Source organism: Pelecanus crispus, chromosome 4 (genome assembly GCF_030463565.1).
Source record: "Pelecanus crispus isolate bPelCri1 chromosome 4, bPelCri1.pri, whole genome shotgun sequence".
In the NCBI taxonomy this organism is placed as follows: Eukaryota; Metazoa; Chordata; class Aves; order Pelecaniformes; family Pelecanidae; genus Pelecanus; species Pelecanus crispus.
Window position 1 is genome coordinate 62783578 of NC_134646.1, and position 1153433 is coordinate 63937010.

Consider the following 1153433-nt stretch of genomic DNA (forward strand, 5'->3'; position numbering starts at 1 on the left):
CAGCAAATTAGCCGATAGCTACCTAGTCAGAGACTCTTCAAAACCTGCTGCTTGTAATTTTGGTTCCATGATTAGTTTAGGCAGAGGTCTGGGTATATCTCTTTAAACAGGCATCTGAAATGTAAAATGCCAAGTAATTGTAAGAATTCTGTGTCAATGGCAAGAAAGTTTAAATTCATTATTGTTACACATACTCGTCTTCATAATTTCCCCTTATTGTTCTTCCCAAGTCATCTTAAAATGCAAACAGTTAAATGTTAAGAAATGTTAAAGTATCTTCAAGTTCAAGAAATTTGTTCAGCCATCATTATAGAATTTCTAAATACAATTTAGAATGCAGAAACAATAGGTTTAAGTTATTTACTGCTTTTTTAATGTATTGTCCTACTTCCTTATGGCTGTTATTTCCCAAGAACACCTTGTGTGCCATAGAGGGGAATAAAACCTGCTCATATAGTCCATAAAACTGTAGGCTTCTGTAATTATTAACAGCTGAAAAATGCGGTAAGGATTTGTCCCTCACCAAAATATCTGCTACATCTGAGGATGCACATACATTCATTTTTAACTGATAATGTATAGAAAAGGCTGTAGCTGAATATGTGGCAAACTAAAGGATTCCCAGGTCTGGTCTTGATTCTTAAATTCATACTGTACCTCACACTCATTCTGTCAGAGTCTGATTCTGTCAGACTACAGGCATCTTTACAGGAATATTATGCACCTTGCTTCCCACCAACTTCAAGATTAAGTTACTAAATCAAGAATCTTTTAATACACTTTTAATGTAATATCCTAATTTTTTTTTCTTTTTTTTTTTCCTCCATACATATCACTAAATAAACCTTGGGGGAATAAATGTTGAGGCAGAAAAATAATGGATTCAGTTGAGTATTGTCTTCCACTGGTGGTGGACCTTCTGTCTATTTCAGCTTTGTATCACACCTTTTTTCCCCCATATCTTTCTTTACTGTCGACATTTTTGTGTATAGGTGCAGGCTGCACCATATATATGCTGTACTACAAAGTGACCAGTGTGAAAACTTTGTAGAGAGATGAATGCTGCACTCTGTACCAGCTAATAAGCTCTTCAGTAAGGTTGCAGAAGGCTGCAGTGATATGTGTTAGTAACCTGCCAAAATATGTGTATTTATTTAACTCATTCTTCTTTGCCTAATTGCTGTTCTATAGAGATGGTACAAAAAGGATTCCAGGAAAAAAAAAGGAATTAGGTTTCTTTCAAATAGGTATTTGCCGCCAAGTACATCAGGTGTTGAAAAGAAGAACTTTCAGGATAAAAGTCTGTTTTCACATAACCTGGAAGGCAGAAGTGTTGAACAGAGCAATAAAAAAACTGTTGAAGTTTATTAGATAATGTCAGATACTGTTTTTTGTAAAGTTATCACAGAGAGGAGTATGTTATTTATGAACAACAGAAAAGATTTAAAATAATACTTCTATGGCAAGTAACTTATTTTTTATGATAATTCAAGAAGGTGAAGCTCCTTAATACAATTGGAAAATAAGATACCTATCTTATCTATCTGTCTGTCTCATTATTTATTGCATTTATACATAGATACATTTTGGATATAGGTATATTTATATCTTTCTGTATATTTTTATAGCTACATATCTATGTAATAAAATACTCTTCCTTTGCAGTAAAAAGTATATTTAATTGATTAAGTCCATATAGCCTTCTGGAAATAATAGATCCATTATCTTTCTAGAAATTTCCTGAATTTCAGTGTATTTCTACAACAGCTTGTGCATGAGAGACAAATGCTACTAGCAGTACTTAGGGATCTTGCGTTACAGCTGTGCATCGAATGAGAAAGACATGCCATCAGTGCTGACATAAAATTGAGAATTCAAAAAATGTAACATTTCTTGAAAGTTAATTTTGCGTTGAACTATGATTTTCAAAACTAAAAGAAAAGAAAACCTCTTTCAGGATCATTAGACCTGTAGTTCTTCAGCAAAATAATGAGCTCAAGAAACTCTGTGTTGTGTAGTGCATCCATATTTGAAGGGTGATACTCTACTCATGTTCCACTTCAAGCTTCGGAATAGGAAGTTAATAATTTATGTTTTCTGCTTGCCTCCTGCGTAGTGCTGATTTCACCTGAAGGACATAGAATCATAGAATCATTTAGGTTGGAAAAGACCTTTAAGATCATCCAGTCCAACCACTAGCCTAACACTACCAAGTCCACCACTAAACCAAATAAGGGTAGAGTAATAATTAATTTCATGTTTCCTGGCTTGGTGGCTATCTTTTAATGACAGTAAAACTAGGAATCATTAAGGTTGGAAAAGACCTCTAAGATCATCAGTCTAACCATCAACCCAACACCACCATGCCTACTAAACCATGTCCCAAAGTGCCATGTCTACCCGTTTTTGAACACTTCCGGGGATGGTGACTCCCACCACTTCCCTGGGCAGCCTGTTCCAATGCTTGACCACTCTTTCGGTGAAGAAATTTTTCCTAATATCCAATCTAAACCTTTCCTGACGCAACTTGAGGCCATTTCCTCTCATCCTATTGTTAACTACTTGGGAGAAGAGACCAACACCCACCACACCCACCTCACTACAACCTCCTTTCAGGTAGTTGTAGAGAGCGATAAGGTGTCCCCTCAGCCTCCTCTTCTCCAGTCTAAACAATCCCAGTTCCCTCAGCTGCTCCTCATAAGGCCTGTGCTCCAGACCCTTCACCAGCTTCGTTGCCCTTTTCTGGGCATGCTCCAGCAACTCAATGTCCTTTTCATACTGAGGATCCCAAACCTGTATTTGAGGTGTGGCCTCACCAGCACCGAGTACAGGGGCACAATCACCTCCCTGCTCCTGCTGGCCACACTATTCCTGATACAAGCCAGGATGCTGTTGGCCTTCTTGGCCACTTGGGCACACTGCTGGCTCATATTCAGCCGGCTGTCAACCAGCACCCCCAGGTCCTTTTCGGCCAGGCAGCTTTCCAGTCACTGTTCCCCATCAGCCGTTATGTCAATAAAAACACCATGTAGATGGATTCCTCTTGAAACTAATGACAAAGTCTTTCATTTGAATAAAAATAGTCTTCAAAAGTCTAAGCAACTGTCAGCATTCCTGGGGTTCTCATATTACATTCTCTTCCGTAATCTTAGTAGAGCCCCTAAGTACCGTAGCACTGTTATAGTATGTGATTGATGTTGGGTAATTAAAACCTTATCTGTCTGGAAGCCAAGTTTGGTAAGCAGCAGTATTTATTAATGCTGATGCAGGGTCTTACTAGTATATGTGTTTGAATCTGTCTGTAGGAGCAGTAGTGTAAGAGTTATTGACAGCATGGATTTATTTGATAGCTATGCTGGGCCTGGGAGTCATATATTGATAGAATTTTTGCTGGTAATAAAATGTCAGATTAAAAGAAAACAGCAGCATTCTTATTTTTAATGGTGAGTAAAACTTACTGCCTGCTGCTGCCTCTGACAACGTAAGATAAGCCTAAAGGTACCTGTTACAAAAGAATTGAGTTCCTTATACAAAGGTGCTTGTCATCTAAACCCTTGATTATATTGGAATATCTTAGCTTCCAAAAGTATATCTAGCAAGAAGGAAAATCAGTAATTGCTTTGTAGAGGAGCATAAAACACTGAGCTAACACTGTGAATTTAGTATGAAACTGAAAAATGTCCTATCCACTGAGACAGTGCAGAAATGTTTGTTAACTAACTGCAGTCACAGATGACAAAGCACTAGAAATGTCATAGACAGTCAATACATATGCATGCATTCACATTCGCACACCCATATATATAACGGATGTCATGAGAATGACATTCCCCAGTCGTGTTGCCAGATATTCTGCTAGCACTATATTCTTTAAAAACATTCCTCCTATTTCTACCTATTTTATAGACACAATTTTATTTTCTGATCCTCTGAGTTAGAAGCAATCATGATACACCATCAGTTCTTGGATTTGTTTGTTTGTTTGTTTTGAAGTTTAAATAATCCCTGTTTTTGCATCAGCCTACCATTTTGCATCTCCCAGATGTAAGATCATTGGAACTACATTCTCAGATTTCTTGGGACAGAATCCTGAAAAATAGAAGAAAAACCTATTTTGTGTCTCCTAATAACAGCTTGTTAGTCAAGAATTTGGCATGTCTGTTAATTTTTTAAGATGAAAAATATACACCTGTGTATAACAGTTTGGAGTCAACACATTACTGAAACAAATTTAGACCTCACAGGGCTGTCCACATCTTCATCTTTTCTTTCATTTCTTTTGGTCACATTTTAAAAATTTTGTTTAGCTATTATGATCACAGACTTGAACAAGGAATTACACCCTTTCTTTTTGTTTTTTTGAGGCATGTTTTTGGGTTTGGTGTTTTGTTTTTTTATTTCATGTCCTTGCTTACTTTTAAATTGCCTATATCAGGTCCAGACCATAGTAGTGAAAGTTAGATACCTTTCACCAACTTTGATCCTCTGTGCGTTGACTTAACCTTCATATTAATGTGTGATCCTTGTAACTAAATGTATCCTAAAGCTTTAAGCATGTGATTGTGTTTCAGCATTTGTCTTTGGAGGCGTTAATAGGGTTATTGAGCAACAAAATGATAATCAGCAGTTTTAGAGGTCGTTCATTATACACTGTATAAATATTTCATAAATTCCCCACTGTTTACAGAAAGCAATAGTCTAAAAAGAAATTGCAAATGTTCAGTATCTAATGCAGCTGATCTAGTTGTTAGTGCTTGTTTTTTTAAAAAGCTATCTGTAAGTTCATGCAGATTATAACCTCTACATGACATAGTTTCATAGCATGGTCCAGCAGAATGTGTCATAATAGAAGCTTCAAGGATAATTGCATTCAAGTTCATCTACACTGTTAAAAAGAGATAGGTTTAGCTTAAATTAAAACATGCCAAATGCCAAATATCCTTAAATTAGCAAGTAAATCTTCTTGCATCACCTTTTGTGGTTTTTAGGCATTTGCATTTGGATATACAAATGATGTAAAGTCAGACCTATCATTTTCAAAAATAATGCCTGTTTTGGAATATAACAGTTTAAGTTAAATGTTGTTTAATGTTTAATGTAAATGTTTAAGTGTTGGCATGAGGCCTGACTGTTTGGCACAGTTGCTGGTTATACACTGAATGGCAAGTACACTTTGTGGGTCCTTTTGCAATCTGATATCCAGATGCTGGCTTTCTCCCAGCTGTGTGTAAAACTGGACATAGATGTCTACAGTTCCCTGCCTTCCCTTAAAGATATCCTTGGTGTATAAATACGAAAGGAGGTGTGTTGTCTTCTGATCAGCTGCTCAGTCTGGACTTAAGAATACCAGGGACTACACCTGCTATGGCATACAAATTCGACTTATGCTGCCTCAGGTACAAAGCTGTAGTGTAGTAGGATAGATGAAGACAAATAAATGCTTCCTAAATTAGCTGATGACTCTGCTAATGGGGGAGTCAGTGAGGTCTTTGTTGCCCACTTTGAAGCCGTGTAGAAAAACGAGGACCAAATTTCCTATCTTTCCCTGTTTTCCTGAACTTGCCATCTGCATTTGTACTGCAGAGAGCTTGAGACACAAATGTTTCAGTACAGTGAAGCAAAATATAACAACAATAAAGATCCAAACCAACCTATCTGCATTTTGATCTCACTGCTGTTGTGGAGCATATTGGGACATGGCCACTAGATACTCTGTCTCTCTTACTTTCAGTGTAATTTAAAACTTACTCTTCTAATAAGGAAAAAATGTTAGTGTATTGAGTAAATAGTTAAATAGTAAGGAATTATGTTTTGGAGAGAGAAATAAAACTTACTCTGATAAAGTAAACTGTTTTTTTGGTGGGGTTCAGAGATCTGGGTAATTCCACACAGGACATAATGCTGCCCAGACATTGTAATTTTACTAGTTTTCTAAGCAAGTGCTCTTCTGCTATGATAAATGTATTCTCCAGCTCGTAATGGAAATCAGTTATGCAGCTGTGTGTGGTGTAAGAAATACTAGTCAGCCCAATGTGTGTGTGATCAGAGAGGTTGTTTATGTTGCTAGGATGGATACTAGAATTAAATATTGTCATAGAAATAAATGTTGCCCCATCACCAGATGTCAGCTTATGTTCTTAAATCAGATTTTCCTTATCCCAATCCCTTAAAAATCACTGTAGCTTCTAGAGCTGAAATGAAGACCAAGCATTTCCAGTCTGTAGAAGCGTAATGCACAGACTACATTTTTTTTTCAGTAGGCAGGTTTGTAAAAAAATTATTAAATTCACTGATATGCCTTGACCAGCAAGGATATTCTTAGTTGTATAACAGAGGTTGTAATGGCAAGATATTATTTCATTCTGTATTCATACCGCTCAGTATTTAGGAAACTTAACAGTAAAGGTCAATGAAGACTAGAGATGCATTCTAGAGTTTTTATTAGAGTTATTTCCTTGAGTCTGTTCAGCTGCACATTTCTCAGTAACTGGCCATTTTGAGTCAAATTACCTACCTAAATGAGCTGAGCAAATGCTGGCTCAATTTAGTTACATACTATGAAATTTGTACATTGAGTTATTCATTTTAGTGAATAGTTTGCTGAAGACTAACATTCAAATAGCATTTACCATTATCTTGTTAATAGGCCTTACTGCTTTAAATCTACTAAGAATGCAAATAAATGATAATTCTGCACTCATTAAGGAAATCTCTAGTGACTTACTTTGGTTAAATGTTCCAACAGGCATGTTTAGCACTTCTTTGGGGTTGGTAAAGTTCCAAAAATCTGTAAATTAAAGTTCTGTGGAGTGCTATAAAATATGCATAATGAAGCCCTGGATGTAAATTAAGAAGATTTATATTGCAGCATTCTGCTTACATTTTTCAATCTGAATGCTTCACAGGTTTTTATGAAGCAAATAAACTGTTCTTTTTCTTGAAATTCATTCTGAATGGTCACCATGGATTCATTGTTACATTACTTAGTTCACACATTAAAGACTAAATTGTTCTTTTTAATCTATATATCATACTAAAGTTTTATTGCACAATGCTTTTGAAGCCTAGGTACTCCATCTGTAGTAGCAGTACGCTGAAGTTGCCTATAGACATAAGTAGTTAAAATAGAGCTGAAAACAATGTTCATGAATATTCTTCTACTTTAAAATTATCTATTCACTTGAGTCACACTTATGATTCCCATTATTCATAGCCAGTGAACATTAATTGAAAAAAAGGTTTATTTCCAAGGGTCTTTAAGTATTATTTATGGAAAATAAATACAAATTCTCGTGTAAACTAGACTTCACATTTTTTCTGTGTGGCTTTCAGAAGGAAAGAAGCTAAAGTGTAAGTTTGTGCATAACTGCCGCACAGAGCTGTAGATCTGTCAAAGAAACCACATCAGGGCTTTGGGTGTGCCCGTACCCTAAAAAGCATCAAGAAAGAGAACCTGAGGTGCAGTTGTATTCTAGGAAACTTGCTGCTGTGGAATTGTTTAGTTCAGGAAAATACTGTCTGCCACTGTGGAAGATCGTACTTGATATTTTAGCAGATTGCTTCATTGATGATTTGATTCTAGATCAGCTAAACTAAATGGTGGTCAGGATATTTCGGATCTGCACTGAAACAGAACTATTTTGTTTATATTCTTAATCTTGTAGTCCTATTAAATTAAGCAACAAAAAGCAACTGCAGCATTTTACTTTTAGGGTCAACATGCATATCTGTGTATACCTGTACCATTTTTAGGATAAAGACCTACTACAGAACAGACTGTCTTCGGGTTCTAATTCTTTAATTTCTGCTTAGTATTTTCTGTTTCTTTTAAGATGAAGAAACCATTGTGGAATTCTGAAACCAGTGGTATGGAATAGTGTAATCAAAGTTAAACTCAAATAAATTTTAAATTGGCCACAATTATGTGTAAATAAGTAGCAAGAATGTTGATAAGCCAAATATTGTGGATACATTAAGAATTTTGAATGGATGATTTTTAAATTTTGTATTATTGAAAGATAATTTTAAAAATATTTTGAGAATTTTATTTTGGTATAACTAAGGGATTTCCAGGATTTCACAGCTATATGATAATATTCTATAGCATTTTATCAAGATGCTTTATTACACTGTATTAAATATAGGTCAGCTCTGTTTTGCAGTGTGTGTTCAATATAGCCATTCTTATCATTCTTTATGATAATAATTTCAAAATTTTTTACACATTTTATAAAAAATAGTATTTGTGTGCTATGCAACTAAACAACTATGGTATTACTCATTATTCAGTTTGAACACCAGGGACTGTAAAATGCCTTTGGAAATTAGAGCCAGCTCAAATTGTTAAACTGTGTTTTGTAATGAAGAATAGAGGAACAGATTAGTATTTGAGCTTTTGGATCACATTATGCTATGATGACAGAGTACATCTAGAAACAATTAAGATAGTGATGAATATGAGAACACAGAGCTTAATTGAGGGATACTTTTATAAGAAATAGCGTATATAGAGCACTTCAGATTGAGTAGAAACCCATACAATTAAATGATGAAGAGAAAACCATTTAAAATGGAATAGCTACACATATATTTGCATGTTTATCGACATATTCATTCAGAAATAAGTAATGTATTCTGTTAGTAAGGGGCAGAGTCAAAATAGAAATTCAGTGGCAAGAACTACAGGGTCCAACTGGATTTAATCTGGCATTCCATCATAAAGAGTATTGTGTCTTCAAAAAGTGACACTCAGAATTGATGGTTTCTGGCGTAATTCCAAAACTGTTTGAAACTAGATTATATGGAAATGGATAGCAAGGTGACACTCCTGGTATGATATGAGTAGGCCAGAGGTATGGCCAAGGAGTGGAGAACACGGTATTAATTTAGAAGACCTTGTGTGAGACAGTTTTCTCATTTCTGATTCTGATTTTATGGACTGGGCTAGAATCTTCCTGCTCCAAAATTTTATGTTGAAATAAAAACAGAGGCAAAGCACAATTTAGATTTCACAATTTTAGCATTTAAGTTTTAGATTAAAAACAAATAAATTAATGAAAGTACACTGTAAGCATTATAACAAGAACAGCTAACGAGAGTGGTGATCACTTTACTACAGTGGGATAAGGATGTAACTGAACTGTGCCAGCTTCACAAAGTCCCCAAAGGTTTCTAAACTTGTGGTCCACAAGCCACATCTGCCCTGCATATGTCAAACAGGAGATTGTAATTCGAAATAAACATTTGTCTGAAATATATGTTTATATTCAAACTAGGACTTTTTTATAGGAGAGATGCTCCACTCCCTTCATCATCTTTGTGGCCCTTTGCTGGACTCTCTGCAGTATCTCTGTGTCTTTCTTATACTGGGGAGCCCAGAAGTGGACACAGTACTGCAGCTGTGGCCTCACCATTGCAGAATAGAGGGGAAGGATCACCTCCCTCGACCTGCTGGCAACACTCATCCTAATGCAGCCCAGGATGCTGTTAGCCTTCTTTGTAGCAAGGGCACATTGCTGGCTCATGTTCAGCTTGCTGACTGCTAGGACTGCCAGGTGCTTTTCTGCAAACCTCCTTTCCAGCTGTGTTGCCCCCAGTGCAGACTGCTGCCTGAGGCTGTTCCTCCCCAGGGTTAGGGTAGCATGTCTGCCAAATGGTATACTCCTAAAAGTGAATATATGAGACTCTTTGAGACAAGCTTGCGTGTCTTTGCAGTGCTTTCTACTGCATGCTGTTGATGTTACGCATGTGGAGAGAGGCAGAAACTAAGCTGAGATCCATTTAGTAGCAGATTAGGCTAAACAACTATAATTAACAAGGTTATTACATTTTATTAACAATGTTAATACATTGGCACACATGAGCAATCAAGTGCAAACACATTTTTGTCACAGTTTCAGCAAGCCGTCCTAGAAACAAATTTAACATAATGCTGAAAACAGCTCTTATAACTGTTGTCAGTATCTAGGCTGCTTATGTTGTTGTAATCAGATAGTGTAACAATAACAGCAGCAGCAAACTTTTCTAAAATGCTCTGAATGAGGACAGTGCATGTATTTTTAAACATACTTTCCTTGCTTAGTAGTAAGTATTAGAAGCATATAATTGGTCTTTGGAGAAGAGAAAAAGCATGTAGTTCTTTGGAGAAGACAAAAAGCATGTAGTTCTTTGTGTATGCAGTGCTTAAAAACTTCTGAGTTGCTGTCACTGTATGTTCAATGATCTCTTTTGGATGCAATGACCCTAATTTTCCCCTCTTGCAAGACTCTGATCTTCAGGATGAACCTGTTTTCAAAGTTCACCTCTAGTGAATTTCTAAATGACTAAACCCATTGATCTCCGTACAATTTAGTTTTTCTGTTCTCACCAAGTTCTTCTCTACAGTGGGCACAATTTTAGCAGTTCGTATATTTAAGTGACTCAGGATATAGTGGAGGAAGGCTGAATTTACTTGGGTGTTGTGTAGCAGGTGCCGATTTTCACCTTCTTTATATCAGACGCTGACATCAACACAGTGGATGTCAAATATGGAAAAAGATTCAGTGATTTGCATGCTCTCCAAGCTTCTTAGGCTTGGTTTGGAAGGGAACTCCGGGGGTCATCTTGTCCAACCTCCTGTTAAAAGCTGAGTCAAGTGAGATGGGTTTCTCAGGGGTCATATTCAGTCAAGTTTTGAATACTTCCAAGAATGGTGATTCCACAACTGCTTTGTGTAACCCATTCCAGTGTTTGACTACCCTCACTGTGAAATGTGTTTTTCTTCTCCAGAGTGGAAAAAAAAATCACCCATAACACAGTTCATGCTTACACACACACACATACATGCTTTCATACAATTTATTATGGCTGGGTTGCAGTATTACATTCAAACATAATCAGAGGGAAGCTTATTTTCTGTGCAGCACTAGAAACAGTGCCAAAACTAGACTACAACATTGATCAGTTCCTCAGTGCTAGTAGAGCTTAGAGGGGGTCTTCTCAACATAGTAAGTATGCAATTATTTTAAGTTCAAGTGGTGCGGATACAGTGTTATGGTCATTATTGTATATTAGCCAGCTGTGTATCATAGTCTCATGTATCATAGTCTCTGGAATGTTTTTGCTCTGATGGTTAGCACATTTGAAAGCCACACATTCATCTTTTTTACTACCCATGCTAGGTAGATTATGCTGTACAACTATTTGAGGAAATACGTGTATTAAAATTACATTTATTTGTAACCCTGCATGATAAGGCAGGAGAGGTATGTTTTGAAGTGAGACTCATAACTAAATGCTTAGATTGTGATCTTATTCCAGGTGAAACTGAACTTTTATATTAGAATGCTAAATACATTGTTTAATTAAAAATGTTTCCTCATTGATTTTTTTATTTCTTAAACAGAGCTCAATATTGGTATTTTACCGAAACTGAAATATCAAAAAATTATGAAAATATTTTTGATTCATAAATGCAGCATCATCTAACCCTTGCAAAAGACTGTCTGACTCTCTTGTAGGCATTCTAGATACAAGATGGGGTTTTCTTTCATTGTTCATTCATTTGTTTTAACTTCTGGTTATCTTTTATGTTGTTGGCCGCCATTAGTATGAATCTCCCAGCTAATGGAGTGCTACAAGCTCTCCTTCCTGCAGATACTTGTCTGCTGCTAGCTAACATTTTGAATATTCAGTATTCAGCACCAGCTAATTCCCCTGGACAATTCTTTGGTTCATCACTTGGCAAGTAAATGCCATTTACATCACCTGTGTTTTTTTGTTTTGTTTTGGATTTTCTATCTTTACTGTCTTTCCTCTTTGGTGACCTCTTATTGCTTGAGAACCCTGATGTAGCTTCTTGAATCAGGAGAAATACATACAACAAAACAGAAGGTATTTGGCAATTAATTGATTATGAAGGGGCCTCAAATTATCTGGTTGCCTGAGGGAAATACTGTATTCCCCAAGAACAGTCACAAGCTGTTGTGCTTTGAAGATTTACAGGAGGCGAATGATATGGGAGATTTTGATTAAGGGACCAAGGGCAGATGTTGCTTGAGTAATGGGATTTGTGCTACTCTATTAGTGCAAAATCCAAAACTCACGATAACATATGACTTTTGTCATCATCCTTTTAATGAAAACTACAGTATGTGGCTGTGAACACAAATCCTGCTAAGTAAACTCAGGAGAATCAGTTCACTGTACACTTGAATTCCAATTACTGTGGAAAAATAACTAAGCAAGAAGGAATCAAGCCACCAAAACACTACAAAATTTTACAGTAATGACATTATCAAGTACTTTTTTGTTTCATCGTGGGATTTCTTTATTCTTCTGCCTGCGTTATATGAGAATAAGAACAAACAATACAATTTTCTATAGCAACACCATCTTTCAGCCAAGTATCTCAATGGATGTTGCAAGTATTGACTGATCAAGTCTCACAATTACTGTGGTACTGGAACAAAGCACAGGTGCCCTTAAATCACACCTGCCTGCCTTAGAAATTAATTACAGACAATACAAGGTTTAACAATAGTGAGACGTAAAAGAAGCAAAGGTTGGTTTCAAGAAAATATATTTAATAAGGAGGTAGCTATTAACTGTACTTTGCTACCGTTCTAAGGTTAATCACCTCCCTCAGAATTGCTACATAGTTTTTGCAATGACCACTGGTAACCCTGGTTTACCAGTTCTTGGACAAAGCTAATTGAGAACATTTAAGAGACACTTGGAATTAAATTTAAAATTGGTTCTTATTTTAACCAGCTACCTCACCAAAGCAAGCTATTATTCATTACATTAATCCGTAAGAATATAGAACTTTGTTGTTTTGAAATGTATTACATTTTAAGAAGTGCTATAAATGATGAAGTGTAGAATATTACTAGTATTATTAACTACAGTAGTAATAATAACATAGCATCTTATCAGAGGTATTTATTTATACTACAGCCTATTGCATTATTCCCATTAAGAAGGATTTGTATTGGAATATCAGGCATTCAATAACACAATTTTATTGGCAAAGTATAAGAGTGTGAGAATTTTTGTTTTCGAGAAGTGTAAGAGAAAATATACTGTAACTTAATTTTTTTTCTACTGGCACTGAGTACTGGATGAGCTTTCCCATGCTGAATCAAAAAGCAAATGTTCTAATCTATCATTTATATTGTGAAGGTCTGTGTATTTATAACTTCATTTTTATGTTGCTTCATTATTCACAGGTGCATATCCTCCTAAACAAATCAAAATATAGTTCTTATTGATTTAACAGTTTTAGTCAATTAATAGACAGGAAATATGATAAGCTAAGTGTTCTAACAGTGTCACCGTATTTGGGCAGATAGGTTAATTCCTAGCTTTAAGTTTTCCTTCGAGCGTCATTAAAAAAAAAATCCTACTATGCATTTCAATCAAAATAATTCACATCCAGGTTACAGTCATTATCAGTGGTCAGCATGATATGTATGCAATATATATGCATTGTAGTTAAATATCTATACACACAGACTCCTTAATATACCAGTGATACTAATTACAGAGATTCCCACATTCACCGTGCTATGACTGAATATACATTTTAGAACATAAGGTTCATTTTAAAGGAATATTTGGTTGCTCAAAGATGTTTAAGTTTCTTGATGCTTTAATCCAATGTGATTAAAGGGAAGGTACTTGAATAAGCACATTTGACATTCCAAATATACTTACACATTTACATATAAGTTATTGCATTACCGAGCAAAGACCTAGAATTAAATTGCAAGCAGAAGATGTAATCCCAAATACCAGGGCAACATGAAATTTGCCTGAAAGTACTGTTTCAAGACAGCACAGTAATGGACAATTACTTGAAGAAGAGAGACTTCTAATAAAAATCAAAACTAGTAAGTTTAGGGATACATCAGGGTGACTACTCAAAAGAAGTGGTTGCCTAACAAGAGTGGTTTCTCAGATGGATTTTGCTACATATTTGGAAATTACCATATGCAGCAACAACAGGAAATTAAACTCATTATATATACAATCATATGTTCATATATACATTCCTTGTTTGCCTTGGAAAAGAAGTATATTAATAAGTAAGCTGTCTTTCTGAATTTTACAAATATGATCAATACTTCGTATGTGGTGAAAATAAACTCTGTGTGCACGGATGTTTTTCAACAAGTGGGCAAACACAGGAGATACTAGCATTCCAGATATCCAAGAACTTACATGAACTAAAATGCAGTCACTTTTGGATGTTGAGCAGAATATATGTTAGATATTTTAAAATAATAATTTTTTTTTCCTAAAATAAAAAGCTTGTTGGCGTGTTATATAAACCAGAGGTAATAGCTTAGCTGTAATGAAATCAACTAAAAAATTATCTTTTTGTTCCCCCCACCCCGAATTTTTCCCATTAGTAGCTTGAGACTGAAAAAAGTGAAGATATTTTAGTTGGCAGGGTAAGCTATCCCCTTAGTGTTGGGTGTCCGAAAGCACAAACTAAATTTTCTCTAATAAGGACTTCACAGGAGTGAAGAGGTGGTGAAATGGCCATGGTATGTGTATCTAAACCTGTAAGTAAACATCTCAGGGACAAGTCTTTGCTGCCACGTCTTCGCGCTGTCTTCAGTAATGATGAGATGTAATGCATGTCACCGTATTTATACTCTTAACTGATTTTGCTAAAGACATACTTTTCTAATTTCTTACTTTTGTAATTTTGATCAGATAAGGTCAAGCCATTATGGTGATGACAGTCATAACAGCCTTCGTAAATGTTTCTGCAAGCAACTCAAACTTAAAGCACTTGCAAAATAAATAGTTGATTAGGGTGACAGCCTTTAGAGAAGAGCAAGATCTGTTTTTCCAGTGCGTGTCATGACGGAGCTAGTCTATGAAGCTTGAACAGCCTGCCTTCTTCCCTTGTGCCTGTACGGGTCTCAGTGGTCACTAAGGCAGGCGAAGAGTACACACAGCTTCTCAGCAGCAGTAGTCTCACTAATCCTTCTCCACACTCTTGCTCAATCGTGTTCCATTAATGCAAATGAGTGTGAGTGGGAATCTTACAGAGAGGGGGTAAAGAAAGTCATAAATTAAAAAAGAGATTTTCCCTCATGCACATCCTTCAAGTCTCTCTATCTTACTAGGGGAAGGTAAAGGAAGAAACAGAAAAAACCTCCAAATGCTAACACATTTTAAATCTTGATTTTCAGTTATTACAGGGTGTGGTTGCAGTAGATTCAAAGAGCCACAGAGTTTCATTCCAGATGTTTTCATGGCTCCACTTTTCCTTATTTTCTGATGTTTTCATGCTTTTGTTCTACCATAAGTATTGACCATTTCTAACCAAGTACTAACTTGACAAATACATTTGAGAATGTGTTAGTCTTTAAGACACAATAATTTACATTTGTGGAAAAGGAAAAGCTAACAAATGTGAAAATACTGTCAAAGTCTGAAGTTAGGTTATAGGCATGCACAACCCTTTTAAAGGTCTTAAAAATAGGAACTGTTCTGGTATGATTTCTGCAGTATATTAGATGAAAGGTTGCTTTTGATCAGCATCAGCCATCATGTCTTACCATCTCGTGACACTTATCCTTTAAAAAAATGCTGCGTACAATATGGCAAGGGCATGAAAAGGCTACTCTCCAATGGCTTTTAAGAACATAGCTTGCAGAGAATCCTACAACCCATACAACAAATCTGATTTTTATCCACCTTTCCTATTATGCCTTAAAACTTGCGAAGCTTCAACTACTGTAGGTCACTGGGGAAAAAAAACCCTACAAGCCCCTCAAATTTTTCTTCATCTACAAATGTATTTCTTACAATTTGGAAGAAACAGACCATACAAGGGTAACAATTCTTGCCTGTGCCTATTTTAGATATATTTTTATAGTCTGCATGAAGACATCTAGCAAAACGCTATTAACTGATACAGTCACTATTAGGCCATTTGGCAGATACATAATTTAAAAAATGAGGTCACTAGCAGTCTGCTGAAAGGACATGGATCCTTACTATTTGTTATTAACAGCTTTTAAAAGCATAATTCTTTTGTCAATATGTGTAACACATAGAGCATTTGTAGACATATACATGCCAGTTGTTGTGTAAAACCCATTCACAAATGCTCTTGATAGTACAAGCCTACAGTTTCAATAGGAATCATGTTTTTTCTTTAATCAATATATAAATATGCAAATATAATCCCTGTTGACATCATGATAAGTTTCATATTTTACAATGTTTCTTTGGTGTCCTTGAAATAATGAAAGTACAAATGATATTTTAAGGTATTTTAGATGGCATATACAGGAACTGCTCTAAAATTATAAGATAGATTCTTGTATAGAAGATCATTTGTTTCCATCTTAAAGTAACTTAGGCTTTTCTGTTAAAAATAAAATCTTTTACTGTAACATCCAGGGTTACCTACTGATTTGTCACAACTTCATTATGTGAAATGAGAAGAGCTTAAATGTTTCAGGCTGGAGTAAGAGAAAATGGAGAGCTCAGTTTCATTCTTTGTATTATGCTTAAAATGTTGTTTGGATCCTAAGTAACCAGAGACTGAATAAAAAGTTAGAAGACCTTCTGATACACCACCTCAAGTTATTACCACATCTGCCAAGCAAAGCAGGACTTGGTATAGCAAGCAGCTGTGTAGACCTCCAGGGGAACCTGAGAGCTGTAAGAATTGTGCCAATAGATGGAACTATTTCTTACAATGTCAAGAAACACGGTTGCTTTGTTTTGCCCTTTTAAATGAAACAACATAGTGGCCTTGATCTAATAATCTGATACCATTTTTGGAAGAAGTTGCTCATTTTTTCAAAATTCTAGCGTAGAGATCAAAAGTACGGCCATCTGAAATTACATCAGTAATTCTAACAAGCCTCTCTTCATTCTTTCATTTTTCTGGAGCACTAATTTGTGTTATTAGATATCTGCCAACTCAACCTAGAAATAGCTGTTCTCATCAAGAAATTTCTATCTAGATGCCAGTCATGTGTCAGTGGTAGTCAGTGAAAGGGCAGGAGGCAGTGGGTTCAAACTGAAGTACAGGGAATTTCAATTAAACATAGAAAATGTTTTTTCACTCTTGAGAGTGGTCAAACACTGGCACAGATTGCCCAGAGAGGTTGTGGAGTCTCCATCCTTGGAGATATTCAGAACCTGACTGGCTGTGGCCCTGAGCAACCTCCTTGAGGTGACCCGGCTTTGAGCAGGGGGGTTGGACTACACCATCTCCCAAAGGTCCCTTCCAACCTCAACTGTTCTGTGATTCTGTGATATTCTGACACCATGGATTTGCTTTCATAAATGAGGAACACATGTTGCACAGGTAAACATAAGCAGTTTCATTTGCAGACCCCCTTGTATATATATGTTGTATAATTTACATCTGCATTGATAGTAAGTAGTCTGTTCAGGGAAAAAAAGGTCATACGTCATACAGTCACATTCTTTGCCCCAACTAATTCACCCCTCCAAAAAAGGGCCTCAGTTTGTGCAGGAAAGAGGCATGATATCCCCCTTAATGATTTCCTATATTCACATTTCAAAGATGTGTACACTGTTTTAAGCTACATGATTCTGTTAGGGTCAGAGGAACCAGGGCAAGGAAGTAATGTAGCTGCTACACTCTGTACATTATGTAAAATAAAAAAGTTAATAAAATACTCACCTAAGACAAAATTTTAGTATATGCTGCCTTATACCTTGAAATACAAGTACTCTAAAGTGAATGCGTTCATCTTTTATGTGGAAAGTATCCAATGTAATAAAAGAGAGCTCTTTCATGGTACACTCACTGGAGTGTCCCAAACCTTACTCGCATCTGCATAATCCAGAAATGTTCAGAACACCTGTCTCCAAAGTCTACATGTTCAGTTTCCTGCTTGAATTTAAAACTCCTCTAGTTATCAGCCTTTCTCCAAAATTTGAGTGATACTTTGTAGAACAGTTTCTCCCCTAAAAGGTGTGATCTATGTCTGCATTTTTAAAAATATCTTTTTCATTAAAAATTGCCAGAAAATTAATGTATTTTTCTGGGTAATAACTAAGAAGACATCAAATCCTTAATACACTCCTTTGTGTCACTCTTCCAGATTTATTTTGCGATAAACACTTATCTGAACTAATTGATCCAGACACATACCGGTAAATGATTCAGTTTTATTTTATTACTCCAGTATTATTATAATTATGTAATTGAGCTATAGGCTAGATCTACAGTGAGCAGTAAGGAAAGGACATCTTAAGGGACTTTAATTTTTTCTTGTAAATTGTGTGACGTTGTGGGTAAGCTTCAGAATCTGGTCTGGTAAGAATATTAATACCAGCCTATATTCATCATAGACTAGGGAATTTCCCAAAAGCCTCAAGAGAAAAAAATCCAACATACTTCCCACACACCTTTTTTAGTAATTGCCTACTCTTGCCAAAGTTGTCGAAAATCTCAACGCAGATGTAACTAAAACTGATGGGCAACTCTAGATACATATCACTGTGTGTAATAAAAGTTAAGATAACACTAACAAGAGATGCATGAACACAGTCAATATCTCATAGCAATAAAATTGATAACTCGCCAAAACCCCATGGCACTTTACACTTTGCCATTTATCAGAGCTATGGAATGATAATGTTTAAGATTTTTTCTAGCTGTTTAACAACCCATTGGTGGGGAAGGAAAGACAAAGATCCATCGCAGAAGATGACTTGCTGGCAATATCCTTTATTTTCTGAAATAGTAGAGCATGTCTAACATTTCTACTTAGTCTGCAGATGACAGTAGTAAATGAGGAGCATGGCAGTCTGTTAAGTAGCTCTCTCCTTATCAATAAGGAGCGCTGTAGATTACAATAAGAGCTAGCCAGAAAATGGGGAAACTGTAATAAAACCTGTCCTGTCTTCCATAAAATATTTTGATTGAAAGCAGTGGACAAACAGTTTTGAACAGACCATCATTTTCTCCAGTGATTTTCCAGACTTGCTATCTCTTTTGTTTCAGAGGAGATACATTTTCCCTCATTTATGGAGAGTTCTGAATCAAATTTATACCGTTGAGGGGAAGAGCTACATTCACTTTAATAAATCTACCAATGGTCCCATTGGCGTTACTGAGCGTAATGATTTTTTTTTTTACAAATTGTAGTTAATTCACTCTCTTTTATCAAGATGTTTTAAAAAATACTCAAACCACAAGCATTTTCACTGGGAGAATGGAGGCTCATATATATCTCATATGTGAATCTGAGCTCTGCTAGTTCATGTTAAAATTGGACTCAGTTCATAGATTCACAACTTTTTTAATAATAAAAATGGCCATTCTGCTTATATATTCCTATTTCCTGTATAGAGTAGACCATGAACTTTCATGTAGTCACTTTCATCAAACCCAATAAATAGTAGCTAAAATGGAATAGAATAGTAAGAAGTAATTCGGTCTGTTGAAGGCAATTGATAAAACAGATCCTGCATTTGGGACCACAACCATAATCTCACAATGAAAGAACAATAATAAAACCCAATACTTTTAAATGTGAAATTGTGCTTTAATTAATTTGAATATTTCAGTGAAAATTCTTTATAATCAGTTAATGAACCAAAGTATTGTCAGCAAAGACATTTCATAAACAGATGTTTTATAATCACAATGGATGTAAGTATTTATGTTCACAATATATCTATATATCTTAAGGTGATAGCTCTCCTATTACTATCAAGTATGGCAGCTCTCATATTTTTCATTTTTTAGTTCCTTTTTTTCTTCTTTTTTAATATCCATTTGCTGTTTCATTTACCTTACAACATTATTAATGAATCTCTGTTACTAAATGAAACATTTCATTGTGCATCAGTTGGTTAATCATACCCTAAAATCCCTACAAGAAAACTTTTGGTTAAGGAATTAAAAAAGAGATGATGAAAGAACCCAAGTAGTTCTGTAGATTCTTAGTTGTTTAGAGAAGCTTGAAGTGCTCTAGAGTGAGTTTACAGTGTGAGCAGGAAAATGCTAAAATTAGTTGCTTATTAAAGTAATAGATCTTGAATGTATATGTACAAGGATGTACTTCAACAATTTTAAAGATTTTGTTTTAGTGATTGTTCAATATTGGTATGTGTTGTTGTGTGGAAGTGGAAGATGAATAATGGGAGAATCAGCTCTAGACAATAGGGAAGTGTCAAATACAATGGAGCCAATGCACTAATGACAAGGGCTCTGTTTCTCTTCACTACCCCCTCTCCTTAAGAAGTTGTGAGAAAGCATAGTCATGAATTGAAAAAAAAAGAGCTTTGAGAAGAGCTAAAGGCAAAATGAATTTTAATTAGACAATCAAAACAAAGATCAGTATGTACCTCCTGTAAGGAGTAAATGAGCAATAAATAGATATGATCAGCTTGCTACATCTGTTCTTGTATTTAGTCTACGTGTATTTGAATAAATGGACTACATTTCCTATTTAAGTAGTTTTATTTCTTGAGAAAGAGTATGTTCTGAGTCTTTGCTATCTTGTGCTTTGTAATTTTTTTCATCTTAATCAAGTTTTAGTAATTTGTGCACCTGTAGCAGTTTGTGGCTTTGAAACTTTTTTCTGGTTCATTTTCAGTAGCTTCAGTCTTCTTGAACTTCCTAACAGGGCCTTTGCTGAAGATTTCTTTGGCTTTCCTACTGTTTTTTTTCTCCCCTGTACTTACTTTCTTGTTGGATCTTTTCCAGACTCTTCCCTTCTTTCTATCAAATTTCAAAGACTTGTGGACACTGATGTCCTCAGCTTCCAGGAGGACATTCTGCCAATCAGGCTGGTGAGCCCCCATTTAAAGTTGCTATTGTCTTTAAGTATTTTATGACTCAGAATATCCCTAAAAGCAGTGGGTCAAAGCTTTGCCTATACTATCTTGCCTTGTACTGTCTTGGGGAGTGTTGTGGTTTAACCCCAGTCAGCAACTAAGCACCACACAGCCGCTTGCTCACCCTCCTCCCCGCAGTGGGATGGGGGAGAGAATCAGAAGGGTGAAAGTAAGAAAAGTCATGGGTTGAGATAAGAACAGTTTAATAACTGAACTGTAATAATAATAATAGTAATAATAATAATAATAGCAGCAGTAGTAGTAGTAGTAATAAAATGTTGAAAAGGAAAACGACAAAAAGAAAAACAAGTGATGCAACCGCTCACCACCCGCCGACCAATGCCCAGCCAGTCCCCGAGCAGCGATCGCTTCCGCTGAGCCATCTCCCCCAGTTTCTATACTGAGCATGACGTCGTATGGTATGGAATAGCCCTTTGGTCAGTTTGGGTCAACTATTCTGGCTGTGCCCCCTCCCAGTTTCTTGTGCACCTGGCAGAGCATGGGAAGCTGAAAAGTCCTTGACTAGCATAAGCAGTACTCAGCAACAACTAAAAACATCAGCGTGTTATCAACATTCTTCTCATCCTAAATCCAAAACACAGCACTATGGCAGCTACTAGGAAGAAAATTTACTCTATCCCAGCCGAAACCAGGACAGGGAGGAACTTTGCTACTTTAAGACTTCAGGGGTTTTTATTTTCTAGTCATCTTCGCTGTCTTTTCTTCTTAATGCCTTTCTCATGTTGTAATGAGTATCTTCCACAAATCAGTGTACTGTGAGAAAGACGGACAGCCCTACAGTCGTGTTTCCCCTGTGTGGGGAGATGGTTCCATTATTGGAAACTATCACATATGCTCAATGGGAGAATTTTCTGTGGTAAAGGGAGAAGAATCTGCAAGGATAAAAAAAGAGATCCTGTAACATGATCAGAGATGAACAGGTTGAGCCAAGAGTTTGACCAAAGAAGATTTTGCTAGTCTGATGGCACATCTAAGAGTAATGTAAGGATAACAGTGGGTTAAATGGAGTTTTATTTACAAGATCTTTCTATTTTGTATTGAACTTGCTTGTTTGTTTGTTTTCTCCTTTAGGAGTTCATTGTATGGAGTTCTCTTGTGATAGTAGCTAGGTTTCTGGATTCAAAGCCCCTGTGGTGGTATTCTGTATTTCTCATGAATTTTAAAGTCCAGTCTTTGTCTCTGTACAACTTGCTGTAGTGATCCATAGTATTACAGTTCTCATGTTCTGTGGATTTGGTTAAGTTGTGCATATTGGTACCAAGAGACTGACTTAATAGTTACTTAATAAACACGTAGATTCAGTGACATGAAAGCATTTGGTCTCTCTGGTAGAATAGAAAATCTGTTGTAGGATCTTCTGATATTTTTTTAGCAAGATTTGAAATGAACTGTGAGCTCCAGATAATAATTATCCTGTTGATTCCAGGTTATTTTTACATCTTTATTTCATATCTAACCTTTCTCCTCTGCCATAAGCGCAATGAATCTACTTATGCAAAACCTGGAAAGCTGTATGGCACTTCCAGCAGATTGTATGAAATACATGTACAAACGCTGTGCATGGAAAAAAAGCTACTCTACCTAGTACTGCTAATTAAATCCAGACTCTAAAGTCTGTGAGACTCTGATAATGTCATTACTTTGGAAAGCACATTCTTGAAAGGCGCCAAGGAGTTGGGTCAATCTTTGAACACTATGGTGTTTTGATGAGTGCATCTGTGACATGCTTTGGCCAGATTAGACAATCTGGTGTTGAGTAATCTACCTCAAAATTCAGTCTGAATAAATTCAGAATCTTACAGTCATCTACTAGTGTCTTCTGTGCTGTGGTTGCAGCTGTTTAAGAGGAGAAACTCTATAGCCGGCAAAACAGACTTAACTTGGGGAAAATCAATTTAATTTACTGCCAATTAAAATAGATTCGGGTAATGAGAAACAAAAAGCCAAACATGAAAACAAGAAAGTTAAACTTCTTTGCAGATAACTGCAGTTGCATATTGAAACTGAAGTGTTCAAAATACACTAAAGGATATTGAGGTTGTAAAAGAGACTGATTTCTCAGTGCTGCACAAATGGGAGGGGAAGGACATGGATTTCGGTTGTGCGTGTTCCCCTTCAGCGCTGCGTGGTGTGCGCGTGCCCAGGTGCCTGCGGTGGGGGCTGCAGGGCGGCCTCTCTGAGGAGAGGCCAGGGCCGCCCTGTGCTGCACACAGCCGGTTCCAACCAGTTCCAGCCGGTTCCGGCCGGTTCCGGCCAGTTCCGGCCGGTTCCAGCCAGTTCCGGCCAGTTCCAGCCGGTTCCAGCCTGTTCCAGCCAGTTCCAGCCGGTTCCAGCCGGTTCCAGCCGGCTCTGCAATACGTCCGCTGCAGGACTGAGCTGAGCCTGTCAGTGAAGCTGGTGCCGCCTCTGTGAAAAAATATTTAAGAAAGGGGCAAGAACACCAGAGAACAGTGAGGAGTGAGGAAAAAAATGTGAGAAACAGCTCTGCGAACAGCAAGGTCAGAGAAGAAGGAAGGGGAGGTGCTCCAGGTGTGGAACAGGTACTTTAATTGGCAAGTAAATTAAATTAATTCTCCCCAAGTTGAGTCTGTTTTGCTTGCAGTAGTAATTGGTAGGCGATCTACCTGCCTTCATCTTGATCCACGGCCTTTCTCGTCCTGTTGGCCCGTGTGGTGGGGAGCGAGGGTGTGGCTGGGTGGGTGTTTGGCTGCTAGCCGGGGCTAAGCCACCGCAGGCGTGCACACGCTGCCATCAGCCCTGCGGACGGGGTCCGGTTGGGTGGGGCTGTGAGCACCCTGCTCTGGTTAAAGCTGTCCCTGCTCACTGCAGGGGGTTGGGCTGGACGGCCTCTAAAGGTCCCTTCCAACCCAAAGCATTCCATGATTCTATGATTCCATGACAGAAACTCAGGGTGGTTGAGGAAGCAGAGCAGCATAGAGCAGAGTGGTAAGCAAATATTGAGCTGGTTTGATATATTTGATCTATATCGTGGAACAGTTTAGATATTTAGTCCGGAAGAGTTCAAAAGAAATATGACTGTGTACTGTCTTACAAAGATGATAAACTGTTCTCACACATGAGCAGCATGATGTGTTAAACATCTAATAGAGACTGCATATTTTTTGTATCTAGATATGAAAATGTCGAGTTTTGGGAGTCCTTAAAGTAGACAGAGGAGGTATCTGCCCAGATATGTTACTATTTAGTATATCTTGAAATCAACTTGTATTTCACACATTAAAAGCATAAAACAGTGCCTACAGAAACAATGTTTTGTCCAGATATCTTTAATCACAGTTGTATTTGTTCCAACCTCATACTTTTCAAGGCTACATAAAAGTATTTAGAAAACCATGTAGTCACAAATTTACTGAAATGAACAAGTATTCAGCTCTCACAAACAAACATTTCTTTTAAGTCAGTTTAGATACTTGCTATTTTTTTTCTGTCTGGGTACACATTTATTACTCTTAAAGGACAATATTTGGAAACTACTCCTGGCACTAACAAAGAAAATTTTACTCCAGCCCAAATGAGTACATTTATCAATTCATATTCAGATACTTCCGTAATCATTAGAGAAAAATGAATTGATAGAATTTGTATATGAAATATGTCTGGTTGTTCTTCATTAGTTTGTGTTGAGTTAAACATGGATTTACATTTTCAACTATACCAAGTTATCTCTCTCTGCATTTGACACAACTACTTTGAAAACAGACTAAACCAGACATAAATGGACCAAAACGAATATTTTGCATAGGGAGTAACTTTATTTTCTGGCTGACTTGTATCAGAAATCTGTTTTGTACATGTTCTGTGGCTTGTATAAAATGCACAAAGTAATGAGGCTCATCATTATCATGCCATTGTCATTTCAAAGCATTGAAATGCAAAAATTAGCATTATCATTAGTTCCACAAGTTTTTTCCACATAATGAAAACAATTAATCAGTATACGCTGAATGTTTCAAGTCACTGGCAAGGAATGAATTCATAGACTCCTTGCAAGTAGTACTTGCACAATTTATTTACTTCCTCCATTATGCAGGTATTAAGATTTTAGATGTCTGTTCTGGTGTTCTGTCATAAAAAAAAGAAGGGAAAACGGAGCTCATTCAAGCCATTTGCTTACCTTAAGGCAGGATCAACTATATCTTCCTCAGTCTAGGTTAGAACATATTTAGGCATTTTAAAGTGTGATCTATATAACTCTGGAAAATCATAGCTTCTCTAGGATACGTATTTCTATGTTCCTGTTCTTATTAGAGTTAAACCTGTTTGACTCTCTATGGGTTTGGAAGCAGTTTATCCACTTACTCTTGCAAGTTTATCATGTTCTTTCCTTGTTCTTCTCCCTAAGCTTAGCAGGCATCGTTCATTCAGTCTTTCTTCAACGATGATGTCTTATAAGCCTCTGGTCATTCACGTTTCTCTCTCCTGACTACCTGCAGCTGATGCCTAAAACTAAATGCAGCAGTTGAAATGAGGCTTACTAATGTGAGAGAAAAAGATTACTGTTTATGTTGCAAACATAGAAAGAGATCTCCCTCCTGCGCAAGATGGCATTTCAACTTCTGGTCGGTTTGTATGTACTAAATTCCCAGGTTGCCTCTGAACTACTGCTACCTGGCTGGTTACTCCTTGCTGTATGTAGGCAGTTTTGGGTTTTTTTTTTGAGTGTGGCATGTTGTATGTACTGAGTTCTGCCCTGCTTCCTCCTTGCATGCCACTCCTCTGGCTGGTCTCTCTTGGACTCTCCATTCTAGTCTTCTCTTCTAGTGCTCCCCAGGGCTTCACTTCATGTGCTACATTCATAAATATTATCTTTATTCTACCATTTACAAAAGTGATAGTAAAAATAGATCCTTGCCTTGCAGAACCACTGATGATATATAGCCCTCCCTTTTGACAGGGAACTACTAATAAATGCTTTCCAACTACAGTTTTCAGCTGGTTTATGCCCCTTCTGTCTGCACTATGCTTTTCTAGCTTGTTTATCAGAATGTCACATCAAAAGAATTAGGAAAGTCAAATTACGACAACTGCTGCTTTTCCTCTCTTCTTAGGGTCTCCTATCATGTCAGAGAGGGAGATTAGATAGGTTGACAGTATGTGTTCATGATAAGTCCATGCTGACTTCTTCTCATCTCTTTCTGTTTCTCCCTGTACTTAAGGCAGTTTGTTCTAGTACTTTTTTTTTTTTTTTTTAGGAATTTATTTCAGGCAAGAGGTCTATAAATATAATATTTTGAAGATGGGAAGTATGATGCCACTTTTATTTTTGGAAATTTCAAATGTCCTTTAGAATTTCTCCAAGACAACTACTAAACTACCAACCGTTCTAGGGATCTTAGGTGTGCATCAGCCTAAACAGATTTAGAAGTACATAACCTATTCAACTACTCTCTAAACTACTGCTTTCTTCTTCTTACCTATTCTTACTATTTGCTATTATGAATTCTTTTTTTTTAATTTACTGGTGAAATATTTATAAATAGATATATAGCTGTAATATGCAAAGATAGTCTCATCACAGTTGTTTTTCTCAGCTTTCAGATACTTTATTTCAGCTTTCCTATTTATAGTCTCGTCTTCAAATGAACATGATTTACAGAGAATAATAAACTATTATGATGTATATAAAATAAGCTTATGAAGGCATTTAGTCATGTACAATTTGCATATGATATTACCCTTTGCTTGAACTGTAGTACAATGTAATATACTTGATGGTATTCATTATTGTAAATTATTAAAATTGTTTTTTGAGAGACTCACAAAAACATAAACCACACAGTTACATCCCAGATCATGTTATCAAACTGTATCCTGAATTTAGGATTGAAAATGTATAAAGTACAGTTGAGTGTTTAAAGACCACAGTGTTATTTGTGTTAACCACTTATGAAGATAAGAAAGTAGTCTGGATTCATACTAGAAACAATGTGATTTAAAAAAAAGAATATTGAAGTAACATTACTGAAATGTGTAAGAGTTTGGGCAAGTGAGAGCTACAATTTCTTAATGTATTTAGAAGTATGGGAAATTGGTTGCAGTCTTTGAGCTGTAAGAATAAATGGTATTTCATCTGAAGATATAACACAAGCAATCATTTCATCTGAGTTAATATATTCATCCAAGTGTGGACCAAAACAGAATCAAGAGGTCTTTTCTTAATCCCTGATTGTGGAAGATTGTTTGAACCCTGGTTACAGAAGTAAATGTTGATTTTTATTTAATATTAACTTAAGATTGATCTCTTTTTTAATTTATAAATGTATTTTTAATCACTTATACTGCATGTGTGCACTATAGTGCATCCTAATGATCTAGGATGTTTGAATACTAAGGCTTAACCTCAAGCAGGGCATCTTCATCTAAGATACAAACTGAATGAAATGAGGGGACCTATGTTCAAATTCGCAAATTCAGACTCAGATGATAAATTCTGCTTCAAGGGGAGTAAATAAGGATTTTTTTTTTTCCCCTCTGATGCATCTGTATTTCTGTTCCTTCAGAGCAGCTACAACTCTGTACACAGCTCCTTGAAAGGCTTCACTGGAGTGATGTCAGGTGGGTTAGGCTGAGCTGAAACTGCTGATTTAAAGCATGATACAGTTTCAGACACATACGGAATTCCAGTGGTTTGCATTCAAAGCAGTTTATTAGCAGCTCATGAGGTAGTGTTACTGTTGCAATAATACTTGAATTTATTGTACATTTCAGGCAGGGGTTACCTGAGAATCATAGAATTGTTTAGGTTGGAAAAGACCTTTAACATCATCCAGTCCAACCATTAACCTAACACTACCAAGTCCACCACTAAACCAATTAAGGGTAGAGTAATAATTTCATGTTTCCTGGCTTGGTGGCTGCATTATTTTTTAATGACAGTAAAACTAGGAATCACTAAGGTTGGAAAGGATCTCTAAGATCATCAGTCCAACCATCAACCCAACACCACCATGTCCACTAAACCATGTCCCAAAGTGCCACATCTACTCATTTTTTGAACACTTCCAGGGATGGTGACTCCACCACCTCTCTGGACAGCGTGTTCTGATGCTTGACTACCCTTTACATGAAGAAATTTTACCTAATATCCAATCTAAACCTCCCCTGACACAGCTTGAGGACATTTCCTGTCATCCTATCACTAACTGCTTGGGAGACCAACACCCACCTCACTACAACCTCCTTTCAGGTAGTTGTAGAGAGCGATAAGGTCTCCCCTCAGCCTCCTCTTCTCTAGGCTAACCAATCCCAGTTCCCTCAGCCGCTCCTCATAAGACTTGTTCTCCAGACCCTTCACCAGCTTCATTGCCTGTCCTGGTTTCGGCTGGGATAGAGTTAATTTTCTTCCTAGCAGCAGGCATAGTGCTGTGTTTTGGATTTAGTAGGAGAAGAATGTTGATAACATGCTGATGTTTTTAGTTGTTGCTGAGTACTGCTTATGCTAGTCAAGGACTTTTTCAGCTTCCCATGCTCTGCCAGGCGCACAAGAAACTGGGAGGGGGCACAGCCAGAATAGTTGATCCAAACTGCCCAAAGGGCTATTCCATACCATATGACGTCATGCTCAGTATAGAAACTGGGGGGGGGTGGCCAGGGAGCAGCGATCGCTACTCAGGAACTGTCTGGGTATCGGTCGGTGGGTGGTGAGCAATTGCATTGTGCATCACTTGCTTCGTGTATCATTATTATTATTATCATTATTATACTGTTACTATTAGCATTACTATTTTACTTTATTTCAATTATTAAACTGTTCTTATCTCACCCCAGGAGTGTTTCTCCCTCTTACTCCTCCGATTCTCTCCCCCATCCCATCGGGGTAGGGGGAGTGAGCGAGCGGCTGCGTGGTGCTTAGTTGCTGGCTGGAGCTAAACCACGACATTGCCCTTCTCTGGACACGCTCCAGCACCTCAATGTCCTTCTTGTAGTGTGGGGCCCAAAACTGGACTCAGTATTTGAGGTGCGGCCTCACCAGTGCTGAGTACAGGGGGACAATTGCTTCCCTGCTCCTGCTGGCCATGCTATTCCTGATACAAGCCAGGATGCTGTTGGCCTTCTTGGCCACTTGGGCACACTGCTAGCTCATGTTAGCCAGTTGTCAACCAACACCCCCAGGTCTTTTTCAGCCAGGCAGCTTTCCAGCCACTCTTCCCCAAGCCTGTAGTGTTGCATGGGGTTGTTGTGCTCGAAGTGCAGGACCCGGCACTTGGCCTTGTTGAACCTCATACAGTTGGCCTTGGCCTATAGCTCCAGCCTGTCCAGATCCCTCTGCAGGGCCTTCCTACCCTCCAGGAGATTGACACTCCCACCCAGTTTGGTGTCGTCTGCAAACTTACTGAGGGCGCACTCAATCCTTTCATGCAGAGATGCAACTAAATAAATAATTGAAGGCATAGCATGATGAAATTTCATTTTTTTTCTTTCAACAGCAAATTTTTCAAAAAGTTCATTGCAGAAAATAATTTTGAAAAATATTTTTGTCTTATCTGAGATAAATTGAACAAATTTCAATTTAGCATGGCTTTTGCAGATTTGTTTTCTGTTGGCTTTAATTGCCTGATTAATCTTAGCTGCTGTATTTCCCAACTTCTGTTTTCATGCTTTTATATTTGTTTGGTCTTTCCTTAAAACACACAAAATTCCTTGTTGTTTTTATACATAAAAGTTTTTGAACATCTGTAGGAAAAAATCACGAATGTATATAATGCCATTGATTATCTGTGCTTAACACTGTACTTTATTTAGCAAAAAATAGAATGACTCAATAGTGGGTCATAAGTTCCAAGCTAATTGATAGTCTTTCGTCCAATGAGATTGCTTTAAACAGTAATCAGTTCTAGCCGTACTTTGGGTATCCAAGTGGAAACATTGAACTGTATGTCTTACATTATCACAGACAATGTGTAAGCGGAGTTGCACAAAGAAAAGTAACTTCAGGCATTCCATGGCACAGAGAAAGTAACCCTAAAGAAGTGAAAATTCCTAATGCTACATGGTACTACTGTGGAAGAGACCAGTTGAGCAGAAGAGTTTATTTTTGAAACATAACACTTTCTGTCCTGAACATCACAGGCAGCTTCACAAGTATAAGCTATCTCACCACTAATGAGCATCAGGGTCACACTTTACTTGAGATTCTAAATCCATGTCATTATTCTAAAATGTATTTGTGAAGAAAGATTCGTTTACTATGTAGTGAAGGAGCTTTTAGGGATTGCTTCTAAGTGACTTTTGATTAACCTCAACAAGAACTTAAAATACGTCAGTGTCTGAACTTTTCACAAAGGTTTAAGATTTCCATCAATGAATCAAGGGAGAGAAGAATCAGAAAACCATAGCAGCTATGGGGTGATTGTGTAAATTAAAAGAAGGTGCGAACCTGTAATTAGTAGAATTGTCGTCTGCTGCAGAATTCTTAGAAAATGACAATCATAATTATATACTTTTAATCCTTTCTGAATAAAATGGTCCATTAGGCAAACATGTTTATATATATATATACACACACACATCACACATATGTGTGTGTATATGTATCTTTGTGTATATAATTTCTGAATTTTTGATGTGACTTCAAAAAGTTAAAATCTAGCAAAGAAATTAATGAAGGCACACTGATGAACATCAAGTTCACTGAATGTCAAATTGTGTTATTTCCCAAATGTTAAAATAGTACTTAATAGCCTTTGATGCAGCAAAATAAAATAGATGTTTTCTTTGATATGCATGTGCAGAACAAAGATGGCTTTGAAGTCTGTTTTTGTGTATTCCTTTAGCAGCGAAAAACTGACATATGATCGTAAACTTAAGACTATTTGAAAGTATGAAAGCACATGAGACTTCAAACAAAAAGTAGGACAATTTTCTTTACACCAAAGTAATGCTACCTCTAGTGTCAGTGATGTTAATTGACTGTATTTGAACTTTCCCAAGACTTTAGGTGATTAGTTTGTTTAAACTAAAGGGATGCTATTGTCAATAGGCTTTATAAACCATAAATGATGTAGAGTATTCAAAAAATGCAGTTGGCAGAATGCATGATTCAAAAGTGACTGAGTCGTTGTAGGCATAGCTGTTGTTTGTCAGTAGATCTTTGAGAACACCAGCCATCACTGGGTAGAAAAATGCAGGTATGTCCCTTTTGCACAGTCTGAAGAGGGACGCAAAATTTGATAGATCTTGCCTTGATTAGCCTTTTGTGAAGTACGTAAACAGGTATTTGAAAGGATATGTCTCCTCCACAAAGATTAAAAATAGAACAGCAAACCAACCTCCGTACTGCTCCACATTTTTTTAGATATGATCCCCAAACTTTCCATTCATTATTTCTACACCTATACTTTGTTTTTGTAATATAATTTGTATTACTTGGTAATAAAGCACATCTGTGTTTCAGAAGCCCTTGCTAAACTTTCTGTATGACAGCCGAATGGCTCTTCAGATTCTGTGCCTCTGCAAATTTGTTGCAAATCAGCAACAGTTTCACAACTGTTTTATATTTACTTTTTGATGACTGATTAAAATATGGAATTTCTTTCACTTCTCTTATGTCTCTATATCCAAAGTCTAAAATCATGTTTCTTTGGAGAACCTTTGCTGTTCTTGTTATCCTGTTCAGTGACATTAATTATATGCTTATCTTGTAGTTCTCAATTGAATCAATCTGCAACAGAATAAAAGAAATAGCATACCTGTTGCGTCAAGAGGGCTTTGGAAGGTACCCAATTTGTCGTTACAAGTCCGGTCGCATTCAGTGCACTGAACTATCACGATTACGGATGCACAAATAACGTAGGCACCTTTCGTCTAGTTGTGTTGCATGAACTACCACGGCCAAATTTAAAGTGTCTGATCACGTTCAATGAAAACTATCATGGCTAGACCAATGAATCAAAGCAATTTATTAAAGCAACAGGCACACAGGTTCTTTGGATTACTGGCGATAAATTCACTGACTGCAAGGCACATGCAAATACCAAAGCATGGGTAACACAGATGCACCAAAGGATATAAAGCGACTCTATATAGAGGTTTCTAAGTTTCCCAGGGAGGCACTTGGTATAACCAAGTGTTAGATTCTTATCCAAAGGCGTCCTGATGCGGGGGGAAGAGAGGCTCAGCCCGTTGACTGACCCCAGAAGTCAGAGTGGTACATGATGGTATCTTCCCTAACATCCCCTCTCTCTTAGGCTAATTTATACTATTTTTTGCCTTTCAGGTGGAGCTTGAGGGACTCTAGTCATACATACTTTGTTATGATTGGGGTAAAACTTTCTGCCTTTGCTTTAAAGGTATAGGCTAGGAAAAATTCAAAGCGCAAGCTCATTCAGGAGTGGTCACACCTTAGAGGCAGGTAGGTTTTGGGATGGAGGTGTGTTTTGGTATTATAATGATATTATAATCAGCAAAGTTTACCAAAGGGCAGCATTTTGTCAAAACCATGACAGGTTGTTGGCCCAGGGTCTCATATTATACCCTTTCCTATTGTCCTTCTTCATTCATCCATCGTTTGCCCACGTTCTCACAGTGTTCCATTATACTGCACCCTGTTCCTTTGGTAAGTACATCTACAATAAATTGTTTGCCATGTTCTGGCACAGTCAGGACTATACAGGGACTAAAAGCAGCAGCAATAAGGTGACAAATGCTTCGTCTTTTCATGTCCATAGATAGACCAAGTCTCCGGGATTGACGGAGTGTACTGGGGAATCCAAGGGCACAGGAGCTGCCCCGGCTGGGCAGAATGCTTCACAGCAGTCCCATCTGGGGTGCCACACAGAGCCTGGCCGCGGTGTCTCCACACCGCTCCTCCCTCTGGGCAGTTCCTCTTAGAGCCAACACACCAAGTTCCCCTGGTGTTGGCGACATTTAAGGTTGCAGGCCGAGGGAACTTCTGTGAAATGGATTCCTTGCATGCCAGCTGCACTCCACCCTGGAGGCTTCTTCAGTGCTGTGCCTTTCCTAAAATTGTGAATCTAAGTTTAATCTCTAAATCACCTCCAGCAATTACCCCACAATACCTAAAATGCAGGTTGTGCTAACCTGAAGATTTTGTCTTATTTCCTCCAAATACTGGCAAAATATGATTACTCTTTCTGTCCCCTAGAATCTTCCCCAGTATTTTAAGATTTGGTAGGGAACTGGTGGCTCACAGGTCTCTTCAACCTGTAGTCATCTCTCAGGCTATTTCTGTGATGTCTTTGGCAGTGGTGCTGGTGAACATCTGACAGATGATGCAGACTTACTCCCTTCTGCCATTGTCCTATTTTCTCTCTGCCTTTTCCTGACCTCCCACTCATGAACACAGCTCCTGCTCTCTGTCCCCTGTAAACAGAGTAATTTCCCATTGGCCCAAAGTAGCCTCTCCCCCATGTTACAGATATGGAAATTACTCTCAGTCATAATTCCTGATGGCATTATCCAGGGTCTGAGGCCTGCGTATTCAGTGATTGTCTTGAAGGAGGTTTCCCAGAGCATTCCCAATCTAAAGTACATGCAGGAGCAAAAATAGCCTGGCTATCTTCACTAGTATCAGCTTCATGAATACTTTCCCAGACTTCTGAGTAATTTGCCAGGACCAAAATAGGCAATTTAGGATGGGAATGCCTAGACTACGTCTGTTGTTTTTGAAGACTGAAGCAGGAATAATGCTCAGGCTTCTGCATTAGGAGCTCCTAAGTAATCACAAGCATGAAAGAAGGAGTAGATCAACACTAGTGATGTGTGATTCTGTTCTGGTTTGTAGCTTAGACTACAAGGTAAAAGGGATCAGGCAAGGGCAGACAGGGCAAAAAATGAAGGAAGGAGATGATCCCTCGCTGTGGTAGAAAAAGCATAAGCTTAATGGTACTTCCTTGAAGCTGCTTCATGTTTCCATTGTATTGCCCTAGAAAACGGTTTGAGCATTTAAGATTAATGGTAGCCAATTTGCTAGGCAGGCAGTGTGTGCAGTGCCACTCCCAGTATATCCAGTGGTGGATGAATGTACTGTCTTCCGAAGGATCCTATGATCAAAGCAAGTTTCAAGTGGTTCAGCAGTACCTAGAACAACAGCTGCTTTAGGATTTTAGTTAAATCCCCTGTTTTGAGTGGGCTCCAATCTGGTAGGCAGTGAGTAAACTCTGCCAGTGAAAACTCAAAAGTTCAGACAATCTCTGAACACAGGTGCCTCTCCAGCCATGAATGGCATGTTGTACAATGGCTGTCGCTGTCCCTTACTGCTGTCTGTATATGGATTCGCTTTTGTCATGGAGCATTGACTTTTCTGCTAGTTGCCTTGCTCCTTGGTAAACCTGCCCAGCTCTGATCAGATCAGTACTGGAGAATGGGTAGTCTGTGGATAAAGAAAATAGCCTTAGAGGAAGGGATGGTCATTTCTTGAGAGTGGGAATATGTCTCTTAGTGAGTCCAAGGCTGGAGTGGGATGCAGATGGGAGGAGAGCCATACAAGGGAAGAATATGCAAAAATGATAATCTTCTAAATAATCTTGATAATCTTCTAAAGCTCTAGATTCTCTGATAACAAACCAAAACCAAACCAAAACCCCAAATTTATTCAGAAGAGCACCATCACTAATTTATTTTCAAGCACACAAAACAGGCAATGATGCTTTTCATGATCAGGAAACAGAAGCAAAATATAAGGATACTTAACAGCGGAAAACCCTAACTCTGTTTCCTAAGGAAATGCCTAATGAAAGTAAGCTTGGTAGTACTGAATGAAATTCCCATGAGTCAGAATGAAATTTCTGTAGCAAATGTAGACTTACACATTGAAATACATAAGGATTTGAAGGGAAGGGAGGGGAAGGGAAGGGAAAGAAAAGATACCAAAAACATACTCTTTAGTCTCAAGTATTTTAAAACCTTTCATTTCTTCTGAAAGGAAGATGTAAATAAAAAGCTAGCTCTTGTGATGAAGGGGAGTGGGGAGTAAATGAGAGAAGCATTATCAGCTGGTTGTTCTGACCTATGTAGTTTATGTGCAGGTAGTAGTACATTGTTGCTTTAAGGCATCTAGGGCTACCTGAGGCTCCCAAGAGTATCCTAGACATTTGTACACATTACTTTGAAAATATTTGTCAGAGACCTAACAAAACAGTGATTATTTGCATCTGGAAGACTCAGAAAGTCATGTATTGTTCTTTTAGTCTTGGTATAAACACTTCCTTAAACCATTTTTAATTAGTCTTGGTTACTGAGTGTTTTTTTCCTGTTGGAAGGAACAAGATTACAGTTAAATGAAAGAGTGGAAGAGTGAATCAAGTCCAGAAAATGTGAACTGTGATGTTTGAAGTGTTCTTGTCACTGAATGAGAACTTGTCCAAGAAAATGAAAGTTACATATGGTACAAACAAGGAAACAAATCAAGGGCTGAAGTCATAGTTCCTATCCTAGTAAAATATCTCTATAATAAAAACTTGTTGACGGGACACCCAGGTTTACATTTTGTTTTAAACTCTTAGAAAATTACTTTGACTTAAAGGTAAAAGATCTCATTGAGATGAAAAGTTAAATAAAAAGACTGTTATCTTAAATTCTCAATGGAAGCTATTGTCCTACATAATTTATAGCAACTTCTTCTTTGATCTTCTGTATTTACAGAGGATATTACTAGTGAATACAAATTTTAAAGGTAAAATACTCCCGTTAATTCTACAATTTATACTTACAGTAATTATTTGGATTTAGTTTGTCCTGAGGGAATGTTGTAGTAACAAACCAGTCATTAAAAAATAAGTTTATGCTTCTACATGTACTTGCAAAATCTGCCTACAAGGCTTCCATCTCAATATCTGGATCAGATTCTGCAGTTATGACAAGCTTGCAGTTAACTGAAAATGAAATAGTCACCATTTTAAGCTAACAAAGTACCTGATTCTTCATCTTCCTGCCAGTTAGGTTTCCACTTATCTAGTGTCCTTGAGAACTCTGACCTATTGGGCTTACACACTCATTGCTGATTTTAAACTACCAGAGCAGTGTTCCAGCAGAACAATGAAGCTTGCAGTTGAAAATGTCTCATTCTACTTGACAATTGAAATAAAAAAGAATTCTTAAAAGAACTAAATACTTTGACCCAGACTTGGCATATGGGCAAGAAAATTAATAAAGTCATATCATTCCATCACTGAGAAGCACAAAGTGGTAAATTCTACAAAGTACTATTTCCTACAGGCATGTCTGGAAATTTGTCTTAGTTTTCATAGACAGTTATCAGTCAGAGGAAAATCACTGTATCAAAGTACTTAATTTACATTGGAATGTTATCATTGAAGTTAAAGACAACTTTGCATGTATAAAAGGCTGGAGTCTTCAAAAAATTGGATGAGGATTCTATGCCTTCATTTCAAAGAAAAAACCCACAACAAACATTAATGACCCTGTCTATTTTCTAGTTAGTGCAGACTTGCGGTGATTCCTTCTACTCAGATGTCTGGCATGGGTTTTGTCAAGCTAGGAAATGTCTAACTTTACAGGTGCCATTAAAGGAACTGGAACTAAAGGAAAACTAAATCTTAAGATCCTTTCCCTTTCACTCCTTGGTACAGCAGAGTGCTGTCAGGACTCATGCAAGTATAGCCCTGCTCAGATGATGACATATGTATTAACAGCTGCATCAGTTATAGATTCAATCTAGCTCATGACGTTGGAGGCCATAAACAGTTCAGCATCCTTTGTACCTGAAGCACATGATCATATTGTTCTTTGGAAGTTTATGTAGCCAAAAAATCTTATAAAGCATAAATCTTTGATTTGAAAATTGGAGTTTCAGTCCCTAACCTCCCAAACCTTTATGCATGAGAACACAGTTCTCCTGAATGGACTTTAGAGACTACAGCATGGGATATCAGACTTCATGGCTGCACAATTGTTTGCACAACCTTGAAGAAGCAGCAGAATGCAACAGAACAGGAAAGTAGGAAAACATTTCAGATTCTGCCTAAAAACCTGCTTTAATTTATATTTAAAATTTTAATACAGCATACTGCTTTTGGAGATTCATTGGATTTCCTTTTCTAGCAAACAAACAAATAATGCTAGTGACACTAGAGAGAAGAATATTCACATTGTCTGTTAAAAATTTCTTCTGCATTAATAGCCATTCACTATCCTTTCTTCTGTGCTGGATACATATTTTAAAATAGTAACTTCTATAGATAGCTTGCCTTATTTTTTAAATCAATAGCCCTATTTGCAAATTGCATTTCTTTTTTAAAACTGGATAAAATAAAGCATTCACAAGGGAAATACTGATAGCTGATTGTGTATCACTGTCCCAGTTTGCAAATTAGATGTACTCCATCTTTTTCATAAGTAATGAGCACTTGAGTCTAACTAAACAAGTAAATTTTTACCAGTTGTGAAGAGTAGGATAAAATGTAGTATATGACCCAAGTATAACAAATAGCATAACAGTACAACAGAGAGGTAAACTCAGTAAATAGTACCAAACTGGAACAGTTTAGCTCCTGTGGATTTAGATCTCACCAAGACAGTGAGGTGTGAGTCCTTCACACCTGCTTAAAATACCTCGGGTGAGGTCTAATTCAGCACAGTCGGATTCCCAGTTCTCCAGCCCTGCTGCAAGCTGGGCGCTAGAGTCCATGCAGAGGTTCTCTGGAGTCTGCTGTGTTACAAGTTCACACAGTAGGGTCCCAAAGGTGTCCAGTAAATGATCAGGTTTGCACTTCAGACTAAAGACCCTGGAAATGCTTGGGTTTGTTTCAAACTTCTGGCCAAAGTTTGAGTTAATTGTTTCAGCATTCATTGAACTAGCTTAGAAAGTATTTAGCATAATTTGAATATTTTCTAACCTGGCTTCTTACTGCTTTGTCAAGGTGTAGGCCACAAAGTTTGAGACATTATTCTGAGCACTTTATTGTGTGAAATGCAGGTTTTATTTTTTATTCAGATTAATATACTTTAACTCAACCAAATTTCTTACTCGTTGCTAAAAAGCGTGGTATTTTCCAACTCAGAGCTGTAACATGGTGCTCAGTATCGATAGTCTCTTCTTTTCCATTTCTGGAATCATAAATGTAATGAGTATACTGTGACAGTATTGCCAAAACATTTTATGAAGTATTCTTGTGGTTTTGCTTTAGAAACTGCAGAAGGGGGCAGAAACAATAGTAATAAAAATAGGAACAGGTTTGCATATTTAAAATGCCTGGCAGTTGTCTAGCAATACTCTCCACAGTGTGTGGGAGAGATTTAGCATTATGCTGGTGCCAGAACTTTGGTCCTATTTCTCTCTTCTGATAACTCATCCAGGAAGAAGAAATGACTCATATAGGTAGTTTCCAATCAAATTACTGCCTGACAAGTTGTGACAACCTGACTTGTACCATCTAGTCTTCATAGCTCCCCAAAATGAATGAGCCTGGTAACTACAGCAAGCTTTAATAGATCAAGGCCAATTCAGATTTTAAGTATAGAGGGAAAGTATTTTTTGGGTTTTATTTTTAAGCCATCAGATCAACAGGAAGGGTGTGGAAAGCATTGCAAACCATGAATGTAAAACAGCCACTGAACTAATTTGCATGTTTATATCCATGCAAGAATTTTTTTTTTTCTTACACCCAACCATCTAAAGCTGAAAACTAATCCAGGTGTGGCCTCAAAAGTGTTCAGCAGAGGAGACTAATCACTTCTCTCAATGTACAGACTAAGATTTTGTTGATGCAACCCAATATGCAATTACATTCCATCACTGCAACAGTGCATGTTTACTTGTTGACCACCAGAACCCCAGCTCCTTTTCTGTGGATGTGCTTGGTATCCAGTCATTGGTCCTGCCTATAGCAGTGCACGAGAGTAGCCTATCCTGGGTGTGGGTCTTTCCATCTGTCTTACTGAACTTCATGAAGTTCCTGTCAGCCCATTTCTGCAGCCTGTCAAGGACCCTCTGAACAGTAGCTCTGCCTTCTAGCATACCGGTAACTCTCCAGTTTGATGTGATGGTCAAAGTTGTTGCAGGTACCTTTTTCCAAAATAGGCATAACATTTACCTTTTCCCAGTCACCATTGACCTTCATGGAGCGTCAAGTTCTTTCAAGGGGGATAGAGAGCAGCCCTGCAACTACAATGCCTATCTTCCTTAATATCTTTGGGAGAATCCTGTCCAGTTCCAAACTATTAATACCAAATAATTTGTAGACTCTATTCTGCTAGGCCTTCCAAGTAAGTTTCATCATGTCCTATGCTGGGGAAAGTAAATGAGATAAAAACTTAAGTGAGGCTTCCAGGTCCCAGAGGAGAGACACATATGAATTGTGTTATCGAAGTTCAGTTTTCATCTTAAAAATACAATATATAGTATGGATTAAAAGAGGCAGTTATATAAGATTCTTAGTAAGCATCTTTGTAAATCTTACTTACTGACTATGAAGTGTCAGTCCTGTATCTGAAGTAGTCATGTCAAAACTGATGAAACATAGAAGGAGCGTTCATCACAAGACCAGTCATTGCTGTTTCTCTCTTCTCTTCAATGTTGTGAACTAAACATCTGGTGCAGGAACTGGCAATTCCTGGAGGCCTAGAGGATAGGACACCCTTGTTATGGGCCAGGGATCTGTCAAGATTTCCTGCAGTTTGGCCTAGAAACTTGTTGCTGAGACTCCTTCCTGATAGGCCTTCAAGGTGCCCAGGGCCTTCAGGTGTTTTCTGGGTGTGCTCGAGAGAATGTTGGGTATCCTCTGGTTGTGATACATTTGCCAGGGAATTTATGGTGGAAATTGTTCTTCTGCATCCATCTAAAGATCTTTAAATGAGTTTTAGGAAATAAAGGTTTTTATAGAAACCTTTGCTTATTCTCAAATGAGAAACTTCTCACCTATCTTAAAGGAGATAATGTCGTAGTAAGATCCTATGGATCTATTTTTTTAAAAATAATTTTAATCAGTATGAGTATACCTTGTTTTCAGTATGACGGGTTCTAGAAACTGCTAAATTGTCATACTCCTTGAACTGCATTCACAAATGGGATTCCGTGTAACAATATTAACACTACAGAATTAGGTAGCATTCGGCATTTTACACAGTTACTTCAGGTTTACATTAAACACAAAGCACTCAGGATAATACAGAATTAAGAAGCAGAAACATGTTGATTTAATGATTCTCTATATATATACTTACATGACACGTAAATTTAAACTATTAGCAGATATCCAAGCTGGCCTCCCACTCAGCTCACTGCAGCAGGAGTCAGCTCCATACATTATTATAAATCCTTTTAATTAGTGTTTCTTTAAGGATTCCTGAGGTTACAAGCTAAAAGAAGACCATAAATTGATTGAATCTTTGTCCCTCGGCATAAATATCTTAACAGGAACCAAAAAAGAATATTAGAAGTGAGATGTATGTAAGAACTGCAGGAACAAAAATTACTGAGGTCTAAAGAACTAGCACTTGCAAAGTCAGATTGTATAAGCAATCATTTCACAGAATTAATCAGATTTTGAGACAGTCTGCTCACTCATAGTATAGGGATACTGATAAATTTGCAAGACTCCATCTCTGCTAAACTTTGCTTCCAGGAATATTGTACATTTCAGGGTTTGCAAGAACAGTTGAGAGAAACTGTTTTGCAGTACAGAATAGCAGAGTTTCCGTGTGGATAGAAACTCATTCGCACAACGCTATTATGAAGAGTGACTTAATGAAAGCACAACTGCAGCCTCTCTCTGAGGAGAACAGATTTAAAAAGGACTTTTGTTACCTTTATTCACCAGAAGGAGCAGAATCAGCCAATCAATGAACCGGAAACTATATATCTGATTGAAGTTCTGTGTTGGGTCTCTTAAATAATTCCTTCGAACAATAAAAAGCAGCTTAGATCTGGTGAGTCAAACAATCCTTTGATGTCAATCTTTTCTCTTAGATAGATAAGCTTGACTTTTTTAAGGGGCAGGAGGGAGAAGGTAGATTCCGGTTCAATAATAAGTGTAGACTGTGGCACACTACTAGCTTTTCTGATTATATTCTACTTAACTAAAATCAATATTATTTTAAAATATTTTACGAGGTTCCTCTGTTGATGGTATAATATAATTATCTTACTAGATGTTTGGAAACCTAGAGATTTATTTGATTAGAATGGCACTTTTAACTTCAACTAATCTGCTGTACAATACTCTAAGTAATATAGCTATTGTTATAATGATGTTTTTTGGAAGCATCACTTTCTGTCACAAAATAAATCTTACAGATAGAAGAATTTCACTTAAACCATGAAAGTATGTAGCTAATAACAGCCAGTCCAGGTTCCAAAATTAAATTTGGGTAGTATGATCATTCATTAACAAAGTTTATACATATGCAGAAGTAGAAACCTATGGGAAAGAGTTTAAAACTATTTTTCAATCACTTTCAATTATTTCCAAAACCAGCTTTTTTGCTGTCATTAAGATGCTTATCCTAAAAGTCTTTATTGGCTTTGAAAATATGTATGTTAATTTTGAGCATTTTAATTTTAAACTACTGGTTTTGAATCTTTTTTGTAGATGGTTAAGTAATGTAAAATGTAAAAAAAAATGTATTTTTGAGTGAAATAAAATAATGCAGACTGACTCAACCTGATTTTTTTTCCTATTTCTTTCTCCTTCATTATGCCAAAAATGCCCACCACAGTAACATACCAAAATTATTTCTCAAATAAGCTGCTCCACAAAAATAATAGTTTTTACTTGCATTTCAGTAATGATCCATATTATTTAGGTTTTTTTCTTGAATTGTGGCAGATAATCATTGTAAAGTGACATAATGCCTTCTGTCAAGCCCTATTAAAAGAAAGGAAAAAAAACTGTGATGGATACTTTTTTTTTTTTAATAATATACTTTTACTAACAAATTTTAAACTGTATTAACAGCAGATGTAGAAAACTGGGTTCGTTTGTTAATGTCCTTTCAATAATTCATTGATAGGATGGTACTAAACTAGTTTAATATGGAAATTGCTTTGGAATTAAAAACTTCAATATGCCTTTTTACGTGAATTGGTAAGCAACAGTACTCTAACTCTTGGATGAGTTCTGATAATCTGTGACTTCTTATTATTGTTATTCATTCATGTATGCTATGTAATGTGTGGTACTTGGAGGGTATTCTAGATCTACAAAAGAATTCTACCTTCCCTTTATTCCTATAAATCAGACCCCCAAATTATCTTAGTAAAATCTGTGGGAAGTCTAGTTGTATCACACTATTGCAGTAGTCATGCTCTGGGTTTTGGGGTGTTTTTTGTAACATGTGTCTTTCTCCATCTCATTCCCCATTCAGTAGTGATTAATTTTCATTTTGCATTTTTTCTTGTTCATGCAATAACACTATATGAGTTGTATAGTATTGTAATAGTGAATTTTAATTAATGACTTAGTCATTTGAAACTTGTTTTCTTCAAATAAAGGTTGTACAGGGCTTTTTTTGTCCAGATGAGGTGATTTCTGCTTAAAAAGCAAACTAATGTTAATAAATCTAAGATAGTATTTCTCACATCCAAATTTATGATCCAGTATTCATTTTCAGAAGTGACAGCTTCAAAATATATTTGAATTCTGAACTCTTTGTTAAGGAAATTAAAGTGAATTCCTCACTTCTAATTGCAGCAATTAGCAGTTAAAAATATGAGCGAAGTCTAAACTTTCTTAACATTAGCATTTCTAATTATCTAATGTCCCATTTTTACTGAGGGTTATATAGCAATTTAATTGCTTTGTAATAACTTGTGAGCTATATTTGCAGAATGATTTTTCTTTACTTCTTTGCTTGATTTACATAATTTTGCATAATGTAGGTTAGGGTTCATGTTCTTCTGTTCTTCTGTAGGTTTTTTTTTTTAATTCCTTATAATATCAAGCGCTGAGTTAGATAACTTCAGCTGATTCATGCTTTCTTTTTTTTTAGTTATGAACTATATTTGGGCCTATTAATCTTTCACCAAGTTAATTAAATAATAATTTGAGTGGGAAAAAAGAAAAAGCAGGAATAAAATCATATGGAATTTATATGCAGTTTGAGTCTTAATCAGTTGCTTTTTGCAAGCTAATATATGTTCACATTTACACATATCGATCTTTGAATTGTCAATGCCTGTAAAAACACAAGCTGAGTAGAGGACACGTAACTTTAAAACTGCAGTTTTAAGTGAAAACACTTAAGGCTAAAATGTTATGCTTAAGAAAATTTTATAAACCAGGTATATTTTAGAATGTTTCTTCTGAATTGATCTTTATTCTTTTCACAGGTACTTTTAGTGGTAATGAGTAAATGATCATTCAGATCAGTTTTGTTTTGTATATAGGATCCTCTCTGGAGCATAAAAAAAGTCTTTTATGGAGATGAGTGATAGTAGGCAATTAAAATTGTGAGAAACTCTACAAGGAAAATTAAGGCTTCTGTGTCCAAATGGCAAAAGGAGCATTGCATAAGGTAGAATATTGTGCTATTCTAACTCAGGGATGGTTACACATTTCAAGATTAATAGATCCTCAAAAAATTAGGGGGTTTTTGTGCAGTTTGAAATCATAGTATCATAGAATCATAGAATGGTTTCGATTGGAAGACACCTTAAAGATCATCTAGTTCCAACCCCCTGCCATGGGCAGGAACACCTTCCGCTAGAGCAGGTTGCTCAAAGCCCCGTCCAACCTGGCCTTGAAGACTTCCAGGGATGGGACAACCACAGCTTCTCTGGGCAACAAGTTCCACTGCCTCACCACCCTCATAGTAAAGAATTTCTTCCTTATATCTAATCTAAATCTACCATGTCTCAGTTTAAATCCATTACCCCTTGTCCTGTCACTACATGCCCTTGTAAAAAGTCCTTCTCAGCTTTCTTGTAGGCCCCCTTCAGGTACTGGAAGGCTGCTATAAGGTCTCCCTGCAGCCTTCTCTTCTCCAGGCTGAACAACCCCAACTCTCTCAGCCTGTCTTCATAGGGGAGGTGCTCCAGCCCTCTGATGATCTTCATGGCCCTCCTCTGGACTCGGTCCAGCAGGTCCATGTCCTTCTTCTGTTGGGGGCCCCACAGCTGAACGCAGTACATCCAGCTCTGGCCCTTCCAGTCTTAGTTGCAGTGATATCCTAAACAGCACAGGGAATACAGCTCTCCAGCGTTAATTCTTACATTCTCTATAATGGGTTGATCTGAAGTGGATGCTAACAAGGTTTAGATATAACAGCATTTGATGAAATACATTAAACTACCCTAGCTGTAACAAATAGAGCATAAAACGTGCAAGCTATCCTTGAAGTATAACAGTTAATACAGTATTTCTCACCTGCCTCTGCAGAAAGTTTATTCTTAGACACTACTTAATTTCCATTGAAAGGTTTTTTGCATCTTCCTCTGAAGCATCTGGTGGGAGATATCTATAGAGCCTGTTATAGCCCCCTGGGGGGGTTATCTGGATAGCTGTCTGGATAACCCTCTGTAACTATAGACAATTTCATACAGATATTGCAGGAGTTGTTGCTTTGTGGGGTCCGTCCCCCCCCAGTTAGAAGTTTGCCTGTGAGAGAGCTAGGTTGGATAAATATTTGCAATTTTCTGTTTCATCTGTTTTTTCCTCATGGCTAAACTTCATTCATTCATATTTTGGTAATATTCCATTATATTGCTGAGCAGAGTACGTTATGCGTTACTTAAATTCCTAGTGTGTATTCAGATTTTGCCAAACTTATTTATTATATAAAATAGTCCTGCCTCTGTAAAGAGAATTCAAAGATGGTGCCTGTTGGTTTAGCAGTTATGTAGTGATACGGCTCAGCCTGTTTTTTCTGGTTAGATGAGCAGCTTAGGGTTACAATGTTTGGGGTTTTTTCTGTGTTTTGTTTAGTTTGGTGGGTTTTTTCCTTTTGTATTGCTCTTCATTAAAGCACGTTTCTTCTGTGATACAGGACTAGTTGATTTGAAGTCAGTCTAAGGGGAAGAATATTATTCTATAATCCCTTGTGCTTAAAGAAAGAGTTTATAGTGAAATTAGTAACGTGTAGTTAAATTCATGTGAGACTTTATATTGCACGTTTCAGAGCTTGGTATGTTAACACATTTGGGTATGTTATAAACTACATACAGCAGCTACTGTAATTTCCTCAAGTGTGACTTCACTGTAAATCTGACAAAGATATTTTACTTTGCTGCTGCATGATACTTTCTTTCATTAAGCATGTTGATAATTCCTATATGCCTTTAATAGAGAAGCTGATATTTTATGAAAGCACTTCTGACTCAACACACATACATCAAATATAAATCGTCTGTATATATTGTCAGTATAAATTTAGTTTTAACTAAAATGTTAAAGAATATGAATTTTATTAAGTCAAAAAGTTAAATAATGTGAATTTTTGAGAATGCTGTAAAATATAAAAATATTATCCTCATTTTACAGTGGAAGAGTGGAGATTTAAAGGATAGAATTGCAGTATACAAACTCAGCTAGGTAGAGCTGGGCCAGGAGGGAAGAAAAGCAGCTCTTTAAGCATAATGTCATACTCCTTATGCTGACACCACTGAGGTGCTGTAGGGAGTTCACAGAAAGCTTTACTTCACTGTGATTAGGACGAGCTGCGTTTTCTCCTGGACTGATGATCCTTAGTAAAGGACAGTAAATGCAAAAACTATAAAAAGCAGTCCTTAACATTTCAGGGATGCTATCTTATGTTTGTCACTTCCACATGTGATCTTGTTGAGATCTGTGGCTTGGTCTTAGGAAATAATATTAACGCTCTTGTACGCATTTGACCTTTTGCTCTTTGAGTGATTCAGATATGTCATATGCTGAGAGTCTTGGACAGGTGTGGTAAATATCTCTTGCAGGAGACAGAAGCACTATGTGTGGGAGATGCTGTGCTTTCATAGAAGCTGTAAATCCATAGTGCAGATGGGGAGATACAAGTAAAGGTAAAAATGTGCTCTGAACTGTCAGGTTCTGTATTGTTCCTGTTTTTTGAAAGGTAGTATGTGGAATGGCATATAAAGAAATAAAGATGGAAGAAGTTCATGCCTAGCCCCAGAACTCAGTAATACCTTGCTATTTAAGCCATGTTTAAGAGAATGAGATATATACTCTGTGACACAGCAGAGAAGCAGCACTATTTAAGCAGTTGCTCTTCATCAGCAAAGCAGATTCCAAGGCACTGATCTGTGCCTGTTAGTCAGACCAGCTGAAAAACAGCAGCATGACTCTGGTGGATTCAAGAGGAGTTTCATCCTATTTTTCACTAGGATGAAACTGAGAAGTCTGCACATTGTCTAGAAGAAATATTTGCTTATGAATCCAAATCAGCAGAATAAGATAAGTAGCAGCATGGAGTTACAAAACTTTCAAAGCAAGGAATTGAAACAGGATACCCTGACTTCCATATATATAATCTCATCATTCATTTTGGGCTTATTTTTTTCCCTGTTGTGTCTTCATTGCTTCTTTTCTGTTTTAACAAGAATTTCAATCCAAAACTTGAAAGTATTTGAGTTAAAATGTTTTTGAACTTAAGATTTTGTAAAGTAAAAAGTTTTCAGCAGTTTTCTTAGGTCTGTTTCTGAGGAAGATAGTGGAAACCCTGTAATTTATGTAGAATACCTTTTGTTCTAGTTGATTTCCTAACATAGAATTATCTACAGTCTAACAGAAATTGATTACATGCCCCTCTCTTCCAAGAAGGGTGAATATAATAGCAATGAAAAACAAAACTGGACTAAGCTAATAAAAGCAGCAGTGGTAGCATAATATTAGCATGCACTGCTATTTGTACTTTATGCCACCTAGTATGGTCTGAATATATGTGTTATACTACTTTGTTACTTAAACTATTTTGCTTCATTCTTATTGGTCTCAATATATTTAGTGCTGAATACATTTCTGTTAAGAAACTTCTGCAGTCTGGCAAGCAGTATGATAAAACATCACTTTGAACATTGATTGGAAAAACAAAGCACTAGGTTCAAAAGACAAAAAGAAGAAAAGATTAACACCTCTAGAAGCAAAATTGGTATCACATATCAATAAATCTGATATGCCTTGTGGATACTGATTCAGAAAGGAATATCACACAGCTGTGGAATTTGTTTAAAAAACTTGCTGTTCAGCTCATGTATATAATAGCTGTTCTTGCAGTGTGCAGATACAGGCGAAAAAAATAAAAGGATTTCTGTTTTGCAGACAGGGAATTGAGGAACAGAAGGAATTGCTGAAGTCAATTCTAAAAGCTTTTGAACTAATAGTTTTGTAATTAGACGATTTCATTTTAAGGTAGAAAGGATCTTCAGCCTCCTGACTAGGTGGGAACTGTGTATTCTTATTTCTAAAACTAAGCTGGTATATCAACAGGTATATCAACATCCCAGCTTAAAATGTTTCAGAATTTTGAAAATCCATCTGGACTTGAACTTCCCTGTATGCTTGTCGCATGCTTCTGACAAATTAGTGTGATTGTGATAGCTTGAGTTCACTGTACAGTCATGCATACTCCAGGGAGCAGGCCAAGGGTAAAACACTGAACTGTCTTCACTTCATTGTTTTTCTCTTCACTGAACATACACTAATGATAATAAACCCTAAAAGCACATTCTTTAGTCTTATGGCCAGTGTAAAAGCATATTCTTGACATGCCTCTCAAACTGCAACAGGTGTTAGATGAACCAAGTAGTGACTGCTAAGTTACCTAGAGAAAAACATTGCTTTATTCTTACACTGTCCTTTCAACTCAACTGAAAAGATCATATAACTGTTTTCATCAACTACTTTCTAAAAAGATTTCCATTAATTAGGATGTTAAGAATCCCATATGTGCCACTATGGATATTACCTTTCCTAAATCTTTCCACATTCATTACTTCTCTTCGTGTGTAAGGCATGTTCCCTTGGCTTTCTTTTCTCTAATATAAATGGAGAAAAACATGTACATTTTAAGAAGAAGCAGAAACCTATCAAAAAGAAAACACTTCAGTGCGCACAATTCTTCCCTCAGGGACAGGCTGAGAGGAAGAATGAATTGCACATGACAGCTGTTAGGGTTTGGTTTTGTTTAATGCAGTGCAGGCAGACACTGGAAAGGGTGGCATCAAAATCCCAACAAAATGAAACCTATCACTGAGCTATCAGGCAGTTGTGTGGAAATTCACATTGCTGCGGTTGTATTATGCTTGTAGATAAAGAGTTAGCACCTAATAGCTGCCATTTTCTTCTTTAGCTGACGAAGTGCTGTATCTTTCTTTTTTTTACCTGCTTATATGCCATGTAATGGCTGGGAGAAAGTCCAAAGACAGTATTGATGTGCACTCTTTATGTGTCTTCCTGCAGCACTTACTACTTGCAAGGTATTCAATTTAAAACATAAATAGCTCCAAATCAAGTTTCTGTAATACTGAATTCCTTTTCATTTTCAATAATGAAATATTAAGAAATACGCCTAGATGAAGTATTAAGAAATATGGCTAAATGTAAGCACTGGTGATGGCACACCTCTTTAAAGAATTTATCACTCCTTAAAGGAGTTGAGGCATTTGGTGGCTTTTTTTTTGCATGTTTCCTTCCTCTTTTGCTTTATGAAGATCTTGTGCAACCAAGATACCAGGGTGGTGGGGGAAAAGAGAAGCAGAACTTGGTGTAGATGGAAGACAGAGCAAGATCTCAGGCCAGCTGTCATCCTAACTAAAAAAACATAATAAGTATTCCTGAGCATTATTTTCATGATAATTAATTCAGGCCCCCTCCAAGAAATGAGTGATTCCCTTCCTTCCATTAATTCCTGAAGAATCTTTGATCCTATATTTACAATGTGGTCTTTTCTAGAAGAAATGAGAAACTTTCTCTTCTTCTCTTCCTGTTTCTTCTTCCCCTCCCGTCTTCCTCCCACTGGAACATTTTGGCTGGGTTGCCAGCCAGAAGTAGGTAGGTGCCTGCTGACTGCAGGTTTCTCTTGGACAAGTGATACAGCTTGTTTTACACACACTAGGACCCGCAGTTGAGCCAGACAGACAGATGGAAAAAGTTTAAAATAAAGCTGCGTAAGCTCCAGTGAGGAAAAAAATACATACTTTTAAAAGTTTTGTTAGCTTTCTACAAAAACGGCACCCCAGGGAAGGTTCTGTCACTGAGTTTCATAGGCCAGGTGTTCGCCTGAACAAAAGCAGAAAGAAAGAGATGGGGGGGGGGGGGTAAAAAAAGAAGGGGGAGTTTGCTGTTTTCTCTATTATGTGAATGCTTTCACAGAAGAAATCAACAGGGATCCCAAAGTGCAACTTTAAAACCAGCTTAAAAAGCTTCTTTAAAGTAAGTATTTAAATATTATGAAGGTTTATTTCCAGTTTCCATTTCCCCTATATTTTTTTCTGTCGCAGAATAATAGTTTTAGTTGCTTCTGAAGTGCTGAAAATTACTTTTAAGGAGACTTTTAAACAACAATGGATTTTTTTCTCTTTTCCCCTTCACTTTAGTCTTCTGGATGTGCTTTAGAGAAAGATTTCAAAGTGAAAATGAGTAAGATATGAAACTGCAGTTACTTACAATGATTCATTATTTTTTCCTTATTTTATATTTTGACCTGGTTCTTTAGTTTCATCATACCTACTTGGACTCTTTTGACTGTGGCAAAAGCATACCATTGAGAACATAGTGCATAGAGTTAAATGACCAGGAGCAGTGCTGGAATGAGTGGGTAGCTTATTTGAGTCAAGAGAAAAGAAAGACAGCATCTTTCTTTGCAAAAATAGATGTAAATTGAACAAAATGTGGACGAGATCTGTTCTTGTTAAACCATTGATAGAGTTTGTATTTTTTTAGATTAATATTGCATAAGAATAAGTGAGTGACTTGTGGAATTTGGTAAACAGATTTACATTTCATCAAAAATCTTCTGCTAATTGTATAGGTATACTGCTGCAGTGTAGGTTAGATATTTGTGATGCTGTTTCAAAAAGTGAAGCTTTTGTAACGTGATTGCTTTACTCATCTGAGTAGACAAAATTGACAGCAATGGAAATACCACCTTATGAATGGTAGTCACAGTTTAGCTAATGGCTTCCTCTTGATAAATAATCAAAATACCAGTTTGCTTTCCCCAGTAAGCATAATTATAACTTTCTCCATATGAGTCTTCCCAAAGCTACTAGAATATATCCAGTGGCTGGCAGGTAAGTACAAATACATACAGTTGTCTTTTCCCAAGAGTGATATAACAGTGCTTAAATGTTTAGTTCTGACTGATTGATTACAAAAATGTGCACCACTAAGGCTCTTGAAGCAGTCAGTGTAAGTCGATTTTCTTTGCTTTTTTTTGGGGGGGTCAGTGTTCCTTCTGGTGGAAATAATGGGATAAAGCTTATATGGAACAGAATTACGACTAAGAGAACTACTAAGGGATAATGTTTGATGGGAGCAGGCTCTATAATTTTGTTGTTGTTCTTTTTCCATAGTGATAATTTTTCTGAAAAATATTGGAAAATAATTATTTCTTGCCCTAAGTAAATAACAAGTCTTTAATATTGTTTTTTAATTTTTAGAGCTTTGCAACTAGTTGAATAATAAAGCTTTCTGGTTTGAGTTTGAAAAATAAAACACAACATCTTTTTTATCTGGAAACTGAAAAAAAACCACTGAAGGCTCTTACCTGTCCCAAGAGCTTTTGGTCTAATGTTGTTGATGTAGAAATTTCTGAGCCCATACGGGCACAGTAGGTTTCACAGAGTCATTTTCAATTTCCATCTGTGTCTAACATATTGCTACGCACAATTGTAACTTGAAAGGCAAGGACGTTCATTTAAGGTTTTTAAAAGTTATCGAATTTCAATAGATTTCTAATAGCAAGATGTAAAATTTCTGTACTTGGATGAAATAATATTGGTAATGATTATGAGGTTTATGATGGGGCTGTTAAATACCTGAATTAAAAAAATTATATTCCATCCTTAATGAATACTTATTTTCTTCTCCCTCCACCTCCCAAACCTTACCTCACCACCATGGTGTCTTTGCAGGCTTGATGTGCAGGTGCTATATAAGCATGTTTAAATCTCTTTGCTTGCATACGCAGAACATGAGGCAGTTATTCAGCTAAATACCTGCAGGTCTTTAAGTAACCAGAACTAGGATGTAGATGTAGATTTCTCCTTGCAAAGAGATACATACTTGAATAAAATCTCTTACGTGCCATACTCCTCTAATGGAGTCAGAACTGTTTGATGCTACTTGCTTTGCAGGTTAGCCTGGTATTTAATGAGGGAAGTAAGTAAGCTGCAATAACACCCTGGAGATCTGGGAAACGGATCCTGGGAGGATGGTGTTTCTTTTACATAGTGATCTGCTCTAAGATCCTGCTTTAAATACAGAGAATATCTTTCATAGCCACCGTCAGTCTTGTGGCAGCATTTGCAAATAATGATCTGTAACCAATAGTGCATACAGTAAATGAGGTTTGTATTCATGATAAGCAAACATAAAAGGGACTTAAAATTTCACATTATAGTTTTGGACAGGTGTTCAAATACAGGTTAGAGTTATACGAGCCCTATACCTTATAATAGGGAAGACACTTCTCATTAAAATTTCTCCACCATGTCTTTATCTCCTTGAGCTAAAATACGACAATAATTCCTCTTAGCAACGTTGCTGCATAGGTGTCTACTCAGATTTTAGTTTTATTTGCTGACTGAGGAATTGGCAAAGTTGAACTCTGTATGCAAGAACTGAATTTCCTTTGGATTTCTTACAGGAATTTAATTATACAATTATAGTTCCTTTTGGCAGGAAATACTCCTTTCCGAAGTGTTCTATGAACTGTTATCCCGATTGGGCTTTTTATATTGTATGCAAAAATTATTCATTTCCTTGCCTCTAAACTCAGGGAATACTTAGATTTTTTCCTCTTTAATTTAGCTCTCTCTCTCTCTCTCAAAAAAAAGAAAAAAAAAAAAAAAGATAAAGGGGTCTTAGTCAAATATTGCTGAGTTCTTCCAACAACTTACTGTATGTTTTATATTCTTCCATTTAGCTCCAAGCACTTATAAAGGCTTCATGTGGCTGCATCTTAATGACACAGGATTGTAATTTAGATGGCAAATCCACTTTACCTTCTGCAGTGAGGGTTAGTTAACCTGTAGAGCCTCTCTTGCCTTGACTAATGGTAGTCTATTTTGTTCTGGTTATATCAACCCTACTGACTTACTTTAACCTCCATCTATGTCCGTTTTAATGAATCCTGTTGTGTCAGTCCCTGTGTTTGTATGGGATAAAGTGCCCTTGGCTTCTTAGATGAAAGAGGCTGTGTCCCATAAAAGCCAGGTACTTCTGCCGATTGCTTTCCTTTTTTCCAGTTTCTTTTCATAGAGAAGGGAAAACAAAATGGAAAAATGAGTCATTCAGATCTCAACAGCTTTTCCTAAATTTTCCCTCCTGAGCCAACACAGCATTCACATCTAGGAGAGATATCAAGTAAACAGCCACCTAGGTTTCTTACCAAGGGCTAAATTTTACTGTTACTTCAGAAAGATATATGCAAAATTTGTGACTGCTATAATGCATTTCAATCCTGATTTTAATACCTGATGATTTTGTATTCATGGTATTTGTATTTTAAGTTTGGTATCTCAGAATGTATGTTTGCAACAGCTGAGGCATTTGGGAAATGGGAAATTCTGGCTCCATTATACATTAATAACAAAACTCGGACTATAGTGGGATAAAGTTAATGCCAGTCTCTTGCATGAGGCTTGTATGATATGTGGAGGTTGCTGATTAAGTGACTAAGTGACATCCGAAACTATATTTTTATCTACATAGAGGAAAACCCGGTAAACATTGTAGATTTATTTATGGGTACTTATTTTAAAAGTTGACCCTAAATAAGCAATTTCAAATTAGGAAATAAGTTAGATTTATTTTTCATGTCTCCTGCTTTTACTATTTGCTCATATTGGTGTCCATAACCATAGTTATCTCCTCAAATGCCATGACTATGTATCACTATAGTTCCAATTGCCAGGTAGTGTCACCATTAGTGCAACAACATACACTATATAACAAAACAGTCAGATTACCAAACTGTTCCTGATATCCAGAGGCTACTCATGATTTACATTTAAAGAGCTGTGCAGAAATAAAAAAATTAGAGCAACGTATCATTTGTCAAATTGAGTTTGGACACAGTCTGAAGCAATTAGGATTACTTCAGTTAATAAACAGAACACTCATGAAGACTGATACAGTATAAGGGTATTAATTTGAAGTGGAGATTATAACTTTATTTTGACATATGCTGAATATTAGCCAGACATATCACAGAAAAAGTTCTGAGATGACAGCATGCACTCTGACTGAGCATCCGCCTGAAGCATTCTGCAGCAAATTCCAGATTCTAACATCTGTCCAAAAAAGAGGTAAGGTGGATTTATTATTAAAGCACTAGATGGGTATTTACAGTTCTTTATTACTTATTAGTTCTGCTAATAAAGAACTAAAAAGGAAATAGAGTTATGGTGAGGAGCAAAAGAAAGTTTATTTTCAAGGGCTTGTCCTGGATTATCACTTTCCGTTTCATTCCATTTTTTCCAGGGCAGCGGTAGCTGTGCTGTACCTATAAAAGATCATGCCAAACAACTCTGGCCTTTTCAAATCTTTTTATACTCCTGCCCAGAAAACCAGAGAAGTCAGGAGCACAAGGCCACCCAGATATGTCATCAAGGGACTTACCTTCTGAAGATTTTCTGAAATGCCATCTACACGCAATGGTGTTCAATAGGGGAACACTGGACTGCTTAAAAATCCATGGAGAAGTGGTATGGCCAGCAGATGACTGAACAGGCCTCTCTTCTAGGCAAAGGTCTGGTTTCTTGCTGCAGTGTGTACCGTTTAGCAGATGCACAGATTTAATGGAGTGTGCCAGGCTTGTTCTGCAGGCTGTTAAGACACTGTGATCTTTTGCTAGGATCCGTGTAGCTAGACTGATTTAGGCTGACTGAGAACTGGGCCATGTATATATACACTAACGTTAGTTAGAATTACAATAGAGAAATGAATGCAGAACATGTAAAAGGGATGAATGACATGATTAGGTATTTGTAGCATGGAAGAGAGGAATTTTTTTACAGTTAGTTTGTAGAATGTGGTGCCTAAAAGAACAGTCAACCAAAAAGAGAATGAAAAAGTAGGGAAGGGGAATAGGGAAGAAATCAATTGAAATTCATTTTACTAGAAGCTACATGTTAAGTAAAAATTCTTGTATACAGACAACACTGCCTCAGTAGAGACTTTGTATTTTCTTAACCTTTCTTATTTAAAAAGTTCATTCGTGTAAGTCTATTAAACAATAAACTCTTCCAGAAGTGCACTGTTAGAATAGGCTATGAAAAATACTGTTAGGTATGTAATTGGTCTTTTTGAGTTCTGTAGGGAGGCAGTTAATTGACAAGTGGTTTCTTTTGATTAATTTACGAGAACAAAAAGAAAAACATGGGATGAATTACTTCATTACTACTGACCTGCTTTTTTTTTCTTTTGAGATTCTTTTTCTTTTTTTGCAACAGAGAAGAAAGAGATAAAAATACATAACTAAATATCTTATTGTTGATATTAGCAGACTATATGGGGCAAGATTAAAATGCAAGAAAGGAAGTGAAACAAAATTGAAAGTCAGTTTGTTCTCTAGAAGTTAATTCATTAAGGTTGACCCTCTTGTATGCCTTTTGTCAACATTTTTTGTCTTCCATCTGTGCAGCCACTGCTGCATAACATCCTAATAACTTCAGTGAGTTATTTCAGAGATATATTTTTTCTGACACATGCTGCCTCAGGCTTCTCCTGAAAACATCATTCTCCAGATTTTGGCAATCACTTAGTGTCTATCATTCTTTTCCATCCTTCCAGTCTTTCTTTTTGCCTTTTGACTACTTTCCAGGCAGCTGTTCTCATTGTCTGCTCTTAAATTCATCTCCATTTGGGAAAATGCATCAAGTTTGCAGTAGATCAGTCCATTTCCAGCTCACTGCCATCCTTTGTTTGCAACAGTAAGTCTCACTGCTTGAAAAATGTAAGGAATCATATGTGACTCATTCATGTAGTATTTGTCAACTTTTCTTCTTAGAGCACTTGTCAGATAGATCTTTTCCTCAAGGCAAATGTAAACTCCATGTGTTCAAGATCAGAGGAAAGCGATGTAATGACAAATTGCAAGAATAATTTGCAGATGGAATGTATTAATTAAAGAAGGAATTTAGGTTGAGTTGTAAGCATGATTTTTAAGACATTTACTGGATATAGAAATCAATCCTTCACACACTTATGATGTTCAGAACTGAGTCATTAAAAAAGTTCCCCAGAACATAAAGAGGCAAAGCTTGGCTATTCATTAAAATCATGATTAGGCAAAGTATATAATGGTTTATTGAAATGCAGTGTTCAGTCATGCAAGTGAAAAATTGGTAATATCTCTTCTTCATATGTGAGAATGAAATGTTGCAAAAGGTGGAGAGAAACATTATCACTGCAAATATTCAGAACCACATTTCTGTTCTTGCAGCAGCAGGAATCACAGCTTTGTGTACTTCAACAACAGCCTGCCAATGTATTCATCAGTATGTAGTAACAGTTAAATCTTACTCTCATTATCATCTATTTAACATCTTCATCAATGACATAGACAGTGGGATTGAGTGCACCCTCAGCAAGTCTGCAGATGACACCAAGCTGAGTGGTGCGGTTGACATGCCAGGAGGACGAGATGTCATCCAAAGGGACCTGGACAAGCTGGAGAGGTGGGCCTGTGTGAACCTCATGAGGTTCAAGAAGGCCAGGTGCAAGGTCCTGCACCTGGGTCGGGGTAGCCCCCAGTACCAATACAGGCTGGGAGATGAAGGGCTTGAGAGCATCCCTGCAGAGAAGGACTTGGGGGTACTGGTGGATGAAAAGCTGGACATGACATGGCAATGTGCGCTTGCAGCCCAGAAAGCCAACCGTATCCTGGGCTGCATCAAAAGAAGCGTGGCCAGCAGGTCGAGGGAGGTGATTCTGTCTCTCTACTCTGCTCTGGTGAGACCCCACCTGGAGCACTGCGTCCAGCTCTGGGGCCCTCAGCACAAGAAGGACATGGACCTGCTGGAGCGGGTCCAGAGGAGGGCCACCAAAATGATCCGAGGGCTGGAGCACCTCTCCTATGAGGCCAGGCTGAGAGAGTTGGGGTTGTTCAGCCTGGAGAAGAGAAGGCTGCGAGGAGACCTTATTGTGGCCTTCCAGTACTGAAAGGGGGCCTATAGGAAAGATGGGGAGAATCTTTTTAGCAAGGCCTGTTGTGACAGAACAAGGAATAATGGATTTAAACTGAAGAAGAATAGATTTAGACTAGATATAAGGAAGAAATTCTTTACTATGAGGGTGGTGAAGCACTGGAACAAGTTGCCCAGAGAGGCAGTGGAGGCCCCATCCCTGGCAACATTCAAGGTCAGGTTGGACGGGGCTCTGAGCAACCTGATCTGGTTAAAGCTGTCCCTGCTTACTGCAGGGGGTTGGGCTAGGTGAGCTCTAAAGGTCCCTTCCAACCCAAAGCATTCTATGATTCTATGATTCTCAGGTACAGTGTGATATACAAGGAAGGAAAGGCTGAGAAACTAGCTTTTTTGTTTAGGGTAATTAACTGGATGATCTAAACTACACCTCAGTGTTAGTGGTTCAATTGCTCTTAGGAATTCATTTGTGCAGCACTTCAAAGAAACCCTGAGCTTGAACATTAAACAGTGGTGGAACAGACTCTAGTTACTCTTTGCTGTCTTTGTCCAGGAAGAAAAAATTATTCACTTTGACAGAATGAAAAGGTGAACATGTATTTTTCTTTCAGTCAGAGGAACAAAGTCTCCAAAAAACCATACCGTGTTGCCTTGGATAACACTTACTGGTTTTTTCTTGTCAAACTGTTAGAAGTGGTTTTTGTCCCTGTTTATTTATGACTGCTTTTTTTCTTGTTCTGCATAGTTGATACTATGCAAGCATTTCATGTAACACAGATCTTTGTTCAAAGAGCAAATAAATAATCCAGACTCCCAGACACTGGAGTGGAAATGGAAGAACAGTGCGTTTAAAGGACATATCTGTGTTACTGAGATTAGAGATTGTAGCTGAATAGAAAGAGAAGTGCTGCTGGACTTAGCTTTCTCTATCTAGTTTTCTAAATAGAGCCCTGACACAGATACTAAAGATCCCCCATATGGTGAAATCATGAGAGTTAGGTGCCTTCAAATAAGATTAGAAAAACTCTTCACTGTGAGAGTGAGCCACATACATCTAGTCAATACTCGCTTAGTTCTGAAGTGCTCTGTGAAGTCTTTCATCTGACTTAGGACTCCAGGCAGACATTTCTTTTCATTTGATTTAAAGAATCCACTTCTGCAGATAACTGTGAACAACACTCCATTTTCTTAAATGTACTTTTTATATAAGATGTTCCACTTGCTAGAGAATTGCCCAGAAAGTAGAAGCGTTAAGCTGTTTGTAATACCTTCTAGGATAGTATCACAGGCTTGGAAGGCCCAACATACTCTTTTGCTGAAGTTGTGGTATCGCATAGGTTAGAATCACAAGATAAAGAAGTGGGATGATTTTTTTTTTTAAAATCATTACATATTTATCCATCTTGCATTAAGCAGTTACTTAATGAATTCTTTTTGAAACAGAGAAATTCCAACTACCCCCATTTAGCTAGTCTTTCTCTTCCTCCTTTCCCCTCCCCTTATGCTATCCTTCACTCTAGCAGGTTCATTTTTGCCAATCTTCTTTGCCTTATGGTAATGACAAAGTCAGGGAGGGAGGTAAAATCATAAAAATCTGCTTGTGATGAAAGCTAATGGCAGCAATCTGCTGGTTTCACAAGATGTGCTTACTGCCATGGGATTTGTTTCAGCATCCATGGAGGAAAAAAACTTTCTACATCTTTATTCTTAGCTTTTTAAACTTTTTGGACATTTTAAAATTTTTCTTAAGAGAAATCAACCATGAAGTAAATTATTAACAGAATAAAATGTGAATGAAATTGTTTGGGGTAAATTAAAAATAAAAAAAAAAGAGAACTGGTTCGCATAGTTTTATTGATAGTTAACCACACATAATCCTAGGTTCAGTATCTATTAAAGCATTAAGGGTTACTTTAGGCACAACTACCTTGTCTCAGCTTCTGAATTTATAGAAATACATCAAAAATATTTTCTTTACAGTAACTTTGTTTCATTTTCACTTTTTTCCCCACACAAACCATAAAGAATAGCCTTTCCTAAAGATCCTTTGTTGTTATGATAGTCTGTCAAATGGAATAAAAAAGAAATATTTGATATAGAGAAAAATTGGCTATAGAAAAAGTGAAATTATCGCAGTCTTTTATGACCAATTATAAAACTGAGAGATCATATCAAGAATGGTCCTGGTGTAATTTGACACACTAAATCATCATGATAGTTCTAGGAAGGCCCTAAAGACTTACTTACTTAAGTGCTTGAAGATAATAGCAACTAAAATGAAATAAAATTAACAAAACCTGAGGTCAATACCATCATATTTCCATTTCTCTGAATTATTTGCAGAGTGACTTGCATTTTTCTGCATGAAAGATTCAATTTTAACCACTTCTTAGATAACCAGGCTCGTTACTGAGTTGGAGTTTTTGGCTGTTAGTGTATATGCTCTCCTAAAACTCAGCAAGATAACTGTAGTTTGGGTTTGGCTAATTAAACTTCAGCCTGGACTTAGACAATGCTTGCAAGTACCTGGACCATACTCAACAGAATATCAAGTAGTGTCTTAAGAAGCTATATCTGAACAAACTCTGTTTTGAATTAAAGAATAATATGGGGAAAGGATCTGAAGTGTATCCAATTCTTCTCAGCTGGAGGCACTGATATTCTGACCTAAGAAGAACGTAATTTCACCGTCCTTACTTTAATGAAAAATTGCCTCAGCATCCTGGAAGTGTCTTAGAGAAGTAGTTGTCCTCATGGACAATTTTATATTCGCTGTTACTCCAAGAACCTGTTAATTTGTGTAACACCATTTTCAAAAAAGAGGCATCAACAGACTTTATTTCCTGGCAGAGAAGTTTTTTCCACACTTCACACACAGTGCCACTAAGGATGTGTAGTAGACTGTAGGACATAAATGCCAAGTTTTCTGGCTAAATACTGTCAGAATACTGCCTGTATTCTATTTTATTAGTTAAATGCATATATTGTAATACATTTGTTGTATAACTCTTTATATAGGCTTTATTCTTAACATTTTTTTCTTGTATAGTTTGGATTAGATAGAGAAAGAAACCACATAATTTTAAGTATTTTTTTTAATGAAAATAATATCCAGCTACTTTTTTATGTGGGTGTGAATGTGTGTGTGTGTGTATATACGCACACACAAAACATAAGTAATAAACCAGTAGATATATGACTTTTTATTCCTATTTTATTTGAGATACATGTAATCATTAAGTGAGGTAGAGGAAATTTAGTACCATTCTAAACTGTTTTTTTAGTTTCTTTCTAGCTTTTGAGTGGGAAAACAAATTTATGTTGGTTTCCAAATTGACAGATATACCACGAAACTACAGGAAAAATGGTTCTTCAAAGTTTGAAGAAAATTGAGCAAAGTCTGTCTGAGCTCACATCATTAAAAAAATTACCCTCAAATGAATTGACTAGTATAATTTTTCTGTGCCCCCTACTTTAAAATGGCACAGAACTTCTTTCATATAAATTGAACTACCTAAGAAGTAATATACAAATGGTATTGGGAAAATATAAAAGTCAAATAAATCAAATTTAATGTTTCTCTTTTCCCTCCTCTAGTCCTAATCTAAGTGCTCATGGTTATTGAATTCAGTGGGGATGTATTTAGGCCTCAACCCAGCAAATCACTTAAGCACATTTTTTATTTCAGTTTAAATTTTATTTATCACGTAGGACTGCTGCCTACAAGTTGATTTACTTTCTTATAGTGTGTGATTTGTCATTCAAGAGTTATAATGAATATTTCAAATAAAACTTTTCTTGAAATCAGTGGATTTCAAAAGTAAGAGTACTTCTGAGCACTGCAGTGAGCACCGTGTTTCAACCAGAAATTTGAGATAAGCGTGCATAGAGTTGGTGACCAGAAAGAGCTTTGAGACAGAAATTACCAAAAACTAAGAGTAAATATGTATCAGGAACACCTATACATGGTGGCAAACTTGTGCTGAGAAGGAATAAAAAAATTTTCACTTTTAAAAGGCCATTATAAAGTAAATCATAATTATACTTTTATATCGGAGTTTCATAAATAGATGTGCTTTTCCTTTAAAAGTACTTTAGGTTTTTGTGTTATATATTCCAGAACAGTACCCTGTATTGAATGCAGGCTTCAGAAATGATCTGCAATGATCAGGCCTCATGTAGTTTGAAAAACAAAAAAATCTCTGCTGAGACAAGTAACCTGCTTTTTGTTAAGTGTTCTTGTTTAGTTTCAGATTTATTTAACAAACCAGCTTGAAAGCTGAGCATTTTAGAGGGTTATATAGACTTCAGATTTTTGTGAGTAAATTCCTATGCATATAAAATTATTCAAATACTACATAAAATAAATCAGTTATTTTTCATGAGTAGTACAAGAATTCATGGCATATTAAGCTTACATCAAAGTAAACACAGATATTGGCAGCCACATGAGGATTGCTAATATCACTTGTAAGGTCACTTCTGTAAAATATGCTGGGTTTAGCAACTGATAGAAGAAAGCTCACAAAGGATATGTTTTAGATATATTTCCCTTGGGTAGGTTTGGATCAGTAGAGACTTGACTGGAAAAATCTATATGTGAATTTAAAAAAAAAAAAAAAGACAAAATTAAAAAAAAAGCAGGTTGAAAGTAAGTACCTGGTTTTATATAACGAAGTCTTCAATGTTGCTATATTCTGCATAATCTAGAGGAATTGCACTAAATGTAGTAAACACACAGGATCCATTCCTACAGTATTGTACCATTGTTACTTATTAAAATGCAGCAAGGTTGTGCCAGGTAGTGCAACATTTGCTCTTTTCTTTTCCAGGTTATGATGACTGCATTGTCATTTTTTTGCTTACATCAATTTATGTATTGGAATAAATATCTGTTGTATCAAGTGGGAAAATTATGTTGTCATTTTAACAAATAACCTTGTATTGTAATACATATAATACCAAAATGTGTATGTATGTGTGTGTGTATGTGGAGATAATATGTACAGATACAGCTATCTATCTCCAGTGTCTAAATGACTACTAAAAATGCTGGAAGCATACTGTAAATACTGCAGATATGGTTCTTAGTGGTCACCCAGCAAGGGAGGAAAATCAAAGGAAAGTGGAAAATACATAGTTTAAAATATTTTTATTTGATTAAACTTTTTCCCAGATGACCAGTAGTTGCAGGAAAGCCAAAAATATAACTCCTAGAGGAGGAATCACAAAAAGGAGTAGAGGAAGGATCTTAGAATGAAATAATTTGTTTGTTTTGATGCATATAGTCCTGAGATATCATTTAAGCAGAAGGTAAAACAGGTCTGATACAAATTAGAAGGAGGGAGTAAGAGCAAAAGGTAGGAAATTTGGTAAGGAGGAGAATTGAAAAGCAGAGTATAGGAAAGACTGAGAAAAAGTTTGGGCAGGTTGGCATGAGAACAGATTCGTTTGTGTCTACAATTGTTCCAGGGCTTCCTTATGTTTTATGGAATCTAATTTTGATTTTTCACTGAATTCATCTCTTCTGTGTGGGCTTTAAATTAGACCAGTTGTATAAATCATATGTTTTAGAAGAAAGCATTTGTAACAATAATTTCAAATAACGGAAATATTTATGTGTGTGCTGCAGATTTGTCTTCCAAAAACATGCCAGAAGAGACACTGTAGATGAAGATGACCAGAGATGAAGGCTCTCCTTTGAGGTTGGTGAGAATACATTTAATGAAAAACTGGTCTAAATCTTGGTGATGGATCCTTTGTCCTTGGTGTCTTAAAAGAAACCAAAAAATCCAGTGCCTCCCCCCTAGAAAAGTGAGGTTTTCTAGGTACTTCATGAAAACACTGTTGACCCCATTATTTAAGAGGAAGCCAATGTGTATCTCTGTATATATCAAGCCTTGCATTATTTCTTTTACTAAACAAGTTTATTTCTTGATCTTGGAAGCCTCTTTCTGGGTTTCTTTATCAGAAAATTTCTGCAGAAATCTTACCTATCTTGAAGGTTTGGTAAGGAGGAGAGATACTCACCCTGGATGCTGCAGCTAGCAAGTTTGCTGCATGTTAACAGAGGAGAGCAGAGCAGTATACCACTGATACAGGAAAGAACTGGGATACTGTTCTGTTTCAGCTCCCAAGAACAGTCGGTTGCAATAAATGCAGTCTGGAACTGATTAGCATACAGATCTCTGTGGGCAGATCCTTATCTAGAATGGGTGTAACATTTCTGAAGAATGAAAATCTGACTCTGACCAGTGTTGGTGGTGGGCCTCTTGCATACTCAGCTTGACTTTGAAAAGCAGAATCATGGTGAAGGCAATGTGCTATTCTGGGTAGTTGCCTGATGTGTTCTCTTCTCTTTTGGAGAAGTAACAGTATGTCCTGGTTTCAGCTGGGATAGAGTTAATTTTCTTCCTAGTAGCTGCTATAGTGCTGTGTTTTGGATTTAGTGTGAGAATAATGCTGATAACACACTGATGTTTTAGTTGTTGCCAAGTAGTACTGACACTAGTCAAGGTCTTTTTCAGCTTCCCATGCTCTGCCAGGTGCACAAGAAGCTGGGAGCAGGCACAGCCAAGATAGTTGGTCCAAACTGACCAAAGGGCTATTCCATCCCATATGACATCATGCTCAGTATAGAAACTGGGGGGAGTTGGCTGGGGGGCAGTGATCACTGCTTGGGAACTGGCTGGGTGTCTGTCAGTGGGTAGTGAGCAATTGCGTTGTGCATCACTTGTCTTGTATATTCTTTTATCATTATTATTATTTTCCCTTTCTCTGCTGTCCTATTAAACTGCCTTTCTCTCAACCCACAGGTTTTTTTCCAATTCTTTCCCCCACCCCACTGGGGGGGGAGTAGGGTGAGCGAGCGGCTGTGTGGTACTTAGTTGCTGACTGGGCGTTGTTGACTGTGTCATTAAACCATGACACAGTGCTCAACTGATTTGCGCAAGGTTATGCTCTGGTAAACTAGTGTCAACCTCAGAGTATCAACTTGTATGCCTATCTTAGCTTGCAGGTATGAAGATAAATGACCACACAGTTGTCTGACTTCATGTATGTGTTTTTTCTTCAACTTTTTTCTAGTTTATTACTCTTCCAGCAGCTAAATTTACTCACTGGTAATCTTCGATTTCCCTGTAACTAACTTTATTTTTCTAACACTTGATTTATCACCAGTGCGAGACTCCTGATTTATACCAGGTGTATTCATCTTTTTCCAAGACACAAGAAAGCCAGGCTTCTGCTGTGTTTTACATAAACCTCTTTAGTCACTATATATTGCATGAATATAAACCTTTCAGTGAAACTTTCATAATGCAAGCCGTTATGAAGACCTTGTCTAAAGGTAATTACGAGCTGCCCTTTAGCTTCATACTGTAAATTAATAGTGTGGCAAAGGAGCACATGTATCAAATAAGATTTTATCTTTTGTTTATTTTCAGTACTGGCTTGCTCCATGTAATACTGGGAGAAACCGTCAAAACAGTTGACCTGGAAAATACACTACTTCATCAGAATGTGAGCATGATTAGTATCATACAATTACAGAACAGTGTTAGTGGTGCCTGATAGCTTTCTGATATTTGAAGTAATATTTAAAGCAAAAAGAAAAGGTTCAGTAAGACCTGACTTCCCAGAGCTGTTGTCACTTTGACATGAGTTTCTTTGTGAGAAAGCATGACCTTACACACTGTTGTTTCTGCAAGACGTAGTTCATCAACTGCCTCCAAGTGAACGTGGAAGTAAACTGATATAGATGTCTTTTTCTTAAAATTCACATGAGAGGAGGAAGATAGGAGGCGTAAGTTTCTTACCTTGTTTGGGAAGGTCTTGGCTGGGCAGTGAGCACAGCCCACTGGAAGGCCGAGCACTAGCATGTTAAACAACAAGGGTCTACTGCTACTTAGCAGGTGTGGTCATTATGACCTGGGGCATCATTGCACCCCCAGTAACAACACAAGAATGAATTAGGAACTGAGCAGTTTAGAAAAGTCATTAACTATGAAAATGATTTACTGTTATGTTAATTGGAAGAATGGTGTCAAGAACTGTTTCTTTAAAGAGTTTTCCAATAGTAACCACTAGCTGCAAGAGCATAGCATAGCAGCATGTTATTAGTTATTTGTAATGCAAGATTTCTGCAGATTTCATACCTTTTTTTAAAGTTGCTTTAAAATAGGGCAGGGAGGGGAGGCTTTATGACTAAAGCAGTGCTCTCTGTCCCAATAATGACTTCTAACAGGGAACTGGCAAGAGTTAAAGCCAGTGTTTGGGCTCTTTAGAGACTGAATCAGCAGTCCCTGGGTTCAGAGGTTAGATCCATGCGCAGTAGGGTTTCCCTGCCTGGAGGAAAAACTGCCCAGGAAGGGACAGAGAGCATCTCTTAAATGCGACTGAATATCTCTGTGGTTTCATCTGTGCCATGATGAGTGGGTGGAATTTTACCCTGACATCTTAGATAAATGCCTTGTATGTATCTGAGATTAGGTGTGGTAGCATTATAATATTTGACACTCGGTAGTGATCCAGAAGAATGAGCAAGAGTCAACCTTCTCTCTGTGGTGGAAAGCTTTCTCTTGGAACACTTAGATCTCTAAAACTTATGGTCTCAAAGACTAGCATCAGAAGGCATTGAATGCTGGATTGCTCAGCTTGCAAAATGGTTCCGCTTGTTATCAGGTGACCTTAAGGTTTTCTTCACTAGTTTAACTTGAATAATATGAAGCCTGCACTCATATGTCCCTATGGCAGCCTTGAAGAGAGAAAATTGTACCTTCTTCAAGATTAAAAGTTCAACTGTGATAGCTGTACCTTTTAACCCCATAACTGGCTTTTACCCTGATCGCCGTAAGCCTGTTAGCTTCATCATGTTGAAGAGATCATGACATCTTCCAAAGCACCTGGGGGAAGCATTTCCTTTCAGTTCATTGACTAAGCTGTTCTCTGGGACAACAATGCCACCCAGCTGTGTCTAGTCTTTTTATGCTTAAGTAATTATAATTAAGGTTATCATCTTCTTTACTCCTTTGCACTAGTACATTAATATTTTTGACTACTTTAAATAAAAAAAAAAACCAAAACAAAAAAACTTAGCTAGGATGAAAAGCAAGTGCATGGAGGAGTTGAGGAGTTACAATTCATGTAGGAGAACTGTGAGAAGACCTTATGAAAACCAGAATGGACATTCTAATTGAATGCATTTTTTGCCGCTTGTGACTTGTAGCATACTTAAATTCTCCCTTGTTAGTTATTAATCTTAAAAAAATTAGCTTTCTGTCTTATCACAGTGAAAGTCTGAATCTTGACAGGATATTGCAGAATATGTAATAGACAACTGTGTCCCATAATAAAACTTACACTGTAGCAATAGTGGCAGCCTTGGTTTCTTCATTAAATTCAAAAGCATCCACTGTTCCTGTTATGTCAAAAAGGACATATTAATTTAATAAATCAAATCTTTTTACTGAGTTTGAGATAACAATTGAGCACAATTGCTACTTCTCGACTGAATTAATTGCTTTAGTGTATTTTCACCTGTTTGGGTGAAAGGTGCATTTTAAGGATCTGTGGAATTTAGAGTTGTTCCAGAAACAGTCAAAACCAGTCTTCTTTTTAAATAATGCGTTCCCCAGATTCATTTTGTATATAAACTCATGTTAGACATCAGATTTTTAGCATCGTGGCTGAAAGTATTTTTTCATTCATATATATATATATATATATATATATATACAAACACATACTCTAAGCTGCAAACAGTGTAAGTATAGGTTAACTTAGTGAGATAAGGAATTCCTAACTCTTAGCATTAGATTAAATTATACCTCTTTTTGATACTTGGTGCATGTTGATCTTGGGCTAGCTAGACAACTTGGGTGGGTCTTTTTCCCAAATGTACAGGAGGTGATTTTTTCCTTGGCTAGATTTTGGATAGGTACATTGTAGTAAGTTTCATTCATACTAGATGCCAAATATGTAATCCTTCTGAGAAATCGTAATTTCTTGAATGAGAAAAATAAGAAGTCATACGGATTTTTTTTATTTTTGAGAGAGAAAGAAAGAGAAAGAGATAAAATAAAGTGGGGGGGAGAGAGAGGAGAAAATACGCAAATTTGTAAGCTACATCCCACTCACCCGGATTTGTATGTCCACATTTGTTCAGAAGATGGAACTTTAGTAGATTAATAGTCTACTTTGAGTCAACCTGTAAAAGATACAGAAACAAGTGCTAGGCAACGTGGCCTCTGCTAGATTTATGAGGAGCTCACATAAACTAACTGGTTTCATGTTTTAAAATTTAGGATGTGTTTACTGGGTTAAAGTATGCTTATGATATTAAAATATAGCATGAAGCTAGGCCTAATTGAGACAAAGTTGTTTGGCTTTGGGAAAGAAACTTAATCTGAACTGAAACAGACAAAAAACTTAAAGTAGATCTGGGGCTATTATGCCTTTACATGCTCTTAGTAAAGAGAGACTTTCTATTTCCTTCTCTCTCTGTTTGAAAAATATTAAATTTAGGATGAATTATGAATGGAGGTGGCTTCAAAAACATGAAGCCATCTCTGCCCCAAGAGAAAACAGTAGGAACTTTAAGCTCTCTAGAAGAGCAACTGTTTTCTCATTATATTTCTTCATAGAACAATAAGTTTTGACATGAGATCAGGACCTCTAGGCACTATTGCTATTCTAATTTATTTAATACAGTGAAGGAATTCATGTTAAATTGGGAGTGCTTTGACACAGAGTTGAACTGATGCCTCGGTGTCTTATTTGTCTTTAACTGGGCTTTAATCATTACAGTTTTGTTGCAATCTATATCATTAACTTCACTTAAGCTGATTGCCCATTAAATATTTTAATGGTGTGCTGAGCCCTTCAGGAAATTAATATTTGTATGCTAGACATTTCTCATTGTCTTACATGAGCTGGAATATTTTGGATACCTGCAGGATCATTGCTAATAATAGGTAAGAAATTAAATAATGTAGAAGGCTGATAGAAATCCATTGCTTTATCATGGGCTAGTCACAATTTTTTGAACATTAACTATGTGTCATAATGAAGATCAGCTGGTTTGTAGGGTTATTAAAATTTCATGAGACTGTCTCTTCAGAAGGTGAAAAAAAAGGCAATGTCCTCAGTTGGGAGGAGCAGCTAGCTGCCTGTCACAGATTGTGGAGCTTTTTAGAGTAGTATAACAGATTATTATGAAGGGCTTAATTGCATAGGTATTCTCTAATGAGGAATATTTAAACAAGAGCAAACTAAGAAAAGGGTATATTGTTGAAATTAGGAAAATTCTGTGCATAAATATTAACCTACCTGAGTTCAAGTTGGGCAGAGAAAGGTAATAATCATAACTTTTTGCCGTCACAGTTTCCTGCCAGATAAAAAAAGTTTATGTAAGCTATTGATCTGTGCATGTCTTGTATTTATGACCTTGATTTCCTGGTGTAAAACTTCTATAAAATGTTTTTCCTCTTAAATAAAAAATGTTGCATTCAAAGCTAATGTTAGCTATAATAGGTGAGTATATTTAAACTGACACATGGATTGCCACTCTCTAATAGCTTGTCTTCTGTTTCTCAAATTCTTTTTCTTTGAGAAGAGGAAAAAACCTCATTCCCATGTAACTTATTAGAAACATATGAATACTTTCTTCATTATTATTTTCCCCCAGTAAAAATAGGTGAGAATATTGAGACCAAAATGTGTTTGAGGTATCAGTATATATTCCGGGAATCTTCTAGTGTAAAACTGGCCTGAATTAGGAGTGATGGGCCTTGCTAAAAGGTAAGTCTTTCATTCAGAAACTGCTGGGCAGGAAGGAAGAAGTCACAGAAATGGGAATAAGAGAAAAATATGAAGGACGTATTTGGCTGGGATCATTAGTTGAGTGAAATAGCCAAGGGGTATATTGGATGACCCTGAAGACTCAAATAATAGAAATGGGATGAAATTCAGTAGCACAGCATGGAAGGTCATATACTAGGGGACTAATAACAAGCATTTCTGCAGGAAGCTAGGAGCTGATCAGCCAAGGTGCAGTAGTCAATCACAGGATGGCTATAAGTTTCTGATATGATACAATCCAAGGGTGTGTTAGCTAATATGTTTCTAGAAGAGAAAAGGAAATCCACAAACCAGTATAGAGACCTTACTTGTAATATTAAGTATCGTTTCAGTCATCTTGTTTTCAAAATAGCTGGATTTAATCATTAATAGATGCAGAAATGTACTACTAAAGTATCTTTAACCTTTAAAAGAAAATCTGAGAGGAGGTATGATTTGTTCTATATAAGCACTTTGGGGTGGTAAATATCAGTAGTAGACATTAAGTCAATGTGCTTTGCTGGGATATGGACAAATACATATTAGCTGTATGTGGATCAGAGTGGGTGGCAACTTAAAGGCTGATAACTATCAGAGTTGTGATATTCTGGTTCGGCCTTCTAAAATAAGCAAAAAAACCCAAACCACCAAACAAACTAGATGAAGTGAAGCTTTATCAGTTTTAGATGTTTTGGGATCTGGCTATCTGTAATATCAAGTGCTGTAATGGAAAAAAAACACTTTTTAGCTAGGTCTTTGACATTTTTTTTTTATTCCTAATTTATGTGTGGAAAATTACATTAACCAAGGATTTGGCCACAACCTCTGTATGATCTTGACTGACCAAGAATATGGACAGTCAATTTTTTGATATTCATAAACAGCCATTGATATGTGTCTATGATGGATGCAAAAACATTACAGGAGGAATGAGAAGCAGGGAGATAGATTTAAAGAAGAATGACTCGGAGAGCGGTTTTAGCATGTAAATAGACTATGGACAGATGGAGGATTAATTTTTTCAGAAGCTCTTGTGAGTGAAGGCAAAATGGGAAAAAAGCTGTTTTGGAGCTAAATATATTGGTCAAGGTGAATGAATGGGTTAGGGTGGAAGAATAGTTTTTCAGAAATGCATGGATGTTCACAGCTTCAGGAGTTTATTTCTGACTTGGTAACTGCGTATTATTATATCAATTATTACCATGAACGCACTCAAAGAGGAGTACTTGTTTGCTACTTATTTGTATGTAATACGGAGAGTAGCAGGCTCATTAGCTTTGCCTTTGGTTAGCAGAGAAAAGGATATGATGGAGGAAATTAGCTCTCCCGGTGGTGGAAGGCTCTGACACCTGCCATGGCTCTTTTCCTGACTTGCAGTTGCCTCCTCAGTTTGCTGCTCTAGCTGAATGCTCCCCCTAACTCTGGGCACATGGTAATTCACATGTGAGCACTTAATTAATTGCTTCATTTAATCAGTGTGTGCAGAAAAAGCATTATGCTAGCAGTATTTCTCCCCAGGAGAGCTTGCCCATTTGAGAGGCATGGTCTCTATGTCCCCTGATAGCAATTAACAACTACCGAATTGCTCCCGCTGAATAATCATGAAATTTGTCTGTCTTGGATCATTTCATGTAGTATAATAGTCCTTAAATTTAGTACCTTGCCAAACTGGGGCCCATTAGAATTGACAGTGATTTCATGTGGTTTTTGAGCTAATTCAACAAATGCCTTACCTAGATATGCAACTACTTCATGCTTCATGTTTACATATAGTTATATGTTTAGATATTGTTATATATATATATATTTCACATATATTTAAGGGGGGGGGCGGGATGGAAACAGGTCTCTGCTTGGGGCAGCAGGCGAATCCCTTCCTGGCCTCCCTCACCTTCCCAGTTGCCCTTACACAACAGATTTGGGGCTCTGGAACTTGAGGGCCAGGCAAATGAGGATGTAGGTGAAGGTTCATCCAGGGGGTTTCCTAGGGTGAGCCAGTCAGTCCCATGCATTACGGCTGCCCCGTTAAGAAAAAAAGGAGGGTAACTGTAGTAGGCGATTCCCTCCTGTGGGGAACAGAGGGCCCAATATGCTGTCCAGACCCATCCCACAGGGAAGTCTGCTGCCTCCCTGCGGCCTGGGTTAGAGACATTACTGATCTGGTACAGAGTCTGATTGTTACCCACTGTTGGTTATACAGGTTGGCAGTGATGAGGTTGCAGAGAGAAGTCCAAAAGTGATCAAAAAGGACTTCAGGGCACTGGGACAATTGGTTGAAGGATCGGGAGCACAGGTAGCATCAGTCCCATCAGTGGCAGGGAAGAATAATGAAACGAACGGGAAAGCTCACCTGATAAACAAGTGCCTCAGAGGCTGGTGCCATTGGTGGAATTTTGGTTTTTTTGATCATGGGGAGGTTTACCTGGCACCGGGCCTGCTGGCAACAGATGGAGTTCAGCTATCTCCAAAGGGGAAAAGGATTCTCACTCATGAGTTGGGGGGACTCACCGAGAGGCCTTTAAACTAGGTTTGAAGGGGGAAGGGAATATAGCCAGGCTCACTAGAGCGGAACCTGAGGAACCTGAGGCTGGCATGGCAACGCTGGGAGTGAAATTGATAGCCCATCTCAAGTGCATATACACCAATGCATGCAGCATGGGCAACAAACAGGAGGAGCTGGAAGCCCTTGTGCAGCAGGATAGCTATGACATAGTCGCCATCACAGAAACATGGTGGGATGACTCATGAGTGGAGTGCTGCATTGGATGGCTATAAGCTCGTCAGAAGGGATAGGCAAGGAAGGAGAGGCAGTGGGGTGGCTCTGTATGTTAGGGAGTGTTTTCATAGAATCATAGAATCATGTGTGAGTCACGACTATCCTTTAAAAATCTGACGCTGTTAGTGAAGGGTTCGAGTTCCTCAAAAATTGCAAATTCTTACTAGAATGTTAAAAACCTGGACCAACAAATCCTGTGCTTCATTACAGCATAGTGCTACCTGCACGGGAAGGTTGGATACTCATGTTAGGTATCTCTTCAGTTGTCACCTGATTTGAAGGTTGAAAACACAACCTTCACAAGCGGTGTTCCCCAGGGCGCTGTTTTGGGGCCAGTCTTGTTTAACATCTTTATCAATGGTCTGGATGAGGGGATCGAGTGCACCCTCAGTAAGTTTGCAGATGACACCAAACTGGGTGGGAGTGTCGATCTGCTCAAGGGTAGGAAGTCTCTGCCAAGGGATCTGGACCGATGGCCAATTGTATGAGGTTCAACAAGGCCAAGTGCCAGGTCTTGCACTTGGGTTGCAACAACCCCATGCAACGCTATAGGCTTGGGGAAGAGTGGCTGGAAAGCTGCTCAGTGGAAAACGACCTGGGGGTGCTGGTTGACAGCCAGCTGAACATGAGCCAGCAGTGTGCCCAGGTGGCCAAGAAGGCCAACAGCATCCTGGCTTGTATCAGGAATGCTGTGGCCAGCAGGAGCAGGGAAGTGATCGTGCCTCTGTACTCAGCACTGGTGAGGCCGCACCTCAAATACTGAGTCCAGTTTTGGGCCCCTCACTACAAAAAGGGCATTGAGGTGCTGGAGCGTGTTCAGAGAAGGGCAACAAAGCTGGTGAAGGGTCTGGAGCACAGGCCTTATGAGGAGCGGCTGAGGGAACTGGGGTTGTTTAGCCTGGAGAAGAGGAGGCTGAGGGGAAACGTTATCGCTCTTTACAACTACCTGAAAGGAGGTTGTAATGAGGTGGGTGTTGGTCTCTTCTCCCAAATAGATAACGATAGGACGAGAGGAAATGGCCTCAAGTTGCATCAGGGGAGGTTTAGACTGGATATTAGGAAAAATTTCTTCACAGAAAGGGTGGTCAAGCATTGGAAGAGGCTGCCCAGAGAGGTGGTGGAGTCACCATCCCTGGAAGCATTCAAAAAACGGGTAGATGTGACACTCTGGGACATGGTTTAGTGGACATGGTGGTGTTGGTTTGATGGTTGGACTGATGATCCTAGAGATCCTTTCCAACCTTAATGATTCCTAGTTCTACTGTCATTAAAAAATAATGCAGCCACCAAGCCAGGAAACATGAAATTAATTATTACTCTACCCTTAACTGGTTTAGTGGTGGACTTGGTAGTGTTAGGTTAATGGTTGGACTGGATGATGTTAAAGGTCTTTTCCAACCTAAACGATTCTATAATTCTATATTGATATTTGTTTGAATATTTTTACAAATATTTGGACAAAATTAAATTTTTTAAGTTTAAATTAAGAGCCTTGAAATTAAAAGCCTTTTCTAAATTTGAATTAAGAATGGTCAAACAGAACAGTAAATATCAGCGTAGATTTGAGCTTCTGTTTAATAATTAAAAGTTCAAAATAAAATTTCTTGTCTACATAATTAACGTATTAAAACTTGATCTCATTCATGCCAAATGGGATTCTTTGAAGGCCACACTTCTATTTTTTTTATTTCTCTTCAGGAAAGCATGGTAAACAAAGGTACCTAATAGGTCTTGCGTGTTTTCTCTGTAAAAACTTTTTTCAGAAAAATAACACTTGGTAAATGTGTTGTTTGAACTAGACACCCCAGACACACTTGGCATTTGACACACTTGAGCGATGCCTCTGACCAGTAAGGATCATGCTAAAAATCAGGATCCTAACATCTGAAAAAACATCACAATGGTATTTGTGAATGAAAGCAATGTTTCTTTAATGCGTTGCTTTTTGAGTTTGTAAAGAGCCCTGACCTCTAAAGCTTCAGATTCTTTCTGTAAAAGAGATGTTGTCTCCATTGACGAACTCTTGACATCCAGAAAACAGTCTTTGAAGGCAGAGATAATTTGAGCCTGCATGTTCCTTCTAAAAAACACATTCCAATTAGATCCAGCTTGGAATTGTTTGAGGTTTTCTTCTTGGGTTTCAATGCTATGAATAATCCATCCAACAAGAACTGGGACCACCAGCCTGTTTGGAAAGGTCTTCAGCAAGTCAGAAATTTCAGAGAGAATATTCTCAGGGGCCTTTCATATCATGGGTCCAGGGCAGAATATGTCCATTTCTTAAACAATAGAATAAGATTGACCTTTCAGTTTAATAATGAAAGTCAATGCTGCATCAAGCAAAATTTTTGACTATTGTAATGTGAAAGTGCCATTGCCTTTCATCTTTAGATCACCAGACTGGATTTTCCTCACTCTGCTCTTCTCTTACACTATTTTGAGTGCACTGGCCCCACATGGTTACATCTAACTCACACCAATGTAAATCAGTTATATTAAAAAGTACTTTAAAGCAATATTGACTTAAAACCAGCAAAACAGAAGAAAAAGCCTCCCATTATTTGATGCTGAAGGATATTGCTCTTTCTGTGAAGTCTCTGTATTCTTAATTTTTATATAGCTGCACTTATTTTGAAGAAGATACTCAAGCAGAGAAAGTATTGAACTAAAATAAGCAATAGAAGAATAAGGGGGGGTAATTAAAAGAAATTTTTCTATCAGTTTTTTAATTTTAATGTCATTTTTGCTTTTACTTCAGTTAATTTTTATTTCTTTTCTGTATTGCATCCTTTGGCATTCTTTCTCATTATTACCTAGATAACTTGCATTCTTTTTTTTTTTGCCTAACTTCAGTATAGCTTCAAGTGATGTCTTTTGGGTAGTGTGTATCAGTTATTCTCAAGGATTTTAAAAGAACCTCCTCTTCTTCCTTTTCAAACATTATTCTTACATTTAGTACAAACTCTTCCAGAAATAGTCTAGAATTCTGCTATCAAGGGCCTCTTCTTACTATTTTCATGGGAGAATAGAAGTGTCTTTAAAAAATATACATTTTGTTTTTCTTCTGTCCCTCAAAAAAACCACCCCACAACACTTTAACCTAAAAAATGTTCTGAAGATGAGTTCTCTTAAGAAACTTAGTACCCAAATCCAGATACTTGTCAGATGGAATAAATTTGAGTACATCTGAACATAATGCCTGCCCTACTCATACCACAGGCTTTCACTTTGTGTAGCTACTTAAAAAACAAAGTCACAGCAAAAGTGACAGAAGTATTTGTGTCTCTCTGAAGTCAAACCTAGAAGAAATTGTCAACTAACCATTGGAAGATTTTAAAAAAAAAAGGACAGATGAAAAGATTTAGTCTATTTAGTCTGCTAATTGATTAGTATTTTTAACTTAAAAAACAATCCAGCAATGTTACTTACACTTGTGCAACTAAGTGCAAATGCCCTTCAGAACAACTAGGAGAATATGAAACAGAGAGAAGACATTTCCAGAAACACTTGGTTTAAATTAAGATAGTTTTGGATCAAATCCAAACTGGTTTATATACTGTAAACATTTAGCAGTATAAATATGTGAGATGAATCATCTTATTAGCTCTCTTTATCATATTAGAATTGCAACAGCAATAGAAAAGAGATATTAAAAGACAATAAACCAAAAGGAAATGCCAGTGAAGACAGAGGAATGATGTTAAAGGGTTGCTGTGATACATTTAAAAATGGCCATGAAAGTTCTTGCTGTATTCAGTGCTCAGTGGCAATTTCAACAACTAAATAAAGGTTACTCTAATAGTAAGAGCTAGCACTGTGGAAAGGGAAGTTGCATAGATTTGTTTTCAGTTAGTTTGTACCAAATTATTTCTGTCTGTTGTGTCAATAATTCAAATTTACGTTTGTTAAACTGCTGAAAACTACAATTTTTATAAAAATCACCTATTTTTTTAAAATAAAGTTCAAAGACATCTTTTTGCCTTTTTTTTTAAAGACTGGAACTGCTGAAATAAAGTAAAGATTAGTTAAATTTCCTGTAAAAATAAACCAAGGATCTCTTTAGCAGAAATAAAATGAATTTATTCTTCATACTATACCATGTTTATGCAACCATAAACCAGTAAAAACTGTTACTTTTTCCAAAAGTGAGGATAGTAATAAGTAGCTGTATTCATGACTTTTTAGAATAGAAATTAGAACATGTATTATAATAAATAATGGAAAACAGAATCTACCCTTAGCCATGGGTTGTGCAAGGTTATTTTAGCATGGAGTGCCTCTGAGAGTTCTAGATCTTTGCCAAAAAATTCAGCATGTTGAAATTAATTAACGGGTACCAAGTTTAAGGGAAGAGGACAGTCAGATTTGAAGAGAATACTGTGTCATCAGCCTAATTTAATTTGGAGGTCAGGATTAAAGCGAAATGAAGACACTCTAGATTAAGGAAACTGTTTTTATTTGTCAAAAGTATTTGATATGACTGCATTATCCAAAGCACTACTTAAGTCTTAAAGACATTTTTAAGATTTTAATATCCCATTTACATTTTCAGCCATTTATATTAAACTGATTTGTCTGTCTTTAAAAGTGATTAATGCATGGAACCTAGACACACTGACTAAATGAAAAAAATCCCCCTTAGGAACACTTCACTGAAAACATTGTCCTAGTTACTAAAATAATAATTATAGTGAAGGTTTCTGGAGATAAAATTATACCAAAATCTGCCTCTGAGCTTAAAACTTATTTAGTCAAGCTAAAATTTAGCTTGACACAAAATTTATTGAGTCAAGCTGTGTGTTTACAGACCTCTTTGTTTGAAGAAAAAATAACTTGATAATAAATCTGAGAATAAAAATATAAATACATGCCATATAGGAAAGATCTTCTATGTGATTTTTTAAAACAATGAATTTTTATATACATATTCTGTCTACAGTGGGATTTGATTCTGATCTGAAGCACACTTATGAGATAGAAGAAATGGTAATAATTGCCAGAGCTGCAGTCTTTTTAATTCGATTTGCATTCACCTATCCGTGATAGATGGGTAGGCACTTGACAGGAGATTAAAGTTAAATGATGCCCCTTACCAAATAGTTAGTTACCTTTGTATGTGATTTTGCACGTTTCTTGGGCAATAGCTTTAGATTAAAAAAATGACAAATGTAAGTATCTGTGCGTGCATGTGTACACACATTTGATAAACATTAAAAGTGCAATTTGCACCAAATTGTCCCTGTTTGAATCCTAAGCTTATTTCTAACTGCCTGAAGGCATTTTGGCCCTCTTACATTTTCCATACTAAATATATGTTTAGTCTGAATGTCTTACACAGTTATTGCCATCCAAATTCTTACTTCTTCATATTGGGACATATATTTTTCCCCAATTTTCATTAATGTGTTATTCAAATACTGCATTAAAATAGTATTAAAGCATTACATTAAACTCAGTTTATGCATAATTTTGTTTAATGTTTCCTAGTAATTGTCCACGTATTTTAGAGCAAAATTATAGCAAGCTTTTCTCAGCTGATATGTTCTTCGTAGTTGGAATCACAGCTGAAACTCCATTTCTGAAAATTTGTACTGAAATGTCTATTGAAATTCAATTGTTATAACTTCCCAAACAGGATTTTAGAAGCTGTGGCTAGAGACATAATGTCTGCCTAATAGATCTTGAAAGTTAAAGTGGAGAGCTTCATTAACTCATTGCTTTACAGCTACAATTCCAGAAGCGAACTGTACCATATGGCTGACAAAAAAGAATTAAATAGCAGCTGTTAATGCACTGGGTTGAGAACATGACATAAAAGACTATCTTTTGCCTCCAGTATGTATCTTTGTCTCAGGTACATGTATCTAATCTGATTATTACCATAGTAGGTGTAGCATATGTATCTTGCCGGACAAACTACCAGTAAGGTACAGAAGTTGTGCAGATGTACAGGTTGTATAGATGGGGATACTGAGGAAAGAAACCAAGGACACCCGGGAAATCTGGAGAGCAATGTAAAGCTGATGTGCTTATTTTCTTGCATGGCTGGTTATTAATTTGCTAATTTGTAGATGTATGATCTGAAGCCTTCTTGCATGTCCTGCATTCCCTATTCACAACTATTGTCTCTCCAGCTCTTACACCCCTGCATTAGGGATCCCATGTGGATTTGGTGCTGTCACTGTAAAGGAATCTCACAGCAATTTGGCGCTGTAAACATAAAGAAGAAACATAAAGCTTAGCTCAGTTCAGCTGCTTAAGGTATTTCTTTTCCTTCGTTGATGCAAAGCATATAAAGTAAGTTAGATCCAAACTGAGCCTTGTACAAAGATTCTTCTTCTATACCCAGTCCAACTTACCCCAGAATATAGGCTGGTAGGAAGTGTGTTCAGTGAGGATGTTAGGAGAAGAATATTGAGTGATATATGAGAAAGAAAGATATCGAAGGTCTATACACTGGCCCATTGGACTTGTCAGTCATATCACACACTGAATTCAATCAAACGCATTAGCATCCTTTCAGGCATGTGGACAGATAAAGACAACCTTGAATACCACTGCTTGTTCAAGACTTTTTAAACAAGGCTGTTTGACACCAATTGTAAGAAAATAGCAGTTACGGAAATCTGCATTAACTGAACATATAGCTGTATGCATCAGTATTTTCAGATTATTAATTTCCAGTTGAATCTCTCATCTAGAAGTGTTACATAGATTTCATTATTGAGATTTAATAGTATTGCTAAGTGTAATATAGAATTGCTCTTTCTTTCTAAAAGTAGGGTACCTCTTAAAAGTGATAAATAATTAAGAAAAAATATTTTGTGCATCTGCTGTAGGAAAATACATTGGGAAAAGAATGAGAACACAGACATGCCATTTGTGAAGAATGGCGTTTTATTATTTCTATTGTAGTCTCATCCTGAGGCCTGAACAGAGGTCAACAGTATGAGCAACTAATTTAGCAACATATCTTCCCCTTATAAATTGTTAAACATTCAGTGACAATGCTATTTTGTTCATATATTTCCTCTTATCTGTTTTGGCAGCATGTAAATAACTGGTCTCACTATGCTAAATTGTATGCTTACACAGAAGACATATGGCTAAATTCACAGGATACTTAGACACCAATTGCTGCCTTGCTGTGTAAGCTTAAATACCCACCTAGGACACACACCTGGAAGTAATACTTTGAACCCAGTTTTTTTTCTTACTGGTAACTTATTTTAGCATTAGGGGAATTAATAGACCTGTGGCCCTTCTCATAACATTGTTCCATATAGATGGATCCAAAACTGTAGTGCTTCATGCTGTCAAGGAGCAAAACAGTTTCACTAAAGTAATAAAAGAAGATTTTGTGTAGGGTTTGGAACTATGCTTTTGATGAAGGTCAAAGGGGGAACGTGGGTGTAGATTTAGTCAGGAGATAATCGAGGTAGTAGACAGAACAATGAAATGAAAAAAGAAAGGGAACACAACAGAAAAGAATTAAAACTGAAGAAGTAATGGATTGAGGGCTGCTGAAAAAAAAAAAAAAAGAGATTAAGAGCAGAAAAAAGAGATTTGGAATACATTGCAAAATGTAAAAATACAGAAAAGCTAGCCAGAAAGTAAAATGTGTAAGAACAAGTGAGTTTTGTCCTTATATAAGAACTGTACATATTTTGGGCCACATTTTAACAACTTTAATTGCTTAAGATTTTTTTAAAAATAAGCCCTTCGATTCAAATATCTTACATTTTGGGATAAGATAACTTATGGGGTAAAGCAATAAATAAGTAAATAATGTCTTTAAATTCATGTCAGCTTTCTTTTTCAGAAATCATCTATTTCTCCTTTTCCTTCTGACTCATCTTTTCTCCATTCTTTGTACAATTACAAGTAGTGGTGGAAATCTTCCCTTCCCCATCCCCCTGTGAAAAAAAGCTCATCTTTTTAATTTCCGAAGCTGCAGCCTCTATTCTCCTGAGCAGTCCCATTAGCTTTACGAAGAAGATAAAATGGAAGAGCAGCATGATGAATTGCAGTACCTATCTTCCTTTGCATGCTCGTACTACACACAATTTTTTAAAGGCATGTGTCATTCTTGTGCAGGTGCTGTATGTCTGGCTAAAAGAAAAGATTTGTCACATGGAGAAAGTCTCTTCTGGCAGTTTATTTACTGTCTCACCTCATTCTTTTCACAGTATCACACTGAAATGGTTTATTTCCAAAATTCCTGCTCTGGGTGCAGGCAAAGGGGGAAGAAATAAAAAAGTACAAACATAAAAATTCAAAGGAGACAATTTTTCCCCTTTTTATACTCTTCCAAAAAAGGATAAAAATAATTTGTGTATTTTTCTGCAGTTCTTAACAGAAAATGGATTTAGGAGCTGTTAGGATGATCAACTTTTTCCATATAAAAAGACCTATGTTGTGTGGCCCATGTCATATTTCAACCCAAATCTTGCTTTCAGCCTCACTGACATAATTTTGTGTTCTGCCTGCCCCTGCAACTCTTTATTCTGCACTCAGCTTGACTGAAACAAATGATGACACGTGGTTAGAATGTTCCACCATGAGGAATTTGTGGCTTCACTTCAGGCTCTATAGACATTGGCACTGGGGACTTTACTCCTGTAACTGGCCTGTTTCTGCATTACTTTGATGGTGAATAGTAAGCAAAGGAGCAAACAGCCTTCCTCAGGATTAGCAAGCCAGTGCTGCATTCCCTTATTGGAAAATACTTTTGAAAAAATAGAATTACTGCCTGTGGAGACAGTATTACTATCTGTGTTGTCTTCTACTAGTTAGTGAACAAAGCATAGTTTTGAGACCCCAGAGAATGCAACGTAACTCTTTTTCCTTGTTTTATATGTCATTAATGTCAAAGGCATTTTAGCCCCTATCTTAGGCAGTACATTTTTCATAATGCAGGGGAATCTTAATGTTTGCAGAGCTGTATTTATTTTTCAGGTGTTTAGATGCATTATCAGACTTCATCAGCACTACTCTTACGAAACATGTGCTCTAGTCTTTGAATACATCCTTAGACTGTGACTCTTCTACAGCAGGAATAAATAGGTGAAACAGCTGTTCTTTCTTCATTTTCTTGTTCACTTAATGTAATAGAAGTTTTCTCTTTGAATATAATGGTAATTGTATTAGGCTGTTAATTCCTATTGTTATGGAAGTCTGGAGGAGAGATGCCTTCACATAAATATATCCTCAGGGCTACAAAGGGCTTCTGTTTTCCAGATTCTTTATTCTTTTAGGAATTCTAAAATAAACCCCAGACTTTCGCCATTTATTTTGTTGCTTGGAGAACCAAAGCACATGGATCTGCTGTCATAAATAATACTACATTAATATGAGGAAGAGTTGTAACCTAGGTGCGTAACTCCCCAAATACAGTTCTGAAATCTACTTCAAGGGGATAGCTTATGGTACATGTGAATAGTTGCCAATAATTAGTGAACTATCCATATGTTGGCATGTAGATAATAAATCATAACTGAATAAATTTGCTTGTGAATAACTGTGCACCTCTGTGCCCTGAAGTTATTTTCAATGGGACAATAAAACTGGTTGGGTCTGATGTTTCGTGAATGTGATTAGGAGAGATGGACTAGACTTTTTGACATTTACCCAGACTACCTGAATTTGGGTTCAGACTGTGTTCCAGTAAAACTATTTGTGCAATGTGAAACAGTTCTACTTGAAGATACTGAAAGAGACCTGCTCAAGAATACTTGTTATAAACATATGTGTCTTCTTATGTATGGCTGGTAGATTGCTAATTTGAAAGAGAATACTATATTCGTAGTACAGGTAAAATAATTGTACAGGTTGAGAGTGTTTTGAAAAGTGTTAATATTAAATTTCTCTTTATCAAATCTGAAGCTTTACCAGCTTGGCTTAATATTCTTTGATTCCACAAAAGTTTGATCATTTCTTAAGTTCTTGGCATGGTATTGAGCACAACCTTCCTGGCCACACCTGTGTCATTCAGCTGAATGAAGTTCAGATGTTTCTAAACTGGCTGAGACCACCTGAATTCCTTGGTGGCAGTGGCGTTACAGGTCAGAAAGTCGTCCTGCTTTTGGGCACAGGTTGACAAGGCTGTAATACTGTTTCCAAGACCTGACATTTGTTCACTTACACTGCCCCTTCCATTTGGATGTACCATGTACCTGTTTGTACTAGCCTACATTTAACATGGTAGATTTATCTATGGCTTGTTCAGCTGCGATCCTTATAACAAAATTTAATACTTTTTTTTTAAAATGAAGCTGGAAGTTCTATAGGAGTTGCATCTTCCTGGGTTGTCTTTTGTTTATCATGTAAAACACGGTCTTTCAAACTGTTGTAAATACACTGTCTGTGAGCTTCATCCTAAGAACGCTTACCAATTTTCAAAGCAACAGATAAATTATTGTGGAGGATTTTTTTATTATTTTTATTGTAATGCATATAATTTAACGTAAAGATTTGAACTTTTTTTATTATCTAAAGTGATGCTGTTTTTTCACATGGGAGATACGTACCAAACTGGAAATACTTACCTACAAATGCAACAGCCTGTGAACTTGCACAAGGGGTATATTTGTACTTATGAGAAGGTTCTGTGCTATAGTTTGTTGTGTCACCTGTAGCATGGCATCTGTTATTTTCATGGGTTGTTCACCTTTACATTTTAGGTTTGAGGAAAAGACATCTAGGTAAATTGTAGATCACACTAAAGATTACCGATTCACTCAATATATCCAAGGACACAGTGGGAGCAATATATAGTGTTTATTTTAGTACTCAAACTTAACTTTTACTGTCTGCATACTGTGGTTCTTCAATTTAGTTTGTTAAAGAGCTGTTTAAAGGATTTGTTACAGAATAAAGCTACTTCACTATGTTCTCTATTGCAGTTGAACCATTACAGTTTATCTTTTGTTCTTGAATTTAGTCTCTTTGTGTCTTAAGTGACTTCTGGATATCAATCTCTTTTCTACTGGCTCTTTCAGTGGTGCTGAACAGTGTATTTTCTATGGTATTTGGAGGAATATACTTAAAAGAAAACTGTTAGTTTCCAAACAATTTGGATTTTTATTGCATCATACACATTATTTTTATCAAGATGCTGGTTTAAGAGTGTTTTCAGTAGCATGAATGTTTTAAGCCCCAATGAAGCTCATAAAACCCAAGCGAGTTAATAAGCTTATTTTGGTTATTCCATAGTCTGAGTTCTGTATTTTGGTGAATAACAACTGAATCAATTATTAGTTGTCAATACACCCTAGTTATGACACCTCAGTAACTGAATAGCTGTGAGTGAAATGTCATGAATAAAATGAGCGTTAAACTACGTACCAATTCCTGAGAGGTTCCTTAGCTTGTTTGTTTTACTTCAATATATTGAATGGTACGGAAAAATCCTATTATTTCAAGCAAGCAAGTAAAACTTAAAAGAATCACAAACCATTAAACAGCCTTCAGATAAGCAAGTATATTTAGGAGGTTCTGAGAACAAAATACCATCTACCTAATGTGACTTGGGAAGGACCTTTATACATAGACAAGTGTATATAAAGAAACAGTAAACTGAAATTAAACCAAAAGGAAAATGTCAACCCTATTCTCCCTGTCTTTGTATTCTAAGCAAAGAGAAATTATTTCTTTTGTTCTAATAATGCTGAAATGAGTGGCATACATTGTTATTTTTATCTGTCTCAAAACCAGTGTTAGCTCTGCAGTATTTTTTTGCTCTTCAGTGTTGCCTATGTTTACATGCCTTCCCTTTTATTCTTCATGTTTATCTTTACATGGGTATGAGAGCAGTAATCCCAGTTCTCCTGTGATTAACAGTCTTGGTGGGTGTAGGTAGTGTGTCTTGTATTTGTGTTGTAAAGGAGGCAACTGCTCGAAGAAACTGGAATGGAGAAAGGCATTCCTCATTCCCCACCTGAACAGACTTTGGTATAAGAAAATGGGGAAATTTATTAAGAGTGTGTGTGTTTGTGCCTTCTGAAAGCCTGTGTTTTCAGTGAGGTAAGTGAAAGTGTTGGTGTGGAGAAGGTTTAGTCATGGGATTGCTGGCTGGAAAGGACCCCTATTACACTCAAAATCTTATGGGCAAAAAGAGGAACATGGGAACACTGCTTACAATGCAGTCAGTAATTTGTTGCTAGTCCAATTAGTGTTTCTGTTCTCTTTGTTGTCTCTAAAATTGGTTTTAATTGAACTGTACAAGGTTGCATTCCTATAGTGGCTGAGCATTGTGATTTTTGTTCACAGTCTAGGGCCTCTGGTGCTGTCATATGTGTGCTGTCTTCCACAACATTTTATTTTAGAGTCATAGACAATTCAAACTACATTGAATAACTACTTGTTCTGACTATAAACTGAAGCTAAGAAAAAACCCAAATTTTAGGCAATACTTACCTGATTTCTTGGCAATTGCTGTCTCAACTAAGCAGTGTAAAATCAGCACAGGCCAAAACAAACCCAGAAAAATCCTGAGACCGTGCATTGTCAGATCAGTGCAGTCTTTGGCCTTTTACTACTAATGGTAAAAATCATATTTACTGGTTTATATTTCAGCATTCTTTTTTCTGAACAGAGAGTTGCAAATGGGGGCTACGCAAGCCCTGCCTTCACAGAAATAGAGATACACAACAGTTCTAAAATTCTCTAACAATTTTTTATTAAGAGTTCCCTAGCTAATTATATGGTGATGTTGTAATTCTAATGCACGTACAACTGATCTACAAACAGAGAGGGTTCCTATTGATCATTAAAATGGGGTCTCCAGCATGGTGAAGTAAGTTCTGAAAGCACAGGACCCTTGTATTGGTTCAGTTGTGTCCTGCAGTAATCTCAATGGAAATATTACTATGTTTTCTATGCAGCTGTGGATGGGAAGACTAGCTGTCATCATTCTTCATGATGATTAATTATGAAGTAGACTGTATTTTAAATTGTATCCATCTCATTAGGTGCTCTATACTAAATGTCAGGTCTAGCTGAGTAAAGCTCCCCTTTACTACCTCAGTAAAGACGTTATAATCAAATTTACTAACAGATTCCAAAATACTCTGGGATGAAGAAGCTTTGCTAGGGCAGTTATTTTTTAAAGGAGCAAGGAGGGAAAGAAACCAGTGATTTATTAACCTGAGTTTTCTGAGGAATATTGCTTCATATCAATGATCCCACAGTTACAAAAATCTTCTGCGGTACAGTGAGATTGCAAGTGATGGATGGATGATGCTGGGCATCCAGCCCAAATATCCTGACAGTGTAATATGAGTGGAGTACGTCCTACCATTTGAAGACTATATACCACCACATAAAGGTGGTGGTGGTGATTTAGATTATATTGAGTGTTTCAGTCTGAACTTCCCTTGCTAAATAACAAGTTGAGTTTCCTGACTACAGACATTTCAAAGTGAAGAGAAATGCAGTGTAGTCTCTACTAGAATAAGCAACATGAATAGGCGTGAAAACTTTCCTACCCTCCCCTGCTCTGCAAGCCCTCCAAATTCTATAAATGTACTTATTTTTGGGTAATAGATTACATTTTAAATGCAGTCTCTTTTTAAGTGTTTGCTGTATAAGACAACTACAGAAAGCCCAGTGTTCTGCTTTTGTCTGAATATCACACGTTGAAATACCTTATCATTTCTCTTACAGCAGTAATTTAAAATATGCATGTAGTAATTATATACACACAAGTTAGGTATAATAAGGAACATGTTTGAATGATGTCTTCTTTCCCATATTCCTTTTTGTGTGTGTCGTCTCATACCAATAGGTTCTTTGGGGTATACAATACATTGTCCTAAAGGGTGTTCACAAAAATATCAAACTATCATACAAAGATTAAGTCTTACAGTGCATATTACTAATTTAATGACTACATGTTCCACAACTGCATATAATAACCTTTCTGGAGGTTGTTTAGCCTGGAGAAGAGAAAGCTCCAGGGACACGTTATTGCAGCCTTTCAATACTTAAAGGGGTCTTATAAAAAGATGGGGACAGTCTTTTTGGTAGGGCCTGTGGCAATAGGACAAGGGGTAATGGTTTTAAACTAAAAGAGGGTAGATTCAGACTAGATATAAGGAATAATTTTTTTACGATGAGGGTGGTGAAGCACTGGAACAGGCTGCCCAGAGAGGTGGTAGATGCCCCATCCCTGGAAGCGGATGGATCCCTGGAAGTGGTCAGGTTGGATGGGCCTGTGAGCAACCTGATCTAGTTGAAGATGTCCCTGCTCATTGCAGGGTGGTGTGGACTAGATGTCCTTTAAAGGTCCCTTCCAACCCAAACTATTCAATGATTCTATGATTCTATTTAATCTACAGTCTGTGATTAGTTGAAAATGCATATACTCTACTAATATTTGTGCTTTTGAAAAGCACAATCACATATAAGCGGAAATGTTTCTATTTTTTCTTTCTATATTTTGAAATGCTTCTGCAAAGCTTGGGAGAGCTCTGTGTATACCTTTGTTTTGAATTGCTCAGAAGCACCAAGCAAAGAAGTTACGGATCAAAGATGTTCTAAGGAGAAAGAAAATAAAAAGTGATTGCTTATCCTAAGAAGTTCATTGAAAGGTTGGGATGTGGTTCATCAACCAGAAATCACTTAATGGCTCCTACTTCTAAACAAAACATAATTTTTGAGATAGTTTTTAAAAAAGAAATGCAATTCAATTACATGCATGTACAGTATAAGTACTATCCTGTGAATAATTAATATTCAGTAATGAAATGCTCAAGGACCACTGTTGCATCGCCCAGATTCAGAATGAAGAGTTCCGATGTTGCAACAGTGTGTGCAAAGTTCAAGCCTGTGGTGGGTTGAGCCTGGCTGGATGCCAAGTGCCCACCAAAGCCGCTCTGTCACTCCCCTTCTCAACTAGGCAGGGGAGAGAAGACACAATGAAAGGCTCCTGGGTTGAGATAAGGACAGGAAGAGATCACTCAGCAATTACCGTCACGGCCAAAACAGACTCAACTTGGGGAAAATCAGTTGAATTTATTACCAGTCAAATCAGAGTAGGATAATGAGAAATAAAAACTAATTCTTAAAACACCTTCCCTCCACCCCTCCCTTCTTCCGGGGTCAACTTCACTCCTGATTTTCTCTACCTCCTCCCCCAGAGGTGCAGGGGGACAGGGAATGGGGGTTGAGGTCAGTTCATCACACGTTGTCTCTGCTGCTCCTTCCTCCTTAGGGAGAGGACTCCTCACACTCTCCCTGCTCCAGTGTGGGGTCCTTCCCATGGGAGACAGTCCTCCATGAACTTCTCCAAGGTGGGTCATTCCCATGGGCTGCAGTTCTTCATGAACTGCTCCAACATGGGTCCCTTCCACAGGGTGCAGTCCTTCAGGAGCAGACTGCTCCAGCGTGGGTCCCCCAACAGGGTGACAAGTCCTGCCAGCAAACCTGCTCCAGCGTGGGCTCCTCTCTCTCCATGGGTCCACAGGTCCTGCCAGGAGCCTGATCCAGTAAGGGGTCCCAGCCTCCTTCTGGCACATGCACCTGCTCCAGCGTGGGGTCCTCCATGGGCTGCAGGTGGAGATCTGCTCCACTGCTAACCTCCATGGGCTGCAGGGGCACAGCTGCCTCACCATGGTCTTCACCATGGGCTGCAGGGCAATCTCTGCTCTGGTGCCTGGAGCACCTCCTCCCCCTCCTCCTTCACTGACCTTGGTGTCTGCAGAGTTGTTCCTCTCGCGTATTCTCACTCCTCTCTCTGGCTGCAGTTGTGCAGGTTTCCCCCCCACACCCCCGCCCCCCCTTCTTAAATATGTTATCCCAGAGGTGCTACCACTGTCGCTGCTTGGCTCGGCCTTGGCCAGCAGTGGGTCCGGGTTGGAGCCAGCTGGCATTGGCTCTATTGGACACAGGGGAAGCTTCTAGCAGCTTCTCACAGCAGCCATCCCTGTAGCCCACTGCTCCCAAAACCTTGCCATGCAAACCTGATACAATGACCTAATTGGTTAATACGAAAGATTTTTTTTCCCCAATTTCTGTTGGCGCTGCTATGACAAATTAAAACCACAGTTTGACCATCCCAAATCTATGCCTGAGATTCCTACACTGATTGTTTCCTGATTCTCAGAAGGTGTATTTAATTCAACATTTCCTGATTTCTTGAGCAGCACTGCAAATGAAGTGTGGAGAGAACATTAGAAATAGATATCTATAATTGCCTATCAGTTAGATGAGGTGACATATTTCTAACAGCATGCAACATATGTGATGTTTCTTTAGGTATTCTGTAATGTGATTCTTTTTTTTTTAGTGGAATCAGAATGAAAGAGAAAACAGTAAGCATGTTTTTGCTTAGTCAACATATCCAGTTGACTTCGGTAACAATTTTACATTGGAGGGTTCTCAGAGTTGTATGATGTCTTGCTAGCTCATAGGCTGTAACTCTTGTCACCTTTCTTAGAGAAAGAAAAGTCAATTCTTGAGCGTTCTTTCAGACCTCTAATTGAAATGTAAAATAATTCCTGTTGCTGGAAGGATAAAGACTAGGGCTTGTAGTTGGAAAGTTGCAGCAGTGGGAATGTATCTGCTTAGAGACAATGCTACATACAGGATGCTCTGTGCTGCCATTATTTTTGATGTGTGAGACAAAGACATTTTTCTCTCATTCTTAAATCACTTCATTCTTTTCCACAAAAGGATGGGGTTGTTGCTTTAGTTCTGCAAGAAAACCTCAGTTATGACATTCTATAATTGCATTTTGAGAGAATCCAAATTAAAAAGGCATCAGGCACTATTAAAGTGAATGTGAAATTGCCAGGACTCTTGTGATGATTTATTATTTTCTTTGAAATAGTTTTGAGGCTATGTTGATAGACTTGCTGTTGTGGTCTGACTTTTCGTAGCAAGAGTATGCATTTGTCTTTTGAAAGATACAACAGAGCACTGCTCCTATTTTTGCAGTACAGTTACAGATTATTTTATGAGAATCTCAGGAGTTGGGAGGGACTGGAGAAATGCAGCCAACTACTTCTGATGATATTCATTACCTTTAGTAATGATTATTCATTGTGCTAAATCTTTAAGGAAGCAAAACAATAGATAATCTTTCTCTGTTCTTTACAATATGTGAAGCTGCTGTTAGTTATTAAACAGCAGTTAAAGAGCTGTTAGAATATTTTGACAGTGGAGCAGCAAGGGGGAAACCAATTAGAAAATAATCACGAGGCTGAATGAGCAGCTGAAGATGTTGTGCCTATCATGAATGGCAGGTGATGGTTAAAGAAGTTTTACAATTAGTCTGTGTTTAGAACAAAGTGCCTGTACAAAGACTAGAAAAATACAGAAAGGCCTGTGCAAGAAATCCATTGAGCATAGATTTTAGGGATGACAGGGCACAACTTACCGTGCTTATTGTTACTGTTTACTCCAACCCTTTTCTTTTTCTCTCAAGTTTGAATAGGATTTAAAACTTCTGAAAATAAGGGGATTGAGCAAGTCTATATCCTTCCTTGCTGACTTTTTTTTTTTAAACATCTTTGTCATACCATCAATGTGACAGTGTCTAAGCATGGCGATACAGGGAAAATTATTTGATGTATTTTTACCACACATTTGACAATTTAATGTCTCTGGGTTGCTTATTCCTGTCTACGTGGTAGGAGTTCCCACTCAGAGGGTGGCCTGAGCTAATTTAGCATAGTTGAAGTAACAAATCTTCAGTGGGTCTGGGGAGTAGGAGGTCAAAGGGAGAGAGAAAAACAGCGGCAACTCTAAAAGAAGAGGTATCAGGTACCCCCTGCGGTGTCCAGTCTTTTTACATCTGTAGCAAGTGCCCACATGACAGCAGGACACCTTCAGGATGAGAGTATGAACGAACAGTTCTGCATGGCAATAGTAAATAGGTAGTTTTACTATATCTTTCTATAGTAAACAGGTAATTTACATGAAGGTAAATATCGCTGGCCAGTGTATTCTTCTGTTTTTTTCTAATTGATTTGTATGTACACCTCAGCAAATATTTAAGTAGTTTGGAGGAATGCCTCACCAACAGGGTTAATGGTTTGCTACGTTTGGAGCTCGCTTGTGTTTCTTCCCCCCCATTCCATTCTTTGTTATGCCTGTGCATACAAAAGCCTTATGATATGCTGAGGCAGAAGATTCTCTGCCTCATCCCCTCCTAACCTCCCATTGCTGGATCTGAAAAAATTACACTTCATATAATCACCCGATGAAGGAGGCAGCTTGTGCATCAGCTCTCCTGTGCAGCTCAGAATTTGTTCTTTATGGACAAGTCAATTAGCTAACCTAAACAGAGTAATTATCTGATAGGTATTTTATTCTGTCCTGAACCAGGGATTAACAGACTTTAAAAATTCTAGATTTTGTAAATGTCTGGCACTATATTTTGAGGTTGTAGGAAAAGAGAATGGATTCTTTCCCCTTAGTCTGAAACTTTGCAGTGCACATTACTTCCTAAGCAGATTATATTTAAAATAAACTTTAAATCTTTTTCTAGCTGAAGAGATATATTTTAGATTACAAGGAAAAAAGAAAACAAAAAGTATGACATACATCTATCATAAATTATGTGTATTTCCATTATTATTTTCCTGTCCTCTCTACAACCCTCAATCTCTGATGAGCGGAACATGAAAATTCTATCATGTTAAAATTAGAAATGAACTTTTGAACCTTCAGTGCTGAAAATTAATAAAACAGCTCTGTCCTCTTTGGCTGACGCAATAAATGATATAATGCCAGTAAGAAGAGATTGTATTGCAGAGTGATCTTGAGTTAGAAGGATTGCATTGCACGACCAAACACACGGTAGTTAGAGTAATCCTATTAAGAAGAAGTGGAAGTATGAATGGATACATTTGTTAAGCCAATATACATGCAGGAAGATGAAATAGCGCAGTATTGGTTTCACAGTGTAGCCCTATTTTGGTTTTAATCATGCCGTTACCTTTCCAGAATATATCCAGTTCTTTTCTAATATGGTAATTAGAATTCTGTTCCCCTATAATAACTTTACCGTTGTTTCTGTGTTAAAGTTTATGTGTATAGTATTTATATAAAGAGTATAATCTCATAAATAATTACTTGTTTAGTCTATCAGTTTGTATCTGAAGGGAACTGAAGCTTTTTTTATCCCCCCCGCCCCGTAAGGCTATGTGGTGACCTATATTTTCCCATAGAAACTGCTCAACTGGAAAGTTCTGTTGCTTAATTTTATTCTGCATCTGTCCAGGCCTATTCCAGATTAACAGAAAACAAAAAGTGAGCATCTTTCTCAGCTTTCTAAAATGAACCAAGATGTCAAACATCAGTTTTGATTTGTAGGAAATTAGTGTAGTAAAAGTCTGTGTGAGATCTTACGGAGGGGGAAAATGCCCACTAAAACTTAACAATTCTTAGGGTCTTATCTGTTTGCATCAAAATTTTGTTTACTTCACTATCGATACATTTTAAAAAGTCTGTGCTCATTGTGTTTCATTTCTTTAGTTGTCTCAGGGCTAACAGGAAAGGGAATAAATATATTATTATCTTCCTGTTAATAAAGTGTAAGGTCTTCTGCTGATGAGTTACTAGTGTGACCACTTCTTGTCTTCATGCAGGCAGTATATTCTTTGGTGTTTCAGTGCTATTTTGTTCTTGGTTATTAATTAAGGCCATTCATTCAACCCTTCTACTGCTTTTTCTGATGCTTTTTCTTTCTCCCTCTCTGCTCCTCCCATGCACAAACTTCTCTTTCCATTTAATTCTTTCAAATGGTAGTATGTTTCTTATATACTTGCACACATTATAGGCAAGATACGTTTGCAGGTTTCTCTTGTTTTTGAAAGTTGTTACAAGTCATTACAAACGTAAATTGTTCATCTAGAAATTCCCAGAGGTAAACGTGGGAAAATAGGGATTTTCTGGTCTTCAGAGTTTAGGCCCTCACTCTATTAAATCATACTTAAAAGAGGTAGATATAAATTATGATAAAGTCTTTCTCCATATGAATTGACACCCTCTATCTTAAGTTGAACAATCTTGGGACAGATTCTTGCTAAGTCGACCTGTGCCTGTGCCTTGCTTTACCCTGTTTTAGACACATTATGTCCAAGAATTCTTATAGAAATTACTAAGAAAAGCCAATAAGGAAGTAGGAAATTAAATTATGGTGATGGGTTAGCAGGGTGGGGATAGTTCTCTGTGGATAAAGGATTACATCAGAGTGGAACATTATTGCAACAGATTAGAATATAAGGTGCAGTCACAAAGATTTAAACTGAGAACTGCTTGGGACTAAGTTGTTAAAGTATGTAAAAAATCTTTGATTTTTAAGGTGAAGTTTGACAAATATATATTTTGAAAATTTATCTTCTCCTAAAATATTGTTTGGAAATTATTTTAGTGGGTTTATTTTTAACATACATTGTACATAACCCACCATTAACTCTTCTCTTAGACTGCCTACCTGTTTGTGACAACTCTGTCATAAATTAAAGTAATTGTGGAAGGAAGTCTACGTTCATCTGTTGCTAATAGCAACAACTGTCTACTTCTAATAAATTGGCTAATAGTTTTCTTTTAGGTTACCTGATATTTAAAAATTTGTTTTCCACTGACTACAGACATTCTCATGCATCTGTTCCCCATTAATTTGAGGTTTTTTGTTTGTTTGGTTTTTAGAAAAACCTACAACTTCAGTATTCATTAAAATCTTGCTTAGAGGAGGGGCCAGTCAGAAATAGTGCCAGCGTTATGGAAATTCAACATGTGTTTTTGAAGTCTCTGGTCAATGTTAGAAAATCAAAAGTTATTTTCAAACATCTCCCATAAATGCTCATTTACAAAGTCAGTGATGGTCCATGGATTTTGTCATTCTGGAAGCTTGTTCCAGTTATCCATGTCTGAGATGCCATGAATGATAGCTGCCATAGACATGGAACAAGGAAATACACTAAATATGGAAGTAATTTTTATCTGTCCTGTGCTGCCAAACTGATGAAAATTCCTTTAGATATGTATCGCCATGACCTTATTGGTACAGTAAGTCTAATAAAGTAGAAAAGTATCTCCCAGTGGAAACTGCATTGTTAAAGCACAGTATTAACTTCTTCACATCAGTATCTTCAGACATTAACTTCCTCAAGCTTTGCACTTCATTAAGTATCAAATGGTGCATTCAAATAAATTTGATTTTTGACTACTTCTTCCTTGATATTGGTCCTGGTTTCGGCTGGGATAAAGTTAATTTTCTTCCTAGTAGCTGTCATAATGCTGTGTTTTGGATTTAGTAGAAGAATGTTGATAACACACTGATGTTTTAGTTGTTGCTAAGTACTGCTTATGCCAGTCAAGGACTTTTCAGCTTCCCATGCTCCGCCAGGTGCACAAGAAACTGGGAGGGGACACAGCCAGAATAGTTGATCCAAACTGGCCAAAGGGCTATTCCATACCATATGATGTCATGCTCAGTATAGAAACTGGGGGGGGTTGGCCGGGGAGCAGCGATCGCTGCTCGGGAACTGTCTGGGTATTGGTCGGCGGGTGGTGAGCAATTGCATTGTGCATCACTTGCTTTGTATATTTTTATTACTATTATTATATTGTTATTGTTGTCATTACTATTTTACTTTATTTTATTTCAGTTATTAAACTGTTCTTATCTCACCCCAGGAGTGTTTCTCACTCTTACTCCTCTGATTCTCTCCCCCACTCCACCAGGACAGGGGGAGTGAGCAAGCGGCTGCATGGTGCTTAGTTGCTGGCTGGGGTTAAACCACGGCAATATTTTAGTTCTATTAAGAAAAACAAAAGGCCGTGCTTTTCATTTAAGCTAATGCACCTTTATTATGCTGAAGTAATGTGTCCATCTATCACTGTTAATTCAACCATTTTTTAAGTTAATTGCAAAAAGTAGTATTTGTTAGGCCACCTCTCATTTAAACCAGAGTTTGGTATAAATGAGAATTGATCCCAAACTTTTAAAAAGTGAATGCAAAATCTCTTTAAGTTAAAACTACGTATCAGTGGTTTAAAAGATGCTCAGTATTTTTGTACTAATTTCAAACCACAGTTTTTGTGTTGCAGTGATGCAGTGTTTATTTCTTGACATTCCTTTTACGTGAACTAAAAATTGTCTTCCTAGGCTAGTAACAATTAATTTGTACCTCCATGACAATTAATTCAAATATCTAACGCTACTACATACGTTAATAAGAATGTCAAGAAGATATAAGCATAGTATATTAACCTGCATACTATGTTTCTTCCAGTGTTAAAAGACCAAGGGGAGAAACAGAAGCAACACTGTTTAATAATTAAAGCATAAAAGTGTAATTCAGATGTAGAGCTGTGCAAGTAAATAATCCATGGATATGTACTCTAATTGAAAATAACTTGTGTTAGCTATGATCCTATCCTGTGTCTAGTACTTGTGTATCATGATTCATTTGATGGGGTACTGCTGTTCTATGTAAAACATTGGGAAATAATACTCAGGTAAAACATTTGTGGTTTGTTGTCACTCATTTAGGGAACAGGAGTAATACCACATCGCAAACTTCTACTTGCACTGTTCAGAAACTCTCCTAAGCTGTGCTTGCCTTTAAAGTAATGGAAAACAAAGTACCTTATGAAGCAATTTGAAATATAAAATAAATTTGAGGGTTGCATGTGCTAGCTGTATAGCTGCTTCAGAAGAAAAAGAGATGCTAAATCCACAGATAATTATATTTGTTACAAATTTTGGTTTACAAAGATGTCTTGCATATTTTAGAAAACTGCAAGGTATAATATGAGCATTTCATACTCAAGAATGGTGTTCCAGAAAATCTGCATGAGTGATCTAAACTTAGTTAATAGAAAACTCACAGCACAGGCATATATAAGATCTCCTGCCCCCTTCTGCCATGTGCATGACTGAGTATCCTTCCCACTGATTTTAGTCATTTGGGGATAGAGACATCTTGCACCCTTCTTATTCAAGGCTCTGCTTCTACGTAGAGTAGAAGAAAAGTGATATGGAGATAAAACGAAACCAAAAAGGAAGAGCATGTGTACTACTGGGGTTTACTTGTTTCAGTAGTCACCTAAAACTGGGAGTTTAGATGAAGTCCTAAGTTCCTCACATTACTGGTTTTTTGTAACAATCTAATGTAAAGTGCATAAGTGATCTTTCATCAGGATGCCAGTCCTCCAAATAATTCAGGTTTTGCTTAGGGTTTAGGGGGAAAATGCTACTGTTTCCAAGATCTCTTCCCATGAAGAATGTTTAAATTCTTTTTTTGTCTGAAGAGTCAAAAAAAGGTCTCTGCAGGTCTTTTAACTCACCTCCTAAACATGGTCTCAGGGTCAGTGGCACTTCTGTCTGTCTTTGGTCTTAAATGTACCATTCAACAGGCCAGTGCTTAGAACTTCAAAGTTGGGGTGAGCTGTTAGAGGCTGAACTTGTAATACTTCAAAATACGTGAATCAATAAGATCTGGAACAAAATATGCCCTCATGAAAAGTACCCTGAATAATATAATAGGGAAAAGTCAGGTCCATATGTCTTCCATTCTGTCTGGTACTTGTTTGCTAGTAATACACAACCAGCTGGAATCAGACACTCTGAAAAATCGTTCTCCACCAAAACAACTTGAAGCCTTTCAGAAGGTTGTATTTGTCAACACCATTGACTTCTGTGCCTGAATATACTTCAGATGGGAATGAAAGATTAGAATTTACATACATGAAGTGCTGGAAAAAAAAAAAAAGACAGAAAAAGTCACCAGAATTTAAGGGCAGTATTTGCTCTCTGTGTGTATGCAACAGGTGTGGCGGTCCACAGATATTTAAAGTGGCTTTTCAGGTATTATGTGCCTATTATGACTGTTGGCAGCAATATGACAATAATATTACTGTGTTGCTCTTCAACTGCTTTTTGGTGTAAGGACAGAGCAAGTTGTTTTATTAGAACAGAACAGATTCTATCAGCAAAGATAAGTATATATTGCTTTCAGGGAATTTGTATAAAGTGAAATCTTATCAGAAGTAAAAATCTATGTTGCATTTGTTTAGACTCTGATGGCTAATAATTTAGTGCCATAGTTACTTTCTGTACAGTAACATAATCTTAACGGGATTCCAGAATGATTCATTTGTAACAGGAAAGAAAAACATATTTCGTGCATCACATGGTATAGGTGAAAGTTGCAAAATACTCTACCTAGAAGATTTATTGATTTGTAAGGTTATTACTGCAGTCCATCTGGCTTGTTTAACTGCTGGAGGCCATGAACTTTCCCATATAGTGAAAACTTTAGATGTTGTCCAATGTTTTCATCTTTAAAATGTCAGTCAGCAAAATCTTTTTCAGTGTAGTAGATAAAGAATTGGACCCAGATGCAGAGAACAGCATCATCAGGATCACTGTTCAGCTTAAGGCTTCCAGGAAGTGCTTTGCAATGATAAAGATTTGATAGATTTGATTACCTTTCCTTCTCTATCAATGATGCAGTGTTGGTTAGGTGTCAGTATTTTTGCAAGGATCAGGATCTTTAATTTCCACATTCTTAAGTCAAAGGATGCTTCAAAAATTTCCTGGGCCCCATTTTAAAGATAACAGAAGGGTGACTTAAAAGTGAATTCCTCATTGATTCGTCCAGTCAGGCTCCTGAGCTGCATCTGAAAAACGAAACTTCACATCTAAATCTTCTAGTGACCTTGGGAATTAGATGGCAGGGAATTATCCCTGAACAGTTGCAGTGCCTTTTCATTCATGCATTAATACACTGATATAAGATGGAGAAAGTCGATTGTTTGTATTTCTGGTTGACAGAAAGAGTTGAACTTCAGTGTTCTGTACTTGTTTGTTAATTTACAAAAAGTCATCAATCCTGTAAATTCTCACTTCGATTTTTCTACCCAGAAGTGTCCCCAGTAGGAAGTGCAAAAGTAGTGCAATCAATATTCTGACCTCAAATTTCTTTCCTTCTTTTCCTTGAGAGGTACCCTTCAGTCTTCTAACTTATAACCAGCAGTAGTTGTGCCACAGCTCCTTAATGGTGCCACGTTAAGAGTGAACATCCAGTGGAGGCGAGAGGACAGCTGGTGTGTACTTGGAGGCATCCCAGTCAGCAGCCGTGAGCTACACGCACGCACACACGCACACGAGGTGTGACAATGTATTGGTTACTATCTGTCTCTAAATCTGCTACCTGCTAATGCCCGTATCTTGTATTTGAGAAGCTGTGAATAATCATTCCCTACCTACTGTTTTCACAGCTTTATAGATGTGATGTATGGGACTGGGTATAAATACAGGCACCTGGTACCGCTTTAGATGCCAGGGTGTTCTGACTGTCAGTTGGCTCTCCAGGATGTGGGTCTCATATTTGTCTTTTCGTATCTGCCACCACAGTTTGTACATCAGATAATTTGGGTATTTAAAGTGGATCTTTATTCTGGTTTTGAGGTATCCGAATCTCATATGAAATCCTTTTTGCATCTCTGCATATGGAAGAGCATTGAAGGTGAGTGCACTTTGGAATGAGATAGTGGTATTTTCCATTCCTTTCTTAATATTATCTAACACTCACTTACTGTGTCTCCTATGACTCTGTTTGGCTCTTTGAAACTTAAAAAATTGATATTGGATGATTTATTATTAGCTTCTTCAGCCTCCCTTCCATTATTTCTAAATTGTTGTTCCCCTACTTGTCATGTGACTAGTGCCAAGAATAAGACTAAATATTATTTTTTCTTATGGTTTAAAATTTAATTCAATAGAAATTCTCTGGTACAGTTTTAGATAAAAGATGTGTTCACCCATGTTTGGGTTGGGTTTTTTTCCTGCACAATTCCATTTTCCATCTTTTTTACTTCAATGTAATTTTTTTAATGTGCGCCAGTTTTCCTTTCACCAAGTATTTGAGGTGGTTGTATGAGAAGTATCATATACCAGTATCTTAATTTAAAAGCAGGAATCTATGTCACACTCTCTGTTTTTTGTTGTTTTTTTTGTTTGTTGGGTTTTTTTTTTTTGCACCTATGCTTAGAACAGAAACACTTAAATATTTAATCTTGGTATGTATTCTTCACATGCTTGTTTGGAACATTGTGATCATATCATTACTTCATTATTTCCTTTCTGAACATCCAGTGCACTGGTTGGATTTTCTCCCAGTCTTAAATTTCAGGAAGGAAAAGTCAAAAGATGGCAGTAGTAGTTGTGGAGTATGGTAGAAATATTTCTAGAGCTATATATAATGTTTGCAGATCACTTTCAAGATGCTTCAGTGATGCAGAGGAGAAATCCTTTTTGTCTCACTATCCCATCCCCACAGCTTCTCACTAGATGATAGAACTCAGATGTATTAGGCGGGAATACAATTTTTTATTCCATTTTGGCATCAGTTTTCCAATACTTTTTTTTTAAATGACTGAAAGGTCCCCAACCTAACTAGTAGCACTTTTTACTTCCTTTTCTACACTTAGTGAAAAAATACAGCTTTATTTTACCCTTTCCACTTTCCCAAGTTTCATGTTTAAAAAAAAGGTTATTCTAACTTTGCATTTCAACAGTTAGATTGGCAAGTTGCAAACTGGAAAAAGGTACTGTATTTGATAATTGTATTTTCAGTTAGATACTTTTGATTACAAGTTAAGTTAGCTGAGCTATGTTGTGTTCTCAAGAATACCAGTGGCACAACACTCTTACAGCCCTAACAGGATCTCCTGGATTGCTAATATGACAGTGTGGTGGGCAGTTTTCAGTAATGTTTTGTAAAACTGCAAGTAGACAGTACGTAACTTCTAACAGGCTGTTGCTGGTGCTTCCATTTCAATATGATGTTGTTCTTTGTTAACAGAAATGAAAGCATGCATGATATCCAAATAGGAAGCAGACAATAGTAACAAGAAGGAAAAGAAAGTATTGATAAGTTGTGAACTGAATAATTGCTAACCTTCCTGGCCATGGTGAGGAAAATCTTATCATCTAATGTTTAATCAGTTTGCTTTAAATTTTTGACTTTTTAAACCTGAGGAAATCAAGTTGGACATCCAATGTGGGTGGAAATATTTGATAATTTTGTCAGTTCTCTCTCTGCTTCAAGTTAGCAATTATGCAAGCAGAGATAGCCTATTCCAACGGGGTGACTGAGGGAACTCTGATAATCTAAGAAATTTATTATTATGTTTTCTTTACTGTTTCTCAGTTCTGAGTGAGGTGTCAGATAACTTAATGCTAAACAAGTCATAAAAAGAATAACAAGAAGCCTATTCTGTGCTTGATACTAAAAAGGACAGACAGACACACAGAGGACTGTGACACAGCCAGCTGTACCACAATGTGCTGCCTATAACATCACCTACATGCAGTGCTGACGTGAACACAGGCACAGCCAGCCAAGTGCCCTCCTCCTCTTTGGCTGGTAGAGACTGAAGCTCACTATTGACAGCGCACACTCAACCCACTCTTGATTCACACACACATGCACGTTAGCAGATGCCTCGAGTACCAGCTGCTGTCTGTCCAACACCCTGCTGTCTGACCCTGCTGTCTGTCCAACACCCCTGACCAGTTCCCACCCTACACCTCTGGCCTGACTCCAGCTGCTGGCCCCTTATCCACTCATGCTGGTCCTCCCAGTACCTGGCACTCAGTCCCTGCAGCACTCACTCGCTCACACACATGCTCACGCGCGTGGGATTACACAGAAATAGTCAAGAAGGGATTTAACATGACAACAGGACAGACTGTGGTGATCAGGCGCAGGGCTCAGTCAGACAAGCATACTGACCAGCTCTATTTTACAAGTGACTGACCCTTTCATACCCCTGTCTGTCTGTTCCCACTTTGTTCCTCCCTGATCCCCTTCCCCTGCATGCTCCCCCGTCACTTTGCATGGCTCCAACATCTCTGGCAACACCCTGGACCCCCAGGTTTGCATCCTTATCAACCGCAAGCTTCTGGTTTGCCTGCAGTTTCTTGATAATCTATGAGTTTTTCTGTGACTGGCCAGGTTTGTTTCTGGTCATTGTCCCCTTCATGTTTGTCTGACAGGTTTGTGTCACCATATATTTTGTTTATGGCTTCTCCCTTCTCCTGGTATCCCCTTTGGCAGTGTCCCAGATCAGATAATATAGAAATAAGCATGCCTGCATTCTCTGTACTCATCAGTTAGTGTGACTGACCATGTTTGGTTCTCCTTACTGCCTCCCTTACTATTTGTCAGTCAGGTTTGTGTCTCTCTGTGTTCTCATTTATGGCTTCCCTCTTTTCTTATTATCCCTTATCCCCTATTACTATAGACCACAGTCTGCAATTCTTCCTTTTAAAGTTGACCAGCAAAACACTGCAAGTTTATACTTTTTTATCTTTCTGTTCTAATCTATTTCAAACACTGTGTGTAATTGGGTGTCATTCCTGAAATGGTTTGTCGTCAGTTGATCATTGTATAATGCCCATTTAGTTATTGATCATTGGATGCAGAAAGAAGCTCTCCCAAATCAGTTGAAGAATCTGGACTGAAGATTTCAAATTACTTGCATCTCTCATTGTCTCAAAACCTTGATGCTGTTTTATTCCTGTAATGCAGTTTGCTGCAGAATTGCAAAAGGTTTTCAAAATAGATGGGACCTAACTCCTGGTCATTCTTACAGCATTAGGCATGGATACAGTCTGCCTAAGAGATTCCTTGAAAAGGGTCGTGGTTTGTGAAAGAGGAGAGGGAGTTTGAAGGAAATCAAGCATATCTCATTTTCTGCTACATGCACACAAAAAATTCAGTTTCAGGAAACTTCAACAAAAGCATATTTTTATATAGTCTTTCTTTGATAGGAATCTCAGTCTAAACTATGTAGCCTGATTGTGAGCATGAATGAGTAAGAACACATGCTTAAAGAGGAGTGAAAGAATACATTGCTCTTTACAAGTGTGCAAAATTCATAAGGTGCAGACTAGCTTTTAAACATTATCCTTATAACAGTGAGGTCATACAGATCAGAACATTATTAATGCATAAAACTGGGAAATCTGGCAAGAGAGTTATTGGCAAATATTTACTGAGGTGTAATATTTCACTCACTCATCTATTTCAGCAGCACTCCTTTTTTATGCTTGATTTTCCTGATCGAAACTGCATTATAAGAACATGAGCATTCACTATATCTTTGTCGTATATTGATGGTGACTAAATCTTGAATTGCTTATACCAAAATCTGCCTTTCATTTTTCTTGGTCACCAATCAGGAAATGGAAAATTGCCATGAAAGCCATACATCTTCAATCACAATTACTGACCACCACTTGGATATCACCTAGCAACTGTAAATATTCAGCATAAGCTTTCAGACCAGAGAAATCTGTGAACAGTTTCAAATAATGAATGCCTGAAGGAGTCATAATTTTCCTGCAGGTATTTTGTGAGAGGAGGAAACAGAACTAACTGAAACACAGATATGCAAAAGTATCAAAATCTTTTGCCTATAGTCTCAGACAATTAGCAATGCTTCCTGTGTTAGGTGAGAATCCCATATATGAAATGCTATCAAGTCCAAATGAAATAGATGATTCAAGTGTGGTGAGCTCTATAACCTCCTATTCCTCTAGGACACATCCGTTATCCTGTGTATTTGCAGAGAATTAAAAATTTTCTAACATAATACTGGTGAGCTGAGCATGACCAGAATCTTAAACAAAGATTTGTTTGCTTCTGTTCTTCAAAAATAGAATATAATGATGTCTCCAAATGCTGCAAGTTTCCATCCTGTTTGTTTTTCATCTTGCAGTGTTAATAACATTCTGCCGATCAAATTCATGTACAATTATTTTGAAAGCCCCTGATGTTGTCGGCTCTGCTTTTTATTAACCAGATAATAAATGCTTATCTTTTTAATACATTAGGGATGAATACCTCTCAAATGCAAAAACTTTCGTTTTAGAAAAAAAAGTAGATATCCTTTCTAGACATTTGTTGTTTCTTCTGAATCTTCATGAAGTTTGGCAACTTTCAACATAAAACACAGATCCTTCATTGTATTTTATCTTTTGTATCTTTTGTTGTGAAAGAGGTGAAGGTGGAAGGATGGATAGGATAAAAGGCCCTACAACTTAGCTGTTACATTATAGCACAGCATATTTACTTCTTTCATTCTTCAAGGGGGTTTTTTGGCTTGGATGTTTTTGGCCAAGTAATTTCTTTGTTAGCTGAACATGCCTGTACCAAGAGGTGGCTATTTATTTTTAATAGCTTCAAAGGTACTTTGATAATTTTTCTTTTCTTTATTTTTAACTTATCCATAAAAGAACTGGATATGTGATGAGTGAGGAACTGGTAACTGTAAAATTTGTCATGGAAATAATTTTGTCCCATTACTTTAGGCTTATCAATTATATTTTTTAGTAATTTTGGAGGTTCAAAGGTGCCACTGCAAGGTGTGAGATATTCAGAAGTCATCATTATGGCTTAAATCCTACTTTTTTATCCCTACTCTCAACTTTTAAAGATTCAGATTTAATTTGAAAAACCAATAGTTTGCATGATGATTTTGATGCCATTCTTTTAACAAATCAATACTTTTGTTTGTTGGTATCCGTCCTTTTTCCCCCTACTTGCTAGATCACACTGCTCCAGGAAGCTTATCTCAGAGTTGAACAGAGCAATAGTGTTGCTAATATATGCGATTTAAAGAATGAGGATAAAGTTTCTGTCTCCAAATTTCAATTCTTCTTGTCTTAAATCTAAAGGATTTTTACTTTCTCTGTTAACTGTGAAGCCGTTTCTTCATCTTCTTACTATTTAAGTATGTATATTATATAAATTATAAACATCTCATACTCTTTCACTGTCATGTGAATATGCTAATCAGTCACAAATTTACTTTTCACACAGTACGTATCTGCACATCCTCACTTTCTGCTGGTTAATGACAAATCTTCGCTTTGCTTAAAACATTTTGGTTTAGATTATTTTCTGTGCTTTTTTTTTCATGTTCTTTTACAGTATTTTGTGTAATTCAAGCTGAACTTCACTCTCCCTAGCTGCAATTAAAATATTCTAAAGGCTGAGCGCTAAAGGTAGTGAAAGTGTTTCTAACTACCATATAGATTTTGGATGGAGTCTATCGGATGTATACTTTGCTATGGTAGGTGTGTTTTTCTGAATCAAAGCTTTGATCTGTGCAGGTAATGTGTATGAAAAAGGTTCAATGAAGAGTGAGGAAAAGAACAAAAACAGAAGTAAAAAGGAGTTTAGCATGGTCTTTTTGTACTGTGGCTGTGCTTAGGAATTACACAGGTTTACCTTCAGTTCAACTGAACGACGTCTTGTTTGGACCCATTCTAGTTTTACCACCAGTAGTACTTCGTAGTGCCATCAGCCATGAAAAAGGATATCCAAACACAGCCAGCACTCACATACTGAACAGTATGAAGTTGTTAAGGTACGCAGGCAGGTGGACAGCCTTGAGGGGGGTGTGGACAAACTGAACATTCCCTAACATAAGGTACAAAAAAATAAATCGAGCTTGAAAGAAGCGCTGTGGCATATTAATGAATTTTAAGTTTAGGATAGGAGCATATGCACAAACTTGATGTTTAAAAAACTTCAGTTGATGGGTGTACTGTGTTTTGTTTGTATAGGGGAAGGGAGTAATTTGGAAAAGGCAAAAATTATTGGATTAGGTTGGGATAATATCGATATAATATTATAATGAATGAACCATAGAGATAACACGGTAAATGAAAACAAGGTCTAGAGCCTCAAGAGCCTCAAGAAGATAACATTTCATCAATAAGCTGTTAGGATTGCTGAACAGTTTGTGATAGCAATTAATAATCCTTCTTAAGCAATTAAGGGTGTGCTTGGGAGAAAAATCACTGCAAGCTACACAATATCCAATAGTTTTTACATCTACTGTGGATTTTTTTTTTTTTTTTTTTCTGGGGCACAGAATCTGGCTGTTTCAAAGGATCATGAAACTCATAAAGCTTAGCTTATAAAAGAAAACTTTATTTTTTGTTCAAGTTGCAAGGAGACTACATGTCTTCTCTTTAAAGTCTGTGACAAAAAAAACTCATGAACCTCTTCAAAAGTATTAAGTGATTCAAGTTATTGAACTGAAGCCTGTGAGCTGCTTAAGCACAGAAGCTTCTGATTGACTTCTTTTCTTTCCTTCCCACCTCCCACGAACATGAAGGAGAGTAGCGGTGGTGATAATATACTTGGTATTTTTTTGCATAAATCAAGGAACAATATGTACCACAGGAGTGCTGAAAATTTTTTGGCTTTGAAATAGAACCTTCAAGGGAGAGTGCCCAGGGCACAGTGGGGAAGGCACCACAGTTCACATGATTCATTTCCCTCAGGGGTTCTTCTAGGGAGAAAATAACTTTTAAAAGATGTCTGGTGTTTTTTGAGATCCCTGAAAATTCTGAATCACCAAGACAAGCAAAAAAAGAAAGAATCAGAGGGCTGGAGAATTCAGTTGGGTAATGTATCATTGTGTATAATTCATGTAATTCATTGATAAAATTCAGTTCTTGTATCATAGCTTATTTGCTCATGTCTGTGCTAATGAACTTACTACAGACTGTGGCACAGGCTTGGAAAGTGACGTGACTGTTGACCTGCTTTCTAGCAAGGTTTCAGCCAGTGATGGTATTTTCTCAGGTCATATATTGTGAGAAAGGGATTATTCCTAATTGTTGGTATAGATAAGGCCACCCTGTTTTGGGAAGAAGAACGCCAAGGCATGAGGAGGTCAGTAACATTCATGCCTGTGCACAGAGAAAGTGTCATAAAACATTTTATTTTTGGAGATGTAGAACATCAGCACTAGTTTGGGGTGCTTTGTGAGATATTGAGCTTCAAGAAAGAAATCGGATGTGGCTCCTTCTCATTAAAAAATTATTATCATTTCGTTACAGTAAGGACTAGGTATCCAAACAGGACTGATCTTTGGAAGTGAAAAATGGGGTTCCCCTTTAAGTAGACATTTGGGTCTGCTACCATGGAATGAACGAGACATTTTTAATCTTATTTCTCAAATCTGTGTAAGTCCGTTTCCTCAGTACAGAAGTAGAGGACTAGTACCATATTCAGAATGCATTATGATAGCAAGAAAAGTAGTTTTATTACTTGGAAACAACTTCTTGTGCCTTTTGTGTAACAATCAAACTTGGAGAGGAATCACTTGAGCTAAAGTAACTTTAACAAAAGTCAAGATTTTGCGATCCTTCTCAAAACAGTAGACAACCAACCAACCAACCACTTCTCCCAAAGAAAAAAACCCAAACCCAAACTAAAACCAACACAGGAATAAATAATGCACACAATTATAATGAGATTTATTAATATTCCTGATTATCGATTTACTATCATGCTTTCCTGGATATTCATCTGGAAAAAGTTCTTTCATATGTGTTGGTTACTCTGTAAGCATAACACTCAATCTTAAAGCCCTTTACATTATTTCTTGTTATATTACAAAATCATCAAACTAAGATAATATTTATGGGACCCGGTCGGAAACTTTTGAAATAGGCAAAAATGTTCAGTTATTTCAGTCAGTTTGGATTGAGCCAATTTTTTCATCAGGCTTGTATGGAAGAACTAGGGTTGATTAGAATCATGAGTTTACAAAGTTAGGCTGCATAAAACTGGAAAGGAAGAAGAAAAAAGTATAACCCTTTACAGCAAGTTAGTTCAAATAACTGCACACTGTTGATGATTCTTGACATTCCCATTATTAACCATCTATTTCAGTAATTCACAAAGGAAAATCTTGTTAAATACACCCTATTTTTACTTTCAAGATTACACAATAGGCAACTTTCAAGAGATTCACAGTTTGTTTGTGGGTTCTTTTATTCTTATGATGAACATATGTATCTGGAGGTATCTGAATATTTCATTTAACTAGACTTCTGTATAAGAGGAACACATTAATATTTAAAAAATAGTATCTTTTTAAAGCAGGTATACTGATACATGTATTTCCAGAAATAATACTTTATTTTAAATCTGCATCTTTAAAATGAGTACTATTCCAGATAGTCAAAAATTTTGGAAGATAATTAGGCTTGATGATATCCAATCATTCCTGATTTCTGTTGACATCAGTAGGTCTGGGGAACACAAGCAAAGGTCAGTATTGGAAGTGCTCTTCAGCATAATGAGTCACTGCGATACCATTCTCCAGGTTTTCCTCCGTAAGTCCTCTTTATGTCATTAAGACAGCTCTTGAAATAGGCATTGCTTAACTTCTGGTCCTTGTTAGCTTGTTTCTATTATCGAGATAAAAACTTAATATTTTATTAGATGTGGAGCATATGCAAGACAGATCAAATGCAGGCAGAGCTGTGCGTCTGTGTGCTGGGATTAACTGAGCAATAAAACACCTTCTCAAGGTCATCTTAGTCCTTTGTTTTTTTCCTTTCAGCTTTTGCTGTTGATGTTTTTTTTTTTTTTTACACTTGTAAATATCATCAGGAGAGATTTTAATGGTTGAATAGACAGACTGTAGTTTTCAGAAGTAAAAACAAATTAGATGACTTTCCTTTAGTGAGTCAATAGAAGGGTCACTGATTATTAATTTCTACTAAATGACTGCCTAGCATGGTGGTAATTTTGTCACCTTAGCGGTTTGGGTGGACTGCAGTTTCATTCACAGACTTTCAATTTGATTGTGTGTAGGCAATGGGAGAAAATGACTGGATGTGACTTCTCAGCTGGCTTGGCAATAATACAGCCGGAGGTAGAAAAAAAAAAGGCAAGTCTAGGGAAAGCTTCAGTTCCTGTACTTAATTATTTAAAAAAGCTGCCTAATTGTAAGCTTTATCTCTGACAGTTGTCAGATGTCTTCCTGCAAGTGAAGATCAAAAGGAATAATTAGTATGTAGTCTTTTTGTCCCCCTGGCTAACAGATTTTTTTTTAATCTGCTAAAATGTGCATTGACGAAGTCCTTAATGGAAGGAAGTGATTTTCTCAGGTGAAAGTTTCCTTTCATTTTATCTAATTCTGTCTAGTTCTAGTTTTCAGACAAGTGGAGGAGTAAGAAAAACTTGCCTTTGTGTAGTTTTTAGCATAATTTCTTCAGCAAATTGACAAAAGGCTCCTACTGTGAGAGAAATGTTTCAGCATAGTTCTTTTTCTCTAATGTAGAACAAAGACCTCCCTGCAAATGTAACTTTGAGCTTTGAAAATATCAATAAAGTGTGAATCCCTTATTCCTTTCCTGTTTTATTCCTAATTAAAGCCTTAATTGGCTCCCAGCATTGAGTATTTTGGACTCGATTCTTATCTGAAATACGCAAATATATGAGTTAATTCAGTTTCTAGGTAAAGCAATTAATACTTCGCATACCTTTACCTTTAAAAACTGGGAAAGCAAGAGGAGACACTCCTCCCATGAGGACTTGAGGAGTGATGGGAGAGAGGATGAAGCACCTCTAGTGGATGCAGAAGGATAAATTCCTTTGGCTTGCTTTTGCACTTTCATTCAGACAACCTTGATTAAACAGTCAGTGGGGCAGGAGAATCACAGGTGACTGAAGGAGATTACAGTTCACCTCACTTTTTTTGTACCACTACCTCCAGTAACAGCCAACGTTTTCACCACAGAAGTCTGGGAGACTGCTAAGCTTGGTCAGGTGCTGGATCAGTCTTGCCTGCAACAATATTATTTTGCCTGAACCCTTAGCTTTCACCTATTCTTCTCTTTGTTCTGTGTGGCCTTTTACCTCTGCTTCTCCTAACATTCACTGTGCATTCCTTTGTGCCTCCCAAATTGTTCTTTCTGAAAAAACATAGCTCTAATGATGGGCTGGTAGGAGAAGCCCTTTAATGACTCTAAGTTCTACTTCTGTTAGCAAATAAGGATATCGAACTAAACAGCATATACTGTGTACTATATAGTAATAAAAGGTATGTACTAATCAAAACATAAATTCAGAACTGTCAAAGCAGGTAGAACCATGCGTGCATGCTGGTCATGCTAAACTTCATAATATTGACAGGCATAGCAAAAGACTGAAAATCATTCAGGACGGCTGAGTGCCAGACTATTTCAGTCCACAGCAAATATGTAGAATTGGTCTACTTCGTACCATGCTGTTACATCAAAGACAACCAAAGAGTGAGAATGTGAAACCAGCCTGACAGGCATTGGTGAGGGTCAGAAGGAAGAGAACATCAGAAACCATCAGAAAAATTTCAAGTCACAGAAAAATAGCAGATGCTAGAGCATAACCTAGTCACCACCTATGCCCCGTCCCCAAGCTCCTTATCACAGAGTAGGTTAAAGCTTGTGAAGGTTTATATAATGAATCATAGAATGGCTGGGTTGGAAGGGGCCTTAAAGATCATCTAGTTCCAGCCCCCCTGCTATGGGCAGGGGCACCTTCTGCTAGAGCAGGTTGCTCAAAGCCCCATCCAACCTGGTCTCAAACAATTCCAGGGATGGAACATCCACAGCTTCTCCGGGCAACCTGTTCCAGTGCTTCACCACCATCATAGTGAAGAATTTCTTCCTTATATCTAATCTAAATCTACCGTGTTTCAGTTTAAATCCATTACCCCTTGTCCTATCACTACATGCCCTTGTAAAAAGTCCTTCTCCAGCTTTCTTGTAGGCCCCCTTCAGGTACTGGAAGGCTGCTATAAGGTCTCCCTGCAGCCTTCTCTTCTCCAGGCTGAACAACCCCAAATCTCTCAGCCTGGCCTCATAGGGGAGGTGCTCCAGCCCTCTGATGATCTTCATGGCCCTCCTCTGGACTCGGTCCAGCAGGTCCATATCCTTCTTATGTTGGGGGCCCCACAACTGAACACAGTACTCCAGGTGGAGTCTCACGAGAGCAGAGTAGAGGGAGAGAATAGCCTCCCTCGACCTGCTGGCCACGCTTCTTTTGATGCAGCCCAGGATTCGGTTGGCTTTCTGGGCTGCAAGTGCACATTGCCATGTCATGTCCAGCTTTTCATCCACCAGTACCCCCAAGTCCTTCTCCTCAGGGATGCTCTCAATCCCTTCATCCTCCAGCCTGTATTGGTACTGGGGGTTGCCCCGACCCAGGTGCAGGACCTTGCACCTGGCCTTGTTGAACTTCATGATGTTCGCACAGGCCCACCTTGCAAGCCTGTCCAGGTCCCTCTGGATGGCATCCCTTCCCTCCAGCAAGTCGACTGCACCACTCAGCTTGGTGTCATCGGCAAACTTGCTGAGGGTGCACTCAGTCCCACTGTCCATGTCGCCAACAAAGATGTTAAACAGCACCAGTGCCAATACTGACCCCTGAGGAATGCCACTCGTCACTGGTCTCCACTTGGACATCGAGCCGTTGACCGCAACCCTTTGTGTGCGACCATCCAGCCTATTCCTTATCCACTGAGTGGTCCATCCATCAAATCTGTGTTTCTCCAATTTAGAGACAAGGATGATGAGATGTATCTGCTTTCCATGTACAGATTTGCCTTCACCTATTTCTAGTTCTCTCTGAAAATATGCTCGATCTTGAGATCCTAGAGCAATTTTGTCAGTGTTTAAGTTTCTTGCAAGTCTCAGAGTCCTGAAACTGAAAACTCTGTGATTGACAAAGGATAGAAAGTTGCTGTTTATGTATGTAGAAAGCCATGAAAATATGACTTGAATATGTCTTAAAATGTTAAGACACAGAAAGCACGTAGAAGTCATGTTATTATAAACATGAATGCCTCATAAGTGCAAATTAAATCTTCTCATTTATTTATACATAGGTTGTTCATTTATGCATGTACACACATGCACATGCAAATACATGTTTTTTAAAAATATGCATTTGGTTTTAGAATATTTTGAGTTGCAACAACCTTCCTACATTCAAGGAATGCTTTTCTATAGGCAATAAATTTGTGTTTTAAATTGATTTTAAATATTTTCAAGTGAAAGACTCAGCAGAAATGTAATAAATAAAAACTTTATTTTTATTTGTAGCATGTGTGTGACTATGGGAGTAAAGAGCTAAGTCTTGTGGAAAGCAGAGCAGAAAAAGTAATTATGTCCTAGTGCTCCATTGTATAGCATTACCTTTTCAGTAAAGCCTAAATTAAGGTCAGAACTTAGGAAACTGCATAAGCTTTTTAAAACTTGGATTAACCTTTCAGTTGTTTACATATGACGGTCACTTTATATTTATAGAAATACTATTTAAAGGTATATTAAAATAATTATAATTCTCAGAAAAAGATTTATTTTTTAAAGACAAATATAAACAAAAAGATGTAGAGAAAAAATAGAACAAAGTAACACAGAAAGAAAGATATCAATTAACATTCTTCCACATCTGTCTATAATTCTAGCAGTGCAAAATTTTTAAAATTTAACAGGAAGATAGAATATTTTTCTGGAGAGGGAAAAAATGGAAGAATATACTTATCTGTATAGTAATTAAATCAATTATTAGTATTATGGGATACATGTGACACTGACACATGCCTATAATATTACAGTCATAAAGGCTATTTCAAACAGAGCTGTATATCTAAGAAAAAATTGTCGACTTCTTACCTGAAAAAAAAGAAGTGAGAAAGATAATATATTGGATGGCTGTGCCTGGGCCACTTGGTATGTGCGTACCTTAGGCGTCTCGCTGCACCCGCCATCCAGCTGTCAGGGTGAAAGGACCATTCCTTTTCTCATGGAAACTACTGAACAAAAAGGGACTTGAGATGAGAGAGGCTTTGTGCATCCCCAGGGACTTCAGTATGAACTCTGGGAGCAGGCAGGGAATGCTCACTGATGCGGGAGCCTGGAAGCAATTCAGATACAGCTAGGTAATTCTCTCCCAGCCTGAGGACAACCTGAGATGAACAAGGAGTTTGGCTGTTTTAGAGATTCATGATTTGATGTCTTTGCTTTCAGGTCTGACACAGTCCCCTATAACAATTTTGTCCTAAGTGCATATGTTTCATAGTCCCTTTTGGCTCCACACAAAACTCAAAAACCAAAACCACACACACATTTGTTTTTCCTTACCTTAAGTCTTAGCATTTTTAATCTTTATCTGTATTTTTTTTAAAGTTATATTTCAGTGATGACAATTGTGTTCAGTTACTCTTTTCAGTCCTGTTTATTGTCACCCACCGTTCCATTATTCAGTTAGACTGTTTTTTCTGATTCGTCCAATCCCACAGAAAAACTTCGCCGTTTATTCTTTCTTTTTCCATTTCCTTCAGATCTGTTGGAATGTAGTATGGTCTACTGAGCCAAGTGAGTTTGCATTATTCATGACCAGAGAAACTTTCTGGATAATTTCTATTACCTTTTGCTTTCAAAAGTAATCAGTGGCACATACAATTAGTAGTTTTCTTCTATCAATCCATTCATCATTTATAACTTGTCCATTATACTTCATTCTCTTTACTCCTCTAGGAACAATGGCAACAGTTCCACTCATACGTCTCCCTTCGTGTTTCACATTATTTTGCCAAATGCATATTGATATTTGGATGGCCAAGGCAAATTTATGCTTGGGCAACTAATGTGATTTTGTCTTATTATCAAGCCACTTTAGTTCCTGGAAGGCATCCAGAATTCAGCATGTGACTGTGCCTTTTCATATCCTTAATATTTGCATTTAAAATGACCATATGTTAAGTGCATGTAGTCCAGCAGAAGTAATCAAGAACAGTATGAAATGTAGGTTTTGTACCGCGGAAAACCAGTAGTGATGCTTCCAGTTATATAGTTTTAATTTTTCCAGACACCTGCAGTTTATTGTGGCACTACTGAAAGCACATAAATTGTGCTCCATTGTCGGTAGCTTTATTGTACAATCCTTTCATCTGGACAGCTGTTTTGAATAGATTACAAGTAGTTGAAATGGACTTTCTCTCCCTAGAGAATGCTTCCTGCTATTTCATCTGTGAAGACATTTAAGCATTTCTCATAGCTCGTAACTGTTCCTTATATGTTGAAAGAAGCTGAATAATTTTATTTATTTAAAAAAAAAAAAAGCTAAAGCAGTCAGTTTAGTGAAATACCAAGGGTCACGATCACCTGTGGTGAAATCTGTGGGTTAATGGAGCTGTATTCACTTATACTCAGCTGAACGTGGCATAATTCCTGAAATACAGTAAAGCTGAAGAACACAGCAGAGAATAGCAGTTTAATGTAAGAAAATTGCATTGAAACTACGAGCTGCCCAGTGTATAAAGTTCTACAGATTACTAAGGGCAACCTTTTAAAAATGTGATGGGGATTTAGGTGACTCACACTTAATAACCTGGGGTTTTTTATAGCCTTGTCATTGGCATATCCTTACATAAAATCTTAATTCTTGATCAGATTTATAGAATATACAGTATTAGATAAGTAGGTTACTCAGGGTCAGATAAGTAGAAGGTCTCATAGGCTTCAGTGACAATCGAATGAGTCTCTTACCGTCCCTGTCAAGTGGGCTGGTGACTGATGACATCATAGTTCTGTAGCCTAAATTGGCATAAATTGGTTCTACTGTGGGTCTTGCTGTTCCCTCCATGCATCTCATCGATAACATCTCCCTTGTGCTGACACAGGCATCCATTCAGGCATGCACTACTCTGGGAACAGATTTGGGTTAAAACTGTTTTGAAGAGGTTATTTCTCAATGTATGTTATTTTGCTATTCCAGTTCATCATGCAGCTTCGCACACACCAGGCAGTGGCACCCAGAGGAAGAGCTTCACAGTGGTAGGAGAAAGCAGCTCGGAGTAAGGGTAGCAAAGGGTAAGACCTCTGTGGGTGTTACAAATTCTGGCTCATTCTTGCTCGAGGAGTTTGTTGAACAACATTGTTAGTTATAACAGTTTCACTCTTTGCTGTGTTATTCCGTGATCTAGCAAGACTTGAAGGTATTTTTTATTCTGTCTGAATATATCCTTTCTCTCAATTAGAAGTAACTCCTATATCGTAACACGTTATTGCAGAACACTGAACAGAAATTTGAAAATGTTGTTTTCCTCCTTCTCAAGCTCCTTCTTTATTTAAGGATACTTTCCCCTTATACATATAATATGTATTTTTCCTTTCTTGTTGTTATTTCTCTTAAAAAAATAATATGCAATACAGAAATATAGATGGTCATTATTTGGAAATAAAATCAGACCAGACAACTGCACTGAGTGGTGAGAAGACTGAAATGGTATTGTAACCCTACTTCTGTGTTCACATGTAACTTATTCAATTTATTTCTTAGTTATTTTGTATTCTTTTTCAAAAGTGGCTCATGTAAATTTTATATTTTTAACCACTGAGGCATGGGACAGTGATTGACACTGGGTACTGTTACTTTAAATATTACGCAGTTCTTTCACCTGCTAAGGAAATAAATTTTGAACATTTTTGGTGATGTTTCACTTTCCAAACCACCTAAGCAGAGTGTTTGACAAAACTAAATCTCTGATGCGGAAAAAAAGAGGGTGGGGGGAATATCAGAAATTTCCAATTACTATTCCTGATAAAATGTGTTTCAATATCTTAGATAGACTCCCTTGAAAATAATTTGAAATGATTAGATTCTGAGGACTTCTGAAATCTGTTTAATTTCTTAAACAAGAGCCAATCATTAAATGCAATAAAAAATGACAAGATATTGAGGCCACAGTTGTACATAACTGAGAAGATGATAAAATCCTACTGATGATATTGAGTCCTGTGATCAGCTGAATCATATGTCATGTGTCTGGATGAGGTGTCACTGAAGAATACCAGTCCTTTCCTCTGTGTATTTTACATAGTGTGTACTTTAAAAATGCTGTAGTACCAGCTTCAGATTTGTTTCTTATAATGGCTTGTGTTTTCAGCATTACCGAGTATCTAATCGAGTAGTTTAACCACAGGCAGCTGAGAACTTCATATAAACAAAAATGTGAAAGACTTCAAGGTAAAAGAGAAGGTTGAGTCCTTCTGGACTTGTAGGTGGTCTACTGCAAGAACGTAAAGGTAATAGCCTTAATAGATCTCTTCTGCACTTAACTTCCACTGTACATGTACATGCCCATTTACTTCTTGGCAGTCACTGGTTTTTCTCTTGGTACCGTGGCTCTGCCTCTATACCTCTCCATGGGAGAAATAGTTTGTTTTCTGTTTCCACGTTGCTTGCTACCCTAACTCTTTTTCACCACTGACTTCTGCCTTGGGCTTGCTGGATCTACTCCTGGATAGCTTCTGACTCTTGTCAAGCCACACTTCTTCAAATCTCTGAGTATCTCCACCTCTTATATTCTAGGTTTCGTGAAGCTTTCCAATAGCTGGATAGTAATGTTTTTGATAGCATATATCCAGAGGTTTCCTCTTCAACTAAGGTGAAGTTAGAGAAAAGTTTAGTGAAACTTAAGAGATCCAGCTCATCTAGGCTTGAAATGCTGCAGTCCACTTTTATCCAGATTAGGAAGAAGCAAAGAATAATCACAGACCTCCATGAGGAAAAACTTCTTTGGAGATACCTAGTTTTATCTTCCTAATTTTTGTGTATCTAAATTGATGTAAGGACAGAAATGACAATATACAAAATCATAGAATCATAGAATCGTTTAGGTTGGAAAAGACCTTTAAGATCATCCAGTCCAACCATTAACCTAATGTTACCAAGTCCACACTAAGCCAATCAAGGGTAGACTAGACTAAACCATGTCCAAAAGTGCCATGTCTACCCGTTTTTTGAATGCTTCCAGGGATGGCAACTCCACCACCTCTCTGGGCAGCCTGTTCCAATGCTTGACTACCCCTTCCTTGAAGAATTTTTTCTAATATCCAATCTAAACCTCCCCTGGCACAGCTTGAGCCCATTTCCTCTTGTCCTATCGCTAGCTACTTGGGAGAAGAGACCAACACCCACCTCACTACAACCTCCTTTCAGGGAGTTGTAGAGAGCGATAAGGTCTCCCCTCAGCCTCCTCTTCTCCAGACTAAACAATTCGAGTTCCCTCAGCTGCTCCTCATAACACCTGTGCTCCAGACCCTTCACCAGCTTTGTTGCCCTTCTCTGAACACACTCCAGCACCTCAGTGTCTTTCTTGTACTGAGGGGCTGCCCACACAAAGACTGCCATTCCTTGAGGAGTATTGTTCAGAAGTTGCTGGAGGTGAAAGAGTAAGGCGGTAGGATTTGCTGATAAGTGAAATTTAACCATGCATTGATGATGTTTGGTTTTAGTAAGGCATTTTCATTTAACATCGAGGTTTTATTTGAATTGGCAGTGCTTTTGAACTAAAGCTAGTGATGTGTAATAAATTCCCCTTGCGCAGAGGGGAAACTTGTTATGCTATGAAGGTAAAATTCAGTCATTGACAAGCACAATGTGGTCAAACATTTAATTTTTTTAGTAAAACCTTCTAATCTTAGAAAACTATGGTTTCTAACATGATATTGTAAAAAACCTGTATTATTTAATTAATAAAGTAACTGACAACAACATCTAGGACATATGGAGACACTGTAATAAAAGTTTTATTGTTTCCAACAGTGTTCTGGTCTAACTAGTAATCTTTTATTATCAGTAAACCAAATCTTGAAGGAATATTTGCTTTCTTAGGCACTTGTGGACCTACTGCAAGGCCTTAGAGACAAAAAAAAAAGGGCATGAATGCTGGAGGTTTTGTACTGTTTTGATCTTGTGACTGTTAGGATGTGGAAGTATTAAAGGATTGCAGAAAGAAAAAGAAGAAAGACAGTGCCATGGATTTGAAAACAGAAAATTAACTGAAAAATCATACTGAAAGAAATAGTTTGCACCCTTCCCAAACATATTATACTTTTCATACTGCTTGTGTGCTTAAGGACGGTGAAAGAATTTCAGTTCTGAGAAAAGCCCTTTCCTGTTCTTTCCTAGGCTGGTGTTAGATCCATGCTGTACTTGAGGAGGGCTCTGATTAGGTGCTCTCTAGCAAATGAAACCATGACATTGATATACTTCTGTGAAAGGGAAGCAAGGAACATATGCCAAAAGGAGCGTGGTACAGATTACAGTGCTGGCATGCTGGATGAGGTGTGTTTGCAATGCATCACGTACAACAAAAAGGGGGGGTGGGGAGGCTAGAGGGGAACAGCCACTATTCCACTTCCATTTTGAAACACAAGATGGAGGCTTAGGGCATTGTTCAGACAGTTTTGTTCAGAGAGTACATCTTTCAGTCCAAATTTATCAAATTTGAAGGTTTGCCGCACTTCTACCTTAACTAAATTTATACAAGGGACTTGTAATAGACCAACCTAAAAGATTCTTACTTCAGAGACAAACCAACTACTGAAACATGTTATAGAGACATCTGAGCAAGAAACCCAGTTAAGTTTATCAACAGAAAAGAGCATCATTTGTTTTTAATACTGATGTCTAGACAAGGCATAGCTGTACCATGTTATCACCTCAGCTAGCTTAACAAGCATGCAGAGTTCACTGCTCAAATGCATTGCTGGGCTAACATGGCTAGGTGTCATTCAGGATCTCAGTTAGCAGATGTTTAGCCAGCTTGATGGACTCTGTAGTGTGCTATGTTACACTTTGGTTCTGGGAAATATATGTAGAGTCAGCTTTGGTATATCTGTGTTGGATTTGTCTATGATCCTGCAAGGAGGAGAGACAGAAAAGGTAGAATAAATATGTGCTGGTTGAGTGTTAGTGAGCCTCTCTGCATTGAGTTATCTGAGACTAATCATTTTACCCTGAGTGTATACCTGACCTATTCCAAATTTAATTTAAAGTGCCTTAAGGTGTCAAGGTTTTAAGCTGTGTTTGCTGACATAAGTTATGACTATTCCAGTTCTTCCATTTCAAAATAACTTCACTTTACATTTCTGTAATTGAAAGATCTGGCTCCTGTTCTTCTCAGGCATAGTATCTGGGGTAACAGACACTAAATAATCTTAAAGAGTGAAAGGAAACTGTAGTCACGATCTCCCTCTCATGCAACTTCCTTGTAGCTGTTCCCTGTAGCCTAAGTTCTCTGTAGCTGTTTTTTCCAGGAGGTATCCAACACTGTAATAATTTTCCTGTTGAAATGTTGATGGGCTTTCATAGTTCCTCTTCCTCTCCATTTGCATTTTATTTTTTAAGTAATGTATTCCTATGCCAAAGTGTATGTCTCCTCTGTGCTATAGATTCAGCCTTTGAGGCCTTGCGATCCCTTCTCTGGGATGAGCATTCCAGCTGTGTACTGACTTGAGGAGGGAGAGATAAGGTCTTTAGCATACTTGTGCTTTGGGGTATAAAAGAGGGCCTTTGCCTTAATTTGCCCAGGATTTCTCTGAGGGGAGACCTGAATGACTGAGGGTGAGGCACGCAGCATGGCCACCTCTTCTTGTGAAGGGAGGGCAGAGACAGGGTGCAGGCTGGAACTAAGGCTGTGAAGTGCACTGGACCATGGGTGTCTGCCCCATACCAAAGTTTCAGCTTATGACATCAAATCAAAAAAGCACATGGTCATGTGTTAAAGACTGCCCCTAATCACAGCAATAATTATATAAACTTTTAAGCTAAGTAACTTCTTAAATACTATCTTGACTCCAGAATACTTCCACCTGAGAGAGGGAGAGGGAAATCGTCCTTAGGGAAGTCATCAGAAGATGGGAGAAAAGAAGTCTAAAATGGGAAATCCTGGGTACCTGCCAAGTACTATAACTATTTTCAATTTCACTTAGAACTTTAAGACATCTAACTATCTCTTTGTCTACATGCATTTCTATCACTCTGAATAGTCAGAAGTTCATATGGTACGTACTTTCAGAACAAATACTCAGCAAAACTGTAGCACATGTTGATTTACTGTCTTGTCTCACCTTCAAAAGGTAGTGTAGATAGAATTTCTTCTACCTATAGATAATGGTAAATTCATATGCCCATGTGTTTGTGCTGTACGAGTATGATCTGATGATGAGGCCCTGTAGATCCTTAGGAAACTTCTGTACCTCAAATACGCAGTGTCAGACAGGAGCGCATGAGAGACACTGAGCTAGAATTTGGGTATGTCAGCGTGCTGCACTGTAGTGGCTGGCCTGCAAACCCTTTTGATTACCAGTATTCAAGCTCATTCTCTGTGCAATGCAGCCCTAGCCTTGCTGTGTTTGCAATGCATTATGCTGCCTGAATGCAAAAGGTTATCTACAAAGCAGGCAGGATGACACAGCCCAGCAAACCTTTACACGAAGCAGCTATATTGGTAGACAAGAAGACAGAGTTCCTTGAAACCCACCCTGCTACAGTGACATAGCTGTTTGGCACAGCAGAGGATATCTGCAAATATATATATATATAAAAAAAAATAATAATTTCTACATTCTCTCTATATAAAGTGTATATATATAATTTCTATATTCTGTTAAGAGTAGCTGTATTGTAATTTCAGTATACTGCTGTATTAATCTGCTAAATCAAAATCCCCTGTGACATCAAGTGTCTGCAAATGAGTAAATATGGTATTAAGCATTAAACCCTCTTCATGTGGAATATCTTAAAGGACCTGATCGGAGAATACTGAACTCTGACAGGGAATACTTTCCCTAAATCTGCACCATGTCTATTCAGGGAAGCCAAGTGGATGTGCATTGATGTCTTTCTGTTGTTTTAAGTTAATTTCATGAGTTTTCTGAACTTTCTGACAAAAGAAATTAAATTTTATTCTGAAAAGCTCATGTCATATCTCTATGTGCTGTTGCTGTCAACATGCTCCCTGTAGGAGCTTGCTGTTAACTTAATTTAGTTGCTACCAGAAGATGTACACCAAACGGTCCATCAAGAAGCAGTTAGTCAAGTTAATTGTATAATCTCTTTCCACATAGTGTTGGTCATCTTCAGGTATTCGTAGCAAACATTCATATATGTTTTAGGAGGGAGTATATGTTAGATATACTAATATGAACCTCAATTTCAGCATTTGTTTCGCTGGTCTTCCTTTTCTTCTTTTTCTGTGCAAAAACAGCATTAAAACGATACCATTTTGCTGCCATAGTGCAGAAGAGACAAGTAAGTTCCTGCTGATGCCCAGTAAAAATGTGTTGTCTTCCAAGGCCTGGCTACTGAAGATGTCTTCAGACTTTATTGAGCTTCTGGAAAGTTTTGTTCCAAGGGGGATAAGAAAATAGCAGAAACTTTGTAAGGTTTTGATTAATGAAAGGAATATAACATTGGTCTGTTGCTGTTTTTTTGTTAATTTAAAAAGAAAAGTGGAAGATAAACATGTCAAAACATCGGTCAGGTTGAATTGGCATATTGTTTCTTTCGTATTGGTAACCTATGGCTCTGTCCTGTTGATTGATTTATGATTTCATCAATTCATTAATTGACCTTCTTCAATTTGATCTTTTTAGCCTTTATTAGGATAATAAGATGATACCGGTATTGTAAAACTGAATTTTATCACAAAGAGAAACCAATGTATTGACCTGTCAATTAACAGGGTACGTGTTAGAAGCAGGTAGCTGTGCATCCACTAGGTATATATTATATTTTGAGTCACTGAATACGATCCAGCCATACTTTTGCAATGATTAAATGGAAGTTTTGATGCTGAGCCCAAAGTAGTAAAATCAGAGTAGAAAGGTTTATTAGCCTGGATACATGCTTCTGTTCTAACACTAAGTAATAAGGATTGGAGTTTTTATTTTCAGAGTCAAGATATAACAAAGTTTTCTGTCTCATTAGTGTTAAAAATATCTCACTTGTTGCCTAATGACCTGAGATGACTCCTTCAATAACAGATGCTGTTATCAATAAACCAAAATCAGTGGCTATGTTGTTATGGCTTCCCCCCTTTCCTTTATTTGACCTTTTCACTTCTCAGCGTGACTCCCAGTGATCATTTCAATATAGCAAAGCATGCATGCAAGTCGGCAACTGCTCTTGGTTATACTCTTTTGTTAGTATCACACATTACAGAGAAAAGGCCTACAACCTAGCTGCATAAAAGAGAGGAGGTTATTATGCTGTCTGATGGTTTTGTTACGGCATCCAGTATTCCTTCTTTAGGAAATATATGTGTATCTCAAGCTATGTACCTGGTGGAAAGACATGCTTCTGAAAATAAACTCATTCATGAAAGTATCACCCTGAGCATTTGAGTTTTACCATGATCAGGACAGTTAATCATAATCTTGACAGTATGGTGGAAGACCTGCTTTTCCATAAGCAAATGCTTTTGTGAATGAGAGAATTGTAAAAATATTGAGATGTAATAATTAATTTTCAAAGTGAAATTTGGCTAGATACTAGAATCTCTGCAAAAATCTCAAGTTTCCAAACCATGCAGCAGTGAAGTCTGAAGGGCGTCTCCCTGCAGAAACTTCTTACGTCTTCACAGAAGAGCTCCTCATGTTATCTGTTGGGGAAAACAGACTGTTGAAACTTACCTTGAGTTCAGGGATATGAAATGTAAAAAATAATACTTCTTATTTTGCAAATTAAGTTGCCTCTAGCAGAGAGGGTAGAAGTCCTCAGATTTCTGCCATGCACACTTGCAACAGTGAGTTCATGCAGTCCTAGAATTTGGGAAAACAAATAAAAATATAAATAAACAAAAATCTCTCTGCACTCAGAGCGACAATGCTGTAACAGGGAAAAGCAGTTTGGGTTTAACATAATTTATCTGCTGGAATTGAACTTGCAAGCCTTTAAAGGAATTTCTAATGTAATACTGGAAGGGGGAAGAATTGTATGTAATTTGTTTTTACTTTAAGTCTACCAGATCAAATATATTCAGATTGGGAACAACTTTGGTTGGGCTTAAGAAGGTATTTTGATTCTATCCATTACATCATTTGAGCAATATACTCCATAGCAGGTCTATTGATATGAGTGGATCTTACAAGAATGGTAAGGTACTAATGAGGTACTTCTGGTACTGTATTTTCTAATCTTCCTTTACAGAGAATTTATTCATGCTGAATAGGATTTTATGTCTCATTAACAGTTCGTATCTCAGTCTCATATGCTGATGTCATATATGTGATGTGTCATGGTAACCTGATTCTTGAGTTTGTAACGTATCAGATCTTTATAAATCAAGGTATCGCACAAAAAAGTTGCATGGAGACAAATGGAAGTTCTTGGAAAAAAAAAAAAATTAATGTACTCTTAAAAAACAACCAACCACAAACAAACAAAAAAAACCCCCTCCAAATCATATAGGCTTCTTAAACTTAGGGTCTTTAGAAGAGATCTGAGAGTATTGATCACAGTAGTAAATTCATTATTTCTCTTCATATTTTTTTTCTAATTTTCTTCTAATACCTCTCCTTATTGTGAAAAGCAGTGTATTAGAAATCAAATGCATATGAAGACCAGTATCCTGCGTAGCAGTAGATTCAGAAGAAAGCCCACAGGGTAAGAGCAAAGCAAGCACACAGATTTTATTGGTGTGCATTCTCAGTGCTATGAACATGCAGCTCCAGTGCTTCCTGAGGCTGAGATAGTTTCTTGTGTTTAAGATGGATTATTCTTCCATGCATTTATCAAATCTCCCATTAACCTACCTAAATGAATGTTCCATGAATGTTCATCCTATGGACAGGCAGAGGATGTGATATTGATTTTTTTTAAGTACTATTATTTGTACTCCAGCTTCTTGGAAATACTCATTTATTCTACACACCATACATATACCTGACAAAATCCAGTATTCCCCCATCCCTATATTCTGTATCCCCCTTTTAAGCCTTCCCCCATCCTTCTATCTTTGAGGTCTGTACTCAGAGTAGAGGCATTCTGGCCCTTAATTAACTAAACAGTTAAAATCTATTAAAAAAAAAATGAGCTGCATTAATTGTGGTTGCCTCCCTTTTTCCTATTGCGGCAGTGGGTGATAAACAGCAGTCTTCAGGTGTAAACCTTGAATGTCTAACTGACACATTTCATCTCTAAATTAATATTTGCAGTGGCAGATACTCAATCCAGTATCATAATTCATCAAAGCCACTGAGGGACCACCTTCCAGCTTCTGTAACTGCAATATGATGCTGCACTTGCCTTGATGGTTTCATGCCTTGTTAGCTTGTAATTTAATGGAAATTGAATAATAAACCGGAATACAATTTAATCTTCAGAATTAAGTTTTTTTCACCTTTTCCTTAAATTCTCTAGTGGCGTGTTCCAAAATCTATTCACTGAAACAATACTTTTTTATAACACCAAAAAGCTTAAAGGGATTGGAATTCCAGAGACTCTGGTAAAATGCTGTATTGTAGCACTGACTTTTTGGGGTAAACTTGAGCAAACTACATAATCCTTCTGTTTCTCACCTGTCTAAATTAGAGATAATAGTATTTTACGGAGATACCAATCTGCTGAGACATTTTAGTAAGTTGGATCAGGTAGGTAGGAAAGAATAGATATTAGAAAAACAAAGGAACATATACACCCTTGTTTCAACTGCAAAAAAAAATGTGGAAAAGGCCTGTTAGAAGTTGTGTCAAATTGCCTGTGGTGTGGAATCTTGTTCTTCAGGAGCTGCTGGAACTAATTCTTGCCTCATACCAATTCTACATTGTCCAGTGGTGTGGCAGCCTGTGATAAGAGACTGTTCCACATTTAGAAAATAAGAATAGCAGCTGTGCTAAGGATGTTGCTAGAGACTTAACTTACATATTTTGACTTTTAAGGGCTTAAGTCAGACCCCCAACTTTATTTAAATGTATTTTATATTGAATTATAATCATCATCCTACTTACCTCCCATCTGCTAAGCTGCTTAGAAAATAAACAGTATGTACTGCCTAAGCATATGCACTGAAAATAAACTGTCAAAGAGCCATTACGGGATTATTCTTTTGTAGTAGCTGTCATTGGGTGAGCTGTTCCTCATATGCTTGCTAAATTATATGACTTTTTTTTATATACTCCTTGCTTTATATGCCAAGGTGTCCCTGCTCACTTGTTTTATATAACATGTTACTGAAATGAAACGGAGAAGCTTTATTCTGCAGCACTCATTCCTTCCTGCCAGATGGCTAAGTGACTTCTGCTTCAGAAGTCTCAACATTTTCATGCCCTGACAACTGGATTTATAAATTGTGTGATTTGGGTATCTTGAAATGAGAGGCAAGCAGCTATTAAAGTAAGAACCTGCTACCTGCCTGTTCTCATTTAATTTTAAGTCTCTGATGTGATCCTTAGATACTTCATTCCATGCCAGTCTGATCAGAACCTCCTATATGTTATCCCAACCCTACAGAAATCTCTCCTGTTTTTACTTACTGTTTGAGATCTCTGGGTAAGAGTAGATGTTTCTTTTTATTTTGTATTACCTTATCCTTCATGGTTTCTTTTCAAAAGTCAAGTGTTATTTCCCTTCACCATCCATTTGATGGTGTTTCACAAGATATTATTCACAGAACTTATATAAATAAATAATTTATATTGCACTATTTTCCTTAAAAAGAGGGATATTTTGTAATTACTAAATTAATGCTGTATAATGTTCCACAGAAGAGAGATACATGAACTGTCTGAAATTAATGGAGAAGGAGAAAACACTACAGAAAGAGATATTTAAGCCCATTAGCCAAAACGTTCTGTTTGGTCTGTGTAAAGGCATGGATTTGGGAGCATGAGAATCACAAACAAATTCAGGTCAAATGTGACACCTATCAGCCAAAGAAAAAGAAAAAGGTTATAGGTAGCAAGTATTCTGAAATATGATGGGGTTTATTTTCCTTTTTAAATAGTAAGGGGAGTTGTTTGTTTTTACAGTTTCAATAATACAAAATAAAGTGGCATTATTTCACTTCAGGACAATCTCTGTGGCTTGAGTCTTGTGAAACAGAATATGGTGGTTTGGTTTGTTTTCTTTTGTTCATGTTTTTCTTTGCATTTGATTGACCTGAAAAGATGTTGCATTTTTTGGATTAGAGCACTGTGCAGAAAAATACGTTCTCATCAAACTCGGTTCTAGCAATTCCTTAGGACCTCCTATCCATCAGAATTTACTGAATATTCTATAGTAGGCACTGTGCTGCTAGGTCATTATATTGGAGAACCCTGAGTCAGTCTTAACAATATTATTAAAGCATAATGTTGCTGTAAAAAAAAAACCCAAGTGAACAAATCACTGTCTTCAAACCAATAGTATTGAAATGTTCCAAGAATATTTCCATCCTTGTCATATAATGATACTGCTACAGGAATGGATGTTTTCATATAACATGAACTACTACCAGACGTAATAAATTTGCAGGGGTTGGTACCAGTAATATGCTAGACAGTTGGAAAAGAACACTTCAGTCTCTCTTGACAGGAGGCTTACATGATAGCAGTCCTCAGCAGTTCCTTAGCCGGTACCTTCTGCTATGTCAATATCTACTTTTCTTCCCGCATGCCTGGAACTGGAGAGCTCTTTGCTAGTATCAGATAGCAGTGCCTGGACAGATTGTCTTTAAATCTCCTAGCTCTTTAAATGGGTGTAGGAAAGCAGCTAGAATTAACCTGCAAGTTTATTTTACTGGGTTGGTTTGTCTGTTTATTTTATGATCAGCTATCATAACGATTTAGATTCCTACTACAATGACGTATTCCTGTATGTCAGCTTTCAGAAAAGAAATTAAGCAATGACATGGGAATAGGAGGCAGCCCCTTTCTAGGTTTTCTAACTGTTCCTCAGATAGTCCTCTAGGATACATTCAAATATTCCTTAACAGTTGCAAAAAAATCAGGCAAAACATTTCAACCAGAATGGTGCAGCTCCTTCTAAAAATGAGACTATGGGGAAATTGCATAATTTAGTCTTTTCCTAATTTAAATGCGGGTGAATTATTGTTTGCAAACCTGTGCAACTTTCCTGCTTTGAGGGAGGGCCTGAAATCCTTTAAGGGAATAATCCTTGTCAGGGCTGTGCTTTTCCAGATTTGGTCAAACTCGGTTTATACATGTTGCTTAGAGGGTTTATTGGACTGCAGAACGAGTATCATTGCACATTCACTACTGCAGGAAAGAGTCCTGGTGGCAAGGCAGGAACAACTTGGCCTGCCTCTCCAACGCGTGTGTGCTACAGGCCAGACTTAAGTCACATAAGAAACCTTGTGTCTTCTACGATCTCTTTGCTAGTACCTATATGCTGTGATGGTTAGAAAGCTCTGGCCAAGATTTTAGGAGGAGTAAGAACTGGAGGGTGGCTAAAGAGGTAACTTGAGGAACAGTGTTTGAGGATGGAGAGCGGAAGACCAAGTCTTTGAGACGGGGAAGCTGGAAGCTATGTGTGCAAGAGACGAAGACAAGTTAGGGAAGAGGACTGAAAACCACCATGGAGGTGGGGAGGAGAGGAAAGGTGACTGGGAGAGGTCAGGAAGGTTACTTCAGGCAGGAAGTATGGACTAGGAGAGAGAATGAGAGAGATGGACAAGGGGAAAACCAGGATCACACAGGTAGAGGCAGGAACTGGAAACAGATGGTAAGGTTTTGGGAATTACAAAGAAGAATCAGGAGGAGTGGGGAATAGGACCAGAGTGAGAAGTCCACCAAAATAAACAGAATTGGGAATAATGATATTGGGCATGGAAGTGTTTCTCTAATAGCTGAAGAGAATGAAAGCATGTATTTAGTATCTATTTGAAATACATAATATTTGCAAACTACAAAGAAATTGGTCTTTTTTTTTTTTTCTTAAAGGAAACACAAGGTCTGAATTCTGCTCAGAGCAACAGATGTGCTGAGCACAGTTCATAGGGAAGCACATTTTGAGCTCACACAGAATTACATAGCTTTAGGACTCAATTTTCCCATTTTGCTGTGTAACTCTCATGGATGCTAATGGGGAATATATATGTATCACTTATGGAAATTAAACCTTTATATAGAACAAAGCTTTTTCTTCGGTGGTGGGTTGGTTTTTTTTTTTCCTACCGACCCCAGTCTGTTTTTCTTTTTCCCCTTATTTATTTTTTCCAAGATTAATTTTACTGGAGCATGCATTTATTTGCCTAATTCTGAGGTAATTTTAGTCACAGCTTAGCAGAAAATTACCTATGGATGCACCCGCTCTGTATAGTGGACAACCTTAAAATAACAGAAATATAAAACTACAAATAATACTCCTACAAATAATAAATAAAGGAAACTAACTTTGTCAAGATTTAACAATATTCATCATGGAAGCTAATTTACACTTGTTTTTTATAATTCAAAGCAATGGAAAGAATTCTAAGTAATTAAATACCCTTTAAAAAGCTAGTAAAACTATTATTAACAGATAATTACTATGATCTTTTAAATTAGTAAATATTTGAACTTTCTTGAATGTAACTACTATTTTCAGTGGAATAACTCTGATCTTGCTAATGTTGGCATATCTGCTTGGCTTCACATACTGTCAGCCTCCTGCAAAGTTTTGTGTGTTCCTCTTCATGCAAGTTCCATTCCTAATAAAAAATATTTTCTCTAAAATATAGAATATTTATATATTATATAAAGTATGTATACATATATAATATATAAAAATTATTTATATATTTATATAAAATATATAAATAATTTCAGTAAAAAGAATTGTGTAAAAGAATCCAAAGATTTCGAGATCAGTGTGTTCATTGCATACTGCATAAAGCTTCAGGTTTAAGGAACTAGAAAGTATAGAAAACATTGTTTTATATCAATAGCTATATTATTATAGTTAATATAACAGTGTTCTATGGACAGGTTAACCATAACTTCATCAGGATTTTAGCTAATATGTATTTTTTAATGCAACATCCTCTAAAACAGTTTCTATGATCACTGTTAGTATCAATTGCTATACATAAACCCATGCTAGTGTGTTTATCAGTTACAGATACACACAGTTCTATAACAAACTTAAGGCTTTTTTTTCTTGTCATTTAAATTAGCTTTCTCTGTCTTGAGGATGGACGATAAATTAGTACCTTGTTCATCTAAGCATTAACTTGTTGGGATAGGTTTAGGAGGTCTGGAATAGCTGTTTGACTGAGGTTAAGTATTAGTTTCTCTAAGCAATTTGGAGTAGGTTTTTCGGGCAATGAAGGGTGGCAATAGATATGATGCAAACAAAAATATGTTGCATAACTAATTGTAATTATTCTAATCTTAATTAAATTGTTAACGTTGCATTTGTTAGCAATTACTTATTAACTCAAACACCTGTCTATAGTTTGTTACAGCAGACAGTTACCCTGCTGGCCTACACTGAGTCACGCTACTTCTGCCTTGTGGTATAATTTTAGCCTGTGATACTAATAGGAAGTTTTGGAAATCAAATGTGTTGTTTCTAGTCCTGAATCTAATCCTTTTCTTACTTCTTATCCCCTACTGGTCTCATTCTCTTAAAATCTTGTTCCCTCTCTATCCGTCAGAGGATGCTTTTCTTATAATTGCTGGGTTATAGTTTGCCTAGAGGTATGTAACTGCTCCCAACCTCCTGCGGCTGAAATTCTTGCTGTAAAAATGTTTTATTTTCCCCCGAAAAGCGTCTATTTCATGACTTTTGCAACCTTGCTTAAAAGTAAAATTGGACAGTAATCCTTCAGAGTGCTTAGATAAGCCCCTCAGGGAATGATAATGATATTGGCCATTTTCTAAATAGCTGAAACAGAGCTTCTGTTTGAAGGAACCATTAAAGAGATGAGTAATCGCTGGTGACAGATCTTCACAATGGTATTTCAACAACTAATTAGGATTGTTGTCACAGTTAGTGGCATTTCTTCTTGGTAAAGCAGCATGCAAAGCAGCCCTTATATTACAAAGTGCTGTGGCTGACAGCCCAGACACAGGTGATGGCTATGAGGTCAGTGTGCAGCTGCCCAGAATAGTGAAGAAATGATTAAATGTCTGCAACCTCGGAGACAGAGATGTTCACCGACTAATTCTTGTGAGACTGACATGTCATTTGGTGCTGATATGAAGAATCTTTCTAGACGTAATTCCTTATCTCACAAAAGGAAATGGTCACTAACGAAAAAAGTTATTAAAGCAAAACCTTCACATTGTCCAGAATCTGTGCCGTATATGTGTAATCTTGGGTGGTGAAATGAATTATCATATTTTCCAGACTAGCAGTCCATTTGCAAATGACAGAATGAAAACAGTACAGAGAGCAGGAACTAGAAAAATCAAGATTTCACCTGACTCCAAATATCTTCCCTTTTTCAGTGGCAGCCACAAGTTTTGCCTTCATTAATTCAGCAGCTGATTAAGAGAACAGCCTTTTGATATTCCTACTTTCTTCAGTGATTATAATGTTCTATAGTTAGAAAAGGCTAAAACAGTAAAACAATAACAAAAAGTATATTAGTTGTATTAATCATGGTGTTTGGAGAGAACCAATTTTTTCTGAGCATGTTTTCACTTTTTTTCAGGCATAAAAAAGAAGAAAATATGTTAATATAATTACCTGAGATGGTAAAACAGGATACTTCTACTATCAGCTTGATTAATTTCAGTACCTGATTACATAAACCAGGTCAAAGCCAGCTTTTTTTCCTGTGAGAGAAGTTTTTCATTAACATTTGCTTTACACTACTGTGGGGATGAAACAAAATATTTTGCCCGGTTGTGTAGGGATGGAGTCCGGAAGGCCAAGGCACGGCTGGAGCTGAATTTGGCAAGGGATGTAAAGAATAACAAGAAGGGCTTCTACAGGTATGTCAACCAGAAAAGGAGGGTTAAAGAAAGCGTATCCTCCCTGATGAGCAAGAATGCCAACCCAGTATCAACAGACGAGCAGAAGGCTGAGGTACTCAACAACTGTTTTGCCTCAGTCTTCACTGGCAACCTCTCTCCTCACCCCTCCTGTGTTGATGGACCGCAAGATGGGGAGCAGGGTGGTACAGCCCCTCCCACTGTAAGGGAAGATCAGGTTTGAGAACACCTGAGGAACCTGAATGTACATAAGTCTATGGGACCTGATGAGATGCACCCCAGAGTCCTGAGGGAATTGGTTGATGTAGTTGCCAAGCCACTCTCCATGATATTTGAAAAGTCATGGCAGTCAGGTGCAGTCCCTGGTGACTGGAAGAAGGAGAATGTTGTGCCCATTTTTAAAAACGAAAGAAAAGAGGACCCTGGGAACTACCGACCTGTCAGCCTCACCTCTGTGCCTGGGAAGATCATGGAACAGATCCTCCTAGAAGCTATGCTCAAGCACATGGAAGACAGGGACGTGATTTGAGACAGCCAGCACGGTTTCACCTGCCTGACCAACCTAGTGGCTTTCTATGAAGGAGTGAGTGCATCAGTGGACAAGGGAAAAGCAATGGATGTCATCTACTTGGATTTCTGTAAAGCGTTCGACACAGTCCCCCACAACATCCTTCTCTCTAAATTGGAGAGATATGGGTTTGATGGGTGGACTGTTCACCCTCAGCAAGTTTGCAGACAACACCAAGCTGAGTGGTGCCGTTGACACGCCAGAAGGACAAGATGCCATCCAAAGGGACCTGGACAAGCTGGAGACATGGGCCTACGTGAACCTCATGAGGTTCAACAAGGCCAAGTGCAAGGTCCTGCACTGGGGTCAGGGCAGCCCCCAGTACCAGTACAGGCTGGAGGATGAAGGGATTGAGAGCAGCCCTGCAGAGAAGGAATTGGGAGTACTGGTGGATGAAAAGCTGGACATGACACGGCAATGTGCGCTTGCAGCCCAGAAAGCCAACCGAATCCTGGGCTGCATCAAAAGAAGCGTGGCCAGCAGGTCGAGGGAGGTGATTCTGCCCCTCTGCTCTGCTCTGGTGAGACCTCACCTGGAGTACTGCGTCCAGCTCTGGGGCCCTCAGCACAAGAAGGACATGGACGTGTTGGAGTGGGTCCAGAAGAGGGCCACCAAAATGATCCGAGGGCTGGAGCACCTTTCCTGTGAGGCCAGGCTGAGAGAGTTGGGGTTGTTCAGCCTGGAGAATAAAAGGCTGTGAGAAGACCTTATTGCAGCCTTTCAATACTTAAAGGGGTCCTATAGGAAGGATGGGGAGAATCTTTTTAGCAATGCCTGTTGTGACAGGACAAGGAGTAATGGTTTTAATCTGAAGGAGGATAGATTCAGACTGGATACAAGGAAGACATTTTTTACAATGAGGGTGGTGAAGCACTGGCACAGGTTGCCCAGAGAGGCAGTGGAGGCCCCATCCCTGGCAACATTCAAGGTCAGGTTGGGTGGGGCTGTGAGCAACCTGATCTGGTTAAAGCTGTCCCTGCTCACTGCAGGGGGGCTGGGCTAGGTGAGCTCTAAAGGTCCCTTCCAACCCAAAGCATTCTATGGTTCTATGATTTTACTAGTTTTGAAATGGGAAAAACTAAAGAGGCTTATAGGTGTTCCCACTAGGTTTGCATGATCAAGACCCCATGCATATCTGTATTGCCCTGCAAATTTCTTGGAATTAATTCAAAACAGTGGGAATCTGCACTTACTCAGTTTTCTATACGGAATAGTTTCTAAGATATTCTTTTAAATTTGCACTCATAAGAACTGATACAAAGAAGAAAAAATGTCAAAATACAGTATAAAACTATATATTTTGTTTCCTTCAGAATTTTTAGTCAAAGTAGGCACTTTTACCTCCGGAGAAATTGATATGTCATGATTTTTTTAAAACTCTAAAAGGGACACAAAGCCAAAACTTACTTTATTTATGTATTTTGAAGGAAATTTAAAGAAGACCTTGAGCTTTTTCTTTTAGTTTCAATCTTTCTTAAGTTTGACTTCAAACACATTTCAAAATAATTTCTTTTTTATTTGTGAATGTTTCAGGTTTGGTTGGGTTTTTTTCCATGAGAAGAAATTAGTCAAAGTTGGTGGTTTCACAAAATCAGACTATTTTAGTAGGAAAAAAGCTGCTAATCAGCTGATCTCCAAAACTATACAAATAATAAAGTTCAACATCTCAGCCTTTCAAAGGCAATAACAAAAAATACCACATGTACCTGGAATGGTAAAATATCCAGAAAATTTACTTGGAAGTTCTTGCACTTCTCTCCTGTAGTATTTATTTTTGTTTTATACCATACTTTGTGAAGTCATAAATAACCCTAAATTCAGCATTTGATTCTTATTGGTATTGCCTCTTTTTCAGAGAAGTATTTTTGGCACTCTGATTCCCTGTTCCTTTCTCATAACAGCGTAACAGTTTTCTCCCCAGTCATCTAAAGTATGTTGAAGAGTAATATTACACATTTTTTCAACAGAGACAGCTTAAAATATTTCAGATCCTATTCTGCTTCTGAATTGCATTTTGTCTTTCCTCCCATGTAGTTGTACAGTGACAATTGTTTGTGAAACCATGCAGTAACCCCAATTACTGGAGTGACTGAAAAGTAGAAATTGATCTAAAATAATTTGTCATTATTTTTTTCTACGTAAATCACTTCAGTGACCCAGTTCACATAATCACCCATATACACGAATGTGTTGGCACAACTGGTAAACTATGTGTGAAAATAATACATGCAGAAAAAGTACAAATTTCTTCAGCCAGTTTTGCCACTGTGGAAAATGTATCATGCAGATGCATCCAAAATTAAATGCTCCAAGTTGATAACATGGATACCACTCAGTGTATTAACAATCCTCTGAAAGATTAGGTAATCTCAGTTTCTTTACCAAGGAACTGCCAGGTCTAACCCTGCCCTGCTCTATTATGAATTTCCAGAACAACAAGGAGGACATTATAACCACTTGTTCATTCCTCTACAGCATAAGGAAGCGTGAAACTTCATGTTAATATTTGTTTTATAGTAGGTGATGGGGTTTTTAGAGCAAAGAGATAACTGAATCATGATGGAAAGTAATATTACAACAAAGCCCATTTTCTGTCACTCCAAAGTTACTGCAGATCATCTAAGGAAATCAATAAAGTTGGTCATAAATGTTTAAGGTTAGGCATGTTGTACATACCTTAGACTTCGCAGAAGTGAAATTAATAGGCAAACTTCACTTTCTTGTCTGTGTTTATTAATTTGGTGAAACTCTATTAAGCTAAATAGAATTACTGCTGATTTTTACTTTATAGTGTTGATTTTATTTTGAAGGAAACTGTAAAGGAAGAAACATTGTTATTAAAACTGTTTGAATTTGTGATGAAACAATGTTTAATTGAAAATGCCAGGTATTCAAGTAAAAGTAGTTTCATGGAAAGGGATTGGTTGTTCAAAGTTCTGAACTAAGAAGGAGATTGCTAGATTTTAATTTTATTTCCTTCCTGTGCACTTGGTTACTGGAGTTCCCAGAGATTCCAGAGCTGTGAGGCTTCTTGTGTTTGGGGTAATTGATAATCAGGTCCCTGTCTCTGAAGCCTGGGAAAACTGCTAACTCCAGCCCCAGCCAGAAAATGTAGACCCCACCTCGACTGGGAGTTGGGTGCGTAGAAGACTCTGGTAGGTTCTGAGGTGTGGCCTCCTCCAGTCATTCTACAGAAGTCCTTCTATTTTGCATGAGGTGATCATCACCTCGATACTGAAACTAAAGTGCATTCTCCATCTGTTTCTCCTTAAATTTTTTTCTAGCCTTCCAGTGGCATCCTACACAATTGCTGTGACCGTTTATAGGCATATCTGTGTATTTGTTGAGGAATTAGAGACAGCCATGATGGGAGTGTTTAGAAAACTGATAAGTCATGCCAGTTTTAGAGTTTAAGATGAAACTTTGCTGGACTGACATTCACTGACAGCACAATTCATAATAAATGGTTAGTTCTTAATCATCATTCATTATGCCTACGTAATCTAAGCAGTTAGTCCCCAATAATCACATCTTAAATTAATGTTGCGTAAACAATGCCACTGAGGTGATACCCTATTGCCCTGTGTATTGCCATATGTGCAAACAGTCCTTCATAGCTGAGGTGTAGAAGCAGACATGCTCAGAGTTCTTCCACCAGGCAAGCCAGAGTCTGTGTGCTATACAATGCTATAAACCAAGGAAGAGGTAGGTATATGGGAGTAGGAATGAATAATTGACTTAATAGGTCTCATGAAACAGAAGTTGAAGCACAGAAAACAATAGTGAGTTTCAGGCCAAAATTCGTAAGTGTATTTAGATACTGAAAGATGCAGGTTAAACACAGAACGTGCAGCATAAGTTTGAAGAACTTTTGGAAAACACGCCATGAACATTAAACTGTGACCTTTTCTAAGGCAATATAAAAGTTTGGCTCTACTCCTTATTTATATGCTGTGGATTGAAGCTGCAATTGATAGTGAAACTTTAGTGGAACCAGCATTCATTTCACAATGACGTTAGCTTTGGAAAAAATAATTTAATTTCTTCCTTCGAATGTAGAAGGATTCATCTCTTTGGTATCTTTATACAGTCAGATATCTGAGAGTGAAATACTTTTTATATAAACTAACATTTCAAATTAGGCTTCAATGGCTAAAAATGCTTGTTTCTTTGGAACAGAAATCTAGATGCTGCTGGAGAACGAGTATGTTTGAAAACATCAACTACAATGTGGCCCTTCAAAGAACAAATCTTAGTAGGATTCCTAATTAAAGTACAAACCCGAATTTAAACAGAAGCCTATACATCATTTCAAACTTTTCTTTTATCACTACATTTTTCATCTAGTTCCAGCAGTGAGCTGAATGGCAAGCTGTCAGAATAAAAAGTAACAACGGGTCCTAAGGACAAATTGATATAAAGATTGATTTAATAACTCAACACTCCTCTATAATTTGGCAGTGGTCTAGGGAATACTTTATATGTCTATATAGTTTTATCTATATTTTACCAATTAACTTCAGTTAAAACAAAATTAACTTCTTATTCCTTTTGTCTTCCTCTCAAATATATTTACTACTAAATCAGTATCTTGTGGTATTAATGCTGTCTGTCTCCTTGCTAATTCAGTCTTTTTGGTTAATCCATATGATTCATTCATTTTGTATTATTGTAGAATGTCCATATTTTAGAAATATGGGTACTGTAAATAAAGTTCACATTTCTGAGTTCCCTTTATAACTACTGCATTTACCATATTGCATGTATATTATCTCCTTTAGAAATTCTATCACTAGGTACCTGGAGCGTATGACATATGGAACATAGAACATACAACTTTTCCTGGATGACATTGAGTATGTTGAGATTAATGAAAGAAAATAATTCCACACGTGGTTTCTCATATTCTTCGATAATTAGGTTTCTCATATTCTTCAATAATTAATATTCCTCTCCAGGTTTCTGTAGCAAGATGTGTATTGAAAAGCTTCTTATAACCTGAAATAAATCCAGGTTGCTGCGTGCTCCTCAGTCATAATTTCACAGGAAGTAATGTCTTAAGAAGGATGTCCTGTTCCACCCAGTGTGGAATTTTTATTTTGAAACATGATTGTCTCTAGTGACATAGTTAAGTTTTTAGTGTTGAGAAGTTTAAGGCTACATGTAATAAAAGTTAGGTACCTACATGAGAGCCAAAGTGGTCTTTACACACAGAAATCGATAAAACTTTTTTTTCATTTGCCACCTTAGTCTTGGAAGTGTCTAGGCTTCAGAATCTGCTGAGATAGCTGGAAAAAGAAACTAGAGCTGAAAGATGACAAAAGATGGGGAGAAGAAAAATTGTTCAGAAAAATAATGCTGTAGACCAAGAGGAGGAAGGCTGGAACTGGTTGAACTGGAGACCTGGGAGACTGACCGAAAAGATTAGGAGGAAGGTTTAGAAGGGTCCGCCTGGGAAAGAGAACGTGACCTGGAAGCTGGGTAGGAAACGGAAAACTGGACAGGCTGTTTTGCATATGTGATCTGAAAGGAGATTGGCTTCTTGGAGCACCTCAACTGGAAGGGAATCACCCCAATTAGATCAACAGCTAGAAGGTGGTAAATAGCACCTTGTTCAGAAATTGAGGTAAGAAGAACGGAAGAGAATAAGGCAGAACAGGAACATGTTAAATAATGCAGCTGTACATTAAATTATGAAAGTCATTCTGATCATTAAAAAAAAGCCTTTGCAAAATCTGCAGGTGTAAGACTATTTTCTTTCAAGATGAATCTGTGCTTTTTAATGTATTAACGGGTGTTTTAAGAAGCCTATATAAACCATTATGCAGGGAAAACCCTTTTCATGATTGTTTGGAGAGCTCTAGTGTGATCTAATGAAATAACCTTAATTACGTATCCATATGCTCAATCTCATTTATAAACAGTGGAGAGAAAAAAAAAGGCATTTTTTGCTGCTGATACTGCTATTGTTGTTATAGCCTGCTGCTGTGGGTATCACTGAAGCAGTTAGCTCTCTTCTTTCCTTCTGTACTACAGTATGTTAATTCCTAGAATGCACTCTCTATTCTGATGTGTATTTGGTAAACCCAATAGCCTTCTTGCAACACTTGCTTATGAAAACATGTTCCTGAAGATCTATGACTGCAATAAAAGCATGTCTGGCTTCTAACACTTGCACACACTTGCACACCCACATTTTTCCTGAAAATAGTCCCTTAAAAAATAGCAAGCCAGAAACGTGCAAATAAACACAAACCATAGGTACCTATATGGAAATAGGTTGTATCTTTGTGGAAGAATAGGTGGGTTAATTTGTCAACACCCCTCCTAAAAAAAAAAAAAAACAACCAAAAATCATAAGCATTTGCCTGATTATTCAGTGGGATTTGCAATTTGCAAGTTCAATAGGAATGCAGTCACGTGTTTGGTTTAGTTGGAAAATTCCTCATCATTTTGCAGACTTTGATCTTAAACCTAGACTTTCTTTGAACCGAAAGTGCTGGAACATGAAAATAATGCTTCTACTTTTTTTTTCATTTCTAAGTGATGTGGCCAGGGAAACACCACAAGTCTGTTCTTGCATGCTTTGCTTTTCCATTCTGCAGGTTTCAAAGCATATAATCTCCATTGTCTTTACTGAGCTGTTTCCTGATAGGAATAGATGAACCAAGTACAGTATCATAGAAAATTTAGTTTGGAAGGGATGTTTGGAGGTCATGTAGTCCAGTCTCCTGCTCAAAGCAGATTTAAGCAGATGAGGTTACCCAGTGCCACGCTTGATCAAGTCCTGAATGGATCCAAAGATGGTATATTGGGTTTGTGTGGCAAGGTTTTGGTAGCGGGGGGGCTACAGGGGTGGCTCTGTGAGAAGCTACTAGAAGCTTCCCCTGTGTCCGATGGAGCCAATGTCAGCCAGCTCCAAGATGGACCCACCGCTGGCCAAGGCCGAGCTCATCAGCGATGGTGGTAGCGCCTCTGTGATAACATTATTAAGAAGGGGAAAAAAAAACCCAACAGGACACAAAACTGCAGCTGCAGTGAGGAGTGAGAATATGTGAGAGGAACGACTCTGCAGACACCAAGGTCAGTGAAGAAGGACCCACGTTGGAGATTTTTGGGGAGGACTGTCTCCTGTGGGAGGGACCCCACGCTGGAGCAGGGGAAGAGTGTGAGGAGTCCTCTCCCTAGGGAGGAAGGAGCGGCAGAGACGATGCGTGATGCACTGACCTCAACCCCCATTCCCCGTCCCCCTGCGCTACTCAGGGGGAGGAGGTAGAGAAAATCGGGAGTGAAGTTGAGCCTGGGAAGAAGGCGGGGTGGGGGGAAGGTGTTTCAAGATTTGGTTTTATTTCTTATTACCCTACTCAGTTTTGATTGGTAATTAATTAAACTGATTTTCCTCAAGTCAAGTCTGTTTTGCCCGTGATGGTAATTGGTGAGTGATCTCTCCCTGTCCTTACCTGAACCCGCAAGGTTTTCGTTATATTTTCTCTCCCCTGGTCAGTTGCGAAGGGGAGTGATAGAGCAGCTTTGGTGGGTGCCTGGCATCCAGCCAGGGTCAACCTACCAGAGATGGAGATTCCACAGCCTCTCTGGGCAACCTCTTCCAGTATTTGAACACCCTTGTGCTACAAGAAAAATCCTTTCCCTGTACTAAATTGCATTCCTTGCTTCCTGGGCTGTTGCTGTGCACCTCTGGGAAGAATCTGACTCTGTCTTCACTGTATTCCCTGGTCAAGTATTTGTAGGCAGCAATAACATCTACCCTGAGCCTTTTATTCTCCAGGCTGAACTGATCCAGTCCCCTCAGTGTCTTCCCATACATATAGTGCTACAGTCCTTGACCATCTTGGTGGCCATGCTTTTGACTCTTTCCTGTATATTAATATCCTTTTACTGGAGAGCCCAAAATTGGACACAGTGCTACAGATAAGTTCTCACAAGTGCTGAACAGAGGGGAAGGATCACTTCCCTGTACTTGCTGGCTACACTCTTCCAGGATGTGGTTGGCTGCCTCTGCTGCAAGGGCATATTGCTGACTCATGTTCGACTTGTCAAGCCAGATCCCCAGGTCCTTTTCTTCAGAGCTGCTTCCTGTCCAGTCAATCCCCATCTTGTACTGTTGCATGGGGTTATTTAATCCTAGATGCAGGACTTCGCATTTCCTTTTATTGAACTTCATGAGGTGTCTGTCACTCTATTTCTCCACTCTGTCCAAATTCCTCTGAAGAACAGCCTTGAGGGACAGCATATTGACTATTCCCCTCAATTTGGTGTTGTCTGCAAACTTCCACCAATTTGGTGATAAACTGTGAGAGAGAGTGTCAAAGGCCTTGCTGAAGTCAAGGTATACCATCCATTGCCCTCCTCTTGTCCACAGTACCAGTCACTCAGCATAGATGGCAATAGAGTTGGTGAGAATGGAGTTGTCCTTGGTAAACCCGTACTGGCTACCCCCAATCACCCTCTTGTTCTTCATGAATTTAGAAATGACTTCTAAGACTGTTTGCCTGTCGTTGGTCACTAACAGGGCCAATATGTGGAAAAGGAATACAAGAAATAATGAGAAGGAGCAGTCCACAGTTCGTTGTATGTATTGATGAGCAAGGAAAAAATATGGAAAGGGAAATCCTCACTGCTTCACAGTGGAAGAATGGGAGGAGAAGGAAAGAAGGAAATTCTCTGCAAAATGTCTGTGGCTGTCCTTTCTCAGGAGGAGACATTAGGGGGTGTCAAACCCCTGCTTTGCCCTAAACTGTTGAAGGAGAATTTGGTGCCCCATCTTGATGAAAATCATGGAAATTATCTAGTGGGAAAGAGTGAAGAGAAGCAGATCTTCAGTCCTTTTCTTAACTTGGATTTCTAAACAATGAACCTTTTTTTAAAAAATCAGTATTTCATATTTATATAGTGCCTTTACAAACATATGAATGAGCATTTTGTTTCAAATTGAGGAAAGCACACATACATACTCTTATCACAAGATTGCATAGAGCAGCATGTAGGTGTCACTGTCAGAGAATATAATTGTTTTGAAGAGGAGGAAGGCAGTGTCATTTTCCTCCAGCTTTGCAAGCTGACAAGGCATAAAAACACAATAAAAAAGGAGATTATCCATTAAAAAATAGTCTAAAAACATCTTACAATGTTTACTTAGTTTAAAAAATATTAAGGCAGAGAGGGAGAGAAACAAATACCATTTACATTAATTGCTGTCTCACTTATACCCACAGAGGAAATAGTATCCTGTTCTAAAGAAATCAAACAAGCAAAGAGGATAATGTTAGGAACTCTGATCTTTGTAAAGAAAGTGTTCTTTTGTTACATCCTTCAGTTCCAGAGGACTAAAGAGAAACTTTCTATATATTCAGTAAGCTTGAAATGTATCTCATGGGACAGGGACAGAAATCTTAGTCAAAGACTTAAATAGAACTTAGGCAGTTCACAAGGCTTGTGTAGAGCCCTGTTGCAGGTCAATATCTTACCTATGGAAAGGTCAAGCCATCCTGTTGCTTCAATACAAACTACTAAATAGGACTGTGTCATTCAGTGGTGTGCCAGAAGTGTAACAGGCTTAATCTAATCATGATTTGAAATTCCTAGTCATGGTTAACCTTTAAATATTTATTTGAGCCAGTAATGGATTTCAGTTTCTGATGCCAAAATACGATACAAGGCAACAAAATTTTAGACTTGGAAATGTAGTGCCCTGGGGAACACCACTTGTGAAGGTTGTGTTTTCAACCTTCAAATCAGGTGACAACTAAAGAGATACCTAACATGAGTATCCAACCTTCCTGTGCAGGTAGCACTATGCCGTAATGAAGTATAGGATTTGTTGGTCTAGGTTTTTAACATTCTAGTAAGAATTTGCAATTTTTGAGGAACTCGAACCCTTCACTAACAGGGTCAGATTTTTAAAGGATAGTCATGACACTTACAAACAAGTAAACAGAACCTTTTAGAAAAAGTATTAATCTGATGATTTAATAGTTGTACAGTAACTATTCTCTCTGAGAAATAGGTGAATTGCGTGTGCTAAATGCTATGAAGTTCCACGAGAATAAAATCTTAGGCCATAGGTTTTGCCACAGAACAGATAGGAAAAGCTGTATTGTAGGGATATAATGAAAATGGTATAGCTTGGGTGTTAGACATCAATGAAAAGTCTGAGCAGAAGATGGTAGCCTGATTACAGGTCTGAGAGATTACTGCTTTACACAATAATCAGAGCGTGAGGGAGCAGAGAAGGGCTGGGAGGTGAAAACATTAAGAGATTCATTTTTTTACATATTAAACTTGAATTCATAGCTAGTCATCCATGAAATCAAAAAGTCAGAAAGATAAGCCAACATCTTCGTGAAGGCCTTGAAAGAGCAAAGGTAATTTACTAAGACTGTAAAAAATACTCATTTCTTGAGGGGGAGTCAAGAAGAACTTAGAACTCCTCCATATACAGATTTTTACATATTTGTATGCTGCTGAAAGTATTCATATGAAAGTACATATGAATACAAGTTCCCCATTTTACAAGTTTGTCCCCCACACAGTGATTATATACTAGTGAGTGGGAATAAAAAGGAGAAATGTTTTAGTAGTGTGCAAATTCTTTCATTCATTCATATTAAAGTGTTTCTCCCTTCCTGAGAACATTATTATAGTAATTATTATTATAGCAACTAATGAATTTTTTCTTTGTGTTAGAGGAGTGTCTCAAGGCAAATACTTATTTTTATTCCTTCATATCAATATTTATACATACCTCAGTCAATAAAAGACTTCGTGGTGCTAAGCAAAATGATGAAAAATAGTTCTTTCCCTCTGAGAACTGAAGTCAGCAGCATGCCATACGATAACATTCAAATAAGAATGAATGTGAACTAAATCTTGTAACCGTCCTCCGTTGTCACCAAAACTTTGTCATTTCCAGTACTGCCTACTTAAATGCAACAGGCAGTCTGTGAGACATGGTATCATGATAAAGCCAGAAGCCTCCATAGCAACTTGTAAACACACTAACTGTATCAACTACTGACAATCTCCATGTCTCTTGGTCATTTCCAGACCAATGTGCCAGTAAACTACCGAAAAGTGAATAAAACAAACAAGGTTTGAAAAAATAAACAAACAAAAAAACAACAGAAAAAAAAAAGCCAAACCAACAACCCAGAACTAAGCATGAGAAATTGGTTTACAATATCTCTTTCTCTTGGAAAATGAAACTTTAAAAGCAAATGCTCTCAGGTTCTTCTGGAAGATGAAAAACACAGTACAAGCTTGATTTTGATCATGTACAAGGCCGCTCAAAAATGCCTTAAACTGACATGTGAAAGAAATCTTTCTGTTTCCTTCCTTGTTTTTCTACCAGATGAAAAGAATGCTTTATTGTACTGGATGTTAGTCTTCGTGAAGAACAGAGGTCTAACTATAATAGATGATCAAGCAACAGCTGATGTGCAGTTTCAGTCCTGCATTTTAATTCTATTTTTTCATTTGACTTGAAAATGTAAATAATATTTTAGTTTCCAGATTTTTAAAAATACCAAAGCCTTTTCAGAGTTATCAATTTTTAGATACCCAACATTGATAAGTAAATTTACTGTAAACATGTTCCCAAAAGGCTGGGATGAAATTTCATGCTGAGTAAGTGATCTGAATGCATATGTTGGTATACATCACAGGCATGAACAGGGAGAATACATTTGGAAGGAAAATCAGATCCTCATTTCTACAGCAAATGAAATCCCTCATACATCTTTATCTCTACAACAAAATAATGGTATCTGCTTGAACACTTCTCATTTCCCACTGTGGCTTTAAATGAAAGCAGCATCCTTTGTAGTTTCTTATTTGAGTCAGTCAGTATTGCTTGCTGCTGGGGAACATCTATGACAAGGCACAGCTGAGACACCTAGAAAAACATTTACTTTGTTATTCTACTGTCTTGGTTTTTATGCATTTGGGAGAGCATTAAATACTTCGCCAATGATTGAGTGCTTTATGAGATAGTTTATGTGCTAGAAATATTTCAGGTCCAGGTGTTGGTTGTTTCATGCACGTGTTTTTTAGGTCTGTGTCCTGGTTTCGGCTGGGATAGAGTTAATTTTCTTCCTAACAGCAGGCATAGTGCTGTGTTTTGGATTTAGTAGGAGAAGAATGTTGATAACACACCGATGTTTTAATTGTTGCCGAGTACTGCTTATGCTAGTCAAGGACTTTTTCAGCTTCCCATGCTCTGCCAGGCGCACAAGAAACTGGGAGGGGGCACAGCCAGAATAGTTGATCCAAACTGACCAAAGGGCTATTCCATACCATATGACGTCATGCTCAGTATATAAACTGGGGGGGGTTGACCGGGGAGCAGCGATCGCTGCTCGGGAACTGTCTGGGTATCGGTCGGCGGGTGGTGAGCAATTGCATTGTGCATCACTTGCTTCGTGTATCATTATTATTATTATCATTATTATACTGTTACTATTAGCATTACTATTTTACTTTATTTCAATTATTAAACTGTTCTTATCTCAGCCCAGGAGTGTTTCTCACTCTTACTCCTCCAATTCTCTCCCCCATCCCATCGGGGTAGGGGGAGTGAGCGAGCGGCTGCGTGGTGCTTAGTTGCTGGCTGGGGCTAAACCACGACAGTCCTTTTTGGCGCCCAACGTGGGGCTTGAGATAACAACAGATTAATCAGAGTGTATTAAGGAGTCTGTTAACAGTTGCCGGTCACGATATTAGTTCTTCTGATCTGCACCATGTTCTTTTTTTTGCAGCACGCGTTAAAGCTTGCTGTCAGTTTGTGTAGTGTGCTATGCTCTGCAGTGATTCATGATCTTTTGCTTGGGAGGCTCCTTATCAAAACCCTGACCTTGAGCATTCTTTGGTATTTGGGTTTCATACAGAAGTCACTACTGTACTTCGGGTACTACCTCATAGAGAGAGTTAGCAATTATACTTCTTACTCTGAGAGGCTTGTTGTGGAGGAAATACAGAATGGCACCTTTGCTGCTTTCTTCTATGATGTTTCCTCCTTCATTACAACAACTTTCCTGTATCTTGAACACCCCTGGGCAGTTAAGATACGTCTGTTGATAATTCTTGGGAATGTTGTTTCCATTTTGATAAAGGTCAGTAAGCAGTTTAAAAATACCATCCAGAGATCTACCCCAAGGCTGGATAGTTATGAGTGGCAGGGTGTGTGGGATCGTATGCGCAAGTACCTAGGGCAGTGGGGACCTCCAGTGTTTTGGAACTTCACCCCTGAACAAGTGCAGAATCCTGAAGAATTAGTAAAGTATTTGGAAGAAGTATGTTGTCACCCTGGTAGCTCCAGAGAGACACAAATCATTGCAACATGCTGGGGACTGGCCCATGCCTATCGAGCCGTGGTCAACGCTAATCAGTACCCTCAAAAGAAAGAGAAGGTCTCTGGATCTGATGACAAAACAACAAGCACTATGGCTACTCAAACCCCCACTACAGGCCCTGCGGCTACTCCAACCCCCACTACAGGCCTTGCAGCTACTCAAACCCCTGCCCCAGGCACTGTGGCTACTCCAGCCACAGCCATGAGCACTGCGGCTACTCAAACCCCAGTGACAGACACTGTGGCTAAACCAGAGAACCAACCTGCGCCGGTATCAGTTGCCCCTATACAGAAGAAAAAATACACGAGGAAATCAGTTCGTTTAGTAAGGGATGAAGATGAACCAGGGCCATCACGAGAACCAGAGGAGGAAGAACCCATAAATGAGATGGTGACCACCCGATCCCTATCCCTGAGTGAGCTGCGAGATATGCGAAAAGATTTTGGTCGTCATCCAGGCGAGCACATCATCACCTGGCTGCTCCGATGCTGGGATAACGGGGCCAGTAGCCTGGATTTAGAGGGTAGGGAAGCCAAGCAGCTGGGATCCCTTTCCAGGGAAGGGGGCATTGACAAAGCAATTGGAAAAGGGGCAAAACCGCTCAGCCTCTGGAGGCGACTTCTGTCAAGCGTGAAGGAAAGGTATCCCTTCAAGGAGGATGTTTTATACCGCCCAAGCAAATGGACCACCGTAGAGAAAGGTATCCAGTACCTGAGGGAATTAGGCGTGCTGGAGGTGATTTACAGTGACCTGAATGATGAGCGGTTAACCAAAGACCCAGATGAAGTCAGGTGCACACAATCCATGTGGCGGAAGGTGGTACGGAGCGCACCAGCATCGTATTCCAACTCGTTGGCAATACTAGCCTGGAAAGACGACGAGGCACCAACGGTGGATGAAGTGGCTAGACAACTCCGGGACTACGAAGAAAAGCTCTCTTCCTCCCTACGGGCCTGTGTCTCGGCTGTGGAAAAACTGTCTGAAAAAATATGCCAAGAGTTCCAACAACTCAGAGAGGATCTGTCCTACTCCCCACCTGCATGGACCAGTGTCTCAGCCATTAGGAGTCAACGTCCCTATGCTCAAGAGAGAGGATATAGAGGATACACACCACGGGGCACCCTGTGGTTTTACCTGCGTGATTATGGAGAGGACATGAGAAAGTGGGATGGAAAACCCACCTCAACCTTAGAGGCACGGGTGCGTGAATTGCAAGGAAAAACTATTAGAAAAGGCGGTTCTCCCAGGAAAATTGCAGCTCCAGTTTCCAGTGAGCAGTTCCCGAGACAGAGTAAGAGGGCTAATTTTACTTCCGACCTTGATCAGGGAACTTTTGATTCACATTTACAGGAAGTGAACAACGAATACTGTGACCAGTGTTAGAGGGGCCCTGCCTCCAGCCAGGTGGAGGAAAGGGACAACCGGGTTTACTGGACTGTGTGGATTCGATGGCCTGGAACGTCAGACCCACAGGAGTATAAGGCTCTAGTGGACACTGGTGCACAGTGCACGCTAATGCCATCAAACTATAGAGGGGCAGAACCCATTTGTATTTCTGGAGTGACAGGGGGATCCCAACAGCTCACTGTACTGGAAGCTGAAGTGAGCCTAACTGGGAATGAGTGGCAAAAGCACCCCATTGTGACTGGCCCAGATGCTCCGTGCATCCTTGGCATAGACTACCTCAGGAGAGGGTATTTCAAGGACCCAAAAGGGTACCGGTGGGCTTTTGGTATAGCTGCTTTGGAGACAGAGGAAATTAAACAGTTGTCCACCTTGCCCGGTCTCTCAGAGGACCCTTCGATTGTAGGGTTGCTGAAGGTTGAGGAACAACAGGTGCCGATTGCTACCACAACTGTGCACAGGCGGCAATATCGCACCAACCGAGACTCCCTGATTCCCATCCATAACCTGATTCGTCGACTGGAGAGCCAGGGAGTGATCAGCAAGACTCGCTCACCCTTTAACAGTCCCATATGGCCAGTGCGAAAGTCTAATGGGGAGTGGAGACTAACAGTGGACTATCGTGGCCTGAACGAAGTTACACCGCCGCTGAGTGCTGCCGTGCCAGACATGCTAGAACTTCAATATGAACTGGAGTCAAAGGCAGCTAAGTGGTATGCCACAATTGATATTGCTAATGCATTTTTCTCCATCCCTTTGGCAGCAGAGTGCAGACCCCAGTTTGCTTTTACCTGGAGGGGTGTTCAGTACACCTGGAACCGACTGCCCCAGGGGTGGAAGCACAGCCCCACCATTTGCCATGGACTGATCCAGACAGCACTGGAACAGGGTGAAGCTCCAGAACATCTGCAGTACATTGATGACATCATTGTGTGGGGCAATACAGCAGAAGAAGTTTTTGAGAAGGGAAAGAAAATAGTCCAAATCCTTCTGAAGGCTGGTTTTGCCATAAAACAGAGTAAGGTCAAGGGGCCTGCACAGGAGATCCAGTTTTTAGGAATAAAATGGCAAGATGGACGTCGTCAGATCCCAATGGATGTGATCAACAAAATAACAGCTATGTCCCCACCAACTAGCAAAAAGGAAACACAAGCTTTCTTAGGCGTTGTGGGGTTTTGGAGAATGCATATTCCAAATTACAGCCAGATCGTAAGCCCTCTCTATCAAGTGACCCGGAAGAAGAACGAATTCAAATGGGGCCCTGAGCAACAACAAGCCTTTGAACAAATTAAACATGAGATAGTTCATGCAGTAGCCCTTGGGCCAGTCCGGGCAGGGCAGGATATTAAAAATGTGCTCTACACCGCAGCCGGGGAGAATGGCCCTACCTGGAGCCTCTGGCAGAAAGCACCAGGGGAGACTCGAGGTCGACCCCTAGGGTTTTGGAGTCGGGGATACAGAGGATCCGAAGCCCGCTACACTCCAACTGAGAAAGAGATACTGGCAGCATATGAAGGGGTTCGAGCTGCTTCAGAAGTGGTTGGTACTGAAGCACAGCTCCTGCTGGCACCCCGACTGCCGGTGTTGGGCTGGATGTTCAAAGGGAGGGTCCCCTCTACACATCATGCAACTGATGCTACATGGAGTAAGTGGGTTGCATTGATCACACAACGGGCTCGAATAGGAAACCCCAGTCGCCCAGGAATCCTGGAAGTGATCATGGACTGGCCAGAAGGAAAAAACATTAGAATATCACCAGAGGAGGAGGTGACACGTGCTGAAGAGGCCCCACTGTATAATAAATTGCCAGAAAATGAAAAGCAATATGCCCTGTTCACTGATGGGTCCTGTCGTCTCGTGGGAAAGCATCGGAGGTGGAAAGCTGCTGTATGGAGTCCTATACGACAAGTCGCAGAAACTGCTGAAGGAGAAGGGGAGTCGAGTCAGTTTGCAGAGGTGAAAGCCATCCAGCTGGCTTTAGATATTGCTGAAAGAGAAAAGTGGCCAGTCCTTTATCTCTATACTGACTCATGGATGGTGGCAAATGCCCTGTGGGGGTGGCTGCAACAATGGAAGCAGAGCAACTGGCAGCGCAGAGGCAAACCAATCTGGGCTGCCGCATTGTGGCAAGATATTGCTGCCCGGGTAGAGAACCTGGTTGTAAAAGTTCGTCATGTAGATGCTCATGTACCTAAGAGTCGGGCCACTGAAGAACATCAAAACAACCAGCAAGTAGATCAGGCTGCTAAGATTGAAGTGGCTCAGGTGGATTTGGACTGGCAACATAAGGGTGAATTATTTATAGCTCGGTGGGCCCATGATGCCTCAGGCCATCAAGGAAGGGATGCAACGTATAAATGGGCTCGTGATCGAGGGGTGGACTTAACTATGGACAGTATTGCACAGGTTATTCATGAGTGTGAAACATGCGCTGCAATCAAGCAAGCCAAGCAGTTCAAGCCCCTTGGGTATAGTGAACGATGGCTAAAATATAAATATGGGGAGGCCTGGCAGATTGATTACATCACGCTCCCACAGACCCGCCAAGGCAAGCGCTATGTGCTCACCATGGTGGAAGCAACCACTGGATGGCTGGAAACATATCCCGTGCCCCATGCCACCGCCCGGAACACCATCCTGGGCCTTGAAAAGCAAGTCCTGTGGCGACATGGCACCCCAGAAAGAATTGAGTCAGACAACGGGACTCATTTCCGAAACAACCTCATAGACACCTGGGCCAAAGAGCACGGCATTGAGTGGGTATATCACATCCCTTACCATGCACCAGCCTCCGGGAAAATTGAGCGATACAATGGATTGTTAAAGACTACCCTGAGAGCAATGGGTGGTGGGACGTTTAAACATTGGGATACGCATTTAGCAAAAGCCACCTGGTTAGTCAACACCAGGGGATCTGCCAATCGAGCTGGCCCTGCCCAATCAAAACTTTTACGTACTGTAGAAGGAGATAAAGTTCCTGTAGTGCACATGAAAAATATGCTGGGGAAGACAGTCTGGGTTACTTCCCCCTCTGGCAAAGGCAAACCCATTCGTGGGATTGCTTTTGCTCAAGGACCTGGGTGCACTTGGTGGGTGATGCGAAAGGATGGGGAAGCCCAATGTGTACCTCAAGGGAATTTGATTTTGGGTGAAAATAGCCAATGAACTGAATTGTATAATATTAATTGCTTTATAATACTGTATGTTATCTCTTAACTATATGTTATCTCTTAACTGCATGTTAATATAATAATATAGTAGGTTAATATTAAGTATATAATACTATATATTATGATTGCTATATGCCGCATCAATGGTATTGCAGTAAGAATTGCCCAGCCTAAGGAAAATGAACTTTGATGAAACCATGTTGGAATGAGAACTGACTTCAGCATGCAACAGTCCAACACTGCACACCACCTGTCCTGCTCTGAAAGACTGTGATGACAGATGGAACCCAAAGTCATGGGCTAAATGAACTCAATGGACATTTTAGAGGGATGGGCCATAGACGAAGGGAATGATATCTGTGTGTATATCAAGATAGGGAAAGGAGTGGTGATTAATTGGAACACATTGGAAAGGGGAGGGCCTGTGCATGACGTAGATGGTATAGAATAAGGGGTGGATACTGTCCTGGTTTCGGCTGGGATAGAGTTAATTTTCTTCCTAACAGCAGGCATAGTGCTGTGTTTTGGATTTAGTAGGAGAAGAATGTTGATAACACACCGATGTTTTAATTGTTGCTGAGTACTGCTTATGCTAGTCAAGGACTTTTTCAGCTTCCCATGCTCTGCCAGGCGCACAAGAAACTGGGAGGGGGCACAGCCAGAATAGTTGATCCAAACTGACCAAAGGGCTATTCCATACCATATGACGTCATGCTCAGTATATAAACTGGGGGGGGTTGACCGGGGAGCAGCGATCGCTGCTCGGGAACTGTCTGGGTATCGGTCGGCGGGTGGTGAGCAATTGCATTGTGCATCACTTGCTTCGTGTATCATTATTATTATTATCATTATTATACTGTTACTATTAGCATTACTATTTTACTTTATTTCAATTATTAAACTGTTCTTATCTCAGCCCAGGAGTGTTTCTCACTCTTACTCCTCCAATTCTCTCCCCCATCCCATCGGGGTAGGGGGAGTGAGCGAGCGGCTGCGTGGTGCTTAGTTGCTGGCTGGGGCTAAACCACGACAGTCTGTTCTGTATTCTTACAATTAAGATAGATAATATTATAGAAATAAGGTAAACTAATTTTCAGTTGATTAAACACAATACTTTTAATCTTTTTTAGAGTGTGTGTTCACCCATCACTAAAAGTTTGTAGAGATTGTATCTATCCCCCTCAAGCACCCCTGTAACTGTCTTGGGATAACACCCCTATAACAAAAATCTGGGAGATTTTTGTTTAGATAGCTTTTGCCATGCACAAAGAGACTTGTGCAAGGATAGACGTGGTTTATGAATTCAGATCAGTTATTTATTGGTTAATACAGCCAATAGATAGCTAGCACTAACGAGCTGCTAGGATATGCATCAGTGTACTCACCACCCCCAGTGAGGGACCAGATGAGTGCTTCAGTCAGCTGCAGAAAGATTAGGCTAGAATACTGCTTGGCCTTCATTGCTGTGAATGCTCTGGACATTTGTAGCATATTCCTTTTTTTTTTATTTAATGTCTTTTCTTGTGAGCATTTCCTTCCCCTCTGCAATACTGTTACTCTTTCAACAATTAATGTCTGTGTGTTTACTTCTCTTACCTTGCGTGGCTTTAGCTTATGGGCTTTCTCAGACCTTGGCAATTATTTTGTCTGTAAAGCTAACCCAACAGCACATAGCTGTTCTGTATCAAACTGAGTTTTTCATTAAACACTGTTGAGCTTAGTTACCCACCCTTGAGATGGACTTTCCAATTCAAATAGCTATGATAATGTAAAACTTTATTTTTCTTATAAGGGTGTGACATTCCATGTACTGTGCATTGTGGCTAGCTTTAGGTATTATTTCCATTATTTTCAAAACTCTTAATGTTTTGAAATAATGGACTTCATTTATCGGAGGAAAAAAAGCAGGGAAATAGGCTTTTCCCTGTTGTCTTCCATAACTGTAAAAATCAACACATCCTCACGTTACCTTTAACATCATAGGACTTTCAAAATCCAGACAGTATAAAAGATGCATTCCTTTAGAGGAAAGCAATAATACTGTTGTATCTGATCCAATGAAACTAATGTCAGAAAATTAATATAGTAAAAATATTAAATATTATATATATAATAAATATATAATAAACCCCAAGGTATTATAATACAGTTCTCCCTATTTCATGAAGAAATTAATTTTACTTCCTCTTCAGTTTCTGCAGGTGATGAACAACATGGTCAGGTCAGACTTTTTCCTTCCCTGGAGCAGAGGTTTACTACTCCTAGAAAATGTCTTTCTACTTGTTAAGCAATGCTGACAGTAGAAGAATATAGCTATCCTATATGATATGGGACAAGTAGCAGCTCTGTAAAGAGAGCCTTGGTAAAGCTCATGTTACGAAGTTATAAAATCTAAGATGATTGCAACAAAAAACTGTGCTGAGACAGAAATTCTCTGTAAACTGAAACGTAGCTTTATCAGTGTAAAAGTTCTGTTTTTCCAAAAATGTAAGGAAACATTGGTTTTCTAATAATGGGGAACTAATCTTGTGTTTTAATGTGCAATATATTTGCCTTTGTGTTAAATTTTCTAAGAGCAACACAGCTTGATAAACCCGATTAATCCAAATATACCTATTAAATCTTAAGAAGTATATGAATATTCTTATTATTACATGGCTCTTAAGCCACGATGAAATATATTTCATTTAAAATGTGACTAAAAAATTGAGGGTCTTTTGATTATTTTTATTTTTAGAACTATAATCACACATGATAACCATCTTGTAAAAATATTTGCAGCTGCATTCCATGTTAACATTCTGCGATTACAAGATTACATGCTTACTATGTAGTATGATTTAATATACAGGTGGAAGTTATATATACACATATAACCAGCTATAAATATTTGGAAAATATATTTAATCAGTTAAGATGATGTTAACATTTCCAACAGTCACTGCTTAGTGTTTGAGCATGCACAATGCAGGAGAAATTCTCAACAATTAACCTCTTATGTCCTCATATGCAACAGATGTAGACAAACATGCTAAGTTATTTAATATATGAATAATTTTCCTTCAAAATGTATAAAAGTTATTTCTACTAACTTCTAATAGATTTGTAAAACAAATGTGATTTTAATTACCTACTATATAAAGGATTATTCAAATATTGCAGGTTTTTTTTATAACTGGGTGTGATAAGATCAATGCAAATTATGACTGAGTGAAGCATATTTGTTAAGAAAATGTATATCTTTGAAATATTCATTTATTGGTTTTGATGAAGCAAATTATATATTTTATGTTTTGAAAGCTTTCTTCCATTAAATAAAACAGCTGGTAACTTTGATAACCTTTGCTATTACTCCACTCATTCATGCAAGGCAAACAATATTATGTATGGTTATTACTGAAAGTTACACCCAAAACTCTTAAGAAAAGAGAAGGAGAGAATACGGAGTATGATAATAGGAAATGCAGAAATCCTTGATTTCCAAAATGTCACACAGAGAGATATTGCTTTCACATGAACTATATCCTGTGTGTTTCAGGACAGGTAGATGTATGTATCTGTGGCCTTTAAATGAGTAATATTACAGTGAATACTTACATATTCAGTATCTTTATATTCTGATGTGCATGTGTTATTCACATACTTCTGCAACAGGAAACTCAGGAAAGTGATTAAATTATGTAAATACAGGCTTGCACTGAGAATTCGTTCTTGTAATTTTTTTTGAATTTAATTCTCCTCAGAGGTAACAAAATAAAACCATAAAGTAGATATTCAGATGCCAACTGAAGAAAAAACAGAACAAAATGGGAGGTCTTTTGGCAGCATGCACCTCATAAGTGGCTGCTTTTCAGAATTTGCTCTGAGAAAAAGAAAATACTTTCAGTCTGAAGAACTACAAGACAGCAATAGCGAAGTATAACCTCTGGGCAAGTTTAATTCTTTGGGCAAGAGTAGATGAAGCACTATGGCATGTCCCACTTCAGCAAATCCTTTAAACGTTGCTGGGAATTTTTGTTGATTTTTCCTGTTTGATGCGGTAAACATCCATTACACATTAAAAGACTACACAAATGTGCCACTGATCCTCTGGTCCTTGATAAGGTGCCAGCCACTCAGTATCAGCATTTGAATAAACAGCTGGAGTTTTTCTGGACCTATTCCTATCATGTAGCTGGATGCCTTCCTGATTGCTTGGACTTCATCGTATCTCTAGTGAGCTAGCTTGTTTATGAAATATCTGAAAACTTCATAGAGAGAAATGGATACATTCTTTAGTTGCATTTCATTTAAGCAGACTTCGAGATAAATTTAATAGGGACGATGGTCTGGAACATGCAGAATAAGCTGTTCTCTGCATTTTCATAGGTTTACTAACAGACAAGGGGAAATCTCTAGGTTACAGTAACTGTTCTTTTCCCTAACAGACTTATCATATGCATCAGTGATTTAAGCTGTTCCCTGGGGGGGGGGGGGGGGGGGGGGGAAGTATATTTCCTAATACATTAAAAGAATACATTAAAAGTTTCTTGTACCAAAATCACAAAGTTAGTAAGATGGATGTGACTCTGTACAAAGAGGATTTGCATACTAGGAGTCATTGCTTACTTAAGAAGAAATTACAGCAGTGTAGAAGCAATTCTTCTTTCCTAATTTCATGTTTCATTATCTGTTGAGCAGGTAGTGATTTTGTTCTCATTGCTTTATATATAATAAGAATCTGTGTGACAGATTTATGCTTTGGGAATATAAGATAGTCTACAATAGTATACCATACTATACGCAGAGTGTGTCTTGATAGCCTGTGATGATCCACAAAAGTCAATGTTCCATGATCTCAAGTTGAAAGAAACATAAAGCTGTTTTAAAATTACTTATCTTTATTTTCCCAACTTTATTAGAGAGCTGTCACATTATACAAGGTTAACAAGATGAGTAGCCTCTATTCTTAATTCAGATTACAATAAAAATATATAAAAGTACAATAAATATAAGTAAACTGTATTGTAACAGTAGCCTTCATTCCTGAAAAATAAAAGCAATATAATTCTCTTTTGGGGAATAAAAGCAGTGTATTTGGGGGATGTTTCAGAAGCTGGAGAACTGTATTTTAAATAAATAAATACTTGGAGCAAGAACAAAACCTTCAGAAGGGGGGAAAAAGCAGAATGGTTAGTAGATTTCCTATGAAGGATGCTGTTTAATGACACTGAGATTTGAGAGAATATGCAGGAAAAAATAGGAATATGAAATGTTTAAAGCAAACTGGAGAAAACCAATTAAAAATTGCTTTACTAGAAAAAAAGATTGATTATGGCTAAGGATAGTATCAGTTTATCAAAGTTTATTGGGTTTGGTCATATCATTTAAAATGGAGGTCATATGATGGAGAAAGAGTAGAGAAATCATGCTGAAAAAATCAATGATAGCAAATTTATAGTTGAAAAAGTCACTCTCTCAGCCAAACTTCCCTGACTGGAGACCAGCACAAGTTTAAAGGTATGCATGAACCTGGAAAAAATGAAAGATTTACTTGCTAGCTTTTGAGGTTTGTCATACACTTTTATTGTCTAGCAGACAATAGAAGTCCAACAGACAGTCCAATTTTTACAACACTGAGATGGAAAACTGGCTTCTGTATTTCAACAAAATGTCCCTATCATCATTTCTCATTCTCAGCTATAGAATGAATTAATTAACTGTTCTCTATTCAATTACACATTAAGAAAGAAAAAAGTAGGAACACAGAGTGAAAGAATTAAATCCTCTGAGGATTATTTTCACTGTTCACTAATTTTCTTTTGTAGTATAAAACCCAAACATCTGAGAAGTAGAATTTAAAGACCCAGTTCCAAAATCTGTAGGCATATATCTAATTAAAATCACATAAAATCACCAAAGTTTGCCCTCGGTGAAATGGAATGGAAGCTGTAGAAAACAAATTCAGGAAAAAGCAGTTGGTGATATTGCACAAGTGGATATTAGTTTTATAAGGGGATTAGCTGTTTTAACAAGCAATCTCTTCTGAAGGACTGTAAAGTGTTTAAGAATAGAGCTGCTGTTTTTAATTTGATTTTTCATCACTGCAGTTTTAGTTAGCTATCTTAGATATCTATAAGAAAAAAAAGCATATTGACAAGAAATATTGACTTGACTACAAGATCGAAGAACCAAGATTAAAGCAGGATCTGGCAGAATGTGGCAGGAAAAATAATTAGATTCTTAGTCTGCAAATATTCAGTTATAATACTTCAGCAATACTCCATCCTGAAGTTTAGTCTAAATTTTCCCTTATTTTATTTCAGCTCATCAGCTAGTTATGTATTTTATACTATACTGAGTAACACCTTATAGAAGTTTTTTGTCAAACTGTCTGTCCTGACACCTCTTCCTTACATCCTTCCTTGCTTCTTCAATCAACACAAACATCATGGTCACAATAATCAATTAGAAGTTTCTTGTTTCTGGTGTTCCTATGGTTTTTTTTGGTGGCAGCTCCATGAGCAGCTTTAAATATTTAGAGCAGCTTTAAATATTTAGAACCCCCCTGAAAGGAATGGTTTTTGCTACTTAGTATTTTGTACAACCTAAGAAACCCCCTTTTTTTTTGGGAGCACCTTGCAGTTGTGAAACTCCCTTTTCCTGAGCCACCATCAGCAGTTCTAATCAGTGTTAGCACTAGGTATGTTTGTGCTGTTCATAACACTCTTCGGCATCTCACTGCCAAACTCATTCCACTTTCTGACCTTCTGGAGCTTTCTGACATTGGAAATAACATTCCAGTTAAAATTTTGTTATGGGCAAAAGAATAGTTTATATATATGAAGCTAAGAATTTGATATTAGTCCAATGGATCTTTTAGCAGTCTAATTTGTTTAGTTTACGCAGAAAAGACCCATTAATAGCACAGTTATTATTAATAAAAAGAAAACCAAGCTACTCTCCCCTCCCTTTTTTAGCATCTACCCCTTTCTCTGGTGTTATGCTCACCTTCTCAATGTCCCTCTGGATCCCAAGGTTGATGGATTCAGTCTTCCTCAAGCAGAAAGGGCTGGGGGGGTTTGCAACAAGTTGTCACAATCACTCCAGAGGTCCTCACTGGGAGGCTTATGATCTTCATAGTACAGGTTTCTTCCCCCTCAGTCTTGGGATCTTCTTGGGGTTATTTATGTTTTTCTGTCACAATCTGCTTCCTTCTCTTTGGTGTCCAGCTCAAGTCTGAAAGTTGCACCTCAACTGTGGTTCACAGCAAGGGCAATTGCTTGTTGTGCCATGACCTCCTCTGTTGGTCAGACTTGACCGTGATTGTCATTCATGGAGCTTCAGCAGAAGCTGATGAGACAGTAGTCATTTGGCCACCAGCCCATTGCTCAAACAAGCTGAAAACAACTCAAGCCAAGGCAAGCCCAGGGATCCCATACTGTCACGTCAGTCCCACATCTCTGGCCTTTTACTAGTAACGGCAAAAATTTTACTTGGTGTACTACAGTAGGAAATCTACAGAAAATTGTCTACTTCTTTTTGCACTCTCAGCCTTTTTTAGGGTAATTTCTATAGCTTTTAATAGATTTCAGCTCCTCCAAAGAACTCATGCAGCCTAAATCTTTCCTGCCTTGTTTTATTCTCTCAGTGTTTCTTAGTCCTGAATTCCCTGTCCTCTCTGAAGCTGGCACAGATTAGACATAACTTATCCATCATAAGGCATCTGTAGTCATTTTACTGAATCATTAATCCCAAATTCCATATGCTGCTTAACAAGCTGTATGTATTAGTTTTGCCATCTTCCTTAATGCTTGATCCTTTAATTACTTATATTTTAAATTTTCTTTATAATCCAGACTGGATTTCAGAAGCAGCTACATGTATTTTTTTTGTTTGGTGCTTTTAAGACAGCTGTTTATTTTGGCAATCTGGCTTATTCATACAGCGCAGAAAAAAGAGATCTTGGACACATAAAATTAAATGAGGCTTTGAAGTAGTATCAGCCTCAAGACTATTTTCCATTTTGCAGGGCATTTATGGAATCATCTCCATTTACTGGTCCTTGTAGAGAGCTACCTGGGATTTCATAAATATTACTCAGCAGTTGTCTTACAGTGGGTAGCTCTATTTTTAATTTAGGTGGTATTTTAAGCTTTTAACTGCTTTTTTCAACTTTTTTTAAGGATGCTTAGTTTAGAAAAATATACTAGCAAACCTCTGCCATTTTGAAGTCAATATTTATCTAGATTCTCAGACTATCGGCATATGAAATGTGGGACAGTCTATTTCCTTGTTTCTTATTTGACATTATCTTTCCTGCATTAATTCTGATGGCAGTTCTCAATGTTATTTTCCCCTTTCCATCATGTACCGTTTTGTGCTTTCCCAAGGCAGTCAGTCATTCTAGTGGTAGTGTGTAATTTGCTTTGTGAAGCAGACATCTTGCCATGAATGTATGTGAAATTTCTTTCAGCTCACATCCAACATATTCACTTCCCTCTGGTGATCATTTTTACTGTTCTGTGTTTACTTGATGACTTGTGTCTGAGACAGGCTTTACTAGTTGGCTGAACTTCAGGTGATCCTACATTAGCATACAGAGTTTTATTATGTGACTCAAGCTTACCGAATTCACCTGTGCTGTTACAGTCAGATTTTCATGGAAGACAAAATACCTCTGAAAATGTATTCTTTCTCAATCCCTTGCCAAGTTAATAAAGTAAGATGGTTAGTTAATATTAGTGGACTCTATTTTAAGTTCATCATAGGTAGCAGAGATTTATTCATTAATATCAAAATACAAAAACACAAGGCAAACCCAAGGTTCAAAGCTTCTGTTTAATCTTAAATTTACAGTTAGACAAAGATCAGTCTGCAACTTCCTTAAGGTTGCAAAGCCTGAATGAATGTTCATACATTACTATGAAAGTTAATTTTCACTCCTGCAACAACCTAACTTCTTGTTTGTTTATTTTTTTTAATGGGAACTTCTGGAGGCCCTATTTTGATAGGTCCTAGTGTGTACAGTTGGTTTCCTTAACATTGTCAGATTTCCCCATTGTCCACGTCCTTTCCGATTTCTTACTGTGCCTTCTTTTATTGCAGCGATATTCCATTTTGTGATTCTCTTCATATGCCTTATAAAATAAAGGGGATAGGTTTCTTATTTAGAAATGAGTGGTTACACCTACTTGCAGCTAAGGAGAGAAAGATATGGCCTCCAAACATTTAGGGCGGTAGCAGGGGCCATTATGGTGCTTCTAACTGTGTTTCCCTATTGTGCCTACATCTTAAATTCTGAAACTAGGACCTTCATTCATAGCTGTAATAATGAACAATTAAGAAGAGGCTGTCAGTTGGATTCTTTTTACACTTCTGTTTCTTTAATGAACAACCTACTTCCATTTGGATTCTCAGGAAAGAACATTTTTTCCTATTCTACTGTATATGTAAGAGGTATATAAAAAATATTTCCTATGCATTTGACTGAGTATAGATTTTATGGAATTATCCCTCAGGTCTTGAACGTGTGTACAGAATATATGTATATGTGTCTGTGTGTGCATGTGTATACACAAGGGCATCCTTCAAGACTGCAAAGAATGCATGGTTCCTCTGTTCCTGTTTAGTTTATGAAGTCTGCCTGAAAACAGTAGCCAACCAACATTTTTTTTTCCCCAAGACCAGGAGCAATGGTCAGCTTCTGCATATGGAGACATACCTATCTCTCAAATTACAAATCCAGCTTTTTTGTTTTATTTTCCCTTCCTCATCTCCCAAAATTTTTTGTATATTTTGTTTTGTTGTGGACAAAATATCTTTTCCTTCTTTTAACAACTTCCATGGAGATTGGAATGGTCATATATGTAACAGTACAGGTATAACTGATGAGAGAATATTTTTAGTTTGCTTTCTTTTTTTTTTTTTGAAAACGGAGATGGAAGTCCTTTTTACATTTCATAACAATGTCTAAAGCTAGCCATTTCTACGTAAGTTTTTCCTTCATTCAACTCATTTTATTTGGCAACTTATTTTTTTGCTCTGTTTTTCCTACAGAAATCCCTAGGTATTTCGTAAAGGCCAAGAAATGCCTCTTCAGTTTTTAAGCAATGCTGCAAAAGAGTGGAAGTGAGGGGAGAAAAATTGCTACTTTGAGTATAGGTCAGGTTACTTCTGTACTACTTAATCCTCACTTTCTACCCATGAAAGCGCAGCCCCTTATATGCATTAAGTTTTGGACTCTCCCCATAACTCTTGGTGGTAGCAGAGACTGAAAGAGAACAAGCCGTTTGCTGTCACATTTCCAGAGTCATTCCTTTAGAAAACAAAGGTACGATTTTAAAGTGAGGTTTTAGGCAGGAACAACTGAGGTTTCGTAAATAGGAATAATGAATTAAGAAGAATAAGAAATTAATGTATTTGGAAGGTGACCACAGGATTTTGTAGGTGAAAGGGTATTATTTTCCCCAGCAAATGTGACATATGTCACAAGATGGGAAATCTGTGTAACTGTTGAGAGAAAAGCAGTAGTAAAATGGTTTAGCGAAGCTTGGACAGTTTCCCAAAGTTATTTTGCTTTTGTACAAGCAATTCAAATGCCTAAAACTCCATGCTCTACAGAAAAACTGGTATCTCTATGTAGTGATTTTATCTGATTTCTTCTGGCATGGTCTTATTAAGCCTTGTCATTTACAACTCCAAATTTGGGTTGTCCAGGCATTTTAGAACAGCAGACAGTAGCTCATTCTGGATATCTATTCATTTTATTGGGCAAATAATAACAATTTCTAGCCATTAGAGCTCATTTGCTAAATGTAGCTTTCAGACCCCTGCATGTCCCCACAGGTGTAGACTGTTCACGCCCCCCAAGACTATTGCCCCTGGCCATGGCCCAGGACCCTATTTCAGTCCCACCAGGGCTGAAAGATGCAGAGAAGGATGCAGAGAAAAGCTTCAAGATTATCATTGCTGAGAGGGTTTCTTAGCATCAGAGGGTTTCCTAACAAAAGCTTCTAACTCCTTAGGTTATGGTATGTAAAGGCCTTTAAGAAATGGATATGAAATTAGTAAACAAACAGATATTTTGAAGCTTCAAAATGATGCTGCTGAAAATATTAGCTGATATTACAAATAAAATAGATATTTTTTTTTTTTTGTCTTTTTCAGAGGTGACAATACAGGCTCCAAGTGGCTCAACCATTTTTCTGGTATTTGTCTTATAAAAATATAAATTAGTTTCTCCATAGCTGAGGAAGGAGCTAGGGCCATTTTAGCTTGTTTTTCAGCAGCTGCATTACCACAGTTAATCCATCATGCTTCTCTTCAGAAAAGCTAGTTCTGCAGTGCATTAGACATACATTCTGATTATTCTGATCCTTGTGCCTCTTCTAGCAATATAATAGCTGCAATAGAATAAAAGGTTAATTGTGGAGTATCTAGTACACTTTATCATAGGTGAACGTAAATGTGCATGCAGTTCCAGGAACTGGTTATTTATAGGGGACAATAAATCAGATTTCATGCTCATTCTGATTTTTTCACTGGAAAGAACATATATTAATAGAAATAATTTCAGAAATAAACAGAATTATATTGAAAAAAAAGACAGAAAATTGGCATGGTCCTTTGAGAGCAAGAATGAGACCATTTTTAACACATTAGGGATCCCGCCCATTTTTTATTGATCTGAAAATATTCTGTGTGAGCAGCATGCTTTAGTGACTGAGCAGTATTAAATATAGCAGGAGAGCACATGAGTACCCCAGCAATGCACTTATAGCTGCAGTTGGACAATTTGTGTGTGAACTTCCATATAAGTCTCTCCTGTTCAATTTGGTGCTTTACGAAATGTCCAATGCTCTTAATAAGCTGTCAGTAGAAACAGAGTAGCTGGCATGGCTAAAGTGTTTCTGGGGCTTGGGTTAGTATCTTTGCTGGCAATACATTCTGCTGTGGTGCCGTACCAGGTTATTTCAGGCTAGCATAAATATCCACTTCTTTGAAGACTTACATTCAAGTACAATGTTTTCTTGTACATTTTATGTTCAATGTAATTATCATTCTCTTTCCCAATAAATAATATTTTATAGTAAGTTTACGGCAGCAATTTACATTACCTTGTGGCTCAAAAAGTTAATTTATTTTTGGGTTTGAGGGTTTCTGTTTAACTATTTCAGCTGTATTTATCTTGATTTACAAGGCATCAGTCACTGCTTCTTCACAAATATATTATCTCGTTTAGCAGACTGCTTAGGACTCTGATTACATTCTACTGATTTAATCCATGTAATAGTTAAGCATATAAAATAAACTAGTTATATTTATCTTGCTAGTCGCAGCTAGTCACAGAGAGAGAATGAATAAATGATTCATTTGCGATGTTTTAGAGGCATTATGTATTCAGAAGAATTATCTTTATAAGGTGTTGTCTCTGAAATGATGACAAGTACAACCTAAATATCATAATCCAGAAGTTTAATTTTTAGATGCTTATAATGATGAGATAGTCTCCCCCTCCACCTAATTTAGAGACTTACAGTTTAAAGTACACAGTATTCTGAATCTTGACTTCTCCTTGGCTGCAATTTAATTCACTCCTTGGAATATTGATCTCACTTCTAGCCCTAGAAATGCCCAGAAATCAAGTATCCTTTCTAGGAGCTTTCCCCTAAAAGAAATTGATTTTTCTTATTCTTCATTTTTCTTTATCAAGGATGGATTTGGCATAGTTATTCCAAAGACAAAGCATATTTGTTGAGGTTTTGATAAAGCATAACATACGAGCCATTCTATTCATTCTGTGCCATCACAGAATCCTGGCAACAATAGCAGGGTAGATCAAAATGTGTAAATATTTAATAGCAAAAAAATGCTCATCATCTAAAAGTGATTACGGAAAATTTCCTTTTAGTCTCTTCTCCATACAGCACTGGATTATGTCACCTGAAAAGAAGCCTGATAACACTTGCTTAACCTTGCTTACCATTACTATTCTGCTAAAACTAATCACTACTGCTACATATTATTTTAATGAATCATGTCCATTCCTTGTATGCACCCAGGTAAAACACTCTTTGACTTTGCTACTTTAACTTAATGAGGATAGTGAACCCAGTGAGCATTACTATAAAGGATGAGCTGAAAAGTTGGAATTGTCTAATCTCTATAGGTATCTGTCGTTTCATTTTACACTCTCTGGATGATGGACATTTGCAGAAGAGTGAATTCCCTTTCAAGTTTCAAATTGAATCAGGACATTTGTTCAGCCTCCACTCTGTCCCTCTTGTACCCAGCATACTCTCTAAGGATTAAAGAACTGTTACTTGTCACCTTTATCTGCCAAATCAAGAAGGAACTACATATACTGTTCCACTTGATCATTAAAAGATTTGAATCTCAGTTGCCTTTGGAAGTCTCCCTGTGTTTATAAAGGATGACTCTTTTACTGATGGAATAGGCAAAGGCAATAGAATATATCACTTTGTATTCTTCCCTTTCAAACTTATCACTGTGTTTGAGAAATATCTTAAAATTCGGGGTTGTTTTTTCCTGATGGTAACAGTCTAACATGTTTGTTTCCTCACTGGATGAATATAAAGTCGACTAAACCAACAAACATATTCTTTACCCTCTAAATCAGCTATTTTATTAAATTAGAATTTATTTTAAAATGTATTACAATTTAATTCTCTCTAGTAATCTATTAGTAAATTCATTCCCCAGAATTCAAGACCTAAGCAGCCAGAAAAATGGATGTCTGCTAAGTAGCATGTCCGTAGTTATTGTTTTAAAAATTATCATAAAATTATTTGCATTTGATCGTGATTGGAGTGCTTTCACTAAATGCTGTAAAATTTCACCTTTGAAATGAAAAGGTAAGAACAAATTAAGGTCAAAGAAGAGGACAAAACTTCATATTATCAATGAAAAACTAATTCTGAATGAATTGCTAGCAAAAGTAAGTGAAAAAGTGAAAGTGATAGCAAATCCAGGAATTGAATCCTGCTCTGCTGCATCTCTTTCCCTAGCTGTCTGCAGAATCAGCACTGAATTGGGCTTCTCTTTTTCTACAGAAAAACAGGTTGCAAAAACTGGAAAGAATACAGAAATTTTTAATGAGTGATTTCTGATCTAGCAATACCAGTAATATTTTTCTTTCCTCTTTTGTTTAAAAACTCTACCTATTTAGCTTACTCAGGAAAGAGTAGGTTAGTTATATTTTAAAACTATTTCCAGGAGAAGAGATATTTTGATTTTTGACTGAGGAGACCAAGCTGAAGTGACTATAGTGATTAGAAATTGACACTAATGACATTAAAAGTAAAATACGATTTGCATTTTGTCTTGGGAAATAGAATATTCTTGATGTCTTGGTGTCTTTGTAATTAAATTGGATTTTCTATTTAAAAGAAATGCTAGCCACAGTTTAAACTGGCAGTTATGGCCATCCCAAATTATTGGGTATCTATCCAGGGATTGCTATCCAAGAGTCAGACAAAATTATCTTCATGATCCACCTTATCCTTATAAGATATGAGTTTACAATTGCTAAGGGAAAAATTTTGGTGTAAGAAAATTAAAGAAAAATCCTACCTACTGAAGTCTATTAAGAATTATGCCCTTTTTAAAATTGTTTCACTTTGGAGCTGTAAAATGCTAAGAAAATCTTTCACTTTCTGAAAGAAGCACTTTTGCGAGAGCTGCCATCCTAAAAATTTTAAGTACATTATGAGGAAACTTCACACAAATAGGAAAAATGAAAGCAATGGATGTTTTTCACACGATCTCATCCTGCATCAGAGATAACTGAACTGTAGGAATGCTTTGCTGAAAGACATCCGTGTGGTGGAGATGAAGTCAGAAAATCGTGCAGAAAGCCTTGGCAGATGCAGAGTGACCACGCTAGAATTTTTCTTCCTGTCTGCATATTGTGTATACCTGTGTTTATGCAACATCTGACAATGTTCACATGCAAAAATATACATCAATTTTATTACATGTGGTACATTAATTAGCCAGTGTAATAGCTCAATCAGTGTAACCACCTGTATTTTAAAAAAGAATAAAAATTTTGCCATGTTGTGCTAAGGCAAGACACAAACCACAGCAGTATATAAACAACTTGATCTTGAATTATGGCATTTAAATTGAGATCTATATGTACTAAGAGCCAGAGAAAGCTGTGATAAAAGCTTGTGCAGAGCTTTCCTTTCCACTTGATGTTCTGTAAACAGGGACTTATGATGAGGGCTTTTTAACATAAAGAAAAACAAGATATACTGCTTATTTGGGTGTTTGGGTAGAATCAGGTAAAGGTTACATGAGAAATAAGTTAATGGACTGAAGTTTATAGCTTTGTGTATAACCATCAAATCTCTGTGTCAATTACCTTTCTCTTCTGCTGGCTGGAATGCAAAAATCCAATAAACTGTTAATAAAAATGGAAAGGTCATATGTAAATACCATGGATCTTGAAAACGAACCAGAAAAATATGATAGTTTACACACAAATATCATTTCATATTCTGTTTCATGCTGTCTAAAGTTGGATGGGACTTATGATATGTGTTTTTGTCCAAGTATGGTGAGAAAACATTCTATTAAAAAGAGATTTGCTTTAAATCTGAAAACAAGTGTTTGATCACTAATTGGCTGTTTGTTTCTCCAGCTTAGAAAGAATTTTTTTACCTTATCAAGAAGACTCAAAAATAAAGACTGATTTAATTATTCTAGTAATTCACCAAGAGCGTTTACAGTGGAATATACATTCTGTCTTTTCAGTCCACCTGAGCACATGCTTGTTTATGTATTTTTATTGACACTGAACTACATTGGTAGCATACTTTCTAAAAGAAAAGGTGAAGGATTTTGCAGGAAGCCTGATTTCATGCTCAGAAGTCTGGAATTTATGCAGGTGTCAGCTTCAATGAAGTCATTATTGCCTGTATTTTGTTCCTGAAAACAATATTATATTTTTATTTTTCAAAACTGAGATTCTCCAGATACCCAAGTGATATGGATTTATTTAATTTCAATTGAATAGAATATATATATGTATTGTAAACATAGTGGTCTATAAGTCTGTGGTGCTTGATGGAGGCCCATATCACTGGAGTTTTCCTTCTCGTTTCCTTCTCTCCTTCCATTAAGGATATAGTATAAATGTACTGGATGCTTTCATAGTACTGCTTGCCTGTTTAAGAAATTACTATTTTCCTTCTGGGCTGTTAAGCAGTTAAGCAGGGATATCAGCCTTAGTATTTGTAACTAGAAGAGATTTTTGTTAAGAAGGCAATTTTCTCTTAGAATGCGTTCCAGGCAGTGGATTAGTTTAGAAATGACCTGTAAGATGGGTGCTTTGTAATCAACACATGAATAAAAAGCCCCACTGCTTACCTTCAAAACAGCATCTTGATATCAAAGATGCTCTAAAATTAGAGTGATTACCCACTTATTTTTCTAAACAGAAAGGTAAATGATGGCTTTAATCAAGAATAAGCATCAAAAATAAATCAGGAAGGACACAGGATATGTAGCCATAGGATTACATAGTCACAGTAACACCTTCTTGGTAGCTTGTTTTCAAAGGATTTTTTTATTATATTTTTTTAGTGAAGCTTAATTTTATGTGCCATTGAATTGAGTGGTAGAAGGCAAGGGTCATTAGAGCCTTTGGACCCCTAAGGTACTCCATTCTTCTGTAAAAATAACATAGAAAAACATTCTTATTTTCAACTAAAGTTCTGCTTTTTTCTCAAATACTGTAACTTCTGAATTACAGAAAATCTAGATCAAGAAAGAGATGTGCTACCAGACAAAAAGCCTAGATCTGACTTAAACCAGTATGTTTTATTTGGGAAATTTACTGGCATATCCCATTGTATAGCTGAATGGAAAAGGGAGTAGGACAGAACACAACTTCACTACCTACTTCTATTCTTGCTAAGACCGGATGAAATGTTAGCCTATCATCAAAAGCTTCTGGATGAAAGTGGTCCCTGAATTTTGTAAGGCTGGACATACCTCCTGTTTATAGACCTTCATTTGTGTTTGCCTCATGCTTTGAGTTGTTCTAATGATATACCAAGAAGCAAAAACCACTGTAGAGATACTTTTGTGGGCTGCCACTACAGACTTAGAAATCATAAAAAGGATAAAGGAAAAGACTCAAAGTGTTGGAGATAGTGTCAGTCTTTGTATAGGTGTAACAAACTAATTCATTGGTATGTAAAGACACAGAATTAGAAGTAGTAGAAAAACATTTTGTCCTGTTAGCATGTTACACAATGGTGTCCATAGGACAGAAATATGTAAATATATTAAAAAATATGTTTCTTTTGCAAGGTTGATGAATTATTTGGTGTATGTTTAAATACACATTTGCAAATTTGGATGTGTAAAAATCACTGGAAAGCAGCCTAAGGTAATCAACATTCATATTTTAATCCATTGGAGCTGCAGTTTCAGCAATAAAAATGACACACAAAAAGCATTACTTCAAAAATTTGGTACGTCTATGCAGTTGGAGGCACCTGTATTTTATTCACTAAGGTAGATCTGTATACTGGAAAACCTGAACAGAATTCAACTAGCATGAATTCAAATTTTCTCAAAATAAAAAGTGCATCGAGTATGATGAAGAGTTTTAAGGATATGTGTTATACACTGTCATAAGGATTTTTAGTCTTACTGAGTAATGTGTGACTCTGTCACCAGCTCCATAATTAGAAAAAGTTATTCCAACTCTTTTCTGTGGAAGGCTTTTGAGAGTCTTGAGCTCAGTGACTTTTACAAACACAGGAAGTGAATTGATCAAATAATCTTCAGAACCACTGTGCTGTCATTTTTTTCATTCTCTGTGCATTTCTTTTCTCTGTGTGCTAAATCATGTGGAAGGGAAAGAGGCACATTCTGTAATCTCAGTAACAATAATTGGATTAAACACCTCTTTTTTTTTTAGTAACTCTCAGCATTTTTAAAATGTTATGCTTTGAAGAACCATGGGACTATTAAGTGTAAACTTGCAAGTGTTTTCAATTTCCATTTCTGTGCTGCAGACTTTCAAGCACTAAACAAAAAAGTATTTACAAAACATCTAGACAACTAAATGTTCATGGTGCATAATTAATAACTGCATGGAAGCTGATGAACAATATACTTTAGAATACTCAGGCTGGAAGTAATTGACATATGCAAATACTCCCTGGAGTCAGAAGCTCTGGTCTTTTACTTATTTATTTTAAAAGTTTAGATGATGCTATCAGTAATATGCATAGAAACATGATTTATATTTTTCTGATGTAAACTGATCATCTTCACAAACCATACCAAAGCTCACTGCAATCAGTAGAGACTCCTACTCTCTTTAGCTGGTACTGGGCAAATGAAATGTCTTTATTGCATACGCTATAGGTTTTTATTCACCTACCAGTGCTATGTCAAGTCCTGAGTATTATAGATTGACCACTGTTTTGCTGTTCAGAAAGAATGGATACGGTTAAAAATAAGCTAAGGAAAAGATACCTTGGGAATTTATGAGACTATTTCTTAATAATGAAAGTATCTCATGGGAGTTATTTTATTTAGATTTAAAACTTTCTAGATCTAACATAATACTTGACTTTAACCAGTTTCTTTTCCTTTGACGCTTTTCATATTTTCCATTTCTCTGAGCTCACTCTCTAGGCAAGCTGGTTAAAGAACTCTGTAAAGAAAAGCAAAACAACAACAAAAAAAAAAGAAGGATGTTGACAGTCAGGCTTTTGTTTTGGTTTTGTTCTTTTTTCCTACTCAGACCTCTCACACATCAGTTTTAAATAACAGTAAAACCACCAACTCCATGATTTTCTAATAATTTGAAAGACAATGAATTGGTGGCACTGAACAAATGTAAAGCTCTCCATATTCCTAAATCAGATATGCTTGTGTACCATACTATCCATAAATTAAAGTGCTCAGTGGACATCCTTTACTGGATGATTTGTGGAGTCAGAATGTATTGGGTTTGTGGCAAGGTTTTGGGAGCAGGGGTGTTACAGGCATGGGTTCTGTGAGGAGCTGCTAGAAGCTTCCCCCATGTCTGATAGAGCCAATGCCAGCCGGCTCCAGGATGGACCTGCCAAGGCCGAGCCCATCAGCGACAGTGGTAGCGCCTCTGGGATAACATATTTAAGAAGGAGAAAAAAAAAGCCCAAACCTGTGCAACTGCAGCTAGAGAGAGAAGTGAGAATATGTGAGAGGAACGACTCTGCAGACACCAAGGTCAGTGAAGAAGGAGGGTAGGAGGTGCTCCAGGCACCAGAGCAGAGATTCCCCTGCAGCCCGTGGTGAAGACCATGGTGAGGCAGGCTGTCCCCCTGCAGCCCATGGAGGTCCATGGTGGAGCAGATCTCCACCTGCGGCCCATGGAGGACCCCACACCAGAGCAGGTGCATGTGCCAGAAGGAGACTGTGACCCCATGGAGGACCCCATGCTGGAGCATGCTCCTGGCAGGACCTGTGGACCCATGGAGAGAGAGGAACCCACGCTGGAGCAGGTTTGCTGGCAGGACTTGTCACCCCGTGGGGGACCCACGCTGGAGCAGTCTGTTCCTGAAGGACTGCACCCCATGGAAGGGACCCACGCTGGAGCAGTTCATGAAGAACTGTAGGCTGTGGGAAGGACCCATGTGGGAGAAGTTCATGGAGGCCTGTCTCCCTGGGAGGGACCCCACGCTGGAGCAGGGAAAGAGTGTGAGGAGTCCTCCCCTGAGGAGGAAGGAGCGGCAGAAACAACGTGTGATGAACTGATGGCAACCCCCATTCCCTGTCCCCTTGCACCACTCAGGGGGAGAAGGTAGAGAAAATCAGGAGTGAAGTTGAGCCCTGGAAGAAGGGAGAGGTGGCGGGAAGGTGTTTTAAGAATTAGTTTTTATTTGTCATTATCCTACTCTGATTTGGCTGGTAATAAATTATATTGGATTCCTAAAGTCGAGTCTTTTTGCCCATGATGGTAATTGGTGAATGATCTCCCTGTCCTTGTCTTGACCCACAAGCCTTTCATTATATTTCCTCTCCCCTGTCCAGCTGAGGAGGGGAGTGATAGAGCAGCTTTAGGGGCACCTGGTGTCCAGCCAGGGCCAGCCCACCACAATACTGAAAGAGCTTCCCGTATTTGCTGAGAAGATACTTGTATGAGAGACATGCATGCATGGAAAGACGAGGGAGCTGATGCATAGCTTCTGGACAATATCCCATCCTTTTGCGATGAACATTCTTTGTTTGCACAAACTTTAAGACTGTGGCCTGGTTTGTTTTTTCCTTAGCTTTTCTTTTATCTTAGGAGAGATTCAGTTTCATTTCATCTTTGTTTTTCATGCAGAGCTATAATGTTGAAATAAATAATTTTGCTTGATTGTCCTTAATTTTTGTTCTCTCAAATGGAGCAATATTCCAAGAGACTTCAAGTCCTACAGCAAATTTCACTGAACTGTGTGAACTCTGCAGTTCTCTGAGGTCTTGGGACTGCAGAAGTCTGCTCACTGGGTCTGGAAGCTCATGTTGCTGATAGCTGATTTTAGGTCACAAAACTTCTGGTACATCATAGGTGTTAAAATAGGATTTCTTTGTTAAAATAAAAATAGAAATCTGATCTCAAAGGAAACATGCTAACAGCTTGTAGATAATTTCTGTTACTAAAGAGGGAGACTGTTTTAGGATAGAGTTGATATTGCTGAAGATTGTTATGTTTCTGTTGCTGCATTTGAAAAATTCACGTATTTTACAAAAGATTTGAATTGAAGAGCTTTGTCAGTGTTTGAAAAGAATTCTAACTGGTTCTAAGAATGGATATCTAAGAACATTTTTAGTATTTCAAATGGATTTGTGGTCATTTAGTTATAGCATTCATTTACAAATTCCTATAGGTGTGGATTACCTGAAATTAATGTCACTAAAATATTTGGGTAGGGTTAAGTTTGGTTTTATTTATTTCTGTTTTGTTTTCAAGATCAGATAACAATGGGGATAAAATGAGTCTAACATCTCTCCCACATATAAATAATTATAAATTATTTTTCTCTGAAGTTAGGAACATAAGTTTGCAATAATTTAGGATTGTTTACACTAGCCCACTGAGCATGGGGATTACTCAGAAAGTCTGAATACAATTTCAAAGACAATGCTCAGTAGTGGTCAGCAAGGAAAACGGAATGGCACAAAGTATTAGAAAAGGGACAGGGAACTGACTCAGAAATACCAGTGTGCCACTGTTTTGCAGCACTTTGCCAGTGTCTGAATATTTTCTGAGGTTCTGGTCTGTCTGATCTCAAAAAGCATATAGTACCTCTGGAAAACTTTTTTGAAAGGAGTATCAAGAATGATCAAAAGCATGACATAGTTTCCGTAGAAGGGATGACTCAAGGTTCCAGCTACATCAGCACTGTAGCTTGGATTGGAAGTGTGCTTTGGGAGCAAATCTTCAGATTGTTTCCATTTGCCATTCACTTCTTCAGTTGCTGAGCAGTCTGGGAAAACACAATCTGGATTTCTTTCAGGTAAAGTTAACTGGAAGATTTCCACTAATCTTTGAGTTCTCAGTCCATGCAAACAGTCTAGCATTAGTCCAAAGCAAAACATTGCTAAACAGGCTTAGTGAGGATGTCAGGGTCTTGGCATCGAATATTTTGTTCTTCGCATCTGTTCCCAGTGTACTACCTGCTACTGTTGTCATATTATTAAGTAGGCAAGGACTCTTCAGTTTGGGAAAAAGGCCAACTGACTGGAGAGGAGGAAAATACTACAGAATTTTATTAAAGAGAAGAGAGAATAATTTAAACAACCAGCTTGATAACTTGTTTTGTGAGTTTTGCATCGGATGATAACTATTGACTCCATTGCTGCTATCAATACCAGCTAAAAAGTAAAAATTACCTCAATGCTTTTTTTAACACCTTTTTCATATATAAAAATGTCATATGTACAAAAAACAGAAGGGGAAGACAGTAATCAAGAGAGATATTTTTACCATGACCATGATTTTTTTTTTCTTTTCCTTTTGTATGATTTGTGTTGTTTTATGCTGCTGAGTTTCATATTCACCCATATATTCATATCCATATTCATATTCATATTCATATTCATATTTATATGGGTGTAAGCCCATTTACTCCAGCAAATCCATTCATCTGACAACACAATGTTTGTGGGATTGAGCTTCTTTATAGATTCTGTAAACTTCTGTACAAATTGCTTATGACCCACATTCCTCACTGCCTCCCTTTGCTAGAATCTGAGGTTATAAAAACTACCGAAGCAACAGGTACAATACTGCATTACTACCTGATGGTTAGCAAGCTTCAGCTTATTTATAGTGTACGTGGAATACCACTGCTTTTTTTTCTTCTCTATTTCTTTTGTTCCCTTTAATATATTCCTTTAAAAGCATGCTTACTTAAACTAATAACTATGATTTGAGGCCTCAGTATAGTCTAAAACCTTTATGATTCATAACAGCTTTTCTTCTGGCAAGCTTTCATAAAAGTTTAGTGCAGCACTTGTGCTCTACAACAAATCTGCACATAATACAAGGAAATTTCACTCTTTGCCCCTAGGAAACTTGTTATGGTGTTGCTCAGAGATGCTTGTGGTGACACTGGCCACTGTGTGGCAGGTGTTCCGTGATGTTGGGTAATAAAATCCCTATGGGAAGCTGCATATTCTCTTAATGTCGATACCTTCCTGCCAGCTTCAGCTTTTGAATGATAAATGGTGCAATTAAAGCTTTTGAGATGTGCATAAAATAACTTGCCTGATTCCTGTTAACCCTCAATAGGTCTATCTGACTGTTAGTCTCAGTAACAATACATTTTATTTCAAAGCTGGTGTTCTTCATAGCTTCTGAGCAATAAAAGGAAAGTAACCAAGGAAAATTTTTAAAAGACAGCTACCATTTCCAAGGATGCCTCGAGTATTGGCCAAAGTAGTAAGATAATGAAAATTCCAGATGTCATTTCCTCTAATTTCTCTCTTAAATTGCTGGTTTAATGTTGGTTTTACGTTTGACTGAAAAGAAATGTTATTTACCCATTTAGTTGGGGACTGGAAGTATCCAACAGTTGGTTTTATGTGATTGGCATTAGGGAGATCTCATTTTGCCTGTTGCTCTCCTTATTTTGAAGTTGTTCTCCAATTTATATATAAAATTGGAAACTGTGCCTGTGAGTGACTGAAACAACCTAGTAAAAGTGATATTAAGGGCATAATTTTATTCAACTGGATGGAAAAATGGGATATTTAGCAGATAACTTAAAAATGAATTAGGTCTACTCCCCACAATTTATTTCCAGGCCTTTTCATCCAGGGGTCATATGATTTGAAGCTATGCTTTTTATGTTATAGTTTTTATGTCTATTGTAGATTTGACTGAAATAAATTTAGCAAGAGTTTAAGCCAAGAACATCTGAAGATTATTGAGCTTATGGAAAAAGAGAAGAAAGCAGCCACCCCCACCCTGGGAGTAGGAAGGCAAGCGTAAAGGGGGAATTTTTGGAACACAACCAATTCCTTTCTTAGCTAAAGTGATCCAATACTGACCATATCGAACTCTGAAGGCCCTTGACTTTGATCTCTGGTGAGACACAGGGGAAGAATGTTTTGTACATTTGCAGCATTAGCTTGTCCCATGCCTCCTTTCTGGAATAACAGCTGTGGAGCTGTCACCTGGCAGCTTTCATGAATGTAATCTTCATCATAGATGTTACCTCATGTTTCAGTATCTTGCTTTGTCAAAGCTCATTACACTGTGAAGAAGATCAGAGTAGAGTTTTAACACCATTTTTTATTAAAAAAACACCCAAACAAAAAACTCATCTTGCCAAATAATTCCACTGATACAGAGTCAGATCAGAAAGAAGGAATCAAAGCGCTCAGCCAACCACAAGTCTTGTCAGAAAACAGATAAGCATTTTCACATTGATTATGTGGTTGCCATGTCAGTTAACCCAGAATGCCATTAATATTTCGCTATTTTGTGGACCCAGTTTCCATTACCAACAGTGGCACCATTTCTACTGGCAAATGGGGAGGTTGCATGGGATCACAGTAATTCTCCAGAGGGAGGCTACTTCAAGAAACCTTTATGTTGATAAAAATTCTCAATATGTTACTGATAATTATTTCTGTTCTCGAAGGTAAAAGAGCTTTATTCTGCATATATGTGTGTATGCATGTATGTACACAAGCATACTTCTACATACACTTTTCAGAAAGTCACTGTTTATAGTGAGAGCTTTGCTGTTTCTCTTCTTGTTTTCCCACATAATAGAGCAAAACAAGAGAACACGCTATCCTTTTTATATCTAATCTCAGATTTAACTTTAAAGCACCATGCAGAAATCTAGCTAAAGGTAGATGCCTCTGCTGCACTGTTTCTTCAGACCGACTGTGATTTTGCATTTCTTTTTTCTTTTATAGTTAGCTGTTAAAAAAAAGTTACAGAGTTTGATACGGGTACAGAGTCACATCTCTTCCTAAATCCTGGAAGCTAGTCCTTTTTTACCCCTAAAAAGCTAGAAGGTAGAAATAGAAGCCTGGGATCAAATAATTCTTACTTATGTAAGTGTGTGTTTGGTAAATGTTCCATAAACAGAAAATCACTGACATTAGTTTGGCAAGAAATTGATTTGACAATATCTTCAAGTAGTATTAAGTTTTATTATTGTATAGCATAGTAATCCATAATGTTCTACCATTAGGAGAACATATATTTTAATGTCCTCATTCATCATTTGATATGTCTTATCTGGAAAAATTCTGATGAAAGAGGAATAAGCTTACAAAAACAGTAAAATTCAAGCATAATTTAATGTTAGTTCATTCTTTGGGGGATAGACAATATTGTAGGTGTAATTATAAAATTAAACTGTAATTATAACTCATTTTGTTACCACTTCTGTATGTTTATATTCCTGTTTCTTATAAAGCACGTTATGATGATAGTCAGTTGAGATGTTGTTTGTAGGAGGCTTTCTCATAACACAGAAGGTGAAAGGTGTTTATTAAAGAAGCAATAAATCTTTACTTAACAACTGACGATTCCGGCCCTGGCTTTCTTGTGGTAGAGAGGTCACCTTTTTCATTAACTGTGATTGTATTTGATTCAGCTGGAAATCAAAACCACAAGAACATATGAAACAGCAGTGTAAGAAATAGTAAGAAGTAAATGGGATTGTCTTTTCCTTTCTTTATTTCCAAAACAATTGGAACAATAACCTCATTTCAAGTAAAAGGACTGCTATTCAGTTTATGCTTGTAATTCAAGTATGAAGTTAAGCACAAAAATTCTTGCTGAGTCAAGATCTCAGGCACTATGTTCCACTTTCCTATTGTTTTTTTAAATGTCACTCACCCTTAAAATGCTTCAGTTTATCATACATGAAATATGGACAGTACATACTCATTTGCTAAGAGGTCTGCCAGGAGACAGTTACCAATTCTTGTGACACTTTTTGATCTCTTAGGTGCAATATAAAAGACAATGGCCTGTACTGTTTCTTCTGTTCATAATGAAAACCATAATTTATAAGGTGCTGTCAAGCAAGTCTAAGTGTGAATGTTCCATTATTTATTCACAGTTTGTGACAGATATGATTATGTTAATTTAGAAGTGTTTTTCCAAAGAAGAAGAAAAAAAACCAACTATACAGAAAACCTTTTCTTCAGGGAGGGAGGTCTGTAGGTGGAGACATTAGACCATATTTCAATTAAAAGCATTTTTTCTTATGTATGATACAGCCTTTTTATGATCATAACTACAGATTCATCTTTTGGAAGAGGGTTTTCATGGCAAAGGTGAGAGGAGCAAGATACATAGACTATTACAAAACTAATTTGTTGTTACTACAATATTAGAGGATTTTATGGTTATGATCACTGAGTAGATAGATGCACTGCATGCAATTTGCTGTGTCCTAATTGCAGAGTCAGACTGTATATGGTATGTTAGTGGATAACGGTATCCTGTAACACATTTTTCTCCAACTTTTACCCCTCTCATCCATCTCTTTAGGACTTAATGGTTTGGGGTCTGAGTTGCTGGTCGTTACTACATTTTGTTTGTTAGCTTTTTAATAATGGTATCTGTTTTCCTTCTCCCCTTTAACTAAATGCCACTGATAGTATCTTATCAAGTGCTGGATTCTAACTGAACACCTCTTGAAAGTTAGAAAAGATAGGCAATGTGTAAGAGAAGATGGGGCAGATTTTGGTTAAAAGGATCTAGAGCCTTAAAGGGGATGAGGGGAAACATCTTTAGAAAAAGCATGCTTGAAAATCAGACTTGACCTGGAGGTTGAATTGTTTTGTGCTAAGTCATTCATAAAGTCAGGTTCTTCAAAGAGCTTTTGATAGCATAGCTGTTTTGCATGTTAGTCCACTACCATACGCTTTGTCCTGTGTAAATTAAATATTCTTGAAATAAATTTTAATCACATTTTAAGATATAAATAGGAGAGAGCTATTAATCTGTTAAAAGAACATCAAGTTTTATGTTTTTTCAAGATGTGGTTAATCTTTGAACCATGGGTGTACCTCTGTAACCACGAGACATCATAACATAGGAATAGATGTATTGAAGATCCAATTAATTCAGTATTTTATCTACAACAGTGGCCATAAGTCAATTCACAAGGTATAATATAAAGATCTCATGCACAGATACTTCTCTGAAACATCTTGGGGATATCAAAGTCACTGAGTTTTGGAACTTCCTCTTGCTAAAAAGCAATACAAATGGTGTGCTGTAGCAGGGCAATTCTCAGATTAGTAATACACTCCAAATTTTACCAGATGATTTTTATTTCATGTTAGTGACTACAGAATAAACCCAGAATCAATCCCAGGATCAGAGAACTAGGGTAACATAATAGTTTACTGAATCATAGAAAGTATTATGAAATCACAGGCTTAATTTTGGCTAGTATCCCTTGGATAGGACTCCTTTCATCACAAAATGTAGATCTGATCGCATTAGTTCTGCTCTTCACAGTCCATTTAAAAAAGAAAGTTGAATTCTGTTTGGTCCTCATTTTCCCTGTTTTATTTTTGAATGTGTCCTATATTAGGAAATTTCTCATAACATGTTTGTTGATATGTATAATTAGGATACATCTCTTGCTTTATATTCTGTGGAAAAGGACGTAGTAAAATATTTAAACTTTGCTAATACCACGAAGAAACTGGGAGCTAAGATCCTGTTTTTGTAAATGGTATTCTGGTAAAAGACATGTTCTTAACCAACAAAGAAGGACAAACAATACATAAAACCTAAGAGACATACTGTTCTTCAAGAACAAAAGTAAAGTACACCTTAACCACAGATCAAGGGATAAAGAGGTTCAGGTTAACCCATCACTGGGGAAATGAAAGCATTGAAACAGTAGGGAAAGTAACATCTTTGTGTGTGTGCGTCTAATGCAAACAAATACCAAGTGAAAAAACAGTTTATAGATATGTTAGAATGGATAAGGACTGAAAAAAAGTCTTTTGTAGAAAAGTAAAGTTTGTTCAGACACATGGAAAAGACAACAAGATGCATGAGTGGATATTTAATTAGGCAGCAGCTTCATTAAGGTAGTTCTTACGGAAATCCCTTGCAATAATTTAGTATTTAGTGCAATTCATGATTCCTCTCTTAATAATTCTTACAAACATAAAGCTCCATATCACTTAATGGACAATACTCAGCTTCTATGTGCAACCCTGCTAATTTCCCTTTCTCTGAAGTTTTTGTTTTGCTAGATCAGAGAGCAAGGGATTACAGATGCATTCCCAAGCTGGTTTTGAGGGTATTTCACCTTAAGTCAAGTTTTCACTGCAGTTTTTCATTGAACTAGATGACTAGGTACCTCATGGTATAAAAACACTTACTAGATACCCAGCTCAGGGAGACAGTCCAAAATTCATATCCTACTTACTTCTGAAAATGCTAATACTTACTTAACATTGACCCTAAACAAATACGTTTTCATTTGGAAAATTTAGCCCTCATCTGTGATTAATATTATTGTGAAGTTAAATTTTTCATTTTTCATACAATCATTCTGGTTCCTAATGATTCATGTGTTTTCTGGGCATATATTTACTGATCACATAACATAGACAGACTTTCCATTTCCTAGTCAGTATGACCTACCAAAGAATTCAGGAGGAGTTTACAGCCAAGTGGAAAAATGTCACTTTGTGTGCTCTAAGCATCTGGTTCCCTTTATAAAGACCTTGAAAGATCAAATTCTTAAAGATCTTGCACTGTTCCTAGTGTTTGGTTGCTTCCCAGCTACCAAACAATTTCAAAATACATTTTTGTACCATGCAACATTTGTCTGATGATGTTCTAAGCAGAACTGGAAATAAATATTTACCCTTACTTCCCACTTCTGTTCTTCCATATTTTATCCATCTGCTTGTATACAGAACTGCTGTAACAACTGAGGTGCAGGCACATTCTGAGGGGACTCGGATGTCTACCTGAAGGCCGATTCTTTAATTGTTGTATGTGGATCAGTTGAAAATGGCACTCAGAAGCTTTCTTTTCTACATTGAACAGATTTTGTGCAATTCTAGGGCACAGAAACAGCTGCAGCTTTCTTTAGGGGAAAAAAATGTACATCTTAATCAATTCAGCACTCAAAATATCAACTCTTTTTTTTTGTGATACCTTTTGGATATACTTTAATAAGACAGACTTCTTTGGTATGAGAAGAAATTTAGAATTAGGCTATCAAACCACCAGAGTCCATTGAAGTTCTGTGTAATGAGTAGAATTCTCTAAGTCCTGGTGAGTTAACACTGAGTAGATCAAAGTCTAAAAAAAAAATCTTCAGAAGGTGGAATTTATTAAAAACAAACAAAGTCCCTGATTGAATGTACTGCTTATGAAATTTTCTAGTTTGACAGCCCTAGAGACCAGAGTCATTTCTATTCATCCAAGTAAAAGGTACAGTGTAAGTAACAGCAAGGTAGCTGTCCTGTATTTTTACAGTAGTGTGAGAGAAGGGATGGATGAATGTCTGGGAGGAATCAGGAAGATAAAATGGGCCCAAAGTTGGAAGAGTTAAGTCAATGTGTGTAGGGGAATGCTTATAATATAGAAACCATATGCAGAGCGAGGTCTGAAAAAAATAAGGGCTGCAAAAAGAGACTTACAATGAATTCATATTACTAGCAAGTTGAATTCCATTGTCTTTGTTCAGGTAATTCTACTAAGAGTACAGAGACCAGGTTTAGACACTACACTTCTGGCTTAAATGGTGCATGTGGCTCTCATCCCAATTCTGAGTCCAAGTGCAGCGGAGGGAAAGGGCAAACTTGAATTCATGATCTAAGTAGGAAGTGCTTCTAGATTCCTCTGTATCTACTTGTATGCTTATGCTAACAGCTGAATAGTTTTCACTGCAGCAGTAAGGCAGACCAATCAATTTCAAATTCATCAGAATATTGTACAGGCTATAAAATTATAACCTGAAGGATTAAGGTGAGAAAAAACTTTATTTGTTGAATAGCAAATGTATTATTTTTCATTAACAAAATGTTGTGGTTTAAGCCCAGGTGGCAACTAAGCACCACAGCCACTTGCTCATCCTTGCCTCCTGCAGTGGGATGGGGGAGAGAATCGGAAAAAAAAGTAAAACCCGTGGGTTGAGATAAAGACAGCTTAATAGGACAGCAAAACTCACCAAAGAAGAATTAGCAATGCTAGGTCTTCTAGTAATAGTCTTCAGCATCTGCTTTTATTTCTTGCTCTTCTTTCTATTATCAGCATATTTATGATAGTACCCTTTATAGGCTGAGAACTTCCCAAATAACAGTGAGAAGGGGTTACATTTCTAGGAGATTCACAAAGTAAGGTGTTCTTTATAGTAAAATGATTAAGAGAAATAGGAAAGAATTTGGATAGCTTTGTTCTCTATAGGCAGCATGGCACAAAAAAACCCTCAATGTGGATAAAGTGAAAGTAGCAGTAATGCATATGGTAATGTCTGCAGCAAAGTATGCTAATGTCATCTGGTTTTGCATGCCATCCAAGCAGAGAACTAGAAGAAAAAATCCAAACCATTGGAACATATTGTATCAGTACCTTCAATGCTTTTCACCTCATAGCTTAATCTTCTGGCAGGATGGAGATCCTTTACTAGCAAGTCCTGGATGTTATGGTTCACTTTGACCACAGAAACAGATGTATAAAAATCCTGTAGTTCCTACCATTTTGGTAATAGATTGAGGTAATACAGCCTGCTGCAATACTAAGGGAACTGTAGCAGAATTCATTTTACTATCCCTTCACAAGTGCTGTATTTAATTACTTGGATGACATTCCTCCTGCAATGAGATTTTGTACCACATCAGTGAAGTTACACGAGCAAAACATTTGGCCCAGGACTAGAGAGCACTTCGTAACTACTTAAGCACAAGCACTTTGAAAGAAGGGAAATGGAAATCATTATTTAAAAACAGACTTCCCAGTATTGTAGGACAGAAAGTGATAAATGAATTGAATGAATAATATGGAAGCTTTAACTGCCTACTGTTTTCACATCTTTCTGAGAAATGTCAAAAGATGCAGCGACAAAATCATTCTAAGTCCATTTCCTTCCAGTTCCCAGTATCCTACCCAGGGTTAGTAGCTGACAAAGTGTTACTTGCCAAAAGCTGGTATTATCAGTACTGTATTGGCCCAAAAGAGCAATCATCATTTTAGCTAATAAGGTTATAATGACTCTTCCTGCCATTACAGTTCACAGTTGGCAGAAGACCTACAGCAGGTGGACTGAGACTTCTTTCTAACAAGCTATCATCAGTGTACTTGTGCAGTGTCAATAAGAAAACTGCTGTCCCATGTTCCCTACTTTACAAGTTTTTCTTCACTTGGATGCTTTGCCTCCAAGTTAAGCATTTTTACAGTTGGCATTTGTTTAAGCAATTTAGAGCTGTCCTGGGAGTATATCCCAACTCTCAGAATTAAAGTACTGTTGGAGGAGATATTTTTTCTGTAAAAAGATTTAAAAGACAATAAAAAATAATAATAAAAAAATCCTCTGCTTCAAGACAGGGTGGGGATGATAAAACGAAGATGGTGGGCAAGCAATATTGGTATTATTGGCAGATTTCCACTGACTAAATTGGAGCTATTTTAATTTATGCCTGGTGAGGATTTGGACCAGTATGTCTGATAAGAAAACTCTTTGCAGTATGCACGGTTATTTTGCAGCAAGTGCCTCTTTTATTTTTAGTTCAAAATGGAAATTATTTGGCTGGCATGTAGGCTGTAATATCAAATTCAAGTCAACAGATCATGTCTGATGTTACTGATATTTATTCAAAAGCCTTGCCACGCCAGTGTTTTTTCTTTACTGACCCCCTGCTATTCTTTAAAGTCCAGAGGGAATTTTACTTTAACATCCAAAGAGCTTTTTTTAACGTATTTCACACATTTTCCACTGGCTCTTTGTTCAGATGTTGAAGAGCTGAACACAAGATTGTTGTCACTTTGACAACCACATTACGTTCTCAGATACACATGAATTCCTACTGCAGAGGTGAACAGGCAAGCAGTTATTCTGTGACAACAGAACTGATAAGAGGAGGTGAACAGAGTGTCTTTATGTCTGTATTTGCCTGTGTACCATATATGCCAGCGATTGGTGTCAGGTTATGAAAAGAGTCTGTTAGGCTGCCCTTAGTACCCCATATTTTGTCTTTTTTTCTTTTTCCCATATTGATTGTTTTACCTTGTTTCTGCAAATAGAAAGATCAGGAACGGGCCTCTATTCACTTAACAATCAAAACTTACAAAACTGTGATTTTTTTTTTCCTGTAGAACCCATCCTTCTATTAATTTTTTCTATCTCTAGAGATATCACAATGCAGTTATTTAAGTTTTGTCAAAAATCCTCTCTTTTCTGTTCAACAGCTCTTTCATAACTTAGGAAACAAACAAACATTTAAGTATTTGTTTCAGTGTTGATTATATTAAAAAAAAAGTAAAGAGATTTTAACAAGCTGTTTTACACAGAAAATAAAAATGTTTTATTTTGAAACATTAACTGAAATAATGCATTTAACTAGTCTGCAAAATTTTTTTCTAACTGAATCCTCTATGCCTTTTAATCTTTTTTCCAAAAAAAAGAAGTTTTGAATTATTTTCTCCCTCTTATCTCTAGCTACTGCTGCTGATAATAACATGAAGTTCATGATAATGATCATTTTCTTAGGTATCCTTGTTTTATTTGTACCAAATTAGTTTTATTACTACTGCTAATATGATGGTGATAATGACAGGGATCAAAACTGTGTGAAAATAATATTATAATTGGAAGGAGAGGCAGGAGAAAACAGGTCTCCTACCCTAATTCCCACATCAGGATAGCCAACATTTTGTCAGTTTTTGTATAAATGTCTTCTGTTATTGTACTATCACGTTGATTATTCTGACAAGAAATTAGGAGTTACCTCTCTATGTGTAAGTTATTATTTCCTTTCATACAAAGCAGTTGAACAAAGAAATATAAGATAATTAAGTAACCTTAAAGTCCACGTAATTAACCGTCTCTTTGGAAAATGGCCTTGGGTTGTTTTCCTTTGGAACAGTTACAGAAAGACCAAGGTGAAAAGCTCATCCCTCACTCCTAAGGTTATATTTTCACTTCCCTGTTACCCCACTGAGCATCTGGATAAAGGTGAAGCTTGAAGAGGTGACAAGGAAGGTGACTTACTGCTGAAATTGATGATAGAGTAAAGCTCTCTTTAGTCAGATTAATGGCTTGAATCACTGGCTCAGAGTTGTCCTTCTGTATCCAGAAATGGCAGTAGTTTCTGGTGTCCTTTTATCTGCATCTTTTGCCACAAAATTAAAACAATTTACAGACCAAATAAAGGAAGAAGATGCCAAACCACCTGTAACTTCAGAAAAATTGATTTAAAAATCAACTCCCAGTAGGAAATGTGTTTAAATAAATAAAATTAGATGTCACCATTACAGTTGTGACTTTAAAGATGTATTGCATGGGCACAGTTCAGCAACAGTTTTTCACCATACGTCTCCTCCTTTTAGCAACATTTGGTAAGATAAAAAAGGTTTAAATTGCTTACTCTAAAATACATGCTAGTAATAATTCAGTGGTATGGCCATAATGTTGTCAAATGGATTGTCAAATATTTTGTCAAAAAATTCAGTGATATGACAATACAAGATTATTCAGTGACTATGACAAAAAGGAAGTAAATTGCAATGCCTTAACATAAGGCTTCCTTGTAACCTAACTATAGGAAGTAGAAATTTGGTGTAATAATTTCCCAAAGCTTTTAGGGTTTAAATATATATATATATTTAAAGTGAAATATTCTCAAAAGAGCAAGGTGTTCACTGGCAAAAATATAAAATGGTAGTTTGAAAGAACAACAGTGTGTACTAGGATAAATGGGCTGATGCTTGAAAATATTAATGCATTAATTGGAACATCTGATTCAAAAATATAATTTAATAGGTCCAAGTCATGTGAGAAAATTTGTTTCATGATAGTTGTTCTTCATGGAAAATAAACCTACAAATTCAGGTTTCAGAAATAAGAATTATGTAGTCAAAGCCAGTCCTTTAACTTACACATCCAGATTAATAACAGAAGTGGCATATTGATATGTCACTCATTCTCTTCATTAATTGTCAAATTTAACACAAAATGTAAATAATTTAATTCCTGTGTTACTCACATTAGAAATGAGACTTACTGCAAAGACGTTTTCACTTTATTTCAGGGCAAAGTGCTGGTTTCTTAAAAGGTACTAAAACTGAAAGGGGGGAGAAATGAAAACAAACAATGTGATAAAACAAACAATGTGATGAAACAAAGAGTAGATCTCAGAAAGGCACTTTCAAATATGTATCCCCTGGTAAAATCTATACCCTTGATACATGATACAGGGAGACAAGCGGGACTTTTAAGAATGAGATTCACAAAAGCAATTCCCTCATTAACAAAAGCTGACTAAAGTCAGCTGACTAAAGTACTCATCAGGAAAATGGGGAAGAATAAGATGTTTGTGCCTTCGTGGACAAGTTTCTATCTTCTCTCTCTCTCCAAATTACTTTATTTGCTGTACAACATTTGTAACTACAGAATCATAGAATCAAAAACTGGCTGAGGTTGGAAGGTGCCTCTGGAATTCATCTCGTCCAAGCCCCCCGCTCAGGCAGAGCCACCTAGAGCCCATTGCTCAGGAGCATGTCCAGCGAGCTTTTGAGTATCCCAAGCATGGAGACTCCACAACCTCTGTGGGCAACCTGTGTCACTGCACAGCCACCCTCACAGTAAAAACGTGTCTCCCGTTGTTCAGACTGAACCTCCTGTGTTTCAGTTTGTGCCCTGTCACGGGGCACCACTGAAAAGACCCTGGCTCTGTCTTCTTTACACCCTCCCACCAGGTATTTTTATACATTGATGAGATCTCCCCCGAGCCTTCTCTTCTCTAGGCTAAACAGTCCTGGCTCGCTTAGCCTCCCTTCATAGGATAGGTTCTTCAGGCCCTTCATCATTTTTGTGGCCCTTCATTGGACTCTCTCCAGTATGTCCATGTCTCTCTTGTACTGAAGAGTCCAGAACTGGACACAGCACTCCAGGTGTCCAGTGCTGAGTAGAGGGGTAGGATCACCGGCCTCGACCTGCTGGCAGTGCTCCTCCTTATGCAGCCCAGGATACCATTAGCATTCTTTGCCACAGGGGCACATTGCTGGCTCATGTTCAACTTGGTGTCCACCAGAATCCCCAGCTCCTATTCTGCCAAGCTGCTTTACAGCTGCTTGGCCCCCAGTGTGTACTGATGCATGGGCTTATTCCTACCCAGGTGCAGGACTTTGCACTTCTCTTTGTTGAACTTCATAAGATTCCTGTCAGCCCATTTCTGCAGCCTGTCGAGGCCCCTCTGGATGGCAGCAAGACCCTCTGTGTATCTGCCACTCACCTCAGTTTTGTGTCATCAGCAAATTTGCTGAGGGTGTGCTCTGCCCCGTCATCCAGATCGTTAATGAAAATGTTGAACAGGACTGGACCCAGTACTGACCCCTGGGGTACGCTGCTAGTTACTCATCTCCAAGTAGACTTTGGGCCTCTGATAAGTAGCATTGATGGTTATGATCCATCAACCTCTGGGTTATAGGCCCAGAGACTTTCTCAGAAAATCCAGGTGTTGAAGAAGACCTACTCCTCTGTAGTGCAGAGGTAAAATTTTTATTTAGTTTTCTGTTTTTCCTACAATTTTTAAACCTGTTTAAATTTTCATAAGAATACTTACTTAGGCAATAGAAATCTCTGGTCAGGCATGTTAATGCCTGTGATTAATTCATTTTGCAAGGGCTAATATTTATTTGAACCTATTTAACTTCTTGTAGCTTGTTTTTGTTCTACATCCAAATGACTCTTTCAAAGCTATATTGGATGTGTGGTTGTAATAAAGAAGAAAATATTAACAGCTTTTAAAGTGTTTGAGTTTGAGCTGGCAGGGAGTGCTTTTCTTTTGCCAGTAAAATTTGCAAGATTTTGACATTTTTCTGTATCTGTAAAATACTGATGTGGTGTCATGAAGATGAGAAAAAAATAAAGAATTAAGAGGGAGACAGAGACTATACCATAAAGTATTGGGAGGCAGAGGGTAGTTACCTAGGGTATGAATAGCATGGGCTCAAAGTCCCTGTGTTATTTTTTATAGGCTAGGAAAATTGCTAATTGACCATGGAGTGAATCCATAATAAAATGTTGTATTCCTTAAAACCAGAACAGAGCAGAAATACACATGAAAAGAAACACTGGAAAAGTCTTAAAAGGAGTTCTTGCAGGTATGCACTGATAGGAAAGAGTCCCAAAGATTCAAAAAAGACCGGTGTACAGAATTAGCGGAAGATAAGACCTATGTGAGCACTAGGCTATTTCTCTGTGTTATATTGAACATCAGTTGTGGGTAAAGGCTTAGAAACTATTTTAAGAGATCAAGTGAGAAAATACTTTGAAGGACTCAGCTTGATTAGGAACAGAAAATATAGTTTTAGGAAAAAAAGAAATTTATGCATTGCTGGCTTTTTTTTTTAGAAAACCACTAAAGCTTCTGAGACAGAGAAAGTTGAGACTGTACATTTAGAAATCTTTTGGCAACATTTTCTTTGCAGATGTAGAAGTTTTATAGAAATAAATACCTGAAACAATAGGTTGATTCCTTGGGCTAAAGGGTAATTAAGAAAGAAGCTTCCTGCTCAGAATTTCAGGAGTCACTAGTAGGCAGGGGTGCTTGTCTGGATGGTGTAATAGGGTGCATTTTGGCCCAGCAGTATGAGAGCTTCCCCCAAGCTTTTTGTCTGTACAGTCATTTAAGTATATTACAAGACTCTGAAACTAGTTCGATCTCAGCAGGACCAAAGAGAGGCATAAGGAGTAGACAGGAGCTGTTGAGGTTAGGGAATGAGACCTTTCATCTCGTTCATCATTTGTAGAATGAGTAGACAGAGATTTACTTGAATGTGTTATCAGAAAACTGTATTGAATCTTTTAAAAACTTTCTTATTTTCAGAATTGATTGCCAGTAGTTCTTAGCACATGTTTGATATTCAGCAGTCACCTTCCAAGCTCAGTGATTGAAGAGATGTCATGTTGTATTACTTCTGTTTCCTGAGTAGATGAGCAAGTGAGAAAGGTTTTTGTGGTGCTGCCCAGTCCTGCTGCTACAACTGTTGGACCAAATGAACATAAATTAACTTTATGCCAAACAGTCTTTTGCTTTCTCACTTCCTCACAAAGAGTGAAGGACAGAGTGATCATATGAAATCTCATAGTGTTCAGACACAGTAGACCATGTTATGGAGCTCCACAAATTACTGAAAATGAACTTCAGTTGTCAAAATAAATTAACAAAATTTGAGAATATGGTTTGTGATGTATTTTCCTCATTTTTCTAATTATGTCTGATGCTTACAAGCCTATGCACAAAATCTAGAAATTGACAATGGTCTCCACCGTTCCTTTGTAAATTTTCATAGGAAACAAGAAAAAAAAAGGAACAGAGCAGCAAAGCACCAAAACTACTAGAGGCAGAAGTTGCAAATCATTTCAGCGGCATGCTGCAATAACAGTCCACAATAATGGAGAAATGAAACATACAGTCTACAGCCTTCCAACAGTGTCTTAATATAATGTTAGAATAACAGAATTCTTAGTGAATGCAGCTGTATCCCTTGTTCATTTGTCATCTTAGTAAAATACTGTGCAATGCATATCTAAACCATGTATCATCTGGTTTTGTTCACAAAATGGAACTTAAAAACAGTTATTGCCCCTCTAGATAGTGTTCACACCATCTGACACATTTCCAATTAAATCTTTTAACTTAAAATGCCCATCTTAGAGGAAAATGTAATTGGAAGAATACCCATGTCAGGATGGAATTGTTTCTTTTCCAAACAGAGAAAACAAAACAATCACAGATCATACAAAATGGTGAAGGTATTGAGATAGGAAACCCACATCCTCATTTCTCTTCTGAATTATGAACAGAAGAGACATAAGTCAGCATATGTTTTATCTGGAGTGAGAACTCTGTAGGACTATTGGCTATCCAAACCTCTATTTACTTCTAACACTACATAGTTTACAAATACTACTGTATTTTTTTCATATTTTTTCTATTAATTAATAAAACATTCAGCTTTCAGAAACAAGGGTTTTTTTTATGAAACACAATTGTTTCCTTGAGAGTTCTAAGCATGATAACATTGTATCATTACAATAATTATTAGTTTAAGAAAAAAGGCCTCCAGGAAGGACAAGTGGTTCAGGTTTAATATATTATTAAAACAATTTCTGTGTGTATTAGTGTATCAGTATTAGTTTGCAAAAAACTGACAGCAAAGCTTGCCTTTCTCCCACATTTCACAAGAGTGGTCTCATGAGAGAGAGGCTGCTGCTGACAAGCTTTTATCTACGTGAAAGTAAAAATGGCTTTTGTGTATGTCTAACATAGAAACATTATAGGGTCGACTTTTCTTCTCAAGCATGTGGGTAAAAAGTTCAGAAGAATAGATCCATGTTTAAAATATCCCAAAATTACAATGCACTTTTCAAATATCTGGCTTAGGATTCAAATTTAGAAATAGTGGTGTTGTCATGTGCTCGCTTCAAGCTGTCAGGGTCAGCTTTCGGTTTGCCACGTCATTTGCAGAATTCATAGGCATGAGTGGTTAGTGCAAATCAGGATATACATTGATAATGAAAAGAAAATTCAAGAAAAGAGTTTTGGATAAAGGCATACTTTTCTAGCTGATTGTTTTTATTATATATTTTTGATCAGCATTATTATTATTATTGGGATAATTAGAGGCAGAGATTAATCTGCGTATTATCTCTCTAAACAAAGAATTTACTATAAATCCTACCTTTGTAATTTTTTCCTCTTAGCTAATAACTAGTTATTGTTAATTTTAGTAAAATACATAACCCTTTGATTTAAATTCAGGTTTCTTTCAAGCTTGAACAGAATGAAGCAGCAAAGTCATCAGTAATAGAAAAAACAGATAGCTGGGTGTCACTGCTCTGTTACTGGTATCACAAACATTTGCATCTGCAAACCTCTTCTAATCAACTTACATGTCAAATAAAAGAAAGGACTGATAGCTATTCAGAACCTGTTGCAGGCAATCTACAGATCGACCGTTGGAATTCAATTACAATGAGTTTTGTTTTGTTTTTCCTTTATATTTCTGGGGTTTTTTTGTTTGTTTTGTTGGGTTTTATTTTTAATCATAAGAGTCAATAGCAAGGTTATGAAAGACACCGATAGATTTTCATTTATTTAAAATGCCATATAATATGAGAAGGAGCCTTAGAAATGGACAACAGCTGTTGGCAAGGCAATGTTTATGGTAATGTTATAGCGTATTTTATTCCAAAACCATTAAAGAAGGTATATGGGAATAGCTAGACAAGTTGAGTGTAACTATAAACTATGAGAAATGAATCACTCCTGATACATCAGTTCCCTACTGGAGATTGCAGGATCTAAAGTGTTTCAGTGTGTTGGCTTTTGTGTTTTAATTTAGGAAGATAAACAATTTGTAAATTGGTATTTAAGAAAACAGATTATTAAAGTTTCCATTTAATATTCCTAAGGTACCATTAAAAAAGGTATTGTCTGAATGAATACTAAGTCAAATATTTTGCTGTCACTGCTTAAATGATGTTTACGATGCAAATAGTTTTGTAAATATCAGAGCTTCATCTTGTACAGTAGTAACCAAAAGGTCCTCTAAAAGCTCATTTCAAAAGTCATTTCTGTTTGGAAATTAGAAGTGTGAATCAGGAAAAATGATCTTCCCAAAAATACAATTATTAATTAACTTTAATTCTCAGTTTGAATAAAATGAATATAATGAATACACTCAGTGGATATGGTTGCAAAGTCATATTCTTATTTTTACCATTAGGTAAAAACTGCCACGTTGAACAATGTCCTTAAAATGACAATACTGTCAGACTGATTTCTTTGTATCAACAAGAAACAGGTAAAAGCAAAAATTTTAATTGTAAATGGTAAAAGCAAAACTTTTAATTGTAAATGGAGAAGGTAGGAATTTTCCAAGATAATATGACAAGTTTGCAGTAGTTATCTGTTTCTTTGTTTTACAAAACAGACTGAAAATTACTTTTTTTCTTTTCCTTTCCAGGCTACTTTATTAATTTCTTGCAAGAAATTCTTAATAATATGCTGTGCTATACACTACACAGGTATTTAAATACACTTTACTGGGAGGAAAATGTGTTTTTAAAAGCTAAGAATATTGTAACGATTAGACCACATAATTCCCTTACTGGTATTTAACTTCCATTGCATTGAAAAAAATAGACATTGTGCAATTACATATAAAGGCAGAATATGTTTAGTTATGTTTCTAGTTTTCTGTCAGTTTTCATATTTAGAGGACTAATTTTTTGCTTTAAATAACTTATTTGTAACCAAGTTCAACATCTGCTCTTCCCTCTCTTTGTGTTCTGCACAGAATTAAAATACTGGTAGGGGAAACCTATTTGTATCTTTACCTTTTGTACAAACCACTCCTACCTTTAATTTAGTCCTGAATCTGAAAGTACTTTGGCCACGATACAGAGGTCTTCTGCTCACATCTCTTCAGAAGTTTGCTGAAGGTTGCAAGGTATTCATTAGTGACCCAAGTCCTGTGCCAAAACTCTGGTCCTAACTGAAGATGATGAAGTTGCAGTGGCTTCTTGTGTTTCCCAGTAACAAAGGCAAGGGTCCATCTTCCATAGGAGGAACCCATAGGGTTATTTCTGTCACAGACAGTAGGAGGCAAATGCTAAGTCCATGGCAGGTGCTCCTACATTACCAGGTTAGTGTCCTGGAGGGCTTCTGCCAGTGTCCGTAGCCAGTGCCTTGCAGTATGCACCTAGGAGATCACTGATAGCTCAAGGCAGTTTCTCTCCTGCAGGGACCAAGGCTGGTCACACACGCAGGGGTGCAGTCCAGAGCACCCTGCTTGCAATGTTTGTGCATGGTCTCCCAGTAACCAGCTCTTTATGCATGCTGAGAGCATGCCTTGCACTGGTGGCTGGAACAAGCTTCACCACAAAGATAAACGGTCCTGGGGCCATAGTCTTGCGTAGTAAATAAACCCCAGCACCTTCCGTCTTTGCTCTAGACCAGTCATTAATATAGACACACTCGATGAGTTTGGTTGTATGGGCCAGACTCACTACAGTTCAGTTGCTGCCAGATGGCCACTTCTGTCACTGTAATGCTGGAACCACCAGAAAGGTGCTTGGTCCCAGCACTTCACTGCGGTGCTGGAGCTATCTCCCATGTTAGAGTTGCTTTAGGCTGCCTGCAGACGGGCAGGTTACACTGTAGGGATACTTTTAAGCTTCTTTTTGAAGCTAAGGATTACATGTGAAACCCTTGTCCTATTCCATTATACTTACACTGGATAAGAGGGACATAGAGTTTTGGAAACTCCAGAAAGCCCAGTCATCTACTTCAGTGAATATTTTCCCATTACAGGAACTGTCAACAAATGATGCAGGCAGGTTCACAAGCTGGGTGTCAGGTATGGGCCAGGAGCAGAAAGATAATATCAGGATTGATGCTGAGGATAAGAGGGACCTCTTAAAGTTGAAACGGTACAAAAGTGCTGTTGAATTTCCAAATAGAGCAACTGTCCACCAAAACAGAGCATATGTTAAATTAGATTAAGCTCCCCTATTCATCATATTTCATGATTGGAAAGCCTCAGAAATAACTGAAAGCCATCAGTGTAAGTAGTCTGTGATGCATCACAAATTCTCACTCTTTAGTATTTTTTTTTTTTTTTTGGAAGTAAAACCAGAGGTTTTATGAAAATTGTGTGTCCCTAGAAGCAGCCGTGGAAGCAGGGGACACATGTGTGTTCTTTTTCCCTAATTTGACTCTTCTTGAAGGTTTTTACTACATATTATGAAAGTGACATATTAACTCCGCATGTCACAAAATGGCACAAATCCTTTTATTTCTAAACACCACATCCTACACACTTCCATAATTGAGAAGTTCAGCATACTGATAACTGCAAGTGCAAAGACTGGGGACTCTCCTGGGAGAGATGAAAGTTGTGCTCTATTAGATCCTGATGATGAATCATTACCAAGTAGGGAAAAAATTTTAGTCACTCGATTAAATTCTCTCACACACTGTGTTTTTAATTTAATAAACAACTATGTAAAGGCATATAAAATATGTTAATTATTTTGGAAGAGAATGAAAACTACTCTTTCAGAAAATAGTTTTACAAGTTATATAACATCAATCATTTTTCTCCAGTTTTTGAGAGTTCTAGGTGCTGTACTTTAAATTAAATTACTGACAATGAACGCCTGCAAAGGATATGTTTATTTGTCTTTATAGTGTTGTTTACTATAATCTCTGTATGGCAAAGGAAACACTGACATGGAAAGAGCTACTATCTCTCCGTTTTTGATCAAATGTGTTGTTGATATTTGGAAGTAGGTGGGCACACTTCACATTTAACAAATGATCTGTTGGGTAATTTTAATGACAAATACAGCTCTGTGTGGTCTGCCATTTTCCAGGCAGAGCATTTATCTCCGTCAGCATTGCTGTGAATTTCTGCACATCAGCTAGACAGAACTGAACTCAATCTTTTATCTGCCTTGGGAAACATCCAAGACATTTCCAATTTTCTTCTGAAATGCAGCTGAGTAGGATGCAGTGCACCTTAAATTAACAAGAATTCGTCAAGGCATAACTGCTATCATTCTGACCCCATGACTCTTTCCTGGTGACACCTGGTCGCATGTGCTTGCCTTATATTTTCTTTAGAGCATGCCACAGCCAGCCATGAAGAAAGTTTGTGTGTGTGTATGAGACGCGACCTAGGTATAAGCGTGGCATATATAGATACCAAACTGCAGCTTAAGTCTTGTCTTTTCCATTGGGTTTTGTGTGAACCCATTGGGTTTGGTGTGAACAGCCGAATGCTGCGAGTGGTGTGACCCGCTGTCAGTGTTAGGAGTTCCGTGCAAGGAAAGAGAAGAGACTTAGAGAAAAATCATACAATAAAATTTCTGATAAAATGGAATTGTTAACTCCAAGAATGGATCCTTACAATGTAATCATATGTTATGGATCATTGCTCCTACAAACAGCAGAAAGAATCTAAGCTTGTAGGAGCTCTTTTTCCCTGAATTACAGACATCTGAGGTTAGGAGCTAGAGGAACTGAGTTTCATTCAAGTTTTAATTCAACCTGAGTTCAGTTTGTTCAAAATTAAGAGCAGATTCTGTCCATGGACAAGAGGCAGCAAAAAGGTGGAAGGATGTCTATATCATGGCTTTGAGACAAAGGTTCTTGAACTACTGTCTATAAACTGTGGGCTGTTGTCTTTGCTCCTGAGTAATATAAGAAGGTTTCTTTTTGCCTTTCATCACAAATCCTAATATTTTCTTTCCTGACCTATGAGTAGTAGAAGGAAAGAACAAAAAAAAAAGAAAAAAGCAATGAATCACTTGGATCCTGCAGTCTTGCAGAGCAGCATCAGTTCTTGGCTTATTGCCTTTCATTGGATGGGAATTAAAAAAAAAAAACCAAACCCAAACCCAAGCTGCTATGAGAAAAAGGGATAAGAAAAATGAAGGTAGTGTGGGCAAGTAGTAGTTTCTCTTTTCATTCTTGGCTGCAGATATTTAGTATTCTGCCCATACTTCCAGTCTTTTATCCTGCTTGCCTCCTGTTTCTTGTTTTCCTGGCATTCAGCCTTACTTTGGCTGAGCTGATAAGAGGCAGCTGGCACAAAGACTCATTTGCATCTTTCTCCAGCTCCGCACTGACTCAGTGTGGTAGGTAACAGCTATGGAGGTGGGAAAACTTGGGATAAGCTAAGATTCTGGAGGAAAGGCAAAGAAGGAGAGAACAAGTAATTGGAGAGATGGAAAGCAAAGTAATATGTGCTAAAGAGATCAATGCTTTGAAAATACAGGGTGGGGACAAGGACTCTGCTTGAAACCTTCAGAGATTTATTCTCTGTAAAAATCTTCCCAAGAATGGGAGGCTAGATGTGGTGAAGGAGAAGGATTTATTTGGAAGTGGATTCTTAGGTGGTTTTTTGTTTACATTTTTTAATCTTAATTAGTATTCATGAAATTAACAATAAGATGATGCTCTTATTTTTCAGTTTACATTTGTATTTAATATATAAATAGTAATTCTACTCAGTAAATTACTAATATTATGTATAATGACGGAGGAAAAAAGAACATCTTGACATGTCTAGCAATTTGCAGTATTTTCTAACCTGCAGTCTTGTATATTTGTTGTTTTCATTTCTTTTTTTTTTTGGCTTTTAAGTGAAGAAAAATGTTTTAATATGCCCACATTGATGCTTTCTCTGTCTTTGGATCTATGGTTTGCCCCTTACTGTATAACAAAACGCATCCATGGATGTTGTTTCAACTCTTAAATGTATGGAATTTACTAAACAGCATAAATTACAGAAGCTAATGTTTCAATGATGAATAAAATACAGCCCTATTTTTTACGTTTCTTAATGTCTTTTTCCTGGATTGTTCATAGGAAGACTTGAATACCAAGTGCCTGTACTGGAATATTTATCTCTAAATATTCATCATGAGTTCACTTAGCAAATCATTGCCTGAGTTAGAAGCATTTCTGATTCCCAGCTGATTGTTAGTGTCCTTAGTTTTAACTGGTAATGCTTCTTGTGGGGATAAATCTCAGAAAAGTATTTAAGCAGATGTTGAAATTGATCCCTTTGTCATGACTAAGGATAAGCCTTGTACTTAACATGTTGAAATAGTGTAAGAACAGAAGAAATACTCTTCCGGATCACATCAAATGGTCCACCAAGTTCAGTGACAGTAAGTGATAATGTTTAGGGAAGGCACAAAAATCCGGCCAATATCTGATGTTCATTTCACTCGTACTTCTCCACAGTCATAGGACTAATGATCCTGACTGTTCACCTCAGCATCTAGTTTGCAAGCCTATCATTTATTAATTTGCCGAATCCCTTTTTGAAAAAGCTGATACCATCTACCTCCACGGTGTCCTGCAGAAAGAGATCCCAGAAAATTTCTGCCTACTGTACAAAGAAACATATTCTTTCACCTGTTTTAAATCGATCTCCTGGTTGTCTCAATGGATGTTCCCTAATTCTAGGGTCAGAAAATTAGGTGACTAACAGTTCCGTGTTCACCTTACCCACTCCATTAATGAATTTGAAACCAGGACCTCACCTCATTCTTCTTCTCTGCAAACTGAAGGGTACACAGTAGTTTTTATTTCTCCATTTAAGGAGGTGAGATGCCCTTCATCATGTCCTGAGGGGAGACCTTATCGCTCTCTACAACTACCTGAAAGGAGGTTGTAGTGAGGTGGGGGTTGGTCTCTTCTCCCAAGTAGCTAGCGAAAGGACAAGAGGAAATGGGCTCAAGCTGCGCCAGGGGAGGTTTAGGTTGGAAATTAGGAAAAATTTCTTTACGGAAAGGGTAGTCAAGCATTGGAACAGGCTGCCCAGAGAGGTGGTGGAGTTGCCATCCCTGGAAGCATTCAAAAAACGGGTAGACATGGCACTTTGGGACATGGTTTAGTCTAGTCTACCCTTAATTGGTTTAGTGTGGACTTGGTAACATTAGGTTAATGGTTGGACTGGATGATCTTAAAGGTCTTTTCCAACCTAAATGATTCTATGATTCTATGTCAGTTGCCCTCTTTGTGCTTATTCTAGCTCCAGAATAGCCTTTTTGAGATACAGAAAGTAGTATTACATGTACAACTACAAAAACAAACAAAAAAATAAATATTTCCAGAGAAAGGTACTAATGTTTCTCCCTCTCGGGAGAAAGGGGGGGAAAAAAAAGAAAGGAAGAAAGAACAAATTATGTTTAATAGTCACTGTACTTAAAGCTGGTATTTGACAGCACTGAATGGGATTTGAGGAAGAGAACATAATACAACAGAAATCAAGTTTTTAATTTGCCATAAAACCTGTACAAAGTATGAATAGATAGGCAATATATGATTACTTGCACAAGAAGCAAAGCTGCAGGCTTTGTGGTTGATCTGAATAGTCTCTCATTCTGTGTCTGTGATAACTGCCAGTTATTTTGCCACAGAAAATTTCAGGATCAGACACTATCACACAGTGACAGAAAGTGTATCTTGCACTCCACTGCAGACTAATAGTTCAGCAAGAGTGTAAATTGCCAGGATATCAAGAAAGGTTTTTAGTGTTAAGAAAGACTATTCTCCTCAGAGACAGAAACAAGTGTTTCTGAGCCTCCAATTTCTTCAGCTGATAAGAGTCAGAAAAGGCTCATGCACTACTCAAAGTAATAGTTGCTATTATGGAACTATCGTTAGAAAGTCATTGACATTCTAACCCACCCCCCACCCCCCCCCAAAAAAAAAAAAAGTGTGTTTGATAATGTTAATTAGATGGTAAATGATTTCTAGCATGAATAAAATATGCTGTGTTCACATAACCACATGTGATTTTATTTGTGCAGTCAGTGTGAGTCTGAAGAAGCAAATTATTTCATTCATAATTATGTTTGGTTTAATTTTGTCAAAAAAGAGAAAGGAAAAACAACAAAAAACTTTTCCAAAGTATTTGACTTTCTGTGATCCAAGACTGGAAGAAGGAAGAAAAAAAGAGGTTTCTGAGGTTTTTCAGAAGGCTTTACTTTTATTTTTTTTATTGTAAAGTAAGACTTTTTTAAGTACTTTGAAAAATATGTTTCCTGTATGCAACGTCTTCTCTGGACTTCATTATTCATCAGAAAGTCTTAAGGATTGGACAGCTCTTTCTTCATGACTGAAATTTTCAGCAACACTTCTGCATGATTGCAATTCTCTCACGATACATCAATATGCAACATGTTCCTTGCAACATGCCTTTAGCCTGTATGTTAACAGGTGAGTGCTGAGGCTCTTGTAGGGTGAAGATGATGTTTGGTCTTGTTATGGGACAAGGACCACTGTTACAGAAGTGTCCAGTTTGCTGAATGCATTTTAGCTATTTTACTTCTGAGGCACAGGTACAGATCTTTTCTCTTAGGTAATCTATTGTCTATTGTGCTTAGACAGTTTTTCTTGGCTTTTACATAGACTTCATATGCTTCCTGACACATATTTTGCTTAGTCTGAAACAAAATCTTGACACTTACTGTTTTAATATTCTTCTTTTCATCTTCCTCAGCATTAATAGGATAGGTCATGATTTTCTCCTGTACTGGAGAAAAGATGACACAGGGCCCTTTCTTCCTATTTTTTTGGCTTAGTTTTTTCAGAAGAACCAATTCTGAATCACACAGGAGGCTGATAGGCAAGGTCTGAATTGCTGGTCCATGTCACAAAAGGCTAAGGGAAACCACTTTCAAAGCTATGCAAATATTTATGATTTGACAGTTCCACTCCTGTAGTGGTCGGTTAGTTTTATGTGCTTGGTAGAAAGGTGAAGTGAACTAGACAGGGGAAATAAAGAACTGCTCCTGAGATATGATATCCTTCATGTAAAGATGCTCAAAACAATAAAAAAACAATTTTTTTCTTGGTAATGTGTAACACAGTAAAAGATGGGTACACCAGAGATGGAATGCACCCAATTGTTCAGTCAGTAGATTCTTGGTACAAAATATCTCTGGATATAAGTGCTCTTGAAAGACAGACAACGTTCACACTCATGTCTCATGCGCATTGACAACCTGGTGGCACAAATACTACTATTATAATTTATTACAAATCTGGAGAAACATCATATCTTTGCAGCAGAGATAAGGAAAAAGAATGTCTCTGTGTTCCTGCTTTTTTTTATTATTATTATTTTCCTTTAAATACACATTTTTCACAATTTTAACTTCTATTTGGTGACCTATAACCTCATCTGTTTTCAAGGGCACTTCAATTTAAGAGCAGCAGTAACAGCAACAGGAATAGCAGAAGTAGCAGCAGCAGGGATTCTGCCTGTGTAGCTATGAGAAGTATTTCAGTAATGAAAGGGATAATTGTGGCTCCCTGCCTCTGCTGTAATTGAAAATCTAGTATAGTGCCTTTTCCATTTAACTTTATTGCTTGAGTTCAAATCATTGTACAGAAGGGAAAGCAACACTAGAATAATGTCTCTAATGGTGCTTTCCTGTCCATTCACCAGTTTGAAACCTGGCATTAAAGTTAAAAGGAAGAGCAATTACATATATTTAATTATTGCGGAGGGAAAGAACTATAATTATAAATTTCAGTAATGAAAAAGTACTGCTTACCAAATATTTACTTACTAGTTCTGTCTACCAGGTTATCTCTGATGAGCTAGAAAACAAGTAACATGTTAACAGAGCGGTCCAGGTAATTTATGCTGAATTACAATGGAAAACGTTTTTACTATAGTAGTTACAATAACATGTATACAAAAATGGCTAAAGCTGTTCCATCCACTGACAAAGCACAACCTTAAATCCACAACATGTTGAATATTTTCACTTTCTATGGCCTTAGCTGCCAATGAGGGTATGTAGTATGTTGCACAATACTCTCCTTTGATAATAACTATTCTTATGGAACATGGTTTTCAAACTTTCTTAACTTTCTTCTGGTGACCTGATAACACAGTTTCTACAACAGCATGCATATGAACAGAAACACAATGGGTTTAACCGTTCTAAATGCATCTGAATCACATGCTTATTATTTGCATTCATTTGTACAACTGTGAAAAAAATAGCAATTCTGAAAATAAGTACTAATTATGCATTTGAACAGTATGTTTACTGTCTTACAAGAAACTGTAGACCCACAACACCCAGTCTTCCACCCACTCTGATGTGGCATCAGTTGGCTTCTGTTTTCAGAGTAAAACCCATGTGGATATTCTGCAGTGATGAATCCATAAAGTCCAGTTATGTCCATATCAGTACTTACTTTGATGTATTTCAGGTAAAAATAATGGAGCTACTATGGACTTACTTCCTTTAAAATTAGAGGAAAAATTGGCTTTGTATTTAATACATGGGAATGGAGAGAGCTACTTGATATTTTGCAGCAGCAGGCAAAATAAGAAATGCAGGGAAAGAATCTTCAAGGGCATGAAAGGAGCTATCAACAATCATAAACCAAAAATTACTAAAAAGAAGATATCCTTCCAGATGTAGCTGCTGGACAGATGAAAAGTTAACTAAGATAATAAACTACAAAGAAATACAAGTAACACTATGGCAGAAGTTACATACTTCTTTTTTTCTAAACTTGTGGTGGAAAACACAAATATTTCCTCTTTGGGTTATTGATACACTACTGATATCTATTTCAAAAGCATTTGTATTTAATAGACTTCTGGAAAGGAGATGAAACATTTTATTCCAAAATTTACAATTGAGTAAATAGCCCTAAAGATCTGTGATAAATATTTCAGAGATTATCAACTGATGTAAATTACTTGAAAAATCAAAGGATATTAAGTCAACATAATGCATTTACCAGATCTTCAGTAATTCAATGAGTCTGAGTGTTTGGTAACGCTTAACATTTTAGGTATCTACTACTTATCGTGTAACAAAATGTTTCATATTCTTACAAGCCATTTTGCCTTTGTTCACAGCTTTCTGCAAATGGTTCCATTTAAATAATCCAGTTCTACTTGGAGCGTACTTTGGTATGGGTCAGTTGCTGAAAGCATTCATGGGTCAATACTTAACATCAAAGGTACCTGTCTCAGGGCAACTACTTCCTAACGTTACTCAGCAGAGCACATGGAATTTCAAATTATTGGACAAATATGCATAGTTGACCCCTAGTCAAGACTTTTTGCTAATGGTGGTAAAAAAGTCTGTGACAGTGAAAAACTTCATGGCTGTAGTTGCGTTTTATATATACTTATTTGGCTTAAGTAAAATAAGGGACCTGGTAAAGAATGGCATTAAAATTCTAACTTTTATTTCTTAGAGAACTAATGCTCTGTTGCCACAGATCATAAAAATGGGGTGAAGCTTTTGACACATCTTGTAATTTCTATCCTAAACATCCTAGAAACCTAGTTAATTGAAATTCACAAGATCTTATGGATAAGTAATTTTTTTCAAGTTCCTTCTGGGCAGGCCAAAGAAAGTAATTTACATTGCAATCAGAAGGTACCGTCCTCTCTCTATTGTGCTGCACAGTAGAGAATATTTTCTGCAGTATCCTTAAAGACAGATATGAGAGACAAAGTCTGAAATTTGCTAGCTTGCTTTGTTTTTTTGGCTCCAGTGCAATAAATACAAGTGAGAAAGATCTCTGTTTTCTGTAAATCTCTATTGATATGGGAAACAATTTGAAATTAAAATCATTAATGGAATTATGGAATTATTGTTATTAAATAAGAAAGGAATTTCATAACATAGGTATTGATTGAAAAGAAAGTTTTGTGTATGTACTGAACACAGCATTTGCATATCAAATTAGCTGAGGAGTTTGATGTTAAGCTAGCTGTAAGGTACGTGAGGATTTTCCCCCTGCCACCCCCAACAGGTAAAACAGAAACTATTTTGCCACCAGCACGTCATAGCTATTTTTAACTCAAAAGAATGTATATTCTGAGTTCTTGATAATATTCTGTGAATATTGTGGGAAGAGTGATGAAATTGTACTCAATACAGACTGAAATTTGAAGAAAATAGGCTTAATATCAAGGAGGAGAAAACACTGTTTTCTAGGACAGACTGGAGAGAGTGGAATTCTATTTGGCATTATGATTGTCTGCACACTCTGCACATGGGAACAAGGCAGGATTGGGCATATCCACACACTATACAAAGGCTGGATTTATTCCAAGATGTGGGCTGAACTGCAGATTGGTTACTGTTTTAAATAACAGTTTTCTTTCCTATTCTGTCACTTAAACTTCTGGACATGCAGTTTCAGTCTTGGTGGGAATAGCACAGTTAAAATGCACATAATAATAGTTATACTTCCTTTATTCTGCAAGGTATAGAGGTCAAAAATGTTGTTTATGCTGGATGGATGCTTACAAAGTTGTGCTTTTCCTAATGGAACAGTTTTTACAGCTGAGATTGGTTCAGCTTCATGACATTCGGAAATGCATCAGTACATGTCATATTCTTCACAGCAGGATATTTTATGATTGTGTACTGTAAGTTACTCTGCAAACACATAGGTATAAAAAATTGTAAAATTTTATGAATGAGGAATCAGAAATCAAATTTAAGAATATTATGACCATAAAATAGAACAATATTATATCTAGGGGAAAAAACTGTAAAATTAACCGAGAATTACAGCTTTCTGAATGATTTCATTTGTTCAAAAGAAAATAATTCTCATAAATAAAATTTAGTATTATTCCATCAGGCAACTCACATACACCATAAATCATGAATAAAATAAAAAAATAATTTTCACATAAGTACATTGGCAGGGGCTTTTGTCTCTCCTGGTATAATCAAGATGAATCTTAGGGATACTTTACCTTCTTTCAGTTTGTAAGCATTATGTGTTCAGCTATGTGATGATGCAGCATGTGCTGGAATTATTGTACAGTGTTTGTCAGTAAGGAATAGTAGTTGCAGGGATGGGTAATTCTGCCAGGTATTCTCTGAGGTGATTAATCGTTACTCCTTATTTCAGTAAGTGGCTAATTTATGTTGTCAGAGATTTACTGCCTGCTGTTTGGCATGTGACAAAGTGATTCCAAACTGTACTCTTTGAGTTACTTCAACTGCAACAAGGCTGGAGTAATTACAGTGTTGTGTAAGTGGAATTTCAATGGAAGCTGTAAAGATAAACTCGGAGAAGTGCAGAGGGCTCTTCTTTTTATCTGGGTATATGATGCTGCTGCCATACCTGAGTGTACCTGCAAAGAAATCCTGATACATTGAATATAGAGGTTTAACTTATTTTATTGTGTTTAAATTCAATAATTACTTTGGAAGATAGAATCATACATACCTTACCAACTTTTTTAAAATACAGACTATCAGGAACAATTGTCTGTTAATTCAGACAATTGTGTGGTAAAAATTGGAAAGAAAATCTAGGACCAACAGTTGCTACTCATACCTTTTGAAGTGGAGATTGGAACAGAATGTCAGTGTCAGATACGAAGAGAGATATTTCCTAGTCCCATCCATATGTTCAGCTTTTCCCATTATGCTAATAAGCAAATATTGAAAGAGCTTCTACACACTAAATACTAAACATCAGCTTCTGTGCTTTAATTACATTAATAAAGTCTTTCAGCCAGTACACAGTAGATCAACTTGATCATATACCCACTTTTGTCTTGTACAACCTTGGCTTGTTCTTTGAGTCGGTACTTCAGAAACATAGATAGCATGACATCATTTTCTGTCTTTCTCAGTTCATTCAAGTCACATTTCCAAGTGGTTTTTTTCTGTAGCCGTAAGGGACAGACTTTTTTATTTAATAGATGGAAGGAGTTAAAAACATGCATGGGAGAATGCACATCATCTAAACATTTTATTCACACTTTCATCTACAGCAGTAAGCACTGTGAAGAGAACAAAACAGAAATTAAAATCTTGAGCTAAATACTATAAGATTTGGGAGAGAATCACCAGACCCAGAAACACTGTGTTTTTCTATGGAAATTTCTTTTTGGGGAAAAAAAATATTTGGAAATGTGGTATTTTCATATATCCTGTAAGACAAACAGGAATCAGATGCATCCAAAAAGTGAACTGACCTTCAACATGTGCTCTTTGAAGTTATTGTAATGAACTAGTAATAAAGTCCCTCAAAGAGAACCTAGCTTTGACCAGTAGAAGCATATATAAGAGATTTTTCCTCCAACTTAAATTCTACAATTGAACACCTATGAATATTGTCCAGAACCATCTATGAACATATCCAATTTCTCTATCCAAAGTGAAATAGATAATCTTCACAAAAACAAGTTTGAAACTAATCCCAAACTATGCTACTGAGGTAATGTCTCTGACAATGAACTTTCAGTTTTAATGCCTCAAGAGACTTCTTTATTAAACTTTGTAATAAATCAACCAACCTTATATGAGGATCAGATTAGAAATTTGCATACTGGTAAAAGGTTAAGCAAATCTGTATGTTGTTAGTATTTTTAATTTACATCTTTAATGAGCTGTAGCATCACCAGAACTGCTGTTTGGCTTCCCTCTATTTGACTACATAGGACTTGGTTTACTTTTTATGTACTTGCAGTCATCTCATATGTGAAGAAAATACTGAAACATAGGAATTTAGGGGGCAAAAATCATACAGATTCCCTGCTTACCACAGATTACCACACAGATAGGACATTTTTATGGACCAGTCTAATGCAAGCAGATTATCATTAATCAGAACATTAGAATTTTTGTTAATTACAATTTTGTAGATTTAAAAGACTTAATGTTGACATACTAAAATTCTAGGCTGAGAATAATGTTTATTTTTGCAACCAGAAAGTGCTGAAAACATTATGTATTACTTTTTGTAACTCAAACACTGGTTTGTAACTCACTATTAGTAATTATTATGTACAAAAGGGCTGGTTTTGTTTACTTTCACTGTATGAATATAAGCAGAATCTTCTTTGAATACAAGGCTGGTGTTTTCCAATGAAAATCATGGTGAAGATCAATGCAAATCCTTAATGGGAAAATGCCTTTTAACATGATTCTTCTAAAATCATTGTAGATCAGAGAAGGTAATGTGTTTATGAAGATGGGACTATTAGCAGATGTAGAGCTTTTGTGAAGAATAGGAAATCAGAATAACAAACTAATGTGAAGAACAAATGGTGCTGTCTTAAATTACTGATTCAGCCTTCCAGGACATCTTTACTTCCTTAATTTGAATTTAGAACTTGTTTTTCCTACAGACTAATTTTTCATTTACTGAATTTGCTTTATGTTTTTTTAATGGTCCTTTCAGGAAACTAACTTTAAAAAAAAAGAAAGTAGTAATGTTAGATAGAAATTAGTATGATGAAAGACTGGAGGAAAGCAGAGAGAAAACTAAAGGAGAATATCAAAACATCTTGTAAAGATGTATGGTAGTGTCCAAGTGCTGATAAATTGGTGTCTACATGATTACCAGCATCCTCACAGTCTTCAGAGTTGTGTAAAGAGAATGGGATCTGTTTGACGTTCAGTTGTTAAAGTGACTGTAACCCACCAATGGTATAAAGCCATAACAAGAACAGATCTCCAGCAGAGCTAGGAGAATATCAATATGAGTACAAACATTTTAGACCATAACAAGAAATAACATATTTTTGGAAAAGATTCTATAATTTATTCATTAATGGGGATAGACTGATGTCCTGTAAGGTATTTTTCTGGCCTTTTTCCTATGTGTACTATTTCTAGCCTGTTTCCTAGCGCATGATAATGCATTGCAATAGCTGTAGCTGCACTGTACGTCATTCTTGAAGAACTTACCCCTAACATTAATATTTCTGTTCCACAAATAAAATATGGGCCACTTTGATTTATTGAGGCAGTGACAAACATTGAAATTAAAAACTTTGTGGGTCTGGACTTTAGTCTTTTTGTTCAAATGTGTCTTCACAAGTGCAGGAGGTATCACAAAAAAAAAGAAAAAAAAAAGAAAACTTTACATTTTCTGACAGTTTAAATCTTTAATAATAGATTTCATATTGGGCATGTGCCTGACAACTTTCATCTAAGAACCTCAAAATATTTTACAATTTTAAATTTTATTTCCTAGGATCCCCTTAGGAGTGGTCACTGGGTTTCTGAGAAAGTAAATATTATGAAGATAAAAACTCACATAACATCCACATTTAAGACTTATATATGGTTGGTTTGGTTCTGAATTATTTAGAGAAATTTTCTAACCAATTGTTGTTACCTTTTAGACTTGTAATATTAATATTCTATATGAATCCCTGGAGGAAAAAAGCTTTCACAATTCATTCCACACAGGAAGATTATTCAGATTTTTTTTTTTTTTTTTTTTTTTTTTTTGTCTAAAACACTGGACAGCTGCCTGGTTATTTCCATTTTTTAGCCTGGCTTAAATAAAATCATAATAACTAGACATAGAAATCATATGAATTGAGGTTGTTGATGATTAGTACAGAATAATATTTCATGGCTTCGATTAAATAAAATTTTTCTGACTTTTATAGGAATCTTGAAATAATTTTGGTTTCCCTACTTTATCATCAAGCACCCTTTCTGGTATTTGATGAATAAGATTGTTTTCCTTTGATATAATGAATAATGAAATATTTCAGTTTTTTAGTTTGGGGAGTGATTATTGTACATTCTTTTACATTTCCTGGTGTTTCTGTCCTTGGTATTCAAACTGTCAGTATGGAACAGTATAATATTGTGAGTCCTGCTTGTCGTTCACATTTGTACTGAGCTATAGTGGCTTCATTATGCACCTAAGGATGTCAGTGCCTTAATTTTTAAGTGATTTAACGTTATACTACGTCCTTTCATGTATCTCTGAACTATCTAGATTCCACAGTAAAGGCTGACCTAACTTCATCCTTAGGAAGATAGCTGAATCTACAGTCACTGGAGAAAGTGGTGCAGTCCATGCAGATTCACCCCTGTAGGATGGGATGAATTATCCTCTGGAGGGGTCTGTTTTATTATCTACAAGGGCATCTAGACAAATAACATATACTAGGCCACTACTTTTCTTTTTCTTGGATATATTTCAGGATTATTTTAGATGCCTTCCCTTTAAGTCAGCTTATGCATAAGTTTTCTCTATTGGATGACGATCAGAAAAAGCCACCCAACAAAAGAAATTATAGGAATCTTTTGTTCTGTTTATGTGGTGTCACTCCGCTGCACAGTCAAAGTTAAACAAATGCTGAAATACCATTAAGAGTCTAACAAGTGCTTTCACTCTGACTGTGCTGAAACTTCAAAAATGAAAAAAAGGAGCCTAAACTGAAGCCTGTACTCCTCATTACCTGTGAGAAATGTGCATGTTGCAACATAAAACAGAATAGCATCAACACTGTATCAGCCGTTTTCTATGTGAGGGGAACATAACAAGGTTTGATGCATATTCCCTGTTCGTTTAACGCATTTCTCTCTCTTGGTACTATTTGTACAATATTAGACCTGGTGGTTATGTTTGCTATTCTGTTGCCTTCTGGGAGTGGGTAGGTGTTTTGACCTTAGAACATGTTGAAATTACTAAGCTTTACCTTCAGCATCCTCTGGGGACTCAAATGTTGCAGCACCGTGAAATGAAGCTGCCAGGAATTCAGATTTATAAAACTTGTTGTAATGTATAGAGTGGATAAGCTAATATTTTAGCGTGTTATGTTTATAAAACTGATCTCAGTGTCCTTGTTCTTAAAACAAAGGCAATAACTAAAGAGGAGCAGTATTTGTTTGTTTGTTTGTTTATTCTGATATATCCTCAGTCAGTAAAAGATCTGGGTATTCAAAATAGGTTAGGTTTGCTAGAACTGAAATTCTTCTTCCCTGGTAATAGCAGCACACAACACTCTGAAAGAGAAAACTAGCTAAAGAACAATTTAGCTCACACTGAGAGAAAGAGAGAAGGGCCTTGTAACATATGCTGGCAGCTGACAAAGGGGAGGTGTGAACAACCCTTCCTGATATCCCTGCTGGCTTCCTCCGTGCTGATCACAGAGCGTTGCTTCTGCTTGGGAACCCCTGGCTGGCCTGAGGTCTAGTGCAATCCCTTCATAAAAGAAGGTGCTTAGCAGATGAAGGCTTAGAAGCAAAGCCTTTAGCTCAAATTCTGCCGAGTCCTTGGAGAAACCTAGTTTCATCTCAAAAAACAAGAGTACAGGTGGTCTGAAAATGTATGCCCTATAACAAAGATGCCACTAAACTCAGAGTGAGTTTATTCTGCTGGATGTAAGATGCCGTTCAATATAGGGCGCACAGTAAAAATTCCTGTTAATACAGAAATGATAATGTAGGATGATACAGTATATCCTTAATACTAACTGTGGTTATTAATTGTATTCCTAGCATTTCTTTTTGCTTAGTAATGGCACTTGCACGTTATCAAAAGTGCATATATGTACACATACACAGAGTAATAAAACTATACCAAGATATGACATGCTTAAGCATCAACTATTAAAAGTAAATAGGGGTAATAAAAGTGTGGCCAGCAGATCGTGCTAAACCAGATCTTACTGTTGACAGAAGTACTCGTACATAGTGAAATCTGAAATTTCCCATTCTTCTTAAAATAACACACAGACACACAAGGAAAAGGAGTGGCAGAAGACATTTTCTCCACATAGTACCAAGGTTTGCAAAAGCAATACTGGCAGAAATCGGCTCACTGAAAGAATTTGAAACTGGAGCTAGCAGGGGACTTTACAGATGAGTTCTCAGAGGCTGATCCATGCTGGGGGGAGTGGGAAACAGGAGAGGGGTGACAATTTGCATAGAGGAAAGGATTTTAGATTCCTGTAGAAAAGAAACATGGACAAATTAGGTGGATTTTAGTGGACGCTGTCTTCCATACCATATGGGCCAGTGCAGCAGAAGTGTGATTGCCTGCTGACTTGGGGCATGCAACTAGAAACACTAAATAGTAGTGGTGTTTGAGAAGTGATAGGCATCAGCACAAATTTCAGCCAGTGAGCCTCAGATCTTGCTAAAGCCAATCCCAGGCCAATCCCAGCAAGGGGTTTTAAAACTGCCTGTGGCATTTTCAGATCAATCCATCAATCTGTAGGTAGCAATGTAAAGAATGCACAGCCAGCGCAATACCTGTTCCACTCAGTGACAACTCTGCTGGTGCATTCTGAGCAAGCCACAAGCAATTCAAAAGTCCTCTGAGGAAAGAATCACAATAAATGAGTCTCTGTTCCCAAGAGGTTGAGTCATGATTACAAGGATCAGGAAAAAACAGTGTCACTTGAACAAGGAATAATGCATTATAAAATTAGGTACATGGAAAGAATAGTCTTGCGTACAGATCACCCTAGCTTATTATAGCATTCATCTTTAGGGTAACCTTTCATTTTTTTTATGGAATCTAAAGCTAAGGGAAGAAGTGTAATATAAATCTAACAAGCCTATTTGCTTCACTGTTGCAATTTTTTTGTTGTTAATTATGCAGAGAAAACCCAACGTTTCAGGGCAAACTTAATCCTAGAAGGTATGACCCATCACTGAAATCTATCCCTTCTGTGCAAAGCAATGAATCCTAGTGCAGGTGAACAGGTAACTAGTTGCTGTTGGGCTTATGATAATGTGCTCTGGAAGAACATGGTAAGACAGATATTAGAGCCAGATTTAGTAGGAGTATTAAAGCAACCAGCTGTCACCTCTAATGGTGCTTTCCCATTAAGAAATCTGTGTAGGTGAATACTACAGTGGGCTTTCTTTTCTGAAAGACGATATTCTACTGAGAGTGCAAACCTACTGGTACTGAAAGGACAAGACTTCTTGCACAAAGGATTTTGTGTATGTTAGTGGTTGAAAAAAGCTGAACTTCTCTGTATACCTACATTTCCAGGAGTCTTTTGGCAGACATCTACTTTGCTTCTGCTCTGTGAGTGGCTGTTTGGTTAAATTTTTCAAGTACATTTGGGTTTTCTCACCGTCAAGCAGCCCAACAGCCAATCCAAAAGCAGAAACATTTCAAAGATCTCACTTATGCTTCATTTTTTTTTTCCTTAGGCAAAATCCAAACAAAATGGAGAATATTTGTCTGAAAGTCTTTTTTAATGGAATGATGTTTCACTCAGCATTTTTCTTCTTGATGGCCAGCTCCTACCTGTGTGTACAGTGATTAGCACACTGAGAAGTAGAACTTTAAACTTAGAAATTCCTTCCAATAAAGAAAATACAACAATAAATATAATATTTTTCCTCAGACAAGTTCCATATTAGAACAAATGTTCACAACTAAACCAACGTTTTATGAGACCTCGCTAGTCATACTCAGCAGAATTGTGGTTAATGAGGAGTTCTAAATCAAGTCTTACTGCCCATTTTTCCACCATTGACTTGTAATGCTTCTGAAACTGCAGAGCTTAAATTGGCAGAAATCAAGCTACAAAAAAATAGGGGTTTTTTTTATGTACTGCATTAGATTATTTGCTGACACTAGTGTTAAGGTCTATGCAAATAATTCAACCAGACTAAAGGTAAGAAGAAGCATTTAGATGTAAATGGGATAGTGTCAATTAGTATCTTTGGCCTGACAGTTCCTGAAAATGTTATTTGAAGAAATATCAGAAAATAACAGTGAATGGATTATCACTGAAACTGCTGAAGGTAAAAATGTAGCTTTTAGGAAGAAGTGCTGGCACAAAATTCACCTGTTATGTGGCATAAAACCCACATGGGGTTAAGAGAAGAATGGATTAAGACACCAGAAAATAGAAAAGCGTGTTTGTTTTTCCCCCTTATGCATATGTCTATCACCATTTTAATTTCTCTTACTGATTTTTCACTTAAGCTTTTGGTTCTGCATGTATTAAAAGAGCCATAAGGCTGTTTGGATACCTGTATGCATGCAAGCCTGCTTGCATTTTACTGAAAGCCTCTTTGCTTAAAAGTTTAAAATGTTGTTTAAGATTAGATTCCTTTTCAGGTTACATATGTCTCACTATCCCTCACATTCTTGCTAAGCTTTTTTATATTATGTTGTTATTTATTGCCTGTAAGATAAAACTTTTGGACATTCTCATCATGTTTAGGGTTTTTTTAATGATTCACTGTGTTTCCTTTTTAGTTCCCCACAGCTTGTTCAACTTCATTTCCATATTGATTTTGATCCCCTAGACTTTTTCCAGTCCAGGGTCCTAGAGCTTCATACAACTTTATCCTTAAAAGTCATCTTTTGTATGCTCATGTGTTCAGTAAATAGCTTTAGATAAATTCTCATGTGATTACTGAAACAAAAGATCTACCCTAAACAAAACTAATAATTAGCAAGGGCTTTCTTAGAAAATGGACTATCAATTTCTCCTGTTTTTCACAATTCGCAATATATTGTCGCCATGTCCAGTTCCATTATTACCCTCTGTTCCAAAAGCAAATTGCATCTTATGCTGTTACATGCATATAGTTACTATGACAGCTCAGCATGAAGTTTTTATACCAAAGCAGAAAATGAAAGGTAAAAATTAGAAGGAAGTTACAGAAGTGAAGAAGTGATATTGAAATTCAAAGGGTTTGTCAAGTTTAATTATTTCTGTAATTTTTCCATAAATCATTGTTCTATAAACTGCATAATTTTGAAGAACATAGTATTCCATTCCATAAAATCTAAAAAGAAAAAAAGATTTATTTACTTGGTGCTGCCAATGCCCCCTGTAATAGTTCAGTAAAAGTGACAGCTGTGCTTTAGTGGTTTACAATGATTAATTACAATTATATTTTTCCACTGGTACATTTTATTTTTGCTCTTTTATTAGGATAAACTGGTTTTGAATAACAACTATTTGCACTAAATAAACCAAAAGTTTTTTTCATTTCAGTTATCTTTGCTACAAGTTTCTTCTTGTCTGGAAATTTGCACAAAAATAATCTGTACTCAGTTATATGAAATATATATTTTTAAAAAATCCATTTAGTGCAGTCATGGGATACCACTCCAGGGTGACAAAGAGGAAAAAATAGTTCAAGGGAATAAAAGTATATTGGGAAAAAGTATAGGTGAGAAAAACTTTTTCTAAGGGAATCTTAGACTCAAAGAAGGAAGTAGACTAGGATTATGGTAGGAGTTATAGTCTCTTTCTCCCTCTCTGAGATAGAAAAACTGAACCAAAACTGAAAAACTGGATGCTGGTGCCTAAATCTGGCCAAATAATAAAACTGTAAACACATCAGAGAAATCTACAGTTTACAAGAGAAAAATCAATCTTCTCAGAATGTTATTGGAGGTACATTTTTTTCTGTATGTAGTTCTGTTAAAAAAATAAAAAAAAAAACTTTAAAAAATTTACGGATTTGGAGTATTTAACATGCAGTAGATGAAGGTTTCATGACTCTTTTAGCATCATCCACAGACTACACTAAGCCCTCCTACTGAAATCAGCTGTTCAATACAGAAACATTTCATGCAGTCATTTTCAAGTGGATGCCTGGGCATCACCCACTGTCACCTACTATGGTGACTTGGCAGACCTGGCAAAGAACTTGGTTTGCATAAACAAGTCATGGAAAAGCATCACTTCATGGGTGACCAATTTCTGACTTCTCTGTGAAAAAGCATAGTCTGAGACTTTGATAGTTCCAAGGTCTTGGGCATCTTGGGCCTGGGTACCAAAGTGAATTATTCTCAAAAGCCATGCCCTCAAATACATAGACATTTCAATGTTTTTAAAGCCATTATTGTTCAAGTGTTGTGTGTTTAATGTAAGAATAGAACTATGCACTTCCATACACAGCCAAGTGTGTTTATGTAAATACACTCCATAGAGCAAGGACTGTTCCAAGTCTACTCCTGACTCTATGCTAAATTCAGTGTTTTGCAAAACCTGAATGGTACAGCACTGGAATGAAAAATAACAGTGTTCTCAAACAAGCCATAGCTACATTGCCTCAGATATCTGCTTAGGAACAGCTAGGGCAAAAAATACCGCATAGTAATAGCACGCACCGATACATTCTCCTTTTCCTTTTCAAAGCACTTTACAAATATTAACTAATTAATTAATATGTATAACTCATCATTAGACAACATTTCAAGAACTCGGTATATAATTCTTTAATGGCTGTTACTAAGAAGCCCCTTTGAGAGGCACTCCAAAAGGTTAATGCTTAGTGTTGGAGAGATCATTAGCCCAGCCTTTCTAGACCAGTTGCTCTTGTATATATTTAAGATAACCCATGTACTAATCATTTTATATGGATTTATGTCTTTGAAGCATGGGGTTTATACAGATTTTATTTTCTAGAGAAATTTCTAGAGGAAGGTATATTTTTATGTAACTTTTCCTACTATCTTCTAGAGATTTATTTGCCTTCTACATTGTACAGCCTGTAAGAAGACAAGCTCAGCAAAGAGCAGAAACATAGGGGTGCTGCGCAGTCTGCTTCGTGTGATTCTTTTGAGAATTATCCAGTGTGAACCAGAAAAGAGAAAATATCAAATTGCAATCTTGTTGCTTTCTGACAGTTTTCTGAAATGCTTTTTAGAAACATGCTTCTTTCCATTAATTATAAAATCACAAGCTTCTTGGCTATAGCTTCCCAAATCTGGGAGACATTGAGTTTCAGCCCTTTGATGTGTTGCAATAAGAATTTGTATTTGACTGAGGAAGTCCTTAAAATCTCTACTTTTAACATTTTATTAGGAAAAAAAAATCTCTTTTCTAAGCTTCTATCTAGGGATTAGGTTAATACAGCTCATTTGCCCTTTAACATGCCACACAGCAATAGTGTGCTGAAGCTGACAGCTGGGACATGACAGCATCTTGTTTATCGATCGTTTACTGGTATTTGATTAGGTTTATGAGAGAGGCTGGCATATTTTGTCAGGAAGGTTTCTATTTAAGCTTCTTGTCATATAAATAGAGAGAAAAATGTGTGAAATGCATAAGTGTAAATGACTACTATTCCAACTTAAAAGAATTCCCTTTCTGAGTTTTCACTGAACAAAACCAAAACCAAAAACAGATCCCTTGAATTATGTCTAATTTATTTTTTATCAGTCATGCCAAGGGAATTCAAATCAGTGACACATTTAGCTGGAGAGGCTGGATCTGTATCTCCTCTCAGTCTGAGCCACTCTTTTCTATTTTCTCCTTCCAGTGCCTCAGTTTTCCTGCCTCAGGAATGAGTTGGTTTCTCCAGAACAGAACCAAAGTGAGAATTGCAAGTTAGGCAATATGAATGATTAGGTGCAGAGGGAGCCAAGCAGAGATGACTTTGTAATCCCATGTTATCTTCAGCTGTACTAAATTCTCCTGGAGGAGATTTTTTTCTTGTGCACGTTAGCCTTTCCTTGGAAAAAGATTACTTACAATCTTTCATCTCACTCGAAAGTTTTCCTCAAAAAAAAAAAATCCGCACGCATAAAAAAGTCCCAAGTGAGTGACCTGATAAGCATCTAGAATCACTTTATTTTATGTTTTTGGAAAAAAACCATACATTTTGTATAGGCAATACTAAAGGCCCAAAATCAAATCCTATGCATGAATTTGTGAAGTTAAGCCTCTGAATAAGGATATTATAAAATCATCTCAGGGATGCAGACCTCAGCTTCAGATTACTTTTCTGTGGCACAAGCATAGCCAAAGGCTACTGTTATACCCTTCGTATCTTTTTCACAAGCAGCAGCTTTGGACTTCTATATTCACCCATACTGTCTAAACATACTATTTTAACTTAAGGCTTGTGCATGAAAGTTAAAGAAATCATGTTTGTTTTCCTTCATGAGACTTTAAGAAAATGGTTCAGTATGCTCACACTGCATTTATAACATTTGTTTAATTTAATTTTAAATTGCTTAATTTTAATTTCTTTTTTCATTTCAGTTTACACAAACCCTTAATAACAGATGAAAGAAAATATTAAGTTAAAATATGGTCTGACTGTACTTTGTAATGATAGAGGGGTAACTATTTACATGTAGGTTACAGTTGCACCAACTTTTTAAGGAAAGACATTTTAGGATTGTGAGACCAGATCTCTTTGCCAAGCACTTTACTCATTCTTCCTGAGCACATAAATTCCAGAATAGATTAAGTCAGTTTTTCTGGTGAAAGCAAAAGCCTGGGAATATTTGAAAAGACCATTTAGCATGTGGTCTTCTGCTATTATTTAGCATTTACAGATTGCAGAATAAAAAATAAAAGGTACAGTAAATAGCTCTACTTTTCTGCATTTGTTCAGTGTTTTCTTAGACCTTTAATCTAGAGTAATTTCAGTATTTTCATGTATCCTATTTCAGATCAAGAAAAAAGTGACATTTAGTATAAGCTTTTTTTTTTCCCCTCTCTCTAGGAAAAAAAATGTACAGAGTTGTTTAATAAAGTTCTTTCGAAGTTGTCATGAAAAAATAAGGAGCAGGGGTCTTCTTTTCCCTTTTTTCCTTTTTCCCTTTTTCCCTTTTTCCCTTTTTCCCTTTTTCCCTTTCCTTTTCTATCTTTCTCTTTCACTTTCTCATACTGTTTCCCTTTACTTTTCCCTTTCCTTTATCTTTTTTCTTCTTTTCCTCTTTTCCTTTTCTCTTTTCCTTGTCCTTTTCCCTTTCCTTTTCATTTTCTGTAAGGGAGAAAGAAGAAATAGAAAGTCTAAAACTGTCCCATATTTAATTGGCTAAGAACAATTAAATCAGATTAAAATAAAATTAAAACACAGCTACTGACTACCTTTGCCTCCCTGAAAGGACTCTTGCTTGATACTAACCTTGCCATTCTTTTACCACACCTGATTGTACAGGAGGTATATGTCTGTGCTGTGGCATTATCATCAATATCCCATCCCCCACATTCTTAGTTTGCAGAGTCCCTGCTTGGTAGCTAACTCAGTCTCAGTTTTGTCAGTACCAAAGACAAACATTATGCTTTGGAAACAGGCATTATTTTAGCATGATAGTCCATGACATTGAAGGATTAAGAGATTATTTAATCAATAGAACCCATCATTTGGTCAGAAACTGCAAAAAAATAATGTCCTATTCATTAATTCATGGTATTTATTGTAGTAACATTCATCACAATGTTCCAATTAGCTATTAATGTACATGTCACAAGTATTAATATAAGATTTGCACTGTTAACTCATCATTGATTAACTGAACCATCATTTTAAAGTGCTACAGGAATTAAACAAAGTACCTGTCTTTTGTTTTCAGCTATGTTTAATTTATGCTCATTACAGTTTCCAAATGTACATTTTTTGCTGCATATGCAAATGTTATTATCATCTGTTATTTAATAAATCCAAATAAATCTTTTGACAGTGAAAGATTCAAATGAAACAAATAGGATTCATGCACAAGTAATATAAAATGTTGTTAAAGAGAGGAAAATGTTCCTATCTTCCTGTTAATTTTTAATGAATAAAAATAAAACCAAACACCTATTACAGCAGTGTTTGGAGATAATTAAAAGTGCAGATAAAACCAGAAAAAAATGACCTAAGAAAAATAAATAAATAAATAAATAAATACCAGTGGAAATATTCATGTGCAAAGCCAGATAATTATCTTTCCTTTACAAAAAATACCCTCATATCCCAAAAAAGACTTTGGGACACTTATTAATCAGTAAAAATCTCTAAACCTAAATGTCCCTCAGATGCCAACCAGACTTACATTTATTCTGGTATGCACTACAGAACATTGTTTTCTACATTCAAAAGAGTCTAATAATGTTTTGTCAAATGATGTTCAGACATTTCCTCCCTTGATTAATGTTGCTAGCTGGACAGCCTGTGAAGGCATTGTTTTTTCTTTGGAATGAATACAGAAACATTCTTTCTAGAATGGTCTAGAAGAGCACTCAGTAGACTAGAAGGACATGCAAGAAGAAAAAAAAAAAAAAAGTTTTTTTGGTGCTTTTAAACTCCATGGGATTCAATAATTTCCACCTGGAACTGAAAATCCAGTGAGCCTATCCACTGCAACCTGGATCAATGAAATAGGACAGATTACATGTTAGGGAGTACGCAGCTATATGTTTTAGAGGGATAATGAAGAAATTCTCCTGGATATGTTGCCATAGCAGGTTAAAAAGACTTTTAGTTTTCTTCAGAGCATAAATACTTCCCAAGCTTATTAAAAACAAAGATTAGTGGACTGGAGGAATTTAATGTCTGTGATGCAGATATTAATATTGTCAACATGTCAAAAAATAGGTTTTTGTAGTAAATATTAAGGTGTGTCTGAAACAGTCTTTAATATGTAGAAACAGAGCTTTGGGAGAAAAGTGAAGGTCTGAAGTTGCACGTTGATTTTTCTTTTTTTTCTTCTTTTTTCTCTTTTTCTTTTCTTATAACATGATCCCTAACTGGGACTTTGGTATTCATGGAAATTGTGAGTTTATGACTATAGGTTAATGGCATGAAACCAGCATCCAGGTATTAGGCAGAAGATGTTCTAGGGGACAAGCTGTTATAAATAAATGAGTCCTGCCATTGAATTCTATTATTCCTTTGCAGTGAATTAAGCCCAGACTACTTTATTTATTTTTCTAGATCATCTTCTTTGACTGGAGAGATGAGAAACATGAGGTGGCCTGGTCCATCCCTTAAAGATATTGCTTCAGCTCATTGTAATGTTTTGTAGTTTGAATTGTACCTACTTCCTCACTGATACAATGGAATTCCATTCACCAAGAGAAGAGACATTTTTTTCTTTGTGATGTGGTGTCCGGCTTGTCCCCAGGGTTTCTTTTAGCTACCAGAAAATAAATATATTGCAAGGAAGCTTCTTCAGTTCCTGTAACTGCTACTTAGGACTGCTACTTGGGTTCAGCTGCAGAAACAGGTATAATGCTACCACCATCAGAAATTAATATTTTTTATCTTCTGGAGACAGAACAAATTATTCTGTGTTTTTTTAATGATATATTCTTTTGACAGATAATACTTAATTCGTTAGGTAGCAACAGTAGTGGAAGCGGTAGAGTGAACATCATAATCTATTAGGAATTGAAACTTGTAGAATTCTCATAAGATAAAAAGTTCTTTTAAATGGTTCATTTCACTGTTTAGACAAGGAGAGACAGTGCATTATGTATGACATTTTGTTCATGAAGGAAGAAAGAAATAGGCTCCAAAGTTTCTGGGGAAAAGCTTAACCTGTATCAAAGTGATTAAAAGAAATCATAGAAAAAAGTGACTATGCAATGCGCATTTAAACTAATCTTCCAGCAAGAATGTTTTATGATTAGCTAATTCTGCTTTTGGGGGCTGGATGGTGACTTGGCTGCAGTGTTAAGTCTGATTACTTTGGAATGCTCTTTCAGATATTTTAAATGGAATTGAAAGAACACGGATGGCTCTACAATAACTTACCGCATTTGGACACAAGCTGGTGTTCAATTATTTAAAAAGGAAATCTATGACAAATATCAAATGGGAAAAAATAATCCAATTTTATGTGTACCAGAAAATGAGAGATCTTTTATGAATTATTTTATGAAGAAAGCTTAAGAATTAGCAATCTCAAAATACCATATGCAAAGTAAGATTAAATTGAAATAAGGCTTCTTTAAGTATGTTAGAATTACAGTGATTTAAAGTGACACAAACTTAATATAAAACTATTTTTTCAATTAATTTATATATTGCAGATACATAACTGAATTTTGAAAGAAAATCCAAACTGTGGTATGGTTATGATTAGCAAAATAACAAATCTAGAACACTATGGAAAGTAAAGTTACTGAACATCTACAGTTATAATTACTCTGTGAATGTTGTTGTTGCCACAAATTCACTGGAGGATCTGAAAGTATAAAATTAAAGTAATTATATTTTTTAATTTTTTATAATTGAGTACTGTAGAAAAAGTAAATATTCCTCTACTAGATTGCCTAGAGGGCAACTCACATGCATAGTGTACATAGATACATATGAATCTTTGAATACAACGGTGCCTTTAGTTCTGGACCCAGTGAACCATATAATAAAGTATTTGCATCACCAAGAGCCATAAAACCCTAACGTCCATCTTGAGGAGACTATGGATAGAGGACTGAAAGAAAGTTCAAAGGCTGGAACAGTGTTGTGGCAAAGGGTTATGCTGTTTGTGTTTCCCATGGTAACTGAAGGTGGCGTCTCAGCAGCTCTTGGTGGTTTGCTTCCTCCCACAGCTGGACATTCACATCTGGTATTATATCGGCATAGTTCTCATGTCTGTTGTGTGGAATTACCCTGTCATAGAGTGTGCAGGTGAACGGAACTTTATGCCTGTTTTCAGGAAACGTGTGTTGGCTCTTGCTTCTTGGTTCTTACATTGGTGGGGAAATTTGAAGGCCTTCGGTACAGATGTCAGAAAGTATTTGTAACTGCTAATGTAACATTTCAGTCAGAAATCTGTCCAGAAGTTTCAAAATGGGATATATGATTCCTTATACTTCGTGTTAATGTTCAAAATTATCTTACTCTCTTTTAAAGGCTTTAGATTATCTAGCTTTTGATCTCTTTTTCTTCTCTTACTTTTTTCTTTTACCTTTTCCTCCTTTGTTCTATTCAAGGCAGGGTCCTAATAAACTCCCCTGTTTTTCCCTTTAGTCAGCCAATCTACTTATGACATGATCTACGGCAGAACTCTCAAAAGTCTTTTACAATGCTGCTTCCATACTCTTCTAACTGTGGAATTAATTTCATGCCTTGGAGGTTTTCCTTAATGTGTACAAAATTATTTGCTATATTTCATCTCCCAAAATCCTTAAATATTTTGTTTGAAAGTCCATTGTTTTACTCAGAATTTTACAAAATAAAACTTTAGCACCCAAAGGAAAATATTGTGACATAATTTTTTGTTCTAGTTAGCTGGATTGCTTACTTTATCTGATTGGAGGGGGAAAGCCTTAGGTTATATGGTTCTTAAGGTAAGAAACTTTTTCATCTATCTTTTCAACAAAATAGCTGGCGCAGGGCTGATACTACTTTAATAGCAAAAAAGAGCAAATCTTTGGATAGTGAAATCATTCCATTGACTTTGAGGAACTGACTCAGTATTAAAAATAAAAAATATGAAAATCAGAGAAATATATTAACTTTGATTGCATTCTTTACTTATTGCAAGCTGGAAATGATAGTTTTAACTTACATTAACCATGTTTCAAGGCAATTTTAAAAAATTGCATATTCATAGCTGTGAATGGTTATCCTCCATTTTCTGTTATGAAATTAGTTTCTAAGATGACATGTAAATATTTTAAAGCTGTGCACTATTAATGCAATAGAAAGACTTCTGAGGTTAGACTGATGTGCTGTGCAGATGTAAAATCACAATCTTTTCTTTTTAGAAAAGATAAGTAGTGTCGTTTGTCTCCACACTGAACACTTAAAATATAAAATAAAATTTCCCAGGCTTGAAAAGCATTGTGAGTACACTAGATTTTTGCATGAATGTTTTAAATTAATCTTTTGTAATGTCTCGTGAAATATCCTAACCTTATCTGGCAGTTTTCAATGAAGACAGTAATTTACTTTTATGTATAAAAACCCTCTTGTATTAGTAAGAAGAGGACTGCAAGAGGTGTGTTTATTATAAGATAATAATACTCCTGAGGGAAAAGAGACATTTAAAGTAGCTGTATCTTGAAATGCTTCAGGAGTCTGATTGATCTGTAATCAACAAGGTTTGGACAAAATACATATGAAAGTAATAAAACACCCACAGAGAGGAACTGTCTGGGAACATCACAAATTATATGCTTCTGGAGACATTTGCTACATATGATATCTTAAGCATTTCTAAATTAATTAAAGTTTTTCATATCTGCTGAGAAGTTCGTGTCCAAAACTCTCAGCTCAAAACCACTATCATCAAAAAAAGAAAATGAAAGTCTAGGTACAATTTAACTGTGTAATCTCCACTATATTCCCACTGACTCTGAATGCAAAAAAGAAACCTGAAGTCTTTCCGAAGTTTTCAAGAGGACCAAGTCTGGACCAGCAATGTATAAATCAGGACTTTTTATGACTGAGGCTAATTTCAAGGATACCAGCGTGCAATTTTGGTGTATTTGTTGAGTTACTGGAGTATAACATATGTGTCTCATAGAGCTCTCATACTTGGTTTTTTATCCTAGGTTGAAATGCGAATGAAAAGCAGAGTAGTATTTTATGTGATGTCATTATGTAAATTAGAGCACTCACGTTTTAATTTGAATATAAACACACGTGTGATTTCCTCAAAGTTCTTATTGAAAAACAGGAGTAAAGGAGGAGGATCTCTAGTAGGGTATTTAACAGGTCATTTAACTAATTTGTGGAACAGTTCTAACAATACTGAGTTTTTCCATCAACTCTAATGGAAAGTTGAGTGTTTGAATATCTCTGTCATGCAGTAAGTAGTGATTTGAAATATTTGCTAAAATACAGGCTGTTTACACTTCGGACTTCCTTGCTGCCAAATACTTTCATTCATCTATCTAAATTTTTTGTCAAACCCCGCCCTCCTTCTCTTCCTCAGTGTAGTAGGAAAACACTGCACTGGTACTAGTTCCTTGGAACACTTTCAAAGTTGTGACAAAATAAGATTTTTTTTAAAAGATAGTGATTGTTGACTTCTTTGTAGAAGAAGAAGAGAACTACCCCTGAAATATGCTGTAAGACTATTAATACAACCATGTAGGCAACTGCATTCTAAGTAACATGTAGGCAGCTGACTGAAAGTATGATTGTGATATTTTCTAAAGGAAATTCTTGATATATTGCAATTTGCATTAAAAAATGCCCTGCAGTGTATAAAATTGAATTCATAAGTATTTAAGAACACAGTAGCTAGTGTAATTCTCTTCCAGTCCCATGAGATTCTCTTAGTGGTGGAAATATGAAAATTTAATTTTGGTAATCATAGGTCAGTAAAAAGTCTTTTTGTGGGAAACTCACAATGAGAAACTAGAGATTTCGCAAAACATTAAATTACAATCCCCCTTTCCATTCAAAATTAGCTTAGCTAGTTTTGATTTTTATTTTTTGCTCCAGACTCTGTGTAGACTATTTATATCAGCATAAAATGTGCCTTGAATGTCATGTATATCCAAACATCTATTCTCCAAAATAATATAGCTGTTTTGAAAAACTTTTGGCATATACAAGGCCTATCGTTCAAACAACTGTCAGTGCCTCATACTTTAGATGAATTTTTCAAGTTATCAGACATTGTAAAGGTGTCTAAGAAAAATGCTTGCAGAATATATATACACACCATTCCTACTACAAAGAAATATTACTCACTTCTCAGTGAAGCTGAAGAAAATTTGAATAACTCAGGTGAGGAATAAACAGATACACCATTACAGGCTGGGGGATAACTGCGTGGAAAGCAGCTTAGCGGAGAAGCTCCTGGGGACCCTGGTAGACAAGAAGTTAAACATGAGCCAGCGGTGTACCCTTGAGGCGAGAGCGGCCAGCGGTGTCCTGGGTTGCGTTAGGCAGACCATTGCCAGCAGCACTGCTAAGACACACCTGGAGTTCTGTGTCCAAGCGCGGGTCCCCCGGTACGAGAGAGACATGGAGTGAGCTCAGTGAGAGCCACAAAGCTGATGAAGAGGTTAGAGCATTTGTCATATGAGGAGAAGCTGAGAGATCTGGAGCTGTTTAGGCTAGACAAGGTAAGGACCATGGGGGAATCTTATCAATGCACGTAAATGCCTGAAGGGAGAGGTGTAGAGAAGGCAGAGCCGGGCTCTAGGACATTCTAGTAATTTTGTATGTGATAGAAATTTGTGAATACCATGTGTCTTGGGCAGTATACATGGATCCTTTATCTTTTTAAAATAGATGTTTTACTGTAATTGTAATTTTTTTTTTAAAACCTCTGTACTACATCTCAAATATCAGTTTTGCATACCTGCACAAAATTTTGAAAATTAAATCAGGACCATTTTGATTGCAGCAGTGCTGCTTTTTCTAACTAGCTTAATACAAACAATTGGCTTGAATGGATATTCTTTAAAAGACAACTGGGGCCCTGAAATTAATGGCAGCAGCAACAAAACCAACAGGTTTCCCATGTAGATGTCTGCAGGCAGAAGAGACAATCTCTGGCATGGATCACAGTTGAGTAGTGCTGCTGACAGGGATTGCCCCTGAAAATAATTTTTTTTTTTTTTTTTTCTTCCCATTTCCAGTTGTTTTTCTGTCAGTTGCTGGCAAAGATCTGTGCCAGGAAGAGCACTGTGAGAGAAAGTGAAGTACTCTGACAAAATTAGAGATGGATAAGTGCCAACATATGTCTGCTTTTTGAGGACTGAGGGAACTACTGTGCTGGCAGATATCAACATAGCTTCACACCAAAAACATTTACAGAGAGAAAGGGAAAAAGCCAAGATAGCAAAAATATTATAAAGGCAGTTCGCCAGTGATTTTAATATAATTTAATTTGCTAATTGAGAAAAATGCTGGTGCAATTTATCCAGCTTGCACATGCTATTGAGTCTTAACAATCCTGTAGAAAAAGGATATCAAATATTGATTTGAACCATGAGTGCTATTAACTTGAAATCAAATTCTGATTTCTTATTTTGATATAAACAAAGTTTAGACATTTAGTGATAAACATGAGGATGTGTTACTTAGAATCATAGAATCATAGAATCATTTAGGTTGGAAAAGACCTTTAAGATCATCCAGTCCAACCATTAACCTACACTACCAAGTCCATACTAAACCAATCAAGGGTAGACTAGACTAAACCATGTCCCAAAGTGCCACATCTACCCTTTTTTTGAACACTTCCAGGGATGGTGACTCCACCACCTCTCTGGGCAGCCTGTTCCAATGCTTATTTAACTACATTTGATAGTATTGTTGCTTAACGTTCTTTCCTGTCTTCTTGGCTTCCAACATACTAGGTGAGAACCAAGCATTTTGAAATCAGTCAGGAAGGAATATATCATGTGCTTCCAAGTTCAGCAAAGAAAACTCCTCCTGTATGCACATATGCTGGGGACAACTGGCTACAAAGCATATCTGCAGGAAAAAAAGGGCCTAGGGGTTCTGGTTGAGAACAAGTTGAGTATGAGGCAGCAATGCACTGTTGCGGTGATGAAGGTTCACCAGTTTTTGGACTGCATTAGCAAGAATGTAGGCAACAGGTTAAGGAAAGAGATTTTTCTCCTCTATTCAATATCTGTGAAGCTGCATCTGGAATACTGTGCTCTGTTTTGGTCCCTCTATTATGAGAGCTATAGCAACAAACTGAACAAGTCCAGCAGAGGGTCACTAAGGTGGTTAGGGGGATGGATGATACAATGTACAGGAAGAGGCTGGAGTAGCTGAGATTCTTGTTCAGACTACAGAAGGAAGCACTAAAGAGAGAAAGAGGTACCTAACTACAGTCTTCCACTACCTCAAGGGACATAAAGAAGATGCAGCCAGACTATTCTGAGGCATGCAACATAAGGACAGTGATGACATTTTGCAGCAAAGAAAATTCCAAGTAGATATGAGGAAAAAAATCTTCACCTTGGAAATTACTAAACCCTGGAACAGGTATCCTAGAGAGGTTGTGGGATATTCATCCCTAGTGATTTCCAGAACTTGACTGTAATAAGCCTTGAGCAACCTGCTTTAATGTGGAGATTAGGCTTGATGCGATGAAGAGGTTGCATTAGAAGACTCCTAGCATTAAATCTGTATTTTTCTATGATTGTATATAAAATTTTCTTACACTATGGATAATTTTACTATACTTTTCTATGTGGACATCTACTGCCATGTTTGGTTTTTGGTTTTTTTTGTTTTTTTAAAATTCAGATACTCGTTTTCTCACTGTTTATTTTGATGGTATCAGCCCAATTTCTTTTAAAATAGTGTTCTGATTTAACTTTGTTTACTACTTCAAATACTCTTTTTCTTTACTGAATATGTTCAGAGCTTTGAATCATAGAATCAAAGAGTAAGGCCTTTTGGAAAAGTCCTTTTCCACTACCTTTGTCACCAGGTCCCTTGCCCCACAGAGGCCCTAAACTTCCTGCTCCTGACAATGTACTTAGAGAAGCCTTTAATGTTGCTCTTCACCTCCTTCGCTAGCGTCAGCTCCAGCTGAGCTTTGGCCTTCCTCACTCCATTCCTATGTGTGAGCGACGTCTTTGTATTCCTCCCATGTAGCCTGTCCCTGCTTCCACCATCTGTATACTTCCTTTTCATATCTGAGCTCAGTCAGGAGCTCCATGTTCATCCATGCTCACCTTCTGCCATGTTTGCTTGACATTTTGCCCATTGGAACGGACCATTCTTGTTCTCCAGGAAGCTATACTTGAAGGGCAATAAATAAACTAGGCCTAGGTTATAAACCATTATTTGCTTTCTTTTCTTACACAGTGATTACCCACATTTTCTAAAATTTATTAGGGATTTTTAATTAATATTCAATGCATTTAAATATTTAATTTTATTATGTTATTCATTAATTGATCTAATTTTTCTTGGAGACTTTGGAATCTTCTGCTAAGTGCTTTGAATACATATACATTAATGTATTTATAAGCCTTGTGTATTGAATATTAGTAAAGCAGAAGGCATGATTGCCTCCAGAATCGTAAACAAATAGAAAATTAATTCATGGGGATACCTCACAAGTTTATCTACCCCAGCTTGGTGCTCCTAAACATAGAAACTGAAACTGGTAGATGCTTCTCTTAACTTGCTTTTAACAGAATCCAGTCGTTCATATTCTAGTGCTTACCCTACTTACAACTCATTTAATTTTTCTTGAATTTTAGCTCATTCCTTTTTGTTCTATTCCCCCTAGACACGGAGAACCTTCCTTTTTGTGACAAGCTTCAGCATATATGAACAATGTTATTTTTGATCTCGTCAAGTTTCCTCCATTCTAAATAAAGGAAACTCAATTAATTCAGTCTTTTCTTCTGGGGATTTTTTTTCCAGATTGCTTATCACTATTACTGCTCTCTTCTGAACTTTCTTTAATTAGTGCCCACCTCTTCTGAAGCACAGTGTTCAAAGTTAAACATGGTATTCCAGTTGAGACCTTTGCATTACAGAGAAGAAATACTTTTTTGTGCTTTACATACAGTATGTCTGTATCATAAAGAGAATTACTTTTTTTCTTTTTTTTTTTAATACTCTGACAGTTTCAACTTCGTTCAAAGGGAGACTCCAAGGAATCTTAAAGGGAAATTTTTGGGTTGGATTGAATTTGCTCATGTTTCTCAAAATCAGTCTGTTTCAGCCATTTGGTTTCTGATTATGAAATACAGATGATACAGAGTTATATCAGTAATGTACCAGCAATCAACATGTGGCACAGAAAGCATTGAACAGTTTTGAGAAAATAAAAGGCTTGGTATCTGTGATCACAGAGCTGAAAACAAGTTTTTAAAAAATGTATTTGCTGCATTACAATACACATAGGAGAAGTATGTTGCACTCACCCTTTTTGTCATGGTGAACTGGTTAAATGTTGTAACTACTGACCTCAGTCAAGAGCCAGTGATGAACTGCCTGCACTAGATGTTTGAACTAAGTACATTTAGGAAGATACAAAATAATATTAAATTTACTATAACAGTAGGTTCAAGAAAGAAGACATTTTCTTTGGAACAAACACAGTCTGCAAAAGCAAGTAAGGGAACATTTCCTTTTCAATGAGGCAAAGCATCAGTCAAATACAGGAGATTAATCTGACATCTGAAAGTTATTTGCATCTCCAGAAAGTGATACCACATTTAATATAATGAAGATTGCCTATTGAAATATACTAATTTTGAGGGGAAAAGTTTAAATTTGTCTAGAATCAGAGGACTCCAGAGTACAGACTGACTGTTCCACCAGGCAGATATATATGTTTAATGGTTGTAGTTTGAGACACACATGGACGATCTAGAAATGAATTAAAATGGGAATGTCTAGGTGAGCTATAAGCAAACGAGGAGACTCCTGGAATGCACTGAGGATAACTTCTCAAGCCAGGTAATAGGCAGACCTACCAGAGATAGTGCCTTTAGTATAATTAGTGCCTTTACTATAGCTATGCAAGAAAACTTACTCATAGCTGCCTCTTTCCTTTGGTGTTATGCTCACCTCTCTGGGTCCAAAGGTCAGTGGCACCAGTCTTCCTCAAGCAGACACGTGGTGGGGTCACAGCAGGTCATCAGTTGTCCCTTTTTGCTGGAAGTTCAATGCTGAGTATCTACTCAGCCTTGGGATTGCCATGGGCCTATTTTAAGTCTTCTTACCAAAGTCTACTTCGTTCTCTTTGATGCCCAGCTGAAACGTAAAAGTTGCACAAGAGCCTGCCCCAGCTTCAGCTGACAGAGAGGGCAATTGTTTCTTTTGCCATGGCTATCTCTGTCAGACTTTTGTTATGGATGGCATTCACAGAGCTTCAGTTAAATAAAACAGGCGAGGCAGCTATCACTTGGCCAGTCGTAAAAACAAGCTAAACTCAGCTTAGTTGAAGGGAAGCTTAGGTAAGTGCTGAGATCCCGTGATTTCATGTTGATCCAATGCTTGTGAACTTTAACTACAAATGGCAAAAAACTAATATACTGGTGTACATTAGAGAAGACAGCAAGCTTATTTAAAATCTGTTTTTCAGAGATCTGCATCTCCGCTGAAAAGAGCTATAAACTGGGAAGAGATTTACAGAGTATATCTATTATTTATAAATTATCAAATCCAGGGAAATCTAAATGTGGGTCTTGGACATAAAAGCTTCTAATATTAGCACAGTATATTAGCATAGATAAGGTTATATTCTAAAGATAACCAGAAGGCTGTGCCCTGGGCCAAAACATCCTTATATAGTTTATTTGGTAATGGATCTATTTTATGACTCTTTCTGTAAGTACATTCCACTAAGTCATAGGTGGAAAATTAACAGTGTATTTGCCAACTATTCCAACTGCCACAAATTGTAGATACCTGAGATTAATTCCGTTCCTACAGAAAGACAGATGCATAATAAAAAGAGAAAATAGTGAGAAAAAGACACTCAACATTCATTTTTGCCCAGTGGTTTTCCTCGTTTGAAAAAAATTGCTAGCATCATCAGATCTTGTAATGCTTACATTTCAGTTGTGAGTTCAAACTTCAGTAGTTTGAACTCACATATCTGCTTGTCATCATGACAATCAAGCTGAGTATTATAGTTTAATATAGGTACCACTCTATCACAGATGTTGTTTTACAGTGTTGGTCAATGTGTTTAGTTGTTAGGTTCTCAGTATTACTTCTACAACAGGTTAAATGCAAAACTGTAAATGACCCCACCTAATAATTAAGTTTTTAATTTGTGTTAATTATTGGAATGATTAATGGGCAGAATCCAATATGTACTTAGTGCAAATCCCCAGATGTAAAAGACGTGGCACAAATTTTGGGTATCTTGATGTATATAGCTGGGGGCCATAGTAAGAAACGTAAGAGATCCTGTGGAATACTTTGATTTTATGTAAGACTTGGGAACTTCCAGAGTCCAGTATAACAGGTCTCCTTCCTCTTTGCTCAAAAACATCCTCAGCCACATAGAAAGATTTAGATTCTTTTATTCATTAGCATAAATAGTAGAAGACACATACCAATGCACTAGATATTGTTCACACCTGTATTCACATGTACTACCACACATATATTAACATGTGCACATGTGAAAGTCCAGGTAAGCCTATATATATGTTTATTTTCTGTACTTGAATGTATTTGTGCAATTACACACAAAAATTGAGAGCATGCTCTATAATCGTATTTCTGTGCAATCTATGTATTCTAAATTAAACAATTAAATTAAGAAACAATTAAATAATCTAATAATCTAATAATGAAATAATTGAGATTTGTCACTTAAGGCAAAAGCATGCCAAAACAAAAATATAAAGAATAAGTTCTAGATCCTTTAATTCAGCTGGTGAAACCCTAGCTTTTCATTATCTTGGCTTTTGCATGTTGAAATACCATTCTATCTATGGTAGATATTTAATTTATTACTTGTCTTGCTCCAGGCATCATTACAAGAGAAAATTAATGTCTCTTCTTCTTTTCATGTCAGGGTAGGCTTTTACATTTTTAAAGTTATTGGTTTATTTTTGAAATGCAATAATATGGATATTATTTCCTTATTAGAAATAAAAATATCATTACTGCTAATTATAGCAATAACATATACTTACATTTTTCCTGAGAAGTACACATTCTATAAACTGGGTGCGAACTGAACGTATTGTACTCAGTCCTGTAAGTGCTTTGGAGCATTCTAATCAAATGTGTTCTTCCTACCTATACCAGTCTCTGATTTCTGCATAAATACTCCCAGTCCCTTTCTCCGTGTCTTTCCAGTTATAGCATCTTCAGCTGCCAATAGTTGTGGTGAGTGAGACAAAAAGCACTTTGTACTCTAGCTTTTTCTCTAATATGTACATTATAGCCAATCTTTTCTCACTTTCAAAAGCAGTAGATGCATGTAAACTATCTCTGGCATAATTTTGAATAAAAAATGGGAGCTTCAGGCCATGGAGACAGGAGTTTATCCCTAATGCCTAATTATCAGCTTAATGAGATAGCTCCTGGTACACCCAAAAGCATATGAATGTTCAATGTTGTTATGAATAACAATATTAATAAGAGAATACTGTATAAGCATATACATATACCTTCATATCTAGCATGATAACAAATGATATATGATTCATAAATTTGTGTAAATTATATGAATTAGGATGCACACAACATGAGACTGAAGATGAAAATTTCTAAAGTTATTTTTAACAACTGAGACAGCCAACCTCACAAGATAAAATCTGGGTAAATTTAATGTAGCACAAAAATATTGACAGGAGATATTCTCAAGATAAGAGAATCCATTCTACACCAGACCACATTCCTTTGAGTTTTGTTACTTTGTTGTAGAGCAACAAGGGGGAGGGAAATTGCATGAAAAGGTCAGGGCTGCTATTCCCTAGTTATAACATGATTACAGGTACAAAATCCATAGAATAAATCATGTTAAATGCCAGTAAATGTATCAAGCAGCAAGATTTTATAAACTTTCAATCAAAATCAGTAGGATAACATTTTAAAGATTGTCTTCAGTGTGTGAAACTCTATTGCAGTCCTCTGTTGGACTGAGCACAGCTGGTTCATGGCACTTTGATTTGGGGCACAGATTAAATGGATACCTGACTATCTGCACCTCAGCATGTTAAGCAGTCCTAAGTTACCTCTCCTTCCCTAGGTGCTCAAGCACACTTCTTTCCCCTCCAAATTATAATAATAATAAATATCATATTACTGCTGTTATATGTATAAGTAGCATGAGAAGAGTAGATTTTATCAAATAATCATACCTGAGAAACTGAGAAACGTAGGCTATGCTTATACTAGTAAATACACTGTGCTCAGAACCATTCCCTGGCACAGGAAAGCCCTTGTCTTCTCTGCTAAACTCTATTAGCTTCCAGTAAAAGGTGGCCACACAGGTGTAAGAAAATGGGAAATGGCCAGAAGTACACCCTTGGAATTGCTCTTCATATGTACACAAGGAAGCACGTGGTATCCTGAATATAAATCTAACAATGTTAACTTCTTCCCTAATGCTATGAGGAAAAAGTGGGGAAGGCTGTCATGGAACAGTCTCTGTACAAAATAAAAGTGACTATGTGGATCACTGAACATAGTCCCTGATACTGAGACACCAAATCATCTCCTATTTTCATATATTTATTAATCTCAATATTGGAAGTAATAAGGTTTTTTAGTCTCCATTATTCTTACTTTATAAGACTCGGTTCTGGAGTCTTCCTGCTCTAATAGCTATGAATTTTCTTTTAATGTAAATATATTAATGATGAGCATATCCTCATTTGTTACTTATAACTGTACCACCATCATCCTTTCATTAGGAAGTTATTTTTGTATTTCCCAGAGTTTACTGGAAATTGCTGGATTTTTTTTTTCAGAGACGCTCAAATATTGTAATGTAAGATTCATGTCATTGCACTCACTTCCTATGCTTATTAACCGGAACAGCAGAACTATATGTTTGAGAACAAATAAAGCCTTTCCAAGAAGCTGTATGCAATTCTAAAACTTCTCTCCATACAGCATTCTCTCCATTGAACGCAATAATGAGATCCCATTTTCTTTTTTTATGGCTCCCTAATATGGTATCTTGTATTAATATTGCATTAGGCAGCACATCAAGCTCCCCCTCCTACTTTTTTTCTCCATGATTATCTGTGAGAAACTCCTTGGGCACCATGAGGATTTAAGCATGTTCCCTAACACCTTTATCCAAGTAGACTTCCTGAATATTACTGAAAAATCATTTCTTCCTGTTTTGACTGAAATACCAGTTCTCCACCTGGCCTGCACAGCCTCTCTGGTGACACACACAGCTTTGGTGACTTTCCCAGGAACCAAACACTTGTTAAGCTAGTGCCAGTAACTCAGGAGAATGACTCCTTATTTAGCTAATAGAGGAAGACTTGCTGGCTAGCCATTTACTTTAAAATCACTCTTAGCTCCAGTTTGATTATGGTAAAATGCAAATAAAAGTATTTATTTACAGAATCCAAACTAAGCAATGCAGTTAAAATCTTCATAAAATACATGGGTGAAGAAATGAAAAGCCACCATTTAAGATCAAAGTTCTGTATCTTTTTCATAGAATCATAGCACCATAGAATAGTTCAGGTTGGAAGGGACCTTTAAAGGCCATCTACTCCAACCGCCCCTGCAGTGAGCAGGGACATCTTCAACGAGATCAGGTTGCTCAGAGCCCCAGCCAACCTGACCTTGAATGTTTCCAGAGATAGGGCATCTACCATCTCTCTGGGCAACGTGTTCCAGTGTTTCACCACCCTCATTGTAAAAAATGTCTGCCTTATATCTAGTCTAAATCTACCTTCTTTTAGTTTAAAACCATTACCCCTTGTCCTATCGCTACAGGCCCTGCTAAAAGGTTTGTCCCTGTCTTTCTTAAAAACCCCCTTTAAGTACTGAAAGGCTGCAATAATGTCTCCCTGGAGCCTTCTCTTCTCCAGGCTGAACAACGCCAACTCTCTCAGCCTGTCTTCATAGGGGAGGTGCTTCAGCCCTCTGATGACCTTCATGGCCCTCCTCTGGACTCACTCCAGCAGGTCCATGTCCTTCTTATGTTGGGGGCCCTACAGCTGAATGTAGTACTCCAGGTGGAGTTTCACAAGAGCAGAGGGGCAGAATCACCTCCCTCGACCTGCTGGCTACACTTCTTTTGATGCAGCCCAGGATTCGGTTGGCTTTCTGGGCTGTGAGCGCACATTGTCGGCTCATGTCCAGCTTTTCATCCACCAGTACCCCCAAGTCCTTCTCCGCAGGGCTGCTCTCAATCCCTTCATCCCCCTGCCTGTATTGATATTGGGGGCTGCCCTGACCCATGTGCAGAATCTTGCACCTGGCCTTGTTGAACCTCATGAGTTTCACAAAGGCCCACCTCTCCAGCTTGTCCAGGTCCCCCTAGATGGCATCCCGTCCCTCAGGCATGTCAACCGCACCACTCAGCTTGGTGTTGTCTGCAAACTTGCTGAGGGTGCACTTGATCCCACTGTCTATGTCACTGATGAAGATATTAAACAGCACTGGTCCCAGTACAGACCCCTGAGGGACACCATTTGTCACCGATCTCCATCTGGACATTGAGCTGTTGACCACTACCCTCTGGACATGACCATCCAGCGAATTCCTCATCCACTGAACAGTCCACCCATCAAATCCATATCTATCCAATTTAGAGATAAGGATGTTGTGGGGGACTGTGTCAAAGGCCTTACAGAAGTCCAAATAGACAACATCTGTAGCTCTTCCCTCGTCTACTGATGTAGTCACTCCATCATAGAAGGCCATTAGGTTGGTCAGGCAGGGCTTACTCTTGATGAAGCCATGCTGGCTGTCTCAGATCACCTGCCTGTCCTCCATATACCTTGGAATAGCTTCTAGGAGGATCTGTTCCATGATCTTCCCAGGCACAGAGGTGAGGCTGACAGGTCAGTAGTTCCCAGGGTCCTGCATTCTTCTCTTTTTAAAAATGGGCACAATGTTTCCCTTCTTCCAGCCACCAGGGACTTCACCTGACTGCCATGACTTTTCAAATATCATGGAGAGTGGTTTGGCAACTCCATCAGCCAATTCCCTCAGGAGTCTGGGGTGCACCTCATCAGGTCCTATAGACTTATGTATGTTTGGGTTCCTCAGGTGGTCACGAACCTGATCTTCTCTTACAGTGGCAGGGACTTTGCTCCCCAGTCCCTGTCTTGCAGTCCATCCACTTGAGAGGTGTGGGAAGCGAGGTTGCCAGTGAAGACTGAGGCAAAAAACTTGTTGAGTACCACAGCCTTCTCCTCACCTGTTGTTACCAGTCTGCCAGTCTTGTTCATCGGGGGGGTACACTTTCTTTGACCTTCCTTTTCTGGCTGACACAGCTGTAGAAGCCCTTCTTGTTATTGTTTGCATCCCTTGCCAAGTTCAGCTCCAGCTGTGCCTTGGCCTTCCTGACCCCATCCCTACACAGCCAGGCTGTGTCCCTATATTCTTCCCAGGATACCTGTCCCTGCTTCCACTGCCTGTGCACTTCCTTCTGGCCCTTTAGTTTGACCAGCATGTCTCAACTCTTCCATGCTGGTCTCTTGCCTTCCTTTCCTGATTCCTTACACCTGGGGATCAAGAGTTCTTGCTCTCTATGGAAAGCATCCTTAAAGATCTGCCAGCTCTGTTCTGCTCCTTTGTTCCTGAGGGCAGTTTACTCGGGCCTATTGACTAACTCCTTGAAGAGCTGGAATTTTGCTTTCCTAAAATTCAGGGTCCTGACTTTACTCTTCGCCTGTCCTATATCCCTCAGGACTGCAAAGTCCAGTAGCACATGATCACTGCAGCCCAGCCTGCCTCCAATCTTGACGTCACCAATTAGTCCATTTGCATTTGCACTGTTCTGTATTAGTTTGCACTTTTAAGTGTTACCATCACTGTAACTGGGCTAATAATAGCTGCTGGGATTTTCTGGGTTGTTTTGGGGTTTGGGTTTTTTTCTTTTTCTTTGCTAATATTTTAATTACCTAGCAAAAATGTCTTGGCTCCACATACATACATTGTGTTCTGTTTTGCCCTTGACAAAATTTTGAGTGTAAAGCTACCTTTGGGAGATCTTCACAAGTGTAACACAGTCTGTTCCCACAGCCTAAAAACACTATGTCCTACTGCATCATATATACATACTCCTGCATGTAGAGTTGAGAGTTTTAGAGCAGTTGATTTAATATTTTTAAAATATCACAGAATGGTTGAAGCTGGAAAGGACCTCTGAAGTCATCTGGTCCAACCCCCCTGCTCAAGCAGGGCCATGTAGAGCCAGTTGCCCAGGACCACATCCAGATAGCTTTTGAATATCTTCAAGGATGGAGACTCCACAATCTCTGTGGGCAAGCTGTGCCAGTGCTTGGACAGCCTCAGAGTAAAAAAGTGTTTCCTGATGTTCAGATGGAAGCTCCTGTGTTTCAGTTTGTACGCTTTGCCTCTTGTCTTGTCACTGGGCACGACTGTAAAAAGCCTGGCTCTGTCTTCTGTACACTCTCCCTTCAGGTATTTGTACACATTGATGAGATCCCCCTGAGCCTTCTCTAGGCTAAACAGCCCCAGCTCTCTCAGCCTTTCCTTCTAGGAGAGATGCTCCAGTCCCTTCACCATCTTAGGGGCCCTTTGCTGGACTCCCTCCAATATGTCCCAGTCTCTCTTGTACTTAGGAGCCCAGAACTGGACCCAACACTCCAGGTGTGGCCTCACCAGTTCCTGAGTGCAGGGGAAGAATCACCTCCCTCCACCTGCTGGCAACACTCCTGTCCTGGTTTAGCCCCAGCCAGCAGCTAAGCACCACACAGCTGCTCACTCACTCCCCCTACCCCAATGGCCTGTAATATGTTTTTAACATACAAAAATTTATAATGTTGTGTATTATGTGGGTGATAAATGCCTTTCCTTCTCTTTACCAAAAGAGCTAGCAAACCTCTCTCTCACCTCCCTCAGCTATACCCTTTCCAAACCTTTCATTGTTTCCTTGCCACAGATACTTCCTCACCCAGTATGCTACCCACTAGACTACACAGTCGCTCAAATCCAGCATGTTAATTTTACATTGGCCTATTGCATCTAATGAACTCTAATGGATATGCTCACAAAAATGTGTTAAAGAGATTTTACGGTTTATTTGGTTATTCAATAACCAATTGACATCTTAATTTTTTGCTTTTAAACATTCATCCGCAGTAGGAGAAAGACAATTCTGTCAGAACTGGCAAGACTCCCTATACTCCAATAATTCTTTTTTCTAAAGAGGAAGCACACCCTGCACTTCAGGACAGTACTCCTGGCAGCCCCTTCATAGACAGCCAGCTTTTTAAAACTAATTTTTTGCTGGTTTCCTCACTTGCTTTCAGTGCCTATCAACTATGTTTCTGTCGAGATGTGTACTGGGACTGAACCTGTTTCATGGAGAAAAAAGCCTCTCTATCATTCTTTCTCCATGAGGATAGCTAGACACTTGCTAAAACATACACAGCTGTTAAAGCTATGTCAAGGCAAGGTTAGCACTTGAGACCAAGCATCTTACAGCTCTTCAGTATGGAATGCACAAGGTAAACACAAAACATACTGTCCTGCAACTTGTGGAGTTCCAAGTTCAAAAACTTTTTAATCCTCATATTCATAGCTTCCTCTAAACTGATGTTCCGATGCACACTTTAGTGTATCCCGAGGTCCCAGTCCTGGTCAAAGTGCAATGTGGTTCTCACCTAACCTAAACTCCTTGGTTTCTTGTGAATGGAAGCTATGTTCTTAGAGGAAAGTAAGATGTACAGAGCATGTGGGGCGAGGAAGGGCCAAAGAATGCATCTGGACCTGGTGGTCTGCTGTGTCCTCTGGTTTTGACAAAGCCACAGGTAAGCATTCTTTTATTAGACCTATTGTTGTGAAGATTGGCAAAGGATTTCTAGTGTGCAGAGCTATCATTATTTGCTTCTATGCCATTGTTCCTTTTATGAGCAATCTCTACAGATGACTGTATATTGTGTATATGAGATATTCAAATTTTAGTTCCTTTAAGACCCATGCTGAAATGGGGAAAAAAAAAATTAAACCATTCTTACACTTGATACTTTTTCTTGAGAAGTTGCTAAAATAACTTTGATTTCTATCAGATGCTGTTTGAGCTCAGATGTCTAATATAATTCTGAGGAAAGCAAATTCAAGATTATATTTCTTTTCTCAATGTTTTCCTCATATTAATGCACATGATGACTGTTTATAAAATATTCTGAGTGCAAAAGATCCATAATATTTACAGTGAGATATGTATACTTTTACAGGAAAATCAATAGAGTCATCAAGAAAATTTTTTTTCTTCCAATATGAAAATCACCATTAAGATACTACCACTTTATTTAGAAATTCACTGTATTCAAAACAACCACATAATGCTTTTAAACTTAATAACTTGGCCTTCAATTTATCATAAAATAATAGTGCATTTCATTTTACTATGGTTAAGAATAGACAATACTTTAAACATTCATTGGTCATGCAGTCTGACTCCTATTTTGATTCTGGCAAGAGTCTACCTGAGACAAATCAAATAAATGGGTGTGCTTTCTTCTTACGCTTTCATTGTAATTGCACTAATTTAGTCCATACTGCCTTTCTGTTCCTATTTTTGAGCAGCTGAGTCTCAAAATGCAGATTTCTTGAAAGAAAAGCCGCAATAAACTGTGAAAGAAAGACTTAAAAAATGTTGAATTTTGGTAAACCTTGTCATTGTGTGATACACAATGAAATTTTGAAGCACATTTTTAAATCAATATTTTACACTCATTTTAAGGCACTTATATCTGGAAAAGACTGCTGTAATTTATGGGTCAAGTGCAGATTATTTAGGTCATTTGAGGTCTAGTGATAAAATGTCATGGTTCTTTTCATTATCTTACTCCTGTCTCCTTCTTCAGGACTACAGAGGAAGATAAATATTTTGGTTTTATTTCTTCTAACATGCAGGGGAAAATGAAAATTACCAAATTAGTTTTAAATTTTATGTATTTATGGAAAGTACAAACAAACAAACAAGTCTGGGTATTTACTGACCTCTGAATGTGTCAGATCTTTTGTCCACAGGCTGGTGTGGAAGAGAGTTGAGGGCAAAAGAAAAGAGAACAGAAAAGAAAACATGTTAGCAAGAGGACTAAGTTACGAGCAAGGTTAATATCAGAGATTGTCAGCTCTTGCCTTATAGGCTTATGTGTCTCTTTGTCTTCTCTGGCTAGGAAGGTTGAATGAGGAGGTATGAGTTCTCAGCACATGTGGAATAAAAGATAAAATGCACAAAATATTATTATTAATGTTGCTGAAATGGATTGTAAAAATTAGGGACCTGTACTATACTGTTCTAACTGTCATAATTCTATGCATGACTTAAAACAGTCTTTTTTTTTCTGTGCAGGCTATATAGCACTGCAACAATTTTCCAGGTCAAGAAACTTTTCGTCACTCTACCAACATCCTTTCATGGATCTGCTCAGTTTAATATCTTGCAGTTATTCAACTTCAAGTAGAATTTTCCTTCCTTCACTAAGTGATGTGGAGTGGCTCAGTCATTATTCCCCAAGGTTAGAGTTTGCGGTTTACACTGATTTCATATGCTGCTTTGCCTTGTGCTTTGAATTATTCCTTCTTTGCATTGTCTTATGTGACATGTACACCTTCCCTCAGCTGTTCAGTCTACTGTCAATTCTGTGCAATACATAGAAGCGTTTTGCTTTCACTTCACTGATCTATTTGCTATGACAGTTGTGTAGAAGAGTTTATATGGATGTAGAGTTTTTGTTCTTTTTAAAAATGTTTTTCTATAAGTTGGGATGTTTATATTACCTTTTTAATAACAATATAACTGCTTATTTAATTTTCCAATTCTAACAAGTGAAATTCCATTACTTAAGTACCTGTACATGCATAACTGTGTGTATGAAATCTTAGAATATTGATGAGAGAGCAAAAATGTAATAAAGCTAAGAATAAGCAAAAGTTTTATAACAGAAGCATTTTTGGTTAAGATTATGTGTTACAGAATCTTACTTTATTTGAGAATTGTTGAACTGTCAGACTTATTAAAAAAATATAAAAAAATTTAAGATTAATTCTGGAGTCCTAAAATATGTTCTGAGTATTCCTTATGCAGGACCTTCAAACTGATCTGACAAGTGGAACAACGGAAAAATCTACCTTTGCAGGAGAACATCAAAAGTACAGACATTTAAAATTAGTCTATATTATGACTTCCAAGAAGTGAAATTTTGTTACTTAATGTTTATATTTTCTTTCTTTTTTCTTTCTTTTTTTTTTAATAGATCACGTTTTGATTTTAGACTAGATTACTTTTCATATGTCATTTTCTCCTCTCACAAAATATGTAGACAGCTAGGTCAGGCATTCAAATTGAGGCGTTCAGATGCAATATACCTGAAATACCCTGGACTTCCTCTGTTGTTGACGGAAAGAGATGCACTCTTCCAGGCTGTCATTCAGATCTTGCAAGGACTGAATCATCCCTGAATCTGTGGACGTTTGAAATGCTGTCCAAAGCTAGTGCATCCATACATCTTTGGGACAAAAGCATTTTATCCACAGAAGACAAACATTTTGGAAGTTAAGTTTCATGTACTAAAATTTCACTTAAAAATAGTTTGGACAGTGTTTGACCATGCTTTGTGAATAAAGGCACTCCAGGTTTTTTTTGAGTCATCTTTCTCAGTTTCTACTGGGATGCGGAGAATTTGTCAAATGTACATTTGTGTATAGTAAATTTGAGATGTTAATAGCAGTAAATGGGTGTGTGGCTGGAAGGAACAGAAGAGCAATTGCACAGGGAAAAAAGTGATTCTGGTTGTCTCTGAAATTTTTCAAAATTCATCAACAACTAATAATGAAACTTATTCTTACAAATTCCCTAGGGCTGTGTTAGCTCATTTGGAGCTCTGAGTTTTGCGACAGGGTGTAGTATTTTTAGCTTCTGTTAGAGAAGTTCCAATGAAGATTTTTTTTTTTTAAATAAAGTATTTTAGACTTGCAAGTATCAGATTTGGGGGTCCTGAAAAGTCAGGGTAACTCATTTTCTTAATTTTATTTGTTTAATCCTTCATCCACAAAATTGGTGAAACTTAATGTGCTTGATTAGCCCAAAAATGCTTTCCTGTTGCCTTTCTGGTCCTCCCCATTTAACAGAAAGTCTCTTCTGAAAGTGAAATGTTTTGGCTATTATTTTCTTCCAGAAAGGACTAGTTGGTTGAACTTCATCTCTTCACTGACACCTCTCACATGTATTTATCTAGCATTCATTCACATCAGAAATAATTTGAAAGACCCACACACAAAACCCCTTCTCTTCCAAGAAAAAAAATCATTCTCACCTACCTACACCTTTAGCATGTTGAGTTTTAGCACAGACTCTATGGACTGATAAATACCTTGCCAATCCTTTATATTCTGAAGCAGAAGCGGCTTTGGTGGTCTTACTCTTTTGTGAGTTAGCTGGCAGTTACGTGTGTGGAGGCTCATTTCTTTGGCATTGCCAACATGTGAACAGCTGAAAAAGTGTTAAAAAAACAAACAAACAAACAAAAATACACTGCATATTCATTCTTTAGCAAAAAAGGAAACACAGAATCAGAAAATGCTCAGAGGGCAAAGTCTGACTCTTCTTCTACTCTGGAAATTGTATGGCAATATTCTCCGCTACAGTCTATGAGGTGTATGGCTGCATGCAGCTGTCTATCTTTTCTTTCTAGCTGCATAAGGGAGGAAGAAATTTAAAAAAAAAAGCAGTAGGAATTATAATAAATATATCGTGTAAAAGACAAAAGTATATGGCTCAGTAGAAAAACAAAAACATTGAAGTACTTTCCCACAATAATTTCTATATTATTTTGACTGATTATGCACTCTTTGCACCTGTCATGAAGTGTCAATTGCAAAGAAAAGGGAAACAGAACCTGTGCAATTGCCAGTTGAAAAGTGTAAATATACAGCACAAAATGGAACCATTGATGAGAAATTCAGAGCTCTCATTCTGCTCTGTTACTGGTGAAACCGTGTGGTTCCAGAGAACTTTGTCATATGTATTATTTTGCGTTGTTTATAAACCAATAATCCTTATGGTTTTAGTGAAACTGCATTAGTTTAGGTTCAACCATTCTATTTTATTGTTGATGCTTTGTCACTGTGAAACCACGAAGTTTCATTAAAACTCCTGTGCCATTGTTTAAGACCCAAGAAGGAAAGCCAGACTTTGTTTATTAGGGATGTGGATGAAGTATTTCGTATTTCAGTTGGTCACATATAATGCCAATAAACCTCTGGTTTCACATATCTGTTCCTAGTCAACTAGGCAGTGGTTTCCGAGGAGTTTAGCTGTCCTGAGCACTGAAATAATAAACTCGATCACAAAAAGAATATAAAATTCATAAAAAATATTAGACACAGAGTAGTCTAGGAAATGGAGTTTCACCTATAAATTTCTTGACTGTAAGTGGTGAAACAGTAGAAATCATAAATAATACAGGATTTTATGTTTTGCATTGTGCAAGTTTTATAGAACTCAAATGGAACATAATAAGGAAACAGCAAAGCTCTCCCTGGGTAGTCTGTAAGTTGTGGGATGAATTTTCCTCACTAATGCCAAGTGAGCTTATCCCCCCCCTCTACAATATTCATATAAACAGCAGGGATGCATTTGATTTCATAAAAGTTATATATAACTGCTAATTATAAATGACAAAAATTGATTGATATATACCTGACCTAACATAAATTCTGTTTAAAAGGATAACCCTCTGTGGTCCAAATTCTAGGTTTTGAGAAGTCCTTTAATACCTTGCAATTACATGTATGTTTTGCTGGAACGTTTTCTAAAATTTAAATGATAGGTCTTCAAAAACACATGGGATAGAGAGCAAGATTATGCAGAGAGACAATTAAGAAAGTGTTTATTAAGAAGATAGGACAGACTGGGGGGGATCAGGTGCAGGGCTCAGTCAGACAAGCATACTGACCAGCTCCATTTTACAAGTGGCTGACCCTTTTTATACCCCTTTCTGTCTATTTTTCCTCTGTTCTGCCTTGATCCCCTTCCCCTGCACATTCACCCATCAATTTACATAGCTCCAAGGACCTCATAGCTCTGCAACACCCTGCACCCTCAGGTTTGCATCTTTATCACCTGCAGGCTCCTGGTTTGCCTGCAGTTTCTTGATAGCCCGTCAGTTAGTGTGACTGACCAGGTTTGTTTCCACTTACTGTCTCCCTTATGTTGTCTGTTAGCTCTGTGTCTCTGCATGTTTTGTTTATTATTTTCCTCTTCTTGTCATACCATTTTGACAAGGTCCTTGATCACATAATCTTACAGAAATAAATTCTACATACCCTCATCAACTAGTGACTGACCAGCTTTAGTTCTCCTTATTGCCTCCCTTATAATTTGTTGATCATAATTGCGTCTCAGTATGTTTGTTAATGGCTTCCCTCTTTTGTTATTATCCCCTTTTGCATGAAAAAGGTCCTTGACCAGATACAGGAGGGAAGGAGGGAACAGACACTCTCCTTCCACATACCCTTACACTTAGATTCTCAAAAATTTCTCTTCAATTAACACAATGTCTTCCCCTTAACAGAGCAGTGGTCACCTGTACAAGCAAGTGGAATCACAGAATGACTGAGGTTGGAAGGCACCTCTGGAAATCAACTAGTCCAACTGTTATCTCAATTGTATATATATTTTTCTTGGATGAAATGGAAATAGTGCAGGAGTTGTTAGCAGTTAAGAAAGGATCACAATTAGGAGTGGAAACTAACACATGAGAATTTTAGAATAATCAAGGTAGTAAATAATGCGTAGGCCAGATAAGAGGCTATTAGCAATGCATGCCTCACTAACAAGTACCTCCTCAAAAGAATACAAATCTGTAGAACTTCAAGGACTGACAATCCTGCTACAAAGAAGGTTATAAGGATAAGGGAAGGCCACAAATGTGAGGTCAGCAGTGATAAAAGGGAACATCTTGCCCCAGAAGATGCTGAGGAATTGAGCAATGGCTGAAGCATGGTAACTGGGGGAAAGGTAACACCAGCAGGGGGAGATTGCAGCCACCTACTCAACTGAGGGATGAAAGGACTATCCCCCCATTCCTTTTGAGCATGTGCAGTGGATTAAAATCACACTGTAGCTTTAAAATTAAGCAGAAAACATACAGACCAATGGAAGCAGAGGATGCTCAGTCAGTTCAATAATTATGTGTTAAATAGGCATGGTGTGTTATCTCTCATGTGTAAATGCCAAAATGAACTTCAAGAGGTGTGCTTGATTTGCGGAAATACTCCCCCTTGCACCCAGTGCTGAATAAAGTCATATTATGCTTCTTAACACAGAAAGTGTGAAGGAATTCTATTCCTGAGTTCGGTGACACAACTCCCTGCTCAAAGAAGTTCATCTAGGGCAGGCTGCTCAGGGCCACGACTTCACAACCTTCCTAGGCAACCTGTTCCAGGGCTCAGCCATCAGCTGGAGGTCCAGCTCTCTCAGCCTCTCTCACAGATGCTCTAGTCCCTTAAAAATCTTTGTGGCCCATAACAGAGTGTCCTGCTGTCACTGTAGTGAAGTAGTGATATTCTGCGTTCAAAGAATGACTTTTTTAGACTCTCTCATACCATCAGAGCAAGGGAAGACTAAAACAGGGGGATAGGAGGTCAAAATCTCAAAAAAGTAAAAGTTTGGGAAATTTTCATTTTAATCCACAAGTGATTTAACATACTGAACCAAGTACATTTGCTGAAATGCCACAGTTGAGTCTTCACCTGTTTGAAAAAAACACATCAGCGTATTCCAGAGTTCAGTCTGAAAACTGTTATTCTGAGTCTGGACCCGTTAGTTGCTTTTCATGGTGATCTCCAAAGGCAAAAACAAATAAATTTTTGTCCTTGTTTCTTTGGCTTCCCACATCCCTCCCACATACTGTTTCTTTTATATATATATATATATATTTTTTTTAATATTACTGAAAGCTAAGTGGTTTAGGTTGCCAGATATTCTATGCTGAAATCCAAGGGAAACTGGGAAAGATAAGCAGCATTTCTTCTTCAGCCTGTGAAGCCAGTGTCGGGGCCTTGAGTGCACCGACAGGCCTCACCGGCCTTGCCCAGCCCACCCTTGAACTTCCCCCACCCCTGCCCATAGCCCATGACCCCCCTTCAGCCCAGTCCATGGCCCAGCAATGCCCCCCATAGCAATGCCAGCCTCCAGCCCTGCTTCTGAACTGTCCTCTCTTAACTGGGGCCCCTGGGCACAGGGACGTGGGTGGTGGCCCCAGGTAAGACTCGTTAGGGGCCAGAGAGGCCATGGCTGCCCTCAGAGCCCTGACAGCAAGTGCAGCTAATTGGGCTCACAACACATGCGAAGCATATAATCAATAGCTGGGTTTTTTTTTTTTTTAAGATGCCTGAGTGTGGTGGTACATCTTCCCCCTGCCCCTGTTTTTTTTTCTGTCCTCTTTTTTTCCCATCTACTTCGTCTGCTTTACAATCTCAGGAATTCTCAGGCTGCAGCTTTTGTGTAGCGAGCTGGTCAGTTAAGCGCTCCTTAATTGTACCAGAAACTCCTACATGGCTGGAGCAGAGAGCGGCTCTGTTCTTATCAAGATTCATATCATGGCTAACGAGGGGAACGAGAACAAACAGCTACCCCGGACAGCCTTGAAACAGGGTGGTATCATCGCTGCTGGAATTCCAGCAACAAGCCGACCCGAATTGTGGCTCGGATGGAAATTTACTGGTGATTAAAGTCAATCATCTCACAATCCTATAAAACGGCAGTCCTAAGTAAGGCCCTTTGAGCTCTCCTGGACTGCCACGGGCCGCACCAGCATCTCCCTCTGATCGAAATGTCTCTCAGAGTCAGCAAAAACTAGCAGATTCCCAAAGTCTGCTGCCACCAGAACTCCATTGCCGGAGATCGACAACGGAGCCTGGGCTGCTGATATTCTTCACTCCTTGAGACTCTGCTCTCGCCCGTTGAGAAATGCCAAGGCATTAGACGTGAGTATTTCACTAAACTCGAGGGGAATTTTTAACAGGTATACTATTTTCACATTTGCATTTATAGTTGTAAGTTGCATGCATAAATCAATTTAAGTAGTTTGTAGATGTATGATTCAATTTTAAAGGAGTTTGATATTGCTGTACTATCCTTACAGCATTACTCTTACAAACTGTTGACCAAGTCTGAGACTAGGAGTGGGCCTAGCCGCACCTAGGCTCCTCTCTGAGAAGGAGTCTAGAAAGCAAGGGGGTCCATTCCGAACCTCGTGACTCAACGGCAGGGTTCCCGCATTCCCTACATACAATTTCTCTTTCTCTCTCGTATAATCCAAATTTCCTTTATATATATACATTACTCTTATTCATATAAACCGTTGACCAAGTCTGAGACTAGGACTAGACCTAGCCGCACCTAGACTCCTCTCTGAGAAGGAGTTTAGAAAGCAAGGGGGTCTAGTCCGAACCTTGTGACTCAACGGGAGGGTTCCCTTTCGCCCCCCCCCCTTTTTGCTCTCTCTCCCCCTTTTACTTTTATTCCATATATACACAATGCTTTTATGAATCAGCTTAACTTTTTGTGATTTATTCTCTTTTATGTGTGCTTTTGTGTAGTAATAGAGTGAACCTTGCCATCTTCGAATCTGTAGCTAAGTCACTGTTTTGATTAATTTTGTCTATCACTTTATTAATCATTGGTGATTGAGTGCTATTAAAAATACTATAACCAAATTCTGCAATTCGCTATAAGTAAACTCTAACTTTTACTAAATCAAACTGTGTAAAGTCACTCATTCATAGTGAATCGACATAATCAGCAGGATTCACAAACCTTCATTCGTGACACTGAGAAATTGGGATGTGATGCTCAGGAAAGTGGTCATTTTCATAGGCTCTTTATATATCCTGTGGGATTACGCCATCTAATGTGGGGCCTTCTGAATGTTATGCAGCATATTGCCCATATGGCCAAATATATAGACCAAGAAGGGATCAGCAAAATATCTAGGACTTCCAGCTAGGTCTACAGATACCTCAGATAACAGCAGGGCTGAAAGTTGCAGCTGATAAATGCCAGGAAGCTTGCTATATTCCTTGTATTCATAGCCTTTTCCTAGGGGTGTCTGTATAATAAAAAGGGAAGGTGGTTTGCCTACAATTGTATCTACTAAGACTAGGACTGAAAAGCAACTTCAAGTTTCAGGTATAAAAAAAAAAGGAAACCTTAATATACATTCTTCATATAGGACTAAATTCTTAACTCTAGAGCACAAAGGACTGAGCAGGAATAAATCTTCCCTTTTCTGGAAGTCGTCAAACTTAAAATTTTTGTTGGGGTTTACATCAAGTGAGAGGGAGAGAGGCTAGAGAAGAAGATGCTAGCTTGTTACTACAGTAACAGGAAGAAAGGAAAGCCATGGTGGTAACTAATGACGTAGGAAATGTCTAAGAACAGGTTCTGCAACGTAATCTGCAGGACAACTGGGAATTCAGGATGGAATAGTCATGCTGATATGGCCAATGTCTCTATAATTTAGCTCTAAAACCAAAGTTTTGTAGCAATCACTTTCTCTTTTTGTCACATAATAGTGATTTCCTCTTTTTCAAAAACAAAGCAAACAGTTGAACACTGATGCAAGTGAAAAACTGCAGAACACTGAAATGATTTTATCCACAATATTTAATTTATCCAGCTCGAATTTTTTCTTCCAGTAGGGCTAAGAAAGTCAATACACTTTATTATCATACTCTCATTCCAGCATTTAAGGCATGCTGAAAATACTAAGTGTCCATGCTTCCTTGTAGAACTTATGGTGATAGCATTTTAAGCATCCACCTTCAAATTCTCTAAAGACTTTAGTTTGCAAATATAAAAACATTGTTAATAATTAAATTGCTTGGGTAACTGAAAAAATAAAATAATGCTGAATATAAGCACAGTCATCACATATGAATATTAGGTTATTTATGAAGTCATGCATAAATGTGCTTTTCATTTTCCTCTGGTTAGACTGAGAAATTGCTTTCTACGATCCTCAACAAAACAGGACACAATTACCTCTGAAAAGCATGCAGACATAAATTGAGTAAACAATTACCTGTCATTTGAGGAATGTAACCAATTAGCAAAATAAAGTACATGTGATATACAAGAAGCCAGAGATACCTGATTACAAAATCAATAAAAAATAGGTACACCCCCACCCATTTTTTCACATTTTAAACTGTTCTAGATGAGAAAGTAGACTTGAAAATAAGAGTATTTCTAAGGAAATTAAATATATTTTAAAATGTCAAAATTAAGCCTTTACTTTTTTTTTAGCTGCTTTCAATTCTTTCCACAATACATATGTATTTTTTCACAATTAGTATGATTCTGATCAATGTTCTATATTGATAATCTGTATTCTTTGTATGGAAACAGTCCTTTGGAAAAATGTCTTCCTTCTATTCTCCTGTGGTTTGGGGTATTAAGTGTAGGATATGTTTAAGTACACTGTAATTATCAATCTACTTCTGATATCTTCAATTATTCCCTCTTCTGTAATGTGTGTTCTTTAGCAATACCACTCTTAAAAGCTGCTTTAGCTAGCTATTAATGTTATTTGTCTTTATCGGGAACTGAACAAATTTCTTCCTTCTCTCCAGGTGGGGATTATGTAAAATATAAACTCTACACTTGTTCTCCTTTGTATACATACAAAGACTTTACTAAGCCTAATGAGAAGATCTAGGTAGACCTCAAGGTAGATATGTTTATTTTTTAATAAAGGAATGACAATTATAAATTTTGAAACAGACTAGGGAAAGCTTTGTAAATTGAGTTTGGAGGTACTGACAGTTTTAAAGTGTTATCTCATGAATTGTCAGAATACCTTTAATTGAAATACAGATTTGTAGTAGAAGAAAGGTTCCTTGCACGTTTTCTCCCTGAAGCATACCATTTAATTCATATTATTTAGGCAATCTGGATTTCAAACTGAGGAAATTAAATGGCATTTTTAAAAATCCAGAGGATTTGATATAACATCTCTTCTCATATGCAGGTGATCCTCAGAGAAGTTGGTTGTGTTATAAATTAGGGATGAGCCTTTGACAGAGTTCTAAATGAATAGGGAAGATCTACCAGAGTAATCACACAATAAGGGCATGTATTGACAAGCAGGAACAGATACATACTAGTGCTGCCTACAGTTAAAGCTTGTGGCAAATGTGCCAATCTGAACGCACATAAAACGGCATTAAACTGCACATCTTACTAGAAAATCATGTCCCTAAGGTTTATTTTTCCTATGCCATGAAGTTGTCTAAAGTCACGATTTGATACCAGAAAAACGCTGCTTTCAGTACCATTAAACTAGCCAGATTTCTAATAGTAACAATTGCAATAATGATAATAGGCAAATTATTATTTCTCAAATTGCTTAGAACTGTTATGTCATTACTTCTTCAACTGGCTGCCTTAATTTTTGTTTGAGAATTTGCCTTATTTTCTCCAGAACATAATTCTTCTATTATAAGATTCAATAGTCAATTCCCAGTGAAGAGCAGTGAGAAGGATAAGGGTATTTTGGTACCAAATGGGTTCTCAGAAGAGTTAAGAAATCTTTGTCTTTTTATGGTTCTAAAGGGTAATTGAAACTGGAAATTTCTCTCATTAGTCAAACCAAAATTAGATCAGGTCTAAGACTTCCAGTCATGAGCAGAAAACAGATGGAACTACCTTGAAATCAAATGAAGTAGCCTCTAATAATGAAATGCTTTTGTTGCTATTATCAGATGTTGCTTGATTGTGAAGTTAGCTGCTTTCTGCTTCATTGGATAGACATTTAATTACTTACCTTATATGGCCAATAAGACTTCTGCAAATGTGATAGGAAAGGAGACAACTCATTCTGAAGCAAATGGCTGTCAGTAGAAGAGAATTAGTGTCTAAGCTATGTTTCGTCTCAAGTGTTCTTGTTAGCTGGTAGGAGCATTCTAAACTGACATGAAATATCTTACTTGTGTAAAGGCAGGATTGCTACATTACTTGGGGAAAAAAAAAAAGCACTCTATCATTTGAAGGGGAGGCCTTTAATCTGCAAACAGATCAAAGATGCAAAGTTTGAGTTCTACAAAAACTAGGAGTGTCACAAACATTAGGCTTCCTGAAGTCCAGATGTTATTCCCTCTTTTAGTTGATCAGACCTTTTGAATAAATACAACACTGATGTTTCTAAAAGTTTTGCTTACAGAGGAAACAAATAACTATTTTTTTCCACAAATAAAGTCTTAGAAGAATGATAAATGCAGAGAGAAACTGAAAAATGGGTTTTTTTTGTGTTTTGTAAGTCATCAGATGAAAACATTTTGTGAAACAGCAGGGTACTGGTCTTTACTGCCACTCAGAAGAGATTCTCTTCTTTCAGGTTAAGTGCTTGGTCCTTGAGAAACATTATCTTGACACCTGGTAAGACCATCTGTGCTCATAGTTCTGTTTCCTCTTTGCTCTTAAAATGTCTTTGGATATCAGCTTGTTGAATGTGGAAATATTACTTTAAAAACAGTAAAACTATAATAGCTTGTATGTCCATAGTCATATGTAGCCTAGCAACCCAGTAAATGTAGTACTGCATTAAGCTAACAACAGAGGCCACAAGGCTTGTCAGACTTTTTAGAACTTGCCTTGGCCTGTCTGGAGCTCTGTTTTATCTTATTTAGCTGTAACAAAAATTATCTAAGGACCAGATGATGTTATTTACTTTGGTTTAACTGTTGTACAATTGCTGCATAATGCTTATTACTGTCAATATTTTTTCAACCAACAGACAGTAGCAACAAACATTTCTTCTGTATGGAATGAGCAATCTATGACCCTTGAATAATATGCAGCATAGTGGAGTATTCTCCATGGTGTGACAGCAGAAGCATTGAAAGTACAGGCACAAGAAAATACTGGAGTTCCTGGGGTTGTAAACAATAAACCAATGGTCACTTACTGGTTATTAAAGGGATGCAACCTTGGGAACTGCAGTAAAAACAGTAAAAGCAGTTTTAGTGGTAATAAAAAAAAACCCCAAAGAGCAAGTATCCAACATGTATAAAACCAGATGATATATGGTAAATTTGCATGGAACTGTGAATCAGTGAAGAAAGCACAAGGTGTAGAGTCATTTCGGTATGTTTGATAGCATGCTGCAAGTAGACCTAAGAGTGAGGAAAAAAGAAACCATCTGTAGTCCTCCTGGAAGAGGATTTGGCATATTGATGATCATGTCTACACTTTCCCCAACTGAACCTTAGGACCCAGAATGGCAGTGGAAAGCTAAGCATAATACAAGAGAAAGGGGTGTAATTTGTAACTGATGGGGAGGTACACCTATATTATGTAATAAATATTCTGCTCAGTCGTTGATAATTACTTTTACCTGTTGTCAAGTATGTTTGAGACCTGTGTCCTCATGGCAAAATCCTTTAGTGACGAATTGTTCATTCATAGCTTGACTTTAAATTCCACGGTTTTATGATTAAGTTCAGTTCCCAGGTGCAATCTGAAAGAATCTCCTAATTATGAACTACTTTAGAAAATTAATAGAATGTCCATTATCTACTGCATTATGGGAGGGTCAGGGGACACCAAACAATCCTCTGTACAACTATGTGTGCTGTCGTCTTATGCTAAATTCAAATCTTGGCTATACTTTTAAAACTCAGGTAAGGGTAACTACACAGCTGCAGATCCAATTTTTATGCTTCACTAAGTATTAAACAAATTAGGAGGTTTCAAGTAGGGAGAAAATACTCCATTTTACTTCATCATTGGCTTCCACCTAATCATTTAAAGATTTATTCCAGAATAAAATCCAGAAGAGAAACCTATTTTTCATGCTACACAAAGCTAGCTTGAATATTTTGGTATTTGCCTGTTTTATTTATTGTACCATGAGTCTTTTATGTCTTCAGAGTGACATCTCCTTTAGAAATGTGCTCAAAAAAAAAAAAAACCCAGTTGCTCAAAGAAGTTGCGTTGCATATAGTGAAAAGAAAACCAAACACAGCACCTTCCAAATACAAATAAATGCAAAACAATATAGAAAAAATTTCTTGAGTCCACAGACCAACGATGGTAACTATCCTGCCTCAAGACAATAAACATGTTTTTCTTTAGGAAACAGCTTTCTTAAAACTAAATTATCTCATTGAAGATAACTAAGTGTTGATGTTTCCTGCCATTTAAATCTAGGCCTGCACATCTTATACTAAGCTCTTAGAAATTAGAGGGTGCAGCAGCCTCTAGGTGACTCCAAGTGGGAAAGGTGCTTATACTTTTCTGCTGCCATGTGAGATGGAGGATTGCCAAATCTTCGCCTCTCCTGTTTTTTAAAGCCTGTTTTGAATATGTGGAAAGGAATTTGGGTACAGTATGTGAAATGGCAATTTGGAGTGCTGTAGCAGCATATAGAAGACTGAAAAGCCTGTCTCTAATGTATTCAGGCACTCCTTTCAAGGAGAGAGGCACATCATAGTTTGAGAAAGTATGTATTAGCCAAGATTATAAAACTTCAGAAAAGTTTTTCAATATAACATTTTTTATCATGTTTATTGGATGCACATCTCCCCCAAAACATAAAATCATTTCATGGTATCTCTTCAGGAACTATAGTTTTTCTGTGATAATCATAAATTGGGTATATAGGTGTGCCTGCTGTACTCTGACAATAATTACTATGAAGATCAGAAAGACTGTAGCCTTGTCACTGCAGACATTCCTCTGAAAAAAATCATATTCTCTCTTGATAGCTAATCAAGAAATGATATTTAACTCACTTTCCACTAAAGGCTTATCCATCCACTCCAGCACAACACAGACTTCAAAACAGCAGGTAATTTGTTGAATTACAGTACATGCTGTCTCTCTGTTCTATAAGAATCCATTAAGATCAATTAGTACTTCTATTTCCATAGAGCCTTTCATAACCATTCTCTCAAAGTACTTTGCAAAGATTAATACTGCACATTTTCATGTCACTTATAAATCATTATTTTGTTATTATTACTTACTAAATAATCAGTAACAATCTAAAAAGTTAGGTTCTGAATTATCCTGGAGCAAATAGCATAGCACATTCATTGAAGATACTTAATAAATAACTTCACAAAGGCTTGGTCAAATGATTTCTTCCTCCTACCAAGATCGAAGGTGCTGGCAGAACCATCTGGTTAAAATTCAACCAACTGTCCAAGAGGAGGGTGAGAATGAGTAATTATTTCAATTAATGAGTTAAATTAATTTTACTTTTCACACTGCATAGCTGAGTACATGCGAGGTTTTTTGATGGGTTTTGGGGTGGGTTATTTTGGGCTTTGTTGTTTGTTTTTTTTTTTAAGGCAGGTATGTTTAGGTACTATAATGCTTTAATATTTTGTGAGAGCTTCACTGAATTGCCACATCTCACAAATGCAGTGAAGACTTTCTTCACTGTCAGTAATGTAAAAATTTGAATTCTTGCACTATTCTTAGTAAATATTCTCTTCTTTCCAAAAATAGCATAGATCAGAATCAAAAGACTACTGAAAGGGCTTCTTTGTGTATACAGAATCTCTACATTTCTTTCACAATTGATTCTATTGTAGCTCTCTGATACTGCCAGTGAATTTGTTTGTTATATGAAAGGTAAAATGTTTTTATTACAAAACTCAAATAAAGAGACAATGAAATCACACAGATGTATTAGAAAAGTGAGAGTATATATAAATAAATACAGGGCGAAAAAAGCCTTTTTAGGCAATAATCTCATAGAATACTGTGATTTGTCACACATTTTGTCTGAGTTTCTGACTCATTCTGGTAAAGTCACAAAACTAAAATTCACTATCTAATACATATATATTTCCCATTTGATCATTGGCAGGTCTGTGTTCATAATTTATATTTAGAAAGTTTTGTGAATTTTATATATATATATATATATATATGAAAGAATATTCATGTATCTTCACCCTTAAGAACTGTGATTAAGCTACACAGCTGCAGCATATGTATGAAGTTGAATATTCTTTCTTAAAATGGTGAGTGCTGACACTCCGCTCCCATATGTCATGCGCAGGAAGTACTTTTGTTGATCTGAAAAGGGCAAATATTAAGTCAACTTGTATATTCCATGCAAATTCATAAGCTTTTTTTCTTCAAAAAGTCTATACATATGTACCTGTAATCACATGAAATTCATTAACTTTACTAAAATTCAGTTGTGCTGGCTGTCTTGATTTTTTATAGATTTTGGCTTAAAATTAGTGAAGAGAGAACTGAATTTATAACTTGGTTTGCTGGCCTTGTCTCTCTCCTAAGAATTTAGAGCTGCTATATTCCTGTAAGCATATTAGACTAATTTCTTTACTTTCTATAATCTGTATAACTTCTGAAAATAAAAATTACACAAAAATTTTGAGACCAGTCAGCATTGCTCATAATCTTCATTGGTTTAATGGTAAAATAATTACTGACTTCAATAGCAACACAGTTGGATAATACACGTCTTTCAGCCCTCCTCTCCCAGCTAAACTCTATATGTTTTTAGGTAGCTGTTTCTGTAAACCATATAACTGTAAGATCTCTACCTCAAATTTAAATATATCTGCCGTCTGACCAACTAATCTAAAAATCTACTGCAAGTAAAAGAGCCTTCTGATTCATAATTTAAGGGAGTCTTTAGAGGCAATTATTCCGTTTGTCTCTAAATGATCAGTGATAAGAAAGGACAGTTACTTTAGATTGCCACTGGCAATGGAAAATGCAATATAAAGCACTACAATCTTAAAGGATTACATGTAAAAAGCTAAAATATCATAACCATTTTACTGCTTAAATCTTCGTGCGACTTCTGCAGGTACTGTAAAAAAACTGAAGTCTTTCTTCTCAGGCAGTCAGTCAAAGTGTAAATGATGAAAGACAACAGCACAAAACCTATGAAAAAAACCTCCAAACACACAATTTCATTGAACAACTGTGGCCAATGAAAATAGTGTTCAAAAACATGCTAGTTGCTCCACAAAGGTTTTTTCCATTGCCTTGCAGTTTGTATAATGAATCTCTTTTAGTAGTGTAAGACACTAAAATTTTTATTTTCTAGGCATTTACATTGACCTTACTGAAGTAAAATGCCAAAAGTAGTGGAATATGTGGTTTGTACCTTGCTTCAAAGACCACTCAGTTTCAATAAGTAGGAGCTTATCTTGAACCATGCCTTAGAACATGGTTCTGGTTTTAATGTAGACAGAATCATTGCTGCAAATTTTTAAATTAAATATTGGTATTTATAACTAGGGGAAGGGAAAGACAAAAGAAATGCACTGTCTAAATATTTTGTCATATATCTTTGTGAAATTAGCTGGTACCAAAATAGTTAATGACAATTTAAAAGCTATCTAAAAGCCACTTTTAAACTATTAATTAGTGTTTTGACCTATAACTGGTCAGGGCAATGTCTCTAGTCTCCAGCTAAATAGGTGTCTCTGAGGCAGGGAATTGCAAGGAGAGATAAAAAGAAAAGCATGTGTTAGTTCAGAAGGAACTTGAAGAACTCCATGTCTTGCAGCTTTATATCAGTGGAGGCCATTCTGGTTGTCCTGGGTCTAAAATGACAGAAGCAGGATTCGGCTAGCTACTTTGAAAAACAAACATAACCCATTTATTCTTTTCTGCTTTTTTGAAAGTCTTTCTTTCTCAATTAACTGCCAGTGGCTGTATTTTCTTCAGTGATTTGTCAAGCCTCTCAACTCCATATGGAATCTAACATTTTAATCTAGTTTAAATAAGTTTAATGAACTAACAAATTGTGGGTAAATGCATCATAATGTGAATGTTTTGGGGTCCTGTTTTATTGCTTTTCTTAATCTGCTTAAAGCACTGTTTGGTGATAACAGGCATTCTCCTCACTCTCAAAATATGGATCAATTAAGAGCATTATTTCCATCAACTGTACTCACCTCAGTTTGAAAAAGATTTGTGCTGTTTTAAGCAACCTAAAAATGCCTGTTGCCTTAAAGAGTGAGGAATCTTAGCATCTGCCTTAGCATTCATCTTAGCATCTGTCCAAACATTTGAAAGTTAAAATTGTCATTTTAAGCTGCTTCTCGGGTTATCGCTTTTATTTCTGTGTATCAGTACTGATGCTTTTCTAAAGGGTTGCTTATTAGGATTAACTTTGTATGATAGATTTGATGAATTGAAAACCCTTTTCAACAATTAATTTTTATTTTAAGTCCAGGTCATTTCAAAAGAGTGTGAAGGACTAAAAAATAGTCATGCTATAGATACAAATTATAACCTATTATTCACTGGCCCTTGCGATACATTGGCATCCACTGAAAGAGGTATTCAGCCTTCGTTCTGTTGCTTTAGGTTGCAAGCATTCACTTTTCCTGCTCCAACTCCACCCAAAGAAAACTGAAATAAGACAAAAATGCTGCCACTGAAATATATAGCAGATCTCATTATCACAGAGGAAGGAGGACCACAGCCAAAGTTAAGGGTAGATGGCTTCAAGATTGCAGGGTATATAGGGCAGTCTCTATAGCTAAAGCAGCCTGAGGGATTATGAATCTAGTCTTCCACACAGAATTTCTACATAACTGTAGATTGCATCCCTGTTCTTCTGTTCCTTCTCTTTTATTTCTCTAAAATAGCTCTGTGTTTTTCAGAAAGAGCAGTGTCTGCAGGGAGGCAATCCCCCATCAAAATAAAGCAAGCCTTCTATGGGCTGTTTACGTATGAAAGGGGAAAAAAAGTGATGTATCTTTATTCATAATACAAATAGTTTCCATGTAAGTGCTTTATTCAGGATGTTTCTGTGTCTTTGTACATTTCTGGATGCAATATTTTACAAATTAATACATTTTTAACAGCTACAAAAGTACTGGTTTGGATTACTCAACTTCTGCTTCAGCACAACATTTGTTTCTATGGCTGTATCATGAAGCACTTTGAATGTACAAGTTTGTGCAATCTAGAAATTAAAATGTCAAAAATCAGCGTGAAGAGATAATAATTTAAATAAATGAGCTTATTTTTATTTCAGCTATTTTTTTATCTGCTTCCTATTTGTACCACTTCAGCTACTATCTAAAGACTTAACAGAACTTCAGTTTAAATAATAATTTTCAGTATCCATCTGTAATTATTTCCACTCAGAAGATTAAATAGCTCCACAAATTGATGCTATTTTTCTACATGTACACACACACACGTGCACATGCACATATACATACACAGTTGCCATAGCTAGCAATCCCTTAAAAAAAAAGTCCCTAAAAGAAATCAGAAGAATTCATAGACTTAAAAGTAAAGGGTTTATATTTATAAATAGTTTTAAAAACACAATGTTGTAGTGTTACCTACTAATCTTATTTAGCAAGGTAAATTATTTAAATCAGAATACCGTAACTTTATTCTAGAAGTTACTATTTCCTGTTTACTATCTACCAAACAATGAAATTTGGGCTTCACAGGCCACAATGTTAAATGCATATGCAGAACTGTTTACTTTAGAACACATTGCCAACATGCTTATGTTTCTGTTGATAAAATTAGAATGTTGCGTACAGCACAAAGACAAGTCTAAGAGATATGAGTGGGAGTATTGAATTTAGCTGATTGCTACATTCTCATTTTATAAGCAGCAGGAAATCTTTAATTTCCAGAAAGTATAAGGATTGTACTTAGATTTAAGGAGAAATATTATGTGATGTTTTACATGAAATAAGTGGTGGCCTGTGTGTCGTGCCCATCCCTTCCCCCCTCCCCCCCCCCGCCCCCTGCTAAAGGAAAAGAATTAAAACATTAAGAGGTTTACACATTTCACTAGGAGACAAATCTTCTTTTGAAAACTGTTTGGAATAACTAAATCTTATAATTTCACAAATATTAAAGCACAGTCTTAAAACATTTTTGGAAAGACAGGTCCATGCTAGATTCATACCCAAAACCTCTATTTTTTTTTTTTTTTTTTTTTTTTTAAATCTGCTTCAGCTTGAATTCTTCATACTTACTGTGACCACAGAGCAGACTATATATAAGGTCTTAGTCCTACCAGAGATGCTAAACCAGCCTTTGCCACTATTTGCACAGGCTTTTGCTGTTGCTAGTGGCTCTGACATAGATCAGACCCTGGAGGTTTGCGTCAAGGCACTCTACACGGCAGGAAAGAATCTGATGTTTATGAAAATCCATGCTTTCTCCATGTGACTTGTTAAGTGAATGGCACCATTGTGTTGAATGTTGAACACAATTCCTTCTTCATTATGCAACTTCCATTACTGGCCACAGCAGCACCTGCATCATAGTTTATTTTCTTCCCATTTAATATGAGGGGAGATAAAAAAATGGTACTGTATCTAACTCACCATTCTCATTAGGATGGCTGGCAGCAGGTCTGGAAGTTCCCCATAATGCAAGACTTACCCGATGTTCAAGTAGTTGTTTCTTTCTGGGTCCATTCAAAATTTTCCTGAACAGTGAGTATTTTGAGAACCTCATCCAGCTTCATGTTTTTGTTGTAAAGTTTATTGGCCATTTGATTGTCAGACTTGTTGCTGTTACTTTACCTTGCCAATGTCATTGCAACCAGCCTTTGTGCCTTCTCTCCTTTTCAGGTCTTCTCATTGTAAATATCAACGTCAAGATGATCATAACAGAAAAAAAAAAGAAAGAAATTGAACCAGTGTCTGTATGCAGAAAAGATGTTCCTAATTCCAAAGCCTAGTCTGAAGATCTGAAAACAAATCCTATGCTGATAGTGTCAACCTGAGCACTAGATATTTTCTTTTTCCAGGTAAAATTAGTATTCATAAGAGGCCAAAATAGCAAACAAGGCAGCTACAATAGCAAGGATCAACTCTTGTTTAGACTGTTCAGAATCTGAAAAGAGACCAAGCTGAACCAATACTGAAAGTGGGTTTGTCATTCACAAAGAAATAGGGTCTCAGTAGAATTAATGATGCATTTTTTTTCCAAAAGGAGATGTTCAGAGTCCAACATTTCTGTTACAAAGACTCACAATTACTACCAAGGTGTGTGCCATTGTAGTCTAATCTGAATTGTTTGTCCTAAGTATTAAATTCTGGTCACTTAATAATGAAAGATTTTCTTCTATGGTCATTTCTATTACTCCATCTGACAACAGGTCCTGATGGGAAGCCAAAGGTTGCAGTCCAGCTGAACAGAATTCATGGATGCCTGAGTACGTGAGGCTCCACTTCCACACTGGAAGACTCCAGAAGAAAAATTATCATAGATTTTTGGGTTTTTTTCTTTTTAATGATGTTTTCACATCGATTCAGAAAATAACACTTGAAATTGCTAAGTTGGATATTACTGATGTTTTTTGCCTAATATGACTTAAGTATTAGAAATCCACAGCTTTCTGTAAGATGAACTGACAGCTTAAGCAGTTGTTTTGGTGAATTTGTTCTAGAAAAAAAAATAAACAAACAAACAAACAAAAAATCCCAACAGCAATCAACAACCAAAAATAATTAAGCATACAGAGGAACAGACAGCAGGGTCTTGGCAATGTTATTCTCCTGTTGTTTGTCCTGCCAAATAAATTCAGGCTTGAGGGGTTTTGGATTTGTATCAAATATTTGGAAACAATCCTGTCCATTTCCTCACTGCATCTGATTTTCCACATGTTACCAAATAGGGCATAAAATCTGAGAATTCCTCTCTCACAGTGAGATTTTTTAGAGCTTGCAAATTAGAAATGGTGAGAACGTGAATGATTTAGTTGCTTCTGAAAGCAATATTGCCTGAATCAAAAAGAATATTTAAATATACCTAGCAAAATGAGTTTCATTTAAAAAGGTTTAATGTAAGTAATCAGGTTTTGGAAAGAGTCTGGAGATCTTGCTACTAAAATGCAGAACTGATAATATGCCTTTCTGTATAGAAATTCATACAAAGGTCATACCCACATCAGCAAGGTTACCAAATAGACCTTTTGAGCTGTCTCCCGCAAGTGCTGAGATATTAGAATTCCACTTTTATCTGCTACTCCCTTAATATTAAAATATTGTACTGTAAACAAATAAATGGGCAAATGGAGACTAGTACAGAATTTGGCAGTCTTCTGGCTAAACAAGATGACTTGTCTAGGAGTTATTATTGATCTATTTTTATTGACATTTTGGTGTTTAAGTAACATCAAAGGCACTAAACACACAGGGAAGGCACTAATTCTTATTACCTGTGTAAAACTAAATAAAATATTATTTCAGGTGAGAATAAAATTAAAATGCTAAAGATTAAATTCATTTCTTACCTCTGTTCTTCCCTAGATGAAAGGTATAGAACTTCATCTAAATATATGCTTCCATACTTCAATATATGAAGTTTTGTATTAATACAACTCAAAATATGGCCGTCCAGCTAAGATTCTGGAACCTTGTCCAAATGTAGTGTTTATTGCTGACTTTAGACAGGTATATTCAGCATTTAATGACATGTCAAAGCTATATAATTGCTGGGTCATTAAATTATTTTAAAAGTGTTATGGTGCAAGATAATCAGTATCATGGAGCATGAGAACAAAAGAGGAACAGAAGTTTTAGTTGCCAAAAGCAAATTTAGAAAACTAAAACTTCTCTGATGTGAAGAGCAGTATTGTTTGGTAACCTGGCAAAGAAGTAAATAGCTTTCCATGTCTGTGAAGATGGAAAGATGAAGAATAGCTGCTGTTGAGTCAAATAAAGATTTTCAATTAAAGGAAGGGCTTCACACATTAAAATGTATTCCTGTAGAGCAGGATATGAAATATCAAACAATTATAGCAGAGATCAGGGGTTTTTACATGCTATGTGACTCAGCCATTAGTGCCAGAGGTGATTATAAATTCCTTTTTAGACAGAAAGATATGAGACTTGTAAAAGGTTTTTGTTGCTGACAGGCAGATATTTTTTAATATTTAAAACATGTTTTTAAAACCTTTTTTTAATATTTAAGTACTATTTACTTGTCATATTAACTTGAACTCCTAAAGAGTGGCTTGGAGGGCAATGGAATATGTAGAAAGTTGGAGAAGTATAAGGTTTAACCACTTCCATGGTTCCGTGGCAGAGCTAAAATCCAGTTGTCCCTTTTAAAATTATCACTGTTCTGTACTTTCCACCAGCACTGAGGAGTTTTAGAAGGGAATCTTCACTAGAGTATCCAGTTTTAGGGGTACCTAAATGTTTCTGTTTCTGCTGAAGTGAGGCCTTGGTGATCTGTATAAAATAAGTAAAATGAAGTAAATGAAGAACCACATTTTTTACAGTGGTCAGGACATCCAGAATTCAGTTCCAGTACCTTCTTCATAGTAAATTATAAATTTGTAATGTCTGGCATATGTATCATGAGACTCAAGGCTATCATAATACAGATAATTTAGAAGCTGTATGACCACTTAAACTTAGTTATTTCTGTCCGTTTGTTTTCAAGACCTTTGCTTTCATTCTTGAAAGGAAGAGAACAAAATCTTATAACAGTGTTGTCTCCTATAAAGCTTAGGCAGAGTCAGAAAGCACCACATGATTTTACGTGATCTAAGAAACTGTAGCATAGATTCAATTCATCTCATTGCTGTTAGCTTTTGATTTAGGATTGCTTTCTCTTGCCAGAAGTGTAAAAGGCAAATGAACAATGATGAATGGGCTATGATGTCATACAGAACTAATAGCAATTCAGCTGAAAAGTTTAATTAATATGGCACTTAAACAGTTTTACCTGTCACTGCAGTTCTGACCTTGCACTTTCAGGTATAGGCAGATAACTTAAGAAATAGCAACACACAATCCAGAAGTAAGGGTATTTGTATCCTTGACATGCAACAGAACAGCTATAAGTGTAATTGAAATATATGATGCATTTGACATTGATGCAGATACCTAATTTTGATGGTGTAGGAGAATGACCGATGTGACATTTTGCTCATTTTCCTCGGCTGGAGCTTGTACAATTTCTCAAGAGTAAATGACCTTACAGTATTATATAATATAGTCTTGACCCTGACTGTTATGGCAGCTCAGAGTGTGAACATGAAGTCAGCAAAACAGCCCTACTAAAAGTTAGCTATAATTTACAGCGGGACAAAATCAACCGAAAGTTTCAATCATAATGCCTGACAGCCTTGACATCCTACCTTGGTGTTCCCTCTGCTGTTTCTCACTCTTCTTGTTCCTTCCTCCTCTCTCTGTGCAGTGTTTTCTGCCCTTTCTTAAATATGTTATCACAGAGGTGCCACCATCTTGGGAGACAGGTTCAGCCGTGTCCTGCGGTGGGTCTGTTGGAGCTGTCTGGAAGCGGCTGTGTCCGACATGGGGCAGCCCCGGCCTCTCCTCACAGATGCTCCCCCCTCAGCCACCCTGCCAGCACCTTGCCGCATATTCCTAATGCACTATTTGGGATAACTAAGCATACAATTAAATGCACAAAAGGTCTATGGGTATTTCTGCCCAATGTGTGATCCAATAAGCATTGTCAGAGGACACCTAATTAAGCCTTAAAGAAAGTACTGGGAAAAGGTGGTGAAAATTCCTCATATATATATATATAGTATTCACCCTTGAGAAACAGTAATGCAGGACAGAAAAGTCATGAAATTAATTTATTCCTTTTAATTAAATCTACAGAAATTCTTACTTTCTGTAACACAGAAGAATGCCTTAACTGAAAGCCTGTACCACATTGCAGGTCAGCTGATTTCAGGCTGACCTGTTGAAGGTGAAATTCTAAAATAACCCTTTCCTCCAATATTCCTTTTGACTATATCTGTTTTAGCTCCACAAGGTAGACTTGCTGTTCAATTTTTCTATACACTATGCTTTAGTTAGTCTCGGATTAGGACTTTGGCTTATTTTGATAACTTAAAAATCTAATGTAAAAATAAACAGGCATCTTAAAAATAAGCATCATGAAGATGGAATAGAAAGCTCCTTCGTGACACCAGTACATTACCTTTTTGCTCAGCAACAACATAAATGAATGTTGTTTCTTTAAGAAGGATTTTTATTGTAAAACAAGAGTTCCATGGGCTCCTTTTAAACTCTGTTCTGAAAAAAAACCACCCCAACATTCAAGTCATTAATTTAGTTGGTTATCTAATTTAAAATGAATAGTAAAAAAAAAGTAGTCAACTTTTTCCTGAAAATCCATATTTTCCAGGTATTACAGTCAAATATATATTTTTGCATGACTTTTTACTGTTTATCCAAATAACTATCAACACAAGGTGAGAACAGTAGTAAAGACCATCAGTCACTGTTACCCACTGTCAGAGTATGTGCTCTGGAGTGATGGAGTACACAATACAGAACTATCTTTTTTTTTTTTTTTTTTTTCTCCCCTCCTGATCTTTAGCATCCATAACGAACTTCTACCAGGGCGTATTTTTCAGTCTACCTTTCTGGAGGCTGTGTTTTAGTGGAGAGGCTTAATTTTGCACAGAGACATCTGCAGCCCTTAGTTAACCACTTGACAACAGTTTCTTATAAGAACACAATTTCCTTTAGCTAGGAAGTATTTTTACCTACTGCCATTTTTCCCTGAACATATTGCCAATATTTGGGCAAGGATTCTTGTTTTTCCCCCTATATTTAGAATGTAAAACATATGTAGAATCACTTGAAACATTGACAGGAAAGTGCTGATTCTTACCAATGGCAAGGTGGCTTTCAGGAAAATTTTGTATTTTTGCAATTAATTTTCTGTGTTAAATATCTTCTCTGTAGAATCCTATCTCTCTGTCTGTTGGCATATTTGAATATGTTATGAATAAAAGAAACTAATACAATTTTATTACTCAAATTTGTTAGCCTTCTACAGCCTATATATGATTTACCTTTCCCATTTCCATCAATTTCAAAAGTAACTTGAAGTAAATATCTGGACATGTTTTTCATTTTGACCTTCAATCATGAAATCACTTTAAAGGAAGCTAGATGTGGTTTTGAGTGCTGTGTCCTTCCCGTAACCTGTAACATGGATGTTACTTAAATTAAGATAACTTTTACAACAAAAAATAATAGTCCACAGTAATTAATTTTTGTTACAAAAGAAATCTTATAAGTGAGAAGAACATTATATGGAAAAATTGATTTTTCATTTGGTGAAAACAGGAATATATGGATCTTTATTGTGAAAAAAATAAAGAATAAACTGATTGTTATTAATAATATCTACAGAAGTTGTTACCACTTTGTAGAGTTTTTGGAATTATGCTTTCTGATGCAAATTTTCATTCCTTAATAAGTAGCTTTTTAATGATACTGAACACAACTTAAGCCATTTTAAAGACTCAAAAAAGTTCCTTGAAACCTAGTGGTGGATTTTGTGTACCTGTTTGTACATAAAAATTGCTTAGTAATAAAATAAAATAACAAGTGAAGTGAAATAAAATATAAAACAAATGTTCTTGGCCATTCAAGTGCAACTCTTTGTCACGTTAAACTGATTAAAGATGAGTCAAATCCTGGGCTTATTGACTGGCTTGTCCTTCCATTCTGTTATTGGCAAGCAACAGGTGATTAAGCCATTATATGTAATCATAGACTCATAGAATCATTTAGGTTGGAAAAGACCTCCTAAGATCATTAAGTCCAACGGTAACTCTAACACTGCCAAGTCCACCACTAAGCCATGTCCCTAAGCACCTCATCTACATGTCTTTTAAATACCTTCAGGGGTGGTGATTCAACCAATTCCCTGGGCGGCCTGTTCCAATGCTTGACAACCCTTTCTTTCGGTGAAGAAATTTTTTCCTGATATCCAATTCAAACCTTCCCTGGAACAACTTGAGGCCATTTCCTCTTGTCCTATCACTTGTTACTTGGGAGAAGAGACTGCTACTTCCTTTCAGGTAGTTGTAGAGAGCGATAAGGTCTCCCCTCAGCCTCCTCTTCTCCAGGCTAAACAACCCCAGTTCCCTCAGCCGCTCCTCATAGGACTTGTTTTCTAGACCCTTCACCAGCTTTGTTGCCCTTCTCTGGACATGCTCCGGCAACTCAATGTCCTTCTTGTAGTGAGGGGCCCAAAACTGGACACAGTATTCCAGGTGCGGCCTCACCAGTGCCGAGTACAAAGGGACAATCACTTCCCTGCTCCTGCTGGCCACACTATTCCTGATACAAGCCAGGATGCTGTTGGCCTTCTTGGCCACCTGGGCACGCTACTGGCCCATATTCAGCTGACTGTTAACCAACACCCCCAGGTCCTATTCCTCTTTTATGTGCTGCCTTTTCCAGGTCCTTCTCCTTTTTTATGTGCTGGGTTGGATCAAGCCTATGCCAGGTCCGCTATATTTGCTCAAGTGTCTTTATCTCAGAAAAGGTTTCTTGTTCTTACTGCCTTGTGTAATCACTTATTTCCTTTTTCTTTTGATTTCTTAATACAAAACACCAAACTAATGTCTAGTAATACTGTACATAAAGTATACGCATTCTAATGTGTTTTAATGTGCCTACAGAACTAGCTTATGAACGACTAGAAACAACATATTTCAGCATGTGTTTTGCTGTAGAAATAGTGACTGCCTGAGAATAAGCCACTTCTTGCTTTTGCTATGTTATCCATTTAATAATCTTCTCTTTCTCATCAATAAACTGTCCAGCTGCCTAAATACATCTACCTACTATCATCTGATGTATCCAAGGGTGGTTCAGACATCCACTTAAAGTTGACAGATATGACACAAGCTACAGATTTTTTTTTGACCAGCAAATGGTGCCAGGTAAAACAGGCTAGTAGCAATTACTGGCAAATACAAACTAGTAGCAAATACTTACATTTGGGCAATCAAATCAAACCCAAAATGCACTTGTAAGTTCAAACCTGTGTTTATTGGAGGGTAAGAGTTGGGGATGTAGGAAGAGAAGAAAAGGGGAAGGAAGAACAAAAAGGAACACAAACACTAGACTTCTAAACCTTCTCCATGTTTAGATCACTTATTTACCTGTTCCACTGTGATATACCCGATCTTGCTTCAGTGATGAGGTACGTCACAGTGAACATTAATTAGAAAGGTAACTGAAACACAAAGGGCTGTGCTCCCGCAAAACTACTCTAACTATTAGGGTACACAGAAGTTTGCTCATGTTCTAAGTTTTTCATATATTTGTAAGAAATATATATTTATCCTGTTGGAAGGGGAATATCTTTCAACAAGAGAGTGTGAAGTCATAGGTGACGGAAATACAAGGCTGAAGCTCAGAATGTCACATCACTGAAATGCTCTAAATATATTGAATCTGCTCTAGCTAGTGGCCTAGACAGCCTTAATGCCAAACATTAGCAGCACAAGAATTCAGGCGTCTCATGGATTTTTAGCATTTTTTCTATTAATGGATATAGTATTCAGTATTTTTAAAATGTAGGCGTGTAAAAGACAAAGTTTATGTTGTTTTATTTAACTCACCAAGCTTTTTTCAACATCAAAGAAATTTCTGATGTCATATTAAAAATTAAAAATATAAACCTTCAAATGAGATAGTAAAATCAGCATAGAATTTCAAACCCATTTAGTCTTTTTCGTTATTACAAAACAGTTATCAACTGACTTGTTAAATGTCTTGAGCCATTTGAAATGTCACCTGCTCTTCTTAGTGTGCTACCTCTGACATAATTATAAGTGTCATTTCCATTACATTTTATCTACAATAAATTCTTTTCTCAGCCCTGTTTTGTGAAGTTATTTTATATTCATAGTTCTGTTATATTTTCTTCTCAGTCTTCCCATTTCCTACTGCATTGCATACTTACACATTCCCTTTTTTCTCTGACTGCCTCAATAAGTACCGTGGGTTTCTTTTTGTTATGTTATTCTTGGAACAGCAAGCCTGCTAGGGAAATGGAAGAAAACTTCAGAGCTGTAATCTTTGCAATGGCTGTTTGCTTGAGCTTGCTATAACACAAACAGCTTACTGTAATTGTACTAGATAAAGCACTGGGAAAAGGCTACTCTGGATCCTAGATTTTATATCAGCTAAGTTGTCTCTTTTGGTGTTTTAATTTAATGAAGAAGTTATTTGATGCAGAAATAGCTTGACAAAGTACAGGCAGCACTGTTATTGGAGAGTCTGAGACAGACCTGAAGTATGATTTCTCTAACTTCTGAGTCTAACATGAACTTGATTATAAACCTGGATCTGCTGAGACAGAATACAGTCGTCATTTTCTTCTGGTGTTCATTATTTCAGTTTGCGTCTTCATTATTTTGGTTTGTGTCTTCCTGAGTCATTCCCAGAAGTGCAAATCACTAAATTACAGTCCCAGTCTTGACACTGTGATCCATGTTAAAAGAAACAACTTCTTGTATGGTGGTGGTCTTAAGTCAACAGAGGTCTGTCATAGTTTGGAGATATTCCTATGTGAACTGCTTTATGGTATTAGCAGCCCAAAGTCTGAGCAAATGCTTAAAATTATTTGAGAAAAAATGGGTTTAGGTCATGGCATGCATTTCTGTCCTAATTCCTCTACTGTCCTTTGCCTTATCTTTGCTCTTCTTCTTTGAATGACATGGTTGCTAACTTAGTTATCGTCTTCATCTGTTTTTTTTAAGGACTCCTATAGTTCTCACCCTAGCCGTCCGCATATGTCTATAATTATCATGCAATTGAATCTGCTCTTCAATGCAGTATGTCTGACACTTTTTAAATTAAATTATGGACTAGCAGCTGGAGAACTGAACAAATACCAGTACAATAAGAATTCTTCCACTGTTCTGTCAGAACTGAAAAACATCATTATTTTTCTCTAGTAGGAAAACTACTTGCTCAAACATTACCTGAATCAGGATGTTCCAGCTCACTGAATCTAAACTTACTCTATGCTCGAGTGAACCAAGTCTAGTGCATGATTATGCAGGCATATACAAGACAGCCTAAGTGAGGCCTCTTCTGCCTTCCACACATTACAATTTTATACTCAGTCCTTTTTCATGCTTATTTAAAATAATCATTTAAAAAATAATAGCTTTGATAATGCTTAACTTGGTTGTTTTCCCATAATATCAGCTTCTCTCTTTTTAGCAGAAGAGTGACTTAGGATCGCTTGTATAATGTTTAGCACTGAGGTTCTCTGAAGGATCCTGACTGGCTGGTAGCTTCTTTGGGACCACTACATTAAATTCACTATACAGGAAAAACAAAGTGTTACTACTTTGGAATGCAGACATTGATTACTGAAGAAATATATTCATTTACAAGCATTATTTATCATTATAATTCTCCTAGTGCTGTGGCTAGTGGTTCACATGTGGTCATTTAACAGGTTTTCAGGGGAGAGGAGATGCAAAGCACAAATAAAAGTTCTCAAAATGAAGAAATAGAATGTTAATAACTTACTAATTGCAAGAATGACCAGTGGCAGAATGTTGAACATAAGGTAACAGCAGACACAATGCAAGTGGTATTCTGCAGTGCTGCACTCATCCTGTGAAGGATGTGAACACATTTGAGAAGGAAAGTGGAAGCAACTAGTTCTGTAAATTAGAGTCTCATCTGAAGGAAAGGAAAAGATCCACTGCAATCTTTAGGGCTTTAAGATTTCTGTACTTTCCAAGAAACTGTTTATTTTTAGAAAATAACCACCATTCTTTTTTTAAAAAAAACCACTTATATTTATGTTTCTTATTTCCTTATACTTTTTAAAAATATCAAAATAAATATAAATAATGTACATATAAAATAATAAAATAATACAAATATAACAAATATGATATTTTGTTTTCTGTGGTCTTTATTGCAAATCATCTGCATTGAAGTAGTATATTAGAGGTTATTGTAGCACTGGAGAAATGTTTTTATTGAATTCCTTCTGCTTTTCACACAAGAATTAAGGGGGGGTTTGGCTATAGAGAAAGCAGAAGAATATTATTCTGTAGATCAGTACTTGGAGAACTTTCATAGAAAGGAGCAGTCTCAAGTCCCTGCTTCAATATATATCTCTCTCCTTTATTTGCTATTAAGAAGTGGTAGCATTCAATATTTTGCTTTTTGCATTTGGGAACCAAGAATCTGGGTTATTTCTTTATGGACCTGGGTAGAATCCAAAGGCTTTCCTTAGCCATTACTGAACAAACTTCAGTAACATTTGCTTGGGAGGGGAGGAGATCATAACATCACAAAAATAAAAATCTTTAAGAATCTCACATAAAGTAATATTTTCCTATTAAGTAGGATCATTTGCATAATGAAGCTATTTGTATTAACCTTAAAATTACAACAATGTTTTATATTTGTGTCATGAACAGTGGAAGATTTTCATCTGTTTTTTAAATTTAAAAATAAATGTATGAGTTTTTTCTTTGTTTGGTTTTGGATTTCAGTTGGGATTTTAAATTGCAGTTTGTTGCAGTTTGTTACTGTGTGTACATGTGAGTTCATCAGTCCATGAAAAGATACACACAGAGGGGACTGCTTCTCAAAATAAATTTCCTTATTAGTCACATGCTGTGCAAGCTAGTGTACTGATAACACCGGTGTTAGGAACACTGCTGTAAAGTAAATGCTACAAACTGGAGCACATTTATCTTTCAAATACAAACACAGCTATCCTATCTCATTGTGAATTTAAAAGTTTAACTTCATAATTTGTCCATGAGGAAATAAAAATTTACATATAAAGAGAGAAAAATATTTTAATTTAAAAAGAAGCAGCTACATGGTAGGACACTTGGAGACTTGACTTAAATTTACAAGTGCCTTGTAAATTATTCTTGCTGTTTTCTTGAGTGAAAGGATGGAAAGAATTAATACATTCAAAATATCCAGTAAGTTTATCAGTAACACTGAATGAAATAAGGACATGTTTTCCCCATCTCTGGGGCATTGTAGGAATAGCTGATGCAATGATCTTCCTTCACTGGTGTTGGTAGTCATATTTTTCTGAAGTACAAGTAGATTAATGCCTTTTAAAGAAGTATAATTATGATTTCAAGAAGATAATTTTTATCATAATCCTTTATAACTCATTTTAGCAAATAAGCTATATGGATGACTTGGACAAGCAATATGTTGTGAATTCACAGTTCAAAAAAACAGTGAAGTTTCAGTAGCTTGAAAATAACATTATCACAAAAGTAAATACATATTGCTTACTGCTGACAATGGTTGTCCACAGTAGTTTATAAGGAATTTAAAGCAATTTGTTTTATGAAAGATTTATGTCTTAAGTACTGCAAAATTATTTGCTCTGTCAGAATTAATGACCCATATTGCAATATGACAAAGTAAGTAGTACTTATAGATACAATTACAAATCATAAGCAAGCAAATATCCCCCTAAGCAGGTACATTCTTAAGGCAATTTACAACCTTTCACTATGTATATTACTGGTGAATAAGTGCAGTAATCAAAATGAGATAAAAGTTAAAATTAAATCAATAAATTTGAGGTTCAAGTAAATATAATAGATAATTAGACCTACTTAGGAAGTTTTGTTATCGTAGAGCAACCTCATTAAAGTATGTTAACATCAATGTTGGTATCCATAAGATCAAAAAAGCAAACCAAAATTACTCAAGCTGGCAACAATTACATTATAGCTGGGATACAGGAAACTTTTCCCTATGAGTGTTAGGTCAAAAATTTATTCCTAAATTTCATTGCTGTGTTCTTCTTTGATAATTTTTCATCCCTCTACAAAAACACAGATCCTTTCAGCCAGCTTAATCAAAATGGAGTTCAATTAGGCAGGTGGGATGCTTTGGTGAGAATTTAGGCTTCATTTTTGATAGGATACATTACAATTATTATTTATTAAGTACATCACTGAAACAGGAAAAAAGCAAAAATCTTCCCTTCCATAAAGAGAATTGGAATCATAGAATCATAGGATATCCTTCGTTGGAAGGGACCCACAAGGGTCGAGTCTACCTCCTGACTCCACACAGGGCAACCTAAAAGTTAAACCGTATATCTAAGAATTGTCCAAATGCTTCTTGAGCACTGACAGTCTTGGGGCCTTGACCACTACCTTGGGGAGCTTTCCAGTGCCTGACCACCCTCTCAGTGAAGAACTTTTTCCTAAAATCCAATCTGAACTTCCCCTGATGCAGCTTTAAGCCATCCCCTTGCATCCTGTCACTGGACAGCAGAGAGAGGAGATTAGCATCTCCCTCTCTGCTCCGCGCCATGAGGAAACTGTAGACAGCAATGAGTTCACCCCTCAGTCTCCTCTCCTCTAAGCTGAACAAACCTCATATCCTCAGCCATTCCTTATAAGTCATGCCTGCTAGTCCTTTTACTGCCTTTGTTGCCCTTCTTTGGACACATTTTTAGGAGTGACAGGCAAGAGGATCTTTGTCAGAAACTTTCACTTACAATTTGTTCAAAGGGGAAGGAAGAGAAATTCCTGAAGAAAACAGTGCTTTTAATGTATCTTTTAAATATTTTCAGGTAGAAATGGTATACAGGGATAGCATAGATTTCTATGACCCTGTAGGCATTCCCAATTTCTTATTGAAAAAGAAGAGAAATTGAGTCTTTTGATAGTGATGTTTAATGCTACCAGTGCACACTGGGGCCAACCAACTGGAAAACAGAAGGACGTTGGGGTCCTGGTGGACAGCAAGCTGCCCATAAGCCAGCAAAGCACCCTCGTGGAAAGGAAAACAACAGCATGATGGACCGCGTTAGGCAGTGTTGCCAGCAGGTCAAAGGTGTGATCCTTCCTGTCTACTCAGCACTGATGAGACCAGATGTGGAGTGCTGTGTGTTCAGACGCTAGTCTGAAGACTATCAGGACTGTCCTAAATAAATTAAAGGTAAATAAACCTTTTTTTTTTGGAAGGGAGGATGAGGAGACTTGGATTAGAAAAGATATTTGGATCATCCCTGAAATAAACTGATTATAAGATTGTGTGTTGAACCAGGAAGTTATCTTTGAATAGTGCAATCTAAAACAGGATCAGCACAAAGACTGAATGTCTGATAAAGTGAGTAAGAAAAGCATGTAAGTCAAGTCATCAGATTATTGGGAAGGAGATTTGGCTTGGTATAAGATTTGGCAAAAAACCCAGGCAAGATTTCCTTTCATTTGACATATTTCTTTCAGAAACACTTCGGACAATACTGCTTGTTTCACCAGTAGTAAGTTAATATTTTAACATGCATTTTACCTTACCTTGGTTCAAGTAAAGGGTAATTTCTAGTAATTGGTAAATTGGAAGGCATTTGTCAAGTAACAGTTTGATAGATGTAAAATGCACGTACTGCAGCCCTGATTTCTCAGCACATTCTCCACAGGGTATGTTTCAACAGGATTGCATGGGCCACATGAAAGCAGCAGAAGTCCTTTACAGTAAACAATGAACATTAGAAAGCAGTGGGTACATGTGTGAACCTAAGGCAAAGACATTTGTAAAAGCTTTTGGGCAGTCTGTGAGCTATCCGCATTACTCTCCTTGCGTTATACAGTGTCTTAATAACCTCATCACCAAAGTTGCATAAACAGTGGGAACACCCTCTTCAGGCAATATATAAGATAATCTGAGGAAAAATTACCAAAGGATGCAAGTTCATGACTGTTAGCTACCTATTGTTCCTCATATTTAGAAAAAAACCCAACCAAACAAAACCCCAAACCAAACTGTTTCTTGTGAGGCTCAGACTAGACTCTATGTTCTTCATTGCTATCATAAATGATTAAAAATAAATTCAGAGAGTATTTGCTTTCCTTAACAGCTGACAGGAATAAGCAGTAATGTATGTTTAAAGGACCTTCAATATTAGTAAACTCTCATAGAACAGAAACTGTAAAACAAGCATTTGTTTTTATGCATCTGATTCTGGGTTTTTTTTTCTGTTGTTTTGCTATAGTACTTCATATAGCTAAAAAGGATTGAATATCCCTCCTAATACTTTATTCTTAGGAATTCTTTATTAAGCCAATTACTTTTCTTTTGAGCTGCTTGTTATTCTTTGAAGTTATGTCTCCTCAGGCTCTTCAATATTTTCTATTGACTCTTCTCACTTTAATTTAATTACTTTTTCTGAGACTTTGCAGAAATGGAAAGTGTTCTCTCTATACACAGGCTGTACTGAATTGTATTTCTTGCTTGACCTTTAAATATTAAAAGATGAGCAAAAGTATCTTGAAATAGATTTAAACATTGGATCCATGATTTTTTTTTTTTTAATCCCATTAAAAATGTATATTCTTTTTGAAGCAGGGTTGCTGTTACATGCAGGAGCTATGAATAAAATCAATAGCAAACAGCAGATTTAGTCATAATATAATATAACAAATGGGAATACTTGTAGTAGTATATGAACCCTGAAAGTGAAATAAAATGAGGCAGGGGGTGGTGGGAGTTTAAAAAACTCACTTAGAGATAATACAGGAATTCTGTAGTGGGTTCATCTTCACAAAAGAAACTACGCATCAGCCAAAATTTTCATTGTCATAAGGTCAATGAAGAAAATAGTTTCATTTTGCTATCTTTTGCAATGGGGCATGTTGTTAGGATTCATAGAGATAAAAATTGTAACAGTTGTAAAATTTTGGCATGACAGAATAAAAACAGGGAAATCCCTATTTAGAAGGCAAATTTTCTGTTCTTCATGATCATTCGGTAAACAACAGTCCAATTATACTCTCACACAAGTAAAATAATTTACTTAAATCTCTCCTATTAACTTAATTTGTTAATTTTAGGGGCCATTATTCATACAGGAAGACACTTTAAATATGAAGAAAAAAATATGATCTTTAGTAAAAGCTAAAGTTTTGGCAAGTTTAGGGATTAAAAAAATGTTAATAATAAATAATTTTCTGATTGGGTAGGCAAACTAAATTACTGTTATCCTTCTTTTATTTGAAACATTGGCCTATTTTGACCATGAATTAATGCTTTATCTCCTTCGAAAAAAATCCCAAAGGAACAAAGGTGTGCATTTACATGGTTGACTCCTATGAGAATGTTGTCCAAGAGTTAGCAGTGAGAATACAAACCCCTATAAAAGTGTGGGTTTCTGGTCCTAGTCTAAGTAATTTAATGTCATTTGATTATTTAATTAGGCAATATGGACTTAAAAAATAAAAAGAATGGATGTAATGCAGCTATAGTAAGATAAGTATATAGTGCCACTTTAGGTGTCTCCTGACCTCCAGCTGCTGCTGAAGGGTGTGTATCTCCAATAGATAGATCATACCTGCCAGCCCCATGCAGATATTTCAGATACAATAAGACATCTAAAATGTTTCCTCATGCTTGAATTTGACAACTGAATCACTCCCCAAATTATTCCAGTACTGACATTTGTTTCTGGCTGAATTTGAACTCTGAACGGGAGATTATTCTCATAGAAAGAATACTAACATAGAAAGCATACTAACAATTGACATTCACATTACAGTTGCTCACCTACCTTCACAGTTGGAGGATACTGACACATCCCTTACTCAGAGCAAGGTCTCTGTCATAATTAAGGGCTTAAGAACCTTATGAACTCAATCATTTATATCCTTGAAAAAATCTTATTCAGCTGACACCCAACTCTTGAATTGTAAAACACGTTTGTAAGATATTTCAAGAATTAAATGTTCTACTCAGCTAATATCTGCTTCTGGAAACTTAACCTCTTTTTTTTTAAAGTCACGGAGTCCTTTCTTTTTAAAGGCACATTCTGTGAGAGAATGTCTGTACTCATATAACTTTGTGTCTGATTAGAACTTCTAGGCAATTAGTTATAGAAGGCTGTTTAGAAGATTGTAGGTGTTTATTAACAATTCATAAGCACCTTTTACTGTGGCTTACCTCTTGTGTTGCAGATATTGATCCCAAATATATAGTTCATAGACTGCCAGTTAATTAAGTGTCATTAAAAAGTCAATAAACTTCTTGAATCCTGATTTGGTTTAAACTACATGAACTAAGCACTTTTTCCCTGCAACAATATCTAACTCATACAATAGATACATATATCTACTCAAAGTCTGACTCAAATGGGAATCACAAATTGCTTGGGCCATTTTTTAATTACATTGTTAAGATCTATGTGCTTAATTTGGGTCTGTAAAATCCACTCTTCGGGAAGGTAGATGAGTGCTAAGTGCATCAGTACTAAAAAGCACTGTAACATCTACATACTTTTAAACTGTGAACCTGTGCTGACTGGAAACTCAAGTAAATGCTCTTTACAAAGCCTGTTGCCGTGTAAGACCCTGTGTCTCATTAAAGTTGATATGTGTATCTTTACTACCTATTTGAACTATATTGGTATGCACTTGATGTGCAGCTATCAAGGGTACCTTTAATCTTTTATTTCTTAATCAAAACACAAGAAAACAAACACCCCACCCCGCCCCCCCCAAATCTATCACAATTAATATTTATGTTCTACTCGGGATGCTTCAATTTACTGAATAATAATGAACCAAATTAATGTAATCATTAGTTTTATTTTAGACAGAAACTCTATCCTGATACTGTACTGTTTTCAGAAAGCTGCAATCACTGCAGAGCTAAATAAATAAATATTTTTTATTTTATCCATGTTATTTATTAAATCCTGTAATTATATGATTGTAGTACACCAACCAACAATGATGAAAAAAAAATTTAGAAATATATATATAGGATAATTCAGCTCAGGAATTTTCTAGTCCAACCCCCTGCTCAAAATAGGGCCAGCTTTGAGTTCAAACAAGGATGCTCAGGGCTTCATTCAGTTGAGTTTTGGAAACCTCCAAGGAGGACACTAAACAAACTCTCTGCTTTAGTTCTTCCATTGCTTGACAGTCCTTATGATGAAAAAATAAAAATAAATCCAATTTAAAATTCTGTTTCTGAGACTACCTGTGTCACTTCATGTTGAAATACTGACATAGTTAATCTGAATACAGTAAGCAAATCATTAAAAGAATGGTCTAATTTAACTGCCATTGTATCCAACCAGTCTGTCTTGCTTTGTTTTGTTTAAGAGGCTGTTTTGCTAGAGTAAGAAGTCTTTTTGAATTTGAAACATTGATTTCTTGTGCAACTTTTTTATAGTAAGTATAATACAAAGTGTTCAAGAGTTCATTTCTTGTTGATTTAGATTAGAAACTAACAGGCAAATCTAAGTGTTTGCAGTACCTTTTAGTAATCTACACTTGGAATCAGTTTTGTATAAGAAAAGCTTAGCTTAAAATTCTCTATTATTTGACAGTAGAAGAACATATATACATGCAAGTCATTTTTGTTATTTAGAAATAGTCTGAAGAAGTTTTCACTTTTGTTCTTCTTTTTTAATTTTTCTTCATTAGCTAACTAATGGAGATGTTAAAAGATTTTGTGTTGGCTTTTTTTTTTTTTAAAGTACTGTTTTTAGTGACAGATATTTATACTGGATATTTATAAAGGTTTAATTCAGACGTTTGTGATTATTACTTGGTGCTGGATTTTTTAGACCATAGAATCATAGAATCATAGAATCATTTAGGTTGGAAAAGACCTTTAAGATCATCCAGTCCAACCATTAACCTACACTACCAAGTCCACACTAAACCAATCAAGGGTAGACTAGACTAAACCATGTCACGAAGTGCCACATCTACCCGTTTTTTGAACACTTCCAGGGATGGTGACTCCACCACCTCTCTGGGCAGCCTCTTCCAATTCTTGACCATCCACTAATATAAAGGCTCTGTAAACAAAAAAATGTCAGTTCACCCCAGAATAGCCATCTACATTTCAAAAGATGAAGCTAGAAATGCTCTACGAAACTTCAGTCTTGTTTTGCATTGTGGCATTATTAATAAGACACTTTATTTGAAGACAGTTTATTTAACTGTAAATTCAAAGTGTGAAATTCTAATAAGGAATGTGAAATGTCACCAGCTAATGGTGAGGAGGCAGTTCCAAAATACAGGAAGCCCGAGCTCAAGTCTTGCATTATTTGGGTGAAGCTTAGCTGATCACATGCTTTGATGAAAAGCTGTTGACTGGTTACTTCCCCTCTACTTGCATAAAGAATGTAAAGAGCACCGTAGATATCCCTGTGGGTGCTTTTCTTTTGTATCAAAACATAAACAATACATAGCAGTTACAAGATGATATCGAGATATTAGAAATATTTATTCTACTGATAAAGACTAAAGAACAGATTTCTGGTTTAATGGGAAGAATATCCATTCAGAACAAAGAAATACCTTTTGTGTGTTCCAGTTTTCTCTTAAAAACTTTGTACAGGAATATTTATATAGGTTTGTGAGATATTAATGACCTTCTTTTTGGTACAAAGCTTGTCAGAGCTTCAGACACATTTTGGTGCACTGAATTGTATCAGTAGCTATTTCTGGACTCTGTGGTTTCATGGACATTAGACAGACTTTTCACGGCTCCCTTTTTTCTGTGAGTTCCTTTGATTGTCTGAAAAATAAAAAGAAGCCCTTTTGAAATTAAGACATTCTTTCATTTTAAAATATGAAATCTGTTGACATTCCTTGGGTGGTGCTTTTTTCTTTTCTTCTGCCCTTCCTTTCTTTTTCCTTTTATTTTTCCCCTTTCTTTTCTTCTTTTTCCTTCAGTGTCCTATGCAGCAGAGTAATTAATTTAACCATTTATGAGTTCATCACTCAGAGATAGTTTATGAGTTTGTCACTCAGAATTAGTGGATAAAAACGAGACTGAAAATTAAAGACATTTATCACAGAATATTTATATAGATTATATTTTTTCACATAGTTTCTTAAATTTAACTGACATTTTGTTATGTCTAATTTTATGAAATACATGACCATGTTACTGTAAGATGTCAGCCAACATTTGAAAAAACATACTGTATAAGGAGGCAAATTTTGAATCCAAACATGTTACTAAATTTTCCAAGTTGTTTATTCTAACTTGCTTCTTAATTTTCCTCTTTGAAGAAAGGAAATGTTATTATATTTGACATGTTGTAAAAATGGTATTTTACAATTTTAAAAATAATTTGGCCTATAAAACAATGTTATAATTTTTTAAAAAAATTGGTGTCAGTACTAAACTGTATATGTATCATATGTTACACTAGAAAATAACACTAAAATTGTACTAATAAAGTTATCAAATCCATCATTATGCCAAGGTTAATGTTATTTGTGTAATCTGAACACACAGAAGTTCAAAACCTTTGTGGACTCTAATATGATCACTTCATGTAATATCATGTATCATAATGCTTTTTTAAAAATTAGATTTCTGTCATTTAGCACAGTGTTTTTGGTGAATTTAAAGTTAATGTAGTTTTACTTATATCTTATTATGTTTTTAAAAGAAGCTTGAATCCAATGCTCCTCTCCCTCCAACTATTGCTGCTACCAAAAAAGCCAAAGAAAAAAGCATTATTAAACAAACAGAAATACTGTCAGGCAATATCAAAAGCCAAATCAGCAAAGGATCCTAAGTGAAGGTGAAAATATTAGATCTGCTTTTGGAAAAGAGACACAGACTTTGCATCCTTGAGCTATTTTGAGCTATTTTGAATTTAATACAAGTTTTGCATATACCTCTCCTGTTTTAAACAAGATTTTAACCCTTCTGATCCCCTCCATTGTCCCTGCCTTCTCTCTCTCAGCTCGTACTGTTATTTGTAAGACAATTTTCCTGCAAGAACACAATCAGTATATGAAAACCTGTTTTCAAACATTTTTTTTTTGTTTGTGTGTCACTTAGCACACTGTGCCACTAAGCAGACTTCTTCTGTCTCAAAAATTATACTGTTAGAATGAGATCTTTTGCTGTTACAGTTTGATAACTTTAAGAAGAAACTGCAGTAACTCTTATGGAATAGGCGGCTTCACTTGGAGTTCCTGGCATGTGTTGTACTCAGAGTTGTGTAGAAGAGTCAAGGCTAAAGCAGGACAATGATGTCTTCTATTTGACTGAGGTAAGCTACATCCAACCAATAGAGAGAAAGCTATTTACAACTAGGTAACCATATCAGCAATACCATCTAAGACTGAGATTGACTACATATTGATATCAGAAACACCAAATTTAGGTGTGCAGATTTTTATGATTTGATATGAATGAAAATGTTAAGAATGATTTCTTATTCTTTTTTGTCCTAAGGTTGCATATGTGTTTATAAGAATGTACATGCCTGCATGTTAGTGTGAATATGTAGATAAACATTATGTCAAAGAGCTGATGTTATAGTCCAGGCACTCAATGAACTCCTGTGAGAGATTATCTTTTCCTGTACAAGTCCCCTTTCATCCATTTCCTTAACTGTGAGCAAAGCCTGTCATGACACTGTCCTGTGTAGTCCCCATCCTGACATATACATTTATCTATTCTTGTAGACCATAACTTCAGATATACAACAAATGGCAATACAGTTCATTGCACTAGTGGCTGAACATTAACTCTTCTTTCTCCCCTTCCCTGCCAAAAAAACAATATAAAAATTACAGCATGTAGTATTCTGGTTTGTATATTTGATTCTGGGATGGTTGACTTCTGTTATGTGTAATAATTACATTTCCCTAACAATGTATGCACAGTAGACCCTTTAATGTCTACATATTTGGCAGTGTTCAATAAACTCAACAGTAACTTAAATTTCAAAGTGCTTTATAAAGCTTTCATTGTTTTAACTTTTGAAAAGTTATAGCACAATATTAATACATTCACTATCTTTTTTTCAGAAGAAATGCTTTTATTGAATTAAAATTCTGAGTACTTTGAGTATTTGGTCCACCTATTGTTTTGCTTATGAAATGCAATATCCTTCAGAAATGAAAAGAGCAATGTGGAAATATTTCTGTGAAAATGTATATCATCATGGTTACAATGTGCTTTTGAGTAGGCACACAGCAGCATCAAAGGACTCAGCTGATCTGCCTGAATACATTTTTAACAGTTCACACTTTAGGAACATTTGGACAACTCTTTCTAGCTAACAGTTTATTCTCATTACCATAGCTGGTATAATATACAAGGAAGACTGCTACTCAGAATTTAACAGAATACTTAGAATGGAGACTTGAAACAGGCATTATATATATCTTCTAGACTATGCTCTGCCATTGGACAACCTTAAGATGAGTCTCCAAGTTACATCCTGCCCTATGATATTCCCAAGAATCAATTATTTTGCAGTTTAGGCTATTATCTATAATTCTATCTGATCATTGCATCACACATCCATTTTGTGACTCAAATTAAAGTCACGCTGTTAGTCTATCTCTTTTGAGAATAAAGATGGGCATGGTGGTGTTGGGTTGATGGTTGGACTGATGATTTTAGAGATCCTTTCCAACCTTAATGATTCCTAGTTTTTACTTTCATTTAAAAATAATGCAGCCACCAAGCCAGGAAACATGAAATTATTACTCTACCCTTAACTGCTTTAGTGGTGGACTTGGTAGTGTTAGGTCTTTTCCAACCTAAACAATTCTATGATACTATGATCATTCATCGGTTTCAGTTATGCCTATACCTTTGTCCACTCTAATTCACTCTAATTTCCTTTGGTATATGGTGTTTTCTTCTGAGAATGGACAGTTAATTTCCAATTTGCATTGTTGCCTTTGATTTCACATATTAAAATACTAAGTGTTTCACTTGACTCTGTCATAGCTTTACAGTACTGAAAATCATCTCTCAGTGTAAACTAAATACACCTTTTCAACATACACACACATTCCTCACCATGGTGTTAATGTTTTTAAAGTAGTCAGGGTGTTTGCACTCTCCAAACATACATTTAAATAAGAATGACACACCGTTCAGGTATTTTCAAAGCACTGTTTTATATTCTTAAGAAAAGTCTTAAAAGTCATGTAATTTATTATAAAAAGATTCTTTTTCATAGTGGTTTATACTAAAGTTCCATGTTCTCTGTAGAAATTTTTTCACAAAATTTTCACTGGCATTTGCAATATTAATTTACATTACTACTGAAGCTTTCTCTTCAGTAAAAAGCTTACTAGCATTTATTTTACTTGTAGCTTTATATCTTCTTCAGAGTATAATAGACATTCACTTTTCTGCTTGATTCTACATTTTTAGCATACATGTTATCAAAGCATGCTAAAATGCCAAGTATGAGGCAGAGGTATTAAGCCAATCTGTTCACTAGGTTAAGTATTTTTAAATATTTTATCATGTCCTGTCTTGTTTAGTTATTTCCAGAATTAAAACTGTAAGAAATCTAACCACAAGACACAAAACCACATAAAAAATAATTTAATGATCCCAACTTTTTTTGTTTGCTTTGGGTTTTTTTGTTTAACCTAATTTTTAATGATCAGTTGATTATACTAAGATTTTCTCTCTGTCCTGTTTCTTTTGCCTTATACTGATGAATTAAAGAGTTTGAATAACATTTATTTTCTCTTCCCTTTATTCTTTCACAATGCTTTACACAAGAGTGCAGGAAATTCAAACAAATCCTGAATTTTGTGAAAATTCTTGCCTTAGCTGTCTCTGGATGTCCAAGATACACTGTAGATGGCTTTGAACTTTAGGATTTGAGCTGAAACAGATTGTTGATATTTTTTTTTGCTTCCCCCAAAGGGAGGGGAGGAATGCAAAGATCACTTTTAAATTTATTAGTGTTGAGTATAACGAGTTGAGAGGGAATGTGGATATATGTGGATTGCCTTTGAGCTCTTTTCTTTCAATCAATTTTCTCAAGTGAAATTGCTTAGAAAATAATTGTGTCTGAATGTCTACATCTCTCAGGTTATCTTTTAGATCAAATACCTTTATTCCATTTTTGAAAAAGTTGTCTAAGAACATTAATATACCATGAAAAACATCTTGAAGTAGAAAGATTAAAAGAAGGAGCACCTTCTCATGTTTAGGAGGTTGTTGTCATTTTATTTTTGACTTAATTTGTATGATTCTATTAAAACATAATCCAAAGCTAGAATTTAAACTAGCAGTCAGTACTATGGTTAGAAAATAAAACTCTAACCTTTAGCAATACTTCAGTCAAATTGAAGAATTCAAACTTACTATCACACTTGTTTTCAGGCAAAAATTGTAGAAATGCTATATGAGCTCATTATTTTTAAGAGAAATTACTTATATGTAACTGACGGTGAAAGCAAATAAAGGTCCTCAAATGAGAAACCACATTTTTGCAAGCAAAATCAACTGTTGATTTAACAATTACTATGCATCTTTATGAATTTAAGATATAGTCAAAGACCTAAAAATCTATCTTGAAATGTAGAGGTTTTGCCCATAGCTTGACGATTGCTCATACAAGCTTGGTGGATTTTGCTAGCTTTGGATCTGAAAAATTCATGTTGATGTATTCATGTTAGCATTTAAAGAGTGCATTTTATTGTACCCAGTTCCCAAAGGAATAATTAATATCTCAACTTAGATCATCTTTGGCAGATGAAATCCTGTTTTTTACATGGCATCCTAAGCTATTACTTTGCGCAGGTGTTAGAGGAGCAAAAGGTTCATCAGTTTCAATGTCTGGCACATGTGACTGATGCTCAGGGGATTTGAAAGACAACGTTGGAGAAACCTGCTCTCACTCACTGGTTACACACTTCCAAATTGTTAATGGTCTCATTAGGCATACTACACAGAATGCATGACTTATTAATTGTGGCCTCTCCTACATGAAATTGCCTGCATAGATTTGTTACTCTTCGAAGGAGTTTAGACATCGAATCATTTTAAAGCCATGGAGTCATTAGTGGTGTAGTATCACTATATTGTCACTAGAGACGCTGCTGTAATGTGAGATCTACCTTTGTATTTTTAATGATGCATTCTGAATAATATCACAAAGGCAATGTCTAGCTTCTATTTTAAATATTCTTATTCAAAGGAATGGAACAATTTGCTCATTTTCTATTAAATTTGATTGTTAATCACTTCTAAAAAGTTGACAGTGAATTTTAAAGAATTCTTTGTAGTAATTTTTTTTGTTTGGTCACAGAATTTTTTGGCTGACAACAGGCTAAATTTTCCCTGATGTCTGCATATTCTCAGAGTTACATCAAAAAAGTTACACTCAAGATTAGTGAATAACATCCTGGGTAAAATTCAAAGGTAATATCTACCTCTCCTGATATTTGTTTATCTATTCAGCAGTTCCATCTATTCAGGTAAATGCATTTGTATTATGTTTTATTTTTAACTAGTACAGTTACCAAACACAACAGGATTAATTTTTAGCATTTAAAAGTATCTTCTTTAACCAAAGGGTAAATGTGAGAATTTTCTGCCTCAAATGAAAAGTCTGAGAAAAATTGTAAGAAACTTATAACTGAAATTATAAGGGGCTTATATCTGAATTTTTTTAAGTAGCTTTACCTGTACTGTCACCATGTACTCTAGAGAAATAAGCATTTGTACAGAAAAGTATATAGTTAAAACCAAAAAATTTTGTTTGCCAAAAGCAAAAAAAAAGAAAATGAATTAAATTTCAGGAGCATTTCAGGTGCATGTGGAACAGCACAAATTTTTCTTTATTTTTTTAATGTCATTTAAATATTTGGTAAAATGTGTCAACCACTTTTATAGAGTGGGAGGATCATAATATAAGCTGTCAAAGGGTGAAATTATTTTGAGAGGTTTCATCAGCAGGGGGTTGGAAACAGTTTAATGTAAGAGTGACTGCAATTAATAGAGTTGTATCTAGCTGGAGGGTTAATTTATTGTGCTGCTGTTGTCTGTCTTTCTCTTTAACAATCCCCCCACATTTTGGAATATTCCTCTCCTGAATCCCATGTGTCCTGAATAACATAACATAAATTGGCATGAAGAGTTTACAGAACAAAAAGGTATTCCTTTCTATTTTTCCTTTCCAGTTATTAATGAATTAAGGCTTTCAGGTCAAAGAGGTTTAATTTAGTCTCAAGAGTGTGCATTTGGCAATAAATGAAGACAGTTTACACCGTATTTCTTATAACTTAAATTATTTTAAATGTTTTTTTTCATATGAACATTGAGAGTTTGTCTCTCAAACAAACCAACCCATTTTTCCTGTAAGGGGTGGTGTTCAATTTTGTATAGATAACAACATTGTTTTGGACTACAACAGATATATGTTTTTCATCAAATTAATCAAACTCGCAGAGAGACAAAGAAAGAGTCTCAGTGGAGTTCTCAATTAAGAGATTGTGCCAGTTAAGATTCTTATATGGCGGGGGGTGGGGTGGGGTGGGGGGTTGTATTATAAATTAGGTTCCCCAAATGTCTCAAGCATATTAATATTCTTCCTACTCGTCATGAAGTACAGGTTCATTAGGATAAAGCAGTCAGGTGAATAGCTCTGGAAGAAATAGTATCTGAGAATTTACATTTCTGAAAGCCCTCTTTTAAGTCACTGCTCATTCTACACTATGCTTGCATCAAGAGAGTGGCCACTAAAAAAATTCCTTTAATATGGTACCATTGATGTAGTTCCTCTGTATCAAAACAGGGAATACTAAGAGCAGATGTGTGGATACTGCTGTATTTCCTGTACACTTCACCAATCTCATCCCATTTCTAAAGCCCACACCAGAATTTTCCTCCTAACAAGGTTCTTTGTATTTTCAATCAGCACCCTCAGAGTGAGAGAGAATTCTGACAGTGTTCAGCCACAACACAAGGAATGGATACATCCTACACACTATCTACAAAATTTAGTTTATGCCAGTGGGAAGAAGTACTTGGACAAATGAAATTAGATGCAGAAAGTAATGCGGTTCCAGCAGGTAAAAGAATTAGTCAGGTAGCAATGTTAAAAATAATATGATATTTCTTTATAAGACTACATAAGCTAAATATGGACAGTGATGTCTGTTTTGTAAGTTTTGAGAGGATTTATAAAATAACTAGAGGGTATATGTCGAAATAGCTAATAGGAGACAAAGTAGGTGAAAAAGACGAACTTCATTTCAAGAAAACTTGAATTATTAATTTGCTGTAGATAAAGTAATCTTCAACTGGAAATAGTGGAGCTTTATTTGTTTGATTTTTAAATTGTGCAGAACAATATAAAAAAGTAGTGTTGAGGAAGTCCTATATTAGGCTTGATCATCTTCTGAAAACATGAATAGGAAAGGTCGTATGGTTGGACTGTTGGTTAGTACTACCTAACTTCCTAACTTTTTTTCAGACAGCAAGATAATGCATTAGCCATTAATTAAATTGCTTCTTCTCCTATTCCCCCCTTCTTTGTTTGTAAGGTTAGAAAATGACTCTATGCCTTTTGGACCTATTGTTTTTCCCTTTTTGTCCTTTCTTTGTTTCAGTAGAGCAAGGAATCCTGAGCACAGAAGGCAACCCTGAAGTAGGAACTAGGCATTCAACTCCATATTTCAGCATTTTCTAGTTTTCTGCCAAGGGCTTATTCAAGGAACTCACCTTGTCTTTCTGCTGTTAGAATGGCCCTCAGCATGCTTAAATTTCTTCTTGTGTTTTGCCTTTTATAATTCATAATAAGTAACAGTATAAAAAATACTGCCAACACTTTTATTTGTCACTTGATTATATTAATCATGGTTATTACCTAGATCTGTGAGGGATCTTTAAAAGAATGCACTGTGGAACCAGGGCAAATAAATTAAGTAAGCTCAGAGACATAAATAATTATTTGAATAATAGGGCCTAAACTTTCTTTATGGTTTTACCTGGCAGTAAAACTACTTATTATTTTTCTGTGATGCATTTAAACAGGTTCTTTTTTGAGTGACATTTTAGTTAGCTGATCCCTTTGTTGACTTGCATGAATGAAACCAGAATTTCAGAAAACATCAGATAACCTTGAAGTTATTGTTACATAGACCTCCACTGCTGAAAATCAGGTTGAACAAAGAATTAAAAATGAAAGACTGCCAGTGAGATAATGCAACTAATTTAACAACAATAATAACAACTACCACTAATAATACCCCAGGAAACTATGACATTTGTTTTTCCTAAAAAGATCTACCAAAATTATGTATTTCAAAATGTTTATCTTTGGATGAAGACAATTCAGACCCAAATGAGAAGTAAGGAAAAAAGGAAAGAAGAAAAAGACAGAAGTTGGTAGAATGAAATGCAGAAAAGGCCTTTACAATGGAAGACAAAGCGTTTGATGTTGAAACAAATATCATAAATACCTCATACAATTTTAGGAATGGATAGATTTACTCAGAGAGAGGCTGTTAGTCTGTTATTACAGTCATAAGACTCTTTGTTTTCCAACTACAGTAAAATCTCAAACTTGTCAAAGTGATATGGAACAATAAATTTTAAAACTTTTGGTAGTCCTAGTGTTTCTCAGCCTTTAATGAAGACTTTTTTTATCACCTTACTAGAAACGTCAGGTCATTTCATACCACAGGGCCTTTCTACTTATGCTTCTTTACTGTTCTGCCAGACAGCAACTAGGAACATCTTTTCAATGCAAGTGCAGATCAGACAAATGAAAATACTTCTATATCCATAATGAAATATGACAAGTGCTATCATCCTATGTTTTATTTGCTTGGTTCTTTTTGGGTTTGGATAGTATCTTGTAGGGATAAAAAAAGCAGGTCTTTTTTTGTGTTTCTTTTTATTCAGTGCCAGTCAGTGCAGAAGGAGAAAATCTCAAGCAGATTGAAAGCCCTGCTCAAAATATCCTATAAGGTGAATCCCTTAAATACAGTTATAACCATAAACCAATTTTACTGCTATATACCATATTTTGTGTACTATGTACTGTGTTCTGTGTACTATGAAGTGTCTATGTATCCCAGATCCTCAGATGAGGATGATTTTCCTGTCCTCTGTGGTCAGCACTACCGGTGTTTTGGGGATTGGGTTTCTTCACCCCATCTCTAATAGAGAAGGTTTAGTTTTCTGTTTTGTGTGAAAAGCCATAGTTTTGAAAGGTTCAGCATTCAAAGATAGATAATCAAGTTTAAAGCTTTTTTTACTGCAATACTCTCCACCAAATCATGATGACCTTCTAGCAGCTCCCATTAAAAAATTATATCTCAGTATCTCATACTTTTAATGTGAATGTAAACTCTTGTTTATAAGGAAAAAAATTTAAATTTAAAATTCCCCCCATATCTACTGTAGTCATTAGTATTGTAGCAGTGATTAGTAAACCCAAAACCTCCTTTGATAGTTTAAGAAAGAGCATATGATAATAGTCACATAAAGCAATTACTAGATCCATAAATTATGATTTTTAATTATTTCAGATGTGACTAATTCTTAATGTATTTGAAATCCTGTGTCTTTTAATGGAGAAAGTTCTTGACTTAGTATTTACAATATACCACCACCACCAATAATAAATTATATCCAGTCATACAGTTGCTAATGATATTTTTAGATACGTATTGTTTAAATAAAAAAGATTCGAGAATAACCTTTTTAATACCTTTGTAAAGCTAAACAATAAGTTTTGTGTAATAAAATTGGTTTTCAGTTTTTAAAACTGTACTATAAAAGCTTAAAATCCTGTATTTTTAGCAACATTTTGATTAAGAATGATACCTGATTGATTGAGAAATTGCAGTTCATTGTATGAGAAATGACATTTCAGTCTTTAAGAGTTGAACAGAACTTACAATTATATTCTAGAATTTTAATTCCTGATTTAATGTATCTGCAAATATATTTCTACTTTAATGATAATTTTTATGATTTATCAATTAAAGTACTGTTTTATTTCGGTAGCTTTATTCCATATTGGTAATATTAATATTTTTTAAATAGTGGGAAGAATAATTGTTTTCAAAGCAAAAGTAATATTTTTCATAATCATGATCTTTTGCTAGAAATACCTGTATTTCTATCTATTTCTGAAGAAAACCTGTACTGTAAACCATTGTTTTCTTCAAAGATTTGTGGATTGCATAAACAAACCTTGCATTATTTAGTAGTTGTTACTGAAAGTTAAAAACTTTTCCCAATTGGCTATATCATTCTGGCTTATGTAACACTATAACATCAAAACGCTGTAAACATTTATTTGAATGATGTCTGTATCATACACTAATTTTTGTTTAAGCTTTACTGCCTCATAACAGCATCCAACAGCAAGGGGAGCTCTAAGACAAGTTGGATTAAATGGAGAAACTTGTGAGAGAAGATTACAAATACTGTAAGGAAAAGATAGAGTTTGGAGACAAGATTTGGAATGGGGGAGGGACATAGCTGTTATTCGCCATAAGTGAGGCAGCCAGAGGTGTTTACAAAGTACATGAAAAAGAAGAAAAAAGTGTAGGGGACTAAGAGAAGCAGACAAGTAACTAAATAGAAATGATCCAAGCACTTAAAAAAAAATATCAAGCTTACTATGCGAGATGTGCCAGATAGCTAAGAAAACCTCCTAGATATGATATAGTGTGTAGAGAGCCGTTGAAATAAGTAGTAAATCAGATGTAGATTTATCTAGCCAGGATATAATAACACCTATGAATTACAAAAATAATTTACTTTCAAGTAAGTCTGAGGAAAAGGCTATATGAAGGGACATTATACTGATTTTCACTCAAAGGCATGAAAATTGTATTAGATCATTTTGTCTCGTAGTACTCTTTCATAAACATGCTGAACTGGTTCATTTTCACAGCATTCTTTGTATTAAGTTCCAGATGGTAGCTTCTGACCCAAATCAGAAAAAGTCTATGATATAGCTAGCACTAGATTTGTAATAGCCTATTAATTATGATTGACATCAAGGTTTTAACTGAAACAATTTAAGAGCATTTTCTGTTATTTAGATCTGTATCTAGTATATAGGTAATTGAATAGTAGAACGCTGTGAGATATTAATTATACAAAATCATTTGGCATGTACTAATTTTGAATTTATTTCACTCAACCAGCAAACGAAGCTTCATTTCCAGACACTGTAACCTGTATTGTAGGATTCAGCAAGGACATGCTTTCTCACCACAGGCTGCCTAGTTCACAAAGACCACATATTATGCATATGAAAATACATAGGTAGAGATATTTGCTATATGACTGTAATGGTAAACAAGATTTGTTGTGGCAACATATTGTTTTTATATACTCTGGAAGCAAGAGGCAAGGTTTTTTTTGAAGGCAAGCAAGACAATGGACAGCTACACCAAGAGCAGAAAGGAATAAATAGCTCTATCCTGTCTCAGGACGTGGGCCATCAATTAATGCTGATGACGTACATTTACACTGTAAACTATTTCGTTACTAGCTTGTAACGGGTGAAACTTCTAAGTTTGATGCAGCCTAAACATACTGAATTGAAAATCTTAAAGTCCTTTTCATAAAGATTGGCAAAATTAATCAAAGACTGAGAAACCAATTAACATCCAGAGCAGAACACAAGTTGTTAGACTGTGGTTTGTATGAAGTCTCCTGAAAAGTTTTAGTACAACTTGTCCCAGACCTTTCCTATAACTCCTGCACTCAGCGCAGGGTAAATGGATGTCTTTGTTCTCACTCAGACTTCATAGCCCAAGCTGAACAGGTCAAGAACTTACATTTGCTGTATGTACTTGAAAAACTAGATTAATTCAATATAAACTTTTTTTATTTTCTTCTCAAAACACAGTAAGTTAGTCGTATTATCAAATTTATTGGAAATCATGTGGAATGGGTCATATGATGCCATTGAGCTTAAATAGAAGCGTCCACTGAATAGAGAGAGGCGTACTGACAGAAATCAGACTAAATTAACGTGTTATTAAATGTTTTTCCAATGTATTTGATAGTCCTCCCTACAGAGGACTATGACATCATGAGTTATTTCAGTGAAATTTTTTTAGCCAAAATGCATGTTATTAGAATACATACTAACTTTGCCCCTGCAGCTAAAAAGATTATGATAAATCTACTAAAATTAGTTGAGCATACTACTATGTTAATGATGAAACTTGCCCTTCTTATACTGTCTGTACTGGGATTCTATTTATATTAAAGGAAATTTTTGCCCAACAAAGGAATTATTTTGGCTATGAATACTCAATGTTGGCAGAGTGAGAAAGGAAATTTGGTTAGAAAATAAAGTTACAAATAATGAACAACAAAAACAAATAAAAAATACTACTCAAAATTAAAAGTATCTTGTCTCGCATTCAAGTTAAATATTTATTTAAAGAAACCCAACATCCTCTACAAAATATTGAATGCTATTTAGTGCTATTTCAAGAAAAAGGAATGTCCTGCCACAAGACATGAATTACTTTAAAGTGAAGATGAGAGTTTGTTTTCAGCCTGTGGAAATTATTAAATAGAAATTACTAGCACTAATGTTACAGTACAGAAGGGGGAGTGGTAAGCAGGATCAAAAGGTTCAATAAGGTGATTTTTTTTTTTCCCAAGAAATGTTTTGTAGTCAAATGTATGTATACATGTATATAAGAAGGTATATCACTTTCTTAGAGCTAAACACAAATAGAACTTTTTGGGCTAATACTTCTAGCTACTAGAATTTTCTTAGCTACTAGCAGTTTCTGACAGATACTGTGGATTGTGACATAAAAGAAAATGCTTAGTGTGAGTTTAATTGAAATTTTATTACATATTTAGAATTTGTATCCTACAAAAAATAATTAGACCCATGCTGATTTGTACCAGATGAGAATATTTCTGTGAGTCACAGTTCAAAATAATCAAATATGTATGTGATATAACCATCAGTTCAGTGGTAGTAGCCCTAGGTGGGGGAGGTTGCCCTAGCTGCAATAAAATACAATAAATACAATAAAATATTGCTTGATACAGTAAAATAATCTGGGACACATTTATATGAAAATGCACTATATCATAAGTGATCTGAGGTGTCAATTGATAAAGATCTTACCACCTACTCTGCAGGTCTGACTTATTACAGGCTGCCTTGAAGCTGTGATGAATGTATCAGAAAACATTCTCTTAGACCAAGGTTGGTTGTTTTGATTGATTGTGTTCTTTATTTGGTTTTTGTTATCCTGGTAAGAATACAGAAAAGATTAAAATTTGTGAAAATTTCCAGGTGATATTTTGATTCAAATACGTTTCAGAATAGATGAGGATATACTTTACTTTCTTTGTCTCCTGATCATAGGAAATATGCTTCTAAATAGGAGTGGTAGCAAGTGTAATTCATCAACTCAATAAGAAACTCTTATCACTCTGATGTGTTGATTTAAGCGCATTTCCAAAAATCAAAAGACTAAACATTCTTGTTACTAAATGCTACCAGCTGATAAATCTTCATAAATCTTTCATTAATTTATTTTAAATTTCCATTTACTTCATTCAGAATTAACCTTATATTTGCATGTGATTCTATTTCAGAAGGAATGCATGGAAGAGAAATTGATATTTTGACAATATTTTTCTATATAACAAACTGAAAAAATATTTCAGTCATGGTTAGATGCCCAACCTGACACATCTAAACTTAAACACAGATACATTGAGTCACAGTAACACTGCGACCCATCCTTCATGGAGGCAGCTAAGGGCTATCAAAATGTTGACAAATATTTTAGTTATGAGAAAGAAACTGAATGTGACAATGTGTGAATTCAATCAAAAGCAAGGAAGTTAAAGACGAATATAGCTGCCTGTGGGCTGTGTTACTAGACTGAACCATATCTATTTCTGAAATTCACTGTAAAGGTGAGGGGAAAAATTTGAAAGGCTACTTTCAATTTTAATTTGAGCCTGTTAAGCTTTATTTAAGCTTAATTAAGCCTTTTAATTTACACAATGTATTAATGTGATAATTTTACGGGCATATTAAAAGGTCCAGATTTTTTTATCAGGGCCTGGTTGGCTTATACACAGCTGGGACAATGAATGGTTATAAATTTCTATATCATAAACAATTTGACAAATGAAAATATTAAAAAATGTAAACCTGAAAAAATTAAGTTTGACAGATCTCCTTTTAACAAATTCTGTCATTCCTACTCTCTGTTTCTGCAATGGAGAATTTGTTACTTGCCTAAGAGTCTTTAACTGACACAGAATCCCATTATATGTGAAAGAGCTACATTGCAAAGATATATATCTTGAGGTTATTTCATTTATCTGTTTATGTAGGAGGAGGCTGGATTTTTTATTTGTTTATTTAAAGCCTGATCCCATTTCTTTTCAAAACAGGATTCATTCAAGAGTTGACGAAAAATGTATTTTTTTATTTTTGTATTTTCTCCTCCACATAAGCAAGTAAACAATCTCCTGGTTCAGTAACTGTAAAGCAACATACACTACCGCAATCCAGATAGCCATAAGTGAATCCTGACTTTGCTTCACTGCTCTTGGAAAACACTAGCTTGGGCCTCTCTGCTTTCCACTGAGAGGCATTTCTACAGGAACCCAGTGCCTCCTGAATCTTTTTGGGATTCTTATACCTTCTGCTAAGGTATACCTTTCCAGTTAGCTCAAGTGGTCGGTTTAGGATGTGTCTCCTCCTCTCACAAACTTCTTGCTTGCTGACATCTGTCAAGGGAGACTTCTCTGGCCAAACTGGTTCATGTGGCTGCCAGCTTAGAGGCAGAGTGCCTCACTGGCATTTGAGTCTCCTGAATTTGAGCAATACTTGGAGACTAAGCCACTAGGCCTGTTTAACATTCCTGATAAATACATATAAGCTTATCTCAAAAGGTCCTTACTACAGTTATAATACCAGCCAAAAGTGGAGACCAATTTTTCCTGAGTCATAGGCACTGTTAAGGAAATGGTTAGTAGATTTGAAAATAGAAATATAGGCAAACAGGATAGTATGGCCTGTGCAGGCAGGCAGCTGAAAGAAAATATTATTTGTGATGTTTTTAGAACTGGGACATGCATAGATAAGTCATGTCTCTAGGCAGAGTCTTCCTGCATAGGAATAATTTCTTCGAGCATTGTTCCAGGGCACAATTTGCTTCAATGATGAAGCTGTTGTCAACTTCTGAAAACATATTCCTAACCTGGCATTTGCCTTCCTCTTTGCACTGTCTGCACAACTACTTGCAAATTACTGTAATATTGCATAGTATGTAAATACTACCTCTCCCCATTCTTAACGGAGAGTCATTTTTAAACCGAATCAGAGCAGTAATTTTACTGATAGAGCAGACTTCCAAAAAGATGTTATGCACAGAGGGCAGTGATGTGAGACATGTAAGTAAAAGTCACTGGGAATGAAAGGCTGAGAACTTTTAAAGAGGGCAACTCAGTAAAGACAACACATTGGTAAATAAACTCTCAGAAATTTCTCATCTGTGTCTTTTTTACTCATTGGGCAGCCTACTGAATGCAAGTGTATTTCTATGCCTTTCACACTGCTTTCCTCTGCACAGCTGGAGTCCTGTGTCCAGTTCTGGGCTCCCCAGTACAAGAAAGATGTGTACATACTGGAGTGAGTCCAGCACAGGACCACAAATATGATTAATGCACTGGAGCATCTTTCATAAGAGGAAAGGCTGAGAGAGCTGGAACTGTTCAGCCTGGAGAAGAGCAGTCTCAGAAAGGATCCTACTGATGTGTTTAAATACCTGATGCAAGGGAATGAAGGGGAGGGGGCCAGACTCTTTTCAGTAGTGTGCACTGATGAGACATGAGGCGATGGGCACAAATTAAAAACCAGAGATGTTGTGGAGATATTAAAAACCCAGCTGGTCCTGAGCAACCTGCCCCAGGTGACCCTCTTAAAACAGAGGTGTTGGATTAGATGATCTGAGGAGTTCCCTTCCAGTCTCCATTATTCTGAAAATCTTAATCTTGATCTTCTATTTTAAATACCAGGTCATGATTATCTTGTTAATTAAATATTACTTGTCTTTGATATGCAAAGGTGATTTTGAAATGTAAAGTCCTTTCTGGGCAGGTGCAGAAGACATTATCATCTAGTTTGCTAATAAACAAACTTTATTTAATTTATATAATACAAATTTGTTTTTCTACTAAGATGGCATAAACATGTCAGAATCGATACTAAAATTTTGGCCTATGACTTTTCATTATATGTTATTACAGCATTTTGCATTTTACGGACAGATGAATGCCAAGGAATTCAGTTTATGAAAAGCTTTTAACTAAAGCAGGACTTTCAAGTAACAAAACAAACTTGGAAACAAATGGTTTAAGAAATGCCCCTTATCACTTGGCTCATTTTTAAGACCATAAATGTAAGTTAAACAAGCAAGAGAGAGACACAGAGATTTCAAAGAAAAAAGCCAAAAAATATGTTATTGGAAGGAGTTGGTACTAACTGTTATAACAGAGAAAATATTTTTCTTCACATACAAAATTAGAATATTAAATAGGCTGAGATAAAAAGGAAATACAAGTCTTTCAGATGTGAAAATTATTACATTTTGGATTCTTTATGTTGTTGAAGTTTCAAAATTCAAAATGTAACTACATTTTTTTCCTAAATCTTCTTTCAGCATTTTGAACATCAATTTTCCCTTGGTCTCTACAGGTGACTTTCCTAAATAGGAAAGCTGATCAATTGTTCCTATGCTAAATTAGTCAGTAATCTACAAAATGGCCTTTCTTCTTATCCCATAGTACCTAGGAGACTTTGAGGAGCCTTATTGATAGTGTTTTGGCAATTCATTATGCTATAACAATCATTCCTGTCTATGTCCATTCCTGTTTTCTTTAGTGAGAACAAATACACGTATGAGACACAGCTTCCTCTTACAAAACACTGTCAGCTCTTCCCCATCCTATAATAAATCATAGAATCATAGAACCATAGAATGCTTTGGGTTGGAAGGGGCCTTTAGAGGTCACCTAGCCCAACCCCCCTGCAGTGAGCAGGGACAGCTTTAACCAGATCAGGTTGCTCAGAGCCCCACCCAACCTGACCTTGAATGTTGCCAGGGATGGGGCCTCCACTGCCTCTCTGGGCAACCTGTTCCAGTGCTTCACCACCCTCATTGTAAAAAATTTCTTCCTTATGTCTAATCTAAATCTATTCTTCTGTAGTTTAAAACCATTACTCCTTGTCCTGTCAAAATCTGCCTATTCTTTATGGTATTCTCTAACAGTTTAACTAGGCTCACTGGGACACAGTTTCCTAGCCAGTATCTTGGAACTGTTATTTTTTAAAAAAGAAGGCATTATGTTTACCATCTTCCATGTCTCTGGCATTTCTAGTAGTGAGGCATTTTTCTGAAAAGTAATGACAAAGAAATATCTATTTTACCCTATTGGAAATTCTGTATTTTCTCTCATCTTAATATTTTTTGCCTCTGTAACTGTCTTGTGTTCATAGAAAAGGGTCTTGAAACTCATAATCAGGAATTGCTTTATTCAGAAAATATTTCTATCTTAAACTTATTGTCAGTTTCTAAAGAGCTGCATGTTTATAGTTTACAAAGAAGCATTAGAACAATACTAGAAACTGACTTTTCCAAGTCGAATGACTCACAAGTCTGACTCACAAGTCTGACTCACAAGTTCAGAATGTGAGAAACAGATTCTCAAGGATCTAGTTCCTCTAGATAGTTGTGGTTTTTTTTGTTGTTTGTTTATTTGGGGTTTTTTTTCTGGATTTCTGATTCCTTCCCAGTATTTTTATGTTCTTTACAGACAGCTTTTTAGTATGCCACTTCCAGCTTGTGTTGACTTCTCTAATACTAATGTATTCTTCTGACAGTATTATAATATGACAATGACACGCCATGAGCCTAAAACTTTTTAAGAAATGACATAAATTTAAAATAATTTCTTCAGTCAATATTTGTTTATATACCTAGCTCTGCATTAGTCAGTGAGACCACATATTCTAGAAAAAAATACGGCTTTAGATATCCTAAAGGTATTTATAGTACTAGGCTGGGTGGAAAGTGTTTCTCTACATGTAAAGTCTTACATTAAAGTGGGAATTATTAATAGTGTTCACCAGCTGCATGTCAGTTAAGAACCGCTAAAGACTGCAGTGAAAAAATGCAACAAATCACTTCATCATCTACAAGCATAAGCCTGAATTATTACACAGTAATGTATTAGTTCTTAGCTACTGTAAAAAGGCATATTTTCTGCAGCTTAAATTTTGAATTGGTTACATACAGCCAGCCTTATTATAAGCCTGCTCCTTGAAATACATTTGGTCTGATTTTCTCTTTTCTAAAAATTTATAAGTAGGCAAAAGGGAAGGTGAAAGCTGAAAGACAATTTGTAAAATGTTTTTTGAATTACAGGCCAAAAAATGTAGCCTATTGTGAAATAATGATGTTTGTCCAATGTTCTTTGTCTCCTCAGTGCTTGAAAACTGCTTATTAATAGTCCTTTAGATTTCTTCTGTATTTATATCTCTGTTTGAAGTCATTCAGCAGCTACTCTTGAGTAAAAGTATTTGAAATTAATCAAAGTAAGGTTTATGTTTTGTGCCATTCTTGTTGCCATTTCTTGGGTAGTTGCATGCTGGTAAGTGCTAATATGAGAAACCTTTTCTGGAAAACAGAAACGAAAATATTTGGGAGGGGGAGTGTTTTTATTGTTATTTGTTTTAGTAGGAAGAAAATCTGGAAAATTTCCATTGTTTCTATTCCCAAAAGAGAAGGAACACATAGGTCCAGCTAAAGCTAATGTGTTTTCTTTAAACTCATGAAACAGAGGCCTGTGTTTCTGAAAAATGCAGGTGAAGATCTAGTTCTGCCTTTGCAGGTGTACATTATAATTTAAATGTTGTAGTATAGTTTAATGTTGTAATATAAATACCTTATTTACCAATCAATACCACTGTCAGTGTAACTTCTATTTTTCCTATAATTCCAAAACAGCACTTTCAAATTATAAACCAAGGTAAGTAGAGTTCGTTCTGGAAAAGATGAATAAATCTTATTAGAAAACTTCCTCTTTTGAAGCTCTTTGCTTTAAAACTATGACAACCAGCCAACATATTTGAAAGAGAAATTGTTAGAAAATTTTATTAGAAATGTATGCACTGAGACAATTTTCTTCTCAAAGTCTTTATTCTACCAATTAACTAACTGAAATATGTGTTTGTATCATATCAGTTTATATCATAGTGTCATAGTATCATCATGACATCTGAAAACTTTCCATGAAAGGGAAATCAGTTGTGAATGCCATTTATTTGTTCTTTTGACATACCTTAAAATAGAATTTGTAGGTTTGCTGAAGTCTTTCTTATTAAAGCAGGTAAATATGAACATAAATTCCCTGCTCTCCTCAGTTTCTTCCTTCTACCCGATGCTTGCCCTATTTCTCCATTTGTCTCTACATTACACAACAGTGAAAGGACACAGACAGCAGAATGTCTAGACTAAAAAAACCTACTGGCTGTTTGTGCCTGAATCTGAAATCAGTCCTCGCTCCTGTTACCTGCTTGTCTGCACCATATGTACAAAGCATGTCTATTGCTGCAGTGGGAGGGCTATATATATGAGAGATTACAGACAGAGGAAAATGCAGAAAAGGCTCACTGTGGAAAAAAACATGAATAGTCTTCCTTCTCTGCATGAGGACTTCTCCACTAGTAAAGGAGAAGGTTATGTAAAATAATTATTCACATACCATTTTATGAGATGTTTTGAAATATATAAAGGCTATTTAAATCCTAAAGAACCATTTCATTACCAGTAGATAGAAGAATCTAATCTTTTTCAATCTTGATCTTCATTTGATGGCTGGAAAACTGGCCTCACTAGAAACAGCCGTTAAGAGAGTAGCGTGAGCATAGCCAGTTCGCGTGAAAAGAATATCCAGTGCTGTCTGAGAGGGCATTTGACTAACACTCATATGACCAAGAACTGAAGATGACCACCAAATGTTCTGGAAGAAGGAGTGCATATACAAGGGTGTGTGCTTGTGTGTGTGGTTAAAGCTTTTGTGGGTAAGTTATAGGAGGCTGTTTATGTTATAACAGCAGAATGTTATGTTATAACAACAGAATGTTGGCATTATCAGTTCATAAGACTTGAAGTGAGAGATTTTTCCTTGCAACAGTAGGCAAATTTAACCATTGGTTTATGCAAGAAGAGAAACAAACCCAAGTGCTGAAAAACCTAATTAATTTTGTGTTTCTTACCTGCAATAGTAAATGAAGTACGGTGAAGTTGGTTTCAGTTTCCAGTCATTTACGGTTTATATTTTTGTATATGTTATGCATTTATGAAAGTTGCATATTTTTGTCTGCCCCAAATTTAAACTGTTTAGTATGTAGCAATGCTAGCTTTTTCAATGTTATGACTGGGAATTTAAAAGAATTTTACACATTCTCTAACTGTGTGCCTAATTCAAGTGTCTCATGAGAGAATAATAAATCAATGTGTTTTATCCAGTGGGATGTGTGACCAAATAAGAACAAACAGTTCTATTATAGTTAAGTGGCTAATAGTCTAAATTACTACTGTCTGTTTACTACAATAATATTGACCTTATACAGTCTGACTGTGTCCCTAACTCTTAGATTGCAAAAAAAAAAAAAAAAGAATAATTAGAGTGAAGGAACATGTTTACTTTAATAATGGAATCTACCTCAGAAACATTTGTGTTAAGCATTTTGCACCTGAATCTAAGCCTTGTTAGCATAAATTTCATTAAGTGCTCTTCTGCTTTCATGCCAAAGAGAGGCAGAACATATTTTAGATTAAGCAGTAAGTTTGTACTGCCAATTCATAGTAGATAATAAAAATGCTGAAAATCAGCAAGTCTGGAATCAACAACTGGGAAAAGAATATAGCAGTGATGAAAAAATTGAGAACAATGATGACAAGCTCTTTATATACAACTCCATGCTTCCACATCACAAAAGATCAAGAAATATTAAAGAAACAGGTCTTAACATCAGCGGAACAAAAGCAATCAAAAGAATTACTTAGTGAGCTTATACTAGTGGGGGTTTGTTTGTTTGTTTGTTTTATAATAGCTGGGTTTTTTCCTCCAGTCTCCTGAAAATTAAGGACAAGTTGTTTCTAAGATACAATTACTGACTGTTACTTTTTCCATGGACACCTAACTGAATTTGACAGCGCTTTCTTTGTAGCACTTTCCAGTCACTTGTCACAGTGTTGGGGTTTTTTGTTTGTTAGTTTTATCTTTTTCTGTGAGTATGTACTTTAGTTTTCCTAAAGTTTGTGTTCTGAATGAATTTTGGCAGGCATTTGAAGACAATTACTTGAATTCAGTCAAAGGCAGCAGGAGACCTGCTTGCATGAGCAAGGAGCCCCTGACTGAACTCAGATGTGCAAAGGAAGCATACAAGAAGTGGATGCACGGCCAGGTGACCCAGGAGAAGTATAGAGATGCTGTCCAGTCCTGTGGGGATGGGGTTAGAAAATCCAAGGTCAACCTGGAGTTAAATCTGCTGAGGAATGAGAAAGGCAACAAACAGGATTCTACAAGTATGTAACATTTAAATATGCAATATTATTAAAATAATTGAAAAGCTGGGGGAAAGAAAAAAAAACCTGACTACAATATTATTCTGTTTGAGAAGGCCTAACTGTATCTTTCTTCTTTCCTTCTCTTTTTCTAATTGCCTTAAATAAATTGCCTCTACTTTGTTCCTGAGTTATTCCTCATGCTTGCCAATCCTGCAGGGTCTCATAAGATTTGGGTTAGGTTTTCAAGAGACTTTTGAAAGTGAAGAAGGAATGTTGTCCCAGAAGATCAGCTCAGAGAGGATAATTTGGGTTTGAAAGATACAATCTAGAGATGTGTCAGAGTGAGAAATTATCGTGTATATGACATTGTGTCATATATACATTCAGAAAAACAGTAGTCACTTCAAATTAGGAAAGACTGATAAATGGAGAAGCACAAAATGATGTTCTTTTACAATTGTGACAAAGTCCCTGATTTTACTGGATGCAGAGATCTAGACAAAAGCTTGAACAGGTGGCCAAAAATAGAGGAGGAATATTATTTCTTTAAATTATAGAATCATAGACTAATTTGTGTTTTAATGGAGCTGTGGAGGTCATCTAAAATAACCTCCTCCTCAGATTGGGTCTAGCTGAAGCAGGTTGCTCAGGGTCTTGTCTAGATGAGTTCTAAGCACCTCCAGAAATGGAGGTCCTAAAACCTCCCACAGTTTTTTTGAGCAGCCTGTTCCAGTGTTTGATCACCATCAGGGAGAAAAAGTTTCGCCGCAGAATTTCTTTTGGTGCCTGTTGACCTTTTATAAAATGTTCATGTCCTTGACTACAGGAGTGCCAGGAAATCCAAACAGGTTCTAGTAACAGAAGAGGAAGCTTGGTCTGATTGGGAGCATTTCCCCTAAGCGTGCTCTTGTGTAAGTGGGCGGGGAGAGAGCAGGAGAGAGTGATACCAGTGAAGAAGAAATGGTAGAATTTAGCAGGATTCAAATACATTAAAAAACATATCATGGTTTATTCCTCTGGTAACCCTATGAAAATCTAACTATACTTTTAAATAATCACTTTATTCTTTCAAGAAACAAGGCTGTTATTTTTTGAAAGACTTTAAGTCAGAACTGGCTATTTTTTTTTTTTTTCATCCTTTCACTATTAATTACTTTCTAAGAAGCAACATGATTGCAGTCAATACACCCGAAATGTTGCTTTGTAACTTTTGCTCAGTCATGTATACTTCTTGCTATAAGTCAGTATATTAAAGTGGAGAATAAGATGCAAAACTGTCCTTGTTTTCTAGAGATTCCACTTCAGGAGCAAGCGGCAAAACACTTAGTGGCATTCCTCAACAGCATTTTGTTTTATGAGAAAAATGGCATTGATTTTTCTGACAAATAAGCCTCTCTCTCCAATCTTCCATAAAAATCAGTACCGCTAGTAAAAGGATCGAAGATGCAAAGCAGAGCATACACAAGTGTAAAATCAGGTTAGCCCTTCAATATTTATTCCAATTTGATTAAACTATGGAACTGTTTACTTTCTGTGCCAGGTGATACAATCTGGTTTTTAATGGAAAACGTGAAGTGTATTATTTTGGAATCTCCATTGCTAAAAAAAAATTGTTGCCAGTCTTAATCATTTAACATTTTATGGATGGCAAAATGAAAATTCTTCTGTTGACATGTAAACATTTGATACCCAAAATACAAAGCTTAAAATAGAACAGTATACTTCTTCAGCAATTTCTGCAAAACTTACAACCTTCAAGACTCAAATTTTAAACACTTACAAAAGAGAAATGTTTTGTTCAGAAATTGAATTGACAAATATTTTTTCTTTGCTCCAGATTGAAAAGTTTGGTTTTCTATCCATAAAATATTTTGAATCTGTTCAGTAAGATATTAGACTGCATCTACCTTTTAGCATATACTTTCAAATAATTCAAGTCTGGTTTTCCATTCTCTGCTGACTATGGTTTTCTAGTGAAAAAGACTCATAATGAAATGTGTTATCCTGTTGATAAATATGATTTATGCATCTAGTCATCAATGTGTGTGTATGTATATTTTAGCCAGGAATGGGGAAATAAAAATAGATCTAGGCTTTAAACTGCAGCCAACAATATTTTGCCTGTATTCTTTCAAGGGAAAATGAGGCTAATAGTGAAATAATTTGATATTTGAGCACTTCAACAAAGTGAAATTTATTATTTTCTTTTGGGGAATACTGAAATATTTTGTCATGAAAGAAGTTTTCACAATAAAATGTTTGGACTTTTTCCGTGTTACTTCCGTAACTGCAAACTTTATTTTTTTCCTTAATTTTTAAAGTATCTTCAATTTATATTAATACAAAGGTTAAAATGCTTTCTAAGGCATAGAAACTACACTTTTTTTATTCAACTCCCTGTTAATATCGTTTAGTGGATTGGTTTTGAATGATTTTGATACCTGTATTTTGTGTTTTAGTTTTCATCATTACATAATGAAAGGTTTTATGTAGCAAGTGTGGAGGCTAATTCTGACACAGCCTCCAGTAATCTTTTGCAAGGTTTACAGAAGGTTCAACATTCAGATTAACACGCTTGAGTCAGGGAACTGAAAAAAATCTTCAGAAATTCTGTGCGCATAGGGTCCTGTAGGGCAACCTTGTGGAAGTTTTTCTCATATTTCCATACTTGAGTATGTTGAAATAGCAAGACACAAACGTGATTTTACTTTAGCTTCCTATCCATATGGACACTGAATTTGAGAACAACTGAATAAAATTTCACTGCAGTACTTGGAGAAGAATGCCTGTATTTTTTCCTGTTGTGATTTATAGACCATAATTTTGAGCACAATACATTCCTGTCTGTAGACCTAAAGCTATGCCCAGTTAAATTAAACTGAAGAATCTGCAACCAATGGAATGTGGATTTTTAAATTTTTTAGTTCTCTTGAACAAACATTAATTACATTTTTTTGGCTTATGGTCATTTTACACCTCCTTTTGATTAAATGACAACAAAATTTACATATTTGGTTGTATCTTGGGATAAGAGGAGTACGTTTTTTCATCTACATGAAAAAGCATTTGCTTGAAATTCTGCCAACTTTAAGACAATTTTATTGTAGCTATTAATTACTGTCACATACACTTATTTAAATGTAATGATCCTTATTTGATTGTATCCTACACTTTAATACTATTTCATCAATAATAATTACTGCAAGTATAATTAACAGCTCAATTATACAGTATTTATTCAAGGTTTCTAGTTGGACAAAAAGATTACATTTAATACTGTGTCTTGAAGGCTAATTTTAAAACAATGGGCAGTCATTAAGAGTAATTACGTCTAAGGTGGAGAATTGAAAACTTCATAGGAAAGCTTTTGTGTCATATATCTGATTGCACTAAGATCATGAACATAAACTCTTGAAAGTGTAATGCTTTTCAGCTCCATAAACTTCTTTTCTGTCATAATACTTCTACCTTGCCATTTACGGTCCTGAAAGTGTTTCAATATCTGCTCAGCCTAATTTTGTAAAAAACACCTAAATACGTTATAAAATGACAGCCCTTCAATAAAAATTGAAGCTTCATAACTTGCAGAACACAAAACAATTTTATTATGCAAGCTGTTTTTACCTTCTGGTCCTCCTTTTTTTTCAGCTGGGCAAGGTTTAAGAAAGACAAAATCTGCTCTGTCCCAAATTTTCAGTTTACAGCCTGAAGAGAACTGTAGCTTATCTAATTTTGCTTGAAAACAAATGCATTTCCAGCTCATCTGATAACATGCAAACAATTTTTTTCAGGAGAATATATAAGATTTGAAGATCAACTCTGGTAACCCTTTAGTGTTCAATAACAGAGAAACTGTTGGAATAGATCATTAACTGTATTTACTATAGTAACATAATAGTAGTAGTCTATTAAACATTAGATCTTCATATAGCATGAATTATTTTATTGCCAATTACTTTAAATTAAGCTGAATTAATCTATATCAAGAAGGAGGCTCTGTCAGTGGTTTTTTTTAATGATTTTTCTTCACTTATTCTAAGGATGAGATGGGCAGTCCTGTAGAAAATGGAAAGGCCAGTAAAATGCAACTTTGTTATTCAAGACAAATCAGTGTCCATACTTAGACAGAGGTGTGATCGGGCTGATTTAATATTATGAAATATATATATCTTTATATGTTTAAGGAGGAAAGAATACAGGAAAATAGTGATTATTTCCATTAGGAAAAAAAAAAAAGAGACATGGCTTGATAAAATATAATTAATCGATGTTGTGGTAAAAGTGTATCAGAGGATTCTGTTTTGCCTGCATGACAATATAGCAAAAAGATAGTACTAAAAACCATTAAATTATACTTCTTCATACAACTTTTAGACTATAGAACTTGCTTAAAAGGTAATTTTTTGACAACAGTAATTTAGTAATGCTCAAAAAGGGTAAGGTGTGTTTATGTCTAGTATAGAATGGATGTGTGTGTGTGTGTGTGTATAAAATTCATATTCACTGTAACGTAATTCAGGTTGACTTTCACTTTTCAGAAGAATAAGGTCTTCCTATTATTGAAACTCAAATACATAGCAGAACCATGAACATGTTTGACTGCTTACAAAATGTCACAGGAAAATATATTCTGGAAGCCATTTTAAATCTTTTTCTTTAAGCTTTAAGCCATTCTCTAGCTTTCAGATACATTCCATAGATGCTTACAGAAAAGTGCTCTACCATTCTCTGAAGTGTTTGATTTTAGTCATTCTTAGAGAGAGGATACTAGTACAGACATAAACACTTGGTCTGATCCAGTGTGAGAATACAGTCAGTTTTGTCAGGTTGCTATAAACCCCAGGTCTTACAGTGAAATCTTTATTTCCTCTTGCTTTATTAGCATAAAGATTAAGTTTTAGCATGTTAGTAGCTTCACTGATTTCAAAAGGAGTTTTACTTACTTAATGTTGTCCTTGGTACTAATAATTTTTTTTTCTTATTTTATATTCAGAAAGACTGTGCTTAAAGGCTAGTGTCTTCCATTATTACTGAGATTAAATCAACATACCACCAATATATAAATAGCTAATTAAGTTTGTTTAGATGTTTAATGATTTAGTAAAGGGGCTTTTATGTGTTTTTTTAATAAAGACATTTTGTATTTGGTATTACCAGACAGAATGACTATGATGATTAAAGGAACTGAAGACTTTTCCAGCAGATGCAAAAAGCAGAAAGTAATTACACAGGCAAAGAAGTGTGTGAAATAAATTGGCAGGAAACAAACCCCTTAGAACATACTTTGTCTTTCCATAGTAAAGGCCTGTAGGCAGAAATCCTGCTCCCACTGAAGTAAGTGACATAGTATAAGTTGGATTTAACTTTTTTATGTTTCAAAATTAAGATCTCCTTATTACTGAAGCTCAAAACCAGCAAAAACTGGTTTTGTATGAGTGTTTAGCAAAATTAAATCCTAAATCAGTTATGTCCTGCAGTTTCCATTGCTTTCTTTGCCTTAAACCCTTCATGCAGTAGCTATTCTAGGAAGTTCTCTATTACATCAGCATACATGGCTGAAGCAGAAGGCCAACACATGCTGTGTGTTGGATAATTGTAAGTCTAGGAGCACTGGATGACATCAGCAGTCCTATCTCACCTACCTTGAAGGATGACTTATGAGAGACTTTTGATATTCTAGTATATTCTAGTCATATAATTTTTATATTTTTTCAACTTTTTTAGTTATTCTTTTTAACTTACCCTGAAACTTAGTGGGTAAATTGGAGAGAAATTGATTTGATGGATAACGAATTCGATGGATCACCACATTCAAAGAGTTATAGTCAATGGCTCGATGTCCAAATGGAAACCAGTAATGAGTGGTGTCCCTCAAGTGTCAGTACCAGTACCAATACTGTTTAATATCTTCATTAATGACATAGACAGTGGGATTGAGTGCATAGGCTGCAGGGGACAACCTGCATCACCATGGTCTTCTCCATGGGCTGCAGGGGAATCTCTGCTCTTGCATCTCCTCCCCCTCCTTCTTCACTGACCTGGGTGTCTGCAGGACTGTTTCTCTCACATTTTCTCACTCCTCTCTCACAGCTGCTGTGCAGCATTTTTTATTCTTTCTTAAGTATGTCAACACAGAGGTGCCACTAACATTTCTGATTGGCTCAGCTTTGGCCAGTGGTGGGTCCTCTCAAAGATGGTTGGAACTGGCTGTGTCTGACATGGAGGTAGCTCCTAGTGTTTTCTCACAGAAGCCACCCTTGCAGCCCCCTGCTACCAAAACCTTGCCACATAAACCTGATGCACACACAGAAGCACAGAGGATTCAGTTCACTGGGGAAAATATAAACATGTCCAAGTCTTTCCAGTTGCTGTCATTCAGACCTCTCACACACACATATTACCCTTGGCCTCACCAGTTGTTGGCATCCAGACTCACAGACCGTGTGATCCATGAACTCTTCTCCAGCTGCTTGCAGTTAGACGTTGCAGCATTCATACATAGCACAGAGATTACAAAGGAAAAATAGTTAAGAAAAGGATTTGGTAATAAGATAGGATAGACTGCAGGTATCAAACATGAGGCTCAGTACTGACTAACATCTGCTTACAGGCAGAGGGTTGCTTTATGTCCTCTCCTCTCTATTTTCCCATCCTTTTCCCTGCCCAGTCCACCGTGATTCAACCCCTTCCCTACCTTTGGTCCTTTCCCTAAGCATCCTATTATAAGCTTTACAAAATCCTACATGCCCCTTCTGATATCCTGTAAGAAGTTTCTCACAGTCCATTAAGACCCCTCAACTATCCCACAATATTGTGATAATCACATTCCCACTTCTTATCATTTACTGAGTCAGGTTGTGGTGGGTTGACCTTGGCTGGATGCCAGGTGCCACCAAGCTGCTCTATTGCTCCCCTTCTCAGCAGCACAGGTGGGGAGGAAATGAGATGAAAAAATAGGTCAAGATAAAGGCAGTTTAATAAAAAAGCAAAAGCAAAGGCCCCATGCGGAAGCAAAAAACAAAACCAAAGATTTTATTTTCCACTTCCCATGATGTCCAGCCACTTCCTGGGACTCAGGGCTTCGGTATGTGTAGCAGTTGCTCTGGAAGACAAACATAAGTAACAAATAGCCCACCTCCCTCCTCCTGTCTTAGATTTTATTGCTGAGCTGACATCATATGGTATGGAATATCCCTTTGGTCACTTTGGGTCAGCTGTCCTGGCTATGTTCCCTCCCAAGATCTTGACCACCTCCAGCCCACTGGTGAGGGGGGAGAAATATTGGAGAGGCAGCCTTGATGCCATGAGAGCACTGCTCAGCAGTAGCCAAAACACTGGTGTGTTATCAACACCCTTCTAGCTACCAGTACAAAGCACAGCACTATGAGGGCTGCTATGGGGAAGATTAACTCCATCTCAGCCAGACCCAATATACAGGTTGGCCTTTTTCAAGGCTTTGTCAGGGTAGTATTCTTTTAATGGCCCATCAGTCAGTGGCTGAAGAGTTCTGTTTTTTGTTATTGACTGTTATCACCTGCTCATTAATTTCTGTGTGTCTATGTGTTTAATTTCTCAGTTTCCTTGCTTTTTGTTATTTCTTTTACACAAAACAGTCATTTACCAGGAAACTTAATGAGCTAGATGTTGTCACATTCCACATACCCCTGCAAAATGTTCAAAGATAAAGGAACAATAAAATATAAAAATGGGAAAAATAACTTTAAAAATTAAAATTAAAACAATAGGAACAGTAGCATAACACAAGCTAAATTTTATGAATGAAAACTACCTACTTCATTATGAACTACCAAATTTAGTACTTACTTACAATTATTCACCACATAGTTCATCTGACTAGTTCGTGTCATTTTTGTGAGTATTAGGAATCAGATATGTTATTAGATATAGCTTATGCTGAAATAAAGAAGAGGAATACAAAACCAGAGAACAGTTAAACCCATAATACAACTAAATAATACAAGTACAGCATGTAAATAAAAACCAATATGTTAAAAAGAGATGAATTCTGCCCTGCAATTGACATTGCAGAAAATAACAAATATAGCTTTTTTTTGAAGTTCTATCTCAATTTACAGTCTTCAAACTTGTCACAGTAAAGATTAGCATGCATGTAATGCTGAACATTAAAAATTCATAGGCACTTTAAACTCAACAAATTCTTTGTGAAAGTCTCTGGATATCAGGTGTGGGAAAACAAAGAACATGAAAGTTAATTAACTTAATGAATGTTTGAAAGAACTTTGTTGCTGTACAAACTATTGGCAGCCCATCCCTGACTGAGTATGACAGACAACACAGGATTTCATTGTAGGTCATTAAAAGATAACCAGAATAAATATTTTGAAGCTCTAGAGCCATAACCCAACATCTTTTAAATGCTGGGTTTACTGCCAACTCTTGCTTTGGTTGCTGTAAGACTGTTATTTTAGTTAGGTCTATATGGGGTTTCTTTAATATTAATTCGTAAACCAAAAACTGGTCTATGTCACATAGCAAAACCTCTGCACTTATGTGCAGAAACCTCGTAATGTCAACCTTAGTGTCATATGCATATAAAGCAATATAATCTTATTTTAGTTACCTTCTAGAATGGGAGATGTCCTCATAGGTCAGCTGAAAGGGAAGAGGAGCCAACTCAGCTTCTATAACTGGGAGACAAGTCTCACTCTCTTGACAATACTGTCGCTCAAGAAAAAGGGTAGAGGTACAAGGCAAATATATTCCCCATACTGTACCTTTCTAGGTTCTTACAATCTTCGTCTTAATAACATCCTCAACAGAGATTACACCTGACTGTTTAAATACCCCTTGATGGACTTTCTTTGTTAATAAATATCTAATTCCTGTGAAGTCTACTCATATTTTAGGCCTGTGACATCCAGTGACAATTAATTAATTCTGCAGTTTAATATGAAAAAACCCACATTATGTTTCTTTTAGACTACTGATTGAAAATTTCACTGAAACATGAATCTTCTAATTTTGTAACAAATAAAATCATGTGAGATTCCGTAATTCTTTATATGTCCTCATTCAACTCTTTCCTTCCTTATTCAGATTAAAGCTCCTAGGTTTTTATCAGCATTCTCTTCCAGAATCCATTTTTCATAATTTCTAACTTCTTCTGTTATACAATGTCCTTCTTGTGGTGACCAGAATTGCATGTAATATGATTATGAATCTGCACATTTTGCTTGTGTGTCTTACTGCATTCTGTTCCATTCCTGAGGCTTCCTGACATCCCATTTGCCCTAGAGGTTCCCTGTGCAGAGAGAAAAGTGCTTGACATGACTCATAGAGAATGGTGGTTTTGTATTTTGAATGTTTCTCTCTGCAACAAAATATCTTCTTTTTATGTATATGGAATGAGTGAAAACATGTCTTTTAATGGTTTTGGTGCGATTGATATCTATATCTATCTCTCTATATATAAAGATACATAGCATAAAAGACACTAGATATCTGTTTGGACTAGTACATACATCTTGAAAGAAAGAATTTATGCTCCTGAACCTTTGACAGTGTAATGAAAATGAAGCAGTTTGGCTACACCATGCTTTCCAAAACTTGCAATTCATTCATATGCCAAAATGTGAAATATTAACAATGGATAATACATTTGAAACAGTATTTAGAGATTACATTTCTGGTTTGTGAGTAAAATAATGCATAATTTAAAAAAGAAACTTTCACCTATGTGATAAAGATTGCTGTTGGTCTTTCCAGTTTGAGTTACCTGCTATAGGATATCACATGCTAAAACACAATTGTAGCTTGGTGATCTTGTGTTGAAATGCTTTAAAGTTAATCCTTTGCCACAGGCCAAAAACCAGTCAGTATCTAGGTCATATCTAGAATAATTTATTATCAGTATAATTATTTCTATGCTTATATAATACATGTTAAGGGAACCTAGCTTAAATAGCAATTTCTGCGATCTATATTGTAACGTAAAATTGATTTCATCACTGCACACTGGATTAAGAATTGCAGTGTTGGACTTTTTAACATCATGAGTCTTTTCCTGTTGTTAGATAATGTTATTCAATTTTATTAACATTTTATATATTTTTGAGGAATATTTCTACCCAAGGGTATAAACTTTACACAATAAATTTCATATATACCATCTGAAACTATTCTTCTGTGATGTATTAAAGATTACAGTTCCAGTCTCCTAAATCATAATCTTGTCACTTATGTAACATAATTATGTAACTTTGCATGCCCTGCAAAGTTCATGATCCACCACATTCCACATTATAGCTTTGTCTAAAACATTCATTAAAATGTTAGAAATAATGATTTCATTGTTAGTTTTTGATCTTTCTAACACACATAAAATGCATATCTTTAATGCCAGACATGCCATCTTTCATTTTTCCTGGAATTCATAGCTTAGCCAAAAAACTAAACTGCCTCTACAATCCTTCTTGTGAAATTTTGTCAGAAATTTTTGGAAAACCCAACCAGAGTGTCCAGAATTCTGAAATGTAAATATCTATGTTTGATTCAAAATGTTAGCTATTTCACATCAATGGTATATTTTCAGAAGTTGGTTCTGAGGAATCAGTGTTTTTAGGTACTCATGACTGTCAAAGGTGATGTCCCCACAGATTCTTTGTGTTTTGAGCTATTTTTATTCTTTGTGCTCCATTCTCTCTTCACATTCAGCTATGTAAAAAGATGGTATTTGGTATGGGAAAAGTTACCCTGGTTCATTGCATGAGTTAATATGGAGATGTTCAAGCTTTCAAAGCCTTTTGGATTGGATTGGAGGACAGAACTGGGGTAAAGAGAATAAAATGTCATGAAATCTCATTCATAGTTCTTTTCAGGCTTAATTCTTTCCTCAATACCCTGCCTCAACTATTCTTCAAACGACATCAAGCTTTATCTTGGGGAAATTAGCTGGTTCCCTCTGAAGAACAGCTCAAGGATGAACGAAAATATACATAGTGTGCTTGATCAGAGACCCAGGACCAAGGAATTACTAAGATCCTAAATTACTGGACATTATAGATGAATCTCAGAAACAAAAATCTTATAAATAAAATACAGTTTAATTAATTTCAAGTTTCAGTTTTACCCCATGTTGATCCTCCAGTGATAAATCTATCATTTTATATACCAAGAAACAGAAATTAAAGAAGTAAGAAAACCAGCAAAAACATGGCATAGTTAGCAGTGACTTAGGAAAATGAGTTCTGACTTTTGATGAGAAAGCAGGACATGCAGTCAGTTTTTATCTTATTCTAAAGCATAATTACTTAAAATTGATTCTAGTCATCTTGAATAATTTTTTTTTTCCATTCAAGTCAGACCATCAGAAACTGAAATGAGTACTATTATGGGAAAAACACACCACTTGGTTGGTTTGGTTTTTTACTTTTTAAATTGCCAGTTTATGAGGCAATTGGAAAAACAATATCACAGCAAGACTGAAACAGTATTAGCATTAGTAGCTTGAAGTCAAAAGAAAATATACAAAATGCATTTGTCATTATTTGGGCATATAAATAATAAGCATCTACTCCATCTGAGGTGACTGATGTGGATCTCTCCAAACAATACCTATTTTGTAATTTTATTTTCACAAAATATGTGTCATGTCATGTTCTCCTACATTTTTTACATATCTGTATATACATACACTAATAATGTAATACAATGTAACTAATGATTTTTCATAGATCTCTGAAATGTGTTATTAAACCAGTATATTTTAAATACATGAATAGAAGTAAGTGTATACATGCTGTATGTATTTACATACTTACATACATACAATCATATCAACATACATGTGTGCATTAGCATGTAATATGAATTTAAACATAGCAATGAAAGCTAAATATGTTTCGTTTTTTGAAACTCTTCTCTTTTGTATTCCAGGACTTGATTCAAAGTATGTAATTCCCATGGGTGTAGATTATATTAAGATCTATGTCAGTGTAAAGGATGCTTTCATCAGATGGCCTTGGGTGTCACTGACTTTAGAAACAATTAAAGTGAAATAGAAATCTCTGAGTTCTAGTTTTAGCAATGCCCATAAAAACATGGAGGTGACAAATAGCAACTAGAAATTTAATCTCACTACAGGTATTTTAGGTGTGTTACAGAGCAAATAAAGGAGTATGTAAGATGGTGATTGATAGATCTACTACTATAGCTTTTGAAATCCTGGTAATGTTAAATAGCCAATTCCATGCAGTGAACTATGACGCTATCTCACTAATAATAACAATAAATTTTTGTTAAAGTGTGTTAAGAAAAGATCTGCTGTGAGAACAGCAGATAGACTGCACCAGTATGGCACCGTATTCTAACTTGGACTGATAACACCATGAGTCACTATAGATTCGGTTTTGACATGTTAGCAGAATATATGCTCTCCATGAACATGGCAATCAGTTGGTGTATCATACCAAAATCTAAGCTGGTGTCTTGACTTCTACAATGATGCACCAGTGGGAAAGATAACCAATGTAATCCTAAGTAGTGACATTTGTATGTTGTTTTGCAGTAATGTTGAATCATTTGGAGAGCTCTGAGCTTGATGCAGATAGTTCCTTTAGTCTAAGTCAGTGACAGAGTTAGTTACAAGTCCTTTGTCCTCCTTCTTCCTAGCATTGTTTTCTGTTCATTAGATTAACGTATAGAATGTTGCTAATTTAATAACGTAAACCTCTATTTTACTCAAAAAATGGGTTTCCTAATAACTGGTTATGAAACGGGTTATCAGTATCTCTCTCATTTAGGTTATAACTGAATATATGTAGGCCTATATATCATTTAGAGAATTAGAGATCTTGGTGATGAGAGTGTTTAAAATTGGGCTAGTTTCAAACGTCAAAACAACAGTTCACTGTATTTTTTTTTTTAATAATACACATAGCCAATGATTGGTTCTAAGTCTCTATTAGTCATCATTTGAAACCATGACTCCTTAACAAGCTTATTGTAAATTAGCTGAGAGTGTACAATACCATGGAGCTGATGCTGCTTGCTTAACATCGATGGCTACTCTCCCCGACACTCTCAGTTACTGAGGATGAGGTGGCCAGTTCTGAGGGGTGTGTGATGAAGGCAGATAAGTTTGAATCAGACAGCCTTTTTCTTCTCCATTTCTTCTAGCTGGTATTTTATGCTTCTTGGTACCTTCTCCAACCAAAAAGGTGGTGATCTCATTTGTTCTTGGCATGGTTCATTTTATTTTTGGAATCAGGACTTGTTTTGATTTCTCCAGGTATCTATCTTGCTTATTCTTCAGGATTATTCTGGTTCCATCAGCCACCTCTCCCACCTGCTCAGCCTTACAGATATTATTGCTTTTTCTTATACCTTGTTTATACAACTACTTGATAGGTTTCCCTTTGCTCCTTTGGGATTATGGCTATTTTTTATATATTTATGCTTAGCTGTTACAAAATGTTATTAGTGTTATACAATAATTAGTGGTTACAATGTTACAGAGTACTTATACAACAGCTACATTATCTGAGTGCTTATGTTTGGTTTTAAGCAAAACACCTGCTAATATTTTGTTTAGTGTGCTTCTATTTTGATAGGACAACAGGCCTTTGCTTTAGCTACAGTCATCTGCTGCATGATCTTGGACAAGACACTTCCTATTTATGTCTCTGCTGTATCTTTTTATATGTCTAATTTATACAATTTACATTACATTGCATTTCTGGAGCTGCCACTCAGCAGTTGCGTGTATAGTGTCTGTTAAAATAATGCAGTCCAAGCATACCTTATACTTCTGATATTGTTATTTATATGGTAAATACATCTTTAACCTCATAAAAATCTATTGAGTCTGCTGGATGTACTTCATTATCTCATTTCATTTTAATGCTTTCAAGAAATTTTAACCCCTATTGTATTTCCTTTCATCCAGTAACTGAGAATCCATTCCTACTACCAAAAGAAAGGCTCAATTTTATTTCGGTCAAGACTGAAGGCAGAACATAGAAACTCCAAGCTTTGCTCATTATTTGGGTTATTTCACACCTAACTTCCTAACAGTCTTTGATCTTGCTAGTGTAATATTCTTGCAGTGTATTAGGGATGTGATGAAACAGAATCTCCTAATTTAAAATAAGTGGCTCCCAATGCACAGGTAATTGGCTCTAAATAATTTTAGACCCACTTACACCTTGCAGCTACATCTATCAAAAGAACTCGGGAGACTTGCATGAAGTACTGAATAAAACTAAACTCTCTGAGTGCACTAGTTAACAGTACTATCAGATGAAGAAGATTGCTAGAATGTTTCAGTTATGTCTCATCATCGATCAAGAATATGCAAGTTTACTAATTAAATAGCACATATGCCACAGTTTAACTCCAGCCAGCAACTAACCACTGCACAGCCACTTGCTAACTCCCCCACCGGGGGGATTGGGGGAGAGAATCAGAAGAGTAAAAGTGAGAAGACTTGTGGGTTGAGATAAAGACAGTTTAATAGGTAAAGCAAAAGCCATGCATGCAAGCAAAGCAAAGCAAGGAATGAATTCACTGCTTCCCATCAGCAGGCAGGTGTTCAGCTGTGTCCAGGAAAGCAGGGCTCCATCATGCATAAGAGTTATTTGGGAAGACAAAACACCATCACTCCGAATGTACTCCCCCTTTCTTCTTCTTCCCCCCAGCTTCATATGCTGATCATGACAGCATATAATATGGAATATCCCTTTGCTCAGTTGGGGTCAGCTGTCCTGTCTGTGTCCCCTCCCAACTTCTTGTGCTCCCCCAGCCTACTTGCTGGTGGGGTGGGGTGAAGAAGCCAAAAAGGCCTTGACTCTGTGTAAGCACTGCTCAGCAAACAAAAACATCTCTGTATTGTCAACACTGTTTTCAGCAGAAATCCAAAACATAGCCCCATACTAGTTACTATAAAAAAAAATTAACACTATCCAAGCCAAAATCAGCACAACATAAAACATAATCCATATAAGGAAGAAGAAATGAAGTCTGAGCATCATTAAGTAAAAAGTATCCATCACAGAAAAAAATAAAATTAAACTTTCTTCTTTTTCACATAATCTGATCTTTCTCACTCCATTAAAATAAAATAAAATAAACCAATAAAGCTTCTTACATATGTATTATACTTCCCATTTAGTTCAAGTCTGCCTTTTGCCTTTGGAGTGCTGACACATTCACCCGAGTCAGCAGATGTTCGTGTGATTTCATCCTTCTTTATCCTTTTGCTCCATCTTTCTCCTGTATGTAATAACACCCTGCTCATTCCTCACCTGTCATATTATTTTATCTTTTGCCCTTTGTATTATCTTCTGCCTGTCTGTGAATCGCAGACTCCTAATTGCCTCCTTGCCTATCATGCTGTCCTAATTTCTTACACCTCCATCCTGTTTCTTAAATGCAGTCTTCAGTTGTGCCTTCATTTGAATATTTGTGTGATTGGGTTTGTTTGGGTTTCCTCCCCACCCCACTTAGCTTGGGATTGAAAATAGGCTGAAAAATTTACAAGGACACAGACAGTGGAAGTTCTTGTTAAAATTAAACATGTTATGAAATGACAGTTTCTGAAGTTTTTCTACTGTATTTAAAATATTAGGAGTTTTGAAGGCATAAAGGAAAGAAAACTGTATTGCAAATCCTAACAAGATACAGACTCCCTTGTGTTATTCAGTTCCCCAGAGGGCTGTGCTATCAATGGAATACAATCAGCTTTGAAAACAGGTTATACAGAATCAACCACACTTGCTGTTTCAATTGGGCATGATTTATATAGTGCATGACACCTGAGGTAGCCTATACTAAAATAAAAACATTAAAACATAATAGGATTCTAGAGTTAAAATCCTGAAAACTACTTTAGATACACAGAGCTCATATTCTTCTTAGATTTGAAGGGAATCTATGGCTCTGCAGTTCATGGCACGGAGCTTTTGGTAGTAGCTTTAAGACAGTAAAGTGAAAAAAATAAAACTGTAATAAAATATCTTCTTCTAGGCCCTGATTCAACAAAGCTTTTCTACATGTGCCTGGCTCTAGTAATTTGACTGGTCTCACTGATTTCAGAGTTAAATAAAACTGTAATCAGGCCTATATCTGAAGAAAGGAGTTCATGAAAATTCCAGGTGGAAGCATGAAGATTAGTCTTCTGACCGGGATCTTAATAAACTGTGTATTTAAAAAGGAAAAAGAAAAGCACATCAATTCTTATCCAATAAAGTTTTGACAAATTTCTTCACTGAAATAGAGGTCACAAGCTGTCCATCTTTAGTTAATTGTGGTATTCAGAGGCAATTTACTTAGATGGAGACCAAGGGCAATAGAAAATACTCAGCTTATTTACTTTTGGGGTGGAAGTAAGGAGCGGGAATATCATCAGCTATAACACCAAATTTTCCTTAAAAGACAGCTGACTATTTTTTATTGTGTTCCAAGGGTCTAGCCAATACTGGTAGTTGCTAGCAAATGAACATCACAGCTAATGGTTTTGCAAAGTGAACAGTAGTTTTTACCAGAAAGAAAAAGCAACTTTTCACTTGGAGAAAGTGGCATGAATTCATGTGCAGGATAAAGGATTGCCCTTGAGTAAATCTAGTAAATGAATATTTTAATGATTTTGCTTGCTCTGCAAAATTTATCATGACTGTATTGAAACTCAGCAGCCAAACCATTTGGAAAACAGTCATACAAAAACTGTTCAGGAATACTCTGACTGACAAGAATGCCTTGTTTTGAAAAAAATTACCTCTGTAAAGAGGCTCAGCACTTTTCACTTTGTTTTTGATTTTTGTTCATTTGCTTTAAGTGGTATTTAGAGACAGATAGCAGAAGATGTGTAATGAGAATTATATACGCTCCAAAAGAATTTCACCTTTTGCTGTTGGATGAGGCTATGTCATGATGGTATTTATAATGGCTGGTAAAATACACGGAATTAGGAAAAAACAGAAAAATAACACATGAAATAAAATTTATTTAACCTTATAAGTTTAGGAAGTAAAAAATTAAATATATCAGTACAAGATGGGTCTTGAATATTTCAGACTTTTTTTTGATAAATGATTAGGATTTATTAGTGCTTTACAGTGTTAATATCCCTGTCTTACTCTGAAGTATATTTGATCTTTGCTATAACTATACTGCTGCTGTTCCAGTGTTGTGAATCTCTCTTCTTTCTACAAGCCTTAAGAAACAAATAGACAACAGTTTATAATCATTAACATTTTCCTGTAACAGACAATAGCTTAAGGTATTTTTATATTTTATAAACACACACAGATATATATGTCTCTATAATAACAGCCATGAAGAGAACTTGCACATCAGAAGTATAGCTGTCTATAGATGCTATAGATTTCTCCAGACTCAGTTCATCTTAAATAATCTTTTTTCCTCAAGTTTTTCACATTTCTATAGTTTTGAGATTTATTTTCTTCCAAAGGAATACAGCTGTTATGTAGATTCAGAGATTAAAACCGGGCCATTGATATTGGGCCAGAAGCTTAAAAATTAGGATCAGGTGCTTAAACCGAGATGAGTAATTGAATCAAGTAAATGATGTGATGCCAAGTCCCATTACTAGCCTGAACGTACTTTTAAACAAGAAGTTTCTTCTTTCTTCCAAGCTACCTCTTATTTTGGGAACAATCAAAAAGAACTTCCACTCTGTTTCTTATTAATTCCTCCTCAAAATTTGTCTTTGACATGGTGTCTTCAGAAGCCTTACAGCTGTTCAGATTGATGTGCTGTGACTTCTATCACAGGTGAGATAGAGTTTCATCTTGTTTCCTAGGCATACAGTAAAGTATACTGTTTTATTATTAGACTTTATGCTTCTTGTGGCAGAAATTGGTTTTCTTTTGTGCTTGTATGGTATCCATAAAGCAAAACTCCTAATAATAACCTATAGCTCAAGAGAAACACAAATAGGGAGCACTAATATTGTGTAATAGATTTATTTTCTTATTCTCACATTTCTTAGAAAACTTTATATATCTGTAGCTGACATGAATTTTTTCTATAACAGAGACAGCCCATTGTATTAAGTCCCCATAGTTTATTACTAGCTTTTGCTGCTTTGCTTTAATTAATTATTCTTTTAAACTCTCATTATATACTTTCATTATAAATAATCCAGCCACCAAGCCAGGAAACATGAAATTGCTACTCTACCCTTAATTGGTTTAGTGGTGGACTTGGTAGTGTCAGGTTAATGTTTGGACTGGATGATCTTAAAGGTCTTTTCCAACCTAAACAGTTCTATGATTCTATGATTCTATCTTATGTATTGACATTCAGAATCTCAGGAAGGTGAATTATTTGAATATATGCATTTTTTTTGCTGCTATATATAAAGTAGTTGTACTATTTCCCATATATACATTATAGATACTTTTCCCTGCTTATGCATTATTTCAAGATTACAATTGAAGATTATAGATCAATTATTGCAAAATAACTCTCTTGAACAAGAAGGGAAGAAAGGATATTTCATCATGGTTCACTTCTCATGCTTTGGTAGTAACAAGTAACATTTACCTGTTGCATGCTCCACATTTGTTAATAACCAACATAGTATATGATGTTACATATCCTTTTAATGGTCAAACATCTGTTACTGAACATGAACATTTTCTTCAAATTTATAATTTTATCTTTTTAAGAATTTTAAAAAAATTATTCACTCCCTCACCGCTGATATTATCCTGTTATTTGTATGTTATTTGACATTTTATTCAGAGTATTTAAGTCTCTATTAAGTTGTCTTATATTTAGTGAAAGCAGTTTGCTACTTCTTCCAATGTTTTTGTTAAACCTCTTCATATGCTATTGTACATATATATTTGAGCCTCTTTTCCTAGTTTTTGTATCCCCACAGAAATTGCTGCTACTGCTTCTCAGCACTCTAGGCTATAATTATTGGGTTTTTTTTGCATGCATTACAAGGCTCTAGATGTGCAGTTGCTGAAGAGGGATATGGGAAATGCAGCTATCGAACTCTTTAAAAATTACTAAAACACCATATGCAGTGTGTTACAAGCATTACAAGACATAGTCATGGCTCTATAGTTTCCCGGTCTTCTCCCTTGCCCTGATCAGTTCAGGACAGTATCAGCCTGTGCAACGTCAGTAGCCGGTTATGCCTACACTAGCAGAATGACCAGAAGTGTGCTTTTGAAGCAAATCTACTGATTATCCTCATTGACTGTGCTTTAGTTAGCCCCACAAAGAGATCACAGAGCTCAGGAACAGGATTCTTTTTAGATTAAACTTAACTTGAAGGTGTGTTCCTCTTCAAGGCATTCAAAGTAACCTCCATTAAAAACAGATAGTCTGCACATCAGGTCCTGAAAAATAATGTTTTGATCTGCTCATATTATGCTGTATTACTTGGTAATGTTGATGTAGATGAACAAAGTAATATATAGGTCTTTTTCATAAATATGTATGAATAAAATACAGTTGATGGAAATAACACTTAACAGCTGTATTCTTCAGGTATGACCTAAATGATCAAATAAAACAGATACTTATAAAATTGTCCCTAGCAAGTGTTGGGCAAAATCTTCAAATTTTCATGCTCATATGCTTAATAATCAAATAGAGTTGTCATTTAAAGTAATTATGTTTATGTTAAGAGTAAGGAATATGTTAACAGTTATGCTTAGAGGAGTATGATGTGGGTTGTCATAAACTTCAAAAGTTGTATAGACTGATAACACATACAGAATGAGAACAATTTCTTTATTTAAAAAACAAACTTAAAACTCTCACTAACAATCACATTCTGCTATGGCGAAATATGATCTCTTGAACAGGCATATCTATGTATTCAGTCTAATATCTTAACACTTTATAAGCTACCTTTTTAAAGCAGGTCAATGAAAGATGCCCGTAAGAACTTCAGGTACCCAAGATTTGAAATTTTTGATACAGTATGTTTTAATTAGTTTTTGTTTCCTTACTACTTACCTGGGCACAGGTATGTAGTGTCATTCTTCAGGCATCCAAGAGCTGCAAAACTGTATTGCTCACTTGTACTCTTTGAAAGAAATGTTGCCTAGTAGAGAAATTTCAGTCATTTGGGTTTCCTTGTGTCTAACTTTGGAAGTGATGCTACCTTATCAGAAGAAGTGAGATACTTATAGAAGTAATTTCCTTATAGTAAATATTTGGCCAAAGCTTTTTACCCAGATTACTAAAAATGCATTATGTCAGCATATTCTATATGAAATAACACTGAATTCCACCCTGAATATATTATGTGGTACTCAGAACACTTTCCTTGTATAACAACATTGTGCTAGTCTCTTGTGGTAGTGAGTGAAGATTTTTAAGATATGATATGAGTCTCTTAAAACCTATTTTTTCTCAAGCAGTTTCTCTGAAATGCAACTATAAACCTTTTTGACTTTCCATTAAATAGGAACTTCATGGTATAAAATAGCAAAACATAAGCCTCTTAGTAAAATTGGAATGGCTATGATTTATGTCTTTACTTCTACAAATAGTTTAATTCCATAAATTTGTCAACTTTATGTTTAATACCATAAATTGATCCCAGAGTTCTTTAATTTATTATACATAAGGAAATAGAGGATTTTAGCCTCACTTTGTTTTCTTCCAATACTGGTGTAAGCTTGACAGTTTCCTTCTTTACAATCCAGCAGAATAATGGCTAGGATGGAACCTTGTGCAGGATACTCCGGACACATCTCTCCACCTGGTGTCATATATACTTACTCATTACAACTGCATAATGAGAGGTGCAGATGTTTGTTGACTGATGTGGCTTCCAAACAGTAGGACTAGATTTTCCCATAATTATAGTTTAATAAAATGTCCTTTGTTATTGCTATGGAATTAGAAAGCAAGCATGTGAAATTTTATCTGAGAAAGTGGGAGCTGTAGCATAGCTGTGTTATATGACAAAGTTACTGATAAAATCTATTACAAGCGTTCATAAAAGCAACAAGATACACACTTGCTAGAGCTGTTTCCTTGGCTGGGAAGTGCTTCTCTGTGGCAATTACTGCCTCAGGGAATGTATATAGCAGTTGTATTCGTTGATTAGAAGGATACAAAAGACAAATGTTGCTGATTGAAATACAAATCAGGTCTTTCAAATCTATCAAAGACATATAATATGATAAAGTTTCTTCAGGGCACATACTATTTCATATACTTCCAAACTGTTCACAAATCTAATAAAGTGATCCTCCTCAATGTTTTTAAGGACTACAATAATTCTTTTCAGACTGTGTTCAAAACTGTAGAAAGATCTTCACATGTATATTTAATGAAGACATAAGATCCTCTTTAGAACAAAGCAGATATTTCATTCCTTTTTATGAATAAGGGCACTTATAGTTAACTCCACTTCCTCTTTCTGCTCTCTGTATCCCTCTCACAGTATATGAAACTGGAATGCCTCATTATAAACGGCTATTGGATGAATGCTTCTGTGCTTGAAAAGTCTTTAAAAATGAGCAAGGCTATATCCATCTAAACTTAGTGTTGGTTCTAATTCAGATGCTGGAACTGCAACTTCATTGCATATATTTTTCCTATTAGTTGTGAACACATGCAATTTTGGAGATTTTTTTTTTTTGTTTAAAATCTTCCACCAAAGACTTACTGTGTTCTTACAGGTAGTACTATTTTGCAATTACAGCAAAATCTTGTATTTCTCAAGACAGTTTTAAAATTATGGACAAATATATGCAAATGTTGATTTTAAATTTTCAGTATTCCTTTGTAGATTTCAAAACTCCTCATCACCAATTTCAATGGACAGTAAAATTAGAGCCTGAGATTTATTTCTGTGTTACTGTTATCATACATGTTATTACCCTTGTGAATTAAATTTTCTGTACATTTTTTTTTTTAAATGTAACACTTCTGCTATATTTGTGCAACAGTTGCAACACTATTGAAGTATCTGATGTTATTAGATGTCTCTGCCTTGAAGAGTTTGAGATATGGTTGCTTCTGAACAGGCTTATTTTTTACAATTATGTTAAAATTCCTGAGCTACGGGTGCATGAAAGCCACAGCTTTTCACATCTTAAAAATATTATTTGTTTCTTGGTTTTGTTAACCTTTTTATTAATTTTGTCCTTTATTTACCATCATGCTCCTGTTTTGATATGCTGTTCAGAATATAGATGTATGTAACATAACTCAAAACTCCTATTGATAGGCTATAGGCTGCTGAAAGGGTCTTACAGGCCTGTGATGTAACATTATGAGCAACAGTTTGTGGAGATCAAGTTACAAGGTAGGATAGAGAGTGATATGTCTCAACATAGATTCTTATATTACGATGTTTCTTTTACGTAGAGTACCACAAATATTTTTCTATAAAATTGGAGCATAGTGCATTAGTTAAATCTGAGGTTTGACTTAACAATACAATGTCAATGTTGGCTTAGAAAAAATTATTTGTTAAAAAAGTGTAAACTTTATAAATGGTGGTTGATATATTGCAAACCCATGCAAGCAAGCCTCCAAAACCAAGCAAAATTATTAGAGAAAGGAACTATTTTAAAAGCCTAAAGTATATTAAGTTTGAAGAATACACTAAGGATTTAGTGCTATTGGTCAATGAATATCATATTCTTCATTTTTGAAATGTTGATTCTGATAACAAGAGTATCTTCAGTGTATTAGGTAGAATTTTAATATTTTTGCAAGCCAAAAGACTAAAAATCAAGTGTAGTTTACATTTAGATGACTTGTTTAATTTTCTATCACTATATGACAGAATAATAAGTAATGGAGATCCACTTGCTACTTATAATCCTTTTTATATGTATACTGTAATATTATATTTACTTTCTGCTGCCAGTGATTTAAATAGATTCAGATAATTTCTGGCAATTTACAGAATGTGAGCGCAAGTCCAGAACTTCACTCAAAGAGCAACCCTTTAAGAAGCTTCCCTACTTTATTCAGCTTCCTTGAAATGTTGCTGTTTGCTGTTCTTCAGATAGTTCCCTTTGCTGTGCCATAGGACAAGTTTTAATAGAAGTTATAGACATCTGGAATCATTAATAATATGAAGATTAATTGCCAAATCCTTTTCAGGAAATGGATACTAAAAATGGTTATAAATTAAGCCTTAATGATAGAATAAGAAAGTGATTATCCAGAAAAACAGGGAAACCAAGCAGAAGGGAATAATTGCATGAAAAGAGAAATGCTAGTTAAGAAATACTTAGTTGATATAGTGAAGAAAATGCAGGCAACAGAGGAACTTGTGATTAATTGAAGAAAATATGGTAAGGAATTTAGAACTTGCTAATAATTAAGTATCCAAGGATGCTTAATGATTTTCAGCAGCTGGTCACATACACTGTGTATTTTACTGTGTTGTTATCTGTTCATGCAGGAGACGGACTCTTGTTTTACACATACATGCTGTTGCATTTGGTGCCCTAGGGGAGAGAGAGACTGAACCCAGCAGAAAAATCCATCTGTAAATGCATATTCTAGTGATCCATTAGTAATAAACCTGTTCCACTCAATAATTTTAACTAAAGCAATCAGTGTCTGAACTATTTTTTCTTTAATCATGACATACCTCATGGAGATGCCACAGGGTATTCTGTTGTCTGAATATAGGCCAAGGTTCAAAGCTAGGTTTTGTTTTGCCAGTGCCCATTAAGGATTCAGTTCGTTCATGAACTAAAGATATTTGAGTATAATTATTAACAAGGGTTTCAAGCATAGGAAATATATTTTTTTGATTTTATAGCAGCCTACAAAAACACAATCTAAACATCGTATAATTTTTTACATGTATACAATAAACAGTGACATTTTTTCACCAGACTTCCTAGTCCACTGAGTTTTATTTTATATTTTCTGCTCAGACCTCAATGTTCTATTTTAGAGAAGTATCTTAGCTTTCCAGATAGTGTACCAATTTCTTTAAGAAGTGTCTTTGTAACTCTTTGACTGTGTTGTTTCCAAACTTTTGAGTTAAAATGTCAATACAAGATGCCCCCACCTTTTTAAGAGATGAGTAACAGAGACTTTGTTTCACTAGTCATTCTACATCTTTAATTTCTAAACAATAATAATAATTCATTGTTTATATATTTTATTATTAAATTATTAAATATATAAATTATATATAATATACAAATATATAGATATATAAATTATTAAATATAAGTATTAAATATATTATTTTATATATTTATATATTAATTATTATAATAATAATTAATAATCTAAATAATAATAATAATAATAATTATTCCCATTGCAGGAAAACACTTGCTGAGTTACTAAGTTATGTCTTTCCTCTTTCTGCTTCTCTTTCATGAGCACCACCAAATTAATCCTACTGTTTGGCCCCAGGTGTCACATCATTTGTAACAGTAGGTTGTAAACCCTTCGGGCCCATTCCCTGTGCAACTTCTCATGCAAGAATTTCCAAAGCACTCACTATTGCCCTAGATCTGTTTCTGTTAATGTTAGTAGTGAAAGCTTCATTGACTTTAGAGGAGCAGTGTCAAAAATGTCTTCAATATCCCAGCGAACATGAACTTATCATTGACCTGGCACAATATTTGGTGCAGGTAAATCAGGAATAATGATGAAAAATATATAGTGACTTTCAATTTACAGTTCATTCTTCTGTATATGTAAAAGGATAAGACTTTCTCATATGCCTTCCCTTTCCTTCTAAAAATAGTGGGCCATCGGTTTGTTGATTTGTACCATCTGAACTGTGTTTATTACATCTTATAAATAGAAGACCCTAGTATACATGATATGTGCCATACACAATAGAAAAATATGCACAATTACTCTTACTACAGTGGTACCACGATTTTAAATACATGTGATATCAAAATTATTTTGCAGCAGTATTATTGGAAGAGCACTGTGGTTCCTGTGGTTCTGGGAACAGCACCTACTACTCAGTGCTGCTGTCTCTGCTATGTCTTTGCTTTCCATCCAGCCCTTCCCCCGCCTCTCCTATTTCATAGCTTCAAAACACACCTTCAGGGAGCAGAGATGACTATTTTTCACTTTTAATAATAATCATAAATAAGTACAAACTGAGGGGTGGTGTAGCTAGATAAAGTTGTTATTACCAGCCTAGATAGATGAGATTCATGTCAACAATGATGAGTCTTACAAAGCGTGATGCTTTTTAATCAGCTGAGGGAATTGATCAAAAGTACTTACAATACTAATGACTACTTACAATGATAATACTTGCATTATGACTGACTGCATCTTTTTGATGCATTCTAATAAAACTTATTTCTTGTGTTTTGACAAAGTTTATTAATACCTATAAAATGTCTTTTAATCTGTGTTCCATATTGGTTATTTCTGTCATGAGAGAAATCTTGCTTTTTATTTTGCAGTATTATTTTACAGTTAATTAAGCCAAATTTGAACATGACCACAAAAGGTCATAAAATTGAAAATTAAATGAAAAGAAAGATTATAGAGACATATAATCAAAGGCTTAGAAATACCAGTGTTTATGTTGCTTAGCCAGTTTTAATTACGTCCTCTTTAACACTATGATACAGTTTTTGATCACGTGATCAAAAAGATTTCTTTCTACATGGACAAAGCCAAATTTGTAGCAGAATTTCAAGAGAAGATGTTAATATATGATGAATGAAGCTGTGGGCTGATCTCATGAATGTAAAATAATACCCTGAGAACTGGATGCTGTATTAGCACTTATGCCAAAGTCCTTGTATGATGCTTAGCAAATCACATATGACAATAATTTCACAGGTTGCCATAAATGTGGATCCTCCTTTTTCTAAACACTGAACTTGAAAACCCATGTGACCTGATTTGTAGAATTGTCGAGTACTTACAATTTCCTCTGCTGATAGATAAGGGCTTACTTCACAGTAGTGTCTTAAAGATAAATCAAGTGATGTTTGCAAAACACTAAGGTGTTGGAAGAATACCATAGGAAAACCAAAATGAAATGAATAGTTCTCCAAACAGCTCAGGATTTTGATGGCATGCAATCAGTAAAGCTCAAGATCACACACTGAAAGACAAGAATAATAATAGAAATGCCCAGAGCATATTCAGAGCACTAAGGCAGATGTCCTGAAGAGGTATAATCAAGGAAACAAAAATTAAATCAGAACATTTATATTGAGGTACATTGCAGAAGAGTTGAATGAAATAAAAATATATAGACATAATTGTGATCAGAGATATTCTGTTATTCCTTACCATTAGTAAAACCTGCCCCCGCCTTTTTCTTTTTATGCTGCAAGTACATCAATTTATTTACAGAACCACTTGCATGAAAATGAGCTCAATTTATCTCCTTAGATTATAAGTAGTGCTCAGCAGTAACTTGACATCTTATGTTCTGGTTAAGAATGTCATATCTGAAATGTATCCATTGCAAATGGTATTACAGAAATGATAAGAAATGGCCTGGCATTGCTGTGCTGAAACCAGTTCCTTTTTGAAATAAACACGATTTTTTAAAAAATGCGAGTAAGATCAGTCCTGAAAAATTACATAGTCAAGGTAAAATAACTAATAAAAAAAAAGTTCAGAATACTTTTGCCATCCTCATTCTCTTCATAGAGTATTTTTGTTCTAAATGTAGTCCTGTTGCTATACTGGTTCTTGAACTTTTCTCAGTAGTTTAGTGGTATCTTACTCTCTCACTGGCCCTATTGCTATCCACCAGCATATTTTCAGAATATTAGATATATTGAAAAAGAAGGTGAATTGCTATAAAATAGGACAGTGGAATTAATAATTTTAGAAGTCTGAAGAAGTCTGGCCATATGGGACTATTAAAGGGTGAGCAAGTCTTGCTGCTCACTCCCTGGCTCTCCAGTCGATGAAATCAGGTTATGGATGGGAATCAGGGAGTCTCGGTTGGTGCGATATTGCACCCGGCACACTGTTGTGGTAGCGATTGGCACATGTTGTTCTTCGACCCTCAGCAACCCCACAATCGAAGGGTCCTCTGAGAGACCGGGCAAGCTGGACAACTGTTTAATTTCCTCTGTCTCCAAGGCAGCTATACCAAAAGCCCACCGGTACCCTTTTGGGTCCTTGAAATACCCTCTCCTGAGGTAGTCTATGCCAAGGATGCACGGAGCGTCTGGGCCAGTCACAATGGGGTGCTTTTGCCACTCATTCCCAGTTAGGCTCACTTCAGCTTCCAGTACAGTTAGCTGTTGGGATCCCCCTGTCACTCCAGAAATACAAATGGGTTCTGCCCCTCTATAGTTTGATGGCATTAGCGTGCACTGTGCACCAGTGTCCACTAGAGCCTTATACTCCTGTGGGTCTGACATTCCAGGCCATCGAGTCCACACAGTCCAGTAAACCCGGTTGTCCCTTTCCTCCACCTGGCTGGAGGCAGGGCCCCTCTAACACTGGTCACAGTATTCGCTGTTCACTCCTTGTAAATGTGAATCAAAAGTCCCCTGATCAAGGTCGGAAGTAAAATTAGCCCTCTTACTCTGTCTGGGGAACTGCTCACTGGAAACTGGAGCTGCAATTTTCCTGGGAGAACTGCCATTTGCAATAGTTTTTCCTTGCAACTCATGCACCCATGCCTCTAGGGTCGAGGTAGATTTCCCATCCCACTTCCTCATGTCCTTCCTCTCTGTGGTCACGCAGGCAAAACCACAGGGTGCCCCATGGTGTGTATCCTCTATATCCTCTCTCTTGAGCAGAAGGATGTTGACTCCTAATGGCTGAGACACTGGTCCATACAGGTGGGGAGTAGGACAGATCCTCCCTGAATTGCTGGAACTCTCAGGACAGTTTTACAGACAGTTTTTCCACAGCTGAGACACAGGCCCATAGAGAGAAAGATAGTTTCTTCGTATTCCCAGAGTCAGCTAGCCACTTCATCCACTTTTGGTGCCTCTTCTTTCCAGGCCAGTGTTGCCAATGAGTTGGCATACGATGCTGGTGCGTTCTGTACCACCCTCTGCCACATGGATTGTGTGCACCTGACTTCATCTGGGTCTTTGGTTAACTGCTCATTGTTCAGGTCACTATAAATCACCTCCAGCACACCTAATTCCCTCAGGTACTGGATACCTTTCTCTGTGGTGGCCCATTTGCCTGGGCGGTATAAAACATCCTCCTTGAAGGCATACCTTTCCTTCACGCTTGACAGAAGTCGCCTCCAGAGGCTGAGGGTTTGTGCCTCTTTTCCAATTGCTTTGTCAGTGCCCCCTTCCCTAGAAAGGGATCGCAGCTGCTTGGCTTCCTTACCCTCTAATTCCAGGCTACTGGCACTATTATCCCAGCATCGGAGCAGCCAGGTGATGATGTGCTCCTCTGGATGACAACTGAAATAATTTTGCATATCTCTCAGCTCACTCAGGGATAGGGATTGGGTGGTCACCATCTTATTTATGGGTTCTTCCTCCTCTGGTTCTTGTGATGGCCCTGGTTCATCTTCATCCGTTACTAAACAAGCCAATTTTCTTGTGTATTTTTTCTTCTGTATAGAGGCAACTGATACTGGCACGGGTTGGTTCTCTGGTTTAACCATGGTGCCTATCACCAGGGTTGGAGTAGCCGCAGTGCCCGTGGCTGTGGTTGGAGTAGCCACAGTGCCTGTAGCGGGGGTTTGAGTAGCCACAGTGCTTGTAGTTTTGTGATTAGAACCAGAGACTTTCTCTTTCTTTTGAGGGTACTGAATAGTGTTGACCACGGCTCGATAGGCATGGGCCAGCCCCCAGAAAGTTGCAATGATTTGTGTCTCTCTGGAGCTACCAGGATGACAACATACTTTTTCTAAATACTTTACTAATTCTTCAGGATTCTGCACTTGTTCAGGGGTGAAGGGTGAAGTTCCAAAACACTGGAGGTGCCCACTGTCCTAGGTACTTGCCCATACTATCCTACACACCCTGCCACTCATAGCTATCCAGCCGTGTGGCACATCTCTGGATGATATTCTTAAATTGCTAACTAACCTTTGTCAAAACTGAAACAATATTCCCAACAAGTATCAATAGAAGTATCTTAACTGCCCAGGGGTGTTCAAGATACTGAAAAGTTATTGTAATGAAGAAAGAAACATCATAGAAGAAGGTAGCAAAGGTGCCATTCTGTATTTCCTCCACAACAAACCTCTCAGAGGAAGAAGTATAATTGCTAACTCTCTCCATGAGGTGATACCCAAAGTACAGTAATGACTTCTATATGAAATCCAAATACCAAAGAAAGCTCAAGGTCAGGGTTTTGATAAGGAGCCTCCCAAACAAAAGATCATGAATCACTGCAGAGCATAGCACACTACACAAACTGACAGCAAGCTTTAACATGTACTGCAAAAAAAAGAACATGGTGCAGATCAGAAGAACTAATATCATGACCGGCAACTGTTAACAGACTCCTTAATACACTCTGATTAATCTGTTGTTATCTCAAACCCTTCAAGCCCCACTTTGGGTGCCAAAAACGACTGTCGTGTTTTAGCCCCAGCCAGCAACTAAGCACCACGCAGCCGCTCGCTCACTCCCCCTACCCTGATGGGATGGGGGAGAGAATTGGAAGGGTAAGAGTGAGAAACACTCCTGGGTTGAGATAAGAACAGTTTAATAATTGAAATAAAGTAAAATAGTAATGCTAATAGTAACAGTATAATAATAATAATAATAATAATATACAGAGCAAGTGATGCACAATGCAATTGCTCACCACCTGCCGACCGATACCCAGACAGTTCCCGAGCAGTGATCGCTGCTCCCCAGCCAACCCCCCCCAGTTTATATACTGAGCATCACGTCCTATGGCATGGAATAGCCCTTTGATCAATTTGGATCAACTGTCTTGGCTGTGCCCCCTCCCAGCTTCTTGTGCACCTGGCAGAGCATGGGAAGCTGCAAAGTCCTTGACTAGCACAAGCAGTACTTAGCAACAACTAAAACATCAGTGTGTTAGCAGCATTATTAAATGCTAATACTAAATCCCAAACACAGCACTATGGCAGCTACTAGGAAGAAAATTAACTCTATCCCAGCTGAAACCAGGACAATGTGTATGTCCAAGTAGGTTATTTTAGACACCATTTGTTATAGCAGCATTTGAGCTGTCTTTCAAACAGCATGGGTCACTTTGAAATCAGCCAGAACTGGGGCTTCCCCTATTTCTTAACAACAGCCCAACAGTAGAAATATTTGCCAGGTTATGTGATACCAAGATTGAAATCTGTCTTCTGTTAAAGGCAAATTAAATGACATCTATTGCCTTCCTTGAGAGTTTTACAGCTGTTGGACTATAGCCCATTTTAAGGTGTGTAAATCCTGCTTTTCTGAAACTGTGCAGAAAAAACATCACAATTGTCAGAAAAGACTGACTCCGCTAACTGATGATTAGGTCACTCATTAGCAAGTGATGAAAAGTTCATCTTTTTTTCAAGGGTATTTTTACAATGTCTGTTCAACATACAAGAACAGTCACAAGGGTATGTAATGTCCTACGCCCTCGGGCTAGAGACCAAAACTGATTTTGTATGTACCACATCCTGGAAGAGTTAAAGCACTAGACGCAGGAATAAATGAATGTTTTTGGGAAAAAGTTTAGGCCAGAGCTGGGTCACTAGTATTATCATTATGTGTAGTTTGAAAGAAGCAATAGGTGCTGCCCTGTTTTGCGCAGAGGTCAGTTCAGTCTCTCAGGAACATCAGATGTGCACTTACTTACTGGTACCCATCAGTACTTAGGAGTAAAAATAGCTAGTCAGCATGAGATATCCTTTTAACCTTGTTAAGACTGAAGTCTGCAACATACATAGCAGAATTTTAGTTACCTAGAGTACTTTAAGATTAAAACATGAGGAACTTGCAACATTTGGGCATTTCCAGGTTTAAACATCAGCTCAAAAGACATTTTCAAGGTCTCAGTCTTGCATTTGTGTGCTTGTCATATCTAACTTTATTCTTTTTACATGTATCCTTCTCAAACTACATCCTACTATTCTTTAACATGCAAATACTATGTAGTTGAATTATACATAGTAGTTTTGACAGTGAAGGAATAGGTGGTCTCAATCCAAAGAGGAACATTAATTTTGTGGCTGTTGAAATGATAGAAATATTAATGATCCTGCAGTCTGCTTCCAGAGGCAGTTATCTCTTAATATGCAGAGGATCAAACCCAATTATGTGGAGTACTGGTTGTGTGGTAGTCTGTTGTAAATCAGTCTTCCAGTTTCAACACTCAAGATGTAACTGAAAATTAATGTATTTATAATACAGCAACAGAAATCTGGTTCTCATTAATGCAAATCAGCTGAAACCAATCTAGTTTTAGATTTTGCTCTATGTGTTTGAACTTCTACGTTGATTTGAGATGTGGTCTTAAACGGATTTATCTTTTTTGTTTGTTTGTTTTTCTCTGCCAATGTTATCTGTGAAAAACTATGAAACTAGCAACAACAACAAATTACTTTGAATTTTAACAGATAAAATTAAACCAGCAAATATCAGGTTGAAAATGACTGATAGTTGTTGATCAATCTTCCTTTCCTCCCACATTGACAGGAATACAAAATATTAATATAAATATTATCCATGTAACAAAGTTTAAAGTCTTCAATTCCGTTTCTGCATAGTATGAGCAATTTATAAAATTAGCTTGTATTACATTTGATATTCCTCACTGTAGTCACAGATCTAGTAGAGCTACTGGGCTTTTTTAATGTACAACTATATAGAAAAAATGCTGTCAGTAGAACACCGTATCCTGATATATTTTAAACCAATCTATTGGTTGGTATCTGTATGTAATATTAAAATAGAATATAACATGCCATAGTACGTTTTAGCATTCTCTGAATATTAATCAATTATTATCACCACCCTTAGGCTTTTCAAAGATTGCTTTAATTGGTAAGCCATTTTATTCCAATCTTACATGCCTAGATCAAAACAGACACAAGTAGGAACCAGGGGGTGTGTGTGTACGTATATGTATCTTGTTTGGTGCAGGGGGACCGCTGTAAATTCTGCAGCTTATCAATATGAACACAAAAAGTGTTAAGGTGAGTGGAGATAAATCGTATTTTTTTCTGAGTTCACAGTAGGTCTTGTTTTCTAGATGTGTGCTGTCACAGTAAGCCTGATTGGGAAAAGTAGTCTTATTTTTAAGAGAATACATATTTTACATAGTTTTTTTACATGTGGGGCTTAAAGAAAAAAGCCCACACTACAAAGGCCATGTTGTGAAGAGCCTGAAAACTGATGGCGAGCGCTTGTATGTGTATCCATGAGCTATATAACATCCCTTCAATGAGATCAATGCAACTAAAAGTGTTGACAACTGCCTCTTGTTATGAGTGCATCTTGAAGTGCCGGTGCTGCCTGGGCCCAGGATGCTGGGAGCGGCAGGGACACCCCAGCGGGTAGAAAAAGGGTCAGATTAGTTGATTCTACCTCGTGACAAATGCATTTTGCCACATGACCAAATTAAGGTAATTGTCATTGTTTGATAACATGTAAAAGCTGTTGCACATATACTTCCCACCCATGTGCCAAGACTTGAGTTTGATGCTGAGGGAACAGACACTCAGGTCTAACATATTTTCACAAGATTTTATGTACCCCAAACTGCCATGTTAAGGAGTAATCATCCTATAGATCAGAGATGGATTTTTTTTGTTGTTGTTGTGGCAAAAATGATGCTTAAGATGTCACAACATTTAGTGATTTCAATAGAATAATTGTAGCAATAAAAGTATATTAAAATAAATTTAGAGAATGACAAGAATAAAATAATAAATAGCCCTCTAATCAGATTTTTTTTATAATAGGTATAAGTACTTCATGAACTATAAAGTATTTTGTCACAATTAATGGTATTTCAGAAATGAGATACTTCAGATGAGTGCTTTATGTTGTGTACTGCAATTGACTCCAAAGACAGATCTAAAAATTTTTCAGTATTACATACACACCAAAAATGGTACAAGAAAGAATTTTGTTATTAGAGATATTGCCCATAATGCCAGGAAACCTATTAGACTCTGAGTATCCATCACACCTGCCCTGTACAGAATTCTAGTATACATAGGGACAAGCTGCATGGTAAATTAACTTCTAGCTGTGGATATTCCAACTTTAAATGAAATAGTTTCGATTACTTATGTTGTATTCCACCCTTAATTTTATTTGGGCATAGATTTCTACATTCAGCTATTGAAAAGAACATATTGTTCATCTCTATATGATTAAGATTTCCCCAAAATATTATATTTCTACAGTTCCAGCAAAAAGTGAGAAACTGAAAGTATATTGCATTATTTTTTTATTTAATAAACAGTAAATAATAGTTTTTTGTAGCATTTTCATAGTAATTCAGCTCTGTAGTTTAACATTTTTCATCAGTGGAAGACAACAGAAAAAAGTAATGGGAAATAAATGGAATTTTTGACTATCAGTAGAAAACCTTTCATTTTAAAAGAATATGTAAATAAAACCTAGTGCCTTCCCTGTCTCAGACAGACATCTATAGTATAGCCAAGGGGGGTTTTTTCCATATTTTTGTTCCTTAATTAACAGGCAGTAGTGTGTCACTCAGTACACAGGCCCAGTGAAGAAATTGAGAAGAAACCTTCCTTCATCCTTGCACTTTGAATCAAACCTTGTATTCATATCTTGTCAAGTTTTTTATCCTTTTCCATTTTCTTATTCAGTGTGTGATTGATTGAGAGTACCTCATACATGTCCAGATATTCGGTGTAGTAGAACAACTTATTTTTATAAACCAACATTTGTTGTTATAAAACCTGCTTATCATACGTGTTTGCAAGGTTTATTTGCAGTGTATTTTAGAATCTATTTTCAGAAAGATTCATTAGCTTCATGAATTTTTCTCCATTTCTGAGATTCAAACAGTAAGACTGTGCTTTATTTCTGACATAACCTGTAAAGTCAAATCACATAAGGATGGCAATAATTAGATGGCTAGGAAAGAAACCCTTATATATATATATATATATATTTACAGGGATGGAACACGGTAAGCCTTTGTAATGCTCCAGTTATTTCTTGAGTGTCAGCAGTTAGATATATTTCATCTGACAGTGTAAACATGAAACCTGAGACTTAAAACTGAATTATATATGCCTTTACAGTTTCTATTTGTCTGTTTTTTTTCTGGGTTTATATACAGTAATTGAAAGGAAAACTGAGCTGAGATAATTTCTAATTCCTCCTATGTTTATCAATATAACAGTGAAAGAACCTACAGGTTAGGTTTTATTGACTTTACTCAGTTTTAAAGGAATTCAATGTTTTTTTTAGTCTGAGAAGGACAAGTATCTTTTATTTCAATTTATCTCACAGCACTCATTTCTAGTATTGCTGTGTTCATTACAATGTTTTATCATGATTCTGAATTCATTCCTTATTTGTTAGCCTTCTTTTTTCCATTAGCTGATGAAAACTGGAGGATGTAGTATATCCTAGCATCACCACCACAGTTGTCTTCTGAATGCAGCTCTACAGAATGGAGATGGGAATGCTGATCTTGCAAGAAAATTCCTCTGTAAAATGTTTTCACAGCTTATATCCAAATCTAACGTGAGTACTCTAGCATCCCTAACTGTGTAGTAGAAAGTTGGGGTGAATGAGAATGGGAAGTCAAACTTAAAGAACTAACCTATGATAATGAGAAGAATAACCTAGAAAATAACAAGACAGAAATGTCTTTGGGCAATGAACATAAGGAAATTTTCAAGCACATGATGCTTCAATCATTTATTTATTCATATATTTGAATTTGAATGATTTTTGAAATTATTTTTTAATATTCTTTTACTTAATGTTACTGCTGATACTTTTGAGTATTAAGCGTCTTCTCATCCCATCTCCAGACATGTAACAAATGTCTTAACAAAGAAGTTCATGTTATGACAACTAGACACCATATCTATGTTCCATAGATTAAGTACTTCACTATCAAACTTTCATTTAAGCATTAGAAAACAGTTCCTTTTGAAATAATTTTTTTTTTATTTAGGAATAATTATAATTATTAATATGTGTACCTTCACATTCTTTCAAAATGTATTAACTGGACTACTTCTGAAATTATGAAGAACCTATATATAATCAACAGTTCAGAGAGATATATATTAGATTACAGATCAAATATGTAACTTGATAAATTCTAAATTAAAACTAACATGGAGAAGAAAATGTACAAAAAACACACAAGGTCCAGTCCTGCAAGATAACGATTAAAAATGTTGGAGGTTTTTTCCTGTTTTTTTGTTCTGTAGCTCCAAACCAAAATGCTCAGCCAATTTCAGACTAGGATTTCCATCTGTGTGGTTAGTGTAGAAAAATATTTATTTAATGCTACCCAAGCAGTAAAAGGCAGGCAGAGCAAGCTCTACTATGTGTTTGAACATTTCCTGGTAAGCTAAAGGCCTGAAAGAAATCTATCTTTCTAAATGACAATTTGTTCTTTGCTCAGCTGTCAGGGAAGTACCACATATACCATTCATTACACGAGGAAGATTTTATTGCTGTAATGGGGCACATTGAATTTAATGTTCACTGAGGACATCATGCAGTTCACAGGACTGAGTCACACAAACTGTAGTCAACCTAGCCTTTTTTGAGCAAACTAGATAAAGGGAAGAAAAAACCTTTCTTCAGATACATGCTGGATCCTAGACTTACCTAAAGGGGAACTCAAGGGAAAGGAAAAAAAAAAACAAAAAAAACCCAAAAAACCAAGCCATCTCAGAAAGAAAATTGGAATTGAAAGAACTACAGTCATACTCATGTATTAATGAGAAGAGGAGAACATTCAGTTTCTTATCACTCGAGTTTTCTAGTTGAGTACCATTCCTTATGGTATCAACTGCCATGAATTGAAAAATGTGCTGGGAAAGTACTGAACTCACTGGGATCTTTCCTTTTGAGCTGCACTTACAGTAGTGGCTGGTGACAGACACTAGTACAGCACCATTAAAAATGTTCATTTTGAAGGACTAGCGAAATTTAATTTATATGTAAGTCTTCTAGTCAGGTTTAATTCATGTGTGTCTGACAAGCTGTGTGTGCACATTATTGTGGTACCTCAGCCATTTTTCTAAATACTTCAGGGACTTTTAGAAGGGCAAGGGAGGTAATCATGCAGTAAAGAAATAATCTTAAGCAATTGTTCATAAGGCAGTATAACCTTCAGAATGTGATCAGACACATTCTTTCTGGTATGCTTTTGCATGTTCTTTTTTTATTTTTACACGTGATAGAAAGGCACAAAATGCAATCCAATAAATGATCTATAATTAAGTACAAATACTTTTTCCCAGGAAGAGTCAGACATCACTGAACTATTTAATATTAAATAATACTTTTAATTAAATATTATGGTCTCAAATGTAAAATCATAAATAATGAGAAAATTTTAAGTCCTTTGACACTTTGAGGTGAAAAAAACAGGACCTCAGGATACTGTTGCATTGATATCAGCAACTCCATGCCAGTGTGAAAAGCACAGAGTAGTACTCAAGCTGTGGCTGCAGTAACAGAGCTAGTGCAAAAATCCAGTGATGATGTTTGAGTTTCCTTAATGTTATTTTTTCAGTTGTTAAATGGATTCCACGGAAAAGTCATAGTCTTTCTCTACAGTCCTACTCATATGTTGACAAAGTGAAGTGTTAGTTCCCTGCTGTGTTGTTTTCTTAGTTTTGCTGTATCCAAATACAAACACAAGATCGAGCGATAGTTTATTTATTAATTTGTTTATATTAAAGTAGTCAATCAACCAAATACCCAAGTCAAGAAACAGAAAAGAACTCTGAAAATTATTAATAATAATAATAATATCTCCTACTTTCTCTTTCCTTTCTCTGGCCCTATGTTCTCTAATCTTTCTGCTAACTCCGTATCTCAAAGCAGTAAATTCTATCATAGCATGTTTTATCTCAGTCCTATTGCAAATCTGAAAATCTATGGTTGCTACTTCGTCACCTGTTTAGGAATCACACACTGGTCAGGAAACATACATTCCACCATTATAATGGTTTCATGTATATAATACACAGTTTTTTTAGAGTATTGGTATGTGAAAACAACTCCTCAGATAACCTCCACCCTTGATAAATCATTTTGTTTTTATTACAAATAGATTACTGGAGAGAGTGCAGATGTCATTCTTTTCTTCCCCAGCAACAAGTCTGATTTGATTCTCCAGGGTTCTTTCCTTGCTTCTCCAATGTTTTCTTAATGAAAACCAGAAACTTGAAAGCTGCAGAGCTGCTTCTGTTTATTCTATCATGGGTGTGGCATACTCTTGATGAAATCATAATTAGATAGGCATTCCAAAATCACAACTAAAACTGGATTCCACCCCTATAGAAAGATAAGACATAGAAAGAAAACTTCCTGTAAGTACCGGGACTGTCAGCTTTTCCACTAATCAGAGGGTTTAGGGTTGTGTTTTTCAGAGTCAAAGGATGGCAGGGTATCAATTATGAGCTGATATAAAGACCTGACCAAAAGAGAACATGTTTCAAAATAAGGATATTTCCAAAAAGAATAGAAACAACAAGCTTGTGAAATTTTTAGTAAAAGTAGGAAGTGGTGAAATAATCAAAGAAATGTTTAGTTCAAAATATAAGCCAGTTTTGTTGCAGGAGCTAGGTGATGAATGTTTAGGAAAGTAGCCTGTGATATGAGGTGTACCTTATATATACAGTACTCTAGCCATTATACTAGTTATTATCTCTTAAAAAAAAAAAAAAAAAAAAAAATCCCCCCAAAACCCTGTCTGCTTAAAATACTGTGGAAACAAAAAAAAAGCTTCCATGACAAAGTTTAGCTTTAACTACCTTCCTAGAGAATGAATACATCTTTAAAAGCACACTAGCTGTGCTTCTCTGGAAATCCTTTGAAATAAAGATGTGTTGCTCTATCCCCAACTTCTTTCCTCCAGGAAGATGTCTTAAGAACAAATTTCTTCGCTGAAGGAGACTGAAGCAGAAAGAACCAGGAAGGTGTAAAACATGTTCATTACTCTTAACAATAATCATAAAATCATGCAAAAAAATAGGGGGCACACTCCTGGCACTGCAAATAAATGTAAAAAGAGAAAAAGCTGTGATTAGTTTTAAAATACTGCACTGCACATGTTCTGTATAGTCAATGTGGTTTCTTAGATGAAAGCTGCATCACTATCACAATGCAATATTAATATGCGGTATAGGATGCTTCATCAATTCTATACTGTAAAAAGGGTAATATTATGGATGATAATTCTTTGATTTCCCCTATTAAGCCTGAGCAATGGCACAATTTCATTTGATTTTCTGCTCTAAATCTGTATCTAGGGTGACTGCACTGGAAGTAATGTAACTTTTTTTTTTAGCTTTATGTAAAATAGCACCATTTTTCTAATTTTATGTAGTTTCCTTTCTGCACACTTCTTCACATGGACAAAATACCTACCAATATCAAAGGTCAATAAGCACACCAGGACCTCATCTGTGATAAACAACTTCTGGATGCTATTTCTTAATCTCATGTGTATGTGTCTGTGTCTGTGTGTGAATATATCCAGCAGGTAAGGTAATGTTATGTTTTACTATCAACGATAAAATTAAACATTTAATTGTAATCTTCAAAAAGCCCTGCATTTAAAGGAAAAGATACTGAAGCCATCAGGGAAGCTTTTATGGAAGAACACCATACTTATTACTGGGGACTCTGGGAAAGCTGAATACCAAAATAATTGAGTAAACAAAACAGTATCATGCTGTAGCTAAACAAGTATGGTAAGAAAAGCCAGGTAAGGCTTCCTGGCTTGAGATACCACTCATTTGGAAAAAACACATATTAGATGACTTAATTTCCAACTTTATTTTAACTGAAATACTGTGAATAGTAATTTATCATCCATATCAATGAATTACCAACAGTGAGCCACAAATGAACTTGGCATTATTTTTTTGTACTCATTCACTTCAGACATAGGTTGTTAAGAGGCTCAAGATCAGAAAAAGGAATTAGGTAAAGCATCCGACTATAACATTGGATATTCTAGACTTGTATTTTGTGATCCAGGTGCTGATTTTTTTCACTCACATTAAGTAACAGAAAAAATTCTATTGAACATTGTCAGTCTCAAGTTGTAGAAAATGTAAGAAATTTAAACCAATAATTTTTCAGAGCAATGCGTAAACTTCTAATATTTTTCCCTCCAAGTAAGAAACCCAAAGGACATTACTGTTAGTGGCACATCTAATTTTCAATAGAGGTTCTATTAAGTTAGGAAACTACACCCTGATTCACTAAATGGAATTGTGGCAGCCTTTCCCAAATATTTGTAATTGCAGGTATCCATTATACATCCACTGTGGTTTAACATTTCAGAAAGACAATATTATCTAATACTTTCCCCTGAAAATTTAGTAAGGAATATGCCTAAATATTATATATATAATTTTAACAGTGAATTATACATGCCTACTTTAACCCCACAATACAATTTCAAGTGCATTTTGGTGCAAAGTTACTTAAATGAACCGATTGCTAAATTTTCCCTGGAGGAAGGCTAGAGTGATGCAGTGTATGGCTGAGACACTATTAGTGACATGTTCAGATATAATGGGGCTTATTTCATTAATCTGTCCTGAATGACCATCGCAACGAATGTAACCTAGGTCATGAACTGAATGGACATTTGAATGTGGATGGCCCATAGACTAAGGGAATGCTATGTGTGTTGTATATGTCAAAGGACAGGAAAAGGGGGTGGTAGTGGTTGATGAAAATGTAATAAATAATGTAGGACCCGAGCATGACGCAAATTGTATGGAGTGAGGGGTGGAGATTGTATTGGGTTTGGCTGGGAGGAAGTTAATTTTCTTCATAGCAGTCTGTATGGTGATGTGTTTTAGACTAGTGACCAAAATAGTGTTGATAACATACTGATGTTTTAGCTATTCCTGAATAGTGCTTACAGTGTCAAGACCTTCTCTGTTTCTTACTCTGCCCCCACCCCCACAAGCAAGTAGGCTAGGGGTGGGCAAGAGACGGGGAAGGGACACAGCCAGGACACCTGAATGCAACTCACCAAAGGGATATTTCATACCATATGATGTCATATTCAGCAATAAAACTGGGGAGGAGGTTTTCCAAAGTAGCTGCTGCTCAAGGACTGGCTGGGCATTGGTCCGCTGGTGGTGAAGGACTGCTTTTGCACCACTTGGTTGTTTTTTTTTTTTTTTTTTTTGGTTTTGTTGTTTTGTTTTTTTTTTGTCCCCATCACTTATTAGACTGCCTTTATCTCAACCCATGAGGTTTTTGGTTTGTTTCCGCCCCCCCCCCCCGGGCTTTTGCCCTTCCAATTCTCTCCCCCACCCCACTGGGTGGGGTCTTACCTGCCACCTGGAGCCAACCCACCAGATATGGGTGTCCTGGTTTCGGCTGGGATAGAGTTAATTTTCTTCCTAGCAGCAGGCATAGTGCTGTGTTTTGGATTTAGTAGGAGAAGAATGTTGATAACATGCTGATGTTTTTAGTTGTTGCTGAGTACTGCTTATGCTAGTCAAGGACTTTTTCAGCTTCCCATGCTCTGCCAGGCGCACAAGAAACTGGGAGGGGGCACAGCCAGAAGAGTTGACCCAAACTGACCAAAGGGCTATTCCATACCATATGACGTCATGCTCAGTATATAAACTGGGGGGTGGTGGCCAGGGAACAGCGATTGCTGCTCGGGAACTGTCTGGGTATCGGTCGGCGGGTGGTGAGCAATTGCATTGTGCATCACTTGCTTCGTGTATCATTATTATTATTATCATTATTATACTGTTACTATTAGCATTACTATTTTACTTTATTTCAATTATTAAACTGTTCTTATCTCAACCCAGGAGTGTTTCTCACTCTTACTCCTCCGATTCTCTCCCCCATCCCATCGGGGTAGGGGGAGTGAGCGAGCGGCTGCGTGGTGCTTAGTTGCTGGCTGGGGCTAAACCACGACAGTCCTTTTTGGCACCCAAAGTGGGGCACGAAGATAACAACAGATTAACCAGAGTGTATTAAGGAGTCTGTTAACAGTTGCCGGTCACGATATTAGTTCTTCTGATCTGCACCATGTTCTTTTTTTTGCAGCACGCGTTAAAGCTTGCTGTCAGTTTGTGTAGTGTGCTATGCTCTGCAGTGATTCATGATCTTTTGCTTGGGAGGCTCCTTATCAAAACCCTGACCTTGAGCATTCTTTGGTATTTGGGTTTCATACAGAAGTCACTACTGTACTTCGGGTACTACCTCATAGAGAGAGTTAGCAATTATACTTCTTCCTCTGAGAGGTTTGTTGTGGAGGAAATACAGAATGGCACCTTTGCTGCTTTCTTCTATGATGTTTCCTCCTTCATTACAACAACTTTCCTGTATCTTGAACATCCCTGGGCAGTTAAGATACTTCTATTGATAATTCTTGGGAATGTTGTTTCCGTTTTGATAAAGGTCAGTAAGCAGTTTAAAAATACCATCCAGAGATCAACCCCAAGGCTGGATAGTTATGAGTGGCAGGGTGTGTGGGAACGTATGCGCAAGTACCTACGGCAGTGGGGACCTCCAGTGTTTTGCAACTTCACCCCTGAACAAGTGCAGAATCCTGAAGAATTAGTAAAGTATTTGGAAGAAGTATGTTGTCACCCTGGTAGCTCCAGAGAGACACAAATCATTGCAACATTCTGGGGACTGGCCCATGCCTATCGAGCCGTGGTCAACACTAATCAGTACCCTCAAAAGAAAGAGAAGGTCTCTGGATCTGATGACAAAACAACAAGCACTGTGGCTACTCAAACCGCCACTACAGGCCCTGCGGCTACTCCAACCCCCACTACAGGCCTTGCAGCTACTCAAACCCCTGCCCCAGGCACTGTGGCTACTCCAGCCACAGCCATGAGCACTGCGGCTACTGAAACCACAGCCATGGGCACTGCGGCTACTCAAACCCCAGTGACAGACACTGCGGCTAAACCAGAGAACCAACCTGCGCCGGTATCAGTTGCCCCTATACAGAAGAAAAAATACATGAGGAAATCAGTTCGTTTAGTAAGGGATGAAGATGAACCAGGGCCATCACGAGAACCAGAGGAGGAAGAACCCATAAATGAGATGGTGACCACCCGATCCCTATCCCTGAGTGAGCTGCGAGATATGCGAAAAGATTTTGGTCGTCATCCAGGCGAGCACATCATCACCTGGCTGCTCCGATGCTGGGATAACGGGGCCAGTAGCCTGGATTTAGAGGGTAGGGAAGCCAAGCAGCTGCGATCCCTTTCCAGGGAAGGGGGCATTGACAAAGCAATTGGAAAAGGGGCAAAACCGCTCAGCCTCTGGAGGCGACTTCTGTCAAGCGTGAAGGAAAGGTATCCCTTCAAGGAGGATGTTTTATACCGCCCAAGCAAATGGACCACCGTAGAGAAAGGTATCCAGTACCTGAGGGAATTAGGCGTGCTGGAGGTGATTTACAGTGACCTGAATGATGAGCAGTTAACCAAAGACCCAGATGAAGTCAGGTGCACACAATCCATGTGGCAGAAGGTGGTATGGAGCGCACCAGCGTCGTATTCCAACTCATTGGCAATACTAGCCTGGAAAGACGACGAGGCACCAACGGTGGATGAAGTGGCTAGACAACTCCGGGAATACGAAGAAATGCTCTCTTCCTCCCTACGGGCCTGTGTCTCGGCTGTGGAAAAACTGTGCCAAGAGTTCCAACAACTCAGAGAGGATCTGTCCTACTCCCCACCTGCATGGACCAGTGTCTCAGCCATTAGGAGTCAACGTCCCTATGCTCAAGAGAGAGGATATAGAGGATACACACCACGGGGCACCCTGTGGTTTTGCCTGTGTGATTATGGAGAGGACATGAGAAAGTGGGATGGAAAACCCACCTCAACCTTAGAGGCACGGGTGCGTGAGTTGCAAGGAAAAACTATTAGAAAAGGCGGTTCTCCCAGGAAAATTGCAGCTCCAGTTTCCAGTGAGCAGTTCCCCAGACAGAGTAAGAGGGCTAATTTTACTTCCGACCTTGATCAGGGGACTTTTGATTCACATTTACAAGGAGTGAACAGCGAATACTGTGACCAGTGTTAGAGGGGCCCTGCCTCCAGCCAGGTGGAGGAAACGGACAACCGGGTTTACTGGACTGTGTGGATTCGATGGCCTGGAACGTCAGACCCACAGGAGTATAAGGCTCTAGTGGACACTGGTGCACAATGCACACTAATGCCATCAAACTATAGAGGGGCAGAACCCATTTGTATTTCTGGAGTGACAGGGGGATCCCAACAGCTAACTGTACTGGAAGCTGAAGTGAGCCTAACTGGGAATGAGTGGCAAAAGCACCCCATTGTGACTGGCCCAGATGCTCCGTGCATCCTTGGCATAGACTACCTCAGGAGAGGGTATTTCAAGGACCCAAAAGGGTACCGGTGGGCTTTTGGTATAGCTGCTTTGGAGACAGAGGAAATTAAACAGTTGTCCAGCTTGCCCGGTCTCTCAGAGGACCCTTCGATTGTAGGGTTGCTGAAGGTTGAGGAACAACAGGTGCCGATTGCTACCACAACTGTGCACAGGCGGCAATATCGCACCAACCGAGACTCCCTGATTCCCATCCATAACCTGATTCGTCGACTGGAGAGCCAGGGAGTGATCAGCAAGACTCGCTCACCCTTTAACAGTCCCATATGGCCAGTGCGAAAGTCTAATGGGGAGTGGAGACTAACAGTGGACTATCGTGGCCTGAACGAAGTTACACCGCCGCTGAGTGCTGCCGTGCCAGGCATGCTAGAACTTCAATATGAACTGGAGTCAAAGGCAGCTAAGTGGTATGCCACAATTGATATTGCTAATGCATTTTTCTCCATCCCTTTGGCAGCAGAGTGCAGGCCCCAGTTTGCTTTTACCTGGAGGGGTGTTCAGTACACCTGGAACCGACTGCCCCAGGGGTGGAAGCACAGCCCCACCATTTGCCATGGACTGATCCAGACAGCACTGGAACAGGGTGAAGCTCCAGAACATCTGCAGTACATTGATGACATCATTGTGTGGGGCAACACAGCAGAAGAAGTTTTTGAGAAGGGAAAGAAAATAGTCCAAATCCTTCTGAAGGCTGGTTTTGCCATAAAACAGAGTAAGGTCAAGGGACCTGCACAGGAGATCCAGTTTTTAGGAATAAAATGGCAAGATGGACGTCGTCAGATCCCAATGGATGTGATCAACAAAATAACAGCTATGTCCCCAGCAACTAGCAAAAAGGAAACACAAGCTTTCTTAGGCGTTGTGGGTTTTTGGAGAATGCATATTCCAAATTACAGCCAGATCGTAAGCCCTCTCTATCAAGTGACCCGGAAGAAGATCGAATTCAAATGGGGCCCTGAGCAACAACAAGCCTTTGAACAAATTAAATGTGAGATAGTTCATGCAGTAGCCCTTGGGCCAGTCCGGGCAGGGCAGGATATTAAAAATGTGCTCTACACTGCAGCCGGGGAGAATGGCCCTACCTGGAGCCTCTGGCAGAAAGCACCAGGGGAGACTCGAGGTCGACCCCTAGGGTTTTGGAGTCGGGGATACAGAGGATCCGAAGCCCGCTATACTCCAACTGAGAAAGAGATACTGGCAGCATATGAAGGGGTTCGAGCTGCTTCAGAAGTGGTTGGTACTGAAGCACAGCTCCTGCTGGCACCCCGACTGCCGGTGTTGGGCTGGATGTTCAAAGGGAGGGTCCCCTCTACACATCATGCAACTGATGCTACATGGAGTAAGTGGGTTGCATTGATCACACAACGGGCTCGAATAGGAAACCCCAGTCGCCCAGGAATCTTGGAAGTGATCATGGACTGGCCAGAAGGGAAAAACCTTAGAATATCACCAGAGGAGGAGGTGACACGTGCTGAAGAGGCCCCACTGTATAATAAATTGCCAGAAAATGAAAAGCAATATGCCCTGTTCACTGATGGGTCCTGTCATCTTGTGGGAAAGCATCGGAGGTGGAAAGCTGCTGTATGGAGTCCTATATGACAAGTCGCAGAAACTGCTGAAGGAGAAGGGGAGTCGAGTCAGTTTGCAGAGGTGAAAGCCATCCAGCTGGCTTTAGATATTGCTGAAAGAGAAAAGTGGCCAGTCCTTTACCTCTATACTGACTCATGGATGGTGGCAAATGCCCTGTGGGGGTGGCTGCAGCAATGGAAGTAGAGCAACTGGCAGCGCAGAGGCAAACCAATCTGGGCTGCCGCATTGTGGCAAGATATTGCTGCCCAGGTAGAGAACCTGGTTGTAAAAGTTCGTCATGTAGATGCTCATGTACCTAAGAGTCGGGCCACTGAAGAACATCAAAACAACCAGCAAGTAGATCAGGCTGCTAAGATTGAAGTGGCTCAGGTGGATTTGGACTGGCAACATAAGGGTGAATTATTTATAGCTCGGTGGGCCCATGACGCCTCAGGCCATCAAGGAAGGGATGCAACGTATAAATGGGCTCATGATCGAGGGGTGGACTTAACTATGGACAGTATTGCACAGGTTATTCATGAGTGTGAAACATGCGCTGCAATCAAGCAAGCCAAGCAGTTCAAGCCCCTTGGGTATAGTGAACGATGGCTGAAATATAAATATGGGGAGGCCTGGCAGATTGATTACATCACGCTCCCACAGACCCGCCAAGGCAAGCGCTATGTGCTCACCACGGTGGAAGCAACCACTGGATGGTTGGAAACATATCCCGTGCCCCATGCCACCGCCCGGAACACCATCCTGGGCCTTGAAAAGCAAGTCTTATGGAGACATGGCACCCCAGAAAGAATTGAGTCAGACAACGGGACTCATTTCTGAAACAACCTCATAGACACCTGGGCCAAAGAGCACGGCATTGAGTGGGTGTATCACATCCCTTACCATGCACCAGCCTCCGGGAAAATTGAGCGATACAATGGATTGTTAAAGACTACCCTGAGAGCAATGGGTGGTGGGACGTTTAAACATTGGGATACGCATTTAGCAAAAGCCACCTGGTTAGTCAACACCAGGGGATCTGCCAATCGAGCTGGCCCTGCCCAATCAAAACTTTTACGTACTGTAGAAGGAGATAAAGTTCCTGTAGTGCACATGAAAAATATGCTGGGGAAGACAGTCTGGGTTACTTCCCCCTCTGGCAAAGGCAAACCCATTCGTGGGATTGCTTTTGCTCAAGGACCTGGGTGCACTTGGTGGGTGATGCGAAAGGATGGGGAAGCCCAATGTGTACCTCAAGGGAATTTGATTTTGGGTGAAAATAGCCAATGAACTGAATTGTATGATATTAATTGCTTTATAATACTGTATGTTATCTCTTAACTGTATGTTATCTCTTAACTGCATGTTAATATAATAATATAGTAGGTTAATATTAAGTATATAATACTATATATTATGATTGCTATATGCCGCATCAATGGTATTGCAGTAAGAATTGCCCAGCTTAATGAAAATGAACTTTGATGAAACCATGTTGGAATGAGAACTGACTTCAGCATGCAACAGTCCAACACTGCACACCACCTCTCCTGCTCTGAAAGACTGTGATGACAGATGGAACCCAAAGTCATGGGCTAAATGAACTCAATGGACATTTTAGAGGGATGGGCCATAGACGAAGGGAATGATATCTGTGTGTATATCAAGATAGGGAAAGCGGTGGTGATTAATTGGAACACATTGGAAAGGGGAGGGCCTGTGCATGACGTCGATGGTATAGAATAAGGGGTGGATACTGTCCTGGTTTCGGCTGGGATAGAGTTAATTTTCTTCCTAGCAGCAGGCATAGTGCTGTGTTTTGGATTTAGTAGGAGAAGAATGTTGATAACATGCTGATGTTTTTAGTTGTTGCTGAGTACTGCTTATGCTAGTCAAGGACTTTTTCAGCTTCCCATGCTCTGCCAGGCGCACAAGAAACTGGGAGGGGGCACAGCCAGAAGAGTTGACCCAAACTGACCAAAGGGCTATTCCATACCGTATGATGTCATGCTCAGTATATAAACTGGGGCGGGGGGGGGGGGTGGCCAGGGAGCAGCGATTGCTGCTCGGGAACTGTCTGGGTATCAGTTGGTGGGTGGTGAGCAATTGCATTGTGCATCACTTGCTTCGTGTATCATTATTATTATTATCATTATTATACTGTTACTATTAGCATTACTATTTTACTTTATTTCAATTATTAAACTGTTCTTATCTCACCCCAGGAGTGTTTCTCACTCTTACTCCTCCGATTCTCTCCCCCATCCCATCGGGGGAGGGGGAGGGAGTGAGCGAGCGGCTGCGTGGTGCTTAGTTGCTGGCTGGAGCTAAACCACGACAATGGGAAAGGGAAGTATAACAATGTGATTAACACTGTTATAGCCCTTTTCTTTCTATCCCTCTTTCTGGTGTTGTTCTCTCATTTACCATACTCTTTTGTGCCCTAAGGTTGTTGGCTAGGGGAAGATGATGGGGAAGGGGGTGTGTTATAGCAAGTTGTCAGCATCTGCAGTCATCTGCTGGGAGGAACACCATGCTCATGTTGATGGTTTCTTCTTTTTTGCTCTAAGATCCACTTGGAAAAATGTTTACGTATTTGCTAACATGCTTTTACACCTTTGGTCTTTCTTCATTGGTCTGAAGCTCCACATTACCCCAAATTTATGATATATGATGTTTTTATGTCTTTTAGACAGTTTTGTCCAGATCTGCATTTCTTTAATTGACTATGAGTTAGCTGTTTATAGCCCTGGGATCTTTTGTGCCAGACCTACATCCCATCCCTTACCCCATGCCTGCATTCTTCTACACCACCTCCTTTGTCTCCACTTCTGATGGCACCTGCTATTGTATCAGACCTCTATTTGTCTACACTGCATTGTCATGTCAGCATAAATATCTCATTCTGCATAGAACAACTACTTGTTGCTGCTGTCTATATAAAACTTGTATTGTACCACACACAGACAAAAAAAGTAAAATAAATTAGCCATAGACACATGGTCTACTAGAAAAAATGCTTTTAGAGCCAAACCAAGTCAAAACAAAGCTACAGGAAGGTTGAGAAAAGTTCAGACAGCAAGTCTGACAAGCATCACTTGTGATACCTCCAACTTCAGTACAAAGCTTGTGACCATCACTAGTCAGTACTGTACTATAGGGCTACATGCTTACAACAGGAAAAAGAAAATAAGAATTCCATTTGGGGGATTTGTCTAAGAAGCAGATAATAGAGACTTTGGAAAGAGTAGTTTCACAAGAATGTGTAGAGTAAAAAGCCATGAGTCTGGATCTAACTCTGCATAAGGGTTCATATGCAAACCACTTAATAAGCTTACAAAAGTGTTGGAAAGTGGGTCTTGGGGCTTTTGTTATTCTTTAAGATGGGCTTGTTTAAAGTAATAGTTAGAATTCAAAAGAATAAAATTTAGAAAATTCAGAGGATAATGAGAGGACTAAGAGTTCATGGGGGTATTGTATTTCCAAGCAATATGCAATGGAAATGAATAGCATCCTGTCCTGGTTTCAGCTGGAATAGGGTTAATTTTCTTCCTAGTAGCAGGTATTATGCTGTGTTTTGGATTTAGTAGGAGAAGAATGCTGATAACACACTGATGTTTTAGTTGTTGCTAAGTACTGCTTATGCTAGTCAAGGACTTGTCAGCTTCCCATGCTCTGCCAGGTGCACAAGAAACTGGGAGGGGGCACAGCCAGAAGAGTTGATCCAGACTGACCAAAGGGCTATTCCATAGCATATGATGCCATGCTCAGTATAGAAACTGGGGGGAGTTGGCTGGGGAGCAGCGATTGCTGCTTGGGAACTGTCTGGGTATCTGTTGGCAGGTGCTGAGCAATTGCATTGTGCATCACTTGCTTTGTATATTATTATATTGTTATTATTATCATTTTACTTTATTTCAATTACTAAACTGTTCTTATCTCAACCCAGGAGTGTTTCTCACTCTTACTCCTCTAATTCTCTCCCCCATCCCATCGGGGTAGGGTGAGTGAACGAGCAGCTGCGTGGTGCTTAGTTGCTGGCTGGGGCTAAACCACGACACATCCCTAGAGAAATACAGTAACTAGGGATAAAAAGGCAGATGAGTAACTGCTGCTGTGGCAGAAAGTTAAGAGTAAAGGGCTCCTCATCTAAAAGAGCATCTTTCCCCTTCAGACAAAAATAATCCTCACCAGGTAGGAGTGCAAACTGCATTTAATTCATATAGCATGTAAATAATTTTTGTAACCATATGGATGAAAGACTGCATAATCTATAATCACTATTACTGTTTGGTTTACAAGTTAGTCTTTCTGAAAATAAAATTGTATAGTTAGGGTGAAAAGGAAAGCAACAATATTGGTAAACTTTGCTTTTCAGTAGAACTAAACAATATGAAGTGACAGCTTTCAAGGATTATGTCAAGTCCCTGAATGCAAAGTGGTGTCTGCTTCCATTTCTTAGAACAGCCTACATTGAAGAATTCATGGTCTATTTATGTATCTACTTGCTGTGAATGCAGTCCTATTCACAAATATTCAAGGAAAATTCTGTATTAATTTCATCTGAAAGTGTAGTAAATTTTACAGCTTATAACTGCAGCTTATTCAGATTGTGGTGAAAGTAAAGTCTTTTGCATTTGCATGCAGATAAATACATACCTACCTAACAAAACCTTCAGCAAGTTATGGTCAGAGTTTTACTGCATGTAATTAAGATAGTATTGCTATTACTATAGCCAAACACTTTGGAAAAGTTAGTTCAATTTGACAAAATTGGAAAACCAGTGAGTCTCATGAAGTAGAAGAAATGACTGTGGATGGATTTTTGAGAAATAATGTTATATCTGAGAGCATCAGTATGGAGTAAGCTACTTCAATAATAGAAGCTACTCCAAGAATAGAATTTTATAAAGCCTTATTTGTTGCTTTAACTGTTGCTATTGAAATCAGCAAGACTGAACTGGGCTAAACCCCAAAACTAAATTAATCTCATTTGAAATTGCTGGGTATTTTGAAAATTAAAGTACATTATATAACCAACTATTTAGGTTCTTAATTTAGGCACACATATTTCAAATTCTTGGCTTACTTGACTAGGAATAAGAATGATATTTTAAAGAATTGTTACGAGATGCAATCTGCCAGTTCAATTTTAATGATTTTGTCTTCTTTTTCTTTTCTTTTTTGCTTCAAAAAAGAATAGAATGTATCATAACTTCGAAGGACAAGAATTAGGAATAACATATTAAAAGTAATACATGGGTTCTTCTGAAAGCAAATTTAGCATTTTGCTTGATACTTCAAACTCAATGGATGTGTTTCATGGGTAGAAAGAAGTGAAGATAAAGTGAAGGATAAAGAGAAAAGATGTGAAAAGATAAAGCAAGAAGTGTTCACTTCTTGAAGAAGAGTGAGAGGGGAAAAAAGAAAACAAACCAAAAAACCACCACAGTTCGAGGAGCAGTGGCAATACAAAGATCAAGAAGTGAATTAACCAAGGAAGGGTTAAAAATAAATAAGTTACCCTCATTTATTCCTTTGAGTGACAGAAGAGTTCTTCATTCATATCTTTGTTAGACAATTGACAGTTGGTTAACAGCCTGAAAGGAAGTAAGATACCCAATCACATGGATTTCTCCCCAGACTGCAGATTCCCTCTTCCACTACAAAAGGGTTCTCCTGGTTAAGTAAATTCCTGTTGCTGGCAGATGACCACTGCCGCTCACATGCCACTGATCTATCAACGTTGCTCTGTACCTTTGCATTGTCTTGTTGGTGTACTATGAGGCAAGGGTTAGTGGGATTGACACAGATTTACAGGAGGAAAAGACTGAATCATAACAGCACCAAATGCTCCCAGAAAACAAGGAACATGGAAAACTCCCCAGTAATTCAGCATATCATACTCTGTTCTCAGGCCAAAGTAAATCTTGTAAAGACCAAACAGACAACCTAGATTTATAGTTTAGAGTTTAATTCAATACAAATTAATGCTTGCAACTTTTTTATGCTAGTGCAATGTGGCATATTCTCTACAGTACAATACCAGAATATCAGCAAGTTTAATTTTTTTTTTGTTTGATTTAAAGCAATGCTTTTAAATAATTTAAAGATATTTCACAAAAATGAGAAACTGGAATGCAGATGAAAATAATTGAAATAGTAACGTATGTTTTTATAGCTTTACAGGTAAAAGAAAGTGGCCCTCTGGATCAATACAATGGTATATGAAAGGTAGATATTGCATAACATTTATTTTCACCTATGATTGCTATTTGTTCACTTTTATGGTTAAGACTGACAAGAAAAGACTATCTCTAGTTGAGGCTGTTAGACTATGATGTTGATGCTATTAAGACATCTCCAGCAAGACTTTAAATTACATATTTTTCATTATGTTCATATGGACACATTATGTTACTCTTCTGTCAGAGTCCAGTACACTCTGACCAGGTTCTTTTAGATATTCTATACATGGAGGGTATAATGTTTAATAAGTAAATTTGATATTAAAGATAGCTGATGCTACACAGGATTTACAACTTAGTAGAGTGATACAAAATGTATTGCATAACATAAAACAAATGTAAGTTATACTTAACAAAATAGATAGCAAAACACAGTTCGGTCACAATACCAATGTGATTCCTATTTCTAGTCCTATTTATGTGCTTACCATCAAGATGCTGGGCATGCCCAGTCACTGGGAAGGAATACATGGGTAGAAGACAGCTGAAGCCTGTTACTCCCTTCAAAATACTTTTGCTACTTGTCTAGTATTTATACTCTACATTGGGCTCCTATATTCACTCCTCCCCCTCCCTGCCCCCCCATAGCAGTCTGGCTAACTCAGGGACTCATTCACACTCTTTTAATGAACTCAGGGAGAAACAATTACACCACCTGTTGATCCACTCCAGTCTCCTTTGTGTCGAGATACAGTCAGTCCTTTGCAACAGCTGTGGTCAGTCACAGCCTGCATTATTCACTGAGCTTCATGGGCTCATCTCCCTTGCCCCTCTCCTCTGAGCATTCTTCCATTTTAGGGGTTTATTGATCAGTCACATCTTCTTTCTGAAAATATTTTGAAGTCAGGAATTGAAATTTTTATTAAGAGGGCAAGGTTAAAGAAATTCTCTTTGTACTTGAATTAAAAAGTGATGAGATGTGAGGTAGCTGTTAGGTCAGAATGATAGATGAGAAGGAACTGTAAACAGCTTAGTACAGCTATTATTGCCAACTTATTTTTATTAGTATTTATGATTTGAGAATACACAGTATAGAAATATCAAATACACCTTGAATTTAGATCTCTTAAACTGTCTTGATACCTATCTCTATAAGCTTTAACTGAAGAGTGCCTCTTGCGCAGCCGGCATTAGTGTCAGCATTTTTGGCAGGATGTGATGTCAAGTGTTGCTTGCCCACCCAAAACAATTGAAGCTGTTATGGCTAAAGAGGACTTTTAGGCATTAAAATCTATTCCTTCTGAAGAGCAAGACATACACAGCATTAGTGGACTATGTTTTTCATGAGACTATACTCCTGACAAGTAAATTTCTGAGATGTGAAATGATAAATCATAGAATCATAGAATCATTTAGGTTGGAAAAGACCTTTAAGATCATCCAGTCCAACTATTAACCTACACTACCGAGTCCACACTAAACCAATCAAGGGTAGACTAGACTAAACCATGTCCCGAAGTGCCACATCTACCCGTTTTTTGAACACTTCCAGGGATAGGGACTCCACCACCTCTCTGGGCAGCCTGTTCCAATGCTTGACCACTCTCCATGAAGAATTTTTTCCTAATATCCAATCTAAACCTCCCCTGGCACAGCTTGAGCCCATTTCCTCTTGTCCTATCGCTAGTTACTTGGGAGAAGAGACCAACACCCACCTCACTACAACCTCCTTTCAGAGACTTGTAGAGAGCGATAAGGTCTCCCCTCAGCCTCCTCTTCTCTAAGCTAAACAATCCCAGTTCCCTCAAACAATCCCAGTTCCCTCCCAATGCTTCCAGCAAACTAACTGTAAATACGCATATTCTACTTTTCTCCCCTAACTTAGAATATTATGAACATTTCCAGTTGGAAAATATTTAGAAGACATTCAGATGCTTGGGACTGACAGAATTCATTGCATGTTTCTTTATTTCACTGGTAAGTTGTCTTTGAAATATTTTACTCTGCTTTTCTTCTCTAACTATCCAACTAACATCCACTGTGTACTCTGTTATTACTGTATTATTTACATTTTCAGTAATTTGAATTTCTATTGAAATGCCTGTAACATACATATAGCATGTGTATGCATAATTTCCTGTTTCATTTATGTGCTTGGCATTATAGAGATTACATAAGCAAACAAAAAGAAAAACCCTGCCTATTTTGTCATCATATTTTGTGGATGCTTTATCTTGTGGTCTATTAAAAGTGTTCCTTAGTTCCAGTTATTCATGGTAAACTAAAAGCTATATTATTCCTACATTCTACATTCTTTTTCTAAATAATGACCAAAACCTTTGAACCGAGAAGGGTAAATAATAATTGCATGTAGAAATAGAATAGCAAAAGGAAAGCATGCAAAGGCTACGGTACAAAATAAGTATACAAACCTGAAAAAGATATAGATACTGAAATACAGGAGGTTCCACCTGAACATCAGGAAACACTTTTTTACTGTGAGGATGGCTGAGCACTGGCACAGGTTGCTCATAGCGGTTGAGTCGTAGAAGTTGTAGAGTATGGAGATCCTTGGGAGATACTCAAAAGCTGTTTGGACATGGTCCTGGGTAAATGATTGCAACTGACCCGGCCTGAGCAAGGGATTGGGCCAGGTGACCTCCAGATGTCCCTTCCAACATCAATCATTCTGTGATTCTGTAAGTTTCCTTTCAGCTATAATTTCAAACAGGGAAGGGAAGGCAACAAATTTGCCGTTGTTAGCAAAGCTCTAATGAATCTGATAGGAAAGATTACAACAATCTATTAAATCTATGTAGAAGCAGGAGTAGTTGTACTGATAAACAGTGAGCTAACTTCTTAGATTTTTGGTTTTTTCTCTGTCTTACACCTTTATGCTTCAGAGTTTTTAAATATATGACTCAGTCTTGTCATTTTGCCTGTGATATTCCACTGGGACAGATTTTGAGGTGCTTCAGATTACAGAGTTATCAGCCTACATAAGACATTCTGTTCTATTTCTTTATCCTCAATGCCATACTGTGCTGTGTGGTCCCTTTTTCAGTGCCTAACTGAGGTCCTTATTTATGGAGAGGAACGAATAGTTAAAGATTGAAATAATGCAAGAAGGAATTTTACAGTCAGGAGTTGTATATATAAAACTGTAGGTAGGTCACTCAGTGGATATCATGAGCCTCTGTGTTGGGTCTCTCTGACATCACAAATAACCATAGCTTGTGGTACATTTTTGTCTAGACAACTAGTTAGTTTGTTGTTGAATCAAGAATCTATTATGCCCTCAATTGTCTATGTCTCAATTAACTAAGTTTTGGGTTTTAACCCAGCAGGCAGCTAAACACAACACAGCTGTTCGCTCACCCTCCCCCTCCTCAATGGGATGGGGAAGAGAATCAGAAAAAAAAAAAGTAAAATTCCTGGGCTGATATAAGGACAGTTTAATAGGACAGAAGGGAAAATAATAACATACAAAGCAAGTGATGCACAATGCAATTGCTCACCACCCGCTGACCAATACCCAGACAGTTCCCAAGCAGCAATCACAGCCTCCTGGCCAGCTCCCCCCAGTTTATATACTGAGCATGACATCATATGGTATGGAATAGCCCTTTGGTCAGTTTGGGTCAACTCTTCTGGCTGTGCCCCCTCCCAGTTTCTTGTGCACCTGGCAGAGCATGGGAAGCTGACAAGTCCTTGACTGGCATAAGCATTACTCAGCAACAACTAAACCATCAGTGTGTTATCAACGTTATTCTCATACTACGTCCAAAACACAGCACTATGCCTGCTACTAGGAAGAAAATTAACTCTATCCCAGCCAAAACCAGGACACTAAGTTATGTCTTCAGTTACACCAGAGTACTTCTCTGAGAGCTTTACATTGCAAGTAGATACAAGCATGTAACTCACATGAATGGCATAATGCTGCTGTTGGCAGGAATAGCTGGAGTTATGTTAGTAAATATTTATTTCTGGTAAGAAGAACTAGATTTACATATAAAGAAAAACCTGTGATACCTATTTGTATATGACATGTCATGTCGTCTTTTTTGGAAGTAATTGGAAATGTTACCTTTTTTTACTTTTTCATGTTACCCATGAAAATCTCACCAATATAGGAATCTATAATATCCAAATTTCTAACAGAGCTTATAGCAAAGTATCTTTTCAGAAAATCTTAAAATATTTTATAATGAGAGTGAAATGATATAGGAGCTGTAAGCCAAACATATATAATTTTTTGTTAACATTAAACTGAAGGTAAACTCTACTACATTTGGTCTTGAATATGGAAATCATGTCTAGAATCTAACAAACCCTTTGCACATAAAAACAATCCAGAGTAATTATGACGCAAACATAAAACCACATCTGTGAGCAAAGAGCAGTTAATTCAAATGTTTTTGGTGCTCACAAACTTTTCAAGTGTTCTGAGGAAGCCTAATCAATTTACCACTACTGAAATGCAACAGTTGTTCAACTAATCACATCAGTTCTGGCTTAGGCCAGTAATAAAGATAAATAACTTCTCCAACTGAAACTGCAAGAGGGATTTAAGAGTTCAAAAGGTAGCTGTCTCAACATGAATTTGGCCAGAAGTTTAGAGTTAATAATCTATTTTTCAGTATCCTAGTATCTTAAAAGAGGTTTCTTGTTACATTTGGAAAATATCACCACTAGCAAGAATTTCTCATATCAAAAATATCAGTAGAAAATTTATAGAAAAATAACCTAAGTGAAAAAATGGAGGAAAAATAAAGACAGAACTCTCTAAAAATATGAAAGACAAGTAGAAGAGACTTCATAACAGCTCACACTGTATTTGAAAGTGTCATAGAAAAAGGAATCACATGGTAGGTACCATTTCTGTAATAGCACACATTCTAACACATTTCTCAACAGTTTTTTATTTAATACAGTAGAAGAGACTAACTATGAAAATATGATGCACTGGTTTATATCATCCTGGCTTATTCAACAGGATTGCAGATTGCCTGCTTTTTCTCTTTCCCATATATGATACCATACTTTTCTGCCTAAATTCAAATACCATCTCTTTCAGATGGTCTGGCTGATTGGCATAGTCTATTTAAACCAAAATTAAGTATTCCCAATTTATTATATGTTTTGATGATTCTTGTTTCTATTTCAGTCTTGAAGATGAATCCAGAAACCTGAAGGCTGATCTTCCCCCTGGCCCCCAACCAATTACATCAATTATTTTAGTAGAAGACATTACCTTTCCCAACTTGCTTTGCATATAAGACAGACAATTTGACCTGAATATACAAATAAATGAAATAATTATTAAAAACTTTAAGTCTTAAAAAATAGCTATTAATTTTTTAGAAGTGGAGGTAGGTGATCAGATACTGTTTCCTTAATGAGGAAGAAGAGAGAAAAAAAAAAAAGCAAAATCACCTCAGCAATATTTTATAGAGTATTAACAAAATTTCAGAAATAATATTTCATAATATATTTTTAATTTATCAAGTTAAAAAAAACAGATTAAAATTCTATAATGTTCTGATATCATAGATAGCCACCTGAAGAAAAAAGAAAAGGGAAAAAGAAAAAAACTTACAGTGTTATGCTAGAGGAAAAAAAAAAAAAAAAAGACCAGCATTCGGGCTCACATATATGGGAAAAGAAATAAGAAATGGAATGAATTACCTACATTTTATAATTTGGTAGCATGACTAGAGAATGCTGGTAAATTATGTTAACAACACAGCTCAATTTTTCAATGGAATAATCAAGATCATTACAAAAGAAGGCAAAAAGCAGGGCTAAATTTAATGGAACATGCAGTACTGTGAAACAAGGTATTTTACACAAACCTAATATCTACTAGAAACAAAGGTGTAATTTGTAATAGGAAAAATATCAGTAAAGAAAGCTAAACAGGTAACCAGTTGCTGGCTGTGGTTAAACCACAACACCCTGTTAAACATTACTCTCTGCTAAACTTGATATCTGGATAAATAAAAACTCCCCCTGAATTTGGATTTGGTTGTGAAATCACTGCTTCCATTTATATTTAAAAATTAAATAATGCACTGGCTTTTCACAGTGACCTGTAAATCAGATTTTTGACGTTACTTAGCACAACTTATTTGCAAGTAAATTATTTACCAGGAATTCGTGTTCCACCATCATTCTCTAAAGTCAGTATCACATGTTTTAGGTGCCAAATAAAGCAAGACCAGACACTGAAAAAAATGAAGCAAAAAACTAATTGATTTGGGTATTGTGAGTTGCCTTTAAATCCAGTGCATACCTATGATAGAAGTTAATGCTGATTAAAAATACGTGGATCAGAGCCGAGGCAAAATTATCACAAAACAATTAAAATAGGATTAAATCATAATCCAAGTAAAGAGGAAGCTAAAGGACGTGCTGCAGTGTACAATGTCTAAAGTGCAACTTTTCTCCTACGGCTATTCCTGAGATATATCACAATTTATTTGTGTGTCTTGCTAAGGGCAAGAAAAGGATTCTTATGTATTTAGTCCTGGATTGTTATCTTTCAATATATACAGCCTTACTCCTAGAACAATTAATTGTCAAGTAAGTTTTTACTTTGTGCAAGTATTTCTGATACCTAGTATCAGAAATTGTTCCCCAGAATAGGACTCTACTTGCTCAGAGATATTGACTGTTTCCTAATAAATAGACTTTGTAGTCCCGATCAAGTATAAAGAAAACTCAGAGCTGTAGATTATCATAACAAAAACACAGTCAAAGGTTTTTTTTTTTTAAATATACATACTCTGGAAATATACTATAATTTCTTGATATGACCAAGATGGTGGAAAAATAGCACTTGCTTTGTCAGCACAATGTTCAAATAAGATATTAAGGTAACAATATAAGAAAACTCATTAAGTGTTCAAAAAACGGGTAGATGTGGCACTTCGGGACATGGTTTAGTCTAGTCTACTCTTGATTGGTTTAGTGTGGACTTGGTAGTGTAGGTTAATGATTGGACTGGATGATCTTAAAGGTCTTTTCCAACCTAAACGATTCTATGATTCTATTGCCAGAAGAGAAAAATTAATTCCTTTGCATCATAGGAGTTGGATAATAATTCTCATGTTTAAGAATGGCTTCCTGAAAAAGTAGTGGTTTGTTTTAAGATACTTCTTATTTTAAGTATCTGTAATTGTATTTGAGCCCTTCCTTAGGGGCTTGTGTTGAAAAGGACATATGAAGAGAGACAAAGAAATTTTAAGAGCAGAATCTCATTCAACGCTGTGTCCATCATAAACACAGTCACAAACATAGTGGGGGGAAAAAAAGACAAACAAACAGAATTGCCCTCTTATTGCAGGTGTTGTACAAACACAACTGAGGCAAGCTTACATGTACAAAGCTTTATTAATGGGGTCTGTAGCTGATGGCATACTTTGACTTCAAAATTACTTTAGGAAAAAAATTAAAACGAAGAGGCAGGGCTGAGAGAGAGAAAAACATCTCTCCCCAATTCATGTATACTTATTGGATATATTAATAACTGTTATCTATTATGTTATCTACTAGGTCTTCAAGTTGCAAACTAAAACATTTGAGAGGATGGTTGAGGAGTTCTTAGTATGGGGTTACAGACTAATAGCTACAAGGCAAGAGTGAGGAGGCAGAGGAAGAATAGGGTGTTTTAAACACTGATGACAATCACTTTCTACAAGAAACCTGATCTAACAGACATAACTATGCTTCAGAGTCTGCCAGTGCGAGGTTGTGAGGATAGCAACACTTGAGATACTGGGTAAATGTGCCTGAAGCTGCCACAGCAGCTTCAGGATGTGTGAGGAAAGGTTGCAAGGGTACAAGTGAATGACAGGCTACAGAATGGAAAGAGAAAGGCCTCAGTATTACAACAGTTAAAGCATCTAAACCACCATGCAATACAGTAGAAATGTCACTGGGGCAGAAAGTTCTCCAAATTTGATGATTCTGCCCATGTTCTCTATCACTTAGCTATCTCACTGGGTTGGTTGATCCAAATTATCAGTAAATCTTGGGAAATTCTAGGCTCATGAGACCTGTTTGAGATTTTGCAACACACACAAAAAGTAGTTTAATCTGTCTTTGATACACTGGACAAATCCTGCATTAATAGTCAGCCTATTCTGCATGTAGAGTGCCTCTGTATGGTGCATTAGCAGTAAGCAACTTATTTTGAGCGTATTAGAATTGCTGGGTATCTGACAGAAGAAAATGTAGGCAGAAATATGGGATTCATGACCTTCATTAACTCATATATTTTAATATTCATTGACTTTTTAAATGTTTATTAAACAGCTATTTTTTGTTTCCTTTAAAGTAAAGGATATTTGTAGTATTTAAAGACATAGATGATAAATGTTGTGTAGCAATCTGTTTAATGCATAAAGAAAAGTTAAACATGGAATTTACCAGGAAGCATTATAATTGTAGTTGAGAAACTGTTTCAGTCATTGGATCTTCGGAGTCAGAGCAGGAACTGTTGTCCTGGGTTTATATAAAATTTTATTATCCTAATAGTGCATAACGGTCATGTGACATCAGATAGTGTATGATGTTATGGAAGTTAATGTTAGAGTTATTTCAAAATAATAGCAATAGCACATTAAGAAGAACTGTACCTACACAGGCAAAGAGCAATTTTGCTTTAATTGCTTTACATCCTTTCTGGGGGTGGATGTATTTTAAATAGAGGACCACCACATCTCCATATTGATTCCTTTTTTTTTTTTAATAATATTTAGCATTGCTGGTTGTTTTTTTTTTTTTTTTTTTAAGATAATGATGTGAAGTAGCCCTGTTTTGGGTATAAATGGCAAGGCTTTAGTAATGGGGGAGTGCAGGGGTGACCTCTGTGATCAGGGGCTGTGGCAAACACAGCTGTTTCTAGCCACTCTGCAACAGACCTCCCAAAGGCTGGGCCTACCAGCCAAATCTGTGACACCTCTAAACCAGTTAGTTTTGCAGTGGATATATTAGTATTTTACATAAAAATACATTCTCAGTGAGTTAACAGCAATTTTTTCCTAATATACAGTTATTTTGGCTTGAAACTCTTAAAGGACATGAGACTTGCACCGAATTATTTTCCTTTTGGCTAACAGATCTGATGGGCTTCTATAAGCACAGAGCTCCCAGAGCTATCAGGCTGGTTGACCCTTATGATCTCCCAATGTCTTGCTGACCTTGCTGAGAGATCAAAGAGATTCCTCTGTATGCACATGCCTGGAGAAATGGAAAATTCCTGAAGTAAGATGGAAAACAGTTCTCTTTGGACTTTCTTCCCAGTTTTTTTTTCCTCCCTGTGAATGTATCTGAATGGAGATCTTAATCTCCATTTATGAAAAAACTTACTTCTTCCTCTTGCTTTCACCCCACCATCTCCACTGCTTTTTCTCAAAAGCCCAGTATCTTTATGGGAAACAAACCCATATTTTTCCACAAGATCTAAAATAAATGCACCATCTAGCTTTTTCCCAGACACAAAGCACTAAATTCTCTGCTGTTCCTTACTTCCTCCCATGTTCCTAACAGACTAGCAAAATTCCTCTATTTTATTTTTTTTAACTTAGTTGACCATATACTTTATGCCTAATTCAAATCCCAGACCTGAAAATCTGAAACTTTGGTACAATCTTGTTAACTGTAATGGAACTATTCATACACATAATGTTACTTCTACTACTGGAGAGACTGGATCCTTAACTAAGGATTGATTATACACTCTGAGAAATGCAAAAGGTTCCTTTGCTAGGTGACTACTATCATTCTTTTATTATCACCATCTGATGACCGCATCACATCACTGAAAACATATCTGTTTAAGAAAATGAGACTAGGAAGACAGATTAAAGTAAAAAACTAAAAAGAAAAACCCCAAACCTAAAATTTCAAAAGGTGTAGCGAGTCACCAATATTTCAGATTAACAGTAATGAAGAATGATGAATTCATATCATTGTTACATCTATAGTACATGAGCAATGATATTCTTTTTAAGCACCAGCAAAGGTATCATCAGTATATTGCAGTTTTCTTAGCACACTTCTGGATATAGTATTTTTTATTGCAAAGTAAATGCCTCCACCAAAGCACACCAAACCAAATAAACCTAGAATCTAATAGTTACATGGCAATCAGAATGCAGAAACCATGGCAAAACAAATGCAATTTAAAATTATGGTAAATTGACACAAAAGGACAGAAATATTTTTCTAGCCCAAGACGTTATATTGTTTTCTATAAGCAGAGAAAGGCAAAAGTCTGCTTCCTTTTCCGATTCTTCTACTCCCCTATGGATCATTAAACCTTGTTGTTAATACTTGAAATGTCATATTTTGCTGATGCAGGATTTATCTAGGCTCAGGAAGTCTAGCTTGAAAATATTTATTCTTTCTGAGCAGGTTCAGTATGTGAAGTCTGATGCAATTTATATTTATTAGTCTTTTTAAAAGGAGATTGTTTTCATATATTCAAACCTAGTGGGTTATTTTTAGATTACCAGATTACTATTTGCTGTTCAAAGACAAAAGAGAACATAATACAGTCAGACATAAATAAAAAAGAACATTATGTGCTTTTACCAGATAAAGACTATAAAAAAATTCCAATAGATAATTGTATGTTATTTTATGCATTATATTTATAAGACATTCTCAAGTCTCATAGAAGTCCTAACACAAAGACCCTATCATTCATGACATGTACAGGACTTCTGCCATGTTTCTAAGTTCTATTTTCTTTTTAAATGTTGGAAAATTTGCTAAAACCCCTAGGTTGAAAAAACACTGCAGAGTCTTAACAAGGGATATTAAGGGGTTACAAAGCCAAAAACTTAAAGTTAGGAAAAGCTACGATTAATATCACCTAGGCACATTAATAAGACCGCTTTATGTACGCACCTTCTGTTACTGTTTTACTTACTTATGACACGCCATTTATGCCATAGATTCCCTGATCCATTAAGTTTACACAACATATCATTCTGAGAATAAGTCACAGTTGTTAGAGGAAAATATATCATGCTGAATTCGACAGCCTAAGAGAGGTGAGGCTGCTAGAGCTTCTTGCCCCCATGTCCAACCTGTAGTGTGGCTGAAAATATGTTCCTAGTAGACACATACACAGAGAGAACTTGTATATACCATATAAGTATATACACAGCTGGCCACACAGATCACAGGTGGACGCAGCCAGACACACAGAGCATTCACACGAGCACAGACAACACCAATGGCCTCATCCTGCTGCCCTTCCTGGCTGAGCAGGACAGAGGTTTGTTAGTGGAAATAAATATATATATGTACAATGCTGATCCCTGCAGCAGCTGGCCTCAGATACCCAGAAGCCGTCCCTGGATCCCAGTCTCCCCAGTTGCTGGCATCAGGACTTATGGGTCCCCAAGGCCACAGCCCTTCTCCATTCACTGGTACAGACCATCTCACTCATGCACACACAGAGAAGTGGCCAGGAGTTCCCTGGTCCCATAGCCAACCCCGCTGTGCTCTCACACAGGTGAGGCACACAGGTGCTCTCACACCCAGAGCAGGACCTTAGAAACCCCCTTACTCCCAGAACACTTCACTTATTCACCAGCTAGTCTGGCTTGATCTCACTCACACACCCACAATACTCACTCCAAGTTGCTGTACCACAGATCCATATACACACACACACTAAAGAGACCGTTATCAGAACATAGCTGAAGTTGGAGTTGCATAAGGGGCTGGAACAGACTGCAGGAATTCAGGTGTAGGGCATGGCCAGACAAGCATAATGACCAGCCTCTACTTATATGCAAAGGACAATTTTATTCACTTATCCTTCTATTTCCCACACTTGTTCATCCCTAAATCACCAAAAGCCCTCCTTTTCCCCACCTTTGATTCCTCCTCTAAACATCTCATAAGAAATCCTGTGCAACCCAAAATGCTTTTCCCCTGCATCCCATAACATTTCCCATATTCTTAGGCAGCAAATGCCCTTAGTCCGAAAAGTGATCTGGAGATCTTGTCCTATTGACTTAATCTTGATGGGTTTCATGCCTGGAGAATGGGGCTGATGACAGGGCCTGGATAGGATGTCCCTTCCTCAAGTCTTTAATTCATGTTCCTGCATGTCTTTGTGCCCCTGTGCTCCTCTGGTCTTGTGGAGAAGGGCTTTTGGTGTGCTGCTGGCTCTTCTGTGATGTGACCGGGAGCTGCCAGGCAGGACACTATTTGTCTGGTGGCCCCTGCACCCTGCCATTGTCTCTCTGTGCTCCTTTGTCGGTGTGCAGATGAACTTTAACCACATAATCTAAAACCAGGAATACAAGGAAGGCTGTAGTCTGAAGGACTTCTGCTTCAATTGTTGCAAAGTTTGGAAGGCATTAAGTAAATGAGAGAGAGATCTGCAGGAAGAAAAAGGACATAGTCATGGAGAAGGCAACTGAGAAATGCCCAGGGAAATGATCTGGATCCAGGTCTCTGCTTCACCATTCCCATGTAATTCTGGATAAGTCAGTTAAAGCAGATTTTCACAGGTGGACAATGATTGTGTATTCTTCATTTTCTGGGTGACTGACTTTATTTCCTATGGTCTGATTTGCAAAACAGCTGGGCACTCGTAACTGCACCATAAGCTAGTTAGAGCTGTGCTTTGAATACATAAAGTGTAATATATTGTTATGTTCTCTAAAAGTCAGGTCCAGGTTATGTGAAATTGGGCACATAAAATTAGTGGCTCTTTTTGACCTTATTGTCTCTGTGTCTTGGTTATCAACCTGGTTTATTAATGATAATAGGACATAAATAATAATTATATCCTTCATTACATAATGGTGCTACAAAAATCAGTTTGTGTTTGAGAAGCTGCCAGTTACTATTACTATTGCTGATACTATTTTAAGTATCCTATGTCACTGATATCAAAACAAAATATTTTGTGAAACAATCAAATACTGTAGGGGTATAATAAGAGCACTCTTCACATATCCTTTGTTAGCCTTCATTTTATAATACAATATTAATTATCCTACCTTTAACTTGCATTTGAAAGATTCCCCTTTCTAAAGATCCCAGGAAATTGGGTTCCTCCCCACAACACCCTAACCTTGCCCCCACAGCTGTTTGGGTATATGGCCTGTCACACGTATGTGCCAGTTCTACTCTATTGAGGCTCTTTGCTAAGAAGATGGAGGCATGTGATTTTCTTTTAACTATGCTTTTGACCCAATGCCAGATATGAATGTCTATGTGCAGTGGCAGGAAAGAGAGAGGGAAGTGGGAAACAGTGGAGAAAGCCCAGACCAAACTATACTGACCATTTCTATACTGTCAGAATACAGCATTAGACTAGCAATATATACAGTGATAACAGAGGCATCTTACCACTGTGTTAACATTTGTCGTCATAATACCATCATGTTGCTACATCACATATCGGTAAATGTTGTTGCAATGAATATCTCATGTGAATATCTCATGGAAGTTGGTGAATGAGAGTTTGGTACTGAGAGAAGGTTTAGAATATTGTAGAAACACAGTGATAGTGGAAACAAAATATAAACTAAGCTGTCTACTCTGTAAGTGCAATGTATTCCATGCACTAGCAAAATATTTTTTTCTAATGTGGTTTTAATGTAATACAGAAGACTATGTTTCAATGCATATGCATAACACAATAAGATTAATCCTGTTACATTATGTCTTTTGATTAGTCAGCTTTGCAAACTTAATAACTTTCAATAAAGTTTTCCTAGTGTTTAATAAATAAAGGTGCATAAGATTCTTATTAAGACTGAGGATTGAATATATCTTAATTTGCTCTTGAAAAGATGTCAGCTTTTAGTAAGAGACAAATGCTAAGAAAATTGTCTATGCTAGGTTAACACTGACTTAACTATGTGAATGAAGTGAACAAATACTCAGTTGAATTTTTTGTGTTTGAGACATGATAACAATGAAAACTAATGAGTCATATGTAATAACAAGGAAAATAAGGATACAGGGGAATACAATAAGTTTAAAATTAAAAATGTGCTTTTACAATTTTATTTAAGCATTCTTTGTGTACAATCTATATAGGATGTGATTTTATTATTTTCTTGGAGCTATATTACTAAATAATTTAGTTCAGACTGAAATCACTTACCATGATCAGTATTGGAAGCTGGAAGCATTATTCCCATTTTTAAATTTAAAGAAATTATTTTATTTGCATTCTACCCTTCATTTTTTCAAACATATCCAAGAATGCCTGTACTTTCTTTCATTTATATTGTGTTTCTCAGGAATAAGAAAAACAAAACCTTGGTCAGCTATGATCCTCCAGAAATATCAGCAAAACTGTTTGACCTTGTAATAGGAGAAAAAAAAAAATATAAAAAATAAATGAAACACATCTAACATACAAAGAACGCCAGTTTTGAGGTATGCCATAGTGGTATTGATGCCATAAAATGTACAGTACTGAGTGATCCTTTAGCATTTTAGGGATAAGAGAGAAGACCCAAAGAGGTGTCTCTTGGTACAACAGCTGAACAAGCTTTTACATAATGGTTTATAAAAGGCTTTTGGATTCTTACTCATTTGAATACATCTGTAGATCTGTTTGATAGCAGAGATGAGATAAAACGTGTAAAGATAAGTCCAAAAATGGCAATTTGCACTGGCAGAAGAAAATTATGTGCTGTCTCTCCAGTTTGATGCCTTTTTTTTTTTTTTCTTTTATCATTTTAATGATGCAGGGCAGGATCCAAGGAGTATTGGGGTGTTTATGACTGTTTTAACTTACTTTTGCTGTCCATTTCTATATATTTACAAGGTATATTTGAGACACATATAAGGTAACAATTGGTAGCCAGTAAGTAGTGAAAAATTCTTTAGAAAACATTACCATTTTCAGAGTGCTACTCAGTGCTTTGTGATGAATTTATGAACAATCTTTCTTTAGGCATGTCAATTCCTATTCTTTTCAACTTAATTTCATGCACATGAGTCATTCATAACAAAGCCCCATGTCCAACTTCTCAATGCATCACTATATTATCTACCTTAATTCTTGCTTTACTCCTTCCAGCTCTGTTAGTCCCACCCCAATTCTCTTTTGGAAATTGCTTACCCATTGCATTGTGTAAGTCCTATATATTTCAGCAAAAACTTTTGTTCCATGGTTTTGCCATTTAATTTCTACTCCCCTGATAAATAATAATGAATAGGTAAATAATGTTAATAAACAGGCCTTTCAGCATTTGTTATACCTGCAATAAAATAAGTGAAACTACACTGATTCATAACAAAAACATCTGAACTATCACTTTTACTTAGTTAAGTTATGTTGTCTAGGAAACAAGGATGACCTTCTCAGGAGGGAAAAAAATCTTGTGTTTATGAGGATTTTAGTAGTTCATCAGTATCTGTCTTCATGAAGAGAGACTAACTTTAATCTCTACAACATGCGTTGATACAAATTAAACTTCTAAAGTAAATTTGCATGAGATACAAACAAATATATTTTTAAAGATTTACAGGTCGTTTCATAGTGGTTGTTTTATATTCAATTAAGAGAAATAAAACGTTTTTTCTTCTACTTTACAAAGCATTTCTGCTCACAAACACCAGTGATATTTGGATCTTTTTTTTCTATTTCACAAAGTTTTTATATTCCTTCAGAGTATATCTGTAAAGCGGTTGTCAGTGCACCCTGTGTCTTATAAGCCATCCTTGTAGCCAATGAACTTGGAAGCCTTGCTTCTGATGTAACTGAAGATTGCATACTACTTCATAAGTGAAGTAGGCAGATTGTGGAGCACACTAAATTTATGCACCAGTCATAAAATCTGATGTAAATACAATATTTTCATGTTACTGAAATTCTCAGAAAGCAGATTTTTTCCCCTGAGTCTTTCCCTTTCAGCAGAGTAAAAAAAGACGTAAAACCAGAGATGATCCAAATGAAAGATGCCATGGTCAAGGACTATCATGTCACTTCCCTAACTCTTCAGCAGACTGTCAGGTGGATACTTTTATTAAATCTTGTATGCCCTGGTTTTGGCTGGGATGTTAATTTTCTTCCTAGTAGCAGGCATAGTGCTGTGTTTTGGATTTAGTGTGAGAACAATGCTGATAACACACTGATGTTTTAGTTGTTGCTAAGTACTGCTTACACTAGTCAAGGACTTTTCAGCTTCCCATGCTCTGCCAGGTGCACAAGAAGCTGGGAGGGGGCACAGCCAAGACAGCTGATCCAAACTGCCCAAAGGGCTATTCCATACCATATGACATCATGCTCAGTATATAAACTAGGGGGAGTTGGGCAGGGGGCAGCAATTGCTGCTCGGGGACTGTCTGGGCATCTGTCGACAGGTGGTGAGTGGTTGCATCACTCCCCCCCCAAGTTTTGTTTCTCTCTCTCTCATTGTTCTCCTTTTCATTATTATTATTATTATTATTATTATTATTATTATTATTATTATTATAATATTTCATTTATTAACCTTTTCTTATCTCAACCCATAAGTTTTCGTACTTTTGCCCTTCTGATTCTCTTTCTCATCCCACTGGGGTGGAGGGTGAGCAAGTAGCTGTGTGGTGCCTGGTTGACGACAGGGACTAAACCATGACATTGTGCTAATAACCTTCCTTACTTTGACCTAAATTAGTCTAGTATAAGAACTAATAGTGCTGAAAATTGCTTTGAATTTACGCCTAGATGTTTGCTACAATAAAAGTTGTGCTGTCACAGCTGGCTAGAAAACTACTTAATGGGTCAGAGATGTCTTCAGTCTAGGTTTGCTAACTGCAGTTATGATCAGGAGAAATGTCTAACAGTTAGCTCAAGGAACATAGTTAACTACCAACTTTTCCTCTATCCCACTTGTAAGCCATCTCAACTTTGAAACATCACACATTGCTTATGTAGAGAAAAGCCCAGAACAAGAAACAAGACCTGGAGTTTTAAGAGGACAAATCTAAAACCTTTGACCCAGCACAATTCTCAAGAAAGCTAGCACATTAAAAGAAAGCTTTGGTTCCTATGTTGCTAACATTAACAACTGATGTGGAAAACAAGTTTCTCTCCAGCCTACTTGCTGGTGGGGCATTGTGAGAAGAAGAGAATGCCTTGATGCTGTGTAAGCACTGCTCAGCAACAATGTCATCATTATCAACACTATTGTCAGCAGAAATCCAAAAAATAGCCCCGTACAAGATATTATGAAGAAATTTAACTTTATCCCAACCAAAACCAGTACACTACTTTCAGTCCAGGTTTCTTTTGCAATACTTTTGTTACTTGTAAGTATCTGTGGAACCCAGTGCTACTTCTTCTCAGGTGTATGTATGTATGTGCATGTGTGTATTCATACATACTGCATATACACACATATATGGGCATACAAAAAATATTTATATATGCACACATTTCTAAGTTGATTTTATATATATATATAATATATATACCAACATTATTCATTTGCTAGACAAAGTGTAACTGAACTGTCTATTACTTTAACCAATATGGTGGTTGTTCAATCTCTTGCAATTCATTTTTCTGTTCCTTTTTCCTTTTGTCTCCCTTCACCCATCTGATTTTCCTTTTCCTGTGTACCTGTCCAAACACATATACTACTCCTTAGATTTTGTCTTCTCCAAAACTTTCTCTCCTTTTTTGCATTCTTGTATCTCTTCATTTGTCATACTACCTGACTGTCAGAAGCATGTTTCTTAGCTATTCATATAGATTAATGCTTTCATTAAGGCTGGGTCTCTTTGCTGATAGTAATGAATTTCAAGTAATGTCATACAAATACTGTGTGGTAAGATTTACTTCACTTAAAACTTGAAAACAAATATTGTTTGTCTTTGAAAATGATGTTTTGTATTTCTGGTTTTATCATTCTGAACCTTCAGTTCAGGCAGGCACTTCAAATTGATTGTTGTTGAACAAAACCAGAAAGAAAATATATATACTAATGATACATAGCTCAGTATGTTGGCCTTAAAAGGATTGTTTCAGGGTGACCTCTGATTTTTCACACACAATTAGCTGGCAAACAGAAAATGTAATGAAAGAATGTACAGGAATTCTAACTTGTAAGCCCATTATTTTTCTTTCTGCAGTCACAAGATCATTATTATTTGCAAAACAATGTGTATCAGGAAACAGGTAGGTACTTTTTGATCATAAACATTTTTAATGTATTTGATTCTTTTCTCTCTTCAACATCTTTAGCTGAAAACAGTTATTTATACTGCTCCACTATAAAGTAATATTTTTCCTAAGCAAATCTCTAGCTAATAAGCAAAGAAAACAAATTGTAAATGAGTAATTATGCTAAATAATACAAGGAATTTTTAGTTCATTCATAAGTAAGACTTATCTCAGGCAATTATACACTTCAGATTAATGGAAATAATTTATTTTTGTTAGAGACTTGCTTATATGTTTAAAAATCATCTTTTGTCTTAAACTCCTTCCTTAATTGTGCAGCTATTCTGGAATTCAAGAAATATAGCCTTAATGTTTTACTCCATTAACTTTTATAGAGCTATAGCCATTAACATTGAGGATTGTCTCCTATGTACTTTTGTCTCATGAAGTGCACTTAAAACTGCAATAAACAGGCAACTAAAATTTGTCCCAGTTTGGAAGGGTTTGTAATTATCACTACAAATACACTCCTATCGATGGGATGCACTTTGTTTATTTTACTTCTAGATCTCCATAGCTTATTTTGTTGTTAAAGGAGGCCTCAACAGGGGCTTAAAGGAAACTTTCCTTTTACCCACATGTGATGAGAGTCACTAATTTTTATCCCAATAAACCTCTTAATTTCTATTAGTGCTTGCATTGGCTTAGCATAGAAGAAGTATTTTTTCATGAAAGAAAATTTACTTTTTATGTTAATGTGTTATCTGCTAGGGAATAAATAAAAAATCAGTGAGTATCTAGTGATTCTAATTGATGGTGGTATGGTAGCCTGAAAAGTCTCCTCTGTAATGTGCATGATATATTCCAACTTAACATTAGTCTAGCAATGTAGGGAAAATAAACTCATTAAAAATCCAGCTATTTATTTATTTTTAATTTTACCCAGGAATTATATAAATATTTATAATAAGGTAGGAAGATGAAATTATTGAGGAAAGATTTGTTAAAGGTATTAATATTAAGTAATGATAAATAGCAGTAAATAATAATAAGAATTTCAAAACTGGCATGAAACAAGTTTCTTCCAGAGAACTGGCAATGGAGAGAAAGATAATTGCAGTCTCTTTGTGTGTCAAACTAGTGCTGAAAAAAGGCAAGATGATAGCAGAAATATTAATTTAATTCTTTGTATTGATGTATACTGTGGAGAAGCTGAGGGAGATTCCTGCATTAAAACCTTCATAAGAAATCAGTCTGAAGAAGTGACAGGATAAAAGCTTTAGAACAGTTTGATATAATATGAAATAATAAGCTGCTAGAATTCAGATATGAAACTCCTGAACTAGCTGTTGTGTGTAATATGTTGTCTGAATCGGCCTCCATACCAGAAACAAGAAAAGTGCCAACAGTGATAACACAAAAAGGCACACTTAAGCAAGTCAAAGATATGTATATTATGCCTCTCAGATCTTCTCAAGTTCTTCAGATGAGTCAGTGAGCTGATATAGGTATCCAGGTATCTAGTCCTTCTTTGAAAGACTTTACTTAATGTCTTTAAGCTGCTATAAGGTAAGAAGGAAAGATACCCTTGCAGATTACTAATGTCAGTGAAACATAGCAAGTGAAGGGTAACAATAAAAATCAGCTTTCACAGTGGTTGATGGTCATCAATGGAAATCTTACAAATCAGTCATGGAATTAGGATTGCTCTAGAAATTCATCAACTCTCTATAATAGGTGTGAATAGTGAACTTTGCTACCAATATAAAGTATTAGGGCTCTACAAAGGTAAGACGAACAGAGGAGAATTAGAGCAGGATCTCACATATGAGTAATTGCTCAGTGAAGTTCAATATTGTAAAGTAAAGCATGAAAGAGAAAAGTAGTCCTTTCTGTGTGTGTACAGCAGCTGGCATGGAACTAGGTATTTCTTCTCAAGGAAAATATCATTAAATCATTGCAGATAGATAATTCAAAACCTCACTTCAGTGTCCAGGTGCAGTCAAACACAACTAGAATTTAGGAAATTTACAGAGAAATAATATTGAAGGAATCAAGAGACATAATCTTGTCATTATATAAACCCCAAATTAATAAAAAATAATAAAAATATTTATTAATTTATTTTTCAAACTTTTTAATCACTTTGTTTTTCTTTTGGGCTGACCATTTTGGGTCAATAGGATTACCTACAGAACAAGTGGTTGTCAATGTAGAGAGTTAAGTGTTTCAGCTAAGAATTTTGGCTGCTCTTTACAAGTACTTAATGCCCTTTATTGAAGAAAGCAAAAGGGTCTGACTTTACTTATTCTAATTTATTTATTCTTACAGAAAATTATTCTGGTTGGTTCAGATACCCAATGCCTATCACATTGAGTCAGTAATAACCCTATCAAATCATAGCAACCAAAGGCAAAGTTAGGTCCTTTTAATCTGGAGCAACTGCTCTCAAAGTGTGCTTAACATTATCCAATTTACTAATTTCCATATACAACCCCCTATACAGTTTTTCAGGTCCACACCAAGATCCTTCTTCAACTTCTAATATAAAAAAGATTAACAAATAAGAAGCTTTTTTGTTGTTGTTGTTGTTGTTGTTTTGGTGGGGTAGAGAAGACAGGTGGGGGAGTAGGATAATTCTTTCAAGATCTTTTTAAAACTTTCCTTAGATAGGAAATCTCATACGTAACTTTTTTTTTTCTGCAGGGAGTCAGGGAGAGGTGGTAGGTTCCCAAGCACCTTCATATACATTATGCTGTTGTGATGCATACATGAGGCAAAAAATTATGTGTTATGTTCTCCACCAGCATTTGAAGTTAAAGACATCTTGAGCCATAAAGTCAGCAGTAGTACCATGCTGTCATTTTAACAGTATATGAGGTGAATAACTTATAGTCATGTACTATACTTTGAAGATCTCTACAGTTAAAATTTGTTTCATGGTTTAGTGTCCTAGAAATCGTTCAAAGGAAACAGGAGATACTATGTTATCACATGGAATGAGTGAATTCATTAATCTTTAATTATTTTCACATTTCAAGATACACAATTTTTTTTAAGTTTACTAGTCTCAAAAGGCTATGGGATTGTTTTCTATTTCCTTTTTTTTTTTTTATGTTGGAAGGATGGAGAAGAAGGGAAGAGATTTGTTTGGTATGTAAGGTTAGGTGGGTGTAAATGAGCAGAAGATTGATTGCTAGCTGTCAAACCGGACACAAATTAAGTAGCAGGTTTTCAAGTGTGAACAAGTTAGAAATATTGTTCTCAACCTTTTATGTGACCTTTATGATTCGTTGTCATTCCATATTGTCATTAAGCTGAACAATCATCTACTCTGACATATTCTGAACTGAGAAAAAAATAATTACAAGTTTTTTTATATACTTGTGGTATCACTTTTACAGATGGATTAAATTAATTTCAGACGTGAGCAAAAAGCATCCAAGTTGAAGATAAATCCCCTCTGAATATCATGGGAAATTTGCCCATATCCTTGTTTTGACTCTGTACCAAGGATATTTCTAATTGTTATCAGGGAAGAAATTCTTCAGATAAAAAAAGGACACAAAAGGACACATTTTCAAGTGTAACAGGGAGACCAGTACTGAAGTATGAAAAGGAGAGAATCAAAGCCAGCAAGTACAATCTGATCCGAAGCCTCTGAGTAGCTTAATAAAATGACTTAATTGCTTAATAAAAATCTCAGGCATGGGAAAAGACTGAGTGAACTGATAACACATTAGGAAACGGTGGGTAACAGAGTAAGATGTTTTATCTCCATTTTAATTGTTTTAATCTTTGCATACGCACTCAAAGCTGTTAACTGAGCTGGCAATTTTGGAATTTAAACCATACATATTTTTTTATCAAGGCTTTTAACAGCTTATGTGTCCCAAGAGCTTGGTAAAAAACAGGCAGCCCCAGCAAACTGTCCTGTCAGATCATCAAGCCTGAGGCAAGCGCATACAGCTATACACTTTCACCAGCTTAAAACCAGGAAATAAATAGATAGATAGATAAATAAATAAATAAATATCAGAAGCACTTTGAAATCTATTCCATTTTCTTCCACATTCATTTTTAACCTAATACAGTTCAGAAGAAAATGTCTTTCCAGAGGGCATTTAGCAAAGTGCCTTTGCAGTGGAAAAGACCTCTCATGCTCCTTTGCTTTCCATTTTGGAAAACAGTTAATGTATTGCTGTTATTTGTGCTAGGTTTTTGTTTATTTCTTGACTCTAGGGTAACATACTGAGTGTGTATTCCCCTTACCCTGTTTTTCTGCTGTTTGTAAAAGGCCAACTGTTGTAAGTAGCTATTACAGATGTTATTTGAGTTGCACTGAGCATTGCTAATAAAAACTGTTGAATTACAATGTTTTTGACATTTATGGCAGACCACATTGAACAAAAGCTGCTTCTAATCAACTAATCAAAGAATCTAAAATTTTTTTCTCCAAATTTATATAATAGCTTTCCTTTAAACATTTTTTTTACTTGTGTTAAATAATGAGAGTTTTACTAAGGTTTATTGTACATTATAATTCATGAGTTGCTTTTAATTCTCAACCCTTAAACAGAAAATATTATTTTTTGCAAGTTTCTAAAATCCATTTCTTTCAGATGGTTCTAATTTGTTGGGTCTATTTGTTGATGCAAATAAGCTGCTGAGAAGTTCATTAAGTTATGGATAATGGACAGAACTTTTCCTACAGATGCATTATATGCCATCTTTATTTGGTAGATGTGGCTCACAAGGTCTAGCATCTACCACCTCAGTATTATTTTGGTTCACACAGTAATATTAATCAGAGTTGTTACTGGTTTAGCATTCATGCAGCAGCCACAGTGTGTGAAAGCTGGAAAACTATCGTGAGAGTTTCCAGCATTGTCACTCATTTGATAATGATATTTCTGACAGCTCTGGCCCTTACCTAGTGAATAAGTTATACCAGTAAAAAGATAATATAAAACCCATTACAATGACTATAAATGACTATGTAGCTTAATTTCTGCTAAGACAAAGATTCCGTAATCCTAAAAAATACGGAAGTTTGGAATAGGGTTAAATTAGTACAGGATTTACTATGCAAAGAGTTTGCTGTAAAAAATGAACTCTTTTTAGATGTGTAAGGGACAAGCTTTGAGGCACAAAGTAATTTAATCCATTGTCACAAAGCAGGAAGAGAACTTCTTAAGCAACAAAAGGTCAGGCCACAGGTTTGCCATTTCAGGATAAGAAGCAAAGGATAACATTTCCCACTTCAGAACTTTGCCCTTTAAATTCTTAAGAGTTCTTTTTTTTCTTGTCCCACTGACAATAAAGAAAGTTCAGTACAACCAAGGGGGAGATGTTATCACTTTCCAGGTGTTAATATAGTCACACACCTGTATTTATGACTAGAAGTCCGGCAAAGATTCTTTTCAGTATAAACCTTTTCAAAGCTCAATTTAGAGTAATTTAGTGTCTTTATTGCTACCTAAATAAATACTTCTTGCCCAATGAGAATCTCTTAGATTGCTTGAAAATGAACAGAGGTTTCCTCTCCCACCTTTGTGCTCACACATTCAACACTGTATTAACAACATCCTACTTTTCTAAATCAGTATCAACTTATTTAATGCTCACTTTATTAATTCCAGTCCCCACACTTCTTCTGTATAACACTTAATCAGTATAGACAATTCTACAGAAAAATGTAGAGTTCACATTTTCAAACAGAATACAGTGGGAAATCTAAACTACTACCCTTTACAGCCTTCTAGATGTGGAAATAACCTTACAGTCTTATAGGTACAGAACGGCAACTGTGACTGAGATCTAAATTGCTTACAGGCTCTTGTGTGGTCTTACATTTTGTCTAACTACACCATGGAATAAAAAGCAACAACAAAAAATCCTTGCTTAAACCTGTGTTCTCTCCAGCAGGGTCATTCACACTAAGAAAAAATCTTTATGTTTTTAAAAACACTTGAGCATTCTGTCTCGCTATCTAAAGTATTTGTCGACTCACTTGTATTTTCAGACTTCATGTCTTCTTTCCTTCATATTTGCCTAGCAGGCATATGCCCACCCCCCCACCTCTCTCACAAGGAACTAGCTTGTGGCTGGTGTATTCAAGCAGTTGTGGTGAGCTTTGGGAATAGCTCTGGCGGAAATAGCTATGATAAACAGGACTTCTTGGGGATTTTATGCAGTTCCATTCACCATCTTCTTTCTTGACAGTTAGACTTTAACATATAGGAGACGTCTGTATTTCATTAAATGTTCTGTTGATTATTCCATATTTGTGGGGTGCGATTAACCATTGAGGATATATACAAAGTGTTCTCTATCATTTTAATCGCAAGTCTGGCTACCATTGCGCTTGTTAATTTTTTAATTGAGAAAGTTGGATACAGAAATACAGAATTTTCAGAGTGTTTTTCCACACAGATAAGAAAAAAAAAAAAAAAAGTGTGTTCCTACATACCTAGGGAGATGTGTATAATTACAGTTTTGAATATCAGTTTAATGAAGTCAACAACAAACTATGTATTCACAGATTATGTTGGTTTTCTTATTTGTTTCTTAAATGTTCAATGTTATTTACCATAATTTTACCACTTGGTAATATTTTGGTCAAGTGACTGAGCTGTGTTAAGAAAAATTATGTCTGAAACTATTGGTAAATCAGAAAAATCTCATAATAATTTTCATCTGTGATTTATATCCCGGAAAAATATCAGCCAATAATTCACAGTCTTGGCATTATACTTAGTACTTCTGCTTACCCTGTATGCAGTACTGTTATCATTTTATGAAAAGCATTCAGTGGACTGGTGTCTGCAAGCATTCCTACTGTTTTCATTAGAAAATTTTAGTAGATGTTTATCATCTAATGATCCATCTGTCTTTCTGCTCCAGTTCCTGGTAACTGGTAATGCCAATAATGTCAGTTAGAATAAATATTGTATCAGGATTTCAGAAATGGTGAAAAATAAAACAGGTTATAGCATTCTAATTAAATGTCCATTAATAACTTACATGCAGGTTTGTACATCAGCTGCTGTTTTTCAAGAAGAGAAAGGTTGGTCTGTGTTTGATTCATGATTATTTATATAGTGTTCACAGTGATACAGGTAGTTTGGGAGTTTCATACAAGCATTTCTGAGATGAAACAAGATACTTGTTAAATAAACATTAGTGAAAAACAAAGGGTTAAAGGAGTATATTGAGCAGAATGGACAGACTAGTCACAAGATGTATTATTATAGAGAGATACATAGGAATGTTTGATGGGAGTGGACTCAATAAACCAAAAGGGGTCATCTTTAGTCTTTTAGGGAGAAAAAACCCAAACATATATATATATATAAATATATAAATATAAATATATAAAGAATGTTATTCTATAAAAAATTCCTATGCATATTGTTAGAACCTTCAATTTATGATTTTGTGCAGTGGATGACTCTTCAAATGACATGATATTCTAATGTTTTGCCATGCAGTGCTAATGTTGGATATGAATCCCGTTTTGGAACCTAATGCAAATCTACCCACTGGACCAGTGGTAATAATGTGAACTGAACATCATATTACCACTGAGATACATTTTTTCCCTTCTCAATTTCTTGTTAAGGATTCAGAATGCAATATCCCATGCTAAGGAAAGAGATGTGAAAAAACACTTCCAATCATAGTATTTTTTTTACATCTCCTTATAAATAAAAAAACTAAACAAAAGTAATACTTTAACAAAATGTCATTTTTATATACTTTTTCCATAGTTTGGGGCTGTTTTTTGGGGGGTGAGGGGTTTTTTCCCCCTTTTTTTTTTCTGGCTGTACAAAGAAATTTGCATTTAAGGTTTTGGGGGGGTTTACTGCCTTTTTTTATTTCCTCTTGAATTTATGTTCTTACACTTTTCAACTTTCAAAATGGATGTGTCCTGTGGCTTTGTTATGGTTGTTATCTTAGAAGAGAATCTCTTTGATGTATTCCTTTTCCTATTTATTTTTCAGTTCTAAAGAAAACTTCACCAATGATCTAGATATCATTTTCTCTTTCTCTAGTTCAGTGCAGGTTTTCTTCTATAATTGAGAATACTTTGTTGCTAGTGTTCTGTTTTACTGTATTTCTCCATCCAAAAAAGCTTCCTGTGAAACCAGAAAGTAGTTTTTTTTTCCACAAAAAGTTAAATTACATATGCTTATTAGTAGTACAAATAATTTTATACTATTTCCATTTTTGCGTTTTTGAAAGTCCTTAGTGGACTTAGTGGACAATAGTTTAAAATTACATGTCTGGAAAGAAACTACCAGATTTAATTTAAATTTATGTTCTTTTGCCAACAAATGTAATTTTAACCATCAGCCTGCTAACCTGCCTAAATTAATCTCTTTTTATGTTAGCTTGAAAGGAAGTGACAGTTGACAAATGTAAAGAAAAGGCAAAGTAATGCACAAGTGGAGAATGCTAGATCTGTAGCTCATATGTAGCTAACATCAGAAAGGAAAAGGGAATTCAGTTATGATTATGTCATATTTAAACACAATATTTAAGAACATTTCTGTAAAGCATTTGTGACTATCATTTGTTGTTGTTCTTTGAGCAGCAACCTTGCCTTGATACAGTCAATAAGAAAAAGAAAAAAAAGAGAGAGAGAGAGAGAGAGGGAGAAAAAAGTATTCTGCAAGCAGAAAGTGAATAAATTCATCTTCATTATGTTCTTGCTCCTTAGGGTACAATTTCAATGCGGTTTACTTGTTTCAAAATAGTCAGGAATTCTGGTTCGTTGTAGTAAAATATGTTTTGAGCCATAAGCTGGAGGATAAAACACAACCTTTTTTAAATTACAGTTGGAGGGGATTTTAAAAAAAACCACAATCCTGCATGTTCAAATGCAGTGGTGGATGGCTATTGACAGGGGAAGATATTATATTGATAACAATCACAGAGCAAAATGGTTTGAAAATGTTACAGTAAATTGAGTCAAGCTTTGCTTTTAAGGTGGTTTTTTTTAGTACACTCTAGCAAATAGAATTTTTTCTGTTGTGTTACCTTTGACTTGCTACAACACCATGAGCAAATAAAAATATGAATTTGAATATTGACATATATCGTCATAGTTTTGCACACTGATCTACACCCATTCAGGACGTGAGTCCATAGCACAGCTATCCCAAAAGAAACCTGAAAATCGCTGTCATAATGATGTGTTTGATCATCAAGGGTAAATACTGCCTTGGAGATAGTAGGGTTTTTTCCTCTTAAACAAAGAGATCATCTCTTAAAACGAAGAGATCATCTGATAGGAAGCTCTCTAAAATAAATTTTTTTTCTCATACTACTGGAAAATTCTTACTTAGATGAATACAACTCATAGATAAATTAAAGTGACTAATGTAATTGATTGTTTGTGACACCCTATTGAAAATTTAGAGGAATAACATACTATAAAAGAAGAAATGTGCGACTGGTTTTGTAGAAGCTTAAAATCCTCAAATTACTACTAACAAATGTGGCTTGTAACTACTAAGTATAACAGTCAGATTTGTATCTTTACTTCACAATAACTGAATATGAATAGTAAAAAACCCTAGTATTACGTATTTAATTACTAATTTAATTGAGGCTTAAATTGATAGCTAATCTTAGCAGCATCTCACAGCTGTGGAAATACACTTCTGAGTTTGGTGATACCAAGAAATGAATAAATACATTTACTCTCTATATACTTCCTACTGCAAAACAGAAAGTGCTTTGTAGTGACCTCACAGTAAACTCAGAGGCAGCAATAGATGACAGAGTTATTTTGATATCTGGTGAGAGGCCACAGTTTGAGTTACTCATTGTTTGTCTACCTGGGAAAGAGCATCTCTTGTAACTACAAATCCTTTTCTCAGTTGCACTTAAGTGCACTGAGACTGCATATATGGAACTGAAGGAGGAATTTAAACCTTCAGTTTAATTTTTCCAAGTCAGCAATTTTAATTTGCCTATGTAGTTATACCTGAAAATGCAAATACAACTATCTCTAACTCGTTACTGTGCCAATCTTTCTGCCTAATTTACCAAATACGGAGAACAATGCTTTTATTTATTGTTAGCAAAGATACAGACTGTCAGTGTCCAAGACAGTTATGATGTATCTGTCAAAGGTGCTGAACAGATACAATCTACAAGCCCATTTTAACACTCATTAATATATTACTACACAGAACACTTATTCTATCACAATATATCTAGTAGACCTCTGATTTGAAAAATACTTCATTTGCATTTGAATATACATATAGGCTAAATGTGAATACAAAATAGACCTTCTGTTTTTCTGTTACCATCATACATAATGATAGTAGGAAAAGAGGCAACCTTGTGAGTTCAGATAACGACTCTTCTTGCTAAAATACATAGCTCATAAATATGAATCATTGAGTTAAATATAATACAGACAGGTGTGTATCCCTAAATCTAAAGTATGAACAATTAATAGAATAAAGGTAAAAGTTTAAGAGCAGTATCATTATGCAAACTGTTCCAGGGAAAATTTATCTGAAACTTTTTTTAAGACAAGAGTTATTGACCTGGTTCCTCAATACCCCATAGACTCTCCTCTAAAGCTTAGTTTCTATATTACCTTTTGAAGTTTTTGCAGGATAGGTGAGCATTTTGCACCACCAACAGCCTAATTAGGAAGAATAATGTCCCTTGGGACAACAAAACCTTCTTCATATTCAATCATCCAGTTCAAAAATATATAGGGTGGGGTAATGAATCTTAAAAATGCCAATTTAGTGAGTTACTAATCACAGACACTTCATCAGCTGACAAAAGAAAAACCGCAGTAGGTGTAGCACTTCAAAATCTGGGACAATTTACATGTAATTTCAGGAATCAGCAGGGATACACAGCTGGATAAAAATAAAAAGCTTGCTGTAATTGAAAATTGCCTTGCAGCTTGTTTGTGATTAAAATGAAGTTCAGTTCCTTGAAATTTTGTTTAGCAATTAAATCTGTTTTACTTAGGCAATGAAATACTGTCTATTGTCCTTGAATGATAAAACCGGTACAGACATGTTTTAACATTTCATGCTAATTGAACATGTGTACATACAAAAATTTGGCAAAATCCATATTCAACAACTTGAAGGCTTTCATCGGAGCATATTCAAGAAATGTTCTCTCTCACTAGAAGAGTCTGTGGTCATCTATATTACTTATAAAGAATCTTGGTGCCAGCTGGTTGTGTTTTGCACCAAAAAAAAAAAAAAAAAAAAAAAAAAAAATTTGCACGTCTTTACATTTAAATAGAGCAATTCTGTCCAAAAGCTGGTGTGATAACTTTACCTAAAACCTGATTGAGTTTAAAGTTTGACTGAAATTTAAAGTTAACCTGTAATAGAGTTCTTGTTTATTTTGCCTTTCAATTTTTGGATATGTTTGTTTAGTGTGTTGAATAGATTGAGAAGTGTGAGAGCTGATTTTCTTACAATAAAATAGGCATTACAGACTTCAAGTCTTTTGTTTGTTTGCTTGTTTTCTTAAAGTAGTTTCTTAGTTTTTGAGTAAAAACTAATGTTAAGAAACAGTTGCAACTAAAACTTGAGATTCCTATTCTCAGAGCCATTTTCACTGTAATGTTTCATTGGGTTCATTTGTTTTTTACATTCAAGCATAATGAGTCCCTAGTCCTCACTAGGTTTACCTAGGAGAGATAAAACTGGAATTAATAAGGTAAAAAATTAAATAATAATTACAATTATTGAATCAGAAAGAAAAGGTTCGTAGCATTAAAAAAACAACCCCCGCACAACAAAAAACAAAAGCCACAGGGAAATGAATAATGTAACTTCTAATCCTCAGCAGATAAATCACCTTTCTTCAGTATACCCTATCCTAAAACATGCACATAGACATACTCACACCCTAACACTCATTTAATTCTTTTCCTTATGTGTATTTCTTCAGTATATACTTCCATAATTATGACTTCCCTAATAATGTTATAATTTTAATAAGATATATATTCAGAAGACAGAAATAATATTGAAATAATTCAAAGTATTTAAATTTGTAAATGAATTAGTAACTAGAAAGACTTTTTTTTTTCAATCTTTTGTTTGAATCTGTTTCTAGGATATATTCAGTTCCAGGTAATTGATATATCATTCTAATAATTCTTCAGAGTAGATGAAGCAAAAAGACCAAGCCATAAAGGACAGTTTCCTGGCAAAAAACAGATAACCTGCAATGCTTGGATTGCTATTGCTGTACTGAGTGAGCTAGTGAAAATGGCCTGAGAGGACAAGGCAGTGCTTGCAGCTTAAAGACAGCCAATTTTGCCTCCAAAATAACTTGAAATTAGAAAAAAAAAAAGTTAAATTATGTGTGGAAAGGTTATTCAAAACAGCCTGATTGAAATGTACTCTAAGACATGCTGAAAGGTCACTTGAAAGACTCAAGTGAAAAACAAGGAAGTTAAGGGAAACTAAATTAGAAAACAGAAAACCACTCAGTCCATCAAAACAGGGACAAGGAAAAAGATTCAAAAATGAACAGAGAAGGAAGATACAGAAAAAAGAAAAAAACTGAAGGAATGTAATAAAAGGTATATACACATCCAATAAGTAATTTGGGAAAAAAGGTTCACTAGCTACACAAATAAAGTACTCACTGCCACCATATTTTAAAGCCAGGGAGGGAAATCTGGAAGTAATGTTACACTTACAAATAACTGAAGCTATATAGCAATGCCATTTCATTATTATTATTACCGTTAGCTTTAGTTTTAATTAAAGAAATATTTCTGTCCACATCACAATTAAAGAAACTTCAGAAGGAGGTGGCACATCAATTGCTAGATACCATACTCTTAATCAGTAAATTTGGTGTTCTTTTCAGATAACAACATCCAGGTGCTCTAAATGACAGAATATATTCCACAAGAAAAAACGTATTTTTAATCTAGAATTCTCTTTTCTGGGGAATTTGTGGAAAAATGTCTGCAATCCTAGATCTAACAAGTAACACTGAACTTACAGATTAGTATGTATTCCTAGCACTATTCTAATGTACTGTATAGTTACTGTCACTTGTACTTATATTATTAACACATTATAAAGCTAGCATGCAAACAAATAAAATGTGACAACTGGTGAGTTAACATATTAATTAATACTTATTTTCTTTAGAGTTGTTCATTCTTAAATTTGAAAAAATTGTTTTTCAGCAATGAGATTTGGTATGAATAACAAATATAACCAATGGTTCTAGGAACTACACAAAGCAAAAAAAGATAAAGTCTAAAGAATTTAATCTGGATCTAAAAAATAATTCGGACTACTGAGGGACTTTCAGCTGATATTTGGATAAAGTATAAGGCATTTTAACCTTATGTGCATTTAGCTGTTGAAAAAGTAATGTTTCATATTTTTCCCCATTTCTTTTTTTTTTTTAATATTCTTTTCATAACAAAAACATGGAGCTATGTTCCTAGATGCACCAGAGAGACACTGCTCCAGGAAACAGCTCTTTGGGGTTTTTTTTTGTTATAGAATCTGCTGGGATCAAAACTAATCCCTTGGTGCAGCTCCCATTTTTGCAGCTCCAGTGGAGCAGGGAGTCTCAGGTTTTAATGTCATGGTTCAAATCTTTAAAATATGCTTGAAATATTTGTAGTTCTCCAAGAATTTGAGCAGCTGTATCCAAAATACATTCTCTTTAGTATTTTGTGAAAACGATCGCCCATTTAATTTTCAACAGTTTTTTACTCTGCTGATATCAGCAGCCTATTATTTTCACAGCCAATAAAAGCATGCAGTATTATTTCTTGAATATGACTAATTATACATGTAATTTTACATTTCATGTATAGTATGTACAGACACAGAAAGATTTTTAAACACTGCATTTGTGCAGAGCTGAAAGATCAAATATCAACATTCTTTTTTCTTCCACAAGTTATGCATGGGAAAGCTAGAGGGGTGAGTTTATGCATGTTTGTGAGAATGGGGGCAGGGGGAAGCTTCTTTTTTTCATGCTATGGCATGGGAGGAAGCAGTGTACAGCAGACCCAGCATTCACAGGTTACGTGAGCCACGACCAGAATCTCACAGAGAGTGTAAGAAGTTCCCTGCTCGGTCCTGACTTATTTGAAGGTGGGGAGAAGACTTGTATTTGGCTTCGTAATTTATCTGGCACCTGGGGAGTGTGAGAAGCTTTCTGAATAGGCTGTAAAACAGAAGCAAAGCACGTGGTGGTTTTCAAATTTTTCAGCTGATTCAAGGTCTTCTGATACTCCCTTTGAAGTGAAAGCAACTCCAGGTACAACAGTTTGTTCATGAAGAGCTTCGGGTTGCTCTGAAACTATTCATGAATCCTACAAACTACTCTAGTTTATCATGGTGTTTTCTATGTGATTACATTATTTTGAATTAACAGAAAATGTGAAGACTCCCTTTCAGGCAACTGTAGATTTACCTTATTTCTGGCTTCACACATGATACAAAGGATGCCTCGTGAGAGGTCTGACCTATTGCTTCCTTATTACACTTAAAAGAAACCTATGCAAGTGATCTGACATTCTGCTCTTCCTCTGCATAAGAGTGATTTAGTCACTCTCCTTTGCTTTTGTTAGTGCATTTTTTAAAACTCTTTTTATGCTGATTAGTATAGATGTTTTAAATCAGATGGACCAGATGTCTGTGCTGGCCTTCAGCTAGAATAACCTGCTTAGCCTAAGTCTGTAAGAGTCATAAAACAAGTTATTACTGTTAATTTATATTTGTGTAGTTGAAAAGAGCTGGCCCTTATTTTTTACTGAGTAACTTTTGATCATAGCTTTTTAGAAAGCAAGTCCAAGACTGATTCTGTAGTGTATTCATTCCATTAAGTCGAAGGATGTTTTGTGTGCAGTTTGTAAGTATAATATTCCATTACATTCTTGTCTGATTTTAATCTTATTTCAGCTTTTATTTCTATCCAAACAAAATGGGGTTGTGTTTTTCTTTAAAATCTAGAAACTCTTGATGTGTAATTCTGCTTCATTTCCTACTGTATAAAGTATACTATAGACAATGTGGGTTTTGTGGCTACATTTACTTAATTAGATGATCATGAAATTACTGTTTTTGGAATAACTGTTAGATATTAATATAATGTTAATTTTTCAGAAGTGAATATTAAAAGTTAAAGCCAATTCAGAATTATCCAGGGGATTGACTTGTGTGTATGTGCACACTTATTTTAAATATTATGAATAAAATTTTGTCATTCTTTTTTAAGTTTCCTTGGGAACAGCCACTACCCAGATAGTATTGTTAGATAGAGACACTTCTGTAGGACTAGTGCAACTCACATACCAAGTGAAGCATGTTGTTTGTCCTAATGGCTCCTAATATCCTAATCCTCATGTGTATGCTGTTACCTATTGAATTTGTGGTGACAAAAGGAATAATCTGTATTCACCTTTAAATAGCATAACTTTCTTCTTTTTTTGTTGGTGAAGTATGGTAACAGCTTAATTTACATAAGCATTCTTTTAGGAATTTCTTCAATAATACTGCATTAGAAACACACTCAGACTAAGTTGTGTAACTGAACTGAACAGTTAAATGGGAAAATTATTCTTAGTTTATGTCAGTGATACTTCCTTGAACAGCCTAGGAGTGTGGATAGACAAAAGACTGACTTGGACTATTTAGAATACAATATTTCCATTTTTTTTAAAATTAATTTAATTTTTATGCTTTCAAAACTGTTTTATTTTATTGATTGATTATGTTTTATTCTAATACTGGTCTTTCTGGGCTTGAATGAAATAGTTTGCATTTCCTTTTGTAGGAAGGAAATAAAATAAGAATGAGAAAGATCCAAGAGTCCCAAAAAGCAGACAGAAAGATAGACATCATCTACTGCATTCCAGATGTGTCTGTGTCCATCTGAAAATTTTTTTTTTGCTCAGATATTCTAGTTTAATTACTAGTTAGTTATTCATATCGGTTATAAAATCTTGAGCAAGCCTAAGAAGCCAAGTGCTCATGGTAATCATCCTTGATGTGGTTCAGATTCCTGCTCTGAATTAGAAGAACATTATTTTTGGAGATGAATTCTTCAATCACGATCTACATGCCCTTCTGGGATTTCATTTTTCTCTTGTAAACTGAATTGCTTTAATAGATTTTGGAAGAAGATACATTTTCATTTCAGTGAAAAGGAATGTAATCATCTGATCGTGAAGGCTTTGCCAAATGGTGTTAAATTGCTCAAGACAAGTATGATTTTGGCTCTTTTACTGGAGGAGATTTCTAAATTTCCAGAATGGGATGATAAAGAAGCATCAGCAAAATATGAGAATTTGGTGGATGCTACACCCTCTGTCACTCATACAGGATAGATCAGTTAGCCACATTTGCGATCAAAACACTCATGTAGACAGACTGAGGTGAGGATTAGTGGTAGTCAGTGCTCCAACATATAAGTGGAGTTTGTTGAATCATACGTATGATATTTTTAAGAGGTTGTTTTTTTTTTTTTTAATCTTGCTGAAAGATTAAAGGCAGAAATGAGAGTAGTGACTCCTATGTTAAAAGCTGTGATTAATAGGTGCTGCTAAGACAGTTAATGCTGAACAGAGATCCTTTTTACACATAGGTATTTTAAAAATCATTGTATCAAGATAGAAAGCACCAGCCTCTTTAGTATGGATTAATTTTCTGTGGAATATTATTCCAAAGCAAATTTAGTAACTGTGGTGGTGTTGGCTGAGAATGGAAATGAGGAAGAAAGAGATAAAGAACAGAATGGCCCTAAAGGTAAAAGTAGTACATGATATTGACAATGTGTTTATCTTCCAAAAACCATTACACAAGCTGTATTGCTATCAAGAATTATGATATATGGAAACAGAAATAATTTTTCATTATGCAGGTGCAAAATGCATTTGGTGGTTGTCTACTTTGCTCTAGAGAGGCCTGATGTGATGTTCTGGTATTTTAGTTTGTATAGCTATTGAGGTTTTCAGAAGACTGTCAATTATTTCTCACAGTGTGAAATTTCTACTGGATTTCTAAAATGAAAGGTGATTCTCTGAAAGCACATAGTAAACAACTGCGTTTTTTGTGAAAAGCTGTGTGTACCTCAGTAATGGAGATTAAATTACATACTTGAGCCTATCCATCTCTGTATGCTAAGCATTTAAATATGATAAAAAACAAGAAAAAAACTGAAAACTTAAATTTCCGTACATAGGCTTATCAGCAAATATTTTATTTTTTCAGTAAACCTCACCTTCTCCCTGAAATGTATCAGAAGTCAAATATAACCATATATAACAAATATATTTTTCTTTTAAATCTGGATGGCACTGGTATTGACTTTATTCTGTCTACTTTTCAGTGAAATGAACAACAGTACAAACATTGTCTTTTTTTAACCCATTTTGGTGTGTAAAGGAAGAAGAGACATTACTTAGATGCAAGTAGGGTCAGTTATAATTATCTAAACTTTGCTTTTTTAACACCTCTTTAAATCCAGGTATTGAAAAAAAGTAAGATGGTTTGGTTGCCCCTCAAAGGATATTCAGTATATTTGATCAATTCTAGAAATGTCTCGCTTGAAAAATAATTTGTACAGTTGTTAAAGAAAACAGCCTTCAGTATCTCCTTCAAAATATTTCATGACATTCAGCCTGAAAACAGTCAGTAAAAAGTTTTAGAAAGCACAACGGTTGCAGCAATTTTAAGATCTGAAAGTAAGGGGAGTGCAAAATAGCAGTGCATTGTTTCTTATGTCTTTCTTATGTTTTTAATATTGATTATGTAGATATGTTCTCAGTTCAACAATATACTGTTTTTGTAGCATCTGACTATCATAGAAAGATTTATTTTGTGATTAAAACAATGGGATGGGAATGAGCCGAGGTAGGTACAATTCCTAGCCCTTTCTTAGACTTTATTATATGATGTTGTTCAAGACAACATAATTATAGTATAGACAGGCTTATAGTATTTGCTTCAAAGGTGAACATGTATCTTCTTGCATTGATATTAGGATGCTCACCTCATCATCATCATCATATGAGTTCTTTCAGAGAATATTACCCCAAGAAAACATATCTTTTTGAGTTCTGGTGAGCAACAAAATAATTCTTTGAATGATATGGCAGTGTTTTTTATAGATGAAAAAGTATTCTTTTACCTAAAAGTTTTCAGATCTTAGGAAATATATAGAACTGGTAACCTTTCAAAAAATATCTCCTAGAATATTTTCTTTTAGAGAGAAAGACAGCAAACTGAATTAACTTTCCCGTTGCTCAGAACTCTAAAATAATAATAGCTTACCATGGTGACAACTGCCTGGCTAGTTATATTTTTTCCAAATATTCCTAATATCTTCAGAGGTTGAAATGAGTTATATTCATAAATTTTGAAAACAGGGGTTAGCAAAGTTTTTAATTGGTTGAATTGACCTGAATTTCAGCCCAATTGAATTAACAGCAAATCTGACAAACTTTTTAAAGGAAACTATGCCACAACAGGCATTAGAAATATTCTACTTCCTTAACACTTACACTGGGCTTTCAAACCTGATTATGGCCTATTTTGCACCTGTATGGTCTAGAAGTTCATTGACAGCCGTCATCCCTATGACATTCACAGCCACTGCAAACTTACACTTTTCTGAATGCATGAATTATGCTAGGCAGAGTTCTCTGAAATGTATTTATACACATTTTTTAAAGATTCAGTGCAGATGCCAATGGCATTTCTTATTGCCAATGCAAATATTTAGAACATTACTAAAAAATCATCTAAAGATTTAGTTTAAGGCAAATTTTAAAAAAAGAAAAAAATAATAATATTTAATTTGTTCTTTTCAAATTCAGAGTCAGAATTACTTGGAAATTTTATCCATAGTTCAATCCACTATAAATTACCTTATTGATCCTTATATTCCTTTAACATCAATAGCATGAGAATGTCAGATTGAATCAGCAAGATTTAATGTTAATTCACATTAGTTACAAATATGGATATACTTAAAGTCATGTAGCTATAAGTGTGTCTCTGGGATTTTTCCTTTTCTATGAACAGTATCTCAATCTGACACTTCAGAGAAACCAGAGACCCAGCAGTTATCCAAATTAAAGGAAATTACTAGTGGATGGTTCATATACTGCAAGTACTCAGTGAATGGAAAGTTGCTTGTTACACCTGTGATTATTTCTGCTGTTTAATTAAAATTATCAAGCACAAATGTAATTACTTAACCAATTTATAAATACTAACTGAGTTTTCAAAATAATGGATGGATTTATGACTATTTCACTTGTAATTTATGTTGCATGCTTACAGAAAAATACCTTTGAATTAATTTTATGCTTAATCTATTTATCAGCATATTGAATAGGTAGTAATTTTTAAAAATTACTTTTAAGTTGTATGTTATGCAACATCTTAACTACATTGTTTCTCTTGTTTACTTGACATTCACAAAGAAAATATTATTCCAGCTCTCCAATTTCCTTTGAGAAACAAACACTTAGGATTCTCTTGTGAGCTTTAAATAAGTTTTTGATAAAGGTGGCTTAGTCAATATTTACAACACTTTAGGTGAAGTACCCTAAAAGGCATTTTAATTAACAAATTAAAGAGATATTGCAATTTAGCTGTAATGATTATCAGTAAATGCATCACAGAACGTTATCTAATTAATATGAATAGGGAATTCATTAAAACCCAACCCCACTATTTTACTGAACTTTAATCTGGGAGCCAAAATGATTGAATTTTATCGAAACAGATACTAATATATTTAGCTATAGGTTCTTCTGTAAGTCGTCTACAATTCATTCAAACTAATAAACGTGAACAATTAGACTGATGAATGAAGACTAATGAAGACTAATCCTATTAGAAGTTTATAAAATAGTAATTTTTTTTTTTTGCATAATCATTACATAATGGGCACATGAATTAATGAAAAGAATTTATGAGATGGAAAGCCAAAAAATGTTCACATTGCTACTGTTAAATACAGGGTGTGGAATATAGGGTGAAATACCACTGGTATTAATTTGCATTACTGTGGCACTACTGTTTTCAGTAATTATACTGAATAAATGAAAGTATGAGATACTGTTTATGTGCACATGTGTGTGTTTGTATGTATAGACACACATTTTGCAAAGAGCTTCTAAGACATACAGGACCATGCAAAATATTAAGAAAACCAGCTTTATCTCCTGACTGCTATGTTTTTTGGTGCAATAAGTATGTGGTTTTATATATACATATATATTCATTATATATAAATATATATTTGCACACACACACGTATCATAACTGCAGTTTCTTTTAAGAGTTTTAATTAGTTTTTATAGTGAGAATTGTAAAATAATGAATAAGACATTTCTTGCTTTTACTTCTCCTTATACCAAACAAAAATACTGTGGAAAAATAAGACAACACCTCACAGCATATCCTTTTAAACAAAAATGTTGAAAAGCTCGTAACATTTCAGTTGCTGTTGTCATAAGTCACTAACAGCCACTCCAGAATTTTAAAAAATAAAGGACTTAAAATTAATAAAGCACTTGTTTACACCTTTTTGCTAAACAGAATTGTATATTCAATGGAAAGAACTGTCCCTATTATAAATATGTAATAACATTTTTTAGAAAGGGGATATGAGGTATCATTATTCCTACAGTAATTAGCATTGATCTAATCTTACTTCTAGTAGAATGGAATTAGAATAAATTTCATCAAAATCCCATAAGTCATTTGGGTTTCAGTTTCTCTGGATTTCTTTTTTTTCTCTTTTCATATGGAATCAGTCTTCAGCCTTTTTGTAGTTATCTGATGTCATTCACAGAAGCATGGGATTTCAGTATAATGCAGCTCAGAAGGGACCTCAGGAGGACTCCCCTCCTACCTCCTGCTCAAAGCAGATTCAGCTGCGAGATCAGACTGTGTTTCTCAGGGTTTGGTTCAATCAGGCCTCAAAAACTCCCAAGGATGAAGAATGCGCAGCCCTTCTGAAGCCACCTGTTCTAGTGCCTGGCTGCCTTCATGAGGAAAAATGTTTTCCCTATATGCAGACCAGATGGCCCTTGTTTAAACTTATGGTCTCTCATCCTCCTGCCATGCACCATTTTGATGAGATGATTCCATCTTTTCTTTGGCAAGGTGGGCTGCTGTTAGGTTCCCTCAAATTCACCTCTTCTCCAGGTTGAACAGCCTCCCACCAGCTTGGTAGTTCCCTGCTGAACATGCTCTAGTTAATCCATATCTCTCCTCTGTGGAGGGTCCCAAAACTAACAGCCTAATGACTGATGAGGAGAGGGGGATAATAATTTCTTTGTACCTCCTGGCCATGTTAGTATGGCCCTGGTTGCTCTTGGCTTTCTTTGCTGCCAGGGCACACCGCTGGCTCATGCCCAGCTTCCTATCTACCAGCACCCCTCAGGTCCTTCTCAGCAGGGCTGCTCCCCAGCAAGTGTAGTCCCAGCCCATGTCATTCCTGGGGTGTCTTTCTTCCCAGGAGCAAGACCTGGCATTTGTCCTTGCTGAATTTTGTGAGGTTCCTGGGAGCCCATTCCTCCAGCCTGTCCAGGTCCCTCTGAATGGCAGCTGGAACACAGAAAGTATCAACTCTTCTGTGTAATTTGGTGTCATCTGCAAACTTGATGAAAGCGGATGTTTCACCTTTTCAATTAATGCTATTTATTTCACAGTCTTTCAGAGCTTACTATTTGTAACAATAGAAGTGAAGATTATATCTGATTATTGTCTTTGCATGTGAATCTGTACGGGGAATTTACATTTTTAATCAGCCCAGGGAATGTTCTTCTGATTTATTCTTCTATTTTTGGAAAATATTGCAGCAAAGCTGGCTGTCTACTAAGTTTGAGATTGTCAAACTTCATTTTGTTCTACAATGTAATATATATTTTTCTATTTGACAGAAGATTCTTCTAAATATTAATCAGAAAATTATGTAGCAATATTGTGTCTTTAAGGGAAAAATGTCCTTTTGACTTGATGAGTCAATATTTAGGTTTATGGATCAAATTTTTAATGGTCTATTTCAGCAACCTGAGTGACACAAGTAAATACGTTGCAGTTAAATTTGTGTCTATACCTATATCTATATCTATATCAGGGATTTAGAGATCACCGTGGTGGGAGTGTTTAGAAGACTGATAACACAGGCCGGTCTTTGCTTTAAAGCAAAGGTTTACTAATTTCATTCATTAACAGCACACTTTACGATAATGTTTAATTTTTACGTATTATTAATCTCTATCACTATGTACTCACTATAAATACAAAGTTGTCAGTCTTTAAAAAAAAAAATCTAAATTAGCTGTGAGTATATAATATCATGCTTAACCTACAGTTAGTATTGATGGCTGTGGTCCTTGATAATGTTCGTTGTGGAGGTCGAAGTGGTCAGGTTTGACAGCTTCTTGACCACAGTGATTGGAACCGAAGTGGGCTTTTCTTTCATATTTTTTCATATTCATGTTCGGTATTCTTATGATGTTTTCCCCCCTCTCTAAAGGGGGATTTCAGCTCTTCCTGATACTGCTTCTCTTGGTTTCAGTTCACTTGAAGGTGACAAATAACAATGAAATAAGACAAGATTTTATGTCATGCAGGTATCTATTAATTCTTATTTAGTGAATAAGATAATTATTAAATGAAAGGTATAGGTATTAATATAGCACACATATACATCATTATTTGGTCTCATTATATAATTCACAGCCTGTAAAAGGCAAAGTGCATAGAAAAGGGGAGAAATATTTTTAATGTTGTATGGTACAGATCATGGTGCTTTTTGCTATGGATTCATGCTATTATAGAGCACCATTTCTTTCTTGTTAGATTTGTGCTGCTAAATTTACAAAAAGCTGTATGACACTGACATATTCCTCCAGAGATACTGACAAGTAGAATTTTTTCAACTACTTCAAAAGTTAAAAGGTCTCATATTGCTGAGTCAGGGTGTGATATGATGCCATTGACTTAAACTAAAAACTGTGAGGAGGGGTTTAGTAATCTGACTTCTGGTACTTTTTTTTGTTTACCAGCTGATGTAATAATGCCAGAATAAAAGTAAATTTAAATGGAATAACTTCCAAAACTTTGAGGTAGTGATATATTTCTGCAGTATCCAGAATAATAGACAAAATTTTCCGTAGGCTTCCCACAGAGCCAAACACAAATTTAAAGTTCTGTAGCAAACATTTTTTTCCCTTTATTGTCATTCTTAAGGATATTTCCTATGCCTAAAATGCATGCAAATGTGCTACAAAGCCAACTGTTCTCATCTTTTGTATGTCTTCCAGGTAGGTAAGTCATGGAAGTGGGAATTTAAAAGTACAAGCTCTTGTCTTCATTACCTTAAAGTCCATTCAGTCCCTGCTCTAACTTATTTTCATTTCTTCTTAACTTAAATTTCTGGTCCATTATATGTCCTTACATATGTAGTTAAATTTTCAGCTGAAATGGCATAAAATTAACTTGCTCTCAAGATAATTATTAATTGCTTTATTGTAATATTAAGAATTATATTTCTGTCAATGTAGATGTATATTATGTTTCACCACTTTATTAATCATCCTGGAATTGATACAAACTGACTGTAGATAACCTTATCAAATAAAACAGATTTAGAAATGTCATTAAAAGTATACATCTTTAATGGGTTTTGAAGGTCAAAGTCAGGCTACTATATCCCTTAAATGCTTTTGGAAGTTTTGTTCTGAAACATTTTCATGCATTTATTATGTACTCTGTAGTCACAGTTTAGGGGTTTCCCACCAATGACAACATTTGAACATAACTTATTTTCAGGCATGTATTTCCTTTTCCTGTATTGACTGAGGGGTTAAGACATAGCAATAACCCCATGTTTCTATTTAACATAAATAAATATACATTTTATATACATATATGTGTATTCTGTGCATACATACGTATTTATGTGGAACATGTCCTTAAAACAAGGTTTAAGATAATGATGAGAGATATAAAATTACATATTTTGCTTCTTCAAGACTGTACAGAGGGACATGATTCTCTTAAAGTACCTGTTCTTCCAAAGAAGATAGGTCAAAAAAGATATACATGGAAGTATAGCACTAGGCTTTGAAATACATATTTAAACACCTCAATGCAAATGCTTTCTAAAAGTTTTTAGGATCGGGGAAACATTAAAACATTCATGATATTATGATATTCAGTAAAAATGAGGTTGCTGGAATTATCTCAGGTATTACTATTGACGCAAAATTATTCCCAAGTCAAGAACTAAAACAAAACAAAAACAAAAAAAAAAGAAAAAAAAGATACTTTTTAAATGGTTTTTATTTAGCTAAGAATGTGCTGTAAAAAAATAATTTCCCTCAGTATTCTTTCATAAGTCTTCCTGTTTAAAAATAGAAATTACCATCAGAAGCAGAAAAGATCAGTTTTAGATGATCTTTATTTTACAGGATCCAAAAGTTTAGTGATGGAACTAGATTCTCAGGAAAGCAACAGGCGCTAAGCCTCTATACTTTGTACAGGGGGAAATCTTTATATAGGTAGTACCCCTGAACACAAGGTAGGCCATAATGATTAAAATAACATCACCTTTGAATTAAGCACCAGGGGACCAAAAAAATGCATAGATCAGAATGAAAGTAAGGTGCTTGACAGATAAATAAAAAATTAAATAAATTCTTCTGCACATATAGAAAAAAATCTGCACTTAAACTGAAGTCATAGATAAGAATTAGAAAGACTGTTGTTAACATCAAACAACTGTAAAATAGGTATAGCAAGCCCACATAACTTCTTGATCCTTGCATTCCTTACACATTAATTTTTAAATATCACAACTTGATTAGAAACATTTTATACTGTAGGAGTATGGATGAAACTTTTTATCAAAATTTCAAGCTCCCTTTGAATCCAGAACCCCAAGATAAAATAAATACAGGTAGAAATACTGAAGTATTTGGGATTTTGTGTTATCCAACATAGTTAAAATACTGCTAGTCTTAATAGTAATAGTGGAAATTAATTGAAATATATGTTTTCAACGATTCTTCTATATAATTTCTTTGGAGAAAACGTTAGCCATATTCCAGTGTTTCAATAAAAGATATTTCTTAAAATTGTAGTTACAGTTCAATTATTAATTTATCTTACTGTACTGTACAAATACTGCTTCAAAGATTAGCTAAACTGACATGTGCTAACAAGATACTATATCACCTTACCAAGTTTAGAAAATGTCACCAAAGAGATTTGTTCTACTAATGGGTACACCACTAATAGTTGCAATGATAAATCATTTGTCATATTCGGAAGCTCTTTTATACTATTTGGAACACCTCTGGTTTTTTTTCAAATTGATTAAAAGCTGCCATTTGCAACATTGATAGAGTTCTTATGTACCAAAATCATTCCTATTCACTCTTTTCCTCCTGGGATAACTTTGCCTAAAGGCAACAGTGAATCAAGTTGTATTTTCTTAGACAACCCATACCATTCTCTATTTATATAAATTTTATGATGCATTATTTTACTGGATTTTGTAGTTTTAGATTGCAGTAATCATAATTTCTGTTTTCATTAGAACATATAATTTTGAGGGGGAAAAAAAAAAAAAAGCTGCTGAGCCCATATAAGCACAGATTTCCTGATAGTAAGACATGATAAATGAGAATGTTAAAATGCTTGGACTTTTATTCAAATGAGGAGAATCTTTCACCTACAGGGAAATGCTACATCAAAAAAATGTTCTGTACAGAAATAACCAAGAATTGATTACAGCTTTATTATCCTGTCCTTCCATTTTTATTTAAATATTTCTATGTATGTCTACATTAAAATCATGTCTTTCTACTGATGACGTAATTTTATTATGAGGTGTAAGATAGATAACAGCTTTCTGTGAAAGCAGTGTCTTTGCTATTGATTGGTTCAACTGCGGGGATGTCATGACATAACTGCCATGACATCTGTTACCTTTCTTCAGCAACACTGCTTGTCAGTTCATAAAACATTCAGCTTCCTGGGGTAAAAGGAAAGAAAAAAGAATAGCTGGGTTCTATTTAATGATGCTCATCAATGTAATGTGCATATTTTCACATTATCTTTATACTTAAAATGAAGGCACTTCAGCATTGTGAGTAATGAGTCACAAACTCACACACAAACATTAAAATGTGGTCTGTGATCACTTTCTAATATCAACGAACTGCTTTATCCAGACAGTGTGAAACAGTATCCTATCAATCCTACAGAGGCCTAGTATTATACGGGAAGTAATGCAAACTGTTTTTTTCATTATAAACCAAACACTGAGGCAGATAGACATTTCAGAGTGAAAAGAGTGATACTCATGTCTTTGCTGTATGCTTTCTGTTGCAGGCATTTGGGGTAGGGGCCACAGGGTAAATGTGTTTTGAATAAATTTGAGACATTGGTATGCTAAGCTTGCATCTAGAGTAGAATGAATATAAATATATATGGTTCTTTTGAAAAGATGAATCCAAAGTGTTTAAAGCAGTTGAGCCATGTGGAGGAAATTATTGCTTTTTTAGTTTAAAAGTTTCCTTAATTTTTTTTTTTTTTGCTGCTTAGCAAGCTGTTACTGCAGTGTTTCTCTAGAATTACATTAAATATGGGGCGCTCATTGTGTTAGTCCCATTACCAAGCACTAACACAGTAGGTTCTTGCTAGCAAGAGCTACAGTTCACATCTAAATCTATCATTTTTCATATTTGTTCATATTTTATAGGTTTTACTCAGTTATATCAGTGTGGTTACGCTTGGCGTGGTTGGGAAGGCAAGGGACTTTTTTGGTTGCTTGAGTTTTTTTTTTTTTCTTTCTTAAATTAAAAGCAATTTTCCAAGGAGAAGCATGGGTCAGCAGCCCTCTGAAGGCTGGGAGGCCAGGGGTGCCCAGGGGAAGCAGGGCAGGGCCTGGCTGCCAGGGTGCATCATGGCAGCCAGGGGCACCAGGGGCAGCTCCAGCCCCGGGCAGCGGGCACCTCCCTGGGGGCAGGAACAGGCCAAGGCCAGGCTGTGGTGTGCTCCTGTGAGAGGGCCCAGCTCCGCGGAGCCCATGGCTATGCCCGGCAGGGCTGTGGGGAGCTGGAGCCTGGCCCTGCTGCAGCAGCACCGGGGCCCCGGGGGGCTGACGGCCCCGGGGGGCTGACACGGGGTCCTGGGCACTGTGGGGGGACTGGACTGGGGGAGTCAGGCCTTATTGGTGCACAGTTATGGGAAAGTCTCATATGTTTTAAAGTATTTATAGGAGATTCAAATGCAAGCTATGAAATATCTTCGATATTTAGATTACTTTAAAGTCATAATATTTATCATTCAGTCAAACCTATGGCTGGATAAACATCCTTTTGCATTTCTCACTGACCTAAGAATCACAGATACTAACTTACAGGTTGTAGGTGAAACGTCATGTGGTAGAAATCCAGCAGCTTTGGTTTTACATAGTATAAGACCCATAGCTAGGAACGTTCTCCCTTCTAGCACTCCCACCAACCCTGCCAAAACCCCCTGTTCTGTAAAAATTTCCCACTAACTACTTCAATATGTTTTTTTTGTTAAAAAATAAATATTCTGATATTTTGGCTAAAATTTTGGCATTTTGCTTTGGAGTTGATGGTTTATCGTGCTGTTGGAGTTTTATTTTACGTTCTTTTGTAATTAATTCACTCTGTGTGAACCAATTGCTGTCAGCTATCGACATCTTTGTAGAGGACAGAGAGTTACTTTCACTATTTTTTAACTTTTCTAATAGAAGACAGTTCAAATGGGGCATTTGGTTAGTACTAGATAATAAGAGTGTAGTGAAGCCACACAGCACTGTGATATCATATCCTGAACTCTTTCTTTCTTTTTTGCCCCCTCTTACATATGCCCACCCAAATTAAATTTAAGAATATTTCTTTAATCAAAATACTAAAAGTAGAAGTTTCCTGCTGACAAATATTGTTGCTTTTAGTCAGAATCTATAATAATTATAGTAAGAAGGAAAGTTTTGATAAATTTTCTGCAAGAGATTTGCGATATCTTGCTAATTTTCTTATAAAAGCTTAAAACTAACCTAAATTAAACAAAATTAAATTTTGTTACATTTTTGGAGTCTTTCCTTCTTCTGAAAGGTACATAGATATTTTGAAAGATATAGTACAATCTTTTTAAAGCTATAGAGATCTATTATTTCATTTCATATTATTGCTTCTTCACTTTGTCTACTTTTTTTTCTGTATTCCCTATCCTCTGCAGTAGTGTTAAAACAGTGATATAGTTCAGATTTCTCATCCTACTGCTAAATGTATCTTTTCTTTATCCTTCCTGATACTGCTTTTTCTATTTTTGCATTATTTCTCTGATTCTTTCCTGGCTCGTATAAGATGTTTTATGTCTTTTGTCATCTGTCATTGTTGGCAAGACCTCTAATTTTCCATAAAGTTTGGGAAATTTACCTAACATCTGAAGCTTAAGGTTTTTCTGTTTTGAAGCTACAGTACAGAAAACAGATTCTTGCTAGAGGGTTTATATTCTTTCAATACTCAGAAACGGTGTCCTAATAATTATATAAAGCCTCCAACAAACCCTTGTCCTTTGCAATAATAGACTTCCTGGTTCATTAAATGCATTTTAAGCCATTTTTACTACCAAGCACTTAAAAAGTGTTATTGTTACAAAGCAAAATTCTGCTGGTTTTGAACACACAGACTCCATCTACTGCAACAGCACCAATTATGGTGCTTTTTACAAATTTTAAATAAGCAGCTACTTTCTCTTGTACTCCTTTGATGTTATTATTTGAATCCATTTTATAAGCTTATCCTTCTTTAGAGTTTGCTTACTCAGAATGTTAATAATTGTCCAGGTTGCTCTGCTTGCACCCAAAACAGCAGGGAAAGGAACATGTTGTCTGTGTTGAAAGAGTTTCCAGGTATCAATGATTCTCTGGCTTTTATCCTTTCAATTTTGTATCACACACACTGTAGTTTCTGTTTACAGTGTTTCTTGGAAAAGATCTGAATATAAACTTTTCCTTACATCAGTTGTGCAGTTTTTGTGGTCTCCTGGTCTCAAAAGAATCATAAAGCGATGCCCATAGCATCTGTTGTATTTGATATTTAGTTATTTTCTACCCCATCAGTTTAGTTATACTGTTCACTGCTCAGTATTGATAGATGGGAAGGTACCATTTTCCTGGAAAAAGATAAAAAATAGTAAGCTAGTATTCCAATTGTGATATTCAGAAGAGTCATACTTTCTTTCTTTGTCTTTCTAGTCAGTTATGTGCATGAACAATTGCTTTCTCTGGGGATTGTGATATTTGGTCAGATGTCTCAAGAACAGGTTTAATTCTTGCCTAAGAACAGCCCGAAGCATCTTCAATGCCCATGAAATTTCTCACATTGGTTCCCTTTGGTACAGGACTTCCCTATGAGAAAATTTACACTAAAAATGTTCTTTCCTGGTGGTGTGTGGGTTTTTTTCCCTTTTGCCCAGTGGCAAACATAATTACCTAGCAAACAGACTATTCCTTTTTTTGGTGCTTTATAGTCATGCAAGGCATTCATGGGGCTAGGATTTTAATTTATGCATTATCACCATCATACCAGTTTCTATTGTGGAAACTATTAGCGTTTCCATTTTCCTCAATTTTCTTCTTACTTACAAGTAAGTGGAGTTAGTTTATAAGAAACAGCAGAGAAAGCAGCAATATTCATAGCTGTTTTTATACAGACATAGAGCTTTAAAGTAGAAAAAAAATGAACTGAATAGATGCCTTGTTAAATTTGTTTTTCATACTCTATGCTTTCTATATCAGTTCACATCTTTTAAAATATTTAAAATTTGATATAATCAAAGAAATATATGTATAATAAATGCAATAAATTGGCTCACACAATCTCACTATCTCTTCCTTTTTAACCTCAAGAAAGAATTCAGCTTGCCAGTAACAGTAGGACTATAAATTGCATTGTCATAACTCATTTTAATGTACAGCTAATCACACAACCGTAAGTTTCTTTCCCCAGAATTTCTCAGGATCAATCAGTTTAATGGAAACTTACTGTATCTCCAGTTCTCTTCATGTCTGTTCTGCAAATACTGTATATTTTCTTGCTATACGTGTCCTGCAAAACCAAAATAAAATTAAGAAAATGCAAAAATAAGACTAATAATATAATTCTAAAGTATCATTCTAATCTCAAATGGAAAATGTAAGTACATAGATGTTACATCAGAGCAACTATTGCATTCACATTAGAGATTATGAAGTTGCAGTAAAAAGCTACAAGTCAAGAATGCAATTAAGATATTCTGAGTTCTGGTTCAGACAATTTTCTATTAGAAAATATTGCTTGATGATATCATTTGCATTATATATATAATTTAAGCAATATAATATATCATATAAATGTCTAAATGCTCATAGTAACCCTGCCTCTGAATATAATGAAATATTTCTTTTTATAAAAATCAGATAGTTTCTCTAATGATGGTGTCTCATCTTATGGACACAGAATTAAAAAAAAGAGTAACAAAGGGCCATTTACTATGGTTGCAAAGTACTACCACATGATCCCTTTTTTGAAACTTTCTAGCTTTTTCCTAAAAACCAGTAACATTTCTAGACATGCCTTCAGAGGATGGTAACCTGTAGAGATTATTTCAAAACTTCAGTTGTGTGATACCTAGGAAATTTTCCCAACTATATCTTGAATATATTCACTTTCAGTTTATGCTCACTTTTCTTTCCACTAGCATTCTGCTTCAGTTTAAATACCTTTCACCCTCTCAAGAGGAAGGAATCCTATAGTAAGCACATCCTTGTTACAGTATGTGTGCTTTCCTTTTATCTCCAGACCTCTAGCTCTTGTAACTATTCCTTGTGTCAAAATTTGTTCAGAAATTCTCTTAAAGATAATCCAGTCTGTCTGGTCTTTTTCAGATGATGTTTTCCTTCCTTCATATGTACTATGGGTGTCATGTGGAATTATCTTTAGTCATGCAGAATAATAATAATAAAAAAAATTCCTCTTAGATTTACACTTACGTGTTACAATAGAAAAAAAGATTATTACTGCTGAAAAGGTTAAGCTCTGAGATCCGCTTCCTGCTGCAGTATATTAGTTACCATTTCTGCATCTTCTTTCCAATCAGCTAACAAGATTCTTCTTATTGAAAATTGAAGCAATAATTTTTAGTTTTGCATCTACGTCTTGATTATCTTTAATCTATACCCTGTCCTTTCTTCTTATATTCCACACCCCCGCCCCCGCCATCTTCAGAGCTAAAGTACTGTGTAGCTTTTATTGCTGATTAGTCCATTTCCCCTTTCTTTGTTGGTTCTCTTCTGAGTCCCAGGAGCCTTCCTAACTGTGACCATTTCTCTATTTTTGTCTGTGGTATTTTTCTCCTAGAGTCATTCCTCCTCATTTCCCAACTTGGTGTGCAAATTTCAGAAGGTCTTTGTGATTTTGTCTAACAGAAGGGGCTAGTTTTCCTCAGCTAAAATCTTATTTAATTGTTTAACCAGTCATTTTAATTTTGCATGTTTGCCTTTTGGAAAATAAAGCCTTATTTGCAGGAGGAATGTAACAGTATTGGTTAACAGATTGGTTACATCACTTTGCTGCACCATTTGTCTTCCATATAGCTTACATGTTTGTCACAATTGTCTTTCTTTAGCCGAATGTCTGTTAAAATTCAAAATAATACTTTTTCCCATGTCACTGTGACTCTGTTTTAGTGAACCTGTACTTAACTAAACATGAATTCTACTGTTTGAGCCTGGAGGGGACTCATGAACAGTGATGTGTAAGACTGGTGGACACAAGAGGGGCTAAAAGGCTGTATCACAGCATCATTCACAGCCTGTATCTACAATCCCAGCTACACACTCCTAGGGCAAAATATGCATGCACTGGTAGTCCAAGCAGCATGTATACTCTCAACAGAATAAAATTTTCATTTCATTCATTTCAGCAAGACTGATTCGCACCGATTTCTAGAATACAAAGACCTGAGAGAACAAATATATTGCTGCTTGGTCCTGGCACCATAGACCAGTTTTAGAGGACCCAGGTCTGCACAGAAGACTGTGTCCATGAGTTATTTCTATGGTTGTGTATTTCAGGCTTTATATTCAATAATTATGTAATAGAAAATCAATTTAAAAGTCTGTGAATAATGTCCTTACACAATGAGACAAACCATCAGTATACAGACTTCATCTCCCTTTACTTGTTCTCCTTCAGGTCCCATTATTCTTGCTAAAACTAGCGTAATATACACACAGATTTCAATATGAGGAATGAGGATGATGTACATCCTGCTTAATCTGTAATCTGAATAATCTGAATATTTTCCAAGGAGATAGTAGATCTGGGTTCTCTTACGCAGAAGATCTCAATGTCCAAAATATCGCACTGCCTGTATAAATGCGGAAGAAATACTGTGTAAAATAGTAAAATCTCTGTCACTTCCTCTCCTGGTAGATAATCCTCTATCATGCCTTCTCCCAGGAGACCTTTTTTGTTTTCTGAGTCTGTCGTGGTTTAGCCCCAGCCAGCAACTAAGCACCATGCAGCCGCTTGCTCACTCACCCTGCCCTGGTGGGATGGGGGAGAGAATCGGAGGAGTGAGAGTGAGAAACACTCCTGGGTTGAGATAAGAACAGTTTAATAATTGAAATAAAGTAAAATAGTAATGATAATAGTAACAGTATAATAATGATAATAATAATACACAAAGCAAGTGATGCACAATGCAATTCCTCACCACCCACCGACCGATACCCAGACAGTTCCCGAGCAGCGATCACTGCTCCCCGGCCAACCCACCCAGTTTCTATACTGAGCATGACGTCATATGGTATGGAATAGCCCTTTGGTCAGTTTGGATCAACTATTCTGGCTGTGCCCCCTCCCAGTTTCTTGTGCACCTGGCAGAACATGGGAAGCTGACAAGTCCTTGACTGGCATAAGCATTACTCAGCAACAACTAAACCATCAGTGTGTTATCAACGTTATTCTCATACTACGTCCAAAACACAGCACTATGCCTGCTACTAGGAAGAAAATTAACTCTATCCCAGCCGAAACCAGGACAGAGTCTCTATTAAGTGTGGGAAGAAGCAAGTTTGAATCACCCTACTAGGTTCAGGCACATTGCCTTCTTTAGGCCCTACAGGGTTTAAAGTCCCAAAACATACATTCTGTATGTAGTTTTTAGTCTGTTAAGGTGCCTTTTTTCTTAGATTGATATACATAGGTCTAAAGCATGACATGTTTAACTTTATTACATTATAGATTGTGGGTTTGATATATAGTATCATAGAATTGTTTAGGTTGGAAAAGACCTTTAAGATCATTAAGTCCAACCATTAACCTAACACTACCAAGCCCACCACTAAGCCATGTCCCTAAGTGCCACATCTACACGTCTTTTAAATACCTCCAGGGATGGTGACTCAGCCACTTCCCCTGGGCAGCCTGTTCCAGTGTTTGACAACCTTTTCGGTGAAGAAATCTTACAGGCTCCCTATTTTTTCCCTACTGCTGGGGTAATTAAGTCAAAAGACTCTTGTTTTCTTATACCATTGTTGCATGTAGTCATTTTATTTGAAGCAGTTCATCTGTTTCTGCTTCAAATTTACTGTTATTTCTACCTAGCTTATTCATTTTATTCAGACAATATTTTCTTGCCTTTTCCTAATCTGAAATCTAAATCTTAAACTGTCTTCAAGGATTTGATGAGCTGGCTCTAAAATCTCAAGTTATTGGGTTAATATAGTCTAGAAAGCAGAGATCAGCCCTGACAGTTCTGTTTAAGCTATCTTCTCAGATGTACTCATAAATTATGGTTGACTAGATGAGGTGAAAGGAAATGTCTGAGGAGCAAAAAATGAGTGAACCATTAACTGTCTTTGTGCCTTCCATATTCTTGTTTAAGTCAGGGGTAATTGCTCTTAGCTTTGCAGGATACTGTAATACTCCAAGATGCAGAATAATCCTTTTGACACACTCTATCAAGTGCCTTTTAAAAATCAATAAAAACATTACGTAGTTCCCTTGTCTTTATGCTCAAGGAATTTCTCAGCTAGTTGTCATAGAATAAACATCTGCTTGATTGTTCCTCCTTGGCACAAACCCCCACTTGTTATTCTGCCAGTTGACTCCTGATGTGTGATTTGCGTCCGCATCATATCACTCTTAGGAATCATCTTGCTGGCATAGTTCAACAGATGCACAGTATTTAATGCAATTTTTTTATTAATAGATATTCCACAAAGAAAAAGAATAATAGAGTTGTCCAGGTTTCAGCAGCTGTGTCACAAATTACTTACTGCTGCTGTACTTTATTCTTGCAGAGCGCTGTCTTCTGGGATCCTTGTATTACCAGACTATCATTTTTAAGAGGAATTACATTGTACCTCCTATTCTAAAAATATCTTTATATCTGTCTTGTGGGATTTATGCTATTGCAATTGAGAAAAAAATTTGTATTTTATTCCAAAATATCTCTCACCATGTAAGCTTCTACTCTTCAAACTTTTACGAATCTTTATTACAACAATCTTTACATCAGTAAATTGCTTGCAGCAATTCTCTATTCACTTATGTTAACGCCATAGTGTTTAAAAATTATTAAATTCAAGAATTACATGTTTCCATTAAAGACACAGAAAAACTAATTCCTTTAAAGTGATTTATCTATGGCTTGTAAGAAAATGTCTGCTTAGTTACAAGGAAACATAAAAACAAAGTGCATGCAAAAAACTATTCTTTAAAATAGGAAAAAAAAATCTTCATTTTATTTCAGTTCAATATGTATGTGCAATATATATGTAGATTTCAGTCTACTGAAAATAATAGGCGTGTCAGTGTCCATGGACAACATGGACAACATGTCCATGCACCTAGAAATGTGCACCTATTACACAAAATCTTGTTTTCCTCCATTGAGATGTTTTTAGAAGTCTCATGCTGAAACCCACAATGATATTAAAAACTGCTTTTGTCCCTTCTTATTAGGATCACTCTTACTTCAGATTCATGGCACCTCATGAAAAAAGTCAACAGATTTTGGAAGGGGTACACATTAACACTCCAGTATCAAACTGCTTCACTGTTAGAGAAGCAAAACTTTCAAAATCAATATAGTGACTGTGATGATTTCCAGAATTATGAAATTAGCATTTAATTAACGATACCAGTTTTGAAATCTCTAGAATATTTATTTTTATTATTTTAATTGGTAGTTTAGCAAAGCTGATCTTTTTCACTTGAATTTGAACTACAATTCCAGGCATCTACTTTCCTCATCAGACCAATTATATTATGTCATTCAAACAATTACAGTCAACAGGCTCTTCAGAGGCAAAATGTGTCACTGCACAATGGAGACTGCATTTATCTGACTAACATTGGATAAATTAGTGGAGTACTGGTTTTAATTTATTTTTGTATGCAAATCATTTAACAATAGCTGTGAACAGTGCTGAAATTTATCTTTCTCAGTTTAATAACCTTAGAATATTATTCAGACTACTAAATGTCACCTTCTCAGACAGGAAAGATAGTTTGGGGTAATACTACATATATAAGAGAAATAGTACTGAGATCATATTTTTATAATAATTATTCCTCTATCAGTTACTCCACTGATAAAAACATCTGAACTTTCTTCAGTAGCAGAAGTGTATCTTTGTTCCTTTAAAAATATTCACCACTATAGTTTTAGAATTCTGGGCATTATGATACAGGTGTCCTGGGCTTGGATTATACTGTGTATTTGAACCCAAGTGTATTTTCAAAATTTGAATGTGTAATGTTATATCACTGACTGAGTCAAGAATATAAGAGTTTTGAATCATTACTGCTGATGCAATGGAAACTAATTGTTGCAGAGCTCAAAAAATGTACACAGGCATAAGTATGAATAGCAGAATGTTAAATGAGACCAAGGTCCCCACATTATTACTAACGATCACTTCTTATAGAAGGGAATTTTTCATCATTTGCATATTTGCTCTTAGAATTAAGTTTATTCTGATACCATTTTAAAACACAGTGCAGGTGGAAAGTTGTAAACAGTCTTTTTAGCTGATGCATTGAACCGTTGAACTTATTGTGCAGGTTAATGAATGTCTTCTGATTTTATCTGGATATATGGTTTCTCAACATGTACAAAAAGGAAGAAACATACCTGCAATAATTGCACAGAGTATATTGTTTACCTTATTACTCTGAAAAACCCTCAGGGAGGCTGCATCTCAGAACCACAATGTCTGATGTCTGATTCGGAACCACCCACTCCAGAGGCAATCTTAAAATGCATGCAGATTTTCTGAGTACTGTAATTTTTCATATCAGGGTACAGTGATGCTATCAAAAAGACTATGGACATGCAGATGTATGAAAGTACATATTAACATAAGCGAAATAAGGACCTAATAGAAAACATGTCTTTATAGCTTAAGAAATTTTATTGAGTTTGCTTCTGGGAGAAATGCTGATATTTTGTAGGTCATTCTAAACAATATTACTCACTTCTGTAGTAACAACACTTCCCAAAGGATGAGTAATATCAAGTATGGGATTGTTACAGAATCTAACAGACTAGCTTATTAGCTCATTCTGCTTTTAGAATCACTGGGTTTTGTAATTCAGGGATCTGTTCTAAAATCGATGAAATGTGGTCTCATGATTTCAGCTGCAATATCACTTAAGTATAAACATGGTAGCTGTTTTTAAAAAGTCAGTATACTTAAATGCTAATACCTCATATACCTGAAAGTGAATGTTTTTGTTCCTCAGAAGATCTCCATTACTCATCATTATGTTCATCAAATGAGCATTGAAAACAAAATCAAATAGTTTTAGTTTAACTAATTTTTTATTATATTTCTTTCTGTGTTATTGATTCATCGTTTAGTATTTTCTAATGGTGGAAACTATTGAAGAAGTATAACTGGTTTAAAAGAGTTGCTTGGGTTTTTCATAGCTTTCCAGAATAAGAAATGTATGTGTAGTGCTAATCTTGTGTTCTCTGTTTTGTCAGTTTGCAATTTTCTTTCTTTTATCTCCAATGTTATACCATAGCAATTTATTATATTGTGCATACACCCTGAAATAATGTGAATGCATATGGTTGATTTAGTTTTGCAAATCCAAAAGTGATATCAAAGACTAGCAATGTTTTCAGAAACAGGAAGAAATTTTGCCAGTCTTTTTACCTCACCTTACATCAAATTCATTCTAACATCAAAATTCCAAACAAGACTTTATGGTCAGCTGCATCATTTAAATTGAATAGCAAATCAAATAGATTATTTGTAAAGTATAGTTATTAAGCTAAATTATTCATCACCAATAAACTACTACCGTAAGGTAAATTTTCATTGATTTTTTTGTTGCTGCTGAATTTGCTAGGTTAGTAACATGTGCTGTGTGTTCTTGTGTAAACTATATATTGCTTTTTTATTCTTGTTACTCTTGTAATCTAAAAACATTGAAATTCTTATATGTAAAAGGCTGATAATTTATGTCAAAACAAAAAAATTCTAGAAAGTCAGGAAACAATTCTGACTGCTGCAGAACTTACTAGAGCAATGTTTTTCATATACAGACTTCTGATGAGATTGCATGCATAGTTTTCAGATTTAATGCTTACTGAATGATTCAAATATATTCATGTTGTCAGACAGACTGTTGTACACAGTTATGAGTCTGATATGACAGGAAGCTTTATGAATCACATTTTTTAAAAAATGAGGTGTTTTATAACCTGCAGGTACCCCAAGCCAATAGAACTGCACTGACATCTTGGATTGTAATCATGATGTGCTTATTGGATCAGCTGAGGTAGAGCTAAGTTCTTTGGAAGCATGAATTATTTTATATATAGGAATTATAGTATTTAGGGCCTTCCACTGTTGTTTTTTTCTTCTTTTTAATGGAAATAATTTCAGACTATATTATAGATAGAAAAAAAGGCTGATGTTCTGTCCTTCAGTTTCAGGTAATACAAACTGAGCACATCTTGTAAGTGTCACATTATTATTTTCATTTTAACAGCATCAAAAATACATGAATGCAAATAGTTTCAAATAGAATAACATGTTTACTGGCTTAAAAGACAGCATAACACTTTTGTACTGATTTATTTTAAAAAAAAGTGAATTGATTGTAAAGGTGGAAAAAATGACTGTGTTCAAAGACATTACTGGAGAAGGAGCAAGCAAAAAAAAAACAAACCTGAAGTGACATGTCTGCATAACTATAACATTTCACCACACTGTTAGGTTTTTACTGTTTATGTGTTACACTGTAAAATTTCCAATTACTCATAAAAATATTTGCAGATCATGAAACATTTGTTAATTTCAGCTTTATCATTTGGTCACTTAAAAATTTGTACTGAACAAGTTCAATCTAAAAAATTGGCTGATGACTTTCTTTATTCGGTTAGTTTTAAAAGACTTAGTTGACCTATGTGAAAAAGAAACTTGTCTTTGTGTCAGTCTCTTGTAACCTTTCATGACTTTTTATTACTTGTTCATACCTCTTTTGATTGCTGGAAAAATGATAGTACAGCTATAGTATAGAATCTCTTTTCACCGTGTTGCTGTCTCTTCATGGTGTAGGCCATAATAATACATAAGACCCTGAAAAAGAAGTGTCTGTTTACACTCACATCCCTTGAATAAGTGCACCCTTCAAGCAGCTAGGTAACAAATTAACAAATAGAATAATCCAAGATTAACAAAATCTGACACAAAACACCTGTAATATTGCATAATGAGATCATATAAATAGGAAATGCCCAAATATTGAGTTGAACACAAATCACTGATGGTAACAGGACCCTGGGAACATGTTAAACATATGAAGATGCTGATTATTGAATTAAAATTAAAGTGAGATGCACAACAGAAAACAATAAGGGGTTTTCATAAGGCAAAAGACAGCCTAAAAATCATGTTAAAGTATCCATGATTTTGGGCTGATTCACTGAACATCTGGAACCCCATTGTATACTATTTGGCCTCTAATATGTTGTATTAAGCTTTCTGAATAGCGTATCATTACATTGAACATAAAGAACAAATCCCACAGTTATTAATGTTGTGGACTGAGCCTGAATCCTTGGAGATTTGTTGAGGAGGGACTGACTGGAGTGTTAAGCAGGTGTCACTGATGTGCCAATAAAGAACCCCAGAAATCTTAAGGTTTTTATGTGGCTAGTGTGAAAAACAGATTCTGGAAGAAAAAATCAACAGTAGTCATTACTGTTCTGTAATGTTTAGAATTTCTTGCGTTAAATTCCAAACATAAGTTATTTGACTTTATTCTTTGAGGTACAGAATTTAATCAAAGCATGCTGGCCATGAGAACATACATAAATGAAAGCATTCACAGTGTTCACAATTTGTCAATGTATTTAAATATGACATTTCCATTTGCTGTTTTCTCTGCTACATAAAAAACATTTCCCAATAGTGAATGTTTTGTGAAAAAAATCTCCATCATGGCTTTGGAAATGTTCTTGTTAAGTTCTGTTCAGTTAAAAAGCTATGACCAGCAGTTACAACAGAGTATGTTGAGGAAATGTTTGAACATCTGACCCTTTACTTGTAGAACAGCGCTTCAGGCAGGATACAACTTTTCTGTAACTGCAGTGTAGAACATTTTATAGTGCAACAGATATGCACTCCTGAGATTATCTAGATCTCAAGTTAACCTCATAAGGCTATCAGTAATGCAAACCTCTCATAGATTTCTCTGTAGAGCATGTCCACTAACAGAAGCTAGGCATATATATAGTCAATGTATGCTGCTGTTGAAAGGTGTATGGATGAATCTCAGATAAAAGACAGTTAAATATAGCATCATTTGAAGAACTTTTATTTGTAAAGTCCAGGTGTTCAAAGTGACAAAATTTATTTTATGTTCCTGGAGCCTAACAAGGTAGGTACATGAAAAGACTATTATTAGGACAGAAGAAACAGTTACTAATCTGTAACTGCTATGACTACAAAAAGAAAGATGTTTTGCAGAACACTCATGCAGTATCATCATGATTATGGCTGGTTAGATGAAATGGTGGTCTTTGAAATTGAAATATAGCCAAGATTTCACCCTTGCAAAAAATAACTCTACCTAACTTTGAGGTCAAACAATCTGTGTGAATTTAATGATATCTATTGATATTATAACTTGTTGGTTGTGGTCCTGATAGATTTTGGGGCTGATGATTGTCCTAAAAAATTGTACTAAAAATCCTGTATATGTTCTACTGAATTGGGAAGATATCATGGACTTTGCAATAGACAATATCACAGAGGAAAACAAATTGTTAAGAGAACATGTGTTTTAAAAAAATATCAGTTGTCTATGTTGTTGGTTAATCATTTAACTTCCCTAGAAATTAAAGAAATATTTAAAATTAATATCTATAAACTTAATTTTAATATTTCTGTGGTTAAAAATCATTCAGTGTGAAAGTGAAAAAAAAAGACTCTAAGATAAAGAGTCTCAATATGTGTATGACTTACTGTTAAAAGGAATCTTGAAAGAGATTTATGATTTTATTTTTGCTTTTGTTGGGAAGAGAAGTACCTGTTCTGCAGCGGGGCTGGGGAGCAAGGGAGAGAGAGATGATGCAGAGTTCTTTCTGGATCCAAATAAGAAAGGTCTAACAACAAATGGTTTCATAAAATAACTGGTTTAATAAGATAGCATATAAAGAGGAATATAAATAGCAAGTAAATCTTATGTTTCTTCAGATGGTGGGAACCCTGCTTTCATGCAGCATTGGATACACCCCAGATAGATTTCTTCAATGGCACGCTGGGCAGATCCAGTCCATGGACAGAAGTTCCTTCTTTTTGGTTATTCCAGCCATTATCTAATTTTCTTACAAGGAAACAACTCTATTCCTAAAGTATGGTCTCATGACAACTTCTTGCTGTACTTTTAGATAAATGCAAGGCCATGCAGGTGGTGTAATCGCCAGTACCAAGAGCTGCCTACAGGGTCCTCTCTTCCAATGAGCTGGCTGAGATTATCCTGTGGCCAAGGGCTTCATACAGCAAAAGGCCATACTGGATGCGCAGCACAGTGCAACACAGCACAAGCCTGGGACTAATCACTCAGGTTAAATGTTATATGGATGTCGTCATTTAACCCGTCAGCAACTAAGCACCACACAGCCGCTTGCTCACCCTCCCCCCTGCAGGAGGATGAGGGAGAGAATCAGAAAAAGCAAGTAAAACCCGTGGGTTGGGATAAAGGCAGTTTAATAGGACAGCAGAGGAAGAGAAAATAATAATAATAATGATAAAAGAATATATGAAACAAGTGATGCACAACGCAATTGCTCACCACCTGCTGACCAATGCCCAGACAGTCCCTGAGCAGCGATTACTGCCCCCCAGCCAGCTCCCCCCAGTTTATATACTAAGCATGACGTCATATGGCATAGAATACCCCTTTGGTCAGTTTGGGTCAACTGTCCTGCCTATGCTCCCTCCCAGCTTCTTGTGCACCTGGCAGAGCATGGGAAACTAAAAAATCCTTGACTAGTGTCACTACTACTTAGCAACAACTAAAACATCAGTGTGTTGTCAACATTCTTCTCCTACTAAATCCAGAACACAGCACTATGCCAGCTGCTAGGAAGAAAATTAACTCTATCCCAGCTGAAACCAGGACGACGGATGAAGAACTCTTTGAGATACAATGGTCTCCCAGGCAGGATCAATGTATTACACCCCTTGATCCACACGCAGTTTACCTTTCACAAAGATGTTATAAGTTATCAATTATATTAGTAACATACAGGCTTCTCATGCCCTAAATACAGTCCTAATAGAGCATACATAGCCTGATCAACATCACTGACTCCTCGAATACAGTGTCTTCTGCATCAGTCCCAGTGCAGTACCATTGCACTGAAACAGTAAATTATTTTACCATTTCTGAAAGACCTTATCACTGATGCATCTGATCACCGAGCATGCCTCTCTGAATAAAGAAATATGCTATATTATTCTATATTGTTATATTTCAATTAAGGTGAGGAATAGATACTGACATCAGACAGGAAGTTCATTGCACCAAAATATAAAACCATAAACAAATACTATATTATGCTTTTTCCAGCCCAGACTACAATTGAGGATCTACTCTATTACATAACTATTAAGTCCTGCTAATGAAGTGTAATGTTATTATAAACTATATTTATTTAATGAGACATGGAGATTCAGCCCTATGTTACACACAATATTAAACTAACATCTAAAGTTTTCAGAAAGAACATTGTCCATTCATTATATACATGAATAGAATTAAAAGATACTAATGCTGCTTCTGAAAACCTGAAGTTTTAAAGCTCCTAACCCATCTTTTAGACAGATGTTGCTAAAATAATACTGGTCTTTCATACTAATGTATCTTGTTCTTTCTGCTCATTGCACTCTTGTTTCCTTATCTCAATTTCCTGTCCCAAATCACTCACCTTCCTTCAGTTTAAGTGGTGCTATAGTTTAAAATTCTTCCTATTATCGCTGTTTCTGACACATTGATCTTCACCTGTGCTGAACTTGCTGAAAGGAGGTAGAACCTGCTGCCTTTTGTTGACAGGAACGGTTACTTTCAGTAATTTAAATTCAATATATTCAAGAACGAACAGACTAACAATGCCAATCAAGACATTGATTGGCCATTCTTTAAAATGAATCAAGCTTTCAGGAAATTTGGTAACATACTTTTACATTGATACACTTGTCAGGTACAGAATGAGAAAGTAAAATGAGAAAGGTGCCAACAAAACTTTTTTTTTTTGCCTTTTTGTGCCATGAAATTTGGGACAATACACATTGTAATCAATCATTTCTGACTAGATTAGGAATTGACTGTAGTACTTTTACATGGATCACTTTTTTTTTCTTTTCTTTTTTTCCCCCCTTCCTGAAAGACTTGTTTGATTGTCTAGTTTTTGTTTCTCTTCTCTCCTTCAGATGGAATGACAACTTAACAGTATAATATTTATAACTTTGACTCTTACACTTTTCTACTTATTCTATTGATTTAGTCTAAACCATGGAGCAAAATTATAAATACCATTTTCTTTAAAGCACTATTTTATAGACTCTCTGTGCTGGAAGAATTGCGATTGCATCTTCCTGATATAGGGCATACTTTCCCAAGTGTGCAGAAGAGCTGGATGCATGGACCATTCCTGTTGTGTTGGAGCCTTCATGTGAGGAATTTACTTCACCTGTTGCTCTTTGAGCTCACTTAACTTTAAGAATTTCCTAAGTTTGAACAATAGAAAGTGTATTTAATATAAATTCTACTAAACCCATCACTGATTCATGACTTCATTCCTTAAGTGAAGCATACTTGTATATAAAATATGTATTATATGTGTTTAATTATATACATATATATATATATGCTCAGATACCTGTGCAGTTACTGAAAACTCTATATAAACAAGCAGGATGACAGACTGGTATAAACTTTTCTTTAATTATTCACATTAAAGCTCTATTTGATAGTTTTTAAACTCTGAATAAGACAGTCATAAGACTTTATGTTATGGTATTCTATGGTGTTTAGTGTGGCCTTATCCTGTTTTCACTGATAACAATAGTAAACTCCCACTGACTTCAGTGCTAGATGAATTGTCATGCACTTTTAAAAATCCCCCACTTGATGTTAACATCTAATTAAGAAAACTCTTATTTCACTGAAGTATAAATTTCAGCCAATTGCTACAGATCATACATCAAAACTCTTAGCATGGACTCAAAGTTTTTGAGGAGCCCTTTAAGTTGTTGTTAAAAATTGTGAAACTTCTCTAGACCATCTGCTGTTCTCCACAATGATTAAACACACCACTGCATAGACTTTTTTTTTTTCTTATATATTTCCTTTGTGGTGGTTACTCTTTTAACATTCTGCTATCAAGGGACACTGTAAGAAAGAGCTTGCGCTACTCTTTCATTTAGTTAATGTCATTGCTGCATGTTGACTATTTTCCCTGCAGCTCTCAATTTGTTTTTAATTTTCAGGAGCTTTTGCTCCCTTCCAGCTCTGTGCATAAGTTTTGTATGCATCTTGTAGTTCCTATTATTTTTGTTTGTCTGCCATGAATTTTGACTGTGAAACTGATATTTAAGGCTAAAAAACTTGTTATTTTATCCTATATTCAGATTTTAATGATGCAGTTATACAAGATCCTTGAGTGACCAGTCCTTGATGATGACACTATTTGATACATACAGGATATCTGCAAATGGATTTAAGAATTTGTTCAGGTAAGGATTTTCTGATTTAACTACATCGATTCAGAAGTTCACTTTTTATTAAACACATTTCAGGTTTTACAACTTCAACATCTCTGAGTTGTCTTTATGACTTATATACTCAATTTCCATTGCTGTCTTTCAAAACCCAGAAGGAAGCCATACAACAGCTGTATTCTTTTGAACTGATATTTAAGAGGTTTTTTTTTCTTCCGGTCTCTTAACAAGTAAATTTATTGGATGTAAATTCTGGAAGAAAGAAGAGTAACTCACCCATCTTTTCCTCTAATTCCTATTCCCTCTCTAAAACCAGGCACAATTACTATTAAATTAATCTGTTAGTAAACCTTGTTGACAGTAGGTGGACTTTCTCTATGTCTTATTTGTTACTGTAGTTTTCCATCACTAAGTAGCCTTCATTAGACTAATTATGAAAGTAGGTAATAATGCAATATTTCCTTTTACAGTCATTGTTATTATTCCTATTGGTTTTAGAAAGAGGAACACACTGTCATACATACCAAATCTTTCCATTAACCAGGGTTACTCTTCCCAGTATTTAGAGAATGTTGTGACTCAAGTATTTGAATGATGAAGTAACCTTTTATTTTATGGTATCTAGTATCCAAACAAACTTAGGAAAAACACATTTTTCAATCCTACAGTTTCAATATCCAAAGAATCCCAGCAGAAAAAAAATATACTGCTTTAATGTTTATAAAGGTAAATTCATTTTCTTTAGTTTGGCTCTGGGGGAAAAAAAGAAAAAAAAGGCATATTAAAGCACGTTTGTTGCAGTTTGTCATAAGAAAACTGAAAGTTAAACTGTGAGAGCTGTAAGGGCCCAGGAATCCAAAATTAAGACATTGGTTTCTCAAAGACTGCTTAATAAATGTTCCATCCATTTATATTTGGCTACATTTTCAAGGATTTTTTTGAAGACTAGGGATTGAAAGCAACTAAGTATTATAGACAAAAGCTTCAAAAATTTTCTGAATTACACTTCAATACCTTTCCTATTTTGATGCTTGTTTTTCTTTGGGGTTAATGTCATGGCAATTATATTCTTTAAAGAAATTTACTACTACAGATACAAAAACTGAACAACAAACTTTAGGTGTTAATGCGTCCAGTTGTATGTATTTTCATAATGTGATAGTATCTTTCAGGTTTGAAAATCCTAACAGAGGAAACTAGGAGAACTTTTTGCAATATGTATGTGTTTTAGGTTTTCACTTCTACATAAACTAGAAAATACAATGAAGTCCATGCTGCAACAAGATATACACTGCGCCTTAGAAGAAAGCTGGTGCTAAAAAGCTTTTATGTGTCTATGTCATGAATGTTATTTAAAAAATCATATTAGAAATCCAACTCAGTGTTTTGGCAAGGACTGAAATGACAGACAGCCCTCAAATTCTACCAACTGGGGTGAATTTTACCCGATGATAATTATTACATAACAAACCAGAATTCATTTTTACATCATGAAAAAGATATATCTGAATATATGGGTTTTTTTTATAACACTAAGGACTGCACAATTACACCACTGGAAAGATCCTGAACCTATTATATTAAGCCCAAGGAAAGATAATCCTTTTCTCTTTCTTTACAGGAAAAAGGCAGTTCCTGAACTCAAAATTAGAAAATATCACAATGAAAACATATATAGTCACTAGTTAACTATTGCCTGATAGGCACCTAATTTTTAGAGTGACATCTCTTTGGAAAGATGCCCTAAGAATGGCAGAGGAATGTGATGTTCAATCACAAAAGCAACAACTACAATTTGGATTTGCAACTCATTTCAAAGCATTGCATAGGCTGCTAGGAGCTGCCACAGGGTGGTTTAGGAGGTCCTGGGAGGCTGTAAAAAGGTAGATGGAAAGCATTAGTGAGACTGAGCACAAAACTGGCAAAAAAAGGTAGCAAAGACATTGAATGTGCCAAACACTGGGTAGACAAATATGCTTGTTCTATTTTTTTTTTTTTTTTTTTTAACTCTTGTCTAAGCAGGTGACATTTAGGCATTGTCAGGGGCAGGATACTGCTGATGCATTTGATCTTTGGCCTAGGTCATTATTGCTGTTGTTATAGTCTCAGATTCTTATGGCATTTCCAACACAGATTTTTTTTACATTGCCACTGCTTAAGGTTTTATTCCCACTGTAACAAACTCTGAATCTCACAGTGCAAGCCATACAAACTCAAAATCATATACCTTTATTACCCCATAAATCCCCAGTGATTTTGGAGAGGAAGTGTAATACATACCCATTTGATAATCTACTATGTCTTTCTCTCTTAAATCCTATAATACAAACCTTCATTAAAATACTAAATTAAGACACTAACTGGGGCAAAGTTAAAAAGATTTTAAAAAGATGAAAAAAGAAGGATATAAAAGTCTTTTTTTATAAAGCACATTATGGTCTTGATCCTTTTTTTTTTTCATTTTATTCAATGCTAATATTCTACAGACTTCAACAGAAGCAGGATCAAACCTCTCATGAGCAGTGGCATTTTGATGTATTACACCAATACATCACCCTATGCAGCTCCTTGATGATGTATTGCACTAGTGCTTTATCAAAGTGTCATTGCTCTGATGAAGGCATAGCACCTTCTGGCAAAGCCCTGTAATGAAAACTGTTGTGTTGTAGAAGAGGTTATGCTATGCTATGCTATGCTATGTTATGTTTTATACTTTTATACTAAGGAACAATATCAGAAAAAGAGAGATTAGGTTCCTGGAATGAATGGCACAGGTGGATAGGCCAAGTGATCAGACAGACAAAATTCACACAGTTAAGTTCCCATAGGACTTTGGGCTGCTAAAGTAATGTTATTTGAAACTTTTGGTCCTATAGTTTTTCAGTATCTCAATTTTTGATTTTGATAAAAAAACCTAAAATGTGAAAAGCAGTTATGAATATTTTGCCTCAAAGATGATGTCTAAGTTAAGGAGAATCTTTACATTTGTCTCAGTCCCTCTTCCCACATCATCATGTGATGATTCTTTCTGCAAAAGATTATTTGGTAATATATCACACTTCTGTCAATTCAAGACAGAAATTTGCAACTGTATGCAGAACTGTCTTTGGCAGGTACAAAGCAGATTATATCCTGTTGTCTTTAAGAGACTTGTTGAGTGGGAAGACAAAAGGATGAAACTGGCTGCACAAAATAATTTGTCAAAATTGTTAAACCCTCACCTGCTTTCTGAACATAGGAAGACTTTTCTCAAATTTTCTTACTCATATTGTACATAACAATCTAAAAAAAAAGAAAAAGATCACATTAAGATCAGCAGCAAAGGTAGCAAAATCATTCAGCATAGCTCTAGTGTATTTCCATTGCAATGGAGGTGTCAAATAAACATCTAAATAAACACGTAATGTAAAAATAAGCACAATCAGCTACAATGAAAATAGAATATTTGTTGAGAGACATATTATAAATATCTAACACTAGCCCTATTAATACAATTCAGAATACAAAAGAAGAAACTGTGCATAATCATAAACAGTATTTTCAAAGTTTCAGTCTTTCTGGAAGGTCAGGTAATGCCTGATTCTGCCATCCTTACACACACTGACTTGTGCTTTACTTGAACGGTACAAATTTATTCATCCTGGATTTTTTACTGTTATTTGAAAAAAATGCTACTAATGCCATAATGCAGAAAGGATATAGGCAAGACTAAAGATAATTGAAAACTAGGTAATACTTTGCCTCAATTTGTATTAGATGTTTGTGAGCTCTGTTTGCGTGAACATCATAAAAGTCACCTTTTGGAATAAAGATAGATTTTTGCTGCTCATTTTCAGGTCACCTCAATTATGCTCCTTTACGTAATATGAATGTGGCTAATTCTCTGTATTCTAGCTGCTTACCCTCAGGTGGAATATTTTATAAAGGAAGTAAGATATAAACTGGATAAACTGTTACTGGATAGGCCTTGATGAAATGTTTTCTAAGGTTGGAGCTTACTGAGCTGCACCCCAGGATCTTGTCCATCTTTCAGCAATGCCAGGGGAAATACAAGTTCAAAAATTCATGGCTTATTACCTGTATGTTTCTGTTTACCTATAAAGATTTTTCCTTTAGATTTGCTTGAAAAAAGTTAATGTCTTCCACGAAAAAATGTTTGTTTTGCTTCTCCCAGAAATACTATTAGGAGGCTTGGATTTGTTTAATTATTTACACATTACTTTTAAAAAATATTTTTAACATAAGTTCTCTAAAATCTAATAAATAACATTTATTTATTATGTGTGGTTGCAGCTAGTCTACCTTTTCTACAATTGTGGGATTTTGTTAAGAAGTACTGTTTTAATGACATCTGTCAGAGTATACTTTAGATATTATCCTGATTTGTGTATGTTGATGGACAATGGATTTAGCCTAATTTTGTCAGATTTCATAGAACTAATTAATTACCTTTCTTTTTCCATATTTATTGTCTTATCTTCTAGCACCTGTTGCTAAAGAAGCTCTTGTTACTTGCAAGTGAGGTGAAAAGCCAAGAACGAGACTTGTGACAGTATTTAACATACCAGTACTGGGGAACACAGTGATACTGAAGAAAATAATTGTTTTTACTCTACATTCTACAGATATTCATGAAAATATGAAGTGCTGAACATCCCCAACTCTATTTGAAGCAATATAACTTTAGACAATTAATAGTTAAATTACAATGAAATACAAATAATAATAGTATTATGATCTGCCAAAACAGCAAATTTGGCATCTGTGGGTGAACACATCCCACAGTTCCCATGTATGTTTCATTAGCTCTACACTACATTTATAAATGCAGAAAATGATGAAAAAATAAATAAGTAGCATTTATCATGGGCTCAATCAAGTTCAAATGTGTGCTACCACAGTGCACTGCAATTTCTTACTTATGGAAAATCAATTCCCTCTTCTACTAAAAAGTATCCAATAAATACCATTATTGTCCAGCAATTGTAGAATTTATTCATTTTTACTTGACATTGGTAGCAAACAATACTACAAAACACTGATATATTTTATAGGTATAGTTAACTTTTTCTCCCTTTGCCATATTTCCATTACATTAGTTTATGTTAGTCATTATTTGTTAGCAAGGGTTCAATAACAGTCTGTAAGACCTTCCTGTATGAGCATGCCTACAATTGCTAGTTTACTCAGTATTGTACAATAATGTAAACTGTACTGTATGTGACAATAAAAACTGATCTCAATTTTTAAATTGCTTTATTTTAGTACTGGATAACAGGAAACGTGAGTCAACTCTTTTTCTTGTCCTTTCTCCAGATTTGTCTTTTTCTCTTTTGTTCTCTGGCTGGTAAGAAGCTTCCCACTTCTGCATAATGTTATATACTCTGTTCTGCCATAGGCATTTCATTGCCACCACACAAAAATTAAGATCTTGCCCATTTTACACTTCTTCCTCTCCTTGCGTGTACCATTTTTCTTCTGATTATAAACCTGAGGAGAAAATAACACGAGACATAATGTCTTTCCTCTGATAAATGTCTTTCAACTTAATATGTATTTTGTACTTTAAATGTCACTTTTAGAGTAAATGTTTTTTCTTGGTGGAAGAATATTTTAAATTTAAAAATATAATAAAATAAAAATCATATTGAACTTAAATAATGATATGGAAACAACCATTTATCTCTGAAAACCTATGGGTTAGATGTGGCAAGTTTGTTTTCATGTTTTTGCAAAGATTGTATTGAGTTGGGCTGTTGAGACATAATTATAAATCAAATCAAAGAAGATTGTTTTGACACTGAAACCAACATAACTGTAAATGGGATTCTGCAATAACTGTATATTCTTCATTTCGTGGGCTTAAATTCCTGCTTGGATCAGGAAGTCCATGTCCAGGCTGTGAAGTGGCTGGAGACAGGTAGAGCAATGGGCACAGCACAGGCAGGGACTGGGACCTGGGCAGGGCTGAGGGGCAGCGCAGGGTAAGGCTGGTCACGGCTATCATCAGTGAACTCACACCTGACATTTCCCAAGTGTGATCCATAAGAAGCAATGCTTTAAAAGTTCGTTTTTATGACAATCTCCTGCTAATGTTCAGTCATCTGCAAAGAGACACCCCATTGCTTTCAGCTATCCAAGGGTGAGAATTGATTTATACAGATGTTCTTGGTAAAGACAGAATTACTTCCTGTAAATGTTTTCTCACACGTGTAAGCTATGATGGATTGACAGTGACCTCCCCTTCCCTGCTGAGCTGGTAGGTATTTGCATATTTTCACTCAGCCTACTTTTCACTTGAAAAAAAATAGTTGACAAAGTCAGTATTTTAGGTTGTCTCTGTCAGAGTATGAAATGTGACAGTTGTCTTATATCCCTGTAGGAAAAGAGAAAATAGGTAAAATCACCTAATTGTATGGACTTTGTGTACCCAAGATGAGAGACAACAGTGGTTATAGATATCAGTGTGTGCGCATCAATGTCCTTTCTAATTTGGGTCATGTAAGGTTAATATCAGAATGACAATCATCACTGGAAGCTATTCTAAAATATCTTTTTATTTATTGTTGTATTTGGTCTGGCTGAGATGGAGTTAATTTTCCACATAGGAGCTCTCATAGTGCTGTGCTTTGTATTGGTAGCTGGAAAGGTGTTGATAGCACACCAGTGTTTCGGACACTGCTGAGCACTGCTCGCACAGCATCAAGACTGTCTCTCCAACATTTCCCCCCCTCACCAGTAGGCTGGGGGTGGGCAAGATCTTGGGAGGGAACATAGCCAGGACAGCTGAAACAAACTGACTAAAGGGATATTCCATACCATATGACATCAGCTCAGCAATAAAAGCTAAAAGAAAGGAGGAGGAAGGGGGGACAGGGCATTCGTTATATGTATTTGTCTTCTAGAGCAACCGATACATGTACTGAAGTCCTGCTTTCCAGGAAGCAGCTGTACATTGCCTGTTGATGGGAAGTAGAGAATAAAATCTTTGTTTTCTTTTTGCTTCCATGCATGGCCTTTGCTTTTGCTTTTATTAAACTGCCATTATCTTGACCCATGAGGGGTTTTTTCTATGTCATATGATGTCATGCAACACTAATGTTTTACATAAGATGATGCACTTCTTTATCAGTATATAATATTTAATACTTAAAACTGTCATTTAGAAATGTCAGACATCCCTCCCTGGTTGCAGAAGCATTTTGAAATATGCTTGTATCTACACATATTTGGAGTGTGTACAAATTTCAAATAAAATTAGAAAAAATCTTCTGAGATTTAAAAAAAAAAAATTGGTAAAGATTTGTTCAACCCTATCTGACACGTCCTCTTTTTTCCCCTAACTGACTGTCTATATTCAGCTCTTATCACTGTTGAATTGCTATAGAATTATATTTTCTGGTTACTCAGAGCCCAGTGTCAACCCAAGTGCTGATAGAGCATGTCTGCAATGGAATATGCAATTATTATTCCTTGAACCTTTTGATAATAACTTTGACCTCTGTTTTATGGAGATTTCTTGAGGTCATCTGTGTAATCCTTCAGAATTCAGTTGCATCCAGTCAGGATGTTAAAGGACACACAGCTCACTGCAGGCACAAAGTCTCCATGGTTATCGTCACAGATTCATACCATACGTAATACTACAAGACAGAATCCACCACTGCTTCTCAAGAAATGAAGATCCTAATGATACCAATGCAAACTTGGGAGGAAATGAGAAGAGAAATATTTCTTATTTCACTTCTTGTGTGAAGTGCTTTGAATCAGTGCTTTAGTCTCTTCTATAGGTGAGTTGTTTATTTATTTATTTCCTTAATTAGAAATTAAGGTGATCAGTACCATATAGGAGGTACTTCGGACAGAATCATGCTAAATGTTTGTGAAAATATGGGTTGGTATGAAATATGCTATGTTACGTAGATATTTTAAGCGGCAATACTGTGGTACAGCTTTAAATAAGCTTGTATAGTGCTATGTTTTGGATTTGTGACTAAAACAGTGTTGATAATACACCAATGGCTTAGCTATTGCTGAAGGGTGCTTTCACAGTGTCAATGCTTTCTCTATTTTTCACACTGCCCTGCCAGTGAGTAGGCTCAGGGTTCACTAGAAGTTGGGACAGGGACACATCCCTGGGACAGCTGACCCCAACAGACCAAAGGGATATTCCATACCATATGACGTTGTGCTCAGCAATAAAAGCTGGGGGAAGAAGGAGAAAGAGTAGGATGTTCAGAGTTACGGTGTCTGTTTTCCCAAGTAACCATTACACATGATGGAGCCCTGCTTTCCTGGAAATGGCTGAATATCTTCCTGCCAATGAGTAGTAGTGAATGAATTCCTTATTTTATTTTGTCCACAATTTCTGCTTTATCTTTTAAACTGTCCTTATCTCAACCCATGAGTTTTCTCACTTTTGGTCTTCTGATTTTCTCCACCATCCCACTGTTGGAGGAGTGAGCAAGTGGCTGTGTGGGGCTAAGCTGCCTACTGGGTTTAACCCACAAACACGAGATCCATTTTCCTGTTGTAAACTGTTTTTCGCTGAAACCACTCTGTTGCTACTTAAGCACATTGATTTCTGGAGTACTGTCTTCCATATTTATCTTTATTAGAAACATGTGAAGAAAAAGAGCTACCCCAAAGTAAAATGTACGTAACTTTGCCCTTCATTTCCAATAAAATTAATGCCAACTTATAGATAGCTACCAGTCCAAAACTTTATATGCTGTGTATTTTGTCAAAGTTTTATGCCTATACACTTAACTTGGTGAAAAAGTTACAGTAATACTGCAGGCATAGTTAAAGAACCAAATGCACCAAAGCAGCATTGTTATTTTATATATTATTCACTGAAGATAATGTCCTTCCCATTGAGACATCCTCACTATCATCTTCATAGAATGTAGATCCAAGAACAATAAATAGTAAAAAAAAAAAAAAGATCTGATGCTGAAAATTTTTTTTCTCTAGTCAAAAAGATTTATTAATAATGAGTTGAGTAATTAATTACTGCTAAACAGATACGGGGATTGATGTCAAAAGCCAAGCCTTTTGTTAACGATATGTATAGACTAGACTATTACACTTAGAAACTACTACAGTGTAATATTATACCCTGTTGTGACTTAGCCCCAGCCAGCAACTCAGCACCATGCAGCCGCTCGCTCACTCCCCCTACCCCGATGGGATGGGGGAGACAATCGGAGGAGTGAGAGTGAGAAACACTCCTGGGTTGAGACAAGAACAGTTTAATCATTGAAATAAAGTAAAATAGTAATGATAATAATAACGAATAATAATGATAATAATAATAACAATATACAAAGCAAGTGATGCACAATGCAATTGCTCACCACCCGCCGACCGATACCCAGGCAGTTCCCGAGCAGCGATCACTGCTCCCCGGCCAACCCCCCCCAGTTTATATACTGAGCATGACGTCATATGGTATGGAATAGCCCTTTGGGCAGTTTGGATCAACTATTCTGGCTGTGCCCCCTCCCAGTTTCTTGTGCACCTGGCAGAGCATGGGAAGCTGACAAGTCCTTGACTAGCATAAGCAGTACTTAGCAACAACTAAAAACATCAGTGTGTTATCAACATTCTTCTCCTACTAAATCCAAAACACAGCACTATGCCTGCTACTAGGAAGAAAATTAACTCTGTCTCAGCTGAAACCAGGTGTTGCGTCAAGAGGCCTTTGGAAGGTACCCAATTTATCGTTATAAGTCCGGTTGCGTTCAGTGCACTGAACTATCACGATTACAGATTCACAAATAACATAGGCACCTTTCATCTAGTCGTGCTGCATGAACTATCATGGCCACGCTTAAAGCGTCTGGTCACATTCAATGACCACTATCACACTAGACCAATAAATCAAAGCAATTTATTAAAGCAACAGACACACAGGTTCTTTGGATTACCAGTGATAAATTCACTGACTGCAGGGCACATGCAAATACCAAAGCTTTGGATAGTACAGATGCATCAAAAGACATAAAAGTGACTCTATAGAGGTTTCTAAGTTTCCCGGGGAGGCACTTGGTATAACCAAGTGTTAGATTCTTACCCAAAAGCGTCCCGATGGGGGGGGAAGAGAGGCTCAGCCCGTCAACTGATCCCAGAGGTCAGAGTAGTACATGATGGTATCTTCCCTAACATCCCCTCTCTCTTAGGCTAATTTATACTATTTTTACCTTTCAGGTGGAGCTTGAGGGACTCCAGTCATACATACTTTTGTTACGATTGGTGTAAAACTTTCTCGCTTCGTTTTAAAGGTACAGGCCCAGAAAAATTCAGAGCGCAGGCTCAGTGAGGAGAGGTCTCACCTTAGAGGCAGGTAGGTTTTGGGATGCAGGTGTGTTTTGGTATTATAATGATATTATAATGAGCAAAGTTTACCAAAAGGACAGCATTTTGTCAAAATCAAGACAGTTTGTTGGCTCAGGGTATCAATTATGCAGCTTACTGGTGCCGTGGTACTCCTCCGGGTTCCCTTATCACAGAACTTGGCCGTGGTGTCTCCACACCACTCCTCCCTCTGGGCAACTCCCCTTAGAGTCAGTGCACCAGGCTCCCCTGGTGTTGCCAACATCCAAGGTTGCAGGCTTAGGGAACTTCCTGTGGGATAGATTCCTTTCATCCAGCTGCATTCCACCCAGAAAGCTTCTTCAATGCTGTGCCTTTCCTAAAATCGTAAATCTAAGTCTGATGTCTAAGTCACCTCCAGCAATTACTCCACACCAGGACATACCCCTTCCAGGAAAGAAAAGAAGAAGAAAATTTGTAAGTTAATTTATAAATAATTCTGAGACCAGCATTAGCAAGTGCATTTAAATAAATATTTGCAAAATCTAAGTAATCTAATTTAGAATTTAAAATGTTAATTTGTCTCCGTTAAAGCATGCAAATCAAGGCATGATTGTCTAAAGCATCTGCAATGTCTAATTTCATGAGCTGTCTTATCAGAAATATGTACACTAGAAAAAAGAGTTATCTGGGTAAAACTGCCATTCTAACTCTGAGACTGTTGTGTTTAAAGTCATGAAGAATAATATTCAATATAGAACTTTTCTGTCTTGGTGCAATAAAAAAGTAGCTTTTAAGTCTCATAGGGGTACTTGGAATTGCTAGAGTACTAATACTGCATTCTTGCCACTTTTCTGACTATCTCCTGATTCAGTATTTCAGACGTAATTCATAGAAGTTAATTTTTTCTTTTTTCTATTTTTTTTTTTTCATTTTGAATTACATTTGTATCTTAAATTTAGGAATAAACTGGTCCGTTACTTGGCAGGAGAGTTCTTTCCTCAGCAGCATTGCTTTGTGCAAAACAGAATATTTTGATGGATAATAGAAAATCTTTTCTCATTACTTTAAAATGTAATAGCTCATTACTAAACTGAGAAAGTATCTAATTAAAAACAGTGGGAGTCATGACATGTTTGTTACTGGTATAATATGGTGTGCCAACTGAAAACAAGTTTTGAGCCTTAAAAACTACATTGACTTGTAATTTTTTTTTTCCTCATTTTTTGTTCTGATACATTCTCCTCCTCCTTCTGTCTTTTGGATTTTTGTGGTTTTTTCCCCCTAAGAAATCTCTAGGGTTAGCCTTTTCTACCAATTATACTTCCATAGCTGATCAGAATACTAACTACTTAGGCAATTTCTGTAGCAACTCATAATGAGGAGATGACTGCAGTGTGATGAACTACCTACCAGAATTTGGATAGTTCTCAGTTCATAAACAAACAGTACATAAAAAGTCATCAGTAATTCATCACATTATGCGGATAGAAATTTGATAAACATGCAAGTAATTAACAAAATACCTGTTACTTTTTGAAAATGTAACAACAGTCATCATTCAGAAAGTAGATTTCTGTGATGGCTGTTTATTGGGATAGAAAAAAAAAGAAAAACACAAACCCAAACATGGAATAAAGCTTTAAAACTTAATGTCTAATGTATATAATGATTGAGGGAATGAGACAACAAGATACTTTATTAGTATAAAGTGCTCAGAATGGTTGTTTTCATCCTCCAGGTAGGGATTTGGTTCTGGGATAGGGAGGATTAAGTGAAATGGAGACTCAAATTCCCTTCCACAAATTTTCTGTACCCAAGCAAAATAATAGTTTTAATGGAAGAGGAAAGCATGCTATACATTTCACAACTACTGTTGTGAATGTTAGATTACAGCATTCAACTACAGCTTTCACCTGTCAAAACATTATGTCTTTTTCAGTGTTTGTCACTTTCTTCTTAATTCCTTCATCAGATCTTTCCAAACCCTTCATGTCTTTCAATATGCCAGTAAAGTTTGTGCCTTTTGCAGTGGGGTGAATTTTCTGATACAGACCTTGATCAGAAAGATGCACTCTTTTTGCATATTTTTATGACAAAATATCCATCTTTTCTGGATTTACTGGTTTTTAGAACTGATTTCTAACTTACCATAGTAAAAGAAGGGTAGCTACCTTTATCCTCTGGCTATGTACATATCTTGGCCATTTATTTTAGGATGTTTAGCCAAACTGTTGTCTAAAATTAACTTGCAAGTTCAGTATCTAAGGTAGGTGGTCTAAAATCCATCAGAATTCCTTAAGACAAAGTGGATAATTAACACCACAAAACACAGAAGAAAATACTAGGGAAAGCAGAAAAAAATACATTAATACATGTAAAATAGATAAATAACTATCAAGAGACTGAAGTAATATAGAATCTAAGAGATTGTCTTCCCTCATCATGCTTTACTCAATTTTTTGTGACTATACAAGCATTCTGATAGTAATCATTTGTGATATCACAAATAAAGTTTTATAACTTAAGGGTGAAATAAGCTGCACAGGAAGTTCAAGTTGAGAAACAGAAATCATTCTTTCACATAAATATGCTTAGTATGCTAACAAAAATAGGAAAGAGATATTAAAAATATGAAGAGCATTGTCCTCAATGTTTTGCTTTCCAAGGCTTTATTTTTGTTTGACTCGTAAATTCCTGCTTTTTAGCCTTTACAGAGCAACTTTAATTACAAACATGTATGAAATTGTGGCCTATATATGGAAAATTTAAGTTTCAACATTTATTACTAATCAAAATGTCTAATTCCACGGAGTCTGCTGCTTTGGCATTTCTAACTGGGAAACATATACAAGTCTGGCAATGTGGTATAATTTGCTGAAGATTATAGAAAGAGCAGAAGTGTATGACCTTTTCTTATAGTGACCTGCTGACTCGAAGTTTTATTTTCTATTGTCATCTTTCAAACTTCATCTCTTCATTGAAAAGACTCATTAGAAAATACTGTAAATGACTCCTTATGACATTTCAATGCATACACTGGCGTATTGGGTTTGTGTGGCAAGGTTTTGGTAGTGGGGGTGGCTACAGGGGTGGCTTCTGTGAGAAGCTGCTACAAGTTTTCACCACGTCCAATAGAGCCAATGCCAGCTGGCTCCAAGATGGACCTGCCGCTGGCCAAGGCCGAGCTGATCAGCGACAGTGGTAGCACCTCTGTGATTGATAACACATTTAAGAAGGGGAAACCAAACCAAACCAAACCAAACCAAAACAGGCCCAGGACACAAACTGCAGCTGGAATCAGGAGTGAGAATATGTGAGAGGAACAACTCTGCAGACACCAAGGTCAGTGAAGAAGGAGGATAGGAGGTGCTCCAGGCACCAGAGCAGAGATTCCCCTGCAGCCTGTGGTGAAGACCATGGTGAGGCAGGCTGTGCCCCTGCAGCCCATGGAGGTTAGTGGTGGAGCTGATCTCCACCTGCAGCCCGGGGAGGACCCCATGCCAATCTCTGAACACATGGCTCTGTGGCTGGTGCCACCATCACAACTTCGGGTTTTTTGACAATGGGACGGCCTACATGGCACCAGGCTTGCTGGTGACAAATGGGAGCCACCTTTCTCAAAGGGGAAAGAGGGTCTTTGCACAGGAGCTTGTGGGGCTCATTGACAGGGCTTTAAACTAGATGTGAAGGGGGAGGAGGAACACATCAGGCTTGCCTGTGACAAGCTGTGGGATGGTACACAATGGTTAGAGGGACAGGGTGCTACTGTGAGCCCTCAACATGTTGCCCAGAGGCATGATGGGGACACTGCAGCACAGTTGAAGTCTGGCAGAGATGAGCCAGGGGCTCCTGAGATAGTTAGAGCTCACAAGGAAACCTTTGTGAAACACCCCGAGGGAAACAAGGGATGTTCCACTAAGAAGGTGAAGTCCCTGCTGACTGGAAGAAGGGGACTTGTGCCCATTTTTAAAAAGGGAAGAAAGGAGGACCCTGGGAACTACCAACCTGTCAGCCTCACCTCTGTGCCTGGGAAGATCATGGAGCAGATCCTCCTAGAAGATATGCTCAAGCACATGAAGGACAGGGAGGTGATTTGAGACAGCCAGCACGGCTTCATCAAGGGCAAGTCCTGCCTGACCAACCTAGTGGCTTTCTATGAAGAAGTGACTGCATCAGTGGACAAGGGAAAATCAATGGATGTCATCTACTTGGATTTCTGTAAAGCGTTCGACACAGTACCCCACAACCTCCTTCTCTCTAAATTGGAGAGATATGGGTTTGATGGGTGGACTGCTCGGTGCATAAGGAATTGGTTGGATGGTCGCATCCAGAGGGTCCTGGTCAACGGCTCGGTGTCCACATGGAGACCAGTGACAAGTGGAGTACCTCAGGGGTCTGTACTGGGACCGGTGCTATTTAACATCTTCATCAATGACATAGACAGTGGGATTGAGTGCACCCTCAGCAAGTTTGCAGATGACACAAAGCTGAGTGGTGCAGTTGACATGCCAGGAGGATGAGATGTCATCCAAAGGGACCTGGACAAGCTGGAGAGGTGGGCCTGTTTTAAACTCATGAGGTTCAACAAGGCCAAGTGCAAGGTCCTGCACCTGGGATGGGGCAACCCCCAATATCAATACAGGCTGGAGGATGAAGGGATTGAGAGCAGCCCTGCAGAGAAGGACTTGGGGGTACTGGTAGATGAAAAGCTGGACATGAGCCAGCAATGTGCGCTTGCAGCCCAGAAAGCCAACCGTATCCTGGGCTGCATCAAAAGAAGTGTGGCCAGCAGGTCGAGGGAGGTGATTCTGCCCCTCTGCTCTGCTCTGGTAAGACCTCACCTGCAGTACTGCGTCCAGCTCTGGGGCCCTCAGCACAAGAAGGACGTGGACCTGCTGGAGCGGGTCCAGAGGAGGGCCACCAAAATGATCCGAGGGCTGGAGCACCTCTCCAATGAAGCCAGGCTGAGAGAGTTGGGGTTGTTCAGCCTGGAGAAGAGAAGGCTGCGAGGAGACCTTATGGTGACCTTCCAATAGTTAAAGGGGGCCTACAGAAAGGATGGGGAGAATCTTTTTAGCAAGGCCTGTTGTGACAGAACAAGGAATAATGGATTTGAACTAAAGAAGAATAGATTCAGACTGGATATAAGGAAGAAATTTTTTACAGTGAGGGTGATGAGGCACTGGAACAGGTTGCCCAGAGAGGTAGTGGAGGCCCCATCCCTGGAAAAATTCAAGGTCAATTTGGATGGAGATCTGAGCAACCTGATCTTGTTAAAGCTGTCCCTGCTCCCTGCAGGGGGGTTGGGCTAGATGACCTCTAAAGGTCCCTTCCAACCCAAAGCATTCCATGATTCTATGATGCACGAAGAACTCTGTGACCCCGTGAGAAACCCACACCTGAGCAGGCTCCTGGCAGGAACTGTGGACTTGTGGAGAGAGAGGAGCCCACGCTGAAGCAGGTTTGCTGGCAGGACTTGTCACCCCATGGGGGACCCACGCTGGAGCAGTCTGCTCCTGAAGGACTGCACCCTGTGGAAGGGACCCACATTGGAGCAGTTCATGAAGAACTGCAGCCCATAGGAAGGACCCACGTTGGAGAAGTTCATGGAGGACTATCTCCCTGGGAGGGACCCCACACAGGAGCAGGGGAAGAGTGTGAAGAGTCCACCCCTGAGAAGGAAGGAGCTGCAGAGACGAGTGATGGACTGACGGCAACCCTCATTCCCTGTACCCCTACACTGCTCGAGGGGAGGAGGTAGAGAAAATCAGGAGAGAAGTTGAGCCCAGGAAGAAGGGAGCGCTGGGGGAAGGTGTTTTAAGATTTGGTTTTATTTCTCATTACCCTACACATGTTCTCACTCCTCTCTCCTACTCAGTTTTGACTGGTAATAAATTAAACTGATTTTCCCCAGGTCGAGTCTGGTTTTGCCTGTGATGGTAATTGCTGAGTGTTCTCCCTGTCCTTATCTTGACCCACAAGATTTTTCATTATATTTTCTCTCCCCTGTCCAGTTGAAAAGGGAAGTGATAGAGTGGCTTTGGTGCGTACTTGACATCCAGCCAGGGTTAAACCACCACAGTCCTTTTCTTGGCCAGCGGTGGGTCTTTTTTTTTTTTTTTTTTTAAAATTAGTTCAATTTAGTGTGGGGTCCCACCCGTGGGAGATGAGATCGTGAGATAATTGGCTTTAGTCATTGTAAATCTCCATCCAAGCCACAATCCGGGTCAGTAATTACTGCTCTGTTTCAAAGCTGTCAGGGGTAACTTGATTGTTCTCACTCCCCACTTCAACCATGTAAGAGTTTCTGATAAGGACAAGGCTGCTCTCTGTTTCAGCCACATAGGAGTTTCTGGTACAATTAAGGGACAAGTAACTGACCAACTCACTACACAAGGCTGCAGTCTGGCAGGAATTCCTGAGGTTGTAAAGCGGTTGAAGAGAGAAAAGGTGTGTGTGTGGGGATGTACCACCACAGGTCCTGCCAGGAGCCTGCTCCAGCACGGGCTTCCCACGGGGTCACAGCCTCCTTTGGGCACTTCCACCTGCTCTGGTGTGGGGTCCTCCACAGGCTGCAGGTGGAGATCTGCTCCACCGCTAACCTCCATGGGCTGCAGGGGCACAGCCTGCCTCACCATGGTCTTCACCATGGGCTGGAAGAGAATCTCTGCTCCGGTGCCTGGAGCACCTCCTCCCCCTCCTTCTTCACTGACCTTGGTGTCTGCAGAGTTGTTCTCACGTATTCTCACTCCTGCTTCAAGCTGCAGTTTGTGTCCTGGGCCTTTTTTGTTTGTTTGTTTTGTTTCCCCTTCTTAAATGTTATTGCAGAGGCGCTACCACTGTTGCTGATGGGCTTGGCCTTGGCCAGTGGTGGGTCCATCTTGGAGCCAGCTGGCATTGGCTCTATTGGACATGGGGGAAGCTTCTAGCAGCTTCTCACAGAAGCCACCCCTGTGCCCCCCCCCACTACCAAAACCTTGCCACGCAAACCCAATACAACTGGGGGCTGAAATGTTTAAATATGAGAATCTTCAGATTAATATTATTGTAATGGAAATAATTCTATGAATGAATTTCTGTATGAAATTATATTTAAAATGTGAAGATGATTGTATTGTATTACCTTGGTTTGGGGCTGTGTGTCTGGAAACGTGTAACTTAAAATCCACTAGGAACTACTAGCTACATGCATATGGTAAGCTCCCCAGAATTACTACTTTAGGGACTAGAAAATTAGGGGTGTTTTTTTAAGCAAACTTTATCATTTCACATTTGTAATGACATTGCTTTTAGTATTTCCTATCCAATAATATCACTAGTGGAAAAAGTGGAAATGAAGACTGTGTTTGGGTTGTTCTTTAATATCAGTATTAATAATTGCTAAGTTGATTAGAAACATGCTCTTTTCCTGAATGTATCAGTAATTGTAAATGAGCTAACTTCCCATTTCTTAGATTCAGTGTCTGTGGAACTGGCTCCTGAAGTATTTCACAAAAACAGAATGATCAGGTTACCAAAACTAAAAACCTAGATGTCAAGAAGCTGTGAAACCAATAGATTCTTGGACTCCTACACTGTATATGCTACTTTCCCTATTCCTGTCCTTATGTTAGCTTTGAAAAGGAATTGATAGTTTATGGGAGCTCTATTGTTACTGTGGTTTGCCTTTTTAAAAATTTTATTTTCCTTTCTATACTGCTGTAATTTAGATAAGCAGGGGGCATTTAGAAGAATATTTACAATATGTAATATATCAATATCCTTCCATGAAAATACAATTTCCATGATGACATTAGTGAGGTGAGAAGTTAAAGCCTTCTAAAAAGTAGTGGAGTACAAGGTCTAAAATCTCTAAGAAATTATTACTTGGGTTTCTCCCCCTATTCTCTCCACTTAGGTCAGAAATAAACAATAGCTATTCAAAATTTTCAAAGAGTCTTGAAAAGTCATGTGAAGGTATTTTTACAAAATAATATCTTACCTAAAAAGAGAAAAAAATATAATAACAATTTCATATCATACATTAATTTCACATGAGAATGTCTATGAGGTGAACTTAACTCTCATGTTAAGCTCTTACATTTAAAATAGATCTAGATAGCACTTAGGATTTTTGTGAACTGATTTTCATTAGAACAGAAGAGTTCTAATAACCCCTTAAGTAAACTAAAAGTAATTTAATGCAATTTTAGCTGTATTCAGCTGTACAGCTACATCTTGATTAAAGTTATTGTTGGCATAAGTATAATCACATGTTGATTTTTTTCCTTCTCTATTTCTTTAGAGTTAAGGATCAGTTGCCTTATTTTGATCAGCTTACACTTTAGATTTACATCACCAGTTAGTGTCCTACTTCCCTAGATTTTATTTACAAGTCTATTATTCAGAGGGGAAAAACACAAAGAAATTCTGTTAATTCTATGAAACATCAGTACTTTACAATATAGTAAATGAAAAGCCATTATGTTTCAGATTTGTCTGTACACTCAAGCTCCCAAAAGAAACGGGTTGCTGAATTGATTATAATTTGTGTGGAATTGACTGTACATGCATGTTAAGCAATTTCCTACAAAATTACACAAAATTGGAACATCACCATAGCAATATTCTATTGTACACAATTGTAACTAAATATTATAACCTTAAATAGAAACTTGTTTGACATGTATCATGTTCTGTAAAATCCAGTCTTACTGAAATGAATTTTTAGAAACAGTGCAAATGTTTATGCTAAATACATTGTGTAGAATTTGCTAGGAAGGCAAAAAAAGTCCAAGGAGGTTCAAGTGAGTATTTAGTGACAACACTTCAAGACAATATGTTCGAGGGCAGTAACAGAGAAGATGAGGTGACTTTTACTGTTCTCTTCAAGAAGCATGGTACCTTTTCTCCATATCTCTAAAGAACTAGTAGTGCTGCTTGCAGATGCACTCAGCTTTTCATGGACACCTGCAGGATCTTAGCCACACATTTCAAGCAAGACTCTTGAAAAGGTTCATTTAGCTCCCATGATCTAGCGTACTGAAGACTTTTTAAAGTTAGTATTTTGCTTCTTTCCATTAAAAAAATACTCTTAAATAGGAGCTCTTCCATGATCCTAAAATAGAAATTCAACAATACTTCAGCTCACTCCAAACCATCTGTTTACACTCATTTCTATTGCAAACTTCTTAGTGATTTGCATTTTGCCCAAGCTGTCAGCTCTGCCTTTGCCAATGTTAAATAACATCCCACAATTGTGGTAGTTCTTTTCAGTCATAGTGCTAGAATAAATTTTCAACAACAGAAAGGAAAGGCTCAGGATAGCTGTATGTATATCTGAAAGTAAGCTAAAATTATGTAAAAAGCAAGCAGTGCAGACAGGCTATATTGTTCAATACAATGTTTTTAAAATTTGTGCCGTTAACAATATACAAGTTATACAATGCAAATACAGGCATTTCTTTAATACAAGTTTGCCATGCAAATAATGATAGCTGTAGTCTCCACACAACTTGTAGTTTTCCCCCACTTGTTAGAAAAAGGGCTCCATTAGAATTATGAGCTAGATATAACTCTGAGATCATTACCATCTAAAAATAGATTAAAATGTCTTATCTTTTCTGCTTTAATTTTTTTTTTTCAGTAGTTTTGTCCCTATTTCTCAGGGGCAGATACTACCTAAAAAGAAAAAAAAAATTAAAAAAGAAATCAAGTGATAAAAACCTTCTTACCAGAAGATCTCATATTCTCCTTTCCATGTATTTTCAAAAACATCTCTTCCCTTTTGACTTCAAGAATACTGAGGCATGTTGTACGTATTCTCAATGTCATTAATGTACCCTTATAAAAAAATGTTAAGCGAAAATGGGACTTAAAAGAAAGGAAGAAACAGAAAGAAAGATAAATGACCCAATATTAATGAAAAATATTTTGCTGGTCACTTAACAAGAATAGGTCTCTTACTGATTGTTTAAAAAGAGCTGGTCATTGACCAGGTTTTATCCTGTAGATCTCTGAAGCCTGGGGGTGATAACATCAGGGCTTGAAGCTGATAAATACAGGAAGTTGTGCCAAGAAATATTTGGCTTTATAACTAAATTTAAAAATTGACAAACTTGAATGGATTTATCATGTAATCAAATATGTTTCCCATTCATGTTCCATCTACCATCTGCTGTCTACAGTACTTTAAGGATTACAGAATTAGATTGACAAATTTGGCTGTATTCATTTAAACATCCAAATCATTAAGAAATGAGAGGATTCTTTATTCTTTCCTTTTTGAAATTGCACTTAATCTAAAAAAAAAAGACCAACCAAAACCCACGCTCTTCATAAGAAGTTCTGGATTGTCAGCTGAAGCAAGTAAAGCTATTTCTTATGTAGAAAACAGATTGGCAGAGGCAGCTGCAATGCAGTTTCTTAACCCTGCCTTACTAGTGTGTGTTTGATCTCAAAAGTACCTCTTTTGGGGAAAGAGCTCACTCCTTTTCTACTGATGACAAATTTTGTCCATTCTGCAGGTTTTGCTAAAATAGATGGTTCTTACTGTCATGGTGGTTTAAGGAAAACAAGACTGATAACAGATATATCAGCCTACATTAAAATAACTTAATTGGTTTCAGTGTTGTTATTTCATGCTTCAACAACAGAACAAAGATATGATTTAAAGACATACTTTGCAGAAAAACTGTAGAAGAATTTGAGCCAGCCACATATGATGATTTTAAAAGATTTTAGCAAAGGGATAAAAAAGTGAGATAATAGACCATAAAAGATAGTAAATACTCAACAGCAGTGGTGGTGGTGGGGAAATCAGCAATCATACTTTGCTCTTGACTCAGTGAGAAATCAGTAAAAAAATTCCACTGTACATTCAGTCATGCATTGTAAACTGTAATCAGAAACAGTCTGATGGACTAAGGAGGTGACGTGAAGTCTTCTGGCTATTGGCCTGTGTGGCCTATTAGCGGGCTGCTTGCATGTCCTCAGGCCTAGATAACTAAAATTTTTTAAGATTTATATGTTTAGGTATCAAATAACTTCAGCATTTTTTAGCTTCACTTTGGACTTTTATGTACTGAAACTGCAGAGCCAACAAACTAGGCAAATTATCTTTCCATTTACATGCAATCAAAATTAACATAATTTGAGCAGCGGGAGAAAGATACTTGGAAGATCTTAGAGATTTCATTTTTTCCGAGTTACGGTAAATGATAGTCTGGGTAAACACAATTTAAGTTTGATTCCAGTAGTGATCTGGTTTTGATTTATAAAAACTTAAACTCAATTTCTACGTGCTTTAAAACCAAAAATGGGAAAATTATTTTTGCAGGTAGGATTCTGGTTTGTAGCTGTGCAAAACTATTGTCTTCTACAACCACTGTTCTATTGTGTCTTACCTAGACTATTTTTTAATGAAAGAAACAAGATATAGGTATTTTTGCTTTCTAGTTACAAATATATCTCTCTCTTTTTCTATCATAGGAACTAGAAATCACTCTTGGGTTTCAAGGTAAAAAAGGACATTTAGTTTCAGTGAAAAGAAAGAAATATAGAAGTGCATGGTTAATGCATTCACAAGTTCTAATAACATGGGCACGATAGATTTGTAGATTAGATAATGTTTTATTAAATCACCTGTCATGATGTAAAAATCCAACAAGCTTTCAGACTCACAGGCCCTTCTTCAGATCTGAAAGAGAAGCTCTCTGAAGGAAAGCAGCAGCTTGAAAACCATTGATTACAGTTTGGTTAGATATGCACCAGTTAAACTAATTACCAAATGTTCTTCGGTCCTTCAAAAAGTCTTTGACCAAAGGTCTTTGACAGAAAAGATAATTTTTCTGAATTAGTCTCTATTTCTGACACTGCCCTATCAGTGCATAGGCTGGGGGTTCACAAGAAGTTGAGAGTGGACACAGCTGGGACTGCTGACCCCAGCTGACCAAAAGGATATTCCATACCATATGACGTCAAGTTTAGCAATAAAAGCTGGGAAAAGAAGGAGAAAGTAAGGGATGTTTTTCTTCCCAAAAACCCCTTTCCACATGATGAAGCCCTGCTTTCCTGGAAATGGCTGAGCATCTTCCTGCCAATGGGAAGTAGTGAATTAATTCCTTATTTTGCTTTGCTTGTGTGCACAATTTCTGCTTTACCTATTAAACTGCCTTTATCTCAACCCATGAGTTTCTTCACTTTTGCTCTTCTGATTCTCTCCCCCATCCCACTGTGGGAGGAGTGAGCAAGTGGCTGTGTGGGGCTGAGCTGCCTACTGGGGTTAAGCCACAACACCAATAGAAATTGTTTTCATCTCTAGCAGCTGATATAATAAAATACATTTCTTCTATCTAGAAAACTTGTTTTGGGAAGTAAATGACATTGCAGAAATATACTGACACCCCCACCCCCAGATGCCACCAGAGTTTAAAGTGAGGACTGTTAAGCTCCGGTACTGGCTATATCCTCTCCCACTGTTATTGATTCTTTCACACAAAAGAACATAGCGAGGTAAAACAATAAGAGGTGCTGGAAGATCCATCCATGCCAGGAAACTCGGGAGAGGCAAGCAATTTCTCTGGGGAAATGCCGAAACTTTGTGCCTTTCAGTTGTTTTCTACAGGTATTGCAATGGTGTCTTTTTTCTCCACTGTTCATTATCAGAGTTTCATGAAATGATCAACAAATTACAAATGAAGTGAGAAATAACACTATATAAAATAAGCAAAAGAAACTCTAAAAGTGAACACTAATTAGGGGGGCGGAAAGGAATGAATACAAGACAAAGAAATGAACAATAAGTATCAGCAGAATGAGCAGCTGATGGCCATTATGAAAAAGATTTTAAAGAATAATAAATAAATTAACAGTTATCTTCCAGAAAGTTAGGGTCATATCACATAATTTACATGGTAAATTACAATCCTAATTTCTCCTCATAACATATAAATTTAACTTAGATTTGGGAAGTAAAAATTAAATAAGACGTACTTGAAAATGAAAGTGAATACTTCGTTTTGATTTTTTTGTTAAATACTTTTCCTCCAAATGTCATTTGCATAGGCCTGTTTTTCTGGCACCCAGATCTGAAACAAAACTCTTCAAGAAAGGGACTCAGAATCTGGACGTTAAACTCAGGTGCTGACCAGATTTTCCAAGCACTGCTGGGCCTGTTTTAAATGGTTATTTTTGTCACATGTATTAATCATTTTTTTCCTATGTTTCAGTAAATAGAAAAAAGAAAAGAAAAGTCATTTTTCTTAATGTCAAAGCTTGTTTATGAAAGAGAAAAAAATTAAAAACTTTCAGTTTTATCTGAAGATTTTTAAAGAGTTGGTAATGTGTCAAAATAACTAGATGTCATCAAGTTAAAGTCTTCATCAAGCTTCTTTCTTGGCCAACATAAACATTTCCTCACTTTATAATGACCTGTCTAGATTAAGAATTTTTTCGTTTCAGTCAGTTTGTTTAGCCAGACTTGATTTTAATCTTATGCTCAGTGAAACATTGTGGAAATAGCTTCAGGAATGTCCATTGACGATGAAAGCAACAAAGAGTTGTTTCAAAGCAGGATATTTAACAGGAACTCTTAAGCCTATTACGTCTATCAGAACCTTTCTGCAATCATTTTGCATTGATAAAGCTGGACCCTTTACCTTTGTAATTTTATTGCTTTATTAAAAGAGTCTACTAATGTTGCTTGAGGGATGAATCCTTCTAAGTGGACTTTACATTTTTCACTTTAATAGTGAAGGCAGAAAGCGATTGGAATTTTTTGTCTAATGTTATAAAGAGTTTACAGTAATTTGAAGTGTTTAGGGCATGAGATTTTTGAAACTGCCAAGACCAGTTACTATAAAATGTTAAAGTATAACCATTTGTTATATGTCATTCCCATAATACACTGAGTTTATAAAACAAACAAACAAACAAGTATTATGGACTTTCAAAATTTAAATTATTATTTTCTAGTTTGTATCCCTCTTGATGTATGAGTAAGCAACTACATAGAGAAAGATCATAATGTCATGCCTCATGCCAAAATTTAGATATCTTTTCACTTCAGAAAAATGTGGGCTTCTAGTCTAACATCGTTACTTTGTATGAAGTATTTGAAACAGATTTATAACATACTATTAAGTTCACGATATATAATAATTGAAACCCTCAACAACCAGGAAAATACTGATTAATTATTCTGATTATACAATTTTAGCACTGCTCCCTCTTTAAAGACCTATCTGAAGGGGTCTTATTCTAGTTTTAGAATGTACTAAAAATTGTCATTTTGGAACAAATTGTTAGTATCTATGGGCTTCCTTCTTTAGACATAATTCCTCATTTCATACAAATTACAATGTTCTTCCCAAGCTTCTTAAATATTGTAAAATATATTTAATTCAATTTTTTAATTTTCTCTATTTAATTTTATATTTATAAAACTTAGCCTGGCTTTACAACAGAGTTTCAATTTACTATTTTTTTTTCAACTGTCCTCTTGTAACTCAATACAGTATTTAACTTTATCATAATGATCATATATCATGTATCATCATCAATAAGGAGAGCTTAGATATCATCTTTATGCTAAAATTGTTCTTTTCTCTGAGGATTACTTGCTGGAGAAATTTTACTACTTTTCAGCCTTTTTGTAGCAGCCACACTCAGAGCTAGTACTAGCTTATGATTTGTGCTAGCATAGTCATGTGTAATATGTGTGACTATGGGCAGGGTTAAAGACATGCCTCAGGTTTTTCCTCTGAAAGTAATTTCAAATAGAGGTGAAATCCCATCAAAATACTTAGAAGAAAATGGTAGGGTATTGCTAAGTTTTCTCAATAATTTTAATAATAAGAATTTAATATTAACAATAATAATCTATTGTATTTATTATTATTCCATGAAAGAATGGTCTGAATTGAGAAAAAATAACTGTCACTTGAAGAATGTGATAGAACCTAAAATGTATGATAAATAAAAGAAAGCACTTACATATGAGCAGATGTGTAAGAAGGAAGGATGGGAACTGTGTTTGATTAATAGAAAGGTGGAGAGAAAATGAAGATTAATGAAGAGAAAAAAGCTGAGGAAACATGACTAGGGAGTAAAATAACATATTACTTTTCCTTGATTAAGCCTAAGATTATGAGGCCACTTTAATAAGAAATCCAGTAGTTCCTCTCTACACAGTTTAAAAGATGCCTTTTACCCAGGCTGAAGAATCATAGAATGCTTTGGGTTGGAAGGGACCTTGAGAGATCATCGAGCCCAACCCCCCTGCAGTAAGCAGGGATTGAACCTGTGAACTTGGCATTATTAGCACCATGCTCTAACCAACTGAGATAACCCAGCTGATAACAGACTCAGTAGCAGTATTAGATGGAGATATTCAAATTTACCTTAAGTTAAAAATTTGTTTTACGCAATCAATAGAAGGTAGTGCTATTCAGATAGTATTGGAGCCCCAAAAGCCACTTGGCCAAATAGTCTGGCAAACCAGAAACTGGTGGAAAGCTGGCCTTGTAATGAAGAATGTGTTACTGGCCTTGAACCTAATTTAGTGATAACATAAACTTGATTGCTGCAGTTCTGAAGGTCACAAGTAAAAGGGAATACAATGCAAAGGTTGACTCTGTGGCAGTGGTAAATAATGCCCCTGTTTGGATAGAAGAAATTAGTTCTACACAGTACTGCGAAGTTTATTAAGACTGATGAGGTAAGGGCAGCAAAGAGGAAAACAATACAAAGAAAGTTATGTCCTAACATTACCAAGGAAAAGCACAAGGACCTGAGAAACAGCACAAGCAACCAGCCTCACCTGTGGTGTCCCAAGAGCGGATCAATTCTCACTTAAGTGCACTTCTGCTTATTTGTGCTAGTTAATTTGTAGCAGTTTATCTGACATATGCTGTAACTGTTGATATCTCAGGTGACATTGTGTGAGTTATTTTATTTGTGCTTTGAAGTTGTATGGAAGTCCTGAGTAGCTCTTCTCTCCTGCAAGGACTGCCTTTAATGAAACAAATGAAGAGTGGAAGTGACTGAACATCACCAGTTGATGCAAAGTAGATTTTTTTTTTTCCCTTTGTTTCTGTGTATGGTCTTTGCTTCTTTTTTTCATTAAGCTGCCTTCATCTCAACCCACAAGTTTTGCATCTTATTTTCTTTCCCTGTCATGCTGAGGAGGGAGAGAGAAAGAGGGGAGAGAACAGCTTAGTGGGCACCATACAATGATGTATCAAGAAACAAAGTAGTTAAGGTTTTTATATATTTTAAATTATTTTTACTGTAAACTTGCTTTGTATCACTGAATGATAAATGAGAAATTCAATCCTCTAGTACCCTTTGGCTGCCTATGTGTGGTGGGTTGACCTGGCTGGATGCCAGGTGCCCCCAGAGATGCTCTGTCACTCTCTCTCCTCCTCAGCTGGACAGGGGAGAGAAAATATAACAAAAGGCTCATGGGTTGGGATAAGGACAGGGAGATCACTCACCAATTACTTTCACAGGCAAAACAGACTTGACTTGGGGAAATTAATTTAATTTATTGGCAACCTTAAAACACCTTCCCCCCACCCCTCCCTTCTTCCTGGGCTCAACTTCACTCCCAATTTCTCTACCTCCTACCCCCAAGCGGCACAGGGGGATGGGGAATAGGGGTTGTGGTCACTTCAACACAAGTTGTTTCTGCTGCTCCTTCTTCCTCAGGAAGAGGACTCCTCACACTCTTTCCCTGGTCCAGTGTGAGGTCCTTCCCCAGGGCTGCAGTTCTTCACAAACTGCTCCAGCATGGGTCCCTTCCATGGGGTGCAGTCCTTCAGGAACAGACTGCTCCAGTGTGGGCTCCTCTGTCCCCATGGGTCCACGTGTCCTGCCAGAAGCCTGTTCCAGCATGGTCTTCCCACAGGGTCAAAGCCTCCTTCACGCATCCACCTGCTCTGGTGTGGGGTCCTCCATGGGCTGCAGGTGGAGATCTGCTCCACCATTAACCTCCATGGGCTGCAGGGGCACAGCCTGCCTCACCATGGTCTTCACCACAGGCTGCAGGGGAATCTCTGCTCTGGTGCCTGGAGCACCTCCTCCCCCTCCTTCTTCACTGACCTTGGTGTCTGCAGAGTTTTTTCTCTCACATATTCTCACTCCTGATTGAACTGTCCCCACCCCTGTTGTGCAGCAGCTTTTTCCCCTTCTTAAATATGTCATCATAGAGGCACTACCACTGTTGCTGATGGGCTCAGCTTTGGTCAGCAGTGGGTCCGTCTTGGAGCCAGCTGGCATTGGCTCTATTGGACATAAGGGAAGCTTCTAGCAGCTTCTCACAGAAGCCACCCCTGTAGCCGCCCTCCTCTCCCGCCCCCGCATTACCAAAACCTTGCCACACAAACCCAATACACTATGAAATTTAAAAGAAGCATAAAGTCAGTCTCAGCTTTTGGATTTTTATGAAGGTGAAGGTTTGAGACTTTTGTCTTAGAACTTCACAGAGATTTACCTAATATCTACACCTGTCATAACAGTACGCAAAACTACAAAATATTGATGTGATAGACTTGATGATTTTTTAAGAAGAATTGCCAGAAAAAAAGGAGATGTTTTACAAATTTATTAAATAATGTTTAAACACTGTTATTAACATATAAATATATTATTCTCCTCAAAATGTTAATATTACAAAAATATCACTTGAGTTTAGATCATACTATGAATATGCAACCTTCCTACCTGAAATGTTTTATACCGGTGATACAGAGCATCTGGACCTTGTAATTGAATTTTTTGAAGTTTGTCATTTTCTTGGAGTCATGTGTAGGTCAGTGATTTGGACACAATCATTTACAGTGCACACACAATTAATCAGCTCATTACATATGGAAAAGTCAGTGTGAAAGCTAAAATGCAAGTCACCTATTTATAAAAAAAACATTTTGCCCTTGAATTGCTGATGTAGCAGCTCTTCCTACATTTTGTGTCTACCATTCATGTACAGAAAGTTTAGTATCAGGGCCTAAAATGGTAGTCTCTGTGTGTGTGTGTATACACAAAATAATTGAATTACAAAGATTCATTGTATTTATTTTTAAATGATTCTAGCTCATGGTTGAAAGAATAAATTGATAATTTTGAAGAGAAATCAACATAGTTCAACAGAGTTCAAAGCAAATACCAATAGTACTTTGGTTTACATTTTATCAGTTTGATAAAGTGTAAGGGCTTGTGATACCCTCTGTCTTTCTGTTCATTTGTTAGATTTTTGAGGAAGACAGGAATGGTCACAAAAATAAGAACTTACTCTTTTTCTTTATGAAGACTCCAGAGTAAAACCCAGAGAAAGAGAAAAAAACCTTGTCTTTAATGTGGCCTAGGTAGATGGACAACAGGGATGAGATAGAGCAAAGGAGACCTGTTGAACAACAGTCAAGGTGGGTAAGCCACAATCAGTAATCACAGAACAGTATTTTCCCATTTTTTCATTTGGTTCAGTGAAGTAAAAGCAGCAAGCAAAATTTACTGAATGTACTCAAATCCACGTGGTATTTCTAATTTGTCAAGCCAAAGTACCAGGAAGCCTTGGCATAAAGCTTACGTTTATCTATCTTAGAGAGCCTTATATGTATTTATATAAGCATGCATTTTAAATATATCTCTAGAAGTCTTATGTCTAATCTATATAAAAGAAGCTATTGATAGTAATATTTATTCTAAAGGTATTTCCTGTATCACAGATTATTCAGACTGATTTGCATATGGATATCAGAAGCTAATCCCACATAAGCTTAGAAGTGAGTAAATAAACCAATAATTGCTAATAATACTAGTAGAAAACATAATCCAAAACTGTGAATCATACTATGAAGGCTCCAGAAGATTTATGGCATTTTAAAAGTTGTTGAAGAGACTGAGCATTTAGGAAACTGGGTCTGTATTTGTTTTCTGTTGTTGCAGAGAGAAGCTATGCCATCTAACCTTATTCCATGAAAAAGATCTGGCAGGTTTTCAGAACTGTTACATCTTTTATCTCAACTCCATATTTTGTATATCTAAGCATGCATTTTTGAGAGGAAGCACTGGTAATGCTACTTTGTAGTCAGACTGTGTTGCATCTGCCATCTAATCATCAGAAAGGTCCTCAAACAGACTAAAGACAGTTCATCAAAAAAGAAAAGAAAATACTCATTTCTGTTAGAGGCAGTTGAAGGAGGAGGGAAAGGACATCATTATTGCAAACATTTTAGTGAGTTTTTCTTTGTTTCATTTTCCACCAGCTGTGATGTCAATGAACATCTAGTCCTGCAAAATTTCATACATAAAAATAGTCCTCATTGCTTTTAAATTAATTAATCACATGATAAAACTATCAACAAGAGAAAGGCTATTTGGGATCAAATCTATACCTGTTGTTTCATCTCTGTCTCATAGTCTGCCAGGAAATGTAACCTCCAGCTGGCTATGTGAAATGGAGCTTAAACCCCTTTTTGACTCTACAAGTGAGCAAAGTATTTTGTGTTCATTTGGAATTTCTTAAATATTATCATTATGTTCTTGTTTGTTTCTGTTTCCTTCTTATTCCTAAACAAATTTTACATCAGTGATATTTCAAATTTTACTCCCAAGAGAGGAGAAAAAATACATTAAAAGGTAAGGAAGAAGACTAATAGCTGAAAAATATTCTTTCGCCATGTTACCAAATTGCTAAGCATATAGAAGTAGACTTGAATGTCAAATATTTAGGAAGTGGTCTTCTCTTATCCTGTCCTCATACATATGAAGTTAATTTATGGAGAAACACTTTTCCACAGATTTTCCATATAAACTCAGGCTGTCTGCATACCTAAAGCCCCCACTGTTTTTTTCTGAAGATTACTTCTGACACTGCCTATTCAGTTATGAGACAGAAAGCAATTTAGAGAACAGGCTTTTGAGGACTTTTTTTTTTTCCTCCCCCAAAACTCACATCATCCAAATTATGTAGATATATAAGCTGGTGATTTCTAGTGTTCTTGACTTCAGTAGAGCTCTGCTGATTTACAGCAGATAAAGACTTTAAGAGCTTGGCACTCCTATATTCTTCTTGCTTAGGAAATAACACCTAAACTTTTCTTCTTTCTCTGCAGTAGTATGAATAACATGTTGTAGTTTCATGAATGCATGGATGTATTTTTGAGTTGTAAATTTAATTTCTTTATAAATCCCTCAAAATTAAAAATATGTGCAGTCATGCAAGTACTTATGTCTTTGAAAAGGATTTACTTTCTTTTTACTTTAAATGAAGGAGATGAAACTCAAGAAAGTGAATAACAGGCTCTGATCTGATCTCATTCCTCTCAGCGTAATTCCAGGTCAGTTATGCTCAGCAGGAGAAAAAGTGCAAGTGAATAGGTTTTTTTACTCTGAATTGTAAAAAGGATTTATGATTGCAAAACTGAATGTTCTGCCACTGATAAAAGGATTTCTAAAACAGATTAAGGGAAATATAAGTAATTTCAAACGAGTGTGCCTTTGTCTATTGTGAGTTCAATGAGATTTTTGATAATTTTACATACACAGTTACCTATAATGACCTTTATTCTAAGACTGCTTGATAACTTTGGACATTAACCTTGTTTCTAATGTTAAGTTTGAACCAAAGTGTCTTGCAAAATCATTATTAGTCTCTGAGAAGTAAACTAGTACTGCCCTTCTTTTTCTACATATGATCTTGACCATTAATCCAGCTGATTAAATCAAATGTCTAAAAATTTAATGCTTAATCTCCTCCCATTCTCATTTCCTGCTTCTAGGACTTTTTTGGGGCAATCAGTCTCTGCAGCTTGGCCAGAATCAGTATGAGGACTGAGGGTAGAATAAGCCCCATTCATTTAGGACTGGCTTGTGAACAACTTGTTTTTCCATTCTAGAGGAACACAAGAGGATCTTACCCACTGGTTTTGGTTATCTGGCTTGACAGGACTAATAGGACTAGTTCCTGGTTTTCTCCCCATGTACACCCTCTTCAGTTTCCACTACAGCATAGCTTTCCTGATTTTTCTTTTTTTTTTTTTTTTTTTTTTTTTTTTTTTGCCTGGGCGGACCTAATCTTTGTTCCTGACTTGGTCTAAAAATGTCGAGCCACTCACTTCTGCTCCCCAGCTTTGTCCAGACCGCAGAAGATGCTCCTGCTATAGGCTTCTTTTAACATTCTTTGAGTTTAACATGCTTCTTACCAAGATCACCATTTTGGAACATATCTTGGATTATCTGGATTGTGGTTTTGGCCTGTCCTAACTAAAGTGTCTAGATCTAGTCTGTGTACTACTCTGATGCTCACAGCCGAGTTCCAGTCCCCGAGGCGAAGGGCTCGGGAGCGGCCGCTCATGCCGGGGCACCCTCGCTGAGGCGGCAAAAGCGCAGGGCGGGAGCGGGCAGCCCAGCCCCCTGCCTCGAGCGGGGAAGGGCGGGAAAGGGCGGGAAAGGGCGAGCTGTGATGTGCGGCAGCTCTGACGCAGTGTGGGCGGGGACGGCAGTGACGGCGGCCAAACCCCCTCACCTATAAAAGCAGCCCCCAGGGAGTGCAGCGACCAGGACGGGGCGCAGCATTTGGCACAGTCAGCGTGTGCGGGGAAGGCCAAGTCCCCCCATCCTAGTTCCAAAGGGAAGCTCAGGCAGCGGCCATCGCCCGCCCAGGAGAACACCCGGCAGCCATGGTCACCACCTGCCCGAAAGCCGCCGCCAGAAGGAATGTGGCGACCCTGAGGGAGCTCCCGCACAAACACGCAGCCGTCCAGGTCTGGCTGCAGGGAGTGCCTGAGCCTGTCGCTTGTACTGCAGGGCAGCAGAGACGGCAAATGGCTTCGCTTCGCTGTGAGCAGGCAGATGATCTGCTCAGCCTGGTGGCAGAGCTGAAGGAGGAGGTGGGAAGGCTGAGGAGTGTCAGGGAGTGCGAGAGGGAGATGGATTGGTGGAGCCGCACCCTGCCATCCCTGGGGCCAGGGCAGCAGGCGGAGGCCCCACAAGGAGCGGAGGATCCCCTGCCCTCTTGCCGGCAAGCAGCAGGAGGGGATCCAAGAGACAGGGGGGAATGGAAACAGGTCCCTGCCCGGGGAGGCAGGCGAATCCCCTCCCGGCCTCCCTCCCCTCCCCAGCTGCCCTCACACAACAGATACGGGGCTCTGGGAGTTGAGGGCCAGGCAAGGGGGGAGGGAGGGGAAGGTGAAGGTCCAGCCAGGGGGTTGGCAAGGGCCAGTCAGTCACCCCCACGGATTACGACTGCCCCTGTTAAGAAAAAGAGGAGGGTAATTGTGGTGGGTGATTCCCTCCTGTGGGGAACTGAGGGCCCAATCTGCCACCCGGACCCATCCCACAGGGAAGTCTGCTGCCTCCCTGGGGCCTGGGTTAGGGACATTACTATGAAACTCCCTGATCTCATAAGGCCCTCCGATTATTACCCGTTGCTGGTTGTACAGGTTGGCAGTGATGAGATCACAGAGAGAAGTCCTAAAGCAATGAAGAGGGACTTCAGGGCACTGGGGCGATTAGTCGCAGGATCGTGAGCGCAGGTAGTGTTTTCCTCAATCCCGTCAGTGGCAGCTAAGAGTGCTGAAAGGAATGGGAAAACTCACCTGATTAACAGGTGGCTCAGAGGCTGGTGCTGCCAGTGGAATTTTGTTTTTTTCAATCATGGGGAGGTTTACACAGCACTGGGCCTGCTGGCGACTGATGGAGATTGGCTGTCTCCAAAGGGGAAAAGGATTCTCGCCCATGAGTTGGTGAGAGTCATTGAGAGGGCTTTAAACTAAGTTTGAAGGGGAAGGGGATATAAATGGGCTCACTAGTGAGGAGCCCAGGGGCCGCATGGCAACGTTGGGGGCGAAATCGATAGCCCGGCTCAAGTGCATGTATACCAATGCATGTAGCATGGGCAACAAACAGGAGGAGCTAGAAGCCCTTGTGCAGCAGGATGGCTATGACATAGTCGCCATCACAGAAACGTGGTGGGATGACTCTCCTGACTGGAGTGCTGCACTGGATGGCTATAAGCTCTTCAGAAGGGATAGGCTTGGAAGGAGAGGTGGTGGGGTGGCTCTGTATGTTTTGACTGTATAGAGCTTGACAGTGGTGATGACAAGGTTGAGTGCTTATGGGTAAGGATGAGGGGGAAGGCCAGCAAGGCAGATGTCCTGTTGGGAGTCTGCTACAGACCACCCAACCTGTATGTAGAGATAGAGGAAGTGTTCTACAAGGGGCTGGCAGAAACCTCACAATAGCTAGCCCTTGTTATTGTGGGGGACTTCAACTTGACAGACATCTGCTGGAAATACAACACAGCAGAGAGGCAACAGTCTTGGAAGTTCCTAGAGCATGTGGGGGATAACTTCCTGACACAGCTGGTAAGCGAGCCTACCAGGGGAGGTGCCTCACTTGACCTGCTGTTTACAAACAGAGAAGGGCTTGTGGGAGATGTTGTAGTCGGAGGCCATCTTGGGCTTAGCGACCACGATATGTTAAGAGTTCTCGATTCTGGGCGATGTAAAGAGGAGGGGCAGCAAAACTGTTACCATGGACTTCCGGAGGGCAGACTTTGGCCTGTTCAGGACCCTGGTTGGGAAAGTCCCTCGGGAGGCAGTCCTGAAAGGCAAAGGGATCCAGGAAGGCTGGGCCTTCTTCAGGAAGGAAGTCTTAAGGGCGCAGGAGTGGGCTGTCCCCATGTGCCGTAAGACCAACTGGCGGGGAAGACAACCAGCCTGGCTGAACAGGGAGCTTTTGCTGGGACTCAGGGAAAAAAGGAGCGTCTACTGCCTTTGGAAGAAGGGGCAGGTAACTCAGGAAGAGTACAGGGATCTCGTTAGGTCATGCAGGCAGGAAATTAGAAAAGCAAAAGCCCAGCTAGAACTCAATCTGGCCACTGTTGTAAAAGATGATAAAAAATGTTTTTATAAGTACATCAACAATAAAAGGAGAGCCAAGGAAAATCTCCATCCTTTCCTGGATGAGGGGGGGAACATTGTCACCAAGGACAAGGAAAAGGCTGAGGTACTTAATGCCTTCTTTGCCTCTGTGTTTAATAGCCAGACAAGTCATCCCCAGGGTACTCAGCCCCCTGAGCTGGAAGACAGGGATGGGGAGCAGAATGGAGCCCTCATAGTCCAGGAGGAAGCAGTTAATGACCTGCTATGCCACCTGGATGCTCACAAGTCTATGGGGCCAGATGGGATCCATCCGAGAGCGTTGAGGGAGCTGGCAGAGGATCTTGCCAAGCCACTTTCCATCATCTCTCAGCAGTCCTGGTTAACAGGGAAGGTCCCTGAGGACTGGAGGCTTGCCAATGTGACGCCCATCTACAAGAAGGGCTGGAAGGAGGACACGGGGAACTACAGGCCTGTCAAGTTGACCTCAGTGCCAGGGAGGATTATGGAGTAGATCATCTTGAGTGAGCTCAACAGGCATGTGCAGATCAACCAGGGGATCAGGCCCAGCCAGCATGGGTTCATGAAAGGCAGGTCCTGCTTGACCAACCTGATCTCCTTTTATGACTTGGTGACCCGCCTGGTGGATGAAGGAAAGGCTGTAGATTTCATCTACCTGGACTTTAGCAAAGGCTTTGACACAGTCTCCCGTAGCATTCTCCTTGGGAAGCCGGCAGCCCATGGCTTGGATGGGCGTACCCTTTGCTGGGTAAAAAAACTGGTTAGGTGGCCGAGCCCAGACAGTTCTGGTGAATGGAGTTAAGTCCAGTTGGCGGCCTGTCATGAGCGGTGTTCCCCAGGGCTCTGTTTTGGGGCCAGTCTTGTTTAACATCTTTATGAATGATCTGGATGAGGGGATTGAGTGCACCCTCAGTAAGTTTGCAGATGACAACAAGTTGGGTGGGAGTGTTGATCTGCTGGAAGGTAGGATGGCCCTGCAGAGGGACCTGGACAGGCTGGACTGATGGGCCAAGGCCAGCTGTATGAGGTTCAACAAGGCCAAGTGCCAGGTCACACACTTGCGTCACAACAACCCCATGCAACGCTACAGGCTTGGGGAAGAGTGGCTGAAAAGCTGCCTGGCCAAAAAGGATCTGGGGGTGTTGGTTGACAGCCAGCTGAACATGAGCCAGCAGTGTGCCCAGGTGGCCAAGAAGGCCAACAGCATCCTGGCTTGTATCAGGAATAGTGTGGCCAGCAGGAGCAGGGAGGTGATTGTCCCCCTGTACTTGGCTCTGGTGAGGCCGCACCTGGAATACTGTGTCCAGTTTTGGGCCCCTCAATACAAGGAAGACATTGAGGTGCTGGAGCATGTTCAGAGAAGGGCAACAAGGCTGGTGAAGGGTCTGGAGCACAGGTCTTATGAGGAGCTGCTGAGGGATCTGGCGTTGTTTAGTCTAGAGAAGAGGAGGCTGAGGGGAGACCTTATCGCTCTCTACAACTACCTGAAAGGAGGTTGTAGTGAGGTGGGTGTTGGTCTCTTCTCCCAAGTAGCTAGCGATAGGACAAGAGCAAATGGGCTCAAGCTACTCCAGGGGAAGTTTAGATTGGATATTAGGAAAAATTTCTTCACAGAAAGGGTAGTCAAGCATTGGAAGAGGCTGCCCAGAGAGGTGGTGGAGTCACCATCCCTGGAGGTGTTCAAAAAACGGGTAGACATGTCACTTGGGGACATGGTTTAGTAGCCATGGTGGTGTTGGGTTGATGATTGGAATGATGATCTTAGAGGTCCTTTCCAATCTTAATGATTCCTAGTTTTTACTTTCATTATAAATGATCCAGCCACCAAGCCAGGAAACATGAAATTGCTACTCTACCCTTAATTGGTTTAGTGGTGGACTTGGTAATGTTAGGTTAATGGTTGGACTGGATGATCTTAAAGGTCTTTTCCAACCTAAACTATTCTATGATTCTATGATCTTGCAGTTGCTATGTGCTTACCGATAGCAGGTTGTTTTTCTGGTAATATTTTTATCTTTGTGCAGAACATAAAAATAAAGGGTTAAATGCTCCCTGAAACATGTTTGGGTTCTTTGTCAGTAATGAGAATCATAGCCAAAGAGTCAAATGGTCATTTTTCTGACCATTGCAATACACAGGTTTTGGGAATGGGAAGAAGAGAAGTCATTAAATGAGGGCTAGTTGAAACTGGGCAAACAGGTTAAGAATAACTTTCAAGATGTGTTGCCCAAGAATTCTGTATATGTAGGATATTAATATTCTACTAGTCAGTAAGTGAGAAGAATTTTAATGTTACTGATAGATATAGTAATAATTGCAAATCTAATAACACATGCTGGTCTTGATTACACTTCATAAAAAAGGCAAAGCAGAAAATAAAATCTTTTTCTAACTGAGGACAAGGTCTATTGTTGATTTCATATGATTAAGACATCATCCAAAAACTTTCTGAATTCTGGAAATTGCTTAGAGGTATCTGGGATGAAGGGGAAGAAGCCCTTTGTTTCAAAAAAAAGTTTTTGTTGTTTGTTAGGTGAAATTAATAGGATTATCCAATCTTCATTGTGGATAGGTATTAGCAGACAGTGAAAAATAATATGAAATTGGTTGTGGTATCACCAAAGTCATTCTCTCTTTGACTAAAAAAGAATAACTTTCTAATGATAGTCAATGATTCAGTAATGTATATCGGGGAAAGGAATTAAAAATCCCTTCAGCAGAGAATTTAAGGATCAGGGAGTTTCACTGTGCCACTTTTAAAAACTCCTTTATTGGTAGTGGAAAAAGAGAAGGGGCTGCTGTGGACTTACCACACCCTTAACTAGAAACAGCTATGGGAAATTCTTAAAGATTCACTTACAGTGCACCAGGCAGCTCAGAGAACATTATTGCTTGTGTACAAGGGCAATCATTACATATGTTACTGGGGTGGGCGAGGAAGAGGAAAACTGAATTATTAGTGTCCTGTTTAGAAGAGTGGTGATTTAAATCTGGATTCCCCGTTTATAGAGATTTTCTCACTGCAGAGGAATTTAAATGGAAAAAAAAAAGTAGTCTTGATTTTTTAAGGTTTCTCTGTCACATTTAATAATAGCATATGTTCTGTCAGTCCATGGTTACTTTAATTATCACACAGACTCCAAGAATTAACAGGTCTGTGAGCATCCAGAAATCATATGACTATCTGTATCCTTCAGACCTCCACCATTGAGCAAAACAATGTGACATGCGTGATAGATGGTACATTGGAATGTAAGAATATACATATCAGCACAGCATTGACAATGTGAAGATTTTTTTATGTGTTTGGAAAGTTACTGCAGGATCAGGGTCAAAGAGAGGTAACTTGACCTGCTCCTCCACCTGTATATCTGAAATAGATATTTCTGGGTTCCTTTTGACATGACAACCTGAAAAAGAAAGGTGTGTTTAAAGCATAAAAAACATAGAAATGAAAAAGGAATTGGACACTGTTTATAAAGGCTATCTTAATATGGACAGTGGTTACCTATGCTTTGTGTTCCAATTTACCATATGAAAATGACAAAATGTTACTATATTTCATAAAAAAATATTTTTAAAAGTGAGCTCAGAAATGTAATTCAATATATGGATTCAAGGAAAAGAAAATATATGACAAAGAACTGATAAAAGCCTTATCTGTTGAGCTGACAGCCGCTATGCATTTTGAAAGGGCTAGAGAGGATCCATTTGTGATTTTCTTTTCTGAGATGTAACAGCATAGTAATCTTAGGAGATTATGTCAAACATTTCTTCTGTGACACTGCCCTTTCCCCTTCATCTCATACCCTTGGTAACCTTGCATAACTTATGTAAATCTTAAGATTTTTTTGAAACACTAGTGATTTGCTTTGCTAACAAAGGCACAAGAAACAAGACAGTTTCTGTTTGCCAGATGTCTATATAGAAGAGAGTAACAAGTATCTACTGGATATACTTTACATCTTTGTAAGAATTTTCACCTTAAGATCATTATTTAAAAATTAGAGTGTTTTAAACTTCATTTAGACTCTGGACATTCCTAAATCTTATATAAAATATTACTTATTTTATGAAACAAAAATACTATGACAAAAATACTATTTTGTAAAACAAAAAGGAAAAAAAATTGTGAAAATATAGCTTTATAAATGAGGAACATAAAACAGTTCAGTCCAGGCGAAGTCTGTCTCTTAGAAGTTACACAGAGTAATTAATGTGAATTGTAAAACTATATAACTGTGAAGGACTATTCTTACTCAGTTTCCCTTATACCTACAACTTACAATGTAAAGGTCTTCCTCCCCTCATACTATTTTTTGGTTTTTTTGTGTTTTGTTTCAGATGTGCAATGCCATAATAGTTACGGTATTCCTCTCTTTCTCAAGGAGAGTTTATATGTTTTCTTGTACACATCTGTTCCATTACAGGCTTTGGAAGACTGGTATTTGCAGTGCACCATTTTTTCTATATGATTACTGTAGAAGTAAGATTCCTGTTATAAATTCATGTTATCAAAGAATTTTGGTAAGAGATTTTTTTCTCTAAAAAAAAAAAAAAAGAAAGGAAGGAAGAAAAAGGCCCAACTTTAACCCAAATTTTGTCACTATCTGTATCCTATTCAGCAGGACTTGGGTAGCTGAATAAAGAGTCTAGCTGAAAAGAACATTGATGAAAATGGTACAGATAAATTTAAGATAAGGATGTTTGAGAACCACATGCTCATTGATTATCACTGTTATACAAATATTTAAAAATCTAGTAACAAAAAAAAAGGGGGGGTGGGGTGTCCTTCCTTCTTTGCTTCCTTGCTTCTTTCTTTTCTTCCTTCCTTCCTTCCTGCCTGCCTTCCTCCATTCCTCCCTTCCTTCCTTCCTTCCCTTCTTCCTTTCATTACAGCCTTTGGAAGACTGGTATTTGCAGTGGACCATTTTTTCTACATGATTATTGTAAAAGTACAATTCCTGTAGAAACAAAGATGATCAATTTTATATTTAATACCTGACAGAAAGGGAATTTACACTTGTACTTCTTCAATGTCTAGAAATACTTCTTCATTTTTTAACCCATCTGTGAGTACCTGAGACAATCTGTTGCTGATACCAAGTAGAAACTTATGCAGAAATATTTTCAGGATTAGCATCCCAAGATTACTTCTCTAAAGTAAAAATATTTTGAATAGAAATAGTGCTGAGAGAAAGACTGACAATTTTCAGTTAAATAAAGAAGCAATGAGGTTGTCAGAGAGCAGAAGTGTTATGGTCCCTCTTCTTATACATGCAAAAATAGCACTGAATTTTTTCACAGGCTGATGTCTGCAGAATTGAAAGTTGGAAAGGTCACAAAGAAATACTTTTCTAAAAACCTCCTCCTTTCTGTACAGGACATCAGGCTGTCAGTTTGACACCTTACTTCTAATATCTACTCTACAGTTTCCCTGTCTTTTCAGTAGCTTGTTTTTACTAGGGAAGGTAAAAATCTCAGTGTAGATGCTGTAATTGTTTCTAATGCATTTGGCAACTTTCAGAATATTTCCTTCAAGGATTGGAATTACATCAATGGTATTTGTGATTTCAAACTCATTTCCCTGCGCTCTCCTGAACCCTTCATGTTCACAAACATATTTCTTCCACCTCTCAATTCCTTCTTCTGTGAAAGCTCTCTTTGCTCTTTTGTTGAAAATAATTTGATTTCTTGTGACTGCTAAACATCTGCAGAGGCAAATCAGCTGCCACAATGTTTCCACAAGCAGAAAGCTAAAAATCCCCTAAACCCCAGAAACTGTCTTGCTTGAATGCACCTACTACCTATATCTTGATTCTCTTTCTCTCTCTCCCTCCTTGAATTCTCCTTGAAAAACTGCCTAAGCACTTACCTTGATTTAGATGAAGAAGTCTGCAACAAGGGATTTGCTAATCTGTTCTTTTACAGTTTTCTCACTCTTGTCATTAGTTAGCATAGCCCTGCCAGGTCTAGAGCAAGTTTCTGTAGTTTTGTTCTGAATAACTTACAGCTGTTCTCACATTCAGTTCCTCTCTTTCATTTGCTTTAAAAGAAGCAGAATATTAAACCAAGGTGAGCACTGTGCCATAATTAACATGCAGGTGGCATTAACAGGAAGCTGCTGAGCAGGAACATATAAGAATTGATACAGTACATTTTTTCCATTAAGTCATATCATTGTAATAGCTATCAATTAAGTAGCAGAAGTAGCTTCCTTTAAAGATACTATCCCTTATTTCCTTTCCTAGGAGTAGAATGTGTTATCAAAGCCCAACAGCTTCTGCTCAAGAAAAGATCAAGCAGGTTTGAAAGCCAGAAAGTGCCACTATAGTCAAAACAGGAGATGTAAATGAGTTCTCTAGTATTGGTACTTCTGCAACATTAACACCCAGGGAGAGCAAACAAACAGCAGATGCCATTGTAGCCACTGTATGAATAAAAGTTGACCTTGTCTTGGGAGCATTTTTGGCATCTGTTTTCCATAGGTTTAAATGCATGACACATTTGCGCAAGACAGTGAGAAAAGATCCTTTGAGTTGGCTATGGTAGTAACACAGTCAGGAAAATTATATGCCCTGAAAAAGCTAATTTAAAAAATCAGGGGTTTCATTCCACAGGAAACTCATAATCTGGGTTTTTTTTATTTGGTTGGTTTGTTGGTTGAGGTTTTTTTTCTTTTTTTTTTTCTTTTCCATTCAGCTGCAAAGCAGAAAGGTTTGAAAGTCCTTGTGACAATAGTAGGTAGCATCTTTTAACATTTTGTCAGAACCATTCTGAAACCTCCAAAGAATAAACTTGGATAGTCATGCTCGTAATTGCCTAATCCTATGTTCATTCATTGAAATTTACTGTGTATAAATTAAATTACTGATTTTAATAACTATATATTTCCTGTATATTTGTGTTTCATCTAATCAGCTAAACTACTGCCATAGTAAGGGAGAGAAAAATATCACTAGGCGTGAATCCAAGCATTGTAGGGCAGATGTTTGAAGTAGAACATATGAATCACTGTCTAAAAGTGCAGGTCCACACTTACCGCCTCACTTACAGACAGAATTATGTCCTTGGATTGAGATTATTCAAATTTCAGATATTTATGGAGAACAAATATCAATCCACAGGAAAATTTGTTGGACTTATGAAAGTGTTCAGTATTTTTGTATGCTTTTTCTCACTCAGATTAGTCCAATCTTAATAAACATTTCAGACATTAAAAATGTATATTGTTAACATTAGTATAAACACATATTCATTAGCCAAAGTGATCGCTGTTTTTTCTGTTCTTTTTAATGATAAGATTAATGTGAAAAGAAGTGTCTCTTAAAAATCAGTAATTTTGTGTCAAAATATAGATATCACATGAAGTAGAATTTTTTTATACAATAATACACTCTTGCTGGATCTTATTAGGTTCCAGTTTGGTAACAGAAAGATTCCCTAAAAACATATTTTCATGCAACTAGAAGTTTAAGCAACTACATACTGTTGAAGAAAATCTGGGTTACAGATAAATTAAAGAATGCATTTATATTCTGATATCTAAAACATTGGAATGGAATTATTTCTTAACATATTATGAATTCTAGTGGGAAACTGTCTTAAAGATAGAAATATCAGCTAATTTGTCTTCCATACTATGAATGCAAGAGCCCTAAATGAACCCTTTTATTTGTAGTTAATATCTTTAAATGTAGTATCCAGAGAGAGAATAAAGGTTGTCAAGAGATAAGAAGGAGACCTTTTGTTTATACAGCATTTGGAATTAGATTATTATTCATTTAATCTGTATAAATACAAACTGTCCACGTGTAGAAGATCAAAAACCTGAAGACATATTTAGTGCACATCCTTTTTAGGAAGAATGTACTAATACCTGCTTTATTTTTTCCCCCTTTTTGTCTAGGATAAAAGGAAAAAACAACAAACCAACCCTTCTAGTCTGCATTTGTAGAGGCTTGTGCTTACATCCAAGTTGACAGAATGTTGCAAGAATTATGTTGAACAGCTTCAGTTTATTGTCTCTTTTATTGTCTATCACCACAGCAGAATTTGGCATTTTTCCTGAGAGTAAGGACAGCACTTCCAGTAGAACATGTGATTACAAAACCGAGCTGTTGGTCTGTACAGCAAGGGGTTTGCTTTAGAGCAGTGTCTGAATATGTAGGGATTTTGTTTATTTTATTGTTTGTTGTTGGGGTTTGTTTTTTTTGTTTTTTAAAGAAAATCCTGCAGTTTCTGTTCCTTCAGCATTGAATACTCAGGGAAGAAAAAAACCAGAAAGCAAGAGAGGGAGAGGGTGGAAAAAAGTTGGCAAGTCTGTAATTCTTAAGGATCCAAGTGATTGGTATAACAAGTTACAGTGATGAAAGAAAAGACAGAATGATTTTGGGACCTTAAATGTCACTGAGATAAAATAGGTAGAAAGTTTGACCTGCTAGTACCAATAGGATCATAGGATAATTTGGGTTGGAAGGGACTTCAGCAGGTCTCTAGTCCAACCTCGGGCTCAAAGAAGGGTTACTTATGAGGTTAGACCATGTTACTCAGGGTTTGATCCAGGTAGGTCTTGAAAACCCCTAAGAAAATTATAACATGTTAGACAATCCAGAAAGAAAATGGTACTCAGCAGATACTAATCTAATTCCTGTCTGTATAATCAAATACTTTAAATTAAAACACTAGTAGAAAGGAACATGGAATACTACATTAATTTTCTGCCGTTTGCGAATTGTTTAAATTCTCTATTGTTAAAAAGGACAGGCAAGCTATCTGCCTGTTTTTCACATAAACAAGTGTGACTAGAAGATCTAGAATAAGGGTACTAGTTGTTCATACATACATAGCATAGTAAGGAATACCACGAGTCCGATATTGGCCAAATACTCCGGGAGGAGGAGATCTCAGGGCATGAATGCAGGTTTTAGAAATAGTTGCACTGTCTGTTCAAATGCTGAAACAGGGAGAACTTATGTACTGATTTAAAAGTTTTTTACAAGTACAAATTTTGGCAAGGATTTTAGTGTCTTCAGTATTTTATATTATTACAACATTATTAGTATTATTTCTTTGTTCATTTTCCACATTCATCCCACACAATCTCAGCCATATCTTATGATCAGGGAACATGATATTTTATGACATGTTATAATTTTCCACAACAGGCGTTTTGGTTCAAAATTTGTATATTATCAGATGGACCTGTGCATAAATTAGATCTGGGTTCTCTATTACCCTTTTTTTTTTTTTTTTTTTTTTGGTGCTACCAGATGTCTCCGAGATTCAGAGACAGGATGAAGGTATTTTCAGTGAAGGTTGCCAGTTGTCCTGATTTTGGCTGGGATAGAGTTAATTTTCTTAGTAGTACCTGCTATAATGTTGGGGTTTGGGTTTAGCATGAGAATAATGTAATAACACACTGATGTTTTAGTTGTTGCTAAGTAGTGTTTATACTACACTTTTTAGCTTCCCATGCTCTGCCAGCAAAGAGGGGCACAAGAAGCTGTGAGGGAGCATAGCCAGGACAGCTGACCCAAACTGGCCAAAGTTCCGTACCATATGATGTCATGCTCAGTATATAAACTGGAGGGAGTTGGCCGGGGGGCAGCAATTGCTGCTTGGGGCTGGCTGCGCATCAGTTGGCAGGTGCTGAGCAGTTGCATCACTTGTTTTTCCTGGGTTGTATTCCAACCTCTCTTGTTGTTTTCCTTTTCATTACAATTATTATTATTATTATTATTATTATTATTATTATTATTATTATTATTATTATTATTTCAATTATTAAACTGTTCTTATCTCAACCCACAAGTTTTTTTTTTACTTTTGCTCTTCTGATTCTCTCCCTCATCCCACCGGGGAGGGGAGGGTGAGCAAGCAGCTGTGTGGTGCTTGGTTGCTGGCTGGGGTTAAACCACAATACCAGTCTATTTTTAGTAATGCCATAAGTGTGATTCCTTTCCATTAGTCAGAAGTAAAGACATGCAAAAATACATAAACCAGTGGCCATCTTCTGAGTGTATTGAATTTTGTCATTATAGTGATCATGATCAAGATGACTGTCTTTCTTCGATAGGAAAAGGAATTATAGATTTAGATAAGAAAAAAATAAAGATCACATTAAAGAATAAAACCAAATGTCTAATTAAGGAGAAGTTTTAAGGAAATAATTTGCAACACTTATTTTTAAGAGTACATCTTTATTCCCCTCAAATCTGTACTTTTTAACATAAACAGAAATTTATTATTGAAAAATACTAAGTTATTTTTTTATTATCTATGGAATAGAATTTTAATAGGAAGCAGATTCTTAATAAGATCAATATTTTAGCAGGTTTATACAGTCTTTGTAAGTCTGTGTGCACCAGGAAAATATTCTTTCCAACATGTACATTCAAGATAAGAATGAACATTGCAGTTTTCATAAGTGTTGAAGAACAAGAAAGTCTAGTGTGGTTCTCACTAATTCCAATGAGAAATTAAAACTTCAGAAATCATGTATAATAGTTTCTTTGGGTTTTGTTGTTGTCCAGAATTTGTATTTTCATATTTTACTTACCTTCTCCTGATCATCCCAGTCTTCTCTTTATTTTCTGCACTGTACAGAGTATATAAGGAATATTGTTATTGCACATCAAAATCATGACACTATTTTTAGAACTCTGATTTTTAAATTATACTAGTTCTACTAAGGGTGGACCTTTGCAAAAATAATTTAAAAAAAGAGAGTAAAACTATTTGTTTTTTCTTGTTTGTTTGTTCGTCGTTGTTTTTTAATAAGGAAAAGAAAATCTTATTATGTCTCCTGATTTTGGCTGAGATAGAGTTAATTTTCTTCCCAGTAGCTGGTATAGTGCTGTGTTTTGGATTTAGTATGACAATAATGTTGATAACACACTGATGTTTTAGTTGTTGCTAAGTAGTGCTTACACTAGCGAAGGACTTTTCAGCTTCTCATGCTCTACTGCCTGAGAAGGTTGGAGACGCAGAAGAAGCTGGGAGGGGGCACAGCCAGGACAGCTGACCAAAACTGGCCAAAGGTATATTCCATACCATATGATGTCATGCTCAGTATATAAACTAGGGGAAAGCTGGCCAGGGGGCTGCTGCTTGGGAACTGGCTGGGCATCGGTAGGTGGCTAGTGAGCAATTGCATTGTGCATCACTTATTTTGTGTATTCTTTTATCATTATTATTATTATTTTCCCTTCCTTTTCTGTCCTATTAAACTGTCTTTATCTCAACCCATGAATCCTACTTTTTTTTGGTTTTCCCCCAATTCTGTCTCTCCCCCATCCCACTGGTTGGGGGAGTGAACAAACGGCTGTGTGGTGTTTAGCTGCCTGCCTGCTTAAACCATGACATTATGGGATACTGAAATAAAACAAAACAGTGGGAATAGGCTAAATTATTCAAGAGATATGCTCATTGTATAGTATTCCCAAAATAAATCGTGTATGGCTCATAGTACATTTAAAAAAACAATTATGTGTTTCACCTTGAGAAAATAATCAAGATCAAGTCATTGCTGCAAACCTGGGTAGGTTATGGTGTTCATTATAACTACAATTAAATTTAAATCAAAATGTCAAGGGAGCTCTCTCAATTGAGTTCAATATATATTCACATAGACAGCATGCATAGATACGACAATGAAGTGAATAATCACAAAATGCTTATTACTGATTTAGGCTGTAAATCACTCTAGGGTTGAAGGATTTTGTTATGCACTTTATTCTCCTATTCCTTTTCCTATAGGGAGAGAGATGAAAGGAAATGCAGAGCTGGTGTCCTACCTATACCTCCTATGTGTAAAAATCTGGACCACTAGAGTTCAATGGACTAATTAGCCTTTGCGTTCTGGCAGACCTCTAAGTACCAAGCTTATGCCACAAAGCACTTGCATAAGATGCATGGAGTGTTTGTGCTTGTTATTCTGGTAAAAGCATTGAGTTAGTGAAGGACTGCAAATTCTTGCTTGTCATCTGGATGCAGTGGCAGATTTCTGCTCTGCTAAATCAAGCTACTTCAGGAGAAATAGGAGAATATCCTGGCCCATTTGCCATGGTTTCTTGAGAACAGAACTGCAGCAGTATTATACGCAGAACAGCTAAAGATCAGAAGTCGTACTGACAACATGTTACTATCTCTGTATTTCAAAAGAAAATTCAGGCCTGACAGAGCTGCCTTCCTTCAACCCACCACAAGATTTTGTACAAGTCAGGAAGAGACACACACAAGAGAAAAAACAAATAAACAAACAAAATGTATGAACTTGAAGGTGAAAAGATTTTAAGAGGAGGAAGGCACAAAAAAGTTTAGTTTTCTTTTAGGCACAAGTTAATTATTTGAAAAGTACCTTCAGAATTGTAGTGAAACAAATTGTATATATTTTAACATAAAGCATATCGATTACAGCTTCCTCATAACTTTTTGCTTTTTTTCTTTCCTTATACCTTACATTTTTCTGTTCAATGTGTATATATATTTTTTTTTCTTTTTCCTACCCATTAAACTTATGGAGTGCTACATTGGAGAGTGGAAGGATGACAGAATAGAGGAAAGAGATGGATTTTGGCAATGTGTCAGCCAGATTACGTCAAAAGTTCATTTTCCTCTACATATTTTAGATGAAGAAAGGCAAACTAGCATTTAATTTTGCTCTCCATCACAATAGACTCATTCTGCACAGAAGCTGTTTTCTTGCTTTATCCAATTTCCAATTAATCTAGCTCTTGTCTTTTTTTAATATCGTTTATACACAAAGTCATAGGTTCCCTATGTCTTCAGAAAAATACTAGATTTTACTAAAAGATATTTTCCATAATATTCGTTTTTTAGTCTTATTTCACTTACTGGTTTTATTTATAGAACAATAAACTTATGTTGTTTTTCACATTAACTCATTTCTTGATATACAATTTACTTTTCCCAAAACAAATCTATTTACTATTAGCTCTGTCTTTCTATTCCACTGAAAAAGTTTCATAATCATCCTTGTTACTTTTGTGTGAACTTCAGTGAATTTTCATTGTATTCCTACTAATAACAAACACAAGCCATGTTTTTTAATAATTTCATTGACACTATGAGATCATAATGTAATTCTAAGCCTTCAAGACTATTTGATTTTCTGTTCTATTTGTTTTCTTGTTATCTAGAAATGTATCACAGTTTTAGCCAATTACTGCAGACCTAACTGTATGTATTTAACACAGACTTCCTACCAAACCAGTTTTCCCTCCCTTAAAGCTATATTTGAATTACTTTTCTTGGATATTGCCAGAGAACTTCTGCCAGAGTTTGGCAGGTTATTGCCAACATAACCAAAATTTGAATTAATTTTATCATACCCCGCAGGTTTTTATTCAATGAAGCTCTTATTACTTGATCTGTCTTATTACTTGAAATTATGAAGTTCATCCTTTGGTGAAAATGCGTACTTTAATAGCTAGATCAGACCTTCAATAGTTCTGTAGGTATTGCAAGACCCTTTAAGAAATGTCTATTATTTACATAAAGTCACAGAGCAAAGCATGGTTGAGACACTGGTCCCTTGTGTGCTCACTACATGTTCTTTAATAGTGCCAGTTACAATTTCAAAAGTCCATAGATTACTGAAAGATTAAATCTTATAATTGTTCTTGTAACAAAAGATATTTCATACATACTTTATCAAAAAATCATCTGAAACTATTTATGCAGTGATAAACAATTAGCATGTAGTAAAAGAGGTTTCAAATAAAGACCATCAATGTATTTAAAGTGATTAATATATTCTCTCCCAACAGACATAGCTGGTAAATAAGAGTATTATCCCCCAAAAATGGGAGTTTTGCTTTTGGACTTCTATCCAAACAGTAAATTTGTTCGAATTAACTAAGTGGGAGTACATTAATTTTCAAATATGGATTTAGAAAATTTTGTATAAGTGCAATGAAAATTCTTTTTTTTCTTTTAGGTTTTTGTTCCTAAGCTGAATATCAAAGTCTGTCCCTGAATCTTCTCAAGACTAAATTTATTTCTCATTCTCTTTTGCCAGGGCTTGGACCTGTTCTCTTGACGAACTGCGTGATACAGGTGTACCATTGCCTGGACAGGCAAACAGTCTAATAAAAAAGAGCATTTAGACTAAAATTTATTTGGATCTTGATCTGTCTAAGGACTGCTCAGGACAAACCCAGTTAGACAAGCTTTTCAGTGAAATTTTCCAAGGAAGATTGGGACTCTGCCCAGAGAGGTAGTAGAGGCCCCAACCCTGGAAACATTCAAGGTCAGGTTGGGTAGGGCTGTGAGCAACCTGATCTGGTTAAAGCTGTCCCTGCTCACTGCAGGGGGGTTGGGCTAGATGACCTCTAAAGGTCCCTTCCAACCCAAAGCATTCTATGATTCTATGACTGCTATATCAGATGAAAGCTGCAGTGCATTTAGGCCAGTGGCTTGTTTCTTACAGTTTCAATATCAGGAAAGATCTTCTGAAGCATCAAAAATTTATTTTCTGAATAGGCACCAACACCAAATTTTAAAATAAGGGACAAAAACTGGAAAGATACATGTGCAGACTTTCTTATCTAGTTCCAGTGCTTTGAGGGGATACTTACAAGTCCAGACTTCAGTGAAATCACAGGCATATACATATTATTTTACAAATTATTCTCTATTTCTGTTATAAAAATGGTAATCCACTGTTTGGACCAAGTGTTCTCTCAGAAAAGGTTAGGCAGGGCTCAAAAGCAAGCTTGATTAGTTCTTATTAGGAATTAAATTGATAATGAGGAGGTATGTATGGAATCTGTCTGACAGTAAGGGTAGTCTATGGACTTTTGGCTAAAGAACAGGTGCAGAACAGTGCAGATGAGACTGATGAAGGAGGACAGTGACAGATTATGGAATAATAGCATTTAAGATTTGAAATTCTTGTCAAAAAATAAAATTGAAGAATGTGTTTCTTCTGCTGTGAAAATGACTGAATCAGAGTGCATTGCTATCTCTAGTATTCATCATGGAGGATATCTATGAGGTAGCAACAATGCTGATTGTGTAGTATTAGTTGTGACACTGGATATGAACTATGGTGGAAGACAATTCTGATTTTCTTTTTATTTGATTTTAGTTTTTATACTTAACACAAAACCAGCCATTGCAGTCTTGGTTGCACTTAATTGGACTTGCTATTCAGTTATGGTCTTTAATTGCATATAATTTTTTAGGTGTAAACGTCCCAATAACAACTGGAATAAGCCTCATTCACCAGATAACGTTTTAAAAAGTCACACTCTGAATTGAAAACATAAGTAAAAACATAACCTCCCAGACAGTTCTTGCTTTTCAGTGTGTCTCTATTTCCATCATTTTGAGTCCAGTGAAGTAGTATTTTAAACTAAATGAGGCAATCAGGAAGCTGAAGTAAAAATCTTAAAATCATTGATTTAAAAATGAGTTAGGCTAAGAGGTTCTGAGCTTGATTTTAAATATGCTTTAGCAATTTTTTAAAAAAATATAACCTAGTTTGTCTAAAAATATTTTTTTTCTGTTTTACAAAGCTTTCCAAACCTAGGAATCCTTCTGAATCCTTATGAAACTTAGAAAGATCAGAATAAACTTTACAATCCACTGAAAATCCAAAGTTATGTGCTATACATTGCAGAAAAACTGTTATTTACAAAAGATGTATTCTACACTCCTCAACTACAGAAGAATGAGCCTAACATTACAAAATAAATTCAAGACAAAAAGCCTTAAAATCATAAGATTCATCACAGCATGTCATCAATGTCCATGATGCTTTAATATTGGGGGGACTGTTTTCTAGCTGAAAAGGTCCAGAGAGCCATAAAAAGTGGAGGAATCCTCATAAGGGAGACCTGAGCCCAAATTTTGTCTACAAGCATATGTTTTGACCTTTGAAACATCAATGTTGAAAAAGCTTTGTAAAAAACCACCCACAAAAACAACCCAATAAAAACCACAACAGCAGCAAAAAAAACCCCAAAACCACCAAAAAACCCCAAACCCAAACAACAGAAAAGAAGTACCCCCCCCCCCCCCCAAACAAAACCCTTATAAATATATACTTTTAAAATGGGGAAGTATTAAAGATGTAAATCATCACCATACTCTTCAAAAAGCACCTGGAAGAGGGCTGTTCCACATGGGAAGGTGAGCCAGGAGCTGAGGGCAACACCACCACTGTCAGGGACAGCCCCAGACTCACTGACGAGTGTAGTCACATAGGTACAAGGAAGAGGAGCAGAGCATGTCTGGTGGTGGAAATCTGGTTTAGCAAAGGGTCCACACCACCACAGAAGTCCACAGTGATGAGGCAGATCTGAGGTCAAGACGTCGGGGTCCAGATCAGAGAGGTACATGGCCAGGCATAGACGTGACTGCAACAGAGCTCAAGCAAGGCCCCAGGGCAAGGGCTTGAGCTCAAATGCAGCTCCTGAATGAAAGTGGGGAAGCTCCCACGGTGGCTTCTTATAAATTTTTTTTGCATGGTTCATTTCACACCAGTCATATCCAAGGTTCCACAACCAATGAGTCAACAAATGAACAGCAACACTGTTTATGTCACTTTGCAAATGTTTGATAGAGCATAGGCCAAGACACATGTTTAATAAAATCTACAAAAGAGTATTGTCCCAAATTAACGTTCTTTTGTGTGTGTGTGCGGTTGAAGATGATAAATAAATCCAGTTCATGTGTAGACTTTTTTTGTACATGAAAGATTGACTAAACCAAAAATGTCACATATCTAAAGAGGTGTGCTTGAATAACTTTATATGGTAGCCAAAAGGAATCAATGTATGTTTTTCCAATATGCAATGAGGAATGTATGTAGGGAAACAAAAGTGGAAGTCTTTTAGTCTGAACTACAACAAAAAGAAAACAGAAAACTTAATCCCCCCAAATGGACTAGCTGATTGTTTTAAGTATATGAAGTTTTTCCAACAATTGTTTGGATAAGTATGTTAAAGATTGACCAGATCTCATGAGTGCTTTGTTGAATAGCCTCTGCCTTGGCAGATGTGCTGTCTTGAAGTGGAAAAGATTAAACTTCTACTGGTGTTAACAGGACAAGAAAAACTTGCAGGGTCCTCTGTCAGTTCCACCTTCCTTAATGGTTGTCTGGCAATCCAGCAGCACTGGGAATCATATACAAGCCTTCTGGAGTCTTGCTGCAATATTGTGTTCAACAGAAATTGTGGCATTCCCATATGCATCTGTTTCAAGATGGTTGCATGAGATCTTTCCTCAACTGAAGTTAATGGATATTTGGATATTACTTGCAGGACTTGGGGCTTAATGTAACACTATTTGCCAGAAGCTTATCCATTGACAGGGGACATTTCACTTAGTTTTGTTGCATGTAGATCATAGCAAAAACATAAATTGGCAGTATGTCATTGCAGCAACAAAATAAACCACGTCCTGAGCTCCATCTGCAAGAGTAAAATCAGTAGATCAGGGGATGTAATTATCCCCGCTCTACTCTACATTTGTTAAGCTACACTTGATATTGTGTCAGGTGTTGGTTCTCCCACTTCAAGAGAGAGGTTGAAAACTTTGACAGGATTTTTTGAATGGCAGCTGAGAAGACTGGAGGATTGACGAACATGATGTATGAGGAAAGTTTGAAGGAATTTTTTTTGTTGAACCTACACAACAGAACCCTGGGGGGATCTAATCACAGTCTTCCAGTACTTAAAATACAGCTGATTGTAGGCCTTATGTTTTTTAATTTCTTACCCATTCCTACTATTCTATTTCTCAGAAGGTGTAGACATCCCAGCTAAACACAATAGCATCAAGATTTGCATCCATCAGTTCATGTTGTCTTTAAATACTATTTTGCTTTATCCTCACAGCTTCTAAAGGACATCTTTGTAGTGGAGTTTTCTGACTCTCACTTCTGATATGTGGATGGCCAGTTCGCAGTAATGAAAAACCCACTTAAATTCAATCTTTGTTTGAATTCCTCTGTCAGTTCTAATAAGAGTTTACTTGTTGATGTTTTGGATTTAAAAAGCCCAACAATCTTAGCGTATAATGAATTCACAGATACATAATTTCTCTGTGTGTGTGAACATAATCTAAGAAAAGTGATTTCTCTGTAACTCTTCAAAAAGGAAGCATAAAGTCTACTTATTCTCTCTATATATGTATATATGCTAATCAGGAGGATCTATGAGGCTGCACTTCTAAGTTACCTCCAGAAAACTGACAGTTAATATTTGTCATTTAGCTAAAATTATATAGTATAGTATAGTATAACAGAAGAACATTTTTGGTTACATTTTCTCTTGAATATTTACAGCATCAATCAACATGGATTTTAAACAGGCAAATTCAAATGAAAAAAAGAAATTATGTAAAAAATAAAACAGAAATACTGCTGGAATATTATCAATAGCTTCTAAATTGTTCATCAACATTTAAAATGCACTTTGTTTCAATATGAAACAGTTCATTTCCTGGGAAGAAGTAGTGACATTTTTTTCAGAAACTAATGTTCAACAACATTATGCCTTTTATAACCTTTCCAAAATATGAATATGCTGATTAATTCACAAGATATAGAGCCTGAACTACCCTTTTAAACATCAAGAGCTTTCATTGAAGGCCAACCCGCAGCAGCTTATTCCAAAGAGGCAAGCTTTGACTTTCAGATTTTCATGAAGCCTTTTAGTTTTCATTTATGCTCATGCTGTATTTAGCTTAACCCATCTGCTTCCAATTACTGTGACTGCATGTGTTTTGTTTTTATTTTTATTTTGGTGTGGTTCTCTGTTGTTGAGAGGCCTGTCCTTTCAGCTGAACAAGAATTGATTCCCCTGGAATTAAACATTTTCCAAGACAGAGTGGGAAAACTAAATGCATAATTATTTAAAGCATGTTAATATGGGTCACATCTCAGGTGTTTCTGTCTATATAGTAAACTAAACTCTAGATATAGTGAAAGTTACTAGAAAGCTTACTGTGTAAAAAGATCTTTTAACTAAGCTTTCAACATCTGCTCCAGACTCTGTTTAGGAAGATAAAATAGTTGTCAGTTATCTCAGTAGAAAGTAACATAAAATTCATACTCTACTGATATTTTTTTCTGCACTGTAGCTATATTAGCAAAGTTATTATTTGCCTTTATACTATCATTAGAGAACCTATGAGCTCACTGGAGTTAGTTACAAAAAATACTTTCAGTCAAGGAGGGCTAGTGTTATCCGGGATAAAAAGCTAAGTAAGCCACAAATTTAGAAAGTTGTCTCTTTAATAATGTAATTTGTTACACTGGGGCCCCATGTTGTCTGTTTACTCAAGCAGGTGGATTTGCTGAAGAAACGAAGTGCTGATGATGCAATGTGCTGACCCGCATATCAGTTCCCAACAGACTGCACCAGCTGGTATAGTTTATGTTTATAGCTTAAACAAAGCTGATATTTTTCCCTTTCCATTACCTCCTGCTGATAAAATACAGAACAATATAAATATTGTCAAATTATCTTCTAGGAAAAGATCTGTAAGCAAGTCTATACTTACAGTTATTTATTTTTTTTTTTTTTCTTTCTTATTCTGTATTATTTCTTGTGTGAATATCAAATAAAAATTTAGATCTGGGAAACTCCACTTACATACTTATTAAATTACCTAACTTGTTCATATATTTTAAACACAAACATTAATCCTTGAACCTTAATCTACAAAAGAAATTATTATTCACTTTTTTATTGTTTTCTGTCATTTCATTTTCACAGATGCCTAAAATGGTACAAGAGCAGTAGTAAGGTATCTCAAGTTTTACCTCAAAATTAGCATTGTAGACCTTGGCAGCTATCTTTTCTGAGGCTTTTGAAAGCACAGCAAAAAAGAGTACCAGGGTTAATGAAGTCAAAAGGTTAATTTCTGTTGTATCTGATATGCTTTAAAACTTAGATTGTAATTGACATATTTGTTTAATTAACAATAGCATTTTGTCCACTCAGATCTCTGTTAAACAGAAAGTGAAGAAAAATGCCTCTTTACTAAGGAAGGTTGTTGAAATGAAAAAGTTTAACCTCTGTGGAGTCAGAAACTTTTCATGTGAGAATGTTCTCAACATCCAGGAATATCCAAGGTCAATACTTCCTCGTAACAGAGAGACTGGGCCTAATGCTTTTCTGTTTAAAATTAAAATACCATGTCTGAGTTCCTAATAACAGAGTATTGTGAGGTTATTGTGTTTGTGGTTCAAGCAGAGTTTTTTGCTTTACCAAACTATATCTGCTGAGTCTCTTCATGTTACACCAGAAATTGATCATGACTGATCTCATGTGTACACTTTCTGCCCATAAATAATTTCTGTATACATATATACACATGTAGGGAATTGGATATTGAATTAGATGGAAGACATAACGCTTACTGCAGGATATCACTCCTTTATGTAGACCTAGTTGAGGTGGTTTTAAATAGCTGTCTCAGATATAGATAGCTGTGGAGTAGAATTTTGTGATGGAATTGCATAAGGGCTAGTAGCCTTGTGTCATGAAGGTTCTGGATCCTGCATCTGATGTTATAACGATACAGTTTATAAATAGAAGATGGTTCTAAATTTAACTTATGCCTGTGAGAGTTGTAATCAGTTGATTGACTAGTGATAAATGTGGTTAACGAGAACACAGATGATTGATGCAAATATGGATTTGGTGTTGCTCATGAAACAATAATAGTAGAAAGCAAATGGTTAATTTGAGTGAATGGTGATGCACAAGGTTCAGTATATGAATAGCCATGACCTAATCTTTGATGCTGAAAATCAGGTTATCTTTTGGCTAGTTTTCAGGATCATGGAACAGTATTTCTTGATTGTAACAAAACTTGAATGCTCATCCTGAGCAATGCTTTTGCAAGTTGTGAAGTGTCAATGAAATTTTGACTTTTTTTCAGGCAACTCCATGATGTCTGTAATGACTTTAAAAAAACAAAACAAAACAGTATTTTAACTTTCCAGATGGGTCAGAGCTTTTCATTTTTCTTTTTCTTTTTTTAAGCATTGGCTTGCTTCCTTCTAAGGAGCAAATAATCCAGGAAGTATTATAAGAAATACTAGTCTTTAGAAAAAGTATTTTGTTATTAAATTCTGAGCGTGGAAGAAGCAATTTAAAATTTACTAGACAAATGCCTTTATTTGTCATTGTGCACTGACACAGTCAAATAAAAATGTGTATTGTTCTCTTTAATCCCTGAGATAATGTGTATTTTATTGTGCTTAGGAGCCACAACAACACAGATGTTTCATATTTAAACCAGATACCACAGTAACATAAGAATAAAAATGCTTGCATAATTTTAGAGTGAATAGAACTGATTCACTGTAATAGTCATTTAGAATTTATGAAAAATTATTTTTTGGGGGTATCTGGTTGTGTAGAAAGAAAATATTACAGCCACTGTCAATAGATATGCTTTTTAGAGTGTCTGCCCAAACAGTAAAACATTTGGTAGGAATGACAACATCTTTTCCGTCATGGCCAAGTTAAACATCTGGAATAGATTTGCCGAGCTTTGGGTAGCCATTTTATTTAGAGGACACAACAGTTTCTAAGAGAATCCAGGTCTTTGAAATAGGTTTTCTCAGAAAAAGAGATGGAAATCTCTGAATTTCACTACCTCTGAATATAACTATAATGCAATAATGTAACTTCCTAGAGGGGATATTGCACATACTTTAGATTCCTTAGAAGCTAATCTGTATGTGACCTAGTCACCATATCCTAATCTTTCCACATATCCTTTTCCTTGGTAAACTAATATTTTCTGTACTTACAAGTCTTATTGTTTGTTTATAAATCATAGCTGTTTGATAAACAATCTATATTTGGATCATGATTCATCAGAATGGTTTATTTGTCATATCTACTTTTCCTTATCCATGGGAACCCTCTCACAGCCTAAAAATGCTGAAGTAGCTTTTCTGTCATTAATTTTGTCTCTTTCAGTAAGTAGTACAGCTAAGCAAGAGGGAGCATATTGCTGCTGTATCTAATTAGTCAATCATTTTCAAATGCTTCCTTAGATTACAGCAGCCATTAGACTAACTAAACGCCTTACTAATTGTAGCAATCAAAAAAAAAATGCAGTTGCATAAGAATAAAAGAAAATGAACAAAGTTAAAAATCCTACATCTCCCATTGTTTCCTACAGCAATCACAATTCTGCTAGACTAGGAAGAACTAATTATGCATTTAGTCTACATATTTTCAATTGGGATTTCTGTTTTTCAATTCTATGTAAATTCACTTGGTAGAAAACGAAATTAGTGGTCATCTTATCAATGTAATGAGCATCATATTAAACCTTGTTAAGCGCCATTTTAAGAACTTGCTTAGATCATAAGCTTTCTTTCAAAGGTAACTTGAGCTCAGCATCTTTAGAATAAAGACAACTCCAAATTATTGCAGGTCCTCTGCAAGAAGGTGAATTTCACCCTAGAAAAATGCCTTAGCACATTGCATCATTCCAAGAGTAAATTCAAATCTAAACACAGAGTGAAGAAATGCAAAACATGTAAAACTGCCAGACATTTCTTCCATAAAAGAGGAAATCCTTCACAGATTTCTATAATCATCTATGTATCTTTCTCGCTTATAGAAGAAATCATAAATAATATTTTTAATCAAGCTGAACTTATTTGGACATTAGTAAGGATTTGTGAATGTGTGCTTTGTTTTTCTGAAATATTTCTAAATCAACTTTTAAAATTAACTTTACTAAAAGATTCTCTCATTAAAAAGTTCTAAATCTAAGTGTATCTGTAACTCCATAAATTCATTCCGTTGAGATGCCTGGTTCTGCCATGTACCAGGGATAATTGGAAAAATGGTAATACTAAGACAGACTGATCTGACCAGATCACTTCTTGATTTGATGATTATTATGAACAGATAATATGAACAAAGGGCTTTTTGGCTGGCATTTTTTAATATAAATTTATTTACTCTGAAAAAGTATAACCAATGGTAATAAAAACACATCATGACAGAAAAGAATAAAAATCTTATTCTCAGTCCGAAGACATTATGCATGTATTTTTGTGAACAGTAAAGGCAAAACTGAGTATTTAGTTTGTGTTTTCTTCTTAAATGTATAGTTTTCCTATAGAACTGCATAACCTAGAACTAACACTTCTTTAATAACATCAAAGAAGTATAGACCAATAAACCATAAATGGGTGACTAGTTTTTGTGAAAAATTCAAGCAAGCTCAATAAGAAATCTGAATATTGAAACATAATTTTCAGCACCTGAGGACAACACAGATCCTTTAGAAGGAAAAGAATCTCTATTACAATGCATCAAACTATTATCACTTGTAGTAAAAACTGTACACAAATCAGACAATGTAAAATGCCACATATTGTCTCTTGCAGAGTTTTTATTTGAGCTCCTTATCATCAGGTACTTGGTTAAGAAAAGACAATAATTAATTCTCCCCTATGCTGATGACACCAAGCAGAGTGGTGTGGTTGACATGCCTGAGGGACAGGATGCCATTAGATGGACCTGGACAAGCTCAAGAAGAGGGCCCATGTGAACGTCATGAGGTTCAACAAGGCCAAGTGCAAGGTCCCCCACGTGTATCAATACAGGCTGGGGGATGAAGGGATTGAGAGCAGCCCTGCAGAGAAGGACTTGGGGGTACTGGTAGATGAAAAGCTGGACATGAGCCAGCAATGTGCGCTTGCAGCCCAGAAAGACAACCGAATCCTGGGATGCATCAAAAGAAGTGTGGCCAGCAGGTTGAGGGAGGTGATTCTGCCTCTCTACTTCACTCTCGCGAGACCCTACCTGGAGTATTGCCTCCAGCTCTGGAGCCCCCAGCACAAGAAGGACATGGACCTGTTGGAGTGGGTCCAGAGAACGGCCACAAAAATGATCCGAGGGCTGGAGCACCTCTACTCTGAGGACAGGCTGAGAGAGTTGGGGTTGTTCAGCCTGGAGAAGAGAAGGCTGTGGGGACACCTTATTGCAGCCTTTCAATACCTAAAGAGGGCTTATAAGAAAGATGAGGACAGATATTTTAGTAGGGTCTGTAGTGGTAGGACAAGGCATAATGGCTTTAAACTAAAGGAAGGTAGATTCTGAGTAGATATAAGGAAGAAATTTTTTATGATGCGTGTGGTCAGAAATTGGAACAGATTTCCCAGAGAGGCTGTAGATGCCCCATCCCTGGCAACATTCAAGGTCAGGCTTTGAGCAGCCTGATCTGGCTGAAGATGTCTGTGATCATTGCAGGGGGGGTGGACTAGCTGACCTTCAAATGTCATGGCCAACCCAAACCATTCTATGATTCTATTTCTTGTCAATTTAGTATCATGGTAGAAAGAATGTCATGTAAGATCAAAAATGAAAAAAAAAAAATCCTCACTGCATATATTTTCATTCTTATAATATTTTTCCATTATAGGCATGATGTGTTTTTAATCATCTTTGATACTTTGAAACAAAGTTTCTTCTTGAACTTTCCACATAAAAAGCTCAGTGTTCTGATTCTCTCTCTTCCCCTTCTCCCCCAAAAGAAACCAAGAGAACATTTCCCAGAGTAATTATAGAAAGTTAATTCAGTCCTCTTCTTATTCCTCTTTCCTATGAGTGTTTCCAGGTAAAATTATATTGTTCTCCTTGGAAAGCATTTTTTGTATACGTCAATACCTAAAGAGCATAAATACCTGGTACTTACAAGTTTTACACTTCTTTTCAAATGTTCCACCATTCTGTCATTACAATTCCTCTGAAAGGGGAATAACTGCATTTTTCCTCCTAAAGACAACATTTAAATTAGTGGTACTATGAGTTTGAGGTAGGAAAGGAAGTTCATTGGTTGTTCTAAAACCCATAGTCTGTCTAAAAAAACCCCAACCATTACTGTTTTTCTATGGGTTAAATGTAGTTTTATTAAATATGGAAAAAACTGTGTCTTCCCTTGTCCAGCTTCAGTGTACTTAACAGAGATCTCATTAACCTGCAAGATATTTTCTAATTCAGTCACAGATGCAGTCATGAGTAGTCGGCTGGAAATGAAGTAATTGGGGTGTGACAGAACTCCTAGTCTGTATCCATAATTCATAGTTCATAACAAAAGAAAATGTGAAGGTGCCCTATGAAAGAAAGTTCTTATGATAAGTTAAGTTTGGTAAAAGTTGATAAAACTAATTGCTTTTATGGTTTGATATCAATGCACTATCTTTCAATATGGAGAACAAAGCTCTTGTTTCAGCAGTACAAAGACCCAGGGAAATACAGGCTGGTCAGCCTCACTTGATCCCTGGGAAGGTGATTGAGCTAATCCTGGAAACCATTTGCAGGCACATGAAGGACAAGAAAATCATCAGGAGTAGTCAATATTGATTCACAAAGGGGAAGTCATGCTTGCCCAACTTGATAACTTTCTATGATGAAATGACCAGCCTTGCAGAGAGCAGTGGCTACTGTCTACCTAGACTTCAGCTAGGCTTTTGTTGCTGCCTCCCATAACATCCTCACAGAGAAGTATGGGCTGGATGAGCAGACAGTAAAGTGGATTGAAAACTGGCTAAATGGCTAGGCTCAGAGGATGGTGATCAGTGGTATGAAGTCTAGCTGGAGGCTAATTTCATTTTTGAATGAATGTAGAATAAGAATTCTACATTTTTTGAAAGAACATAGAATTCTTGTCACTTTTACAGAATCTAACTTATTATCACGAACCTTTGGAGACACTCAGCCAAAGAATGGTTATTCAGAAAGGAATGCAGTAGAAAGTTAGAAAAGTCCATTCTTGGCTCTTGCCAATATTGGATACTTCCTAGTATATTGCCCAGCCAGATTTAAAAAGATTCAAGCAGAATGTGCTGCTTCACTTCCAAAAAAGAAGCATTTCACTGATGAATACGTGTGACTGTCTCAGGGGTTTATTTTGTTATGTCTGACAATATCCTTACATCTCTGGACTATTACATTATAGGGTTTTTAGAAGCCACGACTGAGATTATTCCTTTCTTTCATCTGCTACGTTTCTGTTTGGAGGAAGTTGATCCTATTTTCACCACCAAGAAAAGATTTTTGAACATCTATTGCAGTTTCATTTTCCTTCATTTATAGAAGTGGAGAAAAGTAAAATCTTGTCAAATCACTATAGCCACATTATATCCTGTATAGGTCTATAACAGCTCACTGACAGGCCCTTCTCCATTTTCCATGATGTTTATGTTATGATAACCACAGTAACAACATTCACAGCTCTCAATACATAATTAGGAATACCGATGAGAAGTCACTTGAAAAAGACTGAAGAAACAGAAATACTAAGTGTTGTGCCATAGTAAGGGTGTTCTTAGGTGCACCTTTAGAAGAGCTATCTTCCTTTCTGCCTAATAAACAAGAGACTCCTTAGCAGCAGAGCTGAGTGGCAGAAGTGACAACATAACAGCAAAAGCACTAGAGATTGTGGAAAATTTTCAAATAAAATAATTACCTTTACTAACTCTGCAGAAGTTTCAGTAAATGCTGAAGAGGAGAAAATTGCAGGTGCTGACTTCAGAGAGTTGTAAAAAATCTCTGTAGAATATATCCTAGACTATACATTTTAAGTTTCTGATTGTTTTTCTCCTATATTGCCTCCTGCTGCTGGAAGCCCACCTGGTCTCTGTTACAGCTCCTATTCAGCATATTTAAAGTTTGCTAGAACTGCTTCAGGGCTGAATATTTTAGAATAATGTTAATACAGCAGATTTTGACATTCTATTGTTCAAATGGCAACAATCTTTTCTATTTAATTTTTTGCTATGTTGAAATTCAAACTCCCTTCAGAGCAGAAGAGGCAGAATGCTGGACTACGAGAACTTGCAGAGCAACAATTTAATTTTTTCCCCAGTTGCATCAAGCAGTGGAATAGACTGCTTGATGAATAGAATCAAGACTTTCCTATTTAAATCAGCAGTGTCACATGAAGGAAAGAACAACATCTGGCCAAACCCCTACAAAAATCATATTCATGAAATGCTACCAAACTACAAAGCTGTTACACTATAGAGATAAATGTTTAAATTCTAAGAGGTATATTTCTCACTGGTGTTCTTATAAACAGCAAGTGAATGGTACAAATCTCAGAGGTGTTGAGCATATCTCAACCATCTTTATATTTCATTCTCTATTCAAGATCAGAATACATTTTAGATTGGTTGTAACCTGCATACTCACTTAGAAGTCCATCTTCAGACATCTGTGTTTTAAAATCTTTGCCTTAGAGAAGAATTTGCTCCACAATACAAAACATTTAAGAGAAAAATATATTCAAAATGATTGATTTTCATAAAGAAGTAATAGTCTTTTAAATTTTCCTTAATATTTCAGTCAATATATGTTTTCTTTTCATAGGAAATATAAAGACAAATAGAATCTATATGGAATATGGATTTAAAAAATCTTCAGAGGTAATTTTCTTTAAAGAAGACATTCTTAAATATGGGTTTTGTGTAGATAGGTCAACAGACACAAATGGTTTCAAGACATTCTTTTTGCTTTTGGAAATACAGTAGGAACACTACCTACATTCTGCAAACTCCAGAAATGTTGCTGAAAGGGAGAGAAAATAACTGTTGACCTAGTGTTTAACAGAGTAAGACTTGTTTTGCTGTCAAAGATGCATAGATGCTTTACAGGTCATTAACAGCAAAGATTTGGTTGGTCAAAGTTATCTGGCTATTTATGATTTTTTTAATGTAAACTGTCAACTCTAAAGCTCAATGCATAGTCCAATACAACTGTAAATATATTTTGAAACCCTTTACAAATGACAGCAAATGATTAGGACACCACGCAAGGATATGGCAGTGTAAACATAGCCTTTCTCTGATCTACCATGCAGATGTCTAACAGAGTTGAAGATAGTATAAAGAACAAGTGTTGCAGCTTACACAGCAGAAATACATTGCCATTTCTCTGGAAAAAGGACAATCTGAGGGAAGGAATTGTGATGTTCTATTATTGAGTTAAATAGTTGAAATCCATGAAACTGCTGAAATGCCTGTGAAAATTATTACTGAGTTATTTTTATAACCCATGTTAAAATTTTGGCTGAGGAAAGATGTTTTCTAGGTTTTCTTACATTTCAGATCTGTTAATGGAAGTACAATGCAGTCATCTGAACAAACTATGAATTATTTCCATCACAGTCTGATAATATATTTTTGGGGTTTTATTGATAACACTAGTCAATTTGGAAGTGGAGTCATTCTCATTGATAGACACACTGAGTAAAATGGTAGAAAGATATTGTCTAACCCCATCACTGACATACAAAGATTGTTCAAAACAGGACCAAGAGACAGAACCAAAGGAGGTTCAATGTACGGAGGCCCCCCTATTTTTAAAAATACCTGATTTTTAAACCTTATTTACTTACAGTCCTTGATAAAGGATAATAAAGGATAATAAATAATAAACTTTACATGCCAGTAAAGTTTTACTTCATAGGAAACAACTCAGCAGATGTTTATGAATAGCATCATAAACAATACACACTGTCAGCAATGTAAGTAGGAGCAGTGGATATTATCAGAGAGGTTTACTGTTAAAAGGAGTGTTATAATTCCTCCAACCGGGGGCACATTTTTTCTATAAAGGGAACACATAAAATGACAATGAATTTTGATATTGTAGAAAATAAGGCTAAGAACAGAATTATGTGACTTTTTTAGATAACAACTGGAGTGCAATTTTTCACTTTTTAACTAGATATGGTCATGATTTCAGTAGACTTTTTTTATAGTGATGGCTTTAATACGGATTTTGTCATTGACCTTCTTCGGTGCTCACTATATTATAGAATCATACACATTTACAAAATTAAGTCATACATTTGTACCTGATTTTGACTGTGCCTCTAAATGGTTCTGGTTTACTTTGAGGGTTTTTTTTTTAATTAATTTGTATTTATGCTATTTTATTGTCTTATATTTACTTTTATTTTATGCTTACTTATTAAAGTGTCTGAAGTGATGTCATGTGATCTTGATCTGATACTTGTTGGACAATTTTGTGTATCACATGCAATTACCACAAGCAGTATTTCATTGAAAAGATTATCATATTATCACCTTTATGTAATGTACAGAAGGAATACACAGTCTTTATGATACAACTGAAACTGACAAAAGCATCCCTTTCATAGAAATGAAAAGACTTGAAAGAACCTCCTGATTCATGACATAGAACATTTTGCTCTCACAGAAAAGCACATCTTGTAACTTCCTTTATTAATTTTACGAATCTCTATCTAAAAGTAATGTTTTCTTTTATTCTACCTTAACAATTAAAAATTAATTACAAGATCTTTTTGCTTTAATTGCTAGAAACTTTTCCTATAATGTTTTAAATGCAATAATTCCACGCATCCCCTGGTATCTTTGAAATTATTCTTCTCAAGAAAATTGCATTGAAATGGAATTATATTAAATTTTCAGTTTCACTGAAAATGTTTTCGGCCAACTATATTTTTATCTTCCTAATTTCAAATAGTTGTATTTAGATCATGCATTTGTCTCAGAACTGGAAGCAACACATAAAAGCAGGCTGTAAGTAGCCAATATTTAAGACGTTGTTTTTTTAAAAAAACTTTTGAACACTACATGGAAATGACAATGTTCATGACATCATTTAATGAGATGTCCTATTTCATTTTATTTTTTATGGTGCTATAGCACTCCAGAAATAATGGGGCTTCAAATCAAGATGTCGTCTTGATGTGTAATCTTGCAAGACATTTGTTCTTGAAAAAAAGTCAGTTAATTTAAGAACAACTGTGCTTCTGAACTGGATTCTTCAATTAAGTGGTTAAAAATATAATCCAGACTAGCTGGCTTAGTTGTTGACTGGTTCTTAGTAGCTGCAAGTACAATCACTGTTAAAGAGAATTCCTGAGACATTTGAACTGTTAGGGATCTTATAACAGAAGAATTTGTTCATACATTTAAATGTAGAGTGTATTCTTACAAATAAACCATTATGCTTGTGAATGACTTCATACAGCTGATTAGTCTCATTTAAGCCAACTGAGCTATTTAAATGGAAAAGTGTTTGTAGGATCCTGAGCTGTTTGTTAATCCTGCATCAGTATACCTATTTCATGTGATACATTAAACCACTAAAAAATAAAAAGCTACAAAACCAAGACTTCTTGTTGTCATGATTGCATATTCAAACACCAGTTTTTGAATATTGTCATTTAAGACTGACCACTTAAGTCAAACAATGAGGTTCCATGAATAAAGCTAGGAAGTCTAGGAAGTTCCTAGAGTGTGTGGAGGATCACTTTCTGATGCAGCTGGTAATGGAGCCTACCAGGGGAGGTGCCTCACTTGACCTGCTGTTTACAAACAGAGAAGGGCTTGTGGGAGATGTCGTGGTTGGAGGCCATCTTGGGCTTAGCGACCATGATATGACAGAGTTCTCGATTCTTGGTGATGTAAAGAGGAGGGGCAGCAAAACTGTTACCATGGACTTCCGGAGGGCAGACTTTGGCCTGTTCAGGACGCTGATTGGGAAAGTCCCTCGGGAGGCAGTCCTGAAAGGCAAAGGGGTCCAGGAAGGCTGGGCCTTCTTCAAGAAGGAAGTCTGAAGGGCGCAGGAGCAGGCTGTCCCTGTGTGCCATAAGACCAACCGGCAGGGAAGACAACCAGCCTGGCTGAACAGGGAGCTTTTGCTGGGACACAGGGGAAAAAAGGAGAGTCTACTGCCTTTGGAAGAAGGGGCAGGCAGCTCAGGAAGAGTACAGGGATCTCGTTAGGTCATGCAGGCAGGAAATTAGAAAAGCAAAAGCCCAGCTAGAACTCAATCTGGCCACTGTTGTAAAAGATGATAAAAAATGTTTTTATAAGTACATCAACAATAAAAGGAGAGCCAAGGAGAATATCCATCCTTTCCTGGATGTAGGGGGGAACATTGTCACCAAGGACAAGGAAAAGGCTGAGGTACTTAATGCCTTCTTTGCCTCTGTGTTTAATAGCCAGACGAGTCATCCCCAGGGTACTCAGCCCCCTGAGCTGGAAGACAGGGATGGGGAGCAGAATGGAGCCCTCATAGTCCAGGAGGAAGCAGTTAATGACCTGCTATGCCACCTGGATGCTCACAAGTCTATGGGGCCAGATGGGATCCATCCGAGAGTGTTGAGGGAGCTGGCAGAGGAGCTTTCCAAGCTGGGAGGACCCAGGGAACTACAGGCCTGTCAAGATGACCTCGGTGCTGGGGAAGATTATGGAGCAGTTTGTATTGAGTGAACTCAAAAGGCAAGTGCAGATCAACCAGGGGATCAGGCCCAGCCAGCATGGGTTCATGAAAGGCAGGTCCTGCTTGACCAACCTGATCTCCTTCTATAACCTGGTGACCCACCTGGTGGATGAAGGAAAGGCTGTGGATGTCATCTACCTGGACTTCAGCAAAGGCTTTGACACAGTCTCCCATAGCATTCTCCTTGGGAAGCTGGCAGCTCATGGCTTGGACGGGCGTACTCTTCGCTGGGTATAAAAACTGGTTGGGTGGCCGAGCCCAGAGAGTAGTGGTGAACAGAGTTAAGTCCAGTTGGTGGCTGGTCACGAGTGGTGTTCCCCAGGACTCTGTTTTGGGGCCAGCCTTGTTTAATATCTTTATGAATGATCTGGATGAGGGGATTGAGTGCACTGTCAGGAAGTTTGCAGATGACACCAAATTGGGTGGGAGTGTCGATCTGCTCGAGGGTAGGATGGCCGAGGCTAACTGTATGAGGTTCAACAAGGCCAAGTGCCGGGTCCTGCACTTTGGGCACAACAACCCCATGCAATGCTACAGGCTTGGGGAAGAGTGGCTGGAAAGCTGCCTGGCCGAAAAGGATCTGGGGGTGCTGGTTGACAGCCGGCTGAACATGAGCCAGCAGTGTGCCCAGGTGGCCAAGAACGCCAACAGCATCCTGGCTTGTATCAGGAATAGTGTGGCCAGCAGGAGCAGGGAGGTGATTGTCCCCCTGTACTCAGCTCTGGTGAGGCCGCACCTGGAATACTGTGTCCAGTTTTGGGCCCCTCAATACAAGGAAGACATTGAGGTGCTGGAGCATGTTCAGAGAAGGGCAACAAGGCTGGTGAAGGGTCTGGAGCACAGGTCTTATGAGGAGTGGCTGAGGGATCTGGCGTTGTTTAGCCTGGAGAAGAGGAGGCTGAGGGGAGACCTTATCGCTCTCTACAACTACCTGAAAGGAGGTTGTAGTGAGGTGGGTGTTGGTCTCTTCTCCCAAGTCGTTAGTGATAGGACGAGAGGAAATGGGCTCAAGCTGCGCCAGGGGAGGTTTAGATTGGATATTAGGAAAAATTTCTTCACGGAAAGGGTGGTCAAGCATTGGAAGAGGCTGCCCAGAGAGGTGGTGGAGTCACCATCCCTGGAAGCATTCAAAAAACGGGTAGACGTGGCACTTTGTGACATGGTTTAGTCTAGTCTACCCTTGATTGGTTTAGTGTGGACTTGGTAATGTTAGGTTAATGGTTGGACTGGATAATCTTAAAGGTCTTTTCCAACCTAAACGATTCTATGATTCTATGCTTCTATGCCATCACCAGCAAAAGCCCACAGGTTTTTAACAGACCTTACAGTGCAATGTCTCAGGGCAGGTCTGGGCTTACCTTGTCATGAGTTGGTATTAACTTGTTTGAACAACGGACTGATGGCCAAGTGACCACTATCCTACTTGCTTGAGGTGAAGCTCTGTGAATGCCTCCTGTGATCTAAGTGTGACCAACCAAGGGAGTCATCTCACAGCAAACCACCGCTCTTTCTGTCTGTTAAGGCTGGCTCTTGAACAGCCTTCAAATTTGAGCTGGGAGCCAGCGAGCAAGAAGCAGACTGTGGTGACAAAGCATATAGAAATGACCATATGTGGGGACCTACAGACTCAGGAGGAAGACGGAACCTACCTCCACGAACACTGACCTACCTCCCCTTGCAGAGCCCTGAGGCTGCTGACAGCTTGCTGGGTCCTGGTGCTGTGTCCCACCTCTGTTGGCTTCAGGTCGTGGAGGGCCACTGGGAAGGGAGAGCAGGGAGAGCATAACTTGAGAGAAAAGGTGTAGATATTAGTTAAGTCTTGTATGACACTTTAAAGGGTATTACTGTCAGCAAGGTTTTTCTGTAGTAATTTAGACTGCAAGTATCTGGATTATTGTAATTGGCCTGCAGATAACTCCTTGCTGTATTTTGATTAGATTTTTAGTTTGACAATAAATAATTCTTGACTCCACTTGTGAGATGTGTTCCATTTTTGCCAATAACATGATTTTAAGTGTAACACATTATATTAAGTTCTGTGTAACACATTATATTAAGTTCTCTAACCATTTCCTAGAAGCATCTCAGCATTTTCTTAAAATTATTCTAGAAGATTTAGCTTGAGGCAGAATTATGACATAAAGCTTTGACCTAAATAGCACGTTTCTCATAGCTTTTTTTCATGAAAACAAGGCTTTATAGTAATATTTCAGGACAGCCTTTAAAATAAATAGCTTCATATAGTACAGAGGACATACATACAATCCAATACAAAATATTTTTTCTGAAGATGAAATTAAGATAAGGTTAGAGTTGTTCCAGTTGTGAAATAGATTTTTTCTTTTTCTTATGTAAAACAAAATGAAGAGAATAATTAATTTTTTAAAAGTGTATGTATTTTAGACTCTGGTAGAACTATCAAATTATCCTTTATTACTTAATAACAAATTTTATATGTAAATGAAGCATAGCACCTTTTTATTTGCATATATGCATAGAAAACAGTCTTTTTTCTGTTGTATGACTTTCACATACAGTTATCTGAAAATAATTTGTCATGACTGAAAGACAAGAAAAATTCCTATTGTTTATTTTCTTATAACAGTTTAATATTATATGTAATACTTTGGTTTTTTAATACAGTTTAGAATCTTATGCTACAATAATAACATGCAAGTAAGTTATTGAAAGGATGCAAATATTCCTGTAAATACATAATCTTATAACATTCTAAATGCATATTCTTACTATTTGTAGCTGTAAGAAATAGACTAGACACACTTTATGACCCTTCAAAGCACATTTCCAAACTTAATGAATCACCAGAAAAGCGGTTGATTTCCAAAGAATGTGGAATATATACCTATACTCACACAAATATTGTTTATTAGAAATTTACCGACACATAAGATCTGAGATGGGGTTAAGCCATCATTATACCCACTGAGACTCTAATCACATAAATTAATGTTTAAAAAAATAATTTAAAATGTTTTCAGTACTCAGTTATGGCCATTGCATTTTTATTTACAATTCTGCTGTTTCATTTTGTTGGCATATGCTATTACTGTAACTGTTTTAATTTATTTGCTTAGCAGGATAAAATACTACTGATAACTTATAAAATCCTGTTCCTATAATCTTTGTTTTACAGAAGCTAGATGCTCAAGCAAACTTATGTTTCTATACTCTCTAAGACTTGGTAATTATTTTACGTATTGAGGTTTTTTCAAGGTTTATGTGCACTGAGAATTTGCATGCTTTTTCTTTCCTAACATAAGTAACATCAGACAGACACTCATAAAAGCAGATCAACCTATCTATTTATGTATTCCTTTTCTGTAACTAAGTAAATATTAGAAATTTAGTACAACATGTGTGTCAGGTTTTTTACAATACATTCACTTATACATGCATAGATAAAACATGTCAAGAGCACCCACTAAACAAAAGGAAAACTAACACAACTGTCAGAAACTGGTAATATGAGCTCTTTACCAATAATTGATTATAGTTTTCAGTAAGAAAGTGGGTTTTTTTTCAGTTTTATTTCAGTACTCCATGATGGAAATAGCAGATGCCTCTATAAGTCTAGAATAAAGGTGCCATTATACCACATATTATAATGACAGACTGTGTCAAGAGGTGTTCATTCCCTCTTCCACATGGAAGAGGAATCAGCTTATGCTTTTGCCATGGTGACAATTGTTTGCCTACACTGTTCTTAAAAGATTCTAGAGAAGAGAAAAAGATAGTGTTGAAAGGCAAAGAAGTGTAATAAAAGATAAGGAATTAATAAAATGTTGATAAAGAAATTATATACAGGAAAGTTTTTACAGCTCTTATGAAAATAAAACCAAAATTATTGTCACAGCTTGCAAGGAAAATAACATAGTATTAATAAGAAGTTTTCAAGTATGTGACAGAAAATCAGTTAAATTCATGTAGTTAAGAAAAAGCAGTAGGTGTATAGATGGTATAGATGCTGAAATACATAACTAAGACAGATGGGACAGATTGGATTAGTCCAATAAATTGTAAATTGTAGCAATGATTCAGATGTTTAAATAAAGTAGATTATTCTTTCAAACACTGAACTACATTTTTTATATAATTCTCTGCAAACTTAACTAAGATTAAATCTTGTAATTTAATTATTGATCAATGTAAACTTTCCAGGAACCCAAAAAACAGACAACTGGTGTGGTTTAGAATGCCTAGTGAATGAACAGTTCATTCATAAAAATATCAATATTACTGAAAATTGGTCCATTGTCAGTAAATCTTTACTAAAAAGGCTGTTTTATCTCAAGTAAATCATACCTTTGCCCCATTCCTTTTTCTGTAACCATAGGATTTGTCAGCTGCAAGAAACTTACATATTGTCTCCAAATCTAGAAGTGTGAATGTCAGGAAGGGTACCTCAATCCATCTATAAAACTAAGATATTTCTATCCTCTCTCCTCTCTACAACCAGGACGTAGTCACCTTCCTCATTTTTAAATGTAGGTGGTACTCAGTGATATGCAGCATGAGTCTTTCATGGATATTTGCCCTTATATTTGTGACAGCATGGCCAGAGAAGTATTAGATATGGCTCTATCCTCTGAAAGTTAAATTTCTAAACTGCTGAAGGCAGAGGAAAATCCAGACAGCAGCCAGATGAAGAGGAAGTTTCTTTTCTGATGTCTAATGAGTGTGTAGTTAAAAGGCAAAATACATGAGAAAACTAGGACAAACAGCACTATCCTATCACCCCCCAGTGCCCATTAGGAAAATAAAGGATTTGATGGGAGTTGATATATGATATGAGGATTTCTCAGAACCTGGAAAGCTGTTTTTTAGTGCAGGTCTAAAGAAGAGAAACTGATGGACAATACTCCAGATGATTCCCTCCAGTTTATTCAAGTTTCTGTGAAAAGTGAGAAGTGTTATTTGGCTTCCATTTTTACTTGATTCAAACACGATGGAGAAAGACTTCCCAAGGATACATATATAAGGATTTAGTGAGGAATCTGGTCTGCAAACCAATCTGGTGATGAAGGTATATAGAACTTTTAAAATTGCCTTGATACTAGAAGTCAAGTTTATACCTTCTGTATTATCTTTCATTTCCATTTTTAAGCCAGCTACCAATGATAGTGAGTAAATGGCAGAGGATAATTAGTATGCATTAAAACTGAGCAAAATATTTAGTAATTCTGTGATGAAACTGCTCTTGTTAGTTAAATATCTAGGTACTGGGTGCAATATGTTGTTTTGAGTCACTTCTGTGACACAAGGCCATGGTAGTGAATCTTTTTGATAGGACACTATTACAATTAACTCCATTTCGGATAAGGTGTGTTCTGAATTTTTAATCATCTGCTTTGGAAGTGAGCTAATGGGCCCTTTTCCTTTCTATAGAACATATTTTATTTAAAATTTCCTTTGCATATGCAAAAGTAAGGAGTCTGATTAACTATGCATGAACAGAAGCTAGAAATAAAGAATTCAAAGGGCAACCATGGGGAGATTTGATTGGGCTAAGCACTTCACAAGCATTTCTGTAGGGTACTGTAGGTATTCTTTTGGATTAGAAAAGTTTGTGACTAGGATATAATGACTTTTTATTCCCCATGAAACTCTCTCTCTTTTTGTCTTAGTCACTTTTTTCTTATATGACTAACGATATCATTCAAATGAAAGCCATGAATGTTTCACTCAATAAGTTACAGAAAGAACGGTATTTCAAGCTTTGAAATATTAACAGACTAAAGAAAAAGAAGGCATAAGAAAAAGAATGTGACCACTTTGCTCTCTTCAGTGACCAAATAACCATCTCAAAGTTAGTTATTCTAGTTATCTCAAAGGCTTGCTTCAAAGAATTTTTTTTTTTTTAAGTTTGAGTATTTCGTGACTGAGAACAGAATAGGTATGTGGAGACTACAGTCAGGATGAGGAAAGATTAGAAAATAGCTGTCTGGATAGAAATCTTCTATCTGAAGATTTCATAGTTCTTACCTGGTTTCTTACTTTAGACTCTTTTCTTTTTCAAATATGTATATAGACAACAGAATTGGAAATCTACATGTTTAGCAAATGTTTTGTTTAAGAAGTGCATCCAACTGCTGTAGAACTCATACAAATAGTGGCCAATACTAAAAGCTTATAGATCATATTAAGACAGTTGCAGTCTAGGATAACGTTTTGTGCACTAGGACTACCTTTTCTCGATTTTTATCATATTTGTATCAACATTTCAGGGATCTAGTAGTATTTACATCCCAACTCCTTGATGCCATTGAATTCCAAGATATGAGTTTCTTACCCAGACTCCCCAGACAATGAATTTGAGAAAGATCCTATGCTGGAAGCCCTGTTGGGAGACAAAGGAAATGAACTATGAATATCAATATATTTGTTTTTATTAGGTGAGTAACATGGATTAGAATCACAGAATCAGAGAATCATGGAATGCTTTGGGTTGAAAGGGACCTTTAGAGGTCATCTAGCCCAGCCCCCCTGCAGTGAGCAGGGACAGCTTTAACCAGATCAGGTTGCTCACAGCCCCACCCAACCTGACCTTGAATGTTGCCAGGGATGGGGCCTCCACCACCTCTCTCGGCGACCTGTTCCAGTGCCTCATCACCCTCATTGTAAAAAATTTCTTTCTTCTATCTAGTCTAAGTCTATTCTTCTTTAGTTTAAATCCATTATTCCTTGTCCTGTCACAACATGCCTTGCTAAAAAGATTCTCCCCATCTTTCCTGTAGGCCCCCTTTAAGTACTGGAAGGTTGCAATAAGGTTTCCTTGCAGCCTTCTCTTCTCCAGGCTGAACAACCCCAACTCTCTCAGCCTGGCCTCATAGGAGAGGTGCTCCAGCCCTCGGATCATTTTGGTGGCCCTCTTCTGGACCCACTCCAACAGGTCCATGTCCTTGTGCTGAGGGCCCCAGAGCTGGACGCAGAGCTCCAGGTGAGGTCTCACCAGAGCAGAGCAGAGGGGCAGAATCACCTCCCTCAACCTGCTGGCCACGCTGCTTTTGATGCAGCCCAGGATATGGTTGGCTTTCTGGGCTGCAAGAGCACATTGCTGGCTCATGTCCAGCTTTTCATCCACCAGTACCCCCAAGTCCTTCTCCGCAGGGCTGCTCTCAATCCCTTCATCCTCCAGCCTTTATTGGTACTGGGGGTTGCCCCGTCCCAGGTACAGGACCTTGCACTTGGCCTTGTTGAACCTCATGAGTTTAAAACAGGCCCACCTCTCCAGCTTGTCCAGGTCCCTTTGGATGACATCTCATCCTCCTGGCATGTCAACCACACCACTCAGCTTGGTGTCATCTGCAAACTTGCTGAGGGTGCACTCAATCCCACTGTCTATGTCATTGATGAAGATGTTAAATAACACCGGTCCCAGCACGGACCCCTGAGGTACTCCACTTCTCACTGGTCTCCATGTGGACACCGAGCCGTTGACCACGACCCTCTGGATGCGACCATCCAACCAATTCCTTATGCACTGAGCAGTCCACCCATCAGACCCATGTCTCTCCAATTTAGAGAGAAGGATGTTGTGGGGGACTGTGTCGAATGCTTTACAGAAGTCCAAGTAGATGACATCCATTGCTTTTCCCTTGTCCACTGATGCAGTCACTTCTTCATAGAAAGCCACTAGGTTGGTCAGGCAGGACTTGCCCTTGATGAAACCGTGCTGGCTGTCTCAAATCACCTCCCTGTCCTTCATGTGCTTGAGCATATCTTCTAGGAGGATCTGCTCCATGATCTTCCCAGGCACAGAGGTGAGGCTGACAGGTCGGTAGTTCCCAGGGTCCTCCTTTTCTTCCCTTTTTAAAAATGGGCACAACATTCCCCTTCTTCCAGTCACCAGGGACTTCACCTGACTGCCATGACTTTTCAAATATCATGGAGAATGGTTTGGCAACTCCATCAGCCAACTCCCTCAGGAGTCTGGGGTGCATCTCATCAGGTCCTATAGACTTGTGTACATTGAGGTTCTTCAGGTGGTCTCCAACCTGATCTTGTCTTACAGTGGGAGGCACTTTACCCCCCTGGTCCCCGTCTTTTGGTCCATTGACTCGGGAGGGGTGAGGAGAGAGGTTGCCGGTGAAGACTGAGGCAAAGAAGTTGTTGAGTACCTCTGCTTTCTCCTCATCTGTTGATACTAAGTTGCCATTCTTGTTCATCGGGGGAGGGGGTACACTTTCTTTAACCTTCCTTTTCTGGTTGTAGTTTCTCTTCTATATGGGAAGAACATGCTTCTATACCTCATACATAATGTGTGTCACCTTATACCAGGTTAATTAGTGGTAGACACATTTGATCCAGGTGAGTTAAAAAGACAGCTCTCCCATCATGCAAGACATGTAACAAACTTTTTTTGAGTGCAAAGTGGGATAAGTTGTATAGAAGTTTTATCTCTGGTAGTCAGTATATCCCATCTTTAAGATGTAACAAAACATCTAAGCAGAGGGTTCCTAGAATAAGAATGGATTAAATTACTTACTGGGCAGATGCTATTCTATCCAAAGAAAAACATTGTTAAGATAAATTATTTAAGGTAGAAAACAGTAAAATAAATAATTTAATAAGGTGGTACTCAGTATTTTAAACATTGTAATCACATACTGAAATAGAAAAAGAATCATAGAATCACAAAATCATAGAATGATTTGGGTTGGAAGGGACCTTCAAAGATCATCTAGTCCAAGCCCTCTGCCATGGGGACGGACATCATCCACTAGATTGTTCATCCACTGCATTGCTCAAAGCCCCATCCAATCTGATCTTGAACATTTCCAGCAATGGGGGATCCACAACTTCTCTGGCTAACCTGTTCCAATTTTTGACCACACTCATTGTAAGAAATTTCTTCCTTACATCCAATCTAAACTTACCCTCTTTTAATTTAAAACTGTTGTTCCTTGTCCTGTCACTAGAGGCCTTGTTAAAAGCTCTCAATCTTTCTTATAAGCTCTCTCTATATATTGAAAGGCTGCCAAAAAGTGTCCCCACAGCCTTCTCTTCTCCAGCCTGAACAACCCCAACTCTCTCAGCCTTTCTCATATGAGAGGTGTTGCAACCCTGTAATAATTCCTGTGGTCCTCTGGACCCACTCTAACAGGTCCATGTCTATCTTGTGCAGGGGGCCGCAGAGCTGGATGCAGTACTCCAAGTAGGGTCTCACAACAGCAGAGTAGAGGGGGAGAGTCATCTCCCTCAACCTGCTGGCCAAAGGAGCGCTAAGAAAATTCTCTTTTACTTTGTCTGGATGAAAGAGAAAATGATTATAACATCCAGATTAAGGTCATAAACCTTGATATATTTTTTTAAAAGTGACAAAGCCTACTATTTATATATTAAAGAACAGTATATGCAGCCTGCATTTCACAGCACAGTCAGATAGGGATTCAATTTCTGCTCCTGTCTCCAAAGAATACCACAGTGTAAAAAGGAATAGTCCCATGCTTAGACTTTCAGTTGAAATCTGAAGTATCTGACAATATCCAGCACTAAGACTATGAAAGATTATATTCTGGGCTGAATGGACCATTCCTTTTTTTTCACCTTGATAATCCCTGTATGCCTAATTTTTCATGGTCAAATTGTAAAAAGCTCTTCATTATATATTTTCAGCATTTTCAAGCCAAACAGACTTAGAAATCTTCAGCCTAGAGGCTGTCTCTGTGTCCTAATACTTCTCCCATTGAATTCTAAAGCTATTGTAGACCTTGGAGGTACTTTTGTCTTTCAGCTCTAGTATGCAACATTGGTGACATTTTAAACATTTAATTAAAGAATACTTATCATAGCAGAATTCCACAGGAAGTGCTGGACGACAGAACCCTAGTGTTGTAAAATTAATTGCACTACTAATGTGTAGCTGAAACAAGTGGAAAGCTTGAACCTGGAGAAACAACTCATTAATCTTCAACCAGCTGTACTGTGGTAGGTGAATTGCTTCTGTATTCACATCAAGTTATCTTAAAAGAAAAAAAAAAAAAAAAAAGTAAGCCTTTTTTTTTAAGCAAGAAACACTACTTTGCAGACCAGAAGACCAGAAATGTATTGTATACAAATGTTTACCACTGGAAAATATTTTCTGAGTTTATTCCTTAAAGCCCTTAAAATTCAGTTTTAAAAATAGTTTTCCTATATTTTAATAAATAATAGAAAGCCTTTCTTTTCTCCCTTCTTTTCTCCAAAAACTATGTCTATTTTCAAGAAAGAAAATTTAAAAAGAGGAAGGAGGTTCAAATGTTTGCCTTTGGGCATAGTGGTAAGAACTTAAGAAAAGATCATGTGTTTTGATAGTAGATGATTGGTTTATGGATTAGATGATTTATACAGTACCTCCTGGAGAACTGCCAGGTAAATTTCTTGGACAGTGCTTTAATACAGAGAGGTAATGGCATATCTAGAGAATGCTATACCACCATTAGTGGTAAGTCTGTTTTTCTTAATGTTATTATTATTGCAAGTTATAACAAATTCTTCTTCAGTAAATGAACACCAAAATGAAGTACAAAATCTCAAGCTACCTTTGATATTTCCCACTCAGAAAATGAGCCCTCAGCCTTACATTATTTGACCTCCTATTTCAAAGATGTTCCATATATAATATGCATATACATACACATATACATATACATATATAATATGCAACAATAAGCATAACAAATGAGGAATGGTAAAGAGGGAGAGGACACAAGGAATAACAATTGATGACTCTAGGCTGTCAGGAAGTTTTAAAAGTAAGTAATCGGTTAAGCAAAAAGTCTATTCTGAACAACCATGTAGCCTTGTGAGGATTTTATGTGTGGAAGGAGAATGAAGAGAAGCAATGGCAGATGCAAGGAAGGAGTCATAGAATCATAGAATCATAGAATCATCTAGGTTGGAAAAGACCTTTAAGATCATCCAGTCCAACCATTAACCTACACTACCAAGCCCACTCTAGACTAATCAAGGGTAGACCAGACTAAACCATATCCCGAAGTGCCACATCTACCCGTTTTTTAAACGCCTCCAGGGATGGGGACTCCACCACCTCTCTGGGCAGCCTGTTCCAATGCCTGACCACCCTTTCCGTAAAGAAATTTTTCCTAATTTCCAACCTAAACCTCCCCTGGCGCAGCTTAAGCCCATTTCCTCTTGTCCTATCACTAGCTACTTGGGAGAAGAGACCAACACCCACCTCACTACAACCTCCTTTCAGGTAGTTGTAGAGAGCGATAAGGTCTCCCCTCAGCCTCCTCTTTTCCAGGCTAAACAACCCCAGTTCCCTCAGCCGCTCCTCATAAGACTTGTTCTCCAGACCCTTCACCAGCTTCGTTGCCCGCCTCTGAACACGCTCCAGCACCTCAATGTCTTTCTTGTAGTGAGGGGCCCAAAACTGGACACAGTATTCCAGGTGCGGCCTCACCAGCGCCGAGTACAGGGGGACAATCACCTCCCTGCTCCTGCTGGCCACACTATTCCTGATACAAGCCAGGATGCTGTTGGCCTTCTTGGCCACCTGGGCACACTGCTGGCTCATGTTCAGCCGGCTATCTACTAACACCCCCAGGTCCTTTTCGGCCAGGCAGCTTTCCAGCCACTCCTCCCCAAGCCTGTAGCGTTGCATGGGGTTGTTGTGACCGAAGTGCAGGACCCGGCACTTGGCCTTGTTGAACCTCATACAGTTGGCCACGGCCCATCGATCCAGTCTGTCCAGGTCCCTCTGCAGGGCCATCCTACCCTCGAGCAGATCGTATGCTCGTAGAGTCAATATGTAGTATGACACTAGTCACAGAAGAATCTTTAAAGCACGAGTGTTTGTTGCTGCTCATGGCTTAAATCAGATGTGGATACTTCTGAACTTAGTTAGCTGGCTCTGAATGGATGTTTTGGAGCACCAGAACAGAAAAGGGCTGAGAGGAAATGTGTTGGCATTGAAGGGACAACAAAATCAAAGTAATTGCAGAATTAATCTTTAGTAAGAGTGTCATCACTGAAGCTGAGTGGGAAATAGGAGTAAAACAGGAAGCTAATAAGAACAAGAAAGATGCAAAGGAAGTGCACCATAGACTTAAAGGACCTTAACAGTATGGACCTCAAGCTGACCTAAGAGTTCTAAGATTCAACAATATGGCTCAAAATGAGGATTAGAATACAAGACTGATGGTTCAGGAATTATGTCTTAGTATGTCCTCTGAACAAATTTTATGTGATATTCTTGGAAGAAAGAATTTTTAATTTCACTAAGTACTGATTGAATTAGAATTTATTATACTTCTGGAACAAGTTATTGAAACCCTTGATACATTGTTTTCCTTCTTCCTTCCTCAGTGGTATAGCTGTCTTGCCTTTACAGTAACCTGCATCTTATTATTTAACAACTAATTTACAATTATAGTGACTTAACAGTAGTTATATGTATTTGAAAGTCTATATTGCTGCAGTTTCATTCCTGCTTTAGTCTGGACATTAGTATTTCTGCTTTTACACATGCAAGTACAGTGTAGAGTACCCCATCAATATTCTGTCAAAATATAAAAGGCCATAACCTTTTACTAGCAATGACCAGGCACAGGGTTTCAGGGCAGGTCTGGGCTTGCCTTGGCCTGAGCTCGTTTTAGCTTGTTTGAACAATGGGCTGGCAGCCAAATGACCATTGTTTTACTCACTTGAGGTGAAGCTCTGTGAATGACTCCTGTGGTCAAGTCTGACCAACTGTGGGAACCATGGCACAGCAAACCATTGCTCCTTTCTGTCTGTTGAGGTTGGATTTTGAACAGCTTCTAGACTTAAGCTGGGAGCCAGCTGGTAGCCTACGCAAGACGTACAGGCTCAGGAGGAAGGTGGGACCTCCCTCCATGAACATTGACCTACCTCCCCTGCAGAGCCCTGAGGCTGCTGACAACTTTGAGAGTCCTGTTGCCCCATTCTGCCTGGGGAGAGCCACATCCACTGCCTCAGGTCCCAGAGGGCTGCTGGAAGGCAGAGTGTAACTTGAGAGAAAAGAGGTAGTTGGACTAAGGATAACTGTTTGCTGTATTTTAATTAGATTATTAAGATTTTTGATTAGGCTGACAATAAACAATTATTGTCTCCACATTTGAGATGTGCTCCATTTTTGCCAATAATTGGATTTGGAGTTAAAAAGTAGAAATAGCTATAGATTTATGAGGGCTAAATATGGGGTATTTCAGGCAACTAGCTGAGACCTGAAGGAAAATGTGGATTCCTGTGGCCTTCAAATGGACACTAGATGAAAGCACTATTAATGAAAAGGACAGAAATGTAATTGAAATACCTCTTTTCATTGTTTGGGGAGTGAGAAATAAAATGAGCTATAGCAGATGCTGGAGATTATTTTCTTTTCAATTCCTGATCACTTCAGATGTTCCAAAATTTTTAGTTCAAACAGAAAACTCATCTCTCTCAAGCACCGTAAAAATGGAGGCAGAGCTTCATCTGACAGAGGAAAAGAAGTAGTTTCCATATATGGGCACATAGACTAAAGCAGTGTGAGTGGAGCTGGAATGTGACAATGACTAGAACCAAATTAGTAAGCCAGAAGGCAAGTAGGAAAAGTGAAGGAGATGTAACCTATTTCTCAGTTACAATGTCTTGCGTTTCTACTAGCTTTCTTCCATTCTCTTGATATGCAAGCAAACACTTATTTTTAGACTTTAATATGGTAAGAATGCTTGGACATGACCATAAATTAAACTTTGAGTATAATAACATGAGAAACTCATAGATCATAGAAGGGGAAAAAAGGTTGGCCAAACCTGAGCTGGGACTAAACTAGTAAGACAAAAACAGGAAAAACTATCAGACTTGATGGGTGGTGAAGTGGAATCCTTGGGAGAAGGATGTGAAAAAGCAGTGCATGGTGGAATGCTAGCTTCCTAGGAGTTTGTGACTAATGCTGGGTATTAAATCAGTAAAACAAAGGCCAGTGGACAAGGAGAGAGTTAGCTGTTTATTTAGGACAGAGGGAAAGGAATATGTAACGTAAAACAAACCATGCAATTGAGGCTGTTCAGTGCTTCCTCTCAAGCAGTTCTGATTCTGACCATAGCAGCTTTGAGCAGGAAGACAAATGTATTCTTGATCTGATCATTTATATGCCTAACTTTATACCGTGACCAGAAGAGAGTTGAGGTGCTTTTCCTGCCACCAGTGAGATATCATTCAATAGAAACAAAGCAGACATCCTGACACCCTAACAGAATGCAGGCAATTCCATCAAATAAGAAAGTTTCAAATAAAACTAGATTTCTATCATGTATAATACAATACTAATTGCCAACCACCTTTTGTTTAAGGGATGATCTTTTATTTCTTTGAATTGCTAATTTAAATGACTGCCTGTTCTGTGTTGTAAGGATTGTACTTTCTCTTATGTGTTTCTCCTGAATACAAGAGTCTGAACTGGGTCAAGATCGTGTTGGTGAATCAGTCAAAGCTTTGCAGAGCAATACTAATTGTCAATAGACTTTTTCAGTGTAGAAATCAGCCTGCTTAGCAAAAATGAACTACAGTGCCCCAGATCTTTTCCTTCTGTATTTTTCTAACAGAGGCCTATTGGATTGCATACAAAAAGAACATGACTGGTGTTTCATGCTTGAGCTATTGGCTTTTAAAGTACATAATGACTGTAGGTTTACTATTGGCCTTTGAAACCCAGATAGGGAAAGGAATACAAGAAGAAATGGCTCACTATAATGGCTCACTCACAGCAAACTGAAAATATTGTCCATGTGTGAGAGTGAATATTCTTTATTTCAGAGGTACAATAACTGTGTATACAATTTATAGGTCTAAGCACTGGAAACAAGCACACATCCTACAATTTTCCAAACCCTCTTGTGAGACTAGTACAAAGGGTAACCTTGACAGAGTGATGTAAAGCTCTGAGAATAACTGAAAGAATAATTGTGAGTATTCAGTCCTGAATAGGCATTGCGGAGAGACAATGATATCTATGTTTACAACAGTTTCATTTCACCCAAAACATTGTTGTTTAAGATGAACATATAATCAAAACCAGCAGTTCTTTACATTTTATACTGTATTTAAAATCAATGAATATTAAGTTTTTCTTGATTGGTTAGGGGTTTGGTTTGGGTTTTTTTTAAGATGTTATATAATAATGACTTTACCATAGAAATTCAAAAAGATACATTTGAAATATATTTAAATAGAACCTGTGGTTTAACTAAATTAATTTTAAGTGGGATTGCAATATAGATGCAACATTTAAACATAAGTAATATGTGGATGATAGTGTCCAGGTATATTGTTAGTGCATAAGTGCAGAGCAACAAAAAGATCACAAGCTGAAGTGGGGGATTACAATATTGAGGGGGCATCTCTTCCTCAGTGCTGGCTGCAGTAGTAATGTTCCTTTCAAAACTCAAGTAAAAGCTCCAGAAATGTCATATAATTTTTGGTTTTTTTTTTGTTTGTTTTTTTTTTTTTTGTAAACTTCCCATGAATAGAAAGGATTTTGCATGGGTCAGTAATCTTCATGAGCATTGCTTTAAGAAGATATTTCTCTGCTGTTTATAGTGACTTGTCCCATATAAGACAATATACAGATAAAATGGATCACAAAAATAAATTTAGCGTTGTTTCTGGAAACAAAAGTCTTGACGCTTGTTTTGTGGCTCTCTAGAAAACAAGGTTGCAGCTACAGAAGCAACAAATGTACTATTAGTGCTATTTGTACCTCTCACACTGTTTAGTTATGTAAATGATTTAGTAATACTTACCAGTAAAAAAAAGAATCTCTTTAAAAGGAGAAAAAGGTAAGTATTTGACTTAAAAGGAGATATTTTTCTCTGGCCACTCATGCTTAAACTATGAAAATAGCAAGGTGGTTTACTATTTTTCTTCCTTAATAAAAAGCTATTCACTTCACATAGTTTAAACCAATTCAGGACTGAAGCAGTTTATTAATTTAATGGTACATGAATAACTGGCAATCAGTGAACTACACATTCAGGATCAATTTCAGTATAGAACAGACAAACCACAACACCTCATATGTTAATACAGTGTTAATAAATTCCTAAACATCTTTCTATAATCCCAAGAAATACTTATCGACATGCACATACACACAGACACATGCGCACGTGTGCGTGCACACAGATGCACACACGTGCTCTCACAGAACATGTAGGCTACAAGCAGACACCCCACCCCCTTCGTGAGGTCCCCCACTTGTACACACCTGTGTTGGAGGTGTGGGTGCTCCAGCTTTATGTGCACCTGTGCTGCTCCCTATAAGTAGCTAATGCACACGCTGATGAGAAAGCCCCCCCAAGGCTACATACACCCCCATAAGGAGTATATTTTTTTCCCAGAAAAGATAGAAAATAAAAACAAATGTCACAGTAAATTCTAAGGTCACTTATGTTTTATTACAGAACAAGTAACACTGTAATCTATCATCTGACTAAGTTAAAGTTTGTGCAACAACATTTTTCATTGAATTTTTCTTATTTTCTAAGAAATTCAGTGACTGAGGTGTTTCACTGTCAGTCCTCAATAAATGGAAATCTTGAGGCATGTCCTCAAATACTAGTTATCTCTATTAACTGTAGCTGAAAAAAAATCTGTCAACAATTTTCATGCTTGAAAAGCTACTTCTGTATCAGCTCTAGATTGTGTAACTGCTATTTCAAAGGTTTTAAGCTAGCAATAAAGATATTTTCATTGATTTAAACCATTTATAATATTTCTCAACTTTCACTGTCATAATTCTCACATTAAAATTTTCTGATATTTATGCAAAAGGAAAATTATGAAATAAACTGACAACTTATAGTAGTAGGAAAGATTCAAAAAGGAGATAATTGCAAATTCTTTTGTCATAAAAATGAATCTTATTTAGAAACACTCCGCCACAAATTAGAAAAAGTACACACTGTTGTACTGGGTCTGGCTGGGATAGAGTTAGCTTTCTTCATTCACAGCAGCCTGTATGGTCTGTGTTTTGGATTTGTGACCAAAATAATGTTGATAACACACTAATGGTTTACCAATTGCTGAACAGTGCTTACACAGTGCCAAGGCTTTCTCTGTTTCTCACTCTGTTCCCCTCTGCCAGCAAGTAGGCTGGGAGTAGGCAAGAGGATGTGAGGGGACACAGCCAGGACAGGTGACCCAAATTGGCCAAAGACATATTTCATACGATATGGCATCATGCTTAGCAATAAAAGCTGGGAGTGTAGTCTTTCCAACGTAGCCATTGCTCAGAGAGAGGCTGGACAGGGGTCTACTTGTGGGAGGAGACTGACTGCCTTCACTGTTTCACTTGTTTGTTTCCTCTTTCCTCATTCCTTCACTTTAACAATCTTTTTCTTGACTTATGAGTTTTTCTCTCTTTTGCTCTTTAGATTCTCTCCCATCCTGTTGCGTAAGGGAGATGAGAGAGTGGCTGGGCGGGTGCTTAATTTCTGGCCAGGGTCCACCCACCACCACTATGTAATCCTACTTCAGTACAGTAGTGAAAAGAGTTATTTCCTTCTGTAAATCTTGAATGCTCTGTATAAAGTAATTAGAGCTTTTAAAACTTTAAACTAAGCTGAACTGAAATGAATAGTAATTTTGATACTGTGAGTGTGTGTAAACACACACATAGACATATAACACATATAGTATCCATATATTCCTGTATAATTACACATATTCAGATGTAGTGTGTTCCTTGACATTGATAAGAAATGCTGCTTAAAAACTCTGTACTGAATCAGGTGCATTTTTTAAATGAGACACAATGTAAATCTGGAAAAAAAATATGTACTGTATTACATCTTAGGGACATTTCAAAGCATTTCTTATGGTAAAATGTTATCTCTTGTACTTATATAAAGGTTGTCCTTCAGTTTCATCAATAGAAGATGAATACCCCAGAACAACAAAGATGTAATTAAGGCCTTTATTCTCCTGCAAAGAACTCTAATGGGTATGAAGAGGTTGTCAATGTCTAGAAGTTGTAGGACTGGGGATTCAAAGAAAGGATGTTTCAAGACAGAAACAATTCAGCAGGAATCATTTACTATCACCTGTTTGAGGGGCTGCTTTGTTTTTTTTTAATATGATACAGAAAAATTCTATGATTCTTTGAGAATCTGTCTTTTGTCTTGATTTTACCCAGTTTCTGATTAGTTATTACTGAAGGCAACTTGTAATCATTAAGCTTCTAATATTGCTGAAAATTTGTGGCAGGACATGTTTTCAATTAATGTCAGTAGTACATTCCATTTGAAAATTTGAGATGTGCATCAATGTGTCTTTAAAAATATATCCTACAATTAACACAACAGTTTTTTGCATCAAGCATCAGTGGAGCAGAAAATATTAGAATAGCATTTTAATAGTTTCTACTTTCAAAATAAAATTAGAAATCCTAGTGGCATCAAGCATTTTATAGCTTGTTCTTATTACTTTTGCCAAATATCGTGAGGTTCAACAGGCCAAAACAGTTCCATAAGGTGTCACCGTAGAACTAACACTTAAATATATGGCTGCATTCTTCTGCAAATATATGGGGGGAAGAGATTTCATGATGCAAAACTACAGAATATTACATGGTTTTGAGGAGGGCTTTAAGAACACTAATTAAACAAGTAAAATAGCTAATTGCTTTTTCACTGATTGCATGTTTACTTCATTTAATGTTTGGACATCAGTTCTTATGCAATACAGCCAGTGTTTTTCTTGTATAGCTACTTTCATAAGAGTGTTTTTTTAATTTACTGCTCTACAATGTCCCTTCTCATAGACTAGCTTTTCTCTCAGCTTTTTGCGCAACTGTGAAGTATTACTTCCTGTGTATTTTTAAGTTATAAAAGACTTAGAATATTTTTCTATTAATTTGTAATCATTACCTGAATCCTTACAATAGCAGAATGTATATGAATATCAAGGAAAAAATACTTTATATGAACAGCATACATGTTTGAGAAACAAATATCCTTCCAGTTCACAAAAAGCATTCTGTGCTATAAGATGCCCACACTTGCTTTTTCTTATGATTATTCTGGTAATTACTAGGTATTTATTAGGCCACCTGGATTAAATGATATGACTACTATCTGTTTTAGCAAAGATCTATTGTGTGGCTCCTCTTCAGCAGCTCTAAGCTAATCTCACAACTAGGAAAGCTGTCCTGCCTATCTATACTTCTCAGGCCATAATCAGGGGGAAACACAGGTAATTCAAGAATGGAGGTGACCTTGTGATATCAGTCCACATCAGGATGAATTTAACAAAGCCCTGCTCTGAGCTCAAATGTTTTTGTCATAATAGCAGTATCTTGTGAAAGATATTTCTAACTAAAGCTATTTCAGTGAAACTTTTCTACTGTTTTGAAAACTCTAAGAAACTTGATAAAAAAATGGTTTCCAGGAACATTAATGAGAAAAAAGTCATACCCAGAGAAGGTTTTTTTTGAACATCGAGCAAGAAAGACATTTTTGTCATCCTCTGGTTCCTTTTCATGCCACACACACTGACTAAATGTGTTCTTTTTTAATTACATGAACAGGTCAATCTACATAATGTGTCATGTGAGGTCCCCTAAGCTACAGTTTCTTAAATATCAAATATTAAAGAGAGAAGGTAAAAATAAAATTATATATATTTGTAGCATCACCTTTTCTACTCTGGTCTATCAGAGGAGCTCAGGAAGATAGTCTTTTTCATCAGCATAATAACTGTCAAGACTTATGAAAGAAAATACCACTTTATGTAAGAAACAGATTTCTGTCATGTGGTTGCAGGCAGCAACAAGACTGACTGGCAGGGAATTATACTCCTGGATGTCATTTGCAGATGCTTAACAGAAATGGTGGCTGATCCAAACCACATCAAAAGCAATTTGCCTTAAAGAATTGGTCTGTACCCTACTTTTTTCCTTGCAGACTTTGTAAGCAGACATTTTATGAGAAATTTGTATAAGACATTTTGGATATATCTCATTTTAGAAAGTTATCCTTCAAAATATGGTGTTTGGTAGTATATTTTCCTGCCTTAATTGGAAATCAGGGTATATTTGTAAGGGGACATTTCAGTGTCCTTTCTCTTTAGTAGAGTGTCCCCTTTGGGATGTTAAAGTGAATATCCACTCTGAAATAATATACCCTTTAACTTCTGACAAATGCTAACTGTTTGGGTAATTATTTGTCGTGGTTTAACCCCAGCCAGCAACTCAGCACCACGCAGCTGCTCGCTCAGTCCCCCTGCCCTAGTGGGGTGAGGGAGAGAATCGGAAGAGTAGGAGTGAGAAAAACTCCTGGGTTGAGATAAGAACAGTTTAATAATTGAAATAAAATACAGTAAAATAGTAGTAGTAGTAGTAGTAGTAGTAGTAGTAGTAGTAATAACAATATAATAGTAATAGTAATAATAATATACAAAGCAAGAGATGCACAATGCAATTGCTCACCACCCGACGACCGATACCCAGACAGTTCCCGAGCAGTGATTGCTGCTCCCCGGCCAACCCCCCCCAGTTTCTATACTGAGCATGACGTCATATGGTATGGAATAGCCCTTTGGGCAGTTTGGATCAACTCTTCTGGCTGTGCCCCCTCCCAGCTTCTTGTGCACCTGGCAGAGCATGGGAAGCTGAACAGTCCCTGACTAGCATAAGCAGTACTCAGCAACAACTAAAACATCAGTGTGTTATCAGCATTCTTCTCCTACTAAATCCAAAACACAGCACTATGCCAGCTACTGGGAAGAAAATTAACTTTATCCCAGCCCAAACCAGGACATTATTGCAACAGTATAGAGCCGATCAATCATTTGACTGATTGATCTGTCTGTCTGTCTGTCTACATCACCCATAAGCTACTACTTAGTGGCTTGAATACAGCTGCTTCTTTGAATCACATTCTTAGTCTTCTGTTCTGTATCATAGAAATATAAATTTTTTTAAGGTGTGAAATATTTACTTTCCTAGACTTGTCCCCTGGTAATACTTAACTAGTGCATCTACTTCTATAATGTTGTTAGACTTCTTAGTTAGTTACTGCTTGATATCCCTCAACTCTGTTTTTCACCTGACCAGGCCAGTTACCTCTATAAATATGTGCAATGGCATTCTTCAAATGAGATTTTTACCCCAATACATTATACTTTATATACTGAAATTTTATGTGATTAAATATTTTGAAAAGGAATGCACTGAATGCTGTTTGATATATATGTATGTATATTCAGATATTACAGTATCAATTCTTGACATTCTATGTTATTTCAGTAATGCCATTTATGTCAATGTCTTCTCCATCGCTACAGTTCACCTATTTCTGGTTTTAGTAACACTGTCAATTCAGAACTATTTTCCTCAAAAATAGGGTTACATACTCTTTGTCAATGACAGGTGTTTTCATGTCATATTTGAAAAATCAGGCCTCAGCTGCATCAAATGAAATGCTTAAAAATGTAGCTTACGTTTAACAGACAAAATCTTAAAACAAATACATCACTTTTCTGTTGTATGAAAAAAATTTGCCTTATATATTCATTCCCTCCTCAATATTCTATTTAAATAAGGAGTAATAGAAACTAAGCAGGGAAAACTAATGCTGTGTAAGAATCAGATCAAACAATACATGTAATTTTATATAAAAACCAGCTTGTTTTCATGTGCACACAAAAAATATACCTGAAGTCCTTTGTCACATCACTATGGCCTATAAAATCTAAGGTGCACTGTTCAGTCTTTCTGAAATGTGAGATTTTATAGAAGGATAATGTAGCTATATACTATATAGCTTATTGTAAAGCCATGTAACAAAAATATTAATTAAGCTTCCTTAGGTGAGCTCATTGTTATCTGTTCAATAGTTCAAGATATAATGTTTCAAATTCTGAATAGATTCTGATAGTAAATGTCAACCAGTTGTGACATTTTGGATGAGACATATTTCTTACCTTAGACCAGAAAACTACTTCAAGACAAATTTTAATTAAAAAAGCCTGGCCACTGGACAAACAATTATATGTAAGGTACAGTATGATAAGATAAAACTTATTAAACATATAATAAAAATATTTATTATTATTTTCTTGGTTTAACATTATTACATGGTGTCCTGGTTTTGGTTGGGATAGAGTTAATTTTCTTCCTAGTAGCAGGCATAGTGCTGTGTTTTGGACGTAGTATGAGAATAATGCTGATAACACACTGATGTTTTAGTTGTTGCTAAGTAGTTCTTATGCTAGTCAAGGACTTTTCAGCTTCCCATGCTCTGCCAGGTGCACAAGAAACTGGGAGGGGGCACAGCCAGAATGGTTGATTCAAACTGCCCAAAGGGCTATTCCATACCATATGATGTCATGCTCAGTATATGAATTTGGGGGGAGTTGTCCAGCAGGCAGTAATCATTGCTCGGGGACTGGCCGGACATTGGTCAGCAGGTAGAGAGTGGTTGCATCACTTGGTTTTTTCCCTGGGTTTTGTTGTTGTTCTTGTTGTTTTCCTTTTCACCATTTCTTCTTCTTCCTTCTTCCTCTTCTTCTTCTTCTTCTTCTTCTTCTCATCATTATATTTCAAGTATTAAGCTGTTCTTGTCTCAACCGTGAGTTTTCTTTTACCCTTCCGATTTTCTCCCCTATCCCACTGGGGGGCAGGGGGAGGGTGAGTGAACAGCTGCCAGCTGGGATTAAACCACTGCACATGGAAAAATGTGTTAGATTTAATGCAGAATATTATTTCCATGCATTAAAAAATCCTCAACAACAACTTGCAGTTGTGGCAATGTTCATTCCAAGTATAATTCTGTAACTGCTAATATTAAAAAACCTCAGTGCTTGTCGACATGAATTGCAGGATGGAAACTGATATCAATGTCATCTTGTTATGTCAGCCCTGCATTTGTTCCTTACGCTTCTATTACTATTAAAGAAGATTAAAAGTTGAATAGAAAATGATTCACAAGTAACATTGAGCCTCACAATTATGTTATTTGTTGAAGTACTTTAATTTTGAAAAAGAACAAGTACCACCTTTAAGAGAGAAATGAGCTATTGAACAGGTAGAGTGGATGGATATTCTATCTATATTTTTCTGTACACAGTGCTGAATTCTGACCATCTGAAAAAAAAATTCCTAGGTTCTATGACTACAAGAGAAAACTTCGAGGTTACTTGAAAACTTATATATTTTTTTTAATTATTTTAAATCTTCTTCTGTTTTCATTTGTTTATTTTTGATTACTCTTTGCTGGAGAATTACTAGAAAATGGAAGGAATTAAACAACTGAAGTTATTTATGTGACTCTATCTTCTGTTTGTTATAATATCATTGTATAAGCAGTATGAGTCTAATTCAGTCTTTTTATCATATAGATGTCTATTCTTTTCTCCCAAGTGGTTTTATTTAGTGACCTAAAGACACAGTAGGTATACAGTATATGTCCACAAAAACAATTTAATGAATGTTGTGTTTACAGGCATTATTTTTTCAAGCGGCAATTTCAATTTATTGTAACATATAACATTTACAGAGTGTAATTTTGCAGATACAAAAATGAGACAATGTGCTATTTGGCATGTCATTTCAGATCAGCTCATGGATTGGGATCAGCTTTAGAAAGCAATGATGACTAAAAGCATATCTTCTGGCAGCCATCCATAGGAACATACCTGTGTTGGTTTTTGAACTTATGTGACAGAGGATGAGGCAAAAATAAAGCAATAACTCTTAGTGGTTTGAGGGTTAGATGACATACAATAAAAGCACTAGTTCAGCACGTTCATTTTCTCTCAGATACTCAGTTCGTGTTTCCATTACATTCTGAGGAATGTACTGTTCAACTAGAGGCCTGTCTGCAGATCAGCATCACTTCTATGCTTCAAGCACTAATAATTTAAAACCTTACATCTTTGATATTGGTTCCCTGCTAAGTCTCTTCCCTTTCAATTATAATATTGACTTTTCTTTATAGTTTCTTGCAATACTTCATGTTATGTTATTGCCACGAGTGTTCATTCCTGAAAAGATAAAAGGAACACTGCAATGCACTTTTCAACCTTTATACAGGTGATTGTAAGCCTGTGAAAAGTGACATTTCTTCTTTCTTTTTCTCTTGAAAATAACAAAAGCAAAAGATGATCTGTCTCCCTCTCTTAGCTCCAGATTTTACCAAGTGTATTCAAAAGATGTATTTCTGTGTATTTGCTAAGTAGTCATCTTCTTCACGGGCTAGATATCTGCAAGGTGGATTATAGTAACTGCAGCTGGTGGAAGATCACCATGAATGATGAGCACGTGCTTAGGATGGGTCTTTGCAAACATTGCCAATATGACTATTTTGAGACTTTTTTTTCTGAAAAAAAATCTCGTTCCTTATTAGCATTTGAGATAACCTAGCTCAGTGATATGCTAATGTGTGTTTATTTGCACTTCCCTCCCTCCTTTACTTCCTTAGAAATAAATGCTAGCTCCTCTGCACTTGAGAACCAAAGGTTATTGGATGGCAGGTCAAAATGGAAATAGCAGTTGATGTACAAATAAGGATTCCTGCAATACTACTGAGAAACTGAAACGTGAGATAATTACACTAAAACTAATATTTTATTTTACTTTTTCAGACATCATCAGGAATTCATTACCCATCAAGCAGATCTAATTTGAGTTTCAGGCACAACTGAATACCAACCAGAAATAATCTGGCCTTGATGTTTCTCTTCAGTTTTGTTACACCTGCTCTGAAGATATCAAGGGATGCACATTAATCTGCTTTTGCACAGAACCAGATGTTACCTTTTGTAGCAAGTAATTACATTTCAAAGTGGGTATTCCAAAAGTAAAATTATTTTGTCTTTTTACTTCAGCTTCTTTCTTTGTCTTCTTATTTTGTTGTTGTTTTCTTGCTTCACAATCCACTTTTTAAAATAGCTTTTTTAACTTCCCCCCCCTGCCCCCCAGTATGATTTCATTAGTAACTACATTCACAAGCACATATGGACAGGTAAATTTGTGGACTGGGCTAAACTGCAGCTTTACAATTTGTCTTGCTTAAAGAAGAGCATACATAGCAGGGCAATATGCTTTTCTCAATAGCGCAAAGTGTGTCTTATGGCATGGCATCTCCATAGCTGCAGGAAGAAAACAGTTTCTTAACTTCAGCCGTGGCTGGAGTGGGGACTCCTCTCCCTTTCTTCCCTCCTTTTCCAACCTTTTTTAAGCAAGGGTGTAAAAGCAGTATTTCTTTAATTTGAGAAAAAGTATAGAAAAATATTGGGATAAAATTATTTTACCTACTGTGTTTTTGGGTCTGACACTTCACTGTGTGAACATTACAAACCTGTTATTCTCCACAGTTTGTTTCCTTCTGTATAGAGGGTACATACAAGCTTTTTCTCGGTTAATGTGACAATTGCTTATCTTAACTTGTACAGCTATGAAGATCACAAAATACTTCACATACTAGGCTATCAATAATTGACATAGGATAGCATTGGTACTTTAAAATTTATACTTAAATATTTACATTAGAATTTCTGATTTTATGTGTTAGATCTAGAACCTCCAGAACATTCCTTTGGGTGGGCCGATTAGATGACTTTATCATTTAAATAGTTCAAAATTTGAAAGATTGTTTTAAAATCTTTCTGTTCTTAAATTTTTGCATATTTACCCTATAGCAGGAGTAGTTGCAGGTTTGTAAACCAGGGTGCACAGTGCTGCTCCTTGAAAGTGGAGATGGAGGATGCAGTGTGAGGGAGTGTAAGCATAGCATAGTAATAGAAGGGGTAAAGGATGACATTGAATGACACTGGGAATATAAACAACCCACTAGCAGTCATTTAAAGAGATGAGATCTGGACAAAGTGGCTTTTAAGGGCGACAAAATGAACAAAGAGCAAGTATCTAACATATAAAATACACCATACATAGCAACTTCAGTTGTAATGTGGACATGTAGACCTATGAAGAAAAGCAAGGTGTAAAATTGTGTTAGAAAAGGCACACAATTAGTCCCAAGTGAATCCTGGACTGAGGAAAAAGAAAATGCCACCATAACATCACACTCATCCTGGTGAAGAATTTGGGATACTGACACCTTCATGTAACACCTCATCCTTTCTTCTTGAGAAATACTGTACTGTGTATCTGGACAGTAAGCATAACACAAAAGAAAAGGGATACACTAGGAAATTTTTGTGTAACAGTTTTAATTGCATTATTATTAATATTTGTTTTGCATTGATTGCATAATTTAGATTGTGAATGTCAGTATCACTGTACCAGACTAACTGTAATGAATGTTGTGTTTTATTTAGATTGTTAAGATTTTTATTACACTAACAAGTTCTTTAATTCCTATAAAAGGTGTGGGGTCCTTTTTCCCCATTACAAAATGTGGTGTAACATAGTCAGCTGTCTCTAGGATGGATGCAGCCTAGCAGAGCAGTTCATGGAGACTCTACCCTGTTTCCTGTATCTCAGGAGTCACCTGACTAGCTGCTCCTACTCCTGATCAGGAATCATGGCTTTATTATGTGCACAAGGCTGAGTAATGGCAACTTGTGAATTTCTTAAGCATAATGGATGTGCCACCTGTTATTTGTCATGGAATGTGCATACAGCACATAGAAGGCTGCTTCATAGACCATGTGTTCTTCTGCCCCGTCCTAAATGTTGGGTTGATGTGATCCAGGGGTTGGTCAGATGGTTGGCTTGTTTCTTGTCATTTACAGTTACTGAGAGTGTTGGGAGCAATACGAGTGTGTAAGCATGGAGACTAGCACCAGACCTTACACATCATAAGGATATCCTTTTTGTGTCTCACAAGTTTTGTAAATGTAGCTTGGATTTTTCTGAGATCTGTATGTCAAATTTATCATGATAAATGGGGAAGACTGTATAAAGATTGCAGTATCAGCTAGTACTCTGCCAAGACAAACAGTGTGTTTGTTTCATGTCTCACTGTTATTGCCTACCACAGAGTCTGCCGTTTTATCACCTATTTAATGAACTGCAGAACTATCTTTCATTTGTGCTTGGTATTCATCTTGGCACAAAACTTCTCAATGGGTGTGTTAATAGAATTAATGCACAGCAGTAAAAGACAGAATCCAGAAACAGAGTTCACAATCTAATTTACTTTCACCAAACAGCTAGTGAGTGAACACATATGCCACTGAAACAGATGAGTACAACTGTGGCAGCTAAGAGACTAATGCACTGCAGTGGACATGAAACCCTGCTCCAAACACTGAAACTTGTATTAGTACACATGTGCATCTCAAGAAGCAGGCTATAGAATACCTACCATTACAATCTGAGCTAGATTATTGAGCATATATTTTTAATAATTAAACAACATGATTTTTACAGGCAGCATTCAAATAGTCCATGTAAAATGCAAATCTTCACTTAAGACATATGCTTCTGTTTTATCACTTGCACTTCTGGTTAGAAGTAAAAATCCATAAAGAAGCATAATCTGACAGAAAAACATAGTGCTTGGTAATGCGTACATTGGACACGAAACATACGGTCTGCAGTCAAGCAGAGAAAGCCTTGTATAAGGTGAAAGCCCAGGACAGCAAATTACAAAGACAGAATAGCACATAAGGTGAGAACTACTTTTGAGAACTATTTTTGGAAAGCCATTTTATTTGTTTGCTTAATTTATTGAGAGTGTCCTTTATAATTTCCTGTGCTATAAGCACTTCTCTTCAGTAATAGCGTTTTATTACCCTTGCAGAAACTAAACAGCAAAAAAGTAGCTGTCCTCTTGTATCTCTGAGGTGAATATATATGACAGTGAACATTAGTAGGTAATGTACTTACTAGGGTAAGTTAAGACCTATTTCCTCAAAATCCACTCTTTTTTTCTTTTCTTTTAGAAAAGACTTTCCTATGTGTACTAATCTAATTCAGTAATACCACTGGAATGTCTCAAAGCTGGAAAACAGCAGCTAACAGCAGTCTGGGGCCTCACTCTAATAGGTTCAGTCAGTCAGATGAAAACCTTCCATTACAAGCATCTCCTAAATGTGATCTGAAAGATACTAAAGCTCTTGTATTTCTTTGTCTGTGATAGCAAATGCATTATGTGTCTCCACGAATTATACACAAAAGGAGTTAGATACTGTTTGTAAAACAGGCACGCCTGCTGGGTTTAATCACCGCAAGCAAAAAGTCACTTTAAACCTGCTACTAACAGCACTTTGGCTTCTTTTATTAGTGAGTGTATAAAAGCCTCTTTGATTTTTTAAAATACATTGGAGCTGTTTTCTTTTTAAGTGTTGGTACAACAATATTGCAACTGACCTTCATCCTTGATATTACTTTTATGCTGTGCAGCTTCTCTTGTAATAGTTAAAAAAAATGAACTCAGGCAACAAACTCAGATGATTAGTCACTTGCCTTTCATCTCTGGTGCTGTAGTCAAATGTGTCTTTGACAAGAGTATCTTATTCTGTTCAGATCAGATGTCTGTAAGTCTACAGTGTAATACTTTTTGATGACCTTGGTTTCTAGGCCAAAACAAAAAAAACCCACCTACTTTGTTTTTTTTTCCTATGTGGGTACTAACAATTTCCTGTTCTCCTACTTGATTAGAGGATGAAAACTTCTGCTGGTTCAGAGATGGCTGAGAGATGAGTAGGAAATATGGTATTATACCTGCTTTCATTTTACTTAACCTACACATATTGTATGTAATGATATATGAAATATCTTTTCCATTTCAATCTTGAATCGACTAAAAACTTTTTTAGTTATACCTCTAGAACTAAATAACAAATTTTCTTACACTAATTTTAACCAGACAAAGGTATAATTAGATATTGAGTGTGGGAGGTATCTTCTCAGAAGCTCAGCAGCCTGCAGAATAGCATTATATCACGATTTAAAAGATCAGACATGTTGTAATACCAGGAGCACAATACAGTCATGTATAGATGAACTATTACACAAGGTATAAATAATGGCTGAGCTCTTCCTGATATGAGAATAAATACTAAAACTAAGCTGTAATTAAGTTTTACTTCATTTAGGCTTGCAAATAATGAGTTAATTGTTCCCCACAAATACGTGCCCAGCTACTTGATTGATTTCAGTGGAAATATTCACTGTATGCTCTTTTAAAAAAGAGTCTCACTCAATATATTAGCATTACCTTCCAGGTACTGTTTTCAAGCTATTAATATTTTTTGAGCTGAAACCTGGTGAAATGTCCTCTTCAGAGATAGCAAGTGAATATTAGCTGTTTTAACAGAGCTGCAGGAATATAAGTAAAAGGTTAATTACCTCATGTTAAGTTCTTTACAACTGTGTATATTAGTCTAATATATGTCATATAATTTAGATTCAGACAGCATTATTGCCTAAAACCCATGTAGGAAAATTTATGCATATTATATGTAACAGCTACACTTAATTGTAAAGAACTAATCAATTGAATTCTGTTGCTTTCTGTAACTTTCAGTTCTGGCAACCTAATCAGTAAGATGCCAAACAAATTCTGTTAAAAACCAAAACGTCTGGCACTTTATGTATAGCTTAATTGTCCAAACAGCTGAAGTCTACAAACCTCATTTATTTCATTTTGTTATCCTGATTGTCACAGTAGTCCGGGAAAAATCTAAACACTTCCAAAACACAAAAACAATTATATTGGGTTTTACTAAACATCCACCTAAATCTGAACTCTGTCCTAGACTGACAAGCCACATAGCAAAAAACTTTAGCTGTCAATTATCCTTAGAAACTTGGGTACAGAACAGTCCTAACCAACCTAGACCTGTGCTGGTTTTTTTTTTTTTTTTTCTTTACACTATCAAAAAAGTTACATCTATTCTTTGACTGTCTAGGAACCCCATGCAGTCTACACTCAGTACATACTAGCTCCTTTAAGAAGGAAATATGGCTGACTGGCTTGTCCAATATTAACTGCCTGACTGCAGTGGCACAGCTGGAAGACTGTTGTATGAGGTATTTAAAAGATGTGTAGATGTGGTGCTTAGGGATGTGGTTTAGTGGTGGACTTGGCAGTGTTAGGTTAATGGCAGGACTTAATGATCTTAGAGGTCTTTTCCAACCTAAATGATTCTATGATTCTATTCTATGAGGAGTTAGTGATACTTGCTTCCTTCTCATATATACAGATGCTCTGTCACCATTTACCAACCAGCTCCCAAGGGGAGATGGGGAATGAGGAGTTGTGGTCAGTTCATAACAGTTCAACCGTGCTGTTCCCCTGCTACACATGGGGTCCCCCCCATGGGAGACAGCCCTTCATGAACTGCTCCAATGTGGGTCCTTCCCACAGGTTACAGTTCTTCAAGAACTGTTTTAGCATAGGACCTTTCCATTGGGCACAGTCCTTCAGGTACAGACTGTTCCAGCATGGATGGCTCCCATGGGCCACAGGTCCTGCCAGAAAACCTGCTCCTGTGTGGGCTCCTCTCCATGGGCCACAGCTTCCTTCAGGGCACATCCACCTGCTCCAGCGTGGGGTCCTCCACAGCTGCAATGTGGATATCTGGTCCAGTGTTGTCCTCTCTTGTCCCCTCTGCAGGGGCAAGCCGCTTCACCATGGTCCTCTCCACAGGCTGCAGGGGAACATCTGCTCTGGTGCCTGGAGCACCTCCTCCCCATCCTTCTTCATGGACTTCACCTGCGTGTCTGCAGGGCTGTTTCTCACATTTTTTCCTCACTCCTCTGTCTCACAGCTGCTGCACAGTGTTACCCTTTCTTTAATACATTTTCACTGAGGTGCCACCAATTTGTCTGATGGGCTCAGCAGTGTCCTGTAGTGGAACCACTGGAGCCAGCTGGAACCTGCTGGAACCAGGTGTGTCTGGCAAGGGGCAGCCCCTGCCCCTCCTCACAGAGGCACCCCTCACTAAAATCTTTACATTTAAACCCACTACATCCTTGTTCTTAGTTTTGTTCTTATTCTGGAATAACATAACTGAAAGCAAAAGAAGACATAAAGTGCTGTTAAAAGCTGGTTTTGTAGCTCAGAAACAATCATACACTGATTTTTTTATATATATATGGTGCATTAGAGAGTAATTCAGATCCCTCTCCCTAAATTTATAGAAAGTCTGAGAAATTAAAAAATATGGCATGCAAACTATACTTCATAGGCACAACTACAGAGCAATGATCCTTTATCTTCATTTTCATTAGAATTATTTTCCTGTTTGTTTGAGCATATAATTTTTTGCTTCTGAATACCAAGAAATTGTGTGTTAAAAATCAAGCTCAGAGTGTCTTCAGAGAAAAGGAGCAAGGTGTTACCTAAAATTCAGAAAAGAAATTTTCTGCTTGGAACAGAGAGTTATTTAAATATACAGATTGCCATACATTGGAGATAGGACTTGCCTATAGGCAAATCAAGTAGAATGTCATGACAAGAGTAGTGGAATAAATAATAGGCAAGAGTAAATAACAAAAGCAATGTGTTGTAAATCAGTTCATAAGGGACCAAGTGAAGTTTTAGTTATGAAAGTACCAGAGGGTTCAGCTATCAGCTTGATTCTTAGGGCAGAATAACAACATTAGGGCAGAAACACAACATATTTGCTTAGATTATGCTGGTAGGCTTGGACCACCATGCTATATTCCTGATTGTTGAACAAGATGCTTATACATTGCTAACACAATAACCTATTTATTTAACAATGATTTTTTAAAAAAGAGAAATCAATAATATAACCTTTTTAGCAGAGAATCTATATAGTTCCAGTGATGTTACACACACCTCATAATGTGAAATTTAAGACAGTGAACTGCTATAAGAACCTTGATAAAAATTACCCGCAAATATTCAGAGAAGCTGGAAACAACAGCAGAAATGGTACAAGGAGTACCATTGTCACTTTCTTGGCAGACAACAAATATTGATACTATAGGAACTCAGAAGCTGAAACATTTCTTCCTGACAGAACTCTTTCCTAATGTTGGCACATAGTATAGGCACACATAACATGAAGGGACTGTCTTGGGTTGGCTTACAGAGGCTTCCAAAACAAAGCTTTCTTGAAGTTACCAGCCCTTTTTAGCCTGCTAATACTTTGCCAGTAAAGGCAATATTCCCTAAAGACAGAATATGGTGAAGAATCAATAAGCGAGCAATTGTATTTTGTTGATTTTAAAGGAGAATAACTGAATCCTTTTTCTCCTTTCTGGGTCTTGAAAAAGGCAGAATTATTAGTGATACACTCATAAAATCCATGGATAATGAAGTCATCTGAAAATATAGCCATTCTTCCATGTATCATTTGACAAGAAAGTTAATTCAGTTAGGATCAAAGATGCAACTAGCTGTCAATAAATTGTTAGTATTTATCAGCCTTGGCTTTATACTTTATTAATTAAAAAGCTAGAAGAGATGCTTCTTGAGTATGCTGTTCTGAATATCCTAGATCTTTAGGCTTCACTGGATAAATTCCCGGTTGCTTGTGACTTAAAGCCTCTTCTTAAAATATGCAATCATAGCTAAAAGATTCCTTTGCTAGAGATACTGTTATATCCTTCCATAAGGTTGTCCAAATTTAATCTTACAGTAAACTAATCTTTCAGCTGAATTTGCTGCGTTTCATCTTGTAGACACTGGATTTTGTTTTACTTTTGACACAAATAAAAGAAAGTTCAAATTTATTTTATGCATCTGCATTGTTTAATCTACCTTTCATCTACTACTTTGTTAAGCTAAATAGAATTAGTTCCTTGAGCCTCAACCTTTTAATACTTTTTGTGATTCTTTTATTTATATTACATTGACATTATTCTTGAACTGAGGACATTAGAAACAGTCACAGAGCTCCAGTGGGAGTGTCACTTGCACTAAAAAGAAGACACAATTTATTCTTAATTCTGGATTGTTAAACAGATATATTGTAATGTAAGAATATATTTTAAATGTCTACTTTAATTTTTTAAAAATATTTTGTATGTTTTTCCATTTAATATTAAATAACAGTACATAGCTGCATATCTTTATCAATTATCTGGATGAGGGGATCGAGTGTGCCCTCAGTAAGTTTGCAGACGACACCAAATCGGGTGGGAGTGTCGATCTGCTGGAGGGTAGGATGGCCCTGCAGAGGGACCTGGACAGGCTGGATCGATGGGCCGTGGCCAACTGTATGAGTTTCAACAAGGCCAAGTGCCGGGTCCTGCACTTTGGGCACAACAACCCCATGCAACGCTACAGGCTTGGGGAGGAGTGCCTGGCCGAAAAGTACCTGGGGGTGTTGGTAGACAGCCGGCTGAACATGAGCCATCAGTGTGTCCAGGTGGCCAAGAAGGCCAACAGCATCCTGGCTTGTATCAGGAATAGTGTGGCCAGCAGGAGCAGGGAGGTGATTGTCCCCCTGTACTCGGCGCTGATGAGGCCGCACCTGGAATACTGTGTCCAGTTTTGGGCCCCTCACTACAAGAAAGACATTGAGGTGCTGGAGTGTGTTCAGAGAAGGGCAGCGAAGCTGGTGAAGGGTCTGGAGCACAGGTCTTATGAGGAGTGGCTGAGGGAACTGGGGTTGTTTAGCCTGGAGAAGAGGAGGCTGAGGGGAGACCTTATCGCTCTCTGCAACTCCCTGAAAGGAGGTTGTAGTGAGGTGGGTGTTGGTCTCTTCTCCCAAGTCGTTAGTGATAGGACGAGAGGAAATGGGCTCAAGCTGCGCCAGGGGAGGTTTAGATTGGATATTAGGAAAAATTTCTTCACGGAAAGGGTGGTCAAGCATTGGAAGAGGCTGCCCGGAGAGGTGGTGGAGTCACCATCCCTGGAAGTGTTCAAAAAACAGGTAGACGTGGCACTTCGGGATATGGTTTAGTCTAGTCTACCCTTGATTGGTTTAGGTGGGCTTGGTAGTGTAGGTTGATGGTTGGAATGGATGATCTTAAAGGTCTTTTCCAACCTTAATGATTCTATGATTCTATGATTCTATGAAGAGATGCATTCATCCAGTGAAAAATGTATGTTTACTAAACATTTTAAAATTTATTTAATGTATATGTTCATTTTGTGTCATGCATTTTTACATACAAAAAAATTTTCAACATGACCTTTGGCCACCAAGCCTGTTATATCATTAAAATAAAAATATGAAACAAAAATGTAAAAGCAATTTAACAATGTCCATCTTCTATCCTCCATACTGTTATTATATTCCCTTCTTTTAAGACTGAATAAAAATCGACTTTTATTTACAAAGAAGTTTTCCTTTCTCTATTATTTCTACAAATAATAGCTATGCCAGGTAATAAAATACACTACATTGTGTCAAATGCAATATTTTCTATTTAATTTTTAAAAAATTGGCCCTGCATCTTGAACAGCAAAAGTTTGGGTGATTTGGATTTATATGGAAAGAATAAACAGTTAAGAAGTGTGAGTTGGTAGGTTTAAATTTAAGAACAGCAAGACAGGCTACAGATATGTTTTAGTTATAGCAAAATTAAATCTTTGAAATCATGCAAGAATATATAACTAGAAAACATAAGAACAGTCTCAGGAAATAAGACACAGAAATTCTGTTGCATCCAGGTAACAAAATAATATGTTGAGAATTGTCATTTGATGAAATGCATAGCAGTAGTAATAGAGGGAGATAATTCAAATCTCTTCTCTTGTCTCTTTGTTCCTCCTGCCTACCTATGACTATCGGGAGACAACAATCAGGCTCTGACAGAAATTCTTTTAGCGGTCCTATTCCCCTCGCTTTAGCAATTCCTTCCTGATATGGAGTTAACAAGAGTGCTTTAAACTCTCTCAAAGTCTTAGGTTTAACTTAATGAGCACAAAGAGCTTCTGAAATAATTTTTCATACTTGAACCCCAGTAAGATGAAGTTGCCAGTATCACTTATGGACTAAAGTAGTGCTCAAAATGTGTGATCAAATAGCCCCAGGAAATATATTCTAAGTGGCTTTGTCATCAGTGAGCTAACATTTAATATAAGGTATTGAAGTTCCATTTTGTGTCAACAAGTGTCATTTCAAGGATTTATATGTAATATATAAAGCAAGATAATAATTTTATCTTGTAATTAAAAAAGAATTGTAGTAGATGATAATTGTAGCACAGGAACTGCTGCTGAGTATCTAGTAAGCTAATGCAATATGATTGCCATCCCATAATGATAGGTTAGCACAATACCGTTAATAGTCATTTCTAGGTGGTTGATGCTTGTGACTTCTAAAATTTTACTTAGGTCTCGAAACTTTTTATCATTTTTGCAGAGTCTGCAAAAAAGATTAGATTGTTTAAAGTTTATTATGTGTAACATTAACTGAAAATTGGGTTAGTTCCAAATGACTTGCAATACAAAGGAAAGCTTTCCTTGTGAATTAGCTAGAAATTCCAAGTGGATATTCTTGCTCACAAGTTTTGTTGCAAATACATTGGAGAACTAAGTCAAGATAAGTATTGTTACATCCATTCTATATTTTTTCTTTTAGAATTTTAGAAATTTTTACTGATATGATATTTTAAGAGGGAAAAAAAATCCCCAAAAATTATTAAAGTCAGTGTAAATATTTTTTTCTGCTGCCAAAAAAATTGTATCTTTAGAGGAAATCAGAATTTTCTTAAAACCATTCCTTGGGGAGGCTACATATATTGACTAGCATTTTTGATACCCAATTTTAAATACTATCAAAAATTGATTTTTAATGAACAATCATTAAACATTCTTAAAAATTCAGATGTGCTGTAAGGATGCTTTTGTAAAGCATATACTTTTGTAAAGATGTCTGTATTCTTAATCAGAATATCCATCTCTCCCCTCTGTTCTTTTCAGGGTGTTTTTCTATCTCCTGTTTGACTTTCATTCACAATTTTCCCATGCAGAAAGGAAACACAGTAATTTATCAGTTAAATCTGGGCTGAATTGGTATGGGAAACTTCATCCAATGTGATTATAAAAGTACAGTTTTAAGATTTCAAGTATTTACATAAGTGGTTCCTCTTGACATGGTAAGATTTTAGGAGACATGCAAGTAGATTATCTCTTTCATACTTCCTCAACATAGATATCTTTTTTTTTTTTATTGCAGACACCATAAAGAAATACCATGAAAGAAATCTTGTCTGGTACCTGAAGACATTAAACAATGCCTTCAAGAATAAGTTTAGATGTTGATAAATCCCAGGATCACCATAGTCTGCCAGATTACATTCTCTTTTAACTGGTGGTGTTCTCACTTAAGACACACAGTATCACTTGCTCATGGTCTCTCTCTCTCTCTCTTACATTTGTATATGCATACATATATGTAGATTTATGTGTACCTGTACATGCACACATAGACATAGACATGCAAGCAAACAAAATCAAATTTTGGATTAAATTTAAGACATTCAGGTCCTATGCTTAAGACCAAACTTATCCACCTGTATTTAAGCTAAGGTAAAATGTTTAATCATGATAAAGTTTCGCTTTGTGATAGCTAGATTATAAAGCAAATTATTAAGAAAGGTGTCAAGCAGAACATGAGAACATGGTATCCTGCTATGTTTACCTTTACTATTTTGAGACATGAAACCAAATCATTGCAAGTAACAGTGTTGGCTTTTATATCTTTTATTGATATAAGTCACATCAATATAAATATCCCAAAATTCTTCACCTGCATTTTACTGAGATAGTTGGCGAAGAACTCCCATGAGCTAAACTGAAGATGTACTTCTTTCTGCCTTGCTCTGCCTTCTTTTCAGCTTGCTTTACTGAGTGGGTGGAATTAATGTACAGCATGAGCATGATGACTGAAAGCAGGTAAGTAGTTGAGAAAGAGAGATCACATGACACAAGAAATCTTAACACTCAGCACTAGTTGAAAAGAATAAAACAAAGTTTATAATCCCTGGGTTTTTTTTCAGCACAGTAGTGCTTCTATTTTGATACAGATCTGGCTGTCAAAAAAATGATCTGACCGGGATCAAAACTCAAAAGCGTGGTGTACCAGCACTTCAGAGATCAGAGCCACAGTCGGTGGGATTTTGCTACCAGCTATTAGAGATGGTAAAATGGAGAGAAGCAAAGGAGTGAAAGCTGATCTTTCTCACACTGAAATCAATAAGATATTTCCCACTGACTTCAAAAGAAGCAGCAGGGCAAAATACACAACCAAGGAGAGAACACACAGAAGAGTATCTAGAAAGAAGAGGAAAGAAAAGAACAAAGCAATATATTTAGGGAGAGAGAAAAATGGTTTAAGAAAAGGTAAAAATACAAAAGGTTAGAAAATAGGGAAAAAAGGTCTTGAATTAGAAAAGATTTCACAGATTCTTAGAGTACCTCCTTATCATGTATCAAATGTTATTTTCATCTCAGAAAAACAGTTTCTTAAATCTGATCTCGTATTTGTAGAACAATCCTTCAGTAAACTTATTTTGACTACTCATTTGGCCTAGACTCTAGACAAGCTGTTCCATGGACTTAAAGATTACTTCACTTTCTCCACAACTGCCTAATGAGCATTGTTTTTTTTAAATGGTGTATAAAATAGAGTGAAAAGCAAGCTACATTATTTCTACCTGTAAAACCCTAGAAGTGGCAGTGAACAGCCAGTTCCTAAAGCAAATTAAACAAGTGACTTTATGTGTACACACACGTGCATACGCACATATGAATATGAATCTTTGTGTATTTGCTCATGGTTTTATTAGATTTAAATTCCAGATAAATAGAAGAGTGAGTTCATTGTATGTATGCTGAGGTCAGGCTACAACCACATTTAACACAAAGAGAACTTGTAGAGAGACTTTTGAGAGATCTTGGGTTGTTTACCCAGTGCTCTCAGGCTGGAGGTTTTATAGCAGGCTTGGATAATATTGCTTGGTCTTCCGTCAATACGTGTATCCTCTTCCCTAGTCTTATGTACATGACTTTCAACATGATTTGTGCTATAAAGGAATAAGGAAAACAAGTAAAAAGGAAATCAGAGTCTGGATCTGTTTTGGAAAAATAATTTCACCCAGTTTAAAACTTCTAACTGTTAGGATTCTACTCTGAGTTTATTGTTTAGATTACTCTATATATTCAATGGAGAAAGGAAGTTTCCTCCAGAGACAGATTTGGTGCATCTATTTGAGGATTGTGACATTTTTTTCTCTAGATGTTTTTCATCAAGGGACTCCTCCTTTTGGGAGGATTCTTATTCCTCATTGACAATCTAGCAATCCTTAATGACTCGTTTAGAATGAAAAAATGTCTTTTAAGTCTAGAGTCAGATGACTGACTATTTCATGATATTTATCCATGTTGGTTGTATATTAAAATGATATATAATTCTAGGAAGCCCAGTTAAAGATTACATCACTACACATAAAGACAATATTTCAAACTTGAGCAAATTCATATATATTAATGATATGTCTTTAAAAATCCTTCTGCAACTGGGATGAATAATCATACAATATAATTTAAAGTATACATACAAATGACATTGAAGTATTTCTAAATGTAGAAAGCTATTTATCCTTAAGAAATGGGTTACATTAGTAAATGAAAATAAGAGAAATGTCTGTTTCTGATTCTGAGACTTTGTGCGTCACCTAAGCAACCTTTGCATTCAATAAGGATAGTATTCTATTAAAAAAACAAATATATGGATGTGTGGTTTTGTTTGTGTGTGCATGTATTATTTTCTTTCCTTTGTGCATTATTTATTATCTGAAAAGTGAGATAATTTGACTCTGAAGAAACTCATCATAAAGTGTCAACACACCAGGTAAAAAATCAATGGTTGTTTAAATGACTGTGCTTTCTGGAGAAAAATATATTTTAGTTTGGGATCCTAAATTCATTATGCCTCAGTGCATACTGAATGAAAAACACTATCTCCATCATTAATGTGTTTATAAAAGGCTCTTGTTGTCAACACCAAAGAGTCAGTTGCTTGTTTGCTATTTTATGTTTTCTTTGATGTATTGCCTGACAGTAAAAGCTAATGCACACAGCAGCTTTCAAAGACTTTGAATTGATTTTAAAATTTAAGTAAATTTTTAAACAGGAACAAGCTTAACTACATTATTAATTTTTATGAATTATTGCAATACCTCAGTGAGAAATTTAGATTAGTTCAATAAAAAGTAAATTTAAAGAAGTCTTCATGCTTCATAGTGTCCAAGAAAGGATTTTAATGATTTAGTTTTTCCACAGTGGTGATCTGCATCTGAACTTTTCAAGCCTTGCTGAGTTTTTGTGGGTTTTTTTATTTTTATTCTGTGAAGATTTCTTCAGAAAGGACAAAAAAAGAGAAGAAAGAATTCTAAGCAATTTTTAAGCCACACATTACACAAACAAGCAAACAAACCCAGGTCCATTTATCAGCAGCTTTTAGAGTACCATAAACCTACTTTATTATTCTTCTCTAATGGTATGACAAAGAAGTATCATGAGAGAAGTTTTTCCTCTATAGAAATTTTATTGCCAAAAATTATGTGTTAGCCCTTCAGGAATACCAGCCTGGCTTTAAAGTCATAATTAAATATGAATGATAATATAACCACTAATAGAAATACATTTCTGATTTTTTTTTTTCTCATACATCAGGGTGTTACACTGCTTCATATTTCTCTCTATGTATGTCCCTAATCACAATGGGAACAAATGTAAAATTTTTTTTGGCAATATTAACACAATCAAAGCCCTTAAGAGTGGAGGTTTTTTCCTCTATATAGGATATAGAACAACAAACAGAACTGGGAGTAACTATGATTGTTCTGTTTCCTAAGGTATTGCAGGGCAAGTACTATTTCTTTTGAAGCAGGGTAGCTCCTTTCCAATTACCTTCCCACAGACTTTGTGTCTTGGGGTAGTCATTTAACACTCATCAGTGCTAAGTAAAATAATTTTGTTCGCCTACTTACCCTGTTCCCATTGCCGTAAATTTTTTCTGATCAAGAAGTAGGATGAAATGTAGGCTTATTCTTTAGTGAATGATTAAACAAACACATAACCTGGAGCACATATTGCTCATGAAGTTACTGAACTTACTGTTAGAATTACTCATACTTTTTTTTGTTCAATTCAACCCATAGTTTAAATGCTCATTGACATGAGCTTATGATATTATTAGGTGGGAATTCCAATTACTAGGGTAACAAAAAAAAAAAAAAAAAAAAAAGTTTTTATTACTCTAATTTTCAGAAGAATAACATTACCAGACTATCATTGCAAGTAATTTTCTCTTTTGGGGCAGGCAATCTCATCAAAGAGAACTTGGAAATATATTTGAAAGATATTTATTTATTTTAGGGGAGGAAGCAATTTTTTTTTTTAATTTACTAGAAATACTTGCCCCCTCAACTACAATGATGATAATAATAATAATAATAATAATCCTATTTTCACTCTAATGAGATTACTTTAGGGAAGTATTTAGTTATCCACTAGTGAACAATAACATTTAGAATATTCTTACACAGCTGTTAGGTAGACTCCAGTAAATAACTCTAATTATAATTTCTCACATAATAGACTATATCTTTCCTCAAATGAATTTTGTGTTGACATAAAGCTTCTCTGTCCTACGGCTTATGTCTTCATAGATTGAAGGGGTTTTTTTTCTGTTTCTTAGGTGAAATGCTCTCATAAAACTTTCCTGAAAAACTCTTGATGCTTGTTTGCTTGAGTGTCCTGGTTTTGGCTGGGACAGAGTTAATTTTCTTCCTAGTAGCTGGCATAGTGCTGTGTTTTGGATTTAGCAGGAGAAGAATGTTGATAACATGCTGATGTTTTAGTTGTTGCTAAGTACTGCTTATGCCAGTCAAGGACGTTTTCAGCTTCCCATGCTCTGCCAGGTGCACAAGAAACTGGGATGGGGCACAGCCAGAATAGTTGATCCAAACTGTCCAAAGGGCTATTCCATACCATATGATGTCATGCTCAGTATAGAAACTGGGGGGGGTTGGCCGGGGAGCAGCGATCGCTGCTCGGGAACTGTCTGGGTATCGGTCGGCAGGTGGTGAGCAATTGCATTGTGCATCACTTGCTTTGTATATTATTATTATTATTACATTGTTATTATTATCATTACCGTTTTACTTTATTTCAACTATTAAACTGTTCTTATCTCAACCCAGGAGTTTTCTTGCTCTTACTCCTCCGATTCTCTCCTCCATCCCATGGGGGTAGGGGAAGGGAGCGAGCGGCTGCGTGGTGCTTAGTTGCTGGCTGGGGCTAGACCACGACATTGAGTTTTGACTTTGTTTCATTTCTTTCCTCCCTCTGTGAATAACAAGCCAGAATTAAAATTTGTTATTTTGCTAATCCTTGATCTGGGACCTGCAATGACCTGATAAGACCCTCACATAAGTAAAAGAAAAGGAAAGGTATGTCCTTAGACCAACATTAAAAGAGAAAAATAATTGTTAGGGATTGACTTATTTTTTCTTTTTCTGCAGACAATAATTTCTTAGTAATTTTGAAGATGTAAGTATTTCATACTCGACCGCTTAAAAAGCTCTTTTTACAATTTCAGCTGAGTTCCTGGACAATTCATCTTCTGTAAGAATTTTTCAGGACAGGGCACAGAATGTTTCTTTCAATTTCTGCTCCTGACAGCTGCAGGTAAGAATATCACTAGGTGGAGTGATGAGATCTTTTGCATTCAGAGCACTTCCTGGTAGAGCCAGGTAGGATGTGGGGAGAAAATACATGACTCGAAGTTAATGGAAAAAATATTGGACCTCAAGAGACTGCAGGCACTTAACAGGTAGATTTTGATGATGGCAGTCTCCAAGTAGGGAGAGAGGATAAAATCAGGAAACCCACGGTGAGTGTGTTTGGCCAACAAACCTAGCTATTAAAAGGAAGTAGGGGAGAACAGGACTTGGGCTGGCTGGTTAGAGAACAGACAGAAGGAATTACTCTCTTATTTGAGGCATTTTTGAACAGATCAGCCACATTTTAATATCTTTTATGTGGATAGGTACAAAAGTGATAGAAATGCAGTGGTAACTCGTCTTTTTCACACAACATAACAAGCATATTTTTGATGTTTGACTCACTGAGGAGGGTTAAGACCACTTTTTAAGAGTGAGAAACACTCCTGGGTTGAGATAAGAACAGTTTAATAATTGAAATAAAGTAAAATAGTAATGATAATAATAACAATAACAATATACAAAGCAAGTGATGCACAATGCAATTGCTCACCACCCACCGACCGATACCCAGACAGTTCCCGAGCAGCAATCGCTGCTCCCCGGCCAACCCCCCCAGTTTATATACTGAGCATGACGTCACATCGTATGGAATAGCCCTTTGGTCAGTTTGGATCAATTATTCTGGCTGTGCCCCCTCCCAGCTTCTTGTGCACCTGGCAGAGCATGGGAAGCTGACAAGTCCTTGACTAGCACAAGCAGTACTTAGCAACAACTAAAACATCAGCATGTTATCAACATTCTTCTCCTACTAAATCCAAACCACAGCACTATGCCAGCTACTGGGAAGAAAATTAACTCTATACCAGCCGAAACCAAGACAGTTAGTTACAACACTGCAGAACTCTCTGCAGACTAAAGACAGTTTCATGTTGAGATATGCATTTACAGAATTTAATGCATTTACAGACTGTTTTCAGACCCCATGCCTGAATATTAAGTGCTGGTTTGCACATGTCTATACTTATCACGGAGAGACTGGCAGATGCAGCCAAGCAGAGGTAGGAGAATGGTTCAGAGGGGGCTGCAGAATACCAGTTTGCATGCACATGGCTTGAACTATAGCTGGAGCTGCAACCCATCTGTAAAGAGGTATTTTCATAAAGGATTGGTTAATTTACATGCCAGGACTTTACTCAGGGTACATAAACACATTGACCAAGAACCATGAGGGCATTGTATAAAGCCCAAAACAAGTGAGAAAGTGTGATTCTTAGGAAAAAAAGGTGGCAGCTACAAGCAGAATACTGAAGCAAAGAATTCAATGTGTGGAAGTTTGACTTCTGAGAATGTGGGATTTCCAGACAAAATCCTGGTAGCCCTAGGAAGGTAGTAGAAACAAGACATGGGATAAAAGTAAGAGAAAAATGAAAGGGGGAGGAGAAAAGAAAGATTCTTTTATTCAGCTTCACTGGAGGAAAAGAAGAAGAAATTACTTAAATAGTAATGACAGTAATAACACCAATAATACTATAGCTTCTGTTAAATTTACTTTGTGACTATTGGATGAGGCAATACAGAGGTATCATTTTTAGCCAAAACAAAGAAATAGAAGGAGAGGTATATGCTTCGCATATAGTGCAGGCGGTATAAAAATTTCCCCATTAAGAAATGAGATGGTGCCCTGGGGGATGTGATTCCTGTTTAAAGGAGAACCCACAAGGGAAAATCAAAACAAAACCTGAACAGCAAAGGCAACTGAGCTGTGCAATGAAAGAGTCATATCAATTATATGTGCTGATGGAACAAGTAAAGATTCAGGCTGAAGGAGCTCAGGAATTAAGATAATAGTTTAAGCAAGAGTGCCAGAGCAGCAAATAGCAACAGGAAAAGCATAAAGTTGGAAAAATAATGCAAACCTTTAGGGCAGTGGAGGAAAGGCTGTGAAAACCAAAACCACTTCAAATCTCACTGACTCAATTTATAGGCCCTGGACATTTTGTAAGTAACATACAATGCTGTAGACTGTGCCAGGGGAAGAGCTGATATATATTAACCTCTGCCAGCTGGTGTGGAACTCTTATTAACCCTTAGTAAAGCCATTGTGCACAGCTGAGGGAGGGGAGGGGTAGCCTTTTAACCTACCAGAACTTATCTGTAGTTTTACTCAATAGTTTAGGATGAACCAAAATGTGACTGCTGTTCTAAAAACTGGAAAAAAAAAAAAAAAGTTATCAGTTTTTCATCTGTCATATCACTAATTATATTATGAAATCACCTACCGGTTCTCTTTCAAATCCATGATGGAGAGAGCTGTGATGGACTCCCAGCAACACTGATCAACAGCAGCATAGACTGGAGAAACAACAATGTGAAAATAATATACTGTAAAACTACTTTTTTTTAGGCTGTAGAAAAATGTAAACTGTTGATGAATGTCATCCTCACACAGGTTAAAAAAGTTTATGGTAGCTGATAAACAAAATCACCACAGCTTCTGAACAGTAGGACAATGCAAGGCTTGGATCGCACTGTAGCACTGGACTGTACCCAACATGAAAATAACATGGTGTGTCCACTGATTTTACAGAACAGAAGGGCATTTCAGTGAGGTGACTATCTAGAAGGCAAGCTAAAGTTACAAATACATCTCTGCTTGTAGTTTTGAACTGAATTTTATTAGCCCTGGTGGAACCATTGAAGATGGAAGAAGTAAGTCTACAAAAAAGATTGAATACATGAACATATCAGCTGAAAGTAGCACAGAGTGAACGAATAGCCAAATAGTGGTGAGAAAGCCTTCCAGTAAAGGGAATACCTGCTTTGATCAAAAAACCACTTATCAGGACACTGAAGGAAGTCACAGCCTATTAGTAGTGACTGAGGACATGCTGACCAGTTTATTCAGGGAAGGGTGTTCACTGTGATGTCAATAATGATTTTAGTTGTATTTGGGTAAATGTCTTTCCCTTCCTAATAGTACTTTTCCAAAGGAAAGAGGCAATTGGATCCTGAGTCAAAAGATAAGAAAAACTATTGAACTACTGAATTTCAGTTACTCTTGAAAATATGTGTACTTTCTATGTTATTTTTTGGTCTAGTTTTACAAATATTTCAAGCACACTGTCTTCTAAGAGAAATTATAGTAATTTTCACTTGAAATAAGGAGTCATTCTGCAAAGTTACAAAAAACTGAAAAGTGCCATCTGTTGTTAGAATTACCTGACACACCTAATTACAGGAGTAGTTCCTAGAAAACAGTCAGTGTTCTTGTGACAAATACAGTTTGTGTGGTGGAGTATTTCCCTGTGGTTCCTTGTGGTTGATGATGTAAAAGGGTACTTACCATTAAAACTGCAACTTCAGATTCTTGATGTCATAAACTGACTTCCAAGATAAACTATTAAAGTAGTATAACACTGCTCACTTTTGCATCCTTTTATAGTACACTTATATACTACCTATAGTATACTGCCATAGTATTATGGAAGGATGTTCATTAAATGTTTGTTGTCAGTCACTCAAATGATACAGATATAACTATTGCAGAAGAGTCCTGAAGAGATTGATTCTCTGTTCAGGTTTTTATTTGATACTACGAAGTAAATGAGGCCTAGGATCACACACATGAGAAAATGATGCTTTAGATGAAAATCCACAGATCTGTATTAAAAGAGCGTATTCAATTTGTATCACTGTACGGGGTCTGGGTGGGATGGAATTAACTTTCTTCTTAGCAGCCCATGTAGTGCTGTGCTTTGGATTTGTGAATAAAACAGTGCTGATAGGATACCAGTGTTTTGGCTATGGCTGAACAGTTCTTGCACAGTGTCAAGGATTTCTCTTTTTCCAGCTCTGCCCCCACAACAAGTAGGCTGGGTGTGGACAAGAAGTAGGAAAGGGACAAAGCTGGCACAGCTGACCCAGATTGGCCAAATGAGGAAGAAGGAAGCATATTCATGGTTATGGCATTCATCTTCCTAAGGAACAGTCATACATGGTGAGGCCCTGCTTCCCAGGAAGTGACGGGACATCTACTTGCAAATGGGAAGTAGCGAATAAATTCCTTATTTTGCTTTGTTTGTGCACACAGTTTTTGCTTCACCTATTAAACTGCCTTTATCTTGATCCACATGTCTTCTCCCCTTCCTTCTACTTTCCCCCCATCCCATGGCAAAGGAAAGTGAGGAAGCGGCCATGTGGATACTGGGCTGCTGGTCAGGGTCAACCTACAGCAATCACTCATTCTGTACAATAAATAAAAAATTGTCTTACAGAAAGAGTAGCAGGCACTTGTATAGTTAAAAGTTGTATTGTAATAAATGTTAATAAAGGCAAATAAAGTCAAACTTTACAGGGAAATACACTGACACTTCCTTGCAATTTCCAAAGTATTACAAATGTCATATGTCCTGACTGAACAGGAAATAGGAAGCAAGTTCATCCTAGTATGCTCATGTATGGAAAAGAGGCTATAGAAGTTTTATAGAAACATTTATATACAGACTCCTAGATTAAAATTAGCTTTCAGTTTTTCATCAAAATAAAAACCACCCAACTGTCATATTGGGAATATGTTGTATATTTATATAGGTCACAGCTTTTCTGCTTTGTACCTGATTTTTTCCCTGTTTTTCAAATAACTGTGACAGAAACTATGTCCTGTTCCATTTAAGAACAATAAAGCTCTAAATATAGTAATATCTGTATAGAAGTTTTCTTTTTTGGTTTGGTTTGGTGTGGGTTGCCTTGGGTTTGGGGATTTTTTTTGCTTGCTTTTTTGTTTTTTGCCCCCCCCCCCCCCCGATTTCTGAGTAGTTTTATTTAAGTTTTCTAGCTTTTTTATCTACACTTGCTCTTTCAGACTGAATTTACAATGTTAAATTTCACACATGTTCTATGGTATTGGTATTTCTATTTAAAACAGTCTGATTTAAGTTTAGCTGAAATGTTTGATAGGTTTAATTCATTCTGTACCAAAAAATCCTTTATTTCTGTTGTATATTAGTGAAAAAAGTTAGTTTCTACTGCTGTAGCAAATAAATGTAAGCATTGAAATTCGACTTTCTTTTTTTTTTAAGTGGAAAATGCATTTCTAAGCTGAATTCACCAAAAATATATTTTTTAATGGCTTCAATACTCAATCTGATAAAAATAAGTAAAATATTTTTTCTGTTATGCTATCTGGATACATAGTAGAGCAGGAAAAGTTGTTCAGGAGAAATTTTGCATAGACATCAATGAATTACATGATAAAAAAATTTCTACAGCCATTTTTGTAGCTGAAAACCCATACCATCTGTAACATTTCAAATGAGATCGTAGAATCATAGAATGCTTTGGGTTGGAAGGGACCTTGAGAGATCATCGAGCCCACCCCCCCCGCAAGATAATGCAGTCATCCCTCTTTCTGGCCAAGTTGTTCAGATTATACGATTGCAATAGGTGATATCCAAAGGACTTAAAATTTCAGTTTTGTTTAGATAAGAACTCTGAATAATCCTTTAAGTCACCAAAAAGTGGCAGTAAATATTGCAAACACAGGCTTGGAAATATTTTTTTTTTTCTTTTTCTGGCAGGATAGGAATAACTCAAAGGCAGCCATTCTCCTTGTAAGTGCAATGCCTAAGTTTTCAACAGGTGGGGCATCAAAAAAAGGCAGCTAAAATTACAGTGACTAAATTGAAAACAATAAAAAACTTACAAGTCTATTTCAGAGATAAAACTTGTATTTCAGTTAAATTAGCTATTTCATCAGAGATATTTTAATTTAATTATGACTTGAAATCTGTAAGATCTGACTGGATATCTTTCAGAAGGATAGGCAATACTACAATGAAAAGGTACGAAGTTGAATCCCATGGTAAAAAGCTGTGAACAGTTCTATACAGAAGTTAAAAATAAAGCATCATAATGAACCCTTCTTGAACTCAGAAACTGTGAAACTACTATCACAAGAAAGGAAATTTTGGTAGGTTTTTTTGTCTTTCTATGCCTTGTGAAAAAGAATTTAATATCATTAAAAACATTTAAATACAGATTTAAATATTTATTGACTTAATATTAACAAATTGAGATGGGTTATTTTTTTGGGCAATCCCTAAAATTACCACTTCTTTCCAAGAACATAAATATTTACTTGGGGAAAGACATTAACCATGTCCTACCCTTTCAAATTATTTCTATTAAAACCAAAATAAAAATAAAGCAAGAACAGGAACCTAGAAAATTTGTAAAGCATCTGAAATAATGTAGTCTATACTCATAGTCCTCCAAAACAATAAAGCAGAATTCTGAACAATTTTAAAGTAGCAAGAATTTTGTCTTCACCATGCTATTAAACACAGTGTTAAATATGTATCCGTTGACATATATTTCACATTCAGCACTTGCAGTAACGTGCATTAGTGTAGCAGGGAGGAACCTTGTGGACTACTGAAATGCCATTGTGATGTTGTGGAATAATGAATAATCAAGATTTGATTTTAGTTCTAAATCAGAAATAAGAAGAATGAAAAAGTTTTACAAGAGTAAATGTTTTTGTAAAAAACCTTTCTTTAGTAAGTGCAACAGGAAGAATTACACACTTTGAATGTAAATTTTGCCTTTTTAAAAAACAACAACAAAAAAAAAGAAGAATCAGCTCCACAGTTTGAATTTTAAGACCCCTGAACAAGAAAGCTGGTTTAAGTAGACCATAAGGGAGACAAATCAACAGTTACTTTTCACCCTGACAGTAATGGATATTAACTGAGTATCAAAAGGGGGGAAAAAAGATCATTAAAATGGAATAAAGAAAGCACATCAATTTTTGCATGTAAATACAGGTGACAGCAGAAAATATAGATCAGAATACATAAGAAACTAAACTGCAATGGATGATAAAAATAATCCTTTTTTTCTTCTTCATCAGAGTTGAAGCCAGAAATAATAGAATTAAACTGCAAAAAATGGAGGACCCTAAGTACAGGAACAATATTATGTCTGTTAGCTTATTAGGATTGCTTATCTGTTTCAGTTTAGATCTTGCTTTGTACAACCAGACAAGTCTTGTATAGGATTGTGGGGTTACGAACCTGAATCTGTAGGTATTGAAGAAATACCTAATTTCATAAATGCAAGAAAATGCCCAACAATAATCCACAAACACTTTTCTATTTTTATGAAAGTGAGAAAAGCAGAACAAGAATGCGAACAAGAACAAGAAGGGAGGGAGGGAAGGAGGAAAGGAGGAAAGGAAGGCAGGCAAGCAGGGCAGGACGAAGGGAATGCAAAATGATCCCTGAGCTGCACGTTACCCAAGAGAAAAACTAATGAAGAGGATTTGGTCAAGAACAGAGGAACTGAAAGTCCTAACACAGTTAAGAACTTTAAAAATGTGGAGAACAAATTAATGCACTTAGCTGTATCTGAAAGTTTTTAATGTACATTGTCATTGGAAAGTTAAACCGAGGATTTACAAAGCTTTGACACATTCACTTGAGAATTACCTCAAAAAATATGAAATATATTATGAGGAATTTTTAGCATATCCAGAAAAAGTTAGTGAAAAGTATAAAAAATATCCTGAAAATGTAATGACTGGAGAAAGAATTTAGTGATCTGGGGAGATGAGCTAAGCTCACTATGAAAGACCAAATCATGACTGGGATTTGAAAATACTTGTACAGAGTCAGCACCAGACTTGAAATTAATTTACTGAGAATGAACTCTTCACAAATCAGTAAGCAAAAGAAGATTGATACTAATGCTTGTGTAACATGAAAAAAAAAAAACCTTTACAGTGTACACATGAAAGAGAATCAAAAAATGTGTCTGAAATGAGGACTGAATCAGAGACCTACAGTTTAACAATGGAGTGCTTACTCCTCACACATTCTTTTTCCAAAATAAGGGGGCAGGAAAATAGCAGTTGATGCAAGTTCATGTGAAGCCTACAGTTTTCCAGATGTATGATACAAAAGCTGTAACAATCTGATCATTTTCTGAACATTTTGAAGAAGAAATGGACAGTGAGAGTGCCAGCAATACCATTAGTTCAGGGAAGATTTTGTAGAAACAGCAGTAATGTTAAACAAAACTGAGTGTCAGCATATCTAAGATAAATATATATTGCTTTTTTAAATTTTCAGTGGTCAGTCATGCACTAGCTGAAGTGTTCAAAGAACGAACACTAAGAGTGCTGAAAAGAAAGCCGCATGAAAAGAAGATAAGCAGAAAAAAAATCTCAGACTTTACAGATTTATTATAGGCAGAGAATATGCCGGTTTCCTTAGAAAAAAAGAAACATAGTAAAGACACAGAGTTTTCAGGAGTAGTAGGGGAAATACATTCTTCATGAGTTAAAAAGTGTTTATTGCTTGGATATATTACAAAAGAAAGGGGAGAAAACCCAAAAGTAGTAGAAAGGGTATGAAAAAAGATCATAGCAAAAGCTAGAAGTCCCCAGTTGGACATTCTTAGGAAATTGTTCTCTCTCAAAGCAGATGCTAAAGCAGGAACTTGCTAAAGTATGTGCAACTGTAATACTCAAGAGCAGGAAAGAAGATACAGTGAATAAAGTTGAGATACAGTCTCTGGTTCATTTCAGAGGGCACTAGAAAATAGAAAGGGAACACCCTCTCCCCAAATTAAACAAATGAGTAAACCAGAAAATACCACACTTCCACAGGGACAGACATCTAAAAATTGTTGCTGTTCTTTTTGGATAAGTAGGACTCTGCAAAGTGTACTAGAAGATGAGGTGCACACCTCAAATATTCTTTAAAGAAATGTTAATCACAACAGTACAGGTGGGTGTATTGGCCTTGTCCTTTGCCTATACGCTAAACTTCCAGGGTCTCAGTCAGTGCTGGCTCCAAGCCATTGTAATTACATCAGTAGAGAATTATGTCTGGCTGACTGAATGTCTATTGTTTTTGCTAAACATTTTACACCCAGCTAATCTGGTGGGCATAAATCTAAGCAGTTTCAGGGAATTACAGGGTTTGATATATAACCATTATCATCTAGCATATTAGTGGGAAGTAGTTAAAAATGTTTTTAAAATGTTGTTGTTATGTTAAACTGCTAAAGAAAGACAAGCACTTTTAAGCTACCCAGTTTGAATTGATTTTTTTTTTATTATGCAGAGGCATATAATATGTAATACTGATCACATAAATGTAAAATGGAAGGGCAATCTTGATTCTGAACATTCACTAAACAATTCAGAGAGGAAATTGCTGGGGCAGAATAAGCTTTGCAAAGACATGCGATGAAGACTTCATTGTGTCTTTTTTGTACAGCTAGGTATGTAAAGATGACTAGTTTCAGATCTTAAATGGTGATCTGAGAGAGGTCATTTGTGTAACAGATGATGCTCTCTCCTACATTGAAATCTTCGCAGGCTGGTTTAAATTTTCTCCTGGAACTCTGCCATATAAAGCTCATGTCAAGTCACAGGACATGACATTTGCAATTACATTATATTAGGTAGGAATGAGATACTATAAGCTTGCACTAGTTAAACAATGTTATGTGTAGCTCCTATCAAATTTAAGAAGATATTTTTATCCAGTAAAGTATGGCAATATACAGAATGGAGAAATATATCTTCATTAATGAACAGCAGAATAACAAAAATGTGTGTGTTGGTGAAAGAAAAATAATAGTAATAATTATGTTTATTGGCTCTTTTCGTACATCAGACATTGTTATTCCTCTTGAAAGGAATGGAAGGAGTATATTCCAAGTGTCCATATATCAAGAACTGTTAAATAGAAAGACATGAATTCCTTGAACAACAAATTGTTGGAGACTGGGAAGATACTCTGGGAATGTGTTACTAAATCTTCACTCATATTTTCACATGCTTTCTGCAGCAGCTTAAGATACTGGACAAAGAAGTACTTCTGTATAACTCTTCCAGTACTTTTTTACATTTTCTCTGAACCATAGTTGCCAAAATGGGGTAGAGGTCACAGAACTGTGACTTATAATTTAGGTTAGATGTTAGTATAAACAGTCCTCCAAAGTTCTCTTAATTTTTCTAAATGAGTAACTGGGGAAAAAAAAAATAAAAACATTGATGTAATTTGCCAAAGGTCACTGGCAAAGCTGAAAGCAGAATATAATCTTCACACATTGCAAAGTAATCTTTAGTAATATAAACGTAATTCCTTCTATCACACAGTAATACTAATAAGTTTTATTTACTACATTAACATGTACAAAAACAAGTTGTAATAATATTTGCATGTACAAAGCTTCTTAAGTAATCCATGAGAGTCCATTTAATTAGCCACTAAATTACCATCAGAAGACTCAAGTAATTATCAATTTCACAATGTTTCTGGGGAAAACTCTCATCTGATTCTCAGCTGATGTAATCAACTTGATTGCACTGACTTCACTGGAGTTAACACTAATAGAAACCAGAAAGGTTCTCAGGTCTCAGGTTATGAAAACATTTAGGTATCTCCTTAATTTTAAGCAAATGAATAACTCTTTTGACTTTGTTATATTATAGGACTATAGGACTTGGGGTTGTTGTAATGATGGATATTAATATCTCCTTGCACTCTGCAATCAGAAAACATGGACCTTGTTACCAATGTTAAGAGATGCTATAAGTGACTGGTCTGGCTTGGTGCTGTCTAGAAAGCATACACACACTCACACACTTGTCCCACAGGCACTCCACACTTGTGGATCCCCCCTGAATACCAGCATGGGCTTTCTCCCCACCTGATACCCCTGTGGGGACCCAGGGTCTCCTACTCAATGGCTGGTCCAGCTTGAAGTTTGCTAGTGAATGCACACGCACACCCTCTTTGGGGAAGGTACAGACACTCCCCCCCAGCAGCTGGCACCAAGCACACTGGCTGTGACCCACAGTCCCACTCCAGCCACCAGTGCTGAGCCCCTCACTCACCTCACTCACACCAGTCCCTTCCCGTAGATGGTTTTCGGGGTACACACTGTTCATTCCCAGTCCAATGGTTGGAGGTTTTAAGACCCCCATTCACTGCAGTAGCTTGCACAGAGACCCCACGTGCTCAATTAGTGTGACTGACCAGGTTTGTTGTCGTTGTCTCCTCATTGTGTCCAGTTTAGCTTTTTGGTCAAGTTTGTACTCTTGTTTGTTTGGCTTCCCCCTTTTCCTTATCATCCCATTTGACAAAGTCTTTAATTAGATAATCTTAAGGGAGAAGACATTCTCTCCTTCCACATATCCTTGCAACAAACCTGATGAAAAGAGGTAAAATCTGGTCTTATACAAATTCTTCAAAAACTTAAATTGACACTTGCAGTTCGTTCTCATCAAAATTAGGTGTTTAAGTTACTCCTCTGGATAATTGTATTTGTTTTTTGGACTTCATAAACTTTTACAGATTACATATATGAAACAGAACCAAAATTTATATCTGATTACAGGGACTGTCAGCAAACAGCTGGGTTAAAAAAAAAAAAGTGGTCTCTGAGATATTTGAGCTTTTCCATGTATTGCTTTTACTTTGAATTTGTTTGCCTGTATGAAATTAAATCTATGATTATGCTTGTCTTTATTAAGAGTATCACCATCCATAACAACTCACCAGAGAACAAGCTACATGGCAAAAATATTTAGTAGTACACAATTACTTTTTGGAATGAAAATATAAAGCAATTACCTTGATGTCAGAAAAACTAACATATGGACTGACCTCCATACATTAACATTTTTTTCCAGCTTCCACAAGCTACACAAGTAGTTACAAATGCCTTTGAATCTCCAAGTTCGGGAAGCAGAGATATGGTTTAAAATTTGAATTAAGTTTGTTTTCACCAGTTTATCTTCTTCTTCCTCTCTTTTCATGTCCTCACTCTGATTCAGGGAAACTCTGGGGAAATGCTCCACCTGACATCATATGGATTTGGAGGAAGCCAACTCTCTATTCCGCTGTGTCACCAGCCTATTTACCTGCTGTTGTTCAAATGCAACTTGTATTATTACTAGATGTTCTTCCAATCTTTGCCTTAAAAGCCTTACATTTCCACTACAATACTAAGATCTAGGAAGTGTTACCCATTATAAAACATTGCAAAGAATTAAGGATCCTTATTTGGGCAGTTACTAATTTAAATTTCTAGAAAGAAGATTATGCTTACTTTCTCCTCATTCCTAACATGACTAAATATACCCCTGATGATTTAAGACTAGAATTTCCTTTGTAGTTCGTAAACTTAAATGGTGGTTCTTGGATGCTGAGGTTAATACAAAAGACTGACTGAATCTGAAAGAATTAGATTATCATCAGAAACTATGTCAGCTTTTTTAGCGTTTAGAGCTGTGGCTCTCAAACAGTGTCACAGCATTTTTTGAAGCTTAGCTATGAAGTTCCCCAGTAATTATTATCCTAATGCTACTCAGTTTGTACTGTGTACTCTAAAATGCTTACAGTCAAGATTCACTGCACTGCAGTGTGAAAATTATGAGCCAAAAATAGATACAAGCATGAAAAGAATAAACAGGATCCAAAAAGAGATATCGTAAGATAAAGGTGAAGACAGTAAGATAGAAAACTATTACCGTTACTGTATGAAATAAAGTTTGGTAACAATGCAATTGCAATTTGATATAAAATTCTAGTCACTGCCATTTGTGTAAGATCTGTTCAAACTGGAACAAGTGCCAAGAATAACTATTAAGATTATCAGAGAAATTAAAATTGACAATGTGAGAGGAAACTTAAAGTCATTGGCTTATTTAGTCTAGTAAAAGAAAGGTTAAGAAGAGGTCTTACTGCTGGTCATAAACAAAGTCTTAGGATAAATTCCCTAGGATTCAGACTAGATATTCAAACTAAAAACAACAAAAAAAGTTAAGACGGCAGTAAATAACTATTGCTGTACAGTTATAAATTAGAAGAATACAGATCTTAAAACACTGAAGAAAAAACCTTCAATAAAGCTAGAAGGAAAAAAAGTCGATTAGGTTGTAAAAGAGGCTACATGCCAAAAATATCTGTGTGCAGCAGAAAACAGGCTTCAAACATTTTAGTGTGCAGTTTCCATATCCCTATTTTACCTTGACGGGCTTTAGAAAATAAACCACAATTTTTCCTTGAAAATTTGCCTGGATTGAGGATATCACCAGCCTTTCCAATTTCCCAAAACTTGGTGCAAACATTCTTCCAAGCTTCATAATATTGAGAAGGCAAATGTATTGAAAGATTGATAACCACAGTCTAAATCAGGGATTTCCAGTGTTTGCAGTAGAACTTTTTAGAGTCCTAGTTACAGAAGGAAATCTCAGGATTTCCTGGCTCCCTCCTGCAAGGCCAGAACACAGAAATTGGAGAGAGGAAAGGAAAGGAAAGGAAAGGAAAGGAAAGGAAAGGAAAGGAAAGGAAAGGAAAGGAAAGGAAAGGAAAGGAAAGGAAAGGAAAGGAAAGGAAAGGAAAGGAAAGGAAAGGAAAGGAAAGGAAAGGAAAGGAAAGGAAAGGAAAGGAAAGGAAAGGAAAGGAAAGGAAAGGAAAGGAAAAGGAAAGGAAAGGAAAGGAAAGGAAAGGAAAGGAAAGGAAAGGAAAGGAAAGGAAAGGAAAGGAAAGGAAAGGGAAAAGGGAAAAGGGAAAGGGAAAGGGAAATGGAAAGGGAAAGGGAAAGGGAAAGGGAAAGGGAAAGGGAAAGGGAAAGGGAAAGGGAAAGGGAAAGGGAAAGGGAAACTTTACTTGGATGAGAACTACAACAATCATCTAGTCCAACTCCCTGACCACTTCAGGACTGATGAAAAGTTAAAGCATGTTATTAAGGTCATTGTCCAAATACCTCTTAAACACTGACAGGCTTGAAGAATTGATCACCTCTCTAGGAAGCCCATTACCAGTGTCTGACCACCCTCTTGGTAAATAAATGTTTCCTAATGTCAAGTCTGAACCTCCCTTGGCGCAGCTTTGAACCTTTCCCATGTGTCCTATCACTGGATACCAAGGAGAAGAGATCAGCACCTCCCTCTCCACTTCCCCTCCTCAGGAAGCTGTAGAGAGCAATGAGGTTGCCCCTCAACCTCCTTTTCTCCAAACCAGGCAAACTCAAAGTCCTTAGCCACTCCTCATAGGACTTGTCTTCCAGCCCTTTCACCAGCTTGTTGCCCTCCTCTGGACACATTCAAGGCCCTTAACATCCTTCTTAAATTGTGGGCCCCAGAACTGCGCACAGTATTCAAGGTGAGGCCGCACCAATGCTGAATACAGTGGAATAATCACATCATTTGACCGGCTGGTTATACTGTGTTTGATGCACCCCAGGATGCGGTTTGCCCTCTTGGCTGCCAGGGCACACTGCTGACTCATATTGAGCCTGCTGTCAACTGGCAATTCCCAGATCCCTTTCGGCAGGGCTGCTCTCCAGCCACTCCTCTCCCAATATATACTTGTGTCTAGCATTATTCTATCATAGACGCAGAATCCGGCATTTGATCTTCTTAAATTTCATGCCATTGATGATTACCCAATATTCCAATCTATCTTGATCCCTCTGCAAGTCCTCTTGTCCCTCACGAGAGTCAACAGCACCTCCCAGTTTAGTATCATCAGCAAACTTACTAATGGTGCATTCAACTCTTGCATCCAGATCATTGATAAAAATGTTGAACAGAGGAACTACTAAGTCATGGGGCACTGGACAATTCTGCCAGAAATGCTGTCATCCAGTAATCAGAAACCTCTGGGCTCTCCAATCCTGCAGTTAACACAAGTGGATACTCTGGCATCCTTACCAAAGTTTACTTTTGTGTGATGGCGTTGCAGAACTGTACTGCTGGAAGCAGTTGATTTTGTAGCACAGATGAACAGAAAAAAATAGGGTGCTGTCTTAAAATACACACACACACACAAAGATGGGGAGCCACAGCTAGAAAAAGACTTTTTCTGAAAAAGGGAATCCACTGATTATTCCTTATTGATGAAATGGAATAAGTGCTATATTTCATAGATCATAGAATAGTTTGGGTTGGAAGGCACCTTAAAGATCATCTAGTTCCAACCCCCATGCCATGGGCAGGGACAACATCCACTAGATCAGGTTGCTCAAAGCCCATCCAACCTGGCCTTGAACACTTCCAGGGAGGGGGCATCCACAACTTCTCTGGGCAACCTGGTCCAGTGCCTCACCACACTCTCTCATAGTAAAGAATTGTTCCTATTATCTCATATAAATCTACCCTCTTTCAGTTTAAAACCATTGCTCTTGACCTATCAGTACACTCCGTCATGAAGAGTCCCTCCCCATCTTTCCTGTAGGCCCCTTTAAGTACTGGAAGGCTGCTATAAGGTCTCCCTAGAGCCTTCTCTTCTCTAGGCTAAAAATCCCCAACTCCTCCAAATCCCTAACCACCTTCATGGCCCTCCTCTGGACCTGCCTGAGCAGGTCCATGTCTGTCTTATGCACGCAGAGCTGGACGCAGCACTCCAGGTGGGGTCTCACAAGAGTGGAGTAGAGGGCCAGAATCACCTCCCTCAACCTGCTGGCCACACTTCTTTTGATGCAGCCCAGGATACAGCTGGCTTTCTGGGCTGCTAGCACACATTGCCAGCTCATATTAAGTTTTTTCAGTAAAGTTGTCACAACTTTGTTATAATAAGCAAATGTTCAAATATCTGGTCACTCAAGTAGCAATGAATTTAAATCTGCAGTCCATAAAAAAGGATGAAAAAAATGTAACAATTAATAAAGTATGAAAACAGCCTAAGAAAACCAACAATTTTTTATATTTTTTTTAACTGTGAACAGTTGGAATTGTTATCATGTAGGGATGGACTCTTTCAGGAATTATTCTCTTCAGGAATTTTTTTTTTTCTGGAATCACAACTGCTATGACTCATAAGAATTTTATTTCAGTAAAAAGTCTGTGAGGGATGCAATGTATATGCCATGTGTAGTTATTGTATGTAAAATTATAGAGAAAGGAAAAGAGAAGGACAAATAAATAATGCAAACAGACGTTAGAGTCCTCACACAAAAAGCAAAGTATGTGTTAATAATGATGAAGAAGCTGGTACCAGTAACCGGGGAGATAGTAAACAGAGTAATAGTGTAGCACTCAGCCCAAGCAGGAAATAACTAAGTAACTAATGAAATGTTTGTAAAGTAGTGCAAGAGGCAATAAAGTGGAAGAATTTGAACTACTGGTGCAGGATATAAATCTGGTTATTGCTGAGCATCAGAAACCTGCACATCAAAAATGGACTGGAAATCATAGATGGATTGCAGATACTAGAGAATACAAGTAGTTTAGAAAAGCTAAAGATGGGTGGGGTTATTGATATAGAAATTTGTATTAATAATATGCAGGTGGAGTATGAGAACTTCATTGTGGAGGTAGGCAGTCACCTGAATTGGTACAGGTTTGCTGAAACCTCTATCCAATGCAACCTTAAAAAAAAAAAAAAAATGCTGCAGAACTATAGAGCCCCAGCACTTGGCTACTACAGAAATGGTACTGAAAGTGAGCAGAGACCCTACAGGGAAATGGAAAAGAGATTGCCAAAACTTTCAACAATTTTGTCAAGTTTTTGAATCACTTAATCCTGAGATTACACTTCATAACTTGATGCAGGCTCATTTTTACAAACTATCAAATTTATCTAAAGCAGAAGTCCTAAAAGTTGATCTAGTAACATTCTTAGGATCATGTGTAATTTTAAGGATTATGTCTAATTTTAGTCCTGTATGTACTCAGTTATCATTGTATACCTTAAGGGTTTGAGGTTACAGTAACAATTTAAATTGTAAGACATAAAACTGCCAGAAATATAAACAAAAATGTTAAAACATCTGAATGTCTTGAGAGCACTTATTTGAAACATTTGATACATCAATATCTGAAACATTTTCCCCTATAGTATGCAACTGTAAGCACCAGCTTGGATGTTTCTTTTAGTCCAGATTCAAGGTTTTGACAGAGGTGAATGTCATCAGTCATGTCAACTAGCTATAGTTTGTGCATGTAATTATTTTTACAGAAAATGTGATTTTCATGGTCACTACTGGAAATGTTATAGGGTTAATGTCTATTTCTGATAGAATAGGTGAAAAGCCAGCTGTGACATAATGCCTTAGTTTATATTAATAGTTTGAATTTCATCAATGAAATGAAAATAATCTAGTATTTTTACAAATGTGGCATGTTTCAGGACTAATACTATACATGCTAAATACTATAAGTCAAAGAAACTTACCTTAGAAAGGTTGCAGTATTGCATTTTATTTATTAATATGTTTTTAATCAGGAGATGTTAACTGTGAGTATAAAAGTATTTTTATCCATGATAAATACATGCAGAAATTTATCAGACAAAATTAAAGCAAACTAGGTTTTATTCTGACAGACTCACATTTTTTTAACTAAGAACTCTTTTCTTTGTTAATAAAATGAACATAAAATGAATGCTTTTTTTTTTGCTTTTTTTTTTTTTAGGGTAATGCATAAGTTGTCTTTTGTCTGCACTGCTTGGCTGAAGAACAGAAGTTTGGATTAGTTTCCTCAATTTCCATTAATTTTCTTCAATTGAAATTCCACTGAAAGAGAAGGTTGAAGATTAATGCAAGAGCCTTGAAACTAGAAGTACGTAAATGGTTCCCATTTCCCATTAACAACAGGTTGTTTCTGTACCTCTGCATATATAGAATAAGCAGTATTATTGCTTTCTAAGATAGCAAGTCTTAGAAATATAATTTGAGAAAATAAATAACAGAAACTTCTTCATGACAGAATATAAATTGTTCACTATTCTTAGAAATTCACCAAGCATCTGTGGTTTAATTTTTACTTGACCTCAATACATTATGGATGACTATGCTAGATAAATATTTTTCTTAAGAGATCCAGAAGAAAACGCCTTGGGAATTAGCTGCATGGCTCACAAATCTGTTCATGGGTTGTTGGGTATTTTATCTGTTTGTTTTTTAATCTACCTTTGTTATATATTTATGCATATTTTAATACCAGAAAGTAATACAAATAAGAAATTCAATATACAAGATACTCTGTTCCTTTCTACAGCTCTCAGATAATGTGTAGCGTTTGTTTCATTTTCTATCAGCTACTCAGTCCTTTGCTATCATGAAAAATTAATGCTGGTGGAATGATAAGGAGCTCACTTTGTCTTTCTTTTTGCCATAATCCTTTTAAGAATATTGGGATAGATGAAATCTCTTAGAACTTCACTGATAGAAGCTGGTTTTGCTTTACACAAGGTGGTTCAATCAATTATTTATAACCTTTGCTCATATACTTCCACCTGGCTCATGCCACTACAGAAGTTTATCTGGATTATTAAACAGAAAAAAGTCTTGAAGGAAAAAATGAACTCTTGTTTTGTTTTTAAGTTTTGCTAAACTATAATTACAGTTATATTTTGCAGACTGCGTTTCTTTGCAGTGATTTTTGGGGTTTTTTTTTTTGTGTTTTGGTTTCTTTTTTGTTGTTGTTTATAGCTAACATATTGTAAATCAGCATTACTCTTACAGCATGCACATACTAACTCTTTCAGTAATTTTTACTTCTACTTCTTATGGACTTTATAGGTTTATCCCTACAGGTCCCAGGGGTTAATATTTTATTTTTTTTCCAGCATAATGCCTTACACAGTGAATACAGTAATTACAAAAAGGACAACATCAGGAAGCTTTTTGAAGGAGTAAAAGTTCCCTATGTCCAGAGTGATCTTCAAAGCAGTCAAAAGGAGGAAGGAAAAACATTCTCAAAGTCCAAAAAGCCATATGATCACTGAAAACACAGTATGGAACTTGCATACCTCAAGAGGTTTCTGAAAATATTTTTTGTCTTATCATTATTCCCTTTTGCTGACGCATGTTATAAGGATATAAGTTCTTTTTGGAGCGGTTCTAATTTCAAAAGGTTCATGGCAGGAATAATGATGCTATAAATATCATAGGCTCACAGGAAAATTCAAATTGGAAGGAACGTTAGGATGCCATCCAAATCGTGTCCTGCTCAAAACAGGGCCAGCTCTGAGTTCAGACCAGCTTGCTTAGGGATTGGCCTAGTTAGAACAAGGTCTTGAAAAGCCCCAAGGATGGCGACTGTACAACCTCTCTAGGCAGCCTGTTCCACTGTCGGATTATCCTCTTAGAGGAAAACTGTTTCTTGGATATAATCAGATCCTCCTTTTTTCAGCTCATGTCTGTTTTCTCTCATCCACCTGCCTTGCACCACTCGAAGGAGCCAGGCTCTACTTCCTTGATGACCTGCCTGCAGGTTATGGGGGGGGTGGAGGGGGTGGGGCACTGCCTGCTGTTAGGTCCCTCGAAGCCATCACTTGGCAAGGCTGAACAAGCCCATGTCCCTCAGCCTCTCCTCACAGGGCAAGTGCTCCACCCCCTCGCCAGCTCAGAGGCCCTCCACTGAACTTGCCCCAGTCTATTGAAGTCTTTCTTGAATAGAGGGGCCCAAAACCAGACACAGTTCTGTAGGTGTGGTAAAGTGACTGCCAGGCAAAGGGGTGGAGCCATTCCCCTTGACCTCCTGGCCATGCTTAGTACAGCCCTGGTGTCTGCACACTGCTGGCTCACACCTAGTTTACCATCTACCAGCACTCTCAGGTTCTTCTCGGCAGATCTGCTCCCCAGCCAGTCAGGCCCCAACTTGTCATTGCAGAGGGATCTTCCTTCCCAGGAGCAGGACTTGGAATTTGTCCTGATTGAATTTCATAAGGTTCTTGGCAGCCCACTCCTCCAGCCTGTCCAGGTCCCTCTGGATAGCAGTTGTTACCTCAATCATATTGACTGGTTACCCAGTTTGGAGTCATCTGCAAACAATAAGCAAGCTCTTCCTCCAGGTCATTAAGAAATATACTGAACAGGGCAGGTCCCATGATAGAGCTTTAGAGTACCTGACTTGCTACTCGTCCCAGGGTAGAGTATGACCTTTTAATCACTACCTTCTGAGCCCAATCTTCCAATGAGTTCTTTACCCCATCTAGACATCCTCTGATCATAAAATCCTAACTTAGATATAAGAGGAGCTGAGGTGACTGTTAAGACTGTCATGTGAACAGGGTGAGATGAAAATATTTTAAATCAGTGACTACACGTCAAATGAGGTTCTCAAATGATTTGTTTGGTTACAGAAGAATGAAGAATATAAAACTGGTATATTGATGTCAACCAATTAAAAAGTGTGTACAGATAGCAGTATTTCAAAATCATATTCCCCTTAAAAATGTTCCATTGACTTCCACAGCAGTAAAGGTAAGGTACATCTATAAATTCAAAGTTCTGGTTTTGGTAAGATGGATCTTTATACAGGCTCTTTAAATAGGAATACTTCTGAGGTGAGATTGTTCATACCTCCAAGAGCCTTCAAAATATTGAACGCTCTGGCCTCCATCCAACAAAGCACTTAATCACATTATTTTCTATTAATTTTAGTCTTATGATTTGGATGCTTGAATTTAAGCTTTAGTGCTTGTTTGGACTTGGGTCAAGCTGTTCAGCAGCATTCAGGAATGATCCTACATTAAACTTACTAAGGAGAAAAACAGTATGATCTTTGGCCATAAATTATAAAGTTAAGCAAAAGGTGTTTTCTGTGCAGGAGGCATGAAGCGGGCAGATCAGTAAAGAAAAAGCATTCCAATAGGTTCCAAGAACAACATTATATATAAAAACACAATTAACCTCTTGGTACTTATGAAGATTCTTATTAAAGAAGGAATACTATTTCATAGGTTTTAATTCCTCCAGTTTCATTGATATTACTACATTAACTATTCCTTTCTCTGAGAAGGTTTTTAATCTCACTCTAAAAGATACAAGAATATATGCTAATGAAAATTCTATTACAATTGTGCACCATTACGTACAAGCTTATAAAATTTAAAATTGAAGACTTTGAAGAATTCAAGTGTATGATTTCTTCTGCTCTGAGATATATATGCATGTTTACTTAGTATAATATTAAAGCAGAACAATAACAACCTTTTCCCCACTAACATTCAATACAAATAAAATGAAAATTAAATTATTAAACGATTCTGTGATTCTATGAAAATATATGGTCATAACATAATCTGCATTGAGGCAGAACTGCACAAAGAAAGAAGATCAAAACTGTAGCATATGATTCCAGCTATATGAATTTATGAGATTTACTAATTTCTTTTTCTTTGTGAAATACAAGTACACCACTTAGAATCATAGAATTGTTTAGGTTGGAAAAGACCTTTAAGATCATGAAGTCTAATGAATGATACTCACTCATACAAGTACTCCTGGCATCAAGAAAGAGCCACATTTAAATTCCAATACCAAGATAAACAGTAAACACATAATCAATATTAAAAATTTGGCAGCAACAATTGTATGCTTAGCTTTTTTAGCTTTTAGGCTTCCTAATGATGGTGTCATTAGGAAAACCTGCTTAGGCCTGCAGATAAGGAGAAGCTGTATGAGAAGCCTTCCTTAAGAGCTGAGTAAGTAGGAACAAGACCTCTGCCTGATGACTAGTTGAGCCCTGAAACACAGCTGCCAATAAGAGAGGATGCTAGGAATAATGCAGTTCTTTAGCATGACCCAATACACTCAGCATCCCAACTTCACATGCTATAACCAAAGAAGAAAAGGGTGATCAAGTTTCTATGCTGGAAGTACATAGAGAAGATCAGGTCTTCTCTGTGTATTGATGATTACTGCAAAGATACTGAAGACAGTAAGACCAAGTAAGCTCCATGCTTGATGTACCATTCCATCAACTGATGCTAAGTTCTGCAGGGACGTCAGAGCTCAGATACGTGGTCTTTCCAGCTATTGCTGTACTTTACCAAGTGGATGTATCAGCTAATTCAGAGTTTACTTCAGAGGTCTTTCGCTACCTGATTGCTTGTCATAGCACTGAAAGGTGCTTCCTACAGACAGCTTTTGCAAATAAGGTACGTTTGCTAAGAACTGACACACATGCAGTTCCTAAAAAGTAATTATTGGGGAGGACAACAGGACGAAAATAGAATAATGCTGAAAGAGGTAAATTTTTATTAGAAGAAATAAAATACAATGTATAGATTAAATAAGCAAGATGTTAATATTTAAGTTGCAGTCATGGTCTGCCACAGATGTTCCTCATTAGGAGCAGCAAGCAATTTAGAAATTGTATGTGCATATATAGATGTTGTGTGTGTATATATATCTATAGATGTGTAAATATATATAATGCTGCTTCAATACAAATTACAATTTTTGGAGTAATTTACTACATTTGTAATATTTTAAATAAAACAAAAAATCAAAACATGAAAACATATCCAATTTCTCTATTTTCTTTAAATAAAAGTTTAGCCAACATTAATACATAATTCTCAGAAGAAAAGTTAATAATGGCAATGGGAATTTTCAACATAAGACACTATATAAGTGGTGTGAGTAAAATACTACGGGAAAATCCATGTTTATGTTGTCTTCAGAGAAGATGTATTGTAGAAAAATAAGCCTCTGAATTCTCTAAATAACTTAAGCAGAACTGTGAAGACAAAAGAAGAAAAAGAGTGTAGCATACAAGATTTCATTGTCTTACTAATTTTATGTGTCCCTAAACCCAGAAATTACCAAATGCTAACAAGAAGTGACAAAGTAAAGTTTTCTTCCTCATCTATCAGTTCAAAAGGGAAAGACAGCTTAAGGAGGTGTTCAGCAGACACCAGAGTATTAAAGACCCAGAAGTTGTTCATATGGTTCAAAAAGGTTTTTCCGACTGTTTATCATTTAGTTCATTTCCCCCAGCCCTAAACAATTTAGAAGTTTCAAATTAGTGTTTTCAAGTGGAAATAAGTATTTCTTAGACTGATCAGACCAACATACTCTATTATATTTAAATTCCAGACCTGATTCTCCAAATGTCTATATTGCGATTACTTGCATTCAACTTCCTGATGCATTTGACATCAAAGGGACTAAACATGAAAGTAGAATTAATCATGTACAATATTATTTGCTGAATTGGGTCCTTAGAGAACATGCTATTCAGGCTAGAAGTGCATAGAACACTAAAGAGATAATAATGTAAACAATAGTATTCCTTTATGTGATATATTTTGAAAAAAAATGAAAATGTGAGTTCTTTCAGTCTAGAGGGTACTCTGAGGTAAATTGCATCTGTTGAAACTCTTTCCTCTTTGCGCAGAATGTTCAACCTATCAAAAGGAAACCGTTTATGACTTTATTCTTACAGGATCATTTAATTGGTGGTGGTGTTTCAACAGAAGAGATTAACAGCTCACCTATTTCCAGTACAACACCTTGATGGATAGAAGACAACTAGACAATGAGAAATGTAATTGATTTTGTAAATCTAGAAAATCAGTCCAGATTTTTCCATATTTTGAGGAAATACCTCTTGGTTTAGGGAAAGATGAAATATCTTCTTCATCTCCCATCTCCCCGCCTGATGAACTAGGCCCTTTTTTATCTTGCTTGTATAACAAGTTTTCATATTGATACCAGAAAAAACGGGGTTTAATTTTTATTAAACCAAAAGGTTGATCCATTTTTTTTTTTTTTTCCTGGTTTCAGTTTGCCGCTAGGTATTGTTTCCACCTCAGTCAGATGAAAAAATTAAGTGGATCATATTTCTTACATTTTTGCAGGTTTTTAACATGTTCTACTTTTTCCCCTTAGTGCTGCTTTTTTAAAAAAAAAAAAAAAAAAAAAGTTATTGCCATCCTAAGTATGTATTTTACTGATTCTTGTATTATCTGGAACAGTTTCTAAGTAAGTTGCATGAGCTGGCCGTCAGGGGGCACTAAGAGAGCATACAGCTCCTCAACTCAGCCTAACGTCACCTGTGTGGCCATCCTACTTTCAGATCCCCTTAAGTGTCTTACGCTTGAAGCTACAAATCAATCTTGTAGGCATTGAGGGTGTGCACAGATCCCTGAAGGTAGGTTTTCAGAGACACAGTCAATGTCTACTTCAGCAACTTGGATTTACAGTAAATTTAAGCCTAAAGGCATCCAGTGCAGAAGTAAATGGAACAGCATAAGCCAGTAACACCCTAGAACAATAACACTAACATAATTTCTACTCTTTTCTGGATAGCAATATGTGTTAGAAAACAGGTTCTAGATTAGACCCCTTATTTCTTATTTGTACTCTTCTGAATATGCTTTTTGCTTTTTATGTCTTCAAATCCTAATGAAATATCCTCAAATAGATTATATGAACTTCAGTACACTCAGGTAACACTGGTGAAATTTTTTGAGATCTAGAATAATGTAAAATAAAGCAGTTATCCCATAGAACAGATGCTTGATATTATGTCTTCACCCAGAAACATTTATCTGAATTATGGATGCAGTTTTAATTCCCATCATTGTAAAACTTTGTTTTAGATTTCATAGAAAAGACCCCTTAAAATACAGATGTTTTAAAGCAATGAAAGACATTTAATGAGAAGCAGAACTTTCACATTGTATACAATTCTTTACAAGAGGGTTGATTTTATTCATATGTCGATGTTGTTAGTTTCATGCCTGACATTTTTGTTAACATTTTACATGTAACAAGTACTGTCTTTGCTCCTGTTGAGAAATGACAGAGAATATTATATCAAATGTCTCTTTGAAAGAAAGGGAAAAATCCACCAATGACTTCTGAGCTTAAATGTTAAATAAAAACTCTAAGGAGAAAAAATTCTTAGACTTCTGAAACAATTACACAAAAGCTTGTATTGCTTCACTGAAATGAATATCTATTACCTGTGGTCATGTTTTCTGAGTATCTCTAAAAAGCCAGCTTAAGTTGGTTCTCTGACATAGCACATATCATGTTAACAATTGGTAGAAACCCTGGAAGTTTATAACCAACAAACTAAGAAAACAAATCTCACAAAAGCCTTAGGTTTTACAAACAAAACTGGAAGCTTTGTTCTGAGGTAGCAGCATGCTTTTCTGAGATTGCTGTAAACAGTCATATCACAAAATGAGTGAAGATAAAAACTGATAAAACCCATACTTTATTCACAATTAACACGTTTTTGTAGTTCAGACAATTAAATCCTTTCTCAGTAAGAGTGATAGATCCAGCTCATACAGAAAAAATACACTTTTTTCATATGAAATGCACAATTTGATTCCAAATATATTACTTAGAGTGAGTGTATATATATTCTTCAGTGTCCTCTTTTCTTGTGCTCTGTTTTGGATATGTTTTTATTCCCCATTTTGGATCATGGTATCTAGTGTAAGGAATACTTATTCATGTAAGTTACAAGAGGTAATCTGAGATGTTACCTCTTATTAGAAGAGAAAATCTATAAGCAATGTTACTGATATTTAGGTGACTGTTTGAAGTTTAGACATTCATAATAATTTATCTCATCATACAGTTTGTCTAAGGATAAGATTTTAAACAGTGTTTAAAAGAATTAGAAATAAAAACCCCAGTGGAAGTAAAAAAAAAAAATAAAAAAAATTAGATCCATACTCAGAAGTCTTTCAACAGAATATGGGACAATCTCATGGTCTAATTTAGTCTTCTTTAGCTGTACAGATTAAATAAATTGAGGTAACATGAGTTAGTACCCTAACTTTCTTACACAGCCACTGAAGCAAAGCATCTGAGTAGAAAGATGTTGGGAAAGTTTGGTAGGAGGTGTATTTCAGAGCCTCTAAATATGAACATAACGTAAATACCTTTCCATATGCCAAGTTATGTGTATGAAATTCCCCAAACAAAGGCCTCTGTATTGCATTAGATTTTCTATTGTTCTTCAGTTATAAAATTGAGTAAAAAAGTAAAAGTAATCCATTTTCATTTGTCCTTCATAAGTTACTCAACTTCCCCTAATATTTTTTTTCCTGTTACTTGGTCTCTGTAACCTCTCATAGTATGTAAATCTTACCTTATCATTAATCATTTTTGTCACATTTGCATGAATCTCATTAATCTTTGGTACATCTTTACTGAGATGAAGCAACTGAACTGAATATGAGGTCATATGAGTATTTTATAAAACATATTTTCTATATATGTTTGTATTTCATATCATATTACTTTAAGAGTCTTCTCTGGAATAATTTGTTGTTTTGTTTGTAAGAAAAATGTTTATTTTTCTGTCTCTTCTGAATTTGCTTGAATAAAGAAATAAAAAGCTCTCCTTTAAATAACCTTTACTGACAGCCAACAAAGTACGTATGATATATGATACACTTCAACATCTGTAAGCCCGTACTATAAATAATACATGATACTGAATAGTATTTTTTGTCGTGTGATGTAATTCAACACAGTACTATATGAGATATTGTACAACCACACAAAGTGCTGTAATTTTAAGTGACACATTTGCTTTTTCTGAAAGAGTTTAGCAGTTAAGAAATGATACAGCCAAAAGAAGTAGATAACAACCAAACTGCCAAAGAGTTTATATTCTGTTCAAACTTTTAAGGTGAAGGCAACAATAGGTTCTTCTTCATGACTGTAGATTTCTTTTGTTAATATGAAAATCAACACCATCTGAATAACAATTTTTTCATTACATAGAAGCAATGTCTTAGATCAATTATTACAATAATTAATACATTGCAATAGATAAAAGTAAAATTTGCTTCCACATTGACCTGTGCCCCAAAAAGCATTTAAGTCACTCTGAAAGTGAACCATCTCTTCAATTTATGTCCAACTGATTTATTTTTAACAGTTATAGTATTTTCCATTAAGTAATAGTGCAATAGAAATCTAAGATATGTGGTTCTTTTTATTCCTGTAATACTTGAGAAAATACATACAAAATCAATTTCTCCTTTTTGACCTTTACCCTCGTGTAAGACACTCTACCTTGAGTCCTTCTGTTTTCTTCATGAATCTTATATTTTTTTCTGTCATTTCATTAATTTATTTATTTTTCTTTTTTATTTGACAGTTGCTTTGCTTTCTTCTTCATAGTTTGGTACAGCTGAGATATGAGTTGTAAAACCAGATTTTAATTTCCCTAAACAATTGTCAATTATAATGTTTCTCAAATACAGTGTGTTTTCCCCTTTAAAATATTTTAAATTATTTAATTCTCAGCTGTCTCAAAAATTACATGTGAAATTAGAGTCTTAAAATGTCAAGACTGTGTGCCTGTGCACAAGCGTAGAACCATATTGATCTTGTTCTAAAAGTATGTTTATTTTAATCAACATTTCACCTCTTCCCATATTTTGATTTGCCCACAAACTAAAAAGGATTGTCTGTGAAGATGATTTTGACATTTTTTGCTCTTCATTGGACTCTGGGTTTTGTGTCTGTGATGGTAATGTGGTTATGAAAAAAGACTGTAGAACTAAAAGATAGTAGGACTAATATCACAAAGTGTATTCTAAGAGTCCCCTTTGCAAATTGTGTTATCTGTAGGTAGAAAAAATTCAGCTTGTAAAGTGCAGAAATTATTGTGTTAATAAGGAATATGATTTGCAGATAAAATTAAAACCAACAATTTAAAAATTACTTTTGGGTGTACTTTTAATGCACTATGATGAAATAATTTCAAAATTATTTCAGAATAGTTCTTGATGGTTATAATCATGGCTAATTGGATGAACTCTTTACTGTGATGTAACTGATAATATGAAAATGTTTGTGAATGAAAATTTGCCAAAATAGACTAATGTTGGTTTGGTCAATCAATGGTTATGTCAGTTACAGATAAATCTAGCATTCTCTGCACTGGTAGAATCCCTGCTGAAGTTTTCTGGAGACAATGGAGAACTTTTCTGTTCTTGCTTTTTACCATGAACACAAACTCCATAATATTCAGTTAGGTGGAATATTTCTGTGGGAGCAAAATGAGCAGGAACTAGGGTTGATCACTGAGATGAACAAGCATGAAGCAATTTCCCTCCTGGATTGCGCATAGTAGGCCTGAGATACCAAGCCAGATGAAATCAAATGGAGCCTGTCAAATGATTCTGTGATGAATGGATCACAATCACAAGGTCAAAGGAGAGCTTCTTATACACTTGAATGAACTCAATAAGAATTTGCATAAAACTTGGGTTTGAATATGTGACTGCATCATAGGAATGAAAAGGGAAGAAAACCTGATGATCCAGTAGTAAAATGTCATCATAAACAGGTCGATACAACAAGTACTTTTATTTCTGTCTTGAACTGGGATGATTTTTTTTTTAATGGAAACTAAATTTCATAAAGAAAGAAGAAAATAGTTATCTTACCTCTTACCTGCCCCCAATACTCTAGCAAACAAACAAGCAATCAAGGCATTACATTTAAATAATGAAAATTAATAACAGCTGTGTTAATGTAAACACATCAGCATCTTCATCAATAATTGAGACAATATTTGGGAACTAAAAGCATACTTCTCAGTGTAACAAAATAATTACCCTACTTCTTTTTTTCACCATTTACATCTGCACAGGGTAAACTTGCTTTCTTATGCACAGAGAGGTAGACAATGAATCTTCCCCAACTACTCTGGCCACTTAAATCTACTTAGCTCCTCAGCTGACCACTTTCTTTCCCACATAGTTTACAGCCTTAATTTAACAAGTTTAAATGTGGTTCTTTTTCTTACAGATTAATAATTTTTGTGTCTGGATTAATGCTCCAGAATGGGTACCCTACAGCCTACAGGCTCTCAGGACAGCATTTCAGTAGTTATACTTCACAAATATTCTCAGTTGAATTGTATCAGTTGATACTCATGAAGGGACAATGTCTTATAAGCTTGCATAACAGGTTTCATCTTGATATCACCTTGCAGTCTGGTCACCAGTAAAAAATTAACTTTAAAGGTAGGGATCTAGCTTGCTCTAAGGATGAACATTGGGTGATGAATTTTTTTTCCATATTTAGGCTCTTTTAGCCCAACATTCTGCCTTTGGGGTGACAGTTCCAGTTTGGTTTTGAACAGCTTGCTTCTGTAATGCTTCCTCAGCTATGCTATGGTGTATCACTTCCAGAAAAAAATCTCCTATCTTCTTCTCCCAAACCAGGGAGGCCAAGCTCACAACTGTCATTATTTGTTGTTCTGTGTTTCCAAAGGAACAGAGTCAGTCTTATTTCTGAGTTCCCATTAATCATCATCTTCATTTCTTCTTTACAGATTCTAACATCTTTCTTTTCAGGACATTTGAAACAGATGATAATCTGCAGTTTGGATACATTTCTTCTAATTTTTGTTCAACATGTCTTTAAACTCATAAATTGTGCTTATAAAATGTCATCCATTGTCTGTGACAAGCTGTTGTGGTTTAGCCCCAGCCAGCAACTAAGCACCAAACAGCCACACAACTGCTCACTCACCCTCCCCACTGCAGTGGGATGGGGGAGAGAATTGGAAGGGTAAAAGTAAGAAAACTCATGGGTTGAGACAGCTTAATAAGTGAAATAGTGATAGTAGTAGTAGTAGTAATAATAATAATATTAATTAAAAAAATGGTGAAAAGGAAAACAACAAGAAGAGGAACAAAACCCACGGAAAAAAACAAGTGATGCAACCACTCACCACCTGCCGACCAACACCCAGACAGTCCCCGAGCAGCAGTCGCTGCCCCCCAGCCAACTGCCCCCAGTTTATATGCTGAGAATGATGTCATACGATATGGAATAGCCCTTTGGTCAGTTTGGATCAACTATCTTGGCTGCGTCCCCTCCCAGTTTTTTGTGCAACTGGTAGAGCATAGAAAGCTGAAAAAGTCCTTGGCTAGTGTCAGTACTACTTAGCAACAACTAAAACATCAGTGTGTTATCAATGTTATTCTCATACTAAATCCAAAACACAGCACTATGCCTGCTACTAGGAAGAAAATTGACTTTTTCCCAGCCAAAACCAGAACACAAGCACAACTAATATTATGTGCATAGCAAATCTCTGCTGGAGCTCTCCAGAGGTGTCAGGGAGGCCATCCAGATCATCATATGCATTTCTGCCCATTATGAGTCCACGTGTGCAAGCTTTTACATGTAAAGAAGTATGGCTGTCCAGCTATTCCTAAAGACATTAATTCAAGTGTGTATTGGGTTTGAATGGCAAGGTTTTAGTAGTGGGGTGACTACAGGGGTGGCTTCTGTGAGAAGCTGCTAGAAGCTTCCCCTATGTCTGATAGAGCCAATGCCAGATGGCTCCAAGATGGACCCACCACTGGCTAAGGCCAAGCCAATCAGTGATAGTGATAGGTGATAACATATTTAAGAAGGGAAAAAAACCAAAACCCCTGCACAACAGCAACTGCAGCCGGAAAGTAGAGTGAGAATAGGTGAGAGAAACAGCTCTTCAGACACCAAGGTCAGTAAAGAAGGAGGGGGAGGAGGTGCTGCAGGCACTGGAGCAGAGATTCCCCTGCAGCCCGTGGTGAAGACCATGGTGAGGCAGGCTGTGCCCCTGCAGCCCATGGAGGTCAATGGTGGAGCAGATCTCCACCTGCAGCCCATGGAGGACCCCATGCTGGAGCAGGTGGATATGCCCGAAGAAGGCTGTGACCCTGTGGGAAGCCCGTGCTGGAGCAGTCTCCTGGCAGGACCTGTGGACCCATGGAGACAGAGGAGCCCATGCTGGAGCAGGCTTGCTGGCAGGACTTGTGACCCCATGGGGGACCCACACTGGAGCAGTCTGCTCCTGAAGGACTGCACCCTGTGGAAGGGACTCACTCTGGAGCAGTTCATGAATAACTGCAGCCTGTGGGAAGGACTCATGTTGGAAAAGTTCATGGAGGATTGTCTCGCATGGGAGGGAACCCACACTGGAGCAGGGGAAGACTATGAGGAGTCCTCTCCCTGAGGAGGAACGAGTGGCAGAAACAACGTGTGATGAACTGACCGCAACCCTCATTTCCCGTCCCTCTGCACTGCTTGGGGGGAGAAGGAAGAGAAAATCAGGAATGAAGTTGAGCCCAGGAAGAAGAGAGGGGTGGAGGGAAGGTGTTTTAAGAATTAGTTTTTATTTGTCATTATCCTACTCTGATTTGGCTGGTAATAAATTAAATCAATTTTCTCCAAGTCGAGTCTGTTTTGCCCGTGACGGTAATTGGTGAGTGATCTCTCCCTGTCCTTATCTTGACCCATGAGCTTTTCATTATATTTTGTCTCCCCTGTCCAGCTGAAAAGGGGGAGTGGTTTTGATGGGCACCTGTCCAGGGGTTAATCCACCACAAAGGGTTTGCAGTTATTTTGCTTTAGAAATATTCTTTTACTATATTTAGGTCCTCCCTCATCTATATTCAACTAACTAGGCAAAAAAATTGTGCTAGACATATGTGTTTATGCCTTTGGTTGATATAATTTTCCCAGGATCTGTCATGTGTCCAGATTAAATACACATTGTATGTCTATTAAGTACCTAAATTAATAGAAATCTTCATCCTCTCAGCTTTTCCACTGTTTCTGGTTTATGTGCTGTTGCATCCAAGACAGAACAGGGTCTTAGCTGGTCTATTTCCATTACTTGTAAATACTTTTATTGGATAACTCAGTCTGTTTTGGAAGACTCCAAAAAATCGGAGTGCTCAGGTTCTGACAATTGATTTTAAGGACATCTGTGCTGGTAAATCCAGCCTTACGCAGGGCTGTATAAAGACATATGGCTGATGTCAAAGACCAAGTTACTGTTACTGTTCAACTGCCATGGCCTCAAATCTTGCCATCAAACCACAAACAGTTTTTTCTCTCAATAATAATAATAATAATAACAATAATAATAATAACAATTATTATTATTATTAAAAGTTTCTATTTATTTCACAATGAGTGTTAGATTTCCTTTTGCAGAGTGAGATTTCTTTTCCCTAGCAGGGAGTTACTTTAGAACTGCTGTTAGTATCAGTGATAAGCTGGACATGTAGCCAATGGTGGCATTCTTCGCATTGTGCAACAGCTCATATCTTGTATCATAAGATGCGTGTAATATGTTAGTATCATACATGAGATAAAACCTATTACACAATTGCATACACATAACCAAAGTTCTGCAGCTGGAAAGTGAGGAACATTAACCAAACTGATGTGCAGTGTTGCCAAGGAGTTAAGTTGCAGTTGACAAACTTTTCCATATTTAAATTGCTAAGTACTGAAGAGAAATCTGTAGGTAGAAGATTTGTATAAAATTCTGATACATCCTTATGCTATTTCCAGTATAAAAAAGATTACCATACCTAGGAACACTGAAATAGATTTTTCTATGACAGGTGTACCTCTGCAAGGGAGGCTGGGGGAGAAGGGTTTTTTTTAAGGGATTTTTATGGTATTTTGACAGCAAGTATTCCACTGAAACACCTAACTACTCAGAAACAATTCATTTTGACAAAAAATGCTGATAGAAAGAGATAGTTCTCCTTCCTTATATTATAATGACAATATTTGATAAATACAGTTAACTTCCACTTAATTAGACTATTTTTTAATTCACAGTATAAATGACCTACTTTTATTTATTTATATTTTTATATTACATTCTACCTTTTCAATACTTTATTTGTATATTTTCATTTTCAGAAAAATAACAATTTAAATATTTTCTTCATAATAAATGCATGAAAATTCAGAATTCTCCTCAAGATCAGTTCTGATCAATTCTGTCTATTCTGTGTGTAGATATGTGTGCAGAGGTCTGAGCGATAACAACGGGAGGGGGGACCATGGGTCAGAAGGGCCATTAGGCTTGGGTGCCAGCAAGTGGAGAGACCAGGGTGTGTATATGCTTCCCTAGAAAACTTTAGTTTTCTTCAGATTTCAGTGCTTGTGTGTAGCTGTAAGTCACTACTGAACTTCACTACTGAACTTTGAACCTTGGGATGCCCAGGTGTCAGCAGCTGTGGAGAGCAAGGATCTGAGGTCAGCTGTTGGAGGGACAGTTTAACTGCCTAAGGTCACCTAAGGGAAGGATCCATACTGCATGTATAAATCTGTATCCCAGCAGTGATTTTCAGTCCTACTCAGCCAGAGGGAAGGAACAGGACCGGGCCATCCATGCTGTTCATGTTTGCAAGGGTTCCGTGTGCTTCTGCCCATGTTAGTCTTTGTGGCCAGCCATGTGTCTGCTTGTAGATTTATTTTCTTATTGTGTGCCTGTTTGTGTGTGCACCCGTTGGGAAATGCAAGTCCAGCCTTGCCACTAGGAAGACCTGCGGACACAGTGCAGCAGCAGCCTTGACTCTATCAGACAAGATTTAGTAGCCTTTAACAGCATTGAAATTCTGATTGGTGTGACATAATGTACAGCAGTGCTGACTATGGTTATCATATAGGTGACGTCTTTACAGTAACATTTCTGTTACATACATTATTTAAAAGACACTACAAGCTTTTAATGGATTTGTAACCTTTCAGCCATCCAAATTGTTGCCAGGCAGTCTAAGATGGCTGGACAAAAACTTCCATTATCTTATTCCTGGATATGAGCGCATTATCTTTTTCTGGTATGAGTAAATCTGAAGGAGAAAAAGAGCAGAGAGGAATAAAAGGTGAGATGCTGAGAACATCAACAGTATGACATAAACATATGGAATAAGATGACAGTCTCAAGGGATGATGATCTTATGTCCAGCCTGCTGGAGAACATGTCAGATTTTTTTCCCCTCAAGGCATAATTTCCTTTCTACAATATTGGATTATGTGAATGGCAGCAATGAAGTGACTCCATGTTCTTTTAAGTTAAAGTTTGGCATATACATATACACACAAACACTTATATACATATACATACATATATAGGTATATATATGCAGCAATCATAACTTTTTTCTCAATTAACTCTGCTCACAGTCATCTAATGAACTTTAGGTAATACGCTTGTTCTTTTCACTCTTTCATATCTTCTAATTACAAGGAAATATTGCTGTAAGATACAACAGATGTCATAGCTCACCATATTTTATAATCAAATGAACAAGTAAAAAGAAATTCACAGAGCAAAAGTACTGCATATATTATGACATTGATATACTTATGAAATTCTAGAAATTTTAATGCTGAATTCTCAAATAAGTTTGGTGGTTCTGAATAATGGTGACTAATGTTCACTGGAAAAGAAACAAAAAAAATACACAGGTTGCTTGTGAGAACTCTGATTTCATTTAGCTTCATGAGTCTGACTGTTAGTCACACAGCTCTAAATCAGTTTGTAGGCTTTAGTTTAGTTATTGTTTGCTTGGAAATTACATCCTTGCAGATGCTTAAGTGACGGCTTATACATTGCATAGCTTGAATTATATATACTGCGTTGAGCTGTGATAATTAGGAGCTATAGCTCCTTTAATCACTTTGAATTCTCACCCTTTACTGTTTGTTAAGAAAACATTTCTTTCTAATACGTTTTACAAGTTAATAGCTGGAGACATGTAGTGGGTTTGCTCAAAATACATTTTCCTTCTAAGAAGTGACTATCTACAATAGTAACTTCTTACTGTGTAGTCCATCTCTATGTGCTTAAGATTTTCATGTACCTGCATTATTGCCTTTTATTTGATTTATTCATAATGATTTTGTTTGTCTTTTTCAAACACCTGTGGGCTTCCAGTACTGATGTGTATTGTGGTAGGCAAGTGGTAAAGAAAAGCTGTGCTCCAAAGATTTTACAAGCTAAAACTACTAATTAACATTGGTTTAAATTATGTTGTTCACGGAATTAAAGGAAATGGATTGTGCATTATCAGTGAAGATATTTAACTAAGATGCAATTGTATTTCCCTTTTGTCAGCATACGAGCGAGTCTGCTAGATTTAGAGCTCCGCTCTGTCTTTTATCCTGCAATTGAGGAGAGTGCTTGTGCTGGTTTTATGCTGGAATACAAATAGTTTTCTTTATAGTAGCTAGTATGGAGCTATGTTTCAGATTTGTGCTGAAAACAATGTTGATAATACAGAGGTGTTTTTGTTATTGCTGAGCAGTGCTTGCACAAAGTCAAGGCCTTTCCTGCTTCCCAAACCACCCCACCAGCGAGTAGGCTGGGGGAGCACATGAAGTTGGGAGGGGACACAGCTGGGACAGCTGACCCCAACTGACCAAAGGGATATTCCATAGCCAGGGTCATGGGTTCGAGCCCCATGTTGGGCACCAAAAATGACTGTTGTGGTTTAACCCCAGCCTGCAACTAAGCACCACACAGACACTCGCTAACTACCCCCACAACGGGGTGGGGGAGAGAATCAGAAGAGTAAAGATGAGAAAACTCGTGCATTGAGATAAAGACAGTTTAATAGGTAAAGCAAAAGCCATGCATGCAAGCAAAGCAAAGCAAGGAATTAATTCACTACTTCCCATTGGCAGGCAGGTGGTCAGCCATGTCCAGGAAAGCAGGGCTCCATCATGTGGTTACTTGGAAAGACCAAATGCCATAACTCTGAAAGTCCCCACCTTCCTTCTTCCCCCAGCTTTGTATGCCAAGCGTGATGTCATATGGTAAGCACTGATCAGCAATAATGAGAACAGCTCTGTATTATCAACACTGTTTTCAGCACAAATTGAAAACAGAGCCCCATACTAGCTATTATAAAGAAAATTATCCCAGCCAAAACCAGCACAATGCTGAAGGACATACTTTAAGTAGCTTTTAATAAAATCCATGTTTAGTTTAGAAGCTACTCAGTATGAAGGTGATAGGGGTTTTCTCACTTTTCTGTTTCCAGATTCTGCCACTTCTAGCACTACAATTTGTCTCTCTTGCCATCTTTTGCTTCTCTGTGTCCAAGCAATGCTCTTCTCAGCGTCATTTGTTCTGTACGAAGGGCATGGAGAAGCAGAATTCTACTAAGATACCTCAGAATTATTAGAAAAGATAACATAAGCAATCATCTCAGTTATGCCATCATTAAACAGAATTACACTACCAAGTTTTCAGTGCTGGAGCTGATGAAAAATTGTCTTGTGTATCATTTGTTGTCAAACAAGGATCTAGAAACAATCCTTAGCACATGTACTGTAGTGCATGCAAATAATGACACATTTATCCAGAATTCTTCCTAAGAAACCTCAAAGCTGATCTCCAATCAGGAATTAAGCTCTTCTTCAAAGCTCATTAGCTGCATAGTTGTAAATTGTCTTTTCACATGTCACAAAGAGATGACTGGGACAATCACAAACAGGACAAAATCTCAATTTGGAACCATATTTTTAGGTACTTAGGGTAGATAAAAGAAAGTGTATAGTGGTGCTGTACCCAAAGGATTGTTATTGGGATTTTCTTTGGTCGAGAGCCTTGATTTTATATCTTTTTGTGTAGTTACAAAATTCTCTTTCTCCAGGGAAAATGGTGCTTGCGATTTTTTTCATGATTCAATCAGTTAGTGATTTTCAGCCATAGGTTTGCTCTTTGGGAAGAAGGGTGGTAGATTCACTGCTACTGGCATTATAATTACGAATTGTTGCCTCTTTTTGGTATTTGGATGTTAAATTGACCTTGAAAAGAAAGTACTTTATTGGTAGCAGACATGTACATGCCTGTTCTAGAGTTCTCTTTAAAGTCCCACCTATCCACAACAAAATAAAAAAGTAAAAACATTTGTGCATTTTCTTCTTGTATTTGAGAAAGAACAAAAAGCCCTAATTGCAGATCCTCTTGGAAGCATCAAGATTAACATATTGTGTGGCTTTATAATGCTTCTTACTTGAAAATAAATTAATTCTCAGAGTGAAAAAAATAGGAAAATAAAAATGTCAGAATGTAAAAGTGAATCTTGAACAGTAGATGAAAAAAAAATGAAGTAACTGAAAATAGCTGAAAGTACAAATATATGTATGTTTAAATTTATTAAAAAGAATAAAAAAGTAGTAAAAAAGAATATTTTCTTTACTAGCATTCACTCCAGAGATTGTAAACTCATACATATTATATGATAATGCAGGTTTTATGCTAATGTTTTCTCTGCAATCTGAACAATAACGATAAATATTTCCTGGGTCAATGTGAAATACCTGATATTTGTGTAAGCACTTGCTCTATTCTGTTTTGTTTCTGACATATAACATTGGATCTGGTTTCTATTATTGCTTAATTTACATAATTCACATAAAATCCCTGATCACAAATATTTCTGCAAACTACACAATATGCACTGTGTGATATGAGTTTGTAGTGAATCAAAATTAAGCAGTATTTTCTTCCATAGTAAGATCACAACTAAAAGGACTTCATTTCCCAAGGGAACAAGTCATCAGGGAATTATTTGAGTTTTACAGTTTATATAAACTTCTTTATATGCCAGAGAAGCCAGAGCACTCTCCCTCCCTGCAAGTCTTCAAAATTTCAACATATAACATGCTGTAATTTGAGAAAGAATAGATTGTTGGCAGTCATTATTCATGAGTATATGTATCATTCAGCATCATAGCTCATCAAGATTTATTTCCCAATTTACATGGAGCTGAAACTAATTTGCAGTGTCTTATACTTTCATGCTTAAAAATTATTTTTATGCTGTGTTTAATATTATGAAGGGAGAAAATATGAACATCACTTTAAACTATAAAATAGCTAAGTAGTCTAACTAGCTTTTTAAATTTTTCACACACAAATAGCAATTTATTAGTCATATATTTAGGGGTTAAGAAGACTTGCATAAGAAGGAACAGGATTAATTGTGGAAATGTGGTACATAATTGTTTTCATTTTACTGAAAAATTAACTTTGAAAGGAAAGCAATGCAACTGTGAAGTGAACAAAATTACAGTAAACCATAGTAGCATGTGCTTAATGTTTTATTTACTGTATTTATTAGGAATAGCTGTGGACTTGTCATTTTTTCAGGTAGTAACTTAGTTACATATACTACCTAAAAGCTTCTTCCCAAAAGGCATACTAAAACCATACTAAACCCAACACAGTGAAAAGAGAAAGAAAAGGCAAAGGTTAATGGATTACTCAATTGATGTAACAGATATTTATTTTTCTATGAGTAACTCATTGATTTGAAAGAGGTTAAAACTTCTGCAACAGTTTATTAGAATAAAGGTTTTGAGACAGACAAAATACCTCTTTTTTTCTTTCTTAGTTATTAGCAACTTCATTAATGCCTATTGTTTCACAATCAACATTTTAAAGTGAGAATAGAATCACATCCATTCTAGTCATTTTCTGCTGAAGAACTTGCTATGCATATAGTAATGTTTCTCTCTATCCTTCATTTGAATTCTCTCTGTTTAGCCTTGTCATCTGAGGCAGAAAAAAATATTTCAATGACAATTTCAGAAATATTTCAATAAAAGGTTTTGTTTTCATTTGCTTATAATTGTAACTTTAACCATTTAAGCTGTATATCTCTTGAGTATATATTAATTTTTTCCATAGAAATAAAACTACTGTTCCCCAGAAAAATCCATTGTTTCGACAGTATTAAAAATAGCTAACCAAACCAACCTAATCGCAGATGTTTCTATAGAAGTTCTATTAGCACCATTTATGGGAGCACAGAAGTGAACTGTATTTGGCACTTGTATCCCTGAGTCTAGTTGATGTTCACAAGCACCTAAGTATTTGGTAACTCACAAAGTATGCAGCAACCATTAAAAGGTCATTGAACACAGTCCAGGCCAGGTGGTAAGTAATTTTTTCATAGTATTGTTCCTCCTAGGAGGACAGCATGTATTCCTGGGCACAAGACAAGGTCTTCTGTGATTTGGATGTTGATGAAACAGCCTCTGAAATAGTTTCTGAAAAGGAAGTAGTTTCATTATAAAGGTGAAGGAAAGACAGGTGGTAGAAGACTCATAAAAGAAACAAAGCTAAGCTATTTAAGGGATAAGTTTAAGTGACAGGAAAAAAATAAAGATTAAAAAAAAAAAAATCCAATGCCACAACAAAGATAAATAGATTTTGCCAGCAAGTGTTCTGTGCAGCATTTCAAAAGCTCTGGTGTCCTGATGGCCTAAATAAGAAACTTACTCAAACCATGAGGTGGCTTCTTTGGGGTTTTCTTCCCATAGAAACAAGGATGCAGGAAAAATGGTTTATGCCTATGAATTATCTTGACACAAAGCCAAGATAAAGCTGGGGTACACTTCGAAATCCCACAGTGTAATAGACACAGACAAGCTGATATTTTTGGTCTGTTCAACATGAAAAGACCAGTTGTGACTGAAAAGAAAACAATTTTATAGAAAATACACAGCTAGGTCCACTCCGAATCTGTTCTTTTGCTGTCAACAGATATTCATGAAGACCTTTCAGAAGACATTAATGTCATCTCTCATCCATATTTTAGCCTAGTTTTTCTGAGTTATTTTTGTTATGTAAATAAATTACTTAGTGTTTAAAACGTGTCAACACAATGAGCCCGTTGTTTTCACTAGATTTTAATTTACACGTCTAACAGAGCTGACATGCTTTCTTGGGATCTGAAAGAATCACTTTGTGGCTGATATAACATGGAACACTTACTCTAGATTCTGCCAGATACAATAATAAATAATGAACCTACACCAAAATAACTGTCATGTCTATTACTCAAATTATTTAAGACAACTGACAATGGCTGAAGCCATCATTTATATCAATAACTACAAAGTGCTACTGTAGGAAGTAGTTAGAAACCAGTGGTACTGTTAAACAGTATTAAGAATCCTGTAGCCAGCTATCACTGAGATATTAAAATAATCAACCAAAATCAACACTAATAATTTGTGGCTATCTAACCAACTCTTTTAAGGGTTTTACAAAACAAATTTGGGTATCATAGTTACAGCCTGTTATATAGCTGCACATTGGATTTGGATTTAAATCCTAATTCAGATTTTCACAATTTCTTTTGCTAGCTGGCAAGTTTTTGGAGTGTTTGTAGGTGGCTTTCCTATTTATTTTGTCCAGGAAGCAACCAAGAAAGACGAGGCTTCAGCTTATTTTCTCTGTGGCAGCAGCTCTTAAAATCTTTTGCTCTGTACCTGTAACATAAGGAAAACAAGGCAACAACCTAAGATAAATAATTAGAAGAGTTTAGGAATGAGGGATTTTGATAAAGAAACTGCATTAAGGCTTGGATTGTTTTATTTTAAACTAATAAGGTAGAACTTTAAACTGAAAAAGACAGATAACAAGATTATTTTTTTAATGCAGTGTTAAAGAACGTATGTTTTCTCTTTTCCTTTTTTTAAAAAAATAAAAAAATTCTAGATCATCCAGGATACTTTCCAAAGTAATCCTTAGAGTTTGGGTAGGTTCCTGAGTGACCAAACATGTTTTGGTCATAATTAGGTCTATTTTATAAAGTAGCAGAAAAGCTCATAATAGAGCTGCTTGCAGAAAGATAGGTCTACAGATCTGGAATGCATATCTGCAATGCTAACACAACACAATGATTTAGGAATCTAAACCCAATTATCTAATCTGTTATTTTAAAAAAAAATATCAACCGAATTCTTCAGAGCAGCCCTGTAACTGACCGAAATATAAGAAATTACTGGAACAAGTATTTAATTTCAGTTTTTAATCACAGAATCCCAAGATGGAGTACAGTTTCAGAATTTATTATGCAGGCCCTTTCTGAACCCTCAGAGGAATCTTGTCATGTTAGATTTAATCTAAAAGACATACTACTAGAAGTACTTTTAGTCCTATAATGGTTGTGGAAACATTACCTTATACTAACATGGCTTCTTAGCAGTCAGGGTATAGAATATATCCATTTAAAATTAGTTTTCTATATATACTGATAAATTCCTTTCTCTTCCCTTTTTCTTTTTCTTTGAGGCCATCATTTTTGCTTTATAAATTGAACTATAGAAACAGAGGCTGAAGTTCCAGCCTGGCTCATGAAAGACTATTCTATCGGCAGTTTGATGGATCTGACAATTCTTAGTGCTGCTCAAAGACACTGAATTAGAAGAAAGAAAAAAAGGCCAAATGATAGATAAGAAAACAAGCAGCCCATGGAAGACATGGAATAGGATTAAAAATAGGGATGGTGGGGAAAACATAATGTGGCTTTAAAAAAAAGTTATTTAAATGAAAAGAATAAAATGACATACTGTTAATTATCAAAGAGTATGCTTGCATTGCCTGAAATACAGTTCTAAACTTACTAAACTGGGTGTGTTATGGATTAGTGAACTGTCATAAAACCACATTTCAACAATACACTTAAACACTGGACAAGTCAGAAATTCATATTAGCTGGGATTGTCACCTATCAGGCATGTGTCCTATCCAGTAAACAACTGCTTTAGAACAGATTCCTTGTGGCTCTTACCAAATAGACCTGACAATGCCCTTCCTCCTTTTTTTTTTTTAAACTGAAATAATGGATTATAAACTCTCCTGTGTCAATCTCCAGTTTCATTTTGTTCCTTGTGATGAAAGAGGTTGTTTTAAGTGGATATTTCTTCCAGTAAATGCAAACCAAAATACGACAAAGAAAGAACAGACATTTTCAAATTCAGAGTAACTCAGATGCATTTGCCTTCTGAATGGCTCCTTGTTTCGAAACTTGAAGTGCCTTTGAACACAAATACTTTTTAGCATTACCCATTTTGTCACTGACATGCCACTTAGCCTCTTTGAAATATCAGGTTTTATATGCCTTTTGTACTGCAATGATTGCAAAGCCCTTTTATTTTATTCATAGTCCCCATCATTGTTTTGGTTCATTTTTTATCACTGCTGGCCATTCCTGTCAAAACTTCTTAGGCCTAAATGTAACCTTAAAAGGGCTGGCAGAAGTAAGACTGGAGTCTCATCCAATTTTGTTCTTCGCTTTAAAATATTTGGTGATTCACTTTATGTGCACTATTACCTAAAATTCTTCATGTAAATGTAGACTGAATTCACAGAGCAGTTGGCATTTTCAAATTTATTAGAGAGCCGCTTACTCAAGGAACATAAAGAAATGGGTGAAAAAAGGGAAAAATGAATATTTTGCAAAATTTTAATTATGTAGAATTTTAGTTATTGAAGATATTTGTACTGTCATGCAACAGATGTAACATTCAATATAGTATCGAATATATTGTATATGAATGTGTATGCAAATATATTCCTTTTACATACTTGAATATTTTTAACTATCTGCCTTTGAATGTTATAGTACATAGTAGTGTATTGGGGATATCTTCATATTTTAAAACTTCCTAGCCTGAAGCAAAAGTTTCAGAGGGCATCTGAATATTCATCCAAGAAGCTCAAGTCCATTTCCATGATGTGAGAAGCTATGATAGCAATCCTTAGTAGGAACAAAAACAGGTGAAAGTGCAGGTTATTCACAATTCATGAGTGGAATTATGATAAAGTCACATGCTAACATCACAAGCAGGAAAATGGAAAAGAAAAATAGACTTAAAAAATCATAGGTTTTAATCTTGCTAGTGATGCTGCTGCCACTCTCCATATTACACACACACACACACACACATATAAGAAACAAAGCAGGACAAATGTCCCACTCAGAAAGCCATTAAGAACTTGATTAATTTCAAGTATATGCGTAATTCCCAGTTTGAATTCTTGCCCAAAGGTGTGAAGAAACATAACCTGTTCATTAAAAGGAAATACTTTTTAAATATAAAGAAGTCAGGTCAAAGAAACAACTCAGAGAATTTTAGTGCATCTAAGTACTTATTCTGATTTAGATATGAAGCATTAGATTTACCAGGAAATACCACCAAAAATGGTTACTACTTTGTTAAAATACATTACAAGTTTCCAATAAAATATTATGAAGTAGTTAGATACTGTGTATAACTTTTAATGAGACAACAGGTCTTTCATCATACTGCGAGTAAAAGATACAGACTTGTAAATAGCATTTTTCATTTTTAACTTTTTTTTTCCTAAAAATTACTTTTAGATTTCTTACCTTCTGTTCTCATCTTTTTAGAACAATGATGTGAAAAAAAAAAAAAATATTGAATGTGACATCTCTTCATCTGTTTGGAACTAATAATGCCTTCAAAACAAACAGTTGTTTTGGTACATGCTGGATACTGTTGTAGAATAACAGTGGATGAAAACATATGGAATAGTTACCTAATGTATGTGTTTCTTTCCTGACATAATTGGGTCATTCTTCCAAGGTTTCCAGAATAAATTAATTGAGGGAAGTTCTCAAATTAATTTTAAATAAGAACACTTGCTATATAAACCTGGAAATAAGTATAGAATATTTTGTTTCTTTGAATAAAATGGTCACAGTCCACACATGTTGAATGATACATTAGTCTTTTTATTACTGCAAAAAAAACCCCAGAAAACCCTATCCAGCTTCTGGATATGAAATGATGTTATAGATTAGGGCTGTAAGTCTTCACCTAGATGGGATGACCCCCATGGCACATCACCTCCATCACTCTGCTGTCTCACAGAGTTTTAGTGACCCCTCCACACAAACTGCCCCTCTAATGGCTAAATTCTGCTTGCTGTGCTCCTGCTCACCAGCTCTACAGAGGTGTCCTCCTCAGCAGATGGGTAAAAGCCCAATGCTCCCTAACCAGAAGTCCAAGAATATAACTACTCAGCTGTTAGAGAAGAAAGACTGATGGCTCTTCCTTCTTGAGGCACACATTATAAAGACTTGTATCCATAAGGTGGACACAAATGCACAAACAGTGCCATGCTGATGACACTATTCAGCACATGTGAATCTAGACAAGACTTATGCACAAGTAAGTTCAGAGATTCTTAATCCTGTCAGGATTCAGGCAACTGTAAATAACTAGGAGAATTTAAGAGACCGTAATAGCTTAGTTTTGCATTAAGAAATGTAATACTCTGCTCTGAAGCCAAGGAGTATAACAGCAACCTTATTTTCCCCAAAGGGAGGTCACAAATTTTCCAAGGAACATAGGCATATATTAAGTATATTCTTAAGGGTGAAAAAAAATTTTTTACCAAATGAAAAATTAATACAGAACCAACGTTTCTGCAGATTAAGACATTTGTAAAATGTAAAGACTAGGTTTCTTAATTGCTAAACTTATGAAGTTAATTTACCGTTCTAAAAAACAACAACAACAAAAAGGTAAAAAACCTGGATCTTTCCTGTCTTAAATTTATTTTTAATTTTATTTATCAAACTGCATAAAAGGTGCAATAAATATATTATAAACAAGCTAAGGGTGTTATTAGTGTCTGCCAGAGGGCTGAAAGAAATAGACTGGTCTAAAAAGTCAAGCTCTAGATCTAAAGGAAAAAATAAACCAACATTGATAATCTTGAAACTTCAAGCTATGATATGAAGCTAAAGGAATTTTGATTGCTATCTTTGTTATTTATGACCAAATAATTGTATTAGGAAATGCATAAAGACACATTATTCTCTGATGTTATCAATGTTTTAAGTCTTCCACATTTTTTTCTGAAGTGAGCAAGTAATTTATCTGGTCCCTTGTGTCACTTAGTTTGAGATTTCATAACCATGTTGTTATAAAACAACAGCAGATAATGATCATGGGCAAAGAAAAAGAATTGTCATTCTACTCTTTGCAAACGAATATGTGTATGTATATATGTATATAAATATGCATATATCAGGGAATTCTAAATCTGTGGTGAGAGTGTTTAGAAGACATAAATAAGGCCACTTTTAAACTTTAAAAATTAACTTCAGTAAATACATCCATTATTAATACTTTTCATGCTAATGGTTGTCTGACACATTTTTAATTACTGTCACTATGTAGTCAAAACTATTAATCCCTAACAATCATATCTTGCATTAGCTAAATTAACACTTTTGTTATAATGGATACCTCAGCCCACTATACTCTGGGAAACTGAAACAAACCCTTGGGTCACAGGTAACTCATCCAGACCAGTAGTCATTTTGTAGATAAGTGCTGCTTTCAAATGTTTGAATCAGTTTTCCTCTATATTTAGAAATCCCTGAAATGTTTGAGAAGTCCCCAGCTACTGATTTTACTTGAGGGAAGAAGAAAATTAAGACTAATCATAATATTTTGCTGTGAGATAAAGATCTTCTTATCTCTACAGATATGTCAGAAAGGGATTGATTTCTTAAATTATTATTTTTTAAATTCAAGCATGAGAAATAAACATTGAGAAAAAAACCCACACAAGAGATAGGAATAGTTCAGGATCTACTACTTGTATTTTTGGCTGGAATCAGAAGATTTCCAGATAATGTGGTAAATAGGTTTCAAAGTTTAGAGCAGAAATTGTGCTAGAATTTTCACTACAGCTTCTTTTCTACACAGGAAAATTCCTGAACACTTCATTAATGGTATTAATAATAGCATATTGCATGTAAACTTAAGAAAACTTTTTGTGAGTTACTGTATTGGGTAAAGGGGTAGGGTTTTTTTGGTCCCCTCTCCTTTTTAACCATTCTTATTTTACTATTCTTAAATTCTTTATAGAATAAGCTTCCAATAATCTACAAATCATATATTACTGCTACCAAAGTAAGAGAACATAAAAACATATGCATCTACGTTAAAAGCTGAAAGAATGACCTTATGTTCATCACAAATATTAAGCACTGAGGTATTTCATAAAAGGTAAAAATTGTAGAGGTAGCAAACAGGAAAAACATGAAAAAAAAATCATCTTATTATGTTACTGTTATATTTCTCTGTCATTCATAGTACAAAAAGCCTGAAAGCAATCTTTGACATATATTTACTTTCATAATCATCCTATGAAATAACTGTTTATGAAGTAAAGATGTCATACAATAACATCAGCTCCAACTAAAGTTATCCACTTGATCAAGTATTGTGTAATCAATCTCAATATAATTAATAAGAATCCTGGAAGTTTAACTCACTGAATATTTTTTTCATTCATTTAAATTCCAGACAGAAAGTTGTTGAGGTAAATTTCCTACATTTGCACTTTTGGGTGTAAAATACTAATGCAACTTAAAAGGAAATATATGTTTATCAATAAAACAAAAGTGTAGGCAAAATTAGCCTAACATGATTTGAACTAAAAAATGGTCACAGAATTTATATTCTTCATAAATAGATGAGAAAATAATGTGATATCTAGCAACAAGAAATGACAGTTTAACTTCCATTAAAGTAATTAAATACGAACTTGTTTCTATAAGGAGGCATTCAATATTTCTGCTTGCTGTGGAAGTGTACTAATTTCTAAGGTCATCCATCAAAGCAGACCTAATTTGCTCGCAATGTCGACATGCATTCTCCTCATATGATTCTCATTCTATTTAAGTCATAAAACAAGAATAATAAAAAACCAGAAAAATAAAACTTAAGAAAGCTGGAAGACTGAGAGACCCAAGCCTCTGAATTCATGTAATAGTATCTAGGGGCCATATTTTTATAAGGTAAGAAAAGTGTGCTGGTTTTGGCTGGGATAGAGTTAATTTTCTTCATAGTAGCTAGTATGGGGCTATGTTTTGGATTTGTGCTGAAAACAGTGATGATAATATAGAGATGTTTTTGTTATTGCTGAGCAGTGCTTGCACAGAGTCAAGGCCATTTCTGCTTCTCAAACCACCCCACCAGCACAAGAAGTTGGGAGGGGACACAGCTGGGACAGCTGACCCCAACTGACCAAAGAGATAATTCCATACCATATGACGTCATGCTCAGCGTGTAAAGCTGGAGGAAGAAGAAAGAAAGGGGAGGACATTTTGAGTTATTGTGTTTTGTCTTCCCAAGTAATTGTTACACGAGACGGAGCCCTGCTTTCCTGGGGATGGCTGAACACCTGCCTGCCATTGGGAAGTAGTGAATGAATTCCTTGATTTGCTTCGCTTGCACGTGCAGCCTTTGCTTTACCTATTAAACTGTCTTTACCTCAACCCACGAGTTTTCTCACTTTTCTGATTCTCTCCCCCATCCCATTGTGGGGGGAGTGAGTGAGCAGCTGTATGGGGCTGAGCTGCCTACTAGGGTTAAAACACAACAAAAAGTAATGTGGAGTGGTGATTTATTATTCATTTAACCACAAAACAGTTTTGCTGCTTTGTCTTACTAGAAAAAATGTTCCTCTTACTTTGCTTGTCTTCTCTAAAATCATCAGGTTTGGAAACTGAGAGAATGATAGCTTGTTTAATGGCAAGGTTCAACGTGTATTTTTTCAAAAATTTTAAATAGGAAAATACCTTATAGAAGTTTGATGTTTTTATGTTACCATCATCAGTATTATGTGAATTATTCTGTCAGTGCCAAATAACAGTCTAGGTTTTTACTTATAGAAAGCTTATACTAGGTTTATATTTTTCAAATTGAGGAGTTTACAAAAGTTCTACTAGTCTGTCAGTACTCAAGAAAAAACAGGCAAACGGCCATCAGCATAGGACATAAGAATAAAATGTAGGTCAATTGACACAAGTATTTAGCAAATATCATGGAGTTCAAATTTTTTATTAAATGAGTTGTGAGAATTAGTATTGACAGAAGATATCAGAAGTATATGAAAATAGTCCTTCAGAAAAAGTATTTTCTAGCTTGGTTTACCAATTCGATTTTTAACTAGCAGATTTTACAGTATCTTCATTATTACAGATTGAACAGTTAATGAGGTAGCCTTTCCTGCCTTGAAGACTACTAGATCGTTACATTAAAAACTTTATGACACATATTGATGCTTACAGTTCCCTGAAAAAAAGGATCTCAAATACAAAACCAAATTACTATCAAAGACCCTAATTAATTCAGCATATCTAAAGCATTAATTTATGTGTAATTACATGGTTTCTTTAATCCTCCAGAGATATTTCACAGAATATCTTAGGTACTGGTCTTTTGATTCTTTGGATTTTGTGTTTGGGTTTTTTTTTTCCCCAGCTACTTAGGAACTGTGTTTTGCACCTAAGAAGCAATTTTTTATTATATTGGAAGCAAAACTGAATTTTATTAAAATGTTTTCTTGGTCTTTTTGTTTTTTTAAATCATATTGGTAATGCCTTTGAATAATTGAACAGTAAGTTCACTTTAATATGTGATAAAGAAAATACATTATGTCTGACTTTTCCAAATTTAAACACACTTCATGGAGAGAAAATATTTGGTGATAAATTACCACTTTCTTAAAAACATTTCTTCCTTTGCCATATATAAACAGGCTAACTATGTAAGGCATTATATTACTTCAATGCAATGGCAAAGACAACACATTGTCTTATCATTTTAACAAAGAATTTTAGCACTCACTAATTTTTTTGCAGGTATGGGAATAAACAAACATCTCCCCTTTTAGAAATGGTGATACAGATAAAAAATTATTAGTACAAACCAACCTATCACCATTTAGCTTTTTTGCCAGCTGTTAATGACAAACAATTATATATGTTAAAAATTGCAGAAAGTATACAAGTTATTTAGGGTTTGGTTTTCCGTATTTTTTTTCCTTTTCCTTTTCCTTTTTTTCCTTTTTTCCTTTTCCTTTTGTTCTTTCTTTTTTTTTTTTTCTCTTTCTCTTTTTTTCTCTTTTTTTACTAGTGTATAGATTATGTGTAAAGCTTAACAGAAAGGTTAGCTTTTCTCTCCTGGAAGCTGTCTTTTTTCTCTAAGTCCTTATTTACTTCTCTGGATGAAATACATCAAAACAGTAGACTTGGCCTTATTGAAATTCTGTAGTTATTTTGCTCTCTATATAAGTGGCTAGGATAATTCAAGGGTAATTTATGCACCTTAGAAGTGACTTTGAGACAGAGTAACTCTTTGTGTATATATATATTTATCACCTTTTTAATTATTTCTTAGTCTGAGAAATTCCCATGTGTTCATTACTTGTAGAAATGAGCTTCTATCTTTGCTAACTTTTGCTTCACAATTTTTAGAAGATACACGTGATTTTAGAAGTATATAAATACAATGTACACAACACAAACACATGAATAAAGAGAATAAGAAATTTGCAAATATGAGTACTCGGAACATAAAAAATGTCAAAAATGAGGTTTCCTTTGTAACTTTGGTTTGTCCTGACATGCCTATGCCTAAGCACTTTAATTCAGTACTTAATTACATAATCACATAATGCTTTTGCACTGAAATCCTGAATCATTCAATGCACTGAAGAATTTACATCTCTCTGACATATTTCTTTAAATTAATTGTTCATTATATGCCTTTATGAAGATTTACTGCATGTTATTCAAACAGTGAAAATGTAAGCTTCACATGTTAATTATTTTATTTTACAAAATCTACTTGTTGTGTAAGTAATTTCATTTCCACTGTACACATTGGAACTAAGAATAACAATGAGTAACTAAATAATCCACAGAGGTGGATCCAAAATAAATCCAAACAATTTAGTCTTTTTATCTACCAGTTTTAAAAGCAGAATGTTGAGAGGCTTTGCTTTCATTTCTGATGTATAGGACATGCGGCCAAAACACGTCCCATCAGTTTCACTTGCATGTGCTGTGAACTTCCGTAAATCAGGCTGCAAGGTTACAGATACTTGAAACTTTTCAAAGGCAGAAGCCTATAGAAAAAATACAATGACTTGGATTGAAAAAAAAGGTTTGACAGCTTAAAGTATATTTGAGCATACATTCAAAACTATAATCCTACAAATAAAATTTTGCATAGGACTTGGGATGCCTAATTACATAAATGTTACTTTTTAGTTTTACTGTCTTATTTTTAAATTTCTAAGGCTTCTAGATGCTATCTAATTTTTTCCAGGAACAGTATTCCAGAATGTCTAGTCAGGAAGAAATTTGTGCTTAAGTCTAGTCAGCATTTAATAGGAGGTATGCTGCCTTCTGTGTTTTTGGGTCTCATCTACTTGAATATTTTTTCCAGCAGTGGTGTTGCGGTGTTACCCAGTCCTGTTGACAGTAATGACAGTCTTTTACATGATATGGCAGGAAACTCCCATTTGTATTGGTAGGAAATGCAATGCTTAGGTTCCAGCTCAAGAATATAATTGCTTGGCTGTATATCAGTGTTTGTCATTAATTATCATGGTAGTAGGTATGAAGCATGTCCAGTTAGGCGGTGAGACATATTGACTGTGCAAAAGATTGCTAAAGTTACAAAATAGTAAGGACAATTTCTATCCTATGAATATATCAAACAACACATGATCCAACATAGAATTATAAAGATATTTAACTTTCTTGCTCTATCTTGAAGAAGATCAGGATAGAAGGATACCAGAAAGTCCATAACTGCATATTTTTAATACAGTATGCACAGACTAAAGCTGGTGAGAATATGTTTAATTACTTCAGAATTTAATTGAAATGTGCTTCTTCATGGGTTCAGAGCATTTCACAGGCCACTGATATTTTCATCTGTAGATTTTTTGAAGCTCTAATGCTTTCTGGTTACTTCTGATGTGTGTGGGTATAAGAAGAAAGAAATAGATATATATGAAAAGCTGTCTTACCATGACTACACCTAAATACTTAGAAGTTTTATTTCTGCTTTTCTGAACAAAAAATAATTATAAAACTTCCAATGCTATCATGAATTGAAATTATACTCTAAAATTATATATATAGCTTCCTTGTGACACAAGGGGAGAGGTACAGAAGTGAAACAGAAAGGACACTAGATATTTTGTAAATATATTCAAGGAATTAGTGTCTCTAGGGTTGGAAGATACTGGTAGACTGTAAAAGAGAAGCATCTCAGTGGTTATTTGAACCTTTTATTGCATGTATGAGAGGAAGAGTGTTATAAGGTATTAAAAGTGCTGAATTTAGAAGGGAAGTTAAAAGTAGCCCTAGGCTATGCCTAGAGCCTGTAATACCACAGACACACCTGTAGAGCAACCACAAAGTTTCTAAACCTCAGAATTCAGGAGAAAATTTTCCAAATGTTAAATGACTGCAAAGCAACATTATACTGGGTCAGCTGCAGACTGAGAGCCTGAGGTTTGGTTTATATTACAAAGTTCTGCTGCCACAACTATATCAGTCTGCACTACAACAACAACAACAACAACAACAACAACAAAAGAAACAGCAGAAACCCTCTGTGACACCTGTATACTGGCAAACCCCTCCGTGTAGACATAACTACAGAAGAGCATTTACTGCTGTCCATGCTAATGCTTACTAATGAGGTGTGTAAGAAGAAGGTAGATGTGATGTAGTTTAGTGATAGCAATGTACCAATGGTTGTTTCAATGTAAACATATAGAAAAAGTCTGGGTAAAAGAACTAGAATCCAGCCCCTCTTACCATTAGACTATGGACTCACACTTCTGCATATGTTCCTTTTCTAGTCCTTGCTTACTCCTTTTCATAGAATAACAAAAACATCAGAGGAAGACATCCTTTCACATGGATTGAAGAAACTTTGTCAGAATAATAAAGTTGACAAGGCAAATGTGGATACTGAATATTGTCTGTTGCTTACCAAGTAAACACTTTAAAATATATTTGTTTAAATATTAAATTATAGAATCATAGAATCATTTAGGTTGGAAAAGACCTTTAAGATCATCCAGTCCAACCATTAACCTAACATTACCAAGTCCACACTAAACCAATCAAGGGTAGACTAGACTAAACCATGTCCTAAAGTGCCACATCTACCCGTTTTTTGAACACTTCCAGGGATGGGGACTCCACCACCTCTCCGGGCAGCCTCTTCCAATGCTTGACCACCCTTTCCGTGAAGGAATTTTTCCTAATATCCAATCAAAACCTCCCCTGGTGCAGCTTGAGCCCATTTCCTCTCGTCCTATCACTAACGACTTGGGAGAAGAGACCAGCACCCACCTCACTACAACCTCCTTCCAGGTAGTTGTAGAGAGCGATAAGGTCTCTCCTCAGCCTCCTCTTCTCCAGGCTAAACAGCCCCAGTTCCCTCAGCCGCTCCTCAGAAAGCCTGTGCTCCAGACCCTTCACCAGCTTCGTTGCCCTTCTCTGAACGCGCTCCAGCACCTCAATGTCTTCCTTGTATTGAGGGGCCCAAAACTGGACACAGCATTCCAGCTGCAGCCTCACCAGTGCCGAGTACAGGGGGACAATCACCTCCCTGCTCCTGCTGGCCACACTATTCCTGATACAAGCCAGGATGCTGTTGGCCTTCTTGGCCACCTGGGCACACTGCTGGCTCATGTTCAGCCGGCTGTCAACCAACACCCCCAGGTCCTTTTCGGCCAGGCAGCTTTCCAGCCACTCTTCCCCAAGCCTGTAGTGTTGCATGGGGTTGTTGTGACTGAAGTGCAGGACCCGGCACTTGGCCTTGTTGAACCTCATACAGTTGGCCTCAGCCCATCAGTCCAGCCTGTCCAGGTCCCTCTGCAGGGCCATCCTACCCTCCAGCAGATCGACACTCCCACCCAATTTGGTGTCGTCTGCAAACTTACTGACGGTGCACTCAATCCCCCCATCCAGATCGTTGATAAAGATATTAAACAAGGCTGGCCCCAAAACTGAGCCCTGGGGAACACCACTCGTGACCGGCTACCAACTGGACTTAACTCCATTGACCACTACTCTCTGGGCTTGACAACCCAACCAGTTTTTTACCCAGTGCAGAGTACGCCTGTCCCATCCATGAGCTGCCAGCTTCCCAAGGAGAATGCTATATATATAGAATGCTATATATATACACATATATATATGGAATGCTGTATATATATATAAATACATTTAAATTAACAGGGAAAGTGTATAGTAGCACCACAGTTAAGTTCAGCTTCACATTTCTGTTTTAAGCAAAGAATAATCACTAATTAGCTTTTGAAAGACAGACACATACATCTCTATATATTGGAATAATGGACCTCAATTAAGGAAGTGCTCAGTGTTTTCCATTGACTGTCTCAAGAAACCTTTCTGATTTGCTTGTTAGTGAATGAATTGCTCTTCATCCTTTCTGAAACATCTGCCTCATTTCATTTACTGTATACAGAATGTAGCTTTCTATTTCATGGCTCTGAAATTCACTGCAGTGCTAATTTCTGGAAATACTGAGGTTGCCATGGGATTTTACTGAATCTTCACCCTACAGTTTTTAGAACCCTTTTTCCTTTCCCCTGAAATCTTGTTTGCCCCTGCACGTCTAGTGTTTCTAAAACAAATTGTGCTAAACGCATCTCATAGTTGCTGATTCAAGCTATTATCCAAATGAAAACTCTGGAACTTGTATTTCAGAATCTTTGACAGATCTGGAGATTATTATAGGAAAAACCCATGGCTTTATTTTTTATGAGTTTTTCAATACACCCTTAGCTTAGTTGCACTTTTCATTTTAGCTGCTTTATAGTAATTGTGCTATAAGCTAAGCAAAGAGTCCCTGATACCATGATTACTTGCATCTAGCAAATATTAAAATACATCTATGTCAGCTTAAAGTTTAACAATAATAGAAGTAAACATCAGAAAAGAAAAAAAAAGCTTCAATTCCCTTCATATCTTTCTTTGATTGCTAAGAAGTCAAACTGCCATTTGTTATTACCATATGAACCATATACAAAATAAGGTCCATAGGTATAAAGAAAGAAATTAAGAAATGAGTGTGACTAATATATCATACGGAACTAAAGACAGTATAGAAGAGATAGACTTTTTGAAAAACAGTTGTGTTTTGAAGGATTGGAGGTTTTGGGGGGGAAATTCTGTGGAGACATCATAAGTTTCTCTAGATCTTTTAAAATGTTTCCTTCCCTATACAATTGTAGTGATCCTAATAACATCATTGTACATGAGGAGTTAGTGAGCCACATAATGGTAAACCTGAATAGGCACAGGCCTGTGCTGTGCATATGTATAGCTTGGCCATCAGACCTGTAGCTCTCGGCTGCAAGGTAAGCTCAGCCAGCAAATCCTGATGGAGGAGCCTATAGATGTTCCCACTGGGCACCAGTGATTATGCCACCTGTGTATCTATCTCAAAGCAAAGCAACATTTTCTCATGTGAACATTCTTTTGCTTGACAGTAGAAATGATTAATAGAATTGTTTTCTACTAAGAAAGTCCTATAAGAGCTCTAAGGACCAAAATGCTGGCGAACTTCTCCACGGAGAGGATCAGGGCAGCATGCCTTGCCGTGATCAGAGATGTCTTGCCACCTGGTGCTGCCCAACTCAGGGTTCCCAGCATCTGAAGTAACATAGGATTAGCTGTGTTATTTCTCTTTTTCCTTCTAGTGTTAACTCCAGTAAATAGTATCTTAATATCTTTTGGAATCTGGATGTTGTTTTTACTGGGATCATGTCAAACACTAGCCACAGTGCACTACAATAATCATAGTGAATTCATAGATAACATATTTCTGTGCAGCCAAAAGAAATGAGAAAATGTGGTTAATACATTTTACCATACAAATAAGCATACAGTATAAAAATTATAGCCTTAATATTGCAGTTTACTCTTTTAAGTTTTGATTCATGTATCTTATGATATGTGATTTAAAGTACATTGATAGTGAACAGTCCATCATCATTCTTACTTTCCTGATAACTGCGGGGAGGGGGAGAGATATAACATAATTCTTGGTTTAGCAGCTATGGGAAAATCTCCTACTCCTTAAAGATATGTTCTCTGGTCATATTCACTTTCCTAAGAACTTAATTTCAGTATCACTTCAAGGCATTTAAAATGTTATTTTTCATACTGTCTTCTGGTCTCCAGGCAGAAGGTATTTTTCAGCCATATTTTTCATGATATAATAGACATGAAAAGTTGCCTCAAACACAGCTTAGTTTTCACGTGGCTATTCATGTGAGATTGCTGGTGAGGTGAGAATTTTATTTTAGCTTTAATCTTCACATAGCAACATTAATAACATCAATTTAAACCTATAGTTGAGGGGGAAAAAAACCCAAACAAACACCCCCCCCCCCCCACTCAAATATAAATTAACAAAAACTTCTTAATGGGACAGACAATTATTAATTACCATCAGTTGCACTTTGAAAGTTGTGCCTTGAATAAAAACAGTCAAAACCAGGCAAGGTTATGCAGGATAAGTTAATATGCTGAGATATCTAGAGGAGCCTAAAATGCAAATGAAGAATGACACCCTTCTTCCCCATTAGTTAGCACAGATATTTTCTACTCTATCTATAGTTAGTAGATTGGCAAAAATATAAACTATAATAAACATTATGATGCTTGCCTAGGAAGCTCAAAATAAACACACCATACTAATGTATTTCAGCTGTCAAATCATCACTACTTCTATTTGGAAAATGAATGAGAAACTCAGCAAATCTCCTGCCCTGTTTGAGGAGAAGTGTTATTATTTCGTTTTAGCTTCCTTATCTGCAATAGTATAAAACCAGCTATCTCAAGCCTTGAGTATCTGTGATGCAACAATAAGACCCCTCCAAACCTGTACAAAATAAAAGACAAAAGTCAATATATGATCTCATGAAAAATCAAGAATATAATATAGCCAGAATAGTTCACAGTTTGCTAATATTTCTTCCTAGTAAATTTCCTAAATATCACTAATATATGGTACAGGAGTGATGATGGGAGAGTTGTGCTCCTATTTTGCCAGTTGGCAAAGTTGGCCAGCCTGTCTGGTCCAGGAGCCTTATAGCTTATTGGCATAGTACTCTGCTGATACTACTTTTTATCTTGACTCTGTTCATTGAGCTATAATAAAGACAATTCAATATAAAAATAACCCTGTCTGCAAAACTAACAAGAATCTTCTGCCTGGAAGACATGCCAAAATATATTCTAGGTCAGGCTGAGTGAGCATGTCTGCCTTCTACCTGCACATCATGTAATTATATTAGTAATTGTCACAAATGACAGTACAAATGTTAATACTGTAATATGACATTCTCACCAAAGAATATAAGAAAGGAAGAGCAATAAAAAGAGTCAAAGATCTTTGAAATGTAAAACAACACAAGGATTAAGTGAGAAAATAGAATGTAACTCTTAATGCTTTGTAATGTCATATCAGGCTAATGAAAAGTCTGCTAAGACTCAACCTATCTTCTTTCAAGTCTCTGTATTTTTGAAAATGAGATATGAGATATAAGACAACAACAGCTCTGATTTGCAGAGATGTCAGACAGAGACTTTCTGATGGAGAGAATTAAAATGAAGTTGATGCCCACAGGGGAAAATAGATTGGGGGAAAAATAATACTAATAATAATTAAAAAAAATTAAAAGTAGAATTGAAGTTTCTGTCTGGATTAAAATAAAGACTGAAGATTTTTAGAACTAGTTTCAGAGAAATTGAGAGAAGTTACAGCTCAGAGTACAACAGTAAAGCATTAAAAATTCTGAACCTATTGTGTGGGTTCTTTGAGAAAATATTGTGTGAATCTACCTTTGGTAGCAGTCATAGGTATGATGATTGTTCAGAGAATGGAGGAGATCGAGAAAACAGAGAGATTTCTTACCGACTAGGCATTAAATTATGTTGAATTATCTACCAACTTCAGAATGTGGTAGATAAAGATGCAGATTGTCCATTAAATTGTCAAGCATATGTATATGAATATATATATATATGAATATATACTTCTGCTTACTCATATCCATTATATATTTGCTCAACAAATTAGATGGCCAGCTTCAGTCTACATGTCTAACATCAGTCTAATGTCAAAGTTTATGGATAAAAGAAAAATGATCTTGAGGAAATCCATAATTACTTTTCTAATTACTCTGTGAGCATGCTCTCCCCGCCCCCCCCCCCCCCCCCCCCCCAATGGCTACTCTAATATATTGAGAGTAATCAACGGAGAACATCATGCACATATCAGAAAAGATCATACAACTTATTTTACTCCTGGCAAGAACAATGCCCCTGAGAAGAGCTGACATTTATTAAGATATTCTGTAAAATTATTTAAGTAGCGAACTAAGGATAAATAGAAACGCATCTATCTAAACTGTTCTGTTTGTGAAAACAGCCTTTCCACAGATACAGATCCAGATTTTGATGCATTTCCTTTTAATGAAATTATGTGTAAAGATATCAAGGATATGTTATGAAATTATTTACATTTTAAAATAAATACTTAATATCCATAAATTTTAACATAAAATTAACAGAAACAAACCATGTTAAGCCAAATTCTTTTTGATACAATGAAAGACTTACTAGGTAAGTAGGAAGCAATAAATATGTGATTTTTTACTTTATGAAGGCTTTAAACATTGCCTTCAAAAGTGGTCCAGATGAAATTACTCCAAGTTTTTGATTATTTTCAACTAAAATTTAAAAGAAGAACAAGACATATGAAATATAGGGGATCATAAACTGAGTTGTGTTTGTAAAAGGGCAAGTCACATTCTATGATGTGTCAATAGAAACATCAGATATGAGATACAGGAGGTAAAGTCACTGTTATGCTCTGTACTGTTGAGGCTGTTCTCCAATATAAAACTTTTTTAAAAGATGAAGAAATCAGAAAGTAAAATGACTGGAAAAAAAGTTAGAAAATTTAATGCATGATGAAAAGGTAAAGGAGAGGCTGACGGGGAAAGAAAGAGCAGGGTGACAGATTTTGAAAATGTAAGCTATTGTTATAAAGGAGATGGTGATCGATTGTTGTTCATGACCACTGTGTGGGTAGCACATGAGGAAATTGTTTAATTTGCAAAAAAAGAAAGTTCATGATAGCAATTCCAACTATAAAGAATGTTTAGCTATCTAGGCAGGCTGGGGAATTCCCCTAATGAGATATTTTTAAAAACATGCCAGACAAACATCTGCCATTGATTTTTAATGTAAAGTACTGAAATAATCCCCACAGAGACAAGGACATTTCTCCTCAGAAAAGATATAACCACTAAGGTCACTCTCTTTACTTTCTTGTAGTTGTACTTTGTTCCACGTCAAGGAGGATGGGTATTCATCACTTCCCTATAAGCTATAGTTCAGCAGTAAGATGGATTTCTTTGAAATGTGTTATGAAAATGTTTTGGCTCCATGCTGATTTCTTGGCTCCAGTGAAAGTTGCCCACCCAATTCATTATTGCGTCAAATATGTTCCTCCCCAGTGAGTGTGCTTTTAAAGAACATGATCATACACTCATTTACATAGAAAGAATTCAGAAGAGTCAATACTCATCTGTACAGTCAGTGCTGATAAAGCATAGAAAAGAAATTCCAGGAAGATTAAAAAAATCAAACTCAAAAGTCAAAAAAGGCAAAACCATGTGACATTTGGGCATCTCCAAGCTGAGGCTTCAAATGAGTTGAAAATAGATCATAAATTTGTGCTTGATACCTAAAATTGTACATCTCTCATACTACACATCTTTTATAAGATCAAGACCTCACTTTTTTTGTTGTTGAGAACATAACAGATTTTTTTTTTTTCTGAAAAAATAATGGTAGCAGTCAACTAAGTCAAATTTTAACAAAAAAATAATTTTGAACTAGTCAGCTGCATAACTTCTTACTAAATTGCATTTTTAGGTGTTTTTCTGGTTGAGGGACTCTGTGTTCTGCATGCTTGTGTGTGTATAGGGGTCTGAGTGCCAGCAACTGGATTGGGACTGTGGGCTGTAGGGCCTGTGTGCCAGCAGCTGGGGGGACTGGAGTGAGTGAAATTCAAGTGCCAGCAGCTGTGACCTTGGATCGTAGGAGCCCATGTATCTGTCGTACCAGCAACTGGAGTGGGTGTGGATGTGTGAGTGAATGTGTGTTTGCTAACGAAGGTCAAGCATGGTTGAGCTGGGTGGGGTGGTGGTGTCTCTAAGGGTGTGAGAAGCTGGCTATGGAGGTACCAGGGGAGTCCCAGCCAACTAGTGGAGACACTATTGGGTCTGGGGTCTCTAGGCACGAGACCCGTGTGTATGTGTGTATCAAGAAGTGGGGCTGGCTACTGGGCATCAGGAGAGACCTGGCCATCTGCCAGTCACCTCTGCGTGTAGGCCTGTGGGGGTGTGTGAGGGAGTAAGGGAGTCTCAATACCAGCAACTGGAGTGGGGCTGCAGCCTTGGGAGCTTGTATATACGGGTGCCACCAACTGGGGAGCTTGGGATCCAAGGGCAGCTACTGGGCAGACTGGGTGTCTGAGCCCAGCTACTGGGGGGATCCACATTGTACATATATACATATATTTCCACTAACAGACCTCCATCCTCGTCAGCCAGAGAGGTAAACAGGATGAGGCCATTGCTGCTGCTTGTGTTCATGTGAGTGCTCTGCATGTCCACCAGCTAGATCTGTATGTAAGTGTTGTACACTTGTATGTGTGTGCCTATAGGGACTGCATGCTCAGCCTCGCTACTGATTGAACCTGGGGGCATAGACATGCAGCAGCCTTGCGTCTGTCAGGCTGCTGGATTTGTCATCCCCTAACAGTAAAAATGAAATCTTAAGTCTAATCAAAGAATTAGTATTAATTCCAGAATAAATTATTGCAGGAAAATAAAAGAAAAAGAAAACATGAAGATTTTTTTTTTTTTTTTCCATAATGTTAGCAACAGCTTGGTTACTGTGCCCTGTTTTGGACACTATGGTCCAAGAAAGATGGGACACTGAGAGTTCAGACTGGAGGCCTAGCAGTTGTCATGTTTTCTAGGAGAAAATTTTGAATGACCTACAGTGGTTTAATTCAAAACCCACAAGATTTTAGAAAGATAGCAGAAGAAAATTTTATCCATTAAAGACATAAGAAGAAATAAAAATTATACATTTCAGCCAAGGCAACAGCAGAAACATTTCTGAAGTTAGAAACAGTCCAATGGTGAAACAAATTGCCCATAAAAAGGTATTTGAATGCATTATTCAAATATCTGCTGAGAATAATGTAAACATTATGATTTTATCTGAGGGGCAAAGTTTAGACATAATTTTGCACTGATTCTTATGATTTTTCAATGAAATGAAATGCATAGGAAATCAATTTCAGGCTTAGGATCAGAATGCTACAGAAGTTGCCAAACAGGCATCCTGCAGGAATCTTATGGAAATTGGAGTCCACAGCTGATTCAAGAAATGTTTTTCTGCACTTCAGGCAGTTTCTGACCGGACTAGTAGAATCCCCACAGAGATCTGAAGTTGCACTGACTGTTCCATGTTTACTTTACAGTTCACTTTTCTGCACAGTTAGTTGTTTAGTAAGGTGTAGAAAAAGGGGGCTGTCAGTTGTGAAAGGAAAATGGTAATAGAAATAATAGAACTGAACCTTTTTCAAGGGGATGGGGCTGAGCAGACACTGAGTAGCTGCCAAAAGTTACAGCCTTAAGGTATCGTAATAATTGTAAAGAGCACAAGGCAGCTAGGGGGAAAAAAAAAGAACAACCCTCCCCTGAACATTAGCAACAACAACAAAAAAACCAATTCCCTGTACTGGTTTTGACTGGGATGGAGTTAATTTTCATCATAGCAGCCTGTATGGTGCTATGTTTGGGTTTGTGACGAAAACAGTGTTCATAACACACCAACGGTTTAGCTATTCCTGAGCAATGCTTACAATGGTGTCAAGACCTCCTCAGTTTCTCACACTGCCCCAGCAGCAAGTAGGCTGGGCATGCACAAGAAATTGGGAGGGGACACAGCTGGGACAGCTGACTCCAACTGAGCAAAGGGAATCTTATACCATAGGACGTCATGCTCAGCAATAAAAATGTGGGAAAGAAGGTGAAAGGGGGGGAACATTCGGAGTGATGGCATTTGTCTTCCCAAGTAACCGTTACACATGATGGAGCCCTGCTTTCCTGGAGATGGCTGAACACCTGCCTGCTGACTTTTAGGAACTCTTTTATTCCTTCTGTTTTTTATAAAATAGCTTGAGCTTTACTATCAGACACAGTAGTAGAGACCTCCAGGCTCATGCAGTATCACAAAGAGATTGATAAAAGCTTAATTTATGCAAGAGACTGCCTTAGTAGAGTCCAATGCAGACATGCCTGGAAATTTTTAAAGCCACAGAATGACAGAATTAAGCATTTTCCCATCATTCTGCTGAATACAGTAATTAATTGTTTGAATTATTGCAACACTGTTTGTATTCTACACTCATGTAACATTGCCTAAACATAAAGCAGAGATTCACAAACTCCTTAGACACGTTAGATAAATCAAAAGAACTGGAAAATATTCTATACCATAAAATGATCTAAACTTGAAAATTCATAAAATCAAATTCTGTGTATCATTGTAGAGAAAGAAATTAATTTCTCTGCTAGTTAGCATGCTATAGCTTTTTTCTTGAAATTGAAAGACTATGATGTTTATCAACATGCAATGGTGTTTGTTCATTACTTTGATTTTTATTACAGGTTCCACAATTTGAAATAATTACAAAAGAAACAACAGAAACAGATTTTTGATTGTTCATTGTTTGTGGCATCTGTAGGAAATATGTTGGCTTGACATCAACTGTTAACAGGCTTTATTTAAAATTAAGGGAAAAACAGTTGTGAATTATAAACATTGTCTATAATGGAGCTTTGTAGTTTACATAATTATGTTTTGTGAAAGAAAGGAGGCAAGCTTGGTCTGACTTCATTTTTCCATTAGAAAAGATTCAACTGTCTTCATCCCATGGTACCAGCTGCACTGTGCTTTGTATGAGATCACTGTGCTTAATTTCAATAGCCTGCAGAGAGAGTTTATTTTTTAAGTGCTGTCTTTTGCAGATGTGCCAAGGGAAAGATAATTTTGGTCTCTCTAATCATATGCAGAAAGCTACTCCTGTTCTGAAGCTTTACATCACATGGTTCTTCCAGAATAGCCCTGTATAGAAATCATAGTTTAAAATTAAAGTACATTTTAAGGCAGTCTGTTTCCCATAAGTATTCTCCAAAAGTACTTAGAATTTGTACTAAATATGAATATTTTGTTACTCAAGGGTATAATAAATGCTATTTGAAAAGAACATGTGTATAAAGACTTTGTAAACATACGACCAATATTTTAAAAAATGGTGTTAAAGGGTGACAACAGGAACATAAAATATATCTCAACAAAACTTTTAGATACAACCCCCCTTGTACCTTCATCAAGAACTTTGGGCATTAAGCCCAGCCCTACAGTGAATATGACAGACCAAATTTTCCTTTTCTAAATTCTCATCTTGCTATTTTAACTTAGGCTAAGTGTTTATGGAATAAAGTTCCACCCTGTTTATCTGAAGGAATTGTGCATATATTTCCCTCATCACAGATGCTCAAGAATAAGCCCAAAGTTTTATTTCTTGTTTCTATTAGAGGAAGGGATAGTCTTTGAAGTAATCTCTCTTGGAACTACCATTCTATCCTGTGAATTTTAGACAGAGGTTTTAAACTTCTGCCTTGGCAATACAGATGCTCAAGTAAATAATTTTTACTCCCAAACTTTACTCATTTTAAAACTTAAAATCTCCTTATTAAACTGAAAAGCATTTTTAGATGAGTTATTTCCCAAATTTTTTGTGAAATAGTTGGCAAAATATTAATTAAATAATTAATTTGCCCAATTAGCAAAGCATTTAAGATATTAAAGTTATAAAACTATCGCGTTCGATTTGAATAAAATAATGATTAGTAACAAGATGTTAAATGTACTAAGATTAAAATAATCTGTGTGAATTTTTTCTTATTCCAAATAAACATTTCTGATTGTCTCTTTCTTTTTTTAAAGGGAAATTAGTTACTATTTTTATTAATGACAATAAAACTTCTGTGGAGTGCATATGAATATGTATGGAATGGATTTGAAATGATCTGGTTAAGATAATGGAAACAGATTAAGCTAAAGAAAGGGGCAGCAATGGAAGATTCAATCAGTTTTGTTGCATGGATCAGACAGCAAGACAGACCTGCACCTAATGGCAAAAAAACAAAATCAAATGAATTCACAACATAAGTACAAATAGCAGCAGTAAATATGACTATATATAAAATGCACTATAATCACAAAATTATGTGAAAAGCCTATGTTAGGCTTTGTTAGGCTATGTTAGCCTATGCAACATCAATGGCAGAAGACAAAGTAAGCTTTCTAATCTCCAAATATTATTTGCGCCTTGAAATGAAGAAGCAAAGAAATAATGAGACTATTTTTTAATGTTAATCCTTTCTTAGAGGATTAGAAAGTAAAACTAGCAGAGCAGATCCTGACTATTTCTTAGAGCAAGCCTTTAATCACATTATAATGCAGCTGAATGTAGCTTGGTTTGGTACTTATTTAATTATAATTAAATGCTTGCAACACATGTGTTAGTGACAATATCCCTATTGTGAGGCATCAGCACTATGATATATGTCTCATGATGATTCCAGACTGAACCAGTTGGGAAGTGTCCTGAACATAGTCTCTGACGGGTAATGTCTGAGAAAACAGGTTGCAGAGAAAAAAAAACCCTAATATTTTATTACTTGTATTTGGGGAAAGTGCGGAAATGACAGAGCTGAGACATCTATGGATTTTAATGATACATAGATTTATCATTGAGAAATTTTCTCTAAATTGAAGTGTCCTCTGCATCTTATGTTACTACTTTTCAAAAGGAAGTGATGTACGAAAAACACATATTTCAGTAACACTGAATTAGAGTTCATATGCAAAGCTTACCTCTCAAACAGTATAATGTAGTAAAAATATGTAACATTATTTATTAACTGGTAATTGAGAATCTTTTCTCCAAATTCTTGTTTTCCTTGTCAAATATGGACTCAGTGAAATGTACACCTTTTTCATTAAACCACAGCTGGGAAACAAAGTTTTTCAGTCTAGGAATGTCTTGTTATAATGTAGTAACCACATAACAATAGGTAAGTGATCAGGTCAGTGATGACAGTTGAGAAGATTTGAGTTCAAAGCCCTAGTCTAGTTTAGGCAGAACAGCTATTTCAATCTGAATCCTATAGAGATACCACCTTTACTGTCAGGTTATCCACCATCCTGTGGTGTAGCTCCCTTCATTATTATACAGAAAAAAGTTTGAAGTGTCTTAGTTTTATTCAAGTGTTAAATGTGAATATTTGACATCTTGCAAATTATTCTATTCCAGCTTCAGTAATAACCTGGAGGTGTTCTTATAAAATTAATTCACTTCTCCTTGAGGACTAAACTGTTACTGTATCACAAGGAGACCATTGATTTCAATGGGTGTGATAGTGACATAAATAAAGGGTTATTGAAACAGCTAAGAGATGCCACAAAACCTGGTAGATCAGACAATGTATGTGCAAGACGACTATATGTATCACCTGTAATCAATATACAGAGCTATGTGAACCGTCTATTCACCATTATCACGTAATGCAGCTAAGACATGCTTTATGCCAAATTGTCTAACAGTGTAGACAGTTCATTCAGAAGAGTGTATACAGAACTTCATGCAGGCTAGAAGGTGTGTTAAAGTCTTACTCCTAAGGGTGACATCTGGCATGTACTGATCTACAACAGTTAAACACCTACTGTTGAATGCCGGATGTCCACTAATCCTGTGACTGCTGCTGTAAATCCCATATGTGTCTTCTTCAAATAAATAAGACATCACAAGGGACATAAGGTCTCTTTTGATATTTCTGAGTCGCCTCATTGCAGCATCACTCAACCTTACTTGGAATAGTAGGAATGGGTGATAGTCTGCAGGCTTTACCAGGCTCTGCAGCCTCTTTGTGACATCACATATGTGAGCTTCTGGCAGGCAGCAAACAAACAGAGATATTGTCTGGGCGACAAATGGGCACTTTGGTGCGTCTCAGCAAGGAATCTCCAATTACTAACACCCTACATACTTTTCTGGTGGCACTGGTTCTTGTGCAGGTGGGTGGCTGGAACAACTTTGCATGGTTGGCCTTTCATGGGTCTTGCCTGTTACTCACTTTATCTTCATTCTCCAGCCTCAGGGCATCATACCTGCTATGTAGGGCCACTACAGGGGCAAGGGGAAGATTCCTTCTCCTGCCCTGAGCAGAGACAAGAGTCCAGTCTCCTTTGTCTCATGAGTTGGTTGAGTCTGTCACCTCAGGGTTGGAAGCAAGTTTACCTTGCCTTTACAAAGTCTAAAGGCAGGGCTGTCGCTCAGCTTGCGACATTTGTGGATTTGACAGGGGGACCACTCAGTGGATAAGGAATTGGCTGGATCGTCACACTCAAAGAGTTGTGGTCAATGGCTTGATGTCCAGGTGGAGACCAGTGACGAGTGGTGTCCTACCACTACCAAGGGGTCTGTACTGGGACCAGTATTATTTAACATCTTTGTCAGGTACATGGACAGTGGGATTGAGTGCACCCTCAGCAAGTTTGCTGACAACACCAACCGGTGTGGTGTGGTTGATACTCTAGAGGGAAGGGGCGAAGGGATGCTATCTGGAGGTACCTTGACAGGCTACAGAGGCGTGCCTGTGCAAACCTCATGAAGTTCAACAAGGCCAAGTGTAAGATTGTACCTGGGTCAGGGCAATCCCAAGCATGGATACAGGCTGGGCAATGAGTAGGTTAAGAGCGGCCCTCTGGAGAAGGACTTGATGGTATTGGTGGATGAAAAACAATATGAACTGGCAACGTGCACTAGCAGCTCAGAAAGCCAATCGTATCCTGGGCTGCTTCAAAAGAAGCATAGCCAGCAGGTTGAGGGAGGTGATTCTTCCCTTCTACTCCACTCATGAGACCCCACCTCGAGTACTGCTGGATAGCTTTGGGGTCCCCAGCATAAGACAGACATGGACCTGCTCAGGCAGGTCCAGAGGAGGGCCACAAAGGTGGTCAGGGGGCTGGAGCATCTCCTGTATGAGGACAGGCTGAAAGAGTTGGGGATTTTTAGCTGAGAGAACAGAAGGCTCTAGGGAGACCTTATAGCAGCCTTCCAGTATTTCAAGGACGCCTAACAGGAAAGATGAGGAGGGACCCCTTATGAAAGAGTGTACTGATAGGATGAGGTGTAACAGTTTTCAACTGAACGAGAGTAGATTTAGATGAGATATTAGGAAGAAATTCCTTACTGTGAGAGAGGGTGGTGAAACACTGGAACAGGTTTCCCAGCAAAGTTGTGGGTGCCCCCTCCCTGGAAGTATTCAAGGCCAGGTTGGATGGGCTTTGAGCAACCTGATCTAGTGGATGGTATCCCTGCCCATGGCAGGGGGGTTGGAACTAGACGATCTTTAAGGTGCCTTTCAACCCAAACCATTCTATGATTCTATAATTCATTCTATGATTTCTTGACAGATAAACAAAAACAACATGAAAATGTGCAAAAGGTTTTGGAGGTCTCCTCTGGAATCAGTCCTTCTCTGGGATTGTCTCTTTAAGAACAAACATAGCTCCTATGGTTTTGTGGTTTCTTTATACCTCAAAATTTATATGAAGGAGAAAAGACACAATAGTAAACTGACTCTGTTAACAAGCATTCTTTTTAACAACATATTTTAGTGCAATTATCCCTTATTTACTTCCTAATATATCTTTCCAGTTGTATAGAGTCTTGGGAGAATCTAAGAAATCTTTTTTGACCCATTTTCAGGGTCACAAGAAATCACCAGAATTACATTACAAATAATAGTTCCAATTCTCTACAGTAAACCCTGTCGTCCCTTGGCTGATGCTGAAAAAGTGGAGCCCTAAGGGCAGTGCTCTTTCCTAGGTTATAAAGCTAAGCATGGAGAAAGTAATTTTGAGCTGTTTTTCTTTCAAGTAATTTGTATTCTTATATTCTGATACTGGCCACATGAAGGATTTATATCCTACGTGAGCATCATTTTTATTATTATTATTTCTAAGAGATATCATAACACATAGCCAAGAGAATACAGGTTTAGTACTAACATCAGTGAGTGACTAAATACATTGATGGGAGAGGATTTTATCTGTTAGTAAAGAATGAATACATACATTTTTTTAATATCTAAAATCTACTAGCTAGTATAATATGTCTCAGTGATTATTCTCATGAAGCTTTAAGAGAAAGACTTCATGAATCAGTTTATTTACATTAAAGTCACAGGGTCACAGAACCATTAAGGTTGGAAAAGAGCTCTTGAGCTCATCTAGTCTGACTCCCCTGCTCCAAGCAGAGGCAGTTACAGCAAGTTGTCTGGGACTGTGTCCTCTTGGGTTTTCAATATCTTCACAACTGGAGACTACACAAACTCTCTGGGAAACCTGTTCCACTGTCTGACCACCTTCAGAGTAAAAAAGTGTTTTATTGTGTTCAGATGGAACTTCCTGATTTTTAATTTGTGCCCACTGCCTCTTGTCCTGTTTTGGCCACTACTGAGAAGAGTCTGGTTCCTTCTTCTTCATTCCCTCCTATGAGGTATTAATACACACTGACGAGATCACCCCTGATCCTTCTCATCTCCAGGCTGAACAGTCCCAACTCTCAGCCTTTCCCCATTTGAGGGATGCTCCAGTCCCTTCATCATCCTCATTGCCGTTCACTGGACACGTTATTGGAAGTTCATATCTTTCTTGTACTGGGGAGCCCAGCACTGGGGACCGTGCTCCAGGTATGGCCTCACCAGTGCTGAGCAAAGGGGAAGGATTACCTCCCTTGACGTGCTGGTAACACTGCCTAATGTAACCCAGGATATTGTTGGCTTTTTTTTGCTGCAAGGGTGCACTGCTGACTCATGATCAGCTTTACATATTAGAATATTAATATTAGAATCGTTTAGGTTGGAAAAGACCTTTAAGATCATCCAGTCCAACCATTAAACTAATATTACCAAGTCCACCACTAAACCAATTAAGGGTAGAGTAGCAATTTCATGTTTCCTGGCTTGGTGGCTGAATTATTTTTTAATGAAAGTAAAAACTAGGAATCATTAAGATTGGAAAGAACCTCTAAGATCACCAGTCCAACCATCAAGCCAGCACCACCATTCCCACTAAACCATGTCCCAAAGTGCCATGTCTACCCATTTTCTGAACACCTCCAGGGATGGTGACTCCACCACCTCTCTGGGCAGCCTCTTCCAATGCTTGACCACCCTTTCTGTGAAGGAATTTTTCCTAATATCCAATCTAAACCTGCCCCGGCACAGCTTGAGCCCATTTCCTCTTGTCCTATCGCTAACGACTTGGGAGACCAATACCCACCTCACTACAACCTCCTTTCAGGTAGTTGGAGAGAGTTATAAGGTCTCCCCTCAGCCTCCTCTTCTCCAAACTAAACAACGCCAGTTCCCTCAGCCGCTCCTCATAAGGCCTGTGCTCCAGACCCTTCACCAGCCTTGTTGCCCTTCTCTGAATGCGCTCCAGCACCTCAATGTCTTTCTTGTATTGAGGGGCCCAAAACTGGACACAGTATTCCAGCTGCAGCCTCACCAGTGCCAAGTACAGGGGGACAATCACTTACCTGCTCCTGCTGGCCACACTATTCCTGATACAAGCCAGGATGCTGTTGGCCTTCTTGGCCACCTGGGCACACTGCTGGCTCATGTTCAGGTGGCTGTCAACCAGCACCCCCAGATCCTTTTTAGCCAGGCAGCTTTCCAGCCACTCTTCCCCAAGCCTGTAGTGTTGCATGGGGTTGTTGTGACTGAAGTGCAGGACCCGGCACTTGGCCTTGTTGAACCTCATGCAATTGGCCTCGGCCCATCAGTCCAGCCTGTCCAGGTCCCTCTGCAGGGCCATCCTACCCTCGAGCAGATCAACACTCCCACCCAACTTGGTGTCATCTGCAAATTTACTGAGGGCACACTCAATCCCCCCATCCAGATCGTTGATAAAGATATTAAACAAGGCTGGCCCCAAAACAGAGCCCTGGGGAACACCACTTGTGACCGGCTGCCAACTGGATTTAACTCTGTTCACCACAACTCTCTGGGCTCAGCCACCCAGCCAGTTTTTTATCCAGCGAAGAGTATGCCCATCCAAGCCATGAGCCACCAGCTTCCTTAGGAGAATGTTGTGCGAGATGGTGTCAAAGGCTTTACTGAAGTCCAGGTAGATGACATCCACAGCCTTTCCTTCATCCACTAGGCAGGTCACCAGGACCCTAAGAGAATTCTCTGCAAAGGATGAGTTAAGGGGAGCCACAAGGCTGTGGATCCAGGGAAGCTCTGACAGCTTCTGACAAGCATGATCAGCTGCCCTTGACGTAGTTGTCCCCTGATTAGGGAGGGTCAAGCACCCTTTAACCAGTGCTTGGGAGAGACCTATATAAGAGCGAGGCACAGAGCACAGCTCCTAGACGCAGCCAACAATGCAGCAGTTTGTGCAGAAGAAGATGCAGAAGAATATAAAGTAAAGGGGCCTCAGTTGAAATTGTGCCAGCGTAACAGTCTCAAACATGGTGGGTTTTGGATTCTATGACCATGCAACTCTGTTTGCAGATCAGCATCTGCTTGGAAGACATGGGATCCACCTCAGGGGCAAAGCTGTTTTTGCCAATAGGGTGGCTGACATCATAAGGAGTGTTTTAAACTACGAATGATGAGGGCGGGAGAGAGTAACCAGCCATCCTACGAGGGAGTGACAGACAGGATTGCTGAGCAAAGTGCATGGGGTGATGTGATGGGAAAGGATCACAAAATCAACAGAATGTGGCTTAAGTGAGGTCGCCTCCATGACTTCCATGTAAGCAAGGAAGTACCTTCAAGGCACCATTACAGAAAAATCCCCCAAACCCTCTCTAGGACCTTAACATGATGGAGTGCCTCTTGAAGTGCCCCATAATGCCCCAGACTGCACGCAGTATGGGGAATGAACACAATGAGTTAGAGATCTGTGTGCAGCTGCAGAGCTACGATCTTATTGGGATCATGGAGACAGGGTGGGATGGCTCCCATGACTGGGGTGTTGCGTTGGAAGAATGCAGGATTTTTAGGAAGGACAAGATGGGAAGACAAGGAGGGGGAGTTGCCCTTTATGTAAGAAAACAGCTGGAGTGTGTGGAGCTCTGCCTGGGGATGGAAGAGGAGCCAAATGAAAGTTTATGGGTTATGATTAAAGAGGACAGTTAAAGGTGACATTATAGTGGGTATCTGCTACAGGCCACCCGACCAGGAAGAACAAGTGGATCAGACTCTCTACAGACACACAGGAGCAACCTCAAATTTGCAGGCCCTGGTCCTCATGGGGGATTTCAACCACCCCAGTATCTTCTGGAGGGACAATACAGCAGAACATAAACAAGGCAGGAGGTTCCTGGAGTGCACTGATGATAAATTCTTCCTTCAGCCACTCATCCCAGTTTTGCATTCTCTGCAAACTTGCTGATGGTGCTCTATGTCACAATGTCCTTCTTAGTCATTAGTGAAGAGATGAACAGTACTGGATTTGGTATTGACCCTTGGGGTATACCACTAGTGACTTGCTGTCACGAAGGTACACTAAAACTAACCCAAATGAAGGACAAGCTCAAACAACTTTATTTTAAAAAACAGCCAAACCAACATGATAGAAACCAATGAGAAACAGGGGTAAACTGAAATCAATCAACACTCTGATAACATTTAACACATAACAGGTTTGAGCTGTCAGTTGGGGTATTGTTACTACACATCAATACACAACAAGAATTATGATCCAAAATGCACACACACACTCACAAAGGGGGAAATTCTCTCTGTCCCTCATGGGTACCCAGAAGATACAATCGCTCACCTGGGGGGCAGGGAGGGGCTCACTCAAGGATATATCCAGAAGAATCACTCACCAAAAGGAGGAGAGGGCACTCAATCCTGGGAAGTTCCCTCAGGTGGTGTCCCAACCCAAGGGGAGAGGTTTCAAACACAGACCCACTGCTCTAAGAAGACCACTCAAAAGGGGTCTCCGGCGGTGCCCCATTTATACCCTGGGTCAGATCTGAGCTGTGGTCATAACTGGTCATGATCCAGAAGCTTCTCTGAGCCATCTCATTTGGCTGTGGACCCAGTCTGTTGACTGAGGAGCCTTGCCTCTCCCGCTCCCCCTGCTGAGGAGTGTGCATGCCTGAGGGCAACCTTGTGGGTGCAGGTTGGTCGGCATTGGCCAAGGTGTGCACCTGCAGGCAGGCACAGTAGAGCACAAAAGGCATGAAAATGAAGCCTGAAAAGCTGGTGACTGCCATGTTAAAAGCCCCGATCTTCATGGGGGAGGGGTGCGGAGTGCACCTGTCACACTTACTTCCAGCTGGACTTTGTGCCACCTTTTACAAACCTCTAGGCCCTGCCAATCAGTCAGTTTTCAGTCCACCTCACTGTCCACTTCTCTGAACTGTACTTTCTCAGCTTGTCTATGATGACATTACAGGAGACACTGTCAGAGGCTTTACTAAAGTCAAACAACACCCACTGCTATCATTTCATCCACTAGTCACTGCATTGTAGAAGGCAATCAGGTTGGCAAATCAGGATTGTCCCTTTGTAAATCCATGCTGACTGCTCCTGATCACCTTCTTGTCCTTCATGTTTGGAAATGTTTTTGAGGACTACTTACTCCATTACTTTTCCAGGCGTTGAGGTGAGGCTGACCAGTCTGTAGTTCTCTGATTCTTCCTCATTGCTGTTAGGAGTGACTTTTGGTCACTCTTGGTGACTTTTGGTTCCCAGTCTTGGGAAATCTCTTCCAGTTACCATGACCTTTCCAAGATAAACAAGAGAGACCTCACAACGGTCTTCACAATGGTTCCACCAAGGTCTTCCTTGCTCCAGACTTTTACTCTGACCTCAGGGGCCTAGCATTCCTGAAGGCAGATCTTACCAGTAAAGACTGAGGCCAAGAAAGCACTGAGTATCTTGGCTTTTTCTGTGTCGCTTGTCAGCCATTTCCCTGCCCCATTCAGCAGCAAGCCCATGTTTTCCCTCATTTCCCTTCTACTTTTCATGTATTTGTAGAATCCTTTCTTGTTGCCTTTCACATTCCTCACCAAATTCAACTCCAGGACAGCTTTGGCTTTCCTAACACCATCCCAGCACAATTGGACACCATCTCTGTACTCCTTCGTGGTCACCTGCCCCTGCGTTAACCTCTTGTAGCTCCTCAATGAGGCAAGAAACCTGTTTTTACTATGGTAATATGTGTTTTTATGCATGAATAGAAGATCCCTCATATTCTGCAGTTTTGTCATTGAAATTGTCCTCTTACATGAATACATTAATTCATCTTACATGAATTTAATTAACAACTACAGCAGGGTTTCCCCAAAACATGATCCTGTGTAACTGTTTGAATACCAGAATCTTATATAATGTCCAAAGATCATGGAGAGAAACCTCGCAATGATGTTAGCCTGCTCCATTGACTGTCTTGGATAAATGCTGTCTAGTCATCCCTAACTTGGTCATGGGTGGCACTTTTCTCCCCATACTACTAGACACAGAGATATAGAAAGCTTGAGACCAAACCTGGCTGGGAAGGACCACAGCAGAGAAAGGATTACATTTAAAAAATTATGATACACATTATACATAATATTATATAAATTTTATATACATATTTTTTGGCTGTATCTGACTAAATTTGCATGGTCAAGACAAAAGGGAAAAATCATTGGTAAAATATAAAATATGTTACTTGACTTGGAAATTCCTAAAGGAAGAGAAGGACTTAATTTTCTCTAAGAGATAAAGTACAATATTTGGGCTAGATTGTGAAATTGTGTAATATCTTGTGATTTCAGGTTAATTAAGAAACAGAATTGGGAAATATTCAGTTTTATACTGTGTACTTTTACTTTCTTTTCATTTGGGTGATTAGCTTCATTCCTTTTCTTCTGAAGCAGTTACAAAATTTAGATTCCATATTTAGGAGTACTTTCTTTTCTTTTTTCTTGACTAAAGAGTTCTCTTCAGCAACTGTTTTCTTTCAGTTAATTCTAGTTTTGGAATCAATCTTAGAGAGTTGCCAAATATTTGATTTGACAGTCACTCTCACAAATAAAAAAAAAAGAGAAAAAGAAATAGGACCCAGTGTCTTCTACATGAGTCTGAAAATAATAACCTCAGATATTTCTTTTCTTCAAAGTATCAAAAGCTATAGCATAACCTTGGAGGCAGCATGAATGATGCTTTAGCCTTTCTACCCTACCTTTATAGAACTGCAGTCTCTTGTCCCTTGGTCTGTTGTTTATTTAAAAGGCAAAGCCAAGTTACCAAAGGTATAAAGGTATTGTACATTAATCTCATATTAAAAAAAGAAAAAGGCTTCTAAAAATCTGTAACATTTTTGTGTGCATATTTACAAAAACTTGTACTTTTTTTCTTTCTTCTCTGCTGCTTTTCATCTAATTACACTTTCACAGATTTCAGGGCTTGTCACTTGTTCACATTTTCAATTTTTATTCAAATGAATGTTAGATAAGTGATAACCTGTCTTTGAAAAAATTTACTTGGGGTACATTCTAGTCTAGAACATTTTCAAAGGGTTGTCTAAATCATCACAAACAGATCTGTTATGACAGACTGATACCATTACGCCACATTTGACTCAGAGGTACATGTAAGCAAAAAGAGCAAACCAATCTGGTTTCAGACTGAGTGTTTTAATGACCAGCTGGCTAAGACTACTAAACTATACATTTCCCAAGGGAAGATTATAGAGTAAAAAGCCCTAATCCCTATACCACCTCCAGATTCTCATGAATTAATGCGTTATTACCTAAATAAATTACATACTCAGACTTCTGCCTAAACTAATGTTCAGTCATTTGCTTGCAACCCTATGGGTATCTGAGCGTTCACTCACATTTCTTTAATTACTAGTCATCAACATCAGAAGGAACATTGAACTCTCTCTCTCCCCCCACATATACACAACACACTGACAATTTTTAGTAAAACCAAATTAATGAATGGATGGCAAAAAATGGACTACGTTTTTAATATTTCTGGAAATAACATTTATTAATTATTGAGAAATAAATGTTAAAGGTTATATTCTAATGATAAAAAGATAACTACTTAAGTTATTATGATTTTTTAATCGCATACTTTTTCACTTTTTCTATAACTTTTTAGGGGTAGTGGTACAATATTGTCTACTAGTTTTCACATTCCATGCTATCTGATAATTAAGGAGAAATCTGTCAATATTCCATTATTCAGTTCTCCAGAATAAGTAATGCAGTAGGCAGCCTATGATATTGGTAAGCTTTCCAATGTTTCATTCATTGGATGTCTTTGGAAAGAGTAACAAGACCAATTCTTTGTACCCAGCTGCATCATCAAAGGCTGGAAAAGGTTTGGTGATCTTAAAATCAGCTTTATTGTTTCTCTCAGGCTGAGGAGGAAATTTCAAGTCCTGTGGAGAAGTAGAATTTCAGGTGTTTTCCTTTTTTTAACATCTACTATATGAGTTAGGCATCTCTGCATGGTTAGTGCCATTTCCAGGCATAAATTCTTACACATTTACCGGGTAGGCTGAACAAGTAAACTAACCAAATAAAGGTTCGCTCCTCTTTCCATGATATTTCAAGAAATGTTGGGGTTTATTTTTTCTAAGTAGAATAAATTAGTATAAAAGCACTTCTAAGAGCTTAATAAAACATCTGAGCTTGTTCAGCCAGTTTAATTTTAAACCACAGATAACTATATTCTATCTGGTGAGGTTGAGGACAGGAAGTCAGTGGATATTTAAAGAGATGGGAATGTTTTTCAGAAAAAAAGAAGAAAACAGTTGACATTAACACTTACATTCAGGCTTCCAATCTACAAAACACTGGCCAACTGGGAAATGTGCTCTTCTGACATGACTGTTGTTATAACCTCCACACTGGGACTGTTGCCTTCTGAAGATATCTCTCCAGAACAGAGTGAATGCTGTTCAAAACATAGAAGTGATTATTAATATATTAATACATCTACAATCTGCAGTTAACAGGTTGTATCTCCCAGTACTGTGTTAGTCAGCACAACACTGTAAAACAGGAAAAAAGGTATTTTTAAGGTCAGATGTTTGCTGAAAGGCAACAGATAATTTTGTATTTAGCAAATGTGTAATAAACATAATATTCATATGTAGAAAATCACTGTGGGTTTTTTTCTTTACTTGCTTTTGTTGATGTTACTAATGCACATTTTCATCTTCCTTAGATTGTTTCAGTAACACCCATAGGTACCTCCTTGTTATTACTTTGCCAGCAATGCTTTGCTTTAGACAGTCCAACGTCTGTAAGAAAAGATGTATAAAAGTAGTTTTTCTGATGTCTTCAAGGTCAGAGTTAATGTTATGTTCAAGTGTAGGAAGGTGATTAGAATGAAATAAAGAGCTTGTTCATACCCTGTTTTGGAAGAAAAAAGGTTTACGTTTATAATACGATATGATTGCTGAACACTTAGCTGAGAGTAACAGTGAAGAACCCTGGATATTGCCAATTTAAATATTAACTACATTTTGATAAAAAATTCAAATCAAAATACAAATTACCTCATAAAATAAAAAAAGTTTTATGTGGAGATTTGATTAAACAAAACATTTAAGGTTTTAGAGAAACAAAAAATTTGGAAATGATAAATGTTTATTTTGGCCTGTGGCTTCCTGAAACAATTACAACATTTTTATTTTGATGTGTTGGTTGCCATCAATTCAGAGAAAAGAGAAAAAACTACATTAAAAAAAAAGTGAACAAGTCCTCAGCTGTTCTAAAGCATCACTGCACAGTTAATGACCACGGATTTTACATGTCTCTGCGTGTGTACCATACAAATATAGATTGTATATAAGCACTCTCATGTATATAAAGTATGTATATAAAGTATCTATCAAGGTTGTATAATTTTATTGAAATTATGAGTAAAAAAAGAGTTGTATGTGAGTAGGCTGGTAATATACAATATTTTCCACTATTAAATCTGCATTCCTTGAGTCTCTTTACTGCTATACACCCAGGCTGGAGTCCCTCAATGATCCTTGTCATAATCTGTGTCTGCTAGTTTAGGCAACAGAAAATTTCCCAGTATTTTCCAGACAGCAGGGCATTAACAGAGTGGGTGGATCAGTAAACAACACTTCAAAGATCATTTATATACTCCATGGATATTTCATTAGCTCTTTTTACTGAACTCAGGTACTTAGAAATACTGTGTATTAACCATTTCAGGTATTTAGAAATGCTGTGTATTAACTATTTACTAGCTCATCTTCCTCCCCCCGCCCCCCATCAACCTCTTTCTCAACACCTTAAACTAATCTCAGGATGTTCACCTCTCCATCCCACAGGTTTTACCTTCTGTCTCAAAAAAGGTATAAAGGAGCCATATATTACTTTTGAAATGGAGATTTTAAAAGTTAATTTAATTTATTTGCTCGGATTTCACAGATCTACCTTTATCTATCAGAATAGATATAATACAGAGTCTGTACCAAACATATGGAATGCTTATAGGTAGAAACCTTAACATTTGGAAATTAAAGTCTAAGAAACTCCTAGGCATGACAGTAAATCAGAGGCAGAGCAAAAGAATGCAATTGGTTTCAGCCATCTTTCAGAGGGGCTTACACTTACCTATATGATTAATGTGTTGGAAGAAAATATCATGGAGAGAGGAGATTTTCAAAGTCCTGGTAAATTTTTGTTCCATTTAGCAATCAACCTAGATCTTAGAAATAAAACTTTAATCTAGGATATACATTAATATTATTTATTAGTTTCTAGTAGCATTCACAGTGAATCAGCACCAAAAAAAAGATGTTACTTTCAACAGGAATCATATGTTTTAAATCAGGTAATATCTAAGAGCAATTAGCCTTAATCAACTGTTGATTTTATTAAGTCCAACCAGGGCAAATATCACTCTCACAGAACTGAGCAGCATACACACATTGAAATAGATAAGGTAGCTTCATGTTGAAAGAAAGCATTTTCAGCAAAAGAACTAGAACTTCAAAGACCTATTTAAAAAGAGGAAATATTCCTAACATTGACTAACAAACAATGCTTTGTCATTGCTTGGTCAAACATCATCACGTCAATTTACGGCTTAGGGTACATGGTACATATAGCTCATAAACATCCAGATAACTCATGATCATAAATATCTTTGAAATTACAAATTACATAACTAGTTAAAGAACAGCACCAAGCTACTATATAATGTTATGGAAAAAAAAAAAAAAGGAATTACTTTATTACATTGCAGAGGTACAATGGATCTTTGCTGAGTCAGACTATTGAATCAACACATTTGCCTCTGATGGTCTACCACTAGCAAAAGTACCTTTCTTTCTTCTGCAAGGATCTGATTCAAAGGTCTTTGGAGGCACTAACAGAAACTATCTGCTGTCAAATCAGATGTTGATTTTCTAAAAAAGTGATTACAATATAATGAGAAATATTGTCAGTGTTAATTTAAGTGTTCAAAATGATTGTGCTTGAACTTCACTAAGAAAATTTATGATAAACTTTCATTCATAAATATTTCTTAAAACTTTAGCTTTTATTTTCAGTCATGATGAGGTAAAGAAGTTAATAGTCTCACTGCCTTTCCTAGTGCCAGAACCACTGTAGTGTTACACAGCTAATTGAGACAAAACCACAGGCATTAAGGTAACAAAATATATCATAAAAAGCTACTGGGAATTGTCACACACAAGGAGCATGTGAGCTTCACACATATTAGGGTATTTTAGAAGCAAAGAGGCATCTAAATAAAGGAGCTTTCTAAAGGCATGTCTAGTGGGATGGTAGAAGTAGAAATATTCTAAATGCTGTATGCATAAAGTGAAATTCAGTGTATCTATTTTCCACCTTGGGAAGCAAAGTAAAAGTGAGTGAAATGACAAAATCCCTTGAATCTTTGCGTTCCTCCATTTCAGAAGGCCAGAAAATTGTTTTCCAAAAGGAATGAAATGTACTGGAGAGGCTACTGTTGTTTACTCTAAGTTGTTTAAACAGTGTAATACCATTGAGATACTGATTAACTTTTTTTTTTAAATGTAAACTTCTTGTTAGACTAGGGCTATTGTAAATATTCTCTTCCTTTAGATTAAAAGTAGACAACCAGAGTCTCATTATTAGACCATTTTCATCATTATTTTGTAGAGAAGTTAAGAAAAGGATGATGCATTAGAAGAAAGATAAACCTCCAGCTAATATACCTGAGGTCACTGTTGTCAAGTTTGCTGGTCATTCTCCAGCCTGTTCCTTTTCTTGGAAAAAAAAGATTAAAAATTAACCACCACCATCAACCTTAATTCTTACGGCATATATCATGCTTTATTAGTTCTTGCATTAGGCGTTTTACAATGTGCTTATTAGTTTATAAAACATTTACAGAAGAGATATAAAACTGTTACAAAAACTGTTGTCTCTGATTAGAATAAAGCAGATATAAGAAAACATCCTACTAAAAATACCAGCTTTTGAACTGATTGGAAAACCAAGATAGAAAAAAAATGAAACATGAGAAAAAAATAATTAAATGCATTTTATGGTAAATTTGTGTTGAAGAACGTGTTTATATAATTTTTGTTTATAGTGTTGGGAACATATAAAACAAATGGATTTATCATTTCAGTGTGACTGCAAAATACTATTTACCAATACATCTGGGGGATCTAAAATGTTTTCTTTAAATATAAATATTGTCAGGGGGCCTTTGAGACTTCTTTAAATATTAGTACAAACTCTCTCTACATATTTTCATCTACTTCATCCTAGTAATAGAAGTTAAGATTCTTATTAACTGTCTCCTTGCTGTTCACAGCCTTTGGATATACCACTATTTCCTCAACAGTTTTTAGTCTGTCTAGGACTTCTAGATAATGGACTTTGAACGGTTTCTACATGTGCATGGCAGATGAACTGAAACAGCTCTGACATTCATTGTTGTAAACCATGAGAGTGGTAAAATACTAACTGCCATACGTTTTCCAGAAATTAGTTTATTAAAATTATAGAGTGACTATATAATTAATGAAATCCAACTTTTAGCTAATTCACAAATTCAGTCTAATATTATGTTAAACAGAGATCCCCATTTGTTATACGTGATCTCTGATAGAGATACTGCAGAACTAATTTAAGCCCTAAGCTTATCGACCTTTTTCAGTTAGGGATGTATTAGATCTAGCAACACTAGTAGTAACACAAAAAACCTCAGACTTTTTGAAAGACTGTTTTTTGCCACATAACTTTTCAGGCATGACTCAATATATACACATACACACAATTCTATGCTATGTAGTCTCTCACCAGAGCTCAGCTAATACTGCAACACAGATAACATCTGTGTACTTTCTTGTGACTGCCAGATATTAACTGATTAACTAAAAAGGCTGCAAAATTAATTCTAATTTTATGCATGAAAATTTTGTAAATTTTTTTTAATAATAAATGTACATTAAAAAGAACACTAAAAGAACTTATATTTTTGGTTATTCACAGTTTTGAAGATGGTATCTACGTGCTGTGTTTATAATAATAAAGATTAAATATGTCTTGCTAGCATCACTGAAATTTAAGCCTTGCATAAGTATTTAACTTACATAATGTGTATGATAATGGACACGGAAAAGTAACTTTATTGATTTTCACTTTGTTATTCCAGCTTTACTGTCATGTAAATGGGATTACAGCCTGACCCACAATTTATGATGCTTTAATTTATATTTTTATCGTGGGAATTCTTATATTTTGAACAGAATATTAGAGTATTTCAAATCCTTTACCCACGGGGATTCCAATTTTATTTCCTTCAACTTTGCAATTAAATAAATTAAATCAAATTCTTAATACCCATGGGAATACACTTGCTAGCTGTAATACTGCGTATTTTTGTTGTCTCTTAGGAGGTAGAAATTTTGAGGTACCTTCATTAATATTCACAAAGTCCAGTAGCTTCCTCGATCTATCACATACAAAAAGCCTAAGGAAGGTCATGCAGAGAGGTGAATGAGAAAAAATTAATTTCTTATCAAGAAATGGAAAAGGAAACACTTCTTCTGCATCCTGTCTTCAAAATCATAGTTACAAAATACCTAGTTTTACACTGAACAAGTGGGCTCACCAACCATTGTAGAAAGTAATAATGAAGTATTAAAGTCTTATTAAGTAGCCAGGAGAATACACTTTATATATACTTTGTAGTTTCCTAGACTAGTTTACTAGATTTCATACAGAAAATAAGGATTCATCTGTGGAACAGTTTTATAGAATTTAAAAAGATATAAATGTAAATTAGAACTAACACAAAACCAATGACATATACGACTTATTGACAAAACCAAAATATTAATAGTGGTCTGTGGTGGTTTGACCTTGGCTGGCTGCCATACACCCACCCATCCACTCTCTCACCTCACCTCCTCAACAGGACAGGGAGAGAAAATAAAATGGAAAAGCTCATGGGTCAAGATAAAGACAAGGACACCACTTACCAATTACTGTCACAGGCAAAACAGAGTTGACTTGGGGAAAATTAATTTAATTTATTGCCAATTAGAAATAGAGTTGGATGGTGAGAAACAAAGACAAAATATTAAGACACCTTCCCCCACCACCCCCTTTTCTCCAGTCTCAACTTCAATCCTTCATTCCCAACTCCACTACCACCCAGCCCAATTGGCACAGGGGAATGGGGAGCGAGGGGTAGTGGTCAACCCATAACAGTACCTCTCTGCCACTCATTTCCCTCATGTTTGCTCTAACATAGGTCCTTCCCATGGACTGCAGTCCTTCAAGATAAACTTGCTCCAGTGTGGGCTCTCCACAGGGAGCAGTTGTTTCAGGGAACATCCAAACATCCACCTGCTCTGGTGTTGGGTCCTTCATGGGCTGCAGTGTGGATGTTTGCTCCACCATGGTCCTCCCCACAGTCTGCAGAGGAATCTCTGCTCCAGCACCTGGAGCACTTCTTCTTCTCTGACCTTGGTGTCTGCTGGATTGTTTCTCATACTTTTTTCCTCACTCCTCACTTCCTGTGCAGTGTTTTGCCCTTTGTTAAACATGTTTTCCCAGAGGCTCCACACACTTGACTGATGGGCTCAGTTGTGTCCTGCGGTGGGTCTATTGCAGAGATGGCTGGAACAGGCTGTGTCCAGCATGGGGCAGCCCCTGGCCTCTTCGCACAGAGGCCACTGCTGCAGCCCCCGCTGTCTGCCAACACCTTAACACTTACACCCAACACATAGCCTGTGCTTTTATTCATAGTAGGAGTTGGCTCTTCTGTTATATTACAATTAAACTGTTACAAGTAGTTTGAGATGGAAGATTTTTGTGACAAATACTTACATAGTTTTCAACATCCAGTCTAGTGGGATCCTGGTTATTTCATTCTCCAAAGAACCATTAATTTAATAAGAACTGTAAACAATTTCCATAATAGTAACTTTACACAGGAAATAAGAAAGAGCTAGAGAAAGTTTATGGAGTACTTGCAAAAATGCAAATATCTGTGAAGCAAACCTGAAAGTGTTACTGCTTTTTGCATGAATGAATCTGTATTTAGTTTCTAAGACTATATTATTATTTGTCTTTTATTTTTAATAATTTAAAACACTCACAAATTAAAAAAAAATTGTAACAAGGGAACAAAAAGTGTGTTATATTGAAATAATAAAATGAGATTGTAGTGTACATTGTTTTAATGATCTGCTTAACTATTTAAAACTTCTGTGATTTTACAGCATCACGTGATGTAATAGGAAACAATCTTTATCAGTGCTTTAATATAATTACATGGTTAAGGTGTAAGCTTTAACTTTTGCTGTATAGAAGTTAGATGTCTAGTCTAAGCTTACTAAGCCAGGCTATGTTTGTATTCAGGGGTGTCTCCATGAATAACTCTTGAAATGCTAGTCTAGGTGTAAGCGTCAGATGGGAAGGATTTATGACAAATTAGTTTCTTTTAGCACAATGCCATCTCTTCACTGACCACAGAGAATTATAGAACATTAGTGAAGACAAATGTATACCTGACTTAAACACATTAACTTGTATGTATCTAAATTTAAAGTTAATAAAAAATTACATTAAACAGCAAGATGTTCACTGCATTTTATGGATTTGGATCACATGCTAACATGAACTGCGCATTGTAAGTTTTCTTTGAAACGATTTATTAAGTGTCCTTGACTGAATGGTTATAAAGGAAAGCTCACTTTATATTTTAGCAAACATTTGAAGACAAAGTTTTATTTTTTAGGAACTGTTAATAGTACTTTGCTGAGACTCTCCACCAGACAAAACTCCAAATATAAGAAACATGTATAGGAAGTACATTCTGCACTACGTCTGCATAGGTAAAAAAGAAAGACATTTGAATCATCAGTTTTAAGAAGTGAAGTCAGTTTTGCAGTGGGAAAAAAAATGTGTCACTTGCTAAGAAAGAAATATCTCATAACAACAGAATCATATCTGTCTATCAGAACAGGTGAAGAACTGCATACAAATACAAAATTTAAATTAAGACTTGCAGACTTTGATATCTGGGTAACAATATTTTATGGTCAGAATAGGAAAAAAATAGCCACTGTTCCAGAATTGAAAAGAAATGAAATTTGGGATAAAAAAAAAATGAATGTCAAAATGTAAATATGGTAGAAGAAAACATGAAATATCTTTGTGGAATTTCACTTAAAATATTTTTTCAGTTGTGCATCCCATAACTGCATTCCAATGTAATTTCAAAGTTTATTTTTTAAACAATTTTTTCTATTTTAAAATATAAACAAATATGTATAAAATTATTGTCCATATAAACCACGATGCTTGCAAATTCTGAAATGATCCTATGACCTGTATCAAAGAATGTTTATATTGCAAGCACCAAGAAAATAGAAAGAATAAAATGACGGGGGCTTTTTTTCTGATCTGAATATTAATTACTTTCTCTCTTTTGCTCTGATACTTACTGAAAGAGTGTTAGATTTTCCTATTTGATTTTCACCATCATAAAAACAACTCGGTCACCTAATTCACTAACACATTCATTCATTTTAAAGCTAATTCAACCAGTTCTATATTCAGAAAACAAAATGTGACTCTCCCCACAGAATTTTAAAGGTAAAATGTTCCATGAAAAGATTTCTCAACTTTTATGCAGATTTTGAAATAATGCAAAGTTCTGTCTTGTTTTGATTACATCCTTTAGATAAAATATCAATTATATGAACGCTATTCAGAATAATGAACTTGTCATATTGTGCTTGCTGAGAAGGTAAAGCATGTTACTTAGGAATTTTTGTAATTTAATCTTGAATACTTTAAAGAGGTTTTATATTCTTCTTTTTCTCTGTAATTAACAAGGAAAGCTTCTTCCTTTCCCTTTTAATTATTTCACTAGTGCTTTTTCTTCCCTCATTGACATAGTCACAACATTTGCTAATAGGAATAATTGTACTTCTTTCCCCTGTAAGAATTTGTGTAATAGCTGTCATCAAGGAAATTTCTGAAATATGAGGGGGAAAAGAGCAAATTAGTATTTAAAGAAGGTTCTTGATATTACTTCTTGTTTAGGAACCAGTATTCTCAGAACATGACAAATATTGAGGGACGTATCTACAGACAGGGAGAACTACTATGTTGCTAAAACCACATAATTTGTTATTGTCTGTTAAATCAATATTTCTATTTCATGGGCTCCTGCATATCCCCACTGAGACTGAATACCCTCTCTTTGTTTAAGCATATCAATAACATGGGGGGGGGAGGAATGCAGAAAACAGACAAACAAACAAACAACAAAAAACCAGGTGCAGAATGGTGGGATCGTTCCTTTAATTGCATTTAAATGATAAAACACAATGTACCTAAAATTATAATACTACAGTATCACACAAGCAACAGAGGACCTCTCTTGCCTCATGGAGCTTAATAAAATCTCTCACATAGCCAGAGAAACTTAATGTTAATATACAGTACACCATAAAGGAAGCTTCTCAGGGATCTTTTTAAGAATTCAAAACTTTGCCTTAGAATTAAAGAAGAGTACTTAGGGTTCTGCCTTTCTTCCCCTCTCAAACCAATGAATCATCTATTGACAATTAACTTCATCCATAGCAAATAAAGTGTTAGACTACCAATGAATGCTGTCTGAAATAGAAACAGAGAAAATATATAGGAAAGTTTTGGTGACAAATATATAAAATAAGATTTTTGCTAACATATCCATAATTTTGAAATTTTGCATACCTCAGATCTAAAATCTATATCAAGCACACCCTTCCTAGAGAACATCCCTGCCAAAATGAGGGCAGAAAGTATCTTCTTGAGTCAAACGTGTCTCAAGTATTTCTCTAATTACATTTGCAAATCAAAATATTGCATTACTAACTTACCAAGGTGGAGACCAAAAGAGTAAGATGGCTTTTATTTATGAGGATAGCTACTGTATCCATTACCCTCATTTCGAAGCAGCGTAGTCCTAACGAATCCAAGGTCCTCCATTACTCTCATTTCACAGTCCTCATGAATCCAAGATCTCATGAATTTTATGGAAAAACTTGCCAACTGACATCTTTGCCCATTATAGTCTTTTTTTTAATTTTAAGGAAAGCTTAACCAAGCTATAGGTCTTTTATTCTGTCTCACAGAGAACAGATCCTTTTGCAGTGCAGTATTTTATGTCCAAACTGAAATGGGCAAATTTACTTTTACACAGAAAAATGTGAAATACCCCATGCCTCATAGCACAGATGAACCTCTACTGAACATTTCTATCTTTCTATCTCAGTTTTAACCTCAGAACTGGAAATCTAGCCATTTTCAGTCAACAGTTCCAGGATGCAAAGCTGTGGATTAAACATGTTCTTCCTAAGGTGTTTTAATCTTTTTAAAATTTTTTTAAAAATTTTATTATAACAGGATTGATTTCAAGCTTCATACCCTAAATTTTATATAGAAAAAAAGGAAATATATGAATACGTGTAAGCTATACAGACTGAAAATCACTTTTGATGAACTGCAAAACCTTACTGTAGTTTTACCATTAGTAAGCAATCAGTAATTTACATCATAAAAGATTTTATAATTATATTTTTATTCAGAGAGTAAAAAGAGTCTAAAGAAAAATAAAGCCAAACAATGCAATTTTAAAAGAATCCTGGTAAGCTTTAAAATGTTTATTGGTACAATTTTTCCTATCCTCCCATCTACAAAGGAATCTGCATATGAAATGATCCCTTAAATGAATCCTTACAGAAAACCTTAAAAAAAGTGAAAAATTATAACTAAATCAATTAAAAAAAAAAAAAAACAAACCTTACAATTAATTGAAGTGTCTCTCTTTCCAAGCAATATTTTGCCTGGTGCTGTTCTCTGAAAACATGCCAATAGTAGTATTCTTTTTTAAAAACAAATTCAAAAAGGAAAATTTCTTTTTCTACAGGAGAAAAAAATGTGCAACCATAACCTGTACTAACACTAATTATTATAACTCCAGATAAATAATGGATAAAGGGAAGAAAATGAAGTATGGAAGTTAATTGCATGAAGTCAGAGGAAATAAATTGTTAAGAGGTTCGAATCGTGATATAATAGTCTGATATAAAGTCTGATAATCACTATGCCTATCTTCAACCTCAGACTGGGAAAGAACTCACCTATATTTGAGGAGCAATACAAGATTAAAAAAAAAAAATCTTATTTACATTAGTCACATTGGTACTTTAGCAATCAAAAATACACACAGAATCTATCTACATAAAAAAGGAGTATGTTTTATGGCAGGAATATTTACACAATCCTTTACCAAAAAAAAAAAAAAAAAAAGGTAAGGAAAGACTAAAACTGTAATTGTAAACACTATTGTGTAAGTTTTAAATAAAGAATTGTTTAAATGACATGGTAGTAGCAACTATTTATATGATATGGCATGATTATTCTGAGAGTATTTGACATTTCCTGTGCAGCCATACCTACTCTGACATATTCAGGAAGGTAGAGTACAAGTGGAGGCAATGAATTAAAAAAATCCTTGATTTATTGCTTTTTCACTTTTTCTTTTTTTGGCTGTCTTCTAGATACCCAGTACAATAGAAATAAGTTGAAATAAGTTGAAAAAAGTAAATAATGATTAAGCACCTATTATTGTGAATGCTTAATGCAAAGAGATAAGTGGAAAATTCCTTAGAAAGTTTTTTTTTGAAGGAGTCTTTAAAATTTTTGTAATGACATGCTACCTTTCTAGCTCACAGAGAAAAACATTTTTTATTACACGTTTAAGTACCTAAATAACATTTGGCTAAATTTTAATATAGTAATATAATCATCAATATCAAACCCAGAATTTAAAGACCCTTGATTATGCTGAATAGTAACTGTCCCATGAATACCTCCACTGAAGCTAGTGTTAATTGTGGTGAAATAACGCCAATCCATTTGAATATAATTATAACACATATTAGAAAATATCATATAACTTAGGCATATATAAGAATTTTTCACTGTGTAACACACTCATTTGCATATCTGAAGCTGGTCTGGTGTTTTGAATAAAATATGCAGAGCTGCCATGTTTTCATTTAGGACATCTTATTAGCTGGTATTAGTGTATATATAAGAACTGTATCTGTTGTGGTTTAACCCCAGCAGGCAACCAAGCACCACACAGTCACTTGCTCACCCTCCCAGCCCGGTGGGATGGGAGAGAGGATCGGAAGTGCAAGAGGAAGAAAACTTGTGGGTTGAGATAAGAAAATTTAATAATAATAATAATAATAATAATAATAATAATAATAATAATAATAATAATAATAATTTAATAGAATAATAATAATAAATGAAGTGAAAAGGAAAACAAAAAGAGGAACAAAACCCAGGAAAAATAAGATACAACTGCTCACCACCTACCAGCCGACGCCCATCCCATCCCTGAGCACCCATCGCTGTCCCCCAGCCAGCTCCCCCCAGTTCGTATACTGAGCATGACATCATATGGTATGGAATACCCCTCTGGTCAGTTTGGATCAACTACCTTGGCTGTGCCCTTTCCGAGTTTCTTGTGCACCTGGCAGAGCATGGGAAGCTGAAAACGTCCTTGACTAGTTTCAGTACTACATAACAGCAACTAAAACATCGGTGTGTTATCAACTTTATTCTCATACTAAATCCAAAACACAACACTATGTCAGCTAGTAGGAAGAAAATTAACTCTATCCCAGCCAAAACCAGGACAGTATCTTACCAGGTAAAAATGACTGATTAAGTCTGAAGATTTTAACCTTTATGTAAAAGACTTACATTTTGCAATAAGCTGAGGTGAGCTGAGGTGATGAACTGAGAGGACAAATACATTTCTGCAGGACAAGCTGAAACAAATTTCTCAACAGTTTTCTGTTCTGTGAACTGTATTTTCTGTATTTCCGCAAAGATGCTGATGTTTACTGTACACATAAAAATAGACATTTATTTCCATATAAAAATTCCTGTAAATCGGTAAGGTACTTAAGTTCTAGACCCTACTAAATGGACGCAATTGAAAGATCAGCTCCTTCCTCTTCTGCTGTCCAACAGATCAACTGCTTGGGTGGTTTTTGTCTGAAAAAACTTCTAAAACCTTGTGATATACTTGTACATGCTAGTTCCTAATATCCCTGTAAGCACTTCCTGTGCTTGCTTATTTTTTGTTCAATAAACATGACTTCCTGCCCTCAGGCAATGGTCAAAGCTTTAGAGTAGTTGTTACAGAATAAAGAGAATTCTTTCAGCATTCTGTTTCTGTCTTTTGTCTAAAGTTTTTGTGTATGTTGCAGGAAGACTGACAAGTCAAGAATTGCAGCTTAAAACAGGTCCTTCTTAGAGCCTCACAGCCTTGCAAGTCTTTAGGTTATTGGTTGGATAAGAAATAATTTTATCTTCATGAATCTTCCCGTGTTATTTTTGAATTCTGCCTGACTAGAATCAAGGTGCAGAGTCCATAAAGCTAGGAACAAGGAGACAACCTGACATTCTTTCTAACTTCAGAAAATTTATATTTCAGTTTTGCTCATATAAAGTCTTTGAAATTTCATTTTGCAGAAAATATTAACAGCCTAAGTATTTGTTCTGATGAAAATAAGAACATTTTGGCAATAACTGACTCTTTCATGGAATAGAAATTAATTTCAAACATGAAATGAATAAAGCTAGGTTTGCAAATATATTAGCTATTTAGTGCTGGACACAAATCACAGGAATGGATGTAAGGAGTTAATCATGGTATTAATCACATTTTGATCCATTTGCTATACAGATCTTGAGAAAGATGTGAGAAAGAGATCAAGTCTTTGTTGTCTGGAGCTACTCACATCTCAAACTAGTAAAAACCTCTGGAACAGAGCAAGGATAAGATCTTTTTTCTGTCAGCCTCTCTGTAACTGATTGCAGTAGAGCCCAAAGGCTGGGCTACTGTTGGTTATACCCCTTTTCTGTCAGGACTGTTTGAATTAAAGATTGTGATGTTCCTGATACAGCTGCTGGGTTTTAATCATGTTGTTTATGGAATAATCACATATAATTAGCTAAACAGAATAAGGTAATTTGGCAGAAAAGATCATCTTTTGTACATGTAAGTATATCTAAGATTATTAATTAGTAGACATTTACATGGGAAAGTGCTCTAATCTACTTTACCGTTTTGGTTTTTGCATGCTCTTTCAAAGTGAGAATCAACTGGGTCCCCTACAGAGCAGCATACATATATTGCAGTTCTCTATAGATCTGTTGACCTGCAGCAACTGTGCATGAACATCTAAAGATAAAGACTTCTATTTACTACAGAAATAGAAAGTATATGTTTTTAGCATAAATGCAGGAGAGACATTAATCTAATACAGCTGAAGACCAATCTTTCAAAAACATGTCATAATTCCAGAGAATTATTTTATTTAATCATATTTATAAAACTCAGTTTCTCAAAACTGTTGGTGATGCATTCATTTGTTATTAAAACGAACTGCAAAAATACCCCATTCCATCTTTGATATTGACATTGACCATCAAGGCAAAAGAAAGTTATCAAATATAGTTCTGAAATATAGCTTTATAGTGTATTTCAAGTAATCCATTATTTATTTATTTAATTTGGATTTTTTTCTTCTAATTCTGTTATTTACTACATAGTATAATAAAATACGTAACAATTTTACCAATAAACCCAGTTATATTTCTGATGTTTTCCAGTCCAGTCCTGTCAGTCATAAGTAAGCTCTGTTAACTGGGTAATACTGTCTTTAGGATTAAGAATTTTGTATTCTCTGTTGAACATTTACATGACGATCATTTGCACATAACAAGGTTTCATTAAATTATTTACGTACACATCTGTCTTTACATACATGATTACTTCTGTTGAAATCAAGAGATGCATCCCTTTAAAATTAAGTATACACATTGTTATCTTTCTGAATGAGGTGATTTGAAGAAAGAAAATTAAGGAAATGCAGAAGAAAAAGTTTATTAATTGTAAAATAAATTGTTATTATAAATGAGTGAGAAAGCTTTTTTATTAATTATATAAACAGGCACAACAAACTGGTTTTTTTTTCACAATCCACCATCATTTCAGTTTACATGAGAAGTTACGATTAAAATGTATTTTTGTTTCTTTTCATAATTATTTATAAAATACATTTTTACAAACATATTTTGGGCTACTGATTATTCATGGCTGTTTCTTTTAGTAATTAACTATTCTGTTATGTTTTTTTACCAGTCTTGTAAAGTGCAATTTCTTTCCTCATAAGCAGGAAAGTAAAAACCCACATGAACTTCAAGATAGCTGACAAATGCTTCCAAAACAAACTCATAAAAACATTATTTTCATGAGTACATGTAACACATTGTCTATGAACTCTACAAGCAAAATTAAGAAAACAAGCAAATTTAATAACATGGAAAATATTTTTAGTATTTCAGACAAGTGCTTTGAATTATATAAATAAATTGTATTTACTATATACATAGTGATATGTGTACATGTGTTTACAAATAAGTAAAGTTCCCTACCTCTTCTTGTTGTTGGGTTGAACATCTGTAATTTGGCTAAAAGTGGAATGCTGATTACACTGGAATCCTTCCCATCTGCATTAAGGCTTCTACACCTGTGCTCTTGTTCATTTGAGGATGTCATTCAAAATACTGCCTTTGGCTCTGTAAAACCCCATTTGGTTTTAGATCTTGGTTGTTTAAAAAAGCATCTATCTCCTACAGTTCTATTAAGGTCCTCTCTCTAAATCCTTATTTCTAAGACTATAAAATAACAGGTATAATCAAAATATTTTTAAACTGCATTCTAACAAACATAATGTTTTTACATATTCATTAACGTTGAAAATGCTGCTTTTAGACTTTGCCAGCTTTGAAAATATGTTTCAAAAAAACACTTTTTGAAACAGGTATAATGTAACAAATTATTGTGTATTATACAGTGCTAATAGATTTCATATAAATATCCAGGTTTTTTAGCTTATTACTCATAACCCTTTTGTAGTCTGCTTTTAAACCTGATATATTCTCAATAAGCAACATTACAGACTGAAGATAAGTAAAAAACAGGATGTCAAATAGTCAGAAAGCCTACTGTTAATTTGTGCTGTAAAGTAATATGAGTATACCTTAGACAATTTCCTCATTACTTACTCAATAAATGCTATATTATAATAGGAAGCTTCAACAAAGGTTAAATCTGGTTTGAGTAGCTTTTTGTTTGGCCCTCTAAAGTGACTAATAATGTCATTTACCATTATTGCATTTATAACCCACTATCATTATCCTTTAATACATGGTCTGTACAGAATTTGTAAGTCAAATTCCTAGTAGAATAATATGTTTTCTATATTGAACATAATACAAAATAAACAGATAACTATACAAATATCATTAAAAAATGCTTGCAGGTGTTTTTATATATTTATATAATGACTTAATTACCAGATAAGAAATCAAAATTCTAACCTGAGAAACGTATGAATCAATAAAATATTAAGATAATATGTATGTTCTGCTGAAATTAATTTTCTAATGAAAAAAACAACTTAGTATGGCGATAATTACATATACTGATTAGGAAAAGACTCATCCAGTGCTATTATTTAATTACAGTAATGTAAATAGAAAAAAATGTTGGTGGAGTCAATGACATTAGAGACTGTTTTGTTAGAGAAAAATTATTAGAGATAGTTATTGTAGTGCATTACAAATATACATAGCCTTAAATAACTTTCCTGTGGCAAGAATCTCTCCCCATTCCCATATGCTGTGCCATTTGACCACTGAGAAAAACTTCTTATTTATTATAGCTGAAAGCATTTTTAAATGGACAGAAAATGAGTTGGTCGGAACTCCTTGGAGGAAGAATACAACAATATCTTGAGCTTACAGTTGTTTGTGGCAAAGTGCCTATAAGCTACTGTGGAAATTCTACGTCACTAATCTGCAAAAAGCTAAAGCCATTGGCTCCATTCTGTTTACCTAGTTAGAGAAATTTTATAAGGCAAAAATTCAATTTGTAATTTATTTTCTCCCTAATAAAATATTCTTTGACTTTTTTAGTGACTGACTGATGAGTTCTCATATTAACATCTCTGTTGAAAAAAGAGATTAGTGATGGCACATCCTGTCAACCATAGGTTGATAACCTTAGGACAGGCAGATGTTTGGGTGTTTCCAACTGGGACTTATGCTCTCAGCAAACACATATGGTGTTCATTCATGGTCTTTTGGTTTCTACACTCTCAACCATCTGTTAAAATGGCACCTTGCCTGTTAACAAGCTAGTTACATTGTTCTAAAGAGATACGGAAATCAAGTAAATATAGGGTAAGAAAACCTGAATAAGCATCAAATATGGCTATTTCCACTAAAAGTCTCTCCCTTTAAACCATATTGTGTCATATTCATCTTTAACTCTCTAAAACCCTTAAAAATAGTAATTGAATAAAATAACCCTCTTTGTAGTCTTTATTTTATTTTAAAAATATGCTGTCATATTTGTTATTTTATTTATATATTGCATTTTTGAACAAAATTTATCATTTATAATCTCTTCAGCCAATAGCAATAGCTTTCTGATATAAATCACTCTCTTCAATGGAACATGTGCATTTCACACCAGCTAAGTACTATGTTTAAAATGTTGTTTGTATTTGAACTTATGGAAATTTGCTAAGCTTTACATTTCAAAATTCAAATCACATTATTCTCTAGCTTTTTCAATATTAAAGAAAGAAAAAAAATAATGGCCTAAGACATTACAGCTCTTTTCAACCAATTGCTGACAAGACAGTGCTTTCTCTTGTGAGATTCAGGTTTAACCATGTTAAAATGCAATCATGACCTACAGGCTGGATTACTGACATTCTTCAAAGCCAAATATGCAAATGCAAACCTATCAAAACCTGTAGCTAGTTTAGAACATAGCAGTTTATGTATTTGGTTACCCTGACAGTGTTATCTCATTATCCAGAAATTTTCCAACTCAACTGGACAAGTCCTCTGTGATATTATTTTCCTTGGAAGTCACTCCTAGAAGACATCCAGAGGTCCCTTTCTGACTTTAATCATTCTATGAAGAACAGTTGTGAGAAGATAATGTTACAATAAACTTGGTAATCTTAACCTTGCTTTTCTATTATTATTTCTACTGTTCTTATTGTGTTTGAATGTTTAATATTATCTGGTAGATACACCCTTTTATAATGACTTCAGAGTATATATTAAAGCTCGGCAATTTACCTAGGAAACTTATTAGCTGAGGACAACATAATTGGCCAATAAATACACGATGACTATATGTATACTTCAGACATCTATAGCCAATAGCTTTCAAACAGCTCTAAATATTAAAGTGCAATAAAGCAGTAAACTAGACAGAATTTAACTTTTTGCAGTATACTGAAGATTCCATGGACAAAAAATGTATTAAAATTAATTTTTTAGAAGCTTGTTATGAGAAGAAACTTAATGAACATGAATATGTGAGGAAAGATAAACTATTTGATGTTTGAAAGGAAGGGGACTGGCTAGATAAAAATAATTCAAGGTTGTGTGGAAACAAAAGAGGAAAGACTGAAAAAAATTTATGTAAGGGAGTAAATGGGTTGAAGATAAGGAGACGGTACACATACAATTCTGGAATGAATAACTGTGCTACACATCAATAGCTGAGATCCACTTTCAGATTTACATTTTACTTCATTCACTGAAAAGACAAGGATTCGTTTAGTGTATATCCTTCATTTTTTAAATCTACTCAGTCTTGGCCTCAAATATATTTATTAAAATATAATATTATGGAGGGAACTCACTTATCATGGTACCAACCTGAAAATTATAAGGTGATAATGATTGCAAAATTCTCTCAGAATTAACATCTACAGTACAAGGATATGAAACTAGGAATTCAGAGAAGACGTTAAAAGATTAAAGGACCAGAAAATTCCTTATTTAGCTAAGCATTTTATTTAATAGTTTGTCTTAACTACCACGTCTTTGTTGTAAGAATATTAATAAGCATGCAGATGATGAAAGCACATGTAGATTATTAAAATTATCAAAATGGTTATATCCATTAACATATATTAGTACCCTGAATGTATTATTTTTATAGTATTTGATACATTTTCCTAGTAATTTTTATTCTTCCCAACACAAGAAAATTGTATTTTTTTAACACTTTGCTAAAGAAAACAGAAGAAAAATTGTGTAGGTGGTAACTTGTATTTCTCAGATGTAAAATTTTCAGGCTGCCTTGATGTCTTTCAGATGAACAAAGTGAAGTATTTTCTGTACTGAATATAATCTAATATATTTTACTAGAAAATCTGTCACCGTAGGACTTCAAACTCATTTCTCATCCTGCAAACCTTTTGTCTTGCATTATTTTGACAACAGTCTGGACATAACAACAGCTTATGGGAAAGGAGCAGAATTGCTGCTATTGTTCTGCATTTTATCACTTCTGAGTCAGTAATAAACCATACAAAATGCCTTTGAATATATTTATCACTTGCATTTCAACTTAAAGGATGTTTTTAAACTACCCATTTTGATTTGTATTCATTATATATAGCATATATATTTTCCAGGTCATGTGATATTGTTTCTTCTCCCAGACTGCTTAAGAACTTTTGTATTAATGACTGATTTTTACTGATGGAAATATTATCCATTTAAAAGACTGGAAATTCTTGCAAATTTTTAGCCATACTATTTAGAAATACCTTTCAAGGTTACCAATAGAGAACACTAACTTCAACAGTAAAACACATTTTTTAAAGGTAACTTTTTAAATGGAAACCATAGAGTTACCATTTGATTTTTTTTTAATTAAGTCCTCACCTCTTTGACATCACAGCATGATTTTCTCTCAGGACTGGATCTGAAATATATTTATCCTAAGAGCAAAACCATACAATGATCCTATAGGATGTAGTTTTCTTATAATTACTTCTTTATTTCATGTTAAAACTTTATGATAAATATTGGATGATATTTAAAAGTATTATTTCTAGAATTATAAAATCAACAACACAACTGAAAACAAACACATATAGCATATTTGCATCAATATTCATTATTGTGTCTTTTTTATCTACTTTCTTCTATACTACACTTAGAGTTTTTTATAGCAGAGATCACTCTTTCCCCATGTCAGTTTCATATGCAAAATGATGGAGTCTTCATCCATAACTGGACTTCCTAGGCAATAGTTAAATTAAGATTAATTGCAAGGCTAACATCACATTATTAATATTAATTTATTATAATTATAATAATTATAATTATAATAATGATAATTATTATTATCATTATTATTATTATTATTATATGAAACCTTTGGTAAAAGTTCAGCACAATGGAAAGTAAATTAAATAGAAGCCCCTGAAAAGAATGGGCATTCTAATGAAATGCCATCAACAGTCATTTCCTGTTATTACTGGTATTAATGACAAGTAGCATCAGCAAAAGCAGTACAGAAATAGTAAATATACTACATTTGACTTTCTTTGTGTGAAATATTTGGGTTTGGCCCAAATGATTTCTTATTTTATGTGAATTTGTAGAAATTTTCTAGTCCAAGGTTCTTCTCCTTCAAAAATAATGACCACTGGACAGTATTTCTGCAGTGATTAAAACCTGGGAAAAGGCAGATATTTGTTTTCAGGCAGCTGGTGGTTATTTGAATGTTTAAATAAACACATATTCTGCCTGTGAATCCATGAGGCTGAAGTGGAGCAGGAAGCAGAAAGTTTTTCCCCATGCAGGGGAAAAAAAATCTGTTCCATTTAAGATATTTAAAATAGACAAAAGAGAATCAATACAACAGTTTTCAAGCCATATGACAAATGTGAGCTGTTTTCTTTTTCTCAATGGGACAAAACAACATAGTTTTACATATAAATCAGTAACAAACTGAGACCTTAATTCATACTAAAAAACCCTCGATCCAATTACACTAAAATAAACACAAGGTATTTCCTTCAAATTATTTTCAGTTACAGTTTGGTGGAAAATTTCTAAAAAAAGAAGTCACCTGACAACTGTAGCTGAAAGATGAAACTAAATTGTTGTTGTTGTTACACTTCATTTTCACCTAGGAAAAAGGGACCTGATTGCAAGTCTTCTAATGGCTTCATAATACAAATGAAAGGAGAAAAATGTCAACAGAAACAAAACGAAGTTCAGCAATAGAAGCTTCCTTGAAAATACGCATACTTCAATACCAGAGAAAAAGTCAACATATAAATTAAATATTTAGAGGGACCATTCAGGAAAACAAAACAATTTTACCAAAGCTATGTGATAGACCTCTACAATTAAACAGTTTAACACAGCATTTGAATGTCATGAATTGAAAAGACCATTAATTTCACCTTTTTTTTTTTTAATATTTATTATTTTTTTATATATATGCAGGCAACCCAGCTGATACATTCATTTATTCATTCCTGGCAGGATTCCTTCTGCTGATTTGACTCTCCAAAAAGAGGATTCCTGAAAGTGATAAGAATTATATATGCCTTTTGTCCTGGAGACCCAGATTATTGCTTTTACATTTTCTTTCCTATCTTATCCCTCTCCCTATCACTTGCCAGGGAATTTATCCTACTGCTCTAAATGTGTCTCGCTAATGTCAGTGAGAGAGTCAAAGTCCGTTACTTTGTATTAAATTGAGATAATTGCCCTGTTGTCCTGTACTAAACTGTAATGAGTGCCTTGTCACCTCCAATACCAGGCACCACAGCTTTAGACTGATAATCTAAGAAAAAGCACATTGTGCCTTATCTTTCCACACAGTCTTTCTGCATCTGTCTGTTTCCCTGTCTTGTGAGGGTTGATAGAACCTGAGAGACTGGCTATACCGCTTCAGTTTTTTTGAAAAAATGGAGTTGTGGCTGTTAAAATAAATGTTGGAGATGCTAAGGAGAATGAGGAGATAGAACTGTGCAGAGAAAAAAGAGCAGAAGGAAGGACTTATAGCAATGTAAGTCTGAACAGGTCAGGGCAAAAGTGCAATGAAGACCTATACGCCCAAAACATAGTTTATCTGGTATAAAAGGAAACTCGTTAAATAACATGTGAGAGTTTAATCACGACTATAGAGCAGTTGGCCTATATTAAATGTTTGTTTATCTAGAGAGCAGGCTTACCTACCTTCAAAGGAACTAGCCTGGAGAAGAACTAGTTATGGATAGCCTTATCAGTCATGGGAAAGTCAGAAAACAATAATTTTTACTTTTGGGGGAGAGGACAGAGTTCTGTTCAAGGTTACTGCTTACCTCTACAGTAAGATGAACAAACTGTTACTTTCCAAAGATTGTGACAGCATTCTCTGGATCTAACAAATCTTGTCTTTAAACAGCTGTTCACGCATCCTTCTTTTCTGTTACTTTTTTTGAGATTTACACTCTCCTTAAAAAGGCTTAAGGTAATACTAATACTGTTATCATCACTCAAGTAGCTACTGTATAGAATTTGTTCAGCTCCTGGTGTTTTCTTCTAGTACTGTGATGGGTAAGAGCCATGATACCCCTCATAAATTACTGTGCTTCCTAAAGCTAGAAATCAGTCAGAAGCAGGCAATGGTTTTCTGTCTTGGGCTAATGAGGGGACATCATAAAAGAAGCATTTAAATGTAGACATGGAACAAAGACTAATTTTGTGAAGCGTGACAAAACCCCATAGGTATCTGAGCCATGACCTATTCGGTTCCAACACAGCCCCCTACACGAGTATTGAATTAATCATCCAGTATACTGGAAAGAAACAATGTATAGCATTTAAGTAGGTTTTGAACATACATTTTTTCTTTGATTAAGGATTGACCTAATTGAATGGTTAGTGTTTCCTTGAATTGTGTCGCTAGACCTACAAACAAAACTGTGCAGGCTGTTAGTGTGGTGGGTTGACCTTGGCTGGGTGCCAGGTGCCATCAAGCCACTCTATCACTCCCGTCCTCAGCAGGACGGGGAGGAGGGGGGGAAGTAAGATGGAAAAAAACCCTCGTAAGTCAAGGTAAAGGCAGTTTAATAAAAGCAAAAACAAAGGATGCGTGTGGAAGCAAAAGGAAAACAAAGATTTTATTCTCTACTTCCCATCAGCAGGCAATGTACAGCTGCTTCCTGGGAAGCAGGACTTCAGTACGCATAGCGATTGCTCTGGAAGACAAATGTTGTAAATAATGAATTCCCCTCAGCCTCCCCCGCCCCTTCCTCTTCCTTTCTCTTAGCTTTTATTGCTGAGCGGACGTCATATGGTGTGGAGTATTCCTTTGGTCAGCTGGGGTCAGCTGTCCTGGCTATGTCCCCTCCCAAGATCTTGCCCACCCCCAGCCCACTGGTGAGGGGAGGAAATGTTGGAGAGACAACCCTGATGCGGTGCAAGCACTGCTCAGCAGTATCTGAAACACTGGTGTGTTATCAACACCTTTCCAGCTACCAATACAAAGCACAACACTGAGGGCTGCTATGCGGAAAATGAACTCCATCTCAGCCAGACCTAATACAGTTAGGAAATCAAGCATCTTAGAATATATTCAAATATTGCATAATATTTTTCATCACGTTTTCAGAGAATATATTTCGAATAAGTTTCTTGATATAAATCAGTGTCTCTGTTAAGTAGACACAAATACTTACCTCATATTTAAAAGAAACAATGGAGTGAAGGACTGACCTGCTGGAGAGAATTATCACAGCTCTGTGTTTCAGTATGTGCCACCAGTAAGAAAACCTAGAAAAATTAATGTACATATTATATGCACTTTAAAATTAATGGTTGACAACCTTTTATGTTGTTTACTTTTTCAAGTTTCTGACAAAGTCATTACATTATTTTTATATAAGGTACACACTTCTCCCATGCTCAGTGAAAGCTTATTATGCACATACAGTAAATACTATAGAAAACCTCTAAAATACATGTTTGTAAAACTTCTATTTTGCTTGTGTTTCAACAATATAAATTAGAAAAAAAATACAAATACTATATGTAAATATTGCTCAATGAATTATTATTTTCTCATTTTTTGTAATTTTTTCAATCCTTTTCAAAATATTAAGAGGATTTGCTATTGTTTTTTTCTTCCCAATTTCTTTTTTTAAACAATTCATAAGAAAGCTAATGATGTGACTGACTAATCTACTGGAATAACTTCTGAACTCCTTGCTCCAGTCTATTTCAGTGGTCATCCTCACTGCAAAGGGTAAGCAAGATACACCCTATCATGCATTTTGCACTCCATAAACCTCTTCAAATCACAGAACAACTAATCACTGAAAACCTTCTATAGGCTTTATAGTTCCACTCTTGAGAAATTTAGATGTTCACCCACTATTCTTATTTAAAAAATGGGTTTTTTTTTGGGGGGGAGGGTATCAAACTGCATTTTGAAAGTTGTTTGCATCATAATAACCATTTCTCAACAGTAATCTCATATTCTCTTATTGCTTTCTAATTACTACTTAGCAAGCAGATTAAGTTCCATTGTGTTCCAAAGTAGCTTTAACTTGCTGTATTTCTTATCAATATAACCAGCTGTTCAGTGGTAGATTCAGTGATGACGGCATTTTTAATTGCTTTTTTCGTTTGGCTAAGTAAGTTCAGATGGTCACTAATTAGTTCTATCATGCTGAGGTAGTTTTGTTATGAACAATGCAATCAGTGTCTCATTGAAAAGAGAACTTCCCCGAGATCAACAATGCTTAATTATCCCTAGGAATCCGTCCTCAGTTTCTTTATTTGTTATCGCTGTCATGAGTAAGGTGACACGAATTAAACTGAACTGCCACTTAAAAGAAAGCGTCTACTAGTGCACATAATGATTTCTCATTTTCCTCTGCTCAAAAGCAATCAATTGAAACAGTCATAAAGACTTATTCTTTATTAAGGTCTGTGCCTTGCTTTAGGGCAGCATAAGTTATTGCAAAATTATAAGGCATTGAAGCAGTTTATGATATTCACACATGCGTCTGTGTTTCTCTTACCTAAAGCACCGTGAGGTGACTAGCTTTTTCTTAGGTATTTTCATCTCATTCTATGGAAGAAAATAGTCTTTCTGAAATACCACAAAGAAGCAATAATAGTGTTTTTCTTCTAGATGGATAAAAATAAATAAAAAATGAGCAAATGACATAAAAATAATTAATATTAGTTATTTTTTCTGTGTTTACTTTTATTAAAAATCCATTGCTGATTTTTTTTCAAAAAACTCATTCATAGTTGGGGACAAAAACATTAGTGGAACTCTTTTCTGAAGTTTTCCTTAGGGTTTTTTAAATAACTGTTCTTTTCCTCTCTCCATTAGAGATCTTCTTTGTCAGATGTTTTATAATGTCTGTTGATTACAAAAGCAAATGCATACTGATTGAATTGTTACTAAAGTGCCACTAGCGAAATATCATTTCTGTGGCAAAGATATGTAAAACTTTCGGGAAAACACCTCTGGAACACTAAAAAACTATCTAAAACTGACACTATAAAACTTGGCATTTGTGCAGTAAGGAATTTTTTAGTTCATTCCATCATTCCTTAGCATTTTGTGTCACTTTTACACAAAGTAGAATGGTGTCTCTTGACATTCTCACAAACCTGTATCTCTTTCAGTTCTGTGTTTTTAGCACAAATACGTGGGAATACCAAATGGTATTTCGATGAGACAATTTATGCTCTTGAGCTACCAATGACTGTTTCAGCTGGTTCTGGGATCAAATCTCTGGAGGATTTTTGATGGAAGATGTGAAAAAAATCAAGCTAAAAATTACATCTTGTAGGAAAATAAGTTCTAAAGAAGGCTGGGAAAAAATATGCTATCATTATCTGCCTGGGGAATATTCAGCTGCATATATTCATTTGGGGTTCATTGTATCATGGAAACTCCTTAAGAGCAATCTCTATCTGAATAGCCAGATATGAAGGTAGAACAGAAAACACAGTAATGATTATGCAGCACTAAAAAGTGACTCCTCAGTTAGCTCACAAAACCAGGTTTATAGCAACTCAGTGAGAAGAAAATAGAAAAAACCTGTTGTATATGTAGTGACTCCATCAGGTTCAAAGCATTATTAGAATGTCAGTCACTGAATCAGAGTTTCTGACTTTCCATCAGCTTCAATTTATAGCCAAAACCTACTGAAATCCATGTTATAATTAAATATATAATATGTTTTTGCTTGTGAAAGCAATCAAAAAGCTCTTAACATTTGTCCATATAAATATTTGATCACTCAACATTTTTACAATTGTACAATAATTGTTCCATGTGGACAAAAAATTATGGAAGTATAAATCAGGAGTATCAATAAAAAATAGAGATAGCAGGACTAGAACCACGGTAAAGGTATCTGAACTCAGTTCTTGTCAAAATAGTATTTTACATATATGAAAAGAAATGGAGAAAGTGAGTTTTACACATAAAGTATTTACAAATTCAGACCAGGAAATAAGTGAACATCAAATTACCAGATACTCAGAATCACTAAGGACTTACTTTGACCTAGAAGAATGCTAAAACTCAGAACACATCTTTGAGTACTACAAGACTGTGATGCTTTGTCTTTGTGAGGATGTTGAAATGGCAAAATGCAGAATAATCCTGTTGTTCTGGATACGGTTAAATTTTCAATTTACGTTAACCTTAATCAGTATGCAGCTTCTTTGTCATGCTGATTTTGTTATAGGATGAGTGAACTATAATTTTCTAAAGTAATAACAAAGATATTATTTTTACTTTGAAAAAAAGAAAAAAAATATATATAAACTAACAATAAAAATCTTACATACCTAAAAAAACAGTTTAAGATCACAATACCAGCCTTTTAGCCGAAACCAGTGACATAGAAAAGTTACTTAGAGAGTTAATTGTCTCAGAATGCAATCTCAACCTCTTTTCACCTAATTCATGCAGCTACTTAGAGCTGGGCAAGAACAGATATTGAGAGAGATGTGTAAAGTTATTTCTACACTATAAATAAAGCAGGGTTAAAGTAGGAGCTCAAGCATTGTTCTGCAAGTATCTATGCTACATAATTGACTTAACTGAATCTTCCTTTCAATGTTTTGCTTTGTGTCAACTGGCATTTTCCCAGAAAGTCCTGGGCACAGTTCAGGGCATATACATGACATGTACCACTCCCAATAGGAGTGTGGCAGTCTATCTTGGAGTAAAAGAAAGTTTAGTTATGTGACTATGAAGCAGGTAGTTCTGCTTGGACTCAAAACCACTGAACATTTCCTGGCAGTAATACAGGCCCTGCCTGAATTCTGTACTAATGCTATACTAAGGACTGTAAAGAAGCGCAACAGTCACTTAGGATTCAAAGCATGAAGGCAATAATTTACACCTTTTAGAACACAGGAGGTTTTAAAAAAAAGACTGTACTATCTTTATAATAAAAAGATTAGGGAATCTGGTCAGAATCATAGCACCAAGGATTTAGGTTTCTTCTTTGCCTAAAGATATCAAAATCCACATCTGCCACAACATAAGTGTTCTTATTTTGTGTTACTCTATCACACACAAAATTTGGTTATGGGCAAAAAAGAAAGCGCACCTTTGCAAAGCCAAGAGTTAATTTTAATATGATGGAAGACTTAACAGGCTAATAAAAAAAAAAAAAAATTAGTTAACTACTAATTATTGGGAAAAGGAAAATGGAAAAGAAAAAAAAGGAAAAGAGAAAAAGGCTACTGTTAAACAGGAAAAAATCTCAAAACCAATAATATAGTTCAATTTTTTACACACATGCTTCTTACTATCTTATTCTTTTTTCCTGGAATTATGCTCATCTTTTCACAGCTGCTTGGAGTCCTAACATGGATAGCTTCAGTACAGGCCGGGGTCGGGGGGGTGTTGGGAGGAAAGTGGTAGCATGAGTCCTCAGTATCACAAATACCTCACCAGAAGGAGTATGATGCTGATGGATTCTTCTTCCTCACACTGGGATCTGCTTGGAGGTTTTTTTATGTTTGCTAACATGCTTTTATACTTTCTATTTCTCCACTGATCTGCAAGTCCACATTATATTTGATTTTACCATATATGGCGTGTTTTACATACATTTGATCATATTACTTCACTCTCTGTGTTAACAGTAAAACTTTTTTGTCCAGCTCCACATCTCCATTTCTTCAACTGATCACTGGGAAGTTATTTTTAGCCACAGGGTCTCTGGTGTCTGCTTGAGCACCATCTCTTACCGTCTCATGCCTGTAGTCCTGCACACTGCATCCTCTGTCCCCACTTCTCAAGGTCTCTACTGTCATACCAGCACTACATCATTGTACTTGCATCATTATTGTAATGTACCTGTACCGTGTCATTACTCTAGAATCAAAACCATCTTATTCTACACATAACAACTACTTGTTGCTACTAACTATATAAAAATAGACGGTTTTACCATACTAAAGTAAGGAAAAGTAAAACAAATTAGCTGTAACCAGTTGGCCATTAGGAAAAAAGTTATTACAGATAGATCAAGTGAAAACAAAGATCTAGGCAGGTCAAGACAAGTTTAGACTGAACAAATCTGACACATCTCCATCCTAAGACTTTGCAAACTCAGCACAAAGCCTGGGGCTTCTTACTAGCTGTGGCAGTAGAATCATAGAATCATTTACGTTGGAAAAGACCTTTAAGATCATCCAGTCCAACCATTAGCCTAACACTACCAAGTCCACCACTAAACCAATTAATTTCATGTTTCCTGGCTTGGTGGCTGGATTATTTTTTAATGAAAGTAAAACTAGGAATCACTAAGGTTGGAAAGGGCCTCTAAGATCATCAGGCCAACCATCAAGCCAACACCACCATGCCTACTAAACCATGTCCCAAAGTGCCATGTATACCCATTTTCTGAACACCTCCAGGGATGGTGACTCCACCACCTCTCTGGGCAGCCTCTTCCAATGCTTGACCACTCTTTCAGTAAAGAAATTCTTCCTAATATCCAATCTAAACCTTCCCTGATGCAGCTTGAGGCCACTTCCTCTCATCCTATTGCTAGCTACTTGGTAGAAAAGACCAACACCCACCTCACTACAACCTCCTTTCAGGTAGTTGTAGAGAGCAGTAAAGTCTCCCCTCAGCCTCCTTTTCTGCAGACTAAACAATCCCAGTTCCTTCAGCCGCTCCTCATGACTCGTTCTCCAGTACTGTATTATTGGGCTGCAGGGCTATATTCATGGGAGGTACAGGCATAGGGTCAATGGCAGTCCACTATAATCAGATGAATTTGTATAATTGTAGGGAAAATAACTCAAAATGCTTTGTGACAGTAGGAATAGGATTCTTAGCTCCTCATAGCAAGAAAAATATCTGCAGAATAATTAAATCTCAGTTCCTGTCCTCAGAGTTAGTTCTCCTGGTTTTCTTTCTTCTAGGATGAGTAGTTATCGCATCTTCTTAAGAGGTAGGACATATGGGATTGAAATCCTTGCCTATGTTCAGAAGTACCTTGATGTCTCTAGGACTTCTGATGATAATACCTTAATGCCTCTAAAATACAAGCTTTCAAATGAACAGTCAGGTGGGAATCTTCAGTATCACAACTTTAAAATCTGCATCAGCCCTGCTTTAGGCACCTTTCTTTTGAGAAAAATGTGAAAATAAGACACCCCTTTCTAAACATTTCACTACATAAATTCAATACTCCAGGCTAATTCCAGGTGCCTAGAAGCACATTGGTCAAAGCATGAAAGCAATCATTTACACCTTTTAGAACACAGTAGGTTTTAGGAAAGACTGTACTGTTTTGTTTTTAGAGAATAAACTGTATCTACATAACTGTAATTTACCTCCAACAGTGATTTGGTCACATGATGGAAGTGACAGAAGTGGTCAAATTATCATTATATATCCTGCTGTGAACCAGGTTGTTAGTTATTTATGAAAAGATACATCAGTAAGAACCCTGTGTTCATTATTTCTGGATGCCAATGCTTAAGCACTTTGTAAAATGTATCGATTTTTAAAAATTTTATTTTCATATTATTTTAAACAACCAAGTAAAATAGTTTAAAATGTTAAAAGCTTTTTACATCAATCTTCATAATGTTCTGGCCTACAACTTTTTCTGAGCTGTAACTGAATGTATAGTACAGTACAGGAGCTCAAAGTGATACCATCCACTGGGGAGACATGCATAGACTACTATGAGCAAGTTAGAGATGGAAATCAAACGGGCTACTTAATATCAAAATCTTCCAAATATATTTAATCACCTTATACCACCTTCCCTAGCAAAAAGACTTTACATTTCAATAAGCATTGTTACAGTGTAAGAAAATGGCTTTAATGTATTGCATTGATGAAATATCTTTTGGACTGTGTAAGAAAATATGCTACAATGATGAACCTCCAGCTGTAGATGGAAAGACAACTTAATCATTCTCTTCACTACCCACTGCAAGCTTGACAGTACTACTTTTTAATGTGTATTATTTTCTGGGTACTTCAGAGCAAAAGCACATGACAAACCATGATAAATGAATACCTTTTAAAGTGCTTTCTTGAACCCCAACAACTGATGTTCCTATAACTGGAACTGGATTATTGCTGAAGTAGGAACTGAACGGTAATAGTCATCCTAGAGGCTTATTCCATGTTTACCTCCATGAACAGTGAATCAGCAACCTGTGGCACCTTAAATACATTTCCCATTCATTTGTTAGACTTTCACTTTTTATAATGATTACTTTCTGAACACAGAGCAAAGTACTCTGGACAGACACTGCATTGTTTTCACACTTTGGTATTTATTTCAGGCAAGCTGGGTGGCAGCTGGAGGCAGCCCCAAGATCAGGCCTGTGAGGGGAACCAGGGTCAGACAAGCTCCGAGATGGCTGAGCAGGTGGTTGGTGAGGGACAAAATGGCTGGACATTTGTCTGGAAGCTTGCGCACATGAAGCCCGCAGGGCCCTGCAGGAAAGCGCGCGGGTGTCGCCCGCTCGCACGGCAACAAGGCCGGCGGCGAGGCCCTGGTAGCGGCCTGCTGGGAGCAGGCGATCGGCTGTGGGCCTGTGCACGCGGTCGGCGCGTGAGACCCCGGGCACAGGGGGCTCGGAGACGCGGGCTACGTGCCCTCGCCCTGGGCAAGCATGGCGTGAGAGAGTTCTGCGCAAGCGTGAAGTTGTTGCCTCAGGCACACAGCCTGGAAAAGACCCTGGTGTGATCACCCACCACCGAAGACCCCAGAAGCACAGACCCCCAGGATGCCACGGATCCATGGTGGTGACTGCGCTCTTCTATCCTGAACTCTTGCTTAATTTTCCTATCTTGTCTTCCTTCTTTCTCTATCGCTATTTTTCTCTCTTCTCCGAGTGGTTAATAAACGGGCAGACTTACGACGTCTGACCTCGTTTGTGTCTTAATCTTGCTCGAAGGGATGGAACCTGAAATGAGAGGTCGGTCTAGCTGCCCCTAGCCCCCCAGACTCGTCTGAGGTTGGTTAGAACACAAGGGGTCCCTCCTCTCATCCAAATTGGGTTGTAACAGCAGGGCCCCAGGCATGGGCTGAGGCTGGGCCGGGGCGAGGCCCACAGGTGGGGCCTGGCTTGGCAGGGCCCATGGCCAGTCTGGGCAGTGGGGAGCTGGCAGTGTCACTGGGGCAGGGACTGATGGCTGTGGGTGGTGAGGAGGGTCTCTCAGGGGCAGTCAGGCCTGGTGGCGCCCTCAGGACCATATCAACCATTTTACCTCACCTGCTTCAGCCAAAACTGTGTGAATCCCTCCTGTGGTAAAGGTCTGACCAGAGGAGGAGGTCACTGTGCAACAGATGTCCTTTCTGTCAGCTGAAACTGGGTGAGGATCTTGTTCAACTTCTGAACTTTAGCTGCAAACTAGTGAGAAGGAAGCATTTTATACATTAGAAAATGTATTAAAAAACCTCCTCAAGACTGAAGAGAAATACATGAGGGATGCTGGTGACTTATCAGAAAGCTCTTTGTCCCTCCTTCCATGAAGACCGAAGGACCCAGGGGATCTTTGGAAGGGGGAACAAAATGCCAGAAGAAAGAGATTGTTACTAAAAAGTGTTGTATACTAGTTTTAACTGTATTATAAAAGGGTTGTTCTTTATTAATTGGGTAGTTTGGACAATAGTGTTAGTATTGTAACTTGACTAATAAAAGGGTTTTATCTCTGTTTTGATCTGACTGATAAAATATTAGCTGGTCTTAGAATAAATTCTTGGCTCCCTATACAACATGCACTCCCTTTTTCTCATCTCAAGATTTTGAATGTAACACTGCTCAAGAATTTTACAAGCTCAGGATATTTCTTTCCAGGTAGTGTTATGTCCAGCTAAATTATGAAATACTAAAGAATATCTAAAAAGCTAATAAAAAGTATAATTTTTGCTAATTAAAGATAAAATGGGATGACCTAGCTAGTTTTAAGGGCTTAGTATAATTAAAGACAATCAATGAAAAAAGATGGCATAAGTGATTCAGAACTCAATTATTTAAATTTGAGGTTAGTATTAATTTCCACTGGCATGGCTTTGTGAAGAAACAAAGAAAATAACCCCAGGTTTTGGCAAGAAATCATATTTATTTAGTTAATAAGGTTACTCTCCAAGTGTAATTCACACAGATTTTACTAGGGGTTTCGTTTTGTTCTACATTTTCTGCTTAAAAGTGGCACTTAATATGAGAAAATATTTGGTAATATGGCAGGTCTTCCAAACAGCAGATTCTAGAAATTAGAGAAAGGAAGTTATTATTGAATAAAAATGTATTTAATGTGTGTCCAATGGGATTAATGTTAAATAAATTGAAATAAATCCATAATAGCTACTGTTAAAATCGACTGATGATACACAGATAAATTCAAACCCCATAAATAAGGGCAAGAACAGAAACAACATATGAAACAGTCTGTCTGTGTAAACTGGATCTACATAGGCAAAAATTTGAGCAAAACTTTTACTGAAGTTGATAGGAAAGGTGTATGCACAGAAACAAGGAACATAGACCGTATTTATAAAAACATAATCTTTATCCAGAAGACCAAGTTTGAGAATGATCTAAGGATGACAGCTGTGAAACTGTTACCAAGCCTTCCCTCCCCTCCAGGCCCATCAAATGATCCAGTTCATATAATTATCGAACCTATTTCATTATGCAAAATGGAACTTAACATTCATTGGGAAGAAAAAGACTGAGAGGAATACTCTGTAGTTTAATTCCTAAGAAATTAATCTGCTCTGGAGACTACTTATGTATTTCACACTAAACAATTACACACAAAATTCATAAATAGAGTTAGGCAACTGAATTTGGAAGCTTGTGTTAAGTCTTAATTTTAGCAACTCCAGTCAAATCCACAGTACTCATTATTAAATAGACTGCCTACAGTTTCTGAACACTTGAATCTGAAAAACTGTTCACAAGCCAGTGGAAACAGTGAACAAGAACACCTAGGAATAAGCTCTGGATTCTTATAAGTATAGCAGAGAATTGTGAATTGGATGATCATTTGGAATAGTTTAATTGTCTTGCTTATAGATTATAGCCACTACTGCATCTCAGAGTGAGCACTGCACATTGCATAACATACTCCTGCCGAAGAGTCTCATAAATATCTTCAACTTTCTTTTGTTCACAGAAGCTTTCATTGTATTTCTATTAGAAATTAATATAAAGGCAATTATTATAACAGAATTTGCTGCCAATATTCTGCCTTATAAATACTACATATATGAAGATGCACCCCTTATACTTGAAAACTTGAACATTTTAATGATCTGGGCTGAAACTCACATTGCACATTTCCATTTCATTCTCTGGTAAAGAATAATCTTATCTGTGACTTATTTTAACACATTTCTTTTTTGTTAGTTTTCCTTGCAAACAATACAAGATAGTCCCTTCACTGTGTCTATATTAGGAAAACCACAAGTTGATTGTAACACTCAAATTAATGTAAAAAAAAGGCATAAAAGAGTTAGTGATAAGATATAAAATAATAGATTCTATTCAAAACGGCTTTATAAATCACTTGTTCCTAGAGCTATGCATCAAAATGTATTTCTTAGAGAACTAGTTAAACCGATTGTGTAAAATCCTGTTCCCAGAGGGAAATCTGATTTCAAGGCTACAGCCATTCTACATTGAAATATTTGCTTTGTGTCTTAATACCAACTAAATATTTCTAGGTCCTTTTTTTTTTTTAAGAGAAACATGCCATAAGTGAGCATTTCTACTTAGCGTAATAGTGATTAGAAAAATGCTAAAACCCTTTTCCAAGGGAAATCCTCCAAAAACAAAACCTCTCAAACAGAATCTGTGTTCAGTAAAATACTCTTGAAGAATGATTCTCAATGCAAAACCTGACTAAGTAAAATGCCTCTTGGTAAAATGTTTGAGAGCAACTCTTTAGACTACCCCCTGATAGTTCTGTCTCTTTAAGATGTCAGAAGAATCTAAAGAGCTACAGTACTCCCACATATTGCATCATCCAAATGAGGTCAAACACACTTCCATATTAAATTTCACATAGCTGCTCCCTCATTTCCTTCATCTTGAGTGGCTACTCTTCCACACTGCAATGTATAATTTCCTACTGTAGGCTAAGCATCATTTTGAGGCCAGGTTGAAAACTGATGGTTTGTGTCCAATTTACTGGTAGTAAGTTGCTTCATATTTTCTGTGAAGACCTCCTATGCAGTGACATAATTAATTCTATCACACACTAAATTCTGTTGTTGAAGCCATCAGTAATTTCATGGTGTTAAAATCAATCCTCTTATTCAGTGGAAGGAGAATATGGGATGATCAAAGTCCTAGTGTCTTTTTCACATAGAGCTGAAAGCTGCCACAAACTGAGTACATTTTGTCTAGCAGAAGATTCTCATGGTGGAGCCTTAGTTACATTGCTCATTATTTAGCTTTGCAGGTGTGTGTGATATACATTGTTCTGCAGAAGGAAATAAGAGATCTTCCTTTCCACAACATTGCATTAACAGGTTTATTAATGACACACACAGAATGAATTTTGGCTAAGGAAAGAACAAATTTAACAGTAGTGTTTGAGTAGGGTTTTTTTTTCTTAATGTTCACCTTACTGGAGGACCTTTATATGCATGAATTTTTTTTTAGGCTATACATTAAAGAAGTGTTTGAAGAACCGTAACTATCATTATCAGCTGTGTATGGACATACATAGGAGGCTAGTCTAATATCACAACAAGTGGAATATGGTAAGTTAGGAATAGGCACACAAGATATTCCTCTTGGGATGCAAAATAAGGCCTCCTTCACCACTGGTTATGCATATGTCATCATGTACTGTGGTGATCTGGTTTATTGGAGACTCAATTCCAGTGAAAATCAGATATACCAGAAAGTGTTGGATCTTCAAGCCATTTAATACTAGAATACAAGATTTCCTCCATAAATGAACATCCTACATACACAGAAAAATCCACTCCACCTCTACACACACGTAGCAAGCAATTAAAACTTTCTAATTACTGGGGGAGGGGAGGGGGGGGGGGCTTAAAAAGATAACTATACCATCATGGGAAAAAGAAGTCCCTCAGTCACTGAACTTCATTACATCTAAACCACTCTGACTTCTATCTTCAACTTTCCATTCCTTGAAGATCTCTGTGGCACAGCTAGGAATAAAGCCTTTCTGCACTGGGGGAGAGGGTGAGTGGGTGACGTGAGAAAGGGGAAGATATAGTGCAGGCTTCCTTCTGGATCTCAGTAAGAAAAGTTTGACAACAAATAACTTAATAGAATATCTTTTTTAATAGGACAGAACAAGAAGAGGAATACAGATAATGAGTAAATCTTACGTCCCTTCAGATGCTGGGAACAAATCTATTTTGCAGCATCAGATCGATCTGAGAAAGGTTTTCCTATGACATGCTGCCCAGATCCCATCCACAGAGAGGTTCCTCCTCCTTCCTTCCATTCCGTGGTGCCATTTATTTTGTGTAACAAACAGAATCATATGTCTTCTCCTGACAGGCTGGAACATTATCTCTGTCAAAGTCCACCAGAGCACAGCACAGGCTGGCACAGGGCACTTCCAGCAGGTTCCCATGTAGCAGCTATGCATGCAGTCTTCTCTAACATACAGGCCTCTCAAGCTTGAAGTGCAAAGCCCAACAGAGCAGACAAGGCTTGCTCAAGTTCACTAACTCCATGAATACAATGTCTTCGGCAACGCTCCCAATACAGACTCCTGATTCTTCCTGGGCTTATAGCATTCTTACGGACACAGGTGCCAAGAAAATCTTAATTACTTGTAACCTAAATGATGCTAGAATGTTCCTCACCAAGGTCTTATGTTCTAAATATACTAGTTATAAAAATGACAGATTACTCACTGATATATTTTGGGGCCCAACACTGCCTGTCTACATGAAGTTGAATGGTGTTAAGAAAGAGAAAAAACAACAACAATGCATTCCAGTGTTCAAAGTTAAGTGCTAGTCTCCATTACAGCTGCATAGTTATGGAGGGCACACATGGATTTCTAAATCTGGAGGACTGTACTCACACAGGGATTGGGAAAAAATAATATTGTCTATTATAAGTGGTTGATTATTGTGTAATTGGGCACACTCAAAGGTTGCCATTGGAGGAAGGCAGGAGGTATATTATATTTTCATGAAGTACTTATTAAACTTAAATATGATTTCTCAAAAGAAAAAATCTTGGGAAATCTATCCTTCGGGGGAAAAAAAAAAATCCATCCAGTAACTGATACTAAGAAATCATAGCTAATGAATTCCAGTATACCTTGTATTACTTTCAAAACACATTACATATACTGAGTCATTCATTCTTGTTGCTGTTTGCATATCACTATCTGAATCATGCTTGAATAGCTTCTATAATGTATTTTAGCTTATGTTAGATTTTATTTGTTTTGAGGATATAAGCAAAACTGTCCTTACAACATTATCACTTACCAATTCTTCTGCTTTTTAAGAACATTTTGAAAAGGTAAAAGTTTGTTAATTTAACACTGATAGAAATTTTGCAGTACTATAATTTAATCTGTCTGCTCTCTGTATTGAAATACCAAATACATGTAAGATGTACAGATTATGAAAAAGTAGTTGAACTAACTGATGCAATGACTGCCTAGCAAAATTTTCAGTAGCAATTCTGTCTGGGGCCTTTCTCCATTTTTGTTATATATCTATTTTTAAAGCTACTAACAAATTTGTTTGCCAAGAATTTCTCCCATGAAATAAGACTTAGATGCAGTGAACTGATATTGTATAAACATGAGGTAATGCTTATTATGAGCCTGATACCAAGTCATAAATCAAAAATAGGTAGTAGGATCCTTTGATCTCTCAGTATTATTCATCATACTGTTTTGATAAGCAAATGAAAAAGAGTAACTTAATTTAATTGAAATAAAAATAATTTCAATGCCATCAGAGTGTGAACAGGAGAGAAGTTTGATTGATATGCTTGAAAGTGGTTTTTTTTTCCTGTGTTTGTAATGCTCTATTCATTTTTTTATAGGTATAGTTAATTGCCTGTCCAAGCAAATTACTTTCTCCAGAGACATAAATCCAGGCACTGTAATGGTTTCTGTATTGAGACAAAGTGTGTCTCTTTAATATAGACATATCTGGTACAGAATTAAGATAGGAAGCACAAAAATATTATTGGGAACAATGGCAAAACCTTCATTGATTCTGCTGGAGCTAGCCAATTTCCCCATTTTCTGAAGAGACCATCTGATCTTATTGCTAGAGTGGCTACAATTGTTACAGCTGTTGTAATAGTTTCTTCAAAATTTTCATGGACTTGTGTCTCTTTATTCCCTCTTGACTGGCAGTATATAGTTGGCAGCAAATATCCTGACTTCACAGCCAAAGTGAAAATGTGATTGATACGGATTGGAATGATAAGAAATGGTCACATAACATTAAAATCTCACCATCTTTGCCTTGTACAATATTCTTAGATTCCATAAATCATCAAAACTATTCATTAATATTTATGGTGAGCATGCACATAATTTAAGTATCAATTCTTTATAATTCTTGTCAGAATATTGTCAAGGCAGAGAACAATCTAGACAGTGTGTCCATTCAGAAAGGCAGTCTCCTGTGAACAACTTTTTTGCATGAAAGATAAACAATTTATCTATTTAAGGTATGGTGGTTTAGGTTGTTAAGAGGACAAGTTCATTCTAAGATAGTTTTAATCATTGACAGGGTTTTCAGAATACAATAAAAAGACAAAATATGTAGTCTTAATTTCAGCCTTCTTCTCCAAAAGCTAATCTCCATACTTTGTATTCTAAACCACTGAAAGTGCTAAATCCATTGAAGACTTTTAAATAAAAGATAATGCCAGTGGTTTAAGAAATCCCTGAACTGCTAACCACTGGAGAGTGAAAGAGTTTTCTGAGGAAATGCCACAACATGCTTATTCTTTTTTTGTAGTTTTACCTAAGCTTTCCTTAATTATTTGGGAAATAATTATCAAAATGTTATGGAGCTACAGATTGATGTATGTATTAATTTTGTTGAACATATATTTTAATTTGAAAGTCATATAAAAGAGGAAAAAAATGCACTCTACAAAAAAGAAATACTATATTTCACTTGTGAAGATTTGAATGACATGATGTCACATTTGTACTAGCTGATTACAGACAGTGACTATGTTCTGTTCCTCAAAGCAGATGACAGATAGAAGCTATACCAAGTTATTGAATAGTTATGGCACATGGCATCAGAGCCATCCAAGTATGAGAGCTTATAGTTTCAGATATCCAACAATAGTGAGCTAGCATAACATGTTCATATGATGAAATCAAACTGTTTGAAATTAAATTAATGATCAAATTGTTATTCAGCTTAAGCAAAGGATCTTTTACAATTGAATAAACAGGAGGGAGGTTTGTTATTAAAATAAGGGCCAGAAGCAGACATCTTGTTTACAAAGAATGTAAACCTCCTTATGCTCCATCAAGAGAAACTTTTGCTCTGATTGCTCTAATAGAATGCATTTATTTCTCCATTATACATTTCTGTTTTCACTAATTTATTTCATGACTTACGTACCATGACTTCTGTGTTGAGATGAAGGAGGAGACAGAGTTGTAGAAAAGCAGGTATAATAAAATTAAGGCTATTTCAAAGATACTGTATTAAAGTAACTTCTTAGATTAATTTCAACTTCTTTTTTGTAGGCCTCTCAGTCCTGGTTTGTTTTCCATGTGTTCTTTGTTTCGTTGTTTATTTTTTCTTCTTTGGCTGTTCATTGATTTCTCATTTGTTCTCCTTGTTGTGTTACAGCTTATATGCTCATTAGTGAAAGTAAAATAATCACCTATTGTTTTCATAGCCTCTATTGTTCCTCTAGGCCTTTTTACAGTATTGTCTCTACTGTAGAGCTTTTATTTTGATTATGTTCTCATCATATAAACTCTCAGGTAAAAAAAAAAAGAATGGAAAAACAAATGCAATCCACATATCCTATTTCCCCCAAATGAAACATATTTTACCATTATTTGTTTATAGAAATAAAGTTTAGAAAACCAACCAACCAAAACAAAACACAAAGTTGAGACCTGTTAGATCTTACCAAAGGAGTTAGTACATCAATTTAGATAAAACCGCTAAATTAATTAAGTATCCAGATATTTAACTGCTTGCAGTAGGAAGCCGCTATCTCATATCAATCTTTTTTTTCTTTCAGACTCCCTATACAACTTTGATATGTATCCTTTTCAGCATTTTTATCATTTTCACAATCTTGTAAGTGTATGCAGTGAAATATTCCCTTACTCCTGAGCCTCATGACACCATCAACCTCCTTATATAATCTCTAATGAATTTTGATCAGCAAAATAGTTTAACTCCAGTTAAATAACTTCTAGATTATTTAAATAATTTAACACACTTGTGATGATTTAGTTGAACACTGCTTTGACATTATTTCAGGATTCAAATGTCTCTGCTACGCTTTAAGCTGCACCAAACCTCAAGCATTAATATTAGCTTGATCAGGTGAGCCACAGTTAAAGGCTCATGATTTCTGTACTTACACAGACATATTAATGTGAAAGCCGAAGAAAGACAAGGTATAGATAGCTTTGCCAAGTTATGGCAGAGGGTATTAAATATTACATTCTTATTTTTCTGGATATAGCCTGATAGCAACAGCTGGATAAACTATGAATGTCTTTTCTCCATGAGTATTTTACTGCAAGGTAGCAAACATGAGTTAGATGTCTGGCTATACAAATAGACTTTTTTGACAGTGAAGTCGTAGTCAAAACAGCCTAGTCTATGCACAAGCTTTAGAATGAACTTTACACATGGTAACAACAACTTTTTAAACCATAGTATTGTTGTGTGTCCATTCCTCTGGGCATCCTGTTGACTGATGTGTTATGACTATTATTTTAGTGAAGAGTAACCACAGGAGACAGAAGTATTTTAACTTTAACAAGATTTTTTGAGAGGCAAGAATACCATCAACATAACACATAACTTACAAGCTCATTTGAATGTGTGTGTGTTTGGTGACCTGAACCATCATCTACTGGAGGCAGTGGAAGTCTGGAAGTTTTTGGAATAGACCAAATGTTCTAATACATGGATATAGGTACTGTGATACTGCAACCCCATGATATATTCAAGACTCTCAAAAATTTTGCATTACTTGATCAAAAGAATGATTCCCATAAAACCTCCTAACACTGTTCCTCCAGACTGGGACTTGCAGCTGCATGCTTTTATAGGCAGTGCTAGTGTGCTCTTACGCTTCCCTATTCTGTAACATGTCTCATCCTCATGGCCTGGCATCCAGGACCCCCTTTGAAGGAGTAGTCTGTACATGACCTGTTTGCCTACAGCTAATGGCCACCTGCCCCACAAGACAGCACACCGTTAGGAGTACGAGGCACCAGTCTTATCCTAGTAAGACTAAAAACATCTCAGAACACACAAAAAAACAATTTTGAGGTGATAAAAGATACATAACCTGACAGACTGCAGTCTCACAGATACAACTCTAGGCTGGTTCAGATACCACCATAAGCATTACAGTCTTAGAAATGCGTTATTTGGCCTAAGCTAACACGCTTTTCTTACAGCAGATACTTGCGCAGGAACAAAGAACTGAGGAATTTGTGTTCAGAACCTGTCAGGATTCTACAGGAACAATGAGTAACTCCCAGTAAACTTACTTTAAATGTAGACTTCTCTTGCTTAGTGGTATATTTCTCTGTATGTTTTTTTCTTAAGTAAACTGTTTGCTTTTTCAGAAATTGTCACTTTCACTAAGGAAGAGCAAGCTTTCAGCTGCTGAGGAATGCAGTCACTCACAAGTCTATACGTTAGAATGAATTATCAAGGAACTTTTTGATAAAACTATGGTGAGTTTCAACCAAGGAGGTGATGGATGCAAGTTATTCAGAGAGCCTGATGGGAAGGCTACTCTCCCTGGCCTGGGCAGAAGTCATGATACTAGTGTGTGATTTTTGGCACTGACAAATCTAGTTTTGACTGCTGCCATTTCCACTCCAGGTGTTCTTCCCGATTGCTAATTTTCATGCTTCTTTTATTCTTTTTTTCAAGTTGACTTCTTTGTTTCAAAGTTGCTTTGTAATTCCCAGTTACTGTTTAATCTGTCCAACACAATCAGTTTTAAGCAAATGCTCCCCAGGCAGTTTTGTGTAGTTGATATACCTTCTCAATATTTACACTCACCTTTTTATCTTTACAGGTATTATTATACAGGCTGTTCATGAAGGGTAGGCTGTGCAGGCACCCCCACATAGGCCAAAAGGTCCACATTTCCTTTTACTTCTTAGAAGCTCTCTCTCTGGGTGACAGGAAGTGTTAATAGAGAGGAAGCTGATCATGAGTCTAGTGTTGAGCCTCCAACTCAAGAAAAAATTTGATAAACTGGAGCAAGTTCTTGAGAGCCACCAAGCTCTCCAGGGGCTAGAGCACTTGTTCTGTGAGGAGAAGCTGAGGGAGCTGGACTTGTTTGGCCTAGAAAAGTGACAGCTTTGAGGGTCCTACCAGCAGCCCACAAGCACCTATGGGAGGTGAAGTTCTGTTGAGAAGACAGAGCCAGGCTCTTCCCAGTGGTGCATGGTGGGAGGATAAGAGACAATGGACATAAACTGAAACAAGAGAGGATCCAAAGAAAAACTTTTTCCCCCATGAGGACAGTCAGGTGGTGGAACAGGCTGCACAGAGATATTGTACAGTGTACATCCTTCGTGGTTTTCAAGACCTGACTGAATCAAGTCCTGAGCAAACTGATCTGACCTCATAGCTGATCCTGTTTCGAGCACTGTGATGGATAAGAGACTTCCTAAGGTACTTTACCATCTGAATTTTCCTATTACCCTATAAAGGAAATACTTTGATGTGCAGAGATTTTGTGTGTACATGTTCAGTAGTACTGTCCTTTCTCTGTATAACTACTGGGAAAAATAGTATTTAATTTCTTCTGTCATCCTTACAGCAAATCCCACTGGTATTCATTTCACTCAGTATACATCTATTTTGAAATGGAAAAACTTAACTTCATCATACTTTTCTTTGGCCTGTGCCTGCACATACACTTTAGAGAGTCATGTTTTCATGGTAGGTCCAGAAATTTACACCTGTAAAATTTCTTTTTCTACAGAAAGGATCTGGCAATTTCTACATGTAAATTTGCTTGCAAGGATATTCCTGAAATGGAATAACAAACCTCGTAAGTACACAAACCAGGACAACCTAGATTATTTGCAAAATACAGGTTTCCCATTCTTTTTCTTAAGTGTAGCTTGAAAAATACTGTATTTGCTTTCATGTTTATGATTCCTAAAATAGATTCTTGTTCAGACTTCCTACTTTCTATAACATCTGTGTTCCAGCATTCCTGCAAAGCTCCAAACTGATAGTCATTCAAAGACTATGAGCCACAAAATCTGTCCAAGCAATAAGGAATATCGCTTTAAATAAATTCAGTTAGAATTGTATCATTATGCTTTCATGTGCAGCAGGAAGCAACACAGAAATGCCTGCTTCTTGGGAAAAAAGACAAATTACTCATAAACATATAATTGCTTTCCCAGCACAAAAGCAGATACAAACAACCATTAACTGCATTTGCATCGTAGGTGGTTCCTCTTTCTTCTGTTTGCAAAATCAAAAGAGTTTTCAAGCAAATCATTCTGTTGTTATTAGTAGTTGCCAGTACACTGTGAAATTGAGTTGGAACTGGTCATGAGATTAAAACAGAAATTTTGCGCTTCTGGTTTTATAGGAGACATGACATTTAGAAATAGTCTTTTTTTTTTTTTTTCTTCCCCCTCCTTTTCTAGTACCTACCCTGCATAACTTTGTTTATGGGCCTGCTGCTATGTAATGCTCTGAAAGCAGGACTATTTAAGAGTTAGGCATGACAACAACATTCAGTGTAATCCGACATTCATCAAGTTTGAGCAAGTCAATAGGAATACATAATACAGGACTGAGCAAGACCCATCTTTCAGCCTTGCTAATAACACAGAACAAATGAGAGCTAAGCTAATTAGCTCAGCTATCACACAAGTCTGATGCAGCCAAACTTCTTCACTTACCAGGGCTTGCTTGTCCAGAAACACTGATGAAGGGAACCAAATTCACTACCAGTATATTGTCTGTTCCAGAAACACTGGAGATATATTAATATATAAATATTCACTTACACTCATCATACGTATCTATATATGTACATGTACTCATATCCATACATACAGTATACATACGCTTATACACACATTCCTATACATACTGCAGTTTAACCCCAGTAAGCAGCTAAGCACAACACTGCCACTTGCTCACTCCGCCCCCCTCCAGTGTGGTGGGGGAGAGAATTGGAAGGGGAAAGTGACAAAACTTGTTGGTTGAGATAAAGACAGTTTTAAAAGTAAACAAACAGAAAAAAACCTCAAAGAAAGACAAAACCAAGAAAAACAAGTGATGCAAAAGCCCACAATTGCTCATCACCAGCCAGCTGATGCCTAGCCAGTTAGTGCTGAAGCTAAGTCATATGGTATAGACTATCCCTTTGGTCAATTGAGGTCCCCTGTCCCATCTGTGTTCCCGCCCAAATTCTTGCCCACCCCTAGCTTACTTGCTGCAGAGCAGTGTGAGAAACAGAGAAGACCCTGACACTGTCTAAGCACTCTTCCGCAGTATCTAAAACATCAGTGTGTTATCAACACCATTTTCATCACAAATCCAAAACATAGCATCATACAAGCTACTATGAAGAAAATTGTCTGTATCCTAGCCAAAACCAGTACAATGTACTTTTTAAAAAATCTTTAAACAGAATTATATCAGTATTTGTCTGTTGAGTTATTTGAAGAGTAGACTTTTGATGACTTTGCTGCTAAAACAGCTGGTGTTCTTTATTCATTTCAACCAGTGAGCCTTTCACAGATGAAACTAATAAAACAAAGGGAGTAATACCTACAAACTGAGTTACCTAAGGAATTTGGGGGAAAAGCATTAAGTGGATCAGGCATGATAATTCATGTGTATGCTTTCCAGTATCCAGGAACTAGCATTTGCAATGTGATGGGGAAGGGAACACAATGATACAGGCTTTATATATAAAATAGGTATTACAAATGAGAAATAAAGAGGAGGCTGACAGTGATTACAGAGGTCTTATCCTTACCTTAATAATGCTAAATAATGCTAGGAAACTTTAATGCTGATAGGGTAATGAAAAAAAGGGACCTGTCGCTTAAGACAATCAAACTGGTCTTGTAGATAACCTTGTTTATACTCTCAAGTTCAAAATGGCTTTCAGGCCAGACTGCTCCTAAGCAGAGCAAGAATGCATTTGCCAAACTTTGAACAAGATACTACATAAAGGATTTATGTAATTACGCAAATATAAACACAAGAGATAACTTTGTAGCAAAGAATAAACATATAATACAAAGTATTGGAGTGAATTCTGGATTTTTCTTAAAAAAATAGATTATAAAACTACAGATTTTATTTGCTACATGGTTAACTCCCACATGGCTTTATCTGGTGGTTGACATTTCAGTGTTGTGTCACTTTCAGCCTGCTACAGTTTTTGAATAAAGGAAATTTGAATGACAGTTCTGTTACTGAGTTCATGGGTAGTTCATGAGTACAGGGTTTCTTGGCTGATAGAGATGCAATGTATGTGTTGAGGCTAGATTTCCTTATGTCCATTGTTCAGCCAGTCCAAATCTGCTGAAATCTGCTGTATTTTTGGTGATAATTTGGGACAGCATTTTAATAACAGTATTCACAGAAGTAACTACAGTACCACTGCAGATATTTCATTTAGACAGTAAAGACATATTGGACATGTCTATACAGAACTATTTTAGAGCTCCTAAAGTCAGTAACATGTATAATATGGCAAAAAAAAAAAAAAAAAAAAAAAAGTTATTCAGAGGCACCAGCTTGGATCCTAAAAGCAAAACAGCATGGTTCTGAGTTTGGGATAATTAACACTGTCCCTCTGCAAGGCTAATTAACTCAGGTTGATCACCATGCTAAAATATCTGTTCTAGTCATTCTGGCACTAGCCTTTTTGCAACTAGCCTGGGATCTCTGTATGGCATTGTTCTCTGAGGAATAAATACATCCTTACATTTCTTTGCCATCTCAAAAAGTCCTAGGAATTGAGGTCATACTCTTTCTATTTATTTTACAAATAAACAATTTTAAAGCTCAATTTGTAGGATTTTGCATTGGAATTTGAACACCTTCCACCCCCTCCCCCCCCAAGTAAGCCAAACTGAGCAAAGCAACATCATATGAAGCAAAAAATGCATTCTTGTAGTGTCTATATCTCTTTAGCATGAAAAAAAGAGAATCTATTGTGTTTGCTTTGTTTGGGCAATAACGAAGACCAGGACGACATTGTAATAAACAACAGGAAAAATAGTTAAGTGCAGAACCTGACTGCCCACAATCTGAACAGAATTTCTCCTAGTTCGACATGAATATACAGAAGAAGACTGGAAGGACCTCAGGCTCCACAGGTGATAAACTTATAATGCAGTGGTCACTCACAGGAAAAATTCCCAGCATTCTATGACAAATATTTGGTACAAAAAGCCCAGAGCTAGTTATTACTTTTATGATATTTTTAGGCTACTTTCTTTGGCTCCTAGAGGTGGCTGGAGAAAAGAGAGTAGATAGCATAGTCTTTCCCATGATACTTGCCTTCCTCTATGGCAAATAGAGAACTACTGAATTTTCTGCAGGTCTGGAAGAGCTATCTCTTGTGTCCACAGTTGATGTGCTTTTTATCACAAATATCAGCTTTATTTCTTGAAAAAGACAGCGTAATTCCTATATATTAATTGGGAATGATGGTAAGTCACCAGGTTTTGCTATATATAAATGAAACCTGGCAGCTCCGAGAGGAGAGGATTTTTAATAAAAGCTACAAGCAATATGGATTATACTGGGCCACATGTATAGGCCACATCATCATCTTATGCTCTAAAGAAGACAAATTAAGATAATGTTTTGGTGACTTAAGTTCCTGGCAATTTGCTGGATAAATCTGTCTACAGAACTCAAACTGGAATGTACTCTGCATTCCATAATATGTAGCTGCATTTCTTACCCGGGTTACATACAATCCACTCCTACTTTTGAAGGTATTTCATGTCATGGTCAAAAAACTGAAGTAGCTTCACAGCATTACAAACTGTTTTGGCTCTTGGTACTTTATCCTTAATAAAGCTGGTATATTTTGATGATTTATTAAACTTACAAAAGGTCATGATAACGTCATTCTGAAGAAATGAAAAACAAGGATTGTATGTCATAAAAGTTTATATAGAGATTTCCACATTATTGCATAGGGTTTTGTTTGGGTTTTTTCAATATTTGGGACCAGATTGTGCAATTACCTATAAATATTTAGTAAGATTTTGAAAACTGCCTAAGCAGATCAAGCATTTGATATTCATGGTTATGTCCATATTGTTAGAGTTAGTGTTACTAAGTGGCAATGGATTAACCACTAAAAAGAAGTAAGAATTGGAAAGTTTATTTTCCACATGAAAAGGAAAAAAATCAATAAGTACTCAGATTCTATTTGTGAAGCAAAGTGCTTTGCCTGATAAATAAATCTTGTTTCAAGTCATGTATCAATATATAATCGACCTCTCAAGACAGCCCTAGGACTGAACTAAGATGCCAACATGCATTAGCAAAGTCAATGAAAAAACAGAAATAACAGTTCTCCATATGAAAAAATATCCATTAGTAGTAAAATCAAAGATGATTAATATACGCTTTGCTCACTCTGAATATGAGTAGTGTCATAAAGTAACAATAGTTTTAATTAAAAAATAATTCTCAAAATTTTCAAGTAAGAGTAGGTTTACATTAAAATTAAATGAGAACAAAATTGTCAATCTCTGTAATCTTTCCCTAGTGTTTAACTGCACATTAAATTTTATTACCTGCCTCTAATTAGTTTCTGTTTTCATAAATGTATAAAATCTATTTGTTTTCTCCTTCTTTATTGGACAGATTCTGAAAACTTAAAGGTAATTAAGATGACATGCATATTTGTGGGTTTGTTGGAGTGTAAACATCTTTACCTAGTACTCAAGTAAGCACCAAAAAGATATTATACAGCCCAAATTAAACCTCATTAAAACTTATTTTTTTATATATTTGGGGAAAAAAAAAGGGTAAGAAAATTATGAGTAAATTTTACAATTTAATAGGAGTAATAAAGTGTATATGTTGTAGTTAAGTTTTTAAATCAAAACCTATCTAATCAGCTGGGACTCTAGAATTCTTTAAAGAGGTAACTTGCCTGTGTGGCAAAACTGTTTTTCTTCCTGTTCCCAGTCTGGAAATGTAAGCATAACCAGATGTATTCCTGGAATTTTGTTAGTGTGTTTGGGCTTTTTTTTGGTAGCAAGAGTTACAGTACTTGAGCTACAGTATTTGCATTATCACAGCAGTACTAGCATTTTCTTTATGTAATGAAAAAAATGCTGTTCTTTCTAGTGAAGAACGCTGATTCCTCACACTTTCTTAATAGTTATTTTTTCCCTCTTGACTGTTTATAAGCATTTTCTACATTCTACTCATACCTGGGGTATTCTGCTCATATGTGGAGAATGAAATTATATGTTTATCAGACTGAGATTACCTCAGGGAAAAAAAAAAAAAGCCGATTGACATAAGAGTTTATTATTTTCTATGTATAAAGTGATACAAATAATTCAAAAATTTGCCTAAACCCATTAACTAGATATGTACTTGATTTTCTTAATTGTAATTTGTGTTTTATATAGCTTTTTCTAGGTAGTGGTGTCAACAATGTTTTGATCACAACCCTATGATGATACTAAGTCAAGGTGAGGCCAGAAAACTCTTAATACCTAAGGAAGGTGCTCTGCAGGAGGGCTTAAACAAATAAATTCAAAAGGAAAATCCAGAAAAAATCTTGCTTTTTTATTTGAGATGTTATGGTGCCTAGAATCCCTTGCAAAAATCTTTCCATGACATAAACAGGCATGCTGCAATACACAGATAGAAAAAAAAAAATTAGCTTTGTTAAGTTGAACCTCAATGAAGACAAGAATTAAACAGTATATCTAAAAAGAGAAACAGAGAAAGAAGATGACTTGTTCTTTATGGTGTACATCATCACTCTCAGCTAAAACAAAGCAGATCTTTGATCTTAGGGGTGGCAGTGCAGATAAATCCTGTATTAGGTCTGATTTATGATACATATCCAGTGCTTTAAAAAATAATAAACAGGCTTCAAAATATAATTCTGAATAGGCATGCACTACTAATAGTGGTGTTTCCTAGAAATTACTTCAGTCTGAGCAGCTGAACAGCTTTTACCGATTACTCAGAATCAATATATATAATTACTAATAAGATACAAACATGACAAAAAGTTTAGGGGGATAATATACTGAAAAGACAAGATATAGATGCAGATTCATCTGATTGTTGATAAATGCATGCAAGTTAATAATACGCCTTGCAATAAGAGTAAAATCAGGACTTGGACACATAAACACATTATTGCAAGATACATTGCCACATTGTCATATTCTCAGTGGCAGTTTGTATGCATTCTTTTCTTGTGTGGTAATCTTTGTGTAATTAAAAAGTAATTTGAAATAGTATATTCTTCTGTCTTTGAAAGTAAGCTGGTTTGCAATTTAACTAGGTGTCAATACAGTTCCATGGAAAGTTATCACTCCGCAGATGAACACATGGTAACTTCTAAAACATGGCAAATTTCTATTTTACATTCTTTAGATGCTAGTGAGTAAGAATACAGGCCATATTTGGAAGATAATTGTGTAATTTGACAAACCAGGAGATTTTCTTCTATATAGTGGATAAATTACTGAACATGAAACTACAGATATATTACTGTGAGTGAAGAGGAACCAATACACAAAAGTTGCAATGGAGGAATTGCATTATTTACACTGAGCTGTTAGCTACCATGGCACTTCCTCTTGTTCAGTCAACAGTTGAAGAGCAGAGGGTTGAAAACTATAACAAACTGAACGAATTGAGGTCTTAGCTTTCATTAAGAAACATAATAAGCTCCATCTGTGTAGTTCACTTCACAAATTGTTACACAGAACATAGCTATCCACCTACATATCAATGTGGACAAACAGGAATTCAACAGTGTACAAGACAGCACCTGGCAGGCAGAAGTATGGCTTGCTAGTGCTTGGTGTTGGAGAAATTCTGACTTTGTACAAGATATTTGTCCTGCTAGGAGGAGGAAGTTGGACTCGATGATCCTTATGGGTCCCTTCCAACTTAAGATATTCCATGACAGACTTTTTTAACACTGAAGTTAGTTAATGAGTGTAAGAAATTGTCATAGTTTAGCCCCAGCCAGCAACTAAGCACCACACAGCCACTCGCTCACTCCTCCTGCCCCGATGGGATGGGGCAGAGAATTGGAGGAGTAAGAGTGAGAAACACTCCTGGGTTGAGATAAGAACAGTTTAATAATTGAAATAAAGTAAAATGGTAATTATATTAATAACAATATAATAATAATAATAATAATAATAATAATAATAATAATAATAATAATAATAATAATAATAATAATAATATACAAAGCAAGTGATGCACAATGCAATTGCTCACCACCCGCCGACCAATACCCAGACAGCTCCCGAGCAGCGATCACTGCTCCCCGGCCAACCCCCCCAGTTTCTATACTGAGCATGACATCATATGTTATGGAATAGCCCTTTGGGCAGTTTGGATCAACTCTTCTGGCTGTGCCCCCTCCCAGCTTCTTGTGCACCTGGCAGAGCATGGGAAGCTGAAAAGTCCTCGACTAGCATAAGCAGTACTTAGCAACAACTAAAAACATCAGTGTGTTATCAACATTCTTCTCCTACTAAATCCAAAACACAGCACTATGCCTGCTACTAGGAAAAAAATTAACTCTATCCCAGCTGAAACCGGGACAGAAATTATCCAAAATGAGTAATTTTATTATAAAAGCTGGAAGGTTTGGGGATTTATTTTGTTTTCTTTATAAAACTTCATTGATTTAATAGGAATTAGGAATTATAAATTCATGAACTTCTAAGAAATTTATGATTTTTGCAGGTCAAGCTAGATCATCACAGTGATGCTTTTTGGCCCTGTAATTTACAAATATATAAGGAATAAATATTAATGTGTGTAATAGTAAAATCATGCTTCATGAGCCTTAATGCTTTTACAAATCATAAAACATTTATAAGTCTAGCTATGAAAGTAGCTGTCAATTCCTGAAACATAAGTAAACCCTAGATTTGTGCTCCTTAAAGCATGAGAAATTCTTGGTATTAGATTTGTGTTCCCAGTCCAAGTTGAATGAGGAATAGGATTGTTTTAACTGTCTGTCTCACACTTTTCAATATTTAGCTGCTTTAACATTGCATTAGAATGACAGGAAAAGACCCACAGCAGTACATAATACAGAGTTTGTATGTGAAATTCACTGTAGATTGATTCTGGAGAGAGCTATGCAGACAAATATATTGGACAGAGGGGTAATTTACTATTGTCCTAAACTCTAAATTCAAGAATCCTGTGTTTGAAAGCCTTGTTCAGATTAATGACCAGTGATGATGTGCTATTCTGTCCTACATTTAATCTTGGTATGATACCTAACATCAATGATGCTACTTCTAAATGTTTGTTGGCAGTGTACCACAGTACCTGAATAAAAAGTTCCAGATCCCTGCCACTTTTCCTGACATACATCTTGGCATGTTTCTGCTAATTGGGCTGTGCTGGCATTTTAACACAATCCTTCAAACCAAATTAAGTTATGGATGAGCATTTGCTTATTTTGCAAGGAGAGTGAATTCAAGAGACATGGGAGGTATATTTATTTATTATGCATGCTCTAGTTCTCAAAATCATACAATCAAAACTTACAAACTACTAACTGTAAATGTGCTATGAACTGTTATTGTATATACTTAGCAATAGAAATGGACATTTAAGGTCCAGAAAACATACAGTTGTACTTAATACACCAGTTTTCAGCAATAATTAAGAATTATTGCACAAGGAACTGTGAAATACTTTGTATGAGAAATGGCTGAAATGTAGGAGGTTAACTTTGTGGCATAAAATATTTTACATTATACATAGTTACTGTAAGTTAAGAGTATAAGATACTTACGTTTTACAACTGTATATTCATTCTTACCCTGACATAGCTGCTGATGCTACTGATAGAGACTACTCACGTTTTCTTTCTAGACTCATATATCAATTTTCCCTTTTGTATTTAAAATGAATAAAATAAATACATTAGTAATAGGACTGTGGTGGGTTGACCTTGGCTGGTGTCCAGGTGCCCACAAAGCTGCTCTCCCACTCCCCCTCCACAGCAGGACAGGGGGAGAAAATAAGATGAAAAACTTGTGGGTCTAGATAAAAGCAGTTTAATAAAGAAAGGCTGCACATGGAAGCAAAGGAAAACAAAAAGATTTATTCTCTACTTCCCATCAGCAGGTGATGTCCAGCCATGTCCTGGGAAGTAGGGCCTCAGTATGCATAGTGGTTACTTCAGGAGACAAATGCCTTTATAACAAACGTCCCCGCCCCCTGCTGCCCCTCCTTTCTCTTAGCTTTTCTTGCTGAGCATGATGTCATATGGTATGGAATATCCCTTTGGTCAGTTTGGGTCAGCTGTCCTGGCTATGTCCCCTCCTAACCTCTTGCCCACCCTCAGACTACTGGCCTTTGGAGGCGGATGGGCGGGGGGCATTGGAGAGACAGCCTTGATGTTGTGCAGACACTGCTCGGCAGTGGTCAAGACATTGCTGTGTTATCAACACTGTCCTAGCTACAAAGCACAGCAGTATGAGGGCTTCATATATATAAAAATATGGGACATCCTTTTGGAAAGCAAAAGAAATATATTCTTAAATCTTCAAACATTTTAATTAACACAATACTATAATTACTGGGTATCTAATATTAACTATTGTAGAAGATTACCTTACTTGGGGGAAGGAACCATTCAATTTTATTTTTCATTTTCATTATTATTTTGAAATTGAAACACTGTATTTTGCATAGCTGTGAAGTCACAACTACAAAGAAAACAGATATTTTGTTGTCTTCAGTGGTGCTGTTCCTGTGATTGACTATAATTCTCTTCCAACATTCTTTTAATTATCTATCTATCTGCACCATCATTTATTTTGAGCAGTTCTTTTGGCAGGTAAGCTCCATCTGAAAAGTCACTGCTTGTGGAAATAAATCAGCAATGACGGCAAGATATGGACACCTCATTACCATGATATTGATTTCAGATGAGCATTTGTCTTGTCAGTGTTCTTTTAATTGGAATTAACATCATTACAATCCTAATCAATTACTGTATTGCGATTGCAAATTCTGTTCTCTCTAATCTGCCCAATTACTATAAAAGGGTGTTTTGGTTTGTTTTTCCAATCTTAGAAACAAAGTTGGAACAGATGTTTAGTTTCTAGAAAATAAGCTATCAGACACAGAAGGCCAAATTTTGAATATATGTTATTTCAAGTATCAAAATCAGTTCTATTGTATTGCATCACATTTTGTCATAGCTTGATATTTAGTAGGAATAATTGAAAACAATGTTTAAATTTGTGCAATTCCAAGATTTCTATCGTATATAATTTTTTATTTGTATTTAGTTGTTTTGTGTTCTTGATGGTCACTGCAAGCACTACACAGGATTTGGGAACACTAAAAAAGATAATCAAGAAACAGAAGAGAAGGTGTCCTGTAAAATCTCAGTTGGCGCTTTTATCGTTTGAGGAATGCTGTATTCAATAGATCCCCAGGAAACAGCTGATTCTTTAGAACTCTGAGTCACACTGCATCCAGTTGTGAGTTCCAGGATATTTTCTATACAACAAAAAATGTATATTGTTAAAAACTATACATTTCAGTTTATAGGGTTACAGTAGGGTCATGACATCCTGACATCTTTTCAAGATTTACTTTTCCATTTTTCTTCCCCTTCTTTTTTACTTATTTCATAAGTACATACTAATGATTCATATATTTGATGCATTCATTCAGAGTAGGTTTTTTTTCCCCAAAAGGAAAAAGGTTTTTTTCCTGAGTGTCTGAAAAACATATCTTCCTTTGTTTAATCTCAGAGTGCAGCCATTACAAAAAGGGCAGAGTAAGATGGAAGTCTTAATGCCTTCCAAGGAAGGCTCCAAATAACTATGGTGAGAGTTCATCAACAACAGAAACAGAGTGACACTAACTTCCAGCTCAAGAAGAAGAAAAAGCAGCATCCAGTCAAGGAAACAGAGCTGACATCTTCCTCAGGATACCTGAGTAATTCACTATGATTTTAGTTAAGCAAAACCACTTTGCAGAGTTTTTGGTCATCTTATGGGATGCATTTTCCTTTGTAAAGAAAATTATGTATTCACTAGGCAGATCAAAGTGATTATTTTGTGTACTTTCACAACTGTTAATGATTCCAAAGTCAGAATGTTATTTTCTATATATTTTTTATTCAGTACATATCAAGACAAGGAGTTTTAAATAATCATATGGATCTACAATGGAAATTCCATCTATCTTAGCAAAGGCTTCAGTGTCTTAATAAAAAAATTTACAGACATGGCATCTGGATATATTTCTGAGGGTATGGGAGGAAAGTTTGTTACACTCACCCCTAAAATGTCTTTCCTTTAAAGTCCTAGTTTAGCTTTATATGTTGCAGGCCCCCCAAATGTTCTAAGACACGCTTGAATGGTCTGCTAATCTGATAAGTATATTGAAAATACGTTCAAACCGAAGAAAAGATGTGTATGAAAGTGCACTCTATCAAGGAATAAAATATTAAATAGTTAATAATGTTGAACCTAAATACTCTAAAAATACCCACATTTCCTATCCTTCACCAAGCCTATCTTAATCCCACTCTGTATGTTGCCTATAAATAATTACTAATACTGGATGAGAAACTGGATGTTATTGACCAAGTATTTTTTGCATGTTGTTGTAAATTCTGCTTAAGTCATTACTTATTTTACTTTATCTTTTAGTATTGTTTTCTCTTAGGATCACAAACTATGCTTCTCCTTACACTTTTCAAAACCCTAACCCTAATGGCAGCCACATTTTTATTTTGTGTTCAGGCTTTATCTGACATTACATTTACATAATTTTATATATTAATATTTTGTTGTGCAAAACCTATAATTTAGGTAAAGTTTGATGAAACTAACAATAAAACTGTCCTGGTTTCGGCTGGGATAGAGTTAATTTTTTTCCTAGTAGCAGGCACAGTGCTGTGTTTTGGATTTAGTAGGAGAAGAATGTTGATAACACGCTGATGTTTTAGTTGTTGCTAAGTACTGCTTGTGCTAGTCAAGGACTTTGCAGCTTCCCATGCTCTGCCAGGTGCACAAGAAGCTGGGAGGGGGCACAGCCAGAAGAGTTGATCCAAACTGCCCAAAGGGCTATTCCATAACATATGATGTCATGCTCAGTATAGAAACTGGGGGTGTTGGCCGGGGAGCAGCGATCGCTGCTCGGGAGCTGTCTGGGTATCGGTCGGCGGGTGGTGAGCAATTGCATTGTGCATCACTTGCGTTGTATATTATTATTATTATCATTATTATATTGTTATTATTATCATTACTATTTTACTTTATTTCAATTATTAAACTGTTCTTATGTCAACCCAGGAGTTTTCTTGCTCTTACTCCTCCAATTCTCTCTCCCATCCCATCGGGGTAGGGGGAGTGAGCGAGCGGCTGCATGGTGCTTAGTTGCTGGCTGGGGCTAAACCATGACAAAAACATATCTGAAAAATACTATTTTACATACCAAATAAATCACTTTCCCCTCAAAGTGCACAAAAAATGAAAAAAAAAGTTACATTACAAAATATGTATATATTTGGTATAATATGTATCAAAAGCATTGCAGTTTTTCAGATGATAGGATTATATTTAACATTATCCAGTTGGAAATGTCAATCAACAAGTGTTTTTGTAAATGTGAAAATACAAAACGTCTTATGTTCTAGAAGCTGGCAATCATTTTTTAAGACTGTTTCAAAGAGCATTAATATTTTAATTTCATGATATTATTGTGTTCAGGAATCAGCACTGAGGATTACTTGCAAAAAAATAGCAAGATACGCTTTAATCATTGAATTCAGTAATCACTGAATTTCTTTTTAAACAATCCCCTCCTTCAGGAGATTTTTTAAAACAAATTTTAACATATTTACAATATGCTGTTCCTTCCATGGATTAAAAATTAATATATATGTAAGCATATACACAAATATTTATATTATATATATTAAATAGATTTAGATAATTATAATTATTACATAATATATTAAATAGATTTCATTTAATTAAATTTAATAAATATATTTAGATACAAATCTAAAAACACAGTAAGAACTTACATGTGTATGACTATAGACTTAATTTTATTAATTTAAGGAGCTAAAGTTTCATCCAAATTAATAAATTGTTACTATGGAGACAATTCTGCATATAAGTGTTTGTTTTGAAACCTACAATTTTCAATTAACAATTTTATATCTTACCTATTCTATCACAGCTCCATGGTTTGTTATACAGGATTTACCAGAGTGGTTATTGTTCCAAGAATACCATAATTATCCACTGCAACAAAAGCAATCAGATGTTTTTGTTTTTTTAACATAGCATATGGTTTGACTGATAGTTCATAGAACAGACACATAAGGATCAGGGTGAGCTGCTTAACACAAAATGTCTTTCTTTTCTGTCATATTTCACCACATTTTAGGTTTGGGAGTTTTAGGGAAGACAGTCAGTGGACTAAAATGAAATATTTTTATTAAATATCATTATATAATAATAATAAATATAATAAATATTTTAATATTATTAACTATTTTAGAATTCACAGAACCACTTTTGAATCTGTACTTTCAAATTTGTACTGTCTTCTCAAAGAGATTCTGTAACCTGTTTTCATTCCATGAACACTTTTTTCTCCATCAGCTAGACATCAGAGCATTTGAACTGATGCTACAAAACAGGTTCCAATCTATTTTTCCTCCCTCTTCACTTCACAATCTGTCATTTGCATTTTGAGTCTACTTCAGATATCCTAGTTTTGGCAAACATACCCTCAGAACTAATGGAACTGACAGAAGTGGTGTACGTATTGGGAACATTTTATGTCCCTTTGAACTTGCTTTTGTGAAAGTAAAGGTATTTTTCAAATATGGACCCTGAAGTGAGAATTGGTGATTTCAGGCAACTTTCTTAACACAGCAAAAATAACACATTTGAACCACATTCAACTTCAAGAAAGGATTCTTTATTAATATTCTCCTAGAATTTGTCTTGACACAATTAAAGAATGTTGAAGGCTAAATAAATCTCTGTGCAGTTTGGGGGTGTGCATATTATAATTTCTTTTTTTTTAACTATTGATTCTATTCAAGAAGAATAAGCACAGAGGGATAATACAAAAGAAAAAAAAAATCCAGCTCAAACAATTTTAAGTTTTGCCAAAAAAGGCAGATTAACCAATATGGAAACATGTGTGAGTCTTTTGTAAGTTGATTATGTTGTATGTTGCAAAAATGTGCAGAAAGCATATATACATCATTATGAAACATACAATATATTTTCTCTTGACAGTTCTGCCGATCACAGAAAGTAGATAAAAGTATATACAATAGAGCATGTTTAGCTTTCCTTTTTTTTTTTTTTTTTTTTTTTTTTTTTGTGTGTGTGTGTGTGTATATGCAGATATCAAAAATAAGTGGTACCATTTGCCATGGTGAAGCTGGGATGTTTATGTTTGCAACTCATATACATGGAAATATGTACTGTCTCTAAATGTGTCTTGGTATTATTTGCACAGTAATTCAAAGAGGCCCAAGAATCAAGTTTTGAGCCTTAAGGTATGCTATATTTGGCATTGCACAGACTTTGGACTGATCTGGAAAGATATTTAACCCTTTACTTAAGTCTGGTTCAATATTATTTTGAGCCCATAGCTACATACTCTATAGCCAAGGAATGGCCACTAAGATTTAAGAGGGTTGGTTTGGGAATACTACCAAATTTTTTTATCCAAATATTTTTCATAGATATTCTGTTTCCAATAAAGAAACCAGTATAAAATCTATTTAGTACAGTAATGAAGGAGTCTGTTAATTCTATGAATGAGCTATATATAGTATATTCTGCCTCATGATGTTACTTTCAACAGTTTGCTCTCCTAATTCTAAAAATAAGTAAGATTTTTCTTAAGACTCATGACCAGTAAATATTTATCTCTACCCATACTAAGAAGGATTTATTTACTGTTGAAAAATATCTTACAAATCTGTTTGTCTTCTTGTGGGATACATTTCATGTTCGAGTCATTATGTTTCTCTTTTAATCTAATATACAAATATCAAGGTCATTCTATCTGTTTAGATGAATACATTGCATTGAAAATATACTATGATACAACTCAGTAGAGTCAATGGCTATATGTATTCAAGCAGAAAGTGTGTTCTCTAAGGTGTAGTCTTCAAGTGTGGTTATTGTAATAACTAATGTTAGCTTTAGAAATGCTTGAACACAGCAGATACATATCTTCACATATCTATATTTGTGTATACATTTTGCTAGTGTTTCCCATTTCTGTCATACTAGTTCACTTTCTGATTAGCTTTTCTTTTTTCTTTATTTTCATAATTTTCAGCAACTTATTTTCTGGTTTATTCATTTCCTGTATACAGATTATTTAGCAAGTATCCATGGCTGAAACAATAGACATCTGGGAAGGAACTATGTCAAGTATTTAGAATAAATGTTAATTTGTAAATTCTGCATCATTCTTCAGAATTTTTTTAAAATATATTTTGCAGGTGTTGTGGCTTAACCCAGTAGGCAGATAAACACCACACATCCTTTTGCTTACTCCCCTGCTAACCAGTAGGATGGGGGAGAGAATCAGAAAAAAAAAAGTAAATTTTGTAGGTTGAGATAAAGGCAGTTTGATAGGACAGAAGAGCAAAGGAAAATAATAATAGTAATAATAATAATAATAATATACAAAATAAGTGGTGCCCAATGCAATTGCTCGCCACCCACTGACTGATAAGCAGCCAGTTCCCGAGCAGTGACCACAGCCTCCCAGCCAACCCCCCCAGTTTATGTACTGAGCATGATGTCAATTGGTATAGAAAATCCCTTTGGTCAGTTTGGATCAACTATCTTGGCTCTGCCCTTGAAAATGTTTACATTTAAGTCAGATGTGCAAGTCTATGAGACCCATAAAAGAACACATGGAGTTGTTCTCCCATTCAGAATAGTAGCAAGATGCCCATGGTTGGTGCAGGCCTAGAGAAAACCAAGTTCCAGGAATCTGCTCCATGGCCATGCACTATGCATTGCAATGATATAATCAGTGCAAGTGCACAAAAATGCATGCTCGGGATCTTTATTTCTCCAGACGACATTAATGTCTCATGTTTTGCTTGTTCCTTGACTCACAGCTAACATATCCTGAGTATAAGTAGTGTGTCAGAAAACGTATGAAAAGTTTCTTTGAGTAATATACATTTTACTACTCGTTCCTCACAATGTCAATTCATAAATGTTCCATACTTAAGTTATCAAGAAAGAATGATTGAAAAGTAATCAATGTGAAGATTTCTATAGGAAACAATAAAATGTATTAATTAAATTTATTCATGAATTAACTCCACCTTAATATAAAAATAACTTCAAAAAATAGCCTGAAAATTATTTGAACTGATATTAGAGAATTAAATGTAGTAATCTTTTTGCTTTTAAACATACTCACTTAAATACCAGGTTTATTTTGGTTATGTTGCTGACATATTAAAGTGTTCTCCTACGTTTTGCTGCTGTCAGCTTCATGCTTATCTTACAGAAAAAAAAATAGTTAATACACAAAATAGTTAAGAGAAAGAACTCTTAAAGAATGATACTTCAGATTAGTCTGGATCAAACCATTGATACTATAGAGGTAGAAACCATAACATGTATAGACAGTGGAATAGTTTTTAAATGATAGAATACTGTTTTTAAGTTATAGGTGTTGAATATTATGAACACATAAGATATTGGATATTCTAGGGCATGCCTTAGATGATCTTTTACTTGTAGTTGGAAGATAGCACTGTCTACTGGTCATGAAAGGTCATAATGATTAGATTAGATGACTAATGGTGGACTACAGATACCACCTGAAGTAGGTGTACAGATAATTAATGTTGGCAATAGCTGACACAGTAAACATGAGTATGCCTTGCACAGTGCAGAAAGAAAATGAACCTCAGACATTTAACAAAGCTATCCAATTTAGTAGAACAGTTATCAAGACTCTCTACATACAAGGGAAAATCCTAGGTGTCTCCAAGTGGTGATTCAGCTCACTTAAGGTCTGAATAGAGTTGATTATATGATTGCAGAAAGCAGGGATTCTGTAAGAAAGCAGCATTTTGTTGTATTATAGACAGGAAGAAATGATGATAGATGAAACACATTGAAAACATTTTAATAGTCCTTGACAAATACAAACAATACATTGGGTACATTTTGATAAGCATCCCTTCTTATAACAGAACCCTGTTACAAGTTGGTATTTCCCACAGTAAGTATTACTTAAAGCTAAGAAGCAAACATACGACTGCTCTGAATCTAAGGCAGAATATAAGCTTATTGCTTCTTGGAAAGCAGCGTTTTCTTTAACTCTTTGGTCTGCAGCTCTTAACTTCAGGACCTACTATAAGTTATGCCGCATTCGTGCTGATATTTGAGGTTGCATGTATGTTTTGGAAATGTGAAAAACTCGAGGATATCTCAAGATTAAGTGGGAGAAAAAAAACCCAAAACCCTCTCATCATCAGACCATGGAAATTATATAAAAATCCAAGTAAGAAAAAGGAAGAGATTGTTTGGAATTGTCATAGAAAACCCTCGTATGGAATTCTTTCTCTGCCAGATACAATGTGTTTTCTCTTTGTTAAAAGATTTACTTTATAGTTCTTGACTAATATAAAGATCTGAATTTGGGTTCTGCTGTGTCTGTCCTGAATAAAAACAACTGCAATTATTGTGTTATATGTTGTGAAAGAAAAGCACTCATATTTTATTTCTAATCCAGAAGTAATTAAAAAGATAGATAGGGAGAATTATCTGACTGCCTGACATGCTGTGGGAGAAAGTAGTAATAATTCAGCATAACTGTTATGGATGAAGGACACAGAAAAATGTAATGTAAAAAGAAAATGTAAAAAGAAAATTACTATTACTATGAAAAAACTCATTAAGTAGTTTTCATTAGTTTGCATGAAGACAGTAACTCTGTCTCACCATATTATTTTTCTCACAGAAGATCGCAAGCCTAATACAGTCAGATATTTTTGTTAAAAATATGAACTGGGCAACAAGGCTTCCTTCAAGCAGAGCTAAGGGATAAGATTACTGAAGCCAGTGACACTCTCCTTCAAAAAAATTTGTATTTTTATTTAGTAGTATTACTGCAGAAACTTCTCTATAAAAGGCATTTCATCCACTTTTGTTATTTTAAAATATTTCTTTTATTTCTAAGGAGATTACTAAAAGCATAAAAATCAGGGCTTAAAAAACATCTATTGTGTCCTCTTATCTGGCAGACATCAGGCTTAAGGATATTTTTATTTAATTATATAAATTTATTTATTTGTTTTAAGATAACACAATTTTAGGATAGATCATGGTCATATATCATTTTACTGCTGTAGTACTTTAAAAAAAAATCTTTTATGTGAAAGTGAGATGTCAGAAATGGTAACTACATACATTTCCTTAATTATGTTCTATAAGATATAAACTATACCCAATAAAGGGAATAATCCGTATATGTTCTTGTATCATACAGTATCTGAGAGATTATTTTGGAAGAAAAACATCCCAAAACATTAAATTAATTTGAAAGTTTTGGAATATGTTAGATTTGGAAAAAAAATGCATTTTGTGGTATTCTTAATGTATTGCAATTATGCATGATACTTGAAAGAGGACCAAAAGTCTGAGTAGTGGTCATTATTTTGTTCCTATTCATGGGACAGCAGCTTTTGGTTTTGCCAGCACTGCCAATAAATCATGAGCTAGTTTTTCCTGAACATACTTTAAATAATACATTAAAAAATGTTTTCCATTATGTCGCAGCATAACACTAATTTAAATAACACACATTAGTAAGCATCATAACTAGGAAACAAGATAATACAAAATTTTCAAATCCACATTAGTTTCTTAATGCTGCTTCAGTCCATATTTATAATTCCAACGTTCTAATAAAATATATTTTGTGAAATTACTAAAAATCTGTCTACAAAAGCCTTAAAAAAATATTCCAGCTCCTAAGACTTCACTGAGTGGAGTACTTTGTGCATACAGATAAACAGCTTTCTGGTGTGTCTCAATGTCAGTGACTATTGGATCACACCTATTGAGACATGAAGGTGCTGTTTTGTCATTGAATGTCTGCTAAAGTAATTGGAAGTGTTTAAATTTAGCCAGCTGCATAGGATTTTGAGTCATCGTATAATTTCCAGTAGCAATAATAAATCTGGATGTCTGGTGTTGATTTAAGCAAAATCAACACTACCAATATTTTTTGTAGGCACAATTTCTAATTATTAATTTAGATTATTTTATATAACGTGTTCCAAATTATCTTTTATGTTTCTAAGAGTTTTGTTTTAAATTTAAATTGTGCTGCTCTTTTTCAACTGACAGAAATATAAAAATAACTGATATGTGAAGCAAAAGCTAGTGCACTCTTAATCTTTGCTGTTTTTTTCATAAACTACATTTTTTTTTAAACCTGATAGAAAAAGATGAAGAACGGAAAAGCTATCAAACTATTTATGATTTTTCAGTGTTTCTTCAGAGAAGTAAAGATTTCTACTTTTGCTTGTCTAGTTTGTGATCTACTGACATTAAATTTTATTACTTTTTTTTTTCTTCTCATAATTTGACGTGTTTCTGTCATTTTAGAGAAGGTTGTTGGTGAAGGTTAAGAAACTGGCATCATGTTTTCTGTTTAACATTTTTTCCCTGACATAATGAACATCTTTTCTCCAGTTCTGCTGCGGTCAGCACTGACCAGGTTCTAATAAAGCAAGGTCTTTAACAGCTTAAAATTGCCCCTGACATTATCTTGTCAGTTGTATCAGACCTTGAATGATACAGACTATGAAAATCTTTCAAGAACATTTTGATAGAGTGGCAGAGTATTTATAAAACCAGCAAGAATTTGAAATAATTTTCAGAGACATAAAGTAGCATAAAAAGTACTTGCCCAGAGCCAAACTGTTCGTTCATGTTCTACAATTTTTTTTTTCCAAGGTTAAGGCTTGATGTCTTTGCAGCATAATGTGCATTAACAGTACAGGTGCATTCCCATACATTCAGAAGCTTAAATAATATCTCATAACATGTTTTAGATCAGCAGCTTTCTGTATGCTTTTTGTATGCTTTTTGTATGCTTTTTGAGTAATAAAGCATGTGGGATATATTCTTATATTCATGAGCATAGAATTTGTCAGCTAAGTTCTGTAAAGCCTGAGGATGTGTGTAAATTTAAGAGCACTGAGAGGAGAGGAGCTTTTTGAAAGTGCCACAGAAAAAGTATTAAAAATATATTTCTAGTCAGTGGTGGGGGGAAGGATTGTTTTTTCAAGAGCACAATTAAAACTAACAGCAATACCACAGCAGAAAAGGCAGAATTTCTGAACATACTGTTCAAAGTAATATCACTACTTTACTTATGTTCTAAAGACATTAAGATCAGTTTGTGTAAATTAAACACTGAAATCAGTAACATTATGTCAACTTACATCAGCGGACATTCATGATTTTACTTTCTTACTTTATGTAGATGTTGATTTGGACATTTGTCAGAGAGAGAAATCCACTCAGATCTTATTCTGTAATTTCTTTTGGTATTGGAAACTGAGCCTACAACAAAGGACAGCAGAGAAAATCAGTTGCACATGAAAAGATCTGCATACATAAAGGTTTGTTAAATTATTATTATAAAGAGGAAAACTGAAAAATATGTATCTCAGCTTGTTTTGCATTTTTGCAAGAATATTATCACATATGAAGAAGGGAAGAGATGCAGTTATCAATAATAAAGCTGAAATAATTTGTCTGAAGAAAACCAGAAGTGACAGTAGCCAATAATAATAATAATCATCATCACAATGAAAGCAGAGAAAGAAAAGATTCATTCTAGAAGGTTGCTTAGACTTTTATGCGGGAAATTTTGTTCTAAGTTAGTTAAAATCATAGTTTCAAAGGAACACATATTACTAGAAGTCTAAAAGAAGCAATACAGTGTTTAGAGTGTGCCCAACTTATTCAGGTGCAGGTCTAAAGAAAGTGTTGACACAGACAATATTATGTCATTTCATCCCAAATAATATGATACTTTTAACAGAAGGAAAAAAGAGGAAAAAAGTTTCTTCTTTTATTCTAATTAGCCACATTCCTTGTCACTAACTTCCAATTATACTTGAAAATATAATGGAACCCAGCATCACAACCAAACTCCTGCAGAAAGATATGCTGGGGATTTTTAAAATGTTTTTGCAAGATTTATCTGTGTTGGAACATAAAAGAGCATAATTTCTTATCCATTTACTAAAGGCCATCAGTTCCATTTAAAATGGGAGTTCACCTGATGTAACGAAATTTATTTTGTTAAATGTTATTAAGGGTATCCCTTAAGTATCCCTTTCTATCGCCTACAAATTGACTTTTCACTTATATATAAGTGAACTTACTTTTTTTTTTTTTTAAGAAAGATTAAATTAAAAAAAATTAAAAAAAGGTTTTCTTCGTCAGTCATGAAGATATTTTATTCATTTTAGGAATTTTATCTAGCCAAACGTGGGATTAAGAATGGTACATTCCCATAGCTGTATTCTTATAACCTCAGGACAGACAAACATCTGGTGCTTCCTGGCTAAACTTGTGCCCTTCACAAACACATTTTGTGGTTATAGGTGGTCTTTTAGATATTTATACTCATGTCCATCTGTTCATATGGCATTATGCCTACATGCAAGTCAGGCTTTTCGCTAATTCGCTGGTGCTGGACATCAGTGAGTTTAGCTTGGCCATCTGGATAAAACTGCAGTTGCCATATTTTTTAGCTGCACATATGATTCTGCCTCAGTGACATCAGTTTTGTGCTGGACTGACATGCCACTTCACATATAATTGCAGAGGGACAAAATTAGACCTTCAAATCAGTAGATGAATACTCATGAAATTCTTGTAAGAGACAATAACATCTCTCTGAAGTGGAATAACCTGGTGACAAAAAAAAAAAAAAAAAATCACTTTCTCCTGTAATCCACTCAACATCATACATGTTATTAGCTGCAATCAGGCCTAGGCTTAATGAGAAGTATTTTCAAAAAACGCTTCTACTGGGTCTGGCTTGGATGAAGTTGTGAAGTTAAGTTTCTTCACCGCAGTCCATATAGTGCTGCACTTTGCATTTGATGCTAAAACAGTGTTGGTAACACACCAGTGTTTTGGCTACTGCTGAACAGTGCTTGCAGACTGTCAAAGTTTTCTCTCTCTTTCTTCCCCACCTTCCTCAAAGTGAGTATGCTGGGCAAGAGGTTGCGAGGGGACACAGCTGGGACAGCTGACCAGAACTGACAAAAGGGTATGTATGAACATATACCATATGACATCATGCTCAGCAATGAAAATGCAGGGAAAGAAGGAGGAATAGGAGATGTTTGTTATGGTGGTTGTCTTGCCATGCAACTGTTATGCCCTGCTTTCTAGGATGTGAGATAACTTCCTGCCAATGGGAAGCAGTGAATGAATTCCTAGTCTTGTTTTGCTTGCACATGCAGCTTTTGCTTTTCTTATTAAACTGTCTTTATCTTGATCCACAAGTCTTTTCACTTTCCTTCCATTTTTCTCCCCATTCCCTGGGAGAGGGGAGTGAGCAAAAGTCAGAGTGGTTTTTTGGCTGCTGGCCAGGGTCAACCCACCACAATTCTAAAATAGCATTTATAGGCAGGAATTTTCTTTGGAAGATCTAAATTTGAAGACTGTTAAAATCCACACATGTCAATAGACCATGTCCAATTCAGAAAAGTTTACATGTCCAATAAAACAGTATTTTTCAGATAACAGCTGATTTTTAATTTGCAAGGACTCTTCTGAAGCTGTGGACAAACATCTTTGGCTTTCAGCAGCAGAACAAAAGTTATTAATTAACAAATTCATAACAAAGTATGAAAACTGCTAGTGCAGAATTGTATTTTTTAACTATCTGATTGAAGAATAAAGATATTGATGTTTCAGTGTACAGGCGACTGACATGATATAATCTTGGAGCTGTGATTGAATAGCTGTACATCTAAATTTACTGTTTCTCCTATTATTCAGTGTATTTTTTTCTATTATCTTGTGATATGTTGTGAGATGAATTATATGCATTATCCAAAAGTGACTTTTTGAATGTGATAAATAAGCCAATAATTACCAATAAAGACTCAACAAAATACAAAAAAATGAAACTTAGGAGGGAATTGGGTAGTCAATGAATGCTGAAACTTAAAAGAACAGACCCTTCCCCGCCCCCCCCCCCCAAAAAAAAAAAAAAAATTCAAAGGAATTCTCCCTGTGGTTGCAATAAAATCTCTGTAATTTGGATTATAATTTAATAAATTTAGACATCAGATCTAGATACCAAGGCCTTTCTTTCCTCATGAATTTCTCTGTTAATCAGAATAATTAAATTAATCCTGTGTTCCTTAAGCTTTTGTATAAAGATTCAAAAAAAGACTGGATCAATGTTTTTTTCTCTATATGTGATAATGATAATCAGTCAGATTTTGTCAGTGATGTTCTGGAAGAAGCATAGCCTGCTAGATAAAACAGATTTGACTCTATTAATTCTGCAAAAATTGTATGTATTAAAGAATTGAAAGCAACAAATTAATGTTTTCCTTACATTTTTGTAAGGATAATAAACAGATAATAATTAAATATGAGGTAGAAATTTACAGGCTGTAGTTTAGTTATAAATATATATGTACTTTGATATTCTTCAAATGCCAGGTAAACAAGATATAGGAGGGTAATCTAAATGGCATTTAATAAAATTAATTTAACATCTTATCTTGTATGGAAGAGGATCAGAAAATTATGAGCTATAATAAATTTTCTCTTTAAGGTTAGATCTGGGGCTTCCTTCTGGACTTCTGCAGCTGAAGATTTTAGCTCAGTACTTCTAGTAATAGTGTAAGTGAAACATATACATATGTTAAATGTATGGCTTCAGTGCCCATCAGTGTTATTTTCTTGACTCCATTATGTTAACACTGTCAGTACACCCTTCATGAAACATAGCTGGATGAACTTAAGTGATCCTGCAGTATTACTCCATGATTTCAACACCTACTACACAACTTAGTTCCTCTTGCTTTTTTTAGACTCTTTAGTTTTAGGAACTATTTAAAGATTTTTCAATAATGCTATACTAGTACCAATTTCTTTCATCCATTTGTAGCAAAATTCTGAAGTGATGTTTCAGAATTTAAGTAAGAAACTTAGTTTTTTTCATGCTGTTCTTTCCTTTTTTAATTCAGACACAAAATTAGTGCTGGCATAATTAGATGTAACTTTACATATAACAGAAAATCCTTGATCTGAGGGGGAAAAAAAAACAAAAACAAAACACAAAGCAAAAACACCAAAAACATGTATGTACTCACAAAATCTACAAATACATATTGAAATTCATTAACCACTGTGAAAAAGTCTTTTTAAGCTTTTTGTGTGACAATTCAGTGGGATTAAGTTCAATTTTTAGATAAATCCAGGCATGTGTAAGAATCACAAAGATTTGTAGAGAAGAGGTAGTACTATACATGCAAAAATACGTATGGGTATAAGAATTATAGTCTACAGCTGGATTTTAGACCGCCTACATAGAACTGCTGAGAAATGCTGTACGGAATAAATTTGCAGCTGGCAAAGAAAGCTGGATATATTTGTATGGCTAAATGTGCTATGGAAACATAAATAAGTTATGTCAGTGATAGAACTGACATGTGCAACCATACCTTTGTTGTTTGTGACTAAAGTGATACTGAGTTTTACAATGAGCCAGGAAAAAAACCCAAAAACCCAAAAAAAACAATAGTTAAAAAAGTAGGCTGTCTAATATATTGTCTAACAAAAGAGCTGCAATATAGACAATGTATGCAATACTGAAAGTAAAACAATGTATTGTTAACACTTTCATCTTAAAGATTCCTACAGATGACAGGAAAAGTAAAAAGAAAAAGCAGAAGTGTTTGACTTTATAGTCAATGAACTGCAATTAATCATTCAGAAAAATGGACCCTTTAAGATATTAATTGAAACCATTTCAATTAAAAAGAAGGTAATTTTGAAGGCTTTTTTCATATTTATCATATTATGCAATGAATATGCACACTTTTCTCTTTTTAGCATCCGAGGCAGAAGGAATTATTTGATGGTAGACTGTTTAATTGTTGGAATCACAGGCAGGGATCAAAATCAAGACAAAACTGCCGTTTATTGATGTATGCATTAGATCATGCTCTTTGGAAGGGAGATGCCATTTACATCCTCCTAAGATGCTTTTCTAATGCAGATCAGAAGATGTCCCATACATAAATAGTTTGCAGATGACACCAAGTTGGGTGGGAGTGTTGATCTGCTTGAGGGTAGGATGGCCCTGCAGAGGGACCTGGACAGGCTGGATCGATGGGCCATATAACCATAGTTATATGAGGTTCAACAAGACCAAGGGCCGGATCCTGCACTTCGGTCACAACAACCCCATGCAACGTTACAGGCTTGGGGAAGAGTGGCTGGAAAGCTGCTCGGTGGAAAAGGACCTGGGTGTGCTGGTTGACAGCCAGCTGAACATGAGCCAGCAGTGTGCCCAGGTGGCCAAGAAGGCCAACAGAATCCTGGCTTGTATCAGAAACAGTGTGGCCAGCAGGAGCAGGGAGATGATTGCCCCCCTGTACTCGGCACTGGTGAGGCCACACCTGGAATACTGTGTCCAGTTTTGGGCCCCTCAATGCAAGAAAGACATTGAGGTGCTGGAGCGTGTTCAGAGAAGGGCAACAAGGCTGGTGAAGGGTCTGGAGCACAGGCCTTATGAGGAGCGGCTGAGGGAACTGGGGTTGTTTAGCCTGGAGAAGAGGAGGCTGAGGGGAGACCTTATCGCTCTCTACAACTACCTGAAAGGAGGTTGTAGTGAGGTGGGGGTTGGTCTCTTCTCCCAAGTAGCTAGCAATAGGACAAGAGGAAATGGGCTCAAGCTGCATCAGGGGAGGTTTAGATTGGATATTAGGAAGAATTTCTTCACGGAAAGTGTCGTCAAGCATTGGAAGAGGCTGCCCAGAGAGGTGGTGGAGTCCCCATCCCTGGAAGTGTTCCAAAAATGGGTAGACATGGCACTTGGGGACATAGTTTAGTGGGCGTGGTGGTGTTGGGTTGATGATTGGACTGATGATCTTAGAGATCCTTTCCAACCTTAATGATTCCTAGTTTTTATTTTCATTATAAATGATCGAGCCACCAAGCTAGGAGGCGTGGGGTTGCTACTCTACCCTTAACTGGTTTAGTGGTGGACTTGGTAATGTTAGGTTAATGGTTGGACTGGATGATCTTAAAGGTCTTTTCCAACCTAAATGATTCTATGACTCTATGATTCTATAATAACTCAAGAAAATCTAACAACAGCATTTTTAAGCTATTAAATAGCAAGTTGAATTACTGTGTAAAACTCTCGTCTTTAAACGACTTATAAGGGAAACTTATTCTGAGAAGAGATTTTTAGCTTTACATCACTGGATAGTTGGTGCATTCCAAGACTTTGCATTCTTTCTCAGTAGCATATATTTCAGTAATGAAACATAGCTTACCCGAGCAACAATGTACAAAGGTGACTAAAGCCAGCTTTAAGTCACTTCTGTGTTGTCTGGGACTGAAACCATTGGGTACACAAAGTATCCTTATCCCTTAACACCACCCCTTAGAAAAAGAAGGACCTACAATAGCTCTATTTTGTGAATAGAAATAGAGTACTTGCAAAGCAGCTAATGGGACTGAATGTAATTCTTCTAAAGGCAAGAATTCTAAGAACATAGTGTTAAAAACACCCATGAGGGACACTGAGTATAGTTCCTTAAACCTCAGTCCCTTATGTAGTAAGCAATGAGTTCATAGGAGAGTCCATAAAAAATTTACTACATTTTATCTGTACTCCGCTAGCAGACACAAAACAGAGATCATCTCCCAAGTCCTGTGACAAATGTACAGTTGTCTGTTCAAAAGCAGGTTATTGGATATAACAATCAACCAAAAAGGAGAAAAATGTCTATAGTAATATGGTTCCTTCAGTGTGGAAAATACTTTTGCATCTGTGAAGACTCTGCCCCACTAAATTTTGAAATAGGATTTCTTGGTTGCAAACAAGTATAGCTCCATAAGTAGTTAATGTATCTAACATTTTGCAGCAGCAGTACTAGTCAGAAGCCTATTAGAGTCCATAGCTTTCTGAAAAAAAACCACCATCAATCGACTAGGAATCCAGCAAGACCTTTCCAGCACTGCTTTTAACCAAGCTAGACAGCAGTTCCATCTGCAGTTTCTTCAACTGGTGACACAGCACTTCAATAGAAGTTTGCTCTCTTCATCACATTACAGAAACAGTCTTGGAAATCCTAGGAGTGCTTCAGAAGCCCTTCCTCACTGCCAATAAAAACTAAGTTAATAAATTTCCAAACTTCAAGTAGTCTAGCTATAACATGGATACATTTGCAACTGTAGTAGGTTTTGGGTGTACCTCATCTGGAAACTATTTGAGAAACATTCAAAGAAAAAAGTGAGGCTATAATACACAAAAATGCAGTCAATTTTGAATCTCCTACACCATGGAATATTCTCAGTGGAATTTGCCTTGTAATTTATTTATTCTTAGTGTGAAGGAACAGATATTTGTGATAAACAGAAGAAAACACACTTAAACACAAAAAAAAACCCGAACAAAAAAACAAATAAACAAACAAAAAATGCCCCATAAATTTGCTGGCCATCAGTCATCCCTCCCTATGTCCAATATAGAGCACAAACTGTGTAATACAAGGATTTCTAGATTCTCTGATTCCTTACTCATATTCTCATGAACACGCCTAGTTACACAGGTGGGAGTAGTCAAAACATATACAAAATTAGATATGAAATTTTATTTATTTATGTAATAAAAATTTATGTAATAAAAATAGATATTAGATATATAAAATAATTAAGAGTGCATTACATACATCCTATTACCAAGCAATTCAAAATAAGATGTTGATTCAATAACTATACTATGCAACTTGTGTAAGCAAAATTGTCCTTTACATGACTCAGAGGTTTGATTAATTCACTCAGTTTAACTTAATTCAAAGCAGTTTAAGTTTGGGCTGTAAAACTGGACCTAATTGGAATGAGTGTTCCCTATTAGTCTGACACAATGGCTCATTTCCTGCATACCGGTCATCTGAATGAGACTCAGAAGCTGAAAGTAATTGAAATGCAAAATGCAAACATATAAAACCATAGGTATATTTCAGGCAATATAGATAAAAATTAAGTACTCCTTTTTTGTACATGACAGGGAATTCTGATACTAAATACAAATATTTTAGTTAACATCTCTTTTTTGTTTCAGTTCTGGAGGCAATGTCAAGAGAGTTGAAAAAGAGATATAAACTTGAATCATTTATAGTTTCAGTAGTATTTTAGTGAATTAATTCCATGAGCTTTGCTGAATTCCATGAGCTTCCATGGAATGAACCCCTTGCAATTCTATTCTTTTAGACTCTATTACAACAAGGAGATAAGATTGTTCTTGTTTGAAAGTCAGTTTTCAAAAATGTTAAAGTTGAACCCTAAAATGTACAAGGAAGGAGTTTGAAACACATGTGAAGGAAGAAAGAAGTTATAATTGAGTGTCTGCCACACTGTGAATAGTTTTTACAAGAAACTGCTGACATTTATGATTTTTCCCATTTTTTTTAATGACTAACTTCTAATACATGTTTTTTAAAATAACATATTTTATGACAGAGAAAAGTCTGAATTTACGTAGAGAATAAATGAGTTGTAAGTAGCAGGGATTCTGAGGTGAATGATGGCAGATCTTAATTAAAAATAAATATTCAGTGCAAAAAATATATTTGGAAAATGGATTGTTAGATTAAGGATTAGTAGATATTAGCTTGCATTAAAATGACATAAGACAGAAAACATGAAAGTTTTGCAATGTTCTGAATAAAGAGGTATATTCAGAAGGTTGAAGCATGCTTAATATTGTCAAGAGTAGAGCATGTTATAGCAGTAATAAACCTCAGCTAAGAACATGCATAATGCTGCAAAAAATATCTGTCTTTTCAAGTATTCAGAGGATTCCATTAACCTTCAAAGTTGCAGATGTCTTCAGGTGTCTTTAAATTAGTTTATTTTTCTGGCAAAGATGAAAAATGCAGACATATCCAAGGTTGCCATGTATGGAAATTGTGTAGTGTTGTCAAGTTATTACTTCAGTGACAGGTGATTTTTTGGCCGAAAAAACTGTTTCTACCCTAAGAATTCTGCAAGCATATAAATGATTTTCAAAATTTGCTTGATGTCCAAGATGATGGGTCAGCAAATAGACTTTCTGGCTAGAGAAGGAATTTAACATAGGTTCATTAAGGGATGGAAATGGAAGGCCAGAAGTAAGTGAAGAAATGGTGCCAAAGGAGAAAATACACGTAAGTGAAGGTTGCAAGGGGATTTTGACATGCTTACTTAGAAGGATAGGTGTTTAAGGACTTACCTTGATGGTCCGTATACTAATGCACAAATCTTGGATGACAAACAAGAACTGAAAGTGCAGGGCTATGACACTGTCAGAAAAACAAAGACTTGTTGAGATAATGCACATGACTGAAGCAGTGTCATAAGTGATTAAATGTCCTGTATGCTCTTGTCCTGTATGCTAAGGAGATCTTTGGTACACAGGCTTTCAGTATGAAACAAGACCATACCCGTCAAAATCTGCGGGTCAAGACCAAAGGGATCTTAATTTTGGGGATGCTGTCATTGGAGTCTTACCACATTACAGACTGCTTCACCAAGCAGATGGAAGTGCATCAAGCTTTAGAACAAAAATCTCCATGTTACAGCCCCTGTTCTTCATAAGGGATTTCAACCATCCAAACACCTGCTGAGAGGGCAACACAGCATTATACAAGTTTCTTGACTACATTTGTGGCAATTTCCTAACTCAAAAGGTAGACTGGCAAATAGAGACAATGCTCTACTTGAATTCTAGCTCATTAACAGTCAGGAACTGATGGCAAAAGTCCTCATGATGGCAGCTTGGGCTGGAGGGATAACCACAAGATAACTGAGCCCAGCATTTAGAGGAAGCCTGGGAAGGTGAGCAGAAGAGAACTGTGGACTTAGAACAGAGCAGATTCATAAGTGTGATGCAGGAATGAAGGAAAATGACTGAATTATAATTAAGGACTATAAATGCTTTCTAGTTAACAAAAGGGAGAAAGTATCTGATCACTGTCCCAGTAGGATGACCACTATTAAGGAAATGAAGATTATGGAGTAGCAGCCTGTTGTTTGAGTGCACCATGGGGTTCAGTGATGTGCCTTGCCCAGGAGATGGAGGTGATCAAGCATGGGAAAGTACAAGGAGCTGCTGTAGCAGCACCCATTCTCATCTCTCAAGTGAAAAACAACCTAGAAAACCTCTTCCACTCTCCCAGAGAGATGCTCAGTGAGCCCCTGTGGCAGCCTCCTGGATTCTCTACCCTGCTCTCATGAGACCTCACCTGGAGTGCTGCATCCAGCTTTTTGGAGTTCGAGTTCCTAGCAGAAGACAGACATGGAAGCAGGTCCAGAGGGCCACAAAAATGATCAGAGGGCTGGAACACCTCTCCTATGAAGAAAGGCTGAGACAGTTGGGGTGGTTCAACCTGGAGAAGAGGAGGCTGCAGGGAGGCCTTATTGTGGCCTTTCAATAATTAAAAGGGGCTTATAAGAAAGATGGCTTTTTACCAAGGCCTGTAGTGACAGGACAAGGAGCAATAGTTTTAAACTAAAAGAGGGTAGACTTAGATTGAATATAATGAAGACATTTTTTATGAAGAAGTTGGTGAGACACTGGAACACGTTACCCAGAGAAGTTGTGGGTGCCCTGCCATTCGAAATGTTCAAGATCAGGTTGGATGGGTCTTTGAGCAACCTGATCTAGTGGAAGATGGGGTTGGAACTAGATGGTCTTTGGAGGTCCCTTCCAATCCAAACCATTCTATGATTCTATGATCCTCTTTGCTTCCCCCTCTTTTCTCAATTCCTTCAGTGCTCTGCTGAACAGGTGCAGTTTTGCTTCTGCTCTTGAAGGATATTGAAGGCACTGCTGGACAGCCTTCTGTGATAGATTTAGAGTGTTTCTGGTGCTTCCTTGCCTTGTCTCTGCTTTTCAAAGTACCTCCCTGAAAAGTGGAGAATATCTTTCAAAAGAAGGATTGGATTAATATTTTATATGCTAGTGTTTTATATTATGAGTTCAGAAGTTCTGTCAGGGTTTCTGTGACAGTTACATGTTGCCTGAATCAGTACAGTATTATCCACAGTGTCTACAGCAATATGAATAAATATGCCTTATACTAAAGGTGAAGGTATGTGTGGATGGCTGTGAATGCCCTGTTTAAACAGAAGTCCAGCACCTTGGGATGTATTGATGGACACCAATTCAATGTCTCTTCTATGTCTCCCTGTCCCACAACCAGGTATCTCTTCTCCCTTCTCTTGATCCTGAGACTCTTACTGAGGAACTTAGTGATACCCACCTCGCCCCAAAATCCTAAATGACTATCCGTGATCCTCCATACATGAAATATACACAGACTTCCCCAAACTGAGATTGCCTGGCTGTGAATGAGGGGCTCCTGGAGGGCATCCAGGATTAAGACAAAACTATCTCCATGGAAAGGGAACAAAATGCTTGCCGTTTTGGAGGTTGTTTTGGCTTTAGCTCAAACATGTTTCAGAGCCACGTAGGTGGGGTGAGAGGTTTCTGTAGTATCTGTTTCACCTGACAATTGCTTGTTGTTTCCAAAAGTAAACAAACTATATTGTGTGGTGCTATGACACACAGTAGTAGATGGGTGAAAGTGTTCTCTGATGATGGCAAGATGTCATCATCTTGTTCATATGCAATGGCCACCTGTGGTTGCCTGCCAGGTCCAGTGTGTTCAGGAGCTAGGTCTCTCTACACTGTGCTGTCTGCAACAGTGTTGCAAGGGATGGAACTAAGCTTTACTGCCTATCTGCTGTGCAGATGTACTCTTCAGATGTTGCCATTGCTTTGTCTACTGTAATTACCATTGACCGTCATAGTTTAAAGGGAAAAGTTGTGTTTGTGTTTGCATTGGTTAATATTGTCCTCAAAACCAGAATTCACTTGTGATTACCCTACAGAATTCTAAATACTTTGAGTCTACTTTGATGACTAGGACAATTGTGGTAGTTGTTCTAATTAAACATGGAAGATATGTTGATTAGATAAAACTGAACAGCGGATTACTTGTGTAAAAGGACACAGGCAGATATGAATGAACCTGAACAAATTAAAATGTGTGAAATTAAACATACCTTAGTTAGTAAATCTCTCTGTCCTGGTTTCGGCTGGGATAGAGTTAATTTTCTTCCTAGTAGCAGGCATAGTGCTGTGTCAGCCATGACACTCTCTGACATTTTCAGTTCCAATATATTTACTGTAAAAAATTCAGATTTTTTATTCATAGCTAAAAAGATCTCTGTTTTTGCAAACTGCAATTTAGTATTTTGACTATATTTACATGTCTATATTCAAGAGAGATTTTGCAACATAAAGATTAGTCGAGGCATTTTATTTTCAGTCTTATAATCAAAAGTATCTAATTCATAAGGAAGCATTTTCTGAAGCAATTCAAAATGTTACTATAAAGCAAAGCTTGGGCAGGAGAAACTAAATTATTTTTATGAGTAAAACTATGTAATTAATAAACATAAAAAAGTCACAAAAAGTACAAGCATCACTATTTTAAGGAAAATATGGCTCCTATGAAGCTAAGAAATATAAGATAAGACATAATTATTTTCCTATTCTTGATTAGAATTTCCAGGATTTTTTTTTTTTTTAGGAATATTTTAACGTGATATAAAACTATAGGTGAACTAATGTAATGACAGACTAAACAACAATACTTCCTCAATTGAAGCACAGCTGCATCCAATTTTGTTTCATGATGTATGAAATATATAGTCAAAATTAAAAATCCTAAGGCAATGTGAGATTTACATACGATGAAAGAGTCAGGAACAAAGATTATTCATGCCTGAAAAGGAAACAGCTGAAGAAAACTGAATGAGATGTTTGAGACTGAATATAATGAAAAATAACGACATCTTTCTTTTCTGCCTTATCCAGTTAAAAGGCTGGGGTATGGTAAATGCTTGTAACAGTGTCAATAAAGCTAAAATTCAAATAATCAAAGGGTCTATAGAATAAAAGTGGTGATTTTGTTGTGTAGAGCATTCTTCACAGGATCAGAAGAAAACTTATGGATTCATGCTGATGAGCTCTATGAGGTTATCAGGTAGGTATCAGACACTTTTTGACATTTAGCTATTATGAGTAAACCAGATAATTTTAAACATAAGAGACAATATTTCAGACTGAATATAAACTTAAAATATGAGATGTCCCTTCCAACCCAAATCATTCTATGATTCTATGATGATTCTATGTATGATGTATAAATTACCTTGGATTGGAGGAGTTGTTTGCTCATTGTTTTGAATTTTAGTAGAAGTTTAAAATAGTTAAAATATAAAATTACTTTGATCATATTGCTCTTTGAAATATTTCAGAAATTTGCCATTGCACGTCACGAGTCCTGAATTAAGAACATGACTTTTAAGAACAAAATTATTCCATTGACTCATTTCTAGGTAACAAAACTATGCACAGTCTTTAAGAATATGTTCTGACACTAAGAATAAGGAAAAGCAGGATAATTCTAATGTATACTCTTTTCTGTAAATGATAAAATAGGCTAGAGTTCTTGTCTGAACAGTCCTAGAATATAGCAGAGGTCACTGTCATTTATGTGGTCATTATCTTGTTGAATGATCACAGCAGATCTGAGAAGTATAGGTGGCACAGTGATGTGTTTAGTTTGTAGAAGTCCACTATGTAAAACATTACTTTGAATCATTTCACACAATTTTTCGTGCATTCACTTCTTGGGCACATCACTCTCAGTACTGAGATATCTGCTAGAAAATTATGGTCTAAATTGTGCATATTGATATATAAAGACTGACAAACAATGCTCTAAGAGAGGACTGATGGAAAAATGCAAATATGATTACCAATAAAAAGCTATGCTTCTTGAATACTACTGATAGCAATCATTTTACCTGAAAAGTTTACTGATTTACAAGCATAAAACAAATAGATATTACCTTGCATTGCTACATTTCTATGAAAATATGCACCCTTTGCAAAATTATAGAAGTCCAGAAGATTGATGTCCCAGAAAAGAGGAAAAGTGTTGAACCCATGGAAGTAACACATTGTCAAAAATACATATTAAAAAAATACATTTTTCTTCTTTTTATGCCAAAACAAGTTTATTTCTTTCAACATATTTTATATCTGCATAACATAAGAGAGAGAAGTTTTCCTACATTTTTCTTGAATTAATAAAAAGAAATTTAAGGATGGTAATTAAATTCTTGTGTTCTTTTTTTTTCTCTCTTCCTTTCCAAAACTTCTGTTTGAAGCATAAACTCATTCATTATTTTGCAGAAAGTAAGATTTTATTGTTACAAATCAGTAATCTAAGCAGAACTCCTATTAAAATAGTCATTTCCATGAGTATTCTTCTGTGCGGTTCTTTTATACACCTATTTTGCTGTAGCACACAGCAAGAATAAAATTGGAAATACTGTACTTAGCTTCAACTAGAGAGACTTTTCTTACACATCTCTCTTGTGCGTATCAAATTTTCTCAGACTTAGTGATATTAATACAGAAATTGTCAGATCATGTTTTTTGCTTTCCTGTAATCCTCTTCCCTTCTCCTTTTCTCAACATATTGGACTGGTAAGGGCAAACCTGTGTGTATGGAGAAAACTCTTCCATGAATTGTGTATGGAGAAAACTCTTACCATGAAGGTGCTATGCAGTTACTCTGAGTCAAGGATGAAATTCATCTTTCCTAACTTAGTCATAGCCATTTCTAGAAAGTGATTTATTCAGGCTAGTCTTCCTTCTAATCATCAGGAGATTTTCAAGCTAAATCAGCCCCATACAACTAAAACTGAAGGACATGAACCAAAGTCCAAGGAGCCGCAAAAGGCAGAAACGATACTTTTCTGCCCAGATACAAGCAAAAGACGCATATGTATACGAAGCAGATACTTTCAAAAAGTTAGGAAGACTGCACAGTTAAATATTGTTCACTCTCTTCATCATCCTTTCAATACATACTTCACCCAAGCATTGCTTTTCCCACGATAAAATCTAGTACACTGAAGTAAGTAGAAACTCTCAGTAAGGCAGAAACTCATTTATGATGTTTGATTTCCTTCAAGTATTTAAAACAGATTCACTAATTGCCTGAAATTATTTCCTACTGAATGAAAAAGTCCAAATTTGATATTTTCTTCTCCACTGTAGTGCAGCAAAGTTAGTGGACATCTTTCTACTGATGTCAATAGGATTTGGAGGTAATACCAAGGACCTGATCATCCAGGGTTTCACCCATGAAAGCATACTGGTTTCAAGGAGAGTTCTGCAGAGAAATATTTGAGGATTGAGTTTGAAGATGAAAAATTACTTAAAATTTCTAACATATTTATTTTAACACAATGTTTTGCTGCTCTTAATCATACAGGTTTCCCTTAGGACTACTGCTCTTTGCAGTAAAAGATAATATAGCTGTGTGGTTTCCGCAGATATGAAGAGAGCTTTTCATATGTACTTACAGCTTATTCACCTAAACTTCCAATGTCTTAGTTATGAATAACTCTATATAGAAAATAACGTTTACCATCCTCTGTTCCAAACATAAATAACCATATGTTGTATTTATAACTTTTAAAAGACTTTCATATTCGTATCAATTTTACTGTTTTATGCATTTATTGAGAATCAGTTACTTCTGTGAAACATAAGCTCAGTAAAAAGGTATAGCACAGGTTAAAATAATTACTCTGACCAAAAATTGGCCTTTTTTTTTTTTTCAAAGAAAAGTATCAAATAGTAAATAGTGTTTTATCACATATTGGTTCAATACTTTGCTTATACTCTTATTTCATGTGGTCTTCCATGAAAACAAGTAACAGTATAAGAAAAGATTAATTGCAATTCAATTTTTTAAACTGTGATCATGTGTTTGAGTGGAAAGAGGAATTTGAGCAAAGAATTTACTTTTAGTCCAAACAATGTTTTAGCAGTCCAATAGTCCAAACTATTGATACAGAAAATTAGTGTCATTAGTACAGAAAAGCATAATTAATAATGCAGTTAAAATGGTTATATAAAAGCTTCCTAGTATCCCTGTTTTATATACTCTTTCAGTGTTCCTTTGGGCAGACACCCAAGCATTCCTCAAGAAGAGTATGGTGGGGGCAAGTTTCCAATTAGCCATCAATGTCCTGGGATATTTTCTAGAAGAAAGATGATGTTCATGGTTGTGCTGGTGGTGGAGGGGTCCTTCCTGCACAGTCTTAGGTACACTTGGGAATAATTCTATGTTTTCTCATTCTGCTTCCTTCTCAAGCTTTCTAACATAAGTCAGAAAGTTACACAAGAGCCAACTCCAACCTCAGTTGACATAAAGTACTTTTGTGAGTGGGGACTGAAAAAACACTTTCAAGACTGGAAAACAGTGCCTGGACTCTGATTCTGTAGAAAAGAAAAAAGAAGAAGAAGAAAAAAAAACAACAAAAAAATCCCTTACTCTTTTCAATGGTTTAAAAGCTGGAGTGATCATCAGAGAACTGACCAGGAGCTCTAGCACCTACTAAATGTGTTTGAATTTAATTTTGATTTTAGATATTCATGAGCATATCCAGTTATTGATCCAAAGACATGAAAACAAACTAAAAGAAATAAAGTCTGTTTTTCATAAATACTAATGGCTAGATGTGACTCTTAATGACTGGAAATAGTTTGCAGGTCTGGGTCATGAAGGTCTCTACTATTTTATTTCTTTATAGATGTATGCTTGGGAAGAGTGAAAACTCATGGAATAATGTTAATTAAAATCAATAAAGAAAGAAAATAACAAACTGGAAAAGATGGCAAACAAGAAAATTTAGAAACATTGATAAAGTGTCAACACCAATCAACATCAACATCAAGTCTTCACAAAGTTACAGTGTCCTTATTTTGGTTGATTTAGGTTAAATCCATTTGGGATTAACCCAAAGACTTTTTTACTCAGTTGACTTAAACTGACTCAAAGGCAAACATTGAATGAAGTTTTAATCTGATATCTTTATCTCCATAAAGAACTGCAGTATCATTTGAGTAAAATAGAATTTTTTCAGAATTGTTATGCATTCTTTTCAAAAAGATTTTAGAAATATGACTGTAATTCCTGCTAGTTTTCAATAGTAGTCAAGAATCTCCCTTCTCAAGTTCTTTAAACAATGTCTTTATTACCCTTCAATTAATTTGGGTTTTTTTTTATTATTTTATTTCAAATTTGTGTTTAGAATTCCCTACTAATTTTTCACTAAGTTAAATAAGCTTCACTGACCATTTGATAATAGTTATATCCCTCACTGAATTTTTTGGTCATTCTTTCCAGAATGAAAATAATTGCCTGCTAGAATGCTAAATAATTTTCCCAGGAGATGTGCCAATTAACCACTTGTCCCAGACCGATGTCAGCTATGTATTGCCAGTAATATTTTAATATTGTTTAATAATTTTCTTTGTTTTACACATATGACATTAATGCAGATGCATATGGCAAAATGTATCACAGCATGCAAGTCTTGAGTTTGCAGATATTTTCAGAAAAAAAGTGTGTACATCAAGCTATGTGAAATTCAGTTTACTTACCTTGAAGATATAAAGATGAAGGATTCAGCTAAACCTGGCTAGATTTGATTCTGTGGGCTCCAGGGAGACTAAAGATTTCAACCTACTTGCTCACACTGCTGAGCCATCACCCTCCAGAAAAGTCTAAATACTCCACTGTTGTATCTGTCTGTTCACACAGTTCTTTTTAAATTTACTTTTATCCCTGAAGAAAAAGCTTTCTGCTAATCATTACAGGTATCCCAGTCTTTTTCAATCCTCCTCAGTTCAAAAAATTCAGAATCTCCCCTTACTTTACATTCTCTGTCAGAGACTAAAACAAGAATAAAGAGAAGGGCATGTAACCCCTACCTCTGTTCTTCAAGATACTAAGTTTATGGCATGAATTATGATTACATAGTACAATACATTTACAGACAATTATACACTTATCTGTAACTATTGATTAAAAGCTATGATAAACAGAAAGATTTAAATGACAGACAAAAAAATAAGATTGTGTACCGATTTCCTCAAAAAATATGTATGATGAATTTATACAGTCAAGTAACCTGGAATTTTTCTTTGCTCATTTGTCAACTCTGACTATTCCAGAAGAAATATATTTGTATATATGTTAATTGCAGACTTTCTGACTGGAGTAATTTGAAATCCTGTTGGCTAAAAGACAAATGCCCTTCTTTTCCCCTGTATATACTCATTGAATCCCACCCAAATAAATAAATAAAATGTAACTGTAACTGTTAATATTAATAATGCCTTATCATATTTGGAAGGTATTTCCTTTATTATTTTAAAGAAAAATGGTGTTAAAAGGAAAGGGTAAAATAAAATTCCAAAGGAAATGTTTTCCAAGATTAAGCAACATAAAAAATTATCAAAATTTGCAAGATTTATAAGAAAATAAATTAGATAGGTAACCATACAGCTAGTGTTAATTGATGACTGTGAAATTAAAATAGCAAAATTATGATAGAGACTGAATTTTATGGAAAGAACTCATCATACAATAGAACATGTAAAATAAAAATTCTCAAAGAGGTAAGTGCTACCTGGTCTATTCTAGTTATTCATGAAGACTTTTGCTGAAAATATAATACATGCGTATTTTGGAATAAATCTAGGGAATCATGCAAAACGAGGCACAAAAACATTAAGAACCCTGTAATGTCTGCAACATTATGATCCTTGAATAACATAAGATTATTGTCTTAAATATACCATAATTTTAAGTGATATTGCTACTGATTTTAACCCACAGTTTGCTTATTCTGTCCCTTGAAATAAGTTAATAAGATAGTTCAAAGTGATAAGGACAGAAAAAAGAAAAAAAAATCAACATCATTTTAATTTTAAAAAACCCAGTTGGCTAATCAGTGAAAATCCCACAAATATAGTTGTGAAACTTGTAACAACTTTCATAGAATCATAGAATTGTTTAGGTTGGAAAAGACCTCTAAGATCATCCAGTCCAAACATTAACCTCACATTACCAAGTCCACCACTAAACCAATTAAGGGTAGAGTAGCAATTTCATGTTTCCTGGCTTGGTGGCTGGATTATTTTTTAACGAAAGTAAAAACTAGGAATCATTAAGGTTGGAAAGGATCTCTAAGATCATCAGTCCAATCCTCAACCCAACACCACCATGCCTACTAAACCATGTCCAAAAGTGCCAAGTCTACCTCTTTTTTTAACTCTTCCAGGGATGGTGACTCCACCACCTCTCTGGGCAGCCTCTTCCAATGCTTGACGACACTTTCCGTGAAGAAATTCTTCCTAATATCCAATCTAAACCTCCCCTGATGCAGCTTGAGCCCATTTCCTCTCGTCCTATCGCTAGCTACTTGGGAGAAGAGACCAACACCCACCTCACTACAACCTCCTTTCAGGGAGTTGCAGAGAGCGATAAGGTCTCCCCCCAGCCTCCTCTTCTCTAGACTAAACAACCCCAGTTTCCTCAGCCGCTCCTCATAAGGCCTGTGCTCCAGACCCTTCACCAGCCTTGTTGCCCTTCTCTGGACACGCTCCAGCACCTCAATGTCTTCCTTGTATTGAGGGGCCCAAAACTGGACACAGTATTCCAGGTGCAGCCTCACCAGTGCCGAGTACAGGGGGACAATCACTTCCCTGCTCCTGCTGGCCACACTGTTCCTGATACAAGCCAGGATGCTGTTGGCCTTCTTGGCCACCTGGGCACACTGCTGGCTCATGTTCAGCTGGCTGTCAACCAGCACCCCCAGATCCTTTTCCACCGAGCAGCTTTCCAGCCACTCTTCCCCAAGCCTGTAGCGTTGCATGGGGTTGTTGTGATGCAAGTGCAGGACCCGGCACTTGGCCTTGTTGAACCTCATAGCGTTGGCCTCGGCCCATCAGTCCAGCCTGTCCAGGTCCCTCTGCAGGGCCTTCCTACCCTCGAGCAGATCGACACTCCCACCCAACTTGGTGTCATCTGCAAACTTACTGACGGTGCACTCAATCCCCTCATCCAGATCATTGATAAAGATATTAAACAAGGCTGGCCCCAAAACAGAGCCTTGGGGAACACCACTCATGACCGGCCGCCAACTGGACTTAACTCCATTCACCATTACTCTCTGGGCTCGGCTACCCAACTAGTTTTTTACCCAGCGAAGACTACGCCTGTCCAAGTCATGAGCTGCCAGCTTTCTGAGGAGAATGTTATGGGAGACAGTGTCAAAGGCTTTGCTGAAGTCCAGGTAGATGTTGTCCACTGCCCTTCCTTCATCCACCAGGCGGGTCACCTGGTCATAGAAGGAGATCAGGTTGGTCAGCAGGACCTGCCTTTCATGAACCCATGCTGGCTGGGCCTGATCCCCTGGTTGACCTGCACATGCCTGTTGAGCGCACTCAAGATGAACCTCTCCATAATCTTTCCCGGCACCAAGGTAAGGCTGACAGGCCTGTAGTTCCCCAGGTCCTCCTTCCGGCCCTTCTTGTAGATGGGCATCACATTGGCAGGCCTCCAGTCCTCAGGGACCTCCCCTGTTAACCAGGCCTGCTGATAGATGATGGAAAGTGGCTTGGAAAGCTCCTCTGCCAGCTCCCTCAATACTCTCGGGTGGATCCCATCCAGCTCCATAGACTTGTGAGCATCCAGGTGGCGTAGCAGGTCATTAACTGCTTCCTCCTGGACTATGTGGGCTCCATTCTGCTCCCCATCCCTGTCTTGCAGCTCAGGGGGCTGAGTACCCTGGGGATGACTGGTCTGGCTATTAAACACAGAGGCAAAGAAGACCTTTCCCTGTGTCCCAGCAAAAACTCCCTGTTCAGCCAGGCTGGTCGTCTTCCCCGCTGGTTGGTTTTACGGCACATGGGGACAGCCCGCTACTGCGCCCTTAAGACTTCCTTCTTGAAGAAGCCCCAGCCTTGCTGGACCCCTTTGCCTTTCAGGACTGTGTCCCAAGGGACTTTCCCAACCAGCGTCCTGAACAGGCTTAAGTCTGCCCTCCGGAAGTCCATGGTAGCAGTTTTGCTGCCCCTCCTCTTTACATCGCCAAGAATCGAGAACTCTATCATATCGTGGTCACTAAGCCCAAGATGGCCTCCGACCTCGACATTTCCTACAAGCCCTTCTCTGTTTGTAAACAGCAGGTCAAGCGAGGCACCTCCCCTGGTAGGCTCGCTTACCAGCTGTGTCAGGAAGTTATCCTCCACACACTCTAGGAACTTCCAAGACTGTTGCCTCTCTGCTGTGTTGTATTTCCAGCACATGTCTGGCAAGTCGAAGTCCCCCATGAGAACAAGGGCTAGCGATTGTGAGGCTTCTGCCAGCCGCTTGTAGAACACTTCCTCTATCTCTACATACAGGTTGGGTGGTCTATAGCAGACTCCCAACAGGACATCTGCCTTGTTGGCCTTCCCCCTCATCCTTACCCATAAGCACTCAACCTTGTCATCACCACTGTCAAGCTCTATACAGTCAAAACACTCCCTAATATACAGAGCCACCCCACTGCCTCTCCTTCCATGCCTATCTCTTCTGAAGAGCTTATAGCCATCCATTGCAGCACTCCAGTCAGGAGAGTCATCCCACCATGTTTCTGTGATGGCGACTATGTCATAGCCATCCTGCTGCACAAGGTCTTCCAGCTCCTCCTGTTTGTTGCCCATGCTGTGTGCGTTGGTGTAGATGTACTTGAGCTGGGCTATTGATTTTGCCCCCAATGTTGTCATAGCACCCTTGGACTCCTCACTAGTGGGCCTGTTTATATCCCCTTCCCCCTTCAAACCTAGTTTAAAGCCCTCTCAATGAGTCCTACCAACTCATGGGCGAGAATCCTTTTCCCCTTTGGAGACAGCTGATCTCCATCAGCCGCCAGCAGGCGCAGTGCCATGTAAACCTCCCCATGATCAAAAAAAACAAAATTCCACTGGCAGCACCAGCCTCTGAGCCACTTGTTAATCACGTGAGTTTTCCCATTCCTTTCAGCATTCTTCCCTGTCATTGACAGGATTGAGGAAAACACTACCTGTGCTCCCAATTCTGCAACCAATCGCCCCAGTGCCCTGAAGTCCCTCTTCATTGCTTTAGGACTTCTCTCTGTAATCTCATCACTGCCAACCTGTACAATCAGCAACGGGTAATAATCGGAGGGCCTTATGAGATCAGGGAGTTTCATAGTACCGTCCCTAACTCGGGCCCCAGGGAGGCAGCAGACTTCCCTGTGGGATGGGTCCGGGCGGCAGATCGGGCCCTCAGTTCCCCACAGGAGGGAATCACCCACCACAATTACCCTCCTCTTTTTCTTAACAGGGGCAGTCGTAATCTGTGGGGGTGACTGACTGGCCCTTGGCAACCCCCTGGCTGGACCTTTGCCTTCCCCTCCCTCCCCCCTTGCCTGGCCCTCAACTCCCAGAGCCCCGTATCTGTTGTGTGAGGGCAGCTGGGGAGGGGAGGGAGGCCGGGAGGGGATTCGCCTGCCTCCCCGGGCAGGGACCTGTTTCCATTCCCCCCTGTCTCTTGGATCCCCTCCTTCTGCTTGCCGGCAAGAGGGCAGGGGATCCTCCGCTCCTTGTGGGGCCTCCGCCTGCTGCCCTGGCCCCAGGGACGGCAGGGTGCGTCTCCACCAATCCATCTCCCTCTCGCACTCCCTGACACTCCTCAGCCTTCCCACCTCCTCCTTCAGCTCTGCCTCCAGGCTGAGCAGATCATCTGCCTGCTCACAGCGAAGCCATTTGCCGTCTCCGCTGCCCTGCGGTACAAGCGACAGGCTCAGGCACTCCCTGCAGCCAGACCTGGACGGCCGCGTGTTTGTGTGGGAGCTCCCTTGGGGTCGCCATATTCCTTCTGGCGGCGGCTTTTGGGCGGGTGGTGACCATGGCTGCCGGGTGTTCTCCTGGGCGGGCGATGGCCACTGCCTGGGTTTCCTTTTGGAACTAGGAGGGGGGGACTTGGCCTTCCCCGCACACGCTGACTGTGCCAACTGCTGCTCCCCGTCCTGGTCTTTCGTGCTCCCTGAGGGCTGCTTTTATAGGTGAGGGGGTTTGGCCGCCATCACTGCCATCCCCGCCCACACTGCGTCAGAGCTGCCGCACGTCACAGCTCGCCCTTTCCCGCCCTTTCCCGCCCTTCCGTGCTCAAGGCAGGGGGCTGGGCTGCCCGCTCCCGCCCTGCGCTTTTGCCGCCTCAGCGAGGGTGCCCTGGCACGAGCTCCGCTCCCGAGCTCTTCGCCTCGGGGACTGCGAGGTTTTATATCTATTTTTCACAGTTGTCCTTGAACATTATGACAATTGTTACAATTATTACAAAAAGTGACATTATAATAGTATCTATTACCACACTGTTCAGGTATTCACTTATTTCAAATAAGCACTAAAGGTTAGACTTGAATTTTTAATTCACTAGGCTAAGAAAAGACAGGTCATAAGTCTGTACTATGTGCACACAAAAAAATTAAAACTAAAATAACAACAAATAAAGTAACAATAATAATGTTACAATTAAATTTGTGTTTAGTACTATTCTACTGGAATTTACTCTTCTACAGGAAAACAAAAAAGTTTTGTAACCTCATTTCTCTTGCCCTGTTTCCTGTATGCCCTGACCACAAAGATATAGGATACACTGGGGCTTTGTAAATCTCTCAGGATCTCCTCTATTAGCTACCACATTTTAAGAAATTTAACAGATTAAGACTTTCAAAGGGATCATAAGCATTTTTTTTTTCTTAGCCACCGGGATATAGAATCACACACATACTGTAACTATGTCTTAGCATCTGGGTAAATATAAACCAGAAGATGACAGCAGGAGGGATTAAGAGAACATCAGCTCAAAAAACCATATAATCTGAAGGTTAGAAAACTGCTTTGAAAAATAGGAACCCGAAGTTCAAATTTCTGTCCAAAACCAAGAAAGGTTTTTTGCGTCCTCCACATTCAGGCAAAAATTTCAGCAAAAAGGGTTAGAAGCACGCTTACTTCTTCATACTAAAACAGAATGAAAAGAAAATATAAAAGCAGACATATTAATACAATAGTAGAAAAGACATTTAATATGCAGACCTACTCCAGAAGAGTACAATCTACAATAAATAAATAGTTTTAACTACTTTTGATCATAAAACCTTGCACAATATATTCAATACTTAATTCCAGGTAATTGCCTGCCTACATAATGGTTTCCTATTATTTTAAGAGACACAAAAACATTTGCTTCCTTTCAGTAACTGTAGAGTATTGGTGGTTACTGTTAAAATAGTTAAGCTGTATTTCAATTGAGCAGTTCATCCTCGTTAATATCTAGATTAAAGAAGAGCCAAAACCTAAAAATTAAAGTGTTTTCTACTATTTCTTCCTTATAAGTTGATGGAAACTGATGACTAATAAGGAATGAGGGTCTCCACATGACTTAAAAAAAAAAAAAATCTCTCTAGCTATAAAGGTTCTGTCTCCTGAATTGTCATGTTTTGATGTATTTCAGGGAGACCAGGTGAAGAGTCAAGTCAGGACCCTGAATTTTAGGAGGGTGATCTTTCTGTTTAAGGAATTTGTGGATGGGACCCCCTGGAAAACTGCCCTCAGGGGGTAGAGGAGCAGAAGAGAGATGACAGCTCTTTAAGGACATTTTTCTTAGAGTGCAAGAGCTCTTGATTCCCACATGTAAGAAATCAGGCAAGGAAGGCAGGCAACCAGCATGCCAGACCGATGACATCCTGGTTAAATTAAAGTGTAAGAAGGAAATGCACAGGCAGTGGAACCAGGGACAGATATCCTAGGAAGAATATAGGGATGCTGCCCAGATGTGTAGGGATGGAATCAGGAAAGCTAAGGCACAGTTGGAGCTGAATTTGGCAGGGAATGTGAAGAATAATAGGAAGGGCTTCAACAGGTGTGTTGCTCAGAAAAGGAAGATTAAAGTAAATAGACTCCCCCAATAAATAAGACAGGAGAACTTGTGGCAACAAATATGGAGAAGGTTGAGGTACTCAACAGGCTTTTTGGCCTCAGTTGTCATTGGTAGTCATTCTTCCCACATCTCTCAAGTCTATGAACCTCAATGAAGTCCCTCCCACTGTAAAAGAAGATTAGGTTTGAGACCACCTGAGGAACCTCAACATGCACAAATCCATGGGACCTGATGAGATGCATCCCAGCGTCCTGAGGGAATTGCCTGATGCAGTTGCTAAGGCACTCTCCATCATATTTGAAAAATGATGGCAGTCAAGTGAAGTCCCCAGTGACTGGAGAAAAGGCAATATCACACCCCTATATATATGGCTTAAATGCCACCCAGAAAAATAAATAAAATGTAACAGGAGGACCCTGGGAACTACCAGCCAGTGAGCCTCACCTGTGTGCCTGGGAAGATCATGGAACAGATCCTCCTGGAAGACATGTTGAAACATATGGAGGACAGGGAGGTGGTTGGAGACAGCCAGCATTGCTTCACCAGAAGCAAATTGTGCCTGACTAATCTGGTGGCCTTCTATGACTGAGTGACTGCATCAGCAGACAAGGGAAGAGCTATGGACGTCATCTACCTGGACTTCTGTACAGACCTTCAAGGGTCCATACTTGGACCAACAGAGTTTAATATCTTCATCAATGGCAAAGACAGGGGGATTAAACGTGTACTCAGCAAGCTTGTGGATGACACCCAGCTGAGTGGTGCAGCTGATATGTTAGAGGGAAGGGATGACATCCAGAGGGACCTTGACAGGAAGAAGTGGGTCTATGTGAACCTCATGAACTGCAACAAAGCAAGTGCAATGTCCTGGACCTGGACGGGGCAATCCCCAGTATCAGTGCAGACTGAGTGATGACTGGACTGAGAGCAGCCCAGTGGAGAAGGACTTGGGGATACTGGTGGATGAAAAATTGGACATGAGCTGACAATGTGCACTTGCAGTCCAGAAAGCCAACTGTATCCTGGGCTGCATCGAAAGAAGCGTGGCAAGCAGGCTGAAGGAAGTGATTCTGTCCCTCTATTCTGCTCTGGTGAGACTCCACCTGTAGTAGTGCATCCAGCTTTGGAGTTCCTAGAACAAGAAAGGCATGGGCCTGTTGGACCAGGTCCAGAGGAGGACCACAAAAATGATGAGAGGGCTGGAGCACCTCTCCTATGAAGAAAGGCTGAGACAGTTGGGGTTGTTCAACCTGGAGAAGAGGAGGCTGCAGGGAGGCCTTATTGTGGCCTTTCAATAATTAAAAGGGGCTTATAAGGAAGATGGAGAAAGGCTTTTTACCAAGGCCTGTAGTGACAGGACAAGGAGCAACAGTTTTAAACTAAAAGAGCGTAGACTTAGATTGAATATAATGAAGACATTTTTTATGAAGAATTTGGTGAGACACTGGAACACGTTACCCAGAGAAGTTGTGGGTGCCCTGCCATTGGAAATGTTCAAGATCAGGTTGGATGGGTCTTTGAGCAACCTGATCTAGTGGAAGATGGGGTTGGAATTAGATGATCTTTGAAGATCCCTCCCAGTCCAAACCATTTTATGGTTTTATGGTTCTATATTTACATGTTTTTAACAAAGGGTACACTATTCCTTATACATCCCACAAAAAGTGATTTGCAAGTAAATAACATTTCCAGTCAGTCTAAACACTGATCCTCCTGCTGTTGGACCCTTAATTTCCTTGCACTATATTTATTTCTTTACACTGGTTATTGAAGCCAATCTACAGCTGTCTGAAGTCCTAAAAGTTTAATATTACTTAAAGTGATGCAGAAAATAAGAAGAATTTGTAGTCCTGGCCTTTAATCTCTAGAGGATCAGAGAGGTTTTTCTCCCTTTCTTCTTGATCTGGTAATAGTTTTGCTAGTAAATAAGGACTGTTTATATTTTTTGAAGCATATGGGATAATTGTTCCAAGCTGTTAATTTATAGCACTTGTTCTTTTCTTGGTACTTCTTAAAGCATATTTGTTTGAACCTTAGCTTGTTCTTATTTCTTTTGTCTTGAAACATTTCTTATCTATTTCTTGAAATCATGATGCTTGGATTTAAAAAAAAGAAAAAAAGGAGTCAGAGATAGGCATTGCAAAATGACTCAGATTAATAGGGTCAACTTTCCTATTTATAAACTGAATAATCAGCTTTGTACTTTATAATCATACTTCACAGGTAGATCAATGACTCCATTACTACTTCTAGAGACAAGAAAGTAAGTATATTAAAAAAACACAGAACACCATAATAAAAATCCCTTCTAAATAACCTCATTTCTATTTGCTAAAATAGCACGAAAATGAACATAAAAAACAAACTAGCTGAACTTCAAACAAACAAATTAAGGGAAAAATTTTTTTGCATTCTTTTGAATCTATCCATCTAATTACTGCAAACCAACCTCACTCAATTCTTACAGAAGACAAACCCCATACAACTCAACCATTCTTCATCTCATACGGCACTGTGTGTTAGGGAGAGTTCTCTTCACTAAATGTCAGATTATGTTCATCTCATCATTTTGTCTTTCTCCCACCTTTCCTTTAGGCATATAAAGCCGTAGACACAAGCTAGTTCAAGGGGAAGATACACCAAATTATTCTGCCCCAAGGTCTAGGCATAGACATGCTGCATTTCATACCAGAATTGTTCAAAAGCACAGCTGAGTCATATGAAGATTTTACTCTCCATTCTTTTCAGATCTGAGTATTAATTGTCCTGTTTGCAATATTTTCCCCTCATTTTTCTCTGTTGGTTGCTGTTTCTGTGTTGGCTGTCTATGCATGAAGTTCTGACCCTGTTAGAGTGTGAGCTTCTTTAAATACTGCTTAGGCTTATACAGATTCAATGTGTTTCCAATGATAACATCCTTTTTTATGTGTTCTTTTGTGTTACAAAACAATAGATAACCAAAGAGAAAAGGTGAAGCAAGTAGTATTGGTGTTGAAAGACCAGCACTCCCACCTCATGGGTAAAACAGAGGGGCAGAGCAAGAGGGAAGATTACAGCCACCCCCCCACCCCCCCCACCCCCCCAAAAAAAAAACCAAACAAACAAAACCCAAACCAAAACCCAACACAGGAGGCTTAGAGAGGCTAGTATATGGTGAATAATTTTTAAAACATCAAAAAAGGTGAAAAGAAAGACAAGAAAGATTATAAAATAGAATATGTGGTAATGGGGAAGAAACACATTATTTGTACTACCTGCTACCCAGTCCACACTTTGATGTTTCATGTTTTAGCACAGTTTTATGGACATATCTGAAATGCACAACTTGAAACATATGTTTCCCTGTCTTCTATTTCCATTTAATGCTGCAGTTCTAGAAATGCCCTGAAACACAAATTATTACCAATGCTACTAATTTAGCAGGGTCTAATTTTTATTAGGAAACTAAAAGCTCTTTACTCACCTGCAGTCAGGGGAAAAAATGGATGAAGAGTGGTATCTATGCTTTCATGCAAATATAAATAGAATTCAGACATCATGCATTAGCACATTTTCCCCCGTTAAAGCATAATGTTCTCTCAGTTTGACCAGAGTGCCATTCTCATCCTGCCATCTGAAGGGCAGTTGCTTTAATAATTACTCTTTGAATGTAAGTTCAGAATTGAAAACAAAGTTCATTAGCTAATTTTGAACTAGACACGTAGGCCATTTTTAACATCTTTGAAAGCAGTTTACACAGACATTGTTTCCCTCTCTGTTTATTTGAGACTCTGAAGTGCTGGTCTCTTTTGTTAAGGGTTAATTGAATAGACCATATGGGAAATGACTGAATTAGAGATCCATTAAAATTGTTAATTGTGCAGAAGTTAACTGTTCAAAGTTATGACTTTGCTTTGACATCAAGTTTTCAACATTTTACACTAGGTGAACTTACTATTACTTGTCTCATGGGACTTGCTATTTATAGCATTCTCCCATGGTTGAAAAGAAAACTGATGGTGGAAAGAAAACAACTTTCCATTCAGAGTATGAGTTCAGATTCTTTTTTTGATGTGGATCAAGGACAAATTTTACACAACCTAGGAAAATACTCAGAGAACTTAAAATTATCTTAGTGGGATTTTTCCTGTGCTCGGGACATAGGAGGATAGGAGGGTGTGACAAAATCTAGAAGATAACAAATGGCTAACAAAACAAATCTAGCCATTTTTTTTCCCCTAGGTATTTACCCTTAAGACATTAATTTTATCAAGTTCTGAACTCCAAGTGAGTAGCCAGGAGCAATGAATGAATCTAGTAGCAAAAAAAGTTTGGGCTTTAGTAAAAATAAGGTTTAAAGTGAGGAAAGGCAGGAGTGCCTCACAGAATTTTCAGATCTGATATAAATATGCAGCAGGTAAATGACAACATAGCCATGGAAGAAGAAGTAGTAGAATTTTAAGGGAAAGAACTGAAATCAATCAACACAAATCAGGAAGATATTTCATCCAGTAAATTGGCAAGGTGAGATTAGAAACAATGACAATGTTTATACAGTAGTTTGAGAAGCCTTGGAAATAAAATGGAGAATTAGCAATTCTGATTCAAGACATGAAATCAGACTTTACAGAAAATACTAAGAACAGCAGTTACACTTGGACCAGAGTTACTGAAGGCTTAACTGTTTAGGAAGAAGAGAAGCAGGGGAAAAAGTAGTTGAATAATACTATACATGAAAGAAGTGTCTCAGCGTTAAATGAAAAAAAAAAAAAAAGCAACAAGAATAGAATAGAAACTGTGTGAAGCACCTATTATGTGATAGTAAAAATGTATGATTTCCAAGACAGGAAATCTGCTCTAGATCTCCAGTATTGGCTACAAATTATAATATCTATGGGAGAAAAAAGCAAAAATAGAAAATATGTGACAACAGGAAGCTTTAATTTCCTAGATATAAACTGAAAATCACCATCTAATTTATAGATAGTTCTGCAAAACAATTATTAACAACTTTTTTCTGCAAAAGAACCAACAGATCAACTGCAAGGCTTACTATTTTAATCTTAGCAGTATCTTATTAAAGCACTAGTCAGACATACCAAAGTTGAAAAAAGCAGTGGTTGTGATCATACCAAACTTCTCATTTTAGTCCAAAATAAATCTATAATTTCTTGCTTCTATCAGTAATGTTGTACAAAGGAAAACTTATATTACTTCAGGAAACATGTAGTGAGGTTGGTAGAAATCGAGACTGATTAATATGATCCCTTTTGGAAAAGGTAGAACAGGGCAAATAAAGCTTCAAAAAAATTTGCTCTCTCTATTTTAAGGAGATCTGGTCTTTGTGTTTTTGGTACATCATACATTAAACATACTTTTTTTCCGTCAAATTCTTTCAATTCTTTTTTCTGTCTGAATCCTTTCAAAATGCATACCTGCTTCCTTTGTATGTGTCATGGTTTAACCCCAGCCTGCAACTAAGCACCACACAGCTGATCGCCCACTTCCCCCCACAATGGGATGGGGGAAAGAATCAGAACAGTAAAAGTGGGAAAACTTGTGCATTGGGATAAAGACAGTTTAATAGGGAAAGCAAAAGCCATGCATGCAAGCAAAGCAAATCAGGAATTCATTCACTACTTCCCATGGGCAGGCAGGTGGTTCAGCCATCTCCAGGAAAGCTGGGTTCCATCACAGGCAATGGTTACTTGGGAAGACAAAATGCCATCACTCCAAATGTCCCTCCCTTCCTTCTTCTTCCCACCATTTTTATTGCTGAGCATGATGTCATATGGTATGGCATATCCCTTTGCTCAGTTGGGGTCAGCTGTCCCAGCTGTGTCCCCTCCCAGCTTCTTGTGCTCCCCCAGCCTACTCACTGGTGGGGTGGTGGGAGAAGCAGAAAAGGCCTTGACTCTGTGTAAGCACTGCTCAGCAATAATGAAAATACCTCTTTATTATCAACACTGTTTTCAGCACAAATCCAAAACATAACCCCATACTAGCTACAATGAAGAAAATTAACTCTACTCCAGCCAAAACCAGCACAATAGTACACAGGCATATTTTATTTAATGGTTTTTACTGAATTATCTATGCTGACTCAAAACCTGAAATGTAATTTATACTTTCTGTAACAATGCTAGAGATGAGGATAAGAGGGTCAAAGGTTTTACCACCCTGGACAGGAAAAAAACATCATAAAAATACCAGAAAGTAATTTAAGATTTCTATTTTTCAACAATTTTTTTTATTATTGTGATTTCTACTTTTGTATATGATATTTTATAGAGGTTGTAATGATGCTACCACCAACAGTCTTTAAAGCTTGAACTCTTTGTTCAACACGCAAAGTAACAACACACTTGTATTCTCCTGGAATTCAGGAGAGATATAATCTTTTATCTGACATACCAAAACATACACATATGAAGACCTAGTGGGGTTTTTTATGTGCCCCAGCATTATGAGAATCTAATCTATTCTATCTAAAAAATAGTGAATGTTATCAGAGTTGTAAACTCTGTCAGAAAACATGTCTTTTTCTAAGAAAAAATGTTATACTTTAAAACTATGAAATGCTATTTCTTATTAGATGTACTTCCACAAGCACTTTCTAGCGTTCATGTTTAAGAAAAATACTGGAGACTGGAATTTATTCTACAGATAAAACGTTTTTAAAAAATCCTGTCTAATTCATGTTTCTTCTCATTGAGCTAGTAGTTTATGAAGTGTTTGAAATTACTAACTCCTTGTTGGATATATTTTTGCAAATATTGAAGTAAGATGATATAGTTATTTCCAAACTGAGTTAAGTAGTAAATTGTGCAAACATCTCAGATCTTGCATTGCTATATCTTATCATTTCCTTGTATTGTTAGAAGCAAACGCTTCTGTGACTCCATATTGTGCATTCTAGAAAGCTAGAAACAAATGATAAATAAGAATCATGTAGAAAGAGGTGATATTCCAGGTCTTTATAACAGTGCTGAGTGAGGACAGCAGCAGTACAGTGGGGAAAAAAAAAAAAAGACAGTAAGAGTTGTGTAAAGCAATTTTATTTAGCGTTCCTGATTTTGTACCAACATGCTCTCTTGTGCATCAGAACCCAACTTTAAAAAGTCCAATATACTCTCAAATTGGCATTGCAATCATATTATGTTGATCAAGCACACGTGGGGAATGACTTTGCTACCTGTTACTGTAGAATGTTCGTTGAAGGCAAAGTAGGCAAGTATGGAGAGCCTTCTTTCAAGCTGGAGAAGTCAGTTACCTCCACAGCACCTTCTCACACTGTGTTCCACAGCTTTTACAATGCAAAATTAAAGCAAAAGCAAATTACTATTACAAATAGATTATAATTCTAAATAGGTTAATATTAGAGTTTTGTGTGTTATTCAGAATAACCTCATGATCCGAGGGCTGGAGCACCTCTCCTATGAGGCCAGGCTGAGAGAGTTGGGGTTGTTCAGCCTGGAGAAGAGAAGGCTGCGAGGAGACCTTATTGCGGCCTTTCAGTACTTAAAGGGGGCCTACAGGAAGGATGGGGAGAATCTTTTTAGCAAGGCCTGTTGTGACAGGACAAGGAATAATGGATTTAAACTCAAGAAGAATAGATTTAGACTAGACCTAAGAAAGAAATTTTTTACAATGAGGGTGGTGAGGCACTGGAACAGGTTGCCCAGAGAGGCAGTGGAGGCCCCATCCCTGGCAACATTCAAGGTCAGGTTGGGTGGGGCTGTGAGCAACCTGATCTGGTTAAAGCTGTCCCTGCTCACTGCAGGGGGGTTGGGCTGGATGACCTCTAAAGGTCCCTTCCAACCCAAAGCATTCTATGATTCTGTGTTCACATATATGAGTTCAGATAAACTAAAAACTCAGATTCTTAGATGTGGGTAAATACTAAAGGTAGCTCTTCTGCTACATTTTATTTTAGAAGACTAGATAGTGGAAGTTGTTTTTCTCTATGAAATGTTCAGTATTCAGAGACTCATAGAAATTGCATTGTGAATATATCTTAAGTGTCAGAATTTTGCTGATATTTGTGTCCAAGCATTAAAATGTAATATAATATTTTAGCAAAAAAAATGTATATATAAGAGTTAAGAGAAGCCGATCATTTACTCATCATGTAAATAATCAAGCAGAGGTTGGAAAACTTCATCTTAATCTCAAATGGTCTCAGGTGAATTACCCATTTTTTCTTATCTCTTGATGCTTCTGGTGCCATTTTAACCTAACTGCAGTTTAAGAGGTAGTTCAAAAAGACTGAAGAATATAACACTTCATTTCATTTCTTTTTCACTATATGAAGTTTGCACATTTTGAAACTGAATTGCATTTCATTTCTGGGCTGGACCTTACAGTCTCTGGGACTTATGAATAACTATGTTTAATCTTTTTCACTGCTGACTCAGTACTTTGTTCAGTGTGGAGAGAAAGCTGCTTCTCCTGAGTTTGTTCTCCAGTCTTCACTTCTTTAAAAAGTGCAGGTGAGTAATCTATATTTCAAAGAAAGATGACCTTTCCTTGGTTTAAATGGAATCTTTCTTTCAATATCTGAAATGAGAAGGTGATTAAAGTTTTGGTTGATAGGTAAGATGAATTTTAGGAGCAGATAAGCTTAAAGGTCAGACACTGTCAAATGAAGGATTTTGACTCTTTAATATTTAAATACTTCATAAGAATCATGGTTTATGCATGCCTGGCACTCTTTTTAAGTACTGAAATAAAATTGCTCTGCATTTTCATAAGTGACCCTCATGAAGTGACTCCTTTCAATGTTAGCTACATTTTGATGGTATTGGGTGAACAATTGCTTTGCAGCATTGGGTCTTCCTGCTTCATCTGAGATGGGAAGTTTTTCCTGGTCTTTCTGTCAAGTACTTTTAAAATAACCACTCAAAATAACATAAAGTAACACCTGAATTAAAACACCTGCTCATCTTTCTTAGATTAATTTCTTTTATATCTACTAATGACTTAAACTAAGGAGTTTTTAATATAACTAATAATTTGCTGTCAAACATGAAGTGCAACTTTTGTTTCATAGAGAGTATAGTATTCTGAGAACTGTGGCTTGTGTGCTTTTTCAACAGAGTACATTTTTTGGAATGTACAACATGAGATTAAAAGAGGCCATCTGGGTTATGAAAACAAGTTTTGTGGAATCACAAGCAAATAACTAACAGCTTTTAACCTACATAAGGGACCACAGACTATCCAGAACTATAAGCCACAAGGAGACTCTTTAAAGATAAAAGATTAAAAAAAAAAAAAAAAAATTAGCAATGTTTTTGTTAGTGTCATAGTATTCTAAATTTATAGGGAATTTCCCCGAATTATATCTGAAGGATGCTAGGAAGCAAGAAATCTGATTTTCTCACCCTTTTTCAATCCACACATTTTTATTTTTATATTATAATAATTTTATCTAATCTAAGGTAGGGCAATGTTATAGCTCTTTCTGATGTTTGTAACAGATAAAAACTAAAGGAAGATTTATCACCAAACTCCTGAGCAACATATTTAGTGATACAAAGAAATAATTTGTCCTTCTTCCTTTATGTTGAAATACTATTGTGCTGGTTTTGGCTGGAGTAGAGTTAATTTTCTTCATTGTAGCTAGTATGGGGTTATGTTTTGGATTTGTGCTGAAAACAGTGTTGATAATAAAGAGGTATTTTCATTATTGCTGAGCAGTGCTTACACAGAGTCAAGGCCTTTTCTGCTTCTCCCACCACCCCACCAGTGAGTAGGCTGGGGGAGCACAAGAAGCTGGGAGGGGACACAGCTGGGACAGCTGACCCCAACTGAGCAAAGGGATATGCCATACCATATGACATCATGCTCAGCAATAAAAATGGTGGGAAGAAGAAGGAAGGGAGGGACATTTGGAGTGATGGCATTTTGTCTTCCCAAGTAACCATTGCCTGTGATGGAACCCAGCTTTCCTGGAGATGGCTGAACCACCTGCCTGCCCATGGGAAGTAGTGAATGAATTCCTGATTTGCTTTGCTTGCATGCATGGCTTTTGCTTTCCCTATTAAACTGTCTTTATCCCAATGCACAAGTTTTCCCACTTTTACTGTTCTGATTCTTTCCCCCATCCCATTGTGGGGGGAAGTGGGCGATCAGCTGTGTGGTGCTTAGTTGCAGGCTGGGGTTAAACCACAACTGTTAAACTCTCCAACTGCGACAGGTAAAAAATAACAGTTCAGAAATCTCTTTACAATTAATAAAGCCATCAGCAATAGATTATTAATACAAGAATGGACATTTTTGCTATTTTTGCATTGGTATTAAAATTTCCCAAATCATGAGCAATACAAAACAATATTACCTTAGTCTAGTTTCATAGACTAAATCAGTACCCATAAAAACTTTCTCAGTTTTCAAGGGACAGTTTAACTGAAAAAGCTCACCAAAATATGTATTACCAGCAAAAATTTTATCTTTTTACTGTGATTAGTAGTCAGTTTCTGCTACCATTGCCCTCCAGTAAGGTTGACCTGAAATTTATTCTACATATGAGTTAAAGTTAATCCTTTTCTATCTAAGCATATTGGCATTATTTCTGTATTGCTATTTAATGTTTATCAGATCAAATATCAATTTAGACTCCATGGCCATAAACTAATCTCATCACACTTCAGCACTGTGGATAATCTAAGCACTGAGTACATATATATATATAGTTAGTAAATCCGAACACTTTAAGTTTCCCCAGCCTCAGTCCAAATTATTTGATCACCATGTTAATACTGGAATTTGACTGAGTACAACTCTGCTCTCAGGGATCAGGTGCCATGCATAGGCACACAGAATTTTGGAAGTAAGGACTGAATATTATGTTCCATTATTTGTGTATCAATAGCTTGTCATTTAGTTATGGAGTAGTCATGAAGACAATGACTTAAAGTTTGTATAAGTAACCTTAATTTTGCCATTTTATGTCTTCTGAATGTCAAGCTATACAAGCTTATTGCCTTTTTAGCATACTGTTTTAATAACATATGTAAATAAGGAAAAATGTAAATGCTGGATGCATGCATTATTTTCAGCTTGCAAATTGTCCTATTTTTCATCATCCAAAATGCATAAGAAATATGCAAATATTTAGCAAATAGAACCATTAAATTAAAGGAAAACAAATCTTTATCACACCATGTAGCTCATGAAGTTCGCAGTATGTAGAATTCCTCTGTTAGTACTGATACATTTTGGAATACTAAGACATCTGGTACAGGGGGATTTTAGTCAATCACAGCAGGTGAACCAAAAAGTATTTTGCAATTATATTGGTGAAGTTTCTTTCTTATAGCTTCACCAGTTTATTATCCTTTTCTTTAACTTTAAAGAACAGAATTATTTAAAAATAAGAAATGTTTTTGCCTTTCTCAGCAAAACATGAAATTTTCCCTGCTTCGAAGAGTTTTCTGCAGCTTGAACTCATAAAGTATTCTGATTTTTAAAAAGTATATCAGCTACTCTAAGTAGCTACTCTAAGAAGTATAACTCTATAATTATCCAGGTAAAGATATAGTCCAGTCTAGATCTAGATGTCACTCATATAAAATGCTCAAGTATAAGCACAGCTACATAAAAATGAAAGTAGCCCACACAGGGAAAATATAAACCGTGTGTCGCTGATGTAAGTGAAAGTGTGACACAACCTCTCCTTCATTAGCTACATAGCTGTTGTTATGGTTAGCTAAAGGGTTGGAAATAAGCAGTGTGTATACACTGTCTGTGGTGGGTTGACTCCAACCAACAGCCAAACACCCACCCAGTTTCTCGCTCACTCCTGTGTCCTGCAGACCGAGGAGAAAATATAAGGAAGGCAAGAAGACTCATAGATCATAGTAAAGACAGTTTAATAACAAAAGTAAAAGTTGTCTGCACAAGCAAAGCAAAAAGAGGAATTCCTTTACTACTTTCCATCAGCAGGCAGATGTGCCACTTCCTGGAGCAGGGCCACAGCAGGCATAGCAGTTGCTTTGGAAGACAAACACCATAACCATGAATGTCGTCCCTTCCTCCTTTCCCTGAGATTTTACTGCTGAGCATGATGCATTGTAGTATGGAAAAATCCCTTTGGCCAATTTGGGTCAGTTGTCCTGGCTACATTTCCTCCCAGTGTCTTGCCTGCCCCCAGCCTACTCCCTGAAAAGAGTGGTGGTGGTGGAAAGCCAACACTATGCAAGTACCCTCATAGTCCAGGAGGAAGCAGTTAATGACCTGCTACGCCACCTGGACTCTCACAAGTCTATGGGGCCGGATGGGATCCACCCAAGAGTACTGAGGGAGCTGGCAGAGGAGCTCGCCAAGCCACGTTCCATCATCTATCAGTGGTCCTGGCTAACAGGGAAGGTCCCAGATGACTTGTGTATATTTTATATATACATATCTATATTTGAGCTATAATATAGATATTATATTATACACACTATATATAATATATAATAAAATATAATTTACTTATTAATATATAAATTATTTAGAATACAATTCATTTGGATATCATGGATTATATGTATATAAATCAAATATATGTATATGATCTGTGCTTGATAATATTATCAGTAAATTCAGTCAGTCTTACTTTCTAAGGCCTGTTATGCTCGAAGTATCCTGCAAAGAAAATAAATAAGCATTCTTGAATAGTCCTGAATTACACACCCAGATTTCCCTTTTTCCATTTGCACACATGATCATCTCTAAGTTTGGTTTTATCACAATTTTATAGTTGTAATTCCTTTTATATTTTATTTGGTCGTATTCAGTTTTTTCTTTCATATTAGTTTTTATACTAGTATTTAAATGTAAAATGAATATATTAATGTAATAAAAGATGATATAAGAATTCTAATAGACAATGTGTTTCATATAAATAATGTCATCATAGATGAAAATAGGATACATCTGTAAAAGACATTACAAACCACTTAGACTCTATACTTTTATGAGGAAAAAAAAAGAAAACTGTAATAAACAAAAGAATGCATTTGATTCTTTACAAAATTATTGTGAATTTTATAACAGGAATAGGGTGGAAAATATAATAGGGATGAAGTTTTGCTCAGTGATTACATTTACTCAACATGCCCTCTTCCATACTTTTTTCTCCCCTGTGAAATCCAGTGTGAAAATCAGCCTCAATTCATGGAGTTTCAGTTAATTTAATTTATTGCCAGTTAGCAAACTTTTAATTTATGATTCGGGTAGTGAAGGGAAAAAGAAGTCATTTAAACAAATGCTTAAGGAGATGCCTTTCTTCCCCTTCCCCCAGGCTCAGACCAGTACAACACATCTCCCTTCTGAGTCTGAACTCCCCTTGTTTTCATCACATCTTATGCTCAGTCCCTCCCAGCAATTTCGCGAACAATGGGAGGTGCAGAAGGTTGATACTGGACTCCAGTGGTTTCTTTGTGCTGCTCCCCACTTCTTACTTGTTTGCCTTGACTGCTATGTGCTTCTTACCGCTCCTCTGCTCTGGCATGGGTTGCCCATGAGCTGCAGTCCCTCATCAGGAAGAAAAAGTAGATGAGGCCTTCTTCAGACAACTGGAAAAAGCCTCATGTTCATAGGCTCTGCTCCTCATGGGGGACTTTAACCACCCTGGTATCTTCTGGAAAGACAACATAGCAGGGTACAAACAATCTAGGAAATTTATGGAGTATGGTTAGAACATGGTGCTAATAACGCCAAGTTCACAGGTTCAATCCCTGCTTACTGCAGGGGGGTTGGGCTCGATGATCTCTCAAGGTCCCTTCCAACCCAAATCATTCTATGATTCTACTCGGACAACAACTTTCTGACAGAGATGATTGAGAAGCCAACATGGAAAGCTGTTTTGTTAGACGGGACACTAACAAGAAAGAACTGGACATGGATGTGAAAGCTGGGGGCAGCTTTGGATGCAGTAAGCATGGAATTCAAGATCTTGAAAGTGGGCAGGGCAAAAAGCAGGACAACAATGCTGAATTTCAGGAGAGCAGAATTTAACCACTTCAGAGATCTGTTTGGAAGATTCCCATGGGGAACTTCTCAGAAGTTCTAGAAAGGGAAATGAAAACTCCTGGACCTGGGGAGGAATAACCCCAGGCACCAATACACACAGGGAACAAACTGGCTGGAAAGCAACTTTGCTCAGAAGGACCTGTGAGTCCTGGTGGACACTAAATGTAACATGAGCCAGCAATGTACATTTGCAGAAAAGAAGGCTGACCAGATCCTGGGCTTTAGTAGGAAAAGCACTGCCAAAAACTCAAGGGAGATGATCCTTCCCCTTTATTCAGCACTGGTGAGGCCACATGTAGAGTACTGTGCCTCTACAGTCGCTACACATCTGGGCTCCCCAGTACAGGAAAATTATAGACTTCCTGGAACAAGTCCAGCACAAGGCTACAAAGATGATGAAGGGACTGGAGCACCTCACATATGAGGAAAGTCTGAGAGAGCTGGGGTTGTTTAGCCTGGAAAAGGGAAGGCTCAGGGGGGATCTCATCAATGCATACAAATATCTGAAGGGAGGACACAAAGAAGACAGAGCTAGGCTCATTTCAGTGGTGCCCAGTGACAGAACAAGAGGCACTTACTGAAAGACAGGATGTTCCATCTGAACATTAGGAAGTGCTTTTTTACCGTGAGAGTGACTGAGCACTGGCACACGTTTCTGAGGGACATTGTGGACTCTCTGTCCTTGGAGGTATTGGAGCCATCTGGACATGGTCCTGGACAACCTACTATAGCTGACCTTGCTTGCAGGGACTTTTGACCAGATGACCTCCAAAGGTCCCTTCAAGTCTAAACCATTACGCAATTCTGTGATTCTGTGAAATAATTCCATTTAACATTATTTCTGAGGTTATATGAAAAATTTCAATAAAATTAAATTAGTCCCCTATTTTCACTACACAAAATATTCCTGTTCTCATTTTCTTTATTTCTTATTGAAATAATTATGTTAATAAAAATTTGTTAATCAGAAGTCATTTAAAATGGAGTTTCAGTTAACAAAAAGGTAAAAATATCTTACTCTTTTGTCATTTAAAGTAATTAAAAATATTAATTAAAGTATACATTAAATCAGTTTAGACAAAAATGTATTTGCAATTGTGTAGTAAAGTGTAACCTTTCAAAGCTACAATTTATAAATAATTCTTCTTCAGGAATTATGTTTCATTATAAAGGAATGTTTGTAAATTCAAATACAGAGGATCTTACTGTCCTGCTTTTCTCCTTCATTTTTCTGAGATACAGAGCTTATAAACTGGTAGTATATTTTTACAGCAGGTGGCCTTGAGCCATGAGAAAAATAGGATATATTAAGTGACTGCTCTTTACATTACCTTTACAAGCAGCTTGTAACAGAGCTTTTAAAAGAATGAATTACACCAATCCCAATAAGAACCAGAAAAAAGAATAATAGTACCACATATCAGTAGGCCAGCATAATTTTCAAATCATACAATATGTGAAGAATACAAAAAGTGATAAAAATTATTTTCTCTAGGCAGCAGGTATCTCAGTAATATTCTTCCTTTTTGTTTGTATAAAATAGTCTATGTTTTGCTGTAACATTTATGGTTATAATGTAATTTCATAGTATTCGTTTAGGACACACATGATTTTCCATATTATCAACCAATAGTGTGAAACTAGCCTTGTAAAAGTGCAAAAACATAGATGGGCATGAGTGTCAGAGCTCTATTGAACTGAATGTGGAACTATAGCAATTTAAATAAAGCAAAGAACTCTCATAAGAGGCAAAGCTGCCTAATTCAGCAAAATCATTAAAAACAGCCAGGTGTGAGGTGAATGAAAAGTTCTATTAAAAGTAAGAATTTACAATACATTACTGAATGTGTGTCTGAGAAAAGTACAAGCATTTACAAAATACCGTAAGAAAGTGCAAAGAATTGCAACAGAACTGTTCCTGAATAAGATGGAAATATTCACTAAAGAGATGTATTCTCCAAAGGTGTTTCCACCAGAGCTGTTTACTTTTCCCCTACAGGTAACTGTAATCTAAAAATCCAGTATTCATAAATAGATTTTGAAGAATACTTCAAGATATAGAAAAAATGTACAGAAAATGAAATCACAAGTGGGATAATTAGTATGTATTCGGTTTATTGATTTCCTTGGGAGATGTTCCTGGTTGTAAAAAAAAAAAAAAAAAAAAAAAGGATTTCTGTTATATAAGATATAATATCTCATATTTTTTACAGTATTAAAATTAGACATTATAATGTACAATCATACAGTTCCCAACACATTTAAAAAATTCAAGAGATGGCATACAATAGATAACTCTGTATTCAATCTTCCCAACAGGGTTCTAATAATTTTATTAAGTACCAGATATATTTTTCTTATTGTAAATCTTCCCATCAGATAAATAAGGTTGCATTTAAATTATAAATTGGAATTTATGTGTCAAAAGTGTGCACTCAAAACTAATTCAGAATCAAGCTAGACTTTTCTTTCATGGCCAAATCCTTCATATATTTGGCCTAATATACTAAGAGTTTGTCCTTTGTCTTAGGTCACGTTTAAGGTTTTGTCTACTACCCAACCAAATGGAAACCATTTTAATGACAGAGCAAAATTGTTAGTTCCTTGGCTAATAATTCCCTAGTTCCCCAGTTCTCAACATTTTGGAAGGTGAAATCTCAATTTCTCATTTAGAAAATTACACACTCTCATTTAGAATTGTATGTTTTATTTTAAATCTTTTTTGCTGTCTGCAATACTATTTCTAAGACCTATTATGGCACCTGTCATGTCTTTTATAGGTGGTCTTTAGCTCCCTATCAAAATAGGTTCTTAGTAAGATACTTAAAAAGATCGGGAACTAAGCAATTAGTTGTAACTTCATGTTTTCATTTGTCAGCAAGTCTTGAAATATTATCTTTGTTGCACTTTTCAATGCTTTCCATAAGATATTTTTCCTTACTGGATCTTTGATGAAGGCTATAAAATAATTACTGTATTTCTGCTACTCTGTCTGCCAAATAGCATGATTACTGTAGCAGATAACTGAATATTAAAATCTATATTCATGGAGATTAAAGTCTCGTGTTAATAAGCCAATGTCAGATATTCCAGACTTGAATATTTCCATAGGAGAAAATAATTTTATAAGATCAACACATATCTGATAAATTTTTTGTACACATAAAAATACATACTAAGATCGACCTTCTCAGGGAATCCCATAGAGGTGGTAGGAAAAGAGCAATATATTTTCCATTAGATCCTCTTTTTCTTGCTCTGTCTCTTACAGATTTATGCACCTAAACCCATAGTTTAGCTCATTTCTCTCTATCTAGTACACACATCACATCATCTTTTTTTTTTTTTTTTTAATTACTTTATGTTAGAGTCATAGACTCATAGAATGGTTCAGGTTGGAAGGAACCTTAAAGATCATCTACTTCCAAACCCCATGTTCACAAGTATTGAACAGAAACCTGAAAATAATAACATCAGTGCAGTTAATATGAACATAAAATGGAATCACCCATTGCTTTTTAATCTATTATTTCAAAAAGCAGTCTATCCAATATTGTATTTCTCACAGCTGTTGCAGAAGTCTGCTTTTTTTCCTGTCTTAGCAACTGATGACTACACAGATAGTCAATGAAAGTTTCACAATACAGACTGAAGAATGGCCCTGCTACAAGCGAAATAAATTTACTCTGCTAGGAAATGCAGAGGTCTTTATCAATGAGCATGTGCACATTGAAAAATGTTTACCCTCCAAAACTGAGTTTGTTGTCCAACATCTGAAAAAATTCCAAACTAGTTACAAATTTAGCTACATAATCCTAGTTTTCTTAGTTTAGAATCAAGATAAATAACAAATGACTGCATTTGGCAGCATTGGGGATGCTTGTTTTCTTTTATACTTGTTAATAATCCATCTAAACTCCTTTTGCTTTGAGTAACACATAATGTTGCCGGACCTTTTCTGTTGCCTGTATCTTTTCTCACCCTGTTTCCAAAACAGAAAGTTTCTCAGTTTCTTTATTCAAAGTACTAGGAATACAAATCTTTCTGTTTCACAAATCATGTACTTTAATATTTATTACAAAACCAGCTAAGGGACCCAGAAAAACATAATTGGAAGAAAATTAACTTCTGCAGCCAAGTTTCTAGAGGAGTACAAATTGAAGGGCAGACCAGTCAAAACAGTTGAGGGCAGGGCTGCCATCCAGAGGGACCTAGTCAGGCTGGAGGAATGAGCCTCCAGAATTGCAAGTGGATTACAAACTGGGCATGAGCCAGCAGTGTGCCCTGGCAGTAAAGAAGGCCAAGAGCAAGCTGGGCTGCAGTAACAGAAACATAGGCAGTCGATCAAGGAGAGTGGTCATTCCTCTCTCCTCAGCATTTGTGAGACCATATTTAGATTCTTGCATCCAGTTTTGGGGGCTCTGATAGAGAAAAGATGCTGATGAACATGGGTAAATTCAGTGGAGGGCCACCAAGCTGGTCAGGGACGGGAGCACTTGCCCTATGAGGAGAGGCTGATGGAGCCAGGCTTGTTCAGCCTGAGGAAAAGATAGTTTTGGGTTGATCTAACGGCAGCCCTCCAGCTGGCGAGGACCTTATAAAGAAGACCTTATAAAGAAGACAGAGGAACAATCTCTACGTTAGTGCATGGTGAGAAGATGAGCAATAACAGTCATAAATTGAAAAGAGAACAATTGAGACTGGGTACAAAGAGAAACCTTTTCTCTATGAGGACAGTCATGTACTAGAACAGGCTTCCAAAACATTTGTGCACTCTGTCGTTGAAGGTTTTTGAGACCCAGCCAGAACAAATCCTAAGTAGCTCAATCTGATGTCACAGATGACTGTGTTTTGGGAATTCTGAGGTCCCTTCCAACTTGAAATTTCCTATGAGCTTACTTTTGTTTGTTTGTTTGTTTCCTCAGAATGCACTGAAGGAACAGAGCCTCCTAGTGTTATTTTAGTGGGAAAAGGAAGTAGGACTGAGAATGATTATGTGCTGCTTCTCAGTGAGATGAAGTGCAATATCACTGCAGAATACACTGCAGCAGTTCATCATGTTCCTGACGTCCTAGATTGTATGAGAGACCTTTCTGCTTTCTGACTGGTTGAATTAAACTAGAGGTGAACCTGAACCAGAGGCTGGATAAAATTCCAGCGCGCTGAAAGGTTGTGGTACCCCCCCACCACCACCACTGACTTCAGCTGAATAATTTTTTACTTTCCACGTCTAAATTACATAATTCAGTTAGAGTCCAACTGACAAACCTAGATATGAAAACAATTCTAGCCTGTATTTCCCCACAGTTTATGTATGCATAATGTTAGAGTTTATTACAAATGACCTTATAAATAGTTAATAACATCGTATTCTTAATGGAAGAAGAACTTTAGAACAGCAATGATTTAAATACAGGTTTGTTGGGTGTGTAAACAGGTCACTTCCTTCACTCCTGTCTTCCCATAAAATTACAGAACTGTTGACTTTTCTATTTTTATAAAAATACCACCATTAACACAGAGAGAAAAAATCTTCTATTTTAATTCCCATTCTTGAAATCAAGTGATTTGAGAAAGTCTGTGTAAGATTTTAGGCATTATATTTGTTGAAGGTAACTTTAAATTGTAGGTTTGTATATTCCCAAATCTCCCAATATTTCCAATTAAAAAAAAAAAAAGTACTTTTATGACTTTGAATGAGTAGTTTTTGACAAAATGTTTATTTTCAGAAGCTTTTCAGTAAGAACATGGATTGTCTGAACTGTCCAACAACAGTTCCAGATTTCCATTCATACCTTCAAGCTCCAACCTATCTTTAAAAGAGATAGGATGATTTAAATTGCAGTTGTGTTTTTGACAAGTGCAGCACTGAATATCTAATACAGCATTTAAAAATCTATGTGTCTGAATAAATCTGAATTCTGATAATATTTCTTCTCTTGTTTCTGCTTTGTTTTGATTGAGAATGATGGTAGCAAATATTTTCAAAAAAATACCTAAATGCCATAAAAAAATAATTAGAAATCATAAACAAAAAACTAACCCCCAGGTCACCAGTATCTTGAAAGTTGAAACCAGTTAACCAGATTAAAAGGTGTTAGACTGCCAAGAACGTTATCATCACTGCTGTTTAAAGATAAGAGTGTGGTGCCATGGGATAGGATGAGTATTTCATATGACTCTGGACATCAGGGAAGGTTCATCCTCAAAGCTAAAAGAATATATTTTACCAAATATACATGAATTTATAAATACTTTAAATGTAAAAAGACTCAGGGAATAAATCAGTTCTGTAAGTTATAACAGGTAATTTCAAAGAATTTCAGAGAACATGCTATAATACTGTTCAAGACAAAACCATGGAAGTTTTCTCTGGACTTTTGCACCCCTTCCCCATTTACCCAGCTGTCTCTATTGCCTTGCTGTCCTTACTCATTCACTCATTCACAGAAGAAATCAAGGAGGGATTTACAAGCAAGGTAGGCAGAACGGATAGGAAGAGCAAGATTATGTGACAATTAACTTAAATGCTGAATGAAAGTTCAAGCCCCCCAGATCAGTTGGGGATGGTGGAGGAGAGTGACTGAACATGTTAAATCTTGCTGGGTGTAAGAAAATTAGTGTCATCTTCTCACACTAGAGTTGTCTCAGATGACAATGAGATGTTTAGACCAAAGCATACCTGCAAATGTTAGTTCAACAGTATACTCTGGATTTTTGTTACTTTATAATGGATCTTTTTTCTGAAGAAGGACTTCATACCAAAGATGGATCCATTACCCTCTATTATTTCTCAAATGTTTATCATATTCTTAGTCTAATTTTTGTTCAGCAAACCATTGTTACCTGACTGAATATTCTGTTTTGAGTAGCAAGTTAGAATAAAATACCTCCTGAAGTCCCTTCCAAACTGAATTATTTTATGAGTCTAAGAACTGATCAATTTTTAGTATTTTTAAGAAGATATGGAGCCAGTGCTCCAGGCTGATAACAGGGCCAAATTTCCTGCACTGTATAACTAAGTTATGTTTCTCTAAGACTGTTTCTCATAGATGTATACACACGCGGAGTTATAAACAAGCATTGTTATGCATACATATGTGTATGTACATATCTAAAATATATAAACAAGAGTACATACTATAATAGAATCATAGAATCATTTCAGTTGGAAAAGACCTATATAAAACTACATCTTATAAAAAATTAGTATTATATTGTAAAATGATTATTAATTGTGGACTTGCTAAGAAAAATGCCTATAATTCTTTTGAGCTCTAGTAATGACAAAATATGTATTTTTTTTCTACTTTTTGAAAATTGTATTTCCTCAACTGGTATGCAAAATAACTTGAAAATTCTGAATAAAGTCACAATAAGATAATCCCTAAATCCTTTGTTAAATGGTTTTGGAAGAAATAAACCCCAAACAAACAAACAACAAAAATACTGCACTATTTCTCCCCTTATCCCCTCCTTGCACAGGTTTACAATTTTATTTGCTGTCTGATATAATCATCAGGACGCAATGATCTGATTCCTGATACCAGCAAAAAAGATATAAAAGTGTAAGTCTCATTTTGTCCCATCAGTGCAATGAATGTTCTTATATTAAATGATGCATTTGCTAGCTATGCAACATCTTCATTTAGATAAATGTTGCATGTGTCCCTAGATATCATAGATTCAGTTATTTTTGCTTTACATCATGTTGTAACATACACATAATAAAAATCTTTATTTTTGATAGCAGCTCTTCCAAATATTGTTGCCCTGGTTTCGGCTGGGATAGAGTTAATTTTCTTCCTAGTAGCAGGCATAGTGCTGTGTTTTGGATTTAGTAGGAGAAGAATGTTGATAACACACTGATGTTTTTAGTTGTTGCTGAGTACTGCTTACGCTAGTCAAGGACTTGTCAGCTTCCCATGCTCTGCCAGGTGCACAAGAAGCTGGGAGGGGGCACAGCCAGAAGAGTTGATCCAAACTGACCAAAGGGCTATTCCATACCATATGACGTCATGCTCAGTATATAAACTGGGGAGCGGGGGTTGGCCGGGGAGCAGCGATCGCTGCTCGGGAACTGTCTGGGTATCGGTCGGTGGGTGGTGAGCAATTGCATTGTGCATCACTTGCTTTGTATATTGTTATTGTTATTATCATTATTATATTGTTATTATTATTATTTTACTTTATTTTATTTCAATTATTAAACTGTTCTTATCTCACCCCAGGAGTGTTTCTCACTCTCACTCCTCCAATTCTCTCCCCCATCCCATCGGGGTAGGGGGAGTGAGCAAGCGGCTGCGTGGTGCTTAGTTGCTGGCTGGGGCTAAACCATGACAATTGTGATAACCACAAACACCCTGTAATCCAAATACACATCATCACAGTTCGCTAAAATCACATCAAAGCTTTCTGTGAATTTACAGTAGAAATATACCATAAAAGAAAAAAAAAACAAAAAAACATCCCCCCACATGCCTATCCCCTTCCTGGAAACACAAACGAAAAAAGCACGTTGGTTGGCTTTGGTAGTTCTTACCCTGAAAATCTGCAGGGTATTCTTCATCTCTTTCGTTTTTATGAATCTTTTGCCCAGCACTCTACTAGGTAATTATGACTCCAGAGGACTGATGTTATTTTAGGACTCAGTTCTTAAGGATCTATTCTAAGGATTTATGGATCTTTAAACAGCAATAAGGTACAGATAAAATACCTGATTCATAAAGAAAAGCACAGACTTAACCAAATGCTTTCCATCTCCTGGAAGGGCCTTCAGAAATCAAATCTGAGAAAAAGAAAACAAAACAATTAAAATATTACTTATTTTAGACATTTGGTTTTAACTATTATATATATTTTTGTTCATGTAAAGAATTAATTATAGAAAGCATGCACAAATTTTCTGGATTTTAAAAAAAATTTCTGTACTATTTACAAGTCCATAAGCCTTCAATTGATAACAAAAAAATGTATGAACAAATATAAAGAAAAGCACACAAGATGGTATGATCTACCTTACAGCAAAGTGTGATCCACTCTAGCAATCTAACAGTTAGACATCCAGTTTAGCCAAGGCTGCGTGTGACCAGCTGTGACCATCCTGTGGTCTGGCTTTTGTCTGTATTTGGTGAGAGGAGTGAAGAGAGAAGTATATGCTCTCAAAGAGCCATCTCAGCTTCCTGAGATGTATATCGTAGGATATGATAAATTATTTTTAAATTGTATTTTTTATCCTGATGCAATGCATATCCAACATAAATCTAACTGAGAGTAATGAGGGAGCTGGCAGAGGAACTTTCCAAGCCACTTTCCATCATCTATCAGCAGTCCTGGTTAACAGGGGAGGTCCCTGATGACTGGAGGCTTGTCAATGTGACGCCCATCTACAAGAAGGGCCGGAACGAGGACCCGGGGAACTACAGGCCTGTCAGCCTGTCCTTGGTCCTGGGAAAGATTGTGGAGCGGTTAATATTGAGTGAGCTCAACAGGCATGTGCAGGTCAACCAGAAAATTGGGCCCAGCCAGCATGGGTTTATGAAAGGCAGGTCCTGCTTGACCAACCTGATCTCCTTCTATGACCAGGTGATCCACCTGGTCGATGAAGGAAAGGTTGTGGATGTCATCTACCTGGACTTCAGCAACGCCTTTGATACAGTCTCCCATAGCATTCTCCTTGGGAAGCTAGGGTTTCAATGGACCGAGGCCAACTGTATGAGGTTCAACAAGGCCAAGTGCCGGGTCCTGCACTTCAGTCACAACAACCCCATGCAACGCTACAGGCTTGGGCAAGAGTGGCTGGAAAGCTGCCTGGCTGAAAAGGATCTGGGGGTGTTGGTTGACAGCCACCTGAACATGAACCAGCAGTGTGCCCAGGTGGCCAAGAAGGCCAACAGCATCCTGGCTTGTATCAGGAACAGTGTGGCCAGCAGGAGCAGGTAAGTGATTGTCCCCCTGTACTCGGTACTGGTGAGGCTGCAGCTGGAATACTGTGTCCAGTTTTGGGCCCCTCAATACAAGAAAGACATTGAGGTGCTGGAGCGTGTTCAGAGAAGGGCAGCAAAGCTGGTGAAGGGTCTGGAGCACAGGTCTTATGAGGAGCAGTTGAGGGAACTGGGGTCGTTTAGTCTAGAGAAGAGGAAGCTGAGGGGAGACCTTATCACTCTCTACAACTCCCTGAAAGGAGGTTGTAGTGAGGTGGGTGTTGGTCTCTTCTCCCAAGTCGTTAGTGACAGGACGAGAGGAAATGGGCTCAAGCTGCATCAGGGGAGGTTTGGATTGGATATTAGGAAGAATTTCTTCATGGAAAGGGTAGTCAAGCATTGGAAGAGGCTGCCCAGAGAGGTGGTGGAGTCCCCATCCCTGGAAGTGTTCCAAAAATGGGTAGACATGGCACTTGGGGACATAGTTTAGTGGGCGTGGTGGTGTTGGGTTGATGATTGGACTGATGATCTTAGAGATCCTTTCCAACCTTAATGATTCCTAGTTTTTATTTTCATTATAAATGATCGAGCCACCAAGCTAGGAGGCGTGGGGTTGCTACTCTACCCTTAACTGGTTTAGTGGTGGACTTGGTAATGTGAGGTTAATGTTTGGACTGGATGATCTTAAAGGTCTTTTCCAACCTAAACGATTCTATGATTCTATGATTCTACGATTCTACAGACGTATATGTATATGTATGTGTATATGTATACACACATAGAGTTCAGCGTTCCATTTCTAGTACTAGTATTTCACAGCTGGAGACTGACAACATATGCAGAAATCATATTCTTTCCACTTCTTTTACATGTGTGGCATGCATAGGCTTTTAGCTGTAAAAAGATATTTTCCATTAGATGCCCCTAAACTATCATCTCCAGATGCAGCAGGTACAAAGACACTTGTATGCAAACAGATCTCTGCATTGACCCCAAGACCAATGGTCTGACTTGCACCTCCTGACCCTCCAGCAGCCACCTCTCAGACTCTGTCCTCTTCAGTATCCAGCCCAGATTTACAGCCACTTCAATACAATGGCTCCTACACCTCTTATCCTACTTGCCAGCTACCTCAGCTTGATTTTTGCTAGTGGTTACATACTAACATCTACCTATACAGTATGTACATACTCTGGTCTCTGGCACCACAGATACGCAGGCCCTCTGACATGTGGTCTGCCTCCTGTAACTGGCACTCAGACCTCCATACGCGCATGTGAATACACAAAAGAGATCCCCTCATCCAGGAAAACTGTTAATAATGGAGGACAGACTGTGATGAAAGGTGCAGGCACAGCCTGACAAGCATTCTGATCAGCAACATTTACATGGAGCCCAGCCCCTTTTATCTGCTTATCTATGTTTCACCATGCATGTTCCTCCCCAAACCACTTTGATCCCTGCTTTTCCCCATCTTTGGTTCATCCTCTAAACACCCCATAATAAGTCTTGTGCAATCCTAAGAGGTTCATCCCTTGCATCTCATAAAAAGTACCACACCGCCAGGCAGTGAACCACCTCAGTTTGAAAGGAGATCCTGAGAGATGCTCCCCTTGATTCACCCTGTGGGTCTCACTTCCAAACTTTGGGGCTCATGGCTCCAGTGTGACACCCCAATTGCTCTGATTAGGTATTTGGGTTTCTCCCACCTGCTATTGTTCTTTTGTGGGTTTGGGGTTTTTTTTGTGGGTTTGGGGTTTTTTTTGTGGGTTTGGGGTTTTTTGTTCATGTATACAAGTCTTTAATCACACAACCAAACAGAAAAAAAAATTATAAACTTTTTTTGTAATAAACATATTGAGGTAGTTTCCTTTGTAAGCCATTAAGTTTTGATCACAAGTATCATACATATATGCTTTTCAATGTAAATAAGAGAACTGAGTTGCAAACACCTCTTTGGATGTGCATTGTGGTTTCTTTGTTCTTACTTTTTATTGTTGAAAAAAAAAAACCCAAATAACAAAACATTTTAGATGCTGAGCCATAGAATAATACTGTTACACAAGTTACAGCATGGAAATGCTAACAGTATGCAATTGATTTAGGCATGTAAATAGTCACATAGATTTCAGTAGTACTTACTAATACATTTAAATTAAGTGCATGTATCTTCTAGTGCATTACCGACTATTTTTCCAATGTGTCACATCACATGTAATTTCTGTATTGGTCATATAGATTCGTAAATCTCTGAAAGGTTAAACAGCAAGATTGACTCCCATATATTTTAGATCATTAATACATAAAAAATTGTAAATACTATGTGCTATATCTACAGAAGACAATGTCCTTTACAATCACAGATGATGCCCATATAAAATCTGCAAAAAACCTTAATTATGAATGAAGAAGGCCACCTATGCAAAAACCATTCAAATGACATTTCTTCTTTTTTTTTTCTTTTTTTTTTTTTAAAGGCATTTATCTGGCTTCTCCTTTCATCAGTGCAAGAGTCTTGAAAATTAAAGTTTGACAGATATGTTTTCCTCTTTTTTTTTTCCTAGTCATCTTCAAGGAAACAAACAACAGTTCTAACAATGTGGAAAACAGAACAATATTGACAACACGCAGGCACAACAAAAGTCACTGTACAGAACACAATATTAGCTAAATTAAACAGAAACTGACAGGTCAATTTTAGGACATTAAGGAGTAAACTGGTACATTTCACCTTGATGATGCACTTTTTTATTCCATATTGAGTCATACTTATTTGAAACTGCTTTTCATTTGCACACTTTGGATCATGCTCTATTTTTTGATTCCAACCTGATCCTTTCCCCTGGAGTTAATGTGAAGCTACTGCTCTCTTTGGTGTAAGGCTGGTTCTGGTGTAGCCCAGGGAACCTGATTTTTGCCACTACTAGTAAAAGCCACAGGCTATTTAGTGACCTGACAGTGCCTACAGAAAGACTGAAGCACCCAGAGATACATTTGCCTAGAAGATTCCAACACAGATAGTAAGAAGCTTTAGTATAACCATTTTGGTGGCAGTATTAATGGTGGTTTTCTGTATTAGACATCTTCTACTACACTGTTAGAACATTATCTAGACTACCAGTGTATTCTTTGCTCTATATATTTGGTGTGTTCTCTTTTGCCTGTAGAACAGTTTTGAATGTAACACTAGTTACACTGTAGTGAGTGTAAACAGCATGCGAATTCTCAAGCCTAGGGAAAAAGAAAGGGTTGATGCAAAAAAGATGCTGTAAAAAAAGACTCAAACATTTTTTATGTGTAGGACAACAAATTACAGGACAGTAAGTTTTAAGCAAAGCTGAATGACTGCTGACAGTACTGAGAAGAATCCTTAGCCTATCCAGTCACCTTTAAACAAATTTTACTCTCTTATCTGTGCTTTTTTACATTCTCATATATGACAGTACTAGATAATAGTACTTTCCATTAATTTAAATAAATTTAAATAATTTAAATGTTGGACCATCTATATCTTTCAACAACAGGTCTGGAATACTGACAGCGTTCAGGAGAAACTTCCATTCATGGACTATGAAAAAATACAGAGAAGGTTCCATGGCTGTGGTCCAGTGTGCACTGTAAATACAAAGTAACATTGAGTCAACAGCAAAGCAGAAAGCAGCTCAGCACCCAGATTTTGTGTTCATTTGTTTTGCATTAGGAGTTAGTGAATGAATTAATTATGTGTTCTACAGAAACGCATTTGGAGAAAATAAGGTAAGCACAAGAACAGTTTATAAATTTAGGCTCAATCTAGACTTGACTGCAAGACAAAACCACAATGCACCATTGGAACACAGGCATATATGTCTAAGGCTTTGCGTGTAAAGACACACAGTCGAAGAAACTATCCTGTGACTAAAAGCTAGTTAGCCAATTTGGAGATCTAAGTGCTCAGGAGAAACAAAGAACATTAAATATTTTTCCATTAGAAATTTTGAGTGCCATACAGAAATTCTGAAACTCCAGAGCATCTACCAAGTAGATGTATCAGAAATCAAGTAGGAGAAGAAACTTCCCTCCTTACTGCTTTTAACTAGCAGCTCACTTCCCTTATGTTTCTTGCAGGCATGTTTGAATAGCTGTATCCATCTCAATCACTTTTTTTTTTTTTTTTCTCCTTTGGAATTACCACTGCTTCTTTTTCATTCTTTTAGTCACACAACTATAATCAAAGCATTCCTCCACTTAGCAACCTGCACATTAGATCGGAAGACTCATATATGAGTTCATATTTGGACCATACTTTTCCATTTTATAGCTATTTAAAAAAAAAAAAAAAAAACAAACACCAAAAAACAAACCCAACCAAACAAAAAAACCCCAAACCAACAAATCAACAAAATGACATGATTTAAAAAGTTTCTGTTCATTCATTTAATCTTGATGAAAAGCATTAACTATGGGCAGTACCTTTCTGTGAGATGATTCTGTTCAACTTTCAGCACAGCAATAAAGTCTTTAATTGGCAGGAGAAAGTATATCGACATAATTACTAGTGCCACTTAAAAATGTCAAGCTAGTCTGAGAAATGAACACAGCTGTAGAAAACAGTTTTTATATGGTTAAAAAAATGGAATTATTACAGTTATTTGTTTTTACCAAAAGATCCCTTTTCACTTAGAGCTCCAACAGAGTTATAGGATAACGTGTAAAGAGCAAAATGGTAAGATAATTTTGGAAGGCTGCATAAAGAAAGAAAGATATATGTTTAGTAAAATCTTTCTATTCCTTCCCAACCTGTTGTATTTGTTATTTGTAATACCAGGTAAAATCCACTATTTTTAAAAAGGTGTTTTCTTGCTCACTAGCCACTGAGTTACAAATTTTCTACTAGCTTTTATCATCCTTACTATCTGTTTGCAGCAAGGTGCTATCTATTTTTTTCCTTCAGCAGACCTACCAACAATGTCTGTGGCAGAGAATTACAAAAATTTACCTATGACCTTACTTTGTAGGAAATGGCAGTAAGTGGTCAAATGACAGTTGTTGAGGAGGGAACAGCTTAAAAGGTACACCAAGACAGAATTTTCCTACAGCAGCATGTACCTCAGAATCTCTTTTATAGAACACTACAAAGAACAGAAAATGATTTTCTTTCCCCATTGATCAGAATGCCACATGCAACATTTCAAATGCAGTGGACCTCAATAGTTCAGGAAACTTGAAGCTGGTATTAAGTAGTTGAATCTGGTCCAAGACTAAGTCTCTTCGCTATTGACCTCAGTCATTGAACTATGCAAACCTGAAGTATTTCTGCTGTCCAGTGGGAACATTTGTGAGTGCTTTTCTATCCCAAAGGAACAAATGTAAAATGTAATTGACTGCAAAAGCAAATTGCAAAATAACTCTGCAAACAGTTTTAGAACGTAAATGTGACATACAGTTCAAAGGTGGTTTTATTTTTTTTCCTGTTGTGGTTTTGTTTTGTTGCTAGTAGAAGACCTAAAAAAATACAGATTTTCTTGGTTGAAGTTCTGTTATTTCTGTAAAACAACAAATGTAACACAGCACTAATATATCTTAAAAACTGAAATGCGAGATAAAATGTATCATTATCAGAGGTTACTCACAGTCTTTGTATAAAACCAACAGCATGTACCAGTTTACACCTTAAAAACTATTTGCTTAGCAAGGCTCTCCGCCAGTAACTATTATGTTCTGAATGATTGTGGTTTATAATAATAAAAGATGACATGTCACAGTATTGTCAGTACAGCTGTTATTTTGCTTCCTCCATTTGCATAACTACTAGGTTTGTAAGGAAAGAAAAAAAAAAACCTAACAGAGAAACAGCTAATTGTTTCTAAGAGAAAGTTGCTTGTAGACAAAGATTATTTCAGAAATTTAAGCAGTCCTTGACCAGTGTCATGTAATGCTTTCTGACAAAAGGGAAGGTATACATTGAAGACAGATGTGCTATGAAGGGAAAAAGAAAGCAGAACAAACAAACAAACAAATCCTAAACAAACAAAAAAACTAAGGGAAAAATAAAGATTTGAGTTCTACTCTGAGAGGTAAACTGGCATACTGGGATCTGGAATAGCAGATTATACTCTGCTAATCTCAGAGAGCTGTGTTTATCATATCCATGTACTATACTAAAAGGATAATTACCATTAGTCTGTGTATTAATAGTCTACAAAAATACAGGAGAGAGTGACTACTGAAAATGCTTAATGACTGCTGATCACTTTGATGTAGTTTTTATGTATCTCAGTACAGGCGGCTTGGAAGGACCTGCATATCAGAAGAAATGAGGACACTTTTTGATGTTAAACTGATTAGCAAAAAACTGAGGTACTTTACAATATCAATCAATATGAATACTTTAAAAGATATAGTATCAGCTAGTTTTGAAAAAAAAAAAAAAAAAGATTTTTATTTTTCATGTCCTAAATGTAACATAGGCATAGCTACATTTTTCCAATCCTTAACTCTTTCAAGTATTTTTGTATAGCCTCTCTTTAATTCTTACCTGTGTCTTGTCCTAAATTAGAGGCCTTTTTCCCTTATTTTTAAGCACTTTCTTATGCCTATCATTTCTCTTCCAGTGTCTCTTTTTTATTCAAAAGAAAATTTCTACACACTAATGTTTTGGGATTTTGTGGAGTTTTTTTATTTGTGGGGTAAGTGGGTTATATGAAGATAAAAAGTCAGATAGGTTTTCCAGTATCCAGATGGAAAATCTTTCATATTGTTTTTATCATTACTCATTTGACTCCTGAATACCGGTTGCCCCTTTCAAAACTTTCTGCAGATTGTCAGACCTATTGACCACATGACCGGGTATAAGACCCCTGCAAAACAGAAAACAAATTTGATTTCTGACTTTCAGAGCTTTTCACTGTTTTCTTATTTATATATTCTGTAGCTCCTTACTTGGGGAAAAGAAAAAAAATCTGACAATGGCTGAAATGTTAGTGAAGTTCATGAAAGCTTATTTTTTTCAGAGAGATACATCAGAATAATTTAAGATGGATTTTAAACCTGTCCTTGTTTCAGCTGGGATAGTTAATTTTCTTCCTAGTGGCAGGCATAGTGCTGTGTTTTGGATTTAGGATGAGAATAATGCTGATAACACACTGATGTTTTAGTTGTTGCTATACTGCTTATGCCAGTCAAGGACTTGTCAGCTTCCCATGCTCTGCCAGGTGCACAAGAAACTGGGAGGGGGCACAGCCAGAAGAGTTGATCCAGACTGACCAAAGGGCTATTCCATACCATATGACGTCATGCTCAGTATAGAAACTGGGGTGAGTTGGCCGGGGAGCGGCGATCGCTGCTCGGGAACTGTCTGGGTATCGGTCGGCGGGTGGTGAGTAATTGCATTGTGCATCACTTGATTTGTATATTATTATCATTATTATATTGTTATTATTATCATTACTATTTTACTTTATTTCAACTATTAAACTGTTCTTATGTCAACCCAGGAGTGTTTCTCACTCTTACTCCTCCAATTCTCTGCCCCATCCCATCGGGGTAGGGTGAGTGAGTGAGCGGCTGCGTGGTGCTGAGTTGCTGGCTGGGGCTAAACCACGACAAAACTACTATAAGTTTAAGCCACTGATTGGAGGCATAATGTGGACCCCGTATTTCAGTATAGTTTAACTGGCTATAAGTCTGAAATGATAAGGAAAAAAAACCTACTCAAATGAAAACTATCTACCTACGGAGCTGAACTTGATTAACCAAACTGGTTTTAAGTAGATACAAGTTAACATTATGCAATTTCTCAATACAAACAACATTGAGAGGGGAAACTGGCATAGCAGTATTGAGAATTGCTCAAATTGAGATAGCACATTCAGAACTCCTGAGACAAGCTGCAACTCAGGTAATTTAATTATATTGTTTTAAAATACCCTCCAAGTTTTACAGCTCCTCTGCATATTTCACATTATGTCATCATTTGCAGCTGTAATGTATAAATGTTTAAACTGTTGTAACCCATGATGGGGCTTGTATGTTATAGGAAATACCAGGATCCACTCAAACTGAAGGAGGATGAGCTTTGCAAGACAGCAGGCAAGTGCAGTGATGACCCAACCTGAGCTGTCTTTGCTAGCCAACAACTCAGCACACTATGAGGCTTCTCCTGTCCTAAGTGACCACCATGACAGATGGAGCCCAAGTCATGGACTAAATGAACTCAATAGACTTTTATGGACATTTGATGGTCATTCATTTGATGGGGGTAGCCCATAGACAAAGGGAATGATACCACATCAAAAGACAGGGACGGAGGTGGTGGTTCATGTATTGGATAGTGCAGGACCCGAGAATCATACAAATAGTATGGAATAAAGAGACGAGACTGTACTGGGTCTGACTGGGATGGAGTTAGCTTTCTTCTTAGCAGCCTATATGGTGCTGTGTTTTGGATATGTTAGTAAAAGTGTTGATAACAAATCAATGTTTTTGGCAATTGTTGAGCAGCGTTTTCGCAGTGTCAATGCTTTTTCTTTTTCCAACTTTGCTCCCCCAACCCCCTCTCCCCTCCAGTAAGTAGGCTGGAGGTGAGCAAGAACTGGGAGGAGAAACAGCCAGGACAGCTGACCTGAACTGACCAAAGGGATATTTCATATCGTATCATATGTTATGCTCAGCAGTAAAAACTTGAGGGAGCAAGAAGTGGGGACATTTATAGTTTTCAGGTTTGTCTTCCCAAGTAACTGTTAAATGTAGAGGCCCCGCTTTCCAGGATGTGGCTAAGATCTGTCTGCTGATGGGAAGCACTGAATAAATTCCTTCTTTGCTTTGCTTGTACATGCAGCTTTTCCCTCACCTTTTAAACTGCCTTTATGTTGACCCATGAGTCTTCTTGCCTTCTTTCTATTTTCTTTTCAACCTATAAAAGAGGGGAGTGAGCAAATCATTCTGTGGATGCTTGGCTGCCAGGGTGAAGACAATCCACCACAGCAGTTTAGCAATAAAAGTAGCAATTACTTTGAATATAGTATTATGGGATTTTATAAATTGCATTTTCTAGTACAGAGAGACCAGAACATGGAAGGTATAGGGAGAAATGAGCGCTTTTTTGCATTTATTCATGCACAAGTCCCATTTAAATATTGCTGAACATTAGTCTTTGCAAGAATTGAATGAACGCAGTTGACTCCTCTGGGCACCTCTACAGCAATGATAATGTCAAATCATTAAAATAGAGCTCTTCACTACAGTCCCTGATAGATGTCCAGGACAAGGCAGGATAGCAAGTTACTGCAGGCAAATTTTTTAACAAGTCAGATTCTGTAATTGTCTTCTGTTCTCAAGAAAACAGGATGCTTTTTACATTATTGCATTCTTTTTAAGGTTGATTAGGTTCTCTATTAGAAAATAACAGTTAAAGACAATTTTTTTTCAGGTTTCTAATAATAACCTGTGTAAGACTGGACTGTACTATTCTAGTGAAGGAATAACCTTGTAAAAGGTCTACTATGGCCATACTGAAAAACTGTGCGACCCAGGTAACAGAGGGAAGACCTTCTCGTCCTGTCCTCAGAATTTTTTTCATCCATTAATCTATTTAAGCAATGTGTCATTGTGCTACCAGTAATATTACAGGATCCAATCATGTCTTGCTTTTGAAGTACAAAACTGAAAGAGAAGTTGATGCACTTAGCAGAAAGCTAGTCTTCAAGGAAACTTTGGTTATTATTATGTTTTGAGATTCATGAGTCCTTCTTATCTGACTGCAGCTGGTTTTGGAGCAGGCCCTGAAAACTTTCTTTATGATCACTTCTCTTTCATATAATAAAGTCAGAGAAAATATAATCACATTTAAAATACTGAAATAATACCCAGATACTCAATGTTATTTTTTTTATAGTGAACACATGAAGCAACTAATCTAACATAAATCTGTGTTATTTTCTTCTATGAAAACATTGGGAGAAAATTGTAAAGATCTGGATATTCAAATTCAAAATGCAGATAAAACTTACAGGAGTAACTATCCAGATACTCTTTTTAAATGTACTGCTCTTGGGCGTAGAGGAAAACTGAACAGTTTCTTAATGAAAAAGAAAAGGAGGAATGACTTTTGTTCTGTTTAGTAGCTCAAATAAATGAAAAAATATTAGCAAAGCTCAGACATACAAATTAAAAAAAATCACATAAACCAAAGGTGACTAATTTGGTAAATCTTACATACAGTCTCTGTATTACAATACAAATTTATATGAAATTAATAGATAACTTAAACACTATTGCATACAATTATTTCACTTAAATTAGTGTCTCTTCTAATTGTGAAGTTCCTTTAGAACACATTTTGAAATTACATAAAATTGCTGTTGGTTGCTCATTGCAATAATACTCATTAATGTTCAGGCACTGGTGACCACTTTCCACAGTAGCAGAATATTTTTAGGCTTAATCTGTTCTAGGTGAAGATGTCCACAAAGTGTCTGATATATGTTAGTTAGAAAATCAAGAAAAAAAAAAAAATTGTTCATAAGGACACAGAATGCAAATTTTCTTCATTTTTTCACATGAAAAAACAGAATGGGAAATAAATGTTCCATGCCACTCCTGCATAGGCAATAGGATATTAAAAGTACCCTTGTAAAAACAAGAAATTTGTTATTTCCATTTTGCATTAGTTTAGCAAGGTAAATTGCAAAGTTCTGTACCTGGAGTGAAATAACCGCATGAATCAGTACAACTTGGGACAAACTGGTTGAATAATAGCCCTGATGAAAATGACTGAAGGGACCATAAGCCAGCACCACATTCTCACTGCAAATAAATCAAAATACCCCAACTGCCCCAAGGTGGACTACATTAGAAGACATGTAGCCAACAAATGAGGGAAGTGATTATCCCCTTCTGCACTGTAAGGTAAGACCACACCTGGAAAAGCCTTGAACCTCTACTTTAAGAGGAATTTCAAGACACTTGAAAGTGTCCAGTGGAGGGCTACCAAAGTGGTCAGGTGCCTTGATTCATTCATTCTAATTCTAAGTGTTAGATAGAGTTCAAGAGCTGCTCTGAAACAGTGACCACAATGTATGTGGGATAAACATTTGTCAGGGACAAAAAAGGCAAAAAAAGGGAACAAAAAAAAAGGTAAAGGTCATAGCTGAATGGTTAGGGACTTTCAGCACATCACCTAAAAGAAGAGATTGAGATCGCTGGCCTTGCTTAATCAGAAGATGAGGTTAAGGGGTACGCTATTAGCAACCTACAGCTATGTGAGGAGGAATTACAAACACCACATAGTTTTAGCAAGGGGCAAAGGTTGCAGTTTGGGAGGCTCAGGTTACCTCTTAGGAAAAGATGAATTTTTACTGGGATGGTAATCTGGCCCTGGAATGGGTGGACACAGGGTAGTACAGAATCTGCATCCTTTGATGTTTTTAAGACTCAGCTAGCCAAAGTCACAGTGACTAGATCTCGTGTTGGCAACAATCCTATTTCAGGCTGGGCATTGGATCAGATGACTTCCAGAGATTTCTTCCAAGCAGCATTGTTGTGATTCTATGAAGTGAAGGAAACCAAAACCAAAACAAAAAAAAAAAAAGCCATGTTTGGACAACTCAGATGTAAATCAAAATGAAGGACACCTCCCTCCTTGTACTGACCCCACAGTGCAGGGTCTCAGGGTTGGTCTGGGGTTGCCTTGGTCTGAGCTGGTTTTATATCGTTTGAACAGCTCGTTATTGGCCAAGTGACAAGTGAGGCCTCACCTGCTTCAGTGGAAGCTCTGTGAATGCCATCCATGGTAAAGATTTGACCAACCTTTACATCAGTCTAGCTGAGAGATGGTGAGAAGGAAGCAAACTGAAGAGAAAACACATAAAATAGTTTCAGGTGGACAGCAGGACTAAGGATGAAGACACCTGCTCCATAAACACCATCCTCCTCTTACAGTGAAGAATGTAGGAGTGATGATGACAATTTGTTGTAACTGGAAGCAAGCAGCAAGGGCTGGCTGCTCCTCATGGAAAGGTGAGCTGAGTGCCAAGAGTCACAGCAAGACAGAACAGAGAAATGGCCTCACCTGCAAGGATTCTGGATGAGGAGCCAGAAAATCAGAGTCAGGATCAGGTCTGGCGATAGTATTCATAAGTTCCTGATGCTGCCCAAAGACAATGAAGTCTGCTGTTATATGTATTTTCTTATAATTGTTTTTTTATTGTTTATTTTTTAAGTTTTAAAATTTAATTTCATTTTATTATGTCATGATAATAATTACAGTTACTAATTATAAACCTATATACTCATAAATTCTTAAAATTATAATTCAGACACAGAAGTAGTATTCCTGACTCAGATTTTTATGACACAATGCCTAAACACTGCAAACATTTGAATGAATCATTTATTGTTTAATTATGCATATGTGGTGGATTGACCTTGGCTGGATGCCAGGTGCTCACCGAAGCTGCTCTATCACTCCCTCTCCTCAGGTGGACAGGGGAGACAAAATATAATGAAAGGTTCGTGGGTCGAGATGAGGATAGGGAGAGATCACTCAGCAATTACCGTCATGGACAAAACAGTCTTGGGGAAAATTAATTTAAATTATTACCAATCAAATCAGAGTAGGATAATGAGAAATAAAAACACCTTTCCCCCACCCCTTCCTTCTTCCCAGGCTCAACTTCACTCCCAATTTCTCTACCGCCTCCTCCTGAGCAGCGCAGGGGGACAGGGAATGGGGGTTGAGGTCAGTTCATCACATGTTGTCTCTGCTGCTCCTTCCTCCTCAAGGGGAAGACTCCTCACACTCTTTCCCTGCTCCAGTGTGGGTTCCCTCCCATGAAAGACAGTCTTCCATGAACTTCTTCAATGTGAGTCCTTCCCATGGGCTACAGTTCTTCATGAACTGCTCCAGCGTGGTCCCTTCCACAGGGTGCAGTCTTTCAGGAACAGACGGCTCCAGCGTGGGTCCCCCATGGGGTCACAAGTCCTGCCAGCAAACCTGCTCCAGCGTGGGCTCCTCTCTCTCCATGGGTCCACAGGTCCTGCCAGGAGCCTGCTCCAGTGTGGGCTTCTCCCAGGGTCACAGACTCCTTTGGGCATCACCTGCTCTGGTGTGGGGTCCTCCACGGGCCGCAGGTGGAGATCTGCTCCACCATGGACCTCCATGGGCTGCAGGGGGACAGCCTGCCTCACCATGGTCTTTGCCATGGGCTGCACGGGAATCTCGGCTCCAGTGCCTGGAGCACCTCCGCCCCCTCCTTCTTCACTGACCTTGGTGTCTGCAGAGTTGTTTCTCACAAATTCTCACTCCTCCCTCCTGGCTGCTGTTGCGCAGCAGGTTTTTTCCCCTTCTTAAATATGTTATCATAGAGGCACCACCACTGTTGCTGATGGGCTCAGCGTTCCTTGGCCAGTGGTGGGTCCATCTTGGAGCCGGATGGCATTGACTCTATTGGACATGGGGAAGTTTCTAGCAGCTTCTCACAGAAGACACCCCTATAGCCCCCCTGCTACCGAAACCTTGCCATGCAAACCCAATACAGCATAGCATCAGAAGAGAAGGCAATACTCCAAACATGGAAAGACAACGCGATAAGAAACTTATCCACACAGCAGCATCCTGGAAACTTCATAATTTTAGTTTTATGGATATTATGGATCCTCAGAATTACAGTGTGGAATTTATGCACTAAGGATGAGTTAACATTACTGTTGTAGTAAGAGTGACCAGATGAAATACATCCAAATACTAAAATTCCGGATTACAGAGGCACAACTAGTATCAAATTCTGGTTTCTCATTGTAGTTAACTGTATTTTGTTGGTCCTGTCGTTCTGAATAATTCCGAGAACATTTGAGATAAAATTAATTCTGAGATGATGGTACTTAGCATTTTATTTGATCTTGCAAAATTAAACATCTTAGTGATATCTTTCTTAGGAAAAAGGTGAAAAAAGATACGCAAGTAAAAAAGCAAGTCAAACAACTTCACGTAGGAATTCTGCGGTTTCTGTAGTATCTGTGTTGAGACAGTATCTTTATTTTCTGTAGTTAGCATTAACTACAAGTAGCATTTTCTTTTTATTTTAATTTGAAGGATTTATGTTTTATTTGCATATTTATAAAATTCCTAAGAACATTTAAGAAAATATGCAGCTATTACCTCCCACACTGAAAAGCAGCAATTCATGAGCCTGAGTTTCTTAACAATCCCTTTGCAAAGACGAAGCTACAATAAAATCTAAAATAGAATCTTCCCTGAATCCATAGGCCTAAAGAGTATCCTTACTGCAAATGAGATTCAGAATATCATGCTCCACTCATTGCTGCAGGAAATTTACATTTTTAGAAATTCAAGACCTTACCACATTCATTTAAAAGAAGTTTTTAGGAAAAAAAGGTCTCAAAAATATTTCTCTCTACATTTTTTCATATGAAATTTTGAAACAACGCACTGCTTTTTCTTTTTTCTTTTTCCTGACATTTTCTTCCAACTCCTTGTTATTAATCAATAAATATTTTTAGCAGAATCAACTCTGCAAGGAGTGTAATCAGTCTTGATTTCAGTATCATTTACTGTGCCACTGTATAATAACAAGCAGATATTATAGTATTGCAATTCAAAACAATATCTAAATGATGGGGTTTTTTTTGGTTTTGAGGGATTTTAGCAAATATTTATAAATCATTAAACTATTAGTATACTCTGTGGCACATGCAATGTCATGTTATTAATCTTTTGTGAACTGCTGCAGAGTTCTGGACTCTTCGGGTCCAGAAGAGGGCCACAAAAATGATCTGAGGGCTGGAGCACCTCTCCTATGAGGCCAGGCTGAGAGAGTTGGGGTTGTTCAGCCTGGAGAAGAGAAGGCTGCAAGGAGACCTTATTGCGACCTTCCAGTACTTAAAGGGGGCCTACAGGAAGGATGGGGAGAATCTTTTTAGCAAGGCCTGTTGTGACAGGACAAGGAATAATGGATTTAAACTCAAGAAGAATAGATTCAGACTAGACATAAGAAAGAAATTTTTTACAGTGAGGGTGGTGAAGCACTGGAACAGGTTGCCCAGAGAGGTGGTGGAGGCCCCATCCCTGGCAACATTCAAGGTCAGGTTGGGTGGGGCTGTGAGCAACCTGATCTGGTTAAAGCTGTCCCTGCTCACTGCAGGGGGGTTGGGCTAGGTGACCTCTAAAGGTCCTTTCCAACCCAAAGCATTCTGTGATTCTATGATACTGTACAAAATCCTGAAGACCTAAATCTACAGACTAGTCTACAGCTATCACATTGTCATTTGACATACATATATCATATTGCAATGCAATAGGGGAATGAAATTAAATTTGCTGCAGAATATTATGTCTCATGATCTGTTATTCTTATAATAATACTAATTGCTAACAAATTAGGAACCTGATGACTGGGAACAGGAAAATTCTACAACATGAAACCCATATGTAGAGTTTTCTGGAACAGTGGGACCTCTTTACAATATATCATAACTAGGAGACCCCTACTAATATTTATTGGTTGTCTGCAACTTTTAATATAGTCCTTGTGTGATTTGGTGTAGCTCCTAATTCTTTAAATGCAACTGTTGTTATGACTCTCCATCTTTTTGCATGATACTCACTTTGGTATGTTACAGTGGCCATTAAAAAGTCATCTGTTCCTGCATGTCTGTAAAATCTTATATATATATGCTGGACAGTTTTACCAAAGGAACAAAATCCTGCTGAGATGACAGCTTTGCTCCTTTCTATTCTTAAAAAGGGAGACTTTAATTAAAAAAAAAAAACAAACAAAAACAAATAAAAGCAGAGAGAGAAGATTCTAGACCCATATTTTTGTGATACAGACCATAAATACTGCAGCGATTTGGATGGGTCACTTATAGTTTATTTACCTATAGTATCAGTAAGTGAGGCAAAGTTTCAACCACTAAAAAACAAGGGAAATGAAAGTTTAACTAAACACCAACATCTGGGGAACTATCAAATATGGTGGGTTTTAGTAGTGTTTTGCATGTTTTGCACTGGAATTGTAAATCAGAAGAGAATAGCTACAGGAAGTCAGAGACAATTTCAGTTGTATCCAAGAAGTATAATTGTTCTGTACTATGTCCAAACTTTGGTAGTAAAACTTAATTTAGTTGTTTTGGGGTAATAATGTTACAATAAAGATTCAACCTTTTATCTGTAAAAGAAATACTACCTAGTTATTTTTTTATTGGATTGTAAAATATGATGATATTTCCTAACACTGCATAAAAATATTCCATAAATTTTAAGCTATTTTTTATCATGACTTTATAATGATATCTTGCAGAAAAAAGTACATATACTGTAAGTATTATGAGCTCATACAGGCAGAGGATAACAATTATAAATAAGCTTTGTTGCTACAGCTGAAAAATGTCTGCTAATTTCTTCAAGGAGAAAAGAAACATTCCATGATTAAATGTGTGATGTATCTGTCTTAGTTAATGAAAAATATAAATGTTTACACATCATTTTTCTACCATGCTGATGATATAAAATTCAAACATACTTTATTATTAATAGAAATTATACATATTTCTTCTAATACAAAGGCTTAATTTCTAGATGAAATTTTCACTGTTTCTGCTGATTCCAGTGAAACCTTTAACACTTGATCTCAGTACCCTCTTAAGTCATGGGAAGAATCCCAACAAGATCAAAAAACTTTGAGGTGAGTCTTCATCCCACTCAGATATGAATATTTTTGACAACTCTGAGGCACACAGATGGAATTTATCCCAATGAACTTGATGAAAATAAACTTTGGCAATGTGGGATTTTTCTGGGTAAGGAATTAAACAGCAACAGAACAACACAAAATATTCAGGTAAAAAATTAAAACTGTATATTCTGAATTTTTTTTTCTTACAATTTAGCTTGTAATACTCTATTTTACTTGGACCTATGAAAAAAACAAAAAATATTTTGTTATAATTTGAATTTTATAATCATCATCTATATTATTTTGTGGTGGAAATTAAATAGCTACAGACAAATGGGTTCTTTAGTGTGTGATCTCCCTCCTTCTCCCAAGTATTCCATAGTGTTTTCAATAGATAATCAATGCAGATGTCAAAGGTATATGAAAGGCCTTTAATTATTTTCTTTTTTTTCCTCCTTAAATTGCCAATGATTTCACAATTACTTTTGTTTATTTCCACTAAAGGTAACCTTTATCACTGTAACCTGTGTCTGGTGAAGCATGAAAATTCCAGACATCCATTCATTGTCTCATTTATTCTTCCAATTCAAGATTACTAAATTGACCTTTTGCCTTCATTAAAAATGGACTCTTGAAATAAACTTTAAAATAAAATTCTAACCATTGAATATCAATTATTTCTAGATTAGGAATGAATTTACTTAGACCATCAGGGAGATTGATCCTGTACATCTGATCCAAACCAGTAAAATTTCCAACATTTATCTTATTTAAAGCAGATGAGGATTTGACTAGACAGATTGCCTTTATTACTGTATCGCTAGTATTGCTAATTATGCATTATATATTTTGCATGGTGTTTGTTCTAATATATTCATCATTGTGATTATTCCCTACAGGCACCTAAACAAAGACATCTTCATCATTCTCACTTCTTTCTAACTTTACACAGCATATTTCATTCCTTTCTTTTTTACTTCTGCCACAAAATGCATTGATCAATTGAATGATAAGCAATTTCATGAATGCCAATCTCTTAGTCAGGAAAAGAACAGTACTTTCTAAAGTATTTGTATTGTGCTAATACAGTTTTAGGACTCGATAAATAATTTAGGCTTTAGGATGTTTTTACTACATCAAAAGATGATGACAGATTACTAAGAAATCTGCACCTGAAGAAATTCCTCAAGACTATTCTGTTTTGAAAGAAATCTGCTTTCCAGGGAGCTTTCACTTCAGTCTAGCTTCCTTATCACAACCCAAAACAAAATGGATAAAACAAGGGGTGTGGAATCAGAGCACCTACAACAACTATAATTCAGACATTGATGAGGATCTGTAAGGATCATGATATTACTGAAAATATAACAATAATTATATCCTTTAAGAATATCATTGATTGCAAGTCAGTACAGTATGTTCTAATTCAGCTCCTTTCATTTGAGATTTCACTACTTAACAACACCTTTTGGGAACTATTTGACTGGAGAAATTCAGTAGAAGAATCTCGGGAGGAATAATCCCATGCATGGAGACATGCTGGAAAGCAACTTTGCTCAGAAGGACCTGTGGGTCCTGGTGGACACCAAGTTGAACATGATCCAGCAATGTGTCCTCATGGCAAAGGTGGCCAACAGTCTTCCAGGCTGCATTAGGAGGAGTGTTGCCAGCAGGTGGAGGCAACTCTACTCAGCACTGGTAAGGCCACACCTGGAGAGGTGTGGCCAGTTCTGGGATCCCCAGTACAAGAGACATGGCCATACTTGAGAGAGTCCAGCACAGGGCCACTAAGATGATGAAGGGTCTGGAGCTTCTCTCCTATGACGAAGGGCTGAAAGAGCTGGGATTGTTTAGCCTAGAGAAGAGAAGGCTAAGGGGGGATCTTATCAACGTGTACAAATACCCAATGGGAAGGAGTAAGGAAGATGGAGCCAGACCCTTCTCAGTGGTGTTCAGTGGCAGGTCAAGAGGCAACAGGCACAAACTGAAACACAGTAAATTCCCCTTAAATACAAAAAAAGCTTTTTCACTTTAAGGGTGGTCAAACACTGGCACAGGTTTCCCAGAGAGGGTGTGGAGTCTCCATCTGTGGAGATATTAAAAACCCAACTGGCCTTGGCCCTCACCTGCCTGTGCTAGCTGACCCTCCTTTGAGCTGTGTTTTTTTACTATATGATCTCCAGAGATCCCTTCCTACCTCAACCATTCTCTGATATTATAAAAGTAAAAAAGCTTCCGTTAAGCCTTCTTTCTTGGGAAAAAAATCTCAAAATACAAAAATATTTTTAATAATTCATTATGGTTTAAACCATAACATGTCCTGATGGCATATTTACTAGAACTGATGTACACTGAAATTGAGTAATCTTGGATCAAGCCTTTAAGTTTAATTTCCTGAACAGGTCTCCCTCTTTTTCTTTTTTTTCCCTGATCAACTTTGAACTTAAGGTAGGGCTCATATGTCCTCTTAAGAGCCCACAGGATACCTCTGTAACTCAGCAAAATGCCACTAACAATTCTTCTTTCCAGCTCTAAAATCTGTCTAATGTCACTGTCATATATACTTTCCTCCAAGACCATGTCATCCATCTAAGTAAATACCAAAGAAAAATGTATTTGGGGAGTTTGGACCCACCTCCATAGAGGACATAAAAGGAAAGTTCCTATACACTGTATACAAGTAGGAAGCTAACCTGATTCTCATGCTGTCACAGTAGCTGATCTGGATAGTTCCTATATCTATATAGTACAATACAGTCACTTTGCTGTCTGTACAGTGTAGATGAGATTCAACAGCTGAATCCAAGTAAACAAAGGATGCAAACCCCTAATATTTTCTGCAACTTTGAAAAACTGCAAACAAATGTCCTTGACTATCTCCTCCAAGTCATGAAAAGAAACTATTCTGCTAGGAAAATATTCTTTGATATGTCACTTCCAAAGTCTTGCAAAATATCATTGAAAAGCATACAAGGAAGGACTTTCAGGAACATATCCACCTACTGCTAATTGTGGCCAAATTTCTATGAAAAGTACTTTTAAAAATTTTAATTCCTGACTACATAGATTAAAAATCTGTTAAAATGAAGTTATTTTTGGCTTTGGATATTAGTTATTTTCAATACATTTTTACTTATATTTCTTACTTAACAATCCAGGATACTTATGCAAATAAATCTGCTTCTTTTTTGCAGTACTTGTATATATTAAATTCTCATTTACCTCAGGATTCTTCACAGTGCTAATAAATATTACTCTATAATTTCCATGTTCAGTAACACTGTCAATTAAGCTGTTAAGCTGATTCATGCTTATCCTAGCAAAAGAAGTCAGTAAGCTGCTTTGAATCTTTTGGTAATGCTGCAGGAAGATTTCTAGCCCAGCATTTGCCCTCTACCTCTTTCTCATCTCCAGTTATCTTGTGTCATAATGCATCATTACAGACTGATGTTTGCTTCTGTACACGTCAGCAAAAAAGAAATTGCATAGCCCACATTGGCCTCCTTTCTTTCCATTAACTGTGTCAGTTTGGATTCGTTATTTTTCAGACTGTTTCAAGCACTGCCAGCTTGAGAGATTTTATCTGTATAACAAAAATATTTTCTTTAATTTGGGGGGGGTATTAGATTTTTATTATTGCTTTCACAAAAGTGAAAAAACAGATTAACATTGCAATATTGATCTTTATCAAGAATATTTTATGCAAGATACGGTGAGATAGCATGTTCTGTGTTTGGAATAAACATGAGTCTATATTCAGCTTTTCTTACTATTAATAGAATAGCTTAAGACCAGTGCTTCTCAGTTAGTTTTCAAATAAATATTGGCATGTACTTAAATGGAATATTAGCCAACTGAAAAATATTTAGCAAAAAACCCCTGACATATATAGTACATACATATGAAATATTTGATTTCAGTCATATTAATAAATATGGCTGTGATAGAGTTAAATTTCTTCACAGTAGCTTGTATGGGGCTATTTTTTTGGATTTGTGCTGAAAATAGTGCTGATAACACAATGATGTTTTAGTTATTGCTGAGCAGTGCTTACACACTGTTAAGGACTTTTCTGCTTCTCCCACTTCCCTGACAATGAGTAGTCTGAGCATGCACAAGAATTTGGGAGGGGACACCGCTGGGACAGCTGACCCTAACTGACCAAATGGATATCATATGACGTCATGCTCAGCATATAAAGCTGGGGAAAGAAGGAGAAAATGGGTGACATTCAGAGTTACAGAATCACAGAATCATTTATGTTGGAAAAGACCCTTAAGACCATCGAGTCCAGCCATTAAACTAACACTGCCAAGTCCACTAGCAAACCATGTCCCTAAGCATGTTATGACATTTGTCTTCCCAAGTAACTGCTACATGTGATGAAGCCCTGCTTTCCTGGAGATGGTTGAACATCTGCCTGCCAATGGGAAGTATTGAATTAATTCCTTATTTTGCTTTGCTTGCTCATCTTTTGCTTTACCTATTAAACTGTCTTTATCTCAACCCACAAATTTTCTCACTTTTACCCTTCCAACTTTCTCCTCCATCCAACTGAGGGGGAGTGAGTGAGCGGCTGTGTGGTGCTTGGCTGCCTACTGGGGTTAAACCATGACTTCTGTTCATTATGGTGCCTAGGTATAAGTATCTAAGTAAAGTAGGACTGGCAGAGAAAATACTGGATGACTTTTTTTTTTTCTGGAAAAAAAGATCCTTCATAATTCTTTTCCTTTCTGAGAATTTGTCATTGCTGGCTCTGTGTGTGTGGAATAAAGAATGAAATTTTATTAAAATAATAAAATTAGATTTTTTGATTTGACAGAGTATGTCAAGACATGTATTTCCAGATAGTCAAAATACACCTTTCTCAATAAATTTAACAAAAAGTGGTTTTGGAGTCAACTCCTCTTAGGCTATGAGGGACCCTGGTGAGAATCAAAGGAAAGGCCTCCTAGGGGAGAAAAGCAGGGGAATAAATCCCCCTTAGTCCTCTTGCTGAATCTACCATGATGGAACATGGTCATTAGTGTTGCAGTGAATCTCAAAGTGCCCCACGGGCTGAAGCAGAGTCAGCTGGACTTCTGATTAACACACATGAAACCTTTGACATCAATACTCCAGAAGAACAAAAGCTTCCTAGACACACTGAACTTAAAGACTAGCCCAACAAACCAACAAATTAATCACATGGACTAGCAGACTGAGGAAATAGTGATGTGCCTAAGGTCAAAGATTGGGGACTGTGGAAGAACACCAAGTGTAGCTCCTCCACTGCAGTCATTGGTGTCAGGAGTTTTATAACAGCCTGACAAAGTAAGATGACTGTAGAAACAGATGTCTTATAAGTTTTGATAAAATTTGTGATGCTTTAGAAACATTGTCAATTGAGTACTCCCTAGAATAACCATTTTGAATGGATTTAAATTTGTCAATCCCTGATTTTTTGTGGTACAGAGTCCATTTTTAATCTGTGACATACAGATAGCTGTGAATTCTAAGCAGTAAGGAAAGTATTATTTTATGTTTTGTTTATTTACAATTTTGTCTTTCGCTTCTAATTGGGTGGGCGACACTGAGCTTTTCTGAACAAAACATGAAGACTTTTCCTTCAGCACTGAGTTTCTACTTACATAATTATATTAATTACATTGATACTAAAGATTTCCTTGAAGAGCAATATTCATATAAGTTCATAGCTAGCTTACAGCTATTCAGACTGTGGAGGTCTTTTCTTTTCCAGTTCATGCTGTGCTTTCTTTCCTCTTAAGAGGATCAAACAAGATCCTGGCTAGAATTTGTATTTCAGCCAATCATTGCTGGATAATTCAGAAAACTTCTCTACTTTCTTCACTTTTAGAATCAAAGTTATCATCTTCTGGCAATGAGACTTGAACATAATGCTTAAATACTCATCTTTTCATGAGTGAGGACAGAACTAAAAAGTGCCTGTTTTCTCTAAATTTTTTCTCCATTACATGTCGATTCAACTTTAGTCAAAATTATTTTCTCTTATGAAACAGTTTTGCAGTTAAATCGTCTCAATAGAGGCTTTCCCCCTCTGGCCTTTTTTCCCCCCTCTAAGTATATTGACCATTGTCCCCTATTTCTTTAGAGTTTTAAATTGTGGTTGTGATGTCATGATAAATTATTTAAGTAAGAATTCAGCAAAGACAGGCTGCAATTTCAAGGTGACAGTTGTTCCAAGAGATATGAAAGATGGCAGGAGGGTAGGAATCCAACTTTGTTGAATTAACCAGACAAGTCATTAGTAGTGTTTTGAAAGAGAGAATGAGTTTACAGAGAGGTGTCCAACATCTCATGTTCATTGGCATTTACTTAGCTGTCAGTACTTCCTAATGACTATTGCTCAAGGTGTATGTTAATGATTATTTTATGAGCATGTATAAAGCTTCTGGTTACTAAACATGTACTACCTGAATGTGCCTCAATACAATCTCTCAAGTGTTTATCCTTTCCCTACTGAAAATCATCAAATATGCAGAGCACCTTTTCTATGTATTTTGGAGTCGCTAAATGATGAGAAACATTTTGGTGACAGAAGCATCTTCCAACAGCAGATAAAAGTGATAGAAGCTCCTGATTAAATCTGTAAGCAGATTTAGGTGTCTAACCATTTGATTTTGGTGCACCATGACAATATTTGGGTAAGTGTTCAATAAACTTGCTGAGCTGCATTTTACTCAGTATTTCTTACAATCTTGTCTTTTGCTATAGATAGAAACGGTACCTCGGTACCTCTATGACTTTTCAGTCTTGCAATTTGGTGATTCACATCAAAAGATATTCAAGCACTTTATTATTCACAGCCACAGTTGAATGGAAAATTTTATTTCTTGATGTCAGTTCCCTCATTTCATGCTTGAAGTACTCTACACTTTTATCTTTGAAATGATGGTGCTATTCTTGGAGGAAACAACATAGGCTGAGTGGTTTAAAACTCAGTAGTTAAAACTTTTGTTTATGTATATATTTAAAATTGTTAGTTATTACCTAATACAGTACAAAGGAAATCCACCTGGATCTAAATCTGTTATAAATGCTGTTACAAGGTTCACTTTTTGTTTCTAGCTAGATGGACAGGCTATATAGAATCATAGAATTGTTTAGGTTGGAAAAGACCTTTAAGATCATCCAGTCCAACCATTAACCTAACATTACCAAGTCCACCACTAAACCAATTAAGGGTAGAGTAGCAATTTCATGTTTCCTGGCTTGGTGGCTGGATTATTTATAATAGCCACTTTTTACCAGCTGCTTGTGCTGAACTCATTTTGAGAGTCTCTCTGTTCATTCAAATGAACAATTTTGTCACTTAATAAGTTTAAACTGAGACCTCATGTTTCTTGTCTAAAGTCATTGACCTGTGGGTGAACAGAAAGCAAACAAGATCCTCAGTAAGTAGGAAAGGGCATAGCAAATGTAATTATAACAATGCTTTTCTTACCTTTGTAATGCTTAACCCAGTAAATAAGAATCAGTGCAGAAGGGATGCAATGAATAGTGTAAAATTGCCAGGAAAAAGTGAAATTCATTAAAAGCAAAAGGTAATCCTGGTGGACTTTATAGAAGTTAATAATTTTAAAGATAGTGCTACTCCACTATGCATTCTGTAACTGCCAGTATAGAAGAGACAGCCAGTGTCTGAAAATCGATGTCTACAGCCCAGCATGGATGCAGAATAGATACTGCTGTTACTTGCTTTTCTCCATAATCTTTTTGGGATTTGAAAGAAATAGTCCAAGGACCTTAGAGGTTTATAGATCAAATGTTGAAAATGCTGGCCTCACTGGTCACTTGGCCACGAGCCACCTGTTCAAACAATGTAAAACCAGCTCAGACCGAAGCAAGCCTAGACCAGTCCTGAGACCCTGCACTGTCAGGTTGGTACAAAGCTTGTGGGATTTTAGTAGTAATGGCCAAAATCACATTTACAGGGCTACATTCTTATCACTCTCAGTGACTTCTAGAATTTGTTCCTGAAACTCTTTTTGGGCCAGGAGCTGGCGGGTGGAAGAGGGCAATACAGGGAGGAAGGTATCCTTCATTTTGATTTACATCTGAGTTGTCCAAACATGGCTTTGTTTTTTTTTGTTTTGGTTTTGGTTTCCTTCACTTCATAGAATCACAGCAATGCTGCTTGGAAGAAATCTCTGGAAGTCATCTGATCCAATGCCCAGCCTGAAATAGGATTGTTGCCAACACGAGATCTAGTCACTGTGACTTTGGCTAGCTGAGTCTTAAAAACATCAAAGGATGCAGATTCTGTACTACCCTGTGTCCACCCATTCCAGGGCCAGATTACCATCCCAGTAAAAATTCATCTTTTCCTAAGAGGTAACCTGAGCCTCCCAAACTGCAACCTTTGCCCCTTGCTAAAACTATGTGGTGTTTGTAATTCCTCCTCACATAGCTGTAGGTTGCTAATAGCGTACCCCTTAACCTCATCTTCTGATTAAGCAAGGCCAGCGATCTCAATCTCTTCTTTTAGGTGATGTGCTGAAAGCCCCTAACCATTCAGCTATGACCTTTACTCTTTTTTTGTCCTTTTTTTTTTTGCCTTTTTTGTCCCTGACAAATGTTTATCCCACATACATTGTGGTCACTGTTTCAGAGCAGCTCTTGAACTCTAACCCTTTGAACTAGGCCTGAGTGCTAGTGAAAAGTTGCTTCTTCCCTTGGGGACTCTCTAATATTTCTCACTTCAAGTTACAATACCTAGAATTGTAGTCTGTGTATTTTTCTCCAGTATGATAGCTGCCCAGCCTGCCAAATTGTCTACCGGTTTATCAGGTTCAAGATTTTAAGCAAAGCAACTAAAAAAATAGTATTTCAGAGCCCCTTTATAATGAAAAAGACTCAAAATAGGTCTCAGACTATAGATATTCCTATTCCTGATCTCCCAAAAGGAATTTAGCACTGAAGCTTTGAATGCTGGCACTTAATTACACCTTTCAGTGTGGTAAACAGAGTGTAACTTCGCAAGAGTTGTTCAGATCATTAAGAATCAAATTATACAAGCTGTAGGAGATTTTACATTTTAAAAACTAAAGTCATCTTGCTTCACAAACATCAATTTTCTGCCTTTCAGAACCATTTCATATGTTTATTTCCTGTGAATATACTATTTGCATTGCACATCAGTTTTCACCAAATTTAGAAATTTTACAATCTGAAAAATATATAATTAACTTTACCCCTTTTAAGTTTTTAACACTGAAAATTTTTAACTGGATATTTAAAAATAATGTGAATTAAAAAATGATCCAGTGAAACTGAAGAGTATCAGAAAAATATATGCCCAAACATTATATTAATTGTTTTGAAAGATGATAGAACAAAATATTTTCAGATTTTTCCTCTTTGTTGTAATACAAATAGAAAAATAATAATTTGTGTGTAACTCCTGTTAAAACAGTTTTTCTTACCTTGCTGCTAACAAGTAGAGTTGTCAAAATAAATTACGTATCAAAGTCTTTCAGTTCTCAGCATAGGTTTTTTTTTTTTTTTCCTTTTTGTTCTCTCTACACAAAAACTAAAATGGAATAACATATTTTAATGAACTCTATCTTAAATTACTGCCTTAGGCAAAATACAATTTAAGTACAAAGAATAACATGGAACCTTAATATGTGTCACTAATCAAGAATGTACAAACGAATCCTGATTTTTGGCAAGAGCTGGTAAAAAGCTAAAAACAGCCTGTTGCCTCAGGAAGACAGCATCCTAACCTAAATTATTATAGATAATTCTAGTGTCATCAGCATGACTATTTTATGTCATATGCATTTTCCTTCTGAAGTCTAGATGCTCAGTTCAGCAAAGGGCTATGCTGTTGCATTCTCTGTGGGTTTGTTTTTTTTTTTTTCCCCCCAGATTAATGGAGAAAAAAAGAAGTGGAAATATTATACTCAAGTATTCTTGCACACAGGTTTATTATCATTTTCTCCCTCTTACTGTATTTCAGTTTATGGTCTCCTCTTTTACATGAGAACATTTCAGTTTGGTAGAAGAAATCCCAGGGAAGGAAAAAAGAGAAAGGTGCTGACACCTTCTAATCTAATGATAAAGGTAAAAACAGACTAGCCTTGCTTTTGTAATACAGCATTACCAAATTACCCACTAAGTGAATTGATACTTAGCTACTGACCAAATGAGTATCAATTCCCCAGTATCCAGTGGGCCTTCGTATCCAGACAGTTAGTGGTAAAACTATTGTTTTTTTTCCTTTTTTCTAAATATCTTGAGATCCAAGAAGTTCATATACTTATGAAAAGCTGAGAATAAAACTGTATTAATATTCCATACTTTGTGTAGGTTATCAGTGAAGCATAGTAAAATTGTTTATTTTTTCATCTTAGGATAACATACATTATGCTTTATTGTATTATTAAAATGAGTAATTAATCTTTTTTTTTTTTTGTTAAATGACAGATAAATTAACCACTGACATATTCTTTTCTGTACTCTGTTACATTCCAAACTCTTCTATAATGTTATGAATTGAAAGGTGGTTTAGTAGTATGAATACCACATTAAATTATTTGCTTTTACAGTAGTCTTACATGACTTACTTTTTGTATGTCAAACGTGATGTATCAGTGATTATACAAGAAATTTAAACATTCTTTCCATGAAAGGAAGAATCATGTTGCTCCAATGTCATGTAATTACTGCAAATGAGATTAGTTTCCTATTTTCTTTTACAGATAGAGTTAGTTGCTCTTACAGAACCAGATACCTTATAAATTGTAAAACGTAGCCTACATATGGTTCGATCTTCAGCTTGTCTTTTTCTGCCATGCTTATACCCTACATATGCTGTATTTCTGTTTATTAAATTACTTTTTTATCAAGTAAAAGAGAAATATCTTTAAGTATAAAAAAGGACTAATATTTACAGAATGTAGGGAAACTGCAACAACCATTATACACTAAACATAAAGAGAAAATAACGTCATGCTGCTCTCCACTTCAAAAAATAGAAACAGTGTCCTTATTCTTTAGCAGAACATTGAAAATATTTCTGAATGACTGAATGCTCAGAATAATGGAATTTCTGAAACTTCGCCATTGCCGAGTTATTTCAGAACCATTTGGTGTATCTCCCATCTCAACATTTCTCATTCACAAAATATACTCTACTGAGGCTTGAATTATTTCTGCTAGTTACTGGGTAATGTTTAATCTGTATTATTGATAAAAATACCTAAAGGCATTATAATGATGAAGAATGTAAATGTTGGTCTGATTCATGCAGGCATGCAGTCACCCAGGCGAAGGGCTCGGGAGCGGCCGCGCGTGCCGGGGCACCCTCGCTGAGGCGGCAAAAGCTTGTGTACTTATTTGATGCTTATTTTACTAATTTTTTATTCCTTCAGAAGTTAAATGCCTGTTCATACAGAATATTATAACATATTTTATGTATTTTTCTTCTTTTTACTTTAGATATTCTGTGTAGGTAGACTAGCTCTTGACATTTCTTATTGTTGTAGAGGACTGCTGCACGTTATTGGAGAGTATTAAAGATGTAAATAGCTTAAGGATGCTCAGTCACAAGCAAGCATAGACTACTTACCATTTTGGATTATGTGGAGGTGTGCTTGTATTTCACTTATTAACTTTTACTTATTTTATATACATTCTAGACCTGAAAACATTTTTTAAGACATTCCTTATTCATAATTCTGTAACAGTAATAATTTTGTAAGAGTACTTACATAGCTTACTTACTGGTAAGTCAATGGATGCACTCATCTGACCTAAATGACGAGGCCAAGTTATTATCACTTCTTGCAAAATTTGAACAAAATTTCTTAAAAGGACTATAGCTGGTATTAGAAAAGGAACTAACTTCACCATAAAGTTCAGGTTGTTAATTTATCCTAAAAAAGATTGCTGTCTGTTTTCAATCCACGCATACAGCTGCATTTGATGTCAGTGAAAGTTCTGCTACAGGCTGGAGTTGGATAATATGCCAAGAGTGTTTGGAATCATAACTGGAATATATGTTAAATGAGCTGTCAGTTTTCTTGAAAAGGATCAATAGAGTTAAAACAAAAATATGCAGAAGCCAGTGTCCCTGATACAGCATTTGTCTAAGTTTTACCCAGACATCTGAGCGTAAGTTTTTGAATAGACTGGTTTAAAAATAGATCAAGACTAGAGGGAGATACCACAGGGCAGGATCAAAAAGCTTGGTGAGGGGAAAAAGATCACTGGATGATTATGTTCCCCAAAAAAGAAATAGAATTGAGGCTACAGAGGCCTGAGAAGGTACCAGATTCTTGTTCAGCAGAAAAGACTTTAAAGAGCTGATATCTTAGCTTCCATAAGGAAGCAAAAGCCTAGCACCCAGTATATTTTTTTCTGGATTTGGTATAAAAAAAATGGTATTTGAAGACACTTATGGATGGCATTTGAGAGCTAATTGGGACTTTGTTTTTGAGAAGAAAAGGAAATATTGTTAATCTCAAGGATTTAACTTTGCTAAAACTGTATTATACAGCCAATAAAAGAATTTTGATATAATATCAAGAAAAACAGAGGAGATTGAAAAAAAAAAAGAAAAAAAAAGTAAGAAAGAAAAAAAAAAAAGGAAGGGAAAAAAAGAATATCCAGGAATAATTCTGTCCCTATGAGCATAGCAAAGAAGAAGATGCATTAGCGTAGTCTGACATTTTAATTGAAGAGAAATTGCCACTGTATTAGCAAAAACAATACTGTTTTGTTGTGTTTATAATCTTCATGATGCTCTTCAAAAGGCTTCTTGACACTACAGAATAATTCTCATCTTTGATAAACACCCAAAGGTCACATATAATATGAATATCTTATGCTTAATTAAAATATCCAAAGCCCAAGAAAATTGTGTTGACATGCACCAAATACATCATGTAAAATGTCAACAAGGTCTACCAGTTAATTTATTCTAAAAATATCTTTCTTCCAGTTCATCTAATGATCATTTATCTTGTCCTAGTTCACAGACAAAAACAATTTGAAAGTAAGAATGGACATTATTCCAGTTCTACAAGTAATATTTCTCAATCAGCATTTTTGGTTAATATTAGATCATTATGGACAAATTATTGTCATATACTTACTTTGAAACAGGAATATCTTTCAGGAATATCAATAAATTATTATTTGCAATGCGATATGTTTAAAATACTTGCTTCCACATTTCAGCTTGATCATTTTAAAAAAACCCATGAGATAAAATGTTAGAAAATAACCCACAAAATCTAGTTCAGAATTCCATTTCTAGGTAGTATATACCATTCTATGTAAATAATATATAGAAGACATCTCCTGAGATATATTCTGATAATGAATATACAAAGTTCAACAAAGGAACATGTAAAGTGCCTTAATCTGGGATGGACTAACCCTTTGAAACAGTATAGGCCTGGAGATGAATAACTAGAAAGCAGTTTTGCAGAAAAAGTTCTGAAGATTGTTCTGAACATGTTGAATATGATTCGGCAGCATGCCCCTGCAGCAAGAAAGGCCAATCACAGGTCTATTTCAGAAAGAGTGTATTCATCTCTGTTCATCATTTGTGAAACTGTATGCAGAGTGCTGTGTCCAGTTTTGGCCTTTCCACTACAGGAAAGACACTTAACATACTGGAGTAAGTTCCGTGTAGGACCACCAAGGTGGTCAGAGGGCTGGAGCACAGGATGAACAAGACTAGAAACTGGGCTTGGAACATGAGAAAACATGGGTCGATAAAAGGAAAAGAAGACCTACTGTGATAGTGGTCACATACCAGAACAGGTTTCCTGGAGCGGTCTCCAGTCTCATCCTTGGAGATTTTCAGAACTTGGATGGACATTGCTCTGAGCAACCTGTTCTAACTGGATGTGCTTTGTGCTGGAGGTAAAATGAGGTAATTGCTGGGTTTCCTTTCTAAACTACATGATACTATGATTCAGTATGGTAGGAATTAAACCTGGAAGGTCAGATTTATCTCTCGTGTCACTGCATTTACAAAATCATTTGAGAAGAAGTATTTAGGTACATTGCAGGCTTATACTAATTAAAATTGCTAACTAGATGCAAAGTCCAAATGTGTTCTATCAGGTAAGGCCCCCCCATGGCAACTTTAACTTCTGCTGTAATATAGTTTATGGGTTGTGTTGCTTTCTTTAGAAATGACACAATGAGGGAAACGTGTTTCATAGGTATGGCTTTTGTTAGTTTGCCTCCCTCTAAAGAAACCCTGTGGAAACTGGAAGAGTTTAACAATTAATTTACACAATCTGGGGTAGGTGAAATGGATGAGAAAATATTTATGCTAAAATGAACTAGTTCCCAGTATGCTGCAGATAACTTCCAAACAAAACAAAACAAAACAAAAACCTCCCACCAGAGTGATGTTTTCTTAGATCTAAAAGGAATAACATTCAAAGTTTATATTGGCCTTAGGCACTACAGAATTTAATCGGCGGTAAGATTTCAAATCCATTTCCCTTACTACTTCATGCAATGATTAATGTAACTCTTCTTTTTTCATCTTTTCACAAGTATCTGCCTTGCTACAGGTTAATCTTGCAATGGCCCTATCAGAGTGAAGAAATATTTCAAGTTGTCAGTGAAGTTATGCTGTGGACCAGTGATCAGGTACAGCAAGCTTCATTAAATAATTCGCACAAGCCACCAAACATTAGGTCCTACTCTCCAGCAGCCAAAATCCGTCTCACTCTAAGGCTTCTTCTTGGGCTTTCCCAGTTGCCATCAACAGTGACATTTGTAATGTTCCAGAGAAAGTAATTTGCCTTGCAAAATAATGCATTTGTGATGTCCTTAGAATTATATAAAGAAAAAAAAGGGAACTCACCTAAAATTTGAGTTTGCCTTAACTTATTGAATCTGCTTGGAAGTGAAAGACACTGTGGGTTATACTGGCCAGAGAGTCTTGAAGTTATTGCCTTAAACCTACAAGGCTAATGACCCAAGTGAATGGACTCAATACATCTATTTAGGTGAAAACCAATTAAAAGCTCCTAATTAGAACCAGTTAGAATAAGGTTTCTTATTTTCCTTGAGTACCAACCAGAAGAAAAATAAATAAGCCACTTTGCAGGGGCATCCAGTATAAGGGAGGTTGGGGGAGTGTCTTTCCTTTTGAAACTTAGACATTTCTTTATACTGGAATGCAAAGTTACTCTAAGTGTTATTATTACTACAATAGCTGAAGGTTTGAAAATAATTAAAATTCTTACACTTAAATATTATTTTCAGTCAACTGAAATTAAACACAGGAAGAGAAAGTACTATGTCATTTTATATCAGGAAGATTGTAATTAATTATTTATTAGAATAATATAGATAAAAGGTACAGTTCTGACAACATATATTGTAAAAAGGGATTTTACTATAATGTAGATAGTTTATCATTCCAAAAATAGTTTCACTGGCTAAGTAATGTCTCTGATAGAAGAACAGCTGAAAGTACTGTAATATACTTAAGCTCCAGTTACGATTCTGGAAGTGAAAGAAGGATCGAGTTGATACATGCCAGGAAATACATGAGGAAGAAAAGGATGAAGAGTAGAAGGAATGTGGGACTGCTACATAAAAATACAAAAAGATAAAATGTCTTTACTAATTTAAAGTAATACCACGTATTTTCATTTTGAAAAAGCAATTAAGAGATACCAGGAAAACAAATAACATATACACACATACACACACACACATTGTAATAGAATCTCAAATGGTAAAGACAGGAGGAAAAGAAAAAAACCTTTTTCTCTTGCCACCTCTATGGGTGATTTCTTTCTAGAGAAGCAGACTCAGCTACTTCCTTCCATGAATAATCATAGGCTTCCAGAAATAGTTTTCTTGTATTCTTATTATATTTAAGGATATTCTTCTGATCTAAATTTTATGAAGTTATTAATGGTTTACATCGCCTCATATTTTAAGCTCTGTCTATGGACGTACTCTAATTTGGAGAGACTATCCTAGACAGAGGTTAGCCAAAATCACCCATCAGCTTCTGTACTCAATATGGAAAAGGTATAGGTCAGTGACAAATCTAAGCTTAAGACTCTAGTTTGTCAGCACAGGCAGCATTAATGTATTGTTTTAATTCTTGAGATTGACACGTCTAGTTCTAGAGATGTTAGCCACCACTAGGGTAACTGAAGCCATTAATATATATGTAATTTCTCTGAATATTATTTGGCAATAAATAAAGCTATTTTCCTCCAAGTCAAGACTGTTTTCCCCACCACAGCAACTGGTAAGCAATCTCCCCATCTGTATCTCAATCCACATGCTTTCTCATCCCTGTTCTTCCTGCTCCCTTTCCTTTCCAGCTGAGGTGAGGGGAATGAGCGAGTGGTGGGGTGAGTACTTGGCTGCCAGACAGGATCAATCCACCATATTATTGTTCTGCAAGTTCAGCTCCCTCTGAAGAGGGGATACTATGGAAAGCTATGAAATTCACAATGCTACTAGTAAGTAAAAAATGCTTACAGGAAAAGTCACTAAATAATGAGAAGTGGTGGTCTATAAATAGAGAAATGCTAATCATAACTACTCTAGAAGCTGTTCATCTATGATTTCAGTACTATGCATCTAGGAAGCTTTATCACAGACATCTGAAGGATGACAACTTAGGACTGTACTTATCCAACATGCCTAGTAAAAACAATTTCAAAAAAATAAATTATGTTTCATGGACCTAATAGGTTTTTGCTACCACATGAAGTAGTCAGCACTTAGGGTGGCACTTTTGAATTAAGTTTGATGCCCAAAGACACAATTTAGCCATCCATTTATTTTCATGTGGAGCAAACTCACTGACTTCAAAGAAATTACTCCCAGTTTACTGTCATGTGAAAATCAGACGCTTATTGCATTTTTTTTTTTTAATTCACTTCCATCAGTAATATATTGAAGGGTATCTAGCACATTGACATTACTGATGTAAGTGTAGTCACATGCTTTGAAAATGACAGAATGTGGGCTTGGCTGAGTATGAACCAGCAGTGTGCCCAAGTGGCCAAGGCAGCCAATAGCATCCTGGCTTGTATCAGAAATAGTGTGGCCAGCAGGACTAGGGAAATGATTGTCCCCCTGTACTTGGGCACTGGTAAGGCCACACCTCAAAAACTGTGTTCAGTTTTGGGCCCTTCACAACAAGAAAGCCATTGAGGTGCTGGAGCGTGTCCAAAGAAGGGCAATGAAGCTGGTGAAGGGTCTAGAAAACAAGTCTTATGAGGAGTGGCTGAGAGAACTGGGGTGGTTTAGTCTGGAGGAAAGGAGGCTGAGGGGAGACCTTATCACTCTCTACAACTACTTGAAAGGAGGTTGTAGCAAGGTGGGTGTCGGTCTTTTCTCCCAAATAGCAAGTGATCGGACAAGAGTAAATGGCCTCAACTTGCACCAGTGGAGGTTTACATTAGATAGTAGGAAAAATTTCTTCACTGAAAAGGTTCTTGAGCATTGGAACAGGAAATGGTTGAGTCACCACCCCTGGAGGTATTTAAAAGACGTGTAAATGTGGTGCATGGTTTAGTGGTGGAGTTAGCAGTGCTAGATTAAGGGTTGGAGTTGATGATCTTAAAAGCTCTTTTTCCAACGTAAATGACTCTGTGATTCTATGATTTATCCCTAGTCAGTGAGTTTTTGAGACTGTAACTCTAAGTGTGGTGCAGAAAACTACATTTGGTACAATGAATGTCTGTTCTCTCCACACTTCTATGATACATTTCTCTAGATGGTCAGAGTGAATACATAGAAACATTCCTTTATCAGGAGGCAAGTTGTTAAAACTAGACAACATATTTGGGTAAAAATATAGTGCATTCTTTGCTGTTGTTAAAAAGACAATATATTTATTGTAAAGAGAAATCCATCTTTTTCAATAAGCAATGCATCTAATCTCAGAGACAACATATATAGAATAGCCAGTGTGTCTATATCAAAAACGTGAAGCACCTGTTTCGACAAGTGACATTTCTAATTTGGTAAGAAATTACTTTGGATGGCTAGTTGATACACGGTATCTGTCTCAATATGAAACCTTTCTTATTTGCAGGTTTGAGCAGATGATGCATGTCATATATGTTCTGATAGTCAGCACGTGTTTCAATAACAAATATAACTGAATCGAGTACAACGTATCTGATTCAAGAAGACCTTCTCATGTGATGGATAATTTATGAATATCTTTCAAAAGATGATATATCTATGACCTACATCAAATTTACTAAACATTGCATTTTTCATAAGCTTTTCTTGATCTCAGTAATTCATGTTTTATATTCCTGCTAGTATTCTAACAGATTGATATCACTTGTACTTTTGCAAGTGAACAAAAAGTAGATGTTATAAGAAATGAAACAACACATTACATCTGCAATAAATTCAATCTCAACTCCTTTTCCAAATCATCTGTGATACTCCAATGTTTCAATTAACACTACAGCATTGTACTACCTGAGTAAAAGCAGTATTAGTGTTTTTTCACCTTAAACACTTTACAAACTTTTTACTAGATTTTTAAGGTAAAGTTTATGTTAACAAATAATTTAGAAAATTAAGGGAAATGGTGTTCCTAGAAATATACATGCTCACATTAAATCTACCCAATCCAACATACATTTGTTCAAGTTTTCAAAGCAGACTTAGGCAGTTAAAGGTCTTTCTTCTACACTAAACTTGAACTTTCACAAGATTATCATCTATTTGATCTTTTTTTTGAGGTTGCAAAATTCAAATTAAGTTTGATCTTATTCCCACTGTTGTACACATCTACATATGCATTGTTTCTCCTCTCTTTTCTGACATTTCCTGTATGTTTCTCAGGAAAGCTTATCTGAGTTTGTGGTGTTTAGTAACAGTAAATAAGTCCTCATTTTTATTTTGGTTTTAACTGATGTATTTCAGCAAATTAAACAGTACTTTTTTTTTTTGGTAGAAAATTCAATTTTCTTTTTCTATGTGTAATAATGTTAGAAACACATTAGTAATCTTCTTAAATTGTACTTCTGTAATACTCTAATTTTAATTTGAAAAGAAATAGAATAACATTATGTAAAAGTGACAAACTTCCCACTGTAATTCAAGTAAGTATATCTGTTATTTCCTATTCATATTATGAAGAACATTTCAGCTATTCCAGTGGAGATAAATATTGTAAAGTGTGGTTTCATGTTTATGTAGGAAATAGCTTGTGGTTTAATGAGCCCTGAAATAATTTGGCCAATTTAGTCAACAGGCCAACTCATTGATTGCTCTGCAGTCTGCATGTTTATCATTTGTAGTCATGTGGCATGGGAAGAACCATGCAAACAACTAGAAGAGATGTCATATTGCGTCAAATACATTGTAATTCTTGCCTGCTATTCTGCCTTTGATGGTGGCAGATGCTCTTTAGGAAGAACATGCAATCCTGTCCACTAACTGAGGTCTGTTCCCCTCATTACCCCTCCCTCTCCAGTCAGTGCACAACAGCTGAATTAGGGCAAATTCCCTTTCTTATCTTCTTCTAGATCTTTTATTTGTCTAATCCCTTTTTGCACCTACAAATACTATCTGCTTCCACAGTCTCCTGCAGCAATGGGTTCCAAAAATTTGCTAGCTACTGTGTGAAAAAGTGCTATCTTAACTTTTTTTTAAACTGATCTTGTACTACTTTAAAGACTGTCTCCTAGCTCCCGTATTGTGGGCTTGTGTTCTAAACTCAGCTTGTCTATCACTTGTTTGGTTCTCCTAACCTCAGTCATGTCCTCGCCCTATCTTTCTCCTCCTTGCATTGAATAGTCACATGCCTGTTCATATCTCCTTATAGAGCAGCTACTGTATTCGCTTTTTCAATTGCCCTTCTCTGTACAATCTTGAATTCTTCTGGTCCTTTCTTCAGATGCAGAGACCAGAACTTTTATAGTAATCAAGGATGTGTGCACGCCAAGGTTTTCTACAGAAGAATGTGCTTTTCCTTGTTCCCAATTCCTTTCCCAATGATGCTCAATATTTTAGTATTTTGCTGGGGTTTTGGGGTTTTTTTTGACTCTTGCCAGGTACATAACTGACATTTTAAGATATATGCCAACAATGAAACAAAGTTTTATTTCCTGATCTGTTTCCACCAGTTCCCTGTTCAGCATCACACATAAGCGGTTTCTATTATTTTTCCTGGATGCATTAATTTACATTTATCTACTTTGAAGCTCACTTGCCAACATTTTGCCCACTCATTCAACACCGTCAGGTCTTGTGAGAATTTCCTATCATTGTCATCATATTTGACCATCCAAAAAAGCTTAGTTTCATCACAGACTTAGAAATTTCAGTGTATACACCCTTCCCCAGGTAATCAAAAATAAATCATTCTCCAACTTCTCTACAAACCTGTTTTCCATCCAGAAAGCTACATAGGCCTCGTTTAGCACCTTACAGAGTCAGGTAAAATCATAGAATCGTAGAATTCTTTGGGTTGGAAGGGACCTTTAGAGGTCATCTAACCCAACCCCCCTGCAGTGAGCAGGGACAGCTTTAACCAGATCAGGTTGCTCACAGCCCCACCCAACCTGACCTTGAATGTTGCCAGGGATGGGACCTCCACTACCTCTCTGGGCAACCTGTTCCAGTGCTTCACCACCCTCATTGTAAATAATTTCTTCCTTATGTCTACTCTAAATCTATTCTTCTTCAGTTTAAATCCATTATTCCTTGTTCTGTCACAACAGGCCTTGCTAAAAAGATTCTCCCCATCCTTCCTGTAGGCCCCCTTTAAGTACTGGAAGGTTGCAATAAGGTCTCCTTGCAGCCTTCTCTTCTCCAGGCTGAACAACCCCAACTCTCTCAGCCTGGCCTCATAGGAGAGGTGCTCCAGCCCTCCGATCATTTTGGTGGCCCTCCTCTGGACTCGCTCCAGCAGATCCATGTCCTTCTTGTGCTGAGGGCCCCAGAGCTGGACGCAGTACTGCAGGTGAGGTCTCACCAGAGCAGAGCAGAGGGGCAGAATCACCTCCCTCAACCTGCTGGCCACGCTGCTTTTGATGCAGCACAGGATTCGGTTGGCTGTCGGGGCTGCAAGCGCACATTGTTGGCTCATGTCCAGCTTTTCATCTACCAGTACCCCCAAGTCCTTCTCCACAGGGCTGCTCTCAATCCTTCATCCCCCAGCCTGTATTAATATTGGGGGTTGCCCCATCCCAGGTGGGGGACCTTGCACTTGGCCTTGTTGAACCTCATGAAGTTCACACAGGCCCACCTCTCCAGCTTGTCCAGGTCCCTTTGGATGACATCTCGTCCTTCTGGCATGTCAACTGCACCACTCAGCTTGGTGTCTTCTGCAAACTTGTTGAGGGTGCACTCGATCCCGCTGTCTATGTCATTGATGAAGATGTTAAATGGCACCAGTCCCAGTACAGACCCCTGAGGGACTCCACTTGTCACCAGTCTCCATGTGGATATCGAGCCATTGACCATGACCCTCTGGATGCGACCATCCAACCAATTCCTTATCCACCAAACAGTCCACCCATCAGACCTATGTCTCTCCAATTTAGAGAGAAGGAGGTTGTGGGGTACTGTGTCGAACGCTTTACAGAAATCCAAGTAGATGACATCCATTGATTTTCCCTTGTCCACTGATGCACTCACTCCTTCATAGAAAGCCACTAGGTTGGTCAGGCAGGACTTGCCCTTGGTGAAACCATGCTGGCTGTCTTGAATCACCTCCCTGTCCTCCATGTGCTTGAGCATATCTTGTAGGAGGATCTGTTCCATGATCTTCCCAGGCACAGAGGTGAGGCTGACAGGCCGGTAGTTCCCAGGGTCCTCCTTTCCTCCCTTTTTAAAAATGGGCACAACATTCCCCTTCTTCCAGTCACCAGGGACTTCACCTGACTGCCATGACTTTTCAAATATCGTGCAGAGTGCTTTGGCAACTCCATCAGCCAATTCCTCAGGACTCTGGGGTGCATCTCATCAGGTCCCATAGACCTGTACATTCAGGTTCCTCAGGTGGTCTCAAACCTAATCTTCCCTTACGATGGGAGGGGCTTTACAGGGGTTCTGTTACATTGCAATTTATAAGGGGGTTTTAGAGGAAACCAGATACTAGCCTGTTGTACTCTTCGGAACCTTAACATTAAGTGAATTGTGAAATTAACTGAAGAAACTCCGTTCCAAATTTGAAAATCCTTAAAAATCAGTTTCAGTCTTTTCAAAACTGTAAGTTAAAAAAAAAAAAAAATTATAATCTTACCTACTCTCTTTTAGAAACAACACAGCTTGAACTGTCTTGTATCTGAACAATGTCTTAAAAGTGGTTCATCACATTAGAGGAAATGTAAGATTAAACTTGTAGGAAAGTTTGTTTTTTTTTTTTTTTTTAAGTGCAAGGAACTAGATTACTCAGAACAGGATGTGATTTCGACAGTGTAACATAGCATACTGTGAAAATTTTGGAAGCTGCAATGGACCTTTAGTTTACGAGTCTAGGAGTAACTATCCCTCAGAGCCAAATCTTAAATTTAGAAGAGGTTAATGTTTGTGTGTATAGCATCTAAAGCAGATTTCTTTTAAGCTTTTCAGATGGTTTATTATATACATATTACCTTGAGGAAAGCCATGGATCATTTCTAGAAGCATATATTTTTTGTAGATATTCAATAAAAGAAACAAATATATGGCATGTAATACTGATACTTTATGGTTCATGAAGATTATTCATTTCAGTTATACTGTTATTTTTTCAAAAAATTGCCAACAATATAAAAAAGAGTATAGACAGTAAAACTTTAAACTCTTAAAGGTCGTTCTCTTTCAGAGTACCAATAATTTCTGATTTATGACCATTTAATAGGCTTGAAATAAAATGCAGAGAACCATTATAATTTTTAGTTTAAACTCAACATTATCTTTCTAGAGAGAGATGAACCACTTTCTATTATCATCTCTTTTGCATAAATGTACACAAACTGAAAACAAGAGAAGATGGCAAATGGATCTCTACTCAAGCAGGTGAGGTATGCTGCCAGATCAACTTTCAGTTCAGAGCAAAACTTTTTTAATAATTCAGGGAACAGCTTTATCCCACATATTAGAACAATGGTATTAATCAGTCATTTAAAAAAATTACCTTGGAGAATATTAACTAGGTATTTATAGGAATATTTTAACTCTAAAGTTAAAGAAGATGAACTCCAGCCCTTGGAGAGTGATTTTGACCTCACTTTGATCTGAAGTAACAGTTTTGCTCCCGCTGAAGTTGACTGCCATGAGAGGAAGCTCTGCTTCTGAGTTTAAATGACAATTTCTGGTGATGTTTGAAAAGATCCTCAGCATGTAGATTCAGTCCGTGCAAACACTGTGTTGTCAGAAATTGCCGGGCACTATTCACAGGCTTACAATCAGAGCAAAAGGCAGGCATGGATTTTCACAGTCACATTTTGCATAGAATAGCCCCAATTTTAAGGAAAATGGAGCAGTCACAGAAGGGTACAGATATCATATGACCTGAAAGGAAGTAAAAGTTAGGAACTTTTAAAATAACACCTGAGTTTTCTTTTTATTTATTTGTTTTACTTGTTTGTCTTAGGAAGCAGAAATATCAGAGTTTCAAAAGAAACATGAAACTCACGTGGTATCATTCATGGTCACTTGGCAGGCTGTTTTTTCTGTCTCTGTTCCAGATGCTTGAATGTATTTCAAGTGAGAGGTCCGGTCACTGATTCTGGTCATGATGGGACCTTATTGCTCAACCAGCTATTCCAGACTGGGCATCTGGATTACCTGTGCAGTTTCTAGCAGTCTGAACAGGTTAAACAGATCTTGGAGTTTCCTTGAAGCATCTAATGAAACAGGACACATGTGGTGGCATTAAAAATCATATTCGAATCTAAACTTTTGTTGTATTTTTGACGTTTCTTTTAATTTCAAACACAGATTTGTTGAAAATTTGTTGAAAATCCAACTCCTGTTTCAGTCTTCATCAGCAGTTTGGAAGTCACATGTCTACTCAAACTTATGTATGCATACAGTACTCTTAAATCTCACCTTTCCTTTCTTCGTTACTATTTACTTTCCAAGTCAACGTGTAAATGGCACAAAACTGCTGTGTTGCTGTCTATGGTTTAACTATATAAGAAGTAGAGCTGAAGCCAAATTTAGATCCATTTTGTGATGACTGAGTATTAAAAGATGAATGGTTTAAAATGTAGTTTTTGATGGTTAATGAAATGAGTATTTAAAGAAAATTGTTTTGTAACTACAGCTAAAAGGAAATTATTTGTGTCCAGGGTACAAATACAATATTGCAAGAGCATACTAATGAAAAGTAATTATTCAGTATACATTGGAGCAAGCAATCAACAGTATTTTCCTGGAAATGTAAGGAGAAAAAAACCCCAAACCAAACCAACCAAACCAACAATAAAAATTAGATAATAATATGAGATGGGTATTCTTATAATCTGTTGTACATGTTCTTATGTGCAAATGAATATCGAATCATTAGCAAGGAGGAAATAAATCACATTGTCCCCAACCCTTCTTCAACGATAATCATGAACACTGTCTCTCAGCTATTTCCAAAAAGCGCTAGAAATAGCATAATTGTAACATAAGATGTCAACTACAAGCACTAGTACATTAGACAAAGCAATGTCACTACATCTGAATGTAATATATAATCAGCCTAATTGAGATGATTCTTGATCAATTATAATCAAGAATAATCAGATGATTTTCAGAGAGGTGAAATCATTAACTGATGTGACAGAAACTAGGTGAAAAGTATTGAAAGAAGAAAGTAGAGAATACTTTATTAGCTGAGGGTTCACTCCCTCTTCTACACATACACAGCACACACACACACACTTCTGCAGCAAGCAGATCTTGCTGGACATCATGGCAAATGGCTGAAGAATCATCTCCAAATCACCAAATACTTGGTGTTCTTAGAAGGATTCTCTTTTTCTTTTGAAAATTATCAACTTCATATGGAATAATTAAATTATACTGGTCCACATCAAGAAACAGGATGAAGGAGAGAAAGAAAGAACGTACACCTTTTTCTCTTAGTAGCTAAAGTATTTATCAGAAGAGGAATTTGTGACTCTGTTTGATCTTACTCTGCTTTTTAGAAGAACTTACTGAGTTGTGCAGCACTTCATGCTAGCATGGTTATAAAAAACATCGGTGATGTCTTCCTGCTTCTGAACTCATATCTATGTTCATTTGTGCAGCAATGTCTATTTTAATATTTTATTCCTGTGCAAAAATTTTACATGAAGGTGATACATGGAGAGCTTTCTGTGATATAATAAGGGGAGAAACATAAGAGAAGATAAATTAGGTCAACCAAAGATCCGATTAGTTGAGTATGCTCATCCATTGTCTGGCAGTGGCCTTGGAAAAATGCCAAGGCAACTATTGAATATCGAAAAACCATGCTGGATTCTTTCCCAGAATGCTTTCCCAGTCCCTAATAGGTTGCAGTTCAGACATTTTCTCAGTCAGAGTTGTATGTTTGAATTTAATAGACCCTGAGAGAGTTTTCTTTTGTTAATTTATCCAGCAGATTTCCGAATATGTGCAAACTTTTGCGTTCACAGTATTCTATGGTATATTACAGGACGGTAAGCCTATGGTAATACCTTAAGCTGTTTCACAGCCTCATACTTTATGTGATGGATCACCTTTCTTTGTTTTTGTGCCTCCTTACAATTTCATTTTATGCTTCAAAATTCTGTATTAGAAGAGACAGCAAAGGCTTCTTCCTGTAAAAAAGGCTTCATTCTTGCAGTTATTCCTTCTAGCACCTCTGTAATGAGAAAGAGTAGTTTTATGTTGTTCCCCTTTTTGAGATTAAACATCACAATAGTGAAGACAAACATACTTAAGAACATCAAAAGACCAATGATGGATCTCAGTAGCTGTGCCCACTTTGCAATGTATAGCTGCACCAGGTACCCTGAGGGTTGCCTCCTGTGTTTACAAGTTACCATTTTTATCGGCACATCTGGAAGGAGTTATAGGTACACATCCTCCGCTTCATGTAGTTGCATTTGCTTTGGAAAGACAACTAGATATACAGGCAGACAGGGAGTCAAGTATTTCCCAATAGGACAACTAGGTGATTGGGACAGTGTACACATTACAGATGGTACCTGCTCTGCAGTATATAAAAGTACTGGTGGTGGGTTGTACTTGTCCTGCTTCCAGATGCCCACAGATCTGCTCTCTCACTCCCCCACCTCAATAGCACAGGGGAAGCAAATAAGATGGAAAAGCAAACGGGTCAAGATAAAGACAGAGAGATCACTTACCAATTACCATCATCGGCAAAACAGACTCAACTCAGGGAAAATAAGTTTAATTTACTGCCATTTAAAACCAGACTAGAATGGTTAGAAACAAAGGCAGAACTCCAATACCTTTCCCCCACCCACCCTTCATCCCAGGCTCAACTTCACTTCTTCATTCCCAACCCTTCTGCCTCCTCCTCCTGCTCCAAGCAATGCAGGGGAAAGAGAATGATGGGTTGCAGTCAGTCCATAACAGTGGAAGTCAATATTTCTCTGCTAGTCTACTAAGTCTGGAAAATGGGTGAGGCAGATAACAATGTGCCATAGCACTCTGAAAGTACACTGATGTCTGGCCCATTTGTCAGGGACTACAATAGCTATATATTGCCCTTCATGACACTGTGCCTGAGATTGCTTGTAGATCATGAAACTCTAGATGCTTAAGCAGCTACAGCATGATATGAGTGATGTAACCTGTGGCATATCAACATAAACCACCATATAGTACCTAGTATTAGGAAGTGGGGGGGAAGAAGCAGTCACAATTATACAAAAAACCAAAGACGACTCAAATGATTCAGAACTGTCCATTTCTCTCTATGACTTCTCTGAATGTATGTTAAAATGGGGACCACTCTAAATAACAGCCTGGCCTGCTTGAGCGTTGTTTTTGTTTATCTGGTTTTACAAAATTCCCACATGGGCATTTCCCTTACCAAGGAAAGTATGGCTATCTAGGAGGTAAACTGAAGATTAAATACAGACTCTGCCAAAAAATACAAAAGATAATTTTGAAATAGAAAAAAAAAAAATTCAAATATTTTGTGTAAAATAGCCACTAGCTAAATAGAAACCCTGCTATTGCTATACTGATTACATAAGAAATCCTATTTATGGACAACCTGAGGTGTTAAATCAGATTTCATAATTATTCTTGTGTCAGCAAGGGCTTACCAGCCAAGGAAAAATAGGATGAATTCAAGATGTGAGGGCTCTCCTACAATGTCTCCTTCATAAAGCAAAATAGAAAAACAGATGAACATGCAGTCTTTGTTCATCTAAGCTACTTTTTCCTTTGTGATTGTTTTGTTTTATTTTGTTTGAACAGGACTGTTTATTCTGAGATTTTGCCCATCCTATAGCTTAACTTGTTCCATGAACAAGTTTTGGGTTTTTAAGTCAAGTAGTTTGTCTCATGTCCCCTGAATCACTTTTTATACAGCATCTCTACATTAACTGCATTTACATAAGATGTTTCTGCCAGCACTACTACATCAATGAAAGATGTAGGTATTTAAAATCATGATCACCAGAGCTATGCTGCAGAGTAGAGCTGGGTGTATGTTCATTGTGTCACCCATGATGAATGGGAATACAATTGTTTTGATAGATTGAACTAACTACTTATTTATGCATACACACAAAAACCTATCTTGCATTTTTTCTCATAAATTATGCAGGATTATCACCTTGACTTTCCCTGTCTGATAAACTCAACCTTTAATCTTTCCCCAATGCATAGCATTGACTCACATTTCATAGGTCTGAAATAAAAAGCTCACTCTACTTTATGAATTAGAATTCCAATTTCTTGTATTAGTCAACAATGTATCACTGCTCAAAAAAAAAACCCCATAAATGGAAACAGAATGCATGACAACAGGCAACAGAATCTGTACTTGGCTGAAAACAGTGAAAATGACTGGAAATCCTCAATTTTGGACTGTAAAGTCCTAAAAAGAACATCCAAAATGTTTTGAAGTGACACAACATGAATCTGTTAAATTCTTGATCATATAGCTAAAGTGAAGATATGCTATTGTAGAAAAAGTCATTTGGATTGCAATCTTTTTCCAGTTTCAGTAAAAAAGCATTGAAATGCCTTTTAGTTCCAGTAAAAATAGAAAAAAAAAAATCTCTAAATAGTTAGGTTACTTAGATAATTTTTCAAAATTAATTATGCAGTCTATAATCTCCATACACACCAAGTTGCATGAAAGAAACAAAGGCAATTATTCGGTCCATAATTACATAAGAAATTTGGAAAAAGAAAAAAACTATAAACTTTTGCAAAAAAACTTGATTGTAAATGGACACACATCACTAAGGATGTTTCAGTGTGCAGCCTGAAAACATGCTGCAAGGGAAGAATAGGGGTACATTTTTCTTTGAAGCCTTTTAGGATGGACAATCCAAATTAAAGACAGAACTGCAACATATCTAGCTGTCTTTTGCACTTTCCTTGGAGGGGAAATACTTTGCAATTTTAGTAGTACAACATGCAATTTAAATGTACCTTTTTAACAGGCAATAGTGCAATTTGGGATTAAATCTATTTTAGTAACAATACCTAAAATAATATTTAATATCTTTGCTAAAGTTATTTGAAAGGAGGGAGAGGTGGAAAACTAATAAAAGTATTATATCAAATAGTTTATTGAGATAAAGACAGTTTAATCAGTGAAGGTAGTTAATGACCACCTCCTACAAGCAGACTGATGCCCAGTCAGTCTTCAAACAATGGTTACTTTGGAAAGACTACCCCCAGTTCTATTGCTGACCATGTCTTTGTATGGTATGGAATACTCCTTGGTCAGCTTGGGTCTGCTGTCCCAGGTACATGCGCTCCCAACCTCTTGCCCACTCCAAGCCTGCTCACTGGGGAGGTAGAGTGAGAAAAAGAGAAGACCTTGATGCTGTGTAGGCACAGCTCAGGAACAGCCAAAACATTGCTTTGTTATTAGCACTGTTTTGGTCACAAACCCAACACAAAGTACCATACAGATTACTATAAAGAAAATTAGCTCCATCCCAGGCAGACCCTGTACACTTATATATTAAAATCTTTATTTAAATTGGCAGTTCTAAAAAAAATTAAGAAATAAACCTGAAAAACAAATCAAAACAGTTAACCTATTTGCCTTCTGATCCAGTAGCTCTAGCATCTTGAATTAATATATTCTTTTGGTCATTTCTAATGTCCTTCTAGCTATAATATGTATGAAAAATAAATAGAAGTGTCACAAAACAATTTAACCTGAGAAAGGTCTTTTTGTTTGTCTCCCCACCAATAAAGGTGTCCTAAAAAAATCTGTATTGTAAGGCATGTTCACTGAACTGTGCTTCCCACATCATAGCTTGTGTCTACTATGATTATATCCTTTGGAGCTCTTTGGAAAATTTGCTGCCAAAACCTCCCTTGTTCCTACTTCTGACAATCACCATAACAGCATATGAGATTTGACCTTTCCACTGATGTCCCCTACAATAGTCCTTGAAAAATAACTATTAAAAAGAACCCCAACCCCCCACAAATCTATATGTTTAAGGGGTGTTGTAGTTTAACCCCGGCAACTAAGCAACACAACACTGCTCGCTCACTCCCCCCACAACCGGATGGGGAGAGAATCAGAAAAGTAAAAGTGAGAAAACTCTTGTGCTGAGATAAAGACAGTTTAATAAATGACACAAAAGCTGCTCACACAAGCAAAGCAAAATAAGGAATTAATTCACTACTTCCCATTGGCAGGCAGGTGTTCAGCCATCTCCAGGAAAGCAGGGCTCCATTACACGTAATGTTTACTTGGGAAGACAATGCCATAACTCAAAAAGTCCCCCCCTTCCTTCTCCTTCCCACAGCTTTTGTTGCTGAACATGGTGTCATATGGTATGGGATATCCCTTTGCTCAGTTGGGGTCAGCTGTCCCAGCTGTGTCCCCTCCCAACTTCTTGTGCACCCCCAGCCTACTCACTTCTGGGGTGGTCTAAGCAGAAAAGGCCTTGACTCTGTGTAAGCACTGCTCAACAATAACCAAAACATCTCTGTATTATCAACATTGTTTCCAGCACAAGTCCAAAACATAGCCCCATACTAGATAGTATAAAGAAAATTAACTCTACTCCAGCCAAAACCAGCACAAGTAGAAATCAAAGCTAAATCTCCAAGTTCCTTTTGCTATATGCAGATGCTTTAACCATCCATAAGAAACTTCTGCTTTTGTTGTGGAAAGATCTTGTGGAAGAGGAAGGCACTGTCATGAATATGAGCTAGGTGACCAAATTCTGCTCTCTTAGTTTAGTCAACTCAGGATAGATGAGGACAGCTCTTTGTTTTCAAAGTATGAATGTCCTTATGGCAGTAGCAGAATGAAATAAGCTATTTTAAAGTTTCCAAGTAGAGAACTATATAGAGGTGGATTTTTGACATTCTTACTCTAAATGCCATCCAGGAAACTGAATTTTCAAACAAGCTCAACAGAGTCTGTCTTTTAAATGGTGAGAAAAAGTCAGTGAGAAAACTCACAGAAAATATGATGTATCATATATTTGAGCTTGGATACAATGAAACTCTCTTACTGGTTTTAGAATTGTATGTTGTGGAAACTGTTTTCCACAATATCATGTCCCCATGCTTAGAACAATGGTTTTGCAAAAGACAGTATTTAGTTCTTTTTTAAGATTTTTACTCAACCAAAACTTTACTTGCTTAACAGCAATGATACGCTTCTTGGCCATGAACAGATCAAAATTCAGTCTCAGTCCACTTTTCCTTACATTCAAATTATTTTAAGGACAGAATGTTCCATATCGTAAGCAGAGGTAATCAAATACCTGTGTTACATTTTTGCTCACTCAGCATGGAAGAGCTGATTAAAAGAATTTATTGCATAGACTGCTTTCAGGGAATTGTGATGTTACAGATGGTGAATTACACAATTATCTCTAACAATTTACAATAAATGAGGTGGTCAGCTGTAATAATTTATTGTTATTACCGCAATCCAGCGGCCATTTTGTAGCTGCAGGATATAAATAGTTTTTAATTAAAAATTCAGATATTGTGAGCTAAAAAAAATCCCCAAACAAATGAAGTATCTAATGATAGACTATAGGTACAGAGGTTGGACAGATGTTCTTAAGAGGTCAAATCAATTTATGAAAAAAGATTAGTAGATATAACAGGTTTTCCTATTAACCACTAAGTATTTTCTCTAAAGTTCAAGTTCCTGCTGAACCACAACCTCTTCCACTTTACACGGCTCACTTAGACATGATTTCAACTATAGATTATGAACATGACAATCTTCTCTTTTAGCTTAGTTATGTGTATTTTCATGTTAAATTCTGGATTCTGGATAAGTTCCATACATATATGTGTGAGGGAAAAGTTTCAGAACACAAAGTCTCTCTAAATCTGTTGGGTTTTTTTGTTTTGGTTTGGTTTTTTTCTTAAAGGAAATTAAAACAAACAAAAAACCCTCAAAGACATCAAAAATCCCATGAAAAGACCTTTCAATAAGTTTTTCTGGCAACTTTCTTCCATTTACTACTCAGAAGAAGATAGTGAACTGTTTTCTGTTTCCACTTAGGATTATAATTAAGAAAGCATACAGAGTTAATGTGCTTTCATGCTCCAGGCTACATGCATTTTAATGCATATCAGTAGGGAAAGAAGAAAACAAACAAAAACCAGCCAAACAAACCTCACTTTCAGGATTTTTTTGGGAGGGGAAGGGTGGGGTAGCATTGATTGTTAGGGATTTTTTTCTTAGAAAGTTTACTCTACTAACATGCTGTTAAAACTAGTACATATTAGAAAGTGGTATCTTTTAAAAATGGAAGATTCCCTAGCATTGATTTAAAGAGATGCTTAAAAGTTACAGCTCTAAGCAATGGGTTTCAGATACAAGCTCTGCCAATTTTCACTCGCAGTACATGCTGAATTTGTGAAGAAACTTTATTTTCTTATCACTTCAATAAATCAAATTCCAAATTAAAGCCTAAAAAACAAACAAGAAAATGAAGACTACACAACTAAAAATGCCTTGAGTGACTTGACTAACATCAGTGAGATTTTGTAACAATTTCCAGGATAAAATCCAGGTGCAAGGAGAATGCGCAATAAAGACAATTAGAACAAGGCTGAAAACTGCTTTCACTTGACAATACTAGCTTTTTTCCTGTGACATTGTGATCCCAATTATGATGCATTTGTGATGAATTTGAGACTATATCATAGAAAATGAGTCTGTAACTCTTAACTTAGTCTTATTTCACTTTCCACAGAGTTAATTCCATGGATTTAATTAACAATAAACTTAGATAAAAATTTAAAATATTTCTTTTCTGGTGAATAATACCACAATCAGCCATTTGTCATTCAGCTGAATCAGAGCTAATGTTACATAGATGAGGATCAAATACTTGACCATAGTTGTTTTCACAATACATTAAAGTTTGAAAATGACATTGTCCAGACAACATACAATCTCTATCCTAAGATGCCTTATAATATATTGTTTGGAAATATTTTAAACTCATAAAGCAGTACAGTTTGGATAGAGTACATTTCTAGAACTATTCACTGTATAGAAGTAAATCCTTTCCCCCTAGTATGCAATAGCCTGAAGTTTTGTTGCTTTGAGGTTTTTTCCTCAAAATAAAATACTAAGTATGTTACAACAACAAAAGAGGTATCAGTGACAGAATTTTTCACCAGTACCAATATCAGAATACCAAAAGAGTCCAAGTCTTTCACTATTTTTTCAAGTACAGTCAGTAAAATTATCTGCGTGATTATGTCAGGATTCTCACATACAGCAACAACTTAGATCACAATGTTAGGTATTAATAGAATCATAGAATCATAGAATGCTTTGGGTGGGAAGGGATCTTTAGAGATCATCTAGCCCACCCCCTTGCAGTGAGCAGGGACATCTTTAACTAGGTAACAATAATCCCATCTTTCCCATTCTTCTCATTTTACACTGCTTTTAGTCTTCAATTTCAGGTATTATAGTGTAGAATGCCATCAAGAGCTGTTACAAAGATATTATAAAAACTGTCCACAGCCATTGAAAACAGTTCTGCCTCTGTATTCACAGAACCTCTCACAGAAAAAAAGCCTATGGGAAATACTTTAAGTGAAGTTTTGCTCTATCTATCTATTTTGACAATTTTACTAGTGTCAGTGAAGTTTCACATAGCTATGTGTCTGAAGACTTTAAGTTGTTCCTCTTTGTGTGTTTCCATTTTCTTGAAAATCAGCAAATAAAAAACGAATAAGGCATCTTCATGTTTGACTGTTTTGTTTGGTTTTTCTTTGCATCATATATTTTGTGCATCTGTACTACAGATGTCTATTGGTTGCAACAGTTTTCTGATATTACGCTAAAGCTATTGGGAAGTAAGTTTAAATTAGCAGAATATATGGGTTTATACATCCCTTTCTTATTATCAGCTGCTAATGTTCTTTTAACTCTCCCTCACAGTAGAATCTCCTGTGCATTTTAACTTTTGTAACAATGAAGAAAAATTAAAAAAAAAACATAGTTTGCTTTTATAAGACTAGCAACACACACTGAATCTTTTTTCTGGCTTTCATATGAATGTTGTCCTGAATAAATAAGAAAACCTACCAGAAGCTTGGAATACTCAGAATCCTGCAATAGTCCTATGTTTAGCTCCAATGACAATAAAAGAATCATTGTTCTTGAATTCTATGATTCTATTCTATGATTCTATGATTATTACACTTGCATTAAATGTATAATATTTTCAAGGGTAGGGGAATAGACATGCTTTAGATGGTTTTAGTTTGTGGTGGATTTTTTTTCAGAAGTAGAACACACATTAAGTAGTGAAGCACTATTTTCACATTTTTTGAAAACCTCTTACAGGTTTTTTTTAAAGTGAGAATACAAAGCACAAATTAGAGGGGAACTCTTTGTAAGAGTAGAGGGAGTCAATGCACTCCAATGCTAAACAGCTGGTTTTCTCTTAAATAGATAGATACTGTGAACTAACTAAAAAATCTTTCTCATCTGAGGCTAGACAAGTTTTTTGGGGGGGTGAAGTAGGGGAGGTGTGAATTTTTGTTTGTTTTAAACCAGTTTTGGTTTTTTTAAGGCCTGTCCAATCTCTTATAATTAATCTTCAGTCATTTTCATTAGTACATCTTCTATTTGCACTGGTTCATTTACTACAAAAAAAAGGTACCACAGCAACTAGCTAATCTTTTTTTTTATTATTTGTAAACCTGTTAGATAATCTGAAAAATTTCATTTGTTTTATTTCCAGCAGCTTTTTTTTTTTTTTTTCCTCACCTATAGGTAATCTAGATATTTTCAGAGACTTTATCTTCCATGCTTTTCATTTGCTTCTGCTTGAATTCCAAGGAGCTTCCAAAGTGCTTGGTTAGCAGCATCCTTCAGATAGCCAGACCAGGTCTGGCGTCCCATAGCCTTTGTCAAATCAAGGCTCCACTTGCCAATTTTCCTGTTAGTTGATTATAGGTGCCATCACCAGCCAACAGAACTATTGAATAGTTAAAGAACAACTCATTAATTATTATTATTTTGGGACTACATTTTCATTTTTGATTGTAAAATTTTAACTGTCTCTGCTTTGAAGTATTTTTTTTAAATTGTCAGATATGTTGGTTGGCTTTTGGTCAGCATTCCCGAAGAAGAAATTTGTATACATTTAAGCCAGATATATTATTACTAAGTGTAGGAAAGATGATGCTTATTTAAAGTCTGTCCCTTCAAGCTATCCCAGCGCTGACCATTTTCACTATGAAATACTAATTTGTTTGTTTTGCTAGGGTTTTCACAGGGTGATCCAGCATAGTGTAGGTCAGTGACGGCTTGGCTTTCAGCCTGTGTATTTTATAAGGCTCTAAATCTGCCTGTCAAGAGAAAGAACAGAAAGGTAACAACTGCTAGTTAAATCAAATCACTTCAACTAAATTGGACAAATTTGGTTAGCCTCTGATGCACCTTGGCCCAGGTCCATGTCAGCAAGAATGATTGTGTTCAATCAAGGCTAAGCTCATGGGTGAACAAAACACAGTCCAAGAATATCACAGAACATGCTGTCTGCAAGCACATCTTTATATGGACAAAAGGATGTTACTCAGACTTGATGTACAGATATGGCTGGAAATAAGCACTAGGATTTTTTCATGATAATAAATCTTAGAGGAGAGTCTAAACCTAATAAATTAAGAGAAATTTCTGGTTAATTTAGGCATGAATTTCAGATTATGAAATTTTAGGCATGAATTTCAGTATATTCAACCTAAATTGATATCTCCAAGATTTTGATTATTTATATATCTCCAAGATTTATTAATTTTTTTTTGAAAGAAGGATGTAATAGTAGCAAGAATACGCAATCAACAGGATCTAGGAATCACAGATCTATTGGTTTTAATATAGACTTTCAGTAAATAACATTGCATTTATCAGTACTTCTAACCTTAAGAGTTTTTATCAGTATTCTAATTTCTGTAAATAGGTGGTGTATTACTCACACTGAAAGCAGGATTCCCCACTCTAAGGTATGACCTGTTTAACAAAGCAGTTATACTTCATGACATTTTATTATAGACATAGGAATGAAATAAATATACTAAATTTAGCTGATAGTATGAGGGAAAAGGAGAAATTTAAGTTGACCTGGTTTAATAATTTCAATACAAATTTAATTCAGACACAGGATTTTTTTTAAACTAAGGTTTTTAAGATTTTTTATAAAGTTTCTATTTATATATTGCATCACATATATATTATCATAGTAATTTCTTTTTCTTTAAACAGAAATCTGACACTTTAAAACAATCACCCATGATTAATAATCTCATTTTTGTTATCCTCTTTCTTTCAGGCTAGGCCTTAACCTAGCTCTGTTCAGTCTTTCCTTGTTGTTTTGGGTGTACACAATCTTATGACAAGACTTATTTGTTATGTTTGGTGAGTCACAAGTCTTCCTTCTTCAAGTGATAAATAAGAATGTTAGAAGTCAGAAATACAGTCTTAATGTTAAAAAGGTATCATTTTCAGCTATGCAATAATATGATTAGCATGGCATGCATTACAGACTGACATCAACTAATACAGAAATATGTTGCCTCCTGAATGTTACAAGACCAAGCCTATCATACTTTCAACCTCTCCATCTTCTTCGTCTTTGGGAACGTGCATGAAGTAACATTACAAAATAAAATTTAAAAAAGAACAGGTTCATAAGTTAACAAATTAGCAAAAGATCATGCATTTTCCACAGGAAAGGTGCTAATGAGTAGGTTGTAGTGAGTCTACTCTCCACACCTAAGAAGGCTTGAGGAGTTAATACTCTTGTTAGAAACCATAAATAGATAAATAACCTTCAGCAGGTCCTTTACCTTTCCTAAGATCCTAAAGTATTTCTAACACCATTGACCTTTTGCCCTACTTTCTAGTGGGGAAGCATCTCACATGTATTAGTGATGGATTTAAGTGTCTTTTCTCCAAGACTACAGTTCAACTACCTTCTGGGTTATGGGTCTGACAGAAAAGCAAAGGCGAGTCTGTCCTTAAAATTTTGGTAAGACCACAATTTTGGTATTCCATGTTGGTTAGGGAGAATCCACTCTCTCCTTGTGACCTGAATAACTTGATAAATGTTTTGGAAAAACCCAGTGAGCATTTGGAATAACTGTGTAGAAGACAGACTGTTGGTTGTTTAAAATAATGTATGTGATAGTCAAATACGGCATGAACGAAAAATCTTATAAAATGTCACAGAAAACTGCAGTAGCAATTATAGAAAAGCAGCCTAGTTTTAATATAGACAGCTATTATGTAAAGAGCACATGCAAGACAGTATGAAGTGGTGTATTTGGTGTCCACGGCAGTGGGGGGTTGCAGGGTGGCCTCTGTGAGGAGAGGCCAGGGCTGCCCCGTGCTGCACACAGCTGGTTCCAGCCACTGCCAGCGAGCCCCAATGGACCCACCAGAGGACACAGCTGAGCTCCTTAGCTAACCTGGTGGTGCCTCTGCAAAAACATATTACTAATAAATCAAACAGCCGGGTTAGCTCAGTTGGTTAGAACATGGCGCTAATAACACCAAGTTCGCAGGTTCAATCCCTGCTCACTGCAGGGGGGTTGGGCTCGATGATCTCTCAAGGTCCCTTCCAACCCAAAGCATTCTATGATTCTATGATTGTAATAAATCAAAAATCCATTAAAAAGCAGGTTTTAAAGTTTGCCTGATTTAGCTATTCTTGAGCACTCAAGAGTAAGTGTGGTTTGATTTTAATCTGTTGTCCAGCAGAGGTATTCCTCAGATGACCTGAGAGAACCTGGCTCATATAAAACTAAGTGCATGACATGCTGTGGTTTTTCTGTGAACTGCTTGAGGAAATTGGTTACCTTGGTGAAAGACTCATCTCTCCAGTTATACTTCCTTCCCCTGTTCCTTTCTCTTGAAGAGATTAGATGCAGAAAACCCATGTGATGTTCAGTTCACCTGATATTTTTCGTTGATGTTTTGATCATAAATAGAATATCTATGCTGCAAAAAAAGCACTGGTAAGTTGGAGGAAAAGAAAGGAGAACTGGCCCTTAAGTGAACACATGCATAGACACTTGGTATACAAAAAGAATAAACAAGACATGCTGACCTTTGGAGAGATGTTTATGATATTTTTAGGAGACCAGCTACAATGCTCCAACCTTTCAAAGAAACCAAATATGAATATAAATATTTAAAGAATATAAATAGTTTAGAATGTTTCCAATATTTTAAAAAAATATTTCCTGAACTGACAGTGGACCAGCTAGTACATATATATCACTATTAATTTTATTTTTACCAGTTCCTAAACATTGAAGATGCTGTGCATTTAGTAGATCTTATTGCAAATATGTTTCTATATGCAGATTTAGCTGTTGAAAATAAGAGCATGTCATAAAGATTGGTATTTGTGCACGAATTTTAATTTTTGGGAGCCTGTCTTCCCCCCTCCCCCCCCCCCCCCCCCTCTTTAGTATAAACTATGGATGAAATTAATAACACAGAAGATAAAATACTTGTATGTAAAGACAGTACATCCTGGTGCACCAAAAGGGTTTAGAATTGAAATAATCTGAAATGTAATACTTGCTTCCTGTATAATTTTCTCCAAGGTGCAAGGAGAATGTCTTGTCAAATATCACTGAAAAGACTGACATGAGCTAAAAAGCAATGTAACCCCTCAAAAAGTAAACAAGTAAACTATTTCCATGTGACATTTTAAAAATAATTTATTTCTCAAGTAAAATCTGTATGTCTTTTAAATACTATCATTTTAGTTTTAAAAATTACATTACAATACTGATGATGAGTTAATCTGCTGGTGGCTTAGAAAACATGTTATAAAAGAGAAACATAAGCAATCTCTGTATTTCTTTTCACTATGAACTTCAACAAAATTCATAAATTGTTTTGCATCTTATGAGATGAAACAAGTACATTTGAAAGAAAGAAAAAACCAAAGACATTCTGTTATGCTTTACACATCAAATAAAGCCTGTATTTTATGTCAATGTACAAAGGGTAAGAATACAGATTTCCATCTCTACGTAAAGTATTACAGTTACCACCTAGCCTTGAATAAACATATAAACGAAACAGGCCCTTAAAATCCCACAAAATTTATGTCAAGAGTATCCCAGAGACAACACGTAGTATCCAATGCAGACACTAAATGAGCCAGTATTTAAGCATGTTTTGCAAAGATATCCACTTTATCTTCCAAAAACTGTAATACTAACATTTGCTTTGAACAATACTAGCTAACTGTCTTGGTTTCAGCTGAGACAGAGTTAATTTTCTTCCCAGTAGCAGGCATAGTGCTGTGGTTTGGATTTAGTAGGAGAAGAATGTTGATAACACACTGATGTTTTAGTTGTTGCTAAGTAGTGTTTACACTGTCAAGGACTTGTCAGCTTCCCATGCTCTGCCAGGTGCACAAGAAGCTGGGAGGGGGCACAGCCAGAAGAGTTGATCCAAACTGCCCAAAGGGCTATTCCATACCATATGATGTCATGCTCAGTATAGAAACTGGGGGGGTTGGCCCGGGAGCAGCAATCGCTGCTCGGGAACTGTCTGGGTATCGGTCGTCGGGTGGTGAGCAATTGCATTGTGCATCACTTGCTTTGTATATTATTATTATTACTACTACTACTACTATTATTATATTGTTATTATTATCATTACTATTTTACTTTATTTCAATTATTAAACTGTTCTTATCTCAACCCAGGAGTTTTCTTGCTCTTACTGCTCCAATTCTCTCCCCCATCCCACCGGGGCAGGGTGAGTGAGCGAGCGGCTGCATGGTGCTTAGCTGCTGGCTGGGGCTAAACCACGACACTAACTCAAGCACTTCAAATTAATATGAAAAATGAATTATCAACATCTATTTCAGGTTACCAAAGCAAATCTGACAGGACCTGTTCCCTTTCTACAGCTCCTGTTTTCATTTAATTGTTTTTCCTTAAGTTTCTGTTAACTTTTTACTCATTGAAATAGCTCTGCCATAGCTAAAACTATTTCTCTTCTCTATCTTTTTAGCAATAAAATAGTACTATAAAAAGCAGGGTATTTTTCACACAAGGACACATTCCCATCTGGCAAAAAACTAGTCAGCCTTCTCTTTTTTAACAATATCTGAAGGCAAATTGATCAAAACAACCTGATATATGCTAACAATTACTTTGGAGACATCCTCAGGAGACTATTCTATGCTATGAATTCTAAATGGACAGGAGATTGCTACCTTGGAGCTTCAGGGTACACCAGCACAATATAACTGTAGTCGGTGCAAGTCTAAGCTTACAATAACAAGCCCTACTGAGAGACAGAATATAATTGCACAGACTTACTACCAACTTTACATGCAGACACAGTTTGCTTTGTAAGTCTAGACCCAGCTTTCTTCTGCGAGCAAAATAACACATAGATCTACCTTAAGTAGAAGATCTCCAGTCTTCAGGAGTTGGTTTTACTTCACCCTCCTTACTGTATAAGCATGGGCAGCCCACTACCACGTGTGTTGGATGCTGTGTGTTTCCATCATGAGTTGCTTAACTCTCCCCAAATCTAGTCTGAACAATCCAGATACTTTTCCCACTCTTTTAGATTGCATTCCAGGCATGTTAAACACAATACTCCTTCATAGAGTAGGATACTGCTTCAAAACTCTGTGGGGGGCAGGACTGGGGAAAGGGGTGCAGAGGGGAGCCTCCTCCATATGACTGAGGGTGAAAACAAAAGGAACTCAAAGAAATCAAGTATGTTATGAAAATAAATAAGTGCTGTGGTTTAAACCACCACAAAGTAGATCTGCCTTTAAAACTTGTAATTAAACATTAGTCTTAGTATTTTACTTTCTTCTTACTATTCCACCTTACTGCAGAGATTTTTAATAGCAAAATTACCCACCACACCCTGTGTGGCAACAGTTACTTACTGTCTACCTGCCTGAATAAATTGAAGGCAGCATAACTGTCTAGTGCCTAGTGTTAGTCAATGACAAGGAAGAGGTTAGAAGATTGAAAAGCTTGTGAACTCCATAGAAAGATACTGAAAGCAAGGTATTATAATTTTTGTTTAAGTAAGCATCTAATTAATAATGTACTACTATACTATACAATAAAGTAATAGAACATACCTTCAAACCTAGTGTAACATGAAAATTTTTTTTTTTTTGCCTTTTCCCAGTATTAGTTCAGTGTAGTGCATTAGTTCTTGTGTTAATGCTATATACAGATAAATATTATATAAAAATACTTTTAGTTTAATGTTTTATCTGTCAATATAATTCTTTATGTTGATATATTATTGTTACCAGATTGATCACCTGAAATATTTAGCTAATTTACTAATAGCTTCTCAGCACAGTATTGATTACAGCAAGAAGGCAGTAATGCGTATAAATTTGCTGTTTCTTGTACAAGGAAATATAGAAGCTCTCTTACATTTTGTGTTGTTAGAACTCACTGTCTTTTTTCCTTTTTTTTTCTCTCCCCTACAGCCACCTCTGCATCGTCACTTTATGAATACTGAAACAAAACACTGAAGGAAGCAAACACAGTTTAGCAAATGTTCCCTAACCACTGAGCCTGTCAAACATTTCAGATCACAGTTCTTGCTGGCAGTCAGCCTTCAGCTGTTTAAAAGTGTGACACACAATTTTCCATTCTTCTCTGCAAAATCACATCACTCTTCGAGGTTACATTTGTAACAAAATTATAAAAGTGATTTGAAGATGATCCTGCCAGTATTTTTTCATGTGACTAGACCCCCACTGCCTTGCAAGACCAAAGCCTAAGAACAGTGTTCTTGCAAGATGAAATAACTGCTATATGTGTTCCCAAGGAAATTTCAGAAGATGCTGTCTCTTTTTAAGTAGATGTGGTCACAGTTCTTTCTGAAGAATATATTAGTCCGATTCTTTTCTTCAGTATAAGGTTTAAATTACAGACAATTTCTTTGGTAGAGAAATAACAGCCTTTCAGATCACATTTGATAATATTATTCAATATCTTTATTTAATTGCATCTCAAAAGTAGGTAAAAAATCAGTATGTTAAGACACACCATTTAGCTTTTTCAGCTATTATTTTAAAGTTTGCTTAAGTTAATGAATACTAACAACCTTCAGAAGATTGGTTAGTACTGGATGAATATTTAAAAAAATGTAAATTAATTCAAAAAACACCCCCTTTAATTTTTAAACATTTTAAAAAATGGCTTTCTTGCCCTTTTATGTGTCCTCCATGAATATTCTATCATTAAATTTTATTTAAATGATCTTAAATATTTTTCTTATTTCCAGTTTGTCTAGGCTGAGGAAAAAAATTTTAATATTTTCAGTCTTGTAATTAAACTTTTTGAAATAATGATGTTATTGTTGAAAAATTAAAATGCAGTGACCATGAGAGGTTAAGCTAGTTTTTTTGTCATTTGTTGTTTTTTTTTTTTTTTTCCAAAAAATGGCTTTGCTTAAAACAAGAGACATCTAATTACAGTCAAGTTTGAATTAGCATTTCTTAATTGTAATGTTTTATTTGTTTCTGAATACTTTTAATATTTAAAGTTTACTCTGTTTTCAAAACATACTGAAGATTATAAAACAGAAAAAATATGTTGGTGACATTAACGTCTAGTCATTTGATAATATTGTTTCCCCATAATAATGTTCAAGTATATTAAAAAATTGCCACAAGATTTGCATCTATAGGAAGAAGGAAATGCAAAAATTTGTGCACTATCTGTAGGTTTTATTCTTTGTGTATAACTATGATTTTGTCCTTTTTGTCCATAGTCCCTTAGCCAAATACCTATTGTGAAGTTTGTTTTTTTGCCTAGCTATATTAGCAGTTATGGATATTAAAAAGGGACTTTAAGGGCAAGAAAGCAAATTTGATAAGCTAGTAAGTTTTCATGTAGGAACTGATAGGAAATGTTTAATGTCTAAGGCCAGAATGAAACTGGGTATTTAGAGATATGGAAAAACTGATGGTGGCAGGGAAGGTTTCCAATGAATGTGAATGCCACATTTATTACTTGTAAAAATGCATAAATACAAAGAATATATACTTTACCCCAGAAATTTCCTAAAATACAGTTTAAAAGCTCATGAGTAACTACTGTTAATTTAAAACTGGAAAAACACAATTCGCAGTGTATGCACTTGGCACATGCAGTTTCAGGGGAAAAAAGAAGTGAAATACTAAGGATATTTTTCTGTCCTGATAGAAAATAAATTTTACACATTTATTCTGAATACTTTATAAACAGTCTAAAGTGTTGTTCACTGAAGATATATGGCTAAGTCCTAATCATAAATATTTTGAATCTTTACAGATAATTTATGCACTGTTAGAAGCACAATAAATCAAATTAAATATGAATAATAAACAAAAAACTGTCATCCGTATTGGTGAAGAATAAGAAAATAAATAAATACAGATGCTAACCAAAACATAGACAGTATTTTCCCCATTGTGAATTGTAACTCTTCTAAGATTCTTCCTCCCCAGTTGTCACAAAACTTAAAAAAAAAAAGGTCAGCAAAACTATCTGCAGTCAGTGAGATAGACCAGACCAGGCGCAGAGGTTAGTAATCAGTGATAATAACTCTAGTTGGAGGCCAGTAACTAGTGGTGTACCCCAGAAGCCAATACTGGGTCCAATCCCAATCAACGTCTTCATTAATGATCTGGATAATAGGTAAGTAGAGGAGGCGTAGCCTTGGCTGCAATTACCATGAGACAGGAGGGTTTGAGATCCCGCAATGTTTAAGATCTTGAAGTGAAGAGAGCAAATAATCTAAAGCCCTAAACAAAGACCCCTGGCTTTATGAGGGTGGATTTCTGCTTGTCCAGAGAAGTGGCAAGCAAGATCCTGTGCACGGCAGCTCTAAAATAAAAAGGAGCCCAGAAGAAGTGGTTAGTATTTGAAGACAATTTCCTCAAAGCATAAGAAGTCTATGAAGAATAGTAGAAGGCCAGCTTGGCTAAACAGGGAAGTCCCCCCTGTACTCAAACACAAAAATGATGTATGTGGGAGGTAGTAGCAGGGACAGACTATCAAGGATGAGTCCAGAGGCAATCTCAAGCACGTAAGATGAAATTACAGCCAAAGCTCTGCTGAAGCTGAAACCAGAGAGGTATGTTAAGTGTAACAACAAAGGCTTCTACAGATATGTCAGCAGCAGAAGGAAGACCAAGGAGAATGTTGCCCCGTTGCTGGATGGAGCAAGGAATCTAAAGCCTGTGGAGGTTCTCAGTGCCTGCTTTGCCCTAGTCTTTACTGGCAAAGTCTACTTGCAGGCCTTCCAAGTCTCTCTACCTAGTCACAAAGTTTGAGGGACGGGAGCACTATTCCTGAGAGAAGAGGATTAAATTAGGGATGACTTACGTAAATTGAACACAAACCAGTCCACAGGGTGAAAGAGATATATCCAAAAGTGCGGAAGAAAAAGGCCAGTGTCATTGCAAGGCTGCTGTATATCATCTCTGAAATGTTATGTGAATGGCAGAGGTCTCCAAAGCCCAGAAAAAGACAAATGTATCAGCCATCTTCAGAAAAGACAAGAAGGAGGACCCAGAGGACTGCAGGTGGGACAGTTTCATCTCAGAACCTGGGAAAATTATGGAGGAAGTCCTCATATAACCTATTTCCAGGCTCGTGAAGGACAGGGAGGTGATTATTTTACGAGCTATGGTGTATTTGGAACCTTGCAGAAGACACTGTATATAAGGTGTTAGTGACTTTGGGCAAAACATGTCTGTTCTATTGAGCAGACTTAAGGCTTGAGAAGCCCATATGTCAGCATGAGTAACTGCTGTTTAACTTCATGTATGCAACACTGTAAGGGAACATGCTGGAATGTCCCATACTGGTCTGTGCTGCGCTTTAGTGGATAGCGTGACAGTGATAGCATTCCTACTTGTTGGGAGAAGATACATGGTTTGGTTTGTTATGTAAGATAAAAGGTACCACGGCACAGGAGAAAGAGAACCTCTCCATAGATGGGATTTGCACAGTGTGCCGTGGGAATTCATTCGGATACTGCCTGATGGGGCTCCCAACAACTGATGGCACATGATTTATTCACTATCTATATTTTTCTTCCTGTTTCCATCTTATTATTAAAGCAATTCTGATTCACTATTTGCTGTCAAGCTTTTCTTATTGAGGTCTGGAAAGAACCCTGTACCCATCCCATCCCACTAGTGCAGAACACATGGTGACAATCAGAAATTGTTTCACCCATTTATTAAATCATTTGTTAAAATTAGAACTGCCTTCCTTCCAAGTACACTGAGTTTTTAAACCGTTAAAGTGCCCAAGACTATCAGAAATAGATAATAAAGCAATAGGGTAATACACTGTTGCTAAAATTGCTAATTGCTAACAGCTGCTTAATAACTGAAGTTGAAGAAGTAAAAGAATAAGAAAATTGGAATTCTAATTTCAGTTTTGAGTAATAATTTCAGAATATAAATTTTTTAATCTGGGTCATTCAGAGAAAAATGGAATATTGCTAAAATATGCCCCAAACTCTGGCAACATAGACTGGTATAAAAATTAGATTCGATACATTTTTCAATGAATACTGTTATACTTGTGTTCCCTGCATCAAATGTATAATGTTAACTATGTCTTACTATTGTTAGAAATGGGTATTTGAATAAAAGTGTGTGTGGAATATCTAATATTTATACAAACAATGTTCTCTTCTTCAAAATAAAAATATCTCAGTATGGGTATATTTATCTGTATTCTTATTTTAAAATCTTAAATCTTGTTGATAAAAAGAAAAAGTGGTTGATTATATATTTAATAAGTTTAGTCTCTGAATAATTTTTCAGTCTAAGATACTGTTATCTTACATCAGTATCAAATGTTCAATATTACAGCAAGGTTCAGCAGGCTCAGCTCTCTTGCTCTGGACATCTGGCACATATGATGAACAACAGGAATGCCTTAAGCCATTTTTTTATACCCATTAAAAGCATGGTGAATAGCTGACATGTAGGCCATTGAAGTCTTGTAAGGACATGCTCAAGGCAAATCCTCAACTGTGTGGTACCAGCTCCACAAAGTGGGAAACTACAGCTAAAGACCATCTGTAATAGCAAAGATTGTGCACCATTGCCTTGAGAGCCTTTGAACAAACCTGGAATGACAGAATGACTCAGTGCTGTACTACTGCTCTGTAGAAATGCAGGCATAGTGTGTTTAAGAAAAAACATCTGTGGCATTGTGACTGCTAACATGCTGTGACAATCTGACTGATTGTTCATCAACCAACTTACAAAACAGGGAATCCTCAGCTATTAAAAGAAAAATATACTTATTATATATTTTTTACAAAGATTAGCCCATTCTAAGCAGATTAAATTACCATCCACTGTATTTAAATAGACCCCTATCTAGCAACCCTTTGCAAGCATAAGTTCTATGCATCAAGCATCCTGACTATAAACTGAAAGAGCTGCAGTTTTGAAAACAGTTGCAAACACAAGTATTTGGCTGACGATGTTCAGCTAGTCAGGACTGCACTGCTTTATGTTTACACTGGTTTCTATGCCATAAGAGTTTGTATTTTGAAGTGTACTTTCAGATGGTATTATTTTTGCTGTTAATTTCACTTATATAAGTTGTCTTTTAAAGAACTGAATATCCTTTGACACTATATAAAAAAAACTTTAAAATTTTGAACACTTTAAAACTAGATTTTATCTAAAGGAAGAGGGGCTGATTTATTTCATAGCATAGGTGATTTGTGTATCTCTTTTCCATATTAAATATTTTTCAGCAAAATACAGAAGAGTGAGTAAGCATGGTAAGAACAATATTTTCTCTACATTTAGGTTTAAATTTTCAGTCTCTTAGATCCCAGTGACCAAAGTAGATGAAATTTCCCCCTTATAGAGCCAATCATTAATAATATGAATATAGTAGAGAGAAAGAGTGAAGGTGATCATTGCTAGCAATCAGAAGGGGAGGTAAGTATATGGTAGAAAACAAATCCTTGAGCATTGACTTTAATGTGACGCTATTGAGAAAAGACTGCATATGTTAGTGTATCATTCCAGCAACCTTTATTTGTGCTGGAGTATTGTGCAGCCAGAAAGGCTCCAAAAAATATCTATCACCTTTCTGTCACATCTCATACTTACAAATGGTCAAATTCTCATTTAAGTTTGAAATTTGGCAGGGAATTCTGTAAGCTGGGTTCCTGGATTGGATTTTATTAGATTACAAAAACCCGATGCTCAAACATTGAATGCTTGGATTTGCTTGAAATGTTTTACTGCAATCAGATAAATATTACCAGTTAGAAAGGTACAATACTTACAAGGAACAATTTCCTGGGGCATCTTGGCAGCTGACGGAATATACATTTTTTGTGAAAGAAGCACAGATAGAATTAAATGACTTGTTCAAGTAACTAAAATGTAGTACTTAGATTGAGGAAAGTTGATTTTCCTGTGAAGAATTACGTGTTTCAGCATATGAATTTGAAAGGTATAGGTGCTTTCCAATTTGAAACAAACAAACAAACAAAAAGGATAAAACACTTTAGCTTTTCTTCCTGATCCAAAATGGATTTTTTTTAAGAATTAATTTTATTGGAAATTTAAGTATTGAATAAAATACCTCTAGTAATCAATAAATAGTTATAAATTATACTATTCTCTTTGTATGCATTCAGAGGCATAAAGGAGAAGAAACTGAATGTATTATATGTATATGTTTGTTCAAACTCTTTAAGTAATTTATTATTAGCACTGCCTTACCCCCTAAAAAAGATTTAAACTTTACCTCATTAATTAGTAGTGAGGTTGTAGTAGCTGAGGACCTAAGAGGCACAAGTAAGAGTTTACATGAAAATATTTACTGAATGCAGCACCCTTTCACATCTGTGATGTGCCACAGAACAGTTCACCAGGGAGTATAATTTTGAGCTGCTTTTTTTTTTTTTATTTCCCCTGTGATTGTTATAGCTTAAAGAAGGAAGCTTACCACTGTTTACAAAACCACAGCTACTCTGGATATGCCTATTTATTCCAAGTCAGTGCTAGACCAGGTCATTTCCATAGAACCTGATTTATTTCAGCTTGTTTGTCACTATTCTCAAATTAGATTGTTTCTGCTTTTAGAAAGCAAAGCTTTTTAACCTTGCAGATCTCATTCCCTGAGTTAAAGCTCAACTGTTTTCTATAAAAGTAAAAAGCTTTGGTAGGCTCCTTCCCCATAGAGAATCAGTCTGCTCCACGAGCAGCACTCCAGAGAAGTAATTTACATTTATAAACAGTATAAATAAAACAGAAATAGAAGAAAATATCTCAAAAAAACCTAACATGTCTTCCTTTACAGCACCCTGGTTGGTTTATTTTATTTCTTGTAGAAGGTCTACAAGATGTTGCAGTTGGCTATCTGTGGGAGGTCCTCAAGCTGTTCATGAAGAATTTAAGTAAGTAAAATTACAAGGGTTTTTTCCCCTTCTCACTGGTAGACGTCGACGTTAAGATGTTACCACAGAGTTACTTAACCATCTGCATATTTTTTTAAATATTTGTTGGTGGTTTTACAAGTATATAAAGCTGGTCTTCCCCACAAGAATGCAAAAAAAAAAAAAAAAATTATTTGCGATCTGAATTCACATACCTATGCATTAAATCACATTCATGCATAAATGTGTTTCCAGTAAAAATAACATAATTGTATTTATCAAGAATAAATAAAATGCCCTTAACTGTGTAGTTAGTTTTGATAACAGAATTGCTTTGTACTGCTGCTATATGGTTGGCGTCAAATATGCATCCTGATCCCATATAGAAGAGGAGGAGGCATTTTTGTTTTTCTCTAATTTAAGTTCATGAGAGAAAAGACAAAAGGGAAAAAAAAAGCATAAATAATTACGATTATTTGGATAACAAGAGGAGTGAAGAAAATAAATCTGATCAAAGCTTACATTCATTATACAGGCTAGGTTGGTAACGGTAAATATGGATATGCTAAAAGAAGCACATGTAATAATCCTTGAAAGATTCATTAAAATGTGTGCTAGCTAATGTTGTTAAAAAACCTATTAAACAGATTAATAGCAGATTGACAGACTTACCTTTAAGACAGTGATTCATAGGGAACCATATCTAAATAGGATGCTTTAAGTAGAGTTCTGAGGGAATCAGTACTTAGGGAGTAGTTAGGAAGGAAGTTTTTTATGTTACCTTAATTTATAGTCTTTTGAAAGTCAGACCGCCAAATGACCCACAAAAACTGACTCATCAGCTGAAAAACATGTGTAAGAGATTAAAAAGACAAAAAAATTTTAGCTTTTCAAAATTTTGATAAGAAATCTATTTATACAGTAAAAGAAACACATTGGATGTGAACAAAGTCTTTAAATACCTTTTGCTCCAGAAAGATACCTGAAACATATCAACCATTGTATGGAGGAAGAAGCCAAACAAATGTTCATATAAAGTGTGTCACACATTTTAAGTACTGAAGAATGAAACACAACAGAAGCCGAACAAAACTCCTAAGAAAGGAGGATACTAGGCTTTGACCATTAGGAAATATGGTATTCACCATGCGTGTAGTAACACTACTTCTCAGTTGTTGGTTTTCTTGACTCTTAGATGTTCAGATTTATCTAATACCATTAATACACTTTCCTCTGAGTAAAACAGAATGGAAATACATATCTCCCTAAGTATACAAAATAATGAAAATTAAAATATTTTTCTTCAAAGTAAAACAGTAAAATCCTTTAATTTTCAAGAAAATGAGAAAATTCATCAGCTCAATTTGCACATGATCCTTAAACCTTGGAAAAGTGCAAATAATCCTAGTGGACAAAAAATCTAATACATAGAAAAATCTATCTCTAAAAACTCCAGTGCAAAATTAATATTTATCAATGTGCTAATGAACAGTTTATTCTGCTAACAGATTCAGTACTGAAAGTTCTGCTATAGAATTTCTTTATTTTTTGATTTGCAAGTATTTCTTCATTATAGAAAAGCTGTAAAGCATTTCTGAATTTTTAAGTGGCTGAAGAGTGGTTGCTGATATATTAGGCAAGTGCTATTTTTTTAATTAAAAGAATAATACAAAAGTTATTTTTTTCAGTCTTCAATGGCTTATTCTAGCAGTTTTGTATATTGGTGACATTGACTACAAAAATTTAGCTATATTTTGGGCCATATGCTCTATAACACTAGTTCCCTTGAGACTACTTTCAAGTCAGAGGCTGCTGATTGAATTCTTGGTTATATAACTCCAGTCATGTATTCATGAAGTCCATGTAAAGAGATCATAAAGGAAGAGACGCACCTGCAGCATCCTGACATTTTTGAGACTGAGGCAAAAAAAAAAAAAAGCTTGTATAAATATTTTTGATATAGGTATGGAAAAAATATTTGTTTACTTTCAGTTAACTAAATCTTCCAGAAATTGTTGATCTAGAGCATTGCTGATTTGCAGTTTGGGTGTCTTGTTCTGTTCAGTATTTCAGATACAGCAATATTTACTTTTTTAGGAACCAGGCCAAAGTGCTCATCAGACTAGAGAAACTGACTTTGCTTTTTTTTTTAATTATTTTGGTTTTTATTTTTATGGATTTGGATGCCCAAAGATTATCCTGAGCAGGATATCTTTTCACACTCTTCCCCTGCTCCAGCGTGGGGTCCTTCCCAGCGGAGACAGTCCTCCACAAACTTCCCCAGTGTGAGTCCTTCCCATGGGCTGCAGTTCTTCATGAACTGCTCCAGTATGAGTCCTTTCCACAGGCTGCAGGTGGATTTCTGCTCTGTCGTGGACCTCCATGGGCTTCAGGGCCACAGCCTGCCTCACCATGGTCTTCACCATGGGCTGGAAGAGAATCTCTGCTCCAGTGCCTGGAGCACCTCCACCCCCTCCTTCTTCACTAACCTTGGTGTCTGCAGAGTTGTTTCTCACAAATTCTCACTCCTCCCTCCCAGCTGCTGTTGTGCAGCACTTTTTTTCCTCTTCTTAAATATGTTATCACAAAGGCACTACCACTGTTGCTGATGGGCTCAGCTTTGGCCAGTGGCAGATCCGTCTTTGAAACAGCTGGCATGCTCTATCAGACATAGAGGAAGCTTCTAGCAGCTTCTCACAGAAGCGTACCCTTGTAGCCCCCCCGCTACCAAAACCTTGCTACACAAACCCAATACACTGCATTAAATGATATTTAATATTTGGAGTGGTTTTCATTTTCTCTCCTGATCAGTGAGTCACACCAAATGATGGACAACCTAATTCAAAATGTCCCAGGTAAAAATATCAAAGATCAAATTGTTTTGACTTCAAAAAGTGCACTGTGTAATGGTTACCATGTTGTCTAAAGCTAAGAATGCCTCATAGTCACAGAGGTTTTAGACTGGTTTCAGCAAGGGACCTACATTATCAGGTCAATGGCTATCATTCACACAGTAATTTGTTTTCACTCTCCATTTCCCCTTCTCCCAAGTTCCCTTTGACTTTTATTTCTGTTTATTTCCCCAGACAACCTTCTGTTGCTGATACAGCAATACATATGCAACCAAGGGACTAAAAAATAGATCAATTTCTTAAGAAAGTGAATCCCTCACATTATCCATTATGTCAAGAAGGAGAAAAACTGTACAGAACACAAGCACTTGAACTGAATAGGCTTATGTTAGAAAGCAGCAATCTTCAGCAAAATGCAGTAGATAGTAGTAGGATTAACTGGGCTAGACCTTCCTTGGCACATTTCTGAGATAACCTTGCAATAACGGCTTGCTATATGACTATCTACTGCTTGTAAAATTAAACAAATGAAAAAAGTAAAAATAAACAGTAGGCAAAAGATCACACAAAAACGTGCTGGAATAGTTTAACTTTAACCCAAAATGTGACACTTTGTCTACAAAAACCACTTATAATCTCTATTATGAACTCTAAAAAATATTAATTTGAAGGACAATCATGCCTTTCTGACCAAGATTTATCAGGTTTATAAGCACATATTTCAAGCCACAAAGGTTTAGAAATATGAGAAACTTAGAAATGTTTTTGGAAGTGCATTCTCAGTATTTGAGGGGAGGGTTGTTTTGGGTTATTTGCATGCACTGTGATAGTTATCACAGATTGCTCGCAGGCTAAGATCTCCAAAGATAAATTTATAGGCTGGTAAGTCTAGAAACTCCATAAGTATCCCATGAATAACAAGTCCCTTAGATTTTTATTTTCATGTGTTATTAATACCTATCTGCAGAAAAAAAAGAAGAAAAAATATCTGTAGCATGACCACACTCTTTACTAGGTTATCTTAACATTTTGTGGGAGCAAGAGAGATCAAGAAGAATCAGGCTATACATTTCTGAGTCAGGATGATTTTAAGATGATTTCATTACTAGTCTGGCTTGAAGAGAACCCGTTTTGAAAATTAAAGAAAGGAAAGCCCTTAAATGAAGCAATGATTTACATGAAGATTTATTTCCATGTCAGCAAAGAAGGTAATATTTAAAAAATAATTTCTAACTTTACAGTTCATCTATGAAAAAAATTCATATTTTTGAAAGAAAAGATAAAACTGATACTTGTCTCTTCCTGTCCTGCTTAACAGGAATCTATGCCTACAGTGAGAGTAATAAATTGAAACATGCAGAAGGTGGAAGCAGGGAAAAATAATCTGGGAGAAATATAGAGTCACTATCCAAGCATGCAGAGATGCGGTTAAAAAAACCAAAACTTATCTGAAAATTAATCTGGTGGGGGTTATCAAAGGCAACAAGGGCTTCTAGAATAACGCAAGTGGCAAAAGGAAGACTAGGGAAAATGTGGGCCTGCTCCTGAATGGGGCAGGGAAACAGCTGACAAATGACACAGAAAAAAGCCAAGCTACTCAATCACTTTTTTCCTTCAGTCTCTACTAGTAAGACTGTCCTTCAGAAATCTAAGGACCTGGAGACCACGGGGAAATTTGGGAGCAAGGAAAACTTAGCCCTGGTGGAAGACGATCAGGTTAGAGAATACGCAAGCACAGTGAATTTACACAAGTCCATGGACCCTGATGGCATGCACCCATGAGCTCTGAGGGAGCTGGCTGATGTCATTGCAAGGCCACTCTCAATAACCTTTGAATGATCATGGCAATTAGGAGATGTGTCTGAGGACTGGAGGAAAGCAAAAGTCATTCCTATCTTCAAGAAGGGCAAGAAGGAGGACCCAAGGAACTACAGGCCGGCCAGCCTCACCTCAGTCCCTGTGAAGGTGATGGAGTATCTAATCCTGGAAACCAATTCCAGGCACATGAATGACAAGAAGGTGATAGCGAGTAGTAAGCATGGATTCAAAAAAGGAAGTCATGCTTGACCAACCTGATAACCTTCTACAATGAAATCATTGTCTCGGTGGACAAGGGGAGAGCAATGGATATTGTCTACCTTGATTTCAGTAAAGCTTTCAGCACTGCATCCCATAAGGTTGTCATAGAGAAGCTCATGAAGTATGGGCTGGATGAACAGACAAGTGAGGTGGATTGAAAATTGGCTAGTGGCCAGGTCCAATGGGTGGTGGTCAGTGATATGAAGTCTAGTTGAAGGCCAGTAACTAGTGGTGTACCTCAGAGGTAAATATTGGGTCCAATCCCATTCATCATTTTCATTAATGATCTGGACAATGGGGCAGACTGTACCTTGACCAGGTTTGCTGATGACATAAAACGGGCATGAATGGTTGATGTGCCAGAGGGTCATGTTGCCATGCAGAGGGACCTCAACATGTTGGAGAAATGGGTTGACAGGAACTTCATGAAGTTCAGCTAGGGGAAGTGCAAAGTCCTGCACCTGGGGAGGAATAACTCCATGCATCAGTATACGCTGGGGGCTCACCAGCTGGAAAACACCTTTGTAGAAAAGGACCTGGGGATTCTAGTGAACACCAAGTTGAACACGGGTCAGTAATGTGCTTTTGCTGCAAAGGTGGCTAATGGTTTCCTGGGCTGCATCAGGAGGATTGTTGCCAGCAGGTCAAGGTGGGTGATCCTTCCCCTTTTACACAGCATTAGTAAGGCCACACCTGGAATGCTGGGTCCAGTTCTGGCTCCCCAGAACAAAAGAGACATGGACATACTATGAGACCAGGCTGAGAGAGTTGGGGTTGTTCAGCCTGGAGAAGAGAAGGCTGCGAGGAGACCTTATTGCAACCTTCCAGTACTTAAAGGGGGCCTACAGGAAAGATGGGGAGAATCTTTTTAGCAAGGCCTGTTGTGACAGGACAAGGAATAATGGATTTAAACTCAAGAAGAATAGATTCAGACTAGATATAAGGAAGAAATTTTTTACAATGAGGGTGGTGAGGCACTGGAACAGGTTGCCCAGAGAGGTAGTGGAGGCCCCATCCCTGGCAACATTCAAGGTCAGGTTGGCTGGGGCTGTGAGCAACCTGATCTGGTTAAAGCTGTCCCTGCTCCCTGCAGGGGGGTTGGGCTAGATGACCTCTGAAGGTCCCTTCCAACCCAAGGCATTCTATGGTTCTATGATACTGGAGAGACTCCAGCAAAGGGCAGCTAAGATGATGAAGGGCCTGAAGCATCTGTTGTATGAGGAGAGGCTGAAAGAGACAGGACTGTTTAGCCTAGAGAAGAGAAGGTTCAAGGGAACCTTCAGACATCTCATCAATGTGTGCAAACACCTGATGGGAGCGTGTAAAGAAGATGGAGCCCAGGCTCTTTTCAGTGGTGCCCAGTGACACGGCAAGAGGCAGTGGGCTCAAACTGAAACACAGTACGTTCCATCTGAACATCAGGAAACGGTCTTTTACTGTGAGGGTTACTGAGCACCTGCACAGGTTTCCCAGAGAGGTTATGGAGTCTTCCATGGCCAGTATAAAAGTGCAGGGACTTTGTTACGTTCAGCAGATCTACTCATTTCTACTTCTTTGAATTAGCCCACAGATTTGAACAGAGATATTTAGGAACAAAATACGAATATATCTATAATATTTTACAGTAATTATAGATGGCTTATCTACTCTTTTGCATAAAACATATTGGATAGTTTCTCTACCTGAAAAATGGGTAATTTACTTTCATTGTTTTCAGCTTATTAGTTACTTTTTGTTCTATCTTCCTAGAAGGTACTTGTAGTCTTTCCTTGTTGATTTGTTAAAGATTTGTTTCAGACACTTGCGGCAAACCTTGACAGAACACGCAGTTTAAGCTTGTTTGAACCCTGTCATATTTTCCTGGCTTTTGATATTTCCATCACTGCCAATGTGATTTATTTCAGAAAAGTTACTTTAGTGCATCAAAAATTTTAAAAGCTTTTTGTGAGGAAATTTTTCTTTTGCTACCTTTTGCTACCTACTTTTTTTATTTTTTTTTCCAAATCTTTTTCAAGGCAATGGAAATTCTTGTTTGTCTTTGGACCAAAACCATGGTACTTAGAATTGCACTGTTTTAGATGTTCCAAAAAAAGCATTACTTTATAAATGAAATAACGTTTTTACTTTTACTGTGAAAATATCTAATCCAAATATGAAGTGTTTATCACAAAAACAAGTGTATTTCTGTGATTCATTGTTTTCAAATTTTTCAGTGTTTCTTTATTTCCTGTTCCTCAAACAAAATAGACAATTCTTATTTTTTAAATAACTATGAAATAAAAAGCAGTATATTCCATGCCACTGTTAGCTATTTGATACTTGTTTCAGATTGCACCCATTGCTTAGGTAAATAACTTAAGTACCTTTTTTTCAAAGCTATGACAATTTTTCATTCTATCAAATCCATGAGATACCTGGTAGTCCCTTAGGTTTCATTACTATATCCCCTCTCTATTGAGGTAAAGGGATTCCAGGGCTTTTGGAAAAGAATTCTCATGAAATATATATAGATGAAAAATGAAATCTGGTTAATATTTTATCATTTGTACACTGAAAGAAGGCATGCTGCAACTCTTAATATTTTATCTGAATATATTGGAAAAAAATAGAAATGTTGTTAATTATATGAATTAAAGAAATTATTTGATTACATAATTAATTCTATACGTTAAGGAAATAATTTAAACAAAAATAACTTAGGGGAACATTTGAGTTGCTAAAAAGGGGGGATTGTGCAGGACAATGTTTTTCTGCAGGGACATAAGTATGGAATCCCAGAATGATATCTCCAAGGATTAAATATTTGAGTTCTGTTTTGCTATATGAAATTTCCTACTGGGGAGTCACAGAAGTGATGGCATGAAGGAGAGTTTGTTTTTCACTAGTACTGTGTATTCTGAGGATCTGTACCTTAAAAGGTGAGATAATATCAAAGACGATAATGTCAAAGACTGACTCTGGATGAGTACAAGTTTCATGCTGCCAGACTTCCCTGATAATTTTGGCAGAATAGATGATGATTTTTAATTTTTTTTTTATATACTCTTACCATTAATATTGATCAAACTTTCTAGGGTAAACAAAAAATTAATAACAATTTTCCCCAATCTATTCAAACAAATAATTACTGAAATGTACCAGCCCAGTTTCTTCAATCTTCTTTAATTCCAGAATTCACTTAGATGAAAATAACTTAATTTCAGTGGTTTACAGCTTCAATGTACAATATATTGAATCCTGAATATAAAGTGTATATGTGTATCTTTGCACAAATTTATGTGTGGGATATATTTACCTGTTTAAAAAAAATCTGTATTATATCCTTCCACAGCAATGAAGACCTCATGAAATAGCTGAATTGGCTTCTGGAGTAAATTAGGTTCAATTTAGGGCCTAAATCTATGGTGTCATATGCTCAAACAAATTAAGAAACAAAGCAAAAAGCAAAACTGTTGTATATTTCTCAGCATTCAAAAGTGATGGCGATGAGTCCTTCTGTTTTACTCATTTTTTTGGTCTAATGTGCACCCTAACATTACAAAGAAAGAAGGTTCTTTGGGATTAAATCTTTCAAATAATACACACAGATGTTCAAATTGCCTCCTACAATAACATCAGGTTGCATATGCTACAAAATACTAATTACAGCCCAGAGGAATAATTCTTTAAAAATTGACCTCATAAATTTTGCTTAAGGGTTCAAAACTAACAATCCTTTGTAGTTTATGACTAACTGTATGCATAAATGAATAATAATAAAATGATTACATATTTTCTGAGGCTTACTAACATTACTATACATGAAGAATAACGCATTATTCATCACTTCTATTCTGCTAACATAGGATAACTCAGGATACAAAATTTTCTTGCAGTACCTATATTTTAAAGGAATAACATGTATTGTTTGGAGTTCAATTCTTCTAAAATTTACATCCAAAACTTTTGGAGTTTTTTATTCCTTTTTGTATAAATATATATTAGGAAGAAGAAGAACAAGAAGATTTTGTGACTGTTACATCTGAATTTTAAATACTATTCCATTATAAATTCCTGCTTTTTAAAGAAATGTAGATTTATAGCAATAAAGTTTGTTATAGCATTTATAGTCCAAAAAAATAAACATGAACTAAAGAACCTTGTCATGTCAAACATTTTTTTTACTGACGCATATAATTTCTGGAGACAAGAGGAAACTCTGCTTAGAAAACTGTGCACTTTCTGTAAATTTACAAGAAGCAATGATGTTCTACAGAAAACAGAAACAAAATTGTTTACCTTAATCCACAAAGCACAACTGAATCCACATAAAGTTGTGCTTGAATCATAGCTGGCCAGTTTTGAAAAGAATTTTTTTTTTTCTATGGTATTCTAAGAATCAACAAGAGTTCTTCTCAGCCATAAGAAAAGTTAACTTTTATTATATTCAACCAATATCATAAAATTGCATTTTACAGTTTTGATGAGATTATTATTACTAATAATAATATCTATTTATTTCTTATTTTTATTTTTTAACATTTATTATATTGATTAGGAGATATTTAAAGGAAGTAGATGAACTTTAAGATGGGCAGGCAAAGTGGCAGTGTAACATTCGATATTGTCTCCATTGGCAATAAAACAATCTAAAGTGTCTATTGGCAGCAGTAAAAACAGTGACAGAAAAATCTATTTAAAATCTGAAAATTATTTTACATTTTATTCTAGAATAACTTTGTGACACGATAAGCATCCAAGCAGACCTTGCGTAGTTGGATTCTATATGCTTTGTAAGCAAAAGAAAAAATTCCCCAGTATGCAAGTGCTTAGGAAAATGCAATCAGGTAATATTGGCAGAGTGACTGCTTTACTACATGTGTTAAGCATGAATATGTCAAATTCAAAAGAATAAGACTTGTTACAGAAGTGCTGAATCTCTTTATTTAGAGATCTCACTTCTAGACACTAATAAATATTAGGCATTTTAATTCTTGTTTTGGTTATGCCAAATATCATAGAAAAAAATCACTTATTTTGTCAATTCTATTTTGATTAATTTTGTCTGACCTCCAAGTCCCTGAAACTCATACCTGTGCATTCAGACCAAGTTTGGTGTCACAATTTCACAACAAAAGATGTCACAATAAACTAAAGGAATACAGAAATAATTTATAACAACATGTGGATAGAATAGAAAAGAATCTAAACATAGATTCTGTAGTTTCAGAGATCCTGAAGAGAAAGGAGATAATTAAATCAAGGTTGACCTAAATATCCTAGATCATAATATCATTGTTACATCATAGCTGGGGGGTTTCATCCAGGTACTGAAACTCATTTTACCTGCCGTCCAGCCTCTGATAATTTGAAATTGGCATGATACTCTTTCTAACTTTAACTATTTGATAATCACTTTGTCTTTCCTTGCCTTCCACTAATTGGAAGCTGCTGTCAATCATGTATTTTGAAATATTTGAATACACAATTTGAAAACACAATTAGCTAATTGTGCTTTGCCTTCCAGACAATGTGGATTCCACATTCTCCATGGAAAGCTGTTTTGCTGTGAAATTTTTTTAGGGGCCAGAAATTATCTGATATCAAAGCTGAAATATTTAATATGACTTTCCAGTCTTTGGATTTTGTTATGCTTTTGTCATAAATGCTTAGATGCCTCTGCTCCAATATCAAATTGAGAGAGAGTACTCTATTTTCAGTCCACAATGATAACTTAGAGCCTAAATATTTTTCCAATCTCTGGTAGGCTTTTCTCAGTCTATTCCTCATTAGATAATTGTTTCAGTGTTCATGTTGATGTGATTAGCTACTACATACTCCTATAAATCAGTTAAAAGAAAGAAAAGAGAGAGGAGAGGAACTAGTCATTATTTGAGTTCCCAAATGTAGTAAGTTTTCTATGATGTTATTAAAGACATACCTTTGGATTATGACCATTTTAATGGGCAATTTATAATACTCTTTAATGGTAACATTTCTTCATTATTAACATTCTAGGATCTATCGTGCTATGGGTAAATCTCTTAAGGTAGTATTATTAGTCCAGTAATGGATAAAAGGAAAAAAAAACCAAAAAAAATTACAAATATTCTTGCAGCAAAGTGTTTTTAGTATATGTTGTTAGAATAGCTAAATTGAGACCATTAATAAGACTATTTTTATCATTGTTTATTTCCAAAAATAGCCATAAAATAACAAATAAAAAGTAATTTTCCTTCCTTCAATATCTGTTTTGGATGGGTGAGTTACATAAATAGTACCATCTGGGTTTTATTAACACCGTATCATTGAAATAATCTTAAAAAATTTCTCTTTTGTGGGAGTGTCCCAGAGGGATATGGTCTGTTATCATTGAATTTCATGAGTCTCATTCTTCTCTAAAAATATTTTAAAAAATAAAATTTAAAAAGAAGGGCTTCTTAAGCATGTCATAATTCTAAAATATATCAGAACAGTCACTACAGTATAAACTTAATAACCACAGCTCTAATAGCCACAGCTACATTATAACCCAAAGTAGAAATAGCATGTTTATAAACAGAGAAGTTGGTTTTTTCCCCTTTCCTAATGCAATTGTTTGTTTGCTTGTTTGCTTTCTTTTGTGAACCAATTTAGTGAAAAATAGTTCTGGCTAAATAGATGAATATATTTGAGAGATCTGCTGTGTTGTTTATTATTCACTTTATTGTTTTGGATTTTATTAATAGAATCTTGGAATAAAATAAGATTATTCTAGGTTTATAGTGTTGAAAAAATCAATAAAACAATAATAATTACTTTTATTTGTCAATAGTGTTTGAAATGAAAATAAAGCAATATTCATAAAAATAAAGTTAAGCAACAAGGTAGAAAGGAAGCGAGTGATTAAGACTGATAACTTCAATGATATAATTTGGTGTAGGAATCTAGTTTATTTAAAGCGGTTAGATATACCATAGTGAGGGAGAAGGTGGTAGAGAGAGAGATGTAGAGACTATTAAGAATGCTTATGTCAAGGCCCTGCTCTGTTCAGCTGATTGAAAAGGGTTTATTTGGGAACTTTTCTCCTGACTCAGGCACATAACTTAGATGTCTGGAGTTATGTGGTATAAATATTCATGAACACATTCATACTGTAAATATGTCATCCTGCATCTTTGTGGTTTTAGAACAAATGATTTATAAACATTAAAGAAAACAAAATGGCTAATGTATTAAAGTAATAGAAGTCTTGAAAGAAAATGCGAGTATTGTAACTTAGAGATATTACATACCCACTTACGCATTTGAAAATGCTATCAAAGATTAGTGGTTTAATATGACATCTAGGGAGAAATATACAGCAAAAACCCTCTTTCTTCAAGAAGGAATGAAAGCCAGAGTAAAGAAAGAAATTAAAGAAGACATCAAGCTTCAAAGCAGTGGTGTAGAATGGTGGTAGAGAATGAATGCTGTTTCTTCTTCCTCTTTTGGGACTTATGACAGAAAAAAATGCTCTTCCTTTTAGTGCTTGTGGGCAGAGGAAAGAGCTTTATTTTGGCACGTATTTTAAAGGAAGGGGGGATGAGCTGTTTGTGTCACTATTTGCATGTTCAACTGTTCTTCTGTTTCACTAAGATTGTGTAGTTCAACCAGTTTTTACTGGTGGTGTCACTGCCAATGCATGTGTGAAATGTTTCCCCAGATAAAACTTGAGAGAACTGTGCTTTTTCTTGTACTGGTCCTTCTTGCCCTCCTCACACATGTTGTCAATGAAGATTTCTTTACTATCTCTTTTTTATGTCATAAATACATTTTTAATATATGCAAGAAAACTTTTTACAGTGAATGAAGCACTTAGTGTTTCAGATTAAAACATCAAAAAAGATACGCTGATAAACATATTTCTTTCCTCCAGGAAATTAGCTTTTATACTTGACCTAGCAACAGGACACCAAATTAATTGTTTTCCATAAGGGTTATTAATCACAGTTGTGACAATTTCCCATAATACACTACTACAGTAATTGAATATTGCCTTTCACTTTTAATACAATCTAAATCACAGAGCAAAGTTAAATGCTGTAGACAGAAAAGAGTGTAAGTTTTTGAAGATGATCCATACACTAATTGCTAAGCCGTGATGGCATTTTCATTTATTATAGGCTGCTCAACCATTAATTGTGTGTGGTGATACAGTTCACTGGAGTTTCTCATTGAACAAGTTACAAAGGTTAACTGCATCTGAGTTGAAAAACAAATCAACTGAAAAAGAAATAAATTGCACAGTTATATGATTTTAACTCATTGACAAACTGTACATATAACAAAAATAAAAACATTATTCAGTACTCCATAAAATTGGCTCAGTTTTTTCAAAATAAAGGTTTAATATATCAGCCTGCAAATATCAAATAAATAAAGTTGATCCTTCATGTCTGATATACTTAAACCTTTTGGAGAGAAATAGGATTTCTTTTGCAAGTTAGTGCTCACAACTAAGTCACAGCTAGCCTAAGTCTTAAGATTTCTTTTAGTGCACTACTGAACTCAAATGTACCACCTTGTTACATGCTAAATAATTTCCTGGTTAATATCTATTTTTAAACATAATAACATATTAAAACCACTCTATCTCCAGCTCCTGAACATAAGATACTTGAGGCACCCCAAGACCATTTGTATAGTCTGAAATATTGGGCATTCTATGAGACGTTCAGCATTCTAGTTTTAAGAATAATTACAGATAGCTCCTTTTCGGACCATTTAATGTGTTTTATATGAGACAAGTTTTAGTGTCAACATAATGCTAATGTTTGAAATTCATCATGTAGTCTATTTGTAACAGTGGAACAAAATTTTAAAAGCATAACTGTTGTTTTTATTTATAAAGAGCTGAATAAAGACAACTCTGAGAAAATCAAATTACATATCTGACCAGAAGTAGTGGAATAATAATGTTTTACTTAATGCAGTGATATATAGACTTTTTTTAAAAGTCTGAATTTTAGAAGCTTCTTAAAACAAGATCTGTGATCTTGAATCTATTTTATTCTAAAAGAAAAAATGTTCATTTTTTAAAACTTTAAGGTGGTCATATATCTTCAAACCTATCAATTTAAAAAAATGCACAGAGCTAGAGTATTCAGCAATACAGACAATTAAAACTGAAAATAAACTATATGCTGAAGTGAAGGTCTGTGACTGCAATTTAGATCAGAAGTAACAATGTCGAGCCAATCATGACTATAGCATTAGAAATAATTCAATATATATTTCAGCTTCAGTCCCAGCTTTGCAAATATTTGTTTAATATATTGACTTCACAAGGGTTGTACTTCCTTCTCTCATTTATATAGCCTGAATCATACAGTCAGGATGATTTTGATTTTTTTTTTAATCTTTTAATAGTAAACAATATTTTTGGATTTTAATATGTGATATGTGCCTACATCATTTATGTTGTCTAGTTGGTCCTGTTTACCACAGTGGTCTACTATATTGAACCTCTCTCATGAAACCACTGACCTGACCTATCATGTCTCTTCTGTCTTGTCACTGAAGCTGATATTCTGCTCTCTGCTTGCCTTCATTTCAGTCCTAAGGGCTGTTATCTTAAAACTCCCTGTAAAGCCTGCAGTCTACAACTGTATAGTAGCTCATTCCACCAACTGAAGCAAAAATCACAGAATGCCAGAAGTCATGGGTATGAAAAGAAAATTTCAGAAAATTACAAAACTGAGGACTCTGGTGACAGCTGCTGTGACAAGTATTCATCCTTCTTGATGAGGAAGCTCTTTCTACCTTTTTTTTTAAAATGCCATTTACCCATAGATAGCATTGAGTCTGTTGTATACAGTATCTGTCATGAGCTTTTGTGTGATGGGAATAAAATTAATTCTTGTTACCCTTTATGTAATACTGTGCTTGATATTCAGATCTAATGTGTTCTTCATCAGTTGATTATGGACTGTTTATAATATCTAGTAGTCACTTGTAGAAGATGCCTGGTAGATAATTTAGCTCAGCCTGTCCTAGCAATCGTAAATCTTTGACTACCTGCTTGCTGAGTAAAACGTCACAGTTATTTCTGTTACAACAAGGCTTTCAGAGTGAGGCATTAACTGCAGTACAAAATTTGTCATCACAATAATGTCAGGTGCTAGGTATGTGAAGAAATGGGTATACATCTGGAAAATCTGTATTCAAAAAAGGAATAATTCTTATTTTCTAATTCAACTTTGTTTCAATTATCTATAATCATCAGTTAATGTAAACATCACCTGTGATATATAGGAGGTCAGATTAGTAAATCATAATAAGTCTTCTGGTTTTATCCAATAAGCTATAAAACATGCATATTCTAGACACACCATTGTGAGGAATCTGTTTTCATTGGGGAAGAATCAACAGCTGAATGTAAGAACAAATTGACTGTAACCTGTGGGCACATAACATTTATTATCAGTTTGCTCCCACCCCCACATAAGTAATTTTACTTCATAACCTTGAAAGTGTGCTTTGTAGGTTGTCATACAGTGAAGCCCCTTTACTGTTACAATAAAGCAAGATATTGTAGAGACCTTTGTATCTCCAATAAACCGATGCAGATACGGTTTGAAAAAGCTATTGACTTACATGTCTAAACCTAATAAAATTTGCCTTTTCTATATGCAATGATTTTTTTTTTTTTTTTCATTTTTGTTACATTGTTCCATAGGGTCTACTTTTGTCAGAGCAAGTTCTTATGTAGAAATACATGGGATGGGGAATGCGGGGAGGGTGGGTCAGTTGCTGCTTTTACAGAAATGCTATGTATTGGAACAAAATAAAACCATTCCAGCATTTAGGCCCAGTGAAATCAAAGGAAGACCTACAATTAAGTGCAGCATCAATAATATTTCATTACAAAATCCTTGGTATTGGAGGAATCATATGATGCTAAGATCATAGAATAATTCAGCTTGGAAGGGAGCTGAGGTAGGAAGAGAGCTCAGGATGTCTCTTGTCCAGCATCCAGCATTAAAGCAGGACCAGCTCTGAGATCACACAAGGTTGCTCAGGGCTTGGTCCAGTTGGATCTCACCTCCCCTCTCCCCGCCCCCGACAAGGATGGAGACTGGACAACCTCTTTGAGCAGCCTGTTCAACTGCTTGTCTGTTCTCTGGAGGAAAATGTTTTTCCTTGTATCCAGTTAGACCGTCTCCTTGTTTCAGTTTATGCCAATGCGTCACATCCTTCTGCCATCACTGTGAAAGAACCTGTTTCTGTCTTTTTGATGGCCCCTCCATAGGTGTTGTGGGTCTGCTGCTAGGTCCCCTCAAAGCTGTCTTTTTTTCCAGGCTAAACAAGCCCACTTCTCTCAGCCTCTCCTGATAACCCTTCACTACATTCACCCAGTCTATCAGTGTCATTCGTGACTGGGGTGCCCCAAAACTGGGCACAGGACTCTAGATGCAGCCTGAGCAGTGAGGAACGTGAGATAATCACTTCTCTTTACCTCCTGTTAGTATAGCCTGGGAACCTCTTGGCCTTTGCTGCCAGATCACACTGCCCAGCATCACCATGTCCTTCTCAACAGAGATGCTCCCCAGCCAGTCAGGTCCCAGCTTGTGACACTGCAGGGGAATTTCTGCCTACCCGGGAGCGGGATTTAGTATCAGTCTGTGCTGAATTTCATGAGGTTCCTGGCAGCCCATTCCTTCAGCCTGTCTAGGTGCCTCTACATGGCAGCCCTTGCATAGAGAATATTGACTGGTTACCCTCCTTCTCCTTCCCCTATCCCCTGCCAGTTTGGTGTCGTCTGCAAGTGATGAGAGTGCACATTGTTATTGTTCTTCCAGGTCATTGATAAAGACCCATTAACCACTATCCTCTGAGCCAGGTCCTCTAAACTATTTTTTACCCATTTAGCAGTCCACCCACCCAGACCATAACATTCTAACTTGGAAACAAATTTATCTGGGACATAAGAACAATAACTTCTTTAAGCCAAGTATGTATCAGCTGAAGCTAACTGGAACTGCAGAAAAGATTAGCACAACTGCTGTGGGTTGACTGTGGTTGGATGCCAAGTGCTCACCAAAGACTCTCTGTCACTCCCCTTATCAACTGGACAGGGGAGAGAAAATATAATGAGAGGCCTGGAGGTTGAGATAAGGACAGGGAGAGATCACTCAGCAATTACCATCACAGGAAAAACAGACTTGACTTGGGGAAAATCAGTTTAATTTATTACCATCAGTTTGATTTATTACCAGTCAAATCAGAGTAGGATAATGAGAAATAAAAACTAAATCTTAGAACAACTTCCCACTACCTCCCCCTTCTTCCCGGGCTCAACTTCATTCCTGATTTTGTCTCCTTCCCCCGAGCCGCACAGGGGGATGGGGAATGGGGGTTGCGGTCAGTTGTCTCTGCCACTCTTTCCTCCTCAAGGGGAGATCTCCTCACATTCTTCCCCCACTCCAACGTGGGGTTTTTTAATCCCCTTCTTAAATTTGTTATTGCAGAGGTGCTACCACTGTCGCTGATGGGCTCGGCCTTGGCCAGCGGCGGGTCCATCTTGGAGGCGGCTGGCATTGGCTTTATTGGACATTGCAGAAGCTTCTAGCAGCTTCTTACAGAAGCCATGCTTGTAGCCCCCCTGATCCCAAAACCTTGCCATGGAAACCAAATGCAACAACATAACAATGACAGGGAAAGACTGCTAGAAAAAAAAAATTAATTTTCATCTTCTATCTGAAAATCTGGAATTGTTTAGTCATAATGACTACCTAAAATTAAAAACTAAAGGCTCTGAAGTATTGCAGGTTATAAGTATAATTATATATACTACATTAATTACTTATACAGGTATATTTATAGAGAAATTTCTTGCTAATAAACCACGGTTTATAATACATTTGTTAAAACTTAACATTTATCAGACCAAGGAAAATGTTCACTGATGGGGTGTAGAATAAGTGGGGTGGTCACTGCCCTAAAACAAACACAAACCAAAAAAATCCCAATGTCTATCTAACCATGCTGGGCTTCAGAGTTCAGCAGAAAATTATTCAGGAACCTGAACCACCTTTTCCCATGTTATTTGGCCAGAACAGAATATTTCAAAGCAGTCACTGATTTAAGATCAGTGGCATGTTAAGATCTCCTTTTTCCACTGGCATTTGGTATACAACTGACACTTTATTCATTAGATGCTAATTTTTTATTTTTTTTAGATATTTGGTTAAAAAAATCCTTGCTGAATGTTTATCACATACTCCCTGAATCTGTGTTATTCCTACAAGTTTATTTTTGAAGCTGGGCCTTTAAGGTGCTACTGCAAACATACAGAAATGGAAACATTTGAAAACAGAATCTTAGATCAGAGTTTGCAGTGTGAAATGTAATTTGGGTTTATTTACTCAGGGATTTACTAAGTTTCATTGATATTTCAAGTGTCGTTACTTCCAGCTTTGAGATAAAGTGAGTTGATATGTGGTTGGAGGAGAACATCATGCAAACTTCACAGGTTTGCTATGCAAGCAGATGAAACTCAGTGATTTTGACTGATTTTCATTTTGCATTTTTCTTTTCTCTGAACCAGAAACTCAAAGTAAACCTTGAAGAAAGGGTGGGATAGAAGGTGCCAACCCACATGGATCAAACCCTCAGAATGTATTCACACCAACATCTGTGAAACAAAGCTGTGAAGTTTCACACACAGCTGTCTGCAGAATACGTTTTTTTAAGGCACTGAAGCACCAAACGTTTTTTTTTCCCTTCAATTGCATTTACTACCTCTGTATCATCTTTGTACACTTCCTGTTATCCACTAGAGAAAGTTAGGCAGACACAAAGGAAACTTGATGTAGTTTTGAGAACACTTTTTTATGAAAAGGAAAATAATTAAATCTCATTGCGTTCACTCTGAATCTTTTGAAAAAAACTCGGGCAAAAGTTTGCTAAAAGCTAATAATTTGAAAAAGATATTGGAAATTCTGATGCCATAATTGTACTTTTTCTTCACTGAAATCTTTCCATAATATAGAAAAGATTAAAAACTCTTAAGTAATTACTTAAGATAATCTATAACATTATCATATTGTCAAATAAATGTAGACACACTCACTTTTCCAAAGACTGTTGGACTGTTGCAATTAAGTGTATCATATATATAACATATGCCCTTAAACAAGGTCATTGTCACAGTCAAGCAACTAGGTTTATTTATAGATACTGCAGATAAAGCCAATCACAGGGTCAGGGGGTGGAGAAAGGCAGAAAAAAATATTTACAAGTTGAGTTCAGATGTAAGAAAGAAAGGATGCGATCTAGAAACCACACAGCTTTGGTAATCAAGTGGTAACAGGAATCTTACACGCAAAAAATCTTGTAATGTTAAAAAAAACTTTAGTTTAAAAAAATAAAAAAGGAAAAATCAAAGAAAAGTAGTTTTGTGGAACAATAACTGAGATAATAGAAAATAAGTTCATTGCCTACTTTTTGACAATTACAAGCTTTAACTGATTACCGAACAAAGGCTCCAGTGGGCTGTTTCTTACTTTTTGTGACTTACTATCTGATTTGAACTATTTAATAAAATTTTGATTAGAGAATCTGTGATTAAAAAAAAAGCAAGATTTAAGAGGAGAGAATACTTTAGTATTCTGTAAGTGACTAAAACATACAAAGTTTTCTGTTTAGCAGTAAATTAACTGGGATTGCTTTTATTCCTTGTCCTTACTAATGTATAATCTTGGGGTTTTCTGTTTCATTATATTGTTGCTATTTTATTTATCAAAATACCAGAACTTAGATCCACTTAGAATCATGATAAATGAGTAAAAAATAAAGCTTTAATTGTCCCTATGCCACTGTACTTCAAATACAACAAAAATGTGGTGAGTTTCATCACAGTTGCACCTCATTGCAGATATTCAGAATAAATATTCTTACAGTCTGTGTTTGGTTCTATTTCCCATATTAGCAGCTCATTACATGTATCTCAATATATTAACTTAACAAATCCTACATGCAAGAAACTTATGTAAGTTCATGATATACTCTCCTGGGTTTCTGAGTCACTTGCTACTTACACACTGAGATGTCTGCAAGTCTAGAACACCTCTGTATGGGATCCAGACTTCTTATTACAGTTCAATTCACCTCTGGTTAGATTTTTTCCTAATTCACCCAACCCAGTGCAAAAGGGGATTTTTGTGCCATAATCCTGAACTCTGAAATGTTTCTTTTTTAGCAGAGTTCACAGATCTGAGTAAAGCTTTTATCAAAGCCTTATCCAAAGTTTGGAACTGACCAAGAAAAAGACCCCAAAACCCAAAACCGAACAGACACCAAGAAGAGAGTCTTAAAACTGTCATGTAAATAGTAAGTTGTCTAAGTCTTGACTAGTAAGGAAATGTGAAGTACTGTGTTTTAGATCCTCTTCTACCTTTTTTTTAACTTGGCTGACAGGAAAAGGCATTGCCCTTTACTCCTCATCAGAAGTTAAAGAGAGAGTCTACAAGAAGACTAGAGACATATGTCCTGTTTCTTTCTGAAAGGATTATATCCACCACTTGACACGTGTAAATGTTTGTCATAAAAAGCATTCATGGTTAATTTGTTGAGACAAGCAAGCTTGTGACCAAAGATCAACTTCAGGCTTAGTCAGTGGATCTTTAGTCTGCTGTGTAAGGACAATAGTATTGTAATCTAAAGACTATTTCAGCATTTTACTTTAAAGCAGGAATAAATGAATTGAATACAGGTCTTCAGATCTGGAAATATCATCATGATCTTCTCTCCCAGAGTCATTTTAAAAAACTTGACATCTGCCATTGCATTTTTCATGGGGTCCAACTCATTAAGCTTGCTTGAACACTCATCACATCAAATATTTTAGAAAATACAGATAAAGGAATACTTATTTCAAGAATCCAATTAATATTTGGCATGAGTAAAGCATTATGTTGCTGAGGGGTGTTAATACTTCTGTTCACAAGCAGAATCTTCCATGACTAAGGTCTTTTTAAATGTGAATATGTGTATGTGTAATACCGAAGCTCCCAAGGCAAATGTAAATGATCTCCAAAGTATATTGGAAATTTGGGGGATCATAATTTTGAATTGAGGTATCCATGTCTCTTTTTGAAATAAGTTCTGTCCTGCTCCTCTGAAATCGAACCTCCCTAACACAGAATGGATTTATTTTAAAAGCTTTTCCACCTTTATTTCCTCCCAAATTTAGTCTTTTTTTTTTTTTTTTTTCAAAAACAGAGGCTCAGTGTAATTGTAGTTAGCCTAACCATTAACTAACTTGGATTTTTCAACAACAGAGTCTTTTTAAAGATTTTATCCTATGCTTACACTTACATTGTAAGAGAAGAACAACAGAGCCCCAAGGCTCTATATCTGTTGTTGTGAATAAGGCAATCACCATTTACAAGTGGTAGTTCCTGCCTAAAGTCTACCAAGGACTGAAATGAAAGAAAATCATTGAAGTCTGAAATCCACAAAGGTCACTAAATAAATTAAATTTAGTTTTTTCTGTTCGAGTAAACTAAGAGAGCAGCATTCAGATCACAAATCCCTCCTAAAGCTCATGCTAATTTAGGTGAATTATCCCTGAGAGATTCAGAGGAAACTGATTTCACAAACCTTAGAACTAATGGGATGCATTCTTAATGCTGATATAAATGCACCATCTTCCTAGTTTAGCTTTGTCCTTTTGCAATATAAAGGTCCTTTTATCACCTTTTGGTCTCATAATCCCAAATCATGCTGAACACTTAAACCATTCCATTAATTCTTGCTGTCCTTTAAAAAACCTGAAATTGCTGATTGCTCATGTCCTTCAAATTCTGTATTAAAAAAGCAAAAGGGAAGTGGGGTGATTTGCCATTTTAAGTGGGGCTGTTTTGCTTACTTTATCTGTCTGGCTGACAAAGTGGTTGACCTCCCTTCATTTTGTCAATAAAAAACCTAAATTCTCCAAAAATATTGTTGACTATACAACCAATAAAAAGTATCAATTAAATATGTAAAACATTTTTACTGCAAAACATGAATTAATCTTAATTAGAACATGCTGAAATTATGCCAATTGCTTAGTGAAAAAAAATTTACTTGTTTAAAAAAAAAGTATTTGCCTGCTGGATTAGAAAGAAAGCAGAGTCAGAGTCTGTGTAAAACTTAGTTAATTCAACACTCATTAAACATGTGGTTGATATAAACTGCTCTTATCCAGCCTTTATAATTTCTCACAGAAGTAGTTTATTTGAAATGGAAATTTTTCATTATTGATCCCCAACGAAGAGTTTTTTTGGTTTTTTTTTTTAAATTTCTGAATTATTTCTTTTTAATTATTGAAACTTTAACAAACACAGTGAATACATACTCATACTCAGGCTGAAAGATTCTGTGGTAAAATTCAGCAAGACTGAAATTTTATGGAAGTATTAAAATCCTCTTGTAATAGAGTTTTATGATGGAAGTACTGTCAGATGCTGAATTATTGTTATGCTGTTGGGCACATAATAAATATTGTATTCTGGAAACTAATTAATGACAAATATACTATGTAATGGATGTTTCTATGGAGACCTGGCGTACATATCATGTGTACTGAATAGCTGCTAGTACAATGAAATTTAGATTGCAAAATATACTTAATCGTCTTTTATTACAATGAAATCTTATTGACCTTTGACCTCCTAGAACAAAGCTAATAACAAATCCATGATAAAAATGATAAAAATCCCAATTAAATATGGAACTAGTGCAAGTTTTGGAGTTTTCCAAACTATTAGCTGTTAATTTAACAGTATTCTCTAACCCTGTTTCAGTGCTACTAGTCTCTGGGGGAGGGTGGATACAAAAGCTGTTTTTTTCCTCTGTCTCTGAGGCTGTTCAACTATATATAGAAGAGAAAGATATAAAAAAGTTCACCATAAAGACCTTAGACCATATAAGTTCACCATCAAGAAAATAAAGGTTTAAAAAAAGTGTTTCAAACCAAGGTTCTTCACTTGCTCACTCGCCATCTTTCTAGAGTGTGGTGACAGACCATGTCAGACGTCCTTCCAACAGTTCAGGGGTGAATGCTTGAAGTCATCTCTGAATTTTTCTTGAATTTTCACCCATAGAGGCTGTGAAAATGAAGGCACTTGTAAGGTAATTAAACTAAAGCCATTTTTCTCTGTACATTCAGCTAGTTAACAGGAAACATGGAGTTCTCCACACCAGACTGATGGATTGCTGAAACTTGGTCATAGCTTTTCATAATAGATTATTTATTTATTTATTTATTTATTTATTTATTAAGGGAAGTATTTAAGTACTTGCTTATTGTTAAATTTGTCCTAAATTTCTTTGAAGAAAAATGAGAGGAACACATGCATAAGATGGAATGGGTATTTCATGCAACTGACTAAAACTAAGAGAACATTCAAAAGCATATATATGACTTGGCATCACACTATATAACCTAAGAAATTTTATTCAGAAGTATAGTGCTCATAGGGAAGTCTTTGTGATAATACAACTTGTCTACAATACTTAAGTTCCACCATGGGAAAAACAGAGTGGAGTTTCAAAAAAATTTAAACAACCAGCCACAGAACTGAAAACATGACATATATGGCATGTTTAGGCAAAACATTTCAGAAATGCTTCAGTATGAGCCAGAAATTTCCTACTTCAAGCACAAAGATTTTCTTTAACTGAACTTGCCTTCTCAAGGATTAAATATATTCTGTTAATATTTGAGTTCAGTGAGGCTATATTTTCACAGAATCACAAAATGGTTGAGGTTGGAAGGGACGTCTGGATGTCATCTTGTGCAACCTCCCTGCTCATGCGGAGCCACCTAGAGGTGGCTGTGCAGGACCATGTACAGATGGCTTTTGAATATCTCTGAGGTGGGAGACTCCACAATCTCTCTGGACAACAAATTCTGAATCAGCACGTAGTCATAACTATTGCTTATTGACTTAAGAATTTCAACAACGTGTACATGATAATGTGTTTTCAACATTCTAATCAGAATTCTGTGCCAGTACTTAGTTTTCCCTGGGTATAATCTCCTTTTGTTTTCTGCTGAATACTCTGTGATTTAAAAAAAAAAAAAGTTGTCTTCTTTCTAAATGTGGAAGATAAAGAGTTATTTCTTGTGCATAGAAGTATAAGCTGCTTATGTAATAAACAAAAAGTTCAGAATAACTAACTTTCAAAAAGTAACTTTGCAATTGGGAGAAAGATGGATTTTAATGACAGTTAACCTCATTTACAACTAGTATTTGATACCACTTTTGAAAATTATGCCTTTTGAATTTCATTAAAATCTGCATTTACAGATTAACTGATTTTTTTTTAGTTTCTTATTACACATGCTTCTTATTTCATTAAAACAGAAAGAACAGTATCAACTTACTTTTAGAAATGTTTCATTGAATTTGTTTTAAATATCCCATTATTCTCACAAACATAACAAGCACTTTATAAAAATGATCTATAGGTCAAAATTCTTTGTTTTCAAAGAACTTTTCTGTTTACATTATTCTTACTTTGCCTATATCCCTGCACTATTTTTATGTATGTTTATTGCAATGCCAATTACTTGACCATCAAATAACATCTTTGTGGATGATGAAAAAATGTATTCACATACTCTTACATGTCTATGTTCAAAATTGTTATGGCTAGATTGAAAAAAATGTGTTTAAGGGTCACAGTCTTCACAATCTGTACTTTTTAGGCAGCTAACTACCTAAAAGGATCTCCCCCACCTTAACATGTGTCTGCAGAATACCAAAAAGCCTACATGAATATAGGACTGTTGCTTTGAGTAGAAAATCATAAATAGAAAGCTACATCTTAAATCCAGTTCTTTTTTGAGACTTAGTGGCCTTTCTCTGGGCTTTGGACAAATACCAAACTTTATCAGGGCTCTGAGTTCTTATAATTGTAGCCACATTTAGCTTTTTCTCACAAATGAAAGCCTGACAAGATTCTGTCTACTTTCTAACCAATACGCCACAGGCTATTATTTTCCCATGAGGAAGTAGCTCCATGTTGCATTCCTTCTTCTGCGTGAAGGATGTGAGCACATCCTCGTTATCTGTCAGTGAATTCTGGAAGATTATCTATATTGTGAAGGTGTTTGTGTATACCTGTATACACCTTCAGTTCTCCTGTGTGAGTTATTTCCCTCTCTCACTGAGTATCTACATATTAGCTGAGCAGTATTGACTGCTAGTCAAATTAGTAAGGTACCTGACTTTGTATAAGTAATATTTGAAATTATTAACAACAGTTCAGCATGGGCGCTAGAATCAGGGAGAAACTGTGCACCATCACACCCAGGCTACAGACTGAAACTCACTCTCCTCAGTTTAATGTTTCTACTGATACTACTCCAAAGACCATTTAACCCAGTGTCTCTTGACAGTCGTCAGTAACAAAAGCTTAGAGGAAGAGAATAAAGAAAAGCGTACGAATAGGATTATACTTTTCCCAATGATCACATCCCAGAGTGCAGTAGCCAGTGGCCTAGGGATTTCCTGAACTGAAGGTTTCATTAGACTATTGTGCTTCACAGTTGCTAAATGAGATATTCTCAAAGAGTTTTTAAAATATTCTATTGCAAACAGTTCCTAGTTCAGAATATTTCTTTTTTTTAATTTTATTTCTAAACTGATTTCTAATAATTTTACTGAACAGAAATGTTTTTAACTAGCTCTTGAAAAATAGTTTTTATTTACCTCCTTTTCTGCTCACAGTTTTATGCACTTTGCGCTTCTGGTATATCTGGTCTTTATCCTTTTCACAAGGTGAAGACTTCTAGTCTACTTAGTTTCTCTTCATCTGGAAGCCATTTCTCTGAAAATATGTAATAGAAACATGTATTTTTAGTTGTATTGTTATTTATTATTATTCTTTCAGAGTTTGCTGACTAAATGACACATAAAAATAAAAGCTATTGTGAATTTATATTTTTTCCTCCACATTTTCTTTAATAATCTTATTTTGTTCTCAGATAATTATTTAAAATTATTCAATTTTTGATCCATTGTTTCCTTTTTGACCTTTAGAGAAATGTTTTATAACTTTTTTTTTAAATTATTTTTCTGCAAGTCATTAATTGATATAACAAACACCATTCATAGGTACAGCAGAGTTCCTGGCTTTTTTTTCAGGTTGACTTATTTTCAGAAAATGGTTTATTCTCTGCATATCTTTTACAATGTCAGTGAGGATACAACGTGTCCCACTTCCACACCCCATTCCCTCACACATTTCAGAATGGGAATTCAAAAGGCCAAGAAAGTATCTAATTTGTTGAATGCAGTAAATTGGAACTGAAATTTCATTTGCAATGAAACTCTTCCTGAGATGACCGGAAACATGAAAATGGTAGTTTTGCTGCATTAAAAACATCAGTACATTAAATGAATGAAAACAATGCTGGAAAGATCATGCAAGCTGTTCAAACAGAAACAAAACAAAAACAAAAAACAAAAAAAAAAAGAGGAAAGAGCTAAATGTATCATACTGCTTTGTTTATTCTCCTTTTGCATGGGTAGTTTTCAATGAAGTAGTCATAACACAAAAAGTATAATTATTTTTTTTAGGTTTAAATGTACCAACTGAAAAAAAAGGTTTTTTTAAAATAGTAAACTTAAATTCAAGCAGAACAGATGCCAGAATGTTGTAATTAAATGAATAACTTTAAATTATGTTCATTAATCCACAGCCTTGATTTAGACTGGGATAATCCCAGGTTTTGGACTTAAACCCAAAGAGGCTTTGGAGATTCATATTAACCTTCTGAAGGGCATTTCACAAGGTCAGAGCCATGTCACAAAATTAATATTAATGTAAGTGGAAGCTGTGGAATGAAGCATTGCTGTCACCAATTTCTTGAGAACACAACTTAAAGGAGGACTTATGGGAAAAGATATAGCAAATAGTTGTCAGCAGACAGAGGTAGCTAGGGATTTCCTGGGGGCCAGGATGTTGGGAGCCATGGGGGATGCTCCTGCGGGGGCGGTAGGGCAGGTCCTCTCCAGCTAGGGCCAATGCCATGGGCAGGGGGATGACCCTCGCCACAGCCTAACCCTCAGGGCACCTGGGAGCCTCTCCTCTCAGCGATCAGCAGGACAGGGCTGCCCATGGCTGTGCTGGTGCTGAGCTGGCCCCTGGCTCTGGCACACAAGCCCCCAGCAGGAGGGCTCTCAGGACCCTTACAATAAGAAAGAAAAAATTTTACATAGACAAACTTCCTCCTGCTACATCATGTAGCTGATACATAGGAAAATTTGTGATAGGGACTGAAAAAGAGCTTTCTGTTCTCTCTACAGCTTCATGGATGTTAGTAGTTCTTTTATAGAATAACATTATACACATCAGAAGTAGAAAAACAACAAAAAAATTGGCATATGTGAAAGATAAACATGTAATTATTATCCTGGCACTATTCTATTATATGCAACACCCCTTTAGAAAATGTTGCTATTATTCTAGGACTGGAAGTTTCTAGTTATCGAGAACTTGTTAAAAAATTGAAGTTATGTAGGTATTTAAGTGAATACTAAAATACTCAGAAAAACTGATTATAATCTTGGGCTGTGAGTATTCAAAACCACATATTTAAAGATCTACAGAAAAACCTTTGTACATTCTTTGGGTCATCAAGTCCTTTAGTTATCAGCTACCAATTTGATTAAATACTTTGAAATATCTAGAAACTTGCTGAAAACAATAGTGGAAATTCACAAAGTTTGACAGTAGCCTTTAAACTTGAAAGCAGATGTGAAGTTAACACATTCAAAAGTGAAATCCTGAGAATGCACACATTTTAAGACATGTTGCTGGGTTATATTGACCATAAGTAAAATAGCAACTATATGGGTTATAGGAATCTCAATGCATTTTTCTTTTAGGAGCTTGTTAAAACTTGATAATTTCAAATGGGTTGGGCATCTCACTACTTTTCAAGATTTTGCCCTTAACTTCTTTTCCAGTTTCTACTATTAAATTTGATTATGCTGAAAATAAAAAGGAGCACCAGGGAGCATGAACTGGCTCTATCAGTCCTTTGCTTTAATTTTGCATTGCAATGGAGTATCAATTATATAAACTGTCATATTGTACTCTCAATTCCATCCATTTCCTTTCACCTATGAGGGGATGACAGTGTTATTTTTGCTATATCCTTCCTATTCGTGTCCCACAGAAAAACGGCTCACTTTAGGTAGTTTAGATCAAATCAAAATCAAAGCATTTTATCTATTTATTAACAATCCATAATTAACCAACAGTTAGAGAACCACATGAGAAGGAACAATATCAACAATAAAACAGATATACCACAATACTAGCCACCTACAAAATGTTAATAAACACCTACAAATTCCTAAACATCTTCTATAAACAATCCCAGCAAATTCTAATCCAATACAAATATTCATTCACAGTTATGTAACCACCCATACACTTTCATAGGACATTTGGACTAAAAGATGATACCCCTCTGCTGGCACTGCAGGGTCCCCTTCTAGCACACACCTGTGCTGGACATGTGAATGCTGCAGCTTTATATGTACCCGCGCCACTCCCTGTAACGGTAACATGCATGCCAGTGACAAATCCCCCACAAGGCCACATACACCCTCCCGCGTGTCATGGCTTAGCCCCAGCCAGCAACTAAGCACCACGCAGCCGCTCGCTCACTCCTCCTGCCCCGATGGGATGGGGGAGAGAATCGGAGGAGTAAGAGTGAGAAACACTCCTGGGTTGAGATAAGAACAGTTTAATAATTGAAATAAAGTAAAGTAAAATAATAATAATAACAATATAATAATAATAGTAATAATAATATACAAAGCAAGTGATGCACAATGCAATTGCTCACCACCCGACGACCGATACCCAGACAGCTCCCGAGCAGCGATCGCTGCTCCCCAGCCAACCCCCCCAGTTTATATACTGAGCATGACGCCATATGGTATGGAATAGCCCTTTGGGCAGTTTGGATCAACTCTTCTGGCTGTGCCCCCTCCCAGTTTCTTGTGCACCTGGCAGAGCATGGGAAGCTGAAAAGTCCTTGACTAGCATAAGCAGTACTCAGCAACAACTAAAACATCAGTGTGTTATCAACATTCTTCTCCTACTAAATCCAAACCACAGCACTATGCCTGCTACTAGGAAGAAAATTAACTCTATCCCAGCCCAAACCAGGACACCAGGTTATGAGTCCCTACATGCTGCACCCGCTACTGTCACTCCAGGAACAGGTGCAGGCTGCTGTATCCACCAATATGTGTAACGGTTGAACCATCTTACTTCTTATGTGGATATGATTAGATTAGTAATTTTAGTCTTCCACGAACGTATGTGCTGTTGCTCTCTAATCCACAATAGCTCTAATCCACAATAGCTGTTGGCATTAATACCGGTGACTCCAGTGCTGTCTGGCTCTTGGTATAAAGTGCACTGCTTAGCAACATGTCTTTCACGTCCAAACCAATATTGGTACTTCAAGAAAATACTGAATCTAGATCCATTAAAAATCTCATGAATCTACTAAATAAATATACTAAAGGAAGTTACTGTTTCACAGTATTACTCACACAGAAATGTTTTGTAAATCCATTTTGAGCAACCTGCATGTGTTCAAGGGTGCATAGGCTCTGTCCCTTAAAAAAAATCAGTGGCTTTTTCCTTTAAACAGCAATTTCACACAGCAGCATCAAAAACAACAAAAGCATTTTGCTGCATCATTAGCTTGGAAGACATGCTGAGAGTGATGACAGAGATGCACAACTAAGCACTCCTAGCTACAAAAAAAAGCACAGTTACCATGTCACATAAAGGTCAAACTTCTTTAACAGGTTATTGGTATGATACGTTAACCCAGAGAAAAGCATTTGCATCTCCTTTTCTCTACCAGCAGATAGTATACACTGAAGTGTTACTTTACCCACTGAGGAAAAAGACTCCTTACAGAACTTGCTTGTTTATTAAAAGTAATCTATACTATGTTCATAAATGTAAAGTATGATGCAAAGAACTCTGAAAAAAATGTAACAACATGACAAAATGGTTTCAGTCTTCCAGTTCTCAGGTATGTTTATTAAATATTTTTTAATATTCTTGCAAATGCTAGGGGAAAATACATGTTACCATAATAATTGATAATAATAGACCAATGTTTCTGTATTATATTATACCTGGTTTGGAAATGGGGACCTAAACCTATAATGACTATGTTCAAGATTATTTGTGACACAGTTGGGAAAAACTTTAGTTTGAGCAATTGATCACACTTTTGCCAATGATTTTTTGCATTACTTTCTATGCTGTATTCTGTATCATAAACAAACTCCAAAATGCCTGGAGTGATTCCTAGGTTATCTCTATATTTCTAGGGCCTGGACTCTTAAAAATGCCCAAACATGATAGCTTTATGCATTTAATAACAAGGTTTTTTTACTGGTTTCTATCTACTACTTTATTAGATGGTTTCCTCTCCCAGGGCAAACAAACTATGTGTTTCAGTGAAGGAAGAAATGCTCACTTTAAAAATGAGGCGTATAGGTTGTTTGCTTTAAATTTGTGTATAATGTTTTTTTTTTTTTTAATTTTGTTATTTTGTTACTTCACTTCTTTCTTATTCTTCTTTTTTTTTTTTTTTTTTTTTTTTTTTTGATCTTTCCCTTTTTAGCAGTTCAGGAGGCTGAAGTCAAAGGCATTATTGTCTGTTTTTCCTCTTCACAAGTGAATGACCTTGTTTTATGTGCTTATTTTCTCTCCCCATTGAGTCCTCAGCTAAGTCTGTGAGCCAGATGAAAAGGGGCACTTCAGATTTTTCAGTGTGGTTGGAATTTAAGTCCCATTTAAAAATCAGCAACAATGCTGCAGAACTGCCTGCATACCTGAGAGTCTATAAGCATAAGAGTTTTGGCTGTGAAGTTACTTAAGCTTTGAAAGTGCTGTTGGTTTTTGAAGCCATTTTGTCAGAGTTGGGCAGCTCTAGATCTGTATTTCATCTAAAGCCAACTAAGATTCACTGGGTTAAATGAAAATGTGGTCATGCTATGCTGAATGCCTCCTGCAAAATACATAACTCTCTGCTTCCAAGACATCAATGAAAAAGGATAGAAAGTATCTTACTATGTTAAATCAATAACTATTTACTCAGGGTATGAACTTTGAGTTTCTTTTTGGTCTGAAATGATACCAGTGCATATCTAAAAAAGCAGTTAAACACAAATAGGCAAACTTAAGAAGAAAGTGTCCTCCGTCATTCTTGTTGAAGTTGCTCCAATGGGCAGGAAAAAACAATGTAAGCTTTCTGTGACAGTTGGAAACCTAAGTGTCCGTAACTGGCTTTGAGAATTCACAGAGCCAGGCAGAGAATCGTTATGAGTCATCATCTTCATGCCTGAGAGTCTTTGTGAACCTCATCTCATAGTCTTTCACAAAATCACTTACCTATCTTTTTGTATTTGTTCCTGTCTTTTTGAAGGAAAAAAGTAAAGATTGTGAACTATATAAATGAAGGTTTGGAAGAAAAACCACAAAACTATCTAGATGAGTGTTCAGTACCAAGGCTGCTTCAAATATTATTGTTAAAATGTCAGATAATTACTTGATTCAACCCACCTGCTAGAATGGGGTTATTCTCTGTTTTGGGAAGTTTGATTTTTCAATGTTTTAATTTCCAACCTGTGTGGGCATTGATTAAAATCAAATTTTGTTGGTCTTTGTCTTTCAGCACTTTACCTTTGTTGACTCCTTTTATTATACATTATTGTTACATTTGAAATTTTGTCTTCTTGTAGAGACTACAGACATCTTAAGGAAACCTATTGCAAAAGTCCTTGGTAGGCACACATTGTATATAGCTTCTTCAGCTCTGTGCTGTGATAGTCACAATATTTGATAGGAGGAAGCTCACCAGTCATTTCAGATATGTCCATAGAGCCCTTTGTAGAACAGTACTCCAAAACTGTCCTTGGGGAGAAAGAAAATGTATTTTCACAGTGTCATTATTTTTACAGTCGATTATAATGACTACAGCTATAGTTCTATGACTACTGATGCTACTATTACAAGTGTACCATACCACAGCAGAGTGTGACATTTCCTAGGCTTTTGTAAAGCCTCTAGAAGCCATCAAGGATTTGCTCAGTGTACTACAGAACATTTCTGAGCAATTAATTTATAAGACAAGGCACCACTGTGAATAAAACCACCTCCAGCTTTCAAAGTGAATCCTTTGTACCCAATGTGATAAAGCAAGAATTTAGTTTAAGCCAAAAGAATATCTGGAACACTTTCTTTTCCTACATACCATATTTTATTACAATAGACAAGAACAAACCACATAAACTGAGAATAAAAATTACCAGTGTGTATTATGAGTATGCCAAGCTTTTGTGTCCAGAGAGTAGATTTGCGGTAGGAAGAGAAGTTCTCTGACTGAGAAAACATTACGTTAAAACTGACCAAAAAATAGAGAAACAGAAAGGAAAAGAAAGAAGAACATTCATGACAAACAAATTGAGGAAAGGACAGAGAAACAGTGAGGTAATCAACCTAATTCAAATCTAGGCATACCTGCAGTTCTCAACATAATTTCTAGTACCTTCTTTATACTTGTGTGTTTAAATTAAGATTGCAACAGTACATGAACATTAGAAAATTCTAGCCTTATGACTTTTTTTGTTTTTCTTTTTTTTTTTTTCTTTTTCTCTGAGTTTATGGATTTTATAATGCAAAAAGTTTGTTAGGACATTTTAGTCTCATTCCCTGTATTATGTGGCCTAAGGAATTTCATCTAAAAACATACTTCACACTGGTTAAAGAAATATGACTTTATTTCAGTATGGATTAATATTTAGAAATATGGAAAAAAGTTCTAAAAATTTAAATTTCAATAAACTTTTTATCTTTTTATTTTCCTTTTCCCCACTTTAAACTTTGCAAGAAATGTGATATCTGAAAGCCTGTTTCTATCCCATGCAAGATAAACCAGAACATAGTTACTCACATAGTTAGAATTATGTCCTAATTTTCTTGAGGAAAAGTAGCCTTTACCCCTTAATGGGAAGTACTATAAATTCCTTCAGACACAGATACTCTGGAGAGCGAAAATAATGTCTCATCATCCATGGAAAGGTGTCCTGGTTTTAGCTGGAATATTAAATTAATTTTCTTCCTAGTAGCTGGCATAGTACTGTGTTTTGGATTTCGTATGAGAATAACATTGATAACATACTGATGTTTTAGTCATTGCTACGTAGTGCTAACACTAGTCAAGGACTGCCAGGTGCACAAGAAACTGGGAGGGGGCACAGCCAAGATAATTGACCCAAACTGACGAAAGGGCTATTCCATACCATATGACATCATGCTCAGTATAGAAACTAGGGGGGGTTGGCCGGGGGGAGGCAATCGCTGCTCAGGGACTGGCTGGGTATCAGTCTCTGGGTGGTGAGCGGTTGCATCACTGTTTTTTTTCCTGGTTTTTTTTTTCTCTCTTTCTCTCTCATTGTTCTCCTTGTTGTTATAATTTTTATTACTATTATGTTTATTATTATTTTATTTCAATTATTAAACTGTTCTTATCTCAACCCACAAGTTTTTTTACTTTTGCCCTTCCAATTCTCTCCCCATCCCACCAGGGTGGGAGGGTGAGCAAGTGGCTCTGTGGTGTTTGGTTGCTGACAGGGGCTAAACCACATCAAAAGGAGATTCACAATGAAAGAATAATTTTTTTTTCCCAATGAAAAAGTTGAAAACCCTCTGAATGCATCATAGTTAATCCAAAATAACCTTGGGATTGTTCAGAACAAATATGATCAGTCTTTCCATATAGCATGCTCAGACCAAAATGTGCAATTCTATAGCTTCACAAGGAAGTTACTGTAGCTAGAAAAGAAAAGAAAACTTTTTCCCTTTTAAAATATTTTTTTCCCCCCTCCCCTGTGTTGTGTGGTTCAGCATCTGTGGAAAGGGACAGCCAGTCTGGACTACTCACAGACTATGCTTTCACTCAGGGCTCTTCAAATGGAAGCAGTGGGCTGGAAGAGGTAGCCTGAAAGAAAGTTTTAATGTAACAATAAAAATTTAAGGTCTAGATGTCTCCAACCTTTTAAACTGCCATTCCTGTAAACTGTTAAGAGTCAAACATAAAATGTATCCAAAAATATATATCCGAAACTTCTGGGTTTGGATAGAAAAAATTTCCTTTTACTGCAGTAGGAGGTATCCTTAAGTAAGATATATTTGAAGATACGTCTTTAAAAACAAACGTTCAACATGTGAATATGGAACTGTACTCTTATGTACAGATTCCTTACAAATTTCTTGCTGTAAACCTTGAATAGACAATCTTTGCATATTAGGTATTTTCCTAAAGTGATTTCTTTTTTGCAATGCTATCAATAAACGCATGGTATGCAAAATATCTCAGAAGTGTTTCAGGTGAAATTAATGTTTACTATTCTTAGCTACTATTGAGAATAAAGTTGGTTTTCCACATTATTACTTCTAAGCCATCTGATATTCCGAATCCATTGCCCCCAGAGCCATTTTACCCAAGAGTGTGTCTAATACCCAGGAAAGGGCACCAGATACATGACTGGAAATTTAGATCAACAATATCCTCTAACTAGTGTACCAAGCTCTCTTTGTTATGAAACACCACCTAAGGAACAGATGACTTTCCTGTCTGCACTGGGTGGCAGTTCAATTTCCCTTCTTCTTAGAAGTTAGAAAAGAGATCTTTACTTCCATTTATGTTTCTTATGCACCAAAACCCCCACAAGATACCTCATAATATGTAGGCATTTCTTCTTAAAATAAGCCTATTTGTTTCCTAACACTATTGGTATTATTGTGGATGATACTCTCAAATAGTCCTGAAAACATCGGCATTAAACAATGCAAGTGCTTCCTCTCGATCTTTGCAACCTGCACTTAAAGAAGTGGTTTCATAACCCCTGTATGGTGAAGTCAAAAGCTCTAGAGAGCAGCACTGGGAAGTCTAAGATAACGCTGCTTTTGTGCTTTTGTTTTAAAGCCAAAACAAAGATGCATCTGCAGTCATGATTCCCATCAAAGAAATGCAACAATTTATTTCTTAGTCATATCTTTAGAAAAATGAGTGTAGTTATAACACATTCCAAAGGATATGAGAGAAGTGGCTAAATAAATATGTATCGCTCTTTTATTTATTGATGAATCATAATTATCCAAAGCAAGTAATTAAAATACATTAACATTTGATTTTTCTAACAGGCTTGCCCTTAAGAGAGAAATGAATGATACTCTGCACAAACACACAACCACCATTTACAGCAACAAATAAATGCATTAATCCAGTCCTCATTAATATTCAGCTCTATGTCTGTGATTTCTATCTAAGCTATGAAAATCTCAGACTGTTTTTGCCCATGTCTTCCTAACAGACCAATCCTCTAAAACATTTTCTGCAATAACTACTAGAAATTTGATCACACTGTGCAAAATGTCAGAATCACTGTATTTCTGTTCCAGAAGCACTTGGTAGCTGTCCTACACTGTTATATCTATAGGCATTTGCAGATATGCAGTTATTTTACTAGCATTAGTGCATAGATAAAGTACTTTAATTGCATAAATCATAGTCATTTACAATCATTGTAGAAATTGCTGGTTAAAACCTATAGTCTATAACATGCAGAAGTTTGGGATATAGCAGTACATGAATCTGTGTTTCTCTGTTAACTCTCAGATTAATTACTCTGAAACAATCTTTGACGTAAGGATTGAAAATGCCAGAGGGAACATATTGCTGGTCACAGTGTTGATCCAAGAAACAGAAAGATACTTTGGTGTAACTGTCGCAATTAGGTTCGGCATTACTGTCATACTTTAAAGAAAGGAAAATGGATCAGATTTCACTATGATGTCAAAGAATAAAAACAAGGTCAAAAGATACACAAATCAACTTAAAATTTTATGGCTGGAAATATAGCTGGAAAACAGAATACACTAAATGGTAAGAAATAATAATAGAAGAGACCAGCAGAACCCTAAGGCTTATAAATCAATCTGATTTTGAGGGTAAGTACTTATGGAAAAAGAAACCAGTAGTATAAATATATATTTAATTATGCAGTAATGGATATGAAACTAAGTGGATAAGTGAATGCCATTGGATAGCAAAGAGTAAGATAAATATTTATGTGTAAGAGAAGACTACAAATTGAAGTATCCAGAAAGTTTTCTATAACTGTAAGTTCATAATATTTCAGGCTAATGGTCTACACACAAAGATTACATAATAAGCAAGTCATCCCACAAATTAACGAGGGCATCATCAGTTATTATTTGGTAGCCACACAAAGATACAAAAACCTGTACAGTTCCCAAGCTCAATCAACTTTATGAGCTTCTCAAGTAGTTAAATCTCCAGCTGCACTGTCAGCATTTTTTTTTCTTGTAAATTATCAGTCAGTTGACAGAATCAGTGCTTAAAGAATTAATACTGGTACCTGTTAATAGTAATCATCACTAAATTCAGTAAAACAAAGACCTCTTACAAAATTCTATGATGTTAATGAAGACAAACACTGAAACACCAAGATTAAATGCTTATTAAAGTTATGGAATGCCTTCTAATCTGTTGCTAAATACTAGAACTGTTAGAACAGCAATCTAAAAAAAATCCATTTAGGATTCCGGACTTAAAAAACAAGGAACTGTGCATATCAGCTTTATTCCTACAAGCTGCCCTGTAAGAAAGAAAAAGTGATGAAATGTTTTTGCTGTGTGATTTTGCAGGGTTTTTTTCTTTCCTTGAGAAAATAGAAAAGCAAAACATTGAGTCTCATCCTGATAAAATTATATTCCTCAACATCCTCTGACTATGATTTTATTTGTAGATGGATACTAGCTCAAGATTAGTATTGCTGAGAAAAGAATGGTTTTTCCATAGTTTGGTCATATGAACTTAATTATTTTTACACTTTGAGGCAATTCTTTCATGCTTTCTTTTATCAGTGTTTTTAAAAATATTATCTTTCACTGACCTTTGATACTTCACATTTTTTGTCTTCTATTGGAAATACTCAATTTTTAAGCTTTGATATAGTGAAATCATCAAAAGTCTTGACCAAATATGTAACAAATCTGTGTACCATTTTGCCTTTTTTAGACTTTTACTCCTTCTCACCGCAAGGGAATTGTGTTTTGATCAGACAACAGTCACTACCAATAGTAAACTTAAGAAATAAAAGACTAAAAACTAGTTGACCTCCTTTTTCAAAAAGTCAGTCATCCAGAATATTATTTTGTAATGTCCTGTTTGTAAAGAAAAAGGACTTATCTCAAAGGAAAAAAAAAATAAAGTAAAATAAGAAAGTAAAATAAAATAAGTAAAAACAAACCTGAATTTTCAGAAGAAAACCCATTCTATATCTTTTGGTGGGTGAAAATATGTATTTCGTGAATGAAATATATAGTATATAAAACTGCTGTGTTGGTGCACTTCCGATTCTCACTTTCTAATTTTGTGTTTAGATAGCTTTGTACATAATGACCATTACAGTGATATCATGTCTGAGAGCAGAAAAATCATACTGCTTTTTCAGATGTCTTTTCTTCAATATAAAACCTAATATAATTAAAGTATGGTGTTCCAGAAGAACTTGCTAATAATCTTCTTGCTAATTACAGTCTAAAATATTTCTGTCTGGTTTATAGCTCTGGCACAGTTGACTCTCCTACTACAAATGGATGCAAGGGATATGAAAGAAAATGAAAAAGAGTCAAGCAGCTGTAATCAGAAGAAATGTTTGCTTCTGTGTTCCCTATAAGACCCTTTGTCAGGGTCAAAGATTGTGATTACGCCGCAGATAAATACATCTGTGAAGACCACTGATTTTTATACTAAGACTTTGTGATAAATTACAACAATAAGGACACTACACCTAACTAGAAGAGCAATCACTTTATGTAATTCCAGAAATAAGATGTGTATTCTACCAGCAATTAGTCTGGAAAAGGCAAGACAGCCAGCTGTATTTGGGTTTGTTTTATTTTTCTCTCTGAAATTATTACAGGTTTTCACCATGAGTAGATAACAGTAAAGACCTATTAATATCTTGCAAAAGAGTCTGAACTTTTTCCTATCTGGCTTTGCTACAAGTAGGAAAAAACAAAAACAAACTAACAAAAATGAACATTTTCAGAGCTCTGACTTATAAGTAAAGGCACTTGCATTGAAATGTTAAATGTGATCCAGTGACAAATGAAATGGTTTCATCAGAGTGCAATTTTTTGTAGCATTTAATGATACTGTTTCAGATGGGAGTGTAACTTAGTGCATCTGAACGTGTTTCAAACAATTAAGTAAGAAGTCCAGATAATGCACTGAGGAACACAGAGAGAAAGAAAGTTCACTTTCAAATGCATGACTTCTTATGTTTGCAGAAGCTGCAAAAGAAATGTCTTGATCATCTTTTTTTTTTTTGGGGGGGGGGGGCGGGCAGTTCTTTACAGTAGTTAAGAATATGACTAAAATTCTTAGGTAATAAGATGGGGTTTTTTTTAAGTTCTGTGAAAAAAGTATTATAAACTAGACGTCAATAAAACTGATTTGAAGGAATTCAGAGTATAATAAGAGCAACAAACTGTATGAACATGAATAATATTAGAACATTTCCCTTATGTTACAACATGAGGGAAAATACAATAACATTTTAATTTTAAAAGAAACCAAGAAACTGACTCTCAACTGGTTCATTACAAGTAGGGGCTTTTGTGGGTTTTTTTTGTTGGTTTTTGTTGTTTTTTTTTTCAAAATATACAATATAAATGCACAGAAAACCACATATTTCTTGCTAATGTAGCATGAAATTCTTTAATCCCTTAATTCAGCAATATAAAAATATAAAAAGCTTTTAGACAGAATGCCCTGTTATGGGGAAATACTTGCTGGCACAACACACAGCCTCTGCAGTAAGATGGGGAGGAAGAGATGAAAGGATGTTATTGAACTGTAGTATAGAATTTTTATCAGATCTTTAGCTAGCAAAGCAGCTGAATAAAACCTCTGAACTCAAAGTGATGTCCCCCATTTCTTTAAAATACTAGTCTTCATACAATATATACTATGTTTAGATCTCGTTTAGATGCTAAATAGTAAATAACACTCTTCCTAAACTACATTTCGACTTGCATAAATAAAACTTTCAGTACAAATTTCAGTTTTGATTCAGAGCATGTTATCATCCTGTAAGCAGTCCTTATTTAGTAATATCATTGATGCAGGAAAACTACTTAGAGACAGAGGGGGTGGTAGAGGAGTTGGGAATGAAGGAGTGAAGTTGAGCCTGGGAAAAGGGGGGTTAGGGAAAGGTGTTGTTTTAAATTTGGTTTTGTGTCTTACTGTCCAAATCTACTTTATTTTGCCATAAATTCCCCAAGTTTTCTGTTTTGTCTGGGACAGTAAATGGTAAGCCACCTCCTTGGCTTTATCATGAGTCATGAGCTTTTGCATCCTTGTCCTGCTGAGGAGGAAGAGTGAGAAAGTGGCTGATGGGTGTCTGGCAGCTGGCCAAGGTCAAGCCACCACAAGAAATGATGCATATTAATCAATGGTAGAGGGAAGAAGATTAAGATATTAAATACTGGAAATGTCAGAAAGATACAATATTGGGGGTGGGGTGGGGTGGATGAGTGCATAAATGGATAAAAGTAATGTGAAATAAAAGGCTGAGCTGGCATTCTTCAGCCTGGAGGAGAAGAGTCTCCATGAAGACCTTCTCGCGGCCTTTCAATATATGATGGGGGCTTACAAGAAAGATGGAGAAGGACGTTTTACTAGGGCCTTTAGTGACAGGAAAAAGGACAACAGTTTTCAACTGAAAGAGGGTAGGTTTAGATTAGACATAGGAAGAAATTTTTTACAATGATGGTGGTGAGACACTGGAACAAGTTGCCCGGAGAAGTTGTGGATGCCCCGCCATTGGGAGTGTTCAAGGTCAGGTTGGATGGGGCTTTGAGCAAACTGATCTAGTGGAAGATGTCCCTGCCCGTGGCAGGGGGGTTGGACTAGATGATATTTAAAGGTCTCTTCGAACTCAAACCATGCTGTGATCCTATGATTTTATGAATTACTTAAAAAAGAGCAGTTAGGTTTACCAAGCAAGACAGGGAAGAAGTATGAGTGTATATATATGTATATAGGTATATACATATATGTTCATGTTCATATTTATATACACACATTTGCGCTTTCATAAGTCCAGGTTTTCACAGACACATATTCCAGATTTAAAATTTTTCAAACAAATACATGTCAAATAAAAATGCACAGTTCCTGCAACTTTTAATGGCCAACTTCAAGATAAGTTTTCTCAGAATGTTTGAAATAGAATGTCTCAGGAAGCAATGCTAAAGTTGATAAAACCTCATAGAAAGCAATTTAGTGACATGGCTGGTATTTCTTTGAAGTCTGATACATGATAAATATTGTATTTATTAATAACTCCAGCAATTTATTCTGAGGCCTTCTGCTTGTAAAAATCAACACAACTCCATTGACCATATTGCTTTTGGAACACAGAGGTCCTCTGTTTTAGAGCAGATAAGAGTTCAATACTTTTAATGTTGTGCTCACATTTTTCAGATCTGAGTTTTCCTCAAGCATCCATATATAGTTAGACAGAGTAGCTCTGGAGATTTGCACACATGAAAATTAAACCACAGAAAACTGCAGGCAGAATAAGAGAGTCAGATATCTTAAAGGTTGATTGGAAATGTTGGCTTTGAAGGGAAATGGTTTCCCTACAACTGCAGACATCAAGCATGAAAAAGGGAATTTGCATTTCCACTCGCCTTAAAAGTTTTGTCTTCCTACATTTTCCATCAAGAAGACTATAAATGTGGATATCATTCCTGACATTTTACCATCTGAGATATATACTTTGTGAACTATCAGAAATGAGAGAAAGAATCAAGTTTTGGAGCAGGCAATATCAGAAAGAAAGAGCAAAATAATGATGAGAATAACAACAACAGTGTTGTTATTGTAACATGTAACAAGTAGTCTCACAAAAACATATTGCAACAGCAACAACAAAACACACACAAAAGCCCAAAGGCATGGAGAATAATTCTGAAGGGGACTGTCTATTTTGAACATGGTTATCCTGCATTTACAGCCAAGAAAAAAAAAACCAAAAAACCAAACAGCTTTTTAAACAGTCTCTTGTAAATGTTTTTCCTTCTTCACCCTAAATCAACAATATAATATATCCATTATTGTATGAAAATTAACAAAATATTGACTAAAATTTGATCATCTTCCCTTTAGATACAGTGTATATTTTGTTACTGAACTTAATACCATATGATTTTTTTGGAAGTTCACAGGCATTCTATGACTTACGATAAAGATAATAAAAATTAATTAAAGATTTTGATACACTTTTAACTAAATACTTTCTCATTTCTCATTCACTATTTTAGTAACATAATACTTTGCCAAAGTAGGAAATGTATGAAAAATAATGAATAATAGGAATCAAAACATAAATGGTTCATTGAAACATGGTTTTAGCTTAGAGATAGTATTTTTAGAATTATCTTTTACTTTCATAATGCAATGAATGTGCTCTGAAGGCAAACCCTGTTAATGCACTCACTGAACAGTACTGATGAAAGTAAAAGTTCCCCTCATATAAGACAGAACAAAATAACTGTTAATTAGAAATTGTAAATATAGTAGAAACCAGAGAAATAAGGTCACAAAGACTGAAAAAGGTGTTAAATAACATATTGAAAGTTAACATATGCTTACACTAAAGAGAAACCTTATTAATCATATATCCTTTCTATAGACCATGTGGATAGACATGGTCTGTTAGAATCATTTCATTAGAGGCTGCAAAAGGGTGCCTAGAGGCTCTCCAGCAAAGATACAATTAGATTGAAGCTTCTTTATTCTTTAACGTGTTATGTTTCCCATTAGACAGTGATCAAAGAAAAAATACTAAAGGAAATCTGTAGGATGCAAGATTGATTACAGACTGATTCAGCAGTGCAATCACTGTTTGGTGCAATCTCAGCATGAATGGAGTCCCCAGAGAGTGTGTTGCTATCTGATAGCGCTACAGTAAGGGAAAAATCAAACTACTTTTAGAAAGTAAATTGGTTTGGGTTGTATTACACAGGAAAGGATTATATCTCAGATTGTCATTCTTCCTGGGATCCAAAAGTAGGGATTCTAAAAACATTTCAGTTTCAGCTGTACATAAAACTCAAAACCAGAACTGTTCAGTTACTCCAGTAGAGCTAGCAGAAACAACATATTTCTTCTTTTGTGTTACTGTGATAAATTCAGTTAATAATTCTTCTTTCAGTATGCAACTTAAAATATCTTTATTCTAATTTTTTGGTGGATCTTAATTTTCTTTTTATGTAGTTATTTCCTCTTTTCCTTCTTAATTCTCTGTTACCCAATAGAATTTCACATCTGGAAAACTTACTGAGACATGAATTATTTGTTCCAAGCAGAGAAGTGACTGACGTTGTAAGGTACTAGTGTAAATTACCTGCTGTTATGAATTAGCAAACATCCACTGAATCAAATTCTATAGCATCTGTTAACATCAGCTATAAATTTTTTATTCAAAGCAATGGTATGCAAATTTCCTCCGGGAATATGACTCCTCAGTAATAGCTCCTATATTTTGAGGAAAAGACGTCCAAAATTTAAAATTACGGAGGAGCTTTGAAGCCCTTCACCACTAGTGTGCTGACAAATGAATCCTCTAGCAATGAATCTTTTAGAAAACTTTTCCTTCCAAAAGTTATAGATGTTTGGAAAAAGAGGGAAGAAGAATCTTTTCTTAGAAGTTTGCGGTTTTTTGTACCAAACATTTGTGGTTGAATGCTGTACTATACTTTTCACTGGATTGTGGCACAAGTTCTGAGTTTAATTCTCCAGGTCATTACACATAATTTCGTAAACGTTCTATAAAAATAATTGTGTTGATTTCTGTATATTTTGGTTGTTTTGAATGATGCTATTTAAAAATCTGTGCTCTAGCACTATGCACTCTCTTTCTGTATTCTTAACACTGACCCTGTGACCCCAGTTTTGAGAGGAATGAGGAAGAATGAAAGAGACATGAAAGCTGCCACAGACAGATCTTCAAGCAGTGGAGACTCCTCAACATCTGCACTATTCATACAAGGTCACAGGAAATGTATGTTCCATTTTTACTTCCTTAGTAAGAGAGAAAACGAGTGGCAAATGGTGAATATAACATATGAAGAAGATGCAACATCCATTTGCTACCACTCCTTAGCAGGAATGTATAAAATTTACGTGTTTGAAGAACAATGTCATGACTAGAATCAAAAAATGAATTGAAAAATTCCATTGAATGGACAGAGTATTTTATTTCCAAAGTAAATAGCCCTTTATTTTTAAAAATACACCTGATCTCAATAAGCAGTTTACCTTTTATTTGAATACAGTATCACTTACAAAAGCACTTCAGAATACTTTGCACCATCAGGAATAATGCAGTGACTTTGCAGTTTATGCCCTTTTTTGATAAACATACCTTAGTATGTCATTGTGAAGAGCTCATAATCGCTGTTGATCCTACTTTTAATTAATAATGAAACAACTCAGTTTACAAAATATTTTATCTATTATTGATACAAGTTTAATATATTGCTTGACAAGGCATCCTTTTTATCTTACTATATTTATATTGATAAAAAAGTAGCTTTTCTTTTTATTATTTTATATACTTTATGTATGTATATCACATGGTATAGATATCTGAAAGAAACATTTATAACTTACATCTATGTTATAGGAAATTCTAGATGTCTGTGTTTCATTTAATTCCTCAGGAGAGAAAAACGTCAGCATTACAGAATCACCGGTGAAATTGAACAATCTGTTTCAATGCCTACCAGCCAACCTTTACCCTCCTAGATACTTGGAGGGTTAGCCCACCAACAGGCCAGGTACTCAACCAAACATAAATACAACTTTACAGCTTGTGGGAGAGCAGAGACATTTATGAGGCAGATGAGAAAGAGAGAGCTTTCCCTTACTCAGCAATATATCTGGGTGACTAACGAGGGGGGCAGACAGCTAGGGATCCTGAATAGCATGACAACTTAAGGAACCCTTTGGACTGTTCAGAAAAGCCAGCTGGGCAGGTGGTAATTTGAGGAGTTAGCCAGGTTTCACAGCAGCCAAGAAGGACAGCTGGCTAGTAGGCAAGCTGAGAAGCCAAGCATTCTGCCTGATTTCTAGCCAGCTTACCAGCTTGGGGTCCAATTGGCAAGATAGCTGGTGAGCATACTGGCAGAAAATCAAATAAACTAGCATCTGGCTGCTTGGTCAGCCTATCAGCCTCCCTGATTTTCATTGGTATTTTTGACACATTCTACATGTTCCCAAACAATAACTCAGTTCTATTCAGTCAGGTTTTTTTTCCTGAGAAAACCTGTTGAAAAATAACCTCACCAGCTCTAGCATTCAGTATATAGAGTAAATATATGATGAACGATATTTTTATACCTCCACATAATCACATATAAGTAGTTTATCGGAAACCTCCATGAATTCTTTCTTTATGAGATTTCCAGGTACCAAGGATAGGTGAATTCCTCATCTGTCAGAAAATGTCTGGTTTAGTCCTATTCTTCTGTAGTAGCTTATATTTTCAAAAATGATTGCTGTGTTCTGCCTGCTTTTAGTTTTCCTGACTTCCTTAATGCTCACAGTCTTTCTTTAATATAATTTGAAAATCCATGTTTACTTCCTTTTCTTCAATGAAAACACTACTGAGAGATGGATCTACCATATACCCCTCTAGTACTTTAGTATAAGCTTCCACCAACCTTTTATTTTTCATGTATTGTTACTTCTTTAATTGGCTTGCAGAGATACTTCTCTTAGACATCTAACAATTCATATCTATGCCAGTAAGAGTTAAATTTTTAAGTATCATTTTAGGATATATTGTAGCAAAGATCTTAAAGTACTTTCCTTTCAGTTATTACTCTGAAATTTTATAAAAACTAATAAAGTTAATGTCACTTTTTGCTATTCTAATAATGTTGTCAATTAAAAGACTGACTACAGTTGAACTTATGTTTTGTAGTCAAACTTAAAGAAAATTTTTGGTTTTGTGTAAACTATTGAGAAAGTGGACATTAGCTAGTTTTAAAGGATTCCTATTTAATACCAGCTTTATTACTTCCTCCTGCGAAGATTAATGTTTTATTGGTAGGGAAGTCTTTAAACCTTTAAGAGCTATTTTCTGTTCCTGGATATTCCCAGTTTCTTATATGCTGGGATGTCATTCCATGACTGTATATTAGTGATGGATCTTATTCACATTATAGGTAACTTAATAGTCACTTAAAATACACAACACTGAGAAAGTAAATTGTGTATACCCAAATATCACATATATTGTTTCTTACTTCTCCCAATAATTAATACAAATAGGAAAATTATATTCCTAAACACTGCATTTAACGTTTTTCTGAGATTTTTGGTAAATAATATATTACAAGTATATTTTTATTATTCAGGTAGCCTGGTGCAGCAACTGTGATACAAGTTGCCACGCGGCTGAAGAATATTTTGACTGTAAAAGCCTCTCAAAGTTTTGTGAGGTGTGGTCATATACAGAACTGCCTAGCCATGACTAATGGCTGTCAGCCTGGGATTTGACTTCCTTAACCAGAACTGAACTCCTGCAGTCAAATTGTTGTAATGATTCCAAGTATCCCAGGATACTTCTTTCATTCAGATCAAGAGGTATCATATCAAAGATCAAATAGCCTACTCTCAGTTTGATTAAATGAGTCACAAGTGGTGACTGTATGTGTATTTTGTCAAAATATTATCAAATAAGGTGGCTGTCAAGGAAATGGGAACTAGAAGAACTATATGTGTGACTTATTTGGATTCAGAATTGTGGCCAAACTTTGGTACCATTGTAACTCATTAAGAAGGGCACCACTGAAATAATATTCATTCAATGCATTTGTGGAATAAAAAAGGTTACCATACCCATCAGATTCAGTTGAATTAACTTTCTCTGCTGTATTTGAGAAAATTTGGATCACACCTGGAGCCATTTCTGAAGTGTGACAGAGGTGGACTAGGCAGGGATAATAGTGTACACATCAGGCTAAAAGATTTTATGAACAGTGAAATAGACTTGGGGCAAGCATGAGAACAGCGTAGATTGTATATCTTTTTTGGGACATAAATTTGTGATTGAAGACAAGACTAGGAAATTAGTTTTAAACCCTTAAATAGCATCTATGATTAAAAAAAAAAAAAAAAAAATTGATGTGAGAGGTCCAAGGCAATCCTGTTTTAAAAGGATAAGGACATACAAGCAATTTGCCACAGATTATAATCAGATGGTAAAATCTTAGAAGCTTGTTCAGTGACTGCACATGGCCCTCCAAACTATGTGGGAGAAAAAGATCTAAATGTTAGTATTTACTTATTTAATCAAAAGACTTCACAACCAAGGGAAGACTTGAAGACTTGGACCAATTTTACCTACTGAGGTTACGCTGGTAAGTGTCATACAAGTGACAATTTGGAAAGGAAGCAAAATTCAAACTCTCAAGTCTTTTTGCTAACATCCCAGCTCTGGGTAAAAAAAAAAAACATAGAAAAGGCCAGCATCTGGTAGGAATATGCCTTAGCTTGATATTAGAAGAAATATATGAATTATAATTTACAAATTTACAATTTACAAATTACAAGAAATTTTGTTCAGATAAATGGAGGCAATTCTTCCTGATGTAAATATTGTCTCTTCTTCTTTCCCCTTTCCCTCCAGCTTCCTGCTTCTCCATCACCCCCAGGGAAAGGGGAAAAAGAACCTTGGAGAACTAAACCATAATCTTGGGTGTCTGGAAAGATGTAAAACTTTCAAGTTAGACACGGTGGTGTAAGACTGGTTGCTACAGAAGTGAAAAGGACAAGTGCATGGTAAGTGTCCTCTCCTCATCTTTATCTTTTAGCAGATGGTGACACATTACAAAATATTTTTCCCCTATAAAGAAACTACATTTCTTCTTTCACAACTAGTTCATTTCATTAATTTACTTTCTTTTAAATTAAAACCCAACCTAACAAAGGTATTTAAGTTAGATACCTGTTTCCAACTTCATCAATTGTCCTATTGACTTTATTGGAACAACTGCTGTAAACAGACATAAACGCTTAAACTTATATGAACTGCAGCTGTAGATATGAAGATCTTTCCCCATCTTATTTGCCTAAGAATGTATTTATATAAAATTTTTATGCTTTTCTTTTCATTAGTTGGCATTGGTTCCTTCTAAATTTTAGGTTTGGGAGGGTGTTTCCTTACCTACTTTGTATTTGCTGGTCAGAATAGTTTCTTTTATTTACAAGATTCATCATTCTATGAATGATTTGCTCATTATTTACTGTTGTTGATTTTGTCTCTTTTCTCCATGTTGAACTGATTGTGTGTGTTTGGCTCCCTCCTTACTTTTAATTGCTATAGCATAAACCATCTAAAAATGTGTGCAGTATATTACAGAAAAAAGCAAGCTTCCTATTTCACAACAAAACAAAACAAAACCCAGGCAAACACACCCATCTTACTTAAAAGCTATCATTAGATGAAAAGCTCTCATTTTAAATCAGAACTTAGTTTTCTCTTATTCTCAGTCTTGTAGCAGTTCTAAACTACTCTTACTGCATTTTAATACACTGAAACCTCCACATGGCTAAAACTAATTAAACTTGTCTACCAAGATACAAACAATATGTTTAAACATGTATGTGTGAATATGCCTGTCTTAATTACCTGAATCACATTTTTTGAAGCTTTACAAATTTTTAAAACAGATTTAATGGATGAGATTACCAGTTTCCTTGCTTTTTTTTTTTTTTTTAATAACCCAGAATTATGTAAACATCCCTCAGTAAGTTTGCAGATGACACCAAGTTGGGGGGGAATGTCGATCTGCTGGTGGGTAAAAAGGCCCTACAGAGGGACCTGGACAGGCTGAACTGATGGGCCAAGGCCAATTGCATGAGGTTCAACAAGGCCAAGTGCCAGGTCCTGCACTTGGGTCACAACAACCCCGTGCAATGCTACAGGCTTAGGGAAGAGTGGCTGGAAAGCTGCCTGGCCGAAAAGGACCTGGGGGTGTTGGTTGACAGCCGGCTGAACATGAGCCAGCAGTGTGCCCAGGTGGCCAAGAAGGCCAACAGCATCCTGGCTTGTATCAGGAATAGTGTGGCCAGCAGGAGCAGGGAGGTGATTGTGCCCCTGTACTCAGCAATGGTGAGGCCACACCTGGAATACTGTGTCCAGTTTTGGGCCCCTCAATACAAGAAAGACATTGAGGTGCTGTAGCGTGTTCAGAGAAGGGCAACAAAGCTGGTGAAGCGACTAGAGAGCATGTCTTATGAGGAGCGGCTGAGGGAACTGGGGTTGTTTAGCCTGGAGAAGAGGAGGCTGAGAGGAGACCTCACTCTCTACAACTACCTGAAAGGAGGTTGTAGTAAGGTGGGTGTTGGCCTCTTCTCCTAAGTAACAAGCGATAGGACGAGAGGAAAGGGCCTCAAGTTGTGCCAGCTGAGGTTTAGATTGGATATTAGGAAAAATTTCTTCACGGAAGGGGTAGTCAAGCATTGGAAGAGGCTGCCCAGAGAGGTGGTGGAGTCACCATCCCTGGAGGTGTTCAAAAAACGGGTAGATGTGGCACTTGGGGACATGGTTTAGTGGGCATGGTGGTGTTGGGTTGATGCTTGGACTGATGATCTTAGAGGTCCTTTCCAATCTTAATGATTCCTAGTTTTTACTTTCGTTAAAAAATAATCCAGCCACCAAGCCAGGAAACATGAAATTGCTACTCTACCCTTAATTGGTTTAGTGGTGGACTTGGTAATGTTAGGTTAATGGTTGGACTGGATGATCTTAAAGGTCTTTTGCAACCTAAACGATTCTATGATTCTATGATCTCTTAATAGAACAAAAATATGGATTTTGAAGGTCTACAAAATGCATGTAAAGCAGAATGTTCTAAATAAGTAAGTATGCAGAGAATAAGACAAGGTAAAATAGGCAACTATTCACACAGCTTCCTGGAATTCAGTACCTTTCTGTTTGTCTATGTCATGCTATACTGTGTACTCAGAAGAACTTTTGTTACCTATGCAACTGATAGTATACTTTTATTATTGTCAATCTTAACATCCAAGTAACAGAGATAAATGTTCAATAGATATAGGAAATCCTCAATGACAGAAATTTTCTGTTAAGCCAGGACAAATACTAGAACCCTAGTAAAACAGCTCCAGGTATTGAGGTCCATGCATAACAGGAAGAATTATTTTTTTCCCTTTTAAAGAAAAGAACTATTTTGTATAAGGTCATTAAAAATGCAAAGGAGAGGTGCTAGAAGATAAACAGCTGTCCATCACATATGTGATATATGTAAGGTGTAAGGATATTTTGTTAATCACTCCTGCAATGTCATAAAGAAAACATCTTAGAACTAGAGTATTTTTTTCAGTTCTATTTGCATTTTAAAATATTTACAAGAAAATAACCATCCCAGATGCATTTTTTAAGTCTTGCAGTTGAAAAATGATTAAACATGTGCTCATTACTAAGAAATTTATTCTTTTGTGGTTGTCCCACTAAGTTTTAGGCATGTAAGTAGTCCTTGATATCATCAGGATTCATGAATAGAATAGAATAGAATAGAATAGAATAGAATAGAATAGAATAGATTATTTCAGTTGGAAGGGACCTATAACAATCATCTATTTGAACTGCCTGACCACTTCAGGGCCACACCATAAGTGTTTGTTTTAAATGTACTCTAATTATAAAACTCTAACTTTAGAAAATCTCATTATTTTGCCTGACTATATATGTTGCTACTGTTCAACACTTCACAACAGAAGGAACTTCAATTTCTTAATGTTGGTTTCATTTTAGATATTCTTATGCCAAGGTGAAACATTACACAGGACCAGACTAAATTTACCTGCAATGAACAACAAACAAAAACCATTCAAGCAGGCCTGGGGCAAAATCTGGTGCAGCTTTTTTAACTGTTAGAACTACTTCTGATTCTAGTTTGTGACAACATTAAAAAATAACCAAAGGCCGTATCCCTCCCTCTGGCTCTGTGAAGAGAGCGTAGCCAAACCTGCTAAAATTTTTAAAATGGGCAGAAAAGGGGGAGAACAGTCAATTAATAGCATGTTCTTACATTCCTTGGGTCTCACTGAGAGCTTCTCTAACAGAGTTTCACTGGGTCATTTCTCTATTGGATTAAGAGGCAGATGGAGGAAAAAAGGTAGAGGTAAGAAACAGATGCTCTCTACAGCTTGATCCCCTGCTGATCCCACAGATAGAGCAGCAGGTGCTTGTGCTACTGCAAACAGCTATAAAGAACACACAGATCGTCTCAGGCTACCTCTGTACCATTCTAGTAAAATGATAAAACTGGCTTTTTGTCTCCCACAAAACTTATCGAAATATTGCATGACACATTAAAATTTAGTAAGTTGTCTCTGTGTTTTTCTTAATGAGGACCATTAATTTAATGTGGAAAATCTCCAGATCTCTGCTCTGTCATAACACAAACAAATATTTGAACCTTTGCACTATTCACCCTTCTTCCATAAGGCTATCTCATGGGAAATTCAGTCTTGTACCTGAGATGCCTTTCCTGGTGAAAAATTTATCAAAATGTATTCCTCTGAAAGACTATGCTTTTGATTAAATCATATTTTTTGACCAAAAAAGCATAACTCTCTGAAAATTCTTGGTTGTCTTTGGCAGGAAGACTAAAGAATTTCTACAGCCTCTTGAATATGTAGTTATTGAATATATAGTTATTGAATATTTGACTGTTCTAGAGACTTGTTTTATGATAAATCACTTATTCTGTATGATTAAATTCCAAGATGCTAAATGGAGGCAATAACTTATTTTTCTTTTATTCAGCCCCACGATGATAAACACTATATAAATGTAAACATAAATATTTAAATAATGATAATGCATTCATATGTGTTTTTCTTCCAGAAGCTGCAGAGGTTATCATTCCCCAGCTGTTAATCATTTACTTTTTTTCACTGAATAGAAATAACTATTCCTTCAGAGCTGCTAACTTGCTTTTCTTTGGGTGATACCTTCTGAGATTTAGTCAAAAATGAGCTGAAATAGTTTAAATAGTAAGTGTTTGCTAACCTTTGGAAGTGTTTGAAATAAGTTAGATTATCCATGTAGCTGACCTGGCAAATTAGAAAGGTAATATAAGTGTGTAAGTATTATGCCCTCCTTCTCTGATAGTTTCACTGCACGTTAGTATTACAGCAGTGCTTAAAGCTGAATATTTGTCAATGTAGGTCCAAAACAGAACCTGAACTTTTTATGAGGAAAAGGTATAATATTTGATTAGGTAGAGGAGTCTTTGAAATGGTGTGATTCAAGCTAATGTTTGAATGATTTTTATTATCTATGTGAACAGATAAGCATATATTGTTATTATTGAGTTATAGAGTAAGCAAAAGGACTGCTGAGTGTTCTCATGCTTGAAGTCTTCTGTGAGATCTTGGCCCCACTGAAAACAGTGGAGCCAGAATCTCTCGATTTCTACTAATATTGTTCTTTCCTACTCCCCGTGAGAGAGTTGTTATGTTTCTCTCATGAGGAGTAGGATTAGCAAAAATAATGACAGAAATCATGGTATGGACATGTTTTTCACCCTGAAAAGATATTTTCAATAGAAGATGTTGCCAGTAAATATTTAATTCAGATGGATTTGAAGATGCCATTTCAGCATATTCCTGTAATGTAGCAGTATGTATCTTCTGTTAACAGATTAGGAGTTTGTCACAGGGAAACTTGATGGTTCAGAAGTTATAAGACCATAACTAAAATAATTAGCCCTATGAAGTTTAAAATTAATTTTTTAAGTGGGATGTATATAACATGTGGATACCAAGTTTTGTTTTAAGGTGTCTATTCAACAACATGGAGGTGCTGCACAGAACACATACCTGTCAGGCCATCCAGTCTGGTTGTGACCAGCAGCAGGAGTTCAAGGGAACAAGACACTAACACTGAGAGGTCACAGTATCCACATCCATACGTAGAATCATAGAGTCTTAGAACAGTTTGGGTTAGAAGTGACCTTTAAAGGTCATCTAGTCCAATGTGCAGGGACATCTTCACATCTAGCAATGTGCAGGGACATCTTCAACTAGATCAGGTCAAGGTCTTATTTTATCTCAGAAATACTGTTGGGCAGGCTTCACCTGGGACAAAGTTTGAGGTCTTCTTTGGTCAAATAATGGAGTTGTTGCCGCCCACTTCAACAATATTTTGAGCAGAGAAGATGAGATCAACACAGTGAGTGTCAAATCACAGCTTATCTCAGACTGTAGAAAAGCAGATGAAAGGTGTTTTAGGATTTTTTTAAATGTAATCAGCATGTTGACAACTTACAATGAAGGGATCAGTACATACAAAAAAAAATATAAGCCACATCACTACTTTATTGCTCTCTGTGAATAAAATAGCACAGAAGGAACAGAACTCATTTCATTCATGCACTGCATTATTTCCTTGAAACAATAGGGGAATATGGATTAGTTTCCCACTCAGACTGAGAAATAATACATTATCTCTTGTCAGTGATAGTCAGCAAAGTCAATATATACTTCTACTCTATCCTAGAATATACAGAATATGTATTTATCTAACTTATCTGTGTGGTTTCAGATCTGAATACGTCTACAGGGACAAAGAATACGTTATTTGGCATTGACATCTACAACTTTGCATATACACTTTTAATACGTCTAACTAGAAGCTTTTGTTTTGTTGTGATATGGGCCAGGGAAGTTTATTAATATCTATGTATTAAATCATTTTTGGGTGAATGCACTGCAAGTGACTGTTGCCAAAAATTAAGAATCATTATGTGGGGTCTGTAGCAAAGGGTAATACTATATTAAGTAAAACCAAAAAAGTTGCGTGTCAAACAGTAAGCAAAACTGAGTCAATTCCAGCTGTGCTGAACTGCTGTGTGTGCATACTTGTGCATCTACATTAATCCAAATAAACTAGAAACATTTTCATTTCCTTTGATGAAAATTTATTAATGTTTCAACTACCTTAGGTGTAGGAACTTAATATATTGTTTGAAATGTTGCAATAGATTTTCTTTGCTGAACTCTTGTAGTCTGATAGCAGTTTTTGCAGCAACTTAACCATCTTCCCGACTGTATATATAATACTCCAGGAAACCAAAAGTAATTTACACTATTTGTCAGTAGTAACATAAAAACATAACAATCATATTCTCTCATGCATATTGTCTTCATGCATCAGTCTCGGAACAGGTATTCTCTTTTCCTCATCATCAATTCTGACACTATCATAGCATTTCCAAAGTTTGGTAAAACATTTAAAAATTGAAGCAGCAAAGATGTAAGCAAAAATGTATTACAGTCATTCATATAATAATTGTGTGTATTTTTTTTTTTTTTTTTAGCATTGGTGTCTTTATCCCTTTAGCTACTTATTTCTGTGACAGTTACTGACACATGGCCTGACAGAAATGGAATTTTCTAGACAGCGTGACTGAACAGTTGAGCACTCAGCAGTACTGAACTGAATGTTTCTTCTCCAAAATAAAGCCATGGGGAAAATAGTCATCATCCCTGTCAAGATCCAGCCCAAACAGTTTACATAAACAGCACATTATTGGTACATAAACCTTCAATCTTGGATAACAGTTTGAGTAAAACCATTGTGTTAAACTTTGAGCCAATTAATTGTCCCTTATTACAACTTTGTGTCACTTTTTTTTTAGGTAATACAGACACCTCATTAATTAAAGCTTCTTTATAACATTTTACAAACACTTTTTAAAAATCCATATAGTTATTTCTTCAAGTTATCAAAAAATGAGGTGTTGAATTCTGGGAACTGGTGCAGGGGACCAGAGATAAGTTTATTTCTGCACAGCTGTGGTATCCTGTTTCTTAATCATCTCTTTGGAAAATCAAGTATTACCTTGCACTCTTGCATATTCCATACCTATTAGGACTATTCAGATAGACTGGGAAACCAAATAAAACTTCGTGACTTGTAGTTGTGTGACCAGTTAACCCCTACAATGGAAGAAAGCTCAGAGCAGAAGGGCACAGATGATGTACTTATGAAGTTCAAGGAAAAATGTAGGGAGCAACCACAGCTGTTTTAAAGAAAGCTGAACATATCACAACACAAAGGAGACCAGGGGACCAGAGGATGGGATTTATTTTAGATAAATAGCTGAATAAGCTGAGTGGATCAACTGGCCATATGAGATGAGTGGATGAACTGGCTGTGTAAACAAACTTCCCTGAATTAATAATAATAAAAAAAAAAAAGTGTGAATGTCTTTCTGAGCCAGCCAGACCAGCAGGGGGGAAATATATACATCACTCAGCCCAACAGAGTATAAAAACTGAGCAACCAACAAAATGAACTCTGAAGGGAACAATGGGCTTCAGCTGGCTTCAATCTATGTATTCCTTCCCAGTGACTGGGGACACCCAGTGTCATAATGGTGAGCATATTTTAGACTGGTAATGGGAAACAGGTCTGTATTGTGATCCAACTGCATATTGTGCTTTTGTTGTGATATAAGTACATTACCATGTCAGTCTGATAAATAAAAATCTTGTGTAATGTCAAATAACTTTAAAGAAGTAAAAGACATTAAACGCTCCTTTTGTGGAACACCTAAAAGAACCTGTTCAGAGCATATTGGACAGTGACAAGTTGTTAAGAAATAGTTGTTCTGAAATTGCTGAACTAAATCCTGCTGCATGTATTTATAATTTGGTGTCAGATTTTTGACAAAACAGGGATGATAATTGATTGTTAAAACTAATGAGACTGGTGGAATGGCCCAGACTTACATTAATGGCCTTAAACAAAGTCAGTCCAGAAAGTTTTTTTCTGAAGTTTGGAGAAACAACTTCTTGGAAATAGTCAATGATAGCTATTACAGAAACCTCACAACAGACAAGAAATAAACCATCTTTTGTAGCAGCAAGGACCTTGTTCAGTTAGAAGACTTACTAAAATTAGAAAACGACGAGCCATGAACAACCTGATATCTTAAAAGTGGGCAGATGCCCAAAAACTTCAAAGAAAATGGAAATTGTAAAGCGACATGTATCTACTGGTCTGTAATTTTTGTGCATTACCTCTTAAATGAAAGGATAGAAATCTTATTCTGATGTCTTTAGTGGGAGCCGAAATTTAGGCATCAGCATCCAAGAAAGCACTTGAAAACATCACTGCTCCATTGCTGTTTCATAGCTAGATGAGTATTAACTCAGTCATCATCCAAACCCACATCTAGTTTATAAGGAATGTAGAATCACAGAATCATCATTTAGGTTGCAAAAGACCCTTAAGATCATTGAGTCCAACCATTAACCTAATACTGCCAAGTCCACCACTAAACCATGTCCCTAAGCACCTCATTTACACGTCTTCAAAATACCTCCAGACATGGAGACTCAATCACTTCCCTGAGCAGCCTGTTCCAATGCTTGACAACCCTTTCAGTGAAGAAATATTTCCTAATATCCAGTGTAAACCTCCCCTGGGGCAACTTGAGGCTTACTCATGTCTGATCACTTGTTATTTGGGAGAAAAGACTGACCTCACTACCCCCTCCTTTCAGGTAGTTGTAGAGAGCAATAAGGTCTCCCCTCAGCCTCCACTTCTCCAGACTAAACAATCCCAGTTACCTCAGCTGCTCCTCATAAGACTTGCTCTCTAGACCCTTCACCAGCTTCATTGCCTTTCTTTGGACACTCTCCACCACCTCAATGTCTTTCTTGTATTGAGGGGCCCAAAACTGGACACAGTATTCAAGGTATGATCTCACCAGTGCCAAATACAAAGGGACAATCACTTCCCTAGTCCTGCTGGCCACACTATTTCTGATACAGGCCAGGATGCTATTGGCTGCCTTGGCCACTCGGACACGCTGCCAGGTCATATTCAGCTGGTTGTCAACCAACACCCCCAGGTCCTTTTCCACCAGACTGCTTTCCAGCCACTCTTCCCCAAGCCTGTAGCATTGCATGGGGTTGTTGTGACCCAAGTGCAGGACCTGGCACTTGGCCTTGTTGAACCTCATACAACTGGCCTCAGCCCATTGATCCAGCCTGTCCTGCCATCTGTATAGGTGCTCCTAGCTGTCTTTTACACATTATCTAAAAATTATTACATTGATGCAGAAAATGGAACATAGTTGAGACTTATATTAGCACTTAGTAGCTAGATACCAAAGAATATTCTGTTAGAGTCATACTGTCTGCTTGATTGAATCAACAAGCTGATAGGAATGCAAAAGCTGCAGAGCCATAATGAAGACAAGGATGAGGGAATATATGTCAGTAAACCAATCCAGCACTTTTTGACTACGCTGAAGTGTCTCCTCAGTAAGTCAATGTGAACATCAAAGGAAGCATGAAATATCTCCAGTGCCGACTGTTATGAGACGCATAAGGGTGATTAATTGGTTGAAATGCATATACATGCTTAACATTTTTTGTCTTTCTATTTGGCTAATTGCTCTCTAGTATTCCCTACTTCTCTTATCCTGGTGAATGTATTATGGAACAAGAGTCACTTTTAAACCAGTATATTATGTTCAAAAACTTTGCATATTTTCCCTTCTTCTGTGCCTGATTCTACTCTTGCCTGGCTATGATGTAGTAACTACAGAGTAGAGCTTCTTTACTCTTATGCAATACTCTAATTCTGATGGGCTGAGCTTCATCTCAACTACAATTAGCAATCTAAAAGCTAGTCACATACTTCTAATTAATCATCCTGGCTTGCTGTGTTTGCTGGTGAATGACACTGAAAAGGTGATACATTCCATCTAGTAAAGACATCAGTCTTATGATGGGATGGCTTGCCTTCTGAAAACGCTTTCTCTCTTACCCTCTCTTTCTTTGTTAACTAGAGATGTGTTAGGTTTTTAGGGTCCACTCACAATATGGCTTCTAAATAATTTTAGGTGAACTGAATCTCTCCCTTGGTTCTTTGACTCTAGGGCCATGAATGTAATTTAAGATAGTTTGTGTTTACAAAACTCAAGTCCCTTTTTTGAAGCAAGTCATATAAATGTCAAATAACTAACTTTTCTCATCAACGTGCATGAAATAACTGGTTGATTTTTACCTCATGATGCATTATTAATTTTTATATGTTCTTGTAATGAACACTGTACAAACAACAAGCTCCCTTTCCTGAAGAACTGATTTTTTATTTTTTTTGTCTGTAGCTACAATACACACTGATCATACAATAGCATGCGATTGTTACTACTGAAATGCTTGACTGAATCAGTGACTATCAGAGGATGTTTTTAAAAGAACAAGTAGATTTGACTGCATTACATGGAAGGATGTTTCAGGAAATAAGATGAAAGATGACAAGTCAGGAATGGGCTAAAAAGCAAATCAGATCCCAAATATCATACTAAAAAAAAAAAAAAAAAAAAAAAAAGAGTGAGATAAGAGGCAAAATTGGACTAGATGTAAAAAATCCTCTTAATTGCAACTTCACTCATGGAATAAGTCACACATTCTGCTTTTGGTTTTCTAGTTGATTTTTGTTTATTTGTTTGTTTGTTTGCGGAGGGGTTGCTATTTTTTCCCTTAAATCTAATGGATAATTTTACATTTTCTCTTCATTCAGCTTAGTACTGACAGGTTAGGCAGAAAGTCCTGTATGTTTGCAGTGCAGTGCCCCACAGTACAAAAGGCATAGACTGGTGGTTCCCAGGCAGTGATCTACTCGTTTCAGTTTTGTGCCATTTCATATGAAAAGTTCCACTTCACCTTTGCCACCTCCCCTTCCCTCACTGGAGAAGTATTGATAGAAGTGCCGTGCCAAGCTTTTTTCCTGTGCAGAGGGTACAGACACTGCCAAACTCCACAATGGAGCCTGTGCTCTACTCCCTGTTTACGCCCTAGTTCTATTCAACCAAGCCAGGGTCTTTCTTCTGTAGGGAGGGGATCCTGAAGGGATAGTGAGGTCAACAGCAATTTTTTGTAGGGATCAGAGTAAAATGTTTACATATAAAAGGAGTTTCTAATATTATCACAGACCTATTTTCTTTGTTATTGTATTTTATCTCTTTTCTTTCCCCTTTTTTAAAGGAACGACAATAACAACAATAATAACAATGATCACCTATTACATTTTTTCCAAAAGTTTCATTAGTAATAATTAATAAGTATAATACTCTGAGACCTTACTAATTATTATAATATATGTTTAATGAGACTGATGCAGATAAAATTACTTTTCAAATGTCATTACTTTTCAAAGGAAGTCAGTAGCACAGACAGGCTGGTTCCCTTTATGTTTTATCTGCTCTTTTTCTATATAATCAGGAAAAAATAGATTAACTATTTAAAGATACAGAAAAATGTTTGCAATGTTTATTTTGATATGACATATGTCCTCGAGGTTATTTACAGAAATCATAGCAATACTGAACATTATAGAAATGCGGAATGATAACTTAAGACCAAATAGAGCATGATAGCATATAGTCTGAAGTAAATGAATGGTATTTTGTTTGTGATCACTGAGTGATATATTCTGTGATACAGCAGTGTCTACAGTTATGACATTAGTATGCAGTATCTGTTTTACTGAAGAGTTGCAAAATATATACATTTTTTCTCACTGCAATGTACTTTTAGAAAAAAGAAATAAACAACAAATAAATGCTTTTAGAAAGACCTTTCACCATTTCATAAATGCCTTAATTGTATTTAGATTTAAAAAGATCAACTAACAAACCCAACAACTCACAAATGGTATTATAGGATGACACAAGAGGAATTCTCTTACATCTTAAGTCCTTCTTTCTAAGCATATTTTCATTTATGGTTGTCAGGAATAACTAGTTTGTTTTGGAAATGCACAGAGAACAGATTTCTTATATTACCACATCCAGCTATTTTAAATTCCAGCTGACTCTAAGCATAGGCATGAAGCATAAGAGTGGATATTTTAATTAGCTTTTTAGGGTAATTTTTGCTAAAAGATAATCCAGGCTATCAAAGCTGTAATGAAATGTTTCAGAACAACGACTTTTTATGCATTAGGTAATAGAATCCTGTGTTGTCTCATGCTCATTAGATAAAGCATTTAAGGAAAAAAAAAAGAATAAAAAAAGTAGTGTGTCCTTAACATCTTTGCAATGATGTATCTTTTCACCATTACAGAAATACATCTACTAATTACTTAATAGCTTTTCTAATATGAAGGTAAACAAAAGCCAATTAAAATTTTCAGCTGCATTTCTTAACATCAAAATATTCTTACTTTGGTATAAAGTGTGCAACACAGATTTTTCTTAAAGAAGTATGGAAACTTTGTGACCCACTTCTGTAAATGCAACTGCTTTTTATTCACTGGTTGCTCGAAAGAGTCAGTGCCTTGGAGACCTCTAAAGCATATTGATGGAACACTCTCCTGAAGTCTAATGCAAGCTGTTGTGTGTTAGACCATACAATGAAAATAGAAAAGAAACAAACAAACAAACAAACAAACAAAACTGCTGTGGAATCCTATTTCAGATTTTTAAGCAGTTTATTACATAGTACCTATTTATAGTAGGTATTTATAGCATAGCACTAAATTACCAAATAAATATTGAAATTATTTTGATATAACATTAACAATTATTGATAATTATTTCCCAGCAAAAATGAAAAAAATACAACAAAGAATTCCATAGTACATCCATCACTTGCACATACACAGAAAAAGTAATTGCTAACACAGTTCTCCCTAGAACTTGACTGAGGGTATGTAACATAGTGTTTGAAGCAACCTACTGTACCTGTTTTAAGTTCAGCTCTTTCCAGGAGAGTGATTTTAAATTATTTAAGAACATGATATTTCTTAATAGCTTTAGTAAGCACATCCTGCTCATTTCATCTTTACATTCTACCTTTATGAAAATTATTCAGTCATCTGTGGTACTATGTCAATATCAAGCAAAAGCTAACACTTGCAATACAGTTTCTAGTAAGTTCATATTGGCTTAAGACTGTAAACACTGAGGGTCACAATGTTTCCAATACCTAGGATTTTGTTGGAGACAAAATGCCCTCTTTTCTAGAGCTGAGAGAATACAAAATTAAATCTTAATTTGTTTTCTAAGTAGGTTTTTAGTATTTGTATTATTGAAGGTGCAGTTGAAAAATATGGACAGAATGCCCCTAAAGTGCTTATCAAGTTACAACCAAAGCCCTAAAGCCAAAGTTTACCATTGCCCATTTTAAAAGTCGCACAATGTCCCCAGCCTCAGTTGACACAAAGGACGATTGTTGTGCTGCCTGAGTTGGTCAGACCTTTACCACAGATGGTATTCACAGAACTTCAGCTAAAACAAGTGAGGCTATAGTCACTTGACCTGGATAAAGTTATTTGGATAATGATCTTTTTCTTTATATAAGGTATTTAAATAATGAAAGAAAGTTAACATCATTTCAGAGAACTAGATTCTACTCATGTTACTAACAAATTTTTGGTCCAGAAAGGGCTCATCGAAAAAAATAAAGAGGACAAGAATCTGTAATAGACTAAAAAATATCTCAAAGTCACGAGTAGGAACTAGAAGCAGTGAGTTGTATCACTCTCAACTAGTGGAATTCCTTTTGCCCTTTTTGCAGCCCCATAAGGAGGTCAAGAAAGAATTAATGATCTGATGGACCAAAAGAGAAGCCAAAAGGAGCACAACTATGTAAATTTACTGGACTGAGTTTTCTCTGCTATAATGATGTTTTTTTCTGTACACTCTATAAGAAATGTGTAAATCTACAATATGAACAGTAGCAACCCAGACTCAACCACATAAACCTTCTAAAGTAACAAGGAATGTAACATTCCTTGGAATGTAACATTCCTTGTTACCTCTTTCTTTCTGATCAAATCAATTTTGATTGGTCTTCTTTTATCATAACAAGAGCAGAGTAATTCCTGTACATTTCTCTTAATTGATTTTTGATCCAAAATAGCCCTGGATCTTTTAAGAAGTGGAAAATTAGGATTTGAAACATCTTAAATTGCCATTCCCTTTTACTCAGGAGAGATATAAAATATAAATGACATGTAAAATAAATGAGGTGCCATTACTGCACTCAAGAGTAAAAGAATGGAAGTTGTAATTCAGTGAAGGCATGATAGTTCCGAAATGCTCAGCAAATTTGAAATCCCAGAATATTTAAAAGAAAAACCTTATTTCTAGATCTCACTTATACATAGATTAGCAGTAGATGTTAGCTACTCAGACTGAGGCAGTATTACATAAAAAAATGGAACCCTAGATAGCTTATACATAAAGATTGATTCAGTAAACTAAGAATTTACAGGGTTAAATATGACTGACTGTGACTTGGTCTTTTATGTGTGTGTGTTCATGCAGTCTCTTTTTGTTTGGTTTGCTTTTGTTCTTTATAAATACAATTTTGAACTTCTGATCTATATTCTATATTTTAGTCGTTAGCATCCTGTAATGGGTCTACCTTTAATTAAAACATTTGAAAAGAACATTTAGCACACATTCCTCATTTTATAAATGTCATGTTTTAGCCCTGGATCAAAAAATTTTCATCTGTAGCTCTACTTTGAATACCTAATATGCCTACTTAGTCCTAGGTATTGTTCTGGAAAATTATATTCTACACTTTTCAAACTGGGCATTTAAAATTAGGACATATCTATAAATTGGAGGTGAAAACACACATTTAAAAAGTGTGGTAGAAATGAAATCCTTCATATTTGTGACATATGTTAGCAATGAGTGTAACAGAAAAGCCCAGGAAGAATATAAACCTTTTAATAGTGATTCCAGTTTTTAAATACAAACCCCTTAAACTATGCCTGTCCACATATAGCCAATCAGACAGCAACAGGACTGCATTGAGGATTTCAGTTTTTACTTGTTCATTTTATATTTCTCATGGGTGTATCAGATTCTATTCTTAAATACTTTGGTTTAAATATTTCAATATGGTGGGCAACCTGACTTATAGGCTTCTCATTGTTAAGGCAAAATTCTTTCCTTTTAGAAAATAATGCTGCGTTTTATGGCTCATCTTTTTGAATGTGGTTGATTTCTATAGTTTTCTTTAGCTTTCCATGTGCTCCAATTGTATATTACATAATCCAGGGTGTCCGATTCACTCGTAGAATTGTCACTTTCCACGTGTATACTAATGACATTGTGGTCTATTTTTCTTTAGAAGCTTCCATCCCTGAAATACACTTAGCATTGCCTGGCTGTTTTTAAAGCACCCATATGTCTTCCAATATTCTGCAAACAATCAGTAAACATGGTAAAAAAGAGGGTGGGGTTTTTTTTGTTTGTTTTAAAAAGATGTTGTGGCTACATGATCTTTGTTTAAAATACATTCTTTATTTAGAACAGTAAATGTGCTAGGTCTCCATGGCTTTCTAAATGTTGAAAGTTCTCTCTTTCAAAGTCAGTTTCACTCTACTGTAGATCTGGAGCTCAGCAAGGTTCCTGATACTCATTTCTGTCCCATCAAATGAGATCTCTGCCTTAGCAAGCAGTAAAACTATCATTTTTAGTTTAGTGTATTTAACCTCAAATCCTAGCTCTCCTTTTTGTTATTACAAGTAGGGTGTGATACTGCTATTCTTTCAATAATTAAATATTAAATATATTATTATTAAACTGTTTAAAAATTGATTGTTTTCTTCATAAGAGGGGAAAAAAAAAAAGATTTGTTGGAAGGGCACTGTAACAAATTCCATCTTCACAAAGTTTTGCTATGAATTAACCCCTACTGGAGACCATCAAAGTGTATGATTCCCATGTGTAAACTATATTTTCTTTCCTGGCTTTGTGGATCTTATTGTTCCATCCATAAGAATGACATTAGACATCCTGAAGAGTAGAGAGAATGTCAGCAATTAACCTGAGTAATATTTCAGTGTTAAGCTGTATGCTTACCCCTCATTCCTTAGTCTGTCATTTTAATAACATGAAGAATTTTCTGATTATGAGAGGGCAATCAGATGATCATGAGAGCACAAGATGGATCATTTTCTTTCTCTCAGGGTCACAAACAACAGAAAAGTACTGGGTATCCAATGAATCCTTTTTCACAAAATTTTTCAATGCTTTGTTGTTACTTCTGAAAGTGATAGTGAGATACATTTGGAACTGAAGTTCTGGAACCTGAGTGGACTGATGAGTGGAAAACTTCAAAGAATCAGTTTTGGATAGGGAGTTGGACTATAAAATGCTGATCTCTTTAGGGAATGGAATGATTCAGCCTTCCCACAAGAAATTCAATGATGTGTAAACGTTCTGGGGAAGGTTTCATTTGAAAGGTATACTCACCAAGGGATAAAAAAAGTAAAGGAGAATGTGGGGATGGCAGTCAGAGAAGCTCTTTCACAGTTTTGTCTCAGGTAGCTGCAAACATTAACATTTGCAATTTGGCTTTTGTTATGATTTTTTTTTTTTTGTGATAAAATGCATTTATCTTTTACTTATATTAACACTAACTAACCGAGGTCACCCATCTGTATTCCTATAAGTACTATGTAAAAATAGTTAATGTTGATTTGAAGGGTGGCAAGTAACTGTAAATGGAATTGAAATAGCATAAACAATCATAATTAATTGTTCAACATATCTCCCATATGAAATAATAAAATAAGAATGATTTATGAAAATTTATTATAACAGATGCATTCTACTCACTGTAGTAAAGACAGTGTATAAGCTGTGAATGTCCAGAGTTAAATCAAGGCAGGCTAATAGCAAAGATTCCTAAGAATATTTCTTTATAACATGAGACATCTCTGACAAAGATATAACTGTTACTGAATTATTCAGAAGCTCATAAAGGTGTTGTATCTTTGTTTTTCCATTTTTTAATGGAAGGATTGTAAAGAAAAGCAAGGATCAAGGTCACCATTTTCTGCGAGAAACAAAACAGACCATAAAATATTTTATCACACAGGGAAAACAAAATTACTTGAGAGACATGCACGTCATTACAGAGAAAATATCAAGGGGCTTGACTGAAAATTGCTAGCAAAGCATATTTTCATCATGCCATACTTCATTTTTACACCTTGATAGACAAGCAGGAGAAGCCGAATTAATCATACAAACTAAAATGCAATCACTGGTTTCAGAACTAGTTATCAGTATTTATTTTTCCATGCCACTCTTCTATAAAATATATCTGCTAATTTCTGCATCACATCTCTCTGAATTATTAGCATGTACTGCAGACTGCAACCTGAAGGCTAACAAAGATGTATTGATAACATATGGCATCTCACAGAAGGCAAATTACAAGTGGAAATACTAATGAGAGAGATGATAGGCACTGCAGTGACCAATGTCTTACTTAGATATAAGCTGAGAAAAGGTGAATTAGGGTGAAACCTGAAAACTTAGGATGATGTTAGTTACATTGATAGATATGACTGCATGGTCCGAATGCCATTAGTTAGCAGGGGATTACACTAACTGACCCAAGGGGCATTTTAGAGCCCTATATCCCTGTCCACAGAAATGATTTTCCCTTAAATGATCAAAAGATTGCCTTCCTTCTTCTGTTGGAGACAATGATCCAGAGTTCAGTCTTCCTGGTGTCAGTCCATAATATTTGTACAGCTGTGAAGGAGGTACTAATATATCTGAGAGGTTCTGAGCTTTTTCTGAATCCAGTTTTTCAATAAAGTATTTTATCTGCAAGTAAAGGACATTAAGACTTTATAAACAATAATTCTGTATATTAAAGTACAGTCAAGTTACTATACTGTTCCTGCAAGGTTTTAATAGAGCTCTTGAAATCAGGATATATGATAAGCAGAGATTAATGTTGTATTGCATTATATTAGGGGAAGAGAAAATGAGATTCCTGGTATCCAGCCAAAACTCATATAACCAGCATCTAAGTAGTTAAAGATTAAATTCCCCAGAGGACTGAAAACTTCAGGTCCATGGTTGTTTGTACAGTCAGCACCTATGGTTGTACAAATGATAAATATTAGCTTTTTTTTTTTCTGGTCATACATGCAGGGCCACTAGTGTTATTTACTCATATTTGTGCTGGAAATAATGGATAAAGAAGATTGCAACATATTAAAAAAAAAAACAAACCACAAGATAAGTACATTGATAAACTTTATAGATCATCACAAAGTGTTTTATTCTTTAATAAAACATTGAAAATTTATCAACAAAAAAATTTCAGGTGAAAATTAGGAATAAGATTTAGAGAACATTTATAACCCTCAATAATAAGATACTAGGTAGGGATATTTTTTTTTTTCTAAATACTTAAATATTCTACTGGGATATAGAGAAAAAAGTTTACTTCTGAAGTCCAAAGCCAGACAAGGATCAAGGCAAAAGACAATATGCAAGCAAACACAACAATAACAACAACTCCTACACTGATAGGGATCAGGCATAGACTTGTTAGTTTCTTTTCCTTTCAGTCTTTCATTTAGTTGTTCATGGTATGCTAAAATAAAATATCAGGTACCTTTTCCTGCCACAATGTTATTGCTGCTTTTTGCTTTACTGAAATCCAAGCCTCCCTACGCAATACCTGATTCTGCCGTCATCTGCCGTCTGCTGCCTTGAGCAACTGACAATATTGCTTTGCTTAAAACTGCTCTGTTCCTGCCTATTGTGGCAGAAATCTCTCTACTGCACAGATCTTCAAGAAAGCTTGTCCCGACTTCTCGACTTTTAATAAAAAAAGGAGACTACAGTTCTGTCTTTGTATCACAGAAAATCGGATAAATAATCTTTAACTTCCAAATAAGCTAGTTGTTTTCCACATTGCAGATGCTGCTATAGAGTGATAAATTCCAGCAGCACAGGAATGGCAAGAAACTGCTCCAACTTAAGCTGCTCCAGCATTTCAGAGTCCAACATTGTTAAGATCCAATATTCTTTTCCTCTATGCTTACTGTCAGTTCTGAAGAAATTATAAGAATAGGATTAAAAACTGACAAATTTTTAGCTTTGTTCTATAAATTATTTGACTTTCATTCCTTCAAGGCTTTTCTTCTTAAGTTCTCTTGTAAACAAATGGCAAAATCATACAAAGGGTTTTTTTTTTGTTGTTTTTGTTTGTTTGGTTTTAAATAAAACTACATCACATATTCTTCAAAATATATTTGGAGCTTTAAGTAGGAAAAAAAGAGCAATACAATATACTATCTTCCCTCCTACTTAGCCACAGGGTTCACAATATGCCCCTTCTGATGCTCATAAATTCCTGGTGTTGTCAGATAAAACTTGCTTCACCAGTTATTCAAATTACTTACAGATAGTTTGTTACATCTCTAGCATCATAAGAACATCTGTCATTATGATGCACAGAAGTCAATGCTGAATTTGCTTCTGTAACTTACAGTACTCTGACAAATTTTGTAGCAATTACAGGCTGATTATACCTCCCCAACCTTTGTAAAGCCCAAATTTTAATTTAATTCTGTTAAAGAATTATCAGGAGGGAGGACATATTTAGAGGCTGAACAATGTGATGTACTAATTAAATGTGCAAAAAAATCCCTATCTGTTAAATCTGGAAAAACTGCAAAGCAACATTACATTATAAAACTCCATCACTCCCACCCATTTTTGTATAGATTATTTCAGCTATCATGTTCAGTCATCTGAAGGAGCCAGATAACATCTTAATAGAAGACATGAATGTTTAATGCACTAGTCATGCATGCTGCACCAGTGTATGTTTGAAAAGAAGTGGAGGACAGAGTGACACAGAATTATCAAGTTTTATATTCAGTTATATGTTCTCTAGCATATGGTAGCTGCAGCGTGCTTTCATAGCTGCAGAGTTTGTTAGCATGACAGTAAACATATGCCAGTTTTCTCAACCTTTGAAGAAGAAATAGCTTTAACTTGAAATGAATAAATAAATAAATAAATAAATCCCTCAAGTCAGTGTTTATCTTCTCTCATAGTTTTAACTATGTTTTCCTGGTTTATACTGTTTAACAGGGGGAAGAAGGTTCAGTTAATTTTAGAATCATGTTAATCAGTGGAGAAGGAAAGAAAGAAAAAAACTTTTCATAATGCATATCAGAGTCAGAAAACTGTCACGTTGATATGAAAGATCTACTCACACCTGTACCCAGTCCACTCTCTGTGTAAATTTCTTAAGTATTAAACCAAGGGGTCGGTCGCTAGAGGGCATCAAATCTGTGCCCTAAGAAATAAAGAAAGAAAAGCTGCATCTGTTTTAATAAAACAAAGATAATTTACATCTCTGTAGCCCAAGTGCTGTGCTGCAGATCATAAACCAATTCATGTGTATTTTTAAAGCCACTTTATGGTAGGTGTTACCCAGTTTATAAAACAGTACAATAGGAAGCCTTTAAGGAAAAGAAAAAAAAAAGGAAAAAAGAAAAGAAATAGACAATATTAATACTAAAGGTCTGACTCACAGCCTCTAGAAAAAGATTTATGTAGAGCTAGAAGGTGGAAAGGCAAGACGACAGAGACTATCTTCCATTGATGTTTACCTTCAAGTCAAGGTAATTTCAGAAACACAAAAAAATGGACAGAAAAACACATACCTTGCATATGTCTCATGTCCTTTGTTTGGTGTCTTCTAAATAGAGGTTTCTCTTCAAGGCCACTAAACCTGCTTTTACAGTACCCTCCAACACTGGACTCCCCTCTCTCTCACGCATATCTTTGTGTCCATTCTTTATTCACTGTCACATGCCTTCTGCATTTTAAGATGTACTTCTTTTCTGGAACTGGACATCCTTTCATGTATTACTTTTATGTATTTGCAGGGGTCTTCGCGCCTAAAAAAAAATTCTGCAGAAAAGGTCGTAACATCTTATTGCATATAGGGAATAAGGAAAAGGTATGATGGAATAACTTGGTTTGAATGTAATAATGTTTTTGTAAGATAGATATAGATCAAAGAAATTAATATTGCAGGTGAATTGGGTAAGTTTAGATACTTTGTTTTCCATAGAATTAATATTTGTCAGATTTCATAAACAAACCTTAGTTACTTAACCAATAAAACTGAGCAATTCCAGTATTCTTAAAATGTTTTTAGCTAAATTTAAGGTAACATCAGTCATATTGATTTGCTACTGTTTGTTACCACGCTAGATCCAGAATTAGATGCACAGCTAATCATTTATAAAATGAAGATTATAGTTTTGTGTCCTGTTCATTGTTAACCTGGCATACTGAATTTTAACACTGTGGGGGTTCACCATACAATAATGACTAGTTTTATTTGAATTTCCAAGACATAAAAGTATTCATAGCTTTTCTGCATCCAGAAGAGTTCAAGAATCTCAAAACCTTCCAGGAAATGGTTAACATCAAATCAGAACTGAAGGAAACAATAATAAAAACTCCCAGACAATATAAGATTCTTGAGGAGAAAAAATATCAAAAATTATTGTGCAACTGTTTCCTTCTCGGAATTCTTTGGGAAAAGACAGTACATACATTACACATGGGATACAATTATAGAGGACTCCGAGGTAGTAAAAGGTGACTTTGATAAATACAAAGCATAACCCACCTCTCAAGGTTTCATTTTTGTCCTATATCTCTAACTGTCAATAGAATACAAGTGTTTCAGAAAATCTTAAGGGAGGCTGTTATTCCTTGAAGTTTTAAAAATTATTATCCAGAACAGAAGAGAGCTGATAAATGCACTCTGTTTCTTCCACGTTACTGCAATGACTGTATTTCTTTCTCACTTACTAGGACACCTACAAGGGTACTAACCCTATCACCTTTTCAATAAACTTTCATTCCCAGCATTTACCTTGCTCTGTAAAGGTTAGAAGTCAATACTTTAAATCAAGCAATACTCTAAGGGTTTGATTTTTTTTCTTACTGCTGTTCTAAATGTGGATATGAGAGTATATAGAACTGCCTTCTTATGTGTTATTTTTATAGCTATCATTGCAGTTTTTACCTATCAATGACCTCCTCATCAAATAGACCACAGGTGCTGATGACAAAAAAACCATACTTATTCCCCTTTTCTTGTTATATAGAATTCTGCCATTTGCTCAGTTTTGAAGTAGATTTTGGTTAAAAACTTCTCCAAAAGTCTATAAATAAAGCACAAGTGTTTTACTATTTAACCGATACAAGTAAATCGTAGATATATTGTAAATATTGAAAGCTTTATTTAAAACTTTAAAAAGGAGATGCAAATTCATCTTAGAAAGTTCCATAAGATTCCACTTGTTATATATATAGTAATAAGAAGACATTATATAACACTGAAAGATATTAGGAAGTATTGCTCTTCTCTAATCTAATGCAAATCCTCTTGATAGACTGCTTTAACACTTGGATTTCTGACTTTTCCATTTGAGCAGATGCCTTTTGCAATCTGAACAGCAGAATAACATACAGAATACCTTCCAAAGAAAAGAAATTAAGGGTAAAACAGACATTTCAATGTCAGCATTTGGTTAATCTTTGTAGGTGCAATTTGTATATTTTTCCAAAGAAAACTCTTTTAGACCGTTACACGAAAAAATACTTTAGTTCTTTAAGTACAGTGAGCTCAACAAATACTGCACTGATCACCCAGTTGAAATTCCACATGTTGTGAATTCTCAAATACTTATTTTGTCTTTATATTATTTTATTCTACCTTCATTTGCAAACAGTAGCATATAAGCTATCTGGCTAACATTATATATCATACTCATAATTTTAATATGAGTAAGAAGAAAAACAGAAAAACCTCAAAGACAGCCAGCCAGAATGAATTATTAAAACAGTCTTGCTGATATCCAGAGTTAAAGTTTCTTGTATTTTCTTCTCTAAATACCTTAATTTAGATAAAGAATTTCTAGGTTACCACACTGCACTGTAAATGAGACCTATCCTTGAGACTAAAAGAAGGCAGCACACCTGAAAGAGTAGTCACCCCAACTAAACGGTCACTCACATTTTTGCTGAGCCTATCTAGCTCTGCCAATTATTTTGCAGACATTTGCACCCTTCTGCTGGAATTAGCTCAGCAATTCATTTTGCAAACATCAACACCAATCCATTAATAATGACTTTTAGCCACTACTGACCTCCAGTGTGGATAGACAAGTTCATGCAACATCAAAAACTCTGAGCCTCTGGCTGGAGAAAATTCCTAAATATTTCTTCACAAAACTTGATTGGTTCTGTGCCACTGATTACTAAAATATGTCAGTGGGGCTGCATGATTTAATAATTGCCAACGAAGGAAATAGTGGAAAAAGGTTATTACTTTAAACAGGTGATGACAATCTGCATTTTTTTATTTCTGTGTTGTCTTCTAACTTGATCCTACCATTAGTACCATAAAAATAGCAAAAAAAATTACATCAGAAAATAAGTAAACAAATCAGTGCAGAACAGTTATTGAAGTACAGCATTTATTCAGAAAAACAGAGTGTTTATAGTTCTCTGAGTACAAATTAAAGCCCATCAAAACTTGCCGTACACAGGCATCTCGACTCCTTGCTGAGAAGGAGTGAGATTGTTAAAGGAAACATGAAAAAGGCAGCTGAGTCTGCTCTGAAATGCCCCATTTAAATTAACGTTTAATGCTGAGAAGTTTGCTCTATTAAGTTCCAAAAGGCTGCAGGATCACAGTTGGTTGATATAAATTTGCCTGATAAGAATCAAAGATTATAGAATTTGTTTTCTAATTAGTTCAGTCAACTTGTTTGAGGCGTCCTTGACAACCTTAAAATGAAATAAAGTTTTTAAAAATTTAAAAAGACAATTCTTTATTTAATTTGTAATTTTATTTGCATGAATCCAAAGCCTCATGAACAATTGTGGTAAGAAAACATTCAAAGCACTTAGAAACAACATTCCAGGGTAAAATCCTGTACAGGGAAGGACTTCAGGCCAACCTTTCCAACCCTTGCCATTTGTATTGTGGTGACTGTGCAAAAAAATGCAGAAAAAAAGAACAGTGACAGAACTATAGACTCACGTAAATGTTGATTGAAGGGATCTCTGGAGGTCTCTGGTCCAACTGGCTCAAAATAGGATGATAGCAACACTGATTCAGGTCAGCTGTGCTGCTGTCTACCTGAATCCTGAGTCTTGCCTAAGTAGAATCGAACTAAAGCCCCCAAGGATGTAAATTCCCCAGCCTCTCTGGAAAAACATGTTCTCGTGCTGCACCACCTTCCTGGTGAAAAAGCTTTTCTTAACCTCCCAAGATGCCATTCCCTCTTATTTGCCCTACGTGTACACTGTTGGTTCGTATTTTACTTAGTGCCTACAGTCATAGAATCATAGAATAGAATCATAGAATCGTCTAGGTTGGAAAAGACGTTTAAGATCATCCAGTCCAACCATTAACCTACACTACCAAGCCCACCTAAACCAATCAAGGGTAGACTAGACTAAACCATGTCCCAAAGTGCCACGTCTACCTGTTTTTTGAACACTTCCAGGGATGGTGACTCCACCACCTCTCTGGGCAGCCTCTTCCAATGCTTGACCACCCTTTCCGTAAATAAATTTTTCCTAATTTCCAGTCTAAACCTCCCCTGGCGCAGCTTGAGCCCATTTCCTCTCATCCTATTGTTAACTACTTGGGAGAAGAGACCAACACCCACCTCACTACAACCTCCTTCCAGGTAGTTGTAGAGAGCGATAAGGTCTCCCCTCAGACTCCTCTTCTCCAGGCTAAACAGCTCCGGTTCCCTCAGCCGCTCCTCATAAGGCCTGTGCTCCAGACCCTTCACCAGCCTTGTTGTCTGTCTCTGAACACGCTCCAGCACCTCAATGTCTTTCTTGTATTGAGGGGCCCAAAACTGGACACAATATTCCAGGTGCGGCCTCACCAGTGCCGAGTACAGGGGGACAATCACTTCCCTGCTCCTGCTGGCCACAGCATTCCTGATACAAGCCAGGATGCTGTTGGCCTTCTTGGCCACCTGGGCACACTGCTGGCTCATGTTCAGCCGGTTATCTACCAACACCCCCAGATCCTTTTCGGCCAGGCAGCTTTCCAGCCACTCCTCCCCAAGCCTGTAGCGTTGCATGGGGTTGTTGTGACCCAAGTGCAGGACCCGGCACTTGGCCTTGTTGAACCTCATACAGTTGGCCACGGCCCATCGATCTAGCCTGTCCAGGTCCCTCTGCAGGGCCATCCTACCCTCCAGCAGATCGACACTCCCACCCAATTTGGTGTCATCTGCAAACTTACTGAGTCATGCCCAGATCAAACAAGGTGATGATGACACTACCTATTTACAGCCCTTTCATATATTCAGGAGAGCAAAATCTTACCTTACATTAGAAGAAAGATGCTGAGTGTTGGATGGATCATTCTCTGCAATCCACTGTCACACCTAATGGCTCATTATCACTGTGTTTTCTTTCAGACAGTAGCTCAAAATGAACTTTATGGTTTTATCTGATACATCTGTATCATGTATACTCGAATAAAGTATAAGCTCAGTACTGGAAACACTTCCAACTGAGAGATGAAAACCGATGCTGTGATTCTATTTCCAATAACATAACCTGATAGTTCACACCACCAGAAGTAAAGTGAAAGATGAAATTTCCTCTCCTCTCTCTGTCACCTCCAGAACGGCTTCCCTTGTACCATCCTACTTTTTGATGGTTTACTTACCTTGTTCTGGCTCTGGTTTCCTTAATGCCTTTTCTGAATGAATTCAAAGTACTCATCCAAGAAAAAATTGGCCATCTTTTTGACGTTTTTTTCTGTGTTGATTTTCTGCTGAGGAAGTGGGTTAAATCATCTCAGGAAGCAGTCCAATAAATGAACAAGACACAAGATAAGTGCAAGGCATATGAAATTAGAAATGGAAAAGTAGGTTAGAGAGGGATAAAAGGCAGAACTGTGTCTTTGTGATGGTGATAAACTGCTAGATTTGCTCTTTATCTAATGAAGGCATGATCTGTATCTTAAAAAGTAGAAATGACTTCAACAGCTACCACTTAACTTCACAATGACTTCAATAACAATCACTTCAACAACTTACTCGCTGAAGTGGAAAGTTTCCAGTAAGTCAGTAAGGTACAGGAAATGCATTTGAATCTAAGGAAAAGAGTCTAAGTAAAGCATGTAACAAAATTATCTTTTAAATAAGATTGAGCAAGTAAAACTGAGTACAACTGAGTACAGGTGTTTGGTTCCTCTACAGAACTTGACAAAGAGTTCACATAAATTAGTATGATACTCCAAAAATGTTTTCTTTACTAGAAGCAATCTCCAGATGCAGTCAGACAGGGCAGATGAACTGATTTATCAAGGCACTGCCATTAAATCAGCAGTCCTACTTCCTCCTCCCCTTCTCTCAGTGAAAGTTATGCCTCATTTCTTGTGCAGGCTCTGGCATTCATTTGACCTCTTGGTGAGCAGTTCCAGTTCATTGTGTCAGCAATAAAGTATTACTTCTTTAGTTTTTGCTGGATTAGTTTCTGTTGTTTTAGTGAGTGGAATTAGCTCACTGGGGATCAAAGAAGTGCAAGGGATGAATCCAGGAATGTGGAGATGCAAGGGTAACCACTTCTTTCAGTAGCAATGAACTATAAAATCAGCTCATCTCATTGAACTCTACCCTGAAGTGACTTTGGCAAGTTAGAAAAGTCTATAACAAGTCAGCTGGATAAAAAGGAATATCTTTTCTCATCTAATCAATATGTAAGTAGATAGTCTTCCTTTCTTCACCAATGCCTTTAAAAACACTGTGAGCTATGTTACCTATACTATAATTATCTAATTGTAAATTTATCTGAACACATCTTAAGTACTCACAAGAAAAACTGCATAGTAAGACATTTTTTACTTCCAAAGAGTGTGGCAAGTCAGGACATTACAACAAATGGAAAAGAGTAAATATCATATTTCATGGAATGTCTAAGAGGAAACAAAAGGTCTCCATTAAAGGGTGAGGTTGCAGATTTGGTTGCAAGGGTAAAGAAATAAGTGTTTTTCAAAGACTTGCAGTAATAAGAAGGACTCTCTGACTTGCAGAAAAATAACTGGGAGTTTGATTTAATGTTAAGAATTTTGACAGAGTTTCCTTGTACCTTCTGGAGGAAAAGAACAAGTAAAGTAAAATACCGTGTTACTCCAGACTTTGGAATACTCTCAACCATTTTACTAAAAGCAGGAAACATGACAGAGCAACCACTGGACATCTAACACTGAAGACAAAGGATGTTTATAATCTGTATTTAGTTTTTATTAATAAGCAAATTTACAACGAACACTGAATCATTGTGTTTCCAATCTTTTTTCCTGCCTTAGAAGTTGTGCATATTCTTCTCTTAGGGATGTATCATCAACTGATTTGCATCAAGTCCCCAGAAAGTAATGAAAATATTTCATAAACATAAGACATAAAATAAGACATAAATACCTCAAAAAAAATTGATATGTTTTATTCCTGTGCTCCTATGAAGTAATATTAGATAAGTTTTTGTTAAGTATAGATAAAAATTTCTTACATTATTAATTGATATGGATTATATCATGGTTTTGGGGGTATTGTCATAACGTTGACTACAGTGATTAAAATTAAAGCTGATAGCACTCACAGATCAAGGGTCTTCAACCATTGTCATACTGTCTGTTTACAATAAAAGAGCAGTTGGCTGGACTCCTGTCACTAAGATTACCCATCGCTAATTTCAAACTCCTTCCAACTGAGTAACAAAAAATACAGTGGTTGGGCAGATAAAAGTTCACTGTTGAAGATGTGTTTTCCACAACATAAGAACATATGCATGACACAGACAGCTCACAAGACCCATCAAAAAATAAGCCTGGCATTGAGATGGATTTTAGAAACCTTTCTTGCAAGATTTCTTTCCATAAATGGAATGTCTTTTTTTAACTGAAAAATCATCACCACCTTCTGATATTTTAATGTTTACATTTGTGAGTTTTTGTAGCATGTTTTGCTCCATTTCTTCATGTATCATTTGTTCATATAATAATTGTTTTATATTTTTTGTCTAACACCTGCAACTACACTCATTAACTCCCAGAGCCTTTAAATGAAGTTCCTTATATAAGCTATTAAAAGCATCAAGTACCTGTGAGATTCAAAGTGCTTCCTTGAGTTTGAAATTGTGTGGCAGATAGAAAATAAACTCACATGTTTTTCCTTAGTCAAAGGTTATCAAAAGCACAACTCAGGAGCTATAATGGTACTGAATTATTTAGCGCAGATTAATTATAATACCAGTTAGCAGGCTATGGACAGGAAGGTGTAAAAAATGCCAGATGAAGAATAGTTTTTAGGCAAAAAAAAATGAGGATTGTTTCAAAGAATACAGAAAAAATTTTCAAATAAAATAAATTTTCATGCTGGTTGGCCAGCAAGTTGGCAAATACAGTTCAGAATAGAGGGACATTGTTTTCCCTTTAGGGTGCTCTATTACCATCCAAAGCAGGAAATCTCCTTATGTACCTTAACAGATAACACAACCACAACAAATGATAGCACTTAACTACCAAGCATGAACATTTGATGGTTTAATTACCATTTAAGTGCTACAGTTAAATTATATTGTCAGTCTGGTAATAAAATTTGATGAAGAATTTATATCTTTGTGAATAGAATAACAAAGTTGACTGATTTTGATCTGTTAAATTCTATTTGCAGCTTTAAAAAGGTGCAATCTCCCCATCCGTGTTTATGATTTACATTGCTCATGTTTAGAATTAGTTATAATTTTCATTTGTTAGATAAAAGTGTTAGGGGAAAAAAACAAACAAAGCAAACCCCACAACATTCCTTAATGTTACTTTAATATATACATGTTATATGAAGTTTTTAATATTCTGAAAGTATGGCTCACCACTTAAATCTTTTAACCAGTTAACACAAAATCTTGGTTGTTCTTTGTCATAAAATAGAGCTTTCAGTATTTACTAATTCTGACAATAATTTACTTTCTGTTCCATCCTACCTCAAAACTCAGATAGACTTTCCCTGCAGTGCTGGGCATATGGTCATGATGTTCTAACTCAGTTATGAACATACTGCATTGCAGAACATGAACACAGTGATTTATAATAAAACCTCTTATAATAACTGGAAAAGAGCAGGCAAAATTATTATAAATTACTACTGGTGTATAGTAAAAAGTGAAGAGATTAAAAAAGCAACATTTTAAAATACTCATTTATTTCCCAATGTGTTAAATCATAAAGAGACTAAGCTGTGTTCTATTAAATCATGATGTAAGAAGAATCATAAAAGGAAAAGAAATTGTAGTAATATATATATATGCTAATAGCAAAATATGGGAATTACAGCTTTATTATCTGTATTCAGTCTCATGCCTGAATTTGAAGCAATACATTTAAACTGACTGGGAATTTTGAACTGACATTAGATTTTATCAAAATTGAAGTCAGAGATATCTAATTCTTTCTGACTTTTCAAAATTTCAAGTGAGAAAAACTAAACCAAAAATGCATTGGCTGCGCTTGATTTCACTTAGTTTGAAATACTGAGAAACCCAAATAAAAACCACCACCTTTTCTGTGTAGAAAAAAATATGAAACATTTCAAGACAGTTTCATTTTGTATTTCATCTCACAAGCATGCTGCATCACATGAAAGCCTGGGCTCTTTTTGTCCTCATTTTCCTCTTTTGGGGAAAAAAATAGTGCAGTTGATTGGGCAATATATCTCATCATAGAAGGTGGCTCCTATATATGGCAATTTTTTTCCTCCGGTTTTCAAAGCAGCCATATATCAGCAGGTATTTAAACTTTAATACTTCAGTCTAAATCCAAAGTCCCTTATGCACTGTTGTGACACTGACAGTTCAGGATAAAATACTTTGGACAAAATGCTTGACAGCCCTACCATTTGTACCATTGATACATATGGTTTCTGTGAAGAGCAAAAAGCATACTAAGATTGTGTGCTTGATAGCATACAATTTTTAGTGTTGTAAAACTCTTTAATATTTAGTTACCAAGTAAATCCTTTTCAATGAAAGTGAATGTACTGAAGCATCAGCAGTATAACCTCCAGAGGAGTAATGCCAAAGGGAAACCAAACCCCACAGAGCAAAACTAGAAAAGTCTGTAGTCATCTCAGACTTCTTTGATGAGAGTGATCTGTCATTGAATCTTCACTTGCAGCAGTAACAAAACAGAAACATCACCACACATTTTGAAGATTGAGAAGATGAGAGTACAGGAATTGTTAATGAAGTAAATGCAGTCTAACAGAAAGCTTACCAGACAAAATGAAAACATGATAATTTCTTCTCTGAGGTTGCTTGTAGCAAGATTAACACTGGTAAATTCAATAAGACTATGTTTTCATGTCAGCTTTTATAAGCTAAAATTCTTAAGTGATGGTGACAGTAATTTTCTGTTCAGTATACCTTAAAATCTAAGGTTATGTATACGGCAGCCATACCAATATGTATCCCAAATTTACTCCACTGCTCAGTCCTACACTTTCTCTGCAGTTCCCCACTCCCTAAGGAGTGCAAGTGTAAGATATATATTGTATATTTATAGATACATAAATGATGCCATATATTCATATATATACATTCATATCTACATTTATATATACCAACCTCAATAGTATAATAATATTTATTAATTCATGCAATGGATTGGTTTATGAAACTGATTTACTAGGACTGGAGAACCCATAAACACACATAACTCAAACAGGAAAAAACATTTAAAAATTAACAAGATCAGATCCATAATCAAACTCACAGCATAGCCTCACAAATGGATATTACAGCAAAGTTTAGGTGGTGATACAGGAAAGCGGAAAAATGAGTTGTGAGGAAAGAAAAGGTAGAAAGAGTTTGATTTGGCACTGCTACTCAAAAAATGCATAAAGACCCATAGCACCGGTCTGTGTTTTTCTTGCATTGTGCTTATATTTTTTAACTTTTAGTTTTGTAATAAACCACCATATTTTTTCTTTTTTTACAAAACATGCATTGTTCTCATTGCTACACTTGTTTACAATTTACATAGGTGGATAAATTTGATAAATTTACCTAGCGCTCACTTCCTGGCAACTAATAAATCAAATAAAGTGACTAGCAGTATAATAAACAAAATGCAGAAGACTTTTGAATAATTGAAATGTATTAGGCTCTGGTTAGCAACAAATTTTTGCAGTTAATTTTAGGCTAATATTGTCAATAACTATGTCTTAAGGAGAAATCTTCTCTGAGTGTTCAACATGAAGACAAAAAGCCTTATTCCTAGAGCAGATTAACTTAAGTAATGAGAGAAGCCCAGCCACAATGCAAGAAATCAATCTAGTCCAGAAATAAACGTGTACATAATAATTAATTCAAATTTTGTAGAGATTCCTGAGACTTATGCAAACATCAACAAATATATTTTTTGCTAAGAACCTTCAGTTCTATTATGAATGTCATCTAATTTGCTTGATTATTGTTCTTTAATGTCCTACCCTTTGAATTCTATGATCATGCAATAATTTCTTCCTTGCTTTGAAAAGTAGGGTCTTGGGTACTTTTCAAAGCAGATACACAGATACATGTAAAGAATGACAAAATGGAAAAAGTTGTTTCATTGTTTTTCAGTTAGGGAAATATCTTGTAAACATAACCCAAGACTCAGGTCATCCTCAATCTATGTATCTACTGGTTCCTGTTAAATTCCTATTGATCCATAACTGGCCTCCAGGCCATTTTGAGGATCTATTCACATTCTCCTGCATAAGGGTCAAAGTCAAGGGAAAAAATACCTCCTTCCATTATTACAGGTAAGAACATTTTCACCTTCTTTGGTGTTTATCTTACCCCTAATAACTTTCCAATTCTAATTCCTCAAGGAAATAGACAAGTATCATCTTGGAGAGTTGTTGCAGTAAGTTTTCACTGGTTTAATGATACTAATCAATTTCAGTTTCATTTATGGTCCATAAGGTTATGTATAGATGTATATGTATTTCTGTAATAGGGTATATTTCATTGACAGGGAGTGGGAGTGTGTGTATAGACAAATAGATATCCCTGATTAAGTCCTCTAATGCAAATATGTTATTTAGTGTGTAAATGCTAATCTTTTCATGTATGTTATTGTCGTGGTTTAGTCCCAGCCAGCAACTCAGTACCACGCAGCCGCTCGCTCACTCCCCCTACCCCGATGGGATGGGGGAGAGAATCGGAGGAGTAAGAGTGAGAAACACTCCTGGGTTGAGATAAGAACAGTTTAATAATTGAAATAAAATAAAGTAAAATAATAATAATAAAAATATAATAATGATAGTAATAATAATATACAAAGCAAGTGATGCACAATGCAATTGCTCACCACCCGCTGACCGATACCCAGACAGTTCCCGAGCAGCGGTCGCTGCTCCCCGGCCAACACCCCCAGTTTCTATACTGAGCATGACATCATATGGTATGGAATAGCCCTTTGGTCAGTTTGGATCAACTATTCTAGCTGTGCCCCCTCCCAGTTTCTTGTGCACCTGGCAGAGCATGGGAAGCTGAAAAAGTCCTTGACTAGCATAAACAGTACTCAGCAACAACTAAAAACATCAGCATGTTATCAACATTCTTCTCCTACTAAATCCAAAACACAGCACTATGCCTGCTGCTAGGAAGAAAATTAACTCTATCCCAGCCGAAACCAGGACAGTTATTGACTACCCTGTTATCTGGATGTCTATAGCAAGACATTTTGAACTAGTTCTAATCTTATAACAGTTTATTGTCTTGAAAGGACAGGTTACTTTTCATCACAAATAAATCTTAAATTTGTTCCAAAACTCTTTCTGGCTTGGTGATTAAACTGCAACTTTTAAGAATTTTAGATCTTTTTTTCACACTATTTTACATTACATATGTCAAGAGGATTGACTCCTTAATTTTTGTCTTGTCATTCAACTCAGATTCATTTTGCCAAACCCTGGCTCAGAACCACCAGACAATTGCTCAAAATAGCTAAACCCAACTCAGAGCAAGGCAAGCCCAGGCTATAGCTGAGGCCTTGCTCTTTCCAGTCCATACAAGGCCTGTGGCCTTTTACTAATAATAGCAAAAATTGTATTAACTCGCCTACAGCGGAGACCTTCTTGATTGTCCTAAACATATTCTCTGTCTTGGTAGTTTGCTAAAATCAAGCAGAGATTTCTCTGAACCTCCAGAAAAGCCAGAGTTATTGTCCTGGTTTTGGCTGGGATAGAGTTAATTTTCTTTCTAGTAGCTGGTATAGTGCCATGTTTTGGATTTACTATGACAATAATGTTGATAACACACTGATGTTTTAGTTGTTGCTAAGTACTGCTTCTGTTAGTCAAGGACTTTTCAGCTTCCCGTGCTCTGTCAGGTGCACAAGAAGCTGGGAGAGGGCACAGCCAGGCCAGCTGACCCAAACTGGCCAAAGGGCTATTCCATACCATATGATGATGTCATGCTCAGTATATAAACTGGGGGGAGTTGGCTGAGGGGCTGTCATGACCCAAACTGGACTGTCCAGAGAGGATCATGGAGGCTCTGTGATTCCCTTGGGCTAAATTAAGGTGAAACAACACCAAACAATCAATTAAACACTTTATGACAGTAAACACCAGCCTGAACTTGGAAAGCACCACAATATGCAGGGGATAAGGGAGACCCTCCCATTGAATCACGATGTTCAAAATAGACCCCCTTGCTTTCTAAACTCCATTCCAGAGAGGAGTCTAGGTGCTGCTAGGTCTAATCTTAGTCTCAGACTTGGTGAAGGGTTTATGTGAATAAGGAGGCAACCCAAACCAGGAGAGCACCACAATAAGCAATGTGGGTTCTAATCCAAATACTTATGAAAGGAAAGGAAAAGGAAGAAGGGGGGGCAGGGGAGAGAGAGATCACCACCCTTGGATCCCGCCATGTCGATGACAAACGCGGCAGTCCTCCAGCGGTGGAGCGCAGGGCCTCCGGCTGTGCCGGCAGCGGATGGGAGAGGCCGGTCCGGAGCGGGGGCAGCAGCGTGGGGTCCTCCAATGGCAGGGGTACACCACATGGCTCCTCGAAGTCGTGTCTTTTAGAGGCCAGTCCCCACCTCTAGTCTCATCCCCCCTTGAGGCTTGTTCCAGAATGTTCTCCGTCTTCTGCGCAGGCACCACTGTGGGCTGGGTGGTCGCGAGGGGTCTTTCGGGTGGTCGTGAGCCCCTTCCTCAAATGAACTCTGCATGACTTTTGGCCATCAGAGGGCCGAACAGCGAATCCTCTGACCTGCCTCCCAGCTCCCTGACAACTCCGTGCCAATGGCTTCTCACCTGTGGTGCCATGCAGACCCCAATTTATCGCTATGGAGACCTCAACTTGTCTCTTTGCAGACCTTAACTTGTCTCACCACAATGTTTGAGGCATTAACTCTTTCAGTTCCAGACAGGGGCGGTGATTGCTGTTTGGCCACTGGCTGGGCATCGGTTGGTGGGTGGTGAGCCATTGCATTGTGCATCACTTATTTTGCATATTCTATTATTATTACTATTTTCCTTTCTTTTTCTGTCCTATTAAACTGTCTTTATCATAACCCACAAATTTTACTTTTTTTTTCCTGATTCTCTCCCCCATCCCACTGGGGAATGGCGAGGTGTGAGCCCACAACTGTGTGGTGTTTAGCTGCCTGCTGGGTTAAACCACAACAGTTATGTAGCAGAATGCTTCGTTTGGCAACAGTCTTTCTAACCTATTTATCAACATGTTTATATATTATGTTAATCTCCACTGATCCTGGGGAAAAAAAAAAAAAAAAGCGCACTTCAGTAATCTATTGCTTGAAACATTTATTTTAAGCAGACACCAACTCAGCTTAGTAACCTAGTTTTGGGTTACTTGCTCCATGTTACCGCAAATCCTGGAAATATAACATGGCCTCATCTTATTCTAATCAGAAACAGGCAAACCCTCCTTTGCACATGAGCTCAAAGGCTGATCTTACTTGAGCTGTTCATAATTCATGCTTGCCATCTGTTTCTACTAAAACAAACTAACCAATTTGCTATTTAAAGATACATTTATGGGCAGAATAGTTACTAGAAAAAGATTGAAAATATGATCCTTAAAGGCTCAAACTTTAATATATTAAAAATAAAATATTACAAGTGATTGAAAAAGCTATGAAGACCTTAATGTCATGTTGTTTCTATTACATATCCTGATTCTTGTATATAAGTAATTGTTCTATATGCACAGAATATTTATACAATTATGTTTTACTTCTCCCATTATACCACCATTCTATTCATCTAGGCAATTATCCTCATAAACTTAATGGATTTTGATGAGGATTGGGGAGAATTCCATAGCATTTAATACCAATGAACAGATCAGACAACCAGGCTATTGGGTGGGTGAATGGATTCTAGCTTCTATTTCTCACAGAGGTGACAACCTTAGGAAGAGTTGAAATTTTACACTAGAACACAGGAACAGGCCAGGAAAAAATAATCTCTAAATTACTAATTGTTGAAAAAAAGGTTTTTGTTTTGGCTTCTTGAGAGTTACATGCTAAAAGATAGCTCCAAGAAAGTATTCCTTTCACTGAAAGCCATTTTTGTTTCAAATTCCAATTTTGTTTCCATTCATATAGCAAATTATTCTAAAGAAAAATATATCTAAAATCATATGTGTCATGGTGGCTAAAAATTGATTTGTCTATTTTATCCCTGAGAGAAAAATCCAAAATAAAAGCAAGAATAAAAACAATTCATCACCTTGATCACCAAATATCCTTCCTTTTCCCATTATGTTGTTACCATGAAAGACATTCCTAACATTATCTTACGATGTTCTTCAGAAGCAGAACCTACTTGTCTTAATGGCTTGGATTTCTAAACAGAAATTACTGTGAAAAGCCAGAACTGGAGAACAGCATATAGGGGATATCAAAGGGGATGAAAAGAATTAATATTAATCTTCATTGTTACAATTTTATATTCCAGTCCTATTTATTTCTCAAGATTAGAAGTAAAAAGCTAACCCAAAAATAAAACTTTTTTTCCACAAATAAATAATTTATTTCCTCATAGTTCTAGCATCAGTTTAAGAATTTAAATTCTTTCCACTGTAAACAGTTCCTGTTAAACTTTTTAGGAAGTAAGAAAGTGTAAATTATACATAAAAGAACTCACTGTCTTAGATAGTAGTGCTGTTTCAAAGATTGAAGACTGGAATAGATGTGCTAAAGGTAAATAACTTTGAACTGGAGGTAGTTATCTTGAGAAGAACCACGTTAGTGGATATACCTTATTTAGCAGCTCCTTAATGACCTTAATCAGAGAGTGAACAACATATTAATCTATTTCAAACATGGTAGTAATTGAGGTTCATGGGCACTAATTGGTACAGAAAAAATACTTGCATAGAGTTTAGACAGTCAGAGACATCAGCAGGAAATAACACAAAAAGCTACAGCCAAAGTAAATGGTCCAGTATAAGCTTCTATGGATAGAGAAAATAATTTAAAACTAGATGATTGTTTTCATGGCCTAGGTGTAATACAATGTGAAGTCACTTATTTGCAGTCCTAAGAAACTTTTTAAACATTAAGCCTGTTAGTCTCACCATACCACTGAGTGATGTGCTATTTCCTAAATACAGACCATTTTCTAGTTGACATAGCAGGAACTCATACAGACTAGACTTCCTACCTCACCTACAGTATTTTAACAGAGTTATCTGTTAACAGAATAATCTAAAAAAATGAACCATGCTTACAAGTATCACACATATTAGTCACAATGTCTTCTCACATAAATTCTTTTCTATCCCAACTTGTGCAAATTATGACCCTGGTCATAGGAAGTTGAAGATTTCTACCCAAAATAACTGACTAAAAGCTAAGAAAACTTTCATTAAAATGCTTTCATTACTCTTTTCTAGCTCAGTTTCTTGTCTGGGTTAAGTTTTTCAGCTGATCTTTCTGAAAGCACCGAGTTCAATATTACTCTCTTCATGTACAGAACTTCATGTTTACTTTCTATTGCACAGCTCTAACCCTTTGTCCTAAAATAAGAATGTTTAGAATTAGGTATCTTCTTTCCCCCTCCCCCCCCTATTTATATGAATTATATTTATGAATACAAAAATAATAAAATTTAATAGCTCTGTGCTGTATCTGCTACCATTGTAACCAATGAATGTTTTACTGACAAATTTTTTATGTAGAAATTTGGATAATACATATTTTTATTGTTATGCAAAATGTAACAGCCAAAACCACTCCTAATAACAATATAAGCTCAAGCCAGATGTACAGATTAGTACTGTCAAATATTGTGCTTTGAATCTGGATCTCGGATAGATATCTGTGAAGGTGACCATAATTTTCTTATTCTCAGATTATTTGGATTTACACAAATATGTTGACCTGGATCTGTTCAAAAGACTTAAGATACTAGATTCAGCATCTGAATTTTAGAAAAGAATAACAATAAAGCCATACTTACTGGACCATTTAAACAGAGATTCAGTTTCTATGATTTTGTAAGAGGATCTTATTTTCTTTATTTTTACTCCACCCACAAAAAGGTAAACATATTTTTTAAATACATTTGTTTATTTATCCCATTTTTCATTGATTTTATAGCCTTAAGGCAGAAGAAAATGGTTCATTGATGGAGTTTTTCCTGTAAAACCACATAAATAGAATGTGATAAATAGAAGAATCAGAGTAGCATAGTCAGAGGAAAATGAGACTTGAACAGGTGACTGTTATCTAGACAAGTTATAAGGTCCTCATTCAACCTCCAGTGAAGGGTTTGACTGTCCTGACGTATGCTTGTCTCTGACAAAAAGCATGTAAAGCACTTTTTAGTAGATGACACTTCAAAAATGACAAAAAAAGCCAAATTTCCCAATTTCCTTTTTGTATTGTATGGGGTATACTTTTCACTTAGAATGAGATCATGACATAGCACTCTTTGCAAAATATGACTTTATATTTACGAATCTTTGTTGAAATTCCCTACAGGCTTAGTTGTGCAATTTTTGTCTTTCCCCTTGTCTTGTTCTTCATTGTGAGCTTAGTAGTATATTCAGCCTTTTGATAAAAGGAAGCTAGCAGACAACTGTTATTGAGCTCAGGTATTTTGACTCAGTTTGCTGAAAAAGAACATTTTGCTATACCTCTATTTGGCAGTTGTTTACTGACCAGTTTCCTAACTCCATAATTTGAGTTCATAGGAAACTGCATCCCTTTCCACATGCTGCCCCTTTTCAAGGTCAAGGTTTCAGAAGGCTGGGTTGCTAAGAAACTGCAGGGGTAGTACACAAAAAAACTATACCTAAGAAATAAGCTATTTTGTTTCTAAAACAGAAAAATATTGCTTTCCTTTTTATTACTATTTGCCTTCCCATTTATGTTGTGTCTCTGTCTACACACTGTGTATGCTATACATGCTATAATTCTGTAGTTTTTTGACTTGGGACATAGTATTCCAGCAAAGAAAGAATCCAGTTGATGCTTGTAAACTATTCTTTTGTTCATACTAACTCATTTCAGATATGTCAATATTCCTGCTATTAATAAGCCTTTAATAACTACTTCCATGCTAATCCTTGTTTTCAGTGATCTGTAGCTGCTTCCCATCTTGATATTCTTGGATAATTTTTCTCAGCTTGATGCTACTTGGAGTTAGATATTTTTTGATAATGTTTCTATTAGGAAAAATACTTTGCCATTTAAATTGTTTCTATAACATCTCTTTAAGCATCCTGAAACAGAAATGATTGACAGCTAATGTAGCAAGCTTAAATTCTAATTTTGAATGGGTTTGAATGGGGTGCTCCACCTCTATTCACACATTGCTTGTTTTCTTGTTTTGCCCCCCTGTACTGTATTTTTACGTTGTCTGTGAAGACCCTAACCCTAAAAGACATTAGATATTCAAAAAAAGAAGCCTCTTATTTTTATTAAAAAAAAATGGTGTCAAGGGGGGAAACCCAATTATATCTCATCCACCTTCTTTTACACAATTATTTAGTCCTGAGACCATTTTAAAAAAAAAAAACCAAAACCCCACACCCAAGATTTTGGTTCTGTCTGCATTTTAATTAATCACTAGGTTTTACATTAGACTAAATTTGAAGTATTCATCCCTTCTGTTAGAACTGTTCCCAGAAAGGAAAACCGAAGTCATAGCAAGAAATGTAGACAAACATAAATGAGGAAGTGTGACTTCAAGACAACAAGAGATTCCCCCAAGAAAAAAGGTTAACCTGTAGTCTTCTTTTGGTTTCCTAGATATTTGCAATCCAAAAGCAAAATAAATGCTTTCTCTTTACAGATGATTTGGCTGAAAAATTAGATTCTTTATTTGAGTAGAACATGCTGAAAACAAAGAAGTGCATTTCATAAACTTTCAGATTTTGAAATCTGGATTTAGTCTGAAAAAGAACAAAATTTGATATTTTAATCATGCTCTGTTTCATTTGTGTATAGTAATAACAACTACAATGTAAAGGTGAGAGAGAAAGACAGGAAAAAAGTAACCTCCAGTACTGTTTATCTTAGTGACTTCCATTAGAAGTGTGACAAGTCAACGAACTTGTCTGAACTGGGCAAAGCAGAGACTTGGATCCCATATGAAACTCTAAACGTGCATCTATTGTCCATCTTTGAACTCTCTTAATTTCTTCACTCTAGATGAACTGTTATGCAAGGACATGAGGGTATTTTTGGTTTCGTTTGGTTTTTTTTTATTTTCACAGAACTACTTATGTTCCAGGAAACCTTTTGTTTTTAACAAATCAAAATTTTCTTTTAAGGATGTATTATTTATAATATAGAAGTGGCAACGATATATTTTTTTCCCAATTTTGTAAAAACTTTATCTTAAAAATCAAGTAAAACAAATGAATAAAAAATTCCTCGCAATAGCATTTCCCCTTTTCTCCAGCTGATCATAAATGACATCATTCTTGTCGATATTATGATGACTCCTGCTTCCCACTGGTCTCTTCTACATTTCAATGTAAGTTGTCATCTTTCCTATTCAGGGTAAAAAGTACTGGAATCCACTTTAGAGAGAAAGCACTTTCAAATATTCTCTTGGGATTTCTGGAAATGCAAAAATCATGACTGCTCACTTCACTTTCTACTGTACCCATCCAATTCACTATCTTTATGAAGTGTTCTGGCTTTAAAGCCTGTCTAAGTCTACTTCTAGCCTATTCACTTTGGATATCTTCAGCACACCCCTGGGAGGTTTTCATTTTGTGTTTCTTTTTCTGTAAACACTGTCCTAGATACCAATGACCAAACGCTGGCCATAGCTACAGCTCTACACACTGCCCAGCTACACTGGAGAGTGCAGAGAGTACAGCTGTGATGGCTTAGTCCTTGCATAGGTAATAGTCTTTTTTTTCTCAAAAAGTGAGAAATTAATTAATGACCACCTATTCCTCATTCTTCTGGAAGGGTTTCGGTAGAGAGAGTGTTTGGATTTTTAAATTTTCTTTTTTTCATGTATGGACAATAGATTATGATAATACTATTATTTCTACAAAATAGAAAAGCAGTCCATCCTACCCATGTTTATACATGTATGTGAACAGACATAAATACAGAAATGAAACACTACATTTCACAGGGCTTAGAAGCCAAAACTTTACCAAATGTAAGTGTTCTGCTAACCTAAGGTCATTTCCTCCAGGTAGACTAGCTAGATCAAGTTCAAATTTATATTTCTTTTGAATACTTTACTTATAGTAAACTATGACCTTTAAAGGCTCAGTTTCAGAAAGAATACATTTACTTCAAAACCAGACTGTTTAATATTGCTGAACACCAGGTTGTAGGTATGAATACAGCATTTAAACTTCCAATGGCCTAATTTGAAAGTGCAATAATAAGGCATTTGATCATGAGACAAACTTCAGTCTTTCAGGCATAAAAATTAAAACTGAAGCTGCTGACCCTAAGTTCCCTACCTTTTCTCTTTAAGTCTTTGTCCTCTCTTTAAGTCTTTGTCCTCTCCCCTGGCTTTTTTTTTTTTTTTTTTTTAATGATTTATTTGGTTTAAAGAAGTCTTTCAAATACTTAATTAGCCTCTATAGAATGACATACTTATCACCAAACATAAAAAGCTGCCCGCTCAATTCCCCAGTTAAAATAATAACTTAAAAAGGAGTTTAAAGTAGCCTACTAATTTGTTGAAAACCTAAACACATATCAAAGCTGTAAAGAGGCTTGTACTGTAAGCATGTTAATTAAACAAAATAGAAAATGATCTAATTACCAGTATTAATCATCCTAACTTTTTAATACTGTCTGTTCAGGAGCAGCAGGCATCCAAAGTGGTGTTCCTAAATCACTTCTTCCATTGGCTCCATCTCATAAACACTTATGGGGTACCTATATGTAGCCAATATAAACATTTCCTTTAGATTTGTGACCTACATCATATTTATCTGTGTAATGTCCTCTCATCAAGAAATTTACAGGGTCATCATTTTGAATTAATTTACTGATGGAACAGCAAGCGTAAAAAAGTGTAATCACATGCACTCTCAGTTAATACCATCCTTCAGTAAGACCTATATTATCCATTAGCAACAACTGAGCATCTCATTCCCTAATATACTTGAACCTCCATTAGTTTGTAAAAGTAGAGGGATCAACATTCTAGAAATAACAACTCTGTACTATGTTCAAAACACTTGAGATCATGTTTTCATTTTTTTAAAAAGAAGCAAAAGTCAAGGACTTTTTAGTTCCAAGCATGCCTTAGGCTGAGAAACAAAATAATAAGAAGAAATAAGACAGAACGTAAACTCAGGTTTTCCAACACTTATTGACTCGTTTTCAAAAGGCATCACAGAGAGGAAAAAAAAATCCTAAGGCAATTTTTTCTCCTAAACTGTTTTTTCACTTTCATGCTAAAATGTGTGCATAAATTAAAAAAAAAAAAAAAAAAGAAGTTAAAGTTTATGCTTTATATTCATCACCATAATCAGATAATGTGGAGAAAAAATATAACTACAGAATCACTAATTAGTTAAATTAAATGACTGTCAACTCAAAAATGTTATATATGTAAGGAGAGTGGCAGACATTACAAGACAAGGCATATTTCCCTCGAGGAAGCAAAATAGTTCCTCTATTTTTTCTGGCCGTGAAGAAAATTATTTTGGTTTATTCTGTACTGCATAGAGTACAGTATGGTACAGAGATCTCTCAGAGTCCCTGCTGAACTGACAACACAGTACTGAGTAGTCTTACCATCTTAGATCCAGATATAACACTGCCTATATGTATAGCATCGAACTTCTGATAATAATTATCTACTACAAAGTGCGTTTGGGTGTGGGTTGTGTGCATTTCCCCCCACCCTTCCCTCCCCCCCAACTTTTGTAACAGCTGCCCTCTTGCTATTGGCAACAAGGCTGGGTGAAGAGTGGACAACACACTTACTTTGTTCACACAGCCTTTTACCATAGTGCTGAGGATTTTTTTACACTTCTTGGAACATATATCTTTCTATCTGAGAAAAAGGTTAATTAACAGGTTTGATATCAGCACGGGAGGGGAAGAAGGGGAAAAAGGTCTCCTTTGAATATAAACTTGTTTGGTTGTGCCTGAGCAGATAGGATCTTCACCTTTTTATTGTGAACTTTCAAAAACTTTTCAGCAAAGTTTCTAAAAATTTCTGTGCACGTGGTACTACCAAAATTAGTTTGGTGACTTGCAACAATGCAATTCACAGCTTTGAATAAATAATTTCATAGTAAATCCTCAAGCAGAAAAAAACCCCCAACAACTCCTCCCTCCACCCCCCAGAAAAAAAAATTATACCTGAAACACTCAAACCCCAAACCAAAAAACAACCTTTACCCTCCCCCCAAAAGCCCTTTAAATGTCTATTTTTATCAAATCTCTTTTAAGGAGAGTTTAGAAGAGGAAACTGGCCCACTAAAGAGACATCAGAATCTGCTTCTGACTGTCCGTTCTATAAAACATTATCCATTATTCTGCAACTGAGTTTCAGCTTAATTTATGCCTGTCATAGAAAAAGCTTCCTGATGTCAGGTCTGGCTGTGTGTACGGCTGTACAGGGGGATCAAGCTGTGCTACTGTTTAGGATCCCTGCCAAACCGGTGATATTTCCCAAGAACATAAGCAGAATTTTAAGAAGTTGTCTTTGTCCTTTTTAAACAGAATGGCTAAAGGGGAGCTAAGGAGAAGAACAGAGAAAGAAGACTTAACCTGATAGGGGTACATGCATGGTAAGGAGGAAAATAACAAAGCTATTCTGAGCAGGGAACAATGTTCCCTTTAAGAATAAACTATGGAAATTAATATTTTGTCCTTTTAAAATTACTTAATTTCCTATTGTAAAATGTAAGGTAATTAGAATATTTTTGAAGACAAGTATTTAAATATTTAGCAGCAATATTAAAACCGATTAAAAGAGCAAGACTGTATTTAGACTTTGCCATATCTACAGCATGGAGGCAACGTCCAGTGACTCACCAAGCAGAACAGCAACAAGGATGAAACCATAATAAAAGACTTAAAACTGACCTTTAATTTACCTTTTGGATATTCTTCACATAATTCAAGTTTCTGAATTTGTCTTTTTCTATTAGAGAGCTCCAGTAAAGGTGTGTTTGGATCGAGATAAACATTAACTGATTTCTTTGTAGTTTTGGGTTTGAAGTGAATATAGCTCAAGTAAATTAAAAATTCCAAGAAAGGAAAGGACCTTCATGCTCCAGGGTATGAGCTAATCTTTGATCAGAAAAAAAAAAAAACAAAAAACCCAACCAAAAAAACCTACAAGGGGTTATTCCAAATTTACTGACTTCAGCAGTTTATACAGGATTCCTCACCTCATGTTAGCCTCTCTGTTTTCCAATGTTGAAGCCCAAAATTGATCCTTAGCTTATCTGTTCTCACATTTTGCTTAGTGCAGAACGGCACCATTGTGCTTCAATCCCGCATGAAACTTAAGGAATAAAACATGTCAATTTGTTGAAGTCTGAACTGTGTGCCACTGTCAAAAAATGGAAGAGAAAAAGGTTAAAAATGAAAATTTCCATTTGATAGGAATTAGAAATGGTGAAGGGGAATATTAATTCCATTCCAGAATGAAGAGATTACTCCTCTCCCAACTTTGAAAGGAAATTACAGAAGATGATTAATGTTTAAAAATAACCAAGATATTTCATATCAAAACTTTCAAAATGTGATTAAAACCTGAGTTTCTGAGTTCTGACCATTCGTCTGTCTTTCCCACAGTTTTTGGAGCATATTTAGTCTTGCTGCTGGAACAATGTTTCTTTATGAGACAGTTTTGAAAGCTGAGACCTTGTTAGCCAGAGTTTACATCCTCTAAGAGAGGAGTCTGGAGAGCTGTCCAGAGACTAAAAGCACTACTTAGAGTCTAATGGCTTTTAGTCCTTAGAAGGGAGCTGAAAGCTGGTGTCAGATGAGTCTCTGGATCATCAGAAGAGCTAGGGGCCTATCTCTAAAGCACAGAGCTTAGTCTGTGTTTTTCAAGCTGCAGTTTTCATGATTTCTAGATTGTCCTTTAACTAACCTTTTATGTCATACACGAAATCTAGAATCCCTGTCACAAAACAGGGACCTGAGCCTGAGCTGATGTCAGCACTTCTAATTTCACAGCTTGGAAGATTGGTCTTGTAGTAGAAAGGAGACTTTCACATTATTCAGCGTCACATTCATAACACGTACTTATTTACCATCTGCACATCTTTTTAAATAGCACTTTCTGAGCTGAAGATGAGACACAGTATATTATGCTTAGAAACTACTGATCTGTATGAAGACCTATATTCCTTGCCTGTCCTGGGCAGATACTGGGCTCACTCTCCTACATCTTGCTAGGTGTGAAGTCCAGATCCTACCCAGAAGGAAGCTTTCAGCACATGGCTCACCCCCACTGAGCTGGCATTGCTACAGTCTTTCGTGCTGAACCTCAACCACAGGGGCAGGCGGAGCACACAAATAAGAGTACAGTTGTTCAGAGCATGGATCTTCTCCTTTCTGCAGAAAGACAAGCTCCGCATGATAAAGAAAGAGGGATCTTTCTGCAATAAGAAAGCTTTCAGAAAGCAAAGACACAAACCAGCAAAATAATAATTAGAAACCTCTGTCTTTTAGTAGGAGAAGAACTGATAAAACTATAATGGCACCCACATAATGAAATGTTGTAATTACATAATATTTTCAGAGATCTGTTTATTTGTTACTGTATTTAACAATATGTAATGCGCCAGGTATACATACTTCTAATGTTTGAGATAAAAATCTGCTATAAGAAAAAGCTCTATAAATTAAAGATCAAGGAAAGTAGAGACTAGTAAGAACAAATAAATATCCCTAAAAACATGGAGATCCTATTTCAGGCAATTGAGAGCCCAGCTTTTAATTGTTTTGGGGTTTAGTGACAGTTTATAGTTATGAGTCCTGCAAGGTTAGTCACCTGGACTCTTTCATAATCCCTCAGAGGATGTAGCTACAAGTAAATTAATCAGGACAAGTAAAACAATTACAGTTGTGGTCTATGGAAAAAATGTAACTCCCAAAAATACTGTGCAAGAATTATTTCTGTTATTCTCCGTTTTATCAGTGTGTATTTTTGGAGAAGTCTTTTAACAGACCTCAGGTTATGAAACAGTACTGATTATGAAACACCTTTTATGTGAGGGTCTTCTAGACAAGTCAAGACCCGGGCTAAAATTTTAGATGAATCATCTTTTCATGTATAATTTATAATCAAGTAGATTGTAAATGAAAAAAGTAATTCACTAGCTTATTCAATATTAATTGAGAAGGAATTAAAGGTTTTGTAAGTAGACAATGTGAGAAATTTTCACTGAGTCTTATAAAACAAAGAAAATAGATTTTAAAGAGCTGTATTAAAAAGGAGAATTTAATCTATACTTATATATTAATGTCAGATTATTAAAGGCCTCTCTAGATCTTTCTGTTTAATTTATTTCTTTCCTGAGCACTCATTCTAGTGTGTTACAGAAAAGCTTCCATTACTTTAAAGTACAACAATATTTCCCTTTCAAATAATTGAGGAATATGAAGAACCAAAATATATAATTCTTACAAAGTGGTAAACTTTGGTAAACTTCCTGTCACCATGCCTTGATGATGATTTGAGGCTACAGAAGCAGTTCTGTACAAAAGGGTTGTTTCTTTTGAGAGCTCTGTAGTGAATTCTTTGTTCCTTGTCTTCTTTCCTTGCTCAAAAGAAAATAGATGAAACAAGATGAAAGTATTTGAAAGGACATCCATTGAAATTAAGAGGTGAGAACAGAATGTTGCTGCTTGCTTCAAGAGGAACAATTTACAATATTCTCATTCCATAGCATCACTAGACATGTAAGACAACCTTTTTGGATGCTCTGGATGGAATTTTGCTGCATGGATTTAATTAGTTGTTATCATCCCTTCATTGGTTCAACACTTTCACGGATGATATCAGGACATCTTAAGTTCATGAATTTTAATAGTTCTAATAAATATGCCATGAAGTGACAGTAGTCTATTCTGCTGTGGATCAAAGGCTCAGACTATCCTTCAAGTTCAGGTTTAATTCTTAAGTTGTTTGTCTTTCTGAGATGTTCCTCTCCATAAAAGAAACACAACAGAAGTGTTTTTTACTTAGATACCACTTCTTATTTTGAACACATCACTCAGTGTTTAGTTTTCATTTAAAAATCATTAGTCTCAAGCAATTCTTAAAGTTATCCTTTTTTTTTTCTTTTTAACAAAGAACGTTTTACTAGCACAGACCCCAAAGAAACCATGAAGCATAATTTTTGTTCGTGCTGTCCAACCAGATTGTGAACTCTCTTCTCTGGACTCCTGCGCATCAGGAGAAATGGAAAGGAAATGGGCAAAGTTTTCCAAGAAGTTGTTTCCTGTTTTGATGCGGGTGTGTGCATTCACACTGATACATTTCTTTGTATTAAGATTTTTTTTTTTTTAAAAAGGCATTTAGAGAATGTTGTGGTTTAACCCGGCAGGCAGTTAAACACCGCACAGCCATTTGCTCGCTCACCCCCTCCCCGGTGGGATGGGGGAGAGAATCAGGGGAAAAAACAAAGTAAAAACCATGGGTTGAGATAAAGGCAGTTTAATAGGACACCAGAGGAAGAGAAAATAGTAATAATAATAATTATAATAATAATTATAATAATAATAAACAAAATAAGTGATGTACAATGCAGTTGCTCACCACCCGTTGACTGATACCCAGCCAGTCCTTGAGCAATGATTGCTGCCCCCCGGCCAATTCCCCACAGCTTATATACTGAGCAAGACATCATATGGTATGGAATAGCCCTTTGTCCACTTTGGATCAGCTATCTTGGCTGTGCCCCTTCCCAGTTTCTTGTGCACCTGGCAGAGCATAGGAAGCTGAAAAAGTCCTTGACTAAGTAGCAAGAACTACTTAGCAACAACTAAAACATCAGGGTGTTGTCAGCACTATTCTCATACTAAATCCAAATCACAACACTATGTCAGCTACTAGGAAGAAAATTAACCCTATCCCAGCCAAAACCAGATCAGAGTTTAATAAATCAGCATTTTGGCAGGAAAGAAAAAACACTTTGCCATTAGAAAATTTTTGACACTTTAATTAAGGTGACATATGTCCAGATGGTCCCACAAGTAGATCATACCTTTTAGAAGAAAGAAAAAAAACAACTAATTAAACAAGAAAAGCAAAAAAAAAAACCCAAAACCAATGGTCTTTAATTATGCAATTACTTTCCATCCCCAGTGCTTGCCTTCCATTTGATCCTGTGTGTATAACATGGCAGCCAGAACTTCCATGAAATACTGTACTACTTAGAAAGATCACGCTGACAGCTTAGAGACAAAATTGTAGATAATCTTTACAAAAAATAAGTATTCAAAGTAGTAGTACATGTTTTCTCTTGTTTTACTGAAGTGGAGAAACCTTTTTAAAGGAAAAACAGTCCTTGACTGTTAGCCTCTCTTCAGATACTCATACCAAGGCTCATAGCTGGATAGACAATATTTTCTGTGTGTTGTCTGGGTTTTGTCTGATGGACTAAAGTAGAAGGGATAAAAAACCTGGTGGAATAAATATGGAAATAATTGAATGTATATATAAATATGAAACAAATAGAAACAATGGAAAATAAAAAATGCAATGAATGAATTATCTAGATTACTGCAACACTTGACACCTTGGAGAATAAAAATAGGTTTGTAATCAAATAAACTTTGAAGAATGCAGCTTTTAATATTAAAAGTGGCATTAAAAAAAAAAAAAAAAGGCTGGACAACTAAGCAGTTTATTGATGAACTCAAAACCAAAAATGAGTTCTTGACTCTTCCTGTCCCATTGCAAATTAAAAATAATTTAGAGACAAGATAGAAATCTTTTTATATTACCTATTTTGAGACATAGGTTCCAAAACCCCATATAAATTTAGAAAAATACAGTTAGCTTTCTTTTATCATTGCCAACACTGTAAATCAATTAGTCACCTACTTTCTTGTCATGGAAACTTTTGTTACTTGATACATTGAATATATGGGCATTCTTGCTTTTGAAAAATACACTGTCAGTATGTTTCCCATAAAACCTCAAGTTTGATGAGACTTTGAAAAATAATTTACTATGTATTTTAGCTCTGGATTTTTTTATTACTCTGATAAAAGTGATAGGCTCTTCTTACAAGCAAAAACCTGCTATTGTACTTAAAAAAAAGAAATCCACAGATAGTTACAAGACTTCAAACATGTTACTTCAGATTGCCCTTCTTAATGTTCAGAAACATATGTAACAAAATTATAGATTTGCTTTTTCATAACATGTAATGCATGCATTTTTGTAAACTGAGATGAACTTCAAAATTTACACTTAATAAAGAAAAAAGCATGCACAGTCTGAGTCTGATATTTGATTTCATCTAGCAGAACAAGGCCAGAAGAAACCATATTGTATACCTGCATCATCTTCACTTTATTGAACTTTATACTTCATAAGCAGTGGGCAGCGTATAAAATCAGACAAATCATATGAGCTTTCTCCAATATCTTTCTTGTTACTCATTGCTTTCTCTTTGCAAAAAGTAAATGGATTAACATAAAGTTAGAGCACAAAGAGGAAGAAAACAAAAATAGAAAACTAAAATAAGACATAATTAAAATTGCAAATAGAAAGGACACTGTTGAGAGACATGTTAGAAAAGGCACAAGTGACAGGTTTCACAGCCATGAGGTTCTCTTACAAATGTGATAAAAACACAAATCTTTCAGTGCTGATACAGACCCACAAAAAATAAGAGGTTTTACTCAATTTAACACATAAAGCATGTTTTCTAGCTTAATTTTAAGAGTAATCATAACTAATTGTCACTTAAACATTTTAATAAGGTATACTTCAAGGAATCTGTAAATAACTGATGATCAAATACATCTTTATTTTATTATTCTCACAAACTATGCTGGAAGAGAAAGTAATTTTTATGCATGGCTAGAATCCAGTCATTCTAATTTAGATGAACCTCCGTTAAATGTTTGACCTTAGAAGAGAAAAATAGCGGTATTTACTCAGGTAAAAATACTTGCCTTAATTCTCTCTCAAGGGAATGGAGAGAAAATCAGTTTGTATAATTTATGTTCTTTCCTCTTTATATTTTCCAAAAGGAAACTTATCAGTAGTACGCTTTAGTAGTTTTCTTCTTCTTTCATTTAAAATATATTTTTTTAAAAAATATTGTATATTCCTGATGCTTCCTTTACTTCAGATCAGAATATTTACTGTTTCCCAAGAATGGGAGCCTAATGCAACAGAACTGAGGACATCAACCCTAACTGTTTCCTAGAGTCCTAATACATACATCTGAGTCATAATCACCATGAAAAATGAACCTGCAGTCTTGATGTATACGTTAAATACAAATACCTGCCATCGCTTCTGTTGAAACTGAGTCATGAAGCTGGGCATTTTCCTTCTGGGATACCAAAGAAAACTTACTTTAGTGAACTTGGCTTAACCTGTTTACTGGGAGGCCACCACAACCATGCAGGATAGGGTATATTTCTGGTTTGTGACAGATATTTTTCCTATTGTTTGTCAGTGAAAGACACTTTTTCCATATCTGACTTCCATCAGAATATTTGCCTTCAAACCATTCGTACAACTTCTAGGGTCAATTCTACTGCCTATCTGGGGCACCTTCAAAGATGTTAAAACACTCTTTCTTTTCTTTTCATTTTCTTTTACAATTTTTTCACTTTGCTTTCTTTGTATGCATCAGGTTCTTACAAAGGCCTGAAAATTCTACTTCACAAGATTTATTTTGAATGATATTATTGTCTTCTTCACTGACCATTACTTTGGATACCATCTTCATAACCGTATTTCATTATAATTAGTCTTCACATAATTATATTTCCTTTCAACTGTGTCTTAAACTCAGAATGTCCTATTCATTTCAGTAGATTTCTGTCTTGCAAAAATCCAGTAAGTTCAATTAAAATAGTATCAACCGCTACACATCTACCTTTTTTATCTCTATCAAAGTCAATTTTACTATCAGAATGATATAGCTAGGTTTCAGTTCTCAGCATAGGACAACTGTGGCAGCAATATGCCCTTGGTTTCAAAATAAAACAAGATTACACAGCCTGCACTGCCACCATATCTGATGGTATCAGTTGCCTTTTAGCATATACTTAAGGCAACACTGGACACTTTCCCATACTCTCTATCTTTTTTTGTCACTTTTTCCTTTATCTTTTATACTTCTCAGTTAACTCAGCCCAGGGGAGTATGTGCCCAATGTATGCAAATACCAAGCAATTCCTAGACATAATAGACTTTTCTAAAGGAGATTTATCTTTTCTTTCTTCTTTAGAAGTTCTCCAGCATACTTTTTTTTGTATTGTTTTGTTGCATTTTGCTTTTTTTTTTAAATTGTTTGTGAAGAAGGAAGGAAAGAAGTAGTAGTTTCTTTCTGGGATTTTGTGGGGTTGGGAGAAAAAAAAAGCAAAAAAGAAAAAAAATTATTTATTGATATTATATCCAGATCAGAATATCTACTTTATATTATAGTAACAAAATAATACCTTTCTGAAGAAAAGATGTTTTGACTCACAAAGTTATCAGAGTGCATCACTGAAGGATTTAATAAACAGTAAGAGAATACAAAGTTACTGCTAAAACTTTGGCTTAAAAGTTTGTCATCAAGCACAGCTCATGAAAAAAACAGTATTATGGTAAGTTAGTAATGGTATAACAGTAAGTTAATATGTAGTAAAAAAGAAATTTACTAATACCATGCTCTCCCTTACTCTTCAGGAAGTTAGTCTTTGGGCTCCTTCCTCCTTTGCAGCTCCTAATGAAATCTAACGGATAAAATAGAAAAGTGTATTTAATGGATAAAGTAGAAATAAATTTTGAGGCTCTGTGCAATGTTATCTTACTAGTATATTTCGACCTGTATTTTTTTGCCCTTATACTCATTCTTCTTGAATACATTTTTTTCCACTATGGATGACTCCTCTGAAACACCTGATTCTGTCCAGTGGGAGACGAAGGGTTCTGGGGTTGGCAGCAAGAAATCTAACCTTTCATGGCAAATCTTGCTTTCTTTCACTGTTACAAGATATCCTCATTAAAATGAAAAGAAATTCCTTTCTCTCAATCCTTGCCCAAAAATCCTGAAAACTTTCACCACAGGAGAAAGATTGTGACATACATGGAATGGAAGTGAAAATGGACACGCTACCTGAGAAGGAAATCCATATCCAGAGTGGAAGGAAATAGGCTGCAGCCCCACAGCTCAGAGACAGGCATCTCATCATCCTTTGGAATCTCAAGGCAACTCTTTTTTCTGCCGATTCTGGAGTGGGACATGAGTAGCTGAAAAACTCTGGTACTGATTTACTGTGGGTTTTTTTTCTGGTGCTACACTTCTTCATTTTTTTTTTTTTTACTTTTGCCTTTACTTCTGCATTGTCTTCAATTTGGTATTGTGGTACCACATTTCACAGATTCTAGTAATGATTGCAAAGTGGAACCACACTGGTCACAAATTACTTGATTTAATTCAGGGAAGAACCAGAGAAGTGAATTCTATGTTACTCAGTTTTAACAGCAGGAGTAAGATTAGTCCTGGGATTATGTTTTAATAATATAATACAATGAAAGTACCTTGCTTTTCCAACGACACCTAAGTTTCCCAACCATAGTGTACAACTCCGCTATATTCCTTCCTGTACGAACAAGAATATTTCACATAATTTTGAAGGGGTATTTTGAAAATACTTGTCATTGATCACAGCTACTGCAGTTGATTTCAATTAAAGGCAGAAAGACAAGGAAAAAAATTGAGTATCTCATTTAACCTGAATTTTGAAGTACATTATTTCTGTGATCATCTGTATTCTTCCTTTAAAACAACTGACAAAACCCAGCCATGGTCTAAGGAAATACATATGCTTATTAGCTGTAGGTTATTTAAAAAGAGAGATAAAGTGATAGGTGTCTTATAAGCAAAACTGTGAAACATTATTTCTCAGAATTTTCAGTCCTCTTCCATTTAGTGAGGAGAGTTTAGAATGAAACATCAACATTTATAAACTGCAATAGGAATTAGTTAGGCGCTGCTAACCGGTATCTGCTAACATCCCTGCTAAACTCAGCCATTGTCTCTTTCAGTTTCTTTTTATTTATATTTTTCCTCTTCTTGTTTCCTCCCATCCCTTCATTATTACCAGAACATTGTCCTGCAGTGAGACAAACTTTATTATGATGCAGAATTATTTAGATTCACATTCAAAGAACATTCTAGATCTTAGACTCACCCTCTAGAAGAAAGTAAAAATGTAAGATACACTTTATCACACTAGATTTTCTTACTTGTTTATATTAATCTAGACAGATCACAGATTGTATGGATTCTTTCTTGAAGTTCCTAAGTTGTCTTTTGACTGCAAAATGAGGAATTCAAATCTTAGAGGCAGAGTATGGACTTTTAGATGTTAAAGAGCCAAGAATGATAGCAACAAGGCTGTTTGAGGAGTTAAGGCCTTTCTCTTTTCTTTTTTTTTTTTTTTTTTATTATGACTGTTTGCTTTAAGAAATTCTTCTTTCATTTCCATATAAGTAAGCATCAATGCCCCCAGATAGCATGGTATTTGAGTATCTCCCAAACATGAATTTATGAGATTCCTGTGAGTTATTTGCATTTTACATCTGTAGAAACTGAAAAACCTACAACAGGATTAAGTCCTGTAAAAGTCTAGGTTAGAACATTGATATTCTTGTGGCGGTGTGCTCCCCTCAACACCCCTGACCTTTTCCCGTAACCCTGCTCAAGCAATAACCACCAGTGGCGGTCATGATGGATGCATCCAGCTCAAACTGCATTTGGGGGAGACAAATAACAACACATTAGCCAAGTACTAATTTGTGGCAATGCGTCCACCTAACCACAGTGCGGGTCAATGTTCAACTCAAGCCAAATTTGGAAGAAACTAACATCTGCAGTCGGTATGCAAATACAACTATAAGCCAATGTTCTTACTCCTTAAATAGTGAGCAGCCCAAAAGCCTTTTCAGCTCTCCTGCATGGCAGAGGGTTGCACGCTAGGATCTCCCCTTGAGTAGGGATGCCTCTCAAGGTTACTCCTTGAAGTTGAGAGATTCCTTGCCACAACAGATCCTCAGTAAGTGACCAATAGCATGCTAAACTTTGAAATCTTAGCTAAGTGATATAAAGGATTGATCGCACATACATAATCCTTTAGACATAAACCATTGACAGAGTCTGGGACTAGGACTGGATCCAGAAGCACCTAGACTCCTCTCTGAGGAAGCAGTTTAGAAAGCAAGTGAGTCCTTTCTGAACCTCATGACTCAACAGGAGGGTCTCCCTGAACAGTTTTGTCTGACCCTGTCCTCTATGCAGTAAATAATAAAGTGTACCTTGCCATCAAATCTTGTTAAACCACTGTTGCATTTACCATTGAACTTTGTTAACTTGCTGTTTTATATCAATAAAGTATACTTTTGCTTCTCTCTTACAAGTGCACTCTCACTCCATCCGTGACAATTCTGAATGTTAGACCTTTGACTTATACAGTATATCAGCATCTCTCAAGCCATTCTATTTAATTCTTTTTAATAAATGAGTAAATTTAGAATATGATGTGGAATATTCCATCTTCAAAGAAAGGCAGGGTTGCTGTTGTTCAAAAGGAGAATTTATAGGAAACTCAAGATCAAACTTCAAGTGTTGTTAAGAACGGTTTTTCAAAGTTTCGTTAGCTCTATGTTTGAATTCCCACTTGTTCTAGCCTTGTAGAAAGAAAACAGGCAAGAAGAGGTTACTTCCTTTACTATACACTATTTTTATGTGTTTCACACCAAAGCATCATTCTGTATATTACAGAATGATTCCATTACTGATTCTACTTTGACTTGGTGTTTTGCATTGATGTTAGAACTGTATGACCCTTTTGAACAAGATACTCTATTTTAGCCTTACATTTGAATTGGAGTATTTTTTTTCTTCTTTTTTTTAAATCCCAAATTTCATACAATCAAATTTTAAGTTGAGGAATGTAAAATTACATCTATACAGACCAACAGGGAAAATCCAAACCCAGTGTTACAGAACCCAAAATAAATCACATATGAATACAAAACCAGTGAAACTGGCTGTCCTACTGTTGTGGTTTAACCCCAGCTGGCAACTAAGCACCACAGAGCTGCTTGTTCACCCTCCCCCCTCCAGGTGGGAGAGAATCGGGAAAAAAAAAAAAGTAAAAACCATGGGTTGAGATAAAGGCAGTTTAATAGGACACCAGAGGAAGAGAAATAGTAATAATGATGATAATAATAATGATGATGATGATGATATACAAAGCAAGTGATGCACAATGCAATTGCTCACCACCCGCCAACCGATACCCAGCCAGTCCCTGAGCATCAATCGCTGCTCCCCGGCCAATCCCCCCCAGTTTATATACTGAGCATGACATCATATGGTATGGAATAGCCCTTTGTCCACTTTGGATCAGCTATCTTGGCTGTGCCCCCTCCCAGTTTCTTGTGCACCTGGCAGAGCATGGGAAGCTGAAAAAGTCCTTGATAGCATAAGCAGTACTTAGCAACGACTAAAACATCAGTGTGTTACCAACTTTATTCTCATACTAAATCCAAAACACAGCACTATACCAGCTACTAGGAGGAAAATTAACTCTATCCCAGACAAAACCAGGACACCTACAGTCATAGAAAATATAAACATTTTTATATATAAAAGTGGCATTATTAATTAACAACACCCCTATCCTGTTTACATCAGATTTACATTCCTTTTAAAACAATATGCTTCCAGAATTACTTCATATCTGCTGGGAAATTATTTTTAAAGTGATAATTAAAATAAAAATTAAATAATGAAAAGCAATTATTTTAAATGCTAAAAAGTATATTCTTATGTTCAACAGATTATATCTTTAGCTACTGCAAATTATCACGTAATTTCATCTGATGTTAGTATCTACCTGCTGACAGTGTGGCTCTATATATTTACATTCTGTAAGAATGTTATTATTTGTTTTCCAATAACACATTGTCCCTCTGCGAAACTCTTTCATGACCACAAATATTCACTGAGTTCATATATTTTCAATAGAAGCTCTCATCTTCTAAAATGAAAGATGCATACAAAAGTTTTCAGATCAGACAGTAAGCAAAAAATAATTATATTACTGGTTGATCAGTGCCTCAGGTCAAGTGTTACACAGATATTCACAGGTTATTTGTTAAAATAACTAATTTATTTGGATATTTTTCATAAGTTGATGCTCACATGAGGAATCAAATCTCCCAAACAAGTGAGTGTTAGTGGCTGTCTGGGTGGTGACATGAGTCTGTCTTACAAACGTGCTTACAACTGGATGAAACTCCCTGAGCTGTTCTTCTGCTGAACTCTTGGTCACCTGACCCATGTTCCCATGTGACCACCCCAGCACATGCATGATCCATTAGTATTGATTGTCTTTAACTACATAAAAAACACCTCCCAACTATGTACAAACAGACTGTCCTAGGTGACCAGTTCTGCATCTGCATGAACATTTTCTGTTGACTATTTATGGGCATCTTACTGATGTGACCAGTTCTGCATCTTCAGGCACATTTTCTGTTGACTATTTACAGACATCTTACTGATGTACTTTTTGGTCAGTTCTGCAGTGGGAACTGCCTAGGACAGTCACTAGGATGGACAGATTCTCCAGACAGTTTATTAATGCACACATTTAAGCATACAAATGGTGGCAATGAATTGGTACAGAAGGGACTGCCTGTGGGAAATCTGTCTTAAATGGCCAACTGGAGAACTCCTACAACAGTTAGACAAATGCTTTGTGGTGAAGCTGTTTATAAGTTCACTCTGTCACCTCTCAATCTGTTATCTCAAATGAGTCCATTGTTCCATCTATGCAGAAATCTTTTGGGGAATTCCTGGACCATAGAGGGAATTAATGACTAGGAATTAATGACAGGGCAAACCTCCATCCTAAATTATAAATTATAACTTAAATTTCATATCTCTTGCCACATCAGTAGTATGTTTATAGTGTTCAGCCAGCATTATGCAGAACTGTTACATGAACTGGGATTAGTGGATACAGTCACAGCAGGGAGTTCAAAATACTAGTCAGGGGATCAAGGGTTGTATCCTGCTTTTTAGAAAGGCAGATTTGAAAATTGTAGAATTCATGCATTGTACAATCTTCCTCAAAGCCTTCTCTTTGTAGAACATAATTCTTTCCCACTTAGTGAAATTTTAGCCAGGGAGGCTTAAAAGATGCAAGCTGGAGTATTATATTACTTCCTTTCATTTTTCTTCCTCTATATATTAATATTCAAAGCAAGTTACTGCTTTTCATGCAATGCAGAACAGTAACCTTAAAGCTCTGTAGTTGTGTTCACACTCTTTCTGACTGAGACAGAAAATATAGGAATGGCATAACAAAACCGAGAGAACTTCAGATTGGATGTAATGAGAGGGGAATCTTGTTACATGTGTACAGACAAAACAATTGTAAATATGTTTGAGTATGTGATTGTTAGTGCTTCTCCTCTGGCCTCACTCTGGCTATTTGTGAAGAGGATTACCAGACCACAGCAGCATCTGTGGCTGGAAGAACTCAGTAGTGGTCAAAGAATAACTGATCAGCCAACCATCAAATTTCTACTTGTGGATATTGGGTCCTTGAAATTTAAAGAGGATTTTTTTGATGAACATTCACACTGAAAATGTAATTTTTTCTTTGGAACCAAGAAGTATTTAACCTTGATTATGCAATGAAGCTGGGAGTCCCTCAGGGGTCTGTACTGGGACCGGTGCTATTTAACATCTTCATCAATGACATAAACAGCGGGATCGAGTGCACCCTCAGCAAGTTTGCAGATGACACCAAGCTGAGTGGTGCCGTTGACACACCAGGAGGGCTGGACAAGCTGGATAGGTGGGACTGTGTGAACTTCATGAGGTTCAACAAGGCCAAATGCAAGGTCCTGCACCTGGGACAGGGAAACCCCCAATATCAGTACAGGTTGGGGGATAAAGAGATTGAGAGCAGCCCTGTGGAGAAGGACTTGGGGGTACTGGTAGATGAAAAGCTGGACATGAGCCAGCAATGTGCGCTTGCAGCCCAGAAAGTCAACCAAATCCTGGGCTGCATCAAAAGAAGTGTGGCCAGCAGGTTGAGGGAGGTGATTCTGCCCCTCTGCTCTGCTCTGGTAAGACCTCAGTACTGCGTACTGCTCTGGGGCCCTCAGCACAAGAAGGACAGGGACCTGCTGGAGCGGGTCCAGAAGAGGGACACAAAAATGATCGGAGGGCTGGAGCACCTCTCCTATGAGGCCAGGCTGAGAGAGTTGGGGTTGTTCAGCCTGGAGAAGAGAAGGCTGCGAGGAGACCTTATTGCGACCTTCCAGTACTTAAAGGGGGCCTATAGGAAAGATGGGGAGAATCTTTTTAGCAAGGCCTGTTGTGACAGGACAAGGAGTAATGGATTTAAACTGAAGAAGAATAGATCTAGACTAGACATAAGGAAGAAATTTTTTACAATGAGGGTGGTCGAGCACTGGAACAGGTTGCCCAGAGAGGCAGTGGAGGCCCCATCCCTGGCAACATTCAAGGTCAGGTTGGGTGGGGCTGTGAGCAACCTGATCTGGTTAAAGCTGTCCCTGCTCCCTGCAGGGGGGTTGGGCTAGGTGACCTCTAAAGGTCCCTTCCAACCCAAAGCATTCTGTGATTCTATGATTCTATGATTTTCTAAGTGTAATTCACATTTCTACAGCAACCCACTACAGCACCTGGTATAAGAGTATCATTAACATCTTCTCCCTCCTTCTCCCAATGAATGAAATCAGCAAGGTACTGCAATCATGAGCAGCTGACAGAATTAGGAAGGCTGAAGTGTGGCCTTTTTGGCTTTTAACAAGATGCAGGAAGACGATGAATAATTCTGCCATTGCTGTTTCCTGCCTTCCACATGTACATCTGTCTGCGCAGTTTGTCATCAAGGCTGAAACCTTCCATATCATACCTTCGTCATGGTTTTCCTAGAATCATTCTTATTTTATTCCCCCTGCTCCCTCCCCCCAACATACTTGCTAAACATTGATATTCCTTTTTGACTGAGATGTTGAAATCAATATTTTGGAAGTGAAATCTGAATTTCATATATATAAAACCATGAGGTAGCTTTAAATGAAGTAGATGTACATATCCTTATGCTTTTCTGCAAATGAAAGTGTAGAGAAAGCAATTTTCACTGTTGACAGAACTTACAGAGGTGTAACACTTTTTAAAACAGTGTACGGGGTCTTGCTGGGATGGAGTTAATTTTCTTCACAGAAGCTTATATAGTCTATATCTAAAACTATGTTTTAGATTTCTGACTACAACTGTGTTGATAACACACCAATGTTTTATTTATTGCTGAGCAGTGCTTGCACAGCATCAAGACCTTTTCTGTTTCTCAGTCTGTCCCCAGTGAGTAGACTGGGGATGGTCAAGTATTTGGGAAGGGATACAGCCAGAACAGCTGACCCAAACTGACCAAACAGACCATTATAAGCCATTCCATGCCATATAACATCATGCTCAGGAATAAAACTGTGGAGGTAGTCTTTCAAAGGTAGCTATTGTTTGGAGACTAGCTAGTCACTACTTGGTTTATTGCTCTTTTTTCCCCCTTCTCTTATTAAACTGTTGTTACCTTGAGCTACGAGTTTTTCTTGGGTTTGCTCTTCCAATTATCTCCCCCATCCTGCTTGCTCATGGGCGTTTAGTTGCTGTCTGGGGTCAATCAACCACAAGCAGTTTTTAAAATACGCAAAACTTCTAAGTAATTTTTATTTTTCCTTTTTTTTTAAATTTAAGTAGTTTCTGCAGCAGAAAAAAAAGAACCTATTTCAATGAATCAAAAATAAGGTGTTATTTGACTGAAGAAATACATGAAATCTGTTGCTAGAACTAGCATTTTCTTGAATAATTTCATTTGAAAAATTAAACATCTTAACACAACCAACATTATAATGTTCTGGAAGATAAATATTTTGAAAGGTTTAGATTTGATCATCACAAACCAAGTACGTTCATGTCATCAGGCTGTGTGAGAGATTAACTTCTATATAACAAGGTTTAAATAGACAACAGTTATTTCTCTTCCCCACCTAAAGATGAAGGTTATGCAACTATTTTTTTTTTCAAAACTTTACTGTAATCCCAATACTGAAATTGCAAGTATTACATAAACCATACTTACTAATTTTCATGTTAACTGGAATAAGAAAATTAGTTTTTCCAAGTATCTTAAAGCACTGCACCAACAAAAGTGAATGCAGCCTCCAAGAATTCATGTCTATGTGGAAACATTATTATTAATATCCTAATTTTACACAGAGAGTGAAGGGAAGAGATTCGTGCATTGTCTCAAAAGAAACATTAGGAACAGCAATAAATACAACCAGAAGACCATCACTTCAGAGAGTACAGTTCTTCGTAAATGAGTGCTCAGGAACAGAGCTGACATAATGCAGGAAAAAAATATTTAAAAGTTTATGTGAATAAATAACATTAGTTAACTTTGAGGTTTACTTTTGAAACTTTTGCTATTTACCCATAATTAAAATAAAGGACAAATTCAAATAGAATCATATGTAAGGTAAATATTCATGAGAAGAAATTTATTTCAGAAATTATTTTGGAAAAAAATATTTCAGAAATTACTTTGGAAGCATTTTCAAAATTTGCTTAATTATTTTCTTCAGAAGAGGTAAGTCAAACTATTTTATATCTTTGTACATAACCTCCTACCCAGCAAGTACTTTTCTGTGTAAAATTTTAATCACATAACAAGGAACGCTAAGAGGACTCTAATTATATTAAGCTATCTTTCAAACTCTTGTGTGATCTTTAAGACAGTGTCCTGCCCAGGCAATGTTAGCCTTTCTTAAACTGCTGGTTTGACCAGTTCCGGTCAATCTCTGTCACAATTGCTGCAGCTATAACCACAATACTAACAAAATCTATGAGAGTTAATTTAAATAAGCAGTATCAAGACAACTTAAAGAATTTTAGAGATTTAAGCAGGATATTTAAATGCAGAGTAACTGCCGCTAGCAGTCACTTGTGGAGGCTGTTAGCTCAGTGCTGGCACATTCCCCAGCAGAGAGGAGGATGGCAGTGTTTCCTGAACCACGAAAAACCTCCACCAGCATCACAGAGAGAGCTGGCAGGAGCCTGCAGCTGTCTGGAGAGCAGATGACAAGGCTTGGGCAGTGGTCAGCCCTCGCACCCTCGGGAGCACTAGCGAGCAGGCCATCGTACGGCAGCCAGGGCACAGTGTGGCAGCTTGCACAGCAGGGTGTGCAGGGAGGGTGGCCTTCAGAAAGTGGGTTGTTTTCTTCTGGGAGCCAAACAGAGGCAGACTCCTGCTGAAACAAAATGGTGTCCCCTAGCCGCAACTGCATAGCTGTGGCTGAAACCCAGGCAGAAGTGATAAAACCTCCCTAGGAGGACATCTAGATCCTGACTGAGCTCCCAAGAACTGAAATTGCTGCCCAGACACAAAGTTGCATGGAACTCCAGACCTGGAATTCCCCCTAGGGTCTCAAGGCAGAGGTGGATGTCATGGGTGCAAGTGTGCCCAGGTGGAGGAACTCTTCAAGCAAGAAGCCATGTAGGAAACAACCCCCATTTTCAAAAAGGGAAAAAAAGAAGACCCAGGGAACTACAGGCTGGTCAGTCTCACCTCTGTGCCCAGGAAGATCATGGAGCAGATCCTCCTGGAAACTATGCTAAGACACATGGGAAACAGAGAGCTGATTGGTGACAGCCACCATGGCTTCCCTAAGGGAAAATCATGCCTGACAAATTGACAGATTTGGTGGCCTTCTATGATGGGGTTACAGCACTAGTGGATAAGGGAAGAGCGACTGATGTCATGTACCTGGACTTGTGCAAAGCATTTGATACAGTCCTGCACAACATCCTTGTCTTTAAAATGGAAAGGTATGGAGCTGACGGATGGAACACTTGGTGGATAAGGAATTGGCTGGATGGTTGCACTCAAGCATTTGCAGTCAATGGCTCAATGTCCAGGTGGAGACCAGTGATGAGTGCTATCCCGCAGGGGTCCGTATTGCGACCAGTATTACAGAATCATAGAATCGTTTGGGTTGGAAAAGACCTTTCTGTATGGATTTAACTTATCTGAAATTACTCCGTGTCTGCAAATGATTAAGTTTGTGTTTCTCTCTTTATGTAAAGCATTCATTGATACTTGTATAAGGACTGCAATATAAAAATAGTTTTTTTCTATCTATCTAAGAATTGGTTATTATATCAGGTAAGAATCTCGAAAATGAAAAGTCTTCTATGTGAAGTGATAATAGATACTTTGTATAAAATTATTTATCAAATGTAAAACAGGTTTTTATTAATGTTTAGCAGAACTGACTCATGAAAATTGATTTTTTCAAAGTATTAAAAAGTTTTATAGCATTCTTAATGTTAATTGAACAACTACAACTCCTTTGTTATGTAATTTAATTTCAGAGATTGTGCCAGGATCACATGTGCTAAACTAAAAGATCTTTACTGTTTCAACTAAAAAAGCTAAGCTTTGCTGCTAGAAGCTTTAACACAATTATATTATTTAGAGATAAAAAAGGAAGAAAACAGTCACCTGGGTTACAGTTTCTGTGATAGAGATAACTCCTACAGATATAATTTGTCTCCTCTGAAATATAAAGTAATAAATACTTCAGATAATTGGATGGTCAAAGTGACCACAGGAATACTCTCTTAGGAAATACATTCTTCTCCAGCAGTTTTAAACACTGATACATCCTGAAGACAGAAAACTAACTCTTCAGATCCTTTTAAACTAGTGAATGCAAATATTATCCCCCTAAAAAGGATAAAACAGTTTACAACAGTGCCTTCAGGTACAATTGAACTATACTACAGTGCTTTATACCAACATATATGATCCTAAATCCCTACATAAATACAAAAGTACAAACATATTGATTTACAATATTCCTAAATCCCTGAAAGATTCTTTGAGTTCAGTAGATCTATAGATGTTGAAAAAACTGAAAACTGAATCACTACAATTTTTGTGCATAGATGTGTAACGTAACTGTAGGCACAAAGATTTAAAGTGTTAACATATATGTTTAATTAGAGGCATATACATGTCTCAGCAGATCTTTCACAAAAGTGAAGTAATGTTAGAAGACTATGAGGGACTGAAATAATTTTTCAAAGTTGTGTTCTTTTCTCATTATCTTTTAAAAAAGGTCATTTAATATCTGTCTACAGAGACATTCAGCTAAGGTCATTGTCGTAGACAAATCTCATCTTTTCCATTTCATTCACCAAGCTGCTCAGACATACGGAAGCTTAGAAAACATGCTAATACAGCACATAAAACAAGCAAGTAAACAATAGGTCTATAGGACTTAGCAGTTCAGGCCCAACAATAAACTGATAAGACTCTGTGATTCTTTGACATGAATTACCTAACAGTTTGCCAGGCAAAGGACTATTGATTTTAATTTTCCAGTAGCAGGCCTTAAAACAGCTTCTGCCTTTCTACATCCATCCAGGTATATAACCATAAAGAAAAAAACCCCAACAAAAACCCAAAACAGCAAATCAAACCAAACCCAACAAAAAAAAAAACCCACAAAAAACTTGATTTGCTGTCAGAACTCAAATATCCTAATGGAAAATTAAAATGTAACAACAACAACAAAAAACAACTAAGCATTTACTACCAATATACTGTTGTGTAGAACTACAGGAAACAGTTACAGGAATTCCAAACACACTCAAATATTAAACTGTGGAAAAATAATATGACTTAGATTTTGTTGGTGCCATCTATGGACACACCCATCTGAAAAAAATTAGACATTTAAGGTTATTTGCTAGGAGCCTATAGATTCTTAAGTATTAGATCCTTAGACCTTGTTTGAAAATCATTTAAAACTCCAGGCAGTATGGAGATGAGCCAGCAATGTGCACTTGCAGCCCAGAAAGCTAATCATATCATGGGCTGCATAGAATCATAGAATCGTTTAGGTTGGAAAACACCCTTAAGATCATTGAGTCCAACCATTAGCCTAACAATGCCAAGTCAACCACTGCACCATGTCCCTAAGCACCTCATCTACACCTCCAGAGGTGGTGACTCAATCACTTCCCTGAGCAGCTTGTTCCAATGTTTGACCACTCCTTCACTGGAGAAATATTTCCTAACACCCAATCTAAACCTCCCCTGGTGCAACTTGAGGCTATTTACTCTTGTCAGATCACTTGTTACTTGGGAGAAGAGACCAACACCCACCTCACTACGACCTCCTTTCAGGTAGTTGTAGAGAGTGACAATGTCTCCCCTCAGCCTCCTCTTCTCCAGACTAAACAATCCAAGTTCCTTCAGCCACTCCTCATAAGACTTGCTCTTTAGACCCTTCACCAGCTTTGTTGCCCTTCTCTGGACATGATCCAGCACCTCAATGTCCTTCTTGTTGGTTTGGCCTCTTCGCATCAATCCAGCCTGTTCAGATTCCTCTGCAGTGCCTTTCCACCCTTAAGCACATCAACACTCCCACCCAACTTGGTGTCATCTGCAAACTTACTGAGGGTGCACTCAATCCCCTCATCCAGATCATTGATAAAATTATTGAACAAAAGTGGCATAAAAAACCACATGGCCAGCAGGTTAAGGGAGGTGATTCTCTACCTGTACTTCACTCTTGTGAGACCCCACCTGGAGTACTGCATCCAGCTCTGGGACACCCAGCACAAGAAAGACCTGTTGGAGTGGGTCCAGAGGAGGGCCACAAAAATGGTCAGAGGGGTAGAACACCTCTCCTGTGAAGAAAGGCTGTGAGAGTTGGGGTTGTTCAGCCTAGAGAAGAGAAGGCTCTGGGGACACCTTATTGTGGCCTTTCAATACTTAAAGGGGGCTTATAAGAAAGACTGAGAAAGGCTCTTTCCCATGGCCTGCAGTGACAGGATAAGGGGCAACAGTTTTAAACTGAAAGAGGGTAGATTTGGATTGGATATAACAAAGAACTTTTTTACAATGAGTGTGGTGAGACACTGGAACAGGTTGCTCATAGAAGTTGTGGATGCTCCGTCCCTGGAAGTGTTCAAGATCAGGTTAGACAGGGCTTTGAGCAACCTGATCTTGTGAAAGATGTCCCTGCCCATGGCAGTGGGACTGGACTAGATGATCTTTGAAGGTCCCATCCAACCCAAATCATTCAATTCCATGATTCTTTAGGCTTCCCAGGTCTTTTATGCAGGTTGCCCTTTGTCTTTCTGTGCATTTGTATAGCAGAGTTAGTATTGTTTTACAGAAATGTTGGGAAGATAAGCATAATGAAACATCAAGGCATCATGAAGATTGCTTATGCATAGCCAAGAGAAACAAGGTAAAAATTTACAGAAGATTCATTTACAGATGAAAATTTACAATTTACAGATGAAGATTTCAGAAGCAAGCCTTATTTTTGAAGGAAGTATGACTTCTCTTTGTACAATCCTTTCTTAGAAAGTAGGAGAAAGAGAAAAAATACTGCCTAGCAAAATGAAAAGGTCATGTAATATTTTTTCCTATCACTAGCAGCAGCTTCTTGTTTAAGGAAGCCAATCTAACCATATTAAGGATAGTAAAGAGACAGCAGAATAAATTCATTTTCACACCATAGGGTAAAAAATTTCAACATATGTACTATTTTGGCAACACTGACAGCATTCTTTGCTCCAGTAAGAATGAAAGTGTGACCTTGTAACAATTATTTCCTTCATTGTCAGAGCTTGAAACTGTGCACAAGGTATTTCTTTAGCAATTGTGTTTGATCACAGCTAAAATACCAGCCAAGCACTATTTTGTTAGTGAAGAACGTAGCAGGAGAATTGAAGGACAGAAAAGGAAGAATTAGATGTTCTGTAAATAGTCCATTTATAATTCATTCTAGTATAGATTGCAGCTATAATTTGGAAAATTATATATTGTTCTCAATTATTTGAAAGTTATTTGAAATATTATGGGGTTTTGGTGGTGAACAGACAAAAAAGCCCCCAGACTATGAGTGAACTGGTAGCTCTGACCACTGTTTTAGAGTTCATAGAATTTCATCAGTGAGAGAATTACAAACAGCTCTTTTAGGAGTGACTACAATTTACAAGGTACAATGTTCATATTCTTATGACTTCCATAAAGTTTTAAAGACTATGTAGTACACACTAAATAGCCAAAAGTGCCTTGATTGTCTTGCTAGTGCTAATCTGGATATGTACCACTTTAGAAAGAATGTCCATGCCACAACAGTACTGCCTGGCAATGAAGTAGTACGTTAAGTCATCTCAGGCATGGATACCTAACTAATACTGGCATTAGATGTCAGCAAGAATAAAAGTAAACGAGCCTGCACTAAGAACTGTGTATCTGAGATTAGACTCCACTTGCAGCTAACAGAGGTTGTTTAGATCTAGTTTGGATTGGTCTACATAGCACTACATTACTGTAATTGTGCGGATAAATACTAAATGAGAAACTAATCAACTATGATGTGTTACTTGTGTTTCCTCCATGGAGTGTGTTTCAGCCTAGGAGCAAGATCTTGACCATAAAGAAGCAAGAGTTGAGAGGTAGAGCAGGTAACATTTCAAGGGCTATCACAGCAGCATATGGGAAGAGAAACAGAGGCATAATACATTAGGTAGAATCACACTGAGCAATATTGCTGCCTAGATTGAAAAACTTCCTGGAGAAGTCTTCTTTTCCTACTCCTTTAGTCTCTCTGGCATTCAATGAACCCACACCAAACTTCAAAATGTGTCCCGCTTGACTTCTGAGTATTCAGTTGCTGCCTTGGCAGTGAATCACATCAGTTCCTGAAGAAAGCTTTCCTCCTTTGTTTTTTGAAAGTGAGGTGTGCAAACATGAAGAACTACTGTTCAATTAAATTTCAAAGTCTATATTTTATTTAAAAGAATTCATGAGGAAAATAAAGCAAGACCTTTGAAGCATATAAGTCCAAATATTTGACATTAGAAGAAAGGAATAAAACCCCCTTATAATTAAATTAGTTTTACACAAAAGACAATATTCAATAATAATGAATGGATCCAACACACAAATACAAAAGGACAGAAGAAATAATTACCTATAAAGTAACGTGATGAATAACAACCCTCAAGTGGTAACATTGTGTACAGAATCAACTACTGATTGTAAGTGGATGGACCCTAACTACAGAGGTTTTTTGTTCATTTTCAGTTACAATATTTGTCTCTAGTGTCACAGCTAGGGAAGAAAAAAAAAAAATAGGACTATGACCTGGTACTATAATGGTATGACCTGGTATTATAATAATCCTCAGATATTTTTGTCACTATATTTTTGATTTTTTATGTTAACCTGATAGTATATTTTAATATATTAATGCCTTTATCTGTGAGTCAGCAATTTTTTGTCTTTAAATTTGGATAAGCCAAACTTCAGATTCTTAGGGATGCAGAGAAAGAAAAGTACTGGTTTTTTACAGAGTCTGTTTTCAAAGAAATGACTTGGAGATTCTAGAATTGAGTAGAAATAGGGAGGCACATACAATAGAAAGTACCATCCCCCAGGAAAGCGTTCTCTATGCATGTGTGGTAATGTTCTATGTTCTCTCTAATTCCAATCTAATGTATTTTGAGGGGATTTGGGGGTTTTAATTTTTTATTATTATTATTTTCTAAAACTCTAATTTGTTTCCAGCCGAATTTTTATCTTGACTAGTGGAATAATGACAATTCAAGGAATTAAAATAAAATAAGTATGGTTTGGTCCTATAAAGCTTCTAAAACTCAAGTCAGTTTTTCCTCGCTTCCTTCATTGAATAGTTTATGATTGTTATTTTTTCATTATCTAAGTGGCCGTGTCCTGGACTCTCTCCGGTATGGCCATGTCTCTCTTGTACTGGGGAGCCCAGAACTGGACACAGCACTCCAGGTGTGGCATTACTAATGCTGAGTAAGAGGGGAGGGATCCCCTCCCTTGACCTTCTGGCAACAATCCTTTTGTGTCCAGGAAACCATTACCCACCTTTGGAGCAAGGGCAAATTACTGACTCATGTTGAACTGGGTGGTCACCAGAATAACCAGGTGCTTTTCTGCAAAGCTTCCATTTTTCAGTCCAGCTCAAGCCATATGGACGTGGTCCTGGGCAGCCTGATCTAGGTGGCTGTGCTTGAGCAGGAGGGATTGCACCCAATGAACTTGCGGTAAACCAACCCCTACGAGCCCAACAGAATTGCCCTGGGGTGACCCCGGGGGAGGTGGACAGCACTGTCTCCAAGTGGTGAGCCCTCTGTACAGGGAAGAAGCACCACAAGTGCAGAGCGGGGCTCTGGATGTTTTCATTGCCACAGTGGTGGGAGGCTTGGGCACAAGCTGGACAAGCTGGAGAGGTGGGCCTCTGTGAACTTCATGAGGTTCAACAAAGCCAAGTGCAAAGTCCTGCACCTGGGACGGGGAAACCCCCAATATCAGTACAGGCTGAGGGATGAAGGGATTGAGAGCATCCCTGAGGAGAACGACTTGGGGGTACTTGTGGATGAAAAGCTGGACATGAGCCGGCAATGTGCGCTTGCAGCCCAGAAAGTCAACCAAATCCTGGGCTGCATCAAAAGAAGTGTGGCCAGCAGGTCGAGGGAGGGGATTCTGCCCCTCTGCTCTGCTCTGGTGAGACCTCACCTGGAGCACTGCGTCCAGCTCTGGGGCCCTCAGCACAAGAAGGACATGCAGCCTTCCAGTACTTAAAGGGAGCCTATAGGAAGGATGGGGAGAATCTTTTTAGCAAGGCCTGTTGTGACAGGACAAGGAATAATGGATGTAAACTCAAGAAGAATAGGTTTAGACTACACATAAGGAAGAAATTTTTTACAATGAGGGTGGTGAAGCACTGGAACAGGTTGCCCAGAGAGGTAGTGGAGGCCCCATCCCTGGCAACATTCAAGGTCAGGTTGGGTGGGGCTGTGAGCAACCTGATCTGGTTAAAGCTGTCCCTGCTCTCTGCAGGGGGGTTGGGCTGGATGACCTCTGAAGGTCCCTTCCAACCCAAAGCATTCTACGGTTCTATGATTCTATATCTACAGATTTGTTTGTTTAGTTTTTGAATCTCTTGAAAATTAGTGTCTTTTACCACCAATTCAGCCTTCAGAAAAAAAAAAAAATTAGAAAACCAAAGTAATTTTATAATCTTAGAATTGGTAAGAATATTTACTCCCACTTAGTACGTTTCATGTATTTTATTTTTCTATTGTACTGGTTTTAGTTAGGATAGTTATTTTTTTCATAGTAGCTTATGCGTTATTAAGTTTTGCATTTGTGATGAAAACAGTGTTGATAACACACTAATGGTTTAGGTATTGCTGAAGAGTGTTTATACAGGACCAAGGCCTTTCCTACTTCTCACCCCACCCCACCAGCAAGTAGGCTGGGTATGTGCAAGAAGCTGGGAGGGGACACAGCTGGGACAGCCGACCCTAACTGACCAAAGGGATATGCCATACTATATGACATTGTGCTCAGCGATAAAAGCTGTGGAAAGAGAAGGAGGGGGATGTTTGGAGTTATGGTGTCTGCCTTCCCAAGTAACCATTACTTGTGATGAAACCCTGCTTTCCTGGGGATGGCTGAACATCTATCTGCCTACTGATGGGAAGTAGCGAATTAATTCCTTGTTTTACTTTGCTTGCATGCATGGCTTTTGTTTACCTAATATATCTGAATCCATGAGTTTTCCCACATTTACCCTTCTGATTTTCTCCCCCATCCTGCTGTGGGGGAGTGAGCAAGCAGCTGTGTGGTGCTTAGTTGCTAGCCAGGGTTGAACCACAATGTTTGTTATTCTTCTGTCTTCATATTTTCAGCATTTATTGGCACTTCTGAGTATCTCAACTACCAAACCCTTTTAGTATAATCTTTTGCATTTTCACATCAGTTTTTTGGGATCTATATTGGATATATCATGAGACTGATTTTTCACTAATCATTCCTCTTCCTTTACTTATCTAGTTATTATTGCTTTCCTTTTTATCATGTTTGTCATTGTTTCCTATACTTTGATTGTTCCTTATACTTTTTGTGTTTGACAATTTCCTAGCCATATAGAAAAGCTCAAAACACTTAATTTTAAGTTTTATCTATTATTTCACTGTATTCTGACTGAAATATTCTCTGCTATTTCTGTGGCTCTGTTGCTCTATTTCTTTCTTTATGATTAATCCATCTCTAACAACAGAGTAATCAAAGTCATAAGCCAAGTTCATCTTAGACTTCTGGTTTGTAAGTTATGCATTGTTGAATCATTACTAATTCCAATTTCTAGGTTTATTTGGGTTTTATATATTTTCTATTCTTTCCACGAAGCTACAGAATACCAGGATTTTTTATATATAATAAACATTACATATATATACTTGACAGATTCATAGAAGAGAGAATTTCTTCTGCTTCTGTCCATGTTATTTTTTTAGCAAGAGCATATACGTTAGGTGTGTAGCATATACGCAGGATGGTGTGTTTTTTATTCTTCTTCTAGACAGAAATTTTATAAATCTAAGAAAATTTTTCTACTATGCCCTATTGTAATACTATTTCATCAGAAGACAAAGGCATTTTTTATTCAGCAACCTACCATTTTAGTAACACTCGAGAAAAAGGAATTCAAGGAGTATGTAGCAGATTCACAAGTAATTTTTCTTTAAATGTAAGAAGTGTCAAATGATACTTAGCATTTATTTTTAAGGTAAAAGAATCAAGCAGAAGAAGACACTGTTTAGCATGATATAAGAGGTTTTGATGAAGCATAATAGCATGAATAAGCAAAGGAAAAATGGATGTTAACATTAAAAGATGGAAAACTATTTTCCCTTTATGAAAAACAAATATTCCAAACTGGTAATGATATAAAATTCTGGGCATATCAATGTGCCCTGACAAAATATAATTTCACTAAGGCTGAGCAGGAATATACACAATACAGAAAAGTAACATAATCAGGATAATAATTCCTATTTTTATAACTATCCCTTTTTGCAAGGAAATTTGTATACAATACAGTTGATAGCTCCAGCATGGTTTTGTTGGTTTGTTTGTTTATTTTTAACACAAATGCAGAATGAAGGTATCAGATACAGGAACAAGTCAAATACAGAAGAACAGTCTGGATAATGAAGAATATTAGGAATTGCAAGCATTGTAAAGGCAAGAAGGCACTCAGGAAGAGTCAACATGGATGTACAAAAAGCTCGTCATATTTGACCATCTTAAGGCCTTCTGTGATGATGATGTTGGTGTAGTCTGCATTCCTTATGTTTTTTTTCAAGATTTGGCTAGTTAAAGCCATGGTTTAACTAGTTTAGTGCTGTCACAGTTATGCTTTAAATAGAAAGTTGGTCTGATTTATTTTGATGGTAAAAATTGATACTACTTATATAAGTGATAATGTATTATTTTTAGGTAGGTAATACTTTCTGGTTCAATTTTCTGCAAATTGTTCAGGTACTACTGTAACATAGGTATTGAACTGATTTATTGCTATTTTATTCTTACCTTCTATATCTTAATAGTTTCTTCAAACAGATTAATGACTAGATTCAGTTGAAATGATTCAGTTTCTTATTCATCTTAATTTCAGTCAATTCCACAGAAAAAATAAAAAATGCTTCTTAAAAATAATTCTTACCATTTTTTTTAATGTGTTGGAGTGTATGGATTCCAAGTGTTCTTAAATGTTGTAAATTTTGCTTCCTAGCTGATAGCATTGTGTCTCTTTTAGCTATGTGAAACTATCACATCATGATTCTCCACTGGTATTCTATCTATCTGAATGAACTTGTACTGCTCATAGTGGTTGGTATTATAACCTGCTAGGCCTCTTGAGAGATTCATTGATTCATTTTCTTTTCTCAGCCTGTTCTCAGATTGTCAGTATTGTTTCTTAATCTAGTTCATACGGACAGTGAAAGTCTCGGTGGTTTAGCTTACTCACACAAATATATGTGCAGCCAGCCACATAGGAATCCAAGGAGAATTGTCTGCTCAGAGCTATATACCCTCAAATGTAACCTGGTATAATGGAGACACTGAAACAACTTTTATCTGCTTTATTGCTTTACAGCCATTGACACTGGAGTTTCTTTTGTCTTTCCATATCTAAAACAGTGCTCCCATATGTAAGAAAGAGGATTTAAAAATGCATTTTCACCTAAAGCCAGCAATTCAAATTGCCCATTACATTTGATGAGAAAAATTAAAACTCTCTACAGTAGGATGTACAATATAAGTCGATATTCTGGCTGCAGTTGTTTCCATTTTAGCAAGTAACGTAATAAAATAGGTGGGGATCCATAGTGCAAAAGGTTATAAGGATCTGACATCTATGATGCCTACATTTTGGAGAGGCTTTACTTAGGATTATGTGTTATAGCCCCAGTGAAAGTCCTTGAAACAAATCTTTCATATTATTCTCATCTAAAAGAAATGAAATTTGTTTTCCCCCATTTTAAATTGTTGTTTGAAATTTAAATTTATCTGAAAAAAACAAAAAGTTCTGGTTAGATCCCTTTCAAAAACAACCAGGCAAAAGAATACTGTCACTTATGTTACATGGTATAGATGATCTCTAAGAATTTAAAGCCAAGTTTCAACTAATAATAAGGTATCAAAATTAAAAATCAAATTAAATACCTTCCACTCAAAATGTTTCACTGAAACTCCTTATTATCTGTTTATACCAGATGTAAAGATGTCTGAAAATATCTAAATTAGAGGTCAGAGAATGTGTAAGTAAATAAGTTAAAAATAAGTTAAATTAATTCACATCCTTTTTAGGGTTCACTTAAATCTTCATTTAATGCATCTATGATAAACACTTGGCTTTGACTGGGTAATTAACTGCTGCATGCATGAGAATAAATGTGTGAAACACTACAGTCAAGCTTAATGTGGTGTTTATTAAAGTATCTTGTGTTGAGGTTCTTAGTTTTTGGGTTTTTTCTGAGTTTGAGTTCTAGTATGAATGTTGAACTCATACTAGAAGGGAAAGATGGGACATCATCTGATGAAATGGACTTATGGAAGGGGAAATTCATCAGTGTTATGATCACCTTGATGCACAAATATGTTTCAGTGTCTCATGGTGCAAGAATCTGAAGTAGAAAGATATATTTGGAAAATGAGCAATTTTGGACAGAGAACATTCTTGCATCTTGCATCCCTATCAAGATGTCGTTTAAGTTAATAATGTCAAGGCAATTACTGGAATAGTAGGACATATATTTGACCCTGGATCATGCATCACAATCTATCAAAGAGAATGTATGTTTCTCAGAAACAGAAGAAAAATAAGCTTTCGTTCCTATGAAGCTAAGACATAGCTAAAATAATATATACAGTTCCATCAAATTTTCTTTGTCCTTGCTAGAAGAACAATCCCAAATGCCCAAACTGGATTATTTCATAATTTTGTAATTATAAATTTAACCAAGTATCTCTACTGTACCAGACTTCTCAATTATGCAATAATCAATATATATGACAAAATATTTCAACTAATAAATCCAAGAAAATACAATATTAAATATCTTTCCATGAACTGTAGGGCACATAAGAACATAGTAAATAACTATTTGTACTCTGATTTGAAGAAATAGTTGGAAAATATTACACACATGCAATTATTTTCTTAGTGAACAACCTTCTAATTTTAATCATTCAGTTGCAGTTTTAGATTTAGGTAAATAAGAGAAAATGTTGCTGCAGATTATAATCCTAAACTACATCAACACTAGAAGCTGTATGTGCTATGTGATTACCAAATTACAGAGTCCCCTTCTTCGGAATAAGGAGATTCATTTCAGAACTCTGAAACATTTTCCCTGACTTCATGCTAGAGACACAAATAAAACAAGGATAAGTAGGGTGACTGTGTTTCACCCCAATCACAATCAAGAGTATTGTGTTAGTGTTCACCCAGAGACCAACTCCTGTGAACACAGCAGTGTAGCTACTCAGAAGCAAAGATCTAACCACAATAAATTTACAGCAGATGTAAACAGAAGATCTCAACCTGTTTCTCAGACACTAACATGCACAAGTTCAGTGTTCTTCTTCGGGCTTAGCAACATCCAGCAAAGCTTTAAGTGATGGAAACTGTTAACCAGGGAATTCACAGGACCCTGATTACCCCTGGCAGTACCCAATTACTGATTTACTTCAGCTATCTCATTATGTACCTACAGGCAACCAATTAAAAGACAAGAAAAACTCAAGATTCAAATAACAAGTCTTGCTTCAGAAATATGATTGATATTTTAATCCAGTAAATAATATAGTTGCATGCTAATGAGACTAAAATAATTAATTTGATGGTAAGCAAACAAGAAAGGATAGAATCTCATAACCAAACATCACATTTCAATGCATACACAGAGTTAACCTTAGTTTGATATTTCCTTGCTCTTTAGCCTGGAAATTTTAACATATTTCCATTATATCGGTCCTCAGGAGAAATAGAAGGCATGGATTTCTTTTCTTTTTTGATATAACAGTTATTTAGGGCACAGTTATTTTACTCTTCTACACACTAACTGACCTCATTCTGGTACAAACTGATGATAAAGTCTTATAAAGGCTATCCCTCTGAAAAAAAAAAAAAAAATTGTACATCAGCTGCACTAAATGTCTGATTATTGAGAAAGATACTCTTTGTGGAAGATCATCACCGTTAACAGCAGGGATGCAGACAGATAATTCAGATATTAAGCCTATACTGAGTCCATCAATGTCCTAGAAATTTGATAAATTGCTATATCTAGAGGAATCCTATAGTACTTGCTGTAACTATTATTTAACATTGTGGATATATAATATATATTTCTTTACATATGAAACTAACAATAGGAGATAATGCAGTTTATCAGATTTTGTAGATTTCTGTTCTCAGATGTTAAAAAAACCCAACAAAGCATCTCTCAATCAGGTCAATATTTGATAAGACTAGCAATTATCCTACTTTATTCCCTAGAAGCAGGCCAGCTAACACCCATCTGTCCATCTTTGGATTGACATTGTGCTCATCCAGTATAATTATAATTGCAATTTAAGAACAGATTACTCAAATCACAAGCCACATGTCGGACTAGAGGTATGTACCTTTGGCATAGCTTGCTGAAAGCCCTGGGTCTTTCTCTTAGGCTAGCTGGGACACCAAAATACGTATAACTGACAAAACTGAAAGAAAAGAAGCTTTTGTGATGCTATTATCAGCTTTTCTCACAGCACTGCAGGATCACATATGTCATCAGTTTTTGTACAATATGTTACACTATACAGTTATATCCTATCATGTAATAATGCAACTCTGTAAAAATAAAGTTATTAATGTCAGTGTGAAAGCTGAGGAATCAGTCATTTACATTAAGAATCGCCAGTGTAAAATTGGAAGTTTACTGCATATATTTTTCTCCTTAGATGTTTCTTACCTTAAGCATTAGTTGTGCCATAAAATAATATGAAATAACTTATCTGATCCTACAAGAAATATATCCTGCTGTATTTCATTTTCCATTTTTACTTAATTTTGAAGTAGATTTACAAAAACATTTTTGAAGAATAGCTGCTTATCTGTATAAAATGTTTCATAGTGATTTCATCAGACTCCAGGCAGCACAAATACACTTCTCTTTCAAAGTCAGGGGCTGAACTGTGCCATCATGAAAATGAATGTCAAGCTGATGGTGAATCTGTGGTATATGCTTTGTCCCAACTATAGGATCTTTTTTATTCAAATGTTGTCAAACATATATCAAGTAAGGAAGGTTGAGCCCTGACCAATTAGATAGCTAAATGTTCAAGTGGGAAAACACTTTGAATTTTTGCTTGCCTAGTCATCCTTTTTATTTGCTTAATTACTTATTTAATATTGAAGCTTGGCTGTCATAAAAATCATGTAAGTTCACTTTCTCTTCCTTTTGAAAGGAGAGCAGCATCAGCATAATTTCCTGGAGAGGAATAAAAGTGCTCGAATTTCAGGGAAAAAAACCCAGATATTGTTGGAATGTGCATTGTTTCATGTATTGAAGTGTATGGCGTGCAGGTGCCCAGGTGCTGGTAGCGGCGGGCTGAGGGGGTAGCCTCTATGAGGAGAGGCCAGGGCTGCCCCATGATGGATGCAGCCAGCTCCAGCCAGCTCCAGCTGGCTCCAACAGACCCACCGCAGGACACAGCTGAGCCCCTCAGCCAAGCCAGTGGTGCCTCTGGGAAAACAGATGCTTAATAACAAAATAATAATAAATAATAAAACAAAATGTTTAAAACACCAGAGAACAGTGAGGAGTGAGGAAAACCAGCATGAGAAACAGCCCTGTGAACACAAAGGTCAGAGAATAAAGAAAGGGAGGAGGTGCTCCCAGTGCTGGAGCAGACTGCAGCCTGTGGAGAGAATTGTGCTGGAGCAAGACATCCACGCTGCAGACCATGAAGGACCCCACACCAGAGCAGGCGAATATTTCCTGAAGGGACTGCAGTTGTGTGGAGACCCCACGGTGGAGCAGGGGAAAGTGTGAGGAGGAAGGAGCAGCAGACGGGCAGGTCAGATGTCCTAAGTCCACCCATTTATTAACCACTTGGAGAAGAGAGAAAAACAGTGATAGAGAAGGAAGGAAAAGAAGAGAGGAAAACTAAGCAAGAGTTCGGGAGAGGAAAGCGCAAACAGTCACCACCATGGATCCGCAGCGTCCTGGGGCTCTGTGCTTCTGGGGTCGTCGGTGGCGGGTGAATCACACCAGGGCCCTCGGTCGTGGGTGATCACACGGCGGCCTGGGTGGGGGTCTTTTATAGGCTGCGTGCCTGAGGCAACAACTTCACGCTTGCGCAGAACTCCCTCGCGCCATGCTTGCCCAGGGCGAGGGCACGTAGCCCGCGTCTCCGAGCCCCCTGTGCCCGGGGTCTCACGCGCCGACCACGTGCACAGGCCCACAGCCGATCGCCTGCTCCCAGCAGGCCGCTACCAGGGCCTCGCCGCCGGCCTTGTTGCCGTGCGAGCGGGCGACACCCGCGCGCTTTCCTGCGGGGCCCTGCGGGCTTCATGCGGGCAAGCTTCCAGACAAATATCCAGCCATTTCGCCTCTCACAAAGGGGTCCAGGAAGGCTGGGCCTTCTTCAAGAAGGAAGTCTTAAGGGCACAGGAGAGGGCTGTCCCCATGCACCTTAAGACCAACCGGTGGGGAAGACAACTGTCCTGGCTGAACAGGGAGCTTTTGCTGGGACTCAGGGAAAAAAGGAGAGTCTACCACCTTTGGAAGAAGGGGCAGGCAACTCAGGAAGAGTACAGGGATCTTGTTAGGTCATGCAGGGAGGAAATTAGAAAGGCAAAAGCCCTGCTAGAACTCAATTTGGCCACTGTTGTAAGACATAATAAAAAATGTTTTTACAAGTACATTAACGACAAAAGGACACCCAAGGATAATCTCCATCCTTTGCTGGATGTGGGGGGGAACATTGTCACCAAGGATGAGGGAAAGGCTGAGGTACTTAATGCCTTCTTTGCCTCAGTCTTTAATAGCCAGACCAGTCATCCCCAGGGTATTCAGCTCCCTGAGTTGGAAGACAGGGATGGGGAGCAGAATGAAGCCCCCATAATCCAGGAGGAAGCAGTTAATGACCTGCTATGCCACCTGGACACTCACAAGTCTATGGGGCTGGATGGGATGCACCTGAGAGTACTGAGGGAGCTGGCAGAGGATCTTGCCAAGCCACTTTCCATCATCTATCAGCAGTCCTGGTTAACAGGGGAGGTCCCTGATGACTGGAGGCTTGCCAATGTGACACCCATCTACAAGAAAGGCCGGAAGGAGGACCTGGGGAACTACAGGCCTGTCAGCCTGACCTCGGTGCCGGGAAAGATTATGGAGCGGTTCATCTTGAGTACACTCAACAGGCATGTGCAGGTCAACTGGGGGATCAGGCCCAGCCAGCATGGGTTCATGAAAGGCAGGTCCTGCTTGACCAACGTGATCTCCTTCTATGACCTGGTGACTCACCTGGTCGATGAAGGAAAGACTGTGGATGTCATCTACCTGGACTTCAGTAAAGCCTTTGACAGCATCTCCCACAGCATTCTCCTTGGGAAGGTGGCAGCTCATGGCTTGGATGGGCGTAGTCTTCGCTGGGTAAAAAACTGACTGAGTGGCCAAGCCCAGAGAGAAGTGGTGAATGGAGTTAAATCCAGTCGGTGACCGGTCGTGAGTGGTGTTCCCCAGGGCTCTGTTTTGGGGCCAGCCTTGTTTAATATTTTTATCAACAATATGGATGAGGGGATTGAGTGCACCCTCAGTAAGTTTGCAGACGACACCAAACTGGGTGGGAATGTTGATCTGCTGGAGGGTAGGAAGGCCCTGCAGAGGGACCTGGACAGGCTGGATCAATGGGCCGAGGCCAATTGTATGAGGTTCAACAAGGCCAAGTGCCGGGTCCTGCACTTGGGTCACAACAACCCCAGCAACGCTACAGGCTTGGGGAAGAGTGGCTGGAAAGCTGCCTGGCCGAAAAAAACCTGGGGGTGTTGGTAGATAGCCGGCTGAACATGAGCCAGCAGTGTACCCAGGTGGCCAAGAAGGCCAACAGCATCCTGGCTTGTATCAGGAATGCTGTGGCCAGCAGGAGCAGGGAAGTGATTTTCCCCCTGTACTCAGCGCTGGTGAGGCCGCACCTGGAATACTGTGTCCAGTTTTGGGCCCCTCAATACAAGGAAGACATTTTGGTGCTGGAGCGTGTCCAGAGAAGGCCAACAAATCTGGTGAAGGGTCTGGAACACAAGTCTTATGAGGAGCGGCTGAGGGAACTGGGATTGTTTAGCCTGGAGAAGAGGAGGCTGAGAGGAGACCTTATTGCTCTCTACAACTACCTGAAAGGAGGTTGTAGTAAGGTGGGTGTTGGTCTCTTCTCCCAAGTAGATAGTGATAGGACGAGAGGAACTGCGCTCAAGCTGCGCCAGGGGAGGTTTAGGTTGGATATTAGGAAAAATTTGTTCACGTAAAGGGTAGTCAAGCATTGGAAGAGGCTGCCCAGAGAGGTGGTGGAGTCACCATCCCTGGAGGTGTTCAAACAAATGTTTAGACGTGGCACTTTTGGACATCATTTAGTGGACATGGTTTAGTGGGTTGATTGTTGGACTGATGATCTTAGAGATCCTTTCCAACCTTAGTGATTCCTAGTTTTTACTTTCATTAAAAAATAATCCAGCCACCAAGCCAGGAAACACAAAATTATTACTCTACCCTTAACTGGTTTAGTGGTGGACTTGGTAGTGTTAGGTTAATTGTTGGACTGGATGATCTTAAAGGTCTTTTCCAACCTAAATGACTGTATGATTCTATGACTCTATGAAATTGCTCATGAAAAATCTGATAGGACATGTATGTTATAAATTTGAAGGCAAAGTGTTATAATGAGATTTTTCTTGAGAAAGAATAAAAATAAGATTTGGAGGGAAGAAGCAGAAGTCTGGAAACAAGGATGAGGACAGGCAAAAATTGGAGATGATTTGAGTTTTTTGGGAAAAGTTGTAAGGGAAATAGCTTAATAAAATCCATGGGGAAGATAGGAGCATTGAAGGAATATGAACAAACAACATATTTGTGAAAGTATTAATTTTGTTGGCATGATACTATGATCTCAGAAGAACTTTAGTTACAGGTAACAAATCTGAAAGAAGAAATAGCTTCACAAAGTCATTTGGGTTACACATTTTGTAACTGAGAGAATCTGAGCTTTGAGTTAATATTTAAATTTCAAACTCTGTAATTTACCAAATGTCTAACCCATATAATAATGTTGATGTCAAACCTGATTTATCAAAAAGAAGAATTTGTCCCAAGATAGTTCTTAAAGATATTGTGTATAAAAAAAGATGTGTGTAAAATTGTGTATAAAATCAAATGCTTAGCTGATGTTAAATTATGACAGCTTTTTTTCCTGAACACTATTAGGTTTGTGGGGCTTTTTTTCCATTGATTGATCAAAATGATGGCATGTTAAAAAATAAAATTTGACTGATTGTTCTAATACAACCCCTAAATGTGAACTTTCCGTTAATATAGCCAGAACATCTCAGTACTCCTTTGCTGTAGTTTTTGGTTTGGTTTGGTTTATATATTTTCACCTTTACAACTTTATTTTACAGGCATTAGACACTGTGGTGCTGTTTTGACCAGGTCCTAGCCATTCTCTTAGACTTCCCAGTGGTAAGTTCTTTGGTTAAAATAAATAGGAGGGAGAAGAAAATAGTAAAAAGAAAAAAAAAAAGTAAAGATGATGTAGAAATTGCTGCTTTAGAATTCTAAGCCAATGGTTTAGAATTGTAAAAGTAAACATTTTAAAAATACATAATCCCTGTACACATGCTTTCCATTTCTCTTGCATTGTGAGAAACTGAGAACATGTGATTACTTGTTCTACATTAAAGAAATGTCATAATAATGTATTACTGTACAAGTATTATTGTATGAGATCAATGTGCATTCATTTTATACAGTATAAATAGTTAATTTGGATCTTACAATTTCATTAATATATTTATTTTAAATTATATTACCATTATGAAGTTAACATTATAGTCTGTCAGGTTTCTTAACTAAAATTTTATCACTTCAAATTTGGGATGTAGAATGAAATTATGAGTTATGAAGAGCCGTAGTCACCCAATTCAGGATATTCTCTTGTGTTTACACTGTGGTCCTCATGAGTTCCTCGGGGCCTTTTCCCTAAGTGTGCAACTTCATTTCCTTCAGTTAGGATATCTAGAAACGCACCATAGTAAATGCTTTGGAAAAGAGCCTGGCTGCAAGAAAAAAGGAATCTCTAGTGAGCCCTGAGAGGTCTGTGGTCTGGTTGGCAAGCTCCACAGAATACAGAGAATCATCTCTGAAACACAGTTCTTTTCTTGATTTTTATTTGCTCCTGGAAAAAGAATCATTAGCTCTTTTATCCACCCTGAACAATCATCATTTTTTTATCTGTCTATCCTGTAAAGCTGTGTCCAACTCTTATATACTATTTTTACGTTATCTAACTATACTTATACCTTCTGCTTCTTGCATAAGGATATCTTTGTGCTATCATGGCTGAATGTGTTATGCTCTCTGATGAGCTCTGTTTCTAAAAGAAACGTGCACCCTGAAGCAAGCAATGTCTGTTTGTCCTTATTCTATCTCTGACTAAAACAGTGGCAAAGAATTGCCTCTGCATTAGGAGGGATGAATATGCATCCTCTCATTCCTGCTTTCTTTAACCAGTAAGACCAAAGGAAAATCATGAAGGAAAAGAGAACTTAAAACAGAAATCTTACTGAAGAGTTAGGTAAGTGTGTGCTTTCTGCAGAGACAGGAGTTTATTGATAACACTATGATATGAGATAAAAGAAAAAATGAAAGACACTACAAAATTGCATCACTGAAGACTGATAATCAATAACAACATAAATAAAAATGTAGCAGCTAGACCTGCCATAGAATTTACCATGTTGTTTCTACTTACCTGTTGAACATACAGCAGATGGAAGCTTTTAGAAATTAACAAATACTGAACACGGACAAATTGACTAGACATCACTGAGTTAATTTTCCTCCATTTTTAGGCAATCATGCAGTAGATTGTTAGTTCAGAATGGTTTGGAAATGAATGCTTTCTCCTCCACCACACACTATTAAATATTTCTCAATACTAGAATCAGTTTTCCAGTATCCTGAAAAGCACTACCAGAATCTAGGAAAACCCAAAGCAATTTCTGAAGTATTTATCTGAGTTTAATTTAACGCAAATTTAATAGTCTTAAGTTTAGATACAATGTCTAGACTAGTCATCTGGTATCGGTCCAGACACAAGAGATGACGACACTCCAAATATCCAACATCCTTATTTTATGATGTGATGAAGGTGTTTACACTAATTTAGCTGTTCTGCATTATCACAATTCAGGAAATGTTTCCACAGTCTGTTTTGCTGCCTGAGGTTCCAAGGAAAGTAACCTTTAGCTGGTCAGTAGTAACAGCAGGTAATGTCTTCACACTTCCTTGCTAGGCAAAAGATATCTATCTTTCTCTACTGAAAAGCAAATCTCTTCTCTGGTTTATAGATATAAAGAAGGAATATTTTTCAGGTATGTGGTCTAGTTCAGAATGAAGGATCTATGAACAATTTTCAACATGTGAATGATTGTACTTCAGAGAGATGTTAGAAGCTCCAGACCTCAAAATTGACGTAGAGTGAAAGTCAGTCAAAGGAAGGAGATCTTAGAATTCAGCATAAATGCAACCTAAACCAAAGATCTTCATCACTAAGAGTCTAGGTAAGGACTGTTCTGTTCAGAAGTGTGCTAGTTTTCACTGGGATGGAACTAATTTTCTTTATAGTAGCTAGTATGGGGCTATGTTTTGTATTTGTGATGAAAACAGTGTTGATAATACAGGGACGTTTTCATTATTGCTGATCAGTGCTTACACAGAGTCAAGGCCTTTTCAGCTTCTCATACCACCCCACCAGTGAGTAGACTGGGGGTGCACAAGAAGTTGGGAGGGGACACAGCTGGGACAGCTGACCCCAACTGACCAAAGGGACATTCCATTCCATATGACATCATGCTCAGCATATAAAGCTGAGGAAGAAGAAGGAAGGAAGGGACATTTGGAGTGACGGAAGTTTGTCTTCCCAAGTAACCATTGCACATGATGGAGCCCTGTTTTCCTGGAGATGGCTGAACACCTGCCTGCCTATGGGAAGTAGCGAATGAATTCCTGATTTGCTTTGTTTGTGTGTGAGGCTTTACCTATTAAAGTGTCTTTATCTCAACCCATGAGTTTTCTCACATTTACCCTTCTGATTTTCTCCCCCATCCCACTGGGAGGGGAGGGGAGGAGAGGAGAGGGGAAATGAGTGAGCAGCTGTTTGGTGCTTAGTTGCTGGTTGGGGTTAAACTACAAGTAGAAAGTATAAACTTGCATTTTATATAAGGCTTTCTTTTCCAATCTACCTTAAATACTTTGCTTTTGCTACACTGATGTTGACAAATCTGGGCTTGTTTAGTTTGGAAGCACCATACAGAACTGCTGCAAAATACTTGTTGTTGCAGAGTTTCCAGGAGAGTTTTATCTCTCATTGAATTTCCAAAGCTTTTGAGGGCCACTGAAAAGAACAATGGATAAAAGTAGAGGTAGTGAACACTGACACCCATTTCATGGGTTGAATCCTACTTAAAACACCATTCAGATAAGCACGGCTTTGCCTACATCTGCACAGGTCTGATTCATAAGAATTAGATTACCATTTACATTCTGGTACGTGCCGGGAAAACAAACAAAGCACAGAAAATTGGTATGGGGATGTCTTACTCCAAAGCTCTGGACTACATCTGCCCTATTCTAATGGTTTAGGTATTCACAGGAAACAAACAAAGCTCAGAAAAATAGTTAACTTTTTTTAATTCTTGTAGCATGTTTGAGGTGGAGAGCAGAAACTGTCAATGATGCAGGCAACAACCACTAATTAGCTATAGCTATGGAGAAAGTCAAAGAAATTGGCCTGGGGACATATGACAATCAAGGCCATTGGTGGCTTATCCAAACCATCTAACTTAGAAAACAATGAACAGTGAAAAAATAGCTCCTTGTGGGGTGTACCTCATGCATGGATATCTGACACAGTATAGAAGTGGAATTGTTGTGTGTAGAGACTAGGCCACCAGCCAAGATTCAGACATGTCAATTGGTCCGTCTAAACTAGACTGGTGGCACAGGGGCAGGGATCTAGACTAGTGTGAGTCTGAAGTGTGTGAGTATTGTAGAATAGAAATTGCAGAATAGAAACCTTAGCATAAAAACCTTAGAATAAAAATTGCTATCCACCTGTTTTTCCTATCTTATCTAGTAAGTAAATTTTCTGTCTCACTATACTTGCTGCAATTCATAATGAAATTTTATGTCAGTCGGTAGTGGGAGCAATGAGCAACACCTTTAAATTCCTCCATGACACACCCATTATCAGAAAAAATTTCCTTGTAAAAAGTAGAAATTTAACCCCAACACTGAATAAATAACCATCCAAATGGTAAAGGTCAAAGCAAAACCCTGGAACTCTAAAAGTATATTAATGAATGAAGTATGCAGTCCAGATCTTAAAATTTCTGTTCATTCAGGGCTATATTGTACTTCTGCTTATGCTATTTCTGAATCTTTGCTGAAATTAGAAAAAATGAAAATTTGTGTTCCAACATAGGGAAATATTGGAAGGAAGATAACACCTAAACTTATATAACTAGCAGTAAACTGCTCAGATGTTCAGCTAGACAGAGACAGAAAAATTACAGATAATGAGGATGCAACATGAGAAAATATATTTTCAGTGTAATAAACAGAAGAAATTTGGTGAGTTTCAAAATTGATCTTCTCAAAGAGAACATTAGGTATGTTTAATATACTAGCAAAAATTTTCCAACCTCCTTACCCTGGCATTCTTCACATTTAAAAATAAAGAAGCTTAGAGGAGTCTTCCTTGTCCCACATTTGCATGGCACTTTCTCATAGAAATTAGATTACACACTAGCTTGAAGTAAATTCATGCAGTTAATACATTTATCTTTAAAGGACCAGATGGTCAATTTAGTATTTAAAGTACAGTTTTAAAGTACAGTTTTAAAATTTAAATCTTAAATTAATTTCAGTCACCAGTATTTGTGGTTTTATGCCTTGTAAATATTATTTTAGATGTAAAATGTGATATTTAAGTTCACTATATATATGAAAACAAAACCCCAAACTATATTGTGTTCTGTCCTTCATCTTTCTTTCTTTTCTCTCCCTCTTGTAAATTTTTGGAGTATTTAAACACTGTGCCTTGCAACCAATTTTTTAACAGCAGTTTTACTGCATTCAGATTGCATCGTTATTTATTTGTTACAAGACAGTATGTCAGTCTTCCACCTTTCCATTTGCTTGATTTTTTTTTTTAAAGAAGGAAGAAGGGAGAGGTGTTTGTCTCTCAGCACCATTATGCTTTTACCTTCTTTCTTATTAACCTGGTTGAAATTGTTTTACGCCAACAATGCTTCTCAAAAGAAAAGCATATATTTAATGAGCAGTTTTCAGTATGTACAAGCAAACAGACAAGGACAAGCTTAGATATAATAAAGGGTGTTATATGAGCACTGGATAAGTAATTTGACAGGAATAAGAGCTTAACTAAGCACTGTGATTTTAACAGAATACTTTGAACTTCACAGAATAAAAGCTCTTTTAAGTATACTATTAAGATCACAACCTTGCTACATATTTTTGCTTTTTTGTTTACTTACCTTCCAAAATTTGACCTTGGTTGTTCTTTTTGGGCTGCATTCCAAGAGACTGTGACTGAATCAAGTTTGTTCTGGCAGCCAAATGAATGGGACATGGGAAGGAAAGAGAATTGTGTTCCAAATGGATGTGCTTTTTCTCTAAGAGAAAAATGAAGAGCTCAAAAGTATAAGAAAGGCAGAACACAAAGCTAATTTGTTTTGTCCTTTAAAAGGAAAAGGAAATGGATTAGAAATGCATTTTAAATAAATGTCTCTGCTTCTGTCCCTCCCTTAGTCCCTCACAATATCCGGCTGCAGACATCATCCATGTCTGTCTTGAATCTTTGAGGAACTTCTTTTCCCTGAATTTTTAGTTAGTTTATCACAGCCACAATCCCTCAGGACAAGTAAGGGAACATGAAATTCCTTCTGGAGCTTATAGGTGCATCTGAGAGGCTCCATAATTATCCAGAAGGGCCTGCCTCTTAGTGTGATAGCTTGGCACTTCTTCTGTAGTATTTCTAGGCTAGGCATTTTTAACAGAACTCCCCAGAAGTTTGACGAATTCAGGAAGTCCATCTTTTCAAACAAACTCCCTCATATAAAAGAAGAACAATAGGACATTAAATGTCCACAGGTTGTAAATGGTGTAAATGAAGCGAAATGGTATAAATGCCTGACTTCTTGCTAGCCTCCCTTCAAGGGAAGACTACTAAAGGGAGTGTGTCAGAGATCACACTGAAAGAAGCTTGAAGAAATAAAATAGAAAACTAATATAATAAAACAAGTGCTTTGAAAGAAAAGATACATTAATTATTTCTTTGTAAGGCAAACAAAATGCAACACAGTTTTCAGAAATATGATTGCTTTAGGATTCACTCTGTTGTTTTAAAGCAATTACCTTTTGAGGGAAAAGACATTTTAGCATTCTTTTTGTGCAGTTTTCTTTCCTTATTTTAGCTGCTGAAATGCTAATTGTTTTTATTTTTTTGTTATTTTTGTAGTGAGGTTTTCTGGTCTACTGAAGCTACCATTTATACCTGACATTCACTCCTTGTGCCCTGAATTTCTCTCTGCATTGGATTCCAAATGACGATTTTTCCTGGAAACAGTCCACATTTTTACGATTGTCAAATATAGCTGCAACAACGGGGTTCCAATTTTAGAAAGTCGCCATGAAATTCAGCGTTCTTATTTTAGTCTCCCATGGTCCTAAATACTTGCTATTCAAAATTTGGGTGTTCAGGTCTCCATATATTCTTATTAAATCAAATAACTGGAAAAGCAGTTCAATATAGTAGGAGGGGTAGTACGTTAGTAAATGTCAGCACTTGGTAAGATTCATTGTGATATACTGTTCACCATTTGCTCAGCATCAATGTTTTCTTCTATATTTGTTCTGAGTCCAGACAGTGTAGGCACAGTAAATGATCTGCAAAATATAGATTTTCTTTTGTCTTGATTGGTTGCTAGAGTAGAAGATTCCTTAAAAAGAAACTTCTAATACTGTACTTGTCAAAGTTTTGTAAAAAATAAAAGACAAAGTTGGAGAGAAAAATAAAACTCTGAGGGACTAGAGTGAAATGGAAAATGGATGAATGAGGAAAGAAAATTATATTTTAAAGCACTACACATGGTAGAAGAAAAAAGAAAAAAAACCCTCAAAGACTGAAAGCTAGAAAATTGAGTGAAAGAGAAAAAAAGTATTATTTTTATTAAGATAGAAATATAAGGTGATGTATGGATCTACTTAAGTTTTGTAAATATAGAATCAATCCTGAAGCTGGATCATTGAAACCATTTCTTTGAACATGTACACAACTCTTAAGTTCGATGTGATTGTGGGCAGGCCTAAAGACAGAAAAGTGTATTTGCCTGAAGAATAGTGAACAAAAACCCAGTAGATCAACAAGATAAAATGTGTTAAATCCACAGTTTTTCTGCTCAAAAATGAAACTGCAGTCTTCCTGTCTGCAAATACCCTTAGAACGTGCTGAAAAGATCCAGCTGGAGAAATACACGACTAGCTCACAAACAAAAAGCGAACAGAAGTTCTGCTAGAGAATACAGACCCTTATCTAATAGCTAAGTGGCTGCTATTATGTCTGAGATATTCTCTACAGCTCTTGTGAACCTGGAAATCCCACCCTGCACTTCCACAGAGATCAATAACCATCATCAGTAAGTACCACAATATGGGAAATTAAAGTGTGGAGGCTTCTATTTCTTAAATTAATGTTGGTTTAGGATTACTGCAATTGTGAATTGAACGTACACAACCTAGCTGCTAAACAGAAAGGCTATACAATCTGCTTTAATGACTATTTATATATTCTATATGTAGACATAATGTCTGTCTTCAAATCTAGTTTGGCAGCTTATAATATATGAGAGTCATGCACATTATCACTTTTTTCAACTTTTAACATTATAACTATGATACTCTTTAGGGAGAGAAATAATTGCATTCAGAATAAGTAAAGGAACCAGTTTGAGTTACTGCTGGACACACTAATAAAACACAGGTGGTCATCTGTTCCTACCTACTCTATGGAGGAGTTTGACTTAGGAAACATTAACTCTCCTAGAAAAGACAGCACTGATCAGCAGCTCTGTGGTACTTCATTTCTCTCCAGTGTGAGAGCTCCTGACACCCGTCTCCAGCTGGATTACAGATTCAGATTTGAAGCTGTTGCCTTTCACAAGGCAGAAATTCACCTGATTATGTTTCACTTGCCTTTTTTCATTCTGAGTTTGGTAGGAGCCAGAAGACATTGCCTTACAGGGAGGTAAAAGTCTAATTTGTATCTGTTGGATGAGCCTCCTCATGTGGAAACCAGGCCACTGGCAAGATGCCACTAGACATTAAATGTGAAGTGGTATCTTGCCCCTTTATAAAATATAGAGCCATAAATATAAGTAGCGTATCTCTGTTTCCAGCATGGGCTGTAGCTCTGTAGCTAGGGTATTATTCTGAGAGATATGGACTGATACTCCTTCAAACAAAAAAATTTCACCTAGATTTCTTGCATTCTACGTGACTGTTATAACCATTGTACAATAGATGTAAGTGAACACGAGCACATTTTTAAATAAAATTCAGCTACTGACATAGTTTTCTATGTATATGAGGGGTTTTTTGTGTTTGTTTTTTCCTTTGCTTTTCCTACTAGTCCTAGGAAATTAAATATGCAGTTCAGGTCCGTTTGGTTCTATAAGAAAGAGTTTTCTTATTAAAAAAAAAAAAATCAAGGGGGAAGGAAGGAAAAAATACCTATCTTTTAATAAGTATTTTACCTTGTGTCTGGTATTCGGAACAAAGCATCAATCATTATCACAAGTGTAAAAAAAATATTTGGACTAGGCACTGTATGGGGAAATCTTATCACAAAATATTAAGGAGAAAAACACAAAGAAAGAAAAATCAACCACAGACAGGCATTCAAGATGAAAAATAAGAGTACAGTGACTAGAAGTTGGTAACAATATGCAGGTTCTTATAATAGTAACAACATGTCAATCTACATATCAGCATTGTTTCAAGGACTGTCCCAAAATTAGAATTTCAGTTCCAGAACAAAAATAAAGTGTACACTAGTTTTAGTACTCAAAAATAATAAAAACTGAATCCTTATGAACTCCTTTGATGGGGGAAGAAGAAAGAAAAAAGTATGGATGCACTGTTTCTCCAGAGCAGACACAGCTTCATTGTCAGGGCAGATCCTTGAAAATTTGAACAAAAGCTCAGTTCTCTGCGATACAGTTGCGGTTTAACCCCAGTAAGCAGCTCAGCCCAGCACAGCCGCTCACTCACTCCCCCACAGTGGGATAGGGGAGAAAATCAGAAGGGTAAAAGTGAGAAAACTGATGGGTTGAGGTAAAAACAGTTTAATAGGTAAAGCACAAACTGCACGCACAAGCAAGCAAAAGACGGAATTCATTCACAGCTTCCTATCAGCAGGCAGATATTTAGCCATTGCCAGGAAAGCAGGGCTTCATCACGCATAATGGTTATTTGGGAAGACAGATGCCATAGCTCCAGACATATCCCTTCTCCTTCCTCCTTCTTCCCCCAGCTTTTATTGCTGAGCATGAAGCCATATGGTATGGCATATCCCTTTGGTCAGTTGGGGTCAGCTGTCCCAGCTGTGTCCCCTCACAGCTTCTTGTGCACCCCCAGCCTACTCACTGGTGGGGTGGGGTGAGAAGCAGGAAAGGTCTTGACTCTATGTAAACACTCTTCAGCAATACCTAAATCATTGGTGTGTAATCAACACTGTTTTCATCACAAATGCAAAACACAGTACCACGCAAGCTACTATGAAGAAAAGTAACTCCATCCCAGCCGAAACCAATACGGATACAAGCTCAAGCTTGTGACACATTTACTGGGCTGCTTGTTTTCAGGAAGATCCTCTCTCTAATATACATCAAAACTTTCATTTTGGTCCTGAAAAAATGTTAATTAAACTGATAAATCTCTATTGAACCATTCTGGAGTTCAGAGTCAGTGTTTCCTGAAGAGAGGATGGGAGGTGGGGGGGTGGGGGGTGGGGGGGGTGAGGGAAGATGCCAACAGAGGAAAGACTTTCTGTCTACAACGTGGTGTACCTTTTTATTTTATTATTATTATTGTGTATTTTATCAGGGTTTTGAAAAAATATATTTCTTGGTTTTAAAATATGACTTTAAAGAAAGTTGTAAACCAGCTGAGAGCACTGTAGAGCTTAATTCCCAACTGCTTATTTTTCCTTCATGTTAGATATTTGTACAGTTCAAAACCAGTTATAGAAACATGGTTGGTTGCAATGCCCCAGAACTATCAACAGGTATTGACAACCTGTTTGAAGGCTGTGACTCTTTAGCAGGAGAATAAATTAATTTCTAGAAGAAAAGTATATCCTTGTGTCTTGATTTAGTAGTATGTAAAACACCATTCTGATTTATTTAATTATCAGCTCAAAGTTTCATCCATTAAAGTCAGTATAATTTCAGCATAACTGAGAGAAACATAGATGAAGTGGTCAAAATAATTTTGCTGTTGGATATTGAAAGAAACACAGTTCAATCTAAAAAAGATTTACAGTAATCTGTTCTGAGCAAAAACATTCTTTTCATTTGCATATAGAGTACATAAAACATAAACTGCCACAGTAAAAAGAACAATGTATAAATGAAGACACAGTCAAAGGAAAAAGTCTGCAAACAGCCAACAGGATGAAATATGATATTAAATGTGTGCAAACAACTTAAAATTAGGTACACATTCATATGAATTTAATTTGTTGATTACTTTAATTTCCACTTCACAAAGCACTTGATCTTCTTCAGGAATCCTTATCTGATATACTCTATATTTCTTTTCAACTGACCTTGGACCACTCTTGAAGATTAGCAATGTGTTAAATAATTATGTCCAACAAAGAACAGGCACAGTCAAAGGGGAACATTTAATTTCTTCTTCCCACTTACAATAAGTCAAGCAACGAGCATGTGTAAAGTAAGTCCAAGAAAAGAACATGAAACTCAAAACTCAGTCAAATTTTAAAAATTGAAGGATACTGCTTGACTTTCCCTAATGCTGATGACTTCCTTTAAGCAGGGATGACAAATGCTGTGGCCTGAGCAAATCCATCTTCTTTTGGTTTAATGGAAAATGAAAGTGTTCTCAGCAATGAGTGGGAAAATATCTCAGAAACAAACAAAAAACCCGAAAAAGAATAAGTGGAGAACATATTTAAAATCACAATAACAACCTAAAACAGGTTACAAGATGTCATTCATTTATTCCACATCTCAGGCTTAGAAATGTGAATATAATGACACCAATCATTTGTTAATGCTAACAGCAACCCTTTTAAAAGTTTATACCTAAATTCAGCTGCTGCATATCCAAAAGAAAAAGTTGGCTTCTGCTTAGAAAATGTAGAATAGATTTCAGATTGTATCATATATAAATTATAAAAAAATCTCATTCCTGTGTATAAATATTCACAGGAGAGTTCCATAATTGCTGTCAGGCTTTTCCAAACCCAAGGAAGAACTGATATGGCTTAGCATAGCCTGAAGGTTGGAAACCACTGCTCTAGGCAAAAGACATGATGGATGTTCATCTATTAGCTTACCCTATGTGCATGTGCATTTTTAGCTGGGAGAAAAATAAAACATAAAAATTCCAGAGACTTTATTTTTAGTCTAATACTTGAGGGTTAGTTTCTAGGTTTAAAAATATTCAAAATAGTTCGTGTTTGTCAAAGAGGAAAAAATTGGGCCAGATACATAAAAATTTACCCTCATCTGAATTCCCGTTAGCAGCAGATTTATATTTATTAACGTAAAGAAACAAATTATTCTAAAAACTTCATAATAAAGCTACTAATACCTTTCATTTCTAATGACCTGAATTTAACTTTGAAAATTAGCTTGTCATTATTTATAATTATAAAATTAAGCTATACAGAAACTTTGGAGGGAATTCCTTGGGTGAAAGCTCAGTAAAAGCTACTGTTTATAGATAGCAAGTCAAAGCAGTCAGGGAGAAGATGAAGCAAAAATGTATCTGTTTCATTTTTGTATGGACATAGGTGTCCTTGCTGCAAATGCTTAGGAAAGCTTTCAGTAAAAGTTGTGAATTTATGTGAATATTCACAGGTCAATGAGACAAATCAGTCACCTAGTTATGTTTTCAAATTTATGCCCAATGGTAAAAGAAATGTGTGAAGGAAGATGGAATGGCATTGGAAGAGAAATAGAGTTGCTTGTAAGACTGAGACTTTTTTCCCTGGACAAACTGCTAGAAATTAAGGAAAGCTGCAAAAGAAAAAGTTTTTTTGCTTTCTTTTGTTTTGTTTGTTTGTTTGTTTTTCTTTTTTGCTTTTTTTTTCATTTTCTTTTTTCCCTGTGTATTAGTTACATTCAAATGAAGTTTTAGCTTAGTTTCATCTGGCAGGTTAACTTGAGTGGAAATGGTGAATCTGTCCTGTCTTTGACAGACATGGAAGGTATTGGCCAACCTCAGTAAGAAACAGATCTCTTTTCACAGTAAAGAAAAAAATCTGAGCACAATTTTAGAAATAGTCACTGTTAAGAATTACTGGTAACAGCCCTTGATTACTCATACATGTATCAAACACTCTTGTAAAACATCTTATCATAACGTAACAATATGGTTTTAATTTGAGTATATTTTTGAGGTTTGTGTGCTTGTCCTTTCTATAAAGAATAATTTCCAGAAGGAAAAAAAACATTATTTCATTTGCGAGGTCTTGATTCTTAAAGTGAAAGTTGATGGTTCTGTCATCTCTTACCAAACATTACCAGATTATGTATCTTTTTTTCTTAATTAGGACTCTTATCAGATAGTACGTACAATAATTACAGATATTAAACTGTCCCATATTCCTAAGATTACTGACTCAGTGCTTGGTTCCTGTAACATAGAAAGAAATCATTGTTTTTATTTGTGTTCTATTCACCCTCTGGAAAAAGAGAAATCTGTTTTAAAACAGTTTTATCTGATTGTTTAAATAAAAGGAATAAATTTACACATATTTGTTCTTGATCATAACACACAACATTTCAAATGAAACTAGTCTGCTTTTAGAAAAAGAAACTTTGCAAAGTTAGACATTTTTTCTCCCTTTTACAAAAATGCATAATAACCTTTTTACTAGTATTTTCTATTTCAGTCTTTTATATTTTATTATTACAGACTATGTTAGTACAGTTGTTTACTCATCTATCAGTGAAAAGCCTTTTCTATTAATAACATTTTATAAATCTTAGTCTAATGCATTCCTGAGAGAAAGGTCATTTTAAGCATACAGGATGACCTTTTGTTTTTTACCAGAAAGATTTAATTCTGTTCATTACATTTAGTTTGTAAAAAAAAAAAAAAAGACAAAAAAAAGGTAAACATCAGCATTTTGCTGACAGATTCAACTTCTAACCAAACCTCCTGTGTTTAGAAGCAATGAAATGATAAATGTTAACCTAAAACTACAAATACAAAACTCACAAGCATGATTTTTACAAGCATGCATAAATATTGAAAGCTTCTTCCACTCATAATTTTTTCCTTTGAATCAAAAAACTACTTAAAACAGACAACAGAAGAAACCTGAAATAGTCAACTCTGTAGCTGCTTCTTACACATAGGCTCTACAAATATCCTGTGGACATACTTTATAGGTCTGTGCATTGTGTGCTTGCATATCTTCCAGGTATGACCTTTGGAAAACCAATGACAGATTAGAAGTGCATTGTAAAATGGTAAGATCTCTAAGCCACTCAATAGAGTAAGACCTCATGAATTTCTTCCTGCACACACATGTACTCAATCTGAACTTTTGCTGAAGACCATACAGTGAGTTTTGTCTGCATCTTATAATTAAAAAAAAAAAAAAAAAAAAAAAAAAGGTACTATTTCATGATTTGGTGGGTTTTTTCAACCCACATTTCTGGTCATACAATCTTCTTACTGTAAACTGATGTTTTATAGTAAACTTTTTCCTTGTAAGCTTAGTTTTACTCAATAGTGTGTGTGGAAATGTAGTTTCAGTCTAGTTTATGTATATATTCTGCATCATGAGTATTCAACATTAGCCTGGTGCAAACCTTGAGGCTGCTAAGGAGGACAGTGATGTTCTTGCTGTTTCACAACTTAGCTAAACAGGTGAACAGCAGCAGGAATTTTGATATCTGTAGAATTTAAAGAAGGTCCTAGAAGTTTTGAGGCTTCCTAGGCTATGCAACACCTCAGTGAAGGTTTTGACTATCTAAGTTTTGAATTCAGTCTTCAAAACTCTTTTTATTCCAAGACTTCAAGTAAGGTCTTTAATGAAAAGAACCTGTAATCCTTGCCTGACGCTTAGGTCACAGGTTTTCATTCTTTTTCACTATGTGATAATATTACTACCCTTAGGATCATAGGATAGTTCAGTTTACCAGGGACATCAAGTCTCAAGTCCAACTTCTTGTGCATGACAGGGTCAGCACTGAGGTCAGACCAGGTTACTCAGATCTTGATGCAGTTGTTTCTTAAAAACACCAAGGATGGAGACTTCACAACACCTCCGGGCAGCCTGTTTCACTGCTTCACTGTCCTTTTGGAGAAAAAGTTTCTCTCATTTCAATTTATGTCTGTTGTACCTTGTCCTCCCACCTCAGAGCACTGTGAACAGCCTCGCTCCATTGTCTTGGTGACCTCATCAAAACCTAGGGGATTAGAGCCATCTTTTCTCCAGTCTGAACATTCCCAGCTCCTTCAGCCTCTCCTCACAGGGCAAGTGCTCCAGCTCCTGACCACACTACTGACTCTCTGCTGAACTCACTCCAATTAACCAATGTCTTTGACTAAATGGGGGCCCCAAAACTGGACACTGGACTCTAGATACAGTCTTGCAAGTGCTGAGGAGAGGGGTATAATCACTTCCTTTTGACTTCTTGGCCATTGTCCTGTTAGTAAAACTCAGGAGGCTCTTGGCCTTCTGTGCCGCATGGGCACACTGGTGGCTGATGTCTACGAGCACCTGCAGGTCCTTCCCAGCAGAGCTGCTCCCCTGCTAGTTAGGTCACAGCCTCTGTTACTCCGTGGCAGTTCTTTCTTCCTAACTGCAGGACTTGTCATTTGTCCTTGTTGAATTTCGTGAGCAAAGATAACAAAATTTTGCCTTATACTTAGATTATTTGTTGCTCTTTCAGTTTATGGTCTTTTGTGGATCTGTTTAAGAGAAACCATTGGGTAAATATGCACAGGATTCAGACAGGAGAATGATGCCAGTATCTCTGAGCTGTGACTGCAGCACTACATTTAAGTAAAGGAGTCCTGATGAGAGGAAATCCTTATGAGCTTGGTAATGTGGGTTTTCTAAAGCAATTGCAGAACTTCTGGACCCAAAACAGTGACTGTGCTCTGTGCAACATATACTTGTTCCCCGTTTCAGCATCATTCACTCAGCAAGCCTTTCCACAGGTCTTGAAGCATTTTCTCTGTGGTCCTGAACAGGCTATCTTGCCCTACAAGAAAAACTGCACTTGTATTTTCTTCATGAACTGTACTGGATGGAGGCCAAAATTTTTCAAGATCAATACACTGAATGAGAGTAAATAAGATTGGGGCTAAGTATTTAATAAATTAAAAAGAAAAGCACAAAATGCTAATGAATAAACAGAGGAAGTAAGTGGAGATTCTTAGAAAAGTGAGAGTAAAAGTGCAATAATTGTAATTCTCATGTTTCCTGAGTCTGATCAAGACTGAGGAGTAAGCATCACTCTTATTCCACAGTTCCTCATTTGTACATTCAGGTAGTCATCTAACAAAAGCTATCCTTTTCTGCTCTTTTCTGTTCTGTTTTAAAAGAACTATAGCAGCACTGACCTTATGAATGCATAAAAATCTTTTCCAGTTGCCCTCTTAGTTGCTTATATTTAAATGACTTACAGGTAATCACTATGAATCTCTTAAATATTTAAAAGTAGCTGTGGCAAGTCACTTACAAGCAATCTCTTTGTATTTGCTACCCTGAGGAATGAGTTCTTGTTGCTTATTGTGGAACTAACGGCTTTGGGTTCTTTTTCCATTTTTTTATGTATTCATGTTTAAATATATATCTATGGCAGGAGTGTGTGTGTGGGTGGGTGTTTGTCTCTTTAGATAATAACATGTATTTTTATGTTTGCTCTTTTTCATGATTAAAACAAGCTTTAAAGTATCTTTTGTTAAATTGGTTCTGGCTTTTACTAATCAAAAATTTATCCTGAAAGAGACAGACATACATATGTATGTACATGATTATTTATTTATGGAGAAAAGTGGCTAAAATAGACATGAATATAACCAAATATTTGAACTTGGAATTAGAGTAATAAATTGGAAATGGAGAGCCATTTCTGTGCTGTATCTCCTGAGAGATGCATCAAGAAACAATCGGTTTAAGAGAAAAAACATATCTTTATCCTACTTGTAATGAAATGGTCAATTCCCTTTTATTTCTATGCAGATGAATATATTGAATAATCTGTAGCTATCTGTAATAGAAAAGTTCAGCACTGTCATCAGTTTAGTGTGTGCATATGTATGCAGACATACTTATATCTGCAAGTATGTTTATGAATGTGCATACAGTGCCTGTCACTTGTCTGTTAATTAGAATGCAAATACCTTACATTGAATGACAGAAGAATAAAAATTAAATAAGAAAGCCTCTCCCTAGAAAAATAAATGAATATGTTTTGTGAATATTCAGTTTTAATATCAGGACCCATATATCAAGCTATGAGCTCATGCTGGATTTCTGCATGAAATTATACATATGTCGCATGGTTAAATGACTGGTCATGCAGCACTTCAGTTCTGTCAACATTTTTCTGAGAACAAAGATTTTGTTTGTTGTTTAAAACAATGTTTTTTCATATATAAATAAAATAAACACATATGTAGTCACTAATGAGAAAAGGCTAAATTGGGTTTTCTGTATTTAATGATTTTTCTTTTTTTTTTCTATTCTATTATTTCTTAATATTTGGGGGAAAGTATGCGGTGTGGGGTTTTTTTTTTTACTTATAGTGACATTCTTCTTCTGCAGTCTTACTAGATTATTAAACCAATAATATCTCAATAAGACAAAGAGAGCCTATCTTAAAACCTGTGGAAGCAGAATACTAAAATGATACAATCATTACAGAGATTTACTAACACAGGAGGGACAAACTGAAGTCAAGGAAATGATTCCTAGTTAATTATTAAAGAAATGGAAGCAGACAAATGAAATTAATTTTAAACATTTTATGGGATCAGGCAACTTCATGACCTTGTGGTCACACTCTTTAAAATTACTTAAAAAAAAAATGGAAATTTCCTATTCAGATCATAGAGATTGTGATTATTTTTAAAGCCATTTTGGTTGAGTAGCAGCATTTTTCTTCCTTAAATCAGACTTTTATATTTCCTGTAGTTTGTTCTTTGTGGTAAAACTTGCTACTAAATTTGGCTTTAGGCCAGAAAGCACAGCATGTTCTGTTCTATAACAATATCTTCCTATGATGTTCTTGTTCTTTGTGAATTACCAACTCAGATGGCTTACTAGAGTCTTTTATTTCCCTCACTGGTTTTGGGGTTTTTTTAGGATTACTTTTCTTTTTTTTTTTTTTTTTTGTTAAGTTTACTTAGTTGCATGCTAAGTTTTTTGATACAGTAATAAACTTACTCTTCACTTAATCTCCTGTTATCAGAGCTGTCCTGCATATATATGTAATATATAAATATGTATACATGTAATACAAAATGTATATGTATATATTGATCTCTGTATATAATTAAAAATGCATCTAAGTCAAAAGAAAATGAAACAAAAATGTAACAAACCCCCCTGTAAAACTATGTGTGGTATTATCTGAACAATTTATATTTAAAACTATATAATTAAATTTATAGAGACTTATAGTGCCAAAAAGTCAGCCTTACTAGTTCATCTTTGACTTGTCAGTAACGTTTACTTTGTCCCCAGACTGTCGTGGTTTAGCCCCAGCCAGCAACTAAGCACCACGCAGCCGCTTGCTCACTCCCCCTGCCCCGATGGGATGGGGGAGAGAATCGGAGGAGTAAGAGTAAGAAACACTCCTGGGTTGAGATAAGAACAGTTTAATAATTGAAATAAAGTAAAATAGTAATGCTAATAGTAACAGTATAATAATGATAATAATAATAATGATACACGAAGCAAGTGATGCACAATGCAATTGCTCACCACCCGCTGACCGATACCCAGACAGTTCCCGAGCAGCGATCGCTGCTCCCCGGCCAACACCCCCAGTTTCTATACTGAGCCTGACGTCATATGGTATGGAATAGCCCTTTGGCCAGTTTGGATCAACTCTTCTGGCTGTGCCCCCTCCCAGTTTCTTGTGTACGTGGTGGAGCATGGGAAGCTGAAAACGTCCTTGACTAACATAAGCAGTACTCAGCAACAACTAGAAACATCAGTGTGTTATCAACATTCTTCTCCTACTAAAATCCAAAACACAGCACTATGCCAGCTACTGGGAAGAAAACTAACTCTGTCCCAGACGAAACCAGGACAGCCTTCAACATGAAAAAAGAGACCTTCAGCAGCACAGATTCATACATAAAGTTAGAGTCATGATCCACCTTTTATACACAGAGAAATTGAGAACTAGGGAACTGAAGTGAAATTTCTGATCACCAGGTATTAAGAATTGTCTGTAGTATTTTTTTTTTTTTAATCTATAAAGAGACCCTGAGAATTTAGCATTTTGGGTTTCATATAGCTGAAATTTCTGAAGGATATGCAACCTGAACATTTCTTGTTAGCCACTCACCAGAGGAACAAAGAATTTGTTGTTCACATCTGTCCTTGCCTATGAGAATGAAATTCAGGCATAATAAAAAAAACCATAAGAAATATGCTATACTGGGAACAAAAGATGCATATATATGCATGTGTATATACTGTGTATATTTATACTATAAAAATATGTATGCACAAATAGTCTATATGGTGTCTAAATACAAGTATATGCATTGGGTGTATATGTGTCTATATTTATCTATATGTATCTGTACATATGTATAAATCAGTATGATCTTCCAGTACTTCAAAATGGCTTACCAAGCAGTCACAATTTTTCTGCTTCTAATAAATTGCTATTCATCGCCCAAAAGATGGAAAAAATAATGGAACATCTTTTCTGTTTTCCATCTGGCTGTAGTTTAACCTGAAGGGGGGTTAACAAGGAGAACAACTTACATATTGATGTTCCTGGTCCTAACTACCCAGACAAATGAGGATGGGACAGTCTGTGCAGACTACAAGCTACAATTTCAATCTTTCAGAATGTGTTTTTGAATTTGTACTTCTGCCTCTACACAGCTTTATCTCAGGCAGTGGACCATGTAAGTAATCATTTATACTTAATGCTTCCAAGATACAACTATTCCACTGTTCCTTACTTTTTTTTTTTAACATGCACGCAAAGCAAGTATTTTGAACAGAGTTACCCTGAACATATGTTGTGGTGTAGAATGTAAATCTTAATGTTGAATTTATAAAACCTACCACTCCAAAGAAAACTCTTTGTGTGTAACAATGTCCAGGATAATGCTCTCAGCTACATGCCACAATTAGCCCAGTCATGAAGAGATAATTATATCCTTTTAAATTATGCTAACATAATTAAAACAAACTGAAGCAAATAAGAGTCGTAGATACCTTGTTTTGTCTTATGCTGTATTGGGTTTACATGGCAAGGTTTTAGGAGTGGGGGGGCTACAGGCGTGGCTTCTGTGAGAAGCTGCTAGAAGCTTCCCCTGTGTCCAATAAAACTAATGCCAAGGCCAAGCCAATCAGTGATGGTGGTACCTCCTCTGTGATAATGTATTTAAGAAGGGGGAAATAATAAACCTGTGACATTGCAGCCTGAGGCAGGAGTAAGAGTATGTGAGAAGAATGACTATGCAGACACCAAGGTTAGTGAAGAAGGAGGGGGAGGAGGTGCTCCAGGTGCTGGAGCAGAGATTCCCCTGCAGCCCGTGGTGAAGACTATGGTGAGGCAGGCTGTGCCCCTGCAGCCCATGGAGGTCCATGGTGGAGCAGATCTCCACCTGCAGCCTGTGGAGGACCCCACACCAGAGCAGGTGGATGCCTGAAGGAGGCTGTGACCCTGTGGGAAGCCCATGCTGGAGCAGGTTTGCTGGCAGGACCTGTGGACCCGTGGAGAGAGAGGAGCCCATGCTGGAGCAGGTTTGCTGGCAGGACTTGTGACCCCATGGGGGACCCATGCTGGAGCAGTCTGTTCCTGAAAGACTGCACCCCGTGGAAGGGACCGATGATGGAGCAGTTTGTGAAGAACTGGGACCCATGGTAAGGACTTGTGTTGGAGAAGTTCATGGAGAACTGTCTCCCATGGGAGGGATCCCATGCTGGAACAGGGGAAGAGTGTGAGGAGTCCTCCCTGTGAGGAGGAAGGAGCGGCAGAGACAACGCGTGATGCACTGACCACAGTGCCCATTCCCTGTCCCCCTGCGCCGCTTGGGGGAGGAAGTAGAGAAATTGGGAGTGAAGCTGAGCCTGAGAAGAAGGGTGGTGTGGGGGGAAGGTGCTTTTAAGATTTGGGTTTAGTTCTCATTATCCTACTCTGGTTTGATTGGTAATAAATTAATTTCCCTCAGTCGAGTCTGTTTTGCCCGTGACAATAACTGGTGAATGATCTCCCTGTCCTTATGTCAACCCATGAGCCTTTCATCATATTTTCTCTCCGCTGTCCAGCTGAGGAGGGGGAATGGTACAGTGGCCTTGGCAGGCACCTGGCATCCAGCCAGGGTCAACCCACCACATGTACCATAGACGTAATTGCTATTTAGTAATACTTCACTACAGTCTCAGAACAAGAAATTCCAATATATATTATCCAAATAAACATAATTAAAGTTTATTTGCAAAACAGGAAGTAAGGAAGAATCCTATTTAGGAAGAATCTTAAATAGTTAGGACAAAAGACTGTACGGCAGCCAGAGACTCACAATAAATGTATCTATGACAGCGTTCTGAAAATAATGACACACAGAAAAACCTTTAATTTATATGGAATGCATTGTCTGCAATATATGGAAACAGAAATGCGATTTTGAAATTTCATCAACCCACAAATAATTTAAGTAAGGAAGGCTATTATTTGTAGCATTTATAGAATACTTCAGCAACTATTAATGAAGATTATTACTTATTAAATAGTGCTTATGCACCAGCTAGCAATTTAAATATAATTGTTATTTTATAATACATATATCAATAATTTAAATCTTTTCTTGTTACCGCAGTGTTATAATTAAATCTAATATTTGAATATGTGTTGCAACACAATTGCACCATTAAAAAAATATCTGTGTTCTGTGTGATGCCTCTTGAGAAAGGTCATCTATTTCCGTTGCCAAAATTTTGTGCACTGAGACAATAGTGATCACAGTATGCAACCTAAACCTAATGTATCCTAATTAATGAAAGTGAAATGAGCATGCCCTCCACCAAGGACTGTTCAAAGGTCTCCGTTATTTTCACGACAAGCCAGTGTTGCTGAATGCTGAGTGGGAGTCACCAAAGCTAAAACCAGGAAATGTTAAGTGTTTCGCAATGTGCATTTGGAAGTCTTCACTGGTATTCTGACAGCCAGTTTTGGATGGAGAAACATAGATGTTTGGGATTCATCATTCTTAATGGCTGGAGGATGAAGAAGCAGTAGTTGAAGCGACAGTGGCTTTTTGGTGTTTTAGCTTAGTGTCAAAACATACACCTGAGCTCATGAGAGGAGAATTTAATTTCCTCTTCACTTCCATAACTTTTGTATCCCACAGAGACAAATTGTAGATTATGCTAAACTCTGATAGGCCCATTTTTTTAATCTCACTGTAGAAGCTAGATTTGGCAGTGCAGAACACAGCTGTATCAAACAGTCCCTGTACTGGGTGCGCATGGCAAAGTTGTAGTAGTTGGGACAGCAGGGATGTGCTTACAGAGAAATTAAGGAGATATGCAATACAGAGCTGAAACTCTGTGTTGGACAGACTACTGGGATTAAGGGAGGAAGAGTTTAAGAGACTTTTTTTTTTTCCCCCAGAGAAGAATGTTCTTCTAGGAAGCTCCTCTAGCTTCATCTTAACAGCACCTCTACTAGATGTTATAGTGCTTTATGTTTCTTCCTGAAATTGACAGATACAGAACTTAATTTCTTTAGACTTCTTGAAAGACTCTGAGAGGTTTTAATTCCAAGGGAATTAAAGATTTGTTCCAAGGGAATTCCCAGAAAGAGCTGAAAACAATGATGTCAAGATATCTGATTCTTTTCTTTAATACTGCAGAGTTTCACAAAGAAAGCACACTGTAAGATTTCTATGGAAAAGTTTTTCCTGTGAGGTTTTGGTTTGGGTTTTTTTCTTTCCTTGTTTTTCCCCATTTCTCTTAAGACATAGCTCCATCCATATGGGATGAGACCTATTTTAAGAAGTGAGAAGCTGTTGATGGTGAAAGATAGTTGCGAAAGGTGGAGTTGTAATACTCACTGTCTGGATTTAAAAATAAGCACCTTGTTTTTCATACAAGCTAGGAAACATCCCTCCTCTTTTGCTATTTATGATAATAATCAATAATGAAAATCCACATAATCATATGGGTTTTTTTCTTTCCTGTATGTGAGCACCTCATAATATTTATCCAGTTCTAAACTTTCTGAGATAGTTTTGTTGAAATTTCCTTATTCATGAGTAATGAAATGTTTGCTTAGGCTTCTGCTGGAAACCTGACTTGCCTGTGTGCCTCTTTAGGACTTCCTTCTTAAAGGGGACAGAGGACATGAAAGCCTGGGGAGTTTCATCAACCGAGTTTATAGCATCTCAGCAAAGGACTACCAGGATCTGCTTCTCAAGAAGTAGTCTTTTTGGGGAAGGATTTGTAGAAGGTGAAGCTTGGAAGGCAGGTGAGGCAGGGTATGATTTGTGTATGTGAAAATGTAAAAGGGAGAGTTCCAAGAAGGAGGCGGGCTGGGGAAGGATGAGGGACAAAAAGATGTACTCCGTATGAGTAGTTCACCTATTGTTTCAATAAGGATACAAGTGAGCTCCATGTATTTTAGTGAAATCTGATAAAAGCATTATACAAATACTCTTAATTGCAAGTCTTTCCCCTCCCCCCATCACTGCCCGTTCTACAGATGTCAATCCTAACCTATGGTGTCTCTATGTGCACTACACAATCTTTAGTAATTTTTTTCTGTATTTTCCAGTTGTGTGCACTTACTGAATCTCATTCTCTTTCAAACAGGGGTGATTCTATACAGTTCTGTGAAGCTATTCAGTATGAAATGGTACAATAAAGAAGATGACACCATTTCCCCAATATTTTTTAAAAGAGTCCTGAGTATCATTCACTTTTGAGTAGTAATTTCACAACCTTTTTCATTTTCAAATGTGACTTAAACCTTCAAAGCACAGTGAAGTTCTAGGGAGTCTATTGAGCTATTCCAATGAGCTACGGTTCAAATTGTATTTTCTCATACTTTTCCTACAAAAAATTATTTTAACCATTGTTTCTGCACTCTCTGTAGTCAAACTAGCCAGCTAGTTAGTTGTTTAGGATAGTCTTTTAAGGCCATGGAATTATTCCTTCAGTGTTCAAAAATAACCTTTATTGTCTGATGAGATCACATCCAGAGAGCTTTGTCCAGTTCTGGGTTCCCCAGTAAAAAGACACATGGACATGCGGGAGCAAGAACAGTGAGGGCCACTAAAGTTAAGGTATTGGAGCATCTGACATATGGGGAAAGGCTGAGAGAACTGGGACTGTTTAGCCTAGAGAAGACAAAACTAAGGGAGATCTCATCAACATGTATAAATTCCTGATGGGAGGAAGAAAATAAGATGAAGCCAGATTTTTCTTAGTGAAGTCCAGTGAAAGGACAAGAGGAAGTGGACACAAACCGGAAGCACAGGAAATTCTTTTTAAACATAAGAAAACACTTTCATTGTGATTTGTGCACTGGAGAGGTTGTGGGGTCTCCATCCTTGAAGATACCCAAAACATGACTGGACACAGACCTGAGTAACATATTCTAGGTGACCCTGCTTTGAGCAGGGTGGGATAGATCAGAGGACCTCCAGAGGTCCCTTCCAACCTCAGAAACTCTGTGATTCTGTCTTCTGTCAAGTTTTGAATTTTTATCTGAGGAACACAAATAATAGAGTATTTGCCTGCCTCCCCTACACTTCACGTAACACAGAAAATTTTCTTGGTTTCTCATGGAAATAGGATTTCTACATCATGTCATTCATCTCGTCATCTCCTTGCTAATACATTTGGAACTCATTGGCCAATTTCTCCCAAATTTGTCAGGAAAATAGAGACCTCTACTTAAGTTCTGACAGTCTCCACCAAGACCAAGAAACAGAATAGATCCTCATAGGCTGTCTTTAGCAGTAACCAACTGTGGTGGTGCATTCCCCCCCCCCCCCCCCCCCCTTTTTTTTTTTTTTTCCTCTCTTCAACCGCTTTGCAACCTCAGGGATTCCTGCCAGACCACAGCCTTGTGTAGTGACCTGATCAGATAAGTACCCCTTAATTGTACCAGAAACTCCTACATGGTCGAAGCAGAGAGTGGCCTTGTCCTTATCAGAAAGTCTTACATGGTTGAAGCGGGGAGTGAGAACAATCAAGTTCACCCTGACAACTTTGCAACAGAGCAGTAATTACCGACCCAGATTGTGGCTCAGATGGAGGTTTACAATGACTAAAGCCAATCATCTCACGATCCTATCAAACAGCAGTCCTAAGTGAGGCTCTTTGAGGTCTCCTGGACTGCAGTGGGCTGCACCAGCATCTCCCTCTGAGCAGGACTCCTCTCAGAGCTAGCAAACTCTTAAAGTTTGCTAAAATTGGAGTTCCATTGCTGATTGACAGTGGAGCCTGGGCTGAAACCCTTCACTCCTTGAGGCTCAACCCTCAACAGTTGAGAAATGCCAAGACATCAGACGTGAGTATTTCACTGAACTCGAGGGGAATTTTTAAACTGGTATACTAATTTTTATATATATATATATATATATGTATTCATGTTTGTGTGTATGCATGTGTGAATCAGTTTAAGTAGTCTGTAGATGTACGATTTAATTTCAAAGTGAGTCTTATACTACTGCATTATCCTTATTCCTATAAACCGTTGACCGACTCTGAGACTAAGATTGGACCTAGCTGCACCTAGACTCTTCTCTGACAGGAGTTTAGAAAGCAAGGGGGTCTATTCTGAACCTCGTGACTCAATGGGAGGGTCCCCCTTATCCCCTGCACCCACGATCCCTCTGTGAATCACTCCAACTCAGTGTAACTTAATTTGCCTTTATGCACTTCCATGTAGTAATAGAGTGAACCTTGCCATCTTCGAATCTGTAACTAAGTCACTATTTTGATCAATTTTTGTCTAATCACATTGTTAATCACTGATGACTGAGTGCTATTAAAATATTACAACCAAATCCTGCGATTTGCTACAAGTAAATTCTAAACTGCTACTAAATCAAACTGTGTAAAGTCACTCATTCACAATAAATTGACATAATCAGCAGTATTCACAAACCTGCATTCGTGACACCAACAGAATATATATATATAAAAAATATATACGTATTATAAATAATAGCTCCACTTCATTTGAACTACTTAAATTGTCGCTGAGATAAATAGAAAGGCCCTGATTAATTCCATAAGAGCAATTCTACAACTCAGCCATTGTCTTCTGAAAGATCAGCTTTGATTGAAACCTGAGATTTGCCTGCTCTGGAGAAAAGCAGTTCTGAGTTTAAGGGCCATGTTCTAAAAATGAAATTCCACTAAGAATGGTGGGTTTCAGAATATCATCAGAAATGCAGCTGTGAAAACAAGACTAATAAAGCACCTTGCCTTAGAATAGCCAGTGGTTTTGTACATGGAAATGGAATATATGCTTATTTTTTTTAATTCCTGTATACACAAAAAGGAGGATTTACAGCTAAAGATTGTACAGCTTCCTCATGTCCCAGTTTTATAAATCTACCCTTCTGCTTATTAATTCCAATACAGCAATTAGGTGCATACAAAGTAGGTGCTACTGTCTAGAATCTTTACATAATTCATGGAGAGACTCAAGCATCCCAATGTCTTAAATTGGAAATATTGATTAAACAATGCATTGAACTTTGGTCCATTATAGTTTTGAAAGGTTAAACCTTCAGATCAGAAGCTTCAACAAAGGAATTTTGCATAATCTAAATTATAATATCATAAAATATGTAAAAACCTATGTAAAACTCCATACTTAGAGAGTGCTTTTAAATAGTTCTTAATCAAAGAATTAATTAGCTGGGGTTATGCAAGGGTCTGTGCTGGGAGAACAAGTTTACAAGGGAGACATAGTTTCATTTAGTACCTAAATGATGAAATAGAGAGTAAGATTATTAAGTTTGCAGATCGTAACAGTCTGGGAGGAAAAACAAACACATTAGAGGAAAGGATTAGAATTTCATATTGTCTTCATAAATGGAAGATATGTTCTTAAAACTGTTATACTATACTAACCAAAATCAGTGAGTTCAAGATGATATATTTAAGTTGCCAGGCTGCATGTGGCTTTGAGCAACCTGATCTAGTGGAAGGCATCCCTGCCCATTGGCAGGGCGGTTGGAACTACATGATCTTTAAGGTCTATTCCAACCCAAACCATTCTATGATTCTGTGATTCTAAGTCAGAATAACTAACAGTCCATGTACAGATTAAATAACTATGTAGGTAGGTGCTCTGTAGAAAAGGAACCTAAATATTGTTGAAGGTCTGTTGGAAATGAGTCACCAAAAGGCTTCTGTTTGTTTCACATGGCCTAAAGACAAGTAAAATGATCTTTCTGTTCTATTCATCATTGGTAAGATATCAATAGAAACGTCATGCCAAGTTCAAGACAAATGCAACATTTCAAGATCGATAAAAAAAAGCATGAGTGTCAGTTAAAAGAGGTGGAGGTAAGGAGATCAGAGAGGTGATATCCTGAGGTATTTCCTAGGTTACTGGTTCCTTGAGTCTGTGCTACCGGCATTATAATCGAAGAATTTGGAAGCAAAAGTAGCAAATAAAATGTTTATTTTAGCTTTTTTTTTTTTTAATTTTGCTTTTACTTTTCAGTGGACAAATCTGGGAAAAATATTAAACCTTCTTTGGTTTGGTCACAGAATAAAATATCTATTTTATTTTCTAAGCAGAATAGTATATCAGAAAATAATTACACAAATAAACAATTAAAACATAAATATCTGAAAGACAAGGAGGGCATGTTGTGCCAAATTTTGTCTCTATATATTAAAGTCACCTAAAAGTCAAAGTTACAAAATGATTAACTGATTCACCCTCCAGACACAACAGATGGAAGCATTCTGATCCTGCTTTGTTGCCTGAAAGACAGCCAATAACTTTGTTCACTATTCTTGACTAATTTCTTTTTTTTTATTACACACTGCCATGGTCAGCTTTTGAAGTTTCATTTGTTCTATTCCAAAAACTTTTTTGGTTGCTGAAGAGAATCTTTTTCCTTAGCAGTGTGAAAACAGAAGTCTGCTAATCGAAGTTAACTGCCACAGCTACAGCTCTTCCTACAGAGTTACAAGCACTGTAGCTTACTTATAGTTATTCAGAAGTATAGAAATATTTATCATTTTCTCTGATACATTAGATTTCTTTTTAAAGAGTGATAGAACATTTAAGCTCAGATTCAGAATTAGCACCTGATTTACCTGATCCTTCTCTCTAGTGTTTCTTATTGACCAAATGTCTTTGAAGGCTTAAACTGGAACATAAGTTAACTAAATCTGGGCTTCAGGTGCTATATTGCTTTCTAATTTTATACTTTAGTAGAAAAAACAAACAAAAAACCAAAACCACCCTCACATCAGTTGCTTTGCCTCAATTCACACTACCAAGCCTAGTGGCCTAGTGCATTTTTCCAAATGAAAGTTTTCATAACCTAGCTTTGGTCTAACTTTCAGAAAAAAATCTCTCTGCTGTCCTACAGATAAGGGCCCAGGTTAGCTTCGTCCTCTCAGAAGCTCAGTGTCCTCAGAAAAGTCAGGAGAAACTGTGCTTTCCTCCCTGCTATCCATTTTAGAATATTGCTAGCATCTGCTTCTTTGGAAAAGTATATGGATCTTGATAGTATTTAGCTCTATTTTCCGGTTATCAATGTGCTGGCATTTCTATCATCATTCAGTGAGCAGTGACTGTTGGCATCAATAAATGGATGAGAGACCGTACAAAATAATTGTCATACAAAAGATTGAAGATGAATTCATGACACCTAAAGCTTCAAATTAAATGGCTGAAAATGAGGCATTAACATGAAATGCTGTCTCTGCTAATTTCTCAGGACAAGCTGCAGTTGCAGCTGTTTCTAACTGACAGGTGGAAATTATATCACTTTGTGGGAAAACTGCCTGTTGTACAGGCACGATGGTGTTTACCAGGGAAGATGGTACTGGGTCTCCCAGGTCCAAAACTAAGTCCTAAAGTATTTAAATTGTTAGATGGAATGTCAGAAAGCTGTTTGGTGAAGACAGGAACAAATGGCGGGGGCGGAGGGATGACACCTACTCAGCACAATTTTGTGCATTTTTTTTCAGTATGAAAAGGATATAATTCCTGTGTTGTCTGAGTATAAACCACAAAAATGTTCTTCTGGAAGGATCAGGGAAAGAGAAAATAAGGTTTTCCAGTAGAAGTCAAAATAATTTTCTCATTTAGAATCAGGCAGATGAAGTTACACTCAAAATCTTGTTACAGGACAAAGGGGATACATTGTGTATATGGAGTGAAGAATTTACTGTTTAATTAAGCTTTTAAAATTTAACTGAAATACAGCAGTTTTTCAGTTATAACAATGCTAATACTCATAGCCCAAATTAATATAGAAAATCCTCATAAATAAAATTGTAATACATAAACTTAGCACTAATCCCTTTTTCTCTGGTGTTATGCTCACCTTCCCAATATTTCTTTCCATTTTCATCAAACAGATTGGAGATGGAGTGTTTTATGACAAGTCAAACTATCCCAATTTCTTTGATAAAAAGGGATGTGATGTCTCAGAATTAATTTATTTTTAATTTATATTTTCTATTTTTTATTATTTTCTTCTGTTCCTTTTTGTCACTGGTTTCCCAGTTACTCGGGCTTTTTTTGTCCTTCATTATCTCTAAAATTGGTTTTATGTGATGCTGAAGGTTGCACTTTCTGGTAATGACCAGTGACTGATCACAGTGATTTGTGTTTACAGTCTGAGATTTCTGTCTGGTATCTGCACTCTTCCATAGCACATTTTATTGTTAGATCACACCTACACTCTTCTACAGCATATTTTATTCTGAGATCACAAACAGTTCAATCCACACAGAAAAATTACTTGTTTTTCCTATAAGTTAAAACTACACTAAACAATTTTTGCAGCAGCTACCTGACAGTTAAAACTAGTTAAAATCAGCTCAGGCCAACGCAAGCTGAAAGAAGTCCTGAGACCTGTGCTGTCAGGTCAATGTAAAGCCTATGCACTTGATGGGTCTGAACTGGCAATTGTAATAACATACACTGCAAGAAAACATGTAATATGCTAAAATATGGGAGAGAATTGTGTTCTCCGGCCTTCAAGCATGAGATGTGTAGAATTTGCCTGTTTACATGACTAGGAGGCATAAGTGTCCAATGCAAAATGTTTTGATGATAGATTTAGGATGATAGGATCAAAATAATTCATGAAATTGACCTCAGAAGGTCACCTGAATCCAAACTCCTGTTCAAAGTGGGGTCAGATATGAGGTCAGACAAAGCTGCTCAGGGCTTTATCCAGTTTGGAATACAGTATACAGAATGGGATATAGCGTATGAAATCTTACAGACATCAGGATAGAAGATATAGATATGTTTAAGATGAAACACCCTCTGAAAGTGTCTGCCTTTCCTGATTATAGGAGAACCTTAGGCCGTTAACTGAGATTAGGTGCCTGACCTTCTCATAGCTTAACATGAGTACCAACTTTTGCAGGCAGTTTTTTGTCTTCTTGTTTACCACTTTTTTTGTCTTCTGAAAAATATTACAATGAGAAACAGTCTGTTCAATCATTGTTTTTGAAAAAGATGTTTTTTTCTCATTTTCACCTATACCTCAAAAGTACAGACCATCTTGGCAGAATATTTTCAATGGAACTGATGTGCTCCATATGCATCAAGACCATTGTGCATTTGCTGGGCAATTGGCTTATTCATTCAACTGGCTTAGTAAACCTACAGTAGGATCACTTCTAATTTTTGGTCAGAATGCAATCATCCTCTCCATCCCTGGGCATCACCATTTAATCTCAAACATTGTTTGTCTTTATTTTTCCTGTATCTAGGTTCTTCTTTTGCATTAAAGCTAACACCCATTTTAAAAGACACTGTTGACATCCCCCCAGACTTTTTTTTACATATGCTGAAAAAACAAAGAGAAACTACAGTAGTAGCCACAAATTTATAGAAAGAAAAATCCAAAAGTATGTTGAATTTGTCCTGAGAAGTGGACCATTCCAGAAAGGCTTGAAGAAATGGCAGCAAGACATTCTGTCATGCATCAGATTTTTCTTCCATGGGGAGGAGTAAATAACTGAGGTTCTTAAATGGCAAAGAGCTTGCAGGACAGAAACTGTAATTTTTTTGTAGTCTTGCATAATCAGTGTTTGTTCATCTGCCACCTAGCTCCAAAAGGTAAAACCTTTTTTTTTCATGAAAAAATGGAAGCTGAAATGGTAACAGCAGTAGTAACAATATCAGCACACATTAGTCTACCTATGCACACTAAATTGTAACTGTAAGAAGTACAAAATCCAGATTTTTTCAAACAATTTCTAGCAGAGTAGAAAACTCAGCTTGATAGACTAAAAATTAGTCAGTACTATGAACAATGCAATTATTGAAAAACATTATACAAAGTTGGAGACTTAGTTTAACTCCTGCTCCAAAAGAGACAGAAGAGTATTTAACAATTTCTCATGCTCCTAGTGAAATATAACTTGACTATTGGTGATTGTGGGGCAAGTGGATTTCTTCAGGGAACAGTTCATGCCTCAATATCCTGACAGAAAAATAGGAGACTAGATTTCTCTAAAGGTCCCTTCCAACCCAAAGCATTCTATGATTCTATGCTATGATTTAAACAATAATGTTTTGCTTAATTCTACAGTATTAATTCCTGGTTAATCAAGGTGATTCTTTAATCATTTGTTTTCCTGAGTAAATTGTTGAGTCAATGAGGAACACACATATTAACTGCACACAGCACATCCCATAAAATAGCAAATAACAAATAATCCAGACACTGGATGAACCTCATGGCCTCCCTAACTTAGATATGCGTGATGGGTTGACCCTCGCCAGAAGCCACGCACCCAACCTGCCTTTCACTCACTCGCCTCACCCGGGGGATGGGAAGAAAAATAGAAGGTGAACAGACTCAAGCATCAAGATAATGCCTGTTTAATTCAAAGAACTGCATGCACAAGCTAAATAAGGAATACATTTACTACTTCCCATCGGCAGGCAGATGTTTAGCCATTTCAAGGAAAGCAGGGCCTCAGCACATGTAACAGTTACTTGGGAAAACAAACACGGCAAAACCCGCCCCCGTCATCCTTCTTTCCCCCAGTTTTTACTGCTGAGCATGATGTGATATGGTACAGAATATCCCTTCGGTCAGTTCATGTCAGCTGTGCTGGCTGTGTTCCCTCCCTGTCTCTTGCTAACCCCCAACCTACTCACTTTGGGGGGCGGGGGAGAGAGACAGAGGCAAGTCTTGATGCTGTGAAAGCACTGTTCAGCAGTAGCCCAAACTCTGGTGTGTTATCGGCATTGTTTCATCCACAAATTTAAAGCATGGCACCATGCAGGCTGCCATGAAGAAAGTTAACTTCATAACTTCATTCCAGCCAGACCCAGTACAGTGTGTTTACAGAGAAAAATCAATAGGACACTGAAAGGCTAAACCCAGACATTACCTTTAACAGGTGAGAGAATTAACTTTTAGACCTTTCTTTCTTTTACATCTGAAGTCAGATGACTCATTTTCTACACAAATTAAGAGTTCTAAGTCTATGTTAGAAACACCAGAAATTCCTTCTTATCTTGTAGATACGTGAACACCATCATTAAGTAATGAGAATGTCTATAACTTTATTCAGCAAGTATTTCTTAAGGCTGTGCTGTTTTCATTCTTAAGCACATATGAATGCTGAGACCTTAAGAAAGAATCACATAATACAGATATGAGATGGTCCTAAATAGTAAGTCTGATTTTATTTTGATCCCAGTACATTATTGACTTGAGCATTACAATGGCACAAGATTACTTACAGTGACCTTTCTGCCACTTGCAGTCCTGCATACCCTGCTTAAATAGCAACAGGATATAGAAATAGCATATTAATTATTTTAAAATTAATTTAAAAACATTATTTGATGTTAATAAACATTTCTCTATATATATTAATAGCTCTTTGAACATCTGAGGTGTATATTCCACTATTAGAAAATACTTTCAAGATATAAACTGAATTTGGGCCACAATGGTCAATGCACTTCATCTCTTATCAAGGGATGTAAAAAGTGTCATATTTATGTATTATGTTTTATTTACATTTCATACAGAATCAAAACTATATCACTTCTTTTATGCAAAAAAGGTCTATTAATTCAGATAAGAGGCTATGACAAAAAAATCATTGTGACAAAAGTTGCAAACTGTATGAATGTTTTATGCTGGGATTATGTAGTTGCTTTAGAACAGTGACCTGCTTCAGATTAATTTTAAAATACAACAGCCTAGAAGTATTTCTAGCCTTCAAATGTAAAGAATTATCTAGGGTCATAACTTCTATTTCGGTTGGAATTACAAGCTTGATGCTTGGTTGGATCTGGGCCTATTCTTTCTATGGCATACATAAGATGTTCAGCACCTTATAGAACTGAAACCTTATCACTGGGTGTATTGTCTCAGTTACACTGTCAAGATGATGCCATTGAGATGTTGTAGCTAAAATTACTTGAAACCAGAGTATACAAACCAAGTAATATATTTTGTTTAAGTTCTGGTAAAACTTCAAAACAATAGTTCAGATTAAATTTTGATGCAAAAGGCTAATACTGTTTTGGATGTAGATTAGGTCATCAGACATCAGAATAATAATTAAAGTTTAATTCAAGATAAAATTTTTTAAAGGTTCAAACTAGTTGATAGTTCAATTTTAGTTTGACTTCATGCAAGAGATGATTGTTAATAATCTTTAAACATTTTAAAGTAATTCACTGAGATGTATATGAAGTATATGAAGGATAACAGCAAGATTCTGTTTGCATTAATTCAGATTTATTTGAAACTCAAGCAAAGCCAGGAACACTGAGCAGTGTATTTCTTCTTGTAGTGAATCCACAGCTTCACCTTTGGGCAACAATTTACCTTCACTGTAAAGAGGAAGATTTTCACATCTCTCTTTTTCTCAGCAGCATTCCTCATTGAGAGTTCTAATATTCTATGTTCTGTGGGTTGAGAATTAAATCTCAAACAGACTTTGCAGAAAAGCAAAAAACCAACACCACAGCCAAAAAAATACAAACCCTGGCATCTATGCTGAGAATACCCACTCCCAGGAAATTATTAAACTATTGCATGAAGATCCTGCTTATCTCCAGAAGATTTTAACAACTTTACTAATAGCACCTTTAAAAAGCTTTGCAGTTTCAGCCTATATTTACAATTAGCAGTCTCTCAGGCAGCCTTGAGAAAACAAGACATTTTCAGAATATCTTTCTAACTGATGCCTTCATCCTGAAAAAAGACTGGAATGACCTAATTAAGCTGCATCTCAGTAGCTCAGAGGCAGGATTCTTACCAGAAAAACAGGAAGTCCTAACAGAGAAATCTATTTACTGTATGTGATAAAGCTGTTGACATTGATAAGAAAAGAACTAGAAAAGAACAAGAAAAGCAACATTTATAGATTTTGCATCATATATACGTGTGACAAAGTACTTTCAAGTCCTCTGTGATGTGAAAAAACCCCTAATTATAATTTTAAAATTTGCAAAAATCTGCATGAGAAAAACCCCACCAAAAAGTATTAGATGTGATCTGGTCCACATTTTTCCCACTTATATAACATGAACATTAAAGAAGATTGAACAAATATTAACTTTATGCCATGAATATACAAATGACAGAGCAGTTACATTTCATCATTTCATAGAATCAGAGAATGGTTTGGGTTGGAAGGGACCTTAAAGATCATCTAGTTCCAACCCCAGTGCCATGGGCAGGGACACCTTCCACTAGACCAGGTTGCTCAAAGCCCCATCCAACCTGGGCTTAAACACTGCCAGGGATGGGGCATCCACAACTTCCCTGGGCAACCTGTTCCAGTGCCTCACCACCCACATAGTGAAGGTTCCCATTTCTGTAGGAAAGCTCAAATAAATTTCAATTAATTAAAAGGTTAAGAGCAGGAATAATTTTAATCCCAGTCTACAGGAGGAGAGAAAATCAAACTAGTGATATTTCACTCTTCGCTTAAATTATAAGTTTGATTGATAAAAGTAGGGCATAAATATAACGCAGTAGGATGTGTATTACGGATTTGACAGGAAGTTGAGTGTCATACTAATTTGAAATGAATTAGTAGCTACATACAATATAAATAAAATACAGAAAGGAAGAAAATCAGTAATTTGTCTGATCTTGAACATAATCATCAATAAAGAAATACTATAAATTAATGGGAACATTTTTAATGGAATTCTTCTGGAAGAAATGTGATACTAAAATGCTATTTAAAACTTTCATCAGTGTTGCAGAATTTGCATCAGTGCACTAATATGATTTGTGTATGACAAACAGCAGTTATGTCAGAAAATTCATATCACGCGATAAACTGACCCCTTTAAAACTAACACTGTTCTAATGTCAACAAGTGCAAAGGTAAATTAAAAGTAAATTGAATAAGTGCAAACTAAGGGATTATAAATTAGAAAACAATCACACTGAGATGAATCAAAAGAGGTAGCAGACAACCCAGCACGAATTTCATGTACTAAGGTATCAAAATGGAAGAGATCTATAAAAACAGTTAGCAATTATATGTTGCAATGCAGCAATTATAGTTAAATTAGAAAGACTAATAAAAACATACATCATCCAAGCCCAGTAAAGACATTTCGGAAAAGGCAAAAAAAAGTGCAACAAAAATACATATAAACCAGGTAGAAGATTGACAATTCTGAACATTGATTGACAAGCATCTTAGCTTGCCCAAGAGAACTGAGAAATAAATTAATTATTAGATTGTACTAAGTACTTGTCTATAGATAAAAGACATTGAAAGTATGAATAGACCTCTGGAAAATTTCTACTTCAAAATAAAGGAACAAAGTTCATAGTATCATAGGATAATTCATTTTGGAAGGGACCTCAATAGGTCTCTAAGTCAAAACTCGTACTCAAAACAGGTTCATCTATGAGGTCTGACCCCTTGTCTAAGGGATTGATCCAGTTGGGTCTTTAAAACCACTAAGGATGAGGACTGCACAACCTCTCTGGGCAGCCTATCATCACAAAGAAAATATTTATTGTTTTTGCTAGTTGGACCCTCTTCTGTTTCAACTTATGCCTGGTGTCACACATGGAGAACAACCTGATTTTTTTTACTCTCAAGTCAATCTTATACTGCAGGTATTGGTAATTAGACACTGAAGCTTTAAGAATGGTTGAAATGGACAAAGTTGTTCAACTATTTGCATACTAAAAGATATACACTATGATAGTCATGGACTATTTCTTTCTTAACAGAACTACTGGGCAATAGATATCACTACTATGTCATTGTTTCTAACTATCTCTCTGGAACAATAGAGCAACATGGCAAAGCTACAAAGAGAAATTGGAGCCTGAGGAAGTATTGTTAGTGTGGAAATATTGCCATAAATTTTAGCTTTCAGTGTAGTATATAATATCTTTCAGAGTATGTTCAAAGTTCAATATTTTTCAAAGACAACTTCTGAAAGCAATTTTGGGCATTGGTGGTCGTGAGAGTCTAGTTTTAGATGACTTGCAAGAAACTAGAATTTCAGTGACCTAGTGATTAATAACTTCCTGAAAACCTTGGTTATGTTTGCCCTACTCAGCTTCAAAAAATGAACTCAGAATCATATTTTAAAGGCATTTAAATATAAGTAAGCATCTGGTTGGATTTTTGGAGGAGTGAAATGCCTAGGCATTTCTAAAAATGTTCATTGGACCTTTCTGCATCTTCAGATACTCGCTTGGAGAAAATAATCTTCTAGAATTAGCAGCATATTTTAAAAATAGTACATATATTTATAATGTATCCACTTTATCTGCTCATGCTGAATACCCAGAATAATGGCATTTATGCTTCTACTAGAAGTCTAGCTGTTTAAAAAAAAAAAAAAAATTAAAAAAGAGAGAAAAAGAATTATACTGTGACTGGGCTTTGCATCCAACTTCAAGAATCTGCACAGAAAAGAATTTGGTTTGGTCAATTTTTCAACATGTGGTAATTTCTGCAACATGAAATGCTTGCCTATATTCTTTCTGTACAAATAATGTGATTATGTTAATTAGCTACACGGTCAGGGAGAGTGCCTTCCATCTTGTGTTACAATTTGTTTCTTACTTGTAATGTTCCAAAGGTTAACTTCTGAAGACTTGTCATGGATACAGTAGCTAGTTCTCCCCTGAAAGCACTGAATACACTTAACCAATTACAGCAATGTCCTTAAGTGTGCTGAAAATCAAAGGTCTGTTAAACCTATGAGGACTGTTTAAAATAAATGACTGGTGGACAACAGCTTCAAGGAGAAGGCATTGTCACTAATGAGTGAAAAAGATGACAGGTTTATAAAGAGGTTTGAGTAACTTGAACTTGGGACTAGCTTAATTAATATCTAACTTAAATTGCAATTAAGTTCTGTATATGTTTAGTTTACCCAGCGTGTCCATGTTCAGATTACTAATAAATTTTGCTAATACTTCTGTGATTAATCCCTTTAACAGAGCAGCTTTTCTTTACTGAACCATTGTAAGCTGGGGTACAAAGTAACATAGACAAATACCAAGCACATAAACTTGATAAACAACAAAGAGATCATAAATAATTAAAACTGTACTTTTTATGCTCTCACTCTCAAAATTCATACTTTCGTCATAAGGATCTGCTAAGGTCATCAGTTTTGCATTATGTACAAAGAAATGTCTCAAGTTGTGCAACATAGCAAAATAATTTTTTAATAATACATCAGTAATAAAAAAGTGGATGAGCACTACAGGTGTTTTAAAGTTTCATGACTCCATTGACTTCAATGGAGCCATGTTGATTTATGCCAGCTGAGAATCTGTCCCTTATGTTTAATATGTTTAAAAAAAAAAAAAAAAAAACAACAAGCCAAAGCTATTTTCTGTGCTAGAAAAGCAATGGACATACTTGATATTGTTTAGATTTTCACTTCACATTTTTTCACAGGAGAGTTTGAATCTCAAGTAGCACATAAGTGACTTTGAAACAGATTAATATAAGGTTTTATATTAGAAACCTCGGGATATTTTCCCCTCCCTCTTCAATTCTGGGGGAGGGGGAGGGGGGAATTAAAAAGAATATATACTGTAGATGTGTGTATATATACAAGTAGTTTAAAAACAATTGTATTTGTTTATAAACGTAGGAGAGTTTGGCACCAGGATGGTGGAATAAATAATTCTTGCGGGTTGACCCCAGCCAGCAGCCAAGCATCCACAGAGCTGCTGGCTCACTTACCCACTCACGGCAGGATGGGGGAAAGGAAGAGGAAGGAAATACATGGGTTGACAGGTTAGGTAAAGCAAACTCTGCATGTACAAGGAGAGCAGAATAAGGGAATTTTTCACTGCTTCCCACAGGCAGGCACACATAATGCTTACCTGGGAAGACAAATCCCATAAGCACAAATATCCTCCCTTCCTCCTTATTTCCACAAGATTTTATTGCTGAACATGACATCATATGTTATGGAATATACCTTTGGTCCATTTGGGTCAGCTACCTCAGCTGTGTCCTCTCCCAACCCCTTGCCCACCCACAGCCTTCTCATTTGGGGGGGGTGGGGTGTGGGGGTGCAGAGTAGGAAAAAGAAAGCCTCAGGGCTGTGCAAGCAGAAGCCAAAATGTTCTTTCAATGTTGTTTCAGCCACAAATCCACAGCCCCATACAGGCTGCTATGAAGAAAATTAACTCCATCCCAGCTGGACCCAGCACAACAGTGAATGAGAGCAATACCTGAAGAAAAAGTATCTTGAGCAGTAATATGAAACTGTCAGATATACAGGTGATTTGAAAGACAGATTGTCATGGTTTAGCCCCAGCCAGCAACTAAGCACCATGCAGCCGCTCGCTCACTCCCCCTACCCCGATGGGATGGGGGAGAGAATTGGAGGAGTAAGAGTGAGAAACACTCCTGGGTTGAGATAAGAACAGTTTAATAATTGAAATAAAGTAAAATAGTAATGCTAATAGTAACAGTGTAATAATGATAATAATAATAATGATACACGAAGCAAGTGATGCACAATGCAATTGCTCACCACCCGACAACCGATACCCAGACAGTTCCCGAGCAGCGATCCCTGCTCCCTGGCCACCCCCCCCCCCCCCCCCCCCCCAGTTTATATACTGAGCATGACGTCATATGGTATGGAATAGCCCTTTGGTCAGCTTGGATCAACTATTCTAGCTGTGCCCCCTCCCAGTTTCTTGTGCACCTGGCAGAGCATGGGAAGCTGAAAAAGTCCTTGACTAGCATAAGCAGTACTCAGCAACAACTAAAAACATCAGCATGTTATCAACATTCTTCTCCTACTAAATCCAAAACACAGCACTATGCCTGCTGCTAGGAAGAAAATTAACTCTATCCCAGCCGAAACCAGGACAGTATCCACCCCTTATTCTATACCATCTACGTCATGCACAGGCCCTCCCCTTTCCAATGTGTTCCAATTAATCACCACCGCTTTCCCTATCTTGATATACACACAGATATCATTCCCTTCGTCTATGGCCCATCCCTCTAAAATGTCCATTGAGTTCATTTAGCCCATGACTTTGGGTTCCATCTGTCATCACAGTCTTTCAGAGCAGGAGAGGTGGTGTGCAGTGTTGGACTGTTGCATGCTGAAGTCAGTTCTCATTCCAACATGGTTTCATCAAAGTTCATTTTCATTAAGCTGGGCAATTCTTACTGCAATACCATTGATGTGGCATATAGCAATCATAATATACAGTATTATATACTTAATATTAACCTACTATATTATTATATTAACATGCAGTTAAGAGATAACATATAGTTAAGAGATAACATACAGTATTATAAAGTAATTAATATCATACAATTCAGTTCATTAGCTATTTTCACCCAAAATCAAATTCCCTTGAGGTACACATTGGGCTTCCCCATCCTTTCGCATCACCCACCAAGTGCACCCAGGTCCTTGAGCAAAAGCAATCCCACGAATGGGTTTGCCTTTGCCAGAGGGGGAAGTAACCCAGACTGTCTTCCCCAGCATATTTTTCATTTGCACTACAGGAACTTTATCTCTTTCTACAGTACGTAAAAGTTTTGATTGGGCAGGGCCAGCTCGATTGGCAGATCCCCTGGTGTTGACTAACCAGGTGGCTTTTGCTAAATGCGTATCCCAATGTTTAAACGTCCCACCACCCATTGCTCTCAGGGTAGTCTTTAACAATCCATTGTATCGCTCAATTTTCCCGGAGGCTGGTGCATGGTAAGGGATGTGATACACCCACTCAATGCCGTGCTCTTTGGCCCAGGTGTCTATGAGGTTGTTTCGGAAATGAGTCCCGTTGTCTGACTCAATTCTTTCTGGGGTGCCATGTCGCCACAGGACTTGCTTTCCAAGGCCCAGGATGGTGTTCCGGGTGGTGGCATGGGGCACGGGATATGTTTCCAACCATCCAGTGGTTGCTTCCACCATGGTGAGCACATAGCGCTTGCCTTGGCGGGTCTGTGGGAGCGTGATGTAATCAATCTGCCAGGCCTCCCCATATTTATATTTCAGCCATCGTTCACTATACCCAAGGGGCTTGAACTGCTTGGCTTGCTTGATTGCAGCGCATGTTTCACACTCATGAATAACCTGTGCAATACTGTCCATAGTTAAGTCCACCCCTCGATCACGAGCCCATTTATACGTTGCATCCCTTCCTTGATGGCCTGAGGCGTCATGGGCCCACCGAGCTATAAATAATTCACCCTTATGTTGCCAGTCCAAATCCACCTGAGCCACTTCAATCTTAGCAGCCTGATCTACTTGCTGGTTGTTTTGATGTTCTTCAGTGGCCCGACTCTTAGGTACATGAGCCTCTACATGACGAACTTTTACAACCAGGTTCTCTACCCGGGCAGCAATACCTTGCCACAACGCGGCAGCCCAGATTGGTTTGCCTCTGCGCTGCCAGTTGCTCTGCTTCCATTGCTGCAGCCACCCCCACAGGGCATTTGCCACCATCCATGAGTCAGTATAGAGATAAAGGACTGGCCACTTTTCTCTTTCAGCAATATCTAAAGCCAGCTGGATGGCTTTCACCTCTGCAAACTGACTCGACTCCCCTTCTCCTTCAGCAGTTTCTGCGACTTGTCGTATAGGACTCCATACAGCAGCTTTCCACCTCCGATGCTTTCCCACAAGATGACAGGACCCATCAGTGAACAGGGCATATTGCTTTTCATTTTCTGGCAATTTATGATACAGTGGGGCCTCTTCAGCACGTGTCACCTCCTCCTCTGGTGATATTCTAAGGTTTTTTCCTTCTGGCCAGTCCATGATCACTTCCAAGATTCCTGGGCGACTGGGGTTTCCTATTCGAGCCCGTTGTGTGATCAATGCAACCCACTTACTCCATGTAGCATCAGTTGCATGATGTGTAGAGGGGACCCTCCCTTTGAACATCCAGCCCAACACCGGCAGTCGGGGTGCCAGCAGGAGCTGTGCTTCAGTACCAACCACTTCTGAAGCAGCTCGAACCCCTTCCTATGCTGCCAGTATCTCTTTCTCAGTTGGAGTATATCGGGCTTCGGATCCTCTGTATCCCCGACTCCAAAACCCTAGGGGTCGACCTCGAGTCTCCCCTGGTGCTTTCTGCCAGAGGCTCCAGGTAGGGCCATTCTCCCCGGCTGCGGTGTAGAGCACATTTTTAATATCCTGCCCTGCCCGGACTGGCCCAAGGGCTACTGCATGAACTCTCTCACGTTTAATTTGTTCAAAGGCTTGTTGTTGCTCAGGTCCCCATTTGAATTCGTTCTTCTTCCGGGTCACTTGATAGAGAGGGCTTACGATCTGGCTGTAATTTGGAATATGCATTCTCCAAAACCCCACAACGCCTAAGAAAGCTTGTGTTTCCTTTTTGCTAGTTGGTGGGGACATAGCTGTTATTTTGTTGATCACATCCATTGGGATCTGACGACGTCCATCTTGCCATTTTATTCCTAAAAACTGGATCTCCTGTGCAGGCCCCTTGACCTTACTCTGTTTTATGGCAAAACCAGCCTTCAGAAGGATTTGGACTATTTTCTTTCCCTTCTCAAAAACTTCTTCTGCTGTGTTGCCCCACACAATGATGTCATCAATGTACTGCAGATGTTCTGGAGCTTCACCCTGTTCCAGTGCTGTCTGGATCAGTCCATGGCAAATGGTGGGGCTGTGCTTCCACCCCTGGGGCAGTCGGTTCCAGGTGTACTGAACCCCCCTCCAGGTAAAAGCAAACTGGGGCCTGCACTCTGCTGCCAAAGGGATGGAGAAAAATGCATTAGCAATATCAATTGTGGCATACCACTTAGCTGCCTTTGACTCCAGTTCATATTGAAGTTCTAGCATGCCTGGCACGGCAGCACTCAGCGGCGGTGTAACTTCGTTCAGGCCACGATAGTCCACTGTTAGTCTCCACTCCCCATTAGACTTTCGCACTGGCCATATGGGACTGTTAAAGGGTGAGCGAGTCTTGCTGATCACTCCCTGGCTCTCCAGTCGACGAATCAGGTTATGGATGGGAATCAGGGAGTCTCGGTTGGTGCAATATTGCCGCCTGTGCACAGTTGTGGTAGCAATCGGCACCTGTTGTTCCTCAACCTTCAGCAACCCTACAATCGAAGGGTCCTCTGAGAGACCGGGCAAGCTGGACAACTGTTTAATTTCCTCTGTCTCCAAAGCAGCTATACCAAAAGCCCACCGGTACCCTTTTGGGTCCTTGAAATACCCTCTCCTGAGGTAGTCTATGCCAAGGATGCACGGAGCATCTGGGCCAGTCACAATGGGGTGCTTATGCCACTCATTCCCAGTTAGGCTCACTTCAGCTTCCAGTACAGTTAGCTGTTGGGATCCCCCTGTCACTCCAGAAATACAAATGGGTTCTGCCCCTCTATAGTTTGATGGCATTAGCGTGCACTGTGCACCAGTGTCCACTAGAGCCTTATACTCCTGTGGGTCTGACGTTCCAGGCCATCGAATCCACACAGTCCAGTAAACCCGGTTGTCCCTTTCCTCCACCTGGCTGGAGGCAGGGCCCCTCTAACACTGGTCACAGTATTCGCTGTTCACTTCCTGTAAATGTGAATCAAAAGTCCCCTGATTAAGGTCGGAAGTAAAATTAGCCCTCTTACTCTGTCTCGGGAACTGCTCACTGGAAACTGGAGCTGCAATTTTCCTGGGAGAACCGCCTTTTCTAATAGTTTTTCCTTGCAACTCATGCACCCGTGCCTCTAAGGTTGAGGTGGGTTTTCCATCCCACTTTCTCATGTCCTCTCCATAATCACGCAGGTAAAACCACAGGGTGCCCCGTGGTGTGTATCCTCTATATCCTCTCTCTTGAGCATAGGGACGTTGACTCCTAATGGCTGAGACACTGGTCCGTGCAGGTGGGGAGTAGGACAGATCCTCTCTGAGTTGTTGGAACTCTTGGCACAGTTTTTTCACAGCCAAGACACAGGCCCGTAGGGAGGAAGAGAGCTTTTCTTCGTAGTCCCGGAGTTGTCTAGCCACTTCATCCACCGTTGGTGCCTCGTCGTCTTTCCAGGCTAGTATTGCCAACGAGTTGGAATACGATGCTGGTGCGCTCCGTACCACCTTCCGCCACATGGATTGTGTGCACCTGACTTCATCTGGGTCTTTGGTTAACTGCTCATCATTCAGGTCACTGTAAATCACCTCCAGCACGCCTAATTCCCTCAGGTACTGGATACCTTTCTCTACGGTGGTCCATTTGCTTGGGCGGTATAAAACATCCTCCTTGAAGGGATACCTTTCCTTCACACTTGACAGAAGTCGCCTCCAGAGGCTGAGCGGTTTTGCCCCTTTTCCAATTGCTTTGTCAATGCCCCCTTCCCTGGAAAGGGATCCCAGCTGCTTGGCTTCCCTACCCTCTAAATCCAGGCTACTTGCCCCATTATCCCAGCATCGGAGCAGCCAGGTGATGATGTGCTCGCCTGGATGACGACCGAAATCTTTTCGCATATCTCGCAGCTCACTCAGGGATAGGGATCGGGTGGTCACCATCTCATTTATGGGTTCTTCCTCCTCTGGTTCTCGTGATGGCCCTGGTTCATCTTCATCCCTTACTAAACGAACTGATTTCCTCGTGTATTTTTTCTTCTGTATAGGGGCAACTGATACCGGCGCAGGTTGGTTCTCTGGTTTAGCCGCAGTGTCTGTCACTGGGGTTTGAGTAGCCGCAGTGCTCATGGCTGTGGCTGGAGTAGCCACAGTGCCTGGGGCAGGGGTTTGAGTAGCTGCAAGGCCTGTAGTGGGGGTTGGAGTAGCCGCAGGGCCTGTAGTGGGGGTTTGAGTAGCCGCAGTGCTTGTTGTTTTGTCATCAGATCCAGAGACCTTCTCTTTCTTTTGAGGGTACTGATTAGTGTTGACCACGGCTCGATAGGCATGGGCCAGTCCCCAGCATGGTGCAATGATTTGTGTCTCTCTGGAGCTACCAGGGTGACAACATACTTCTTCCAAATACTTTACTAATTCTTCAGGATTCTGCACTTGTTCAGGGGTGAAGTTCCAAAACACTGGAGGTCCCCACTGCCCTAGGTACTTGCGCATACGTTCCCACACACCCTGCCACTCGTAACTACCCAGCCTTGGGGTAGATCTCTGGATGGTATTTTTAAACTGCTTACTGACCTTTATCAAAACGGAAACAACATTCCCAAGAATTATCAATAGAAGTATCTTAACTGCCCAGGGGTGTTCAAGTTACTGGAAAGCTGTTGTAATGAAGGAGGAAACATCATAGAAGAAAGCAGCAAAGGTGCCATTCTGTATTTCCTCCACAACAAGCCTCTCAGAGTAAGAAGTATAATTGCTAACTCTCTCTATGAGGTAGTACCCGAAGTACAGTAGAGACTTCTGTATGAAACCCAAATACCAAAGAATGCTCAAGGTCAGAGTTTTGATAAGGAGCCTCCCAAGCAAAAGATCATGAATCACTGCAGAGCACAGCACACTACACAAACTGACAGCAAGCTTTAACGCGTGCTGCAAAAAAAAGAACATGGTGCAGATCAGAAGAACTAATATAGTGACCGGCAACTGTTAACAGACTCCTTAATACACTCTGATTAATCTGTTGTTATCTCAAACCTCTCATGCCCCACGTTGGGCGCCAAAAAGGACTGTCGTGGTTTAGCCCCAGCCAGCAACTAAGCACCACGCAGCTGCTCGCTCACTCCCCCTACCCCGATGGGATGGGGGAGAGAATCGGAGGAGTAAGAGTGAGAAACACTCCTGGGTTGAGATAAGAACAGTTTAATAATTGAAATAAAGTAAAATAGTAATGCTAATAGTAACAGTATAATAATGATAATAATAATAATGATACACGAAGCAAGTGATGCACAATGCAATTGCTCACCACCCGCCGACCGATACCCAGACAGTTCCCGAGCAGCGATCCCTGCTCCCTGGCCACCCCCCCGCTAGTTTCTATACTGAGCATGATGCCATATGGTATGGAATAGCCCTTTGGTCAGTCTGGATCAACTATTCTGGCTGTGCCCCATCCCAGTTTCTTGTGCACCTGGCAGAGCATGGGAAGCTGAAAAAGTCCTTGACTAGCATAAACAGTACTCAGCAACAACTAGAAACATCAGCATGTTATCAACATTCTTCTCCTACTAAATCCAAAACACAGCACTATGCCTGCTGCTAGGAAGAAAATTAGCTCTATCCCAGCCGAAACCAGGACACAGATATACAGACTCGGAGAAAATAAATAAAGCAAAAGCAGTTAGATAAAAGAAAAAGCCCAAACCTTCAGTTTATTGTTATTTCTTTACTTAAGTCTTTTATGGTTATATTTTTTCCCTCACAACCAGGAAAGAGCACTGAGGGAAGTAAACATGAAATTCAAAATTAGGTTCTATACTGTAATCACATACTTCAGCATTCCTCACATACACAGAGAAGAGCACACACCTTCTCCAGCAGCCTAGTGAAACGGGTGCTCACTTTCTCTGCAAGAAGAATGCTACTACTACGAGGGAGAGCTTCAGTTACAAGGTTAACAATGGAAATATTTTTGAAAATAGGAACAAAGAAAGACTGAGAGAGAAACTTCCATTAAATACTGCACATTTCTCTAAAAGTGGTATCTGTCCCTTTCTTTCCATGGAAGGAATTTTGTTTTATGATAGTACAAATAGCCAGGTGTCAAACAGGAAAGCTTATCAAGTTCATCTCATGATCTGCTGCATCACGGGAATGCAGAGAGCAATGTTAGTTCCAGTCACAGCTGCCTGTTTTCTGAAGATCTTTTTCTGTAATGGCTTCTTGAGACACTGCAGAATGACTGGGACATACGGATTTCACTGCTACATCTCTTTTGCCTTGTCTCAACCTAGGCTATTACTGACCTTTTAAAGGATGATCACAGTACTAATGGTCTTCTATATCTAGGGGTATTTTTTGAAATCTTTCACACTAAAATGTGTTTCTGCATGTCTGCGAGTTCTAACTGATGAAAAAGGGAAGCATTGTGCAAGGTTTATGTTTTCATTTATACTTGAACAGTTCTGAAACCCTGTGTGTTTTCCAGTTATTACACATAGTGTATATCATGCCTTGTGGAATAGTTTCAAAAGCACAGATGTGTCCAAATTAACCAGATTTTAATAATCTGTCATCAAATATTTTTCTATTAAGGTTAGTGTGTTGATACGATGTACTACATGCTGCAATAGCTACAGCATTTAGATGCCACAGTAATAATGATCCCCTCTGTTTGAATAAAGGTGAAGAATGAGGAAAAGATTCTGGCATGAAGGTGTCTTGAGGGATTATTAGTCTTTACAGTTTAATATCAACAGCATTTTTGCATAATAAAACAGCTAGACATTAAATCAAATAATTGGCCAACCCTGCAACAGCCAACAGAGCAGTTATAGTCTTCACATATTGTTCACTGATTCCTTTTTCATATGCACTTCACTTTCTCACAAGCTTACCATCCCTACCCCACTACCATCTAGAATTAATTTTTTTCTAATAGCCTTCAAGCAGCCCACAGTTTGAAAAGTGAATTCTAGGGCACTGCTTCCAACAAATAAATTCTGTAAGAGATCATATGACTTTCAACATCATAATGCTTGGTGTGAAATTATACTAGTTAAAACAACAACAAAAAGACCCCAGAAAAGGCAGAGTAGAAGACCTTACCTCTGACATTGTTTACTTTTTGTTTGCTAGTCTTATTTTACCTGCATAACTCTAGTGAATTCAAAAGTGTAACCGCTAGTTTACCCTGGTGTAAGCGAAAGCAATTTTAAGTTGTGAGCTTAGACAAGCTACACCACCACTGAAGTGCATGAAGACAAATTCCCAATTCAAATTGAGATTTAATGTGCAAAACCTATATTAGTTATATAAAAAAATTATATAAATGCTGGTGTCTGTCCAACCATCTCCAAGTTCCATTTGTTATCCTCATCAACTTTGCTAAGAACCACCACTAGGATGAAGATGAATACCTAAAAAGAAATTTGCAAGTATTTCACTTGAGAACCTTACAGAAATTGTGTATTTATATCAAAAGGATGGGTGTTTAACAGCAAGTTTTTAGTTCTGTTATGATGACAATATTCTAGTGATTCATGATTATACCTGCTTTATTTTTTCTTCCATTATAATAGATCTTTAAATTGGATAGTATGTACAATTTTTTATTTCAATTTTAATAAGGAGAACTTATAATAAATTGTAAATAGTGTAATGAGAAAAACACATTACAAGAATTATGTCCCAATTGGGTAATTATCTACAGGTTTTGCAGAAACTGTTCATTTCACAGTGGGAGTTTTGTCTGGATATAAACAGAGAGCATTCTGATTATCTAAGTCATAACAAGCCCAAAGACGTGGATGATATTCTGTTCATGTCTACCAGACCATGATCTGTTCATCATCTGGGTTTTCTAGCAAGGTGGAAGGATGCATCTTACTAAGTACATTTGATAACAATAACTGAAAATAGAACCATGAACCATCTGATGATCATAACATAAAGGGGATGTTAAATACAATGGCAAGGGTTCCTCAAAGAACAGTCATGTCCTACTATTCCAGATAAAAGTTTTGAGATTTTAAGTTCTTTTGTCTACTATTTTGTTGACAATGCTGGGAGGAATAAAAAACTACATTTATGTAAGAAGCTATAACATATGCAACTAAATAAGCTAAAACATCAGTAATCAATTTCCTTTCTGTAAAATCACAGAATCATAGAATCGTTTAGGTTGGAAAAGACATTTAAGATCATCCAGTCCAACCAGTAACCTAACATTACCAAGTCCACACTAAACCAATCAAGGGTAGACTAGACTAAACCATGTCCCGAAGTGCCACATCTGCCCGTTTTTTGAATGCTTCCAGGGATGGGGACTCCACCACCTCTCTGGGCAGCCTGTTCCAATGCTTGACCACCCTTTCCGTAAAGAAATTTTTCCTAATTTCCAGCCTAAACCTCCCCTGGCGCAGCTTAAGCCCATTTCCTCTCGTCCGATCACTAACTACGTGGGAGAAGAGACCAGCACCCACCTCACTACAACCTCCTTTCAGGGAGTTGTAGAGAGCGATAAGTTCTCCTCTCAGCCTCCTCTTCTCCAGGCTAAACAACCCCAGTTCCCTCAGCCGCTCCTCATAAGACCTGTGCTCCAGACCCTTCACCAGCTTCATTGCCCTTCTCTGAACATGCTCCAGCACCTCAATGTCCTTCTTGTAGTGAGGGGCCCAAAACTGGACACAGTATTCCAGGTGTGGCCTCACCAGCGCCGAGTACAGGGGAACAATCACCTCCCTGTTCCTGTTGGCCACACTCTTCCTGATACAAGCCAGGATGCTGTTGGCCTTCTTGGCCACCTGAGCACACTGCTGGCTCATGTTCAACTGGCTGTCAACCAACACCCCCAGGTCCTTTTTGGCCAGGCAGCTTTCCAGCCACTCTTCCCCAAGCCTGTAGCGTTGCATGGGGTTGTTGTGACCCAAGTGCAGGACCCAGCACTTGGCCTTGTTAAACCTCATACAGTTGGCCTTGGCCCATCAGTCCAGGCTGTCCAGATCCCTCTGCAGGGCCATCCTACCCTCCAGCAGATTGACGCTCCTGCCCAGTTTGGTGTCATCTGCAAACTTACTGAGGGTTTGCAAATGCAAAGTGTTTTCATCAAAAGACCCCAAAGTATATTACATCCTGTATTACGTGGCTTTGGATTCAAAATATTGAATATATATTGAAAAAATAAAATGAAATATTGAATAAAATAAAAAATATTGAACATATATATTCACATATATGAATATATTACCTACAGTTGTAGGTAATATAGAAAGGAGGGAGAACTTTTTATTTTAAAACAACTCCAGTTCCCACATAGCTAACAAGATTAAAACAAAACCAAAAAACAACATTTCAACATACTTCATGACAATGAGATTGGATATTTTTAAGGGGTTGCATCCATATAACGTCATAAAATGAAATATATAGCAGTTCCTGTGCACACACAGTCTGATAGTTTCCATTTCTATACAGGGTATTTACAACCCTAAAACCCAAAACTTCTATTGAAAATTCCATTTACAAGTTTAAATGCAAGGTTTCTCTTACATTAAAAAAAGGATAACACATTGTCCTGTATTATGTTTCAAATATCTATTACAAACAAAAATTAAAATCAGGGGATGTTATATATGTTAACATTAGTGTGACAACTCAAAATATGACTGGCATCCATACAACATGCTCCAGGCACAGTATATCTGAGCTGTTTGAATATAGTCTGATTTTCTGATTATCTGAATATCCATATATATCAATTGGTTTTAGTACATATAGATTTATAAACAGGCAAGCACAATGTTAAAATGATAGGTATATTTAAATAGATTCTTGAAGGACTGAACTTTTCAGTGTTTAGAATAGTGAAAACACATTTTGTCACAATCAATGAAAAAAATTAATCTAATTTTATGTTGTAGTACACCAACTTTTTTATAAATAATTGTTCCCATTTGCTGTCAATACTTAACACTTGTATTCTTTTTGTTGTGCTGTATGATGTGTAAGGTATTATAGTCCTACTACAAGTAGACATGCAGTATTGTAGTAATTACGGATTCATCCATAATTACTCCATAAAAGCTACAAATACAGAGCTTTGTCCTATAATTTAAAAAGAAGGGAAAAGGAATATCTGTGTTTCTTTTTAGCATACCAATGTGGCCCTGCCATGTTTTTTCTGCTAAGCTGGTTCTCCAACACAGAGGGTACCATCCTGACATTTAAATGAACAGAACTTTCCCCTACTAATTTCTTTGAGACCAACACATTACACTTATTTGTCCAGAGGATGAGAAGAAGATGAAGACAGATCTGTTAAAAAAACCCCAAGACCCACACACAAAAACCCCCACCTTTAAAACTTGTTTCATTTCTTGCTCTGTATGGAAAGCAACATGGAATTTTGTTTTGTTTTAGTTTTAGGGAATTTCAACCTCTACATGATTATTTGAAAATTCATTTACATATGAAAAGAAATAGAAATCTGTTAATCTCCTTCCCCCTCCTTTAAGTCCATGTTATTCATGTTTATAGCTTGTCTCTCTAAACACAGTTGGTTTCCATCTTCTCACTGGAATTTTTACCTTAAAGCATTTTAGTTGGAAGAATCAACAGAAATTTACGATTAGAAAACAAGGAGCTGTTCTCACTTTTTCCTATGATCTCATGATTCTTTGGTGCTTTATGAAGAAACCAGCAAAAGTTATTACACTGTGGAGGAAACTTTTAAAATTGATAGTCTTATGAAAAAAAAACTTTCATTTGAATCAAGTTGAAACAAACATTTACACCTGCTCCCCTTGGCATAGTAGCTGTTAGAAAGTTTAGTTTACACCTGGATTGTAGGACAGAAGACAAATTTTGCTTCTTCCTAGATTTCACCATGTAGAGCCTGTTGAAATGGCAGTGACCGCTTTTCTATTCAAATAAATGTTTAATCACAATTTCATAAGGCCAAGAGAGTTCAGCACCCTGCAGAAAATAGATGTAGATACCTAAATAGCCACGGATTTTACTGGCTTGTGGACAGGATTGACCAGCAAAAAAATGTAAGCATAAGTAAATAAAGTAACAGTGTTCAGGACCTTTACCTGTTTTTCTGCATGCAGAATGCAAAGTTATTAAAACCTAAACCACTGGTAACATTTTTTTTTTTTCCGGTTGTGAGGGTCATGCTACCCCTTTATTTAACTGATTAATATTCTTTAAAGGACGTTCCCATTATTTCATCCTTCTTGAATATTATTATTCAGCTAACATCCTTTCTGTATTTGCAGCTATTTTTAAGTCGGGGCGGGGGAAGAAAAAACCCTTACTCCATAGCGAAGGATTTTGCATACGTCAGTCTTCAGTTTTTCAAAAACAATATCAACTGATGCCTCAGTTACAGTGTATAAATACATTTTCCAGGGAAAATTCTACTAAAGGACACCTCAGTTTAACAGAGGAAGGTTTAATAAAGTTAACATGTCTGGAAAAGTGATTATTCAAATTACAAAAGTATATAGTAGCTTGTTTTTCAACTCAGGAGACAATGGCCTTCCAGGAACTCAATTGCAAGTTTGGGACTAAGAATAAAAATAATCACTTATTACAATTTATTTATTTATCACAGTAAATAATCACACCCCACCCTCCCCATATAGTATGTGGCAGGTCTATATAGTTCATATTGGCATGCCCTCCTATCAAAGCTTTTACAAATATTTATTGGGTTTATACAGCAAGGTTTTGATAGTAGAGGTCGGGGCTGCCCCCATGCCAGACACAGCTGGTTCCAGCTGACTCTGCAACAGACCCACTGCTGAGCCCATCAGCCAGGTTGGTGGTACCACTGTGAAAATATATTTTAGAAAAGAAAATAAAAATGTCAGAGGAGGAGGGAAAAACAGAAAGAGTGAGAGACAGCAGAGGGAACACCAAGATCAGTGAAGGAGGGAGAGAAGGTGCTCCAGTGGATGGAACAGGTGTTCACTGTAACCTGTGAAGAGTCCATGCTGGAGCAGATTTTTTTCTGAAGGACTGCAGCCCATGGACGACCCATGCTGGAGCAGGGAAAGAGTGTGAGGAGGAAGGAGCAGCAGGAAGGAACTGTTATGTGTTGACTGCATCCTCCCATGTCCCAGAGGAATTGGAACTGAGGAAGTCAAGCTGGGCTTGGAATAGTTGGAAGTGAAGGCATTAAATAAGGCATGGGAAAAGGTGGAGGAGGAAAGATGTTATTTTTTGTCTACCAGAATCCAAGCAGCAAAAAAGTAAATTGATTTTCCCCAAATTGAGTCTGTTTGGCTGTGACAGTCACTATTAAGTGATCTACCTGACTCCACCTCAACCCATGATCTTTCTTATCCTATCTTCTCCCCCGATTCTGCTGAGCGGGGAGAACAAGAGAACAAGCTGTGTGGGTATCTGGCCCTTAGCCAAGGCTAACCCACCACAAATGCCCAGAAAGAAATTATACAATCCTAAAAAATAAGGAGTGTGACAGAAAATATGGTGTTTTTTTCTTTTTGAGAGGAGTACTTTAGAAAGCAACCAAATCATTATTTGCTTATTACTGTTACTTTGGAAAGTGTTTGCTGAAGGTTTTTTGGTGTTTGGTTTGGGGTTTTTTTGGTTTTTTTTTGTTTTGTTTTTTTTTTTTTTTTTGCTTAATATGTATAGAATAATATATATGTTTTAAAATAAATTTGTGAAGCAATAATTACTGGATGAGGTGTGCTACAGAATTTGAAAGAAGATAAAAATCAATTCAGACAAGTTAGTGTCAGATATAATCATAACACTGCTTAGACTTCATAACGACTAATTTATGTGATTAAACAGTGACATTAACTAAGTTGTCCATGCCACTGAAGATTATTCAAAGCCTCAGACAAGCTCTTTACAGTCAATACAGACTACAAATTGTTAAATAAATTTAAGACTGAGGAAGGAATAGCTGTTCTTAAAGTATTACTTCTGAACTGGGGAAAAGGGTGGGGGGGAAGGGGGGAAAAAGAGGGGAAGGAGGGAAAGAAAAAAAGAAAGAAAAAAAAGAAGAGGGCCAACTAAGACACTGAGAGAATAAAAATCCATGATGGGCTGCCAGCTGTAGAGGTATGAACTTTAAGAAAACCACTAACCATAAGTGAATTGATTGGGAGAATATATAAGGAAAGTATCAGTATGCTTGCCCTGTTCTGATTTTCATCATAACCTTCACTCACACTCTGTTATGGTTCAACCTAATAAAGTTTAGCCACAGGACTGAATAAGGTTTTTTGTAATTATTGTGTTCTAGATGTCATTTTCTCGCCACTAGATCCTATGTGTTTGTCAATTAGATTAGCTTTCATTACTAGAAGTAATTTTCCATCAATAGGTACTTCTAGAAAGTTATCAAGTCATATTTTAACCTTCTGCATAAATGAAACAGGCTGAAATAGGCTAGGCTCATTTAGTTGTGCTAATCATTAAGGAAGAATTATAAATTTATTTTAAAAATAAAAAATAAATCAAAAAATAGGATTAATTTTTATTAAAGAGCTTTAACATATTTTGTCTTTTTGAGAAAAAAAAAAAAAAACAAACCACAACACAAACCCCACACAATTAAGCACCAAAAAACAGAAAGTTATCTCCTACCTGGAAAAAAAGGACACTGCCATGTAGTCACACTAACAAAATGAAACAGATTAGTCAGCAATATCGCTATTTTAAATCATTATGTTTGAAAAGCTATGTGCAAAACCTAAAACACTTAGAAAGATGTCTTTTGCTAAATGTTAATCATGTGTCAAGTGATGACAGGTGAGGTCCACAATCTGAAAAATACATGTTACTTGTCATTTACAAGATCAGCCACTAGAACCTTTAAATTAGCTAGTGGAAAAATCTAAAAGAAAACACAGAAATCATGCCTTGCCTTTTTGTTGAAATCCATCTCTTTATTAAACAGTTCCTGCTCTTAAAAAAAAAGTGCAAATCAACAAATTCTTATCTTCTCCAGTTATGTCCTCTTTCACCTTTCTTCCTTAAATGGAAAATAATTTGTTCCAGATTCTTATTGTCATTATGCTATTTTTCAACAGTACAATTCCAATAAAAGAAATGTTTTTTCTTAAGTTTCATTCTCTTTGCAAAGCACTGTATGGAACAGGCAAACAAAATTCAGGTTTTGTATTTTTACTTTTACATGCTTGTTTGCCTTTCCCTATCTAATCTCCTTTATTCCCAACCATTCTTCACAGGAATACAACAGAAAAACAAGAAATGTGGATCTTTATATGCATATTTGTGAGAAATAAAATAGTTCACTGAAATTACTGCGCTTTTTTTTCCTATAAATCATAATAATAGGGCTGCACTCACTTCCAGATGGAAAAGTACAGTGACCATCCCCATCCTGCAGACATTTATGGCTGGCATTAATTATGATGTGTTTTTTTCTTTTCAGAAATGCAGGATAAAGTCCATGACTTCTGTCTATTTTTAATTAAACCCCTCATAGTTATACTCTATCTAAACTACATTAAACTCCCTTAAAAATAAAAGTTGCAGTAAGAGTACTTCAGTTTAATCTAGCATTATAGAAAAACCAAACAAAAACAAACCACAAACAACAAAAAACCAAAAACTCAGCATACAAGTCAATTTATCTGCAAAGCCTGCATAGAAATACTGGTTAATTCTGTCACACAGAAAGTCGTATTACAAGCCAAAGTATGGCAGATCAGTGAAACTGTAGCCCAGTAAATACAACTTTGCCATTACTAGTCAGTGCTATAGGCTTTATAGTGGCTCAGAACTGGTCAGGGCTTCCCTTGGCTTCCCGTACTCTGAACTGGTTTTGACCACTTCTCTTGGCCCTAGTGGGCCACAGCAGAAGACATCTTCATAAGGAGATAAATATTTCAAGCAGAATCTAGGCAGAGCATAATTATAGGCCTTCATTGTAGAGACCCATATGTTACCATATGTGTGATTGCCTTTACCTCTTTCATATGGAGATGTGTAGGAGTGTACTACTCTCAGTAAACCTCAGATTAATTTAGCTAACTGTAATAGAGAAGCTTGTACTTGGTTCCTGCCCAATTCATGTGGATGACACCATCTACAACCCTCGTTCTGTCTTGACATGAAGCAGCATATCTACATGTAACATTCCTTACCTGACAGTAGAAATTGAGAATGGAGTTGCTTACTTCTAAGAAAATCCTACAGGAGCTCTAAAGTCCACATTGCAAAATAACCTCACCACAGGGTTGTCCAGCCCTGTGTTTTAGACACAAATTCCTCCTTCCCTCTTCTCCCAGAAAACTAACCTAAGACATGATAACATGAAGGTCAACTAACCTCCACCTGTAGGCCTGTATGGGCACTATGTACTATATTGCTACCTTCTGGTTTTATTCATGTGTTTTAACTGCTGCTTCAGTGTTCAAATGGTGAAATACTATGGCTATTTTTATAATTTTCTTGCATCACATACCAGATTAATGTGATTCCTACTAGAAATATGAAATATGTGTATTTATTTCTATCCTACTTTCCCTTTCTCCTCCATAGCTTCATTCATTCATCTCTGGAGATAGTCAACATCAGTAATTCATAGTTAATCACATTTTCTCTAGCCAATATCAGAGAATCAACAAGAAACACATGCTGAATTGCAGACATGCAAATAGACATTTTATCCTGGACCAGTACTCTCTCATGACAGCAGCTCTTTCTAACCTAGAATTCCTACTGAAGGACAAAAATAACTTTTACTTTTGTTTCAACTGTTCTAAGGAATTTAAGACCTACTAAAGCAGATAAATAAAACAATTTTATTAGGTAGCAGAAAAACTTAAATCATCTTTCTCCCTGTTTGGAATAATTTCCACTCATCTGCAAACTGTAAATAAAATCGAAAAGTACTCACAATGAAGTAATGAATTAATGGGACTGCCTAAGACAGATAAGCAACAGAGGCCAAAAAGAAATTTCATAACTTGTTGGGAAAAAGTCTTTTTGTATTAGAAATGGACAAATTGATATACATATGCCATAGGACTTAGTAACTATAAATAAAAATGATTTAATACTTTTATATCTGGACAAGATTAAAGGGACTACTTACTGAATGAGTGGAAGATTGCACTTGGTTTTGTCCTTCTGGCACATATAAAAAGAAAGTCCTATGTCAAGTGCAATAAGAAAATAGGTTCATTGCATCAGGAATATATGAAATATTAAAATACTTAATATTGTAAAAGTAATTTCAGTTCAAAATCTCATTTTGGGTTAATAAACTGAGTGTGTTATACCTTAGGTTCAAGTCAGGTATTTGTATATTTTAACTGAAAAGCATGATTATTATATTTAGTACTTTGGCATTTTATTTTAAAGGGTAATTAAGGTCCTAATCCTGCACTCATGAAAAATATTTTTTTTTTCCTCAGCTAAATAGAAGAGCTATGCCTTAAATTGATTATGCTTCCCCCCCAACACAACTCTTTTCAGTGTGACTTCAAGATCATTTAGGAGCAGGAATCCCATTACATTCAGAGTATTTTACCTTACTTTTGAAAGACACCATTGTTAATAGTCATTCTTGAGGAGTTGGAGTCACAAAAAAAAAAAAAAAAAACAACTCCAAAATCCCACAACCAACCAAAAAAAAAAAAATCAATAGAAAATTCACTGTCTTGACAGGGATTTTCCTTTGCTTCATTATTGCTATTTTGAGCTTTGAAATGAAATTTTTGGTTTGTTCTGTTTTTTTAGAACCAAACATACTGAAGGACCAGAATTATGAAGAGCAATTTTCTCTGGTTTTTGGCTTATTTTAACTTAGTTCATTGTTTATTCTAATACTTTAAACCTTTTCATCCTAGGGATTTGGATCATATGATCAACATTTGACTTCTGGCTCTGAAAACTTTCATTTTGGGGTCAGATGAAAGAAATTAGAAGTGACTAATAAAAATTATGTGAATGAGTAGCAATAAGTAGTCTAACATCCAAGTAATACTTCACATTTAAAGCTTTTTTCAGAGAAAAGATTTCTCTGTGTTTATCTTCTGTTTTGCAGCAGATTTCCTTTTCAGATGGAACATGTATAAAAGAATTGAAAACAAAGGACCTTTTTTGCACAGTTCTCAAATATAATTTGTTACAGTAATAGTTTGATGGCAAGTTGAGAATGCCTTAGAGAGTTTCAAAGTAAGTTCATTTACTGCCTTTGATTGCATCCCCCTCGAGTTTCAATGTAGAACAGAATAGGGGAACTGTTTGGAAAAAATCCACATGGATTCAAAATAGGTAATTATTACCCAGTGTTTCTATTCATATTCCTAGATAAATTCAAGGACATGTCAGAATGAGCAAAGACACTTAATAAACTCAGGTTATTATGTTATATAATTTAATTTTGATGTAGTCAAGGTAAGATCTTTCAGCTATGTCCGAGCGTTTTATTAGTTTTTCCTATTAAAGTGATTTTTTAAATTTTCATTTCTCTCTCTTCAGCTCGCTTCAATTATCTTTAAATGTTAAGTCAATTAAATGACAAATATTCTGCAGATTTTTCATACTGCTGTAATACAGATCAGCTGACATTATAAGCAGCTAGGGGTATCCATGGCATATGGGACTTCAGGTCATGTCCCCTTTGCTTATAGCCAGAAAATGAATTTATTGGAACTGCTACAGAGGTTTATATCCTTTGGGATTGTGCCTGTGTAGTCAAAGTCTCTAAAAGGTGCAGTTCATTTGCTTCCAGGATTGTATTATGCAAGAACTGCTGTAATGCAGCCAAACTGACTCCCAGATTTGGATCTCCTTAACTTCAAAGCAGAAGCCATTAAAATACAACCATTTCCTTTTGCAATTGTGTTTCAAAAGCATATTAAAAGGAAATTATACTTGCCCCAAGCCCCACTTCAATCTCATTTTAATTGATAGTCATTGTTTGTATTAGAGAGATGTACGCAGATAATGAAGTTACAGCCATGAAAGTCCCTAATGGAGGTATGTTAACACATAAAATGAGACTTACTTTAACTATCAGGGTCTTTTAATCTGTCTGGAGAACCAATAAATGTTTTCTTCAGAGGTGACTTGAATCCATTTCAGATAAAATTGCACAGAAATTTGGTACGTATTGAAGTGTGCTTTGGAGAAGTATTTCAAGCACTGGGCCAGAAAAGAGAGACACATAATAAGGATAAAGATATTTTGGGGTTTGTTGTTTTGGTTTGGTTTCAAGTAAGAAAGTAATATAGATTTCTAATTATAAATTTCTACTGTAAGGAAACACTACCATGTAGCCAAGAGAAAGGGTTTATCTGCAAATGATGGACAGGATTTGGACTGGACAAGAGGAGAAGTGCAACCAAGTAGCTTAAAACACAGGCAGAAAGTCTCAGTTCGAAACTCTTGTCTCTTGGTCCTTCTGAGGATTAAACACACATGCTCACTCTAACTCAGGGCTATGGATTCCACTCCACTTTCACACACCAGCAAAGTTCATACTTGTGATCCCTAACCCCCCTGGATATTCTTTTCGTCAGCCATTTATAATTGGGTCAGCATACCCTGACTGAATACATTTCACTGGTTCAAGAGCCTAACATTAGCTGTACATGACTATAAAACAGAATTCATCATTAACAGTATAATATTAAGCTTTCAATCTTCACAAACAAATGTATTATAAACACTTGTGTTTATTAGAGATGGAAAATGTCATGAGAGAAATTTGAGACTGGTCCTGACTTCTGTTTTTGCAAAGTGAGAAATATAAGACTGCTTAATCCCCACCCTCTTTCACTCCCCCCCATCCCCCCCCAAGTAAGCAGTAAATACATTTTAATCTCTTTCTGGGAAATAGAAAAGCAGGTATAAATAAATTTAGTCACTCAGTTCTTACCTCACTCCTCATGTCTTTATTCTCTCAAGTTTTTTTTGACAGGTGTACATCAAAGTGGCATTTTAAAAGAACCCTTTTGGTCTTCAAACAGTACTGAGTTCCAAGAGGCTGACATGAACAAAATTAAAAATGGAAGTAGTGACTAAAGTATTTGCAATTATTTGACACTGTTTTTATACATCTGCTTAGTATGATACAGCTTTAAAGAAATTAGCTATGAGTTGTTTTCACAGACAACCCTAATTCTGACACTTTGAATATTTTTGTTTGAAACCTTAACACTTGCAATTACATCTTAGTATAATTAAAGTACAATTTTTATGAAAATATAATCCATATTATTTTCTATGTTCAAAACAGCACTGAAAAAAACCTTAGCACAAGGAAAACATGAAAAACCTGTCATTTTCCTCCATGTAATTTTAGAGTCAAGATATTCAGATTTTCACAATCTTTAAGAAAAGGAAAGGCAGGAGACTGCTATTCTCTCTAAGGAACTTCTGTAATGCAGATTGCTTAGATGTGTTTTGTTACCTGGGGTATCCTATCTGTTTACTGCACCAAAGGGATTTTGAAACTCAGCAGTAGGTAAGTGGAATGCAAGTTGTGCAAGGACATGTTTTGGAATGATTAGAAACTTGAAACAATTGGACATTTTATAGCATTTAAAGATATATTTTTGTCAAAGAATAAACATTTTTGCATTCCTTTATCAGTTTTCTCTTAAATCAAACAGACGTTCCTTATCTTTAGTTTCTAGACTGGTCTACTTTCCATTTCTCACATACTCGAGTAATTGCATATCACTATTTGAAATCCTAACAAACAGACAAAAATATGTTATCGATAATAATATGATGACATTATTAATAATGGTATTAGTAAGTGTTCTGTAAAAATCCAGAAAGATATCTTAGGGTTTTCAATCACATTCCTCTTTCTGCAAGAGCAGCTGTTGCTGCACTAAGACTACTGGATACAATACTGCAGTGGACCTCCCATGGCAAGGCACTGGCAGCGGAGGGCTGCAGAGGTGACTTCCGTGAGAAGAGACCAGGGGCTGCCCCATGCCAGAGACAACTGGTTCTGCAACAGACACCAAACTCAGAAAAGAAGGGGGGAAGGAGTTGCTCCATGCAGCAGAGCAGGTATTTCTTGCAGCCTGTGGAAGAGCCTATGGCAGAGCAGTTGGATATTTCTTGACAGGAACAGTTGTCCCACAGAGAGCCCATGCTGGAGGAGGTTTTTTCCTGAAGAGCTGCAGCCTATGGGAAGGACCCACTCTGCAGCAGATATCCACACTGCAGCCCATGGAGGACCCCATGCTGGAGTAGTTGGATATTTCCTGAAGGAACTGCAACCCATGCAGAAGACTGAGATTGGGGAAAAGTGTGAATAGGAAGGAGTGGCAGAGAGGAATTGTTATGGACTGTAAACCCCCACCCCCAATTCCTGCCCACCCTGTGCCACTCTTGGCAGGGAGGGTGGTCAGGGAGGAGTAGAAGAGTTAGAAACAGAGTGAAGTTGAATGTTGGTAAAAATAGGGTGGGGGGAGCTGATTTACTTTGGGTTTAACCATCCTGCTCTGTTTTTAATTGGCAAAAAATTTAAGTATTTTTCACAGCATTACAGAATGATTGAGATTGGAAGGGACCTCTGGAGATTATCTGTTCCAACCCTCCACTCAAGCAGGGTAACCTACAGATCCTAGAATGGTTTTGGTTGGAAGAAACCTTTATAGGTTATCTAGTCCAACCCCCCTGCAATGAGCAGGGACATCTTCAACTAGATCAGGTTGCTCAAAGCCCCATCCAACCTGGCCTTGAATGTTCCCAGGGATGGGACATCTACCACCTCTCTGGGCAACTGGTTCCAGTGTTTCACCACCCTCATCATAAAAAAATTCTTGCTTATATCTAGTCTGAATCTACCCTCCTTTAGTTTAAAACCATTACACCTTGTCCTATCACCACAGTCCCTACTAAAAAGTTTGTCCCCATCTTTAAGTATTGAAAGGCCATTGAAAGATGGTTGCCCAGACTCTGGTTTTGTATGATCAACAAACATGCTGAGGGTATACCCTCCATTATCATCCAGATCATTAATGAAATTGTTACCCTACCCTTAATTGGTTTAGCAGTGGACTTGGTAGTGTTAGGTTAATGGTTTGACTGGATGATCTTAAAGGTCTTTTCCAACCTAAACGATTCTATGATTTGGTTAAACACCATTAGTTACTGGTCTCCAACTAGACTTCATACCACTGATTACTACCCTCTGGGCCTAGCAGGTGCAGCTGCTAAAACACCTGCACTAAAACACAAGGCAACTTCCCTGTGGCATGTTTCCACTGTATCTAAGACTGCTCCACTTGTACAAATTCAGCTGAGGCCCCCTTCTTCGTGCCCTGCTGCACGAACTGCTGCATCTGTTGGCGGCCACTGGGAGCTGTGCTTTGGGGCTGGCTCTTATATACGTCTCTTCCAAACACCAGCTAAAGTGTGCTTGACCCTCCCTAACCAGGGGGCAGTTGCAGCAAAGTTCCAGGCAACCTGGTCAAGAGCTGATCATGTTCATTAGAAGCTGCTAGAGCTTCCTCGTGCTCCCCTTACCTTGTCTTTACTTGGCAGCAGCAGGCACTTTCACTTTTCTCAGAGGGTTCCCAGGCATTCCCCAATGATCCTGGACCTTGTCTCCAGAAGATCCAAAACCAGACCCCAGAGAGTGCTCTGCAAACTGCCATGTCTGTTGGTTGCCTCTGTTAGCTGAAAGTTATTAGCTGAGATCACAGCTATTTTTCCCCAAAGTCTGTTTTGCCTATGACAGTAATTGTTAAGTAATTTCTCGTTTCTATCTTGACCCGTGAGCTTTTTTTTTTTAATCCTATTTTCTCCCCCGTCCTGCTGAAGATGGGGAGTGAGAGAACAGCTGGGTGGGTCTCAGGCCAAGATCAATCCACCACACATTGTTGGCCCACTGTACTCTCCCATTTATGGGTTGGTACACATTGTGCCTTATTCTTTGGCTATAAATTTTTGTGAAGCAGAAAAGCTCTGTCTTTAATTGACATCATCTACATAACTGAGATCTTAATCCAAGACTAGGGATCCTATAAATTAAGGTTTGCTCCTGATGTCTTTGCACTGGAGGGCCCGTGCAATCCCAGATTGCTGTATATCTTCCTACATCACATTTAATTGCCATTTATCTTTACATTTCCTAGACTGGAGACAGACAATATCAGTCTGTGGATTTCTGGCAGTACTGACCAGAGAAAAGGCCAGGGAGCAAACCTATTAGTGAAATATGGCTTGTATATACATGTGTTTGTATTAGCAGACTCTCAAACAAAGAAGTAAGCTTGAACTTCACAGTCCTTGTTACTGGACTTAGAGAAAGGAGGAGAAAAATGTGTATTACCTTCTCCAGCCAATTTGCACTAGCAAAATTGTTCTAACACTAATCGCACTGCAGAACCACAGCAAGAATATATGCTCTCTCATACACAGAGAAAAGTTCCTACTTCAGGAGTCTTAATTGAAAAGTATAATCTACACACACACTTTGCTGGACAGTTTGTTCTATTTTTATTCTACAGTTTCAGGAAACCATACATCTATTCCAAATGACACCATAACTGAGACAGTGCCTTACTATACTCACATTTTCACTTCTTTAAGTGGAAAAAAGGCCCACACTTATTGAACAACTGACCAGTTATTAAATAAGATCATCTTAATTCAACAGGCCAACTGCATTTTCTCTATAGGTAAGTGCTTTTATACTATCTTTAATACTAAAAGCAAGCTTTAAAAATGTATTGACATTTAAATTGAAAATAACTTGATCCAAATGACATTTTCATATCTGTTAATAAAGATAAGAAACAGACATAAAACATAAAGTTGATTTCAGCCTCATACATGTCTTTTCTAGTGATTTAGCAGCTCATTACCTAAAAGAGAAAGGATATTGATTTAATTTAAATACTTTTAGCCTCTTTCTTATAAGTGAAATGCAATAGTCATACAGAATAAAAAAAAAAAAAAAAAACCCAAACCTTTTCAGGTCCTGGATTACCCTTTAGAAGGGTAGAAGAGGCTCACACATTCAAACTTGCCATACTTTTCTTGTATTTGTTGCTTTACTAAAACATCACAAAATCTAGCGGTGTCAGAAGTGACAAAATTTCTGTTTTGAAATAACTAGCATATGTACATTGTTAATGTACAACAAGTCAATTATTCAAGTCTCTTAATGTCTTTTTTATTATTACTAAGGTATTTATAAAGACTTTTCTGGTGGGTATTATTTCAGTTTGTACAGGGAAAACATAAAAATTTAGCACTGGATGGTATTGTTATTTCTATTTGTGTCCCTATCATTATGCTGACTTTCCAAAATACTGAGAAAATTAAACTTATAAATTTATCTTTGGGATTCATCAGATTCAAGCTTTCCATTTCACAATGCATGGCAATCACACATAGACATGTAATCAAGAAAGTTGTAATTGCTGGGAGAGGTAGTTACTGTTTACAAACAGACAAATTGCTTAAGATAAGAGAAAGAACTGGCCCATCCTCTAAATTGAAAACAAAAGCTGAAGTTTAACTTCTATAAAGTTCTTTAATATTTCTTCATGATTCTTGTCTGTGTTATTCTTCTGTTGTGGAAAAATCAGGTCTGGGAGTTACTCTTAAAAAACCCAAACACAATCCTATTGGTAACATACCTGTTATTAATAAACTTTGATACTAACTTAATGATATTTTTTAAATTATGTATTTGCTAGCACACATTTGTCCTTATGTTGTTATACTTCAACAAAATCAAACACTTGTTCTGTGATAATAGGTGTTATAACAACAAATTTTAGTTACTACACGTTGTCCACAACAGAATTCGACATCTCTACTCTGCATTCAGGTACTCGTAAAATTAGTGTATAGAGTGAGCTATTTAAATTGGAATGCAAACAGCAGCATAATCTATGTGCACTTGCCTGTATCTAGCCTTAAGGACATCAGTATATTTTAAGTTACACCTTTCTCACACCTTACATGGAGCTTTAAAGAAATACCTGCAGTTTCCACAAGACAAAATATTTTTATTTTAGCAGTTCCCTACATAGTTTCCATGAAAAATAAGAAGGAAGATTTTATTTGAAAGTTACAGTGTATAAGGAGCTACTTCTTATATGCACCTACACGTAGTGACAAATTTTATATGTCTGGAGAATGCTTTGGTTAAAAACTGAAGTGTTAGTATTTTGGAAATAAGCAAGAAGAATTTTTTGATTACAGCTTTGTTCTAATCCGGGAAAGTTACCCATTTATTTTGTGAAACTCCATCTCTTAATAGTATTTATCTGGTCATAAAACATACATCATTCTGTCTGGAAAAAAAATCTCTAATAGCATCTTGATTTTCAGGATGCTATGTACAAATATAACTGTTTCTTCATTAGTACAATAAGTATTATCTTTTTTTTAGGCATTTTGGATGTAGGTACAGAGGACTGAATTGAAATTCTTTTAGACTAAGACGTTCTGTAATCCTTAATCTGAGTTGGGGTCCAGAAAGAATAAATATCTTGCCCAAAATTAAGTCAGATCTCTGACATCCAAGTATGATTCTACAAACACATGCTACCCTTCATCTCAGCATTGTGTTATTCTAATTTAGAGCTACAATACAGAATGCAGGTATAACAAAAGCAAACCATCACAAAGTCAAGAGCAGAGATTTCTGCTTACAGATACTGGTGGAAAGTTTAAAAAGTCAATATACCAGCTCTCTTGTAAATAAGTCTGCCTCTTTTGTGATTAGTTGGTTCGGTTTTTTTTTAAATTATTAAATTTCAGCACAAACAGTTAACACACACACACACAAAAACGCTTCTAGTTTACATAGCTAAATGCATGCCTTGATTTATCTCAAGTATTGAAAGAGCAATTCCTTGGAAACACAAACCTTACTGTTTCCGAGTCCTAGAATGCCTGCTTAAAGTTTTCATCGTATTTCTTTAACTACTTGTAATATTAGATACAAAAACTACCACTGCTTAAACTGAAAATTGATTTCAACACTATAATCAAGTTGTAAAGTTGCTAAATACTTGTCAGTTTTTAAAGACACTATTAAGGACTAACAACAATTTAGATTATTTATATTGCCAACAATATATGATTTTTGGTGTTCTTAGGAACTTTCAGTAGTAATGATGTTAGTAACAGTGCACACTTTATCTAACCTTGTAGACTTTAGCAATCATACTTTATATTAGTATCCTGCAGTATTTCCAGGTATATTTAGATAGCAATTCTAAAGCTGAAGTTATGAACTGTGTTTAAATAATACCTTTGTTATCACTATGTTGACTCAGATATACTCCTTAACATACCTGATGCCTTCAATTCTTCCACAAGTGCACAAGAAGAATCTTCTGATATATAATTATCCTAAGAAAGAGGCAAGTTATACCACATTTAATAAGCTGCTTTAAAGAACTGGCAAATTTAGTCCTTATCTTTATTCACGTGGAGGTTAATGAGAATCTGGCATCCATTTAAGAATTAATACCTAATCAAGCAAGACACCTGAAACTGAGTAACTAGCAGATGTTTCTTGAATTGGAACCTTAATGGCTCACCAATCAATAGAGTAGCATAAGAGCATTTCTTCTGCAGTTCCAGTCAGAGCAGATGTGTTTAAACAGAAACATAAGTGTGCAATAATTAGCTTATTCAGTGTGACTAGCAACTGTTATCAGTTCAAAGGACATAGGATACAAAAAATAAGGAAGTTTTCATAGGATATATGAATCCTGATCATTATTCCCAAGTTAAATGTTTCCTCTCCTGATGAAAATACCTCTAAATACATGCAAAAAATTTAACTATCTATTTACTATGTATAGCATGTTTAACTTATTTCCTCACTGGCCAAACTACTAATTACTCTGCATTGTAAACTTCATATATGTGACTGTAACTCACATTGTAAGATCTGCATCTTGAATGCAGTCGAAAAGGATTTTGAGGTTGAGGGGTAGGAGGCTGAATAACAGCACTGGGGTGCAAAAAGGAAAATATTCCTTGTTTTCAGCAATTCTCAAGTAATGTTTATTAGAATAGGAAATTCTGATAAGTTGATATCAGGTGCAGAAATCTGATATATGAAGAGAAGCTTCTATCTGAAATCGCTTCCCTTTTTCTTTTTTTTTAATTCCAATGGGTTGTCCATAAGACCTTGTTTATTATGTTTTATGGAAATTATAATTATTGGGAAAAAAAGAACAAAAAAAAAAATCCATGCTATAATATGATATGGACTCAAACTAAAATAATATGCTCTTTTCCATACATTATTATGTTAAAGAGTAAACGATGGTTCAAGCTTGTTTTTCATTAGTGACAAAGTACATGTAAAAATTATTAATTAAGACAAAATTAGGATGAAATGTTGGAGGAGGAAATTATACTAAATTAAAAGTTATGAAGTATGGAAATTGATAATACACTTAGAAAAAAAATTCCTTTGTGGGGCTAAGGACTAGAAGTTTTTAAAATAAGCATTAAGAAAAACAGAAAGAGAGGAATACGTAGGCTTGATACTAAATCGAGATGATAATTAATGATAATGTAAAAAGACAGATCACATTTTTCTGTTTTGGAGGAAACCAATTGAGTTTCTTCTGTGATGTGAGAATGATCAGATAACTTCAACTCAAAGAAGAACTGGAAAGGATATTAAACACACTCTACTAGAAAAGAAAGAAAATAAAGTACTTTTCAAAAAACAGAATATAAACAGGGAAAACTAAAGTAGAATTTTGTATAACTAAAAGGTGACAAATTATAGGACATTTACAAGGAACCAAATATATTCTAGGTAGTGAAATGCCAGTAGCCTCCATAGAAAAGACAATGGACATGCTGTTAGAAAACAAAGTGATAAGTATTTACGTGATTCAGGTTTGGTTTGGTTTTTTTTTTTCTATTTTATTTTATGATTGACAAAGCAGAAGATGTCAGGTAATAAAAAACATTTACAAAGTTTTAATGAGAATTTCCAGTAAGGAGAAAAAGACATTGTTCAATGAAAAGAGGGAAAAATTCAGGAGCCAGCAACCACTAGCAGATGCAGAGATTAAAAGTACCCCAGGATTTTAATATTTGTCTTATGATTCTTAAAGTAAAAAAAGAAATAGACACTGATAAGATCCATGGAACAGAGATACATGTCATAACCATATGCTATTCTAAGAAAAGAGTAACTCTGAAAAAGGATCTAGGGTTCATAACAGGCAAGTGATTTTTTTGAACTCTAATCTCCTTTTAGAAACTATATTCAAGTAAAATTAAGTTATTGGGCTTAATGCTGGGATTCCTGTATGAAATTCAGTATCACACAGGACACAGAAAATGAGACAGAGTCTCTTATACATCCAATATTACAATTGGTGCAGCCTCACCTTGGTTACCATCTGCAGTTCTGGGACCCACAATTTAAGAAGGATGTTAATGCCTTGAATGTGTCCAGAGTAGGGCAACAAAGCTGGTGGAAGGGCTGGAAGGCATGTACTATGAGGGGTGACTAAGGACTCTGGGTTTGTCTAGTTTGGAGAAAAGGAGGCTGAAGAGCCGACCTCATTGCTTTCTACAGCTTCCTGAGGAGGGGAAGTGGCAGGGGAGGTGCTGATCTTTTCTGCCTGGTATCCAGTGCCAGGACGCATGGGAATGGTTCAAATCTGTGCCCGGGGAGGTTCCCACTAGATATTAGGAAGCATTTCTTTACCAAGAGGGCTGTCAAACACTGCAACAGGTTTCCCAGAGAGGTGGTCAACGCCCCAAGCCTGTCAGTGTTTAAGAAGTATTTGGACAATGCCCTTAACAGCATGCTTTAACTTTTGGTCAGCCCTGAAGTGGTCAGGCAGTTGGATTAGTTGATTAGGTCCATTCCAACTGGAACTATTCTATTCTATTCTATTATTCTATTCTATTCTATTCTATTCTATTCTATTCTATTCTATTCTATTCTATTCTAACATAATTTCTGTATTGGCTGATTAAGGAAATGACTGGTTGATGGATGAAAAATGCTGAACACAACAAAAAAGAAATAATACCTGAGTATTTTAGTGGAAGAGAAAGCCTGAAGAAATGTTAATAGTATTTCTTATCTGGACTCTGCTGTTAGTCAAGAGAGTTCATAGGAATGGAATATTAGAACTAGATGAAGTAGAACAAAAATATCCTTGCTAAACCAATCAACTATCTGGAAGTGTAAAGTTTTTAGTTTAAAAATTAAAAACCCCAAACTCTTGAAGGAAATTGCATGGATAATAATTGTGTAGATTTTTAAGAATTTCAGAAGGAAGAAACATTTGGAATTCTGACAACTCCGTGGGTAACAATAAATAAATAAAATACTGAGTAAAATAATTTAATTGCTTAAGCATAAGTGTCTAGTTTCATCTGGGATGCCTTGAGATGTGAGACATCCCCACTGTTCTCTTAGACATGACAGTGGACCTATGGGAAACCCATACACTTCTAGAGTGTCACCTGACAGCAAGGCAGAATACCCTTGTTGCTTTTTTTAGGCAAACAAATCCCACCTCTTCTGACAGTAGTGATGTCTCTGGAGACTGATCAATATAATTAGGGGAAGTTTAAAATGTTTTGAATGTGTTGTTAGAAAACAAGGAGTCTGTCTAGAGAAAGAAATCTATGAATGATGAACAGAACATGAAGGGTGAAAATGGAAATATAGCAAGTGAACAACACAGAAAAGTAAGAAGTCGTCAAGATCTATAAGGGAAATAAATTACCAATCAACAGACATTTGGTCAATCTATTTTTTTAAGCACTCAGTGTCCTAACTGAAATATGTTGATGATTAGAACTACAAAAAAATTGTATATTTTTTTCCAAAAAAGTAAAAAGTAAAAAATTACTTTAAAAATATATCTTTCTAATTTAATTGCAAAATCTGAAATTTCCCTTAATCTATTATCTTTAAACAAGTTAATCCAATATAAACTGTTGTTTTATCTGATATGAATTCAGTTGTTACAATTAAAATTCGGAAATCTGAAATATGATTAATACTATGGAAGTGATTCTGAGAAAATAAAAAATAAAATCTAATAATCCTTTCTCTGTGCATCTTTCAAAATTCAAACTTGATAAGGTGTTTTTATTTAATGATTCAAAAAAAATTGTGACCTAAACATTCTACGTACCAGGTAAGACTCCTTCAGGAATGATCTAAACTTTGAAGCAATTTGTTAAATTTAAGGGTTACAAGCAAGAAAAGAATAAGCGTAGTAATATCAGCCATTGTGAGACTGTTTAATTTGTATGAATAGTCTTTAATGAAAGAGTATACCTGTTTTCCTCTTTTACACTATTGCAACATTAGACAAGTAAATATTGACCTTTAAAAGAAAACAAAAAGTATTGATTTCATAGAACACATTAGGGTATTGTAAAGGATAATCTTAGGGAATTAAGTCAGAAAGTAATCCTTAAAAGCCCAGAGAAATTAACTTTGATGAGCTATATCTCCTTGTCCTGGTTTTGGCTGGAATAGAGTTAATTTTCTTACTACTAGCAGGCATAGTGCTGTGTTTTGGATTTAGTATGAGAGTAATGCTGATAACACACTGATGTTTTAGTTGTTGCTAAGTACTGCTTATGCTGTCAAGGACTTTTCAGCTTCCCATGCTCTGCCAGGTGCACAAGAAACTGTGAGGGGGCGCAGCCAGGACAGCTGACCCAAACTATTCCGTACCATATGACGTCATGCTCAGTATATAAACTGAGGGGGGGGGGGGGGGGGGTGGCTGGGGAGCAGTGATCACTGCTCGGGAACTGTCTGGGTATCGGTTGGCGGGTGGTGAGCAATTGCGTTGTGCATCACTTGCTTTGTATATTATTATTATTATTATCATTATGATATTGTTATTAGTATCATTACTATTTTACTTTATTTCAATTATTAAACTGTTCTTATCTCACCCCAGGAGTGTTTCTCACTCTCACTCCTCGGATTCTCTCCCCCATCCCACCGGGGCAGGGGGAGTGAGCAAGCGGCTGTATGGTGCTTAGCTGCTGGCTGGGGCTAAACCACAACACTGCTAATAATGAAAAATGCATAGTGTCATATGGAGAAGAAATTTAAACATTAGAATATAGTTTACTGGCAGGTGGAAAATTTCTTTTTCTGCAGTTTAACCACTTCAGTCAGACCTCTTTGTGATTCCACAGAAAGTCATGAATACTGGGGAGATTTGTGCTGAAAACTTACACATACTTCCAGATAGTTTCTCTCCAGATGTGACTGCTCAGAGAGCATGAACAAACTTATTGGTTGTGGAACAACTGGACCAAGAGTAACACCAGAGAACTCCAAGTCACCAGCCACATCAGGTAAAGTTCACATAGGGAGAGGTGTTCAAGCACCTAACATGTTCTGCTTCCCATGGGAGTTAAGGTGCTTATTTCCAGTGGGAAGTAAGATAGGAATTAGACACTTAAATGTCTTTGTCCATATGGTCTTATGCCTGGTTTTTATGTTAACTGGTCTTATGTCCTATTAGTGCTAAAAGGGGAAAAATATAAGCAAAACAAAGGGAACTAAAAAAAATAGGTTTTACTTACAAGATATCCTTCCTTCTCTGAATAAACTTTATTATATTTAGGAAAGCAGAAAAAAAAAAAAACCCTCTGATCAAATTGCATAATAGGAGTGAAGAGAAATTAAACTGTTAGACAAACTGAACTGATGTTCATGGAGCGAGAACTTTATCCTAAAATTTTATTTGAACAGATTAGATAATTTCATGTGTCACTTGAAAAGTTTCTTGAGATATGCATATCATACTTGAGGACAGCAACTCCTACCCATTAGTTTAATCACAAAAGAAAGTGCACTTCATGGCAAAAGTAAATGACTATGTATATAAGGAGGAACAAATTAAATGCTAGAGTTAGTAAAGGGTTTGTGTTAAAGATACTGATACATCTTAAAAAAGAAGGCACAAAGTCTGAATAACAAATTCTGTACAGTGAAGAGTAATTCATCACTGAAGTTGCATAAAACATTTTTAGTTTATTTGGCAAGGGAATAAAGTTCAGTTCACAAGAGAATTTCATTTCTTTATCAGAATATTTTTGTTTGCGGAAGTTTAATTTTTCTGGACACACCCACACCCACCCCACCCCCCAAAACATTCTCATCATATAAAACACTTTGAGTTCCTTCTAGTTTTCAAAACATGAGTACAGAGAAGCTCAAAGAGAAAAGAGCTGGAAAAACAAAAAGAAACACGTCTATATCTCTAATCCAATTAACATGAGTCAAAATATCCCTCTTCAATTTTGATCTAAAATTTAATTAACTTTAGTCAAAAGTCATTATTATTTTTATTGAAATCAAGAACAAAAGCTCCCATTTGCACAGGTAATTTGCTTACATCAGTTGCTCAGTTGTGATATAATAAACAAATTGTGATTTGTAATTTATTTGTTAGGAATTTAAACAAATCAATGGTCTAAATTAATCTTCCATAATCCTACTTGATGTTAAGCTAATGATTTAGTATTGCTTGGTAAAGGTACCTAGTATTTAGATTTTGATACTTTTTAGTAACATGGTTCTCCTTTAATAAGTCTTAAGACTCCATTGAGCACCCTTAGACTCCATTGAGCACCTCACTGTACCCCGCCCCAAAAAAGTTAATAATTTTTTTTTTAATTTAGTCTCATATAAAGAGTAATTTAAAGTCTTACAAAAATATATGAAAGAAATTATCATATAAACATCCATTTAAAAGTCAGTATTTGCTCCTTCATACAGCCTGATTCTTTTATTTTTAGAAGGATTTAGAAGAACTATGTCATGACAGAATATAACATAGACAATATCCACCAGAGCCTCTCAACTTTTGATGGTTCTGTCACACAGAACACAACAGAGAACAGAGGAAGCAACCAGAGGGAGAGAAATATGCTGAGAAAAGGGTTTTTGAGAGCTTGCTTATGAGGCATCCTTTCATAACACAGGTCTTTGAATAGTGAAAGGAATAATTTGAACTGTTTAAATACACTGAATGAATTGTAAGCACTCATGAAGGGTAAAGAAACAAAGACAAAATTCTCCTATACTTCTGACAAATCAAAGCTAATTGTGTGATATTTGTCTCTATATGTTCCATAGCTGTGTTTTGCGTACTTGCACTGCTTGTAACTGCTGCACAGAAATAGGAGAAGAGTTCTTTGCTGCAATTATTTTGGAAGGCAAAGAAAGATAGAGTATCAAGTGAAGGAAAGGTGTCTTGATGGATTGTATTGTCACACAACAAATAAGTGGTAAAAAATATACAAATACTCATGTCGTAATTTCTGCTCAAATGTCCTATGCATTAGACAAAACTGAGAAGAAATAATTGAGTAATGCAGAAATATTACTAAATTTGATTGATACATGTAATTTTCTTGATAAAGCAACATTTCACATAAATATATTGATTTTGAAAATGGTGAAAAGAATACAATCTAATTGTTTCATATCCTTGCTTTATTTAAATAACTTTGAAATATTCTGTTTCAACTTTTTATTTTGGTGTAATTCACTTAGACTATTACATTAATGTAATGTATTTCTACATCGCTCTCATATGAGTGAAACACCAAATTAAGATAAAATTGGCAAGTATTTTTCTATGCTTTCACAAGAAACTCTTAGAGGGTGCCTAATCATTATTTCATTACAGAAGTTTTGGGTTTAGGGAAACAAAAAAAAGAAAAAGAAAAAAAAAAGTAGCATTTTGTTCCACTTCAGAGTGAAGAAAGTCAAGATAGTTACAGCATCATTGAACATGTTTCCAATTCTAGTTCCAGGCAGAAAAATATTGAAAAATATGGAATTTTGGGGATGAATTATTTTATTTCTGAACCATGTTACTAATGACACAGATCTGGAGATTCAGGACAGATGAAGCACTGCTGTTAGGTTTTTTTAAATTCTTTTAATGTTCTCTAAAACATCATCCTGCCAACATTAATATATTAGGTCTAATACAGCCATAATGCATTACAGCTGTGAGATAAGCTTCATAGGGATAACTAGCTTTTGTTATTTGACAGAAAGATATATCTGTGGCTTGTAGGTATGGAGGTAAAAGTTTCAGGAAAAAAAAAATCTCCCAAAACATGATGTAAGATTAAATTTCCCTTTTGTATTCTGCCCTATAAGAAGTGCTCCATATTTCATGTTGAGGATTCTGAAGCTCTTGTAAGATTGGTTCTTACAAAAGGAAAAACCAAGCAAACATCCAAACAAACAAAAAACCCAAATGCTTTTGATCTTGGGTGTGTTTAGCATTAGTGGGTAGAATGTGGTGTCACTTGTGTGACCACCTGTCCAAATAGAAAGATATTGCCTCTTTAGTATAGCTGCAAAAATTCTCAATGAATAAAAAATAAATTAATTATGGTTTCAGAAAAATCAACTTTATTTCTCTAGTGAACACAATGTTCTCTGATATTTATATTTTAAATCGTTATTGTACTTAATAATCATTATTATATGAAGTCTACATATGAATTCCTCATAGAATACCTTTAAACTTTGTTTAAAATAAGGTGAAATATAGATCTCAGCATGGTACATTTTCCATATCTCTGTGAACAGCCACAATTTTTTACCTTATTACAAATATTCACAATAATTTGTCTTAATAAAATTTTATAAGAAAACGGATCTCTTTGTCATCTCTGAATAACACTTTTGCCTCACTTCAATAATTAAATAATGTAGCTGAAAATAAAAATTACTCTTTTTTATTTCGTTAGACTTATACCAAATGTTACCTTTAAAAGTCAGACAGTTTTGATACTAATATTTATAAAGAAAAGAAAATGTAAACAATTATAAGTATTTTGCATGTCCTTAAAGGGCTTCCTTATTATGAAAGAACAGAGAAGTTATGTTGTCTTTGTGCCTTACATGTTATATATTTTGTTCTTATTTTATTTACTGTCAGCTGTCAATTCTATGATAAAAATAAATAAAATAACCTCAAATCTACGATATTAAAATAACCTCAAATCTACGATATTTTTAAGACATTTCTTATGCTCTTAAAAAGTTACTCTTTTTCTTCAAAATTCATCATCCTTTTTGATTTGTAAGTGAATCTAGTAGTACTTTGCCTAATACATGACACAACTTCCTGTTCATGTCTTTAAATTTAGTGTCTTTGTTTACATATATGGGGGACACAGAACTTTGGGCTGTGTGGAAATAAAAATAAACTCATATTAGCTGTGCTAGAAGTTTGGACTAAGTTGATCACCAAAAAAAAATTATTTCAGTTCATGCTTTAAAGCTTTATTTACATAGTTTGAAAATAACATGGTATTAAAATACTTGATAAGTGATCTGTTTTGCTTGGTAATTTTTGGAATCACATTCATCACATCCACAATCTTGTCTTGAAATATGCAGAAAAAGAAAAAAAAACTCTTTTAGAGGAGGATATAATATTAATCTATTTTGCTTTGGAAATGTATATGCCCTGTTGTGGTTTTTCCACAGCTCTTCAGAGTACTCATTTTCTACTGTCTGTTCTCTGTGAGAATGACATTAGTGTTTCATTCCAGAATCACCACAGAATATCCTTTCTTGCTGCTTCATAGGGAAAGCAGCAAGTAAGTGCAATATGGTAATTATAATAAGAATTGTTAAGAATATTACAATGATTTATGCCTGTGAAGAATAATTTAGCCTTCTTTCCACAAAGATCTTATAATGATTGCCTCTTGTTCAGGAAATGCTCTACTATCATTGCTCACTTTGCAAATCCTATTGACCCCACTATAATAACTTATATCTTAAAAAGCTTTCAAGGCTCTGCCTCCTTGACCTTCATTGTCCTTCCTTGACCTGGATTAACGTGATACCTAGAAACACTTCCTTCATTCATGCTGAATGCATGAATAACGACGTACATCTCTCAATAATTTATTCCAGAGCAACACTCACTTTTACAATATGCCTTCTCAAAACCTGTCAGACTTAGTATAATTTAATCATCAGTAATACTTAGCAGAACATATTGAAATTATTAAAAGAGATTATGCTTATTCAGCTTCTGTCTTCTATCAAGTGTGAAGACAGTGTCATAAGGGAATGCAAATGACTTAATTAAAAAAAGTTTTACATAATCGATTTTTATGAATGGCTTTTAATTTCAGCAAATAAGGGAACAGGTGAATATTTACTTAGAATATTGCTCATGAACTCAAACCACAGTGTCTCTGCCATATAGGAATAACTTAGGCATTTGTAATAGATGTGAGCCTGAGACATGTTTCTGCTAAGGGATGTTACAGGGCGTCCGACTCAGGCAGGCTCTGGGGCCCAGAGGTTGCTCCATCCTTGCTGCTGGAAGCTTAACCTGGTGCCCTGGAGGCCCAGGAGTCTTCCTCCCATGCTGATGGATGCAGCTGCTCTTTTTCCATTTGGAGGCTCAGCCAGTAGTGAGGCTGAGTGGGTATCATAGAATCATAGAATGCTTTGGGTTGGAAGGGACCTTGAGAGATCGCTCCTACACACACAGGGGACACTGACACGGCTGGCTACAATGACAACCACAGACAGGGCACAGTCTTTAACAATCCCCAAATATGGCACCACCAGGTCTCACATAAAACGTAAGTACAGATAGCCAAGTCCGTAAAACATAAGTACAAATAGCAAAGTACCTTTCCTCCTCTCCAGCTGATCAGGACTAAAGTTCACTAGTGAAAATAAACACACACAGAGACACACTCACTCACTCTAGGTTCACAAGCATACATGTGCTCATGGATCCCTCAAATACCAGAAGAGTCCCTCTACCTAATACCTCTGCCTGGATCCTGAGCCCTGTCATGGTTTCGGCTGGGATAGAGTTAATTTTCTTCCCAGTAGCAGGCATAGTGCTGTGTTTTGGATTTAGTAGGAGAAGAATGTTGATAACACACTGATGTTTTAGTTGTTGCTGAGTACTGCTTATGCTAGTCAAGGACTTGTCAGCTTCCCATGCTCTGCCAGGTGCACAAGAAACTGGGAGGGGGCACAGCCAGAAGAGTTGATCCAGACTGACCAAAGGGCTATTCCATACCATATGACGTCATGCTCAGTATATAAACTGGGGGGAGTTGGCCAGGGAGCAGCGATCGCTGCTCGGGAACTGTCTGTGTATTGGTCAGCGGGTGGTGAGCAATTGCATTGTGCATCACTTGCTTTGTATATTATTATTACTATTATTATTATATTGTTATTATTATTATTTTACTTTATTTTATTTCAATTATTAAACTGTTCTTATCTCAACCCAGGAGTGTTTCTCACTCATACTCCTCCGATTCTCTCCCCCATCCCATTGGGGTAGGGGGAGTGAGCGAGCGGCTGCGTGGTGCTTAGTTGCTGGCTGGGGCTAAACCACGACAAGCCCTCTTACTCATTCCACAGGTGTCCTCACTGGCTGGTCCAGCTTGATGTTCACTAGCAAACACATACACTCATTTCAAAGGCACCCCACATTTGTACATCCTCCCAGATACCACCATGAGCCCTCTTCCTGCCCGATACCCCTGCCTGGACCTGCGTCCTCCTATGCCACCTGGTCCAGCTTGAAGTTTGCTGGCAAATTAGACACACCCCTACCTCCCACACCCACACCCACACACCAGGTTTGGGAAAAATGCACTTTCCTCTCCCCCCACCTGCTGACACCCAGGCACACAGGCCTTGTGACCTACTGTCCCACTCCAGTTGCTGGCACCATGGACACACGGACCCTGTCACCCCTGGTGTCACTCCAGTTGCTAGCTCTGAATTCACTAACCGTCCCTCTGCTGCCTGGGCACTCACACATGGGACAAAGAGTGAGATTGCACAGAGACACAGTTAAGAAAGGGTTTGATAAGAAGCCAAGACAGACTGGGAGGATTAGGCACAGGCTTGGTCAGACAAACATACTGACCGGCTGTTGCATACACACAACTGGCCTCTCTTATCCATCCTCTTATCAGTCTCCCCTCCCTCTTTTAGTCCCTGGTCCCTCCTTTTTCTCTCCCTTTCACCCTTCCCCAAACATTCCTTAGTAAGTTTTGCACAGTGACACAGCCCTGCTCAAATATCCCTAATACTTTTGTTCTCCTGCTTCCTCCTTCTTGTGAGCTGCACAGTCCAGGTTGACCCTCTCCTGTTAAGTTAAGCCTGGGGTTTCTTAATGGACCACCAATTACCATTTCAAGAGTTTTGGTCTTCAGTTGTTTTCTCCCCTATCACTTGTCTGTCTGATTTGTGTCTCTGCCTGTTTCGTTTATCACTTTGACTCCATTTGAACTGGAAAGGTTCTTGAACTGATAACCTAAATGAAGCAGATGCTCTCACATTCCACATTTTGTCACAGTTTATTAAGAGGTCATTTAGTACATAGTTTTAATACCACCTGTTGCTAGGTAAGTCTGCAGAAGTGATGGGCTTGTGTTTACACTCAGTTATGGAATTTGCTGAACAGCAGTTCAATTAAAAAATTGAAGAGCTTTCCTTCAAAACTGAAGGAATAACAAGAAAAACAATTTTATCAGACATTGAAATTCCAGATGCACAGAGATGATAAAACTTGTTACATCTTAAAAATCTGATGTACTTTGTTCTTTTCAAAGGCTAGAATATTCTTCCATTAGTAACAGAAATAAAATCTTGTACATGGTCTTTGAACTGAATGCAATTAAACCCCCTTATTAATATTTTCTAATATCTAATATAATTTTACATTATAACCCTGATATGTGTCTCATGGTTATTTGCTTGTTGTTCTTTTTATAATGCATGGCACAAATCATGAAGCAGGCTGAGTTATCACAAACACAAAAAAAAGCTAAATTGAACTATGTATTCCTCATTTCCAGTTCTTTCATGTAAATGTAACTATATATGGATGATTGTAGTTTTGATTTTTTTGTTGTGTTGTGGGTTGGCGTTTTTTCCCAGGTTTTGAACCTTCTGTCAGGTATCAGGACATGAGATTAATGCTTTATATTTTGTTGAACCCTGCTTTTTTTAACTTCAAATGTAGGGAGGGATTCTATTAAAAAAAAAAAAAAAAAAAAGGATGTATTGAGTGCTAAAGACAAAATTTTAAAAAGACAAAAAAAAATCTAGATGCAATATAAAATTTTCCCACATAAAATATTGTTAGGCAATACTATTTAGTTATGGCAAAGCTAAAAAAAGGTCTAACAAATTATTCAGTAACTTTCTGAATGTATGACCATTGGTACATATTCACATACTACAGTAATTTTTGAACACTTTATAGATGGGAGGTGAAGCACAGCTAGGTAAGCTGAAAAGAAGAATCCACCACAACATTTCAGTTCTGATTTTATAAAAATGCTATCATTTTGCTTTTTTAAAAGTAACCTTCAATTTAAATGTCCAACTTTCTACTTTACCTTGGATATGAATCATAATGTCAATTTGGTGGTTCCTACAACATAACTGCTGTAACCATGAGAAATACTTCACTAGATGGTTCAAGAATAAAACTGGGTGATCATTATGATTCTCATATATATTTCCCAGATATATTTGAATGACTTATTTACACTAGCATCAGAGAAATTTTTCATAACAAAAGTAAACTAAGAAAAAAACACTACTAAAAATATCCAAATATGACATCAGAGTGGTGAATCTAATTAATAAAAATTTTAGATTATGTTCTGAAGAAAGATACAGGAATAAGAACTACAAACACATTTTTATGATTTAAAGAAAATATTTTTTATGTAAACTTTGTTTGATGTTAAAATCATACTGCAAATACGAAGTGGGAGATAGAATAGAATAGTTATTAAAAAGAAATTAAAAATAAACTCAAATAATCTTAGAATAAATTTGATCATAAATATCAAGGTGGTTTTACATCTGTTCTTACTGTAATTCTGATTGCCTAATAATTATTATAAATTTTCATTAACAATTCTTTTGTGCTAGTAGGGAAAAATATCATCATTTTACAGATGAAGAGCTGAGACATAAGTCACGAGTCTCTTCAAAATATCTCTCTGATCTTTTGATTCCAAGCTGGGAGAACATTGTTTCTCTTGATCAGTACTTGTGTGTCTTAAAAAAAGAAGCCAAACTGAAGGATGAGACCCATCTACCTTAACTTTAGTCATTTAGAAGTCCAGTCAGTCATCAATGTTTTTCCCATCATCAATTGAGAGAGATAAAGACCTTTAAACAAAAATTATCTTTCTTATCTTATTAATTAGTACAGGGCAAATTGCCCCCTGGATCTTCTTTCCACTGTCTCCATTGACTGAAGTTAGGAGTCTGAAGTTCACTGAGATAAATCCTACCTCAAGAGACTTAGTGAAAATCACAAAAGATGTCTGCGGTTGAGCCAAAAATCAGACCATGTGTTTAGCCCTAGCTGAGGGTCTTACCCCTTAGGAGCACCCTCTATACATCATAGAAGATTAAAAATAATTAAATGAAAAAGTATTACAGAGAAATAAAACACAAAGGGATGATCTGAAATAAGTCATTTAGACAGTGAGGTGATTGCAAAGGAGGCAGGTGTTTCCCCAAAAGTGTCATTAATTAGCAACTTGAATGAAAACAAACCAAAATTATAATTATATTTTCCTCATTAGATACAAATGAAAGAAACTATGAAACCTGCAATTTGGCTGGGGGGGGGGAGGGGAGGAAGTGTCAGTAGAAAAGAAGAAATTGTAACTACTAGCAAATCTGCTCTTCAAAACAAAGAAAGCCTTTTCTCTTTAGTCACTTTTGAAGAATCTTACAAAAATGATTGGAATGTAGGTATAGGCTTATTGATAAAAGAGAAAAATGTTTGTCTAAGATCCTGTAAGGCAGGATTTTCAACCTCTAAATGCAGAACCTGGGAACATAGATGTCTCTCATTTGTAGTACACCATTTTAAAGGCTATCACTCATAGGCATTACTTACATATTATGGAACATGTGGTACTTTAAAAACAGGATGAAATTCTGCCAGTCATAAAATCTCAACTGCTCTATGCATGAGCATTTTCTGTTCTTGTTACTCCTGAAGAAAGTCTTAATGTTGAGAGAGTGGCTTGGACTATTCAGGTCTAGCATCACCCATGAGAGATGGTATTACATTTCTCCTGGAGCAGCCAGCAGGGACACCATGAATCTCAGTTACATCATTTGTAGTCTTGCTGTGTAAATGGACTGTGCTCTTTGATAATTAAGGATAGCTGTTTCCCTAGTACAAAGATGAAGTTTAGTTTAGTCTTAATTTTTTAATTCTTGGGATGCAAGGCTATAAGCACAGTTCTGCGAATCTTGTTCTTTGTGACATAAATATATAATGATATGCTTATAGTCATATGCTTGAAAATGGCATATTTAACTTTTAGTTCCTCACTGTTAATTTATAGCATCTGATGATGTTATGTTACCCTGTGAGAGTTTAACATTTACCCTTTTAGAGAGAGAGTTACAGGTAAATTAGAATTGGCAGACCAAATGCTTTTAACTTTTTTTTTCTGATGGTAAGCCATTAAGACTTCTTATAGGCATTTTGTAACAAACAGCCCTCATTATAGAGGAAATTAGCAAAGAATTTATTTCTTTTGAAGAAAACAGAGTTAAAATGAAATAATTCATCCTCCTCTGCAGAAACTGGTTGAAAAATGGAAAATATTCTTCTTCAATAGACATTATACTAAAAAACAATCTAAGCTATCTAATTTGTATTCTCAGAAGACAACCTAAAAGGTCATGCTGGTTCTTTCTTGCATTCAAAAGGAATAACTTTAGAAAAGGTTAGTGTAGTTTAGGTTCTTTAGGTTTTTTTGTTGTTATTTTTACTGCTGCTGCAAGAAAAACCTTCCAGCCTAACATTTGGAGAAAAGAACAATCTCTTACATCATTGATCTCGTAGGTAATCTCAACTCGTAACCACTCACCTTGTTAAACTGACAACATAGAAATATATTACTTATCATATTGTAGAACTGAATTAAACTTTCTTGTTTGTTTGTTTGTTTTCTTTTTACAATGTTTAACAGTACACTGTATTTAAATTGGGAACTTATTTGGGGAGTAATTAACTTCAATGTAACAGCAAAACTACTGAGGAATAGAATATTGATTTGCAATAGCCAAACATGACCAGGCAGCCCCTCTGAGAGCCTGCAAAGGAGAAGAGAATGGATAATTGTATTGATCATAGTTTCTTTGATTTAATAATATTATATATTTGTATATGTGTGTGTGTATGTATGTATGTGCATATATGTGTGTGTACAGATATAGATATCTGTATTCATGCACTCATAGATAGATACGTACGTACATACACATATTCTTGGGGTTTGCTCTGGCTTAAAAGTATACATTTTAAATAAATCAGAGTTACAGAAAAGATAGAGAAATTACTTAAGGTTATTCAATATAATTGTTGTGACTCCTCAGTCACCAGGCGAAGGGCTCAGGAGCGGCCGCTCATGCCGGGGCACCCTCGCTGAGGTGGCAAAAGCGCAGGGCAGGAGCGGGCAGCCCAGCCCCCCGCCTCGAGCGGGGAAGGGCGGGAAAGGGCGGGAAAGGGCGAGCTGTGATGTGCAGCAGCTCTGACGCAGCGTGGGCGGGGATGGCAGTGACGGCGGCCAAACCCCCTCACCTATAAAAGCAGCCCCCAGGGAGCACGGCGACCAGGACCACAGCGACCGGGATGAGCAAACAGGGCGGCGTGGCGCGTCTGCTCACGCGGTCAGGGCGCGCGGGGAAGGCCGAGTGCCCCCGCTCCCAGTTCCAAAGGGAAACCCAGGCAGTGGCTATCGCCCGCCCAGGAGAACACCCGGCAGCCATGGTCACCACCTGCCCGAAAGCTGCCGCCAGAAGGAATGTGGCGACCCCGAGGGAGCTCCCGCACAAACACGCGGCCGTCCAGGTCTGGCTGCAGGGAGTGCCTGAGCCTGTCGCTCGTACTGCAGGGCAGCGGAGACGGCAAATGGCTTCGCTGTGAGCAGGCAGATGATCTGCTCAGCCTGGTGGCAGAGCTGAAGGAGGAGGCGGGAAGGCTGAGGAGTGTCAGGGAGTGCGAGAGGGAGATGGATTGGTGGAGCCGCACCCTGCCGTCCCTGGGGCCAGGGCAGCAGGCGGAGGCCCCACAAGGAGCGGAGGATCCCCTGCCCTCTTGCCGGCAAGCAGCAGGAGGGGATCCAAGAGACGGGGGGAATGGAAACAGGTCCCTGCCCAGGGAGGCAGGCGAATCCCCTCCCGGCCTCCCTCACCTTCCCAGCTGCCCTCACACAACAGATACGGGGCTCTGGGAGTTGAGGACCAGGCAAGCGGGGAGGTAGGTGAAGGCGAAGGTCCAGCCAGGGGGTTGGCAAGGGCCAGTCAGTCACCCCCACGGATTACGACTGCCCCTGTTAAGAAAAAAAGGAGGGTAATTGTGGTCGGTGATTCCCTCCTGCGGCGAACTGAGGGCCCGATCTGCCGCCCGGACCCATCCCACAGGGAAGTCTGCTGCCTCCCTGGGGCCCGGGTTAGGGACATTACTAGGAAACTCCCTGATCTCATAAGGCCCTCCGATTATTACCCACTGCTGGCTGTACAGGTTGGCAGTGATGAGATCACAGAGAGAATCCTAAAGCAATGAAGAGGGACTTCAGGGCACTGGGGCGATTGGTCGCAGGATCAGGAGCGCAGGTAGTGTTTTCCTCAATCCCGTCAGTGGCAGCTAAGAGTGCTGAAAGGAATGGGAAAACTCACCTGATTAACAGGTGGCTCATAGGCTGGTGCTGCCAGTGGAATTATGGGTTTTTCGATCATGGGGAGGTTTACATGTCACCAGGCCTGCTGGCGACTGATGGAGATCAGCTGTCTCCAAAGGGGAAAAGGATTCTCGCCCATGAGTTGGTGGGACTCATTAAGAGGGGTTTAAAGTAGGTTTGAAGGGGGAAGGGGAAAAAACCAGGCTCACTATAGAGGAGCCCAGGGTCCGCATGGCAGCATTGGGGGAGAAATCAATAGCCTGGCTCAAGTGCATCTACACCAATGCACACAGCATGGGCAACAAGCAGGAGGAGCTGGAAGCCCTTGTGCTGCTCTTCAGAAGGGATAGACATGGAAGAAGAGGCAGTGGGGTGGCTCTGTATGTCAGGGAGTGTTTTCATTCAGTCATAGAATCACAGAATGCTTTGGGTTGGAGGGACCTTTAGAGGTCATCTAGCCCAACCCCCTGCAGTGAGCAGGGACAGCTTTAACCAGATCAGGTTGCTCACAGCCCCACCCAACCTGACCTTGAATGTTGCCAGGGGTGGGGCCTCCACTGCCTCTCTGGGCAACCTGTTCCAGTGCCTCACCACCCTCATTGTAAAAAATTTCTTTCTTATGTCTAATCTAAATCTATTCTTCATTAGTTTAAAACCATTATTCCTTGTTCTGTCACAACAGGCCTTGCTAAAAAGATTCTCCCCATCCTTCCTGTAGGCCCCCTTTAAGTACTGGAAGGTCGCAATAAGGTCTCCTTGCAGCCTTCTCTTCTCCAGGCTGAACAATCCAAACTGTCTCAGCCTGGCCTCATAGGAGAGGTGCTCCAGCCCTCAGATCATTTTTGTGGCCCTCTTCTGGACCCGCTCCAGCAGGTCCATGTCCTTCTTGTGCTGAGGGCCCCACAGCTGGACGCAGTACTGCAGGTGAGGTCTCACCAGAGCAGAGTAGAGAGGCAGAATCACCTCCCTCGACCTGCTGGCCATGCTTCTTTTGATGCAGCCCAGGATACGGTTGGCTTTCTGGGCTGCAAGTGCACATTGCTGGTTCTTGTCCAGCTTTTCATCCACCAGTACCCCCAAGTCCTTCTCCACAGGGCTGCTCTCAATCCTTCATCCCCCAGCCTGTATTAATATTGGGGGTTGCCCCATCCCAGGTGGGGGACCTTGCACTTGGCCTTGTTGAACCTCATGAAGTTCACACAGGCCCACCTCTCCAGCTTGTCCAGGTCCCTTTGGATGACATCTCATCCTTCTGGCATGTCAACGGCACCACTCAGCTTGGTGTCATCTGCAAACTTGCTGAGGGTGCACTCGATCTCACTGTCTATGTCATTGATGAAGATGTTAAATGGCACCAGTCCCTGTACGGACCCCTGAGGGACTCCACTTGTCACTGGTCTCCATGTGGACATCGAGCCATTGACCATGACCCTCTGGATGTGACCATCCAGCCAATTCCTTATCCACCAAACAGTCCACCCATCAGACCCATGTCTCTCCAATTTAGAGAGAAGGAGGTTGTGGGGGACTGTGTCGAATGCTTTACAGAAATCCAAGTAGGTGACATCCATTGCTTTTCCCTTGTCCACTGATGCACTCACTCCTTCATAGAAAGCCACTAGGTTGGTCAGGCAGGACTTGACCTTGATGAAGCCATGCTGGCTGTCTCGAATCACCTCCCTGTCTTCCATACGCTTGAGCATATCTTGTAGGAGGATCTGTTCCATGATCTTCCCAGGCACAGAGGTGAGGCTGACAGGTCGGTAGTTCCCAGGGTCCTCCTTTCTTCCCTTTTTAAAAATGGGCACAACATTCCCCTTCTTCCAGTCACCAGGGACTTCACCTGACTGCCATGACTTTTCAAATATCATGGAGAGTGGCTTGGTAACTCCATCAGCCAATTCACCAGGACTCTGTGATGCATCTCATCAGGTCCCATAGACTTGTGTACACTGAGGTTCTTCAGGTGGTCTTGAACCTGATCTTCCCTTACAGTGGGAGGGGCTTTACCCCCCTGGTCCCCATCTGTTGGTCCATCGACTTGGGAGGGGTGAGGAGAGAGGTTGCCAGTGAAGACTGAGATAAAGAAGTTGCTGAGTACCTCAGCCTTCTCCTCGTCCACTGATACAAGGTCTGTTGATACAGTTTTGACTGTATAGAGCTCGACAGTGGTGATGATAAGGTTGAGTGCTTATGGGTAAGGATGAGGGGGAAGGCCAACAAGGCAGACGTCCTGTTGGGAGTCTGCTATAGACCACCCAACCAGGATGTAGAGATAGAGGAAGCATTCTACAAGTGGCTGGCAGAAGTCTCACAATCGCTAGCCCTTGTTCTCATGGGGGACTTCATTCAACTTGCCGGACATCTGCTGGAAATACAACACAGCAGAGGCAAGAGTCTCAAAAGTTCCTAGAGTGTGTGGAAGACAGCTGGTAAGTGAGCCTACCAGGGGAGGTGCCTCACTTGACCTGCTGTTAACAAACAGAGAAGGACTCGTGGGAGATGTTGTGGTTGGAGACTGTCTTGGGCTTAGCAAACATGAGTTTTCAATTGTTGGCAATATAAGGAGGAGGGGCAGCAAAACTGTTACCATGGACTTCCGGAGGGCAGACTTTAGCCTGTTCAGGACGCTGGTTGGGAAAGTCCCTTGGGAGGCAGTCCTGAAGGGCAAAGGGGTCCAGGAAGGCTGGGCCTTCTTCAAGAAGGAAGTCTTAAGGGCACAGGAGCGGGCTGTCCCCATGTGCCATAAGACCAAGCAGCAGGGAAGACGACTGTCCTGGCTGAACAGGGAGCTTTTGCTGGGACGCAGGGAAAAAAGTAGAGTCTACCACCATTGGAATAAGGGCAGGCAACTCAGGAAGAGTACAGGGATCTTGTTAGGTCATGCGCGGAGGAAATTAGAAAAGCAAAAGCCCAGCTAGAACTCAATCTGGCCACTATTGTAAGAGACAATAAAAAAATTTGTTATAAGTAGATCAACAATAAAAGGAGAGCCAAGGATAATCTCCATCCTTTGCTGGATGTGGGGGGGTACATTGTCACCAAGGATGAGGGAAAGGCTGAGGTACTTAATGCCTTCTTTGCCTCAGTCTTTAATAGCCAGACCAGTCATCCCCAGGGTATTCAGCCCCCTGAGCTGGAAGACAGGGATGGGGAGCAGAATGGAGCCCCCATAATCCAGGAGGAAGCAATTAATGACCTGCTATGCCACCTGGACACTCACAAGTCTATGGGGCCGGATGGGATCCACCCAAAGTACTGAGGGAGCTGGTGGAGGAGCTTGCCAAGCCACTTTCCATCATCTATCAGCAGTCTTGGTTAACAGGGGAGGTCCCTGATGACTGGAGGCTTGCCAATGTGACACGCATCTACAAGAAGGGCCAGAAGGAGGACCTGGGGAACTACAGGCCTGTCAGCCTGACCTCAGTGCCAGGGAAGGTTATGGAGCGGTTCATATTGAGTGAGCTCAACAGGCATGTGCAGGTCAACTTCAGGATTGGGCCCAGCCAGCATGGATTCATGAAAGGCAGGTCCTGCTTGACCAACGTGATCTCCTTCTATGACCTGGTGACCCACCTGGTCAATGAAGGAAAGGCTGTGGACGTCATCTACCTGGACTTCAGTAAAGCCTTTGACAGCATATCCCACAGCATTCTCCTTGGGAAGGTGGCAGCTCATGGCTTGGACGGGCGTAGTCTTCACTGGGTAAAAAACTGGCTGAGTGGCCAAGCCCAGAGAGAAGTGGTGAATGGAGTTAAGTCCAGTTGGCAGCTGGTCACAGGCAGTGTTCCCCGGGGTCCTTTTTGGGACTAGTCTTGTTTAATATCTTTATCAATGATCTGGATGAGGGGATTGAGTGCACCCTCAGTAAGTTTGCAGATGACACCAAATTGGGTGGGAGTGTCGATCTGCTGGAGGGTAGGATGGCCCTGCAGAGGGACCTGGACAGGCTGGATCAATGGGCCGAGGCCAACTGTATGAGGTTCAACAAGGCCAAGTGCCGGGTCCTGCACTTCGGTCACAACAACCCCATGCAACGCTACAGGCTTGGGGAAGAGTGGCTGGAAAGCTGCCTGGCTAAAAAGGACCTGGGGGTGTTGGTTGACAGCCAGCTGAACATGAGCCAGCAGTGTGCCCAAGTGGCCAAGAAGGCCAACAGCATCCTGGCTTGTATCAGGAACAGTGTGGCCAGCAGGAGCAGGGAGGTGATTGTTCCCCTGTACTCGGCGCTGGTGAGGCCGCAGCTGGAATACTGTGTCCAGTTTTGGGCCCCTCACTACAAGAAGGACATTGAGGTGCTGGAGCATGTCCAGAGAAGGGCAACAAAGCTGGTAAGGGGTCTGGAGCACAGGCCTTATGAGGAGCGGCTGAGGGAACTGGGGTTGTTTAGCCTGGAGGAGTCTGAGGGGAGACCTTATCGCTCGCTACAACTACCTGGAAGGAGGTTGTAGTGAGGTGGGTGTTGGTCTCTTCTCCCAAGTAGTTAGTGATAGGACGAGAGGAAATGGGCTTAAGCTGCACCAGGGGAGGTTTAGATTGGACGTTAGGAAGAATTTCTTCATGGAAAGGGTAGTCAAGCATTGGAAGAGGCTGCCCAGAGAGGTGGTGGAGTCCCCATCCCTGGAAGTGTTCAAAAAAGGGGTAGATGTGGCACTTTTGGACATGGTTTAGTGGGCATGGTGGTGTTGGGTTGATGATTGGACTGATGATCTTAGACATCCTTTCCAATCTTAATGATCCCTAGTTTTTACTTTAACTAAAAATAATCCAGCCACCAAGCCAGGAAACACGAAATTGCTACTCTACCCTTAATTGGTTTAGTGGTGGACTTGGTAATGTTAGGTTAATGGTTGGACTGGATGATCTTAAACATCTTTTCCAACCTAAATGATTCTATGATTCTATATGATTCTGTGATTCAATGAGTCAATGGAAGTCAAAAAGGGAGCAGTGGGCTCTCAGGTGTTAACTTTGTGGCCAGCATAGTTAGATACTGTTATGTCTTTAGCAACAGAAGGTGAGGATGTCACTGTCATATATGTGTGGAACATTAAGAAAAAGGTTAGAAAAAAGTCAGGTTAAAACTTTTTCAGCTCCCCTTTCCAAAATCATCAAAGCCAGAAATGGCATTAAAAATGCTGGTGAACAGCTGTTGTGGTGAGGGATGTGTTGAAGGAGCTGTCAGACAGCTAAAGGAGGGGGAATAAAGTAAACTGCTGTCTCCTTACTGTACTCCCAAAGGTACTATAGTCAGAATAGGCAAGCAGAAAAAAATTAAAAATTAAAAATAGCTACTGTAAGTTCATAACTATTTTAGTTACATGTTATTTTCATCCAAAAGAGTCTGACCTGTGATATACCCCTGTTTTATAACAGCAAATATTTCTCAAGTGACACAACCACTACCCCTTATGGCTCAGTTAATTAATTTAGACCTACCATAAATGCTTTTTTTTCAGTATTCTTGTTTGTTCAATTAAAAGATACTTTAATCTGTGGGAGTCAGAAGGAAAATGATGAAGGGTTAGAGGGAAAGCGGTGAAGGACCAAAGTGAAATAAATCTGTTTTGGTATGGCCTGACATGAGAATCCCTAATCCCTTATTTTCATTTTTTTTTTCCCTTAAGAAATACTTCCTTTTTAACAGAAGAAATACCTTCATTGACTCCTCTTCCTGTTAGCAAAGGGTTCTGGTACATTAAATTTCAATAACATATGATCATTACAAAGTGTATGTGAATGTTTTAATTGCCCAAGCTAGTGAATCTTGCAGGGGGAAAGAAGAATCCTGTCACTTTCTTTGCCACTGTGCATTTTGAAGGATGTTATGTAAATAAAAACATTCAGCTGTATTAAAAAATGTTGTGTCTTGAATGACATTACTGTAAAATCAAACTTACCCTTTCTTCTTGGGCCTTTCAGAATTGGATTAGCCAAGCAAAAAGTAACTATCCATGTGGACTGAAAAAGTTCCATGAAACTCCAGGGGGAAAAAAAAGCCTCAGGCTCTCAGCCAATAAGTATTTCACCATTTGTTCAACTAATATGAAAAAAATATGTGCAGATAGTAGTTGAAACCACCAAGCAGTGGTTTCAGCTCATCAAAGTTCAAGACTAGTGAGAACCATTAAATCATGCTGCCTGACCTGTATATCAACAGCCATCACATTCCTCCTAGTTACTTCAGGAATCAGCCCAATACCTTCATTTTGATGTCTCCATAGTTATTTGTTTTTTCTGAAGTATATCTCCATGTTTAGTTTTGTCATGTTTTCCTCCCCTGGATAAAACTACTGCCTTCGGTAGCTGGCATATTCTCCTTTGAAATGTACTTTTCACTGTAGCCATTTCACCACATTCTACTTTGTATAACTTGCTGTCTTTCATTAGTCATCTCAATCTGGAATAAAGGGAACTGTCTCAAACGTTTAAGGATATTTTCACCATACATTAAATAAATACGATTTCTCTCTATGTGACAGTCCCCATGACATCTCTGTCATCTTATCTGTATTTCAGAAAGTTCTGACTTGAATGATGCACATCATCTGTCGCAAGGTAAAGCCTACCGAAAAGCACTCCCCAGATAAAGGAGACCATGACTACATCTGTCCAGCTCTGACTAGATTTAGCAAGTATGAGCTGGAAAGTAAAGTAGCAATAAACAACTGTACAGTCACTGTGTTCACACTTTTTGGTAATACAGTTGGGACTGGAGACGGGACTATGACAGAAATCCTGGTGACCATAGTGGGAACTTATAACTGGTCATAGATATGAAGAAAGTTAAAGATAATGCTGTGGGACTACATGATTTCTGAGGACTCAGACTGGCAACCAAATATAGGAAGTAATAATACACAGTGCAAACAGTAGCTGCTGGTGTGGTGATGGGGAGCACCATTTGTGGAAAGCTGAGTTTGAGGTGCAGCCATCCTGTGGAGTCACTAGCTAGGACCTGCCACATCTTTAGGGACCACGTGTACTTCCAGGCTAACCCACACCACAAGAGTCACAGATACATACATCCAAAAATTTAGGAAGACTGTAGTCAAAACCATCAGAATTTCTTTTTCCTATGCAGTTTGGGCTTGCACCAGATTTTCATACTATTCAATTTGCTTATACTTTATTGTGAGGTAGAAAGAAAAGAAGGAAAGAAGGAAGGAAAGAAAGAAAGAGAGGAAGAAAGAAAGACAGAAAGAAAGAAAGAGAGAAAGAAAGAAAGAAAGAAAAGAAGGAAAGAAGAGGAGAAAGAAAGAAAGAAAGAAAGAAAGAAAGAAAGAAAGAAAGAAAGAAAGAAAGAACAGACAAAATTTTCTTGTAGTGTTGACCTTATAGTTATCTTCAGTTCTGAAGGTCTTCTTGTCAAAAGCATACACTATGATGTGTGAGTGAGGTCTTCTTCCAGATTAGATCTTTGCCTAGAATGAAAACATGAGGAAAACTTATAAACATTTTTTTGCACAATTCTTCCCTTTTTATAAAAATCTATAACTTGTTTTCATTTCTGGGGCCAATCAACACAAAAATAGTGACCTGCTTTCAGAAATGCTCCATAGATATATGTTTTCCATTTCCTATTTTTTTTTAATTTTTATTTCTCAAAATTATTTAGACAAGTATTGTCTCAAAACATAGAAGTATTCATTATGTTGTTCTCAAGATGTTTCAATTTTTCCTTCTAGAACATTCCAACACTAAACCATAGACTGAAATGTGAAACCTGAAACAAAGTCAAATCTTTGTTTTTTCTAGGTGAAACTTTTTTTGCAGACTTTTTTCACCAGAAATGATTATTGGCACAACATTAATGGAAAGCAATACTTCCTCTGGAAACTAGTGCAGTCAAGTTTACATATAGTTTACAGAGAATATTCAACTCTAACTTGAGCAATGCAGAACAAAACACTTCCCATAAAGACTAATAGGCAAATTTAATAACTTATTTATTCACTGGTTCTAGATACAAAATGTTATATTGCCTTTTCTTCACTGTTGTCTTACTGTTTAAGAATAAGTGAGTCTTCTAACTATTGTTATTGTTTGTATGTTTCATCCTGAGTGCGCTTAAAAGTCTCTTAGCCATTTATCTGTTTCTTTAGTCTTAACTGTATGTTCAGTCAAGAGTTTGCAGACTGCTAGATAAAATCTAAAAAGAATCATTAAATGTGTTTTGTTAGTGCCCAAGAATCGTATATATTGCTTTCTGGTTTTTAGAAATCTCTGTACAAACATTTTTTTTTCTCATCTTAACTTCACAGCCTTTACTGATCAATGTTGAGTTGTTTGCTTCTTTATTCCTGTATTAAAACTAACTGAACAGGCAACAGAGAAATATAATTTTGTGATACCTACTCATCTACATCTGGCAGAAATGTGCCACCAGTTTAGCTTAAGCAGGCATGAAGTAGTCACAAGAAAAGTATGGCAAAGACACTGAAAAATTCAAAGGCAGTGAAGCAGACTAAGAATATAGATAAATAAATAAATAAACACACAAAAGTAAACATCTAATTCAGAGAAAATATAACTATGTCTTTTGCATTCTTGTCTTTGTCAGAATATTTAAATATTACAGTACTGATCTTTTGACCTAATTTTTTTTTTTTTTTTCTTCTCCCAGGACCAAGTATTACCAAGTGTAAGCAACACAGAAGGTTGCGTATAGCTTCTCTTTGTATTAGGTTACTAATTAGTCATACTCGCCTTCTCACTAGCAGCATTTAATACCTCAATTGTTCTAAAGATTTTTTTCTGATTTTAGGGTATGAATAAAGCAAGAATATGATACCTCTTTTACTATAGCATTTTCACATTAGGAATTTGGTTTGTGTCTACTTTTACTGATAATCTAATCTAAAGATACCCATGCAGCGTCAAATCTTACAATTTCAAATATATTCTCTATTCTAGAGACTACTACAACATAGATTAGTAAAATGTTCATACAGCTGTTCCATGACAAATAAAAAATTTTGCTTTCACTTTATTATTTATAATTCAGCGATGTCAGGGACAATCAATGTTATACTCATCTCTTTTAGAGACCTTATAGAAACACACATTATGAAATACAGATATTTTATGTACCCTGTATAATAACAATGTGTACTTCAGAATAAACTATTCACAAGTCTACTGCATTATAATTGCAGTTATCTTGGGAGCTATTTAACCAAAATAGCTCTGATTAAGTGTGTAGCAAGAGGAAAAATTAAAAAAAAAAAAAATCTTCAGACGTTCAGAGAGACAAAACAGTAGGAATTTTCCCTTACACTGATAAAGGAAAGAGGTATTTGTAATTTCTTTCTACTGTGACATTTCTTCAAATGGGGGTGTTAAATCATAGAAAAAAATTGTTTTCCTTTTTCAAAATAGAGTTTGATAAAATAATCTTTTGCACCATTTCTAATAAATTTGTCATTAGTAGTACAAGCATTTCCGTAAAAGCTGTTATGACAGTTTCAGTAAGTAACTGAAGTTAAGTAACACCAGTACTTCTTAGAAAGCAGTAGTCCACCGATGTTTGATAGTTCTTGATTGTAAATATCCAGAATTAAATTTATGCTTGACTTCCCTCTAATCTGATGAAATTGGGAAAAGGTAAGTATGTGAGAAAAATCCTTATACTCTTTATTACTTATGGTACCTCCTGCTGCACACTCATAGATTTGAAGGCAAAGCACAGTAATCTTCACCTCTAAGTCAGTCTCAGTGTGATAAATCTTTTCAGTACCAGGGGAAAAAAAAAAAAATCATCATCCTATTCTGAAACAAGTTCCAAAAACTAATGTCTCTGCACAGACCTAGCCATACAAACTGAGTATGTTAATATTTAATTTGGTATTGAATTATTTTTATGACATCTAAGATCAATGTGTGTTTATTGATTAAGTCTTTTGCTTTATTTTGAAAATCCCTTTGCAAAATTTGCAGCTAGTTTTTGCAACATTACAGTGGTAAACTAGAATCTGAAAGGGAAGACAACTTAAAAGAATCATTTATATTGAGTGAATTAAAAATCCTTAAAAGCATGAAACTTGGAAAAACCAGAAAAAATGTTCTTCTTCCTTAATTTACCAAAAGATCTTCCTAACAGCATCAGAAATTAAACAATATTTATATAAAAATCATAATTGATCTTTTTTAAACATTTGTGGACAAACCTTCAGTAACCCAACAAGTTTTCCAAGACGACAGGCACGTAAGTATAGCATACTTTAAAAACAAAACCAGTACTTTTAAGTGACTCACCTTGAACTGGAAACAGCTACTTTCTTCACATAGCAAATAATGAGAGTCTCATGATATCTTTTTTTCTTATAAATCAGACTGTTTCTCAGGCTTCCCTCCTATAGTCTACATTCCATGACAGATGCATAAGCTAGTGCTCACCTAAAGGTAGTGTACTCAACAGGACATTGATGTCTGGAAAGGAACTGAAGGATACCTGTACTTTGTTTCTGCATTTTTTCTGACACTTTTTGTAGGCAAGTTTTCGGTGTTGTATGCAAAAGAACTGGAGGAGGTTGTTTAAACAATTAAGACTGTAACATCAAAGCACTAAGTAGGAAAAACTTGATGTTAACATCTTGAATCAACACAGCCACAAACAGATTGGAAGAATAGCCTGTCCACTACAAGTCAGTGCCACACGTTTCTCCCAGCTCCAATAACTCTTTCCCATGAGATCACAGTGAAGAAGAAAGTCTTAAATGGTCCATCTCTTTGCGGCATTTCATTGTTCCATTGACAGCACAACCTTCTTGTGGACACTGTGAACTCTCTAAGAAAAAGCAAGGTGTACTTCAAGATTTAAATCAGTTTGTGTTCCTGAATCAACATATTTAAGTAGAGTAGATGTAAGGGTTACCATACCAGTTTAATCTTTTGAGCACTGCTGGTAAATGGTGATTACAAATGCAGGTTGTAGAGTACACTAATCTGCCTATAATATACCATCTTTGATTAAGAAAAACAATATTTTGTGTTTCATACAGAGATTAAGTCACTGATAGAAATACAGCTAAGTAATTAATGTTTTCACTGTAGTTTGTCATTAATGACCCACTTTGCCGCCACTCCTGTGGATTCTGAAAACTGATTTCTTCTTAATATTAAAAATATCTCTTAAAAAATTATACCTTTTTTGCAGTTGAATGTACTTTGTTCATTTAGGGTAACTTTTGTAAAAAGTTAAAGCAGCTGGAATCACTGCATCTCCACAATAAACCTAGTCATCTATGTGATTAGCTATGCAGAAGTCAGGTGATACTTGAGAGCCTTGTATCGGATACTTAGAGAAGGGAAGACTGTATCCATAGAAAACATTTGCTTTCAGGATAAATTCTGATCTGCTTATTTACACTGAGTGGGAATATTACTATTCACATCAGGGTTGATTTTGACCCTTCATAAAAAGTTGCTTACTGTTATTTTGCCCTGTTCAGTTTTGCTGCATTTTTTTTAAATAAAATTGCAACATTTCAACAATTCTACTTCTACTTGTGTCCAGTATCATTATGAATGTAATCCATTGGGACCCAGTAGTTACTGCTGTTAGAGTAATTTTGGTTCTTTCCTCTATTCCTCTAAATGTTGTCCACATTTAGGGATAAACATATTCTATGAGAAAATAAGCAAGACCAAATCAGTAGTGACTGTATGTTACATGTAATTTGACTTGATAGTTTTATTATGCTTGTCTTCTGTATGTTAGCTGCAATTTTCCATGGACTTGAAAATTGGCATAGAGATCCAATGGAGTGCAATGATATGCTTTAATTTTTTCTTCTCCAAGGTCCTTCTCTCAACTGCATAGATTAACTCTCTTGACTAAATAACTTACAATACAATGGAACAATAATCTCAAAGGTTATATGTTAGAAGCACTTTAACTTAATTTTTAAGTTGGGTAGGTCTATTTATTTAAAAAGAACACTATTTTACATTTTTAGATAAACCTTTACATCTTTAAAATTGATGTTTATGCCAAGAAACTTATTCACCTACCTTTTGTTGCCAAAATACTTGTTCCTTTCTGTAAAAGTAAATTACACTTCAATAAACCCTCAAATATAGCTTTGCCTTCAGCTTTTAGGTGATAGCACAGTTTTGCTTTCTGGACTGCTGACTGGGTGCTTGTACCTCCCTAGTAACAAGAAAAATACAATACCAATTCAGTACAATAAAAAAGACAGTCTATACTTACACAGGTAGCAGATGCTTCATTAAATGGAGGCAAATTTCTGTCTATTTGCTGTCTTGCAGGTTAATCTCCACCTGTTAATTTGCTGGTTGCTCAGAATCACATCTCAGATCTGTAGATAACCAGGGATTTCACAGACATTACATCTCTTTAATTCAGGCTAAATAAGGAAGCAGTTAAATGTAATTTCATAGGGTGATAGTTGAAGCAATAGAGTCTGTAAGGATATGCAGAGGGTGAGAATGTTTATTTCAGTAAGATTATCTGACTGAGGACCTTGTCAAAATGGGATAATATGGGAAAGGGGGAGGCAATTAAAAACATTTACAGAGACACAGACCTGACAGACAAACAGCAATGGAGACTATGGTAAGAAACCAATATAGTCAATGACATTATTGATGGCCTGTCAAGAAACTGCGGGCACCACTTGAAAGAGGGCCAACCTGGACTTAGCAAGTGATGAGGATGCAAACATGAGGGTCCCAGATATTGGGGGGTGTGGGGGATTTGAAGCTATGCAAACTGATAGGACCATGTGCAGAGAAAAGGGGCTGGGGGGGAACAATAAAGGAATAGACAGAAAGGGGTATAAAAGGAGCTGGTCGCATGTAGAATGGGGCTGGTCAACACACTTGTTGGACTGAGCCCTGTGCCTGATTATCTCAGTCTGTCCTATCTTCTTATCCTTTTTTAATTATCTCTCTGTGTTATCTCACGCTCTATCCCGTGTGTGTGTGGAGGGGTGCTGCAGGGACTAAGTGCTAGCTACTGGGAGGACCAGTGTGAGTAGATTTGGGGCCAGCAGCTGAAGTCAGGCCGGGGGTGTGGGTGTCCCTGGCCTGTGGTGTCAGCTACTGGAGCAAGTGTGGTCTCAGAATCACCTACTGGAGCCAGTGCGGGGTGCTGGCTGCCAGCCACTGGGGCAAGAATGGTGTATGTCCCAAATAGCAGCTGGTGGGAGAGACCAGTGTGAGTGAGGGCCAGTACTCAGGGGATCCAGCTGGTGTCTGGAGCAGGACCTGGGTCACAGCCTGTGTGCCTGGTTCAGCTGCTGGGGGGGGGGGTGAGTGTCTGTATCTTTCCCAAACTCTGTGTGTGTGGGGGTCTGCTTGTGTATTCGCTAACAAACCTCAAGCTGGACCAGCTAGCAAACAAGAGATCCTGGGTCTCATATCAGGTGGGGACAGGGCCCAGGCTGTTTTTTGGGGGGGATGCACGAGTGTAGGGTGCCTGTGACACAAGTGTGTGAGTGCATGTGTGTTTGCTAGTGAGCACCAAGCTGGACCGGGCAGTGAGTAGGGTAGGTAAAAAGACCCAGGATCTGGCCAGAGGTGTTGGACCGACAGAGCGTTTATGCTGGTACTCAAGGCATCTTTGATTACGCATGAGTAGGTGAATCTAGAGTGTCAACTGTGTGCTGTCAATAGTGAGCTTCAATCTCTACCAGGCAAAGAAGAGAAAGGGGACTTGGCTGTTTGTGCTTATGTTTTATGTCACTATGTAGGTGTTATTGAAGGCAGTGCCTTGTCTGTGGCAGCTTGTGTAGCTGGCTGTGTCAGCACCCTGTGTGTGTCTGTGTGTGCGTCTGCATGTGTGTGTGTCTCTGGGATATGTGCTCAGCTTTGCTACTGATTGAACATGTAAACAGGAAAGCAGCACCCACTTCCATCTGCCTGGGATGGAGACCTTGGGTATCCTGGCTAGGCTCCATCAGGCAGACAGAAAGAATTTCTGGACTCTGAGCTGCTGGAGGCAACAGCTACTTATAACACCCTTTAGCAGAAGCCATCACCCGAGGCATGAAGCATCATGGACCAGTCTGAGTAAAGGGGAGCCAAGTGGCCCAGCAGGTTTCCTTGGAGACTACTTGCAAATGCAGACATTACTTACTGAGTCTGAGGACATGTGAATAAAACTGTAAAGTAAGTAAATAGCATTAAAAATCATCACTAGGAAGAAACCAGAGATGCGAGTAAATCTAGTTAGAATTTTTATTAACCTTAGCCCCTTCCTTCCCCACCTCAGAGATCTACTGAAGCAGATGTTTCTTGTGGTACAGCATCCTTTTGACAAAACCATAGTAAAAAAGCTTCTTCAAGTTCATCATAGAATTTCTTGCCAAAACAGGAGAAATAAGATGTACCGTAGAATGTCCTAGAAATTGTTACAGTCATGTAACCGAATTGGATAGGGGAAGGACTTTGGTTTGTGTGTCTGCAAACTCTATTTATTATTCATGTTCCTGACCTATTTTGTCATTCATAACCACAATTTTTCTTTCCCAGGCTTCTAAAACTTGAAATGTTTTCCCCCCACCCACCATTCTACACTGCACCAGAAAATTAATAAAAGTTAAATTGAGAAGTAGTGGTCAGATATCTGTCCGCAATGGAAAACTTTGAAACTGTGGAAAAGGAAATAACTTCCTATGTTTTGCTCAACCTAGTTTAAAGGAAACAGGCATATCGACATATTATTTAAAGCATATATGTTTGAATCATAGAGTCTATTTCTGTTTCTGTTAGTGGAAACCACTATTAGCTAACTATTCAGGTTAAAGTGCTAAATTCATCAAAAACTTTTGCATGAATTCACACTGAAGTTGTACATTCTATAACAAAAACCAGGAGTGCATGATTCCTTTCAGTCATTTTTTAGGGTTGGAAAACCTGTAATGTATATAAAAAAAATTGCATGCAATTGACACAGCTGTTCTACCACACACGAAGAGCATTCAAGCAATTAAGACTACAAAAATTTTCTATCTACTGTTGACAATCACTGGTCCTTTTGTCTCTGAACTGCTGCACCTCATCAATAATAAAAGTATGTTAGCCCTTTGTATAAAGTTTATGTGAAAGAAGAAAATCAAAGGTGTTCAGTATCAGTTTAAAATAAAGCATATAATTAAGTTCTCTCTTCCTTTGGTTCTGAGACTGCAGAAAACACTGATGATTTTTCACATGGCGCTCTATCTGTTAACTGACAAACTAAAATGCCATCAAATAAGAAAGAAAGCTCAGCAAATCAAATAGCAGCATATTTAGAAGGTTAAGAGAGTACAGTTTGCAAGCATCATTTGCAAATGATAGTATTAAAATTCTAGTCAAACGTTTCAGTACCGATTATTTTAATGAGAAATTGAAGTGACAGAACTGGAAACCCTCTAGTGACAATATCCATAAATAAAGGAAAAAAGTTGGAATTTTAACCTGATCTCATGACAGCGTCTCTTGGCTATATTTTGTGGGTTTTATTTTCCTTTATGCCCTCCTTAGAACTGAATCTTGAGCTATATATGTATTTTTCATTCATCTATACTTTTATGAGTTAAAACTGACCTATGTCCATTCACATTACTCCAGTGTCTCCTAGCTCTATAATCTTAATAGTCTAGATATGTGCCCATAGTAGTACTGAATAAACTATACTTGTTTTACAGACAGCCTAGTATCTAACATGAAATGTTCATGCCAGCAAAATTCTCTGCTTGATTTCTTTTGGTGTGACATGTTTTCGGGGCATGGAACCATTTTGCACAGTCGAATGACACTCTAACCAAAAAATTTCTTCAGGTTCTGCAGATAATGGATTACAAAGGAGTGCCTTAGGTATATTATGCATTTCCATAAGACACAAGACTTGCAGGCATTAACTGGCTTGATTGTTAAAGCACAGTCCTTCTGAGACTATTCTATTTCTATATTAAAAATTGCAGCAGTTATAGCCACACAATATGCACATAGACATAGACAAACTAATATTTTCATATCAGTCAAGGTGACGGTGAAATTCACATAGTGAGAGATATTTAAAAACAGCTGCTGTTTGGCTAGTAAGAAACATTTGTAATAATAGTAGATAAAGATTAGAAAGGCTTCAGAAGACAAGTTATGTAGAGAAAAAAAATCTAATTCAGTTGTAAGGAAAAAGTATATAATTTTCTGCAGAATTAATTTATTATAGAATCATAGAATCGTTTACGTTGGAAAAGACCTTTAAGATCATCCAGTCCAAACATTAACCTACACTACCAAATCCACACTAAACCAATCAAGGGTAGACTAGACTAAACCATGTCCCAAAGTGCCACATCTACCCATTTTTTGAATGCTTCCAGGGATGGGGACTCCACCACCTCTCTGGGCAGCCTCTTCCAATGCTTGACTACCCTTTCCGTGAAGAAATTTTTCCTGATTTCCAGCCTAAACCTCCCCTGGCACAGCTTAAGCCCATTTCCTCTCATCCTATTGCTAACTACATGGGAGAAGAGACCAACACCCACCTCACTACAACCTCCTTTCAGGTAGTTGCAGAGAGCGATAAGGTCTCCCCTCAGACTCCTCTTCTCCAGGCTAAACAACCCCAGTTCCCTCAGCCGCTCCTCATAAGGCCTGTGCTCCAGACCCCTTTCCAGCTTTGTTGCCCTTCTCTGAGCATGCTCCAGCACCTCAATGTCCTTCTTGTAGTGAGGGGCCCAAAACTGGACACAGTATTCCAGGTGCGGCCTCACCAGCGCTGAGTACAGGGGAACAATCACCTCCCTGTTCCTGCTGGCCACACCATTCCTGATACAAGCCAGGATGCTGTTGGCCTTCTTGGCCACTTGGGCACACTGCTGGCCCATGTTCAGCCGCCTCTCGACCAACACCCCCAGGTCCTTTTTAGCCAGGCAGCTTTCCAGCCACTCTTCCCCAAGCCTGTAGCGTTGCATGGGGTTGTTGTGACCCAAGTGCAGGACCCGGCCCTTGGCCTTGTTAAACCTCATACAGTTGGCCTCAGCCCATTTTATTAGATAAAATGTTCCACAAAAGACATTGAGGCAAGTTCACATGCACAAAGATTTTTTTGGGAGAGTCCATAGTTTATGACATAGATTAACTCTAATCATGAAAGATACTTCTGGAAAAAAATAAAAACAAGGGGAGGTAGGGAAAATGGGAAAAGGAAATCCTCTTCCCAGAAGCCAGCAAGGAAAAGAAGTGATAGAGGCCACAAGGTGAGCATCCCCACCCTAGGTATCCACTCCAGCACAGCAGGTGGTTCCCCCTCATACTTTTCCTATAGGAACTATAACCTTTACATGAGCACCTGGCTCAAAATCCCTGTGGGCTATTCCTACTTATGGTACTGTGATTGGTGGCTAGAGAATGCTCTGGTCAGGAGCAGTTGCTAACATGCTAGCAGTTTATTAAGTTGTGTGTATACACATTTTTAGGACCTCTAATGTAAGTCAAAAGCTACAACTGGGACAGGAACAGTGGGGAAAGAAAGGGTGATCCCATGCCAGTGGAAGTCACTTCCCAGGAGACCCCACAACAGCCAGCAACAACACTGGGGGTTTCCAGGCGCAAGGCCATAAGAACAAGGAAAAAATGCTGCCACAGAGGATCTGGAAAACACAGTGCCACAGCAGCTTGTGTGTAAGATTACAGAGCTGCAAGTGAAAGGCAGGCTACAGAGGTATAAATGGAGGACTCTTAGTAATATAAAATCTAATGTGCAACATTCTTGCACAGAACTATTAAATATTTTTAAAGAATTTCTACTTAATTTTTAGAACAGAAGATTAATAGAATTATTAATTATTAATGCAAATAATTTTTTATTACAAGGTTTAGGAAAGACAGAATTATCTATAAAATTCTGTATTTTTATGGACCCTCTTTTACTGATATTTTCAATTTCTATCAGATATTCAGTTTTCTCCTAGGGGATATTAATGGCATCACAGCTGAAGTCCTGTTTTTAGGATTTACTAGTCAAAGAGAAAAAGTGTACATAAATACATTCTACTATTTTTTCCTTTGACATTCTAATACCGTCTTCGCAGAAACAAATACTGTATCACCTTCTGGCAGCATTCAATATTTCATTATGATGTTTTAATAAAATACTTCCCACAAGACTGTTCTTCTATATGAAGACTGATACCAATCCAGTGCATTAGCTTGTATGAAAGATCATTTCCTTTAACAAGTTTGAGGTGAATATTGGGGTACAGTATTGGATTATTCATTATATTTTCTTGGGTTTCTATCTAGTTTGAAAATTTTTGATATTTCATATGAAAGCATTACCATGGTATATCTGTCAGTGTTAAAAATTTGAAAATTTTCAGATTTAATATTTCACAAATTTGTTTACTGTTTATTTTAATTCACAGCTTGCTTTCTGTTATATTCTTCCTCAATTAATCAAAATTGAGCATAACAAAACAGATCATATATATATTCTTTACAAATTGAAAAAGAAAAAAAACCACAATGCATTCAAAATTTAAAGTTTCCTTTTCTAAACGGTGATTTGTGAAAAGAAATTACTTAATCTATAGAAAATTCCTGACCAATTCTTCACAGGCTTTTGAAAACCTAATAACTTTGAAATGATTGCATGAGAACAGACTTGTCCTGAAAATTTCATGGGGACCACCTAGCCTATATTGGGTCTTATTAAATTCTGTTTTTAATGGGTAGGGACGGAATTAACATATTATTACTATTAAATGAACAGACTGAATTTTGGGCTGAGTATCCTTTTCTACTTTCCAGCACATTTGGTTTTATTTATTGAATATGTAACATAAAGATGCAGCTATATACGCTTGCGTAAAACATGATGCAACAAACTTTAAGCATCTGTTGTATTATTATAGAAAGCAATATCACATCAAGACAAAGTCAGAGGCAAAACAAAATAATGAACAAAGGAGATAATGGGAAATTACACGGTTTTAAAACATTGTCTGAAGAGTCTATGGAGATTTATTTTTCAGAACAGTGTAGCATATTACCACTTTGATGAAAACAGGCTTCATATCCATGATCTACATAGAGAAGTATGGAGTCTACAGTAAAACAAATGTGTTAACTAATTGCCTGTGAAAATACTGATCTACTTTCAAAACCTGAACTTTGCAAAAACTTTTTGCCCATGTTTGGACAAATGTTCAAGGTGGAATACTGTTTGCCTGCTACCAGAGGTGAGGAATTTGCTTCACACATCTTCTGGAAGATCTTATGCATTTAAAGAAAAATAATCATATTTAGTGGTAAATATAGAGGAAAGATTAGAAATAATATACTCCACCCACTTTATGGGTGCATTTGCATGCAGCATTACATCTTTTTAACTTTTACAAAATATTTTACTTTGGTTTTGTTTGTTTCATTTTGTTTTTTAAATACCTTAGGTATATCAATACAAAAATCCCACCTAATGTGGACACTAGGTTATACATGACAAGCTTTGCTAACATCAGTACTGCTGTTTGTGAGCCATTATAGCAACCATGATCCTTTGTAGGCTGAAATATTTTTGTGAAGATCAGATGAGGAACACATTGCGGGGAGGGGGGGGAGGTGTGAAAGTAGTATCAGTACAGCTTACCTGATTTTGGAACAAATTCCCAAAGATGATTTGTTTAAGTCTGACAGGCTTCTCCCCACAATACTGAAGAGGCCTTTGCTGTATAGAATAGACAATGTCTCTATTCCTTTTACTCAATAAAATAATTAGCATCAACTTTACCAGTAGTATTTGTAAAATTACTAAACAATATTCTCACACCAAAGAGAAACATGTGGAGATTCCACAATAATTTTATTGTTAGTGGTTTTATTAGAATGTGCTTAAACAGTAAAGTGACAGCTATAAAATTCTAAGATAAGTCAGTCAGACAGACATTAGTAATCGTGTGTAATTTTTCTTTTATACCGATTGATAGTGTTTATCTGATATGTAATAAAATTAAGTGTGCAGCAAATTTAAGTTGTGTTAAGAGTATCTCTGTAGTCATCTGATTACGTTAATTAAAAATGACTACTTAGTCTATGCTCGTAAAATACTAAATATATACAAGGTAATAGCAAATTTTAATAGGGTGAGAGCTCTTAGTCCAATGTAAACCAAATGAAAAAATCTTAGGGCACTTAAACATTCATGTGCTTCAGTATTTCTTGGACAGCAAAGACTCATTTTTCTAACACCAGGCATGATTTTCAAGTATGTAGCTACAGTATTGTGAAACTTAGATCCAAGTAACATTCTGTTTTTCATCCAACATCTAATGACATTGGGTTTTAAATTACCATTGTGTTTTAATGCACAACATGTTATCTTCCACTTTATAACTCACATGCTGGAAAGCCCCAACCCTCCACAGTTAGCTTTTCTGTCACTTAAGATCATTTTGAAACCTCTTTGAGGCTATGCAGAGATGTAGCCTTTTTCCATACTCCTTCCACAGCTTTCATCCACAAATAATAGTTTTTCTACAGCTGAAATGGCCCACTGACATTTCTGTACACATCCTTGAACAAGACTGACTTTTTACATTATAAATTCATCTGTATTTGTGAAGAATGATTTAGCATTTCTCTACACTGTGTATTTGCTTTTCATAAACTAAAATTTGCTGCTGTAGTATATTTATGTACTTCCTAATAAATAGATATTTACCTCTCTGTATTTATATTTAGACAGTAGCCCTTGATAGTCCCGCGACAGTTAATCATTTAAAAAGAATTAGGTCAATAACACCTGCTTGGTTTTAGCTAATTTATCAATAGTTGTAATTAGTTATTTTATACACACACACACACAGAGACATACTCTCTCAGGAACTCCTTTACCCTATTTCAAACCAAGTAGCTAAAATTATTTTAGATATTTTCATTAGTTGAATAATATTTGTGGTTGAATATGTCATAGAATATTGCAGCCAAATTCAACTTCTCCTTAATACAGAGCTAATTTAAGAGCTCAGCATAACATTTTTATTTTTGTGGTTTTCCATCATCATTGATGAATGAATAAGTGATAGCAATACATGATGATTTATAACAACTTCTCCTGTAAGAAAGCTGTGGTTTCCAGATCATGTTGTTTTATGTTCAACTCTTCCTGAAAATTCTATTTAAATATGGAACTGTAAGGAATTGAGAAATAATTTTAAAAAATCACATTTGAACTGTGAATGTTGTGACAGATTTTGAATTGTATGACACAATAAACTGGATTTCCAAGGAAAATCATTCTTTTGGATCTTGTGCAAATTACCAGTGTAAAGTAAATTGTAAATTTGATGAGCTTAAGCCTTGTTAGTGATTGTTAAGTAATTCTGTAAATAGTTGACATATTGTTCCAATAAGAAACACTTTTTGGAGTAAGAGAGAGTCAACAGTATTGGCAGGGTAGCTTCTATTCCAATGTGTTGTTTATGGCACAGTGTTTCTAAATCTGATAGTGTGCATTCATTTTAGTATGTCCAGTTTTCACTCCTGCTTTCAAATGTCATTGGTATATCATATAGGTGAATGATGGAGGTCCTTTGGGCATGGTGACAAATTATGGGCCTTTGGAAATAAATGCAAGTTTGTGTACTGTGAATGAATGTGTGGTACACAATGTCTATACTACAGACTCCAGCTATATGCACAAAGACAAAAAAAAAAAAAAAAAACCCAAACAGATATATCTCTGGTTGACATATTTATGCAGAAAAACTCCAAGAATAAATGTAGATACATCAAGAAAGTAACGATTTTTTGGTGCAGATTGCATAATTTTAGGCGGAGATAAGGATGCACCAGAAGTCCTTCTCATGGCACATACAGCATCCCCTTGAGGGTCTCTGTGACACAGCTTTGTCCAAATAGCTACAGGACCGCTCTTCTAATCTAAACATCCCTGAAGCAAACTGAATAATTACCTTTAAGCATGGTCACAGAATATCTGTTCTCATCCAAAGAAAAAAAAAGCAAAACCAAAACCATACCAAATATACAGTAAAATCCTAAAAAAAATAAGATGCTTATTACCAGTCCATGAACATGGATGTGTTATTAATACTGCTGTCAAACAGAAAGCACAATATATTCAAAGGTTTCCATAAGCAGTAGAATCAACAGAAAATGATGAAAACAATCACGGAAAATACAGCCTAACAAGAAAAATCTGACATAGCTGACAAGCAAACAGAATTAAACATATTTCTGTATCCAGAAAGAATGCTCAAAGGTAGATGACAACAGTAGCAAAGTAACCTTCTCCAGCCTCTCTTGAGGGATACTATTGCCTTTTGAATAACAAGAAATACAGTCTTAGACTACACTTTTGGAAGTGTGAATGTGCAGTATGTTATGCTAAAAATCTTGTTTACAAGCAATGATGAAATGCCCTTATATGTAAACCAAAAATTTATTGTTATAATTTAAGTCTTAACAGTCTAATCCAAAAATCATTAATGCATATCTAATTATTACGAGAAGAGAAAGAATATATGTATGTAGAAAAAAAGTTTCAGTAACAATGTAGTAGTTAAAATTATTATACATGCACTTCTTTTCTACCCCTTTTGCTCTAATGCTCTTTCTTTTCCTGCTCTACTGGGTCCTGAGGTTGGTGGCTTCATTCTGGTGTTATGGTAACTAGTCAGCACCTGAAGACTTTTGATGGGAGGAGTATAATGTTCATGTTGTTAGTTTCTTCTTCCTCATACTAGAGTCCACTTGGGGTCATTTTTATGTTTGCTAACGTGCTTTTATACCTTTTCTCTTTCCACATTGCTCTGCAACTCCAACTTATATCTGAATTTACTATATATGGTGACTTTCACAATTTGTAGGTAGTATTTCTTTGTTCTCTGTTGCCTCTTAAAGCAGATCTGCATTTCTTTAACTTATCATGTGTGAGTTGTTTATGGCTGTGGGGTTTCTAGTGCCAGGCCTGTTCCGTATCCCTTATCATCCCAGGCCTGCACTCCTCCATGATGCATCCTGCATCTCCACTTCTCAAGGCCTCTGCTGCCATACCATATCTGTATTTTCCTGCATTGTGTCATTGTGCTAGAGTTGTAAAACCATGGTTATACCATACAAAGATGACCAAAAGTAAAAAAACAAATCACAGTAGACACCTGCTTAATTAGAAAAATTGATGCTACAGCTAAACCAAGTAAAATAAAACTACAGACAGGTCAAGAAATTTCAGACAGAGCAAGCTTTAGCAGCCTCTATTTCGAGGCCTTGTAAACTCAATACAAAGCTAATGTCGCGTTACTAGCAATGGCGATACTGTATTACAGGCCTACTCAGCTACAAGTATTAGACCGTGTGCTCAGGAAAGAGAGGGGTAAACCAACAATAAAGCAAAATACATTTGAAATAGAGAGTACCTTCTGTGAAGCAAAAATACATGCCTCTATTACACTGCAAATATTTGATAAACAAATAAAAATGGAAAAGTATCACAATGATTTTTACAAATACATTATCCAACATTAGGGGTTTGCACTCAGCAAAATGCTAATTTATGTTAGAATGTTTAATATGGATTGAATAGGAAAAAAGGACTTTTAGTGATTATTAAACACCAGCTATGTAGGGGGGATATGTGTTAATTAGGCAATTATGAAATGAGATGATGTAGCTGGCAAACACAGGTTATCATGCAATTTACATTCTCTACAACGGAGTCCTGTCTTTTTGGAGCTCTGTCATTAACACCACAGATAAAAAGCTGTATTTTTCTGGTCCCACAAGGAACTAAGTGGCCAGAAAACTGTAATCCTAGCAGATTACATGTTTCTGAGAATATAACAAAAACACACTTGAAAACTTCCTCTGCTTACACAGGCAATTCTCCCTCAAATTTTCCGTGTCTCTCCTATTTTCTGCTTCCTTTCACAAAATAATCCCCAAGTCAAACACTCAAAACATGACTTGGAAAACTATACAGACTATTTACAAAATATATAAAGTGGTGATGATGTATCAGTATGCACTTTCAAAGATAATTAAATGCACTGGAGTTTGTGCCTATCAGATTGCTGATTTACATATAAATTATTTTACTGAATCTGTTCTGAACTTGTACTGCAAATGCTGCTCTGGTATTTGTTGCTGAACAAAAGATGCATGAAGTAATGGCAGCAAAATAACCTGTTACTATTTTACAAGTTCGTAACATATATCCCTTAATGTCAAAATTCAAAACTGTGTCAGGAAATATGTTTTAATATATATCTTAATTCAGTAGTCCTGTTTATATTCTTAGATATTATTATGATTTTCATTTATATCCATCTCAATTTCTGAGTTTTATGAAACAAGATAAATAAATCCTCCCTTAAAAAAAAATAATATCCCATTTTTGAAATAAAAGTTTCACCATTCAGCACACACACAGATCTGGTACAGTTTGCTTTGTCTATACATTTAACTGCCCTGATGGCTATTTACAAAAGAAGAGATTAGGAGTGAGGAGGAGATGGTCAGATCGCTGGTAGCTGAAGGTTTTTACAAAGGGTTCCTCTCATGAAAAAGAACCTGAAAACCAACTGATTTGAAACAAAGATCTGGCTCATTATATTCAAGGTTAATGCAGCCGTCTTTTGCTCTCTTTCCATATAAATGGTTTTCATTCTGACTTCATTCCTTGCTTTACCAACACCAAGATATGAATTAGTCAGGGGACTTCATAAAAGTCTGCTCATGCCCAGAGCTGCCGATCTTCACTTTCTGCAGTTCAGTGGCTATTTAATTTTAATTGCTCCCCAAGCTTAGGCCAATTCTGGATGGCAAAAGCAGGGCAAGAATCATTCACTGCTCCTTTGAAGTTTGAAAAGCCTGTATTCAGATTGCCTCAGGCTCTCATTCTTACATTTATGTGAAAATGTAAGCTGCTGAACGCTTCTGTTGAACATCTACAACACTAACTTAACAGGAAATACCTTGTAAAGTGCAGCTTGGGGTTTTTTCCTGTAGATTTCATGTTAAGGTTATTAATAAAAATAATTGAAAAATGTAATAAAAATTTAGGAAAATCCATGCTAATGAGTTTTGATAGGTGTAGATTTCAGATCATATTGCACAATCCCTTCATTAAACTTCTTTGGGAGGATTATTACACCTGTGTATAGCCCCAAGTGCATACAACAAGTAAATCACAACTATACTTTCCTAGTACGCAAAAGTTTCTCACAAAGCAAAATCAGTAAATGATGCCCTGTTCATGGTTTTGCAAAAAAACGGGAGAAATAATTTTTATCCTGTCCCTTCATTCCTCTTTCTTTTCCTTGCCAATAGCAAAATTCAGGCTTCATGAAGGAAATCACTTTGAGCTCTGAGAAAATAGAAAGAGTGAATCACTACAGGAGATAAGCTGAAGCTGGCGGTGGTGCAGAGAATAACATATTCCCTTGTGGGTGTTTCTTCATGGGGAATGTTTTTCAACAGGAAAAAAGACATATGCAACAATACCAAAAGATATCTTCTCTTGGAAGAAGAAAGGGATGCATTAAAATACAGTTTTCTGTATGCATTGGCACTGAATCAAAAGTCAAAGAGGTAGTAAAGCTGGAGGTGTGACAAAACTAAGCTAAGTCTTCAGTGAAATTAATATAATTATGTACATTAAAGAAAAACTACATTGCTAAAAGAAATATATATGTTTTTTCTTCCCACACAATTGCATGGTATCTGCGCTGAGCTGACCAGATAAAAGTACAGACAAAAGAAAAAAGCCTGTATTTACAAAAACTATTGCAGAAGCTTAAAAAAAAACCACAAAATACGAGCACTGATTTCCAAGAAACCAAATTCTAATACAACATGCTTATGTTCTTTCTAATTCCATATTTCTACAAACAAAAGCCTTTCACAAACTTTCTGTTTGGGTTTTCCCCTCACACCGTGACTGAAAGGAGAGAATCACCTCATCATCAGAAGTGCTTTGTGTTTGGGAGGGTACTCATATGCTGTTTTGAAGTTTGTCTCTCTACTTGTTTTCCCAGCACGACGTTCTTCAAAAGAGGCCTTTTAAAATGATAGCTATAGCTGCAAATTGCCCCTTAACATTAGCAAAATATGAGGAAATATAGCAACTGCTATGTCGTACCCTGGGTCTTTTGCTTACTCCTGAAAAACACTGTTTCTCAGACAATCCCCAAAATAAAAGTGTCAAATAGGTTTAGGGGCTTTCAAGAACAGAGTAGAAAAATTTTCTATTAAATAATCTGTTTGATTACACCCTCACCTTTAGCATTATTCTTGCCTTAAAATTATAATACTTAGCAACAACAGAATATAATGAAATACTTTCATTTCCCTATTAAGTTGTATGTGTTCTACTAGCTACAAATTAAAAAATGGAATCTTTTGCTGATTTTGAGCCAGTTTTTATTCTGTTTTTGTTGTTTGAAAAATAATTTCTGCTATTTATTTAAAAAACTTCAATATTATCTCACTTAAAAAATCAGCAGCAACACAAATCTACACTGAGTTTTATGAGAGTCAAAATGTCACCAATCCTTTCTGCTTTTTATATGGCCTGTCCCAGAAGTTAGTAGGCACCCTACTTCTTTTGCTGAGAGCTACCCATTATCTGAAGTGTCCATTCTATAGAAGTAGTTCTCTATTTCTGGTTTAGTATATGTTGCAATATATCCTTAGGCAGCCAGTCACCAAACTCAAAATAACCCTAAATCTCACAATGAAGTTCAAATTCAAAGTCATATGAAACTCAGATTACAAATATTTCTAAGCTAAATGAGTTTACACCTGAAGTTACAATTCAGTTACTGGACTTTTGAGTGTCTGCAGGTACAAGAAATTAACCTCTAAAAATATACCACATTCTACAAAACCTGTATTTTAAAAAAAAAAAACCCTTGCACATGATTATCTGAGAGAGACAAAAGCTTCAGTACTTACATATCAAATTTTTAGAAGTCATGTAAAGAAGTGACCCAATGTAAAAATAAGGAATAATTAGATAGGGGGTGGGGGGGGAAGTGTTCTGGGTTTGGGTTTGGGTTTGGTGTGCCGCCCCCCCCCCCCCCCCATTTAAATAATAGCCTACTTAATACATATTTGGTTCTCAAGTTGTTTCAGGACTATTTCCAAGTTTTAGGAAATGCCAGTGTTTCTCAAGGTTTATTCTTGTGCTACTAAAGAAATATTTGGGGTTTGTTATTGTTTCAGTGGGAGTAGAATCATGACTGTACTTTCATAAGAGAAAAACTACTCAGTATTTAGAATTCCGTATTTAGAATTATGAGAGTTCTGGAGACCTGTTAGTAGGTGACTTTCTAGTGACATATTTTTAATTTCCTTCTTCATCTTCCTTCTTTTCCCTCTGACTTTATTTGGGGAGTTTAGGCCTGTGCAGGGAAAGGAGAGTTTGCTTTCCTTATTTCTCTCCCCTCCTTTTTTACTTACAAAAAAAAAAAAAGGTCTTGTGACTATATTATATTATGTTATGTGTTTAATTGTTTACCACCTGCTGGGGCTTCAGTTCAAATTATGCAGAGACTTGGTCATTAGTCCATGCAGTTATTTCACGCATGAGAATTATCATTTTTAATTTGGCAGAAGTGAACTAGTACCCCAGTATGTGTCCACAACATCTACCTCAAAAGAGCAGTAAAACGAGTCAACTAAGTTGATTAAGACAATAAAGCTATCAGGATAGCTTTGGGGCTAACAAAAATGCTTACTCAATCCCATTTAGTGTTTATAATTGTTTGCATTTTTTTCCATTTTTTTCTAATGTCACTAATGTGGACTACTAATTCAAGTAGTAAATTAAAATGTCCATAAAGTGGTAATGCATCCTATAAATTTAAGAAATCACTTGTTAGAATTCTAATTATGGATATATTTCAGTGTAACATGTAACATACTGAACTGCATTTATTTAGGTAAAGTCATCATTTTATCTTTGTAGAAAGCCTTCCCAAGTCTTCCAGGAATGAAACACTAATTAAGTTACTCACAAAATACAGACAACTTTGTAACAGACACTTCATTTTCCTCTGCTAGCTTCCATGGAATAGTAAAATACAGAACTATTCTGTTTAAAGTATAAAATAATGGCTCACTGGAAATTGATAGGGTTTTTTTACAATCTGTAAACATGTGGCAGTGAAATGGGGACTTAAAGGATTGAAATTTCCTATGTAAGTACTAAGATCTTATTCTTTTCCACTTTAACCACTATGGACTATATTATAGATCTAGTATGTATGTGTCACCAAGCCTTAGTTTTTCATGTATGTAATAAAGAAAGTCTGAGAGTCATTTAAAGTAATTTGACAGATCTTTATGTACTGGTAAAGATCACAAATACTAAGTCTTCCTCTGAAAGACATTTTTCAAATACATTCTGAAGAAGATTCAGTAGAAAAAATTCTAAAACTCAGGCAAATATGCAAACAGTTAAACACTTTTAAAAATTAAAATATTTTTCTCTAACATCTAACCCTACTGTGTTTCAAAGTGTACATGTTTTTTCCTTACTCTCCGTGAAGGTGGGGCACAAATGATTACAATTCTGTTTATAGTGACATGACCTATTTGTCCCTTTAAATTCCTTCTTTCCTTCATTGGTCATGTTTTCCAACGTCTTACTGAGCCTTTCTTCTGTTTCTCTATGTATTCTTTTTAGTCAGATGCCAAAAGCAGGAGACAGTACTCACTGAGGCCTTACAAATATAATTACTGAATAATTCTTGTACAGAACTTCTATTAGTAAATCACACATGAGACTCTCCTTTTTACTTCAACGGCATTATACTGAGCTGATGTGCTGGGTTGACCTTGGCTGGCTGCCAGGTGCCCGCCAAGCTAGTCTATCACGCCCCCTCCATCAACAGAACAGGGGGAGCAGATACGATGAAAAGCTCATCAGTAGAGATCAATTATCAATTACTATCACGGGCTAAACAGACTCGACTTGGGGAAATTAATTTAATTTATTGCCAATTAAACAAAGCAAGATAATGAGAAATAAGAAGAAATCTAAAACCACCTTCCCTACCTCTCCCTTATTCCCAGGCTCAACTTCACTTCCAACTCTTCTACCTCCCCTACCCCACCAGCCCTGAGCAGCACAAGGGGACAGGGAAAGGGGGTTGCAGTCACTTCACTCCTGCTCCCCCTTCTCTTCTCCAGGCTGAACAACCCCAACTGTCTCAGCCTGCCCTTGTAAGAGAGGCAGATTGTTGGTTCGTGTCCAGCTTTTCATCTATCAGTACCCCAAGGTCCTTTTCCGCAGGATGTCAATCCACTTTTTTTTTTTTTTTTTTGACTCTGGATGTCAATCCACTTTTATCCCCTGGTCCCAATTTGTGTAATAAAAGTTTCTTGGGTTTTTGCTTGTTTGACAGAGCAACTTATTTTACACCTTCTATTTTTGCTAGGTGTTGCAATTCCCAACAAGGAATAAGTCCGCAAAGCATGTTCAGCAGTTATTTACCAGTCCATCACAAGAGTAACAAACACATTGGTCAAGAATTTTGTAAATGCCTACCTGCCTTAACCTAATAATTCATAGGTGTCACTATGAACTAGTGAGCAGTCTTTGTATTATTTAAACTTGCAAAAGATGTTTATAAGAGCAGTGGAATTCAGCAAGTTCCTCTATTTTCCAGTTTCCTCTCTCTTGCTCATTTCTGTTCTACTGTGCAAACAATCTGCATTTGTGAAAAGTTACAATAGTTTCTAAATAGTCACCAGGGAAATTCTACACACAAATCTTTTCCAAATAAAGCTCTCATTTAAGTTGTAATTCCTCTTTTTGATCATTAGAAAAGGATAGCGAATCTCTTCTATTAATGGCATAAATTTACTTACATTCTAGTTCTGAAAGAAATCATTGTGAATGTACCTGTCATACGCACATTTGAACCAGCTGGATAGTCTGCATTCTGCCTAAGAGATGGTCACCTACAGTTATTTCTCTGTCTTTCGTAACTTCTTTCTTTCAATGTTTATTAGTTTACCTGCCATTATAATAAAGACTTATCGTAGATATAAGCTCCTGCTCAGATCTTTTGTTAATCATCACTTCAACAGGTATTTACAAGTGCAACACAAAAATGGGAACCTCTGTTCTTGAGGCGGTGCTGTAAATTACAAGATGAATGTTGTTATGACATGCATTTTAAACCAAAACAAACAAACAAAAGTAAAACATAGTAATTTTTTAATGTGACTTGAAGGCAAGAAGGGAAAAGAGTAAGAATAGGTATCTAAAGGAAAACTGTTGGCATACAGTATAAATATTGTTGCAGGACTATGAATTTACATCTTGCAAGTTCCAGAACTTAAGGGTCTTCTGGTGTACTGGGTTTGTGTGGAAAAGTTTTGGTAGTGCGGGGACTACAGGGGTGGCTTCTGTGAGAAACTGCTAGAAGCTTCCCCTATGTCCAATAAAACCAATGCCAGATGGCTCCAAGACGGACCCACCACTTGGCCAAGGCTGAGCCAATCAGTGACAGTAGCAGCGCCTCTGTGATAACATATTTAAGAAAGAAAAAAGAACCCCAGCACTACTGCAGCTGGAGTGAGGAGCGAGAATATGTGAGGGGAACAACTATGTAGACACCAAGGTCAGTGAAGAAGGAGGGGGAGGAGGTGCTCCAGGCATTGAAGCAGAGATTTCCCTGCAGCCCATGGTGAAGACCATGGTGAGGCAGGCTGTCTCCCTGCAGCCCATGGAGGTTAACCGTGGAGCAGATCTCCACCTGCAGCCCGTGGAGGACCCCACACTGGAGCAGGTGGATGTGCCCGGGGGAGGCTGTGACCCCATGGGAAGCCCATGCTGGAGCAGGCTCCTGGCAGGACCTGTGGAGAGAGAGGAGCCCATGCTGGAGCAGGTTTGCTGGCAGGACTTGTGACGCTGTGGGGGACCCACGCTGGAGCAGTCTGCTCCTGAAGGACTGTATCCCGTGGAAGGGACTCATGCTGGAGCAGTTTGTGAAGAACTGTAGGCCGTGGGAAGAACCCATGATGAAGTTCATGGAGGACTGTCTCCTGTGGGAGGGACCCCATGCTGGAGCAGGGGAAGAGTATGAGGAGTCCTCCCCTGAGGAGGAAGGAGTGGCAGAGAGAATGAGTGATGAACTGACTGCAACCCCCATTCCACGTCTCCCCGTGCTGCTCAGGGGGAGGAGGTAGAGAAAATCGGGAGTGAAGTTGAGCCCGGGAAGAAGGGAGGGGTGGGGGGAAGGTGTTTTAAGATTTGGTTTTATTTCTCATTACCCTACTCAGTTTTGATCAGCAATAAATGAAACTGATTTTCCCCAGGTCAAGTCTGTTTTGCCCGTGACGGTAATTGGTGAGTGATCTCCCTGTCCTTAGGACCCACGATCTTTTTGTTATATTTTCTCTCCCCTATCCAGTTGAGAAGGGGAGTGATAGAGTGGCTTCGGTGAGCATTTGGCATCCAGCCACGGTCAACCCACAACATCTGGCAATATATCTTCTGTGACTGAGACTTCTGCAAATGTCCATGGTACTATTAAATACTCAGTGGGATGAAACAGCTGAGATTCTACCTCAGAAAAATTAAATGTGTATGGCGAGACAAAAGTTAATTTAGTATTAATATACAGTTTCAGCATATATTATATTACCATTATAATGAGGATTTTTAGGTAAACATATAATATGCACAATCAGCTTTGGACATGACTGACTTTTTGGAGAGCAGAGGAGAGAATTTTCTTCCCATTGTGACCCTTTTCTTATCATCTGAGGCTGCGGTAATCCCTGAAAAAGGGGATTAATTCTTCAACAAATCTGAAGGAGAAGCGCAGAATAAGTTTTTGCAATGTTGTGGACTGTAGCATTCTATTAGTCAAGAAAATAAAACAAAACATTTGATGATAAAGAATCTTCTGTTTCTGCTTCTTCTTTTGCATATCCAGACCAATTCAGCGGTAAGAGTTGTTTACCTAGAAATTACATTTATTTAGTTTAAGTTGCCAAGGTCAATTTGAATTCATCTAAACAAATGCTTTAAAATTTTCAATGAAACACTGTTCCATTATAAGAAATTAGAAATACAGAAGAGAACTCCTTAAATATATGAAAACTTTCAACTAACTAGGAATGCTGAGCAGATCTTTCTCAATACTGACCAGCATCTTCCTAATTCAAGATAGTGAATGATGTCTTGTCAACTTCACCTCCTTATGGTGCCTGAATTTAGAAGAAAGTTTTTGGGAGTGTCTTGATTGTTGGGTATTTCAGAGTGCTGGGAAACAACCTAGAGACTTCAAATTATAATTTTGCAAATGAGTTATTTGCTATATGTTGATTATTTTTTACTTTAATTTTTCCATTTACCTGCCTGTGAAGAAATCTGCAATATGTTTATGAAGAAAATCATGTCAACTCTGTTACATGTAGTTTCTCTTGGTGATTGTGTAATATTTCTTGAGATTCAAGTCCTAACAGTTACTTTCTCACAGACTTCCTGTATGACCTTAACTGTCTCTCCGTCTCAGTTCTCTATAGAAAAAAGAATTACAATAGTGTTTTTAACAGTTATGTCTGTTGTGTAGGAATACAGTCTCTGAGGAGACTACAAATCTTAACCAGATAAATGTCTAGAAATTTATTTTACCTTAGCAAATGAGGGGAGAGAAAAAAAAAAAAAGCAAACTGTATGTTCCTTTTACTAGACTCATCATGCAGTAGGTGGTCTTCTGAGTTCCTTCTCCAGTAACACCTGTCTTACTGGCCTTATCTGCAAGACTGTTTCGTCTTTCTTTTAGGCTGATCCAAAGTTTTTATGTACAAACTCTTTGCTTTGACCACAGAGAGTTAGGCACATTATAATCTGTTTTCATTCTTGTTAAATTAAATGCAATTTAGCACTCTACTGCTTTGGAAAAAAAAAAACAAAACAAACCAAGTAAGACCAATAGCAGGAGTAAGACAGCAAAACACCTGACATAAGATTTCTTTTAATGTAATTCTGCAGAATCATGTTTGAAGCTCATTGTGACTGACTGAAGTAAAATGCAGAAGTGTTCAAAGATCTGTTGAGCATGTGTTTTTAATGTCATCTGTATGGTCTATTGAATTTAACATTGTTCTAAATATTTTGACTTTTACTTTACTTTGAATTTACTATCTCATTCCCCGCCTCCTCTAAATAAGCAAGCAGAGTATGCCTGGGAATAACTTCAGAACATATGCAAGATGTAGTCTATAATAATGCACATAATTTATATAGTCAGCTTTACTATAACTATCAAAATAATAATGAAGGATACCCTTCAGTGTTGCTAGGGTTTTTTTCCTTTTAACTTTGGTGAAGTTATAGAAAAAGGTATATCATTAGGAATCTGTATTATATTGCAGAGAGGACTATAATTTCTTTAGATTCAGCTATAAGTACATATGGAAATACATTTGGGAAGTTTAAGGATAGGAGAGAAGCAATAGTTTCATCTTTTCAAACCAGAAAACCAGAATGATCTTAACATACAAACTAAAATGTATAACTATGGTATTTGTGTCAGATAACATATATTCACAACTTTTGGTCTTTTTGTTTTTATGTCCACCATAACTATATTTTTAAATGATCAGGAAGTACTGAGTACCAGAGTACAATAATTTTAGGGTGGAAATGTAACCAAAGGAAAATAAAAATAACAACAAATATGCATATAAAAATACTTGCTTTAATATTTTCATACAAAATACATCACACGATTCTCAGGTATGTTGAATACACTGAATTCTCACTAAAGTCTAGAAATTGAAGTCCCCCTTCAACAAAATCAAAGGAATGTGATCATTGACTTTTATGAGTGGTTGCAGCTGCTCAGAATTTATTCATAAAAATAAAAAAGGGTGGAGCATGTCTGCTATTCTCAAACAAGATCATGATATTGATGAGGATGATGGTGAATATCTTTTATTTCTATTACAACTGTGCCAAGTGATCCCAGTCAAAGTCTTGATTGAACTCTGTGCAAATGCACAGGAAAAAGATAATCCATACAACTGACAATCTCAGTGTACAAAAGTAACATATAGCTATAAATAACAAATAAGCAGACAAGGAAATAGGACTGTCTAGCATGAAAAAAGCAGTCACAGTTTACTGATGTATTAATCATTTTTGCAAACATCCTAGCAGATGATAATCAATGAGAGCAGGTAGACCAGAGCTTAGAATCAATAGCATAAAGGAAGTACTGGAGGAGCAAACAGATCATGGATGGTCTTAATATCAAAACCAAACTATTGAGGTTTGATCCTGTAGAGAAGTTTGTGGCAGGGATGAAAGAAAGATTAAACAGACAATCTAGGAACAGTGTTCTGAGTCAATATTAGTAGGCAATATGAAACAAGAAAAAGAAGTTGCAGAATCATAGAATTATAGAATATCTTGAGCTGGAATGGGCCAATAAGGATCATTGAGTCCAACTCCCTGCTCGTTGCAAGACCACCTAACACTAAATCTTATAACTAAGAGCATCGTCCAGATGCTCCTTGAACTCTGACAGGCTTGGTGCTGTGACCACTTCCCTGGGGAGCCTGTTCCAGTGACCAACCACCCCCTCAGTGAAGATGCTTTTCCTAATGGCCAATCTGAATTTCCCCTGATGCAGCTTCATTCCATTTCCTCATGTCCTATCGCTGGTCACCAGAGAAAGATCAACACCTCCCTCTCCATTGCCCACCTTGAGGAAGCTGTAGACTGAGATGAAGTCACCCCTCAGCCTTCTCTTCTTTAAACAGAACAAACCAAGTGACCTCAGCCACTCATAAGTCTTGCCCTTGAGACCTTTCACCATCTTGGTCACCCTCCTCTGGACATACTCTAATAGTCTGATGTCCTTCTTACATTGAGGTGCCCAAAACTGCACACAGTACTCGAGGTGGGGCCGTACCAGTGCAGGGTAGAGTGGGACATTCACGTCCCTTGACTGGCTAGCTATGCTGTGCTTGATGCACCCCAGGACAAGGCTGGCTGGTTTGGCTACCAGGGCATACTGTTGACTCATATTCAACTTACCATCAGCCCAAACTCCAGATCTCTTTCCATAGGGCTGCTCTCCAGCCTCTTGTCCCCCATTTCATATGTATAACCAGCATTACCCTGTCCCAGGTGGAGAACCTGGAACTCGCTCTTTTTAAATTTCATATGGTTGGTGATTGCCCAGCTCTCTAGTCTATCCAGGTCTCTCTGTAAGGTCTCTCTACCCTTAAGGGAGACCACAGCTTCTCCTAATTTAGTATCATCAGCAAACTTCCTTAATGTATATTTGACTTCTGCATCCAGATAATTTATAAAAACATTAAAGAACACTGGCCCTCAAAATTGAGCCCTGGGGAACCCCACTATTGACTGGCCACCAGCCTGATGTAACCCTGTTTACTCTAACACTTTGAGCCCAACCCTTCAGCCAATTGTTCACCCATTGTATTATGGACTTGTCTAGCTCTATGCTGAACATTTTGTCTGGAAGGATACTGTGAGAGACAGTATCAAAAGTTTGCTATTAAAAAACCCCACATCTACTGGCTTCCCTTAGTCAACTAGATGGGTGACCTTGTCATAAAATGAAATTTAGTTAAACAGGACTTTCCCCTTGTGAACCTGTGTTGGCTATGACCAATGACTGCATTGTCTCAAGTGTTTTTCAATAACTCCCAGAATAATCTTCTCCATAATTTTACCAGGCACTGAAGTGAGACTGACAAGCATGTAATTACCAGGGTCTTCCTTCTTATTCTTCTTGAAAATTGGGACATTTGCCAGCTCCCAGTTGACTGGAACCTCTCCAGAACCCCAAGACAATTGAAAAATAATGGAGAGGTCCCATGATAACATCAGCCAGCTATTTCAGTACCCTGGAATGAATCCCATTGGGCCCCATAGATTTATGCACATCCAGCTGGAGCAGCAAGTCTCAAACAAGTTCATAGTCAGCTGGGAGTTTATCATTCCCCCAGACATGGTCTTCCAACACAGGGCTCCAGGGGTCCCAGGGCCCATCATTGGTGTTAAAGACAGAGTACTATCCAGCTTGAACTCTAATTGAGCTTTGGCCACACAAATTTTTTCCCTACAGCGGCAAACAGCATGTCCGTAGTCCTGCCATGTCACCTGTCCTTGCTTTAAATGTCTATACACTTTTCTTTTCTGCCAGAGTTCTAGAAGAAGATCCCTGCTCATCCAAGCCGTCCTTCTGTCCCACTTGCTTGACTTCCAACATTTTGGAATTGCCTGCTCTTGTGCTCTTAAGAGATGGCTCTTAAAAAGTGACCATTTAGAGATGGTTTGGGTGGGAAGGCATAGTTAAAGGACCAAACTGAACATATAAATTAACTAAAGATATAATCAGACAGGCACTTTGCTTTGCAATAATGGACATAAGTTGGGGATTGGATGAAACATGAATGGTTCTGTTTTGAAGTCATGGCATTTAACAAAATAATCAGTGTCACAAGCTTCTGGAAAACCCTCTGTATTAGGTGAATTTGCAGCTTTTTTTCTGCATAAGAGTGCTCTTCTGGCTAATGCTGGTTATAAGGAAACTCTCTTGGTGCATAGATTGTTTCTATTTCAGACCTCAAAGTGGCCTCTGGGTTTTAGCTGTTGAACATGTTATTATTTTAATAACTTGGATCAGTGAGTTAGATATGTCTAGAGTATTCCAGTATCCTAGTTTTAAGAAATGCCAGGAGAGGATATCCTGATTTTAGTGAGTGGCCTTAAAATCACTGTTAGTTTTTGCCAAGTACTGACAATGATGCCGGACATCTGCTGGAAATACAACACAGCAGAGGCAAGAGTCTCAAAAGTTCCTAGAGCGTGTGGAGGATAACTTTCTGACGCAGCTGGTAAGCGAGCCTACCAGGGAAGGTGCCTCGCTTGACCTGCTGTTTACTAACAGAGAAGGGCTTGTGGGAGATGTCGTGGTCGGAGGCCGTCTTGGGCTTAGTGACCACGATATGATAGAGTTCTCGATTCTTGGCGATGTAAAGAGGAGGGGCAGCAAAACTGTTACCATGGACTTCCGGAGGGCAGACTTTAGCCTGTTCAGGACGCTGGTTGGGAAAGTCCCTTGGGAGGCAGTCCTGAAGGGCAAAGGGGTCCAGGAAGGCTGGGCCTTCTTCAAGAAGGAAGTCTTAAGGGCACAGGAGCGGGCTGTCCCCATGTGCCGTAAGACCAAGCAGCGGGGAAGACAACTGTCCTGGCTGAACAGGGAGCTTTTGCTGGGACGCAGGGAAAAAAGTAGAGTCTACCACCTTTGGAAGAAGGGGCAGGCAACTCAGGAAGAGTACAGGGATCTTGTTAGGTCATGCGCAGAGGAAATTAGAAAAGCAAAAGCCCAGCTAGAACTCAATCTGGCCACTATTGTAAGAGACAATAAAAAAATTTGTTATAAGTAGATCAACAATAAAAGGAGAGCCAAGGATAATCTCCATCCTTTGCTGGATGTGGGGGGGAACATTGTCACCAAGGATGAGGGAAAGGCTGAGGTACTTAATGCCTTCTTTGCCGCTGTCTTTAATAGCCAGACCAGTCATCCCCAGGGTATTCAGCCCCCTGAGCTGGAAGACAGGGATGGGGAGCAGAATGGAGCCCTCATAGTCCAGGAGGAAGCAGTTAATGACCTGCTACACCATCTGAACACTCACAAGTCTATGGGGCCAGATGGGATCCACCCGAGAGTACTGAGGGAGCTGGCAGAGGATCTTGCCAAGCCACTTTCCATCATCTATCAGCAGTCCTGGTTAACAGGGGAGGTCCCTGATGACTGGAGTCTTGCCAATGTGATGCCAATCTACAATAAAGGCCAGAAGGAGGACCTGGGGAACTACAGGCCTGTCAGCCTGACCTCGGTGCCGGGAAAGACTATGGAGCGGTTCATATTGAGTGAGCTCAACAGGCATGTGCAGGTCAACTTCGGGATTGGGCCCAGCCAGCATGAGTTCATGAAAGGCAGGTCCTGCTTGACCAACGTGATCTCCTTCTATGACCTGGTGACCCACCTGGTCAATGAAGGAAAGGCTGTGGACGTCATCTACCTGGACTTCAGTAAAGCCTTTGACACCATCTCCCACAGCATTCTCCTTGGGAAGCTGGCAACTCATGGTTTGGATGGGCGTAGTCTTCACTGGGTAAAATCTGGCTGAGTGGCCAAGCCCAGAGATTTGTGGTAAATGGAGTTAAGTCCCATTGGCAGCCGGTCACGAGTGGTGTTCCCCAGGGCTTTGTTTTGGGCCCAGCCTTGTTTAATATCTTTATCAATGATCTGGATAAGGGGATTGAGTACACCCTCAGTAAGTTTGCAGACGACACCAAATTGGGCAGGAGTGTCGAACTGCTGGAGGGATCTGGACAGGCTGGACTGATGGGTCGAGGCCAACTGTATGAGATTCAACAAGGCCAAGTGCCGGGTCCTGCACTTCAGTCACAACAACCCCATGCAGCGCTACAGGCTTGGGGAAGAGTGGATGGAAAGCTGCCTGGCTGAAAAGGACCTGGGGGTGTTGGTTGGCAGCTGGCTGAACATGAGCCAGCAGTGTGCCCAGGTGGCCAAGAAGGCCAACAGCATCCTGGCTTGTATCAGGAATAGTGTGGCCAGCAGGAGCAGGGAGGTGATCGTCCCCCTGTACTCAGCACCGGTGAGGCTGCACCTGGAATACTGTGTCCAGTTTTGGGCCCCTCAATACAAGAAAGACATTGAGGTGCTGGAGCGTGTTCAGAGAAGGGCAACAAAGCTGGTGAAGTGTCTGGAACACAGGTCTTATGAGGAGCGGCTGAGGGAACTGGGGTTGTTTAGCCTGGAGAAGAGGAGGCTGAGGGGAGGAGACCTTATCGCTCTCTACAACTACCTGAAAGGAGGTTGTAGTGAGGTGGGTGTTGGTCTCTTCTCCCATGTAGTTAGCGATAGGATGAGAGGAAATGGGCTTAAGCTGTGCCAGGGGAGGTTTAGGCTGGAAATTAGGAAAAATCTCTTCATGGAAAGGGTAGTCAAGCATTGGAACAGGCTGCCCAGAGAGGTGGTGGAGTCCCCATCCCTGGAAGCATTCAAAAAATGGGTAGACGTGGCACTTTGGGACATGGTTTAGTCTAGTCTACCCTTGATTGGTTTAGTGTGGATTTGGTAGTGTAGGTTACTGGTTGGACTGGATGATCTTAAATGTCTTTTCCAACCTAAACGATTCTATGATTCTATGAAAAGTAAATTCCTTTTAACAAAATCTGAAGTAAGCTACAGAGTTCCAAGGGCATATAAAGGCATACAAAGTTATCTAAGAGTATACAGAAATTATACCTATGATGTATATAGCTACCTAGCAGTTAATTTTTTGCAAAGGTTTCTCTGACAAACTTTCAGACATTTCACAACTACCAGCATAAACATGAAACCCTACATCCTCAGATTGCTTTTTCAGAATAGGAATTAGCATTGTAAATCCACACTCAGTCATGTTCCTTGGAAACTATTCATATGCAAAACTGTCTTCATCTTTCAATTCCATCAGGTAAAGCCTTGTTCTCCTTTTCACTAGGCCACAGACCTCTCCCTCCAAGTCTAAAATGATGACAAAGTTCTTTATATATATAAACTTAAAATCTTAGTGCATAAATGAGTGGAATACCAATATTTAAATTAGATTATTCCTATACCTGTGGTTTAGGAAAAACTACTAAGGGAAAAAAGGAGGAGAGACATAGAGACATATCAAGGACTCTTAATGTATTACACCATGACCCATAGTATGATAATAAGATTGTGGCTGGGTCAAGTAAAAAGGAGACAAGAACAAAAATACCACCATCAAGACTGACAAAGACTATAACAGAAGATCGAATCATGAGGTGATGCTAAAGGAGAATTTACATATTGAAATATTTATTTGTGAAAAAAAATAACAAGTCATAAGCATAGACTAAAAATCAATGTCATATGATGCGGAAAAACAGGAAGCTTAATTTCTGAAGCTGGTAAACTGAAGCGAGGAGTCTGTAGACCAAGAGCTAATAGAGGTCTACACCTGTGTTATTGTAGGATGAAGGTCTGCTGACTGTAAAACAACCAAAATATAGCATTCAGAAATATATAAAATGAACAGCACACCTAGTGTCTCCTATTGACTAAAGCTGATTCATATTTAGGTTACAGGTAAAATAACTATGCAATTACAATTTAAACTACATTTGCATTATAATTAGTAAAAGAGGACACAGTGTATAGGAAACTAGTTAAAATAAAGTAAGGAAAAACACCAGAATTCTTTGGACTTGGATTGCTGCAAGCTGTTTGTTTCTAACAGAGTAACATGTACCATGAATGATTCTGTCACAATAAAAGAAGCAAATGACTAATCTGAATGATGTTTGTGACTACCTTGTCCCTAGAATGCTTACCATGCCAGTCGTACAAATTGGACAGAGATATTATGGAGCAGTTAGTTGTACCCAGTGCAGAAACAGACGCTGCAATCTCTTGCAATCAGGAAGTTGCACAGTCGATCAAAGGTTATGAACTACCAGCTGTGCCTCCATAAGCAGTGGAAGAGAAATATTCAGATATAGGAATCAGTAACAGATCATCAATCAAGTTCTTGGAGTCTGTTGAAACCAACTTTTTGATGCAGCAGTTGAAGAGCGAGCTAAATTTTTTTGGTTTGTTTCTGATCAACAAGGGCAAAATGACTGAGTGCATGAAATTGAAAGGTTAGTTGGGTAAGAAAGATCATGGTGAATGGTGAAATTTTTTTAATGGACAAAAATGTAGAAGATAGTGTAGTAAAATCCATAGATCCAAATCAGCAAACCTCACAGGAAACAGTATTAAGCTCACATGATGGACAGTTTTGTAAAAGAACGTTACAGCTAGAATCCATAGCCTAATGGAAGGAAAATATAGGCATTAAGAGACACCTACATGGAAAAATGAGGACCTCAGAAATTACCTGAAAGGAAAAAGGTAAATAAAACCCCCAAAACTAAAGAAATAGAAAACTTGTCAAATTGCTAATTTGGATATAAGAGAAAACTGTAAACTTACAGTAGCAAACCAAAAAAATGCACAATTTGAGAATAAACTAGCAAGAAATAAAGAGGGTTAAAAGGAATAATATTATAACCATATTATTATTATTACATAATAAGAACAATTATTGTAATACTAATAAGGTTAAGGAGAGAGTTACTTTATTACTGAAGAGGGACAAAAATAGATTTTACATTCTCATTCCTACCTCACTCTGGGTTCTTAAAGTGTTTGTACCCCACTCAGGCCACAAGTTTTCCCTCTGTGGTTAATTTTCAGGCAGATTGATGGTAACAGTAACTGAATGTTATTTGGGAAGAAATATGTAGAAAGTGTATGGCAGGGCAAACAGGAGATACCAAGAAAAAACTTCTAATTCAGTGGTCTCAGATAAGTACTTGAAATTAGACAGGATGAATGGGGACATGGTGCCAGTTCTTCAAAAAGGGAAAAGAAAGGCCGTAGGGAAACATAAACCCCTTTTTACTGTTTTTTTTGGGTATCCTCAGCTCCAAAACTCCAGCAAATAATTAAACAATGTGTAAGTACTAGGAGAGAATAAATTGATAAAGAAATCTGGCAAGGTTTAATTAACAAAAATCATATAATTTTTTAATTATTATTTTTGTGGGGTTGTTGAGCATGTTTCATGTGACTTTCTTATAAACAAAGATTAGAAATACAGTCTGAATGAGTGATTTTCATTGACTTATAGGGAGATCATGATAAGAATGACAAAAAGCAAGACCATTACCAATCAGAATTAATTTGCTATCTGGAAGTTTGTAAGCGGAGTAAAAATATTTGAAGAGTCAACTATCAAAAAGGGAATCACCTTACAGAAAACATTTCTGAATCTTGTAAACACGGGAAAATTACAGTCAATCACAAACTGAAAATAAATAATGTCATAATGTGGCAAAAGCTCAAGCTCATAATCATTGTAGCTGAATGTATAAACAGGAGTCTGACATGTAAAATATTTGAAGTAATCCATGTGCTTTATTTGAGATTGATAACTTGGAATTGTGTCAATTCTGGGCACCATACTTGAAGTATGTGAACCAGAAGTGTGTGAACCAGAAAGGTCACAGAGAAAAGCAAAAAGACTGAGGTCTGGAAAACATGACCTGCAAGCAAATGTTAAATGTTTTTGTTGAATTAGACAAATGAAGGTTGAGAACAGACATGATAAAATTCTTCAAATATGTAAAATAGTCATCTTATACTGCAGTAAGGGAAGACTAAAGTAAAGAGCACAGAAGATCTTTCAGTCTGTAAAACTAATTAAACTGTTGAATAAATTACCTTTGGAGGTTCCTAAAACAAGGTTAGAAAAAACCTGCAAAAACCAGTTAAATATAAATGACACTGAAACATAAATAATAGAACACTCTGGACAATTTTTAGGGCTCTTATTCCTCTGTTTTCTGTAAATGCATGAAAAGAAATAGAAGATTAGGCATGAAATGTTATGTCAGGTTTTATAATTGTTTGAGCCACAATACAAATTCAAACAACTTTTGGGGACAAACTCATCATTCTTTTCTTCACCCCCCCCCCCCCCCCCCCAAATGAAACAAGAAAATCCTAACAATCCTTAATAAATTAGTTATTGGAAGGTGAGCAGTCAACAGGAAGTGATTTAGTGAGATGTAACATTTAGTACTTTTCCTCAAAGTGTGCATCACAGAGTGTATTCGGGTGTTTGTTGCTATTTAGCTGACTGGAAAAGACTGACAAACAATTTCTTGGAAACATTTTAAGCTTTCTTTGTCAGCAAAAGGATATCAAGCTTTCAATATCTGTGATTCAGCACTGATCCTGTGTTTAGAAAACTGCACAACTGATCAAGTTTTGTGATTTTACAGGAAAAGTTCAATGCAGACAAGCCGTCAGCAGTTACGCAGGGACTGGGTTTTAGCCAAAAAGAAAACTGGAGGGCAAGAGGGTGAGCTTTCTTCCAAAAATGCTCAGTTCACCATCCTTCCATTAAAATTCTGAGAAGACTTTTTTTAGCAGTTCTCCCTCAGTTTTGCAAGAAGTTTAAAAAAGAAAAAGCAACACTATGTCACAAAGAAGAGTTCAACCTGCTTTTCGTCTCAACCTCTGAGCGTGATGGGACTCAGAGGAAAACAGAATGGATTTATCCATCACTGAACACAACTAATTGTATGTTGGCCCCTTTGGAGATGGCTAGAGATAAAAGGGCTTAATCATAATTTTCCAGGGAAAACTGTAAACAATTAACCACTATTGCCAAGTTTTGATAGAAGACAAATGAGAAATTTAGCATAATGTCAGCACAAGCCTCAAGAATAAGGAATTAAAAAATAAAAAGCTTAACAAGTATATATTTTATCTCTGCTTTTTCCCATTTAGAAAATGGGAAAAAGTTTTGCCCTAAGCACCACTTTGAAACACAGATATATAAATAAATGGGCATCAAAGCATCAAATTAGTGGAAAATGACAGAAAGCTATTCTGTTATGATGTATGATACTCTTCTTGAAAGAGAATTGATGTAATTTGACATTAAAAAAATCATAAAATTCTTTTATAAATGGGGTCATTATTGTCAAAATCTAGCAGCTGTATATATGTTCTACTCATTTTACTGATTAATTGCTCGAAGATTTTACTGCTTGTTATTGACTATATTAATTTTGAAATGATGCCAACAAAAAGGAATTGTTTACAATGCAATAGCTGCAAAGAAAATGTTGTATAACAGTTGGGTATCCAACATTAAACATTGCTTTAGAAGAAAAAGTCAGAAAGGAAGAAAACAGGATAGAAGAAAAAATAGTAATATTTTGATATCAGGTATCACACACACATATATAAATGTTACATTCCTTATTGTATTAATAATATTTATCTATATGTGTGTGTGCTTACAAATATCTCCATATATCTAAAAATATTTGGTTTTCTGTATTTTTATCCAAATACACAAATTTGGTTGTTTATGTTTGTATGTGTGTATGTGTGCAGGGGTATGGGGGTAGGGAGGTCTGTATAACTACAATTATTTTGATTAATGTGCTTTTTGGGAACTACATCCAGAAACATACCTGACTACTTACTTGGTATTTATTCTCTCTCCCCAGAAATGAAGAATCTGCAGATGGTAAAGCTGAAATCAGTAGCTGAATTTACAGTACAGATTCGACACACATTTAGCTAAATACTGAAAAGAGAAAGTAGCTTCACACCTAAGAAATGGTGTCAGAATACAATACAGAAAGAAGCTTAAACCAGATAATAAAATATGTAAAAGAAGACAAATCTAAAATGTTATTGTCTTCCTAGACACAGCTATCTGGAAACTTTATTAGTTACTCCTGTGAGGCTAAAATAGTGATCTGAAAGTGATTCCTGCACTTCAGTACCTAAATCCTTTCCTTAAATTATGGAAAACAGTCTCTAGCTTTTGTATTAAATGGGAAATGGTCAGTATGTTAATCTGTTTTTTGTTGTTTATTTGTTTGCTTTGCATTGAGAAAGCTTTGTGAAATTACTTGTTGAGCTTGGAAAAAAGAAGAGGTGAGAAAAGAGGAAAGAAATTAATTCCCCGCTTTTCAGGCAAGCAGCTCAAGAAATCCATAATAGAATAATCTGATATCTGATTGTTGTTAAACTTGTAGGATGCAAGGCCAAAAAGAGAAGACGAAATTAAATCACAATGTAACTGTTGGTCAGTAAGAGAGAAGGGTAACCTGATCTTGGAACACTGTGGGGAGAGAAAGTCTTGACAAGCACCCCATACTCTGATAGTGCCATACTCAGATCCTTCATGTCTATAAGAAAGTGTTACCTGTACTGAAAAAAAAAAAAAAAACCACAAAACACAAAACAAAACTGTCTTTCTGTATGTTTAGTACTTGTATGGTTCTACCCCAGTTTTAGAAGTAATTGCTCTAGCAGAAATTCTGTGCATTTCTTTGTGGGTAAAAATGTTCTATTTATTCCTCCCTTAGCTGCCTGTTGCTACCTGAAGATATCTTGGCTGCAGTATGATTCCAAATTGCTGGAACGGACTTCACTTTATTGTATGCCTAAGACACTGCCTTAATTTAATCCAGTAGTTTTACAAGCTGTGATTTTTCCATATTTTGACTAAATAAGGAACCTCAGGGTTGCCAGTATGACATCTTTAGACTTTATAAACCTAATATTAATCCTAACAGTATTATTTTCTCTTTATTACTGATTTTGTTGTAAGATGTCAAATGTGGTAATTCATTCTGACAATTCCTGTTAATGCTTATACCATACACAAGATACTGACACTTACATTCCATTTTCATTCTAGTAATATTTTCCATATTTTCATCTAATGTAATATTTTCAATAAATAATGTGTTGACATTAGAAAATGACTGTAACCAAATTTCTAAAACTCTACTTTTTAAGTAGGTCTCAATATCAAATGTCCTTCTGATTCATTATTTCTTGGAGATACTTAACACTTTCTACTGATTTTGGCATCAAGGTAGCACAGAACAATATAGCCATGCTAGACCCTGGGTTTTGGCTTTTTTTTATCTGCTCCTTTGTTAATTCAGAAGTTGTTTATATATTGGCACCATAATCTGCTGGGAAGATAGTTGCCACTGGAAACCTAACTCAGAGTAACCTGGAAAAATCATAAGTACATCAGCTCCTACAGAAGTTTAAAAGCTTTGGTGGAATGCAACACTAATACATCTTAGAAGAGTGACATGCATCTTTCTGGGTCAGAGACTGAAACGTATTGAAAGTGGAGTGTAGAAGATAGTGAGCAGCAACATGAATAGAGCACTTAAAGCAAAATATTTGTGTTGTACAGTTTAAGTCAGTAATTGTTCATGATAAATTTCTAACTTGAAATTGAAGCAGAAATGTCTTTTTTCTTTTTTTTTTTTTGTAATAAACATTTGGCCAAGTATTTGTACTTTTCTGTGAGTTTCTAACCATCTGAGAAGTTTCAAAAAATACTTTTTCCTGTGGTTTTAGTGGAATCAATTCCTTCCTTAGAAATACACTAAGAATGAGTAGAATTTGGAGTGCAATGAATAGCTCTGTTTTCCTCAGTCATATGGTAAGAGTTCATTCCTCGTTCACATCTTATTCTGTCTTATCCAGGGTCTTGGTTCAGGGTCTTTCATATTGGGAGCTAATAGGACATTGATCCTTCTGCAATTGACCTCTTCCTCACTTAACACTGCATGTGGGAGGAAACAAAGCCAAACCCCAAAACTGAACAACAAAACTTTAAAAGAATTCAAGTAATCCTAATAAGAAACAGAAATATTTTTAAAGTGTTGATTTATTTTAATAAGATATTCTTCCTATCTTCACTGTATTTCAGCTGTTTTCTCAGAGTCACATACAGCACTGGCATCTGGAAAGATATTTGAATCAAAACCACCATCCATCAACATTTTGGCTACATTTATTAAGTCAAGATTATACCAAGAAAAATAGACTGCCTATTCATTTCAATAAGAACAAAACTGAGTTTATAATATTATATTGAGAAGCAGAATTATAGAGAATTAAATAGTACACAAACAGAACACACATTTATTCAAGTAGGATTTCTACAATTGTGGACAATTTAATCCCTCAAAACAATGTTATTTATGTTCATAACACACATAACCATGAGCACAAAAATTTTGTCCCTCTAAATATTATGTGTTCCTTTCTTACTTTGCTCATATTTTTTATTGAACCTTTGCACATTTGATGTCACCTCCTTATTACCATTGAATATTGCTTTTAATTTAATATTATTCTAGATTCTCTGGTGGTTTTTCTTCTTTGTTTTGTTTTTGGTTTGGTTTTTAGGATTGGTGTAGTGTTCATTCCTTGGTAAATTACAGAAAATCTCAAAGTCATGTAACTCGTTCAGTGTTTCAGAAGTGATTAATTAATATGATGCTGACATTCATAGATCAGGCTGCAAGTCCTGTATGCAATCACATTAGAGAGAATTTACTCACATGACCAGAGCCATTGATTCCTACTCAGACCTGTAAGATAACAGTCTGACCTTGTATGATCTTACTACTTTTAAAAATTAAAAATCAATTTATAAAGAATGGTCCTATTCTTACATGCTTACAGACAAACAGAAACTTCCTTCCATGTGACACAGACATTGATAAAGATAAAACCTTATTCCTTTGTACATGCTTTAGAAAAAAGACTAACATATTTTTTAGATATTTGTTAGACCTAGTGAAATACATCCAGATTCTCCCTGTCCCAGAATGAACACATTGAAACAAACAAATCTGTGTAGGCACAGCAGGAGATATCTGGAAGGAGTCTTCAGGACAGTCCAAAACACCCTCTCAGAGAGCTCCTGCATCAATTAGTCAAAAACATAATTGTCATGGTGGCTATGATTTCAATTACCTTGTTTCAAGTCCTTCCAATGTTTCAAATCAGTCCATTAACTCACCTGTGTAGATAACTAGACAGGGAGTGCCTGGCCCACCCAAGGAATTAATGACTTATGCATGGGTGTATAGACAGTCAATGCTCTGATACTCACTTACACCACAGTTACAACTATAGGACAAACTTGAGTTTCACATACTTATAAATTAAGTTCCATTGGCCTTGCCCCAGTCCATCAGCTCAGAAGGAATGGGAGAGAGATCCCATCTGTTTCAGTCTTCATTTACGGAAAAATCTGTTTATTTTCACCACGGTATGTAGGAACTGTAGTGTTCTTAAATTACTCAGTACCTGAAATGTACTTAGGAATTTTTCTATTTCTTTCAAATACATTTACAGTCCAAAGTGAGGTACAGTGAAAAAAATCAGTTAACGGAGAACTTTTTCCATTAAAAAAATGTCTCACAAGGGAGCTGTTTAAAACAAAAAATACCAAGGCCAAAGCTATGTGTTAGATCCTGACTGTTTAGTATAAAAATAATACACCTGTCTGTGTTTGTTAAATTCACAGCTTTGAATCTCTTCTGAAGTTGAAAACAAAACTTTCTTATAAAAACTTGAAAGAAGGTTTTGGTGTTTTTTTTTTTAAACAAAATACAGTAGGAATAGGAAGTATTGCAATCTGAGGACTAAGAAATAACAGTAGAATATGGTGTTATGGAAATGGAAAGCTGAGATTTATGTTCAGTTATTGGTGCTTGCTGCTTACTAAATATGATTACCTGGCATGAAGTTGCATGGCAGTGGCCAATCTCTATGTGTACATGGCAATATGCAGGGCTGCTATTTCCTATCTCAGGGTAACTATAACTTATTGTGCTGGTTTTGGCCGGCACAGAGTTAATTTTCTTTATAGTAGCTAATATGGGGCTATGTTTTGGATTTGTGTTGATAATACAAGGATGTTTTAGTTACTGCTGAGCAGTGCTTACACAGAGTCAAGGCTTTTTCCATCTTTTCACACCACCCCATAAGCGAATAGGCTGGGGATACACAAGAATTTGGAAGACGACACAGCTGGGACAGCTGACCCCAACTGACCAAAGGGATATTCCACACACCGTATGACATCATGGTCAGCATATAAAGCTGGGGAAAGAGCAAGGAAAGGGAGACATTCGGAGCAGTGGCGTTTGTCTTCCCAAGTAACCATTACACATGATGGAACCCTGCTTTCCTGGAGATGGCCAAACACCTGCCTGCCCATGGGAAGTAGTGAATGAACTCCTTGTTTTGCTTTACCTACTAAACTGTCTTTATCTCAACCCATGAGTTTTCTCACTTTTATTCTTCTGATTCCCTCCCCCATCCAGTTGTGGGGGGATTGAGCGAGTGGCTGTGTGGTGCTTAGTTGCCAGCTGGTGTTAAACCACAACACCTATACTACTGCACAGTTTTGTCCTTTGTTTCTCAGCTGAGAAAAGCATCATTTTGCTGTAATGCTTTCTATTCTAGAGCTACCTCATTCAGGAGAAATCTATACCAGTTCTGATTCTAGAGATATCTTGCTCAGAGCTAGCTACAGTATCTGTGATTTGTGCATCACTGCCTTATATATACATTCCTGATGAAAAGCATTTGCAAACTAAGTAATTGTTCTGTGCTTCAGTTCCCTATCTGTAAATGGGAGATAATAGCATTCCTTTTGTCTTTCTCATTTAGACAGAAGTTCTAAGACTCAGAGACTTTTATTATTGTGTTTGTTCAGTGGTTAAATCAATATTATAATTTTATTGAAACAAATAATTATTAAAAATGGATGGAAGTACTTAACCAGCTAAAGACACAAATATAATTTGTATCTACAATTGAAGTTACAGACAGGTTACAGGAGGTAACCTGTGTAATACATATTTAACCCTGGTGGATCATTCTTCACCATTACATTGCAATATGGGAAGAAATCCAATTTTTCTCAGCAAATACTTCACTTTAGCTGAACCATTAGTTAGGGGAAAATATGCCCCAAGTGTTTTGGTCAAGGAATATCTATAACTAGCCGATAAAGCTTATGCTGAGTTCATCAGAGTTACTCCCCTCCAAACCTCAGGCTAGGCTCCAACTGCGGTTTCTGACAAGAACAGACAGCTCTCTAAAATTTCTTCAATCTGCAGACAAACAAAGATCATGTATTCTTCCAAATTCTGAAAAATATCAATTTAAGGGATTCATGAACTAGAAGCTTTGATTTTAATGACAGAATGCAGATTTCCCATCTAGCCTTGAACTGTCATATTTTTATATGGTCTTTTCTTTGTGTTTTAACTTCCTTGCTTCTAAAAAAAAAAGTAAGATTTTATTGGTGTGCTGACCATGCATCCTCTACACTGTATTTTCTGCTCAAGGGGAAAAATGTTCACTTGCAAAACTGCAACTTGATTTCACGCTTCTTGGAGAAAAATCACCTACTTCAATTTTAAACTTTTGTGTTAGCTGTGAGAGACATAGTGCTCTGGATGTAAAGAAGACTGAGAAGGATCCAAATATCTTCCTGCCTTAAATGTATGTTTTCTTCTACAATGAGGAGAAATCACTTTGTAAAGTGTGGATTTTTTACAAAGAATAATGTGATAGTATAACAAATGAACTAGACTAGGCATTGTCAAATTACAATAAATTATGACTACATTGGTGTTTTGTGTTACAACTATTGTTACCATTTCTGTGCAAGAAAACATTGTGATTTGTCAGAGGCATTATCAATACTATTGATTAATTAATGGTTTTGATTTTTAAAACCAGAAATATCCAGGAATTTACTCTCAAGGTCTGTTCTCAAATATACAAGAAAAATGGAAAAGTAATACATACATTCTGAAAATAATACACACATCCTATTCTAGTTCTGATTCTTATATCTATTACCACAGCATCTGTTATCTTCTGTTAATGTACAGGGACACAGATATAAGTGTTTCAGTACTTAACAAGTTGTCTTCCTTTAACAGACTTCAGTTCACAGATTAAAACACACTTGCATTGTATCCAGTGTGATTAAACTGTGTTGTCACAGACACAATGGTAAAGGGGAAAGTCAGGGCAGGAAGAAGTGTTTGCTCCAACCAAGCAAATAAACAAGTCTAGACAAAGGGCCATATAAAAATTCAACTGTACAGCTGACATGTCCGTAAGTTTGTCCCAGTTTCATTAACAGAAATACTGAAATGAATGCATGTTTGTTCATATACATATTACTTTCAGTCCCCTTTCCCTTTGGGTATCAGACCAAGAGAAGAAATCTTATACAGTTGCAAGCCATTTAAATGAAGGCATGAACTAGATCCTACAAATATGCATGCCAGGCTACACAAGGAAAAGCATACCAGCAAGTCAAAGACAGTAATTATTCCCCTCTACTGGACACATTTGTAACTTAATCTGGGATATGGTGTCCAGAGCTAGACTATTCAATACAAGAGACACATTGACAAACTGGAGGGAATCCAGCAAAGGGCCACCAAAGTGGTCATAAGGTTGAAGCACATGAGGTACCTGGAGAGGCGGAGAGATCCGAGTTTGTTCAGCCTAAAGAGAAAACAAAGGATGTCTTCAGCTACCTAATGCAAGTTGATATTGAAGATGAAGGGACACACTTCTCAGAGGTGCATAATGGTAGGTGAAAGGCAAGGAACCCAAACTGTACCAAGGCAAATTAACAGTAGATACAAGGAAAAATCTCTACAAGGTAAGGATGGTATAATACCGGAGAAAATTGCTCAGAGAGGCTGTGGAATATCCATCCTTGGAGATATTACAGATTGACTAGAAAAAGCCTTGAGTAACATGGTATAACTTCAGATAGCTTTGATTTGAGCAGGAAATCAGGCTAGATGACCTCCAAGGATCAGACAACCAAAATGCTTCTATGTTTTCATAATACTATAACAGAAAGCAGTCCCAATACAAATAAAGTAACAGGATGACTAATGTGTCTTGAACATGAATATAAGTGTACTAAAACAGTGTAACAATAATTTATAAGGATTTTGTAACACTGTGATGCCATAGTCAGACAGTTTTACATAATTATGTAAGCAATATGATCACCAAAGAGGCCAACAAGGATGGGTGTAGCTGCATGTAGGAGGTGGAAGGAAGAAGTTGCCAGACAGAGAACAAGAGAGAAGCATGACATTGCAAAGAGGCAGTACAGCTCCTCAAGTATATAAGGACAAGACCAGCAAGACAACAGCAAACAAGGAAAGAAGTATCAGAAACAGGGGAGGGAGGCAAGAGCATAAAAACATCAGGCATAAACCAGTTAAAACAAGGAAGAAATAAAACATGCCCACCTTGGTTCCTATCTCTCTGATTAGGAGCTTTCAACTCAGATCATCTACACCTTGGCAACTAGGAGCTACCAAGAACCACAGACACCTGAGCCCACTATCGAATATCCCCTTTGCAGTATGTTATATTCACAGCCATTTTAGAAGTGTTAAGGACTAAGAGTTTTGTATTTGTAGTGAAGTGATTAATACTGCATAAGAAATTACCATCAGCAATAAGCCCATGCTCAATGAGTGAAATCAGTAAAGTTCAGTTTTTAAGATTAAAACTGGCCTGACTCAGTCTTCTAAACTATCATAGTAACCTCTAGTTCCCCAATACATATGCACGTATAAATGAGTATAAAAAATACCTTGTAAATATATATATTTGTATATATCTTTTCAGTTACAACAATGGAAAGGGAAAGACCTGCTTGACAGTGGCTGATTCATAGGTCTTGGTTTCAAATTAGAATTGTGTTTATTTTAAAGAAAAAAGTCTTATTTCAAATAAGACAGCATGTTAACATAAATCTTTTTCTCAAAATAGGCTATTTTAGCTCTTTTTGCTTGCATTTTATCTACAGTTACTTGTCAATCTGTTACTCTGCAAGACCTTCTGCTCCTGTTGTAGTAAAAGGCAGTTAGAGATCAACATCCAACACTTTGGAGTATATATTAGCATTGGTGCACACACATGAAAAGGAGAATAAATTACTGATAATAATAACAACTGACACTGTTTAACCTTTAGCTAAAGAAACCAAAACACTTTGCAAAGTATAAATGTGTTACAGATTCTTGACAGAAGAATCAGCTCATTTATCACTGAAAGTCAGCTACTTCTCAGTTGGAAAGTAGCAGCCTTTTTAAATGTACTGTGACCTTACAGGACATTTGAGGAGAGAAAAAAGATAAATCCAGTTCAAATTATATTACCACTGTGTGAGGCAAACAATTGAAAGTGGCCAAGAAAAAACATGCAGTGTTTCTTTCTTCTTAAGTCTTCTGGAGTTACGAAGAGCTGACAGGAAAAGAATGTGCAAGAAGAAAGTAATATTCATTAAAAAGCCAGCCTGGTTAGCTCAGTTGGTTAGAGCATGGTGCTAAATGCCAAGGTGATGGGTTCAATCCCTGCTCACTGCAGGGGGGGTTGGGCTAGATGATCTCTCAAGGTCCCTTCCAAAATTAGAGAGACAACTCATACAAACTAGACCACCCTTGAGACATCTAGAGTAGCTCACTCAAAACAAAATTATGGCAAAATTAATATAGAAAAATCATAAAAGAGGGAGTGAATTTTTAAATTCTGAATAAATACAAATAATAGAAAACAATTTGTATATGTATGATATAATTTTAGAAAAAAGCTATAATGTCATTCTGCCTGCTGAAGTCTTGAGCTGAAGTCCAAAACTAATTTCTTCATTATTGTTCTTCTTCCACACTCATTTTTTCTCTCCATTGTCTGTTGAATTAGAAAGTTGTCAATGTTTCTATTTAATTCAGTGGTAGAATTCTATCTGCAGCACTGCTCAGTGTCCATGGGACTTAGGCCTTCCTGATGTAGCAATGACTTAAGTTCATTTCCCTTATGAATTCTGAACCATAAATTGCTTAGGACTTCAAAAGCTCTTTAAAACATTTCTTTCTCATAAGACTATGAAGTGATCTACACACTTGTACAAGACATATCACATGGGAATCTAGACAAAATGTACTTTGCAGTGTAGAGCAGTTTCTGACAAGTCAGATGGAGTTTGAAACCAGCACCATCTAGCTTTAGCAGCAGTCTATATACTTTTCATATAGTAAGGACAGAAACAGATAAACCATTATTTTCTTGATTTTTGGATTATATGTGCATTTTACATGCTTTTATTTAAATGACATATAGATCAATGGAATTATCTAATGAACTTTAATAGCAATCATTACAGTTTAATGCATAGTGGAAGAAGTAGACATTTAAAATACCTCTGTCCCTATTAATCAGAGTATGTACCTCAAATATTCCCATCAATTTAAAGATGCTAAAATATACTAAAAATGAACATACTGTTTCAGGAGGATCATAAGAGAGATTGTTTTCTTAGTACATAGAACTGAATAAAGTTCTGGCAATAATTGCACACAATAAAATTTACAGAAAAAAGGAATCAGGCTGCACCTGGCATTTGAAATTAAGTTCTACATCTCATATATATTTAAGTCTCTGCAGCTAGCCTAGGGCATTAGTTGTTGCTCATCTACTATATCAATAACAATTAACTTCTCTAAAAAAGAATATTCTAGGGTGGAGAACATTGGATTGGATAAAGATGTTTAACACTGTAAAAAGCTGCTTTCAGAGTGTAAAAATTAAAAGATCACCTAGCTATAAAATCACATGCTTAAAATACTCTGTCAAGAAAAAGGCATGACATCTGTAGATAACCAGGAAATTACTTTGTTGAACAGTGACAAGAAGCAGTTAAGTTTCATCTAGAGGTATATTTTCATATTTGATTTTTTAATTCTTTGTGAAATGGGGTCTGTAAGGGAAATTCTAATGGACTTGAGGTTTAACTATTGCTATGCCAGCATTCATTATCAAAGGAGATACAATGAAAGGGTAAGCTTATGAATTCAGATATGTTAAAACCAGAAAGTACTTATAAGACCATCTACTCTGATTTCTTGACCTAAATATAATCTAAAATTTTACCCAAGTTAAATGTGATAGTATGCTGTGAGTTTGGATTTCAAGCTAGGTTAAGAATGAGATTGCAAAGACCTCTAACTTCTGCTTATTTGAATAAACACTAAAAACTTAGACATCTAAATAACATTTTGACATTTTCTCAAAATTCCATTTTAAGCCCTCTAGCTAAAAATGCCACACACCACACATTTACAGGCAGAAAGGAAACACATATTAAAGAACAAAAATTTTTGTTAGTATTCTGTATTGCCTTTACATGGCAAGGTTCTGGCAGCAGGGGTGGGATCTGCAGGGATGGCCTCTGCAAAGAGAAATCAGGAACTGTCCCCATGTCCAAGAGTCAGTTCAAGATGGACCTGCTACTGGCAAAAGCAGAGCCCATCAATAACATTGTGGCACCTCTGATAACATACTTAAGGGCAAAAAAACTTTGGATTTTTTTCCTCATAGCAGCTGTGAGAAAGAAGTGAGAATATGTGAAACAGCTATGCAGACACCAAGGTCAGTGAAGAAGAGGGAATAGGTGCTCCAGATGCTGCATCAGAAATTTCTCTGCAGCCTATGGAAAAAAAACATGGTGAAGTAGGTTCTCCCTCTTCAGCCCATGGAGGCCCAGGGTGGAGCAGATATCCACCCTGCAGCCCTTGGAGGACCCCACACCAGAACAGACAGATGTGCCCTGGAAGAAGCTGCAGCTGGTGGGGAAGAGCCTCATGGAAAAGACCCATGCTGGAGCAATTCTTGAAGTACTGCAGCCCATGGGAAGGACACATGTTGGAACAGTTTGTGAAGGACTGTATCCCATGAGAGGGACCCTATGCTTGAGCAGAGGAACAGAGTAAGGAGGAAGGTGTGGCAGAGAGTGTTTCACAACATGAGCACAACCCTATTCCCTCATCATGCTGTGCCTTCCTCCTGTGGGAAGGGCAGGCAGAATAGCTGGGAACAAAAGAAATAAAGGTGAACTGGGAAGATTGGTGGGGTAGGGGGAAGGTGTTTTTAGTGTTTCTGCTTCTCACTATGCTACTCTATTTTTAATTGGCAATAAATTAAATTAATCTTCTGCAAGTTTAATCTGTTTTGTCCATGATGGTAATTGGTGAGCAATCACCCTGTCCTTATCTTGACCCACAAGCTTTTTAATTTTACTTTCTCTGCCTGTCCTGCTGAGGAAGGGGACTGAGAACAGCTTGGTGGATACCTGGCAGACCAAGGTTAACCCACTACATATACTTGAAATCTTAACAACCAGAGCAAAGATTCATTAGTCCAGATCTAATTACAGAAAAAGAAAATAAATGATTAGTACAATTAAAATTGTTCTACCCACACACTTCCTGGTACCTACCCCTTTCACTGGTGTTATGCTCACACTTCCACTGCTCTTTTGGCTCTAAAGATCCATGTTTTCAGTCTGGTGGTGATTATGGAGTATTACAATGAGCAGCACTCACAGGGAGGAATATGATGTTGAGTTTATTTTCCTTCTGCACCCTAGGATCTGTTTGGGGTTATTTTAATATATTTACTTTTACACCTTTTTTTTTCCTTTGGTCTGCAAATCATATCTGACTTTACCACGTAAGTATTTTCTCTGTGTGTTAAATACCATGTTTGTGTTGTGGTTTAATGTGGTAGGCAGCTAAACTCTACCCAGCTGTTCGCTCACTCCCTCCCCTTCCCAGTGGGACAGGGGAGAGAATTGGAGGAAAAGTAAAATTCATGGGTTGAGGTAAAGACAGTTTAATAGGACAGAAAATGAAGGGAAAATAATAAATATAAAAAATAAGTGACACACAGCGCAACTGCTCACAACACCCAGACAGTTCCCAGGCAGCAATTGTTGCCCACCCCCCTAGTTTATATACTGAGCATGACATAATATGGTATGGAATACCCCTTTTCCACTTTAGATCAGCTATCTTGGCTGTGCCCCCTCCCAGTTTCTTATGCACCTGGCAGAGCACGGGAAGCTGACAAGTCCTTGACAGTGTAAACACTGCTTAGCAACAACTAAAACTTCAGTGTGTTATCAACATTCTTCTCCTACTAAATCCAAAACACAGCACTATGCCTGCTACTAGGAAGAAAATTAACTCTATCCCAGCCAAAACCAGGACAGTTTGTTACACCTAAAACCAGTTTAGTCCAGCTCCAGATCTGCATTTCTTTAGTTGACCATTGTAGAGTTTATAGCTGCCAGGTCTCCAGTAACTCTTCACTACACCAAGAAAAAGGGTTACTTGTACTCTTTATCCACAACACAGTATAGCAGTCACCTAAACACAGCTGAAGTCTAATTAAAAATAAAAGTGGTTTTTAAATTAAATTTTAATATGCATTAAAACAACTGGTAAAGACCAGAGAGCTTAGTGCTTTGCAGGATAGACCTCTAAAATATTTGTAAGAGTTTTTCTCTTGGTGTACTTGCACTAATACTCCTGTAGTCCTCAAAAATAATCTCAGGAAGTTCACTCAAGTAACAGGTGACACTATTTACACTGCAGTAAATACACATTGCTTCGTTCTGCCTAATTTTGCTATCAAACATTAGCCACAGCTGACAAGATTAGGATGGGACATAGCATGAGGAAACACACCAGAATATTTCCCAACTTAACTCATCAGATAGTACAAAGAAACCAATTATTTCTAGACTGATATGCACTATAAATTGTAACAGGAAACATGTGATCCAGGTTTACTAAAACAGACAATTGTAGGGGAAGAAAAAAACCATCCTAATTTCTAGGAACCCCATCAACAAGGGGATACCAATGTTTCTCAGTCAGATATAATCATACAGCATTTGCCACATCACTAACTATGTTTGGGGTGTAGGAGGAATAGTGATAAAAAGAAACCAAAAAAGCCCAGCCCCCTTAGGATGTGTTAAGGCTTCTTTTTCTCTGTCTCCCAGGAAAAGGAAGTCCATTCAAGCATACACAGTAATAGTTACAAAAAAAGAAAACCTCAACAAACAGCATACTTCTAAAAGTCAAGCCTCTTATCCTGTTCTAATAGGGAAAAATCCTTCTAATGAACTATTTAATTGAGTTTAACAAGACTGTTTATAGTTAATCCTAAATGCACTAATAGGAAACCTAAGGCCTATATCCAATGTTAGTTTTACTCCCTTTGGATGTTACTCATAATTACAGTTTGCTCTTTAATTATTCTTCTTCATGTATTCAATTTATGATTAAGACCAACAGCTTGCCCTGGAGGCTGAAAGTGCTGAGGTGGACACTGGTGGATCAGCAGAGAGCAACTCCTTCAGCAATGTGCATCTACTCAGAAGCAGAAAAAAGTAGCTTTTTACTCTAATCATGAAATCCAGAGCTCAAGACAAGGGCATACTACTCCAGCAAGAGAACAACCTCTGATAAGTCTCTAGGGAAAGGAGATTAAAGAAATAAATCTATAGCTCTCAAACACTTTTGTACTTTTATTGAAGAAAATGGTGTTGTGTTGGTAATTAGAAGAACAATTGTATCTATCTATTGCATGTATTGTGCAGTCACATGGTACCCAATTTTTGCTTCTTCAATTTGCTGTTTTATTTTCCCCTACTTAGATATATTATCCAATATCACACGTCTGAATGCCTTTTTTTTTGTAGCTTCCATAAGAAGTAATTTAAAAATGGAAGTTTGTTGAAAATGTGCTAGGGGAACAAAAATGAGTGTTTTATTAACACCTTCTGTCATTTTTGATGAAGAATATGTAGGTACTATGTATGGGAGTTTCTCTAGCATAAACCAGTATAATTCTGCCACAGAAATGTATTGTTCCTGCACATCATTGTGGAGGCCCCATCCCTGACAACATTCAAGGTCAGGTTGGGTGGGGCTGTGAGCAACCTGATCTGGTTAAAGCTGTCCCTGCTCACTGCAGGGGGGTTGGGCTAGATGACCTCTAAAGGTCCCTTCCAACCCAAAGCATTCTCTGGTTCTATGATCATTGCTTTTGATTTCAAGAACTACAGGACTGATCACACCAGCTTTTTTTTGTTTTTTTTTGTTTAAGAAATTCTTAATGATCTTTTTGGGGTGGGAATATGGACTAACAGTTTTAGGAGTACTAGAGCTAGAAAGAATCTAGTAAGCACAAAACACAAAGTATTACAGGGCCATACAGCTAGGCAGTTCAAAATTACCCAGGTCTTGAAAGCAGTCTAGACTAGAGAAAATCATATATCTTTTTCATCCTAAAATAAATAATTTTGAAGTCCTGTGGATATGTATAATTTCTTGCTGAAAGTTACTGAAAAACACCATTGTCTATTTGGAATTCACAGGTTGATGTTCACCCAAAGGGACTCACAGGCAATAGTCACAAGCAAGCTTTACAGAACTCTTCTATGTAGATTGACATGACAACTTGTGTAAAATACTAGCACAATATTTGAGGAAAAATTCTAAAGACCCCACAGTCTCACCCTCCCTGTTACATTCTCTCACCATGAACCTTATTATTATTATTTCTATGTAGCTCAGTCCACCATCTTAAAATAAAGTTAGCTTCTCCTTATCCTGGAGAGTTGTAATGGTAATAGGAATAACTTAACTAGGTTGCAGAGATAAAAATTCTAACAAAAATTACCATTTTTTTTCCCCCCACTTAGACATTCCTGGGATAGGATTTCAAAGCTACTCGTAATATTGGATATCCTCCTTGCCACAGAGGTACACTGAAACTAACCCAAACAAAGGACAAGCTCAAACAACTATTTCACAAAACAGCCAAAACCACATGACAGAAACCAATGAGAAACAGGGGTAGAGCAAAATCAATCAACACTCCAATAACATTTAACACATAACAGGTTCAAGGTGTCAGTCAGGGTATTGTTACCACACATCAATACACACAAGAATGACAATCCAAAATGCACACGCACATACGGGGGTAAAACCTCTCCCTCTCTCATGAGTACGCAGAAGACATAATCGCTCACCCCGGGGCAGGGGGGTAGGTGAGGGCTCACTCAAGAATATATGCAGAAGAAACCACTCACCAAAACAAGGTGAGGGCACTCAATCCTGGGAAGTTTCCTCAGGCAGCATCCCAACTCAAGGGGAGAAGTTTTGAACACAGACCTGCTGCTCTGAGAAGACCACTCACAAGCAGTCACTGGCGGCATCTCATTTATACCCTGAGTCAGATCTGAGCTGTGGTCCTAATTGGTCATGATCCAGACGCGTCTCTGAGCCAAGGCACCTCATTGGCTGTGGACCCAGTCTGTTGACCGAGGGACCCCGCCTCTCCTGCTCCCCCTGCGGAGGAGTGTGCGTGCCCTGGGGGCACGGCACCCTGGTGGGTGCCGGGTGCTCGGCATTGGCCAAGGTGTGCATGTGCAGGCAGGCACAGTAGAGCGCAAAAGGCACGGAAATGAGTCACGAAAAGCTGGTGATCACCATATTAAAAGCCCCGATCTTCAGGGGAGGGGGCGGAATGTATCTGTCACACAGTCCACCCATGACCATAGTCAAGATTGACAGGTTTCTTTGGAATGGTGGTACAGTCACCTCTTGCCTGCAAAGTTAAAAGGGGGCACAGTGTTGGTGAGTTTAACACCCATTGCGGATCATCATTCATACAATCATAGAATCATAGAATCATTTAGGTTGGAAAAGACCTTTAAGATCATCCAGTCCAACCATTAACCTACACTACCAAGTCCAAACTAAACCAATTAAGGGTAGACTAGCCTAAACCTAGACTAAACTAGACTAAATTCTTCAAGTGTCTTTCAGTTGTTATGACATATCATTAGCAATCAACCAGTCAAGTGTCAACCCACAATAAACTATCAACCATGTAACAATATCCGACATTACAGCAACAATTAACAATAGCAACGGGTGAATATATGAGCACCATCCTGGGGTTGTATTGGGACATCTAACATACTAGGATTCAGGGGGTGGAAATGTTAGTTGCATGGGTCGGTTTTAGGGGCATGTCAGTATCACAAGTGGGATTCAGGGGAGCGTTAGTTTCAGGGGCGGGTTTTAAGGGAGTATACTTCATGGTGGGCACAAAATTCGTTATGGTGCTCCTAATGCAGCTTGTAATAATACAAATTACAACAATCACAATTGTGGTCATTATCAAAGATTGAAGGAGACTAGTTAGCCACTCCAACAAGGAAAACCCAAACACATTAAAAATTTCCCCAATGAATTAGTTGCTAGTGCAGTAGTGATTTCTCTTCTGTCTTTAGCTATTTTTTTCATCTTATTCACCTGTTCTTGTAATGGCAGTGAAACATTTGGGATGTGGATGCCACAGTCATCTACCAATAGATTCAGCTTCCCACATAAGCCTTTCTCCTTCAATAGGATTGTCTAACATGGCTTGGTTTTGAATAGTTATCTTGTAATTGATAATTTAAAAAGCTTATGCTGTTATGCACCGAGTTTATTAGCATCACTAGGTGTAGGCTCAGCTGTAGAATAGAGCACCTGTTTTGTACTGGAGTGATCCCCATTCCAAAGATTGACTCTAACCACCACCCAGTCCTCGTTGGAGCATTTTTCCACCCCTTCTGTACATCCCTTGGCACGCGATCCCACCATTGCTGTGGTATGCGCCCTTCCTGGTAGATAGGACAGAGGGAAAGCATGGCTAACATGCAAGCCAGTTTTGGGATACTTGCATATAGTCAGGAAAGTAAGTGGCCATCAGAGCATGCCCACACTAAGTTAGGAGGTGCAGAGACAAAAGGTGTTTGGCATGCACCTGGAATAGTGGTGAGAGGGTGACAGTAGTCTCTTTTATGGCAGTTTAGGACAGAGGGACATGAATAGCTGGTATTGCTACATAAGCAGCTTTGTACCAAGGCTTGTTGGGCCAGTGGATACAGCCAAAACAGGGGCATCTTATCTATATCCTTATACCCAATTTCCATTTGGCAGTCCCAGAGTAGAGATTCCCCTGTTGGGTGTGCCTTATCTTTGCCCCATACCATCTAGGTGCATAGGTGTACCTGGCCCATGTGCAATTGAGCGGGCAGTCGAGTGAGTTGTTAGTACACACGCTAGGGCATTTGCTATTGTCTCTGTCAGGATGTTTGATACACCAAGAAGCACTCAGTGATTCCCATGGAGCTTTGGAAAAGGGTGTATTGCCATTGATGCTCCACCCCGTGGCTTTATGGGTCGGTTGGAGAATGTAATTGCATTTGGCATCCCATACCAAACTAACATTTGTTGTGCCCAGTGACCAGCTATAAATTATACTGGTATACCCCTATGCTTTCCTGGAGCAGAACTTCCAGCTACAATTGTTGTATTGACACCATGTTAATTCAAGGATTAGTGATATCTTGATGTCCTGTACAAAATGGGTAACGGGTCTTTTGCTGACCTGGGGGTGGGTAAACAAACTGTTATCGATGTCAGGTTCATCATCCACACAAATCCCACCATCATCTCAGCCACTACATTGCCATCCAGGTCCAAGTCATCTGCATTAATTGCTGTCACCACCAATAGGAGCAACCGAATGGTCGATTTCTCAATCGTCCTGTAAGGGAGTACCAAAAAAATGGGCCTCAGTCCCTTGGGACCAGGGTTTTGGGTTAGAAATCTGGGACTATCCACCGGGCGCTGATACAGTGGGGTTTTTCTGTTTTCATCTAGGGCCTCCCAAGCATACAGGCCTCTAGGCTTTGCTAGGGTCATGGGCATGGTCGTGGTTTAATCCTAGCCAGCAGCTAAGCACCACACAACTGCTTGCTCACTCCCACTACCCCAGTGGGATGGGGGAGAGAATTGGAAGAGGAAAAATGAGAAAACTCAAGGGTTGAGATAAGAACCATTTAATAACTGAAATAAAGTATAATAATAATAATATTCATAATAATAAATATACAAAGCAAGGGGTACAATTGCTCACCATCTGCTGACAGATGCCCAGCAGTTCCCCCAGCAGCAGCCACTGGACCCCTGGCCCACTGCCCTCAGCTTATATAGTGAGTATGACACCATATGGTATGGAATACCCCTTTGGCCAGTTTGGGTCAGCTGTCCTTGCTATGCTCCCTCCCAGCTTCTTGTGCACCTGGCAGAGCATGGGAAGCTGAACAGTCCTTGACTAGCATAAGCAGTACTTAGCAACAACTAAAACATCAGTGTGTTACCAACATTTTTCTCCTACTAAATCCAAAACACAGCACTATGCCAGCTACTAGGAAGAAAATTAACTCTATCCCAGCCAAAAACAGGACAGTATACACCCCTTATTCTATGTCATCTACATCATACGCAGGTCCTACACTTTCCAATATATTCCAATTAATCCATCATTTTTCCTGTCTTTTGATATATACACACAGATATCATTCCCTTAGTCTACGGGCCATCCCTCTAAAACGTCTGTTGAGTTCATTCAGTCCATGACTTTGGGCTTCATCTGTCATCACAGTCTTTCAAGGCAAGAGAGATGGTGTGTGGTGTTGGATTGTTGCATGCTGAAGCCAGTTCTGGTTCTATTCTTGTTGCGCTTGTCTGGTTCTATCATCACTACACTTTGCTTGGTTTCATCAAAGTTCATTCTTCATATTGATCTGGGCGATTCTTACTGTAATACCATTGATATGGCATATAACTGCCACAGAAGTGACTGTATAGCAATCTACATCATACAATTTAATTTATTGGTTATTCTTACCAAAAATCAAATATATTGACACCTGAGGTACACATTGGACTTCCCCATCCTTCTGCATTACCCACCAAGTGCACCCAGGTCCTTGAGCAAAAGCAATCCCATGAATGGGTTTTCCTTTGCCCAAGGCAGGAGTAACTCCTGTTGGGAGTTGTCTTCCCCAGCATATTTTTCATGTGCACTACAGGGACTTTATCCCCTTCTACAGTACGTAAAAGTTTTGATTGGGCAAGGCCAGCTCTATTGGCAGATCCCCTGGTGTTGACTAACCAAGTGGCTTTTGCTAAATGTGTACCCCAATGTTTGAATGTCCCACCACCCATTGCTTTCAGGGTAGTCTTTAATGGTCCATTGTATCGTTTGATTTTCCCAGAAGCTGGTGCATGATACAGGATGTGATATACCCACTCAATGCTATGCTCTTTGGCCCAAGTGTCTATGAGGTTTCGGAAATGAGTCCCGTTGTCTGACTCAATTCTTTCTGGGGTGCCATGGTGCCATAGGACTTACTTTTCAAGGCCCAGGGTACTTTTCTGGATGGTGGCATGGGGCACAGGATGTTTCCAGCCATCCAGTGGTTGCTTCCACCATGGTGAGCACATAGCGCTTGCCTTGGCGAGTTTGTGGGAGTGTGATACAATTAGTCTGCCAGGACTCCCCAGATTTATATTTCAGCTATCGTCCTCCACACCAGACAGGCTTTAACTGTTTGGCATCTTTGATTGCAGTACATGTTTCACATTCATAGATAACCTGTGCAGTAGCGTCCATGGCCAAGTCCACCCCTTGATCATGAATCCATCTATATGTTGCATCTCTTCCTTGGTGGCCTGAGGTGTCATGTGCCCACCAAGCTATAAATAGTTCACCCTTATGTTACCAGTCCAGGTCCACCTGAGCCACTTCAACCTGATCCATCTGCTGGTTGTTTTGATGTTCTTCAGTGGCCCGACTCTTGGGTACATGAGCATATAGGTGACATACTTTTACAACCAGGTTTTCTACCCAGGCAGCAGCTTCCTATGTGGCAGCCCAGATGGGTTTGCCTCTGTGCTGCCAGTTGCTCTGCTTCCATTGCTGCAACCACCCCCACAGGACATGTGCCACCATCCATGAATCAGTATAGAGATAAAGTACTGGCCACTTTTCTCAGTCAGCAATGTCTAAAGCCAGCTGGATGGCTTTCACCTCTGCAGAATGACTCTATTCACATTGTCTTTCACCAGTTTCTGTGACTTGTCATATAGGACTCCATACAGCAGCCTTCCACCTCCGATGCTTTCCCACAAGACGGCAGGACCCATCAGTGAACAGGGCATATTGTTTCTCATTTTCTGGCAGTTTATTATACAGTGGGGCCTCTTAAGCAGGCATCACTTCCTCCTCTGGTGATATTCTGAAATCTTTGCCTTCTGGCCAGTCCATGATCACTTCCAAGATTCCTGGGTGATTGGGGTTTCCTATTGTCGTGGTTTAACCCCAGCCAGCAACTAAGCACCACGCAGCCGCTCATTCACTCCCCCTGTCCTGGTGGGATGGGGGAGAGAATCGGGGGAGTAAGAGTGAGAAAACTCCTGGGGTGAGATAAGAACAGTTTAATAATTGAAATAAAATAAAGTAAAATAGTAATAATAATAATGATAACAATATAATAATAATAGTAATAATAATATACAAAGCAAGTGATGCACAATGCAATTGCTCACCACCCGACAACCGATACCCAGACAGTTCCCAAGCAGCGATTGCTGCCCCCGGCCAACCCCCCCCAGTTTATGTACTGAGTATGACGTCATATGGTATGGTATGGAACTCTTTGGTCAGTTCAGATCAACTATTCTGGCTGTGCCTCCTCCCAGTTTCTTGTTCACCTGGCAGAGCATGGGAAGATGAAAAGTCCCTGACTAGCATATGCAGTACTTAGCAACAGCTAAAACATCAGTTTTAATGTTATCGACATTATTCTCATACTAAACCCAAAACACAGCACTATGCCAGCTACTAGGAAGAAAATTAACTCTATCCCAGCTGAAACCAGGACACCTATTGGAGCCCGCTGTGTGATCGGTGTGACCCACTTACTTATTCCACGTAGCATCAGTTGCATGATGTGTGCAGGGTGGTCTGCAACGACCAAGGTGTGCACGTGCTGGCATGCACAGTGGAGCACAAAATGCGCAAAAATGAGTCAGGAAAAGACGGTCATCACCATATTAAAAGCCCCAATCTTTGTGGGGGTGGGGGGGGAGGGAGGGCGGGGGGAGGGAATGTACTTGTCACACTCCTGTACACACATTGATTCTGGATTTTTTATCTTTTTCATACATTTATAACATGGCCTTACAATATCATCCACAGATTTCCCTATGTACTCATAACAGTCCGTGTTTCTTCGCTTTGGATTCGAAACATTAGTTATCCATTGATTACTTTTTATCCTAAGTAAAGTTTTGAAGTTACCTGTATGAATGAGTTTTCTGATTCCTATCAAGAGACCCCCTTTTGACACTGACGGGGTGTCTATAAACAGTATCCTCTTGCTACATATACATTAAATTTTATTTCAAATAAAACAGCTGAGATAAAATGTGCAACATGTAGATAAGATAGATGGTTGATGACAGATAGATAGATAGAGTATCCCTCTGTAGAAATTACATACAGCACTCTGTAGCAGAACTACTTTATGCTTGACACAGAATTCTGAATACTGATTTTTGTGAACACTGAAGGAAAACAATGGCATTGTGAAATTATTTGTGAGACCATTCCCAGGACATAGGAAAGCTTGAGTCCAGAATTACCACATGCCATGAAGCCAGTTAAGCATGACAGCTTAAATGTTTAAGATGAGATCAGGTGAATTTGTCTCTTCATTCACTGGAATCCTCCCCCTTTCAGTATTCAAAGAGGTAAGGTCTAAGAATTATTCTTCGGGTAGAACTGGATATGAAACAGCATACATTGGGTGACAAATAAAAGAATCATGCTTTTTAAAATAGTTACGTATTGCATGTACAAAGTAGAATTTAAAATACCTTTTTCTTTCTTCTACTGTGTACATTTTCTTCCACCTTTAGTATTTGTGTGTGAATTCAGTAGCTTATTACTTCCTTAAGGATTCTTTTCAACCAGAATGTCTGTCACTGCTGAAACTGAACACTCAAACAAAGTGCTGACATTAAGCCACAAGAACCAATTTTCATAGAGAGCTACTTAAGTATTCTAGAGCAGCATTTTCGTATTAGACAGGCCTTAGGGTATTTGTGATTTGTATAGTTTTAACTGGAAGGAAACAAAAAAACGTAGCTGATAGCACAGATGAATGCAAAAAGCAACCTGAAAAGATTTTAAGAATAAACCTGCTGTGCTGCTTCTATTTTTTCTCACTGTTGATATTAGAACTATGATTCCTGTCATCTACTACTCTTTCAGGGGGGAACCGCTTTCTTCAATCTGCACCGAGATGCTAGTTAAAGGAAGCCATAAGAAATTGTTCTCAAGGTAGGGATACTTTTCAGGGGGAATAGCCTGAAATGCAGCTTTTCATAAAGTGCTATGAAATTTAAGCTCAGCTATGGCTCCCTTTTGGCCTATTTGTCAATACTGAACTGAAACAGTAAATCAGTTACTTTTCTATACGAATTAACTAATTGTTTTGACAGTATTCAGTAACTTTTCTCTTTTTTTCTTTTTGTTATTGTCTTGGAGGGAAGGTGGGCCTGAAAATCCTTTAGCCTCATACTAAATATTTCTAAGGCTACTGAAAGGTAACACACTATGAAACCTCTCTTTGTAACAAATGAAATAAAAACATGAAAAACTCTGTCTCTCCAGTATTATTACTAAATCCTGATTTGGAGGGACAGATTCTATAAGATTAGAAAATAGTGCCTTTTTTTGCAACTATTTGGTCTTTGGGCCAGTTAGATAATGATATTGTGTATGAACTTGTAATGGCTTGTGAGGCAGATAATTACACTCACTAGGGCACTGAATATAATTAATGAATTTCTTTGTGTGCCCCAAAAACTAACTTTAAGAATAGACATACTGGATCATATGCATCTATAAAATACTTATAACAGTATATTATTTTAAGGGCAAAGTATAGGATTGAGTGGTAATAGCAATCCTAAATGGGGAATATACTAAAAATTCTGGGAAATAAAAAAAAAGGCTGCAAAATAAGGAAACTGTTCTGCACTTATATCTTCATTATTCTTCCTGCTATTTTAAATTATTTTCAGAAAGGGCAAACACTTTTTTGATATTAAGAAAATGAATGTTGTCTCTCAAAAGCAGAGATGCTTAAAAATCTCATGCAATATATAATGTGTTTGATATATTATGCTAAATGATCAGAATGAGGACAAAGAAAGGAATTTATAATTTTTATTTTAATGTATTCCTTAATATGTTTTTTTTTTGTTGTGTTTTGGTTTTTTTAAGTTGCCAACATCACCAGACAGTTTTCCTCTAAAGCATGTAAAGTATGGCATAGTCTGGAAAACCAACAAACAAGCAAGCAAACACCACGACTGGGGAAAGTTAAAGTTAAAAAAGTTCAAAATGAGAGCCTTGTCTACTTAGAATATTCCATCCTGTCCTGGGAATAATACCTACCTGTTTAAGTGCTTCAGTAATGGAGTCATATTAAATGAGCGTTTCTCATTCAACTTTTCTATACAGAATAAAACACTCGGGTGTTTGAAGAGGAAAGAAGTATAGCTTTTGCTGAAGGAGATATAGTCATTTATCTTTTCAACCAGAATAAAACTATTGTGTGTGGTCATCTGTGTTCTGAAATACAGTAGAAGAAAAGACCAGAAGAAGCTTGAAAGACTTCAGCTTTTTTTTCTTTTCTTTAAAGTTATTTCAGGGGTTTGCATTATGGTTATTCACCCAGCCAAAATTTTATATTTCTCTTTGTTGTATCTTTATTTTCAAAAGGATTTGTTATATTGTAAATTTTATTATAGTCAAGGTGAAATTTGTCATACTTTTTCCCTTAAATGACTCAGCTTTGCCTCAGTCTCTTCTACCTGTTAATAAAAAAAGTTAAAATACAGGAATTAACCTACAAGATAATCACATATGGTTGAATGACAAGAAAAAAAGCCCTATTATAAATGTAATGTCTTTGCAAAATAAGCAATTAAGAGTTCATTTGAATTAAAGAAAGAAGTAGGTAATAGAATAGATACCTGTACTTTTATTCTTTGAAAAAACTTGAAAATATTTGAAAATTAACAAATTAGAAAATAAGAATGGAAGAATAGAAGGCAAAGTTCACACGTCAGAAAACTAATGAAAAAATGCAGAGGATAATAGAATTTCAGCACGGTTAGGTTGGCAACATGGAGAAATGGATGAATTGTAATAATATTGCAGTAACTGGCATATTGAGGTGCACAAAAGTCTTCTGAAATGCATTGGTTGCTGGAAATGTTTACAGTACAAAAAACACATTAACATTAGAAATTCTTTCTAAACATACACTAATAAAAGTTTTAAAGACTTGACTTCTAATTTTCTTCTATAATGCAGCCTTTCGGGAGGGCTTGTGAAGTAGTAAAGTCTTTCTTAACTGTGAGGAATAAGTAAAGTATTTCTTAACTGTGAAGAATAAGTTTATTGGCTTCTGTAATATATCTTTTTCCCATTCCAGCAGAAGGTATTTATGGCTGCAGTTATAACTGTCATGAGAGTGCTGTTTTTTCAAATGCTACATGGCAAATCTGGAAACCATACTCTCATATTTGGGGACAGAAAGGTAATTTTACAGTAAAACAAGGCTAATGATGATGATGACAGGCTGAGAGAGTTGGGGTTGTTTAGCCTAGAGAAGAGAAGGCTCCAAGGAGATCTTATAGCAGCCTTCCTATACTTAAAGGGGGCCTACAGGAAAGGTGGGGAGGGAATGATCTTTATCAGGGAGTGTAGTGATAGGACAAGAGGTAACGGTTTTAAAATGAAAGAGGGTACATTTAGATGAGATATTAGGAAAAAATTCTTTACTGTGAGAGCGGGTGATGAGAGACTGTAACAGGTTGCCCAGAGAAGTTGTGGATAGCCCCTCCATGGAAGAGTTCAAGGCCACGTTGGATGCGGCTTTGAGCAACCTGATCTAGTGGAAGGTATCCCTGCTCATGGTAGGGAAGTTGGAAATAGATGATCAAACCCTTCCAACTCAAAACATTCTATGATTCTATGGCTATATGATTTCTCCTCTTTGGCAACTGAATGGAAAATATAAGGCAGAGGAATTACTTTTGGGTTTTTTTTAAAAAAAAAAGATTTTTACTATCTTATTTCTTTGTTTTGACTATTTTGAAATAAAATTATTGTTTCAAGAAAAAAAATTCATTTTTAAATAATTTCTGAATGTTTTCATAATTCCTTTCCTTCAGTAAAAATCTAAATGTGATATATTTGAAAATATTTTTATTCCTTCAAAACCATGTATTCATACATTTTATTCCAATTAATAAACATCTCTGATTTACTTTCATTTTAGTAAGAATTTCAGAAACCCTGATGAGGCTTAGGAGTTCACTGAGTGAAGGTTAAGAAAGTGATAGGGATTACATAATGACATAATCCTTACAGGTTAGGACTGGCCAATTTTTCCTAGGAAAAAAATATTGTTAGAGTTATTAAACTAGGATCATCTTTCATCCCAGCAACAACAACAAAAAAAAGCAAGCAAACATCTTAAGGACTTCATCTAGAGAGACATTATGTTATGGTATGTGCAACAAAAAAGAATTCAGTTTTCAGTATCTTCAATTTCATATTGAAAAAGAATAGAAACTTAAAGGAGTGGAACTAATAGTTTATACTAAATTTAGTTTCTTAGTTTTACTGATTATACTAATTGTTCAAAAGTGCAAACTTTTCTCAAAAGGAGGTGAAATTTTTGAAGATTGTGTATACTGTGATAATTTTACAGAAAAAGCTAGTTTAAAACTTTCAGTTCTGTCAATAAAAATAGCATTCTACTTATTTGTATGTTAGGAAATCAGATCTTGTAGTTTGATTTTCTGAATTAAAAGCAAGTCCATTACAAAAATAATGGACTATATGAGGTAAGCATGTGAAATTAATTTTAAAAAATGAAGATACAATTAAAGTTGTATTGAAATTCATAAGCAAAAGCTAATTTTAGGTTTGTTCACATCCCAGGATAAGTATGGTGATTAACAATGTGCTGATTGCTCTGTAACAACTATTTGAGTATACTCTTTTATCCTACTTAAGAGTGAAAGAAATACCATCAAAGGTGGCTTTTTTCTTTTTTTTTTTTTTTTTAATGCTTGAATACAACGCATCAACATACTGTAGCCCATGATTATCAAGCTGGCTAAATAATAGTCAATTTAATAAGTGGTGTCATTCAAATGATCATATTTATATTTAAACGAAAAGGTAACAAAGCGTGTGAGCTGCATGAAAAATGCTCATTAAGAATTGTGTGTATTTTAGGACAGAAATTAAATGCAGGGAGTATCTGTCTTCTGTTTCTTTCTCTTTTCTTATTAGCTTGCATATATAATTATTTTAGTAAGAGGATTTGTTATCATTGCTTTCATTTTAATCAACTAAAAAAACATGATAAATGTTTTTTCCAGATTTGCCAAATACTAGATGATTTCAGAATTTTTCCATTCCACAAAAACAAGAAACCAAATTCTTACAAAATTATAAGGTTTGGGGTTTGGGTTTTTTTCTTTTTTTTTTTTTTTTCTTATTTATCTGAAAGGAAAAAGAAGTGATCGTTTGTTGCATGCCTGAATAAAATATCCTGAAGCTTACAGTTTCTTTGGGGGATATTTTTTGTGGATTTCATCCATCCAGGGAATCATCAATCTTTGAATCAAGTTCCTGTGAGAACTTATTAAGATTTCCATGAAATGGTCTTAAAATTCCTCGAAAGAATGAAGCAAATTTCTTTTTAGAAATCTGATATTTGCCAGTTGCCTTCAATGATTCAAAGTGATCGTTTTAAGAACCAATATCCTGATGATGCGGTAATTTGTTGATGAAATCCAGTATGGTTCTTTTATTTGACTATGTAGGACTTTTTCATGCAGTGACAAGTCCTCTTCAGAGTTCATGTGTGTTATTCATTTATTTTACAGATGTATATAGAATAAGAGATTAACATTGTCCACCTGGGAAAATAAACTGAGGAATCAGGCTGAGTTTTAATTTCAAATCTCTTAGATTCTGTAATTAGGTCTAAGTGTTATTTAAAAGATATGGAAGAAGTGGGGAAATAGACAATGGATAAAAAGAATCATTTAAAAAAGAGAACTAGGTTCTATTAAAAGGTTCTATTAAAAAAAAAAGGTTCTATTAAAAAAAGAACCATTAAGTATGCAAATTGCAGAACTAGTGTAACAGAAATATTCTTCTTTTATATATGAACATTCAGTCAAACTTTTTGGATACTTCAAAGCTCTTAATTTCAACATTTTAAACTGAAAGGTAGCCAAGAGGTGTTATTTGATACCAGGATTCTACCAGGGTACAGATATTTTAAAATTCTGTATTTCAAATGTTAATAGGCTATTTAAATACAAATAGACTGAATATCTATATATTTTTAGAATTCCATATTTTTATTTCTATCTCCAATGTATGAAAATTAAATGACAATTGTGTTTTAGATGTAACAATCATATCTTGAATAAACATGGTGAGTACTGCAAATTTACACACACGTTTAATAATTTTAATACATTTCTAACTGTTTAAGATCTGTCTAAGCTTTAAGCTCAATCATACATTTTGGAAAGGGCTTGATTAAGAAAAGAGTGAAAACCATCATAATAGTTGTAGTCTGTGGTCCTGTAATAACATACTGCTTTTACAGAAAAGTTCATTTTCGAAAGTAATTTGACCTTATAGTCCTGTTACATGGGATGGTATCATATACAGTGATGTTAATTCACTCCAGCAGGAGGAAGTCTGATGCTGAAAGGCCCTAATCAGTAGTAAAAAAGCCACAAAAAACAAACGTTGCTACTTGTGATCAGGGTATAGTATAGGGAGAAAGAAAAACAGTATTAAGCAATTTTAAAGACTAGTATAAGCCTTCAGTAATTTTGATCTCCACAGAGATCTTCAAAATTTCTAAGTGTTGTTGGAATTGAAAGACAAAAAATGGTATTCAGAAGTAGACCTTGGAATGGGAAGAAAAATGTCTACAGGAAAAGAAGAAAACCTCTGAAACTAGGAGGAGTAACCTTGAGTAGCTGTTGCTTGGTGTTAGCTAGCTCTAAAACAATTTGTTGAGATATCAGGAATTATTTTGTTAATCCTCAGCAGTAAGTGATGAACACCTGAATGAGTCATCCTATAAGCATACATATGTGTTCAACCATATGCTTTATGGATAAAATCTGCTCATATGAACCCCATAAAAATTTGATAAAAATTAAGTTTTTTTCAATAATGGAAACAAGAATTATCTACAGAGGTATGACTGAGTTTATAGTCAGGCTACATTACAATATCAGCAGCACTGTGTTTATAAAGATCCTTACTAAGACATGTCTCAGTTGTCTTAGTGCATATTCCAAGTGATTTGAATATAAACCTGCAAACTATACAGCTGCTTCAGCACAGTACTCAACCTGAGCTAATGTCTTCTGACTCTCTGTAGCACTTACAGGAATTGTTCCAACAAAAAAAAGAAAAAAAAATGCCTATTGAAATGAAATTTTTCATTCCAAGTCCACTAAATTGCCTAAGATCCATGGATCTTAGGCAAATTTAAGGGAACCATTTCATAGAATCATACAATAGTTTGGGTTGGAAGGGGCCTTTAAAGGTCATCCAGTCCAACGACCCTGCAATGACCAGAGACATCTTCAATTACATCAGGTTGCTCACAGCCTCATCCAACCTAACCTTAAATTTTCCCAGGGATGGGGCATCTACCACCTCTCTAGGCGACCTGTTCCAGTGTTTCACCACCCTCATTGTAAAAAATTTCTTCCTTATATCTAGTCTAAATCTACCCTCTTTTAGTTTAAAACCTTTATTTCTTGTCCTATCACAGCAGGCCCTATTAAAAAGTATGTCCCCATCTTTCTTATAAGCCCCCTTTGAGTATTGAAAAGCTGCAATAAGGTCTCCCTGAAGCCTTCTCCTCTCCAGGCTGAACAACATTAGCCTTTCTTCATAGGAGAGGTGTTCCATCCCTCTGATCAATTTTGTGGCCCTCCTCTGGACCCACTCCAACATGTGCATGTCTTTCCTGTGCTGAGGACTCCAGAGCTGGATGCAGTACTGCAGGGGTGTGTCTCACCAGAGCGGAGTAGAGGGGCAGAATCACCTCCCTCGATCTTCTGGCCACACTTCTGATGCAGCCCAGGATACAGCTGGCTTTCTGGGCTGAGAGCACATATTGTTGGCTCACATCCAGCTTTCCATCCACCAGTACTCCCAAGTCCTTGTCTGCAGGGCTGCTCTCAATCCCTTCGTCACCCAGCCTGTATTGATACAAACATAAAATCATAGAATTGTTTAGGCTGGAAAAGACCTTTAAGATCATCCAGTCCAACCACTAGCCTGACACTACCAAGTCCAACACTAAACAAATTAAGGGTACAGTAATAATTAATTTTATGCTTCCTGGCTTGGTGGCTGGATGCTTTTTTAATGAAAGTAAAACTAGAATAGAATCATTAAGGTTGGAAAGGATCTCTAAGATCATCACTCCAATCATCAACCCAACACCAGCATGACTCCTAAACCATGTCCCAGAGTGCCACATGTACACGCTTTTTGAACACCTCCAGGGATGGGGACTCCACCACCTCTCTGGGCAGCCTGTTCCAATGCTTGACCACTCTTTCCATGAAGAAATTTTACCTAATATCCAATCTAAACTTCCCCTGACACAACTTGAGGCCATTTCCTCTCATCCTATTGCTAGTTACCTGGGAGAAAAGCCCTTTCAGGTAGTTGTAGAGAGCGATAAGGTCTCCCCTCAGACTCCTCTTCTCCAGGCTAAACAACCCCAGTTCCCTCAGCCGCTCCTCATAAGGCCTGTGCTCCAGACCCTTCACCAGCTTTGTTGCTCTTCTCTGGACATGCTCCAGCACCTCAATGTCCTTCTTGTAGTGAGGGGCCCAAAACTGGACACAGTATTCCAGGTGCAGCCTCACCAGTGCCGAGTACAGGGGGACAATCACCTCCCTGCTCCTGCTGGCCACACTATTCCTGATACAAGCCAAGATGCTGTTGGCCTTCTTGGCCACCTGGGCACACTGCTGGCTCATGTTCAGCCAGCTGTCAACCAGCACCCCCAGGTCCTTTTCGGCCAGGCATCTTTCCAGCCACTCTTCCCCAAGCCTGTAGCGTTGCATGGGGTTGTTGTGACCCAAGTGCAGGACCCGGCACTTGGCCTTGTTGAATCTTATACAGCTGGCCTCAGCCCATCGATCCAGCCTGTCCAGATCCCTCTGCAGGGCCTTCTTACCCTCGAGCAGATCAACACTCTCATCCAACTTGCTGTCATCTGCAAACTTACTGTGGGCACACTCAATCCCCTCATCCAGACCATTGATAAAGATATTAAACAAGACTGGTCCCAAAAAGGAGCCCTGGGGAACACTGCCTGTGACCAGCTGCCGACTGGACTTAACTCCATTCACCACTACTCTCTGGGCTTGGCCACTCAGACAGTTTTTTACCCAGTGAAGAGTACACCTGTCCAAGCCATGAGCTGCCAGCTTCCTGAGGAGAATGCTGTGGGAGACAGTGTCAAAGGCTTTACTAAAGTCATAGAATTATAGAATCATAGAATGCTTTGGGTTGGAAGGGACCTTTAGAGGTCATCTAGCCCACCCTCCTGCAGAGAGCAGGGACAGCTTTAACCAGATCAGGTTGCTCACAGCCCCATCCAACCTGACCTTGAATGTTGCCAGGGATGGGGCCTCCACTACCTCTCTGGGCAACCTGTTCCAGTGCTTCACCACCCTCATTGTAAAAAATTTCTTTCTTATGTCTAGTCTAAATCTATTCTTCTTTAGTTTAAATCCATTATTCCTTGTCCTGTTACAACAGGCCTTGTTAAAAAGATTCTCCCCATCTTTCCTGTAGGCCCCCTTTAAGTACTGGAAGGTCACAATAAGGGCTTCTCGCAGCCTTCTCTTCTCCAGGCTGAACAACCCCAACTCTCTCAGCCTGGCCTCATAGGAGAGGTGCTCCAGCCCTCCGATCATTTTTGTGGCCCTCCTCTGGACCCACTCCAGCAGGTCCATGTTCTTCTTGTGCTGAGGGCCCCAGAGCTGGATGTAGTACTGCAGGTAAGGTCTCACCAGAGCAGAGCAGAGGGGCAGAATCACCTCCCTCGACCTGCTGACCACGCTTCTTTTCATGCAGCCAAGGATTCGGTTGGCTTTCTGGGTTGCAAGTGCACATTGCCAGATCATGTCCAGCTTTTTATCTACCAGTACCCCTAAGTCCTTCTCGGCAGGGCTGCTCTCAATCTCTTCATCCCCCAACCTGTACTGATATCGGGGGTTGGCCTGTCCCAGGTGCAGGACCTTGCACTTGGCCTTGTTGAACCTCATGAGGTTCACACAGGCCCACCTCTCCAGCTTGTCCAGGTCCCTCTGGATGACATCTCGTCCTCCTGGTGTGTCAACTGCACCACTCAGCTTGGTGTCATCTGCAACCTTGCTGAGGGTGCACTCGATCTCACTGTCTATGTCATTGATGAAGATGTTAAATGGCACCAGTCCCTGTACGGACCCCTGAGGGACTCCACTTGTCACTGGTCTCCATGTGGACACCGAGCCATTGACCATGACCCTCTGGATGCGACCATCCAACCAATTCCTTATCCAACAAACAGTCCACCCATCAAAACCATGTCTCTCCAATTTAGAGAGAAGGATGTTGTGGGGGACTGTGTCGAACACTTTACAGAAATCCAAGTACATGACATCCATTGCTTTTCCCTTGTCCACTGATGCACTCACTCCTTCATAGAAAGCCACTAGGTTGGTCAGGCAGGACTTGACCTTGATGAAGCCATGCTGGCTGTCTTGAATCACCTCCCTGTCTTCCATGTGCTTGAGCATATCTTCTAGGAAGATCTGTTCCATGATCTTCCCAGGCACAGAGATGAGGCTGACAGGTCGGTAGTTCCCACGGTCCTCCTTTCTTCCCTTTTTAAAAATGGGCACAACATTCCCCTTCTTCCAGTCACCAGGGACTTCACCTGACTGCCATGACTTTTCAAATATCGTGGAGAGTGGCTTGGTGACTCCATCAGCCAATTCCCTCAGGACTCTGGGATGCATCTCATCAGGTCCCATAGACTAGTGTACATTGAGGTTCTTCAGGTGGTCTTGAACCTGATCTTCCCTTACAGTGGGAGGGGCTTTACCCCCCTGGTCCCCATCTGTTGGTCCATCGACTTGGGAGGGGTGAGGAGAGAGGTTGCCAGTGAAGACCGAGTCAAAGAAGTTGTTGAGTACCTCAGCCTTCTCCTCGTCCGTTGATACAAGTTCACCTTTCTTGTTCATCGGGGGGGTACGCTTTCTTTAAACTTCCTTTTCTGGTTGATATACCTGTAGAAGCCCTTCTTGTTATTCTTTACATCCCTTGCCAAATTCAGCTCCATCCTCGCCTTGGCCTTCCTGACCTCCTCCCTACACAACTGGGCCATTTCCTTGTATTCCCCCCAGGACACATGTCCCTGCTTCCACTGCCTGTGCAGTTTCCTCTTACTCTTTACTTTGACCAGCATGTCTCGACTCAGCTGGTAGATGTCCAGGTAGATGATATTCACAACCTTTCTGTCATCCACTAGGTGGGTTACCAGGTCATAGAAGGAGATCAGGTTGGTCAAGCAGGACCTGCCTTTCATGAACCCATGCTGGCTGGGCCTGATCCCCTGGTTGACCTGCACATACCTGTTGACCGTACTCAAGATGAACTGCCGCCACCAGCCGGGTTAGCTCAGTTGGTTAGAACATGGTGCTAATAACGCCAAGGTCACAGGTTCAATCTCTGCTTACTGCAGGGGGGTTGGGCTCGATGATCTCTCAAGGTCCCTTCCAACCCAAAGCATTCTATGATCTATGATCATAATCTTCCCAGCACTGAGGTCAGGCTGACAGGCCTGTAGTTCACCGGATCCTCCTTCAGATGTCAGGTTTAAACCAAAGAAAAATTGTTTTCATGAGCTGTCTTCTATCCCTGGTTCTGTCCAGAATTGCCAGGGTAATCATCAGAATTTTTCTAAGTCATCAGTTACTTCGTTTTCTGTTTTTCTGGGTGTCTGATCTCAGACTGTGAATGCCTCATTTACAGCTGTACTAAGCACTCATAGCTGCAGTGTTGCTCAATGGGAGATATGCTTTGAACATATGAAATACTTTATAATATTAGGTACACTGAGAAATCAGGTTCTCTGCATTCCAAATTCAGTATTCCAGACACGTAAATTTGCTTTAGATACTTATCTGTCTGTGATTCAGATCTTCTCTTTAAACAGACAATACTACCCTCTTCCATGCTATGGCTCTTGTGAAAATCCATTAATTAATGTTTTCAAGCAATCAGAAACAACAGTGATGTTAAATGCTGTAGAAAGTCTATCTAAATTTTTTTCTTTAGAGGAACAGTAAATAAGATCTGGAGCCACAGATCAAACTGGGAAGACAAAGTAAATATTCAATAACTGCTCATTAGGTGATCATCATCAATTCTATGCAGCAAATAAGGCAGAAGACCTATGGAAAAACCAGTAAATTATCATGAAACTGAAGTCCATATCATATTGTTCACCTACAGGTGAGATGAAGTAAGTCTAATAGTAATTCCTAACCTCAGAATACTTGATTTTGCAGCATTAATAATTCACTTTTAGCATATTAAGGCGGGGGGGAGGGGGAGATTTTTTGCTATGTTTTTGATATTTGGCTCTTTGAAAACAAAAAAGCTCCTAATATTTTTGTGAGACAATTTAAATTTCCATTCAAAAAACACAGGTACATCTTGAGGAAGTGACGTTTTATTCCTCTCCTGAAACCAAGGAACTGTTCACAATCATATTAACTCATGTGACAGATTTGCTTTAAAGCAATACATAACCCTTCCTAAGTCCTTCTTTGGCAGTGCTTGCAAGCCTGAGATTGAAATCTCCCAAGTTTTACTTCCATGATGTTTATCAGATTTGTAGGGTTTTTTGTAATTACTTTTTCAGTTGTTGTATTGATACAAAATGCAGAAACCTTTTTCCAGTTAGATATTGCATGTCACATTCTCTTTGTAAGCTTTTGCCACTTGTTTCAGTGTCGTCTTTTCCATTTTTTAAAACTATAATCACAATTATATTTGAAAAGGATTACTTCTCTCTGTTTTCAGAAACTATTCTCCAAAATGTAGCTGAATTTAAGCACAGAGGAGCTTAAGTGGAATTTGTCTTATGATCCACCCTCTTCTTTCTATATTTACAGGTCAGACACACAGAACAAAGTTGAATTGCCTTTCTTAAGTATTCTGTTTTTTTTTTTTCTCCTGTCTGACTTCATTTCATGCTCTCATGATCCAAATTGGGTTGCCCAGGGAGGGTCTGGTGGTTCTGTGATTCCCTTGGGCTAAATTAAGGTGAAATGACACCAAAGGATCAACCAAACGCTTTACTGATGGTAGAAACAACTTGAACTTGGCAAGTGTAACAGTAGGCAACCTGAACTTGGAAAGTGTAGCAGTAGGCAATGTGTATTCTAACTGAAATACTTACAAGAAGAAAGGAAGAGAGCGAGAGAATTATTACCACACTTGGATCCCATGATGACGATGATAGATGTGGTGATCCTCTGGTGGCTGACGTGCACCTGCCTTTCTCAGAGTCATGTCTTCTATAAGCCAGTCTCTGCCTCTCAGTTGCATCAAGTCCATCCCTTTGATGACTTATATGGTTCTTGTTTCAGAAAGTTCTTAATCTTCTGTGCAGGCATCATTGTGGGGAGTGGTCACAAGGGGTCCTTTGAGTGGTTATGAGCCCCTTCCTCAATGAACTCTGTATGACCTCTGCCATATATGGTGAGTTGTGAGGCACATCAGAAATATGGAACTGTGCATCCTCCGACATACCTCCCTGCGCTCTGTGCCAACCGACTTCTCACTTGTGGTTTGGTGTCGCCATGCAGATCTTAACTTGTTTCACCACAATGTTTGAGACGTCAACCAACCACCGCAATGTCTGAGACATCAACATACATCAACTCTTTCAGTCTCTCACACATGCCACTTTCCTCACTATTCATATTAAGCAATTCTTGGTCTTTCCAAAGGTCAAATCACAGTGATTTTTCTGTGGCAGCTGAACTAACACAGTACGTGAATAGATGGTCTATCAGTCCTAGTATCTGATCCATAATTAAAAGCAGAAAACCCCCCACCCCTTTTAGAGTAATTGTTTTCTACTATGTGTTTCCCTTCACATTTGTAAAGGTCCACTGGAGCTTAATCTACTCTTCATTTTACCAGGAAGACACCTACTTCAAGAGGTTATTCCATTTGTTCCATATACAATTGCAAGTAAACATTGTTTGAAGTTAACTTACAGTACCATGGTGGGATATGTAGCAATTTATAACCCTGATAATAAATTCAGATTCTTTAAATGGTATTAACAGATATCTGGGTCTCCTTGGTCTGACAAGGAGAGCAAACAACATGAATTAACATCCCTGTTTCTCATTTACATCTGAAAATTTTTAGTAATTTTTTTATCATAAGAATAGAAAAACAGTAGTTCTCAATAACAGCTCCAGTCAAAACTTAGTTAATGATGCTGAAGTTGTCCTCCATGTGCTGTTCTGTTGTTTCTTCCATTTCTTTTAATGAAAGGCAGGTTTCTAGTGAATGGATTCCTCCCTGTCAGTGATGTCATCAATCTGTTGACATAGGGCTGCAGCTTTGCTGATATACCCACTAACAATGTCAAAACTGAGCGGTTTCCATTTAGTGCTTATTTTTCCTCTCAGATAAAGAAAGTATCAGATAGAGGAGTTAGTTTTCACTGTTGGTTCCTAAGTCCATATTAACAAAAATTACTCCCACAAGTCAAAGGAGAAAGTGCTTTTGGCTATCATCTTGCAGGCTTACGCGAGTGCTCCACTTTATTACTGCAAAGAAACATTATGCCTGTCTCTCCACTTAAGGACTGAGGTTTTCAGTTGCTGCTGGAGAATATTTTGTCTTACAGAGATAGGAAGAGGTACAAGACAATGACACTCATTTGGCTTTTCTCAATTTTTTTGTTGTTTCAAGAAACATGTTTAGTATTTCTGTCACTGGAAAAAAAATAGCAACATAAGCTATTGAATAAGTTCAATCATAATTCTAAATGGAAAGTAGGTTTTACACAGAATCATGCACAGAAGGAACTAAGTATTGACCAAAAAAACCAACAAAAATACCTACCCCCCCACGACCAACTGAAACCACAGTTTTCAGTGTGATGCCTTCTTCCAAAGGGAACCACTAACATTACTCCCATTAAAAAAAAGAAAAAATCAAAACAAAAAACCAACCACAAAACACCATGATCACAAAAAAAAGTATTTCTTCTACATAAGAGCAGTCTGGAAGTCTATAAACAGTTAAGTAACCCTGCCTAAAGGCATGTTGTGAAATTCTGGATGTGAAGAATTGATTGGTATTAAATTAGTCAGTCTATTGTAGAGTGTCATAACAATACCCATAGATTTTAAAGTAACAGATACAATATGATAATATTCTAAATCCTTAATCCAATTGTAAGGATACATTTGAATTCCAAAGCACCTTATGCTTTTTTTGTTTCTTTACAAGATTTGTTTATGACTTATCATGCTTTAAGAGATATGTTTAAGGACATGAGAGAACTGTGGGCTTCAAACAACAAGAACCAAAAGTGCATCCCTCCCAAAGATTTGTGATTCTATTTTTTAATGATTTCCTATAATCCAGAAATGAATGCCAAACATAGACAGAAAGAGAAAACTGCTATTGTAAAAGAGGAGTTTTGAGATTTTGATCAAAAGAAGTCATACGTCTATGTATTTCTATGATTCTATAGTGAAATTTGTGTTTCTACAACTGCAGTAGCAAAAATGCATGAGGTAATACAAATGTGAACACATATGCCTAGCTCTAAAAGAGACAGAAGAGTAACAGAAAAAAAAATGGCATCATTATCCAATAGGCAGAAGTCCACAGTGCAGAATCATAGAATAATAGAATTGTTTAGGTTGGAAAAGACCTTTGAGATCATCCAGTCCAACCACTAGCCTAACACTACCAAGTCCACCAGTAAACAAATTAAAGGTAGAGTAGCAATTTTATGTTTCCTGGCTTTGTGGCTGGATTATTTTTTAATGAAAGCAAAAACTAGGAATCATTAAGGCTCATCCAGGATCTTGAAGTGCAGCAAAATCATTGGTGGATGAAGGAAAGGCTGTGGACATCATTTACCTGCACTTTAGCAAAGCCTTTGACACAGTCTCCGATAGCATTCTCCTTGGGAAGGTGGTAGCTCATGGCTTGGACAGGCATACTCTTCACTGGGTAAAAAACTGGTTGGGTAGCCAAGCCCAGAGAGTAGTGGTGAATGGAGTTAAGTCCAGTTGGCAGCCAGTCACGAGCGGTGTTCCCCAGGGCTCTGTTTTGCGGCCAGCCTTGTTTAATATCTTTATCAATGATCTGGCACAGGCCTTATGAGGAGCAGCTGAGGGAACTGGGGTGGTTTAGTCTGGAGAAGAGAGGCTGAGGGGAGACCTTATCGCTCTCTACAACTACCTGAAAGGAGGTTGTAGTGAGGTGGCTGTTGGTCTCTTCTCCCATGTAGTTAGCAATAGGACGAGAGGAAATGGGCTGAAGCTGTGCCAGGGGAGGTTTAGGCTGGAAATTAGGAAAAATTTGTTCACGGAAAGGGTAGTCAAGCATTGGAACAGGCTGCCCAGAGAGGTGGTGGAGTCCCCATCCCTGGAAGTGTTCAAAAAACGGGTAGATGTGGCACTTTGGGACATGGTTTAGTCTAGTCTACCCTTGATTGGTTTAGTGTGGACTTGGTAGTGTAGGTTAATGTTTGGACTGGATGATCTTAAATGTCTTTTCCAACCTAAACAATTCTATGATTCTAGGATTCTATGAAAATCTTCTTTATTTTGGTTGCAATTCTGTTGTTTAAATTGCCTGAGCTGGTAAGTGAAGTATTCTTCAATGATCTGATTTCAGGAGGTGAATGTGTTCATTAAAATAGAAGCAAAAAGCTGTCACAATGAATTTTGTTTTCATATCTCCTTACGAAAAAAGGAATATCTCATGGCTACATCTCTGTCACTGGAGTTCAACAAAGTAAAACTCTGTCTTCTTAGGTTTCCTTCCTTCTGTGTCCCTTGTTCCTCTCCCCAGAAAAAATCCAAATAGTGACAACAAACAGATAGAAAAACATCTATCAGAAAAGATTTAGACAGGACTTATTTAAACAGAACATAACTGGTATCTCATGGTCTCTATATATACCTCTGTATTTCATGATTCTAGATTATGAAAGGTCACTTTGTAATTTTGTGCAAGACAGTCCCTGTGTAATAGAATAATATAAATGATTAAAGACAATATAGGAAAGAAATTATATAAAACCACAATATAGTAAAGACTACAAGAAAGCATTCTTTGAATTTAGAACAAATTGCACAATTAGTGTTTTTCATAAAGTAATTTGATCTTTTCAAATGGCCTTTATCCAAAATTATTTAAAAACATGAGCAGGAGATGGTATGGAACCTCTCACACCCTATAACTATTTTATTAATATGTGGAAATAACTTTAATTTGAAAATGTTTGTCAATAACAGTTTTTTATGAGTTTATTTTCTTATTAACTTATTGTGAAAGATATATTCTATTCTGCAGATCTCTGCAGGTGATTCTTCTTTCCTACCTCAATGTCCAAGATGAAAATCTAAACCCAACTTTTGCTAAGGTAAACACTAATTATATTTATTGTTTTATTTTGGGCTTTACTAGTAAAATGAGAAGTGAAATTATTATTTTTTTGTCCAATAAAATCTGTAAAGAAACTTTTTTTTTCTCCAGTGTTTCTGGCCTACAGACAAGGATAAATTAGCAGACACAAAACTCCATATTTAGCCTGTCCCCATTACCCAAACCCTTTCAAAATACTTCACCTGTCTCTGCTTACAATGCACTGTTCTGGCCTTTTCTGCAGAAGGAAAAAAAGATGTGTTGGAAAATGCGTTTGCTAACATGATTTTAAAAATGGTTTCTCAGCTAGGACAGGGAAAAGTTCAACACTTTCAGAAATGTGTTAGTTATTTGTGCCCAATGCTAAAACATTTTCTCTTGAGAAAGTACAAAGTCTCATTAAGAACACTCCAGAAATTTGTTCATCCGGATATCAGCTATTAACCTTGGAAAATCAGTCATATTTCTTAATAAAACAAATAGTAAGTGTGGTAATCTATCCTTCTTATACCCATTTGCAGAAGAAATGAGGAAAAGAGTGCACACTGTTAAAAGAACTGCTGCAGAATTAGTAGTAGTTCAAGAACCTGTGGATGCTGTTTTGTCTGCTAGGAGTAGCAGGAGTTCTGGTGACAGACTAAACCCTGAAATCCTCAAATATACCACAAATATAAAATAAGAAGTGAACAAATATTATTTGGAAATCATCCAAAAATCAGAAGAAATGGTACATCTTTTCTCCCTTTCAGTCTGAAAAAGGATATTCTGAAACATGCTTCTTAGGTAGTAAACCTTAAACCTTACCATTACTGAAGGGTGTCACTCTTTATGACTAAAATTATTCCCTCTTTAAAGCAAGTAATTAATTATAATCATAAGAAAGCAAAATTTAAAAAAAAAAAAAAAAACAAGCAAACTTCAGTCCCACTGTCCTCAGGCACTGTTGTCATGGGAAATAAGCTAGGATAAACCATTCAAGAATATTCTGATGAAATGGCTTATCATTATTTAATTTAGATGGATGCTTTTCTTCCTGAACACCTAATTTTAACATGAAAATATTTATCATATGGAAAATACAATTTCTAGCAAAACACACAGAGGGAGAGCCATAGAGAAGATACTACAAGAAGGGAGGGATATGCAAAGTTAAAAAAAAAAAAAAAATTATCCTGATTTAGGCCTTGGTCTTGAACCTGGATTGCTAAAAGGCAGATAAGACACTATGAGATTATTTTGGATGTGTTGGTAAACCTGTTTTTTGTGAACGTTTTTCATGTTTTGGATTCATGTCAGTGCAGAACAGGATCTCCTGACATGTCTACAAGACGAGATAATTTTCTTGCCCAGGTCTAAGCTAGGGAAAATGAGCTGTGAGCCAAATCAGATTTACTGAATTCTCCTGGACTCAAGCTGTTTACTTTCTGTTCAGACTCCACCAGAATTTAGCTTTCTTGATTCTGAAATGACTGATAATTTTCTGCAATTAGCTTTTGCATGTTACTGGTATATGGAATGCGATTTAGGCAAATATTAAGGAATGATTAACAATGTTTAAGTATGTTAGAAAAACTAAAATAGCTGCAGAAAAATAAGAAGATATTTTGTCAACTATATCCTTCAAAAAAGTAAGTGTTTATTAAGTTCAAGACTACAAATTGAAATAAGATACAGAAAAATAAATCCTTGTCTTTTAAACTGTGCTTTATCTAAATTGTAAGCTCACTTATCTTTGTTATATAGCGTTTCCTTGTAAAATGTTTATTCATCTTAAAAAATCAGTTTGCAAATCTTTGTCAAGTAGTTGAGATTTTTCTCCCTGTTTTCTCGTAGACTCTGTAAAGCAAATAAAAAGAAACAAACAAGCAAAATCTTGCTTTCTGATACGTATTGGCCTGCAACAATGTAAAAACTGATGATTTTTAGTGTTTAGTTCTGTCTGTTCTTCATATCAAACCTAACTGGTGTAAATGTCAAGTTTTGTGTTGGCAAATATAAAACACATTGATGTAACACTTCATGTAATCTTGTTTCAATTTCCACTTTTTAAAAACATTTTCTGCAAATGCCAGTAATGACAGCAGTGTGCTTGCATTCTTAGTGCTGTTTATATGAAAAAAGAATGTTGGAAATAGCCAACTTATTTAGAAGTGTTTACTCAAGATATGTCACTTTGTCAGTGTTTTGAAATGTCAACCGTCATGGAAACAAGCCTGCAGAAGTATTCTAGCACTTATTTATTAGATAAGCAGTAAAAGACAGACATTGGTTATTGAAAAAATAGACATTGCTGCCTGCCTACAGACATGATAGAGTTATGCAATTCAACATATCATATGTGACTGAGGTAAGTTACCCTACCTGCCACTCCAACATCCAATCTTTTTTATATTTATTTATTTCAGTTGTGCACTTTTGAACACAAACTTCATTAACAGAGACTTTATTGACCATGAACATTGGCAACAGGAACTAAATCTCAAAGACAAATGCATATTTATTATCAGAAATGACCAAACTAATCAACCATGAATTGAGAAAAATATATTTTAGGCTTGTATTCAGCATGTGACACTCCTGATAAACTCTGAATTTCACATCAAACACACCTATCGGACCACTACTGAAAGATTACTGGAAAAAGAGTTACAACTGAAAATTTTCTCATTACATGTGGCTTCATTAGTAGTGAAAACTATGCAGTCTAGAACTAAAATACGCTGTCTAATACAGCTTTTTTGAGTCTGAGTTAGGAAAACTTCTTAAAGGAAAGTATACCATCTCACCTCTGAAAACTTACCATAAGGTCAGAATGTACTATTGAGGCTAACCAGGGAAATGTGATCCTTGGGCTCAGAAGGAGAATACCAAGTACATGAAGGGATATGATTTTATCATTGTTATTGACTTAATCATATCAAGCAGTTGGCTTTGCATTTTAGAATTTGGCAGGATTGTAGAGCATTGAAGGAAGGACACTTAAATGATCCAAAGCATAGAAAACAAGATTCACACTGGGACACTCAACAAACTCAGTCTAATCAGTTTATTGAAGAGAACTTTGACAGAGCACTTGATCATTTGATAGTAGTATTCGCCCTGAAAAGTTATATGTCATTAGGAGGCTTTTCTGTCTTGAATACAGAGATATAACAAGAGGTGGAGGCATCTTGTTTGAACTTGCTCAAATTCCACCTTGAACATAATTGTATTCCTTAACAATAAGGGTAATTAAGTACTAAAAGATGATACTGTAAAAACCCAGTAGGCTCAGGGTCCTAAAAATGAGATTAAATATCTTTTCCCGGTCTCCTGCTTTAATTCAACCTCTGAAAGAAAAATAAATATGATGATGTGCAGTGTTTTTTTACATGAATCTATTATTATGCATAATCATATTCTACATGAAATGAGTAAGTGAAAAAGATGATAGTACCCAGATCTTAAATGCATTTTCTTATTATCTTCTTTTAAAATATGACCTCCAGTTGTGAACTAGGTTTCTGTAGTGCTGGATTCTTGCATATAAACAGCAAAATGAAAGAACATCTGTCACTAAAATATAAGAGAAGAATAGGAAAATGAATATATATATATATAAAGTGTGAGCCATGCCAAAACACAAGGCAATATCAGTCACAGCTCTTTGCAGTGGTATCAGCATACTTGTACCTTTCCATTGTTCATTTTTTGTACATATCTCATATTAATGAAGAGTTTAAAGATAAGATTTGGGGAAAGAAAATTAAGTACCATTTAGATTCTTATAGCGATTTTCCAGGCCTGATGGACAAACCTGGAAGGTATATATGACCTATAATATCTTGTAATCACTGGAAGATGAATTTTTGAGAGGACATCTGAAAAAATTCTAAGTACTTTCAGCTACCTACATATGCATTCCCAAAATTAAATGCTTAAGAAGGACGCTGTACACAACTTTATAACAGTAGTGTTAGCTCAATATCAAGTCAGTTCTCACCAAAAAATTCTACTTGAATAACTGTTCCTAAGGAAAATGCAAGACAAAACCATAAGTCCTCCATTGATCTTTCAGTTTTTTAACCAAGCTACCTCTACACGCAGAATTTTGTGTAATTCATAATTAATAACAACACAACCAGTCCCTTTACTAATGACTTGTTTCAAACCAGCAAAAAGAACCAGAATACAGTGTATAGATAATAAAAATAGTTTTGAGGTCATCACTGGAAATAGCTATATCTCTGTTTGTATTGCATTATCAAAATAATTGTTTACACTGCTGTGAACATTAAAAATTTGTGGAAGTTAAAGTAAAACACAAACTATTTTTTTAAACAGGGCAATCACACCTCTAAGCTAACTGTGGTAGTCAAGGGCTACATAGTCAAATATGACACCAGGTATACACCGCACCAGCTAATGCTAAGCTTCTTACATACTTTTTCATTCAGTAAGTCCAGTCTTGCTCACAAACTAAAATGAAAAACTGTATCTTTTAAAAAATCTGTCACTTCTTGTGCTTACCCTTTTATCTGACATTACTATTCAAGTCCAACATAACTGATGTCTAATTACATTGAGATTTGGATTTTTTCCAGTGTATTTCAGGTTATCAATGAAAATTTGCAGCAAGTATCATTAAAACATCCAAGTCTTGCCTCTTTGAAAGGTCCTGGCATTGGTAATAAGACAATGGAAAGATTTAAGTAACTCTGTTAGAGAGCCCGCATTTGTTACTTAAGTAGTGCTTTCTGGGTCTGTTCATATTAGCTTCAGCTGTGCCAGGTCCTAAGTCATTCTGGCTTAAATAATTGGCAATGCCATTCATTCTCTGTAATGAGAATGAAGGTTCCATACACAATTCTGCAAGCAATATAATAATGGAAAAAGCAATAGCCAAATCTGTCATCTTAACTGAAGAGAAGGAATTTCTACTTCTGTCAGTGAGTCTTGCATAAACTTGGTCAGAAATAGAACCACTGATGCTACATCACTGCTGTATTAATTCTAGGTTTATCAGCAAAAAGTTTAGTGCATTAGCTCCTTAAATCAATGGTAGATTTTAAAAAGTTGAAAATCAGGCAAATACCTTAGATCTAGCTTTAACTAAGGACTTTGAAAATTAACATTATATAGCTATGCAGATAATATACAATCACATGAATGAAGAGGCAAATTTGATCATGGTGTCCTCATGTAAGTTGATATTTCTTTATGTATATATCCTGTAATCAGCATAAATGTAATTTATTCATTAAGATTTTCAGAGAAGTAGTTAGGATATTTCTATACTATATATCACCACAGGACCCAATGCACAGTGGGCTGGACATTAAGTATTGTTGCAGGAGACATAACTGGTGGCATTTTATCATTTAGGTAAGTCATAACCCTAACTTTCACACTATTTGAAATTATGATGACAGTGACACACTGAAAGACAGTATTAATCTGTTCAAGTTTTCTGTTATCCATGAGTATAATGTAGCACACAAATAAGCTCAGCAAAGGAAATAGAAGCTATGACTGAGCCAACTATGGAACAGAAAGCAGTATAGCTGTATCAACAAAGTGAGGCAGGATTTGTAATCTCAGGCATGACATCATGCTATACTATTTGAATAGCAACAATCTGTCTCGGTCATGAACTGTTTACTTCATAGCAGCTGAAAAATTTCTGTCAAAAGTAGAGGTCAGAGTCTAATCTATAGTCTATGCAATGAAAAGATGTGATTTTAAATAAATAGTGTAAGGTTTCAGGTAAAAGAGGCATGAGAACTTTGGATCCTTTATGTGTGATTGGGAGTATGGGCCGTTAGATTATTAGACAGATGAGAACTCTCATGGTAATTGATTCTTTCCCTTTGGTCCCCTAAAGAAGTATTTGTCTGAAAGTACTAGAAACAGGCCACAATTTACAAGCAATCCTAATGCCACTAACAGCACATTATTAAAGCAAAAAATCACCCAGCTCTGTTTGCTTTCTCATGAACAATGTCATAGGAAGGAAATTAATAGCAAAACTAATGATATGAAAATATGTTTGACTAGTATTGCTGCATATACTCTGTGCTCATTGGAGGAGAGCCATATTCCCAGGACCCAAGAGCAGTCTAAGTCTATGTACACATTACAAATAATAAATAGCCAAAGGAATGTAAGTTTTCATACAGTACTGAGAAACCAGGAAATTTTACTTTGGACTAGTTTTACTTTGGACTAGTTTTACTTTGGTGACTGGAACGTAATAACCACCAGAATTCAGTGTACTCCTGGAGAGCATCTTTGTCTTTAGTTTGATTCAAAAGAAACCCAGTAAGAGTGACTTGAAACCATAATGTGACTCAAAGTAGAAACAATCGGAAAAGTCACTTCAAAAGCACACCTCTCAACAAAACTAAAACACTAATATAGAGGCACCTTGAGTTCCCCAGGAGACACAGCATCCCTTCAGAGGCAAACCTTTAAAGACTCTTCAGTGCTCCCTATGTAACGTCGCAGAATCCTTCATAAGTTCCCAGCTGTGTCAGTGACATTCCACAAGTTTGACTGTAAGCAGACACAAACCTACTGTGCTCTGAGTAAAAGAAACACAGACTGTCTTTGAATAGAAGCTGTATATGTATTATATTTCTTCTTGGAGAAATGTATTTATATCTTGCCCAGGCTGGAGCATCAGTAGAGGGAGCTGTCATCAGGTGAGAACTAAACACAGATTTTTTTCAGTTTTGTTTTCAGTATTGTTTTGAGGTTAAAAACTGTGTAAAACTTAACAAATTTGAGGGGGTTTTATGTGTCCATAAGTCACAGGAAAAAAAAGCACAAGTTTTTGCAAAATTTCATTGGGAACACTAGCCACTGGAGTATCAGACAAAAAGCAACTATCCAAATCCAACCACCCTTCTTCCACAGAAAAAGTTTCCATTGACTGTAATTGAAAACTTTGATCAGAAGTTGGAGATTCCAAGATCACCACTTTTCAATGCAAATTTTTGTGGACATCTGAAGAAAATCGCCCATCCCTACTAAAAAGGGCAAATGAACAAAAATGGGAAATAACAGCAGACTTGGTCAGTATATATATATATATAAAACATCTGTTACGTGCTTCTTACACATGCTTTTTATATGCATTGCAGCAATATAATAACTAAAGGAAATGTTTTCCTTGATAATTACAATCAAGGCCCTAAGTTCATCATCCCCACATCCTGGGGGTTTAGCAGACTGGGCTTATGGCCAAGGTAGTACAGCTGGTGACCTTGGGGAGAGGCTGCCGAACAGCTCTGCTTGGGAGGCCTCTGGGAGAGCTGCCCCCTCATTCCCTTGGGAGGTGTTATTAAGCTGTGGCTCTCAGCCTAGCTATCCTGAATCTGTGTCTGGGCCTGATCCTGCTGCCCACCCACAGGCTGATGTCCTAGCCCAGCCTCAACCCATCCCCAGGGAGGTGCCCAGTGCCTGGGGCTGGGGTGCCCCCAGCTGCCACCCGGCATGCCCTGCTCCCTGGCTGCTGTGGTGGGATGGGCCCTGGCTGTGAGGCCCTGACCTGTCTACCCTGGAGGAGACCCCACCACTCCCCATGTCTGGCCCCCAGGAAGCTGCTGGCCCTCACTGTGCCCCGACACGGAGGATGGTATGCCATTGCTCCTCTACAATTTCTACACTTAAACAAAAGCCTTTTTCTCACTCACGTGCAAAAAGAGCATAGAGACCTGTTCTCTAATTTTGTTTAAAAGTGAGGTCAGATTCTCTGCTATAATTATGGAGGATTTGGAAATGCCTAAAGGACAAGTGTAAACTCAACCATAGGCTTCCCCAGTAATAAAGCTGCTCTAATCCTCTTGTAGCTATTACTACTTGTATTACCCATCAGAAAGATTACCACATAATCTACTGCAGAAATCTCTGGGATTGGAGAACTTTCTTCTAATCGACATCTCCATGAGGACATTACCAAGCAGCAGATGAATTATGCATATCCCTAGCTTTTACCAAAGAAAAGATTAAAAAGGTCATATTAAAGTACAGTTTTAAAACCTATTACATCTTGTAAAACTTTTTGTTTCTGAATCCACTTGCTTTTTTTACTCACCTTAAAAGTTGATCACAACTGAAAATCCACAAATTTTCACTAAACTAGAAATTAAATCAGCAATCCTTACTGGCTACCTGCCTAATCACTTCAGTTTCCGTGACTCATCACTGTCAACATGGCACTTTGGGCTCTGTCAGTGTGGTTGTGCCACGGCACGGCTGTCAGAACCCATGCATGTTCTGGCAACAGAAGAAAAGGTCTTAACAAGCTGGAACACCTACTTTTAATTTTTTAATGAACTCTAAGAAATCAGAAAAAACCCACAAAAGTAAAATTATCTTTCCACTAAAAGGAATATTGGTATTATGGCACAGTAATTGAGAGAATCCAGAGATTAAGATATTCCTTTACTACCAAACAATATGTCTACACTATCTGGAAAGCCTTCCCTGAAGAGATGTAGCTTTAAAAGAATTTAGAAAGAAGTTATTCACTAAACACAAAGAGGAAAATTCACACCAAATTATTAATAAATATGTAGCATAAGTGAAATTAGCATACATTTGGTATTTTTTAGTGAGATACTACCTGTTTACTGATAAGCATCGCATATCTATAACCTTGATTCTTCTCTAATTGATACTGCGTAATCAGGAGGTAACTCCTTTACTTCACATAGCATAGCACCAAAGTCCAGCACAATGGCTAAAGCAAGGCAAGTCTGTTGAGTATTTCATAGTATTCATAGGATCTTTGTGGTAAGAGACTTCAAACTTAAGCAAATAAATCCACTTTTAAGCTGTTTTCCTTTCCTTTTGGAAGCTGCTTCTGTTCATCTTCATGCATGAAAAAAAAATTTGTGTCTTGCCTAGTGATGAGAAGGGGAAAGACATTTTAACTTGTAAAAAGCACCTTTAACATGCCCAGGAGCCTATTTTGGAGAATAATTCTCTTTGCTTCATGGCTCTAGTCTGGAAATAGGGTAATGATCTAAGGGAAAGAGTGTTAAAAGGAAAATAGAGTACACGTTGAAAGCTTAAGCCTCTCTCACACACATGTATGGTTTGTTTTGCTTCTGAAATTTTGCATTACCATGGCTATTCTTCTGTCCACAGTATGAATATTGTGTGCCTGAATGTCTATAGGACATAGCAAACAGCACAGCAGCATACTCACCAGGACTGTTTCATTTCATATATCATTCACAGCTTGCTGCTGTGATTCCAAAACTGTCCATAACTTTCTCAAAATGTTAGAAGGACAAGAAGCTGCAATTGGTTTTTAATCCTAGGGAAGTTTTTCAGTTTTTTTACTTCTTTGGTTTTTTTTGTTTCTCCCCTGGAAGGATAGATTTTTGAAGTTTGATTTCCTAATAAGAAAAGCAATTGAGATACAAAGCTGGGATCCAGTATTATATTAAAATTTAAATTTTACCAGTTTTCAGAGAGGTTATTGCTGTGCATTTGCACAACAAATGGTGCTACGTTTGTGAGTTAACTATCGGTACAGTTTACAATTAACAACTGGATTTCAGAGCGTAAGACTGTATGATCTACCTGTAATTTTTAGTATTTACATGTACGCCATTACTGAAAAAAAAAAAAAAGTCATCTTACAGTCTTTCCTTCCTGTGCTGGGAAAGCAGGAATATGGAACAGAAGACTGAGGGCAAGATTTTAGATCTACAAGTATTTAGGTATCTACTGGCATCCTGGAATATTAAATCAGATGGCTAGCTATCAAGCTTTCAGCACAAAACAGACTACTGCCACAGAAAAAAATATGTTAAAGTTGCTGTTCTGAGTCAAACATCATGCAGTTTTTACATGAATTGTTACCAAATGCAAATGCTGGTTGATATTCAAGGACAACCTTCTCAGGGTACAAGAACAGTCTATTCTTGTCAAGCAAGGGTGGAGAAAAGGTCAGCATAGATGAACAGTGAGCTCCTGTCTGAGCTCAACCACAAAGAGGAAGTACACAAATGGTGGAAGTGGGGACAGGCTAAACGGGAGGAAGGCAAAGACATTGCCCTCTCATGTAGGAATGGCCTGAGGAAAGCCAAAGCTCAGTTTGAGCTAAAACTAACAAGGGAGGCAAAGGGCAGTAAGAAAGGTTTCTGTAAGTACGTTGTCAGAAGAAAGGGTAGGCTTGTTGCTTAGTGGGGCAAGAGATCTAGTGATAAGGGGAATGGAAAAAGCTGAGGCACTCTATGCCATTTTGCCCCTCAAATAACAGCCATCTTATAAAGAACTTTAAGATAGGAGTCAGCACATTTATATGTAAATTAACTGCAAGCCAGGCATGCTCAAAGTGTTTACATAAGAGAGATTTCATTTGTGTCCAGTCATCTAATTATTCAAAGCTTTAGTATTATATTTGTGGCTCAAAGCTGAACTCTTGTTTCCCCAAAAACTTAAATCCTTTCAGGGTTGTGTTTAATTGATTAATATTAATCAAATATATATTTTAGAAGTAAGCAAAAATATTATCAGGGGATTTGGACCTAGAAACTGCATCCTTTTGTAGCTGGGTGACTTTACAAAACTCTGTGTCCCTAAAAACTTTTAAAATCAGGGACCTAATATATGGTTAAAGGAAAGCTGTGATAAACAAGGGAATTATTTATTTTGTTTATCTTTTAATATCTTTCAGAATTTAGTCCAACATTTCATTCTGAAATATATACAGTGAAATTTCCAGAAAAACACCGTGGAATTGCTATCATATATTTGTGCTCAATATCAAAATACCTTTTGCTATATTATAATTACAAAATCATACTTTCTCTCTGATTTTATCCAAAGAGTTTTGGCAAACTAAGTAGAAGTGATGCTGTTGAGGGAGACATAAGGTTCAGGACTTCAAGTTCTATTTTGATAAATGGAAAAGCACTATTTTATTATTATTTATATTTCAATAAATCTTGCCTTGGTATCTAAATATTTTTACAGCATCACAAAGAACAGTAATAAAAGCACCATCACATCATGCCTACTGTTTTTTGCATGAGAAAGGATGAAGGAAATAGCTACCTTACCTAGGAATGATTATTGTTAACTCAGGATATGCCACTTTGCCTTTGTGTTGAAATGTCAGCTCTCTGATGTAAAGCAGCCTGAAGCAGAATTCAGCACTGATGTAACTTATTAGATAAGCAATAACATAGAGGACATGGGGTTCTGAAGAGTAATCCCTGCTGTGTGCCTAAGGGCACTGTAGAATTATGAAATTCAACATGGCATATGTGACAGGGGTGGGTGACTCCTTTTAATTATGTGTGCTTTTGGATCAAGGCAGCACATAGAACCCTTAGTGATAGAAACTGGAGCATGAAACCTACGGTTCCAGGATAGACAAATAATTCTGTTAACTCAGCAGGACAGTGGATAATCCACTGTAGGTCTGCATTGGGACATAATGAAACCAAAAGACTGATCCGCTGGTGTTAATAAGTATATCTTAAATGACTTCTAACATCACTATAAAATATTCTTCTTTTAGAAACCACCAAATGGATTTTCCCACTTGGAGAATGTAGTCAAAGCAGAACCTTCTGACACCTGTATATTTTAAAGATATTCCAATTAAAACATTAATTAATTATTTAATTATATATGCTAATAGTAGTTTTCCTTAAACCCCAATATGAGCATACTAAAATAGCATAATTAATAACAGTAGTTAGTAATATAACCAAACACAATGTATAAGTATTAAAATAGCATAATTAATAACAGTAGTTAGTAATATAACCAAACACAACGTATAAGTATTTTACATAAGCATGAAAGCACTGTGACCATTGATGGAATGCATCTATGTGCGGTTGCACATAGGAAACAACTAAGGGATAAAAAGTTCCCAGACAGAGGGCAAGATAGGCAGAAGACATCACAAACAGTCAGGACATCCTGGCTAGTGCACACCAAAAGCAATACGGGAATCAGAAGAGACCTTTTTTTCAGGGGAGGGTCAGGGGGGCATTAGGCATCAGACTTAAATGAAGAAAATGGGAGAAGAAAGAAGACAAGCCCATCTTTGTTTTGATTTCTCTTGTCAAGGAGCTCTCAAGCCTGGTCACCTGGACCTTGGGCATTAGGCCCATTCAGGACTGTAGCCACCAGTGCTAACTATTTTGCTTCAGCTTCATGGCATTGTATACTCACATCTAATTTAAGTTTTGTGTAAGTAGTGATAGCAATTAATAATATGTAAGAATTAACCATTAGCTTCAAGTGTGCAGTTATTGACTGAATTTGATGTTTACTTTTCAAATTTAAAATCAGGTCAATATGTCATTTTTCCCAATGTTTGTATCACAGCAATATCTATTTCCATTGCATACATGCACTTACACAGATACATTTATATGTGTGTGTGTGTGTATATATATATATATTTTCATACACACAACCAGTTGAAAATATGAGCAAAGATTAGTGGCTATACACTTTTGTGTATCCCAGTGCCATTATTTTACCAACTACATATATATACTTTATGACATCAAGAGTACACTTAGGCCTGTCTCTTCAGCAAACACCACAGGAAATGCCCTTCATTCTTTGATTCAGTCTGCTTTTAACAACCAGTAGGATCCTTAGAAGCAAAATAAATTGTGTCACTAAGGAATGACAACCCCAAGAAAGGTAGAGAACTTTTCTCAGAATCATCAGTACAGTTCATGAGGATGTCGTTACTGTTTACATTGAAATTTTATCCTGTGAATATTATTACACTGTATGTTCTTCTGTATATTTTGCAAAAGTGGTATCATTTTAGTGGTTAAGCAAGTAAGAAGTCACTTAGGAAGTTTATTGAGCTATTCAAATATAAACTTTACAGGTTTTTTTTTTTCCACAAAGTCTTAAAATGCTTTGAAGACTTTAATTTAACCCTGTAACTTCCATCAAATAGGAACATTTCCACACTAAACTTACAGAGATAAGAAAATGGAAGAGCAAAGAGTTTTCATGATTTCTCTAACACTGTGAGGTGGCAAGCAGCAGAATAAAATTGAGCAAATCTGTTTGCCTGTCCTAGGCTGAAAATCTCTCTTTAGCTTTTTAAATAACTAAACCATTAGAATTGCACATGTAGTGCTTTCTGGACAAGTTTAGTGTTTCAGACTTTCACTGTATGATCATAGCTGGCAAAAAGAGAATCAGTGTTACTCTTTGTTTATTGTTTTGAAAAACAGAAGGATTTTCAGCACTTTTTAACTGTCTTCTCAGTATGCAAGTTTACTTGTGTGAGTGAAGGCTGAAATACCAAACTACAAGAATTGCTTACAATATAGATAACCATTATCACAATTATGTGCTGACAGAGTTTTGAAGACTCCATTTTCTTGCACGTTGTGTGGTCTGATCAATGGCAACAAAACACATTGCATGTAAAACATGAAGTATAATGTCTACGGATAGTGGATGAGCAAATAAAGCAAGAGGGACATTAAAAAAAAACAAGACAACAAAAAAATTCCACTATTCTGGGTTGAAGGTGGATTCCACCTGAATAGTGTGAACTACTCTTGTTCATGTGAAGCACTTACATAAAAGCTCACCTATGTGAGAATATGGAAAAATGGCACTTACAAAGGTACTTGGACACTTGAATGCATGACTTTTCCACAGCATAGTAAGTATGAAATGTTGATGCTAAAACAGATGGGGGAAGGAATTTTGCATTTTGACAGATTTATATATAAGTTATTTCTATAGCAGCTTTACATCTGGCATAGATGTAGTACCTATACTTCAACAGTGTATTCTCTAGAATTTAAAATGCAAGAATTTTCTCATGACTTTCTAGTGTTTTGGCAAAGAGAAAATCCTGGAAAGTTATCATAGATTTAGTTATTTACACTACTTTAATTATTAGTCTATGTTTTTAATAAAAAAATATTGACATATTTGATCTAATTTTTTCTTGAAAGAAAAATCTTATTGAGATAAAGTCCCTCATTCTCTATATTGTATGAATTTCCTTCTGGAAAAGGTTATATTTGTCAAATAAAACAAAGTCAATAGCTTTTTTGTTTGCATTCTTGTGTTACGAATAGATCTCAGTCAACATAATATTTGGAACTGGACTTTCAAAAAAAAAAAGTTAAAACCCCAAAGATTTCAAATGTCTGAATATTTTCTTTGTTGCTTCGTGGTGATGAATTCTGCCTTGCTTGTTAATGGATGTACATCAAGAACTCATAAGATAGAATGCTTATTTGCCAAAGACAGACAGCATTTCTAAACCTGGACTTCTGTCTCTTTATACTTAAGAAGATTACAAAAATTAGACATCCACTCTTTGAAACAACAGTTAATGAATAACTTAATCTCTCTTTCAGTGACTGCAGTATGCTTCCTTAGTTTGTTCCAGAGATCTGATCATATGCTAAAATTTAAAGTCAGTGTAAGGAAAGAGAGTGCAAATCTTGCTGTAGTTAATACACAGGCTCATGCTTTGTTCTTAAGCTGGGAAAGATAAAGACAAATCCTGTTCACATTATTGGAAAAGAGGTGAATAAAAGGGACTTTTAGTTTTAACCTCCACATTTTTCTACTGATTGAAAATTTGGTGTTGTTGTTTTTCCTTTCATTTTGTCTTTTGAAAAACAGAACTGGTTTAAATTTTCAATTCTTTTTATATTCTAGAAATGTATAAACCTGGTACCACAGAAAAATGAAATTAAAAATGACAGTCATAGTTTCTATGTAGAAACTGTTTACAGAATTTCACTCAAATTTAACAGATTTTCCTGTTGTATATATGTATGAGTATGCCTGTGTGTGTGCATTTACACATAATTTTTATATACAAAGCTTTGTGTTATATGACTAAATAGGCTTACATGAATTCAGCTTTTTGTAATATCTTAATATTAACAATTTACAGTTATTTCTTACTTGTTAATTTTGGGTGTTATGAGCACAGTTTGAATTGGCCTGCATTTTCCCATGAAACAATCTCTTTTTTAACTTAATTATTCTTCCAAGATATATTTCTATCAGGGAATGAGAAGCAGGGACCTGATCATTAGGGGATTTTTGAGATTTATGACTCAACAGTCCTTACCTTGGATCCTCTGTGTGTGTGCTGTGTGGGCTTGAAGTTGAGGGTTTGAAAAAAAAAAAAAAAGGACAACAAAAAAACCCCAAACAACAGAAAAACCCAGATGTTAATTTTCAGTGATAAATTATTTCATATCAGATGTTGCACTTGAAGAAATGATTACAAGTGAAATAACTAGTCATGCCTGAGAGGTCTTAGAGGAAACATTATTTCTCTGATGAGAAGGCTGTCACTCTTGATTCCAAGTCAAAAAGTATTTGCAAATAAAGGGAGCAAAGATCATGGTTCAATGGAAAGGAATAATATCCAAGGAAACTATATTTGCTGCTGGAGGAGGGTTGAACTGTCAAATATTAGAATGGACCAAGGTGACAAGATAGCCAGACACCAGTTTCTTTATGAAATTTAACAAGGACTGGGCCAGAAGAATATGAATGTCTTAATAGTCTTTCCACCTTTGCATGTCTTTTATGGGCTTCAGTTAAATTAGATATAAAGAAGCAATAAAATAAATTGCACAAAACACACCCTTTATCAACCTAGTATCCAAGATGAACCTTAAAGGTCCTCTATTCTGTGCATATAGAGAATTGCATTTTAAACCAGTATTGATGTAGTTCTGAACTACTGTCTCCTCTCAGGTATGCAGTACCTGCCTCAGCATACATAGCAGGGGGAACAATGAGATGGTAGTAGGGGGTGATACATGTTGATTCTTTTTCAGGTCAAGGCAATTTTCTGAATACGCAAAATCTGGTAGTAGCCTCTTCAGAGTGCTCATGTCAAGAAGATAGTAGTCAGCTCATTCATCTTTGTCCAAGATGCTAAATATCTTGTATTCTGTTTTTTAATCACACATTTGGTCATAGGTAGAAATTCCCACCATTTTAGACCTCAGACCATTTATGAACCTGCTCCAAGGTATAAAACCACCTATACAATCCAGTTCCTAACTGAAAATGAAATGAAAGGATAAGAGGCTGTTGGGAGTCATAGACAGGTAGGGTCACTATCAGTACCAATACTAAAACTAAAGTGTCAACTAACATATTTTATAGATAACAGTCTAAATTGCTGTCATTCTTATTTGTCTATAGTTGAAAATTATAAAACTCATCTTGTCCATGTCCTTAGAAGCATCATCTACCCCATAGACCTAAAGGATCACTAAATTCTTAAGAGCCCTCAAGAGCATAAACCATCCCAAAGGTCAAAACTGTGGAACTTTTATTATCCTGCAGTATTACTTAAACAGAAATGTACTATGCTATTACTATGTATCTATGACTATCTAAACAAGAAGTCTATTCTGTACTTCTAAGAACAGCAAAGAGTGTAGAAGAGACAGTTAAGGGTCAAACTTATTTTTGCACCTACCCATTCTGTCCTACTTTTGACATTCCAGCAGAAGCTGTCTAAATTTAAGCAGCCTGTTTTCAGCTTACTTTTATTATTCATACTTAACAGAAACTCCAGAATTTTCCTACTGAGGACTTCTACTTTAAGCATCCTCTGCAGCTTGAGACCTGTCCCCATTTTGTGAAATAATCCTCATAAAAATGGTTGTTTTCTTCCCTTCACCAGAGAATTTTCCTCTATTCATATCTAGGGGTTTAACGTCTCTTTGCACTTAGCAATCAAATAGAAAACAAAAGCAATGCATCTTGACAGGCTGAGCCAATTTGAGGGTTCTAAATACTGTAAAATAACTTCATTTTGTCACCTTAAAGGACTTACATGGTCCTCATTGTTGGAATGGAACAATTCAGTTTTGCTGTATTATCAGAAAACCTTTTTTGGTTGAGCCTGTGAAGAAATAGAGGGGGCAGAGGTGCTTGTAGCCAAAGCAGACTTCTGACACCTGTAATTCCTTTCATTGAAAAGGATGTGGGCAGCAGCTAGGAGGAGCTTCTCTATAGCTTCCAAGATTTTGTTTTTTCTGTGATAACAGAAGAAGAAAGCATTGCTCTGCAGAGTCATAACATAGGCATCTTTACTGAAATAATTAGGACAGCTGTCACTTTGTCACCTGGTGAGATACCCATTTGGCTAAGCATAAACGTGGCTTTGCTGATGGTACATTATCCCTATGTTTGCTGTGTTTCAAATGGCATCATTTAAGCTTTGCAAAGTGTTAGGATTTGATCTAGGTATGAGAAAACAACAAGTTCAGATGAATTTCCAAATAGAAATTCCATATGAAAGAAAAAACAAGATAAAGGTAGCTCTAGGGTTGCCTCAGAAAGCAGGCAACCGCATTTTGCTACAATACTTGTTAGACATATATACCGTGCTAAAGTAACACAACATATCATCATATTTATATCCTGCCCTGAGGTTTAGCTAGCTGAAGAGACTGTGAGAAACTTCTTCAGATGACCTGAGAAACTTCTGAACATAACAAATAACACAGTGAGATGTGACAAAAATTACAGAGCACCACAAGGGATAGATGCATTTCACAGATGATTAAGGGAGAATACTGTGAACTGAGGTCCCAGCCTAGCCTTATCCCCATGGCCCAGCCTGGCCATCCCAGGGCTGTATCTGACCCCAGCTCCCCTCACTGTGACTGATCCTGATCCCCACCCACCAGCTGATGTTCCAGTCAGGCCTCAGCCCTGCCCTGCCTGCCCTCAGGGAGCCCCTGCCACACAGCTCCTGGCCCCTGGGGAATTACTGTATCAAATAATTAACTTCTGTGGGATCATCTCTTTGGACATCTCAATCTGAGAATGACTTCAGTGACTGACAAAAGAATTGGGTTAAAGTTAGACCCTGGAAACTATTGACCTGTCAGCCTCACATCTGTGCCTGGGAAGATCATGGAACAGATCCTCCTACAAGATATGCTCAAGCGTATGGAAGACAGGGAGGTGATTCGAGACAGCCAGCATGGCTTCATCAAGGTCAAGTCCTGCCTGACCAACCTAGTGGCTTTCTATGAAGGAGTGAGTGCATCAGTGGACAAGGGAAAAGCAATGGATGTCGTCTATTTGGACTTCCATAAAGCATCGACAGAGTCCCCCCACAACATCCTTCTCTCTAAATTGGGGAGATATGGGTTTGATGGGTGGACTGTTCAGTGCATAAGGAACTGGTTGGATGGTTGCATCCAGGGGGTAGTGGTCAATGGCACAATGTCCACATGGAGACCAGTGACAAGTGGAGTCCCTCAGGGGTCCATACCAGGACCAGTGCCGTTTAATATTTTCATCAATAATATAGACAGTGAGATCGAGTGCACCCTCAGCAAGGTTGCAGATGACACCAAGCTGAGTAGTGCGGCTGACATGCCAGAAGGACGAGATGTCATCCAGAGGGACCTGGACAAGCTGGAGAGGTGGGCCTGTGTGAACCTCATGAGGTTCAACAAGGCCAAGTGCAAGGACCTGCACCTGGGACAGGCCAACCCCCGATATCAGTACAGGTTGGGGGATGAAGAGATTGAGAGCAGCCTTGCGGAAAACGACTTGGGGGTACTGGTGGATGAGAAGCTGGACATGAGCCAACAATGTGCATTTGCAGCCCAGAAGGCCAACCATATCCTGGGCTGCATCAAAAGAAGCATGGCCAGCAGGTCGAGGGAGGTGATTCTGCCTCTCTACTCTGCTCTGGTGAGACCTGACCTGCAGTACTGCGTCCAGCTCTGGGGCCCTCAGCACAAGAAGGACATGGACCTGTTGGAGTGGGTCCAGAAGAGGGCCACCAAAATGATCTGAGGGCTGGAGCACCTCTCCAATGAGGCCAGGCTGAGAGAGTTGGCGTTGTTCAGCCTGGAGAAGAAAAGGCTGCAAGGAGACCTTATTGCAGCCTTTCAGTACTTAAAGAGAGCCTATAAGAAGGGTGAGGACAATCTTTTTAGCAAGGCCTGTTACAATCGTAGAATCATAGAATCATTTAGGTTGGATAAGACCTTTAAGATCATCCAGTCCAACCACTAGCCAAACACTACCAAGTCCACCACTAAACCAATTAAGGGTAGAGTAGCAATTTCATGTTTCCTGGCTTGGTGGCTGGATTATTTTTAATTAAAGTAAAAACTAGGAATCATTAAGGTTGGAAAAGACCTCTAAGATCATCAACCCAACACCACCATGTCCACTAAACCATGTCCAAAAGTGTCACTTCTAGGTCTTTTTTGAACACTTCCAGGGATGGTGAGTCCACCACCTCTCGGGGCAGCCTCTTCCATTCCTTGACTACCCTTTACGTGAACAAATTTTTCCTAATATCCAATATAAACGTCCCCTGGTGCAGCTTGAGCCCAGTTCCTCTCATCCTATCGCTAACGACTTGGGAGAAGAGACCAACACCCACCTCACTACAACCTCCTTTCAGGTAGTTGTAGAGAGCGATAAGGTCTCCCCTCAGACTCCTCTTCTCCAGGCTAAACAACCCCAGTTCCCTCAGCCACCTCTCATAAGACCTGTGCTCCAGACACTTCACCAGCTTTGTTGCCCTTCTCTGGACATGCTCCAGCACCTCAATGTCTTTCTTGTATTGAGGGGCCCAAAACTGGACACAGTATTCCAGGTGCGGCCTCACCAGTGCTGAGTACAGGGGCACAATCACCTCCCTGCTCCTGCTGGCCACACTATTCCTGATACAAGCCAGGATGCTGTTGGCCTTCTTGGCCACCTGGGCACACTGCTGGCTCATGTTCAGCTGGCTGTTGACCAACACCCCCAGGTCCTTTTCAGCCAGGCAGCTTTCCAGCCACTCTTAGAATCATAGAATCATAGAATCATAGAATCATCTAGGTTGGAAAAGACATTTAAGATCATCCAGTCCAACCATTAACCTACACTACCAAGCCCACTCTAGACTAATCAAGGGTAGACCAGACTAAACCATATCCCGAAGTGCCACATCTACCCGTTTTTTAAACGCCTCCAGGGATGGTGACTCCACCACCTCTCTGGGCAGCCTGTTCCAATGCCTGACCACCCTTTCCGTAAAGAAATTTTTCCTAATTTCCAGTCTAAACCTCCCCTGGCGCAGCTTAAGCCCATTTCCTCTTGTCCTATCGCTAGCTACTTGGGAGAAGAGACCAACACCCACCTCACTACAACCTCCTTTCAGGTAGTTGTAGAGAGCGATAAGGTCTCCCCTCAGCCTCCTCTTTTCCAGGCTAAACTCTTCCCCAAGCCTGTAGCGTTGCATGGGGTTGTTGTGACTGAAGTGCAGGACCCGGCACTTGGCCTTGTTGAACCTCATACAGCTGGCCTTGGCCCATCGGTCCAGCCTGTCCACATACCCCTGCAGGGCCATCCTACCCTCCAGCAGTTCGACACCCCACCCAACTTGGTGTCGTCTGCAAACTTACTGAGGGCACACTCAATCCTCTCATCCAGATCATTGATAAAGATATTAAACAAGGCTGGGCCCAAAACAGAGCCCTGGGGAACACCACTCGTGACCCGTCACCAACAGGATTTAACTCCATTCACCACAACTCTCTGGGCTCGGCCATCCAGCCAGTTTTTTACCCAGTGAAGACTACGCCTGTCCAAGCCATGAGCTGCCAGCTTCCCAAGGAGAATTCTGTGGGAGATGGTGTCAAAGGCTTTACTGAAGTCCAGGTAGATGACATCCACAGCCTTTCCTTCATTGACCAGGTGGGTCACCAGGTCATAGAAGGAGATCAGGGTCAGAAGGAGGTCAAGCAGGACCTGCCTTTCATGAACCCATGCTGGCTGGGCCTGATCCCCTGGCTGTCCTGCACATGCCTGTTGAACACACTGAAGATGAACTGCTCCATAATCTTTCCTGGCACCGAGGTCAGGCTGACAGGCCTGTAGTTCCCCGGGTCCTCCTTCTGGCCCTTCTTGTAGATTGGCATCACATTGGCAAGACTCCAGTCATCAGGGACCTCCCCTGTTAACCAGGACTGCTGATAGATGATGGAAAGTGGCTTGGCAAGATCCTCTGCCAGCTTCCTCAGTACTCTCAGGTGCATCCCATCCAGCCCCATAGACTTGTGAGTGTCCAGGTGGCATAGCAGGTCATTAACTGCTTCCTCCTGGACTATGAGGGCTCCATTCTGCTCCCTGTCCCTGTCTTCCAGCTCAGGAGGCTGAGTACCCTGCAGATGACTGGTCTGGCTATTAAAGACAGCGGCAAAGAAGGCATTAAGTACCTCAGCCTTTCCCTCATCCTTGGTGACAATGTTCCGCCCCGCATGCACCAAAAGATGGAGATTCTCCTTGGCTCTCTTTTTGTTGTTAAAGTATTTGTAAAAACATTTTTTATTATCTCTTAGAACAGTGGCTAGACTGAGTTCTAGCTGGGCTTTTGCTTTTCTAATTTCCTCCGCGCATGACCTAACAAGATCCCTGTACTCTTCCTGAGTTGCCTGCCCTTCTTCCAAAGGTGGTAGACTCTCCTTTTTTCCCTGAGTCCCAGCAAAAGCTCCCTGTTCAGCCAGGACAGTTGTCTTCCCCACCGGCTGGTCTCACGGCACATGGGGACAGCCCACTCCTGTGCCCTTAAGACTTCCTTCTTGAAGAAGGCCCAGCCTTCCTGGACCCCTTTGCCTTTCAGGACTGCCTCCCAAGGGACTTTCCCAACCAGTGTCCTGAACAGGCCAAAGTCTGCCCTCCGGAAGTCCATGGTAACAGTTTTGCTGCCCCTCCTCCTTACATCACCAGCCATCGAAAACTCTATCATATGGTCGCTAAGCCCAAGACAGCCACAACCAGGATATCTCCCACAAGTCCTTCTCTGTTTGTAAACAGCAGGTCAAGCGAGGCACCTCCCCTGGTAGGCTCACTCACCAGCTGTGTCAGGAAGTTATCTTCCACATACTCTAGGAACCTCCTAGACTGTTGCCTCTCTGCGCTGTTGCATTTCCAGCAGATGTCCGGCAAGTTGAAGTCCCCCACGAGAACAAGGGCTAGCAATTGGGAGACTTCTGCCAGCCACTTGTAGAATGCTTCCTCTATCTCTACATACAGGTTGGGTGGTCTATAGCAGACTCCCAACAGGACGTCTGCCTTGTTGGCCTTCCCCCTCATCCTTACCCATAAGCACCCAACCTTATCATCACCACTGTCAAGCTCTATACAGTCAAAACACTCCCTAACATACAGAGCCACCCCACTGCCTCTCCTTCCTTGCCTATCCTTTCTGAAGAGCTTATAACCATCCAGTGCAGCACTCCAGTCATGAGAGTCATCCTACCGTGTTTCTGTGATGATGACTAAGTCGTAGCCATCCTGCTGCACAAGGGCTTCCAGCTCTTCCTGTTTATTGCCCATGCTGTGTGCATTTGGTGTACATGCACTTGAGCCAGGCTATCGATTTCACCCCGCAATGTTGCCATGCCACCCTTGGGTTCCTCTCTAGTGAGCCTGGTTATATCCCCTTCCCCCTTTGAACCTAGTTTAAAGCCCTCTCGGTGAGTCCCCCCAACTCATGAGTGAGAATCCTTTTCCCCTTTGGAGACAGCTGGTCTCCATCTGCTGCCAGCAGACCCGGTGCCATGTAAACCTCCCCATGATCAAAAAAACCAAAATTCCACCAATGGCACCAGCCTCTGAGCCACTTGTTACCCAGGTGAGTTTTCCCATTCCTTTCAGCATTCTTCCTCGCCACTGACGGGACAAAGAATAAGGGATTTAAACTAAAGAGGAATGGATTTAGACTGGATATAAGGAAGAAATTTTTTACAATGCGAGTGGTCAAGCACTGGAACAGGTTGCCCAGAGAGGCAGTGCAGGCCTCATCCCTAGAAACATTCAAGGCCAGGTTGGATGGGCCTTTGAGAAACCTGATCTGGTTAAAGCTGTCCCTGCTCACTGCAGGGGGCTAGATGACGTCTAAAGGTCCCTTCCAACCCAAAGCATTCTATGATTCTATTTCAATATTCACACAAGTCTGATTGATATGCAGCATACTTTTTTTTTTCTTTACAGTCACTTTTTTGAGAACTGTTGTTCCCTAATTTTATGTAATAAACTATAAAGTTAAGTGGTGTAGATAATTTGACATAATTCATTGTGGAATATCAAAATATGTATGAAAAGCACAGTCAGTAGCATGCCAGAAGTAAGAGCCTTCCTAAAGTGGATCATAATATGTCTTTTATGATCACTGACTTTTTTTCCCCACAAAGTTAAGCCTACACCCTCTAAGCATTTATTGCTGTATGCTTCTTCTGAGAACATCTAAAATTAGATAATCCAGATAGTAGATCTGTTCTGATTCTAGAAAGAAATAAAATGAATATAAAAAGTTTCCAATAGCAACGGATTTTTTATTGTACTATTGTTGAGATCCTGCAGCATTTAAAGAGACACTCACAAATAAATGAAGAAGTACAAGAAACTTCTTCCTAGAACAGTTACAATTACATACCTCCTTGTTTACTTATTCATATAAGGAAAAAATATTTAAATTTTGAGGTTTGGGGTTTTTTTTTCCATTATTAACATTTTTCTTTTCTCTTTTGATAAAGTGACTGTTACTTTTCTGACAACAAAAGGTTACTGGTTGTCCTGAGGTTTGATTTTGGAATATGTTCCTTTGAATCTCCCAACAGGGGATATATTTTGTAGTCTGTAATCACAGCTGTGAGCCAGTCATGGGAAAAGTAAAATAATGCTCTATCCCTCTAAAAAGGAATTTGTTGGCATTCAAATTTGTCTGTGTAGCTCAGCAGCAGAAAATGCAAACCTTCCGTCATCAACAGTTTCTGTCAGGGAAGATAATAGCAATTTTTGGTTAATGGTTCAAGGAAACAAAGTGAACCCATATGAGCACTCTGATTTCATTTATTCTATTCTAATACTTTATAGCATGCAGTTTCATTTATGGAACCATTTATCATTAAGTAATACGTTGTAATTCATCATAATTCATACTGTTTTTATTAGTATGGACTTCTAATGGTCATCTGGGATCTGCTTAAAAAAGTAGTGCTTTCAGAAAAATCAGGGATATTTGTAAAATCTATTCAGCTGAACAAAAAATAAGAAAGTTACTCACATCCATGGGATTTTAAGACTAAATTCTGCTCTAAGTTATACTGTAATTACTCTGGATATATTCTAGAATAATTGACAGGTGTAATTGGCTCTTTTCAGCCTCCACATTGTAAAACCTGGATCCTGAGAATTTCATGTAATGGTTTAGAGGAAACAGCTAACTCAACAAGCAGAAAAAATTGCACATTGTCTCTGAAAAAAAGAAACAAAAGTGCCTGAAATTCTCACAAGAGACTCAGCATCTTTGTGATTCATAGCAATTTATTGTTAAATAGTAGTTATTCAACAAGTACAATGTTAAAAAAAGACAGTTTTCAGCTGACTTCTGTTTTCTACCTATACTATAGTTTTGTATTCTTTTTAGAATGGTGCATTTAGTTCAGCAGTGTTTTTATTTTGATTTTTTCTTAGTTCTAGTCATCAGGGAAAGATATGTATGCATAGGAAAACATACATGTGCACAAGTATGCGTTCCTGATTGGTGAACTTAGATGAGATGAGAACAATATAGTACAAAATCCAAATCACAGGAGGATGCCACGAGTCTATGTTGTATATCATACAATTTATATTATGAATTGGCTTGTTTTATTAAATAAGGGAATAGGATGATTCACCTTCTAAGTCCTGTACCATGGGTCTCATTAGCACTGTTCAGAGAAAACCCCCTTCTGGTTTGTCATCTTTAATTTTCGAGAGCCTACATTCTCAATCCAGCTTTGAGAAAGGAGATTAGGTCTTTTCTTTCTTCTGTTAGCAAAAGGCATCAAGAGAATAGAGCTTCAATTTGGCAGACATTCAAAAGTTTCAGGCTTTAAAAATGCTTGGATTAATAAGCCAACAATCAAACAAGTTTTACAGTCCAATGAGGAAACAAACACAGAAATGGATAATCAGCATAAGGTAGAAGCAAAGATCTTCCGCTGATTTGAAGCATATGCAATAATTGCACAGAAATAAGATTAGAATAGATTCTGCATTTTTGGAGACCCTCAGATGAGACTTGGTGAATATTTTATATCAGTTCAGTTCTTAAAATTGCATGACCAAACTCCCACCAGTGTGATTACTGCCATGCCTCAAACCCAATACTGTCTAAGAGGTTCTTTACCTGAGTCTGAGCAAAAAGACAGACTGGAAGCTCATATATAATGGCTGTCCCTTGGCTAACACAATGAATTTGAACAAGAAATCACTAAGACTAAATACATTCTCCTTACAATCAGAAACAAAGTTCTTCACTGAACATCTTTAAACTCAAATCCCCTGTAGATTACTAGACAAAGGGAATTTTAGAATATAAAATATTAAAACTATCTGTTGGTGAATGCTATAGGACTTCCAAGAGAAGAATGTTGGAGGAAGACATATTCAATATGTCTGCTAAAAGTTAAATTTCTCTATATAAAGTGTATCTTGAGACTGTATTAACTGTTTACCAATCCATCTCCTTGCTAAAAAACTCTGAACAGGAAACTGGTAGTTCCCTGTGACAGATGCACTCAACCCCTTGACCAGGCTGGCGGTGGTTTGGTGCAGGCTCTGGAAGAAGTAAAGGCCTGAGCTGTAGCCAGGATATGAACTCCTCTAGTTTCAATCTGTTCTCTAAAAACTCACAAAGGAGCATAGAGCATCAATGCATATGAGCTTGGAACACCGATCATGCGATTGACACATGAATAGTGGGTGGTTTTTCCAAGACTCATTTATCAAGGAAGAAGGTAACTTGTGGGTACAAGGACCCTCATGCATACCTTCCTATCATATGTAATTTGGCTATGAGCCAACAACTTTATCATATAAATATGACAGACTAAGTGAGCCTTCTTTGAGCTTTCCCTGCTAGGCAGCGTGGTTGCACAGAGGTGATCTCTCCTTGAGCTGGGACACCTCTCAAGGTTGTTTCTCAAGGCAAAGAGACCTTTTACCAACAACAGATCTCTGGTAAGCAAAAAATATCGCCCATAACCTTACAGTACAGTAACTTTGATTTTGTCTTGGTAACTTTGCTGGCTTAATTGATAAATTGTGCATATATAATCTCTTAGGTATAAACTGTTGTCCAAGTCTGAGACTAAGATTGGGCCTAGCTGCACCTAAGCTCCATCAGGAGTTTAGAAAACAAGAAGGTCTACTCTGAACCTCATGACTCAATGCGAGGGTCCTCCATACCCTTTTGTATCCCCAGTCTCTCTGTGAACCATTCTAACTCAAGTGTAACTCAATGTTCCACTGTATGTTTCTTCCATGCAGTAATTAATAGAGTGAACCTTCCCATCGAACTTTGTTAAGTTGCACTTTACATCATATTAAAACCACTTTTGCTAATACCTTTGACAGTGATTCTTTAAGCAATCTAAATCACTCATTCGCAAGATTCCTGCAGGTAACTTTTCACTGGATTTTTCTAAGAACTAGAATTATATTGGACCTACGATGTCAAGAAGCAAGAATGAGAACAGAAACAGCTTTGAAGTGCAGTATTTCTTTGAAATTGCCCTTGTGTTCTGAAAAAATTGATAATGTTAATTCTGGAGACAAGCCCAGTATCTCTTTGATGAGAGAATCACTTATGTTGGTACCAAGATGAATTTTTCAAGTGAGTTGATATTTGCCTTTGAATGGGGTTGTGAGAACCTGATCTAGTGAAAGATGTCCCTGCCCATGGCAGGGGGTTGGACTAGATGATCTTTAAAGGTCCTTTCCAACCCAAACCATTCTATGATTCTATGAAATAAATCACTTTTATCACCAGTGCCACCAGGACCTTACTCATATTAATTAATTGTCTGCAAAGTACTCTGAAGATATAAAATAAGGGTTAATCATACTATTATTCATTTTCATTATTTTTCTATTTTTTATGTAATATAGAAATTTGCTTTATAAGAAATACTTCTTTTTTATTTCTGTATGGAAATATTGTGAAATAGTGTTTTATTAGGACTATATACACATACACACTTATTTTAAGCAATCATAGATTAACAATGTAGGAATTATGTTAACCCTATGAAGTGAGACTATTTTTGCTCCTGATGTCAGTTAGAGGTACTTATACAGTTAAGAAACTCTGCCTAGTGCATTTCCTGGGGATTGATGAACTAATTGCCATTTGGAAGAGTTAGTTGCTTAAGGCAAAGCTGCTCATTAATTCCTTAGGAAATATGTTGAGTTGGGGTTTGTGGTTTGTTTTTTTTTTAATTTTTTTTTTTATTTCATCTGCAGAGTAAACTCTTACAACTTTCCTTGGGAGCAACTTCATTTTTCCACTGTGCCAGAAGCATAATAAGATTGAATGGGTGGTACTCCTATATTGGGTATTCATGCAATATTTATAGCAAGCATATCAGTATGAATTTTTTTTTTTTTAATTCTTAATATTCTGTTAGGAATTCTAATGTTAATATATTATGTTCCTAGTCCTTCTGTGACAAAACATTTATAACACATTAAATAATACAAAGATAGAATCATTGTACTGAATCCACTGAGCAATGTAACAAGCCTAAATAGAATGGATTCCAGGACAAAACCACATGGATCATCTGAGAAGATGCCAAAGCATTAGCAATGACATTGGTTATTTTAACAAAATTAGAGGCCAGTTGCTGAAACTAAGTCCAAAATATTTGTGACAACACGTTTCCTGTATAGCAGAAGAGTGTCACTCAGGTATTCAGAAGCATAGATTAACACAGGAAATGGTACTCAGCAGGAGCTAACCACAAATGATTCACAATTTAAATCTCTATCTCTAACCTGCAAAACTCTTCTGTTTTAGGAAAGATAAAAAATCACATTGAATGAGATCAGGTTTATTTGCCTCCTAAATAAAACTAAAAAGCAAATAGGAAGCAATCTTAGTTTTATTATTTATTATATATCTCAATAGATATGAGTTAGGCAGATGTGTTTTTCTTATAGACTAGCTTAACTAACATGAATTTCTTATGATGCAAAGTTTTTATCAACCAGTTTAAGTGGTTGCTTTGCAGCACTGTGACAATGAGCAAAAGTCACTCTCCTGGTAGATCTTGTTTTGCGGTTGGGAAAAGTGTTCACATTTCAGTGTTTATTTAATCTACCTCAACTCTTTGGAGCTTTGTTATGTCTTAGCATAAATTATATGCAATGCCAGTGAAGTTACACTGGTTTAGTCTCCACTGAGAACATGTGAACATAGGAAATTTTAAAGAAAATAAAAGGGAAATTGTTCTCATGCAGATCAGATTCCACCTGATAAAATAAATTATTACCCAGTTACTTCATTACCATGTTCTGTTTCACAATTTTGCTTAGGAGCTGTTTTGAGGGAAAACAAAAAGGCCAAAAACCAATCATGCATTTGATATTGTTTGTCTTTTGGCAATATATGGTGACTCAAAGGGAGAGAGAGATCACCACAATATGATCCCCATGATTTTAAGAATATATTGAAAAAATACCTTATAGTAAAGTAGAATCATAGAATCATAGAATCATTTAGGTTGCAAAAGACCTTTAAGATCATCAAGTCCAACCATTAACCTAACACTACCAAGTCCACCACTAAGTCATGTCCCTAAGTGCCACATCTACACGTCTTTGAAATACCTCCAGGTATGGCGACTCAACCACTTCCCTGGGCAGCCTGTTCCAATGCTTGATAACCCTTTCCATGAAGAAACTTTTCCTGATATCCAATCTAAACCTCCCCGGTGCAACTTGAGGCTGTTAACTCTTGTCCAATCACTTGTTACTTGGGAAAAGAGACCAATACCCACCTCGCTGCAGCCTCCTTTCAAGCAGTTGTAGGGAGCAAGTACCTTCATGTTTGATGAAAAAGTTTTCCCTTTCTTTTTTCACTTCATAACTCTATAATCATTGGACAGTTCTGGGAGCATATACTAACCTTTACAGATATTTTGCCAATTTTTAATCCTAAATGTTTTGAATTATGAGGTAAATCTTCAATATGGTCTAACCACTAATAATGCTAACACTTAAAACCCAATAGAAATTCCTTGTTTATAGTTTAGTAAAGAAAACCTCCACAGACCAACAGCAGACTGCATGATTTGAAGACCAGATTATCTGTCTCTGACCAGGTAGTGAACAACCCGTGTCTCTAATGCAATATGCAAGTGTCCTCACCTCTAAAAAGCTGCCAAGAGCCTGAAAACAAAGATTCTCTGCTGGTGATAACTTTTAATTATGTTTCAACTGAGTACAATGGAGATATTGAAATGATCATGTTTCATAATTCTACCTTCTGTCCCTTTTCTTGCCCATCCCCAGATATTTGCTGGTGTCCTCAGAGAACCCATCTAGACATAGTCTTAAGAAAGAATTAGAAGCAGTGTGGAAGTGACTAATTTTTGTAACTTTGTGAGAAATAGAAACCTTAATTCACAGAGTCCTCTTTATTTACGTCTCTAAAAGGTAAGATTTAGTAGAATGATATTTTTTACTGGAACAAGGAGACTGTGTCACTAGCAAATGTTCCCTTTGTTTATCTGGAATATTTTAATAACATTCTTAGGTTAATGAGCCATGCAAAAGTTTAATTCATACCACTGTCAAAAAGAAAACTAATCACTAGTAATATTTACGTGTTCAGAAAACTTGAACACAAACCAGTTTATTTGCTATTGGGAAAATTCTACAGAGTTTAAAAAGGATTAAATCAGAAGGAGACTGAGACCTGTGCAGAATCAGAACCCAGTACCATTGTATTGGAACTGGTTAAATGCTTACAAGGTGAGAGCAGGAAATGGACATTTACTACTTCTTTCACAGATTAAATTAAATTAAATCCTGTATTTACCATTCATTTACCTGATGAGCATCTGCTCCCCTTTTTTCCTAGAAAAGAAATGAGAAGCTAGTGTATTTTGCTTGCTTTTGTCATGGTAATGTTAGTCATCATGTCCGTTTTGAACACAGATTGATATTACTTAGCATATGATTGATTTAATTAGGCATTGCCTACACAGAAAAAAATTGATAAACCAGTATCTCATAAGCACAGAAATATAATTTTACCAGTACAACCCCATAACTGACACTATTAATTCAGCACAAAAGTATAATTCTTAGTTTAACATCAAACTGTTTCAACAGCTCACTTCTGGAACAAGAGTGTTAAAACAGTCTCAGTTGATATTGTAAGAAAAAAAAAAAAAAATAGTTCCCAAGTATTCATCACCTTTTGAGGAAAATATAGAATCATAGAATCATTTAGGTTGGACCTTTAACATCATCAAGTCCAACCATTAACCTAACACTACTAAGTCCACCACTAAGTCATATCCCTAAGTGCCACATCTACATGTCTTTTAAATACTTCCAGAGATGGTGACTCAATCACTTCACTGGGCAGCCTGTTCCAATGCTTGACAACCCTTTCCGTGAAGAGATTTTTCCTAATATCCAACCCAAACATCCCCTGTGCCGCTTAAGCCCAGTTCCTCTTGTCCTATCACTAGCTACTTGGGAGAAGAAACCAGCACCCACCTCACTACAACCTCCTTTCAGGTAGTTGTAGAGAGCGATAAGGTCTCCCCTCAGACTCCTCTTCTCCAGGCTAAACAACCCCAGTTCCCTCAGCTGCTCCTCATAAGGCCTGTGCTCCAGACCCTTCACCAGCCTTGTTGCCCTTTTCTGAACATGCTCCAGCACCAAAATGTCTTTCTGTGGACCAGTATTCCAGGTGCAGCTTCACCAGCACCAAGTACAGGGGGACAATCACCTCCCTGCTCCTGCTGGCCACACTATTCCTGATACAAGCCAGGATGCTGTTGGCCTTCTTGGCCACCTGGGCACACTGCTGGCTCATATTCAGCTGGCTGTCAACCAACACCCCCAGGTCCTTTTCTGCCGGGCAGCGTCCAGCCACTCTTCCCCAAGCCTCTAGCGTTGCGTGGGGTTGTTGTGACCAAAGTGCAGGACCTGGCACTTGGCCTTGTTGAACCTCATACAATTATCCTTGGCCTATTCATCCAGCCTGTCCAGATCCCTCTGTAGAGCCTTCCTACCCTCCAGCAGTTCGACACCCCACCCAACTTGGTGTCGTCTGCAAACTTACTGAGGGCACACTCAATCCTCTCATCCAGATCATTGATAAAGATATTAAACAAGGCTGGCCCCAACACTGAGTCCTGGGGAACACCACTTGTGACCGGTCACCAACAGGATTTAACTCCATTCACCACAACTCTCTGGGCTCGGCCATCCAGCCAGTTTTTTACTCAGTGAAGAGTATGCCCATCCAAGCCGTGAGCAGCCAGTTTCTCCAGGAGAATGCTGCAGAAGACAGTGTCAAAGTCTTTACTGAAGTCTAGGTAGACAACATCCACAGCCTTTCCCTCATCCACTAGGCGGGTCACCTTGTCATAGGAGATCACGTTGGTCAAGCAGGACCTGCCTTTCATATACCTATTCTGACTGGACCTGATCACCTGGTTGTCTTGTACGTGCTGTGTGATGACACTCCAGATGATCTGCTCCCTAATCTTGTCTGGCACCGAGGTCAGACTGACAGGCCTGTAGTTCTCTAAATCCTCCTTCCAGCCCTTCTTGTAGATGGGCATCACATTTGCTAACCTCCAGTAAAGTGGGACCTCACCGTTTAGCCAGGACTTCTCATCAAGGATCGAATGTGGCTTGGTGAGCACTTCCGCCAGCTCTCTCAGTATCTTTGGGTGGATCTCATCCAGCCCCCTACAGGGGCTTCATTCTGTTCCCCACCCCTGTCTTCCAGCTCAGGGGGCTGGGTACTCCAAGAACAACTGGTCTTACTGTTAAAAACTGAGGCAAAGAAGGTATTAAGTACCTCAGCCTTTTTCTCATCTTTTGTTACTATGTTTCCCCCCATGTCCAGTAAAGGATGGAGATTCTCCTTAGCCCTCCTTTTGTTGTTAATGTATTTATAGAAACATTTTTTGTTGTCTTTTACTGCAGTAACCAGATTAAGTTCTAATTGGGCGTTGGCCCTTCTAATATTTTCTCTCTCACAACATTCTTGTAGTCCTCCTGAGTTACCTGTCCCTTCTTCCAAAGGTCATGAGCTTTTTTCCCTGAGTTCCAGCCAAAGCTTTCTGTTCAACCAGGCCGGTCTTACTCCCCACCAGCTCATCTTTTGGCACATGGGGATGGCCTGCTCCTGCACCTTTAAGATTTCCTTCTTGAAGAATGTCCAGCCTTCCTGAACTCCTTTGCCCTTCAGGACTGCTTCTCAAGGGACTCTGTCAACCAGGCTCCTAAACAGGACAAAGTCTGCCCGCTGGAATTCCAGGGTAGCAGTTTTGCTAACCCCCCTCCTTACTTCTCCAAGAATCGAAAACTATCATTTTGTGACCACTGTGCCAAGATGGCCTCCAACCACCACACCCCCACAAGTCTTTCTCTGTTCATAAAACAACAGGTCTAGCAGGGTACCTTCCCTAGTGGGCTCATTCACCAGCTGTGTCAGGAAGTTATCTTTCACAAAATCCAGGAACTTCCTAGACTGTTTTCTCTCTGCTGTATTGTATTTCCAGCAGACATCTGATAGGTTGAAGTCCCCTATGAGAACAAGCTCTAGTGATTGTGAGAATCCTCCCAGCTGCTTATAGAATGTTTCATCTGCCTCTTCATCCTGGTTGAGTGATCTATAACAGACTCCCATCATGATAATTGCCTTGTTGACCTTCACCCTGATTCTTATCAATAAACACTCAACCCTATCATCACCATCATCAAGTCTAGACAATCAAAACACTTCCTAACATACAGAACTACCCCACCACCTCTCCTTCCTTGCTTATCCCTTCTGAAGAGTTTATAGCCATCCATTGCAGCACTCCAGTTGTGCCAGTCATCCCACCATGTTGCCATGATGGCAACTATATCATAGTTTTCCCGGTGCACAATGGCTTCCAGCTCCTCCTGTTTGTTCCCTATGCTGTATGCACTGGTGTAGTTACAATTCAGTTGGGCTATTGATCCTGCCACCTTTGTGGGGGGAGAAACCCTAATTCCTACATGACCATTCTCAGGCGCTTCCATGGTTTCTAACACATCTGTATTCTTTGCTGCTGCATGGATCTCCATCCCCTACTTCTACTGAGATGGCAGACAGAGGGAACTTGCTAACACACTGTCCCTCAAACATAGGCATGCTGTCCCCAGGCTTATCTCCAGCAAGCCTGGTTTTATCCCTTTCCCCCTTTGAATCAAATTTAAAGCTCTTTCAATGATGCCTGCTAACTCCTGTGCAAGGATCCTTTTTCCTCTTTGAGACAGGTGTACCCTGTCTGTTGCCAGCAGACCTGGTGTCATGTAAACCAACTCATGATCAAAAACCCCAAACTTCTGCCAGTGACACCAGGGTTGGAGCCAGGTATTGATAGCTGGCTCTTCCTGTCTCTTCCCTCATCATTCCCCACAACTGGAAGGATAGAGGAGAACACTACTTGTACTCCTGATCCCTTAACCAGTTGTCCCGAGGCCCTGAAGTTTTTCTTGATTGCCTGCGGACTTCTTGTTGCAACTTTGTTGCTGCCTACCTGAAAAATCAATAGTGGATAGTAGTCTGAGGACTGTGCCAGGGAAGCAAGCTTTCTCTTCACATCTTTTACCTGGGCCCCAGGGAGGCAGCAGACTTCCCTAAGAAGTGTGTCTGGTCCGCATATTGGGCTTTCTGTTCCGCTCAGGAGAGAGTCTCCTATGACAATGATCCATCGGTTTTTAAGGAAGTGGTTTTGATGCAGGGTGTAGGCTGACTTAACCTTGGCGACACCACCAAGCTGGATGAACCCTCGTCTTCGTCATTGTTCATTTCAACTTGCAGAGTCTCATACCTATTATGCAAGGGCACCTGGGAGGGTGGGGCAGTCACAGAGGACACACGCCTGCTGCGCTGAACAGGAACTTGTCGGCATTGTTCCCTATCCTTTAAGTCACTGTGTTCAGCCACGTGGAGAGAGGATAGGGAATCCTCCATATCATGTGACCTGTCTGCCTGACAAGCCTGTCTCAGGCAGGGCAGAGTATGGTTTCAGCAGTCTATCCCTTTCTCGCACTCCCTGATACTCCTCAACCTACCCACCTATTCCTCAACCTACTCAGTATTCTACTGTGAACGACAATTTCAATGGTATAAGTTACCTATAGCAATGTGTCAATAAAGGTGTGAAGGGAAATGATTAAATAAGGACAAGAAAAGTGTGGAATCCACAAAGGTACAGTAATCAGTCTTTAATTATAAAGCATTGGAATGAATAAGACTTTTCATGTCACTGGACTCTAGTCCAAGTCGCTGGGCTTCAATAAGAATAAGGACAATAGGGAATGTATACAATAATTATTAAAAGAACAGGACTAGGAGACTGGACGGTAACAGCACTTGTATAGTCTTAAGTCAGACATCCACTTAGACAATTTTGTGTCTATAAGCAGAACAATTACTGAAAGAATAGTAGAAAGAAAAGGGGTGGCCCTTAATTTACATCATACTGAGTTAGAGAGAAGGGAAAAATAGGTATCACAAGAAAGGAAATAATTGAAATATAATCATGGTAATTAAAAACTCTGCCATGAAGGAACAGTTTATAGCATATACCACTCCCATTCTTAAATCCTGGGTTTTTATTCTTATTATGAATTAAGAAGACCATGATGAGTTTTTACTGATTGCTTTTTGATGGTATTGATGGTATTTTTGAATGTCTGGAACTATTCTGGAACTTTCTCTTTGTCAGGCTTAATATTGTTGTGTAATTGGCTTTACTTGAATGAGTAGGTAGCACTCCACCTGAGTTTGAATTGGTCTTCAGGGATCCGTGATTGTAAATTCTTCAGGGCACATTTTCAACACAGTTCACAACAAGTTATGTAGTGTTGGTACCTGATGAGTGCTAAGTGCTTTTGAAATTCTATTCCTACCTCTAGGCTCTGACAATGTGGCTCTGAGCTTTGTTGTTGTTGTTGTGCTTTTTTTCTTTTGTTGTTGTTGTTGTTAAGCTGGACCATACAAGAAAGATATTGTGATAACTATCATTGAACTCTTGTAAAACACACTCAGTTTCCTGATTAGAATAAAGCTTGGTCAAAAGGCATTTCCTGTAGAATGTATCAACGTGTTTGCATAGAGTATATACAAATCTTTACTGTTATTATACAGTAGTGTGAGCAGGAGATTGAAGACAGCGAAAGACAGTTGGGAATCTAAGAAATGTTCACGTTTTCTGCTTCTCTTTTTTTCCCTACCTATCCCTTCACACAGATCTCACACCATAAGGATTATCTTCTGAGGACTCAAACTTCCTAATTTAGTTCAGTGATCACAGCTTCTCTGAAAATTTTGCCATTGATTAATAAAGGCCACACATTTCTTAAAGGAACTACATGTGCTATTCTCATTTGTTTTTCAATGGAAACTCATGTTCTGAAGACAATGATTAATTTCTGATTGTGTTTTAATGATTTCAGTGAAAAACATTATTTGCAGCTATTTGAATTTCCTTTAAATAGTGGTAACTTTCAGTCTTCTGTTTTGCTTGGTAAAGATTGAGTTATTTATGAGAAAATGACATAATAATAGGCTGTTCCATATCAACTTTAATCTTGTTGGTATCCCTGCCTTATATTATCCTTGATGTCACCCTATTAGACTGTTGCATTCAAAATAAAATATCTTTGATTTGTACAGCATGATTTGGCAGGCATAAAAGAAAAATATAACATCTTAAAAGAAAATAATCATGCAAAAAGAAGCTTTCCAGTAAAAACAGCTGTTGAGCTAAACAAAGCTTCTTGTGCTCTTTTCTGTTCTTACTTGTATTGTGAATCACACAGAAAATTATGCACAAATTCACTGTCAAAACTGCATTCACTTTTTTATGGGTACCTGCAATAAGTTAATTTAATACAATATGCATTAAAAAAGTAGCAAATGAAATTCCACAGCTGAAACAGAATGCAGTAACCTAAAGGAGGAAAAGGAAGTGGCATAAAGGGAATAGATAACATTAAAAATAAACATTCAAATTAACTTTCCCAGTCTGTACCCACCAGGTTAATGGCACAGCAACAGTCATGTCAGTACAATATCATACGTCATAGGCTCAACTGCAAAAGGTAGGTATCTTAAATCGATCTGCATTTGTGTACACTAAATACAAATAAAGATGCATACTTTTGTTTAGAAGGTAGGAGAAGGTAGGTTTCATGTTGACAGACAAGTTAAAAAAATTCCTGGAGTATATGTATATGTCAATATCTTATTTACATTTCCCTATATGCTTGACTTTATGCTCATACTTTCATCAAAATGATAATATACATGATTTAAAAACTAAAAACACAACTCATGAAATTTTCTGATTTTTTTTTTTTTAACTTTTTGAGATATTTAGCTGTCTGTCTAAATCTGAATTGCAATGAAAATCTAGCCTGGAGAACAAGCTCCTCAGGACACACATGGCACCTAGGAACCTTGAAAACTAGAAATTTAAGAGGACTGCCTAATGGATTTAGAAGTATAGAATTCTGTGAAATATGACTGAGATCTTTCTTTGGGCTTCAAATGGGGTTTGGATGCCTGCATCCCCATTAGGTAAATTATATCCAGTCTAAATTTTCTAGCATGCCCTAAGCATTTGATAGCAGCTACCCTGCTGGCTCACTAACAATACGAACAACAGATTTGCATTCAAAGAGATTTTCTCCAACAGATTTCCTCCCACCTTTCTGTAGCTTTAGGCATTTATTTCAAAAGTTTGAACCAATCTAGTTTTTCATTTCAGTACTGCTTTAAGTTAGTTCTGACTGAAGCTGGCCTGGGTGAGTTCTATTTCATGTCACTAACATTTCTTTTAATTGCTTTGATAGGCCCATTCTGGGGTTTTACTCCATCAAAATGTCGGTGACACCAGGGCTGGAGTACAGGCACTCTTTGTTTCTCAGAACAATATTTCAACATCTCTCCAGTTTCCTAAATCCAGCACACGGGAGTTAGGGATGTAAACGAAGATGAACTGCAGTGCTATGTGTCTATCAATGCCTTAATAAAGATCAAATAAATGTGTGTGTGTGTGGGGGGGGGAATCTCTTTTCATACACTGCACTTTCCACAGTACATGAATATGGTAACGCATACACATGCACAGAGTGATGTTCACCACGGTGAGAGCTAGGACAGACCTTGGATCGACTGGGCTTTTGCAGGATCTTCTGGCAGAAACAAAGGTAGCTGTCCGCTGGAGAAGAGTAAGAACTCACTTGGAATATTTTACCTAAAGATCTTCTTAGGAACAAAACCAACACAACACCAGGCTAAGGTAAAGAAAGAGAAGGTTCACACTATACATGATGGCAAATCTGACAGTGAAACAGAGAGAGAATGCTGTTCAGATGAAAAGGCGGGTGTAACATGAGGCAGCTCTGCAGGCTTTAGTAAACACAGAGACTTCATGCTGATTCAGATCCTGCCAGGAGATGTCAGTTTTTAGTTGAATCAGTAACTGGACAAGTGTGTTATGTTGATTTTTGATTTTGGTTCAGCAAGGACTTCAAAATACCTTTTAACCTTCTTTTTGATTCAAGAAAAAGATAATTATTCAAGCAGGTATACAGTTGATGCACCTGTTATTTCAAAACAATTTTCCTTCTAACAATATTACTTCTAACCTCTGACCTGGGGAGAGACACAAAGGACTAGATTAATGTGTGAATACTGTCAGAACTGTTTAAAAGTTCAGTACAGCTACTTTCACTTTTTAACTTCTTTATATAACATCTCACTTCTACACACGGTATTTTCCCATGTAGGAGAGGCTGCCACTTCAGTTAATCCAAATGTCCCCCCCGCCCCAAACTGTTGTGCCCAAACAATTACTGAGATTTTGAGAAAAAAATACCTCATGGCTAAAATAGTTAATTTTCTTTTAATTTATATTTAGTTTATTTATAAGCTGCTATATTCCATATCATAGGATGAATGAGGAAAACATCAGAACATTCCCTTAAAGGAAAACTCAAAGAATATTTCACATTGTCCTTCCATGCATGTTACTATTTGTTCATAACAATGAATTTGCTGCAGCAAGTGTCTTCAGCTGCTAGGTGGTTTTTGTTTGAAAACAGTAGACTTCAGAAAGATATGTTTGAACATTGGATATCTATTTTCAATAAATTTGCTGTTTAAGCAAATAAAAGTATTGCAGATCTATCTGGAGAGTAATGTTTTGCCCTTTGTTGGAATTTGCAACAGTTATTGACTTAAGTTCAAGATTTGGAGGGGGGGATGTCTGTGACATAGCAATGTTTCTTTTTATTTGCAACTATGCTTCTGCTGAGAAACTAGAGTATGACTTGATCAGACCACATGTACCGTTAATGATGTATGACAATATGTAAACTAAGATGCTTAAAGCATAAACCTGAAGTTCAGGTGTTTCAAATACTGGTAGTACTGAAAAAGCGAAGTAAGATATAAGCCTAAATAGTGATTTTAATGGGCAAGAATTTGTGTGTATCAACTGTGATTGAGCACATTAATTAATATCTGAAACAAATCAATCTTTATGCCAATTACTATCTTTCAAATTATTTTTAGCAACTTGAAAAGTAGACAGATTATTTACAAGAATAAGTAAAGTTGTTATACTTGCACTATTTCCTTCTCATCTTTATTTTTTTTTCTTTTAAATCTTAAAGTTCTGAATTATTTCTGCCTGTTCCATAGAAAGAAGACTGGATATCTAATTAATTGTATGATACCACTCTCACCGTTATTGAAAATAAGTGATTCTGGAGAAGTTTGTAATATCCTGACTAGTAAGCCTCAGAGGTTAGAATCTGCAGTTCTCAAGGTATATGTGCAGCAGTTCATTATGAAAATCCTACAGCTACAATAATCAGGTAGGATTAAATTGCCCAGACATCAGCAAAACTGTCATTTAAATGCATCTTTGATGCAAAGATTGAAGAGAAGAGATTTCAGTGGTAGAAGTATAAGAAATAAAATAGGAAGAATCAAAAAAAATTATGATTAACCAGCTGCTGGGATGGATTTCAGAAGCACTTTTAGATTCAGCTTTAAAATCCAAGATCTCATGTGGGGTAAATTGACAGTATCTCTCCCATAGTATTGTATTTAGCATGAATGTTGGCCCTTGACCAAATGATGCATTCACACATACCGTGTGACATACAACATGTCTGCAGTCTTGTCTTCTAGAGATTTGAGAGTTTATGTGATGATGTGTATAATGCTTTTAATACATGAAGCATTTGGAGTTCTCTGAAGATGAAAGACTTTATACACATAAAAATATTATTTTCCTTGCTACTAGATGTCTGGGAGTCTTTAAAACAAGAAGACATTTTCTAAATACATTAGTAAGCTTTGCACAGGAATTCTCCAGCTACTATTTCACTTATTGTTTAGGGTGGTGGTACCTTGAACACTGTTCAATTTATCTTTCATAATCAATGTTGATGATGCAAGTTAGGCCAGGTGCTGTCAATTAAAAAAATGTATCTGCACATCAGATCTGAACAAATGTAAAATGAATTTGAAAGCAGTGAGACACAGTGTTGTAGTGACTGGTAGAAGGCCTAGTTTTTGTGCTGTCTGCAGACTTTAGAAACAATGAAGGGTCTAAAAAGGAAAAAATGCATGTCGGTAACAGTGCTTGAATCATGTTTATTCCCTCCCTAACACACTGAGAACACTGGAACAATGCTTTCACATATAAAATACTACAGGACAAGCTACTCTCCTCTTCCTTCCAAGATCTCAGAAAGTTAAGTACACATTATGAAACATACTGTAAATGGCTTAGAATGTACCAAAATACAAAAGACTGATATAACAGCAGCAACAGCAATGAAGCTGGTGAAGGGTCTAGAGCACAGGCCTTATGAGGAGTGACTGAGGGAACTGGGGTTGTTTAGCCTGGAGAAAAGGAGGCTCAGGGGACACCTTATCTCTCTCTACAACTACCTGAAGAGGTGGGTGTCCGTTACTTCGCCCAAGTAGCAAGTGATAGGACAACAGTAAAGAGCCTCAAGTTGTGCCAGGGCAGGCTTAGATTGGACATTAGGAAAAATTTCTTCACTGAAAGGGTTATCAAGCATTGGAACAGGCTGCCCAGGGAAGTGGTCGAGTGACCACCCCTGGGGGGTGTTTAAAAGACACGTAGATGTGGCACTTAAGGACATAGTTTAGTTGTGGACTTGGTAGTGTTAGGTTTATGGTTGGGCTTAATGATTTTAAAGGTCTTTTCCAACCTGAATGAATCTATGATTCTATAATCACATTGGTTCCATCTCCAGGGGCAATAACAACAAAACCCATTACATTCTTATTTCAACTACAAATTTAACTTCTAAGTTAAATAAATACAGAAGTTGTTAACACATCTGGCCAAAGGTAGTGTCCTACACACTTCCATCAAGAAACATAGTAGACCTAAAAATCTTCACTTTTGAAATTATGTAATTATAGCATAAAAATATAATTTGCATGTTACGTAAAGCATTAAAAAATATTTTAAGTAGTTCAACAGGTATTTTGTACTGTTTATGTTTGCTTACAGTAAAATTGCAATAGCAGCAGCAACAACATCAGTATCATAATTTGTCCTATGTCAGACAGAACACTCAGACGAATACTGATGATAAATTCTGTTGTCTTAAGTGATTTCACCAGAATTCCTGCTTTTCATGTATTTGCAAAATCCTTATACAGTCCTGTAGGACAACAGTCATCAAAGAGGTTTTTCTTTTTCCCTTAAGCCTCCTAAATTTGAACATCTTTTTCAGCTCATGATACAAGTGAAACCTTACTCACAATGTCCCTTTTTATTATATTCATAGTGAGTCTTCAGACTATAAAGAACCTGTATTATGAAGCAGGACTGACAAATCAAAACTTTTCCAGTAGAAGAATATGTGTATTCATACAGAACTAGTGAAAAACCTCAGTAAAAAACATGGTTATTTTACTTCATAAGATTTTTTTTTTTCTCCAAGGTAATAAATGGATAACTGGGATGTCAGGTATTTGTGTTTACTTTTAGGATCTGAACTGAGATCCTTTTGAGTCTTATGTAAGAGGTAGATGTCAAGATGCTCAGAAGTTTTATTTCAAGTAACAAAAGTACTTGCAAGTTATTTTTTATTACAATAAAGAAAATTTCTAGTTCAATGTGCCAGAGTATATTCAATTAAAAATGAAATAGTTTACATTTTCTGATGATGGATTTATTTTAATTTGATTTAAGTTAACATGTTAGATATTAATTACATATCATGGATCCAGATACTGAAAAGACCCACAGACAAAAATTGATATATAAAGCATGATTTAGAAGGTAATGGTTCTCCAAAACACAAATCCCAAATACTTCTTTCAATATTCAAGGTAAGATAGTAGAACGGTCTAAAACAAATAACTGTAGTAAAGTAAATGGTAAATATTATTTGCATATACCTAATATAACTTAACTTCTTAATTTTTGTTTGTGAAGCTATGCTAACTTATATCACTATTTGACCAAGTATCATTCTATCTTACTTTTTACCTCATTCCTTTTTTTTGTTTTTTGTTTTTCCCAGAAATCCTGGTTGACTAATCTTCCATACAAAGGTGAATCAGGGAGGATTTAATTAAATGATAGAAGATATCATTAACTAATGTAAACCAGTAGAGGTGTTTTGATGAAAATTACATTATGCTGATCTTCACCAGCTGAGGTGATCACCTATTTTTTTCTTAAGTAATATTAATAGTGAGTGCAGTGCCAATATGAGAATGATGTAAAGAAACTGAAAGGCATTCAGAAAAGGACCACAAATTTGATTGAGAAGATGAAGGGAGTTTAAGAAGAAAGGTTAAATTGTTTAAATACATGAACCCAGATAAATGTAATATGGTAAATATTTTGCATGCACTTAAACATTGTAAAAACCAAGGAAAATAAGAAGTGTTTATGATTACAAATTAAATTACATTTAAGGACCATGGGGATAGAAACAGGCATTCTACTGTGTTTGAGCAGTGCCTGGCATTGCAAGGACCTATGCTTCTTAGGGCCTTCAGCTTGTAGCCTTGTAGAGCTAACAATAATAAGAGTAGTACCATAGAACACTCATAGGAATGAGTGGGAAATGAGCTGAGAAAATTAGAGCTTAGCATCAGAAATAAAGCCTATACAAGCTCAACAGAGACTACATATTGTTTCTATATAGAGATAAATAGTACAATTCTACATTGTCTTACAACTAAAATGTTTGGGGGCTTTAAAATTTTAATATATTGTAACAATATTGGTAATAAAACAAAATACCTATTTATTTTGTTTTGCTTTTATTTAGTAGAAATCATAGAATCATGGAAAAATTTATGCTGGAAGGGACTTCTGGGCATCATTTGTTCAAACCATCTGTTGAAAGCACAGCTCTAGGCCGTGTTATGCAGGGCCATGTCATGCTGAGTCTTGCATTTTTGGACAGTCTTTTCCAATGTTTGGTTGTTCTTACAGTGAAGAATTCATATCCAGGCAGAATTTCCCCTGAAGCAACTTGTGCCTGCTGCTTTTCGTCATCAGCAACCTTGTGAAGAGAGTACCTCCATTTCTCTATAAATGCCTTCTAGACACCTGAAGACTGATTAGTTCCCATTGGTCCCTTGGGTGACCAAATCCAATTCCTCCACTTCGTGTCAAATTCTCATACCCTATAAATGACTTAGCGACCCTCTGTTAGATTCTTTCCAATTTTTCAATGTCTCTCTTGAACTTGTAGGACCCAAACTGGACACACTATTAGATGTAGCTCAGCAAATCCTGAGTAGAGTGGGGAATAATTACATCCCTTGAACTTCTGGCTATACCTTTTCTGATGGAGCTCAGGACATGGTTTGCCTTTATTGCTATAAAGGCACACTGCTGACTCATGTTTAATTGGTTCTCCACCAGGATGCCAAGGTCATTTTCATCAGAACTACACTCTAGACAGTCACACTGCAGCCTGTACTGTTGCTTGGGATTATTCAGGTACAGGGCTTCACGTTACCTTTGTTAAGCCTCATGTACTTTTTGTCAGCCCAGCCTTTCAGCTTGTCAAGCCTTCACTGTACAGTGACTGTTCCTTCTGGCATATCTACCTCTCCTTTCAGTTTGGTGTCATTCACAAATTTCATCAGAGTACATTCAATCTTGTCATCCAGATTGTTTATACAGGTACTGAATAGTATCAGACCCTATACTGACCTGTGAGAAACTCCGCTTGGGACTGGTCACCAGTTCAACTTCGAGCTTGGCAGCTGAGCTAAGTTTTCACCTATTGTCAGTCCATATCTTATCAGTTTATCCAGAAGGATTTTGTACAAGACCATGTCAAACACCTTGCTAAAATCAAGGAAGATGTCATCCACAGCTCTACTATTACACATTGAGCAAGTTGTTACATCATGGAAAGGAATCAGGTTGGTCAAGCACAACTTACCATGTTGATTTTTTCCAGTCACTTTCTGGTCCTTCATCTACTGCTGAGTTCTTCCATAATTTTTCCAGGGACTGAAACAAGCTTTGTGCAAATTTCTCTAAAAACTGCAAAGTGGACAGTTGAATAGGCAAACAGTAAGTATGTAAATGAAAAACCAAAGTTGCCTGAGCCAGGGAAAGTAAGAACAGTGTTCAATATCCAGGACAAGCAGTAAGTTGTTCTTTCTATCAAAACAGCAGAATCTCCAGGGGAGAACACTACTTTCTCTGCTAATTAAATATTAAGAAAAAAAGCTGACTAAAGCTGTATAACTGCAACCATCTTCATTGTACGTATTCAGCAGCCATGACTTGGTAAGAATACTGTGCACATGATCACAGAAATTATGCATATGCTACACTTACATTAGGCAACTGATGAAAATTGGTTAAATCATCTTAGACAGAAAAAAATACTGGAAAGAAACTCTTGACATATTCTGAAAGCTTTTCCTCTGAGCAATACTTATATTTAGAGACAAGTTCCCTAGCTATTTGCCATTTCTGAGTTGCAGACTTGTCTACCTATGCATTATCTGACACAGAATTCAATGGATTATTAAAAAGTTCATGCTTTTATTCTTCTTCAGTTGTATGAGTTTTATGTGAAAGTCCAATTTACCACGGTTTTGGACTCAGATTTACCTCTTTGGGATTCAAAGCAGCTGATGAATGAATTTAATTAGCAGCCACATTGTTGAAGGATATATTTCAGGAAGAAACTTTTGCATATTTAAGGGCAATAATCATGACCCCTTACTGAAATATTTAATAATTACTCTTGCTATCAGTGGCTTCTTTACCAGTTCAGGGTCTCATAGTATTTATGAATGGAAGTTTGGTCAAAGAAAATAAAGATTTGATCTCTTTTCCACTTTTCTATTCCTTTTCTTTTTCTTCTCCTTTTTAAACAGCTCTAGAATTGCACTGCTCCATTTAGGTTTTTTATTTTTAATGGATATTTAATGATCATTGGCTTTGCAAAATGATGATCTTGACCAAACTGTCTTGATATTATTTTCACTTTGTCTAAACCATGTAGGTTCAGAAAATTTAAGGTAAAGGGTTTGTGCTTTGAACATTCTTGCATGTTATATAATAATTTGTATATAAGCAAAGCAAGCTAAACCAGATGTGAAACAAACATGGGTAAAAATTTCATTTTTATATTCCATGAACATGGACAAGGATTTTCGCTATTAAAAAAAAACAGAGAGAAAGAGAGGATTTTCCCTTCACCACTCTTTTTTTGACCATAGATTTGCAAAATCATGCAAAATCAACACCAAATTGATTTGATCTACATTATAATTTATTTTTATTATTGAGAACCATTCTTGATTCCACCAAAAGAAGCTCTGAATTCAGCTTGCAGTGTACCTCTGCTGTTAATACAGGCTGTATTTTACTCAAAGATTAAAATGTCCCCTTTTAACAGGTGCAAAAAAAACTTAGCAGAAGATTTTATGAGTCTATAATTTGAATCAGGTGAAACTGCTTATTCTAGCAGTCTATAAAGAAAACCAAACAAATGTAGAGTTTTGTAAACAGATGTCCTTGTTTCAGCTGGAATAGAGTTAATTTTCTTCCTACTAGCAGGCATAGTGCTGTGTTTTGGATTTAGTAGGAGAAGAATGCTGATAACACACTGATGTTTTAGTTGTTGCTAAGTACTGCTTATGCTAGTCAAGGACGTTTTCAGCTTCCCATGCTTTGCCAGGTGCACAAGAAACTGGGAGGGGGCACAGCCAAGACAGTTGATCCAAACTGACCAAAGGGCTATTCCATACCATATGACGTCATGCTCAGTATATAAACTGGGGGGTGTTGGCCAGGGAGCAGCGATCGCTGCTCAGGAACTGTCTGGGTATTGGTTGGCAGGTGGTGAGCAATTGCATTGTGCATCACTTGTTTTGTATATTATTATTATCATTATCATTATTATATTGTTATTATTATCATTACTATTTTACTTTATTTCAATTATTAAACTGTTCTTATGTCAACCCACGAGTGTTTCTCACTCTTACTCCTCCAATTCTCTCCCCCATCCCATTGGGGTAGGGGGAGTGAGCGAGCGGCTGCGTGGTGCTTAGTTGCTGGCTGGGGCTAAACCACAACAACAGAAAAAAATGTGAATTTGTTTCAGTTTTGATGGAACTTGCAGACTGAGATTGTGGTGGGTTAACAGATGCCCACCCAGCTGCTCTCTCATTCTCCCTTCTCAACAGGACAGGTGTAGAGGACTACATAAAAAAACTTGTGGGTTGAGATAAAGACAAGGAAATTACTTACCAAGTAGCATCACAGGGAAAACAGACTCAACTTGGGGAAGGTTAATTTAGTTTATTGCTAATTAAAAATAGAGTAAAATGGTGAGAAAAAAAGACAAAAACTAAAATTTGCAATGTCACTCCTGATACAGTACTTCACATCAGTAAAAGATATACATATATATCAAAGGAGTATATACTTATAATGATGAAAATCACTTTTACAGAATTGTTAAACGAGGAGCATAGTTTCATCAATACAGTCACCAAGCACAGTCATGTACATAAATATCACAATATGTACCTTAGACGTAACATGGCTTTTCTAATGCTATGTACATCTCACCTATGTATTTAGATATTTTAGTCCAACAAATTGACTATGCTAAGAGCTAACCAACTATGCTTTGTTTATAGGATCAGATTGATTAACACAGCATAGAGCTCTAAAATGATTACTTACTGTGTCTAAAATGTTTTGGGGACAAGAGCATAAGACATGGATGAAAAATGTCCATACAGAAAAAAATGTTTTTGGGACCAAGAAGGGAACAAATTTATCAACATATCTATTGAAAATGGTGCTTCCTGAACTTTCACCAAAGTAAATGTACCAGTAGTCTTCTGATTCTGTCGCAGCTAGATTGTTTGAAGATATGTCTGTAGCTCTCATTTGCATATTTGTGTTGCCACATTAGACAAGTACAGAGGAAAAAAATTACCTTTTTCTTGAAATTATGGTCAGTAGATATAATATACTTCAGAGAAATGCATTTGATTTCTTGTCATCTAGAACATTAGTTGATTTCTTTTCCATTTTCTAAACTGGCTGGTGAGTTTGCTTTACCTGAATTTGAATTCATACACTCCAGTTGATCATAATAATTATACCTTTGCTGTCATCAAAAAGCATTTTATAAATTTGTAATATGCATTTTTTTCACTTGCATGCTTTTAATTAAGCAGAAAATTGTTATCTATATACTGAGTTTTGTTCTTTAAAATAACTTCAAGATTAGTGGTGAAAATGTTACTTTTTAAAAATATATAACCTATAAAAGCAAGAAAATTAGAGAAGCCTGTGAAATATGTTGCTCTTTTCAACGATCACAGAATCCTTTGGTCTGTAATATAAAAAAAGCAGAGAAAGTATGACCTGAGAAATTAAAAGACAACATAAGAGATAAGGAGAGAGAATGAAGAAAAAAATCAATTTTCTAAATCACTGTCTGAAAAAAGAAAATGTGCAAAACCCACTATACAATTTTACACACTGTACTGTAACCTGCAGAGGGCCAGATTTTTTGGAACACAACAGAAAATGAATTTGTTCTTGGATTTAGTTCAGAGAGAATCATGAGAGCAATTTACTTCTGATGCAGTTCCAGTAAAAAGCTATTATGCTGATTGCTGTAAAGTTCATCAGTTTAAATATGTAACTTTTATTCCTGACTCATTATTTAGGTAAAAATACTCATTCACTATGACAAAAATGCCCCAAATAAAGGCAACAATTATTTGAAGATCTACCTTCCAATTGTCCACTCATATTAGCCAAGTAAAGGATGTGCAATAAGGCTCATAAAATCCAGTGTCTGTTAAAAAGAGAGTGGGTTCAGGTTTCCAGTACTTTCTTGCAAACAGTCGATCAAGCTCTATCTCATTTCATGAATACAACTGGTACTATTTTAGTCTGCTTCCCAGTTATCTCCACCTCATCTCTTTAAATCATTCCCTGATATTATTTACTGTTTTTCAGGTGGTCAGTGATTGATGGGTTATGATTTTAAATCCTGAGACAACTCTTTCATTACCCAAGCCATGATCTCCAGAAAATATTAAGAGTTATGCAATCCCACTCTAAATCTACATGGGACAGAAATATGATCTTATGCCAACCCTCTCACATAGCTGAAGAAAGATAAAAATGGCACAAAAATCTATAACAAGATAATTATTATATTTCTAATTGTTTGCTATCAGATACCAAGGACAATCCATGATGCAGTGGGGCATAGATAAGACAGAGTGAATCACTAGCTGATGCTATAGAGAGTATAGGGCATTCTCTGGATAACCACCAGTCCAGAAGGAGATGGAGTAACTAATGTCTTTTGGAAAATACTTTCTGGAAACCATCCAACATTATTTTGTCCGAATATTTTCAGCAGTTTGATTCTTGCTTTCTGATGACACTACTGACTGATCATAGCAGCAACGATGGAGCTTTTAGACTGCAAATATGTATTGGCCTTGAAGTAAAATGCAATTCAAACACCTCTCTAGAACTTTGTATTAGGAAATTGTGCATCATAACCACGTGGATTAAAGTGATTGTAAGGTGTTATAAAGTCTTAAAATATGCAAGTATCAGCAATACCTATAATCTACATAGGGTAAGTTTCTAAAATGCAAAATCAAAAACAGAGGTAAGAAGAAAAATAGAAAAAAAAATCCCTAATGTTGCCATTCCTTTCTAAATTTCCTTTAACCTCATGAAGTTGAACAAGGTCTTGCACCTCTGTTGGGAAAATCACCAATATCAGTACAGACTGGGTGATGAATGGATTGAGAGCAGCCCTGCAGAGAAGGACTTGGGGATACTGGTGGATGAAAAATCGGATATGTCAGCAATGTGCACTTACAGCCCAGAAAGCCAATCGTATCCTGGGCTGCATCAAAAGAAGCATGGCCAGCAGGTCGAGGGAGGTGATTCTGCCCCTCTACTCTGCTCTGGTGAGACCCCACCTGGAGTACTGCGTCCAGCTCTGGGGCCCCCAACAGAAGAAAGACATGGACCTCTTAGAGTGGGTCCAGAGAAGGGCCACCAAAATGATCGGAGGGCTGGAACACCTCTCCTATGAAGAAAGACTGAGAGAGTTGGAGTTGTTCAGCCTGGAGAAGAGAAGACTCTGGGGAGACCTTATTACATCCTTTCAATAAAGGGGGCTTATGAGAAAGACAGAGATATTTTCCAAGGTCTGTAGTGACAGAACAAGGGGCAATGGTTTTAAACTGAAAGAGGGTAGATTTAGATTAGATATAAGAAAGAAATTCTTTATAATGAGGGCAGTGAGAGCCTGAAACAGGTTTCCCAGAGAACTTGTGGATGTCCCATCCCTGGAAATGTTCAAGGTCAGGTTGGATGGGGCTTTGGGCAACCTGATCTAGTGGAAGACGTTCCTGTCCATGGCAGAAGGCTTGTACTAAACTTTCTTTAAAGGTCCCTTCCAACCCAAACCATCCTCTGATTTTATGATTCTATGGTAAATGAAAATGGCTTAATATTTACCTTGAGAAACATGCTCTGTGAGATGTTTTCATTTTAAAATTCAACTGATATAATTCCTTACTCTATTTTGATTACATAATTTCTAATTCTTCACAACAGCTGATCACAGAATTCTTAAGTATGTGAATGATTTAGGGGATGAAATCAATGAGGTGATGCACGTTCAAAAATATACATTTAATTGAATGCTATGCTGGAAAATAATATACTTTCCAAGGAATGCGCAGGATGAAACCACCAAACGTTGAAAGGTTCCTAAGCGCATACCTGCAGGGATTTGGCTGCCAGGGCTGGGGGCTGACTCAGTGCCAGCAAGGCCAAAGGCAACCCTATCCTGCTGGTGGCCATGGTGAGAGGGCTTCCTAGGCACCCTGTGGCGAGGTTGCTGCCAGGGCTAACTCCCTGTCCATGGGTGCTGCTTTTGGCCAAGGCACAGGCTCTGTGGCTGTGACTCAGGGTAATGTAGTGCAGGCAATAATCTTTCTTCCTTTAGCATTTGGCTAACCATTCTGTGAAAAGCTGTCTGCTTGTGTATGTTCCATACTGTAGTTAATATGGCTACATTTAATGTTATAATATTTCTCATCTTTCTTTTCCCTCAGTGAAGAACAGTTATGCTGGTAGATTGATAGGATAAGTTTTGGCTTACTGTAGGTATAAAGAAACTTTCATGCTGCATGACACAATGAATTAGGTACAGTATTGCATGCAATTGCATTGCCAAGTGCTACAGCATTAAATGCTCAACAATAGCCCACACATGCCTTGAAACCGTACAATCTGCTCTATTAAGAGAGTATTACTAGGAGACATCACTTAACCACTTCAAGAAGTTCCCTGGAAGTTAAAAGATCTTCTACTAGTTACTAGTAGAAAAGGAACAGTATCTGTGATAGTTCAATGTCTTTCAATTGCACTGCAATGTCAGCACTGGAACTGTGCCCAGGTCTCAGTAGCTGTTCTCTAAAAAGTACCATAAATTACACCTTAGTTTAAAGTACACACTTTCAGTGTTATTGAAATGTTACTATGCTCAAATGTAGCCATTGAGGGTTTTTGGTAAAGGAAAAAAAATGTGTCAGAATGCAAACACAGACAGGGACAAATTCCATCTCATTTTTTATACTCTGTAATTTTATTCATGTCTTTGCATTGAATGACATAGAACTCAGGGTAGTATTTGTCAGTGTGTCCTTAAATGTACAGAGAAAACCTATTTCAAACAACTACAGAGCCCATTTTAGAAATTATTTCAAACTCCATCATCTGTTCCTTTTCTCATTTGACCTATTTAGTCAGACATAGATTTCCCTGCTTATCCCCCCACCTGGTGTCTTTAAAATTACTTCAGAAGTCTCTGCCACAGTAAAATCAATAGACTGAAGCAATATGTTAAAAAGAACAACTTCATACTTCAAAAGATTCTACTATATTAGATGCAATTGTCTTCACAAATACTTCTGACATACTATTGGCAAAGTCACCTAAATTTGTCTCTCTTTTCAAAAAGTGTTATTTCTTCCATTTTAGGATGTGCCACTGAAATGTCACTAGGAACCTGATTTTTTTTCCTATACCTACATTATGTTAACTTCTTTTGTAAAAACGGAATGTTTAGACATGGAATGTAAAAACATATATTACTTGGTGACACAGTATATCAGCAGCTTCAACTAATTATTTCATAGGTGAAAATCAGCAGTAAAAGCAGATTCATGATTCATGTCAAACATCTTTTCCTGGAGAATTCTAGTAGAACATCATAAAAATCTTTGCAAATAAAAGCAATAATTGGTTGAAATAAAAATGCTCTTATTCATCATTGCTTCTATAAGATGCAGGAGAATGAATGGATGAAGGAAGGTGCATGAAAATTTGGTATGGAAAAAAATAGCATCCTGTGAACCTATTTTCTCATCTCTCCTGTGATGGATGTGAACTTTTACTAGTGATTTACTGACACTTTATTTTCATGTAGTTATTGAAGAGTTTTGAAGTATAAAGGCTAAAATCAGTTGAAAATGCAAAAAGATATTACATTATCTAGCAAGATACATTGTAAATACTTGGGAATTTATACCGGGCAAGTTTACAGCCAATGACTGTAAAGAACTTAAACACATTTTCTTCAGCTACTAAAATGGCTTTCTCAAGGAGGAAGAGGAAAAGAACAGTATCCGATTTCTGGATGGATTAAAAGGTTTCTTAGAAGAAAAAGAATGTAATTATAAAGGAACTATTTTGACTCTTGGAGATGTAATAACCTAAAAAGTTCAAGCCTGCTTAGATTATCAACAGTAGACAGTCCGTAAGACCTGTAGCACTCTACTTCAGAGTAAAACACTCCACTGATAACCTACCTTCTCAAGAATCAGAAAGAAAAATCCAGCACAATCTGCAATAATAACATCCCAAATCTATCCAGATGATTACAGCACTACTCTTGGGCATCTTTCATTCCATTCTCTTTGTTTTTTTCATCCAAACCACACTAAAGCAATTTCTGCTGTACTACAGTGCTGAAGAATTATAGGTGATTCCTGCAATACCTGATGCAGGAATTTAAATTTCCATCTGCCAGTTGCATCCTATAGCTATTATACAGTTACAAGGTAAGTTAGATCCCTTTACAGGTTGTTTTGTGTGTATGCGCATGTATATGATCATATTCATCTAGTGAAACATGCAAAATTGCCTTCCCTGTGCTTTGTAATTAGAGTATGACTGTGTTTGTTTAGACCTTACCTCTTCCATTTATTGTAATGGCTTGCACTTACATGTCAAAATTTTACTAAAATTACTTAAAATTTCTAAAACAACTTTTTTAATCAACAGTGTTTGAAGTGATGAGGGGGAAGGGTGGAACAATGGGCTCATTTGTAGAATACTTGTTTTCCATTGCCATTTGTGAATCACACTTAACTAACAAGTAAAGAAATTAGATGAACAGTTTGTTGTGTTGTTAGTCATGTGTAATAAACTATAGTCTGAGTAAATTATTTTTAAATTATTTAGATCTGTAATATTTACATTTATTCATATATTTTAGGTTAATGGTTGGACTGGATGATCTTAAAGGTCTTTTCCAACCTAAACGATTCTATGATTCTATGATTCTATGTTTCTGGTGATTTGGGAAATCACTTATTTGGTTCAAACAAGCAAATTAGATGTACTGTGGCCGTTACCAAATGGAAATGTAGGTATGAATATGTCTATGGCAATTCATAACTAGGTTATACCAAAACTCTCATAAGAAGACTCAAAATAAAATCAAGAATCTTAGATTCTGATATAATTTGATTCCTTCTGAAAATTTTGCAGGTAGCAACACTGTATGAAAAATGAAAATGGTTTAAAAATAATTTCTAAAATATCCACAGTACTGATTTTGTACAGCTGTTAGAAATTATCATATATGAAAATTAAAGTTCCTTAAAATATTATAATTTTAGATGTTGGTTTTGACATTAAAAAATAACATAAACATCCATTGGAAGTGTATAGTCTGTCACTCAAATAATCTTCCAGATATTATAGAATCATAGAATCATAGAATCATTTAGGTTGGAAAAGACCTTTAAGATCATCCAGTCCAACCATTAACCTAACATCACCAAGTCCACCACTAAACCAATTAAGGGTAGAGTAGTAATTTCGTGTTTCCTGGCTTGGTAGCTGGATCATTTATAATGAAAGTAAAAACTAGGAATCATTAAGATTGGAAAGGATCTCTAAGATCATCAGTCCAATCATCAACCCAACAACACCATGCCCACTAAACCATGTCCCCAAGTGCCACGTCTACCCGTTTTTTGAACACCTCCAGGAATGGTGACTCCACCACCTTTCTGGGAAGCCTGTTCCAATGCTTGACTACCCTTTACGTGAAGAAATTTTTCCTAATCTCCAACCTAAACCTCCCCTGGCGCAACTTGAGCCCATTTCCTCTCGTCCTATCACTAACTACTTGCGAGAAGAGACCTTCACCAGCCTTGTTGCCCTTCTCTGGACATGCTCCAGCACCTCGATGTCTTTCTTGTATTGAGGGGCCGAAAACTGGACACAGTATTCCAGGTGCGGCCTCACCAGTGCTGAGTACAGGGGCACAATCACCTCCCTGCTCCTGCTGGCCACACTATATTCTAGAACTCCATCATAATTTTTTTTAAAAAACTCATCATTTACATGGACGTGGTAAATAACAATAATTAGAAGAACCAAAGTTCCTTGTAAATGTTTCAAATAGTCATTTAAAAGAAGTAGTGCAATATTTTCTGACACTGATTATCATTTAATAATTGCTTGGATCTTATAAAGAGCATCTATTAAAAAACCCAACAAAACAGCAAACAAAAACCAAACACACACCCACAAACCATGGAATGGCAGTTGTTTCCTAAATGAGAACTTATGCACTAAAATAAATGGGGGGTTTTGGCTTTAAATCACATAAAAATGTTTCTTATAACTATTTTTCTACCTCATTCTTTTAGTACCTATGGTAAAAAATCTCTGCAGAAACATCATCAAAGGCAATTAGATCTGATGTGAATCTGATCATAGTTTAATAATTTTATGCACCAAACAAATTATTAGTGTGAAATCATGGCTTTAACATATGTAGTAATATTCTGCCACTGATCTTGAACAAAACAGAAATTTTGCCCATCAATTATCTTTGATATTGGTGGGGTTTTTTTTAGTTTTCTATCGCCCTTAAAAGAAAAACCACTTGATAGTCTGTGCTTGTAGGAAGTCATTGGAAAGACATTTGCTGTCAGTGACCTTTTCCGTAATTGCAGACTGAATGTGGGATGTTTCTTAACTATTGTTGTGGAAGAAATATATGAAATCAGAAAGAAGATCCCCATGAAGTTTATTAACTAATATTAATCATATTTCTCAGGTTCTGTAGTTGAAAAAGTTCTCTAGTTAAGTTATTCTTTGCATTATTCTTTCTTTTTCAGTGTTTTGAGCCTGAAGACAGCTAACTTTCCACCATATGTAAAATTACTTACTTTTCATTATGTATAAAATTTTATTTCATGCTTTGATTTTAAAGCATATAAGAAGCCTCCTCTGAACAACACTTAATAGTATTGTTTCTTAACAGATTGCCTTAGTTGACCACAATCCATATATATTTATCTAATCTTTTAATTATATATGCACATATGTTCTAGTTTATGTAGAGACTCGCATATTTATGGTATGTGAAAAAGAAGCTTCAAAATTATTGTTTAATTAGTTGAACATACAGAAATCTGTTTTTCTCTGATTCCCTTGAAAAAACAACATGTACAATTAATTTCAGACTAATTAAGAGGATGTATTATATTTGCAGTTACAAGACTCTCTAAATCTGCTTGTATATCATGGAGAAAAAGTGGAAAAGGGGTGTGTGAAAACTGTGAAAAAAGGATAAGTGGTCTGTGAAAAGATGAATATCATATGCTCTAGATTCACTGTAGTTTTTGGGAAGAATTCAATAGATAGAGCAAACAGAAGAAGTGGGGGAAAATGCAAAATAGTAACTTTGTGGTGCTCTTTTAGAAGAAACCTTGTGTTTGGAGACTATTCAAATAGAAGGGTACACATAGAGAATTAAGGAACAGTTCTATAAAGGTAAGAGATCTGAAATTTGTTTTGAATATATAAAAGTTAGTTTCAACAGAATATTTTTCATGCGTCTATCTAAAACCGCATAGCTAATTATATTTTGTTGCTTAAAGTGATCAATTATTGTTACTCTGCATTGATTATAATTATTCGTGGTCATTATGGAGTGAAGCTGAACAGGTCAGTGTGAACAGTGATAGTGCTCTTCATTGCTAGTTTCCTAAGAGAAAAAAAAATCTTATATTTTATTATCTGAATTGATTATTAATAATAATTATTCTGGATTTTGACCTTCAACAACAGCAGGAGTACATGAGTTTTCTAAAGACCAGTTCTCCCTTTTTAAAATAAATCATTTGAAGGATTCAAATCACTAGAAAAAAATTTGGAGCTCATCATTAAAAGCTGGCCAGGTATGGCCATCTACTGTTTACAATATCTCCTATAATATCTTGAATTTAAATTGCTTAAGATCACTTCCTTAAAAATCTACCATTTATCCTCTAATATTCTATGGACAGGTAGAGACTGCTGACAAAAATCAGTTTTGAATAGCTTAAGGAAGAACTGCTTTTGAGCTTAAGGGGCAGAGTTTTGTCTGCCTGCAACATCAGAAAATGTTACAGCTCATATCCATTGTGCATTTCAGCATTATGAAAATCCTAGTTAATATTAGCTACTTTATTAAGGTTGTCTTTGCAGGCAGTGGGACACTAGGATACAATTTCATATGCAACACAGGTTTATTCAGGAGAATATAGGTCTATTTGCTGCAGGTGGGGTGGTAGGTTAGAAGTGCTACAAACTAATGAAAATGATGAGACCCCTTTTTCATGTCTGAAATACCTAAACAGGATATTAGACTGCAAGTTACTGTTACAGCAGGGTTATGAACCAATTAGGGAACTCATGAGAAAAGCTGGGGAATTATTACTTTTCATGAATTTCAAAATCTTCATTTTTATAGCCAGAATGGTGCCCTTGGAGTAGATTTTGCAGCTATCAGTCTGATGTCTTCTTCCTCAATTTATTATCAAAGTCTAATTAAAAACAAAAAGTGATACTGAGTACTGTGCAAATCTTCAGTTAGTGCAATAGCCTCTCATTCAACAGAAAAGATGGGATGCTAGATTCAGACATGGTGATTGACAGACATGCACTGGGGATCATGCAGGCTTACCAGACCAAAGGAGAAAATAAAATTGTGCAGAAGATCTTTCCTGTCTGCATGACTGATACTACTTGCAGAAATAAAGATGAGCAGTAGAGGAGATATGCAAAACAGCTACTGCATTGAAATATATCTGAATGTGCAAAGAAGGTCAGTCAATTATATGTGAGACCAAGAATGAAACTCTTACAACTTGAAACTAAAATCTATGATATAATTATTATTGAGAAGGTAGGATCCATTCACTGCAATAAGTTTAAAAGGCAATGATTTAGATAGGTTTTTGGAATGTAGTGGTCTTTAATGCAAAGCACAAAAAATTAAAGGCTTAAGCTCTTTGAGTGTCAAACAGAACAATAAATAAAACAGATATAAAGAAAAAGATGGTATTACAGAGCATTTTCCAGACAAAAGAATACAGATCCATTTACTGTCACAGTTCCTTGTCTGTATCTATCAGTATTCTTTTTTCTAGCCAAAAATTCAATATTTGGAATTATCTCAGACTAACACATTTCCAGCTATGGCAATGTCACAGAACTTGTATTTCTGAGGCATTTCTGATGTTCAGAATGGGAATTCATTCAAGATGGGATGGTGATGCCATTTGACTAAATTCAAATGTTCCTTCTGGAAGGATAGGTTACAAACTTATTTTTTGGGAAGGAAGATGTCGGCCTTTCCTTCACTAACATCACTAAGATAGGAAAAGATAGCAGTTGCTGATATACAGACAGAATGTTGTGGCCACAGGATAAACCCAGATCAGACTGGTTTCAAAGATAGCATAACTCACTGTTGAGTGGTCATGGATGTGAGCAAGGAAAAGGGTCAGCAGAGCTAAAACTGTGTCTGGATTGATGTTCTGGGAAAGCACATTTCAAGGTTCAAAGCTGAGTGTGGTTATTGAAGAGAACTGAAGTTGGAAAAGGGAAAGATCCAGGAATCTGCCACCTGAGATCATAAATATATTGGTATTTGTACCTGAAAAATATTTAGAATCTTGTAGAAGAGTTCACTTAATCATCAGGATACAGAAAATATAAATCAGATCCAAAACCTGTCCTCAAGATTATAATCTATTGCAGTAGATGTTATAGCTGGCAACATTAACAATGCAAGGAGGAGAATGAATTATAGGGAGTGGGAGAGTTACTAATTATCCACAAAATTATTACACTGAGTAATGAATTTTTTTCATTTAGTCAAGTGGGAAATTTAATACTTTAGACAGTGCAACAGATAACTTTCTGGAAAACTGGCAAGTTTCCAAGCTTACTGTAGATGGTACTTTCTGGTAACAGATTCTTTGTGAAAGATTTCATCCTGTGAGAACAGCGCAATCCTGAACAATACTGAAAAGTGAACTGTCATTGAAAATACTACATACAGAAGCTGAGAAATAGGGAAGGAGCTCAAAGGAAGGAGCTCTTCCATTTGGACAAAGTGATGGGCTATCAGTAACAATGAGTTTGGTAGAAAAGGAAGGAAAAAATGTTGGACAGCCTCCCCAGATTGACTACATCACTGAGTAATTGGTACTAACGTGTATCAACTATTGCTAGACAATTCTCAACCTGAAAAAGTCACAGATCCTTGTGTAAGGTCTTGCGACTCTTCCCATATCTCTGTCATATAATTTCTTATTACTTTTGTATCATTTCTTCTTTTATTTCTTTCTATTAGACTGGCAGGTATAATGGTTGTTCTGTCATATTTTCAATTCACACGATTATTATCATATATCAAATAGGGATGAATATGTGAGAGAGTTGCCATTCTAGAATTGACAATGACAACAGTTTACTACCGCAGATCTACAGATTTCTTTCCTGAGAAGCAACATTAAACAGTTTTCACAGCAGAGATCCTGGCTTTTTATTCAAATTTGGCCTTGTTTTTTACAGGGACTATTATTATACTTCATTTAACAATGTGAATTGCAGACAAACACCAAGTTTCTACCTTGAACCCTGACCACTCTGTGATTTCCATCTTGCTGATAAATCCTTTTCAGTCACATCATTATCTGTGGAGTGTACAAGGCTTAGCAGGTACACATAAGAAAATGCTCAGCAGTATTATTTACTTGTGCTGCTCTACATATCTGTCTGGGCCTGTTGACAGTTCTTTAAAAGGTATCAGTAAAATGTGTTTTCTATAACCTGGGAGAATTTGTATTTCACTACCCCAGTAACTTTAAAGGAAAACAGTGTTATTACCAAAAATCACTGTTATATTGAGCATGTTTCTAGCTTGGATTTAGTTATGGAAATATCAATGTAGGTGATTGATGTTGACGTAAAATAAATTCACGAGTGTGCCCATTAAAGATTTGAGGACAAGGACATATGGAAGGATCAGTAACTGGAATGCCAAAACCTTAATTACAGAAAGAAATAGGATTGTTTTGAAGACATGTACAAGGAAAACATGTAATTCATGTATTGTCTAGGGTATCTGAAAGATACTGAAAGTTACGTGCTATGCAGGTTGCTGTATGACAAAATGACAGGCACAGTCAGCATGGGTTCACAAGGGAAAAGTCCTGTTTATCTAATTTGATACCCTTCTATATGATAAGGTCACCCACCTAGTGGATGAAGAGAAGGTGGTGGATGTAGTTTTTCTGGATTTTAGTAAGGCTTTTGATACTGTCCCTCACAGCATCCTTCTGGATAAGTTGTCCAGCTGTGAGAAGAGCAGGTACATGGTGCGCTGGGTGTGAACCAGCTGAATGTCAGGGCTCAAAGAGTTGTGCATGAGATAAGGATCATTCTAATGTACCTTTCAGAAAAACTGAGATATTACTACAATAAAAAGAGCAAAGCATTCATGTGCACAATATATTTTGTACAGTTGTCCTCCAAAGACCATGCATGTCAGACAGGGGAAATGATAACAAACACCAGCAATTCACTTAAACCTGCAGGATAACACCACAAGAAATGGGAGCCAGGTATCTTATGGAAGGCCATAACAAAGATGATGAGTACTGGTTTGTCTGTGATAGAGTTAATTTTATTCATAGCAGTTTGATTGGTTCTGTCTTTTGGATTTGTGACCAAAACAGTGTTGATAACACACAGATGTTTTAGTTCCTCCTGAACAGTGCATACAAAACGTCAAGGCCACCTCTGTTTCTCACACTGGCCTGCCAGTAGGTAGGCTGGGGATGCACAAGATGTTGGGAGGGGATACCGCCGGGATAGCTGATCCAAATTGACCAAAGAGATATTCCATATTATATGACATCATGCTCAGCAATAAAAGTGGGGGAAAAGGAAAAGGAAGCAGAAGGAGGAATTCCAAATGAAGACGTTCGGAATGATGGTGCCTGTCTTCCCAAGAAACTGTTACACATGACGGAGCTCTGCTTTTCTGCAAATGGCTAAATATCTGCCTGCTGATGGGACAGAATGAATGAGTTCCTTATTTTGTTTTGCTTATGCATGCAACTTTTGCTTTACCTATTAAACTCTCTTTGTCTCAACCCATGAGTTTTCACACTTTTGCCCCTCCAGTTCTCTCCCCCATCTCACTGAGGGAGAGTAAATGAGTGGCTGTGTGGGGCTGACCTTCCTACTGGGGTTAACCCACAACATCAGGAAACAAAGAGTTTATGGTAGATTAAGGTATTTGGGAATAGATCTTGGATTCAGGCCTGTGCTTTGGTGTTTTTTCCCATTATAGAACCCATTTGGGAAAGCAAGTAACCACAAGAGATTCAAGATTGCTTCATTCATTCTCAGGTTGTACAACTGGCACAACACAAAATCTTATACTTTACACTTATTTCCAGTTCTGAGGAAACACTCAAAACAGTACAAGCACTGTTCTGGCTTTTTAATAGTAGTCACTGTAATTTCTCAAAATTTGTATCCAGCACATCCTGAATTCTTGGTCCTGTTTGCCACATTTTTTTCACACTGACTACCAAATAAAATATTTTGTTATTTTCCTTATTTTCTTTGATAATTTTTTGTTTCTCAGGTGAATGTGAAATACCAGACAGCATATAAATTCTATTTCCTCCTCTGTCACATGTGGAATGTGATTCTTCACAAGGAAACTATCAACGGTTGGACACAACAGACTAACATCTGACATTCGTTCTCTGTCTGATATATGTTACTGTAGCCCAGCTACACTGTCTTTATAGATTAATAATGAGATCATTTTTAACAATCAGTGCAACTCAATCATGTTTTACTTCCTCCCTGGAGGACCAATTGCTTATCTCATCAAAAGGATGATAATTCCCTCTGTCTGTCAGTTGATATGATCTTTATCTGGACACAAACTACATCATCAGACTGAGCTGAGCTTCCAGCCTTGCTGGTGGTAAAGGATTCAAAATTCATGTTTATCTTATGCAGAAGATAGATACACTAGCTAGCTTCAGGCACTGCATTAGCACTAAAGTCCATTAATTCTAATTATGTTTTGCATATAGAGAATATTAAAATGTTTAAATTAATAAAGGAGAAGGGCCATCCCATTGGCACAGTTTCTGCATATTAATACAGTTTTCTGCACAGGAGGTGATCTGTGCATGCAAGGAGCATTCCTCAGGCCACTGGAGATTGAACACATAAAGCTATTTAGGGGACGTATGCCAACCACAACCATCTCATAGCGTTGCTGTTCATTAGTCCATGGAGTTTTATTTTTATAGGCTTTGTATAAGAATGAGATCATTAGCTTCTTGGATGAAGGTAGGATGGGAATGACCCAGCTCAGCTGTGCATGTCATGTAAATGGACATGCGTATGAAGATTGCATAAACCAAATTACAACCTTCCTTATTGTCTTCTATATAAGGGAATTCGTTGTTTCAATGGCAGTTCAGCTCTTGCATGGAAACAGGAAAGGGGCCGGGATGATTAGAGCAAATCCCTTATAGTGATTTAACACTTTCCTTTCATTTAAGTTTAGAGTTTTTTAGGATCTTTCCTGACAAGATGTAATCTTGTTTGAACTAATGAAATCACCCTGCAACACTTTTCCCTTTATTGTCTGTTATTGACTTTATTCATTTACCTTCTATCTCTGCAAAGTATAAATCCTCTACTCCCAGCTTTTATTTTCATTATTTAAGTAAGTAATACAGATATGTAAATGTTCAGATCCTATTCAGTAATAATGGATCAAAAAGTCACTTCCCTGCTATGCCCTGCCAACAATATCAAGGAAGAAGTAAGAACAATCCAATTAACTATCACTGAAGCCTATACTCCAGCACCCCTAACCTTAAAAAAACCCTGATGGATATCCACAAAAACTAAACAAAAATTTTTAACTATATTATAAAATGTTAAGAAGATAAGTAATGTGGTACTAATACTAATACTAATTATGAGAAACAGAGCAGGATATGGTTTTAAAGTTCTGTCAGGAAGTCCTAAAAACTTCTAATAAATCTTTAAGTATTGTTTTATTAATATATGCAGCTCCTTTTAAAGCCAATGAACTGACATATTTGATATCAGGCTTGGACCTTGTATGAAAGCTGTGATCTGTAACTGCCAAAACTTAACAGTAGGTCACCATGGTAAAAAAAGAATTTGTATGGATCATTTAACCTGGAAATTTCAAACAGTGCTCAGAACCCTTCAGAAATTGTTGGGATTTATCAATTTTTTTTTTTTTTTTAAATCTGTTAAAGGTATGTTCACATGGTTTTTTGAAAGGCAAATAAAACCTTGTTCTGCCTTTCTCTTTCTGGATGGAGAACTATGTAGCTCTCCTCAGCATGTTATCATACATGATCTAGTAATCCCTGATGAGAGCCAGTACATTAGCTTGCACTCTGTATTGTGGTAACATAGCAGTTACTCTGTTCTGATGGGAGCTCAGGTCAAGCTGGGGTGTTGGTAGAGGGAACTAATATCTGCATACAAAAGCCTTTTTAGATCTATCTAAAAGCTCTGAACACTCTGTGGTACATTGACAAGTTAACAGCCCATCTTGTCATTCCATTACAACATTCTTTTTCCAGCTGTTTTATCTTTTTAAGCTCTTCTGTGTGAATATTTTTTTTCTTCCTGTGTACAATGAGGAATACAGGTTAATTAGTCTACAACCTCCCCTCACATATTCTTTGCCAGCCAGGGCTCCTCAGAGGATATGTGTCCCTACACAACCTTCTTCACCTGGCTGCTCTTCATGAAGATAAATATTGTTCATATACAATACTCAACAAAATTGTTTTTCTGGGGAAAAAACAATGGAGCTTTCTGTTTCTCCATCATCAAGAGCCTGGAAAATTTACAGTTACCTCTGGTGCTGTTTGTCATGCAGACTGCTTGTCTGGTTTGTGCTGAAAGACTGAGTAGTACTTGATGCAGAAAAAGTCTATGAAACACCTCCAAGTGATTTACTTTGTATTGGACTTTATTGTACTGTCTCTGTCACAACATAGCACTTTGTCCTTAGAGGATATGATTTCATTCTCTTGCTATACAGATTCTTTGTTTCCTTATCTTTCAAAATTAGTCTATTTTTTCAAAATTAATTCTTTTCCCTCCTTTTCCCAAGTCTGCTGGATCTCTTGCTCTTCTAGCATCTCACTAGCCTCTCTCTCACTGCTGTTCTCTTGTACCTTTTTTTATGTTGGTCTCTAGACAGTTCTGGACAAATGGACGGAGCGACTAACTGTCCAGTTTAATAAGTGAGTGCTGGTATACTTAAGGAGAATAAATATGGAAAACATGAAACTAGAAATACTATTGGGTATTAGAGCCTGTGTGTTGGCAGTATGCTCAATAATAATATTAAATTAGTGCCTTTCTTGGTTGTTTTATATAGTTGGGAATTTGATAAATGCGAGGCACAAATTCAATATTTCTAATGACTAGTTTTGTCAAGAATTGGCAAATATTACTCTGTCATAACACCATAACCCTAGAGAAAAACTATTAGAAGGAGATATCATAACTTACCAAAGACTGATTACAACTTCCAATTAAATTTATCATTATTACAGTAAGAATGACATGTATCATGGTAAGCATTGCATGCCCTATATCAAAATAAACCCTGCATTGCAAAGTAACTAAAGCAGGCCTTTCACAGTGTTTTAAAGATATATTCCCAAATGTATACCCAAATGTAAGTGTCAGGCTGCACGTCTCTCATTTTCTTTATATAGCCAGTGGAAATGCACATTTTAATTCTTCCTTTTTGTTCAACTTGTTCCTAGCCAAATTGAACAAGATATTTTTGGCTTGTTTTATTCAAAGGTACCCTAGAGGAAAATGCTATGGCAGACATACAGCTCATCTACATATTCAACTAGGAATTTGGCACATAATTTTAAAACTGCTATGTATACTAGCAAAAAATGCCAACATTAGAGAAGATAAAGATGGGGCAAGCCAAGTGAAAAAAACATGACATGATGTAATTCAACAGAATAATACTTCTTACAGAGTAATCTGTGCTTCAGCATGGTGTAAAGTAATACAAGCCTTTCTTCTTTTTTCTTTTTATATTTGAGATATCGGGATACCTAAAAGTCAGGCAATAAAATGAAATATTTTTATTTAGAAAAATTTGGGAGATGTCAAGGAAATGCAGAAAACCTAAGTTATTTTCAGATGAAAAAAAGTAATAGTAAATAAGATGTCTGTCTCTTTAGTAACAGTGGCTAAAAACAAGGCTTCCAGCTGTTAAAATAGCTTGCAGAAGCATTACATTGCATCACTTCATTTATATAAGTAGTTATTTTATTTTAGTGTCTTTAAAGGCATGCAGTCATACGATATCAACCTCACAGCAGAAAAAAATGCAAATTTTGACTAATGGAAGAACTTGAGCATTGACTGCATTCTGACAGATATTCTACCTATAAATCCTGAAAATTACTAATAAGCAGGAAGGGGGTGGTGGAGAGGAAAAATATATTCCAGACACTTTACATAGTTTATCACGGGACCTTGCTGTCTAAAGAGCTGAAACTAATTAAGGGGTGGATAAATAATACAAAGGACAGAACAATATCGATGCACAAGAGAAATAACAAAGATCCTTAAACCTTTTTCCTTTTCTTCTATGTTTTACAGAATAACCATTTACTGAAGAAAAAAAGAGACATGCTATGTGACCACACACAACTGAGTAAGATTCAGACATACTGAATGAGTTTTTCTTCTCTTCCAAAGGGTGTTTTGTTTCTGAAAATTGGTACACCTTTTATGCAATTAATTTCAATTAAAACGGAAAAACAGGTTTTGGAGTCATTCAGGCTTATGAATTAATAGCAGAAGATTCCAATAATCTGCCCTGGCTAAGGGCCAACATTGATTTAATGCTGTGATTTAATTTCTGTGGGGAAGCTAAGACCAAATTTGGCTTCAGCATAAAAAAAAAAGTCATTATACGGCTCTATGGCAATATAAAAAGAGTGACTAGATAGAATCACAAAAAGTACTTTTTCTTTTCTTCAGACTGATGAAATGATAGCCCAGAATTGTTTGCATTACATAATTAATCAAAAACACTATTTCATTCTATGAATGGAACATTTAAAATTTAGTATTTGAGTGTACAACTTGATATCTCTTTTCATAGTAATTCATTGCATAGGTCATCCAATTATGAATGACACAAATCAACTTTACCATAAGATCTGAACCTCACTTCAGTTAATAGAAAAGTTCTAACTTGCATATGAAAAATGCAAATACTAAGTTTGCAAGCTATGAAAAAACTCAGATTTTGATTGTAAGATGTGTAATGAGATATGAAATAATTAAAATACGATAAGCAGTTAAATAAATTGCCATCTAGGAGATATTTAGAATGAGATACAGACAAAAGTTCTAATATATATGCATCTATAGCTTATGTATTACTTATTTATATATAAATAAAATTGATATAGTGACATAGGAATGGAAATGGCTTTTTGAGCCCCTTGCTTTTGCAGTTTATAAAAAGTTAGTGTTCAAAATCTATTTTAAAAATAAATAGTCTTTCTTCACCTGGTACTGTTATTGGACCCTCTTCCTCTGACATTTAGAAACACGACTTTTCTTTCCAGGGTAAATTTCACTGCAGCTCATTTCACTCATTTTCTGTTGTGCCCACATTATCCTTCAAAACAAATAGTTCTCCTCTCATCCCCTCCTCTTGCCCCTAGTTAGTTTTCAGACATTTTCTTATACTTAATTTTCTACTTTATTGTTGCCTTTTCCTTAGTTTCTTTAACTTGCCAGTGTCAAAGTTACTGCCACTTCTACTACTTCATCTTTGTGGTTATTCAGTTCCTAAATTAGTATACTAATAATCCTTTGTTGACAAAATGTTTAATTTCTGTCATCAGTGTGTTCAACTTTTAGACATCCTTTTTACATTATCAGTGAAAATATTACATAATATCTTCAAGAAGGACAATTTTGGAAGTCCAAGCCTTTCATATGACCCACTGACATGTTTCAGTTGGTCTTGACAGTTTCTTATCACTGTTACTGCATCTGCACTGCAGCTTGTATATGACTGTCCCTGATCTGCTGATGTGACTTCCTAGCTTGACCTTGAACCTGCTCATAACTAAAGTCTTACTGGATGGCTGCTGGACCGTATCTGACCTTGGTTACTTTTTTCTGGACCTGATCCTGACCCTGACTTGCTGGCTCAGCATCCTGGCTCCTTGCAGGTGAGGCTACTGCCCCAGCTTGCCTTGCTGTGATTCTTGGCTGATGGCTTGCCATCCCTTGAGAAGTAGCCAGCCCTTGCCTCTACAGTATCCACAATTAAAAGATGATGACTTGTGAAAAATTTAAGTGCCTGTTGTCCTTTACTGTCCCCAAGAACGTCTATAAATTTTGGATGGAGCTACTAACATGGTAGTTGGATGGGATTCAGAAACTGAAATCTTTCCATAAATCCAGGCCTCCCTGAACTGCAGCTTTGACAATACCTTATTCTTCTATTCGTGCAGAAACCATCCAGTAAAAAAATTACTAATGCAAGAACATTGTTTTTCCTTTCCTACACAAGACTGTATCTATTAAATATAAATTCTTCTCTATTTTAATCCATATTTTAAAGTACTATTTATCATATCTGGATTTTGAAGAAAGAAATACAGCACTCCAAAATAATTTTCAAAGGTAACCCAGACTCAGGAAAACAGTAATATATTTGAAGAAACAGGTTTTAATTATGAAAAAATTAATTAATTTAATATTAATATAATTTTATATAACTCTCCCTTGATGATTTATCATGTCTTGTTAACTTGGCTGCAATAAAATAAAGTAGTGGAATAACTGTAATTCCAATACAAGATGCAGATAAATTTAAGACTAAAGAAATTACTGTTAGTTATAATGATATATATTTAAGAGGTACCATTGAGCCTAACTTGGGATGAGCACTGGAGGAAAGGCTTTGTGGTGGTGCATCCCCCCCTCCCTCCATTCCTTTCTCTCTTCAACAGCTTTACGATCTCAGGAATTCCAGGCCGCTGCTTTTGTATAGTGAGTTGGTCAGTTAAGCTCCCCTTAATTGTACTAGAATCTCCTACATGGCTGAAGCAGAGAGTGGCCTTGCCCTTGTCAAAATCTTCGTATTATGGCTAACGAGGGGAGCAAGAACAAACAGCTACCCCTGACAGCTGTGAAACAGAGTGGTATCATCATTACTGGAATTCCAGCAACTACCAACCCAAACTGTGGCTCAGATGGAAATTTACTGGTGATTAAAGTCAATCATCTCACAATCCTATAAGCAGCAGTCCTAAGTGAGGCCTTTGAGCTCTCCTGGATGGCTGCGGGCTGCACCAGCATCTCCCTCTGAGTGAGACGCCCCTCAGAGCCAGCAAACACTGAAAGTTTGCTGCAACCAGAAATCCATTGCCGAAGACTGACAGTGGAGCTTGGGCTGAAACCCTTCACTCCTCAAGGCTCAACCCTCACCCGTTGAGAAATGCCAAGGCATTAGACGTGAGTATTTCACTCAACTCGAGGGGAATTTTTAACAGGTATACTATTTGCATATATGCATTTATATTTGTGAGTGTGCATGCATGAATCAATTTAAGTAATCTGTAGATGTATGATTTAATTTCAAAGGGAGTCTTATACTGCTGTATTATTCTTACAGCATTACTCTCCTAAACCGTTGACCAAGTCTGAGACTAAGAGTAGACCCAGCCGCACCTAGGCTCCTCTCTGAGAAGGAGTTTAGAAAGCAAGGGGGTCTACTCTGAACCTTGTGACTCAATGGGAGGGTCCTCCTTATCCCCTACATACGCGATCCGTTTATGAATCATTCCAACTCAGTGTGATTTAATTTTCCTTTATGCGCTTCCATGTAGTAATAGAGTGAACCTTGCTATCTTCGAATCTGTAACTAAGTCACTGTTTTGATCAATTTTGTCTAATCACTTTATTAATCATTGATGATTGAGTGCTATTAAAAATATTCAAATCAAATTCTGTGATTTGCTACAAGTAAATTCTAACCGCTACTAAATCAAACTGTGTAAAGTCATTCATAATAAATTGACATAATCGGCAGGATTCACAAACCTGCATTCGTGACAGGCTTGTATCAGGACAGGAGCAAATTTATTGTATGTGTTTGGGGGAAATATTTTGCAACATCTTTCTAGATACCATAGATTTTGTCAGTCTTATTAAAATAAATATTAATTCAGATCAGATGAATCAAAAAAATGCTTGGATCCATTTTTTTAACTAACCTTGTTAATAATAAATATCTATGAAAAAGAAAGTGAAGGACATAAGTACTGAAAATTAGAAGAACACAGAGAAAATTATGATTTTGAAGGAATACGGCATGCTTTAAATATGCTAAGTAAGCTTGATTCTGCTTTCTGTAGTCTAAATTAATGCAAATCCCACCACTTACTTTAAATGGTGCAAACCAAGCGCTTCACTAATTATTCTAGAACAAGGAGCTGGCCAGAGATTTGCCTCAGTTCATGTCTTCATATCAGTAGCTTCTACTATGTACAAGAGCTGTAAAAATAAGCATTTCTTCATTTTCATTTCAAAACAGGCTATAAACCCACTTTCCCACAATATACATAATATGTAATTTCAAATAAACAAACCACTAGCTAAAAAAAATAAAGCTATTTTCAGGAAGAGAATTATGTCTTCTACCTTCCCTTTTGATGATAGATGTTTGTGGTCAGTTTCATAAAACAGTAGCACTTTTTTTAAAAAAAAAAAATTATATAAAAACACAGGCAGACACATTCACATGCTACTGGTCCAAAGGTTTGGTCATTTCTTAGGAAGAATTCTGTGCTCGAAGGCCTCAGGAGCAAATTGCATTTGTGTTGCCTCTACAGTCTCAGGATTCGGCTCTTCAATTCCGTTTTCTTAAACCTGCCCCCTTATCCATTGTGCAATTTTGCATAGTAATATTCTCAGATTCTTTTCTCAAGCAGCTAGACAAAACACATTCTCAGCCCATCAATTTTGTATATTCCTTTAGTAAGAAGAAAAGCTAATCACTGTAATCCCCCAGATTTGCCCATTTACCTTCTCTAATCTGTGGCTTTTAAGTAATCCTGGCAATACATTGGTTTGTGCACAGGAGTCCAAGTAAAAGTAATTGCTTTTGCTCCATTTGCTTTTATGAAGGTACTATATTCATCTCATGTTACAGCATTGTCTATTTCTCCAACAAATAATTCACCTTTGTAAACTTTAAATGCATTCTGCTGTGCTCTTCTCTGTGTGAGATGAAGTGACAAGCTGACCAGTTCTTAAGATCTGTTGACTGCATGTCTATCAAGGCGTTAATAATGAATGCCCAGCTGTGATGGGCTGGGTACATGGTTAACATAAGTGATGGATAAATGCCCAAGTAATTCTTACATGGTGAAATAGAGTACAGAAAAAACACAGCACATCTGCCCATAAAGACACTTTGAGGATACTTTTGATCACACTTGGCGCCGTGCCAAAGATTTGATGTCCTAGCTTCAAGTAAACAAGATTGAAATACCATAATAACAAGCCATTTTAAACAGCCTCCCTTGAGCAGTAATCCATTCAAGATAGAGGGAGGAGATGGCTGCAGACTAGCTCACTGCACTGCCAGGCTGTGTGCTGAAAGCATATGAGATTAAAGGTACTTATCATGTGGAAGCCATCTAAGCATCAACCAAGTTTAACTCAGCAATCAGAGACTGTCATTTATAAAATGACTAGAAAGAACACCATCACATTCTGTTGCTTTTTGGAGCTTCTTGCAATATTAATTAATCAATTATATTCTCACGGGTTTTTCCGTGTATTGCGTATAATCTACTAGCTAAATTAATGTGTGAAGCTTTTTGTATCTGATCAAAATGATTTTTAGTTCACTTGCCTTTATCCCTCGGCTCTCTATTCTCAGTCCTGTTCTCTGTGTCAGATTATTTTCTCTTTTCCATCAGATTCTGTCTGGACCTGATGACCTCTGCTTGAAAAAGTTTAAGTGCTTCATCACAGGTCAATTTCTGTGATCTCTTCCTGAGTTTTCTGTTTCATGTCATGTGCTCATTTTATGGATTTGATGCCTTAATTTTCCAAAATTGACTCATCAGTTCAAATGAGACATAATCTCTTCTAGAATGTTTACTTTGTCAGAATCCAGTTCTGATACCTTTACAGTGTTAGCGCTGTGCTTTGTTATCCTTAGGTTGCAGGGGCCTAGAATGTAAGTTCCCTACTCACTACTGAAGAATGTAGTCTAATGATCAGATTCAGTATAAAAGGAATGTTTACCATTCCTTCCGCTACGTTTTCTGAAGGAGAGTGGCTATGGCTGCTGTGATATATATTGTATCAAGGATGCTGATATGCCTTGAACATGCTCCAGTGCGCTATGACAGATGTTATCTGTTTTGTTTGTAGGTAGTTTACTGTAGGGACACTGTATACTTTGTTTAAAAGAGAGTTTCTGGACAGAAGAAATGAAGGCTGACTTTGTCTTGTCGTAGCAGTTGTGCACTGTATCATAAGAATCATAAAGCAGGAGGAATAGATTTTCCCTAAAAATAACTGAGCATGTTCAGCTAGTGAAATCTTCTAGAGTGTGAGAAGCGAGGGCAGCCAGATAAAAGACAGAGCAGGCAGTGAAACTGCAACACGTGCAGAAACCAAAATGCTCCACTGATGCATTTCTGTGGAAAGACTGAATTTGGCAACCGTGAATGTAGCAAACAGTAAGGGCAGGCATCAGGATAACAAGGATATGTTTTCTTTCAGTATGGTGGGCATTTTAGCTCCCAGTTAAGTAAGTTCACACTGCTAATTCACAGAAGTTGTTATAGGCAGCCATGTAGGGGACATGAACAGATCACGCATTCTTCTGTCAGTCTGTTCTTTACACTATCGTAAAGATTTCTCCTGGGGCCTGGTGAGAATGTTGTGAAGTTACTTCTAATCCAAAAAGTGATTGAAAGTTGCTTGATGGTGAACAAGCCAGAAGAAACTACCCACTCCATAAGGAAACACTGGATAAGAGAAAGATCAGTTTACAAGCCCTTTATTTTAACTTGCATTACCTGACAGATCTGAATCTTCTCTATTTCAAAGGCCACCTTGTTTCTGTGTCTTAATATAACCTAATGAGAAATATTTTTTTTTTTAATGTGAACTTTTTATGAAACAGCTGCTAGTAGTTTCACTTCACTATATCAGCAGGAACCTTTTCATGCATACAACCAGAGGTTTTATACTGGTCAGCCTTTCTTTTGGATTGTTATAAAACTTATTTGCTCACATTTTGGTGCTTTCATACATGACTGATCACCCATGCTCCCTAAATATCAATGTATGAGCATCAAATTAATGTAAGTGCCTAATGGCTTTACAGATGCAGCGATGAGAGCTTTCTGGGCCTTTTTTGCACTGCCTGGATCATTTCTGTAAATTCATTAAAACACTTGAAGACCACTTTCTGAGTGTTACCATTAATAACTGTCGTTAATGATTAATCTATTTTTTACTACCTGCAGGACTTAGTATTATTCAAATATGGATGAATATCTGTCTTTAAGCACAACTAAAGACATTCACATTTTCACTTGGATCATCTAATAATGTAGGGCTCCTGGGCAACTGGACAGCTTCATGCCAGTAGAATTTCCTCTGTGCCTTTATTGTTATGAACTGATTCCATAAATCTCTATCCATTAGTAGTTTGGAGTATTCCCATTCTCCTTTTTCCTCAAAGTTAATCTTCTTTACATTTGAATATAGTTAGAAAATAAAATCTGAGCTTTAATCTGCAACTAGTTCAACCTTTCAAGTCATAGTTTTGTTAGAATTGGCTTGGTAGTCAATGTGCAGGGATTTCTCTTTTAGGTGTTCTTACTATCACTTCTCCAGCAGAGGTTCAAAGAGAAAATAGAAATTTCTTTCTTCCCCTTGGAAGTTCTACTCATTTCTTAAACAGACTTGAATAATTTTTCCCTGAGCAGGCTTTCCCTGTTCTACACTGAAATCTGGAAACTAAAAAAAAAATTTTTTTTTTTTAATTACTCTTAGAGATCTAAAAAAGGAAAAAAACCTTCAACACTAGTTCAGAGGAAGAGTGAACTGAGATTCAGGCATGAGTATTGCTTTATACTTTGTTGTTAGTTGTATTAGCTATTATATTAAGAACCAACTATTAACGGGTTTTGTTGGTTTTGGGGTTGTTTTGGGGTTTTTTTACCTTACACTTTCTAAGGATTGACTGATAATTAACTAAGCAGGTGCAAATCAATTGGTATCAGGCACAAGGTACATCACTGTACCTCAAAAAGTGATAATAATTACTTATTGTTATTTTTCAGGTAGAAAAATTTACCAGTTGCAGCTATGATTTTTCTATTAATTGCAGTATATAAATTATGCTTTACACAAAGAAACATTTCACATTCAGTTGAAACTCTAAAAGAATAAATTCATAATATTTAGAAAAAAACATTTTTACAATTTTCACAAAATAGAATGACTTACAAATGTATTTTATATATTTACACACTTAAATATGCTTTCACATTGATTGCTACCTAAGGTGTCAGGCATTTGTTTCTAATAAGTGGCTTCATAGACTAAATACAAAAAACTAAAGAAGAATTTCTGAAATCTAAGGACAAAAATTTTCTACTTTCACAAGTCAAGCAGCTTGATTTTAAAAATAAATTATACTTTGAAGTAAATCCTATACATAATTAACCTAGTTATAGTTATTAACAGGCATGTCACACACCACACTTCTCAAATACTATTATATTTTGAATTTTTCTTTTTAAATCTCATATTAAAATTTTAATTTTTAATTTTAAAAATAAGATATTGAAAAATTTCTTTAAAAAATAATTTAGCTGCCTTTTATTCATTCTTCTCTTGCACTAGGTATTGCTCAGTAGAATCACAGAATCATACTGCAGTTGAGGTAGGAAAGATTCTCTTGAGATCACCTAGTCCAATTTCTCTGCATAACGTAGGGTCACTTAGAACAGGTTGCCCAAGTTATTGCCCACTTGGGTTTTGAACATCTCAATGGATGGAGTCTCCACAAGCTCTGCAATGATTTTCCTTGTATTTCCTGTATTTCCTGTATTTCAGTTTGTGTCCATTGCCTCTTGTCCTTTCGCTGGTGTACTTGTTCTGGGATGGAGTTAATTTTATTTATAGCAGCCTGTATGGTGCTGTGTTTTGGGTTTGTGACCAAAACAGTGTTGATAACACACTGATGTTTTAGGTATTTCTGAATATTTCTTACAGAGCATCAAAGGTGCACAAGAAGCTGGGAGGGGACACAATCAGTACAGCTGACCCCAACCAACCAAAGGGATATTCCATATCATATGACTTCATGCTCAGCAATAAAAGCTAGGAAAAAGGAGGAGGAAGATGGGATGTCTGGGGTTATGGAGTTTGTCATCTTGAGGAATTGTTACACGTGATGAAGCCCTGTTTTCCAAGAGGTGGCTAAACATCTGCCTGCCAGTAGGAAGTAGTAAATGAATTCTTAATTTTGCTTTGCTTGCAGATGCAGCTTTACTTCACTTATTAACCTGTCTTTATCTCAACTCACAAGTATTTCTCCCTTTTGCCCTTCCAATTATCTCCCCCATTCCTCTGTGGAGGAGTGAGCTAGAGGTTGTGTGGGGCTGAGCTCTCTATTGGGTTTAATCCACCACAATCACATATGAGAGTAGTCTGTTGTGCTCAAGGCTAGCTTCTCTATGTGATGATGATTATCAATTCCTATATTTTTTCCACTCTTTTGAATGTATGATTTTTTTTAAAAATATATGAATATGCTTCTTATCCTGTGAAATTATTAATGTAATTATTAACTCTGGTTTGCATCTTGGAAAAGATTCCTGTTGTGAGGTTTGAAACCCAACCATTCACTTAAGTCTATTCTTGTACTTTTTTCATTGTTTAGTTATCTTTAATTGACACACAAGTTTCTCGCAGACTCTCAAAACATGCTAATCAGTCTCAATTCAAACTATATAAAAAACATGACAGAAACTGTTGCTCAGTTCTGAGTAGTGGTCAGTTCTGAAAATTTTAACCAGCATGAGTCAGGATGCCTAAAGTGAAGAATATATGTACACAAACAATATTTAAAGTAAGTCAGTGGCATTCTACATCATTTACTCTTTTTAATAGTTAGGCTTTCTCTCCATCCCTTTTGAAAATCACCTGAAATTTTAATTAAGTGACTTGATAAGAAGCTTTTTACACTTTTTCCTAGTTTTTTTTTATCAAACATATTCCTGTTTCCTTCTAGCCCTAATAAAATATAAGAATCAAGAATCTTAATTTAAAAACAAAACAAAACAAACAGCAAGGGAACTATGTAATGCAGCAGAAAAAAAGAGAATACTAAAAAGTTGTTGGTTGGTAAAAAATAATGTGGAAGTCTGTAGGGGGAAAAGAAGGAATTTCCTGAACAATGAATTTTACTGTGACAAGTTACCTTGTAGGAACAAAATCAAAATGAATAGTTTATCAGTGCTGTTGGAAACAAATGGTGACTTCTGTACAAAATGTTGTTAAACTAAATATCTCATCTTTCACAGCATTCAAAGAAAGCAACATATATTGGTACCAATAATCTATGCAAGTCTTTTATTAAATAAGACTTCTTTTTTTTTTTTTTTAAATTATGCAAAGAAAGGCTTATTTTCTCCTGACAGCTTAAATATTTTGGCTAGGAAAGTTTGGGGTGCATTCATTTTAAAATAATATTAATGCAAATAGTAGGAATTAATGCAAGAGAAGGTATATATTTACCAGCTTTTTAGTTACATATTTTTATGTACTGGTTTGTAAGGGTTAATATAGTAGATCATTGGCACACTGCATCCAAGAATAATGGAAACATTTTAGTAAAGTTTATTTATGTGCTATTATCTAAACTAAGACATTTATTGGGAAAAATTTCTGCTTGACATTTTGTGTTTTGACTGGCATTTGCTCGTTGCCAGCTGTCATAAGGAAAGGACTGCAACTCATGCCGGTAGCAGCATATGCCTTTTTGGGCGCTGAATAGCATTTTCATACAAAAAATCAAATGATCCATAACATATTATGCTGTCATTTAAAGACTGCATCAGAACTGTAACATTTTTCATGCTCGTAATAAATTTTGTTCCCCAAGGCTCAATCTAGCATTTTCTCAGTATGTTTGGGGACATAATGAGGAAAACATTTATTCTATTAATTGGCATTACTTTTTTTTCAGTATGTTAATGATTTTCTCAGAATGGAGATTTCTTGCAGCAGTTTCTGGAAGACTTTGATTTCTGTGTTTTGCTACTTTCTGTAGATGAATCTATCTGTTTTTTCCTACCATACTATCTTCTCCATCATTCATAACTCTGACAAGTACTTATCAGCTGAGATAAAGATGTGATAGCCAAGCAATTTTTTCTTTCCCCCAGTCATTTGTTTCTTTTTTTATGATAAACTATTGCAGAGATTTTTAAGAATGTGTGGGTAAATGAGATTAATTAGTCATTTTGTAATAAAAATACATATTTATTCTACTAATTATATTACCTTTTAACCTTTCTTTGTTGAGGAAACAATCACCTCACTTTCCCCCAAAGAAACAAAGGCCAGTTTGCTTCCCGGAAAAAGAAATTGTAGTTTCTGACTATTATAGAAACTCACTGATGTCTGGATTTCTTTATCAAATGTTTGGCTCCTGATATATCTAAACTAGGAGAAAAGCTGTTCTAAATTCCCTAAACAGTCAAAAGGGAACAATTAGTATTCCCTTGATGGATGATTCAATACACTTACTTTACTTCAAGGACTATTTGAGAAGCTATTCAAACTGTCATACTAATCTGAACAAACAGATATTTAAATTAAGAAGTTGAATTTATTCTTGAATACTTAGGAGCAATGGATCATTGTTTTCTAAGAAATATTTTACTAAGTACTGAATATTACTGAATTTCTCCAAAACCACAGGAATTATCTATTTTCCCCCTTGCATTTAGTTAGGACACAATAATTTTTATGTTCAGTTGTGTTCAAACTTATCTATCTGTGTTCATTATTTACTGACTCTAAAAAGGCCAAATAATATTCAGCAGAAACCTAAGTGAATTTAATAGCACACTAGTGTTTTATGCAGTATAACAGACTTGTGGTCACATTGTTCTTAATCTTTGCTCTGTTCATGGTTTCAGTTACAGAAAGATTATTTTCAGGAGTATAGCTGACATAGTTCAAAAGCTTTGATACTTGTGTTGACGCTAGATTATTCATACTTCCATATAAGTAACTTACACACAGAAAAAGAGCAAAAGTAATAATAAAATCACATATTTTAAAAATGGCAATTTAAAAAATATTTTTTTATTTTAAGATTTCTTTATATTAAACCAGTTTCTAGAGTCTCAAATCTATTATTTTAATTAAAATTAATGCATGTTAAAATAAAACCTCATAATTTTAGAAATATGTTTTCTAATGATACTTCCGAGCCTGAGATGAAACATAAGGAAAAAAAAATATTGTTTAATTAGAAATTAGACAGAAAAGAGTAAATATTATTTTTGCCCAAACACCCCTGTTTAAATAAATTAGCAAGTTAAAAAAAAAAACTGTAAAAAAATTCTATGCTTTTTCTTTTAATTATGATAAAAAAATAATGTAAAAAGAGTTTCTGTGTGCATGCTAAACATGTACATGTATAATAATAATGCATATGCTGAGAAAGTTATCTATATTTAAGTCCAGGTAGGAGAAAAACTGATGGGTGTTGTTCAGAAGGATGTCAGTTAAATTACTGATGATATCTGACTCCTTTTCCTATAAGACAGTATTTCAAGGGAGGAATATATGAGGAATAGCTATGGAGGTCACATTTCAAAGTCTTGTTTTCTAACCTGCTACTCTCTAAAGATAGAAATCTAACTGCATAGAAGTATTAGCTTACAGAAGGAATATTTTCAGTGTTCTAGGTCCTTTCTGAAGCTGATGTCACAAAGAACTCAGAAAGGAAAGAACATGTAGTCACCTGGTGGAAATCAAATCACATGTGGGTTTTGTTTAATCTATACATTTGTAAAAATTCCTACTAGTTAATCCTCAAGTACTAGAGTTCAACCACTATACTCATTATCTACAGTAGTATGTAACAGACACTTTAGACACACCATCTTTCAAAAACTAGCTAATTAAATGTTCTTTTTAGATTTTTTTTTAATGTGCAATTAGTCACTCTGTGTGTATTTTCCTGCTTTTTGGCCCAGATGTCTGAGATTTTTGGTCTAGCTTTTTGATCTACCACAGGAAAGCAGTAGATCACCACCTAAAACTTAAGATGAGTTAATCCTATCCATGCATCTTACCATTCATATTTTTAATTAAAAGTAGACAAAAATAGATAGCAAATAAAATTTTGATGTAAACATAATCTAACTTTGAATTTTTTTATAAACGTGTTATGGAAAAACTATGCAACATGATTTAATACCTTGATAGCAGTTTGTCACATATTCAACTCTATTATTTCTTCTGCCTGAGCAGCTCTAAATATAGTTGATTAATTAATAAGTATAGTTTTGGTTTTAGTGTGTTGAACCTTCATATCAGCTGTATAATGAAAGAGGCAAGTATTCTGTGCTTAGCTCATTTTAGGCATTTGGAAATGTGTTCCTTTACACTTTAATTTCCTTCCTATATATTGTATTTATAAAAAATAATACTAATTATGATGTTAAATATTTTTGTATAATCTTTCCTTTGTGAAAGAATAATTAGAAAAATCCTACACAGATATAAAATAACATTTGAGTCAGAATGAATGAAAGTAAGCCTTCTCTGGAAGCTTTATTTTTCTTTCTAGAAATATGGTGGGATTTTTTCCCTTAGAACCGCCTGATTTTCCAAAGCAGAAGTTCTTTACAGATTCTTAATTGTCTTTGCATAAATTTCCTTGGGAGTATTTCTTAGTTGTAACACTGAGTTTCTAGTGTAAAGAACAAAATAACAGACAATTTACACTATGTTGAGGATAGCAGTGATAATAATTCTTTATCACTATAGATGTCCATGTCACTTGAACTTTGTGGAACAGAATGTAAAAACTTAATAGAGATGCACTATGTACCAAGTTTAGCTTTTCAGTTGTGATATGCAAGTTCTATCTAGAAACTCATTGGAATGAGAAATACCTCTGTTTTTCAGCCAATTAAAAATGTCTTTACTACATTGCCTGTCATCTTGAATCTCCTGCAAGGATCCTTTAGATGTAATTTGCTTTTGGGATAAGAAATTGGAATCAAGACAGACCAGTAAGCTGTCCTGGTTTCAGCTGGGATAGAGTTAATTTTCTTCCTAGCAGCAGGCATAGTGCTGTGTTTTGGATTTAGTAGGAGAAGAATGCTGATAACACGCTGATGTTTTAGTTGATGCTAAGTACTGCTTATGCCAGTCAAGGACTTGTCAGCTTCCCATGCTCTGCCAGGTGCACAAGAAACTGGGAGGGGGCACAGCCAGAATAGTTGATCCAAACTGACCAAAGGGCTATTCCATACCATATGACGTCATGCTCAGTATATAAACTGGGGGGGTTGGCCGGGGAGCAGTGATCGCTGCTCGGGAACTGTCTGGGTATCAGTCGGTGGGTGGTGAGCAATTGCATTGTGCATCACTTGCTTTGTTTATTATTATTACTATTTTACTTTATTTTATTTCAGTTAAACTGTTCTTATCTCAACCCAGGAGTTTTTCTCACTCTTACTCCTCTGATTCTCTTCCCCATGCCATTGGGGTAGGGGGAGTGAGCAAGCGGCTGTGTGGTGCTTAGTCGCTGGCTGGGGTTAAACCACAACAAAGCCCACATACCCTATCAAGATGGAGAGCTGAACAAACAACTGTAATTTGAACCCATTTACACATATTAAATATGAATAAAGATCTACAGTTCATGAAACCAACTTTGTCAGTTTGGAACATAATGTGAGGAAAAGACCAGTAATTAGGCAAAGAACTTATCACAAATCCTGCTGACAGTCACAAAACAAGAAGCCATGTTTTGCTCAAATGTGGAAGTTTGTCTAATCTTATAAAGTCAGAAGGACTTGTTGGAGCATAATAACCACACACATGCAAGATTTAAACTTTGATTGATAACTTGTTTACTACAAAGTAAGTAGTCATTTCTGCAGTTCTGCAGAAACTTTCACACTTCTATTAGAAACCCATTTCCATGTCCTTAAAAATGGCTGTTTTCATGTTATATATAATGTTAAATATCAACATTAATAGTTCATTGGAATACATGGTAACAGTTTATATAGTACTAAATATTGTTTTCTTCTGGAAAAGTTCCATTTTCTAAATTCGAAAGAGAATCACATTATTTGTTGTTCACAAATGAGGGAAATAGACGTCATAAAATTTTTCCATGTTTCATATTTCAGAAATAATAACATAAAGTAAAAATCTTCTGGAAATATTTATCAGAATATTATCTGCCTTTTAATAGTTTCCCTTTTAAGATACTTCAGTCAACAAACTGGAAATCTGTCTTCTTCATAGTAATAAAGGAAAAATAATATTTCATCCAACTGTCCTGTTTATGAACAAGTCTAGTGAATAATCAAAATTAAGAGTGTGGAACCTTTTAGATAGCCTTTAAAATAATTATATCAAGCATTTAAAAAAATGCAAATGCATAAAAATAAAATTATGGAATGAAACTCTGATGAGCAGTCATTTTTGACTAACGCATCCCTTAACAATTTATCCCATGCACAAAATAATAATCACAGAATCACAAAAATCACAGAATTTTTTAGGTTGGAAAGGTCTCTTGAAATCATTTAAACCATTCTGCCTCTCAAGCAGTGTCAGCTAGGGAAGGTTCATGAACTCAGAGGGTTGCAAGTTATACCGTTTTCATAAAGCATGCAAAGGAATAACACATCCCTCTAATGATTGGTTAGTGTCTTTGATTTGTTGTCTGCTTCTAATGATAGATGCAAAAAAGTTGTGTCTAGATCTTCCTCGTTTACCTTTTTGTCATTTTGGTTGTTTCCCAGAAACATTGTTTGCCAAGGGCTTGTTGGTATACAAAATGCCTGGACTTTCATTCTGATATCCCATATGGTCTGCCTTCGTTTCCCAAACGCCTACCACAGTGAAACCTATTTTTCTGGCAGCCACAGAGGCCTTTAAGAGTCCGTTCTACCCATTTTCCATTGTTCAGGGATGTTTTGTATTTTTCTTATTGTTTTGGCATGTAACTATGAACAGGTGTCATTAGGTGCAAGGAGGCATGTGGTGTCAGTGTAGTGGGGCTGTCACAGAAGATGGACTTCCCTCCTCTTTTCCTGGAGAACAGATGTCCTTTGCAGTATTCTGCAGACCTTCCTATCTCAGTCCCATTGATACCTGGCATCTCTCCTTAATGGCAAGGGCCCTACCAACTTCTGAATGGGCACCCAGCCATCCAAACAGATGGTCCTAGTTTCAGGAAGCCAAAAAAATGTATGTGGATGTAATATGTTTTTAAAGGCCATAATCCCAGCTGGCGACACTGAAATAGTTGTCCTTTCTCTGCTCCTGTAACTATTATTCAGACAATGTGCTACTGGTACTTTGTCTTTGATGTGGATTAATATTTCATATTGCATTGTATAAATTTCATTAAACATATATCTTTCTCATATATACATATTTATATATGTACACATTCACAGTCAAATGGAATTAATATTCATCCCTGTAGCATTTAGCAAGAGTGAGTGACTTACAACTTATTTAGGTCACAATACTTAGCAATTATATAATCATTTTACATTCCAAATCCTTAGCACATTCAACTCACTCATTAATTCACATTTAACACCTATATAATCAATCAAGGTCAAGGTAATCAATGTAAACACACACAGCAGAATAAGTAAAGTCGATATGTGTCAAAATCTATGAAAACTTTCATGCCTTTCTTTGCTGAAAGCTCATTTGAACTATTACAGAAGTTAATGCCTTCTTCATATTCTTAATCATCAAACAGAACTCATGAAGTGAGATTCTGTATAACCCTTTCTAAGGAAGATAGCATTAGATTAGACTTTGAATGCTTTCCCGTTTTTAATACTATACAATTTCCAAAGAGGCATTAGTTTAAATCCATCAAAATCTTTAGGAATTTTTCTTTAGGTAATATTTACATGTCTGTGTTGTAATATCTAAATTAACCAATTATACATGCAGTCACTTATGCAAGTGACTTGGTGGTTGTAGTTTTTGGTGCATTTAAAGTTACATTAAGAATGCAATGACTCAGGCAATTATATATAGAGGGCACTGAAGTGAGCTGGGAACTGACTTACTAATCATTTCAAAAGTTATTTTTCCAGAGGATTCTAATAATTGCAAATCTCCAGCATACAGATAATATCCTAGGTCACTACAGAAACTGGTAACCTCTAGAATCAACAGTTCAGCCATTTTCTCTTTCTTTCAGCAACTTATCAAATAAGTTGCAAATTTTATCTATTTGTTTCACAGTTGAACAAAACTGGTTTTCAAAACCTGTATTTTTTTTCAATTTGCTTTTTTCCAAGGAGTACAAAGAGTTACCTTTTCCACACTGAAAAGGTAAATACCTGTGTTCATTTGGTCCTACTCTGTATATCAAAAGCTACTGAAATAATTAGAAGCTGTGATTTTTTTAAAATTTTTTTTTTATTTTTTTATTCCATTAACAGCATTTAGTCTGTGGCTTCTTATTATGTTATTGTACACAAAGTCTCACCCATATTTCTTTCAGGACACTAACACCAAATCATATCTACTACATTACTAGTTGTAAATATGAAGTATGTCTTTATTGTCACGTTATGTTGTAACAAGGTTTTAAAACATTATCTATTCTAGTATACACTTTTCAGAATAGCTGTTACAAATTCAGCTTTGTGTGCATATATTACCAGGAGATGCAGAATTTGAACTGGGCAAATATTTCCAAATATTAAAATTTCCATGTAGTTTCATTATTATAGACACAGGACTTAAATGCCAGTATTCAGATTTACTGTTGTCAAAAATCTCCTGTTGAAAAAAGATGGATTTCTAGAAAAAGTCATGACCTATTCCACCATTTTATTTCCTTAGCATAACTGACAACAGCTGCCATTTTTATCTGAGAGACTAGCATGTCCTCAGGGGCATGTAATAAAAAAAGGATTGCATAATAAAATGATATCTATGGTGTTGTAATTTCCATAAAAAGAAGAGATAATATTGAAATAAAGATTAGCTATAGGAAAATACAATAATGAGCCATAACCAGGCAAATGGAAGACCTCCAGGGGGAATAAAAGATGGAAAAGACGACCTGCAGTTGTCAGACAGCCCCACCAATTGCTTGATTATGTCACGATATCGACAGAAACTCTGTTTGCAGAGAAATCAGTCTGTCTAGTTTTGTTTCATAGTAGTCTCACAGCTTTATTCTCATCTATGACTTATCCCCAATAAACTTCACAAAAAGGCAGGATATGTGAGTTGATATAATAACATGTACTCCACCAGAACATTTCTGGCATCCCTAGGTGTATCCAAGGAAAACCAGCTGTTTCTCACAAGTTTGGGTTTTAAAGCCCAGAATAACCACCTGAAATCAAGAGAAGTAGCTAGGGACTACAGTTTTTCATAGTTTTATGTAATGTTCTTTTTTTTTCCAGATAGGTAAAAAAGACACACAAAAAGTAAGATTAGTCAAAGTTTGCCATTAAGTAGATTATGACAGTCATGGGACCTTAGATACAAGAAAGCAGCACTTGTAGACCTTGAAGGCTTCAAGGAGTTTGGCATCTATGAAAGATGTAGTGAGTGTGCTGTTAGCCTAAACCTAGTGACATGATGTTAAACGTGACTCCTTTATAGAGATTTACAGGATCTGTTTACAGTTACTATTAGTCTGATGAAAGATATAAAATAATTAAAGGAAAAGGTGGTAAAAATTAATGGTGAAATAGAAAAAAAAAATCTATAAATCATTTACATTCAGGGGTAGAGTTACTCAAGGGCATTTTGTTAAAGGTTGCAAACAGGGCAGTCATTTTGAAAAATGTCCTGGCATTCAGAAGAGGTTTCTTCAGCATGTATGTTAATCTATTATTTCTGCCTGCTTCCCAGGAAGCCTTGCCTTCAGTGGGGTTCAGATGTGCATGTTTTCTAGTGTTAATTTTGTTCCTTCTGGCTAAAGTTAGGTTAGCTATGATCATACTTACACCTATGCTGCATATGTGAAAGTTGGTAAACTATTGGATTGAGAAGCAGTGGATAGCATGTCCGGTCATACTGGAGATGGCTACCATTCAACCCTGCTCTTTTCAATTCTTTTTTTCCTGAGAAGGTACTTATACCCTGTAATAAAGTCAGCTTTCAATCTTCTAAATAAGGTAATCTAGTTTAACAGTGTGACAGAGTAAGTGGACTCTGCAGGTGAAATTATATGGCATATATAGGACTTGCACCTATTAGTCTACTATTTTCTGAAAGTTGTCTCTGGTACCAATCATTATAGAATGCAAGGTAAACACATTTTTACCTTTATAATTTTATTGATGACTATTGACTCATTTTAGTAGATCTCTAAATTATACATTCCACCACAACAATGACTAGATGTATTTCAGCATACAGACACATCTTTATTTACAAACCAGCAACTAATGGTCTTTATAAATTTCTTTTTGTTAAGGTCTTCAGGTCATTTATTGCACAGTTGCATCTCTCTCTAAATAAATAGCTCAGGTATAGTAAAGATTATTGTGTCAGTGATAACAGGTTAGCCAGGTACAATAATGAGCTCACAGCACTGTGGGAGTTTCGTAGAAACATGGCTTTCACATGGTCCTCTGGGAATAATAATGTGCTCTTACTGACGGTTTTATTTGGTCTGCTGATGGTTATTTCACAGTAGCTGCTGTCTTTTCAACAATTAAATTTTCTTGCTTGTATTTCTGGTATAAATTCCTGAAAAGGCAAGATTAATTCTTTGCCTGTGATTCTAAACCCACTAAAGTGAAAAGAAGAAATCCCCCATTTTCATTTCAGTGCTCCACAAAACAAGTATCTTGAACAGAAGGTTGCATTAGCACTACGACCTTCTGTTAGGAAAGTGATTCTTGAGAGGAGTCCTGCCAGGCAGGTATATGTAGCTATGTATATGCAGAGATATATATATCCCACCCCACCCCAGACAGGGCACTCAGTGTCTCTGTGGTTTTATTACTGAGATGTAATTTAATAAACTACGCTGCTACTGGAAATACGAAGCATATGTAAAAGCAATGCCTTTTTTTTTTTTTTTTTACTTAATACCCATGTACTTATAAGGACTGAGGCCATGGGGTGATAGAATTGTTGTCATCTACACCCTATAGTACTAATTGTGAAGTTGTTTATTAGATGGGACCCACCACCTCAGGGAAATACTTCCCTGAATTTGGTATGGTAATGTTAGTTAACAAATAATTTCAGTGAGAAGACTATTTTGAAATGTTCAGTGTTGGGAAGCTGGGAAAATCCTGCATGATTGTACAGGTGAAAATATATAGCACAGACAATAAAATGGAGTCATCGTTCTACTTCTGAGTTAATGAAAATAATGTAATAAAAAGAACTAGGAGGCCTGTGTATTGGCCTATACTGTGTCTTTTTCACAATCTCTATCCAAACATTCCTAAATATAGGAGTCCCTATGCAGGTCTAACAACGTATCTTCTTAAATATCGGCTTCCAAATACTGCTATTATATTACAATTTCTTTTAGCCTGAAGCTTTATGGTTACTGCCATCATACAAAAAAATACTAATGGCTTTGTGTTATTTAAATTAATTGCAAAATATTCAGTTCTAATTAACTTTCCTCTCTGTTTTGAATGACAAAAGAAAAAGTATTCTTTTTGCAATCTCTTTTATGGTTCTTTCTGCTTATGAAAGACATTGCTAGGAAGGACTGAGTTTAGGGGAAATTGTCCATTTATGTTGCCATAAGCAATGTAAATTTCAGTGAGAAGTATACAGAAGTGAAGACATCTCTATTGTAGTAAAAAAACCAAATCAAACCAAACAAAAAACCCCTCAGATTACGAGATCCAGAGTAAATTTCATACTCTTCATTTAAACTTTTTTTCATAATCTAGGGCAAAATCTGTTTGTTATACAACAGTTGTTTTCTAGATTATTTCAGTTCTTATGTTAAAGCTTAGTAATTATGATTTTATTAAATAAATACATACATAAATAAAACAGTAGGCTTCATTTTAAAAAATACGCAGTCAAGTCTTTCTGCCAAGTCATTTTGGACTAGATATGTGAAAGACTACATATGTCTTTCACAAAGAAACATCTAAAAGTCATCACACTTTGAAAAATTAGCTCATTGAACCTGAATCAGTTAATTAATAAATTTCTGCGCAAGGATATATTACTCATGGTGGAAAATCAGCATTCAATATGGAGATGAAAGATATGCTGTGTTTACTAAACAGTTTAGGGCTACAGTTCTGCATCAGTCAGAAGTGTAACCGGTTTATGTAAACAGCCAGTACTCAAGGAAGAAAAGTTTGGATGGAAAGGTACAGTGACAAGCTACCAGGGTAATTGCAGCAGGGAGGATATTTCTGGATAGGAGGGCACTGGAAACATATTCACCATTTAAAGAGTCCTGAAATACTATTGATCATCCCTGTAGGGGAAAGGAAGTGGTCTATTTCACAACTGTAATGAGCCCAAGGTACTAGACCTGCTGAAAGGCAGTTCTTAAAGCTCAGGAGCAAGCTGCAAAATGTCCATCCTCTTTCCAGACCAAAGATAATAATGCCAGATTGTTTTTTTTTTCTTGTAGTTACCTGTGTTCTGCAGTCATACCAGCCTGAAATAGTGCTAGTTTGAGGATTTCATCACTGTACTGCTGTGCGCATCATGCCCACCCCTTAAATGAGTTTATTTTGCTTTGGTGGACAAAACAAAGAACAGATAAATTTTGGGTTGTATTTGCAATTGGGTTGCCAGCAGGTCAAAGGAATCTTATCAGTGTGTATAAAGACCTGATGGCAGGAAGCAGAGGACCAAGACAGTCTCTTCTCAATGGTGTCCAGTGAAAGGACAAGAGGCATAAGGTACAAATTAAAATGCAAGAAATTCCACTTAAAAATTTACTGTGAGGGTGGTCAAACAGTGGAACAGGTTGCTGAGAGAGGTTGTGGAGTCTCCATACATGGAAATGTCCAAAACCCAACTGAACATGATCCTGAGCAATTTACTGCAATTGACCCTGCTTGAGCAGGGTGGTTGGACTAGATGATCTCAAGAGATCCCTTCCAACCTAAATGATCTTGTGCTTCTCTGAAAAGGTTTGGCATGAATTAGTCACAAATAAGTTTGTTTTGGAAAGCCATTAAAAAGCAAAAACAAATGAAATAAACCAAAACAAAACATCACCTCCTAAAAAGTTTCCATTTCTCAGAAGTTTGGATCACCTAACTGAAAAAGAGGAAAAAGTTCTAGTTTCAAAGAGAACTTTGGTAGTATCATGTTATACAATTGCTTGCCACACTTGGATTCAAGTGAGCTAAAATGTCCTTTGGAGTTCAAATTTAACAGAGGGCAGTTCTTTGTAATAAAAGTCCATCTAGCTCTGAAAGATCAGGAGAAAAACTAGAAATAAGAATCTCAAGAGGATATTTGAATCCACAAATAACAGATCTTGAATAATAAAGGGTATTTGTGTAAGAGTCTAAGTTATATGTCTATCCTCAAATCTAGTTTTTCTTGTTACCTAAGCATACCTGGAAAGCTAGATTCTACCAATAAGTAGCAGCAACACACATGGTGATAAGGCGGGATTTAGGTTGCCAGAGTAAGTCCCAAAGTATGTAAGGAAGATGATGTGCTGTAAGACTGTGGGCAAACAGCTTAATTGAGCATGAGAAACAGCCATGCTGGGAAAATGACAGTCCTTCAGAAATACATGCGTATAACACAAAATTGTGCTGGACTATTCCAGCCTACACTGCAGAAACTTACCTACCAATTTTTTTCTTTGTATCTTACATAATTGTCAGCATGAGGTGCAGCCAAATAGGATATGGTTAAAAGCTTCAGCAGTTAAAACAGAGATGGAATGAACAAATTTCTCTAATGTGTGGAATTGCCAGCAAAGCTCTGATTCCAAGACAAATTCTTAAAAAAACTTGTATCAATTTATTTGATATTTATTTTATTCCTATTTATTAATTTATTAGAATTATGTTAATACTCAATAATATATTATATAATTTTGAAAGAAGATTTGCATTTCTGTTATATGAAACCTGTAATATTTTACTTTCAGGTTATTAAAACAAATCAGACTTGCTATACAAAACTTATAAAGCCTTTTGAGCTGCTTCCAGATCCCTAGATTTTGTGTCCAGTTCTCCAGTGGAACAACTGCCTTCCTCTGAGTTCTGGTATTAAGTTTTGAATGAAAGATTCTTGAATTGAATTCAAGAAAATTGTCTATTTTTCTTTAGAAATTTCCATGAAATTACATTTTTCCTGTGCAATTTGTCAGACCCGTGACACAGGCATCCTGGATGTATCTACAGGCATTATTATATAGTGACAGAAAGAAAAAATCTTGAAATGTGACATAGAATACCTTCATCTGAAACCATCAGCATCTAAAAAAAAATCATAGTTTGAGTAATTCAGTGTGGTCTCTGTTAGAAACTTGCCAAGTTATCCTAAGAAAATAAGTGATTGTTTCATAGAATTAAAACATTATTATTATGTTACTGGTTTCCATATTTTGTTATAGTTGCAGGTAAATTTCCTCAAAACTTTTTAATAAAATATCTGAAATTACTTTTGATAGGTCTTTCTGATAAAAAAATAATTACATATAAAGGATCCATCTTGAGAATCTCATATTTAAGGTCTCTGAATAGCTTGTTTTCAAATTCCTATTTAAATATTGTTCATCTCTGAAGTCATAATAGAATAGCTATTTTATAGATTTTTGATTATGTGGAGCTGAATTGCGAAGAACACTCCTCCATTCACCTCTCATCCAAACCTCCAGAGGAATTGTAGCTGCTACATGGAATGAAAGGAAGATTCCTTGGTATTATTTAATCATCTTATCTGCTATCTATTACCTGCAGTAATAAGAGCAAAGTTCAAAAGCTGTTAGTCCCTCTTTAAATTAAATAACATTAGCTTTAGCCCCACATCAGATTTTCTTGAGATCTCTAAAAATAAATGCTTTCCTTGGGTATCTTCAATAGGCAATTCATTCTCACTTGCAAGTACTGAGTCTGAAATAAAGCACTGTGCACGAAACAAAGAAAACATTACAGTATAGTAATGCAGAAATACTGCATCCATTTGTGAAAGAAATAAAAGAATTTCTCATTGTATTTTGGGAATTTGCTTATTAATGCAATTTTTTCCACCTTTCTGGTATGAATGCTAACATCACTTCCCTTCCAATCTGTCTAAATCCTATCCATTCCTGGTTTAGCTTCAGTGGAAAATTCTATCTCAGAGTCTTGAAATGCCTGTCTGTCCCCAGCTCCTTATAAAGGAGTATCTGATAGTGCTACAAGGGAAAGACCCACCAGCATTCCTTCTTTTCTGGCAACTTGTGACATATTCCCAGACACTATTCATTCATTCAGTTTGATATTATTAACTGATTTTCTCAAATTAATTCATAAATTTTGGTCTCCAAGTTTTGGGCCAATTTATGGTTAACCTTGATGCATGCATTAATGGGATATTAGAACCTGACAGTGTCTTAGAAAAAGGGAAAAGCTGTGATTCATCTAAAGGTGCTAAGAAGCACATTGCGAAAGCAGGCAGAAAGTGCCTCCAGCAGGATTATCTAACACTGATGAACTATCAGAGATGGAACTTGGCTATGATTCAACTCACCTCTGTGCACTGGCAAAGATACCCTGAACTATATCCATGCAACAGTAGAGGATGTCCAGCTTATTCTCTAATGCTTTGATATTATACCTTCTAAAGATATAACGTCTCTGGGCACTACTATTTGGATTATATTATGTGACCTTTCCTTCCTTGTAAAATCTCTGACTTTTAAAGACCAAAGCAGATGTCATCTACAATGTTTTGTTGGCTTTTAAATCTCCTATTTCAAGACAATGTAACAAAGATGGGAAAATAAAATGCCTCATCATAATTATTATTGCTTATTATTCAAAAACAAAAACAAAGACAAAAACAAACAAAAAAGGCAAATTACTAATCTACCCTCTTTTAAGGGGAATTTTAAACAACTAACTTGTGCACATTTTCAAATAGTCACATTCTCAATATTCTGTGTTCCTGATTGCATATGCAAAACATGTTGATTATACTTCCTACCAAGGATCAAAATTCTGGGAAAACTATAGCCCAGTGTAACTGGAAAAATTTTCAGTGAAACTACCATTCAGTACCAGGAACACAGATTCTAACATTTTGACTCTCTGTTCACTTCTGCCAGAAACAACGGTTTCTCTGAGTCTGTTAAAGCCAGAAGTATTTGAAAAAGGTCTATTCAGTTCATTTGACCTTAACTTCTGCACAGTTATTTTTTTGTCTTAGCTTCAGATCGCCATACTCAGAGATATTTATGTGCCTACTTTGCACAGTATCATAGAATCATAGAATCATAGAATCATAGAATGCTTTGGGTTGGAAGGGACCTTTAGAGGTCATCTAGCCCAACCCCCCTGCAGTGAGCAGGGACAGCTTTAACCAGATCAGGTTGCTCACAGCCCCACCCAACCTGACCTTGAATGTTGCCAGGGATGGGGCCTCCACTGCCTCTCTGGGAAACCTGTTCCAGTGCTTCACCACCCTCATTGTAAAAAATTTCTTCCTTATATCCAGTCTAAATCTATTCTTCTTTAGTTCAAATCCATTATTCCTTGTTCTGTCACAACAGGCCTTGCTAAAAAGATTCTCCCCATCCTTCCTGTAGGCCCCCTTTCAGTACTGGAAGGCTGCAATAGGGTCTTCTCGCAGCCTTCTCTTCTCCAGGCTGAACAACCCCAAATCTCTCAGCCTGGCCTCATAGGAGAGGTGCTCCAGCCCTCAGATCATTTTGGTGGCCCTCCTCTGGACCCGCTCCAACAGGTCCATGTCCTTCCTGCGCTGAGGGCCCCAGAGCTGGACGCAGTGCTGCAGGTGAGGTCTCACCAGAGCAGAGTAGAGGGGCAGAATCACCTCCCTCAACCTGCTGGCCACGCTTCTTTTGATGCAGCCCAGGATACAGTTGGCTTTCTGGGCTGCAAATGCACATTGTTGGCTCATGTCCAGCTTTTCATCTACCAGTATCCCCCAAGTCCTTCTCCGCAGGGCTGCTCTCAATCCCTTCATCCCCCAGCCTGTATTAATATTGGGGGTTGCCCCATCCCAGGTGCAGGACCTTGCACTTGGCCTTGTTGAACCTCATGAGTTTTGCCCATGATGGTAATTGGTGAAGGATCTCCCTGTCCTTATCAGGACCCACGATCTTTTCGTTATATTTTCTCTCCTCTATCCAGTTGATAAGGGGAGTGATAGAGAAGCTTTGATGGGCACTTGGCGTCCAGCCAGGGTTAACCGACCACAACAACAGAAGGATGTCTTTGAATCTGAATCCTTACTAGTCAAGAATAGGAAACAATGGTTCTTGCATCATGGGAAATGCAGCTAGTGAGGAAAATTACTTTGTATATAACAAATGCTGAGCACAGGGACATTAGTGAAAAACCAAACAGACATTGTATGTGAGAATTCTAAAAATAGTTTGGCAAGGTCCCTAAATTTTATCCCTAAATAGATAAAATTAAAGTGAACCATATGGAAAAAATATTCTGTACTGAAATTTCTGAAGAAGCTATTTCAGTTTCTGAGTCTTGAATCTCTGTGATGAAGAAATTCACCTTCTACACCCACTGTGCATCCACTTGCAAGCTAATTTTCATGCAGATCTGCTAGCAATATGAGGGAGCTTTTGAAAACATACATGGCAAATCACAAAGTGCTGAACTTTAGTTAGGAAATACAGCGTAACTCCCACACAATGACACATACCCAAGCATTTAAAAAATCACATAAACAACAATTATTAGCACACCTACAACAATTATTAGTACACCTATCTAATAAGATATCTGAGTCACTGCACAAAGATTAAAAAGTTAACAAATTAGAACAAGCATGTAAAATTAAATTGGCATTTAAGATTTTATATATAGATTAACTATGCAGACAGACACATACTATGACCCAACTGCAGCATTTTGTAAATAATGATTTCTCTCAAGCTTTCCTTCAAACTTACGTTAAATGAATTGTATTATGCCAGTCTTTGCTATGTCTCTAACAAGCAACTAGTTTATTTCCAATATTCTTTCTGGTCACCTTACACCTGAGAGAAATACAAAACGCCCAAACAAGTTAGTTAGGTTGCCCCACCCTCCATGACTCTTTGCTGACTTCGACTCTGAGGTCCTGTCACTCCGAAAATCAATTTAATCCTGGCACACTTGTGATATTACCCCTCTGACTCTGAAATCTACCAACTTTCTAGCAATGAGGAATATCTATGAAACCAATAAAACAGGTTTACATGGTTGACAGTCATGTGTTTAAAGGTCTTTTACTACATAGCCTTATGCATGATGGAATTCTCCCTTTTGTGGGAGGGCAAGCTCAGATTATTGATACATCTCTCTCAACAATGAGGGAAAAAAAAAGAAGAAAAATATGTCAGTAGTATAATGGGGGAATAAAAGCAACTGTTAACAGAGAGCAAGCAATGATAGACTATGTTCTTCATAGGAAATTCATGAAGATAAAGGACCAGATCTGCAGATAATGAAAACTTACGTATTTCTAGTACAGCAATTTACATTGCCTGTAGGTTTTGTTCATTTTTTTTTCTTTCTCCAAGCAATGGGGACTATCAGAAAGCTTTTTAGTCATGTCTGTAATCTGTTAATCTCCTAAAATATGTTACAGTGTACATTGGAAATTAATAAACATTTAAGTCCCTGAGACATTAAGATCAAATTTTACTTTCAGTAGGAATTGTACCAGCTAACAATTACCAGTTAACCAGGTAATTAACAGGTAACAGAGTAAAATTTTACCATTGTGCTTTATCACCTGAGTTAATACACAAGATTTTATGCCTTCCTGGCATAATGTCCTCAGACTGCAAGTGACAGGATTGACAATTTGTAGTCATGACATCATTTAGGTAAATTACAAATCAAGAAATTAGAGGGAGCTGAATTAAATGAAGACACTGAAGTAAAACTATTTTAGTATATCTATAGAAGATGTTAAGATCTGCAGCAAAACTGCCGTACTCCCTATAGGAAATAGTCACAGGTAAATGTATGCCAATACTGTTTTTAAGCGGGAAGAAAAAACACTGGAGATGTGGTAGCTAGGATCAACTGATGAGAAGGAAATACCAATAAAGGAGAGAAGAAAAAAAGTTTAAAAAAATACAATTAGTGTAACAGAAGAAATTTGGTTGGAAAGAAGAAATTCAGCATTCATGAGGAGGCAGGTTCAACGTGGCAAGATCAGAAGGGGAAAAAATATGTAACGATATTCATAGCTGAGAGAAAAAACTGAAACTGTTAAGGATTGGAGTTGGGTAAGAGGAGTGTATTGGTCATGTAACATGGCTCCAAATGGGAGTTTTGTCTGTGTTATGCAGCTAACATGAAAATGTATTACAAAGTGACCCATTCCTATAGAGAGCTCTGAACTGCAAGCTCTCTAGTTTCTCTTTCATGGTTTATAAAAAGTCCCAACCTAATATCATTTTGTAATTCAATGGCTCACAATTTGTTTCATATGTATCTATGTTAATGATTTCTCCAATCATGTAGTTCTAATTAGCAAAAGAAACCTATATCTTCCTTGACACAGATCTCTAGGCTCTGCTGATGACTCCTTTCTTAGATTTTTAACAAGGCGTGTTTGTGTATGTGTATGGATAGAGTTGTATTTTGGAGAGAATTTATGTGATCAGATTTGAAGGTACTCGATACACTTTGAAAAGCAAAAGTTGAAAAGTCTCATTAAGTGTGCTGAGGCAGGGGATATACATCTTTTACATTTCTGTGGTTGTCTTTCACACATAAGGTACACTGTAGAATTGCACTGGAAAATACTGCTGTGAAGTGGAAAGATTCAGAGTGTCATCATAAGGAAAACATTGTTAGTATCATGTATGATTGAATAAGTTGGGAAATATACTGTGATCATCTGACAATTCAAATAATTCAAGAAAGTACTGAAAAGTGTTTAGTTTTTATCAAGCATTTTCCTTTTGGAACTGACTTGGGTCTTTGCTATAATATTATTGGATCTTTAAATCTATGGTCCACCAGGCACTGATGTGCCAAAATTCTTATTTAAAATGCTGGTATCAGAATAAGCTTCCTTTGTTATTAAGGAAAAAACATCCTTGCTTATATGAAACAACAACAAAACCCCAAAGCACAACATTTCTTTAAACTCGTGGTACAATGTAGTGCATATAACTGGCTGTATCAGGTCATGTTGCACAAAGCTATCAAATTCAAAAGCTAATTTTGAACACTCACTGCCAGTGGGTTGTTACCTACAAGCAGTGAGTCTTTTACTCTATCCATGGAAAGGAGTCAGTGGCAGGTGTTCTGCTTCTGGCATATCTCTGCTTTAGAATTTATGGGATTCTTTCTTTTTCCGAGGAAGCTTTCATTAAATGCTGTTACAGCCCTCTATACATAGTCAACAACCATAGATTGAAATATAAAAGAAGAAAAGAATTCCTTCTCCCTGCAGATTCTGAACAAAAGGAATATATTATCCTAATGCTTATTGCAGAGAAGAATGATGCCTTGTATGGTACCATTTATGGTTATAATAAAGAACGGGTCTCTGATAAGACAAGCTGTTCATTAGAATGCCATTGGCAAGAACAGTAAGAAGTACATAACTAGATGTTCCTGCCAGCCTTAAAGACATTCTGCGCTGAGGAACAACCCTTAGGATATCCTTTCAACAAACTGCCAACTTTTTTTGCCTCAGGAAAGTATAGGTGTCCCGTACACTAAACCTATGATCTGAAGAAATTTATCTCAGGAACACGGATACACAGATATCAAAATATAATTATTCTGGTGTGTATCTTTCAGCTTCCATAAATTTCATTCATCCCCATAGTCATTTATCTAAAACTAGGAAAAACTGTACTTTTTTTTTTTTATTCTATCAGCAAAACTTAGTTCCACTTTTAAGATCTGCATGTTGTATATTAATTTTGTCTAACTGAATGACATGAATAGCATCAGGTTATTCCATCATAGCAATAAAATTAAATTCATTATCACTCATGAGATTGATAATTCTTTGTTAGCAGTTGAGAATAAGTATGAAATTTAATTAAGAGAATGAATTGATGTCATGATAATGGAAAATAAATTTAGGAAAATGAAGTTCTAATGGAACTTTGTTGTAATACAATTTCTGTAATGGATCTTTATTTGCCTTATAGGTTTGGTAAATATTAAAAATAGTTAATTTTTTTTAGGGAAATGTTGATATAAATAACATAAAAAGTTACATCCAAAAGTCATGGATATTTCATTGCACATAACAAAGGCTACTTCATACAGTAAGTACTTACATAGGTAGATCATATAAAAACACATTGAACAGGATTATATGGTATATATTAAAGCTTATATTGTAGGAAAGTTTATATGATCTCATCACAAGGAATCTTGCTCTGCCCCTGCTTTGAGTTGAATGAAAATGAGACAGTGCTGATATGAAAACTGGAGAACAATGCTGGCAAGTTCTCTAACGGCAGAAACAGCTGTGACATAGATAAAAAGTTAAGCCTCTTGTGCTTGCCTCCACCTCTTGTACACTTCCCTTTTTGAGTTTTGTCAGGAGCTCCTTCTTCATCCATGCAGGCTTCCTGCAACCTTTCCTTGACTTCCTGTATGTCCAGAGGGACTGCTTTTGAGGTAAGGAGGTAACCCTTAGAAAACCCACCAACTCTTCTGGAAACTCCTCCTATTTCTCCAGGCTGATGTTCCCCTGGGATTCTTCCAGGAAGGTCCCTGACACAGGCTACTGTCTCTGGAAGTCCAGGGTTGGGACATTGCTATTTGCCTTTCTCCCTCCTCTCGTGAGTATCAATTCCACAGCCCACAGTTACTGCAGTCAAGGCTGCGTCCAACCTTCACCTGCCCAAACAGTTCTCCCTTGGTTTTAAGTATGAGGTCCAATGGAGTTCTTTCCCTAAGCAGCTCCTTGATCCAGAAGTTATCGTCAATGCACTCTAGAAATCTCTTGGTAGGGAAGTAGCATATGGAAGTGAAGTAGCACAGCTTAGGAAAATAATTGATCTTAGATGTGAGCTGTTGCTTTTCTTTTTAACTAGACAACAGGTCAGCATAACTAATACCCTTTTACAGCAAGTTATGAGGCATAAAACTGCATAAATATACCAAGAACTCTCAATATTCTCAGTGAATGTCTCTTATTGAACTTTAAGAAACAGGATCCAAAAGCTGCTTATGTGAAGTTATGAAGTGAGCCAATTTATCTTTTAGTCATGATGCCAAGCCAGCTAAGTTAATCCAGCTAGTCATACAGGCATAATCCTAGGAAAGAATGGTTGGAAAATAAGTGTTATGTGTAACAAAGCTTATGTGGGCCCAAATTCAAGTCTGGTCATTCATATATGCTGATTGTTTTTCTGTTTTCTTATTGTAGCGTGTGTGAACTAAGCCATACAGTGTGTAGCAGTTATTCTCAAATACACTGTCCTGGTTTCGGCTGGGATAGAGTTAATTTTCTTCCTAACAGCAGGCATAGTGCTGTGTTTTGGATTTAGTAGGAGAAGAATGTTGATAACAGGCTGATGTTTGTAGTTGTTGCTGAGTACTGCTTATGCTAGTCAAAGACTTTTTCAGCTTCCCATGCTCTGCCAGGCGCACAAGAAACTGGGAGGGGGCACAGCCAGAAGAGTTGATCCAAACTGACCAAAGGGCTATTCCATACCATATGACGTCATGCTCAGTATAGAAACTGGGGGGGGTTGGCCGGGGAGAAGCGATCGCTGCTCGGGAACTGTCTGGGTATCGGTCGGCGGGTGGTGAGCAATTGCATTGTGCATCACTTGCTTCGTGTATCATTATTATTATTATCATTATTATACTGTTACTATTAGCATTACTATTTTACTTTATTTCAATTATTAAACTGTTCTTATCTCAGCCCAGGAGTGTTTCTCACTCTTACTCCTCCAATTCTCTCCCCCATCCCATCGGGGTAGGGGGAGTGAGCGAGCGGCTGCGTGGTGCTTAGTTGCTGGCTGGGGCTAAACCACGACAGTCCTTTTTGGCACCCAACGTGGGGCTTGAGATAACAACAGATTAATCAGAGTGTATTAAGGAGTCTGTTAACAGTTGCCGGTCACGATATTAGTTCTTCTGATCTGCACCATGTTCTTTTTTTTGCAGCACGCGTTAAAGCTTGCTGTCAGTTTGTGTAGTGTGCTATGCTCTGCAGTGATTCATGATCTTTTGCTTGGGAGGCTCCTTATCAAAACCCTGACCTTGAGCATTCTTTGGTATTTGGGTTTCATACAGAAGTCACTACTGTACTTCGGGTACTACCTCATAGAGAGAGTTAGCAATTATACGTCTTACTCTGAGAGGCTTGTTGTGGAGGAAATACAGAATGGCACCTTTGCTGCTTTCTTCTATGATGTTTCCTCCTTCATTACAACAACTTTCCTGTATCTTGAACACCCCTGGGCAGTTAAGATACTTCTATTGATAATTCTTGGGAATGTTGTTTCCATTTTGATAAAGGTCAGTAAGCAGTTTAAAAATACCATCCAGAGATCTACCCCAAGGCTGGATAGTTATGAGTGGCAGGGTGTGTGGGATCGTATGCGCAAGTACCTAGGGCAGTGGGGACCTCCAGTGTTTTGGAACTTCACCCCTGAACAAGTGCAGAATCCTGAAGAATTAGTAAAGTATTTGGAAGAAGTATGTTGTCACCCTGGTAGCTCCAGAGAGACACAAATCATTGCAACATGCTGGGGACTGGCCCATGCCTATCGAGCCGTGGTCAACACTAATCAGTACCCTCAAAAGAAAGAGAAGGTCTCTGGATCTGATGACAAAACAACAAGCACTGTGGCTACTCAAACCCCCACTACAGGCCCTGCGGCTACTCCAACCCCCACTACAGGCCTTGCAGCTACTCAAACCCCTGCCCCAGGCACTGTGGCTACTCCAGCCACAGCCATGAGCACTGCGGCTACTCAAACCCCAGTGACAGACACTGCGGCTAAACCAGAGAACCAACCTGCGCCGGTATCAGTTGCCCCTATACAGAAGAAAAAATACACGAGGAAATCAGTTCGTTTAGTAAGGGATGAAGATGAACCAGGGCCATCACGAGAACCAGAGGAGGAAGAACCCATAAATGAGATGGTGACCACCCGATCCCTATCCCTGAGTGAGCTGCGAGATATGCGAAAAGATTTTGGTCGTCATCCAGGCGAGCACATCATCACCTGGCTGCTCCGATGCTGGGATAACGGGGCCAGTAGCCTGGATTTAGAGGGTAGGGAAGCCAAGCAGCTGCGATCCCTTTCCAGGGAAGGGGGCATTGACAAAGCAATTGGAAAAGGGGCAAAACCGCTCAGCCTCTGGAGGCGACTTCTGTCAAGCGTGAAGGAAAGGTATCCCTTCAAGGAGGATGTTTTATACCGCCCAAGCAAATGGACCACCGTAGAGAAAGGTATCCAGTACCTGAGGGAATTAGGCGTGCTGGAGGTGATTTACAGTGACCTGAATGATGAGCGGTTAACCAAAGACCCAGATGAAGTCAGGTGCACACAATCCATGTGGCGGAAGGTGGTACGGAGCGCACCAGCATCGTATTCCAACTCGTTGGCAATACTAGCCTGGAAAGACGACGAGGCACCAACGGTGGATGAAGTGGCTAGACAACTCCGGGACTACGAAGAAAAGCTCTCTTCCTCCCTACGGGCCTGTGTCTCGGCTGTGGAAAAACTGTCTGAAAAAATATGCCAAGAGTTCCAACAACTCAGAGAGGATCTGTCCTACTCCCCACCTGCACGGACCAGTGTCTCAGCCATTAGGAGTCAACGTCCCTATGCTCAAGAGAGAGGATATAGAGGATACACACCACGGGGCACCCTGTGGTTTTACCTGCGTGATTATGGAGAGGACATGAGAAAGTGGGATGGAAAACCCACCTCAACCTTAGAGGCACGGGTGCGTGAGTTGCAAGGAAAAACTATTAGAAAAGGCGGTTCTCCCAGGAAAATTGCAGCTCCAGTTTCCAGTGAGCAGTTCCCCAGACAGAGTAAGAGGGCTAATTTTACTTCCGACCTTGATCAGGGGACTTTTGATTCACATTTACAGGAAGTGAACAACGAATACTGTGACCAGTGTTAGAGGGGCCCTGCCTCCAGCCAGGTGGAGGAAAGGGACAACCGGGTTTACTGGACTGTGTGGATTCGATGGCCTGGAACGTCAGACCCACAGGAGTATAAGGCTCTAGTGGACACTGGTGCACAGTGCACGCTAATGACATCAAACTATAGAGGGGCAGAACCCATTTGTATTTCTGGAGTGACAGGGGGATCCCAACAGCTCACTGTACTGGAAGCTGAAGTGAGCCTAACTGGGAATGAGTGGCAAAAGCACCCCATTGTGACTGGCCCAGATGCTCCGTGCATCCTTGGCATAGACTACCTCAGGAGAGGGTATTTCAAGGACCCAA